The sequence below is a fragment of the Chlorocebus sabaeus genome, chromosome 5 (genome assembly GCF_047675955.1).
Source record: "Chlorocebus sabaeus isolate Y175 chromosome 5, mChlSab1.0.hap1, whole genome shotgun sequence".
Taxonomy (NCBI): Eukaryota; Metazoa; Chordata; class Mammalia; order Primates; family Cercopithecidae; genus Chlorocebus; species Chlorocebus sabaeus.
Genome location: NC_132908.1, coordinates 64,435,579 through 65,565,100, shown reverse-complemented (window position 1 = coordinate 65,565,100; position 1,129,522 = coordinate 64,435,579). Strand labels below are relative to the sequence as shown.

At 48.7% G+C, this 1,129,522-nt stretch overlaps 35 protein-coding genes, 1 long non-coding RNA gene, 6 other non-coding genes and 2 pseudogenes across 153 annotated transcripts; 23 read left to right on the top strand and 21 right to left on the bottom strand.

Annotated features, from left to right (window-relative positions):
• Window positions 1-29,563: 29,563 nt before the first annotated feature.
• LOC119627612 (uncharacterized) lies at window positions 29,564-40,084 on the bottom strand. The gene is made up of 3 exons (XR_005243817.2): window positions 31,965-40,084; window positions 30,837-31,091; window positions 29,564-29,800 (listed from the first exon to the last, which is right to left on the bottom strand). It is a non-coding gene; the product is annotated as an uncharacterized lncRNA (long non-coding RNA).
• A 2,646-nt stretch (window positions 40,085-42,730) lies between these two features.
• On the bottom strand, window positions 42,731-77,780 carry ZFP90 (ZFP90 zinc finger protein). Of its 11 annotated transcripts, none has more exons than XM_038007968.2 (5): window positions 77,624-77,780; window positions 71,525-71,593; window positions 52,787-52,913; window positions 52,343-52,438; window positions 42,731-46,840 (listed from the first exon to the last, which is right to left on the bottom strand). In XM_038007968.2, exons 2-5 carry the CDS (start codon window positions 71,555-71,557, stop codon window positions 45,186-45,188), a joined length of 1,911 nt encoding a protein of 636 aa, XP_037863896.2. In that variant the 5' UTR covers window positions 71,558-71,593; window positions 77,624-77,780; the 3' UTR covers window positions 42,731-45,185. The 11 variants fall into 11 exon arrangements, with proteins under 11 accessions (XP_037863896.2, XP_037863902.1, XP_037863901.1 ...); XM_038007974.2 differs by lacking the exon at window positions 77,624-77,780 and adding an exon at window positions 71,866-72,064 and having other exon boundaries at window positions 42,731-46,892; XM_038007973.2 differs by lacking the exon at window positions 77,624-77,780 and adding an exon at window positions 71,876-72,064 and having other exon boundaries at window positions 42,731-46,895.
• LOC119627798 (U4 spliceosomal RNA) lies at window positions 75,775-75,919 on the bottom strand. Its single transcript, XR_005244025.1, has one exon. It is a non-coding gene; the product is annotated as a U4 spliceosomal RNA (small nuclear RNA).
• A 58,182-nt stretch (window positions 77,781-135,962) lies between the features above and the next one.
• On the top strand, window positions 135,963-136,845 carry LOC119627615 (large ribosomal subunit protein eL33 pseudogene; annotated as a pseudogene).
• Window positions 136,846-166,556: 29,711 nt separating this feature from the next.
• SMPD3 (sphingomyelin phosphodiesterase 3) lies at window positions 166,557-258,362 on the top strand. Of its 4 annotated transcripts, none has more exons than XM_007993849.3 (9): window positions 166,557-166,727; window positions 229,727-229,788; window positions 244,373-245,904; window positions 251,692-251,767; window positions 251,877-252,032; window positions 252,911-253,000; window positions 253,206-253,269; window positions 254,998-255,154; window positions 255,381-258,362. In XM_007993849.3, exons 3-9 carry the CDS (start codon window positions 244,582-244,584, stop codon window positions 255,480-255,482), a joined length of 1,968 nt encoding a protein of 655 aa, XP_007992040.1. In that variant the 5' UTR covers window positions 166,557-166,727; window positions 229,727-229,788; window positions 244,373-244,581; the 3' UTR covers window positions 255,483-258,362. The 4 variants fall into 4 exon arrangements, with proteins under 4 accessions (XP_007992040.1, XP_007992042.1, XP_007992041.1 ...); XM_007993850.3 differs by lacking the exon at window positions 166,557-166,727 and adding an exon at window positions 226,967-227,362; XM_007993851.3 differs by lacking the exon at window positions 229,727-229,788.
• Window positions 258,346-305,059, bottom strand: PRMT7 (protein arginine methyltransferase 7). Of its 4 annotated transcripts, XM_038007976.2 has the most exons (19): window positions 304,957-305,059; window positions 300,415-300,592; window positions 295,146-295,182; window positions 291,822-291,971; window positions 287,546-287,654; window positions 279,214-279,326; window positions 277,269-277,510; window positions 276,864-277,044; window positions 271,019-271,146; window positions 270,541-270,676; window positions 269,539-269,622; window positions 269,157-269,204; window positions 268,416-268,505; window positions 264,176-264,337; window positions 263,018-263,092; window positions 260,743-260,903; window positions 259,819-259,915; window positions 259,425-259,573; window positions 258,346-258,868 (listed from the first exon to the last, which is right to left on the bottom strand). In XM_038007976.2, exons 2-19 carry the CDS (start codon window positions 300,507-300,509, stop codon window positions 258,784-258,786), a joined length of 2,142 nt encoding a protein of 713 aa, XP_037863904.1. In that variant the 5' UTR covers window positions 300,510-300,592; window positions 304,957-305,059; the 3' UTR covers window positions 258,346-258,783. The 4 variants fall into 4 exon arrangements, with proteins under 4 accessions (XP_037863904.1, XP_007992043.2, XP_007992044.2 ...); XM_007993852.3 differs by lacking the exon at window positions 258,346-258,868 and having other exon boundaries at window positions 259,369-259,573; XM_007993853.3 differs by lacking the exons at window positions 258,346-258,868; window positions 291,822-291,971 and having other exon boundaries at window positions 259,369-259,573.
• LOC119627799 (U4 spliceosomal RNA) lies at window positions 287,190-287,332 on the top strand. Its single transcript, XR_005244026.1, has one exon. It is a non-coding gene; the product is annotated as a U4 spliceosomal RNA (small nuclear RNA).
• Window positions 302,723-302,825, top strand: LOC119627783 (small nucleolar RNA U13). Its single transcript, XR_005244015.1, has one exon. It is a non-coding gene; the product is annotated as a small nucleolar RNA U13 (small nucleolar RNA).
• A 72-nt stretch (window positions 305,060-305,131) lies between the features above and the next one.
• Window positions 305,132-315,002, top strand: SLC7A6OS (solute carrier family 7 member 6 opposite strand). Its single transcript, XM_007993860.3, has 5 exons — window positions 305,132-305,343; window positions 305,464-305,742; window positions 311,867-312,073; window positions 313,605-313,725; window positions 314,664-315,002. Exons 1-5 carry the CDS (start codon window positions 305,152-305,154, stop codon window positions 314,792-314,794), a joined length of 930 nt encoding a protein of 309 aa, XP_007992051.1. The 5' UTR covers window positions 305,132-305,151; the 3' UTR covers window positions 314,795-315,002.
• On the bottom strand, window positions 314,266-355,739 carry SLC7A6 (solute carrier family 7 member 6). 24 transcript variants are annotated; one of them, XM_038007984.2, is made up of 16 exons: window positions 355,385-355,738; window positions 353,221-353,348; window positions 351,893-352,037; window positions 351,378-351,434; window positions 350,460-350,510; window positions 344,363-344,438; window positions 343,511-343,628; window positions 342,161-342,719; window positions 328,959-329,084; window positions 326,283-326,427; window positions 325,436-325,559; window positions 325,106-325,209; window positions 321,269-321,365; window positions 319,559-319,708; window positions 319,262-319,445; window positions 314,266-318,840 (listed from the first exon to the last, which is right to left on the bottom strand). In XM_038007984.2, exons 8-16 carry the CDS (start codon window positions 342,681-342,683, stop codon window positions 318,746-318,748), a joined length of 1,548 nt encoding a protein of 515 aa, XP_037863912.1. In that variant the 5' UTR covers window positions 342,684-342,719; window positions 343,511-343,628; window positions 344,363-344,438; window positions 350,460-350,510; window positions 351,378-351,434; window positions 351,893-352,037; window positions 353,221-353,348; window positions 355,385-355,738; the 3' UTR covers window positions 314,266-318,745. The 24 variants fall into 24 exon arrangements, 23 of the variants coding, with proteins under 23 accessions (XP_037863912.1, XP_037863911.1, XP_037863921.1 ...); XM_038007983.2 differs by lacking the exon at window positions 351,378-351,434 and having other exon boundaries at window positions 351,855-352,037; XR_005243820.2 differs by lacking the exons at window positions 344,363-344,438; window positions 351,378-351,434; window positions 351,893-352,037 and having other exon boundaries at window positions 314,266-317,581; window positions 318,597-318,840; window positions 343,511-343,605.
• On the top strand, window positions 332,542-332,645 carry LOC119627829 (U6 spliceosomal RNA). The gene has a single exon (XR_005244050.1). It is a non-coding gene; the product is annotated as a U6 spliceosomal RNA (small nuclear RNA).
• Window positions 355,740-359,095: 3,356 nt separating the features above from the next.
• On the bottom strand, window positions 359,096-384,212 carry PLA2G15 (phospholipase A2 group XV). 6 transcript variants are annotated; one of them, XM_073015517.1, is made up of 9 exons: window positions 383,787-384,212; window positions 381,258-383,649; window positions 376,467-376,518; window positions 375,990-376,172; window positions 371,791-371,947; window positions 366,329-366,447; window positions 365,986-366,084; window positions 365,377-365,601; window positions 359,096-360,958 (listed from the first exon to the last, which is right to left on the bottom strand). In XM_073015517.1, exons 4-9 carry the CDS (start codon window positions 376,114-376,116, stop codon window positions 360,447-360,449), a joined length of 1,239 nt encoding a protein of 412 aa, XP_072871618.1. In that variant the 5' UTR covers window positions 376,117-376,172; window positions 376,467-376,518; window positions 381,258-383,649; window positions 383,787-384,212; the 3' UTR covers window positions 359,096-360,446. The 6 variants fall into 6 exon arrangements, with proteins under 6 accessions (XP_072871618.1, XP_037863931.2, XP_072871619.1 ...); XM_038008003.2 differs by having other exon boundaries at window positions 383,391-383,649; XM_073015518.1 differs by lacking the exons at window positions 376,467-376,518; window positions 381,258-383,649; window positions 383,787-384,212 and having other exon boundaries at window positions 375,990-376,419.
• Window positions 384,213-384,883: 671 nt separating this feature from the next.
• Window positions 384,884-394,422, top strand: ESRP2 (epithelial splicing regulatory protein 2). Of its 9 annotated transcripts, none has more exons than XM_007993868.3 (15): window positions 384,885-385,601; window positions 385,687-385,815; window positions 387,341-387,454; window positions 387,567-387,681; window positions 388,018-388,116; window positions 388,628-388,682; window positions 388,760-388,867; window positions 388,941-389,073; window positions 389,156-389,198; window positions 389,351-389,652; window positions 389,760-389,972; window positions 390,078-390,276; window positions 390,430-390,616; window positions 390,889-391,054; window positions 391,128-394,422. In XM_007993868.3, the coding sequence occupies exons 1-15, from the start codon at window positions 385,410-385,412 to the stop codon at window positions 391,215-391,217; spliced, it is 2,145 nt and encodes a 714-aa protein (XP_007992059.1). In that variant the 5' UTR covers window positions 384,885-385,409; the 3' UTR covers window positions 391,218-394,422. The 9 variants fall into 9 exon arrangements, with proteins under 9 accessions (XP_037863890.1, XP_007992059.1, XP_007992058.1 ...); XM_007993867.3 differs by having other exon boundaries at window positions 388,757-388,867; XM_038007963.2 differs by having other exon boundaries at window positions 388,727-388,867.
• Window positions 392,167-544,859, bottom strand: NFATC3 (nuclear factor of activated T cells 3). 4 transcript variants are annotated; one of them, XM_007993863.3, is made up of 11 exons: window positions 544,455-544,858; window positions 499,505-500,639; window positions 496,294-496,456; window positions 461,043-461,242; window positions 455,292-455,464; window positions 447,461-447,601; window positions 440,798-440,853; window positions 438,283-438,409; window positions 430,514-431,521; window positions 409,067-409,170; window positions 394,955-395,063 (listed from the first exon to the last, which is right to left on the bottom strand). In XM_007993863.3, exons 1-10 carry the CDS (start codon window positions 544,555-544,557, stop codon window positions 409,070-409,072), a joined length of 3,207 nt encoding a protein of 1,068 aa, XP_007992054.1. In that variant the 5' UTR covers window positions 544,558-544,858; the 3' UTR covers window positions 394,955-395,063; window positions 409,067-409,069. The 4 variants fall into 4 exon arrangements, with proteins under 4 accessions (XP_007992053.1, XP_037863886.1, XP_007992054.1 ...); XM_007993862.3 differs by lacking the exon at window positions 409,067-409,170 and having other exon boundaries at window positions 392,167-395,063; XM_038007958.2 differs by lacking the exon at window positions 409,067-409,170 and having other exon boundaries at window positions 392,167-395,063; window positions 461,043-461,152.
• LOC119627769 (small nucleolar RNA SNORA48) lies at window positions 432,866-433,000 on the bottom strand. Its single transcript, XR_005244002.1, has one exon. It is a non-coding gene; the product is annotated as a small nucleolar RNA SNORA48 (small nucleolar RNA).
• Window positions 489,488-490,698, top strand: LOC103233237 (ubiquitin-conjugating enzyme E2 N-like). The gene has a single exon (XM_007993861.3). It carries the CDS (start codon window positions 489,895-489,897, stop codon window positions 490,330-490,332), a length of 438 nt encoding a protein of 145 aa, XP_007992052.2. The 5' UTR covers window positions 489,488-489,894; the 3' UTR covers window positions 490,333-490,698.
• Window positions 544,860-550,968: 6,109 nt separating the features above from the next.
• DUS2 (dihydrouridine synthase 2) lies at window positions 550,969-608,844 on the bottom strand. 10 transcript variants are annotated; one of them, XM_073015501.1, is made up of 18 exons: window positions 608,496-608,758; window positions 608,109-608,264; window positions 607,101-607,236; window positions 595,443-595,584; window positions 582,006-582,051; window positions 577,970-578,061; window positions 577,097-577,140; window positions 575,368-575,428; window positions 569,831-569,878; window positions 564,437-564,502; window positions 564,183-564,253; window positions 560,695-560,781; window positions 559,806-559,974; window positions 556,176-556,297; window positions 554,827-554,976; window positions 553,617-553,704; window positions 551,763-551,836; window positions 550,969-551,526 (listed from the first exon to the last, which is right to left on the bottom strand). In XM_073015501.1, the coding sequence occupies exons 4-18, from the start codon at window positions 595,566-595,568 to the stop codon at window positions 551,289-551,291; spliced, it is 1,482 nt and encodes a 493-aa protein (XP_072871602.1). In that variant the 5' UTR covers window positions 595,569-595,584; window positions 607,101-607,236; window positions 608,109-608,264; window positions 608,496-608,758; the 3' UTR covers window positions 550,969-551,288. The 10 variants fall into 10 exon arrangements, with proteins under 10 accessions (XP_072871602.1, XP_037863923.1, XP_072871603.1 ...); XM_038007995.2 differs by lacking the exon at window positions 607,101-607,236 and adding an exon at window positions 606,306-606,385; XM_073015502.1 differs by lacking the exons at window positions 607,101-607,236; window positions 608,496-608,758 and adding an exon at window positions 608,765-608,842.
• Window positions 573,715-574,521, bottom strand: LOC119627614 (large ribosomal subunit protein eL31-like). Its single transcript, XM_038008008.2, has one exon. The coding sequence runs from the start codon at window positions 574,283-574,285 to the stop codon at window positions 573,908-573,910; it is 378 nt and encodes a 125-aa protein (XP_037863936.1). The 5' UTR covers window positions 574,286-574,521; the 3' UTR covers window positions 573,715-573,907.
• Window positions 608,845-608,882: 38 nt separating the features above from the next.
• DDX28 (DEAD-box helicase 28) lies at window positions 608,883-610,806 on the top strand. Its single transcript, XM_007993883.3, has one exon. It carries the CDS (start codon window positions 608,914-608,916, stop codon window positions 610,552-610,554), a length of 1,641 nt encoding a protein of 546 aa, XP_007992074.1. The 5' UTR covers window positions 608,883-608,913; the 3' UTR covers window positions 610,555-610,806.
• A 3,933-nt stretch (window positions 610,807-614,739) lies between these two features.
• On the top strand, window positions 614,740-614,845 carry LOC119627819 (U6 spliceosomal RNA). The gene has a single exon (XR_005244041.1). It is a non-coding gene; the product is annotated as a U6 spliceosomal RNA (small nuclear RNA).
• A 2,045-nt stretch (window positions 614,846-616,890) lies between these two features.
• DPEP2NB (DPEP2 neighbor) lies at window positions 616,891-619,763 on the top strand. The gene is made up of 2 exons (XM_007993894.3): window positions 616,891-617,155; window positions 618,725-619,763. The coding sequence occupies exons 1-2, from the start codon at window positions 617,089-617,091 to the stop codon at window positions 619,027-619,029; spliced, it is 372 nt and encodes a 123-aa protein (XP_007992085.1). The 5' UTR covers window positions 616,891-617,088; the 3' UTR covers window positions 619,030-619,763.
• Window positions 619,764-627,012: 7,249 nt separating this feature from the next.
• On the top strand, window positions 627,013-629,950 carry LOC103233541 (lysine--tRNA ligase-like; annotated as a pseudogene).
• Window positions 629,951-635,487: 5,537 nt separating this feature from the next.
• DPEP2 (dipeptidase 2) lies at window positions 635,488-643,882 on the top strand. 6 transcript variants are annotated; one of them, XM_007993896.3, is made up of 11 exons: window positions 635,488-636,455; window positions 637,412-637,737; window positions 638,048-638,174; window positions 638,455-638,584; window positions 638,669-638,810; window positions 639,458-639,527; window positions 639,646-639,822; window positions 640,518-640,602; window positions 641,559-641,634; window positions 643,289-643,424; window positions 643,516-643,882. In XM_007993896.3, the coding sequence occupies exons 2-11, from the start codon at window positions 637,457-637,459 to the stop codon at window positions 643,768-643,770; spliced, it is 1,479 nt and encodes a 492-aa protein (XP_007992087.1). In that variant the 5' UTR covers window positions 635,488-636,455; window positions 637,412-637,456; the 3' UTR covers window positions 643,771-643,882. The 6 variants fall into 6 exon arrangements, with proteins under 6 accessions (XP_007992087.1, XP_037863927.1, XP_037863928.1 ...); XM_073015499.1 differs by having other exon boundaries at window positions 636,364-636,503; XM_038007999.2 differs by lacking the exon at window positions 637,412-637,737 and having other exon boundaries at window positions 636,324-636,455.
• Window positions 643,883-648,784: 4,902 nt separating this feature from the next.
• DPEP3 (dipeptidase 3) lies at window positions 648,785-653,661 on the top strand. Its single transcript, XM_037996216.2, has 10 exons — window positions 648,785-649,232; window positions 649,552-649,678; window positions 650,689-650,818; window positions 650,906-651,047; window positions 651,307-651,376; window positions 651,485-651,661; window positions 651,969-652,053; window positions 652,551-652,626; window positions 653,096-653,231; window positions 653,323-653,661. The coding sequence occupies exons 1-10, from the start codon at window positions 648,871-648,873 to the stop codon at window positions 653,557-653,559; spliced, it is 1,542 nt and encodes a 513-aa protein (XP_037852144.2). The 5' UTR covers window positions 648,785-648,870; the 3' UTR covers window positions 653,560-653,661.
• Window positions 653,662-657,505: 3,844 nt separating this feature from the next.
• On the top strand, window positions 657,506-680,566 carry SLC12A4 (solute carrier family 12 member 4). 3 transcript variants are annotated; one of them, XM_073015495.1, is made up of 23 exons: window positions 657,506-657,724; window positions 664,740-664,871; window positions 668,727-668,873; window positions 668,975-669,029; window positions 670,636-670,766; window positions 673,003-673,244; window positions 673,391-673,605; window positions 674,125-674,289; window positions 674,369-674,467; window positions 674,709-674,766; window positions 674,927-675,101; window positions 675,499-675,617; window positions 676,698-676,796; window positions 677,087-677,206; window positions 677,453-677,557; window positions 677,782-677,950; window positions 678,252-678,447; window positions 678,556-678,725; window positions 678,814-678,945; window positions 679,025-679,132; window positions 679,343-679,527; window positions 679,676-679,811; window positions 679,965-680,566. In XM_073015495.1, the coding sequence occupies exons 1-23, from the start codon at window positions 657,521-657,523 to the stop codon at window positions 680,052-680,054; spliced, it is 3,252 nt and encodes a 1,083-aa protein (XP_072871596.1). In that variant the 5' UTR covers window positions 657,506-657,520; the 3' UTR covers window positions 680,055-680,566. The 3 variants fall into 3 exon arrangements, with proteins under 3 accessions (XP_072871596.1, XP_072871594.1, XP_072871595.1); XM_073015493.1 differs by adding an exon at window positions 662,573-662,667 and having other exon boundaries at window positions 657,540-657,724; window positions 679,676-680,058; XM_073015494.1 differs by lacking the exon at window positions 657,506-657,724 and adding exons at window positions 659,330-659,366; window positions 662,573-662,667 and having other exon boundaries at window positions 679,676-680,058.
• Window positions 680,567-680,673: 107 nt separating this feature from the next.
• LCAT (lecithin-cholesterol acyltransferase) lies at window positions 680,674-684,918 on the top strand. The gene is made up of 6 exons (XM_007993901.3): window positions 680,674-680,946; window positions 681,694-681,850; window positions 681,930-682,045; window positions 682,139-682,234; window positions 682,318-682,542; window positions 684,322-684,918. The coding sequence occupies exons 1-6, from the start codon at window positions 680,793-680,795 to the stop codon at window positions 684,894-684,896; spliced, it is 1,323 nt and encodes a 440-aa protein (XP_007992092.3). The 5' UTR covers window positions 680,674-680,792; the 3' UTR covers window positions 684,897-684,918.
• A 2,140-nt stretch (window positions 684,919-687,058) lies between these two features.
• Window positions 687,059-689,968, top strand: PSMB10 (proteasome 20S subunit beta 10). Its single transcript, XM_073015498.1, has 9 exons — window positions 687,059-687,371; window positions 687,455-687,765; window positions 687,977-688,064; window positions 688,151-688,248; window positions 688,360-688,500; window positions 688,766-688,881; window positions 688,993-689,051; window positions 689,521-689,672; window positions 689,798-689,968. The coding sequence occupies exons 2-9, from the start codon at window positions 687,710-687,712 to the stop codon at window positions 689,907-689,909; spliced, it is 822 nt and encodes a 273-aa protein (XP_072871599.1). The 5' UTR covers window positions 687,059-687,371; window positions 687,455-687,709; the 3' UTR covers window positions 689,910-689,968.
• A 2,485-nt stretch (window positions 689,969-692,453) lies between these two features.
• On the top strand, window positions 692,454-694,779 carry CTRL (chymotrypsin like). Of its 3 annotated transcripts, XM_007993910.3 has the most exons (7): window positions 692,454-692,822; window positions 693,426-693,529; window positions 693,628-693,707; window positions 693,820-693,901; window positions 694,067-694,247; window positions 694,337-694,470; window positions 694,560-694,779. In XM_007993910.3, exons 1-7 carry the CDS (start codon window positions 692,771-692,773, stop codon window positions 694,719-694,721), a joined length of 795 nt encoding a protein of 264 aa, XP_007992101.3. In that variant the 5' UTR covers window positions 692,454-692,770; the 3' UTR covers window positions 694,722-694,779. The 3 variants fall into 3 exon arrangements, with proteins under 3 accessions (XP_007992101.3, XP_072871597.1, XP_072871598.1); XM_073015496.1 differs by lacking the exon at window positions 692,454-692,822 and having other exon boundaries at window positions 693,017-693,529; window positions 693,628-694,247; XM_073015497.1 differs by lacking the exon at window positions 692,454-692,822 and having other exon boundaries at window positions 693,017-694,247.
• A 198-nt stretch (window positions 694,780-694,977) lies between these two features.
• Window positions 694,978-728,443, bottom strand: PSKH1 (protein serine kinase H1). Its single transcript, XM_007993908.3, has 3 exons — window positions 728,307-728,443; window positions 715,986-717,012; window positions 694,978-697,325 (listed from the first exon to the last, which is right to left on the bottom strand). The coding sequence occupies exons 2-3, from the start codon at window positions 716,940-716,942 to the stop codon at window positions 697,008-697,010; spliced, it is 1,275 nt and encodes a 424-aa protein (XP_007992099.1). The 5' UTR covers window positions 716,943-717,012; window positions 728,307-728,443; the 3' UTR covers window positions 694,978-697,007.
• A 4,494-nt stretch (window positions 728,444-732,937) lies between these two features.
• NRN1L (neuritin 1 like) lies at window positions 732,938-737,179 on the bottom strand. Of its 4 annotated transcripts, XR_005243823.2 has the most exons (4): window positions 736,789-737,179; window positions 735,925-736,057; window positions 735,426-735,805; window positions 734,858-735,232 (listed from the first exon to the last, which is right to left on the bottom strand). XR_005243823.2 is itself a non-coding variant. In XM_038008010.2 (3 exons), exons 1-3 carry the CDS (start codon window positions 736,874-736,876, stop codon window positions 733,030-733,032), a joined length of 279 nt encoding a protein of 92 aa, XP_037863938.1. In that variant the 5' UTR covers window positions 736,877-737,179; the 3' UTR covers window positions 732,938-733,029. The 4 variants fall into 4 exon arrangements, 3 of the variants coding, with proteins under 3 accessions (XP_037863938.1, XP_007992102.1, XP_007992103.1); XM_038008010.2 differs by lacking the exons at window positions 734,858-735,232; window positions 735,426-735,805 and adding an exon at window positions 732,938-733,087; XM_007993911.3 differs by lacking the exon at window positions 734,858-735,232 and having other exon boundaries at window positions 735,411-735,805.
• A 102-nt stretch (window positions 737,180-737,281) lies between these two features.
• Window positions 737,282-749,678, bottom strand: EDC4 (enhancer of mRNA decapping 4). Of its 3 annotated transcripts, none has more exons than XM_007993913.3 (29): window positions 749,367-749,678; window positions 746,032-746,188; window positions 745,533-745,644; window positions 745,161-745,260; window positions 744,726-744,915; window positions 744,476-744,623; window positions 744,287-744,391; window positions 743,859-743,968; window positions 743,691-743,774; window positions 743,503-743,598; window positions 743,295-743,397; window positions 742,997-743,177; window positions 742,826-742,898; window positions 742,632-742,723; window positions 742,361-742,548; window positions 742,155-742,285; window positions 741,910-742,063; window positions 741,126-741,559; window positions 740,936-741,040; window positions 740,699-740,851; window positions 740,583-740,619; window positions 740,271-740,448; window positions 740,007-740,162; window positions 739,788-739,903; window positions 739,186-739,351; window positions 738,915-739,101; window positions 738,603-738,822; window positions 738,053-738,216; window positions 737,282-737,830 (listed from the first exon to the last, which is right to left on the bottom strand). In XM_007993913.3, exons 1-29 carry the CDS (start codon window positions 749,446-749,448, stop codon window positions 737,638-737,640), a joined length of 4,215 nt encoding a protein of 1,404 aa, XP_007992104.2. In that variant the 5' UTR covers window positions 749,449-749,678; the 3' UTR covers window positions 737,282-737,637. The 3 variants fall into 3 exon arrangements, with proteins under 3 accessions (XP_007992104.2, XP_072871593.1, XP_072871592.1); XM_073015492.1 differs by lacking the exon at window positions 749,367-749,678 and adding an exon at window positions 746,296-747,133; XM_073015491.1 differs by having other exon boundaries at window positions 740,007-740,448.
• A 1,745-nt stretch (window positions 749,679-751,423) lies between these two features.
• On the bottom strand, window positions 751,424-778,026 carry NUTF2 (nuclear transport factor 2). 3 transcript variants are annotated; one of them, XM_073015490.1, is made up of 6 exons: window positions 777,923-777,962; window positions 762,574-762,661; window positions 758,651-758,778; window positions 754,820-754,891; window positions 754,632-754,730; window positions 751,424-751,939 (listed from the first exon to the last, which is right to left on the bottom strand). In XM_073015490.1, the coding sequence occupies exons 3-6, from the start codon at window positions 758,747-758,749 to the stop codon at window positions 751,826-751,828; spliced, it is 384 nt and encodes a 127-aa protein (XP_072871591.1). In that variant the 5' UTR covers window positions 758,750-758,778; window positions 762,574-762,661; window positions 777,923-777,962; the 3' UTR covers window positions 751,424-751,825. The 3 variants fall into 3 exon arrangements, with proteins under 3 accessions (XP_072871591.1, XP_007992107.1, XP_007992108.1); XM_007993916.3 differs by lacking the exon at window positions 762,574-762,661 and having other exon boundaries at window positions 777,923-778,026; XM_007993917.3 differs by lacking the exons at window positions 762,574-762,661; window positions 777,923-777,962 and adding an exon at window positions 777,451-777,768.
• Window positions 778,027-781,051: 3,025 nt separating this feature from the next.
• On the bottom strand, window positions 781,052-782,973 carry THAP11 (THAP domain containing 11). The gene has a single exon (XM_073015489.1). The coding sequence runs from the start codon at window positions 782,692-782,694 to the stop codon at window positions 781,747-781,749; it is 948 nt and encodes a 315-aa protein (XP_072871590.1). The 5' UTR covers window positions 782,695-782,973; the 3' UTR covers window positions 781,052-781,746.
• An 8,040-nt stretch (window positions 782,974-791,013) lies between these two features.
• CENPT (centromere protein T) lies at window positions 791,014-797,793 on the top strand. 2 transcript variants are annotated; one of them, XM_007993922.3, is made up of 13 exons: window positions 791,014-791,904; window positions 793,423-793,513; window positions 793,655-793,742; window positions 793,862-793,958; window positions 794,080-794,216; window positions 794,358-794,394; window positions 794,602-794,744; window positions 795,413-795,571; window positions 795,873-796,196; window positions 796,446-796,539; window positions 797,230-797,283; window positions 797,372-797,476; window positions 797,560-797,793. In XM_007993922.3, exons 1-13 carry the CDS (start codon window positions 791,795-791,797, stop codon window positions 797,678-797,680), a joined length of 1,560 nt encoding a protein of 519 aa, XP_007992113.2. In that variant the 5' UTR covers window positions 791,014-791,794; the 3' UTR covers window positions 797,681-797,793. The 2 variants fall into 2 exon arrangements, with proteins under 2 accessions (XP_007992113.2, XP_007992112.2); XM_007993921.3 differs by having other exon boundaries at window positions 791,020-791,904; window positions 797,107-797,283.
• TSNAXIP1 (translin associated factor X interacting protein 1) lies at window positions 797,794-818,906 on the bottom strand. Of its 6 annotated transcripts, XM_007993927.3 has the most exons (16): window positions 818,535-818,904; window positions 811,106-811,205; window positions 804,693-804,805; window positions 804,420-804,546; window positions 802,217-802,310; window positions 801,156-801,352; window positions 800,671-800,806; window positions 800,116-800,285; window positions 799,874-800,033; window positions 799,668-799,798; window positions 799,389-799,514; window positions 799,105-799,257; window positions 798,877-798,986; window positions 798,574-798,700; window positions 798,371-798,477; window positions 797,794-798,195 (listed from the first exon to the last, which is right to left on the bottom strand). In XM_007993927.3, exons 1-16 carry the CDS (start codon window positions 818,579-818,581, stop codon window positions 797,955-797,957), a joined length of 2,139 nt encoding a protein of 712 aa, XP_007992118.1. In that variant the 5' UTR covers window positions 818,582-818,904; the 3' UTR covers window positions 797,794-797,954. The 6 variants fall into 6 exon arrangements, with proteins under 6 accessions (XP_007992118.1, XP_007992117.1, XP_007992122.1 ...); XM_007993926.3 differs by having other exon boundaries at window positions 799,668-800,033; window positions 818,535-818,905; XM_007993931.3 differs by lacking the exons at window positions 802,217-802,310; window positions 804,693-804,805 and having other exon boundaries at window positions 818,535-818,905.
• Window positions 818,907-819,119: 213 nt separating this feature from the next.
• RANBP10 (RAN binding protein 10) lies at window positions 819,120-900,039 on the top strand. 4 transcript variants are annotated; one of them, XM_007993923.3, is made up of 14 exons: window positions 819,151-819,428; window positions 820,218-820,329; window positions 850,792-850,844; window positions 878,964-879,131; window positions 885,767-885,789; window positions 888,379-888,563; window positions 891,516-891,628; window positions 893,106-893,214; window positions 893,326-893,474; window positions 893,667-893,871; window positions 894,642-894,763; window positions 895,218-895,363; window positions 895,669-895,780; window positions 896,542-900,039. In XM_007993923.3, exons 1-14 carry the CDS (start codon window positions 819,194-819,196, stop codon window positions 896,670-896,672), a joined length of 1,863 nt encoding a protein of 620 aa, XP_007992114.2. In that variant the 5' UTR covers window positions 819,151-819,193; the 3' UTR covers window positions 896,673-900,039. The 4 variants fall into 4 exon arrangements, with proteins under 4 accessions (XP_072871588.1, XP_007992114.2, XP_072871589.1 ...); XM_073015487.1 differs by lacking the exon at window positions 878,964-879,131 and having other exon boundaries at window positions 819,120-819,428; XM_073015488.1 differs by lacking the exons at window positions 819,151-819,428; window positions 850,792-850,844 and having other exon boundaries at window positions 820,222-820,329.
• A 4,167-nt stretch (window positions 900,040-904,206) lies between these two features.
• Window positions 904,207-957,410, top strand: GFOD2 (Gfo/Idh/MocA-like oxidoreductase domain containing 2). Of its 13 annotated transcripts, none has more exons than XM_073015484.1 (5): window positions 904,207-904,403; window positions 939,344-939,431; window positions 940,015-940,094; window positions 946,471-946,816; window positions 955,914-957,410. In XM_073015484.1, exons 4-5 carry the CDS (start codon window positions 946,558-946,560, stop codon window positions 956,810-956,812), a joined length of 1,158 nt encoding a protein of 385 aa, XP_072871585.1. In that variant the 5' UTR covers window positions 904,207-904,403; window positions 939,344-939,431; window positions 940,015-940,094; window positions 946,471-946,557; the 3' UTR covers window positions 956,813-957,410. The 13 variants fall into 13 exon arrangements, with proteins under 13 accessions (XP_072871585.1, XP_072871586.1, XP_072871581.1 ...); XM_073015485.1 differs by having other exon boundaries at window positions 904,207-904,406; XM_073015480.1 differs by having other exon boundaries at window positions 904,207-904,430.
• A 2,557-nt stretch (window positions 957,411-959,967) lies between these two features.
• On the bottom strand, window positions 959,968-965,229 carry C5H16orf86 (chromosome 5 C16orf86 homolog). Of its 2 annotated transcripts, XM_007993941.3 has the most exons (4): window positions 964,971-965,229; window positions 964,516-964,745; window positions 963,964-964,184; window positions 959,968-963,869 (listed from the first exon to the last, which is right to left on the bottom strand). In XM_007993941.3, exons 1-4 carry the CDS (start codon window positions 965,070-965,072, stop codon window positions 963,466-963,468), a joined length of 957 nt encoding a protein of 318 aa, XP_007992132.1. In that variant the 5' UTR covers window positions 965,073-965,229; the 3' UTR covers window positions 959,968-963,465. The 2 variants fall into 2 exon arrangements, with proteins under 2 accessions (XP_007992132.1, XP_037863954.1); XM_038008026.2 differs by having other exon boundaries at window positions 963,964-964,814; window positions 964,971-965,073.
• A 63-nt stretch (window positions 965,230-965,292) lies between these two features.
• On the top strand, window positions 965,293-969,313 carry ENKD1 (enkurin domain containing 1). Its single transcript, XM_007993940.3, has 7 exons — window positions 965,293-965,699; window positions 965,793-965,987; window positions 967,079-967,251; window positions 968,194-968,319; window positions 968,436-968,599; window positions 968,702-968,838; window positions 968,937-969,313. Exons 1-7 carry the CDS (start codon window positions 965,615-965,617, stop codon window positions 969,095-969,097), a joined length of 1,041 nt encoding a protein of 346 aa, XP_007992131.1. The 5' UTR covers window positions 965,293-965,614; the 3' UTR covers window positions 969,098-969,313.
• Window positions 969,314-969,487: 174 nt separating this feature from the next.
• On the bottom strand, window positions 969,488-971,579 carry PARD6A (par-6 family cell polarity regulator alpha). Of its 3 annotated transcripts, none has more exons than XM_007993944.3 (3): window positions 971,154-971,579; window positions 970,578-970,800; window positions 969,488-970,363 (listed from the first exon to the last, which is right to left on the bottom strand). In XM_007993944.3, the coding sequence occupies exons 1-3, from the start codon at window positions 971,577-971,579 to the stop codon at window positions 969,612-969,614; spliced, it is 1,401 nt and encodes a 466-aa protein (XP_007992135.1). In that variant the 3' UTR covers window positions 969,488-969,611. The 3 variants fall into 3 exon arrangements, with proteins under 3 accessions (XP_007992135.1, XP_007992136.1, XP_072871580.1); XM_007993945.3 differs by having other exon boundaries at window positions 969,488-970,360; XM_073015479.1 differs by having other exon boundaries at window positions 971,166-971,579.
• Window positions 971,580-971,854: 275 nt separating this feature from the next.
• ACD (ACD shelterin complex subunit and telomerase recruitment factor) lies at window positions 971,855-974,707 on the top strand. 2 transcript variants are annotated; one of them, XM_007993943.3, is made up of 12 exons: window positions 971,855-972,120; window positions 972,197-972,339; window positions 972,447-972,540; window positions 972,630-972,706; window positions 972,824-972,868; window positions 972,980-973,014; window positions 973,164-973,315; window positions 973,427-973,523; window positions 973,602-973,685; window positions 973,874-974,250; window positions 974,383-974,474; window positions 974,552-974,707. In XM_007993943.3, the coding sequence occupies exons 1-12, from the start codon at window positions 972,022-972,024 to the stop codon at window positions 974,628-974,630; spliced, it is 1,374 nt and encodes a 457-aa protein (XP_007992134.2). In that variant the 5' UTR covers window positions 971,855-972,021; the 3' UTR covers window positions 974,631-974,707. The 2 variants fall into 2 exon arrangements, with proteins under 2 accessions (XP_007992134.2, XP_037863953.1); XM_038008025.2 differs by lacking the exon at window positions 973,602-973,685 and having other exon boundaries at window positions 971,941-972,120.
• CARMIL2 (capping protein regulator and myosin 1 linker 2) lies at window positions 974,667-987,749 on the bottom strand. The gene is given in 39 exon segments (XM_007993942.3): window positions 974,667-974,830; window positions 974,920-974,997; window positions 975,352-975,432; window positions 975,588-975,809; window positions 975,934-976,005; window positions 976,166-976,202; window positions 977,640-977,762; window positions 977,846-978,206; window positions 978,289-978,389; window positions 979,283-979,518; window positions 979,991-980,057; window positions 980,190-980,330; window positions 980,517-980,604; window positions 980,680-980,840; window positions 981,007-981,120; window positions 981,206-981,334; window positions 982,371-982,472; window positions 982,553-982,715; window positions 982,902-983,074; window positions 983,211-983,268; window positions 983,350-983,446; window positions 983,548-983,629; window positions 983,757-983,826; window positions 984,008-984,112; window positions 984,196-984,281; window positions 984,283-984,459; window positions 984,552-984,664; window positions 984,744-984,830; window positions 984,907-985,001; window positions 985,121-985,209; window positions 985,317-985,392; window positions 985,535-985,608; window positions 985,724-985,794; window positions 985,991-986,082; window positions 986,201-986,325; window positions 986,431-986,493; window positions 986,730-986,783; window positions 986,876-986,967; window positions 987,221-987,749. Coding segments are annotated over 39 exon segments (4,308 nt in total). The 5' UTR covers window positions 987,261-987,749; the 3' UTR covers window positions 974,667-974,717.
• Window positions 987,750-992,894: 5,145 nt separating this feature from the next.
• Window positions 992,895-1,073,427, bottom strand: CTCF (CCCTC-binding factor). Of its 2 annotated transcripts, none has more exons than XM_007993954.3 (12): window positions 1,073,218-1,073,427; window positions 1,064,523-1,064,639; window positions 1,022,949-1,023,738; window positions 1,022,447-1,022,617; window positions 1,017,358-1,017,491; window positions 1,012,254-1,012,374; window positions 1,011,470-1,011,619; window positions 1,004,138-1,004,298; window positions 1,002,627-1,002,809; window positions 1,001,640-1,001,775; window positions 995,220-995,381; window positions 992,895-994,373 (listed from the first exon to the last, which is right to left on the bottom strand). In XM_007993954.3, exons 3-12 carry the CDS (start codon window positions 1,023,727-1,023,729, stop codon window positions 994,195-994,197), a joined length of 2,178 nt encoding a protein of 725 aa, XP_007992145.1. In that variant the 5' UTR covers window positions 1,023,730-1,023,738; window positions 1,064,523-1,064,639; window positions 1,073,218-1,073,427; the 3' UTR covers window positions 992,895-994,194. The 2 variants fall into 2 exon arrangements, with proteins under 2 accessions (XP_007992145.1, XP_007992144.1); XM_007993953.3 differs by having other exon boundaries at window positions 992,895-994,379; window positions 1,073,218-1,073,426.
• A 16,286-nt stretch (window positions 1,073,428-1,089,713) lies between these two features.
• Window positions 1,089,714-1,107,859, bottom strand: RIPOR1 (RHO family interacting cell polarization regulator 1). 6 transcript variants are annotated; one of them, XM_007993951.3, is made up of 22 exons: window positions 1,107,753-1,107,859; window positions 1,097,935-1,098,061; window positions 1,097,643-1,097,807; window positions 1,097,400-1,097,478; window positions 1,096,723-1,096,746; window positions 1,096,575-1,096,628; window positions 1,096,270-1,096,422; window positions 1,096,112-1,096,175; window positions 1,095,972-1,096,015; window positions 1,095,769-1,095,894; window positions 1,094,856-1,095,004; window positions 1,094,652-1,094,781; window positions 1,093,215-1,094,567; window positions 1,093,011-1,093,132; window positions 1,092,053-1,092,185; window positions 1,091,657-1,091,792; window positions 1,091,369-1,091,530; window positions 1,090,958-1,091,116; window positions 1,090,639-1,090,835; window positions 1,090,467-1,090,550; window positions 1,090,268-1,090,358; window positions 1,089,714-1,090,133 (listed from the first exon to the last, which is right to left on the bottom strand). In XM_007993951.3, the coding sequence occupies exons 2-22, from the start codon at window positions 1,098,036-1,098,038 to the stop codon at window positions 1,090,036-1,090,038; spliced, it is 3,627 nt and encodes a 1,208-aa protein (XP_007992142.2). In that variant the 5' UTR covers window positions 1,098,039-1,098,061; window positions 1,107,753-1,107,859; the 3' UTR covers window positions 1,089,714-1,090,035. The 6 variants fall into 6 exon arrangements, with proteins under 6 accessions (XP_007992142.2, XP_007992143.2, XP_007992140.2 ...); XM_007993952.3 differs by lacking the exon at window positions 1,107,753-1,107,859 and adding an exon at window positions 1,106,587-1,107,390; XM_007993949.3 differs by lacking the exon at window positions 1,107,753-1,107,859 and adding an exon at window positions 1,098,893-1,099,281 and having other exon boundaries at window positions 1,093,011-1,093,129.
• Window positions 1,107,860-1,129,522: the final 21,663 nt, after the last annotated feature.

Here is a 1,129,522-nt window from a genome sequence, read left to right as displayed (position 1 = left end):
ACCAAGTAAACACAAAGGAAAAAAAGTTTAAAGAACCAAAACACCAATCTTATCTGAATTCTAGTTTTCCAGGGTGTGATCCAGAACCTATGGATCAAAACCAGAATCCAGCAGCAATTCAGCGTGAGGCACTAACAGTTCTCCTGCTTCCCAATACCCTGTACCCCACCTCTGCTCCCGCCCACAAATCTTTGTTTTGCAGGTCCCTGTAGCAGCCTTGGCTTTCACACCCTCATACACAATAGTTGACACTAAAGCCCATTTGCCTGCCCTCTTTGATAAAACAGTGACAGCAAGACAAAACATCACCAGCAAAAGTCTTTAAAAATTTAAAGACCCTGATAAAGTCCTCCATTCTGCATCTGCCAGCGAAGGAAATGGCCTCTGGCAAGTGCCTCTGTTGCTGTCCCCACCCCCACCCCCACCCCCACCCCCACCCCACAACACCTTTTCTACAAACATCCCCTTCTCAACTTGTCCTTAGCTGCCTGCTGGAGGGCACCAGATCCACTTGCCTGAGGAGTTGGAGGAAGGGGAAGCCCCCACGACCCCACTGTATAGTCACGGGGGTGAAACTAATGAGCTGACGTTCTTCAAGCATTTGGAGGATCAAAGCCTGAGATCTGAGGACTTGGCGAGAACACAGCGCTTGCAGGCATGGGTGGGCACAAGCCAAGAGGTCCCTCCCCTCCCCGAGGCCTCCCCACCCCGCCTCCCCGAGGCCTCCCCACCCCGCCTCCCCGTGATCACACAGGGCCAGGTGCTGTGCATACTCGGGTTGAGCCCACCTGCCAACAGACAGGTGTGAGGGCTGCCCCAAGAAAGTCAGGTCCCTAAACTGATAGTGCAGAAAAGGAAGAATTCTGAAACATTGTAATTAAATTAATACAGGAATTTGGGAAGGGGAGGGGAAGTAAAGGACAAGGAAGAAGAAAACAAGAAAACAACAATCACTCATTATCTCTCCAGATCAAATTAACCTGTGCTAGGAGTTTAGTTTATTTGCTCCTAGTCTTTTTATTTTTTCTTTTCCTTGGTTTTTTTTTTTTTTTTTTTTTTTTTTTTTTTTTTTTTTGAGACAAGAGTCTTGCTCTCTCACCCAGGCTGGAGTGCAGTGGCACAATCTTGGCTCACTGCAACCTCTGCCTTCCAGGTTTCAAGCGATTCTCCTGCCTCAGCCTCCCGATTAGCTGGGATTACAGGCGTGTGCCACCACGCCCAGCTAATTTTTTGTTTTTTGTTTTTTTTTGAGATGGAGTCTCGCTGTGTCGCCCAGACTGGAGGGCAGTGGCGTGATCTCGGCTCACTGCAAGCTCCGCCTCCTGGGTTCACGTCATTCTCCTGCCTCAGCCTCCCCAGCAGCTGGGACTACAGGCACCTGCCACCACGCCCAGCTAATTTTTTGTATTTTTAGTAGAGACGGGGTTTCACCATGTTAACCAGGATGGTCTCAATCTCCTGACCTCGTGATCCACCCGCCTTGGCCTCCCAAAGTGCTGGGATTACAGGCGTGAGCCACTGTGCCCAGCCTAATTTTTTGTATGGGTTTTCACTGTGTTAGCCAGGATGGTCTCGATCTCCTACCTTCGTGATCCGCCCGCCTGAGCTGGATTACAGGCGTGAACCACCACGCCCTGCTGCTCCTATTAATTTTTATTTTTTGAAACAGAGTCTTATTATGTCACCCAGGCAGGAGCACAGTGGTGCAATCATGACTCACTGTAGCCTCAACTTCCTGGACTCAAGCCATCCTTCCACCCCAGCCTCTGGAGTAGCTGTAACTACAGGAGCACACCACCACACACTCAGCTAAATTTTTATTTTTTGTGGAAATGGGATTCCACCGTGTCGGCCAGGCTGGTCTTGAGCTCCTGGGCTCAAGCCATCTGCCCACCTCGGCCTCCCAAAGTTCTGGGATTACTGGCATAAACCACCGCACCCACCCCAAGCTACTACTTTTTCCTGCAGATATTGACAAGATAATATTTTTCTCCTTTAACCAGGTAATGTGGTGGATTACATGAATAGGGTTTCCGTAGTTGAAATGCCCTTGCCTTCCTGGGATAATCAATTGCAATTATTTTCTACTGTGAGTTCCTTTTCTAGCCCCCTGTCTCAGTTCATGCCTTGGAGGGGCCATGTTATTTCCCATCTTGGCTCCTTGTCAAAAGCTCTAGTTGCTTAGCTGGAATGTTCTAGAAGCTTCCAGAAACTTGGTTTGCTTATTAGTGATGTGGTAGGAGTGGTCTCACTCATTGCTGGGGTGGGGACAATGAAGTGGGAACAAAAGGAAATGAGGGAGGTCTTGCTCTCACCAGCCTGCATAGTTCTCAGGAATGAATTAGTTCCCTCGATAATGGGTTGCTATGAAGCCAGGATGCCCATCAGGTTCTCCCCTCCCCACAGGTGTCCATTTCCCCTTTGACCTTCACCACATTGTAACAGCACAAAAGCTCCTGCCAGAGCCAGGGCCATGTCCTTGAATTCTCAGCTGGCAGAACTGTGTGGTTAATAAATCTTTCTTTGTTAAGTTACCCAGCCTCAGGGATTCTTTTATAGCAACATAAAGTGAACTAAAACAGTCAACACTGAAAAGAAATGAAGTACTGGCCGGGCACGGTGACTCATGCCCATAATCCCAGCACTTTGGGAGGCCGAGGTGGATGGATCACCTGAGGTCGGGAGTTCGAGACCAGCCTGGCCAACATGATGAAATCCCATCTCTACTAAAAATATAAAAAATTAGCCGGGTGTGGTGGTAGGTGCCTATAATCTCAGCTACTGGGGAGGCTGAGGCAGGAGAATTGCTTGAACCCGGGAGGCGGAGGTTGCAGTGAACTGAGATCGTGCCACTGCACTCCAGCCTGGGCAACAAAGCAAAACCCCATCTCAAAAAAGAAAAAGAAAAGAAATGAAGTACTGATACAATCCACCTGTGGCTGAACCTTGAAAATATTATTTAAAGTGAAAGAAGCCAGTCACAAAAAATACAACTAATTGTTGTATTAGTCAACTAATACATCTAATAGTTTGCCTATTCTGGACATTTCATATAAATTAATACAATTAATTGTATTATTATTATTATTATTATTTGAGACTTAGTTTCGCTCTTGTTCCCCAGGCTGGAGTACAATGGCACTCTCGGTTCACTGCAGCCTCCACCTCCCAGGTTCAAGTGATTCTCCTGCCTCAGCCTCCCAAGTAGCTGGGATTACAGGCACCGGCCACCATGCCTGGTTAACTTTTTGTATTTTTAGTAGAGACGGGGTTTCACCATGTTGGCCAGGCTGGTCTTGAACTCCTGACCTCAAGTGATCCACCCACCTCGGCCTCCCAAAGTGCTGGGATTACAGGCATGAGCCACCACGCCCAGCCAATTGTATTAATTGAAAATTGTGTTAATTTATATGAAATGTCCAGAATAGGCAAATCTATAGAGACAGAAAGCAGATTGGTGTTTGGCTGATGCTGGGGAGTTTGGGAAGAAATGAGGCATGATTACAATGGGAATGAGGCTTCTTTTTAGGGTGATGAAAATATCCTAAAATTGATTATGGCGATGGCTGTGTAAGTCCGTGAATATACAAAAACCACTGAATTGTACACTTTAAATGGGGGAATTGTGTGGCAGATGAATTACATCTCAAATAATGCTGTTATTTTTTTAAAAGCTTAAGAAACGTGTACTACAATTTCCCTAAGGGAGCTATTACTGCAGACACCCCATGTGAACGTGTGTCACAGCTGGCACTGAGACCAATCAGACCACAAATGGCTCCAGCCAATCGCATTTGGCAATGCTTGGTCATGCACCGGTCACACGGAGCTGCCAGTTCTTAATAACACTGATCACGGGAGTTTACAGGCCATTTCCTAGATGCCATGCTTGGGCTGACAAAGCGATGTAGCGATGGTTCATAGCAAAGACTCTGCAATGAGACAAATTCAACTTGGAACCTGGGCCCTGTCTTGTGAGCACTGGCAAGTTAGCCTCTCAGTCACAGTTTTCTCATGCGTAGAATGGAGCTAATGCCTACCCTATAGGGGATTAAATAAAATGCTATTTGCAGAACAATGAACACAGTGCCTAGAACTGGGGAAAGGATCAGTACATGGTAACTGGCATCATTAATAGTAAGGCATATAAAAAACTGAGCACAGCGTCTGGCCCTTAGGGAGTGGTCAAAACACAAAATAAAGTTACACTTTTCACAAGAAAAATATCTATGAGACAGAATAAACTTTCCAGACAAGGGCAGAGAATTTGAATTCTGTTGCTAAAAACAAAAGTAGGTAACTTTGGATGTTGCTACTTGCCCACAACCTGGCTTTCACCTGATTCTACAGCCTAAAGCACCAGGTTCTCTCCTGAAGCCTCTTGACCAATCCTGTCACATCACTAATGAGCAAACTATGTTTCCAGAAGCTTTTAGAACATTCCAAGTAAGAAACTGGAGTTTTCAACAAGGAGCCAAGACAGGAAATGACATTGTTCTTCCAAGGCATGGACTGAGACAGGGACCTAGAAAAGAAACTCACGATAGAAAATAAATGCAATTGGCCGGGCACGGTAGCTCACGTCTATAATCCCAGCATCTTGGGAGACTGAGGTGAGCGGATCACGAGGTCAGCAGTTTGAGACCAGCCTGGCCAACATGGTGAAATCCCGTCTCTACTAAAAATACAAAATTTAGCCAGGAGTGGTGGAGAGCACCTGTAATCCCAGCTACTCAGGAGGCTGAGGCAGGAGAATCACTTAAACCCGAGAGGCGGAGGTTGCAGTGAGCCAAGGCTGCACCATTGCACTCCTGCCTGGGTGACGAGCAAGACTCTGTCTCAAAAAACAAGACAAGACAAGACAGAAAGGAAGGAAGGAAGGAAGGAAGGAAGGAAGGAAGGAAGGAAAAAAATAAATGCAATTGATTATCTAGGAAGGCAAAGGCATTTCAACAGCACAAAATCTTTTCATGTAATGCACCATATTCCCTGGTTAACAGAGAGAAATATGGTCATCTCAATATCTGCAGGAATAGTTTCGGCTGGGCAAGATGGCTCATGCCAGTAATCCCAGAACGTTGAGAGACCAAGGTGGGCGGATTGCTTGAGCCCAGGAGTTGAGACTAGTCTGGGCAACATGGTGAAATATTGCTTCTACAACAAATGTATGAAAATTAGCTGAGTGTAGTGGCACGTGCCTATTGTCTCAGCCACTCAGGAGGCTGAAGCCACAGGATGGCTTGAACCCAGGAGGTCGAGGTTGCAGTGAGCCATGATAGTAACACTATGGTCTAGCCTGGGCAACAGAGCAAGAAAAAAACTCTCCAAAAAAAATTAAAAGAAATGCAGTGGCTCATGCCTGTAATCCCAGCACTTTGGGAGACCAAGGCAGGTGGATCCCCTGAGGTCAGGAGTTTGAGACCAGCCTGGCCAAAATGATGAAACCCCTTCTCTACTAAAAATACAAAAAATTAGCCAGGTGTGGTGGTGGGCACCTATAATCCCACCTACTTGGGAATTGGGAGGCTGAAGCAGGAGAATTGCTTGCACCTGGGAGGCAGAGGTTGCAGTGAGCCCAGATTGCACCATTGCACTCCAGCCTAGGTGGCAGAGGGAGATTCCTTTAAAAAGCAAGTCTTTAGAAAAATAAATAAATAAAATAAAAGGTGCATTTATATGTATATGCTCTGTATCAGTTAAGTATTACTGTGTAACAAAGTACTCCAAAATTTAGTTCTTAAAACAACCAACATTCTCTTTACTTATAATTCTGTAGGTCAGCAATTTAGGCTGTGATCAGCTGGATGGTTCTTCTGCTAGTTTCACCTTGAATCCCTCAAGCAGCTGCAGTCATCTTGTGGCTGGACTAGGATTGGATGGCTTAGGATAGCCTCATTCATGTCTGGTGTTGGGTGTTGGTTCTTAGCTAGGTCTCCCTACTTGGGCTTTTGTGTGTGTGCGTGTGTGTGTGTGTGTGATGCGGTTTCTTATTTTTGAGACAGAGTCTCACTGTGTTACCCATGCTGCAGTGCAGTGGCCCAATTAGGGCTCACTGCAACCTCCATCTCCCAGGCTCAAGCCACCCTTCCGTCTCAGCCTCCTGAGTAGCTGGGACTACAGGTGCATGCCACCATGCCTGGCTTTTTTTTTTTTTTTTTGTAAAGACAGGGGCTTGCTATGTTCCCCAAGACGGTCTTGAACTCCTGGGCTCAAGCGATCCTCCTGACCTAGCCTCCCAAAGTGCTGGGATTATAGGTGTGAGCCCCTGTGCCCAGCCTTGGGCTTCTTTTTTATTTATTTTTTTGAGATGGAGTCTCGTGCTGTCGCCCAGGCTGGAGTGCAGTGGTGCAATCTCAGCTCACTGCAAGTTCCACCTCCCAGGTTCAAGTGATTCTTCTGCCTCAGCCTCTTGAGTAGCAGTAGCTGGGACTACAGGCATGTACCACCACACCTGGCTAATTTTTGTATTTTTAGTAGAGACGGGGTTTCACCAAATTGGCCAGGCTGGTCTTGAACTCCTGATCTCGTGATTCACCTGCCTCAGCCTCCCAAAGTGCTGGGATTACAGGCATGAGCCACCACCCCCGGCTGCCTTGGGCTTCTTTATACAGCAGTGGTAGAACTTCCAAAGACCAAGCTGCAGGGTCTTTTAAGGTCTAGGTGTGTCATGGTTAATTTTATGTGTCAACTTCACTGGGCTAAGGAATGACCAGATAGCTGGTAAAACACTCTGGGTGTGTCTGTGAGGGTGTTTCTGGGGGAGATTAGCATTTGAATCAGTAGACTGAGGACAGAATTTGACTCTCTGCAACGTGGATGGGCATCATCCCATCTATTTGGGGCCCAAATAGAACAAAAAAGTCAAGGAAGGTAAGAGCTTCTCTCCGTCTTTCTCTTCTTGAGCGGGGACACCTATCTTCCGCTGCTCCTGAGCTCAAGAGATCCTCCTGCCTCAGCCTCCCAAAGTGAGGGGATTAGAGGCGTGAGCCTCTGAACTTGGCCTAAATGTCTTAAAACTTAGCAAATTTTCAAAAATGTATACAACCATGTGAACAGATTGCCAGGGCTGCCTTCTGGGTCTTAATGAGAGGCTTGTGCCAGTGGGCCCTTGAAGCTTAAGCTTTGTTAGTTTCTGGGAAAATATCTGGGGTAGTCAGGCTAATGGCCCCCCACATATGTCTACATTCAAATCCCTGGAACATGTGAATATGTTGCTTTGCATGGCAAAAGGGATTTTGCAGGTGTGATTAAGTTAAGGATTTTAGGCCCAGCTTGGTGGCTCATGCCTGTAATCCCAGCATTTTGGGAGGCCAAGGCGGGTGGTTAGGAGTTCGAGATCAGCCTGACCAACAAGGCAAAACCCCGTCTCTACTAAAAATACAAAAATGAGCTGTGTGTGGTGGTTCGTGCCTGTAGTCCTAGCTACTCCAGAGGCTGAGGCAGGAGAATCACTTGAACCCCGGGGGGCAGAGGATACAGTGAGCTGAGATTGCACCACTGCACTCCAGCCTGGGAAACAGAGTGAGATTTTGTCTAAAAAAAAGAAAAAGAAAAGAAACTCTCCAAGCCCAGGCACCCATGCTTTGGTAGTAGTTTGATATCAAAACTGGCCACCCTTACCCCTCACTGTATTTTCATCCTTTATGATAAGACTTTGCAGCCTCTCCTCTCTAAATGGTGGCATCTATTTCTCCAACCCTAGAATCTGGGCTGGCCTTGCTTTGGCCAACATAATGCAGCAGAAATGATGGTGTCCACACCTGGGCCTTGCACATGTCAGCTCTTCTCTTGGGAGATTGCCTGTGCTGTGAAAACAAGCCCAGGTTAGATTGCCGGAGCATCGTGGACTAGTCACCCCTGATGCTGAGATAATAGGCAGCCAAAAGCCACCACTGCACTCCAGCTTGGGCAATAGGAGTGAAACCCTATCTAAAAAAAAAAAAAAAAATCCATGAAATTGCATGAGATAACTGAGGGAGGGAATGTAGATAAAGCAAATGTTTAAGGACTGAGCCCTGAGGCATATCCAAATTTAAGAGGCTGGGCAGATAAGAAACCAACAGAAGAGACTGAGTCAGGTAGTAGAAATGGATAACAGAGTGCCATACTGAATTAAGGAAAGAAAGAGTTTTGTAAGGGCTGGGCGCAGTGGCTCAGGCCTGTAATCCCAGCACTTTGGGAGACCAAGGCAGGTGGATCACTTGAGGTCACGAGTTCAAGACCAGCCTGGCCAACATGGTGAAACCTCATCTCTACTAAAAATACAAAAATAAGCTGAGCATGGTGGCCCATACCTGTAATCCCAGCTACTCCAGGAGGCTGAGGCAGGAGAATCGCTTGAACCCAGGAGGCAGAGGTTGCAGTGAGCTGAGATCGCTCCATTGCACTCCAGCTTGGGCAACAGAGCGAGAATCCATCTCAAAAAAAGATAGAGAAAGTTTTGTAAGGAGCAGGGAGTGATCAACTAAGTCAAATTCTGCAGCTGATAGGTTAAGCAAGAGTAGGACTGATCAATGGCCATTGGATCTCCTAAAGTGGAAATCATTGGTGAGCTTTGAGACATTTTGGTGGACTGCTGGGGTGAAAGCTGAATTGTAATTGTGGTGAGAAGAAACAGGAGGAGGAGAGGAATTGGAGGTATGAGCTCAGACAAGCTTTTCAGGAGATTTTCTGGAAAGGGAGGGAGCAGAGTAATTAGGTAAGAGCAGGAGGAAGATGTGAAGTCAAGCTAGGAACCTTTTCCCAACATTTTATTGTGAAAGTTTTCCAACATACCAAAAAGTTGAAAGAATTTTACAGTGAACATATGCAGACCCACTCTCTAGATTCTGCGACCAACATTTTACTATACTTGCTTTATCACATGTATACCCATCTATCCTTCCCTCAGACAGCTGGAGCGCAGTGGTGTGATCATGGTTTACTGCAGCTTTGACCTCCTGGGCTAAAATGGTTCTCCCACCTCAGCCTCCCAAGTAGGTGAGACCACACTTTTAACAAATGTTTTGGCTGGGCACGGTGGCTCGCACCTGTAATCCCAGGACTTTGAGAGACCGAGGAGGCCAGATCACCTGAGGTCCGGAGTTTGAGATCAGCCTGGCCAACATGGTGAAACCCCATCTCTACTAAAAATACAAAATTAGCCGGGTGTGGTGGTGCATGCCTGTAATCCCAGCTATTCAGGAGGCTGAGGCAGAGAATCTCTTGAACCCGGGAGGTGGAGGTTGCAGTGAGCAGAGATTGCACCATTGCACTCCAGGCTGGGTGACAAGAGCGAGACTCCATCTAAAAAAAAAAAAAAATTTGTAGAGATGAGGTCTCACTATGTTGCCGGGGCTGGTCTTGAACTCCTGGACTCAAGTGATCCTCCTGCCTTGGCCTCCCAAAGTGCTGGGATTACAGGCATAAACTACTTCGCCCAGCAGGTATTAGTTTTGTTTTTTTGTGGTTTTTTTTTTTTTTTTTTTGAGATGGAGTCTCACTCTATTGCCAGGCTGGAGTGCAGTGGCATGATCTCGGCTCACTGCAACCTCCGCCTCCCAAGTTCAAGCGATTCTCCTGCCTCAGCCTCCTGAGTAGGTGGGATTACAGACGCCTGCCACCACGCCCAGCTAATTTTTGTATTTTTAGTAGAGATGGGATTTCACTATCTTGGCCAGGCTGGTCTTGAACTCCTGAGCTTGTGATCTGCCCGCTTCGGCCTCCCAAAGTGCTGGGATTACAGGTGTGAGCCACCGCGCCCGACCTTTTCTTTTCTTTTAACATTGATAAATTACAGGCTGATTAAAGTTTGATGGGAAAAATGTAATGGGTGGAGGAGACTGAGGATACAGGAGAAAGTGGGAGGGATTATTGAAGCAATGGGCCATGTGGAAAAAAAGGGCTAAATCTACTGCTAAGTGATGGATTGATCTTTTTTTAAAATTTTGTTTATTATTTTTTTATTTTTATTTATTTATTTTTTTGAGACGGAGTTTCGCTCTTGTTGCTCAGGCTGGAGTGCAATGGCACAATCTCAGCTCACCGCAACCTCTGCCTCCCGGGTTCAATCGATTCTCTTGCCTCAGCCTCCCGAGTAGCTGGAATTACAGGCATGCGCCACCATGCCCAGGTAATTTTTTGTATTTTTAGTAGAGACGGGGTTTCTCCATGTTGGTCAGGCTGATCTCGAACTCCCGACCTCAGGTGATCTGCCCACCTCGGCCTCCCAAAGTGCTGGGATTACAGGCGTGAGCCACCACGCCTGGCCTGGATTGATCTTTAAAAAGGGGTGCAGGGGATCTGGTTCAGCGGCTGGCACCTGTATTCCCAGCACTTTGGAAGTCTGAGGCAGGAGGATCATTTCAGCCTGGGAGGTCAAAGTTACAGTGAACCATGATTGTGCGCTGCACCCTAGCCTCGGTGACAGAGTGAGACCTTGTCAAACGACAAACAACAACAACAAACAAACAAACAAAAATATCGCATGCAGAGCTGTGGAAAGAGGCTGGGCGCCGTGACTCACGCCTATAATCCCAGCACTTTGGGAGACCGAGGCGGACAGATCACCTGAGGCCAGGAGTTCGAGACCAGCCTGAGCAACATGGTGAAACCCCCATCTCTACCAAAAATACAAAAATTATCTGGGCATGGTGATGCAAGCCTGTAATCCCAGCTACCTGGGAGGCTGAGGCAGGTGAATCGCTTGAACCTGGGAGGCGGAGGTTGCAGTGAGCTGAGCTGGCACCACTGCACTCCAGCCTAGGTGACAGAGCAAGATTCCACCTCAAAAAAAAAAAAAAAAAAAAAAAAAAAAAAAGAGCTGTGGAAGGAAGAAAGGTGGGGCACGCATGTTCACGGATGCAGGGAGGCGGGCGTGGGAGCTTGTGGAAGTTCTCTTGTAATGAAATAATTGGCTGAGGGTGAGCACACAGGAGACGGGCTGTGCATGAGAAGAGAGAGAAGGTATGAAATAATATCTAGGATAGTGGGAGAGTGAATGGCCTGAGAAAAGTGGTAAGATTGCCAAGCAACCCCAGGGGTCCACTTGAAGTTAATGGTCAGGCATTTGAAACAAGTCCCTGTGGTTGTGAGTTTTCCCCAGTCTGTTCAGCTGCACGGGTGTAGCTACAGAGTAGAAGAGTTGGAATTAATGGTGTTTTCCTGGGTGAGTACAGAAAAGGGGCAAGGAAGTTGAGGATGTATATAAAGAAGTGACTGTAATGATGGACCATGGAATGTCAGACGTGAAGATGGAAGTGAGGCAATGTCAAGTGTAAGAGATGATGGAAAGGTGGTAGAATCAATGGATTGCGGGTCCAAAAGGAGTCAAAGAATTACTGGAGTTGGAATACTTGAAAAGTGGGCTGGAGGGAGAGGTAGTGATTATCGAGCAGGATGCTTGAAATCAGGATTATGGGGTTACAGCTATTGGAACGATAGTTATAAATTCTCACTAGCATAATGTTCTCAAGGGTCCTCCTCCTCGTTGGTATTGAAGTTATGATTCTTAGTGTTGGAGAGAAGGTGAAATCACCAAGGAACGGGGAGTAGTGACTCAGGTTCCGTAGCTGTCCGCCTTAAGGAGGGAGGAGGCTGATGACCTGGGACCTAGAGCCAGCTCACATGAAGAGGGATTTACTCCAGGGCATCCAGTGATAGAAGAGGAATGATAAGGCTAGCTATCAGGAACCGGATCCAGAAAGTCAAGAACCAAGGTTGTGCTCTCTGGGCCACCAGGCTTTCTCATTTCTGCCTCTCCCTGCCCTTCCCTTTCTCTCGCAGCCATCCTCCTCCTCCTCATCTGACCTGACATGGCCTCCACAGCCCCTCCACAGCCCCAGCACAATACAACCTTGCCTTTCAACTTTCTTCTAACTGCTTTCATCTCTGTCCCACATTTCCAGGACAAAGAGCCTGACTGCCCCAGCCCAGCCGAAGAATCGGTGTCCCACTGGGTCTATACTGTCCACTCTTAGGTCAGTCAGCCATGGCCCAGGGTGTGGGGGCCTGTGGCATAACACGGCAGCCCAGGCAGTAGGCTGAGACCTCTCAGAACCGGATGTGGCTGGAGAGACCAGGAGCAGCCTCACTGGCGTCTCCCCCAGGAGGCACAAACACCAGCTAAGTAAGAAGAAGGCAGGAAGATGTCCCCAGGTGATGCTGAGGTGGAGCTCGGCTCTCCACCCTCCCTGGCCATCCTGCCCTGGGGAACAGTTTCTGACTCTCAGCACCTCCCTGTCTGAAAAACCCTCAGGGTTGCTCAGAGTCATCTGGACAGATAAGATTCTGCCTTCTGGCCTGAGAAAGCCTGACTGGTACACACTATCCATCCCTATGATAGGTATTTGGGCTTTTTGTTGGTTTGTTTTCAATTTTAAGACGGAGTCTTGTTCTGTCACCCAGGCTGTAGTGCAGTGGTGCCATCTCAGCTCACTGCAACCTCGACCTCCCGGGTTCAAGCGATTCTCTTGCCTCAGCCTCCCAAGTAGCTGGGACTACAGGTGCCTGCCACCACACCCAGCTAATTTTTTGTATTTTTAGTAGAGACAAGGTTTCACCATGTTAGCCAGGATGGCCTCGAACTCCTGACCTCAGGTGATCCGCCCACCTCAGCCTCCCAAAGTGCTGGGATTACAGACGTGAGCCACTGCGCCCGGCTGGGGGTATTTGTTTTTTTTTAACATTGATAAATTAAGGATGACTGAAGGCTGACGGGAAAATCCAACGAGTGGAGAAGATTAATGATGCAGGAGAAAGCGGCAGGGATTATTGAAGCAAGAGCTGAATAGAAAACAGAGGCCAGGATTGGGGGCTCTCTCACTGACCAGTGCCAGGGGATTTGCTGGGACCTCTTCCTATCATGTCACAGAGGCTTTAGGAGACAGAAATTTTGTCACAAGTGATCAGCTTGAGCCACGACCCTGCTTAAGTCCCTTAGTTGATTCTCATGGGGGAGACAATAAGAGAGAGAGGAAAAGGAAAGGAAAGGACTCTCGGAGATTCTCTAAATTGTGGGGAAATGCGGGTTATTTTATTTTATTTTATTTTTTATTATTTATTTATTTTTGAGACGGAGTCTCGCTTTGTCGTCCAGGCTGGAGTACAATGGCACGATCTCAGCTCACTGCAAGCTCCGCCTCCCAGGTTTATGCCATTCTCCTGCCTCAGCCTCCCGAGTAGCTGGGACTACAGGTGCCTGCCACCTCGCCCGGCTAGGTTTTTGTATTTTTTAGTAGAGACAGGGTTTCACCGTGTTAGCCAGGATGGTCTCGATCTCCTGACCTCTTGATCCGCCCGTCTCAGCCTCCCAAAGTGCTGGGATTTTATTTTATCTTAATAAAATTTTATTGGCTGGTGCGGTGGCTCACACCTGTAATTCCATCACTTAGGGAGGCTGAGTCAGGCAGACGGCTTGAGCCCAGGAGTTCAAGACCAGTCTGGGCAACATAGAAAAACCCTGTCTCTATAAAAAATACAAAAATTAGCTGGTGTGGTGGCATGTGATTGTGGTCCCAAGTGGTTGAGGTGGGAAAATTGCTTGAGCCCTCGAGGTTGAGGCTGCAGTGAACCGTGATGGTGCCATTGCACTCCAGCTCTAAAACAAACAAACAAACAAACAAACAAACAACAAAAAAAAAAACAAGAGAACCTATTGATTTTTTTTTTTTTTTCTGAGACGGAGTCTCACTCTGTTGCCAGGCTGGAGTGCAATGGCATGATCTTGGCTCACTGCAACCTCCACCTCAGAGGTTCAAGCAATTCTCCTGCCTCAGCCTCCCGAGTAGCTGGGATTACAGGTGCGTGCCACCATACCCAGGTAATTTTTTGTGTTTTTAGTAAAGACGGTGTTTCACCATGTTGGCCAGGCTGGTCCCGAACTCCTGACCTCAGGTGATCCACCCGCCTTGGCCTCCCAAAGTGCTGGGATTACAGGCATGAACCACCATGCCCAGCCATTCTTTCCATTTTTTGACAGTGTTCTGGACCTTACTTCTTTCACTTTATATAATTTACAGTTTGTTCTCTATGAGTATATAGAAAGCTGTTTGATTACTTTTCTTCCTTTTTTCTTTTTAAACTGCTGCATAGTATTCCACTGAAATGTGTCTCCCTAATTTATTTAGCTGATCTTCTACTGATGAACATTTGGCTTGTTTCTGATCTTTTACTACTATAAGCAATGGCGCAGTGAACATCTTTGTGCATAAATTATTTCACACATGTAAAAACATATCTGTTAGCTACAGTCCTAGGAGTAGAAGTACTAGCTAAGAGGCATATTTTATTTGCATTTTCTTTTCATTTGTTTGTTTGTTTTTTGAGACTGAGTCTCACTCTGTCACCCAGGCTGGAGTGCAGTGGCGTGTCCACGGCTCACTGCAGCCTTGCCCTCCTGGGCTCAAGCAATTCTCTTGCCTCAAGCACCTGAGTAGCTGGGACTCCAGGCCTGCATCACCATGCCCAGCTAATTTTTTTGATATTTTGTAGGATGGGGTCTCACTATGTTACTCAGGTTGGTCTTGAATTCCTGGGCCCCAGGGATCCTCCCTCCTCAGCCTCTCAAAGTACTGGGATTACAGGGTGAGCCACCATGCCTGGCCTCATATTTGCATTTGCAACTTTTATAGATTTATTTAAATCATGCTCTATATCAACCACAGTTTTGTGCAAGAACCAGAAACCACTTTAGGTAGTTCAAGCCAAAGGAGATTTAATAGAGGAAATCAGGTGTTCACAAAATTACTGAAATGACTGTAGGAGGGGCTTTAGCCTGGGCTTCCAAGAGGTCCCCAGGTCAATACACAGCTAACTTTCTGGGGAAGCCACTCTTCTGAGATCACTACTGGAACTGCAGCCAGAAGTTAGGATCAAAATGTCACTACTGACACCTAGGACACCAGATAATGGACTCTGAATATGCTGCAGAAAAATCTCAGGTCTCCACAACCTTACTTGACAGCAGAGACAGCCAAAAGTACAGGGAAAATGGCCTTTGTCTTTCCATCACCTACCCCATGTCTCATTAATTCTTCTAACTAGTAGGTCCTAATTTCTATCCAAAACTCTAGCTGCAAGGGAGTCGGGGACATGTAGGTTTAGTTTTCCAATGTCTCCACCTAGAAGAGAGTGGAATGAGTCAGACCGAGAGAGCCAGTCCACAGTACTCTCCACACCCTCCATAAAAGGGGTGTAAAATTACACTCCCACCAACATAGGATCCTGTCAACTCTTTGATTTGCTAATCCAAAACACGGAAAACAGTACCTTATTGTTTTAATTAACATTTCTCTTATTATAACATTTCTCTTATTATTATATAATATAATCTCTTATATTATCTTATCTCACAAATCATCAAAATATATATCCCTGTGAATAGAATCCAATGTGAGTGCTGCCCCCTGGAATTGTGCAGCATGGTGACCCTGTAATATGAATAAATGTTATTTAAATTTCTTCTTTATGTATGAATTCTGTATGTCTTTTGGCCACAGACCCACAGATGGCCTTTTTTTTCCCACCATGATATATTTAACATACATAGAGTCTGTATAATGGCACAGTTTTCTAAACCTAGAGTTTAGCTAGTGATCCAACAATTTTTTTCCCTTTGGGTCATTTCTCCCCAGGGTATAGTCCCAGTGAGGGGTAAGAAGGGACAGCCTGTACTTGAAATGTCACAAGCCTGTCAAATTCTGGAGTTCTAGAACTTCGAAATTAAACTACACTCAAAGTGTCTCTCCAATGCCAGTTTACACAAAATTATAGTTTGCCTCCTGCCTGAAGATTTAATTATGAATCATGCTGGATGGAGGAGTGAGGACACTGTGTGCCTAGTGAGCTGGGCAGCCATTCCTGCCTGCTGGGCTTACGTTTCTGTGGTTTATAATGTCTTCTCCAGTGAATAATAACCTCGGGTTCATGCCAGGCCTTTTGGTCTTTGTTGATGACCTATAGGGACTAGAAGCCTGAGATTTTAAATTCAAGAACAGGCCTTTTAAGCCTGGTCAATCAATCAGGCTGCATAGTCAGAGCCACAGATAGTACAAGTTGCCAAGCTGCTGATGTAGAAAGAAACCCAGGTACTCAGAGGAACACACCATTTGCCAGAAAGTATGGGGTTGATTCTTTTTCTTCTCTCTTGAAATTGTTCAGTTGCTATCAGGCTTCAGGTGCTCAGTGGCAAGGCCAGTCAACAAGGAGAGCACTTACGGACGTTACTACAAACCCCAATCTGATGCACCAAATTTTGCCATTAGGTATTCACTCCTTTGGCTTAAACATTCCCCCATCAACCCAGCACTCCCTCCTGACCTGCTGATTATTTTCCACTTGGTCAGGCTCGAAGTGTTCTTGTCATTTTTGATCCTTTCCTCTCCTCCTCCTCCTCCTGTCCCAATCCAATTAATCATGATGCCCACTGAATTATTCCTTCAGGGTGCCTGGGGAAGGCACCTGGAGTTGTAAAGTACTGGCTATGACCTTGAGCAAGTGCTTCCAATCCTCTCTGAGCCTCAGTTTCTTCACCTGTAAAGGAGAGCTAACAATACCCTGCCTCACGAGGTTTTTGTGAGGATTAAAAATAACACATGGAGGCCAAGTGAAATGGCTCACGCCTGTAATCCCAGCACTTTGGGAGGCTGAGGCAGGCAGATCACAAGGTCAGGATTTCAAAACCAGCCTGACCGACATGGTGAAACCCTGTCTCTACTAAAAATACAAAAATTAGCTGGGCATGGTGGTGTGCGCCTGTAATCCCAGCTACTCAGGAAGCTGAGGCAGGAGAATCACTTGACTTCGGGAGGCAGAAGTTGCAGTGAGCCGAGATAGCGACACTGCACTCCAGCTTGGGCAATAGAGTAAGACTCTGTCTCAAAAATAAATTAAAAAACAAAAAACAAAACAAAACAAAAACCATGGTTTTATAAAAACAAACATGCACACATATACCCCAACACGTCCCCACAAGCCTCTTCAGCTGATTAGTGTCAAGCCTCATGACTTACAAGACCACACAGATTATATTTTAAAACACACACAATACTAATAATACATGGTTTTATAAAAGTGAGGTCACAGCCCATGTATAAAAAATAGATATTTGAGAAAAGAAAAAGAAAACAGCAACAATAAAATAAATATGTGGCCCCAAGTTGGTACTTTCCTTTCTAGTCCTTTCTTTCATGATCTAACCTAGGTTCTTGCTTCATTTCTGCCACAGCTCCTTTTTTTTTTTTTTTTTTTTTTTTTTGAGACAGAGTTTTGCTCTTGTTGCCTAGGCTGGAGTGCAATGGCATGATCTTGGCTCACTGCAACCTCTGCCTACCAAGTTCAAGTGATTCTCCGGCCTCAGCCTCCTAAGTAGCTGGGATTACAGGCATGAGCCACCTCTCCCAGCCATTTTTTTTTTTTCTTTTTTTTTGAGACAGAGTCTTGCTCTATCGCTCTGGAGTACAGTGGTGCAATTTTGGCTCACTGCAACCTCCATCTCCTGGGTTCAAGCGATTCTCCTGCCTCAGCCTCCTGAGTAGCTGGGATTACAGGCGGGCACCACCACACCCAGCTAATTTTTGTATTTTTTGTAAAGACGGGTTTTTACCATGTTGGTGGGGTCTCAAGTGATCTGCCTACCTTGACCTCAAACTCCTGACCTCAAGTGATCTGCCTACTTTGACCTCCAACTCCTGACCTCAAGTGATCTGCCTGCCTTGGCCTCCCAAAGTGCTGGGATTACAGGCATGAGCCACAGCGCCTGGCCAGAATGTGGCTATTTTTGACCACGTTGGCCCAAGCCACTGTCATTTCTCATCTGGATTATTGCAACAGTTTCTGCTCCACTTCCCTCTGCACCTGCAGAGGGAAGGATAGAGCCTATCCTTCTCACAGATGCCAGAACAATCTCTTAAAAATTGAAAATCAGATCCTGTTACTCCCCAGCATAAAATCATTCAACTGCTTTCTATTTCTCATAGAAATAATCCATTCCCTCTATTTTTTTTTTTTTTTTTTTTGAGACGGAGTCTCACTCTGTCACTCAAGCTAGAGTGCAGTGTCACGATCTCGGCTCACTGCAAGCTCCGCCTCCCGGGTTCACGCCATTCTCCCTCCTCAGCCTCCCGAGTAGCTGGGACTATAGGCCCCTGCCACCACACCCGGCTAATTTTTGTATATTTTTTTTTTATATAGAGATGGGGTTTCACTGTGTTAGCAAGGATGGTCTCAATCTCCTGACCTCGTGATCCGCTGCCCACCTCGGTCTCCCAAAGTGCTGGGATTACAGATGTGAGCCACCGCACCCGGCTCATTCCCTCTATTTTGTTCCTCAATTGGTCTCAATTCTTTCACCTTCAGGGCCTCTGCGCTTGCTGTTCTCTCTGCCTGGTCCATTCTTACTCTGCAGCTCAGGAGTTTGCAAACTATAGCTTGTGCACCAAATCTTACCTGCTGTCTATTTTCATACTGCCCATGACCTACAAGTGGTTTTTACATTTTTTGTTTGTTTTTCTGGTTTTTTTGAGATACGGTCTTGCTCTGTTGCCCAGGATGGAGTACAATGGAGTACTCCATTCTCTAGCCTTAGCCTCCTGAGTAGGGACTACAGCCATATGCCACCACACCTGGCTATTTCTTTTTGTAGGTGGGGGTCTTGCTATGTTGCCCAGGCAGGTCTCAATCTCCTGGCCTCATTCTATCCTCCCAACTTTGGCCTCCCAGAGTCTTGGAATTACAGTTGTAAGCCACCATGCCCAACCAGTTTTTACATTTTTAAGTAATTAGAAAAAATTAAAATTAAAAAGACCAATATGTCAGATACATGAAAATCATATAAAATTCAAATTTTAGTACTGTATCCATAAAGTTTTATTGGAACACAGCCTCACTCATTCATTCATGTATCATCTAAAGCTGCTTTCTAAAAGTAACAGCAAAAGTAAGCTAAAGAGGCAAAGATCGTATGGCCCACAAAGCCTAAAATATTTACTAACTAGCCCATTAGAGAAAACATTTGTCCTGCTCTGGTTCTCCTGGCCAGCTCTTCACGCTTCAGGTATCAATTAAAAAAAAATCTCCTGCCCATTCAATCTCATCCCACCCTCCATTACTCTTGATCTTAACTCTATTTTCTTCCCAGCAAATACCACAATCTGTACTTACTTCTTTTTTTTTTTTTTTTTTTTTTTGAGACGGAGTCTTGCTCTGTCGCCCAGGCTAGAGTGCAGTGGCCGGATCTCAGCTCACTGCAAGCTCCGCCTCCTGGGTTCACACCATTCTCCTGCCTCAGCCTCCCGAGTAGCTGGGACTACAGGCGCCCGCCACCTCGCCCGGCTAGTTTTTTGTGTTTTTTAGTAGAGACGGGGTTTCACTGTGTTAGCCAGGATGGTCTCGATCTCCTGACCTCGTGATCCGCCCGTCTCGGCCTCCCAAAGTGCTGGGATTACAGGCTTGAGCCACCGCACCCGGCCTGTACTTACTTCTTTATTTATTTTCCTGTTATTTTATTTTATTTTATTTTGAGACAGGGTCTTGTTCTTTCACCCAGGCTGGAGTGCAATGGTGTGATCACAGCTAATGGCAGCCTCAACCTCCTGGGCTCAAGTGATCCTCCCACCTCAGCCTCCTGAGTAGCTGGGATGACAGGTGTGCACTACCACATGTGGCTAATTTTTGTATGTTTTTGTAGAGATGGGTTTTGCCATTTTGCCCAAGCCGATCTCAAACTCCTGGCTCAAGCCATCTACCGGCCTCAGCCTCCTGAGTAGCTGGGACTACAGGTGCGTACCACTGTGCCCAGCCTTAATTTTTTGTAGAGACAGGCTAGTACTGTGTTACCTAGGCTGGTCTCAAACTCCCAGCTTTAAACAATCCTTTTACCATGGACTCCCAAGGCACTGGCATTAGATGCATAAGCCACTGCACCCAGCTTCCTGTTTGTTATTTATATCCCCCACTAGACTGAACACTCTATGAACACAGAGACTGTGTCTCTGTAGATCACTGTATCTCCAGTGTCTGGCAGAATGTCTAGGCATGGTAGGCCTCTAATACATATTTAACAAATATTTATTTAAATATTTATTTAATATTTAACCGATATTAATTAAATAAATATAAATAATATGAAATTTGCAAGAGTCATAGATTGAATTATTATTGTTATAATTCTGTCCCTTTAAAGAACCCATATTCTCAGCCAGGTGCAGTGGCTCACACCTATAATCCCAGCACTTTGGAAGGCCAAGGCGGGAGGATTGCTTGGGCCCAGCAGTTTGAGACCAGCCTGGCAACATAGACCTGGCAACATGGCAAGACTATTTCTAAAAAAAAAAAAAGAACCCATATTCCCAAAGTGCCACCCTCCGCTTTGACGGGCTGTCCAGTTGGGAGGTGCCTCCATCACTTGGTGTCTCTCTCTTTTTTTTTTTTTTTTTTGAGATGGAGTCCTGCTCTGTTGCCCAGGCTGGAGTGCAGCGGCATGATCTCAGCTCACCACAACTTCCGCCTCCCAGGTTCAAGTGATTTTCCTACCTCAGCCTCCCAAGTAGCTGGGATTACAGGCACCCGCCACCACGCCTGGCTAATTTTTTGTATTTTTAGTAGAGACAGAGTTTCATCATGTTAGCCAGGCTGGTCTCAATCTCCTGCCCTCAGGTGATCCACTTGCCTGGGCCTCCCAAAGTGCTGGTATTACAGGCATGAGTCACCGCGCCCGGCCTTATCATTCAGTTTCTGAATGCCTCTATTTTGCCCCCAGTAGGTTCACAAGGCATCTTTCTGGACTCTGCTTCCCGCATTTTAACTTCTTAAGCAGCTGCCATTTACTAACTAGCTGTGAGATCCTAAGCAAATTATCACTCTACCTCAGTGTCCTCATCTGTAGGATGGGGACAATAGAAGTCCCTACCTCATACGGTTGTGAGGATTAAATTAAAATGTTTAGTTCATGGTAAGCATTAAACAGATGTTTGCTAAGTTGGTTCTTTCCTTCCCACCAGAGATCTTTCCAACAGTCTTTTACATAGTCTCTATAAGGGGCTGGATTTGTTAGCTATTGCTCTATAATAAACTGCCCCCAAAACCCAGTGGCTTAAAACCATTGCTCAAGAGTCTGTGGGTCAGCTGGGCTGTTCTACTGATTTCAGCAGGCTTGGCCCACCTCCATGGGGCTCACACATGAATCAAGAGTCAGCTGCCAGGTCCCAGGTCAGTTGGTGGCTGGCAGGTCTGGGGTGGCCTCACTCATATATCTGGCTGTTGGCTGCCTGTTACCTGGGCAACAGGGGTGACTGGGCCACGATGCTCCTGCCATCTAGTCTGCGCTTGTTTTCACAGCGGGGGCAGTCTCCCAAGAGAAGAGCAGACATGTGCAAAGCCCAAGTGTGGACACCATCATTTTTGCTGCATTATATTGGCCAAAGCAAGGCCAGTCCAGATTCTAGGGCTGGAGAAATAGATGCCACTATTTAGATAGGACAGGCTGCAAAGTCTTATTATAAAGGATGAAGATACAGTGAGGGGTAAGGGTGGCCAGTTTTGATATCAAACTACTACCAGAGCATGGGTGCCTGGGCTTGGGGAGTTTAGAATAGACTTGTCAGTTGCAGAAGCAGGAGTATCAGCTCTTGAGGCCAGATCTAACTGGATTCAAATTCCAGCTCCACTAGCTACCTGTGAGGCCTGTGGGTGAGTTACTCCATCTCTCGAGCTTCAGTTTCCACCCAGGGTTGTGATCAGAGGAGGTAAAATGTGGAAGGGGCTGAGCACACTGCCTGGCTCACACAGAGCGAATACACAGCAAATAGCGATCACAGCATTCTTTTTTTTTTTTTTTTTTTGGAGGCGGAGTCTTGCTCTGTCGGCCAGGCTGGAGTGCAGTGGCACTATCTCGGCTCACTGCAAGCTCTGCCTCCTGGGTTCACGCCATTCTCCTGGCTCAGCCTCCCGAGTAGCTGGGACTACAGGCGCCTGCCACCACGCCCGGCTAATTTTTTTGTATTTTTAGTAGAGATGGGGTTTCACCGTGTTAGCCACGATGGTCTCGATCTCCTGACCTTGTGATCCACCCATCTCGGCCTCCCAAAGTGCTGGGATTACAGGCTTGAGCCACTGCGCCCGGCGGATCACAGCATTCTTACGTACAAGGTGCATCCTGGGCTCTGCTGATTCCCGCCTCTGCTTCCCCAGGTGGAGAAGAAGGAAAACAGGCCAGGCAGGAGCATGATTTCAGATGGAGAACCATGAATTGGCAATTACAGAGTAAGAGCTTAATTACAGTTCTTTGGGAAAAGAAGTGAGGAATGCAATCTGGTGGGCAGAGGGGAGGGGTCTGGGGTGGAGGAGGAGAGGGGGAAGTAAGAGGTGGAGGAGGAAGGGGCGGAGAGAGGGAAGAGACTGGGAGGCCCAAGAGGGAAAAACTGAGCAACTGGAAAGGAGTCTTCCCTCCCCTAAAATAATGTCGATGACATTTTGTTGTTGCTCTGATTACAGAAGTACTGTGTGCTCACTCCATGGTGTTTGGAAAATGCATAGACTGTTTCTCCCATGATCCCACCAAGCAGATATTTACATGCCCCTAGGGTATGTCAACATTGTCACAAATCTTTTACACTTTAATGTCTCCTGTGAAGACCCCCATGAGTAGACATTGCTATCCCCATTACACAGGGGACGTGAGGAAATGGGGAACAGAAGATGTAAGTAACTTGTCCAGTGTGACACATCTAGTAAATAGCATGTCCACATTCAAATCCAAGCTACCTAGTGCCAGGTCTCGAATGTCAAGGGGTATATGTCCCTCCATACATTTTTTCTTTCAGGAAAGGGTACCAGGCCGGGCATGGTGGCTCACATCTGTAATCCCAGCACTTTGGGAGGCTGAGGCAGGTAGATCAACTGAGGAAAGGAGTTCAAGACCATCCTGGCCAACATGGTGAAACCCCGCCTCTACTAAAAATACAAAAATTAGCCAGGCATGGTGGCACGTGCCTATAATCCCAGCTACTCGGGAGGCTGAGGCAGGAGAATCACTTGAACCCAGGACGGGGAGATTGCAGTGACCCAAAATCACTCCACTACACTCCAGCCTGGGCGACAGAGCACGACTCCATCTCAAAAAAAAAAAAAAGAAAAGAAAAGAAAGGAAAGGCTTACCAACCCCTGAACTATGTTTTGGTGTTGTCGGGTTTTGTTTGCCACTTGCTCGGGGCAGCTTGGGTATGCACTGCCTCCAGTTGAGTAGTAACAGGACCCAGGTCACCAGCCCTGTTCTGCAGGTGCTGGTCTGATAGTATAAAGAAATGAGGCCGGGCGCGGTGGCTCATGCTTGTAATCCCAGCACTTTGGGAGGCCGAGGAGGGCGGATCACTTGAGGTCAGGAGTTTGAGACCAGCCTGGCCAATATGGTGAAACCCCATCTGTACTAAAAATACAAAAATTAGCCCTGCATGGTGGTGCGCACCTGTAGTCCCAGCTACTCAGGAAGCTGAGGGAGAAGAATCACTTGAACCCGGGAGGTGGAGGTTGCAGTGAGCTGAGATTGCGCCTGGGTGACAGAGTGAGACTCCATCTCAAAAAAAAAAGAATGATAGCTGGCCGGGCATGGTGACTCATGCCTGTAATCCCAGCACTTTGGGAGGCCAAAGCGGGTGGATTACTTCAGCTCAGGAGTTCGAAACCAGCCTGGGTAACATAGCAAAACCCCATCTCTACAAAAATTAAAAAACAAAAAAATTAGCCGGGCATGGTAGTGTGCACCTGTAGTCCCAGCTCACACCTCACACTGGGGAGGCTGAGGCAGGAGGACAGATTGAGCCTGGGAGGCAGAGGTTGCAGTGAGCTAAGACTATGCCACTACACTCCAGCCTAGGCGTTAGAGCAAGACCCTATCTCAAAAAAAAATTCAAAAAACAAACAAAAAAAAACGAAGAAATGAGAGCTCACATTTGGCCCCATTTTCTGAACTGAGAAACTGAGTCCTGTGGGGGCTGCTCAGGCTCATGCGAACTTGAGGGGAAGTGAGAGCTTAGCTTTCTTCTACTCCTAGGCAGTCTCCTCTCTCCCAGTTAAGAAGACCTGGCCATGAATAATTCACTCTCCTTCTTGTCAGAGCACTTTGATTATCATTAATTAGTCAGAACCTGGCTCCACTGTTGCCCAATAAAACAAAAACAGAAGTGGCTTTGATGCCCTGGGAGCTTCCATCGCCACATGAAGACTTTGACCTGCAGATTCCTCCTCTCTGCCCATTGTCCCATCACCTCTCAAAGCCTGAAAGCCTATTGTTTTGGCCCCAAAGTCAGGCCTCCCACAGGAAATGAGGCCATCTCAGGCTTGAAGCCCCAACCCTTATAGCTGGTGTCATCACCTCTCTGCCCTCATTGTCCTCATCTGAAAGATTACAGCAGTGATGGCTATCTCTGGGGTTGTTAAGAAGATTATTGTTGTGAGTTTATGTTTATAAAAGTGTCCTAAGCTAAGTGTGGTGGCTCACACCTGTAATCCTAACACTTTGGGAGGCCAAGGTGGGAGTAGCCCTTGAGCCCAGGAGTTCAAGACCAGCCTGGGTAACACAGTAAGACCTCATCTTTACAAAAAAATCAAACAATTAGTTGGGTGTGGTGGCTCCTACCTGTGGTCCCAGCTACTGGGGAGGCTGAGGTGGGAGGATCACTTGAGCCCAGGAGACTGAGGCTACAGTGAGCTATGATTGAGCCACTGCACACCAGCCTGGGTACACGGCGAGACTCTGTCTCAAAAACCAAAAAAAAAAAGGTGTTCTGAAGAGAACTGTCATACACTGCTTATGGGACTACAAAATGGTGTAGATGCTTTGGAAATCACTCTAGCAATTCTCCATACGGTTAAAGATACCGTACGACCCAGCAATTCCACACCTAGGTATCTACCCAAAAGAAATGAAACGTGTCCACACAGAAACTTGTACACAAGTGTTCACAGCAACATTATTCATAATAGCTAAAAAGTCGAAACAATCCATATGCCCCTCAACTAATGAATGGATAATTTTTTTTTTTGAGACGGAGTCTTGCTTTGTCACCCAGGCTGGAGTGCAACAGCGCGATCTCAGCTCACTGCAACCTCCGCCTCCTGGGTTCACGCCATTCTCCTGCCTCAGCCTCCCGAGTAGCTAGGACTACAGGCGCCCACCACCACGCCTGACTAAGTTTTTGTATTTTTAGTAGAGACAGGGTTTCACTGTGTTAGCCAGGATGGTCTTGATCTCCTGACCTTGTGATCCGCCTGCCTCGGCCTCTCAAAGTGCTGGGATTATAGGCTTAAGCCACTGCGCCTGACTGAATGGACAAATATTAATAAAACATGTAGATCTATACAATGAAATATTATTTGGCCATAAAAAGTAATGAAGCACTGATCCATGCTACGACGTGGATGAACCTGGGAAACATTAAGAAAAAGAAGCCGGTGTGTGGTGGGTCATGGCTGTAATCCCAGCACTTTAGGAGGCTGAGGTGGGAGGACTGCTTGAACCCAGGAGTTTGAGACCAACCTGGGCAACATAGCAAGACCTCATCTCAAAAAAAAAAAAAAAAAAGAAGAAAGGAAAAAAAAGAGAAGCCAAACACAAAAGGCCATATATTATATGATTCTTCTTTATATGAAATGTCCAGAATAAGCAAATCCATAGAAACAGAATATAAATTAGTGGTTCCCTTGGGCTGAGGAGGCGATGGAAAGTGACTGTAAATGGACACAAAGCTATTTTGGGGGATAATGGAAATTTTTTAAAATTAGCTTTTATGTTTTAATTAAAAATGTAATTAATAGATGTGGGTCTGATGCAGGAATAAATACACAAATTACTGGGGAAAAATAGAAATACTTAAACATTCCCTATTACATATGACCTCAGTAGTGTATATGGGTAACATCACAAAGCAATGGAAAACATGGGCATTCGGTAAATTGACTGGAGAAAAAAAAAAAAAATATATATATATATATATATATTTTCTCATTTCTTCCCTCAACAATAAAATAATATAAAAGTATTAAAGAGTAAAATGTACTTGGAAACAAAAGGGGAGGAATATGTGTAATATTTTATTTGTTAAATTGGTGGGTACCTTCTTTGTCCTTTATATATTTTTATTATCATAGCTTTTTATAATAAATGTGTTTTTTTACCTTATTTTGTTTGTATTTGGTAGAGACAGGGTCTTGCTGTGTTGTTCAGGCTGGTCTTTAACTCCTGGGCTCCTCCCACCTTGGCCTACCAAAGTGCTGGGATTACAGGCATGAGCCACCACACCTGGCCTGATCCTCATTTTAAAAAATATGTGTATATACATTTGCATAGGAAAAAAGAATGGAAGGAACCCAGCACTTTGGGAGGCCGAGGCAGGCGGATCACAAGGTTAGGAGATTCAGACCATCCTGGCTAACACCGCGAAATCCTGTCTCTACTAAAAATACAAAAAATATTAGCCGGGCGTGGTGGCGCACGCCTATAGTCCCAGCTACTTGGGAGGCTGAGGCAGGAAAATTGCTTAAATTCGGCCGGGCGCGGTGGCTCAAGCCTGTAATCCCAGCACTTTGGGAGGCCGAGAGGGGCGGATCATGAGGTCAGGAGATCAAGACCATCCTGGCTAACACGGTGAAACCCCGTCTCTACTAAAAAATACAAAAATCTAGCCAGGCAAGGTGGCGGGCGCCTGTAGTCCCAGCTACTGGGGAGGCTGAGGCAGGAGCATGGCGTGAACCCGGGAGGCGGAGCTTGCAGTGAGCTGAGATCCGGCCACTGCACTCCAGCCTGGGCGACAGAGCGAGACTCCGCCTAAAAAAAAAAAAAAAAAAAAAAAATTGCTTAAATTCAAACAGCAGGGGTTGCAGTGAGCCAAGGTTGCACCACTGCACTCCAGCCTGTGCGACAGAGTGAGACTCTGCCTCAAAAAAAAAAAAAAGAAAAAGAAAAAGAAAAGAAATGGCCAGGTGCGTTGGCTCATACCTGTAATCCCAGCACTTTGGGAGGCCAAGTAGGGCAGATTGCCTGAGGTCAGGAGTTTAAGACCAGATATAAAGATATTTTCTTTATCTGTATTTTTCTGTTTTTTCTGCACTTAATTTTAAGAGATCTACCCCCGCCACCTTCGCAGTAGCGGCTTTGGATATATGAAAGTTGGGTGAAGCTGTGGAGGGGGACACTGTGAGAAAAGAATCAGGAATGGGATGGGGTTTTGCTCACCTCAAGCCCTCCTCCAGCCCCAAACCCCTCTCCTTTCATTCTCAAAGATACTAAGGAAATCAAGGTCAAATTGCCAGCTGTGTGGCCTTGGACTGATTCCTCACCCTGTCTGAGCCCTTTCCCATATATGTCGTGTGGACTAAATTTCTGGAAAAGGCTCCCAGTCCTTTTCTTCCTTTCCTTCCTAGCACTGCTAAGCAAGACACAGGGAGTAACAGCTTTGCTTAGCAGTGCTGGGAAGGAAGGAAGGGAGAGAAAAGGAAGGTGGGGAACATGGGGTGAGGAGGAGAAAGCTGGCATCGGAATGGCTGGTGGGTGTGGCAGAGGCAGCAGGGTGGGACAGGTAGAGGGATTGGTCCCCTCCTGTCATCTTCTCTGCCCTGGAGCTTTGAGGGCATGATTACCCAATCTCTGGATGTAACTCTTAGAAAGTCTCTGCTGGGCTGAGGACCGGACATGGAGTCCAAAGACCTGCATTCCGCTCACACCTCACATTGGCCACCTGTGACCTTGGGCAAATTAGTTCCTCCTTTGAGCCTTGTCTTGCTCAGCTATGTAAGGAGTTAATGCTTGGCTGGTTGCAACAGCTCTAGGAAAGGTGCTTTATAAAAGGCTAAGCAACTACGGTGCTGTCAGTGATGAACAAACTGTGGCACACCTTCCCTTGTGTTTTCAAATGTCTTTATCAAGGTGTAATTCACACACCACACGATTCGCCCATTTTAAATGTGTGCTTCAGCAAGTTTTAGTCTATTCACAGAGTTGCACACCCATGATCACAATCTGTTTGAGAACATTTTCATCATCCCAAGAAGAAATCTGTACTCTTGCCAGGAGCAATGGCTCCTGCCTGCAGTCTCAGCGATGAGGGAGGATTGCTTAAGTCTGGGAGGTCAAGACCAGTGTAGGCAACGTTAAAAACAAGAAAATCCCCCAAAAAACCTTAGCTGGGTGTGGTGACACAAACCTGTAGTCCTAGCTACTCATGAGGCTGAGGCAGGAGGATCACTTGAATCCAGGAGTTTGAGGCTGCAGTGAGCCATGATCCTACCCCTGTACTCTAACTTGGGCGACAGAGCAAGACGACTCAAACAAATAAACAAACAAACTAAAACTAAAAACAAAACCATACTCTTATTTTATTTTTTAGAGATGGAGTCTAATTTTGTTGCCTAAATTGGTCTTGAACTCCTGAATTCAAGGGATCCTCCGCCTCAGCCTCCCAAAATGCTGCAATTTCAGGTGTGAGCTGCGCCCGGCCAAAACCCTACTCAGGAGCTCTCACCCTCCAGTCTTCTCAGATCCCTGAGCCCCAGGCAAGTACTCATCTACTTTCTATCTCTATAGATGTGCTTATCCTGGACATTTCATAGAAATGAAATCATATAATGTGTTGTCTTTTGACTGACTTCTTTCATTTAGGATAATGCTTGCAAGTCTTGTTCATTTTGTAACATATATAAACATTTAATACCTTTTTATAGTTGAATAATATTCCATTGTATGGGTATGCCACATTTTAGGTATCCATTCATCAGTTGATAGACATTTGTGTTTTTTTCTCTATTTTGGGGCTATTATGAATAGTGCTGCTATGAAGTTTTTGTGTAGACACATGTTTTCATTTCTTTCTTTCTTTTCTTTTTTTTGAGATAGAGTTTTGCTCTGTCGCTAGGCTGGAGTGCAATGGTACCATCTCAGCTCACTGCAACCTCCGCCTCCTGGGTTCAAGCGATTCTCCTGCCTCAGCCTCCCGAGTAGCTGGCACTACAGGCATGCGCCACCATGCCCGGCTAATTTTTTGTATTTTAGTAGAGATGGGGTTTCACCATGTTGGCCAAGATGGTCTCAATCTCCTGACCTCGTGATCCATCCGCCTCGGCCTCCCAAAGTGCTGGGATTACAGGCGCGAGCCATCGTGCCTGGCTTTTTTTTTTTTTTTTTTTTTTTTTTGAGACAGAGTCTCACTCTGTCACCCAAGCTGGAGTGCAGTGGTGTGATCTTGGCTCACTGCAACCTCCACCTCCCAGGTTCAAGTGATTATCCTGCTTCAACCTCCCAAGTAGCTGGGATTACAGGTGCATGCCCCCACATCCAGCTAATTTTTGTATTTTTAGTATAGACGGGGTTTCACCAAGTTGGCCTAGCTGGTCTTGAACTCAAGCGATTTGCCTGCCTCGGCCTCCCAAAGTGTTGGGATTACAGGTATGAGCCACCGCACCCTGTCTATTTTATTTATTTATTTTATTAGAGGCAGGCTTTTGTCATATTGCCCAGGCTGTTCTCAAACTCCTGGGTTCAAGTGATCTGCCTGCCTTGGCTTCCCAAAGTGTTGGAATTACAGGCATGAGCCACTATGCGTAGCCATTGAGTTTTATTTTTAACTGGCAAATAATAATTGTTTATATCTATGGGGCAGGACATGATGTTTCAGTACATATATACATTATGGAATGATCAAATCAGGCTAATTCACATACTTATCACTTCATATACTTACTGTTTCTTTGTGATAAGAACATTTAAGATCTGTTCTTTTAGCTTTTCTGAAATATATGTTATTAACCACCACCACGCTGTATACTAGATCACTAGAACCTGGTTGGAGAAAAATCAAAAGGATACCTTGTGACCACGAAAATTACATGAATTCAAATTTTAGCCTGAAATATCTACTATCTAGTGCTTTACAGTAAAACTTTGATGACTTTTGAACTAAACAAACACAGAGAAACTTGGATAGATCTATAGGCTGAATGAAAAAAGCAAATGTAACAGTGATCTGTTGCTGCATAACAAACGATCCCAAAAGGTAATGGCTTAAAAATAGACATTTATGGCCGGGCGCGGTGGCTCAAGCCTGTAATCCCAGCACTTTGGGAGGCTGAGATGGGCGGATCACGAGGTCAGGAGATCAACACCATCCTGGCTAACACAGTGAAACCCCGTCTCTACTAAAAAAAATACAAAACACTAGCCAGGCAACGTGGCGGGCGCCTGTAGTCCCAGCTACTCAGGAGGCTGAGGCAGGAGAATGGCGTAAGCCCGCGAGGCGGAGCTTGCAGTGAGCTGAGATCTGGCCACTGCACTCCAGCCTGGGAGACAGAGCCAGACTCCGTCTCAAAAAAAAAAAAAAAAAAAAAAAAAAGGCATTTATTATCTCACATAGTTTCTATGGATCAAAAATTTGCAAGTGGCGGCCGGGCGCGGTGGCTCACGCCTGTAATCCCAGCACTTTGGGAGGCCGAGGCGGGCGGATCACAAGGTTAGGAGATCGAGACCATGGTGAAACCCCGTCTCTACTAAAAATAGAAAAAATTAGCCGGGTGCAGTGGCGGGCGCCTGTAGTCCCAGCTCCTCGGGAGGCTGAGGCAGGAGAATGGCGTGAACCCGGGAGGCGGAGCTTGCAGTGAGCCGAGATTGCGCCACTACACTCCAGCCTGGGCGACAGAGCGAGACTCCGTCTCAAAAAAAAAAAAAAAAAAAAAAAAAAAAAAAAAAATGTGCAAGTGGCTTGGCTGAATGGTTGTGGCTTGGGGTCTCTGACAAGGTTGTGGTTAAGATGTTGCTGGGGCTGCAGTCATCTGAAGGCTTTCCTGGGGCTGGAGAATCACTTTCAAGATGGTTCACTTACGTGGCTGGCAAGTTGGTGCTAGCTGTTTGCAGAAGGCCTCGTTCCTCTTAGACCTCTTCATAGGGCTGCTTGAGTGTCCTCATAACGTGACAGCTGAAGGCCGGGTGCCTCAACTCATTGTTGTTTTAATTTACAGTTCCCTCTGAGCATGGTGTCTCACGCCTGTAATCCCAGCACTTTGGCGGTCCAAAGCAGGCGGGTCACTTGAGGTCAGGAGTTCAAGACCAGCCTGGCCAACATGGCAAAACCCCATCTCTATAAAAATACAAAAAAAAAATTAGCCGGGCATAGTGGCATACGCCTGCAATCCCAGCTACTTGGATGGCTGAGGCAGGAGAATTTCTTGAACCCAGGAGATAGAGGTTGCAGTGGGCCAAGCTCATGCCACTGCTCTCCAGCCTAGGCGACAAAGCGAGACCTCATCTCAAAAAAAAAAAAAAAAAAAAAAGGGAAGAAAGAAAAAGAAAACGCTCAATTTTTTTTATTTATTTCTTTTTTGAGACGGAGTCTTGCTCTTTTGCCCAGGTTGGAGTACAGTGGCGTGATCTTGGCTCACTGCAAGCTCCGCCTCCCGGGTTCATGCCATTCTCCTGCCTCAGCCTCCCAAGTAGCTGGGACTACAGGCGCCCACTACCACACTCAGCTGATTTTTTGTGTTTTTAGTAGAGATAGGGTTTCACTGTGTTAGCCAGGATGGTCTCGATCTCCTGACCTCGTGATCCGCCCGTCTCGGCCTCCCAAAGTGTTGGGATTACAGGCGTGAGTCACCGTGCCCAGCAAAAAATGCTCAATTATTATTACCCAAATGATGGTGCTGGTGGATTGCTCACTCCTCCTGCCAGCCTTCTGCCCTCTGTGGAGACAAGGGGCTCTTATATACCAGAGCCCTGTGAATGCCCCGAGATCTAGCCTGTTGGTGGGAGAATCAAAACTCTCTTTAAAAATATTAATATATCCTATGACTGTAGGCCTTGTCATTTCTTTCACTTAGCTCTTTTAACCCTCATCAGCTCTGCCAGGTAGGAACTAAACTGTTATATCAAGATGCCCAGAGAAGTGAGTTGAATGGCATGTTTTTAACGGTTATACCTCCCTGTGAAGTCATTCATTCATTTGGCAAATACTTACTGAGGATGTACTATGTGCCAGTATTGGGGATACAGCAGTGAACAAAGCAGGCAAAGCCCCTGTCTTCATGAGGGGTGGGAACAGTGAGATAAGACACTAGACAGCCCAGGCTTGGTGTGTCATGCCTGTAGACCCGGCTACTTGGGAGGCTGAGGTGGGAGGATAATTTGAGCCTGGGAAGTGGAGGCTGCAGTTAGCCATGATTACATTACTGCATTCCAGCCTGGGTGACAGAGACCCTGTCTCAAAACAAACAAAAAAATACATTAGACAGTAAACAAATAGCAAATAAGATAGATACATTAAAATAGGGTGAACAGATAGAAAGTTACTGTGTTATAAGGGGTAGTCAGGGAAGACTTACATTTGAACTGACACTGGGAGCCAGCCCAGTGAAAAGCAATTCTGTAAGTGAATACAGCAGTGAATAGAACAGAGAAAAATCCCTATGCTGACAGAGTTTACACACCACCAGAGGGAGATAGACAGCAAATATAAGTCGATTATACGACATGTCAGGAGGTAATAATTGCTGTGGGGAAAAAGTACAGCAGGGTAAGGGGGTATATTAGTCTGTTTTCATGCTGCTGATAAAGATATACCTGAGACTGGGTAATTTATAAAGAAAAAGAGATTTAATGGACTCACAGTTCCATGTGGCTGGGGAGGCCTCACAATCATGGTGGAAGGTGAAAGGCATGTCTTACATGGCGGCAGGCAAGAGAGAATGAGAACAAACAGAAATGGAAACCCCTTATAAAACCATCAGATCTCATGAGACTTACTGCCACGAGAACAGTATGGGGGAAACTGCACCCATGATTCAATTATCTCCTACTGGGTCCCTCCCATAATACATGGAAATTATGGGAGCTACAATTCAAGATGAGATTTGGGTGGAGACACAGTCAAACCATATTGGGGGCTAGGCTAGTTAATTAAGGTCTTGCTAAAAAGCTGATATTTGAACAAAGACTTGAGGGTGAGGGAGGAAACCATGCTCTTCATGGGGAACATTACGTGTGTCAGGAACAGCAAGTGCAAAGTTCCTGTGGCAGGAACGTGCCCAGGTTTTTTGAAAGGCATCAGGGAGGCCTGGGTGACCCTGGGTTTATTGGGCTATTTGTCCCACATGTTGGATGTAGCTGGTTGCTTCTTGAGATGTCAGATTTAGTTATTTTTTTTGTGTGGTGGGGGTGTTAAAGGAAGGACAGGAAACTGTTACAGATAGCCCAGTGATCAAACTTAGTGTCACAAAATAGCACAAACCTACACAATGGGCTTCCTGATATGATATAATGGCAAATAGATAACAAGGCCTATGCAATAGTGTTACCAAAAGCGACTTGCCTGAATATAACAACGAAGAATAAACAGGATGAATTCCAATTGCGGAAACTTTTACAAGACAACTGCCTGGACTCTTTAAAAATGTCATGAGAGAAAAAATGATGTGAACATTGATTGGATCTTGGATCACAAATACAACCACAGCTACACAGGATATAAATGAGACCACGGGATATTCGAGTATGTATAGGTGAGATAATAGCATTATATCAAGGTTGAGCTTTCAAAGTGTGATAATGGCATTGCGGCTGCCTACGGAGATACAGGCTAAAGTATTCAGGGGTGAAGTGTCAGGATGTCTGCAAGTAACTCTCAAATGGTGCAGTCAAGAAAATAAAAATACAAATGAAACGTGTGTGCAAAATGTGTTGACAATTGATGAATCCAAATGGGAGAAATAAGGGTGTTTGTTGATTGTGCGATTTTAAAGCGTTTCTGTGGGTATGAAGTTTTTCAAAATAATTAGTTGTGAGGAAAAACTAACGCTTTGCTCGTGGAGATGCTGGCTGCTCCTGCATCACCACGGGCCCCTCGGATGTGTGGATTTGCGGGTCTCGTTGTTTTATTTATTTAATTAATTTATTTAGAGATGGAGTTTCACTCTTTCGGCCAGCCTGGAGTGAAGTGGCGATTCTCCTGCCTCAGCCTCCTAACTAGCTGGGATTATACCCGCCTGCCACCATGCCCAGCTAATTTTTGTATTTTTGGTAAAGACAGGGTTTCGCCATGTTGGCCAGGCTGGTCTCGAACTCCAGACCTCAGGTGATCCACCCACCTTGGCCTCCCAAAGTATTAGGATTAAAGGCGTGAGCCAGCGCGCCCAGCCAGGTCTCATTTCTGATGCTCAACCTCATCCCTGCTGTCGCCGGGTGCCCCAAATCTCTTCCTCTCACGTACAGGACCTGTGACCTGTGGATGGACATCGCCGAGACGGAGAAGGAGAAATTCCAGCATCGTTTAAAGGAGGGAAGGGAGAAAAGGAGGAAGAAAAGGAGAGGAAGCCAGACAAGCTCCGTGCGGCGGGGCGGCTCCGTGCGGCCGGGCGGCTCCGTGCGGCCGAGCTCTGCAGTCCTGGAAGCCCTTTGCGGTGCGTCACTGCCCCCCGGTGGCCACCAGGCAAGCACGCGGCGCCCGGCAGGGAGGTGGAAGGGGTCCTGCAACCCTCGCTCCTGGAGGCTCCGGGGAGAGCTCCTGGCAGGCCAGCGCCGCCACAATCCTAGCCTGTTCGCCTTGAGTTAGCTCATAGTAAAAAGCTACTATGAGCTGAGCACGGTGCAGGTGCAGGTGCAGGTGCAGGTGCTCTGTAGCTATTAACTCACTTAATCCTCACATCAGCTTTAATAGGTGAGATTATGGTAGCTCCCATTTTACAGAAAAACTCAGGCTCAGAAAGGGAATGCAGATTGCCCAGGCTGGTCTTGAAATCCTGGCCTCAAGGGATCCTCCTGCCTTGGCCTCCCAAAGTCCTGGGATCCCAGGTGTGAGCCACCTCACCTGGCCTGGGGCCTGGGTTTTAACCAGCAAAGACTGCACAGCTAGAGTTGCACCTTCTAACTCCAGGTCCAATGCATGGCCCACCACAGTACACCTGTGTGTGTGTGTGTGTGTTTTTTTTTTTTTTTTACTTTCCACATGTGATGACGATAGCAAAATAATAGCAAGACACATCTATAGTGCTGACCATGGGCTACACATAATGCAACATATTAACCCATTTAATCTGCAACAGCCCTACAGGGTAGGTTCTATTAATATGGCCATTTTACAGTTGAGGAAACTTAAGTACAGAGAGCTTAAGAAATTTGCTGGATGTGGTGGCTCACATCTATAGTCCTAGCTACTCAGGGGCTGAGGCAGAAGGATGGCTTGAGCCCAGGGGTTCGAGACAAACCTGGGGCAATATAGTGAGACCCTCATCTCTATAAAAGATAAATTAGCTAGGAGTGGTGGCAATACCTGTAGTCCCAGCTGTTTGGGAGGCTGAGCTAGGAGAATCACTTGAGCCTGGGGAGGTCGAGGCTGCAGTGAACCGTGATTACGCCACTGCACCCCAGCCTGGGTGACAAGAGTGAGACCCTGTCTCTAAAAAAAGAAAGAAAGAAATTTGTCCCAGATCACTCAGAGAGCAAGGGGTATTGACTGGAAAAGTATTGAGCAATGTTGGGATTGTCTGTTTATTTATTCCATTTACAAATGTTTATTGAATACCTACTAAGTGCAAGATCCTGAACTAAGACCTCAGTGTGCAGGGATAGAGAGAGACAACAAACAATGCTACTGAATTGAAAAATGAAAACTGCAACGAGCAAACCTAATGTAATTACAAAGGTGTTACTGGAAATAAGATCCTTAACGTGGAGAATGGAATGGTTTAAGATAATTTAGAAATAAAAGTAAATGTGAACAGCTGACTACTTCTGGGGGCGTGGCTGAGTGACAGCTTAAGTGAATAAACACCCTTTCACTGCAATCCACCAGCAGAAGTAACACACTGGTAAGTCCTAATTTTTTTTTTTTTTTTTTTTGAGACGGAGTCTCGCTCTGTCGCCCAGGCTGGAGTGCAGTGGCCTGATCTCAGCTCACTGCAAGCTCCGACTCCCGGGTTCACGCCATTCTCCTCCCTCAGCCTCCCAAGTAGCTGGGACTACAGGCGCCCGCCACCACGCCCGGCTAATATTTTGTATTTTTTAGTAGAAACGGGGTTTCACTGTGTTAGCCAGGATGGTCTTGATCTCCTGACCTCGTGATCTACCCATCTCGGCCTCCCAAAGTGCTGAGATTACAGGCTTGAGCCACCGCGCCCGGGCGGTAAGTCCTAATTTAAGGCGTGGCTGAATATTTGTTTTGACGACAAAAGAAGGAACTGCCATTTTCCTGAGAAATTAAGAAAAAGGGTAGCTTTTAAAAATTGTATTGAAAGTCCTACTCTTAATAAACAGAATCTAGTGATTCAATCTGACTTTCAGAGAATGATAGCTATCACTTGCAATCACCTCCTCCCACTTCAAGCCTGTGGTCTCATGCAGAGCGCCTTGCGGCAGTGCCAGGTACTCAGTCCCCTGCTGGGTCAGAGGAAGTCCATCCGCTTAGCTCTTGCCAGGCCACCCCATCTCTTCCGTACCTCTCAGGCCCACTGCTGCACCATGTTTCTTTGGAAGGCCCCAGACTAGGGCCTGCTAACCGTCACCAGAGACTCACTCCTTCCTTACCTGGGTGGGCGAAACCCCAGGGAGAAGCAACCTTCCCAGGGGGCTCTGTCTACAGCCTTACTGTGACTGCGCTCAGCACCAGTGGGGCACTGCCTCCGCCTCCCCGCGGACACACACTTTTTTTTTTTCTTTTAGCTGAATTACCTTATGTATTCACACAAGATACATACAGAAAAATGTGTAGGAAAATGAAAAGCACAAGGTTTTATCATTTTCATCTTAATATCCTTGTTAATATTTTGATCTATATCCTCCATGAAATATTGTCTGGATATATTTGAGGAAAAGATATGGCTGGAGAAACTGGCTAAGAGTTTGAATAAACTGGAGGGCGTGTTAGATCCAAAACACAACAGCAAAACACAGCATCCCGCAAAAGTAGTTGTATGTTTTGTTTTTATTGAGACAGAGTCTCACTCTGTTGCCCAGGCTGGAGTGCAGTGGTATGATCATGGTGCACTGCAGCCTCAACCTTTAGGGTGATCCTCCCACCTCAGCCTCCTGAGCAGCTGGGACTACAGGGAGGTGCCACCATGCCCAACTAATTTTTGTATTTTTTTGTAGAGACAGGGTTTCGCCAATTGCCCAGGATGGTCTTGAACTCCTGGCCTCAGTCCCACCTCGGCCTCCCATAGTGCTGGGATTACAGGTGTGAGTCAGTGTGCCCGGTCAGTAGTTGCATTTTTTTATTATCTGTATCAGTGGTTCTCAAAATGTGGTTCCTAGGCCAGCAGTATCAACATCATGTGGGAACTTTTCAGAACTGCATGCTCAGTAGCCAGCCCAGATATGCTGGATCAGAAAATAGGCTGCAGCCTGTGTTTTTTATTGTACTTATTTATTTTTTCGTTGAGACCGGGGTTTGCTTTGTTGTTCAGGCTGGTCTCAAACTCCTGGTTTCAAGCGATTTTCACGCGCTGGGCTCCCAAAGTGCTGGGATCTCAGGCACGAGCCATCACACCCAGCCTGGTGTCTGTGCTTTAACCAGCTGTCCAACTGATTGTGATAAATGCTCAATTTTGAGAACCACTGTACTGCACAATGACCACATCTCTTAGGAATTCGGTGTTTAAAAAATGAATTTATACTTCTCTAACCATAACAACATCGACTTATAATTTCAGAAATAACAGCAAGAGGGCTTATGCCCTGAGGGGTACCAAGCAGGTGGCTGTGTGGGAGGAGGGATCAGATATGAAAAAGGAGGTCAACTTTAACTGTAAATGAGTTTAAACATTCAGAGAGGCACATACAACAAATACCTATGCACCACTGTGGGGACAAGAGGTTTAAGTTTTATTATTTACTATTATTATTTTTTTGCCTTTCAAATGAGTTTAATAAATACCAGTTTGGGAAAGAGTGATTTTAAATTTTAATCCACCATATGACTTCTGACTAACCCTCAGTCTGGAAATGCCTTTAAAATGTCTAGTTGATGTATAACTTTTTATGTAGAAACACCTATTTCCTTTCCCTCAAAACAACCCTTGATGCTGTTGCAGAAATCATAGGCTGTGATACCCAGAGCATTCCCTCAGCACATTCCTTCAACAGCATGTATACCTTCCCCCAAGATACAAGCCCTGGTTCTGATGGGGTGTGGTGTGAAGATCTACCTTCTGGCCACCCAAGACCACACTTCTGTCTCTAAGTTCCCCCTAAAAATCACCCAAACCGACAAACTGGATTTGTCTGCCTCATTCTTTGGTTTCCCAGTTCCTTCAGCATTTGAGGGTTGCTTTGTATAGATGGCCCTTTCACAGAACTGAGCCCTGGGGAAATTCCTATGCCTAGAGCAAGGAAAGATAACTTGGGAGAAGTAGCTGTCAATAAAGGATAAGAAAATCTAGTAAGTGTAACCTGGAAGCCAAGTGAAAAAAAATGGGTCACTGTGAGGAAGTGATCAACTAATGTATCAAATAATGTTGAAAAAACAAGTAAAAGTGAGGCAGGAGACCAGCAGGACTTCTTTTTCAGTTCCAACAGGATAAAGTGAAGAAATGGTAGGAACCAGCAGACAGTGCTGAAAGCAATCTCTAGCTTCCTTCATTGCTCATTAGTGTAAGACACTCCCACCAGCACCATGACATTTACAAATACCAAGGCAATGGCCAAGAAGTTACCACCTTTCTGTCACAATAATCCGAAAATTACCACCCCTTTCCAGAGATTTCTGCATAACCCTCCCCTTTATTTGCATGTAATTAAAAATGGGTATAAATACAGCTAGCCAACCGTCCACAAGTGCTCATTTGGAGTGCACTGCTTAGGAGTTGGATGTGCTTCACAGGAGCAATTCCAGTTCAGTAAAACTTGCTAACACCACTGGCTTGCCTTTTAATTCTTTCCTGGGAGAAGCCAAACACCCGTATGGGCTCATCTGCCCTGCCTCAATAGGACTGAAAAAGACCACTGGATTTAGCCACATGGAATCCCATCAGGGATCTCTGACGAGAGCAGACACAAAGACCTGATTGGAGTGGGTGGAAGAGTGAATGGAAGAAGAGGAATTAGAGACGAGTATTCCACACCTCTACTGAGGAATCTTGCTATTAAGTGATGCAAGAAATGGAGTGTTAGGTAGGTAGAGGGGGATATAGAACACACACATATATAACATATATGTACACATACATATATATATATTTGAGATGAGAAAAATACATGTTATTATGCTAATGGGAAAGATCCAGCAGACCAAAAAAAAAAAAAAAAAAAAAAAATGCAGGAAAGAAAACAACTGTAGGAATTATGCCCTAGTTTAAGGATGGGATCTAATATACTAGAGGAGGACTTGATCTTAGATAAGAGAACAAACTGTCAACCATAGCAACAGAAAGAATGCAAGAATAAGGTGCACAGAGAAGAGGAATTATCTTCTGATTCCTTTTTTTTTTAATTTATTTTTTTGAGACCAGGTTATGAGACTAATTTTTTTTTGCATTTTTGATAGAAACAGAGTTTTGCCATGTTGCCCAGACTGGTCTCGAACTCCTGGGCTCAAGCAATTCGCCCACCGTGACCTCCCAAAGTGTTGAGATTAAAGGTGTGAGCCTCTGTACCTGGCCTCTTCTGATTCCTTTTATTGTTCTCAGTTAACTAGGAAATAAGGTCACCAGCTGAGTGAGGAGTGGGTGAAGTGCTGCAGAGTTTAAAGAGAGAAGCCATAAAATAGCAACTTAAATGAGTGGGACAATGACTGGATAGGAAAACAAATGCTGGAGGTTAGTATACAAGAAATTAAAGTGGGACTAATAGGCTGGTTGCAGCAGTTCACACCTGTAATCCCAGCACTTTGGGAGGCTGACATGGGCAGATCATGAGGTCAGGAGTTTGAGACCAGCCTGATCAACATGGTGAAACCCCATCTCCACTAAAAATACAAAAAATAGCTGGGCATGGTGGTGCATACATGTAGTCCCAGCTACTCAGGAGGCTGAGGCAGGAGAATTGCTTGAACTTGGCAGGCGGAGGTTTCAGTGAGTTGAGATCATGCCACTGCACTCCAGCCTGGGCAACAAAGCGAGACCCCATCTCAAAAAAAAGGTGGGACTAATTGTCATAGTTCTGTTTTTCTTTTTTTTTTTTTTTTTTTTTTTTTTTTTTTTTTTTTTTTGAGACGGAGTCTCGCTCTGTCGCCCAGGCTGGAGTGCAGTGGCCGGATCTCAGCTCACTGCAAGCTCCGCCTCCCGGGTTCATGCCATTCTCCTGCCTCAGCCTCCCGAGTAGCTGGGACTACAGGCGCCCGCCACCTCGCCCGGCTAGTTTTTTTGTAGTTTTAGTAGAGACGGGGTTTCACCGTGTTAGCCAGGATGGTCTTGATCTTCTGACCTCGTGATCCGCCCGTCTCGGCCTCCCAAAGTGCTGGGATTACAGGCTTGAGCCACCGCGCCCGGCCATAGTTCTGTTTTTCTTCAGCCACATTTAGCTGCATGGATATAGGAGTGGAACAGACAGCTCTAGGCTTTTCTTGTTTATTGTTTTGCCAGATGCTCTGGTTCCTTCATTTAAAAACTGTATGTTAAATTATAAGAATATGCCATGATTGACTGGGCATGGTGGCTCACACCTGTAACCCAGCACTTTGGGAGGCCAAGGCAGTGGATCACTTGAGGCCAGGAGTTTGAGACCAGCCTGGCCAACATGGTGAAAACTCATCTCTACTAAAAATGCAAAAATTAGTCAGGTTTGATGGTGCACACCTGTGGTCCCAGCTACTCAGGAGGCTGAAACATGAGAATCACTTGAACCTGGGAGGTGGAGGCTGCAGTGAGCGGAGATCATACCATCACACTCCAGCCTGGGTGACAAGGTGAGACCCTGTCTCAAAAAGAATATGTTGGCCAGGCACGGTGGCTCAAGCCTGTAATCCCAGCACTTTGGGTGGCTGAGATGGGCGGATCACGAGGTCAGGAGATCGAGATCATCCTGGCTAACCCGGTGAAACCCCGTCTCTACTAAAAAATACAAAAAACTAGCCGGGCGAGGTGGCGGGCACCTGTAGTCCCAGCTACTTGGGAGGCTGAGACAGGAGAATGGTGTAAACCCGGGAGGCGGAGCTTGCAGCGAGCTGAGATCTGGCCACTGCACTCCAGCCTGGGCGACAGAGCGAGACTCCGTCTCAAAAAAAAAAAAAAAAAAAAAGAATATGCCATGACTTATTGTTAACCTATTCACTTCCCAATATTTCTGTTGCGTTCATATTTTTACTGTTTAAAACACTGCCTCAATAAACATCTTTGTGTGTGTCTCTTTTGCTCACATGGGAGAATTTCTAGTCTAGGGTATATACTTCCAAGTGGTATTGCTGAGACATAAGATATGCTTAGCTTTGATTTTACTTGATATTGCCAAATTACTCCCCAAAATAATTATACCAAGTTATCCTCTTGCCAGCAGTGTATAAAAGTTCTAATACCCCTCTGCCAGATTTCTCAATTTTTGCCAGCCTAATTGGTATGAAACAGTACTACATTGTTTTATTTTGTAATATTCTGACTTTGAGATTGAGCATCTTTTCATTTACCTGCCAGTCTTCTTTTGTCTAGCAATCAATCTCCACTCAATTGCTCACTTAAAACACTATATTAAGTACCTACCATATGCCTGGCATCAATTAGCAGGGTAATAAAAAGAGCTACCGAAACAGACATGGACTCTTGCCTTCCTGGAACTCACCATCTAGTGTAGGAAAAAGAAAACCAAATAATCACAAATACAAACTGTGGTAACATGGAGGACATTAACAGTAATCTATGAAAATTTTTAAAAGGGAGACCAATGTAATTGAAATAGGAGAGTCAGCAAAACCTTTCCTGAAGCACCATTTGCATTTTTAACAGATGAGTAGGAACTAACCACATTAGTATTTTTAAAAAGTGCTCAATCTTGAAGCCAGAATACTGAAAAATGAAAAGCCTATTGCAGCTATAGAAAAATCAAGCATCACTACCATCAATATGGCTAAAAGTGCAGAAGTCTTTTCTCATCTTCCATGGAGGTGTGCTAGATGCTCAGGCAGATACAAGTATATCATACATATTTCAGGTTTCTTTAATGCAAGCAACAGAAACATAAAAAATTAGCTTGAGCAAAAAGGAGAAATTGTTGGGACTGATGGGGAGATCCCTGAATCCCAAGACCTTCAGAAATTGAGCCAGGTGTAAGGACATCAGGAAATAGAAACAAGAACACCATCATGTCAACCTTGTCCTCTCCTACTTCCCATCTCCGGTAAGAAATCAGGTTCCAGGAAGCTCTAGGCCTTTATCTTTTGGCCTAGCAACACAAAAGACCAAAATAGAGCTCCTTCCAGCTCTATTTTGAAAAAATTCTGGCAAAGGACTCTGATTAGCTGAACTAGGTCTCATGCCTGCCCCTAGAACTATCAGTGAGCCCCAGGGACATCCTGACTTGGGTTCCTACAGTCAATACAATAGATTGTTACAAGAGGAAAAGGGGGAAAATGCTGGGCAAAGACAAGAGCTACCACCACACCGCTAACCAGAAGTTATAAGGATTGAATGAAATGACAGATGTGAAACACTTAGCACAGTGTCTTTAAAGTAGTAAGCATTCAATAAATGGTAGCTATTATTAACTCACCTGGCTGTGATGAGTTTAGCAGTTAGTTCCTCCTTCTTGGTGCACCACTCTTAAATCTTAGCCAAGTTCTGAAAATTGAAAAAGACAAACTGACTCCCATTCAACTCAGAACGTTATTTATTGAAAGAATACAATGATGTTACAAAGATGCATTTCACATAGCCCTAAAAAGCTGGGTATCCATAAGTGCATGATGCATGGCTGCTGGGACTAAGAAAGTCTTCTGGTCAATGAGCCACACATATGTCCTGGGCTCCCTCCCTGTCAATGAAGATGTGCTGAGGTTCAGAGAGTGGTGGTTGGATCTAGGCCAAGCTGCAAACACAAACCAGTGGTCTCCTTTGGGTCTTCCGGAACTAAGTTTTTATAAACTTCCCTAACAGTGGGGGCAGCACTCAGTTTGTTACAATTCATGCCATTCCTGAAAGTAGTCCACTATGGGGATCCCCAAACAACCAGTAGCAAAATGAGTTCCTGACAGGCATCCTAGCCAATCAGTAGGGAGGGTCTGGGTAGAATTACCCATTGTCAAACTATGTATCAGACAATACAAGCATGGCCTTGGCATTGTGTGTGAGCTAATCATGGAGCACCATAAACAAGGTTTTTTGGATGGTCAACATCTCAGAAGGGCAGATCTGCCATGGAATATTCCATTTTGCATCACAGAGGATAGACTAATTGAGCTACACATACCACATTTCAGCCCCCATGCACATTTTTTTCCCTGCAAAGAATGAAGAATACTTGGGTGCTGCCACATGCTGTCCATGATGAGAGAAAGGCAATGGATCCTGCTATCTGGCATGCAAAGAATCCAGTAGGAAAGGTTCACCATCAATACCACCAATATCATCCTGCCCCACAATTCATAATCAGGGTTGGGAAAATTTATCTATCATTGGGAGGCAGCTCTTGTGTAAAAGGAATCAATGTCCGGTTGCACCCAAATCGGTCTGCATGGTCAATGTCAACACACCAACAAAGGTTCTGGAAATTCCTTTAGGATAGCCATGGGAGTTATTAGGGGATGGGGCAGACCACTGAAGCTTAGCTGATGCTTTACTAATGGAAAAGCATTATAGAACTAAAATAAGTTGCGTGTGTGTGTGTGTGTGTCTTGCTCTGTTGCTCAGGCTGTAGTCGTGTGATCTCATCTCACTGCAGTCTCCACTCCTGGGTTCCAGTGATCCTCCCACCTCAGCCTCCTGAGTAGCTGGGCCTACAGCTGCATGCCACCAAGCCCAGTTAATTTTTGGATTTTTTTTTTTTTAAGAGATGGGGTTTCACCATGTTGTCCAGGCTGGTCTTGAACACCTGGGCTCAAGCAGTCTATCTGCCTTAGCCACCCAAAGTGCTTGGATTACAGGTGTGAGCCACCATATCTAGCCAAGTAATTTTTTTAATGGTGAAATATTTTCTTTGCACATAGAATGAGCCAGTGCATGTTGTTTCTCTAAACCGAGTAAAAGACAAAATTTACGGCAATGGGCAATTAGACTTATACTTTTCTGCAATAAAATTAACGGGAAAATTCTCCTCTTAGTTTTATGTTGTTTTCCCATTGATCTGATACTGTAGGCTTAAGGCAGTGCTTTTTCATGGGCATGCCATAAAAAGTACAATAAAAGGACTTAATAGTTCTGTAAAACTGGTATACGTTAGCTGAAAGCATAATTGTAACTGGAAAAAGGGAAAAAAGTCACTAGTAGTTCAACTATCTAGTTTCTGTTAAATTGTGGTTTATAAGCCTCCAAGAAGTTGTTTTAAATAGTTTGTGATAAATTTGCATACATTTTGCTGCCACTTATGCTTTTAAGAATTCCGAAAGTGTCCAACCCATAGGTGCTCATTAAATGTTTGTGTATCTGATGTATCTTAAAATTTATTTTAAAGCCCTGGAGTTCAAAAATACCTTTTCACTGGCAAGGCCATGGGGCCCCAAATCCAGGAAACCTGCATTTTTAACCCAGCTTTACCTTTATGGGCTGTATCATACTGTGGAAACCACTTCACATCTTTGGCTTTCAGTCTCTTCATCTTTACAATGAAGTGGTTGGGCTAGTTGATCTAATTCTTTGAATGGTGCCTTCCTGGAGTTGGAACTGTTTTCCACGGTGAAGTTAACGTAAGAGCTGCAGTTGAGTGCAGTTGTCAAGCAATTTTTAAAATGAGTTTTGGTCACTGCTGCAGGAATTTATTTTTTAAAAAAGCTGTTGACATTGGGGGTTACAAGCCAAGATGTTGAAACTTGACGATCTCCTGCATACATATATTCAAAAGCTTTATAAAGTCCAACACATGGGCATTTCATCCCCAATCAGCTACATATGATATATGTAGTTGTTTTTACACTAGTCTGTAATCAGATCTGAGAATGTGTCTTTTATTTATATTAAAAAAATCTGTTTACTGGCAGTTTTCTCCACACACATCATATAAACACACACATAATTCATTACATTCCCAAGCTCTCTCTCTAAGAATCCTCTGATCCTGAATCAGAACAACATTTTAGCTAAAGCATTCTGCAAATTCCTTAATTTCACAGTTCCTAGAGTTTATTTCGAGTATGAATTCTCTGGTGTTTAGTAAGAGCTGAACTTCGGCTGAAGTTTTTCCCACATTCCTTACAAGAATAGGGTTTTTCTCCAGTATGGATTCTCTGATGATCATGCAGGTTGGTTTTCTTTCGAAAGGCTCTCCCACATTCATTACATTCATAGGGCTTCTCTCCAGTATGAGTTCTCTCATGCTGAATGAGGGATGAACTTTGACTAAAGGCTTTCCCACAGTCAATACATTCGTAGGGTTTCTCTCCAGTGTGGGTTCTCTCATGTTGAGTAAGCGATGAGCGTCGACTAAAGGCTTCTCCACACTCATTACATTCATAAGGTTTTTCTCCAGTATGAATTCTGTGATGCTCTATGAAACTTGTACTTCTTTTGAAAGCTTTACCACATACATTACATTGATAGGGTTTCTCTCCAGGATGAGAAATAGCTTGCTGACTAAAAGCCTGCTCACAATCATAGGGGTTCTCTCCAGTATGGATCCTCTGATGGTCAGTAAAGTCTGTAATGTGACTAAAGTCTTCCCCACAGTCATTACAATGATAGGATTTCACTTCGGTAAGAGTGCTTTCATCTTGAGTGAGAGATGAACTGTGCTTGAAATCTATGCTGTAGTTATTGCTTTGGTAAGGTTTGCCTCTCTTATGAATTCTCATATGTTTATAAAGGGATGGGCTCTGACCAAAAGCCCTCCCACATATGCTACATTCAAAAGGTTTCTCTCCAGTATGAGTCCTCTCATGTTGGACAAGGGAAGAACATCGACTAAAGGCTTTCCCACATTCCTTACACTGGAAGGGCTTCTCTCCACTATGTGTGACCTCATGTTGAGTGAGGGATGTGCCATGCCTAAAGGACCTCCCACATAGATTACATCGATAAGGTTTCTCTCCAGTGTGAATTCGCTGGTGTTGAACAAGGGAGGAGCTGCGCTGGAAGGCTTTCCCACAGAGACTACACTGATAGGGTTTCTCTCCGGTATGAGCATTCTCATGCTGACCAAGAGATGAGCTATGCCTGAAGGCCTTTCCACACACATTGCATTCAAAGGGTTTCTCCCCAGTGTGAATTCTCTGATGCTCAGTAAGCTGTGTCTTCCAGAGAAAGGTTTTCCCACAGTCAGTACATTCATGGTGTTTCTTTCCGGGATAAATTCCCTGATCTGTTCCATTAGGGAAAGCTCCCTCTCCTTTATGAGTTTTCTCATGTTTAGTAAGTGATGATCTATGAATAAAGGCTTTTCTACATTTATCACACTTATAGGGTTTCTTTTTTGCAAGAATATTATTCTGATTAAGTAAATCTGCATTATGTTCCAAATTGCTTCCAGGGGTCTCACATTCACTAGGCCTTATTCTTGCAGGAATGTTCAGTTGTGCAACCAAATTGGTGTTCAATCTAGAGTTTTCACCAAATTTACTTTGCTCAAAACTTCCTTGTGGTGTAGTTATTTTCTTCTGGGTGGATGCCTCTGATCCCAGATGTCTTTTCCAGTTTTCCTGTTGCCTGTTTAACTGGCTGCTAACATCCCAGGAGTCTTCTAATGTAGCATGTGAGAGATCATGTGTGCAGTGGGATACTTCTGATACATCCTGCTGCAGATGTGATGATTTAACCTCAGGCCTGGTCTTCCAGTCTGAAAGAAATCCAGAGTACAAAAGTCCCCTATTCCTTCCTGTTGAAACAAACTGCTAGAGTAGGAATGAAGAAAGAGACATAAGTTACACATGACTCTGTTTTGAAATTAGTCCTGTATCCTGGGAAGAAGACACAAAATGGAGAAAAGGAAGAGTGAAGAAATGATAGTGAAGACTGAAGATCCAGAGTATGTGGTAAGTCCAGAGAATGAGGAAAGCCCATCTAGGAGGGCTGGTTAGAAAATAAGGAAATAAGTGAGCAGGACTGTGTTAGGCACAGATAACAAATGGAACACGATCATAGTCCATCTTAGGATCCTATATGCTCTCCATGACTCCTATCCTTTTATAAACTACTACAAAATCTGTCTTTCTAATATATCCATTTCATAATTTCCTTACTGTCAACTCGGAGGTTCCAGGTCTCCAAATGCTGCAGAGAAAATCTGTACCCAGTGACATAACTGAAAAGATTATTTGAAATACTGTATTTTCTCAGTTTGTAAAGTATAACCCTTGGAGATCAAGGAGGTCCTTGATCAGGAGGCACATCATCTTTATCTTTACAACCAGTACTGTGGTTTTCATCTTTTTCAGCTCTGGTTCTACACTTATTTATTTATTCATTTATTTTTGAGACGGAGTCTCGCTCCGTCCAGGCTGGAGCGCAGTGGCCGGATCTCAGCTCACTGCAAGCTCCGCCTCCCGGGTTTACGCCATTCTCCTGCCTCAGCCTCCCGAGTAACTGGGACTACAGGCGCCCGCCACCTCGCCTGGCTAGTTTTTTGTATTTTTTAGTAGAGACGGGGTTTCACCGTGTTAGCCAGGATGGTCTCGATCTCCTGACCTCGTGATCCGCCCATCTCAGCCTCCCAAAGTGCTGGGATTACAGGCTTGAGCCACCGCGCCCGGCCTGGTTCTACACTTATTATCTCCCTTGACCAAAAAGGATTTATTTCAATCTGCCTAATAAATTAATGTTTAAGTCCCTGTTTTTACTTCAGAACACTGATACGAGCAAACGTTAATTTTTAGGGTTTAAGAATAAAAACCTTTAAAAACTAAGGGCAGAGAGCTTTTTGGAGTAATGGAAATGTTCCATATCAATAGGAATTTGGGTTAGGCAAGTGAATGCATTTGTCAAAATCAACTGGATGGTACATATAAGACTTGTACATTTCACTGTATATAAAATTTTCTTTTAAAACTAAAAAAAATTGAATTCTAGTTAATGACATACATATTAAAAGTATAGGGGTGAAATGCAATTATGCCTGCAACTTACTTGGCAATGCATCAAAAAGATGGATTGATAGATGGCTAAAGAAATACATGATAAAGCAAATAAAACAACATGTTAACAAAGCAAATAATATAATATGTTAACAACAACAAATGTGATAATCTTGGTGGTAGGTATGTGGTATTGACTGTAAAATTTTTTTCAACTTTCCTATTCGAAAATTTTCATGGCCGGGCGCGGTGGCTCAAGCCTATAATCCCAGCACTTTGGGAGGCCGAGACAGGCGGATCACGAGGTCAGGAGATCGAGACCATCCTGGCTAACCCGGTGAAACCCCGTCTCTACTAAAAAAAAAAAAATACAAAAAACTAGCTGGGCGAGGTGGCGGGCGCCTGTAGTCCCAGCTACTCGGGAGGCTGAGGCAGGAGAATGGCGTAAACCCGGGAGGCGGAGCTTGCAGTGAGCTGAGATCCGGCCACTGCACTCCAGCCTGGGCTACAGAGCGAGACTCCATCTCACAAAAAAAAAAAAAAAAAAAAAAAAAAAGAAAATTTTCATAATAAAACGTTGAGAGAGGAAATCAGAATAAGGCCCTAAACCCCAAATTCCTTACCCTGCAATAAGAATCAACTCATAGCAACTAGCAAGATCATCTGAATAAATAGCTGGTTGATGAGGGAAAAAAAAAAAAAAAAAACTACTTTAAATGTAGTTCTGAGCAAAAGCCTGAACAAGTGTTTAATTTTCTTTATAAAACACCATAAAACATTATCAATTTCATCATTAAGAGCATATTAAAAACAACCATTTTTCTTTGATATAATAGTAATATTATTTCTCATGAAATAAGCTTATATTTAATAACATATATTTTATTTTCCTCAAATTATTTCCCATGACCATTAAATTATCTGTATTTAAAAAAAAAAAAAAAGAATCAACTCAACTCCTGAGGGCAGAGAATGCCTTGTAATTTTTTTAAGAATCGTTCTCAGCGGGACATGCCAAAAATGTTGAAATGAATAAATGAGAAAAGTTCTCTTGCTAACCAGATTTCTTACTGATCAATCAAGTATGTTCTGATTGCTTTCTATATGCTCTGCCACACAGATAAAATATATAGAAATACCATAATAAACAGAGCTTGAATAGAAACAAGACAATCTTTTGGCAACTAAGAAAGGGTAAAACCATCAGATGGCATATTATTAAATCTGAGTTTTTATAGTGTAGATGATATAAATGATATTTGCTGTCAGGAAAGGAATAAATAAATAAAAATAAATAAATAAATATATCTGGTCTCAAGGATTAGATAGATCTTGAACTCAAAGAACAAATGGCTTTGGATAGGCAGAATATATTGCCTAACGAGGGAAAAGATATGCTACTTAGAGAAAATATTAAGAGAAGTTCAACCTAAGGGGATCTGTTTTAGCAGGAATAGAAAGATAATACTGGAAGTATGAGAGGGAACTTCTGAATCAGGGAGTTTCTATTTCCTATGGTAAAGTAGAGAGAGTAATAGCAAGGGTTTGTCAGAAGTTTTAAGAAGATAAAGCATTAGGCTGGGCACAGTGGCTTATGCCTGTAATCCCAGCACTTTGGGAGGCCTAGGAGGGCAGACTGCTTGAGCTCAGGAGTTTGCAACCAGCCTGGGCAACATGGTGAAACCCTGTCTCTATTAAAATACAAAAAATTAGCCGGGTGTGGTGGCGTGTGCCTGTAGTGCCAACTACTCAGGAGGCTGTGGCTGAAGCACTGCTTGAACCCGGGAGGTGGAGGTTGCAGTGGGCCGAGATCATGCCACTGCATCATGCCACTGTACTCCAGCCTGGGTGACACAGTGAGACTCTGTCTCAGAAAAAAAAAAAAAAAAAAAAAAAGAAGATAAAGAATTAAAATCCAGTGGCTGGGCATGGTGGCTCAGGCCTATAATCCCAGCACTTTGGGAGGCTGAGGTGGGTGGATCATATTAGGCCAGGAGTTTGAGACCAGCCTGGCCAACAGGGGTTTTAGTAGAAACCCCATCTCTACTAAAAATACAAAAATTAGCCAGGCGTGTTGGTGCGTGCCTGTAGTCCCAGCTACTTGGGAGGCTGAGACTTGCTTGAGCCCAAGAGGTGGATGTTACATTGAGCTGAGATCACACCACTGGATTCCAACCTGGGCGACAGAGTGAGATTCTGTCTCTAAATAAATAAATAAATAAAATCCAGTGTAGTTCAGCAACTGACAGAGTGAGATTCTGTCTCCAATAAATAAACAAATAAATAAAGTCCAGTGTGGTCCAGCAACTGATGAATAATTAAACAAAATATGATATATCCATACAATGGAATATTACTCAATGGTAAAAAGAATGATTACTGATACATGCTAGAGCATGATTGAACCTTGAAAACATGATGATAAGTGAAAGAAGCCAGTGCCATATTACATGATTCCATTTACACAAATTATGCAGGATATACAAATCCATAGAAATAGAAATTAGATTAATGGTTACCACTTACTGAGAGGAGTGGGGAATGGGGAGTAACTGTTAATGGGTATGAGGTTGCTTGCTGGGTGAAGAAAATGTTCTGAAATTAGACAGTGTTGCTGTTTATACAACTTTCTGAATATGTGAAAAAACCATGACCTCTACGCTTTAAAGGGGTGAATCTCATGGTATGTAAATTATACCTCAATAAAGCTATAATTTTAAAAAGATTTATAAAAAGAAAAAACAGAGTGAGCTATTCCAACTGAGAATTACAGCAATCTAAATTTGGGACCTCAGCAGTGGCTCACACCTCTAATCCCAACACTTTGGGAAGCAAAGGGAGGAGGATCACTTGAGCCTAGGAGGTCAGGGCTGCAGTGAGCTGTGATAGAGACACTGCACTCAATCCTAGGTGACAGAGCAAGATCCTGTCTCAAAATAAAAAATTAGGCTGGTGTGGTGGCTCACACTTGTAATCCCAGAACTTTGGGAGGCCAAGGTGGGTAGATCGCTTGAGCTCAGGAGTTCGAGACCTGCCTGGACAACATGGTGAAACCTCATCTCCACCAAAAATACAAAAAATTAGCTGGGTGTGGTAGTACATGCCTATAGTCCTAGCGACTTGGGAGGCTGAGGTGGGAGGATTGCTTGAGCTCGGCAGGCAGACTGCAATAAGCCGAGATCACACCACTGCACTCCAGCCTGGGTGACAGAGTGAGATCCTGTCTCAATAAAATAAATAAATAAATAAATAATTTAAAGATTTGGGCCCTGGTTTACAGTGCCACCAGTAGAAGTTAAAAGGCAAGAAAATCTAAGCTACTTCTCATAGGAAGAAAATAACCTGGGTTGAAATAAAAGACTAAACTAATTAGGGTGTCCAGCTTGAGCAATTAAAAATTCATTGGGTTCTAATAGGCAAGGGTAGAAATGGGAAATAGGCAAAGTAGCAAAATATACTGGCAGGGGATGAAAGGTGATGAATTTAGATTTTATGTATTTAATATGAACTACGTGACTTCTCAGAAGGATAAAAGTAACTCAGGTACAAATAAGGAAGACTTCTGAGTCTACAGCATAGAATAAAGAGCTGCAGCTACCAAGAGGCAGGTACTCTGTTAAGGAGGTAATGAAGAAAGGGGGCTAGAAGGCAGGTTCCTTAAGGCAGAGTCACTTAGGGGGAAAAGCAAGAAAAGCTAAAGACCTAAAGCTAAGAAGCACTAACAAGCAAGGAACTGGGAGAGGAGGATACTACAGGAACTGTGGAGGGCAGTAATGAGTCAAATCAGCATGAACATGAGATGGAAGGAAGATGGTGGCAAGGCACGGAGTCTGAAGGCAGGTTATGAAGGGAGAGAGAATCAAGGAAGGCTGTGGGTGTTTCCTATAAGTCTGGGGCATCTGACAGTGAAAGCAGCAAGACTAAACAAGGAAGACATGGGGGAGTGTAATACAAGAAAGAGATACGGGAGTTCAATGCAGGGAAGAAATACAGGAGTTCAATTCTGAATGAGTAAGAGAAGGGATCTCTAATGAAGGGAATCAGAGGCCACCAAAAGAAAAATAATCCAGTAAAAGCAGGGGCACCCTTTTGAAGAGGAGAGTCCTACAAGGCGTCGGCCAGGCGATGGCTTCGGCCTCCTATGCAGATCTAGGAAATCCCAAGCCAGCTGCTGGAGGGTACCTTCCCCTCCCTAAGCTGTACCTCCCCCTCCCTAAGCTGTACCATTATCTGCATTCATTCCTAATGCCTGATTCTCACTCATTTACCTGAACAGAAAGGTCTTTGGATTTCTCCCTCTGATATCCATGGCTCTTCTCCTTGCTCCAATTTGAAGATCACCTCTGGCTTGGAAACTTGATATCCTGCTCATGGGTAAATACACAAGATTTGGTTGTTTGTGCAAGTGGACAAAGAACCCTCCTAAGGACAAGTCAGTACTAGTCCTTGATCCTCAGGAACTCTGAAGGAAAAAAAAGGTGCAACTTAAGGAGTCATGCAATCAAATTGCCTATTTCCAGTTTTGCAAAATAAAGACCTTTTACCTAAAGAGCAGGCTCAAAACCCCATAAAGCTGGGTCCCAATGAGATTAACAAACTCTGACCCCTGAGCACCCTGGTCACAGTTACCTAAGCTCTGGGCACCACCACTATAGCAACCAAGGAAGAAAAGACTCATCAGCAGGAAAGACACTCAGAGAAGTGGTCCTTACCAAGAGAAACCAGGTGGCTATAGTTCTCCAGCATCACATCCCTGTACAAGCTCCTCTGAGCAGGGTCGACGTGGTACCATTCTTCCTGGGTGAAGTCCACAGACACATCTTTGAATGTCACTGATTCCTGTAAGATCACATTCCTGCTCAACTGGGGATCAACCCCACAAATGTTCTGTGGCAATGCTGGGAACATAACGTAGGATCTATCAGAAGTGGTGATCAGACATTTGTTAGACTGAGGAGGCAATGTTGGGTTACATAAACTCACTGTTTACATAATTCTGTAAAGGATCTAGTATGTCAGGCAGGAAAGTTATGAGGGGCAATTTGTCCTGCAAACCTGTATCCCTACCTAGCTATCTTCTTGGTTTCCTTCAAAGCCAAGCCTTTTTATACAATCACCAATTCATTGCTGCCTATTCATTTTCTTTGTTACAAAATCCAAATACAGCGGGTAGTAAAAAGTGACGACTTTCCTTTACCCCCATAACTAATCCCACTTTACTTTCCAGAAATAACCACTCTTAATAGTTTGGTGTATACACAACGTCCCTTGTCCATGTTTTTCAACACCCCACCTACCCGCTCAACCATACTCACACCACAACACAGAATCTTGTTTTATGAAATACCATATATATTGTTCTACAACTTGCTTTTTGCATTTAGCTGTGTATCCTGGAGATCTTTGCATAGTGCAATAATTGCACCTTATTGAACTGCTTCATAGTACCCCACAGTACAGCTGTACCACAGGTACCTACTGATTAAAACCAACAACACTTCGCTGTATTAAGAATAAAATGCGGCAGGGCACAGGTGGTTCACACCTGTAATCCCAACATTCTGAGATGTCAAGGCTGGCAGATCGCTTGAGCCCATTCACTTCCATTGTTACAGGAGCCCAAGAGTTTGAGACCATCCTGGGCAACAGAGCAAAACTCCATCTCTATAAGAGATCAAAAAATTAGCCCGACATGGTGGTGTGTGTCTACAGTCCCAGCTACTCAGGAGGCTGAGCTGGGAGGATCACTTGAGCCCAGGAGGCGGAAGTTGCAGTGAGCCATGATCATGCCATTGTACTCCAGCCTGGATGACGGAGTGAGACCCTGTCTCAAAAAAAGAGAATAAAATGCAATTCCCTCATGGCTCACCAGGCTGTCGCATGCTGATCTTGATATTCCTTGACTACATCAAACTTGTTCCCACCCCAGCCCTCTTGTTTGTTATTCCCTAGCCTCCTGCATCTCCACAATACTTAACCAGTTATTCAGGCATCATCTCAAGCATGGCATCCTCAGAAAGGCTGCCTTAGCACCTCCACTATCCATTGCATTACGTGTTTAATTTTCCTGCTAGTCCAGTTATCTCTCACTGCCCAATTCTTTCCACCTCTCAAGAACATAACAGATTCCGACAGAAAGGACACTTGTCCTTCTAGCAATGATCGGAGGCATTAGCTTGTTACCTTATTGTCTGTCTCTCCACTGTAAGCTCCATGGGAATGGGGACTTTATCTATCTTGATCACAGTTACATGCCTGGCACCCAGACCAATGCCTGGAACACAGTGGGTGCTTAAAAAAATACTTGCTGAATGAATCAATGAACTAGTCCCTGTCAGCAGGTATTGAGATTATTTCCAGTATTCTGCTATTATAAACATTACTGTAATAAATATTCTTTGTGCAAACATGCTACAATTTCTCCCAGCTCGCTAGCTAAAATTACAATGGCTAGGTCGAGTCTTTCACTGCTTCTTACCCTATTCCAATCACTTCTTCCTCCACCATCCCATGGACACATGGCTGGCTGAGGTGTCCCATGCCTCCCAATTGTCAGTTCTGATGCTTGTGAGCTGATTGTCTAGAATCACTTGGCCTTGTTAAACCATGAGTCACCTGTGACCATGGCCTCCTTGAGCTATGTAACCTCCCCTTTTTTTTTTTTTTTTTTTTTGAGACAGGGTCTCACTCTCTCACCCAGTTTGGAGTCCAGTGGCTCAGTCACAACTCACTGCAGCCTCAACTGCCTGAGCTCAAGTAATCCTTCCACGTTAGCCTCCAGAGTAGCTGGGACTACAGGCAGGTGCCACCATATCTGGCTAATTCCTGGTTAGGCTTCTGTCTCAGAAAGCATATAATAAAGTATGGAACAGACAATTAGTGCAAAAAGACATTGAAAGCAGAACTGAGTTAGCTGGAGCAGTGAGGGAAGGTTTCACAGAGGCTTCAGCTTTATTCTGTACCCTTCTCGTTTGCTTAGGTATAGCTGAACTGGATTCACTCAGATTCTTCAAGGGTATCGTTCTCTCCTCCCATTTCCCTTAGCTAAATCCATTTCATATTTCAGGTGCTGGTTAGCACATCTCCAGTGAAGTCTTCTGATCCCCAACTGGAGTCAACCTCCCTATCATGTGCTTTAAACCACTCTGCACACCTACCATTATTCAAACAAACCTCCTCATCTATTTAACGCTTGTTTTCCTAGTTAAATGGTACATATTATAAGGGCAGGGATAATACTTTTGGTTGTTTTTTAAATTCTACACACCATTGTCCAGCAAGTGCCTGACTCACACTATACCTGTTTCCTGAACGAGTTGAGCCTTAAGGAGATGGATGAGATTTGAATATTAAAGAAGGCAGACGTAGCCCCTTAGTTGTGTGAGGTGCATGACCACATCCACACACCATACTGGCTCCTCTGCCCCATATTCCTGTTCAACACTTGGCTGTGTCCCTGCAGGAACAGGGGAGGGTTGAAACTGGGGCCATTTTTCTGACCGACTAGATACTTACAAGGTGCCTGGCTTTACTATATACACTGTGGCAGACTAAAAATGCAAAAGAAAAACACTGTAGTCCTTGAATATGGTTCAGTTTATTTTAAAAGCATTATTTATTAGAGGACAATATGAGATAATACACAGTAAGGTGGGGTGCTGCAGGCGCTCAAAGCAGGAAAGACTGGGAGAGGGAGAGAACACTTCAAGGTAGGCTCTGTATCAGGTCCTAAGAGGTAAGCGCCATCTGCATGGAAGAAGAAAATGCGGGAATCCAATCCAGGGACTGGGAAGCTTGAGAAGGGAGGCTGGTCTTGGGAGAGGCATGGCCAGCAAGGATAAAGGCGTTGGACCAGCCATTTTGAGATAAGTGGTGAGAAGTAAAACCTTCTCCCCATTGCCTACTCTACCCTCTAGACATACTGTCTCTTTGGTTTAGTAATAGTCATTGCCCAACCAGGACTCCTTTACTTAACTGGTTCCTCATATTTAACATATGGCCTCATGGTTTCTTTTGTTTTATTTTGTTTAATAGAGATGGGGTCTCACTATGTTGCCCAGGCTGGTCTGAAACTCCTGGACTCAAGTGATTCTGCCACCTCAGCCTCCTAAAGTGCTGAGATTACAAGTGTGAGCCTCTGAGTCTGGCTGGCCTCCTGGTTTCATTCTGCTTTCCCAAAGATTCTGTACTCAAGGTGAAGAATGTGCTAACCAGCAAGCAAACATCTGCTCCAAGCTGCTCATCATTTCTTGCCTTGATAGGGCAACCACTGGTCTCTGTTCTTTAATTATTGATCCCACTCCTCCTTTTTTTCCCCTGGGCACCATCAGAGTTACATCAAAACACAAATTTGATCATGTTCACAAACCCTTCACTGCGGCCGGGCCGAGTGGCTCACACCTGTAATCCCAGCACTTTGGGAGGCTGACGCGGGAGGATCATCTGAGGTCAGGAGTTCAAGATCAGCGTGGCCAACATGGCAAAATCCCGTCTCTACTAAAAATACAAAAATTAGCCAGAAGTGGTGACGGGTGCCTGTAATCCCAGCTACTCGGGAGGATAAGGCAGGAGAATCACTTGAACCTGGGAGATGGAGGCTGCAATGAGCCGAGACCATGCCATTGCACTCCAGCTTTGGTGACAGAGCAAGACTCCGTCTCAAAAAAACAAAAAACAAAAAACAAAAACCACAAACCCTTCACTGCCTCCCATTTTTCCCTATTCCTGTCACCCTCACCCTAGTTCAAGTCACCATCTCTTACCTGGACTACTGACTGCTACAACCTCCTAGTTCATCTCTCCTCTCACTCTTGCTCCACTACCCAAGTCCATTTTCCACATGACAACCAGAGAGATCTTGTTAAAACCTGCCAGACTGCTGGGCATGGTGGCTCACACCTGTGATCCCAGCACTTTGGGAGGCTGAGGTGGGAGGATCACTAGAGGCCAGGAGTTCCAGACCAGCCTGGGCAACATAGTGAGACCCCATCTCTAAAACAAACAAATTATTTTTTTAATTAGCTGGGCATGGTGGTTTACATCTATGGTCCCAGCTACTTGGAGGACTGAGGCAGGAGGATTGCTTGAGCCCGGGAGTTCAAGGCTACAGTGAGCCACAATGATACCACTTCATTCTAGCCTGGGTGACAGTGCAAGACTCTGTCTTTTTTTTTTTTTGAGACGGAGTCTCGCTCTGTCGCCCAGGCTGGAGTGCAGTGGCCGGATCTCAGCTCACTGCAAGCTCCGCCTCCCGGGTTTACGCCATTCTCCTGCCTCAGCCTCCCGAGTAGCTGGGACTACAGGCGCCCGCCACCTCGCCCGGCTAGTTTTTTGTATTTTTAGTAGAGACGGGGTTTTGCCGTTTTAGCCAGGATGGTCTCGATCTCCTGACCTCGTGATCCACCCGTCTCGGCCTCCCAATGTGCTGGGATTACAGGCTTGAGCCACCGCGCCCGGCCAAGACTCTGTCTGAAAGAAAAACAAAACAAAAAAGAATCTGCCAGATCAAGTCACCTCTATTTCAAGGCCTCCAAAGGCACCCTGATTCATTCCAAGTAAAGTCAAAGTCTTTACGGCCGCCTATAGGCCCTTCACAATCTGGGTGCCAACTAGCTCCCTGACTTCACCTCAAGCTTCCTCCCCCACGTGCAGCTCTCCCCTGCACCCACCCCATCCTCCTTCTGATTCCTGGAAGACACTAAACCTACTTCCTCCCTGGTGCCTGTGTTCTGCCTGTTCCCTTGACTTGAGCCTCTTCCCGCATGTACGCCTGTGGCTCCCTACTCACTGGCTTCAGCTTTGTTCAAATGTCACTTTATCAGAGCAACCTTCCCTCACCATCCTCCATAAAATAGCACCCCACTCTATTCTCACCGTCTTTTTTCACAGCCTTTGCCACCTGACATGTCATGTTTGTTGACAGTCTATATCCCATAGCAGAATGTAAACCCCAAGAGAGTAGGAATACTATTTCTTTTCTTTACTGTTGAATCTCCATTGCCTAGAATAGACCTGACATGTAGTAGGTGCTCCACAAATATTTAATACATTTTTCTTTTGAGACAAGGTCTTGCTCTGTTCCCAGGCTGGAGTGCGGTGGTGCAATCATAGCTCACTGCAGCCTTGACCCTGCTGGGCCCAGGCAATCTTCTCATTTCAACCTCCTAAGCAGCTGGGACCACAGGTGTGTGCCACCATACCTGGCTATTTTTTATTTTTATTTTTGTAGAGATAGGGTTTCTCAAGACTTGCCCAGGCTGGTCTTGGACTTATGGGCTCAAGCAATTCTCCTGCATCGGCCTCTCAAAGTGCTGGGATGACAGGTGTTAGCCACTGTGCCTCATCCACAAATATTTAATAAGTATTTGTCTTGAGATGAAAACTTAGATTCCTCAGTGTGAGCTTCAGAGCCCTTCATGGCCTAGTCCCCTGGGGAGCTCCACAGCCCCCACTCTGGCTTCTCCTCCCCTTAGACACTAACATTTGGCCGTGCAGAAGAGTTACAGCTCCTTGTAACCAGAACGCTCTTTCACCTCGGCAAGCATTGCTTCAAGCACTCAGGCTTTTTCCTTGGCCTGGCTAAGGCTTACTCTTCACTCTTCACCAAGACTTGGTCAAGTTCTCTCCTCTGCGGCTCCATACATACCCTAGGTCTGGGCTGTTGTCCCCCTCCCATCCCAGCAGCTCTCCTCCTTGGGCCTCCATCTAGCACAGCTCATAAGACAATACTACATTCAGGCGTTTTGTTACCCAGTGGTCACTCCCACCAAACTGTGCTTCTAGAGGGTCAAAGACCTTGGCTCAGGCACCTTCAAATTTCCAGAGGCCAGAACCAGTTTGGTACATAACGGACAATCAAAAGTTTGCCAGAGTAAATAGATAAAATGCACTCTGAGATCCTCGGTGGAAGTTAGTCACTCTGAGTCAGATTGACTTCAGGGCATTCTCATGCTGCAGGACACACCTTGAACCCTAATAAATGATCCAGTAACACCTTGCAGACAGCTGCTCATCCTTCTTCCAGATATAACAGGACCTCATCATCAACCCCTTTTAAAAATTAACAAAGTGGCCTGGCATGGTGGCTCAAGCCTGTAATCCCAGCACTTTGGGAGGCCGAGACGGGCAGATCACGAGGTCAGGAGATCGAGACCATCCTGGCTAACACGGTGAAACCCCATCTCTACTAAAAATACAAAAAACTAGCCAGGCGAGGTGGCGGGCGCCTGTAGTCCCAGCTACTCCAGAGGCTGAGGCAGGAGAATGGCGTGAACCCAGGAGGCGGAGCTTGCAGTGAGCTGAGATCTGGCCACTGCACTCCAGCCCGGGCTACAGAGCAAGACTCCGTCTCAAAAAAAAAAAAAAAATTAACAAAGTGGCTGTAATCCCAACACGTTGGGAGGCTGAGGTAGGTGGATCACGAGGTCAGAAGATTGAGACCATCCTGGCTAACACGGTGAAACCCCATCTCTAATAAAAATACAATAAAATTAGCTGCACGTGGTGGCAGGCACCTGTAGTCCCAGATACTCAGGAGGCTGAGGCAGGAGAATGTTGTGAACCCAGGAGGCAGAGCTTGCAGTGAGCGGAGATCATGCCACTGCACTCCAGCCTGGGTGACAGCACGAGACTCCATCTCAAAACAAACAAACAAACAAAAAAACAAACAAAAAAAACTAACAAAGTTATTAGGAAGTATCACATATTACAGCCAGGCGCAGTGGCTCACACCTGTAATCCTAGCACTTTGGGAGGCCGAGGCAGGCGGATCACCTGAGGTCAGGAATTTGAGAGCAGCCAGGCCAACATGGCAAAACCCTGTCTCTAGTAAAACTACAATTAGCTGGGCGTGGTGGCAGGCACCTATAATCCCAGCTACTTGGGAGGCTGAGGCAGGGAGAATTGCTTGAACCCAGGAGGCGAAGGTTGAAGTGAGCCGAGACTGTGCCACTGCACCTCAGCCTGGGCAACAGAGTGAGACTCTGTCTCAAAAAAAAAAAAAAAAAAGAAGTATCACATGTTCCCTTTCCTTATGCTGACATACAAGGATCTTGGCCAACTAGTGGAGCCCAAGGCAAGGAACTAGGAACAGCACATACTAAGTTGAGAAGACTAAATTTCATGGGCTTCTAAAAAGCTCCATAAAGCTCCTAAAAAGCTCCATAATGAATAAATGCATAATATCCTTGAGTAGATCTCACACCTCCTGGAGATCCAATTACCTCATCAATAACACAAGTTCCCTGAACTACAGAAACAAAGTTTTAAGAGCAGATGGGGTGAAAGGGCACTTTCAGAAAGGACATGGGCAAATACAGAGTTTGCCCAATTAGAAAACATCACATTTATGGCAATACAGTGTGGTGTCTCCACTTAAGTACTTAGTGGCCTCTGATGCCAGACCGATCATAGTTTAATAAGCTGATAGCTGACAATGTAACTAACAACGGTGTACAGACAGAAGAAACATCACTATCAACCTTTGCACACACACAGATTCCTACTGCATCACCATCTGCAGTATTGAAGACTGGAAACCTGGACCTCATCCTTGACTCTTCAATTTTCCTTTATGCCTTGCAGTCACCAAAAGCCTCAGAAATGTCTCCTGAATTCAATCCCTTGCCTTCATCCTTCAAATCCAGCTGAAATTCTCCCTTGCCAATGACAGACAGTATTAATCCAGGGAAAGGCAATCTAGAGCTACACGATCTAATATGGCAGCCACTGGCCACATGTAGCTATTCATTGTGTTTTTAAATTAAGGATTTAGATGTTCACCCAATTACAAACCGTTTTAAATACTGGGAGGAAAAGAAAAAGAGCAAACAAACTTACAAGCCACACTTGCAATGTAGCTAGTCCAAATGGGCATGTGTGATTAAGTAAAATACACACGAGGCCAGGCACAGTGTCTCACACCTATAATCCCAGCACTTTGGGAGGCTGAGGTGGTTGGATCACCTGAGGTCAGGAGTTTGAGACCAGCCTGGCCAACATGGAGAAACCAAGTCTCTACAAAAATACAAAAATTAGCTAGGTGTGGTGGAGCACACCTGTAATCCCAAATACTCAGGAGGCTGAGGCAGGAGAATGGCTTGAACCCATAAGGCAGAGGTTACAGTGAGCCAAGATCGTGCCACTGCACTCCAGCCTGGGTGACAGAGTGAGATTCTGTCTCAAATAAATAAATAAATTAAATTAAATACACACTGGATTTCAAAGACTTAGTACCAAGGAAAGAATGTAAAATACCTCATTAGTAATTTTAAAATATTTATTACATATAGAGATGATAATATTCTGGATATATTGTTTTAAATAATATATATTACTAAAATTAATTTCACCTGTTTCTTTTTACATTGTAGCCACTAGAAAACTTAAAATTATATATGGAATCTATATTTCTTTGGGACACCACTGTTCTACATTGTTATACATCTCCACCTCAGGGCATCTTCTTTCTCTCAAATGCTGCCTCCTGTCACACACCCAAGCTTCTGCCACATGGACTCTCTGTCCCAGTAACAACATTCTCTTTTGCGTCTCTTTGCCTTTATACATCCTATTCTGACCATAGTGTACTTTCTTCCCTCAGTTCCACAGGGAAAAATTCCTAGTCATCCTTGTAGAACCAGTTCACTGTTCCGTTCCCTCCTGAAGTTTCCCCACATCCTCTGTGCTCCCCATCCCCCTTAAGCATTTGGTCCCCATCTCCATTTCAGAACTGTAGCCATCTAGCTACATTTTTCTCCCTCAAGAATTTCTTAAACTCCTTTTTATTTCAGTTATCTCCGACACTGCAAGCGGAGAGTGTCCAGAATCACCTGGGCAGCTTTTCTAAATTGCCCATGCATGGAGGGTCCTGCCCAGCATCTTTTAAAAGCTCTTCAGGTGGTTCATTATCAAAGAGCAACAGTTCAGATTTCTTGAACGCTTGCTGCTAGGCAAGCACTGAGCTCAGTCATTTACGTGCACTCTCATCACATTTCCTCACTGAAATGGGGAACCCCAGAGGAAGCAGGCACCACTTCCTGACTGGTTCTGAAACATGACCCTGGTTAAGAACCATTGCCTGGTACAGGGCAAGCATTCCAAACACGTCTGCTGAGTGAATGGATACAGAATTTGGGTAATTCTCACTGAAAGAAAATGAGGAGTTGTTTCAAGGATTAAAAAAAAAAAAATGTGGGTTAGTGAATTAAATTCTTAGATTATAAAAAGTAGAGGCAAAAAGAAAACGATGGCATTAACAGCCAAATCTAAGGCTGGTTCCTCTCCAGCACCAGCCAAACAGAAAAACCTCTGATAAATCGAGTAAGAAGAAATCTTTAAAAGATTAACTTGAAGATAGGAGGATAAGGCCAGGCGCGGTGGCTCCTGCCTGTAATCCCAGCACTTTGGGAGGCCGAGGCGGGTGAATCACCTGAGGTTGGGAGTTTGAGACCAGTCTGACTAACATGGAGAAACCCCATCTCTACTAAAAATACAAAATTAGCTGGGTGTGGAGGTGCATGCCTGTAATCCCAGCTACTTGGGAGACTGAGGCAGGAGCATTGTTTGAATCCAGAAGGCGGAGGTTGCAGTGAGTTGAGATTGTGCCATTGCACTCCAGCCTAGGCAATAAGAGCAAAACTTCGTCTCAAAAAAAAAATAAAAATAAAAATAAAAAAGGATAAACAAAACAGTGAAATACACAAATAGTGTGTTAAGAAATGCAAAATATCTTAACAAAGTGGAAAACTTTAAAATTCTAAACTACCAATGTTGACACAAAAAAGCAGAAACCTTCATAATTGAGGAGGAAATAGAGAAAATTGTTGCCAAACCATCCTGTGTATAAAAATTCTGGGTCTAAATGTTTTATAGGTAAATTCTTTCAAAAGACAGAAAAAGGTGAAAAGCAATCTGAATGTTTCTATAAATTAAGGATAAGTATGACACCAAAACCTGTCCAAGAGAGTGCTTTCTCTCTGATGGCTATTTCCCTTAGTAATACAGACATAAAAAAGTGATCAATTGGGCTAGACGCGGTGGCTCACACCTGTAATCCCAGCACTTTGGGAGGCCGAGGCAGGTGGATCACTTGAGGTCAGGAGTTTGAGACCAGCCTGCCCAACATGGTGAAACCCCATCTCCACTAAAAATCAAAACTAGCCGGACGACGTGGACATGCCTGTAATCCCAGCTACTTGGGAGGCTGAGGCAGGAGAATCGTTTCGACTTAGGAGGTGGAGGTTGCAGTGAGCTGAGATTGCACTCCAGCCTGAGCAACAAGAGCAAAACTGTCTCAAAAAAAAAAAAAAAAAAAAGAGAGAGATCAACTGTATTTTGAAAAACTTATGTATTGTAACCAAGTGAAATTTTATCCCAGCATTATGTGTAAGAGTAAAAATTTCAGAAACAACCTAAATGTTCTGTAAGAAATGGCTAAATAAATGTTGGTACATTCATACAAAGCAATATAATACAGTCATTAAAACTGATTTGATTTTAAACAACAAAAAAAGAATCCTCATAAAACTTAAATGAAATTTAAAATATGCTAAAAATGTTTAAGGGGAAAAACATGCATAAGGAGAAAAAGAAATTCATCAGAACAAATACAGAAGTCCTAGGGAAGAGGGATCATAAATGACTTTTTTCTATTAAAAAGTCTAGATTATTAAGCAATTAATACCCAGAATATATACAGAACTCCTAAAAATCCAACAAAAAACCATTCAAAAATGGGCCAGGAACTTGCATAAACATTTCTCCAAAGAAGATATACAAAGATGTTCAAAATCACTAATTATTAGAGAATGCAAATCAAAACTACAATGAGATATCACCTCACACAAGCTAGGACAGCTACTATCAAGACAAAACAGAAAATAACAAGTGTTGGCGGGATGTGGAGAAATTGGAACCCTTTGTGCACTGTCGTTACGAATGTAAAAAGGTACAGCTGCTATGGAAACAGTATGGTGGTTCCAGGAAAAAATTACCATATGACCCTGCAATTTCTCTCTGGGTATACAACCAAAATAATTGAAAGTAGGGACTCAAAGAGATATTTGTACCCCCACGTTCAATAGTTCAATGCCTCATGTTCATGTTCAGTGCTATAGCAGCATTATTCACAACAGTTAAACATGGAAACAATCCAAGTGTCCATCAACAGATGAATGGATAAGCAAAATGGAGTTGTATTTAGCCTTAGAAAGGCTTTTGTTAAAGCATTGTATTCAGCCTTTAAAAGAAAGAAAATTCTGATATATGCTATGACTTAGATGAATCTTGAAGACATTATAATAAATGAAATAAGCCAGCCACAAAAAGATACATACTGTATGATTCTGGCCAGATGTGGTGGCTCACGCCTGTAATCCCAGCATTTTGGGAGGCTGAGGCGGGCAGATCACTTGAGGTCAGGAGTTCAAGACCAGCCTGGCCAACATGATGAATCCCCGGCTCTACTAAAAACACAAAAATTAGCTGGGCGTGGGGGCGCATGACTGTAGTCCCAGCTGTCAGGAGGCTGAGACAGAACTGCTTGAACCTAGGAGGCTGAGGTTGCAGTGAGCCGAGATTGCGCCACCACACTCCAGCCTGGGTGACAGAGCGAGACTCCATCTTAATAAAAAACAAAACAAAACAAAACAAAACAAAACATACTGTTTGATTCCACTTATATGAGATAGAGTGGTCCAAATCATAGAGATAGGAAGCAAAATGGCAGTTGCAGGGACTGGAAGAAAGAATGAAGGGTTATTGTTTAATGGATTATAGAGTTTTCAGTTTTACAAGATGAAGAGTTTTGAAGATGGATAGTGGTGATGACTGCACTACATATGAATGTATTTAACACCACTGAACTGTACACTTAAACTTAGTTAAGATTGTCTTATGTGTATTTTATCAAAATTTTTTAAAATTGAAAAAGATTATATCAAAGCTAAAAAGTCTCTAATATATATGCTCACATATATACTTTATTTATATACTTTATTTATTTATACAGTAAGATATACTTAATTTATTTGTTTTGAGACAGAGTCTTGCTGCGTCTCCCAGGCTGGAGTGCAGTGGCGCAATCTCGGCTCACTGCAACCTCCATCTCCTGGGCTCAAGCGATTCTCATGTCTCAGCCTCCCAAGTAGCTGGGATTACAGGCGTGTGCCGCCCCACCCAGCTAATTTTTGTATTTTTAATAGAGATGGGGTTTCACTATGTGGCCCAGGCTGGTCTTGAACTCCTGGGCTCATGCAATTTGCCCGCCTTAGCATCCCAAAATGCTGGGATTATAGGTGTGAGTCACTGTACCCGGCCATAAGATGTACTTTAATAAAAGTAATACAACACGGAAAAGTAAGGAAAATAATCTTATTTTTGAAACAGGTTTTTTTTTTTTTTTTTTTTGAGACAGAGTCTTGCTCTGTCGCCCAGGCTGGAGTGTGGTGGCACAATCTTGGCTCACTGAAAGCTCCGACTCCCGGGTTCACGCCATTCTTCTGCCTCAGCCTCCCGAGTAGCTGGGACTACAGGCACCTGCCACCACACCCGGCTAATTTTTTCGTATTTTTAGTAGAGACGGAGTTTCACCGTCTTAGCCAGGATGGTCTCGATCTCTGGACCTTGTGATCTGCCCACCTCGGCCTCCCAGAGTGCTGGGATTACAGACGTGAGCCACCACGCCTGGCCTGAAACAGTTCTAAGAGGAACAGGTTTTGACATCCTAACATCCAAAAGACAAATTTTTAAAAAACTGTTCAGTGCAAATCATATTATTTCATGTAATCATTTTATCGGAAAATAAAATGGGGTCATTGTGACTGAAAAATATAATTTGTGCTATATTAGGAGCAGAAAGTATAAAATTGCTGCTTCAACTTAAGCGGTTATGAATGATCATGTTACCTCGTGTTTAGTCTGGGCAAGGGGTTGAAGGGAGGAGTCAAATGGCCTTACTTGAAAGGAGCACAAAGCCTGGTACAGAGAAGGCTGGGTAAATGCATCACTCCATTCCAAGTAAGAACAGTATTATAATAGGTGTGCACGGGCCGGGCGCGGTGGCTCACACCTGTAATCTCAGCACTTTGGGAGGCCAAGGCGGACAGATCAAGAGGTCAGGAGATTGAGACCATCCTGGCTAACACGGTGAAACCCCTTCTCTACTAAAAATACAAAAAATTAGCTGGCCGTGGTGGCATGTGCCTGTAGTTCCAGCTACTCGGGAGGCTGAGGCAGGAGAATCGCTTGAACCTGGGAGGCAGAGATTGCAGTGAGCTGAAATCACACCACTGCACTCCAGCCTGTGTGACAGAGTGAGACTCCGTCTCAAAAAAAAAAAAAAAAAAAGGTGTTCACAGGTGTTATGGGCACACATAGGAGCAGTACCTAACCTTACACAGGGGAAGGTGCAATCTGTACTAAGGCTTAGAGACCACCTCCTGCTAGCTCAGGTCGAAGCTGAGAAGGGGAACCTCTGGACAGAGGGAGCTCAGACATCCTTAACCACAAGCATGCTGACCTGATTCAGCAAGTGGTCTGGTTTCCCCTGGTGGCCCCAGGAGCATCTTATCTGAGTTTGGGTGCCCTAAGCCAGGTTTTGCTGGGTCTGTTCACCCTGATGATCTAACCAGAGCTTTTGGGATCCAGAGTCAACAGAGACCAGGCTATGACCCCTCCTCCCCATTTCCTCTCTATCAAGGAAATCTCTTCTCTAACATGAAGAGATCTGGTCTCCATATGTAGCATTTTTCTTATAAAACTTCCCTCATTTTTCTTTCTGTGTTTTTTTTTTTTTTTTTTTTTTTTTTTGAGATGGGATCTCTCTCTGCTGCCCAGGCTGGAGTGCAGTAGGCAATCATAGCTCACTGTAGCCTCAAACTCCTGAGCTTAAGTGATCCTCCCACCTCAGCCTCCCAAGTGGCTGGCACTATAGCTGTGTGTGCCACTACACTTAGCTTAAAACTTCTCTCATTTCTTATTGTTCTGGTGGCTTCAAATTTAAGAATGGCAAATGCCTTTTTTGTTTCCTAACTAAAAATGTAGTACACGTGTGATGAAAAAAAGGCAAGCCAATGTGGTGGCTCACACCTGTGATCCCAGCATTTTGGGAGGCTGAGGCGGGTGGATCACTTGAGGTCAGGAGTTTGAGACCAGTCTGGCCAACATAGTGAAACCCCATCTCTAGTAAAAATACAAAAGATGAGTTGGGTGTGGTGGCGCACACCTGTAATCCCAGCTACTTGGGAGGCTGAGACAGAATTGCTTGAACCCGGAAGGCAGAGGTTGCAGTGAGACGAGACTGCACTACTGTACTCCAGCCCAGGTGACAGAGCGAGACTCCATCACCCCCCAGAAAAAGGGGCAGGCCAGATGCGGTGGCGCACGCCTAAAATCTCAGCACTTTGGGAGGCTGAGGCAGAGAGACCACGAGCTCAGGAGATCGAGACCATCCTGGTCAACATGGTGAAACCCCATCTCTACTAAAAACACAAAAATTAGCTGGGCATGGTGGCACATGCCTGTAATCCCAGTTGCTCGGGAGGTGGAGACAGGGAAGTCGCTTGAACCAGGGAGTTGGAGGTTGCGGTGAGTCAAGATCACGCCACCGCACTCCAGCCTGGCGACGGAGCAAGACTCCATCTCAAAAAAAAAAAAAAAAGAAAAGAAAGAAAAGCAAATGAGGATGCGTAATGTTTACATAGACATTGCTACTAATGATCCTACAGATACATAGCTATATCTATGTAAACATTCTAAATGGGTATCCCGGCTCCTCCATCTCTGCTCCCAGTCCCATCCTGCTTCAGATGGAGCCAGTTCAGGAATTTGTTAACTATGCTCAGGGGAACGGTCCCACTCATCAAAACACCTCTCCAAAGGAACTATTATCAAATATAATATCAAACTTTTTCTCCTAGGATTCATCATTCATGGCAATCTTTAAAAAAACCTAAGAAGTCGTATTAGTTCCCTGCCCCAAATCATCAGCTCAAGCTACACTGGCCTCTTTGCTACTCCTTGAATACACCAGACACACATCCTGCTGCTAGGCTGTTCCCTCTGCCCAGAGCATTCTTCCTCTAGACATTAACTCCCTCATCTCCTTCAAGTCTGCTCAGATGTCACCATCTCAATAAGGATAAGGCTTACCCTGACCACATCATTTTAAATTGCACCCATACTACAAAACCCCCACCTTCCCACTCAATCGCCCTTACCTTTCTCTACCTTTTTTCCCTTTTGAGATACTACTGCTTTCTAGGATACCATACAATTTACTTATTTACTGAATTCTTGTCTGCCCTCTTTAGAATGTAAGCTCCTTGAGAGCAGAGTCCTTTCTAATTTTGTTCACTGAAGTATCCCAACTGCCTAGAAAAGTGCCTGACACATCACAGGGCTCAATGACTATCTGGTGAATGAGCAGATGAATGAATGATGAATGAATGAATGAGTTACAAGGCCAAAAAGAACAAGTCCAAACTCCTTCTATTCTCCTCTACCCACTGCCAGCAGCCCATAGCTGATGTTACACAGAACAATGCTTTAATGAACATGCACCCCCCCATCTTCTTGCCTCCCAACTCGCCTGATTCACCAAGTCAATCAACTCTACCCTCTCCCTTTTGTTTTTTGGGTTTTGTTTTGTTTTGTTTTTTGAGATGGAGTCTCACTCTGTCACCCAGGCTGGAAGGCAGTGGTGGGATCTCAGTTCATCGCAAACTCTACCTCCCAGGTTCAAGTGATTCTCCTGCCTCAGCCTCCCTAGTAGCTGGGACTACAGGCGCCCATCACCATGCCTGGGTAATTTTTGTATTTTTAATGAAGACAGAGTTTCACCATGTTGGCCAGGCTGGTCTTGAACTCCTGACCTCAAGTGATCTGCCTGCCTCGGCCTCCCAAAGTACTGGCATTACAGACCCCTTTTGTTTTCACCTGCTTAGACTCTGCTCCTATTCAAAGGTGAAAACTGCACTGACTTCTTCCCACTGGCAGAACGTCCTGGCCCCTCTCTTAACTCCAAGCAGCCTCTGGACCTCTGTAACAACATGTGACACCAGCTGTCTTGTGCTCTACTTCTGCAGGAGACTGTCTGCTCCCACTAAATCAACTTCACAGTTAAGCAGTCACAGGACTCATTACTCATGTTTGCATTCCTCTGAGGGCCATGCTCAGAAAAGGGGAACCACTGCTAAAGGGAAATTTCTGCCTGAAAAGCCCCATTTAGGACCAGTATTCTGTCCGTCCTTCATCCCTGGTTATCATCTGCAGCCTGAGTTAGATAACCCACGTGGACATCATCAGGCCATTCAATGAGAATGCAACTGAGCCAGGGTGCTCGGGAAACACAGCTTTAAAAGTAAAGTTTACAGTGGTCCTTAAAATTCACTGCTCAGACCATGAATCCACTTTCACCACTAAAAAGGTATCCTCCCACTATAGAAAAGACTGGAGTCCCTGCTGAGGTGTTAAGTCATCTAATTCTCACAATCCTATGGAGGACACTTTGCATGTAAAAGGGATAATGATCATGATGTGCTCTGGCTCTCCTCAAACCAAGTAACTGTCTTGTTTTAGTACTGTCAGGTGTCTTACTCCTTAAGGCTCATCCCTGTAAAACAGAAACATATAATAAGAAGTAAATATAAATATATTTATTTGAAAAGGCAGGCCGGGCCTGGTGGCTGAAGCCTGTAATCCCAGAACTTTAGGAGGTCAGGAGATCAAGACCATCCGGGCCAGCATGGTGAAACACCATCTCTACTAAAAATACAAAAATTAGCTGGGTATGGTGGCATGTGCCCAGCTGTGGTGGCTCACACCTGTAATCCCAACACTTTGAGAGGCTGAAGTGAGCAGATCACTTGAGCTTAGGAGTTCAAGACCAGCCTGGCAAAACCCCATCTTTACAAAAAATACAAAAATTAGGCCAGGTGTGGTGGTTCACACCTGTAATCCCAGCACCTTGGGAGGCTGACGTGGGCAGATCAATTGAGCTCAGGAGTTTGAGACCAGCCTGGCCAACACGGTAAAACCAACTCTACTAAAATACAAAAAAGTTAGCTGGGTGTGGTGGTGCACACCTGTAATCCCAGCTACTAGGGAGGCTGAGGCAGCAGAATCACTTGAACCCAGGAGGTGGAGTTTGCAGTGAGCCGAGATCAAGCCACTGCACTTCAGCCTGGGCAACAGAATGAGACTCTGTCTCAAAAAATAAAATAAACAAAAAATACAAAAATTAGCCAGGCATGGTGATGTGCACCATGGCAGAGGTTGCAGTGAGCCAAGATCATGCCACTGTACTCCACACTGGGTGACAGAGACCCTGCCTGTCTCACAAAAAAAAAAAAAAAAAAAAAAAAAAAAAAAAAAAAAAAAAAAGCATGATGTATTGTATGCTTAATTTACTATAAACTGCTTTTAAATGACATTACTAAGTTGCTATTTTTATCTTTTTACTTTTCAATTTTTTGTTTTTTTGCAGAGAAAGAGTCTACGTTGCCCAGGCTGGTCTCAAACTCCTGGGCTTAAACTAAGATCCTACTGCCTCAGCTTCCCAAAGTGCTGGAATTACAGGTGTGAGCCACTGTACCTGGCAACTTGGTATTTTTATTTGGATTGATCTTGATGTCTCACACACCTAACAACTACGGTCTATCATTGTTCCTTAATTCTAAAGAGAGTGTAGATTCAAAGATACAGATATTATCTGGATCTTGGTGTATTTTCACCAATATGTAAATCAATGGATAACCTTAGAGTTGTGATGCTTCTAGAAAATGTCCCCTCTGCCACAAGAATAAATGGGTTCACGAATCAGCCTCGCACTAATTAAGGTGAAGGCTGGACTTCTGCCGGAGGGGAGTGGTGTGCTCTATGACATTTTTGTTAAAGCAGAAAAGGACACAAAAAGCTCTGGGAGAATCAGCCCTGGTTTTGTTTTTGGTTGTTTTTTTATTTTGTTTTTGCCTCCTTGCCCAAGAAAGCCCATCTCCAGCCTCTTCCTAGACATGTTCTAACCAGGCTTCTACAGCTCCTTACGGACACTCTATGGGCCCTGGGTCAGAAGCTGGGGCTCCTCTCTCCTCACTTGCCGACAGTCACTTCCTCCTCTACAGTGTTCCATCCTGTCACCTCACTCTCTCCATTCCTTATTGACAAGAATTCAAAAAATTGGCGTGACATTCAGGACTCTCAAAACTGACACTTCCCAACGCATCCAATCTCAACTCCTCCCATAAGATCACACCACACTGGCCCCCTCTACCCCACAGAGCAGCCTCCCCTTTGGGAATCTCGCTCCCCAAAGCCTGGGGAGCAAGGCTAGGAGGCTCCGATCGAGCCAAGCAAGCAAGGGAGTCGCCAGGAGGAGAACAATGACTGCTCCAAACACCCCTGGGAGATGGGATGGATGGATGGGATGCCCAGGAGGTTAGGAACGCGTTGCTCACCTGGGGAGCGGCCGTCGGAGGCCTCGGGGCCATTCCTGCCTCGCCAGGGCCCGGCTCCGGGGGCAGGAGCTGGGGAGAGAGGACAGGGCCCACTCACCCCGCTGCAACACCAACCCCACCCCATCCCGCCCCGCCTCCGCCCCTAAACCACATCTCCAGCGGAGACGGTGGCGAGGACCGCGGAACCAGCCCGGGCCTGCCGCTCCCCATCCCCGAAATGAAAGGCTCGGCGGCCTCCCGGACACCCCCTCCGGCCACGCCCAGTCCCCTTCGCAGGGCGGTGGGCGAGGCCCGGCTGACACCCGCCAAACCCAGGAGGGGTGCCGCCCAGACCCGCGCACTCGGAATCACCGCCTCTGGGGGGCTCCGGATTTCGCGACCTCCGGCCCACCCAGAGCCTCGGGCAGCTCCTCCCGCCCCCGCCGCAGGCTCGGTTATCTCCAATTCCGATCTGCTGAGGGGCTGCCTAAAGGGGCCTCAGCCGCACGGGAGTCGGACAATGGCCGCAGCGGCGGGGCAGAGCCGGAAGTGCGCCTGCGCACGCGGAGCCTCGCTCCCGCAACCCCGGGGCCTCGCCGGGCGCGCGAACTACGCTTCCCAGAGGCCCGCGCGCGCGCGGGCCCCGCCTAGGCGGCCTCAGAAGACGCATTAGGGACCCCTGCGAGGGCCAAGGGAGGCGGTCGGAGTGGCTCGAGTGTGCGTGTGTCCGTGTATTCCACAGTCACTGTGCGCCTCCTCTGTGCAAGGGGCTTGTTACTAGCCGGGGGATCGGCCGGGAAAGACCCTGGTTTCGGGGAGCAAGCGTACGCCCCGTGGGACGAGGCTGACAATAAAAACGCAAACATAATGTCATGTCTTGACTTCAGCTGTAAGAGTGACACACGAAGGGCGTAAGACAGCGTCAGAGGGTGGGGCATTTGCATCTTCATCAAAAGGCAATTTTCCATTTCTCATTTCAGAGAAAAGAGAAACTTCGGACTTCGGATAAATCCGTGGCCTCCTGAACAGTGTGCCAACGCAGACCGACTGCCGTGTTATTTCATTACTCAGCAGTCCCTTGCGCAGGATTTTGTGTTTGGGACAGGCCAATAGTGATGGAAATTTTCTTTCTTTTCTCTTCCTTTCTTTCTCTTTTTTTTTCTCTCTCTCTCTTTCTTTTCAGACGGAGTTTCGCTCTTGTTGCCCAGGCTGGAGTGTAACAGCGCGATTTTGGCTCACCGCAACCTCCGCCTCCCGGGTTCAAGCGATTCTCTCGCCTCAGCCTCCCGAGTAGCTGGGATTACAGGAATGCGATGCGCCACCACGCCCATTTAATTTTGTATTTTTTAGAGACGGGGTTTCTCCATGTTGGTCATGCTGGTCTCATACCCCTAACCTAAGGTGATCTGCCCGCCTCGGCCTCCCAAAGTGCTGGGATTACAGGCGTGGGCAACCGCGCCCGGCCGGATGGAAATTTTTAGCACAAAGATAGGTCAACTTTTAGATACAGCCATTAGGTTTATGTAATTATGTGTTATATATCACAGACATTCAGTCTACATTTCCTAGATTTCAGCTTGATTTCTTAACATTAGAGCATCGCATACCAACATGGTAGAAAATGAAACAAAATGTTCCTGATGTCACACTGCTTTATCAAAAATATGAACATTCAAAAATAAATGCTTTATGCCAGGTGCGGTGGCTCAAGCCTGTAATCCCAGCACTTTGGGAGGCTGAGGCAGGTGGATCACCTGAGGTCAGGAGTTTGAGACCAGCCTGACCAACATGGAGATATCTTGTCTCTACTAAAAATACAAAAGTAGCCAGGCATCGTGGCGTATGCCTGTAATCCCAGCTACTCAGGAGGCTGAGGCAGGAGAATCGCTTGAATCTGGGAGGCAGAGGTTGTGGTGAGTCGGGACTGCACCATTGGACTCTAGCCTGGGCAACAAGAGCAAAACTTCATCTCAACAAAACAAAACAAAACAAAAGGAAGAAAATTTCCATTACTGTTGGCTTGTCCCAAACACAAAATCCTGCGCAAGGGGCTACCAAGTAATGAAATAACATGTCAATTGCACAGGGAGGCTGAGGAGGGAGGAGCCCAGGAATTAAAAGACCAGCTTCAGCAACATGGCAAAACCCGTCTCTACAAAAAATACAAACATTAACTGGTTGCAATAGTGTGCACTTGTCAAGTCCCAGCTACTTGGGAGGTTGAGGTGGGAAGATCGTTTGAACCTGGGAAGCAGAGGTTGTGGTGGGTTGTGATTTCACCACAGCACTCTGGCCTGGGCGACAAAGTGAGACTCTGTCTCAAAATATATATATATATATGTAAATTAATGAGTGCTTTCTATCACTGCTTTGTGAATATAGTGCTCTGGAATTAGCAGAATGCATAATTCAGAAGTATGAATTAGAGTGGACCGGGAGGCCTGAGGCAAGTGACTTAGTAGCTGCAACTAAGGCAACTGCAGGCTGGGCACGGTGGCTCACGCCTGTAATCCTAGCACTTTGGGAGGCTGAGGGGGGCGGATCACCTGAGGTCAGGAGTTTGAGACCAGCCTGGCCAACATGGTGAAACCTCATCTCTACTAAAAATACAAAAATTAGCAGGGTGTGGTGGCATGCACCTGTAGTCCCAGCTACTTGGGAGGCTGTAGTAGGAGAATCACTTGAACCCCAGAGGTGTAGGTTGCAGTGAGCCAAGACTGCACCACTATACTCCAACCTGGGTAAGAGATGGAGACTGTCTCAAAAACAAACAAAAAAACCACCACCACCACCAACAACAAAAAAACCAACTGCAGGTGCACAAGGGGAAAAGAATTCCAGGCTGAAGAAACTGAAGGTGCAAAAGCTCTCCGATGGGAACAAGCTTGGTGTGCTTAGGAACAGATAGATGCCTAATGTAGCTTAGCAGAGTGAGGGATAAGAGAATGAGCAGAGCAGAGGTAGGGCAGGTAGACTGGGGCTTGATGGAGCAAGGCTTTGGAGGTTGTGATGAGGGGTGTGGATTTTACTTTGTGTGATGAGAGTCACTGGCTTAGTAACAGCAGTGGAATCACTATGAGAGAATAAGAGGAATTTTTCCTATTGTCCCAGAATTGGTAACCAGGACTCAGAATTGAGGATTAAGTTCTATATTCTTAGGAAAGATGAAAACATTTCGGGTGAGAACCTCTCAGGTCTTATCAAAGGAAGCTGGCTGCTGAATTCTGAATTTGCTCTGTTACTATTAACCATTGACTCAATGCCACCCTTCTTTCCCAGGCTATATAAGAGTATGATGGGAAAGAAAAGAAAAAGTCCCTACCCAGGCACGGTGGCCTGTAATTCCCACACTTTGGGAGGCTGAGGAGGGAGGATCGCTTGAGCCTAGGAGTTCCAGACCATCCTGGGCAACATAGTGAGACCTTGTTTCTATAATGGTAATAATAATAATAATAATAATAATGCCAGGTGTGGTGGCACACCAGTAGTCCCTGGCTACTGGGGAGCCTGAGGTGGGAGGATCACCTTGAGCTAGAGGAGGGTGAGGATGCAGTGAGCTGAGATTGTGCCACTGTACTCCAGCTTGGGTGACAGAGCAAGACCCTCTCTCAAAAGAAAGAAAAAGAATTCCTCAAACGAGCAAGCCTTCTACCTAGTGCAGAAGGCAGTGTTCACCCCCACTGCCACCTGCAAGATGAATGTGAGAAAGAGCACTGAAACACTGAGCCTACCCAGGAGAGGAGGAGGTTTTAAAAACTGCCCCGCTACCTCCCAGAGAAAAGGGAAAGAGAACAACGCTGTTTGTAAGGAGAGCACCCTAAATTTCTGCTCTTTGTGTAGAAAGTACATGTACTGGAAAATAATTGGGCTTTAGCCCCCAGGGGAGAGGTGTGCAGTTCACAATGGTAAGAGGCTGTGGAATTAACTGGGTGTGAGAAGAAGCTCACACCCAGTTGGAAAATGAAGGAAGCTGAAGCAGAGCTGGGTGTTCCAAGTCAGGTATCTATTGGTTTCCTCTAAGGAACTCACAGATGCACTTCTGCTTCTGAGAGTGTGGCTCAGCAACCTTAATGCTGGATAAAACATTTTAAAAATCTTTTAAAATGTACTGATAAGCTAGAAAATTGGTAAGGAATACAGAGAAGCCCAAACCCAAACAAAATGAATAACTTAGAGTAGTAGGCAGAACATGGAATGCTAGCTTTCACCTGGGAATCATTTGCCAAATGAGGCAAACTTGAGCTTTGTTTTTCTTTTTTTTTTCCCTTCAGTCTCCATAGAGACTGTCAAAAATTAAATTGCCAATGTCTAGTATAGTTCAAGTCATCATGGCAGTGTGTTGGGAAAAGTTTTCAATTAGCAGTAATTGTGCCTCGGATAAACCTCATTTTTACGATACCGCCATTGCACAAAGCTAAGAGCTTTGTTTTTCATAGTCCTGTAGGCACAAGAGCCAAGTGACAAAACCCAGACCCCATCCAAAGTAGGATATCTAATAGAAGACACTCCCCATCACCCAGTGAAAATTAGGACTCCATAGATGAATACTCCCATGGTAGAGACTGCAAGGTAAATTACCTGTTTCAAACTTTCACAATGAGTAGGGGGATTGGTGGAGGTGGTTGGTGGATATCTTTCCTGAGAATCTGTAACAAAAGCTGGCTCCTATGTGGAATTACAACCTGTATTCACAGTCCCTGGGTGGTTCAAAAAACTGCAAGCTGAGAATGTAGTTTAAATTGGTTCTCGGCTAACAGTGCTTCCAGGCATCTGGCAGAATCAAACATAAATCCAGTCTGGGAGAACTTACCTCCAGTCCAGGCTTCAAAGGACTTCCCCAAATGTAATCCCAAGAAATATGAGCTCACAGTCATGAATCACAAACACAAAGCACATGCAGAAAACATGGAACCATGAATGACAGTAGAAAAAACAGTATAATATTCATAACAACCTCAAATATAGGGAGTTGTCAGTGTCAGACACAAAATTTATAATACTATGTCTAATATGTTTCAAAAATTAATTTTATTTCATTTTTATTTGTTTATTTATTTTTTGAGACAGAGTCTCCCTCTGTCACCCAGGCTGGAGTGCAGTGGCGTGATCTCGGCTCACTGCAAGCTCCACTTCCCAATGGGTTCACACCATTCTCCTGCCTCAGCCTCCCGAGTAGCTGGGATACAGGCACCTGCCACCAAGCCAGGCTAATTTTTTGTATTTTTAGTAGAGACAGCGTTTCACTGTGTTAGCCAGGATGGTCTCAATCTCCTGACCTCGTGATCTGCCTGCCTCGGCCTCCCAAAGTGCTGGGATTACAGGCATGAGCCACCGTGCCCTGTCGTCAAAAATTTATTTTAATAGACTAAAGTAAGGGTTGGACATATGAATAAAGAACAAGAGTCCAAAATCTTAAGAACCAAATAGAATTTAAAAAATGGCCAGGCATGGTGACTCACACCTGTAATCCTAGCACTTCGAGAGGCTGAGGTGGGTGGATCACAAGGTCAGGAGCTCGAGACCATCCTGGCTAATACAGTCAAACCCTGTCTCTACTAAAAATACAAAACATTGGCCAGGCGTGGTGGCATGTGCCTGTAGTCCCAGCTACTCGGGAGGCTGAGGCAAGAGAATCACTTGAACCCGGGAGGCAGAGGTTGCAGTGAGCCTAGATCACGCCATTGCATTCCAGCCTGGGCTGCACAGCAAGACACTGTCTCAAAAAGAAAAAAAGAAAGAAAATCTTTAAGTTAAAAATGTAATGCACAGGGTTAACAACAGATTAGACACAGCCAAAGAGAAAATTAGTGAATAGAAGGTCAATCTGAGGAAATTACCCACAAATGGACAAGGAGATGACAAAAAGTTTAAAAAAGGCAGAGAGCTATAACACATCTAATCTGGGTTCCAGAAGAAGAAAAGAAGAGAATCGAGGCAATATTTGAAAAAGATAAAGGGTGAAAATTTCCAGAACTGATGAAATATATAAATTTAAAGATTCTGGAATCCTGACACTCCAAGCCAGATAAACAAAAATAAATTTATACTGAGACACATCATAGTGAAACTGTAGAACATCAAAGAAGATCTTTAAAATCCAAGAGAGAAAAAACATATTACCTTTGAAGGAATGAAAATTAGAAGATGGCTAGCTGGTGTGATGGCTCCCAGCTACTTGGGAGGTTGAGGCAGGAGGATGGCTTGAACCTGGGAGGTGGAGGTTGCAGTAAGCTGAGATTGCACCATTGCACTCCAGCCTGGGCAACAGAGCAAGACTCTGTCTCAAAACAACAACAAAAAAGGAGAATTAGAAGATGGTAACAATGGAAGACAGCTGGAATTATATCTTCATGAATGAGGATTAAATAGAGGGATTTTTTGAAAAACAAAAAACAGAATGTCATCAACAGAGACTTATTAAAGTTGGGTGTCTTTCAAATGGAAGGAAAATGATTCCACATGAAAAGTCATATATAGACAATGAAACAGCAAACAAAGAAAATGGTAAATCTATATGTAAATCTAAATTAAAATTGACTATATAAAACTATTGATTATGTCTTGTGGGTTTAAAAAAAGATGAAACTAAAATCCAGGTCAACAGAAGAAAATCAAGGTGCTCCTGATGAGAGATTAAAGGTTCTAAGGTTATTATATTGTTTTGGAGGATAAAGAGGGACTTCAGTGGGTTGACTATATGTCACAAAAGTCCCTATGGCCTCTTGGTCTCTCATTTTCTCTTAATGTCAGCATTTGTTTCTCTTCCTCCTTTATGAAGACCTCACAGCCAGTCAACTGAACTTTTTTCCTACCAGGGCTCTTGATTCTTTTATGCCCACCTTGTGCTGAAACTGACCTACAAAATCCAGTATCATGCCAGTTGAAAACTGCTGGGAAAATGAGCCTGTTGACAATTTTTTTTACCCATTTTCAAGCCCACTTCTCCACTTCACCTCCAGTCTTAGAGATAGACGTTCCTTTACTGATTTGGAGAACAGTGCTCTCTCTCGGGGTCCTTGGTCCCCAATCCCTTCTAATCTATCATCCATATTTCTTCTACATCTCACATTTTGTTTTTTCTTTCGTCTTTTTCCATCAGACTTATAACCATGCTTAAATCTCTCCCTTCTGAGAGTCAGATACACACACACACACACACACACACACACACACACACACAGATTTCTTGTCCCCAGATGTCTCTCAGCTGCCATTCTTCTTTACCCCTACCCATTTCATCTGAACTTCTAGAAAAAGTATACCATCTTGTGAAGACCAAGTCCTCATTTCCCATTCATGCCTTGTTTGACTGTTGTTTGGCTTCTACCTTCACCTTACTCTGATTTTGCCAACATGACCAGTGATTAGCTAGTTGATGACTTGAATAGACATCAGGCAGATTTTATCTTATGCTATCTGGCACTTATCTCCCTGAAACTCTTTCCTCCACTGGCTGCTAATACTGCCTTTTCTGGAGCTCCTAGAATTTCTCTACATCCCGCCTTTGTCCCCACTCCACCCATTTTTTTTTTTTTTTTTTTGAGACGGAGTTTCATTCTTGTTGCCCAGTCTGGAGTGCAATGTTGCAATCTCAGCTCAATGCAACCTCCACCTCCTGGGTTCCAGCGATTCTCCTGCCTCAGCCTCCTGAGTAGCTGGGATTACAGGCGCCAACCACCACGCCCAGCTAATTTTTGTATTTTTAGTAGAGACGGGGTTTCACCATGTTAGCCAGGCTGGTCTTGAACTCCTAGACTCAGGCAATCCACCCATCTTGGCCTCCCAAAGTGCTGGGATTACAGGCGTGAGCCACCACGCCAGGCCCTTTCTTTTTCTAACAGCTTTATTGAGATATAAATCATGTACTATAGAGCTCACAGTTTAAAGTGTACAATTCAGTAGTTTTTATACAACCATCACTACAATCTAATTCTAGAACATTTTCATCATCCCCAAAAGAAAACTTATGCCCAATAGTAGCCATTCCATAATCCTACCCTGCCACCTTGCAGTCCTAGGCAACCACTGTTCTACTTTTTCTCTATATAGTTTGCCTATTCTGGACATTTCACATTGCAGGCATGCAGTATGTATTTGTTTGTATGTGTATGATTGGCTTCTTTCACTTATCGTGTCAGAGGCATGTGACCCAGAGCAACTCCATTTTAAATAAGAGCTGGGTAAAATGAGGCTGAGACCTACTGGGCTACATTCCCAGAGGGTTAAGCCATTCTAAGTCACAGAATGACATAGGAGGTTGGCACAAGATACAGGTCATAAAGACCTTGCTGATAAAACAAGTTGCAGTAAAGAAGCCGGCTAAAACTCACCAAAACCAAGATGGCGACAAGAGTGACCTCTGGTCGTCCTCACTGCTATACTCCTAAAAGCGCCCTGACAGTTTACAAATGCCATGACAACATCAGGAAGTTACCCTAAATGGTCTAAAAAGGGGAGGCATAAATAATCCACCCCTTGTTTAGTAGATCATCAAGAAATAACCATTAACATGGGCAACCAGCAGCCCTCTGTCTATGGAGTAGCTATTCTTTTATTTCTTTACTTTCTTAATAAACTTGCTTTTGCTTTGCACTGTGGACCTCGCCCTAAATTCTTTCTTGCGAGAGAGCCAAGAGCCCTCTCTTGGGGTCTGGATAGTGACTGCTTTCCTATAACAGTAGTGCTTCTGAGGTTCACCCATGTTGTAGCCCATATCAGCAACGCAATCCTTTGTATTGCTGAATAATATATGATTATATGGATATATCACATTCTGTCTAGTCATTCATCAGTTGGTGGGCATTTGGGTTGTTTACACTTTTGGCCTTATTGAACTCCAACTCGGGCTCAAGTGACCCGCCCGCCTCTCCTCCCAGGTGCTAGGATTACAGGCGTGAACCATCGCACCGGGTCTCAAAGATTATTATTTATAAAACCTGGAGTTGCTACGGCAGAGGGGACCAACTGGATACTTTGGAGGGTGAAGCTCCCCCATTCACAGAGCTCTAGTGGTTGGCTCGGATTTCTGCACAGACGGAGACACATACAGAAAACACACACTCGGGGGAATTCATCAGCTCCTGCGCACAGTTCCAAAACGCCACCCCAACCAGAACCTCCCCTAAGCCCTCAACCCAGCGCACCAAGGTCCCAGGTGCACCAGAAGTGTAGTCTGACTCATGCAGGTCCGCTGACTGCTGCTGGGGAGGGGGCCCCGCCCAAGCTCTACGTCCTGAGCCTTGGAGAAGAGGCCGAGCACCTGAGGAATGGGGGTTGGTCGGCAGTGAGTCCCAGAGCAACGACGCGCGCCCCTAGACTGCGGCCCCGGGTTCGAGGCACTGCCCCCTCCTCTCCGCTCCAGGTCCGCGCTCGGGGCTGGGGGAGGGGGCGCAGGGAGGGAAGCGGCGGGCTAGTTGCAGAGGAAGTGCAGCTTTGCCTCGCCCATCACCTGCCGCAGGGGGTCTGGAAGCCAGACTCCGTCCCAGCCGTTGTCGTCGGGTTGCGAGGCGCAGAAGTCCCCAGGTGCTAAGAGCCCGCAGCCATTTTCTCCCGTGGGTCCTCATCTGAAAGTACCGCGCCGAGCCACCGGCGGGAAGGGGAGGGCGGGGACGGGCCTCCCAGCCAATCAGGAACCACATAGTTCGGCGCGCTGTCTCCATGACAACGGCCTGGGGTTCCGCTAGCTGCTCTGGGTTCTGCTAGCTACTCAAGAGTTCGAAGGCAGAAAAGACCTACTCACACGTTCACCGGAAACCGGGAACGCAGGGGCGGGACCAAAGAGACTGGCAGAGGTCTCCAGGTGCCCGAGTGGTGCCCCAAAACCTCTTCAAACCCCGCGCCCGGTGGGCAAGAGGGCGCTCCTGGGCTTGGAGGGCGGAGGATGAGGCATTCAGCGGGACCTAGTCCCATCCCAGCCTGGGAGAGCATCAGGGACCCGTCGTTAACGTCAAATGCCTTCCTTGTCTGCCTTCTTTGTTGCCTGTTCTATCTTTCATATCCACGAGGACCCCATTCTCCATGATGTGCTTATTTCACGTTGCATGTCTGTATCAAAACCTCTCATAGACCCCATAAATATATACACCTGCTGTGTACCCACAAAAAATAAAAAACAAAAACATCCACGAGGGACCGGGCTTGGTGGCTCACACCTGTAATCCCAACACTTTGAGAGGCCGAGGCGGGGGGATCGCTTGAGCCCAGGAGTTTGAGACCAGTCTGGGGAACATAGTGAGACTCCCCCGCCCCCCCCCGTCTGTACAAAAACAACAACAAAACAAAAACAGAAGCAAACAAAAATTAGCCAGGTGTGGTGGCCCAGCTACTTGTGAGGCTGGGGCAGGAGTATCGCTTGAGTCCAGGAGATCGAGGATGCAGTGAGCTATGGTCAGAGCGAGACCCTGTCTCTAAAAAAAAAAACAACAACAAAAACAAAAACAAAACCCAAAAAACAAAAGAAAACAAAACATTAACATTCACGTGGATTGGACCTCCAGTTCCTCCCGCGGCCCGGAGTGGGTCTCCCCCATAACACAAGAATATCCAACTTTCGGTAACTTAAAACGTTCATTAAAGTGCCCCACCCTCTGGTTTCCATGAAAACCGTGAGACGAGATGGGACCCAGCGAAGGTAGCCAGATCCGCTTCTGTTAAGCCAGAGAACCTGCGATTCCCAGAGCAACAGGGAACCCGGGTGCCCTGACGGGAAAACAGGGCTGAACCGCTAAGTGGGGCCTGGGTAGCTTCTGACCTCCTCTGCGGGGTCTGAGGACGAGATGCGCGCCCACCCGCTTTCGACCTCGAGAAAGCGTGTCCCAGCACCCCGGCTACCTTTCCTCTACTGACACCTGGCGCCTGCTTTGCCTCGCCTTTCTCGAGCGTGCATCTCAAAACTGCTGGGCTCGAGCGCCACCTGCCGTCCTCTACGACGCAATACTGCTCTAAAGCCAACCGCATAGCAGCAATACCGGCAGGGGACCAGGCGAGGCACTTCACCTCCGTTATCTCAACTGAATTTAACAACCTGTGAGGTAGATATTCTCATCCCCGTTTGACACCTGGGGTAACAGGTTCAGAGAATTTAAGAAACTTGCCAAGCCCACTCTGACACCAAGTGTCACCCAGGATCCAAGAAGCCGCTGTCCTCAGAGCTGTATACCTTCCCATGTCACAGTTGAGCCTCTGTCTTCAAGGGCCCTCCAGGGTCCCTTCTGGCCTGCCTCTGACTCTGTAGGCTCAGCATCGTTCTTCTCCAGGGCTTTCTGCCCCTCTGTGGTTGAGAGACTGGATGGCGCTGGTCTGATGACCAACACCGTGTGTGCAAGCCACCACACCGGATCCTGAACTGCATTAGAAAATTGTTTTTGGTTTTTTTGGTTTTTTGGTTTTTTTTGAGACGGAGTCTTGCTCTGTCGCCCAGGCTGGAGTGCAGTGGCGCAATCTCGACTCACTGCAACCTCCGCCTCCTGGGTTCACGCAATTCTCCTGCCTCAGCCTCCCAAGTAGCTGGGACTATAGGCGCTCGCCACTACGCCCGGCTAATTTTTTGTATTCTTTAGTAGAGACGGGGTTTTACCGTGTTAGCCAGGATGGTCTTGATCTCCTGACCTCGTAATCCGCCCGCCTCGGCCTCCTAAAGTGCTGGGATTACAGGCGTGAGCCACCGCGCCCGGCCTGAAAATTGTTTTCTTATAACCAATAGATTTAGGAACTAATTTTCTATTAATCAATATGTACGTTTACCTATTTTATACGTTGTAATGGGATCTCTCTCCTACCCCACCCACCCACCCACCCAGCATCACTTCCCTCATCTCTCAGTAAGAGCACCCTCTTCCTTTAGGGGCAGTTCTTCCTCCTCCTCTATGAAGTTCTGGTGATGAGGACAATCACAGACTCCATGTGACCCAAAGCAGGCCAATCAGATGCTTCCCTCTGGATGTTTTATGTAGATGCTCTATAGAAGGAAGCGTTTCCCCCTAGATTGTAGCAGAGCTATGAGGACTGGAAGCCATTACACAGACAGGAGTCCAAAGTGCAGGCTGAGAGAGACAGAAGGCAGGAAGAGATGAGGGATGGGAGAGGAGATGGGAGAGGGAGATGGGAGGAGGGAAGGGAGAGGAGGCGACAGAGAGAGAGAGAGAGAGGAGTTCTTTTTGTGCCAGTCCCAAGTTAGCTGGCCCTGCGTGCAGCTCTAGCCCTGCTAGTTTGACAGTTTAATTATATGCACCAATAATTTCTTCCTGTTTTGTTTTGTCCTATGCTAGTTTAAAATGGGTTCTCTGGCCGAGCGTGGTGGCTCACATCTGTAATCCCAGCACTTTGGGAGGCCGAGGCGGGTGGATCACCTGAGGTCAGGAGTTAAGAGACCACCAGCCTGGCCAACATGGTGAAACCCCATCTCTACTAAAAATACAAAAAATTAGCCGGACGTGGTGCTGTGCCCCTGTAATCCCAACTACTCAGGAGGCTGAGGCAGGGGAATTGCTTTGAGAGGCAGATGCTGCAGTGAGCTGAGATCGTGCCACTGTACTCCAGTCTGGGTGACAGAGGGAGACTCTGTCTTAAATAAATAAATAAATAAAGTCAATATATAAATAAACAAAGTGGGTTCTTTGCTGCAACCAGAGTCCTAGATAATATTCCATGACACTAGCCACCCCCAAACTCAAAATGTTCAAAACAGAATAAAGCTAGTACAGATTTTGTTACACTTTTGATTTTGAGTTAATGATAGACTCACAAGAAGTGCAAAAGTAGAATGAAGAGGTCCCGTGTACCCATCACCCAGTTTCCCTCCATGGTGGCACCTTACATAGGACATTCTCAAAATCAGGAAATTTATATTGGCACAACATATTTATCTAAAGACCTTACTTGGATTTTTACCTGCTTTGCATATATTTTTTATGTCTTTGTTTATAATTCTTTGGCACCTTATCATATGTATATATTAATAGAACCATTGTAAATTTAAGATACAAAACTCCTATTACCACAGAGAGACTTCCTTTGGTCTACTCTTTTTTTTTTTTTTTTTTTTTCCTTCGAGATGGAGTCTTGCCCTGTCGCCCAGGCTGGAGTGCAATGGTGCAATCTTGGCTCACTGCAACCTCTGCCTCCCAGGTTCAAGCGAGTCCCCTGCCTCAGGCTCCCAAATAGGTTGGACTACAGGTGCATGCCACCACATCTGGCTAATTTTTTGTATTTTAGTAGAGACGGGGTTTCACCATGTTGGCCAAGATAGTCTCGATCTCTTGACCTCGTGATTTGCCCACCTCAGCCTCCCAAAGTGCTGGGATTACAGGCGTGAGCCACCGTGTCCAGCCTGGGCTACTCTCTTATGGTGATACCCTTTCTAGCTCCTTCTCTAATCCATGACAACCACTGATCTATTCTCCATCTCTACACTTTAAAAATCTCTATTCCTTTTAAATGTTATACAAAGGAAATCATGCAGTATATGAGCATTTGAGATTGTATTTACTTTTTACTCAGAATAACGCTCTTGAAATCCATCCAAGTCATCATGCGTATTAATAATTAATTCCCTTTTATTGCTGAAGACTATGCTATTGTATGGAATACAATTGCATTGTATGGAAAACTGTACCACAGTTTGTCATTCGTTCAATCTAATTAAAGTTTCTTATTCAGATATATGTTGGGGAGGGCAGATAACAAAAAAAACCCGGGCACTCAGTCCCCCAGGCCCACACAGTGAGCTGTGAGCATCTGGGGCCTTGTCACAGACACCCTGTGGTGACATCTGATAGGTCTGATCTTAGTCAGGTTACTGACACCTCCACAAGCCCCAGAAAATGACTTTCAGTTCAACAAAAGTTCATCGAGCACCTAGTAGCCCCAGCTGTCTGAGTTCCTCTGGTGTTCTACCACCCTGGACCAATCTGAAGGGCTCTACAAACTCTTTATTTTTTATATATTTTCATTTACATAGAAATGGGGTCTCGTTATGTTGCCCAGGCTTGTCTTGAACTCCTGGGCTCAAGTGATCCTCCGGCCTCTGCCTCCCAAAGTGCTGGGATTACAGGCATGAGTCGCTGTGCCCAACCTTCCACACACTCTTGATTAATCTCAACCGGGGTGACTCAGGCCAGAACCAAGTGGTGTCACCTCAAGGCGATGTAGTCCCTCCAGGTAACAAGGGTCAGCAGTCAGGAGACCTCACACTGGGCTCCAGTTCAGCCACCTGGCTCTCCCAGAGAGGCCCTGCTCAGGCCAATCACTTGTCCCTTTGTCAGTTGATGGATGGGCCCCAGGAGTACCCTAGTGAGTGGTGAAGCCAGCTGGACTTCCTGGGTCCAGTGGGGACTTGGAGAACTTTTCTGTCTTACAAGAGGATTGTAAAACACACCAATCAGCACTCTGTAGCTAGGAAGGGGATTGGAAAATGCACCAATCAGTGCTCTGTAGCTAGCAAGAGGATTGTAAAATGCACCAATCAGTACTCTCTAAAATGCACCAATCAGCGCTCTTTAAAATGCACCAATCAGCAGAATCCTAAAAGTAGCCAATCACAAGGAGGATTGAGAAAACGGCACTCTGACAGGACAAAAACAGAATATGGGAGAAGACAAATAAGGGTCTAAAAGCTGGCCACCCCCTCCAGCCAGCAGCAGTGGTCCCCTTCAACACCATGGAAACTTTGTCCTTTTGCTCTTAACAATAAACCTTGCTACTGCTCACTCTTTGGGTCCATGCCAAAGAGTGGCAAGGGTCCATCCTTAAGAGCTGTAACATTCAGCTGCGAAGGTCCGCGGCTACGTTCTTGAAGTCAGCCAGACCATAAACCCATCAGCGGGAACCAACTCCCGACACCCTAGCATCCCATGTATGCCCTCACCCTGTGGCCTGGTCTCTTTTACCCCAGGCTTTCCTCATGGACTTGAAGTCATGAATGTCCACCCAGGCAAGGCTTTCCCCAGATACCTCTGCATTCCCAGGACAAGGATATTCAATGACCCTGGGATGTGGCTGGTTGTGGGAAGGGGACTGATCCCACATAGCCATTCAAGATGCAGATGGCATCTGAGGGTTTTTGCAGCCAAGCAGAGGACTGTGCTTAGAGACAAGAAAGTGGACAAGGCCGGGCATGGTGGCTTATGTCTGTAATCCCAGCACTTTGAGAAGCTGAGGCGTGCAGATCGCTGAGGCCAGGAATTCGAGACAAGCCTGGCCAACATGGCGAAAACCTATCTCTACTAAAAATACAAAAAAATAGCCTGCGCCTGTAATCCCAGCACTTTGGGAGGCTGAGGCGGGCGGATCACGAGGTCAGGAGATCGAGACCATCCTGGCTAACATGGTGAAACCCTGTCTCTACTAAAAATACAAAAAATTAGCCAGGCGTGGTGGCGGGCGCCTGTAGCCCCATCTACTCTGGAGGCTGAGGCAGGAGAATGGCGTGAACCTGGGAGGCGGAGCTTGCAGTTAGCCAGGATAGTGTCACTGCACTCCAGCCTGGGTGACAGAGCGAGACTCCGTCTCAAAAAAAAAAAAAAAAAAAAAAATAGCCTGGTCCAGTGGCTGTTCGAAATCATGCCACTGCACTCCATCCAGCCTGGGCAACAGAGCAAGACTCCATCTCAAAAAAGAAAGAAAGAAAGTGGACAAAATGAGCCAAGGACAGGATAGAGAAGGAGGGCAGAGAAAGAGTGAGGGACTAGAAATTAAACAAAATTGGGCCAGGTGCAGTGGCTCATGCCTGTAATCCCAGCACTTTGGGAGGCGGAGGCGGGCAGATTGCTTGAGCCCAGGAGTTTGAGATAAACCTGGCCAATCTGGTGAAACCCTATCTCTACTAAAACTACAAAAATTAGCCAGGCCTCATGGTATGCACCTGTAGTCCCAGTTACTTGGGAGGCTGAGGCACAAGAATCACTTGAACCCGGGAGGCAGAGGTTGCAGTGAGCTGAGATCGCACCAGTGCACTCCAGCCTGGGCCACAGAGTGAGACCTTGTCTCCAAAAAATAAAAATAAATAAAAAATTAAACAAGATTATTCTCATGCTATATTTATTGAATTATGTTTGTATCTGAATTTATTTATTTTTTTCAGGTGGAGTCTTGCTCTGTCGCCAGGCTGGAGTGCAGTGGTGTGATCTGAGCTCACCACAACCTCTGCCTCCCGGGTTCAATCGATTCCTCTGTCTCAGCCTCCCGAGTAGCTGGGGTTACAGGTGCCCACCACCACACCTGGCTAATTTTTGTATTTTTAGTAAAGGTGGGGTTTCATCATGTCGGCCAGGTTGGTCTCGAACTCCTGACTTCAAGTAATCCGCCCACCTTGACCTCCCAAAGTGCTGGGATTACAGGCATGAGCCACTGCACCTGTCCTTGTATCTGAATTTTTAAATAAACTTGCAAATTAATTAACTTGCAAATATTATAGCTGAGGTAGTTTTTGTTCATGGCTAATGTCCTCCAACATTACAATCAGATACATGAATCCAAGAACCTGGGTTAGATTGTCCTGAGGCTGGGCCTGCCAGGGGCCCAGTTACAGGGACATTTGACAGTCAAGCAGGTTCTGCCCGTAAGAGGAGCTTACTCACTCGTGTGCCCAGGGAATGTGCTGAATTAACTGAGCTAAGCTTATGACGTAAAAGCTTTACTTTATTTATTTATTTATTTATTTATTTATTTATTTATTTAGAGACGGAGTTTCGCTCTTTCACCCAGGTTGGAGTGAAGTGATTCAATCTCAGCTCACTGCAACCTCTGCCTTCTGCTTTCTAGTGATTTTCCTGCCTCAGCCTCCCGAGTAGCTGGAATTACAGGTGCCCACCACCATGCCCAGCTAATTTTTGTATTTTTAGTAGAGATGGGGTTTCACCATGTTGGCCAGGCTGATCTCAAACTCCTGACCTCATGATCCACCCGCCTCGGCCTCCCAAAGTGTAGGACCACAGAAGGCTTTGCTTTATTTTAGAGACTAATGGGTTTTGAGAAGAACTAAGATATCTCCTTCATTGTGTAGATGAAACTAAAGCCCAGAGAGAGAAAGACACTAGTTGGAGGAGGAAGAATGTGGTGTAGGAAGGAAAAGATGCCTGTCATCTGCTGGAGGGATTCTTAAGTTACACTGTAGCATTATGTCTTTTAAAATTCACCAGGTAAAAACTTATGCTTAAAACTATTTAAATTCAAAAGTGGTAATTTAAAAAATAGAATGTCAAGTAAAGTGGCTTGAACCTTTAATCCCAGCACTTTGGGAAGCTGAGTCCGGAGGATCACATGAAGTCAGGAGTTCAAGACCAGCCTGGGCAACAAAGCGAGATCCTGTCTCTACAAAAATACAAAAATTAGCTGGGCATGGTAGCATGAGCCTGTGGTCTCAGCTACAAGAGGAAGGTTAAGGTGAAAGGACGGCTGGAGCCCAGGAGTTCAAGGTTTGAGGCTGCAGTGAGCTGATTGCACCACAGCACTCTAGCCTTGGCGACAGAGTGAGACCCTGTCTCAAAATACTACTACTACTAATAAAGTGAACACATTGCTTGACTGGGCTTTGCTCATTTGCTTTGCTTTCTTCCATTTTGTTCCACTTTCTCTTCGCTGTTTCCAGGTCTGCTGTTGTGTGATCTCCAAGTGCCTTTCCCTCTCTGGGTTGCTATTTTTTTTTTTTTTTTGAGACTGAGTCTTACTCTGTCGCCCAGGCTGGAGTGCAGTGGCCGGATCTCAGCTCACTGCAAGCTCCACCTCCTGGGTTTACGCCATTCTCCTGCCTCAGCCTCCCAAGTAGCTGGGACTACAGGCGCCCGCCACCTCGCCCGGCTAGTTTTTTGTATTTTTTAGTAGAGACGGGCTTTCACCGTGTTAGCCAGGATGGTCTTGATCTCCTGACCTCGCCTGTCTCGGCCTCCCAAAGTGCTGGGATTACAGGCTTGAGCCACCGCGCCCGGCCTTGGGTTGCTACTTCATCTGTACAATGCAGGAGCTGTTTTGGCTGATCCCAAACAGCATTTTAATTTTTTCTCCCACAACTGCTAAGTCCGGTGTGTGAAGGTGTGACCTGAGCAGAGGTGAGAAAATACGAAGGTTAAAGTCAGCTGAGTCCTTCATCTCTGCCTGGACCTGGGTCTGGGCTCACGGCCTGCCTGGGGCTGATGGCCACAGGCCGCTGCCCCCCACTGCCCCAGCGTCTGATAAGCTGCGCCTGGGGCGTTCTCGGTACCTCCCCGCCACCGCCTGGGGACAACACAGCCGCAGCTCCGCGGTTACCATGGCGACCCAGCTGATGTAGTCTCGGTAGCCCCCTAGTGGACACTTATGGAACCTGAAGTTCTTTCCTTTCCCTCGGACGGCGTATTTCACCTGCAGCCCTTTCCAGAGAGGGGGCGGCTCTCTTACCCGGCCTCTGTATTGCTTCTCACTATCCTGAGCCTGGCCATCCGCCCCACCTCTCCAGACATTTCGGTTACTCCGCCAGGGACGAGGTTTCTCTGGCTTTGTCACCCAGGCACAACAGCTCTAATTACCCATCCCTTCCAGCTAGGGTCCTGGGGACTTCAGAAGGGCTGTCACCCACGGCACTTCCAAAGTCCCTCTCGAGAGTGTAAAAGTCTGGCTGGGCGCGGTGGCTCACGCCTTTAATCCCAGCACTTTGGGAGGCCAAGGTGGGCCAACATGGTGAAAACCTGTCTCTCCTAAAAATACAAAATTTAACCGGGCGTAGTGGCGTGTGCTGTAATACCAGTTACTTCGGAGGCTGAGGCAGGAGAATTGCTTGAACCTGGAAGGCAGAGGCTGCAGTGAGCCGAGACCATGCCACTGCACTCCAGCCTGGGCGACAGAGAGACTCTGTCTCAAAACAAAAACAAAACGAAAAAAGAAGACAGAGCGGAATTTATTATTATTTTTTTCTGAGACAGAGTCTCACTCTGTCGCCCAGGCTGGAGTGCAGTGGCACTATCTTGGCTCACTGCAACCTCTGCCTCCCAGGTTCAAGCGATTCTCCTGCCTCAGCCTCCACAGTAGCTGGGCTACAGGGGTGCGCCACCAGATCTGGCCAATTTTTGTATTTTCAGTAGAGATGGAGTTTCACCATATTGGCCAGGCCGATCTCGAACTCCTGACCTCAAGTGATCCACCCACCTCGGCCTCCCAAAGTGCTGGGATTATAGGCATGAGCCACTGTGCCTGGCAATGAGTGTAAAAATCTTATGTGATGTGGAATAAAATACACTTCCCTTGGCCAACTCCCCCTGCCCACTCCACCCCCAGCGACCCTCGACTCAGACTCTAGCTTTGGGATCCACTTTTCTTTATAGGCCTCATGCATCTGCATGATGGAATCCCATAGGCAGCACAGCCCGGCCAGAATCCAGGGAGCCATTAGTGCATGGGGTGGGGCAGCATCACCAGAACTGTGCATACAGCCTCAGATGGGAGACTGGCAAGCACACAGACAAGCCAACCCAATACAGGCCTGGAGGTGGGCAGTCACAAGGTTGGTGGCACAGTTTGCTGGGAGCACCACATGGAAGGAGGAGGACTGCAGCCTGAGCTGGGCAGAAAGGCTTCCCGAAGGAAGTGATGCATGAGCCTTGAAGGATGAGTAGGCGCTGGGCTGGGGTAGAGATCTCAGTGATGGCTTGAGGGGTAGGGGAGGACTTCTCTTCAGAGTCTGCCTTCCCGAATGTCACTCCTCATCAGGGCCCCTCCTTGCCCTTTCCCTCTTCTTACCCTGGCCCCATTCCCTGGGCAACCTTCCCCAGCCCAACAAATGTAACCAGCATCCCCTTGTTACATGTGATCCTTTTCCCCTTGTTACAGGCAGTCCCTGGATGTGCCTCGGACTTACTTGCCTTCCTGGTGAGTTTATTCATCCTTCAAGACCCAGCTAGAAGGCTGGGCGCAGTGGCTTATGTCTGTAATTCCAGCAGTTTGGGAGGCTGAGGCAGGCAGATCACTTGAGGTCAGGAGTTTGAGACCAGCCTGGCCAACATGGTAAAACCCCATCTCTACCAAAAATACAAAAATTAGCCAGGTGTGGTGGCGAGTGCCTGTAATCCCAGCTACTTGGGAGGCAGAGGCAGGAGAATCACTTGAACCCAGGAGCTGAGGTTGCAGTGAGCAAGATTGTGCCATAGCACTCCAGCCTGAGCGACACAGCGAGGCTCCGTCTCAAAAAGAAAAAGACCCAACTAGATGTTCACCCTTTCTGGCACCTTCCCAAAACCACCCTTTCAATCCTGTATTTATTCCACAAACTTCTACTGAACACCAGATATTAGGCCCAGGATGTGGCCTTACATTGCAACTTTTTTTTTTTTTTTTTTTTTTTTTGAGACAGGGCCTTACTCTGTCACTCAGGCTGTGGTGCAGTGGTGAAATCATAACTCACTGCAGCCTTGAATTCCTGGGCTCAACCAATCCTCCTGCCTCAGCCTCCCACGTAGCTAGGACAACAAGTGTGTCCCACTATGCCTGGTTAATTTTTGTATTTTTTGTAGAGATGGGATCTTGCTTGTTGCCCAGGCTGGTCTTGAACTGGCCTCATGTTACCCTCTCACACTGGCCTCCCAAAGTGTTGGGATTACAGATATAAACCACCACACCTGACCCCTACATTGCACCTTTCTGTTCATTTGTCAGTCTTCTTAGCTGGCCAGTATCTCCTATGAGCCAGGGGAAGCTGAGTTGTGTCTTTTATTAATCCTCAGCCTTTAACATTCACGCCCTGAATGAATGGGTTAATGAATGAGTGAATGTAAGTACAGCTTCTCCTTGCAAAAAACAAGTAAGAAACACCTCAGTTCACAGGGCTGGCACTCTCTGATTTCCAGTTCTGTCCCCTGCCACTGTCTCAAAGGTATTTGGTCATATGTTATTAAATTAAAGTGAATTAAAATTTGCTTGAAATAACTACAGACTCCCCCGCTCTCCTGGGCCTGCAATGACCAGATTACATCTCTTCCAGGCACAGAAGTTTGACATTTCATTGCAAAGTCATTTTCTTCTCATTTCCTTATGTTGCTAAAATATTCTATTTCTCTTCACTTCCCCTTTGTGTCCCCATTACTCACGTTTAGTTAAATTTATCTGCTGCCATTTAATCATCTGAGATAAGCTTGCTAGTGTGGCTGTTCCTAGGGCACTGCTTCGCCTTCCCAGACCATCTGTCTCCTCCTGGGCCACTTGGAGAATGGGATCCAGACCCCTCCCCCAGGGCACAGGGTGTCTGGGTTACCTTCAGACCCTGGGCTTCTCCCCAAGGCAACTGACTTCAGGGTCCTCCCTGCCCTGAACCCACCCACTGCCTTCCTCCCCAGCCACCTCCTCTTCTGTTTTCTGGGGTATGGTTTTCATTCTGCCTCCTGACCTGGCACTTCTGTAGCCCCTTTGGTCACACTGAGCAAGTGGCCTCATAACTCTTCTCTCAGTGGGATCAATGAGTAAATCCTTAAAGGGACAAAATACCTAGCAGGGTAGCCAATGTGGGAATCGTTCAGTGCCCACTTGGGATGCTGCCAGACCTGCCACATTCCCAGAGCTGGCTGGGGCACCTTTCTCCTCTCTGGTCCACCCATTCTCACAGTGTAGCCAGGGGAACATCATTCTCCCTGGAGGTAGTTGGTGGAGATCAGAAAGGCACATTTTGGCTGGGCATGGTGGCTCACGCCTGTCATCCCAGCACTTTGGGAGGCTGAGGTGGGCGGATCACTTGAGGTCAGGAGTTCAAGACCAGTCTGGCCAACATGGTGAAATCCTGTCTTTACTAAAAATACAAAAATTAGCCAGGCATTGTGGTGGGCGCCTGTAACCCCAGCTACCTAGGAGGCCAAGGCAGGAAAATTGCTTGAACCCAGAGGCACAGGCTTCAGTGAGCCAAGATCGCACCACTACACTCCAGCCTGGGCAATAGAGAAAGACCCTGCCTCAAGAAAAAAAAAAAAAAAAAAAAAAAAAAAAAAAAGCCTCCTGGGAGGAACACAAAGACATTGGCAGAAAGAAGTTGAAGGTTACTTCTGGGCCAAGGGGCGAAGAAGAGGTTGTCAGGGGACTTAGCCTAAATTTCACTGCGGGGCAAAGGGAAAAGAAACTCCATAGGGTCAGTTTAAAGGACAAAGGGAGACAAATAAAAATTATTTTATAGCTACATTTTATGAGTCATGTTTGTAGGACTATACATATATTATCTCATTTAATTTCTTTCTTTAAATAAATGTGCTTTATTTAATTAATTTTATTTTTTGAGACAGGGCCTCACTCTGTTGCCCAAGCTGAGTGAAGTGGCACGATCACAGCTCACTGCAACTTCAACCTCCTAGGCTCAAGGGACCTTCCCACCTCAGCCTCCTGAGAAGCTGGGACTACAGGTAGGTGCCACCACGCCCAGCTAATCTATCTTTCTTTCTCTCTCTTTCTTTCTCTTTCTTTCTCTCTCTTTCTTTTCTTTCTTTCTTTCTTTCTTTCTTTCTTTCTTTCTTTCTTTCTTTCTTTCTTTCTTTCTTTTTCTTTCTTTCTTTCTTTTTCTTTTTCTTTTGTTCGTTCATTCTTTTTTCTTTTTTCTTTTTTTTAATGTAGAGGAGTGTCCCTCTGTCACCCAGGCTGGAGTGCTGTGGCGCAATCATAGCTCACTGTAGCCTCAAACTCCTGGGCTCAAGTGATCCTCCTGCCTCAGCCTCTTGAGTATGTGAGACTACTAGTGTGCAACACCACACCTAGCTAATTTTTTAAAAGGTTTTTTGTAGAGATGTGATCTCACCATGTTGCCCAGGCTGGTCTTGAACAACTGGTCTCATGTGATCCTCCCACCTCCGCCTCTCAAAGTGTAGGAATTACAGGTGTGAGCCACTGTGCCTGGCCTGAAATGTACTTTATTCTCATGTCAATTCCAAATGTATGCATCTTTCTAGAATAAGATCCTATCTCCAGTCTACATTCATCTATATTTTCTATGATCTCCAATTGCATCTAGGTCAAACAATCTATTATCTTTATCATTTTCCAGTTTATGCTCTTAAACTCTTATTTAATTTTCACAACAACCCTGAGAGAGAAGAGCTCTTGTTCTTTGTGTTCTATGTCTGAGGACCAGAAATTAAGAAAGGGATCCAAGGAGTATGTGACAGAGTCAAGGTTGATTGGAAAAGTCAGGCCTGGCATTTGGGTGGGGGTGCAGGCAGTGGCGGTGCCAATAGGTGGTGTCAAGGGGCTTTAGGAGCGGGCGTCAGCAGCTGCCATGGACTGAATGTCTATGTCCCTCCACAGTGCACCAATGTGATTGTATTAGGAGTGGGTGTCTTTGGGAGGTGATTCGGTCATAGGGTTGGAGCGCGCTCATGGTGGGGATTAGCGTGCTTATAAAAAAGGTTCCAGAGAGCTAGCTCACCGCTTCCACCACATGAGGACACAAGGAGAAGGCACCCTCTAGGAACTGGAAAGCAGACCTCACTAGACACTGACTCTGCTGATACCATGATTGTGGACTTCCCAGCTTCAGAACTGTGAGAAATCAGTTTTTGTTGCATATAAGCTGCCCAGTTTATGGTATTTTGTTAATAGCAACCAAAACAGACTAAGACAGCAGCCCTCCCTCAGATCTCAGTCACACCTCTATTCTTAAGTACAGACAGTTGCTTAGATGCCCTCTGAGGAGGTTCTGGGTGGGGCCTTTTGATAGATGCCTCTAGGACAGTGGCACTGTGGCAACCAGGACTTCGACAATGGTGCATGAAGCTCTCTGTCTTTCTCTGTGTGTGTGTTTTGTTTGTTTGTTTTGTTTTGCTTTTGTTTGTTTGTTTGTTTTTGAGAGGGGGTCTCGTTCTGTTACCCAGAGGCTGGAGTTGCAATGGTGCGATCTTGGCTCACTGCAACCTTTGCGTCCCGGGTTTAAGCAATTTTCCTGCCTCAGCCTCCTGAGTAGCTGGGACTACAGTCACACACCACCATGCCAGGCTAATTTTTGTATTTTTAGTAGAGACAGGGTTTCACCATGTTGGCCAGGCTGGTCTCAAACTCCTGGCCTCAGGTGATCTACTCACCTTGGTCTCCCAAAGTGCTGGGATTACAGGTGTGTGTGTACCACCATGCCCAGCCTTCTCTCTCTTTTTGAGAAGATTTCTCACTGTGTTGCCCAGGCTGGCCTTGAACTCTTGGGTTCAAGTTATTCTCCTGCCTTGGCCTCCTAGGTTAGCTGGGAGTACGGGCATGCACCACACCCAGCTACTCTGTTTCTTGAAGATCCCCACGAACACTGGGTCAAGTGTCATGACCAGAACTGATAAACCCAGAGCCTTGCTTGAGCGAGCTCAAGTTTTGCAGGGAGCAAGAACCAAGAGTCTGTCCGCAGGGAAGAGGGTGCCCAGGCCCAGGAGACAGGTGAGCACTTCCAGGCTCAGTGCCAGGGGGTTGCTACCTGCAACTGGACAGTTCCCAGGAGGCCTGGCAAGGCTCTTACCTCTGATTCCCTCCCAGAGAGTCCCCTCCGTCTCTGCAGGGACAGCCTTCCCTTTGTAAACTTGGCTGTGGATGGTTCTGGTTTCACATCAACATATCCCTGACCAAGACAGAAATTCTAAAAACCTAGATTTCTTGAAAAATTTAAAATTTCTTGTATGAACTGGATTCTTACTCTCTTAATGCCACTTACTTATGGGTACTGTACCTTCAAGAATGCAACAGGCCCCCAAGAAGCCTGGCTTGTGTCCCCAGCCTCCTTTCTACCATTTCGTTCCCTTGGAATAGATGGATGAAAATGGGCAGGCCGGCCTACGAGCACCCGCCTAGTGCAGACACATGGCTGTCGTTTGCAGTAGGGATGGACTGAAGTCCCACAGGGTTTTCTGAGCCCAGCCACAGGTGCCTGGAGGTCAGAAGAGACATCTGCCAGGGGCTTAGATGCAGCTGACATTGGACTATTCCTTTTTTCTTTTTCTTTTTCTTTTTTTTTTTTTTTGGAGACAGAGTCTTGCTTTGTCACTCAAACTGGAGTGCAGTGGCACAATCTCGGCTCATTGCAACCCTGCCTCCCGGGTTCAATGTATTCTCCTGCCTCAGCCTCCCAAGTAGCTGGGATTATGGGCATGCACCATCATGCCTGGCTAATTTTTGTAGTTTTAGTAGGATGGGGTTTTGCCATGTTGGCTAGGCTGGTCTCGAACTCCTGACCTCAAGTGATTCGCTTGCCTCAGCCTCCCAAAGTGCTAGGATTATAGGCATGAGCCACCATGCCCAGCTGACATTGGACTATTTCTGAAGGAAAAGTCTTGCATTTTGCCCTTTAACAAGACTTCACAGGTGATTTAATGTGACTCCAATAGAGGCCACATCTGAGGTGTCCAATGGGTGTTATTTTTTGAAGCTCCTCTTTCATTTTTTCCAGTGAACGAGTTTCAGCAGGTGTTGAGAAGTCTGAGGCGGCATTGGGTGAGCTGCCATGAGACAGTGTATGTCTGGTGTCTAATTTGATTTGACTTGTTTTCATGTCCATGAGAACTTGGAGCCAGGAATAAAAAGCACAAGCGGCAGAGATGACAGCTCCTTGCCACATGTCCTGCCTCTCTCCACTCCAAGGGTTCACTCAATAGTCACAAAGAGATGGGAAAGGAGTGTGTCAAAGAATTCATGTCAGATACACATAGCATGGGTGATTGTTTTTGATTACTTTTTTTTTTTTTTGTGAGACAGAGTCTTGCTCTGTCGCCCAGGTTGAAGTGCAGTGGTGCAATCTCAGCTCACTGCAAGCTCTGCCTCCTGGGTTGAAGCGATTTTCCACCCTCAGCCTCCCTCGTAGCTGAGATTACAGGTGCGCACTACCACGCCCGGCTAACTATTGTGCTTTTAGTAGAGACATGGTTCCACCTTGAGGGCCAGACTTGTCTCGAACTCCTGATCTCAGGTGATCCACCCGCCTCAGCCTCCCAAAGTGCTGGGATTACAGATGCCCAGCCTATTTTTGATTACTTCTGAAAAGCCTCAGAAAAACCTCTTCCCCAAACTAGCCACCATAAGGCAAGAGGGTGATTTATTAAGCATGAGTTGGACTGGCTTAGCTCTCCTGGTTGGCTAAAATTGGCCAGAAAAATAAAGTAATTTGTGGTTGTCAGATTCTAAATTAAATGATTCAAATACTACTGTGGCTGATTAAAAGGCTTTATTCAATTTCCTCCTGACCACATGCTCTCCTGTGAGAGGAGGATATACTGTTTCTAGAAGAAATGCACTATTTGGAGCCTGTTGATCTAATCTAATGGATGGTGGTTATTAAATACCATCTCCCTACTTTTTTTCTAAATGAAAGGTGAGACTGAAGAAGAAGAAAGAAATGACGTCCTGTTTGTTTAACTATGAATGATTCTCTCTTGCCAGGTTTCTGGTTAGCACCCTCTACAGTGAACCAGGGTGGGTACCTAAGACATTTTTAAGTACGCTTAAAAGACCTCTAGGCAACCATAACAAAGGTCAACAAATGAAACTCAAGCATGAATAAACAGGAAGAAGAGTCTGGGATTGCAGTTGACCATCTAATGGTGCCGTGCATCACCCACAGTACCCGCTGAAGGGACAGTCTCGTGCCAGCCACCTTAGTGCCCTCCCTTCTCGGCCTTGCTGATTAGACCCCGAGGGAACCAGGACCCAAGGCGGCCAATCCAGAGATGTGTCATGTGCCCTGGCAGAAAACAGATGAGCTAGCTTAGGAACATGAATGAGGAACTCCAGCAATGAGGAGGTTAGCAGCAGCTGATGCAGGCACTGAAAGGGGGAGAGAGAGGTCAGAGAGAGACCACAGGACTCTGGGAGAGCGCTGGAGTAACCAGCTGGCCAGAGTGGGCCTTACTCTGGTCCAGGCTCTGTTCCAGTTTGTTGCACTCATCTTGAAAGCAAGCTCAGCCCTTCTTCTTCTTTTTTTTTTTTTTTGAGACAGAGTCTCACTCTGTCGCCCAGGCTGGAGCGCAGTGGCCGGATCTCAGCTCACTGCAAGCTCCGCCTCCCGGGTTTACGCCATTCTCCTGCCTCAGCCTCCCAAGTAGCTGGGACTACAGGTGCCCGCCACCTCGCCTGGCTAGCTTTTTGTATTTTTTAGTAGAGACGGGGTTTCACCGTGTTAGCCAGGATGGTCTCGATCTCCTGACCTCGTGATCCGCCCGTCTCGGCCTCTCAAAGTGCTGGGATTACAGGCTTGAGTCACCGCGCCCGGCCTTTCTTCTTTTTAAAAAAATTTTTATTTACTTATTTTTTTTTTTTGAGACGGAGTCTCGCTCTGTTGCCCAGGCTGGAGTGCGGTGGCCGGATCTCAGCTCACTGCAAGCTCTGACTCCCGGGTTTACACCATTCTCCTGCCTCAGCCTCCCGGGTAGCTGGGACTACAGGCGCCTGCCACCTCGCCGGGCTAGTTTTTTGTATTTTTTAGTAGAGATGGGGTTTCACCATATTAGCCAGGATGGTCTCGATCTCCTGACCTTGTGATCCACCCGTCTCGGCCTCCCAAAGTGCTGGGATTACAGGCTTGAGCCACCGCGCCCGGCCTATTTACTTATTTTTTTGAGACAGGGTCTTGCTCTGACGCTCAGGCTGGAGTGCAGTGGCGCCATCTCCACTCACTGCAACTTCTGCCTCCCAGGCTCAAGTGATTCTCCTGCCTCCCAAGTGAGTAGCTGGAACTTCAGCCACACATGACCACACCTGGCTAATGTCTGTATTTGTAGTAGAGATGAGGTTTTGCCAAGTTGGCCAGGCTGATCTCAAACTCCTGGTCTCAAGTGATCTTCCCACTTTGGCCTCCCAAAGTGCTAGGATTACAGGTGTGAGCCACCACTCCCAGCCTGCAACCCTTCTTAAGGTAGCCTAAGCAGAACTCAAAGGAGCCCAGCTGAACCCAGGAATCAACAGAAGATTTTCAGCAGGAACCACAGAGCAGTTCACCACCATATGAAACAAAGCGGCTTTTGGAGAGTGAGTTGTGTAATCTACAAGGGATATGATGAGGCCAGACCATGGGGGCAGGAAATGGCCCTTTGGCCAAAGCAAGGAGGAGGGTAGCAGGCACTGGGGAAGAATGGGGCTCACCTGCCTGCGGCCACCTCCCACTAACCGCACCTCTAGGCTTCCGTCTCTGGAGGAAAGGATGCCACAGCCTGGCCCTCCTACCCCAGGCCAACAGACAAGGGGGCTCACAGAAGGGAAGCTTGCTTCGAACTCCAAGTACCTCCTAGGTCTGGTAAGACAGCATGACCTTAGACCTTGGAAGGGAGCACAAGTGGAAACACACCCAGGCTCTGGCTTGGCCCATCCATAGGTGCAGAATCCCCCATCTGGGATTCCCTCGGTTTACTGAATGAATTTGTTTCCATTTACACTTTGGTTTTTAGCCAATGTATAATTTTCATTATGTTAAGAATTGGTCTCATGTAGTGAATAAGGCCATAGGCCTTGGTGCCAGGCTGTTGGGTGAGCTTCTGGCCCTGCTACTTAATGTGTCGCCTTGACCTAGTCACTTAGCCTCTCTGTGCCTCAGTTTACTCATCTGTAGAATGGGAACAATCTGCCCCTCCCTAGGAGCATTGTCTATGAGATTAAAGGAGCTGTCTGTTCTGTGCCAGGGCTTGTAACAGATCCTGCCCATGTCAATATCAGCTTGACTTTTTTTTTTTTTTGAGACAAAGTCTGGCTCTGTTGCCCAGGCTGGAGTGCAGTGGCACGATCTCGGCTCACTGCAACCTCCGCCTCCTGGGTTCACACCATTCTCCTGCCTCAGCCTCCTGTACTCAGGACTACAGGCACCCACCTCACGCCCGGTTAATTTTTTGTATTTTTGGTAGAAACGGGGTTTCACTGTGTTTGCCAGGATGGTCTCGATCTCCTGACCTTGTGATCCACCCGTCTCGGCCTCCCAAAGTGCTGGGATTACAGGCATGAGCCACTGCGCCCGGCCAGCTTGACATTTTATTGGACATTTGTGTTTCTTTTCTTTCTTTCTTTTTTTTTTTTTTAAGACAGAGTTTTACTATTGTCGCCCAGGTGTGATCTTAGCTCACTGCAACCTCAACCTCCGCCTCCTGGGTTCAAGTGATTCTCCTGCCTCAGTCTCCCGAGTAGCTGGGATTATAGGCTCCCACCACCACATCCAGCTAATTTTTGTATTTTTAGTAGAGATGGGGTTTCACCATGTTGGCCAGCCTGCTCTCAAACTCCTGACCTCGTGATTTGCCCACCTCAGCTTCTCATAGTACTGGGATTACAGGCATGAGCCACCGCGCCCGGCCCTTGTGTTTCATTTCAAATGCTTCTGTCCTGGCCCTTTGACCGTTTTTTATGGGGGGGTGTTTTTCCAGTTGACCAGCAGGAGGTTTTTTTTGTTTTGTTTTGTTTTGTTTTGTTTTTTGAGGCGCCCGCACCACGACCAGCTAATTTTTTGTATTTTTAGTAGAGACGGGTTTTCACCGTGTTATCCAGGGTGGTCTCGATTTCCTGACCTCGTGATCCACCCGCTTCGGCTTCCCAAAGTACTGGGATTACAGGTGGGAGCCACCGCGCCCGGCCCAGCAGTTCTTAATAACGCCAGCGCCCTCCTCCGTCTGCGCTGCGCGGCTGAGGCCCATACAACCTCCAGGGGGCGCCCGGGGCTCGCGCTGCCTCGACGCGGTGGCCCGTGGGTGTCCGGGCGGGAGAACTGCAGATCCGAGTGCGTCCTTCCTCTTGGTCCCCGAGCCTCCTCCCTCTCCCTTACCCAAAGACAGTGAGCTGGAGCGCGGGCGGCTGGATGCATAGCGCAGCCTTCGCAACGGGTCTTTTTTCGTCCCACTTTTTATGGGACCTTGGGCTTCCAAACCGACGTTGGATGGTTTGTCAGCGGATACTTTCACCGCCCACCGCAAACTTGCAGAGCCAAGCGGGGCTGCTCTCCGGAGGATCTCGGAGGACGCCCCCTGCCAGCTGCCAGCATCTGGGGCAGAAGGACTGCGTTTGGGGTGGGAAATGAAGTTCTGGTTTTTCACATTTACTGGCCTACACTGGCGTCTCACTGTGACCTAGGAACTGGAGATGGAGGCTAGGGGTGGGAGTTGGGGAGCCACAGGCTGTGGGACGGGGGTTTCCACCGAGATCGGTGGTCACCAGGCAACAGCTCCTCACCAGGCAGAGGCCTTAGACAGCAGCATCATGGGCGACGGATGGAGACCATGGGATTCAGGGGCCTGAGAGGGAGGCAATGGGATGGCCACAGAATCCAGCCAGAAATGAAGGGACAAAAAAATCCTTGGGGCTGCAGACCAGAGGCCTCTGTGGTGGCCAAGGATGAGGGAGACACAGGGTGCTAGGTATGGCAGAGGTGTTACCCTAAAGGCCAAGACTGTACAGGGCTGGACCTGGCAGCTTGGGTGTGGCAGGGAATGGAGAGAGACCAAGGAAGTTTGTGACCTGGACAGTGACATAGGTCGTTGTTACCCATCACAGTTGCCCAAGATGAAGGGAGGTCCTTGAGTTGAGAAAGGGGCTGGGTGCCTGCCTGTAATCCCAGTGCTTTGGGGGGCTGAGGTGGGAGGCCAGGAGTTCAAGGCTGCAGTGAGCCATGATCATGCCGCTGTACTCCAGCCTGAGTCACAGAGTGAGACTCTGTCTCTTAAAAAAAAAAAAAGAAAAGGAAAAAGACTGGGCGTGGTGGCTCCAGCCTGTAATCCCAACCCTTTGGGAGGCTAAGGCTGGCAGATGGCTTGAGCCCAGGAGTTCAAGACCAGCCTGGGCAACACAGTGAGACTCTGTCTCTACAAAAAATGCAAAAATGAGCCAGGCATAGTGGTGCTCACCTGTGGTCCCAGCTACTTGAGAAGGTGAGGCAGGAGGATGGTTCGAGCCTGTGAGGCAGAGGTTGCAGTGAGCCAAGATCGTGCCATTGCACTCCAGCCTGGGAAAAACGTGGGGAGAGAAAAAGTGAGCCAAGCCCCAAAGCAAGGGCTGGGAAGGGAGAACAGCAAGCAGGAGCCTCAAAAACTGGGGCAGTGGGGACAGGCGGTGTGAAGGGGGTGGGATTGTTCAAAGGCACAGGAGCAATGGTTTCCAGGGATACTGGGGGTTCTGGAGAAGGGACAGCAACTCCCAGGAGATGTGGGGAAGCTGTGGACAGCAGGGGTCACCTGCAAAGCTGGAGATGGAAGGAGAGGCTGAGGTCGTGTCTGTAACAGATGGCCCCGGCTTTCCAGAGTGTGGAGGACAGCACATGGGGAGTGGGTGAGAAGATATGAGACTTCAGTGGGTGGGAGGACAAGATGGGGTGACCAACAGCATGAGGGTGGGAGTCTGGACAGGACCCTGGGCTCATCACATGGGCCTCTGGGCAGAACCAGGGTAGCAGAGCCTCCACTCACAGCCCGGACACCAGCCTCTCCTTGGGAGGACCCATCTCCTATTCAGAACCCCGAGGCACAGTGGCTCATGCCTGTAATCCCAGCACTTTGGGAGGCTGAGGTGGGCAGATCACCTGAGGTCAGGAGTTCGAGACCAGCCTGGCTAACATGGCAAAACCCCATCTCTACTAAAAATACAAAAATTAGCTGGGTGCGCTGACTCACGCCTGTAATCCCAGCACTTTGGGAGGCTGAGGCGGGCAGATCATGAGGTCAGGAGATCAAGACCATCCTGGCTAACATGGTGAAACCCCGTCTCTGCTAAAAAATACAAAAAAATTAGCCGGGCGTGGTGGTGGGTGCCTATAGTCCCAGCTACTCCGGAGGCTGAGGCAGGAGAATGGTACGAACCCGTGAGGTGGAGCTTGAAGTGAGCCGGAGCTTGCAGTGAGCTGGAGCTTGCAGTGAGCCGAGATTGTGCCACTGCACTCCAGCCTGGGCAACAGAGCGAGACTCTGTCTCAAAAAAAAAAAAAAAAATTAGCCGGGCATTGCAGGCGCCTGTAATCCCACCTACACGGGAGGCTGAGGCAGGAGAATCACTTGAACCTGGAACCCGGGAGGTGGAGGTTGCAGTGAGCTAAGATCATTCCATTGCACTCCAGCCTGGTCGACAAGAGCAAAACTCCGTCTCAAAAAAAAACCCAAAAAACCAAAACAAAACAAAAAACCACGCTGCACCATGACAGGTCCTTAGTGAGTGGGTCATGGGCTCTCACTGCACACCAAGGAGCCCCACATGTAAAAATGCTTCCAGAAACATTGAGTGCTTGTAAAGACCTACTGCTGGGCAATATTGGCCCTATTAGAGGGAACATTTTATCACATTGGAGACAGAAGTAGGTTGTTTCGTGGTAATTGCTTTCCTAAACCATAGAGAAAAATGCATCACAAACCCAGCACAATTAACTAAAGTGGTCACATTCCTCTTCTTTGATTGAAAGCTGTTTAGAAATATTAGCAACTGACTTTGCTTCCAGGTTGTTGGTGCTTTTTTTTTCTCAACTGTAACTTTTTCTTTTGAATCCCATAAAATATCCTGAGGACACCAGGAGGGAGGAATGAAAAGATGCTTGTGTTTCCAGCTCTGCAGCCAACTGCTACTCAGACAATACCCTCAATGTGTAACCTGGGAGTTTAATATTCTCAAATATTTATAATTATGCAGAAATAGCCCTAAGAAATGTTCAGCTTCTTCACAGCTGGATAATTATCTACATTCAACGTTCACAACCTCAGAGCTGCTTGGGGTGCCTCTCTGCCACTTGGGCATGCAGAGTACATGGGTTCTGTGGGCAGATTCCTAAGGGGGCATAGAGGTGGCACAGGGAGATCCCAGCGTGCTCTCTCTCTCAAGAGTCCTGCTCTGTCGCGCAGGCTGGAGTGCAGTGGCATGATCATTGCTCACAGTACCTTCGAACTCCTGGGCTCAAGCAGTCCTCCCACCTCAGCCTCCCGAGTAGCTGGGACCACAGACGCATGCCACCACACCTGGTTATTATTATTTTTAAAAACTTCAATAGGTTTTTGGGGAACAGGTAGTGTTTGGTTACAAGGATATATTCTTTAGTGGTGATTTCTGAGATTTTGATGCAGCCATCACCGAAGCAGTCTACACTGTACCCAATGTATATGTAGTCTTTTAACCCTCACCCCTCTCCTACTGATTTTTTTTTTTTTCTGACTAATTAAAAAATTTTTTTTTTTTTTTTTTTTTTTTTTTTTTTTTTTTTGTAGAGACGGGAATCTCACTTAGTTGCCTAGGCTGGTCTTGAACTCCTGGCCTCAAGCAGTCCTCCCACCTCAGCCTCCCAAAGTGCTGGCATTACAGGGTCAAGACAGGCTCAATCATTCCCAGCAAATCCTGTAGTGGACCCATGAATAAAGTCCTACATTGAAGAGTCCCTGCGGAAGTGTCTCATGGAGTCCCAGGTGCGCCCCATAAAAGGGTGCTGTGGTCAAAGCAGCGCTGCCTCTGTCTGCCTTTGGAGAGGCACCATGCATTCCGCTATTCATACATTTTCTCCTTGCCTGTCATCTCTCCTGCTGCTCCCTCTGTTCCACGCATATTTGCAGAAGAATATCAAGAAAACTATTTTTCCTGCATAATTACCCGCCTCCTCTCCACCCACCTCCACACATCTTTTCAGCTTTGACGTGGCAGCTGCTCTGATTTCTTTAAGTGGACTGCATTCTGCATTTACCAGGCAGGTGGAATTCTATGAAGGGAGCCTCCAGCTGAGCCTGGGAGTGAGGGCCCTGGACATGATCATCCCTCTCTGCACCAGACCTGCGGCTCCCCTGTCTGCGTTGAGGTCCTCCTTCCCACAGCCCCTGGGGCACAAAGCTATTGGTTCCTGAATGAGTGTCACCAACCAACTGCCTGGTCCTCTTTCTCCCAAGCCCAGGCTGCCTCAGGCCTGACCCTGTGACCTGAAAGGAAATTCCTCTATAGTGAGATCAGCTGGCATCTTCTCAGTTGCAGCTTTCTGAACACTCCACCCAAACTAGCACAAGCTAAAGAGAATGGGCTGTCCCATGGAACCAAACAGTCTTGAAGCCCCAGCTGAGTTTCACTGTCGCTGCTGCTCTGGAATTCTTTCCACTTGCCCGCCTTGGGCTATGGGCTTCATCCCCAGGCTGGCCATGCCCCACACAGCAAAGGGGTCAAAGGTGTGCCAAACCCTGGTTCACACTGACTGCCTGGAAGAGCCAGCAGTTCCTTCTCCAGGTGGCTTCTACAAATTATCAGGAAAGCATCTTCCCTTGCTGGGTGCGGTGGCTCACACCTGTAATCCCAGCATTTTGGGAGGCAGAGGCTGGTGCATCACTTAAGGTCAGGAGTTTGAGACCAGCCTGACTAACATGGCAAAACCCCGACTCTACTAAACATACACAAATTAGCTGGACTTGGTGGCAGGCACCTATAATCCCAGCTACTTGGGAGGCTGAGGCAGGAGAATTGCTTGAACCTGGGAGGCGGAGGTTGCAGTGAGCTGAGATCGCACCACTGCACTCCAGCCTGGGCAACAGAGCGAGACTTTCTCTCTAAATAAATAAATAAATAAGAAAACATCTTCCCAGGGGCCCATCAAAAGTCCTGTGGGTCCGATTGGTCCCAGTGGGGTCTGGTGCCCGTCCCTTAGCCAACCACTGTGGCCAGGTGGCTGGGACATGCTCATGAGTGTCAGTCTATCAAGGCCTGTCCCTGAAGCTGGGAGAGTGTGAGAAGTCCCTGAGCTGCATAGGGGAAGGACGTACACCCAAGTCAAATGTGGAATACTGGACCAACGAAAGTGGGAATGGATGGCAGAAGATCCCGGAAGTGAATGTTCACTTCTTTGTGTAACTTGCAATTGAGTCTCATCACCTTCTGTCTCTGAGAAGCAAAGACCAACCTCTTTCTTTGTGCACCTCAAGAGATGGTTTTCCAAGCAGGGTCCTTGCCTGTCTCATGGACTTGCTGTGTCCCCAGCACCGAGGACGCTGACTGGCCAATGAGGTGCTCCACCAGGATGAGCAGATGGAAGGAACCCAAGGGAGGAAGAAAGAGGCATGTTTGCGTACAGGTGGCTTTGGGGCTCTGGATAGATAGAGACAGCCCTGGGATCCATGGAACCGTCTGGATGAGGGGCCCAGGGCCCAGAGTGACACATCTCTTCTTCCACAGGCCTCACTCTAAGGTGGCCAGGAAGAGAGCTGTTACCAACAGAAGTGTGGATGCCTGTCACTCAAGTGTTTCACTGCACGAGGCTGCGGGAATCATTCAGTAAGATTCCAGAAGCATTCATAGGACGTCTATTCATGCCAGGCCCGGGCATAGGCACTGCAGTGCCCACAACAAGTGGACAAGGCACAGCTAGTCTTTGCCCTGCAGGGGCACACTTGGCAAAATCAGGTCCCCACAAAGCCAGGACAAAAACAAAGGGAACCCTGTCATCAGAGGTGGGAAGAGCCACCCCACTGCCCCCTCGGCACCTCTGCCAGCCTTTCTCTCAGCAGCCAGAATGAGCCCCCAGGTGCCCTCACATAGCTGTGAGGTGTGCCAGACACTTTTCTTTTATATACATATGATTTGTGACAAGTCAACCCCAACTTGCATCATAAGACACTAAAAGGCTTAGAGGGAATTTTTCCCACATTGAAGACTCAGAGATGCCCAGATAGTCTCTCCTTGGTTGCCGCTAAGTCTGACATCAGTCATGGTGTTCCATTTGTTTGGTATGTCTATGATAATACGTAAATCATGAGCTTCCCATTACACCAAGGCTTAGAGGGAAGAGCCTCTCCCGAATTTTCCTTTTGAGGAAGTTGGTGCCTTGGAGACAATGTTCTTCTCCCTTGAGGACTCTTCTTAGTAAGCAGAGTACATTTTTTCTTCACTAAAAAAATCTATTTCTCCAAAATTTTGAAAATTGGTTTAATATCCTGCTTTAACTTCTGTGGCCAATTCCAGAGGCACCAGCCCTCACCAGGACCAGGCTGTGTTTAGCACCCCATGCAGGCGAGCCCCCCAGCAGTGTATGGGACATTCTGGGGGCCTCACCTGAGTGTCAGACACATCTGCAATTTCTCCAGCCACAACGCAGCCTCCACTGCCTGTGACCCTGAGGTGGTTGCTCGGGTCAGCGTGGTCAGTCTCTCTAGCCACCACCCCTGAGGCCCCTTTCTGGCTTCCAGAAGGGATTCTCTCTGCTTGGGGCCGAGACATCAGTCCTGAGAGGCCTTGTTGGCAGATGACAGGGATTTTCAAAGTCAGAGCCCCAGAAATGGCTTGACTTTGGCCACTGTTGTGATCGCCCCTGAGTTGTCACCACCAACCCCTCCCAGCCAACAGCAGCTAACTCTGTTATCTAGTCCCTTGCTCCTTCTGCCTCAGTGTGGACAGCTGGGTCCCACACTGGAAGCAACTGGGCAACCCCTCATAGGGTCGTCCAATGGTCTTGCTTTGCCTGGGTCTGAGCGGTTTCCTGGAATGCAAGACTTTCAATGCTAAAACTTTCAATGGGGTAGAATCCAGAGGTCTCTCAGGCATCTGCAGAGAGAAAAGAGGTCTCTTCCGTTACCAGTATCCTCCTTCTGTCCCCAAGAGTAATCACTTCTAAGACAGTTATCTAAGGAAATTATTTGTTTCTGGGGCAACTGCCCCTCAATCATCAAATAATCTGAGAGGAGTCCACATCCTGGCATCTGGGGAACCCCGCTCTGGGCATCACCCTCATTAGAGCTAACGTGAAACCATCCCTGTTAATAGAGCCTACTGCTGGCAACTCAAGAGGCCGTGAAGTGCCTGGGAGAGCCAGGGCGAGGCAGAGCTATTACTGAGCATCTTCTGTGTGTCCAGTGCTGTTCTAGAGCCCACAGGCAAGAGGAGGCTGGTGACCTATGACTCATGCCCTCAGGACTTACAAACCCCAATTCTTGGGAGAGAGTCCCAGTTATTTCCTACTGGGATACCCGGCTTGACTTGAAATCTGAATGTTGGGGTGGGTCTTACAAAGGAAGTTAAAACCTAAATTCCACCTGCCCCTTAAGAAGAAGCAACCTTTGTTGCTTCTTCAAGGGAAAGGCTTTCCTGTGAACAACCTCCATTTCTGCATAGAACACGCATTTCCAGAGCCAACTCCTAACCTTATGAAAACACGAGGACATCAGTGAGTGTCAGTTTATCAAGGCCTGTCCCTGCAGCTGGGGAAGAGTGTCTTTGCTTTGCCCCTTAGACCTCGGTTAAAGTTGCCTACAAGCCAAATACATTCCAGCTCTAGGTCATCAAGATGGACCCATCGAGGTACAAATGAAGTTTCCAATTCAAGCTTCTCCCTGGGCAGGCTGTGTTGCTCGCATATGAGTAGGCTCTGCTCGTCGACACATCCAGCAGGAAAATGCATGCATGGTGCCACCTACATTCTCACCCTGTGTCCCAGGCTGGAGTGCCGTGGTGCGATCTCGGCTCACTGCAACCTCTGCCTCCAGGGTTCAAGCAATTCTCCTGCCTCAACCTCCTGAGTAGCTGGGACTACAGGCGTGCGTCATCACACCCGCCAATTTTTAGTATTTTTAGTAGAGGAGGGGTTTTGCCATGTTGGCCAGGCTGGTCTCGGACACACAGCCTCAAGTGATCCGCCTGCCTTGGCCTCCCAAAGTGCTGGGATTACAGGCGTGAGCCACCGTGCTTGGCCAGAATACCAAGGTTTAGAGATGTTTGTGACTTGTTGATGGTCTTGTAGCCAGAAAATAGAAGCAGCTTTGGGGACCCAGGAAATTCAACTCCAGAGGCCACCAGCATAACCACCAACTTATAACAGGGACCCTTCTTAAAAGATAAGGAATCTTGCAACATTTGATGTGTGAACAATGTATTTGGGAAACCTTTTTTTTCTGGGAAGAGAGTCTAAAGCACTCATTGGATTTTGAGAAGGCACCAGGACCCCATACAAGTTGAAGAGAAAGTCTGGGGGTGGTGGACCACGCTGGGCTCACCTCCCTTTTACTCTGAAGATAGAAAAGGGCTGAACTGTGACATCAGGACTTGGGTGCAACCCCAGGAACACACGTGGAGCGTGGAACTGTGTGGACTAGAATGGACCCTGAGGAGTTGTGACATCATCTTCCCTGGAAGTGTTTGTGAAGGGAAGGGTCCCCTACTCGGCTGCGAGGAATCAAGTTTGACCTACGCGAAGCTCTGTGAATGTGACCCCTTGAGGACCCCGACTTAGGGAGGGAGGAAACAGCTTGAGCTTTAGCAGCCCGGCGAGGCCACCTGCTCCCATGCCTGCCTGCCTGATACAGGCCATATACCCGATATCCACTGGGTGCCTACAGTTTGAAGCACTGTGCTGCATATGAAAGAGCGTCTTCATGTCTCACAATAGCCCCAGGGGATAAATACTATTATCATTCCCATTTTACAGGATGAACTGAACCTTCAAGACGCTAATGGGCTTGCTGAGGTCACCCAGCTGGTAAGAGCTGGCCCTGGGATTTGAACTCTGGCAATCGGCCAACAGATCCCCTCTATCCAGCACTTGGCTGCTTGCTCCTTCAACCAGGCCAACCTCCGTGGCCTGGATGACTACTCTTGCTCCTTCTTTCGGGCACCAAGGGTGTTTGTCTGTGGGGTCCCTCTGGGGACGCTACAGCGATCAGCATGGTGACAGAGATGCTCATTCCTACAGTAAGAATGGAAAGTGAGAGGAGAGAGAAAGAAGGAGGCCTCCTCACTCCATACCCTTGTGCCCATCTCCAGGATGAACCTGGCAAGACAAGGCTAAAGAGACCACAGCCACCCAGCCCCCTGAGTAGCTGGGATTACAGGTGCGTGCCACCACACCTGCCTCGTTTTTGTAATTTTTTTTAGTAGAGACAGGGTTTCGCTATGTTGGCCAGGCTGGTCTCAAACTCCAGACCTCAGGTGATCCGCCCACCTTGGCTTCCCAAAGTGCTGGGTTTACAGGCATGAGCCACCACACCTGGCTCAGAAGTTGCACATCTGCCGTGGAGGCGGCCAGGGTGTCAGATCCCAGCTCCAGTGTCAAGAAAGCCCTTTTCAGGCCCTTGCTTCTCTTTCTCCCTCTCCCCAACTCTAGTCCATCCCTGAAGAGATGGACAGCACTTCAGCTGTCACATGGAGGATGAGTTGCAGCAGGGAAGAAGAGACCCGCCACAACCTCCTGTCCCCACTGCAGGACGTGATTCTAAATAGGATAGATTTTTGATGATGTGATGATGGCTGGAAAAACTGTGGAGCCTGCCCAGGAGTTTTTCCAATATGTGGGGATGAGAGTTGGAGGAAGGGCAGGTTTGCAGATGCCAAGCCCAACTTATTCCGTACACTGGGTACAGGAAAGTTGGAGATAGAAGGGTGCAAGGCCTGTCCAAGGAACAAGCCTCTGTGCAGCTCTTAGGTGGAATATGCTGGGGGAGGTTAGAGGGTGATGATGAGTAACTGGCAAGAATGGATCACATTGGCCTTATGGGCCAGGTCAAAGAACCTGGAACTTACCCTGAGGGCAATGGAGAGCCATAGAGGGTTGTAGGCAGGGAGTGTCATGATCCAATTCATGTGCTCTAAAAGTTTGTTCCAGCTGTAACTATGGAGAGTGGGGCGGAGAGGCCAGAACAGACTGGAGAGGCCTGAACTAGGACAGAGGTGACAGAGTTGGCAAAGAGGGGATGAGCTGGTGCAAAATTAAGGAAATGAAACTGGCAAGCAATGCTATATACTAGTCTCAAGGCCCCTTGCTGCCCCAGTGAGTCACTGAGGCCTAGGGGAGGAGCTGAGCACCTACTGCACACCAGGCCCCATGCTGGGTCTCCCCACTTGTTCTCCCAAATAACCCTCAAATAATCCTCGAGACAGGAATTATCGTCCCCACACAGTCAGTGAGGAGATGGCCTCAGAGAAGCCTAGTTACTTGTCAGAGGCCCCATCCCTCTGGGCAGTGATGCTGCCAGGACTGGAATCCTAGTCTGCCCTGGGGCGGAGGCACAGTCCTGAGTCTACAGACCGACACATCTGCCAATAGCTGGGGCAGCATCTCTTGTGGAGGGCACCGTGTGTGGCTTCATGGTACCCCCTCCAGGTACACCCTCACCAGGGACGTTCAGAGAAACAGCCAAAGTGCCAGAGGATTGCTGGGGGTCCCAAACAACACAGCAGGGCACCAGACATGGTGCACACCGACAAGGACCCTGAGGGCAAAGTCGTGGGGGAAGCTGAGAACTTGGCCAGAGCTCCTTCCTGAGCAGAGTAAAGTGGGCAGAGACGTCAGCAGAAGGTGAGGGGGGCTCGAATCCTACACGTGCCCAACACCCTAACCAGGCAGAGCCATAGCAGCTGGCAGCCTGCACTGCCTCACTGCCAGTCTCCGGTGCTGGGACTCTTCCTTCTCTGCCCTTTGTGGTGGAGTTGCAGGTGACTACCTGTCCTTCATCTACTTGCTGAGGAACAGAGCAGGGCCAGCCAGGGCTGGACTACAAGGGGCTGCAAAGTGCCAGGCACGGTTCTGGGCTCATACCTGTAATCCCGGGACTTTGGGAGGCTGAGACATGTGGATTGCTTGAGCCCAGGAGTTTGAGGCCAGCCTGGGCAACATGGTGAACTTTCATACTTAACTCACCCCTCTTAATGATCCTTGGTACAAGTGACTGTTACTATACCCATTTTACAGATGAGCAAATGGAGAAACAGAGAGGTTAAGCAGCCTGCCCAGGGTTATACCACACCTAGCCACTGACCAGGCTGGGGCTTAAACCCAGGCAGTCAGGCTCCAGTATAACCACCGTACACCTGCACCCACCCATTCCTCCCACTTACCCCTCCTCAGCCTTCCCCTCTCTGTACCCCCTCCCCACCTTTCCCATCTCCAGAGATGCTTCCGCACCCATGGCACGAGGACCTGGGCCACAGGCACACTGGCCCACAGGAGGTCAGATGAGGGCTGAGAGCTAGGCCCATGAGTCCCACCCACCACAGCCTCACCATGTGCACAGACCACAAAGACACGGAGCCCTTCCCTTTGTCCCAGTTTAAAATGTCAGGCCACCCTCCTGAAATGTGCAAGAAGATCTAGGCGTGCAACTTGGTAACCCACTGTGACCACATTAAACCACTTCAGCTGTCCCTCCCTACCTCTCCCGCTACTGGCTTCAGGGTGGCCTCTATGGGAGGCTTCAGGGTAGCCCCCATTTCAGACACCATTGCTTTTCTCATCTTGGCCTGGTCAGTCCAGGCTCTCCTGCCTCCCAGACCAGTGGTCACTGTTGAACAGAAATGGAAGGAGGGCAGCTGTTCCCTGGACACAAAGAGGCATGAGGATGGGGTCTTGGGCCCAAAGGACAGGCCAGACTGGGTCTCAGCCTCTCCCACTCCTGCTGCTCAACTGTTCTTTGTCATTGCCATGGGGACTCTGCATCCCAGCCCACCAGAGGCTGAGGCAACCCATTCTTCTCGTTTTATTTTATTCTTTATTCATTTTGAGATGAGTCTTGCTCTGTCATTCGTGCTGCAGTGCAGTGGCGTGACCATAGCTCACTGCAGCCTCCAACTTCTAAGTTCAAGCAATCCTCCCACCTCAACCTCCTGAGACGTTGGGACTGCAGGTGTGCACCACTACAACTGGCTAATTTTTTGTTATGTCTTTTTTCTTTTTTTTTGAGACAGAGTCTTGCTCTGTCGCCCAGGATAGAGTGCAGTTGCGTGATATCAGCTCACTGCAACCTCCGTCTCCCGGGTTCAAGCAATTCTCCTGCCTCAGCCTCCTGAGTAGCTGGGATTACAGGCGCACACCATCATGCCCAGCTAATTTTTTTATTTCTAGTAGAGACCGTGTTTGACCATGTTGTTCAGGCTGGCCTCGAACTCCTGACCTCGTGATCCACCCGCCTCAGCCTCCCAAAGTGCTGGGATTACAGGCATGAGCCACCCCATCCAGCCTCATTATTCTCACTTTAAAGACAAGGCAGGTGAAGTCTGGAGAGGTAGGACCAGCTCAAGGGCACTCAGAGAGCTAGTGGCAAAGCCAGAATTCAGGCTTCAGTCTATTTCTATAGCAGTGGGTGCCCTGCCCCATGAGACCCTCCTAACACGTGCAGGAAAAGCCATTTCAGGTTCTGATGCCCTACGACACCCTGGACATGCCATCGAAGCAGAGAACACAAAGCCCGCTATTCCCCTCGGTAGATTTTCCGAACCACAACACCCATGATTTTCCCTTTCATTTGTTTTCCCACTGATCAACATGAAGACAACATAAAGAAAACATAATGAGAGGCTTCCCGAATTACAGACGGACCATAATGGCAGAGAAGTTGAACTATAGATAGAAGAATGCTGGCCTTCTCTCCAAGCTGCCCCCAGGATGGTCTGCTCGGGCAGGGCTGGCACCCTCTCATTAAGCAGCCTCATAGCCTTCCCTTGGGTCCTGGGAGGCAGTTGGGTGGGGTCTGGGGCATGGGTGAGGTTGTTAGCAGGGCTGGGTGGGGGGCACTTGCCAGGTACATCACATAAAGTTTTGAGGAGAGAGTTTTAGCATCCTTCTATCGTGGACAACATTTCCTCTGTTGGGGCAGTGGGCAGGGAGCTGGGGGCAGGACTGGGGTCAGGTTGTGGACAGGGGTCACCTGGGCTTTGGCAAAATGCCTGGCTGCCCTCTTAGGACAGATTCTTAGACATGGATGATGGATGTTCTGGGAGATCCAGAGGCAGGCAGTTCAGCACGATCGTTAGCTGACCTTAGCTGACCTTCCTTGGCTACTTACTGTACACCAGCCTGACGCTAAGCATTTTCCATCATGGTCCCATTTAATCCTCTTAATAACAATATACAGTAGTATTAGGATTGTCCTTATTGTACAGAGAGGTTAAGCAACTTGCCCAGGGTCACACAGCAGGTAAGAAGAAGAGAGAGACTGAACCTAGAACCTGTCTCTTATGCCTGTTGGTGTAACCACAACACTACACTGCTTACCCCAGAGGGCTAGGGAAGAGACCTATGGAGGGAAGTCTCCAGCAGGGAGCCAGCAGGCTCTGGGCTCAGCCCCATCTGGTTTGACAGGCCCTGGATATGGGAAGAGATAGATAATTGCTGGCTATGTTTGAGGAAGACAGGAAGCCAGTAGGGGAAGAGGGAGGGAGGGACAGCTGACATGGAGGACAGTGTTCACGATCTTCAGAGCCTCCTGGCAGAAGTGACGAGTTACATTCACTAAGATGCCGCATACCTAGGGGAAACGGGGACAGCTGGGACTAGTCCCCAGAAACAGGATCCAACATGGGGGAGGCTGCACCGTGTCTTAGCAGTAGTGCACATAACTGGTACCCATCAAAGGGGGTTGGTTAGAAAAGACAACATACCAGAAGTTGGCCGGGGGGCACAGGCTCCAGGGTCAGTGGGGGGTGGGGACTATGGGTCCCCTGAGTTGAGGACACCCAGAGCCACACATCCTTTGGGCTGCAGATCCTCAAGTTCATGGGCCTCCAGGGTTCCTAAATTGAAGGATCCCCAGGGTTATCGGCCCCAGAGCTGAGGGCACCCAGGGCCACAAATGCTGGCTCCTGGCCCATATCTCCTTCTAGCTTCTACTCCCCTGGCCAGAGAACCACCCCAGTGGTTACAAATGGGTTTGTGGCTAGTATCTGAGGGCAGTGAGGCTCTGGTTAGAGTGGGAGGGGTTCCACATGGAATCCAGACACTCTTGCCATCAACAGGGACCCCTGAAGATGGCATGAAATGCTCCTGGGTGGGTGGCTTACAGGATGATGTGGTCTTGTCAGAGGCGTTTGAACCAGACCAACTCCATTTTGAGTAGGGGCTGGGTAAAATAAGGCTGAGGCCTACTGGGCTGCATTCCCAGATGGTTAAGGCATTCTAAGTCACAGGATGCAGCACAAGATACAGGTCATAAAGACCTTGCTAAAACACGTTGCAGTAAAGAAGTCGGCCAAAACCCACCAAAACCAAGATGGCGACGAGAGTGACCCCTGGCTGTCTTTGCTGCTACACTCCCACCAGTGCTATGACAATTTACAAATGCCATGGCAATGTCAGGAAGTTACCCTATTTGGTCTAAAAAGAGGAGACATGAACAATCTACCCCTTGTTTAGCATATCATTAAGAAATAACCATATAAATGGGCAACCAGTCGGAGTCGTCATTCTTTTATTACTTGACTTTCTTTCCTTTTTTTTTTTTTGATGAAGTGCAGTGGTGCCATCTTGGCTCACTGCAACCTCTGCCTCCCCGGTTCAAGTGATCCTGGTGTCTCAGCCACTGAGGAGCTGGGATTACAGGCATGTGCCACGATGCCTGGCTAATTTTTGTGTTTTTAGTAGAGACAAGGTTTCGCCATATTGGCCAAGCTGGTCTCTAACTCCTGACCTCAGGTGATCCACCCGCCTCAGCTTCCCAAAGTGTTGGGATTATAGGCATGAGCCACCATACTTGGCCGTTACTTGCTTTCTTAAAAACTTGCTTTCACTTTACGGACTCGCCCTGAATTCTTTCTTGTGTGAGATCCAAGAACCGTCTCTTGGGGTCTGGATCGGGACCCCTTTCCAGAGTCTGAGATGGGGTCTTGGAGGGGTGTCAGAACAAAGGAGAGGGGCTGTGCCCTGTGGCCTGAGGGGAGCAGGATACTTCTGTAGGGGGTGTGGGAGAGGGGTGGTTCTTGACCAGAGCAGAAAGGAGGCAGCAGGCAGGAAAGACTGGAGCTAAGGCAAGATGGAATGGCTCCCTGCCCCAGATTGCCCTAGGCTAAGGGGCAGTGTCAGTCCTCCCTGCAGGGTTCCAGAGAGCCTGGTGGTGCTTAGTCTAAGGAGGCACGTCTAACACAGGAAGGACCGGCCATCTGGGAAGGTGACAGGTACCCTCACTGGGAGTCCTTCTTTAGGCCTGGAGGGACAATCACCAAGACTGCTGCAGGGGGTCTGCCCTGTCGTCTCTCCAGATACCCAAAGTGGAGGTCTTCTACTCACTGTCCACTAAGAGTCTGGCCACGCCTGCTACTCAGGGTGGCTGCCCTGGAGCTCCCGACCCTAGGAGTGGCCTGGAAAGCACGAGAAGGGACACAACCGCCAGTGGCAGCCTGGCCTGGACTCCCTGGGACCAGCCCCTCCAGGGAGCTACGTGAGTGACCGGAAGGCTAGCTTCTTTCTCCTGCATAATGCACTGCTGTTAATAAGGCCAGCGTTGTACACATTTACAGAACCTTTGATTTCACAATCACCAAGGGCCTTGCAAGTATTAATTAAGCCTCAAAGCCCCTGGAGCCTGGAGCAGATTCTCATTAACCTCGTTCGGCAGAGGCTATGTCTCTGCTTCCCTGCCAGAGCCTCATGGATGTAGCATGGCTCCAGCCCTGGGAGCCTGGCTGGCAGAGTTCCCTCCCCACGTTATGGGATGGCGGAGGTCAGGAAGGCTTCGGGGCTTCTAATAACTCCGTGACGCTCATGACAGAGCCCAGTTCAGACCAGACAGATCACAGTCTTCTATTAGAGTAGCCGACACAGAAAGGATTCCCGCTCCCTTTAGGCTTTATTGAGATCTAAGTTACACACCGCACGCTGCACCTATTGAGCGCGTTCCATCCAGTGGCTTTTAGTGTATTCACAGAGCTGTGCATCCGTCCCCACGATCAATTTTAGAACATTTCATTAACCCAGAAAGAAACCCTACATCCCTTGGCCATTTTCCTGGCATCCTCCCCAGCCCTAGGCAGCCACGGATCTACTTTCTGTCTCTAGAGATTTGCCTATTTTGATTTGTTTTTATTTATTTTTGTTGTGGTAAAATATCCTTAACATACAACTTTCCACTTTAACCATTTGCAAGTGTCCAATTCAGAGGCATTAAGTACATTCACCTTATGGTTCGACCGTCATGGACATTCATCTCCAGAGCTTTTTCATCTCCCCCAGCTGAAACTCTGTGGCATTAAACATCAACTCCCCGTGCCCCCTGCCCCTGGCAACCATCATGCTACTTTCTGTCTTTATGAATTTGACTACTGTAGGACCTCATATTAGTGGAATCATATAGTATTTGTTCTTTTGTGTCTGGCTTATTTCACTTGGCATAATGTGTGTGTGTGTGTGTGTGTGTGTGTGTGTGTGTGTGTTTTGAGACAGAGTTTTGCTCTTGTTGTCCAGGCTGGAGTGCAATGGCATGAGCTCAGCTCACTGCAATCTCTGCCTCCCGGGTTCAAGCAATTCTCCTGCCTCAGCCTCCTGAGTAGCTGGGACTACAGGCATGCACCACCATGCCCAGCTAATTTTTCTTTTTTTTTTTTTTGAGACAGAGTCTTGCTCTGTCACCCAGGCTGGAGTGCAGTGGCGCAATCTCAGCTCACTGCAAGCTCTGCCTTCCAGATTCACACCATTCTCCTGCCTCAGCTTCCCTAGTAGCTGGGACTACAGGCACCCACCACCATGCCTGGCTAATTTTTTTTTTTTTTTTGTATTTTTTAGTGGAGACAGGGTTTCACCGTGTTAGCCAGGATGGTCTTGATCTCCTGACCTCATGATCCACCCACCTTGGCCTCCCAAAGTGCTAAGATTAACAGGCATGAGCCACCGCACCCAGCCTAATTTTTGTATTTTTAGTAGAGATGGGGTTTCATCATGTTGGCCAGGCTGGTCTTGAACTCCTGGCCACAGGTGATCCACCCACCTCGGCCTCCCAAAGTGCTGGGATTACAGGCGCGAGCCACTGTGCCCAGCCTTGTTTTGTTTTGTTTTCTTTTGTGAGACAGAGTTTGGCTCTTGCTGCCCAGGCTGGAGTGCAATGGCATGATCTTGGCTCACTGCAACCTCTGCCTGCTGGGTTCAATTGATTCTCCTGCCTCAGCCTTCCAAGTAGCTGGGATTACACACTTGGCATAATGTTCTTAAGGTTCATTTTGGCCTGTTTTTAAGATATGAAATACTTCAAGCAAAATTACAGAAAACAATATACAACACATCCCCGTAATTTAACTCAGACATCTCGGACTTAACAAGTGTTAACATTTTGCCATAATATTTGCTTTTTGTTTCTTTTTGTTTGTTTGTTTTGCTAATGCCCTCCCCAGAGCTAACCAAGTTCTAAAGTTAACGTTTATCTTTCTGTTTTCTTTTTTTTAAAAATTTTTTCTTAGCTACCCTATTAACTGAGAAGTTAGTTATGTATGTTTCTTGTTCCTGTTTTTTTTTGTTTTATAACCTAAGTTTATATCCATAATCCCATACAGTACTATTTTGTGTTTTTAAAACATATACAAATGGTGTCATATATGTTCATCTTATCACTTGTTCTCTTAACATTATATTCTGAGATGTGCCCATCTCGACACACATAGCTCTGGTCTATTTGTTTTTCCTGCAGTACGTGATCTGACTATGTATGATCAATAATTATATGTCCTATGTAACATGGAATTACACATCCTACGTAACGTGGAATTTATCCTGGGATTTCTCACTTCTGAATTCTCACCAGAAAACCATGGTGATATGGTTTGGCTGTGTCCCCACCCAAATCTCATCTTGAATTATAGTTCTCATAATCCCCATGTGTCATGGGAGAGACCCAGTGGGAGGTAATTGAATCACAGGGGCAGGTTTTTCCTGTGCTATTCTCATGATAGTAAATAAGTCTCATGAGATCTGGTGGTTTTATAAAGGGCAGTTCCCCTGCACACGGTCTCTTACATGCTGCCATGTAAAATGTGCCTTTGCTCCTCCTTTGTCTTTCACCACAATTGTGAGGCCTCACCAGCCATGTGGAACTGTGAGTCCATTAAACCTCTTTTCCTTTATAAATTACCCAGTCTCAGGTATTTCTTCATAGCAGTATGTCTTTCTTAACAGCATGAGAACGGACTAATACACAAGGCGACTCCTGTCTCACCTAGGCAGACACAGACACCTCCTGAGCAGAGGAAGAGCAACCTAGCAAGAAGTTGAACACATAAGTGGGCCCAGGACTTCAACTCCTCCACCACTACCCAGCTCTGTGATCAGAGCTGTGAGCGGCACATCTGGTGTAGGGACAGCACCTCATGGTTTTCATTTCAATTTCCCCAATGACTAATGATGTTGAATGGCTGTGTTTTATTACCAGTTAACCCTGTGGCAAATGGCCCAGATACAGATGCCCGTTTCCTGGGATGCTGGGAGCTCCCGACCACCATGAGACCTCTGTGAGGGAGGGCTGCAGGCCCAGGGCTGTCGCAGGACCCCCACTGTGCTCAGCATGAGTGGTGCTCACCACCCCTCCATGCTCAGTCCCTCACCTGTGACAGGCCAGCTGCTGGGTGACACCTGGTTCAAGCAGTACCAGGTGCTGAGAATTCCTCTGACCATCCGTAGTGGCCTCTCTTGGGACACAGATCCACTTGTAGTATCAGGAGTTGGGCCTTCCTCTATAGTAAGCCATTGGGTGGAGCTGCCAGTGCTAAAAGCCCATGCCAAAGGTGCTGTGCTGCCTCCCACGAGCTCCACTCCAAACTTGTCAGGAGAGGGGTGCTGCCCCATTGAATGGCTGGGGCCTCACAAAGAGGGGGAGTGTCTGCCTCTGCACCTGAAGTGGGCTCCCCAGTGACTCACTATCAGGTCCTGTCACCCTGTCCCACCTCCCAGCTCCTGCTGGCAAGAGCCCCAAGGGAGGCTGCAGGCAGTTGGGCCCCAGCCTTCACCCTACCATCCAGAGAGAGCCACACTCAGGTTTCTCACCCCTCCCCCATTGTCCTGTGTCTGACATTGACCACAACCCCAAGTGGTACCCCAATGAGGCCCCAGCTTCACCCAGGTTTGACGCTGGAAGTGCTTGGTGGCCATCGAGAAGGCCAGGGGCAGTGGCTCATTTGATCTGCTGGGGTTCCCTGACACACTGGAACCCCAGGACACCTTCCCTCCCCTGTGGGCCAGCAGAAGCCCTGGGGGCTGAGGGCCCATCTGTCTGGCCACCTTCCTCTGTAGGGGCATGCAGCCAGGGGTATTGCCACTCCTCCATGCAGGGCCCAGGTAGCACCTGAAAGACACGGAGGAAAGCCCAGAGGATCTTTGAGGGAGTGATTGAGCCTCAGGGCAAGGCCACACCACCCCCAGGCCGTGCATCTCACAACTGCAACTCCCAGGTGGTGCCAGGGGGCCTGGGGGAGTGTTTGCTGCACAAATACACACAAAGATCACAGCCTCCCTCCTCAGGGCACACCCCACCTGGTTTCCCCACATTCCTCTGCTCCTGAGGCAAGTGGCAGCCACCCCAGGGGACCTCCCAGCAGGGCTGCAGGAGGCATGAGGGGCACCCTGCAGGCTCCACCTGAGTTGCTGGCAGGACTTTGTGCTCCAGGTGCAGGGATCCCCAGCCTGACCATCTGGCCTGTGGCCAAACACCTCCTCACTGAGCCTCCACCCCAGATTCCTCAGGCTGCCCATCCATTCAGTGCCTGGCTCCAGTGTTCACTGTCTAAGCCCCAGGGGAGTGCCCTGGACTGAGAATAGCAGCTACACCCACAGCTCCCCACCCTGTGCCAGGCACAGCCCAGCTCCTCACAAACCTTATTTCCTGGTATTGGGGCAGAGGCAAGGCCTCTGTCTCCACTCTGGCTTTGGACTCCCCGCCTTTGTTATCTGAGCCTGGACCCCTGCACCAGGACAGTTCCCCCCACTCCAACCCTGTGACTGCTACTGCTGCATTAGCCTGGCTAACATGAAGGCCTTGTCCACCCACCAGGCCTGACTGGGCAGGCTCTCTTCTCTCAGGGATTTGATGTGCAAGGGGAAGAGAGCCCCACTGGTGGTGCCACAGGGCAAGGAACAGGACAAGGCGGTGGCAGTGACCAGGGCAGTGACCACTGGGTGTACCCTGCAGTGCAGCCTAGAAGGCTGAAGCGTTGAGGTCCCTGGGAGCCCTCAGAGCCCATGCGGACAAGGTTGACCATTTCTAGCCAGGGCCTTGCTGGCTGTTCCTCCCCTCGGGATCTCCATTTCATATTATATCAAATAAAGGGTTTGGTGGATGTGTCTAAATGCCCTTCCAGCTTTTGGAAACACTGAGACTGAAACCCCGGATGGTCCAAAAGACTCGTGAGTGGCTCACAGGCCAGGAGCCATGGCCAAATAATCACATTCCTCACAATCAAATGAAATTCTCCCAGCTGGCCTGTTGTAGATCTCGGGTCGAGATTCATGCACTGTAAACACTTGGTATCAACTGGCTGACAAGTTGCAGCCTGCACCAGAGAAGCAAGAGGGAATGGCTTCCATCTATCTTCCCAAAGCCAACTCAGAGGGTCTGTGCCATGTCTCAACCCTGGCAGGCCCAGACTGAAGGCACGAGAAGGGATTTACAGTCCCTTGTGATCAGGGGCCAGAATCAGCTCAGCAAGGTGGAGTGAGTCTCGTGGGCCTCTAGCAAGTGGCACAGGGGCTTGGGATCCAGGCCTCCAGGCTTCCCCGCACATCCCCGGTGCTGTCCCCTCCACACCACAGAGACCCACAACCCCTGCCCCACTGCTCCTTCGGCCTCTTCTTCTCTGCCCCGTGGCCTCACATAGTGTTTTGAAGGTGAACTCTGCTTACAGTGATACAGTGAATGCCATTTTGAGGTCACCTGTGGACGGAGCTTTCTGTAGATCAGTGTAAATGACAGAAACATGCCTGGCCAGTGCTATACTCGCCATGCATAACCAGAAAAAGGTTGTAGGATGCAAAGGCTCAGTGATCACAGCTGAGACCCAACTCCTCCTCGGCAGGGATCAAGTTCAGACTTTCAACCTCCTCACTGGGCGGTTTCCTCTCCCCTGCCCTCCTGTCCCTGAGGATGGGGGTCTCCAAAAAAACCTGAGTCCCTTCCTTCCTAGAAGTTCAAAGTTGTGGTCCCAGGGAGTCCACAGCCCGAGGAATTCAGGGCAAGAAGGGATCATGTGCCCTTGTTTCACAGGTGACTAACAGCCTCCCGGAGCCTGTCCAGGGTGAGAGCTGTCAGACATGAGTCAGTGGTTTCCTGCTGGACAGGGGAGGACAAAGCAGTCCCCACCCGCACCTGGCGGTTGCACACTGGCTGTTCCACAATGGCGGTGGATGGGTGGGCGGGGAGATGCATGCCCTGGCCCCACCGCCACCTCACAGTGCTTGTTCCAAGCTTCGCCCCTGAGCCCAAACACCTATCCCCCATCCCTCCCACCATCCCTCCATCTATTTACGCACACAGTGTGTGGTGGGAACTGGTGAGAGCAGCATTGCTGAAGCCATGAGAGGAAAGGGTTGGGGGCACAGGATGTGCTGACTGTCCTCTGCCCTCACCCCACATCTGTCCTTCCCTGTCCTCCTGACACGCTGCGCTGGTAGACCCTCCCTCACCTCCTCCTAATAAGCTTCCTGGGCTCTAAACCACTCTCCATGTTGCCTGCCAGGGATCTTTCTAAAACACAAACCTTGGCGGGTATAGGTGGTGGCTCACACCTGTAATCCCAGCCCTGTGGGAGGGCGAGGCAGGAGGATTGCTTGAGGCCAGGAGTTCGAGACCAGCCTGGGCAACATAAGACCCTGTCTCTTAAAAAAAAAAAAAAAAGAAAAAATCCTGGATAGGATTTAACAAGTGTCCCTCTTGTTAAATACTGTCTAAATCCCTTGGCAGGGAATGGGAGGCTTCACAACTGGATCCAACCTGCCTGAGTCATCTCTGGCTCCTAGGAGACATTGATAATGTTGATGAATGAATGGATGGATAAATGCATAGCACACCCCAAACTCTGGAGGGGCTCACACCCTACAGATTGTACCACCTCCTAACATCAGGGATCCTGAGTCACAAGCAGGGCCAGCTGGAAAGGCCAGGCCCCAGCAGTAATGGGTAGGTATATGGGCGTTGACATTGTCCTCTAGCCCTGGCACTGGCCCATAGCTCCTTCCAGTGGGGAATGGGCCTAGATCAGTATCCTTCCACCCAGGAGGGTCCTCAGGGCTCTAGGGCCCTCAGTTCTGCGGGTCCTTCCTGGGAAGTCTGCTGGGGGACACCTCCCTGGAACAGGTCTCTGAGCCAGTGACTATGACTGCTTCTGGGGGCCCTGACACCAGCTCAGATACTTAGTTATGCAAAAGCGAGTTTCATGAGAGTTGGGCTGTAATATGGGACGGTGGCCTCTTCAGGTGCAGCGGGATTTTTTTCCAATGCTGCGCTAGAGGTTCCCTCGGGCCCTGCTCAATATTTCCCACCCCTGGGGCATTCCTGGGGCCAAGAAGCTTCCTTAGAGAATGCAGATTCCTGACACTGTCTTCAGGAAGTATTTCTAGGACACCCCTCCCTCTTTGTCCTGGGCCCAGGGAGTGCAGGCCTCAGGGCTTTGGTTGTAGTCACCAGCCCGGTAAACCCAATGGGAGACTCAGTTCTGAAGCTTCCGATGCAGTTTGTAGCCAGCGAAGAAATGCTATGTGGAAGCCTCATACATGCTGATGGGAATGGCAAATGGAATGATGGCTTTAGAAGATACTTCAGCAGTTTCTTTAAAAGTTAAACATTTCCCCTGACATGGTGGTGCACACCTGTAATCCCAGCTACTCAGGAGGCTGAGGCAGGAGAATCACTTGAATCTGGGAAGAGGAGGTTGCGGTGAGCCAAGATAGTGCCATTGCACTCCAACCTGGGCGACAGAACGAGACTCCATCTCAAAAAAAAAAAAAGTTAAATATTTCTATTCTGCTGTATTGGCCTAAAGAACAACAACAACAAAACATTAAAAATATATCTATTACATGACCCAGCCTTTCCACTCCTAGGTACTGATTGATTGATTAATTGACTGACTGAGACAGGGTCTTGCTCTGCCACCCAGGCTACAATGCAGTGGTGTAATCATAACTTACTACAGCCTCGAACTCCCAGACTCAAGCAATCCTCCTGCCTCAGCCTCCTGAGGAACTAGGACTACAGGCTCATGCCACCTTGCACAGCTAATTTTTAAATATTTTGTAGAGAAGTGGTCTCACTGTGTTGCCCAGGCTGGTCTGGAACTGCTAGCCTCAAGAGATCCTCCCACTTCTGCCTCCCAAAGTGCTGGGATTATAGGCATGAGCCACCGCTCCCAGCCTTCACTTCTAGGTATTTACCCAAGGGAAATAAAAGCATATATTCACACAGACCCTTGCATATGAACATTCATAGCAACTTTATTTGTAATAACCCCAAACTGGAATCAACCCAAATATCCATCAACAAGTGAAGAGTTAATAAATTGTGGTATAATCTATGCAATGGAATACTACTTAGCAATGAGAAGAAATTAACTATTAACATACACAACAAGGATGAATCTCAAAATAATTACACTGAATGAAAGAACAAATAAAAATAGTACATAGTAGATAATTCCATTTATTTAAAATTCAGAAAATGCTAACTCATCTACAGTAACAGAGAGCAGCAGATGGGTGGTTGCCTGGAGACGGTGGAGATGGGAGGCAGAGATCACAAAGGGACAGGAGGAAACTTCTAGAGCTGATGGATGTGTTCATTATCTTGACGGTGGTAGTGGTTTCACAGGTGTATGCATACATATGTTAAAATTCATCAGATTGTACATTTTAAGTATGTGCAGTTTACATATTTCAACTATACCTTAATAAAGTTGTTTTTGTTTTTGTTTTTAGAGACAGGATCTTGTTCTGTTGCCCAGGCTACAGTGCAGTGGTGTGATCATAGCTCGCTGCAGCCTCAAACTCCTGAGCTCAAGCAATCCTCTCACCTCAGCATCCTGAGTGGCTGGGACTACAGGTGTGTGCCACCATGCCTACTTTTGTGAAGTTTTGTAGAGAAGGAGTCTCATTTTGTTGCCCAGGCTGGTCTGGAACTCCTGGCCTGATCCTCGCCGCTCAGCCTCCCAAAGTGCTGATATTTCACACATATGACACTGTTCAGGGGTTCTGAGCAGGTCTCTGGCCTGATGACTGTGCAAGGGAGACTCTTTCCCTACCCAGCCCCATGGCCTTGTCCTTCCCATTCAGCTCCAGCCTTACATGAGCTGGTCTTTCTTGGGGGAGCTGGTTCATACAGGCAGGTGAGAACTCCTCCCCTGCCTAGATCAATCAGGGAACAGTGCAGAGGACAAATATAGGAAGCCCTGGGGGAATCAGTCTTTGGGGATCAAATCTAGGAGAATAATGCCCCAAAATGATGCCCACCAAGCTGCTATGTTGGTAGCTAGAGACACATGTGTACCAAGGGCCAAAAGTCTTTGCACATAGCAGCATATTTGTGGGGAGGAGCAGCCAAGAGCCAGAGGCACTGTCCCAGGGGAATAGGCCTGAGCTGGAGGTAGAAGCACTGTCCAGTGATGATCAAATGATTTCCTGATGCCACAGGCAGGCAATCATTTATGCAACACCTCTTTCAAAACCCAAGTGACACCCACGGGGGCTGTTTGCCTTGTTCATCCTTGAGCAGAGGCAGCTGTGAGCTGGTTGTTCTCAGATCTCTTCCCAGCTGGGTTAGTAACTTGTTTTCCACCAAAGGGCTCCTCAAAGTTCAGCCTCTTCTAGAAGGTACCTCTTTGCACCTTTTTGGGGGATAGACCCCCTAATGTCACATTGCCTTAAAATTTCTCAAGGTGGCACCCCAAAGTGAAGTCCTAGAAACTCACTTCGAAGCCCACAGATTTTAGCTTAGGAAAGTTGCTAAGGCTCTTGGCATCCTCCATCGCAAAGGATCTAAAATAAAGTCCATTTTCTTTTTGCATTTCACAGTGTGTTTAAGGTAGCTGCTGCATGCGGAGCCCTGTACTAGACGCCTTGGGGAAGGCAGATGAATACCCTACTAGAGGGAGGCTTGCGCACTTGCTCACTGACTGCCACAGCCTTCAGAGCCAAGCCCAGCAAGGGTCCCTGGGGACATGGAGAGTGGGTGGAGTGGGTGTAAGGAGTGGAAGTCTCGGGACTTCTCTCAAAGAACTCACAATCCCATAGAGGCATGAAGAGGCAAACACAATGCAGGGTGCTTTATGCACTGCTGGAAGAATGTTCCAGAACAGGTGTACAGGAAGAAGGTGGGAATAGCACCTGTTTTATTTCATTCTCATTCATAACTGACTCTTCAGCAGAATTCAATGTGCTGGTCTTTCTGTTGGGAGTGCCAAGTGTCAGGGCAGGCTTTGTTGGGAGGTGCCATTTGAACAGTTTCTTGAATAATAAACAAAGCTTTGCCTGGCCGATAAAGGGAGGAGGGGCAGTCCAGGCCAAAGAAACAACATGAGCGAATCTCAGAAAACATCTTATGATGTAAGATAAGAAGTGCCTTAAAAGAAATACTAACTTTGCTATGGGAATTCAAAGAATTCCAGAGAAATTCCCAGATTACAAAAGATGCAGTGATGTTTGCCTCTTGATACCTGAATGTGTGCCTCTGAGTCTGGCACTGGCCTAATTCTCCTCCCTCCACCTCTGTAGGGAGGAGACAGCTCATGCTAAAAGCCCTTAGAAATGTTTTCCTCCAAAGACACACCGATTTCCCACTGGGTAATTAGGATGTAGTTGAAGCTTCCTAGAATGTTTGCGGTCTCTGAAGGATACAACTGCGGCAGGCCAGGGATTGGGACTTCTTAATTGATATATTTAATCCACATTTGAATCTCATTTTTCATTTGGCAAGGGCACATGCCTTTTTTTGCCATCTGGATGAGCTTGTTTAAAAATTCATCTATGCGGCCGAGGAGGGTGGATCACCTGAGGTCAGGAGTTCAAGACCAGCCTGGCCAACATGGTAAAACCCCGTCTCTACTAAAAAAAAAAAAAAAAATTAGCTGGGTGTGTGGTAGACACCTGTAATCCCAGCTACTTGGAGACTGGGGCAGGAGAATAACTTGAACCCAGGAGGCAGAGGTTGCAGTGAGCCGAGATCGTGCCATTGCACTCCAGCCTGGGCAACAAGAGTGAAACTCTGTCTCAAAAAAAATAAAATAAATAAATAAATCATCTGTGCATGTATACAGGTAAAATGGCCAAAGTGCTGCATTTGATTGGAAAATGGCTTCATTCTATAATATACTCTCTAATGATTTAGGATCAGAGGACTTTTCATTCTTCCAGACCTCGACTGCTCTATGGCCAATACAGTGTTTTCCAACCTGCTCCTGTCCCAACCTGATTCTGAAATCTAGAAGGGCTTCTCTGGGCTGGGACTTTCCAATGCACACTGTTAGGGTGGACATGACCAGCCTGCCTGGCCAGACCTCACCTTCCAGGGATTTTGTGTAAGGGCCATGGTGACAGAAATGACTGCAGTAAGCTCAGGGAAGGACAGGAGGCTCCCTAACCAATACCAAATGGGGCTGAGGGGACAGGAGGCTGCAGTGCCAGCTGACCCTGAGTGTTGGGAACCTTCGCTGGGGAGAGAATGGCATCCACATTCTCTCATTAAAACCCTCTGGTGGGCCAGGCGTGGTGGCTCATGCCTGTAATACCAACACTTTGGGAGGCCGAGGCGGGTGGATCACTTGAGGTTAGGAGTTCGAGACCAGCCTGGCCAACATGGTGAAACCCCATCTCTACTAAAATACAAAAATTAGCCGGGCATGGTGGCCTGCACCTGTAATCCCAGCTACTCAGGAGGCTGAGGCAGGAGGAGAATCACTTTAACCGGAGAGGCAGAGGTTGCAGTAAGCCGAGATCACGCCATTGCACCCCAGCCTAGGTGACAGAGTGAGACTCCATCTCAAAAACAAACAAAAAAACAAAACCCTCTGGTGTCAGGGAGGGCTATGGTGACCCTGGCCAGGTGGTGGGTGGCCAGGTGGGGGACTGTAATGGAGGGGATGGAGAGGTTAGAACTGACTCCGTGAAAAGTCTGCACTGCCCCCAGGAGACACTTATTCTAGCTCCCCACAGTGCAGAGGAGCACCCTAGCTTTCTGGTCTGGGAAGCTGGTCCCTCCAGGATAGGCATGTACCACTGGCTTCTAGATCCAAGTGGGAGGGTTTTCCCTAGAGGCCTGGCTCACAAGCCAGAGGCTACCCCAAGCCACTTGCAGTTAAGCCACCCTCACAAGCCAAATGGCAGCACTCCCAGGGATGCTGCGGTGCAGAGGCCATGAGTCCAGGCTCCCCCAGGGGCCTTTCATGCTCCCCGGCACTGGTACTGGGTCATGTGCCTCCCCTGCCATTGGCATCTGGCCCAGCTTGGTTAAGCTACAGGACTCCCATCTCTAGGAGCAAACATTTAGCTGGTAGCTCAGGGGTTGAAAAAGGATGAAGAACTCTGGGCATAGGCACACAAAACTCAGCTGCTGCCGTAACCTAGACCTTAGGCCAGATTGGATGACTAGGCTTCTGTTTTATCCCAAGGACCCAGCCCCACCAGGCAGTAAGAGGGAAGAGAATTCATGTGTATTGAGTACCCTACGTGCCGAGCACTGTGCTAGCCCCTTTACCTTCATGTTCTCATTTAATCCTCCCAATCATGCCATGGGGTAGGCGAGGTTACACAGCAAGATCTGCCAACTTCTGTTTTACAGGATATAATTGCTGAAAACAAGCAAAAATGCTGGATGAAACATGAAAAACACTTCGTTAGAAGCAACGAAGAACTGGCAAGAGAAAAAGGAATAAGGTCAGAATCTAAGGAGAGGTAAGAACCTAGACAAGTAGGAAGCACTGAAGTCATTTTGGCTCTGTGGGTGTTTGCTGATATATAAGTTTGCTGATATATATACATATATCAAGTTTTGGTTTTTTTGTTTGTTTTGTTTGTTTGTTGTGTGTGTGTGTGTGTGTGTTTGATATGGAGTCTTGCTCTGTTGCCCAGGCTGGAGTACAGTGGTGTGATCTCGGCTCACTGCAACCTCTGCCTCCCAGGTTCCAAGAATTCTCACGCCTCAGTCTCCTGAGTAGCCGGGATTACAGGCACCTGCCACCATGCCCAGCTAAGTTTTGTATTTTTAATAGAGATAGGGTTTCACCATGTTGCCCAGGCTGGTCTCAAACTCCTGACCTCAAGTGATCTGCCCCCTTGGCCTCCCAAAGTGCTGGGATTACAGGCGTGAGCCACCACACCTAGCCAAGAACCTCAGTTTTAATGAGCTTGTGGGCCAGTGTGACAAATGTCAAATCTCAAGGCCTGTCCCCAGTGGGGAATCTATCAGGAGGCTCTCCTAGATTAAGCTGGCACCCTAACAGGTCTCCCTGCCTTGAGAATGCAAGAGAAGAGGGGAGGAGATGTCACTGAGATGTTGTAACCACAAGCTGGCCATCATTTAGATTGGCGGCCCAAGTTCACATCATTTGGGTGATTCATAAAACCTCTACTCATGAATTTAAAGTACCCCTGGGGCCAGGTGCGGTGGTTCATGCCTGTAATCCCAGCACTTTGGGAGGCCAAGGCAGGCGGATCATTTGAGGCCAGGAGTTCAAGACCAGCCTGGCCAACATGGTAAAATTCCGTCTTTACCAAAAATATAAAAATTAGTCAGGCGTGATGGCACGTGGCTGTAATCCCAGCTACTCAGGAGGCTGAGGTAGAAGAATTGCTTGAACCCAAGAGGCGGAGGCTGCAGTGAGCTGAGATTGTGCCACTGCACTGCGGCCTGGGTGACAGAGAGAGACTCTGACTCAAAAAATAAAATAAAATAAAATAAAATAAAATAAAATACAATAAAATAAAATAATAAGGTACCCCTGGACTGCTAATGCCCCCAGCACCTGGTAGAGGGACCCATCATCCTTTCTGGGGAGAGGCATATTCATCCTAGGCCTCAGTTAAGTACCCACCAATAAGTTTTCAATTATACTCGGTGGTATATAAGCCCCAAATAAGTCAGCTACAAAAGGAAACCTGAGAACCAGGAGAAACAACAGACAGCAGACATAGACCTACAACAACTTGAGATCATGGAATTATCTAGCATCGATTAGAAAACATACTTACCATGTGTAACAAAATAAAAGACAAGCTTGAAAATACCTTTTGGGTGTAGAAAACTATAAAGAGTGACCTAACAGATTTGAGAAGGAAGCAAATTTTCAGCAGTCTTGAGAAAGGGGTATATTTTTCAGAGGTGAAAAAGATATCATAACTGAAATTTTAAAATGCAGTGGAAAGGACAGTTTGTGAGCTGGCAGATGGTTTAGAAAAAAGCAATGGGGGCCAGGCACGGTAGCTCTTGCCTGTAATCCCAACACTTTGGGAGTCTGAGCTAGGCGGATCACTTGAGGTCAGGAGTTCGAGACCAGCCTGGCCAACGTGGTGAAACTCCGTCTCTACTAAAAATACAAAAATTAGCTGGGTGTAGTGTCAGGCACCTGTAATCCCAGCTTCTCGGAAGGCTGAGGCAGGAGAATGACTTGAACCTGGGAGGTGGAGGTTGCAATGAGCTGAGATCGCACCACTGCACTCCAGCCTGGGTGACAGAGACAGACTTTGTCTCAAAAAAAAAAAAAAAAAAAAAAAAAAAAAAAATTGGCCAGGCATGGTGATGTGGGCTTGTAATTCCAGCTACTAGGGAGGCTAAGGCACGAGAATCACCTAAACCTGGGAGGCAGAGGTTGCAGTGAATCGAGATCACGCCACTGCACTCCAGCCTGGGCAACAGAGCAAGACTCTGTCTCAAAAAGAAAAAAGCAATGGAAAACAGCACAGAGAGACCAAAAGACAAAATATATGGAAGAAAAATTAAGAGACGTGGAAGAGATCAGCCTATGATTAGTAGGAGTTTTAGGAGGAAAGAAGAGGGAGAATGGATGGAGAGAGGCAATATGTGAAGAGATATTGGCTGAGAATTTTTCCAGAATTGATAAGACACACCACTCATAGATGTTAAGAATCCTAAGGAATTCCTACCAGGATTTTTAAAAAAGAAGAAAAGAAAGAAATACATATTTAAACGTGTATCATAAATTGCAGAATACACAGACATCACTCACATATGAGAGAGAGAGAGAGAGAGAGAGAGAGAGAGAGAGAGAGAGAGAGAGAGAAAACCAGAGGGAAAATGTCAGTATACCTTAGACTAACAGCTGATTTGTCAACTTCCACATAGAAAGGTAGGGAGGGATGACCTGACACCCTAGAATTCTTTATCCAGTGAAAATATCTTCCAGAATGAGCACCAAACAAACATATTGTCAGAAAAATGATAACTGAGAATATATAATTAGTGAACTCTTATTAAATGATATTCTAAAGGATGCACATTAGGTGGAAGGAAAGTGATCCCAGATGGAAGATCTAGGATGCAAGAAGGTATGAGGAGCTATGAAAATGGTAAATATGTGGGTAGAGCTAGGCAAACATGGACTATATAATATAATAATCACTCTAAGGTTTTCTGAAGTTACAACAAAACAAGAGATAATGAAAATATGCAGAGTCAAGATGGTGGGAAACAGTTAAAATGCTTTAAGGTCTTGCAATACCGAAGAGGAAGGTAAAGTGATTGACTAACTTTAGACCTTGATAAGTATGCATGTGGTAATTTCCAGGGCAGCCACTAAAAAGAAAAAGAAAAAGAAACACCATGTATAACTTTCAATTTGTAGAGGAGAAAAAAGACAATAACAAAAAAATTAATGCAAAAGAAAAACAAGAAAAAGAGAGAAAAATGGCACAAAATAGAACAGTGGATTCAGGATCACGTAGTATGTGTGTGACAGAGCTGGGCCTTGTTCCCTGTTCCATGGAGCTTTGGAAAGTTGTCCCCTACCCCTAGAGTACTCCAACTGTCTCCTACCCCTAGAATACCCCAACTGTCTCCTGACACAGCCCCCAGCACTACTTGTCTACTGTACCTGTCTGAGCACCACCAGGCTTCACACCCACCACTTCCTCTGCTCCCCGCTCAATGCTGGGATCCCTGAGGCCAGAGACTCAGACTATGGCAGGGGCTTATCCTGGGCGATGAGCTAATGACTATGTGTGGCCCTCTTAAGTGTCTGTACTTCTGTCACAGTCACCTGGGTTTTGCCTAACCCTGTCTTGAAGTTTGATACCTGCTAGTACTGTTGACCCACCTCCCCTTTCCTCTTTACCCCAGTTCTACTGGTGCCTGGATTCTGAACTTGTAAGCTCTCACCTGAGCCTTTGCAACAGCCTCACAACTGGTCTTCCTGATGCCACCTGACTCTTCTGATCCACTCTTTAAGAATGCTGAGGCATTGCTGCTCTTTGGCTCAGAAATGATCCATCCTATGAGAAGGCCCAGAGTCTGAACAGACAACATTAACAATGATCATCTGTTGGGCACTTACTGTATGCAGGCACCTACTGTGCACATCACAAGCAATATCTTCACTTACTCCTTACAGCTACCCTTTGAGTTGGTTTTACTGATGAGGAAACTGAGGCTTTGAGAGAGGAACCAACTTGCCCAAGGTTGCCCATCTATGAAGCAGTAAAGCTAGATCTACATGTCTGACTCAGAGAGGTCATGCCCATAAAGCATTAAGTTGGCTTTCAAGGATGTTGATAAATTGATCCCAAGCCAATATCTTAGCCTCATCATCCCTATATTCACCTATATTAGGCAACACAGGCCATTTGTTATCCCCTGAGCATGCCCTTGTTGATCTCCACTCCCTACCTTTGCTCACACACGTTCCTCCTCCTGAAATTTCCTTCTCTCGTTTCTATCCTTCCAGAAGTCTTGTCCTAAATGTCTCCTCCCCAGGGAAGATCTCATTCCTTTAATGATTGTCAGAGCCTTGCATTACACTCAAGCATGTTCATGTGTCACCTTCTCTAGTGGGCAGCAAGTTAATTGGGAGCCGAGACCAAGCCTGATTCATTCTCGGCTCCTCAGAAGTGCCCCGTACTGTGCACGGCACGCATGTTTTCTGAATTCTTTCAATCCAGTTCACGCAGACAGGTAGAAGCTGCACACAAGCAGATCCTTTCCCGAGCAGCACAGCTTAGAGGATGTGGCACGTTTTGCGGAGCTTGGCACGTGGGGCATTTGTGCATGTGCTGTGTAATCATCCCAGCCACATACCCTTTCTGTGTATGGTGCAAAGGAGACATTCTTGTGGGCAGAGGCGCTCCCGGGAGGTGTAAGCTCTGAGCTCAGGACCTCTTTTCGGTGGACACTCTTATTTCTCTTACCTTCAGAAATGAATGCCAGCTTTATTAACCCCAAGCCTCCATCCCTGACAGGGGCATGCATCTCACAGTGTCCTTCCCAGAACTTATAGGAAAACTGTAAACTGCAGCTTGCAAACCTCCCAGCTTCTCCTGCCAAAACTTGGACATGGGCAAATCACACTGAGAAAATCCATACTGGCCGGACGCAGTGGCTCACACCTGTAATCCCAGCACTTTGAGAGGTCAAGGTGGGTGGATTGCCTGAGCTCAGGAGTTCGAGATCAGCCTGGGAAACATGGCGAAATCCCATCTGTACTAAAAATACAAAAAAATTAGCCAGGCGTGGTGGTGCTCACCGGTAGTCCCAGCTACTTAGGAGGCTGAGGCATGAGAATCACTTGAACCCGGGAGGCGGAGGTTGCAGTGAGCCAAGATCACATCACTGCACTCCAGCCTGGGCAACAGAGCAAGACTCTGTCTCAAAAACAACAACAATAACAATCCATATAGATTTGGGCGGTGTGGAGGATGCCAGATGAAGAGGAGATATGATGGAATGAGGAAGAGTCAGACCTGTCTGTGCCCAGGAGTTTACAATTTAAGTGGGAAGATAAGACACATGGGAAAGCTATGCAGAGGGAAATGAGATGATGCTTAATTACCAGTTTCAGGTCACAGGTGAAGAGGTTTTGCAAGACTGAGCCTTGCAGACAGGCTTAGCACATGGAAGGGTGGCCAAGCCTGAGGGGTGACAGGGCAGGAAACAGGCCTGCCCACCTCACAGAAACTGGGATCCAAGCTGGGTCTTGGTCCCCTGAGAGGAAGGGCATTCGTGCATGCAGAGCCGAGGGTTAGGAGAAGAGTATTCACCTAGTAAAGGGTGTGGGTGTCCACCCTGGCTGGGTGGACAGAGACTCAAATGAAAAGGCTGGGAAAAAGGTTGGAAATTGGCCAGGTTGAGAGACTTAGGTCCTGAAGGGGTCAGCAAGGCATTGTGGAGGGCCTGCTGCAAGCAGAACTGAAGGAAGGTACATCCAGGCAGCCTTTACTTCCTCTCCTCCACAGCCTTGGTGCTGTGAACTGACACCCAAACCCTCCAGGAGCACTCCCTTTCTAGACCCAACAAAGGGCAGAAGAAAAAAATAAAGCCTGGATCCATTTGAAAAGGGGCCAACCAGCCCCTCCCAAACCTAGTTCTTTGACTTGCACCCAAGACTTAAATACACCCTTTGAAACTCCTCATCCATTGAAGTTCCTTTCCTTTGAAACCATAAAAGAATGTAGGGCTGCATTTTGCCTTGGTGGTAGGAAAATTCCACATGCAACTTGCAGCATTTACAGGGTGGAGACTTCTGTCCTGGGAGCAGGAGGTCTGAGCCCAGGCCTTTCCACAACAGTGACAGCCAGGGGCCTGGCAGTGCAGCCCAGAGGTCGAGGCATGTTCTGGAGTCAGGTCCTGTGTGATAAGCCAGTTGAGTGACCTTAAGCAGGCCACTGGATCTTGTGAAATCCCAGTTTTCTCACTCCTAAAATGAAGACAACATCTGCCCTCACTCTGGAAGGCTGCATACCTTTCATGCACAGGGGTGGTATGCACGTGCCAACAAGGGTATCAGGCCAGCTGACATCTGGTTGGTTTTCTCTCCCTGTGGGAACTTCCATATCCTTTGGCAGTCACTGCTGCAGATGAATATATGGGATGGCAAATTGTCACCAGAAATAAACAGCCATCAAGAGTAGAATGGCCTCAAAGGTATGCCATCTAGTCTTTGCCTCTGTGACCAACACCAAATGAGGCTCCATGACATCCAGAGCAGGGTGAGAGGGATCTCTGTCCCCACCAAGTGCTTAAGTGTACAGCAGGAGGTCAGCGGCTGAAGAATGTATTATAGGAGACATCAGAGACTGGAATAGATGGCAGCTTCATGAAGAGGTGGAGACAGAGGTGTAGTGGGGAGAGGGCAGAATACTGACTCAGAGCACCAGGAATCTTAAAAAGAAAATGGCTGAACCAAGACCCTTACCTCATACCATAGACAACAATTAACTCAAAATGAATCATGGACCTAAATGTAAGAACTAAAACTATAAAACAACCAGAAGAGAACATAGGAGAAATTCTTTGTGGCTTTGGATTTACAAAGATTTCCTAAAAGTACACAAAAAGCACAAGCTGTAAAGATAAACATCAATACCTTGATCTAAAAATCATCATCATGATTTAAAACTTTTGTGGGCTGGGTACAGTGGCTCATGCCTGTAATCCCAGCATTTTGGGTGGCCGAGTGGGCGGATCACTTGAGGTCAGGAGTTCAAGACCAACCTGGCCAACATGGTGAAACCCTGTCTCTACTAAAAATACAAAAATTAGCTGGGTGTGGTGGCATGCACCTGTAATCCCAGCTACTCGGGAAGCTGAAGTACAAGAATTACGTGAACTCTGGAGCTGAGATCATGCCACTGCACTCCAGCCTAGGCAACAGAGTAAGAGTCCATCTCAAAAAAATAAAAATAAAAATAGCTTCCTGCCATCTTGGATCATGTGGAAGCCTACTGGGAACAGGACTTCTAAAAGAAAATATGTGTGGAAGGCTGTGGTTCAAGGCCATTTTTGCTGGGTGTAAGCGCGGTCTCCAGAACCAAAGGGAGCACACAGCTCTTCTTAAAATTAAAGATGATTATGCCTGAGATGAAACCGAATTCTATTTGGACAAGAGACGCACTTATGTATACAAAGCAAAGAACAACACAGTGACTCCTGGCGGCAAACAAAACAAAACCAGAGTAACCTGGGGAAAGGTAACTCAAGCCCATGGAAACAGTGGCATGTTTCGTACCAAGTTCCGAAGGAATCATCCTGCTAAGGCAGGAAGCCTGTCATGGGGACACAGAATCCGAGTGATGCTGTACCCCTCAAGGATTTAAACTAATGAAAAGTCAATAAATAAACATGGACTTGTGCTCTTGTACAAAATAAATAAAATAAAATAAAAATAAAAAAGATTTAAAACTTTTGTGCTTCAAAATGCACTGCTACAAAAATGAAGAAGTATGGGCCAAGTGCAGTGGCTCACACCTGTAGTCCCAGCACTTTGGGAGGCCGAGGTGGGAGGATCACTTGAGGTCAGGAGTTCAAGGCCAGCCTGGCCAATATGGTGAAACCTCGTCTCTACTAAAAATACAAAAATTAGCCAGGTGTGGTCATGGGCACCTGTAATCCCAGCTACTTGGGAGGCTGAGGCATGAGAATCTCTTGAACCCGGAGGCAGAGGTTTCAGTGAGCTGAGATGGTGCCACTGCACTCCAGCCTGGGAGACAGAGCGAAACTGTCTCAAAATACAAAAAAAAACCAATAAAAAGGGTAAAGAATTTGAAGAGACACTTCACCAAACAAGATGTTTGGATGGCAAGTAAGCATATGAAAAGATGTTCAACATCATTAGTCATTAGAGAAGTACAAATTAAAATTACAATGAGATACTACTACACACCCACTAGAATGGCTAAAATTAAAAAGACTGACCATACCTTGTGTTGACAAGGATATAGAGCAGCTGCAACTCTCATAAACAGCTGGTGTGGATAGAAAATGGTTCAACCACTTTGGAAAACAGTTAGCAGTTTCTTTAAAAGTTGAACATACGGCTAGGCGCAGTGGCTCACGCCTGTAATCCTAGCACTTTGGGAGGCCAAGGTGGGTGGATCACGAGGTCAGGAGATCGAGACCATCCTGGCTAACACGGTGAAACCCCGTCTCTACTAAAAATACAAAAGATTAGCCAGGTGTGGTGGCAGGTGCCTATAGTCCCAGCTACTTGGAAGGCTGAGGCAGGAGAATGGCATGAACCCAGGTGGTGGAGCTTCTAGTGAGCTGAGATCGTGCCACTGCACTCCAGCCTGGGCGACAGAGCAAGACTTGGTTTAAAAAAAAAAAAAAAAGTTGAACATACGCCAGTTATTCGATTTCTAGGTACTCTGCCAAGAGAAATAAAAGCATATATTCACATAAATACTTGTGAGTGAACAGTCATAGCAACTTTATTCGTAATAGCCCCCAAACTAGAAAGAACTCAAAAAGTCCACTGACTAATGAATGGATAAACAAATTGTGGTATATTCATATAATGGAATACTACTCAGCAATAGAAAGGAACAAACTGTTTATACAATGATATGGATGAGCCTTAAAACAATGACATTGAGTGAAAGAAGACAGACCCAAAAAAGTGCACATACTGCATGATTCTACATACATACAATTCTAGAAAATGTGAACTAATCCGTAGTGACTGACAGCAGATCAGTGGTTGACTGGGGGCAGGAGGGCAGCAAGCAAGGATTTCCATGGGTACAAGGAAATGAGTGATGGAGATAGTCATTGTCCACTGTGGTGCTGGTTTCACAGGGCAGACGTATGTCAAAAATCCATCAAAGTGTGCAGTTTACTGTATATCAATTATGCTCAATAAAGCTGTGCAAAAGACGGAGGAGGGGAGGGAGGTAGCAGCTCTTGGCCCCAGGGGGACAACCAGTCACTCCTTAGGGTTTATCTACAGAATCTATGAATTCACTCTCCTCTACCACCCAGGGGTTCTTTACCAACTCAGTTACACCTCCCCAACTTGTCCCATGTTCTTTGAGGGCAGGGACTCTGCCTTCTGTATCAAGTCTCTCCTGTTGAGAAAGTGGATAATGGCAATGATGAGGCAGCTTCCGTGGGTGGTAGGAGAGGGGCCGGTCTATCATTAGGACAAGGGCTGATCACATCTGGATCTTGGGGGAGTCTACCCAACTGTGGGGCAATAACACCACTGCCATTTCTACCTTGTTTGTAGAATTCATGGTGACTCACTCCAGGAAGACTCCCAGCACTGCTGAGGAACAGGATAAGGCAGAGGTGAGATGGTGAGCTACACTTGACTGTGAAGGAACTGAACCCCCAGGGCTCACCCTTCAAGTTGGGGCTGTTGGACAAGATGATCCTTATGTAATCCACAGAGAACCATTTACTTCTGAAGCGAGGAAGCCAATGCTGTGTGCAAGGTGCTCCTCCAAACCTGCTGAACCTAGATTCCACTGTTTACCACACTGACCTGATTGAAGTCTCTGTGGTCTGTGGTCACCATCATTCTGGTTGAGGCACCCCGAGGCTGACAACCTTGCTAAGCCAGAGCTGGAGCTCTCCCTTCTAGAAGCCAGGCCAGAATCCTGCGTGGCCACCAAGTCTTGACTTTCGGAGGCCAAACACTTGATTCAACATGATGAAGCTCATTTCTGTTGCATTCAAGCACCACGAGGGCCTTCGGTAGTGATAGTTCCCATAGATTTGTGTAAACCAAAGTATGGACTAGCTTACACATGCAATCCTTCACTTCGATGCTGGTCCTGCCAACCTCTATGATCTGCCCTCACCCCTGTGGATTTTCCTTGATAGCGTTACTCTTACTAAAGTAAAGCTTGATTCAAAAATCCAACCACATGGGCTGGTTCGAAGGTAGTGTGTTATCTCAGTTGATTGCTCACTGTCAGTTACAGGTTGAACTCCTTGTTCTACTCTTTCCCCCTTCTTGCCACTGCACTTGACTAGTTTAAAAAAATATCCAACTACAAAATGGACATATGTGTTGGGTTATATGACACTTATGTGACAAAGGAATAAGTCATTTGATGAATAAGTGTCCTGGGTGTCCCTTTAAATCAGACACTTGAGCCAGGCACGGTGGCTTAGGTCTGTAATCCCAGCACTTTGGGAGGCCGAGGCAGCTGTATCACCTGAGGTCAAGAGTTTGAGACCAGCCCAGCCAATATGGTGAAACCGCGTCTCTACTAAAAATACAAAAATTAGCTGGGTGTGGTAGCAGCGCCTGTAATCCCAGCTACTTGGGAGGCTGAGGCAGGAGAAGCGCTTGAACCTGGGAGGCAGAGAGTGCAGTGAGCCAAGATGGTGCCACTGCACTCCAGCCTGGGCGAAAGAGTGAGACTCCATCTCAAAAAATAATTAATTAATTAATTAATCACACAGTCTCTCATGGGCATTCACGAAATAATCTGGTCTGTGGAAACTCCCTGCAGGGGGATTTTCAAATGTGCCTGGGAAGTAAGGTGATACGTCTAGTGAGAGTCACCCTTTCCTCTGGGCCCTGCTAGGGCTCCATTTCCTCAGGAAGTTCCCCTGACTTTGAAAGGGGCCAAGCTGCAGAGGGGGGAGAAGGGCATGTGTGGTGGAGATCTGCACTTCCTCTCTAGGCCATTCTCGGTGCCCCGCTGACCTCCATTGACTCCACAGAACTTGCCCTGCTCTCTAGCCTGGCACAGTGGCTCCATAGACTTTGAGCTCACCTCCCATGCTCCCAGGCACTCCTAACCGAGCTCAGCTCCTCAAATGGTGGGAAAGGTCTGTTGTTTAGATCTCTCATCCATTAGACATCAGGTGACACCACTTGGCCAAGTAACCTAGCAATCCTGCTGATGCATTTTAATTGAAACCATATGCCCAGAATGGCCACCCCAGTAAGCAGGGCAAAATGAAGTGGCCTCTCCCCAGGATGAGCACCTACACAAGGCACAGCACATTGCCACAGCACACGTCTCCCCAGTACAAATGCACTTGTATCTTAACAGAAGAGCTCTCCTGGCCACTGCAACTGGGGACACAAGGGTGTGAAAATGAGCAGGGCACTAAGGCTAACTGCAGAGTCAGATGGAGGAGGACATAGGCACCTGAGATCTAAGACCGATCCTTGGAGCCCTGAGGCAAGCTGTGAATCCCACACTGGTGTGTGCATCTAAGTGGCACCAGGTGGAGGGGAATCACGGTTCTGACCCTGAGACCACCCACCTCCTTGATGGGAGCTCAGGCCCCTATCCAAATAGTTACGGTGTGCCCACTAAGTGCTGACACTGTGGACTCAGTGGTAAACAAGGACAAGCCCTTGCCCTCAAGTTTTCACAGCTTCATCTCTGTGGCATCAGCCCTGAGATATCATGAAGCAAGAGCAGGGCTGGCCAGATTGGGTGCCAAAAGTGGCCCAGGTAGAACTGCAGAACTCCATCTCTTAGTGAAGGGAGAGAGAACTCAGGATAGGACAGGGCAGGGCCAGACATTCTCAACTGAAGCCACTGAGACCTTGGCCAAAACCAAATAGGGACATGTGTGTGAATTCTGGCCAGGATCAGAAAGCAGCCAAGGCTGGCCAAGCTTCAAGAGGGCCTGAACCAAGTCGCAGGTCACATCACAGCTTCTTCTAAAAGGGCAGCTCCTATAGCAGCCTGGGGCCAGAGGTGCAGCAGCCTGGGCTGGGAGCAAAGGCTGGGCTTGCAGGGAAGAGCAAGAGTGTACAAGTGAGTGGAAAGATTCAGAAGGTGGCCTGATAGGTGGCAGAGGAGGAGCAACCCTAGTGGGCATAGAGGTGACAGCAAAGGATGGGGCCATGCTGTGCATCACAGCCCAGGGGGCAGACCCTAGTCAGAACTATGGCTCCACGCTACCTTCCCAAAAGTCCCCATCTGAGATGCTCAGAAGCCAGAGCCCCTCAGCTGCTCCAGCTGGCTTCTGGTTTCTGCTTTTCACTCACTACCTCCCTCCTAGCCACCCTTCATAGGCTTCAGCTTTCTTGACTGTGTTACCTGTGTCCCTGCTGTGGACCCCACATCAGGGTTAGGCTTCCTTGGTTTGGCTCTGGGGTAGCCCCATGTCCCGCTGTCTCTCCTATCTTCTGTCTATTGGGGTCCCACCTGACCCAAGTCTGGCCTCACCCCACAGCTACCTGACAAAGTATGAGGTTCGCTGGTGGTTCCTGACAAGGCTTTCCATGATCCCACTTTTTAAATTATTATTTTTATTATTATTTTTGAGACAGAGTCTCGCTCTGTGCCCCAGGCTGGAGTGCAGTGGCACGATTTCAACCCCTGGTTTCAAGCGATTCTCCCACCTCAGTCTCTCAAGTAGCTGGAACTACAGGCGTGCACCACGCCCGGCTAATTTTTGTATTTTTAGCAGAGACAGGGTTTTGCTATGTTGCCCAGACTGGTCTCGAACTCCTGAGCTCAAGCGATCCATCTGCCTCAGCCGAGTGATCCATCACTCAGCTCAAGTGATCCATAGCTCACTACAGCCTCCACCTCCTGGGCTCAAGCAATCCTCCCACCTCAGCTTCCCTAAGTGCTGGGATTACAGGTGAGAGCCATTGCTCTCGGGCCTTGACCCCACTTGACGTGGGATGGTCCAGACAGGAACAAGGAGTATGTGGCTCTAGAGAAGAGGGCCAAATGCAGGAAATCAGAAGGTTGACACTTCGGTAAGAAACCAGGGACCACTCAGGAGCTGGGTCTGGAGGCGCCCCAGGTCTGCTGGGCAGGCATGAACTAGAAGCAGGTTTGGCTCCAGATTCAAGAGACAGAGTTCTGAGGGCAATCAAGGCTGGAGACTCCAGGAGCTGAATGAGAGGTGTCGAGAGTGTCTAAGCTGAGGTTGGGGCCAGGAATCTGAAAGACTGCAGGGAACTAGGTAAGTGGCTGGGGACAACTGTCAAATTCGGCATCTTTCTCACCTGGGCTTTCCTGTCCCTCGGCATCTCAGAAATGCTGCTGATCCTTGAAGGGTCGGGGCCACGCAAGCCAGAGAGGTGGAAGAGGCTGGCAGGGTGAAGAGCCACAGTGACCGTGGGAGCTCGCCTTGTAGCCCTGGCTGGACAGGATCATCCCCAGGGCATCTCAGCCCTGGGGTCTTCAGAAAGTCCCTTAGCTCCTACAGGCCAGAGAGACATAGTTAGTAAGTCTTGTTCTAAGGAATTTCAGGTGAACTGCTCCCACCTATTCACCCCAAATCTAGAACAAAGTTGGGGTGAGACATGAGACAAATACTCAAGATCCCAAGATCTCAAATATCAGTGAGTGAATTTAGTTCGGGGAAACATATAATCAATTCCCAAGGAAAATGTGGCTCCAAGGCTCCTAATAAATGAGAATTGAAAATAGATTCAGAGACTTAGAAACTTATAGACTTAGAAACTTAGAAGCTTAGAAACTTATAGACTTAGAAGCTCAGAGACTTAGAGACTTAGAAACTTAGAAGCTTAGAAAAGCCACACCAGGTGGCTATCTAAAAGCACCCACCCAACGACCAGGTGGCCATCTAAAGCACCCGCCTGATGTCCGTGTGGCTATCTAAAACACCCACCCATATTCCTGGAACTCAAACAGAAGAACAAGTCCGGGAAATACCCCGCGCGGGTTCAAACCAGGTTCAAACCAACCAATTAAAGTAAGACATCTTGCTCAGGCCATAACCTGCTCCAATCATCTTGCGCCTCAAGCTTTGTGAATTTTTGTGGTTTTTTGCCTTTATAAACTGTCTGTAACAAGCATTCGGGGTCCTGTGGCCAACTTCGGACATAGGACCCTAGCGCGCTAGCAATAAATCTCTCCGCTGTGACTTCCGTGTCGAGTGGTCTCTCGCGGCGACCCCAGCCCAGGAAGGAATCTGAAAACTGGGTTCCTACAAATGACGCCAAGATACCAACACCCAGCAGTCCTACAAGTGGCATCTACAACCATTTGCAGCTGCATGGTCCATGCTGACTGGAGCAAAGGCTGCCAGAAGCCCAGTGCGGGAGCCACACTCTGCCACACAGTCTGTGTGGGGTCCTGGGCAGATCACTTCTCCCTGGCCTCGGGTTCCTGATCAGCAGGACACTTGCAGCTCTTGTCAGGCTGCATGGGGGAGCCTCACCCACTGAACACCGCTCACTCCCCGAGGGCTGACCTCTGGGGACAGGCTGTCAGGGCCATTCACCTTCTTCCATCAGATAAACTGAACTTCCCCTAAAGCTCTGCAGCTGGGGGAACCTCAGCCCTCACAGAGCACTCAGGAACAAAAACTGCCAATTCTCTCCACGTGATCAAGTGGAGTGACCAAGGACAACTGAAAGGAGAACAAAGAAAGGAGAACCAGACTAGAGGCATACATGCCCTCAGAGAACACGCAGCTTCCTCCCCCAGACTACAGGGCTCAGTAGCACCCAATTCCCTGCTGTTCTCGAGAGGGACAGAGTGGTGTCAGCTGGACGGGCCCTGCAGCTTCTCCACTTGTGGCATTGGCCAAGTGACTACCCTGCCCTGCACCTCAGCTTCCCCACGTGCCAAGTGGCATGGTTGTGAGGATAAAATAAGAATGTGTATTAAACAAAGGTCACATAACACACACCCTGTGAGTGTAACTTCCAGGCTTCCCTTCTGACCACACCATCACTCCACCTCCAAGCAGGGCCAACAACTGCTCTGTCGCTCTCAGTTTATCAAAACACAAATTAGAAGTCTGTCTCCCCAGGCTGTCAGAGGAAATGGTTAAGAACTGTAAACACGTGTAGCTGCATTTTGAATAACAAAAACGTGGGTGTTCCATGTTGCTTCCTTTACAATCTATTATTTTTTCTGCAAACGCTACCACTAACAGCACAGAACGTAGCATTTTGGAAAGTTTTAGTGGCTAGGAATAGAAAAAAAAAAAAAAACCCTATGTCAGCCCCAATTACTTTAAAAGATGAAGAAAAGAAAAAGAAAACAAAACAAACCAAATTTATTTTTAGAAATGCCGTTCTTTGGGCAAATATTGATTTTAAAACAGCAAGAATATTTATACACACACTAAACAGGATTTCTCTTACAAAATCTTTAGCTGCTGAATCTCAGGAAATCCTGGAGTTATTTTCAAATTTTTCATTCTGACACAAAGCCAATTTCAGTTCACGTTAAGAAGAGATTGCCTTCTACTCATATGAAACAATGTGAAATTGATTTTTCTATTCTCGATAATATTTGTTGAGAAAATAGTCTTATAGTTTTAAAAACAAATCTGGAAATATTTTGAAAGTAACTTTACACTATTTCTTAATATGACATTATTATTTTGATAGGAATATAGTTTCATTAGTCAAAAATCACCTTTACTTTTACTAGTGGTTATCATGCTCACTTCATGTTTCACTGCATTAGACAAGGAGCCACACAATGGATCAGCGAAACAGAGCTTTAGCCAGCTTAGTCTGTAGTGGGATTTCTGTACTTTTCCATCAAATCGTTTTAAACATTATTTTGGTACCCAAAGCCTTAGTGACATGACTGTAACCATCACGAACAAAACTATTATTACACTACAGAAACAAAGAGAAGAATTAGGTTAAGTGGCTGAGGCCACTGAGAAGAAAGGGGCAAATACAAACTCCAAATAGACACAAACAATTATTTGGGGATCTTTTTGCAGAAACCATGACATCTGTGCCAGTGAAACTCAATATACACGCACCAGGGCCTCCAGTGAATCCAGGCTATGACAGGCGAGGGGGTCTTGGGCACTGGGTCTGAGGAGTGAATCAGGCAGCTGCACAGGACCCTGAGCTTGAAGTTTAATGCTCTTCAGTCACCATCTCGAAATCCTTAATAATTCTATCATTGAGTTTGTGTTTTGTAAGTGATACCTGATGGGACAACACCTAGCAAAGAAAAGGAAGTAGGTATCTGAATTGAGGCAGGTGTGACTTGCGCCTTTTCCTTTGGTTAGAAATATGTTGCATGCTGGTACGAATGTACAGCCTTTAGCAGCAACTTGGTATTAACTAGTAAAATTCACGTGCCAGGAGCTGGGAGCCTCCATTCACTTGAGGTCCTACCTCCCTCCACCTCCCCACCTCCCTGGGACAAGTTCTGGGCCACCTGCCCCTCCACCCAGGGACTGCACCCATCCTGGCATGGGTCTGGGTGCAGATACGGGAAGGATCAGGGTTGGGCGTCTGTGTGAAGTGATGCTGCTCAGCCTTCCTGCCCATCAGCTTCCCTCTGTGAGCTTTTTAGTGAGAGGAGGTGTGAATGTGACCAGTGGCTGCTCAGCAGAGGGCAGAGCCTCAGGCACTGAGAGGATCTGCACTTGAGCTGTAAGGATCTCTTGTGCCCGAGGAAGAGCAGCATTAAATAGCAAATTAAAAAACAAAAAACAAAAAACCACCATACAAGTAGAGAGAGACTGGGGGAAAAGGAAAAAGCTTTTTCTTGCTTCGTGAACAAGGGGCGTTACATTTTCATTGGCACTGGGTTCCACATATTATGTAGCTGGCCGTGGAAGCAGGCACTTAGAGAGAAAGTGCCAATCCTGGAAAAAGTAGAAATAGCCTCACTGTAGGGTATGGGGACTTCTCCCAGTAGGGCTCAAGCAAGAAGGCTGATAAACAGCACTGAGGGCCCAAGTGAGGGTGGAACCAGGCATAGGGAGTCTGGTATCTTTTCCACATAGTCATGTGGAAGGTTCAACCATCACCTAGCAACCTGGTAGCAAAGAAAAGGAAGTAGGTATCTGAATTGAGGCAGGCAGGGCTTGTGCCTTTTCCTTTGGCTAGAATGTTGGGGACGATGTTGCATGTCAGCAGGAATGTACAGCCTTTGGGAGCAACATGGCATTAACCAGTAAAATTCAAGATGCACATAGACCCTGGAGAAATCCCTGCATGTGTGCGAGAGGAGACCAGCATGAGAGTGTTATGGCAGCAGTATGGGAAATACCTCAAAACTGGAAATAATCTTAATGTTCATCAAGAGAATGGAGATGGGAGCATATCCATGCAGCAGGAAACCATAGAGCTATGAAGACAAATCAATCAGAGCTCCATGTGTCAGCATGGAAGACTCTGGAATGTAATATGGAGCAGACCTGTGGGCACCCAGCCTTTATAGGCCGCAGTTCTATGTCCCCCAAGTTGGCTGAGTCTTGGAGCAGGGAAAGGCCTGGCCTCCTGTGGGGTAATATGGGGGTCATCTATAAGACCTACCTACATCCAGTCCACCAAGGGCCCAATGCCTGAGTTTCCACCATTAGAAATCTGTTCCTTTGGGTCGAGGCTACGTGCTCTGTAGGCAATCAGAGAGACCAGTGGTTTCATTCTGCAGAGCTCTGCTGAGCAGCTATGGGTCACACTCATACCTCCTCTCACTAAAAAGCTAACGGAAGGAAGCTGATGGTCAGGAAGGCTGAGCAGCAGGGTCAGGCCTAAATTCAAAGCACAATGGTATTTAGGATGGGTCTGATGACAAGAGGTCAGAGGAGGCAGCTAGAAAGCATCAGGAAACAGAAATGCCAATGAAATTACAAGAATTTTAAGAAGGAGTTGCAGAAACTGGTCAAATATCAGGAGGTAGGTCAATTCAGGAGAAGATCAAAAATATGTCATTTAATAATCCAACAAGAAGTCACTGGTAACCTTAGTGGGGACAGTTTCAGTAGACTGATGGAGATGGAATCCAGACTTAGTGGGTAGTAAAAGAAGCTGAGGAAATAGAGGCACAAAATTCGGGCTCCTTTCAAGAAGTTTGCGAAGGGCAGGGTGGGAACTCTGAGGAGAGAGAAGGTAAAGGTTTTCCAGAATGAGAAAGAATTATGCTTGTGGGCTGAAGGAAAGGAACCACACAAGGGAAGGATTAGAGAATCAGAGAAAGAGGGATAATTTATTGAACTGGATCCTCCTGGGGGAGGCCAGAGAGTGTGGGAGGGAGAGCTTGGGGGAAGACTGGTCTTGGAAATACCATGTGGATCCTGTTAGAAGCAAAGAAAAGAGCAGTGAACCTGATGTGCTTCACTCTCCCAGGGAAGGAGACGTTAAGGTCACTGGAGACAGAGGTAGGAGTGGGGTGAACAATTTGAGGAGAGTTGGACACACAGGAAACAGCCATCATGGGGGAATGGAATTAGAGTCTAGCCTAAGGTGTATTCGGTGTAAGTAAAAGGACCAGCAAAGAGCTGGCTGAGTTGGAAACCATGTCTCTGTACTGGTGCTAATTTTCTTCTGTCCCAGTAGAACTTCACAGCCCCGAAGCCCCACAGAGAAGCTGGAAGACTGGATTATTCCTGACTGGGGTAGGCAGGGAAAGTACAGCTGGACATGGGGCTTATGGCCACTGAGAGCTCTGGTTAGACAACAGCAGCTCAGGGACAGCTGGGGTTGACAAACAAAAGAGACTTTGCCAGTTCTCTTTTCTAACAGAGATCACTATCTGTTACAACTTTAAAAACGTTAAATAGAAAAGCATTTAGAATGGCTGGAGTTGATGTTTTCAACATTGAAGTAGCAACCTGCACCCCACCTTGCTCTGAGTCACCGACCAGGGTCAAGTGCCTTCTGTTGGCACGCGGCCTTGCCAATCTTCAGCTCTTGGCATAGCATCAGGTCTGCCCTACAAACCCAGAGGTCAGTCATAGCGGGATGAGATTCTTATCTACTTCCACCCCAGCCCCTGCAGGCAACTGCTGCTGCAGGTGCTTAAGAAGAAAAGTTTATAAGTTCCTCAAATGTGGCATTTGGGTTAACCTATTGACCTACTGAAAAATTGACTGGATTGAAAACTATTATGTCCAGCGACTGCTTTTTTTTTTTTTTTTTTTGAGGCGGAGTCTGGCTCTGTCACCCAGACTGGAGTGCAGTGGCGCGATCTCGGCTCACTGCAGCCTCAGCCTCCCGGGTTCAAGCAATTCTCCTGTCTCAGCCTTCCAAGTAGCTGGGACTACAGGCACCTGCCACCATACCCAGCTAATTTTGTATTTTTGGTAGAGATGGGGTTTCACCATACTGGCCAGACTGCTCTCGAACTCCTGACCTCAGATGATCCACTCACTTCGGCCTCCCAAAGTTCTGGGATTACAAGCATGAGACACCGCGCCCAGCCTTGCCACCGCTTTTTGAATAGGGAACATACTGCTGAACACCAGCAGTTTTCTAACCCTGGTAAACACCTTTAAGGAATTTTCAGTTTTCAGAATTTTGTTTATGGGTCTATTTTTAGTTTGTGTGTTTTATAACTTTTAAGTCATTTGTAGCCGATTATTTCTACTTGGCACTGTTTATACTTATAAAAAGAATTATTTAAATATCCAATGATAGGATCTGTTTACAGTTTCCTTTATTTATTTTATTTTATTTATTTATTTTTTGAGACGGAGTCTCGCTCTGTTGCCCAGGCTGGAGTGCAGTGGCCGGATCTCAGCTCACTGCAAGCTCCGCCTCCCAGGTTCATGCCATTCTCCTGCCTCAGCCTCCCAAGTAGCTGGGACTACAGGCGCCCGCCACCTCGCCCGGCTAGTTTTTTGTATTTTTTAGTAGAGACGGGGTTTCACCGTGTTAGCCAGGATGGTCTCGATCTCCTGACCTCGTGATCCACCCGTCTCGGCCTCCCAAAGTGCTGGGATTACAGGCTTGAGCCACCGCACCCGGCCTCCTTCATTTTTTTCTTACTAGAAAAGCAGAATTTTGGCCAGGTGCGGTGGCTCATACCTACAATCCCAGCACTTTGGGAGCTGAAAGCAGGAGGATCTCTTGAAGCCAGGAGTTTGAGACCAGCCTGGGCAACATAGTGAGATCCTGTCTCAACAAAATATTTTGAAGTTAGCCAGGCATGGTGGTGTGTGCCTGTAGTCCCAGCTACTCAGGAGGCTGAGGTGAGAGGATCGCTTGAGCCCAGGAGGTTGAAGCTACACTGAGCCATGTTCATGCCACTGCACTCCAGCCTGGGTGACAGTGAGATCCTGTCTCTAAAAAAAAAGAAAAGGAAAGGAATGCGTATTCATGACAAAAAAAATTAAAAAGCAGAGAAGCGGCCGGGCGCAGTGGCTCATGTCTGTAGTCCCAGCACTTTGAGAGGTTGAGACAGGTGGATCACTTGAAGTCAGGAGTTCAAGATCAGCCTGGCCAACATGGTGAAACCCAGTCTCTACTAAAAATACAAAAATTAGCTGGGTGTGGTGGCAGGTGTCTATAATCCCAGCTACTTGGGAGGCTGAGGCAGGAGAATCGCTTGAACCCAGGAGGCAAAGGTTGCAGTGAGCCGAGATCATGCACTGCATGCCAGCCTCGGTGACAGAGCAAGATTCCATCTCAAAAGAAAAAAAAAGGAAAGAAGCAAAAGAAGAAATGAAGGATGCGTGTATTACTTCTCAGAGATGACCACTGTTAGTTAACACTGAGAAACACATCTTCTAGCTCCTTTGGTAAGCCTGTATATAATGAATTCACACCATATTTACTTTTTGCAACCATTTATAATTGCTTTAAGGAATCCAGCTCTCCAGAGCTGAAGTTCCCCCCACCCACCCACCTGCTCTGTGCCCTAAGTAAGGGGTGTTGGAAGCAAGAGTTGAGGATGCTGTGAGGATAGCATAAGACAGAGACAGACATCATGGGCTCCCTTTGGAAGGTGAAGTGGCCACATCTGCTTCAGGGACTGCAATGCTGTCACTGAATTACCAAGCTAACAACCACTCCTAGACATCTGTGAATAATCTGGAACCTTATAATTTTGTGTTTTTGGAGAGTTTGACAAAGCCATGGTGACTCCCTCAACCAGGGTCACTCAACTTATGGCTGAGTGGAGCTAGTGAAACTTGAACTTGAACCATAAACAGACTAAGAGCAAAGTTTGAAAGATAAAACAAGCGAAAATATCAACAACCATACTAAATGGTTGTTATCCTGTAGTAATATGGTAAGGCCATCCCTTTCCTCACACAGCATGCCAAGGTGCCCCCAGCGGTAACAGTATGGGTGTCCAGTTTCCCCTGAAGTTTCTGGGACAAGAATTGGACAAAGGTCAGTGAAGAACATCTAAACCAGCAGCTTCTCAGCCCACAGGGCTGCACTATGAGTGGGCAGCAGTGAGGAAGAACAGAACCAAGGTGGGCATAGTTGTGGCACTGCAGATTGGGGTCAAATCAGCAGACGTGTCTCAAGACCAGTGTACCTTAGGGTCCTGCAGCCCGGAAAACACTGTTTGGGGACAAAAAGTCACGTACCCCTTATACAATGAAAAGTCACGGTCTACTTGGGCTTGGGAGGGACAACATTACACTTTATGCCTACATGCCTAGCTGCAAGGCCTGCTGGGGGAGAAGGGTTGGAAAGTTCTCCAGAAGCAAACTGGAGTTTGGGCCAGAAAAGTGCCAAGACAGAGGCCATGGGAAAGCCAGGCCAGAGGGGGCATGTAAACTGCAGACAGGACCTCAGATTTGGCCTCACAAGGTCCTGGGAACTGGACAGCTTGAAAATTTGAGAATAGGGATCTTAAGAGGTTTCAGTGAGCTGTGAGTCCTCCAGGAGAATCTGGTCCACAAATGGGCAAGAAAGATGAGATTTGAGACTTTCAGGAATGAGGATGATGCAGCCCCCACCTCTATCCACTCCTTACTCAACAGATGAAGAAACTCATTGCCCAAGAGATTCAAGGAAAAGGGGGCTGAGGGAGCTCCAGGAAGAGGCATGGGTGGCAGTAGAAGGGGGAGAGCTTCAGCTCCACCAGACCATGATGGGGGTACGCACTTTAATGGTAAGGTATGGAGTAATGAAGGCACCTTTCAAAGCTCTGGTTTTCAGGGTAGGAGCTGAGCTCATCACCCCTGATTTGCTGGGCCAACTGGGTGGAGGTCTGCATGTGCCTAGGAGTTTAAGATGCACAGCTGGTGTATATCTAGGCTGACTCCATCATCCAGGCAGTGCTGGAGGCCAAGGCTCAAAGAGGACAGGCTGATTTCCTGACTTGCAAGGCAGAGGACAATCAGGGCAATCTCAGCCCCAATTCTAGCTTCACTTGAGGTTCCAGTCCACTGGCTTAATCTCCAGCCTCTATGCAGAAAACTTCCTGCCTGAGATGGGGACAGGGCTGTCTTAGTCCCATTTTCTATTGCTATAACTGAATACCTGAAAGTAATCAGTTATACTGAATATTCGGTATAACTGAATACCTGAGAGAATACCTGAATACCTGGGTAACTTATAAAGAAAAGAATGTATTTCTTACAGTTCTGGAGGCTGGGAAGTCCAAGAACAGGAAGCCACATCTGGTCACCTTCTGGTGAGGGCCTTGTGCTGTGTCATAACATGGCAGAAGGCATCACAGGGCAAGAGGGGTGCACTGAGAGCCAAACTGGCTTTTATAATATTAATCCATTAATCTGTTAACCCATTAATCCAGAGCCCTCATGACCCAATCATCCTTAAAGCCTCCACCTCTTAATATTGCTACATTGGAGATTAAGTTTCAACATGAGTTTTGGAGGGACAACCTACTCTTGCTCACCAGAGTTCATTCCTCTTCCTCTGCCTGCTTGGCCCACTTGGGGAATGAGGAGCTGCTCCAGACCCTCCAAGATACTGCCTTCCTGTGCCCACCATCGAGTCCTACGAACCTTGCCCTTTCAGCCTTCAATAAGGAAGACAGACATAAGGAGTTTCTTTCATGTCCGCAGGACACAGAAGTGGGTCATATTCCCCACGCAGTCTCTAAGAAAATTGTGAGTGAACTGGCCTCAGGGGGCTATATGGTATATAAGGAGAGCAGAGCCTCAGACAGATCAGGAAGGATTCCTATCTTGGTTCTATCCTATTCCAGACCTTAAGAAAGTTCCCTAATTTATATGATTCTCCCATTTCTTGCTTATAAAATAAGCACCCTTATAGGGTATAAAGATTAAACTGAGGCTATGTAGGTAACACCTGGCACCTTACCTGGTATATAGGTGGGGTCCACTGAATATTAATGTATTTACCTCTCAGCCTAGTGGGCTCACTATGCCTTTTCAGACCTGCCAGGACCTCAGCAAGGGCATCCTGGAGATGGGGGTGAACAACATTCATTCAACCAACATTTTCATAAAGTCCCTGTGCACTGATCACCCTGGACATCAACTTCACTTAAAGATTTTTCTTGAAAATAATTATTTTGATATTAAGATGAATATTCTGGGCCAGACGTGGTGGCTCACACGTGTAATCCCAGCACTTTGGGAGGCCAAGGTAGGTGGATCATCTGTGGTCAGGACTTTGAGACCAGCCTGGCGAACATGATGAAACCCCATTTCTACTAAAAATACAAAAATTAGCCGGGCGTGGTGGCACAGGCCTGTAATCCCAGCTACTCGGGAGGCTGAGGCAGGAGAATCACTTGAACTTGGGAGGCAGAGTTTGCAGTGAACTGAGATCACATCACTGCACTCCAACCTGAGTGACAAAATGAGATTCTGTCTCAAAAAAAAAAAAAAAAAAAAAAAGAAAAAGAAAAAAAAAAGAAAGAAAAGAAAAGAAAAAAAAAAGTATAAAGACTAAGTTCCTCTTGCCTAGCTGTTTCCTAATGATTTTACATTCTGCATTCAAATTAGAAATTCAAAGCAGAAAGTCAGAATGTCTTTCCATAGGATACAAGGCTAGAAAGCCAATACCTCATGCATATTGCTCTTTATCAGGCTGAATCAAATTCAGATTTATACTTAGTGTTACACAATCAGATGAAATTACTTTAGAGAGCCTGGGCGCAGTGGCTCACACCTGTAGTCCCAGCAATTTGGGAGGCCAAGGCAGGTGGATCACCTGAGGTTAGGAGATCGAGACCAGTCTGACCAATATGATGAAACCCCGTCTCTACTAAAAATACAAAAACTAGCCAGGCGTTGTGGTGCACACCTGTAATCCCAGCTTGTCAGGAGGCTGAGACAACAGAATCACTTGAACCGGGGAGGCAGAGGTTGCAGTGAGATGAGATTGCACCATTGCACTCCAGCCTGGGCAGCAAGAGGAAAACTCTGTCTCAAAAAAAAAAAAAAAAAGATTGCTTTAGAGGCAGAGTTATTTATTCACTGTACTTTACATATTGTTAAGGCTATCTTCTTATGAGTCAAAATCACACAAAAATTAGAAAAATTGCTAGTAAGATAAGGGAAAACAAAATTCAAAGCATTGGACTTGGGAGATCACATGATTCCCCCCAAACAATTTAATAACACAAGAAAGTAGCACCAGATGTGGAATTGTACTGTTAATGCATTCAACAAATAGTTCAATATTTACTATTCTCCAGGCACCATTCTAGGCACTGGGAACTCAGCAGTAAACAAAATTAGCAAAACCTTCTGCTGTCAGGAAGCTTTCATTCTAGTCTGAGGAGCAGACAGAATATTCCTGTTCAGTAATACAATTCTTAGTGTAGTAGTAGTGCTGTTTCTGCTGTTTTGTTTTCTTGCCATTTTTCTTGGGGAAAGAGAACGTTCTACCAATCCCCTTCTAAAGTTTGTGGTCATGTTTATGATTTCTTGCCATGCCCCTGCCAGGAGTAAGACAAACTGAATACCAGAACCTTTGGAGTCAAAGTAAACAAAGAACTGGAGAGCTACCTGCAGTGATTCTTCTAAGAACTTAGCTGATACAAAATGGTTCAGAGGTTCCTAGAGGAAGAACTTGAAGTGCCCCCGGGAACAAATGGGGTAGAGAACTGAGCCAGAAGAATGGGAGACCAGGAGCCGCCACGATGGGCTACTAGCATAAGCAGAAACAGGAGTGGGACTGACAGGGAGAAGCAAAGTTCAGTTCCATGTGAGGAAAAGCATTTCAAAAACTAGAGCCTCCCCTCAGTGGAATGGGCTGATGGAAGGGCAGTTCTCAGTCTCTGGGGGTGGGTAAACAGACATTTCATGGCTATGTGACCTTGGGCTAGTCCTGTAACCCTCTAGGCATCCGTTTCCTTGGCTGTAAAACGGGGAATTCTTATATAATAGTACCTAGTTCATAGTGTTGTGGCTAAGATTAAATAATAGAAAGCATGTAAAATGTTGGAGCACTGCCTGACACAAAGTAACTTAGGCATTGAAAGCTGTCTAGATCAGATGATGCTTAAGAACGTACACTCTGTGTTGATTTTGTAATGGATTTTATTTTAATTGGTATCAAAACAATATTATAGTCATATTTGGCAAGAAAATTAAAATCTGTAGTTGTGATCTTAACAAAAACCAATTAGTCACAAAAACCAAACAGAACCTACAGTTCTGTATATGAGGATCCCTCTGAACGATGCTATCATATTTCTGATACGACTGTAGTCCAACCCCAATACGTGACCCCTGGCTGCTTTGGACACATGTGATCTCAGGCCTCCTTGAAGGTGTGCCAGGCTGCTAGGCAAAGACAGGCATCCGGCCATACCAGTGTCCAGTGTATACTGGGATCAGGGAACACCCTAAGGGAGGAATACCCCCCAGCCCAAACACACACTCCCCAGCAGGACTGACTTGGGGACAATCTTCATGATAGGAAGACCCCAGCATCGTGACAATGCTACCGAGAGCCCATTACTCTCCTGACCAGAGCAACAGTGCCAGCCTCAGCCCCAGGGCTGATGGACCCAGGTGTCAGTCTGAGGGCAGCAAAGGATGGAATCCCAACTCACTCATGACAGCTTCTGGGTTCCAAGGGCAGAGGGCAAATCCAAGCAGGTGTCCTCTTCCACCCCCTGTGAGAATGCCCCACAGGCAGCTACAAATCCCCAGGTGACCTGCTTATATCCTAGCCCCACTTCCCAGCCCTGACAGTTGGTAATTGTCCAAGGGTCAGAGAGGCAGGCAGTCAATCTGCTTATGTGTGCCCAGCAAGCCCTCTGGTCTCTGCCATCCCTATGTCAAGCTGGTGTGGCTCTGTTCACACCTGCTTTAGGATCAATGACCAGCCTTTAACTGTCAAGCCAATGTCCAGTCCCCAAGTTCTTTCTATCCCACCCTCCCACCGACCAGCTCTCTGGGCATGCTAGACTTGTCTGAACTCTCAGCAGATACGGAGCTCAGGCCTATCCCTTCCCAAAGCCCTCACCCCCACAACTTAAGAATGAAAATCTCAAACAACAATATCTTTTACACGTGCGGTGCTTAGCACTTTTCAATGCACTTTTCATATCCTGTATATATTGATGAGGATTTTTAGTTGCAAGCAAAAGTAACTACCTTTGGCTGTCATGTACAGCAAAGGAATTTATTTAAAAGATAATGAGTAGGAAAAAAAAAAAAGAAAAAAGAGAAAAAAAAAAGATAGCGAGTAGCTCATAAAATCTCTAGGAGGCTAGGAGAACCAGGCTTGGAAGCACACAGTCAGGAACAACGCCCCAAATCCCAACTCAGCACTAGTCTAAGAAGACATTATTGTGACCACCGAGGCTGGAATACTGTCCCCGACCCCCACCACAGACGGTAACCCCATGCTGGATGCTGCCCATAAAACTCTTGTCACTGGTAACTGAGATCATGCCCATCGAATCACTAAAAGCGCTGCTAAGCAAGCCCTGCCCCTTTGCTGTCTTTTGCTTCCAATTAAAAATTGATGAAGGAAGCCAATAGTGGGTATGGTTTGTCTGGCCAGAGAAGCCTGAGTCTCAGGCCAGTGCCCATGCCCTAGGTGCAAAGGAATATGGCTCTACCTCATGACACATGGAATTCCTCAAGCACAGAAAGGAGGCTCAGATGTCAGGCAACCAAAATGAGAGACACACATCTAACCCTGCATCTCACAGTCAATCATCACACCTACATGTGAAGTTGTCAGGATGATTCTTATTTCCTTTTCAGATAGGAGGAGTGGGACCAGGGCAGCTTCTCTACAAGCAGGTTGAAATAAAACAGGGAGAAAATCAAACTCTTGCTTTCAGGTTTCAAACATATACACACACACACACACACACACACACACACACATATATATATACACACACACACACACTGCGGGAGTGTAGGATAAGAGGAACTAGGTTTGGCTGCAGGTCATATAAAGATCTCAGCATCTCAGCTTACCATAAGCTTCACATGAACCCAGCTGGAAAGGCTGCTGATTTGGCCACTGTGAAGACTTATGGCCAGGACAGGGTCCTGGCCTCTGGCCCTGCCAGACTTCAGCTGGGGTTGAACATTCTGGTCTGGTCACATATTTGCTGAGATAGGCAGTTATGGTGGAGGAGGTTCTATAACACTTGGTGCATGGGCCCTGCTGCTTCTGAGGGCAGAACTGGGTCACATGAAAGCCACAGGGGTAGGCTGGGTGCAGTGGCTCACACCTGTAATGCCAGCACTTTGGAAGGCTGAGGCAGGTGGGTGACCTGAGGTCAGAAGTTTGAGACCAGCCTGGCCAACATGGTGAAACCCTGTCTCTACTAAAAATACAAAAATTAGCCAGGCATGGTGGTGCACGCCTGTAATCCCAGCTACTTGGGAGGCTGAGGCGGGAGAATCACTTGAACCTAGGAGGCAGAGATTGCAGTGAGCAGAGATGGCGCCACTGCACTCCAGCCTGGGCGACAGAGTGAGACTCCGTCTCAAAAAAAAAAAAAAAAAGAATGAAAGTCACGGGGGGAAAATGCCAGCTCAACACCTGAAGCACAGGTCAAAAACTGGACAGGCTGTCCCATGAGGTGGCAAGGTCCTCATTACCAGGGATATGTAAGCAGAGGACAGAAAGCCATCTGTCCGAAATTTTAGTTGAACTAGATGATGAACGCAGTCCCTTCCAACTCTAAGATGCTATGATAAGCTTCCGCTGTGTGCTAAATATTGGGCACGATCTACAAGGCAGGACATTGGCCCTCCAAGAGCCTCCTGGGGACCTACTGAACTAACCAATCACCAAAAAAAAAAAAAAAAAAAGAAAGAAAGAAAAAGAAAAGCAAAAAGGTGCATCCTTACTAGACATTAATTACACGTAAAAATAAAAGGAAGGATCATTTTATACTCTACATTAGGAAAACCTGAAAGTAATGCCTAATGTTGGTAAGGCTGCAATAAAGCTGAAACATTCATTCATATTGGTGTTAAGGTAAAATGGGTACTACCGTTTTTAAAAGCAATGTAGTGTGCGGTGGCTTACACCTGTAATCCCAGCACTTTGGGAGGCTGAGGTGGGCAGATCACCTGAGGTCAGGAGTTTCAGACCAGCCTAGCTAACATGGTGAAACCCCATCTCTACTAAAAATACAAAAATTAGCCAGGTGTGGTGGCACGCGCCTGTAATCCCAGTTGCTCAGGAGGCTGAGGAAGGAGAATCATTTAAACCCAGGAGGCAGAGCCTGCCGCGAGCTGAGATCATGCCACTGCACTCCAGCCTGGGCAACAGAGCGAGACTCCATCTCAAAAAAATAAAAAAATAAAAGCAATGTGGCAGATGGTATAAAAAAAACCAAAACCATATTTAATCCTACAACCCAAAAACTGCTTGGGAACTCACCTTAAGAATGATTTGTGGCCGGGCGCGGTGGCTCACGCCTGTAATCCCAGCACTTTGGGAGGCCGAGATGGGCAGATCACGAGGTCAGGAGATCGAGACCATCCTGACTAACACGGTGAAACCCCGTCTCTACTAAAAATATAAAAATTAGCCGGGCGCGGTGGCGGGCGCCTGTAGTCCCAGCCACACGGGAGGCTGAGGCAGGAGAATGGCGTGAACCCGGGAGGCGGAGCTTGCAGTGAGTGGAGATTGGGCCACCACACTCCAGCCTGGCGACAGAGCGAGACTCCGTCTCAAAAAAATAAAAAAATAAAAGCAATGTGGCAGATGGTATAAAAAAAACCAAAACCATATTTAATCCTACAACCCAAAAACTGCTTGGGAACTCACCTTAAGAATGATTTGTGGCCGGGCGCGGTGGCTCACGCCTGTAATCCCAGCACTTTGGGAGGCCGAGATGGGCGGATCACGAGGTCAGGAGATCGAGACCATCCTGACTAACACGGTGAAACCCCGTCTCTACTAAAAATACAAAAATTAGCCGGGCGCGGTGGCGGGCGCCTGTAGTCCCAGCCACACGGGAGGCTGAGGCAGGAGAATGGCGTGAACCCGGGAGGCGGAGCTTGCAGTGAGTGGAGATTGGGCCACCACACTCCAGCCTGGCGACAGAGCGAGACTCCGTCTAAAAAAAAAAAGAATGATTTGTAAAAGGTAATTGCTATAAACTTGAAGATATTCATTACATTATTATTAATAGACAAAAAGTCATAACTAGGGGAGAAGTTAAGTGTGGTATGGTAGATGATAGAATACTGGGCCATCATTACAAATGGTGTTTATAAAGAACCACTGTTTCTAAAAGGCAAATCCTGCATCTTGTTCACCACTATAGTCCCAGCACTGTCTAGAACATAGAAACGTTTCATTAAACATTTATTGAATGAATGAGTGAATGGACAACTGAACAAATGAATCTAAGCAAAGGAAAATGCTTATTATATGTTATATATTTTCTAAAAGAACCAAAAATTATTCCTAAGCTATGATTTCCAGAATATGAAAGATTATATACACATATGTCCTAGATGTGGACTATAATATGGAAAACTTAAAAAATTAAAAATAGGTCAGGCGTGGTGGCTCACGCCTGTAATCTCAGCATTTTGGGAGGTCAAGGTGGGTGGATCACTTGAGATCAGGAGTTCGAGAGCAGTCTGGCCCAAATGGTGAAACCCGTTTCTACTGAAAATACAAAAGTTAGCTGGGTGCGGTGGTGGGCACCCATAGTCCCAGCTCCTCGGGAGCTATGATTGCACAAGAACCGCTTGAACCCAGGAGGTGGAGGTTGCCGTGAGCCAAGATAGACTGCTGCACTCCAGCCTGGGCAACAGAGGGAGACTCTGTCTCAAAAAAAAAAAAAAAAGAAAAAGAAAAGTTAGGTTTATGTATTAGGGAGGAGGTGCTGTTATTCTTATTCATTCAAAGCATTTTGCTGAGTACTTATTACATACCAGATACTGTTCTACATGCTGAGTATAGCAGTGAACAAAATAGACAAAGTCTCTACCCTGATGGAGAGCTTATTCTACCGGGTCACTGGAGAGTTGGGAGTGGGTATACACAGACAATAAAGAAAAAAAGAAAAAGAGAGAGAGAGAGAATGTATGTGTCACATGGTGATAAGTGCTATTGACAAAAAAAAAAAAAAAAAAAAAAAATAGCAGGCAAGGGTGATAGTAAGTGTCAAGAGAGAAAAGGGTGCCATTTTATAGGACGACCATGAGCATATTTAGGGAAAGAGCTTCCAAGCGAAGAAAACAAACAGCAAGTACAAAGGCTACAAAGGTGCTGAGGCCACAGTGTTTGGTACAACCAAAGAAGATTAAGGTACTGGAGCAGAGAGTCTACGGGAGGGGTCAATGAGGCTACAGGAGTCAAAGTTCATGCTCTATAGGCTACCATAAGGACTTTAGGGTTTGCTCTCAATGACACAGAAAAGCCTCTAAGAGCAGAGGTGTGACATGATCTGACTTGGGTTTTAAAACAGTCACTCCTCTTGTAAAAATATTTTATGAAAGTTTAGGATAAAAAAGAAGAATTTTAAACACTGGCCAGATTATCATAACATTCATGAACTGATTCACAAAATATATTCTGAGCTGCCCCCAACCCCACTTCGAGGGGCTGGAATGCAGGCCTATTTCAAGATTACAAAGACATATCAACCATATGAAAATGTTTTAATATAACATTCTTTTTTTCAAAGATAGGGATTGCTCAAAGCAATTAACTGATTTTGTCCTTTTTTCTTTAGACATTACAGAGATTGTTTTTCTTAATTAACATTTAGATGCACGTTTCATATTCTATACCAAGTCCTGTAATTGCAAACTGAGCTCCTGCTTGGGAAATCCTAAAGTTGGCTGCTTATTTGACTTGTCTTAAATATCCCACGCACAGCACTTTGGCAGCATCACTCACAATCCGGCATTATTGATAGGAGACCCTTGTGGGAAGTCTAAATGTGCTGGCAAGATTATTTGAAAAACTAATAAAATCCTTGTAATCCCTTTCAAGGATGCAGAGAGGAATATGGCTGCATTTCAAATTCGTGGCATTTCAAAGGCATGAATTAAGCTCTAAGCTCTACATTTGGAAAAAAATAAATCAACACAAGTTCTCTAATTTATGTTCTAAACTGAGAAAACAAATCGTTGCTAAGAAATAAAATTTGCAAAAAATATTCAAATTTGTTTCCGAAACACATTTTCTAGTTAATATGCACATACTTAAGTCTACAAACTATACCAAAACATAAATTACAGGAATCACTACTGTTGAACTTGGTTGATACAACTTCACCATGAAATCTGGAGTCACTTCTTGGTTTGGTTAATTTTATTCTGATAGTCTGCCTTTTAGGGATGTATAAAACTGATCATGTGTATTGATTTTGACACAAGACTTCTGTGAAAATGTATGAGAGGCCAGATGTGGTGGCTCATGCCTGTAATCTCAGCACTTTGGGAAGGCGAGGCGGGTGGATCACCTGAGGTCAGGAGTTCGAGACCAGCCTGGCCAACATGGTGATTCCCTGTCTCTACTAAAAATACAAAAATTAGCCAGGCATGGTGGCACATGCCTGTAATCCCAGCTGCTCGGGAGGCTGAGGTGGGAGGATTGCTTGAACCCAGGAGGCAGAGGCTGCAATGAGCTGAGATCGTATCACTGCACTCCAGCCTGGGTGACAGAGCGAGACCCCATCTCAAAAAAAAAAAAAAAAAAAAAAAAAGAAAAGAAAAAGAAAGAAAGAAAGAAAACAAAATGTATGAGAAAGTTCATTGCCTCGCTTCCTCCTCACCCCACCTATCCTAGGCAAGAGGGCTTCTTCTTAGCACCCAATATCTTGGTTTGTGTGACTGTCACATCAGAGGGCTCTGTACTCCATCTCTCCACCTTGCCATCATCAAACACGCCACTCACTGTACATTGGAATGGAGCTACCAGGGTTCCTGTGTCCTTCAAACTGGTCATCTTTCCAGGAGACTTGCCAATAACCCATATAACAAACTTGCCTTTCTCTCTGTCCACCCCAGCCACCCTGCCCCCTCATTCCTGCCCAGAGCTCCTCCATCTCTGACCAGCATTGTTTGCCCTCCCTGCTCTTCCCTGCCACCCACAGCATCTGTCCTCTCACTCCACCAAGAACCTCACTACCTGCATCTGCCCTATCCATCCAGGCTTCACCTTCCTCTTAGTGGACCACCATTTCCACCTCTCTTGTCAGTATCTCCAAGTCCCTTGCCTTCTTGTTTCCCTTGTCCAGCAAAGCCCAGTCTGGACCAGCCTCACCAAAGCTATCTCAGGGCCGACAAGATGCTGGAGAAAGCCCATAACCGCATGGATTAGTGCTTCCACACCCATGGTCTCCAACTTCAGCAGGCCCCCACCACTATCCTGCAGCCTCTGTGGATTGCCATTAGCTTTCCCTCCTGTTTTCCACAGCAGCCATCTTGAATCTTTTCTTCTTTCTCCAAGTTTCCCACCCCACTCCACCTCCTCACACTGAGCACATATCCTTGCTTCCAGCATCGGAGAAGAAGTAACGGCCATGGAATATGAACTCCCTCAATTTCCAGAGCCCACTTCTCAACTACCTACCTACATGTTTATTATTGTTAGATGTTCTAATTTCTCCCAACTCAAAACAAAATTGTTCCTCAACCTATATTCCTTCTGGTTTTCTCTCTCCTCCCCTTCCAAAGCAATCCATTCCCCCCAGTTGTCTACATGTACTCCCATTCACAGAGACTTCTGTCCCTGCTACTCCCCTGCACCCACTCTCTCCCAGGTCACCAGTGACCTTTTTGTTGCTAATTTGGTATTTGTTTTTTCAGATCTTGGCTTATCTGAAGGTACCACGCCACCCCACTTCCTCCCTGTGGCTTCTGTGGCACCCCACCCTATGATTTTCTTCCAGTCTCTCTGACTGGTCTCACCTTTTCCTCTGGGCTCCTCTTTCTCTACTTGTTCCCTAAATGTTGGCATTTCCCAAGGAATTTTGTTCTTTTCTTTGACCCTTTCTACTGAAGGATTTCATTCATTCCCATGGGTTCAATTATGATCTATATGGTGATAGTTCGATAATTTATGACTATCCCTTAACCAGATCCCTCTCATAAGCTCCGAACCACCTCCTAGACACCTTGTTTGGATATACTATACCCAATTTAAACTTACCTACTCCTCTTCCTGCCTAAACTTGCTCCTTTACTGTATCACATCTCAGGGGATAGCACTCCCATCCATCCCCCTAGTTACCCGGGGCAGACACCTGAGCATCATCTTTGACTTTTACCACTTTCCTCCATGCCCTCAGCTCTCATTCACAAAGTCCTCGAATATTTACCTTCTTAATATCTCTTTGATGAGCTACTTTAAAAAGATGGGAAATTTGATGAACTATTAATACTTAAAAATAAACAAACAAACAAATAAAAAAAAATCTCTCAGATTTACCCCCTCTTTTCCACTCACCATGCTGGATCACCGCAGCACCTTCCCGATCCACATCCCAGCCTCATCTCCTGGCCGTTCTCCAAACAGCCCCTCGACTTTTTCAAAATGCACATCTCCTTAAAAACCTTCATTAGCTTTAGAATAAAATTATATTCTCAGCCTAGAATACCAAGCTCTTCAGGATCCAGCCCTGGTCAATCACTCTAACCTCTCAGTGTCTGAGCTTCAGCATTCTAGTTAATCTCCTCTGCTTACTGAGAAGACCCATGGAACTTCACTGAGATCTTTTCTTCCCCAAGAAGAAGGGAGAAGGCCAGCACAGTGTTCCCCTGGAATCTTTCACAACTCTAGCTTCAAAGCACTTAGAATTCCATTCATTCCTTTAGGTTCTGTGCCCTAAAACCACCCCTTAAAAATGACAAAACAAATATATTGAGCATTTTATCATATGAGTCAGGCCTTTCATCTCATTTAACCCTCACAACTCTGAAGAACACATCATTTTAATTTCACAAATGAGAAAACTGAGACCCAGAACAATTAAATATTAAATAACCTAATCAAAGTCATATAATTAGTAAGAGAGAGAAGGGGGATTCAAACTCAGATTACCCAAGAAATTATCCCCTGTTTATTCATAGTCAAACCAATTTCTGGTAATCCAAGAATAATGTGAAAACAGACTAACATTTGGTAAGTGCTTAATATTTATAAAGTACTTTACATAAGGAATCTCATTTATCCCTTATGACATTTTCAAATAAACAGACTGCAAATCCAAGAAGGTAGTTTAGGCAAGGTCACACAGCTAGTAAGTAGCTTTGAATTTCCCTACCTCCACGCTTAAAAAAAAATTTCTTTTTTTTTTTAAAAAGACCAGCCCAAGCTGGTCTCAAATCCCTGGCCTCAAGCAATCCTCCTGCCTTGGCCTGTCAAACTGCTGAGATTACAGGTGTGAGCCACTGCACCCAGTCCCACCTCCATCCTTATTAGCTGCTACCTAACACTAATAAATAGCATTTTACAACTGAAGAAACAGCTCCAGCCCAGGGTCACACATCTAATCAGAGGCAAAGTCAGGATTAGGATCCAGGTTTCCTAACTCTACTTGGCTGGGCAGATGCTGTTATAGTCTCTGAGTGCTGACAGAATTGTGGAACCCTGACTTTTTCCTATTTATAACAATTTGCCAAAACTGAAATTGGATTCCAGTGGTAGATGGATGGTGGTGCACTACTTCTGAAGGGGTAAACTGACCTCCAAAGGATTTCAGCTCTGGCTCCAGGTGGGCTTCTTTGGTATCCCTCTGCAATACTCGGGTGATACTCTGCTGATGCCCACCTGGTGGCATGGTCCTCCCTTGATCCACTTTTCCAACAGCCTCTGCTCTCACTGCATCCACTGAGCGAGGCACTCTGCTTTAGCACACGTCCCATTTCCCCCTGCCTCCTTACTGTTTTCTCTTCAGTAATAAGGCCCCATCTGTTCAGCCAGCTCCAGTTGCCTTCCCTGATGGTTTGGCCAGGATCAAAGCCCCTCTGCCATGCCTCTTAAAGTCCTGTTGGTTCTTCCCTAAATGCCATCTGTTTTACTCACTCCCCCACCTTAGCCTTCCCTTCCTGGATGTTACTAACTCAAGGATGACAGAGCTGCTTTCTCTCAGGCTCTCTCTCTTTGGTTTGAATTAGGTTCAGAGTAACAGTCCCCTTGGTTATTTCCTTGTTGGCCACAAGTTAATTATTCTCATATATTAAGGCATTCTCCCCAGAATATATCGGCTGACATACACAAAAAAAATCTGGAGAAGGTGATAAAATGAAATGTGTAGATTAACTAGGCCATCTAGCCAACAACAGAATGTTTAGTGGAGAAATATTCAGGAAAGATGCCACCTAGCAATGAGGCCTAAGATGCTGAGCAGACGGTAGAAAGAAGAGCAGGAGGCCAGGCACGGTAGCTCACACCTGTAATGTCAGCACTTTGGGAGACTGAGGTGGGCATGGGAGGCAGAGGTTGCAGTGAGCTGAGATCACACCATTGCACTCCAGCCTGGGCAACAAGAGCAAAACTCCATCAAAAGAAAAGAAATAAAATAAAATAAAATAAAATAAACAGCAGGAATCTTAGGACGTCTTTGCTTCACAACTGACAGGGCAGATCTTTCTCAGAAAAGGAGTGGGAGGTAGGGCATTTAGGCACAGAAAGGAGTAGGGCCAACAGCTAGAAATAGCGGAACATGAAGAACTGATGACATTTCAGGGAGAACTGACAGCAATAATAGGCATGGGTCTATCAGTCTCTAGCATCAAAGGATTAAAAGGGTACTCAAAGCATTCAGGTAAAATCCCAACCCACTGTACAAATGAAATAAACATTTCTTCAAGGGGGTGGCATCCCTCTAATTGAACACTTCCAGCAATGAGAAATGCCCAACTTTAGGAAATCAGAATTTTGGAGGTGTATGTGAATGAGGTTCCTTTATTTTCTTTTTTAAAATTTCCTTCCTTCCTTCCTTCCTTCCTTCCTTCCTTCCTTCCTTCCTTCCTTCCTTCCTTCCTTCCCTCCCTCCCTCCCTCCCTCCCTCCCTCCCTTCTTCCTTCCTTCCTTCCTTTTTTTGAGACAGGGTCTCACTTTGTTGCCCAGGCTGGAGTGCAGTGGTGCAATCTCAGCTCACTCCAACCTCTGCCTCCAGGGGTTCAAGCGATTCTCCTGCCTCAGCCTCCTGAATAGCTGGGATTACAGGAATGCACCACCATGCCTGACTAATTTTTGTATTTTTAGTAGAGTCAGGGTTTCACCATGTTGGCCAGACTGGTCTTGAACTCCTGGCCTTAGGTGATCCGCCCACCTCAGCCTTCCAAAGTGCTGGGATTGCAGGTGTGAGCCACCACGCCCGGCCCAATTAATTTTCAATTCAACAAATATCTATATTTATATCTAAATAGCTAGTGAGTGCCTACTACGTGCCAGATACTAGACACTGGACTGTAAGTATGAATAGTATAGACATGGCCCCTCCCCTGTGGATCTTATAATGAGGAAGATGAGTACATAAACATGAAAGTAGAACAGGGGAAGTAGAGGGTGCTGCTCAAACACAGGGTGGGGCACTCAACAGAGAGCCCAGCATCTAGATGTCTTCACAAAACAGGCGGTGTCTAGGTTGGGGCTTGCCGAGGAGTTAGCTGAGGGCAGGGTGGAGGGGCCCAAGGGAGTAGGAGACTTCCAAGCTTCCAAAGAAGTTAAGAGTGTTGCAAAAAGGTGGAGTCCAGATCTCGAAGGGGAGAGTGGGCTTAAGTCCCGGGGCATGGGAAGCGCCCTCCATCTGCTGCGTTAGGGGAGATGCTGCGGTATCCGGTAGTGGTGTGAAGGAGGCCAGGACCTGCGATGGGAAGACGGAGACGGGAAGGCCCTGGTAGCCCAAGGGATGACCAAAAGTGAAGCGCTCCTCTATAACAAGATTGAGACAAAAATAAAGGAATAAAGTTCTGAATGCGGTGGGAGAGTCTCCTCCGTCCTCCCTCACCTTTGCTGGGCAGGAACCAAAGCGGCTTGCCCTCGGTTTGCCCCATCACCGACGGGTGTGGTCGGGGGCACAGCTCTTCGCCCTTCTTCTCAGGAAAACTGAGGCCCCGAGTCCTGAAGCAGAAATCAAGGTTTTCTCCTCGAAATGACCTCCCAAGAGGCTGCCCGGGGTCTCACACGATCCTTCGAGGGTCCTGCGGCCTGCCCCACTTCTCTGCCAGCCATCCTCGGCTGGTCGTCTTTGCTATGGAAACGGTCCTCCCGCCCTGCTCCGCGCCTCCGTGTCTTCAGTGCACCCTGGGAAATGCAGTCCCTCTCTGTTTGTCTGCCCGCGGCGTGAGCCCACTCCGCGTCCTTAAAGAACTATAAGTCCCAGAAGGCTGTGTGAAACTCCACCGGTCTCTGGGGGATGTGGTCTTGAAGGAGAGACCCAGGAACCAGCGGGCGGGGCCGGAGGGAGAGGGGACGACGCCCCCAATGGGCAGACTCCTGGGCGGGGTCCGGGTCACCATTGGCTACGGCGGCGCGAAGGAGGCGGGGTCAGAGGAATGAAGCGCGGAGCTGTTCGCCGCTCCAGGTGCTGAGTCTGAGGGAGGCTCCGGACCCGAGAGCCGCGAGAGCAGCCGCCGCTGCAGCCGCCGCCAGATCTGCGGCCGGGAGCCCGGGCTGAGGAGCCGGGAGGAGCAGGGTGCGCTGCCGGACGCTGACCGCCCTCCCGCCCGCCGTCAGAGGTCGGTGCTGCTGAATTCGCTTTTGTTTTCTTGGGGAGGGGGCGAACCGAGCCGTGAGGGGCTCGGGGAGTTGACGGGACGTGTTCTCGCTGCTCTCAGGACCGTGGGTCCCGGACAGCCATAGACTGACTAGGGGCCTCCTGTGGCCCGGCGCCGGAGGTCGGAGCAGCTTGGGTTAGTTTTTGTTTTATCGTGGAGAAGGCTTTTGGGTATGAGGGTCGAGGGCTGGGGGACACCACCCCCAATCTCTCCTGGGAGAGCGAGGAGGCTTGGACCCTCCTTCCCACTGTGCCTGGCGACCGGACTGCTCGGATTACTGAGGACGGGAGGAGGGGGTGTTGTGGGTTGAGGGGACTGGAGGCAGGGGGACCCCTCCCCGCAACACTTCGACTGCTCGAGGTTACAAAGGAGTCTGGTGGTGATGGATGAGATCGCGGACCGCTATCCCCAGCCCAGACCCTCCCAGGGTTATTAAAGAAAGGCGTCTTGGGATGCCGGGAAGACCCTTCCCCAGGCCCCTTCCTCCACACTCGCCCCCTCCCTATCCCCCCTCCTCCCCAGGCCCTGGGGTTTTGTAAAGAGGAGGATCGAGGATGTGGATGAGACAGAGGACTCTTACCCCTTCCACTTGGACCCTCCTAGGTTATTGGTGAGGGGTGGAATTGGGATGTGGCAGGGAAAGGCTGGGAGACCCCTCCCCATCCTGCTCGGAGTCGTGGGTGGAGGAAAGCACTGACACTCGGAATCCCCCGCGCTCGGGCCCGCGCCTAGGGTTGGGTGGCCTGGGTGTGGGAGGTGGTGTAGGGGGATGTAAGAGGAGACAAGGGACCCCTCCCCATCTCTCCCCACCCGGGCCTTATCTCCCAGGCCCTCCCTACCTGGATCCAGGCCTGGGGCTCTAAGTCGAGACGACCCTTACTAGCCCACCACGCCCCGGGGACTGAGCCTCTGACACCTCAGCTGGGGCCCAACCCCAGATGGGCATGTGCAGAGCGGGACGGGGCGGATCTCCTCTCAAGCACTCAAGAGCTCCAGGTAGACGCTACCCCCAACCTCGTGCCCGCGAATCTTTGGGGGCTGCTCCGCTCCGATGCAGGGCGCACCCCAAACCGAGGCTCGGGGACCTGCTTCTAGGACGCATGGTGGCTGTTCCCAGGCACGGGGCTTTCGCGCTCGGCCCAGGCATCCTCGAGAGGACAAAGCGGCGGTCGCTGCACTGGCAGGCCTGCGCCGCGGGCTGGGCGGGGGGCGCGGCCTCGGAGGGGGGGCTTCGGGCGCGGCGCGGGCAGCTTCCACAGAAACGTGCTGGGAGCGGGGCGGGAGACAAAGCGCACGGGCTTCTAGCGGGCCAGCGCGAGCCGGGATGGAAAATCCCGAGGGAGGAGGCGGCTGAGCCGGGGCAGGGCACTATGCCCCACATCTTTCTCTTTTCCCATACCCCCTACCCTAAGGCCAGCCAGGCACCCAGGATTCTGTGCACACGATGGTAAACAGGGCCCCTTCGGGGGCCGGTATGGGGGGCGTTCAGGACCTGTGACCTGTGACCACTAGGACAGGGACAGGTGAGGTCTCCACCTTGAGCAAGGGGCCTGGAGTTCATGGGGCATGAGTGGACCAGGGTCCAGAGGGACATCCAGACTGGACCCTCCCACACCCCATCAGCCATGTTAGGTCAAATTTGGTTCTGGGGCGGGGATGTGTTTAAATGTGTGAGGGTTTCCATGGATGATGGTGTGGGTCAGAGTGTGGGTGTGAATGTGTGACCGGTTGAATGTACCCATGTGTGTTTCAGTCTTCATGTGTGTGACACGGCCAGAGCTTGTGCTTCTGGCTGTGTGTGTGTGTGTGCGTGTGTGTGTAGGTGAACCACTTACTCATTTACTGTTGGACTTGGATGTTGTGGGGGTGGGGAGCAGGGTAGTCACATCTTCAACTCTCAAGCCACAGCAATGGCCTAGGGTCTGAGCGGATGCCCTCAGGGTGAAGGCAGCTTCAGGTTGCTTTGTGCCTAGCCTGCCTGGCCGGTGTAAGGCCCAGTAAGTGGGGAGTTCACAAGTATGTGGAGACTTCTTCAGCCCTTCTGAGGTCTCAGGTCTGACCCTAACATACTCACCAGTGCCCTGCCCTTCCCATTTTATCAGAAGCTTTATCCTACTGTAATAGGCTGCTCCAAAGACCAGAATTCTGCCTCCTCGCCACCACCATGTGCTTCCAAGTGAGGCTTAGCAGGGGACTCATCAACAGAGTCACTTATGATGTGGGTGCAAGACTACGTGGCAAGACAACTTTTGTTGCTTTGGCCTCCATGCCTGGAAGGGCATGACACTGATGTTGCTGGTCAGTCACAGGTGGTGTCTCAGAAATACTAGGTACACTCAGGCAAGAAACAAGGGTAACACAGACGTACACTACAAGGTGATACCCCTAGAGGATGAGCATGGCCCTCCCAAACCTGCCCTCCCCAATAAGTTACCCTGATCTCACAGCACTTGTATAGCAAAGGTACTGTGCAGCTTTGAGATAATCTTCACAGAGATCTACTTCCCATAGGATGAGAGACCAGATGATGGCCAGCAGAACAGCAGAAAGAGCAGGTACCACACAATGTAGCCACCATCTATCTAACCCAGGCTGCCTGGTCCAGTTCCCACAAGTATCCACTCCCAGTGTCCACAGCGACCTCTGCTGGAAAGAGGTTAAACCAGACACAATTTGGCAACTAACACTCCCCCACGGTGTAGAGGCTCAGAGTGGGTGTGAGCATTGTTAGGTAAAATCACAAACCTTTCTACTGGGGGGCTCCCTCCTACCTTCAGAGTGTCAAGTTGATGTTCTTGTCTGAAGTTCTTTCAAGTTAGTTTAAGCCATGGAATTGCTGCTGTCTTCAGCAATGGAAATGTTTAAAGAGGGCTTGAAGGCCTTTGTTCAAGTTTCTGACCAGTGGAAGGTGGGCATCAAACCCATTTATAAGGATAATGCATGGAAAACATTTACCAAGGTCAAAGAGGTTTAGGCATCTCCTGTCTCTCCCTCTACCTCTACTACTCTCTTCTCCTCTTTTCCTGTTCCACATTTATCCTCTTCTTTCCCTCATTATTAAATTAGTCAATAACATTTTTCAAAGGCAAACCCTCTTTTCCTCAAAAACAATGTAGCCCAGAAAATGAAGGCATCTGGAGGCGATTATCAAATGCAAAAAGCTGCAAATACGGCTCTTCCAGGCCTAATGACAGAAGTGGGGGGGAGAGATGAGACATGCTCAATCCTAAATGCCCATCTGGTGACATGTGTCTCTTCTCCTGGAGTTACTCTGAAGGAATTTCGCACAGTCACAAAATCTTAAGAGCTCCGCAAAGGAAAGAAGGTATTCTAATACCTGGTATTGTTCTTACTTTGGCATCCATGTGATTTGCATTGAACTATGTGACTCAGTATCATAAAGTAAAAATAGGACTTAATCTCTTCCTTGCCTGTTTGGAAGGTGACTGCATATGGTGTGTTGTGTTCTGCATTGGAGAGTGAAAAGCTAAATTGCCTCATAAATTGAACCACCTGCTTATCCTGATTAGAATGGTGCTTAACATCACCTACAGGCAATAATGTTATTTTATGTTTCTTTTAATTTATACCTGAATCTTTGTCTTGTAAAACATTTCCTCATGCTCATACATTATTACTTTCACTTGAAATTAATCAAAAATGTTTAATCCTTGTACTGAAGCCAAACAAATTAAATATCAGCAGATTCAGGAAGATGTGGGTGGTGTTTCTGTTCTTTTTGGGCTCAAAAAAATTTTTGGAGTTCATAGAAAAGAAGGAAAAGGCCCTAAGATTTGGTAAATCTTGTGAGCATTTCTGAAAGGCTCCTTAGAAATTTCCAGAAGGGCTGGTCATGTTGAAGAATCTGAACATGCATGCAAGTGGCAGCATGCATGCTGGAAATGAGACTGCAGCCCTGGCATTCCTCAATCACTGCACTAATGCAGCCTTTGGAAAATTTCCCAAGACCCTCCTGTTCCCTGGGGCAGCCGGCTCGATCGCTATGGAGTAGAGCTGTCCAAGGTTCTGGAGTGCTGGCCTCACCCACCTGGTGGGAAGGGAGGACTTCAGGGTGTGGACTAGAAGCAAGAGCTGAGGGCCATGGCCTCCGAGAGGATTTCCCCAAAGCTGATTACAGAATGGAATAGGAGGAAACAGAGCTGTGGAGGGTATTACTGAATTACTTCGAATGAACTCATCAGCAATCCCTGTTTAAAGAATTATGAGCTAATAAGAGGAGACATTTTCTGACTCAGGCTCTTCACATGTAAGAATGTATTTAATCCTCACAGTCCTATGAGGTAGGTGGTGGCATAATTCCCACTTTCGAGGTGAGGAAACAAAGCTTTGAGGGCTTTCCCAGGGTTACACAGAAAGGGAAGAGTTTAGGTTCCATCCTGGATCTCAAACTCTGGAAGTTCCTCCTTACCACTGTTTTTCCCTATTGCTATTATAGAAATAAAATTGAACTATTGGATTGTCCTATGTAAGATTATAACCAAATGCCAGAGGAATAGGATTGGGGGCCAACTAGGATTTAGACACAAATCAGTCTTTTCAAGTTCAGCAAGGATAGTGCCACCTAGTTTATATCTTATCCAGGTTTGTTAACTGAACTTGTTTACCAAAGAATGGGGAGAGGGCAGTATAATGACCCTCATGACCAATAGCCCAGGGGTTTCTTTCCAGCGTGGAAAATTTTCAAAGGAAGCCAAGCGTAGACGGCAACAAAGTGTTGTCATTGTTTTTCCTTTTAAGTAAGGAAGGAAAATAAAAAAAAAAATCATGAGGAAGCTGTTATTATTTGACAAAGAGTACACATAGAGCCAAAGAAATAGAGCTTATCTTTATTTCCTAGCATCCTGTTACAAAGCTGAAGATACTCTTATTGTTAAGAGATTCCTTCCACCTATTCCCACTCTCAGATTTTCATAGCAAAGCCTCTAACACCTAAATAAAATTTTCACTGTGTGGGCCTCAGCCAATCTCAGGGAAGCATTACATTCCTGTCCTTATGCCACCCAACCAAAGCTCTACCTCCATATGTGGCTGCAAGACTCTAGAAGGTGGGCAGGTTTGGGGTTTGGTGAATTTCAGACCACAAGTCTGGTCCTCCTAAAAGTGGCAGTTCCAACTGCTCCAATCTTGCAACATACACAGGGACCGGTTTCTGAGAACTCCCCTTTCAGTTTGGGTGTCTAAAGAGGGTAGAAAGGAATTTTTACATTTTTTCTCCTCTCCCAGGGCCTCAGTCTATACAACACTCAGATAGGGGGTTAGCCTTTTAAGAAAAATGCTTCATATCCAGCTGAGTCTCCATTCCATTTTGAGTGATTCCTTCCCCTTCCAAGTTGGGGCTTCGCAGAGCTCTGATGAAAGGAGCAAAGGCTGCTACTGCTTCTCCCGAGGGCACTTGGAAGCCAAGGACCCGGCACCCTGTCTGGGTCTGCTCTGACTCATATGACTGCAGACAGATTTGATTGTTTTCTTATTTAGAGTCATTAATTAACTCTCCTCAGCATCAGAACAGCATGTAATAAGAAGGAGACCATTTACGGGGGTCTCTAGGCAGCCATGCCTAGGGCTGAATACTATCTCCTTTGCACACAGGATCAGGAAATGGTTTCTAATCCTGGCTATAACCCTTCAGAAATCTTAGATTGTTAAGATTTTAGGCCAATATGAGAAAGTGCAATTAATTGCTAAGGCGGTTATGATCATTCTGGCAAAAACTGGGAGGCCTAGGAGTCCCTCAAAGGAGGACTGCATTTCCATTCATTCAACAGACGTTTCTTGTGCCTACAAAAATGTGTCAGGCACAGAGCTGGGCACAGGGAACACAACCACAATGTGGGGTAAGTCCTTTCTTACAGAAATCTTGAATGGAACAAGGAAACAGGCACAGAAACCCTGAAAGAATGTGTACTGTAAGCAGAAAGAACTTTAAAAATGGAAAGAATCTTAATAATCATAAACCATCATGTATTTTTTAACATGAGGAAAGAGTGAGGGAAGTTGAGGGTTGCTCTGGCCACAGCCCTGGTTAGTGGTTCTAAGACGGGGCTTAGAACCCAGATTTTTTAATGCCTAAAGCATGTTCTTTCCACTGTCCTAAACTGTTGCTCTGTTCATTTAATAATCCAAAGGGCACATTTCCATTAATATAGGCTTCTTTGATCCAATACCAATGCAAAACCCAATTTTAAAGTTGAAATAGCCCAGGCACAGTTTCTCATGCCTATAATCCCAACACTTTGGGAGGCTGAGGCAGGAGGCTTGCTTGGGGCCAAGAGTTCAAGACTAGCCTGGGTAACATAGTGAGACCCTGTCTCTATAAAAAATGAAAACATTAGCTAGGCATGGTGGTGAATGCTTGTAGTCCCAACTACTTGGGAGGCTGAGATGGGAGGGTTGCTTGAGCCCGAGAGTTCAAGGCTGCAATGAGCTATGATTATACCACCACACCCTAGCCTGGGCAACAGAGCAAGATTCTAAATTTTTTTTTAATTTAAAAATGTTAAAAATAAAGTTGAAATAGAAACAAATAATAAAAAAATAGGAAAAGTAGAATGTCCTTCTATATATCTGTTGTCCAATATGGGGCCACAAGCACTTGAAATATATCTAGCAGCAATTAAGATGTGCTGTAAGTATAAAACATACACCAGCTTTCAAAATATTAGTATAAAAAATAATGTAAAATGTTGCATTAGTAATGGTAATATTGATTATAGGTTAAAATAATATTTTAGATATATAAAGTAAAATATATTTAAATTAATTTCACCTGTTTCTTTTTACTTTTGTAATGTAGCCACTAGAAAATTTATATTATATATGTGGCTTGCATTTATAACTCATATTATATTTCTACTGGGCAGTGTTGTTCTAGGCTGCTTCCATTTGGGAGGATATTTTCTTTATAAACTGAGGCATTTAGCAAAGTAAGTCTGCAATCAATTAGCCTGGGATTTGAATCCTGGCTCTGCTATTTGGGCTGTGTAACCTTGAGCAAGTTGTGCCTTTGTTTCCTCACCTGTAGAATGAGGTGATAATAAAGCCTGCTTCCTAGGTTTCAAGCTAAATCACTTAGAACGGTGACTGACAGGTCCAGAGTGAGTGTTCACTTAATATTAACTATTGTTATTACTATTGGAGGAAGCTTATGAAGTGTTACAAGATAAGGGCTGGGAGGCCGAGACAGGTGGATCACGAGGTCAGGAGATCGAGACCATTCTGGCTAACACGGTGAAACCCCGTCTCTACTAAAAAATACAAAAAACTAGCCGGGTGAGGTGGCGGGCACCTGTAGTCCCAGCTACTCGGGAGGCTGAGGCAGGAGAATGGCGTAAACCCAGGAGGCGGAGCTTGCAGTGAGCCAAGATCTGGCCACTGCACTCCAGTCTGGGCGACACAGCAAGACTCCGTCTCAAAAAAAAAAAAAAAAAAAAAGATAAGGGCAACAGGAAGGAGAACAAGCAGACAATTTTCAGATAAATCAAGCTAAAGATTTATTACTAGTTAAAATGTGATTGAAAACACTTGCTAAGTATGTGGCCCCTATTTTCTGACAGATAATGATGTTGAGGAAAGATTTCAAGCCATTTACATAAGCATACAATGAATAAACAAATTAGCTAACTGCATTATGCACAGGTCTTGACTTCAGCTAATGAGTTGAGGAAGAGGATGATTGTACCAGATAACTCAAGAGCTCTAAGTCTCTTGGACTCCCAGATTCCTCAGGGAATGACAACCTTGTGCTCTGGGAGAAAAATTCTGGACAGGAATCAGACATACCCAAGGTCAAAGCTACTCTGTCACTTATTGGGCTTGGTCAAGACACTGAGTCTCAGTTTTCTCTTCTGTAAAACGGAAGTAGTATCAACTCTCTCGCAGGTTGTAGTGAGGATTAAATTACATAATACAAATAAAACATCAGGTACATAGTAGGCACTCAACAAATGATAGCTGTGACTAAATGGGATTTCAGGTATTCTTTAATAGAGAACTTTTTGTTCTTTAATATAGAATTTGCAGCTCAGGCCAAGCACAGTGGCTCATGCCTATAATCCCAGCACTTTGAGAGGTCGAAGCGAATGGATTTCTTTAGTCCAGGAGTTCAAGACCAGCCTGGGCAACATGGTGAAACCCTGTCTCTACTAAAAATACAAAAAATTTGCCAGGCACGGTGTATGCACCTGTAGTCCCAGCTACTAAGGAGGAGGCTGAGGTGGGAGGATCACCTGAGCATGAGAGGTAGAGGCTGCAGTGAGCCAACATTGCACCACTGTACTCCAACCTGGGCAACTGGAATGAGACCATTTCAAAAAAACAATGAAAAACAAGAGAGAGAATTTGCTGTTCAGAATCTTCAGAGCCTTTCCTACAACTCTACCGTGTCATTCCCCATCCTTATTCAGTCCCTGAGGAGATTGAAAGGACAGTTTCACCTGATTAAGTGTGTCTACACCAAAACGTAGGATCTCAGGAACTTTGGGCACACTCTACACAATCTTTCATGTTCTTCTCTGTCTGATTAATGCACATGAGGCTCTTTCCTGGGATAATGAGGCAAGTAGCAAAATGGGCATTGTTCTCTATCATGTTTACTCTGAAGTTCTGACCTCAGTGTTTAGAGCACTTTACATGTAGCTTTGCTTTAAAACAGAGATAACAAAAATATGGAAACCAAAGCCCAGAGCCATTTCTCCCGACTCCTAGGGCAGACCATGGGTCCATTCACTGCGTAGCTCTGAGGGAACACATATTGTTGCTGTTCTCAACCATCACCTCTTCTTCCAAAAGCTTGCCTTCTGGAGGAAGACGGCCGAAGACATGTATTAAGCTCAGTGAAGGCTTATGTTAACAGAGCATGTTGAACTGTAAAGAAAATGCTCAGATTAGTCCTATAGGAAAAGTGAGGATCCCTTCAAATGTTTTAGCAGGAGAGCAACACAGTTTCTTGACTCAAAGAGTGGTGGGTGAATTGAGGTGGAGGGAGGCTCACCTCTGGTTCTGTTGAGAGGCCCCTGACTTCCAGGTACCAAGTACCAGTGATAAGTTATCTGGGGGATAGTCTGGAGTTAATATGCACATTTTCCTACTCATTCTTTCTTTTGTTCATTCAACAAATGCCAAATGATGGATAGCTATAGTGGGGTGTTTTGAGAACCCTTCCCCAGGAGGAGACCAAGGTCTGGCTGGGGAGAGGAGAGACGCTCATATGCAGATTGAACCAAGGAACAGGGGCTGGAGTAACCATAGGAGGCCTGATTAAGGCAGGTTGGCTATGGCAGTGGAAAAGCTATGGATGCCAACCAAACTTGAGTCTGAATCACACTTTTACCACCAAATGTGTGGCCTTGGGCAAGTGCTTTAACCTTTCCAAACTTCCTCTTTCTCCTCTGGAGCAATAAAACTAACTTTTCCTGGGCTGCCATGGAAATTACATGGCAATATATATGAAAATGGTTAGAGACAATACTAACCCTCGTTCAAGTGTTTACAGTGGGTCAGGCATTGTGCTCAGCAACACATATGTGTAAAAGAATACCATTATTATCCCTACTTCATAGCTGAGGAAAGCAATGCTCAGGGACTTTAAGTAACTTGCTCAAGGTCATGCAGATAGTAAGAGGACCAGGACCCCAACCCAGGCAATCTGACTGCAGAGCCTGTTCTTAACCCCTGAGATCACTGCTTCTCTGGTTCAAGATCAGCAAGAACCCAATAACTATTATTTTGAAGGAGAGAGAGGTGATTTGTGGGTCAGCTTGTGGAGAAGTCTTATGCTTGGTCTTCAAGCATGGGTACAATATGGAGAATCTCTGAGGGGTGAGTGGGATGGAGAAGGAAGGCAAGGGAAAGTTGTGATCAAATGAACAGGGGTAGGAATGAGAATGCTATGTTCTGGGAGCACTGAAATGGAGAAGTTTCCACATGAAATAGATGTTTGGAAGGAAGAGTTGAGGAAGCCTTGAATGTCAGACTAACAAGTGTTAGAGCATCAAAAAAGTTCATAGGCAAAGAAAGGGATATGAAATCTGAAGCCTTCAGTTTGAGGCATCTCACTGAATCTGGGTAATTTGTGGCAGTGTTGAGCATGCTCACCAAGTATCTCAAAGCCAGAGCTTCTGGAGGGTATTGCCAGGTAGCACCACAGTCGAGCATTCCTACCAGTACTATTTAGTTTTCAAAGAATTTACATGGTCTTTTCTCTCATTTGGTCTTCACAAAAGCCCTGGGCAGGTGAAGGGTAGCAGGTCTGCCACAAGGATTCCTGCCTGTGTCAAGTTGCAGGCAGGAAAGTCTGCCACGAAGCACAGATGCCAAGAACAGCTGCAGTGCCCAAACCTAAGCACAAAGCTTAGAAGAGGCTTTCTCTGTGAGGGAAGAGAGAAGATTTGCTCCCTGTGCTCTGGGAGGCAGGAAATAGTATCCTTTGGTTCGTGATTCCCAGTGACACCCCTGAGCAGCTGCCTCCCAAGGTGGCTGTTGGGAGGGCCTGAGTTGGGGTCACTGCAAATTCCACAGCCCTTTTTGGTTGCAGCACCATCAGTCACCTGTTCCCATGCAAACAGCTTGTTTCACAAAAGATTTTTTTGGACCTGCCATCTTGAATTCATTCTGCTTATTTCTCTGTAGGCTGCAGGGGCTGAAAACCAAACCCCATCCTTCTTAGGCTGGTTAGAAGGAAAATCTGTCTTTTCTAATGGCTGCAGTCGCACTCTGCGCCAGATTTCTCTCCATGGCTACGCTTCTAATGACAATGGAAAACAAAGGCAGGAAGGGAGAGGGACACAGATGCAGCATTTCTTCCAAGAGGCACCAGCAGTTCTGTGGAGGATGTAAGGCAGTGAGGAGGTAACTTTCACAGCTACGAGAGAGTCTCTTGATGAGTAAAGAGTTTTAATGTGCCCGATGATAGAGGATGAAAGAGATCACTGTGTTTTGTTTGAAAAGTCATGCTAGAATTCCAGATGCTCTCCACAGTTCTGGAAGGGTGAGTACAAGGGTGGGCAAGGCCACAACAATTTTGACAAGTTGTCCAGGGATAAGACCTTAGTGATTATAAACATATAACTAATGAGAAATGACAAACACCTGGAAATGAAATGTTAAGGCTCATCTGGCCATTGACCCCAGTAACAATGTGTGTCAGCACATGCTGAACTCGACAGGGTTGAATGGTGACTTCTGGAAAATAAAATCAAGTTGGGAAATCAGAATGATAATAATGCAGGCACAGATGTTTGGAATGGTTGTGCATCCGAAAGTAGGGCTGTTTGGTTACGTCAGAGCAACTTCATCAGCCAGGACCAAGTGTTCACACCTTGCTCACACACCTGGTTCCTACTCTGGGTTGAACCCTGTGCCAGACATTGGAGAGATGGAAGTGAATGAGACACAGTCCCTGTCCTCAGGGAGGTAGTCAATTCTAAAACAGAACAAGAGATGCAGTGTAGAAAATGTACAAACGAACATGGCCACTTCATGAAGTTCCCTTCTAGGTGCTTCCTCATGCCTCTGAAATTAATGTAGCCCAACAGGTGAGGCAAGTTGGGATCTTATAAATACTGCCAACCTTATCTCACATCAGGTCTATGCAGACCTAGTATGTGGAATCTGAGGTAGCAGAGTAAAGGCAAAGGAGGCAAAGGCTGGTGTATTTCAGAAGCTTGTATACAGTCAGTGAGGATGATTTGCCTTTGTATTCTTTATTTGAAAGACAAGCTCTTGAGACCCTTTGCCTGCAATTAGAGCATGCTGTCACAAGGGGCACCATGAATTACTGTGGTCCAAGCAGCCATGTGTCCCACAGGCATGGTATGCTAAGCAAAGTACAGTTTTTCCATTGTTAACCTTCAGAAGAATATAATTTTAAATTAATTGACTATAATGGGATTGCACATTTAATAAGATCAAGCCATAGTAACCTATATGTAGTGAGTGGAGGGTTGTGAATTCATCAACATTCATTTAACAAAATCCATTGTGTGCCTACTACTATGTACAGAGAAAAGCACAAAGTCCCTGCTTGGTACTCAAGTCCTAGAAGGAAGACAGAGATAGATAATTACAGTGCAGTGAGATAAGTGGTAATATGGAAGGAGGAGCAGAGAACACTGGGAACATAGAGGAGCGAATAATTCTACCGGGGAAACACACACCACACACACACATGCACCCTGTTGTGTGTTGGGTCCAGACAGTAGCACCTGAGTCAGAGGGTTTATATCAACACACACAGAAGGGGAAAAGCCAATGTATTGGAATACTTTTAGATGCTATAAGGGATTCAGATTGTTTATTGCATGAACTTGGACATATCACCTATGTCTCTTGACCTCAGTTTCCTAACCTGGTGCTCTGAGGGTTTGGCAGTGGCTATCTTGAGTATGTGGGTGGAGCAGCATGGAGGTTAGAGTAATGACTTTGATCTCCAGTGACCAAGCCTGGGATTGTCCTTGCCCTGAGACCTCCTCAGCACTTGTTTGTTGGGACCCTAGTGATGCCACCACTTGATTCCAGCTGAAATGTTCCAAGGAATCAGAGGATTAGCTAAGATTCTGGTTCCAGAGGAACTTGGTGTTTGTGGGGTACAGACTTTGGTGTAGAGTGAAAATGGTCTAGATCTCCTGAGGTGCCATTGGCTTCACCACCCTCCCAAGTAGCCAGGCTGGCCCTGCCATAGCACTGACCACTGCACACACTGCCTGCCCCCTTCTCAACAGTGGTCTTCTGACCTGTGGCCTGTCCCTGAGGCCACTGTTGGGAAAGCCTTGTCCTAGTCAGGCAGAGGATCGCCGATAGCAGGACAGTCCCACTCCTGCCCCTCCGGCCCCCGAGAAGATGAGGCCCTTCTTGGCCTGGGACTCCCTCTGGAGAACTTGGGCCCTGGCAGGATGTCCCTCCCACCCCAGCCAGCCCCCACCCTGTCTTTCCCAGGCCCCAGCCCTCCCTGTCTGTGGCCCTCAGCAGAACAGGCACCTCTGTGTTAGGGGATACAGAGGAGCAACCAACTTGAGTAAATGAAAAAAAAAAAAAAATGCCAGAGTGTTTAATTTTAAACAAACCATTTAAAGCTGCTAATTGCCCTATAGAGAGTTTTAATATGCAATATATTAGAGCAACACCTGGTTAAGAGAGCAGACAAATGGAGGCACTGAAAAAGCCCTCACTGAAATTCCATTTACAAGTCTTTAAAAGGACTTTTTAAAACAATTTGTATGCCCAGGAAATTTCACAGGTGAGACCAATAGGCCTTTACCCACCTGTCTAGGTCAGGGCCAGCTCAAGTCCCCTTCCCCCAACCTACCCTCACTCTGGTCCCTCAGCCCTAGAACCCTCTCTCTGCAGAGTTCATCCCTGCCAGCAGGGACCAGATCTGCTCAGGCTGCCTTTCTCAAACAAGGGCCAGTGGAGCCAGAAAGAAGGGCTTCCAAACACAGGTGGTAGTGATGACACTTTCTGCCACGCCTCCTACCCACCATTGCCAAACACACACACCCTGTGGCCTGGACAATCCCTTCATCTTGCAGGAAGCACTGGGGCACCTCCCAGGAGTGGCCTGCCACTCTCCTGCTCCAGGCCTGCAGGACTCCCTTCCTGGAGCTAGCAAACAAAGAAAAACCAACATAGGGCCTTTAAAACCACTCTGCAGAGGATGTCGCCTCCACCAAAGATGAGAAGGGCAGGCTGAGATAAGCAGAGCTGCTTAGAAACCGAACACAGAGTCAAATTAAAACATTCATTGGAGGCAATAGAACGCGGATCAGTGGAGTGAGAAACAAGATGTCTCCCTTCCAAATCACTGCAAAAGAGAAAAGAAATCATCAGCTATGGCTCAAAAGTCAGAAAAGAAAGGAAATGCAGAAAACATAAAACAGATGACAGGGGGCCACCTGGAATGGTTATGACGATAAATCTAAGCATTCAACATTCCCTTGTAAGAAGACAAAGGTTCTAGATTAAATTAATACAGGAGACTCACCTAAAATTAAATGGCTCCAGGGTAGGCAAAGCTATCCCAGGTAAATGCAAACAAAAGAAAAAGCGTGAGTGGCTATATCAGACAAAGCACAATTTAAGGCAATAAGCAGTGTCAAGCAGGATAAAAAGGGTAATTTTATATTCATAGGAGCAATTGTGAAAGCATAACTGTTCTGAACATTCGTACACTGAGTACTTCAGCATCGAAATACATGAGGCAAAATTTGTTACCGTTAGAAATACAAGAAGCTGGCCAAATGACAGTTGTGGGCATAAATTTACATTCTTCTCTCAGTACCTGACCTCAAATAACCAAAACATATATGACAACAGAAAGGAGTAATATAATGAAAATTTAATTAAAAGGTGGGTACTGAACTTTGTACCAGTCTGAATGATGCTTGCCATGTTTTAAAAGCCATAAATTGATGCCTGCGACATGTGTTAAATTTAGTACACATTTATGTATACAACATAATTATAATAGCAGTTTTCAAAATCCTAAACCACTGAAAAGCCACTGAAAGAAAATAGACTAAAATGTTAACATATGGTATGTTTAGAAAGGTTGAAATTTAGGCATTTTTAATTTTTCTTTTTTTCACCTTTTCTTCCCATGTTCTTTAATGATCAAATAAGATTCCATGACCTAAAAAAAAAAACAAAAAAAAAAACACAAAAAAAAAACGAGAAAAAAAAGAGTAAGACTCATTCTCATAGCACAGGGTTTAGAATTTCCAAGATTTGAGACCATGGGGTTTGGGTAAAATCTAACAAGCAAGGGCAGCAGACAGGAATCCCAGCAGGCCCCACATAGCCTGGGCTTCTTTGCTCCTCTAGGTCCTCCTAGGTCATTGCCTACTTGAAATCCTTTGTTTGCCCCAGGGCACAGCATTCTCCTAACTCAGTTCCCACTCCTCCTATCTCGTAGCTAAAACGTGGTTGCCCCAAGACATAGCCCGGTCTCCTTGCATACCCCATCTGCCATGCCCTGGTGACCTCACCCACTCTTGTACAGGGATATAGCTCCCCATTATGTGCTATGGACTCCTGAATTCATCTCTAGCCCAAAACTCAACACAGAACATCAAGGGTATACATCAGCCTGCTGACTGGACATCACTCCCTACATGTGGGGAAGGAATGGTAGATGCAGGTAGATGTGCCTGCAGTTAGTCCCTGTGAGCACATGAGGGTGGGGCAAAAGGATTGAGTGTGAGGCAGGGATGCCACAGAGGCTGGTGATGAGAGCATTTAAACATCCACAGTCAGATGTAGTAGAAGGTTCTTACGAAAGAATCAGAATAAATCATCACCTTGGGTACGGCCTACTCTATGCCATCCCAAAATAAAACCAATGGCTCTCTCTGACTTACATGATTATGAACTGTGCTTATTGCAGTAATCAAGAAAAGCAACAGCTGGGCACGGAAGCTCATGCCCGTAATCCCAGCACTTTAGGAGGCCAAGGCAGGAGAGTCATTTGAGCCCGAGAGTTCAAGACCAACCTGGGCAACATAGTGAGACTTCATCTCTACCAGAACCAAAAACATCAGCTGGGCATGGTGGCACACACCTGTAGTCCCAGCTGCTCTGGAGGCTGAAATGAGAGGATCACTTGAGCCTGGGAGATTGAAACTATAGTGAGCCATGATCGCACCACTGCCCTTCAGCCTGGGCGACCCTGTCTCGGAAAAAGAGAAAAAAGAAAAGAAAACCAAAGGGAAATTTTTAAAACCAGACCCAGGCTGCCCTAGCACTTGGAATACTCACTTTGGACCCCTCAGATTTTCTTCTGCCCACCTCATACATCTAGCTGCCAGACAGACTCTGCTCCCCCACTGAGATTTGTTGGTCAGTGGTTTCTGGTCTGGTCTCCTTACTTCCCAGGGCAGAGCAGAAAGTCTGTAAGTTTCCTGAAGTTTTTAATCTACCAGTAAAACAAGTAAGGATGAGATGAGGTTCTTAGCCCACTGATGTGGTATGTTAATTTAAAGGCTTTTATAACTACAAGGTACTGTCTCTTTTGAAAAAGACAAAAATAAACTTAAGTGCTTTTTATAAACATATATTCTTATCAATTTCAGCTCTAAGTGCATACTCTCATTGGAAAGTAAATTACTTTAAGAGAGCTTTCTAAAATTATTACATATAATTTCTCTTATATAAGAATCCTAGGTTTGGATTGCTATCCAGTTACCATTTTATTTTAAAAGGCAAACATGCATGAGACCACTCTGGAAAGATGGTTCCATGAAATGCTGCAGCTCTCTGGCTTTGGAGAAGGAAGTGAGTCCTCTAACAAGTCACATAACTTTTATAATTTGCAATCTCCTCTTTTCAAAAGTGAAGAAAATAATACCTACCATAAAGGATTATTGTAAAGAAAATCCTGTTTCTTTTTTTTTTCTTTTTTTTCTTTTTTTTTTTTCTTGTGAGACAGAGTCTCGCTGTGCCACCCAGGCCGGAGTGCAGTGGCACAATCTCAGCTCAGTGTATCTCTGCCTTCTGGGTTTAAGTCATTCTCATGCCTCAGCCTCCCGAGTAGTTGGGATTACAGGCCCGCACCACCACACCCAGCTAATTTTTGGTTTTTGGGTTTTTTTTTCTTTTTTCTTTTTTTTTGGAGACAACGTCTTGCTCTGTTGCCCAGGCTGGAGTACAGTGGTACAATCTCAGCTCACTGCAACCTCCACCTGCCGGGTTCAAGTCATTCTCCTGCCCCAGCCTCCAAAGTAGCTGGGATTACAGGTGCCCACAACTATGCCTGGCTAATTTTTGTATTTTTAGTAGAGACAAGTTTTCATCTTGTTGACCAGGCTGGTCTCGAACTCCTGACCTCAAGTGATCCGCCTGCCTTGGCCTCCCAAAGTGTTGGGATTACAGGTGTGAGCCACCACACCCGGCCAAAATCCTGTTTCTTAAGTAAAGTGTCTAGTACAGTCTTGCAGTACAAGCTCAGTAAACATAGCAGTTATTATTATTCTCATGTCAAACAGTGGTTTTCAGGCTCCCCACTCCTGCCCCATGTGCATTATAAATGGGAGTCCATGTGGGAAAAAATCCTAGGTCTGATACAATTGCCAGCAGGACAGCTTTAACTCCACATCCCTTCTCCTCTCACTCAAGAAACATCAGAAGGCACTGATTCTGACTGCAACTGAAGCTAATACAGAAAAAGTCCCTAGACTCTTTACTTTTATTTTTAAGTAAATTAGTCCTGGACCTTATTGTCTTATCATTAGTAACAAATTAAAGGGCATGCACTAATGTCTACAAGACAAGTTCCAATTATCTGAGAGCCTGTTTTCTCAGAACCAGGCATGTCATCACTTCCCTGGGAGTCAGCAGCCCCCTTTATTATGTGAGACTTGGTGGCCTAGCTCCTTGCCTCAGTTATAATCTCAAGTAACTGAAAATCTAAGGCCACATTTTCTTACTCCCTCAGTCCCTGTCTTCCCACTGGTATGGTGCCTTGCCTTTAGCTAACAGTTCCTAAATGTTTCATAAAGAAATATATCTGAATTCTGCCCCCACTCCCTGCACAGGGACTGGCGAATATGCATTATGGGCCAAAATCAGGTCAGATGACCTGGTTTCCAGCAACAATGTGCACAGAAGGCAAATGATTCAATAGTGCATGTCTATCCACTTGACACGACATTCTGCAGCCACTGGAAATGATGCTCTTGAAGACTCAAAGGCCACGTGGAGATGGATCTAACATTAATTGAATAAATAGACCATAAAGAGAGTGTCCCGGTTCAGCCATCACATGCATGAATCCAGGCAGAAGAGGAAGGCCAAACAGGATTTGTTGCTATGAGAGGGGCGTGATTCTACATGATGTGTTTTTAAATTCTCTTCCATGTTTTTTGGCTTTTATAATGAACAGTGGGGTGATAGGGCAGTGGGAGGGAGAAGGCCCCAAGACTTGAAATTAGCTCAGGGCTTCTTCATAGGCACGTAGCCAAACTCAGCGGGCTGAACTCAGAATGAAGGGTAAGGAGCCAGACCAGGGGAAAGGATGGGTAAGCTAGAGTCCATTTAGGGATGAAATGTGGACTTGACCCAAAATAGCCGTCATGCTCAGCCTCGGAGTCTAAATTAATCCTCCTCTTAGTTTATTGACATCTATGAAATTGATTCTCACAACAGAATCACAACCCATGGCCCTAGCATTGCAGTCGATAAAGCATGACTGGGGAGGAGGTAGGAAGCATCTGCACCCAATATTCACAGAGGGGCACCATGGTGGGCTTTTCTAAGGCCTGTGTGTTATCCTATGCATTACTAAGGAGAAAGAGAAACTTTGGTGGAGGGAGGGGGCGTAGAGGGGAGATGGGAGTATGTTAGTGGCTGGGGGAGGCAGGGCAGCTTTTGCTGCTGTCAGGTCAAAGCTGACCTTGGGTACCACCTCCTCTACACTCATGCTGGAAGCCTGGACCCACTTTAATTGAATGTGCTCCTAACCCCACTCCAACCCCACCCTGCAGATTTGGGGGGTAACAGGTGCAGCAGCAGAAGGGCCTGGATGTCTTGCTCCAGAGGGGACTCTTCAACCTAAACTTTCTAAGAGGGGAGTGGGTTTATCCCTTTGTCCTCATACTGTCTTGAGTCTGGACTTCAAAGGGCAAGAGGTAAATAGCAGAACTGGTCTCAGGGAGAAAAGGGCTTTCCAGGAAGTCATGCTGGGAATTGAAACATCTAACCCCTTCCTTTCCTTGCTGCTGACCCAGACTTCACTACCCTCTCCTAAGAAAGGACACAATGCTTGGTCCCAGGAACAGGTCCCTCCCTTCGTCCTCAAGTCCTTCATTTTGAAAAGCACAGAGAAGGGCACAACCCAAAGGGCTCATACTCATTGCTGACAAGAGTAACTAGGACAGGCCAGTATCAGCCCTGGGCTACACAGCCCCACCTCTCCCCAGCTGGGCTGCAACTCATCACGCTACCCTGCAGGAGTAAGGACCTGTGGTGCCCATTGCACGCACCCCAAGCTCCTTTTTTCTGCCCCCAAGCTCTTGCTGAGAGCAGAAACAATTATCCTCCTGGAATCAATACAGGAGCCTTGAAGCCCTGTGCCCCCAAACCTACCCAGATCCTTCTCAGGAAATCCAGCCCAGCCCCAACGTTTCCAGAGTAGTCAGAGTGCCCTGATCACTGGGCACAGAGACTAACTGAGATTTTCAGAACAACCCTTCTCAAGCACAGAGCACTAACCAGCCCTCATGCAGCACTGACTGGTGCCTGGCTCTGGCAGCCCCTATTACACCAAGCTTTGCAGGATCTGGCAGACAGCTAGACTGGAATGGAGCCCACTGTATCCAGCAAGAAAGCAGGCAGGCCTTGGCTTTGCCCACAATGGAGCCTAGACCACTAGCAATCCATCCCTGGGGCTTCCATGCACCCCACCTCAGGGTACCTGGTAGGCTGGGGCCAACTCTGAGTCTATAACCCTGCAATGGCCTAGCCCATAGCCCATGTCTGCCCTGTCTATGGCACCCAATGTATAGCCAGCAGAGAGGGGTTATCTCCTACAGGGCAGCCAGATATAATTACATCACTGAGATTGACTTTCCCCTGGCTTGACTAGGCTGACCTGCTCTGACCACAGTCACCATTGTCTGCTGGGATTTTTTTATGTGACCATATTTCCTAGACAGCAGAACCCAACTGGGCCTGGTCTCCTCTGGGCTCTCCACACACACTGCTGTGCATGACCATCTGTGTCCAGGTCTGCCTCCCTTCTCTAGGGCAGGGACCAAGTGTGACCTCCTCCAGTCCCTAGTTCAAGTATCAATGGAAGGTTCTGTGATGTGGGGACCTTAGGGACTGTCTCTTGCAAATCTCCCAAGCACACTTTTTCTCTTTCTTTGTCAGACATGGAAAAGAAGGGGTTAGATATTCCAGTTCCCAGCATGACTTCCTGGGAAGCCCTTTTCTCTCTGTGACCAGTTCTGCTATTTACCTCCTATGTTTTGAAGTCCGGACTCAAGACAGTATGAGAACAAAGGGATAAACCCACCCTCCCCTTTGAAAATCCAGGATGGGGAGTCCCTTCTGGAGCAAGCTGCCCAGGCCCTTCTGCTGCTGCTCCTGCTCCCCGCAAATCTGCAGAATGGGGTGGGGGCAGGGTGAAGGATGTATTCAATTTGTAAACCAGGGTGGAGTGGCTGTTTGAGGCAGCCTGTGTTTCTCCTCTGTTCAAAGCATTGCCTCTGGCACACTAGTTAAGGATTTGTCCTACTCTTTCTGATCATACACCGTTTATTGCCCTCTGCTTCCTAATGTCTTTTTTACCATGGCCAGATCTTCTTGGGAGATGCTCACAGGGCCTTTGAGCTGGAAAATCTTGGGCCATTAGCCACTGTAAGTGAAGTCAAGTGAGTTTGTCTCCATGACGTTTATTTCCCTGATCCAAGGATGAGGCCTTGGCCTGCTCAGATACTCCAAAGCAACATAGAAATGGGGTGTGGATGAAGGTGGACATAGCTCATGGGAAGTCTAGGACTCCAACAGAGGCACAGGAAGATGCTTCCCTGTGGGTAGATCCACTAAGTGGCATGGGACCCTCCCCTCTCTGAAGTCTTCATCTTTCCTTTGCATTTCTGGGTCTCAAGCACAGGGAACAAGGGACTGGATCCTCAGGTGAACCTGTCTTGTACCTGCCCCCGCTTGCAAAGCTCCTCCCGTCCCCTCTGTCCTGCCCACTCCCTTCTTCCTTCCTTTCTCTGATTCGATGTCTTAGCTCCCACATTTGGAGGTGACTGCTCACAATGCATCAGCACCCCCCAGTCATTTTTAACTCCCCATCCCACTCCTGTGACCCAAATGTTAGATGTTACACAGATCTCAACCCAGAATCATCCTGTTGACTTCTGCCCATAGCACTAGGGTTGTGCTGTCCAGTATGGGAGCCTCTAGCAACGTGTAACTATTTAAATATAAATAAATAAGATTAAATTAAAAATTCAGTTTCTCAGTCACCCAAGCCACATTTCAAGTACCTGATAACCATGTGTGGCTACAGGCTACCATATTTGACAATGTCGAAACAAAACATTTCCATCATTGCAGAAAGTTCTATTGGACAGTTGCTACCAGGGCCTCCAGATACCTTAGGGTCCCAATTCTTTCACTAAATGCATTCACTATTCCTCCCAGTTCTTCTTGCAGTCTGGCAAGTCTGACGATACAGAAAAGTGGAAAGATCATCTTTGAAATCAGATAGACCTTAGTTTAAGGCTAGGCATGGTGGCTCACTCCTTAATCCCAGCACTTTGGGAGGCCGAGGCAGGTGGATCACTTGAGGTCAGGAGTTTGAGACAAGCCTGGCCAAAGTGGTGAAACCTTGTCTCTACTGAAAATACAAAAATTAGCCAGGCATGGTGGCACACTCCTGTAATCCCAGCTACTTGGGAGGCTGAGGCAGGAGAATTGCCTGAGCCCCAGGGGTGGAGGTTGCAGTGAGCCGAGATCTCACCACTGCACTCCAGCCTGGGTAACAGAGCAAAACTCTGTCTCAAAAAAAAAAAAAAAAAAAAAAAAAAACACCTCTGATTTTATTTATTTATATTTTAAATCTCTAATTTAAAATAGGCTGTTGAGTGGACCTAGGAAGCCTCAGCCTCCTCACCTGTGAAATGGGAATAACCATATTGACCTACGTGGATTGATGGGAGGGTTAAATGAGTAAATTTACAGTAGCTGGCAGAAAGAAGCACTCCACAAATGAGGTTATTATTATTCTTGTTATTAATAAAAAGTTGAAGAGCCCAGTGTGAGGCTGAGTCCGTATGAAATATTTACAAGTGTACACACAGTCAGGGTTGGAAAATGAGTACAGTGACAGAAACAGCAATGACGAATGTACATCTATCCCTTGGCCTCTTGGGGATATTTCTATTTTGGGTGCTATTTCCACACCATATTGATTTTAAATCAATTGTTAAGAGCTTTTCATTGCTTCACAGTTTTCAGAAGCATGTCTCTCCCTCAGATATTCAGTAGCTCCCCCTGGCAACTTTCATCAATGAGTCACTTGTATGGAGGCCAAGCAGTAGGGACAAGCTAGTAGGTCAGCCAGGAGTCAGCTCCAGGCTGCTGTGGGGAGACCCACAGAAGCTTCTTGACATGGTCATGAACTGGTTGTCAGTGTGACCAGGGTCAGCCAGCTCACCACTCTTTGTTTCCTCTTCTTCCAGTCTCCAGTCCCCAAAATGACATAATAAATGGGGTTGTCAAAGATCAAATAAGGTTATTGAATCAACATTCATTTCCTTGTGGGTACACCTGTGTCTGACATCCGTGGGGCTTGGTTCTGCATTAAGCCTTAGTAGATTCTCTGTTCTAATGTTGACTAGATACCTGATCATATAAATGTTCTATTTAGAACTATGCTATGCATCTTGCAAAAGTGGAACAGGATTATTGATACTGGAGTAGATAAGATGGTCTAAAATAGAGCCTCTATTTTATTTTCACCTTTGTTGTGTCTTAAGTCTGAGGTTTATTTTCCTTGAGGAAAATCTAGCCCATCATCAGCACTAGTGATCCCTGCTTCTTTTTAAGCAAATCCACTGTCAGTGCTCCCTTAGCATCCTCCACATGGAAGCCTCTGTGCTGGGGGTACCTTGTTACTTCAGAGACACACATGTGATTGACTTCCCCGCAGCAGAGTACAAGGGAGGAGGGCTGGCAAACCCAGGTGTCCTTCCTTCTGGGTGGCACACCTCTCCCTCTCTTTCAGCAGAGAGGGCTTGTTCTCCAGATCCTCACCACCCAGCCCCAGCCTGGGCTGGGCCAAGGCCAGATATCTTGCTGAGTATCCCACCAGCCTTCCAGCCTGTAGGTTCATGCATCCTCATTGCCTCGCAGTGCTAACAACAATCTGAAGAGCTTAGGGTCAGCATTGATGCATCCCATGGGGCTGCCACCTTCCTGCCCCTGTCATCACAGCCTCCTTGGTTTCTGCCCATCCTTATTCTGACTCTGGCTCCTTAGGGCCTCCCCCTTGTCCTCATGACATCCAATAGAGTTTGCCTCCCGTGGCTGTCACTCTGCAGAAGCCAAAGACCCTCTCCAAGAGATGAGGAAGCTAGGCTCCTTCGCTCCCTCCCACTGATTATTCATGTGGAACTTTGGAACCATCCAGCTGGAGGAGACCCTCTTGGCATGCAAGGCTCTTGGCCCCCCCTTCACCCATCCCAAGCAGTCTATTTCTTTTGAATAGGAAAGATTCTCCCTCACCAGTTCCAGCCTTGACTTCAGAGCACCTCCAGAGACATCCATGCAATTCCCTTTTGCTTTCCCATATGCACAGAATTGACAATAAAAGGTCTAAAGCCATAGATTATAATTCTGGCCCTTGTAAGCCCTACTATCTGATAAGTGGGAGTGGGTGCTATGACTACCAACCCACAGGCACCATCCCATCAGCTGAGACCCAGGCCTCTCTTCCACATCTTCCTGGGAGGAGGTTTCTGCATCTTTTATTAGGGACTGTTTTCTTAAGAACGTTCTTCTGGTTTATAATACAGCCAGGCACAGTGGCTCATACCTGCAATCCCAGCATTTTGGGAGGCCAAGGCGGGCAGATCACTTGAGACCAGGGGTTCAAGACCAGCCTGAGCAACTTGGTGAAACCCTGTCTGTACTAAAAATACAAAAAATTAGCCAGGCATGGTGATATGCACCTGTAATCCCAGCTACTCAGGAGGCTGAGGTGGGAGGATCACTTAAGCCCAGGAGGCAGAGGTTGCAGTGAACCGAGATTGTGCCACTGCACTCCAGTCTAGGTCGCAGAGTAAGACCCCATCTCAAAAAAAAGAGAGAACATTCTTCTGGTTTATAATAGAGTCATCAAGACAATAGCTTTGCAGGAGAATGCCACAACATCTATTGAGCATGCTGATGCCTGGCATGGGGCTGAACCATTCTGTGTGGATTCTCCCATTGCATCCCCTCAGCTGTCGTATGACGCAGCTACTCTGATTACCTCCATTTTACAGATGTGAGAATTGGGGTTCAGAAGTAAAATTACTTTTCCCAGGTCACTGTGGAGTCAGGCCTAACATGACTTGAGGGCCTGACTGTTTGACCATGATCCACAGGCCCTTGCACACAGGACCAAAGCTCTGCAGGCAGTGCCCAGGAGTCACAAGGGTCTCTGCTGATGCTCATTCCCCCTGCGGCACCTGCAGCCCCATTGTGGAGGGACAGGTGAAGAAGGCAGAAAGGCAGACTTAATGCTGGGGCTGGGAGTTCAGGATTCAAAGCTTCAAGATGGTATCTTTAGGATAATTATATCCTGCCATGTATACACAGGAGTAAGGACACGGCAGTACTCCTGGCCAAAGAGAGGATCCAGGAGAGACTGCTGTCCCCACAGCCAATGACCAGGGCAGGCTTAGCCAGGGGGCTTAGGACCCTCTGGCCCCCTGGCTAAGCCTGCCCTGGCCATTGGCTAACTCCTTGGACTTTGTGCAGGGAGGGCCTAGACTGGGCAGGTGACCTCCCCAGGCCAAGCCTTTGGTCACCTTGGGCCATGTCCACCCTCAGTGTGGACTGCTTACTCCCACTGAGGCCTCCAGACCTTCCATCTCCCCTGCACTGCTCTGCTGGGTGACATCACTCCCTCCTCAGCCGCTGCTGGGGTCCAGAACCACCCACATCAGCCTCCATAACTTGCTTCACTTGTGCCAGTCTGTTCTTTCATGCTCAGAGTGCCCCATGGGGTCTGGAATAATGCTAGGCTTAGGAAGTACCTGCTGGTGGGTAAAAAATGAGGTGGTCCTAGGCTCCCTGGCTAAGCCTGAAGCAGAGATCTGGGGTGCAGGAACAAGACCACTAGGAAGAAAAAGACTCAACCCAGTCTTAGTTCATTTTCTGTTGCTGTAACAGAACACCTGAGACTGGGTAATTTAGAAAGACAAGAAATGTATTTTTCTTACAGTTCTGGAGGCTGGGAAGTCCAAGGTCAAGGGGTCGCATCTGGTGAGGGTCTTCTTGCTGTGTCATAATATGGTGGAAGATGGAGAGAGATGGAGAGTATGCCAGCTCAGATCTCTCTTCCTCTTATAAAGCCGCCAGTCCCATCATGGAGCCCCACCCTGACTACCTTAACTAATCCTAATTACTACCCAAAGGCCTCACCTCCAAATGCCATCAATATATGAATTTGGAGATTAGGTTTCTAACACATGAAATTTGGGGGACACATTAAAACCATAGCAGCTAGTAACTCTGAGGAATCCCAGGAAGCATCTTCAGCTACTCAGAGCAAGGTCACAAGAAGGGAATGATCTCTGAGATCCCTTTTGTGCCATAAAGGAGGTGACAAAGAGTCCAGAAAACCTGGATCAAAATCCTGACTCTGATGCTAACTTGAACCAATTACTTCACCTCTTTGAGCCTTAGTTTCCTCAACTGTAAAATAAGGTGATACAAGTGCATGTCTCTTAGGTTGTTGTGAAGATCAATGAGCTAATAACTTTGAAAATGACTGTAAAGCCCCCACTGAGGACTGTGTGAAGGTTTACCATTACAACTAAAATCCTCTAAATCAGGCTGGGGCTGTATATATGTACAATGGTTAAGGAAACTGGTGCTTTTCAAGGAGACTCCAACATTTTAGCTGAAAAGGACCTGAGAGATCCTCACATTAACCTCCTCACTTTAACGAAGGAACCAGTGCAGCCCAGCCCAGAATCTCCCAGCAGCCTACACGCCACCTCTTTCTCTGCAGCAGGTACACCCAGGGGAGGCAGAGACTCGCCCACTGTTCCCTGGAGGTTAAAATAAGGAGACTGCATGGGAAGCAATTTGCAGTCATCTCAGATCTGTGGCTAAGGAGAAAATTCCCTCCCCTTTTCTCCAAACCTTCAGCATCATCAAACTAAACAACCCCTCAAGTGGGAGGTGGAATTCTTCACCACCAGTTCTCACCTGACTGGAGGCCTCCAAGCAGCTGGGCCTGTACTCTTTTTTATTTCAGCAACAGCAAAATGTTCTTTTCCTCCCTCTTTTCTTCTTTACTATACTCTGTTTCCTGCACATTCTTCCAGCTCCTTGCTCGGGAGCTTTATACATCTATCTCGTCCAAGCACCTGCCCAGATCACAGGTCAAATGAGAACCAGGCACAACATCCATGACTTTCCCAGTTCTGGGCAAGGGAAGAAGTTAATTCAAATTCTGCGAGGGCCTCTGCCGAATCATAATATTTCCTCACTTAGGATAAATTCCACTTCTTTCTGAGGATTTCTGCTGTAGTTTGGTGATGCTGAGGAATATGTTTTCTTACAGTTTTGGAGGTCAGAAACCCAAAATCAATTTCACTGAGCTAAAATCAAAGCGTCAGCAGGCTGGCGTTCCTTCGGGAAGCTCCAGGGGAGAATCTGTTTCCTTCTAACTTCTAGAGCCTGCCTATATTCCTTGGCTCCTGGCTCCTTCCTCCATCTTCAAAGCTTCAGCCTCTGCTTCCTTGCCAAACTCTTCTTCCGCCTTCAGTGATCTTGCTTCCCTCTCATAGGGATCCTTGTTGTTACACTGGGCCCATCTGGATAATCCAGGCTTCTCTCCCCATCTCAAGATGCTTGACTTTATCACACCTGCAAAGTTCCTTTTGCCACACAGAGTAGCATATTCACCAGTTCTGGAGATTAGGGTATGGACATCTTTCAGGGTCTAATATCAATCCTATCATAGGCAGGTCACTGGACCCCTAAGCCTTGGTTTCATCAAACACGTAGGGAAGAAAACAATTGCCCACCCCTAGACTCTTTAATGGGTCTAACTCAATGGTGCCCTGGAATGTCAATGGCTAGGAATGGAGGCCGAGCTATGAGTATCAGGCCTCATTCCCTAGTCAAGCCAGAGAGATGTGTCTGGGAGGTGGTAGGGTGAAGGAGTGGGGCTTGGACGTAATTGTTTTACCAGACATGGCTTCTTCAGGTATACTGGGGGTGTGGTTTGCACAAACACTACCAGGTTGGTCATAAGTCTGTCCCCCTAGCTCACTGCCATGCTGGCTTTGGCCCCATTGCCTCTGGCCTCTTCATCCCCCACCCCACATACCTATCTTCCTGTGCTGTCATTCCAAAGCACACATATAACCACCACGTCTCTCCCTTTTGTGGCTCCCCTCATCCTTGGGTGGAGGTCCAAGCTCTTTACCTTGAATTACACAGTCTCTGCCATTTCCCACAAGCACCAGACAGAGCCACAGCAAGCAGGTGGCAGATGTGGGAAGGCAGAGCTGGGAATGGGGGTGAAGCAGATGAGGGAGGATGAGGATACTGTGCAGATGGTGTTGCAGGGACGGGCCTGACTCCAGAGGCCCCTGTGTACAGAGGCATTTGGTGCCAACATGCTGGTGGTCTCTGGCTGTGAACCCAGGTGGGCCAGTGAATGAGTATCAGGTAAAGCCCAGCCCATCAGAGCTGTTGGTCTGGTCCTGACTCAAATGGGAGTGGCTTCTGAGTGCTGGTTGTTGTTCTGAAGTCTGGAAGGATGAGAGGGGAAGTCTTTTCTCTGCAAATGATTTTGGCCAAACCCCAGGGATGGAGAATGCCCACTAGGATCTGGCTGAGCTGAAGGCCATAGCTTGCTGAGGGAGTGATTTGGTCTCTCTCTGCATTAGCTGAAGACATGTTGAAGTGGGTTCAGGGCCCCCACCTACCTGAGTCACCACCATGAAGCTTAATTAATGCTTACAAAGTGCTCTGAGGCCTTGAGTGAGAGGCCTCATGTGAACACAGAATGTCCTTATTAATCACTGTGACAGCACCAAGTGAGGTGGCCTATGGGGCAGCTGCCTCCACACACAGAACAATGGATGCAGCCGAACAGTTAAATTGCGATTTTGAAGAGTAGTCCTGATCAGCTGGTTCAAAAGCAGCTTAGCTGGAGGAGGCAGGCCTGCCTAGGAACCACTTAACTCACCTGGCCCTTATCTCCCATGCATTCAGTTGAGGCAATAAAACGCCCCTCCCTGCTGGGCAGGGATAATAGGAGGACTGGCAGGTAATGGTGAAGCATCCTTTTGAAACCTAGGTAACCAGGCTGTTAGCCTTGCCAGAGGGAGCCAACTGGAAGATCATATAGGCTCTGTACCAGGCTGAGTGTCTTTGGACAAGTCCCTCAACTTCTCTGAACCTCAATTTTGTCATCTGCAAAGTGGGACAATAACAATCACACCTTTTTCCTTATAGGATTGCGAGGTTCAAATGAAATGGATATGAAAGGTGCCTATAGTAATGACATCAGTAATAAGAATAATGGCCGGGCATGGTGGCTCACACCTATAATCCCAGCACTTTGGGAGGCTGAGGCGGGTGGATCACCTGAGGTCAGGAATTCGGTACCAGCCTGGCCAACATGGCAAAACCCCATCTCTACTAAAAATACAAAAATTACCCAGAAGCAGTGGCACGTGCCTGTAATCTCAGCTACTCAGGAGACTGAGGCAGGAGAATCACTTGAACTTGGAAGGCGGAGGTTGCAGTGAGCTGCGATCGAGGCACTGCACTCCAGCCTGGGCAACAGAGCTAGACTCTGTCTCAAAAATAAATAATAAATAAATAAAACAGGAAAAGAGAAAAGTAATAATAATAATGGTATCGGTAATAAGAAAAATAATATTAGTAGCAATAGGCTGGGTACAGTGGTGTATGCCTGTGGTCTCAGCTACTTGGGAGACAGGTTGGAGGACTGCTTGAGCCCAAGAGGTTGACGCTGCAGTAAGCCAAGATCACACCACTGCACTCCCGGCTGTATGAAAAGCAAGATCCTGTCTCTTAAAAAAAAAAAAAAAAAAAAAAAGGAATAGCTATTCAGGATACTACATGTTCCAATAATCAGTTACTCTGATCCCCATTTTACAGATGAGGAAGCCCAGGAACAAAGTGACCTCCAAGTTCCCACAATTAGCAAGAGGTGGAGCTGGAACTCAGGCAGTCTGGCTTCAAAGTCTGTTCTCTCCCCTACTCTATGATGCTGCCTTTATCATTAGTGTCATTATACTCATTTTAGGAGTAAGGCTTCATTATGGTTGTCATCTTCATCATCATCATTTCATGGGGTTCATGGAAGCTGGGTCCTGGGGCATCTGTGCTATGTTGGAGGTGGGGAGGGTTCTCTCTATTCTCCATAGGAAGGGAAGAAAGTTATTGTTGTCAAGATAAAGGTTAAGTACATGGATTTTCTCACTCACCAAAACTCTGGAAATGCAAGGAAATGTGTAGGTAACAGGATTTGAGGAAAAACAGTCAACAGATCCTGGATGCTCCATCCCCATCCTGCCCCACCCCTCAGGCTAGGCATTGAGGGGGACATTGTCCCCACATGTGATAGACAATAGGCTGCCTGTGGGTGACAGGGCAGTAGATTCCTGGTCACCCAGCCATCACCTGTTTCTCTTGCACTGGCTGATCCCCCAAAGGAAGGTTCCAGAGACCTGACCCAAAATCCTCAGTCTTGTTAATGTGCTCAATCCTTGTTCCAGAACGTCAGCCAGTCCCTGCAGTGGGACCCTGGCTCAGGGGCCATCAACCTTGACTTCTTCCTGTCTCATTGGTGGCCATAGCTGCTCTGGGGCAACTTCCTCCAAGACACACCTGACCCTCCTAAACCAGCCTCAGAAGTTATGGTCCAGCATCCCTCACCCCTCCAGGACTAGACAGCCCAGCCAGATACTAGCTGGGGCGGCTAGCCACTACTTCTTCATCCCTCTCACCCCTCCTGAGGCCTATTTCTACAAACAGATAATACTGGGGCCTGCCCTGTACCCAGCTTTGCCCTCATGCCACACTCTCTCCATCCAGCCCTTGTTCCCCTTCCTCAGCATCTGCATTCACACCATCCCTCTCTCCCCTTTAAGAGGATACACCTAGCAGACCCATTCTAGACCCAGCATACAGAAGGTTCCCTGCTCTGGCCTTCTCATCCCCGAAAAGGACAAGGAAGTCCAGACCCATCTTTAGACAAGCTCAAGACTATGGTTCAGACCCACCTGACATTTACAAGGAGACAGAGCCAGGGGCAGGCTTACTTTAGAAATGAACAAAAGACTTTCCCAAGCTACCTCCCCTTTGAAATGGGCTTCTCTGTTCTCATATGAGATCCAAACTGGTTTGCAAGGTACGTGTGGTATATGGGGTGCTCGTGTAGACTATAAAATGCACTGAATCCTCCTCTGCTGCCTGCAGGGGGATGTGATGTCAACATGGATGTTGTTCTTTGCCTTCCCCATTTGCCTTTTGGGGAACATGTCCCTATCAGGAAAGTGAGTCTCTCACCCTAGGAAAGCTCTCTACTTTAAAAAATTTAGTGCAATTCTTTTTATATCAGATGGTTATATTTAAAGTATTCAAAGGCCTAGATTTGCATCGTCTTAGTTAAATTACTCATCACCCATCTCTCATCTACAACCTTTTTTTTTTTTTTCATTTTATGAAGGCTTCATTTACATAAAGAGTCTAGTTTTCCTCCAGCCAAGTAGGTGCTCATTTCTCTTGTGGGTATTTGAGTCATGTATCTACCTGCGTGGAGGAACTTGGTGGGCATCTACACGGGGCCTTCTGCTGCTGCACACTGTCTGCTGTGAGCTGCAGGTGCCTGGGTAGGCATCTTTCTCCCATGAGAAAGTGAAACCCAACAAGCCAGAAACGCATCTTGGCTGACAGCCTGCACACAACAGGAAGGGGGTGGGGGCAGATCCAGCAACATGATAGGGCACTTTCTTGAGAGCATGTGATTTTATAAAAAGTTGTTATGAATGTGCACCATTTATTGAGCATTTGATATGTACCAGGCATGTGCTTGTTGTATTTTTCTTCAGAATAATTATGTGATGCAGGCATCAGGCCCACTCCTTGGCTGAATAAACTAGGGCTTAGAGAAGTTGTGACTTGGCAAATGTCCCAGAGCTGGTAACCGGCAGACAGGTCTGTCTGACACCACACCCCCATGGCTGTATGCATGTGTTTACTCATTTATACCCTACTTCATTCCACGCAGCGTTTGAGGCAGCTCAGAGGGAGCTGTGTGATATAGCAAAACAACACAAAGAACAATAGCAAGGAAGGCATGTTAAGGGAACTCTGAAAGTACCAGCACCTTTGTCTAGTAGCACACTGGTCTAGGACTGGCCTCCAAGCTTCCTCGCAGCCAAAGCAAAGAAAGCCCAATCTCTTCCCCAGTTGTTGGTGTTTGTACCATAAACACAATCCAAACAGACCAAAGGCCTAAAGAAGCACAATGTTTCCTAAATCCAAGTTCAAAAATAAACAAATGTCTCTCAAGTGACTCCTTAGGGAGGCTTGAATGCAATAAAAGAGTAACAGTAGAACAATCGAGGGGGCTTTGTCAGCAGCCCCAGCACAGCAGGGCAAGAGTGGCTCTGGAATGGGGTAAGAGGCTATCAATCAACCCAGCCTCTCTTAGCTGAACCGGGACAGCTGTCATTGCCTGGGTTCCCTGAGTGTATGAAGATTTGTTGATGAGTTCAGGGAAGTGAAGAAGGCAGTATCAGGCAGATGGAGAAACAGACCCAGACTGTGGGTGCAACTGAGACTTCGGCAGTTCTACAGGGAACTCAGGAGCTGAGATAGCCCCTCAGAGTTGTCCCAGATGGGGGCCAAGGGGCCTGGCCTTGGTACCCCCTTCCCATCTGCCAGTCGTTTGGAAACGGCTTAATTTTGAGTGAGGTAGTTTCCCTCGGCTGAGGGCAATGCCCAGGGAGGGACACAGATGTGAGATGTGCCCAGTATCCAGGGGATGGGTGCACCAGCCCTGAAGACAGGGTGTAAGTGGAAACCACAGCAGCCACCCCAAAGAGCCTTTGGGTACAGCTTTTGTGACTGAGTGCCCTGGCAATCAGGAAGTATCTTTCCAGCCACAGAGCTTTCCTGGGGACTGAGGCATCCTCCAGCGACACAGGCCTCCTGGACTTGACAGGCCTCAGGACCAGCCAAGTTGCCCCTGGAATATAGCACGGCCTATGCTCTGACACACCTGTGCTCTGACCCACCAGATAGATAGGGCTTGAAGCCCCAGGGGCTGCATGGGTGACAATAACTTCAGCCTGGAAACTATTAAACACTCACCTAAGGCACACCTACCTATATTCACACAACTTCAGAAATAAAAGCGCCACAAAGCACCTGGCTTTTGCAGTATTGTTACTTCCTGGTGAACCTGCCAAGGTAAACTGTTTGCTGAGCATACAAGGACAAGCTAGAATAAGGGGACGAGTTTGATGTTGCTGTTAAGAGGGAAACTGCCAAGGTTAGAAGACAACAACGGCCTTCGATTGTGTAAGGTTTGCCAGTAACATTCTGGACAGGAGGGTCAGGAGGGATTAGGGACAAACCCAGCTGGGCGGTGGAAATGATTTGTGGAGGGAAGAGTGGGATGGGGAGTAGAAGCCTGGGACAACACAGGGTCTGAGGCCCCAGAGAGAGGGATATGGGAAGGGGCTGACAGGGAACAATGGGGAGACTAGGGAAGAGGGCGAGGCCTAGAGTAAGACAAAGGGTCGGGCTCTGAGCCATGACCCATGTCAGTTTTCATTCACAGGAGTTCTCCCTGACCTGGGCCCAGCAGGAAGCGCTGGCACACACCTGATTATGGGCACAGTGGCAGCAGCAACCTGTTACTGTCCTTCATAGAGGTCTGGTCTCAGAGTCTTGCAGAATGCAGAATCCACAGTTCCATCCAGGTTCCATTTGGTTCTGCCCGGCTCTCCTAGCAGCCCTTGCAGCACAGATGTTGTCGGTTTGAATCTGATGTGATGAACTCTTTAAATAGCTACCCTAATGGATAATCAATCATTTCAGAGCTTTAATACTAAATCAGGCCGTTGGACACATTTGGGGGCAAAGCTGTTTGTAACGGAGCCAAAAACTGCCCTTTCTCTTTTACTTTGTGAAGCAGAGTATGTCACATTAAATACCTAAGGGTCTAGGGCAAGTCTCTTGTGACCTAAAAAAAAAAAGCTGAAGAGGTAGACTCTTGAAGAGTCTGCAAATTACATATTTGTAGATCTTTTTAAATTAGATTCTTCATCTGAAGAGTATAATGAATAGTAAAATAGAACCTCATGTTAACATTTAAAATAAGCATCTGCTATATATATTTTTGCTATATTTTTAAAAGTCAATATTAAAATAATACAAACACAGTAGTCATGGTTACACTTTTCAGGTTACCTAAATTAAAAAGGTACTGGAAGAAAGAAATTTTAAGCCGTAGGTTAACGTTTCCGTAGACAGATCTCGTGAAAATGCCTGGGAAGCCTGCTTTGAACCTTCTGTCCAGGAAAACAAACCATCTGCAAAGCTGCAGAGTTGGCTCAAACTGCAGCTAGACCCTCAGCATTGCTGACCGGGCAGAATTCCCCACAGCTTGACCCAGTGATGAGCCCGGCCTCTCAGACATCCCCCTACTACCTGACCCCTGTGGACTCTTGCCTCAGGGACCCACTCCATGCTCTCTAGCCACCCCTCTGCCGAATCCTTGGGTTTCTCCGCAAACCCAAATGTCAGTGACTCCAGGAGCTTCTTCCTGGCCCTCTTTAGGTCTCACTCTGAACTCTCCCCATGGGATTTTATCCACTCTCTGGGCGTTAATTACCAGCTACCTGTGGGGTGCCCTTGCCTACTTTTCAGTCTCTGGTTTGAGCTTCTTCCTAATGGCACAGTTTATGGCCCATGTTCTCATGGATCCACCTGGATGTCCGCCAGCCACCTTAGTTGTCCCCTGCCCATCTATGACTCATCATAGATGCCCAAACCCACACCACCCATTCCATCTCAAATGAGGCCTCAGCATCCACCCAATGCATAGGCCAGAGGCCTGAAAGACCCCTTGCTAGGCCCACTCCCTCTCACTGTCACTGTCACACAGGTCATTGGTCCATCAGTCTTCCAGATTCATCTCCTGCTTTCTGTCATCATGTCCCTGGGTGACCAAGGCCGCCTCCTACCTGGCCCTGCTGCCTCTGAGCCTTCCCCTCCCGGCAGCCCACGTGGCCTGTGTAGAACACAAATCAGAGCATGTCACTCAATCTGATGTCTGCAGGATCTGGCTGCTGCCAGCCTTCCTCATCTCATGCCATACCCTGTTGGCCAGAGCCAAGAGCCAGCACTTTCCCTTACAAGTCTTTGTGCATGCCATTCTTCTGTTCCTGCTTGGACACAAACCAGGACATGAAGACTGGCTCCTACCTGTGGGGCTTAGAGGCCTCTCAGGCCCAGAGTCTCCCACCAGGAAATCTGACTGCCAGACCTAGCATTAGGACTGACTCCATCTCCCAAACCCCCTCCTCTATCCACCAGTGGGTGGCCCAATGTGGGAGAGACCAGGCTGAGCCTACCCTACAGGTGGGACTGCACATAATTGAGCCTGGGTCAAGTCTTGCTAAAGAAGAGTCACAGACATTTCTTATATTCCCAAAGTTACTTTCACAGATTTCCTCCAAGTTCTGAATTAATAAAGAGGAAAGTGAGGCTTTTACTGACCAGGCTGTTTTCAAAATATTCTATTGTCCTCCCTTTTCTTGTTCACTTCACAAAAGCAGTGAAATTCCAAGTGCCCTTTTAAAATGTCGTCGAAATAGCCATCTTGAAGTTATTTATCTTCCAGCTGGAAGGACTTCACAGGTCACCCAAGCCCATACTCAGCCTAGCCCTGTTAGACTATGGGAACAGAGTTGAGTGGCTGAGGTGGGGACAGAGACCAGAGCAGGGAATCTGCCTCTACCATAGCCTGGCAGCGCCGTCCTCAGATTCTGTATAGCCAGCGGGCCAACCCTTATCTGTCCACACCTCAGGTGGAAAGTCACAGCTAGGATGGTGAGAAGGTTCTGAGTGTCCACCCACCCAGACCTTGATAGGAAGTGCCCCAGGCCCTGCAGGAGAGCACCAGAACAGCACCAGAGCATGCCAGGCTTTATACTTGGTGTGTAGCAGCTGGTCAGGGATTCTGATCCAGGACTCCTGCTCTGCACAGCCCATGCTCTACCCACTAAAAATCACTGACTTTGTGTCCTTGAACCTACAAGCAGGAATTTAACACACGGAGGGGAGAGTGGAGAGGGGATTATTATGAGCTGTTTCCAGAGGATTAAACCATTTTTTGGATCTATTTCAATGCACTGCCACGTTTTCATGACTAGCCTGGAGTTCTGAGTCCATGTATCTTTTTATAGTTTGACCTTTACACAGGAAAAAACCTCAATGATTTTCCACTATTTTGAATAAACTGAATGATTTTCTGTGTTTTCTGAATGATTAAGGAATGAAAAAACAGAGCCTTTCATCATCAAAGGCCTTCAGGGATAATTTTCTCTGGAGGACAGAGTTCACAAAACTCCCTTCCAGGTAAGCCAATCCCTTCCTCATGATGGAGCCCTCCTGTTGGATAGAGCAGCTATCGGACTATCTTCTAGCTGCAAAGGCTTCACAGCTCATGCTTTCCCATGTGGAGAGCGGAGCTTTATCCTGGAGCAGAGGCAGAAGCAGGGCTGGTCTTTCACCTCTCAGAGTGGCCAAAGCTATGGAGGCCAGGGCAGGAACATCGGTCCCCACAGTGAACTGATGGGACAGTGACAGCCATCACCACCACCCTGGAAAGCATCACCCAGACTCAGGCCCTGTGCATCCAGCAAAGCCTCATTCACTTGGTGTCAAAGAGCAGGCATTCCAGATAGGCCCCAGGCCAAGGACTTGAGCCACGCCAAGGGTGAAAAGAAAAAAGCATTAGCAGCATGAGCTGGGATGCATCACTTCAGCTCTCTAAGTCTGTTTTCTTTTCCATAAAATGGCATAGATAATAGTTACTTGTAGGATTGTTAGGAGATTAACGTGTTTAAGAAGGTGTGTATGTAGTAGGTACTCAAAAAATGTGCTTTCATCCCCTCTTCAAATGCCTAACTTTTAAAAGCACAGCATATTCCTCTAACGTCTACCATACACTACCCTGCCTTCTTAAGCAATGAAGATGGAATATTATTTTACAATGTCTTGATAACTTGGGGAGCCTCATTATGAAAATATGGGAATCATAGAATCTCCAACTTGAGTGGGAATTGGGAGCCTGTCCAGGCTGATTCCTCACTGTGATGATCTCGCACGTTCAAGATTTGCAGAGCCTCATAGTTTTTCTTTTGGGCTTGATTTTCTTTGTAATTGAAACCAGGTACCAATGTCTGTCAGAACTATGTGTTAAATGAAGCAGGTAGGCTCTGAGTGAGGGCCTCTGCCTACAAGTGAGTGTGCAGGGACTGGGGGTGCTACGGCCACCATTTTGACTCTTCAGAGCTGCTTTCTACTTACTCCTGGATTTATCAGTTATGTTTGGGAAGATAGGTATGGCTGGAAATCTGTTGGATTTCCTGATCTGAACCCTTTATATGTTTGATGTTAGGTGGTTTGGTCATTTGTGGGTCTTGGGGGCTATCATCCTGGCTGTGGGTTTCCTCCCTGCCCACTCCCAAGGGTTGTATCTGGCAACCAGGAATGGCAGTGTGTGTTGGCACAGGGCTTGGGCCGCTGTGGGCATACCATGGCAGGCAGTGAGATTTTCTTCTGAGTCCCCACCAACCCCTCATTCCTCGTCATCTTCATGCCGTCCCCTCCTTAGGCTTTTCCTAGGAAGTTGCCCCAGGCCTCCCTCAGCCTCCTCTGGCCTGCTGGGCACAGCTCTGCCTAGCAACTGCCTCTGCCTCCCTGGCCCATGCACTGCACTTTCCCAGAGCACATCCTGCCTCCTTCTTCCTTCCCCCATGCCCTCATTTCTGTTCCAGGCATGCTGGCCTCCCAGACACCATGTCTCAAAAGCTCCCCAACCCCAGCCTCTCCCCTCTGGCCCAGGGGGTGGCCAGGTGCTGATCCAGACTCCTGGATTTCTCATGTCTATCATTTTCATTCCTGCCCCCAGTTCTGAGCTGCCTCCCAGTCTTTGGCACTTTTTGATGCTGTCCCACTGCCCTAGCATCCCCAAGATGTCACAGTCACTTCCTCTGGCTGCTACCAGGGCAAGGCAGAGAAGGTATTAGAGCTCCACTTTACAGAATAAAACATCAAGGTTAATGCATGGGGCTTGCTTGAGTGACCCAGCTTGTTCTACAAGGATGCTCTACATGGCTGCTGTTCCTCCACTGCTGGGTGTGGGCCTCATCTTTGATTGTTATCCATTATCACTTCCACCTGCGCAGTCTCAAGTCCTGTGGCAGCCCTGCTGGCCATCAGCTCATGCTCAGTCTCTCCTTCCTCCATCACCCTCCCATCCCTCACTCCCCAGCCTCCACCCACGCCTGCAGTGGGAGGGTGGGAGAGGCCCTAAGCAGGAATCAAGATGGGTAGGTGTTCATTTGGGCCCTGCAAGACCAGGTCTGTAGCCTGAACTATCGTGGTGACCTTGTAGGTGATGGTGGTTGTCCTCAGACACCAGAGAGTTGTCGTCAGACACCAGCTCTGGGCCCCTATCTAACCAGGCAGTGTGGCCGCCACACCTGGAGCTCCCCACTCCAACACTGCAACAGCACCCAGGTGCCAAGAGCCCAAGGAGTTTGTGCCCCTCTGTGGTCACTGGACTGAGGTGGTCCTGGCAGGAGAACAGGCCTGGGCCTGAGGCTGGGGGAGGGCACTGTGCTGACACTCCCCGAAGATCTCTCCTGACCCAGGCCTGCTTTGCCTGGAGGCTGCCCTCCCTCACGCCCACAGGGACATTCTGGTCGTAGAGGAGTGCAGCCACATGGCCTCTTCCTGCTGGCTCCTTAACTCTGGCCTTCTCTCTCACCAAGTTGTGGCCACCCCCACACTCCAACACTGGCAGCTGATGATGCCCGCCCCTCCCTGCTTAGGCAGAACCCACTGGCATCTGCTGCGAAGTCTGAGCGATTCCTGACCTCACTGTGCAGATGCCACAGCCCATCATTAGGAGTCTTCACTCTGCCCGAATTCACAGATGCAGGGTGCCTCAATACTGCAGGCATTCCTATTACTCTTTATTTTACCTAAATGACTTGTAACAGGAACGTTGGGCCCTTCAGTTGGCCTACGATTTAAGTCCTTCTCTGTGTCTGGGAAGCTTTTGAATTAAAAACAAACAAACCAAAAAACTCGGGATGCTGGAGTATTTCCATCCGTGATGGTTGAGAAACAGATAAAATGACTCTCAGTCCAATTCTGCAAGAAAGTGAGGATTTATAGTCAGGAAGGCTCTGCGCTTACAGCTTTTTAATGAGCCTTAGGTGTCCAAAGTAGGGCTGATTTAAATCCAGTAGTATCTACTATGATTTTTAACCCCTTGGGTGGCCAGATTTAGCACATAGAAATAGAGGACACTCCTAGCCCCACTGCCCAAATAGCCTGAGGCTGGGGGTGACAGTGCTGATGCCTGGCGGAATGGGGAGGAGATTCATGTGTGTTTGTGCCTGGACCTCAGAGTGGCATCCAAGATGACAACACCAACAATGTTCATGTTAGTGGGGCCACCCCTGGTCTGTGGATGGCATGGCCCCTCGCCTCTGTCCTCACCTCCTCCCTCCCCCGGGAACATCTGGGGCCTGAGCCCTGTGCTTCCTGACACCTGCAGAGTAACCACAGTTTGTGACACCAGCTCCAGCACCCACGGTGCACTCGTGTGTGCCGGGTGCTGGCTGCAGGTCCTCTGAGTACTGTCATCAGTCCTCTTGTGGTGGAGTTGGGGACAAGGAACTGCCCCACCAGGGCCTGCACTTGATTCTTACAGCCCTCAGGATACAGGCAGGACTCGTCTCTGCCTCATTAGGGTCGGAGAGGCCATGGAGCTTGCCCACATGGGTGACTAACCTCAGCCTCCTCTCCCATGAGGTATAAAACCTCTGTCAGGTAGGTGACGGTCTGAGGGAGGGAGCTGGTGGCTCTTCCTACCTCCGGGACAGGATAATAACCAATCATCATGACCACGTACCAAGCACATCTGAGTTGGACACTGGGACAGGATTTTGTGTGCAGTTTATCCTCATGACACCTTCATCTCGTGTTACTTAGGTACTGTTAAAAATTCCCACTTCACAGATGAAAAAACGGAATCCCAGAGAGGAAACCTGACTTACCTAAATCCCCCCAACTCCAGCAGGCATTAGAGCTGCTGCCCACAACACAGACCCAACCTGAGTCAGGCATGTAAGACTCACACTACTCTGCCATGACCACAGGTGTGTCCTGCTTACGGATATGCCCCTCCCCTGGGGGCTCCATGTCCAAGTTATGGCCCTCTCCCCTCACTGCACCCCCTCCCCGCATCCCCAACCTCTCAGGAAAGGCACTCTCTGCTGGGGCCAAAGTGAGCCCTCCAGGCAAGGTTTCGAGCAAGATGATGAAACACAAAAGAGCTTTAGAGCCCCAAAGGAATGAGCACTGAGTAACTGAGTACAAAAGGTGACCGAAAAGCAGCTGGGAAAATGCAGTGCCTGCCGGAATTCCACCCTTAAAGCCTGCTGGGAGAACAGATAGAGACAGTTCAGCATTGTCAGCGAGGGCTCTCCCCCGGCCACACACACACCCCAGTCACCTGCAGTGCAGGACCCTTGTGAGACCTAGGTGACCTAGGCAGAGCCTCTTGGTGTGCACTCCATAGCAGCAGGAGTAGGGGTGCAAAACAGATCCTTCTAAAGCAAAGCCCACTTCGGGATTGTGCCCACTCATCCAACACTTCATAACTGCCCAGCTGCCACTGGGCAGGCCCACTGAGGTGTTCTCCATGGCGAAAAACTGGCAAGTTTGATTGTTGTCATCAAGAGCTCCAAAAAGTGCCCACTATTGCAAATGACATTTGCCGTTTTATGGACACTTTTCCCTTTTTTTTTTTTTTTTTGAGGCGGAGTTTTGCTCTTCTCGCCCAGGCTGGAGTGCAGTGGCACAATCTCGGCCCACGGCAACCTCTGCCTCCCGGGTTCAAGCAATTCTCCTGCCTCAGTCTCCTGAGTAGCTGAGATTACAGGCACCCCAGATAATTTTTTGTATTACATCACACCCAGATAATTACACCACACCCAGATAATTTTTTGTATTTTTAGTAGAGACGGGGTTTCACCATGTTGGCCAGACAGACCTCGGGTGATCTGCCCACCTCAGCCTTCCAAAGTGCTGGGATTACAGGTGTGAGCCACTGCACCGGGCCCACCTTTCCTGTTTTTAGTTTGTGAGCTATTATCTTCCAACACTAGCAGTACTGGTGTCAGCTACCAGTACCAGGCAGAAACCTCAGGGATGCTGGAAATGTGTCTTTGCCCTCCTGGAGTTCTCAACCCAGGAGAGACAGAACCATGGTTGAGTTATTTATGTGCAAAATGTACCAGGCACTGTCTGGGCAGACCAGAGAAATAGAACACAGCCTCTACCTAAGGATAGGAGACAGACTGCCAAATGCCTAGGTCCAGGTCCACGGCCTTGACCTTGGGAAATGATTCATTCAGCAATACGCTGATTGAATGGGAGCCATCCCAGAGTCACCCAGATCTTCACAGGCATGCCTGTCAGCATTGCCCAGGCTTTGCTTCTCACCAAAAAAATTTCTAAATCAATCTTTTCTTTTCTAAATATTCTTAAAATATTTCCCCCATTTTCCCAGAAGTTGCCCCTTACTCTCTTACTTGTATAAATTCACGAATAATTAAATACCCGTGTGGGCAGAATATTCCTCACAGCTCGAAGGTAACAGTGGTCACATTAATTCCATAGGCAGCTTTATGTGTGGCTACAACAAATTTTACTAGCTTTTTCATTGTCTTTCCACGAAATGAAGTTGAGAAAATAATTTTCCCTTTGCAGATTGAAGTTTTGTTTATGCAATTATCTTTTATTTAATAATAAAAATGTTTTAAAAATCCATGAATTGGCATACTTTGTTCATTTTAGTAGCTGGGGCTATGTAATGAATTATGTTTCCCTTTTTCCTTGGATTCTAGGAAGCGCAAAGATAAATTTGGAGCTTAGTCACAGAAGCAAGACAAGCCACTGGTGGTTAGAAAATTTGTATTCTTTTCTGCCTGGGTTCCATTTTCCTATTTCTATCTTAATAAACTCTCTGTTATATCTTTTGTTGTAAGCTTCACCAATTCTTTTTTGGTAAGAGGGAAATAAATGAAGTTGATTTTTAAAAGAAAGTACTTTTTTAAACACTTCTTTTTCCTCTGCCAGTAGAAACTATTATTTTCACTGTTTTTTATAAGTAGGCAAACACATATTACAATATTATCAATACCAGAACTTCACATTCAGCAAGTTAGAGTTCGCACACCAGCCCAAACAATAAGGCATAAGAAGCATTTAAGATCACAGGTTAAAAATACAACAATATGCTACACATTCTAAGAGGTGATAATAAAGATTTTAGAATAAAAATTTAAAACAATTTTTAAAAATACAACAAAAGGCTCCTGTAGTAGTTCACATCTGTAATCCCAGCACTTTGGAAGGCTGAAGCGGGAGGATCCTTTGAGGGCTGGAGTTTGAGACCAACTTGGCCAACATAGCAAAGACCCCGTCTCTTAAAAAAAAATAAAAATTAAAAATACAACAATAGACTCGAAAGTCAAACATTAAAGTTGAATGTAATTTTGAATACCTACCAATCAGGAATTTTAAATTACATAAAACAAAAAAATACTCTTAAAATAGTATTTCAAAAGAGGTTACTGGTCATTTAATTTATTCTTTTCCAGGAAAGATAGCTTTAATTTGTGCCTAAGAGCAGGGTTGTCTGCCCTTCCATGATGCTGTCTCAGACATGAATGTTATAAATTGACGGAGACAGTTCTCCTCGCCTACGTTTGGTTTTCCCTAAATGCCCTTAGCAACCTATGTATAAATCCATGCATCTTGCCAAGCTACACTTACGGTTAAGCAGTAATTATAGTGTGCCTGGACAGAGCCCTCAAATGTTCACCTCAAGCAAGATGAATCTCCCTTCAATATTCTCCTGATCAAGTTTCTGCCCTATTTCTGGCCCCCACGTCCCAATCTTACTGGGCAGGAATCTAAAGACCACATTAATGAGCAAACAGCCCAGAACAGCCATCCAATTTTACAAGACTCCCCCAGGCAAGCATTAAATCCTCTGTCTCTACTGCCCTACCCCCATGCCCTGATGTGCTGCTGAGAGCAGATTTTTCATTCCTGCCAGCTGATTGTGTTCAGCAAATGTTTGTAAATGTCTGTGGCTGTGTCTCCTCCACGCTACGGTGAGCTTCCGCCCCCTGAAACTGTGTTTTCTGAGTCTTTTGTGTCTCCTAATGGTGCCTGGAACATTTTGCACATGATAAAGAACTCAAATAAAATGAACAATAAGCGTCCCCAACCAGCTAGAGCTTTTACGAGCTCTCAGTGAAAACTCTGAACCACATCGGCGTCTGACAAAGGCAAACATCTGGAGATGCCAGTGGCAGATGCCCAATTATGCTGAGTCTGATGAATGGGCACGGAGTTATTTGGGGCTCAGCAGCAATCCTCAGCTGGACCTGCTGGTACTGAGGGCGACAGGCTTCCCTCTTTCCAGGCACCATCCTGGCCTTCAAAGGGCTGGGAACTTCTGCTCATCCACCACCAGCCCCAGCCATCCCAACCAACCACTGCCACAAGATCTGCTGCCCCATCCCCAAGGAAGAGGACGGCCAGGTTAAATTGATTTTTTCGTTCACTTTTTTATTTCACAGAAATATATTTTCTACAAGAAAGTGTTAATTATACCACAGACACCATCAAATGGTACTAAGTGATAACTAAATGTTCAGAAGGCTGACATGTATATTATTTCAAGTAGCTTCATGATTTATTATCTAATTTAGATAAATGGCAAATAGTGATATCATAATAGCCCCCTTTTATTCTGGTTTATGCCTCATTGTCTCTGGGTACAGAATAAAACGAATCATCAAACAGCCCCACGGGAAAGACTGGCAGACTGGTTAGGAGCATAGGCTCTAGCATCAGACCCTTGGGGGTTCAACTTCCCGCCCTGCTGTTGACCAAGGGCAAAAGTAGGCAGTACTAAGGGTGTCTCAGAGGGGACAAGGTTGATGATCAAGTGAGATAAACCACTTGACACTGTTCAGCATCAAGAATGTGCTCCACGTGTGTTAGCTGGAACTAAGTCTGGAGTTGAAGGCAGATGACAGCTCTGGATTTCCACTCCAGGGCTCAGGCCCAGCTGAGAGGTACATGCACCCATATCTGTCTCTGAATTGTACCCAGTGAGGATGGGGCTTCACTGTGAAGAGGCAGTAACTGTGGCATGCCATCCTGTGGCCAGGCGGGCATTTCTTCAGGGCCCAAGCTATGTTAACTTACATTTCTGAAAGAGGAAAAGGACTTTCAGGCTGAGACTTTTACACCAAGAAGTCACCATTTTCATCTGAGTATAGTTAGGCCCATGATGGGGGCAGAACACAAGGCCTCCCAGCCAAAATTATTCTTTCTTTGTCTTTTCTTTGTCTTTTTTTTTTTTTTTTTGGAGACAGGGTCTTGCTCTGTCACCCAGGCTGGAGTGCAGGGGCACTATCATGGCTTCCTGCAGCCTCAACCCTTAGGGCTCAAGCAATCCTCCTGCCTCAGCCTCCTGAGTAGCTGGGACCACAGGTGTGTGCCACCACATGGCCTAATTTTTGAATATTTTGTAGAGATGGGGTTTTGCCATGTTGCCCAGGCTGGTCTCGAACTCCTGAGCTCAAGAGATCTGACTACTTCAGCCTCCCAAACTGCTGGGATTATAGGTGTGAGCCACCATGTCCAGCCTATGCATATCTCTTAATGAAACCTGCCAAGGAAGCTGGCAAAGTAACGGAACCGTGTGGTCCAGGCCAGCAGGATGGAAGATACAGAGCAGTCATGAGTCCTGAGGCTGTGACCCCAAGTCCTCATCAAAACATCTGCCTTGGGGGAAGAAAGTCTGCTGGTAGAATAGGTGTCTACAAGCAGTCCCCAAAGCTATAGGTCCTAGAGGGCAGATGCCACAAATGACAAGTCCCCAAAGTTAAAAACAAAAGCAGCAGAAGAGGAAAAGTTCATTTTCCTCGAGTTACCAAATTCCCAGATAAGAGCCAGGTCCTACATCTGCTAGGCCCACAGGGCCTGGCAAGTCTGTACACATGTGCCTGGGGTTACAGAGAGAAAGTTCAGAACCGCCCCATTTCTGCTGCTGCCAAGGACAAGTCTCCCACACAGTGTTCCAAGTCACTGGAGTAGATCTGTCAAGTACCAGGGGCTTTTCATTTCCAATTTGGATGGAAAGACTTCTTTTCTATGCTGTGTTCCTGTGTTTCAGCCTGTGTTTCAGGTTGTCCTGATGCCCCCAGCATCTATACAAAGATGACAGCCTCTCAGGTCTAGCACCTCAATAGCAGGTGGGCTGGGGGCACAGGTAACCCCTATTTCCTACCTGGTGAACCCCTGACAAGTCCCTTCAGACCTGCTTCTAAAGGTTGCTTGCCAGTCCGTCCTCAAGCCCCACCCCCTGCACACCCGCTCTCAAAATTGCTAAGCTGAGGCCCATGGAGATTCCAGGAGAAAACAGAGAAAACAGCTGGGTGTGGTGGCTCATGCCTGGGAGGCCAAGGCAAACGGGAATCCCTTGAGTCCAGGAGTTCAAGACCAGCCCGGGCAACGCGATGAAACCCTGTCCCTACAAAAAATACAAAGGTTAGCCGGGCCGGGCGTGGAGGCTCACGCCTATAATCCCAGCACTTTGGGAGGCTAAGGTGGGCAGATCACTTGAGGTCGGGAGTTCAAGACCAACCTGACCAACATAGAGAAACCCCATCTCTACTAAAATACAAAATTAGCTGGGCATGGTGGCACATGCCTGTAATCTCAGCTACTCAGGAGTCTGAGACAGGAGAATCGCTTGAACCCGGGAGGTGGAGGTTGTGGTGAGCTGACATCGTGCCATTGCACTCCAGCCTGGGCAACAAGAGTGAAACTCCATCTCAAAAAAAAAAAAAAAAAAAAAAAAAAAAGGTTAGCCGGGCATGATGGTGTGCACAGAGTAGTCCCAGCTACTCAGGAGGCTGAGGTGGGAGGATCGCTTGAGCCCAAGAGGCAGAGGCTGCAGTGAGCCATGATGGTATCACTGCAGAGAATGAGACCCTGTCAAAAAAAAGAAAAAAGAAAAAAAGAAAACAAAAAAGAAAACAGAGAAACAATGGCAGGGTTGTCATCCTGCCCAGAATCCCAGCTGCACCTCAGCCTCCCTGGGACCTGGTGTTCCTGCAAAAGAAAGTGCATGGGACTTCTGACAGCTGGCCCCTCTGACTCCTGTGTGTGTGGTCACCCCTCTAGTCACAGGCACTCAGTAAGTGCTGTCACACAAGAGTGGGGAGCTGTTCCCCTTCATTATGGAATATTTGTCAGGGTATCCTTCAAGGCATGAGGCCCAGCCCTGGTTTTTAAATGAGCTGGGGTAAAATTATTGTGCAAACAATCAAACCTCAGCAAATCCATTCTAATTCATTTCATTTAAAACTTTTGTTTTCCATAAAGGATTAGGCTAGGAAAGAATTTAATCACATCAAATCCACTTCTAAAATGGTTACAGATCCCAGGATCAAGAGTAATGATTACAAAAAAAGAATAAAAATCCCTGGATATAGAGAACTCATGTTTGGTACTGAATTGGTCAAACCAGCCTTCCTGACGTCAAGAAGTAGCCTTTTTCCAGGACTAGGAAAACTGTATTTGTTGTTTTCAGGCATGAATGAAGGCAGAAATAGAGGTGAGGCCAGGTCAGGCCACTTCTCTTTACGCAAAGGTCAGTTCTGACCTGTAACAAATTTGTATTGGCATCTACTCTGAGCCTGGCACTGTTCTGGGTGTCACAGATCCAACAGTGAACACAACAGACAGAATCCCTGTCCTCAGGGAGCTCGTGTTTCAGTGGAAGAAGAAAGAAAACATAGAAATGCATAATGAGTTAAGTGGTGATGTTTTGGAAGGAAAAATGAAGCAGGGAAGGGAATAGAGGGGAGGGTGACAGGAGGCATTATTTGTCCGGGATGGTCAGAGAAAGCTATCCCAAGGGGGTGATGTTTGAAACAGGGACCTGAACAAAGTGGAGGAGGGAGCCACATCACATCTAAAATCAGAGCTGTAGGAACAAAGGCCCTGGGGCCAGAGGGAGCATGACACTCTGTGCTACACCCTGACACAGTGTCTACAAATCCATTCTACATACTCCAGAGGCAAGACTAGCTCATCATCATCATAGAAACAAAGCCTCCCTTCCAGCAAGTCAGCAGAGCACATCTCAGGCCCAACAAGCCCTTCTCAGCATCTTCCTGGAAGTCTCCTAACTCAGCATACACTGGTTTTCCAGGGGAATGGCATTCCAGTTGGAGGCTGCATTCCTAAGAATTCCTAACTATTGAATGCATTCCAGCATCCAATCAGGAAAGGCACTGACCTGCCATCACCTTGAACACTCAGGCATAGCACTCCCCATGCTATATAACCAATCACTACCGAACAGACCGCTGGAAGGAGTCACCACGCCCTCCACCACCAGCATAAATGTACCCACTGACCTCATGTGGGCCCTGCTCTGTGGGACTCCTACAGCTTGTGCAAGATGAAAAGCCACACTGAGTTGAGTCATGACTCTGGCTTATTGCTTGTCCTCAGATTATGACAAATGTGCACACAGAATCAATCCCTGCCTCCTGGCCCTCAGCACCCAGCTGCAGCCCCCTTCCTAGGGTGGTATGTCACATGTCACATACCATCTCCATTTTATAGAGGAGAGAAATGGAGGCCTGCAGAGGTGAGGTGCTGTATCACTCAGGGTTCAATCAGGGAGGCAGAATACTACAAGTATAATGGAATCAGAGATTTATTCTAAGAATTAGACCTTATTAATTGTAGGAAGAGTCAGGGAAATGACGGTCTAAAAGGGAGAGAGATGTGACTCAGAGGAAGGTCACTAGCCAGCCATGGCGTGGGTGAAGGAGAGTCAGCGCTTGCAGGGAGGTCCTGCTAAGGCTGGGTAGGATTCTGTAGCACCTTGTTGCCTCTTTGTGGCTACCACTTCTTTGAGTTTTCAGAGACTTGTCTGGTGTGGGCCTGGGGTCGCTGTTGGTCATCTAGGCTGGCAGACAGGAAGGAGAGCTGAACACAAAGCCATCACAAGTGAGGATAAACTGGAAGCTGCTGTCCTCTTAGCCATTTGGCATGTTTGCCTTGCTGGGATTCTAAAGATCTGCAAGGAAGGCATTTATAAGGTCCTAGGTGCTTTAAGAAGGCTTCCGGGCCGGGCGCGGTGGCTTACGCCTGTAATCCCAGCACTTTGGGAGGCCGAGGCGGGTGGATCACGAGGTCGGGAGATCGAGACCATCCTGGCTAACACAGTGAAACCCCGTCTCTACTAAAAAATACAAAAAAAATTAGCCGGGCGTGGTGGCGGGTGGCTGTAGTCCCAGGTACTCGGGAGGCTGAGGCAGGAGAATGGTGTGAACCCAGGAGGCGGAGCTTGCAGTGAGCCGAGATCCCGCCACTGCACTCCAGCCTGGGCGACAGAGCAAGACTCTGTCTCAAAAAAAAAAAAAGAAGGCTTCCAGAAAACCTGGTATGACAGCCTGCCTTGTACCTATGAAATTCTCCTGTCCTGGCCAGCACACTGCCCTGAAACTTCCACTTGCAATAAGAAGACTGAAGTTCCTGGCACCAGGCTACTGGTGTGGGGATCTCAGACAATTACCATTTAGGCGAGGCCAGGATCAGGGAGATTCTTGGACAGATGCCCTGTCCCACCTCCACCCTGACTCTAAAGCATGCTCCAAAGACAGGGCCCTGTCTTCAAACTCACCCCCCGTAACATCCCACTTACCCCCCAGCCCCTGCTGCCTCCTATACACCATCACCCCCAATTCCACTTCCAGCCCCAACTGCCCAAACTCAAGTATTGCATTTTCTACTCCCTCCTGGATATCACCACTGAGCCGGGCAGCAAAAACCTAAAAAATTGGCTCAGAAAACCACCACTGCCAGTGACATCAGGTCCAAATGTGTCAGCTACATGTTGAAGTGCTCCCTGCAACAGGATATGGCATGCTGCTCCCCTCAGCCCCTGTTTTTCCCTCAGGTGGACTGGGACAGAAAAAGGGTGAGACCCAGGGATGCTGTGAAAAATGCCCAGACTTTGGAGCATGACAAATCGGAGCTCAAGTCCCAGTTCTGACACTCACTGATGCTGGCCTGGGTAGTTCATTCAAGACTCTGTACTTCTGTTTCACTGTCTGAGTTCTGAGGCCAGCACCTCACAGAGGGTGGCACTGGCAGTACTCTGAAGGCGATGGGAGGGGGTCGGGAGAAAAAAGTTCAATCCAGTGCAAAACTAACAGATCCAATCACAAGCATCCAATAATCTGATTATTATTTGGCCTCTGTGATCCCACAAACCACCACTTAGAAGAGAAATCCTCTCTCTCTCAGAGCTGGCCAGAAGTTGCCATGTACCTGAACCCAGTTACACTCCTCAGCCACAGACGGGGCTGGTATGGCCAGCCCTGCACACTGGGTGATTGCCCAGGTTTGGTTTTGAACAGAGCCGTGTTCCAGGTGTCTAGGCACCTTTGTTGGTGCTTGAGAGGCACAACCATGGCAGATCAAGACTGCAGGGACACATGGCCAGTCTGAAAGATGCCCCCATCTGTGTGTGGGACATACAAGTCTGTGTACTTATAGCATATAGTACTTAAAAAGTTCATCTCTTCCACTTAATTTTTAGGAAACTGTCAGAAAGTGCAAGTTGAGGATTCTTGTCTGAATCTAATCCAACCACTACTGTAGTCTAACCCATGGGCCAGCTTCTGTCCCTTGATAAATGTGACTTAGAACAACCATATTGAATTAGGAGCTGATTATATCTGATTTGCCTTGTAACAGGGTTAGGTCCATTTCCTGGGATGTAGCAGAAGGGCCTGATGGTCACCAGGCTAATCCATAATTATCATTTAAAATTACAGACCAAATGGGTCATGCTGGCAAGGTCAGGGGGACACCCTAGCAGAGCTGGGCTGGGCTTTCCAGCACCTCCACAAAGCCCTTGACCCTTACCCAGGACCACATCACCCCTGACACGTATTTGAGGTCGTTCCTTCTAGAGGCCACTTGGCAGAGGCAGGAAGTGGGACTAGGAGGTTCTGCGGCAGGGTGGATTGAGAAGAGCACTGGTTTTAGAGTCAGACAGACCTGGGTTCAAATCCCAGCTCCTCCACTGTGATCTTGGTAGCATGCTTTACCCCTCTGGGCCTCAGTTTCCTCATCTGTAAAATGGTGACTACAATAGTAGCTACCCTACTATGTCATAGAGTGGAGAGGTGTGGTGACATCCACACTCGTGCCTGGGGAGGCATGAAGCTATGGAGAGAAGTTGGGCCCAGGCCAACTTGGCCTTAGCCCTGAGACAAGGCAGGGCTTTGGGTTTATCGTGGATGTCACTGATGTACTGTGTTTATAACAAGGGGCTCCTCTCTGGACATGGTCACTACAAAGCAAAGTCCATACCTGGCCACTGGTGCAGTCTTCCAAATGAAGAGGACAAGGCAACCTGGCAGTCTAGGCAAGCAGCAGCTGATTGGGTTCTAAGTCATCCAGGAAGAATGGCCAGTGGGGGGTCTGACCACCATTCTTTCCTCCCCACCCACCCGCCCCTACATTGTATCAGCTGCCTCTAGGGAGCCTGGGCCTCAAGGCTCATTCTTTGTGAGTGTCTACAAGATGGGATGGATGGCACTTGGCTCTTAAAGGGGACCCCACAGGCCTAGAAGGGGTCCCTACTTCCCTCCATTCCAGGCAGCAGATGCACTGGGGGCGTGGGGACAGCAGAGTTTTTCTCTTTACATCCAAGGCCTGTGGGACCAGGGACTGACATTCATAAATGAAGGATAGTGGTGAGTGGACATGCTATGGGGCACCAGACCATGGGGCAGTGGGGTAAGATGGTGGCTCCTCCTTCTCACCTCCTGACCTTCACCTTGAACCCAGAACAGGAGCCAGGTAATAGGAGAAGCCAGAAGTCCCCATGTGGGGAAAATGGGGCCTCACTGCACAGCCTAGCCTGTCCTGATTTTGAATCCTGAAGTGACCTCCCCTCAAGCCCACCCAGAGGGACATTTTCTGGCTTCAGCATTTGCATGAGAGTCTGAGAACCCAGAGGTGTAGGCAGAGGCTGGGCGGGCCTGAGGAGGCCGGGAGCATTTGCTCTCTTTGCTCAGAGCCAACAACTACAGGCTCAGTGTTTTTAAATGTTTGAATCAACAGAGGGACTGTTTATCACTATTTTAAATAAGAAATGTAATTAGAGGTTAGTGAGCCCCCAGAGTTCCTGGCCACGATGTCAAAGGCTTCCTTAACCCGGAATGGGGAACAGAATGAAAAGTGACCACAGACACACTCCGCTTCGGTGTGCTCTGCCACAAATCCCGCCTGATGGGTGCTCCCACCAAGGCCCATAAGAGATTCTGTGGCTAATAGAATGGCATTTCACGTAGGTCCACGTTTTTCTCATTCCTAGGTGGCTTTTCTTTCTAAACTTGGGAACATGGAGATTCTATTTTAAGAACATGAATTACTGTCCAATTTTAATGTAACTAATGCCAACCAAAAACCAACTTTGAACTGAGGAAAGGAAACAAAAGCAATTTATGGGATAATGTTGTGTTCACATCCCTCAAGATTACTTGAGAATACTTGTCTGATGCATTTATTTCTGGTCAAGAAAAGTGAATAGCCAGCTCTTTGGTGGTTTCTGGAGAACAAGGTGAAGGTTGGCCACATCAGCCTGGAAGACTCCAGCTCGGCCACCTCAGGCCAGGATCCTCCTCGGGGCTCAAAGAGGTAGTGTCAGGAAGGTAAAAATAGCGCGAGGGATTCGGCACCAGCTTTCTGACACATGGTTTTCTCATCCCAGGGACTGCCACATAGGGCCCTCCTTTTCCAGCTATTCTAAGTGAAAAAGAAAAAAGTAAGATTATTTGAGAACTAAATAAAAACAGTGCTATATTTTAACCACCTTTTCCGTGATCTTCCTCTTTTCCCAAGTGCTCTTTTTGGCTCTTCTTTCCTCACCAAGCCAAAAATGGGATGAGCCCCAAGCTTCTGTCCTTGACCCCCTTTTTCCCTCCGCCTGTTCTCCCTGAGAACAACATCCACAGCTGCAGCTCCAGCAGGGGCCCAGGTGGTCACAGCCCTAGCACGTTCCGGACGCCCACCCACCTCTTGGACTCCCTTCCTCCCTGACGAAGCCCCAACATCCCAGAAGCAGATTCTGCATCTCCCTCTGGAAGGCTGCCTTGGGGGCATATTTCTCCCTGTGGTTGTCATCCCCTGGCCTTGCCTGTCTGCAGGAGGCCAGGACTGTTTGACATGTGACCCAGGTCCCAGACCCTCTAGAGGCCACCTCTGGGAGGGTGCCAGGAGCAATGGGGGCTCACTGTAGGAGGCCCTAAGACGAAGCACTGCCACCAGGGGAGGCGGGAAGGCTTCCTGAAGAGACCCCCCTGCAAAAGGCAAGAAGATGAGGAGGAGCTAACCAGACGAGGCGTGGAATTCCAGTTTGGGGAAAGGCCCTGCTGGAGAGAGACTGGGACCAAGGAGGAAAGAGAAGGGCTCTGAGGACAGGCTTGGCAAGAAGTGTGACAGGAGAGGAGGCAGGCGTGGGGCATGGATTTTATCCTGGGGGCCATGAAAGAGTTATCAGCTGGGAGGGTGCTCAGATATGTACCTAGAAAGATCACTCTGGCTTCTGTATGGAGAACAAATGGAGGGCACGAGGCTGAAGGACACTAGGGAGAGACAATGGGCTTGACCGGGTGTTCCCCATCATCCCTCAGCCCCACAGCAGAACACTACCTGGTTCCTGCTGGGTTTATACCTCCCAATCCCCGCCAATTTTCTGACCATTCAGATGTCCAGGACAACAGTTGATGGATGAATTCACACTCAAGTGTTAAGAACAAATCATGGCAGCATCCACCTTGAATCCCTCTGGGACAGAGGAGGAGGCAGGTGAGAGGGGAAGGCGGCGGCTAGCAAGACTTCCCAACCCCTGGGGTGTTCCTCCCTTACCTATGGGTGCTCCTGTGTATTAGAGAGCCCCATCAGTCCAAATGCTAACCAGGATGGGGCCATAGATAAGTCTTGCTCACAGAATCTGTGCCACCCTCTAGCTGTGTGACTGAGCAAGTCACTTATGCCCCTCCGAGCCTGTTTTCATCTCTGAGTACGGGATCGATAATACCTACCCTCCCCAGGCTGCTTAGGGGATGAAACAAGACATTGTGCATGGAATGCTCTGAACACAGTGCCTGGCACACAGTGGGTGCCCCAAAACATTTTTGATATAATCATATTGATGAAGATGATGATTCCAGTAAGCTATAGGCACTCATGACATACACGTGAGTTCACACAGTTTTTAGATTTCAAGTCTCCATGTTGCATTTTCGTTTTGTTTTCTTTTGTTTTACGAGAAAGTAGCCTCATTGAGGCACTAATTCAAACAGTTGGGAGTAGTTCTCACAGCTCCTGCTGTGCCCCCTGGTGTGTACAAAGGGAATCGAAGCTTCTGGTGATGGACATGCCCGCCTGGCTAGAAATCACTTTATTGATTCCAGCAAGGTTCCCGGAAGGCCTCTATCAGGGACTGGGCCCTGTGCTTGGAGCTGAGGGGGCTCTAGGCTGCCTGGAGTACAAAGCCCTGGGGTGTGAGACTGAGGGGAGGGGGTTGGAAGCTTTAAAGCCGAGCCTTGGAGGAGCTGGACCACCAGGGTGTTCCAGACACAGGGTACAGCATGTGCAAAGGCATGGAGGCGTGAAAGAGCATGGTATGTTCCAGGAACAGTGAACGCTAGAGGTCGGGGCCGTCAGATCAAATCAGTGGGAGAAAGGGAGGGGCACAAATGAGGCTGGGGAGGGCGGGGCCTGGTCACTGGGTGCCCTCAAGCCAGGACAGGTAGAAGGATTGATCCTGGGGGTAGAGGGAGATCTGGAGATGCTCGACAAGGGCAGAATGAGCTCAGAGCTGCTGGTGGTAGGGATCACGGACTTCGGCCCGACTGGGAGGGAAGGGGCTCAATGCAGGCAAGACAGGAGAAGGCCCTGGTGGAGATGACAGCCAGGGAAAGGTTGGGAGTAGGGACTAGAAATGGACTCAGGAACTAGGAGCAATTGGCCTTGACTCTGGACAGGACACTTGGGGCTGAGGGAGGGGCCAAGGACAGAGTAGACAACTAGGGGCTGCACCTGCTGAGGCTGGAAGGGCAGGGCTGGGCTGCCCAGGCTACGCACACTGAGCTGAGGCACCCATGAGACAGGACTCTGCTCCCTGCCTTCCCTCAACCACTTTCAGTCGTTTGTCTCTTTTCTTTAACTGCCACAATAGGAAACCAAAATCTTTTTCATTGTTTGATATATTCCTCATTTTTAATTTAAAAAAAAGAATAAGTGAAATGTTTTCTATTTCCTTCTCAACAGAAAAGCAACATTACCTATATACATAGTCTCTCATATACAGGAATGTCTAGATTTTACTTTTCCCTTGATGTATTTTTTTAAGACAGTTTAGACACTGGGATGAAATTTAGAGCTGTCTGTCACCTTGGTGCTCAGCTAGCTGCCACTCAGGGTCACCCCCTAAGTGGGCCCAGACTAGGGCAGCCACAGGCCTGAACTCACCTGCCCCATCTCAGGCTCATTGCTCAATGACTTGAGGTAAACTGGGACACGATGGCTATGGGACTCACCTATGGGACTGAGATCTTCCCTCAAAGCCAGAGGGCACGCTTTAAACCCTGGAGATGATGACATTTTGATAAAGTTTAAAAAACTATTTAACTTTGCAAGACAAACAGCTAATAAAATAGAATCTTTTTTGGTAACCACCCATACACCAATCAATCTGTCACTCGAAAAACTAGTTCCCAAGAAGTGTGAAATGAGGCCACTCTCGAGTTCTGTGGGAACAGAGAGCCCCTGAAAAGCCTTCCTCTCGACCAGATTACAGTTGCCACCCAACACAGGGAAAATCTCTGATTCTGAGCACAGGAAATACACGGCTAATGAGTAGCTCAATCAATACTGAGTTTTGGAAGGTGAACCATGAGGTTGGGGGTCACTGTTACACTATTTATGTGCCCCCAGCCCACATATGACCTATAATCCTGCCTCTTTTTTTTTTTTTTCCTTTTCTTTTCAATTCCGTCCCCCTTGGGAAAGATATATATAAGCATTTCCCACCCAGGGGGGCTAGCCAAGGGAGTGATGCCATGGGGGCCTCTTCTGCACTGCAGCCATTCAAGCAAGAATTTAAAACAAAGGGTCATTCAACACCACCAACAAAAATCAATAGGACAAGCCTCAGTCATAAAACACATCTCTGTGCCCACCTGAGGCCACCATTGGAATGAGATTTCACCTCACTCACTCTCTCTGTATCTCTAGCTCTGCCTGATTGCCTCTTGTTTTTTCTGTTTTCCCTTAGCTCTAATTCCCTATTTAAACAAACAAACAAACAAAGTCTCATACTGTGCATAGGATACAGTTTAAGTTATCTTAAATCTTTTGGGGAACAAGAGAAAATAAATGAATTAATTAATCAGAACCTGCCCAAAGCAGCTGTGACTGAAGAATTCTGAATCCTGCTGTACTAAGAAGGAAAGCAGACAGTTACAAGTGCTAAATGATGAGCAGCAGTGTCTGCATGCAGTAGGCACCCAATAAATGTCAATTAATTTGTTTTTTAAATGATGGAATCTGAAGGAACAAAGGAGATGAACTGGATTATAACTACTTTGAAAGAAATAAATGACAACAACAACAAAATACTAACAGAAACAGATCAGAAAAAACAATAGCCTTAATTCCATGGTGAAAATGATAAAAGAATTGGAAAACACCTGGAAGTAGTAATTGGCATTAACAGAAACAAATAGAACAAAGAAATTAGTTATGTTGAGGATAAGGTAAGACAAGAAACCTAAAATGTAGACAAAGAAAACAGAGGAGCAAATAACTGATTTGGAAAATGGAAAAATTGTATCACAGCCCTAAAGTAGTCCTAGAAGAGAGAGATGAATGGACGAGGAACACATAAAGAAGACATCAGGAAAGAAATAGCCGGGCGCGGTGGCTCAAGCCTGTAATCCCAGCACTTTGGGAGGCCGAGACGGGCGGATCACAAGGTCAGGAGATCGAGACCAGCCTGACTAACACGGTGAAACCCCGTCTCTACTAAAAAAATACAAAAAACTAGCCGGGCGAGGTGGTGGGCGCCTGTAGTCCCAGCTACTCGGGAGGCTGAGGCAGGAGAATGGCGTAGACCCGGGAAGCGGAGCTTGCAGTGAGCTGAGATCCGGCCACTGCACTCCAGCCTGGGTGACAGAGCAAGACTCCGTCTCAAAAAAAAAAAAAAAAAAAAAGAAATAATATAAGTTTCCAGAAATGAAAAAATAGCTCAGCCTAGAACTAAAGAAAACACACTGTGCCTTTCAAATTCAACTCTGAGGGAAAGAAATAAGCATTTGCTGGTTTAAATTTTGCATTATAAATTATCCAATAAGCTGAAGTGAAAGCTGAAGTGAAAGGAGATATGTTCTTCTGATATTGTGTAAGAATGACAGGAGAACTGACATCACAAATATTGAAGACAAAATGAGCCTCAAAAAAATGTGCAATTCTAACTGCACAAGTAGATTCTAACCACATCAGTTATGCTCCTAAACAAGACTTGTTCTCTACAAGTAGGGGAAAACAAAGTCATGTAAAAATTGGGGAAAGTTGTGCACAACTGTACTTTTTTAAAGCAAAGGAGAATATCTGATTTTTACAAAAATATAAAAGACAAAAGCTATCTTACATAACAAGAAATTAGAATTAGAATGGACCAATTGAAGAAGAAAGAAAGAGTAAGTGATCTGACAAAATGTAGTCACTCCCAAGAGTCCACCTACACACGAATAATTCTCAAACCTGCTCCAATCTGGACCTCAACTCTGAGTTCTGGGTCTGAATATCCCACTTCTGTCTGGATATGTCTATGCAAATGTCATTCAACACCACAAACCCTGCCTTCACTCATTCACCCACCCTCACTGCCAGCAAACAACTTCACTAGCCATACAGTTACCTGAATCAGGAGACCTCTGAATAAATTCCTGGTTCATTTTCCTTTTTGTTTTTTTTGTTTTTGTTTTTGTTTTGTTTATTTGAGACACAGTCTCATGCTCCATCGCCCAGGCTGGAGTGCAGTGGTGCCATCTCAGCTCACTGCAACCTTGACCTCCTGGGTTCAAGCAATTCCCCTGGCTTTGCCTCCCGAGTAGCTGGGACTACAGGGTCATACCAACACACCCAGCTAATTTCTATATTTTTACTAGAGATGGGGTTTTACCATGTTGGCCATGCTGGTCTTGAACTCCTGACCTCAAGTGATCTACCTGCCTCGGCCTCCCAAAGTTCTGGGATTATAAGTATGAGCCACCATGCCCAGCCTCCTGGTCCATTTTCATGTTACCCAGGTACCCCTTGGTCCCCATCCATTTGAATAAGTCTGCTTGGGCTACCATAACAAAATATCACAGACTGGGTGGGTTAAACAACTGAAATTTAGTTTCTTATAGGTTAGAGGCTAGAAATCTGAGTTCAATGTTCTGGTTGATTCAGTTTCTGGTAAGGGCTCTCTTCTGGGCTTGTAGATAGCTGTCTTCTCACTAAGTCCACATATGACTTTTCCTTGGTTCATGTGAGCACTTTAGCGTCTCTCTCTTTTTTTTTTGTTTTTTTTCCAGACAGCGTCGCATTCTGTCACACAATCTGAGCTCACTGCAACCTCCGCCTTCCGTGTTCAAGTGTGCCTCAGCCTCCCAAGTAACTGGGACTACAGGCGCACGCCACCATACCCAGCTAATTTTTGTCTTTTTAGTAGAGACAGGGTTTCGTATGTTGGCCAGGCTGGTCTCGAACTCTTGGCCTCCAGTGATCCTCCTACCTTGGCCTCCCAAAGTGCTAGGATTACAGGTGTGAGCCACCGCACCTGGCCTGGCATCTCTTCTTATAAGAACACTAATCTTATCAGATCAGGGGCCCATCCTTATGACCACTTTTAAACTTAATTACAAATACTCCTCAACTTATCATGGGGTTACATCCCTATACACCCATCTTTTGTTGAAAATACAGTTCCTTGAAAATGCATTTAATACACCTAAACTAGAAAACATTATAGCTTAACCTAGCCTATATTAAACATGTTCAAAACACTCACATTAGCTTACGGTTGGGCAAAATCATCCAACAAAGTCTATTTTATAATAATAACTAACATTTTATGATAAAAAAATTAAAATAATAAAAAGAAAAGGTCAAAATTCAAAGTACAATTTCTATGGAATGTCTCTTACTTTGGCACCATTGAAAAGTTGAAATATCTTGGCCAGGCACAGTGGCTTATGCTTGTAATCCCAGCACTCTGGAAGGCCAAGGTGGGCAGATCACCTGAGGTCAGAAGTTTGAGTCCAGCCTGGACCACATGGTGAAACCCTGTCTCTACTAAAAATACAAAAACTAGCTGGATGTGGTGGTGGGCACCTGTAATCCCAGCTACTTGGGAGGCTAAGGCATGAGAATCGCTTGAATCCGGGAGGTGGAGCTTGCAGTGAGCCAAGATGGCACCACTGCACTCCAGTATGGGTAACAGAGTGAGACTCTGTCTCAAAAAAGAAAAAAGGAAAAGTAGAAAATTCTTAAGTCACACCATCGTAAGTCAGAGACCATCTATACTTCCTTAAAGCCTGCAATGCAGCCATGCAGTGGGTTTAGGGCTTCAACATATAAATTTGTTGGGGACACAAACATTCAGTCCATAACACCATTCTATCCTCTTAGATGTCCCCCATATATGTGACCCTTCTCTCTTCCCACTGCCTTGGCCCTTCCATCTCCCTGCTTTGCCTACTGCACTGGCCTTCCTGCTTGTCTCCCCTCCTGCCTACCCCATGCTCCCTGCAGAATTATCTTTCCAAATGGATAACTGATCACTGAATGCTTACAAAGAGTTGTCACCAATATCATCTCATCTAATTCTCCCAACAGCCTTGCAAAGTAGTAGAAACCCAAGGCTCACAGAGACTAAGCGAAGGCCCAGTGTTGCCCAGGGCCAGGTTTGAACCTAGATGGGTCTCTGAAGTGCACAGTCTTTCCAAGTGTGTCTCTCACCTTTGTAATCCAAACTTCTGAAAGGGTGTCAGGTCCACAATATACATAACAATTAATGACTGACAGATGAATGGGCTTCATATGTAATCATAACTTCAACTTCATCTTCTTCAGTATTTATAGGCAAGTTGATCTCCCTACTGAGTCCAACTAACAGAGATCCAGGCCCTCTGTTTTGCTGCTTCTTTGAGGGAAATGAGGAGTTAACATTTTGTTAATCAAAATGAAAATGTGTACTTTTCCTGTTAAAGACAGCTCCCTCATGTGACTTCAATTATTTACTAGCAGATTTATTTGCACTGTTAAGGGCAGAACTTTTTCAAGCATAAAATGACAAACTACTGCTTTGTCTTAATTCCCCATTAGCTTATGTCCTAATCTTTGTTCACTGAGGTGGGGGCACTGTCCCACTCACTGGAAGATCAAGCTGAACAAACCAGGTGAGACACTCCCCACCCTAGAGTGTTACTCGGAGACCTAGGAGGTTTGAAGGGCAGCTCCTCTCGCCAACCATCCCTAGCAGCTACTCTGGGATACTTCTGCACCTCTCCCCCAGGGTCTCACCCAAATGCAGACAGGATGCCTGACCATGCCTGTTCAACCATGCCACCCCCCTTGCCTTGGTGTTGGCGTCAGAGGTGTTTGAACCAGGGCAACTCCATCTTGAATAGGTGCTGGGTAAAATGAGGCTGAGACGTACTGGGCTGCATTCCCAGAAGGTTAGGAATTCTTATTCTTTGTTTATTTTGAGACAGGGTCTCACTTTGTCACCCAGGCTGGAGTGCACTGGCGCCATCACAGCTCACTGCAGCCTCGAACTCCTGGGCTCCAGCGATCTTCCCACTTCAACAGTGCAAGTAGCTGGGACTACCGGCACACACCACCACACTCAGTTAGTTTTTGTATATTTTTTAGAAACAGAGTTGCACCGTGTTGCCCGGGCTGGTCTCACTCCTGCCTGAGCTCAAGAGATCTGCCTGCCTAAGCCTCCAAAGTGCTGTGATTACAGGCGTCAGCCACCACATCCAGCCTAGGTTAGGCATTCTTAGTCACAGGATGAGATAGGTCAGCACAAGATACAGGTCACAAAGACTCTGCTGATAAAACAGGATGCAGTAAAGAAGCTAGCCAAAACCTGCCAAAAGCAAGATTGTGACCAAAACCACCTCTGGTTGTCCTCACTGCTCATTATATGCTAAGTATAATGCAGTAGTATGGCAAAAGAGACTCCCACCAGCGCCATGACAGTTTACAAATGCCAGGGCAATGTTCCAGAAGTCATACTTGGCTTTATATGGTCTAAAAAGGAGAGGAACCCTCAGTTTCAGGAGCTGCCCACCCCTTTCCTGGAAGAGTCATAAATAATCCACCCCTCGTTTAACACACTATCAATAAATAACCATAAAAATAGCCAACCAGCACCCTCAGGGCTGCTCTATGAAGTAGTCATTCTTTTGTTTCTTCTCTAATGAACTTGCTTTCACTTTACTGTGTGGACTCACCCTGAACTCTTTCCTGTGCCAGGTCCCAGAGCCCTTTCTTGAGGTCTGGATCAGGACCCTCTTCCCGTAACACTGGGGGCTTAAAGGTAACCCCTTCACTAGGGTTCAATCAAGATTTTTCCCCAAGGTGAGCAACTGCTCTTCACCCTCACTCACCCCAAACTTCAACTGTAGCATGAGGCTGGGAGGCCCCAGGTCTGCATGAGGTCTGACACTGACAGTCAGATGGAAGGCTGTGTGACTTTGGGTACATTACTAAACCTCTAGGCTCCAGCCTCATCGAAGGTAGCTGGCCCCAGTATCACCATGTGGGTAAATAAATCAACCTCCTAGGTGCCAGGCGCTTTGCAAACATTATTTCTGGACCTGTAAAGTCAGTGTTATCCTCATTTTAAGGCAGAAACTGAGGCTTGGAGAGAGGCCCTGGGGAACACGTCCATCCATCTCCACAGCTGGTTCTGCTACAGAGGAGAGGTGGAAGTATCCAGGAACCTGACCAAGCTCAGTGCATCTAGGGACGTCTCCCTTGGAGCTGCACATCCATCAGGGGTCACCCCAGGTGCTGGTCTGCGGTCTTGGGGCCTGTGGGCTTGAGGCCTCCTGGTGGACAGGCAGGCAGGCAGGCGCGTGTTTGGGACCACTGCTGGCTCCAGACACTGCCTTGCTGTGCTAGGTAAATGGCCCACTTTCCACACCCACCCCCTAGGCCCTCCCTGCTCTGCTCCCACTGCCTATTTAAACCAGAGGCCTGACTCGGCCCAGGCACAAGCCAGCTGCCGGAGCCAGGAGAGCAGCACTGCAGGCCCTGCTCAGCCGGGATGAAAGGTTCTTCTGTTTCACCATTTCCTACCGGTGCGTTTTGAATGATGATGCTGAGCAGGTTTGGAGCAGGAGCTGATTCTGCTTACCTGGGAGTATATTGAGATGGGTAGCTGGCTGAGGGAGGCTCTGATTGAATTTTTCCCATTTCTAATCCCTACCTTGATGTGATCTTATTTTCAAAGAGGGAAAAAGTCTGTGGTTCGTGAAAGGATAGGGGGAGAGCATATTTTAAAACAAGGCCTGGCTCAGAATATCAAATGATCTGACGTGTTTCTCTTTTCTTTGAGAAAAGAGAAGGGCCTATAATTTCAAGGTTGTCGAGATTCCATTTCCCCTCAGGAACCCCTCCCTAAATAGTCAGTTCTTGTTATTTAATTCTATTTTGAAAAAAACATGCAGGGAGTTTTCAGAAGAGTTGGTAGGGCATGGGAGGTGGGGTGGAGAGTGGGGAGGGGCTGTGCAGCTGTGCAGCTGGTGGGGGACAGTTTGGGAAATGTCGGAGGCCAAAGATCCTGCTTGACAAACTTCTCACTCAGGGATGAGAGGTGAGCTCCTCCCCACTTAGAGAGAGGGCAGTGGGGGCTGGGAGTCACACAGGCCCAAATGGCTAGGAGTGGCCTGCCTCCTTTATGTCTAATGCCAGATGCTTGCAAGCCTGTGACCTGGGTCAGGTCAGTCCAGCAAGAGGGTGAAGGACAGAGGTGCATGCAGGTTGTCAGCCAACTGTGGGTGAAGAGGCAGGAGTCCCAGGGACAGAGGACAGACTGGGACAGCAGGTCAGCCTCCGCTTCCCGGCAGGCTGGACTCCCCAGGCTATGGGTGGGGAGGGATCCTGCCAGGTACTTGGCTCTGAAGGCAAAAGCCAGGGTGTCCACATGAACATAAGATCTCCTGGGGAAGCCAGGTCACCACATGCAGAGCATAGACCTGGGGGGCTCTGGCTTCCTTCTTCCCACTCTGATCTGGCACCAAATGCCGGTGCTCATTTGGTCCTGGCCATGGCCATCCAAGATCTTATAGTGGCCCCTAATGTTACAGAGGAGGGAGCCTCTGGGGCTCAGAGGTTAAACGACTTGCCCAAGACCAATGGCCTAGACCAGAACCGGGTCTCATTGGAGCCAAAGGCTTTTCTGCGCAAATTCCTAGTCAGAAGGGAGCCAACTGTTTGCCGTGGAGGAGACGCTCCTGCCAGCACTGCTGCAACATCTTCGGCTAGGGGACAGAGAATGGACGGGGCCTCGGCTTTCAGATTCTTCTGAAACACTGTTTGGGTGATTTGCAAAATAAGTGTACATAAGGGATGGGGTATGAAGAGTAATGGGTCACCCTACTCTGGATGGAGGAGTGGTAAGAGGGCTTTGGGCCGCGCCATGGGACTGGCTTAAGAAGGTGGAGCACACAAGGACAGCCCTGGCTGCACTAGGCGTTGGGCCGGGGGTGCTGAACTTGAAAGTAGAGACTGGGCCTGAGAAGCGGCAGGCCCTGGAGCCAAGGATTCGGCAGGTTAGTAGGAATGAGGCCTAGAACTGGGCCAGCGGGCTCAGGGAGCTGCCTGGGGCCAGGGATCAGGGGCGGGACTAGCCGGCAAGGGCGGGGACTACGAACTGGGACTGGGGCCCAAGTGTGGAGGGCAGCGTCCCCAGAGCATAGTGCCAGGATCCCTCACCTCAGTCAGCAAGGGGTGCGGGGAGCCAGTGACATCATGTCCAAAGCCCTAGGGTCACATGAGTTCCCTCCTAGCTGTCCCCTTCAAAGACCCCTCTGGGTTCACCAAGTGTCCCGCTGAGCCTCCCTTCCACTGATCTGCTCCCCCTTACCTGCCACCACATCCCTCTGGTTCCTCTCAGTGTTGTTCTTCCTCCCCTAATCCACCCCATCCCAGTGGCCACTGTCCCTCTTCCCTGGCCTGGGTTCAGCTGTCCCCTACCCTCAGTATCTTAGGGAAGCAGAGATTGCACAAAGCTCTCAAAGCTCTGATTGTTCTGGTTCTCCTATCAGATTAAACCTGGGCCCTGCGGCTGGAGCTTTTGAATTCACCTCTTCCCCACCCTCCACCTTCACCCCTGCAACCCCTGGGCCCGGCCTGGGTCCCGGGGTCCACGTGGAGGGCTCATCCATCCCACCCTCAGAGTCCTCTCCTCTTGGCAACCGTCCTCCCTGAAAATCCGTCACACAAACCTCAGGCCCCACCCACTGGGGCTGCACTTCGTCCACTGGAACTGCCGGGCACACACCCGCGCCCTGGCGACGTGGAGGGTGTGGCAGTGCCTCTGGGCGCAGGTGGGGCCCCTTGGTCTTTGTACCTGGCTCACCTGTTCTGGGCTGCTTGGTGGCTGTTAGGGGAGCTCTGGAGATTGTTCCGGGCACCCCTGTGAACTGCTCATCTCCTTTCAGGTCTGTGGTGACAGCTCTTCTTCAGAGAGAAGGACAACGAGGTCCCAGTGGCCCCTCCTCAGGTAAAACCAAGGCTTCTGGAACCAGAGGGGTGGGGTGGGGGTGGGCAAGGGAGGGTTCCAAGCCTTTCCTCACGGGCTTCTTGTTAGTGTTTTTATAAAGAGATGCTGTGTGAGATTAAGAAAAGGCTCTCCGTGGCTCAAGCCTGTAATCCCAGCACTTTGGGAGGCCGAGATGGGCGGATCACGAAGTCAGGAGATCGAGACCATCCTGGCTAACCCGGTGAAACCCCATCTCTACTAAAAAAAATACAAAGAAAACCTAGCCAGGCGAGGTGGCGGGCGCCTGTAGTCCCAGCTACTGGGGAGGCTGAGGCAGGAGAATGGTGTAAACCCGGGAGGCGGAGCTTGCAGTGAGCTGAGATCCGGCCACTGCACTCCAGCCTGGGTGACAGAGCGAGACTCCGTCTCAAAAAAAAAAGAAAAAAGAAAAGGCTCTCCTGCTTTTTAAAATGTTTGAAAACCACCACTCTGGGGTAAGCGATTTGGAGCTGACCGTCTGGGTCCCATCCCGAACCTGACTCAAGTGGAGTGCACCCAATCTATGGAGAAAATACTAACTCCTTCAATATATGGGAAAAGGATTTGAAGCAGCACTTCATAAAAGGAATACAAATTAAGCATTCTGAAAATGTAACCGGATACCACTGCCCACTAAACTATCAACAACTTTTTTTTTTTTTTTTTTTTTTGAGACCTGTCTCACTGTCTCTGGGGCTGGAGTGCAGTGGTGCGATCTCAGCTCACTGCAACCTCTACTTCCTAGGCTCAAGTGTTCCTCTCACCTTAGCCTCCTGATTAGCTGGAACAACAAGTACATGCCACCACACCTGGCTAATTTTTGCGTTTTTTGCAGAGACTGGGTTTCGCCATGTTGCCTTAGCTGGTCTCCAACTCCTGGGCTCAAGCAATCTGCCCACCTTGGCCTCCCAATGTGCTAGGATTACAGGCATGAGCCACTGTGCCCGGCCAAAATAACATTTTTTTAATGTTAAAACCCAGAGTTGGTAAGGATGTTGTGAAACACATATTCTCAAACAATCAGTAAATTGACAGAACCTTGGTAGAAAGCAATTTGGCAATATGTATCAGAAGCTTTAAAATTTACTGAGTAATTCTACTCCTGAATCCATCCCAAAGAAGTAATTCAGACTACTGGACCATTCTCAGGAATAAAAGCAGAAACTAGTGACCCCTGACAGTCAGGAACCTCAGACTGGGAGTCAAAACAAAACCACTGTAAGAACCCACGCTTTCCCAAATATTGACAAATTAAGTGTTTTCAGGGTTGCCAGGGTGGTCACCAGGCTGGGGGCAGGGAGATTTGGGGATCCAAGGTGGTGGTGACTGGATGGAAGAAAAAAAGCAGAAACAGATGAGACCAGCAGCTCGCAGGGAGGGAGGAAGATCATTGGAGTTTTCACCAATGGCTCAGTGGGGGTGGGTGACAAATGTAACCTTCAGGGGACTGAAAAAAGAGGCAAAGGTCTTGTTTTGTGGGAATTGAGGGGGAAGGACAAAGACAGTGTAGGGAATGTTACTCTTCCCCCAGAACTTGTCCTGGAAGTAAGGGTGGTGCTTGATGCTGCTCATTTACATATTTCTGGGTATGTTTGCATATCTCTTATATTCAGCCTTGGCAAGAAAAGTAGGGAGAAAAAGGAAATTGGAGTCAGGTGACTTGGCTGCACCTCTCAGGGACTGCCATTTACCTCTCTGAGTCTCCATTTCATCTGTAAGTGGGGCCAGCTGTACCCATTTGGAGTAGTTGTGCGGGGTAGTTGTGCAGTGCAGCTGAACCCCCCGTGTGAAAAACATATTCTCTGAGGTATGTGCTGGGCAGCACCTTCTCCGATGTCCCCAAGAGGCGGCTCTGTTACTCCTGCCTTTCTGATGCTCATGTCTAATCTCCCTCTTGTCTTTTTGCCATGGACTGGTTCATAGCTGTGTCCCCGCTACAGCAGGGAAAGAGAAAGGGAGGGAGGGAATGAGTTTGAGGTCCCAAGCAGGCCGCAGGTGGCCTCAGATGAGCCCACACTGGCTGCAGCTCCAGGTCAGCAGGGGGCAGGGCTGCCACTTGTTCTGAGTTGGCAGGGGTTCCTATTATCTGCCTACTCTACACACAGCTAGGGTCAGGTGGTGGAATAAAATACTGAGTGCTTGCGGGGGGAGTGGGGGGCACAAGCTTTGTTCTCCTCATGTGGCCTCAGAGTTAGAAAACAGAACCCTCATTTGCTGGGACTGGAAGTTGGGATGGGTGGGCAAGCACCTTACCCCCCAACCCCAGGGCTCCACATGGGGAGGGTCCCTGGTCCTGTAGAGACAACCCACAGAGCCACACACACAAGGCCGTCCCTCCTTCTGCTTTGAAGGATGGAATTTGCTGACATAGCTTGAGCCTCCTGTCTCTCAGTTCTGTTTCTAGCTTGATAGATCTGAAGGTGTCAGATCCATCAGGGGCTGGTTACCTACCTTTCTAGTATGCAGACTGCAAGCTTGAGCAATACATTCTCAGAAACACTCAGGTATCAAGACAGAAAGGGCCTGTTTGACCTCAGCCTAAGGTCCTCTAGTCATCCCAGGGGCCACGGGATGGCTGGCTGAGTTTTGACAAAGGGATCATCTCTGTGAATCTTGAACCCTGAGCTCCTCTGCTGATTCCACATTCCTTCACACAGATGACAGCTATCAGGGAACAGCCCCGACAGAAGTGTGGAGGCCTGGAAGGGCAGAGTTGGGGACTGCTCGTGTCAGGGCCCCTGGAGCTCCAGGAGCAAGAGGAAACAGAGCAATCAGGCCGCCTGCCCTTCCCTGCCTAGGTGCCTGGGCAACCTCCTGGAGTCAGCAGGCACTACTGAAGGGCCACAGGGGAGCAGTGTGGTATGATGTGTAGTTTAGAAAGACCCCACCAGCTGCCAGGTGGGCCAGACGAGGGAGATCAGGTGGAATCTGTTGCGGTGTCTAGGTTGAAGAGGGCGAGGCCTGAACTGGGATATGGCTGTGGGAATGGATCCAGGGGACTAGAGGGCAGAGTTGTAAGCTGGGAAGAGGAGACAGGGTATGGAGGAGATCCAGGGCCCAGAACTACTTGGGAGACAGAACTGTATGTGGGGAAGTGGGGGGAGGAGGAGTAATAAACTTCTAGAGGAAGATGTAGAGTTGTCAATCAAATACATGTGGTCAGAGATCAGGAGATACCTGGGCTGGCTGTCCCCTGGAAAGAGGTGACCCACAAGGGATCAGCCAAGAAGGGAGGGAAGAGGCAAGAGAAAGTCCAGCCCCTAAGGAGTGGGCAGGGGAGGGGCTCTGAGGGATCCCCCAAGGGCCCTGAGAAGGAGCAGTCCCATAGTGCGGGGACATATCCAGCCCTTCTGGAGTGCAGGATACAGATGCAGCCGGCATGCTCTGAGCAGAAGGGATGACTTGAGCCAGCTTGCTCTACACGGTGTAGGTGGGATACTATCCGGACAGGCTAAGCATTTAAGTTAAACAAACCTGGCTGGGCGCAGTGGCTCAAGCCTGTAATCCCAGCACTTTGGGAGGCTGAGGCAGGTAGATCACCTGAGGTCAGGAATTCGAGACCAGCCTGGCCAACATGGTGAAACCTCATCTCTACTAAAAATACAAAAAAAAAATTAGCTGACACATGCCTGTAATCGCAGCTACTCGGGAGGCTGAGGCAGGAGAATCACCTGAGCCCGGGAGGCAGAGGTTGCAGTGAGCAGAGATTGCACCACTGCACTCCAGCCTGGGCGACAGAGCAAGACTCCCTCTCCAAAACAAAAAACATAACAAAAAAACAAAAACAAACAAACAAACAAAAACCTAACTCGGGGCAAACTAGGTGAATGCGGGGCATCTTCCCCTCAGGCCCATGTTCCCCAGCTGCCCCTCCTGGAGGACGCCTCCTTGTCTGCAGTCAGTGATCCGGTAGTCATTACAGTCCTCAAAGGCATGGCCCTGGCAAGGCAGGATTCCCTAAGTGGCTCCACCTCCCTGAATCCACCCTCAGTTCCCTTTCTGTCCCACCACCACACCTGTTTCTCCCTTGCGCATGGCTTGCTCCACCCAATACCCACCACCTTCCTATCTCCACACCCTCCCTAGGGGACACCCCACCCTCAATTATACACATCTAATAGGCAAAGTCTCTGCTGCCAGAAACCCTAGGCCCTTTCCGTGCAATATCCTGAGCAGCCACGGTGCTGCATCTGACTCGCCCAGTGCCCCCAGCCTCCCTGCTTACCAGCTGCTGCCCAGCACTGCCCCTGCCAGCCCTGGGTACACTGTCAGCCAGTCAGACCTTGCAGTGTCTCGCCAAGCTGGGCCTCTGGGCTCTGACACTGAGTCCACCTCAAAGGACCCTCAGTGCCGCCTCCTGCCCCTTCCCTGCAGGGCTCACTTGGCCCCTGTGACCAACCCATACCCTGACCCCTGGCAGAGGTTTCTGGTGGATTTACTTCTCCACGTCTATGGATTTACTGTGCTACCTGTGTCACCAAAGCAACTGCTTCTCTGAGCAGAAAGTTTCCACTACAAATTAAAAGATTAAGACTCAGCTCACCTGATGCTTCGTGGTGCTAGAGGAACTTAGGTAGGTAGGAATGGACTTTTTTAGGCTACATTGAGGGGGTGTGGAGTGAGTCTTCCACCTGGCCTGGATTCAGGACAAAGGAACATCATTATTGCTTCATTATCCTTGAGAGCAGGAAGAGTTGGATTGGTTTGGAGGGTAGATCTGGCTGCATTCTTGGGAAACTGCGAGCTGTCCATAATGAGGCTTGTTTTCAGCATCAAGTAAATTGACTAATTACACAGCCAATCAGAAGCTGTCCTCTGTTGGTCAGGATGGGATGGGTCACGTGGTGATTATAATCTAAGGTTTTCTTCTTGCCCACATTACATGTGGGTTAGCTAGGGCCCTGCTCCGTGTCTCTTCACTCTGGACTGAGGCTGACGGAGCAGCCACCATCTCCAACACTGCAGGTCAATGTGGCAGAGGGAGAGAGCGCTGGAAGTTTCCACATCTAATGTTTAAGTACTTAAGCGCAGCAATACCCGATATCACGTTCCCTCACAGCTCATTGGTCAGAACTCATCACATGATCCCACCCAACCACCAGGGGACCAGGAAGTGCAGTCCTACCTCTTGGCTGGACATCAGGTTCCAGGTGCTCCAGGGGCCAGAGGAAGTGAGGCAAGAGTCCCGTCCCCAGCTTGGAAGTACAGGTAAACTAAAGGGAAAAGAGCTCTGGCCTCCCCTTTCAGATGTACAGCAGCCCTTGGTTGGGCCTGAGCTGGGGCATCCTCTCTCAAAGGGGAGGGTGTTCTGGCTGGTTCTCTTAGAGCCAAGGGCTTTCATGGTACCGTGTGCAGAGGGAGGGTCTTCCATGGTGCCGTGTGTAGAGCAGTGGCCTGGGGTCAGAGGTCTCCAAAAGGGCTCAGGATGGGGCCTCAACCCTCAGCAGTGAGGCCTTGCTTCAGTTCGGAAAGCCCAGCCGCCTGGGAGGGTGAGTGAAATGCTGACACCTGATTTTATTTACTCATTCTCACTCACTTGCTTTTTAAGCTCTGCATAAATTTTCCTCTAGGACTCAGTTTGTTAAATGTTCTTTGCATAGAAAACTTTAGGCTGAATGTGAAATGATTCTGTTCTGAAGAATGTTAGCCCGTCTGTTCTGTTTTAGGAAGGTTTGTCGTCTTAATCTGTGTTCTCTGGTGCCTTGAAATGCCTACACATCATGCAGTCGGCCAATCCGTTCCAGAAGGAAATGCTGTACTTGAAATGCAGCCGACACAGGGTCTACCTAAATCCTAGCATTTGTGTGGACTTGTGTTTAAAATTCTACTCCCACAGAAAGTATGCTGTCATCCCCTCTTAAGTAAAGTATATTCCAAGCCTTGTTTGGCTCATGAACCATTAACATCAGCCTTTGTGTCAGGGAAGTAGGGACTTGACTGGGACAGAAACCTCAACAGCAGAACCTGAGAGAAGCAAGGCCCTCCTGGTCTCCTTCCTGTGAAAGGCAGAGGTGGCGCTGAGGGCAGAGGGCCTCCTGAGGATGGAGGTGGTGCTGGTCAGCCAGGAACAGGTGACGTGACCTGCTTTGGTAGGATCCCTTGCTTTGGCGACTTGCAAGGCCCAGCCCAGGCACAGGCCTCAGCACTCAGGCCCAGAGCACTTGAGGTTGGAGGCCTTGCCTGGCTAGATGCTCAGCTGTGGCCTGCAGCCTCCTGACTCAGGACTGCTCTAGCTCAGCCCTGGAGCTGCCCCAGTTGGAGGAGGTTCCCCATCTTCATCCTGAAGCAAGCCTTTGCCCCTGGCCGCCTCTCTATCTTGGGCTCAGCCTCCATGAGGGCATAGGACTGGTGGGAGCCCCGCGGGCTTCTGCCCTTGCAAACACTGGCAGGTAAGTCTGGTCGCCAGGCGGGTTCGTGAGCAGAACACAGGAATGAGAGGAGGTGCTGCCTGGTGTGGCTCAGATGTGGGTCTAGGTGTCAGCCTCCATCCAGTCATCTCCTTGCTGGCACCCTTTGTGGTCACCAATAGATGACTTTGGAGTGGCAGGTGGTAGAGAGTGGGCAGTCAGGTCTTCAAACTCAGCTGTCCCCCTAGGATGGGGTCCATGCCTTCAGTGCAACTGCCCATGTCACCGTGGCACAAGGTCCTGGACCCAGGGGTACTGCTGTTTGAATCATCACGTTGGCTGTTGCGCCTCTAGGGAATGCACCACTCACCTGGCTTGAGATTTGCTTTCCAATCACGCCCGAGTTGGCTTCATCTGGGCTTTCTGACTTCACCAGGGAAATGCCGAGGCTGGCTGATTGAAGGAAGGCCCCAGAGCTGCTCACAGCCTGTTCCTATTCTCAGAAATCACACAGTGCAGTAATACCTCCTGTGGGAAGTTTCTTTTTGAAAATTGTATGGCCCCTTTGCCTGCACCTGGCTTCTGCAGAAGCCTGTGCCTCGGGCTTGCACAAGCAGCCCACAACAGATGGCTCTGATCACCTCCTGCGAGGAGATGGAGGCCCTGACGTCGTCCCCTGTACTGTCCTCGCCATGCACCTGGGAAAGCAGAGAACCCTCTTTGTAAGGCAAACCAGCCTCACGAGGAGGAGACTTTGAAGGCTCTGGCTGTATCTTCAGGCCTTTGCAGCAAGGGAATTAATAGTGATAGCAAAATGATAAAAGTAAGCATCCTAGAGATGAGGCAGGCACCACACTCGGTGCTGCATGTGCACCATCTGCAACTACCCTGAGACGGTTATTACCAAGGCTTAACATGTGAGGAAACTAAGGCACAGTCAGTTGAGCAGCCTGTCCAATATCCAGGAGGACGACCTGGCCCCGCATGTCCAACACCAGAGTTTGTGCTCCCAGTGTCTGAGCCACTGTGGTCTCCCAAGGGATGCTGATAAGGCACAGGCCAGAGGCACCAGGTTCTGCAGGGCCTCCCAGGACTCAGGGCAGCCTCCACTTTGCCCAGTGGGACGTCAAGGGGGAGCCACAGGAGGTTTGCACAGGAGAGGAGCTGATAGAATTGCATTTTAGAAAGATCACAGAGCTGGCATATCTGAGACAGGATCCCTTCGGTGGGAAATGCCAGAAACCAACTCAAAGGGACTAGAGCAAAGAAAAGAGGAACTGCTGAATCATTCACTGGAAAGTCTGAGGGTTGTGCTGGCTTCGGCTGCAGGGAGATCAGAGCTCAATGATGTCTCTAGGACTTGGTCTCTTTCCTTCCAGCCCTAAGGTCTGTTTTCCTCTGAACTAGATTCATTCTCAAAGAAGGTTCCAGAAGCTTCAGGTTCCTAGCCTTCCATCTCAGATACAATGCAGGCCTCTTTCCTCAAGGGCCCAATAAGAGTTTCAGGGAGAGCTTAGGGTAGTCTAGCTGGGTTTTGTGACCTTCCAGATCAGGAGGGCTGGTACTGAGTGGCCTGGCTGGCTCACTGCCCTCGCTGTGGAGTGCAGCAGGGTGGGCTTTGGACTTGTGGTGGTGCCAAGACTTGGAGCTCCATCCAGGACGTGCAAACAGACACGTGCCTGATTAGAGTGACAGACGCTGGGGGTGGGGGCATGGCTGTGTGCACGTGCGTGGGGTGTGCAGGTCACGGAGGACTGCAGGGAGAAGTAGGCAGGTGCTTTGGATCTAGATGGATGAACAGGCATTTACCTGGCACACCTGTGTCTGTAGGAGCCGCTGCCACAGCACACGTGTTCTTGCCGGACCCCAGACCCCAATTCTGCCTGGGATGTGGCTTTTGGGAGTTAGCGTGGATGTGTCCGACCTGCATCACTCAGAAAGGCATCCGCTTCTGTCTTTCTGTCCTCCCAGCCATGAGTTGACTTAAGTTTCAGCAGCTCAGAGCTCATGTTGCCATGCCAACTCCTGTGCAGCAGGCATCCAGGCAGAAATGGCCCGGCCTGAGCTCAGTGCCGCAGGCGGATGCAAGCACCTTGGGTAATTGGATTGGAGCAATCCACGTGGCTTTTCCTGCGGAAACCAGGGGCTTGGCGCAGCTCCTGTTTAGACATGAGCTTGTGGACACAACAGGGACTCAGAGGAGGCCTGTCTGCTCTGGGACTCCCAGCCCTGCTGCCGGGAAGAGCGGTGTCAGCAAGCATACAAGCCAGAGGAAAGGGCAGTGGAGGGGAGATAGGCCTCACCTTAGTGCGAAGGTGGGGAAACTCCCAAACCTCCTCAATTTTTCAGAAGCCCCCCAGACTCAGAGATCCCTAGAAAATGATGTAGGCTTCCTCATAGAGGCCAGGGCTTGCCTTACCAGCAGAACTGGTCTGGTTTGTTCACTTTCCCACCACCAGAGAAATTCAAATTCAAAGCCAGGATCCACCTAGGACCCTTTGCACCACTGTGCAGGCAGAGCCTGTGTGCCATTACACCTGCAAGTCTGTTGCCAGGGAGCTGGCGAATGGGATGGCTGTCTTGGTGCTGGTGGTATTTGACGTCCAGTAGCAGAGCTCCTGGCCACCATGGCTTGTCCAGACGGGACCAGCCTGGCCAGGCCTTATTCCTGGGATCACCCTTCACTGGTGATGGCAGATCAGCTGCCCTCTGAGCCCTCAGGCCAGCATCTAGGGAGAGGGGCTCTGCCTCAGTGCAGGCCTCTGAGCAGCCATAGTCTCCCACTGTTCGTGCCGTGATGCCTCAGCTCACATGTCAGCAACAGGGGTCTCAGGGCTGCAGACTGACTGCAGATCATCAGTTGCTCACAGGAGCAGCCACAGTGTGTGGCTGCCGGCTGTCAATGCCACACACCCACCAGGAGTGGCTGGGGCTGTGGCCTCTTGGGTCCTGCCCAGGACTTGTTCACTTCTTCCCCTCACATATGGACTTGGGGTTGTCTGGGCTCCCAAACTCCCAGGGCAAGTTCCCCTCCTACTTGGGTCAACCTGCAAACCATGGAGTTCTCTGCTCCCTGAAGCCCAATCCCCTTGTCACAGTCAGGCCCAGTCCAGTCCCCACTGCAGGGAACAGCAACAAGCTAGTGAAGTCCAGCAGCTCCAGCATAAGCAGTGTGACTGACGTCTCTGAGGCTCCTGAAGGCACTCTGGGACAGTTAGGGTCCTGAGAGTTCTGTGGGTGGGCTCCAGTGACCCCCAGAACCGTGCCCAGGACCACAGGCTGGGGAGAGCAAACAGGGCACACAGGGGCCAACCTCAGGGGAGGAGTGGTTGGGAGGTCCTACCAGGAGGGGCACAGCAGGCAGGGAAGGAAGCAGGGCCTGGCCAGGTCACCAGCCTGGTCCCTTTCTGTCCTCATGATCGTCCTGGGAGGTGGGAAGTCCTGACTAGTGCAGGGTTGCACTCAGGTCACCCTGAGTCCCAAGCCCAAGCTAAGCAGTGGCCAGTGAGGCTGAGGGAGGTCTAAAGTCTCCTTTTCTAGGTCAGGGTTGACTCCCAGGAGCCCGGCCTTGGGGTGCCGTGTGGCCTCCCACACTGACCCCAGGGCTCAGGAGTGACCATGGGGCCTGCCAGGACCCATGACGACCTGGAGGCATCAGGACTCCAACTCAGGCCTGGAGAGCATGGTGTCGGGGATGTCATTCTGGGCAACCTCGGAAGCCACACACACCAGGATTCACAAAGGGGACAAACCCACAGATGACTGTGGACTTCAAAATAAGGAGCCCTGGGGGAACAATGCAGTCTGAGGTTGAGCTGCAAAAACTCAGCCCACAAGGCCTTTGGGGGTCCTGCCAGTCCCCTCAGAGGGGTCCACAGTGGACTCTGCTTGGCAAAGTTGCCAGTCCAGGGACATGGAAGCAGAGAGCGGGGGCACGGAGTCCCCCACCTGGAGATAGAACCTGCACCGGGCCCACTCTGTGGCCCAACTAGGCCAAAGGAGTGCAGGCAACAGGGAGGGGCAGGCACCGGTGCGGCTGAGCACCACCACACAGCGGGCCCGGGCCAGGGAGCGCGTCCTGCCTTGGCCACCTCTCTGAGGACTCGGGGTTTCTCTGAAAAGTTGCCAGCCTCTAACGTTTAACTCTAGTTCTCCTCTTTCGTGGGAAAGTGTAGATCAGACTAATTAATGTGTTGTTGCTTATTTACCCTCCTTTCATTTCCCTGAGACAAGATAATTAACCACAAAGCCTTAGAAACCAGCTCCAGGGTGGCGATCCCTTTTGTGTCTCCTGCACCAGCAGCTTCTGTGCAGAGTCAGGGGCCGCACACAGGAGCAGGGCAGGGGGCAGCAGCTGGGAGGCTGCGAGGGGCTGTGGATGGGGGACCTGGAGTCACTAGAAGGGGCCTGGAAGGGCAGCAGGAAGGGCTGACGTGCTTGGGTCTGCCACCTCCTAGAGGAATGCTCTTGGGCCACTCCTGCCCACCAGCTGCCAGTCACCTCAAATCCCATCAATTCCTGAATAAGGACCAAAGACATTCCTCTGGCCAGCCCAGGAGAAGCATAAAGATCAGGACTGGCCACTCACTACCATTGCTGGCAGGGCCATGGGGAGCTTGCCCAGAGGGTTTCTGGGGTCACAGCAGGAGAAAGGGGGGCCCAGGGCAGCTGAGGAGAGAGTCTGTCTCTTCTACACACTCCGTAGCCCCATCTCAGCCACTAGCAGATCCCAACCCTGATGGACCAGTGTCAGGGATGCGCCACACGGGAGAGCAGGTTTGTGGAATTCCCTTAGGAACCCTTTGATGAAGTGAGTCTGCACCCTCGTCTGACCCATAAGGGAGCTCTGGCCACACTGTGGAATACCAGCCAGTTCTGCCAGGAGGGCAGCATGGTGCAGACAGGATAGACCTTCTCCTCCCAAATCCTTCTGCAAAAGTGTCCTCGGCCGGGCGCGGTAGCTCAAGCCTGTAATCCCAGCACTTTGGGAGGCGAGATGGGCGGATCACAAGGTCAAGAGATCAAGACCATCCTGGCTAACACGGTGAAACCCCATCTCTACTAAAAAAAAAAATACAAAAAACTAGCCAGGCGAGGTGGCAGGCGCCTGTAGTCCCAGCTACTCGGGAGGCTGAGGCAGGAGAATGGCGTAAACCCGGGAGGCGGAGCTTGCAGTGAGCCGAGATCCGGCCACTGCACTCTAACCTGGGCGACAGAGCGAGACTCCATCTCAAAAAAAAAAAAAAACAAAAAGTGTCCTCGTGCCAGAGCTCAGCCTGCACAGCCCTTCCTGCTGGTGGAGCCCAGGGTGGGGGTGGATGAGGGAAGAGCTGGTAGGGGCAGAAGCATAAAGGGCCTCTAGACAGAGACTGGGAGACTGGACTTTGTCCCCCAAGACAATGAGACCACCAAGGGGAGAGAGAAGATCAGCTGTGTCTAGGAAGACCTTCTGCACACTGATGGTGGGCTTGGGGCTGTGGCTGAGGTGGAGGGCAGCAGGACAGTGCCAGGGTGGGACAGGAGCTCAGGTGAGGATGGTGCTGGCCAGGCTGGGCTGGTGACCTCAGGTCACAGAGATGAGGGAGACTCGGGAATGGCCTTGCTTCATGACACTGGGGCGACTTCCAGGTGGCCCCAAGAATCTGGGCTGGACCCCTAACCTGAGGCCTTAGTGCCAACTACAGGGACTACTGGTGGCTGGAGAGCCTTGGGAGACCCCATCCTACCCCCATTGTCCCCAGAGACAGGAACTGCAAGCTCTCCCTCTGGCCCCAGCTGGTCCAACAGAGACAGGTGCCTGTGGGTGGCTCCGTGTCCCCTCCTGTGGCTGTCAGTCCAGCCAGTGTGAAGGCAGCCAGCTCCACACAATGAGGGCTGCAGGTTTGCAGGGGGGAACCCTCCAGCTTGATGAGGGACAGCGAGTGGGCTGTCGCTCCCTCTGCAGGTTTGATTCATCTTGCAGCAATTGCTGGGATTTTAAAGAAAGAATGAGGGAGTACGTCCTGGAGTCTCCCAAGCCAGATGGCAGGCGGGGGCGGACCTGGACACCCACCAGTCCCGCTGAGCACTGAGCCACAAGCACTGGCCGCAGAGTGAGATGCCCATGTCCCAGATTTCACTGAGGCCCAACGCAGAGCTGGTTTCCCAAGGCTCCGGGTTGCCCGGCTGTGGTCTGCATAGACACATGTGCTATTCCGAACTGCACCCTTCCAGTGTTGGCTTCAAAGGCATTTCCCCTGAGGAGAGTGACAGCCTTGTGAAGCTGCTTATCAGAACCAGATACAGACCCAGCTCAAGTTCACCTTTAGACACTAAGCCCTAGAGATAGTGGCTGCAGGCTTGTCCTGGACTGACATGCCCCACAGAAACCCCCTCTGCTGGCGGGAAAACAGCTGCCCCCGCTCTGGCTGGAGGCATCCAGGTGAACCTCCCCTCATCCCCCATCTCCTGCATACCTGCCAGGGCAAGCCTGGGACTCGAGGGCACCCCTGTGCAGCCTGTTCTTTTCTGAAGCTTGCGGTCTGCTGGGCAGGTGGCCACATCCCATGGCATTTGTGATATAGAACTGCAGAGACCGGGCCACACGTGGTGGGGATGGGAGCCACCAGTGGAGACACCTGAGCCACCGGGGCAAGAGGCCCAAAGGTCTTCTAGGGAGGGAATTTCTAAGTTGAGTCTTAAAAGAGAAAGGGTGAGTGAGGCGAGGGGCGGAGGGATGGGGAATGGCAGGCAGGGACGGGACACGAGTGAGAGGCAGGCGTCCAGGGGAGGGGGCTGCAGAGACCCGCAGGCCTGACGGAGGGGCTGGGCTCCCCACTAAGGGCGGAGGGAGCTCCAGTAGGTGTGAGGCAGCTGTGACACAGCGGACTACACAGAGAACGTCCCTGCAGCCCTTGTGGAGGCTGATAAAGTTGGGGAACCGTGATGCAGTCCCGGGCCGGCACAGGGGGTTCAGCAGGAGTGGCAGGGACTGATGGGGACTGAAGGAGGGCAGAGTCTGGTGACACCTAGGTCCCTGGCTTGGGTGACCATGGATTCAGGAGGAGGTGAAGGTGTGGGGCCAGGACAGATGGCACCGTGGGCTCAGACCCCCCAAAGTGCCAGGGCAGGAGCTGGGCTGAGTCAGCAAGAGAGTGGGTGGAGAAAGAGTGGCCCAACTGCTCCAGTTATGAAAAGTCTGGGTTACACTTCTACAGGCTCCCTGACGGGGTGATGACACGTGGGTCCCTGGAGGCTGGGCAAACACTCCAGATGCTTGTCTTTATTGATTTTACATTCAGCACAATAGATGCACCTGGCAGCCTTGCCCAGGCAGAGCTCTGAGTCTGCTCCGAGACCCACTGTGGCTCCCACAGGGGACCCAGGGTGGGCTTATTCAGATGGCTGTGGGTCTCGACTGGGCTGCATCTTGGAGCACATGAGGGACAGCGGTTAAAGCTTAGACCAGACCCATACAGCCCCAGGGAGCTTCTCCAAAAGTCACAGGGACTGTCGGGAACTCTGATGGTTCTGGAAGTTGGTAAGACCCAGGCTGTGCTGGGATCCTCATTGCTGGGGGGTTTCTCCCACGGTCAGTGGAGTGGAAGCACCAGGCTTGGTGTGATCCTGCAGGCTGGGGCCACAGTGAGAGTCCAGTTGTGCATGGAGGGGGACCGCCCTTCCCTGTGGCTCTGCCAGCCATACTGCCCTCTGCTCCAAGCGTCTCTGGCCCCTTTGCTCTGCCGTTTGTTCCTGCTCTGTCCTTACCTGGCAGGCACTCCGTGACAAGTGGCCATGTTTGTGGCTCCTCTGACCCAGGGTTACTGCTCTCCCATTCTAAACACCGCCCTGGCTCCTGAAGGGCTTCCAGCGGCCCCCGGCCAGGGTGGGCCCAGGCGTCCTCTAGGATGCCCTGCCTGCTCCCTTTGCACCCACAGATCTGTACCTCTCTGGAAACCAGGGCTATTTTCAAGCAATTGGGTTACAAGGTCAAGAAGATTAGTTGGGGGCAGTCATGTCACCAAGCTATTCGCTCCAAGAGAAAAGCACGCATGGAGGAAGTGGTGTGCGGGGGCTGTCTCGCAGCCACCCGCTGAGCCTCCCGGCTCCAGCCTCGTTCTCAGAACTGTCCTGCTCACACCAGGGGAAGCAGGAGTGGGATGAGCTGGGGTGACGGCCCCATATCTGACCCGCTGCCTTAAGATCACTAAAAACAGTCCCCCTACTTTCTGTTTCTGCAGGGTCTACAGTAGGCCTCGGCATGGCCCGCTGAGGTGAACCATGACCGACTGGCCAATACTCACCATTGACCAGCCAGAGTTGCATCTCACCAGGAGGTGACCCCTCCTCCAGCTGCCCCCAACTCCTCGCCCACCCTCGCCCAGGAAAGTGCCCGCGGCTGCCACGGACACCATGTAGTAGGGCCGGCTGCGGCGCCCAGTGAGCTGCGATGGTTTTGTACACGACCCCCTTTCCTAACAGCTGTCTGTCCGCCCTGCACTGTGTGTCCTGGGCCCTCATCTTCCCATGCTACTGGCTGGTGGACCGGCTTGCTGCTTCCTTCATACCCACCACCTACGAGAAGCGCCAGCGGGCGGACGACCCGTGCTGCCTGCAGCTGCTCTGCACCGCCCTCTTCACACCCATCTACCTGGCCCTCCTGGTGGCCTCGCTGCCCTTTGCGTTTCTCGGCTTCCTCTTCTGGTCCCCGCTGCAGTCGGCCCGCCGGCCCTACGTCTATTCACGGCTGGAAGACAAGGGCCTGGCCGGTGGGGCAGCCCTGCTCAGTGAATGGAAGGGCACGGGGCCTGGCAAAAGCTTCTGCTTCGCCACTGCCAACGTCTGCCTCCTGCCCGACTCACTCGCCAGGATCAACAACCTTTTTAACACCCAAGCGCGAGCCAAGGAGATCGGGCAGAGAATCCGCAATGGGGCTGCCCGGCCCCAGATCAAAATCTACATCGACTCCCCCACCAATACCTCCATCAGCGCCGCTAGCTTCAGCAGCCTGGTGTCACCACAGGGTGGCGATGGGGTGGCCCGGGCCGTCCCCGGGAGCATTAAGAGGACAGCCTCTGTGGAGTACAAGGGTGACGGCGGGCGGCACCCCAGTGACGAGGCTGCCAACGGCCCAGCGTCTGGGGACCCTGTCGACAGCAGCAGCCCGGAGGATGCCTGCATCGTGCGCATCGGTGGCGAGGAGGGCAGCCGGCCACCCGAAGCTGACGACCCTGCGCCCGGGGGCCAGGCCAGGAACGGAGCTGGCGGGAGCCCGAGGGGCCAGACGCCCAATCACAATCAGCAGGACGGGGATTCGGGGAGCCTGGGCAGCCCCTCGGCCTCCAGGGAGTCCCTGGTGAAGGGGCGAGCTGGGTCAGACACCAGTGCCAGTGGGGAACCAGGTGCCAACAGCAAGCTCCTGTACAAGGCCTCGGTGGTGAAGAAGGCGGCCGCGCGTAGGAGGCGGCACCCCGACGAGGCCTTCGACCATGAGGTCTCTGCCTTCTTCCCCGCCAACCTGGACTTCCTGTGCCTGCAGGAGGTGTTTGACAAGCGGGCAGCCACCAAATTGAAAGAGCAGCTGCACGGCTACTTTGAGTACATCCTGTACGACGTTGGGGTCTACGGCTGCCAGGGCTGCTGCAGCTTCAAGTGTCTCAACAGCGGCCTCCTCTTTGCCAGCCGCTACCCCATCATGGACGTGGCCTATCACTGTTACCCCAACAAGTGTAATGACGACGCCCTGGCCTCTAAGGGAGCTCTGTTTCTCAAGGTAGGAGGCCTCGGCCCAGCCCGAGGACCACGTGCCCGCCGGTCCTAGAGCCACGCGGGCATGGGTGCTGCAGTGGGGAGTCATCATGGTGGGGGCTAGAGTGGGAGGTTGGAGTGGGATGCAGACGCGGTCTTTCCTGGAGCTGAACAACAGGGCCCTGGCTCGGGGACACAGTCAACAAGAATGCAGGGATGAGCACCGAGGCTCTGGGCTCAGAAAGACCCATCTGGGTGATCCTGGGCCTGTTCCTCAGATCTCTGAGCCACCATTTCCCCAACTGTAAAGTGAGGGAGACGGTGGGAGTGGACCAGAGCAGTAAGACATGGGAAGGGTTCCAAGTTGGCGCAAGAGTGGCGATGGTGGTCATGGAGATGGTGGCAGTGATAAAGCGAGGAAGAGCAGAAGGCAGGGCCCCTGTCTGTTCATACGAGGCAGAGAGACCAGCCCAGACCAAGCGCACCAGGCAGGCAGATGGGACCCTCATGTCTCCAAGCCCTGACACCGCCTGGCTCACTGAGGTCACTAGCTTCCCTGGCCTGGACACCCCTCCCTCCTGGCTGTCGTGCAGCTGCCCTGCCAGGCTGTCTGCCCACCAGCCATGGTTTCGCTTCCATAGTCACTAATTAAAGTGAATCATAATTATTTCTGCTAATTTGGATTCGATTGGAGGAGTTTTTAGGCCGTGGTAATTTGGTCATTATACATTATCTTCCAATGCGCCTGAGACGCTCAGAGTGTCGACTTTTGTTCTCTATCCAAAAGCCGCTCATGGTGCTTCCAGAGTTTTCTGAAGCATCATTTGGCCAGTGGATGCAGCACAGGGCTTTCTGCCTCGAGAGGCAGCAGCCGCTTCAGATGTGGGATCTGTCCCTTTAGGGTGAGACATGAAAAAGAGGCAGCTCTGCAGGGAGGGCTGTGGCTCAGAGGCCTGCCCAGGGCGGGTTTCCTCACTTCACAGTTCCCCTCCAGAAGCAACCACGCTCTGCCTGCCCAGGGAAACACTGGTGCACGACCCGGTGCCTGCCAGGAGTGGCGGTGCTTGTCTCCAAGCCCTGCGGGAGCCAAGGCAGACAGCAAGGGCCCTGGCCCCCACTTCTGGTTCCTCAATGGCTTTAGTGTGGCTGTGCCAGGTCCAGAGTTTGGGTCCTCTGCTCTTCATTAACTGCAAGGGATGCTGAAATTGAAGCAGCTCCTGACAGATAGATCCAGCGTTCCCATTTTGGCATATGGTTCGTTGGTGTTCTGTTCTCTGGATATATTTTTGTCTCAGCAGCTAGAGTGACTTTCTGGGGAAGAAGGGGATGTGTTGTCAGGCCCAGGGTGGGAGGGTGTGCCCCTCACTCCCACCCTACTACAGGTGGCTCAGAGGCCGGGGCCTCCCCTGCCCCCTACCCCAGCCCACTTCTGCACAGATCAATCCACACATCCTCTCCCCACCTCCCACTTCCCTCCTCCATGGGGCACCCTCACAGTTCCCACCGAGGTCAACAGTGTCTCCCTGGGACAGCCTCTCCTCCCAGGTTCTGTCCTGAAAGTTCTTTTCATCTTCCTGTACCTCCTGGGTCTCAAACTGTAACCTGATCTATGACATTCAAAAAATTTTTTGTATTGACCTTTTTTTTTTTTTTTTTTTTTTTGAGACAGAGTTTCACTCTCATTGTCCAGGCTGGAGTGCAATGGCACAATCTCGGCTCACCACAGCCTCCGCCTCCCAGGTTCAAGCAATTCTCCTGCCTCAGCCTCCCAAGTAGCTGGGATTACAGGCATGCACCACCACGCCCGGCTAATTTTGTATTTTTAGTAGAGACGGGGTTTCACCATGCTGGTCAGGCTGGTCTCAAACTCCCGACCTCAGGTGATCCGCCCGCCTCGGCCTCCCAAAGTGCTGGGATTACAGGCGTTTTCCACCACACCCAACCTTGACCAATATTTTAAAATCAAGATATTTCACAGACTTTGCAGGTTCTCTCAGCAGCCCCAGGCCCGCCACATTCCACACCCCACGTGGCTGCAGTAAGCTGGAGCCGTGGTTGGCTGCCCTGCAGTGGGGTTTCCCAGAGACCACCATGGTACCTGCCTGGGAGTGGGACTCTGCAGCTTCCATTTCTGTCCTTTCTGAGGCCCCTCTGCTTTGAACTAGCCCAGACCTCTCCCCCAAGCCCCCAGCCCTGCATTTGGCTGCCTCCAGGACACATCCCCATTCACTCGCAAACCAGACTCAGCCTCTGCCCCAGGCTGCCCCTTTTCCGGGTTCTGCCATCCTGAAGCCAGAAGGACCACCTTGGCTGCTCCGTCCTGTGCCCGATCCATACATCCCCGGCCCCTAGCTCACTTTCCAGATGGCCCTGGGTGCACCCCACATCTCCAGCTCCCTTGGCCCAGGCCCCCTCCTCTGCATCAAACCTGCTGTGGTTTTGGTCACCCTCCCCCTCCAGCTGTCCCTCCTCCTCCTTGTCCAAGGCCAGGTGTGACTCCTCTTATGCCCTCTACTGCCTCGGGAAAAGTCTGACCTTCACTTTGTACCACCTCCCCACCACCCACCCCCCCGCCACCCTTAGCTCCAGCCCTGCCCCAGCCACAAACCCCACGAGGGGTCCCTGCACCCCTTGCCCCTGCCTGTCTTGGTCCCATACTGGATGTGGCCACACCACCTCATGGAGCTCCCTCAGCGGCCGCCCGCACAATCCACTCTTCCCTTCGTGGGCTCCTCTGCCCTCATGCCCAGGGTCTTGTCTGTCCATCAGACAGAGCAGCAGGACAGCAGAGCTGTGGTGTGCCCGCCACACGCGGACCCCAGGGCGGCGAAGTGAAGTACATGGGGCTGCCTCAGGGAGGGGCCCAGCCGGAGAGGGGCCGGGATGCCGGAGGGACTCGCTTCAGAAGCCAGCGGTCCCCTCCTCCCCGGAAGGCCCTCGTGGTTTCCCGTGTGGGACTTCAGAGCCTTCAGGGAAATGTGGCTCTGTGAAGGAAGGGACTGGAATCCCTTTTTCCTCACCTACAATAGAGCCTCATTCTGGATGCCTCTCCTGTTGACAGTCTTTGCCCACCAGGACTCAGAGGCACAGCCTCTTGTGTGATTGTTTGTTTTTGCAAGAGAAACACAAGGCTCTGTGGCTCCCAAGGTCATGAGCCAGGAATCAATAAGGCCCAGCAAATAATCAAGTGGGTCTTGGCAAGATCACACAGCCGATGAGGAGGGAGAAGCGGGGTGGGAGGCAGCAGGGCCTCGCCACTCCTCCCTCCAGTGGGTTCTCGTCGTGCAGGCCAAGTCTGAGGCCTCCCTGCGGGTGTCCGACCCTGCCCGGGACGCAGCATGGGGCAGGTGACACGAAGTGCTGGGTGAGTGAGAGGCTTATGCCTTAAGACCAACAAATGGGCTGCTGAGGAGACACCTGGCAAAGACACCAGTCCCTCAGAAAGCAGCGCAGAGCAGCTCCGACCAACAGATCCGACTGGAAGCTGCCTAGACCACGTGAGCCTGTGACCCCGGCCCACGAGCAACTTCTGGCCTCAGTGTGTTCAACGGTAAAAGTGGCATCGCTTTACCACGTGCCTGAGCCGTTATAAGGACCCAGCAAAGTAATGTCCATGCGCCGCCCCACCCCAGCACAAGCACGCCCGGCCTGAGATGATCCTCACGGAGGAGGAGCAGTAGTTGCCTGGAGATGGCGCCCCCGTGTGGCCATTTATTTATTTATTTATTTAGAGACTCGTTCTGTCGGAGTCTGGTTCTGTCGCCCAGGCCAGAGTGGTCCAATGGGGGATCTTGGCTCACTGCAACCTCCGCCCCGCAGGTCCAAGGGATTCTTCTGCCTCAGCCTCCTGGATAGCTGGGATTACAGGCATGCACGCCCAGCTAATTTTTTTTTTTTTTTTTGGAGACAGAGTCTCACTCTGTCGCCCAGGCTGGAGTGCAGTAGTATGATCTTGGCTGTGACCTTCGCCTCCCAGGTTCCAGTGATTCTCCTGCCTCACCCTCCTGAGTAGCTGGGATTACAGGCACGTACCACCACGCCTGGCTAATTTTTGTATTTTTAGTAGAGAGAGGGTTTCACCATGTTGGTCAGGCTGGTCTCGAACTCCTGACCTTGTGATCTGCCCGCCTCGGCCTCCCAAAGTGCTGGGATTACAGGCGTGAGCCACTGTGCCTGGCACGCCTGCTAATTTTTGTATTCTTAGTAAAGATGGGGTTTCACCATGTTGGCCAGGCTGGTCTCGAACTCCTGAACTCAGGTGATCCACCTACCTCCGTCTCCCAAATTACTGGGATTACAGGCATGAGCCACCATGCCCAGCCTCATGTGGGCTTTTGAGCATGGCAGCTTCATAAATATTTTGTTTTTGCAGCAGAACCATCAATGCTGCGTGATCTCACAGCCATTCCAGGGGCAGGGATGCTGTTAGGCTAAGGTTTGGGTCTGTCTGTGAGCAAGAAGTGAATGGTGAACCTATGGGGCCGAACAGCCAGACGTTCCATACCCCTGGGTGCCGGGGAAGGAAGGCTGTGCATGTTAGGGCTGGGAAGGGGATGGAGAGCTGTAGAAGGCCAGGAGCACCTGCTGCTGAGGACTTCCAGAGGGAGGAGATAATACCAGCCCGACTGACTGCAGCAGCAAAGGAAGGACAGAGCCGACTGAAGCTGTCGGAGCAGATAGGCTGTGATGTTCGCGCTGCTGTGAGCTCCACAGATGCGGGGCACCCACCCTGCAGCCCTCAGCCCTCAGCCAACAACTGGGACAGGCTGCATGTCCTGCCCAGCCACCTCCCTGGAGTGCTTTTTGGGTCTGGGGTCTCCTCATCTTGGGAAACCCAGTCTGGAATGGATTTGCATAGCTCGGGGAGGGCACAGAGGCACAAGAGGGAGGGAATCCCAGGGGTAGGGGATGAGGAGCCAGCGAGCAACCTCTCTGTGCCGGGTGTCTCCATGGCCATCCCTCACCTCTCCTGGGCCGGGCACTGACGAGGGTCCCATCTCGCCCCCACCTGGGGTAGGGCAGTTACGAGTTGCCTGTGGGGTACAGTGGAGATGCTCATTTGTATTAAGCCCGTCTTTGGGGGCCTGCCAGGGTCACCAGCCACCTGGCGGGTGGAAGGCTCTGTCTTGGGTAAAGGAGGTAAGCAGGAGGTTGGGGCAGAGGGGAGGCCTGAAGAGGCTGCCACCACAGTGGGCTCAGGATGGAGCCAGGGGTGTGCAGGGGCCAGCCTAGGACACGGACCAGGGAGCTCTCATCCAAGACTGGGGACGACAGGACCACGGCCTATAAAGCAGATGGCTCACCATGTAGCCAGAAGGCGACGAGGCCAGGAGGGGCAGGGTCTGGCCCTCTTACCATGTGGGGTGGGCTCTGAGGCCACATCATGGCACAGGGGCAACCCCCTGAGATTTCAGAGGGAGAGAGCACCAGGGTATGACTGAGGGAGGGAGGAAAGAGCCACAGGCAGGAGTGGACAAGGAACTGAGAGCCGTGGCCATGCTGGTCACTGGGAGATGGCAAGACCTGGGCCTCGGGGGAGCCTTGGTGTGGTTCGGCACTTCCCCCACGCTTTGCACAGATGGCCACCGGCTCTCCCCACGCCACAGGCCCAGAGTTTCTTTCAGCATCCGCCTCCAGCCCAGATCCGTAAGCTCTTAGAAGCAGGATGCGTCCTGTCCTTACTCGGGCCCCGGAATCTAGCCAGGAGCCTGGCTTGTGAGGGTCTGACCTCGTGGGTGGGCACTGCCAGCGTCCTGTGCTCTCAGGGCCATGGCAACTGGCAGGTGGCAGCACTGACCCCCTCCTCCCCCAGGTGCAGGTGGGAAGCACACCTCAGGACCAAAGAATCGTCGGGTACATCGCCTGCACACACCTGCACGCCCCGCAAGGTAGGGCTGCCGCCCGCCTGGGATTTTCTAGGGATGGGATCAGCGCCTGGCGCCTAGCTGGGGTCTGGGGCCAGCTTCATCATCCAGTCTCTGTACTTCTGCCCTGCAGAGGACAGCGCCATCCGGTGTGGGCAGCTGGACCTGCTTCAGGACTGGCTGGCTGATTTCCGAAAATCTACCTCCTCGTCCAGCACAGCCAACCCCGAGGAGCTGGTGGCATTTGATGTCGTCTGCGGAGATTTCAACTTTGACAACTGCTCCTCTGGTGAGGCCGGGCTCCTCCCCACTCGGGTCTCCAGCTCTGGGGAGGCTGTGGGCTCAGTCACAGTGAGACAGACTTCGTTACCAGCTCAGAGAATTCCTGCTCCTCGAGAGCGTGTGGGTGGGGTATTTAGCAAGACTGATTTCTCTGCCCCCTGGAAATCCTAGAACAGGAAGAGCCCACGCTCTGCCTAGAAAGCTGGAAACAGAGATGCCCTAAAAATGAACCTCTGACAAGAAAGGCTGGGGGCCTCTGAAGCAGACGCAGGACGAGTCCACTAGTAACACTCATCAACGGGGTGCCGCGCTCTCACTTTGAGCCAGCTGCCATTCTAATTGCTGTTTCACTTAAGTTTCTTAACAACCCTGAGAGGGAAGCATTGCATGTCTCCACGTGGTGTGGTGGAGGAAGCTGAGACTCAGAGAGGCTGCAGAACCAGCCCAAGGTCACACAGCCAGGCAGTGATTGCACAGGGATCTGAACCCTGGGAATTGTACCTTAAACCATTAGGGTAAAAGACTCATCATCAGTGAAACAGCAAACACTTGCTGTAAATAACTGATCTGTGGATCCGATGACCATACGGACCTTGTGGGGACCTTCTTTCCTCTGCCCAAGGACAGTGGTCACTGTAACTGTCCTCAGAGGGAAGGCCGAAGACCAGGGCGTGTGCTCGGGGAGGTGTTCTCAAGGACACAGAAAAGCAGTGACAAATGAAGCATGGGGGCACCTGACTGGGACCGAGATCCCACTCAGGGGCAGTGGCCTAAAGGACGGGGACCTGGCAGCATGTGGGGAGTAACTGATGGGAAGCAGGGGCGCAGGTCGTGTGGGACAGCAAAGCCCCCTGATGCCTCAGTGTTTCCTCCCTCCCCGCACAGATGACAAACTGGAGCAGCAGCACTCCCTGTTCACCCACTACAGGGATCCCTGCCGCCTGGGGCCTGGGGAGGAGAAGCCGTGGGCCATCGGTGAGCTGGGACTGGGGGAGGAAGATGGGGACTGGGCTCACCACAGGCTTCCCTCAAAGACCACTAGGACCTGCCCCCAAGACCCCACTGCTGGGAAGGGCCCCACTCTGCTGCCCCTGGCTAGCCCGTGCCCACAGAGACCACCCCCTAGAGGCTGCCTGGGCCCCACCTGCAGCAACTACTGTCGTCCCCTTTTCCCCCGCAGGTACTCTGCTGGACACGAATGGCCTGTATGATGAGGACGTGTGCACCCCCGACAACCTGCAGAAGTAAGCACTGTACTCCCAGGCTGGGGACAAGGCACTGACGCCCTGACTCAGGTGGAGACAGGGACTGGGCTGGACCCACACGGGAGAGCTCAGCTTGGGCTCATGAGGGCTTTTGTTTGGCGGAAACCTGTCCCTCATCCCACCTTTGATAGCTTTTGAGAGCTGGGAGCTGGGCCAGGCAGGTGGACGTCAGGCCCTTACGCCCAGGGGGACTGGCCTTGCTAAATCTCTAGGGGTGTTTCCTAAACCTGTTTTCAGGAGCTGGGCCCCGGCCTGCTGGGTACAGGAGAGGGCCTGGAATTTCCCAGGCCCAGGCCACAGGTCGACCCCTGTGAAAGAGTTGCTGGGTATGGCGCCTCCTGCAGGCAGCCTGGTAGCTTGCAGTGCCAATCAGGCAAATAGACACTAGCAGCAATAACACAGCCGACCATTTTCAAAGTAGACACAGTTCCATCCCAGCCAACATTCATTCTTGAGCCCAGTGAGATGTCCATAAAGAACACATCTGAGAGGCCAACAGCAGAACCAATTTATAATTCACAGCCTGAGACTGCAGTCATGGCGATGGTTCCTTGCAGCTAATTTAAGCCAATTAATTAGATTATAGACTAAATTTGAAACATCATCCTATGCTGAGAAAATTCTTTTTATGAGATGATGATTAAAAAATGACTACCAGTAACTCTCAGATCATTGATGCTGGAATTAATTATCAAAGGCAAAGGACAGTGATAGATTCCATTTCTGAGCTGTAACAATGTTCTGAATGTCATTAGTGTATTTATCTTAAGGCTGATGAAAACCTTGTGGAAGCCCATGTTTGCAGGCCCTGCCTCACCGGGTGCCCCTTTTCCATCCGTCCAGGCACTCACTGACCTGGCGGCCTGTGCAGGGTCTCTCACCACTGCACTTCCCATTCCAGGCTCTGGCCCAAGCCTGCCCTCTGTGGTGGGGGCTCCCAGGAGGGGGTCCTAGGTCTCTGGCCCAGTGGTGTTGAGGCCCCAGGGGACAGGCTGACAGGAAGGAGACAGGCACACTGCTTGTCTCAGGGCAACAGTGCCAGAAAGGGATTCCAGATGTCACATCCCCCCGCTCCACCGTCCTGCCCTCCCTGTGGATCCCCTAGCACCATCACGGGTTTCCTCACTCAGAAGCGTGATGACAGCCTGTTGCCTGAAGTGTCTTGGGGCCCACAGCAACCACTCTCGTTTCAGAGGAGGAAACGGAGGCTTGGAGGCTCGGTGACATAAGCAGAGTCACACAGCCATGTAGGGACAGCCCCACATGAGACTCCTCGGAGGTGCTCTCCTGGTTCCCTCAGCCCAGTCAACCTGGGAACAACAGTCACAGGGGTCCCTGAGATTCACGGCAAAGACCAAGCTCCCCAAAACAGCCCCCCTATTGGCTCAGGGCAGAAGCCCATTCTGGGGAACGGGTGGGATCAGTTTTGTCCGAGTTCAGAAAGGGAAAGGGAGTGCTGGCCAGGCTGGGGTGGACGGGACACCTCGACAGGCTCCGGAGCCCCGATTCAGCCAGGAACCCGCAGGCGACTGGGCCTGCCCCCAGCTGAGGCCCTTTTTGGGCCTGCAGGAGAGACAGATCTTAAACCCAGAGCTTTGGTGCCACCACCCGCTCCCACACTGGGGGGAGACCATGGCTCCACAAACAGCCCCTGCCAGGCCCAGGGGCGGGCATGGGGGCTCACCTGCCTCCTGCATGTGTGGACAGGGTCCTGGAGAGCGAGGAGGGCCGCAGGGAGTACCTGGCGTTTCCCACCAGCAAGAGCTCGGGCCAGAAGGGGCGGAAGGAGCTGCTGAAGGGCAACGGCCGGCGCATCGACTACATGCTGCACGCAGAGGAGGGGCTGTGCCCGGACTGGAAGGCCGTGAGTCGGGCGGGCCCATGCAAAGACAGAGCGGGGCCTGGGCCCTGCAGCTCTCGACAGCTGACTCCCTGAGACCCCACGCCCCGTCACTCCCTCAAACCCTTAGGGCCCCAGGTCCCAGCCCACCCCAGCCAGGGGCCTCACTTCGGGGATCCCCAGTCCGCTCCCTGCAGGATGCTCTTGGAATCTGACCAAGGCTGTTTCTCCCCTCTCCCACTCGCCCCAGGAGGTGGAAGAATTCAGTTTTATCACCCAGCTGTCCGGCCTGACGGACCACCTGCCAGTAGCCATGCGACTGACTGTGTCTTCAGGGGAGGAGGAGGCATAGACCGTCTGGAGCAGCGGGGCCTCTGCCAGCCCTTGGAGCCGCAGCCCATCCCTGGGCCGTGTCCCCTCCATCGAGCTCCCGGTGCTTGGGGGAGGAGGACAGGGACAGGGAGGGAGCCACAGTCAGTGCCCGGGAACCTGGAAGCTGCGCTGCTCTGCACCTCTGGGCCTCACTGCAGACAGACACAGGAGTCAGGCCCGCCCCAGGAGCCTCCGGCTGCCTAACCAGTGCCATTCTTTCACAACATGATTTTCTACAAATCTACAGCACAACCGAGTTTGTAACCCGTGGGTTAGTATGAGGACCGGGTTCATGTACTCTCTGTATCTCTTCTTAAGCTTCGTCCAGGGTTCTTTATTTTTGTCTGCTGCCAATGTCGTCTCGCATGCCTGCACCCTCGCATGCACGCTGCCCGCATGCCACGTGCCACGCTGTAGCCACAGACCCCTTGCTCGGGCCTCACCCAAGGCCAAACTCCAAACACAATCAGAACCAGCCAAAGAAGCACTTCCTGGGCACGGCCGCCAGCTCTCCCGCCTCCAGTGTGAGCTGGCTCCCGCAGGGTCCCAGGGCTGCATCTCTACCAGCCAGCCAGGGCTCTTCCCAGGGTCTCCCATTCAAGGGCGATTACATTTTAAAAAGAAAAATAGAAAAAGGTTAATCACAAAACCAACCCTCACTTCACAGGGTCTGTAAGTCACTCATAGAACTTTGCTCTTCCCGAGACAGGGTCCCTTCGCCAGCCCAGGCACAACAGGGTCCGGCAGGCTCTGGCGCCCCGGGCTTCCTCCGGGAGCCTCCCATCTGGGCAGTGGAGCCATAAACGGGGAATCCGAGAAGACAGCATCCACTTTTTTTTTTTTTTTTTTAAACAGGAAGAAGGGACTCACAGCATAAAGGGGGGTGGGGGGATCCTGATTTTGAAAATAACCTATTTGTAGCTTCTCTTCTATCAAAACCAACACATCCTCCTCTTTCTGCCAATCCTCTCTCCCCTCCGGACACCTCTCTGGTTCGGGACCAATCCCTCCCTGGGGACGTGCCCCACCCGCGTGCCGGCTGAGCTCAGGAACCCCTGCCTGCCCCCTGGGTCTGCGGTTCTGGTCTCCCAGGCCCATCCTCAACAGCTACCCCAGCCAACACCAAGGCCACAAGGGGACCCCGGCCTAGGAGGCAGGAAGCCAAGGTGCAGACAGCAGCCTGGCCCTCACCAGTGCACGGGCTGGGGCAGCAAGGCTGACAGTTGCCGCATGCCCAGGGCAGGGTGTGGTACTGGCACCCAGGTTCAGCATGGCACAGCTGGCCAACAGCCTGTGGTCCCCGATCTGCCTCCAGCCCCCAGGCCCCTTCGGCAGCACTGCCTCTGCCCACCTGCCTTTAACAGACGCCAGGGCTGCTCCTGTCATGCCGCAAAGGTTTTGTCTGTTTCAAAGTTTGAGACTCAACTTGAGGGACTTTTTGACAATCCCCGCTGACCTCCGCTCCTCGTGGTGCCCTGGCCCTGCACCTAGCCTGGCCCAGGGCCGGCTTTGCCTGGCGAGGCTGGAGGGAGCACCAGGACCTGCTGTCTGCTGTCAGCCCCTCCTGGTGCTGGTGCCCTGATGCTGTGCCTTGTCACCCATTGAGCTGCAAGAGGGACCAAGAGGAGGCCACGCAGCCAGCCAGACGCCCAGCCCTCTGCTGGGGCAGACAACGTCGCGGAGCCCGGGGAGCCTGGCGCTAGGACGTGCGTCCTTGTGACACTGGCCTGTCTGAACTCCCCTGGCCTGGGAAGCACCGTCTGTGCCCGGATCCAAGCCCTGCCACCTAGAGTCCAGAGCCAGGAAGGGGCTGCCGAGGGAGAGCATCCTGCTGGGCTCTCTGCTTGGCCCGCCCCTCCAAGGGTCTGGCCTGTGAGCCTTGACTGGGCTTCACGCTGTGGAGGCCCCCACTACTCCCTGAAGCAGCTGGGACTCTGCTCACACAAGCGACTGGGCTGGCCCTGGACCCTTAGACCCCAAGCCCATGCTGGCTTCCTGCACACAGAGAGCAGCTGAGGCCCAGGCAGGGCCCCCACACCAGACCCCAGCATAGCTTCCCCACCTAGGCACCCCCTTCCCAGGGCAGCAGGTGTGGGAGTCAGGGCCGCACGCTCCTCCCCTCCCACCTCACAGGCAGCCTTAGGCAAGTCATTTTCTGTCATCACAAGGTTGCCTCTGCCTAGTCAGGTCCTGGCGTCCAGAGTAAGGACGTGCGGCCCCTAGGCCCCTGCGCACACCTCCCTCTGCGCCAAGGCCGGGATCCCCTACCCACGTGTCTCATAGTGGCTACCTGTGGATTCCCGGGCCTTGTGTACAGGCCAGGCCCTTCCACTGATGTTTAAGTGAAACACTGCTGAATCTCAGATTCTGTGGCATCTAAGGCCTAGCAGGGGTGGGCACACGGGTCACCCGAGGCCCACACCAAGGCACTTGCCTGCCCTAGGCCCAGTCTCAAAGGAAGCCACGAGGCGCGGGGGCCGCTGAGGAAGGAAATGTTCATTTTCATTCGTCCATAACCACCTTAAGTTTTAAGTGTATCAATCTTGATGCTTTTTAACTATTTGCTTTTTAACTATTGCTTTTTAACTTGCTGAGATTTAGAAATACTGTTATAAAAAAACTTTTTTAATTTCTGTATTTTTTCTGTATTGTATCTTCACGGGACATTAGGGGTTTTCTATGGTAAGCACACCTACGGTTTTGGTAACATTATCAAATATATATCCAGACGGTTCTTCCCTAGAAGAAAAACAAATCTTTACACCTGATAAGATATTTTGAAAAGAGAGGTGTTCTTTTTCCTTATTGGTGCTGAAAGGAAGGATGGAAAACGAGGAGAAAATAAAACTGTGAGGCTCAAGGCTGGTGTTCTCCACTTATTTCAGAGACAAGCTGGGGCCAGGCCTCAGGGGCATGCCTGGGGGCAGGGGATGGAGTTCCTGCCTCCAACTGAGGACAGGAGCTGCCCAAGTCTGCCTAAATCCGAGGACACCGGAACTCTGCTCATACAGGCGGCTCACCTCCTGAGCTGTGAGCCAGAGGCCACTGGGTTCTCTCACTTGGTGTCTGCTGTTACCTGAGAGCTGGGACATAACCAAGGGGGGTCAGTGTGTGAGAGAAGCGAGGCCACGGCGCCTCTGGCCTCTCGGGTGAAGCGGGGCTGGGCAGGGGCTGCTCCCCGCTGTACCCCACCTGCAGGAGGGGCTTTCCAATCCGAGGGCGGTGCAGGGAACAGGGCTGCCTCCCGGCTCCTCTGAGAGCCACTTTCCTGGGTCTGCATCTCAGTAACTGCTCTGGGACAGCTGCCTTGTGTCCAGTCTCAGGTCCTGGCAGGCTACCAGCTGGTGCAACACTGAGGCCAGACACCTATGGATGTGGCTTGAAGTTACCTGGCAGGTGAAAGGGCCAGAACCCAGGCCCAGCCAGGGTCTTCAAGCCCCAGAGACCCAGCCACATTCAGTGTCTCCACCCTCCTAGCAGAAGCCAGAAGAGCAGGGACCCGGAGATCCCCGAGTGGGACGGGCAGGACAGGCTCCTGCCATGGGGACTGCTCGCCAAGGGTGGCGTGGACAACCCCACCCGCCAGCCCCACAAGCCCCCTGTGGTTCCACTTCCTCCCCAGCTGGGGAGAGATGTCTCCACACTGGAGCTTTCTCAGCACCTCAGAAGCACAAGCAGGGGGGTCTCCCCCGCCCCTCCAGGGCTCCAAATTCAGTCACCCTCTCATGCTCCCTGCCACAGCTGGAGCCAGAGGCCAGCAGTGCAAAGATATAACATGGCGCAGTCTTTTCCATCCCCGAGGCCGAGCAGCTCCCGGAGAGGAGAGGAGAGCCTTCAGCCTTCCCCACTAGAAAGCCATGAGCCACTCAGAACCCATAGCCCTCAGGCCACTTTATTGCTCAGGAGTGGTGAGTCTGCAAGCCTGAACTCCATGGTGATGTTGCCTGTGTCGGGGTGAAACTCCACCACATAGCTGACTGTCTGCGGGCTGCCCAGTGGTGCTCTGGGATCCGGGACAGGGCTGAAGAAGTAGACAGCCTGCTTGCAGTGGGGGTTCCAGCAGCAGCCTCCCTGTAGGATGAAGAGCAGGAAGACGGTGAGAGCTCCCTGGCACCCGAGCCTCCTTCCTGGCCAGCCTCCAGCCCAAGCAGCTCGCAGCAGAGAGAAGCTGCACAGGGGCCAGATGTCCCAGGGGGTCATCATCTGGCCCGAAGAACTTGTGAGACACACCCAGAGCACAGGGGCAGGGAGGCCTCCCCAGGCGGCGCCTGCTCTCAGGGTCTGCATGCACACTGGGCTCGGCGCGCAGGCACTACCTCGGGGTCTGCAGGCTCCAGGAGGCCAGTGCTGAGCGTGCACTCCGGTGTCAGGTGGTACTCCATCCACAGCACTGCTGCGTGGCTCCTCCCAGGCCTGCCAAGGAGAGGGGGTACCCAGCAGAAGCAGTCACACAAGAGGCAGGGGGGCACGGCTGCAGCTCCTGCTGCTTTCCAGAAACCTGTGGTCTTCCCCATTTCCTTCCTGCCCCTCCGGGAGCTCCTAGTGCCACATCCAACTGAATGTTCCTCAGAAAAACCCCAGCCAGAACAGCCGCAGCCGAGCCCCGACCTGAGCCAACCCGAGCCCTGCGGCCAGGCCACACATGGGGCAGGGGCAGGGCCAGTGTGGCTGCAGCGTCTGGGGGGCTTGAGGCACAGCCTGGCACTGAAGGCTGGAAAGCCCCTCTGATAGCCCAGACAGCAACCCTGGGAGCTCAGGTGGCGGCGCCCACCCTGCCTGGCTGCCTGTCCCAAGTTGGGAGGCGCTTCCGGGGAAGAAGTCACTCCTCGGGCGAGGTGGGGTGAGGGCCAGAGTGGGACAGGGCTGCCCGTGCCTGGACGCCAGCAGCACTCCCTGACCCTGACCTGCTTCAGCTCCCAGGAGGGTTCAGGAAAATGGTGCATCGGTGACCACAGGAACTAAGCTCCCATCTTCCTGAGGTGTGATCCAACAAGGGAGCCTCAGCTGTGGGGAGTGAGCAGAGCCCTCCCTGGCTCCCCCCGCCGACTGGCACACACAGGACCGTGGGAACCACCACACACGTAGGGCCGCTCTGACAGGGAAGGGCAAGGTCATGGGAAGGACGAATACCCCATCCACGTGTCAGCATCTCCCAGGCCAGCTGTGCTCACCATGGGGGTGAGAACTCCAAGGGCAAGCAGCAGCTCCTCCCTGCCCCCCGGGGCCCTCCCTATACCCACCTCCTGAGCTCCATGGTGCCCTCGGCACACAGGGGCCGTGGGGGCACCAGCTGCCGGAAGTCAAAGGCCAGGATCTGCCGGGGCTCGGAGAGGCTGCGGCACGGGTACTCCCACAGTGGGTGGGGCTCAGCCTCCCTGCTCTCCCTGAAGTCCAGGGCACGCTGCGAACAGAAAGGGGCCTGGGGGCTGCAGAGACAGGCTGGCAGCCAGACAGAGGGACCCCTCCCCGGCTTGGCTCTCACTGACTGCAGTCACAAGGGGTGTGTGTTCTCCCATAAAGATGCCGAGCGCCCAGCAGACCAGCGGCTCCCCAGGCACCGCTGGCTCTGAGCCCTCGCTCTCCGGATTTTTAAGATGGGGTGGTGTCGCCTGTCTCAAGCTGTTCTGAGGACCACATGTCTACGTCACTGGTGAGAACACCCAGCACCTAGAAACCTGGTGACCACCAAAGCTGTGTGGCCCTGACAGGTGGGCCCCAGGCCATGGGGAGGGATAAATGCGTGACAGTACAGCCCCGGTGCCTGGTGGCAGGTTGGGGGCACCTGCATCCAGGAGGGATGCAGAAAGCTGCATGGAGGAGGGGAGCTGACAGTCAAATGGGAGCTGGCAGAAGGGCCAGAGGGGGCCTTGAGGATAGGGCTAAGCCAGGAGAGCAGGCCAGGGCATCCAGGCCAGCTGGGCCACTCTGCAGGGGTGGCGTGCGGGAGCTATCCAGGGCATTCCTGCAGTGGGGATGCGGCCAGACTCAGATCTACAAGTTCATGTGGGTTCCTTGTGGAGGAAGGCCAGAGCAGGAGGGGCCCAAACCAGGACGGCAGCAGTCCGGGGACAGCCTGGGTTGGAGGCTCACTGGGAACACGAAGACCAATGGCAGGGGATGGGAGGACTCGTGAGGGAGGATGCCCAGGGCCCTGGGCCTGGCTGGTCGTGTGAAGTGGTGCCAGGTCTAAGACAGGGCACTGGAAGGGCCAGGCTGAGGGTGGGGAAGGGCAGGTGGATTTGGAAAGCGTAAAAAAATGCCTGGCGCCCCACTGTGGGATACCCACCACTCTCGGCCATCTGCCTGAGCACACAAGAGACAGACACTGGCCCAGGACCAGAGTGGCAGAACCGTATCAGCAAGAGGGGACAAGGACAGCCAGGGTGGGCAGGCCGAAAGCAGGGGCCCAAGGGAGCACATGGATCCAGAGCATGTAGGGCTCAGCACGAAGGAGATTTCTAGAAGCATGGAACAGTCAGTGATCTGCTGTGAGGGGCAGGCAAGATGCAAACTGAAAATATCCACTAGGTTTAATTTACTTAAAAGTGTTCACACACAGGCAATCCATGTTCACTGTGGGAAAATGTGAACAGAAAGGTGGGCAGAAGCAGAAAAGCCCCACCTCCCGATGCACAGCCGCTGCTGCGGGGCCGCCACTGCTTCCCGCCCCTCTGGTGTCCATGAGATTTCTTTTTCTTGAGACAGGGTCTTCCTCTCTCACCCAGCCTGGAGGCAGTGGCGCAAACGCAGCTCACTGCAGCCTCGACCTCCCAGGCTAAAGCCATCCTCCCACCTTAGCCTCCTGAGTAGCTGGGAATAGAGGTGTGCACTACCATGCCTGGCTTTTTTGTCGACACAGGGTCTTGCTATATTGCCCAGGCTGGTCTCGAACTTCTGGGCTCAAGCAATCCACCTGCCTCAGCTTCCCAGAGTGCTGGGATGACAAGCAGGAGCCACGTGCATCTCCTTAATACACAGCACGGCCCATGCTCCTCACCCTGCCCCTCTCACATGGATGGAACAGGACTCTCAGCTTCAGTCCCCATGAATCCAAGAACCACTGGCACTGTCAGGACGGCCCATGGTTCTGGGGAATGTGGGCCCAGTTACTACTGTTCAGGGCGCTGCCAACCCCTACACCATGTAAATAACCTGTGGGACACTCCTCAGGTACCCCTCCCCGGGAATGGAGCCCCCACCGTGGAAATGACTGCCTAAGAAAGTTCCCAGACTGTTTTTGGAAAGGCTGCCCCAATAGGAAACAAGCTGCGGGCACTGGCGGGGGCAGTTCCAATGACGGGACATGTGGGCCCAGTGGAGATTCTGACTCAGGGTGACAGCACGGAGCCAAGAACAGGGCTGGTTCCAAGCAATGCTCATGGTGAACCATACAAAATGGCAGCACCTGACCTCACTGCCCCAACAGAAGAGCCTGTGCTGCCCAAGCCAGGACCCTGTCAGAGGCCTGTGCCACAGGAGCAGGTGGGCGGGACTGCGCAGTGTGGCCCTGCCTACCTTAATCATGTCGTCCATGATGTGCACATCGAAGCCTTCGCAGTCACCACAGGGGCTCCGGATCCGCCACAGGTCCTGTGAGGAAGGAGCAGCCCCGTCCATACCCGCCCGCCAGGGCGCAGGGAAGTGTGGCAGCAAGAACAAGAGGCACATCTTGCTGTTCCCTGCACACCTGAAAGAGACCCCCAAGCATGAAGGGGCTCAGAGAGAACAAAGATCCACAGCGGTTTCTGTAACAGACTGGGTTGGGCGGGAACCTGCAAGCTCTGACATGACACGTGAGTCCTCTCCTATAAGGGACAGTCAGCCAAAGCTACCAGGCTGGGGGCTGCACACTCCTGTCTGGGCCATCCTCAACACCATTTCTTCAGGAAGAAATCTGTAAGCCAGTTCTCTCCCCAGCATCATCTCCAGTTCATGAGGATGCCGGGGAAAGAAAAAGGCCCTGCCAAGAGGAATCCAGAGGACACTCAGGCCACACGGCCTTCCCTCCCTTCCTCCTGGTCACACGCATGGATCATGACATCCCCTCTTTGGCCACGAAAACCAGTATTCATGTGGAAATCTGATTAGGTAAACAAGTAACACAGGAGAAACGCCCAGAATTTGTGATGGAGCCACTCAGCTGAGAGAGAAAACCACTCTCACCAAATGAGATACGCTCTCCATCCAGGGTAAAGCTTTTCGAAATCCTTTTAACAAAACTGCCCTTCCCAAAATGACTTTGTGACTATGGTTCTGCTTTGATGAGAAAATTAAAAGGAAGCTTTTCCATTTTTTCTTGCATAAAGCAGCTGACTCTCCCATCTCAAAATGCTTTTAACAACTAAAGCCTCAGCTCTTAACGAGAGCAGAGCAGGCCACACAGCATGGCTTCTGAAACACTTAATTTGTATTTTTTAATTATTCTGATAAGCCACAATTGTAAAATGACAACACTCAGCCATTTCCATTTCGTATGTCAAATTATCGCATTTTTAAAAAGGCAAGCATCTTGAATAGAAATTCAACCCCACAGTGTGCTGACACAGAAAGAAAACACAAGCTCCAATCATCAAGGCCCAAGTTGCTCTACAGGCGCCCAAGGTTCCTGCAAGAAAACAAGGTTCCCCACTCGCCTCCTCTGCTTTTTTCTGCAACACCCCCTGCGTGGCTTACCCTGAACTCCACAACCACAGCGTGCAGCGAGGCTGCCTGGGGCATCACCACGGCGCCTGGCCCCAGGTGCTGGTCCACAGCGGTCCGCACGTACCAGAAGTAGAGGTTGTGCCACGGCAGCAGGCTGGTAGTGAAGAACGGCTCGCCCAGGAGGAGAGAGACCTGGTGAGCAGGGCGAGAAGCAGGGCCCAGGTGTCAGGAGCGTTCACAGGAACAGGGAGCAATAGGCCACTCAGTCACTCAAGTTACTCCCTCGCTCCCTCCCTCCCTCCGTCACTCACTCATTCAGTCACTCATTCCCTCCCTCCCTCCTCAGTCCCTCTCTCCCTCAGTCAAAAAGCAAGGCAGCAAGGTGCTCTGTACCTGCCCTGGAGGCTTTAAAGAATACAACCAGATATGAGTCCCCTGCTCAGGAGAGCAGAGTGGAAGAGGGAAGCAGACAAAGTGCAGCTGACCCCATGTGACAGAAAAAAGCAAGGAAGGGGGTCATGGCGGGACCCCAGAAATAAATGTGCCAGAGGGGGCTTCCAGAGTGGCATCCTGCCAACCCTCACTGGACACTTTATCTCAGGACTTACTCCATCTCCCTCCCCAGGCTCTGAACACCACAAGAGCAGGGACTGGTGGCCCAGCAGCCCCAGCAGTGGGCCAGTGCCATAACCAGATGTTCCGTGAACATTTGTGAGTAAATGAACAAATGCATGGCAAGGAGCCTGAATGGCCAAGGGAGGAGCAGCAGAGGCAAGAGTGAGGCCAGGAGACAGCAAGGTCCCCCAAGGTGAGGGTGTGGAGCTGGACAGGAGCCAGGACGGGATAAGGGGCTGGACTCATGCCGGACGCGGCAGCGGCAGGGGTGGTGGGTGTCACCAAAAGCTTTCAAGAGGGGTTCAAAATCAGAAGGAATGTGATTTAGAAGATCCTGCTGAGGACCATGAAGTGTGGAAGGGAATCTGCAGGTGCTCGGGACGCAGGCGACCTGGGAGAGTGCAGAAACAGTCCAGGCAAGAAATGGAGACTGCAGGGTGGGAGGGGTGGGAGGGGAGGAAGGGGTGGCAGAGGGTGAGGCAGCCGACCCCGGGCAGGCCCAAGCAAACAGGCACCAAAGCGGGGCCAGTCAGAGATGAGGGAGATGCAGCGGGAAATGCTGGGAGACAGAAAGGGCTGCCCTGAGTGCTTCCTGGCCTCTCCCCGACAGCATCAGGAACAAGGCAAGAACGCCCACTCCCACCACTCCAATTCAACATGACCCGGTCTACCGGTACACCACACAATGGCTTTCACAATCATCTCCTATGCCCTCATCTATGACGGAGAAAAAGGGTGACTTGTGGATGAATATTTATAGCAGCATTACTCACAACAGCCTCAAAGTAGGAGCCACCCAAATGTCCATCAGCTGATGAACAGATAAATAACATGGTCTATCCACACAATGGAATCTTATTGAGCAAGAAAGAGAAATGAGGTATTGATTCAGGCTACGACATGGATGAGCCCTGAAAACATGAAGCCATATGAGAGGCCAGCCACGAAAGACCACACACTGTCTGATTCCATTCACACGAGACGCCCAGAATGGGCAAGCTGAAGACAGAAAGGAGGAGAGTGGGTGCCCTGGGCTGGGGGACTGCAGACAAATGGTGTGTGACTGCCAATGGGTAACGAAAGCGTTCTTAAACTGATGTGGTGATGGTTACACAACCTTATGAATACACAAAAATCACTGAATCATAAGGTATGTGAATTATATCTCAATAAAACTGTTATTTTTAAAATGGGCAAAAGGCTTGAATAGACATTTCACCAAGCAAGACATAAACACACGAAACGATGCTCACCATCATCAGTCATTAGGCAAATACAAATTAAAACTATGCGGAGACATCACCGCACTCCCACTAAAATGGTTATGCTAAAACAAGCCAATGCCAAGTGCTGGTGAGGATCCAAGAACCTGGACCCTCAGACGTTATCGATGGGGATGTCAAATGGACAGCCACTTCGAACAACAGTTCAGCAGCTTCTTAAAAAGTTGACCGTAACTACCACACGACCCAGCAATCCACATCAAGGCATCTGCGTAAGAGAACTGAGGACCCATATCCTCATTAAGACCAGTGAACCCATGTTCACAGAAGCCTTATTCAAAGTGGCCAGAAACTGGACACAATCCAACCGTCGACAAGCAGGTGAATGGACAGCCACACCACGGAATGCCATGCAGCCTTAAAAAGAATGAAATGGGTGAACCTCAAAGACACGATGCTCAGTGAAAGGAGCCAGACTCGCAAGACCACACACTGTGTACCTCACTTTTCAGAAAAGCCAGAAGAGGCACACATTGGAGACACAAACCAGACCAGTGGCTGCCAGGCCTGGGGCATGAGCATGGTGACTATCAACAGGCTCCCGGGAATTTGGGAGGTAACAGAAATGTTCTCTTATCATTCCAATTTTTTTTTAGAGACAAGGTATCACTCTGTTAGCCACGCTGCAGTGCTCTGCCATAAGAATGGCTCACTGCGGCCTCCAACTCCTGGGCTCAGGCGATCCTCCCACCTCACCTTCCTGGGACTACAGGCACATGCCATCACGCTGGGTTAATTTTTCTTTCTTTCTTTCTTTTTTTTTTTTAATAGAGACAGGGTCTCCCTATGTTGTCCAGATTGGTCTTGAACTCCTGGGTCCAAGCGACCCTCCCACCTTGGCCTCCCAAAGTTCTGGGATTACAGGCATGTGCCACCATGCCTGGCCTGGAAATGTTCTAAATGAGACTGGGTGATGGTTGTTGAACTCCATACATTTACTTAAAAAATCACTGAACTGTATACTTGAAATGCATTAATTTTGTGGTATGTCAACTACATCTCAATAAAGCGGTTTTTTGTTTTGTTTTGTTTTGTTTTCAGACGGAGTCTCGCTCTGACTCCCAGGCTGGAGTGTAATGGCCGGATCTCAGCTCACTGCAAGCTCGGCCTCCTGGGTTTACGCCATTCTCCTGCCTCAGCCTCCTGAGTAGCTGGGATTACAGGCGCCCGCCACCTCGCCCGGCTAGTTTTTTTGTATTTTTTAGTAGAGACGGGGTTTCACCGGGTTAGCCAGGATGGTCTCGATCTCCTGACCTTGTGATCTACCCGTCTCAGCCTCCCAAAGTGCTGGGATTACAGGATTGAGCTACTGCGCCCGGCCTAAAGCTGTTATTTAAAAAAAAGACTGGCAGGAAAGATGAAAGATGACAGCTCTGCTTTGGATAAGTCTGGTTTGTGGGATATCCAAGGAAAGGTGACAGGATAGCAGCTGGACATTTGAATCCAAAATTGCAATGAGGGAAGGCCGGCTCTTATGGTCACTGACTCACACATGAGAAGGAACAGGATTACCAGAAAGGATGCAGTAGGGAGAAGTGGGGGACCGGGAGAGACTGCCACGGAGCAGCGCGAGGGAAGGACAGCCACGAAGGTGAGCGGAAAGAGACTTCCCCAGCACAGGAAGAAGTCCCAGGTCACAAGGACAAGCAGGTAGAGTAGATGAAGCCTGCAGGGAGACCATGGGAGTAACGACGAGGTTGCTGGCAGAAGCAGTTTCAGGGCCTGGAAGCCTGACTGCAGCAGGAAGCCATGGACAGGGAGTGAAGACAGGAGTGCGGTGGAGAGGAAAGGACACGCTCTGCTCCTAGGAAAGCTAAGAGAGAGGCTCTGTCCTGACCGGAAGGAGCAGAGATGAGGCCGAGCTAAGAGCAGTACAGCCAGGTGTGGTGGCTCATGCCTGTAATCCCAGCACTTTGGGATGCTGAGGCTGGCAGATCGCATGAGCACAGGAGTTTAAGATCAGCCTGGGCCACATGATGAAACCCTGACTCTACAAAAAATACAAAGATTAGCCGGGCATAATGGCATATGCCTATAGTCCCAGATTCTCGGGAGAGATGGGAGGATCGCTTGAGGCTGGAAGGTCAAGGCTGCAGTGAGCCAAGATCGTGACACTGCACTCCAGCCTGGGCGATAGTGCCAGACGCCGTTTTCAAAAAAAAAAAAAAAAAAAAGAGCAGTGCAACCATCTGCTCACCAGGCAGCTCCATGAAAACCTCACTACATCCTTGACAGTGGGAGCTCCTAGGAGGTAAGGTTACATGGAGGACCCACTGTGAGACCCCAAGGATGGGGTGGGGCCTGGGCTACTTCAGTGCCGTGCTGCCTACCCTAACACAGCCCAGCGCGGCCAGAAGGCTCCCGCTACTCACCTTTCTGCCCTTCAGGTCCTCACTTGTTAATAATTCCGGCCGTTTCTCTATGATGTTAATTTTATCTTCCAAGTGGTTAGCCTTGAAGATCTTAGAAAGAAAATCATAAAATTACTGTATTCATACTATTGTTTTTGTCAGGAAAAAAAATCTCTCCAAGTTGCATTCTCCGCTTTGAATTTTCTGGCAAATAGTTCTGGAGCACCACTTTTATCTGCTTTGTGGAAATTCTCTCCTTGGGGGGCATCCTATAGACCACAGATGAGATCAGGAGCAGAATGTGATGAAAGCAGAAGAAATTTCTCCCGCAGGCGCACACCAGGACTCAGTGCAGGCCTGGAGTTCTGGTGAAGGGGGTTCCCCTTTGGAGATGAAATGAAACCAGTTACTGGCCAGGGAGAGAAATGGCATCTCCCATCATGCTGTGAGCACTGGCTCCCTCAGCACGGATGTCCCAGAAACATGCCCTACACTCGGTTCTACCACAACAGTAGCTTTATGCGAAGTGAGGAGAAAAGCCTCAACTTCAGACACAAAACAACAAAGCAGAGTGCAAATGCCTGCCTCTACTTCAGTGACAGCTCCCAAGGCCTTTGGCTGCTCTCCAGGCAGCAGCCAAGACAACACAGGGGTGCAAGTGAGCTGCCACTCCTTCGTTCTCCCGGGCCAATGCCACTTCAAAGCCATCAACCCAGACCCCACAGGTCCTCTCCTATTTCAGCAACAACAATTCTCACTTACTTTTCTCAACAGTTTGTGAGAAGCTGCTGAGCTCTCGACTGTGAATACCTAAAGGGAACACCATGCTATTAGTTGTAAGATATTCACTTAACAGAGAAGAAATTAAAGATTAAAATGCGACAAGACCATCCCCAGGCAGAGGACACACCTGAATAATCCTCCCTGCACTCATTCCCTCCCTGGGGCAGCTTGAGCACCAGCTCAGCAGCCTAACGCCTGCCTGCACGCACAGGCAATAAACCCCAGCCCCTAACCCGAGCATGCTGCACCCACGACAGTGGCCCTAGCAAAGAGCCTTGATCACAGAATTGTGCACCCAGACCACACAACGCCCTAACTCACGAGCCCACCTCAGGAGGCTGACAAGGGTGCACGTCTGTACCTGCTCCACCCCCAGGTGATGGGCCAGCACGGAGAGCAGGCTGCCATCGCTGACACACAGGCACACGCTGTCTGGCTTCAGCACCTGCGGGGAATGGGCACCCTCAGCACAGGGCTTCCTCCAGTTTGCCAGAAGATTCCTGCTGGCAAGCTGTCAGAAATGCGTCCCTTCTCACCCCACTTGCCCAGACCTCAGACCATGCCCCTGTGTCCTCATGCAGTAACCACCCCCAGCCTCAAACACGCCCGCCTCGCTCACGTCTCCCCACTTGTCCCCACTGTCAGAAAAGACGCTCCTCAACCCAGCCTAGAGGCCCCGCTGAAGGCTGCCCCACGTGCAGGCCACCTCCCAGGCCATGACAACAGGCTTCTTCCCTGTCTGGTGACAGCACAGACAGCTAAGGGCCTCCAAGGCTCGAGGGTTCACAACTGACTTCCCAAAGGCAGGGATGCCTTTCTGGGTGACAGATCCCTCTGAGAGAAACTCAGGATGGCTTGGATCCTCCCCCATCCTCCAAAATGCACACATGCACACTTATTTCTGTACACACCCCCAAGGGCCTCAAGAGACCCTCCCTCTAAGCCCCATCTATAATCCCCAGGCCGAGTCCCCTGCTACAGGTAGCAAGGAGCAAAGGTTTTCAGGCAGGAGAGTCCCATGATCAGATCTACATTTTAGAAAATTGGAGAAATGTGGCAACTCATGAAAAGAGGAGAGGGGTGGCCGAATCCACTGCGACCACCCACAGTAACGACTGTGCCTGACAAGGCGAAGGCATCCAGCAGGAGCCCAGCCAGAGGCTCTCCCAGTACAGCAGAGAGTAGCCCCAGGTCTCCAGCTTTCTGCTGCAGTGCCCGCCCCAGAAGGTGCTCGCTGAAGCCATTCAGAGACAAGAGGACACAGGAAAGAAACTTAGCAAATCATAAGCAGAGTGCTGGGGCTCGTGGGACAAACTTCTTTTTCCCTTATCCCCTACAACCAGCCAAGGGGCTGGACACTTACGGTGCTCAGAGCCTGGATGTATCGATCAGTTCTGTCCTGATCATTGATCTCTCCAAACCGAGGCCGGTTCCAGAGCAGGTGAGCCTGGCAGTCGCACACGGGGCGCATCTGGTGGACTCTCTCATTCTTTTCAGGGCTAGGCCAGGAGACGAACAAACAGACGTGGGCTGTGAGCGCCTCCACAGGTCTCTAGAAGGCATGAATCTGGACACTGGTTTCCAGCTGGCATGAGAAGTTACAGCACCCGCTAATTCCAGACTTTTCCTACGCATCTGCTCTAAACAGATTCCAGCAACCCATGACAGCCTCTCCTGGGTACACACGAATGGACACTGACACATCGGTCACAAATCTTTGTTCTTATATTATTCTGTCCAGACACAAATCAACCCACTGGCGCCTCCAGAGGGTCTGTAAATGGGGAATTTACATACAAGTTTCAGAGGCTCATCCTCCACCCCAACGACGCTTGGCGTACCTGGTCCTCTGCAGGCTGTACCACACGCAGTAGTCATCGTGGTGGGCTACCAGGCAGAGCGCTGAGCCCTGCACCACAGGCTCCTCTTGTGGCAGGAAGTACACACACTGCATCCAGTGGTCCCGCCACTGAAACGGGGAACAGAGTCAGCTGTCAACATGCCGCAGCATGAGCAATGCTTCTAATCCAGGAGCCAAATGCCAGAGAACTGCCAGTTTTCAGGCGTCCACAGTGTAGACTGCAGCTGGCTATTGTGGCCAAAGAAACAAACTCTAAACTCAGAGGCCAGTGGCCCAAAAGTTTGTGGGAACCCTGCTGGCTTTAGGAAGATACAATGTGGCCAAGGGCAGCGATCTGCCAGAGTGGCTCATGGGAGGGGACAAGTGCAGGCTCCAGTCCCCACCCCATCAGAGGAGCACCAAAGCGCTCTCTTCAACACGCAGGGCTGTGCCAAATGTTTCATTTGAAGGAAAAACAACGGTTTAAACCTCGTGGTTTGAGGGGAACCTTTTCGGAATAGTCCCATGGCGCACACTCCAAAGGCTTTAACACACTCGGAATTTACAGAACAGTCAAATGCAATGCACTACACCTAACTGGATTGTAGACTGAGGAAACAAAAGCTATCAAGGACTTTTGGAGACAGAGAAATTTTATTTTGAACCATATGTTAGATGATACTATGGAACCACTGTTTTTCTTAGGTGTGATCATGTGTTTCGTTTATGTTGCAGACTGTTTTCATTCTTGGGAGATATGTGTTGAGGTATTTAAAAGTAAAGTGTCAGATGTCTGCAACTTATTTTCAAATGATTTTGCAAAAAACTCCGCGAGCGTGTGCGTGTGCATGTGTGTGTGTCTGTGTGTACTGAGAGATGCAGGGAGAGAGGCAGAAGACAAAGACAAAGCAGGTGTGGCAAACGTTAACAACTGGTAAATTTAAATTAATAAAGCGACTATGAGTGTTCATTTTCACTTATTCTGTGGATTGATAATTTTTCAAAATAAAAAGTTGGGAAAATACAAAAAGGTTTTGGCTTATTCTTTGAATTAAATTGAAGTATTTAAATAACCGAAGATTCTAAATTGTGAAACATGGTTGACAATGATCCAGAGTCAATTTTTAATAGGCTGTGCTAGTCCTTACTACAAAGCCCACATACAGGATTTTATCCTAAGAAAACCCAAACAAACAAACAAAAAAAAAAAAACAAAGAAAAGAGTTATATTCCCATAAAAATGCAAATCACAGAATTATTTATACCAGCAAAAACTGGAACCCACCCAAATGGCCAGGGCTCAGAAAGGGATATAAGCCGTCGTGCAGAACACAGACAGACATCTTAAACGCTGCTGCTGAAGGCCCGGAACAGAGATGAGCACCGACGACACCCACGCATTTGGAGAGGGACCAAAGAAAGGGAGCTATTTTGAGTGAAAGGGAGGACCATGAGTGATATTTTTATTTTATATAATGAGGTTTATTTCTCTCATAATTGTTAAGCTTCTTTTTGAAAAAGGAAGAACTGTCCTAAAAAGTAGATGCCAGCTGGATGCGGTGGCTCATGCCTGTAAATCCAACACTCTGGGAGGCCAAGACTGGCGAATCGCTTGAGGCCAGGCGTATGGGACCAGCCTGGGTAACATACCGGTGACCCCCATTTCTACAAAAAACACAAAATTAGCCAGGCATGGTGGCACATGCCTGTAGTCCCAGTTACTCAGGAGGCTGAGGTGGGAGGATCGCTTGTGCCCAGGAGTTCACAGCTGCAGTGAGCTAAGAGGTGCCACTACAATCCAACCTGAGCAATAGAGCAAGACCCTGTCTCTAACGAACAAAAACAGGAGATGCCTGGCTCAACTCTGATGAGACAACTGCCTGCTCATTCTGTTACCTTCAGGAACTAAGAAAAACTTTGCCCTGTGGGACTCCAAGAGCACAGGTAAGGAACGTACCCACCCGCCTGGTCTTGAATTTAACAAAAAGGCAGGGAATGACATTCCCACACACTTAAGATGCCTACTTGAACATAAAAACTAGAAAATGAAAATCTGACCAGATATGTTCTGGAAAAATAAACAGTAACAGGAATAATACAGGTTCTTTTACACCTTTTATTCATTCCCACACTATGCAAATGTATGTGAAGAAGACAGGAGAACCCTTTCCCAACCCCTCCTAGGCTCCCATGGCACTGCCCTGTCATCATGTCCTTCCCATGTTCCCACCACAGGGACCTCCTGGGTCCTAACGCCGAGCGCCTGGTGACAGAACCCACTGTGCCAAGGTGGGACAGGCTAAGTATACTTAGGATCAAAGCAGTTTGATGAATTCATGAGGAAGATTCATTAGCAGCTTTCAAATTTCCAATCCCAAAGTCAACGCTGGTAGAGAAACGACACAAGACCCACAGTCAAGAGACCAGGGGCAGGACCCGCTCTACTGCTCCCGGACACAAGGTCCTGCTCTAATCCCTGGAGCCTGCTGAGTCCCGGGCTGGCTACGGTTGTGGTTACCTGGTTTGTCTACTAAGAGGATTCAAGGAGAAAAAATACATAGTAGTGTTCTGAAGATATGCAAATTAAAAGTACTAACTTTTTTTTTTTTTGAGACGGAGTTTCGCTCTTGTTGCCCAGGCTGGAGTGCAATGGTGCAGTTTCGGCTTACTGCAACCTCCACCTCCCGGGTTCAAGCAATTCTCCTGCCTCAGCCTCCCAAGTAGCTGGGATTATAGGTGCCTGTCACCATGCCCAACTAATTTTTTTGTATTTTTAGTACAGACGGGGTTTCACCATGTTGGCCAGGCTGGTCTTGAACTCCTGACCTCAGATGATCCACCCACCTTGGCCTCCCAAAGTGCTGGGATTACAGGAGCAAGCCACCGGCCAAAAGTCCTAACATTTTAACACTATTCTTACGCTAATTCTGCAACACAGTCTTAGGAAGAATGTGGTGCAGTGCCAATCTCAACTCTGTGGGTGAATTCAGAGTGACACACACATACAGCCTGCAGAGGGAAGCTGGCACGCCCTAGCTGGACACACACCCACCCGGGGCCAGGCACCTGGAAGGTGGAGGGGAGACAAAGAAGCTCACATACTTCTAAAGCTCACATACTTCTTAGTCTCACATGCTGCTGTCGGTAAGGGTACGCTGATTGACAGCAATCCCCCAGCAGTCATGACCCTTCGGCCTACACAGTAATTCTGGGAATGGGGTAGGGGAAGCTGCTAAAGCCTTCCAGGAAGTCAATGTTGTGGCCACCTAGAACCAGCAGGTGGGCATTTAAAACAAAGACAGTGGTTAAGGCCAGGCAGGCTGGACCATGAACAAAGGATGGTGCCTAAGGCGCTCCTGGGTAGAGACAGGTTCTATTTCTTGGCCCTGAAACCAAAACTGCCTTTGCAAAAAACAGTGAGAGAATTATGACAGTGAAAGAGATCTCAACTAACCAACCCCATCTCGCTTTAACGTCCAAACTGCCCTTAATCATTCCTGGGTCTGGGCCAAGCGAACTTTGGGAGACATTTGGTTAATAGTTTATTTTTTATTCGTCTCACTCTGCCACCCAGGTATGAGTGCAGTGGCATGATCTCAGCTCACTTCAACCTCCCATTTCATGGGTTCAAGCAATTCTCCTCCCTCAGCCTCCTGAGTAGCTGGGATTATAGCCACGCACAACCACATCTGGCTAATTTTTGTATTTTTAGTAGAAGTGGGGTTTCTCCATGTTGGTCAGGATGGTCTCGAACTCCTGACATCAAATGATCCACCCACCTGGGCCTCCCAAAGTGTTGGGATTACAGGCGTCAGCCACCGAGCCCAGTCGATTAATACTTTAAATGATAACCGCCCTTCCCCAAAATTAAACTAAAACTTAATGAAAGATCATCAGGTTACGAGGAGGAGAGGAGGTTGAATTCTGCTAGGGTGAAGCCATTATTAGGTCACAAGATCTGCAACCTTCCCTGACTCCTCCTGCAGATACCACCACCCTTGTAGACCCTAAGATTGACCCTTTGAAATGTCTTTTTGGGTTTTTACATTTCTGTCTGATGACTCCACCCAGAAGTGGACTCCCTGGCCTTCCAAACTGTCCTTGAAAAACCCTAGCCTGGGCCGGGTGCGGTGGCTTACACCTGTAATCCCAGGACCTTGGGAGGCTAGGGGGGCGGATCACCTGAGGTCAGGAGTTTGAGACCAGCCTGGCCAACATGGAGAAACCCCATCTCTACTAAAAATACAAAATTAGGCAGGCGTGGTGGCGCATGCCTGTAATCCCAGCTACTTGGAAGGCTGAGGCAGGAGAATTGCTTGAACCCAGGAGGTGGAGGTTGCAGTGAGCTGAGATCGCGCCACTGCACTCCAGCCTGGGCAACAAGAACGAAACTCCGTCTCAAAACAAACAAAAAACTCAGCCTGTGAATTTTCAGGGAGACTGATTTGAGTAATAACTGTCTTCCATGTGGTGTGGCTGGCTTCATGTCAGTTAAACTCTTTATTGCAAAGCCATGGTGTCAGTGAATTGGTTTTGTCTAACGGTGGGTGGGAAGAACCCATCAGGCAATGACGACAAATCTTTCCCACTTTCTTCTCCTTTGAGTGTGAGAGGGAGGGAGGGAGGGTGGATGGGGGTGTAAATAACACAAGCACATAACAGAAAATTCAAAAGATATACAAGGACGCATAGTGAAAAATATGTTTCCTTTCTACCCCTAACCTCCAGTCCCCATTCCCAGATGCAGTCAGTTTTACCAATTTCTGGGAATTCTTCCAAAGATATCCTTATATGTACACCAGACAACTATCCACTCATAAACACACATATTCCTAATTTTACCAACACCAGTGCTACCACACGACACACCATTCTGCACCTTTATTTTTGTGTCAGGTAATAATCGACCCTGAAGCTTGTCCCACATCAGTGCACAGAGAGCTACCTCACCCACTGAAAGGATAACGGACTTGATCCCTGCTAGTGGCCTTTAGGTTGGCCTTTTTCTACTAAACCAGGGCTGGACACAACTATTCTGTGCAGATGCAAATCCAGCCACAGCCCCACGTGTGGAAGCAGCATTGCTTTCTACCTGAGACATTCTGACGACTGGCTTTCCTGCTTTTTCCCTGAGCTTCACCAACAGTGTGCTTGCAAACTGTTTCAACTTTATTCACTAATAGGTGAAAATGATATATCATTGCAGTTGAAAGTTGCATTTCTCTTTTTTTTTTTTTTAGAGACAGGGTCTCATCTTATTGCCCAGGCTGGAGTGCAGTAATGCAATCACGACTCACTGCAGCCTTGACTTTCTGGGTTCAAGCAATCCTCCTGTCTCAGTCTCCTGAGAGGCTGGGAGCACAGGTGCTGTGAACAGCTAATACTGCATTTCTCTTATTATGAGAGAGAGTGGGCAACTATCGCTGTCATCTCTATTTCCTTTTCTGTCTTTCATGTCCTCTGCCTACTTTCTATCGGGGTGGAGAAAGTAGATTTCGAGGCCACAGAAGGTGAGGCCGTAGTTCTCTATTCCAAGCTGATGGGAGACCCCTGGGATTACTCGGGGGCTGAGCGGTGGTATCTAAGGAGAGCTGCATCATAATGAGGGGGAGAGGACAGCCAACTTCTCTGTTGCCCACTGTGTCCATGGGTGCTGACCATGAGCTCACCCTGGAAAGGCTACCTCACTACAGCTAGCCTTTGCTTGCGTTTTAAAAACTTTTGTCTTTGATTCTGACACAGTCCTCCTGTCTCTAAATTCTCATGGGTCTAAGGTCCAACTGCTACTTTCCCATGAACAGCAGTGGACAAGTTTCCTGACAGGGCACATGCTCGGCTGCTCTTACCTGCATCTCCTCTGGGTCTGAGTGTGCCCAGAAGGGGGCCGTGGTGCACCTGATCTTCCCCTCAGGGTCCATTTCAATGTCCCACCACGAGAGAACCACCTGAGCTCGGCCAGATGTCAGAGGTTCAAATTGTCTGCTATGGCAGGCTGCTGAGCTACTGACTTGCTTGCTGAAGTCTATGCTGAGGAATAATATTCAAGAATGTAAGCAGAGTTTAACCTCACACACTCCCATTTTTTAAGCTTTTACAGTGACCTCAGCGGCAATGACATTTGGCTGCAAAGACTCTTGCCTTCGAGGCAGGTGACAGCAGCTAGGTTTCCTTCCCACGCAAAAAGAACTTCCTAAGACCCAACTTCCATCAAATGTCTTAAAGTGCCATCACCTATGGTGGCTCCTTGGTACCTGAACATGGGCAGCACATCGCTGAGGACTGTAAAGTCGGCTGGTGACACCTGGTTCAGCTGAATGTCACAGACAGAGGGTGCGCCAGGGCAGTTCTCCAGGTCCACAGGAGGGACGATGACCTGCTCTCCGAGGCTGGTCTGCACGTGGATGGGAAACAGCTTGTTCCACGACCACATCCTCCTGGACTCCACCAGCTGTGCATAGACGGTAGCTCTGTGGGGCACTGCCTCACAATTTTCCTAAGTTTGTATTAAAAACAAAACCAAACAAAAATCAGGTGCTCAGACCCACAGTAATTCCCATTGATCAAAAGAGGTTTATTCCTTAACATGAGGTTGGTTCAGTAATGCCCAAAACCTTATACTATTAGAATAGTGAACTGTTTTCAGCCCCATGCCCTTGGAAAAGGGAAAAAAAAAAAGGTACTAGATTTCAAAAAGAATACACACTGTGCCTAAAATGACTTATGTCAGCTAAGTTCCTGGCTACCTGGCATTCTTAAATGCTTTAAGTCCTGCTGCTGGCCAGTGATCCTGGCTCTGGGCTCAGCATCCCTTCAGTGCCGCTCTTGCCCAGCACCAAAACAAGAGCCTCCTTGTGGCAAAGCCCTACGGACCATGGTGCCCACTCAGCTGCCCAGCCTTCTGGCGCCACTGGGCATTGCTGCGCACTCAGCCCCCACGGCTGCGGCTCCGGCTCCTTGTCCAGCTTTCCTCCTAGCTCATGCATCCACTCCACATCCTCCATGCACCAGGCAACAGGGATCCGACAAGAGCACACTCACAGCTGCTACCCACGTGGCTTTCACCGCATGATACCACTAGCCTCTTGGACCAAATGATTCTCTGCTGTGGGGGATGCTCCGGACATGGTAAAAGGTTAGCAGCACAAATGGCCTCCCCGCAAGGCGTCTCCCAACCTTGGTCTGGTAGAGAAATGCCACTCTAACTGGACTCGCTCCCGCCTCCTTCCCCAGGCTGTGCTTCCTTTGCCCCACCTCACAAGGGGACTCCCTGGTCCGGACCTTCTCCCTCCACACTCTCCAGTGACCTCAACCACCCCCTCTTCACTGACTAAATCCATGCATCTCGGCCTCTTGGGCCTCTCTACTTGGCTGACCTTTAGAGAGCTCAAACTGTCTAAACCAGAAGAATCGCCCTCACCACTTTCCAACCTTCCCAAGGCTACCCCTCTTCCTGTGCTCTGAGGTGCCCAAACCCTGGCATCAATACCTCTACATCTAAGGGACCACCAACTCCTGGGACCACCCATCAGGCCCTTGGCTGAGGCCCACTGCACCACAGCGTCTGGAAGGCTCCACAGCCTTTTAACCCACCCGCAACCTCCAGCCCTATACCCCAACTGCCCTGCACATGTCTGCCTGCATAAATCTGCTATCAATCCTCTGCTTCAAATCCTCCTACGACGCCACCCCACCTTCTAGATGACAGCTACCCTCTGGGCATGGCCCCCAAGCCCCGCTCCATCTAGCCCCTGCCCAGCTCTCTAACCTCAGTTGCTAAGCCCATCTCTCCTGCCTCCCACACAGCACAAAATCCAAAGCAGGCTCTGGAGCCACACCAATTCAGTCTCACGTCTAGCGCATGCTACTCTCCTCTACCAGAAATATTCCATCTGCCAGGCCAACACCTGATCACTTCTCAGGATTGACAGCTCAAGCATCGCCTTCCTGAGAATATTTGCTGAACTGAACTGAATTTGAAAATAGTTTCTGGCTTTTCAACTCTAACCTATTAAGCTTTGGCATTCAAGGGACATGAAAGTCACAAGTGAGGAGAACCACAGCTCCCCAGGAATAGAGGGGTGTCCCAGGTGCATGAGAGGTGCTGAGGGCTTGGACTGTGTGGAGCACGGTGCATGAGTGAGTGCTGTGTGAGCTGGCTGGGACCAGACACGTCTGAGGGAGCCCTCTGTCCACTACCTCCGCGAGATGCCTGTGTGCGTGCTCATAGGAGGGCAGCGCCCCCTCCCCGATCAGCTCTGTGTCAAACAACTCTGTGACCAGGATGTTGGCACGGCACGGCATGTCACCCTCTGAAAAACATAAGAAAACAGAGTCAGACGTAAGCAACAGACTAGGAAAAATATTTACAGCAAATATGGGAAAAATAAGTGGTTAAGGGGTCATCACACTAAAAGCACATACACATGCTGAGGTATTCAGAAGCGTCAGGATGTCTGCGACTGATTTGCCAATGGTTCAGCAAAGAAAAAAAAAATCCATATGTAAAATGTATGACAAAATGCTAACTGCTGAATCTAGGGTAAGGGATCATGGGTATTTACTGTACCGCTCTTTCAACTATTCTGTATGTTTAATATTGGGAGGGAGACCTGGAAAAAATGATAAGAAAACTATAAATACCCAATGGATTGCTTGAGCTCACGAGTTTGCAATCAGCCTGGGCAACATGACGAAACCCCATTTCCACAAAAGATACAAAAATTGGCCAGGTGCGGTGGCTCACACCTGTAATCCTAGCACTTTGGGAGGCCAAGGCACGAGGATCACTTGAGGCCAGGAGTTCAAGACCAGCTTGGCCATCATGGCGAAACTCCATCTCTACCCAAAATACAAAAATTAGCCAGGTGTGGTGGCACATGCCACCCCAGCTACCCAGGAGGCTAAGGCATAAGAATCACTTGAACCTGGGAGGCAGAGGTTGCAGTGAGCCAAGATCGTGCCACTGTACTTCAGCCTGGGTGACAGAGTGAGACTCTGTCTCAAAGAAAAAAAGAAAAAAATACACAAAAAGAAACCAGGTAAAAATATAAACATACAATTCAAAACAGAAATCAAACATATGGAAATTTTTTCATCCCTATTAGCAATTAGAGAGATACAAATTAACAAACTATTAACCACTAAATTAGAAAAATTATTTGAAAAGCAAAAACCAAATGCTGGTACTTCAAATACTTTTAGGTTGCAGGGAGATGGAGGGAAAGCCAAAGCAAGACAGCAAGGTTCTTTGATGATCTTCCAGCTACTGTGTGTACAGCTCTGGCAGCCAAAATTGAGATCCATGACTTAGAATCCCCAGATCACTATGGTAAATCCCCTTAATGAACTTAGCACCTTGTCACCAAACAATCTCTTAAATAACAGTTGTTTTAGGACAGTAGGATTTTAGAGGAGGGTAGGATTTGGGAGGGTTCTTCTGTTAACTGTTTTCTAAATCTCAGTAACGTACTGCTACTTCTACAATTATAATTTTTAATGAGCCAAGAGCCAAAACAGACTTTGGAAGGGGCTATTCATCAGGGAGAATTAACTGTAAACACTTTTAATGCCTCATGAATTATAATCTGACAAAGCCCACTCATCTCCCCTGAACAGAGCACAAGTCTCACAGATGACACAAGAAAAAGAGAAACATGAAAGCAGCTGACGGGGGCCAGGCACGGTGGCTCCCGCCTGTAATCCCAGCACTTTGGGAGGTCGAGATGGGCAGATCACCTGAGGTCAGAAGTTTGAAACCAGCCTGGCCAACATGTTGAAACGCTGTCTCTACTAAAAATACAAAAATTAACCAGGCATAGTGATGGGTGCCTATAATCCTAGCTACTTGAGAGGCTGAGGCAGGAGAATCACTTCAACCCGGGAGGCAGAGGTTGCGGTAAGCAGAGATCGCACCATTGCACTCTAATCTCGGCCAAAGTGAGACTCCATTTCAAAAAAAAAAAGAAATGAGCTGATAGAAAAGCACAACAGAGACAGTGTGAACCTCGAGCTCGAGCTCGAGGCTGGAGCCTGGCCTGGATCTCACTTCCTATCCCTGAGCCCTAGTTCTGACCATCAGTTGCCTCATCAGTAAAGTGGGTGAATGGGCTGTCTCATGTGGTGGTGGTTGGGATGATGAAGATTAAAAAAAACACGCACACTTCCTATGAAGCTCACCTGTGCTCCATGACAGTATCAGTGGACGAGCTTAAGAAAAAACTTCTGTCTTCTGCCACAGAGACCACCCTCCCGAGTAGCCCTGCCCATCCTCTCTGATGTCAAGCCAAACTCCAACTGGAATACACCGTCCAAAACTCATCCAACCCACCCCACCTAACACACCTGCTCCTCCCTCCAGGGGTTCTGCCTCAATGAGTCACACAGTCCAGGAACCTAGGCATCATTTACTAGCTCCAGGACAGCAGGACCGCTGACTGCCTGTCCACTACTGTACCCCAGTGCCCACAACAAGGTCTAGTGCCCCGTAAGTGAACACACACTAGATAAATTCTTGATTTCTGTCACCCTACAACCCACTGATCACCTACTCTGCCAATTTTATCTCCTAAATGTTTAAACCAATTATATAACTTAAAATGCTTTACAGTCCAAATTGCTTCATTAAAATAAAAATCAAGACCAAGGCACAGTGACTCACACCCATAATTCCAGCAGTTTGAGAGGCCAAGGTGGGCGGATCACTTGAGGCCAGGAGTTCGATACCAGCCTGGCCAATGTGGTGAAACCTTGTCTCTACTAAAAATACAAAAATTAGCCAGGTGTGGCAGCACGTGCCTGTAGTCCCAGTTACTCAGGAGGCTGAGGCATGAGAATTGCCTGAACCCAGGAGGCAGAAGCTGTACTGAGCTGAGACTGCCCCACCACACTCCATCTTGGGCAATACAGTGAGACTGTCTCAAGAAGCAGGCAGCCACCCCAGGAGCTTCCTAAGCCCTTACCAAATGAACGAAACAGACGGATGAACACACGCTGCTTCCTGGGTTGGCTCTCCGCAAGCCTCAGCACGTAATCCAGCTCTGGGGAACAGGACACTTCAGATGCCACTTTTAAAAAGGGCTGAGAGCAGAACCTTGGAAAGCACACATTTGGAGCAGAAAGAAAGCAACACAGGAGAACCAAGATGAAGAGATGTCACTAAGGTCCAGGGAGAGTTTCAAGAAGGAAGGAATGGCAGAAGTACCAAAGCCACAGTGATTAGAGAGGAAAAGCAGAGGAAAGGCCACCCAACCTGGCAATGAGGAAGTCACTTATCACGCTACAGGATCGGAAACAAAGTCGCATTTACAAGGGATTATGGATGAAGCACGACTGACGATCTACTCACTTAACAAAAATAACTGAACTCCTTTACATGACAGGCCCTCAGCAAATAACAGAATGGAATAGTTAATACAACCCACGCAGTGCATGACCTCAGGATGCCTCAGCTGGGTGGGGTACAGACATTAAATACATAACTACATAATGATTTAATGACTGCAGTGGTAAGTGTTATGAAGAAAAAGTATTAAGAAATTGGCCAGGCGTGGTGGTCCACGCCTGTAATCCCAGCATTTTGGGAGGCTGAAGCAGGCGGATTGCTTGAGGTCAGGAGTTCAAGACCAGCCTGGCCAACACAGTGAAACCCCATCTCTACTAAAAATACAAAACTTAGCCGGGTGGTGGTGCATGCCTGTAATATCAGCTACCTAGGAGGCTGAGGTGGAAGGATCACTTGAATCCAGGAGGTGGAGGTTGCAGTGAGCCAAGGTCATGCCACTGTACTCCAGCCTGGGCAACAGAGCCACTCCCTCTAAAAAAAAAAAAAAATTTTTTTTTTTTAAAATAAGAAATCATATGTGGGGTCTGGCCTAAGCTGAGGTGCGTGTGAACAATGCTGCCTGGAGGCAGAGTCAGCACACTGCACGGCCAACCTTGCCATCAAAATGGATGGATTTTCAAGAATAAACGATCTCGGCAGATGCAGTGGCTCCCATCTGTAATCCCAGCACTTTGGGAGGCCGAGGCAGGAGGACTGCTCAAAGCCTGGCGCTCAAGACCAACCTGGGCAACAAAGCGAGACCTAGTTTTTCTTTTCTTTTTTTTGAGACAGAGTTTTGCTCTTGTTGCCCAGGCTGGAGTGCCATAGCGCAATCTCGGCTTACTGCAACCTTTGCCTCCCAGATTCAAGCAATTCTCCGGCCTCAGCCTCCCAAGTAGCTGGGATTACAGGCAAGCGCCACCACGCCTGGCTAATTTTGTATTTTTAGTAGAGACAGGGTTTCTCCATGTTGGTCAGGCTGGTTGCGAACTCCCAACCTCAGGTGATCTGCCTGCCTTGGCCTCCCAAAGTGCTGGGATTACAGGCATGAGCCACCACACCCAGCTACAGACTTAGTTTCTAATAAAAATTTTAAAAAAACAAAAAAAACTAGTTGGGTGTAGTGGCGTCTGCCTGCGGTCCCAGCTACTCAGGAGGCTGAGGCAGGAGGATCACTTGAGCCCAGGAAGTCGAGGCTGCAGTGAACTGTGTTCACAGCACCACACTCCAGCCTAGGCAACAAAGTGAGATTGTCTCAAAAAAATATAAATCAATCTCCACTCTTGCCATAGTGGAGTAAGGGGGATCAAGGTTACCCTCCTGCTGTTATCAACTAGAAAACTGGACAAAATGTAAGAAACAAGTGTTTTCAGATGTTGAGCAAGAGGCAACACAGTTTGCTCCCTAAGAAGGGAAACAAACCAAGTAACCCTTACCCTGCTCTGGCTATCAGCCAGGAGACCCTTTCCAGACCACAGTACAGGGTAAGAGGTCACGCAGAGCACAGCAGTCTTGCTGAGTTAAACAGACAGGAAATAAGTTCAGGGAATGGAAGCAGCTGGAACTTGCCAGGCAGAGAATCAGAGAGGAAGTTACACAGAAAAAAAGCCTTCAGAATGCTGCACAGGGGTCCTCTAGGGTCTGTGTTAATACATTCACACACACAGAGGGTAACACTCTGTAAAGCCGAGCAAAGGGTGCATGAGCGATAACAATCTCCAGAACTCTCAGAGGCCTGGGAAACATTCAAGTTCTGATCAGTCAGACAATGGAATCCCTGCTGAACACCTAGGAGCTCTCAGGAGACACCCCAGAAAGGTTGCAGTAACTGTCTGGCTAAATAGCCTTAGAGCAGTGGTTCTCAACAGGTGATAATTTTACACACTCGAGACCAAGGAAGACATGTGGCAATCTGGAGACATCTTTGGTTGGCAAGAATGGTGGGAGGAGGGAGTGCTACTGACATCCACTGGAAAGAGGCCAGGGATGCCGCAAACAACCTACAATGCGAAGGACAGGGTCCACAACAAAGAATTATCAAAATGTCACTTAGTTGGAGAATGCCAAAATGTCACAACGCTATTGTTGAAAAGGCCTAACTTAAAGCTACTCTAACCCTGCCCCAAAGAAAGCTTAAACAAGCCCTGAAAGGATCAATCTGAACTGCAAGTAACCCAACTGCATGCCAAAGTTTAAAAAGCAAAAATAAAGTCTAGCACTCAACAATGGGGAAATCCCAATAGCCACAGCATCCAAACAAAAATGATTAGACATGTGAAGAAGGAAAATGTGACCCAGAACAGGGATAAAAATGAGTCAAGAGAACAAACCCAGAAAAAACAAAGATGGTGGGAACAGAAGATAAGATGTTCGAAAAGCTAAAATAAATGTGCTTACAGGAAACTATGAACATGAGAAAAAATGGAAGTTATGAAAAATAATCAAGTGGTTAACTTTCAGAGATAAAAAATACAGTATCAAAAATGAGACCAGGCACAGCAGCTCACACCTGTAATCCTAGGACTTTGGAAGGTGGGAGAATTGCTTGAGCCCAGGAGTTTGAGACCAGCTTAGACAACAAACTGAGATCCCATCTCTACCAAAAAAAATTTTTTTAGGCTAGCCAGGCATGGTGGCATGAGCCTGTGGTCCCAGCTACACAGGAGGCTGAAGCAGGAGGACTGCTTGAGCCCAGGAGGTCAAGGCTGCAATGAGCTGTGCTCACACCTCTGCACTCCAGCCTGGGGGACAGGTCAAGACCCTGTCTCCAAAAAAAAAAAAAAAAAGAAAAAAAGAAAAAGAGAAATGAAGAGTTTACTAGATATACTTAACATTAACAGCATATTAGACACTGCAAAAAAAAGATCAGTGAATCTAAAGACCCATCCAAGAAATCCCTGTCCATCAACAGGTGGAGGGATAAACAAGCTATGGTTCATCTAATAGAGTGCTGCTCGGTAATACAAAAGAACGAAACCCCAAGACACGAACGGTGTGGAAGAGCCTTATCAGCATCACGCTATATAAAAGAGAACACACACACAAGAGTCCACACTTCTATGATTCCACTTCCTTGAAATCCTAGAGAAGCAAATCTAATCTACAATGAAGAAGTCTATGAGTGGATGCCTAGGACCAGGATATGGGGGGACTGACTAGAAAGGGTCATGAAGAATCTCTTTGAGCACGATGAAGATATTCTATTACCTTAATCATGGTGGTGGTGGTTACAAGTGTGTTTATATTTGTCGAAACTCATCAAACTAATGAAAATGGATATTCATTTAATGTAAATCATACTTCAATAATGTTGATTGTAAATGGAATGACTTGTAAACTTGTTTGTATGTTTTAAAGATAAAAAAGGCCGGGCGAGGTGGTTCACATCTGTAATCCCAGCACTTTCAGAGGCCAAGGCAGGCAGGTCACCTGAGGTCGGGAGTTCGAGACTAGCCTGGCCAACATGGTGAAACCTCGTCTCCACTAAAAATACAAAAATTAGCTGGGCATGGTGGTATATCCCAGCTACTCGGGAGGCTGAGGCAGGAGAATCGCCTGAACATGGGAGGCAGAGGTTGTAGTGAGCTGAGATCCTGCCATTGTACTCCAGCCTGGACAACAAGAGTGAGACTCTGTCTCAAATAAATACATAAGATAGTATCTACTTCTTTTGTACATGTTTCAGATTCTCCATTTAAAAAAAAAAAATTGTTAAATGGGAGAATAATGTTGACCTTAGGTAGAAGCTTCAATTCAGAATGATACTGCATTCTTCAAAACCGTGGAGAAAAAGTCAGGCGCAGTGGTGCACACCTGTAGTCCCAGATACTTGCGTGGCTGAGATGGGAGGATCACTTTAGCATAAGAGTTAGAGTTCAGCCTGAGCAACATAGTAAGACCCTATCGCCACAAAAAATTAGAAAAAACCCATGGTGTTCTCTATAACTTCACCACGGAAGTTTTTCCTTTGCAAATCTTTCAACTATGTTTTCTAAGTGTCAGTGGCATGTGAAATTTTCAATGACTGAAACAAAGTTCTAGACTATAAAAAAATATTCTGGGCTGGGCGCGGTGGCTCAAGCCTGTAATTCCAGCACTTTGGGAGGCTGAGGCAGATGGATAACTTAAGGTCAGTAGTTAGGCCGGGCGCGGTGGCTCAAGCCTGTAATCCCAGCACTTTGGGAGGCCGAGACGGGCGGATCACGAGGTCAGGAGATCGAGACCATCCTGGCTAACACGGTGAAACCCCGTCTCTACTAAAAATACAAAAAACTAGCCGGGCGAGGTGGCGGGCGCCTGTAGTCCCAGCTACTCCGGAGGCTGAGGCAGGAGAATGGCGTAAACCCGGGAGGCGGAGCTTGCAATGAGCTGAGATCCGGCCACTGCAGTCCAGCCCGGGCTACAGAGCAAGACTCCGTCTCAAAAAAAAAAAAAAAAAAAAAAGGTCAGTAGTTAAAGACCAGCCTGGCCAACATGGTGAAACCCTGTCTCTACTAAAAATACAAAAATTAGCCAGGCATGGTGGCAGGCACCTGTAATCCCAGCTACCTGGGAGGCTGAGGCAGGAGAATCACTTGAACCTGGGAGGTGGAGGATGCAGTGAGCCAAGACTGCACCATTGCAACACAGCCTGGGTGACACAGTGAGATTCTGTCTCAAAAAAAAAAAAAAAAAAATATATATATATATATATATATAAAAAATATATAATATATATATATGTGTGCGTATGTGTACATACACATATTCTGGAAACCTTAAGAGACAATGTAATACAGGAAAATCGTTCATGTCGTATGCAGAGGCAGGATGTCAGAACTAAGTACTCTCTACCTGATGAAACTCAGAGTTGAGCTTTGCACAGTGGCAGTATCATAGCCAATGAGGTTTATCCAAGGCATGATTATTGGTAGTTGAAACTCTAGAGTTGAGCCCCATAAGAATTCCAACTTGCTTAAAGCAAATGCAGGCTTTGTTTGCGTCTCCACTGCTGGACCTGACTAGCTCTAGTCTACTCCTTGCCGGCTAGTTTTAACTAGCAGGAAAATAAACATCAAGAGAAACCAAGTCCTTATTGAAGGGAGCTCCACACAGAGAGGCCCCATTTCTATGCTCTGACCTGCATTTGTTCCAGGTAACTGGAATAACCCTTTTCCTCTCTTACACAAGGGCAAGCAAAGCTTTCAACACAGGATGTGTAGATCTCACCTGGACCTACAGTCACCTCGGTGGAATGCTTGTTGATAACCATAATCTTATCACTAAAGCCATTTTTCTCCACAATCTTCCCAGCGGCATCAGCCATAGGCTTGAAAACCTAGAAAACAGAGCCAAAACCCAAGGAAAAGTGAGCAATAAATTAAACAGTAGTCTGACCTTTAAGGTGAGCAATCTATTGCTTGATTCTGGTCCTAAGATACGTAACTCAAATACTTTACTCCCCAAATATGCATCATGAAAAAGGGCTGAGAGTCAGCTGGCTTTAACTTGTGGTTAGGGCCTCCCATTCCGTGCCAGGCACAGCGGGGTTGCCGGGGATCCCAAGGAGGCTGCACTACTTATCAAGAGCAGTAGGTGTCAGTGCCACACCAAGGGGACGCCAAAAAGCCAGGAAAGGGATTTGCCTTGTAAACCTGGGAGATGTGCTGTGCCCTCCAGAGGAGAGCAAGACTGCAGGTGTGAGTAAGCAGGTCATCGTCTAGGCTCAAAATTGTCCCAAATCCCCACTGTTGGCAGAACACAGCCTACATTTTCTTACAGTGCAGCAGTGCCTCTTGTCCATGGGGGATATATTTTAAGACCCTTGGTGGATGCTTGAAACCTCAGATAGTACTGACCCCTATATATACCTTAATTTTTTTTTTTGCTACGCATACACACATACTGTTCCGTGGTGGGCAGCTCTATGTAAACCTACCCCAAGAGGTCATGGGAGCTGAGAGGTTGAGGAAAGAGACTGGCAAATCCAGCTTCTCAGAAAGACACATTTTATAGGAATGTACAAACATAAGCCTTGTCTCGGGCAGTGAGACACTGGGCCCCCACACTGTTATGGCTCAGACGCAGGACTTACATACCACAGCAAATTTGACTAAGGGCAGGATTTATGGCAAGTATGTATTTATGATAACATCAAAGTTATTCTGACCTGAGGGCAGGATTTACATCAAAGTGCATGAGAGTGGAAATTTTAGAGGCATTCCTGAAGCTGGGGTTGGTCAGAAGTCAGCGTGGAGGATTAGCATTCATGGTGGAACTGCTCCAGCCTCCAAGCTTACCTATGACCAGGTTTAATTTAAAAATTAGGCACAATAAGAGATTAATAACTAAAAATAGAACAATTACATAATAATACTCAGAATGGCACACAATTTACAACTTACAAATAATTTCTGGAATTTTCCATTTAATTTTCTTTTTTTGAGAAGGGTCTCGCTCTGTTGTCCAGGCTGGAGTGCAGTGGCATGATCACAGTTCACCGCAGCTTCCACCTCCCAGGCTCAGGCAAACTCCCACCTCAACCTCCCGAGTAGCTGGGATTACAGGCATAGACCACCATGCCCAGCAACTTTTTGTAGAGGCGAGGTTTCACCATGTTGCCCAGGCTGGTCTCCAACTCTGGGACTCAAGGGTTCCACCTGTTTCAGCTACCCAAAGTACTGGGATTGCAGGCTGAGCCACCGCATCTGGCTCCATTTAATATTTTTGGACCTCAGTTGACCACAGATAACTGAAATCACGAAAAGTGAAACCATAGATAAGGAGGAACTACTGCTTTGGAGGCCCTCCCTTACCTTCCCAGCCTTCCTTCCCCTTTCCCCCAACAACCAACGCTCCAGCCACACTGATCTCATGATCACTAGGCAAGCCTGAGCCTTCCCTGTCCCAGCCCCACCTGCCAAATCAAACCCCACTTCCCAGGGCAGCATGAATCCCCAGTACAGAAATCTTTCCTGAACTCTTCGTCTCCCTGAACATAAATAAGCACCTCCAACTCTTTGTTTTCAATTTATCCAGTTTAGATTCCACAGCCCCAAGAGCTCTAGCACGTAAAACAAACAGACTCACATGTGGCCCCTCACACGGAGTGGAAACAACAAAATGATAACGAGACTGATCCTGATAAGATTTTCATGTTTTCAAAATCCTTTTCTGTATTTCCCACATTTTCTACCATGAATACCTATGTTTTTGACTACAATCGAGGGACAGATGCTGTATCCTTTCGTAAAGAGTACAAGTACATACGTGAGCAGCTCCAGTTTCACAATTGATTAGCGTGCGGTACTTACGTGGAATACACACATATGTTCTGCTAGAAAAATCTTCATCATCTATTTCAAATAATTTCTAGGATTTGCCTTGATGTTTTTAGATGTGGTTTGAGGGCCTTAAACCCTGGTTCTCACCAATCACTTTGCCTCTACCCTGACAATATCCAAAGCCAGTGTCGTCCCTCATCCCTGCTGCCTTCTGACTCATCAGTCACCTCTCCCTGAACCTGCAGGCTGGTACCTTCACACCTCCTTCTCCTCAGCCGCTCAGGATCTCACCCAAAACACTACCAGGAGTGGACACTGAAGATGACTTCCCGACATCCACTCTGTCCTCCCTCTCCCCTGAAATCAGGTGAGGGTACAGCGTGGGGAACTGACCTTTGCAGTGGTGCACTTGTCTGAGCTAAGAGTAACTGAATCCCTGAATGAGATTTAACCTCATTCTAGCCAATGGTACCCAAGCAGAGGTTTGCTATAACAGAAATTCCTGTGAAAGTTATTCTTCCTTTTAAAAAAGAAACAAGGCAGGGCATGGTGGTTCACACCTGTAATCCCAGCACTTTGGGAGGCCAAGGTGGGAGGATCACCTAAGGTCAGGGGTTCAAGATCAGCCTGGCCAACATGGTAAAACCCTATCTCTACTAAAAATACAAAAATTAGCCAGGTGCAGTGGTACACACCTGTAATCCCAGCTATTTGGGAGGCTGAGACAAAAGAACTGCTTGAACCCAGGAGGCGGAGGTTGCAGTGAGTAGAGATCACGCCACTAAAAAGAAAGCAAAAAACTATAATTATTTATATAATTTATATAATATATTTAAAAAACTGTAATTTTGAGGCTTTATTTCCAACTCAATCACTACAGGAACCCAGTTTTGTAGGGAAAGTATTTATATCATGCTCCCTGCCTGCCCCAAAAACTCAGAAGAATATACATAAAAATGTTAACGGTACTTAACTTTGAGTCAACATACTATTTTTATTTGGTATTTGCCAACTTTCCTACAATAATATAATTTGTTGGAGAAAAATAACGTTTAATTTTTAATTTTGGTTTTTAATTTTTCTCGCTCTGTGGGCTCAAGCTGCTCCATGTTTTATTAAAGAGATGACAAATTGGTAAACATAAGAGAGCTGGCTCTGCAGGGACACTGAAGGTAGTGGTCCTCAACCTTGCCGCACATTCCAAAGTCCCAAGGCTCAGGCCTCACCAAGGAAAAGTTAAATCAAAATCTGTTAGGGGTGGGGACTAGGCATAAGATTGCTTTGCTCTGTTTTGAGATGGAGTCTCACTCTGTCACCCAGGCTGGAGTGCAGTGGCACGATCTTGGCTCACTGTAACCTCTGCCTCCTGGGTTCAAGCGATTCTCCTGCCTCAGCCTCTTAAGTAGCTGGGATTACAGGTGTGCACGACCACGCCCAGCTAATTTTTATATTTTTAGTAGAGATGGGGTTTCACCATGTTGGTCAGGCTGGTCTTGAATTCCTGACCTCATGATCCACTCGCCTTGGCCTCCCAAAGTGCTGGGATTACAGGGGTGAGACGCTGTGCCTAGACTTTGTTTTGTTTTGATTTTTTTGAGATAAAGTCTCACTCTGTCACCCAGGCTGGAGTGCGGTGGTGTGGGGGCATGTATTTAAATACTTTCCCCTACAAAACTGAGTTCATATACTGATTCATTGGAAACAACAAAGTCCCACAATAACTGGCTTAAACACGGTAGAAGTAATTTTTTGCTTTCTCACATAAAGTCCAAATCGTGGCTCACTGCAGCCTTGACTTTCTGGGCTCAGCCTCAAAAATAGCTGGAACACAGGCACGTGCCACTATGCCCAGCTAATATTTAAAAGTTTTTCTGTGGAGACGGGATCTCACAAGTTGCCCAGGCTGGTCTCAAACTCCTGGGCTCAAGGAATTCTCTTGCCTCAGCCATCCAAAGTGCTAGGATTATAGATGTGAGCCACTGTGCCCAGCCTGTAAGTATTTTCCAAGGCTCCTAGTGATTCTGATGTGCAGCCTAGGCTGCCAGAGGAGAAAACTAGCCACTGGAGGAAGGAATTGTGTCTGACTCATCTCTATACACTCTGTGCTTGGCACAGAGCGAGCACTCCACAAATGTTTGTGAAGGAACAGATAGGTAAAGTCCAAGAGCATAGGAGATTTCCCATGCAAGACGCAGAACACACACCTGAAGGGGGTGGCTTACCTCAATGGCATAGCAGAAGTCGGCACCTGCTGTGACCGCCATCATTGACAAGAGTCCCGTGCCAGTGCCAATGTCGAGAACCAAGGCCTTCTGTCCTCTGTCCTTCACCCTGCTCACGGCAGCCCGGATACCTTGGTAGTATTTTACATTCTAAGGAAGACATGGCCGTCACTTACTGCCAGTTATTGTCAGTGGAAAGGTGCTTTGCAAAGTTCTAGAGTCACAGCTGGCAGCGGCCGTGCAAGTCAGGGCCCTGTGGCCTTTCTGGCCCCTGGCGGAACAGCGCTGGCTGAGTTGGGCAGGCCTTGTGAGTCAGCCCCTTGCCCTTTATTAAGCGACTATCTCTGCTCCTCACTCACTCTTCTATCCTCTACTAAGTGATGCCAGAGCCCTGTAAACCATGTTCTCCTTTTTCCAACTGTTAGGTACAGCCAAGAGGAGGACCAAGAGGGCGACTGGAAGGCAGGAGGACAGAGTAGGCTTGCTCCTTTCTGCATGCTGCTGCTCTCATCAGGGTCCTCTCGGTAGGGGCAGTTAATTGCAGACTCCAGCTTCTCCCAGTGATCCCATAACCAGCTCCTTGGGTCCCTCAGAGCTGCAGCCGTACTTGGACAGTGGTCCACAGGATCTCTCCTCAATGCTTGTGGCTTCTGGAAACCCTAATCTTCTCACTTAGTTTCTCAGTCCTAGGCAAGGTAACTGTTCCCTGCAGTCTCTACTGCTAGGTTACTCAGCGTTCCCATTTGCTTTCTAGCCCTCCCACAGCTGGGTAACCAGCTCCTTGCGTTAAAGTCCCTCTGTTGCATATGTAACGTGGCTTCTATTTTCCTTTACCGACTCTTAACTCAGAAAGCTTGACTAAAAAGTATTTTCCCCATCAGAAAATAACCTCTCTGCATCATGAAGATTTTTAGTTCTGGTCTTTAGTAATGTAAACAGATACATCTTTCATCTATAACAGTCTGACTCAATAGGAACAGTGACCCTTCTGTTGAAAATAGCTAAAGATGATGGAAAAAATATGTGCAAATCTTTTAAATAGACTGAAGACCTGCCAAATTAGTAAGAAATATTAAGAGGCTATTAAAATTTAAGGTAATTTGTTAAATAACAGTAGACAGCTAATACAGAACTGGCATCAGAAGGGCGATATTCTCTGACCACAATGCAAAACAAGTTAGAAATCTTAGTATCAGAAACACAACTAAAGAAAAAAAAATTTTCGAACATTAAGAAACACACTTCTAAGATAGGCAAAAGACTAAATCAGACAGGAATTAGAAAATATCTAGAACTGAATATTCTTTAGAATTACCAGGCATGGTGCGGTGACTCACAACTGTAATCCCAGCACTTTGGGAGGCTGAGGCAGGTGGATCCCCTGAGGTCAGGAGTTGGAGACCAGCCTGGTCAACATGGTGAAACCCCGTCTCTACTAAAGATACAAAAAATTAGCCGGGAGTGGTGGCACACGCCTGTAAGCCCAGCTACTCGGCAGGCTGAGGCAAGAGAATCACTTGAACTCGGGAGGTGGAGGTTGCAGTGAGCTGAGATCGCACCACTGCACTCCAGCCTGGCAACAGAGGGAGACTCATTCTCATTTTAAAAAAAAAAAAAAAAAAAAAAAAAAAGAAGAAGAAATGACGTTGCCTCTGAGGTAAAGCACAAAAATGTTTAGTCTGGGTGAAATATTTTTCACAGAAATATCTTATAGAACTATTTCACTGTTAAAGTACATGCATTTATGTCTTGGATACCATCAGTATGGTACGTTTATGTTACGTGTTTTTACCACAATTTTTTTTTTTTTTTTTTTTGAGACGGAGTCTCCCTCTGTCACCCAGGCTGGAGTGCAGTGGCAGGATCTCTGCTCCCTGCAAGCTCCGCCTCCCGGGTTCACACCGTTCTGCCTCAGCCTCCCAAGTAGCTGGGACTACAGGCCCTGCTCACCACCATGCCTGGCTAATTTTTTTTTGTACTTTTAGTCAAGATGGGGTTTCACCGTGTTAGCCAGGATGGTCTCGATCTCCTGACCTCATGATCCGCCCACCTCGGCCTCCCAAAGTGCTGGGATTACAGGTATGACTCACCATGCCAGGCCTTGTTTTATTTATTTTTAAGTTAAAAAAAATTGATGAACCGTGTCCTCAATTGTAAACCAGGGATGGCACAGCCTTCACTTTAACGATGCCATTAAATTAGCTGTCACTTTTTAATGACCCAGTTTTGAAGATTCTACAGTGAAACTGGAACCCTTTTTGAAGGCAATGTGGCAGTGTCTATCAAGAATCACACCTATGTTCACAACCCTAGACTATGCCAAAGATATACGCATGGTAAATAAGCACGTGAAAAGGTATTTGATGGCCGGACGCGGTGGCTCATGCCCATAATCCCAGCACTTTGGGAGGCCGAGGCGGGTGGATCACTTGACCTCAGGAGTTCAAGACCAGCCTGGGCAATACGGCGAAACTCCATCTCTACAAAACATATAAAAATTAGCCGGGCGTGGTGGCGTGCCTGTAGTCCCAGCTACTGGGGAGGCTGAGGTTGGGGGCTTACTTAAGCCCGGGAAGTCAAGGCTGCAGTGAAGCCAAGATCACACCACTGCACTGGGCAACAGAGGCCCTGTCTCAAAAAAATAAAATTAAAATTAAAAACGGCAATTAAAACTACAGTGAGGGCCAGGTGTCGTGGCACGCACCTGTAATCCCAGCTATTAGGCAGGTTGAGACAGGAGAATCGTTTGAACCCAGAAGACTGAGGTTGCAGTGAGCTGAGATCTCGCCACTGCACTCTAGCCTGGGTGACAGTAAGACTCTGTCTCCAAAAAAAAAAAAAAAAAGTTGAACTCATAGAAAGCCAGAGAATGGTACCTGCTGAGGGAAAGGATCTGATGTTTCAGTTAGACAGGATGAATAAGTTCTGGATATCTGCTGCATGGCATGGTGAACTATAGTTAATAATGTACACTGAAAAATTACTAAGCGAGTAGATCTTAAATGTTCTCACCACACACAAAAAAGTATGAGGTGGTAGATATGTTAATTAGCTTGATTTAATCACTTCACACCATACACATATATTCATCACATTGTACACCATAAACAATTTTCATCTCGATAAAGCTGGGAGATTAAACAACAACAACAAAAAAAACAGAGCCAGAAGCAGGACCCAGCCTCTCAACAGATCTCCTGACCACTACACCATACTGCCTCTCAGTGTCATTTAACATCATGACCCCCAGGGATTTTTAACCTTCTTGTAATCCAAGACTTCAAAACACCCCACATCAAGATAATAGTTTTCTTTTACACTTACTCTGTCTTTGTCATGTAGCATATCTGCATAGGAGGACCTAAAAGACAAAAAAGACAGGTCAGCAACCTTTGCATAATACACATCAACACACAAGAGTATTCACATATATAAACACATTCCTAAACAGATAGAACAAACGTGTCATCTATTTTAAACTATTTTTTGTTGTCTTTTATTTTTATTTTTTTTGGGGGGGGAAAGGGTCTCACCCTATTACCCAGGCTGGAGTGCAGTGGCACGATCTCGGCTCACTGCAACATCTGCCTCCCAAGTTCAAGCGATTCTCATGCCTCAGCCTCCCAGGTAGCTGGGATTACAGGCACTCACCACCATGCCTGGCTAATTTTTGTATTTTCATTAGAGATGGGGTTTCACCATGTTGGCCAGGCTGGTCTTGAACTCCTGACCTCGAATGATCTGCCAGCCTCGGCCTCCTAAAGTGCTGGGATTACAGGTGTGAGCCACCGCTCCTGGCCTATTTTTTTATTTTTAAAAACAGGGTCTCGCTATGTCACCCATGCTGGAGTGTAATGGCTATGAACAGTCTCAATCATTGGGCACTGCAGTCTTGAACTCCTTAGCTCAAGAGATCCTCTTGCCTCAGCAGAACTACAAGCATCCGTCCCTGTACCTGGCCACTTTAATAGAGTTTTAAGTTGTTGTTCTCTAGTGCTGCAGAAAGAAGTCTCAGAGAAAGATGTTCTCAGACCTAAAAATGCTTCAGTAGTTAGCTGTTGGGAACAGGCCCCAAAACTGGCCATTAACAAAATCTCTGCAGCACTGTGACATGCTCTTGATGGCTGTGATACCCACACTGAAGGTTGTGGGTTTACCGGAATGAGGACAAGGAACACCTGGCCCACCCAGGGCGGTTTTCGCTTAAGGTGTTCCTCAACTACAAACAATAGCATGAGCGGTCTGTGCCTCAAGGACATGTGCCTGCTGCAGATAACTAGCCAGAACCACCCCTTTGTTTCCCTGTTTTAATCTATAATCTATAGGAACAATGTTTATCACTGGCTTGCTGTCAATAAACGAGTAGGTAAAACTGTTTGTGGCTCTCAGCTCTGAAGGCTGTCAGCCCCGATTCCCACTCCACACCCTATATTTGTGTGTGTGTCTTTAACTCCTCTAGCACCGCTGGGTTAGGGTCTCCATTACTGAGCTGGTCTCAGCAGTTAGCCCTGTCACAGTAATTCCACAGCCACTAGCATCCTGATCTTGTTATATGCTACACATTTTCCTCCTCAGGAAAAACTCTGAATCAGTCTTCCTAATACTTGACCTAACCTCGTGCCTGGGGATAACCATTGATGTAATATTAGGGAGAGCAGCTGGGGAAAGAGAAGCACTCACATACACCCACTGTATATGTGACAGGTACCCCACTGGGTATGTTCACTTAACATCATCAGGGAAAACTAAGAGTTCACCAATACCGTTCTAAGGGGAGGAGAGTCACGTCTCCATATTTCCTATTGCAGTAATTCACACATTGAAACTCAGGCGGGGTCGGGATGAGCACCCAAAACTAGGCAGGCCCTCCCATGCTTTCTGGGAATTCTAGGGGACAGCTAAGGAGCTCACACTAAAACAAAGGCCCTCCAGCCTTGGGTCAACACCAGAATCACCAGAAAGCTTACTTTAAATGCAGAGCCCCCCGCCCCCCGCCCCCCACACACACTCTCTCTCATTGAGAAGGCTGGGCTAACGTGCTCCAGGCAATTGTGTCACAGGCGGTCCACATTCCACACTTTGAGGAGCGGTGCACTGAAAGAAGGGGGATTTTTTTTTTTTTAATGGCACGTAAAGGTTTTATATCTGAAGCCAGCTATGGATGCTTAACTGAAATGTAGTCATTTCTACCTCTGCTCACTATTTAAAAAGCATCTCACTCACCACCTTCCTGGTCTCTTCACACACTTGCTGCCCACCATTCCACTGACATCACTCTCGGTAACCGCCACCAGCTCACTCCTGCAGCTGATGTCAGTCATCAGGATCTGGGACTTCCCAGTGCCTCTGACCCTGCTAGACACTCCTTCTTTCTTCCTTTCCACGCTGGTCATCTCCCTTGCCCTTCTCCTTTTGCCTCCTCAGCAATTCCGAGATTCCTTCTTCAACCCTCTACCTTTCGCATTTCAAACCCCCTTGAGAGACAGCAACCTCTCCCAGTTTCAATTCTAACAACTAGAAATTCTGTCTCCAGACCCAAAATTCTACCTGCCACTGGCATCTCTACGTGGATGTCCAAACTTAAACGCCTGATCTCCATCGTGTTCCTCTCCCCCACGCCACCCATTCCTCCTGGGTTCTCCCTTGCAGTCCCATCCACTTTGTCATTCTAACCAGAAGTCGTGGTACTTCTTGAATCTTCTCTCTCCCTCCATCATATGCAGTGAGTTACCAAACTCAAGCTCCCCCGAGCTGTCTCCTCTGGGACTATGCAGCTCGGGGACTGCAATATCCCCAAATGCTCTCCTCTCCATACTGCTCTCAGTGAGTGCTCCAAAATGCAATCCAATCCTCTTTCTCTCCTGTTTAATATATCACTTAGAAAATCATGTCCAGGTCAGCTGCAGTGGCTCACACCTGTAATCCCAACACTGTGGGAGGCAGAAGCAGGTGGATCACCTGAGGTCAGGAGGTCAAGACTAGGCTGGCCAACAGGTGAAACTCCCATCTCTACTAAAAATGCAAAAATTAGCCAAGTGTGGTGGCAGGTGCCTGTAATCCCAGCTACCTAGGAGGCTGAGGCAAGAGAATCGCTTGAACCTGGGAGGCAGAGATTGCAAGAAGCCGAGATTGCGCCACTGCACTCCAGCCCGGGCAACAGAGCAAGACTCCGTCTCAACAACAAAACAAGAAAATGTCCAAAATGTTTAGAAATATTTTAAGCCCTGGCCAGGTGCAGTGGCTCACACCTGTAATCCCAGGACTTTCGGAGGCCGAGGTAGGCGGATCATGAGGTCAGGAGACGGAGACCATCCTGGTTAACACAGTGAAACCCCGTCTCTATTAAAAATACAAAATAATTAGCCGGGCATGGAGGCAGGCGCCTGTAGTCCCAGCTACTCGGGAGGCTGAGGCAGGAGAATGGCATGCACCTGGGAGGCGGAGCTTGCAGTGAGCCGCAATCACACCACTGCACTCCAGCCTGGGTGACAGAGCAAGATTCCGTCTCAAAAAAAAAAAAAAAAAAAAAAAAAAATTTAAGCCCTAATTCTGCACCAGACACTGTATTACACTTAATCATCAAACAATTCTAAGATAATTGTATTACACTGTGAGATAATGTATTATCATATTGAAGTATATATTGTTAGATTAAGGCTCAGAGAAATAACTTGGCCGAGAGAGTAGAGAAGTGGCAGAGCTCGTGTTCCTCTTCCTGCATTTTGCTACCATCCTTTACAAAATGACCCCGCCTATGCTTTTGGCAGCCTCTCTTACCATAGTACTTTTGCACCACACTCCAGACACGCTGAACTGCTAGGTGCTCCCCAAACTAGCCCATCTGTGTTTTTTTGTGGGTTTTTTTTTTTTTTTTTTTTTGAGACAGAGTTTCGCTCTTGTTGCCCAGGCTGGAGTGCAATGGTGTGATCTCAGCTCACGGCAACCTCTGCCTCCCCGAGGCAGAGTGATTCTCCTGCCTCAGCCTCCCGAGCAGCTGGGATTATAGGCGTGTGCCACCACGCCCAGCTAATTTTGTATTTTTAGTAGAGACTGGGTTTCTCCATGTTGGTCAGGCTGTTCTCGAACTCCCGACCTCAGGTGATCCGCTCACCTTGGCCTCCCAAAGTGCCGGGATTACAGGCGTGAGCCACAGTGCCCGGCCTGTTTTTGGTCTTTTCTGTTTGTGAGACAGGGTTTTACTATGTTGCCCAGGCTGGACTTGAACTCGTGGGCACAAGCAATCCTCCTGCCTTGGCCTCCCAAGTAGCTGGGACTACAGGTGTGGGCCACTGCACCCAGTCACAAACTGGCTCATCTGAAAGCTTACATGTAATCCCTACAGCTCAGACTTCAGCTTCTCTTCCTTTAGAACTGAGAAATTATTCAAACATTACCTCCCACCCCAAGTCCAGCTGGTTTTTATTGCTTCCATGACCTTTTGTGCCTTTATCTCACTGTGCTGTAATTTTTTTTTTTTTTTTGAGACAGAATCTCACTCTGTTACCCAGGCTGGAGTGCAGTGGCACAACCTCGGCTCATTGCAACCTGCACCTCTCGAGTTCAAGTGATTTTCCTGCCTCAGCCTCCCAAGTAGCTAGGAGTTACAGGCACCCACCACCACTCCCAGCTAACTTTTTTGTGTAGAGACGGGGTTTCACTATGTTGGCCAGGCTGGTCTCGAACTGCTTACCCTCAAGTGATCCCAAAGTGCTAGCATTACAGGCGTGAGCCACCGTGCCGGCCTTTGTGCTTTTTTTTATGTGCCCGTCTCTTCCACAAAACTGCATGGTCCTTGAAGATGAGAACGGGATCTTCCTCATCTGGTATCCACAGCCTTAGCACAATGCTGCCACACCGAATGCACTTAACGATTGCTACATAACAACTCACATACTTTTTTTTTGAGACAGAGTTTTGCTCTTGTTGCCCAGGCTGGAGTGCAATGGAGCGATCTTGTCTCAACACAACCTCTGCCTCCCAGGTTCAAGCAATTCTCCTGCCTCGGCCTCCCAAGTAAGCTGGGATCACAGGCATGAGCCATAATGCTCGGCTAATTTTGTATTTTTAGTAGAGACTAGGTTTCTCCATGTTGGTCAGGCTGGTCTCAAACTCCTGATCTCAGGTGATCTGCCCACCTCAGCCTCCAAAGTGCTAGAATTACAGGCATGAGCCACTGTGCCTGGCCAACAACTCACATACTTTTAAATATTTCTTCTAAGGGAAAAAAAAAAAATCTCACTTTTTTTCATTCAAAAGAATTTAACCATATGATGAACATTGTCATCATTTCAGTAAGGCAAGTAAATGATTCAACTTCATCAACACTACAGAGGCTTGGGTTTTCTTTGCTCCACTAAACAGATGCTGAGGCTCTGCTAAGGCTGCTACATAATGTCTGACACTCCAAACAAGCATAACTTTGCCTAACTGCCACATATACCTACCTGGCTGAGCAGACCTGCTCAGCACCAACACCAGCACTCATCATAAGCACTGGGTGACAGTCTAGCCCACGCTCAGACTGGATCCCAAGGCATCTGCTTTGAGATCAGTGCCCCACCCAGCTGCAGCCTGCTATAAACCAAGCCAGTACCTTGCAATCTCCTGGTGGTAATCATAGTGTTCATCCTCCTCCAGCCACTCCACAGACCCCGTAGTCGGATTGGCCCGACTGCAGAAGATCTTCATGGTGCCCACCAGCTCCCCAGTTTTAGCACAGAAAAGCAGCCTTGCCAGTTGAGTTCTTGTGGACAAGTCTGACTGTCAGAAACCTATTAACATCAGAAGGAAACAGGAGGTGTATAAACAAACGAACAGAAAAAAATCTATTAACAGCATAATGCCCCAAAATGTGGAGGGGGGGAGGGGAGACAATCAAGAAACTGACAAAAATGTCAAAGCCACTGACAGTATTTGTTAATCAATATTGTAAATGTTTCCAGCAGGAGTTACTTGGTTTTATATCCAGCATATAACATTTTAAAAACTACAACAGATTTATACAGATGTCCAGAAACTTCAGCAGGCTTCAGTGCTTCCAAAAGGGTCAAATGAGCCTCACAGGTTCATCTAGGTGCAGCCCTCAAGGCTAGGAGGAGAAGAGATGGGGTGCTGGTAAAGAAGTACCACCAATACTGCCTTTGTATCCTGAACCCTTAGCTTAAGGAAAAATATGAAGATAGAGCAAGTCAAACCGGGAAAACTTTCACCTAAACAATAAACCACAGCAACACATAAACCTAAAAATGGATAACGCCAGGAATATAATGATGAGCAAAAACAGCAAATCACACAACACATGCAATACGACTCCATTGCTATGAAATTTATAGCTATGCAAAATGGAATGATACATTCTTCAGGAATCACACTAAAAAGCATAGCAGGGAATCAGGACAGTTCACTTCTAAAAGAGAAGGGAGAGATGGGATCAAGGAGGGGTACACAGCAGACTTCAAAAGTATTGTTCTTTTTCTTAAATTGGGTGGTGGGAACATAAATGTTCATGATATTACCATTCTTCTTATTTTTAAGATGGGGTCTCGTTATGTTGCCCAGGCTGTACTCAAACTCCTGGGCTCAAGCATTCCTCCTGCCTCAGCCTCTCCAGTAGCTCGAACTACAAGTGAGTGCCCTACTCCCAGCTAATACTAGCAAGTAAAAAAGTTTACTAGTAAGTAAACATGGAATTCTTACACAAATAGATGAGAAACAGGTCGGGCTCGGTGGCTCACACCTATAATCCCAGCACTTTGGGAGGCCAAAGCAGGTGGATCACCTGAGGTCAGGAGTTCCAGACCAGCCTGGCCAACATGGTAAAACCCCCGTCTCTACTAAAACTACAAAAATTAGCCAGGCATGGTGGTGCACATCTGTAATCCCAGCTACTCAGGAGGCTGAGGCAGGAGAATCGCTTGAACCCGGGAGGCAGAGGTTGCAGCGAGCCGAGACCATGCCACCGTACTCCAGCCTGGGCGAGAGAGTAAGACTCCGTCCCCAAAACAAACAAACAAACAAAAAGCAAATAGATTAGAAACAACCTTCCCTGAACAAACTCAGTCAGACAGTCAGGTTCAAAGTAGACAATCTGTCCAGGTAAAACTCTGCTTTTAAAATCCCAGCATACCTATCCCCAGTCTAATGGCTTTCAAACTTTCTGATAACCCCAGTAAGAAATATACTTTACAATGAGCCTCAATACACACACCTGCATATACGCATGTAACTAAAAGTTCCACGAAACAATACTGACTTCCTACGAACAAGGCCCTCTGATACGCTCTATTTCATTTCTGCTGTTTTTAAGAGATGGGATCTCCCCGATGTCCAGGCTGTAGTGCAGTGGCTATTCACAGGCATGATCATTATACTCTACAGCCTTGAACTCCCGGACTCAAGGTCCTCCTACATCAGCCTCCCAAGTAGCTAGACTACCAGCATGCACCACAGCACGCAGCTGCACTTTTACTTGCTGGTCAGGACCCATCAATGGGTTGCAACCAGCAGTTTAACAGCATTGCTATAATCCACTTTATCTCGTACTAACACTTATTTTACAGATAGAATATCTAGAACTATCAGAATCTGTAATGTGCATTGGAAAACTGTGTCCAACAAATGCTAGAGTAGAGAAAGAAATGGCCATATCTGGCTGAATGTTCAGGGAAGGCTTAAAAGGTGGACTCAGCTGAGGCACGAGGAGAAGGTGGGGTATGTGGAGGGAGAAGGCATTTCATCCAATTAGAAAGGCTTGGACAATCACGCACATTAAATCAATCAGTTTGGTGAAGTAAAACTGGACCAGGTGTCAAACATTGTCAATAGGCTCCACATGGTAGAGTCCTGAAATACTAATCCTGTGGTCCACGTGGAATCAATTCTGAAGTTAAAGGTTAAGAGTGATCCTTTTGTAATTCACAAGCGTGATGACTGGATGTTCATGCGCCTGTGTCAGACGTGCCTCCCCTCAAACCTTTACTACACTGGCACGTTACCTATCTGAAGTGGAGGGGAAAAAAAAAAACCATATAGTAAAGAACTTTAATCCATAGGATTGCTTTCCTGTCTGTGATGTTGCTGAGTCGAACACCAGGACCACAGTGTTTTCAAAACCTGGAAGAGCCCAGGCGCGGTGACTCACGCCTATAATCCCAGCACTTTGGGAGACCAAGGCAGGTGGATCACCTGAGGTCAGGAGTTTGAGATCAGTCTGGCCAACACGGCAAAATCCCATCTCTACTAAAAATTTAAAAAATTAGTGGGCGTGGTGGCAGGTGCCCACAATCCCTGCTACTTGGGAGGCTGAGGCAGGAGAATTGCTTAAACCTGGGAGGTGGAGGTTGCAGTGAGACAAGATCACGCCACTGCACTCCAGCCTGGGCAACAGAGCAAGACTGTATCTCAAAAAAAACAAACAAACCTGGAACCATGTCTTGTGTTAACAATTTTATGAAGGCACGAACCTCTTCTGCTGGGCCACTACACACCTTCTCTGGCTAAATGCCCTCATCCATTATTATTTGTCCTCTCCCAGAAGAAGTCTACACTACAGATTCAGGAGATATTCTCTGACCCCCTCCTCATTCTCCAAGAGTTGTAAACTCGCATGGCCATTTACAAGGAGGAAATAGAAACCACCATGCCAAGCCCTAATTGTATTACCCGTCAAACTGCAAAGCAGATGGTCCTTAACATTCATTCAAAATGTGTTTGCTAGGGTGTGGTGGCTCACACCTGTGATCCCAGCACTTTGGGAAGCCGAGGCGCAAGGATATCGGATCTGGGAGTTCCAGACCAGCCTGCGCAACATAGTGAGACCCTGTTCTCTACAAAAAAATTTTTTTTAAAAATTAGCCGGGCGCGGTGACCTGTGCCTGTAGTCCCAGTTACTCGGGAGGCTGAGGTAGGAGAATCACTTGAGCCCCGGAGGTGGAGGTTGCAGTGAGCCGAGATGGCGCCACTTAACTCCAGCCTGGGTGACAGAGTGAGACCCTGTCTTGAAAATATATATGTATACATTAAATATACATACACTAAAATTAAAAATTAGCCGAGTATAGTGGCGCATGCCTGTAGTCCCAGCTACTCTGGAGGCTGAGGTGAGACGATCGCTTGAGCCCAGGAGGTCAAGGCTGCAGTGCGCCTTGATCACACCACTGCACTCAGCCTAGGCAGCAGAGTGAGGCTCTGTCTCGAAAAAATAAAATAACAAAATTGATTGAATACCTTCTACGTGCCAGGCACTATATTAGGGACTGGAGCCACGACCACAAGCTAGAGAAAACCCTTGCCCTCCAAGAGCTTAGACTAATGAGAGTAATACAAATTACAGACTACATGAATGCAAGAAATACACAGAGCGTTGTAGAAAGAGAAAACCAAGGTTACAGAAGGACTCTTTGAGGAAGGCAGCATTTGAGATCTACAAGACAGACCAGGATAAAAGTTGGGGAACAGTTTTTACAGGTCAGGAATCCTTACCCCAAATTTCCCAAGAAAAGGCCCTAAGGTAGAAAGAACTAGGTGCACAAGCAAAATGTGCCAAAAGCCTGAGCGACCGAAGCACTTTTGCAGAAGTCCCCACTCCTCATCTCCTATCACATCTTCTGCTCAATCAAGCTGGGCCTTGTCGACTTTGGAAAGGCGTTTGGATCTTGTTCCAAAAGCAGTGGGAGCCACTCAAGAGCTTTAAGCAGAAGCATATCTACACTGGACGTACGCTTTTACAGGACCACTCTGGCTGGCATGTAGTGAATACATGACTCTCCAATTACTCAGAACACAGTGAGCGGGGAAGACATCAGCAGGTCAATCAGAGAACTCGTGGCCCAGTTAGGGATGCGATGGTTGGAGCTACTGCGGTCTCTAAGGGGAGGCGCCAGGCACCAGTACTGCGACCCAGCCCCGCGAGCGGCAGGCACCCGGCTGGACTGCAGAGCCGGGGCCAGCCTGGAACCCCGCTCTCCTGCAGGCCAGGGTGCTCCGAGCTGCCCCACGCGGACTCTAGAAAGGTCCCCGGAGTCCAAGTACGCCCATGCCAGGCTCCTCTGCCGAAGCCCTGGTGCTAAGGACATGATGCTGGCTGCACCCTGAACCCCAAAGCGACCCCACCTTCCCCGCATACCCAGCGCCTCACCTGCCGCGGAAAACCCTTCGCTCGCCTCCTCTGCTACCACCATTTTGCCGCGTCCAGCACGCGGGGCGGGATCTATCTGCGCCGAGGAGCGTGCGGGGGGCGGGGGGCGGGGGGCGGGGGGCGGGTCTCAAGGCAGAACTAGAAGGCTATCCCATCACACCCCGCGCGTTCCCACAGTGCTCAGCGGCAGCCACTATGGAGGCCGGCAGGACAGCTGTGCTGCGGGTGAAGCGGAAGCGCAGTGCGGAGCCGGCCGAGGCTCTTGTGCTCGCTTGTAAACGCCTCCGGAGCGACGAGGTCGAGTCGGCTGCACAGAAGACGTCGGAGGGTTTGGAGAGAGCAGCGGAGAATAATGTCTTCCACTTGGTGGCCACTGTGTGCTCCCAGGTATTGGGCGTGGTGCAGTGATGTGGAGGGCATCTTAGGGTGCAGCCCTTAGGAAACCCGATCCCTGACCCGCTCGCGAACTCCTGCTTACGCTGGCCTCCCTCCCCTGTTGCCCCCTAGGAGGAACCAGTCCAGCCTCTCCTGCGGGCAGTTCTGCGCCCGTCACGGGACAGCCAGCAGCGTGTCCGCTGCAATCTCCGCGCCTCGGCTCGGGAGATCCGGCAGGAGGGCCGCTACCGGGTGGTTTCCAGCCGCCGATCCTTGGGGACCACCTCGAGCGGCCAGGAGTCCGAGTACACGCCGGGGAACCCAGAAGCCGCCGGAGACTCGGGCTTTCAGTTGTTAGACCTTGTCCACGAGGAGGGAGAACCTGAAGCCGCCGCTGCAGGCTCCTGCAAAGTGAGTACGCCTCGGAAGGTGGTCGCTGGGCTTCTCAGGACGGTAATGTCAGAAGACTGGGCCCAGTAGCAGCACAGTTTCATCTTAAGGGATGCATGATCCATCCGGCGTGACGGCCTCATTTTACAGTTTTGGTTATTCATCCAACATGTGTTTACTACGTGCCTACTAAATGCCAGGTATTTTTTTTAGATTCTGTGGATACAGCAGTGTGAACCTAACATGCAGGTAAACAAACAGTAAACAAGTCAATTCAGTGTCAGATGATGATAAGGGATGTAAGGAGGCGGGGAGACAAAGCAGAAAGAGTTATGCCACTTCAGTGAGAGTGTCACTGAGAAAATGACATTTGAGTGAAGACTTGCAGAAGGTGAATGGCAGGGCATTCCACATATGGAGAGGACTTCTAGGCAGAGAACCTGAAAGTAAAGAGGCTCTGAAGCCGAGTTTCCCTGCTCCTTGCAAGGTGCCTGGAGCCCGGTGAGCTAGAGGAGAGCAGTAAGGAATTTGAGGGGAGGAGTGCCTGCTAGACACTCTAGGTACTTGTAAGGAAATGTCTTTACAAGTCCTTTCAGCCTGAGTGAGATGGGGTCACTGGAGCAAAGCAGAGAGAGAGCAGGTAGGAAAATTGATCAAAGAGAGCTTAAAGGAATAGTTCTGGGTAGCATACCAAGTTTGAGGTAGATTGAGGTCTAGAATGCAAGTCTTCTAACATTTAATCCAGTGCTTTTCTTTATATTACATTTGCCAAATTCATTTGCACTCACTTCCAGAAGAAGTCTATTACATGCAGCAAAACTACAGAAATGGAAAATTTTCCTCGAGGCTGGGCACAGTAGCTGACGCCAGTAGTCCTAGCACGTAGGGAGGCCCAGGCGGGAGCATCACCTGAGCCTAGAGAGGTCAAGGCTACAGTGAGCCATGATTGTGCGGCAGTGGCATTTCAGCCTAGGTCACAGAGTGAGGCCCTGTCTCAAAAAAAATAAAATAAAATTCTTCTTGTAATCCCAGCGCTTTGGGAGGCTGAGGCAGGAGGGTTGCTTGAGACCAGCCTGGGCAATAAAGCAAGACCTTGTCACTACAAAAAGAAAAAGGAAATTAGCTGGGCATGGTGGCATGCGCTTGTAGTGCTAGCTACTGGGGAGGCTGGGGTAGGAGGATCATTTAAACTCAGGAATTAGAGATTGCAGTGAGCTATGATCAAGTCACTGCCCTCTGGTTTGGGCAACAGAGCAAGATACTGTCTCTAAAAAAAAACAAAATTCTCAACATAAGGTGTGCCTTCTTTTTTGAGCTGGACTCTCACTCTGTGGCCCAGGCTGGAGTGCACTGGCATGATCCTGGCTCACTGCAACCTCCAACTCCCGGGTTCAAGCAGTGCTCCTGCCTCAGCCTCCCAAATAGCTGGGATTACAAGTGTGAGCCACCACATCCAGCTAACTTTTGTATTTTTAGTAGAGACGGGGTTTCGCTATGTTGGCCGGGCTGGTTTCAAACTCCTGGCCTCAAGTGATCCGCCCACCTCAACCTCCCAAAGTGCTGGGATTACAGGCATGAGCCACTGCGCCCAGCCAATGTGCCCTCTCTTGATAAACATTTTTATAGAACTCAATCATTTTTGAAACTTAAAAAAATTACAATTCAAAATGAATCCACAAGCAACAAGCAAATGGTACTACTGTAATTGTTTATTGTTGTTGTTTTTGTTTTGTTTTGTTTGAGATGGAGTCTCGCCCTTGTCGCCCAGGCTGTAGTGCAGTGGCGCGATCTTGGCTCACTGCAGCCTCCACCTCCTGGGGGTTCAAGTTGTTCTCATGCCTCAGCCTCCCGAGTAGCTGGGATTACAGGCGTGAGCCACTACATCCAGCTAATTTTGTGTTTTTAGTAGAGACAGGGTTTCACCATGTTGGCCAGGCTGGTCTTGAACTCCTGACCTCAGGTGATCCACCCACCTCGGCCTCCCAAAATGCTAGGATTACAGGCATGCGCCACCGTGCCCGGCTGGTGCTAGTGTAACTGGATAGCAATTTGTGTATGATGTCCATAGTGACATCTTTCACCAAAACATTCCAGACTAATGCATGACTTATAAAATGTGTAAAGTAAACTAATGCTCAGTGGAATTGAATCAAGTAAATAGTTCATTAGGCCGGGCACAGTGGCTCATGCCTGTAATCCCAGCACTTTGGGAGGCCGAGGCAGGTAGATCACTTGAGGTCAGGAGTTCAAGACCAGCCTGGCCGATATGGCGAAACCCTGTTTCTACTAAAAATACAAAAATTAGCCGGGCGTGGTGGTGAGTGCCTGTAATCCCAGCTACTTGGGAGGCTGAGGCAGGAGAATCACCTGAATGCAGGAGGCGGAGGTTGCAGTGAGCCAAGATTGCACCACTGCACTCCAGCTTGGGCGAGAAGAACAAAACTCCATCTCAAAAAAAAAGAGTAAATGGCTAATTTAGTTTTAATAAAGAAAATTAGGAGATAAACTGATGATGGATATGAACAGAGATTTTTCCAGTAAAGCAATACTGACTCTAAACATACCAAAAATGTTTGCATAAAGTAATTATAGAGGGAAAAATGAATTTAAGCTTAAAGCATGCTTGAGGTTTTATACATACTAGACTAGCAGGAAAAAAGTAGTTGATAGCACTGCTGGCAAGGCAGTGATTAAAAGTGTATACAATTGTAGGAATAAAATTGATGCAAGCCTTTTGGAAAACAGCATGGCTTTATAGGGGTGGGAGCCATATTTTTACATATGTAAACTTATTATTGTTTGGATCTAAAGTCATACATAATCTAGGAAAATTTTAAAATTAAAAATTTCTAAGGAAATTTTAAAATGACAGCATTTCTGTTATGTTACAATGAATTTCTCCTTAAATTGACATAATTTACATTTTAAGCAAATAAATTCCTATTAGATAAATTTAATAGGAAATTTAAAAATTAAAGGACTTCAGTTCCTTTTAACTAGTAGTCTCACCTCCAAGATTTATCCTAGGTTAATTGAGCAGAAGCAAATAGCTAAGCTATGATATTAACGAAAGCTACCATTGATTGACTAAGTGATTATGTCAAATAGTGTGTTAGGTACTTGTTATATTTTCTTTTAATTAAGTCATTTAATCCTCACAAAACCCTTATGAGTTAGATACTTTCATCTCCATTTTCAAATGCAGGAAATGGCACATTCATTGCAACACTATACGTGGAGGTTAAAAATTGTATCCAAGAGATTGACACATGTAACTGTCTGGACCCTTAGAACTGATAACCGTGAAGACTGGTTGTAGGGGAAAATATACATGTTTAACAGTACAAATGCTGTGTGTAGTGTAACTGAAAATATGGGCTGGGCTCAGTGGTTCACACCTGTAGTCCCAACACTTTGGGAGGCCAAGAAAGGAACACTTGAGCCCAGGAATTCAAGGCTGCAGTGAGCCATGATCATACTGCTGCCTTCCAGCCTGGGCGACAGAGCAAGACCCTGATTCTGAGTGAATGAATGAATGAATGAATGAATGAATACACATAGACATAGACTTTAAAATAATTTTCAGCAAGGGCATGGTGGGTTACTCCTATAATCCTAGCACTTTGGGAGGCTAAGGCAGGAGGATTGAGGCCTGAAGTTTGAGACCATCCTGAGCAACACAGCAAGACTCCATCTCTGCAGAAATAATAATAATTATTTTTCTTCTAGCTAAGAGCAGTGGTGCACACCTTTAGTCCCAGCTATTCAGGAGGTTGAAACAGAAAGATCACCTAAGGCTCAGAGTTAAAAGCCAGTGTGGGCAACATAGTGAAAACCGCCTCTTTAAGCAATAATAGGCCGGGCACGGTGGCTTATGCCTGTGATACCAACACTTTGGGAGGCCAAGGTGGGTGGATCATGAGGTCAGGAGTTTGAGACCAGCCTGACCAACATGGTGAAACCCCATCTCTACTAAAAATACAAAAATTGGCCAGGCATGGTGGTGCGCACCTATAATCGCAGCTACTCAGGAGGCTGAGGCAGGAGAATTGCTTGAACCCGGGAGGCAGAGGTTGCAGTGAGCCGAGATTGCGCCGTTGCACTCAAGCCTGGGCGACAAGAGCGAAACTCCATCTCAAAAAAAAAAAAAAGAAAATAATTTATACTCATTATAGGAAATTTGAAAAAATACAACAAAGGAGAAAATCTCCCATTTTACTACCAACCCAAAAGTAGGTAGAATAGAACTGGTTTCTTGTACAAAATTCTGTATTTGTCATTTTCCTGTATTGCTACTGTTGTACTTCTTTTTGAGACAGCATCTCACTCTGTTGCCCAGGCTGGAGTACAGTGGCATGATCACAGCTCGGTGCAGCCTCCACCTCCTGGGCTCATGTGATCCTCCTGCCTCAGCCTCTTGAGTAGCTGGAACCACAGGCCTATGCCACCACACCCAGCTAATTTTTGTATTTTTTGTAGAGACTGGATTTTGCCATGTTGCCCAGGCTAGTCTCAAACTCCTGGGCTCCAACATTCCTCCCACCTTGGCTTCCCAAAGTGCTGTGATTACAGGCATGAGCCACTGTGCCCAGCAATCTTGTATTTTAATGGCTGCATAATTTGACTGAGTGGAGGGACTTGTGGATTGGAGCCAGAACTTTTGTAATAGGTAGCTTTAAGTTTGCTCAAGAGCCTGCAGAAAAACTGGCATCTCTAGTTTTTGACTTAGGAGCAAGGAAGAATTCCTTAGTCTGTAAATTATAGCATTGGTCTCCCCTTATATGCCTCAGTCGTGGGATCCTCCCCATTTTCCTGCATGGTGTCTGCTTGGAGCTATGCAGTGTCCTCTGATGAACCTATCAAGAGGAGCCATCTGCAGCATGTCCCTGTGGTTAACAAACTGACCCATGCCACCAGGCCCCTGGATGACACAGCCTGTCAGCACTGGAGCACATCTTACCTGGGCCATTTCTGTTCAAGGGCATTGCATTTCAAACTGTTCTTTCCAGTAGAAAGACTATAGGTGAGCCCACTCCCAATTTGTAGTTAAAAGCGGGATGTAAATATATGGCAAGCCAAATGATGGGCAATGGTAGAGGTCACCAGGAAACACCTGTTGGCTTCTACAGGAGGCCACACAGAGACTCATTTCAGGTTCAGCCATAGGGGTGCTACTGTGGGCCTACTGATCCCCAAAGAGAGAACATTGTGTATTACCAAAGGATCTCAGAAGACCTATAGAAGCAGGTCTGACTCAGAGCTTGGGGTCAAGACTGGCCAGGTCTTCTGTCTTTCCCCTCTCCTTAGGCCAGTCTTCCCATATTTTTTTTTTCTTTCATTGTTTTGAGACAGATCTCACTCTGTCACCCAGGATGGAGTACAGTGGCATGATCACAGCTCTCTGCAGCCTCATCCTCCCGAGTACCTGGAACTACAGGTGCACACCACTACACCCAGCTAATTTTTGTATTTCTTTGTAGAGGCGGGAGTTTTGCCATGTTGCCCAGGCTGTTCCTGAGCTTCTGGCCTCAAGCAGTTTGTCCACCTTGGCTTCCCGAAGTGTTGGGATTATAGGTGTGAGAGCCAAGCACAAAAGAGCAGGAGGCTGTCTTGTAGGTTTCTATCTTAAAATAAGAACTACACAGTAATTTTATAGTGATTCTTGATTTTTTAATGTAATAACTAGTTAAAAGACTAGGAATTCATGGGGATAAGAATCTTGACCACAACATTATGGAACTGTAGCTGGGCAAGGTGGCTCATGCCTATAATCCCAGCACTTTGAGAGGCCGGGGTGCGCAGATTTCTTGAGGTCAGGAGATCGAAACCATCCTGGCTAATATGGTGAAACCCCATCTCTACTAAAAACACAAAAAAATAGCTGGGTGTGGTGGCACATGCCTATAGTCCCAGCTACTTGGGAAGCTGAGGCAGGAGAAACACTTGAACCCGGGAGGCAGAGGTTGCAGTGAGCCAAGATCATGCCACTGCACTCCAGCCTGGGCAACAGAGTGAGACTCCGTCTCAAACACACACACAAACTGTAGGGAGCCTTCCTTCACCCAACTCATCAGTTCCTCCTCATGGAACATCATGTTTTGGGGCATGCATGTGTGTGTGTGTGTAATCTGTGGTTTCTTTACAGACATCTGACCCAGATGTGATCCTCTGCAATTCTGTAGAGTTGATCCGTGAGCGATTGACTGTGTCTGAGGATGGACCTGGAGTCAGGCACCAGGAAGAACAAAAACACGATGACTATGTGTATGACATTTACTACTTGGAGACAGCCACTCCAGGCTGGATTGAGAACATCCTCTCCGTGCAGCCCTACAGCCAAGAGTGGGAGCTGGTAAGGGGCCCCATGAGGAGAGGGGGCATGAGGCATCCTAAGCTCTTTCTCTAATCAGAATGCTTTGCTTCCCTGGCCTCCACTCCTGATCAACATTGTCCTTAGTTCTTTTCCTCCTTAAAAAGAAAAATTTATTCTAAGTGCCTTTTAGGAACCTGACTTTATAGTACAGGGAATTTTGGGAAAGATCATCTTAGATTGATAATTTTTACATTAATGAACATTTTAGAAGGTTTGCAACATCATCTTTATTGTTTATAGCTATCCATTCTTGGGGGGAAATATGTATATGGGACTTATGATAAGATAAAGACAAGATAAAACCAGAAATTCTTAATGTGAATGACAACAAAACCTATTTTTTAATTCGTACCTTAGAAGTAGAGAAAACCTTGCATGAAGGAAGCTAACAACCTGACATTATTATTTTTTTTTTCTTTTTTGAGACAAGGTCTCACACTGTTACCCAAGCTGGAGTGCAGTGGTGCTGTCTGAGCTCACTGCAGCCTCTGTTCCCAGGCTCAAGCCATCCTCCCATCTCAGCCTCCCAAGCAGCCAGCCAGGAGTATAGGCATGCACCATGATGCCCAATTTTTGTTGATTTTTTTTTGTAGAGGCAGGGTCTCACTGTGTTGTCCAGGCTGGTCTTGTGGTCTTGAACTCCTGAGTTCAAGTGATCCTCCCACCTTGGCCTCCCAAAGTGCTGAGATTACAGCTGTAAGCCACCACACCTAGCTGACACCATTATCTTTTTTTTTTTTTTTTTTTTTTTTTGAGATGGAGTTTTGCTCTGTCACCCAGGCCGGAGTGCAGTGGCACCATCTTGGCTCATTGCAACCTCCACCTCCTGGGTTCAAGCGATTCTCCTGCCTCAGCCTCCCGAGTAGCTGGGATTACAGGTGCATGCCACCACACCCAGCTAATTCTTGTATTTTTAGTAGAGACAGGGTTTTACCACGTTGCCTAGGCTGGTCTCAAACTTCTGACCTCAAGTGATCTGCCCACCTCGGCCTCCCAAAGTCCTGGGATTACAGGCGTGAGCCACTGCACCTGGCCTGTTCTTAAATTCTAAAATGATTAACAAGAAAACTTAAGGTGGCACCTAACTGTCATGCTTAGACTGTAATCGAGAAGCACTGTATCCTGCACCTGCATTAGGACACAGAGTTGCAGTCAGGTACCCACCTTGGACCACTGCATGGCCCTTCCTCCTGCCTTTCTGTACCTCTTATGCTTGGGTTTTGGTTTTGACCTTTGGAATTTAAAGGAATCGCTCAGAGCCATCACTTCTCTTTTCCCTGTATTCCCTTCTCATGGAGTTCAGCGTGTCCTATCATTCTGGAGCTGGACTCTGGGTGGAAGGAGGCTATTATCTCCCTCTTGTGCAACGAAGTCAAACTAACTCCTAGTCTGCAGTTTTTTCACATGGCACTTTTACATGACATCCCTCCAACTGGTATGCTAACAACTTCCCCCATAGCATAACCTTAGAGGTTTTGATTTGGACTCATGTTTGTGTTGAGATGTGTAGGTGAATGATGATCAAGAACCAGAGGACATTTACGACGATGAAGATGATGAGAACAGTGAGAATAACTGGCGCAATGAGTACCCAGAGGAGGAGAGCAGTGATGGAGATGAGGATTCCAGAGGTGGGTGGCAGCCCCAGTCGGGGAGGGACTGGTAGGATCTGAGACTGAGGTGCAGGCATAGTTGACAGGTTCATCTTAACTGCCTTTCCTTCTCTGCCATTGAGCAATTCGTGCTGTAGGAGACCCAAAGACCAGTGTTTCCCAGGGGCCTCCTGGGGGTGTAATAATCCATCAGGCCTGGGTTCAAATCTGTAGTTGTCATTACTTTGCTGTGGCTCTTGGGCAGTTACTTCACCTCACTGAGCCTCATTTTCTCTGCAGATGAGATGGTTCTATATGAATTTTGGTGGTTGACATTGTGTAAAATATGTAGCTCATTGTCTCTTTCCCTGCCCCAGTCAAGAAACCAAGGAAGAGAGAGGTTTGCTAGTAGGAATAAGCCCAGAGTTTTCACAAATCAGTTATCTAACTTCTCAAAAAACTGCTGCATGTACAACTGTTTTGAGAAAGATGCAACACAGACATAATACCTGGGGGAAGAAGAAAGATGACCTGACAACATAATTCCTGTGGTAACTATGTTAAAGAAAGTAGAAGAAGGCCCAAAAAAAAGAATTTATTGGTGTCTGACAACAGAGAAATGAAACAAACAATTGAATATTCTATTGGGGAGGTTTGTCAATAACACATTAAAAGGAGAAAGGTACAAAAATATTTACAATATGACTACAACTGTTAACAACAACAAAAAATACTATACGGAGGGGAGAAGTGACAAAATACTCCAGTGTGAAGGAACTTGTTTTAGATGATAGGAAAGTGATTGCTTCTTAAAAAAAAAAAAAAAAAAAAAAATTCTATATGCTTTATTTTCTTTATTGAGCAAGCATTTTGCATTACAATCGGCAACAAAAATAGACCTTTCTGAGAAGAGAAGGGGTTCCTGCAGTAACCTAGGAAAATCACATTTAGAATCCATTCCCGGGATCTCATTCTAGGCTCTGCTGACTATAACAGCCTGAGTGAGGAGGAAAGAGGCAGCAGCAGACAACGAATGTGGAGCAAGTACCCTCTGGATGTGCAGAAGGAGTTTGGCTATGACAGCCCCCACGACCTGGATTCAGACTGATCGTCTTGTGATGCCCAGCCATGAGGTTCTGCCACAAGCCCTTGAGGGCTCTGAGTCCAGGGTTAACTGCCCTGCTGACATCCTCTTAGGTTTCCTAGCTTAACACGTGGAAGGAAAAGCATATCAAGCATGTCAGGCAGCACCATCCTACCACAGTGAAAACTTATGTTAAAGGAGTGAGTCTTTTCCATTTACAGTAGGGCCCCTTTGCCTCAATCAAAAGTGACCCTACAGTTTGAAAGAAAAAAAAAAATGTGTAAAAAGGAAGGTTTCTTTAGCTTTAGCGTCTTGGCCCAGGAATTTTTCCTGGCATTCAGGTGCTGTGCTGAAACCACAAGGGAAGGAGAGGTTCCCGTTTCATTAGCAGTAAGTTTCTGCTCTGCCATACCACCAGGCTGCCTGCCTCTGGGAAAACCCTGTTCCTTTTGATAGAATCTAAAAGGGGGACCGTGGGTCCCTTGTAGCAACACAGACTGGATAGTAATGGCCATTAGGGCAGAAAGCAGTCTGTGAGCTGTGGGAGATTTCAGTTAACAGCTAGTTCGGCTTCCAAACTCTGGTAATAGTTGTGAAATGACTGACTGACTTCCTTTGGCAATGGGGCCAAGAAACAATGTATATGAATGTGATACATGTATTTAGTAAAGTCTAACTTTGAACATGGAAGAAAGTAATTCTTTTAAAAAGCCTTTTAAATCTGAATATCTAAAACGGAGTGGTAGTGAGACGGAAGTTTCAGCATTAATTATAAATACCAAGGACTTAAAGCAAAGGAGGAAAAACAAAGCACATTCTGAACTTAGCTTTCCACTGAGTAACATTTACTCTTCACAGCACTCACCACAAAAACAAACTACTATCAGCAGGATCAGTTTTATTACCACAACTTGGATCTCTTGTAAGCACACTCTGTTCCTATGCCTTTCCAAACCATAGCTGCCTTAACTGACTGCCTTGGTGTTTATTCTAGTGTAACATTGTCCAGTAGAACTATCTGCAGTGACGCTGTGTTCTGTGTCTGCGCTGTGTAGTAGTAGACACAGGTGGCTGCTGAGCACTTGAAATGTGATTAGCGCAACTGAAGCGAAACTGAGCTTTAGTTTTATTTCATTTTAATGTAATTAGCTACATGTGGCTAGTAGCTATTTCGGACAACGCAGAACATTCAGCTAGGGCTGTGCCCTCATAGCCTGTGAGTGTCTCTGACTCACTGTCATGGGGGAAGGGAATTTACACAGGGAGATGCCTTCTTGCCGCCTCTTTTAGGATTTCCTAAGTATCTCTCCTTCATCCTACCTGCCATCACTTTGACTTTATGTCCATTTTCTAAATGTTTACCTACACTAGCTCTTATCTACATGGAGTTGTTCAACCTGCCGAAGTGATTAAATTCTGTGTACACAGGCCCTATATATTGCAGCTAATTAAAACAACAAACATCCTAGGTATGCACAAAGGTATAACTCAACATTATAACAGGCAGCAACTTGTATGTCTAATATTAGACATCTCATTTTCTGTCTGTAGACATAGAAACAAAGGATTGAAAGCCATTCTTGGACTCACAGCAACCAGGTGAAAAAACAAAACACTGCTGTTACAGTGTGCTCCCTGCCATTTATACTCATTAAGTTTCCCCAATATTAAAGGGCTGATAACTTAATAAACCGTACTCACTGCAAAAGGGATAAGCACACCAGGAGAAGGATTTAAGGAGACAGACAACAAAGAGCTGGCAGAAATTAATTCCACCCTGAAGCTTGAGTGCTGTAGGGATTGTCTGGCTTCGCTCCCAAAAAAGGGATCCTGGGAGAAGTCTGTATCCAGCACAAAGGGGAAGAATGCTGTCACCATCCAAAAATGAAAGGAGGATGACACGGCTCACTGAGCAAGTACTAGGGCACCTGGCATGTGAGGTCCTTGCTTTCCCTAGAAGCCACTGGGGGCAGGGGCGGGGGGCAGTAAATTCCTGGGATTAGCTGGTTATCTGGTGGAGAAAGCTAAAGCTGGGGTCAGGGATCTTTCAAAGATCTTTAAAAGGCAAGCACATTTTGCTTAAAGGATTAGCTCCAGAGGAGCCCTGGGATGGGTGCCAGCTTGGCTCAGACAAAAGTCATGTTCTTAGAGTTCAGGCAAGTCAGCCTTTGCACAAGACACCCTGTCTTCGGGCAGGAATTTGCCGTACAAATCCCAAACCCATGACAGTAAGAATGTCACCCCATGCTTCACATATGCATTATGCTCTGAACCCAAGGCAACTGTGACCATGCTTTCTTCAATCTTTATTGAGCAAATATATGGCCAAGGTTATTCCCTTATCTGTGAGTGGGTGAAGAATGGTCAGAAAGGGAGACTGCCTCACTGTTTACCAATTCCAAAACCTAAGAGTAAGAAGCCCATGGGGTATGTCAAGCTAGCAGGTTTTTCTGGGCCCAGAATGACAGTGTCCGGGAGCATCACAAAACAGTTGTACAATCCAGTGCAGCCATCCTGCTCATACAGTAAGATCTGTTAGGCCAGAGCAGGCCTAACTTGGGTGGAGAACCCAGCCTGAGCACCAGAATTAGTTGCTTCCACTTGTGCAGCCTGCTGAAGAGCCCAACTCAGGTTGAAGCAGCTTTCCTCCCAGTCTTCACTGATCTCCACAGGGAGAAAACAGAAGTCCCCACAAGTACCAAGCTCTTCCTGAGACTGCAGCCACCACACCTCGGGGAAGGGGAGGCTGGCAGGAGAGGAGTACACTGTCCTGGTTACCCACACCAAGGCGGCTCCAAGTGTAAACAAAGCCTGGTGCCAGGGACAGAAGGGGATGCAGTCTGATGTGAGGTTTTCAGAAAAAGTGAAATGACCTCTTCTAGCACCAGGGTGGGTTTGCTTGGGTCTGCGCAGCAGTCCCTCACACTTCCCTTACGGAGAGGTTATTTGATGACTTGGGCCCTTGAGATGTTCTCCAAGCCACTGACAGCTGAGAGAATTCAGGTGATCCACCTGAATTTCAGAAGTTTCAGCCCTCTTAAGAGTTCATAACAGAAACCCAGAGATTTACTGTCAGCTAGAACAAAGATGCAAGGTCTCAAGTAAAATAAAGGATTATCCTTCAAAACAGCCATATTAACAGACTTCTGACTTATGAATTTGTTCATCTGTCCTTGCTGGACCTGAGCCAAGTGCTTGTAACATGATCTATCTATATGCTAAAGTGTAACAGGTACGTGAGTAAAAAAATCTGTAAGGTTCATTGTTGCAGGTAAGACTCAATAGAAGATTGTGCTAAACAGCATAAAATCTGTGGTCAGAGTCTGACCCAATACCACAGACATTTCTGAGCCCAGAGGGACTCAGTTTTGGGTACTTTGAATTTTAAATACAATCAGCCTATTGCATCCTGTAGATGAAGAGACACTCATGCTTCGTTAGAACTGGTGTTCTGGACTAAATATCAATAAATAAGGAACTATAACTCTCTCCCCAGGGAAGAATTTTGAGCTAGAGGAAGAAACGGTAGCATTTCAGGCCTTTAAAGTCAGGTGTTGGACCTGGTCAGAGGAAAACTTCCCATAGAGCAGCCCCTCTATAGGGACTCCTAGTTCAAATCTCAAATACCAAATTCAGAAGCCACCAGCCCTATCAACCTAGCATTCTCTCTTCCCCACTGCACCTTACCAAGTAAGTATCTGTAAGAGCTGCCTCTGCCTATCAGGAATAAAACTAAATGACCATTCCCCTGTTCCCCAATCTTCCCCCCACCCTCTGAAGCCCCCACCTTGAGGTTGGCCCAGATCCTGAGTCTCCTATAGCTTACCAAGAAGAGTGAGCACTGGCCCTGAGCCCCGTTATATGATGTGGGTCAAAAGGCTCCTTTAATTCAGGAGAGTTGGGCCCATAGAGTCTTGTTATCAGGATTTCGCTGTGTGGCCAGCCTTCCAGGCCTAGGAAAGCCACCTCTGACCTCTAGTCAGTTTTCATCTCATCCTTTTTCTCTTCGGTTACATCAAGCTCAGTCAGGACACAAAAACAAAGGTGCTGGATGCCTCTGGTGATAGCAGCTGAATGAAAATAGAGCAAGCACAGGATTTAGTAAGTAGCTACAGCCCTAACCTGAACACAAGGCTGACTGGTAGCATCTATGGCTCCCTCCCCACCTGCCCCTTGAGTACTCTATATCAGGCTTTGCCCCTGTCTCCCAACAAGCCTCATCATCCTCTGCCCCATTCCCAGCCAGTCTGATGCGTGACTCTTCTTCCCAGGTGATTTGTGTTGTCAGAAGGTAATGTTTTAGCCCCAAAATAGGACATAAAAATTAGAACTAAAGTGATCATGTCAAAATCAAAAGGGAAGTCGTCGACAGCTGGGTCTCATGGCCTCCAGCAAATTCTGAGTATGGGGAAGCTATTAGCCACCCCCCCCACCTCTGCATGCGCATGCACACACAGCCGCCAGTGAGTAATGGGGCGCAGAGAAGCTCACCCAGGACATTCCGAATAAACAGTGGCCTCTGCGACTCCGGCAGGTAAACACCCATGAAGTAGAAAGGGACTCCAGAAAGGGCAATCGCGATGCCAATGAGGGAATTAATGGTGTCAGTGAAGAGGGGCACTATCACCAGAAACACGGAGCATATGCAGAACACGATGGGGAAAAACACGCTCAGCTGAAATAGAAGGGGTGAGATACTAAGTAACGTGGGGAGAGGAAACAGCTCATGGGCAAAAAGCCACCTGAGGGAGATGGCCCACTCCTCCTAGTCTGCCCAGAGCTGCTGACCTTGAGAGGCCGGGGCCTTTCAGGCTCCTTCCAGCGGAGGTAGAGCTGTCCAACCACAGACAGGCCCACAAAGAACCAGTAGCTGAAGCTGAAGTAGTTGATGAGCTGGAAAACATCCTCCACGATGAGGTAGATGAGCGTCATGGTGCACTGTGGGAAAGGGGTGGGGAGACAGGTGAGCATCGTCACCACCTGCACCCCCAGGAGACTCCCCCACCCAGCAGTCAGTACTAGATCTGATGCCACTTCACCAGATTACCTCCAGGTCTTTTCATTGACCCCTTGGCATCAGATAGGTCCATCCTTGATGTACCCTGAGGTACATTAACCCTCAGGGTAGCAGCTTTCCCTCTTCTGTTGCAGCCATTCCTCCATGCAGTGCCTCCCCCTTGTTGCAAGCACTTTAGAAAAAGGCAGACGCTGAGGCCTTCCTCACTTCAGTGCACCAACCTTAACATGGATTACACAGTGTCCTAGAGAAGGCTTAGACCTGGGTCCCAACTACCTGGCATACAAATGGGGGAAACGCCTTCAGAACCATCTCACTGTTCTGGGGCCTGAGAAATGCTAACTAGCAAAATGGATCCCTACCTATCTGGACTAAATAATGTCAGTAAATAATGGAATATAACTCTCTCCCCATGGACAAATTTTGAGCCACAGGAAGAACTAGTAGCATTTCAGGCCTCTGAAGTCAGGTGTTGGACCTGGAAACTAGCAAAATGGATCCATCCAGACATATAACAGCATTAGCATCTGAAACAAAAGAATCCTAGAAGACAAGGATCAGGGCCTAGAGTCCTGGGACAAGGTCAAATGTGTTTAAATTTCAATAATCTTTTCATTACAAATTATCAACAAAGGATTTAAAACAAAATAGCTCATTCTATGGAGATAAGGGAGAACCCTGTATTAAGAAGAGAAGGCTGGGCATGGTGGCTCGTGCCTATAATCCCAGCACTTTGGGAGACCGAAGTGGCAGCTCACTGGAGCCCAGGAGCTCAAGACCAGCCTGGGCAACATAGTGAGACCTCATCTGTACAAAAAATAAATTAGCCAGGCTTAGTGGTATGTGCCTGTAGTCAGATAACTTCCTAAATTTATAAATTCAATGCTGACCCTGTCAAAATATCAAGAGGATTTTTCTATTATTTTGATGAAATGATAGAAAAGTTCATCAAGACAAATAAACGAATGTGAGAATTGCTAGGAAAATTCTAAGGGTGGGGGACTAAAGAAGTACGCTTGGTCCCTCTTTAGTTTTCAGATAGTATGAAGCTAAACTAAGGAGGCTTGGCACTGATGGGGAGGATTAGTTGAGATGGCACATTTAAGGGGCACACAGTAATAACTGGCACATATTAAGGACCCTAAAAAATTAGCTATTATTACTTCTCTATGATAAAAGTTTGAAAACTGTGGAAAAATGGATTGTTCAGTAAACAATATTGGTGTAGCTGGCTGCCATTTGAGAAAAAATTAAGTGAATCCCCACCTTTCTCAACACTATGCTATAATATAAATTCCAGATTAATCCAAAATTTAAACTTAGTAAAACTATAAAAGAACTAAATGACAACAAAAAATGACCTGTTTTTCAAATCTTAGAGCAAGACCTTTCTCAGTGTCCCTCTTATTTAACAACTTAGCACAAATCAGAAGGAGCAATGCACAGATCCGCCCAAGCCCCATGGTCCTGGCAAAACTTACATTGAACAGTAAAGCAGGGATAGGTGTAAAACGCTCAATGTGGATCATGGACAGAAGGTCTGGGAGGTGGCCCTCCCGGGAGCCCACGAAGAACAACCTAGAAGGATGAGAAATGTGTCAGCGGGATCCTTTTACTCCTTTTACTCAGCGATACAACCACACTCCTCACTCAGACAAACTCAGCTCAGAGCCCCCCAGGAAAGCAGGACGCAGCCTCCCAGGAGCATCCTGGGTCCTTGGTGCATCACCAGTCCAACCTCCCCGCTCCCTGCTTCCTTACAGACTTTGCCTCCCTCTTCATCCCCGGGCACCTCACCACTACCCAGATGCCCCATCCACCATTGTCCACTGACCAACTGCCCAAGGCCCTCAGCTATGAAACCCACCATCACCCAGACACCCCCTCTTCTCTCAGCCACAGATACCTCACCAACATCCAAAAGATGCCTCACCCTGCTGTCACCCACTAACAGACTCACCCAATCCATGCCACAGATTCATAGCTAACATAATGGCTTTTGAAGGGCAGCCAGATTTCTGTTCATGCCTTCTATATATTTTCCCTGAGCTGATGTATGATACACCAAGGCAAGACTGAGGGTCAAAGAGAAAACCCAGGCTTCCTTTCTACACCTAAAGAGCTCCACCAACTGAGAAAAAGACTGGCACAGTGGCCGGGCACGGGGGCTTACACCTGTAATCCCAGGACTCTGAGAGGCTGAGGCAGGCAGATCACCTGAGGTCGGGAGTTTGAGACCAGCCTGACCAACATGGAGAAACCCCATCTCTACTAAAAATACAAAATTAGCCAGGAGAGGCCAGGTGCGGTGGCTCATGCCTATAATCCCAGCACTCTGAGAGGCCGAGGTGGGCAGATCACCTGAGGTCAGAAGTTCAAGACCAGTCTGGCCATGGTGAAACCCCGTCTCTACTAAAAATATAAAAAATTAGCCGGGCATGGTGGTACACGCCTGTAATCCCAGCTACTCAGGAGGCTGAGGCAGGAGAATTGCTTGAACTCAGGAGGCAGAGGTTGCAGTGAGCCGAAATCGCACCGTTGTGCTCCAGCCTGGGCAACAAGAGTGAAACTCTCTCAAAAAAAAAAAAAAAAAAAAAAAAAAAAAAATTAGCCAGGTGTGGTAGCACATGCCTGTAATCCCAGCTACTCAGGAGGCTGAGGCGAGAATCACTTTAATCCGGGAGGCGGAGGTTGCAGTGAGCCGAGATTACACCATTGGACTCCAGCCTGGGCAACAAGAGCTAAACTCTGTCTCAAAAACAAACAAAAAAAGACTGGCGCAGAAATGAACTGCCCCTCAGCATGGTCAGCATCACCTTGGAGTACACGACACTCACTCGCTAGGCTAGAGGCTTGTGCCAAAACGCTTTGCAAGAGAAGAGATGCATCAAGCCTGTAATCCCAGCACTTTGGGAGGCCGAGACGGGCAGATCACAAGGTCAGGAGATCGAGACCATCCTGGCTAACACGGTGAAACCCTGTCTCTACTAAAATAAAATACAAAAAACTAGCCGGGCGAGGTGGCGGGCGCCTGTAGTCCCAGCTACTCGGGAGGCTGAGGCAGGAGAATGGCGTAAACCCGGGAGGCGGAGCTTGCAGTGAGCCGAGATCGCGCCACTGCACTCCAGCCTGGGCGACAGAGCGAGACTCCATCTCAAAAAAAAAAAAAAAAAAAAAAAAAAGAGAAGAGATGCAAAGAAGAGTTTCCAGAAGCAAGTCGGTAGGTGGAGAAAACGAGCATGTGCAAAGGCAAAATGTGTGGAGGCATGAAAGAGCGTGGTCTTTTTGGAGGTTGATGTAGAATGCCTAGAGGCCCAGGACAAGCTGTGTGAGAAGAGGGTGCTGGGAAGAACCTGCATGCAAGGCCACACTGTGGAGTCTGAACAAACACAGAGTCAGCTGTGGCTTTGAGGTAAGGGCCTGACAGGATTTGACACCAGTCTGGAGGGCAAACTAGAGGAGGGGAGGCTAGGGTGTCAGGGAAAGGCTAGACAAGAAGTCCATCTATCAAAACGAGGCTGAGGAAAGGGAAGATGACACTACTTTTTTTTTTTTTTTTTTTTTTGAGTCAGAGTCTCGCTCTGTCGCCCAGGCTGGGGTGCAATGGCACAATCTCAGCTCACTGCAACCTCTGCCTCCTGGGTTCAAGCAATTCTCCTGCCTCAGCTTCCCGAGTGGCTGGGACTACAAGCACATGCCACCATGCCCAGCTAATTTTTTTTTGTATTTTTAGTAGAGACAGGGTTTCCCCATATTGGTCAGGCTGGTCTCGAACTCCTGACCTCAGGTGATCTTCCCGCCTCAGCCTCCCAAAGTGCTGGGATTACAGGCGTGAGCCCTGCGCCCAGCTGGACACTATGTTCTTTTACAAGGCCTTGACTTCTCTAATTCTTCGGTTGCCCCAGGGAGGCACAATACATGGACTGGTGTGTGAAAACCAGTAAAAAGAATGAACAGGACAAAACTCTTTTATTTTTCATCCTTCTCTGTGTTCATGTGGCAAATATTTATTGGATGACTATTATACCCCCGGCCCTGGGGACAACACCAGTTATAGGGTGAGTGGAAGAGAAATCAGGATACTTTCTTCTCAGGTATCTTATGTCATAGAAGCCATGGAGATCGTTTCAAAATTGGCAAGTGGTCAGCATCACTTGCTTCAGAGGTCCAATAGGATGAGGACTACAGACAGGCTAAGAAAGAGATAGCCTTAATAAGAATATTTTTCAGGTAGTAGAAGCCAAACTGTAACAGGTAGGAAAATGAATGAAAGTTGAAGCACAGACTGCTGTCTCACAAGTGCATCCAGGGCGAGGCATGGTGGCGCATGCCTTTAATCCCAGCTACTCGGGAGGCTAAGGTGGGAAGATCACTTGAGACCAGGAGTTTGAGACCAGCCTGGGCAACATAGTGAGACCCCAATCTCTAAAAAAAAAATTAATTTAAAAATAAAAAGAAGTACATCCAGTAAGTGGGAAGAGGGCAGATGTGAAATGCTATTTTGTGACTCGCCTAAGTGGAGAGGAGAGAAGCTCATGGAGAGCTGGTCTCCAAGTGAGCACCCACCAAAGAGAAGGGCCAACTGATGAAGCAAACTGCTGAAGAGGGGAAGCGCTGGAACCCTGAGCCCAGGTAGGGTCTGCCAGGAAAGGCACACCTGCTCCTTCCTCTGCAACAACAGGAAGGACCAGCGCGCTTACTGATGTCTGCACAGAGAGGAGATCAGGAGACCTGATGGCCTCGGCATTTTCTGGGAAGTGAGGGGAAAAGTCTTTCTGTACACAGCACCAATACCTGGTACACAGCAAGTGGTATTATGATTTACTGAAGAAATGAATCCCGGGGCTACAGCATAACCCACAAGGAGCCTAGAATCTGGTCCCTGCCTGAGTCACCACTCCAAGCTGTTGCCTTTCTCCCCTATACCTTTCATCAATCTGTCCTCATCTCAGATGGAAACATGAGCTACCAGTACATAAACATGAGCTACCAGCACATAAAACATGAGCTACCAGCACACAAAATATGAGCTACCAGCACACAAAATATGAGCTACCAGCACATAAACATGAGCTATCAGCACATAACATGAGCTATCAGCACACAATCTGTCCTCATCTCAGATAGAAACATGAGCTACCAGCACACAGATGTGCTACTTGCACAAAGGCAAGTACATGCCCACATATCAAACACACACACGCACACACACACACACCCCATATGCCCATGAGAAGAAGGGAAAAAAGAACTCTTACCCCGAAGCCCCAGGGAATGAAATATTGTGGTCTACTATCAGTGACACAGAGACACAGTACCTTGATGAAGCAAAGATGGATGCATTGAGGCCCCCAAAGCAGGACAGGGCAACAGCAATGGGGATGGTCCAGCTGAACATGCCAAACGTCTGGTCAGCAAATGTCTGGGGGCAGGGCAGAGAAGAGGCACTTAAACAGGACAGGGTTTCATAATCCTCCTGCATCTACGATCTCGGAACAAATGCAATCACTGCTCAGCAGCCCACCCTCTGGCCTAGACTCATGACCTCATCCTGCAGAGCTGAGGAGAGTGCAGTAAGAGAGACTGAGCTGTGCAGGGTGGCTCAGCATCATGAGATGATGAACAAATGGGGATCCCAAGAGACTCACCACAGCCACGGCATCACTGCTAAGGACATCTGAAATGTTCAGCACTGTGTAATAGGCCACATTTGTCAGGATGTAGATGAGCGTCACAATTGGCATAGAAATCCCAATGGCCAAGGGCAAATTTCTGTCAGGACAAGTGAGAAAGGACTACCTAGAACCAACTTCTCCTTGGGAATAAAGTTTATCAAGTCTCCACTAGGATTTTCCTAACATTTCACAGTTCACTGGCCTCTGAGTCTTTGAGGCAGGCTCACCTTCCCCTTGACCCTGGGCTCTTTCTACTGAAAAAGAGAACTTTCTCTGTGAAGATAGCTCATGATCAATATTTGATCTTTGTCACAGTAGGGCCAGTGGGTCCCATTGGGTTTCATAATCCTCCTGCATGTATGATCTCAGAGGAACAATGCAAGGAACAGTGTCCTGGGGACTAGATGCCAGGCTGGGGACCCAGCTGGCCAGAATAAGTTTTGGTTCTGTGGGCTGTAGTGTCAGCACCACAGTGCAAGGTCTAATTCCTTTGCCCCAGCTGGGCCTGCTGCTCCCCACTGAAGGTTCAAGGTCCTAATTCCTTAGCCCCAGCTCGGCCTGCTGCTCCCCATTGAAGGGCCTCTCCTCTAGGAAGGACCCTATGTATCCTCCAGTGTGAACATAAGGACAGGGAGCCAAAGGCTTTCCCACCTTCACTCACTCCCATTCTAGCCCTCAGCCCCTCCTAGCTGGAGAAGGGGGAGTAGGGAGAAGAGGGGAGGAGAGTCGGAGGGAGGAGGAGAAGGATGGGGGCAGCCACGCCCACTATCAGCAGGAGTTCCAGCCAAGCTGGGGAGTGAGAGAGTGATCCCGCCTTTACCTTTCTGGGTTTTTGATTTCTTCTGTTACAAAATTAAGGGTGTCCCAACCTGAGTAAGAGAAGAGGGCAGAGTAGAGGGCAAGAGAAAGGTTTCCCATGTCCCAGGAGGAACCCTCAAAGGCGTCCTGAAAGTGCTCAGAGTGTCCTGTGGGGGCAAAGGCAGGTGAGGGGTTCAGAGAGAAGGAACAGGCCAAAGAAGAAAGGAGGAGATGGGAGGTGTAAGAGAAAGATATGAAAGGAGAATAGGGAAGAGGAAGGGAAGATGAAAAAAAGGAGGAATGGGGAGGAACAAGAAAGAAAAAACAAGAAGGTAGGGGAAAGAAAAAAAAAAAAAAACATAATTTAACACCAAAAGATCAGCAACCACTAGCTCCCTACACTTTACCACACCACCCACTTCCTCAGGAAAGCTCCATTCATCTAATAAAACTAGACAATAAAAAACCAAAGACATTCCTGGCTGCCCTCTGATGTGACAATACTTCTTCCAAAACCCTAAGGAATTTCCATTTCCCGCAAGTGATCTCACAGCAAGCCCCAGCTCTTCTACCTATTTATGTCAAGAACCCGTTTCACAGGAAGGAGTCATTTTTCATCGAAAATTAGACCTTCCTGTGAAATACCTCTCCTGGGCCAGACTACTACAGAATTTGGTCAAATGGGTTTATCAGCCTCATGGGAAGGACTCTCTGCTGCTCTACTTGCGGTGGCTATGGTTGCATGGGGGAGATCACATGCTATAGAGGAACTGAGACCTTATCTTTCACTAGGCCTGGGCCACCCCTACCCTTTGGGGAGCCAGCTCAGGTCCAGACGCCTGTCATTCTCCTCAGAGGTCTCAGAGACTGCAGACCCAAAAGCCCAGGGGACAGCACCCAGCTACCCAGGACAGAGACCCTCTGGACACACTGGGGTTTTTAACAAGACCCAGACTTCTAAGGAACCCCATTGTCATACCCTGAAGAAAGCCTAGACCCAGCTCTCATGTGGTAAAATGAGCTGGTTATGCAGCAAGAGAAGAGAAAATAGAGACCCCTGTCCTCAGGGGTGTCCATCCTCATACACAGCAGTGGTTCCCTAAGGAACAGATCTTCAGGGGAGGATTACTCAAAATGCAATTTGACCCCAGGATGCTCCCGAGCCTCCAGGAACATCCATGTGGCTAGCTCTACTAACTTGATATAAGTACACGGGCTAGACCAGCAGCCCGAGAATCAACAATGGCAATTCTATTTTTCTTTTTCTTTTTTTTTTGAGATGGAGTTTTGCTCTTGTTGCCCAGGCTGGAGTGCAATGGCAAGATCTCGGCTCACTGCAACCTCCGCCTCCCGGGGTTCAAATGATTCTCCTGCCTCAGCTTCCCAATTTCCTGGGATTACAGGCATCTGCCACCACGCCCAGCTAATTTTTTGTATTTTTAGTAGAGACAGGGTTTCTCCATGTTGGCGAGGCTGGTCTCGAACTCCTGACCTCAGGTGATCCACCTGCCTCAGCCTCCTGGCCTCCCAGAGTGCTGAGATTACAGGCGTGAGCCACCACACCCAGCCCAACAAGGGCAATTCTTTTTTTTTTTTTTTTTTTGAGACTGAGTCTTGCTCTGTCACCCAGGCTGGAGGACAGTGGCACAATCTTGGCTTACTGCAACTTCCACCTCCTGGTTTCAAGCCATTCTCCTCCCTCAGCCTCCCTAACTAGCTGGGATTACAGGCGCACACCACCACGCCCGGCTAATGTTTTTATTTTTAGTAGGGATGGGGTTTCTCCATGTTGGCCAGGCCGGTCTCAAACTCCTCACCCGCTGATTCACCCGCCTTAGCCTCCCAAAGTGCTGGGATTACAGGCGTGAGCCACCGCGCCCGGCCAAGGGCAATTCTTAAAAGCACAGCTTCTTAGACTCCAAACCAACCAGAATGTGATCCAATAGATTTGAGATTAGGGTCTCAGCTCCCCCAGCCGGGGAGCTGTGTACAATCACTAGGACTGATGACCCAGAGAACTAGGCTGTGAGATGATTGAGATATCTGTGGCTAAATACACCTCAAGACCTCTCCAGGGCTCATGAGATCTTGGTAGGCCTATTACCCTCACTGCCAGTCCTCTCTGATCCAGGAACGAAAAGTTTTCTAAAGCCAACATGCAGGAAAGACACTGCCAATTTCACAACATTTTAATATTTTTCTGAGAGCTGACTTGGGGAGGGATTGTTGAATACAAGTTCAGATGAAAAGTAAAGGCTGCAAAATAACCACCCATTTCCATACCCCACTTTCCACTCCATATCCCCTGCCACCTGTCTCAAGGAGGGCCCAGTCTTCCTACTTGTAGCTTGGCAGTCACAGACCACAAATAGGAGCCACTGTATCCCCACAGATCACTTTTATGACCCAATCATGACCCAAGCTTCAGGAGCTCCTAGGCCTTTGGCTGGCTTCCTGCAGTGCTCCCAGCCTCCACCAAAGGAAACCAGCCCTGAGGGAGAGGCTGACTCATGTCCACTTGGCCAAGCCAGCCTGGCCCAGAAAGCCCAGAAAGAAATCTACTCCCATCTCTTGCACTCACTGACACATGCTAGCATGTACATAGAAACAGCTGAGCAGTGAAGCTAACAGAGTCCCCATGTCCTCCTCAGGGAATCCAGAGGAACTCCTGGTGGTACCGCCCCTTCCCACCACTTACCCTGGCACAGTTTAACAAGGCCCATGACAATGATGGCAATGAGCGCTACGACCTTGGCGTAAGTGAACGTGTCCTGCACACGTGTGCCCCACTTGACATAGGCACAGTTCACAAATGTCAGCAGGCCTAGGAGGAAAACCACAAAGTCACTGGTAGGCTTGAGTTGAGGGCACAGGGGCCCAACCCCTCTTTACAGAGAGCACCACTTTCTGCCCTTCCTGCCTAAGGCAGAGGGACCAATAGACCAGTCAGAACAAGGTGAACTGGCAAGTGAGGGGACACCCTGCACCCGCCTCAGCTGACAGCACACAGGCACGTCCATCACTACTGGCAATCGAGGATACGAAGGCATGCGTGAATACATACTTATGCATCCTGATGGCCAGCACCATTTCTGGGAATCCCCCCCAGGCCCAGGGATGGGTGATTTCACCCACTCTTTCCCACCCAGACTCCCAAGGTTCCAAACCACAGGAGACATAAGACCTCTTCATGGCCAAAAGAAACACATCAGTAAGTGAGGTGAATTTGAATGCAGATGGCAGGTTACCTAAGAAATTAGAGAGACAGTGTTTTGCATGTAAGTGTAAAAATGAGGCCAGGTGCAGTGGCTCACACCTATAATCCCAGCACTTTGGGAAACTGAGGCAGATGGATCCTGTGAGCCCAGGAGTTAGAGACCAGCCTGGGCAACATGGAGAAACCCTGTCACTACAAAAAATACAAAAATTAGCTGGGTGTAGTGGTGCACACCTGTAGTCCCAGCTACTCAGGAGGCTGAGGTGGGAGGGTCGCTTGAGCCTAGGAGGTTGAGGCTGCAGTGAGCTGTGCACTCCAGCCTGGATGACAGAGTAAGACCCTGTTTCAAAAAAAAAAATTAAAAAAAAGAAAGAAAGAAAGAAAAAAAGTCTGTTATATGCCTGAAAATTTCACATATACCTCTGCATCAATTCTCACGACTCCAAAATACAGATATTCCTATTCCCATTTTATGGATGAGGAAACTGAGGCTGAGAGAAGCTAACTACCATTTCTAAGTTCACATTCCCAAGCCCACTGATCACTTCCACCCTCATTCCTACCCATACCTCCCAATTCTCAATGAAGTCCATGGAGAAGCGCACCCACTAGGGTACTCCCTAGGCTCACGTGGCCTTAAGTTCTAGCTCCTCACACACCTCAGTGACATCTGGGCCCTGTGCTGAGGGCCCTGGCACTTTGCTCCTGCTAAACAATGACTGCTCTGATCCATAGGGAGGACATAAGAGCAATATCCAGCAGGAAGGAACGCAGTGACATCTGTAAGTACTGCCTCTAGCATCCAAAAATAGAACTTTTATGTGCACCTCAAATCTTATTACAAAATCTTTTGGGCCCATCTCTAGGCCAACTCCACTTACTCCTACCCACTTTGCACTCTCTCCTTCAGCCAGACTCTCTCTCTTATTCGTACCAGACATACACGTAAAAAGAAATGTCCTCCCCTCCTCTTCCTGCCACAGCTAACAGCAACTCCCACTTTCAAGGTCTAGTTCAGCCCCCGCTTCCTCTTCCTCTGTAAACCTTCTCTAAATACACCAGCCAGCCCCTCTCTGAGCTCTTTGTCTCCTGAACCACATGGCATTCCTGCTTCTTAGCACAGCTTAGTGTCTATGCTATCGTCACGTAGACACCTGTCTCAAATCTCTCCCTCAGGTGACTGGGTCATGCTTCTCCCAAGATCACAAATTCTCAGAAGGCAACAGCAGTATATCATTTTATTTTCTTTCTTCCTCGTTTTTTTTTTGTTTTTTTTTTTTTTTGAGACAGGGTCTTGCTTTGTCACCCAGGCTGGAATGGGCACAATCACAGCTCACCACAGCCTCGATCTCCAGGGCTCAAGTGACCCTCAGCCTCCTATTAGCTAGGACCACAGGTGCACACAACCACACCCAGCTAATTAAAAAAAAAAAATTAGAGACAGGGGTCTCGCTATGTTCCCCAGGCTGGTCTGGAACTCCTGGGCTCAAGCAGTCTTCCTGCCTCAGCCTCCCAAAGTATTAGGATTACAGGCATGAGCCACTGAACCTGGCCATGTTGTTTTCTTAAGCTCATCACCAAGCAAAGAGGGGTACTGATAAACTCTGGTTAGAACCAAGGTGGTAAGATTTTCACTTTAACTTCCAATTCCCTGGGGCAAGGCAAATTGTCAGAAAGTTGGATATTCTTCCATTCAAATGGAGAGAAGTGCCTACGGCCAGCCTGTGAAAATGAACACAGGTGGCAGGTGGCAGGCTCAATGGCTTCAAAGAGCTTTCACTCAGTACACTGGCAAGTAACACAGGTGCTTACTAGTCAATCATGATGTGGAAGTAGGGGGACAGGGGTCAAATGGGAGGGGAGAAGAAGCCCAAAGAAATGCATGCTGCTGGCAGGTCTTCCCAGGACCCTACCCTGATGATCAAAGCTACCGGTATGGGGTTAAGCCTCAATCAGCTAACATACGGATTACCTAGTTAATAGACATCAGTAATCCATAGGCCCCTGTACAGTACAGTAGCCATGTTTTGAAGTACCTGCCCAGCTCCTTCTTGGGAATTGCTCCCCCTTCCCTATCATGACTGATGGAGCCAGACACTGGACCCAAGTTGACTCTGTTATATTGCCTCTCCCAGAAACACAGAATTGGAATACCAAGAAACTGAATCTAATAGTAATGGACAGAAGGGTCAGGAGCTATAGCAAGTCAAAGTCACATACAAGCCCTTAGTAACAAAGGGACAGAAACCATAAGTAAGTAGAGGAAGGAAGCAGGACCACAAAAAGAAGCAGAAGTGGGAGGGCATGCAGCTTAGACAAAAAGACTGACGGGGTCGGGGCAGCGTTGCACACCTGGAGTCCCAACTGTGTGGGAGGCTGAGGTGGGAGAACTGCTGAACCCAGGAGTCCAGGCCTATAGTGTACTGTAATAGCGTCTGTGAATAGTCACTGCACTCCAGCCAGGGCAACAGAGTGAGAACTTGTCTCTAAAAAAAAAAAACAAAAACAAAAAAAGAAAGACGAGAAAATACACAGAAGACAGAGACGGGGTGAGAGATAAGAGACAAGGAGGCAGAGACAGAGAGAAGAGGACAAAAGGAGAAAGACACAAAAAGGTAGAAATACAGATGGAGAAAGAGACTGACAGTATCCTGGCAGTGCTAACTGTGCTTCTTGTTTGCAGCTCCAAGGGGAAGAGAAGCTGATGCACTCCTCAGACCCACTAACAGGCAGTGGGTCTCACTTCTGATCCTTCTCCTTCCCTCTATCTTGCTGTAAGTGTCCTACAGGTTTGGTCTCTCTGCACACAGGTAAATATTACACACAGTGGAAATTCAACAACTGTGTGCTAAACTAATGAATGAAGGCAACTGTTTGTGGAAATGCCTACAGAGTCCATTCCAGTAGACCAGCTGGAAGGATACAAAAGCACCTGGTGAGAGTGGCTCCTCTGGGGAGAAAGACTAAAGCTGTAGAGAAGGAGGGAGACTTTTTCCACTGTGTGCCCTTATGACTGGTTTACCATGAACATACGCCTCTTTCTAGATAAAAATAAAAATAGTTCGTGCTCACTTCAGCAGCACATATACTAAAATTGGAACAATGCAAAGATTAGCATGGCCCCTGAAACATTTTAAAAGAATTTGTTTAAAAATAAAAATTGTTCATTAGCAACAATGTAGCACCAGAAGGCAGAGCCAGGGCAGTGTGAAGTTAGGAGGCACCTAGAGCACAAAATTTAAGGAGGCACTCATTCTCAGGGGACCACATACAGGAACCTGAGAGTGAGTACGCCCTTCAACGCTGGCCCCAGGCATCTCGCTTGCCTCACCCTATTCTCAGCCCTGCCAGAGAACAGAGAGCTCCTAGAACAGTCTGTCAAGCAGAAGCCAAGTCTCTTGACTGTTCTCCTGTTTCTAATTAAGAAACAAAATTTCACCATCTGATCCTTGCTCCTTTATTGCTTCCTAGAACTCCCAGCCCCTCTAGCCTTACCATAAACTATCAGAGTTCAAACAAAGTCAACAGCTGGGCCTTAAAGCCAGATGCTAAGATTCAGCTACCACAGTTAAAACCTTCCCTCTTCTCCTGATCTCATTTCCTTGCTGGACAAGCCTGCACCAATGAGCGTGGGACCTACATGAGGGTCTTCAAGGCTCTCTAGGAGCTTATTGCTGAGAAAGGAGAACTCAAATGGCAGATCCAGACTGAAAGCCAAAGCAGAAACAAATCTCCAAAGTCTCTGTGGCACAGATGGCTAGTTATCTTCCTCTATCTGTTCTTCCCTTTTTCCTTCGTAATAGAAATTTTAGCTGAAGTCATGTCTGTCCAAAATAAAGCTGACGTGTCCTAGCCTCTCCTGCAGGTAGGTATAGCTGTGCAACCAGGTTTTCTCCTGGGATGTACGCAAACATTTCATATAAGACCTCAGAAAGTGTCTTTAAATGAGGGAGGCAGTGTCTTTGTCCTTCCTGTCAGTTACAATGCAGACATGACAGCTAGAGCTTCAGTAACCATCCTGGACCATCCTGGACCACCGGCTAGAAGTCACAGGCTGAGGATGGCAGAGCAGGAAGACAGAAGGAATGAACCTGACTCCCTGAAGAACTGAAGTCATCCAACCCACACTGCCTCCTTTTAACATGTGAGAGAAACAAACATCAACATGTTTGAGCCATGCTGCTAAAGGTTTTCTGTTGTCTGAAACCCAAGTTAATAGTGAATAACATATGCACCCTCTGGCAGAACTGTGCCTTTCATACTCTCTTTCTGATGAGGAGATGGCCTGGCAATCTGAAGCTGTACTCCCAGCTAAGCTGACAGTAGTCACAACTCTCTTTTCCCACAGGCAACAGAAAGCGGAGGGAAACCTTCCAATTCCTCCCAGACAGGCTGAGTGTTATAAAGGGGCATTCAAGGACAAAGGAGTGCAACCCTAAACAAAAAATAATTTTAAAAATGTGGAAGAAAGGCCAGGCGCGGTGGCTCATGTCTGTAATCCCAGCACTTTGGGAGGCCAAGGCGGGTACATCACAAGGTCAAGAGTTCGAGACTAGCCTGGCCAGTATGGTGAAACCCCGTCTCTACTAAAAATACACAATAATTAGCTGGACATAGTGGCGTGTGCTAATTAGTCCCAGCTAATCAGCAGACTAAGGTAGAAGAATCGCTTGAACCCAGGTGGCAGAGGTTGCAGTGAGCCAAGATCACGCCACTGGACTCCAGCCTGGGCAACAGAGTAAGACTCCGTCTAAAAAAAGAAAAAATGTGGAAGGAAGAAAGGCAGGGTAGGGAGGGGACAACTACAAGACATTCAGGAGTGAAATGTTCTCCAACACTCTAGGGAAGGTAAACCCTTCCAAATGGGGATCCCAGAATCAGTAGCTACCTCCTGGGATGTATATAAATATGTAATGTATGTATCTTTTTTAAAAGTATTCTTGCCTGGCGCAGTGGCTCATGCCTGTAATCCCAGCACTTTGGGAGGCTGAGGCGGGCAGATCACCAGGTCAGGAGATCGAGACCATCCTGGCTAACACGGTGAAACCCCATCTCTATTAAAAATACAAAAAATTAGCCGGGTGTGGTGGTTGGCACCTGTAGTCCCAGCTACTTGGGAGGCTGAGGCAGGAGAATGGCATGAACCCGGGAGGCGGAGATGGCAGTGAGCAGAGATCATGCCACATAACTCCAGCCTGGTCAACAGTGCCAGACTCCGTCTCAAAAAAAGTAAAATAATACAAATAAATAAATAAAACTATCCTTGTTTTTCTGTGTGGTTTTTTGTTTTATTTTGTTTTTTAAGAGACGAGTTCTTGCTATGTTGCCCAGGCTGGTCAGGAACTCCTGGGCTCAAGTGATCCTTCTGCCTTGGCCTCCCAAACTGCTGAGATTACAGGCATGAGCCACTGAGCCTGGCCAGTGTCTTCGTTTTTAATTACACAAATACATTTAGTCCCATTATGAAGACATTCAAACTATATATATAGGGTTGGAGTCTTGAAGCAACTATGATCAAGACCTAGTCCTCCCTAGGTCCATATCACTCTCAGAACATGAAAGCTGTCTGTCCATAGCAACTAGCCAAAATGAGGAGTGTATCCTTTCTACTGAGAACTCTGACCAGGCCTGGGTCCAAGACAGCAAGAAACCATGGAAACAATGGATACTCAGGGATCATACAGTGTTTCTTCTTCCCTCCAGTCTCATCCTTCTCAGTCTCCCTCCTTCTCTTCCTCCTGCTCACTGTCACCCTTGCCAAACAAACCCCCGCTGAGCTTTGATGCTGCTGTGTCAGCAATGAACTACTTCCATGTTGAAATCTTCAAAGCAAATACTTTCCATTGATGTGTATGAGCCTACACAAGAGGGAGGATCCTGAGGTCAAAGCCCACAAAGATAAATGGGCTGAGAATACCTAAGCCAGAAACATCACCCTTCTGCAGCCAAATCAAGTACTCATAATACTTGGCACCTGGGTTACTGTGAATCCTGCTGGTCACCTAGGCAAAGAGGAGACCCTGTGTACCTACCTCAAGAACGAATATTTCTCCCCATTCGTCCCACAAGTGAGTATGAGCCCCTAAACTTCCTGAGTTCAGTCAGCAGCCTGCGGCCCTGCCTCACCACATTCCAAAACCCCAGAACACATATGAACAGAGTGCACCCTTAAGACAGAGTTTCTCAACCTCAGCACTATTGACATTTTAGGCCAGGTAAGTCTTTATTGTGAGAAGCTGTTCTATGCATGGCGGTATGTTCAGCAGCCCCCGTGACCTCTGTCATTAGAAGCAAAAAGCAGGCCGGGCGCGGTGGCTCAAGCCTGTAATCCCAGCACTTTGGGAGGCCGAGACGGGCGGATCACGAGGTCAGGAGATCGAGACCATCCTGGCTAACCCGGTGAAACCCCATCTCTACTAAAAAAAATACAAAAAAAAAAACTAGCCGGGCGAGGTGGCGGGCGCCTGTAGTCCCAGCTACTCGGGAGGCTGAGGCAGGAGAATGGCATGAACCCGGGAGGCGGAGCTTGCAGTGAGCCGAGATTGCGCCACTGCACTCCAGCCTGGGCGACCGAGCGAGACTCCGTCTCAAAAAAAAAAAAAAAAGAAGCAAAAAGTACCTTCTCCCAGGAACTGTGACAACCAAGTGTCTCCAGATATTGCTAAATGTCTCCTGGAAGACAAACTTCCCTCTGGCTGAGAACCACTGTTCTAGGATAATTAGTAGGTAAAATAAAATAGCCTGAAATCCGCAAAAAGTTGCTTGGATCTCCTTGCCAGTATAACCTGGGAATGGCATGGGGTACAGCCAGAAAGCCAGGATCTGAAAGTGCAGTGCCTTCAGGGGCCAGGAAACTAACATGAGTGAGCAAAGGCAAGAAAGTCTGGGTATAATACAAGAAGTGGAGGACTACAGTGGATTGGGGAGTCCATACTCCTTTAAAAGGAGCCATAGCCGGCCGGGCGCAGTGGCTCACGCCTGTAATCCCAGCACTTTGGGAGGCTGAGGCAGGCGGATCATGAGGTCAGGCGATAGAGACCATCCTGGCTAACATGGTGAAACCCCGTCTCTACTAAAAATACAAAAAATTAGCCAGACGTGGTGGCGGGCACCTGTTGTCCCAGCTACTCGGGAGGCTGAGGCAGGAGAATGGCATGAACCTGGGAGGTGGAGCTTGCAGTGAGCCGAGATGGTGCCACTGCACTCCAGCCTGGGTGGCAGAGCAAGACTCCATCTCAAAAAAAAAAAAAAGAAAAAGGAGCCACGGCCCTCCACAGCGGCTCACACCTGTAATCCCAACACTTGTAGAGGCTGAGGCGGGAGCATCACTTGAGCCAGGAGTTTGAGACCAGCCTGGGCAACATAGGGATACTCCTTTTAAATAAACAAAAACAAAAACAAAAACAAAAAAATTTTTAAAGGAGCTACAACTACTCAAATCCAGCTCATTGTATCAGGCAGGAATTTGGGTCCAACAATGCCAGAACTTTTGATTTTTCAAGAGAAAAGGCAAGTCCTGATTTTAAATTGTTGGCAAATAATTCAAAATTATTTACAACACCACAAACCAAACAGATCTATCTCTGGGGCCCAAGTCTGGCTCACAGGCCACCAGCTTACAGCCTCTGCCCTAGAGTTGGTTATATACAGACTTCCTGGGCCCTCCCTTCTAGGATGGAACTTTTAAGTGTCTAGAATGGCATGGCTATAATTTGTTTAGGCAGGCTCCCAACCAACAAGCCGGACCCCTCTCATGCCTCAATTTCAAGACTAACTTAATTCTCCTATCCTATCGAAGTCTTACCCTAGATTCAGTGCAGACCTTTGGTTTTTTCCCCCCTAAATAACCTAATTGGTTTTGTGCAATTTATGTCTCCTGAAACCATGTTGTTCCCACTGCTGCCTTTACTCAAGGAAACTCTCTCAGCATATCCTAGCTCTGTAGAAAGTCTGATACTGCAACCTAAGTTCCAAGAAGGTAAGTAAGCTGAACCCTAAAGCCTACCCTTGTCGGAAGAGGATATGGTTTTATGACTTGGCCATTACTATGGCAAGCAAGTTCTTGCCCTCAGGCCTGGATTCTGGAAAAGCCAGTGCTTCTAGGAGAGAAAGCTTGCAGGAATTCAGATCCCCAGGAATCTGGATGAAAGTACATGTTGAATGAAACAGGCTGGCCTGCCCGACTTACAGGCTCACACCTATGATCCCAGCACTCTGGGAGGCCAAGGTGGGCAGATCACTTGAGCTCAGGAATTCGAGACCAGTGTGGCCAATATGGTGAAACCCCCTCTCTACTAAAAATATAAAAATTAGCCAGGAGCTCGCACCTGTAATCCCAGCTACTTGGGAGGCTGAGGCGGAAGAATCACTTGAACCTGGGAGGCGGAGGTGGCAGTGAGCCAAGATTGAGCCACTGCCCTCCAGCCTGGGCAACAAAGCAAGACTCTGTCTCAAAAAATAAAAATGAAAGAGAAAATTGAGGTAGCAATTAGTTAACTCCCCAAGATCAACAGTTGGTCAATGATAAAGCTGAAAATTAAATCCAGTCTGGTATGGGGGCCTGCAATCCTAACCACTATACTATACTGCCTGGAAATTGCTTATGTGTCTTCAAACCATGTTTTCTAAGAGTATTTGATGAAAGAGATTAAATATTAATTTTTTTGAGACAAAGTCTCATTCTGTCACCTAGGCTGGAGTGCAGTGGCATGATCATAGCTCACTGCAACCTTGAATTTCTGGGCTCAAGGGATCCTCCCTCCTCAGGCTCCCGAGTAGCTAGGATTACAGATGCACACCAGGGCCACTGCCACCACGCCTGATTTTTTTTTTTTTTTAGAGGTGGGGTCTTGCTTTGTTGCCCAGGCTGGTCTCAAACTCCTGTGCTCAAGTCATCCTCCCTCCTCAGCCTCCCAAAGTGCTGGAATTACAAGGCATGAGCTACCATGCCCAGCCAATATTAGTTTTTAAAAATTTTTATAAAGCAGTGTACAACCTACAAGAAAAGATGACTTCAAAAGGTACTTATGACTGGGCATGGTGGCTCACGCCTGTAATCCTAGCATTTTGGGAGGCCAAAGCAGGGGGATCACGAGGTCAAGAGATCAAGACTATCCTGACCAATATGATGAAACCCCGTCTCTACCAAAAATACAAAAATTAGCTGGGCGTGGTGGCATGCTCCTGTAGTCCCAGCTACTCAGGAGGCTGCGGCAGGAGAATCTCTTGAACCCGGGAGGCGGAGGTTGCAGTGAGCAGAGATCGTGTGCCACTGCACTCCAGCCTGGGCGACAGAGCAAGACTCCGTCTCAAAAAAGAAAAAAATGATAATAATAATAGATAAGCTGGGCGTGGAGGCTCACACCTATAATCCCATCACTTTGGGAGGCTGGGGTGGGCAGATCACCTGAGGTCAGGAGTTCAAGACCAGCCTGACCAACATGGAGAAACCCTGTCTCTACTAAAAATACAAAATTAGCCAGATGTGGTGGTGAATGCCTGAAATCCCAGTTATTTGGGAGGCTGAGTCAGGAGAATCGCTTGAACCCAGGAGGTAGAGGTTGTGATGAGCCGAGATCATGCCATTATACTCTAGCCTGGGCAGCAAAAGCAAAACTCCATCTCAAAAAAAAAATTTTTTAATTTAAAAATAATACATATGCACACAAAAAATACTAGAAAGTATTTCACCCAAATAGTAACACGAGTACTGTAGGAGGTAAAATCATGGGTGATTCTTAATTTTCTTTTTTCTATTTTTCTGTATTTTTAAAATTATGTATAAAATCTATGTTTTACCTTTTAATTAAAAAATACTACGCTGGGTGCGGTGGCTCACACCTGTAATCCCAGCACTTTGGGAGGCCGAGGCAGGTGGATCATCTGAGGTCAGGAGTTCGAGACCAGCCTGGCTAACATGGTGAAACCCTGTTTCTACTAAAAATACAAAAAATTAGCCAGGTGTGGTAGAGCATGCCTGTAATCCCAGCTACTTGGGAGGCTGAGGCAGGAGAATTGCTTGACTCTAGGAGGCAGAAGTTGCAGTGAGCCAAAATCATGCCATTATACTCTGGCTTGGGCAACAAGAGCGAAACTCCATCTCAAGAAAAAAAAAAAAAAAAACACTAAAAAGTGTTGCTTTTGAAGAGCATTTTATGAAATGGGGAAAAGCTTGTGATACACTAAGTTTAAAAAGCAGAATATAAAATTATAAGCAAAGTATGGTGCCAAGTCTACAAACAAAAGAAAGACACTATCAAACTATTAAAAGTACTCTTCTTGGCTGGGCGCGGTGGCTCACGCCTGTAATCCCAGCACTTTGGGAGGCCAAGGAGGGCGGATCATGAGGTCATGAGATCGAGACCATCCTAGCTAACATAGTGAAACCCCATCTCTACTAAAAATGTACAAAAAAATTAGCTGGGCATGCTGGCAGGTGCCTGTAGTAGTCCTAGCTACTTGGGAGGCTGAGGCAGGAGAATGGCATGAACCCGGGAGGTGGAGCTTGCAGTGAGCTGAGATCACCCCACTGCATTCCAGCCTGGGCGACAGAGCTAGTCTCCATTTCAAAAAAATTAAAAATAAATAAATAAAAGTACTCTTCTCGACCAGCCTGACCAACATGGTGAAACCCCCCCTCTACTAAAAATACAAAAATTAGCTGGGCGTGGTGGCGGGCGCCTGTAATCCCAGCTACTCGGGAGGCTGAGGCAGGAAAATCATTTGAACCCAGGAAGTGGAGGTTGCAGTGAGTCGAGATTGTGCCATTGTACTCCAGCCTGGGCAACAGAGCAAGATTCCATCTCAAAAAAAAAAAGTACTCTTCTTTTGGTGGTAGATTTTGGATGACTTAAGAGTAATTTAATTTTCTAAATAAACATGCTTTGTGAGGCTTTTCTGTTTTGTTTTGTTTTGTTGGAGACAGGGTCTTGCTCTGTCTTGTTGGAGACAGGGTTAGGCTGGAGTGCAGTGGCGTGAACACAGCTCACTGCAGCCTCAACCTCCCAGGCTCAAGAGATCTTCCCATCTCAGCCTCCTGAATTGCTGGGGCCACAGGCACACACCAACATGCCCAGCTAATTTGATTTTTTGTAGAGACAGGGTCTTACCATCTTGCCCAGGATGGTCTCAAATTCCTGAGCTCAAGCAATCCTCCTACCTCAGCCTCCCAAAGTGCTGGGATTACAGGTGTGACCCACCATGCCTGCCTTAATAAATGTATTTTATTATCAGAAAATTACTCCCTTTTTGAGAAAGCTCAGTCAGACCAGAGTCTCCCTAGCCAAAGCCTATCAGACATATAGCTGAGCAGCTGCCTTCTCTGATCCTAAGGGTATCTGTTTCCCTCTCACTATCCTAAGGAATATGGAGCGTTTTCCCTTTAATTTGTCTTTAGCAAATTTTATAAAGTCAAGAGGCATGGGTATTCTACAGTCCTTTATTGCTAACTCCAAGGTACTCTCAGGCTATTTTTAACACTGGATAAACTGCATATACTGCCAATGCTTTTGCAAGCGGAGATGTGGAAAGAACAGAATATTATTAAGTACTTCTGGCAGTACAGTGCTAAGGAACATAGAATTCTGGGCCTTTCTCATTTAAAACACTAGTTCTGCAAGGCTAGGTAAATTCACAGCAATCTTTTCTCCTTACTACCCCGTAAGAGAAAAAGGAAAATCAAGAGGGATCAACTGGGATCTCTCAGGTTCTATCTGCAGAAACTCAAATGTGACTGCAGGCAGAGCTTGTTTACGAAGTCAGTGTAAAGAAGTCTGGTACAGTAGGAAGAAAAGGTGTTTCGTTGTCGACAGTACCTGCTGCTCAGAGCAAGCCACAAAGAGCAGCAGTGGCAGACAGGAAAGGGTCCTGTGGGCCTCAGGTTTAACACCGTAGGACTCCCAGAGTCTAGTGAAGCCTATTTTCTCACTGATGCCTTTAACTGGTTTAAGATGAAAATCTGGGAAATAAAATAATTCTTTTTTTTTTTTTTTTTTTTTTCCCTTCAGCAACAGAATAAAGGCCTCAACACTGGTGGGGTTTTTTCTGGGCTTACAGCTAGCGATGTTGACTTCAACCAAAACAGCTGTCAAGACAAAAGACATGCCCCAACCTGTCACACAGACCACAAAACAGAACAAGGGCAGCCAAGAGAGGAGGAATATGAGGCACCAAAAACCATGAACAGATTCAAACTTCTCCCGTCTCCATCCTTTATGCTTGCTTATCTTTCAGGACCAAATGACTGGTAAAATTACTTCCTCAAAAGGTAAGAAGCCTCCCTCCCCTCCAAAATGCAAAATATGCTATTCAAATATAAAGTATCTTTTTATTTTTTTTGGAGACAGAGTTTTGCTCTTGTTGCCCAGGCTGGAGTACAATGGCGTGATAACTGCTCACCGCAACCTCCGCCTCCTGGGTTCAAGCAATTCTCCTGCCTCAGCCTCCCGAGTAGCTGGGATTACAGGCGTGCACCACCACGCCTGGCTAATTTTGTATTTTAAGTAGAGACAGGGTTTCTCCATGTTGGTCAGGCTGGTCTTGAACTCCCAACCTCAGGTGATTCGCCCACCTCAGCCTCCCAAAGTGCTGGGATTACAGGCATGAGCCACCACACCCAGCCTAAAGTACCATTATTATAGTACCCACCACCCCCCAACATCCTCCCAATCTCAGCCCCCACTTACATACGCAAGCAGCAGCGAGGAGACGGCAGGCCAGGTATGGGGGATCACAGCTGGGGAAGGACGGCTGGATGATGTAGTTGGCGAAGGTGATGGCGATGATGGCCTGACTGGTGGGCTCAACAACTAGCAGTGAGACCCACAGGCGGATGAAGGCAATGAAGCCCCCAAAGGCCTCTAGAATATAAGCGTAACTGGCTCCCGACTTGGTGATGGTGGTCCCCAGCTCTGCATAACAAAGGGCACCCACAACAGAGAAGAGCCCACCAATGGCCCACACAATCAGCGACATCCCATAGGAGGCAGTGTGTACCAGCACACCCTTGGGTGAGACGAAGATCCCTGAGCCGATCATGTTGCCCACCACCAGGCTGACCCCATTCAGCAGGGAGATCTCCTTTTTCAGCTGCATACTTTTGGAGGACCTTTGAGGTGGCGAGCTGACATCTTCTTCCACCTGGGACGGGCTGGTGTTAGGGACAAGATGGTAGGTGGGTGTGGGCCTCCCAGGCTCCCTGGCTTCCATGACAAACAGTTCCTGCACACCTGTGTTTACTGTGGCCTGGCAAAGAATACAAGTATGTCAGTCTAGGGCAGGAGCTGGTGAGGCTCTATTTAGACCAGATTTCCCTGCCCACTTCCTATTTAGGGATAGCATGCCATGCACACAGCCCTAACTACAATAGGCCTGTCTCAGTTCCCACCACAGGACACAGGGAAACAGAAGTGGGCAGACCTTCACTGCTCCCAAGAAAGACACCAGGAGAGCTCGCGCATGATGTGATGACGACTTCCAATGACAAATACCTGTCTTGCAGCCCAGAGTAGGCTGGCATTAAATTTGTCCAATGATTGGATTCTCCCTGAGTTACAGATTTTTGCTCTGTTCTCACCAGCTTAAAACCCACAAACCTGCCCTGCAGAGAAGACCAGAGTCCCTGCACCTGGTACACAGTCGTCACCAGCCTGAAAGGCTTCTCACTGTCCATACCCAGGTAATCCTGCCCACTCACCTCCACCCAAACATAAACTGGGACTTCTGCAATGTCCAGCGAGACATGGAGACGTCTGCAGCTACTCTCAGGCCAGTACAGAACGTGAGGAGGTGGTGGGAAGGGTGAGGAAGACGCTAAGACAGGCTCATATCATCACTGTAGTGACTAGACCAAGGGGAAGTCCCTCATGAAAATACACGCCTGGCCGGGCACAGTGGCTCCCACCTGTAATCTCAGAATGTTGGGAGGCCGAGGCAGGCGGATCACAAGGTCAGGAGATCGAGACCATCCTAGCCAAAATGGTGAAACCCCGTCTCTAGTGAAAATACAAAAATTAGCTGGGCATGGTGACACATACCTGTAATCCCCACTTGAGAGGCTGAGGCAGGAGAATCACTTGAACCAGGGAGTTGGAGGTTGCAGTGAACCAAGGTCCTACCACTGCACTATAGCCTGGTGACAGAGCGAGACTCGGTCTCAAAAAAAAAAAAAAAAATACATGCCTATGTATCACTGTGTCTGCAACACCTACCTTACTCTCTCACATTGCTGCTTGCCCATTCAACATCTTTCTTTTTCCAAAGTATTCAAAAGAGAGGGGTTAGTAATAAGACAGGGTGGAGAAAGGACATCCAGGGGCATCCCAACCCAGGGCTAATTTGCCATTGGCGTATTTGCTTTCTTCCGCAGCATGCCCCTCGTGTTGGATTCCACATTAACCTACCTAGGAAGGACCCAGAATCTATCAAAGGAAAATCAGCACCTTCTTGACCCTGCACCCAGCGTGACCTTCTCCCTCCCTCAACTCCTATGCCAGTCACACTTCCGATCCCTTGATCCCATCTCATCTTCAGAAGAAATCTGGTGGGCCATTTGATTCCCACCCACGAATTAGTCCTTTAAGGTCACGGAGATAACCTCCAAGAATCAGCAATAGGAACAGGATTAGCAAGCACATCATCTTTCCAGAAGCCTCTTATCTATTCAACAAATGTGTATGTGATGTGCCAAACCTGGCCTCATGGAGCTCAGAGCAAGGAAACCACAGTCAAGGGTGAGTAGTTCTTAGGGAAAATGCTGATCTCCACAGCTGCCACCCAAAACTCCTGCCTTCCCTATCCCAAACCCCTTCAAGTCTGGACCTGAGCCCAAGTGAAAAGGCCCCTCCCAGGCCCCAGTCAAGCCTTCCCCCAGTCCCAGGAGTGCCTACCTCTGCTTCAGTGAGTCTGAGCTTTAAGGCAGCACCACTTTTGCTCTCTCTCTGGCACCAAGTCATGCAGGTTTCCCTACAGAGGCACGTGGAAACATACTTGTTTTCATGTGCCTGTCAGGTGAGCTCCGGCATCCATTAGAACAAAACCAGTAAACAACTGGGGAGCCTATAGTCTCACATAAGAGTCAGGTGCAGAGAGACCTAGGATGCCTTTTCTACCCAAGTCAACATGGAGACCAGCAGAGAAATCTGACCCCAGTGACCAATACAGCTCCCCCTATTCCATCAGACTCTAGCTAGGAGGAGGGATTGGGGTTACTAGGTATTCCCTTTGTATTCATAAAACCTGGCACTGGTGATGCCGATATGGCTTTATCAGGTTTGTCAGATACACTGGTGAAACTACCCAGTGGCCTTATTTGGAGAGATGGGGCACAGTCACAGCCCCACAAGACCTCATGCCTAGGATTTCAGTCGCAGCACCTGAATGAAAGACAAGGTTCCTGCTGGAAGGTTAAGGACTCCTTCTGCCAAGGAGAGTATCAGAATCATACATAACTGAAGGCAGATAAGACTTCTTTCTCTTTCAATCTCTCTCTCTCTTTTTTATTCAAGAGACAGGGTCTCACTTTGTCGCCCAGGCTGGAGTGCAATCATGCAATCGTAGCTCACTGCAGCCTCCAACTCCTAGGCTCAAGCAGTCCTCTATCTCGGCTCCTGAGTAGCTAGGACTACAGTTGCTCGCCACCATGCCCAGCTATTTTTTTTTTTTAATTTGTTTGTAGAGACAGTGTTTCACTATGTTGCCCAGGCTGGTCTTGAACTCCTGGCCTCAACTGATCCTCCTACCTTGGCCTCCTGAAGTGCTCACATTACAGGTGTGAGCCACCATGCCAGGCTTCGTTCTCTTCATTCAGTAACAAAATGCATGCTGGGTGCAGTGGCTCACACCTGTAATCCCAGCACTTTGGGAGGCTGAGGCAGGTGGATCACAAGTCTAAGAGATTGAGACCATCCTGGTCAACATGGTGAAACCCCGTCTCTACTAAAAATACAAAAAAAATTTAGCTGGGCATGATGGCATGCACTTGTAGTCCCAGCTACTCAGGAGGCTGAGGCAGGAGAATCACCTGAACCTGGGAGGCAGAGGTTGCAGTGAGCCGAGATAGCACCACTGCACTCCAGTCTGGTGACAGAGCAAGACTCTGTCTCAAAAAGAAAGAAAGAAAGAGAGAGAGAGAGGAAGGAAGAGAAAGAAAAGAAAAATGCAATTGTTCTCAAGAGCCTGTCCTTGGCAAAAGTAATTAAAGTTCCTACCTGTTTGCTAAACACCCAAGAGCAAACTTGTGATGTAACCCTAGCAGGTCCCAAGAGCACGTGACTAAGTCCTAGGCTGGCTTGGCCACACATACAACCTCAAGGCCATCCCTTACCTCCTCCCCATATCTAAACTTCACCTTGGCAGGGCACAGTGGTGCACACCAATAATCCCAGCACTTTGGGAGGCCAAAGCAGGTGGATCACTTGAGCCCAGGAGACCAGCCTGGGCAATGGCAAAACCCTGTCTACACCACAAAACTACAAAAGTTAGCTGGGCATGGTGGCACACACCTGTAGTCTTAGTTACTCAGGAGGCTGAAGTGGGAGGATCACCTGAGCCCAAGAAGGTTGAGGCTGCAGTGAGCCATGATCACACCACTGCATTCCCACCTGGGTGACAGAGAGAGACCCTGTCTCAAAAAACAAACAACAAAAATTACAAATAAAATGGGGCCAGACATGATGGCTCACGCCTGTAATCCTAGTACTTTGGGAGACCAAGGCCGGAGGATTGCCTGAAGCCAGGAGTTCAAGAGTAGCCTGGGCAACATAGGAAGGCTCCATCTCTACAAAAAAATGAAATAAGAAAAAACTAGGCCAGGGACAGTGGTCCACACCTGTAATCCAGCACTTTGGGAGGCTGAGGCAAGAGGATTGCTTGAGCCTGGGAGTCCGAGACCAGCCCAGACAACATGGCAAGACTCCATCTCTACAAAAATACAAAAATTAGCTGGGCACAGTGGCACACGCCAGCTACTTGGGAGGCTAAGGTGGGAGTATCTCTTGAGCCAAAGTAGTCAGGGCTGCGGTGAGCCATTATCACGCCACTGCATTCCAGCCTGGGCAACAGAGCAAGACTCTGTTTCAAAAAACAAAAAAATCTAGTATAAAATGGAAAGTCCTCAACTTCCACCTTCCACTCAGGATGCATAGCACCATTCCCACTCCAGTGACAAACCATACTTTTTCTTGGAGCCATCAGAAAGCTGAAGTTACAGGGCAACCAACTAGATTGAAATTCATGGGGCCGGGCACGGTGGCTCACACCTGTAATCCCAGCACTTTGGGAGGCTGAGGCGGGTGGATCATGAGGTCAGGAGATCAAGACCATCCTAACTAACACGGTGAAACCCCGTCTCTACTAAAAATACAAAAAATTAGCTGAGCGTGGTGGTGGGCGCCTGTAGTCCCAGCTACTCGGGAGGCTGAGGCAGGAGAATGGTGTGAACTTGGGAGGCGGAGCTTGCAGTGAGCAGAGATCGTGCCACTGCACTCCAGCCTGGGGGACAGAGCCAGACTCCATCTCAAAAAAAAAAAAAAAAAAAAAAAGAAAGAAACTGATGGAAAGATGGCCACCTCCAAGGAGATAGAGAGATACAAGGTCTGGCTCACCTGTGGCAGTGGGAGAAAGATGAGACAACCATTTAGGTGAGTCAGAAGAATTCAGGTAAATTTTTTTAAAAATTACCAAATGTCAAATGTGGGTCAGGAAGAGCCACAGACACTCAGGTTTTTTCCATAGACCTCAGTGGGTACTCATAAGAAATACTGGGCAGGTAACCTGAGAAAACCTCTCTTGGTAGTGCTGGCTTATGGGAGGGAAAATACAAAGGCCAACCTATACCCTTCTTCTCTAAAGAATAAATACCGCTGGGCGCGGTGGCTCAAGCCTATAATCCCAGCACTTTGGGAGGCCGAGACGGGCGGATCACGAGGTCAGGAGATCGAGACCATCCTGGTTAATACGGTGAAACCCTGTCTCTACTAAAAAGTACAAAAAACTAGCCGGGCGAGGTGGCGGGCGCCTGTAGTCCCAGCTACTTGGGAGGCTGAGGGAGGAGAATGGCGTGAACCCGGGAGGCGGAGCTTGCAGTGAGCTGAGATCTGGCCACTGCACTCAAGCCTGGGCGATAGAGCAAGACTCCGTCTCAAAAAAAAAAAAAAAAAGAATAAATACCATAAACCCCTGGGAAAGGGCAGCAAACTCTGTCACTCCTGAGGCAGCTGGGGCAGGATAAAAACAAAAACAAAAACAAAATAAAACAAAACAAGACTCTATGCCTGGAGGAGGGGTAGGAAATTCTGGGCAAGACCACTGGAGGTGCTTTCTCCTGGGAAAAGGGCAGGAGCACCCAGAAAGATCCACTCCCAAGACCCAGGGAAACAAACAGGGCCTGCCTAAGACTGAGGCTGAACCAGGACAACAGAGAAATCCCCACTCCCTACCACCAGGTTAGCAAGCACCCAGGAACAAGCAACAGTAGTCTACCACTGAGACTGTGTACTGAGGCATAGGTGCACAGAGAAATCCTAAAGCTGAGGGTGGCTGGACGCAGTGGCTTACACCTGTAATCTCCGGGGGCTAAGGCTGGAGGAACTTGAGGTCAAGAGTTCGAGACCAGCCTGGGCAACATAGCAAGACCCCATCTCTAAAAAAAAAAAAATTAAAAAGTAGCCAGGCATGATGGCACACGCCTGTAGCCCCAGCTATTTACTCAGAAGGCTAAGAGGTAAGTTTGAGCTCAGGAGTTGGAGGCTGCAGTGAACCATGATGGCACTACTGGCACTCCAGTCTGGGTGACAGAGTGAGATGACTGAGTAAGACCTTTTTTTTTCTTTTTTTTTCTTTCTTTTTTTTTTGAGACAGAGTCTTGCTTTGTCACGCAGGCTGGAGTACAGTGGTACGATCTCGGCTCACTGTAACCTCTGCCTCCTGGGTTCAAGGGATTCTCCTGCCTCAGCCTCCAGAGTAGCTGGGACTACAGGTGTGCACTACCATGCCTGGCTAATAAGCTGAGGGTATGGATGGAGGATAACCACTGAGAAAAAGCCTCCCTCCAGCAAACCAACCATAAGCTGGCAAGGAAACACGAGAAGAATTTGAAGCCACGGGTGCACCTAACGTAACCATAGCAACAATAACACCCAAACACAACTGTCTCCTGACTAGGAGTTCAAACTCCCATAAAAACAGTCTAGCAAAGAAAAGCTGTACCCAGTTCCCAAAATAAATGCTATATACCTCAGTCTCTACTGCTCCACGTACCATATCTGGCAATCAATAACAAGTTACAAGCAACATTAAAAAAGCAAGAAAAACAACCCACTATCAAGAGCTAAAGTAATCAATAGGACCAGACTTAGAGATGACCCAGATAATGAAAACATCAAACAATGAATTTAAAATGATTGTGTTTGATACATTAAAGACTCTACTGAAAATGTTGAACAGCATGAGGAAACAAATGTGGAACTTTAGCAGTGAGATGAAAACCAAAAGGGTTAAAATGGAAAAAGTGAAAAAATAGAACAGAACATCAAGCTGTGGGGCAATACCAAATAGCCTAGGTAAATATTTTTTAAATATATATTTTTGTGTTTTTGTTTTTTGTTTTTTTTTTTTTGAGACAGAGTCTCGCTTTGTCGCCCAGGTTGGAGTGCTGTGGCGCAATCTCGGCTCACTGCAATCTCTGTCTCCCAGGTTCAAGCAATTCTCCTGCCGCAGCCTCCTAAGTAGCTGGGATTACAGGCGTGAGCCACCGCGCCCAGCCCTTTTTTTTTTTTTTTTTTTTTTAGACGGAGATTCGCTCGTTGCCCAGGCTGGAGTGTGGTGGCTCGATCTCAGCTCACCGCAACCTCCGCCTCCCAAGTTCAAACAATTCTCCTGCCTCAGCCTCCTGAGTAGCTGGGATTACAGGCACATGTCCCCACACCCAGCTAATTTTTATATTTTTAATAGAGACGGGGTTTCACCACGTTGGCCAGAATGGTCTTGATCTCTTGACCTCGTGATCCGCTCGCCTCGGCCTCCCAAAGTGCTGGGATTACAGGTGAAAGCGATGATGTCCGGCCCCGGCTAATTTTGTATTTTTAGTGGAGACAAGGTTTCTCCATGTTGGTGAGGCTGGTCTCGAACTCCTGACCTCAGGTAATCTGCCCACCTCGACTTCCCAAAGTGCTGGGATTACAGGCGTGCGCCACCGTGCCCAACCACATTTTTGCTCATTTTTAATAACTTTAGAATATAACTGACCACCCAAGACAAAAATAGTAGTAATGTATTATGGGATTATAGCATATTTAAATGTAAAAATGTCAAGCCGGGCACGGTGGCCCACACCTATAATCTTTGCACTTTGGGAGGCTGAGGCAGGGGGAATCATTTGAGCCCAGGAGTTTGAGACCAGCCTGGGCAACACAGCAAGACCCTGTCTCTACAAAAAATACAAAAATTAGCCAGGCATGGTGACGCACGCCTGTAGTCCCAGCTACTCAGGAGGCTAAGACAGGATGATCCCTTGAACCCAGGAGTCAGAGGTTGCACTGAGCTGAGAGATCGCATCACTGCACTCCAGCCTGGGCACTTGAGTGAGACTTGGTCTCTAAAAAAACAAGTGAAATGTCTGGCCAGTCAGTGGGAGGCCAAAAAAGGGAGGGAGGATCACTTGAGGCTGAGTTCCAGACCAGCCTGGGCCACATAGGAAGACCTCTGTCTCTACAAAAGGAAGGAAAGAAAGAAGGAGGGAAGGAGGGAAGGAAAGAAGGAGGGAAGAGGAGGGAAGAGGGAAGGAGGCAAGAAGGGAAGAAGGGAGGAAGGAAGGTGAACTGGCTGTATTAACATCAGACATTTTCTGTCACAGTACTTATTCTTCAGGTAACAATTGATAAAGAAGAATAAATAATGGCAAAAGCTACTAAGACTTGGTTTTGAAGGAATTTGCATTTAATTAATCACAACAGTAGCTACATACATTCCAAAAACAGCAGTGCCTACCTGTGTGAGACGCGTTGTCTATCCTGTCCCCAGAGTAGATCTGCAGACCCTCTGCAACAATGGAATGAAAACCGCTGATTCAAAAGGCCAATAATTAAGACATTACCTCCAGCTAGGCATTATGACAGAGTCATCAAAATTCTACCAGATCACCCTCCTGAATTGGCTATCCTTTCCCTCAACTTTTATCCAATTCATAAGAGAAATTGCTACTTCCAATTAGTTACAGGTGCAATGAAAAAAAAGAGAGAAATTGGTATGTGAGGATCACACACAATATCAATCTCTCTCAGCCTGGGTAACATGGCAAAATCCCATCTCTACCAAAAAAAAACCCACAAAATATTAGGCTGGGTGCAGTAGCTCAAGTCTGTAATCCCAGCACTTTGAGAGGCCAAGGTAAGAGGATGGCTTGAGGCCAGAAGTTTGAGACCAACCTGGGCAACACAGCAAAAACAAAAAAAAATTTTTTTTTTTGAGACAGAATTCTGCTCTTGTTGCCCAGGCTGGAGTGCAATGACGCGATTTTGGCTCACTGCAACCTCCGCCTCCTGGGTTCAAGCGATTCTCCTGCCTCAGCCTTCTGAGTAGCTGGGATTACAGGCCTGCGCCACCATGCCTGGCTAATTTTTTGTATTTAGTAGAGACGGGGTTTCACCATGTTGGTCAGGTTGGTCTTGGACTCCTGGGACCTCAGGAGATCCGCCTGCCTCGGCTTCCCAAAGTGCTAGGATTACAGGCATGAGCCACCGCGCCCAGCCAACAAAAAAATTAAAAAAATTTTTTTTAATTCCTGCAGTCTCCTGCAGCAGGTAATAAAGGAATTTAACAGACTACTAAAATTTCCCCATGAAAATTTAACCACGAAACTGCCACAAGCAATTTTTGGAATAAATGAATTTATCACAATTCAATTACCTCAGAAAATGATAGGATGCAATGGGAGAAGCTCAATTACAAAGGAAGTTTTACAAACTGGATTTGAAACCAAAATTTTTATAATGAATAAAGGAAAAAATGCTATTGAGAATGTTTGGAAAAACTCAAAACCATTTTTACTGTGTACTCTCACACCACAACAATCAACACAGAAGAGTTCTGTGACCAAATGCGGGGGGGAGGGTTCCCCACTAACAAGCAATCATATCTCCCCAGGGACACCAGCTGAGTGTCCTCCAGTTCAATCCCAACACTATCTACCTGCAAACAGCATCAGATCCCACAGCGGAAGGGCTCAGTCGCACAGACTGCCCCTCCCCCACAAGATACCTGGCACAAATCCAGGCCTCCTGAACTTCTGACCGAACTGTTTGAAGTTGGGGCTCCCAAGACCCCTCTTTCAGTTCAATTATTTTGCTAGAACGGCTCACAGAACTCAGAGAAACACTTACTTACATTTACTGGTATATTATAAAGGATGTTACAAAGGATACAGATGAAGAGGTTTGCAGAGCCAGGAAGGGGGAAGGGTCACAGACTTTCCTTGTCCTCCTAGGGAGAAGTACCATCCAGGAACCTCCACGTGTCCAGCTATCCGGAAGCTTCCCAAACCCCCGGCCTCTTGGGTTTTTATGCAGGCTTCATTACATAGGCATGAGTGATTAAGCCACTGGCCATTGGTGATCAACTTAACCTCACCCTCCTCCTTCTCCCCTCCCCCGAGGTTGGGGGTAGGGCTCAAAGTCCCAACCCTCTAATCCTGACTTGGTCTTTCCAGTGACCAGTCCCCATCCTGAAGCTCTCCAGGGGCTGCCAGCCACCAGTCATCAGCATACAAAAATACATTACTTTGGTCTTTCTAAGTATTTTAGGAGTTGTATGCTAGGAAATAGGCTGAAGACCAAAAAATATTTTGCTGTATCACAGAGAAATACATCAAAATATTTTTATTTCCCCCTCTGGTTGAATCAAAATCTTAACTATGATGAAAACACAGAAGACTTTTTCTTATAAAACTCTATGAGTTATGGCCGGGCGCAGTGTCTCACGCCTGTAATCCCAGCATTTTGGGAGGCTGAGGCGGGTGGATCGCCTGAGGTCAGGAGTTCAGGACCAGCCTGGCCAACACAGTGAAAACCCGTCTGTGCTAGAAATATAAAAAATTGTCCAGGCATGATGGTGGGCGCCTATAATCCCAGCTACTCGGGAGGCTGAGGCAGGAGAATCACTTGAGCCTGGGAGGTGGAGGTTGCAGTGATCCGAGATTGCACCATTGCACTCCAGCCTGGGCAACAAGAGCAAAACTCCGTCTCAAAAAAAAAAAAAAAAAAAAATCCACCACAATTGGGAGGCCGAGGCGGGCAGATTACCTGAGCTCAGGAGTTCGTGACCAGCCTGGCCAACATGGTGAAGCCCCGTCTCTACTAAAAATACAATAATTAGCTGGGCATGGTGGCAGGCGCCTGTAATCCCAGCTGCTTGGGAGGCTGAGGCAGAAGAATCGCTTGAACCCGGGAGGCGGAGGTTGCAGTGAGCAGAGATCACGCCACTGCACCCCAGCCTGGGTGACAGAATGATACTCTGTCTCCAAAAAGAAAAAAAAGAAAAAACCCACCCAATTACGCTTTAGAAAGAGTTGTAATATAAATAAATATATAATTTATTTTTATAATAAAGTGTTATTTAACATGTAATACTAAAGAATTGTTAATTATGTGTAAGCCATTCTCTTTACTAGTATTGTGTTCATACTGTATACAAATAAGTAAAAACTCTTTGTAAATCACACAAACAAAAGAAAAGACAGCGCAACAATATTCACCTGTCAAGAAATACGTGAACATCACACTTTCATAAGCCACCTCCTCATAAATGGGTCCAATACTGAGAAGGAAATGAAGTCCCCGCAGCAAGGCCTAATTTCACTTGTCTGCCTTGGCCACATAAACTCTGCAACAAAGAGTGGGAGGGAACTGATCAAAAAATGAACCCTTTTAACCTGAGAAAGCTGATTTAAAAATATATGTATATGTATATTTATGTAATTTTTAAAAATTAACCAAGAAAGCAGCAGAATGATATTTCCTTGTAAAATCTAAATTTTACATGCCCGGCAGGGGCAGTCCTAATTACTGGCAGGTTCCATGACACCCACAGGGTGGGTATAACTGAAGCAGTCAGTCCAAACCTGTCAGAGAACTGGCCTTGTCACATTAAATCATGCATGTCTAGGCAGCTCTGGGGCCCCAGGTCCCGTGGGCACCATTTGCATAACTTTTTTCTTTTTTTTTTTGGAGACAGAGTCTCACTCTGTCGCCCAGGCTACAGTGCAATGGCGCACTCTTGGCTCACTGCAACCTCTGCCTCCTGGGTTCAAGCCATTCTCCTGCCTCAGCCTCCCGAGTAGCTGGGACTACAGGCACCCCCCACCACGCCCGGCTCATCTTTTATATTTTTAGTAGAGACGGGATTTCACTGTGTTAGCCAGAATGGTCTCGATCTCCTGAACTCATGATCCGCCCACCTCGGCCTCCCAAAGTGCTGGGATTACAGGCCTGAGCCACTGTGCCCGCCTGGCCTGCATAACTTTTTTAGAAACTAATCTACATCCAAGAGATTACAGCAGGAAACACAAAGGTCAGCAAATTTCTACTACTAAGAAGTTCCAGGGAGATGGGGATCATAAAACTGGTATATGCCATAAAAATACATCCATGGCCAAATAGGGAAGGAGGATAAGGAGAGGAAGAGAGGAGAAAATCAGGCTGGTGGTTTTCCACACACTTGCCAGGAAAATAAACTCCAGTGTAACGACTTAAATGACGATCTGAGATCAAAGCTGGGAAGCAAAAGCCATCTGCACAGCACACACGGGACCTGAGTAATGCAGGTGGCCTGGGCAGGTCCCCAAAGGGCCTCACCGCCACCAAAAAGAGGTGGAACTGATATCAGGAAGCAGTTACAGCCTTTCAAGTCTGCTCCTCCCAGATCTGAAATCTGGGAACAGCTTTGAGAGATAAGCTCCCGATGGCTGGGCACTGAACTGCCGCCCTGCGAACTGAGCTGGCCCTGGTTTTTTCCCCCATCAAGGGCAGAGACTGAATTCTTTTTAACTGTGTCACCAAGCCCAGGGCATACAAGAGGTACTCAAAAACGTGTTCGCCGACACCCTGATTCCTATTTATACTGACCATTACACAACATGTTTGCTTAGAGCCCAGCAAAGAATTTTCAGAATGTTTCACGTCTATCTCCCCACATTCAGGACGAGAGATAGTCACACAAGATGACAGGCTATGGGGACGCTCAAAAGAGCCATAATCACCGGGGCCACGTGGGTTCCCCAGCGCCAGCAGCCCAACGCTCCAGGCCCCAACACGCCGCAAAACCTTGCGGCATTCTCTAAAGTAAATGGACTGATTTTAAAATGATAATCGTCATTCTTGCGACAGCCCCAGGAAGCCTGGCTCCTGCAGTCCTGAGCCCGCATCTTTCTCCGCCCCACCGCGGCCGCCACACAGCACAGGTTCTCTGTCCTGCAGTCGGAAGCGCAGTCACAGTCCCACTCAGGGTCACCGTCGCACAGTCTCACGCTCGCAGCGCGGCCCGCACACACAGAGTCCCTGTCACCCTGGTACTTGGGGTTTCCCTCTCCGCACACACCCCCGGTCTCCCTCACAACTCGCCGGGTCGCCAGCACACTCCAAGACTGGTTCTCTCGCGGTCACCATCAGCCTCCGGGGCTCGCACCCATACAGCATTTCTCCCACACTCGGCCCTCACGCTCGAGGTCCCTCGCTCCTCGTGTAGCCACCCCTCAGCCGCAGCGCCTCTCGCGCGGCCCCGACCGGCCAGCCCCGCGCCGTTTCTGGGCCGCATCCCGCTCCCGACGGCGGTGGCCAAGACCTAGAGGGTTCGGCTTCCACAGAATGCGGCCCGGCCCCGGCCCCGCTCCCCGCGCGCCCGCCCATGGCCCGGCCCGTTACCTCCCAGTGGCCCGGCGCCGCCAGGATGCTCGGTCGCGCCGCCGTCGCCGCGGCCGCTCAGGCCCCGCCCCGCCACGTCACCCGCCACCGGATCGCGACAGCGCGCGCCGCGTCGGGACACAGTTCCGTGCGGGGCCAGCTGGCGGCGGCGCTTCCAGGCCCCCGTGGCCGCCACGTCCTGGCCGGTACGGGGTCCTCTGGCCCAGACCGTGAGCGTGGACGCCCGACAGCCCCCAGTGGCCTCGCCAGGGCCGGCGCAGCCCGTGACCTGGGCCCGGCCACCCTCGCCGCCCTGGAGTTAGATGGGGCCTCCGGGGGCTTCCACACCGGGACATTCCCGCGGGGAGCTCTCATCGGCCCCCGCACCCTGTTCCTATCTCGCCCTTGACCTGGGCCCGGCGCCCAGGGCGCCCCCTACAGCTCACACAGGGATCCAAACGGCCTCCGCCGCCGCCGGGCCACTGCCACCCTGCGTCTAGGAACCCCGAGAAGACACACACTCTGGGGACTTGTCCAAACACATGCACAGCTCAGACTCGCATCCCTTGAGGCCCCCACACCCACAAAGAAACTGCAGCCTCCCTTGGCCAACCCCAGACCTCCCTGGGGCTCTGTCCTCATCTTCCCAAGAGAGCTGCCACCCCTCTTGGGGGAGCTGCACCTCCTGCCCACTTCTCCTCCGTTTGCTCCTCCATCTTCCTCTCGGGTTCCTTTTCCTCTAGTGTTTCTGGGGCTCTCTTGTCTAGAGCCTCCTGACCTCATGGGCCCCTGAGCCCTCCACCGAAATTTCCTGTCAACACCTCAAGCACTGACTTGGTCCAGGGCCCTGGAGTCTTTTCCCCCAACCTTATGACCACAAGTGCACGTCCTCTGGTTCCAGACCATACCCAAGACCCTGCTCCCTGCCACCCAGTGACAGGGACCCAGCCAGAGATGGGTAGCACCTCAGACCCTTCCTCCCCACTCCTCCCACAGCCTACACCCTGCTTTCTTCTCCCCAGCCACAGTGTCTTCCCAATCCCTTTCCTCCTCCCCTTAACCCATCTCCACAGAGTAGGGGATGCTCCTAAATTACAGATTGCGATGACTTTGTATCTCCCCTGCCTTAAAACCCTTCCATTCTCCTCTCTGCAGGCCTGGATGACAATGCTTGAGGAGCCCTCGCTGGTGCTGCCCTCCTGCCCTCTGCTTGGAACACCTCCCGTGTCAGTGAGTGGACATATATATTTGGATCAATCGAGCTGCACCCTTTGCCTCCCAGATCAGTTCCTCCAGCCTCCCTGGCTGGGCAGAAGTACGACTCTGGACACTTGTGTCAGCACCCAGGCACTTGTCCCTGCCACAGCTTCATATAAGGTATGCCGGCTCAGCTGGGCCTGGTGGCTCACACCTGTAATCCCAGAACTTTGGGAGGCTGAGTCAGGCGGATCACCTGAGGTTGGGAGTTCGAGACCAGCCTGACCAACATGGAGAAACCCCGTCTCTACTAAAAATACAAAATTAGCCTATTGTGGTGGCACATGCCTGTAATTGCAGCTACTTGGGAGACTGAGGCAGGAGAATCGCTTTAACCTGGGAGGCAGAGGTTGCAGTAAGCCGAGATCGCGCCATCGCACTCCAGCCTGGGCGATAAAGAGTGAAACTCCATCTCAAAAAAAAAAAGGAAACAAAAAAAACATATGCCGGCTCCCTCTGGCTTTGCAGTCTCACACCCAGTTACCTAGCCCATCAGCTAAAAGCCCCATGTACACCACACCCTGAATCAGATGTTCTCTAACACCATCAGTGTTCCTCAGGACCACCCTGCAAGATACATTTATTTGTAACCATTCTTTTCTTTTGCATTCAGAGATCTGTTGCCCAGGCTGGAGTGCAATGGCTATTCACAATAGCTCACTGCAGCCTCGAACTCCTGGTTTCAAGCGATCTTCCTGCCTCAGCTTCCTACTTGGGACTACAGATTTATTTTTATTTCATCTTTTTTTTTTTTTTTTTTGAGACGGAGTCTCGCTCTGTCGCCCAGGCTGGAGCACAGTGGCACGATCTCGGCTCACTGCAAGCTCCGCCTCCCGGGTTCACGCCATTCTCCTGCCTCAGCCTCCCGAATAGCTGGGACTACAGATGCCCGCCACCATGCCTGGCTAATTTTTTGTATTTTTAGTAGAGACGGTGTTTCACCGCGTTAGCCAGGATGGTCTCGATCTCCTGACCTCGTGATCCGCCCGCCTCGGCCTCCCAAAGTGTTGGGATTACAGGCGTGAGCCACCGCGCCCGGCCTTTTTGTTGTTGTTGTTTTTTTTTTTAAGATCTAGCTCACTCTATCTTACCCAGGCTGGAGTACGGTGGCACCATCTTGGCTCACTGCAGCCTCCACCTCCCAGGTTCCAGCGATTCTCCTGTCTCAGTCTCCAGAGTAGCTAGGACTACAACGCAAGTGCCACCACACCTGGCTAATTTTGTATTTTTAGTAGACATGGGGTTTCACCATGTTGGCCAGGCTGGTCTTGAACTCCTGACCTGAGGTGATCCACCCCCCTTGGCCTCCCAAAGTGCTGGGATTACAGGCGCAAACCACGGTGCCTGGCCTATTTCACCTTTAAAGTCTTGCCCAGGCTGGTCTCAAACTCCTGGGCTCAAGCAATCCTCCTGCCTTAGCCTCCTGAGTAGGTGGAACTACAAGCGTGAGCCAATGCACCCAGATGTCCCCATTCTTTGGATGAGGAAACTGAGGGTCAGAAGGCTCCCCAAACAACTTGGCTGTAGCTAGTAGAGCTTTGAACCCTAGTGTGCTAGTCCTAAAGCTGTCTCTGATTCCATGCCCTCTCTCTCTGCAGCTATGAAACTGAGGGTGACAGTGAAGCTAAAATGGGTCAGGGGTGAGTGGGGTGCCATGAGTAGGGGGGTGTCAGGGCCAAGCAGGGAGTGAGGTTGGGCAGGGCCTGGGGTGAAGCTCCCTTTCATGTTGTCATCCTTTTACTGAGGCCAGAGCTGCAGCTGGACCCGAGTATTTTTACCCCAGGCATTTTTACCCCCCGCTGGGTCACCCTGTCCTTCCAGGTTTAGCTAACAGGTGGTTCGGTGAGAGGGTTCAGAGCGCCCCCTTGTGGCCTCTGGTGTATCAAAGCCTGGCACCCCAGCTGGTGGGGCTGAGCGAACACAGAACTGGGTACTGGCTGGGCTCTGGACTACAAAATTCAAGCCAGGACCCTATCCCCTATCCATGTTTCCCTGTCTCTGTCTCTGTTTCTGTCTTTGTCCATACTAGTCTCAGCCCAGTAAAGAAGGGTGCAAAGAAGGGTGGCATCCTAAAAAGAACTCTAGCTTCAAAGGATGCTGACACTTGCAAGCTGAGGGAAGACAGAGGCTGGGAAGGAGGGTCTAGCCAGGTGACCTGCAGGACTGTCCTTGCTCCCAGCTCCTGGGTGGCATGTGGGGCCTGCTGACCAGGCAGAAGCAGGGGGAGGACAGGACCCCATTTCCACAGGAATGTTTCAGGTTCTGGTTCTTAGTCCCAGGAGGGGAACTGGATTCCAGGAGAGAGGGCAGGAGGATGAAGTCCACAGAAGGGCACAAAAACCATGCTTTGATGCTGACAGAACCTGTCAAGGCTCCTGTAAAGGCCCAGCCCCTAATTTCCTGCCTCTCCAGACACCTTGTACCTCCATCACCTCCCTCCCCTCATGCTCAGAGCATTGCGTAGGCCAGGGCACCTTACAGCATCCAGAGTACTTTTATTGCCAGAATCCAGATTCAGCCTGCTCAGAGCCCCATGCGGGGCCCACCACTCAGGAACAAAGGGAGACAGATGCCAGGCATGTATGCAACAGAGAAAATCCAGCTGCACAGAAATCCTGTGGGAGAGCAGCTCAGTCCAGCCTGAAGGTAGCTTTGGCAACCCCACCTAGAGGCTGTACCCTTTTCTCAGCCTGTGGCCAGTCACCCACTTAAAGCCTACTGCCATGAAGGCAGCTCTGACTTTCCATGCCTGCTACCATAGGGAGACCCATGGAGCACCCTGGGGCAGACAGAAAGCCCCTAGGGGGGCCTCAGGGGACCCCTGGCTCTCTCAGGGTCCCACTCAGCCCCGTCCTCAGCCCCATGCTGACCCACTTGGGTACTAGTGAGACCCTAGGGCAGGGTGGCAGTGTGGTGGTGGGGTTAGCAAGAGGTACAGCTCAGGGAAGCTGCGAGCAGCCTTGGCTGCTTCCTTGGATTCCCTTTCTCCACAGGTCCCTAGAAGGCCGTGGCTCCAACCCCTGCTCTCATCCTTGGAACCACAGTCCCAGAGTGAAGGGAGGCAGCTTCAGTCCTGGGGCCAACAGCACATCCGAGGAAATCAGAGCTCCTGGGACACAGCCTTCAGGACTGGGGGCACATCTGCTGCCCAATCCAGAGCTTGACTGCTCCTGGCGGTAAGGGAGGTAGGAGTAGAGTGAAATGTCCCAGGGCCTGGGAACCATGAAGAATGCAACAAACTGCCCCTGCCTGCAGGAGCTACTGGGCTCATCCAGGAAGCCAGTGAGGCTGGCCACCAGCTAAGCCACAGGGAAGCCAGCAGCTCTAGCTACCCATGACCAGTGGCAGGCCTACCTGTGGCTGGTGTGTGGGAAGGATCACCCGAGGGGCCAGGAGCCCATCCCTGGGACCTCTGGGTACAGGACCACAGCACAGTAACATCCCTCATAGGAAGGCAGTGGGGCCAGGGCCCAGTAGGCAAGTATGAAAAGCCCATAGGAGTAGGGGGACACATGGCCCCAGGTAGGGATTGGGACCAGGGCCCAGCCAGCCCACCCTGTGGAGCCAGTCCTGAGGTCACAGCAATTCCACCATCAGCAGCATTCTTGCCATCCAGTGTCCCTGAGTCCAGACTCTCATTTCTTCCTTCTTCACTGCCACAGAGAAAGGATAACAAACAGCACTTCCCCATGGCAGATGCTTCACAGTCCAAGACTCGGGGCCTTGAATGGTCAGTCACAAACTCTGTGAAACTCATGGCCATGACAGCACCAGAGGCCAAGAGCAGGTCCACAGCTGAGCCATCCAGCCCTGCCTGGCACAGGAGTCAGGGCCCAAGGAGCACACGTTTCAGATAGGCCAGGGTGGTGGCGTTGGCCAGCATCTCGATGTGCTCGCTGCCTGGCAGCTCCTGTAGCGACACTTGGTGCTCCTGGAGGCTCTGCCAGGCCTGGCACTGCAGTGCACTCTTCAAGTTCACAGTACCATCGCCGTCACCAAAGCAGATTTTAGGGTCACGGTCAGGGAAGCTCTCATAGTAGAAGGAGTCTGGTGTGGGGACACCAGTGCCATAGAGGCAGTGCAGTTGCACGCCAGGTGGCATCGTGGCTTCCACCAGCCCTTCTGTGTCCTGCCGCATGAGCCAGCCGTCTTCAAAGCCGATGTCCTGGAAGAACCTGCGGTAGTCCCGCAGTGTGTAGTTGGTCGTGGGCGTCTGCACGAACACCTTCTCAGGTGACCACGTGTAGCTGTAGGGCAGCAGCCAGCTGGTGGAGACAGCTGACCGCTGCTGCTCCCGGATCTTCAGGGGCCCGATGACTGGGATCCGGTTGTTGTCTCCTGCAGGGAGAAGGCTCTGGTCAGTCTGTGCTTAGGAATGCCAGCTGGTTGGGCAGCATGTTCACCACCAGGCCCCTGCCAGGGGCCCAGTCCACAGTCCCGCATCTCTACCCTCTTATCATCATTGTAATCACTGTGACTCCCTTCCCTGCCTTGGCTTTTTTTTTTTTTTTTTCTTTTTGAGACAGGGTCTCACTCTGTTGCCCAGGCTGGAGTATAGTGGCATGATAATGGCTCACGGCAGCCTCAACCTCTCAGGCTCAACCAATCCTCCCGCCACAGCCTTCCGAGTAGCTGGGACTACAGATATGCGCCACCATGCCTCATGCCTGGCAAATTTTTCCTTTTTTTTTTTTTTTTTGAGGTAGGATATCATTCTGTCACCCAGGCTGGAGTGCAGTGGTGCAATCTTGGCTCACTGCAACCTCCACCTCCTGGGTTCAAGCGATCCTCCTGTGTCAGCCTCCTGAGTAGCTGGAACTACACTCACGTCCCACCATGCCCAGCTAAAAATGTTTCCACTTTTTATACAGATGGGGTCTTGCTATGTTGCCCACGCTGCTTGCCTTGGCTCTGTTTCTCTTTATTTTTGCTACATCTGGGAACCACACATCCAAGATATGTTTTGTTTCTTTTGCTTTCCTCACCAGGGAGTGAGGCGGCACATACCCACAGTGTGATTTATGATGCTTCCTTGTCTGTAAACTCTGCCATCCTCCGAGTGCTGATCAGTCTGTGGGCACTGACCTAGTCTAGTGAGTCAGCAGGTTGGCAGCCCAGAGATGACATGTTCTGCTTTCCCTTTTATGACACTGAACTGTGTACCAGCTTTTCTTTTCCTAAGCTCAGACCAGTGTTCAGCCAGCAGTGGCCTCATTCCGCCCACTTGCCTGTGCGCTGACCTGGGCAGCCAGGCATGCTGGAGACAGGGCAGGAGGGGAGGCTGCAGATGGAGGTGGAGTCCCTGTACACAGGAATGGGAACAACACAAACACCCGGCAGCCAGGGAGGCCTCCGGGAAGTAAAAGCTGCAACTTGGGAACAGGGGCCTCTGGACTGTTCAGGATCCATGGTCGCCCATCACTCCACCCTGTATCTGAAAGCAGGGAGGCCTCTCGGACTGACTGTAGGGCCTCAGCTCTGCCTGCTGTGGCCTGGCTGGGGGACCCCTAAGGCAAGGAAAGCCCCGAGGGGTGCACGGACACCTCCCTGCACCCCCCCCCCCAGTCCTGGACTGCCAAGGCAGGACAGAACAGCTTCCCAGCCTTTGAAGCAAAGCTCTAAGGGGACTCACAGAGAAACTCTGAAAGGGGCCAGGGTTATCTGTCTAAACTCAGGGTATGCCCACATCCGTCCCTCCAGGCCCAGGCTAGACAAAAGGAGTGGCTCTAATGAGTCCTCACTAAAGCTGAGTGTCTTCCAGCCAATTCAGAGTCACTGGGCCTGACCCAATCACAATGCCAGTAGACCAAGCAGGTCAAGCAGTGGCAGGGACTTGAGCTCATGAGATGCTTGGCACAGCCCTGGCTCATAGCTCCCAAAGCGAGGGTCCATAAGCCTCCCTCAAGTCCTAGCAGAGGGAGGAAACTCCATAGCTGCAGCTGGTGAGCTGCAACAGTCATGAAAAGATGGGGGAGGAACCAGAAAAGGGGTGGCTTTCCCAACTGCCAGGCAAGCATGTGCAGCCAGATCTGCACCTGCTTCCTCCCTGTGTTGCCTACAGAGGCTCCTTGCTGCCCACAGATGGAGGTGCAACTCATAAATTAAAAACTGTAGTCTAGAGGCCAGGTGCAGGGGCTCATCCTTGTAATCCCAGAACTTTGGGAGGCCAAGGTGGGCAGATCATTTGAGGTCAGGAGTTCAAGACCAGCCTGACCAAAATGGTGAAACCACATCTCTACTAAAAACACAAAAAAATCTGGCTGGCCGTGGTGGTTCATGCTTGTAATCCCAGCACTTTGGGAGGCTGAGGCAGGCAGATCCTCCTGACTTGAGGTCAGGAGTTGGAGACCAGCCTGGCCAACATAGCAAAACCCAGTCTCTACTAAAAATACAAAAATTAGCCAGGTGTGGTGGTACACGCCTGTAGTCCCAGCTCCCCGGGAGGCTGAGGCAGGAGAATCACTTGAACCTGGAAAATGGAGGCTGCATGAACCAAGATCACGCTACTGTACTCTAGCCTGAGTGGCAGAGTGAGAAAGACCCTGCCTCAAAAAAATAAAATAAAATAAAATGCTCTAGCCTTCCTCCTCTGCGGTGAAGGTGGGAATGAAGCAGCAAGGATGGGGGTAAGAGGGAGGGACAGCCAGGCACAGAGGCTCACGCCTGTAATCCCAGCACTTTGGGAGGCCAAGGCGAGTGGATCACCTGAGGTCAGGAGTTTGAGACTAGCCTGGCCAACATGGCGAAACCCCATATCTACTTAAAATACAAAAATTAGCTGGGTGTGGTGGTGAGCACCTGTGATCCCAGCTACTCGGGAGGCTGAGGCAGGAGAACTGCTTGAACCCAAAAGACAGAGGTTGCAGTGAACCGAGATCATGCCACTGTACTCCAGCCTGGGCAACAAAGCAGGACCTTGTCTCAAAAAAAAAAAAAAAAAAAAAGCCAGGTGCGGTGGCTCAAGCCTGTAATCCCAGCACTTTGGGAGGCCGAGACAGGCGGATCACAAGGTCAGGAGATCAAGACCATCCTGGCTAACACGGTGAAACCCCATCTCTACTAAAAAATACAAAAAACTAGCAGGGTGAGGTGGCGGGCGCCTGTAGTCCCAGCTACTCGGGAGGCTGAGGCAGGAGAATGGCGTGAACCCGGGAGGCGGAGCTTGCAGTCAGCCGAGATCCGGCCACTGCACTCCAGCCTGGGCGACAGAGCGAGACTCCATCTCAAAAAAAATAAAAATAAAAATAAAAAAAATAATAAAATAAAATAAAATAAAATAAAAAGAGGGAGGGACAAGGTTTAACTACACCTGAGCACTCTGGCCAACCACGCCTGAGCACTATGTGTATATATGTGTGTTTTATGTGTGTGTTGTGTGTATGTACAAATGAGTACTTGTGTGACCAACAGTTATGCTACTCTGTATACATGCTTTAAGAAACCTATACAGATTACAAGGACTATCAGCTAGATAGGTGAAATTAGGAGTAGTATTAGATTTTCTCTCTCTCTCTCTCTCTCTCTTTTTTCATACCTAGTCCCCCAGAAGATTCTCTTCTGGAAAAAAAAAAAAGATATTTGAAAAAGAATGGGGCTGGGCACGGTGGTTCATGCCTGTAATCCCAGCACTTTGGGAGGCTGAGGTGGGCAGATTCCTCGAGCTCAGGAATTCAAGACCAGCCTGGGCAACATGGTAAAACCCTGTCTTTATAAAAAAGTACAAAAATTATCCAGATGTGGTGCATGCCTGTGGTCCCAGCTATTCAGAAGGCTGAGGCCAGAGGACTGCTTGAACCCAGGAGGTGGAGGTTGCAGTGAGCTGAGATAGCTGTACTATCAGCCTGTACTTCAGCCTGGGTGAGACCCTGTACCAAAAAAAAAAAAAAAAAAAAAAGAAAAAAAGAAGAAAAAAAAGAACGCCACTCTGAAGGAAAAAGAGTGCTGGCCGGGCACGGCGGCTCACACTTTTAATCCCAGCACTTCGGGAGGCCGAGGCGGGCGGATCACCTGAGGTCAGGAGTTCAAGCCCAGCCTGGTCAACATGATGAAACCCCGTCTCTACTAAAATACAAAATTTAGCCAGGTGTGGTGGTGGGCACCTGTAATCCCAGCTACTCGGGAGGCTGAGGCAGGAGAATAGCTTGAATCCAGGAGGCAGAGGTTGCAGTGAGCCAAGATTACGCCACTGCACTCCAGCCTGGGTGACAGAGCCAGACTCTGTCTCAAAAAAAAAAAAAAAGGGGGGGGCTGACCCAAGAGAAGAGTCACTGTGGAGACCAAAGCAACTCCATCTTGGATACTAATCCACCATGTTGGCTTCTGATTAACCCCAAATCCAGGAAGGCCACTGAGATTTCCACTCTATCTACTGTTCCTTGTGCATATATTTACCATAAATCTCACACAGCCTCTGTGTTATCATCCTTCAATGTTCAACACATCGCATCAGAGTCGCCCTTTCCCTATAGAATATAAGCTCTGGGTCTGGGGGCTAATAGTGTGGGGATCCACCATCTTGTCTAGCCACCACCTGAGACACAGATGTGGCTTCTACTCGTATGTCCCTATTAAATGTTTTTCTCTGAGAAACTAGATTTGTCAGCCTCTTTCTTCCTTGGACTTTTAAGGGTAGATTTGCATAGACCCCACACACCGTGGGACAGACATGAGGCATGCTGGCCTAGGACACTTTGGAAGGGAAGAGAGGGCAGAATTCCTGGCAACAGCCCCCCACACTGGGCCAGGCAGCGTCTTACCTGAAGCCAGGACGCGCAGGGTCTTGGCCACGCCCCCCCAGGGCGCACCCAGTGACACGAAGGCCCGGATATACTTGTCCTTCCAGGCCTGCGGCTGCCGCTGCAGAAAGTAGAGCGTGTACATGTTGCCCATACTGTGGGCAACCAGCACCACGGGGCCCCCATACAGCTGGTACATCTCCTCGATCATCTCGCGGAGGGCCAGGAAGTAAGGCCCGTTTTCATCTGCAGGCCAGAGCCAGGCAGGGGTCAGGCGGGAAGGGTCCTGGAGCCCGAACCACTGAGCTTTTCTCAGGCCAGACACAAGATGAGAGGGGAGGGGAGGGTGCTCACATTCAAATGGAGTGGTCTGGGTCCCCCTGCCTTCCATGAAGGGAGGAAGCCTTATATTTCTCCCCAGGGCTCAGAGGCCCAGAGGTCCCAGGGTGGGAAATGGAGGACAGGATAAGACTGACCAAGGGTGGTGGCTGTGACCACTAGACTGGATGCCAGAGGCCCAGGGACAGGGGACAGCCAAGGACAAGGGGAGAGCCCAAGACCTGTGGTGCCCATGATCACCTCGCCCCTACCTCCCGAGACTTCAGGGAGGGAACGAGAGTGCCTGCTTACTTGGGGCTCGGCGCCAGTCATAGGGAGCCCCTCGGACATCCTCACCCCGTGTGTAGCCCCAGCCCACAAGGCTCTCCACCATGGTGTGGAAATAGGAACCTGTAGACAGAAATACAGAGGATAAGAAAAGATATAGCTAGTGCCGGCCACCTACACTATGCCCAGCATGGAGACTGTGACAGTCGGCAGGTCCCTGGAAGAATGCTACAGGGCTCTGTGCCCACGCTGATCAGAGACAGCTCACAGGCTGTCTGTACAAACCAGCAGAGTTCCTCCAGCTCCAGCTCGAGTCCAGCAGAACCCCCATCCCAGCTCCCGGAGGCCTTGAGTGAGGGCTACATACCCACGCTGCTTTTGCTGGGGTCCAGGAACTCCAGTGAGAAGGTCTTCCCAAAGCCAGGGACACGTACATCCACACCATCAGGAAACTGGGTGGCCCTGGATGTTTTGTTGTAAACCAGCCTGTTGTGAGAGGATATCGAGCCAGTGACCCAGAGGGGACACGGAGCTTGGTGTGTCCCAACAGTGCATCATGTCCTGAGTCATACTCCCTTCCCATGCCCAGGTTTAGTCAGATGGATAGGAGAGACCAAAAACTAACAAAGCAGGTTGATAAAGCACAGATGTCCTATAATCCCAGCACTTTGGGAGGCTGAGGCGGGCAGATCACCTGAGGTCAGGAGTTTGAAACCAGCCTGACCAATGTGGTGAAACCCCGTCTCTACTAAAAATACAAAAATTGTCCGGATGCAGTGGCTCAGGTCTGTTAATCCCAGCACTTTGGGAGGCTGAGGCTGGCAGGTCACCTGAGGTCAGGAGTTTGAGACCAGCCTGACCAACATGGCGAAACCCCGTCTCTACTAAAGATACAAAATTAGCCAGATGTGGTGGCAGGCTACTGTAATCCCAGCTGCTCAGGAGGCTGAGGCAGGAGAATCGCTTGAACCCAGGAGGCAGAGGTTGCAGTGAGCCAAGATCACGCCATGGCACTCGAGCCTGGGCGACAGAGCAAGACTCCGTCTCAAAAAAAAAAAAGCACAGATCAGAGTAATTACATTCAAACAAGAACCTCACCAACACATACTTACTCCAAACACTGACCCCAGGACCCCTGTCGAAGCAACGTTCCCCTCTCCCCCATGACCCTACCCTAGAATGAGGGTCTTGGACCTGGTTGGGAGAAGGAGGCAGCAGTCCTGGTTCTGCTGTGAACTTCACACTGGACCCCAAGAGGCAGTCCACCCTCTTTCAGCTTCCCATCGCTCCATCTCCTTGCATCCAGCTCCTGCCACCCAGCATATCCCAGGCAAAGGAGATGGTGAGTGCAGTACACAACAGAATCAGATAAGGGCCGGGTGCAGTGGCTGACACCTGCAGTTCCAACACTTTGCAAGGCCAAGGTGGGAGGAATGCTTGAGGCCAGGAGTTCAAGGCCAGCCTGGGCAATATAGTGAGGCCTTGTTGCTACTAAAAATAAAAAATTAGCCAGGCATGGTGGTGCAGGCCTGTGGTCCCAGCTACTTGGAAGGCTGAGGCAGGAGGATGACTTGCACCTGGGATATTGAGGCTGTAGTGAGCCATGATCATGCCACTACACACCAGTCTGGGCAGCAAAGTAAGACCCTGTCTCATAAAAACAAAAACAAAAACAAAAAAACCACTAGGCCAGGTGCAGTGGCTCACGCCTATAATCTCAGCATTTTGGGAGGCCGAGGCAGGTAGATCACTTGAGGTCAGGAGTTCGAGACTAGGCCTGGCCAACATGGTGAAACCCCATCTCTACTAAAAACACAAAAATTAACCAGGCATGGTGACGTGAACCTGTCATCCCAGTTACTTGGGAGGCTGAGGCAGGGGAATTGCTTGAGCCTGGGAGGCAGAGGTGCAGTGAGCCGAGATTGTGCCACTGCACTCCAGCCTGGGCAATAAGAGCAAAACTCCGTCTCAAAAAAAAAACAAGGCCGGGCGCGGTGGCTCAAGCCTGTAATCCCAGCACTTTGGGAGGCCGAGACGGGCGGATCACGAGGTCAGGAGATCGAGACCATCCTGGCTAACACGGTGAAACCCCGTCTCTACTAAAAATACAAAAAACTAGCCGGGCGAGGTGGCGGGCGCCTGTAGTCCCAGCTACTCCGGAGGCTGAGGCAGGAGAATGGCATAAACCCGGAAGGCGGAGCTTGCAGTGAGCTGAGATCCGGCCACTGCAGTCCAGCCCGGGCTACAGAGCAAGACTCCGTCTCAAAAAAAAAAAAAAAAAAAAAAAAAACAAAAACAAAAAAAAACCCTAGAAAGGCACCATGCCTCAGGGCTGCTATGTGGGTGGGTAGGCAGACAGAAGGGGCAAGGCCCAGAGAAATGACAGGAGCTGGTGGGGAGAGACAGGAGGAAGGCCTTGTGTGGCCCCAGGTAGGTATAATTGGGTCCCACTTCCTCTGGGCATTGGACACAGCAGCCAGTCAACCTCCAAACACATCCTACATGGAGGAAGGGAATGAACCACGCTCCTATGACCCCCTGGTACCCCAGGGCTGTATCACCTGTCGGACTGCAACCACAAGGCCCAGGGCTTGCCCAGCAAATTCCTAAGCGCCATGACATAGGACATGGACCACCAGCTACTGACTTGAGACCCCTAACAGCCCTTTCTTTTCTTTTTCTTTTTTGAGACAGGGTCTCACTCCGTCCAGGTTGCAGTGCAGTGAGGGCATCATAGCTCACTGTAGCCATAACCTCCTGGGCTCAAGTGATCCTCTTACCTCATCCTCCTGAATAGCTAGGCAGGCACCACCGTGCCTGGCTTATTTATTTATTTGTTTATTTGTTTATTTATTTTGTAGGGACAGGGCCACACTATGCTGCTCATGCTGGTTTCAAACTCCTGGGCTCAAGTGATCCTCCTGCCTCAGCCTCCCAAAGCACTAGGATTACAGGCATGAGCCACTGCACCTGGCCTATTAGTTTTCTGGAACTGTGTAATAAATTACCACAGACTCAGCAACTTCTAACACCACACACATTATCTCATAGTTTCTGTAGCTGCAGTGCCAAACAGAACCAGACAGGACAGACCCCGCCTCAGGGCTAAGTACACGGCTATGGCACCATATCCTGTGGGAAGAGGGTTGTCAAGGCCTGAATAAATGATGGGAACAGGGCGAGGGGCAGACGGACACCTTATACCAGAAGAAAAGCCTTGTGCCTTCGTGCTAGGCCGGGAACCTTGCTCTGGCCTCACCTCACACTGAAGAGGTAAATGTGCCCCCCAAAACACAGGAACCTGGAATTTCTGGTGGTTCTGAGTCCCACTTGTCCCCTTAGATATCAGCCACAGAAAGCTGACAGGATCCCCACAACTGACCCAGATAACAGGTCCTAGAGGCCCATGCTCTCCAGAGGAATTTGTAGATTATCCCAATGGCCACACAGCAAAGTAGCTTGTTGCTACTAAAAATAAAAAATTATCAAACAGCAAAATGCAGAAAACTGTTCTGGAAAGCCAAAGCAGTTCTGTCTGGGTGAAAATCTAAACAGGTCAGAGAAGCAGTGAAGACAGACAGGCCCCTGTTGGTATCAGCTGGCACTCTAACTGGCAACACCTGAGGCCGTTGCCCCAGTATAAAAATAGAAATGCACATCAACAGCCCAGAAATAACCCCGGTCACACAACACACAGAGGAGGAAGGAGTCAACAAAACGGGCATCACAAACAGCCGGCAGGCCAGGGCGCCTGGAGGAGCAGCTAGAAAGTCTCTGGGAAAAACTTTTTTTTTTTTTTTTTTTGAGACAATCACATTCTGTCACCCAGGCTAGAGTGCAGTGGCCCGATCTCTGCTCACTGCAACCTCTGCCTCCCAAGTTCAAGTGATTCTCCTGTCTCAGCCTCCCGAGTAGCTGGGATTACAGGTGTGTACCACCATGCCCAGCTAATTTTTGTATTTTTGTATTTTCTTTTTTTTTTTTTTGAGACAGAGTCTTGTACTGTCCCCTGGGCTGGAGTGTAATGGCACAATCTCAGTTCACTGCAGCCTTCACCTCCCAGGTTCAAGCGATTCTCCTGCCTCAGCCTCTTGAGTAGCTGGGATTACAGGCGTGAACCACTACACCCAGTCTTAATTTTTGTATTTTTAGTAGAGACAGGGTTTCACTGTGTTGGCCAGGTTGGTCTCGAACTCCTGACCTCATGATCTGCCCACCTCAGCCTCCCAAAGTGCTGGGATTACAGGCATGAGCCACCGCACCCGACCGGGAAAACTTTTAATTTGGGAGACTCCATTCAGCTCAAACATGTATCGGGCACCAACTGTGTTTCTGGTTCTACTGCTATAAAGATAAAACAGAGACACACTCCCTCCCTTCACGGAGCTCAGCCTGGGAGGGAACCTCAGCTCAGAGCCACATATTCTGGGTTTGAATTCTGATTCTACCACTTATTAGCTGAGTGAGCACAGGCAATCACTGTAACCTCGTTGAGCTTCCAGATTTTCCAGCTGTAAAGCAGGTTTAAAAACCACCTGTTGGCAAGTAACACTGGTGAAAAAAAACAAAAAACAAGAAAACCATCACCTATTTCAAAATGGGGTTGCTATAAGAGTAAACGAAAGTAAGTATATAAAATGTGTAGTGCCTGTGCAATTTGGGGAAACATGCCTGGAGACAAATTTGGGCACGTGATGACATTTACAGGAAACAAGCATGGGGCCTGGGAGGAGGAGAGGCGAACCTCTCTGGGGAGTCAAAAGGGAGCTGTCACAAAGGGACCAGAGTCAGGTTGATTTGTTGTTGTTGTTTTGAGACAGGGTCTTGCTCTGCCGCCCAGGCTGGAGTACAGTGGTGTGATCTCTGCTCACTGCAACCTCTGCCTCTCTGGCTCAAGCAATTCTCCTGCCTCAGCCCCCTAAGTAGCTGGGACTACAGGTGCATGCCCAGCTAATCTTTTTGTAATTTTGGAAGAGATGGGGTTTTACCATGTTGCCCAGGCTGGTCTTCAACTCGTAAGCTCAGGTGATCTGCTTGCCTCAGCCTCCCAAAGCGATGGGATTATAGGAGAGCCACAGTGCCTGGCCTAGGGTCATGTTTTAAAGGGTGAATGGAAGCACATTTATCAGGCAAAGGGTGTAGAAATAGATTCCAGGCCAAAAGAACAGGAGGTGCAAAGACATGGCGTGTCCCAAGAAGAACAAGCAGCTAGAGACGTAAGGGAGGCCAAGTCACAGACAAAGAAAAGGGTGGGGGCCATGCCAAGGCTCTGAATAGCGGCTGGGGCACAGAAATTTTGTGTAGGCAGGCACAGTGGCTCATGCCTGTAATCCCAGCACTTTGGGAGGCCAAGGTGGGCAGACCACTTGAGCTCAGGAGTTCGAGACCAGCATGGCCAACATGGTGAAACACCATCTCCACTAAAAATACAAAAAAATTAGCCAGGCATGGTAGTGGGCGCCTATAGTCCCAGCTACTTGGGAGGCTGAGGCACAAGAGTTGCTTGAACCTGGGAGGTGGAGGTTGCAGTGAGCCAAGAAGGCACCAGCCTGAGTGACACAGCGAGACTCCGTCCCAAAATAAAAGAAAAAAAAAATTTGTGCGTAGGCATGAGAGGCCAGGGCTGGAGAGTAGAAGAACAAGGGTAGCTGGAAGGAAAGTTAGTTCTGCCTGGGAGTGCAGAGGTGGTGCCGACCAGACCAGACCAGACCGAGGACCTGGGGAAGGAGAGAGGTCAGTGACCTTGAGATGAGGATAGAAGAAACAGGCTCTGGAGGCCTCTCAGGCCTGTTGGTGAGCAGCACCCCCGCTGTGTGCCCCAGCCCCCACCTGATATTGTCAATCCAGCAGTCAATGATGACAGGCAGCAGCAGTTCCAGGTTCAGCCAGATTGTGAAGTAGCTTTCAGTCTTCTTGGAGCAGAGGTAGTGCACCACTGTCGGTTTATCCAGCTTGGCTTCCAGCTGGTTCCCCAAATCACCAGGGACTGCAGGGGGCACAGGACATGTGTGAGCCCTCACCCTGGCAGGTTCAAGACTCCCAAGAACTTTGATGTCTGCAGCAGACCCCCTAAAGAGCCACAGATACTATGGCAGACCTGTGCAGTTCCACACCTCAAATTAAAGCACAGTGCTGGTGGCAGAAAATTCAGAGAGCAGGGACCTTGACTCAAAGGCCAGGGAACCATTTTTGTGCAGAAAAGCTGCTACTGCTGTGTAGTGCAGAGATGCCTGTGGGGGGCTTGGGAGAGGCCTGACATGTTTGGGGAAGGGCCCTAACACTGTCTCCAACTCCAGATAAAGTAAGTCTCCTAGATATTCACTGGAACATCCTCCTGGGCCATTCAGATTATTGGAGAGGGGTTTAGGGTGAAGTCACTCCCCATGCTAGGCCTCTGTTTCCATATCTGTTAAATGAGATTTTGGTCTGAATCACCCCCAGCAAACACAGACACACCTTTACACATAGTTTCTATGGTTAATGGACCCAGATGGGAGCTGTGCCTGGGAGGAGGGGCTTGGAGACCCCTTTGCATTCCAGAACCTCCAAAGTTTGGCCAAGGCCCTATCGTTAGATATATACCCTTGAGGCGGGGTATGGTGGCTCATGCCTGTAATCCCAGCACTTTGGGAGGTGAGGAGGCGAGTGGATCACTTGTGGTCAGGAGTTCAAGACCAGCCTGGCAGGCCGGGCACAGTAGCTCACGCCTGTAATCCCAGCACTTTGGGAGGCCGAGGTGGGTGGATCACGAGGTCAGGAGATAGAGACCATTCTGGCCAACACGGTGAAACTCCGTCTCTACTAAAAATACAAAAATTAGCCGGGTGTGGTGGCACGCAACTGTAATCCCAGCTACTCAGGAGGCTGAGGCAGGAGAATCGCTTGAACCTGGGAGTCGGAGGTTACAGTGAGCCAAGATCACCACTGTACTCCAGCCTGGCAACAGAATGAGACCCTGTCTCAAAAAAAAAAAAAAAAAAAAAAAGTCCAGACTGGCCAACATGGTGAAAGCCCATCTCTACTAAAAATACAAAAAATCACCTTGGCGTGGTAGCACATGCCTGTAATCACAGCTCCTCGGGAGGCTGAGACAGGAGAATTGCTTGAACCCAAGAGGAAAGGTTGCAGTGAGCTCATGCCATTGCACTCTAGCCTGGGCGACAGAGCAAGACCCGGTCTCAAAAACAAACAAACAAACAAAAAAGATATATACACTGGGGGCTTGAACCCAAAGTCTTCCACCCATAGCTATCCCAGGCTACAGAGAAGACAGGGTCCTGTTCACCGTGAGAGAGGAAGAAGGAAACAGAACAGAGCTCTTGGCCACTTGGCTAAAATTCAACCAAAGTATCCAGGATAGGCTTGTGGGAGGGAAATGAACAGAAACATAGCTGAGAGAAGCTTACATTGGCACCCGCCAGCCTACCAAGGGCCCAGGCCTTACTAAAGAAAGGCCAGAGTCCAGTAAGGTGCCAGAGAACAGATCATCTGGAGGGCCCTGGCATGGCTGGGAGCCCATGTTGGAAACAGCCACCCTGAACCAGCACCATTATCACCACAGTCCAGGCCCTCGGGTGACTTCTCTCCATCCCAGCCAGCCCGTTCAGTCTACTCAGAACTCTGGGGCCCTGGTGACACCCAAATCCCTCCCCACTGCTTCAAAGCCCTTCACAGTTTCGTTACTCTCAGTGACCTTTCAGGCCTCACCTGCCCCTACATGCCATGCTCTCACCACCTCCCAGACACATCCCCGTTTAGGGTCCACGATCATCTAATGAAAAACCAGCACTGGGCTCTCCTGGACATTCACTGGGCACTGACTGTAAATCCAGCCCTGCACAGGGCACGCCCTCCCTGGGCACCATCCCAGTGTCTTCAGGGTGCCATGAGAGGCAGGGGTGGCACCTGCCTTCACCTCCCCTCATGGTATGGGTGCAGAGGTGGGGAGTCCCCATCACAATAGCCTCTGGATGACATGCCTGTGGACTGGACAGGGCAGGGCGAAGACCCTGGTCACTGTCTCTACCAAACGGGAAATGGCTAAAAGAGGAAGTCACCAGATCTGCTTTGCTCAGATGCTCCTTGCCCTGGTCAGGCTGTGTGGCCTCTAAAAATAGCAGTGGCCACTTCCTGAGCCCCTCTGTGCCTGGAACTAGGACAAGAGGCATCTGCATGCCTTTCACCTCAAGTAACACTGGGAGGGGACAGCCTTACTATTCCACTTAACAGATGAGGAGACTGAGGCTGCGAGAGGTGGAAATGGCCTTGCCATTTCCTTCCCCTTGCCCAGGGTCTTCTGTATCACATCTCTCCGGCCTCTCTTTCCTCCACCACCATTTCAAGACCCACCCCTAGAGGATTCTGGTCCTCTGACAGTCAAGGTCAGATCCCTGCTCTGTGCCCAGGAGCTGCTTGTCCAACTGCCCACTACGATGTCTCCCAGGGCTAAGGCCAGCAGCCTCCCTCCCTGAGAAGCTGGGCAGGTTAGGACTCCTGCTTCCCTGTGATTCTGGGTGGGGTCTGAGGCTCTTCTGCTGTGACCTAGGATAAACAGACTGACTGAATTGATGAGTGTGGTTAGCATTAATCCAGGCAAAATGGCTGTGTGCCAGCCACAGACCACGTGTTTCCCAATGCCATGCCCCCTCAGACTCAGAAATCTGCAGGCCCATCCAAGACTCCCTGAGGCCCTCAAGATAAAGTCCAGATGACCCAAACAGTCACAAGGCCTGTGCAGTCCACTCCTCCCCTGACTTGATCCCAGGCAGCCTGAGATGCTCACCTCTCTCCCCCTGCCCAGTACTTTCTCCTGGCTTTAGCTCCAGCTATATACTCCAGGAAGCCTTACTTGACACCCACCCATCTGCTGGGTTGGTGGATTCTCTGTGCTTGCCCCACACAGGCTTCCTCTCTGGGGATCATTGTTATTACTATCCTGCAAGCTTTGGGGAGGCAGGGCCAAGTCTGCCCAAATCCCATGGTGAACCTGGGCCTAGAATCCCCCTGGAGCACTTCCTGGCTGGGAACTCCTGGTGGGGCCTGCCTGGCACCACCCTGCCTGCCAACTCTACCCTTCTGTGATTTGCATCGTACTCATTTAAAGTACCTCAGCAGAAAGAGCACGGAGATCACGCTGCACTAGACTCCGCTTGTAACTCATGCCTCGGATGCCTCTGCTTTGAGGAATCCTGGCTGGCCACCGACACGCCAGCTGTGGATGGGAGTGACAGCCTGAATGAGGCACCCAAGACCCCTAGACAGAGGTCTCATCCCTGCCCATCCCCACAAGGAAATACTGTGGCCGCTGTAAAACTGCCAGGGTTGTGATCAAGGAGCGGCGTGGGCAGGGGAGGTCACCCAGCCTCGACATAGTCTAGTCCAAGCATGTGTGGCAGGGCAAGAATACAAGCATGTTGCCTGACACAGGTTCATGGCCATTGCCCCAACCCTTTCCCCCGACTTCAGCGTCTTCAGTTTCCCTTAGGCCTTTTCCCTCAGGAAATGCCACACATCTGATAAGTTGTGGGAGTTGGTGGCCAGCTAGGAGAGCAATCCTTTCCCTAAGGAGGTTCCCTTCAGTAATGCCTTCTGGTATACGTGGCATTGGAAGGGTCGAGGGTGATAGCCTCCTAGCCAGGCCCACGTCGATGCAGAGGTCAACTCAGGAGCCACTCTACACACCCCCACCATCCCTCAGGAGTGGGGCTGAAGCACCTGTCTTTCCAGCTAAAAAATGGGGTAAGGGGAGGCAAGGCTTGGGAATGATGCAGACAAGTGGAACTATGAATAACCAGATGGTAACTCGCCCACTCACCCCCATTTTCTACCAGGGCAGGAGGTGGGGAGCTGACCACACCCGGCCCAGCATGGCGGGAGGTGGGCCGGCAGATCTAGATCACCTAAGTGACAAGACAGACACCAATACGCTCCCCTATTTCGTGACTGGAACAGATGCAGCCCGGGAAGGTAGCCCCGCCCGCGGCCCGTCCCGCCCGACCGACTGACCCACCACAAGACCCGTGCCTCACCCAGCACCACTGGGGGGTGACGTCCGGCCGGGAGCGCTGGGTCTGCGAGCAGCATTAGCAGCAGCAAGAGGAACAGGAGGCCATTCGGGAGCAGCCCCACACGGTAGGGGCGGAGGTGGAGGCCCATGGTGTACGACGGTCGCTGCAGGTCCAGGGTGCAGGTTCAGCTCTCGGGGCTCTCGCCTAGGCGGGGGCGGTGACGACGCACTTAACCCCGCCGCCCGCATCCCCCGCATCCTCCCGGCCAATCAGAGCCCTCCTCCCGCAAACGGTCTGCCAATAGGGACTCGCCGCCATATACGTCCCTCCCAGTCGGAGCTCTCCGCCCTGCGCTTGCCCAACCCCCTGCTCCCGGGACCACGCTGCGCGCCGAGCGCATCGATAGATCGAGGTACCTACCGCCTGGCTCCGGGCTCTCAGTCGCCCACCCGGGGACCTACCTCGCCGCTGCTGTGTACCCCGCCCAGCCCTGAGTACCCGAAATCCGCGCTGCGCAGCCTTCACCTGGCGACGCCCTGACCTGGAGGATCTGGAACGGACAAGACCGGGAGAGGATAAGGGGTGCAGCGCTCGCTGCTGCTGAGCGACCCCGGTTAAAGCAAGAAGAGGGGAAGTGAGTCCCTGACAGTTCTTGGGCCTCAGGTGACCAGGAGCTGACCAGGACCTTTGTGCAACCCGCACACCAATTCTTAGCACACCCTGCCCCGAGGGCACCTGGGTTCGGCCAGTCAGCCTCTGTAACTCTGCCCCGGGGTTACAGATGCGGGGGGAACCGGGAGAGGCCAGGTCAGCATGTTCAGTTCCCAAGAGAGGGGTTAATCTGTTCGTTTTAGGGGCGCAGAGTGCAGCGTCACCCCGCTAGTCCGGTAGTTCGGGCGCGGGGTTGGGAATGGGCTTCAGCCTCGATCCTGCGCCATGGGCCATCTGCAAGTTCGCCTGTAGAGCAGGAGAGGCATCGGGAGCTCGTGATCCCTCTCCACTCACGCAAACCTGGGGAACCGGAGAGGACACAGACTCCCTGCGCCAGGAAGCAGGGGCAAACAGAGTGGACAAAGACCTGACAGCCGGGCACCATAGGTCACTGTGGAATAGAGAGACGAGAGTATTTGGGAAATAGAGGTCTTGATCCTCCACACACACATCCCTTCGAAGGGGCGGCTGCACCCTGGTTATCCCATCTGGTCCCAATAAATTTGTCCTGCCACTTCCTTCTTCTTGGTAAGCAGCTGACCTGGCTATGAAGCCACGATCTTGCCCTGCCCTTCTCGAGTTCTTATAATGAAACATGTTGGTGACTGGGCTACCACTACCCTCCCTCTTTATTTTATTTTATTTTATTAATTTTATTTTATTATTTTACATTTTATTTTATTTTATTTTATTGAGACAGGGTCTGTCTGTCACCCAAGCTGAAGTACGGTGGCACAATCACGGCTCATTGCATCCTTGACTTCTCAGGCTCAAGCGATCCTTCCCACCTCAGCCTCCTGAGTAGCTGAGACTACGGGTGTACACCCCCACTCAGCTAGTTTTTTTATTTTTTGTAGAGTTGGGGGTCCCACTATGTTGCCCAGGCCAGTCTTGAACTCCTGGCCTTAAGTAATCCACCTGCTTCAGCCTCCCAAAGTGCTGAGATTACAGGTGTGTGCCACTGTGCCCAGCCCCACCCTCTCTTAAGGTCCAGCCATCTCCCCCTAAGGCCCTGGCTCAGGACTCCCAAAGCCCCCTCCTCCCCCACCTTCACCCGACAGAAGATCAGTGAAGGCCCATCTGGTGAAATCCCAGCGTGGGAGACCATAGAGACTCTTCTGCAGGCCTAGGGACAGGCAGGAGTCCAGTCAAAGGTTAAGTGGAGGAAGGGAAAGATCAAGAGGTGCTGGGCCACCTTGGACTCTGGCCACAGTCTAAATGTCTTGCCAGCCCAGCAGCATCCAGGGGCCCTGTCCTCAAGAGGGGTTCCCTCGTGCTTCACCCCCACAGGCCCTGCATGTGTTAGGAACCACAGCCATTAGGGGCAGGATGGCAAGGCCCAGTCAGCAATGACCCATGCTGGCACTGTGGAGAAGAGTCAGAAGGTGAGGTCCTCCCTTTTCACAATGACTCTGCCATCCACCTGATCCCCCAAGCTGCAGACTTGGCATCATCCTAAGCTCTAGATGCCTCCATGCTTCTCAGAACCACAACTCAGGTGGTCATAAGGGCTAGCCAGCTCTACCCTTCCCAAACCACACTACCCTATTCCCACAACAGCCTCATCACTGATGTCCCAATGCATGCCCTCGTTCCTGTGGGTCATTCTCCACATGCCAGGCTGACACTGTTTTTTTTTTTTTTTTTAGAGACAGAGTCTTGCTCTGTCACCCGGGCTGGAGTGCAGTGGCGCGATCCCAGCTCACTGCAACCTCTGCCTCCCGGATTCAAGCGATTCTCCTGCCTCAGCCTCCAGAGTAGCTGGGATTACAGGCACCCGCCACCACGCCCAGCTAATTTTTGTATTTTTTAGTAGAGACAGGGTTTCACCATGTTGGCCAGGCTGGTCTTGAACTCCTGAACTCAGGTGATCTGCCCACCTAGGTCTCCCAAAGTGCTGGGATTACAGATGTGAGCCACCAGGCCCGGCCCTGATTTTTTTTTAAATCTTGCTCAAATTACTATCTCAAATTGTATGGTTTGCCCTACAAACCATAAATTCTCATTGGATGGGTTTTATTTAATCCTATATATTGGGACTTACTTTGCAATCTGACTCTGGCATAACATTAGGTGACAAGAAAGTCAAAATATTCCAAAACAATGTTTCTTTGCCATACTTTGAAATGGCCCTGCACAACTGTCCTTTGTGGAGGAAAATTTGCATCTATAAAGAATCTCTATTGGCCTGGCACAGTGACTCACGCCTGTAATCCCAGCACTTTGGGAGGCGGGCGGATCACGAGGTCAGGAGATTGAAACCATCCTGGCTAACACGGTGAAACCCCATTTCTAATAAAAATACAAAAAATTAGCTGGGTGTGGTGGCGGGCACCTGTAGTTCCAGCTACTTGGGAGGCTGAAGCACAATGGTGTGAACCTGGGGGACGGAGCTTGCAGTGAGGCGAGATGGTGCCACTGTAAGGGAGGAGACTACCCCTCATATCATCTTATGCCCAATTTCTGCCTCCAAAGAAAGAAGAAGTAAAAACTAAAAGGCAGAAATGAAATCCACAGGCAGACAGCTCGGCGCCGTACCCTGGGCCTGGTGGTTAAAGATCGACCCCTGACCTAATTGGTTCTGTTATCCATAGATTACAGACATTGTATAGGAATGCACTGTGAAAATCCCTATCTTGTTTTGTTCCGATCTAATTACTGGTGCATGCAGCCCCCAGTCACGTACCCCCTGCTTGCTCAATCAATCACAACCCTCTCACGTGCACCCCCTTAGAGTTGTGAGCCCTTAAAAGGGACAGGAATTGCTCACTCGGGGAACTCAGCTCTTGAGACAGAAGTCTTGCTGATGCCCCCGGCCAAATAAACCCCATCCTTCTTTAACACGGTGTCTGAGGAGTTTTGTCTGCCGCTGGTCCTGCTACAACTGCACTCCAGCCTAGGCGACAGAGTGCGACTCCGTCTCAAAAAAAAAAAAAGAAATTATATTAACATAGCTAGTTCTTTTTCTTCCAGGCCCTCCCAATCCTGAAAAGATTAAGAGTCTCGCAACTTCTAAAGGTCTGATCATCTGAGGTCAGGAGTTTGAAACTAGCCTGGCGGCCAACATGGCGAAACCCATCTCTACAAAAATAGAAAAATTAGCTGGCCATGGTGGTGGGCACCTGTAGTCCCAGCTACTTAGGAGGCTCAGGCAGGAGAATCACTTGAACCTGGGAGGCGGAGGTTGCAATGAGCCAAGATCACGTCACTGCTCTCCAGCCTGGGAGACAGAGCAAGACTCCATCTAAAAAAAAAAAGTGTCCAAATATTTTACAGAGTTTGACTCTTTTCAACAGAATAAATCCAGAGACTGAGGAGCCAGTCCAGTTGTGGTATCTTCCTTGGGTGAGCACACAGCCAACACCCTTCACCCCTCCTGCTACTGGGCCCTTTGCACTCCCTCTCGCTGTCCTAAGCTCCAAGCTCCTGTACCAGAACTAGGTGGATCCTGGGCTTGAGGCAACCAAACTAAGACCAGGGCTTCCAGGCTCATTTGGTGGCCAAAGCTGAGTCCATTTAGAGGCTGGTGGAATCTCCCTAAAGCTCATGGCTCAGCAGGTCCCCATTCCTCTGCAGCCAGTCTCCCTGCAGCCAGGAGAGGCCTAACACTGATCCAGCCACAACAGAACCCTGGAGGCAAAGAGCCCAGAACAGAGATCATGCCACTGCACTCCAGCCTGGGCGACAGAGGGAAACTCCGTTTCAATAAAATAATACAAAATAAAAGGCTGGGCACGGTGGCTCACACCTGTAATCCTAGCACTTTGGGAGGCCAAGGCGGGCAGATTGCCTGAGTTCAGAAGTTCAAGACCAGCCTGCGCAACGTAGCAAAACCCTGTCTCTACTAAAAATACAAAAAATTAGCCAGGCATGGTGGTGCACACCTGGAATCTCAGCTATTCAGGAGGCTGAGGCAGGAGAATCGCTTGAACCCGGGAGGCGGAGGTTGCAGTGAGCCAAGATCCTGCCACTGCAATCAGCCTGGGTGACACAGCAAGACTCTGTCTCAAAAAAATAAAATAAAATAAAACAAAATAAAATAGGCCAGGCGCAGTGGCTCACGCCTATAATCCCAGCACTTTGGGAGGTGGAGGCGGGCAGATCACCTGAGGTCAGGAGTTTGAAATCAGCCTGGCTAACATGGTGAAACCCCGTCTCTACTAAAAATACAAAAATTAGCCGGGCGTGGTGGCGGGCGCTTGTAATCCCAGCTACTCAGGAGACTGAGGTAGGAGAATGGCCTGAACCCAGGAGGCGGAAGTTGCAGTGAGCCGAGATCGCGCCATTGCACTCCAGCCTGGGAGACAAGAGCAAAACTCCGTCTCAAAATAAAAATAAAAATAAAGCCAGAGGGTATTGGCCTGATGGGGGCATCAAGGGGACCCCTTTGTCACCACTGTCCTGGTGCTTTGCTGGACCTCGAGCGCACGCCCCTCCCCCTCCGCTTCTAGCAACGGAGTCAGCGCGCCCTCTGGCGTGTGCTCTGCAGCCACTCTGCACAGGTGCGGGGATCCCAACTCAGCAGGTGGGGCCCAACGCGCTGCCTAGTGGGGTGGCCCCCACATGCCATGCTCTCACCCTCTCAAGGAGGGTCGCTGAGAGAGGGGACGGGTCTGGGCAGGCAAGTGTGGATCTCTGCGGTGTTCCCCAGCGTCGAATCCTCTTGCACTGCGAGATCTTTCCTGGCGGGGAAGGGAAGGAGGGAGGGTGTTTTCACACCGCTCCTAGACGCCCTGGAGGTTCCCGAGACCCGCCGCACTTCCCGCCTTACACCCTGTATCTGCCCGGGCTTTCATGTCCCCGCAGCCACAGCGCCGGCTGCCTTTAGGGGTCCAACCCAGGCAAGTCTGAGAGCTAAGGTGAGGGTAAAATTTTGCGAGTATGAGGCCCACGGAAGTCCTTTCTTCCAAATATCTGGCACGCGGTTTTGAGAAAGGCGTCTGACCTCGGGCGGCCTGGGCCTTGCCTACCTCTCTGCGGTACCAATCTCCTATTCATTAATTCATGAACCCCAGGGGAGCGAGGAGTGGGGTGGAGGTGGGAGACAATTTTCAGAGAAGTACAGAAATCTCAAACTACAGAGGGGACCCCTGCTGCGGAAGGTAGAAAATCTAGAGGCAGGCCGGGAGCAGTGGCTCACGCCTGTAATCCCAACACTTTGGGAGGCCGAGGCGGACGGATCACGAGGTCAGGAGTTCGAGACGAGCCTGGTCAATATGGGGAAATCCCATCTTTATTAAAAATATAAAAATTAACCGAGCATGGTGGCGTGCGCCTGTAGTCCCAGCTACTCGGAAGGCTGAGGCAGAAGAATCGCATCAACCCGGGAGGCGGATGTTGCAGTGAGCCGAATCGTGCCATTGCACTCTAACCTGGGGCACGGAGCAGACTCTTAAAAAAAAAAAAATTCTGGAGGAAGAACTGGGGTTAACTAGACAAGGGGCAGGACTGGAGGGGAGGAAAGGACACAGATGAGACCCTACTGCGAAGGCCTGTGTCTTACCATTGCTGAAATACCCTATGGCAGAAGCAGCTAGCCTTAGACAACAGTTCATTCATTCAGTGACAGGCAATGGGGGTAAGTCTCTATCTTCGAGGATGGGATGATGGAGCAGGGAGACAATAAACGATTAATAAACATGTTATAAGTTGGTTAAGTTGGGGGGGTCGGGGGGGGCAGAAAGAAGCAATGAGGGACGGTTGGGGTTAGCAGTGTGGGTTGTTTAGTAATAATGGGGTGATCTGGGAGGACTCATCTGAAGATAAGTAAGGGATCTCAGCAAAGCAGGACCGCACCCTCCGGCCCGGTATTTAAACGAATTTGGTTTTTAAAGAAGAATCCAAGGGTTGGAGCTGGGCCCGCGGTGGCTCACGCCTGTAATTCTAGCCCTTCGGGAAGCCGAGGTGGGCGTAGTTCGAGACCAGCCTGGTCAACATGGCGAGACCCCGTCTCTGCAAAAAATACAAAAATTAGCCGGGCGTCGTGGCGGCGCACGCCTGTGGTCCCAGCTACTTGGAAGGCTGAGGTGGGCGGATCGCTTGGGCGCCGGGGATGTTGAGGCTGCTGTGATCAGAGATTGCACTGTTGCACTCCAGCCTGGGTGACAGAGTGAGACCCTGTCTCAAAAATAAATAAATAAATAAATAAATAAATAAATAGAATATGCCGGGCTCACGCCTGTAATCCCAGTACTTTGGGAGGCCAAGGTGTGTGTATCACTTGAGGTCAGGAGTTTGAGACCATCCAGCCTGATCAACATGGTGAAACCCAGTCTCTACTAAAAAAACACAGGCGTGGTGGTGCACGCCTGTAATCCCAGCTACTTGGGAGGCTGAGGCAGGAGAATCACTTGAACCTGGGAAGTGGAGGTTGCAGTAAGCCAAGATCGCGCCATTGCACTCCTGTCTGGGCAACAAGAGCGAAACTCCGTCTTAAAGAAAAGAATAATAAAAATTAAAAAAAATAAAAAATAAAAAGAATCCAAGCGACAGGAGTTGTCTTGCTATGGGGCCGGCCGGATGGGCTCTCGGGGTAGTTTAGGGGAGTCGCGCTGCGCTACCAGCCCGCGCCTCAGGTTCACGACCCAGCGGCAACATGGGCACGCATAAGCGCGTCATCTATGGGAAAGCGCTCAGGACGGCCAGAGACGCCACAACGGAGCGGTCACCTCGTGAAGGAGGCTTCCGTGAAGAGTGGGTGTCGAGACTCACGCTGAAGAGGAAAAAGGGCCTAGAGGCTGCACAGATGAAGTCGCCAGGAGGGACGAAACGGAGATCGAGTAGCGGCCGGACCCCCGGGCAGGGACGCTGTGACTCTGTGCTGTAGGAGTGGAACCCAGACAGGAGCCGAGGAGGAAACGACGTGCTTCAGTGGACCTTTAGGACTGCGGGGGTTAGGGACACAGGTTCACGGGAATTGTCTGGAAGGGCGTGGCCGCAGGAAGGGCCTCCTCAGCCAGGCGCAGGCGCGCTACAGGGCGGGAGGGGGAGGAGCCTTACTCGCGGATGCGCCCCGCCCCGCGAACAAATATTTGACATTCCGGGCTTATCGGGAGGCGGGGCCCGAGGAGCAACGTTCTCCCTTCCCCCCGCGCCTGATTTGCTTACCGTTTCGGGGGGAGGAGACACATGGGCCAGTGCCTGGGTGGGCGGTCCGGAGATGGGCAGCCGCGCACCGAGGCCCGCCTCCACCTGTAAGGAAAGTAAAGTGCTAGTGGCTCGAACCTGCCAGGCGAAGGATGCACTTTCCTTTCTCTCCCTGTCGCCGTGTCCGGGCGGGAGTCATTTCCGTCCCAGGCGCCTGTTTCTTTAGCTGCCAAGTGGAGCTACGCTGAGCTCTCTAGCCCCGGGCCTCGCCCCTTCCCCGGGCATGAGCTCTGGGGATGCGCCCGGGTGCTCCGCTCTCTCCATTGTCCGGGGGCGGAGACGCAGCACCCTCCTTGTCCAAAAGCGCGTGGCGCGGCTCCCGTCTCAGTCTCGAGTCGGGCTAGGCAACCGCGTGACTCTGTTCCCGCCAGGCTGGAGCCCCCTCCTTCCTGCTGGATTATTCAGTTTCTCAGTCACTTATTCAGTTTCTCAGTCACCTCCCTGGGAGAGTTTGGGAAAGTAAGGAACGGCCGGGAAACGCACTATAAAGGAGCCTCACCAAGCTCCACTGGGCGAAGGGGGCACTGGGAGCCCCCAACGCCGGACTGTCAATTGGGCTGTAGGTGCGGGATGGAAAAGGGAGGATCCGCAGCCCGCACGCGCGCGCACACGCTCAACGCTAGCTCCCCCATCAGCCAGAGCGCTCGCAATCTCCAGGCAGCTTCTCCATAGTCGAGAAAGGGACGAAAGCAGGCAGGCCCCCACACGTGGGGGTTCCGAGGCTCCAGGCCCCTTCTACCCCTCTCGGCCTTGTCTAGGGTGCAGCTTTCTGGGGTTGGGGGGGTTCCTTTCCCCAGCATTGAGGCCTGCTCACTTCCAGCCCACAACGACCGCGCTCTGGCACTTCTCAGTGCCAGGCTACCGCTCGGCCCTAGCGTCTGCATGGACAAACCCTTACCTGTGATCCCTGGTGACCACCCCACAGCTCTAACAACCCTTATGTTCCCGCCGCCCTCCCCTTTCCCAGCTGACTTCTGGTGATCCCCCCACAGGGTGATACCCGGCAACTCTCACCGCCCCCTTGACCCTTTGACTTCCATCAACCCCAGACCTGCCGTGGTGACCCCCACAGCCCCTAGACTGCCTCCTGGCGCCTTCCATAGGTCCTGTGTGACTCTCTCGGAGTAGAGAAGGCCTCTTGCATGGTCCTTTGCAGAGGCCTGACGGCCCCCGGGGAAGAGTGGGGGGAGAGCGAAGAACGGGTTAGCCCCAAGAATCAGGCAGGACCAGCCCTAGAAGTAGGAATCCGAATCCTGAGCGTGCACCCAGACGGGGATTATGAGTTCTTGCGTCCTGGGCCGGGTTGTGGCGGCCCTCCCACAAGGTTCCCGGGGCCGCCCCGGTCACGTGGCAGGCGGGGCAGGCAGGTAACTAGCCTGGAGACGGCTTGGGCCGGTAGCCGCCCCGCCCCGCGGGGCGCCACGGGCGGGTCTCGGCAGCGCCCACTGAGCCAGCCGGGCCGCAGGTGCCGCCCCCGACACACGGTGTCCCGCCCAAGCTGATCCGCGTCTGCCGTCGGTCGGTGCCTGCGTGCGCCTCGTCGGTCCGCGTGTGTCTGGCCGAGCGCCGCCTTCCTCTGCGGCCATGACTCCGCCGCCGCCCCCGCCCCCAGGCCCTGACCCTGGGGCCGACCCCGCCGCAGACCCCTGCCCCTGTCCCGGATCACTGGTCGTCCTGTTCGGGGCTACGGCGGGTGCGCTGGGACGGGACCTGGGCTCGGATGAGACCGACTTAATCCTCCTAGTCTGGCAAGTGGTTGAGCCGCGGAGCCGCCAGGTAGGGTGGAAAGGAGGCGGTGAGGTCCCCAGGGAGCTTCCGGGGTCGAGGGGCGCGGCTGATCGGTTTTCCCCGCCGCTCACAGGTGGGGACGCTGCACAAATCTCTGGTTCGCGCCGAGGCGGCCGCACTGAGTACGCAATGCCGCGAGGCTAGCGGCCTGAGCGCCGACAGCCTGGCGCGGGCAGAGCCGCTGGACAAGGTGCTGCAGCAGGTGAGCGCCGGGGTGGGTGGCGGCACGGCCTGGCCGTGAGGAGATTTCTGGACAGGAGAGGCTGCCGGAGGCTAGGCCTGGCGTGCCGCAACCAACCGGCCCGGGCGGCAGGACGGGGTCTTGTTTGAAACTTTGAGCGACTCTCGCGTGTGCGTGTCCCTTTCATCTGCCCGTGCCGGCCATTCCCCTGGGCGCCTTACTTTTCAACCATTGCAGGAACCTACTCCTACCGAAGGGATCGGGACGCAGGCTTTGGGATCCATCCCCAGTTCCCGCCCGGGGAGCAAGGCCGAGACGCCTTTGGGAGACCTGCTGGGTCAGGTCTCCCTGAGCCGCAGATCGGAAGCGAAAAGGGTCGAGGGGCCCATATAGGTCACCAGTCCTTGCCGCCCGCGTCTTCGGCCCGCTTGGGAGCCGCTGGAGTGGAGGCGTAGGGCGGTGTCGGCCCTAGAGGTAGACGCCGCCAGGTGTAAACTGCTCGTCTAGGCCTGTCCCGGCCGGCTGGCCAGGCGTGGGCGCTGTCCCGGCCTGGCCTGGGGGACTATCTGCCTGCTGAGTGCAAAGGCCTGGGGTGCTTCCTGCCCTAGCTGAAGTGGGAGGTGGTTTCCATTGCTGTTTTCTTTTCCTTATCTTCACTACGTCGCTCACTCTGTGTCTGACTCTTGAGTGTAATAGTCTAAGTCCTTTATACGCACACATTCTTTCATCTTCCAACAACTCTTGTGGTTCCTGATGAGGAGGCACCACGATGATGATTCTTGTCTGTTCCAGAAGGGCTCTGGGCCCTTCACTTGGGGAGTTTGCTGGAGGAGAGCTGGGTTGCCTTGCTCTGTCAGCCTAAGGTTGTAAAGTTTCACAGAATTGGCAGGGAGGGTCCGTGGGTCAGTGATTAGTGCTTATACTTCTCCAGCCAGGATGGAGGCTGGGGGAGGGCTGGGCAGCCTCAGGAGTGCCACCCCCTCTATGAGCAAACAGCTCAGTGCCAGCCGGTCGATAGGGTGTGGGTCAAAGCTCATGCTGCCCCTGATGTCCAAGTGTAGAGCTCTGTCCTTGGAGTTTCTCTGCCCCTCGGTTGGTCAGACCTGGAGGCGGGGCTGCCATTGACCATGAGCCTTCTGGGCCTCAGGCAGGACTGGGCCTCCCCCACCTGTCTGAGGGTGGTGCCTGGTCAGAGACAGGTTTAACCTGCTTTGCTCCGCCTCTTCCCACCTGTTTGTCCCACTCCAGGTGTTTGCTCTGGCCCCACTCCAAACTCCTGGAGTGTGTGTGTTGAGGGCTTGGGTTATGTGTGATTGCCCTCATTTGGCCTGGAGGAGGTGACAGTGGACTGGAACAAGGTTGGGGGGTGAGGGGAAGGGACATAGGGCTAGGCTCAACAGGTGTGGCCTCTTCTTCCCAGGCAGGATAGGGTTGAACATCTGACTGAACCAGCTTTGCAGCCTGCCTCCTTCCTCCTCCTACCCTCACTTCCTGCCTGCCCAGCTGTGAATCTGTGTGTTTCTCTCTCCCCACTCCCTATCCCCAGTTCTCACAGCTGGTGAATGGGGATGTGGCTCTGCTGGGCGGAGGCCCGTACATGCTCTGCACTGATGGGCAGCAGCTATTGCGACAGGTCCTGCACCCTGAGGCCTCCAGGAAGGTATGCCCCTGAAGGAAAACCGGGCAGGGGGGGCAGGGTCAGTAAGGGTCCCAGGACCCCTGTTGTCCTGAGGGTGGGCAGGGCACTCATCCCCAATCCTATGTGCCCCTAGAACCTGGTGCTCCCTGACACATTCTTCTCCTTCTACGACCTCCGAAGAGAGTTCCATATGCAACATCCAAGTACCTGCCCTGCCAGGGACCTCACTGTGGCCACCATGGCACAGGGTATCTGTGATCCAGAAGGGTTAGGGTGGACAAGCCACTGTGGGTGCATGTATCTGAGTATGCGCATGCTGGTGGGTGGGTAATATGGACACATGCAAGTCTGCATCATCTGCTAAATCCCTGAGTGTACCTGTGTCTGTGTGTCTGTGCTAGGATGAGTTTGGAATGTGGGTATGTGTCTTATGTCTGGACTGGGGATCTGTAAGTGCACACGTGAACTGGGCCAAAACAGATGTATATGCTGGTCTCCAGCATGTGTCTATGGAGGGGAGTTGGGCCCAGGGGTAAACAGGATTCGTGCTTACGCTGTCTTCACTGTCACTTCTCTGCCCATAGATTTAGGACTGGAGACAGATGCCACAGAGGATGACTTTGGGGTCTGGGAAGTGAAGACAATGGTAGCTGTTATCCTCGATCTACTCAAAGAGTCCAGCAGTAAGTTTTCCCTCACTGCCTGTCACCTGTTCTCAGGGATAACGAATGCCGGCCTATTACTCCTCCCCCCTGTGACCTTCTCTAAGAGACCACAGGGGAAGCCTCTTTGTCATTTCTTCTTTTTCTTTGTGACAGAGCCTTGCTCTGTAGCCTAGGCTAGAGTGCAGTGGTGCAAACTCAGCTCACTGCAACCTCCACTTTCCGAGTTCAAGCTATTCTCCTGCCTCAGCCTCCAGAGTAGCTGGGATTACAGGTGCTCGCCACCACGCCTGGCTAATTTTTGTATTTTTAGTCGAGACTGGGTTTCACCGTGTTGGCCAGGCTGGTCTCGAACTCCTGACCGCAAATGATCCACCCACCTTGACCTCCCAAAGTGCTGGGATTATAGGCCTGAGCCACTGCGCTCAGCCTGTCATTTCTTCATCTCCCTCAACTGTCCTCTTTTTGCAGAACTTGGTGGGGAGACCCCTCTCCAGCAGACCCTGCTGACCCCCACACCATCTTTTCTCAGGTCAATTGTTTTCGAAGCCTGAGGTGATAAAGCAGAAATATGAGACGGGCCCTTGGTGAGTGTGGGAGCAGGGACTGGGGGGTGACAACAGCTGGATAACTCTGACAGCAATGTGCCCTGCCCCTACAGCAGCAAGGCAGATGTGGTGGACAGTGAGACTGTGGTACGGGCTCGTGGGTTGCCCTGGCAGTCATCAGACCAGGACGTGGCTCGATTCTTCAAAGGGCTCAACGTGGCCAGGTGGGTGTGGTGGGGTGGGTGGGCCCAACTGGACAGGCCTACCCAGGAGGCACTAACAGCACTGGCTCCACAGGGGTGGTGTAGCACTCTGCCTCAACGCCCAGGGCCGCAGAAATGGTGAGGCCCTCATCCGCTTTGTGGACAGCGAGCAGCGGGACCTAGCGCTGCAGAGACACAAGCATCACATGGGCGTCCGCTATATTGAGGTGGGGCTTTGGGCTGGGAGTGGAGCAGGGCCAATCTGAGCCAGGCCTGAGACCCACGGGCTGCTGCTCTCTGTACCCACAGGTGTATAAGGCGACAGGGGAGGAGTTTGTAAAGATCGCAGGGGGTGAGTATACCCCAAACAGGGCCTGGCTCCCCTGGTCCTTGATCCATATCTCACTTCCCCACCACCCCCTTGCCTGCCTGCTCCCCTGCATGGGTGAGTGTCTGAAGGGGCACGAGTGAAGTCAGCAGGTGACTCCCATGTCCCCCACACAGGCACATCACTAGAGGTGGCTCGTTTCTTGTCACGGGAAGACCAAGTGATCCTGCGGCTGCGGGGACTGCCCTTCTCGGCTGGGCCAATGGATGTGCTAGGCTTCCTGGGGCCAGAGTGCCCAGTGACTGGGGGTGCTGAGGGGCTGCTCTTTGTGCGCCACCCTGACGGCCGGCCGACTGGTGATGCCTTCGCCCTCTTTGCTTGTGAGGAGCTGGCACAGGCTGCACTGCGCAGGCACAAGGGCATGCTGGGTAAGCGATACATTGAACTCTTCCGGAGCACTGCAGCCGAGGTGCAGCAGGTGAGCACCCAGGGCTTTCCACCCCTAGAAGTACTGTTACTCCAGGGTGGCCCTCTGTGCCCCCACCCTACTTGGCATGACCAGCCTGTTGCTGCCTTCCTTACTAGGTCTTGAACCGCTATGCATCTGGCCCACTCCTTCCCACACTGACTGCCCCACTGCTGCCCATCCCCTTCCCACTGGCACCTGGGACTGGGAGGGACTGTGTACGCCTCCGAGGCCTGCCCTACACAGCCACCATTGAAGACATCCTGAGCTTTCTGGGGGAGGCAGCAGCTGACATCCGGCCCCATGGTGTGCACATGGTGCTCAACCAGCAGGTGAGGCCACTGCTTGGTAGGGGGAACACATCAATAGGAAGGGGTGTGTGTTAGGGGTAAGGTACTCTTACACATGACAAACTGCTCACAAGATGGTGTGCACAGGGCCGGCCATCGGGCGATGCCTTCATCCAGATGACATCAGCAGAGCGAGCCCTAGCTACTGCTCAGCGTTGCCATAAGAAGGTGATGAAGGAACGCTACGTGGAGGTGGTCCCCTGTTCCACAGAGGAGATGAGCCGTGTGCTGATGGGGGGCACCTTGGGCCGCAGTGGCATGTCCCCTCCGCCCTGCAAGCTGCCCTGTGAGTGCCCTAGGGGCTAGGGAAGAAGGAGGCCTGTGGGAGTCAGGCTGTTGTAAGCCCCTACTACTTTGTATAGCGGGAACTCCTTTCTGGCTGCCCCACCCAGGGCAGTGCTAGGCTCCGTGCACATGCACTTCCTCCTTCTGTCTCTAGGCCTCTCACCACCTACCTACGCCACCTTCCAAGCCACCCCAACACTCATTCCCACGGAGACGGCAGCTCTATACCCCTCTTCAGCACTGCTCCCAGCTGCCAGGGTACCTGCTGCCCCCACCCCTGTTGCCTACTATCCAGGGCCAGCCACTCAACTCTACCTGAACTACACAGCCTACTACCCAAGGTACCCTGCAGCTAAGAGAACACCACAGTCCCGCTCCCTGTGCCAATCTGGGGAAGGGTCACGATCCCCTTTTTGGACTAGATGACAAGGGAGTAAGGTGGGAGCTGGCTAACGCCATCTACAAAACAGATCGGAGATGACTCTGTAGAAGCTGGGGCTTCAGGGAGGAGGAATTGAACTAATCACAAGGCAGAAGCAAGGGAGGAGGGAAACAGGACTCGGTCTAGGCCACATGTGGCATGCATGACTAAACCTTGTCTCTCCCAACCTAGCCCCCCAGTCTCCCCCACCACTGTGGGCTACCTCACCACACCCACTGCTGCCCTGGCCTCTGCTCCCACCTCAGTGTTGTCCCAGCCAGGAGCTTTGGTCCGCATGCAGGGTATCCCATACACAGCTGGTATGAAGGATCTGCTTAGCGTCTTCCAGGCCTACCAGGTGAGATTGTGTGGCTGGAGGGCCTGGCGGGTCTGGCTGAGCTCTTTGCCCTAAATCTACATCCCTTCTGTAGCTACCTGCTGATGACTACACCAGTCTGATGCCTGTTGGTGACCCACCTCGCACTGTGTTACAAGCCCCCAAGGAATGGGTGTGTTTGTAGGAGAGAAAGCCAGGAGGTAAGAGCCAGCTGATATCCTCAGTGAACATGTCTCTCCTGCATCCAGAAGACCAGCACCCTCAACCTGGTAGCTTCTTTCTGGCTTGTCAAAGCTCTCAGAAGGTACCTAGAGGAGCCCAAGCCCCACCCTCCACTTATTCTTCTGCCTGTTTCCCCCAAAGACAATGGCTGAACCCTGCATGCAGGGCTAGGGGTGGAATGGGGCTAACCGGCTCCTGATGGCCTGAGCCAGGCATCTTGACTGGCACCTGGAGAGCCCTTTAGTGTGTCCTGGCTGTGGCCCATGCCAACAGATATGGTGGGGCTGATAGGTCCACGGCAGACTTGCTTTCTTTTTTAAAATGGAAGCTCTGGTACCTTCAATGTATGATTCCTGGGAGAATCAAGGGTCCATCTGAGCCTCTGAGTAAAGATCCCAATGTTCCACCTCCCCCTGTCCCTCTGGTGGGGGATAAGGAGGCAGAGAGAGCCAGCCCTACCCTCAGAATATCTGGACCTCAGAGACCATGTTGTGCCAGGGATGGTCCCACCTAAAGATGCTAGCCCCTCTCCAGGTGGGCATAAGGAGTAACAGATGGCAAAACCACGATCTATTTTGATGGACTGTGCTGCAGTATCACCAGAAGACATTAGGGGGCAGGAGGCCCCCACACTAAAACTCAGGCTTGACTTTTAAAGGGGACTTTGCCAACTTTTCTTGTATGCCTTCGGAAAGCCCGTTGCCCTGAACCCAGCAGACACTGTGGAATGTCCTTTGCACGCATTAAATGGTACAGAACTGAAGCCTCGGAAGCAATTTGGAACTCGATTTTCTCTTCCTTAAATGAAAAGTTATTAACCAAATGGACTTTTTAAAAGCCACAGGACCCTTAACTTTGCCCCAAAGTGAGGAGTTCCACACCAACCCCAGGCAGAGGAACACTCAGACAGATTAAGGAGACTGTTGACCTGTCATTGTTTATTATTTCAGCACTAAAACTGAGGAGCCTCAACTGCTGGCTCTTCTTCCCTTTGTATTTGTGTAAGGAGCACCGCACTCCCATAAAAGGTTTTAAAATACAAAATGTACAAGAACACACAATTCCAAGTGCTGTAAACATAACTGAGAACCAGTTCCTTTACTAAACATCCATTTTATAAATCACAAGGTTTCAATTTGAGCCCATCTGAGCCTTAAAGATCCATTCTGAATACCAAAGACAAGGCTTCACAGCCAGGCCCAGAAGAGGTCTGGTGATAATGGCTGGCCCTGGGTGGGGATAGTTTACACCTGGGCAGCAGCACCACACATGAACCCGAAGACATGTTCCTTTTAAAGCTGTTTTCAGCCATGTTTCTCTGTGCATCTCCAGTAAGCAGAAGGCTACTCATTCCATTCCTCAACCCAAGAGCTAGCACAGTTAGAGTAGGAGGGGGTGCATACTAGCACGTGCCCAGTTGCTCAGTGCTGCTACTATAAATTGATTTGCATAGTCCAATGGATGTGTGCTTTAACACCACTAAGTTGCACAAAAATTTAAGTCTTTATCTACAAAGCCAAAAAATATTGACTCTTAACACCAAAGCTTTTACAAAGCTGATATAAAAATGCTTACATAATATACAAAGCTCTATTTTAAAATTTAATGTTTATTTTAAATAGGAAAGCATTTCTAGTGCTACAGGCATCAAGGTATTTAGAAGGCATCAAAATTTGGTGCATAGCAACTCTGGATCATAGAGGCTTTTAATTCTTGAGGGCAGCAAAGCAGCCCCCAAAGGGTATTGCAAGGGGAACTCTTGCAATAATCCCATGTGAGGCAGCTACACCAGGGGCAAAAGGGTAGAGGCAAGTCTGGCCATTTCTCTGGAATGTCAATCGAGAGGCCAACTTCTTGCCCCTCCAAAGGAAGCTGTGGGCTTCCAACCACAGGCCCAGAAGCAAATCTCACTATCCACATTCTGTGACACAACTCACTTTTCAAGAAAATTTGAAACCACCCAGCTCCAGGAGGGGCCACAGTGATCTGCTGAAGGACAGACCTTTTTCTCTAACTTTAGGGGAGAAATCTGAAATATATTTTTGTTTTTTTTTTAAAGACCATACTTCCTCATCCTGAGTCAACAGCTCCAACCCTACTGACAACAGGTGGTGGGCAATAGGCCAGCTCCCTTTCCCAGGCCTGAATTGGCCTCAGTAGAGAGAGTCCTGGCATCAAGGGCCTGCAGTCTCCTGGAATAACAGCATCAGGCCTTCAACCAGCACACTGTCTCACATATAGGCACTCAAAAAATCTGCTTCCTGAATCAGTGGAAGTATATTATTTCATTTGAAAGCATACTGCAAACTTCAGAGGCTCTGTAATAGGCCCAGGAACAGGTAAAAGATCCCATTAGGGAGAGGGGTAAGGGCAGGTTTTTTTTTTTAAAGTACCCAACTTGGGTACCTCCTTTGGTAGACAGCAGGCTGCAGTTTCTGCTGGGCCCTGCCTTGGACACCAGTCTCACCAGCAGCAGCACCAGGGTGTCTTTGGTGTGGAGGGTCAGGTTATCACTTCTGGATGTGCTCAGAGCCTTCTGGGGAAAAGGCTGGTTTTTAGATCATACAGACAGGACAGGGTAGGTCAGAATCATTTTGGGCTATAAACAGAATGGCAGATAAGCCTTCCATGCTAGTGTGACTCTTAAAACCTTCACATCTGGAGTCCTCTATTTTCTCTGCCCATGCTGATGTACAGCTCACCTGTGCTTTAGCTCTGCACACAGCCTGGCCTCTAGAGAAGAGTTAGAACTGCGAAGCTGCCTAAACCACCGTGAGACTGACTTCAAAGGTCACAGAACAGCCAAAGGCAGATGCTCCTGTTTGGAAAAGGTTCTAGGACCAGATGACACAAATAGAAAGAGCACTGAACAGCTTACTAGTTTTTATCATGGCAAGAAATGAAAGTGACCAAGCTAAAACCCCACCATTCAGAGTCACCTTAAATGTAGCCATGTAACCCAGGGTCCTGAGGGAAAAAGCAATTTCAACATGGAGCCAGTATGGAGAGATTGCAAGATTACCTAGAAAGTTACCAAAAGGCTATGCTCTGGAATGTCTTTTTATATTCCAACACTTCAATGATGGAATGGTCTCTTCTCATTTTATCTAACAACAGTTTAGTTTTATAAAGAGGTATGAGCTACATTTGGCTTTATTTCCTCTAAATCTATGAAAATCTTTAGGACACATGCTGACTTTCTGAGGCATAGGTGTGGGCTTGGGATTTTTTTCTTTTTCTTCTTTTTTTTTTTTTTTTTTGCTTCTGGAAGGTCTTATCAAAAGTTCCTATTTTAAAAATTTATCATAAAAACTAAAGGGCCCTTCAAATGACCATAAAGCAGTACAAATCACCAATCCTCTCTTAAGTAGCCAGGTGACCTGCAAAAGCAGCACCTCGGAAACAAGAGCCTGCTGCATTCACACTCAAAGCACCCATCACGTAAAAGTATCCTAGTTAAATATAAAAAGCAAAGCTCGTTTCTCCAAAGCTCAAACAGCCTATGCTGCTCCTGTTCTTTTACAAAATCTACCCAAGGCCTGAGGTGGAGGAACGCTGCTTTCCCCACAAATGGTGAGTCCCACTCCTGGTGCCAGACCTGAAGGCTGCAGAGTTGGAAACCCAAGGTCCAAGGAGAGAAACATGCTGAGAAGTTGGTGGTGGACACAAGGCTGCAGTGAGCACTGTTAGAGTCCATCAGATCTTCCTAAATCCAGGGACTCAGGACTCGGGAGGGGAGCCTGCCTGCTCACCCCTGCTCCTTGGGAAACAGAAATCTGGGACATGTCTCTCCCAATTATCTCGTTCACTGAAAAACAAGAAAAGGGAGAGTGATTAGTGACCTCTGAGTGACTAGCCTTATGATGTGAAGTGCTGAGCTCTACCTCAGACATTTTCCTTCCCATGGCTTTCTGTAACGATAAAGGCAGTATCTGAAGCCTGCTCCTGAGCTAAGTGGCATTACAGATGGAAACATCACTCCACAAACTGCTCTGGACCTCTTTTTCTCTCCCTCTCATTCAGTTCATTTTGGGTTGGGAAGGGGGCTTACCCTCACTCTAAAGGTACTTTTAAACAAGTATTCACCTTACTCTAACTTTTCTTTAATTCATATCTCTTCGAGAAAGTTTTTATTTTCTACAATGCCACCTCCTATATAAATGGAATGAAAATAAATGCTTTGGTCAGAATAAACCACTGTGATGTGGGGGTGATTTTGCTACTCTATCCTAATACAAGCACTCTTTATTATGTGGGGGCATTTCTGTTGTTTGTGATCTTTTCTGATTGGAGGCTCTAGCTTTTCTGTTAATTTCTCTGATGTTCCAAGCACCTCAGGGAGGTACAGTGCTCTGTGAGGTCCAGAGCAAAGAATTTCCATCTTATGGAACTAACATAGAAGGGAACATCCCAAATCCCCCCAATAAGAAACTTTAGTTCTCATATCATTTCATTCCTTGCCTTATCAACTAAAGTCTATGCTAATTCCACTCCTAGGCATATATACAAGAGAAGTGAAAACATATGTCCACAATAAAAACTTTCAAATGTTCACAGCAGCATTATTAATAATAGCCAAAAAGTGGAAACAATCCAAATGTCTACCAAGTGATGAATGGATAAACGGTAAGTTGTCTCTATCCATAAAATGGAATATCGGCCTTGAAATGTAATGAAGTTCTGATATATGCTTCAGCCTTGAAAACAGTCTGCTAAGTCAAAGAGGCCAGATACGAAAGGTCATATATGATTCCATTTATATGAAATGTCCAGAACAGGCCAATCCATAGAGACAGAAAACAGATTACAGGTTGTGGAGAGGGAGAAACGGGGAGTGATTACTAATGGGTATGGAGTTTCTTTTCAGAGTAATGAAAATGGAGTTATAAAATTAGATACAAGTAGCCAGGTGCAGTGGCTCATGCCTGTAATCCCAGCACTTTGGGAGGCTGAGGCGGGCGGGTCACCTGAGGTCGGGAGTTTGAGACCAGCCTGACCAAAATGGAGAAACCCCGTCTCTACTAAAAATACAAAATTAGCCGGGTGTAGTGATGCATGCCTGTAATCCCAGCTACTTGGGAGGGTGAGGCAGGAGAATCGCTTGAACCCGGGAGGTGGAGGTTGCAGTGAGCCGAGACTGCACCATGCACTGCAGTCTGGGAAACAAGAGCGAGACTCCATCTCAAAAAATAAATAAATAAAAATAAATAAAAATAGATACTAGTAATAGTTGCAAAACTCTGACTATACTAAAAACCACTCAGTTGTATACTTTTAAGGATAAATTTTTTTTTCGTTTTTGAGACGGAGTCTCGAACTGTCGCCTGGACTGGAGTGCAGTAACGTGATCTCAGCTCACTGCAACCTCCGCCTCCTGGGTTCAAGTGATTCTCCTGTCTCAGCCTCCTAAGTAGCTGGGATTACAGGTGCCCACCACCACGCTCAGCTAACATTTTTGTATTTTTAGTAGAGAACGGGTTTCACTATGTTGGCCAGGCTGGTCTCAAACTCCTGACCTCGTGATCCACCCACCTCAGGCTCCCAAAGTGCTGGGATTACAGGTGTGAGCCACTGCACCCAGCCTTTAAGGACAAATTTTATGGTATGTGAATTATATCTCGTTACAGCTGTTATAAACAAAAATAGACCAAAACAAAAAGTTTTCTATACTTAGAATTTGATGTGATCATAGAGCAAAGAAACACTAACAAACATTTAAAAAATCTTGCAAGTATTAACATCTAATCTTTTCTAGTTTACCACAGTTAAGAACAAAAATTTCTCAAACTCATATGGTTATAAGGAGAAGGGAATTAATATTTACTAATTCAGTTGCTTGAACCCAGGATGTGGAGGTTGCAGTGAGCCAAGATTGTGCCACTGCAGTCCAGCCTGGGTGACAGAGCAAGACTCCATCTCAAAAAAAAAAAAAAAAAAAGGCCGGCGCAGTGGCTCATGCCTGTAATCCCAGCACTCTGAGAGGCCGAGGAGGGCAGATCACCTGAGGTCAGAAGTTCAAGACCAGCCTGGCCATGGTGAAACCCCGTCTCTACTTAAAATACAAAAAATTAGCTGGGTGTGGTGGTACGCGCCTGTAATCCCAGTTACTCAGGAGGCTGAAGCAGGAGAATTGTTTGAACCTGGGAGGCAGAGGTTGCAGTGAGCCGAGATCATGCCATTGCACTCCAGACTGGGGGACAAGAGCGAAACTTTGCCTCAAAACAAAAACAAAAACAAAAACACTACTAATTCAGGACGGGCGTGGTAGCTCACACCTGTAATCCCAGCACTTTGGGAGGCCGAGGCGGGTGGATCACCTGAGGTCAGGAGTTCGAGACTAGCCTGGCCAACACGGTGAAATCCCATCTCTATTAAAAATACCAAAAAGTTAGCCGGGTGTAGTGATGCACACCTGTAGTCCCAGCTACTTGGGAGGCTGAGGCAGAAGAATTGCTTGAACCCAGGAGGTGGAGGTTGCAGTGAGCCAAGATGGCGCCATTGTACTCCAGCTTGGGAAACAAGAGAGAAACTCTGTCTAAAAAAAAAAAAATATATATATATATGTGTGTGTGTGTGTGTACTGAATGTAGTTAGTACTGAATGTAGAACAGTAAAGTAGGGACTAGAAGCCAAATACATATATATATTTACTAATTCCACAAATATTTACTGAGCATTTATAGTTTAGGTTTTACAACTGAAATTAAATCTTATTTCAGTTAATCTTCACAATACTTTAAATATTATCTCACTTTACAGATGAATTAACTGAGGCTTTGACAGGTCACATAATTTGCCTTAAAGTTACATGCTCGTGGAATCAGCCTCAAAATACCAGTTGCGTTCTTAGAAGTCAAAATGTAGAGATGGAAGGAAATGACTGAGATAAAGAAAATGCAAAGGAGCTGGGTAAAATGTGGTGATCCTAGTGGGAGAGAGAGCAAGTGTGATGGTAAGGAGATAAAAGAAGTGGTGATTTACCACCACTAAAGTTTTGAGACTAAAAGAGAAAACAATGGTGCAGTCACAACAGGGAAGGGGGAGTTCAGAGGAGGAAGGTGGTAGGTTAGGTCTGGAATTGGAAATTAGAAACCCCAAATGGAAAAATCAGTGGGCATGGGGCTACAATCAATGGTCAGAGCAAGAAGAGATTTAGGTATATTCATACTCACTAGAGACCTAGAAGCATGGGGGAAATTTTGCACAGAAGTTATATCACTGAAAAGCAGAGGCTGATAATAATAAGTGGGAGTAGTATCATTGTGCTCTGATGAGAAGATAGGACCTGGGAAGGCAAATATGTGAGTAGAGGAGTGGCCTAGAAATTAGGTTTGGTTTGAATTCAGGCTCTGCCACTAACTTCATGTTGTGTCCTTGGACAAATTATTTCATATATCTAAAACACCCTTTATTTGTACTATGACAGTGTTGGATTAGTACGATGTCTTTTAGCTGCAGTAGTCAACAGTTTTATGTCAGTAGACAATTTTCAAGTGGCAGTACTCAAAGGTATGCAGAGAAATAAAGGATGAAGGCTGGGTGCAGTGGCTCACTCCTGTAAACCCAGCACTCTGGGAGGCCGAGGCGGGTTGATCACAAGGTCAGGAGTTCAAGACCAGCCTGGCCAAGATGGTGAAACCCCCGCCTCTACTAAAAATACAAAAATTAGCTGGGCATGGTGGCAGGCGAGTGTAATCCCAGCTACTCGGGAGGCTGAGGCAGGAGAATCGCTTGAACCTGGGGGACGGAGGTTGCAGTGAGCCAAGATTGCACCACTGCACTCCAGCCTGGACAACAGAGTAAGACTCTCAAAAAAAAAAAAAAAAAAAAAAAAAGCTTTGGCTTGGCTGTGGTTAGTACTGAATGTAGAATAGTAAAGAAGTAGGGACTTGAAGCCAAAGGACTCTACAAAACAGTGAAGATTAATCAATACTGGTGAGCTAATAATCACTAAGTGATAAGCCTTTCTTTTTTTTTTTTTTACAGGCTCCTGTCACCACGCCTGGCTAATTTTTTGTATTTTTAGTAGAGACTGGGTTTCACCGTGTTAGCCAGGATGGTCTCGATCTCCTGACCTCGTGATCCACCTGCCTCAGCCTCCCAAAGTGCTGGGATTACAGGTGTGAGCCTCTGCGCCCGGCCAGCGATAAGCAATTTTTTTTTTTTTTTTTTTTTTGAGACGGAGTCTGGCTCTGTCACCCAGGCTGGAGTGCAGTGGCCGGATCTCAGCTCACTGCAAGCTCCTCCTCCTGGGTTTACGCCATTCTCCTGCCTCAGCCTCCCGAATAGCTGGGACTACAGGCGCTCGCCACCTCGCCCGGCTAGTTTTTTGTATTTTTTTTTTAGTAGAGACTGGGTTTCACCGTGTTAGCCAGGATGGTCTCGATCTCCTGACCTCGTGATCCGCCCGTCTCGGCCTCCCAAAGTGCTAGGATTACAGGCTTGAGTCACCGCGCCTGGCCGATAAGCAATTTTTTAAGATACAGATTGATAAAGTACTTTGTCAGTTTTTTTTTTTTTTTTTTTTGAGATAGAGTCTTCCTCTGTCGCCCAGGCTAGAATGCAGTAGCACAATCTTGGCTCACTGCAACCTCTGTCTCCCGGGTTCATCTCCTGCCTCAGCCTCCAGAGTAGCTGGGATTACAGGTGCCCACCATCACACCTGGCTAATTTTTCTATTTTTAGTAGAGACAGGGTGTCACCATCTTGGCCAGGCTGGTCTCTAACTCCTGACCTCATGATCCACCTGCCTCAGCCTCCCGAAGTGCTGGGATTACAGGTGTGAGCCACCGCGCCCGGTGTTTTATTTTTTGTTTTTTAAGAGACAGGGTCTCGCTCTGTTACCCAGACTGGAGCGCAGTGGTGCAATCATAGCTCAAACTCGAACTCCTGGGCTCAAGCCATCCTCCCACCTCAGCCTCCCAAGTATTCGGTTGGTACAAAAGTAACTGTGGTTTTTGGCATTACTTCTAATGGCAAGAACCGTGATTACTTCTGCACCAACCTAATAGCTGGGACTGTAGGCACACACCACCACACCTGGCTGATTTTTAAATTTTTTTTGTAGAGATAGGGTCTTGCTATTTTGCCAAAGCTGATCTGTAACTCCTGGCCTCAAGCAATCCTCCCACAGTGCTGGGAATACAGGTGTGAGCCATTGTGCCTGACCTGTCGGATAATATTTAAGTAAATTTGCCAGGCTAGGATTTATTAACCATTCATAATGGATGCTGCAAAGAATAATGGAATATAAACTAAACTTACTCCTGACTTTCTAAAAATAACTCACTAGAATAGCTTCTTTGTAAATGAAAAGTTGTGAGGATGCTTTGCATAGTAATATATTTTTCTCTTCAGTTTCCTCATCAGTACAATGGAGAGGAAAAATACCTCTTATATAGTACACAGAGAAGGAATATAAAGGGAGCATAAGAAGGCAAGGCAGCCCTTGGTACCTGTTATTTCAAGCCACAAAAAATACAAGGAACAGTGTTTTCCACGTAGATTCTGGGGGTTCTACAGGCTAGTCTTGTGCTAAGACGGAGCACAAGGATGGCCCACAAATCTCTGTGCATGACTTCTAACATTCCTCCTCATCATTATGTCTCCCAAATAGGCTATGAGCTCCCAAAAGGCAAGAACCTTGCCACTGAGGAAACATCCATTCCTGATGACTGAATAAATGGACCCTAATTCAATACAATCACTTGGAAGCTATTTAGAACAAGCACAGTGAAAGTTCATTAGGTGGTAGGTAGGAAGGGGACCACAGAATGTTAAAACTAATGCATGTCATTTGATTTTCACAGTGTCTATTTCAGGCAGGGGTTATAGCAGTGGCAAAAAGCCAAATATATAAGCAAGCACCTGGCTCACAATCAAATCATCTTTTCTTATCACTTATCACTTCCAAAGGCGGTAACTTTAAAGATGTTCCAGGCTGCTATGAAAAATACTTTTTACAATTTGTATTTCACTGCTCAAGTTTTAAAACTACAAACTGATTTAAAATGGTGCTTTATCATCAAAAACCACATGATGTGTTTTCTCTCTCTCTTTTTGTTTTTGGCAATAGAGTACTCACTCTGTGGCCCAGGCTGGAGTGCAGGGGGCACAATCACGGCTCACTGCAGCCTTGAATTCCTGGGCTCAGGTGATCTTACCACCTCAGCCTCCTGAGTAGCTGGGCCTATAGGCATGTGCTACCACGCCCATGACTGGCTAATTTTTGGACTTTTTTTTTTTTTCTGCAGAGACGAGGTCTCGCCATGTTGCCCAAGCTAGTCTCAAACTCCTGGGCTCAAGTGATCCTCCCGCCTCAGCCTCCTAAAGTACTAGGATTACAGGCGTGAGCCACTGCACCCAGCTGAGGTGCTGTTCTATGTCTTATAAGAAGTCAATGCTTACATTTTCCTGACGATGAGGGTCCATATCGAGCACTGTCCATCCACTTACCAAGTATACTTACGTAAGGATGAAACCATCATTTTCTAAAATAGGCATGTGGTATTGTTTATAACAGAAGCTTGTTCAATGCTGTGTTATTTCTGCTCCCCCTTATCAAAGCTCTGCTGTTCCCTTGCCTGGTGTGCCTCACCTTACTTAGCTGAAGGAACCTGGAAAGTTCCTGACAGTTTAGGATTTCAAGACTATGTTAAAGTCAGAAGATTTTCCACAAAGTAGCACTCAAGCCGACTATACGCAACCATACATTATACTACAGGATTCACTTATTTATAAATTCACCAGCAGTCAGGAGATTTAAGTTCCAATGGGGCAGACTTTCTCTATCTTGTTTTCCCCTGAATCCCTAGAGCTTACATATATTGAGTACTAAATAAAATTACTTGCCAACTGAATCTTTAATACAATTTGGGGACTTGGAACAATGACAACAAAAATCATGTTCACGTAATTGCTACAGGTGAGCACTGAATATGAATTTTAGGCTAGGGAGTCAGAACTGCAACAAAGTGCTTTCACAGACCTTTAGCAATAACTTGAACCAAGTGTTAATCATGCAAGTCCTCTGCTTTCCTTCTCCCTCACTTCTCCCTCGAGCCGAGGGCTCTGGGTTCAGGCTCTCACCTCTAGATTCTTCAGATATCTTCCTGCTGGGACTGGCCAAAACATAGGTCTCAAATGAAGCAAGTCAAAATTATTAATGGTAAACAAATCTATGATGTAATGTAAATTTAAGTCATTAACAATCTTGATAAGCACAATTTTTAAGTTGTTAAAAATACTGCTTACAATTTAATTTTTCAAGTCATTTTGAATGGATATATGCATGAATTTGCTGATTTATTTAAACCATAATCCAGGCCAGGTGCCATGGCTCATGCCTGTTATCCCAACACTATGGAAAGCCAAGGCAGGAAGACTGTTTGAGGCCAGGAGTTCAAGAATAGCCTGGCCAACAAACAAAGGGACAATTTTTTTCTTTCTTTTTTTCTTTTTTTGAAACAGTCTTGCTCTGTCTCCCAGGCTGGAGTGCAGTGGCATGATCTCGGCTCACTGCAAACTCCACCTCCCGGGTTCACAACATTCTCCTGCCTCAGCCTCCCGAGTAGCTGGAACTATAGGTGCCCACCACAATGCCCGGCTTTTTTTTTTTTTTTTTTTTTTTAGTAGAGACGGGGTTTCACCACGTTAGCCAGGATGGTCTTGATCTCCTGACCTCGTGATCTACCCACCTTAGCCTCCCAAAGTGTTGGGATTGCAGGCGTGAGCCACCCCGCCCGGCCATGACAATTTGCCTTTTTCTTAAAAAAAAAAAAAAAAAGTAAAAATAAACCCTAGTCCACTAGGTATGTTATGTGGCTTCCTATTTTTTCACCAAATTAAGATAAGAGTATAAGGAATTGTTTATGCCCCTAATGTACAATTTTATCATTTTTCTTCCCAATTTTTTTTTGAGATGGAGTCTCACTCTGTCGCCCAGGCTAGAGTGCAGTGGTGTGATCTTGGTTCACTGTAACCTCTGCCTCCCACCCAGCTAATTTTTGTATTTTTGGTAGAAATGGGGTTTCTGCCATGTTGGCCAGACTGGTCTCAAACTCCTGACCTCACGTAATCCGCCCACCTCGGCCTCCCAAAGTGCTGGGATTACAGGCATGAGTCACTGCACCCGGCCCTCATTTTCCTCCCTTTAACGAGCAAAGTGAATTAAAAGCCTAGAACAAGAGTGAACAGTCCTCAATAAGGGTGCTAACAGGTTATGTAGGTCACAGGATCTGGCACACTTTTGGCAGCCACCATCTGTGACTTCCATTACCTCAACATCTAAATTTGCCTGTGCCACCACAACAAAAGTAGTCAGAACTATCAATAATGTTTGCTGTAAGAAAAAAAATGTTCCTATTCAAGAAATGTTCAAATTGGCAGTCCACTGGAATGCTATTTCTACACACAAGAATGAGGTGCTTGAGTACCAACAGGCCTCTTATTTAGAGCTATTTCCCATGCTTAAGAATTCAAAGTTAGAACTGACAAGTATATAGTATGGAACCTCACAACCAGGTAGAGAGGGGTAGGGTAACCCAGGGCACTCCCTCTTTGAAGGAAGTAGATACACATTGCCACATACACAAAATCCCAACGGACCTTTCTAATTTGCAACTTTGTAAAGGATTTTTGGGTATTATTAGACTCCACTTATATGTTATTTCCTCTTGAAGCTACAATGAACATTCACCAGTTGGTCACATTAATCTTTTCTTTCTTTTCCTGAGCCTGAAGATTAAAGGTATTAATTCCCTGGGTAAACAATTTTGTGAAGGTGTTATTTTATTATTATTATTACTATTATTATTTTAGGAGAGAGTGTCTTAGCCTGCCACCCAGGCTAGAGTGAAGTGGTGTGATCATAGCTCACTACAGCCATGATCTCCTAGGCTCAAGTGATCCTCCTGCTTCATACCCCTGCCCCAAGTAGCTGAGACTGCAGGCATGTGCCACCATGCCCAGCTAATTTATTTTATTTTTTTTGAGATGGAGTCTTGCTCTGTCACCCAGGCTGGAGTGCAGTGGCATGATCTCAGCTCACTGCAACCTCCACCTCCCGGGTTCAAGCAATTCTCCCGCCTCAGCCTCCTGAGTAGCTGGAATCATAGGTACCTGCCACCATGCCCAGCTAATCTTTTTTGTATTTTAGTAGAGGCAGGGTTTCACCATGTTCAGGCTGGTCTCAAACTCCTGATCTTGTGATTCGCCCATCTCAGCCTCCCAAAGTGCTGGGATTACAGGCGTGAGCCACCGTTCCCGGCCCAGCTAATTTATTTTTGGGGAGGATAGAGACAGGGTCTTATTACGTTGCCCAGGCTGGTCTTGGACTTCTGGCCTCAACTGATCCTCCCACCTCGCCTCAACCTCCTAAAGTGCTGGCATTACAGGCATGAATCACCGTGCCCAGCCGAGATGTTATTTTTATAAAATAAAGATTAAATGTTTTTTTAAAATGAAGCCTACATGTATGCAATTGTTATAAAAGCACCATCTAAACTAAATACAGGAAATACTGAATTCACTTTTTTTTTTTTTTTTTTTTGAGGGTCTCATTCTGTCACACAGGCTTGAGTGCAGTGGCACGATCTTGGCTCACTGCAACCTGCAACCTAAGCAGCACCACAACTGGCTAATTTTTTCTTAAATTTTTTGTAGAGACAGGGTTTTGCCATGTTGCCCACGCTGGTCTCAAACTCCTGAACTCAAGTCATCTGTCTGCCTCAGCCTTTCAAATGCTGAGATAATAGGTGAGTCACCATGTCTGAACTGAATTCACCTATTTATGGCATGAGTTGAGGAATTAATTTGGATTTTTCAAAATCTGATTAATTTGGCTAGGTGTGGTGGCTCATGCTTGTAATCCCAGCACTTTGGGAGGTTGAAGCAGGAGGATCACTTGAACCCAGTGAGTTCCAGGCTGCAGCAAGCTATGATCGCACACCACTGCACTCAAGCCTAGGCAATAGTGCGAGATCCTGTCTCCAAATAAAACAAAAAAAAGGGAAAAACCAAAAAAACATTAATTTGACTTTTCAAGCTACAGACAGAAATAAGTTCCTGAAAATTTAGAAGGTATCTATGATAGGCTGCTAATTATCTTAATTCATTCTTCCACAGTAATTGAGGTTTAGTTAGTCACACTGGCACCCAGCTACAGAGTATATTTCTTGGCTTCCCCATTGTAGCTAGGTATGGCCCATGTAATTCGTTTTCTTCAATGAAATGTGAACAAAAGTGACGTATGTATCTTCCTCATCACTTCCTTGGCTTCTTTGTTCCTCCCCTTTTCCCATCCCTTCCTGGGGCTAAGACTCAGTCATGACTAAGTGGTTGCTCTGCTTTGACAAAACCTAAGGAGAAAGAGGAACAACAAATTGAAAGGAATCTTGATCTCTGAATTATCATGAGGTGTGAGAGAAATTTCCTATGTGGAAATTTCTTTGAGATCTCCATTATACTAACTTAGCTAATACTACTAACAAAAATAAAACTTACCACCATAATTATAACACAGGAAGAATAAGCATTATAAGCAAGAAAACCAGCTTGAGCTCTTTTATGCCAGATTTTTTTTTTTTTTTTTTTTTTTGAGACAGAGACTAGAGTCTTGCTCTGTTGCCCAGGCTGGAGTGCAGTGGCGCGATCTCGAAGGCTGGAGTGAACTGGCATGATCCTGCCTCACTGCAACCTCACCTCCCATGCTCAAGGGATCCTCCTGCCTCAGCCTCCCGAGTAGCTGGGACTATAGGCGTAAGCCACCATGCCCAGCTAATTTTTGTATTTTTTTTGTAAAGACGGGGTTTCGCCATGTTGCCCAGGCTGGTCTCAAACTCCTGGGCTCAAGTAATTGCCTGCCTTGGCCTCCCAAAGTGTCGGGATTACAGGCATGAGCTACTGCATCCAAGCCTAATTATTTTTTTTCTTCTTTTTACCTCATACAATGGGGTGGACTGATAGATTTTTAACTAAGTTATCTTAAATTTCACCTTGAATTCTAGACAGCTTCCTACCATTGGACAGATTAAAAACACATGCACAATGATTTGAAGATATCCTTTACTTTTTTTAATATAAAAAATTTCACCAGCAATAGGTCAGAGATTCACTTTTAACATTAGCTCTAATACTAGTAAAGGAAAATTATTATACCTTCCCCCCACCCCACCCAATGGATTGAGGGGGAAAATTAGTCCTTTTAAGACTTCTTCCTTTTTAAGAAACCTCTTCTTGGCCGGGTGTGGTGGCTCACGCCTGTAATCCTAGCACTTTGGGAGGCCACGGTTGGCGGATCACTTGAGGTCAGGAGTTTAAAACCAGCCTGGCCAACATGATGAAACCCCATCTCTATTAAAAATACAAAAAAAAATTAGCCAGGTGTGGTGGCAGGTGCCTGTAATTTTAGCTACTTGGGAGGCAGGAGAATTGCTTGAACCTGGGAGGCGGAGGTTGCAGTGAGCCAGTATGGATGGTGCCAATGCACTCCAGCCTGGGTGACAGAGCGAGACTCTCTCTCAAAAAAAAAAAAGGAAACCTCTTCTATGTGTGATGCTATAATCAGTGTCATAACAATCTTTCCTCTAGGAATGTTTTTAACGGAAAACATTCTACAAAGACAAACATTAAATCTCCAGCTGAGTAAACAGTACACAGGTACTTGAAAGTATATTCAAGTATCAGCATGTACTCTTTTCTATCAGCAAAAGCTGAAATGTGAAAAAATAAACAACTTCTCTCAATTTGGCTTAAGATGTGGGGACTCAGAAGCATTTCAAAATTATCAGAAGAATCCTCATCCCTATTTTGTTTTCTCATTTTGTACATTTTCCTCTGAATAATCTTGTCCACTGTTGACTCCCAAATCTACTACCTCTAAGGGCCAAACCTGAGCTCCAGACCCAAAAATCCACAGGATCCATTCCACTACCTGTGCTCTGGATCCCCTTGAACACCTTGCTGCATCAATTTTCTTCACTTCTTTGTCCCTATCAACTCATCTCCCCAGATCCTTCTCATCAGCACTTAATATGTGTAAATCACAGCCGGGTGCGGTGGCTCACGCCCGTAATCCCAGCACTTTGGGAGGCTGAGGCGGGCGGATCACGAGGTCAGGAGATCAAGACCATCCTGGCTAACACGGTAAAACCCCATCTCCACTAAAAATATAAAAAATTAGCCGGGCATGGAGGCGGTCGCCTGTAGTCCCAGCTACTCGGGAGCCTGAGGCAGGAGAAAGGCGTAAACCCGGGAGGTGGAGCTTGCAGTGAGCCAAGATCATGCCACTGTACTCCAGCCTGGGTGACAGAGCGAGACTCCATCTCAAAAGAAAAAAAAAAAAGTGTAAATCTCTATCTCAAAAAAGCAAGCAAGCAAGCAAGCAAGCAAATAAAAACACTGGACCCCACATTCCCCTCTGTATCTAATTCTTTCTTTCATGGCTTAACATCTTAAAGGAGTTGTCTACCACACTGCTGTTTCTTCTATGTTCTCACACTTATTCACTCGGTCATCCATTGATCCCATCACTTCACAGAAATATTTCCTTCATACCAAGATTATCAGTGACCAACTTGTTGTTTCACACATGGGAAGCACACTGGGCTAAACACTGGAAGAAATAAGTTTTAGTCTTGGTTTAGCTGTGATGTGACTCGGGTGACTTAACTAATCTTTCTGCAACTTATTTTCTCACCCCTAATATGAGGAAATTATTTTAAATCCTCTGGTTATAACTCTCCTGAGAGTGTTATATACATTCAATGCAGGAATTCAGTTACCACTCCTCTCATGGCTGGACAAGAATGATGTGAGACCAGGGTAGGCCCAGCTCTGGGAGAAGCCAGGGTTTTGGTATCTTGCCTGATAAGTCATCAGGAGGCTGCAGAAACCTAAATATAAAGGTTTGGGTAGTGAACATGATTTCCAAGGCCCCTTCCAAATCCAAATTCATTTTAAAATAAAATTCAAATGGCATTTAGGAAGTTATAATCTGTATATTTATAATTTCTTTTTTTTTTTTTGCATTTTTTTTTTTTTTTAGTAGAGACGGGGTTTCACCATGTTAGCCAGGATGGTCTCGATCTCCTGACCTCATGATTCGCCCGTCTCGGCCTCCCAAAGTGCTGGGATTACAGGCTTGAGCCACTGCGCCCGGCCCTTATATTTATAATTTCTATCACATATTTTCTTAAGTGGCTTTGACAGTATTTGAAGAAAGGAGCCAACATGACAGCAAGGAATAGCTTCGTTCCTCCTTGGCTGCTGAGTCTAGAAGCCTAAGCCTAGACACAGACTAACTGGCTCTAGTGCTACAGCTTCCTTCCAAGTAGAGCCCCAGAGAACTACCAGAAGTGCAAACATGGGCCCACAGGGCAGGCTAGGGATAAATATTCTGGGTTGCCTCTGAAAAATGGACAAAATTTCCTGATTTCATTCACATCAAAACCTAAGAGTACTTGACCCAGGAATGAGTAGGCTTACAAACCTGATCAGCAACCAAATTTACTCAGCACCCAAACCATAGAATTCACAGATATGGAACCTCTTTCTGCTTTGGTCTAATAAATCTAAGTCAACACTTGCCTTTCATTCAATAATAAAATCATAAGAACAAGTGTAAGAGCCTGAGCGTGATTAAGTTTAAAAAGCAGAGTCTTTTAGTCAAAGTGTAGTTCCAAAGATAATGAGTGGGCCTACTAGAAAGTGCCCGTGCATACCCCCTCCTCTGTAGCACATGCAAATCCAGCCACTGCATGCAAATACCAGACTTGGGCACAAAAACAATGACACATTTCAATCAACACTCACCCTCTAGATTCTCCAGAAAGGAGCTGGACATGAGAGCACACTGTGGTTAGGCCATTTCTCTGCTGAACCTGATGGCTGGTGTTCCAAGTCAGATATAAATTGGTCTGTGTCAAAGAAGACAACATCACTACTGAATGGAACAAACCAGAGGGTAAACTTAATCTACTACAGTGTCCAGCCTGTTTTTTTTCTATAAGCAAAAGAAATTTAACTGTCTTTTACTCGTCAATCACTGCATAAAATGGCTCTCCACATTTTACTAGATAATATAAATATTGGAGTTCAGACAGCTTAGGTACTAAGATGATTTTTTAAAAATTTGAAGGACAATAACTTTGAGTTACAATTATGGTTTTCAGTGGTTTTAAGGGATAAATTTAGCTTTAAATAAACTAGTTTTTATTACATTATATCTATTAGTAGTTCCCAAACACTTGGCTAAGGCTACATCAGAATTATCTGGGCAATTGATAAAAATATAAACTCCTCAATGCTTTATAAAAATATAAACTCAAACCACAAAATCAAAATCTCTACAGGTAGCAGCCCAGAAAACTGTATGTACAGACAAATCTGAGTCATGAAGGAGTACTTTTTTTTTTTTTTTGAGATGGAATCTTCACTCTGTCACCCAGGCTGGAGTGCAGTGGCACAATTTCTGCTCACTGCAACCTCTGCCTCCCGGGTTCAAGTGATTCTCCTGCCTCAGCCTCCCTAGTAGCTGGGACTACAGGCACCTGCCACCGCGCCTGGCTAGTTTTTGTATTTTTAGTAGAGATGGAGTTTCAACCATGTTGGACAGGTTGGTCTCAAACTCTTGGCCCCAGGTGATCTGCCCACCTAAGCCTCCCAAAGTGCTAGGATTACAGGTGTGAGCCACTACACCAGGCTGGAGGAGTATTTTTTAAACTAAAGTTCACATCCATCAGAAATTTATGAAATCAATTCAAGTTGAAACTAGTATTTTAAAAAAGAGAAAGAAATAGGCCAGGCGCGGTAGCTCACGCCTGTAATCCCAGCACTTTGGGAGGCCGAGACGAGCGGATCACGAGGTCAGGACATTGAGACTATCCTGGCTAACAAGGTGAAACCCTGTCTCTACTAAAAATACAAACAAAATTAGCTGGGTGTGGCGGCAGGGCCTGTAGTCCTAGCTACTCAGGAGGCTGAGGCAGGAGAATGGCATGAACCTGGGGGGTGGAGCTTGCAGTGAGCCGAGACTGCACCACTGCACTCCAGCCTGCGTGACAGAGCGAGACTCCGTCTCAAAAAAAGAAAAAAAAAAAGAGAAAAAAATAGAACAAAAGAGAAGATAGCAGGCTGCGTTTCCTCTAATAAAGGTTAAGAATTGGTTTGTGAGACTTTAACATTAGTTGCATATGTATATATTTTTTGTGTACTGGGTCACAACATAAACCTGGTTTTTTATTGTACGCAGTTGTCAAAAATGTTTGAAAGTCACTACACAAAAGAAGAGTCACCACTGGTCAGTTTTGCAGTACTGGCTAAAGCATTCAGATGCCCCAAGAGTCTAAAACACAATAACAAAATAGGCAAACTCTCATCTTTTTGCCTATAAGGAATTATTCTTGGCCTCTGTTGTACAACTTCAAGCAAAAGGACCTAACCTTCTTAGAAGGGAAAAATCTGCATGTAGTCTCTATGAACACTAACTAATACCCTCATTTTAAGCAGATAAAAGAAGAAAAACAAAGGAAGAGCCAATCTGTACAAAATGCACCCTAAGGGTCAAAACAAAACAAAATCCAGAAATCCTTTGCTTAAGCAAAATTTTTCTGACTTAAGCTTGTTTATTATTTAATCTGAGATCACTCACCTAGTTCTCAGAGGTGATTTAAAGATTACGGTGTGCGCGAAGTATTTTAAAGACTGAAAATATCAAAATATTCTTTTTTGGGGGTTCCTAATCTCCACAATTGAATCCTCCAAAACAGACTTGAAGGTATAGAACGTGTGATTACAGGTAGAGCAGCATAAAAATCATAAGAAAGCAGCCCAGGAACAAAGCAAGAGGCCAACACACACTATGGGAGCTTTTGTGAGTGGATGAATTAAGTGGTACTTTCAGATTGTGCTTTACAGAAACTCGTAGTGCTTCAAAAATCCTTCTAGTTCCTTGAAGCACTTTTGTGAGCTCCAAAATATACCTCATTCATCTCTCCTGATCACAAAAACTTTGACCAAACATTTACAAAAGTGGGCCGGGCACACTGTCTCACGTCTGTAATCTCAGCACTTTGGGAGGCCGAGGCGGGTGGATCACCTGAGGTCAGGAGTTCAAGACCAGCCTGGCCAGCATGGTGAAACCTTGTCTCTACTAAAAACACAAAAATTAGCTGGGCGTGTGGTAGGTGCCTGTAATCCCAGCTACTCAGGAAGCTGAGGCAGGAGAATTGCTTGAACCCAGGAGGCGGAGGCTGCAGTGAGCCGAGATCATGCCATTGCACTCCAGACTGGGCAACAGGGCGAGACTCCGACTCAAACAACAACAACAACAACAACAACAACAACAAACATTTAGAGAAGAAGAGTTTCAGCTGGGCACAGTGGCTCACGCCTGTAATCCCAGCACTTTGGGAGGCTGAGGCAGGAGGATCACAAGGTCAGGAGATCGAGACCATCCTGGCCAACATGGTGAAACCCCGTCTCTACTAAAAATACAGAAACTAGCTGGGCGTGGTGGCGAGTGCCTATAATCCCAGCTACTTGGGAGGCTGAGGCAGGAGAATGGCGTGAACCCAGGAGGCGGAGGTTGCAGTGAACTGAGATCGCGCCACTGCACTCCAGCCTGGCGACAAAGCGAGACTCCATCTCAAAACAAAACAAAGAAAAAAGAGTTTCAATTCTTTTGAAACTCTTACAAAAAATTAAGGAGGAGGAAACACTTCCTAACTCATCTATGAGGCCAGAATTTACTCTGACACCAAAGCCGGAAAAACATACTATAAGAAAAGGCTGCGTGCAGTGGCTCACACCTGTAATCCTAACACTTTGGAAGGCCAAGGTGGGTGGATCACGAGGTCAGGAGTTCGAGACCAGCCCAGCCAATATGGTGAAACCCCATCTCTACTAAAAATACAAAAAAATTAGCTGGGCATGGTGGTGCGTGCTTGTAGTCCCAGCTACTCGGGAGGCTAAAGCAGAAGATTTGCTTGAACTGGGGAGGCAGAGGTTGCAGTGAGCCGAGATTGTACCGCTGCATTCCAGCCTGGGCAACAGAGCAAGACTCCATCTCAAAAAAAAAAAAAAAAAGAAAGAAACAAAACTACAGAATATTCTTTATTCACATAGATGAAAAAATCAACAAAACACTAACACAATTCAGCAGCATATTAAAAGGATGATACATTAAGACCAAGGGAGTTTTATTCCCAGAATGCAAGGATGATTCAACAAATGAAAATCAATTAAAGTAATATGTCAAATTAATTGAACAACAACAACAAAAAAAACCCCATATTCCTGATCAGCATGGGCAACATGGCAAGACCCTGCCACTACAAAAATTAATTTATAAACCACATGATCATCTCAACAGATGCAGAAAAGCATTTGTAAAAATTCTTTTTTTTTTTTTGAGACAAGGTCTCACTCTGTCACCAAGGCTGGTGTGCAGTGGCACAATAATGGCTCACTGCAGCCTCTACCTCCCAGGCTCAAGCAATCCTCCCACTTCAGCTTCCCAAGTATCTGGGACCACAGCACCTGGCTAATTTTTTGTATTCTTAGTAGAGATGGGATTTCATCATGTTGCCCAGGCTGGACTTGAACTCTAGGGCTCAAGCAGTCTGCCCACCTCGGCCTCCCAAAGTGCTAGGGCTACAGGATTGAACCATCGTGCCCAGATTGAGTGTGACTGTGTGTGAGTGTGTGTGTGTGTGTGTGTGTGTGTGTGTGTTGGGGAAGAGGGGGGTAAGCCAGAGTTCTATTTGTTCATTTCTTGCATTTGAAGTACTCTTCAACTACTACGCAACTGCAACCAACCACTTTATGGGGTTTTCCCTTTCTGTCAATTTTACAGAGACCTAACTATTCCCGCTAGTTTCTTGCCATCAACCTTAATTAGGTTGATTTGGTGTTCAGCACAAAGAACCTTTATGAACTTGACATAGGCTCATCACAGTAGGATGCAAACACAAAAAAGATGGGCCTATTGCTTCAACAGCTTCGCGAATTCCACGTGCCAGGCCACCATGGGTGAGAACAGTCTTCAACACCTTTTGTAAAGCAGTATTAACATCCACTACACCTCCCAACAACACCTTCCTTGGCCATGGTGGTGGTCTACGGGTGAAGTCGAATCGTGAACACATCCAAGCCTCTGCCTCCACTTGACTTGGCAGTGGCAGGGAAAGTACTCTTTTTCGAGACAGGGTCTCACTCTGTTGCCCAGGCTGGAGTACAGTGGCATCCCAATCACGGCTCACTGCAGCCTCCCCCTCCTGGGTTCTAGCTATCTGCCTGCCTCACCCTCCCAAAGTGCTGGTATCACAGGTGTGAGCCACCGCGCCCAACCCATTTATCAAAATTCAATGCTCTTTCAAGATGAAAACATTCAATAAACGAAGAATAGAAGGAATTTCCTCAATATGAAAAAGGCCATATATGAAAAACCCTTAGTTCCTGTCATTATCAACAAAGAACAAAAGTTTTTCCCCTAAGATCACAAAGCAAAGATGCTCACTCTTTCACCACTTCTACCAGCCTACCACTAGAAGTTCTAGCCAGAGCAATTAGGTTAGAAAAATAAACAAACAAATAAATAAAGGCCATCCAAATTAAAAAGGAAGAGATAAAATCATCTCTGTTCACGAATGGCATGATAGTATAAATATAAAACTCTACAAACAAAACTACACAAACAAAAAAATGTTAGCACTAACAAAGTCATCAAAGTTGCAAAATATAGAATCAACACACAATATTCAGTTGTACTTCTATATACTTGGAATAAAAGGTCCAAGAAAACAAGTCTTGTTTTTGGGTTTTTTTTTTTTCGTTTGTCTGTTTTTGAGATGGAGTCTCAGGCTGGAGTACAGTGCCATGATCTCGGTTCACTGCAATCTCCGCCTCCGGGTTCAAGCGATTCTCCTGCCTCAGCCCCCCGAATAGGTTGGGATTACAAGCATATGCCACCACGCCCAGCTAATTTTTGTATTTGTAGTAGAGACAGGGTTTCCCCATGTTGGTCAGGCGGGCCCATGTTAGCCAGGCTGGTCTTGAACTCCTGACCTCAGGTGATCCGCCTGCCTCGGCCTCCCAAAGTACTGGGATTACAAGTGTGAGCCCCCACGCCTTACCGACTAAAAAATACAAAAAACTAGCCGGGCAAGGTGGCGGGCACCTGTAGTCCCAGCTACTCAGGAGGCTGAGGCAGGAGAATGGCGTAGACCCGGGAGGCGGAGCTTGTAGTGAGCTGAGATCCGGCCACTGCACTCCAGCCTGGGCGACATAGCGAGACTCCGTCTCCAAAAAAAAAAAAAAAAGAAAAACAATTATATTTACAGTAGCATCAAAAATAATAAAATACTTAGGAATTAATCAAAAAGGTATAAGATTTCTACATTGAAAACTAAGCCGGGCGTGGTGACTCATGCCTGTAAATCCCTGCACTTTGGGAGGCTGAGGCGGGTGGCTCACCTGAGGTCAGGAGTTCGAGACCAGCCTGGACAACATGGCGAAACCCCATCGCTAATAAAGATACAAAAAATTAGCCAGGCATGGTGGTGTGCTCCTATAATCCCAGCTACTTGGGAGGCTGAGACAGGAGAATCGCTTGAACTCGGGAGGTGGAGGCTGCAGTGAGCCGAGATCACACCACTATACTCCAGCCTGGGTGACAGAACCAGACTCTGTCTCAAAAAAAAAAAAAGAATAAAGGATTTGGATAGACAAGCAAATATACAAATGGACAACAGGCACATGAAAAGATGCTCAACATCACTAGTCGGTAGAGAAATGCAAATCAAAATTATAATGAGATATCACTTAATACCCAGTAGAATGGCTATTATTTTAAAAATGGAAAATAACGTGTTGACAGGGGTATAAAGAAACTGAAAGCCTTATACATTGTAAATGTAAAATGGTGTGGCTGCTGTAGGATAAAAAAAAATTCAGTGGTTCCTCAAAAAGTTGAACATGGAGGCTGGGCTCGGTGGCTCACGCCTGTAATCCCAGCGCTTTGGGAGGCTGAGGAGGGCGGGTGACCTGAGGTCAGAAGATTGAGACCAGCCTGGCCAACATGGTGAAACCCCGTTTTTACTAAAAATACAAAATTAGCTGGGCTTGATGGCATACGCCTGTAATCCCAGCTACTCAGGAGGCTGAGGCATGAGAATCGCTTGAACCCAGGAGGCAGAGACTTCAGTGAGCCCAGATCGTACCACCGCACTCCAGCCTGGGTGACACAGCGAGACTCCATCTCAAAAAGAAAGCCGAACACAGAATTACCATAGGACTCAGCAATTCCACTCTTATGTAAACACCCAAAAGTACTGGAAAGAGGGACTCAAACAGTATGTATGCCAGTGTTCACGGCAGCATTATTCACAACAGCCAAGGGAGAGAAACACCACAAATTATCTTTTTTATTGAGACAGAGTCTTGCTCTTGTTGCCCAGGCTGGAATGCAATGGCGTGCTCTCAGCTCACTGCAACCTTTGCCTCCTGGGCTCAAGCAATTCTCCTGCCTCAGTCTACCGAGTAGCTGAGATTACAGGCGCCTATCACCATGCCCAACTAATTTTTATATTTTTAGTAGAGATGGGGTTTCACCATGTTGGTCAGGCTGGTCTCAAACTCCTGACCTCAGGTGATCCACCTGCCTCAGCCTCCCAAGCGCTGGGATTACAGACATAAGCCACCAAGCCCCGTCCATCTTTTTTTTTTTTTTTTTTTTAAATATGTGTGTGTTCATCAACTGTTTTTTTGAGACAGGGTCTCTGTTGCCCAGGTTGGAGTGCATGGTGCAATCTCAGCTCACTGCAACCTCCGTCTCCTAAGCTCATGGTGATCCTCTCATCTCAGCCTCCTGAGTAGCTGGAACTACAGGTGCACAGGACCACATTTAGCTAATTTTTAAATTTTTTATAGACATGGGGTCTCGGCCGGGCGCGGTGGCTCAAGCCTGTAATCCCAGCACTTTGGGAGGCCGAGACGGGTGGATCACAAGGTCAGGAGATCGAGACTATCCTGGCTAACACGGTGAAACCCCATCTCTACTAAAAAATACAAAAAAAAAAACTAGCTGGGCGAGGTGGCGGCGCCTGTAGTCCCAGCTACTCGGGAGGCTGAGGCAGGAGAATGGCGTGAACCCGGGAGGCGGAGCTTGCAGTGAGCTGAGATCCGGCCACTGCACTCCATGCTGGGCGACAGAGCGAGACTCCGTCTCAAAAAAAAAAAAAAAAAAAAAGACATGGGGTCTCACCATGTTGCCCAGGCTGGTCCTGAACTCCTGGGCTCAGGCAATCCACCCACCTCAGCTTCCCAACATGCTGGGATTAGAGACGTGAGCTACTGTGCCTAGCCCCAAATTATTTTTCGCCAGATGAGTGGATAAGTAAAATGTGGTGTACACACACAATTGAATATTATTCCTCCATACGGAATATTATATGTAGATAATATGCTATATAAAAATATTCTAATAGATTATTCCTCCATATGCTTACAATATGGATGAGCCTTGAAAACATTATGCTAAGTGAAATAAGCCACAGAAGAAAGGAAAAATATTGTGTAATCCCACTTATATGAAGTATCTAGAGTAGGGAAATCATAGAGACAGAAAGCAGAGTAGTGGTTACCAGGGGCTGGGAGTCAGGAAGGAAATGAGTAGTTATTACCTAATGGTTATAGAGTTGTAATGTTTGGGTGATGAAAAAGTTCTGGAAACAGATAGTGGTGGTGGTTATACAATATTGTGAATGTACTTAATGCCACTTAACTATATACTTAAAATGATTAAAATGGTAAATTTTAAACAAACTTTGGCTTTTCTCATGAGAGAACATTGTGTGAAATGACTTAATTAGGTTTTCACAGCTCTAACCATTAACTCAAAGCAAGACTTGGAGGACTTTTGTAAATTCCTCTTTTAAAATTTATAAATCTGGGTATATTTAACTCATACCTCAATGAGCTAATGAACCTAACAAAGGGTTTCTATAAATCAGTAAGAGGATGGATCAACAATCTAATAGAAAAGTAAGCAAATATGAACAGAGATCATAGATTTGGGAGGTGGGGGTTGCAGTGAGCAGATATGGTGCCACTGTACTCCAGCCTGGGCAGCAGAGCGAGAATTCATCTCTAAATAAATAAATAAATAAATAAATAAATAAATAAATAACAGTGGTACAAATATTCACAGCAGTATTTTATGGAATATTTAATGGAATATTCTATTTTAAGAATATCTTTCAAGGAAGCTCTTTTATGTTACAGTATAGAAAAATCTCCCAAGATTCTATATTACATGGGAAATGCAAAGTATAAACTAGTATACATAATATGCTAGTAAAAATAAGGAAAAAAATATGCAACTGTTTATAAATGCACAGAATGACAACCAAGAAACTAGTAAACTCCAATTCTCCCTACAGAGGACAACGGAGTATCTACCTAGAAGACAGATTTCTTTTTTTACTATGTATAATTTGTAATTTTAGCATTTTGAACCATATGAATGTATTACTTGTTCAAAAAAATTATTATATTAAGAAACACAGGCCAGGCATGGTGGCTCACGCCTGTAATCCTAGCACTTTGGGAGGCCGAGACCAACCTGAGCAACATAGTGAGAGCCCGCCTCTACAAAAAAATCTAAAAATTAGCTGGACGTGGTGGTAGGCACCTGTAGTCCCAGCTACTAGGGAGGCTGAGGTGGAAGAATTGCTGGAGCCTGGGAGATCGAGGCTGCAGTGAGCCATGATTGTCACATTGCACTCCAGCCTGATCAACACAGCAAACTCCTGTCTCTGCTACCTCACCAAAGAAATAAACACAAATAAAATGTTAAAATTTCCATTTTACATAAAATCATCTATAGATGTTTTTAAATATACAACATGATTATCAAGAACTTAATCTGTACCACATTCTTGTAGATGTAAAGTTAAAATGCTTGTAACCATCACTCTCAACTCTACCCTATTTTCCAGCATAAATTAGACTTTCACACTTTTTCTCTTGCCCAGATAGAGAGGCTAACCATAGGCTTTAGAAATGTCTTAAAAAAAACAACAAAAAAAACAGAGCCAGGCATCTTCAAGCACAGAAAAGCTGTTTGCGCACATTTATCTAAGTCTATCAAATGCTATGATTGTTGGCAAGAGGAAACCTTGTAATGCCAAGGCAGAAAACTGCCACCAAACCACAAAAAGCTTGTTTAACTGCTGAACCTAAAATTAAACAATTTATCTCTCATTAAAAAAATTTTTTGTGCCTGTGAATAATCTATCTTCGAAGGAACTCGAAAAAAGGATATCAATTTTAAAATAGAATACATCTTTAAGACAGGTTTTGCTATCTTACACATGGCAGCACATTAGAAAGTTACAATGCTATTATCTTTACAGAAGCAAGATTATATAAGTAATCAATTATAGCTATTTTAGAAGCCACTAAAAACACGTGAGAAAATCTACATTTCAGACAGATCTGGATTCAAATGCCTGCTCCAATTATTTGTGGCCATATAACACTGGGATGTGCGTAAGGTCTCTGAGCCACATCTATGCAAAATTAAGATTAATAATTCACATTTCACACATTGTTGGAAAAAATGAGCTACTAGCAAAGTGTTCAAAAAATATGAGTTTATCAAGAAACTGTAACCATAATTTATTACCTTTTCTTGTATTTTTGAGACAGAGTATCACTGTGTTGCCCAGGCTGGAGTGCAGTGGCATCACTGCAACCACCGCCACCCAGGTTCAAGTGATTCTCCTGCCTCAGCCTCATGAGTAGCTGAAATTACAGGCGTTCACCACCATGCCTAGCTAATTTTTACTATTTTCTTTTTTTCTGAGACGGAGTCTTGCTCTGTTGCCTAGGCTGGAGTGCAGTGACACCATCTCACCTCACTGCAACCTCTGCCTCACAGGTTCAAGTGATTCTCCTGCCTCAGTCTCCCAAGTAGCTTAGATTACAGGTGTATGCCACCACACCCGGCTTATTATTATTTTTTTTTTTTAGACGGAGTCTCGCTCTGTCGCCCAGGCTGGAGTGCAGTGGCGCAATCTCGGCTCACTGCAAGCTCCGCCTCCCGGGTTCACGCCATTCTCCTGCCTCAGCCTCCCAAGTAGCTGGGACTACAGGCACCCGCCACTGCGCCCGGCTAATTTTTTTTCTATTTTTTAGTAGAGACGGGGTTTCACCATGGTCTCGATCTCCTGACCTTGTGATCCGCCCGCCTCGGCCTCCCAAAGTGCTGGGATTACAGGCGTGAGCCACCGCGCCCAGCCTTATTTTTGTATTTTTAGTAGAGACGGGGTTTCACCATGTTGGCTAGGCTGGTCTCGAACTCCTGGCCTCCAGTGATCCGCCCGCCTCAGCCTCCCAAAGCGCTGGGATTACAGCCATGAGCCATTGCGCCTGGCCCAAGTTTTACTATTTTAGTAGAGATGAGGTTTCACCACATTGGACAGGCTGGTCTTGAACTCCTGATGTGAAATGATCCTCCCATCTCGGCCTGTCAAAGTGCTGGGATTACAGGCATAAGCCACCGCACCCAGCCATCAACTATTTTTAAATGTACATTTTGAGGGGAACTTAGTTTGAAGACTTCTGATATGCTGCTTTAGTGGTAGCCTCTCTTGGACTTTTCCTAGCTTATGCATAAATTTATATTTTTAAACTGCATTTTATTTATTTATTTTGAGACAGGGTCTCATCTGTCGCTCAGGCTGAAGTGCAGTGGCATGATCTTTGCTAATTTCAACCTCTGCCTTCCAGGCTTCAGTGATCCTCCCACCTCAGCCTCTCGAGTAGCTGGAACTATAGGTACACGCCACCACACCTGGCCTAATTTTTGTATTTTTTATAGAGACAGGGTTTCACCATGTTGCCCAGGCTGGTCTCAAACTCCTGAGCTCAAGCAATCTGCCCGCTTTGGCCTCCCAAAGTGCTAGGATTACAGGCATGAGCCACAGTACCTGGCCATGTATAAATCTTAATGTAGGTCGATTAAAATAAATTTTTTGTTCAGAAATAATACATTCATTAAAAAAAAAAAAAGGTCAACTTATTTATGTTCATGGAAGTACACAGACACATTTGATATAAAATGTAAAAAATCTTCTCAAATGTTTGTTGTTCTTTCTTCATTAGGCCTAAAACTCAATTTTTCTTATTGTATGTCCCAGGGTGATTGTGTCTAAGGTCTTAAATTCCCATTGTGATCCATCTCGCATAAGCCACGATTTAAAGTCTACATGGGCATTATTTACAAGACCTTTCAGCTTCTGGAATCAATCATTCTAAATATGTTTGAGGCTGTATAGTACATGCATGCTTCCCGAAGGAGAATTCGTGAGTTATCTAGTGTCCAAGTTAATAGAGAAATTTCAGCATTATCTACCTCGCTCCACTCCTGTGCCCATAGTGATTACACCTCCTAGATGACACACTCTCACCACTGGCTGTGCATGGCTTTTAATTTAATTAATTAATTTATTTAAGTTTTATTATTTATTTCGAGACAGAGTTTTGCTCCTGTTGCCCAGGCTGGAGTGCAATGGCATGATCTCGGCTCACTGCAACCTCCACCTCCCGGGTTCAAGCGATTCTCCTGCCTCAGGCTCCAGAGTAGCTGGGATTACAGGGGCCTACCACCACGCCCAGCTAATTTTTTGTATTTTTAGTAGAGACGGGGTTTCACTATGTTGGCCAGGCTGGTCTCCAACTCCTGACCTCAGGCGATCTACCCACCTCGGCCTCCCAAAGTGCTGGGATTACAGGCTTGAGCCACCACGCCTGGCCTTGTTTTATTTATTTTAATAAAATAGGCACCAGTGAAACCACTAACCAACAGGTGCAAGAGAACACTGACAATATTAACCTCTCTGTTCCTCCTCCATACCAGTCTCCTGCTTCCCACATCCAAGTAACCACCTGAATGTTGTGTTTATCATTCCCTTGATTTTAAAAAGCACCTGCTTTTTGAAAGCAGGCTCTTCTGCTTGTCTTTTACATACAGAACTGAAGCAGCTGAGGTCATGACTAGAGTCCCTGTTTACTGCTCAATTACCAAATGCCCTACATTCAGGATCAGCATGTTACTGAACAGAGCCTGCAAGTGGCAGTGTCAGTTTTCACCACAGCAGCAGGTCAGGCTATATTTAACATGCATCCTCTTCTCTGCTGAAGAGCTGCAGCTGTGGCTCTGTTAGTCTGTGAACAAGGAGGACAAGTGGGAACTGAGGGACTTTAATGGAAAGTTGTAACAGGATTCGGTTAACTCAATCATAAATTAAATGGGCCTGTATTTAAACGTCTAAGACAGTCTAGTTTCACAATACTATAATTTTTTTTTTTTTTTGAGATGGAGTCTCGTTCTGTTGCCCAGGCTGGAGTGCAGTGGTGCCATCTCAGCTCACTGCAACCTCCACCTCCCAGGTTCAAGTGATTCTCCTATCCCAGTCTCCCAAGTAGCTGGGACTACAGGCATACACCATTACGCTCAGTTTTTATTTTTTATTTTATTTTTTTGTATTTTTGGTAGAGATGGGGTTTTGCCATGTTGGCCAGGCTGGACTCGAACTCCTGACCTCATGTGATCCACCCACCTCTGCCTCCCAAAGTGCTGGGATTACAGGCATGAGCCACTGTGTGTGGTCGCTATAATCTTTCTTTAAAAAAAAAAAAACCAAAAACCAGTATCACCTACCACACTGAATCAAATCTTAATTAAAATGTTTAAAACAGCTTGACAAACGGGCACAGTAGCTCACGCCTATAATCCCAGCACTTTGGAAGGCCAAGGAGGGCAGATCACTTGAGCCCAGGAGTTTGAGACCAGCCTCGGCAACATGGCGAAACCCTATCTCTACCAAAAAAAACAAAAACAAACAAAAAAAAAAACAAAAATGAGCCACGCATGGTGGTGTGTGCCTGTAGTCCCTGCTACTTGGGGAGCTAAAGTGGGAGGATCACCTGAGTCCCGGGAGGTCAAGGCTGCAGTAAGCCATGATTGCGCCACTGCACTCCAGCCTGTGCAACAGAGTGAGACCCTGTCTCAAAACAAATTTTAAAAAGGCCAGGTGCATTGGCTCATGCCTGTAATCCCAGCACTTTAGGAGGTTAAGGTAGGCAGATCGCTTGAGGTCAGGAGTTCGAGACCAGCCTGGCCAACATGACTGAACTCTGTCTCTACTAAAAACACAAAAATTAGCTGGGCATGGCAGCGGGCACCTGTAACCCCAGCTACTCGGGAGGCTGAGGCATGAGAATTGCTTGAACCTGGGAGGCAGAGGTTGCAATGAGCTGATATCACGCCACTGCACTCCAGCCCAGGTGACAAGGGAAACTCCATCTCAAAAAATAAATAAATGAAAAACAGCTTGACAGTTTCCATATCTATTATAAAATCAAGTGTTTTAATGTTTATTGTCTGGTCCAAAAACTGCAGCATAAAAACCATAATGAACATAAATGTTTACAGAAAATTACATTTCCAGGCATACAAATTGTAAATATGAGTAAAATTCAGTGATAATTGGATAGCCATAGAACATGCTTTTCAAGGAGGTACCATGATATATGGAGGTAGTGAAGAAAATATAAAGGCAAGAAGCAAAATAGTCATGAACTATGCCTTAATTGTTTGATTAAGTTTATATTACAGCCTTCCAGGGGGACTACTTGAAAGAGACCACCACTTGGTGAAACGTCAGTACTGTGCTGCTGTTGTAACCGCCAAAGGATTATCTGCCTTGCCCCAGGAAGCCTGAGACTGAGAAATGCTTCTGGGATTCTTCTGAGCTTGGAAAGTTGATATGAGGCACCAAAATCATCTCAATGAAACTGAACAAGGATAATTATAAACTTTAGCCTTTGGTTCATCTAACACTTCATCTACTACTGAAAATCCATAATACTTTTTTTTTTTTCTTTTTTTAACAGGGTCTTGCTCTGTTGCCCAGGCTGGAGTGCAGTGGCGCCATCTCGGCTCACTGTAACCTCCGCCTCCTGGGTTCAAGCAATCCTCCCACTTCAGTCTCCTGAATAGCTGGGACTATAGGCACACATCACCATGATCAGCTAATTGTTTTTTTCCTTTTGAGACGGAGTCTCGCTCTGTCTTCAGGCTGGAGTGCAATGGCGTGATCTTGGCTCACTGCAATCTCCACCTCCTGGGTTCAAGCGATTCCCCTGCCTCAGCCTCCTGAGTAGCTGGGACTACAGGCACGCACCACCATGCCTGGCTAGTTTTTTTGTATTTTAGTAGAGACGGGGTGTCATCATGTTGGCCAGGATAGTCTCGATCTCCTGACCTCAGGTGATCTGCCTGCCTTGGCCTCCCATAGTGCTGGGATTACAGGTGTGAGCCACCATGCCCGACTATGCTCAGCTAATTTTTAAATTTTTATTGGAGACAGGGTATATTGCCCAGGCTGGTCTAGAACTCCTGGGCTCAAGCGATCCTCCCACCTTGGCCACACGAAGTGCTGGGATTACAAGGCATGAGCCACTGCACCCAGCCAGAATCTATAATCTTAAGATTACCCTGGTCCCTCTCACAATCAAGGCTCTATGGAGAAAATGGCATTCTCTTTCATGTATTCCTTGTTTGACACCCATTCTAAAACCTCAACACACTGACTAGAAACTTGATTACACATAATGGAAAAACTCCTAGAGTCAGGAAACAGGTTTTAGTCTTTATTCTGCCATAATTCAAGTGTGTTACCCTGGATGAATACCTTAGGCTCTGTGTAAAATTCAGATGCTTTATCCATAAAATGAGAGCTATATTAGAATATTTTCCAGCTCTATAACTATTTTTGAGACAGGGTCTCATTCTGTCACCTGGGCTGGAGTGTAGTAGCATGATCACCGCTCACTGCAGCCTTGACCTCCTGAGCTCAAGCAATCTTCCCAGTTCAGCCTCCCAAGTAGCTGGGACTACAGGCACATGTTACCATGCCGAGGTAATTTTTGTAATTTTTCCAGACAGGGTTTTGCCATGTTGTCCAGGCTGTTCTCAAACTCCTGGGCTCAAGTGATCTGCCTGCCTGGGCCTCCCAAAGTGGTGGGAATCCAAGCAAGAGCCACCATGCACAGATTATAACTCTTGAAATTCTGAGCTGAGTTACACTACTCTCTTCTCTAGTAAATGTCACTGAATTTATAATAAAAAATTGATGTTAACGTCCACATTTCTAAAAGTAACAGTCAACTAATACATGAATGATTCCTAAGAGATTCCACCTTACTTAAAAACTTGAAAAATTAAAGAAAGTGTGTTTTAATCTTTGATTTGGTTAAAGGAGGATATATAAATTTGAATATAAAACAGAATTAACAAAAGTTATTAGGATAAGTATCTTTAAGTAGTATAGCAAAAAAGTTTTTAAATTACTGTGCCCTCTGGTTGTAGAGTGGAAATTACTTTGGACTTAACATAATATGAAAAAGTTTTAAAAAACTGAGCTTGGGCTAACTACAAAGTTCACTTTAGTCCCTTTCAATCTTTTCTGGTATGTTCTATGACTCACTTACAATATTTAGAGACAGGGTCTTGCTATGTTCTCCAGGCTAGCCTCAAACTAGGCGCAAGTGATCTTCCTGCCTTAGCCTTCCTTAGTAGCTGGGATGACAGGCACACACCACCATGCCTGGCTCTATGACTTTTCAAGTTAAGTATTAGCAGGGCATGGTGGCATGTGCCTGTGGTCCCAGTTGCTCAGGAGGCTGAAGCAGGAGGATTGCTCAGCCCAGGAGGTTGAGGATGCAGTGAGCTGTGTTCACAGCACTGCATTCCAGCCTGGGTGACAGAGTGAGATGCCATCTTCAAGAATAATAAAATGAAATAAAGTAAAATAAAATAAACCTAACCAGAAAGGGGACATTTGGCCAGATATGATGGCTCCCAGAACTTTGAGAGGCCAAGGTGGGAGAATTACTTGAGGCCATAAGTTCTAGACCAGCCTGGGCAGTATAGCAAGACTTCATCCCTACAAAAAAAAAAAAAAAAAAAAAATTTAAAAAGGAGATATTCCAGTGCTATAGAGTTCAAGGCCTATGATAATTTTTTTCTTTTTTTTTTTTTTCTTTGAGATGGAGTTTCACTCTTGTTGCCTAGGCTGGAGTGCAATGGCACAATCTCGGCTCACTGCAACCTCTGCCTCCCAGGTTCAAGCGATTCTCCCGCCTCAGCCTCCCAAGTAGCTGGGATTACAGGCATGTGCCACCACACCAGGCTAATTTTGTGTTTTTGGTAGAGACAGGGTTTCTCCATGTTGGTCAGGCTGGTCGAGAACTCCTGACCTCAGGTGATCTGCCCGCCTCAGCCTCCCAAAGTGCTGGGATACAGGTGTGAGCCACTGTGCCCAGCCATTTCAATTTTTATTTTATGGATTTATGTTAAAAGGTTGTTTTTTCCTTTTTTGAGATGGAGTCTCTCACTCTGTCACCCAGGCTGGAGTGTAGTGGTGCGATATCCGCTCACTGCAACCTTCACCTCTTGGGTTCAAGCAATTCTCCCTGCCTCAGCCTCCCAAATAGCTGGGATTACAAGCGCCTACCACCACACCCAGCTAATTTGAATTTACATTAAAAGACTGCAGAACTTTAGGATTTTCTAAGCATCTAGAAATTCTTTTTTTTTTTTTTTTTTTTTTTTTGAGACGGAGTCTGGCTCTGTCGCCCGGGCTGGAGTGCAGTGGCCGGATCTCAGCTCACTGCAAGCTCCGCCTCCCGGATTTACGCCTTTCTCCTGCCTCAGCCTCCCGAGTAGCTGGGACTACAGGCGCCCGCCACCTCGCCTGGCTAGTTTTTTGTATTTTTTAGTAGAGACGGGGTTTCGCCGTGTTAGCCAGGATGGTCTCGATCTCCTGACCTCGTGATCCGCCCGTCTCGGCCTCCCAAAGTGCTGGGATTACAGGCTTGAGCCACCGCGCCCGGCCTAGAAATTCTATCTTCAAAGGCAAATCCAAATATCATAATAAATGAGTCAAATTAAAAATATTAAAAATTCATTTTAGGCTGGGCATGGTGGCTCTTGCCTGTAATCTCAGCACTTTGGGAGGCTGAGACAGGCAGATCACCTGAGGTCAGGAGTTTGAGACCAGCCTGGCCAACATGGCGAAACCCCATCTCTACTAAAATATACAAAAATTAGCCAGGTGTAGTAGCGCATGCCTGTAGTCCCAGCTACTCGGGGGGCTGAAGGAGAATCTCTTGAACCTGGGAGGTGGAGGTTGCAGTGAGCGGTGATTACACCGCTGCAATTCAGCCTGGGTGATAGAGACTCCGTCTCAAAAAATAAAAATAAAAATAAAGATAAATTCATTCTGGAGCTTAAATTAAGCATCAAAAATTCAATTTGCAAAAATTATACAGCCAATAATCTAAGGTGTTCAGAGTGCATTTAAACAAAAATTGGTCAGGTGTGGTGGCACATGCCTGTAGTCCCAGCTACTCAGGAGGCTGAAGTGGGAGGATTGATCCGTTTAGCCAAGGAAATCGAGGCTGCAGTGAGCCAAGACTGCACTACTACGCTTCAGCCCAGGTGACAGGGTGAGACTACCATCACAAAAAAATAAAAAGAGCGTATTTCAGTTTTTTCTGTCCTTATTTTTTTTTAATTTTAGAGACAGGGTCTCATGGTATTGGCAAGATTGGACTCAAACTCCTGAGCCCAAGTGATCCTTCCATCTCACATTCCCAAGTGGCCGGGACTATAGGTGCACACCATTGTGTCCAGCTCTTCCCCCTCTGTAATTACTGCTTGGCAGCACTGAGCTTCTATCAAGTCCCCTGAGGGGTGGCAATGAGCGAATGTGATAGCTAGTCCCTGGGGGTCTACAATCTAGGAACATTTCTGGCTTTTTTTTTGAGACAGAGTTTTGTTCTTGTCGCCCAGGCTGGAGTACAATGGCGTGATCTCAGCTCACTGCAACCTCCACCTCCCAGGTTCAAGCAATTCTCTTGTCTCAGCCTTCCGAGTAGCTGGGACTACAGGCGCCCACCACCACGCCAGCTAATTTTTTATTTTTTTGTATTTTTAGTAGAGACAGGGTTTCACCATATTGACCGGGCTGGAACTCCTGACCTTGGGTGATCCACTCACCTCGGCCTCCCAAAGTGCTGGGATTACAGGTGTGAGCCACGGCACCTGGCCCCTTTCTTGCTTGTATGCTCTACCATAATAAAGGGGGCAAAAATAAAATTGCTTTTACAGCTGCCCTCACAGACCCCACCTTTCCAGAGCTTCTGCTTTTGTAACAAATCTTACTATATTCAAATAATGAAATACATTTTCCCAAAACCTTTCTAGAAATCTGATTTGTTGCCTATCCTACCTTCCACCCCCAAATCTCTCAACTTGTGGTAAATTAGAAAGAGCAGGTTCTAGCTTTGGGCTCTTTTTAGAAGGAAAAAATATCTTCATTGGTAAAGAAAATAAGCTGAAATGCCCTTAAAGACCCACTCAATATATCTCCTATCTTCAGTTATATCACAAATGAGTGACTCAAGGTCTCACTCCTTGTTTCAGGGTGAAAAGCAATGTGAAGAGTTAGTCTAAAACTGCTAAAAGAAGAAACAGGTAACAATTTTAAAGCCAATATTTGCATAAGCCTTTATTTCAAATCTGTTTTGCATAAAAGTAGCAGCCTGCTCTCCATGTTTTGGTTTCATCATTTCGTAGGGAGTGACACTTATGCCAGCTATGCACAAAGAACAGCAAAAAGCTTAAATAGCAGAGCCCTCAAGTACGCCAAACACAGTGTGGCAGATTAGATGCAGTTGTGAACGTGGGTTAATGCAGTGAAATTGTGCACATGCGTTTCTGGAGAATATTCTCCAGGAATTAGAAAAACCTTGAAGGATTCCGTTTAGTACAGAGTTCTATTCTAACCACCATGGCCTGCTATTTCTGGGAGGCAGCTGTAGTGCCACAAGAAAAAGACTGGATTGATCCAGTCTCAGTTCTGCTGCTTACTAGTTGTGTGATCTTTCAAAAGTCCAACTCTGTAAATGTCACTATCTACCTCAGAGTTTGAGGAATGATAAGATTAGATAATAAATAGAAGAATGCTATGCAAATTTTAGGTGTTGCTCTAGTTTACACATATACCTTCTGTTTACACACAAATGACCTGACATGTCCCCTCATGGCTTTAAAACCATCCTGCACTGTACCAATCACCCCATCCCCCAACTCCATCCCCATACTTCACCCCACCACAGACATATCCTTCCCTGACAAACACATCCTCCTTCTCTATTTCTGCTATATTATCTGACTTGCCTCTGATCTTCATTTACTGAAAACATACTCAGGTGACCCTTGAACAACAAAGCTTTGAGCTGCCTGGGTCCACTTATACACAGCTTTTTTCAACCAAACATGGATCTAAAAAAGAATATTCTCAAATGTGAAATCTGCATATGTGGAAGGCTTTTTAATTTTTTTAGAGACAGGGTCTCACTTTGCTACCCAGGCTGGAGTGCAATAGTATGCGATCAGTTCACTGCAGCCTCAAACTCCTGGGCTCAAGCAATCCTCCCACTTCAGTCTTCCTAGTAGCTAGGACTACAGGCACACACCACCATACCCAGCTAATTTTTGTGTTTTTTTTTCTGGTAGAGATGAGGTCTCATTATGTTGCCCAGGCTGGTCTCAAACTCCTAGTCTCAAGTAATCCTCCTATCTTGGCCTCCCAAAGCACTGAGACCACAGCTGCTTTTCTTGCATGTGGGTTCCACAGGGTGACCGTGGAACTTGAGCATGCATGATTTGGTTGTACACAGGCAGTCCTAAAACCAATTCCCTGAGTACACTGAGAAATGACTATGTCCATGGAGACTGGTTTTACAACCCCCCCGTACCAAAATCCATGAATGCGCAAGTCCCTTATATAAAACAGCGTACCATTTGCATGTAATCTACTCACATCCCCCCTTTAAATCATATCTACATTATTTATAATACCAAGTACAATGTAAACGCTATGGGAACAGTTGTAATATTATATTATTTAGGGAATAATGACAAGAAAAAAAAAAGTCTGTATGTACATGTTCAATATAGATGCAACCATCCATTTTCTTCCCCCAGATATTTTCAATCCACAGATGGTTGAATCCAAGGTGCGGAACCCATGCATACAGAAAGTCAACTGTACTCATCCTCCAAAACTTGGCTCAAATGTCCCCTACTCACAGAAGACTTGCTGAATCCTTCCTGTGAAATCTGTTACATATCTCTGCTGATATTTTTTTTCATTTGAGGCAGGGTCTCACTCTGTCACCCAAGCTGGAGTGCAGTGGCATGATCACAGCTCACTGCAGCCTCAACCTCTTCAGCTCAGGTGATCCTCCCACCTTAGCCTCCTGGTTAGCTAGGACTACAGGCCCACACCACTATGCCTGGTTAATTTTTTGTATTTTGTTTTGTAGACATGGGGTTCTGCCATGTTGCCCAGGCTGGTCTTGCAGTTCTGGGCTCAAGTGATTCACCCGCCTCAGCCTTCCAAAGTGCTGGGATTACAGGTGTGAATCACTGCACCCGGCCGAGATCTCTATCTTAATACATCCTTCATATTCCCAGCATCTAGCTTCATCTTGCAAAAGGACAGGATTCAGTAATATTTATGGAACTAATGACCTTGAATTCCATTCTCTAGACACTGTGATCTCACTATATATTCTGGAAGAAAAGATGCTATATTCAGCAACAGGTATTAGTGGCAAAGCAGATGCTAAGGCATGGATTTTCATATCTATCCTCAAAGTTATAAATATATAATTTTTTTTCCCCCTCGAGATGGAGTCTTGCTGTGTTGCCCAGGCTGGAGTGCAATAGTGTGATCTTGGCTCCCTACAACCTCCACCTCCCGGGTTTAAGCGATTCTCCTGCCTCAGCCTGCCGAGTAGCTGGGATTATAGGCCACACCACCATGCCCAGCTAATTTTTTGTATTTTTAGTAGAGACAGGGTTTCACCACGTTGGCCAGGCTGGTCTCAAACTCCTGACCTTGTGATCCACCCGCCTCAGCCTTCCAAAGTGCTGGGATACAGGCGTGAGCCGCCGTGCCAGGCAAAATTATATATTAACATATATTTCTAATAACAACTTATTTAAAAGTCCAACCATATGCCAATAAGCAATCCATAGAAACTTTTTCATGACACTTGGGAGAATAAAGTTCCTGAATCTACACTATTTCAAGAACATATCATAGATGAACTTACCATCATCTAAAGTGATATCCTGCAGACCAATGGTTGCAAAGTTAGGCTCCCGATCTTCTGGTTCAGGTTTAATGCTCACGGTTGCCCCATCAGGTGGAAATGAAGCTGGATCACACAAACTGTGACATATTAAGGATGAAGGTGCAGAAAGACCCCCCTGGCCTGTACTTTGTGCTTGAGTTGAGTGCTGTCCAGAATGCATTCTGGTGGCTGGAGACGGTGATGAGGCAGTTCCTGAGCTAGGAGATTGGTAAGGCATAGACTGAAGCTGAGGAGACGGTGGCCCAGAAAGTGGTGAACTAGCCAAGGGATGAGAAGCTGCTGGGGAAGCTGTTGTAGCAGACCCTGAATGTGAAGGACCATATGTAATAGGTTGTAACTGAGAAGAAGGCTGACTGGTAATCTGGTCAGCCACTGGAGAAGAAAGAGATCTTTGTCCTGTATTTGAACAATGATATCCCATTGATTGTAGATGAGGCAGGGTATGCACAGAATTAGGTGTATGGGCTAAGAGATGTCCTGTTGAGCCTGAATTTGAAGAATGAAATGGTATGGATGACAGTGGTTGACAGCCAAGATTCACTAAACCAGGAAGAGTTGCATCCTGCTGAAACAAAACTGAATCAAATTCTTGACTAGAGGCAGCATTAATAGGAAGACAAGTTGGTCCATTGTACACAACGTTAGTTTGCATAGGCTGATAGGAAGACCCCACAGGAGGTGTTGGTGTGACTTGAAAAGGCTGGTGTACAACTGGAGAAGGAATCATATGCTGTTCTTTACTAGCACTCTCATCTCTACACTGCAACTGTGGCAGATGGGATGAGGTCAACATGGATGCATATGTTTGTGGGATGGAACAAACCAAACTTCTCTGTGCTGACAGTACACTGTCATGTGAATGCCCTGAATCAGAGGAAGACCTCTGGGTCTGAGCAGGATGAGGCACAGGCAAAGATGGAACTGAAGACAAATCAATCTCTTCTCTGTGTTCTTGCTTCATCAAAACTGAAAATAAAATGATTAAAGCAAATATTATTATACAATACATAAAATAATTCGGACAGGCCTTCATGCTAGGTTACACAACTACAGCATAAGCTGAGGGGCAAACTCAAATGCCTTTAAGGAACTTCATGTAAAATATCGGGTATTTCTGTGTATGTGTAGATGTACATACACATGTATACACATACACGTTTTGCTTGTGTATAATATGAATATCTTTGGGAAGAGGCACAAGAAACTATGCTAGAGTCACTGCTAGGAAGGAAAACTAGGTGACTAAAGGACAGAATTCAGAGGTTTACCTTTTACTATATACTTTTTTAGTCTTTTGAATGTTTTTCACTGTGTATTTATTACCTATTCAAAATTAAGTAACTAAAACAAAAAACAAAGCCCTAGGGCCTAATAAAGTATTGAATTTGGGATCCCTAATTGGAAGCCTACCAATCATCTGGTTTTACATGTTGTATCATACACCAGAAACCATGACTCTGACATTCATAGAACTTCTGCTTTACAATGGTTCTCACATACATCTCACTTGATCCTCTGCCACCATGTCGGGATCAAAAAAAGTACTAAAATCCACAAAAAAACTAACAAATACATTCTGCAAAGTTGCAGGATACAAAATCAACATACAAAAATAATGTTATATTTCTATAAACTAGCAATAAACATCTGAATAAAAACTCAGAAAACAATTTCTTTTTTTGCTTTTGGGAGACAGGGTCTCACTCTGCCAGCCAGGCTGGAGTGCTGTGGTGCAATCTTGGGTTACTGCAGCAAGTGATCCTCCCACCTCCGCCTCCTGAGTAGCTGGAATACAGGCATGCGCCACCATGCTCATGCTTACTTTTTGTAGAGACGAAGTCTTACTGTGTTGCCCAGGCTGGTCTCGGACTCCCATACTCAAGCAATCTTCCCACCTCAACCTCCCAAAGTGCTGGGACTATAGACATAAGCCACTGTGCATAGCCAACAATTCCATTTATAATAACATCAAAAAACAATAAAATACTCAGAAATGATTTAACCTTGGAAGGCAGGACTCATAACTGAAATCTCTAAAACACTGCTGAAAGAAATTAAAGCAGCCCTAAATAAATGGAAAGACATTCCAGGTTCATGGATTGAAGACTTAATATTGCTAAGATGACAACACTCTCCAAAGTGATCTTTGTCAAAAAAAAATTGATGTCCTTGAATCATATAAAGTGATCTTCAGATTCAATGTAATCCCTATCAAAGTCTCAGTGACAGTTTTTGCAGAAATAGAAAAACTCACTCTAAAATACACCTGGAATCTCAAGACATCCCAAATAGCCAACATGATCTTTTTTCCCATGTGTCCAAGGCATAAACCAAGTATGTGCACAGACCAAAAGCCAAGCTGGGATAAATAAGGCATTGATTCATCCCTGGCTTATATGAGATAGGCAGCACCAACCAGACATCACTCTACCCAAGTCAAGGACAACCAACATCATCTTGAAAAAGAAGAGTTGGAGGAAATCAGGACTTCCTGATTTAAAAACTTACTGCACAAAGCTATAATAATTAAAACAGTGTAATATTAACATAAGGATATACATAATCAATGTAATAGAATAGAGTCCAGAAATAAATCCTCACATATTTGGTCAACTAATCTTCAAAAACAAGGGTGCCAAAACCATTCGATGGTTTTCAACAATGGCGCGAAGAAAACTAGACATCGACATGTAAAATAATGAAGGTGGGGCTGGGTGCGGTGCCTCAAACCTGTAATCTCAGCACTTTGAGAGGCCAAGGTGGGAGGATCACTTGAGGTAAGGAATTCGAGTCCAGTCTGGCCAACATGATGAAACTCTGTCTCTACTAAAAACACAAAATTAGCCAGGCGTGGTGATGCACCCGTGTAATCCCAGCTACTCAGGAGGCTGAGGCAGGAGAATCACTTGAACCCGGGAGGCAGAGGTTGCAGTGAAATGAGACAACGCCACTGCACTCTAGCCTGGGCCAACAAGAGTGAAATTCTGTCTCAAACAAAAATAAAAATAAAAAATAAAACTTAAAAACCCTAAAAGAATCAGCCATTTGCAATTAATGATCATCCCTCCACTGGATATTGATATTGGTTGGATCCCTATTGCAAAGGGATTGCCAAAAAGGTAATAAATTCAGAAATACTTTAATAATAAAAAAAAGCAACTACTGATGGCAGTGGTTGCCCATCTGGAGTGGTCACTGCCATGACACTGGCTGCAGTGGGCGAGGTGCGGCCAGCACTGCATGCTCCACAGAGCTGGTGAGAGCTGGGAACAGGTGGAAGCCCCGCCATCTTCTGAGTTGGCAGGGCGGGAGCCTTGTACTTCCTGGGTGCAGTTGTGGCCACCCAGCTGTGGCTGCTGACCTGGGCATCCCTGTGCTCTTGGCGGGGGGAGGGGGGTGATAGCAGGCAGAAGCCCCACCATCCTGGGTACAGCTACAGCCATTCAAACCATGGCTGCTGACCTAGGCATCTCTGCACTCTCAGGGACCCAGAAAGTCCACCTCCCCCAACAGACTCAGAGGTGCCTGCTCCTGGTGCCTGGCCTGTCCCTGCTCCTGGTGCCCATTTCAACCTTGGAGGGAAGTTGAGGCCGAGCCCAGGCGATGTTGCAACTCAGCAGGGTGTGTGTATGCTTGGGGCAGTGCTGACACGCCAGCCCCCCGCTGCCTCAGCCCCCTTCCGTCTTCGGGCACTGACGAGCACAGGAGGGATGTCGAGGTAGGGGTGAGAGCAGCTCAACCCTGGTTTGCAGGCACCCCTTGACACAAACAACCTGGGCACCAAGAAAAGCAACAGGAGGCAGACAGGTTCCTGGGCGGAAAGGGGTGGGTCACCAGTGAAGCCCCACCTTCAAGCTGGAGAAGGCCTGAAGCCTGGGGACTGGGCTGCCAGTCCTGCGGACCAGAATGCAAACTTATGGTGCTTTTTCCAGGCCCACCCACGGCCACCCCATGGAACAGTTAGCATGCACTTTCTCTCCTCTGAAGCCCATATAAAACCTGGACTCAGCCATACTCAAAAAGAGAAAACAGGACAACCAGCTGTGGAAAGGAGCTACCCACCTCAGGGTCTCCTCTCTGCTGAGAGCTGCTGAGAGCTGAGAAGACAACAGGACAACCTGCCTGTGGAGAGGAGCTACCCATTCTAGAGTTTCCTCTCTGTTGAGGGCTGAACACTTGGGACACCCTGGCTGCAGAGAGGAGCTACCCTCTGTGGGTCTTCTCTGAGCTGTTCTATTGCTCAAAAAAAGCTCCTCTTCGTCCCACTCACCCTCGATTTGTCCGCGTACCTCATTCTTCCTGGGCATAGGACAAGAACTCAGTGGGGCTGAAAGAGTTGTAACACAAACAGGGTTGAAAGAGGCCCCTTGCTCGCCATGTTGGCAGCACCAAGAAGAAGAGAAGAGCTGCGGTCTTTAGGGAGCCCAGACCTAGAAGCTCCCTGAGCCAGGGCTGCGACAGTCTCTTTGGGGCTCTGAGGTTCCTGGCATCTCCAAGTTTCTGGGGGCCACCATGTTCCCCAGTGCCAGCCATGGAAGCTGCCTGTGGTATCCCTGGTCTAGCTGCAGCCTCACAGGGAGCCACCACCCATGCTGGTGCCTAGAGCTGCCAGCCCCTCCATAGCCAGCGTGCCAACTCCACGCTCGCTCACTCACACACCCCTTCCCACTCTGCTCAACCTTGGCAGGCATGGGATCCAGGCCGGTAGCGTGAGCCACATGTAGCTTGCCAGGCCGAGTGGGCCCAGAGGGGCTGTGGGCAAAGGTGCCACTAGACACAGGGGTTTCCGGCTGGCAAAGTGACACCTCAAGGGTCCCGTTACAATATGACTATCTAAAAACTGTATAAGTAAAATTTTAAAAGGAATAATTTCCCATAAACAAAGAAAAGGTTAGAATCTCTAAATAAAGAATTCATACAAATTAATGAGATAAAATAACACTAACATAACAGAGATCAGGTCATACAACAGAATACTAAGAAGTTATTACAATTCTGTAAAACTCTGTAGATGAAGAAAAATTAAAATGTTCAGTTACAAAACAATATACAGGCTGGTCCCATTTCCATTTTTAAAAAATTTTGTTTATATGTGGGTCAAGGGAATCTGGAAGGACAGAATGACAGTCTCAGAAGAGAAGAGAATTTGATTTTTTTTTTTTTTTGAGACAGTCTTGCCCTGTTACCCAGCCTGGAGTGCAGTGGCATGATCTCAGCTCACTACAAGCTCCGCCTCCCAGGTTCACACCATTCTCCTGCCTCAGCCTCCCCAGCAGCTGGGACTATAGGCGCACGACACCATTCCCGGCTAAATTTTTTGTATTTTTAGTAGAGACGGGGTTTCACTGTGTTAGCCAGGATGGTCTCCATCTCCTGACTTCATGATCCGCCCACCTCGGCCTCCCAAAGTGTTGGGATTACAGGCGTGAGCCACCGCACCCAGCCGAGAATTTGAATGTTTTTTTAAAAAACCTATCTTTAAAAAAAAAATTACAGTAATGTACTGGCTTTTGTAAAAATTTTATTAAAAATTTCATTTTAGAAAAATTTTATTCAAAATTTCATTTTAGAAAAAAATGAAAAAAGTTAAATGCTACAGAGAAAGACAGTAACCAACCAGAATGAGTACTATACAAACATTCCTGTGTGCCTATTCTTCTGTTAGTTTATGCCACCTGATTTGTCATCTATCAACCATAAGGGCAGTGATGAGTTATAGTGCAATCGAATGTTTTCTTTCCATTCCAGAGCTCTACTGATTTCCATTCCCAAATTAATATCCTCTAGGATTCTGCCTTTTTATTGTCTTCCCAATTCACGGGCTGAAAGGCAGCAAACTCTCCTGGTTTGCCTTTCAATTACTACCATTATGAGGTAGTAATCAAACCCCCTAATCTGCTTGACTGATTTTGCTTTTCTTATTGCAATCTGGAAAGCCCTCTTCTTTCTCATTCAGGTTAGAGTCTACAATCCCTCATCTCAACAGTATTTAATAACCTCTTTGGACAGGACGTTTGCTATACCCCATTCTGGAGGAGATGCATACCTTGCCACCTGCCCTGAAGAATTTGAGTGCTACTTAAGAAAGTTAAACGGCAGGTCAATTTGTTACCAACTGGTATGAAAAACAAAAAGGGAGGAAAAAGAAAATTAAACCCCTGGGCCAGGCACGGAGGCTCACACCTGTAATCCCAGCACTTTGGAAGGCCAAGGCAAGCGGACTGCCTGAGGTCAGGAGTTCAAGACCAGTCTGGCCAACATGGTGAAACCCCATCTCTACTAAAAATACAAAAATCAGCCAGGGTGCCTGTAATCCCAGCTACTTGGGAGGCTGAGGCAGGAAAATCATTTGAACTTGAACCTGGGAGGCAGAGGATGCAGTGAGCCAAGACTGCACCACTGCACTCAAGCCAGAGCAACAGGGTAAGACTCCATCTCAAAAAAAAAAAAAAATTAACCCCCTAATTATAGGATTAATTACAATAGTATCTGTAAACTGATGATCAACATCAACCTTCAATCAAGTCTAGAGTGCTACCAGGTTTCTGTAGAGAACTTTCTCTCTCTTTACAAAAACAATTTCAAACATTCTCCATGATTGTCCAACTGTGAAATCACCCAACCTTCCCTCTGCTCACAATAGGATACTTCCTGTCATTTTTTGTGGAAAAAAAACCTAAAGCTATCATATGGAAGCTCCTTAAACTCTCCATTACTAAATCTACAAACTTTCTTCATCTACATCCATCTCAATCCGTCTTTTTTATTTTCCCTTCTGTTCCTTCTCCCCTCTAAGGCCCATTTTAAATCCTATCCCCTCTCATCTTTCCCCAAAACCTGATATTCTTTATCATCACTGATGTTCTGTCTGTATATTCAAAACACTCTTGGTGTTTGAATCACCTCCTTTGACTTACCTCATGTAAATCTCACTCCTCAGTCACTAATTTCAGAAAAGATTAAACTGGTTCTTGACACTTTATAAAGAAAAGAAATATGGGGAAAATGGTTTTTGAAACACAAGTCTGATCATGTTACCTTTCTGTTAAAGCTCATTTTGTGTGTGTGTGTGTGTGTGTGTGTGTGTGAGAGACAGAGTTTCGCTCTTGTTTCCCAGGCTGGAGTGCAATGACGCAGTCTCACTCTCTGCAACCTCCACTCCCGGGTTCAAGCAATTCTCCTGCCTCAGTCTCCTGAGTAGCTGGGATTACAGGCTTGCACCACCACGCCTGGCTAATTTTGTATTTTTAGTAAAGGGGCAGTCTCTCCATGTTGGTCAGGCTGGTCTTGAACTCCCGACCTCAGGTGATCCTCCCGCCTCGGCCTCCCAAAGTGCTGGGATTACAGGCATGAGCCACTGCGTCTGGCCACACTGCCTTTTTATGGTGCTAAGGGTACAAGGGGAGTTCATAACCCAGGAACATACACATACTCACAAACACCTGCCCCTCTGTAATGCTGGGAATTTTTGATAAAAATTCTTCTGAAAAAAAGACATTAAAACTACCATTCATCTTCTAATTTCCTTATAATACATCATCACAAAATAACAACTGAGACCACATATAATATTTAAAGTCAACAAAACTTTCGAATGAGCATCTGTTGGTGTTTTCATTGTTTATAAGCACTCTACCTTAAACATTCTAATATAGGATTCATTAAATAACTTTTTATTCATTAGGAAAGAAAGCTCTATAGTAAACCATCATGACTCCTCCTCGTACCTGGTGTATAAGTAAAACGTTGAGACTGGCTTTTTTTCCTCTTGCCATTGCAAAGATAAAAGTGCACCTGCACTGCAGCTGTAACTGCTGGGTTATGATATGGAGGAACTTCAAGGACAATGTGAGCCTAAGGATGGAAAGCAAGATTGTGTTACACTCAGAACTAAAAATGAAATGCACCTGTTAAACACATCACAACTCATGAGTCTTAACTACAAGGCTCCAGCATAGATAATTCTGCACATCAGTTAGTCATATACATCATCTGGAAATTTACTATAGGGATACTTCAGTCTCCTTTAATCAATAAAAGAGAAACTGCTTTTTACTCACCCAATTGGGTTTCTGGTTGTAGCAGAAGTAAAAAGACTTACATACTACGTAGTAAGATGTTTTGCTCTACTGAATATTACATGTTACTATGTTTTGTTTTGTTTTTTTTTTTTTTGAGATGGAGTCTCGCTCTGTTGCCCAGGCTGGAGTGCAGTGGCATGATCTCGGCTCACTGCAAGCTCTGCCTCCCGGGTTCATGCCATTCTCCTGCCTCAGTCTCCCGAGCAGCTGGGACTATAGGCGCCCGCTACCTTGCCTGACTAATTTTTTGTATTTTCAGTAGAGACAGGTTTTCACCATGTTAGCCAGGATGGTCTCCATCTGCTGACCTCATGATCCGCCCGCCTCAGCCTCCCAAAGTGCTAGGATTACAGGCGTGAGCCACCGCACCCGGCCCTAGTTTAGATTTCTTTTCTTAAATTTTACATTCAAAATGTTCTAAACTGGAGCCAGGTACAATAGCTCACACCTGTAATCCCAGCACTTTGGGAGGCTAAGGCGGGCAGATCAGTTGAGGTCAGTAGTCTGAGACCAGCCTAGCCAACATGTTGAAACCCCATCTCTACTAAAATTACAAAAATTAGCTGGGCATGATGTTGCATGCCTGTAGTCCCAGCTACTCAGGAGTCTGAGGCAGGAGAATCGCTTGAACTTGGGAGGCAGAGGTTGCAGTGAGCCGAGACTGCACCACTGCACTCCAGCCTGCATGACAGAGCTAGACTCCATCTAAAATAAATAAATAAATAAATAATTTAAAAAATTAAATAATCCAAAGTGTTCTAAACTAGCATTAAACAAAACGTCTATCTACATCAAAAATAATTTTACAAAACCAAGGTGAAAATCTTTAGCCCCAAACCAAATGCAATCCTCAACCTAAATTGCTCCAGATCTTTGGAAAGCACTGTAGGAAGTGGTATTCCCTAGCCCAGAAAATACTCTGTCTCCATTCCAACCACGATAACAAGACCAAAACTTTCAATGTAGAATCCTAGAAGGCTTAACTAAATAGCTGAAGGGTTAGAAATAGTGTGTTAAGTACACAATTCCCTAAGGACTTGTCTTGCTCCTATCTTTTACCTACTACATATGTTCTTTCTCTTTTTTATTTCTCCATGAAGGCCTATACCTATGTTCTTTATTGAATTTGTTTTTATTCCTAAATGAGTTCAGAGAAATTAATGATAATTTCAATAAGAACCTTCTGATGGTCTTTCATTTCTAGTTTCTCTTCCCTGTATGCAATAGGGAGAAAACAAGACACTAACTGGCTATCTTTTCTAAACTTTAATTTAATTTGCTTTAATATTAGGTAAGTATTTTACTTCCAAACCTCTAGAAATTTTTTTTGCAGCTGGAAACCATCATTCTTAGCAAACTATCACAAGAACAGAAAACCAAACACCGCATGTTCTCACTCAGAGGTGGGAACTAAACAATGAGATCATTTGGACTCGGGAAGGGGAACATCACCTCTAGAAATTTTACTTTTTTAGACAGGGTCTCACTCTGTCACCCAGGCTGGAGTGCAGTGGCATGATCATGGCTCATTGCAGCCTTGACCTCCTAGGCTCATGTGATCCTCCCACGTCAGCCTCCCAAGTGGCCGGGACTACAGGTGCATGTCACCACACATGGCTTATTTTTTGTAGACACAGGGTTGCTCAGGCTTGTCTCGAACTCCTGGGCTCAAACAATCCTCCTGCCTCAGCCTCCTGAAGTGCTGGGATTATAGGCATGAGCCTCATGCCCGGCCTAATTTTACTTTTTTATTAATCAATATACAAAAGAGTCATCCATACCATAAAGCAGCACTATTCAATTTTCTATTCAGTGTCTTAAATATTTCTTAAGAATTAAGGTGGGCCGGGCGCGGTGGCTCAAGCCTGTAATCCCAGCACTTTGGGAGGCCGAGACGGGCGGATCACGAGGTCAGGAAATCGAGACCATCCTCACTAATCCAGTGAAACCCCGTCTCTACTAAAAAATACAAAAAACTAGCCAGGAGAGGTAATGGCGCCTGTAGTCCCAGCTACTCGGGAGGCTGAGGCAGGAGAATGGCGTGAACCCGGCAGGCGGAGCTCGCAGTGAGCTGAGATCGCGCCATTGCACTCCAGCCTGGGCGATAAAGCGAGACTCCGTCTCAAAAAAAAAAAAAAAAGAACTAAGGTGAATTTCTTACCCCTTGACATTTTTCCCTGATTATCTTCCCTTCTACCTCCCACTGAGGTCGTCCATCTATTGAAAGAAAGAGTTTATAGTTAAAAGAAATTCATATCAGAAAGCATACAGACAAAATCTAATGCATGTAGTATCACAAATTTATTAGCAAAGGGGATCTTTTTTCCACTGACTTCCATTATGAAAATAAAATGTAAATGCATACAAATGGGGAAAAAATAAGGAGAAAGATCATGGGCTGCCCAGGTTAGCAGATCCCACAGAGTTCATTCTAACCATCCACCCAAGTGATGTTTAAAAGCCCTCTGAGAACACCCCCATCAAGTGGTGGCCAACTTTTGCTTGTGTAACTAAAATGATAGGAAACTCACTTCCTCACCAGGTAACTCTTTCCATCTTGGATAATAATTGCTGCTAGGAAGTTCCTCATGATAAATGAAATGTCTCTTTATGGTATCCAACAACTAGTCTAAATATTATTCCTTGCTGTCACAAAATAAAATCTTGATTGCTTCTCTGTGAGATTATATTTCAGATGTTGAAAAGCTGTTACATCTGCTTGTGTCTCCTCTCCTACTGGCTAGCATCCCCAGTTCTGTGCCTACTCCTTACATAATATTTTAGACTTCATGGTCTCTGGTTAAATATGCTCCTCCAAATTCACAAGGCCCAGGACTGAATAGCCTACGTGAGAAATGACCAAGTGTGGTACAGAATGACTTGAGGCTCCAACCACTATACATGGAAATGCTGTGTCTTTGTCAATGAAAGCTTTCTTGAGGTGCGGGGGGGAAGTTTTCTTGGGAGCACCATATGCTGACTCTCACACTAAGTATATGACAAAGTGTCTATACATTTCCTACTGCCATGTTCCCACACTGTGCACTTATGCAGCTGAGTTGGTTTTTTTCTCCCAACCCTTTGGAACATTACTTACTCCCAGCAGGGAGACTTCATTTTGTTGGATCCCTTGACTTGTCAAAATATTTTTTAGATACTGATGGTCCTAAAAAAAGTTTCCTAGGCTTTCCAGATTTCTGTCACCTGAAGATTTGGCCAACACATTTTCTGTCTCTTCATCCCAAGTGAACTACTCATTTGGAGACAGCCTTATCTGCTATTAAAGCTCTCCAACTGATGTACAATTATTCCAAAGCATTTTGTGTGTGTGTGTCACGGGCATTCACTCAGTGACTAAGCCACACACAGCTTGCAGCACTTCTTCATCTGGTCTGCGAAGTTATTGTGAGAGATTTCATCAAATGCTTTCCAGGTTGTAACCATCATTTTCCAGTCCAGTAACTAGACAATGGCTACTTCTGCTGCACAAGAGATACTACAGGCAAGTGCTACACCTACTTAGAATTATAGCTCAGTTCAGCAATCATTTGCTGGATCCTTATGTGCCACTTTGTGTTACTCACATAACTGAGACAGGATGCCCTGCCTTCAGCCTGTGGATGAAAGGCAAATGCAAACAGTTCATTATAATAAAATGTGTTGGGTACAATAATTAATAAAGGTACACTCTGGATAAACCAAGAACACAGGGATCAGGGTCTTTAACCTAATCTTGGGGAGGGGTAGTGAGACAAGGAAGGCTTCCTGGAAGAGCTCTTGAACTGAGACTTAACATGAGACAGAACTCATATGAGGAAAGGGTAAATTATAGACAGAAGAGACAGCATGAGCAAAGACAGGATGACAAGAACCCCTAAGATACAGAGACAAGTAGCTGTGATGTTGTATAAAGTATGAGGCAAGGAGCAGTAAGAAAGAGGGTTGGAGGCCGGGCGCGGTGGCTCAAGCCTGTAATCCCAGCACTTTGGGAGGTCAAGATGGGCGGATCACGAGATCAGGAGATCGAGACCATCCTGGCTAACACGGTGAAACCCCATCTCTACTAAATAATACAAAAAACTAGCCGGGCAAGGTGGCGGGCGCCTGTAGTCCCAGTTACTCGGGAGGCTGAGGCAGAAGAATGGCGTGAACCCGGGAAGTGGAGCTTGCAGTGAGCTGAGATCCGGCCACTGCGCTCCAGCCTGGACGACAGAGCGAGACTCCGTCTCAAAAAAAAAAAAAAAAAAAAGAAAGAAAGAGGGTTGGAAAGACTGGCATTAGATTACGGCCTGAATGCCATAATAAGGAGCCTAGAAAATGAAGGGGATTGCTGAAGGTGCTTTTAAAATGGGAGTTACATGTTTACAACTGCAATCTCCTCTAAAGGCAGTAACTGTCACCATTTAACATGATTCAATTTCAATCAAAAGTTCTTAAATGTGAAGCTCTGGGTCAAATAAATGAATTCAATAATACCTATTAATTGTATTCAGGCACAGATGAATTTTTAGAGTGGAAAGGAAGGGACGGCTCTGAGACACCGTCTCTTTCTCATGCTCCTTATTCACGTAAAACGTGACACCTACAGAAAGACATTCCTTGATGACTTGATATAAACAGTTCACAATCAGCCTCTATCACTCTACCCTCTTACTTCATACAGTTTTACCTGGAATAATCTTGTTCATTTATTTGTTTATAAGTGCTTCCCCACTAGAATGTAAGCTCTATCAGAGCATGCAACCTGAAGGTTGTATTCAACATTATATCCCCAATGCCTAGACTAGTGTCTATATCACATAGCAATGCTTCATAAATAATTGATGAATTAATAAATGATGAAACAGAACTGATGTTTTTTGAAGACAGGCAGGGTATGGGTCAGGGTTGAAGGGAAGTGAATTTTAAAGGAAAAGAAGACAGCCACATACTTTCCAGCTCAAAGAGAAGATGCTATTATTAATCAAGTTAAGAACCCAGAGAGATAAACTAGTTTGTGAAGCCAGGTATGTTTTCATATTTTAAGTCTCAGTGAGACATTTATAAAGTAATATCTAGTGGGTACTTTAAATTTCAGGTTAAAGTTTAAGAGAAACATGTTGCTACAGAGAGAGATTTGGGAGCTAATAAAATTTCTCAAAAAGAAGAAAGATAATGAGAAGAAAAATGAATATAAAACCTTAGAAAATATCTATATTTAAGAGCCAGAAAAATTCATATAAAAAGACGAACAAGAATAAAGATGTGTGAGAACCGGACAACAACAAAGTCAAGGGGGAAAAGTGTTAAGAAGGAGAGGAAGTAGCTGGCTATCAAATTTTTAGGCGATTATGATTTCAATGAAGTGAAAGACAAAAGATTAAAGAGTAGCAGGTAAGTAAATGAAAGCAAATGACACTACTTTTTTGAGAGGGTGGATGCTAAGCGATAGAGAAATGAAACAAAAGCTTAAGAGGATGACAGATTTAAGAGAAAGGGAATGTTTAGGATGAGAAGACAGAAACATAATTAAACTCCAAAAAGAAGGATCCAGTAGAAAAAGATAGAGAAATTATAAAAGAGAGGTGATGGGGGCACAGTATAGCCTTTAATACTTAAGTTTTAAAAAGATAAATGAAAACTGATATTAAAATTTTAATTAAGAAAAAACATAATAAACAAAAAAAAAGTGAAAAGAAGTTAAATACAGAAATCAGTGAAACAGAAAGGCACACTGAAAGGTTTGATAAAGCCAAGAACTATGGAAAGACTGGTTAAAAATCCAGAAATGGCATAAATAAATAGCAGGAATAAAAGAATGGGGGATATAACTCCAGATGCAAAAAGAGAATACTGTGAGCGAATTAATGTCAATAGATTTGAAAATGTAGGGGAAAGGAATAAAGTCCTAGAAAAATATATATGACCAGGCGGGCACATAGGCTCACACCTGTAATCTGAGCACTTTGGGAGGCCAAGATGGGCGCATCACCTGAGATCAGGAGTTCGAGACCAACCAGGCCAACATGGTGAAACCCCATCTCTGCTAAAAAAAATACAAAAGTTAGACGGGCATGGTGGCAGGCACCTGTAATCCCAGCTACGTGGCAGACAGAGGCAGGAGAATCACTTGAACCCGGGAGGCAGAGGTTGCAGTGAGCCAAGACTGCACCATGGCACTGCGGCCTGGGAAACATGAGTGAAACTCTGTCTCAAAATTAAGAAAGAAAAGAAAGAAAGATATACATGACCAGAACAAACTCAAGAAGAAACAAATCTGACTAGTCCTGCAACCACGAATAGAAATATATCACAAGTTAATGGCTCCCCACAAAGACAGTTCCCTGTCCAGACGGTTTTGGAGGTGAGCTCTGTCACATGTGCAAGAGAATATGAGTACCCAACACAAATGCTGTTAAGGAATGGGAAAAGATGAGGCACTTCCCCCAATTCACTCTGATATCCAGAATATATAAAGAATTCCTTAAGTCACTAAGAAAATGAAAAATGATCCAATGGAGAAAATAGGCAAGGACACAGTTATTGCACAGCAAATGAATATGAATGGTCCATAACAACCTCAATAGCTATCAGGGAAATTCAAACCCAAACTTCAAGATACCATTTCACCCCTACTGGATTAACAAAATTTAAGAATTTTAATATTTTTGCCTATGTTTACCAGGTACAGCAGTGTCAAAAACTGGACAATATCCAAATATCCAGTAAGAGAAACGATAATAAACTGTGGTACATTCATACAATGAAAAACTTTATAGTAGTGAAAGGTCTTCAGTTACATGGATCAGTCTTAAAACATTAAGACCTCTGAAAATACAATTTTTCAAGAATACAGGCAATATTGTACAAAGCCCAAAAACAGGGAAAAAAGAAAAAAGATGTGAGCATTTACGTTGTTTCCACTTTTTGGGCACCTGTAATCCCAGCTACTCGGGAGGCTGAGGCAGGAGAATCGCTTGAACGTGGGAGATGGAGGCTGCAGTGAGCTGAGAAAGTCCCACTGCACTCCAGCCTGGGTGACAGAGTGAGGCTCCATTTCAAAAAAAAGAAAAGCAAGGGTCAATTCAGGTGGCGGTTCCATTTGAGAAGGGGGACCCAGAGGCCTTCAAAGGTAAATGTATTTCTTAAACTTGGCAGTAGGTTTAAGTATTTGTTATATTACTCTTATAAAAATAGTGTTTCATGACTGGCACATAGATCTTAGCATTTTGGGAGGGTGAGGTGGGCAGATCACTCGAGGTCAAGAGTTCAAGAACCAGGCTGGTCAACATGGCAAAACCCCATGTCTACCAAAAATACAAAAATTAGCCAGGTGTGGTGGCACATGCCTGTAATCCCAGCTACTCGGGAGGCTGAGGCAGGAGAATCGCTTTAACCTAGGAGGCGGAGGTTGCAGTAAGCCAAGATTGTGCCATTGCACTCCAGCCTAGGTGACAGAACAAGTCACTGTCTCAAAAAAAAAAAAGTCTTTCATAAGCTCTAAATGTTTTTAAACCTGAGAGGAAATAACTGACGTAAAAGTGTTTTAAATATGCACAAGAAAGAATAAAATCAAGGCCGGGCACGGTGGCTCATGCCTGTAATCCCAGCACTTTGGGAGGCCAAGACGGCCGGATCACGAGGTCAGGACATTGAAACCAGCCTGGCTAACACGGTGAAACCCCGTCTCTACTAAAAATACAAAAAATTGGCCGGGCGTGGTGGTGGGCACCTGTAGTCCCAGCTACTTGGGAGGCTGAGGCAGAATGGCATGATCCCAGGAGGCGGAGCTTGCGATGAGCCGAGATCGTGCCACTGCACTGCAGCCTGGGAAACAGAGCAAGACTCCCTCTCAAAAAAAAAAAGAAAAGAAAAAAGAAAAAATCAAACACCCTGATAAATATTGAATTCTTCTACTTTAAAAATAATTGAGGTATAATTCAAATACTATAAAATCCATCCTTTTAAAGTATACAACTCAGAGGGTTGGGGGATATTCACAGAGCAGTACAATCATCACCACTAATTCCAGAACATTTCCATCACTCCAAAAGGAAACCCAGTTCCCATCAGCAGTCACTCACCACTGACAACTTCCTCCAACCACTGGTAACCAGTAATCTACTTTTGGTTTCTGGATTGCCTATACTGGACATTTGATATAAATGGGGTCATATATTATGTGTCCTTTTGTGCTGGCTTTCTTCTCTGAGCCTATTTTCAGGGTTTATCCATGCTGTAGCATGTATGAGTACTTCATTAATTTTTATGACTAAATAATATTCCACTGTGTGGATATATCACATTTTGTTTACCCATTTATCAGTTGGTGAGCATTTAGGTTGTTTACATTTTTTTTGGCAATTATAAATAAAGTTGCTATAAATACTTGTCTGTAAGTTCATGTATGGACATGTATTTCTAACCCTTTCAAGTATATACCTAGGAGTAGAGTTGCTGGGGGAATTCTACCTTTCAGACATCTTAAATTACTATTATTATATTATTATTTAGAAACAAGGTTTCACTTTGTTGCCCAGGCTGAGGAGTGAAGTGGCACAATCAGAGCTCACTGTAACCTAGAACTTCTGGGCTCAAGTGATCCTCCTGCCTCAGCCTGAGTAGCTGGAACTATAGGCATGTGCCACCATGCCCAGCTCCTTAAAGATAATTTAACATTTATATGAAAATTTAATAAATATTTGGTTTAAAATAGACTTTAGTGCAAAATGACACCCATAGCTTTATGAAAACTACTTTGTAATTTTTGTTACTGAAACATCTAAATAATTTATTTTACCCTTTGCCCCTTAGTTTGAAGTCAATCAACTCATATATTACTTACCTTGTCCTTTTTCAAGAAAAATGATTTTGGATTCTGGAAGAAAATTAGATCCAGTCACAATCATTTCATGACCTCCATTTACAGAACAACTGTTGATACTGTACTTCTCAATATGAGGAAGTTCTTGAGCAGACCGCTGGGCTGTTTTGAATTTTTTTAAAGAGTTGAGAAAAAACAAAATATTAGTTAAAAATCTTTCATACACAAATAACAAACTCAAGCTACAAAAAGAAAATAAAGAGAAGCAAATTTTGGGATTAATTCATTCAGGCTTTTAAAATTCAAGACAATGGTAACACAACACACTAGAAGAACTAAGTTGTTTATAAAACAAAATAGATATATTAATGTGATTTCTAAGTATATTTATTTATTTAAGACAGGGTCTCACTCTGTTGCCCAAACTGGAGCACAGTGACGTGATCATAGCTCCCTGCAGCCTCCAATTCCTGGGCTCAAGTGATGCTCCCATCTCAGCCTCCCAAGTAGCTAGGATTACAGATGCACGCCACTGTGCCCAGCCAATTTTTTTTTTTTTTAAACAGCAACATGGTCTCACTTTGTTGCCCAGCCTGGTCTCAAACTCCTAGCTTCAAACAGTCCTCCTGCTTTGGCCTCCCACAGTGCTGGCATTATAGGCTTGAGCCACCACACCCAGCCAATTATTTTCTTAGACTACAACTATAAAGAAACTAATAAAACTTCATAATATCTTCAACTTCATACTGACTCCAACACATTTACCTCATCTGCTTTTCTCTTTTTTGCTTAAATGTTTAATATGTTTCTTCCATGCAACAACTATCCATTAAAATCTATAAATCTAATTATAAAAAGTATGTTAAGTTCAAAGATGTAAAATTATATTGCATGCAATGAAGAGAAGACAAGTTCTAGGGAACTACTAGCGGACAAACACCAAGTAAGCCTTTCTTTTTAAATTCATTTTTAAAATTTTATTTATTTATTTTTTGAGACGGAGTCTCGCTCTCTCGCCCAGACTGGAGTGCAGTGGCGCAATCTCAGCTCATGGCAACCTCCGCCTCCGGAGTTCAAGCGAATCTCCTGCCTCAGTCTCCTGAGTAGCTGGCATAACAGGCACGTGCCACCATGCCCAGCTAATTTTTGTATTTTTAGTAGAGACGGGGTATCACCATGTTGGTCAGGCTGGTCTCAAACTCCTGGCCTCAGGTGATCTGCCCACCTCAGCCTCCCAAAGTGCTGGGATTACAGGCGTGAGCCACTGCGCCCAGCCGATATTTTTATTTTTTCAGAGACAGAGTCTTGCTCTGCTGCCCAGGTTATTTATTGCCCAGTGTAGCATGATCACAGTTTACCGAAGCATCAAACTCCTGGGCTCAAGTAATCCTCTCACCTCAGCCTCCCAAGTAGCCGGGACTACAAGCATGTGCCATCGTGCCTGGCCGATTTTTAAATTTTTATTTTTGTAGAGACAGGGTCTCACTTTGTTGCCCAAGCTGTTCTCGAATTCCTGGGCTCAAGTGATCCTCCCATGTTGGCCTCCCAAAGTGCCGGGATTACAGGTGTGAGCCACTGTGTCTAGCTATTTACATTATCAACTTTTATAAACAGCATTTATGGTGCCACCTTTCTCTGATAATGACTGGTTCCAAGTTGCTACATTTTCTGGAGATCCTATTTCTGGCATTTCTTTCTTTCCTTTTTTTTTTCTTTTTGAGACAGAGTCTCGCTCTGTCGCCCAGGCTGGAGTGCAATGGCCGGATCCCAGTTCACTGCAAGCTCCGCCTCCCGGATTTACGCCATTCTCCTGCCTCAGCCTCCCCAGTAGCTGGGACTACCGGTGCCTGCCACCTCGCCCTGCTAGTTTTTCTGTATTTTTTAGTACAGACGGGGTTTCACCGTGTTAGCCAGGATGGTCTCGATCTCCTGACCTCGTGATCCGCCCGTCTCGGCCTCCCAAAGTGCTGGAATTACAGGCTTGAGCCACCGCGCCCAGCCCATTTCTTTCTTTTAATTGCTTGAGTTTCAAATTGTAGATTATACTTATTTTCATTGTGTAGGTTCTCTAACGGTTGTTTTTGTTAGATTTCAGAAAGGGTCATGCACTGTCACCCAGGATGAAGTGCAGTGGCATGATCACAGCTCTGCCACCTCAATCTTTTGTGCTCAAGTGATCCTCAGATTTCACCCTCCCTAGGAATTGGGACTACAGGAATGCATTACCATACACAACTAAAAAAAATTTTTTTTTGTAGAGACAGGGTCTTATTATGTTACTCAGGCTGGCTCAACTCCTGGGCTCAAGCTGTCCTTCTGGACATAAGCAGTACTCCTGCCTATGCCTCCCAAAGAGTTGGGATTACAGGTGTGAGTTGGCACACCTGGCCTCTAATGGTTTCTCCTTGCCAACTACCTAGATACCTAGGTTTCTCTCTGAATTAAAACAAAATTTAAAAGTGTTGATTATATCTCTTCACATTTGGAAAACAGGTCCACTTTTATTCCTAGTATGTGGGTGGGAAAACTGGTGGGTTTGAAGATCAGCTGTGTTTTGTTTGGCTAGCAGAGTATTTTAAGGACATTTAAAAATCAATGCCGTTAGGAAATCATCCATTCCCAGGTCACAACAGCTCTCAACTACTTAATACCTAGTCATAAAAGTACATACATTTGGACCCCAGCCCCATTCAAAGAGAGTATTGTAATCAATTATTTCATAGACGATGCCTATGCAGACCAGGTGTGGTGGCTCACGCCTGTAATCCCAGCACTTTGGGAGGCCGAGGCGGGCAGATCACCAGGTCAGGAGTTCGTGACCAGTCTGACCAACACGGTGAAAACCCGTCTCTACTAAAAATACAAAAATTAGCCGGGCGTGGTGGTGCGTGCCTGTAATCCCAGCTACTCTGGAGGCTGAAGCAGAAGAATCGCTTGAACCCCGGAGGCGGAGGTTGCAGTGAGCCAAGAGATCACGCCACTGCACTCTACCCCTGGGCAAAAGAGTGAGACTCCATCTCAAAAAAAAAAAAAAAAGAAAAGAAAAGAAAAGAAAAGAAAAAGATGTGTATGCAGCCAGGCACAGTGGCTCACGCCTGTAATCCCAGCACTTTGGAAGGCAGAGGCAAGTGCATCACCTGAGGTCAGGAGTTTGAGACCAGTCTGGCCAATATGGTGAAACCCCATCTTTACTTAAAAATAAAACAATTAGTCGGGCGCGGTGGTGCATGCCTGTAATCCCAGCTATTTGGGAGGCTGAGGCAGGAGAATCTCTTGAACCTGGAAGGCAGAGATTGTAGCAAGCCAAGATCATGCCATTGCACTCCAGCCTGGGCAATAAAGTGAGACTCTGTCTCTAGAAAAAAAAAAAAGAAAAGAAAAAAAAGATAGGTATGGGATTTAGGATTAACTATTACTTGGGATGTACCAAGCACCAACCTAGATCTCAGAAAATACTCATGTCTGTACTGTTCTAAATAGGTCATGGAGAAGGGGCCTGAAAACAAACACTGATTACAGGTACGTTCTCAGTAACAGCAAAAGTGTGTTCAGGCTGGGTGTGTTGGCTCACACCTGTAATCCCAGCACTTTAGGAGGCCAAGGCCGGCAGATCATCTGAGGTCAGGAGTTCAAGACCAACCTGGCCAACATGGTGAAACCCCATCTCTACTGAAAAATACAAAAATTAGCCAGGCGTAGTGGCAGGCACCAGCAATCACAGCTACTCAGAAGGTTGAGGCAGGGTGAATTGTTTGAACCCACGAGGCAGAGGCTGCAGTGAGCTGAGATTGTGCCACGGTACTCTAGCCCGGGTGACAGAGCAAATCTCCATCTCAAAAGAAAATAAAAATGTGTTCAACAGATGGCATAAACATGCCAAAAAACTACTCGTGTGGTGAAGATATTTTTGAAGAATATTTATTATTTAATAACATTTAAATAATACTTAATATTTAATAACAGAAGAAAATGTCTATGATAGTATAAGTGAAAACTGCAAAATAAGATATAAAACTGTATCAGATAAGGCCAATTAAAAACATTGTGTGTATGTGTATTTATAAAAAGACATACAAATACAATAAAAGAAAATCCAGGCTGGGCCTGGTGGGATTACGCCTGCAATCCCAACCCTTTGGAAGGCTGAGGTGGGCAGATTACTTGAAGTCAGGAGTTCAAGACCAGCGTGACCAACATGGTAAAACCCCATCTCTACTAAAAATATAAAAATCAGCTGTGTGTGGTGGCCGGTAATCCCAGCTACTTGGGAGGCTGAGGCACAAGAATTACTTAAACCTGGGAGGCAGAGGTTGCAGTCAGCTGAGATTGCGCCACTGCACTCCAGCCTGGATCACACAGGGAGACTCCATCTCAAAAAAAAAAAAAAAAAAAAAAAAAAGCCAGAAAAGGTTAATACTGACTATATATAAATAGTAATATTACAAAATAATTTAATATTATACTATTCTTTGTACCATTTTGAGTTTTCTTTTTTTTTTTTTTTTTTGAGACAGAATCTCATTCTCTTGCCAGGGTGGAGTACAATGGCATGATCTCAGCTCATAGCAACCTCTGCCTCCCAGATTCAAGCGATTCCTCTGCCTCAGCCTCCCGAGTAGCTGGGACTACAGGCACACGTCACCACGCCCATTTAATTTTTGCATTTTTAGTAGAGATGGGGTTTCACCATGTTGGCCAGGATGGTCTTGATCTCTTGACCTCGTGATCTGCCCAACTTGGCCTCCCAAAGTGCTGGGATTACAGGCGTCACACCATGCCCAGCCCCATTTTGCATTTTCTATATTCTCAATAATCACATGCTAATTTTATTTTTATTTTTTATTATTTATTTTTGAGATGGAGTCTCACTCTGTCACCCAGGCTGGAGTGCAGTGGTGCTCCTAGAATTTCTCTACATCCCATTTTTCTCCCCACTCCATCCATTTCCTTTCTTGTTTTTTGAGATGGAGTTTCGCTCTTGTTGCCCAATCTGTAGTGCAATGGCGTGATCTCGGCTCACTGCAACCTCCGCTTCCCGGGTTCAAGTGATTCTCCTCTCTCAGCCTCTGGAGTAGCTGGGATTACAGGCATGTGTCACCACGCCCAGCTAATTTTTGTATTTTTAGTAGAGATGAGGTTTCACCATGTTGGCCAGGCTGGTCTCGAACTCCTGACCTCAGGTGATCCACCCACCTTGGCCTCCCAAAGTACTGGGACTACAGTCATGAGCCACAGTGACTGGCCAATTTTATTTTTAAAAAAAGGAAAAAAAAAAAAAAAAAAGAATCGTTTTAGCGTAACTTCATCTTAAACACTCAAACTACTCTATGAACTTAATTTATATTACTTTGCCAGCCCAGCATGGTGGCTCATACTTGTAATCCCAGCACTTTGAGAGGCCAAGGTGGGCAGATTACTTAAGTCCAGGAGTTCAAGATCAACCTGGGCAACATGGGGAAAAGTACAAAACTTAGTCAGTTGTGGTGGCTTGTGCCTGTAGTCCCAGCTACTTGGGAGGCTGAGGTGGGAGGACTGCTTGAGCCTGGGAGGCAGAGGCTGCAGTGAACTGAGATCATGCCATTGCACTCCAGCCTGGGCAAAAGAGTGAGACCCTGTCTCAAATAAATGAATGAATAACTTTGCTTTAAAAATAGAGTGATCTATGCTTACATGGGCATAGAACACTCTGGCAGGATAATTAAGAAGCTGGCAATGGTAGCTGTTTCTAAGAAAGAGAACTGGTTGACTTGGAAATTTATCTTGTACTCTATATTTTTGAATTTTGTAGCATATACCTATATTAGCCATTAAAAAGTTAATATAGGCTGAAAGTGGTAGTTCATGCCTATAATCCCAGAAATTTGGGAGGCTGAGATGGGAGGATGACTTGTGCTCAGGACTTCAAGACCAGTTTGAGAAACGCAGTGAGACCCTATCTATACAAAGAATACTTTTTTTTAATTTTAAAAATACAAAAATTAGTTCTACAGCTAATTCACCACAGATTTACTCAGTGATTCCCACAGTCAACTGGCAAATGATAAAGTATCACTCCAATTCAGCAAACAGCAAAAGAAGGCATGAAAGATTTTATAGCAGATGTGGCCCCAAATGAAGAATACAGGGCTAGGTCCGGTGGCTCACGCCTGTAATCTCAGCACTTTGGGAGGGCAAGGTGGGCAAATCACGAAGTCAGGAGTTCAAGACCAGCCTGGCCAATACGGTGAAACCCCATCTCTACTAAAAATACAAAAATTAGCTGAGCGTGGTGGCACACGCCTGTAATCTCAACTACTCAGGAGACTGAGGCAGGAGAATCGCTTGAACACGGGAGGTGGAAGTTGCAGTGAGCCGAGATCGTGCCATTGCACTCAAGCCTGGTTGAAAGAGTGAGGCTCTGTCTAAAAAAAATAATAATAATAATAATAAAAGAATACAAGCTGGGTGCAGTGGCTCATACCTGTAATCCCAGAACTTTGGGAGGCTAAGGTGGGCAGATTACTTCAGGTCACAAGCTCAAGACCAGCCTGGCCAACATGGTGAAACCCCATCTCTACTAAAAACACAAAAATTTGCTGGGTATGGTGGCATGCCCCTGTAGTCTCAGCTACTCAGAAGGCTGAGGTGGGAGAAACGCTTGAACCCTGGAGATGGAGGATGCAGTGAGCTGAGACTGCACCACCACATTCCAGGCTAGGCAAGAGAGTGAGACTCCATCTCGAAAAACACCCAACCCCCTCACCCCCAAAAAAGAATACATGTGTTTGGCCAAGCGCAGTGGCTCACGCCTGTAATCCCTGCACATTGGGAGGCCGAGGCAGGTGGATCACCTGAGGTCAGGATTTCCAGACCAGCCTGGCCAACATGACGAAACTCTGTCTCTACTAAAAATACAAAAACTTAGCCAGATGTGGTGGTGGGTGCTTGTAATCCCAGCTACTTGGGAGGCTGAGGCAGGAGAATTGCTTGAACCTAGGAGGTGGAGGTTGCAGTGAGCCAAGATCACACCACTGCACTCCAATCAGGGTGAGAAGAGCAAAACTCCGTCTCAAAAAAAAAAAATAAAATAAAATACATATGGTTAACAGAAATAAAGCATTATTATATAACCAAAAGAGTATAAGAAAACCTGTTTTCTAGGCAGGACAGCTCTATCACCAAAAAGCAAATAACCTAGAGATACTTGTGCCTGTTTCCTCCTATGCAAATAAAACATGGAATCAGAATAATCTGAATTATGTCCTAAAGCTCTAAGTACTAGTCTCAATATTTCAAGTCATACCAGCTAACCTGCCCAAGGTCCACAGTTCCCCAGGATTGAGTACATGTCAAGTTCCAGGGTCTTTTCTTATATCTGGCTTTTGTATATGTCAGGAAAAATCATTCACTATCTCAATCGGATGTTGTAAATAATTTGAACAAAAGCTCTGTTAAGTCTTATACAGCTAAAGTGTCAGCTTACAGAGGTTAAGCACCTCCTAGCATGAAGGCTGACATTTTAATGAAATGAAGATGATCAAGTGATACTTAAAGCATCTGAATCATAGCTTCATGATTTGGTCCTTAGATGGCATCAAGCCCCCATTCTCATTTACAGATTAAGAAAACTGTGGCCAATAGAGTTTGTCTATAGTTCACAGAGCTACCTAGTCAAACTATCATGAGAAATCATTTTCTAATTCCAAGATCAGTACTCTTCCACCCAAACATGTTAGCTCATTTCCACACAAGAAAATCAAACCAGCAACCCAGACTGTATGCCTCAGCTTACACTTCAGACATACATTATAAGTAAAACAGAAAATAAGCTATTATAAATAAGATCTTAAAACATGATCAAAAGCTCACTTACAGCACTCAACGGGTATAGAGGCTATCTGCAGAGAAAGGACTTTTCCATTGGGCTGTGGGATGTGTACACGAAACACAAGTCGTACTCTAGTATTCTTTCTGCCAATATCAGTTTCTCCTTTTCGAAGTTCTATATCTGAATTGCGGAGTTTCAAAATACCTGCACAATCAATACTAAAGAGAAAAATATAAAAATTTAATTTGTTTATTGATAATTGTGGTTATAAACAACTCAACTACACAGAAATTGTTAATTTGTCAGAAAAAAACTACCCAAAATTAGGTCAAAACAGAAAGATATGTATGATTGCTATTCTCTGCTAAACTGAAGTTTAGGCATTAAAAATATTTTTGTATGATAAAAGTGCAAAACTAAGTACAGTAGATTGTCTGCAAAGTTAGTAATTTCTCTTCATTCCTGTACTTGCATGCCTATCCTCCTGCCATTAAGATGTACAGTATCTATGCCTGCTCTCCTTGAGAATTGGCCTATGACTTGCTTTGACAAATGGAGTGTGGCCAAGTGACAGTATGCAAGTTATGAGCCTAGCACTGAAGAACGCTGGTAACTTCCACTTTTGCTATCTTGGAGTCCTGAGTAAGAAGTCCAACTAGCATGGTGCAGAGAAAGGCCCAGACAATCCCTAACCACTCCAGCCACCCTAGCCATTTTGGATGTTCAACCCCAGCTGAGCTCCCACTGAATCCAGGTACTTAAGTGACCCCAGCTGACACCATGTGAATGGACCAGCTGAGCTCAGTCAACCCAAAGAATCATGCAAAATAACAGAGTGATTACTATAAGCCATTAAATTTTTGGAGTGTTAGAACTAAACAGTTGAAATAAAGACTCTTTAATTCTATACATGTAACTAGGTCAGAACAACAAACAATTCATTAACAGCATATTTAGACTTTTATAGTGATGTATTTATTAATAAAAACAATCCATCAGGCTAAAATTCTTGAATTTTTAAGGAATGCACATATAAGATGAAGGTTCTGCATTTAAGGTATAACATTTCATCATCTGCTAACTTTATTATTAAGTATGACTGTTTAACACACTATTGTGGCAGGAAACAACAGAAGCTACAAAATACCTTTGTTACTCACATATTGGAAGAATAAAGTAAACGGATAACTAATTATGATCAAATATACTAGTTAACCTTGCTAACAAGGCATTCCTTGTTATCTGTCCTCTTATTGGATCTATCAACAGTTCCAACCCCAATGCACAGAGGTTGCAGAAGTCACTTTGAAGGACAATATATTACAGAACTAGGATACCAAGACAAGAACTGGCCAGGTGCACTGGCTCATACCTGTAATCCCAGAACTTTGGGAGGCTGAGGTGGGCAGATTACTTCAGGTCATAAGTTCAAGACCAGCCTGACCAACATGGTGAAACCCTGTCTCTACTAAAATACAAAAATTAGCCAGGCATGGTGGCGTGTGCCTGTAGTCCCAGCTACTTGGGAGGCTGAGGCAGGAAAATTGCTTGAGCCCAGGAGGCAGAGGTGCAGTGAGCCGAGATCATGCCACTGCTCTCCAGCCTGGGCGACAGAGCAAGACTCCATCTCCACAAAAAAAAAAAAAAAAAAAAAAAAAAAAAAAGACAACCAGTAAAGCAGAAGAATAATCCCAAAAGGAATTAAACCACTCCAAATTTTTCATCTTCAGAAAGACACAGAAGACATTTTTTAAATGCAACAATTTTGAAAACTAAAAAAGCATTTGCCATTTATAGATAACAAATTATATAACTGATATTGAACAATTGCACTGTAGCTCAAAGCAGTATTCATCAAGTTACATCAAATTAGTGATTATTCATGCTAACATGTCAACATGGGTCTTCAGGGGAAATAGCAGAGATCATCTGTGTTATTAAGTATTGAGCAAAGGCATTCTAGCAGTAAGCTAAGTTTCTAATAGATGTGAAATAACAGTACTAGAAAGTACATCTGAAAACTCTTAAATACAAAAAACAAAAAAGCAAGCAAAACAAAACAAGAAAAAAACTCTTATGTAGCAATGAAAATAAGTATTAAATTATCTTTAAAACTACATTTATTTATTTATTTAAAGTATGTATTTATGTTTTGAGACAAAGTCTTGCTCTGTTGCCAGGCTGGAGTGCAGTGGTGCCATCTCGGCTCACTGCAACCTCCGCCTCCCAGGTTCAAGGGATTCTCCTGCCTCAGCCTCCCAAGTAGCTGGGATTACAGCCACGCACCACCATGTCCAGCTAATTTTTTTGTATTTTCAGTAGAGACGGGTTTCACCATGTTGTCCAGGATGGTCTCGATCTTCTGACCTTGTCATCCGCCCACCTCAGCCTCCCAAAGTGCTGGGATTACAGGCGTGAGCCATCAAGCCATTTTAAATCAAGGTGTAGCACTGCTACATTGATATTAATCCAATGTTAAAAAACAGAGGAGCTGCAAATAGCTAAGGCAATAAATACTGGCATCCTATATTTAAAGCATCTTGTAGGGTAGGCTTATGGGTTAGTGTAATGGTCTTAAAAAAGAGATTAGGCTTGAAATAACCAAGCCTGTGGCTTAGTAGGCAAAACCAAGGGAATATCTACCAATTTTTCCACACCTTATTGCCTTAAGAGAACAGTAAAGACACTTAATACATACTTAAGGCTCACTTATGCATAAATTATTTTGAACCATGGTCTTATCTGTCACCTGGGAATTTTAAACCCACCGTTACCTGAAACTATTATTACATTTAACCACTGTACTGAATAATATAGTTACATTCAACAAGCTACTAGGATACTAGAGTCTATCCTAACAATTAGCTACTGAGTAAATAGGCTCATTCATCATTAGCTACCCTGTTACCTACAGTACCTAAAAAAGGTTTCTTAGGTTTAGTAACATCCTAGTTGCCCCTTATTTAATCCTCTCTCCAATATACATAATGCTTGGGTCCTACAGAACTCCTGTTCCACAATCTACCAGTACAGACAGAATGGTCAAGAAGTTTCAGGTATGTGTGCGGTAGGGTTGCAGGGGGAGGACTAGCTGTATGTTACTAGTCATAGTGGTACTTCTGCAGCCTGGTCCTTTCTGGTCTAATACACACAGACAGTATATGCCAGATCTGGCTGAGGAAGGGCCATAAATTATGACTATTACCCTTGTTCCACGCGCTAGTAAATGGAAGATGATGGAGGAGACAGGTAAATTTAGATCCTACTGCTCCAATTCTTTCACATTATTTGGGATATGAGCCTTTCCCAATTTCTTGATAATTTTTCATAGAAATTAATGTACTCTTTTCTATTTATTGGTTTATATACTATTTTCAGAAAGGATATGAGGCATTTTACAATATAGATACAAATAAAGCCAAGAAAAAATAAATAGAAAAAATTTTAAAACACAATAGGAAGTAAATCCAAGTCTAGAGTTGAAGAAATTACTATAATTACTGTAAATGAGCTTGACTATGAAGTTCCTGGAAGCCAAGGCAAAAAGTAAATGTGATAAAGTTGTTATAGGCCGCTTGTTGTATGGTAAAGCAAAATCTACCACGCCATCAGGAAACACTAACATTTTTCCTTTAAGTTGAAAGGACTCTGTGTGTGTGTGTGTGTGTATGTACACATGCATGCAATAGTGACCAACCTAAGAGAAACTGTCTTTAATAGTGGTTTTTCAGATTATGAAGTATGTTTATGGCTATTTCTCATACTGTCCCTCAAGTCAAGAAACAGAATAAACTTGTAATTCTTCTATTTAACTTGATTCGAATATCGTGCTTTGAATATCCAGAGGAATGAATGCAAACATGGCCTGCAAACTATCGTCTAGGGATCAATTTCTTGAGTTTTTGGAAAAAGATAGTTCAAAGGTGATTTTTAAATGTCCCTCTACAACTGACTAATCACGTATCACATGCTTCTGATGCTATATAAAAAAGTAAGATGCCAGAAGAAAAGGGAAGAAGGCTACCTGCATTCTCATTCAGAGGTTGGGCACCTTATTTGAAAATGTGTCCAATAGGATGCCTGGTGTCAATATTTTTCTCAAGAAAAAGTTTTGCTCAAGTATCTGAATAAATACAGGCTGAGATTCCAAAGTTCTTTCTACATTATAGAACACAAATGTTTAAGGCCGGTGCAGTGGCTCACATCTGCAATCCCAGCACTTTGGGAGGCTAAAGCAGGTGGACTGTTTGAGGCCAGGAGTTCGAGACCAGCCTGGTCAACATGGCAAAACCCTGTCTCTACTAAAAATACAAAAATTAGCCAGGAGTGGTGGCGCACAGTGTGTAACCTCAGCTACTTGGGTGGCTGAAGCACGAGAATCACCTGAGCCTGGGAGGCAGAGGTTGTAGTGGGCCGAGATGGTGCCACTGCACTCCAGCATGGGCAAAGACTCCGTCTCAAAAAAAAAAAGTCTGTAGTGTAGTTTGAAAACAATTCCTTTAATAAAAATCTAAGTTTCCCATGCCTGGTTGTGCCTACTACATTGATAGGTGCCTACTCAATATCCTTCCTTTACTTCTTCCTTAGTAACAGGCCCCTACATTGTTTTGTTTGTTTTTTGTTTTTAAAGACAGGATCTCACTCTTGCCTAGGCTGCAGTGTAGTGGCACTATCTCGGCTAATGGCAACCTCTGCCTCCCGGGCAAGCGATTCTCCCACCTCAGACTCCCAAGTAGCTAGGACTACAGACAGGCACCACTACACCCGGTTAATTTTTGTAATTTTAGTAGAGACAGGGTTTCACCATGTTGCTCAGGCTAGTCTCAAACTCCTGAGCTCAGGTGATTCGCCTACCTCGGCCTCCTGAAGTACTGGGATTACAGGCATGAGCCATGGTGCTTGGCCTCCCTAAATTATTTGAGGTGACAATGTGTTCTGGTAAACATAACCATGTGTTCCTTACATATAAGCATCATCAATGAGATGCAGAGTTGTTAAGTAGGTTTTAGGGAAAGGCTATTAAAAGGGGATTCAACTCCAATGGAAGTTCCCTTTTACCTTTCCTCCACACCTTTCTCTTTATTATCCCTTCTGGTAATAAGGATGTCATGGCTAGAGCTCCAGCAGCCATTTTAGATCATAAGACAATCTTTAGGATGGAAACCACATGCTAAAGATGTCAGAGAAGAAAAAACTTGCTTGGGGCCCTAATGACTTACACAGCTACTGTGCTAGCCCTAAAATGTCTACCTGTATATTTCTTTTATGTGATAAAACACTAAACCTCTAACTGTTCAAGCCACTGCATATCAGGTTTCTATTAGAGGCAACTATATATAATCCTAACTGATCCTTCGGTACAAAACTCTATTGCATTCTCTTTCAGAAGTTGGCCACCTTATCTTATTTGGAAATGGGTCAAGTGGGATGCCTGGAGGTAAAGTCAAAAGTTTTCCTTAAGGAAATAAAAAAATTATAATTGTATCATAATTGTTTATTTATTGTCTACCCTATTAGATAGACTGTGAGCCATTTGATGAAAATCCAGATACATTATTTATATCTCTCTTACCTAGGATAATGGCTTGCCTGGTAGTATATAGTATAGAAACACTTACTGAATTGAATTTTCCTTCTGGAAATATGCTACCACTCTTAGAAAATGTACTAAATGTACATTATTTATGTAATGCCATTAGAACAATATTTTATATTTATATTCAAAAATATATTTACTTTTTTTCTGAAAGTATAGAGAAAAAAAGAACTGCACATTTTAGGTATATTTCAAAATACCTGGCTGACATATTGTTTTCAGGAAGAAGTGGAATTTCCAGAACTTTTGTACTGGCAATTATTATCTCTTGGCTTGCAGTAGCGACTGTCTTCCCAGTGATTCGATGCACCTGGTAAAATGCATGAGGTCGTAAATATCGATCATCTGCTGTCCCAATAAACATTTGTAGATTTATCGGCTTTTCGTTATAGCCCAGGAGCTAATCAGGAAGAAGAAACATAGAAAAGCACAATTCATTATCCATTTGCATTTTACAATAAGCCAACAATAGTAAGTCTATTATATCTCTATCATATACTATTGATACACAAAATATTATTTCAAAAAATACAACCAAAAGTAACCAGTGAGCAGCCCTCCAAATTTCCAAATTTGTTTAAGAAATAAAACATTGGATATGTTACATAAAGGGATGTGGGTTTTTTGTTTTTTTTTTTTAAGATAAATATCTAGATAGACCAAAATTGTACAAAGCTTTCTGACTCTGCTATAGAAAACACAAAAGAAATACTGATTCTGCACTCTGGGCAACATTAACCATTCAGACTGGACCTAAAGATTTGGGTATATGGGAAGGTCCTCTAACAGACTGTTAAATCAGAGGCACTTTGTTTTAGTAGAAAGAGTCTGAAAACCCCTATTGCATATATTATAAACTTACAATTTCAACGGACTTAACAGGCCTGGGCTGACTTTCCTTGGTATCCTTCACTACTGCTAAGGTTAACTATGTTAGACTGACATGGGAGAGCTGCTGGAGGCAAAAACAGTGATCACAAGAAAGCAGGCAATTAAAAGAAATAGAACCTGAAGATGTATACAAATAGCACTTAGGGAGACATGGATGGCTGAGTAGCACCGACTTGACCCATCTTCCTGCAGATAACAACTATAAACTGGAAAAAACATAAAGAATGACCTGATGGAGAGCAACCAAAAACAAGCAGATACTGGAGGTGAGTTGAAACATACACGTTATAACATATGTGTTATTACAAAGGGCATGTTTCCTGTTTTTATGGCTTTTAACCTGAGAAAAAGCCATAGTCTATGCCTTACAGACCAGCTAAAATTCCCATAAAAAACCTATAGCCCGCGGCCAGGCGCGGTGGCTCACACCTGTAATCTCAGCACCTTGGGAGGCCGAGGCGGGTGGATCATGACGTCAGGAGATCAAGACCATCCTAACACAGTGAAACCCTGTCTCTACTAAAAATACAAAAAATTAGCCAGGCATGGTGGCATGCACCTGTAGTCCCAGCTACTCGGGAGGCTGAGGCAGGAGAATTGCGAACCCGGAAGGTGGAGGTTGCAGTGAGCCGAGATTGAACCACTGCACTATAGCCTGGGTGACAGAGCAAGACTTCGTCTCAAAAAAAAAAGACACACACACACACAAAACAAAACAAAACAAAACAAAACAGAAAAAAACAAACCTACAGCCCAAAGCCTCTGGAAAGTGATAAGGAAACCCCAGAAAGGAGTCAGAGGCAGGGAGCTCCAAGCTACACATAGAAATTCTGCCCAAACCTTTCTTTGGCTGACTTCTGAAACATGATCAAGCAGGACAGACCCCAAGCAGCCTAGCTAAGGCTAAAACTGAAATGAGATTTTGAGCTGCCACCAACCTCAGGGAGACAAGTTTTCCAGGCTGACTTCAACCAAGTTAAATGCCTACTTAAGCAAACAATTTCAACAATCTTCAGGGGAGAGACAGACAGAGAGACAGAGAGGGAGAGAAGGAGAGAGACAGAGGGAGAGAGAGAGAGGCGGAGAGGGGGGAAAGGGAGGAGAGAGAGAGAAAGAGACAGAGGCAGACAGAGACAGACAGAGAGAGAGAGAGAATGTGTCTGTGCCTTTGTTTTCTATGTCTTTTTTTTTTTCTTTTTTATTGTCTAATTGCTCTGGCTAGGACTTACAGCATAAAGCTGAATCGCAGTAGTAAAAGCAAGCATCCTTGTCTTGTCCCTGACGTTAGAGGGAAACCTTTCAGTCTTTAATCATTAAGTATGATGTTAGCTGTGGGTTTTTTCAAGATTCCCCTCTATTCCCAGTTTGCTGTTTTGTTTTGCCCCTTTTTTTTTTTTTTTTTTTTTTTTTGAGACGGAGTCTCGCTGTGTCACCCAGGCTGGAGTACAGTGGTGCGATCTCGGCTCACTGCAACCTCCACCTCCTGGGTTCAAGCGATTTTCCTGCCTCAGCCTCCTGAGTAGCTGGGATTACAGGCACCCGCCATCATGCCCAGATGATTTTTATATTTTTAGTAGAGACGGAGTTTCACCATGTTGGCCAGGCCAATCTTGAACACCTGACCTCAGGTGATCCGCCCACCTTGGCCTCCCAAAGTGCTTGGGATTACAGGCACTCATGAGCCACTGCGCCTGGCTGTTTTGCTTTTTTTTAAATCATGAAAGGCTGCTGAATTTTGTCAAAGGTTTTTTTCTCTATCAACTGAGATGACCACATGGTTTTCCCCTTCATTCTACTATGTGGTATATTACATAGATTAATTTTCATATGTTGAACCCACTCTTGCTTTCCTGGGACAGATCCCACTTGATCATGGTGTATAATCTTTTGTAGTGTGCTGTTGGATTTGGTTGCTGAGCCTTTTGTTGAAGACTGTTGCATGTATATTCATGAAGGATATTGGTTTGCAGTTTTCTTCTCTTGTATCTTTGTCCCCATCATTATCCATTTGTTTGTTGTTGTTTTTGAGACGAAGTCTCGCTCTTGTCCCACAGGCTGGAGTGCAGTGACATGATCTTGGCTCACTGCAACCTCCACCTCCTGGGTTCAAGCAATTATCCTGCCTCAGCCTCCCAAGAAGCTGGGATTACAGGTGCCTGCCACCACACCCAGCTAATTCTTATATTTTTAGTAGAGACGCAGTTTCACCACGTTGGCCAGGCTGGTCTCAAACTCCTGACCTCAGGCGATCCACCTGCCTCAGCCTCCCAAAGTGCTGGGATTACAGGCGTGAGCCACCATGCCCAGCCAATCCATTTGACTTAAAAAAAAAAAAAAAAAAAAAAAAACTGTCCCTGCCCTACTGAAATTCTTCCATCTCTTCATGTATACAGAGCCCACCTTTCCCTCAAGGCAATTTAGGAGTTCTATTATAGTAATTCCAAAGTCTCTTTCCAATATCTAATCTAAGCCGCCTCTCAGTCTGCTACCATTGAGTGTTTTCTCTCTTTAATGTCGGCCACATTTTCGTGTGTGTGTGTGTGTGTGTGTGTGTGTGTGTGTGTGGTTGTTTATTGTTTTAATGGACCTTTAGTATAAAAAAGTCTAGAGACTCAGGCCGGGCGCGGTGGCTCAAGCCTGTAATCCCAGCACTTTGGGAGGCCGAGACGGGCGGATCACGAGGTCAGGAGATCAAGACCATCCTGGCTAACACGGTGAAACCCCGTCTCTACTAAAAAATACAAAAAAATAGCCGGGCGAAGTGGCGGGCGCCTGTAGTCCCAGCTACACGGGAGGCTGAGGCAGGAGAATGGCGTGAATCCGGGAGGCGGAGCTTGCAGTGAGCCGAGATCTGGCCACTGCACTCCCGCCCGGGCGACAGAGCGAGACTCCATCTCAAAAAAAAAAAAAAAAAAAAAAAAAAAAAAGTCTAGAGACTCAAGCAGAAAATATTTACCTCAAGAAAGGGGCATGCTATTTCTTTTGTAAGGTCACAGTTCTTAAACTGTGTCTGGACTTTAACTGAAGGAATAGTCTGATTCAGTATAGCACCGGCTTCAAAGGTCTGGCGGGTGGAATGTCTCTCTCTTTTGCCTGGCACGGAATCTGAGAGCTGGCAAGATTCCAGAGATCTACCTATGCTTCACAACCAAGTCCCCGATCCTTGAAACTGTTGGAAGACCTTCCTCTGATTTACCACCTGGCTGCTGATTTTTTAATCTATGAGGATTTCTCCATGCTCTTCAGTCTTGCTTTTTGTTTCTGAGCCTCAGGGTATCTCTTCAGCTTTGTTACTAGATCTTGGGTCTTTTGAGATTGGCTTGGAGAGACTTCTTTCAGCTCTCCTGATAATACTCCAGTCTTTGTAAATGAGAGCCTAAGTGCCTAAGGGTTTCTGCCTTCAGCAGGTAAAACTATGAAGAGAGGGGGTCTCAGTTCTCCCGCCATGCCTCCTCCTCCTTGGGATGGTAGCCGCCCAGTCTTGGCTTTACAGTGGAATTTGTAGCCAGGCAACTTCATAATTTATTGGTTATCCTCCCTGTACCCAGAAGAAGACATTAAGACTTTTGCCTATTATTGGGTAATATAATTTTACCCAGGATATTTTTCAGTGCGGTAACATTTATAAAGAAGCAATTAAAGCCTGGACTATTGCAATAGCCTTATAATTGCTCTGTCTTCCCTCTTGTTGCCCTACAGCCCATTCTCTATCCAAGAGTCAGAATAAACTTGTTAACATGAATTGGATAACTTTGACTCCCCTGCTCAGAACTCTCTAATGGCTTCCCTTCACATTTAGAACTAATTCAAATTCCCTATGATGGTTTACACAGCATAAGGTGATTCGGGCCCTGGCTAAATTGTTGGCCTTACCTTTGCCTACTCCCTCCCTTCCACAGTCTGCTCTAGCCTTACTGGCCTTATTGCATGAACCACTCAAGCTCATTCCTACTGTCAGGGCTTTCACACTAAATATTTTATCCCTCTGAAATATCATTGCCTCTGATCTTCATGCTACTTGACTTGATTCAAATACATAAAGGTCAGTTCCCTCAGAGGAGACTACAATATTTAAAATATTGTATCTGTCTCCTTATCTTATGCTTGCCTACATCCTATATTAAGAATAAATTCCTGCCCTTTCAGGAGCTTCAGGTAAGCATATGATAAGAATCAATTAAGGCTCTTTGAAAGAGAAAGGATGAAATCATGGAAACAAGTTGAGAGAGCTGAAGCACTAAAATCATGTGTGCTGAAAGTTTAAACTAGGGTGGAGGCAGGATCATAAATAGAAAACAGAAATGGAAAGGGATGAATGCAATAAATCTTTCCTAGAAGGCCCTAAAGAGATTTTCATAACTAACTATACATAGAATAAAAGAGGGATCAAATAAGTCAGAAGTTCTGAGCTTCAGTACCCAGGAGAATGATGGTATCACTAGCAAACAAAGTATAGGCCTGGCCATCATGGCTCACACCAGTAATCTCAACACTTTGGGAGGCTGAGGCAGGAGGAACTGCTTGAGGCCAGGAGTTCAAGACCAGCAACACAATGAGACCCCCATCTCCACACACACACACAGACACACACACACACACACACACACACACACACACACACACACTAGCTGAGCATGGTGGTGTGCTCCTGTAGTCCTAGCTACTTTGGAAAGCTAAGGTGGGAGGGTTGCCTGATCCCAGGAGTTCAAGGTTACAGTGAGCTATGATTATGCCACTAAACTCCAGGTTGGGTGACAGAGTGTGGGACGTTGTCTCTTAAAAAAATACTAATGTGAAGAAGTCACTGATTTTGGAAAAAAATGATGTCAATGCTGGTCACACTGTAGTCAAGGTAACAGTGAGACATCTATATGGAAATATGAAGTTACATAACATGTACATGCTTTTAGACCAGCTATAATGCTATGGCACAATAAATACACTGCTTTGCTATCTAACTTTTTTTTGGGGGGGGGGAGGGGATGGAGTCTCACTCTGTCACCCAGGCTGAAGTGCAATGGTGCCACCCAGGCTCACTGCAACCCCTCCTGGGTTCAAGCAATTCTCCTGACTCAGCCTCCCAAGTAGCTGTGAGTACAGGTGTGTGCCACCATGCCCAGCTAAATTTTTGTATTTTTAATAGAGACGGGGTTTCACCATGTTGGTCATGCTGGTCTTGAACTCCTGGCCTCAGGTGATCCACCTGCCTCAGTCTCCCAAAGTGCTGAGATTACAGGCGTGAGCCACTGCACCCAGCCTGCTATCTAATTTGATAACAAGGTAACACACAGTCCACTGTGCCTCAAAATAATGACATTCGATATCTGCTTTCTTTTTCTTGACATGATGAGTATGTACTGATTATTATTATTATTATTTTTTTTTTTTTTTTTGAGACGGAGTCTTGCTCAGTCGCCCAGGCTGGAGTGCAGTGGCGTGATCTCGGCTCACTGCAAGCTCCACCTCCAGGTTCACGCCATTCTCCTGCCTCAGCCTCCCAAGTAGCTGGGATTACAGGTGCCCGCTGCCACGCCTGGCTAATTTTTTGCATTTTTAGTAGAGATGGGGTTTCACTGTGTTAGCCAGGATGGTCTTGATCTCCTGACCTCGTGATCCACCCGTCTCGGCCTCCCAAAGTGCTGGGATTACAGGCGTGAGCCACCATGCCCGGCTGATTATTATTTTTTTAAAGTCCCAATGTAGCAATATATGTGGCACTTGAAACACTACTGAGTTTTAACTGCATCACTGTGATTTGTACTGCCCTGAGCAGTAGTGTGAAGTGATGAGAGTGCCACTTATGTTCTCTGCCTTACTCTGTCATTGTAACACAAAAGTAACCAGTCAATACATAAATGAAAAACAATCGTTATGGATGCTTAGTGTGGAATTCCACATAATTTTCAAATAACAAAATAGTATTCTTTTGATTTTTTTTTCTCCAACCATGTAAAAATGTATAAAAACCACTCCTAGATCACAAGCTGTACAAAAACAGGTAGAGCCAGATGTGAAGGCATGTACCTGTAGTCCCAGCTACCTGAAAGACTGAGGCAAGAGGATCATTCCTGCCTCTGAGGCCAGTTCAAGGCTGCAGTGAGCTATGATTGCACCACTACACTCCAGCTTGGGGGAGAGCAAGGTTCTTTCTCTTTAAAAACAAAACACCAGGTGTAGGGCCCATTTTGGCCTATAAAAGCCATATTTTGACAACCCCTGGTTTAGAATGGTATTTCTTTTTCTTCCTAGCAAATGCTTTAACATCCAGTAGAATGGTACTTCTTTTTTTTTTTTTTGAGACAGTCTCACTCCGTTGCCCAGGCTGGAGTGCGGTGGCATGATCTCGACTCACTGCAATATTCGCTTCCCCGGTTAAAGCGATTCTCCTGCCTCAGCCTTCCTAATAGCTGGGACTGCAGGCACACACCACCATGCCCAGCTAACTTTTTTTTTTTTTTTTTTTTTTTTGGGTATTTTTAGTAGAGATGGTGTTTCACCATGTTGGCCAGGCTGGTCTTGAACTCCTGACCTCAAGTGATCCGTCCACCTCAGCCTCTCAAAGTGCTGGGATTATAGGCATGAGTCACTGCGCCCTAACTTTTTTTTTTTTTTTTTGAAACGGAGCCTCACTCACTTTGTCAGGCTACAGTGCAGCGGCGCAATCTAGGCTCACTGGAACCTCTGCCTCCCAGGTTCAAGTGATTCCCCTGCCTCAGCCTTCCAAGTAGCTGGGATTACAGGTACCTGCCATCACACCCAGCTAATTTTTGTATTTTTAGTAGAGACGGGGTTTCACCGTGTTGGCTAGGCTGGTCTCAAACTCCTGGCCTCTGGTGATCCACCCGCCTCGGCCTCCCAAAGTGCTGGGATTATAGGCGTGAGCCACTGTGCCCAGCCTAGAATGGTATTTCTTAACTTGGACAGTATCACCCTCTGCAGGGGAAGGTGGTGGTAGAGCAGAGGCATTTTTTAAATGTTGTGAAGATGTGTTTAGTTGCCTACGTAAGTGGGGTGCACTATAGGTACTTAAGGAGAAAGGGCCAGAGATTCAAATTTCTCTTAATACATGGGATAACTACAGTTCTTCAAAGTGAATAGTCTACATCTCACAGAACTTGAGAATATCCCATCAGACATTCATGTATAAGTAAAATGTTTATAAACTTAGAACTCCTTACTATATATTAATACCCCCAAATGACGCAGTTTTAACATACATGAATTTTTCATGAGTACAACTTACCAGGAAAAGAGCTCATCATTTCAGAAAATCATGTCATTTTCAGTAATGCCACTCAGGGAATTTAGGGTGATGATCAAACGCCTGCCTTTGTACCTGGCAACATTCACACTGATAGTGCTCTAGTCATTATCAAGCAGGTGTAAGTGTCCCAACTACTTCACTGTGTCTTCTATAGTCATTATCAAGCCTTTTCACTTTGAAACTTTTTTTTTTTTTTTAAGATGGGGGCCCACTACTTGGCTTAAGCTGGTCTCGAACTCCTGGACTCAAACGTCCTCCTGCCGCAGCCACCCAAGTAGCTGTGATTACAGGTGTGAGCCACAATGCACAGTCATGCTTTTAAACTACTCTATTAGTCCATTCTCATACTGCTAAAAGAAACTGCCCAAGACTGGGTAATTTATAAAGGAAAGAGGTTAAATTGACTCAAAGTCCCCCATGGCTAGGGGGACCTCAGGAAACTTACAGTCATGGTGGAAGGTAAAGGGGAACCAAGGCACCTTCTTCACAAGGTGGCAGGAGGGAGAATGAATACAGGAAAAACTACCAAACACTTATAAAGCCATCAGATCTCATGAGAACTTACTATCAAGAGAACAGTAAGGGGAAACCACCGCCATGATTCAATTACCCCCATCTGGACTCTCCCTTGACACGTGGGAATTATGGGGATTACAATTCAAGATGAGATTTTGGGTGGAGACATAGCCAAACCATATCAACTATAATGTAGTTTATATATTTTTTCCTCTTAATAGTATTGCATTATAACTGACATTCTTAAAATTATACATGTAGTCAATTATATCACTTTTTTTTTTTTTTGGATTCAGGGTCTTGCTATGTCACCTAAGCTAGAGTGCAATGGCACAATCATAGCTCAACACAAACCTGAGCTTCTGGGCTCAAAGGATCCTTCCACTTCAGTCTCTAGAGTAGCTAGGACTTCAGGAGTGTGCCTCCAAACCTTGCTTATTTTTTGTTGTTGTTGTAGATATAGAAGTCTTGCTAGGTTGCCCTGGCTGGTCTTAAACTCTTGGTTTCAAGCAATCTTCCTACCTTGGCCTTCCAAAATGCTATTACAGGCATGAGCCACTGTGCCTGACCTAACTGTATTATCTCTAAATTTCATGTTAATAAAGTAGCATTACAAAATGGATGTGGGGCTTTTTTTGAGTAAGGCTGGGTCTGATAAGAGTTGAGAACCACTGGTCTAGAAGACTTGTAACCCAAGAGGCACGAAGACCTCAGGATATAACCACCAAAGGTTTATAACAATGTTTTGCAAGAGGCAAGATTCTTTATTATAATTCATACTGCAGAAACAATTCCACATTCAAGGAAGATGACAAATCATAATTCCAACTACCCTTCTCAAAGGATAAAAGTAGAGCATATAAAGCAGGAAAAAATAGCTAATAAATAAATGGAAAAATGCTCAATCTTATTAGATATCAAATAAATAAGGAAACCATTTTTAACCTATCAAAAAAGCAAAGAACAGAGAAGTGGTAATAGTCTACACAGACTTTTCCCCTTTGTGACTGTTTATATGATTTGCTCATTTTCTGTTTTGATTTTAGTATTATTAATTTTATAAGCCCTTTATATATACTAAGCATATTAACCCTTTGTCTGCCTTACAAGTTATAAATAAGGGTTTTGTTTTCCATTTAACACCGATTCTGGATCAATTTCTGCTCCTCAAAAGGTAACCATTTGTAAGCCTTTTCACCGTTTCTTTTGGAACTTACTTCCATATTTCTAAGGAACATGTTAATACTGCTATTTCCTAATGTTTTTCAAGGTTAAATATATTATCTTTTGAACTTTCAATGTTTGCATTATAACTGTATATATGTTACTTGCAGCTCAGCCATGCAGTGTAATTATATTTCCTTTTTCATATAACTTATTTGGTTACAATTAATAATTGCCTTCTATATTAGGATTAAGTTTGGCTGCATAAACAAAAATCCAAAGTAACAGTAACTTAAACATGTTAAAAGTAAAGTTTATTTCTTACAATCTACAGGTCTTTTCTACTGGACCAGTGAGTTTGCCTAAAACACATCCTGCAGTCTTCTGCCTAGAGAGCATAATAAACCTATTGCAAGCATTGTAGGAACTAAGAAAATGGTCAGACGTCTCGCAATTCAGTATGCAGACTTCCATTATACCATTATGCCTTCCCTTCCACCCACCCCTCCCCCATTTTAAGAACAGATCATTAAGCCTTGCCTTTAGCTCTTCTAGAATCTAGAACCTCCACTTCATTCTATAGAATCACCAGATTCTCTCAGGGTAAGACAGGCATTATCACTAGGCTGTAACACACAAGTAAGAAACATCTGGGAAATTTAACTCCTTTTTAAATTCAACTTAATTTTTTTTTCTTTCTTTTTTTTTTTGAGACGGAGTCTCGCTCTGCTGCCCAGGCTGGAGTGCAGTGGCGCTCCAACCTCCACCTCCCAGGTTCAAGCAATTCTCCTACCTCAGCCTCCTGAGTAGCTGGAACTACAAGCATGAGCCACCACACCCAGCTAACTTTTTGTATTTTCAGTAGAGACAGGGTTTCACCATGTTGGCCAGGTGGTCCCAAACTCCTACCCTGACGTGATCCACCCACCTCAGCCTCCTAAGGTGCTAGGATTACAGGTGTGTGAACCACCATGCCCAGGCTTAGCTCCTTCTTTTATAAACCTTTTTTTTTTTTTTTTTTTTTGAGACAGAGTCTTGCTCTGTCGCCCAGGCTGGAGTGCAGTGGCACAATCTCGGTTCACTGCAAGCTCCGCCTCCCGGGTTCATGTCATTCTCCTGCCTCAGCCTCCTGAGTAGCTGGGACTACAGGCGCCCGCCACCATGCCTGGCTAATTTTTTGTATTTTTAGTAGAGATGGGGTTTCACAGTGTTAGCCAGGATGGTCTCGATCTCTTAACCTCGTGATCCGCCCGCCTCGGCCTCCCAAAGTGCTGGGATTATAGGCGTGAGCCACGGCGCCCGGCTTTTATAGACTTTTTATCCAATCTTCTTGTTTTCAGTCTCACCTCACATCCCACTTTCAGAGATACCCAGTATCTCAAATTCCTGAACCCTTCCAGAGCTCTTAGATGCAAAATGACTTGTGCTGCTTATTGGTTTTTTCTCACCTGCCAGCAGGCTTAAGCTACAGTTGTCTTATGTTTAGTGAAAGTAAACATGTGTTCAATTTATTACATTTATGTTTCCATTTTCTGTAAATATTTTAATTTTTATGTAGTCAAGAAATCTATCAGTATTCTAATTTGTGATTTTTTTTACAAATTTTAGTGTAAAATTAATAAATTTCAAAGCTTTAATTAATGGAAACTATTCCATAAAACTATAAAATGCCAATAGGATCACAATAACAAAAATAAAGCCTAGGCCAGGTGTGATGGCTGATGCCTGTAATCCCAGCACTTTGGGAGGCCAAGACCGGCGGATCACCTGAGGTCAGGAGTTCGAGACCAGCCTGACCAACATGGAGAAACCCCGTTTCTACTAAAAATACAAAATTAGCCAGGCATGGTGGCAAATGCCTGTAATCCCAGCTACTCCGGAAGGCTGAGGCAGGAGAACTGCTTGAACCCAGGAGGCGGAGGTTGTGGTGAGCCAAGATCGCGCCATTGCACTCCAGCCTGGGCAACAAGAGCCAAACTCCGTCTCTAAATAAATAAATAAATCCTAAATAATCAATAACTAAAAAGAAATTGGAAAAGTTTGAGCATATATTTTATGTGTATCTGTGCAAAAACAAATTTCAGCCATTACTCTTTGGGTTTATGTGGAGGCAGATGGGGTAAGTAATAATGCCACATGAGATTCATCCAGATTTATACCCAGAGATAAAAAAATGAAGGTAGAGAATGGTTATAGTTCATTGCATCCTAAAACTCCTCTGGACTATATGTCTTTTTTTTTTTTTCAGTTCACAGTTAAAGAACCTGAAGCTAACAATGATTAGGCAACTTCCTCAAATTCATGGCTATTAAGTGATTAGTCATTCCTTTTTGGAATACCTGTTGCTCTTTCATATTTAATCATAAATTTAACACATTATTCTACATGACCAACTGTTCATCTAGTGGAGAAATAAACAGTAACAACTTTACCACTTGCCTGTGAGTACTGTGAAGAGGACAGTATCTATCTTGTTATCTCCAGAGCCTAGCAGAGCACCTAGCACACTACACACATTCAATCATTGTTGAAAGAATAAATTTTAGAATAACAGAGTACAATTTGGTGAAACAAAATAACTCATGAAGTTAGCCAATACGTTATTTTTCAAAGAGTTACAGGAAATTTGCTTTTATACAGAAAAAGAAAAAAACAAAACAAAAGATTACAGGCATTCAAGTAGCTGGTCAAAATAAGGTAGTTAAATCTAAAATAGAGAACACAAATAAAAAATTTTGCTATTACCTATTAAGTCATCCAAATATCAAATAACATACTGGCAAGTACTCTATACCAAAGAATCCTAGTCATATTAAATGGCTGACATGTATAACAGCTTGGCAAAGTCATAAGCCACTTGCTTTTTATACTTTGATAAAATAAACTGATGTTGGAGGAAGGTATTCACACATATAAGATTTCAAAGGGAATATATTTCATAACACATATTTTGACCAACATCTGCTCCAGATGTATATATAATACCGTAACATAGGAAAAATAGGGCTATGCCGGCTAGGCATGGTGGCTCGCACCTGTAATCCCAGCACTTTGGGAGGCCGAGGCGGGTGGATCACAAGGTCAGGAGATCGAAACCATCCTGGCTAACACGGTGAAACCTCGTCTCTACTAAAAACACAAAAAATTAGCCAGGCGTGGTGGCGGGTGCCTGTAGTCCCAGCTACTTGGGAGGCTGAGGCAGGAGAATGGCCTGAACCCGGAAGGTAGAGCTGGCAGTGAGCCGAGATCGTGCCACTGTGCTCTAGCCTGGGCAACACAGCGAGACTCTATCTCAAAAAAAAGAAAAATAGGGCTATGCCTTTCTCTCTGAGAGATTTTTAAAGGAAGATCAAATAAACTAATTAGACTATTATCCCATCTGATTTCCAGAGAAGCATTTATGCTGCAGGCAATAAATAAATTACTATTACTATTAACACTAGTCACTAAAAACTTTCACCAGTATCAATATTCTCTTCAGTCCACCCACTGCTTCGCAGAAGAAAGTAAGCCAAGTTGTTTGTTATGCTTCTGTATCGTTTCCATAGCAAAGGTCTGTGCCTGCTTAATTTAACTAAAGCTGGAGGGTTAAAGCCTGAAGGTCACTACAGGACAGACTACAGCAACTTCAATAACAGCAGTTCTATTATCAATTCTGCTAATTAGTTGGGGGGATGGGCTCTAAATATATTAGACCCATGACAACACATTGTAGAAATACAAAGAATACAAAATTAAATTTCTATAATATAAATTGCTTAAAACAAAAGTATGCATAAAAATGAAAAAATAATACAAACTTCATTTTTCAAATTTCAGTAACTTTTGGGATAAGATTAAAAATATGTATACCTTAATAAAATTTATCACTGTATAATATATAAGCTTTTTAACCCCCCCACTTTTTTTTCTTTTGGGAGACAAGGTCTTGCTATGTTGCCCAGGGTGGTCTTGAATTCCTGGGCTCAAGTATTGATCCTCTTGCCTCAGTCTCCCAAGTAACTGGGATTACAGAATCACACCACTACACCTGGCTAAAACTTTTATTCTTAAATAATTAGACTCATAGGAAGTTGCAAAAATAGTATATATATGTACTACAGGTGCAAAATGCTCCAAAATTTGAAACTTTCTGAGCACTGATATGACATTAAAAGTAAATGCTCACTGGAACATATTGGAATTCAAATTTTTGAATCAGGGATGCTCAACCAGTATGTATTCTGGAAATATTCCAAAATTTGAAAAAATCCAAAATCTAAGACACTTCTGACTTCTGGCCCCAAGCAGACAAGCGATACTACAGCCCCATGTATCCTGCACCTAGCCTCCCCCAACTATAATACAGTACATAGACCCAGACCCACAATATTGAACTGTAGTTAGTACAATATGAAAACCAGGACATTGACACTGGTATAATACTGCTAACTAGATTACAGATCTTATTCAGTTGCCATTGTTCTACATGCATTCATTTGTATGTGTGCATAGTTTTACGCAATTTTATCCCATGTATAGATTCAAGTAATACTACCACAGTCAATATATGAAGAAATTCTCTTGGGCCACCCCTTCATATTTGCACCCCTCAACCTGACCCTGTTTCCTGGCACCAATCTATTCTCCATCTCTACAGTTCTGTCATTTTGAAAATATTATATAAATAGAATCATATAGTATATTTACTTTTTTCCACTCAGCATAATTACCTGGAGAACTGTACAAGTTGCTGCATGTATCAATAGTTTATTCTTTTATATTGCGGAGTGGTAGTACGTTGTATGGATACGCCAGAGTTTATTCATGTATTTAGTTTGTTTCTAACCTTGGGCTATTAAAAATAAAGTGTGGCAGGGCGTGGAGACTCATGCCTGTAATCCCAGCACTTTGGGAGGCTGAAGTGGATGAATCGCTTGAGCTCAGGAGTTCAAAACCAGCCTGCCTGGACAAGATGGTGAAACCCCATCTGTACAAAAAGAAAAAAAATAGCTGGGCATGGTGGCACACACCTGTAGTCCCAACTACTAGGAAGACTGAGATGTGAGAACGGCTTGGGCCCGGGAGTCTGAAGTTGCAGTGAGCTGAGATCGCATCACTGCACTCCAGCCTGAGTGATCTGCAATCTGCAGAGCTAGGCCCTATCACAAAAAAAAAAAAAAAAAAAGAAGAGACAGAGAGAAAGAAAAGTTGTTAGGCCAGGCACAGTGGGTCAAGCTTGTGATCCCAGGGCAGGGAGGTCAAGGTGGGAGGATCACTTGAGGCTAGGAGTTGTAGACCAGCCTGGGCAACAAAATGAGACTGCCATCTCTACAAAAAATTTTTTAAAAATCAAGTTGAGGCAGTCAGGTGTGGTGGCTCATGCCTGTAATCCCAGCACTTTGGGAGGCCGAGGCGGATGGATCACCTGAGATCAAGAGTTCCAGACCAGCCTGGTCAACGAGGTGAAACCCCGTTTCTATTAAAAATGCAAAAATTAGCTGGGCATGGTGGTGGGCACCTGTAATCCCAGCTACTCGTGAGACTGAGGCAGGAGAATCTCTTGAACCCGGGAGGCGGAGGTTGCAGTGAGCTGAGATGGAGTCACTATACTCCAGGCTAGGTGACAGAGCGAGATTCCATCTAAAAAATTTAAAAAAAAAAAAAAAAAAAAAAAAAGTTGAGGCTAGGCGCAGTGGCTCACGCCTGTAATTCCAGCACTTTAGGAGGGCAAGATGGGCAGATCACTTGAGCTCAGGGGCATATGGGAAGCTTAGTTTTTAAAGAACCTAACAAACTGTATTTCAGAGTAGCTGTATCATTTTAACTCTCACTAGCAGTTTATGAAGCATCCAGTTTCTGTGAATCCTTGACAACATTTAGTATTCTATTTTTTATTTTAGCTGTTCTAATAGGTATGTAATGATAACTCATTGTGGTTTTAATTTGCATTTCCCTAATGGCTGGTGATATGAGACATCTTTTCACATGCCTATTTGCCATCTTATCTCCTTTTTGGTGAAATGTCTGTTCATGTCTTTGGCATATTTTCTAACTGAATTGTTTTTTATTGTTGAGTTTTGAGAGTTCTTTATACATTCTAGATACAATATCTTTGACAGATATATGCTTTGCACGTTTTCTCCCTGTCTGTAGCTTATCTTTTTATCCTTTTAATAGTGTCTTTCACAGAGTTAAAGTTTTTAATTTTGATGAAATCCAATTTATCAATTTTTTTCTTTTAGGTATGGTGCTTTTGGTATTATGTCCTAGAGATCTTTGCTTAGCCTGAGATCTTAAAGATCTCCTGTTTCTTCTAAAAGTTTTATACTTTTATGCTTTATTTTTTATGTTATTCTATTTTTTGAGACGGAATCTCACTCTGTTGCCCAGGATGGAGTGCAGGGGCATGATAGCAACTTACTGCAGCCTCCACCTCCCGGATTCAAGCAATTCTCCCGTCTCAGCCTCCAGACTAGCTGGGTCTAGAGGTGAGCACCACCATGCCCAGCTAATTTTTGTATTTTTTAGTAGAGATGGGGCTTCATTATGTTGGCCAGGTTGGCCTTGTATTCCTGACCTCAGGTCATCTGTCCGCCTCAGTCTCCCAGAATGCTAGGGTCACAGGTGTGAGCCACCACGCCTGACCTATGTTTTATAACCAAATTCACAACCCATTTTGAATTAATTTTTGTGAAAGATGTGAAGTTTGGGTTAAGGTTTATTCTTTTGCCTTATGAGTGTCCAACTGCTCCAGCACTATTACTAAAAAGACAATGTAAAACCTCTTAAAGAATACTCATCTTTGTCTATAAACAGTATGTTACATAGAGTTACTATTACCTATTTTAAATTAAAAATTGACAATTCCAACTGATTTTCACATTTTGAAAAACAGTAACATATCTCAAGTAATTCCTACAATGCTAACATTTTTTAGATAAATAAAATCAAATTTTATAACTATATAGCTTTTTTCCCCGCCTAAAGCAAGGTCTTTCTCTGTTTCCCAGGCTACAGTGCATAACTCACTGCAGCCTCAACCTCCTGGGCTCTAACAATCCTCCCAAATAGCTGAGACTCCAGGTGGGTACCACCATGCCTGGTTAAATTGTTTATTTTTATTTTTTGGTAGAGACAAGTTCTCACACTATTGCTCAGGCTGGTCTCCAACTCCTGACCTCAAGTGATCCTCCCTCCTCGGCACCCCCAAGGTGCTGGGATTACAGGTGCAAGACACTTCATGTAGCTACTATATATTTCTTGTGATTTATTAATACAGGAAATCCTAGCCAGAACAATCAGGCAAGAGAAAGAAATAAGGGGCATTTAAGTTGGAAAACAAGAAGTCAAACTATCTCTATATGCCAAAGATACGATCATATACCTAGGAAACCCTAAGGACTTACCCAAAAGACTCCTAGATTTTTTTTTTTCTTTCCTGGAGACAAAGTCTCATTCTGTCACCCAGGATGAAGTGCAGTGGCATGATGTCAGCTCACTGCAACCTCTGCCTTCCAAGTTCAAGTGATTCTCATGCCTCAGCCTCCCAAGTAGCTGGGATTACAGGCACCCACCACCACGCCCAGCTAATTTTTGTATTTTTAGTAGAGACAGGGTTTCACCATGTTGGCCAGGCTGGTCTCTTAACTCCTCCTGACCTCATGTGATCCGCCCGCCTTGCCTCTCAGTGTTGGGATTACAGACATGAGCCATCATGCCAGGCCGACTCCTAGATTTGATAAATGAATCAGTAGCCTCAGGTTACAAAAGCAATGTACACAAATCGGTAGCACTGCTACACACCCCCACCAACAACAGCCAAGCTAATAATCAAATCAAGAACTCAATCCCTTTTACAACAGCTACAACAAAAATAGTAAGATACCTAGGAGTGTACTTACACAAGTAGGTGAAAGATCTTTACAAGGAGAACTACCAAACACTGCTGAAAAAAATCACAGATGACACAAACAAATGGAAACATCCTATGCTCACAGACTGGAAGACTCAGTATTGTGAAAATGACCACACTACGCAAGGCAATCTACAGATTCAATGTAATTCCTATCAAAATACCAACATCATCTTTCACAGAGTTAGAAAAAAAAAGTCCTAAAATTCATATGGAACCAAAAAAGAGTCTGCATAGCCAAAGCAATCCTAAGCAAAAAAAAAAAAAACAAATCTGGAAGCCTCACATTACCTGACTTCAAATTATACAAGGCTATAGTAACCAAAACAGCATGGTACTGGTATAAAAGTAGATATGCAGATTAATAGAACAGAATAGAAAACCTAGGAATAAAGCCAACTACTTACAACCAACTGATCTTTGACAAAGCATACAAAAACATAAATTGAAAAAATGATACCCTGTTCAATAAATGCTGCTGGGAAAACAGGACAGCCACATGTAGAAGAATGAAACTGGATCCCTATCTCTCACCACATATAAAAATCAACTCAAGATGGATTAAACACTTAAAAGACATGAAACCATAAAAATTCTAGAGGAAAACCTAGGAAAAACTTCTGGACATTACCCTACGCAAAGAATTTATGATTAAGATCCCAAAAACAAATGTAACAAAACCAAAAATAAATAAATGGGGCCTAATTAAACTAAAAAGCTTCTGCACTGCAAAAGAAATAATCATTGCAACAGACAAGTCACAGAATGGGATAAAATATCAGCAAACTATACATCCAACAAAGGACTAATACAGGGAACTCTATCTTGTAGAACAGAATCTACAAGGAACTCAAAGCAGCAGGAAAAAAAAATAATCCCATCAAAAAGTAGGCAAATGACATGAACAGACACTTCTCAAAAGAAGAAACACAAATGGCCCATAAACGTATAAAAAAATGCTCAACATCACTAATAATCAGGTAAATGCAAATTAAAACCACAACGAGATACCACCTTACTCCAGCCAGAATGGCCATTATTAAAAAGTCAAGAAAACAATAGAAGTTGGCAACACTTGTACACTGCTGGTGGGAATGTAAATTATAAATTAATACAACCATTATGGAAAACGGCATGGAGATTTCTCAAAAAACTAGAAAGCAGATCTACCATTCAATCTGACAATCCCAGTACTGGGTATCTATACAAAGGAAAAGAAGTCATTATATCAAAAAGACACCTGCACACATACATTCACAGCACAATTAACAACTGCAAAGATATGGAACCAACCTAAACGCCCATCAGCCACTGAGTAGATGAAGAAAATGTGGTATGTCTACACCATGGAATACTACTCAGCCACAAAAAGAATGAGATAATGTCTTCTGCAGCAACTTGGATGGTGCTGAAGGCCATTATTCAAAGTGAAGTAACTCAGGAATGGAAAACCAAATAGTATTGGAAATTCAGTATGTTTTCACTTATAAGTAGGAGCAAAGCTATGGGTACACAAAAGCATAGAGTGGTATAATGGATATTGTAGACTCAGAAAAGGGTAGGAGGGGGTGAGGGACAGAAAACTACATATTGGGTACAATGTACACTAGTTAGGTAAGAGGTGCACTGAAATCTCAGACTTCACCACTACACAATTCATCCACTTAACAAAAAACCACTTGTACCCCAAAAGCTACTAAAAAAATACACAAATAACTCATTAATATACTATAGTCTCTCTGTCTTACAGGCTTCTAAACCAGCACTGTCCAAGATAACTTTCTGCAGTCACTAAAATACTCCTTTTTTTAAATTTCAATAGGCTTTTGGGTAAAATACTCTATATCCAATTTTTTTTTTTACATCCATGACCATTTTGTATTAATTTTATAAGATATAAGGCTTAGGTCAAGGCTTATTTTCTTACCTATAGATATCCAGTTGCTCTGGTATCATCTGTTGAAAAGAAAATGTAGTCAGTATCCACATGTGGCTACTAAGCCTTGGAATGTTGTCAATGCAACTGAATAACTGAATTTTTAATTTCACTTAATTTAAATTGAAATGGCCACGTGTAGCTAGTGGCTTCTGGATTCCACTTTTGGACAGTGCAGCTCTAAACCCTTCCCTCTACTTAATACTTTTGCCTCCTTAGTATCTCCCTTTTCCCTAGATGTCTGCTTATTAATTAGCTAGACACTATCTTCAAATAAGAAGTCCCCTTTCTGGCCAGGCGCAGTGGCTCACGCCAGTAATCCCAATGTGGGCGGATCACCTGAGGCCAGGAGTTCTGAGACCAGCCGGACCAACATGGTGAAACCCTGTCTCTACTAAAAATACAAAAAAACTAGCTGGGCATGGTGGCATGCGCCTTGTAGTCCCAACTACTTGGGAGGCTGAGGCATGACAATCGCTTAAATCTGGGAGGCAGAGGTTGCAGTGAGCCAAGATTGTACCATGTACTCCAGCCTGGTTGACACAGCGAGACTCTGTCTCAAATAATAATAATAATAATAATTTAAAAATTAAAATCTCTTTTCTTTCTTGTGGAAAGAAAAAATAAGCACCTGATTCAATTCTGTCAAATTTCAGGTCTCTATTTGCTCTCACAAAGATCTGAATTTCCTCCACTAAATGTTTATCATACTTTATTATTACTATCTTATTTGCAAGTCTCAATGGACAATAAAATTCATGGGAGTAGGCAACATGTCTGATTTCCCTCAGTGAATCCCCAGCTACATTAGCAAACTGCTTTGAATGTATTATTTGGTGACCATACTAAGGAATCAGATAACTTATTTGGAAGAAAAGAAAAAGTTAATTTGTCAGTTGGCTACAAGGTAGGTGGTATTTTCCAACAGCACCACAGCTTGCATTCCTTCATAATTTCAAAAAATATGTATTTCAGAAATTTCTTAGCTCTCTTGAAATTGTCCTTTGCAGAATAACAGGAAGATCATCATAACTGATGTTTAAATACCCTTCTACTATCCATTTTCACATATCACTAGCCCATTAACTCACAACTCCTTAAAATGTCAGTAACAAACCTAGCTTAATTCTAGGATGCCAATGTAGATAGCTTATTCTGCTACATACTCTTCATCAGTGTTGAAGTGTTGGTCAAACTGTTCCAAGAAACTTAAGTAATAATACTAGCCAACTTTTACTGAGCATTTACAACGTGCAAGGTACCACGCCATGTTCCTTACAATGTTTCATTTACTCCTCACAACAGCTCTTAGGTAGATTATATTATTATATATTATCCTCATTTTATAAAGAAAAAAATCCCAAGGTAAACTCTTCACAATTAACCTCTACCACACCACATACTGATTTCCAATATAGCACTTACTATATTCTAATGTTTTGTTTGTTTATTTACTTACTCATTGTCTCTCTCGGTATATAAAGTGAGAAAGGCCCTTGAGGACAGGAGTTTTGTCTGTCTTGTTCATCTCTGCATCCCTAGCACCTACAATATTGTCTATAATGTAGTGAGCAATCAAAAAATACACATTGAATGAGTAAATGGATAGATAAGTGAATAAATTAAGCAATGAACGACTAAACAAAAGGTCTAGAAAGAAAAGTTAAGTTACTTGGCCAAGGATATAGTAAAATCCAGGATTCAACCGAAACAATCTGGCTCTAGAGCCCATATTAGTGACTTAGCCATGATTTATTCCTGTGTGGAGCATGTGGCATAGAAGGCAAGCTAACCACCAAAGATTTAAGTATAGAGTTCTATATTATACTACAGAATACAGAGTTTTGCTGAGGAAAGGCTGCCCAGCCAGGGACTACTTTTCCCAGTACTTCTGCATGTAAGTAGGGCCATGTGACTACTTCTAGCCAAAAAATTGTAAGTGGTGATAATTGACAGTAATTTCCAGGTTAGTGTAGTTAAATATTTTGAATGCTTTCCGTACACCTTCTTCTTTCCCAGGGACAGTAGAAGCTTTGCATTAAAGATGGCATCAAAAGATGAACATATCTTGGATTCTTGAGTAACAATTTGAAAGAAAATGCAAAATAAACTTTTTTTTTTTTTTTTTTGGGTCTTAAACCACTGAGAATTGGGGATTATTAGTTACAGTAGTTAGGCTACCATGATTAATCCAAGGAAGGAGAGTTTGAACTATAATAATAGTAAAAGAGCATTAAGATTTTTATCAGGGCCCGGGCACGGTGGCTTACACCTGTAACCCCAGCACTTGGGGAGGCTGAGGCGGTGCATCACTTGAGGTCAGGAGTTCGAGACTAGCCTGGCCAACATGATGGAATCCCGTCTCTACTAAAAATACAAAAATTAACTGGGTGGGTGTGTTGGTGGGTGCCTGTAATCCCAGCTACTTGGGAGGTTGAGGCAGAAGAATCACTTAAACCCAGGAGGCAGGGGTTGCAGTGAACTGACATATGGGCCATTGCACTCTAGCCTGGGCAACAGCACAAGACTCCGTCTCAAGGAAAAAAAAATTTTTTTTTAAAGTAAGAGAAAGAGTATCTGACTTTAAGTCAAAGACCAGGCTTTCTAAAATAGTTTATTTGGAGAATTAAATGAGATAATGTGAAAGTGCTTTAGAAAATGAAACATACTAAGAAATTATGAGATAACTAGAGTATAAGAAGTAATATGGTAAAACAGAAAGAGAAACGACAGTCAAAAGACCTGGGCTTAAGATCTCTCTGCCAATTACAACATACATAACCTCAGATCACCTGTAAAATGTACAGTCATGAGCTACACAACAGTGGTTCAGTAAATGACAGACCGTATACAATGGTGGTCCCACAGGTAATAACGGAGTTGAAAAAGTCCTGTTGCCTAGTGACATCTTGATGTTCCTGACCCTGTGAAGGCCTAGGCTAATGTGTGCGTTGGTGTCAGCAATTTAAACAAAAAAGTTTTAAAAGTAAAAAAAAAAATAAAAATAAAAAATTTGAAGATAGAAAAAAGTTCATGGAATAAGGATATAAAGAAATAAAATATCTTTGTAAAGCTGTACAACGTGTCTGTGTTTTAATCTAAGTATTACTACAAAAGACTTCTTTTTAATTCACAACTTATAAAGCTAAAAAGTTAGATTATTAAAGAAAAAAATTTTTATAAATATAGTATAGTCTGGGCCGGGCGCGGTGGCTCAAGCCTGTAATCCCAGCACTTTGGGAGGCCGAGACGGGCAGATCACAAGGTCAGGAGATCGAGACCATCCTGGCTAACACGGTGAAACCCCGTCTCTACTAAAAAATACAAAAAACTAGCCGGGCGAGGTGGCAGGCGCCTGTAGTCCCAGCTACTCGGGAGGCTGAGGCAGGAGAATGGCGTAAACCCGGGAGGCGGAGCTTGCAGTGAGCTGAGATCCGGCCACTGCACTCCAACCTGGGGGACAGAGCGAGACTCCGTCTCAAAAAATAAATAAATAAATAAATAAATAAAATAAAATAAATATAGTATAGTCTAAGGGTACTGTGCTTAGAAAGTCTACAGTAGTGTACAGTAATGTCCCAGGCCTTCACATTCATTCACTATTCACTCACTGATTCACCCAGAGCAACTTCCAGTCCTATAAGCTCCATTAATGGTAAGTGCTCTATTCAGGTATGCCATTTTTAATATTTTATACCATATTTTCTTTTTTTTTTTTTTTTTTTTTTTTGAGATGGAGTCTCACTCTGTCGCCCAGGCTGGAGTGCAGTAGCTCGATCTCGGCTCACTGCAAGCTCCGCCTCCCGGGTTCACGCCATTCTCCTGCCTCAGCCTCCTGAGTAGCTGGGACTACAGGCGCCCGCCACCGCGCCCGGCTAATTTTTTGTATTTTTTAATAGAGACGGAGTTTCACCATGGTCTCGATCTCCTGACCTTGTGATCCGCCCGCCTCGGCCTCCCAAAGTGCTGAGATTACAGGCGTGAGCCACCGCGCCCGGCCTTTATACCATATTTTCTTAAGTAAATCTTTGTTGTTGTTGTTTTTTAAGAGAGAAGCTCTCAACATGTTGCCCAGGCTAGACTCTAACTCCTGGGCTCAAGCAATCCTCCTGACTCACCCTCCCAAGTAGCTGGGACTGCAAGCCTGGTGCCAACGTGACTGGTTATACCATATGTTAGGGTATACCATCTAGGTTTGTATAAGTACACTCTCCCGTGTTCATAAAACGAAGAAATCGCCCAATGATGCATTTCTCAGAACATATCCCGGGTGTTAAGTGGCATATGACTGTAACCGATTTGCCCTTTTCAAAGAACTTTTGTAAAGATTAAATATGTAAACTCTGAGGCCAGGCGTGGTGGCTCAAGCCTATAATCCTAGCACTTTGAGAAGCCAAGGCAGGTGGATCACTTGAGTCTAGGAGTTCGAGACCAGCCTGCCCAACATGGCAAAATCTTACCTTCACAAAAAATACAAAAATTAGCCAGGCGTGGTGGTATGCCCCTGTAGTCCCAGCCATGGGAGAAGTTGAGACAGACAGGATTGTTTGAGCCCAGGAAGCGTAGGCTGCAGTGAGCTGACACTGCACTACTGCACTCCAGCCTGGGCAACAGAGTGAGACACTGTCTCATAAAAGAAAAAAGAAAAAGAAAAGGTAAACTCTGGGAAAACATTTTGTAAACTACAAAACACTACAAAAAGTAAACTATTGCAATTAATAGCAGCACGAACCTACAAAATGCCATTGAAATTAGTAATTTCAGTAGCATTTTGTCTTCAAGCGCTTTTTAGACAAATGTTCACAGTAAAGCAAATTCTTTCAAACTATTTTTATTTTTTATTTTTTGAGATGGAGTGTTTCACTCTTGTTGCCCAGGCTGGAGTGCAATGGCGCGATCTCGGCTCACTGCAACCTCTGCCTCCCGAGTTCAAGTGATACTCTCACCTCAGCCTCCTGAGTAGCTGGGATTACAGGAATGCACCACCACGCCCGGCTAATTTTTGTATTTTTAGTAGAGTGGGGTTTCATGGTGTTGCCCAGGCTGGTCTCGAACTCCTGACCTCGGGTGATCCATCTGCCTCAGCCTCCCAAAGTGCTGGGATTATAGGCGTGAGCCACTGCCCCTAGCCTAAACTAATTTTCGTTTAACCAAACATTATTTTAAAACATAGAGATAATCTATGTTAAATCATCTAAAACAAAACTCAGAAAATTAAGACCTACAAAAGTCTCTTCCAATTTTAATAACTGAAAATGTGCATTTTCCCCAGGTAATTCCAATAAAAATTATTGGCTTTAATTAAACAGACAATTCTCCCATATTTAGAATAAGAGCTAAAAAGTAAAATAATCTGATTAAATATTCATTAAAGACTATTTTAAAATTTATTAAAGATTAGTTTCCCAGCAACAAGTACACAATTCAGTTTCATTTGAGATTCAATTGCATCTGTTTCTCACTTGTGTACTCTGAAGGCACTGTGAAGTCCCCCACCACCAACACAAAGATATTGTGGATATATAAAACCCAAAAAAAGGGGAACTTGGAGGGAGATTTTTAACAGTGATACATAATTCTACAGTTCCTAACCATAAACTATAAAAAGAAATGAGACTGTATCAGTCCAATTTAATAATATAAGAACATTATCTCTATTTTACTTTAATATTAAGTTTCACATTACAGAAAACAAGCAAGTGGCAGACACTGGCTGCATGGTTCGCTTCTTGTGTCCTTAAAATAGAAAACAAGTCTGCAAGAAAAGCACTTGACAACACTCAACACCTATTCATAAATTCAAAAAACAAAAATAGAAACCTCCCAACAAATTAGAAAAGAATATCCTTAGTCTGATAAAAGGTATTCCCACCCCACCCCCAAAAAAAACCCAAAACAACCAACCAAACAAAACCCTAGCAAATTACTTAATGGCACAATTATGAATCCTTTTTTGTCCTGAGTTTGGTAAAAAGACAAGGATGTCCTCCACCACCACCTCTAATCAACAATGTATCAGAGGTCCTAGTCAATACAATAAAGCAAGAAAAAGGGGGAAAAAGTACAAAAATTAAGAAGGGGCCGGGCGCAGTGGCTCACGTCTATAATCCCAGCACTTTGGGAGGCCAAGACGGGCAGATCACGAGGTCAGGAGATCGAGACCACGCTCGCTAACACAGTGAAACCCCGTCTCTACTAAAAAAAATACAAAAACAAAATTAGCCAGGCGCAGTGGCTGGTGCCTGTAGTCCCAGCTACTCGGGAGGCTGAGGCAGGAGAATGGCGTGAACCCGGGAGACGGAGCTTGCAGCGAGTGGAGAACACGCCACTGCACTCCAGCCTGGGCAACAGAGCGAGACTCCGTCTCAAAAAAATAAAATAAAATAAAAATTAAGAGGAAGAAGTAAAACCGGTATTATTCGAAGATGAGCTGGCTGGACACAGTGGCTCATGTCTGTAATTCCAGCACTTTGGGAGGCTGAGGTGGGAGGATCAATCACTTGAGGCCAAGAGTTTCAGACAAGAAAACAAGCAAGTGGCAGACACTGGGCCTGGGCAACACAGTGAGGCCCTGTCTACAAAAAAGATTTTAAAAATTAGTCAAACGTGGTGGTACATGCCTGTAGCCCCAGCTACTTGGGAGGCCAAGGTGGGCTTGAGCCCATGAGTTTGAGGTTGCAATGGGTCATGATTGTGCCACTATCACAAAAAGGTCAAAAGATGTAAACAAACACTTCATGAAAGATATCCAAATGTCCAACAAATATATAAGATGTTCAAAATCATTGGTCATCAAGAAACCACAAATTAAAACCACAGCCAGATACCATTATATCTTTACAATAATGGTTAAAATTAAAAGACTAACAAGTGTTACTATTGGTGAGGATGTGGATGAACAAGAACTTTATATATGGCTGACTGGGAGTATAAATTGGTACAGCCACTTTGGAATATCAGTAACTACACCCCCGGACATATTCCCAAGTAAGTAAATGCTTTGTCCATCGAAAGTCATGGGTTTTTTTTGTTTTTTGTTTTTTTAAAAAAGGCACAAAGCAACTTTATTCATAATTGTCCAACACTCCACACAAATCAAATGTCTATGAAAAGAAAACAAAGAAACACTTGCAAATTCATACATGAGACTAACATGAAGCAACGAAAAAAACAAACAACAAAAATTTGATGAATCCCACAATCATAATGTTGAATACATGATGTTAGATACAAAACAGGACCTCCATTTATATAAAATACAGAAATAAGAAAACTAATATATGCTGATGAGAGTTGAGAAGTATGATTATCTTTGGTTGGGGGTATAAACTGGGAAGGGACACAAGGAAGACTCATGAAGTGCTTAAAATGTTCTATATGTTAACTTGTGTGGTTTTTTGAGTATTTATACTTGTGTGTTAAATATTCGTTGTGTTGTACAACTTAAGATTTGTATACTTATTTGTTCCTCTTTTTAGTTGACATGTAGTAATTATACATATTTGTACAGTATATAGTGATATTTTGATATATGTATATAATGTGTAATAATCAAATCAGGTTGACTAAGATATCTATCACTTCAAACACTTATCATGTGTGTTAAAAACATTCAAAATCCTTTCTAGCTTTGTGAACATACACAATAAATTTTGTTTTAGACAGAGTCTTACTGTGTTGCCCAGGCTGGAGTGCAGTGGTGCAATCTCAGGTAACTACAACCTCCGCCTCCCGGGTTCATGCGATTCTGCTGCCTCAGCCTACTGAGTAGCTGAGATTGCAGGCATGTGCCACCACATCCAGCTAATTTTTGTATTTTTAAGAGAGACAGGGTTTCACCATGTTGGCCAGGCTGGTCTCGAACTCCTGACCTCAAGGGATCTACCCGACTCAGCCTCCCAAAGTGCTGGGATTACAGGTGTGTAATCCCACAATAAATTTTTGTTAACTATATTCACCCCACAATGCTACATAACACAAGACTTATTCTTCCCCTTTAGCTGTAATTTTGTATCCATTGACCAACTTCTCCCCATCCTTACCTCTTGCAATCCTTTCTCAGCCTCTAATAACCAAAATTCTATTTCTGTGAGTTGAAATTTTTTAGCCCTTTCATATAAGTGAGAACATGCCGTATTTATCTTTCTGTGCCTGACTTATTTCATTTAATATAATTTCCTCCAGGTTCATCCATGTTGCCACAAATGACAGGATTTCATTCTTTTTTTATGCCTGAATAGTATTGTATTGTGCATATCTGTCACATTTTCTTTATGCATTCATCAGTTGATGGACAGTTAGGTTGATTCCATATCTTGGCTACTGTGATCTCTTTAATATACTGATTTCCTCTTCTGTAGACGAATTCCCAACAGTGGAATTGCTGGATCATACGGTAGTTCCATTTTTAAATTTTTTGAGCAACCTTTAGACTGTTTTCCATCATGGCTATAGTAGTTTACATTCCCACCAGCAGTGTAAAGGATCTTTTATTCTTTTATTTTTGAGGGTTTTTCCTTGACTTACTACTCTTCCTGATGGATGAAAGTATGTGTGGGTTAGCAGCTCTGCTATATACTACACCAGAATCTCTTCTATTACACATTCCTCACCTTACCCCACCCTCCATCCTCTATCACCACTCTTTGAAGTTTATAGATCAAAGTTTGTGTTCTTCTTTGCTTGTTTGGGTGTTACCAATAGATTTTTGGCTGTTTCCTCACATCCTACACACACATACATTTTGTTTATTTTGTTAGTTATTGGGGGAAGATTGCGATACTACTTCATTTTACTATCTAAAAGTTATTTTTCTAATATCGAGGGAAAAATAAGCAGTACACATGACAGCAGGTCATTTAAAAAGGAAAGTGGAACTGATACCTGATTCTATATACTCCAACATATTTGCAGAGATGTGCAATGTATGGAACACTATACCAGTATATGCTCACCTTGTGAGACCACATTTTTTCCCATTAACAGAGGTGGTTCTTCTCCAGCAACTGAGAAGAGTTGGTAGATTTCTCCACTATTCTGAGGATTTTAAATTCTCAGAAAGAGAGAGAGAAAGGCATCAGTTACTCCAGACTGGTCTGAGCCTCACACATAAAAGTGGTATGTTTAGGTCAGGTGCAGTGGCTCACACCTGCAATCCCAGCACTTTGGAAGACTGAGGCAAGAGGAATGCTTGACCCTAGGAGTTCAAGACCAAACCAGGCAGTATAGTGAGACCCTGTCTCTACTTAAAAAAACAACAACAAAAAAAAGTGTCTTGATTGTGCTCGGTATCTGCTGGCTTGTTTCTTTTTGCCTTTTAAAAGTTTTGTGGGGTGAGGTGAGCAGACCTGGAGATGAGACCAGAGGCCGAACTCGGGTTCTGACAAGATGGCCGGGCTGCTCCGCAGAATCATCAAGGAAACCCAGCGTTTGCTGGCAGAACCAGTTTCTGGCATCAAAGTAGAACCAGATGAGAGCAACCCCCGTTATTTTCATGTGGTCACTGCTGGCCCTCAAGATTCCCCCTTTGAGGGAGGGACTTTTAAACTTGAGCTATTCCTTCCTGAAGAATACCCAATGGCAGCCCCTAAAGTATGTTTTATGACCAAAATTTATTATCCTATTGTAGACAAGTTGGGAAGAATATATTTAGATATTTTGAAAGATAAGTGGACAGTTCTGCTACCGATCCAGGCCTTGTTAAGTGCTCCCAATCCAGATGATCCATTAGCAAATGATGTAGTGGAGCAGTGGAAGACCAACGAAGCCCAAGCCATAGAAATAGCTAGAGCATGGACTAGGCTATATGCCATGAATAATATTTAAATTGATCCGATCATCAAGTGTGCATCACTTCTCCTGTTCTGCCAAGACTTCCTCCTTTTTGTCTGCATTTAATGGACACAGTCTTAGAAATATTACAGAATAAAAAAGCCTAGACATCTTCAGTCCTTTGGTGATTAAATGCACATTAGCAAATCTATGTCTTGTCCTGATTCACTGTCATAAAGCATGAGCAGAGGCTAGAAGTATCATCTGGATTGCTGTGAAACATTTAAAAGCAGTGGCCCCTCCCTGCTTTTATTCATTTCCCCCATCCTGGTTTAAGTATAAAGCACTGTGAATGAAGGTAGTTGTCAGGTTAGCTGCAGTGGTGTGGGTGTTTTTCTTTATCTTATTTTTTTGAGGGGGGAGGTAGTTTTATTTTAATTTTATGGGCTCCTTTCCCCCTTTTTTGGTGATCTAATTGCATTGGTTAAAAGCAGCTAACCAGGTCTTTAGAATATGCTCTCTAGCCAAATCTAACTTTATTTAGACGCTGTACATGGACAAGCTTGACTGTTTGAACCAAAATGGGAACATTAAACAAACATCACGGCCCTCACTAATAACATTGCAGTCAAGTGTGGATCCCCCCTTCAAAACAGGCTTGTGACCATTTTGTATGGTTTGTTTGCAAACTTCTGTAAATCTTATGTTTTAGTAAAATATTTTTTGTTATTCTAAAAAAAAAGAAAAAAAAAAGTTTTGTTGGCCAGGCACAGTGGCTCACGCCTCTAATCCCAGCACTCTGGGAGGCTGAGGTGGGTGGATCACTTGAGGTCAGGAGTTCGAGACCAGCCTGGACAACATGGTAAAAACCCGTCTCTACCAAAATACAAAAAATTAGCCAGGCATGGTGGTGTGTGCCTGTAATCCTAGCTACTCGGGAAGCTAAGGCAGGAGAATCACCTGAACCAGGGAGGCAGAGGTTGCAGTGAGCCAGTATCACATCACTGCACTCCAGGTGGTGTAACAGAGTGAGACTCTGTCTCAAAAAACAAAAACAAACAAAGTTGTTGTGTATAAGAATGTATCAATAAATACTACCAAAAACAATCTACGGATTCAATGCAATCTCTGTCAAAATACCAATGACATTGTTCACAGAAATAGAAAAAATAATCTTAAAATTTAAATTGAACCACCAAAGACCCCAAAGAGCCAAAAGCTTAACTGAACAAAAAGAACAAAATTAAAGGCATTATACTACTTGACTTCAAAATATATTACAAAATGACAGTAACAAGAAAAGCACAATATTGATATAAAAACAGACACACAGACCCATGTGACAGAATAGAGAGCACAGAAATAAATTCCTGTATTTATAGCTAACTCCTTTTCAACAAAGTTGCTAAGAAGAACATACACTGGGGAAAGGATACCCTCTTCAATAAATATGCTGGGAACACTGGATATCCACATGCAGAAGTATGAAATTAGACACCCATCTTTCATAACATACAAAAAAATCAACTCAAAATGGATTAAAGACTTAAATTTAAGATCCAAAACTATAAAACTACTAGAAGAAAATATAGGGGGAAAGCTCCATTACATTGATCTAAGCAAAGATTTTATGAGTAATGTTATAAAATCACAGCCAACAAAAACAGAGAAAACAATTTCTGTCAACTAAAAAGCTTCTGTACAGCAAAGGAAATAATCAACAGAATGAGGAGATAACCTGTACAATGGGAGAAAATATCTTCAAACTATTCATCCAACATAGGACTAATACTAGGAATGCACAAGGTACTCAAACAACTCAACAGCCAAGGAACCCCGAACAATCTAACTAAAAAGTGGGCAAAGGATCTAAAACGACATTTCTCAAAAGGAGATATACAAATGGCAAACAAGTATATGAAAAAATGCTCAACATCACTAATCATCAGGGAAATGCAAATCAAAACCACAATGAGACATAATATCACTCCAGTTAGCACAGCTATTTATCAAAATGCAAAAAAAGGAAAATTCTGGTGGGGATAAGGAGAAAAGGGAATACTGGCACACTGTTATGGGAATGTAAGTGAGTACAGCCATTACAGAAAACAGTATGGAGGTTACACAAAAAACTAAAAACAGAACTACCATATGATCCAGCAATTCCACTACAGGGTATATTATATATTCAAAGGAAATGAAATCAGTAGGTTAAAAAGATATTTATGCTGTTTCTTGCAGCATTATTCATAACGGCCAAGATATGGAACCAAATTAAGTGTTTGTCAATGGATGAATGGATTTCTAAAATGTGGTATGTATACACAATTGAATACTATTCCACCACAAGAAAAGAGAGAAATCAGCCAGGCCTGGCAGCTCACACCTATAATATCTGTACTTTGGGAGGCCAAGGCAGGAGGATCACTTGAAGCCAGGAGTTTTGAGACCAGCCTGGGCAACAAATCAAGACTCTACCTCCACAAAAAAATTAAAAAGTTAGCCAGATGCAGTGGCATGCACCTGTAGTCCCAGCGACTCAGGAGGCTGAGGCAGGAGAATGCCCTGAGCCTAGGAGTCTGAGGCTGCAGTTAAGTATGATCATGACACTGAACTCCAGCCTAGGTAACAGAGCAAGAGCCTATCTCTTAAAAAAAAAAAAAAAAAAAAAAAGGTTGGGGGGCAAGGTGGGTGGATCGTTTGAGGCCAAGGGTTCAAGAACAGCCTGGGCAACATAGCAAGACCTAAGATAAGCCAACATTTGAATAATAATTAGAGTCACTTAAGTAAACAACAAAATAAAAGGAAAAGGAAATATATACATCTTTTTCTGGCATGAAGCAAGAAAGAATCTCAGATTGAAAGGGAGCATCAACAGTACTGGAAAAGACTGATAAAGAACTATTAACATTCAGACATACTCTGGTTAAGTCAACCATTTCAAGTATAAAGAAATAATTCTTCAATCAATAAGTTAGAAAACAAAAAGTCACTTACAAGAAGAAAATAAAAACTGCTAATACCAGGAGTTGTAGTCTCCCCTTAAGGAGAGACTCAGCTGTTTTTCTTCGTTTTTGAGAAGTGCCTTGCTCTGTCACCCAATCTGGAGTGCAGCGTTAAGATCATAGATCACTGCAGCCTCAAATTGCTGGGCTCAAAAGATCCTTCCACCTCAGCTTCTGAAAGAGCAGGGACTACAGGCACATGCTACTTATTGCACTTGGCTATTTTTCAAATTTTTTGTAGAAATAGGGTCGCTCTGTTGCCCAGGCTGAGGTGCAGTGGCACAATCATAGCTCACAGCAGCCTCAAATTCCCGGCTCCAGCAATCCTGCTGCCTCAGCCTCTGGAGTAGCTGGGACTACAAGTGTGTGCCACAATGCCCAGCTAATTTTACTCATTTATTTGTTGTCCAGTCTGGTCTCAAACTCCTAGCCTCAAGCAATCCTCTCACCTCAGCATCCCAGTCCACCATGTCACCTGGATTACAGGCATGAGCCACGGCACCAGTTCTGCTTTTGTTTTTTAGAGACATGTTGCCCAGACTGGAGTGCAGTGGCTATTTCCAGCCACAGTCATCATACACCACAGCCCTGAACTCTTGGCTTCCAGCGATACTTAAGCCTCAGTCTCCCCAGTAGCTGGGACTACAAGCACACACCATTGTTCCTGGCTCAGTTCTTGTTTTTGTTTTTTTTAATCTTTTAAAATGCCTTTTTCTTTTTTTTTTTTTTTTTTTGAGACAGAGTCTCGCTCTGTTGCCCAGGCTGGAGCGCAGTGGCCGGATCTCAGCTCACTGCAAGCTCTGCCTCCCGGGTTTACGTCATTCTCCTGCCTCAGCCTCCGAGTAGCTGGGACTACAGGCGCCCGCCACCTTGCCCAGCTAGCTTTTTGTATTTTTTTTAGTAGAGATGGGGTTTCACCGTTTTAGCCAGGACGATCTCGATCTCCTGACCTCGTGATCCGCTCGTCTTGGCCTCCCAAAGTGCTGGGATTACAGGCTTGAGCCACCGTGCCCGGCCTTAAAATGCTTTTTTTAACGTTGTTTTTGGCTTTTGATCACAGCACATGCATCAGTTTTTTCACTAAAGGAAAACTGTGGGAACAAATCATGTACCCTCCCAAAGGACTTGTTCATTTATACACTTGTAAATAATTTGTTTATTGCTGTGAAAATTAAAGATATAGAAAACTAAGCAACAAATCTGCTTCTTTTACCAAAATGAAATAAGCTCATTTAACAACGAAATATGACTCATGAACAAAATGACAAAATTCTTATGTTTTGTTTTCCTGGCATTTCTTAATACAAATCATTTAAAAACCCATCTAAAATGTAAATCTTTATATGTAAAGAACTATAAAACATGATCAGATAATAATCATAAAGCATAGCTCATAAAAGAGATGATAGTTCGTAGATTTTATTTGTTGAAAATCACTTCAGTGTAATTAGTTTTTCCACTACAGTATTCAATACCATTAAGACAAGAGGGAAAAATGTCTACACAGTTCTAAGAGATTATTATCTACAGTCATTTCTATATTTGAGTATATAAAGGCAAAAAACACATTTTCAAACATGAAAGAACCTATGGAACATAGACTCCAAAGCCCTCCTCACATAAAAACAAAAAAACTTAACAATGAAATAAACAAAAAAGAAGTAGTAGTGAGCATTGAATCTAACCAGAAATAGAACTAAGGCTAAATAATTACTGGAGAAGTTAGGGAGGATGTAAATTTGAAAGGAAAAATACCATAAGCAAGAAAATTCAGGAGGTAAAGAGTAGAAAAGGTGAAGGAAGTTTAAGAAAGACAATTACCTTACTTTTCAGAGTAGAAGTCAATCCATGCCATCTAAATCTGAAACAACAACTTCAATCTCTCAATAATGTATTTAATCTCTTGTTGTGACCTTAGAAAGATATTTTAGGAATTCTTTTTTTTGAGACAGGGTCTCGTTCTATTGCCCAGGCTGGAGTGCAGTGGCGTGATCATGGCTCACTACAGCCTCAACCTCCCAGGCTCAATTGATCTTCCCATCTTAGCCTCCGGAATGGCTGGGACTATAGGCATACAACCACCATGCCCAGTTAATTTTTGTATTTTTTTTGTAGATACTGGGTCTCACTGTATTATCCAGGCTGGCTTCAAATTCCTGGGCTCAAGTGATCCATTTGCCTCAGCCTCACAAAGTACTGGGATTACAGGTGTAATCTCTTTCCTTAAAAAAATCCAATCATTTTTCTAGCTATCCATTCAGTCTTCCACTAAATATATACATAGAGAGTTATCTGGAATGTTAATCAAATGTTAACACTGCTTATTTCTGAGAGGGTTAGATTTTGGGTAATTTGTTGCTTTATTCTTTCTATTTTTCTGTATTAGATTTTATTTATTTATCTATTTAGAGACGGAGTCTAGTTCTGTTGCCCAGGCTGGAGTACAGCGACACGATCTGGGCTTACTGCAACCTCCGCCTCCCGAGTTCAAGCAATTCTCCTGCCTCAGCCTGCCGCGTAGCTGGGATTACAGGCACCTGCCAACACGCCCTGCTAGTTTTTGTATTTTTAGTAGAGACAGGGTTTCACCATGTTGGCCAGGCTGGTCTTGAACTGCTGAGCTCAAGATCCACCTGCCTCGGACTCCCAAAGTGCTGGGATACAGGCGTGAGCCACCACACCCGGCCTGTATTAAATTTTAAATGAGCATATATTTTATTCATAAATATAATACGGCCGTATTTTTTTGTCAGTAAAACAGCTATTTGGCCACTGTAATCTTTCCCCAGAGTCTCCCCAGAAGGAAAGTCAGTCCACGAAAGAACATCTTTTAGCCTAGCAAATATAACTCAATGCAGAAGTGTAGTCACATCAACAAGCCCCCAAAACAACAGAGGCTCTCTAGTTTTGAGTTTTTGCTCTTTGTACTCTCTAGTACCTAACTGAATAGATTTGTCTAATCATCACTAGTTGTATGGTATCTGCAAAACAAGCCCCAAAAGTCTCATACCTTCACAACAGGATGTCCCCCAGTAGATGCTTTTACTGCCCCTCGGCTACCTTCAGTTTCATAATGGGCTCGATGATGAGTTTTAGGTTGCACTTCTATTTTCAGTTCACATTGTCCAAAATGAGCTGGTAAAGGCCAGTCTAGTGGAGGTAATGAAGATGTGCTACAAACAAAACACACAAAGATGCATGTCACCATGCTATTATTGCCAAGCAACGATTCAAATGGCTTCTTTGCCAGCACCAACATTTCTTTCTTTGATCTCTGAAACAATGTATTACAAAATAAAACTTCACTCAGTAAGTTATAATTCTGGTTATGGTGAGTGCTTAATAAATAATTATTTCATCTTTAGAATAAAATCTATTTTATTTCCCAAAGGTGGTACGTGCTTAAAGATAAATAAATTTTAGAAAATAAAAATAAAGGCCAGGTGTGGTGGCTCATGCCTGTAATCCCAGCACTTTGGGAGCTGAGGCAGGCAGATTACCTGAGATCAGGAGTTCGAGACCAGCCTTGCCAGCATGGTGAAACCCCATCTCTACTAAAACTACAAAAATTAGCTGGGCATGGTGGCACTCGCCTGTAATCCTAGCTACTAGGGAGGCTAAGGCAGGAGAATTGTTTGAGCCCAGGAGACGGAGGCTGCAATGAGCCAAGATTGCACCACTGCACTCCAGCCTGGCCAATAGAGACTCTGTCTCAAAAAATAATAATAATTTAAAAATTAAATTAAATTTAAAAATCTGTCTTATCTTCATTTTGGTTTCCCACTTTTTTTGAAAAAGACAAATTCTAATAATTTATAAAACTGTAAATTTTTCTCAATTATGTGTATGTACTTAACAAAAATAACCAAAAAATAATAATTCAATTTTTTTAAACAAAGAGGCACATTTCTGTTTATGTGTATCAGTATCTCTCCACATATCCAAACATCTCTCTCTCCGTGTCAGGATGTCTCTCTCCCTCCCTGGTACATATCTGTGGATGTCAACCTATTGAAGTTATCACTTCCCGCACTTCCTCCCTATTGCTCCTTTCCCCACTTCCTCCCTACTGTGCCTTTCCCTGTCTCTCTGAAAAATTGCTTCTGTTCAGCAATATACTGCAATTTGAAGTAAAAATTTAATTTTGGTGCATGTTTGGTTGGAAAACAGCCCGTCACTCCAGCATCTCTAAATGTTACTTTTTTTTACCTTATCAATAAGAACATTTAAGTTGCTTAAAGGCCCAAAGGTTCATTTTGATATATTAACATTAAAATATGGATTATAAAAGAAAAACTTCATATGTCTACAGGTCAAGTACAATTTCTAAATTATTTCATTGTTTCCTTCCATGTTCTCAGCCTAGCTTTAAGTCCTACTCCTATGAAATTCAAGGATATTAATTTTTATTAGTCTGAAAAAATCCAACTTCAACTCTCAGTTACTTCTGTATTTGTTTTGCAGTCTTAAGCAAACCACTAGAAAAATTAAGATAAATTTCAGTAGCAAAGGGATAGGTTCAAAGTTGTCTTCATTACCATAATTCTATTTTTCTAAAGATCAGGATTGAGAAATAAAGATTCTCAATGAGAAGAAAAGCATTGGCCGGGCACGGTGGCTCACGCCTGTAATCCCAGCACTTTGGGAGGCCAAGGCGGGAAGATCACCTGACGTCAGGAGTTCGAGACCAGCCTGGCCAACAAAGGGGAACCCCGTCTCTACTAAAAATACAAAAAAATTAGCCAGGGGTGGTGGCAGGTGCCTGGAATCCCAGCAACTCGGGAGGCTGAGGCAGGAGAATTGCTTGAACCTGGAAGGCAGAGGTTGCAGTGAGCTGAGACCATGCCACTGCACTCCAGCCTTGGCGACAGTGACATTCCGTCTCAAAAAAAAAAAAAAGGAAAAAAAGAAAAGAAAAGAAAAACCCCTGGCCGGGCACAGCGGCTCCTGCCTATAATCCTGGCACTTTGCGAACTGAGGCAGGAGGATCACTTGAGGCCAGGAGTGAGATCAGCCTGAGCAACAAAGCAAGACTCCATCTCTACCAAAAAAAAAAAAAAAAAAAAAAATTTTTTTCCCAAATAATTGAGTGTGGTGGTATATGCTTATAGTCCCAGCTACTCAGGAGCCTGAGGTATGAGGATTGCTTGAGTCTGGGAGGTCGAACCTGCAGTGAGCTATGATTGCACCACTGTACTCCAGCCTGGGCAACAAAATGCTGTCTCAAAAAAACAAAACAAAAATCCTAACAGGTACAACTCCATGTGGGAATTTAATACATAAAAGTTGTTTTTTCTAATCAATTATAGATTAAATTGATTCTGTAAATGTAATTAATAGGTTCTTTTTTTTCTTTTTTTCTTTTATGTGGGGGGTGGTCCAGACAGGGTCTTACTTTCACCCAGGTTGCAGTGCAGTGGCACGATCTCAGCTCACTGCAGCCTCCATCTCCCATCTCAGGCGATGCTCCCGCCTCAGGCTCCCTAGTACCTGGGACTATAGGTGTGTGCCACCACACCTGGCTAATTTTTATTTTTGTAGAGACATGGTTTTGCCACGTCAGCCAGGCTGGTGACTCCTGGACTCAAGTGATTTGCCTGGCAGGGCCTCCCAAAGTTGGGATTACAGGCATGAGACACCATGCCTGGCCCCAAATAGTTTTCTTAGTAATTAAATTCATATTATTATCCAAGTTTTACAATAAACTTTTTTTTTTTTTTGTAGAAATAGGATGGAGTACAATGGCATGATCATGGTTCACTGCAGCCTTGAAGTTCTGGGCTCAAACAATGCTTCTACCTCAGCCTCCCAAGCAGCTAGGACTACAGGCACATATCACTATGCCTGGTTAATTCTTTTGTAGAGACAGGATCTTGCTATGTTGCCCAGGCTGGTCTCAAACTCCTGGGCTCAAGCAATCCTCCTGCCTCAGCTTCCCAAGTGCTGGGAATACAAAGCAGAAGCCTCCAAACCCAGCCAGGATTTTTAAATGTAATTTATTATTATCAACAATTCATTAGCTATATACTTTTAAAATTATATTTAACCTATCTAAAAATATTTTTAAGATTCAAACGAAAATAAACATTAAGTTTTTTGGTAGAATTTTTTTTAAAAATAGGAAGAGGAGAAATGGTCAAATCATTATATATTGATAATGTAGTTATATGCCACGACCCATAAACATGAAAAATGACCAGCAGCCATTTCCATCAACTCACCGAAATATAGGGGTGTGGCCAGGCTTTGGTTTGCTCCAGGTAAAGGGTGAAGGAACTGAAAGAAACTGATCACCAGATGAATCTTTCTTTAAAGGATACTGAGATCCAAGGCCATCATCTATTGAAGTCTCCCGGGATGGTGATAAACTTCCTTGGTCATCTGAACAGAGCTCTAATTTTCCTGGTACTATGGCAGCTTGATCTTCAGAAGTTTTCCTTGTTTTCAGAGGGATGTCAGTCTCTACACAGTACTGAAATGGAAAAACTGCAGGGCCAAAGCCTGACCCACCATGGACAGAAGCATTCAGCCAGGTATCTTCTGTCACACTTCCCCTGGGGGAGTGACCAGGAGAAGGAACAGGTGAGTGATGGGGTGAAAGGGACCCAGCATAACAAACTTCAGCACTGGAGTGCCTCCGTTTCCCACAGGGAGACGTGGGCCTTGATGAGGGTCCTGAGGCTGGCCTGGGGCTCAGCCAATTCTCATCAGTGACACTGGATCTAGGAGAGTGGCAAGGAGATTGCCTGGGTGATAATGAGTGTCCAAGTCCATACTGTTGATGCCAAGTTTCTTCTCCAGGGCAGCCCCCTGGAGAGCCACCAGGAGAAGTCAGAGGGGATCCAAGGGTAAATCGGGCTGCAGCTTCATTCAACTCTGAGTCCACATCATCATAAATATGTGAAAGTGATTCACAAGAAGATGCATCAGAGAACCAGCTCCTAGAAGAGATGCTGCTGGCAGGACTAGGACTAAGAGAAGACTCCCGGTAGGATGGCTCAAGAGGAAGATAGAGATGATCTCTAGAAGGCCTTTCCAAAAATTCCCGTTCTGGGTCATTTATCTGTAGGTCATCTTCATGTGCATCTATTTCTTGATGACAGTTAGGAGAGATAGATGTAATTTGAATACTTGGACACTCAAAGGGTTTGGGACCACCTAATGGGCTATATTTAGATTCAGGACTCTCACAAGTTCCTTCATAGTTTTTGTGACTTTGGAGCTGAAACGATGGTGACAAAACAGAAGAGTGAGACGGAAATCCATGATGTGGTAAGCAAAGTGGTGTGTTTAAAGTAGATGGAGGTGGATCTACATTAAAGATGTAAATGGATGCACAATCATCTGGCTCAAGATCTATGGGAAGGAAGGCAAAAAAAAAGAAAACCAACAAAACAAGAAATTAGAAAACTCAGATGTATAAATTACTCGATGAGAAAGTAAATAACAATCTTGAGAGAAAAAAGTGAGATATAAAATGTATGTCATTAGCTCCACTAAAGAGGTGGCATGTGTGTGTTTTTTCAATGCATCTGGTTATTTCTGCAGATAAGTGTGATTACTACATGTACAATTACATATGTAATTTTTCCTGTTTATTTCCACATTTTCTAAAAAGATAATCAGGAAAAATTATGCTCTGAAAAAGATTTTATTCTTTTTTTTTTGAGACAGGGTCTCACTCTGTCACCTAGACTGGAGTGCAATGGTGTGATTATAGCTCACTGAAGCCTCACCCTCCCATCCCAGGCTCAAGTGATCCTTTCCTCAGCCTCTGGAGTAGCTGGGACACAGGTACATGCCACACTCCTGGTTACTTTATATTGTCATTTTTGGTAGATACATGGCCTTGCTTTGTTGCCCAGGCTGGGCTCAAGCTACCCTCTCACCTTAGCCTCCCAAAGTGCTGGGATTACAGGTGTGAGGGAGCCTCTGTGCCCAGCCCAATAAATGTGTTTATTTTAAAAAAAAAAAAAAAAAAAAAAAAAAAATCACATCCATAATTCTAAAAAATACTCATAGAATTACAGGCTGCAGTGAGCTGAGACCACGCCACCGTACTCCAGCCTGGGTGACACAGCAAGACTCCGTCTCAAAAAAAAAAAAAAAAAGAAAAGAAAAGAAATGAGATATTCCTAGGCTACAATGAACAGAAAATCCAACTCAACGTAGCTGAAAAAGGGGGAGGGGACACAAGCTGAATATCCCTTATCCAAAATGCTTGGGGCCAAAAGTGTTTAGGATTTTGGATTTTTTTTTGGCCCATTTACATATATACAATGAGATATCTTGATATGGGACCCAAGTCTAAACATGAAATTCATTTATGTTTCATATATACCTTATATATATAGCCTGAAAGGTAATTTTGGATAATATTTTCTAATAATTTGGTGAATGAAAAAAAGTCTGTTAAGAATTCTCCACTTGTGGCATCATGTCAGAGCTAAGAAGTGTAGGATATTGGAACATTCCAGATTTTGAATATGACCTGTATATATTATCCAACTTAACAACCTGCATTATCAACCTGTATATATTTATCCAACACAACAAGAAGTCAAAGGTAGGAGAGCTCCAAAAGTGGGTTTTTCTTTGTTTTTGTTTTTGGTTTTCTTCCTTTGAGATGGAGTCTTGCTCTGTCACCCAGGCTGGAGTGCAGTGAGTGGTGCAATCTTGCCTCCTGGGTTCAAGTAATTCTCCTGTCTCCTGCCTCAGCCTCCTGAGTAGCCGGGACTACACGCACTCGCCACCACGCCTAATTTTTTTTTGTTGTTTTTTCCTGAGACAGAGTCTCACTCTGGCTGGAATGCAATGGTGTGATCTTGGCTCACTGCAACCTCCGCCTCACAAGTTCAGGCGATTCTCAAACCTCAGCCTCCCAAATAGCTGGAATTACAGGCGCCTGTCACAACACTTGGCTAATTTTTGTATTTTTAGTAGAGACAGGGTTTTCCATGTTGTCCAGGCTGGTCTCAAACTCCTGACCCCAAGTGATCTACCCACCTTGGCCTCCCAAAGTGCTGTGATTACAACCATGAGCCACCATGCCCGGACTTTTTTTTTTTTTTTTGAGACCAGGTCTCGCTCTGTCACCCAGGCTGGAGTGCAGTGGTACACTCACAGCTCACTGCTGCCTAAAACTTCCGGGTCAAGCGATCCTCCCACCTCAACCTTTTGGGTAGCTGAGACCACAGGTGCATGCCACCATTCCCAGCACATTTTTTTTTTCTTTTTTTTGTAGAGACAGGGTCTCGTTTTGTTGCCCAAGCTAATCTTGAACTCCTGGGCTCAGGCAATCCAACTGCCCCAGCCTCCCAAAGTGCTGGGATTACAGTTCAACAATGTCCTTCAGAAATGTTTCTTTATTCCACTTTGCCATTTTTGGGGTGCTAACTTTGTGCTGTTCATTTTTCAATCACATATACCTATTCTATCTACACTGGAAACAACATGATTCAGTTTATTCATTTAACAAAATTTTTTTTAGCAACTACTATGTAAGCAGGCATATTCTGAATATTAAAAACACCATGGTAAACAAAACAAAGTCCTCTCCTCATGGAGCTTACATTTCAGTAAAATATGTCAGATAGTGATATTTGCTATAAGAGAAAATAAAATGAGAAAAAATACAGAGGACGTGAAGATGTTAATTTAATAGGAAAGTTTGGAAAGCCTTCTCTAATATTTGAGGAAACAGCAGAAAAATATTAATGCAACTGAGCTATACAGAAAGTTAGCAGCATAATACAGGCAGAGGATAATAGTAAGTGCAAAGACCTGAGGTAGAGCATTGTTGAAGTGCACTGTGAGAAAAAGCGAGGCCAGTGGGACTTTTGCGCAAGGAGGTAGAATAATGAGTAAGGCAGAATAACTGAGTAAGGAGGTAGAATAATGAGTAAGGCAGAATAACTGAGTAAGGAGGCAGAATAATGAGGGCCAGGGGTGGTCAGGGAGAGAGCAGTCAGGTAAGGCCTTGCGAAATGGGAAACCACTGGAGCATTCCAAACAGAAAAGTATCATCATTTGATATATATGATCTGATATAAACTTAGGAGGCTACTGTAATCACCCAGGTGAGAAATGATGGAATACAGGACCTAAGTGGTAGTGAGTGGTAAAAGTAGAAGCAGCATTAAGAAGTCAGATTTTGGATTAAGGCAGTGCTGACGGAACTTCGTTGACTGGATGTGAAAGAACAGTCAAGGGTGACACCAAGGTTTAAAGCCTTGAACTATTATTAAAAACACAGTATTGGCCGGGCGCGGTGGCTCACGCCTGTAATCCCAGCACTCTGGGAGGCTGAGGCGGGCAGATCACGAGGTCAGGAGATCGAGACCATCCTGGCTAACACGGTGAAACCCCATCTCTACTAAAAGTACAAAAAATTAGCCAGGCGTGGTGGCGGGCGCCTGTGGTCCCAGCTGCTCGGGAGGCTGAGGCAGGAGAACGGTGTGAACCTGGGAGGCGGAGCTTGCAGTGAGCCGAGATCGCGCCACTGCACTCTAGCCTCGGGAACAGAGCAAGACTCCATCTCAAAAAAAACAAAAACAAAAAATAAAAAAAACACAGTATTGGCTGGGTGCAGTGGCTCACACCTGTAATCCCAGGGCTTTGAGAGGCCGAGGCAGGCAGATCATGAGGGGTCAGGAGATCGACACCATCCTGGCTAACACGGTGAAACCCTGTCTCTACTGAAAACACAAAAAATTAGCCGGGCGTGGTGATGGGCGCCTGTGGTCCCAGCTGCTCGGGAAGTTGAGGCGAGAGAATGGCGTGAACCCGGGAGGCGGAGATGCAGTGAGCCGAGATTGTGCCACTGCACTCCAGCCCGGGCAACAGAGAGAGACTCTGTCTCAAAAAAAAAAACAAAAACAAAACAAAAAAAACCCACACACACACAAAAAAAGAAAATTTATTTCTGAAATTTTCTGAATTTCTGAAAGAAGAGTAATTACTGAAATAAAGTGAGACAGACTTGAAATAAGAAACCAAAACTTCTACTCTGTACATATTAAATATGAGATTTCAGTAAGCTTTCCAAGAGGAAATGTCAAGTAGACATTTGTACATAAGAACACAAGCTAGCTATGTAAAATTGGGAGTCATTAATGTATACTTGAAATTTATGCCATAAGACCAAAAGATCACTAAGAAATTAGTACAAATAGAGAAGAAAGCAGGCAACTGAGGCACAAGGAACTCCAAAGTTTAGGATTAGGGAGAAAAAGAAGAATGAGTTGGCCGGGCGCAGTGGCTCAAGCCTGTAATCCCAGCACTTTGGGAGGCTGAGACGGGCGGATCACGAGGTCAGGAGATCCAGACCATCCTGGCTAACACGGTGAAACCCCATCTCTACTAAAAAGTACAAAAAACTAGCCGGGCGAGGTGGTGGGCGCCTGTAGTCCCAGCTACTCCGGAGGCTGAGGCAGGAGAATGGTTTAAACCCGGGAGGTGGAGCTTGCAGTGAGCTGAGATCCAGCCACTGCACTCTAGCCTGGGCGACAGAGCCAGACTCCGTCTCAAAAAAAAAAAAAAAAAAAGAAGAAGAATGAGTTAAGAGGTTAGAAGAGACATCAGTGAAACGGAAGAATAACCAAAAGAATGCAGCATCCCACAAGCCAAGTGAAGAAGGTGCTCATTCATTCACCAACTATTAATAATGTCATTAATATTTTATAGAAACTGTTCTAGATGGTAGGTACATAAAAAGTAAATAAGACACATATGGTCCCTGCTTTCATTAAGCAGTCTCAGTCTCAGGAGAGACTGACAAAAACACAAATTAAAAATGGTAAGTGTTACTAAGCGGTAGAAGAGAGAATTAGAGAAGGAACACATTTTACAGAGAGTACAAAGATGGCCTTTTTGAGAAGGCAGCATGTAAGCTAAAACCTGAAAGATAAATAGGAACCAGCAAGCAAAGAAAGGGAGTCAGTGGGGCTGGGGAGAGAAGGTGATGGTTCCAACACAGGAGAATAGGCATAAACAGTCTGAGACAAATAACACCTTAGTTTCTTTAAGAAACGCCCAAGATGGCTAGAGTTAACAACTGAAAGCGTAGAGCTAGAAGAAGCCAAGATCTAGAAGAACAGTAGTAAAGAGTTTGGATTTTATTCAAAGAATAATGGAAACCATGTAAGAATTTTAAAAAGGGGAATGACATGATTTCTATTATATTTGAGAACAACTTCAACTGCTGTTATCTCCAGTACCTACCAAGTAAGTCCCTGACATTTATTAGGTCTATAATAAACCATTTGTTCAAGTTTTTGGGGCCAGGCATGGTGGCTCACACCTGTAATCCCAGAACTTTGGGAGGCCAAGGCAGGCAAATGGCTTGAGTTCAGGAGTTCAAGACCAGCCTGGACGATGTGGCAAAAACCCATTCCTAAAAAAAAAAAAAATACAAAAATTAGCCAGGCATGTCTAAATACAAAAATTAGACTACACGCTGGTACTGTAGTCCCAGCTACCTGAGAGGCTGAGGCAGGAGGGTCATTTGAGCCTGAGATTCAGAGGTTGCTGTAAGCCAAGATAGCGCCACTGCACTCCAGCCTCGGTGACAGAGCAAGACCCCGTCTAAATAAATAAATAAATAAATAAATAAATAAATAAATAAAGTTGTTGAAATTGCTTCCCTTAGAGAATCTATGTTACTCCTAAGTTATGTCAGCAAAATCCTCAATTAGGAATTTTTGAGCCATGTTTCTTGGCAATGCTATCAGACTGTTGAATTACGATGACAGCTAAAACTTTCTAAAACTTAGCTCACAATGTCACCTATCTAAATGGTGCTCAAGCGGACAGAAGTAAAACAAGCCACTGAACACTCAAAATATACAGCATAAAAGCTCATGTGTTTAACTCACAGAAATTTTCCTTGGCCCCTTGTTCAGATCCTCTCTACTCAATTTTAGATCCCATAATATTATATGCTCATCTAGTCCACAGATTAGAAGCAGGAAATCTAAAATGAGAGAAGATGGTTGCAAAGAAAAGGAAAGAGACAGGAAAAACAAGCAAACAGTTTTTCAAAGGGCATAGCACCTTGAAGTCATGCAGAACAACTGTTCTTTACTAATTTCATCTAATCGTATTGCTTATTTTCAAACTGCCTTTTTCCTTAAGAATGTACTTGATTAAATAGGAAAAATTAATTAAATCCCAACCCTTTGAGAAAAAAAGAGGACAGAAAGTCACCCATGGAATTACAGTTTATTCAAATGTAATTATTGTATCAGCCCATTTCAGTTGTTGACTAATGCTGAAATCCACACCCTTCTCCCAAATAAACTGTAGATGAAGCAAGCATATTCTACGTCAGAATGATGTCTTAAAGTACTGCAGAGATCTGAACACAAAATTTGTGGGAATGCTGCTTTATCTTTTTCCCAAGTGTCCAACCTCTGGAAATGATACAAGCAGCTACTACAATCTATGACAAACAGTCCTAGATCCAGATTTCCAAGTCTAGAGTTCTCAAATTCAAGGTACTTCAGAAATTTCACCATCTCAAGAATTACTTGTTCCATGTTCCTTCAACCACCAGAGGGCCCCATGCAAGCATACAGTAATCTGGACAACCCAAGTTGTCTTATGAATGTTTTTATGTATAGTATGAAGCAGAGGCTGGCAAAATACAGTCCATGTGCCAAATCTGGCCTTGGTGGTAGGTCACATTTAAAACCATTAGTTTGTAGGCTATAGAAAGCCTACAAACAATAGTTTGTCTTTCTATAGCCTACAAGCTAATGGTTTTAAATGGTTTCAAAAAATTGTTTTTAACTGTGTGTCATGACAAAAAAAAGTTATGATTCAAATTCTGGCATTCATAAATAAAGTTTTATTGAAACACAGCCATGCTCATTCATTTATATACTATCTATGGTTATTTTCACACAAGGGTAGAGCTGAGTAGCTGTCAAAGGGACCACATGTACTACCCCCTATTCCTTCACATTGCTGCTTGATGGACACAAATTGCAGTAACAAAGTTCTAATGAGAGCAATGCATACGTATATACTGTGACTTTAAAAAAATGTTACTAGTACATAACACAAAAAGAAAAGTAGACTTTGAATGTTGCTCTCTTAAAGCATAGTGGAGTGTGGTTATACCGTTACTAAATTAGATGTGCAATAACATTATGGCCATATATATATATACACACACATGCATTACCACAGTAAATCATTCATCATAATACTCCCAACTCACAGGAAAAGAAAAAAAAAATTTTTTTAAACCAAATCAGGTGTGGTGGCTCACGCCTGTAATCCCAGCACTTTGGGAGGCCAAGCAGGGCAGATAACTTGAGGTCAGGAGTCCGAGACCAATCTGGCCAACATGGTGAAACCCTGTCTCTACTAAAAATACAAAAATTAGCTGGGCATGGTGCCACACACCTCTAATCCCAGCTACTTGGGAGGCTGAGGCAGCGGAATCAGTTGAACCCAGAAGGCGGAGGTCGCAGTAAGCCGAGATTGCACTACTACTGCACTCCAGCCTGGGTGACAAGAGCAAGAGTCCGTCTCCCAAAAAAAAAAAAAAAAAAAAAAAAAAACCACAGAGAGAGAAAATAAAATGGCTCATTTGTTAGCAAAGTAAAGAAAGTCATTTACTGGGGCCAGGCCCAGTGGCTCACGCCTGTAATCCCAGCATTTTGAGAGGCTGAGGCTGGCGGATCACGAGGTCAGGAGTTCGAGACCGGCCTAGCCAGCATGGCAAAACCTCGTCTTTACTAAAATACAAAAATTAGCCAGGCGTAGTGGCGGGCGTCTGTAATCCCAGCTACTCGGGAGGCTGAGGCAAGGAGAACCACTTGAACCCGGGAGGCGGAGGTTGCAGTGAGCTGAGATCGCAGCACTGCACTCCAGCCTGGGTGACAGAGTAAGACTTGGTCTCAAAAAAAAAAAAAAGAAAGTCATTTACTGATGGTGAGTTATTTAAATTGTATTTGACTGGAGAAATCAAAGAAATATGTTCAGAGAAAAACTTACAAGACTATTAGCCTTTCAGCAAGAACCACTGGTAGAAAAACTGAGGACACTGGTAGCAACATTAATAGGTTAATTACAAAATAAGACAAACGATTTCCTTAAAAAGTGGTTTTCTGGCTGGGCGCAGTGGCTCACGACTGTAATCCCAGCACTTTGGGAGGCCAAGGCAGGTGGATCACAAGGTCAGGAGTTCGAGATCATCCTAGCCAACATGGTGAAACCCCACCCCTACTAAAAATACAAAAATTATCTGGGCGTGGTGGCACATGCCTGTAATCCCAGCAACATGGGAGGCTGAGGCAGAGGCAGAAGAATGGTTTGAACCAGGGAGTTGGAGGTTGTAGTGAGCCAAGATCACGCCACAGCACTCCAGTTTGGCAACAGAACAAGATTCCGTCTCAAAAAAAAAAAAAAAAAAAAAAAAAAGGTGGTTTTCCTTGGCCCTTGATGTGCTGCCAGATGTCACCAACATCTGCTTAGTTGTTACTTATTAAAGAGTCAATGCTGAGTTTAAAGTAATTAAACAATTAGCCTCCATGAATAGTGTGAAAGAAACAACTTAAAGTAAAAGCATTTTCAAAGAAGTTAAGAAAACACTAATTTAGGCAGGAGGAGCCAAGAAGGCCGATTAGAAGCCACTCCAGTCTGCAGTTCCCACTGAGAACAAAAATGACCAGTGAATCCTGCTCCATCAACTGAGGTATCCAAGTTATTTCACTGGGACTGACTAGGTGGTTGGTGTGACCCACACAGAGCTCGGAAAAGCAAGGTGGAGCAACAACCTGATCCGGTAGCCACAAAGGCAAACTCCCACACCCAACCAAGGGAGATGGTGAGTGACTGTGCTACCCCATGCGGGAAACCAGACTTTTTCCACAGATCCGTACATCCCATGGATCAAGAGATCCCCTCATGAGCCTATGCCACCAGGGCCTTGGGACCCAAGCACAGAGCTGTGTAACCTGCTCAGGTTGTGGCCAGCAGCAGCAGGCTGGACACTGCCTAAGACTACCAAGTCCCCGTGGAAAGGGGCAGTTGCCATCACTGTGGTTCCTGTCTGCCATTTTGCCCTGCTGGTGTTGGGGAGACCTGGCAGTTTGGACCAAGAGGAATTCCCCACAGCGCAACACAGTGGTGGTGGCAGATCGTGGCCAGGTTGTTTCCTTAGGTGGGACCCAGACCCTTCCCTCCTCACCAGGCGAAACTTCCTTGCAGGAACTGCAGGAACTCTAGCCAGGAGTTTATGGACAGAACTCTGATATCCTGGGAAGAAGCCTCTGCGGGTAGGGGTGGCCACGGTCTCACGGTTCAGCTGACCTAGTCTTTCCTGCCTGTTGGCAGTCCAGACGAGGGGAATTTTCCCCATCACAGCTGAACCTGCTCACCCAAGGGGCAGCCAGACTGCTTCTTTAAGCAGGTCCCTGATCCCATCCCTCCTGACTGGGTGAGACCTCCCAACAGGGGTCGCCAGGCACCTCATACAGGAGCGTTCCAGCCAGCATCAGCTCCGTGCCCTCTGGGATGAAGCTCCCAGAGGAAGGAGTAGTCAGCCATCTTTGCTGTTCTGCAGCCTCCACTGCTTATACCTCCAGGTGCGGGAGGGGGCAGATGAATTAGGTCTGGAGTGGTCCCCTAGTAAACTGCAGCAGCCCTATCCTATGGAAGAGGGGCCTTACTATTAAAAGAAAAACAGAAAGCAACAACATCAACAAAAAAGAGCCCATAAAAATCCCATCCAAAGGTCAGCAGCCTCAAAGATCAAAGGCAGATAAATCCACAAAGATGAGAAAGAATCAACGCAAGAATGCTAAAATCTCAAAGAGCCAGAGTGTCTCTTCTCTAAATGATCGCAACACTTCTCCATCAGGGGCAGAGAACTGGGTTGAGAGGCTGAGAAGAATGAACTGACAGGCTTCAAAAGGTAGGTAATAACAAACTTCACTGAGCTAAAGGAGTATGTTCTAACCCAATGCAAAGAAGCGCAAAACTACGATAAACATTACAGGAGCTGTTAACCAGAATGGCTAGTTTAGAGAGGAACATAAATGACCTGACTGAGCTGAAAAACACAAGAGAGCTTCACAATTACAACCACAAGTATCAATAGCTGAACAGACCAGGCAGAGGAAAGGATTATCAGAGCCTGAAGACTATCTTGCTGAAATAAGACAGGCAAACAATGCTAGAGGAAAAGAAAAAAAAATGAAAAGAAATGAATAAAATCTCCAAGAACTATAGAATTACGTAAAAAGACTGAACCTGGTCAGGTGAGGTGGCTCACGCCTGTAATCCCAGCACTGTGGGAGGCCAAGGCAGGTGGATCACAAGACCAGGAGTTCAAGACCAGCCTGACCAAGATGGTGAAACCCCATTTCTACTAAAAATATAAAAATTAGCCAGGCGTGGTGGTGCATGCCTGTAGTCCCAGCTACTCAGGAGGCTGAGGCAGAAGAATTGCTTGAACCCAGGAGGCAGAGGTTGCAGTGGGCCAAGACCGCGTCACTGCACTCTAGCCTGGGCAACAGAGTGAGACTCCACCTCAAAAAAAAAAAAAAAAGACCAAACCTATGACTGGGGTAACTGAAAGAGACGGGGAAAACGGAACCAAGTCGGAAGACATACTTCATGGTATCATCCATGAGAACTTCCCCAACCTAGAAAGATAGGCCAACATTCAAATTCAGAAAATCCACAGAAACCCAGTAAGATACTCCATGAGAAGATCAATCCCAAAACACATTATTATCAGATTCTCTCAAGGCTGAAATGAAGGAAAAAATGTCAAGGGCAGGAAGAGAGAGGACAGGTCACTACAAAGGGAAGCCCATCAAACTAACAGTGGACCTCTGAGCAGAAACCCTACAAGGCAGAAAAGATTGGAGGCCAATATTCAACATTCTTAGAAAAGAATTTCTAACCCAAATGTCATATCTGGACAAATTAAGCTTCATAAGCAAAAGAGAAATAAAGTCCTTTTCAGACAAGCAAATGCTGAGGGAATTCAGCACCACCAGGTCTGCTTTACAAGAGTTCCTGAAGGAAGCACTAAATATGGAAAGGAAAAACCATTTCCAGCCACTACAAAAACACACTCAAGTACAAAGACCAATGACACTATGAAGCAACTACATTAACAGGTCTGCAAAATAACCAGCCAGCATCATGATGACAGGACCAAATTCACACATAACAATATTAACCTTAAATTTAAATGGACTAAATACCCCAATTAAAAGACACAAAATGGCAAGCTCGCTAAAAAGAAAAGAATCATCGGTGTGCTGTATTCAACAGACCCATCTAACATGCAAAGACATGCACAGGCTCAAAATAAAGAGATGGAGGAAAATTTACAAAGCAAATGGAAAACAGGAAAAAAGCAGGGGTTTCAATCCTAGTTTCTGACAAAACAGATTTTAAACCAACAAGATCAAAAAAAGACAAAGAAGGGCATACAGCATGGTAAAGGGTTCAATTCAACAAGAAGAGCTAACTATCCTAAATATATATGCACCCAAATATATATGCACTCAGTTTCATAAAACAAGTTTTTAGAGACCTACAAAGAGACTTAGACTCCCACACAACAAAAGTGGGAGACTTAACACCCCACTGTCAATATCAGACAGATAATCGAGACAAAAAATTAACAAAGATATTCAGGACTTGAATTCAGCTCTAGATCAAGTAGACTTACCCAAAAACAGAATATACATTCTTCTCAGTGCCACATGGCACTTTAGATTCAATCATATACTTGGAAGTAAAACACTCCTCAGCAAATGCAAAAGAACTGAAATCATAACAGTCTCTCAGACCACAGCACAATAAAATTAGAACTTAACATTAAGAAACTCACTCAAACCCACACAACTACATGGAAATCGAACAACCTGCCCCTGAATGACTCCTGGGTAAATAATGAAATTAAGACAGAAATCAAGAAGTTATTTGAAACCAATGAGAACAAAGAGACAATGTACCAGAATCTCTGGGATGTAGTTAAAGCAGTGTTAAGAGGGAAATTTATAGCACTAAGTGCCCACATCAAAAAGCCAGAAAAAACTCAAATCGATGTCCTAACATCACAACTAAAAGACTAGCGAACCAAGAGTAAACAAACCCCAAATCTAGCAGACAAGACATAACCAAGATCAGAGCAGAACTGAAGGAAATAGAGACACAAAAAAAAAACCCTTAAAAAAAAAAAAAATCAGGCCAGGCGTGGTGGCTCACACCTGTAATCCTAGCACTTTGAGAGGCCGAGGCAGGCACATCACTTGAGGTCAGGAGTTGAAGACCAGCCTGGCCAACATGGTTAAACCCTGTCTCTACTAAAAATACAAAAATTAGCCCAATGTGGTGGTGGGTGCCTATAATCCCAGCTACTTGGGAGGATAAGGCAGAAGAATTGCCTGAACCTGGGAGGTGGAGGTTGCAGTGAGCTGAGATCACACTACTGCACTCCAGCCTGAATGACAGAGCGAGACTCCATCTCAAAAACAAAACAAAACAAAACAAAAACAAACAAAAAAAAACATAATTCGTCCAGGAGCCTGGCTAGACTAATGAAGAAGAGAGACAAGAATCAAATCAACACAATAAAAAATGATAAAGGGCATATCACCACTGACCCCACAGAAATACAAACAACCACAGAGAATACTATAAATACCTTTATGCAAATAAGCTAGAAAATCTAGAAGAAACTGATAAATTCCTGGACACATACACCCTCCCAAGACTGAACCAGAAAGAAGCTGAATACCTGAATAGACCAATAATGAACTACAAAATTGAGGCTGTAATAAATAGCCTACTAACCAAAATAAGCCCAGGACCAGACGGATTTACGGCTGAATTCTACCAGAGGTACAAAGAGAAGCTGGTACCATTTCTTCTGAAACTATTCCAAACAACTGAAAAGGAAGGACTACTCCCTAACTCATTTTATGAGGCCAGCATAAATCTGATACCAAAATCTGAAAGAGATATAACAAAAAAAGAAAACTACAGGCCAATATCCCTGATGAACATTAATCAAAAAATCCTCAAATAAATAGGTAAACTGAATCCAGCAGCACATCAAAAAGCTTACCTACCAGGATCAAGTCAATTTCATTCCCAGAATGCAAAGCTGATTCAACATATTCAAATCAATAGACATAATTCATCACATAAAGAGAACTAAAGACAAAAATCACAAGATTATCTCAATAGATGCAGAAAAGGCCTTTGATAAAATCCAACATCACTTCATGTTAAAAACTCTCAATAAACCAGGCATCGGAGGAACAAACCTCAAAATAATAAGAGCCATTTATGACAAACCCACATCCAATGTCATACAGGATACGCAAAAGCTACAAGCGTTCCCCTTGAAAACTGACACAAGACAAGGATGCCCCTCTCTCACCACTCCTATTCAACATAATAACGGAAATTCTGGCCAGGGCAATGAGGCAAGAGAAGGAAATAAAGGGTATTCACATAGGAAGAGACGGGGTCAAACTGTCTTTGTTTGCAGATGGCATGATCCTCTATCTAGAAAACCCCCTAGTCTGGGCCCAAAAGCTTAAGCTGAGAAGCAACTTTAGCAAAGTCTCAGGATACAAAATGAATGTGCAAAAGTCACAAGCATTCCTTTATGCCAACAACAGACAAGCAGACAGCCAAATCGTGAATGAACTCCCATTCGCAATTGCTACAAAGAGAATAAAATACCTAGGAACACAGCCTAACAAGGGAAGTGAAGGACCTCTTCAAGGAGAACTACAAACCACTGCTGAAGGAAATCAGAGAGGACACAAACAAACATGGAAAAACACTCCATGCTCATGGATAGGAAGAATCAATATTGTGAAAACACCCATACTGCCCAAAGCAATTTATAGATTCAATGCTATTCCCATTGAATAGCACTACTATTGACATTCTTCCCAGAATTAGGAAAAACTATTTTAAAATTCATACAGAACCAAGAGAGCCCATATAGCCAAAACAATCCTAAGCAAAAAGAACACAGCTAGAGGCATCACGTTACCCGACTTCAAACTATACTACAAGGCTCCAGTCACCAAAACGGCATGGTACTGGTACAAAAACAGACACACAGACCAATGAAACAGAATAGAGAACTCAGAAATAAGACCACACATGTACAATCATCTGATCTTTGACAAACCTGACAAAAACAAGCAATGAGGAAAGGATTCTCTATTTAATAAGTAGTGTTGGGAGAACTGGCTAGCCATATGCAGAAAACTGACGCATTCCTTCCTTACACCTTATACAAAAATTAACTCAAGATGGATTAAAGACTTAAATGTAAAACCCCAAACTATAAAAACCCTAGAAGAAAACCTAGGCAATACTATTCAGGACATAGGCATGGGCAAAGATTTCTTGATGAAAACGGCAATAGCAATTGCAACAAAAGCAAAAACTGACAAATGGGATCTAATTAAACTAACGAGCTTCCGCACAGCAAAAGAAACTATCATCACAGTGAACAGGCAGCCTGTTCCATTTCAGCCTGAATGGGAGAAAACTTTTGCAATTTATCCATCTAACTAAGGTCTAATATCCAGAGTCTACAAGAAAGTTAAATAAATTTAAAAAAAAAAAAACACACCCCATTAAAAAGTGGGCAAAGGACATGAACAGACATTTCTCAAAAGAAGACATTTATGCAGGCCAACAAGCATGAAAAAAAGCTCAACATCACTACCAGTCAGAAAGGCAATTATTATTATTATTATTATCATCATCATCATCATCATCATCATATATTTTTGAGACAGAGTCTCACTCTGTTGCCTAGGCTGGAGTGCAATGGTATGATCTCGGCTCCCTGCGACCTCTATTTCCTGGGTTCGAGTGATTCTCCTGTCTCAGCCTCCCGGGTAGCTGGGACTACAGGCATGCACCACAACGCCCAGCAAATTTTTGTATTTTTAGTAGAGAGGAGGTTTCATCATGTTGGCCAGGCTGGTCTCAAACTCCTGACCTCAAATGATTCGTCCACCCCGTTCCCTCAAAGTGCTGGGATTACAGGCATAAGCCACCACGCCCGGACAAGAATGGCAGTTATTGAAAAGTCAAGAAACAACAGATGTTGGCGAGGCTGAGATAGAAACGCTTTTACACTGTTGGTAGGAATGTAAATCAGTTCAACCATTGTGGAAGATAGTGTAGCAATTATTCTCCCAAAGACCTAGAACCAAAAATACCATTTTACCTAGCAATCCCATTACTGAGTATATACCCAAAGGAATATAAATCTTTCTAATATAAAGATACATGCATGTCTATGTTTATTGCAGCACCATTCACAATAGCAAAGACGTAGAATCAACCCAAATGCCCATCAATGACAGACAACATAAAGAAAATGTAGTACACACACACCATGGAATACTGTGCAGCCATAAAAAGAACGAGATCATGAATGGGGCTGGAAGCCATTATCCTTAGCAAACTAATTCAGGAACAGAAAACCAAACACCACATGTTCTCACTTATAAATGGGAGTAAACAATGAGAACACATGGACACAGGGAGGGGAACAACACACACTGGGGCCTGTCTGGGGGTGGGGGTCACGAGAGAGGGACAGCATCAGGAAAAATAGCTAATGCATGCTGGGCTTAACACTTATGTAATGGCTTGATAGGTGTGGCAAACTACCATGGCACACATTTTCCTATGTAACAAACCTCCATATCCTGCACATGTATTCAAGAACTTAAAATTAAATTAAATTGAAAAAAAAAAAAAAAAAGAAGGCCGGGCGCAGTGGCTCACATCTGTAATCCCAGCTCTTTGGGAGGCTGAGGCGGGCAGATCACCTGAGGTCAGGAGTTCAAGACCAGCCCAGCCAACATGGTGAAACCCTATCTCTACTAAAAATACAAAAAAAAAGGTTAGGTGCAGCGGCTCACACCTGTAATCCCAGCACTTTGGGAGGCCGAGGCAGTAAGATCACAAGGTCAGGAGTTTGAGACCAGCCTGGCCAACAGAGAGAAACCCTGTCTCCACTAAACATACAAAAATTAGCCTGGCGTGATGGTGCATGCCTGTATTCTCAGCTAGTCGGGAGGCTGAGGCAGGCGAATCACTTGAGCCTGGGAGGTGGAGGCTACAGTGAGCCAAGATCACGCCATTGCACTCCAACCTGGGCAACTAGAGCGAAACTCCGTCTCAAAAAAAAAAAAAAAAAAAGGAAAAGAAAAAAGAGGCCGGGCGCAGTGGCTCATGCTTGTAATCCCGGCACTTTGGGAGGCCAAGGTGGGCGGATCACGAGGTCAGGAGTTCAAGACCATCCTGGCTAACACAGTGAAACCCCATCTCTACTAAAAATACAAAAAATTAGCCGGGCGTGGTGGCGGGCGCCTGTAGTCCCAGCTACTCGGGAGGCTGAGGCAGGAGAATGGCGTGAACCCAGGAGGCGGAGCTTGCAGTGAGCTGAGATCACGCCACAGCACTCCAGCCTGGGCGACAGAGCGAGACTCCGCCTCAAAAAAAAAAAAAGAAAAAAGAAAACACTACCTTAGAACAACGTAAGTGGATTTTGTTAGAATGTATTACAACTGGTGTTTGCAAAAATACATACGAGAATACTATGATAATAAGAATACCATGAACAGGATCGGGCACGGTGGCTCACACCTATAATCATCACTTTGAGAGACCAAGGCAGGCAGATCACTTGAGGTCAAGAGTTCAAGACCAGCATGGTTAACATGGTGAAACCCCATTTCTACTAAAATATACAAAAATTAGCCTGGCGTAGTGGTGCCTGGTGTGGTGGTAGTACCAGTTACTAGGGAGGCTGAGGCAGGAAAATCGCCTGAACCCAGGAGGTGGAGGCTGCAGTGAGCCTAGATTGCGCCACCACACTCTAGCCTGAGCAACAGAGTGAGACTCTGTCTCAAAAAAAAAAAAAATGAAGAATACTACGAACAATCGTATATCAACAAATCAGATAATCTAGAAGGAACGAGCAAACTCCTTATAAATACAGAGATTACTGACTCAGAAGAAAAAGAAAATCTCAACAGACCTCTAATAAGTAAAGAGATTGAATCATAGTCAAAATTCTCCCAAGAACAGATGGCTTCACTGGTCAGTTCTAACAAACACTTAGACAAAAATTAACAGCATTCTTTCTCACACTCTTCCAAAAAATAGAGGGAATGCTTCCTAATACATTCTATGAGGTCAGTATTTTCCTGATACCAAAGCAAGACACTACAGACCAATATCCCATATGAATGTAAACACAAAAATCCTCAACAAAATACACAGTAGCAAACTGAATCCAAGAACACATTAAAAAAGACCAAATGTGATTTATCCAAGGAATGCAAGGGTGGCTCAACATGTGAAAATCAACTGACATAACATACCACATTAACAGAGTGAAGAAACAAAATCTACACAATCAGGGGCTGGGCGCAGTGGTTCATGCCTATAATCCCAGCACTCTGGGAGGCTGAAGTGGGTGGATCACTTGAGGTCGGGAGTTCGAGACCAGCCTGGCCAACATGGTGAAACCCGGTCTCTACCAAAAACACAAAAACTTAGCCAGGCATGGTGGCAGGCGCCTGTAATCCCAGCTACTTGGGAGGCTGAGGCAGGAGAATCACATGACCCTGGGAGGTGAAGATTGCAGTGAGCCAAGATCACACCAGTGCACTCCAGCCTGGGTGACAAAGTGAGACTCCGTCTCAAAAAAAAAACAAACAAACAAACAAACAAAACAAACCCACACAGTCACCTCAACTGACAGAAAAAGCATTTGACAGAATTCAACATCTTTTTAAGACTGAAACAAACAAAAACCTCAGCAAACTAGGAATAGAAGGAAACTTCCTTAACACGATTAAGAGCATTTGTGAGGCCAGGTGCAGTGGCTCACGCCTGTAATCCCAACACTTTGGGAGGCTGAGGTGGGTGGATCACGAGGTCAAGAGATCAAGACCATCCTGGGTAACATGGTGAAATCCCGTCTCTACTAAAAATACAAAAAATCAACCGGGCGTGGTGGCAGGCGCCTGTAGTCCCAGCTACTTGGGAGGCTGAGGCAGGAGAATGGCGTGAACCCAGGAGGCGGAGCTTGCAGTGAGCAGGGATTGTGCCACTGCACTCCAGCCTGGGTGACAGAGCAAGACTCCGTATCAAAAAAAAAAACAGCATTTGTGAAAAACCCACAGCTAACATCATAGTGGTGTAAAACAAAGCCTTCCCCCAAGATGAGGAGCAAGATAAGGATGCATGCTTTCAACACTGCTATTCAACATTGCACTGGGAGTCAACGGAATTAAAAGACATCCAAATTGGAAAGGAAGAAGTAAAACTATTTCTACTTGCAGAAGACATGATTCTATATAAAGTAAAACCCACAAGACCTACAAAAAACTACAGCTAATAAATGAATTCATTAAAGGTGCAGGGTAAAACATAAAATTCTGTTGTTTTTATACACAAGCAATAAACAATCTGAAAAGGAAATTAAGAAAATTCTATTTACAATAACCTCCAAAAGAAATAATACTCAGGAATAATTTTAACCAAGGAAGTGAAAAACTTATACACTAAAAACTACAAAACATTGCTGAAATAAATTAAAGACCTAAATAAGTGGTAAGATTTCTTGTGCTCATGGATTGAAAAACAATGTTAACACGCAATACTCTCCAAAGTGATGTACAATGCAATCCCTACCAAAATTTCAACGGCCTTTTCTGGAGAAGTGGAAAAGCCAATCCTCAAATTTATACGGAAATGCAAGGGCCTCAGAATATTCTCTGAACAGCCAAAATAACATTGAAAAAGAAAGTAGGATTAACACTCCAAAACTTACTATAAAGGAACAGTAATCAAAACAGTGTAGTGCTGGCATAAGAAGAAATGTATTAACCAATGAAACAGAACTGAGAGTTCAGAAATAAACCCAAATATCTACGGCCAATTGATTTTTTTACAAGGGTGCTAAGACTTTAAACGGAAAAAGAACAGTTCCTTCAACAAATAGTTCCAGTACTAGGAAAACTGGATTATCACATGCAAAGAACAAAGTTGAATCCCTTTCTCATACCACATACAAAAATTAACTCAAAAAGGATCAAAAAACCTAAATATAAGAGCTAAAAGCATAGAACTCTTAGAAGCAAAAATAGGAGTACACTGTCCTGACTTCAGATTTGGCGATGGATTCTTAACAGTAAAAGCACAAGCAACAAAAGAACTCAATCAATACAACTTGGTAAAATTAAAAACTTTTGTGCACCAAAGGGCACCATAAAGAAAGTGAGGCCAAGCCCAGTGGCTCATGCCTGTAATCCCAACTCTTTGGGAGGCTGAGGCAGGCAGATCACTTGAGCCCAGGAGTTTGAGACCAACCTGGGCAACATGGTGAAATCTCATCTCCACAAAATAATACAAAACTTAGCTGGGCACGGTGGCGTGCGCCTGTAGTCCCAGCTACTCGGAAGGCTGAGGTGGGAAGCTAACTTGAGCCAAGGAGGTCAAGGCTGCCATGAGCTGACATCCCACTATGGCAACAGAGTGAGACCTTGTCTCAAAAATAAATAAGTAAATAAATAAAAGAAGAAGAAGAAAAAAGAAAAGTGAAAAGACAACCTACAGAATGGGAAAAAAAAATCTGTAAATCTTAGATCTGATAAGACTTTAGAATCCAGAATATAAAGAGTTTTTATAACTGAACAGCAAAAGGTCAAACAGCTCAATTAAAAAACGGGCAAGGCACATGAATAGGCATTTCTCCAAAGAAGATATACAAATGACCAACATGCACATGAAAAGATGTTCAACATCACTGGTCATTAGGAAATGCAAATAAAAACCACAGAGAGGGCGGGCGCGGTGGCTCAAGTCTGTAATCCCAGCACTTTGGGAGGCCAAGACAGGCGGATCATGAGGTCAGGAGATCCAGACCATCCTGGCTAACATGGTGAAACCCCGTCTCTACTAAAAAATACAAAAAAACTAGCCGGGCGAGGTGGCGGGCGCCTGTAGTCCCAGCTACTCGGGAGGCTGAGACAGGAGAATGGCTTAAACCCGGGAGGCAGAGCTTGCAGTGAGCTGAGATCCAGCCACTGCACTCCAGCCTGGGCGACAGAGCGAGACTCTGTCTCAAAAACAAAACAAAACAAAAAAAAAAACACACAGAGAGATACCATTTCACACCCCCTAGGATGGCTTTAATTTCAGAAAATAGGCCAGGCGCAGTGGTTCACGCCTGTAATCCCAGCACTTTGGGAGGCCAAGGCGGGCAGATCACGAGGTCAGGAGCTCGAGACCACACTAAACCCCGTCTCTACTAAAAATACAAAAAATTAGCCGGGCACAGTGGCAGGCGCCTGCAGTCCCAGCTACTCGGGAGGCTGAGGCAGAAGAATGGCGTGAACCCAGGAGGTGGAGCTTGCAGTGAGCTGAGATCGCGCCACTGCACTCCAGCCTGGGTGACAGAGCAAAACTCTGTCTCAGAAAAAAAAAAGAAAATAAACAAAAAGAGAAAATAACAATAACAAGTGTTACTGTGAATACAGATAAATAAGAACCCTCATATATTACTCATGGCAACATAAAGTGATACAGCTGAGTTGCTGTAGAAGAGAGTTTGACAGTGCCTCAAAAATTTAAATACAGAATTACCACATGACAAGCAATTCCATTTGTAGGTAGTCAGGTACCATTTGATAATGTTTTGGTCAACAACAGACCACATATGTGAAAATGGTCCCCTGAGCCGGGCCCGGTGGCTCACGCCTGTAATCCCAGCACTTTGGGAGGCCGAGGCGGGCGGATCACAAGGTCAGAAGATCGAGACCATCCTGGCTAACAAGGTGAAACCCCGTCTCTACTAAAAATACAAAAAATTAGTCCGGCGTGGTGGAGGGCGCCTGTAGTCCCAGCTACTCGGAGGCTGAGACAGGAGAATGGCATGAAGCCGGGAGGCGTAGCTTGCAGTGAGCTGAGATTGCACCACTGCACTCCTGCCTGGGCAACAGAGCGAGACTCTGTCTCAAAAAAAAAAGAAAAGAAAAGAAAATGGTCCCCTGAGATTATAATGGAACTGAAAAAATCAGAACACAAAGGACAAAGAGAAGAACCTAAAAGACTCAGAGGAGAGTAACAGGTTACACATGAAGAATCAAGAATCAGAATGGCATCGGACTTTTCAACAACCATGTAATAAAATGGAGAAAATGGAGAGCAATGCCTTCAAATTTATAAGAGAAAATGATATCTAACTTAGAATTCTACAACCAGCCAAAATTAAGTGTGAGGGGAGAATGAAGACTTTTTTTTTTTTGAGATGGAGTCTCGCACTGCCACCCAGGCTGGAGTGCAGTGGTGCAATCTCGGCTCACTGCAACCTCCACCTCCTGGGTTCAAGCGATTCTCCTGCCTCAATCTCCCAAGTAGCTGGGATTACAGCCATGAGCCACCACACCTAGCTATTTTTTTATATTTTTAGTAGAGACAGGGTTTCACCATGTTGGCCAGGCTAGTCTCTAACTCCTGAGCTTGTGATTCGCCTGCCTCAGCCTCCCAAAGTGCTGGGATTACAGGCGTGAGCCACCGTGCCCGGTGAAGACCTTTAAATATTTAAGGTCACAAAAATTTACCTCCTATTACCATTGGTAAGCTACTGATGGAAGTACTCCACCAAAATGAGTTGCAAAGAAACAAAGACTCAACACAATAAAAGAAAGGCAAAGGAACTCAAGATGACAGAGAAGTGAGGTCTCACAATGACAGATGTACAACACACTAGGTATCCACTAATCCAGATTAGTTTAGAAGGCTCTGAGAGAAAGCAAAGGCTCCAAGAAAACAAAATTGACAGATGAATTGATGTGTCAAAAATCCTGAGATTCAGGCACCTAAAAGATACTTTGGGACCAGGCGTGGTCGCTCACACCTGTAATTCCAGCACTTTGGGAGGCTAAGGCAGGCGGATCACGAGGTAAGGAAGATCAAGACCATCCTGGCTAATATGGCACAACTCCATCTCTACCAAAAATACAAAACATTAGCCAGGCGGGGTGGCGGGTGCCTGTAGTCCCAGCTACTTCGGACGCTGAGGCAGGAGAATGGCTTGAACCTGGGAGGCGGAGCTTGCAGTGAGCTGAGCTAGCGCCACTGCACTCCAGCCTGGGCGACAGAGCAAGACTCCGTCAAAAAAAAAAAAAAAAGACACTTTGGAATGAATTTTCATAAATACGTAGAACAACAACAATCATTCATTCTTAAAACAATATTAAATTGTACAACGAAGGAAAAATAGTAGTACAGTATACTACATGGCTTAACTATGAATAGCACAATATGCAATCATAATAATATAAACAAATTGACATTAAATCTATTATGATATAACCATATTGGGGAACAAGAAGGATGCCTGTGTAGAGTTGAGAGTTTAGAATCTGCTAAATGTCATTTTTCATAATGAGAAGTCAATAAATAACAGCTACAGCAGTAAAAGCATGTTACCTAGAGATGAAGGCAAATACCAAAAGAAACTGCTAAAAGAATTTGAAAGCAGCTGCCTCTAGGCAGCAGAGAAAGGAAGGTAAGACAGAGTTGGAGTCACAGGACTACTTTTTTCAGAATAAGCTTTATTGATCTATTTGATACTTTAAACAAAGTTCATGTGCAACTTTGATACTACTTACAATAACTAAAAAAACAGTACTTTTGTAAGAAAATGAGTTAACAAGCTATCAATTGACTAAACCCAAAATTCTTCAGGAAATTAGAAAGGAAAATGAGAATACAAGAAAAAAAACTATGTTGAAAATGAGATTATTAGCATAGCTAGCACGTAAAAACATAATGCAACAAAGAAACAAAAAGAGGCCGAGAGGCCAGGCTCAGTGGCTCATGCCTGTAATCCCAGCACTTTGGGGAGGCCAAGGTAGGCGGATCACTTGAGTTCAAGGGAGACCAGCCAGGACAATATGGCGAGACCCCAACTCTACCAAAAATACAAAAAAATAGCCAGGCATTGTGGTGCACGCCTGTGGTTCCAGAAGTGGGAGAATCACTTGATCCTGGGGGGCAAAGGTTGCAGTGAGCCCAGATAGCGCCCACTGCACTCCCTGGGTGACAGTGAGACCCTGTTTCAAAAAAAGGGAGAAAGTGAACTAATGTATACCTTAAATTCATTAAGCAACAGAAATTCACTCCACTCAATAACATACTGAAAAGCACTGTGGTAGAATGAATGTGGAATTTCAGATAGGTACTCAATTATATACTCAATCAACTACTATATATCCACAAAGCAGAAAGAAAATATTTCCTGAGACAAGCTTTTAAAAAAGCAAATAATTCCACTGACTTTAGGCTCTATCACTACTGAAAAACAGTCATAATAAACAGTTGTTCAAAGAAATTATCACTACAAACAGAAAAAAAAAAGTCGGGAAAACCACTCAGCAACCACAAATATGCTTAATTACAGGTGCAAAATTAACAGTATAGAAATGATGTAGAAATCACAGTTTAACATCCACATGTAAAAAAAAATACATAAGTTCAATTGAGAGAACACAGGATATGTACTTGTATACTTCTATAAAAGTATAAAAAGCCAAAATAATTTATTTTTTTCCTAAGATAACCATTATGGTGGCCTATAACAGGAAATAATTAGGAAAAAACCACATTCAGCTACATTTATATAAGCCTTTGAGTTCATGCCATGCAATATTCTCACCAACTGGCGAGGAAAATGACGTAGCAATTAAGAAGGTAAACTGCAGTTTTGAAAACAATGACCCATAGATAACATTCAGATCTTGTCCTTTTCAAGTTATTTATGAATAAACAATGTAAATTTTTCCAATATACATCCACATTTCCAATTATTATAGTATTTGTATTAATTTTACATAATGGCTGTTACTACGGAGGACAAGATTCAAAATGACCATAAAAAGCTGGATGTGGGGGGAATCCTCCTGACCTTAAGTGATTACAAAGTGCTGGGATTACAAGTATGAGCCACATTGCTGGCCTAATTGTACAATTTATACGGAAAAGCAAAGCATTTAGAGTAGCCAGAACAACATGAACAAAAAGAAAAATGCAGTTGGAAGAATCATACTATCTGGTTTCGATAGTAACTGTAAAGGTACGGTAATCATGATAGTGTGGCATCAGTAAAGGACAGACACATAGCTCAAGGGAACAGAACAGAGTCCAAAAATACACTCACATATATATGGTCTACTGATTTTTTACAAAGGTATAAAAGCAATGCAGTGGAAAAAGGATAGCCTTTCAACAAAGGAGCTGGAAAAATTATATGTAAAAACAATGAACTTGGGGATCCATACCTCACACTATACACAAAAATTAACTCAAAATAGATCAACTTAAATGTAAAACCTAAAACTAGGCCAGGTGCGGTGGCTCACACCTATAATCCCAGCACTCTGGGAGGCCAAGGCAGGTGGATCACCTGAGGTCAGGAGTTCGAGACCAGCCTGGCCAACGTGGCGAAACCCTGTCTCTACTAAAAATACAAAAATTAGCCAGGCGTGGTGGTGCAAGTCTGTAATCCCAGCTACTGAGGAGGCTGAGGCAGGAGAATCACTTGAACCCAATGGGGCAGAGACTGCAGTGACCCAAGACTGCACCACTGCACTCCAGCCTGGGCGACAGAGCAAGACTCCATCTCACAAAAAAAGAAAAAAAAAACTAACACTTCCAAAAGAAAACCTAGCAGCCAGGCACAGTGGCTCACTCCTGTAATCCCAACACTTTGAAGGCCAAGGAGGAAGGATCGCTTGAGCCCTGGAGTTCAAGACAAGCCTGGCCAATACATGAAGCCATATCTCTACAAAAAAATTAAAAATTGGCGGGACATGGTGGCGCACACCTGTGGTTCCAGCTATTACAGAGGCTCAGGTAGGAGAAATAGCTTGAGCCCAGGAGGCTGACGCTGCAGCGAGTCATAATCACACCACTGCACTCCATTCTGGGCAATACGAGCAAGACCCTGTCTCAAAAAAATAAAAGAAAAGAAAACCCAGGAGAAAATCTTAGTAAGCATGGGTTAGGCAAAGATTTCTCAGCTGTAACACAAAAAGTGCAATCCATAAAAGAACAAATTGGTAAGGCAAACTTCATCAAAATGTAAAACTTCTACAAAAGATTCTATTAATAGAATTAAAAAATAAGCCACAGATTGAGAGAAACTCTTTGCAAAGCATATATTTGATAAAAGACTTGTTTCATATATATAAACACACACATACACACACACACACAGAGAACTCTCAAAATTCAACAAGAAAACAGCCCAATCTAAAAAGGGGCAAAGACTTAGATACTAGACCAAAAATAATATACAAATGGCAAAAATCACATAAAACAATGGTCAACATTACTAGTCATGAGAAGAATATAATTAAAACCACAATGAGATATCACTACACACCCATCAGAATGATTAAAAAAAAAAAAAAAGTGATAATACCAAATGCTGCCCAAGATGCAGAGAAACTGGGTAACTCATACACCTGCCGGTGGGAATGAAAACATTTGGCAGTTGTTTTTTTTTTTTTTGAAACAGAGCCTTGCTCTGTTGCCCAGGCTGGAGTGCAGAGGCACAATCTCGGCGCATTGCAACCTCCGCCTCCTGGGTTCAAGTGATTTTTCATGCCTCAGCCTTCCAAGTAGCTGGGACTAACGCCATGCATCATCATGCCTGGCTAATTTTTGTATTTTTAGTAGAGATGGGGTTTTGTCGTGTTGCCCAGGCTGGTCTCGAACTCCTGGCCTCAAGTGATCTGCCCACCTCAGCCTCCCAAAGTGCTGGGATTACAGGTGTGAGCCACCACACGCGGCCAAAGTTTGGCAGTTTCTTATAAAACTAAATTCATAGATTGGAGGTCAGGAGGCATTTGTACTTCTGGGTATTTGTACCAGGAAAAAAATAACACATATTCACACACAAATCTGTACACAAATGTTCATAGCAATTTTCATAATAGCCAAAAACTGGAAACAACCCAAATGTCCTTCAAAGGGTAAACAATTAAACTGTAGTACATCTATATCATGGAATACTACTCAGCAATAAAACGGAACAAACTATTAATATACTCGACAACTTGGAAGGATTTCCAGGCAATGAGTGAAGAAAAAGCCAACCTCAAATGGTCACATAAGGCCTGGCACAGTGGCCCATAACTGTAATCCCAGCACTTCAGGAGGCTGAGTCGGGAGGAGAGCTTGAGCCCAGGAGTTCAAGGCTGCAGTGAGCCATAATCATGCCACTGTACTCCAGCCTTGGCAACCTAGTAAGACCCTGTCCCCCTAAATTCCCCCAAAAAAGTTGCATAGTATATGACTCAATTTATGTAGCTAACATTTTCTTGAAATAATACTTTGGAGATGTAGGATAGATTAGTGGTTGCCAGGAATTTGAGACTGGGTTGGGGAGGAGGGAGGGAAATGGATGTGCTTATAAACAAGTTAGTGAGATGAAACAGTTCTCTATTTTTTTAAATTATTTTTTATTTTGAGACAGAGTCTCACTTTGTCACCCGGGCTGGAGTGAAATGGCCCAATCTTGACTCGCTGCAACCCTCGTCTCCCAGGTTCAAGTGATTCTCCTGTCTCAGTCTTGCCAGTAGCTGAGATTACAGGCGCCCACCACCACACCCAGCTAATTTTTGTATTTTTAGTAGAGACAGGGTTTCACCATGTTGGCCAGGCTGGTCGCAAACACCTGACCTCAGGTGATCCACCCGCCTCAGCCTCCCAAAGTGCTGGGATTACAGGCATGAGCCACCACACCCAGTCCAGTTCTGTATCTTGATCATGGTAGTAGTTACACTAATCTACATGTGATAAAACCGCAGAGAACTACACACATAAATACACACAAATCAGTGCATGTAAAACTGGTCACATCTGAGTTAGTTCAGTGGACTGTATCAATGTCATTTTCCTGGTCTCAATATTGTACTATAGTGATGCAAGATGTTATTGTTGGGAGAAATTGAGTAAAGGGTACACAGAACCTCTTTATATTTTATTTACAACTTCTTGTGGATCTATTATTTCAAAATAAAAAGTTTTTTTAAAATGGGTAAAAAGCTTAAACAGACACTTAACTAAAAAAGATAAACAGACAGCAAATAAGCACATAAAAAGATGTTCAAGAGCATTAGTTATTTGGGAAATATAAACTAAACCTACAAAAGATACCACTACACACCTGTTAGAATGGCCAAAATTAAAAAGACTATCTAAACCTAATGTTGGTTAGGATGTCAAAATATGTATTTCCACCGCTAGTGGGAATTTAAAATGATATAACCACTTTGGAAAGCAGTTTGGCAGTTTCTTAAAAAATTAAATGTGGGCCAGGCGCTGTGGCTCACGCCTGCAATCCCAGCACTTTGGGAGCCTGAGGCGGGCGGATCATGAGGTCAGGAGATCAAGACCATCCTGGCTAACATGGTGAAACCCCATCTTTACTAAAAACACAAAAAATTAGCTGGACATGGTGGCGGGTGCCTGTAGTCCCAGCTACTCGGGAGGGTGAGGCAGGAGCATGGCGTGAACCTAGGGGGTGGAGCTTGCAGTGAGCCAAGATCACGCCACTGCACTCCGGCCTGGGCAACAGAGCCAGACTCCATCTCAAAAAAAAAAAAAAGAACAGTTAAATGTGCTGGGCACGGTGGCTCACACCTGTAATCCCAGCACTTTGGGAGGCCGAGGCAGGCGGATCACAAGGTCAGGAGATCAAGACCATCCTGGCCAACATGGTGAAACCCTGTCTCTACTAAAAATACAAAAATTAGCTGGGCATGGTGGCGTGTGCTGTAATACCAGCTACTCAGGAGGCTGAGGCAGGAGAACAGCTTCAATGAGGGAGCTGGGAAGTTGCAGTGAGCCGAGATTGCACCACTGCACTCCAGCCTGGTGACAGAGTGAGACTCCAGCCTGGTGACAAGAGTGAGACCCCATCTCAAAAAAAAAAAAAAGTTAAATGTACACCTACCAAATGACCCAACCATCATATTCTTACGTATTTACCCAAGGGAAAGGGAAAGATGTGTCCATACAAAGACAATACATGACTATTCATCGCTACTTGATTCGTAACAGCCAACACCTGGAAACAATCCAAAAGCCCATCAATAGGTAAATGGATAAAACAAATTGTATTATACATACATAATGGCAACTACTCCCCAATAAAAATTAATGACCTACTGATAAACTCAATAACATGGACATATCTCAAAATAACGACAAGAAGCCAGCCCCCCCCCCAAAAAAAAAAAAAAGAGTACGTGCTTTACAATTCCACTTACAAAGCCATTCTAGTGTCTTCAGCGGTTGTCTGGGAAAGGAAGAAAGGTGTATGGGAGGGGAGGGAGTGATAACAAAGGCACACAAACAAACTTCTTTTTGGAGTGGTGGATATGTCCACCATATTGAATCTGGTAAAAGTTTCATGGGTCTCCACATGTGTCAAAACTTAAACTGCACACTTTAAATATGTTGTTTATTAAATGTCAATTTTATCTCAATAAAGCTGTTTAAATAGATAAAACCCTTTTCTACCTTGGCTTTCCCTATACCATTCTCTGGATTGTCTAATTTAACTCTCTGACAGCATCTTCTCAGACTTCTCCTCTCTTTGCCATCCTTGCAATGCTGTTGTTTCTTCTGTTCTTAGCCTCCTTTTCACATTCTAATCCATACTCTCTTGCAGTGACTTCATCCATGCCCATTACTTCAACTATCATCAATATCTATAGATCAATAACTTTCAAATCTCTTTTGTGCAAGTTTCTCTTTTGAGCTCTACACTTATACTTCCACTTGCCTAATAAATCTACAGATGCTTCAAACTAGACATACACAAAACTGAACTCCTTTTTACTATATACTCTCACAGCACTTTATACTTTCACTTTCATGACACTAATTACATTAATAATTAGACCATGCACTTCATGAGGGCAAGGGCCATGTCTTGTTCACCACTATTTCCACAGATCTTTCGTAATAGCACATTTTATTAAAATGAATCACCTTTCTCCCTCCCCACCTCCAAAGCGGATTCTTCTACCACAATTGACCCAAACTAGAAAAACAGAAATAATCCTGTCTCCTTCCCTTTCCTTACTCAACGCATACCAGGTCCTATTGATTTCTTTCCTGTAAATCTATCTCAGCACTATTCCCACTTTGTCATCTTCACTGCTCTACCCTTATCATTTCTCAAATACATGTGTCCACCACCTCCAGTCCTGTCTTCCTCAATCTATTACCCACAATATAGCAGAGTGATGGAGCTACAAATCTGACATTTCTGCCCAATTTGAAATCCTTCAGCGGCTCCCTGCTATCTTCAAACTAAAATCCAAACTCCTCAATACAGTATAATAGTCTCTCCCTCTCCAGCCACATCTGGACACGACAGAACCCCGATCTTCCACTTTCCAAATTAAAGAACCATGCTCTTTAACCTGTCTTTGGGTGTGATAATCAACTGGCCTGAAATGTTATGTCCTCCCTTAGCCACCTGGTGAACTCACCCCACTGGATCCCGCTCAACCGTACTCTTTTCTCTGACCTCTACTCAGAGTTACTCTGTGTCATTATACGCTCAGAGGGCCTTCTCTGTACCTCTATTATATTAATATTGTTATAGTCATTTATATGTCCACTCCAATAGACTGAATTATATTTAATTTGCATTACGAGTATTTGGCACATAATAATATTGACACTTAACAAAACTTAATTAAAAGATTAAATGATTGGCCGGGCGCGGTGGCTCAAGCCTGTAATCCCAGCACTTTGGGAGGCCGAGACGGGCGGATCACGAAGTCAGGAGATCGAGACCATCCTGGCTAACCCGGTGAAACTCCGTCTCTACTAAAAAAATACAAAAAACTAGCCGGGCGAGGTGGCGGGCGCCTATAGTCCCAGCTACTCGGGAGGCTGAGGCAGGAGAATGGTGTAAACCCAGGAGGCGGAGCTTGCAGTGAGCTGGAGATCTGGCCACTGCACTCCAGCCCGGGAGACACAGCGAGACTCCGTCTCAAAAAAAAAAAAAAAAAGATTAAATGATTTAGTATATTTACCCACCTAATGGAAGGGGACTTTCTTGAGGTCCCTTCCAGCTCAATTACTCTAAGATCTCATACAATGTTCCTCTCTGGTTACTACTTTCTCTTCTACATATTCTTCTATTTTATCCTTTAACAACAGCTAGTTTCTTTCAGATTAGCCTTCAAAAGAGTGAAACAAAGCACTTTAAAAAGAATTTTGAGGGTGGCCATGGTGGCTCACACCTGTAATCCCAGTACATTGGGAGGCTGAGGTGGGAGGATTGCTCCAGCCCGGGAGTTTGAGACTGGCCTGGGCAACACAGAAAGACTTCGTCTCTATCAAAAATAATTTTTAAGAAGTAGCTGGGCGTGGTGCAAGCACCTGTGGTTCGAGCTACTTGGGAGGCTGAGTTGAGGCTGCAGTGAGTTGTGATTGAGCCACTGAACTCCAGCCTGGGCAACAGAGTGAGACCCTGCCTCAAAATAAATTTTAAAAAATGAAATAAGCATTTTAAAAACACTTTACTATCTCAATTTTGACAAATCAGGATTTGACACGGTCTTTCTGCTTCTGTATGTCTGTGTAATCATCAGATTCCACCTGAATCACACACAAAAAAAATGAATTTTGTGTCCCAGATCTCTCACCCATCAGACACCAACCCCACTGTTATTAATCCGGGATCAATAGGCATACTTCTCTCTCTTTCTTGGCACCTCTATCAACTCCCATGCCAATCCCCAAGGACTCTGACAAAGCAAGAGAAAAAGCAAGTGCCAGAAAAAGTAATTGCATAGCAAAAGTCAGGTTTACATTATAAAGTCCCACAACTGGCTGGGAACAGTGGCTCATGCCTATAATCCCAGCACTTTGGGAGGCCGAGGCGGGCAGATCACCTGAGGTAGGGAGTTCAAGACCAGCCTATCCAACATGGTGAAACCTGTCTCTGCTAAAAATACAAAAATTAGATGGGCACAGTGGCACACATCTGTAATCCCAGCTACTCGGGAGGCTGAGGCAGAAGAATCACTTGAACCTGGGAGGCAGAAGTTGCAGTGAGCAGAGATGTGCCACTGTGCTCCAGTCTGGGTGACAGAGCGAGACTCTGTCTCAAAAAAAAAATTAGCTGGGCATGTGGTGCATACCTGTAATTCCAGCTACTTCAGCTACTTGGGAGGCTGAGGCATGAGAATCACCTGAACCCAGGAGGCAGAGGTTACACTCCAGCCTGGGCAATAGAGTGAGATTCTCTCTCAAAAAAAAAAAAAAAAAAAAAGTCCCTCATCAATTCTAGAATACTGTGGATAGTAAGCACAGACGATTCTTTTGGTTGACCCCCTCCCAACATCCATTTTCTCTTTCTTCCTCCCTAACAGATTTTCTACCTTGTATCCACTCATCTCCCACGCAGCCTTGTGTTTTGGGAAAGCCAACCACATCCTCAGGCCAAGGCACAGGTCTGGTTGGCTAAGAATAATTCCACTCATCTCCCACGCAGCCTTGTGTTTTGGGGAAGCCAACCACATCCTCAGGCCAAGGCACAGGTCTGGTTGGCTAAGAATAATTCCACTCATCTTTACCAGTAACTAATTTAGGAAAGGGAATGTAACCCAGTTTTGGTCAATGAAATGCAAGGTTAAGTTTGCTGCAGGCTTCTGGAAAAGTCCTTTGTCACTCTTAAAAAGAAAAAGAGCTGTGTGAAGCCAGCATCTGTGTCTCCTTCCTTCCCCTCAGCAAATATCAATACAAATATAACTATTTTGCATATATTTAAACTACAAAGAGTATTTTACTATTTCTTTCAAATAGTAATCAGATGATTAAAAAGTCAACAGAAGTTCTAAAACCATGATCACCTAACATTTACTAGGTAACATGTATGACAAAATAGCTTTCTTGCCTTTGCTCTCAAAGGGAGAGTTCTGGTAAAACTCAGAGACAACTGGGTATGTATAAAAGAGAGAAAAATTCCAAAAGAGTACTGATCTTGAGAGATAAGAATAAATGGCAGATGGCAAACTGGTCAAAACATGTGGCTACAGAAGGTAGAATAGTTTTGCTTGCATCCTAAATTCAATCAAATAAATAGTACTCATTTTTTTTTGAACATGTGAAAGCAAAATGTTAACCGTGATAAATGAAACTACCCTAACAATTGAGCATTTTTGAAATTCTGAATTTTTCCTCATTCAGGTTTAGGGCAATTTTGATGACAGATTTAAATGCTTTAAACTTTAAAAGCAAAGCAGCCTGCAAGATGACAAATCAGACCCTAATCATGACAACATGGGGGGGATGGTGCCAAAGACAAAGGCCAATTCCTCCTTAGAGTAAACTGCCTCAAAAACTAAAACGGTATCACCTCTTGACCTCCAGATCCACAAAGCAGCAAAGAGAAAAGGCCCCAAAGAGCTAAATTTGGGCCTAGCACAGTTAGCGATATAGCGATACAGTACCCTCTATTGGTCTAACTGTATCACTGCTACCCTTTAAAATTTTCTAGAGCAGGCAGGAATAAGAAGCATCCCTCAAGTAGCTCTTTTGAGCCCGAAGCAGAAAATCTAGTCACAGGAACACATGTAATTTGTAAGACATGACTCAGATATGTTTGATTACATATGCCCAACATGACCCTTGCTTCACCATAGGAAAAACTTGAGTATTTCTGTACTTAAACTCTTTCTGAGAATAGCAAGGCAAGAGGCAGGCATGGCAGAAAGGGCCCAAAATTTGAAGTCAGAAAACCAAGGTTCAAATCCCAGCTAATTCCAACTTTCTAGATGGTCAAATCCATCTGCATTTCTGTTTCTCATGTATTAAATGGAAATAATACCTCTCTCTAGGTTATCATGAGATAATGCACATAAAAATACCTCGCACATAATAGGTACTCAATAACACCGGATTAAGTATTTATCTAATGTATCACAAAAAGTTATAAAATGATCAAAATTTTTTTTTTTTTTTTTTTTTTTTTTTTTTTTTTGAGGTGGAGTCTTGCTCTGTCGCCCAGGCTGGAGTGCAGTGGCACTATCTCGGCTCACTGCAAGCTCCGCCTCCTGGGTTCACACCATTCTCCTGCCTCAGCCTCCCGAGTAGCTGGGACTACAGGCGCCTGCCACCACGCCCGGCTAATTTTTTTTTGTATTTTTAGTAGAAATGGGGTTTCACCGTGTTAACCAGGATGGTCTCGATCTCCTGACCTCGTGATCCACCCATCTCGGCCTCCCAAAGTGCTGGGATTACAGGCTTGAGCCACCGCGCCCGGCCAAAATGATCAAAATTATAGGTTGTGCAAAAAGAACTGTAGGATTCTCTTTGTTGTTGTTCTTGTTTTTAATCCACAAGAAGGAACTGTAGGCTTTTCAAGCAAAAATTAAGCAACTTACTGGAGAAGACCAAAGGACTAGGAGTCAGAAGTCCTGGGTCTCTGTTTTGATACTAACCAGTTAAATGACCTTGGGCAGGTCAATTTGAATCTCAATTTCCTCTCCTGTAAAATAGAAGGACTGAATTAACTTGAAACTCTATGCTTTTTAACAATATCACACAATTAGCAACAGAAATGAATCTAGAATCCAGATCTAGTTCAGTACTACATCAAAATATCTGTAAGTTGTCTCACTAAAGAGAAAGTCTTTGGTGAACACGTTGACGGCAGATCAGGAAAATGGGTGGAAGGAAAGGTTTCACACTGGGACTGAAAAGAGATGAATAAAGGTGATGAGCTTGACGTACAAAGTAACAGATACAAAATGGCAGAGCACAAAAACTGTAAGGAGAGGCAAGTTACAGACAAAAAGGAGTGAGAATTGAAGATAACCTCAGCTATGACTTTCACAACTGAATTAGGAGAAAATATAAAGAGAAAACTATTAATAAACAAATCCAAATAGAAGGAGACCAAGACTTTCGCCACAGGGCAGACAGAAAGGGGGAAATAAAAGTCATTTTCAGGAAGTGGCAAAATTTACCAGCCAATTAACCCAATAAATGGACAGCAATAAGCTAAGTCAATTTTTAAAGTTTAACGTATTAAAGAACTACAGACATGGGAAATACGGTTTGAATAATAAGGACAACTCGATGCACTAACAGTTTGTTTTTGTTTTTTAAGAAACAGGTCTCCTTATGTTGTCCAGACTGGTCTAGAATCCCCAGGTTCAAGAGATACTTCCAAGTAGCTGGGACTAAAGGCACAGGCCACTGCACCCAGCTTCGATGTACTAACAGTTTTAATCAGAACCATGAAACCATCTCCAAGAGGTCTGTTTTTCAAACTGAAGGTACTAAGTGATCTGTCAGTGAGCTGTGACAAATTTTTTAATGTAATGAAAATGTCAGAGTAATGCCACGCAGTAAAACTAAACACTGTTCTACATGAAACATCTGTCTCAGTTTGTGTGTATAAACACCTATGTGTGTGTTGGGTTGAAACAAAATGTATTTCTTGCTCTGGCTCATGGTTAAGAGGTCTCAAAGGCCGGGTGAGGTAGCGCGTGCCTATTAATTCCATCACTTCGGGAGGCCAAGGCTGGAGGATCGCTTGAATCCAGGAGTTTGAGACCACCTTGGGCAACACAGCAAGACCTCATCTCTACAAAAAATTTTAAAAATTAGCCAGGCATGGTGGCACACCTGTGGTCCCAGCTACTCAAGAAGCTGAGGTGGGTGGATCAATTTAGCCCAGGAGGTTGAGGCTGCAGTAAGCTGTGATCACAACACTGCACTCCAGCGTGGGCAACTGAAAAAGACCCTATCGCAAAAACAAAAGTCCCCAAAACTTTGTATAATGGAAGTTTTCAAATATATCTGAAGTACAGAGTCCCCATATACCTATCATCTTGCCTCAACAACTTCTGATCATCTTTTTTCTTGAGTGTTATTTGAACTACCTTTATAGACAGAAAGTGAAAACTATAAAGAAGTGTTGATAGCAGAGGAGCTATCAAATTTCCTTAAACCTTTCATGTGCAATAAAAAATAAGTAAAATTTAGATTAAACTTTCTATATTTTCCCCAAAGATATTTTTTATGTAAAGGACAAGATTAAAACTTTAGTATTCAGCCAGGTGCGGTGGTTCACGCCTGTAATCCCAGCATTTTAGGAGGCCAAGCCAGGCAGATCACCTGAGGTTAGGAGTTTGAAACCAGTCTGACCAACATGGAGAAACCCCACCTCTACTAAAAATACAAAATTAGACGGGTGTGGTGGCATATGCCTGTAATCCCAGCTACTTGGGAGGCTGAGGCAGGAGAATCGCTTGAACCTGGGAGGCAGAGGTTGCGGTGAGTCGAGATCCCACCATTGCACCCCAGCCTGGGCAACAAGAGCAAAACTCCGTCTCAAAAAAAAAAAACTTTAGTACTCAATATGATCTCACAAATGACAAGATGTGAAATACAAATTTCAGACCTTGTTTGTTCTAAAATGTTCACAAATAAAAAGAAATTATGTCTCTTATTTTTGTTTCTACCAATTATTTAAAATGCAGATTAAAAATTTTAAATGATTGAAAATGTAGTCTTAAAATCATGAACAAGTTATCTAGCTTCCTTTCATCATGAATAAACTGAAAAGTTCATAGAAATGACAACATCAGACTGACAGATACAAGCAACATGATCAAACAAATTAAAACTTTATAAACAATTTCAAGCTCTTAAATTACTAGATAATAAATGGATTTTTCTAGCATCATATAGTTAATTAGAAAATATTTTTACAATGGAAAAGCATCTACTCAAAAGCATAAGATCAGTTTACTTCCTATTTATTTGTGCCACTAACTCACCCACCATCTCACTGTTAACACTACACAATCAAAGGGAGAAATAAGTTTTGTAAATCAGACATATCACGCTAATTTTTATTTTCTGTTAATTTGTTAAGCCAGCTTTTTTTAACTACAAACAATGAATCCTATTAACTTCACAATGCTGTTTTAAAAAGTGAATATTTTTCCTATCCTAATCTAGTGCCTTAAAGAATTTGAAGAGCTTTCGAATGTCATTTTTTAAACTTTTTATTTTATGGAAATTTAAGAACATAAAGAACAGAGAATATTATTGTGAACCCCCACATACCCATCATCTAACTTCAACAATTTCTGAATGTCATTTTTTTCTAAAAGCCATTTTTATTTAACAATTTTTACTGAAAGATTTTTTAAAGCAATACTGAAAAATATTTACATTTAAGTACAACTCACAGTCTATTAAAGTGTTCTAGTCAATGATTACCTTGATGAGAAAAAAACGCTTTTATAAATATTTTTACATTTAATACAAATCAACTTACTGAAAAAGTTTTAAGAGAAAAGAATTAACCTGAATGTAATCCAATTTCAGAGCTCAAATAATCCTATTTTCTAATTAAATCAAACAGCAAAGTTGATGAAAATTAATAAATACAAAATTAACACAAAATTTTAAGACAATGAAAAACATATTTTAAAATGTAAAACTCTCACCTGCTGCTGTAACATCAAGACATTATGAAACTGTACATTACGTAGGAAAATGAAGCCTTCAGGTTACTTCTCTGGTATACCTGGGATATTCAGGCTTTCATAGACTTGTGGTTCCTTTTCACACGATTTTTTTTTTTTTTTTTTTTTGAGATGGAGTTTCACTCGTTGCCCAGACTGAAGTGCAATGGCACGATCTCGGCTCACTGCAACCTCCGCCTCCCAGGGTTCAAGTGATTCTCCTGCCTCAGCCTCCCGAGTAACTGGGATTACAACAGGTATGCGCCACCACACTCAGCTAATTTTGTATTTTTAGTAGAGGCGGGGTTTCTCCATGTTGGTCAGGCTGGTCTCGAACTCCTGCCTCATGATCCGCCTGCCTCAGCCACTCAAAGTGCAGGGATTATAGGCGTAAGTCACCGTGCCCAGGCTTTTTTGTTGTTGTTTTTTCTTTTTTGTTTTTGAGTTTTACTCTGTCCCCCAGGCTGGAGTGCAATGGTACCATCTTGGCTCATTGCAACCTCCACCTCCCGGGTTCAAGGAATTCTTCTGTCTCAGCCTCCCAAGTAGCTGGGATTACAAGCACCTGCCACCACACCGGGCTAATTTTTTATATTTTCAATAGAGACAGGGTTTCACCATGTTGGCCAGGCTGGTCTCGAACTCCTGACCTCAGGTGATCCACCCACCTCAGCCTCCCAAAGTGCTGGGATTACAGGTGTGAGCCATCGTACCCAGGCTCACACATGAATATTAACTAATATTAACTAGAACTGTCCCAAAAGATTAAATTTCAGCTGTTGGTAAACTACCAATTCATAGCCTATGTTACTTAAATCTTAGAGCTCCAATTGCCAACAGGTGAAAGTCATACAATACAATTACGTAAACATTACTAGAAATGCAAAAATATATGCAGACCCACATTATGTTTCAGTTTAAATGATGGCTCTTTAAAAAGCTTACTCCTGCTTGTGACTCTCCTAAGCCTACCTGAACAAACTCACTCCTCTTAAATTCCACTGTTACTTGAACCTCATATGGCATGCCTGGGCAAATTTGATGACTTGGATTTTGTTTTAGAAGCCAGGCCTACTGCCAAGTCTGCTGTGTCTACTCCCTGACCCAGCAGGACAGCTTTAGACAACACCTTCCTTATTTATGTTACTGCTGTGAGCAAACTACTGCTTACTATCAAATGAGGCTCAACCTACTCAGGTTTCCTATCTTTTAAGAGTAATGTGGGCTGGGCGCGGTGGCTCAAGCCTGTAATCCCAGCACTTTGGGAGGCCGAGACGGGCGGATCACGAGGTCAGGAGATCGAGACCATTCTGGCTAACACGGTGAAACCTTGTCTCTACTAAAAAATACAAAAAACTAGCCGGGCGAGGTGGCGGGCACCTGTAGTCCCAGCTACTCGGGAGGCTGAGGCAGGAGAATGGCATAAACCCGGGAGGCGGAGCTTGCAGTGAGCTGAGATCCGGCCACTGCACTCCAGCCTGGGCGACAGAGTGAGAGTCCGTCTCAAAAAAAAAAAAAAACACACACACACACACGAGTAATGTGACTGCCTTCTTCACTATATTATGGCTTCTTAAACCTCACCTCTTATTTAAAAGAAAACATTACCACACTGAACCATCTACTACTCAGCTAGCAATACGGAGAGGGAAATCAGTGACACAACTCATTAACTTCTCTTAAAAGGTCCCCATTTTATATATCACTATTTATGACTTTCTCTGAAGAAAAAGTAATACTACATTTTCTCACCAAAAATGTCCTTATGATTCCATTTCATTTAAAAAATAAACATAGAGTAAACCTCAAAAGCAGAATTTGGACTATGCCTTCGATAAAAACAAATACAATTTTAGGCAAAGTTTACTGGTTGCCAAAGAAAGGCAAGTCATTATTATAAGTTGATTCTATAGCTTACTCTAAATTATTGTCTTGAACGCTTAAAATACAGGCCTTACTTAACCCCCACAACTTCTTGGCTATGTATATAATACCCAAGTTTTAACTTTTATATCACCTAATAAAACTACTACAGTATTACTTCTAATAGTTAAGAATATATGCCAAAATATCCTTTCTGGATTGGCAAATAGGAACACCTAAGAAAGTACAGGAACAGCTCTTGCAATGATGAACGTTTTTAACAAAAACATGACAATGAAATTTTTTCCTCGATTTTTCCCCATACTTGCTCAAACACATTTTTTCACTAATCTAGACCACAAAATTCTGCCAGTTACCTCCAGAAGCATCTTTGACACATCAGGAAATGTGTCAAAGAAACAGAGTATTATTCTTCCAAATGAAATGTTAAAATATTTACCATCGACTCAGTCGTCTAATACATATTCTCACTACAGAAAATGCTGACCTAAGGTATGAAAATAAAGCTACTAAGCAGCATCCAAAACCTCCTTCACAGTACCTAATGGGCTGTACAAACACACCATTAAATTTCTACAAGAAACCAAGCAACTTCCTCCTTTTCATACTGATTTAAATATCCAATTCTATACTTAAATGTTCAGCAAATCAACCAACTTTCACACTGTACTAAGAACTTAATTCAAGAAAGTGGAAAAATATAATTAAAAGTGTATTACTTTCAGTATTTGATAAAATATAAGAGGTAAGTAACATTTAAAAGACTGGAATTAAACAGATAAAAATGTCTTAAGACCAAATATTCTAACTCATGTAAGGTTTAAATTGCTGAATCTCTCATCTGCTCTAATCTCTTTTTTTCTTCTTTTTAAACTGCTACGGTTTGTAAATGCCCTACTGTCTCTCAATGTTTTAATTTAGCATGTGGAGAAAGGTCTAGGAAAGAGAAGGAAGTAAAAACTAGCCTATTTGTGTATGTGTGTGCGTGCGCGCGCGCGCGTGTGTGTGTGTGTGTTTAAAGAAATGTTGGCCGGGCGCGGTGGCTCACGCCTGTAATCCCAACACTTTGAGAGGCGGAGGCAAGCGGATCACGAGGTCAGGAGATCGAGACTATCCTGGCTAACACGGTGAAACCCCGTCTCTACTAAAAATACAAAAAAAAAAAGGTAGCCAGGTGTGGTGGCATTCGCCTGTTGTCCCAGCTGCTGGGGAGGCTGAGGCAGGAGAATGGCGTGAACCCTGGAGGCGGAGCTTGCAGTGAGCCAAGATTGCACCACTGCACTCCAGCCTGGGTGACAGAGCAAGACTCCATCTCAAAAAAAAGAGAAATGTTAGCGGGGAGTGTGTGTGCGTGTGTTTAAAAAAATTTTAGTTACCACCACTTAAATAGGCAGGACTGTGCTAAGTGCTTTAAATACATTATCTCATTTACACAAGATAAAACAATAACCTTGACTACAAATGATCAATAAACACTGAAAAGTGAGAAAATAAAATTATCTAAGAGACAGTAAACTGGATCAGATCTCCAAGCACTAAGCAAAGTAAAAACATTGTTGATTAAATTCTAGGGCAATTTCTAGGAAAAGTTCCTCAACTTGCCATATGAAAAAGTTGTATATTAAAGGAATATCTGAAAAAATTACACATATCTTATCATCGAGTAAACCTCTCACAAAAATACATATTGTAGCTAAGATATTTCTCCCCTTTGAAAAAACAGCAGTAGATAAGATACTACACATAGTATATAGCACATTCCTTCCAGTAACTCTCATTCAGGACTAGAAAGTCAATATTTAGTAAAGAACCCTGAGAATGAAACTCTGAATTTGCAAAGTACAGATTATTATAACATCAAACTTAGAGATAAACAATCACTACACTAAAACAGAGTACCAGAGGCTGCCCTTTATAATGGCAAATAATGTTAATGGAATACATTAAACATGTGCCTATTTTAAATTTCCTATTTACTGCTGAGGTATATCATCTATTTAGAGTTAGATATTAAGTAAAAGAATGTTTAAAAAAATAGTTTAGTTCATTTTTAACTGGAGAAATCAGAGACAGCACTGTCATCTTATATTTTAAAAAAAACAAGGTAGGCTGGTCTGATGGTAGTGAGTAATTAGAATGTATTAACATTAGTGTCACTAAAGTTGGTATACAACTCCCCACTGCTAAATGTGACTGTCTGAAAAAAAAAAAAGAAAGCAAGCTAAAGACTCTAGGGTCTTAAATTTTCTTTAATGGAAAAAAAATCTCAAAATACCTCTGCAAACAACAGTCTTAAAAAGTCAGTCTTCAGTCACAAATGTATACAACATACAACATTATCAAGCATTATTAAGTCCATCTCACATCATCTAATTTGCACTTTACCAAGCTTACTTAGGACATTCACTAAAATCATCCCTTGCCCTGTCCTCACTCTCTATCCAGTCACCTCACTATTTTTCAAAAATCTTTTCACTGTATGGAAATTTAGTTGTGATACAAGTACTTCCAAACCTTTAGAGATGTAAAACCACTGCAGCCCCAAATTACCAAGATGTAATTTATGGAACTCATCAATAAAAGCCAAAGAACTGAAACAACTCTCATCAATTTCCTTTACCACGAAAAAGCAGTGAGCAATGATTCAGAACTTAGGTGTTATTTATTCACTTATTTAACAAAATATTGGGACTGTGTGCAGTGGCTCACACCTGTAATCCCAGCATTTTGGGAGGCTGGAGTTCCAGACTAGCCTGGGCAAGATAGTGAGACCTCTGTCTCTATTTAAAAATATATATATTGGGCCGGGTGTCAGGGCTCATGCCTGTAATTCCACCACTTTGGGAGGCTGAGGCAAGAGGATCACTTGAGGTCAGGAGTTTGAGACCAGCCTAGCCAACATGGTGAAACTCTATCTCTACTAAAAACACAAAAGGTAGCCAGGTGTGGTGGCACACGACTGCAGTACCAACTACTCGGAAGACAGAGGCGGGAGAATCACTTGAATCCCGGAAGTCTAGGCTGCAGTAAGCTGAAATCACGCCACTGCACTCCAGCCTGGGTGACAGGGCGAGACCCTGCCTCAAAAAAGAAAAAAAAAAATACATATATATATATATATATATATATATATATATATAATATATGTAAAAGAACTGTGTAGGCACTGATAATATAACTGAAAAAGATACAGACACTATATCTGACCTCAAGGAACTTCCATTCCAGTTAGGAAGAGAATCCAAAAATGAGTTCAGCAAACACACTGATACAACCCAGCAAGGATCTGAATTCTACCAACAATTTTATTCTTCTTTTCCACATTACTGCATATATTATCCTAAAATCATTTCAGTGAATCCACTTTGTTCCTTCAAACTACATACTCATAATTATGCTTAGTAAAATGAAAACTTATTCTGTGAACAAATAATTCTGAAAACTTAGCTGTGAATATATAACACATCCTCAACAGAATTTCAAAATTAATTGCTATGTGTTCATAGCAGCACTATTCACAATAGCCAAAAGGTAGAAAAAGCCCAAATGTCCATCAATTGGTGAACAAATTGTGTTCCTTTATACACACACACACACACACACACGATAGAATATTATTCAGCCACAGAAAGGAATGAGGTAGTCAGACACAAAAGGTCACATATTATATTACCCTATTTACATAAAATATCCAGAAGAGGTACCATAGAGACAGATCCCAGACTGGTGGCTGCTAGGGACTGGGAGGAGGGAAGGGAAAATATGGGGCAACTGTTTAATGGATACTGAGTTTTCTTTTGGATGAATAAAATGTTTTAGAAGTAGACAGAAGCAGTAGCTGCACAACACTGAATGCAGTAAATTGTTCACTTTAAGAAGGTTTGTTTTTTCATACGTATTTTGCCTTAATATTAAAAAAAAAACTTTAAAAAAATTACCGCTAAAAATATTTTAAAGTGGACTTTTTGTCACAAATAAAACTGCGGATGTTTACCTTTGGAAATTTCAGTTATAAATCAAGTTACAGATAACTCCTTTTAGACCTATTTTAATAGCAAAATGGCTTTTGTGTATGACAAAGATCATTAAAATTTTTTTCATAGCTTTGAAATGTTATTCAATATTTTGGTTGTATATACAATTCTTATGTAGTCACTCAATTACTTTATTATTCATATGTTTGGTTAACACCCTTATTGATCATATATTTGTATATAATGTGCTCTAATCAAGTTTGTGCCCAATAGAAGTTTGCTGACATCATCAACTGTTTCTCTCTTTTACAATAAAAATACTCAAGCTGTTTTTCTTTCAAGTCCCGATAATCTAGGTACAATTCAATGCTACACTCTTCACAAACGCCACTTTTCTTGTTTCTTCCTCTACTACAAAATGCATCACCATTCACAGATTTCCTAGTAGCACAGTTATTACTTGGACTATGTGTCTCCTCCAACTACTTCCCAAACTCCTTAAGGAGCCTCAGTCCTCTGCATCATCATCATAACAAAACAAGGTCCGTAAGAGTGGTTCAACGTAATAGGTGCTCAAATTATGTGAACGGAATTGAAAATAAACGCAGCCAACACATAACTATTATAAATTATGTACTACAGTGAAAAAGACATCTAGCATATTAAGACTAAAAGGAACAATAAAATAAGTACCGCCTAGAGAATCCTCATGCCTCACGTTCAGGTATGTTTTTCAATGCAACTCTACAGAAGTCTATTGAACATCAATATGAACATTAAGAAATTCACCTCACACCAGACAAGAAAAAATATCTTACCCATTTCCTTTGTGAAGTTCGTATGCATATGTAACAGGGAAACTGAACTTAATGAACCACAGTATTCCAAACCAGGTCACAAAAGACCTCTAAGTCCCCAGTCATCCTGTTTCTATTTCCTGATTGGTCTGACCTGCAAGCATTATGGTGCCCAGCTTGCCCAATTCAAGATTTCCTTTAAAATATCTTCCAAGGAGAGGTTTTTCTTTAAATAAAAATCGACTTCTAGAACTTTCCAGGAAAATTATGAAAAAAGCAACTCGCGATTAAAAAAAAAAAAAATCTTCCGGAACATTTTATTCAAGTAAGGAAATCGAGTCTCCAGAAAAGTCCCGTTACAGTTACACTTCGAATTAACTGTGGGTCATAAACTTGCACGAGTGGACGTTAACTCAAAAGCATTACTCTCCTAGCAAAGTAGATTTAAAGAAACATGTGCGTGATTTTCAGAGGGGTCCTACCGTTGAAAAATAAGCATCTTTCAAACGCACATTTCAAGAAACGATCTAGAATAGATGAAAAACCCAGTGCGCTAACAATTCACAGGGACAACATTTTCCTTGCAACACATTGGCAAAGCAGCAACAACCAGACGCCACTTGGGCAGCAGCCCGGACCCTGGGCCTCCAAACCCCGATCGTCCCGGAGTCGAGTTCCCCACTAGTTTGCTTCCAGCCAAGCCCGCCACCACTTCCACGTCGCAGCGACCCACACGCCTCCTCAGCGATTTAAATCCGTTTTTAACTCACCACACACACACGCGCGCGCGCGCACACACAAGGGGTTATCGGTCTCCGGTCATCCAAGGGAACAGGGAGGGAGCGAGAAGCGGGGTCGCTCCACGGTCCCGCCTGGCCCGGCACCCACCTGCAGGCCGCGAGCCCGGGGGCGGCGGCGCCAGCGCCCCGTCCTCGCCAAAGACGAGTTTGAAGTCAAGCTCGTCGTGGGCGCCACAGTTTGCAGTAGTCATCGGCGTGGCCCAGAGTGCTGCGGCTCTTCCTCAGGCAGCGGTGGCGGCGGCGGCGGCGGCGGCAAGCGGCGGCAGCAGCTCCTTAACGCCGCTTCATGCCGGGCCGCGCGGGCCAAAAGGTCGCGACTCCACGGCAAACTTTCCGGGCGGGGCCCGGGACGCCGAGCGTTCCGTTCCAAGCTAGAAAGCTGGCCACGCGCCGAGCAGCACCAGGAGCCGCAGCCGCCCGCCACCGGTGCCTAAGCCTCCACTGTCGCCTTAGCCAATATTCCCCGCCCCCCCACAGTCTCCGCCACCGCCGCCGCGGGCGCGCTCTCGCGCCCTGCCGCGCGCCCGGCCCCGCCCCCTACGCGTGCCCGTCCGACCTGGCTGCCCATTGGCTACTAGCGCGGCGAACTGGCGCCGGGTCCCGCCCCCTCACAGGCCTATCGCGTAACTCGGTCTCCGCGAGAAGGAAGTCACGTGAACACCCAGCGCCGAAGAGCCCAGTTATTTCTCGGGAGTTGTAGTTTGGTCTGCATTCCCTCGGCGATTCCTTCTAAATTAGACGAGAGAAGGCCGATAGCCTCTCTAATTGGATAGGGGACCACCACCGGCCAATGGAGAAGACCTTTTTCCTCATTGGGCGGAGCTCATGTTCAAGAAGGGGTGCCGAAGCACTGAGGTTCTGGGTTCGGTGATGTGGGTGCGCATCGTGTTACTCCTGATGGCTGGCTTTAGGGAAGGCATTAGGGCCCCGCAGGGTTACCTGGACGCCGCCCACATCCTCATCCCCCCCACACCTCAACTTTAATGGCTGAGTCTCCAGAGGGCGAGGACCGGACCTAGTGTCCAGCTAGGTTGGGGCGAAACCGAAGGAGGCAGGTTGCACGACAAGTCCGGACTCTGAGCTCGCGGTCGCCGCAGGCCCACCCTCTGCGGGGCGGAGCCTGCGCTCCGGTGGCTGCGCCTTTGTCCCTGCTAGCGGGCCCCCGCAGCTGCTCCCTAGACAGCGTGCGCGTTTTGAGGCCTCGGCGAAGCCCAATGGGCAGGGCCTGTCCCTTGCTGGAAGTTGAGTAGATTGAGCGGGGGAGCCAGTTGTGAGCTCGTACCAATCACAGCTCTGTGATCTCTGTGTCCTGGTGCATATCCATGAAAGCGGGAGGGATGAAGCCGCCCAAATTGGGTGTCTGGCAGTGGAGAGGAAGTGACACTGCCTAAAGAACCGTTTTCGTGATCTGCCCCTCTCGAGCAAGCTAGCCTTCCCGAGATGGCCCAAGACGCCTCCTCCTGGGGTCTGGGATGAAGGCCGTCCTTGGGGACTGGGAGCCTGACTTGTTTACCTAGGGCTCCGCTGAGGCACAAGGTGGACGGGGAGGTGAGAGAAGTGGGGTGACCGCTTCCCCTAGCTCCGTGCCCCGGGCACAGGGCCCACAGGGTATAGCATCCCTAGATGTGCGTTGCTGGAGAAACCCAGGGCTGTGTCTGAGGCTTGGGGACAGGTGCGTCCAAGAAATGCTGCCCTCTCAGAGGATACAATAGGTTGTAAAAAAAAAAAAAAAAAAAAAGAGAGAGAGAAAAGAAAAAAAAGAAATGCCGCTCTCACAAGGCCTACGGCACATTCCACACCGCCCACAAAAGCCAGTGGGAAGAGAGAGTAAAGGGAAGCTCCTTGCAGAGATCTCAATGTCTGGACAGACACTTGAGCTACCAGGGAGCCCTAGAGGGAGCCAAACTAGACGTTGGGTCAGGAAGACAGGGAATGTCCAGAGCATCCAAGACGTTCATCTTGTATTGGTTCATTTCTGCCCAGTGTTCTGTACCGGTACCTGTGCTGTTCCTGGGGATTCAGAGATAAATTAAGTCTCCCTTCAGGGGTAGGGGAGAAGGGACCAGCAAATCTATAACTACTGTGCAAAGAAATGAGGGTTGTGCCAGGAGCTCAGAGACAGTTCATAAGCCCGCTGGCTGCAGGGCCTTGACAGGGGTTAGTAGGAACTGGAGTGACAGGCAAGAAGTGAGCAAGTTTCATTCCAGGCAGAGAACAGATTTCCAAAGATTTGATGACCAGAAAGTACCTGCAGTGGGCGGAAGCCAAAGGTGGGGCTGGATGAGTGGGCAGAATGCTGCAGGCCACTGCCAAGTGTCTGGACTTTATCCTGACGGCAGTAGGGAGCAGTGGAAGGACTTAGAGCAGGGGATTTACATGGTCAGAATTCTGGATGGATCACTGGATTCAACTGGGACAGGGGTGAATGAAGTTAGAGGAAGAAGATAACAGTGGTCAAGGAGAGGGAACAACTGGCATCAGATGGGTGGAATATCCTTCCTGGTAACCTGTCCTGCAAATCTCCAACCTTGAGGGCCTCAGTGTGGAACTTGGGGCCCAAATGCAACATCAGCTCTGGAGCCGTCTGCCTCAGGCAGGCTGCTGGTCCACCTATTTGTACCACATATACCAGGATCCTGATACAGTATAAGGTCCCAGAGGCTTGGCCAGCTCATCTGAAGTCCTTTCAGACATGACTTCACCTAAACCATGGGATCAGCCATAGTCAGACCAGATGGCAGGCAGGAGGGAGACCTTGGGCTGGTCAGCCCCTCCACTGGGAAGGGACCACAGAGAAGCTGTAGATGGCTTGAAAAATTCAACCACGCATCAAATGCTCAGCTATGCATCTATGTTCCCAGTCACTGAGCACCTGGAGAACACTTAGAACAGGTTACATTGCAGGGAGGGTTTCTGATCTGGGGTAAACTGAGAAGCTACCAAGGAATGGTGAGGGCTGGGACATGGATGGGCACCAACTGCAGGAAGGGAGTCACCATGTGTGTAAGAAAGTCAGCAATGGCTGGGAACTCTGCAGCCTGTGAAGGGGCCTGACCACACACACCGATATGTACATACTCTTTCAGCCTTTGCCCCAGCTAGGGCCAGGACGTCCCCCCATGAGCTCTTCCTCAGGCAGTTCCAAAGCTCCTGCAGGTCATCTGGGCCCAGCTCCAGCCCTCTGGGAGCCCTGTGAGACCAGGAGGCCCACAGGACCAGCGCAGCAGGTGGAACCCCAGGGTGGACAAGGGCTATGTGGGTCACTGTGCAACCACTCTCTCCTGTATGAATGCCACCCAAGACTGGGAATTAGGGAAAGCCATCTTTATTATCAGCTGTCACAGGACTGGCCCTAAGCACCCATTGTTGAAGTTCTTCAGTGCCCTCTAAGCCATGGGATGACACAGTTTAGCCTACCCCAGTCCCTTGTTCCCCATTAGGCAAAACAGGAGCCTCTGAGGAAATTCAGAGTTTAGAAAAGTCCTTCCTCTCCATGCCAAACATCCCCCTTGTCCCAAGCTCTTGTTTGATTCTTCTGTGCCTGCTCCCCAGACCCATGCCAAGGTAGCCACAGGGGACACAAGGACTGCCCTTGAGCAGCTCCCAATCTGGGAGGAGAGGATAAGACCAGCCAACTACAACCTCAGAAAGTTAGTTGCTGAAGTCAGCACAGGGTGCTGAGAAGACAGGGTCAGCACTTTGTCCTCAAATGCTAGGCTGAGGAGTTTGGACTTGGTCCAGAGAGCAGACTTAAGAGACCCATGGAAGAGTTCTGAGCAGAGTAACACCTGGAAGGACCCAAGTGTCTGGAACTGCAGGTAGAAGAGATTCTTTGCACACAGCCCAGTCTTCCTGCTGTGGCCTTTGAGAGACCGGCCACTCTCTCCAGCCTTACTCATCCCTTCCTCTCATGCTCATACCAAAACCATTTGTCCCCCAAATGTGATGAGCTAAGGGGAAATCCTCAATCAGGCTGGCTGGAATGGATGGATGTTGTGCTGTGGCTACTAGCCCAGGGAGAGGTTTGGGAATCTAAGTGGCCTAGTTTAAGGTGGACATGGTGAGAACAATGGGCAGAGCTTTCAGGCCTAACTGCGCCCGTCAGTCCCATCCTTGGGCAGGTCACTTTGAGACCAGGAAAGGCAACACTGAGGTGTGCTAAAGTGAGATCATTTGAGGACCAACGTATTCAACCAGGATCTCTGCCACATCCTCAGTCACAGAATATATACTAGACCCGCCCCACCTTCCTCCCCTGTGAAGGATCCTCTCCCCAGTGCTTCCCAGGTCCCTCAAAGGCCCCACATTCCAGCCTCTATCTTAATAGCAGACCTACATAGAGCCCAGAAATGAACCTGACCCTGCCAGCGGAGGGGCTTCCCCAGGCTTCCATACTGGTGGCAGAAGTGGCCTGAGATCAAAGCCCAGTCCCACTGGAAGGTAGATCTTAGGACTCAGTGACTTAGTGGGGTAGGGGACCACTGCAGCCTCTGTCTAACCAGTTCCAGTTGGAGTATAAGAAAAGGCAAAGGGGACATTTTTGTTTTTTGTTGTTGTTTTTTGAGACAGGGTCTTGCTCTGTCGCCTAGGCTGAAACACAGTGGTGCCATCACAGCTCACTGCAGCTTCAACCTCCTGGGCTCAAGTGATCCACCCACCTCAGCCTCCTGATAGCTAGGACTGTAGGCACATGCCACCACACCTGACTTTTTTTTTTTTGAGACGGAGTCTCGCTTTGTCACCCAGACTGGAGTGCAGTGAGGTGATCTTGGCTTACTGCAAGGTCCACCTCCCAGGTTCATGCCATTCTCCTGCCTCAGTCTCCCAAGTACCTGGGACTACAGGTGCCCGCCACCATGCCCGGCTAATTTTTTGTATTTTTAGTAGAGACGGGGTTTCACCGTGTTAGCCAGGATGGTCTCGATCTCCTGACCTCGTGATCCCCCCCATCTCGGCCACCCACAGTGCTAGGATTACAGGCGTGAGCCACCGCACCCGGCCACACCCAGCTAATTTTTATATTTTTTGTAGACAGGGTTTTGGCACATTGCCCAGCAGGCTAGTCTTGAACTCCTGAGCTCAAGTGATCTGCCCACCTCGGACTCCCAAAGTGCTAGGATTACAGTGTGAGCCACCATGCCCAGCCAAAAGAGGCATTTTGATTGAGATTGTTTTTAGTACGAAAAATCAGAAGTAGGCCAGGTGCAGTAGCTCATGCCTGTAATCCCAGCACTTTGGGAGGGCGAAGTGGGAGGATTGCTCGAGGCCAAGGGTTCAAGATCAACCTGGCCAACATAGCAAGACCCTATCTCAATTTAAAAAAAAAACAAAAAGAAGAAAAATCAGAAATTGTGCCTAAAGCTTGGTGGCTGAGACTGGACCAAGCCTCAGTCTTTCTCCTGAGTAGAGCCCTTTCTCTGGGAGCACTGGTCTGGGAAGTCAGTTAGGGCAGCCTGGCATGGAGTGACCCCATTAGCCACAGAGTCCTATCAAAGGGCCAGCCTATTGTCCTCCAGCCAGCCTCACACAGGCAGAGGACAGTTGATCCCCTCTAAGAGGAGGGCCCTCAGGACAGAGAGGACTAGCAGTGAGTTGCCCAAGGTCAAAGAGCAATGGGCTCTGGGAGGCAGTGGGTAGTGCGGTATCCTTATCTGCATACAGAAAAGCAAATGTGGGTGGCAGGGGGGAGGAGGGCAGTGCTGGAACTGAGACAGAGGCCTCACCCACCAAACCCTAGACTCAGAGGCCAGCAGGGCCAGGGGCTGCTGGCTGGCACAGGTGCCTGACCCTGTGTTAAAGTTGCCACAAAACAGTGAGGCTCTGACACAGGGGAGATGTGGGAAATACAGCTTTGACCCAGAAGGGAATCCTCCCCGCCCCACCACCCCAAAAGAGCCTGGAAAAACGTAGGAGAAGCAGCATGTTTACAGCTGAGGAAGCGGGGGCAGGACAGGGCAGGGACCTTTGGTCAGAACGCCCCTCCCAGTAAGCGGGGGAGGCCCCATGAGATGCGGTAGCCGTTTGTTTGCTTCTCACTGCCAGGAGGAAATTAAAGAGAATCTGCCACTTCCTTCCGCCCCAAGTGGGATGAGGAAGGCGGGGGACGGGAGGGACTGTGTGGTGTGATCTGCCAAACATAAGGGCCCCAAATTGCTGTCATCAGCCGCCTCCAGTGCCCCACTGCCCAGAGCAGGAACTTCATCAGGTCTGAGGCTCCAGGCAGCTGTCAGGCTTGAAGGAGACTCCGGGGATCAGACCAACAGTCCCCACCCCACTGGACTAGTCCCTTACTGGGGTACCAGTTACCCTAGTCCTTCTTCCAGATTTCATATCACCTCTCATCAGAACAGACAATTGATGTCCAGTGCGGCAGGTATACCATCAGTAAAATGGGCTTCTTGGGCCTTTCTAACTTGGCCCAAGTCCAGTGATACCCCATTCCCCACCTCTACCAGAACCACAGAGATGGGCAGGAGATTCACTTTGGGAATCTCTAGCTCTACTCATGAGAAAGACTGAGGCTTGGTCCAGTCTCAGCCACCAAGCTTTAGATTGGTGCACAGAGGGTGGGAGTAGAATAATCATGCCAGGACACAAGCCCATTTATGAAGATGCCCAAGGCTGAAGCAGCCAGCCATGGGTGAGGGTAGGGGGTGTCTTTATTGCACAGTACCAATGTCAGGTTGGGGAGGTACCACCTGAAAAGCTCCTGTTTGCAAAGAGAATTTGACCCTGTCACTCAGATCCACCAAAGGGGCCAGGATCCACCCTTGGGTGGCCCCTGGTCCATGCTCTAGGCTGATGGCCCCTGCCAGGACATCTAACTCCTGCCAGGCAAGACCAGCATCTGGTTCATGCTGTGGCATCCACAGCCACCTTAGCACCAGGCCCATGGAGGGGGTGACTAGGGCAGGAAGAGTAGTCACCAGCCTTCCAGAGGGCTCTCTTCACCACTTCCTAAGGCCACAAAGGGCTTCTTGCACAGCTCCCCAGGTTGTGCTAGCTCCTGAGCTCTGGGGCCCCCAGGGTCTTGGTCAGGAGCCTCCCTCTTTCGCTTGTGCAAGGAAGGGCTCTCCTCACCCAGCCGACCCTCAGGGAGGCCCTGGCTCCGCAGACAGACGATGGCTGCAGCCTGCTCCGCCAGTTTCTTGGACTTGTCCCTGGGCAGACAGAGGACAATAAGGTGGGTGGGCAGGGTGCAGGGCTGTGAGGCCTGACTCTACACACCCTTGGCAGATTCTGACAAAACTGAGTAAGGGGTCACTATCCAGGGATGCCACTGCCCACACACACCATCTACCCAACCTTCCTAGGACATGATAATGCTGGATGCATGGGCAGAATGCCCACTCTCCTCCTCACCCCAAGCCTCCTCTCCTATGATGAGGAAACTTACCACAAGGTAGATTGATACTTTTGTTCAGCAACGGTGACAATAGAGGAGAACAGGCGATCTAGAGGGCGTTGAACCTGGTACAAAGAGAAAAGGAAACACATGGCCAGATAAATGAGCCCTGTAGGCCAACCTGCTGGGGTCAAATCAAAGGCAGATAAAAGGGAGTATTTCCAGCCTAAGTCAAATGAAGGCTGCCTGTATCACATGCTCCTCCCAAGCAGAAGTGCCCAATAGAGAAAGGCAGATGCACAAATACACGATGACCTCAAGTGTCTGGAGCTGTCATGGACCTAAGCAAAGCCCAGCAGAGCCCTTAGCTGCACATGGCTATGGAGCCTCCTGCTGACATCTGGATAGGCCAGGTCCCCAAAATGAGGAGTCACCAGATGCCAAAAGGGTGAGAAGGGATAAGCTAGGAGCAGAGAAGGCACACCTGGAAGAGGGACCAGGTGACTGGCTGGAGCAAAGAGCTGCAGGGATGAAACTGCAAGGAGCGAGGCACGTGGAAGGGTCTCACGCTCTATGCTGAGGTGCTGGCTTGATCCTTCAGACACTGGGGAGCCTCTGACTTGAGGAGACAGAAGTTAGATTTGTTTTGGAAAAGTCACTGTGCTGGGGGTGGGCGGCAGGGTGGGGACACAGACACAACCCCCAGAAGGTATAAGCCTCGAGGCCAGAAGACCAGTCCAGATGAGGCAGAACAGCGTAAGGAAGGCATGGCCACAAGGACCAAAGGAAGTGAAGCAAGCCTATCTCATGGTTTCCACCCCAGGGGCACCACATCTGGAGCCCAATTCTGTGCCCCATTGGCTGAGGCCTCATCCAAAAACATGTCTGGGCCAGGCGTTGTGGCTCACGCCTGTAATCCTAGCACTTTGGGAGGCTGAGGTGGGTGGATCATCTGAGGTCAGGAGTTCGAGACCAGCCTGGTCAACATGGCGAAACCCCATCTCTACTAAAAATACAAAAAAGTTAGCCAGGCGTGCTGGTGTGCACCTGTAATCCCAGCTACTCAGGGGGCTGAGGCAGGAGAATCACTTGAACCTGGAGGTGGAGGTTGCAGTGAGCCAAGATCATGCCACTGCACTCCAGCCTAGGCAACAGAGTGAGACTCTCCAGAAAAAAAAACAGAGTGAGACTCCATCTCAAAAAAAATAAATAAAGAAGAATAATAATAATTAAATAAAAATTTTTTTTAAAGGCTCATGACATAATCCCAGCACTTTGGGAGGCTGAGGAGGGAGGACCACTTGAACACAGGAGTTTGAGACCAGCCTGCCTGGGCAACAAAGCAAGACCCCGTTTCTTTTTTTCGAGACAGACTCGCTCTGCCGCCCAGGCTGGAGTGCAGTAGCATGATCTCAGCTAACGGCAACCTCCGCCTCCCAGGTTTAAGCAGTTCTCTGCCTCAGCCTCCCAAGTAGCTGGGATTATAGGCACCCACCAGCACGCCCAGCTCAGCTATTTTTTTGTATTTTTAGGAGAGACAGGGTTTCACCATCTTGGCCAGGCTGGTCTTGAACTCCTGACCTCATGATCCACCTGCCTCAGCCTCCCAAAGTGCTGGGATTACAGGCGTGAGCCACGGCACCCAGCCAAGACCCCTAAAAAAAAAAAAAAGAAAAAAAAAAAAAAAAAATTAGACTCTGTTTCCAAAAAAAGAGATGTCTGGCTGAATTGGACAACAGGCCACTGTAAGAGGGGAGGGGCTATCAGCAACTGACCGGGCCACCAGCAGCTTCTCCATGCCTACAGAGAGCAAGGCCAGGCTCCAGCCTGGCAGTCTAGAGTTGAGGGTGTAAACCATGGGAGTGCCATGGCTGGCTGCAGGGCAGGCCACAGCCAGGAACTCACCGTTTCATACACAGGCTGTGCCAACTTCTCCCTCCGGCACCACTCTAGTAGGCACATCTTGGGGGTGATCTGGGCTGGGTATGCTCTCCTGGGGAAAGGAAGGGAAGCAGTTGGGCCTCGCCCACCATCACCACTCCCTCCCTCAGCCAGGGCATTACTCAGCTCCTGATAGGAGCTGCAGAAATGAGAGGAACTGAGACACCGAGCTGCTGCCTTAAGGCTTCTGTGCGTGCTTCCCTAGGCTCCCATTCCTGTCCCACCAGCAGCTTGGACCTGGGTTCTCCCTAAAGGGAAGATGAATTTTGGCATGCTCAGGAAATTGTAGGGGAAAGGGGAATGAACTCCCAGTACTCTGGGGTCCAGCCTGGAAAAACAATCTTCAACATCCAAGAAGGAAGCTTGCCACTCAAGACAAGATCAGTAGGGAGTGGGTGGAGGTGGGCAATGGAGGTGGCCAGACAATGGTCTCGGGGATCTAGCTCAGCACCCACCCTGATTACGCCTGCCAAGTGTCAAGATCATCTGCTGCAGCCATGGACACATGGAATCTGGTTTCAGAGTCAGCCTGTGACAGGGTGACACGGTGACAGGGTGGGAGGGGTCATATTCCAACTTCCCAACTGGAACTCTCCCTGGCATCTGACTGCCCAACATCTATCCCCCCACCACTCCCCCTTCCACCCCTCTGCCAGACAACACTGGCTCCTGTCTGGTCGTGGGGGAATGGAGAAAGGCTCAGATCCCAGAGGAGGGCACCATTCAAAGCTGAGTCACAATTTGAGGCGTAAGCAGCTTGAGAGGGCACCACAGGGGTGGTGAGGGGCACTGGGTGTGGGCAGGGCTGCAGAGCCAAATGAGGGCTAGGGTCCTACTGTTGTTTGAGGAGCTCCATGCAAGCAGCCAGCTTCTCAGGGCCTTGGAAAAGCACAGACTTTCAGGAACAGGAGACAAGTCCCCCCTGCCCTGAGTTGTGGGAGGCGGTGGTAAGTCAGGGAAAAAGTAGAGTTCAGTCACCCTTGGGACAGCCTTTCAGGAACTATCTTCCCTGAAAGCACCTTCTATGGGATGCTGAAAATTTAGAACGAGTTTCCAAACCAAGAAGACCTGTGGCCCCTATGTTTGACATTACATACAGCAGCCAATTTGCTGGCCCATTGGGACCCCAAGGGTGGTGGCCCCAGCCCAAGCTGAGGCCAAGCTGGAGACCTACCGGTCAAACTTGACAGCCATCTTAATGACACCAGAGGTATCTTCAGCTGGCTCCCCTGTCCCCTCTGAAGTCCTGGCTGACAGCTTGGCCCGCTGGGCATCCAGCTCCTGTGTGGTCTCCTCATAGAAGGCACCAAGGCCAAAGGCCTCACTAAAGAGGAAGAAGAAGACCAGGGCAAACACTTTAGCGGAGCCAGCATCCAGGGTACTGCAGGACCCCAGGGCCCCACCACTGAGAAACTCCTCTACCACAAACAACAAAACACCACTGGGGCCTGGCCATCAGAATGTACCTCCTGCCCAGCCCTGGGATTACCCTGGACTGGAAGATGGACAGTGAATGCGAACCCAAGTATGGACACTGGAGGGAGGCTGGACTGGTTGGCAAAGGTTGTAAAGGTCAGCCCCACCACCTGCAGCCTCTCTCCTGAGGGGGAGCACACAGATAGTGTCCCCAGTCAGCCGTGACTGAGTTGACCAATGCTGATCAAGCACATGGGCCCATGGGAGGAAGAGACAGAGGCCTGACCACTAAGTGGTTCCCCACTTCCCGCCCAGCCACAGGCAGTTATTCATGGGTCTCAGCTGACACTGAGGCACCACCCAGAGCTACAGAGTTATGTGGGGTAGGGACTGAACCAATGCCACAAGCCAAGGGTGGGAGGAGGGCTCTGGCAAGAGTTTTTCCCTTCTAGGAAACATCTTGAGGGCCGGAAGACTCAAATGAAGATAAATCCCCAATGGCAAAAGTGGTTCAGAAAGGCATCTATAAAAGACGGAGGCTATAGATAGCTCATGTGAGAAGAAGAGAGCCTTCCAGGCAGAGGACCCATTACAAGCACAGGTGTGGAGGTCTGGAAGCAGACAGGTAGACAGGGAGCTGTGGGGGCAGTGGCTAGGCCAGCTTGTGAAGGGCCTCAACTGTCAACCATCTGAGCTAGAGCTGCGCCTGATCTAGAGAATCAACAGGTGGTCTCTCAAACTGCAGGGTGATGGGGGTGAGTGCAGGCTCAAGGGAGAGGCTCCATGCTACAGCCCAATTCTCCTGAACACTGGTTCCTGGTAGCCTCGCGTGTGACCATCCCATTTATGGGAAACCCCCTTCCTTTGCATTCCTCTATCCTCCTAGTACCCTAGTTCCCAGAGCTCTGCTAATCCGTCCAGGGATGGGACGTTTCAAAGCTTTCAAAGAATCCCCTCTTGGGAGGCAAAGCTATACCATCACTCCACTCCTCTACATCTACATCCAGAAGCTGTGTCCCTGGTCCCCTAGTGGAGTCAGCTTAGGGCTCAAAGTCAAACTTGGGCAATGTGTACAAGGACAGATGGACATCTTATTGTGCCTCTTACCAAATTTCCCGGGAAGACTGGGCAGCATGGAGCAACCTTCCCTGGGGCGACTCCAGCTGTTCTCGTAGCATCTGGCACAAGCAGTACTTGGTGTTGGTGTAGTGGTTGTCATACTGCACCGCCTGAGAGAAGAAATGACTCGCCTGATGCCCAGGCAGGCTCTAAGGCCTGGGCTATGTTCTAATGGCAGGGAAAGGGGCTCCAAGAAGGCACTAGAGATGTATGTGCAGCAAGGCAATGTGACCCCCATAAGAAGAACCACCACTGGCCAGGAGCAGTGGCTCACATCTGTAGGAAGATTGCTTGAGGCTGGGAGTTCAAGAGCAGCCTGGGCAACATAAGACTCAACTCTACAAAAATTTAAAAAAGAAAATTGGCCAGGCGCGGTGGCTCAAGCCTGTAATCCCAGCACTTTGGGAGGCCGAGATGGGCAGATCACGAGGTCGGGAGATCGAAACCATCCTGGCCAACACGGTGAAACCCCGTCTCTACTAATAAAAATACAAAAAAAAAAAAAAAAAACTAGCCAGGCGAGGTGGCGGGTGCCTGTAGTCCCAGCTACTCAGGAGGCTGAGGGAGGAGAATGGTGTAAACCCGGGAGGCAGAGCTTGCAGTGGGCTGAGATCCAGCCACTGCACTCCAGCCTGGGCGACAGAGCGAGACTCTGTCTCAAAAAAAAAAAAAAAGAAAATTATCGGCTGGGCACAGTGGCCTGTAATCACAGCATATTGGGAGGCCAAGGCAGGCAGATCACCTGAGGTTGGGAGTTTGAGACCAGCCAGACCAACATGGAGAAACCCCATCTCTACTAAAAATACAAAATTAGCCAGGCGTGGTGGCGGGTGCCTGTAATCCCAGCTACTCAGGAGGCTGAGGCAGGAGAATGGCTTGAACCCTGGAGGCAGAGGTTGCGGTGAGCCAATATAGTGCCACTGCACTCCAGCCTGGGCGACAACAGCAAAACTCCGTCTCAAAAAATAAAAATAAAAAATAAAAGAAAATTAGCCAGGCATGTTGGCACACACCTGTAGCCATAGCTACTAGGGAGGCTAAGGCAAGACAATTGCTTGCACCCAGGAGTTGTGGCTATAGTGAGCTATGATCATGCCACTGCACTCCAGTCTGGGCAAGAGTGAGACCCTATCTAAAATAAAAATAAAAAATAAATTAAAAAGCCACTTTGACCTTGGTCATCTACTCCTCCAGCTAGTGATACAAAGCTTGAGGGTCACAGCCAAGGCCCACGGTCAGAAACACACTCTCCTGGACAGCCTGACTGAGGTCTTGAAGTGCGGAAACCCCTTCCTGCTTCAGCCACCACAGAGGACCTACTGCCAAGTATCTTCCAGGGCAGGGAGGGGAAACACACCAAATTCTGGCATGGCAGGTCCAGTGCTGGGAAAGGGGTTGAGGTTCTTCTATTCCTTCTAACCAGAATGGGCACCTTCCCTTCCCACATCTTGAATAGCCTCTAACTTCCCCCTACATGGGTAAAACACAGCATCATTTAGTTCACATGTGTTACTCATCACTACATTTATCTATACAAGTGTGAGGCGCAACTGTTACCATCACTCCACAGACTATGAAATGAAGGCTCAGGGAGGCAAGATGACTGCCAGGGATACCCAGTAGAAGCCGGCTGGCTGGGGGCAAAGCAGGAGAGCAGTAGTGGGTGAAGGTGGCCTTCCCCAGCCCTCCAGGACACCCTCCCATCCCCCACCTCCTATGCTACTCTAGTAACTCCACCTGGGCCTATGACTTCAGTGCCTGGGAAAGTGCCATGGCACGCCCGGGACAAAGTGGGAAGTTGGGGAGCCCCGGCTAGCGGCAAGTCCTCGATTCAGCTTGTCTGGAAAGAAGGCACCTGGCTGTACCAGAAGCAGCCCTGCCTATGCTTGAAAGCTGCTCCCTTTCTCTGTGATAGCACACCCTCTTGAGGAGCTGCCAAGGGATGGCTCAGCAGGAATGATAACATCACCTTTCACCCAGTGAGCAGGCTCAGCACTGTTCAGCACGTCTTCTTGGCCACAGACTTGCCAGCTGGCCAAAAAGCTAGACAGCTGACCTGGGCTGGGGCAAGCCCTCCCTTGCCATGGAGCTATCCCAGACCATTGGAGAGGTGGTAGTCACCAACTTGCCCAGCAGGACACCAGAACCAGGGGGTGAGGGCCGCATCATTGAACAGGAAATAGGACAAAGGCTGCCCCACTCTGGACACAGACCTCAGGGCATCTTACCATCCCAGTTTGCACAGCCATGGAAACACTCACATACCATGGCAGCCACAGGTACTCCTAGGCAGGTATGAACCCTAGAACTGAAGAGGAGGATGGAACTCTGCTCTGGGCAAGGACTGAACCCTCTGCTCAGACCCAATTCACTGAAGAATTTGAGGACCACTCACTGTCTCTCCCTGTAGACACGTGCAGCTGATCGGAGTCCCGCAGAGTTTCAAGGTTGTGCCAAAGAGATAAGGCAAGTGAACTCTTCATTTTCTTTTATAGGGATATGCCCTTGGCACTACCATCAACCTCTCAATGAGAAGAAACTGGTTTAGAAAAGGCCATTCCCAGCCTGGGCAACATAGGGAGACTTCACCTCTATTTAAAAAATAAAAAATTAGCTGAGTGTGGTGGCACATGCTTGTAGTCCCAGCTACTTGGGAGGCTGAGGCAGGAGGATCACTTGAGCCCAGGAGGTCAAGACTGCAGTGAGTCATGATTATGCCACTATGCTCACACCTGCGCAACAGAGCGAGACCCCCATCTCAAAAAAAAAAAAAGGCTATTCCCTAAGTCGAGGGTTATGGTTAAAGCATTCTGGAATCAGCAATAGAAAAGTTTTTTTTTTTTTTTTTTTTTTTTTTTGAGACGGAGTCTCGCTCTGTCGCCCAGGCTGGAGTGCAGTGGCCGGATCTCAGCTCACTGCAAGCTCCGCCTCCCGGGTTCACGCCATTCTCCCGCCTCAGCCTCCCGAGTAGCTGGGACTACAGGCGTCCGCCACATCGCCCGGCTAGTTTTTTGTATTTTTTAGTAGAGACGGGGTTTCATCGTGTTAGCCAGGATGGTCTCGATCTCCTGACCTCGTGATCCACCCGTCTCGGCCTCCCAAAGTGCTGGGATTACAGGCTTGAGCCACCGCGCCCGGCCAATAGAAAAGTTTTAGAAGTGATTTTGACTGATGAGTCAAATCAGGTGAGAAATTTCTCAATTGCTCCTCTTGGCTGTGGCTGCTCCTGAGCCAACCTAGAGGCACATATGCCTTTGATGATGTAGAACCCACAGTCCATGTGCATATGCCTCTGTATGTGCAGCATGTGAGAAAAAGAAAGATATATATCATGTGTTTGGGGTTCCAACAGCATCCTGGATCTAGAAGGTCCTTGCTATGACCTGCAAACCTCTGGAAGCTTTAGGAGATGGTAGGGGCATGCCCCCCAGCATCCTCTCTTAGCACTGCAGCTGGGAGACCCAATACAGCAGTGAGCTAGTGCAGCTACACTACATGAGCTAAAAAGAAAAGGAGAGAAACAGCAAGCACTGCTGGCAGCTGGGGGCTCACACAAAGTGCTCTCTGCAGGAGTGTGGTAGACAGAAATGCTTGTTTCGAAAAAGTACAGAGACGTACATATCTGATGTATTTCTGCATGACCTCCTCCAGGGGCCGCAGACCCTCCTTGAGGAATATAGATGGGTTCCACATGGCTGCTCGGGCCACCATCACAGAAGAGGCTGCCGTGGCTTGTCGAAAGTCCTCTATGTCCGAATAGCATTGGATGTGGTCATGAGATCCTCCGCTAAAAAGCAATCGGAGGGTTAGGGGTGTCCCCATCATGGAACCTATCAGCATTTTCAGAAAAAGTCAGCTTTCAGATCTGCCACTGATTAACAATGTGAATTTGCCCAAGTCCCTTCAGCTATCATAGCTTCAGTAAAGTGGATATTAGAATCCATATCCCCTTATGAAGTTAGGAGCACTAACCAAGATAATACATGTAAAGTGCCTGGCACTTAATAGGTAATACAGGAAATTTACTTTCCTTGCCCCTAATCTAAAACAGTGGCTACAGCCAGCCCACATCTGGAGACATGGGTCCATAACTGGGCTATTGGGACTACAGGAAAACCCCCAAGCTGAATGGGCCACTTACATGTTCACTGAGGGCTAAGTCAAAACCCTGGCAAGAGGAATAGACACTGTGGTGATCACGAGAGGAGGGAAGGAGGCCCACTTAGGTCATACTTTCCCCTCCCTGCAGCCTGCTGCTCCAAGGACCCCCTGCTCTGTCTCCATACATTTCATCAGGAGTCAGGCGGCAGCCTCAGTCCAGAAACAGGCATGCAGAGGGGAGGGTCTCAGGTGGCAGCAGAAGGAACAGGGTCTGGGGTCTTGTGGAAAGCCCTGCCCTTTCCAAGCCACCCCTAAAACTTTTCACTCTAGGGAAGGCTGGGCCTGGCTACCACCCAGCCCTTAGCTCTGTGGGACACAGAGTACATGATGAAGAAAGAAGGCTTACTTGGCTATGACAGGAATGGAGAGGGTATCAGCAATGGCTTTGATGACTTCACAGCTGACAGGATGCTGAGGTCGCTCCTCCCGCTTCCTTGGAGATAGAAAGATGGGGCTGAGGGCTGAGCACCAAAAGCCACATCACCACTCACAGGATTACCTCAGCCAAACCTTACTGTCCTCCCCACTGACCCTCAGGAAGGTCAGGTGGCCATGTGGCCATCAAGGACAGGTGGCAGGGGATGGCTCTCCCTGCCCTCTGGAGAAGAACTGTGAGGGGCAGGGGCAGCACAGATCCATGCTGAGTCCAGCTCTTGGAGGCCTGCAGGTAAAGCCTGGCTGCAGGGGGGCGAGGTGGGTGATCCAGCTCCCAAGGTCATGTTGCTTTTCCCTACCTTCCCTTTGCCTCTGCCAGAGATGAGGGACAGGGCCATAAGAGTGCTGCCCCTACTGTCCCAGTCCTGCCCTCTCCAAGGGACTGGGAACAGCTGCTGCTGCTCAGACTGGCCACTCCCACACAGCTGCCAATGCCAAAGCCAAGTTGCAGAGCTGATCCTAGGGAGAGGCACCTGACACAGGGTAGGCCCCGCACCCAGGGCAGGCCACGGACCATGGTTGTCACACCACAGCACAAGCGAGGCAGGACCACAACCTGGGGCCCCTCCTTCCAAGGTCAACTGCAAGTTCTTGTGCATGAGTTTTAGGGCTGCTGATGTGAGGCCTGACCTGAGCTGTGCTCAGAGACAAAGCAGAGAAGACAGTCGACCAGATAGCCCTTGTCCAGCTCTTGTCTGAGTATGTCCCCTCTGTTATACTCTTGTTCTTCTTTTTTTTTTTTTTTTTTTTTTTTTGAGACAGTGTTTTGCTCTTGTTGCCCAGGTTGGAGTGCAATGGTGCAACCTCAGCTCAATGCAATCTCCACCTCCTGAGTTCAGGCAATTCTCCTGCCTCAGCCTCCCAAGTAGCTGGGATTACAGGCATGAGCTACCATACCTGGCTAATTTTGTGTATTTTTTAGTAGAAACGGGGTTTCACCATGTTGGTCAGGCTGGTCTTGAACTCCTGACCTCATGTGATCCACCTGCCTTGGCCTCCTAAAGTGCTGGGATTCTAGGCATTAGCCACCACACCTGGGCCCCTCTGCTATACTCTTCTTCAACAAAAGGGTCAAGGGCCACAGGCCTCAGAGGGCCTTGTCAACCTAGCCTCTACCTCTGTCTCCCGACATCTCCAGTAGTCACTTTTAGCCCATCTTAACAACTTTGATGGTCAGAAAGGGCTTCTTCAAACTCACCCAAATCTGTCTTCTGAGTGTTCCCAACTACTGGTAAAAAATAATAGCTTCCTTTATTAAGAGAATACTGGCTGGGCACAGTGGCTCACGCCTGTAATCCCTGCACTTTGGGAGGCCAAGGTGGATGGATCACTTGAGGTCAGGAGTTTGAGACTAGCCTGGCCAACATGGTGAAACCCCATCTCTACTAAAAATTAAAAAAAAAAAAAAAATACCCAGGCATGATGGCAGGCACCTATAATCCCAGCTACTCAAGAGGCTGAGGCAGGAGAATTGCTTGAATCCTGGAGGCGAAGGTTGCAGTGAACTGAGATCGCGCCACTGTACGCCAGCCTGGGCAACAGAGCAAGATTCCATCTCAAAAGAAAAAGAGAAAGAATACTACATGCCACGCACTGTGCCAAGGATTTATATTCACAATCTCATAAAAGCCTTGGGACAACCCTATAAAGTAGAAATTATCTTAATTTCTAAACAAGGAATGTTGTGCTCAGAAAGGTTAAGTGATTTCCCAAGGATATACAGTTATCAAGCAGCAGAGCCGAGATCTCAAACCAGGGAGTCTGAATCCAAAGCCTGCTGCCTTGGGAAGGAGCATATGTGTACAAGTGTGTACTCCTCCCTCCTGGCTTCAACCCAAGCAACTCTGCTTTGCTCTGCTTTGTATGACAGGAGTTCTGGGTTCTCTTCTCTGAAAATGTTGTAAGAGCACAACCAACAACTTGAGCTCTTCCTATAAGACCCCAAGCCCAAAGGAACATCACGCAGAGAAGAGAGGTCCCCCTAGCCCAGGTCTACTGACCTGAGATGCTGTACAAAAGCAGCACATCCTGGACACAGAAAACAAGTGTGACTGTAAGCCAAGGGTGGCCTTCAGAACCTCAGCTCTCAGCAATTACATTAGCTACAGCTAGAAGGATTGTTTAGTCATTGTGACAGCTGGCAGTCCAACAAATGCAGACAAGAGAGGCAGAGACTTTAAAAGAATAAGCTGGTTGTGGTGGCTCATGCCTGTAATCCCCGCACTTTGAGGGGCTGAGGCAGGAGGATCACTTAAGCCCAGGAGTTTGAGACCAGCCTGGGCAACATAAGGAGATCCTGTCACAACAAAAAAATAAAAAATTAGCCAGGTGTGGTGGCATGTGCCTATAGTTTCAGCCACTCAGGAGGCTGAGACGGGAGGATCACTTGAGCCCAGGAGTTTGAGGCTGCAGTGAGCTATGATTGTGCCACTTCACTCCAGCCTGGGTAACAGAACAAGACTGTCTCAAAAAACAACAACAACAATGAAAAACAAATAAACAAAGCAATTTGTCTGGGATTATTCACGGGAGAAGTCATTGCTCAATATAATAGAAAGAAAATAAGGCTGGGTCTAGAGGCTCATGCCTGTAATCACAGCACTTTGGGAGGCCAAGGCGGGTGGATCACCTGAGATCAGGAGTTCGAAACCAGCCCGGCCAATGTGGTGAAACCCCGTCTCTACTAAAAAATATAAAAATTAGCTGGGCATGGTGGAGCATGCCTGTAATCTTAGCTACTCAGGAGGCTGAGGCAGGAGAATCACTTGAACCCGGGAGATGGAGATTGCAGTGAGCCAAGACTGCACTATTGCACTCCAGCCTGGGTGACAGAATGGCAAAGAGATAGAAGGAGAGGAGAAGAGGGGAGAGGAGAGGGGAGGGGAGAGGGGAGGAGATGGGAGGGGAGGAAGGAGAGGAAGGAAAGAGAGAAGGAGGGAAGGAGGGAGGGAGGGAGGGAAGGAAGGAAGGAAGGAAGGAAGGAAGGAAGGAAGGAAGGAAGGAAGGAAGGAAGGAAGGAAATAAATGAGATTTTCTCATGAGGGTCAGAATTCCACCACGAACTGGCTGCATGGTACGATTTTGAGCAAGTCACTCAATCTCTAGCATTTACACATCCTGATGGTAGAGGTGTTTCTCCTTTCTTAGTCTCTCTGCATCTCTAAACCTCAGTACCTACCCTCAATAGGTGCTCCATAAATGAAACAAAGGCAAATGCAAGCTCATTCAGGGTCTGCCTGCCCTCAAGACTCATAGGATATCAAAGAGCTAGGCAGATATAGGCTGAATATGTAGGAGAGAAATTGTCTGTCACTTGGGATGACAGATCAATTAAGGAAGAATCACTAATATGGGTTAGGACCTCCCTGCCAGTCAGTCACTAGAAATGTGACCACTCACCTCCCATGAACTGCGATGGCAGCAATGCCAGTCCTCTCTATCCGCTTCACAAGGCTCAGAGTATCTTCTAGCTGAGGAAGAGGACCACATAGGATGGTTACTGAAGCCCCAGAAGGAGCAGCTGCTGGCTCCTAAAGTAGGCTTAGCTCCACTCTCTCCTCCAAGCCTAATTTAGCACCTCAAGAATCATTCACAAACCTAAATCCAACATCACCAGAGAGAATGGACCTTCAAATGTAACACACCATCCTTACCGACGGCAGGATGCGAATCTTGCAGGTCACAGGTCTGCGTATCCCTTTAACAAGAGTGCTGAGGATCTGCAGAGAGGAAAACACAAGAGCACCTATGTCTTCTAGAACAAACCACCACACTGCCTGAACTAATTAACTCCGCTACAGGCTGTGCATTCTGGTGGCATGAACAGTTTGTGTATGTGTGAATGCATGCGTGTGTCTGTTACACACATACACAAATAAGCTCCACGAGGCAAGGGACCTGCCTTTGTTCTACACTGGAGCCCCAGCGCCTGCCTAGCACCTAGTGGTATATACATATTTGTCAAATACACTGAATGAATGAGTGAGTGAACGGGTATGCATGCACACCTGTGTGCAACTCACTGAGCCTTTGCCAGGACAAATACCAGAATTATCTGGAGAACTGAAGAAATACAAACTCTTGAATTCCACACTGTTATTTCCTGAATCAGTCTCTAAGGGCAGGGCTTAGGAATGTGTGTTTTCAAAAGGCTCTGCCCAACACACTCCACCCCATCCTCAGTATCATTCTGAGCCTAGCCTTGGTTAAGAACACATGGCTAAAAATAATAATAATAATAATAATAAGTAAGAAAAAAAGAACACATAGCTAACTGGGTGTGGTGGTTCATGCCTGTAATCCCAACACTTTGAGAGGCTGAAGTGGGAAGACTGCTTGAAGCCAGGAGTTCGAGACCACCCTGGGCAACAGAGCAAGACCCTGTTCCCTTTTTGTTTGTTTGTTTGTTTGTTTGTTTTGTTTTGAGACAGGGTCTGGCTCTGTTTCCCAAGCTAGTGTGCAGTGGTGCAATCTTGGCTCACTGCAACCTCTGCCTCCCTAGCTCAAGCAATCCTCCCACCTCAGCCTCCATAGTAGCTGGGACCACCATGTTGGCCAGGCTGGTCTCAAACTCCTGAGCTCAAGCAATCTACCTGCTTCAGCCTCCCAAAGTCCTGGGATTACAGGCTTGAGTCACTGCACCTAGCCCATCCCTGTTGCTATTTTAAAAAAAGGGGGGAGGGGCGTGGGGAGGGGGGAACAGCTTCTTTCCTGGGTGAAGAGAATGTTCCCTGAGTGTTGTTCCAGGACTTGCAGGGTGAGGGAACAGGAAGGCTCTTACGGGCCTGCATTCCTCTTTAGGGGAGTCAGATATACTCCCCTAAACTGGCAAAGAAAAGACAATGTACTCAACATATTTAGAAGTGCTTATCACATGGCAATTGCAAAAGATTTCAAAGAAAGATCAAGACGTCATGCAGGAAAGTGACAGGGAGGTAGCAAGACCAGACCACACAAGAATCAGAGATAGAGAGGTGTAGATGACACTGCATGTCTGTGTCATTGCTATCTTCTTCCCTTATCAGAAATTTCAGGCCAGGCAAGCTGGAGGAAAGATGAACCCAAGAACCCTCTTCCAAGAACTGGATGTCTGTCTAGCAGAGCAGGGGGACATCTAGGTGGCTGCTGCCAGTCTTGATTCTAGACAGCCGGGGGCAGCAGAGAGCCAGGTTGCAAAAATCAGTAGTGGAGGCCTTTCAGGGGACAGGCTGAATGAAGCAGGCCATGCCAGAAGACATCTAACCAAGAGGCTGGATGGACTGACAAACAGGTGGACAGTTCATGAGCAAGACAGGACCTGCTGGCCCAACTGCCAGGGACTGGCAGGAATGAACAGTCCCTAGGTGCTGTCCCAGGAGGCAGACTAGGCCTGAGGTCTTAGGGTCACCCTGGCAGGCCTTAAACAGGCACTGACCTTTTAAGTCGGGGTCTGACAGGTTCATCAAGAAATACAATAAAAATTCTCATTCTAGTCCCATCCTTCATGCTCAAAGCAACATCTCCGAAAGTTTCCATTACAAGTGCTCACTTAGAATCCTCTGACATTTGGTGATTTAAGCAACACCACCTGGTCTGATCCAATTCTCTGTCTTGTAGAGCTTCCTTTTGCTGTATTCTATCCAAGTAGCTCTCAGTACTTTTTTCAGTATTTCTGTGCATTTCATGTGTGTGTTAAGGATTAGGAAGGAAATTAGGTAACCAAAAACCCTAGCCACTTGCAAGGGTCACACTGAGGGGAAATGGCAACTAGAAATTGTCTTCTGGCCAGGGTCTAGCATGAAACTCTCCTGGACACCAACTCTCCAGATCCAAGTCTTTGGGGAGAAAGAACGAGAGACAAGTCCATATTTGAGCAGAGGAACAACACATTTACCTACAAGAAGGCTTGCCTCAATAGACTCACTGGCCAACTGAAGAAAAGTAGGCTCCTTCGCTCCCCTGGTTTCTGGGAGGCAGCAAATGAGCATAGGAAAGCATAGGCCTGGAAAGCAGTGAGACCTGAGTTCAAGTCCTGGCCCTGCCAGTTGTCAGCCATGGCCCAAGTGCAGTGTATACAAGGGGGATGCTCTGTGCATGCTTGTAATCCCAGAACTTTGGGAGGCCAGATCACCTGTGGTTAGGAGTTCCAGGCTAGCCTAAACAACAAGGTGAAACCCTGTACCTACTAATAATACAAAAATTAGCCAGGCATTGTGGTGCACGCCTGTAATCTCAGCTACTCAGAGGCTGAGGCAGGAGAATCTCTTGAACCCAGGAGGTGGAAGTTGCAGTGAGCTGAGATTGCACCACTGCACTCCAGCCTGGGCAACAGAGTGAGACTCCCTCTCAAAATAAATAAATATTTTTAAAAATAAAATAAAACTGAGGTTCTCAATCCAGGGAGCATATCCAGAGTTACCTGGTAGAAGCTTTCTCAAAGAGATTGATATCCCACTCTCCACCCCTACTCACTCCAAGGGTCTGCAGAATTCTCAACGGATAGCATCCTTTATTTATAACTGGGGTAAAATATATATATATAACATGAAATTTGCCATCTTAAACATTTTTTTTTTTTTTTGGAGGCAGAGTTTTGCTCTATTTGCCCAGGTGGAGTGCAATGGCATGATCTTGGCTCACCGCAACCTCTGCCTCCCGGGTTCAAGCGATTCTCCTGCCTTGGCCTCCCGAGTTCAAGCCATTCTCCTGCCTCGGCCTCCCGAGTAGCTGGGATTACAGGCATGCGCCGCCACCCTGGCTAATTTTTTGTATTTTTAGTAGAGATGGGGTTTCTCCATGTTGGTCAGGCTGGTCTTGAACTCCCGACCTCAGGTGATCCACCTGCCTCGGCCTCCCAAAGTGCTGGGATTATAGGCGTGAGCCACTGCGCCCAGCAACATTTTTAAGTGTATAATTCAGTGGCATTAATTACATTCACAATGTTGTACAACCACCAACGTTATGTGTTTCCAAGGTTTTCATAACCCCAAACAAGAATCTTTGAGAAAATTTCTAGAGGTGGTCTTAAGACACTCCCACAGATGGAACCATGGGCCTAAAACACCAAGCCTGGAAAGACCCGCAAAGCTCTCACCCAGGCCACCCAGCTTGCCAGCATGGTCTGGACCCAAACTGAATCCAGCCCCTACACCTAAGCCACATCTGGCTTTGTTGTGGAAGCCTGCAACCTCCCCACCATGGGGCAAACCCCATCTATCAGTCCAACCTGGCCCATCTAAGTACCCAATCAGAGAAGTAGTGGAATGAACTAGCCTTCTGAAGTTGAATGTATCTCTGCTGCCTCATGGATGAAATCTGCCTCATTCAAAGAGGGGCAGTAGAGAGGATAGAGCCAACAGCCTGGGTCTGAGAAAACAGGAGGCTGGAGGATAACAAAAATGCCTGTGTGCTCATGCTGTGAACCACATCCTCCCTGCTGGGGCCCCCTCTCCTAGGTGTGGAAACCAATTTGACATCCAAGATGTCTACTTCCACTCCACCCTGCACCAAAGTGTCTAACCGGAGATTTCCAAGTTGAGGTGCCTATTGACCTGACACTTACAAACTATACCCAGGCACCTGGAACCTGAGATGCTACTGGAGAGGGTGCTGACACTAGGAGTCAGAAGAGACTATGGCTCACAAGCTGGCTCTGCCTGCCACTTATTTACTATGTGATCTTAAGCAAATTATTTTCTTTCTTTGTGCTTTAGTTTATTGTCCTTGATCAAATGGAGATAAATGCCAATCCTGTCTACTTCAAGGGGTTTCAGAATCAAATGAAAGGCACATTATGGCTGCGCACAGTGGCTCACATCTGTAATCCCACCACTTTGGGAGGCTGAGGTGGGCGGATCACCTGAGGTCAGGAGCTCAAGACCAGCATGACCAACATGATGAAACTCCATCTCTATTAAAAAATATAAAAATTAGCCAGGCGTCATGATGGGCACCTGTAATCCCAGCTACTGAGGAGGGTGAGGCAGAAGAATCGCTTGAACCCTGGAGGCAGAGGTTGCAGTGAGCCGAGAGTGTGCCACTGCTCTCCAGCCTGGGTGACAGAGCAAGACTCTGTCTCAAAAAAAAGAAAGGCACATTATACGGGTACACTACAGATAGAGTATCTCTGGCTGCACATGGGGAAAATGAGAAGGCACGTATCCAGCAAGCACAGTGGTCTTCCTATGTCCCAGAGACAGCGGCGCTGGAGGAACATGCAGGGTTGAGCTGCTGATACAGCAACCATGCAGCTCTCATTGGCAATGATGGCAGCTCTCATTGGTGGTGCCTGAGTCCCAAGTTGCTCTAGCCTCCGGGAAGCAGGATGAGGCTTAAAGCCCGGACAGGGAAATAGTGATAGAGAATGAAAAGGAAAACAAAGGAGCTAAAAGGAAAGGGCTGGCAGACTGGGAGAGGAACACAAAGGATACAGATGGTGTGGCAGAGAATGTCATTGCCACATACGCTGGCAGCTCACAATGCCAGGTAGTAAATGCCAACCTGTCCCCAGGGCCTCATTAAGCTAGCCTACAGAATCACCAAAGAAAGGGGAACAGAGAGAGACTAACTTCAGCTTGCCTCCCCTAACCCTGGCCTGGGCTGCTCTCCAAGGGCTGGGGTAGACTCTTTCAGGACACAGGGGACCCACTGCTGCTCTCCTCAAGTGCCCTGGGAGAGGCCAATCCACCCACACACATACAAACACATATGGCCATTGAGCTTGTCCTCACCACAGGTGGCCTGGCCTCTGCTCTCAAGACCTTCCCAGAAGGGAGACAGGCAATACAGAAGAGGTTCTCTATGAGTCCTCAGGACCCCTGGCCCTTTGTTGACATGTCTCTAGCTCTGGGCTTTTTAGGAACTTCAAGGCTGCTGTAGGCTGGCTCAAGGGTTCCCAAACTTGGCTGCATGTCAAAATCACTGGGAAGAATTTTTGGAAATCGCTAGGCCTCAGGGAGAGAAACTGGGTGGACATCAGTAAATCTGGTATTAGTGGAAGGAGGTATTCTAGACAACTCTAGTTTGGAGCTGTGTTTGAGGACCCCTGCTTTCACCTGTGGAGGACTTACCTTCTCAATCTTGTCAGGGTCTGACAGCAGAGCAGCTCCCATTCCCCCCTAAGGAGAAACACACAAAAGGTCTTCTTACAGCTGGGAGACAGCATGGCCCTCTCCATGGGATGGGGTCTGGCAACTGGGCATCACTTCGGCACTCACCTCCAGGGGACCAAGGCCCACTGGCAACTGTCACTTCTTTTAAACAAGTAGGAGGGCAGCAGTATCTGTGCCCACAACATCTGGGACTGAAGTGTGATAATTTTTTTTTTTTTTTTTTAGACAAGAGTCTCGCTTTGTCACCCAGGCTGGAGTGCAGTAGTGCAATCTCAGCTCACTGCAACCTCCACCTCCCTGGTTCAAGTGATTCTTCTGCCTCAGCCTCCTAAGTAGCCAGGACTGCAGGCATGCACCACCATACCTGGCTAATTTTTTTATATATTTTTAGTAGAGACAGGGTTTCACCATGTTGACCAGGCTGGCCGGACCAGAGTGATGACTTTTAAAATTTATAGGCTGGGCGTGGTGGCTCACACCTATAATCTGAGCACTTTGGGAAGCTGAGTCAGGTGGATCACCTGAGGTCAGGAGTTCGAAACCAGCCTGGCCAACATGGTGAGACCCTGTCTCTACCAAAAATACAAAAATTAGCCGAGCATGGTGGTGTGCGCCTGTAGTCTCAGCTATTCAGGAGGCTGAGGCAGAAGAATTGCTTGAACCCAGGAGGCAGAGGTTGCAGTGAGCCGAGATTGCGCCACTGTACCCCAGCCTGGGTGACAGAGCAAGACCCCATCTCAAACAAAAAAAAGTCATCGTTCTGATCCCCTTGGTAAAACCCACAAATCTATCTAGAAGTGGGCTATATAAAACTTATTTTTCAAGACTGCCCACTCCCTAACCCACGTCTCAGTGTCTTAATAAACTAAATCCCACCATCTTCCAAGCCCTTAAAAAACAATGAATCATCCTTCCTTTGAAATAAGATCAAATGCGCCTTCTTCCTATCATACCCAATGCTTGCATAGGCATCAACACCACCAGCAAAGCTACTAAGGTGCACACAACTTACGAACCTTGTCTAGGCCCTTCTCTTCTGCCAGCAACAATGTCCCAGCCCAGACCCATACCCAACTCTAACAAAAGCCTCAGGAAATGGAAGCCACCAACCCACACAACCGCTTGAATCTTGATAATAGTAATGGTGGTTGCTCTTTATGGTGAGTTACTGGTGATTTTCCCACTCTTTTCTGTACTTGTATATATTTTCCAACTTCTAGACAATGGTATTAATTACTTTAATAATGGAGGACGGGGATCTTTAAAAATCTGAATCCATTAAGAGCGAGATGAAGGCAAAAACAAAAAACAAAAACAATTCCAATAAATATATGCTGCCAGTGTAAAGATTACATACTAATGAATGCTCACAGAAAATGCTCAGAAGGTGTAAGTTCGGTTATTACACTTCAATTTCATGCTTAAGGATGACAAACTGGAATCAGAGAGAACATTAAAACACCACAGACTCGGCCAGGCTGAGCCTGGATTTTAGAGAAAAAGGGGTAGGCTGGAAAATCTACCAAGCCTGGACTACACTAGTCATAAAAGAAACCTTGAAGGCCTAGAGGAAGCCCCAGCACTCCCCCTGGCTCCATCTGTCTTTTTACTCACATATATCCAGCCCTTCCTTATAGAATCACAGGATCTAGAATTCAGTTTCACTGCCCCTTCCACAATAATAGCCTTCTCAACAACGGAATTTCCTTCCTTCCTTCCTTTTTTTTTTTTTTTTTTTTTTTTTTTGAGGCGGAGTCTTGCTCTGTCGCCCAGGCTGGAGTGCAGTGGCACTATCTCGGCTCACTGCGAGCTCCGCCTCCTGGGTTCACGCCATTCTCCTGCCTCAGCCTCCCGAGTAGCTGGGACTACAGGCGCCCGCCACCACGCCCGGCTAATTTTTTTGTATTTTTAGTAGAGATGGGGTTTCACCGTGTTAGCTAGGATGGTCTCGATCTTCTGACCTCGTGATCCACCCATCTCGGCCTCCCAAAGTGCTGGGATTACAGGCTTGAGCCACCGCGCCCGGCCTCCTTCCTTCCTTTCTATTTAACTTACTTGCTTTTTTGAATAGGTAAAACATTCAAAATTTGAGAGATTCAAATGGGTAACAGGTAAGAAGTCTCCCTTCCTAAAGAATGAGAAACGTTTCAATCTATACTCTTTTTTTTGGATACAGGGTCTCACTCTGTGGCCCAGAGTGGAGTGCAGTGGCATGATCTTGGCTCACTGCGACCTCCGCCTCTGGGGTTCATGTGATTCTCCTGCCTCAGCCTCTCAAGTAGCTGGGACTACAGGTGTGTGCCACCACGCCTGGCTAATTTTTATATTTTTTGGTAGACATGGGGTTTCACCCTTTTGGCCAGGCTGGTCTTGAACTCCTGACCTCAGGTGATCTGCCCACCTCAGCCTCCCAAAGTGCTGGGATTACAGACATGAGCCATCGCACCCAACCTCAATCTATACTTTTTATCTGGCTTCAATTTTTGAACCATGAGAACAAAGCAGATATTCAGCTAGTATGTACATGTGTGGCATACTGATTGGTATCTCTTCTGATTGATCAGTGCCAGTGTTGTGCCAGTTAATTATTTTCAGTAGCACCCCTGTAATGGGAATTTACTACCTATGCACAACCAAATAAAAACTTAAGTTTCCTTCCCCAGAGGAAACCAATGTTACTAGTTTCTTCTGTGTGTCTCCAAAAATCTTCCCTGAATAAACGAATAAATATATATAATCATTCCCTATCCTCCTTATATAAATGGTATATACCACCATACCCTGCCTCCAAATCATTTTAACGCTGCTCCTCACATACTTTAGGAACACAAAGAAGTAATCAGAAAAGAGCAAAACCGCCAGGCGCATTGGCTCACACCTGTAATCCTTACACTGTGGGAGGCCAAGGCAGGTGGATCACGAGGTCAGGTGTTCGAGACCAGCCTGGCCAACATGGCAAAACCCCGTCTCTACTAAAAATACAAAAAAAATTAGTCGGGCATGGTGGCGGGCACCTATAGTCCCAGCTACTCAGGAAGCTGAAGCAGGAGAATGGCGTGAACCCAGGAGACGGAGGTTGCAGTGAGCCGAGATCACACCACTGCACTCCAGCCTGCACGACAAGAGTGAGACTCCATCTCAAAAAAAAAAAAAAAAAGGCCAAAGATACCTAAAGTCCAAGTCCAGCTGATCTTTCACCAACCAAGGTTTTCAATCCTGCACTCCGCTTCTTCTTCATCATCTTCCACTTGACAAACCTTTGGTCAAATCGAGCTACTCACGCCTCCCTGTGTCTACTTCATATTCATCCCCAGGCCCTGCTTATACCACACCCTCTGCTTACAGGGTCCCAAATCTCAGCCCAAGGACCACATTACCCTATAAAACTCCAAGTTTAAAGGCTGCCTTTCCACTCCCTTCTCTGGGCTACCATAGTCTGATTTCTTCTGATATGACAATGGAAACATTTGCACTGTATCTGCCTTTTTTTGTTGTTTTTTTTTTTAAGACAGAATTTTGCTCTTGTCACCCAGGCTGCAGTGCAGTGGCATGATCTCGGCTCACTGCAACCTCTGTCTCCCAGGTTCAAGCGATTCTCATGCCTCAGCCTCCCAAGTAGCTGGGATTACAGGCACACACCACCACGCCCAGCTGATGGCTTGTAATTTTAGTACACATGGGGTTTCACCATGTTGGTCAGGCTGGTCTCAAACTCCTGACCTCAGGTGATCTGCCCGCCTGAGCCTCCCAAAGTGCTGGGATTACAGGCATGAGCCACCAGGCCTGGCCTTTTTTTTTTTTTTTAACTTTTAAGAATTTTTATAAAGACAATGTCTTACTCTGTTGCCCAGGCTCATCTCAATCTCCTGAGATCAAGTAATCCTCCTGCATCAGCCTCCCAAAGTGCTAGGATTACATGTGTGAGCCACCACTCCCAGCCTCCTCTCTTTTTTTTAAATGTATGTCTCAGTTGTTTTCCCTTTTTTTTTTTTTTTCAATTTTATAACTTTATTTGATGTATTTGACGATCAGCGATTAGTTCTCATCCACAATGACTGTCTGCAGATTTTTGAAAGTGGTAACAGGTACATAGGTAACCAAAGTATAGAGCTTATTTGGTGAATCTTCATCCTTATTACGTTTTCTGGACAGCCGCACACGGATTCGGTATGGGACATTCCTTATTCCTTTGGCCCAGACAGCTTTGTTGAGTCTGGTATCAATGCGCACATCTGGAGTTCCCATCTCCTTCATGGCAAATTTCCGAATCTCTTTGAGGGCCTGAGGGGCACGCTTCTTGAAGCCCACTCCATGGATGCGCTTGTGAATGTTGATGGTGTATTCTCGGGTCACCACCTCGTTGATGGCAGAACGGCCCTTTTTCTTCTCGCCACCCTTCTTTGCAGGAGCCATTCTGCAGGGTCCAAGTTGGAAAGCCCTTTTTTTCTTTATAATCCTTCTCTGGGCTTTCTGGGATATGTGTCTCAGTTTTATTCATGAAAAGACACAGCCTAGGCCGGGCGCGGTGGCTCAAGCCTGTAATCTCAGCACTTTGGGAGGCCGAGACGGGCGGATCACGAGGTCAGGAGATCGAGACCATCCTGGCTAACACGGTGAAACCCCGTCTCTACTAAAAAATTCAAAAAAAAAAACTAGCCGGGCGAGGTGGCGGACGCCTGTAGTCCCAGCTACTCGGGAGGCTGAGGCAGGAGAATGGCGGGAACCCAGGAGGCGGAGCTTGCAGTGAGCTGAGATCCGGCCACTGCACTCCAGCCTGGGTGACAGAGCGAGATTCCGTTTCAAAAAAAAAAAAAAAAAGAAAAGACACAGCCTTGTCCACTTTATTTTTCTCTGTACATTTGCATTGTTTTATTACTTGGGCATGAGTTCTCTCTCTCTATATGTATACACACACACACATAATTATATATATTTATATATGTATTACTATATGTGGAATACATATATATCATATGTAATATAATATACCTATATATTATGTAATATATAAATAATATATAACATATACTATATATTATTTATATATAATATATAATAAAATATATATAATTATGAATCTATATATGTGTGTGGGTGATATATGAGTGTGTGTGTATATGTATAAACCATTTGAGGGTAAGTTACATATATCATAGCCCCTTACTCCTAAATATTTCAGTATGTATTCTCTAAGAATAGGGATAGTCTGTTACATAACCACAGAAGAGTCATCTTCATAAGTTTACATTGATACAGCATATTTAGCTAATATACTATGGTCCCTATTCTAATTTTGTCAGTTCATCTAACAATATCTTTTTGAGCATTTCCCCATCTAGTACAGAATCCAATCCAGAGTTAGGTACTATACTTAATTATGTCTTGTTAGCCTCTTAATCTGCATCCTACATTTACATGTACATGTACATCCTATATTGTACATTTACATCCTACAATATACATCCCACATTAGGAGTATAAAGAAACCAGTTTACCTTGGTGGAATATTCTTTTGGACAGCCCATGTTGACGTCAATGCCAGCCACATCATTTTCTCTGGAAAAGGATGAAGGAGTAAAGGTAATAAATATTGAATTAGAGCAAAGAAGGTAAAATTAAAGGCATGGATGAGCCTGTGCTCATGAACCTCTTACCCTGTCCCTGACCCTATGAAACACACCAACCCCCAATGACAGAAGCTGAAAAATGGGAAAGAAATCCATCCCTAAAATGTGCACCTGCCTCATCTGAGCAGAAATCCAGAGGAAAGATATAACGTGTGCACACATTTACAAAGGGCTAGACGCAGAGGACTTTGCTACTTTGGAGTTGTATCAGATAACTCAGATGGGCACACTGAACTTGGCTGAAATAGTAAAAGTGATTTGTCAATGCAGAAAAGTGACATGAGCCTAAGAGCCCTTTCCCAGACGACAGCTTCTGGTGGAAGTTCTAGCACTGTCTGGTATGTATTAGGTTGGTGCAAAAGTAATTGTGATTTTTCCACTGAAAGTAATGGCAAAAACCGCAATTACTTTTGCATCAACCTAAATATTAATACATGTTAATAGTCCGTGATCAGCAGCAATAACTGCCTGAGTTCCCTCTCACTCTCTTTGTAATGATAACAATAGCTAACACTTACTAAGATCTCATTATGTACCACATGCTGCAAAGACATTTACATACATTACTTCATTTACCTTTCCCTATGTCAGAGGTTGGTAGCACTATTTTATAGGTGAGAAAACTAGGTTCTCATTAAGGTTAAGTAACTTATCTCAGGTCACACAGTTAACAAGTAGCAAAATCAGAATTCCAAACCAGATCTGTCTTAACTTCAAAACCTATCACAAACTATAGCGCACTCTCCTGCCTTTGTTTTTGTTTTTGAGACAGGGTCTCACTCTGTTCCCCAGGCTGGAGTCCAGTGGCGCAATGGAGGCTCACTGCAGCCTGGGCCCAAGTGATCCTTGCACGTCAGCCTTCCAAGTAGCTGGGACCACTGGCATGCACCACCTTTTCTGTAGAGATGAGGTCTGCCTGTGTTCCCCAGGCTTCCTGTCTTTGTTAATTCAGGAAGCAATATGTCTTACCTATACTTTGATACTTAAAGCTTTAGGACTTATAGTCATTGGGGTCCCTGGAAAGGGAGTTTCATGAATAACTACAAAAAAACAGCTCCCCACAATACGCATAGAGGATCTCTGAGATCTAGGCCACTGAGGGTACACATGAGTCCCAGGCCAGCCCTTGGATGCCACAAACAGAAGGAAACCAGACACTCTTTTTTTTTTTTTAAGACGGAGTCTTGCTCTGTCACCAGGCTGGAGTGCAGTGGTGCAATCTCAGCTCGCTGCAACCTCTGCCTCCCGGGTTCAAGAGATTCTCCTGCCTCAGCCTCGTGAGCAGCTGGGACTACAGGTGTGTACCACCACACCCGGCTAATTTTTGTAATTTTAGTAGAGACAGGGTTTCACCATGTTGGCCAGGATGGTCTCGATCTCTTGACCTCATGATCCACCTGCCTCGGCCTCCCAAAGTGCTGGGATTACAGGCGTGAGTCACCGTGCCTGGCTGGAAACCAGACACTATTAACCTGGAAACAGAAGGTAATGGGCTAGGAGGCAGAAGGGTGGGTCAACTCCAAAGTCACCAGGACATTAAACCCTCACAGCTCAAAGGAGAGGCAAAGGCAGTGCTAAAGACGGAGGAAGAACTTACACAAGCCTGGCCACAGCAAGGGCTCGCTCTGCGTCTGAAGTCCCCTGGGAACACAAGAGGCTGCATCAACCACTGCCCTGATACAGATACACATGCACTGACAAACACACCCATGCAGCACACACATACACACACACACCCCACACACCAATAACAGAGTGAGGCTGGCTTTCTCTTAAACAGCCAGCCCACTAGACTAGCTTGCTGCCAGCAGAAAAAGGTGGACTTGGAAGGTTGAGAAAATGTTATCAATACTATGATGACACCCAAACATATAAAAAACTTGAAAACATTTTATAGTGACCATTCAAACACTCACCATTTAGATTCTACAATTAACATTTTGCTAGATTTGCTTTATCACATGGTTACCCATTGTTATCAATTTTTTAGAAACCTAAACATCATTCAGGATGCTTCTGAAAAAGTACCAAGAAATTCCCAAAGTGACAGAAGAGCACCATAGAGTCATCACAACTCAAATACAAATCTTAACTACTCTTGAAAAACCCTAATTTCTTTCTATGAGAAATATATATACACTACATAAAAACAAAGACTATGATCTGAGTAATCAATGCTAGGGATTAAAACAATAGAGAAATCATGCCAAACAGACAATTCCTACAAGTAAGTAAATTAAATTTGAGACTAGAGGCATACAAGACTGTGATAGTTTGATTTCCATAAACCGTCTCCAATAGTGTAATTACTCATGACTGGCTCTTTGGAAAACATTAAAGCGGATCTTCAGGAAGCCATCGTTGTGCAATGTACCCCAGGTATTCAACACTGGCCTGGCACAGGGCATAAGTTGGGAAATCCCAGGGGATGGTGAGACTCAGGAGGGTATGCAGTAATGGCGTCTCTCACCATCTGGAAGACCACCCTGTTCTGCTCTCTTTCACAGGTGCGGAAGACAACTCGATCATCAGGGGCGACAAAGTCCACTGTGCTGAGCACCTCTGCAAAAAAACACAAACACATAGCGTCACTCAATGAAGATGCAAATTCAACCCTAGCCTAAGTCCTGGAAGAAAACACGGCCAGAGTATAAGTTTGGAGGGGAAAGAGATCCTAAATGTATACCATTCTTACCAAAAATAACTATGCACATGGGAGGCTTCTGTGATGATGAGAATGGTCTATTTCCTGACCTGGGTGATGGTTGTTCGTTTTGCAATTACTTGTTCAACTGCATGTTTGTGTTTAATGCACTTTTTCTGAATGGTGGTTAACATTTTGCTGTGTTTAAAATGTTAAAACAGCGCCGGGTATGATGGCTCACACCTGTAATCCCAGCACTTTGGGAGCCCGAGGCAGGCGGATCATGAGGTCAAGAGTTCGAGACCAGCCTGGCCAACATGGTGAAACCCCGTCTCTACTAAGAATACAAAAATAAGCCGGACATGGTAGGGCGTGCCTGTAATCCCAGCTACTCGGAAGGCTAAGGCAGGAGAATCTTGAACCCGGGAGGCAGAGGCTGCAGTGAGCCAAGATTGCGCCATTGCACTCCAGCCTGGGGGACAGAGCAAGACTCCGTCTTGGGGGAAAAAAAAAGTTGAAACAAAATGTACATACGTAGCAGTAGCTCACGCCTGTAATCCCAGCACTTTGGGAGGCCAAGGCAGGTGAATCACGTGAGGTTAGGAGTTCAAGACCAGCCTAGCCAACATGGCAAAACCCCATCTCTACTAAAAATACAAAAAATTGCTGGGTATGGTGGAGGGTGCCTGTAATACCAGCTACTCAAGAGGCTGAGGCAGGAGAATCGCTTGAACCTGGGAGGCAGAGGTTGCAGTGAGCTGAGATTGTGCCACTGCACTCCAGCCTGAGCAACAGAGGGAAGCTCTGTCTCAAAAAAAAAAAGTTTGTCTGTTTCAGTTTTGGCCCAAATTTTCCCAGAAAACATCACTCTGAAGTTCAGCAAATTTACTATTTACTTACAGTGAGACAGGTGCTGCGAGTGGAAGGTTACTATATAACAATCAGTCTCCTATACTATTCATAGTTGCATATTTGCAAATGTGCCTATTTGCTAACATTTATTCGTGACCCCAAAATCAATACTTGTGATGTTTTCATGGTCATCCAACGACAGAAACAGAGTGGTGAAAGTTTTGAGTTGCCCGTTGTGCATGTTCCCAGCTGAGGTCAAACAAGGTGATGCTCTGTCTTCTCCCTTCAGCTCTCATACTGTCAACAAGTATCCCTTTTGTGGTATATTTCATGCCACATTTCTGCATGTTTATGCTTTTTGTTGGTGATCTCACTGTTTAAAATGGTCCCAAGTGGCCAGGTGCGGTGGCTCACACCTGTAATCCCAGCACTTTGGGAGGCCAAGGCAGGTGGGTTACCTGAGGTCAGGGAGTTCGAAACCACCCTGGGCAACATGGTGAAACTCAGTCTCTACTGAAACACACACAAAAAAAATTAGCTGGGTGTGGTGGTGCATACCTGTAGTCCCAATTACTTGGAAGGCTGAGGCACAAGTATCTCTTGAGCTGGGAAGGCGGAGCTGCAGTGAGCCAAGATCGCACCACTGCACTCTAGTTTGGACTAGAGAGTGAGACTGCATCTCAAAAAAAATAAAATAAAATGGTCCCAACCATACTGTTGAAATGCTGTCTAATGTTCCTAAGCACAAGAAGACTGTCATGGGCCTTACGGAGAAAATATACATCTTGAATAAGCTTTGTTTAGGCCTGAAATTATAGCACAATTACCCATGTTAGGGAGTTCAATGTTAGCGAATCAATGGTATATACTAAATAATATGCCTTTAAACAGAAACACGTGGCTGGTGTGATGACTCAGTCCTGTAATCCCAGTATTTTGGGAGGCTGAGGCAGGGGGATCACTTGAGGCCAGGAGTTTGAGACCAGCTGGGGAACACAGCAAGAACCCCATCTCTACAAAAAATTTAAAAATTGGCTGGGCATGAAGGTGTGCACCTTAAGTCCTAGCTACTTGGAAGGCTGAGGCAGGATGATCATTTGAGCCCAGGAGTTTGAGGCTGCGGTGATCTATGCTCACACCACTACACTCCAGCCAGGGCAATAGAGTGAGACCTGGTCACAAAAAAGAAACCAAACAAAAACAAAGAAACATATATAAAAGTTATGGACTGACGAGTTGATGAAAGTATGACCAGAGGTTTGCACAAACCTAAACCTTTGTTTCCCCCAGGGTCAGTGGTTCAGCATCTGCTCATCTGATGTTTAAAGCAACTTTACAGAAACAACAACTGTGCATAATGAGAAGCAACTGTATTTTATCTGTCAGCTTCCTAAAGAAGCTCCACAAATAGTTGCGACCATTATTACCTTTCAAAGATCACTAGACATGAAAAAGACTGAACATGGCAGATGGGAGAATATGCCTACCTCAAAGGCTGTCTTTAGAAATAAATGAGATCTTTGACGCACTTAAAGCATTTCCATACATGGACGGTGTTATTATCATCCCAGCACTAAACAGATGAGAAGGTTTTTAGGGTGGGGTAAAGGCGTGACATGTTGAGAGAGGTAATCAAAGTGATCACTGACAGAGACAGCTCATGACTGGCAGTAAGATGTGTGAGAGAAGAACCACAAAATCTTTGTGTGTTTATAATGCAACTCTGTTTATAACAGCAAAACACTGGGAACCCCTGTTAAGGCTCTGGTAAAATCAATTCTGACATAGTTGCCCCTAGGTACTGACATGGGCAAATGCCCTAGTAGATAAGCAAATGGCAAAACAACATGTGTTATATGATCTCATGGGGTGGAGAGATAGATGATATAGATATAGATACAGATACATTTTTTCTTTGACCTAGAAGAGGGATAAACATGTCATATTTTGTACACACACATTATTTACTATATGTATAGAAAAACATACATTATTTCTCTTTCTGATTACCTCTTTAGGTAGAGGATTATGGAGGATTTTCATTTTCTAGGTTATACAGATCTGTAATATTGAATTTTTTATCACATAGAAAAAAATATATACATTTAAAACAATTCAGCCAGGTGTGGCAGCTCACACCTGTAATCCCAGCACTTTGGGAGGCCAAGGCAGGCGGATCATGAGGTCAGGAGTTCAAGACCAGCCTGGCCACCATGGTGAAACCCCTTCTCTGATAAAAATACAAAAATTAGCTGGGTGTGGTGGCATGCCCCTGTAATCCCAGCAACTTGGGAGGCTGAGGCAGGAGAATTGCTTGAACCTGGGAGGCAGAGGTTGCAGTGAACCAAGACTGTGCCATTGCACTCCAGCCTAGGCAATAGAGGGAGATCCCATCTCAAAAAAAAAAAAAAAAAAGGATTTCACGAGCATATACATATGTATCAAAAACCTCAAGGAATATACCACAACTCTAATCAAAACAGAATCAGCCTCATCAATAAAGTATCAGCAAAACTACAATTCATCACAATCATATTTGCACAGAGCACAGGGTGTCCACAGCACTTACATGTTCCTTATCTTATTTGGTCCTCACTCCAACCCTATGATTTCGGTAAAGCGAAGACTATGATTTCATTTTACAGATAAAGTAACTGAGGCAGACAGAGGTCATATGGCCTGCCCAAGGTCACACACCTAGCAAGTGGCCAAGCCAGGGCCAATGCTAAAGCCATCCTGACTCCAAAGTTCCTAGAGTTCCTCCTATGCTATGATACATGGTGATTTCTATGCCAGCAAGCCTGTGAGTGAAAGGCACTCTTAGCCCATTTCACATCAGGCTTTTTGTCATGGCTTTTGGAGATCAGTGACTGCTCTCAAGGGAGCATCTGATCTACAAAATTACTCAATGAAGCCAGGCAAGACACTTTCACCCCAGGCAAGGGCAGTGGCAGTGCTGCTTGAGCCCAGCAGGGCACATGCATAAGTCTGAAGCCAGATCTGTACTCACCATTGACAACTCTCTTGCACTGAATCATCTTGAGGTCGATCAGCTCCTGCAGAGGAATCAGAGGACACTTGTCAGTCCTGAACATGTAGGCTCTGGGCATGAAGGATTTTCATCACACACCCAATGAGGATCGCTTGGCCAGTCGCCCTACTACCAACAATAAACCACAGCTTTTGGGACATGTAGTGCTATCCTCCCCACCCAAGTATGGCAAGCAGGAGCCAGAGTGAGCTACCCTAAATTAGCTGCTCTTCCCAGGAAACTTGGAGATGTTTGGAGCCTAGAATGAATGAACCACTTAGCCAGAAAGACGATAATCATCCAGGATGTAGTCACCTGGAAATTTTTCTCACCTACTGGTCTCAGCAGAAGTTCACCCCATCAAAGAATATCCCACCTATCCCTAAGCAAAGGGCAGGCATTGAAGGGCTCCTAAGAAACATCCAAGAACAAAACTGGAACCAGTGAATAGAAGCAAAGGGAGGAAGATCTGAGATGAACACAGGAAAGAAAAGTCTAAAACCTCTATCCAACATGGGTCACACTATGTGGAAATGAAAAAGGTGAGGGGCCGGGCGCGGTGGCTCAAGCCTGTAATCCCAGCACTTTGGGAGGCCGAGACGGGCGGATCACGAGGTCAGGAGATCGAGACCATCCTGGCTAACACGGTGAAACCCCGTCTCTACTAAAAAATACAAAAAAACTAGCTGGGCGTGGTGGCGGGCGCCTGTAGTCCCAGCTACTCGGGAGGCTGAGGCAGGAGAATGGCCTGAATCCAGGAGGCGGAGCTTGCAGTGAGCTGAGATCTGGCCACTGCACTCCAGCCTGGGCGACAGAGCAAGACTCCGTCTCAAAAAAAAAAAAAAAGAAAAGAAAAAGGTGAGGTGCTCAACTCTGGAGATACTCAAACAGATTCACGAAAGAAAGAAAAAGGGGGGTTTCTTCAAAATCACATCACAAAAATGGAGGAAAATCTCCTATCTGCTGGAGGACTGAGATTCTCTAATTCTTAATTGGAGACAAGACTGTTCTGCTTTGCTCCATCATAATCTCAGCACACACCTGTCACACTGCCCAGAAGTTCATGGCCATGGATTCTGGGGGTCCAGAAAAGAAAAGAAGAGGCACTCACTCCTAGTACTAACCCCCACGCTGACTCCCTGTGAGCCCCAGCAGGTCACAACCCCAGCCAGGTGGGCACAATGACCTCCTACTCACTCATGGGAGTACCTAGGGACAATGGCGAAAGAATCCCCATAGTATCCATGGGACTTACCCCAGCATACCCACTATCAGGTTAAGAAATGCTCTAGGTGTTTCTGTGGCCATTCTCTCCATGCAGTATTCAGGTCATCGAATATCTGATGCCCACTAGGCCTGAACAAACAAATCACCACAACCAAGCAGTTCGGACATGGTTGACATCCAACCCCCAAAAATCAGTGTGGCATCCCAAGGGATGGGCAGAGCCCAACTCAGAGCCCTGGTAGCCAGTGATCCTAGTTGCAGGGACAGGCAACAAGGCAAGTGGACAAGTAGGAAGAACTGAATGGCCTGTGCTTATAAAAATAAATTCAGTAGCCAAACTGAGCTTTGGTAGGGAGTGGAACAGGAAAAAGTAAGACATGTATCACATCAAAGATTGGGAAGTTTATTGGTTCCAAGTATTTACAGAAATCTCTGTCCAAACATTAGCTAACAAATAAGCTAACCCAGGAGAACTTTATAGGCCACACATGGCAAAGAACACAGGCCTTACAAAATTAGTTCAGAATAGTCACTAAGCAAACAAACAACAACAAACTCTGGCCAGACATGATGGCTCACGTCTGTAATCCCTACGCTTTAGAAAACTGAAGCAGGAGGATTGCTTGAGCTCAGGAGTTCAAGACCAGCCTGGGCAACAAAGTGAGACCTTGTCTCTACAAAAAATTTTTAAAACAGCTGGGCGTGGTGGCATGTGCCTGTGGTCCCAGCAACATGGGATGCTGAGGCAGGAGAATCGCTTAAGCCCAGATGGTCAAGGTTGCAGTGAGCTGTCATTGTGCCACTGCATACTACCCTGGCCAACAGAGAGACACCTGTCTTTTTTTTTTTTTTTTTTTGAGACAGAGTCTCGCTCTGTCGCCCGGGCTAGAGTGCAGTGGCCGGATCTCAGCTCACTGCAAGCTCCGCCTCCCGGGTTTACGCCATTCTCCTGCCTCAGCCTCCTGAGTAGCTGGGACTACAGGTGCCCGCCACCTCGCCTGGCTAGTTTTTTGTTATTTTTTTTAGTAGAGACCGTGTTAGCCAGGATGGTCTCGATCTTCTGACCTCGTGATCCTCCCGTCTCGGCCTCCCAAAGTACTGGGATTACAGGCTTAAGCCACCACGCCTGGCCGACAACACCTGTCTTCAAAAAAAAACACACTGGGCACGGTGGCTCATGTCTAATCCCAGCACTCTGGGAGGCCGAGGCAGGCAGCTCACTTGAGGTCAGGAGTTCAAGACCACCCTGGCCAACATGGTGAAAACCCATCTCTACTAAAATATGAAAATTAGCTGGCCATGGTAGTAATCCCAGCTACTCAGGAGGCTGAGGCAGGAGAATTGCTTGAACCTGGGAGGCAGAGGTTGCAGTGAGCTGAGATCGCGCCACTGCACTCCAGCCTGGGCGACAGAGCAAGACTCCATCTCGCGAAAAAACAACAACAACAACAACAACAAAAATACTTTGTTATTTGAGAATATCTACAAAACTGACAAACTCTTAGCTAGACTACCAGTGGAAAAAAAGAGAGGAGACTCAAATTATTAAAATCAGAATGAGAGAGGCCAGGCTCGGTGGCTCACGCCTGTAATCCCATCACTTTGGGAGGCTGAGGTGGGCGGATCATGAGGTCAGGAGTTCAAGGCCAGCCTGGCCAACATGGTGAAACCCCATCTCTACTAAAAATACAAAAATTAGCTGGGTGTGGTGGCATGTGCCTGTAATCCCAGCTACTTGGGAGGCTAAGGCAGGAGAATCGCTTGAACCCAGGAGGCGGAGGTTGTAGTGAGCCGAGATGGCGCCACTGCACTCCAGCCTGGCAACAGAGCAAGACCCCATCTCAAAAAAAATGAATAAATAAAATCAGAATGAGAGAGAAAACATTACTTCTGATCTTAAAGACATAAAAAGGATTATAAGGAAATAATATAAACCATTGTATGCCAAAAAATTAGATAACCTACATGAAATGGACACACACTACTGAATCTGACTGAAGAAATAAAAAATGGGAACAGACCTAAAACAAGAAATTAAGGCTGGGCACAGTTGGCTTATGCCAACAAAAATTAGCCGAGCGTGGTGGCACGGGCCTGTAATCCCAGCTACTAGGGAGGCTGAGACAGCAGAATTGCTTGAACCCGGGAGGCGGAGGCTACAGTGAGCTGAAATTATGCCACTGCACTCCAGCCTGGGCAACAGAGGGAGACTCCGTTTCAAAAAAAAAAAAAAAATGAATGAAATCATGTACTTTACAGCAATATAGATGCAGCTGGCGACCATTATCCTAAGCAAATTAATACAGAAACAAACCCAAATAACATATGTTCTCACTTATAAGCGGGAGCTAAGCATTGGGTACACACGAACATAAAGATGGGAACAACAGATACTGGAGACTTCGGAAGGCAGGAAGCAGAGAGGGGGCAAGCGATGAAAAACATCCTATTGGGTATTATGTTCACTATCTGGGTGACAGGATCAATAGAAGCCCAAAGCTCCAGCATCACACAAGGTGCCCTTGTAACAAGTCCTCATATACACCCCTGAATCTAAAATTTTGAAAATAAGAGTAAATTTTAAAATTAAAAAGTTTCCCAGGCCAGGGACTGTGGCTCACACCTGTAATCCTAGCACTTCAGGAGGCCAAGGAGGGCGGATCACCTGAGGTCAGGAGTTCAAGACCAGCCTGGCCAACATGATGAAACCCCGTCTCTACTAAAAATACAAAAATCAGCCAGGTGTGGTGGTGGGCACCTGTAATCCCAGCTACTCAGGAGGCTGAGGCAGGAAAATCACGTGAACTTGGGAGGCGGAGGTTGCAGTAAGACAAGATCACACCACTGAACTCCCGCCTGCTGGGCAACAAAGTGAGACTCCATTTCAAAAAAATTTTTTAAAATAAAGTTTCCCACAAAGAAAAGCTCAGGACCAAATGCCTTACTGGTAAATTCTACCAAATGATTAAAGGACCAATCCTTCACAAACTCTTCTAAATAACAGAAAAAGAGGTAACACTTTCTTTTTTTTGAAACAGAGTCTCACTCTGTCACCCAGGCTGGGGTGCAGTGGCTCAATCTCAGCTCACTGCAATCTCTGCCTCCCAGAATCAAAAAATTCTCCTGCCTCAGCCTCCGAAGTATCTGGGATTACAGGTGTGCACTACCACGCCCAGCTAATCTTTTCTTGTATTTTTAGTACAGTCAGGGTTTCACCACGTTGGCCAGGCTGTTCTCGAATTCCTGACCTCGTGATCCACCCACCTTCGCCTCCCAAAGTGCTGGAATTACGGGTGTGAGCCACTGCACCCAGCTGACACTTTCAAACTCATTAATTGAGGCCAACATTTCCCTGGTACCAAAACCAAAGGCATCACAAGAAAAGAAATATAATAATCAATATTTCTCATAAAGACCAAAAACAAAAAATCCATAACAAAATACTAGCAAGCCAAGTCCAGCAACACATAAAAAGATTCTATACCATGACCAAGTAGGATTTACCCCTGGTTGGTGTAAAACCCAAAAATCAACTGATATAATGCACCATATCAATGGAATAAAAAGCAAAAACCACATGATCTTCTCAATAAACACAAAAATTTTCTGACAAAATCCAACACCCTTTCATGATAAAAACACTCAACAAACTAGGAATAGAAAAAAACTTTCTTTACTTGCTAAAGGCATCTATGAAAAACCCACAACTAACAACATATTAAATGATGAAAAACAAAGCTTTCCCCCTAAGAACAGGAACTAAACAAGTATATCTACTCTTGTCACTTATAATCTACATTATATTGAAAGTTCCAGGCCGGGCACAGTGGTTCATGCCTGTAATCCCAGCACTTTGAGAGGCCAAGGCAGTGGATCACCTGAGCTCAGGAGTTCAAGACCAGCCTGACTAACATGGTGAAACTCCGTATCTACTAAAAAAACAAAAATTAGCTGAGCATAGTGGTGCATGCCTGTAATCCCAGCTACTCGGGAATCTGAGGCAAGAGAATCACTTGAACCCAGGAGGCGGAGGCTGCAGTGAGCCGAGATCATGCCATTGCACTCCAGTCCACGGCCCGGGCAGCAAGAGCAAAATTCCGTCTCAAAAAAAAAAAAGAAAAGAAAGTTCCAGCCAGGAAAATTAAGCAGAAAAATAAAATAAAATAAAAGGCATTCATATTAGAAAGGAAAAAGTAAAACTATATTTGCAGATGATGTGATCTTTTTCTTGCTTTTTTTTAAAGACGGAGTTTCGTGCTTGTTGCCTAGGCTGGAGTGCAGTGGCACGATCTCGGCTCACTGCAACCTCTGCCTCCTGGATTCAAGCGATTCTCCTGCCTCAGTCTCCCTAGTAGCTGGGATTACAGGCGTCCACCACCATGCCTGGCTAATTTTTTGTATTTTTTTTTAGTAGAGACGGGGTTTCATCATGTTGGCCAGGCTGGTCTCAAACTCCCAACCACAGGTGATCCACCCACCTCAGCTTCCCAAAGTGCTGGGATTACAGGTGTGAGCCACCACGCCGGGCCAATGTGATTTTGTATATAGAAAGCCTATGGAAGTTTCCCCCACCCATACACACACTAGAGACACAGAGAGACAGAAAAAGAAAATACATGCTAATAAACAAGTTCAGCAAGGTCAAGGACACAAGATCAATACACAAAAATCAATTATATTTTATATAATGAACAATCCAAAACTGAAATTAAGAAATTCCATTTGTAATAACAGCTAAAAGAATAAAACGGCTGGGCACAGTGGCTCACACCTATATTCCCAGCACTTTGGGAGGCCGAGGTAGGCAGACTGCCTGAGGTCAGGAGTTTAAGATCAGCCTGGCCAACATGGTGAAGCCCTGTTTCTATTAAAAACATAAATATTACCCGGGCATGGTGGCGGGCACCTGTAATCCCAGCTACTCGGGAGGCTGAGGCAGGAGAATGGCCTGAGCCCAGGAGGCGGAGGTTGCGGTGAGCCAAGATTGCGCCACTGCACTCCAACCTGAGCAACTGAGTGGGACTCTGTCTCAAAAAATAAAAAATAAATAAAAATAAAACACATAAGAAATAATTCAAAAAAAGAAGTATAAGACTCACATACTGAAAACTATGAAACACTGTTGAAAGAAATTGAAGAAGACGTGACCCAGCCCAGTGGCTCATGCTTTTAATCCCAGCACTTTGGGAGGCCTAGGCAGGCAGATCACTTTGAGATTAGGAGTTCGAGACCAGCATGGGCCACATGGTGAAAACCCCAGTTCTACAAAAATATACAAAAATTAGCCATGTGGGGTGGTGCATGGCTATAGTCCCATCTACTCAGGAGGCTGAGGCAGGAGGATGGCTTGAGCCCAGGAGGCAGAGGTTGCAGTGAGCTGAGATCATGCCACCGAACTTCAGTCTGAGTAACAGTGAGACCTCATCTCAAAAAAAAAAATTAATTAATTAATTAAAGAATACCTAAATAAAGACATCTCATGTTCATGGATTGGAATACTAAATATTGTTATGACAGCAATAATCCCTAAACTAATCTACAGATTCAATGCAAACTCTATCAAAATCCCAGCTGCCTTTCTGGCAGAAATTGACCAGCTGATCCTAAAATTCATATAGCAATGCAAAAAACCCAGATTAGACAAAACAATCTTGAAAGAGAAGAACAAAGTTGGAGAATGTATACTTCCTGATCTTAAAATCTACCAAGCTACAATAATCAAGACTGTGTTGTGTCCTCAATTCACCAGTAAGAAGAAAGAAAAAAAAAAGGCTGTGGTACTGGCATACAGGTAGACATACAGACCAGCAAAACAGAAATGAGAGCCCAGACATAAATCAAAACATCCATGCTTAATTGATTTTTTACAAGACCTCAGACCCGGTGCAGTGGCTCAAGCCTGTAATCCCAGCACTTTGTGAGGCCAAGGCAGGAGGATCACTTGAGGCCAGGAGCGCAATACAAGTCCGGCCAACATGCCAAAACCCTGTCTCTACCAAAAATACCTAAATTAAGCAGGCGTGGGGTCCCAGCTCCTTGGGAGGCCGAGGCAGGAGAATTGCTTGAACCCGGGAGATGGAGGTTGCAGTGAGCTGAGATGATGCCACTGCACTCCTGCCCGGGCAATAGAGAAAGACTCCGTTTCAAAAAAAAAAAAAGAAAGAAAGAAATTATTTCTTTGTAAATAAATAATTTTTAATTTTTTTTGTTTTTTAAAAATTCCCTATTCTGGGTGAATATGACATACAAATGGCCAAAAAAGCATATAAAAATATATTCACCATCACTAACCATCACTAATCAGAGAAATAAACCACAATGAAGTATCACCTCATACCCATTAGGATGGCTACCATCGGAAAAACAGTAAGTGGGCCAGGCACGGTGGCTCACACTTGTAATCCCAGCACCTTTTTTTTTTTTTTTTCCTGAGACACAGTCTTGCTCTGACACCCAGAGCTGGAGTGCAATGCTGTGATCTCGGCTCACTGCAACCTGTGCCTCACGGGTTCAAGCAATTCTCAGCCTCCCGAGTAGCTGGGATTACAGACGTGCACCACCACGCCCAGCTAATTTTTGTATTTTTGTAGAGATGGGGTTTCACCATGTTGCCCAGGCTGGTCTCAAACTCCTGACCTCGAGATCCACCCACCTCAGCCTCCCAAAGTTCTGGGATTACAGGCATGAGCCACTGCACCCAGCCAATCCCAGCACTTTGAGAGGCCCAGGCGAGAGGATCACTTGAGGCCACCATTTGGGACCAGCCTGGGCAACACAGCAAAATCCTATCTCTACAAAAGATTTTAAAATTAGCCAGATGTGGTTGGGCATGGTGGCTCAACATGGCAAAACACCATCTCTACCAAAAATACAAAAATTAGCCAGATATGGTGGTATACGCCTGTAATCCCAGCTACTCAGGAGGCTGAGGCACGAGAATTGTTTGAACCGAGGAAGCAGAGGTTGCAATGAGCTGAGATCATGCCATGGCACTCCAGTCTGGGCGACAGGGCAAGACTCTGTATTAAATAAATAAATAAATAAAATAAAATTAGCCAGGTGTGGTGGCAAAAGCCTGTAGACCCAGCTACTCAGGAGGCTGAAGCAGGAGGATCCCTTGAGCCCAGGAGCTCCAGGCTGGAATGAACTATGATCATGTCACTGCACTCCAGCCTGGGCAACAGGATAAGACTGTCTCAAAAACAACAAACAAACAAGCATTTCTTAGGATGTAGAGAAACCAGAAGCTTTGTGTGCTGTTAGTGGGACTGTAAAATGATGCAGCCATTATGGTTATAAGAAACAGTATGGGCCGGGCGCGGTGGCTCAAGCCTGTAATCCCAGCACTTTGGGAGGCCGAGACGGGCGGATCACGAGGTCAGGAGATCGAGGCCATCCTGGCTAACACGGTGAAACCCCGTCTCTACTAAAAATACAAAAAACTAGCCGGGCGAGGCGGCGGGCGCCTGTAGTCCCAGCTACTCGGGAGGCTGAGACAGGAGAATGGCGGGAACCCGGGAGGCGGAGCTTGCAGTGAGCTGAGATCCGGCCACTGTACTCCAGCCTGGGCGGCAGACCGAGACTCCGTCTCAAAAAAAAAAAAGTATGGAGGGTCCTCAAAAAATTAAAAATAGAACTACCATATGATCTAGCAATCCCAATTCCGGATATATAATCAAAAGAATTAAAAGCCGGGTCTCAAAGAGATTATTTGTACACCCATGTTCACAGCAGCATTATTCACAATCGCAAGAGATAGAAGCAACCTAATGGCCATTAATGGATGAATGGATAAACCACATGTGATATACACATACAATAGAGTACTATTCAGCCTTAAAAAGGAAGGAAATCAGCCGGGAGCGGTGGCTCATGCCTGTAATCCCAACACTTTGGGAGGCCAAGGTGGGCGGATCACGAGGTCAGGAGATGAGACCATTCTGGCTAACATGACCCCGTCTCTACTAAAAATACAAAAAAAAAAATTAGCCGGGCGTCTGTAGTCCCAGCTACTCGGGAGGCTGAGGCAGAAGAATGGTGTGAACCCGGGAGGTGGAGCTTGCAGTGAGCCGAGATCGTGCCACTGCACTCCAGCCTGGGCAACAATGCAAGACTCCATCTCAAAAAAAAAAAAAAAGGAAGGAAATCATATTGTCACATGCTATAACATAACATAGGTCAGCCTTGATAACATTATGCTAAGGGAAATAAGCCAGTCACAAACAATAAATACTACATGATTCCACTTATATAAGGTATCTAAAGTCGTCAAATTCATAGAAACAGAAAGTAGAATGACAGTTACCAGTGGATGGAAAAGGGGGAAAGGGGGAATTGCTGTTTAATGGCTACAGGGTTTCTGTTTCACAAGATGAAAAAGTTCCAGAGATCTGTTTCACAACAATGTGAATCTACATAACACTACTGAACAGTACACTTACAAATGGTTAAGAGAGTAAATTTTAAATGTGTTTTTTTTGTTTTGTTTTTTGAGACGGAGTCTCGCTCTGTTGCCCAGGCTGGAGTGCAGTGGCTGGATCTCAGCTCACTGCAAGCTCCGCCTCTCGGGTTCACACCATTCTCCTGCCTCAGCCTCCCGCGTAGCTGGGACTACAGGCGCCCGCCACCTCACCCGGCTAATTTTTTGTATTTTTTAGTAGAGACGGGGTTTCACCGTGTTAGCCTGCATGGTCTCGGTCTCCTGACCTCGTGATCCGCCCATCTCGGCCTCCCAAAGTGCTGGGATTACAGGCTTGAGCCACCGCGTCCAGCCCATCTTAAATGTTTTTTGTCACAATAAGAAAAAAAAAAACTTTTAACAAAATCACTCATTTCTCTTTTTTTTTTTTGACACAGAGTTTCGCTCTCGTCGCCCAGGCTGGAGTGCAATGGTGCACTGGGCACACTGCAACCTCTGCCTTGCGGGTTCAAGCGATTCTCCTGCTTTAACCTCCCAAGTAGCTGGGATTACAGGCATGCACCGTCATGCTCGGCTAAATTTGTATTTTCAGTAGAGACAGGGTTTCACCATGTTGGCCAGGCTAGTCTCAAACTCCTGACCTCAGGTGATCCGCCCGCCTCGGTCTCCCAAAGTGCTGGGATTACAGGCATGAGCTACTGTGCATAGCCTAAATCAATCATTTGTGGGCCTCTGGACTGTGGGACTCTGGGCCTCTTAAGAACACTGCCTTTTCCCTTGATCCTACTTATTAAGAAGTTTAAGTCTAACAGGTCAGTGTCTCTTCACAGACTGGAACACCAAATCCCACCACTCTTATAAAAAGAAACAGGAACGCGGTCTCTGCAGCACCTCCCAAAAAACTATCATCACTCCTCAAAAATTCCTGGCAGACCCTGATGCAGAAAGACTACTGCTCCCTTGACTTTTACAGATTAGCTCATCCTCCAGATGCTGAGGACTTTGTGGGTTGTTTGTTTTGTTTTGTTTTGAGAAGGAGTCTTACTCTGTCGCCCAGGCTGGAGTGCAGTGGCGCGATCTCAGCTCACTGCAACCTCCGCCTCCCAGGTTCAAGTGATTCTCCTACCTCAGCCTCCCAAGCAGCTGGGACTACAGGCGTGGACCATCATGTCCAGCTAATTTTTTGTATTTTTGTAGAGACGGGGTTTCACCATGCTGTTCAGGCTTGTCTCAAACTCCTGACCTCAGGTGATCCACCCATCTTGGCCTCCCAAAGTGCTGGGATTACAGGTGTGAGCCACCACACCCGGTGACTTTGTGGGGTTTTTAAGGAGGTGCCTACATGCCTGATATGCCCGAGGTCCTGTGAGCTGGGTGGGGTCATTTGATTATCTAATCCCACAGATAGGCCACCTCACATGAACTCCCCGGCTCCAGTAAGAACATCCAGGCAACTGGTACTCCAAAGCTCACCAGCAGAACAACCATGGAGCCACCAGGGGGCACCAGACACCACAGTCAGCCATGCCCTGGGGCCCAGTCCCAGCCACCTACACAACCCGGGCTGACCCGCCTGCCTGTCTGCTCTCCACAGGGGACAGGTCTGGGTGGAAGGCTTAGGTCTCTGAATAGGTAGAGACCCCTTTGTTTATTCGTAACCTATACTGACTCTATCAGGGAAGAGCACATCAAACAATGCTAACACATTTTAATTCATATTTCCTCTGCTCCATACAGGAGCAGGACCCTGGAAGAAAGGAATGGGCACATTTACTAGGAAAACCAAGTCTTGCCCAATTAGGAGGGTCACATACTGAAGTAATCACATAAATCGTGGGCCTTAAACTTCCAAAGGGCTTGAAAACAACCCTAAGGCTGGGTGCAGTAGCTCACGCCTATAATCCCAGCACTTTGGGAGACCGAGGCAGGTAGATTACCTGAGGTCAGGGATTCAAGACCAGCCTGGCCAACATGGCAAAACCCCATCTCTACTAAAAATACAAAAATTAGCTAGGCGTGGAGGTGGGCATCTGTGATCCCAGCTACCCGGGAGGCTAAGGCAGGAGAATCGCTTGAACCTGGGAAGCAGACGTTGCAGTGAGCCGCAGACGTTGCAGTGAGCCAAGATTGCACCACTGCACTCCAGCCTGGGAAGGCAGAGTGAGATACTGTCTTAAAAAACAAACAAAAAAAAAAGATTCCTGTCCTCACCAAGCCCTGACCTTCAGGCTTCCTTCTAACGCCTTCCTTCCTCTTATACTACAAACATGCAAGTCATCTAGAAACAACTCACTTCACCCTACTTCCTCCACCTCAAGCTACCTGCCTGTACCTCCCTTAACCGAAGGGGTAGTCAGCAGCCCTACTTCTATTCCCTCACCTGCTATTCACTCCTCAAGCCATTAACTCCATGAGTGTTCACGTCTATGTGCTAGAGCTGTCCTCCAGTGGTCTAATATTCTTTTCCCTCCCTCCCTCCCTCCCTCCTTCCTTCCTTCCTTCCTTGCTTTTTTTTTCAGGAAACAAGGTCTCACTATGTTGCTAGGGCTGGTTTTGAACTCCTGGGCTCAAGCAATCCTCCTGCCTAGCCTCCCATAGGCATGAGCCTAATTTTCAAATCAAATACCTGCTTGGTCTTTTTGCATCTGGATTTCTCTGCATTATCTGACATGGTTAACAAACCTGACTTTTACCTTCCCTGACACTATACTCTTTTTAATTTGCCTATTTTTCTCACTCTTTTACATCTTCTGTTATTGATTCCTATGCGCCAACACACATACCCAGCACGTAAGAGTATGTTTTCCCCCAATCTCCTCTTAAGTCCTCCATTCTCTCTACATAGTGGTTTTCTTTTTGTATTGTACCTTTTTTATTTTTTTATTTTTTGGTAGAGACAGGGTTTCACTATGTTGCCCAGGCTGGTCTCGAACTCCTGGACTCAAGTAATCCTCCTGTCTCAGCCTCCCAAAGTGCTGGGATTACAGGTATGAGCCACCACACCAGGCTTATTTTTTTTAATATATAAAAACTTTTTTAAAAAGAGATGGAGTCTTACTATATTGCCTAGGCTGGTCTCAAACTCCTAGGCTCAAGTGATCCTCCTGCCTTGGCCTCCCGAAGTGCTAGTATTACGGCATGAGCTACCATGCCCAGTCTCTTTTTATCTTTTATTTTTATTATTATTATTATTGAGATGGAGTCTTGCTCTGTTGCCAAGGCTGGAGTTCAGGGGCATGATCTTGGCTCCCTGCAACCTCCACTTCCCAGGTTCAAGCAATTCTCCTGCCTCACCCTCCCGAGTAGCTGGGACTACAGGCATGTACCACTACGCCTAGCTAATTTTTGTATTTTTAGTAGAGACAAGGTTTCACCACGTTATCCAGACTGGTCTCGAACTCCTGACCTCAGGTGATCTGCCTGCCTTGGCCTCCCAAAGTGCTGGGACTGCAGCCATAAGCCACTGTGCCAGGCCTCTTTAATTTTTTAAAATAGAGTTGAGGTCCCACTGTGTTGCCCAGACACGTCATGCGACTTACCTATTCACCCGGCCCAAGGTATCCCAGAACGCTTCTGTGCTACCAGGCTCCTGGGCCTTGGCAGGGTGCACAAGACTCATCAGAGTCACACATGTTCATCTCCAGCCTTTGGTGAGCACCTATAAAGTCAATTCCCATTCTGTCCCCCCTAACTCCTGACCACTCCCACACACAAACGAAGAGGAGTCTGCACTTGTAGAGAAACCTACCCAGAAAATCAGAGGCCCTTACCTCACAGTAAACAATGTCCGCTCCATAATCCAAGGCCAGCAGTCTCATTGGAAGAGTCCCTACCCGAACCATTGGGGCCAGGATTAGCTTATTATGATAACACAGAGAGAGGCTATTCAAAATCATTTCCTTCTGTTACAGCCTGAAAAAAAAGGAAACAAGAGTCAGAAATTCAAATAGAGAAAATCTCTTCTGTTATCAAGAGCAGGCTTCCCTTCTTCAAGCTTCTAGCACACAGTAGTTTGTTTTCCTTTTCTTTTGGTTGGTTGTTTATGTTTGTTTGTTTTTGTTTTTGAGACAGTCTTGCTTTGTCACCCAGGCTAGAGTGCCATGTAGTGCAGGGCTCACCGCAACCTCTGACTCCCGGATTCAAGCAATTCTCACACCTCAGTCTCCCAAGTAACTGGGATTATGGGCATCTGCCACCACGACCAGCTAATTTTTGTATTTTGAGTAAAGATAGAGTTTTACAGCTGGGCACGATGGTTCACACCTGTAATCCCAGCACTTTGGGAGGCCGATGCAGGCAGATTACCTGAGGTCAGGTATTGAGATCAGCCTGGCCAATATGGTGAAAGCCCATCTCTACTAAAAAATACAAAAATTAGCTGGGCATGGTGGCAGGCACCTATAATCCCAGATACCCAGGAGGCTAAGGCAGGAGAATCATTTGAACCCAGAAGGCAGAGGTTGCAGTAAGGCAAGATGGCACTATTGTACCCCAGCCTGGGCAACAAGAGCAAGACTCCATCTCAAAAAAAAATATATATATATATGGGAGTTTCACTACATTGGCCAGGCTGGTCTTGAACTCCAGATCTCAAGTGATCCACCCACCTTGGCCTCTCAGAGTGTTGGGATTACAGGCGTGAGCCACTGCGCCTGGCCTGTTTTCCTTTTCCCTGAACATAAAAATTAGTATACATGCACATTCATTCATCTAACAAACATTTATTAAATGACTAGTCTGTGCCAGTCACTGTCCCAGTCTCCTGGGACACATTAGAGAAAAAAGAAAAAAAAACATAGAAAAATTCCTGCTCTGGAAGTTTTCATTCTTTTTTTTTTTATTTACTCAGATACATGCAGTGGAGTATCTGAAGCAGAGTTTTCATTCTAGCCAGAGAGTATAGGCAAAAAAAACCAAAAAGCATAACAAATAAGTAAACTATATAGTATGTTGGAAAACTGGTAATGCTAGAGCAGGGAGAAGGGAGATTGAAAGTGCTGGGGATGGGTTGCAATTTCAAATAGAGAAGTCAACATGGGCTTTAATGAGAAGATAAGATTTGATCAGTGAAGACCCCCTTTTTATTATAAAAATAATAAAAAGCCAGGCAACGGCTCACGCCAGTTATCTCAGCACTAAGGAGGTCATGGTGGGGAGATCTCTTGAGTTGGAGATAGTGATCAGCTTGGAGTTGGAGATCAGCCTGGGTAACATGGCAAGACCTCATCTCTACAGAAACATAAAAATTAGCCAGGAGTGGTAGTGCACGCCTGTAGTATCAGCTCCACAGGAAGCTGAGGTGAGATCACTTGAGCCTGGGTGGCAGAGGTTGCTGAGCTGAGCTGAGATCATACCCCTGCACGCCAGCCTGGGTGACAGTGAGACCCTGTCTGAAAATAAAAATAAAACTAGCCCAGGCAAGGTGCCTCACGCCTATAATCCCAGAACTTTGGGAGGCCAAGGTAGACAGATTGCTTGAACTCTGGATTTCAAGACCAGCCTGGGCAACATGGTGAAACCCCATCTCTACAAAAAGTACAAAAATTGGGCTGGGCATGGTGGCATACGTCTGTAATCCTAACGCTTTGGGAGGCCAAGGCGGGTGGATCACTTGAGGTCAGGAATTCAAGACCAGCCTAGCCAATATGGTGAAACCCCATGTCTACTAAAATACAAAAATTAGCCAGGCGTGGTGGCAAGCGCCTGTAATCCCAGCTACTCAGGAGGCTGAGGCAAGAAAATCACTTGAACCCAGGAGACGGAAGTTGTGGCGAGCTGAGATCGCGCCACTGCACTCCAGCCTAGGCAACAAAGCAAGACTCTACCTGAAAAAAAAAAAATAGCACCTGTAGTCTCAGCTACTTGGGAGGATAAAGTCAGAGTATCACTTGGGCCTAGGAGGTTGAGGCTACAGTGAGCCATGATCACACCACTGCACTCCAGCCTGGTGACAGAGCAAGACCCTGTCTCAAAAAAATTTTTCTTTTATTTTTAAATAAAAATAATTTTAAAAAGAAATAATCTCTGATCCAAGGACTAAAGGAAGAGAATGTGTTAACCAGTCCAATAAGTGGAAAGAAAATCTTTCCCCTTTCATTAATAGCATCTCAAGTCTCCCAATTACTCATCCTTAACCCACATTCCCCACATTCAATCCATCACTAACTCCTATTCAAATAACCTTCAAAATATAACTCTAACCCACACGCTTTACTACACCCCAATGGCCACCACTGCACGCCAAAAACCCTCTGCTCATCCAGGACTTCAGCACAGACCCCAAATAGATCTCCAAAAATCTACACTTGCCCCTTCCTATCCAATCTATTTACAATAGCCAGCATGGGATCCTAAAAAGGCAACTCTGATAATATCACTCCCCCCATTTATACCTTTCAGTGGCTTCCCACTGACTTTAGGAAAAATCCTAAACCTTTATAATGCCCCTCAAGGCCCTGCATGATCAGTCCCTACCCACCTCTCCAGTCTCACCCTCACCTGTGTCTCTCTCACCCTCCCTCTCTGCCCTGGCCACCCTGGCATTCCCTTTTTTTTTTTTTTTTTTTTTTTTGAAATGGAGTCTCACTCTGTTGCCCAGGCTGGAGTGCAGTCGTGCAATCTCAGCTCACTGGAACCTCCACCTTTCAGGTTCAGCCTCCTGCCTTAGCCTCCCGAGTAGCTGCGATTACAGGTACCCACCACCACACCCACCTAACTGCTGACCTCAGGTGATCCGCCCATTTTGGCCTCCCAAAGAGCTGGGATTACAAGTGTGAGCCACTGTGCCCGGCCACCCTGGCCTTCCTTTAAAGTCTCCCACACCAAACTGTCTGCTGCCCTGGGGCCTGCCCACTTGCAGTTCTGTCTGGAATACTCTCCCCATCTCCCCAACTTGGACATGCATGCCCATACTAAGGTCCCCTTGTCCTTGAATGCCCCCTTTGTGGAGATGTGTCCCTGTAGAAAATCAAATTCAGGTCCCTGGTCCCATGCTTTCCCGACACCCTACATTTCTCTGCAGCTCAGTTACACTCCATGTGTCCACACTGAGTGCTGTCGTTTCTTGTTCAATGCCCAGCTCCTCCTGAGACCACCAGGACAATAAGCTCTACAAGAACAGGAGTGTGGCTGCTTAGTTCACTGCCAGGTTTCTAGCACTAAGCCAGGTACCTGGCCTTTAGAGGCTGCTTTGTAAGGTATGACTGAATACCCCACTGTGGTAGCCGAGAGGACAGCCTCTTGTAGGGTGGCTGGTCTGGGAACTTCCTCTGGCACTCTGTCAGAGGTGCCTGACTCACCCTGCCTCTAAGGAGGCTCCTCTGAGAAAAACTAGGCAGCCCCCATGCCTTTCCCAGTTACTGCCACAACCACTCACCCCACCGAGATCACTCCCACATCACACTTTAGTCACTTATTTCCAATCTCTTCTACCATTCCTTTTAAGGGCTGTTCTCCTCTATTACTTCCAATTTCTTAAGACAGTAACCTTGGCCAGGCACAGTGGCTCACGCCTGTAATCCCAGCACTTTGGGAGGCCAAGGCGGGAGGATCACCTGAGATCAGGAGTTCGAGACCAGCCTGGCCAACATGGTGAAACCCTGTCTCTACTAAAAATAAAAAAATTGGCCGGGCGCGGTGGCTCAAGCCTGTAATCCCAACACTTTGGGAGGCCGAGACGGGTGGATCACGAGGTCAGGAGATCGAGACCATCCTGGCTAACACGGTGAAACCCCGTCTCTACTAAAAAATACAAAAAACTAGCCGGGCGAGGTGGCAGGCGCCTGTAGTCCCAGCTACTCGGGAGGCTCAGGCAGGAGAATGGCGTGAACTCGGGAGGCAGAGCTTGCAGTGAGCCGAGATCCAGCCAACTGCACTCCAGCCTGGGAGACAGGGCGAGACTCCGTCTCAAAAAAATAAATAAATAAATAAATAAATAAAAATAAAAAAATTAGCCAGGCATGGTGGCACACCTGTAATCCCAGCAACTCGGGAGGCTGAAGCAGAAGAATCACTCGAACTAGGGAGGCGGAGGTTGCAGTTAGCTGAGATCACACCACTGCCCTCTAGCCTGGGCAACAGAGTGAGACTCCATCTCAAAAAGTAAAAAATAGTAACCTTAACTTCAGTTACATGGACATCATATCCTGTTAACTTTAAAAAAAAAAAAGACATTAAAGAAAAATTATCTCCAAACATGTTGAGTTTATTTGAGAATGGGAGAAAAGGATTATAATCCAGGATGCAGCAAGCCACAAGTACATATGGTGATAGAAGGGGAAAAGGAAGCTTTTATTAGCAGAAAGGGAGAGATTTATATAAGTTGCTTAGAAACAGAGTTCACGGCCAGACACAGTGGCTCACACCTGTAATCCCTAGCACTTTAGGAGGCCAAGGCAGGCGGATCACGAGGTCAAGAAATCGAGACCATCCTGGCCAACATGGTGAAACTCCATCTCTACTACAAATATAAAAATTAGCTGGGTGTGGCAGCATACGCCTGTAGTCCCAGCTACTCGGGAAGCTGAGGCAGGAGAATCACTTGAACCTGGGAGGCAGAGGTTGCAGTGAGCCAAGATCATGCCAGTGCACTCCAGCCTGGTGACAGAACAAGACTCTGTCTCAAAAATAAAATAAAATAAAATAAACAAGTTCATGAGTTCCCCAGAGGATCAAAGCCAGCGTTGTCTTCAGTTCATTGGTAGAGATGCCATTACTGGGAAAGTATTCTTTCCAGAGCATTTTATCTGAATTACGATAGTCCTAAAAAATGTCTATGCCAGGCAAGGTGGCTCACACCTGTTATCCCATCACTTTGGGAGGCCAAGGCAGGAGGATCACTGGAGGCCAGGAGTTTGAGACCAGTCTGCGCAACATAGCAAGACCCCATCTCTACCAAAAAAAAAAAGTATTTTTTAACTAGCCAGGAGTGATGGAAGGTGCCTGCAGTCCCAGCTACTACAGGAGTCTTAAGCAGGAAAATCATTTGGAGTCCAGGAGTTCGATGCAGCAGTGAGCCATGATTGTGCAACTGTACTCCAGCCTGGGTGACAGAGCAAGGCCCTGTCTCCAAAAAAAAAAAAAAAAAGAAAAAAAAAATAATGTCTACTGATAAACCTTGTCATAGAAATATATATACACATGCAAAACATGCAAGCCATGCAAAGCAAGTGATTCATGAAAGACATGAAGGGATTTCTAGTGGGTTTTTATTCATTTATTTATTTATATATATATTTTTTGAGATGGAGTCTCACTCTGTTGCCCAGGCTGGAGTGCAGTGGCGTGATCTTGGCTCACTGTAACCTCCACCTCCCAGGTTTGAGCAATTCTCCTGCCTCAGCCTCCCGACTAGCTGGGACAAAAATTAACCACCATGCCCAGCTAATGTTTGTGTTTTCAGTAGAGATGGGGTTTCACCATGTTGGCCAGGATGGTCTCGAACTCCTGACCTCAAGTGATCCACCTGCCTCAGCCTCCCAAAGTGCTGGGATTGCAGGTGTGAGTCACCACTCCTGTCCTCTAGTGGAGTTTTTAGAAAAGCCTTGGAAATAGTTCTTATCTCGGACATGTAAGCATGAGCTTCCTCTACTTCACACCTTCCTTGTCCTATTTTGACAAAAGCGGTTTCATCCTGGTATCTGCAACTTTCATAATCCCATTAATTATAATGCTTTCAGATTGAACATAGCACTATTCAGGGAAAACAATGGGTATAAACAAACTTTACCATTCCCTTCTCTGTCAATTTTCTCCAAAGACAATGCATGTTTAAAAAGCAATTTCTGGCCAGGCATGCTGGTTCACACCTGTAATCCCAGCACTTTGGGAGGCTGAGGTGGGAGGATCATTTGAGGCCAAGAGTTCAAGACCAGCCCAGGCAAGATGATAAGACCCCACCTCTACAAAAAATTAGCTGGGCATGGTGGTGCACACCTGTGGTCCTAGCTACTCCACCCGCCTCAGTCTCCCAAAGTGTTGGGATTACCAGCGTAAGCCACTGCATCTAGCTCTAAAATATAAATTTATAAAGTCAACTAGAATTAAATATTTAGAGAATTATCCTATTTCCTACTCTAAATGTGTGGTTGGGTGCAGTGGCTCATGCCTATAATCCCAACACTCTGGGAGGCCAAGGTGGGCAGATTACCTGAGCTCACTAGTTCGAGACCAGCCTGGGCAACATGGCAAACCTCATATCTACCAAAAAATACAAAAATTAGCCGGGTATGGTGGCGCGGACCTGTGATCCCACCTACTTGGGGGGCTAAGGCAGGAGAATCATTTGAATTTGTGAGACGGAGGCTGCAGTGAGCCAAGATCGTATCACTGCACTACAGCCTGGAAATCAGAGCAAGACTCTGCCTCAAAAAAAAATTTTTTAAGTGTAAATACACCAGGTGTGGTAGCTCACACCTGTAATCCTAACACTTTGGGAGGCTGAGGCAAGAGGATCATTTGAACCCAAGAGTTCAAGACCAGTCAGGGCAACATAGTAAGACCCCCATCTCTAATAAAAATAAAAATTAAAAAAAAAAAAAACTAAAAAAAATTTAAAAAAAAAAAAAAAAACAAAGTAAAAATGATTTGTTAGATTTGAGGAGAAAGAGATGACATAGCTTTTTTTTTTTTTTTTTTTAAGCAATGAGACCTTGCTGGGTTACCCAGGCTGGAGTGCAGTGGCATAATCATGGCTCACTGCAGTCCTAAACTCCTGGGCTCTAGTGATCCTCCCATCTCAGCGTCTGCAGTAACTGGGACTACAGGCATGTTCCACCACATCTAGCTAAGTTTGTGTTTAAATTTTTCTGTCACGATAGGGTCTTGCTATGTTGCCCAGGCTAGTCTCCAACTCCTGGCCTCTAGCGATTCTTCTGCCTAATTTTCCAAAGTGCTGGAATCAGGCTTGACCCACTGTGCCCAGCCCTGATATAGCATTTCATAGTTAAGATTCTGAGCTCTGGAATTGGACAGACCTTCATTTGAATCCCAGTTGTTCCACGGCCACAGTAATTAACCCAGCTGAGCCTCAGCTTCTCCTTGTGGAATATGAGGCTCCACTATAAGAGTCAAAGGAAATGCTGTGAAGAGTGAATTCCATGGTGTACAACAGTTCTCAGCATATACTAAAGGCTTAATAAATGTTAGCCATAACATCTTATCATCATGCTTTCACGGTTTCAACACTCTAATGCCTTTTTTTTTTTTGAGATGGAGTCTCGTACCATCTCCCAGGCTGGAGTGCAGTGGCGCGATCTCGGCTCACTGCAACCTCTGCCTCCTGGGTTCAAGCAATTCTCCTGCCTCAGCCTCCCGAGTAGCTGGGATTGCAGGTGCCCGCCACCATGCCCAGCTAATTTTTTATATTTTTTTTTTTTAGCAGAGACAGGGTTTTACCATGTTGGCCAGGCTGGTCTCGAACTCCTGACTTCGTGATTCACCTGCCTCGGCCTCCTAAAGTGCTGGGATTACAGGCGTGACCCACCGCGCCCAGCCTCTAATGTCTATTATTATGTTGTCATATCGACAAACATATGCTAGCTCTTTTAAGATCAAGGCGTGAGGTGTAAAGACATGAAAAGCACTAAGCTCTTGACCTCAAAGAGCTTCTCGGCTCTACCACTGCCATCATCTATCAACTGAACCACAACAATAGTCTCCAAACCAGTCTCTGTGCTTCCAGGCTTATCACTTCCAATCCATGCTCCTTCCAGCCAAAGGGCTCTTTCCAAAAGCAAATCAGGACATGATATTTCCATTTCTGGACATCTTCCCTACTGCCCGTAAAATTAAGTCTGCACTCTTTAACACAGTAAATATAAGGTCTGGTCTCTTCTGCCACAGAAGCCTCTTTCATCATTTGCCTCCTGCCCTCAGAACTCCCCCATGCTAAGCTTCAGCTATTCTGAAATATTTCTAGTTCCTCAACCTGGCCTGCTCTCTCTCAGTATGGGGTCTCTGGACAAGCTGCCCCTGCCCAGGGGCCACATCCCTATTCTTCCACCTGACTGACGCCCTGTAGACTTTTAGAACCTCATTACAGATGTCACCTCCTCCTGGAAGCTTTCTCTGACCAACATCTCCCAAAACAGGGTAAAGGCACCTCTGAGCTCACTCCTGTCCTGGCATGGAGCTATCCTGGCACCTATTAATAGAAGAGCAAGTATCTGTCAATATGCCTTCTTCACTGTAAGGTGAAAGTAGGCACTGCGGCTTGTTCATCACCAGACCCTCATCAGAGAGCATACAATCTGGCATATGGTGGACGCTTAGTGTTTGCTGTAAAAAGAAGTTAATGGCAGCCGGGTGAGGTGGCTCACGCCTATAATTCCAGCACTTTGGGAGGCCAAGGCAGGCCGATTACCTGAGGTCGGGAGTTTGAGACCAGATCAGCCCGACCAACATGGAGAAACCCCGTCTCTACTAAAAATACAAAATTAGCCAGGCGTGATGGTGCATGCCTGTAATCCCAGCTACTCAGGAGGCTGAGGCAGGAGAATTGCTTGAACCCAGGAGGCGGAGGTCGCAGTGAGCTGAGATCACGCCACTGCACTCTAGCCTGGGCAACAAAAGCGAAACTCCATCTCCAAAAAAAAAAAAAAAAAAGTTAATGGACCAAGTGCAACAAGAGCTATGATTCAGTGCATGCTTTGGTCACAGAAGAACTCTATCCCAGTCAAAGTGCATTTAAAGTGCTTTGTTATCACTCAAGTTTGGTTTTAGAGGAGACGAATGACTACTCCAATCTCTGGCTTACCCAGTAAAAGACTACAAGCCCTTTGGCCAACTTACATGGGAGCCATCATTTGAGTGAACAAGATTCAGATAAGGAAGCAATAGAAGAGGTTGAGCCCAATTCTGGATACTGATTAGGAGATAATCTGCAGGCAATAGGGATTCATGAATGGCTTTTGAGTCAAAGGGTAACATGGCCATAGCTGTTGTTTTTTTTTTTTTTTAGACAGACTCTTGTTCTATCACCCAGGCTGGAGTGCGATGGCATGATCTCAGCTCACTGCAACCTCCGCCTCCCTGGTTCAAGTGATTCTTCCGCCTCAGCGTCCCTAGTAGCTGGGATTACAGGCGTGTGCCACCACGCCCAGCTAATTTTTGTATTTTTGTAGAGACGGGGTTTCACCACGTTGGCCAGGCTGGTCTTGAACTCCTGACCTCATGATCTGCCTGCCTTGGCCTCTCAAAGTGCTGGGATTACAGGCGTGAGCCACCACACCCAGCCTAGCTGTGCTTTAATAACATCACTTGGGAAACAGAAGGTGGACTAGAGGGTAAAAGACAAAGAGCAGGTAGGGAGCTGGATAAGAAGGAAGGTCAAAGGGTCCAGGCATACTATAGTGACAATGACTGAAATATGATTACCTGTGCAACAGTCCTGCTACAGGTGGGAAAACGGAGGAACAATAAAGGAATATTAACAGCACTTTTTATTGTTGTAATGCTTACAATTTCCAAAGTGCTTCATTTATAACTGTGATTCTCAAGCCTAGTTACATCTGAAGAGGTTTTTAAAAATACCAATTTCTAGGCCGGGCACAGTGGCTCACATCTGTAATCCCAGCACTTTGGGAGGCCGAGGCAGGCGGATCAACTGAGGTCAGGAGTTCAAGATCAGCCTGGTCAACATAGCAAAACCTCGTCTCTACTAAAAATACAGAATTAGCCGGGTGTGGTAGCACGCACCTGTAATCCCAGCTACTGGGGTGGCTGAGGCAGAAGAATCACTTGAACCTGGGAGGCAGAGGTTGCAGTGAGTCGAGATTGTGCCACTGAAGTCTAGCCTGGGTGACAGAGTAAGGCTCTGTCTAGGCCTTACCCCAATTCAATTAAATCAGAATGTAAATTCCACAGTAATTTTGTGGGCAGGAATTTTGGCTGTTTTGCTCACAGTCAGTGCCTGGCACATGCATGGTGCTCAGGAAGTATTTGTTGAATGAATGAATATACCATTATTAACTGAGATCCAAGGAACACACCAAGCTCCTGATCCCAGGAGCTTAGATTTTTTTCACAATAAGGACACCTTTCCTATTTCTAAAGCACTACTTATAAAAATATCTCAAGAAAACAATTAGAAGTTACTCAATGTGTACCGTGAGTGAGGGGGAAAAAAGGTAGGCAGTGTCGCCAGGTGCGGTGGCTCACGCCTGTAATCCCAGCACTTTGGGAGGCCGAGATGGGCGGATCACGAGGTCAGAAGATCGAGACCATTCTGGCTAAAGTGGTGAAACCCCGTCTCTACTAAAAATACAAAAAATTAGCCGGACGTGGTGGCGGGCGCCTGTAGTCCCAGCTACTCGGGAGGCTGAGGCAGGAGAATGGCGTGAACCAGGGAGGTGGAGCTTGCAGTGAGCCAAGATGGTGCCACTGCACTACAGCCTGGGCGATAGAGCGTGACTCTGTCTCAAAAAAAAAAAAAGGTAGGCAGTGTCTAGTGATGTGACAAGAAGAAATTAGTGGCCATGGGCACAGACAGGCTTAGGCAAGCTCTAACTCCTGTGAAATTTTGAGGTAATCATATTGTAAGGACTCAAGCACAATGAGAAAACAACTATATATTAACCAGCTACCCTACCCTGGATGTTTGAACAAAACCCAAAAACCCAAATGCACATACATACGTATTATTTTGTTCTGATACTTCAGGATTACTTTGATATATTTGTTCTGGCTTTGTACACAGTAATTCTTTGTTTGATATCTGAAAAACAGTGGCACATGGAAATGGATGAAACCCGTTGGGACAAACATCCAAAGAACTTTTTTTTTTTTTTTTTTTTTGAGACGGAGTCTCGCTCTGTGGCCCAGGCTGGAGTGCAGTGGCCCGAACTCAGCTCACTGCAAGCTCCGCCTCCCGGGTTCACGCCATTCTCCTGCCTCAGCCTCCCGAGTAGCTGGGACTACAGGCGCCCGCCGCCTCGCCCGGCTAGTTTTTTTGTATTTTTTAGTAGAGACGGGGTTTCACCACTTTAGCCAGGATGGTCTCGATCTCCTGACCTCGTGATTCGCCCGTCTCGGCCTCCCAAAATGCTGGGATTACAGGCTTGAGCCACCGCGCCCGGCCTTTTTTTTTTTTTTTTTTTTTTGAGACAGAGTGTCGCCCTGTCGCCCAGGCTGGAGTGCAGTGGTGTGATCTCGGCTCTCCGCAACAACCTCCACCTCCCGGGTTCAAATGATTGTCCTGCCTCAGCCTCCGGAGCAGCTGGGATTACAGGCTCACGCCTGGCCCCAAGGAACTATTTGGATAAGGAGGAGCCCTGAGTTTGTAGAATCATAAAAGTAGCATAGAATCCGGCCGGGCACAGCGGCTCACACCTGTGATCTCAGCAAAGGCGGGCAAATCACCAGGTCAGGAGTTTGAGATCAGCCTGCCCAACATAGTGAAACTCTGTCTCTATTAAAAACACAAAAGTTACCTGGGCGTGGTAGTGCATGCCTGTAATCCCAGCTACTCAGATGGCTGAGGCACGAGAATCCCTTGAACCCAGAAGGCAGAGGCTGCAGTAAGCCAAGACTGCAACACTGCACTTCAGCCTGGGCAACAGAGTGAGACTGTCTCAAAAAAAAAAAAAAAAAAAAAAAAAAAAAGTCTCCAGTCATTGTCAAATATGGTGGGAGAGAAAGGGGGGAAAGGGCAAAATCACTCTTGTTTTAGAACCACTACCTTATCCAATGACTGTTCATTCACCCATCACTACTCAAAACTTTCTCTTCGTACTTCCAGATGTTTTCTTGTGGAGAAAAAAAAGCCTCTACTCCTCTGGTTTATCTGGCAACTCTCCAGAAAGTCTAATTGTGTAGCACAAGGGTAGAGTGTACTTAAAATTGTAAAAGTTTTTCCTCATACTATTCCAAAAAAAGCAGTTTTTATCTTTTCAGTGGTATTTGATGAAACTAAAACGCTTTCTCCAGATGTTACGAACCTCCCAGAGAGTTAACCCATAAACATTTACCTTATCTCCCACCCCAGGCACTGCGGATTACAGAAAATATCTGACACCCATTTTCCAGATCTGTTCAAGAAGTGTCTGTTGGGCATGGTGGCTCACTATTGTAATCCCATCACTTTGGGAGGTCGAGGTGGGAAGATCACTTGAGGCCAGGAGTTCCAGACCAGCGATGCCAACATGGTGAAACCCTGCCTCTACTAAAAATAGAAAAAATTAGCCGGGAGTGGGTGGTGCATGCCTGTAGACTCTGCTACTCGGGAGGCAGAGGCAGGAGAATCGCTTGAACCCAGGAGGCGGAGGTTGCAGTGAGCCGAGATCGCGCCACTGCACTCCAGCCTGGGTGACAGAACGAGACTGTGTCTCAGGACAAAAAAAAAAAAAAGGTGACTCATATAGTTCTTGTTTTTACAACCCGAATATCTGAATTCAGGTAAAATATTCTGCCTGACCAGTGCTACATGATAAGCCACGTACCTGCTCACTTCGCAGGGTCGCAGCACCCTTCTTACTACTATTTAGGCAATTTAGGTTTCTGACCGGGAAACCAGCGGAGCTGAGCGGGCGGCAAGAGGGGTGGGTTCAGGATGAGAAGTTGGGATGGGTGACGAAGGAGTAGAGAGTGAATCTTGGCTGAAAAGTAAGGAAAATAACTGTGAAGAAGAGATGACCCAGCTTGAAATAAAGCCTGAAGACCTCACCTCCCACTTGAGAGAGAGAAGCAGCTGAAAGCCATCAGCTTGCAGTCTGGGCTCTCAGACAGGGAACGTGAGGGGTTGAGACCAGATCTACGATTTCACACCCCTGTCTCGGCCCCTAGGCTCAGTGACCATTCATTCAAATTCTCAATAAAAAAAGGATTACCAGACCCTGCGCAGGGAACACATCTGGGAAAACAGCTGCAACCTCGGAGACCAGCACGGGACAAGCTATCTCTGGGCAATAAGGAACAATTAAAGAGAATCCCAGGAACCAGGTAACCAATCGCCAGAAGCCCTCCGCCCTCATGATCCATTGGGTCAAGGCCCCACTGCCGCCTCGTATCGCCAGCCTCCAGTCCTGCCTCCACGACGCACCCTTCCCCAAGGCTGGCCGGGTCTGGATGTCGCCATCCCCTATTCCGAGCTACAGACCTCGCAGCTGAACTCTTAAAGAGAACCTCCCTTCTTCCTCACGGTGCTGCAGCTCCGTACAATGTACTGAGCCTCGCCAGCCACCGTAGGCGAGGTCGCGGCGCGTCCGTGACGTCACTTGTGTGCGCTTCTGCCGCACTAAGGGAAACATGGCTCTATCGCGGCCAGTGAGGCTCTTTTCCCTCGTGGCTCGGTTGATCCTGGCGCCCCGACGAGGTCTCACGGTCCGCAGTCCCGACGAACCCCTGCCGGTGGTACGCATTCCAGTGGCTCTACAGCGGCAGTTGGAACAACGGCAGAGCAGGCAGCGGAACCTCCCGAGGCCGGTGCTGGTTCGACCTGGACGGCTGCTGGTCTCGGCGCGGCGGCCGGAGTTCAACCAGCCGGCGCGCCTCACACTGGGTCGTTGGGAGAGCGCGCCGCTAGCCTCTCAAGGCTGGAAGAGTCGACGCGCGCGTCGGGACCACTTCTCCATCGAGCGAGCGCAACAGGAGGCGCCAGCTGTGCAAAAGCTCTCGTCCGAGGGTAACTTTGCTGACCTGGGCCTGGAGCCCCCTGTGCTGCACGCACTACAAGAGGTTGCGCCTGAAGTCGTTCAGCCCACAACCGTGCAGTCTAACACTATCCCCCAACTACTTCGCGGCCGCCACGTCCTTTGCGCCGCAGAAACCGGCAGTGGCAAGACTCTTAGCTACCTCCTGCCGCTGTTTCAACGGCTCATGGGCCAGCCAAGCCTGGACTCCCTTCGTATCCCGGCTCCCCGAGGCCTAGTCCTTGTTCCTTCCCGAGAACTGGCCCAACAGGTGCGGGCTGTGGCCAAACCCTTGGGCCGCTCCTTGGGCCTGCTGGTGCGGGACCTGGAGGGAGGCCACGGCATGCGTAGGATCAGGATGCAATTGTCCAGACAACCTTCAGCAGATGTGCTAGTGGCCACTCCAGGGGCTCTGTGGAAGGCTCTGAAAAGTCGACTGATTAGTCTGGAGCAACTCTCGTTCTTGGTGTTGGATGAGGCAGACACACTGCTGGATGAAAGCTTCCTGGAACTGGTGGACTACATCTTAGAGAAGAGCCACATAGCAGACGGCCCAGCTGACTTGGAAGACCGCTTCAATCCCAAAGCTCAGTTAGTGCTGGTAGGAGCCACATTTCCTGAAGGTGTAGGCCAATTGCTGAATAAAGTCGCCAGCCCAGATGCTGTCACCACCATCACCAGCTCCAAGCTCCACTGTATCATGCCTCATGTGAAACAGACATTTCTGAGACTGAAGGGAGCAGATAAGGTAGCCGAGCTGGTGCACATTCTCAAGCATCATAACAGAGCAGAAAGGACTGGCCCCTCAGGAACTGTTCTGGTGTTCTGTAATAGCTCCAGCACTGTGAACTGGCTGGGATATATTCTGGATGACCACAAAATCCAACACCTAAGGTTGCAGGGGCAAATGCCAGCCTTAATGAGGGCAGGAATCTTCCAGTCCTTCCAGAAGAGCTCCCGAGACATACTTCTCTGCACAGACATAGCCTCTCGGGGCCTGGACAGCACTGGTGTGGAACTGGTTGTCAATTATGATTTCCCCCCAACGCTGCAAGATTACATCCACAGAGCAGGGAGAGTGGGCCGTGTGGGGAGCGAGGTTCCAGGCACCGTCATCAGTTTTGTGACCCATCCCTGGGATGTGAGCCTGGTTCAGAAGATTGAGCTGGCGGCTCGCCGAAGGAGAAGTCTTCCAGGACTAGTATCCTCGGTGAAAGAGCCTTTGCCGCAGCAACCTGATTTTGACAAATCTGATTAAAATGTGATGCTAGAACAGGGATATTTCCCAGTATCTTGGGTGGGTGATCACACTTGTGAGTGGGAGGCTCTGGGCTGCCGTCAGCGCCTTGAGGGTAGGATGAACTGCCATGTGACTTGGAAAGGTAAGATGCTAGCCAGCATTGGAGAAGAAGCTGCTGAGCATGGCTTTCTGTAGTCTTTCACAAGACACAAGTGGATTTTGACTTTGTATCATATCATGATTTCTAACAATAAATGATGTTTTTATGTGCCTCCCCTAAGAATATTTAGCACTGGGGCGGAATTCAGTAGTTTCTGAGGATTCATACCCCAGACTGCCACATCTAGGACAAAGGCTCTTTCAGTTGATGTTTTAATTTATAAACATTGAGTTTTTATTTCCTGCCCCCAAAAAGGGGAACCCATTAAGCCCCCAGGGAAAGGAAAGGAACTGTGACCAGCAGTAGACAGAGTTCTTCACTAACAGCGCCCAAGACAAACGGGCATCTTGGCGAAATCTCTCTGGAAGGTACCGGCAGGAAAGTAAAGGGTAGACTAACACAGAAGTTTTGGTTGTACTTCTATCCCAACTCGGTGGCCAAGAAAGTGGAGAGATGATTAAACTGTTTTAAAATGTATACATATATATATATATATATATATACACACACAAAAAAATTACAAAAATTAACCCGGCGTGGTGGCACATGCCTGTAGTCCCAGCTACTCGGGAGGCTGAGGCAGGAGAGTCACTTGAACCTGGGAGGCGGAGGGTGCAGTGAACGAAGATCATACCACTACACTCCAGCCTGGGGGACAGAGCAAGACTCTTATCTCAAAAGAAAAAAGCCGGGTGTGGTGGCTCACACCTGTAATCCCAGCACTTTGGGAGGCTGAGGCGGAAGGATCACCTAAGATCAGGAGTTTAAGACCAGCCTGGCAAACATGGCAAAACCCCATCTCTACTAAAAATACAAAAAATATTAGCTGAATGTGGTGGTGCACGCCTGAAATCCCAACTACTTGGGGGGCTGAGGCGCAAGAATGGCTTGAACCCGGGAGGCGGAGGTTTCGGTGAGCCAAGATTGCACCTCTGCACTCCAGCCTGGGTGACAGAGCCAATACCCTGTCTCAAAAAAAAAAAAAAAAACAGAATCCTGAGCCCCACTCCAGATGGGATTAAGCTCTCTAAAGTTTGACCTGAGAATACTGTCTTTGTAAACTCCCCTGGGTGATACTCTGGCCCTCCTAAATCGATGAACCATTTGTCTATGCTGTACTGCCTTTCCCAGAGTCCCAGCAAATTCCTATAAGGCTGTGTACCCCCACAAGACCAGAGAGATGCTTCCGGACAAGTACTCTCTCCAGAGCGTTGGAGAATCTGAGTGATGTCTTGCTAGCCCTCACGCCAGAACAAACTTCCCAGGAACCGTACCCTTGATATTTTACCTCCTACCACTCCCTGCAGGCTGTCTGCTGTAATTAGCACCACACTAAAGCAACATATGAGAGAAGGTGCTGTGATTCTCAACCAGGGTGACCCAGTCTGCAAAGATCAGGCCGTCTCTACCTCCTGGGCATATCCCCTCTGCAATAAGCAATAACCCCACTAAATAAATGTCCCATGTTTGTTTTTTCAAGGCCAGTAACAGGGAGACCTCTCGTAAAGGTCATCTCTCTTTAGTAGGAAGTTCTTGGCCACACTGAACCAAAGGCTGCTCCTAGTATGGTCCTAATCAGGCTAAGGGCAGAGTTGCCTGTTTCTTTGAGTAGGACCAAATCACCTTTTTTATATGTAAAAAAAATGGACACAAGGTCTAGCTATGTTACCCAGGCTGGTCTCAAACTCCTGGGCTCAAGAGATACTCCTGCCTCCACCTTCCAAAGTGCTAGGATTACAGGCGTGAGTCACCATGCCTAGCCCAAATGACCTTTTGGTACCTCTTTACAGTGCTGACCTGGGCTGCTGCTGGGGGCTAAACCTCATCCTTTCATAGTGATGAGACTGTCATTGTTTGCCTATTTAAAGAGAGGGCAGTGTAATGATAAGGTTATGATTTTGTATTGTTACTTTTTTTTTTTTTTTTTGAGACAGAGTCTTACTCTGTCACCCAGGCTGGAGTACGGTGGCACAATCTCGGCTCATTGCAACCTCTGCCTCCCAGGTTCAAGCAATTCTTGGGCCTCAGCCTCCTGAGTAGCTGGGATTACAAGTGCACATCAACATGCGCAGCTAGTTTTTATATTTTTAGTAGAGACAGGGTTTTGCCATGTTAGCCAGGCTGGCTGTGAACTCCTGGCCTCAAGTGACCCACCTGCCTCAGCCTCCCAAAGTGCTGGGATTACAGGCGTGAGCCAAGGCGCCTCGCCAGTCATTTGGGATTCTTATCTTGTCATGAATTTGTTTGAATTTCATGTTAAAATAGGTTCACCTGTAGACGTGGCATCTCACATCTATAATCCCAGCACTCTGGGATGCCAAGGCAGGAGGATCACTTGAGGCCAGGAGTTCCAGGTTACAGTGAGCTATGATGGTGCCACTGTACTCTAGCCTGGATGACAAAGTGAGACCCTGTTTCTGAAAAAAGAATAAATTTTAAAAATAGAACCATCATGCACACTTCAGACAGTCATTTGGGAGCCTCATTTTGCCTTAGAGCACATTTAACATACCTCCCAGTGTACATCACCTTTTTTTTTGCGGGGGGGGATGGAGTCTTGCTCTGTCGCCCAGGCTGGAGTGCAGTGGCACGATCTCGGCTCACTGCAAGCTCTGACTCCCAAGTTCACGCCATTCTCCTGCCTCAGCCTCCTGAGTAGCTGGGACTACAGGCGCCCGCCACCACTCTCGGCTAATTTTTTGTATTTTTAGTAGAGACGGGGTTTCACCATGTTAGCCAGGATGATCTCGATTGCCTGACCTCGTGATCCGCCCGCCTTGGCCTCCCAAAGTGCTGGGATTACTACCACCACACCACCTTTAAATGTAATGAGCTTGTCCTCACATTCTTTTTTTTTTTTTTTTTTTTTTTTGAGACGGAGTCTCGCTCTGTTGCCCAGGCTGGAGTGCAGTGGCCGGATCTCGGCTCACTGCAAGCTCCGCCACCCGGGTTCACGCCATTCTCCTGCCTCAGCCTCCCGAGTAGCTGGGACTACAGGCGCCGCCACCACGCCCGGCTAATTTTTTATATTTTTTAGTAGAGACGGGGTTTCACTGTGTTAGCCAGGATGGTCTTGATCTCCTGACCTCATGATCCGCCCGTCTTGGCCTCCCAAAGTGCTGGGATTACAGGCTTGAGCCACCGCGCCCGGCCATCCTCACATTCTTAATAGCTACAAATCTGGAGCTCCAAACGAAGCCCTGCTGACAGAATGCCTCTCTGCTACCTGTATGACATTGGATAGACCCCTAACCTCTTGGCTTTCTTGAGTCTTAGGTGGTAAAAATGTGAGGGTGCTATGAATTTACATTTGGGGCAGAACAAAGTCAAGAAGAGCCTGTATGTTTTCAGTCTTCTTAATTAGAATGTATTCCCTCTCCTATTGAAACCGCCATTGCAAAATTACAACCGAGACAGTGAAAGAGAGTTGATCTAACCAACTCCATCTTGCTTGTAACCTCCAAGCTGTCCTTGTTCATTCCTGACCATAGGCTGAACTAACTTTGGGAGGAACTTAGTTTATAGTTTAAAACAAAGAAGATAACAGCCCTTTCCCAAAAGAAACCCCCTTTTTGCCTGGGGACTAGAGTGCCTTTGTAACAAAATCAGCCAAAAGATTAGAAATTATGGTTTAGGAGTCATGCAGCTAGAGGCTACAGGGTCCTTTTTTCTTTTTCTTTTTTTTTTTTTTTGAGATGGAGTCACTCTTGTTGCCCATGCTGGAGTGCAAAGGCGCTATTTCGACTCACTGCAACCTCCGCCTCCCGGGTTCAAACAATTCTCCTGCCTCAGCCTCCTGACTAACTGGGATTACAGGCATCCGCCACCACACCCGGCTAATTTTTTGTATTTTTAGTAGAGATGGGTTTCACCATGTTGGCCAGGCTGCTCTTGAACTCTTGACCTCAGGTGATCCACCCACCTCAGCCTCCCAAAGTGCTGGGATTACAGGCGTCAGCCACTGCGCCCAGCCAAGGCTACAAGATTCTGACCATTCCCCAAATTGTTCTTGGGGATAACATCACTATATAAAACCTAAGATCATGCTCACTTCAGCAATACATATAATAAAATTGGAACTATAGAGAAGATTAGCACAGCCCCTTGTGCAAGGATGACATGCAAATCCATGAAGCGTTCCATATTTGTTAATGTTTTAATTTTTTAAAATCATATACATAGGCCAGGTGTGGTGGCTCACGCTTGTAATCTCAGAAATTTGGGAGGCCAAGGCAGGTGGATCACTTGAGGTCAGGAGTTGAAGATCAGCCTGACCAACATGGTGAAACCTCATCTCTACTAAAAATACAAACATTAGCCAGCGTGGTAGAGGGTGCCTGTAATCCCAGCTACTCAGGAGGCTGAGGCAGGAGAATCACTTGAACCTGGGAGGTGGAGGTTGCAGTGAGCCGAGGTCGTGCCATTGCACTCCAGCCTGGGCAACAAAGTTGGACTGCGTCTCAAAAAAAAAAAAAAGAAAAAAAAAATATATATGTATGTGTGTGTGTGTATACATATATATACACATACGTGTCATATATACGTTATATATTATATATGCAACATAATATCAGTGCTTGAGATATTCTGCAGAGCCTACGCTTGATTGGCTAGGCACAGTGGCTCACACCTGTAATCCCAGCACTTTGGAAGGCCAAGGCAGGTGGATCCCTTGAGGACGAGGGAGTTTGAGAGCAGCCTGGCCAAGATGACAAAACCCCGTCTCTACTAAAATTACAAAAATTAGCTGGGTGTGGTGGCAGGTGCCTGTAGTCCCAGCTTCTCAGGATGCTGAAACATGAGAATCCCTTGGGGAGCTTGCAGTGAGTCAAGATCATTGCGCGACTGCACTCCAGCCTGGGCAACAGAGTGAGACTCTGTCTCAAAAAATATAAATAAATAAAATAAAAAAGACCTTGCACTTGATGGATCAGCTGACCATCAAGTGGTCAATCTTGTGGCTCTGGTCAATCTTGTGGCTCCCCAAGAGCCACAATGGTCAATCTTGTGGCTCCCCAACCCAGGAACTGACTCGGGGCAAGAGGATACCTTCGACTACCTATGAGTTTTTTTTTTTTTCTTTGAGACGGAGTCTCACTCTGTCGCGTAGGCTGAAGTTCAGTGGCACGATTTTGGCTCACTGCAGTCTCTGCCTCCTGGGCTTCAGTGATTTTAGTTCTTCAGCCTCCCAAGTAGCTAGCTGGGATTACAGATGTGCACCACCATGCCCAGCTAACTTTTGTTTTTGTTGTTGTTTTTGTTTTTGAGACAGAGTCTCGTCTCACTGTCACAAGGCTAGAATGCAATGGCTGGATCTCAGCTCACTGCAACCTCCACCTCCTGGGTTCAGGATTCTTCTGCCTCAGCCTCCCAAGTAGCTGGGACTACAGGCGCATGCCACCACACCCAGCTAATTTTTTTAGTAGAGACGGGGTTTCACCATATTGGCCAGGATGGCCTCAATCTCTTGACCTCGTGATCCGCCCACCTTGGCCTCCAAAAGTGCTGGGATTACAGGCATGAGCCACCACATCCAGTCTAATTTTTGTTTTCTCAGTAGAGACAGGATTTCACCATGTTGGCCAGGCTTGTCAGCCTCCCAGAGTGCTGGGATTACAAGCATGAGCTGCTACGCCCAAGTCAACTCCCTATGATTTCATCTCTGACCCAGCCAATCAGCTTTCCCAACTCACTGCCCACCACCCACCAAGTTATCTTTAAAAACTCTGATCCCTGAATGTTTAGGGAGACTTATTTGAGTAATAATAAAACTCCAGTCTCCTGCACAGCTAGCTCTGCGTGAATTACTCTTTCTCTATTGCAATTTCCCTGTCTTGATAAATCAGCTTTGTCTAGGCAGTGGCAAAGGGAACCCGTAGGGCAGTTACACTTTGCGTGTGTCCAGATCTCACTTGTCCTTCAAGTCCAGTTGGAAGGAGCCTTCCATGATCCCTTTGTCCATCCCAATCTCTGCCTCTCCTGCTGTTGATTGTTTAGCACCAGTGCGTGGCTACCTATCTATCTCTTAGATTAATCTTGCCTCTCCAGTTCATCTCAGAATTTAGATTTCTCTTGCCCTCCTGTGGTCACTGGAACTTGCACCAGCCAACAGATGTGCCCCACAGAGTGGCTACTAGGCATTTGTAGGGAGGGCTGGATGGGAGGGCCCAGGCAGGATTCCTCTCTATCTCTGCCCTGCTCTCCTCCACAAAACCCTGAAGGCTCAAAGCCTGCCCCTTAGGTCACAGATTCCTTATGTGACTTCACTGGGTAGTGATGACCTCACAAGCTTTCACAGTTTCCATGGCAGCGTGACTACACACCTGTGTCCTAGGGAAACCTCCCTACCATTTCTCTGTGAGATACCAATCTGTTTGGTTGGCTGAGAGACAATGTCTGACCGGATCCTCTATATTCTCTCTAACATGTCCTCTGTCCCCTGGGAGGGCAGCGCAGCAGGTAGGCATACAGGGGGCATCTATACAGGAGGCGTTGCTGTACCCATAGCTTCACCTGGCTGACACATTCCTTTTGGGCTGGCCCACCACACCTCACAGCTTTCCTAGCCATAAGTAATATCGAGGGCGTGGCCACTCAGGGACCCACAGTCTTCCTGCTCGCTGCTAAGGGCAAGTGAAATGTCATCTGAGCAGGTGTTCAGACAGGTTCTCATCTTTTTTTTTTTTTTTTTAATTGAGACGGGGTCTTGCTATGTTGCCGGGGCTGGTCTGAATTTTTTTGTTTTGTTTTGGTTTGGTTTGGTTTGAGACAGGGTCTCTGTCGCCCAGGTCGGAGTGCACTGGCATAATCACAGCTCACTGAAACCTCAACTTCCTGGGCTCAGGGGATTCTCCCAACTCAGTCTCGCTAGTACCTGGGACTACAGGCATGCGCCACCACACCCAGCTAATTTTTTCTATTTTTAGTGGTGACAGGGTTTCGCCATGTTGCCTAGGCTGGTCTTGAACTCCTGAGCTCAAGCGATCTGCCCACCTCAGCCTCCCAAAATGCTAGGATTACGGGAGTGAGGCACTGTGCCTGGCCCACCAATTGGTATTAGATGTTTTTATTTTACTCTCGCTCTGTTACCCAGGCTGGAGTGCAGTGGCATGATATTAGATCCTTTTTTTTTCTTTCTTTCTTTTTTGAGATGGAGTCTCGCTCTGTCTCCCAGACTGGAGTCCAGTGGCCAGATCTCAGCTCACTGCAAGCTCCGCCTCCCGGGTTCACGCCATTCTCCTGCCTCAGCCTCCTGAGTAGCTGGGACTACAGGCGCCCGCCACCTCGCCCGGCTAGTTTTTTGTATTTTTTAGTAGAGACGGGGTTTCACTGTGTTAGCCAGGATGGTCTCGATCTCCTGACCTCGTGATCCACCCGTCTCGGCCTCCCAAAGTGCTGGGATTACAGGCTTGAGCCACCGCGCCCAGCCTTTTTTTTTTTTTTGAGACAGTGTCTCGCTCTGTCACCCAGACTGGGGAGTGCAGTGGTACGATCTTGGCTCACTGCAACCTCCACCTCCCAGGTTCAAGCGATTCTCCTGCCTCAGCCTCCCAAGCAGCTGGAACTACAGGTGCCCGCCCACCATGCCTGCCTAATTTTTTGTATTTTTAGTAGAGATGGGGTTTCATCACGTTGGCCAGGCTGGTGCTCCTGGACTCAAGTGATATTCCCTCCTCAGCTTCTCAAAGTGCTGAGATTACAAGCGTGAACCACCACACCCGGCCAATAGTAGATGATTTTTTACAAAACTTGAAAATAATTTCCGTTAAAGCCTGAGATGTGACAGACCTTAAGAAATGTATTTTTTGGAAGGGATGAGGAGTATCTCCTGGTCTCCTGCTGCTGCCACAGGCTCCACATAACTGCTTTCACAGCCAGCATGCTGTCTTAGGGGACACACAGAGGTGATAGGCCAAGGCTGTGTCTGGAATGCGAAGAAGATGAAAGGACTTCTTAGGAAGAGACGTGAGAGACGGGAGGCAACACAGTGTATAAGGTAAAAGTTACTAATTCTGGTTTTCTTTCCAGCTGCAGTGCCTGCCACTTCTCCTCCCACACCTGGGCACTACCATGTTCTCTACCGAGGGTGTGGAGAAACTCAGGTAGGCTGGCATGGGGAGACGTACTGCCTGGTTGGTGGCTACCGGGCCTATGGGGATACCCCTTTGGCCACCTCAACAAAGGCTGAAGCAGAGAAGCCAGCCCCCAGCCGTGCTCCCAAGAGACGTCAAGCTACAGCAGAGTCAGATAAAGACCTTGGTTGCTCTAGCCCCAAAATTCGGCGCTTGGAGTATAGTGGCAGGAGACTGACCCCACAGAAGCTTGCTGGATGAGCCATTTGGGAGAAAGGACAAATGTTTAGCTGTCTGAGACAGCTAATGCCTCTTCTGCAGTGACCTCCCCTGCCCACCACTGCAGATAGCGCCTGAGTCATTCTACCTAAGCCTTCCTCATCCAGAAGCCCCCTTCCATGCTAACTACCCATGGGCAAGGAGCCTCAGAAACTGTGGTTTAAAATGAGAGGTTGCTTTGAACATTCCAACGCTGAAGCTGGCCTGGAAGAAAACCTGATGTTCCTCTATTCATCTCTCCAGAGTCCCTTTTTGGGCAGAAGAAAGAAAAATCTGTACTCTTGCTAGCCAAGGAGTCAACGGCAGAGAGAGGGTGCAGCATAGCCTAGCAGGGGCCTGGTCTACCAGATGGGCTTTTGCTTTGAGTTACTGCCAGCAACTACCAGCACAAACCAGGAGGGCCAGGACTTGCTGAAACTGGAAGAAGCAGCCCATGGCTAGTCACAGCAGGAGAAAGGCTCCTGCTGGGCATCTCAGGAGGTAGAAGAAAGAGACCTAGGGAGACCTGACACCTACATCAAGAGCAACATGGAGGAGGTTGAGTAACATCCCCCCTGAAGCTCACGTGTTCCTTTATTTCCTGCCCATTATGGCCCCAGTGAGGTCCCTACTGCTCAATTTTTTAAAAAATGATTTAAAAAATTATTTTTCCATAACAGTGTTTGACTTGATCTTCTTTCTTTCTTTCTTTTTTTTTTTTCTTTTTGATGGAGTCTCGTTCTGTCGCCCAGGCTGGAGTGCAGTGGCGCTATCTTGGCTCACTGCAAGCTCCGCCTCCCGGGTTCACACCATTCTCCTGCCTCAGCCTCCCGAGTAGCCGGGACTACAAGCGCCCACCACCATGCCCAGCTAATTTTTGTATTTTTAGTAGAGACAGGGTTTCACCGTGTTGACCAGGATGGTCTCGATCTCTAGACCTCATAATCTGCCTGCCTTGGCCTCCCAAAGTGCTGGGATTACAGGCATGAGCCACTGCGCCTGGCCTCTTTCTTTTATTTTTCTTCTTCATCTCCTTCTCCTTCTTCTTCTTCTTTCTCTGTCTGTCTTTCTCTCTTTCTGTCTTTCTTAGATGGGGTCTCGGCCCAGCACGGTGGCTCACTCCTGTAATCCCTACAATTTGGGAGGCTGAGGCGGTGGATCACCTGAGGTCAGGAGTTCAAGACCAACCTGGCCAACACAATGAAACCCCGTCTCTTACTAAAAATACAAAAAATTGGCCGGGCGCAGTGGCTCACGCCTGTAATCCCAGCACTTTGGGAGGCCGAGGCGGGCGGATCATGAGGTCAGGAGATTGAGACCATCCTGACTAACACAGTGAAACCCTGTCTCTACTAAAAATACAAAAAATTAGCCCGGCATGTTGGCGGGCGCCTGTAGTCCCAGCTACTCAGGAGGCTGAGGCAGGAGAACGGCGTGAACCTGGGAGGCGGAGCTTGTAGTGAGCCGAGATAGCACCACTGCACTTCAGCCTGGGCGACAGAGCGAGACTCCGTCTCAAAAAAAAAAAAAAAAAATTACCGAGCATGGTGGTGGGCCCTTGTAATCCCAGCTACTCAGGAACCTGAGGCAGGAGAATCACTTGAACCTGGGAGGCGAAGGATCGCGCCACTGCACTTCAGCTTGGGCGACAGAGTGAGACTCCATCTTATTAAAAAAAAAAAAAAAAAAAAAAAAAGATGGGGTCTTGCCATGTTGTCCAGGCTGATGTTAAACTTCTGGGCTCAAATGACACATCTGCCTTGGCCTCCCAAATAAATAAAAATTAAAAAAAGAAACGCAGGCCGGGTGCGGTGGCTCAAGCCTGTAATCCCAACACTTTGGGAGGCTGAGACGGGTGGATCACGAGGTCAGGAGATCGAGACCATCCTGGCTAACACGGTGAAACCCCATCTCTACTAAAAAATACAAAAAACTAGCCAGGCGAGGTGGCGGGCGCCTATAGTCCCAGCTACTCGGGAGGCTGAGGCAGAAGAATGGTGTAAACCCGGGAGGTGGAGCTTGCAGTGAGCTGAGATCCGGCCACTGCACCCCAGCCTGGGTGACAGAGCAAGACTCCGTCTCAAAAAAAAAAAAAAAAAAAAAAAGAAACGCAGAACCTGGCCGTCCACAGTGGCTCACACCTGTAATCCCAATACTTTGGGAGGCCGAGGGGGGAGAATTGCTTGAAGCCAGGAGTTCGAGATGAGCTTGGGCAACTAGTGAGATCCTGTCTCTACAAAAGTAAAAATAGGTATGGTGGTGTGCACCTGTAGTCCTAACCACTTCCGGGGGATGAGGCATGAGGATCGCTTAAAGCCAGGAGTTGAAGGCTGCAGTAAGCTATGATCACACCACTGCATTTCAGCAGTCTGGGTGACTGGGTGACACAACGAGACCTTGTCTCAAAAAAGAAAAGAAAAAAAAAAAAGAAAAGCCAAAAAAATGTAGAGCCCAGTGAGTCTTTCCGTGTCTCTGTGTGTGTGTGTGTGTGTGTGTGTGTGTGTGTGTTTGAATGTTAGGAGAGAGAGGAAATGATTAAGAAGATGTTGTTCAATCTATCAATCCACCCGTCCATCCATTTGTTTATTCAACAAGTATTTATTGGGCACTTTTTTTTTTTTTTTTTGTAGAGACAGAGTTTTCTCTCCTGTTGCCCAGGCTGGAGTGCAGTGGTGCGATCTCGGCTCACCGCAACCTCCGCCTTCTGAGTTCAAGCAATTCTCCTGCCTCAGCCTCCTGAGTAGCTGGGACTACAGAGGCATGCCACTAAGCCCAGCTAATTTTTGTATTTTTAGTAGAGGTGGGGTTTCACCACATCGGTCAAGCTGGTCTCAAACTCCTAACCTCAGGCGATCCATCCTCCTTGGCCTCAGCCTCCCAAAGTGCTGGGATTACAGACATGACCACCACACCCAGCCTATCGAGCACCTCTTACATACCAGCCACTGTGCTGGTTGCTTGAGATATATTGGTGAATGAGAAACCCCTCCCCTCAAGGCACCCACAAACAATGTAATTTGTTTATAGAGACAAACAAACAATATAATGCTTTGTTGTTGTTGTTTGAGATGGAGTCTCACTCTATCGCCCAGGGTGCAGTGGCCCGATCTCAGCTCACTGCAAGCTCCGCCTCCCGGGTTCACACCATTCTCCTGCCTCAGCCTCCCCAAACCATATGATTTTAGATAACTGTAACTGCTATAAAGAAAAATGAAACTGGATAAGCGAATACAGTGATGAGGTGTGCTGTGTTATACAAGGTGGTCAGGGAAGGCTTCTCTGAGATGATGACACTGTGGCTAAGATGTGAGGGAGTCATGTGAGGAGTCAAAGGGAGAGCATTACTGGAGGAAATTTCAAGTATAATGGTAAGAATGAGACTGATCGACCGGGCGCAATGGCTCAAGCCTGTAATCCCAGCACTTTGGGAGGCCGAGGCGGGCGGATCACGAGGTCAGGAGACCCAGACCATCCTGGCTAACACAGTGAAACCCCCGTCTCTACTAAAAAATACAAAAAATTAGCCGGGTATGGTGGCGGGCACCTGTAGTCCCAGCTACTAGGGAGGCTGAGGCAGGAGAATGGCGTGAACCCGGGAGGTGGAGCTTGCAGTGAGCCAAGATCGCGCCACTGCACTCCAGCCTGGGCGACAGAGCAAGACTCTGTCTCAAAAAAAAAAAAAAAAAGAATGAGACTAATCAGTTTTTGTTGTTGTTGTTGTTTTGTTTTTGTTTTTGTTTTGAGGTGGGGTCTCACTCTGTCTCCCAGGATGGAGTACAATGGTGCAATCTTGGCTCGCTGCAACCTCTGCCTCTATGGTTCAAGTGATTCACCTGCTTCAGCCTCCCGGGTAGCTGGGACTAGAGGCACATGCCACCACACTCGGCTAATTTTTGTGTTTTTAGTAAAGATGGGGTTTCACTATGTTGGTCAGGCTGGTCTTAAACTCCAGACCTCAGCTGATCTGCCCACCTTGGCCTCCCAGGGTGCTAGGATTACAGGTGCAAGCCAACACACCCAGCCTACAAGACTGACCAATTTGAGGGCCAGCAGAAAGGCCAGTGTGGCCAGGGAGGAAAGACAGAGGAGACTTAAAGATGTGGTTGCTGGGAGGCCAAGAGGGAGGGTTGCTTGAGCCCAGGAGTTTGAGACCAGCCTGGCAACATAGGGAGGTACCCTTTCTACAAAAAATCAAAAAATCAGCTGGGTGTGGTGGTGCATGCCTGTGGTCCCTAGCTACTCAGGAGGCTGAGGTAGGAGGATTGCTTGAACCTAGGAGGTATAGTCTGCAGTGAGCCATGATCCTGCCCCTGCACTTCAGCCTGGGCAACAGAGTGAGACTTTGGGAGGCCAAGGAGGGCGGATCACCTGAGGTCAGGAGTTTGAGACCATCCTGGCCAACATGGTGAAACCCCATCTCTATTAAAAAATACAGAAATTGCGGGGTGGGGGAGGGATTGCATTGGGAGTTATACCTGATGTAAATGACGAGTTGATGGGTGCTGACGAGTTGATGGGTGCAGCACACCAACATGGCACAAGTATACATATGTAACAAACCTGCACGTTATGCACATGTACCCTAGAACTTAAAGTATAATAATAATAATAAATAAATAAAAAGAAAAAAAAGAAAAAAAAAACAAAAACAACAACAACAACAACAAAATACAGAAATTAGTCAGGTGTGGTGGCAGCCGCCTTAATCCCAGCTACTTGGGAGGCAGAGGCAGGAGAATCATTTGAACCCGGGAGGCGAAGTTTGCAGTGAGCTGAGATCGAGCCATTGCACTCAAGCCTGAGGGACAAGAGTGAGACTTCTCTCAAAAAAAAAAAAAGGTGGTTGGAGAAGTAAGGAAGTAAGCAAGTAAGCATGGGCCAGACCATAGTGGGCCTTGCCAGACATGGTAAGGAGAGTGGATCTTGTTTTAAATATAATGGGAAGTCATGGAGGAATCTGAATAAGGTAGGGAAGTAATCTGATGTAGATGCTAAAAAGATCCCTTTGACTGCTGCGAGCCATGGTAGTGAGGTGCTGGCTGTTACCAGGGAGACTGTCTCTCTCCGCAGTTGGGACAGCTGGTGCTGGGGATTGGGGGTGGAGGAGCAGTCAGCAGAGAAGAAACACCATGACGTTTGTCCCAAGTCCACGTGTATCAGCGGCCCAGAAAAAGGTGGCACTGTCAGCAACTTACTTGTCCTTAGGGGTCCCAGCAGCAAGACTGTTGCTCCTCCCCTCAACATGCATACCGTGGAGGCCAGGAAAGGTCCTGATAGGTTTCCCTAACTTGGGTTAGAGGAAGGAGACACAGGCCCTGGGCTCCCAGAAAGTCCCCCGTGACAGTCTCCATTAACCCCCAGAGTCTCTCATCTGTGGTATGACTGAAGCAGATTTGTGGTTCCTGGATGGACTGGATAGGTTGGCAGTTCCTGAACCTGAAACAAATAGGCTCATCTGGGGCTCTTAAAAAAGAGTGATCCCGGCCAGGTGCAGTGGCTCACACCTGTAATCTCAAAAAAAAAAAAAAAAAAGGTGGCTGGGTGTGGTGGCTCATGCCTGTAATCCCAGCACTTTGGGAGGCCAAAGTGGGAGGATTGCTTGAGCCTAGGAGTTTGAGACCAGCCTGGGGAACAAAACAAGACGCTGTCTCTACAAATTTTAAAAGTACTGTTAACTTTTATAAGGGCCATAATGGTATGGTAATTGCCATTTATTTATTTATTTTATTTTTCAGAAACAGGGTTTTATTATGTTGCCCAGGCTGGCCTCAAACTCCTGGGCTCAAGCAATCCTCCTGTTTCAGCCTCCCAAGTAGCTAGGACTACAGGAATGGCCCAGTGCATCTGGCTTGTAGTTGTCTTTAAAAAGGAGCCATTGGCCGGGCGTGGTGGCTCAAGCCTGTAATCTCAGCACTTTGGGAGGCCGAGATGGGCAGATCACGAGGTCAAGAGATCGAGACCATCCTGGCTAACACGGTGAAACCCCGTCTCTACTAAAAAAAATACAAAAAAAAAAAACTAGCTGGGCGTGGTGGTGGGCACCTGTAGTCCCAGCTACTTGGGAGGCTGAGGCAGGAGAATGGCCTAAACCCGGGAGGCAGAGCTTGCAGTGAGCTGAGATCCGGCCACTGCACTCCAGCCTGGGCGACAGAGCAAGACTCCGTCTCAAAAAAAAAAAAAAAAAAAAACAGAGCCATTACCATTTATTTATTTATTTATTTACAGAGTCTTTCTCTGTCCCCCAGGCTAGGTGCAGTGGCACAATCTCAGCTCACTGCAATCTCCGCCTCCTGGGTTCAAGCAGTTCTCCTATCTCAGACTGCCGAGTATAGGCACCCTCCACAACACCCAGCCAATTTTTATATTTTTAGCAGAGATGGGGTTCGCCATGTTAGTCAGGCTGGTCTTCAACTCCTGACCTCAGGTCATCCACTTCAGCCTTCCAAAGTGCTGTGATTTCAGGCATGAGCCATGCGCCCAGCCTAAAAAGAGCCCTTACCTTTTAGAGAGGCATACTTAAAAATGGATGAAATAGATGTCTATGATTTGCTTTAAAATAATCTGTAGAAAGGGGTGAGTGAGAGCATCAATGAAATAAGATGGACCATCATTTGATAATCGTTGAAACTGGGTGATGGCTACATGGGAGTTAATATACTTTTCTCCCTCCTTTCTCATGTATTTGCGATTTTCCCTATAAAAAGTGTTTTGGTCTGGTCACAGTGGCTCATGCTTATAATCCCAACACTGTGGGAGGCTAAGGTGGGAGGATCGCTTGAGACCCAGAGTTTGAGACCAGCCTGGGCACCATGGTGAAATCTCGTCTTTATCAAAAAAAAAAAAAAAAAAAAAAAAAAAAAAAATTAGCTGGGTGTGGTGGCCCCACTTTGTAGTCCCTGCTACTCAGGAAGCTGAGGTGGGAGGATCACCGAAGTTTGAGGCTGCAGAGAGCCACAACAGCACCACTGCACTCCAGCCTGGGCCACAGAGCGAGATACAGTTTCAAAAAAAAAAAAAAAGTTTTGCGTTGTTGTTTTTAACTAAGCTTCTCAGATTCACCCCCATTCGGAGTCAGTGAGATCTCACGTGGTCAGTTTCACAGGAGGGCAGGCTTTCTGCATAAAAACAGGAAGCTCAGAGCGCTCAGGGGCAGGGTGTGCTGTGACTTCACTGTGTTTTTGCAGAAACAGATCTGATAGCCCTCGGGGATGAGCAGACTAGGTTAAGCAAAAGAGACAGCAAGTCTGAATTTGAGGTTAAATGTGAAATCACACATGCTGCCTAGTAGATGTTTGGTCAGCACTGGCTCCTGGATCCTGGGGCCCCTACAGAGCCCACCCTCCACCCCCATGTGCTTACGCCAGCACATGCGATAGCTGGAGACTTATCCAGCCAACTCACTGCACACCCCAGCAAATGGCCAGCACCAGTGGGTGATCAGGAAAGGATGCCCAGACAAACTGATAGGTATAAGGAATTTGAGGCCGGGCGCAGTGGCTCACGCCTGTAATCCCAGCACTTTGGGAGACTGAGGTGGGCAGATCACTTGAGGTCATGAGTTTGAGACCAGCCTGGCCAACATGGAGAAACCCCCGTCTCTACTAAAAATACAAAAATTAGCCAGGCATGGTGGCGTGCGCCTATAATCCCAGGAGGCTGAGGCAGGGGAATCACTTGAACTCAGGAGGTGGGGGTTGCAGTGAGCTGAGATTGCACCACTGCACTCCATCCTGGGTGACAGAGCCAGACTCTGTCTCAAAAAAAAAAAAAAAAAAAGATGTAAGGAATTTGAGGCCTTTCCTAGAGGCAGCAGCTGGAAGTGTAGGGATTGAAGGAACCCCTCATCTGACCAGCTGCTCAATTTTCTCACCTACACAATAAGACTGGTTCCTTAAGTACACAGCCACATGAAAAAAAGCAAAAACCAGGGCCAGGCGCAACGGCTCACTCCTATATTCCAGCACTTTGGGAGGCTGATGCGGGAGGATCACTTGAGGCCGGGAGTTCAAGACCAGCCTGGCCAACATGACAAAAACCCGTCTCTACTAAAAATGCGAATATTTAGCCAGGAGTGGTGGTGGGTGCCTGTAGCCTTGGTTACTCTGGAGGATGAGGTACGAGAATCTCTTGAACCCTGGAGGCAGAAGTTGCAGTGAGCCGAGATTGCGCCACTGCACTTCAGCCTGAGCAACAGAGCGAGACTTCATCTCAAAAAAAAAAAAAAAGAAAAGAAAAAGAAAAAAAAAAACAGACTTTTGGGTCAGGCCCTCCGGGAAGATGACTGCAGTACAAGGGGCCAAGGTTAAAGTGGATGGTGGTGAGTCAAAACTGAGCAAGAACAAGCTGAAGAGATACCTGAAAGCCAAGAAGAAAGTGGCAGAGAAGGCGGCCATGCAGTAAGAGCTCAGTGAGAAACAGCTAAGCCCAGGTCACTGCTGCTGCCACCAACCATACCACTGACAATGGTGTGGGTCCTGAGGAGGAGAGCCTGGACCCAAATCAGTGCTACAAAATCCACAGCCAAGGCCAGGCCCGGTGGTTCACACCTGTAATCCTAGCACTTTGGGAGGCTGAGGCGGGCAGACCACTTGAAGTCAGGGGTTCGAGACCAGGCTGGCCAACATGCTGAAACCTCATCTCTACTAAAAATACAAAAATTAGCTGGGAATGGTGGCGCATGCCTGTAATTTCAGCTACTTGGGAGGCTGAGGCAGGAGAATCGCTTGAATCTGGGAGGTGGAGGTTGCAGTGAGCTGAGACTGCGCCACTGCACTCCAGCCTGGGCGACAGAGTGAGACTCTGTCTCAAAAAAAAAAAAAAAAAAAAAAAAAGATTTGCAGTCAGGTAGGTCAATGGGAAAGATCCATACCCCAACAAGATCCATGTAGACATCTCCCTCACTGACTTCTTCCAAGAATACTGTCACCTACAAACTGGGGATCTCCAGACTGATATCACCTTAAAGGTAGCAGGTAGGATCCATGCCAAAAAAGCTTCTGGAGGAAAGCCGAACTTCTATGATTTTTTTTTTTTTTGAGATGGAGTTTCACTCTTGTCGACCAGGCTGGGATGCAGTGGTACAATCTCAGCTCACTACAACCTCCTCCTCCCTGGGTTTAAGCAATTCTCCTGCCTCAGCCTCCCTAATAGCTGGGATTACAGGCATGTGACACCATGCCTGGCTCAGTTTGTATTCAGGAGAAACGAAGTTTCCCTATGTTGGTCAGGCTGATCTCAAACTCCCAACCTCAGGTGATCTTTCTGCCCTGGCCTCCCAAAGTGCTGGGATTACAGGCGTGAGCCACAGTTCCCGGCCATGAACTTCTATGATCTTTGAGCAGAGGGGGTCAAGTTGTAAGTCATGGCCAAATTCAGGAATTATAAATCAGAAGAATAACTCATATTAATAACAAACTGTGTTGGGGAAACATAATTGGAAATCAGGGGAATCCTGGGAAAAACAAAGAATAGTGAGCAGAGCTTCATTCTCTATGAGATCACACTGCTGTGGCCTTGCTTGCATATGTTACCTCATCTTCACTTTGGTCTCAAAGACAAGGAAACAAGGTATGGTCAGAGATACTTGGACTTGATCCTGAATGACTTTGTGAGGCAGAAATTTATCATCTGCTGTAAGATCATCACATGTATAATAAGTTTCTTAGGCCAGGCGCAGTGGCTCACGCCTGTAATCCCAGTACTTTGAGAGGCCAAGGCAGGCAGATCACCTGAGGTCAGAAGTTCAAGACCAGTCTGGACAACATGGTGAAACCCCACCTCTACTAAAAATACAAAAATTAGATAGGCGTGGTGACAGGCACCCATAATCCTAGCTACTCAGGAGGCTGAAGCAGGAGAATTGCTTGAACCCAGGAGGTGGAGGTTGCAGTAAGCCAAGATTGTACCACTATACTCCAGCCGGAGCAGTAAAAGCAAAACTCCATCTCCAAAACAAAAAAAGTTTATTGGATGAGCTGGGATTCCTAGAGATTGAAACTCCCATGAATGAACATCATCCCAGGGGGAGCTATAACCAAGCCTTTCATCACTATCACAACAAGCTGGACATGAACTGCTCCAGAACTCTACCATAAGATGCTAGCGGGTGGTGGCATTGACCAGGTTTATGAAATTGCATTCCAGTTCTGGAATGGAGGAATTGATTTGACGTAAAATCCTGAGTTCAGCACCCCTGGGTTCTGCATGGCCTATGCAGACTATCGTAATCTCATGTAAATCACAGGGAAGATGGTTCCAGGGATGGTGAAGCATAATACAGGTAGTTACAAGGTCACCTACTATCCAGATGTCCCAGAGGGATAAGCCTGCAATATTGACTTCACCCTACTCTTCCAGAGGATCAGCATGATAGAAGAGCTTGAGAAAGCCCTGGGGGTGAAGCTGTAAAAAGTAACCTGTTTGAAACTGAAGCAACTGGCAAAATTCTTGATGATATCTGTGTGCAAATGCTATTGCATGCCCTCCACCTAGGACCACAGCCAGGCTCCTTGACGAGCTTGTGGGTGAGTTCCTGGAAGTGATTTGCATCAATTCTACATTCATCTGTGATCACCCCCAGATAATGAGCCCTTTAGCTAAATGGCACCACTCTAAAGAAGGACTGGCCCAGCGCTTTAAGAGATTTGTCGTAAAGAAAGCAATAAGCAATGCCTAAACTGATCTAAATGATCCTACGCAGCAGCGGCAGCTTTTTGAAGAACAGGCCACAGGTGATGATGAGGCCATGTTCATAGATGAAAACTTCTGTGCCGCCATGGAATACGGGCTGTCCCCCACAGCTGCCTGGGGCATGGGTATTGACCGGGTCACCATGTTTCTCACAGACTCCACCAGCAACTCGGAAGGCTGAGGCAGGAGGACCGCCTGAGCCCAGGAGTTTGAAGTTTCAGGGAACAACACAGTGAGACCCTGCCTCTAAAAGGAATTTTTTTTTTTTTTTAAGACAGAGTTTCGCTCTCGTTGCCCAGGATGGACTGCAGTAGCACGATCTCAGCTCACTGCAACCTCCGCTTCCTGGGTTCAAGCGATTCTCCTGCTGCAGCCTCCCAAGTAGCTGGGATTATAGGTGTGCACCACCACACCTGGCTAACTTTTGTATTTTTTGTAAAGATGGGGCTTCATCATATTGCCTAGGCTGCTCTCTAACTCCTGAGCTCAAGCAATTGGCCTCCTAAAGTGCTGGGATTACAGGCATGAGCCACCATACCCAACCGTTTAAAAATTTTCTTTTCTCTTTTCTTTTCTTTCTTCCTTCCTTCTTTCCTTCCTTCTTTCCTCCTTTCCTTCTTTTCTTTTTCTTTTTCTCTTTTTTTATCTTACGAAAAATGTTTCAGAAAAGGTATTTTATTTATTTATTTATTTTTATTTATTTATTTATTTTGAGATGGAGTCTCACTCTGTCGCCCAGGCTGGAGTGCAGTGGCACAATCTCGGCTCACTGCAAGCTTCGCCTCCTGGGTTCACGCCATTCTCCTGCCTCAGCCTCCCGAGTAGCTGGGACTACAGGCGCCTGCCACCACGCCCGGCTAATTTTTTGTATTTTTAGTAGAGACAGGGTTTCACAGTGTTAGCCAGGATGGTCTCGATCTCCTGACCTCGTGATCTACCCGCCTTGGCCTCCCAAAGTGCTGGGATTACAGGCGTGAGCCACCGCGCCCGGCCAGGTATTTTATTTTTAAGACAGGATCTTCCTCTGCCCCAGAGGCTGGAATGCAATGGAGCGACCATAGCTCACTGTAGCCTCTAACTCCTGGGCTCAAGCAATTCTCCCACCTCAGCCTCCCAAGTAGCTGGGACTACAGGCATGTGCCACCATGCCCAGCTACTTTTTAAACAATTTTTAGAGAAGGGGTCTCACTATGTTTCCCAGGCTGGTCTTGAACTCCTGGCCTCAAGCAATCCTCATGCCTTGGCCTCCCAAAGTGCTAGGATTACAGGCATGAGCCACCACCTCCTGTCCCCTGAGGGTTTGTTTTTTTTTGAGATGGAGTCTTGCTCTGTCACCCAGGCTGGAGTCTAGTGGCACAATCTCGGCTCACTGCAAGCTCTGCCTCCCAGGTTCACACCATTCTCCTGCCTCAGCCTCCCAAGTAGCTGGGACTACAGGCGCCTGACACCGTGCCCAGCTAATTTCTCTGAGATACTTTTGAAGGCCTTGCTGGATCCAGCTCTTGCACCCCAAGGCCCTCCAGTCCCCTCCCCACCCTCGGCTGATGGCACTACCTCAAGGACATGGGATAGCATGCAACCTTGTGTCCCAGATCCTCGGTACTGCCTGAAATCAGGCAGAGCCCAGCTGCAAGAGGAACTCAATGGCGCACATGGGACCGAAGTCATCAATCATCTCCATCAAAAAGCAACCTAGGACCAGGCGCGGTGGCTCAGTCCTGTAATCCCAGCACTTTGGGAGTCCAAGGCGGGTGGATCATCTGAGGCCAGGAGTTCACGGCCAATGTGGTGAAATTCCGTCTCTACTAAATATACAAAAATTAGCTGGGTATGGTGGTGCATGCCTGTAGCTCCAGCTACTAGGGAGGTTGGGGTGGGAGGATTGCTTGAACCTGGGAGGCAGAGGTTGTAGTGAGCCAAGATGGCACCACTGCACTCCAGCCTGGGCAACAGAGCAAGACCCTGTCTCAAAAAAAAAAGAAAAAAAAAAAAAGGCTGGGTGCAGTGTCTCATGCCTGTAATCCCAGCACTTTTGGAGGCCGAGGCTGGTGGGTCACTTGAGGTCAGGAGTTCCAGACCATCCAGCCTGATCAACATGGCAAAATCTCGTCTCTACTAAAAATATATATATATAAAAATTAGCCAGGCATGGTGGTGCATGCCTGTAATCCCAGCTACTTGCTAGGCTGAGGCAGGAGAATCGCCTGAACCTGGGAGGTGGAGGTTGCAGTGAGCCGAGATCGTGCCACTGCACTCCAGCCTGGGCAACAAGAACAACAAGAACAAAACTCTGTCTCCAAAAAAAAAAAAAAAGCACCCCAGGAATGTTGGACAGAGAGGCTGGCAGGGTAGGGGTTGGTAGGGGTTGAGGAGAAGGTTCGAGATGCATTCAGGAGATTCAGGAGATAAAAGATGCATTTGGGGTTATTGCACTTCTCCTAGAAAGATAAACATTGACTGCCTTTTGAGGAAGAAAAATGTTATGTTAGCTATTTGCCATTTCGGGAAGGGTGGCTTCAGCTTGGTGATTGGAGGATGTTTGTCTACAGTGGCCAGGCTGTTTTTTGGCTTGGAAGACTTTTGTTTCTTGGGAATTGTCTGTATCAGGCATCATGGGAGCAGATCCAGGGCAACATCAAAGGGAAGCATGAGTCTCCAGGACCAGGGGGCTTGGATGCAGATGATCATCATCTGGGCACTGCTGGATACTGAGTAAGCCCCACCTGCACCCCACCCCTGCACTCTGAGCATGGGAGGCAGCCTGTGCACCTCTAACTCAGCCTGACCTTTTCCTTCTCTGCATACTCTTGAAATACACTGGAGATGAGTAGGGGCGGGTGAGCTGCACACCAGAATAAGTTTGGTCCTTGGAGCAAACTGTTCCTACCGCTGCCTCCTCTGCAGGTCTTGATCTATTGAAACACTGCATAGAAGAGGAAGTAGAGGGAAAAGCTGCTCACCCACCTACTCCTTCCTTGTAGTAAGATTTCCTATCCTGGCCTTGCCTCAACAGCCCTACCAGTTGGAGGCTGAGGTTGCACCAAGGCCCTGTGGTGGGACGTAGCATCACTGATGTGGCCAGATTTTGGAGGACAGGAAGATTAGTTCTATTTGCTGAGACTGGAGAGGCTGGTGGGAGCAGACTCTCCAGTAGTTGAAAGCCAAAGAAAGAAATTTGGTAGATTTCTGCAATTAGAAGCCACAGAAGAGCTTTAGGCAGGAGGATGCATTGGCTTTTGTTTTTGTTTTGTTAGAGATGAGGTCTCACTCTGTTGCCCAGGCTAGGGAGCAGTGGTGCAATCATAACTCACTGCAACCCTAAACTCCTGGGCTCAGGCGAACCTCCCACCTCAGCCTCCTAAGTACCTGGGACCACAGGCATGCACTACCTTTTTTTTTTCTTAGAGAGAGTTCTCACTATGTCGCCTAGACTGGTCTCAAACCTCTGGCTTCAAGAGATCCTCTTACCTCGACTCCCAAATTACTGGGATTAAAGGCATGAGCCACCATGTCCTACCAGATTTTGTTAAAAGAGGAATAGGCCAGCCATGGTGGCTCACATGAACACTCATGCCCCAGAGGTAAACAAGTGTTAGCCAACAAGGTGGTCTATCCTCCCCATAACCTCACCCAAAGCCATCTCTGTGCTCTCCCCCTTGCAGGGGAAATAGCACACACTAGTGAAGTCTTGTCTTAGGATCTGCCAATATCAGTGACACAGACCTGAGAATAGGAATAATTTGGGGTCAGAGGCTATAATCTAAGTTAGCTAGATACTGGCAGTGGGCAGAATGGAAACGAGGCAGAGGCAGGCAAACTCAGGGCCTGACTCCAGAGCCAACCCTAAGTGTCACCGCTGATACCTCCTTACTGTCTCCCACCAACCCTGCTTCAAAGCATCTCCAAATCCTGTGGGTTCAACCTCCAAACATCTCCCAGGTATGTGTCTTTCCTGTTCCCACTGCTTCTCCCCCGCACAGGCCCCTTCATTCCTTGTCCCCTCTCCTGATCTCCTGACCTCCAGCCCATTCCCTATAGAGAAACCTATCTATTTCTTTCATTTAAAAAAATTTGGGCTGGGCACGGTGGTTCAAGCCTGTAATTCCAGCACTTTGGGAGGCCGAGACGGGCGGATCACGAGGTCAGGAGATCGAGACCATCCTGGCTAACACAGTGAAACCCCGTCTCTACTAAAAAAATACAAAAAAAAAAAAAAAAAACTAGCTGGGCGAGGTGGTGGGTGCCTGTAGTCTCAGCTACTCGGGAGGCTGAGGCAGGAGAATGGCATAAACCTGGGAGGCGGAGCTTGCAGTGAGCCGAGATCCGGCCACTGCACTCCAGCCTGGGCAACAGAGTGAGACTCCATCTCAAAAAAAAAAAAAAAATTCGGTGCAGCGCAGTGGCTCATGCTTGTAATCCTAGCACTTTGGGAGGCCGAAGCGGGTGGATCACGAGGTCAGGAGATCGAGACCATCCTGGCTAACACGGTGAAACCCCATCTCTACTAAAAAATACAAAAAACTAGCCGGGCGAGGTGGCGGGCGCCTGTAGTCCCAGCTACTCGGGAGGCTGAGGCAGGAGAATGGTATGAACCTGGGAGGCGGAGCTTGCAGTGAGCCAAGATCGCACCACTGCACTCCAGCCTGGGAAATAGAGTAAGACTTGTCTCAATAAATAAATAAATAAATAAATTAATTAATTAAAATTAAAATTAAAAATTTGGCCAAGGGTGGGGAGTGGCTCATGTCTGTAATCCCAGCACTTTGGGAGGTCGAGGCAGGCAGATCACCTGAGGTCTGGAGTTTGAGACCAGCCTGGCCAACAACGCGAAACCCCATCTCTACTAAAAATACAATAATTAGCTGGGCATGGTGGCACTCGCCTGTAGTCTCAGCTACTCAGGAGGCTGAGGCAGGAGAATCACTTGAACCTGGGAGGCAGAGATTGCAGTAAGCCAAGATCGCACCATTGCACTCCAGCCTGGGCAACAAGAATGAAACTCTCCTGTCTTAGAAAAAAAAAAAAAATCATCTATTTTTTTATAGACAGAGTCTTGCCCTGCCACCCAGGCTGTAATGCTATGATATCATCACAGTGCTCACTGCAACTACAGTGACCTGGAGACCAGCAAATCCAAGAGCTTCTCCCCCCTCTCACTATTCCAGTGGGTGTGGAGGGCTGCTGACCAGCAGTAGATGATGGAGAGAAGGAAGGAAGCCTGAGTTGGGGTCCCCAAACCACCCAGGTCTGTGACACACCCTACTATTCTCTGAAGCAGAGCCCAAGAGGACTCACCACCTGCAGTGGGCCTCCCTATACTCCCAGTGGCTCACACCTATACTCCCAGAACTTTGGGAGGCCAAGGTGAGATGATCACTTGAAGCCAGAAGTTTGAGACCAGCCTGGGCAAGAAAGCAAGACACTGTCCTTTAAAAAAAAAAAAAAGGCCAGGCGCGGTGGCTCAAGCCTGTAATCTCAGCACTTTGGGAGGCCAAGACGGGCAGATCACAAGGTCAGGAGATCGAGACCATCCTGGCTAACACGGTGAAACCCCATCTCTACTAAAAAATACAAAAAACTAGCCGGGCGAGGTGGCGGGTGCCTGTAGTCCCAGCTACTTGGGAGGCTGAGGCAGGAGAATGGCATAAACCTGGGAGGTGGAGCTTGCAGTGAGCCGAGATCCGGCCATTGCACTCCAGCCTGGGCGACAGAGCGAGACTCCGTCTTAAAAAAAAAAAAAAAAAAGCCCGGGTATGATAGTTCACCCCAGTAATCCCAGCATTTTGGGAGGCTGAGGCAGACAGATTGCTTGAGACCAGGAGTTTGAGACCAGCCTGGGCAACATGGCAAAACCCCATCTCTACGAAACATACAAAATTTAGCCAGGCTTGGTGGCACATGTCTGTAGTCCCAGCTACCAGGAGGTTAAAGCACAAGAACCACTTGAACCCAGGAGGCAGAGATTGCAGTGAGCCAAGATTGTGCCACTACACTCTAGCCTGGGCAACAAAGTGAGACTCTGTCTCAAAACAAACAAACAATAAAAGGTCCCCTCTGGCAGCAGTAGACGTGAGAATTAACCCACCTCGAGCACTTGGTCATCAATCTGCCTTCCTCCTGGACAGCAGACACTGGGCAACATCAAATGTGCAGTCCCTAAAATACATCAAAGCTAGGATCACTTCCCCTCCTGGGTAGCTTGGAACCTCCAGTCCCTTTGGAAGAGCTGGCTTATTTTCTTTTTAGGAGGCCTTCTTGCATCTCTAGCCGTCAGGTTTAGGTCACACTACCCATGCACTGATCAGCCCTGCCACGTAGGGGAGACTCCAAAGATGGAGCAGCTCCAGTGGGTGCCAAGGTTCAGAGCAGAGTCTCGAGAACCTGAGGGGCAGGAGGAGGCAAAGGTCTCTGAGGACCAAGGGGTTTGGCCACAGTCCCTGAAGCTCTCAGGTGGTGGGGCTTCTGTGAGCAGGCACATCCCTTATGCATGTGTGATTGTATGCTTGTGTGCTTGTGTGGTTGGGGGTCCTTCCTGGAGGAGGCACCTAGGTTGAGGGCCCCAGGCTGGAATGGGGTGGGGCCTGTTGCCAAGGAAGAGAACTCAGCCCTGGAGGTTTCCGTGAGAGCTCCAGTCACAGGAGCCACAAGATAAGAAGAGTGTGGCTGCAGAACCCAGGTGGCAGGCCTTTCCTCAGGCCCCTTACTCCTGACCTGGACGAGGCTGGGGCTTCCTCACAGAGGTAGGAGGTATCCTGGCCAGCAGCACAGCCAGAAGCTCTAGGAGGAAGGTGCTGTGGTCGGGGACTCTGCTGCCCTAGATATGATTTCATTTCCTTCCATGCAGATGGCTGGGTGGGTTCCTGCTCTGTTGAGTGAATGTTCCCCAGCAGTGGCCAGATTCTTGCTCTGCCCTCATCCCTCCACTGGGGTCCTGGGGACGTGTGGCAGATCCTTAGGAAGGACCTCTTTCCTAAGGCTGATTGGAGAACGTGGGGTGGGGGGGACAGAGGGGTGCTCCTGACAGGTCCTAGTAGCTGGGCGAGTCCCCAGGGTATAGACTTGAGGCCCTAGGTATAGACTTGAGGGCCTAAATTACGGGAGACAGAAGGCCAGGGCCAGGGGGCCCCTTCCTGAATCCAGTCCACAGGGTTAACCCCTCATTTCCAGAGCCTATCTCCTCCCCCACACCCACCCACACAACCCAGCACCAGGAAATCCAGAGCCCAGAGCACTGTGGTCACAGGGACACATGTGGCCCTGGGTGTGGCCGGGACACGTTGCAGGTGGCTGGGGACATGATGTGGTCCGCAGATCTCCCAGGGCAGGGCAGAGGGCCACTGTTTGGGAAAAGCACCCCAGGCCCTCTCTCTTAGAGAGGGGGCCTAGGGGTAGCAGAGGAGCCACCTGGGTCGGACCCCTGGGGACAGTGGGAGGGGTAACAGGGAGAGTGGAGGGGCCTGAGACAGGCCGCGAGTGGGTGCCCAGGACAGGAATCCGCCCAGCCAGCCCTAGGGGATGACGGCGGGAGGGCTGGGCGCCCCCTGGTGGCCACATTGTGTGGTGCCGCCGCTCCCCGCACATCCTTCACGGGGCCCTGTGACTTCGTTACCCTCCTCGTGAGGCCACTCCGCCGAGTGGCCTGAATCGAGGGTCAGGACTCCATCATCGCGCTCTGCCCCTCGCCCGCCCCTCTCAGGCTCTCTGACCGCCACCCCTGCCTGCCTGCCCGGCCCTGCACAACATGCAGCCCGCGGGCCTTGAGGGTCCCGGCACGTTTGGTCGGTGGCCTCTGCTGAGTCCGCTGCTCCTTCTCCTGCTCCTGCTCCTGCTCCTGCTGCTCCAGCCTGTAACCTGCGTCTACACCACGCCGGGCGCCCCCAGAGCCCTCACCACGCTGGGCGCCCCCAGAGCCCACACCATGCCAGGCACCCACGCTCCCTCGACCACACTCGGTAGTCCCAGCACCCAGGGCCTGCGAGAGCAGGCACGGGCCCTGATGCGGGACTTCCCGCTAGTGGACGGGTGCGTAATTGCTGCAAGGGGGCTATGGGACTGAGCGCACTCCTGGGCAAGGGAGGGTCCCAGAGTATGCAGGGCTGTGGAGGTGTCTCCCTCACATCTCACCTGGATGCCCTCTCCCGTCATGCATGGATACTCTTTCCCCTCTGTCACCCCCTCTTGGGTGGGCACTCCTAGCCCGGGCCTCAGGGGGTCTCAGTATAGTCGTGTGACAATGTGGGATGGGGATCCCCAGATGTGTCCTTCCTGAACTGGAGGGCTAAGAGGCCCATCTGTCTGTTCTTCACCTGACCCTGCCTTGACCTCCCTCCAGCCACAACGACCTGCCCCTGGTCCTGAGGCAGGTTTACCAGAAAGGGCTACCGGATGTTAATCTGCGCAATTTCAGCTACGGCCAGACCAGCCTGGACAGGCTTAGAGATGGCCTCGTGGGCGCCCAGGTACCACAGGGATACATGAGGTGCCACAGCATGGCTGCTGGGGGATGTTGGAGAGAGTGGGGACCCCAGAGATCACAAGTTAGTCACATGAGAACTCAGTTACCATAGTGACCCAAAAAGTGTCATGATATGGATGCTGGGGGCTGCAGAGGCTACAATGAACCAGCTTGGTGGCCAGGAAGACCCCGTGGAAGAAGCAGTGCATTACATGTGACCTCCTGGCCCACTGGGTGCTGTGTCAGCTGTGGAGGCTGTGAGCAACCCCTGGCTTTCCCCCCAGTTCTGGTCAGCCTACGTTCCATGCCAGACCCAGGACCGGGATGCCCTGCGCCTCACCCTAGAGCAGATTGACCTCATTCGCCGCATGTGTGCCTCCTATTCTGAGCTGAAGCTTGTGACCTCGGCTAAAGGTAGGTGAGTTGATGGGAAGTGTTAGGAACTTGATTGAGCTACTCCAGACCTTGAGAGTAATCACCTGACCTACCTGCCCCCAGCTCTGAATGACACCCAGAAATTGGCCTGCCTCATCGGTGTGGAGGGTGGCCACTCGCTGGACAATAGCCTCTCCATCTTACGTACTTTCTACATGCTGGGAGTGCGCTACCTGACGCTCACCCACACCTGCAACACGCCCTGGTGAGCCTAGCACAGATGGTGTGGGACCGCCGCGGCAGGGGCAGAGATGTGCCTGAGGTCACTGTGGTCCCAGAACAAGCTTTACCCATGGGGTCTGGCACTGACTCGAGTGGGGAGGGAAGCTGGGATTCTGGTTTTCAGAATATGACTGGACCCCTGGCCAGATGCGATGGCTCACACCTGTAATCGCAACACTTTGGGAGGCTGAGGCGGACAGATGACTAAAGGCCAGGAGTTCGAGACTAGCCTGGCCAAGATGGTGAAACCCTATCTTGACGGAAAATACAAAAATTAGCCATGCGTGGTGGTGCATGCCTGTAATCCCAGATACTCGGGAGGCTGAGGCACGAGAATCTCTTGAACCCAGGAGGTACAAGTTGCAGTGAGCCAAGATCACACCACTGCACTCCTGCCCGGGAGACAGAGCGAGACTCTATCTCAAAAAAGAAAAAAAGAAAAGAGGAAAAAAAAAAAAAATACTGGACCCAGCAGGGCACTCCTGCTGCCAGGCATGGCCCATCTGCATGGCCCATTTTGGATCCCTGTTTTTGTTTCAGGGGGTTGCAGGGATGGAGGGTGGGTAGGGCCTCTAGGCTCTTGAGGCCACGGAACAGCTACCAGTTAGACTGATTCCTGGCCACCTGCAGGGCAGAGAGCTCAGCTAAGGGCGTCCACTCCTTCTACAACAACATCAGCGGGCTGACTGGCTTTGGTGAGGTGAGGACCCTGGTTCACAACTCCACCCCACACAGATGTGCACACCCCAGCTGTTTCTTACAGATAAATGTACACACATGGGCATCCCTGATACCCTTCTCCCAACATGTCCCTGCAGAAGGTGGTGGCAGAAATGAACCGCCTGGGCATGATGGTAGACTTGTCCCACGTCTCAGATGCTGTGGCACGGCGGGCCCTGGAAGTATCACAGGCACCTGTGATCTTCTCCCACTCGGCTGCCCGGGGTGTATGCAACAGTGCTCGGAATGTTCCTGATGACATCCTGCAGCTTCTGGTGAGAAACTGCCCAGCACAGGAACCTCAAGCAAGAGGTTCAAACCAGGAGCCCTTTGGCCAGGCACAGTGGCTCACACCTGTAATCCCAGCACTTTGGGAGGCAGAGGTGGGTGGATCACTTCAGATCAGGAGTTCAAGACCAGCCTGGCCAACATGGGGAAACGCCATCTCTACTAAAAATACAAAAATTAGACAGGTGTGGTGGCATATTCCTGTAATCCCGGCTACTTGGGAGGCTGAGGCAGGAGAATCTCTGGAACCTGGGAGGCGGAGGTTGTAGTGAGCCAAGATCACACCACAGCACTCCAGCCTGGGTGACAGAGTGGGACCCTGCCACGGAAAACAAAGACAAAAACAAAAAACAGGAGCCCTCAAACCTGAGGCCCTGCTCCCTCCACTTCCTCTAACTTCAGGCTGAACACCTTTTGCTCCACAACCCCACAGTCCACATCCAGGAGTGGGGGGTTCTAGATGATAAGTATGTATATTCCTCTACTCCTCAAAGTAAGTGCCAAGACACCTGTGCCAGACCAGGGCCTAGACTCCTCCATTCACACAAAACCAGAGAGGTAAAATTTCCTCTGACTCCTGAAGCCAGGACTGAACACCCCCTCCAGGGATCCAGAGGGTGGCAGGGTGGGAATGCAGTTTGCTGAGGGGCCAGGCTGAGTGTCCACTTGCCCGCCCCTGCAGAAGAAGAACGGTGGCATCGTGATGGTGTCTCTGTCCATGGGAGTAATACAGTGCAACCCGTCAGCCAATGTGTCCACTGTGGCAGGTAACCCCTACTCCTGGGCTCTCTGAACAGTTCTGATTTGCACCTGAAGACTTGGGAGGGCCTCATTACTGTCCCAGTGGTTTCACTGAAAAAAATGCAATGATAGACAGTACACAGCACCTTGGTCATGTGGAGCTGCAGCCACAGAGTCAATGCTGCAGTCCTAATGGGTATAAGGGAGGAAGCTACACATAGAACCTGAGTGCTAAGTGTCTGCGCCTCTGCAGGGGGTCACAAAAGCACCCTGCCTCAGCCTCTGGCCAAGAGACTGGAAGGCCCCTTAGGTCTCTGGGGTCTTTGTCGATTGTACTCTTTGTCTCTCTGTCATCTCCCACAACCATAGAAAAGAGTTCCTACCGGCCAGGCGTGGTGGCTCACGCCTGTAATCCCAGCACTTTGGGAGGCCGAGACGGGCGGATCATGAGGTCAGGAGATCGAGATCATCCTGGCTAACATGGTGAAACCCTGTCTCTACTAAAAATACAAAAAATTAGCCAGGCGTGGTGGCAGGTGCCTGTAGTCCCAGCTACTCAGGAGGCTGAGGCAGGAGAATGGCGTGAACCCAGGAGGCGGAGCTTGCAGTGAGCCGAGATTGTGCCACCGCACTCCAACCTGGGCCACAGAGCAAGACACTGTCTCAGAAAAAATAAAAAAGGAAAAGAAAAGAGTTCCTACCAGATTCTAAAGAGACTAGAGGCAGGTTTAATCCTAGGTGGGAAATGGCCCAGACAGGTGGCTCTGTGGATCCACTCCAAACCTGAAGTCTAGGCCAGAACCAGCTGAATCCATTCAGGTCAAACCTCAGGGTTCTCAGGTTGCCAAGCTATGTGGCAGGCCATGAAGGAATTAGCCTGCCTGGCCTACAGGCTGCAAAAAGACTCACTGCCATCCAGCCCCAGTGGCACCCCTGCCCTGGAAGCCCTACACAGCTGACTCTCCACCTGCCCCCTCCCCAGATCACTTCGACCACATCAAGGCAGTCATCGGATCCAAGTTCATTGGGATTGGCGGAGATTATGATGGGGCCGGCAAGTGAGTGCTTCCCTGTGGCTTGTCTGGAGCTAGCTGTACAGCAGTGGGGCCTTCACGGTCACCATAGCCATCATGTCCTTTAGGCCTTGACCACCTGGCATCTCCCTACTCCCAGGATCAGTTCTTTGGGTTCTCCTGTTTGTCTTCATCCCAGTGACCCCACTTTGGACGTTATACTTGGCTAAACTACCAGACAGAGCTCATCCCCCAGCCCCAGTAGACCCACTCTCTCTGAACAGACCGTCAGCAAGGTCTGGTGTGTGCTGACCATCTTCTCTGCCCTGTGCCTGTTGGCTGTGTTTGCAACCACTGTTTTCTGAGGAAGATCTTCCTCTCCTCCTTTTCCTTCTCCTTCTCCTTCTCTTCCTCCTCCTCCTCCTTTTTCTTCTTCATCTCCTCCTCCTCCTTCTTTCTTCTTCTCTTTCTTCTTTCTTCCTTTTCTTCTTCTCTTTATTCTTCTTCTTTTCTTCTCAGGGTATTGCTCCGTTGGCCAGGCTGGGGTGCAGTGGCGCAATCTTGGCTCACTGCAGCCTTGACTTTCTGGGCTCAAGTGATCCTGCCATCTCAGCCTGCAAGTAGCCGTGGCTACAGGCATGTGCCATCATGCCCAGATAATTTTATTTTTTGCAGAGATGGGTTCTCACTATGTTGCCCAGGCTGGTCTTGAACTCCTGGACTCAAATGGTCCTCCTGCCTTGGCCTCCTAAAATGCTGGGATTACAGGCCTGAGACATCTCACTGGGCCTTTTCTTCTTCTTCTTCTTCTTTTTTTTTTTTTTTTTTTTTTTTTTTGAGATGTAGTCTTACTCTGTTGTCCAGCCTGGAGTGCAGTGGCGTAGTCTCAGCTCACTGCAACCACTGCTTCCTGGGTTCAAGTGAATCTCCTGCCTCAGCTTCCCAAGTAGTTGGGATTATAGGCATGCACCACAATGCCCAGCTAATTTTCTTTCTTTCTTTCTTTGGAGACAGAGTCTCACTCTGTTGCCCAGGCTGGAGTGCAGTAGCATGATCTGGGCTCACTGTAAGCTCCGCCTCCCGGGTTCAGCCATTCTCCTGCCTTGGCCTCCCGAGTAGCTGGGACTACAGGCGCCCGCCACCACGCCCAGCTAATTTTTGTGTATTTTTAGTACAGACGGGGTTTCACCATGTTAGCCAGGATGGTCTCGATCTCCTGACCTCGTGATCCTCCTGCCTCGGCCTCCCAAAGTGCTGCGATAACAGGCGTGAGTCACCACGCCTGGCCTCTTTTTTGTATTTTTAGTAGAGACTGGGTTTCACCATGTTGGCCAGGCTGGTCTCGAACTCCTGACCTCAAATGATCCACCCACTTTGTCCTCCCAAAGTGCTGGGATTACAGGTGTGAGTCATCACACCTGGCCGTTTTCTTCTTTTTAACTCTGGTTGGTAGGGGGGATCATTTGCATTCAGTAAAAGGCATAGATCTTAATAGTATGATTCAATGAGTTTTGATAAATATTCAAGGAGGTTTTGAGGCCTCCTTCTGAAGGATGAAGAGCAGAGAAGGATTACCTACTCTCTCCAAGTCTCCACTTCCCATACCTGACTAGGGCTGGGGTTTCATGGACCCTGGACTGTGGTTCTCAGTCAGGATCAGGGAATCAGGTCTGAAACCCACTGGCTGGTGGCCACATAGATTCCCTCAGGGGCTGGAGGACGTGTCCACGTACCCGGTCCTGATAGAGGAGTTGCTGAGTCGTGGCTGGAGTGAGGAAGAGCTTCAGGGTGTCCTTCGCGGAAACCTGCTGCGGGTCTTCAGTCGAGTGGAAAAGGTACTCTGGGCTGGGCAAGAGAGTAGCCGAGGGGTCTGAGCAGGTGTGTCGAGGAGAGCTGTGGAAGCTGAGCACCAACTGCCACCTCTAGGTACAGGAAGAAAACGAATGGCGAAGCCCGTTGGAAGACAAGTTCCCGGATGAGCAGCTGAGCAGTTCCTGCCGCTCTGACCTCTCACGTCTGCGTCAGCGACAGAGTCTGACTTCAGACCAGAAACTCACTGAGATTCCTACACACTGGACACCCAAGTTATCAGCCAAGTTGTCACTCTCAGAGTCCTCCCCCAACATGGCCCCAGTCTTCACAGTTGTGGTCACCTTCCCGGTCCTTATTCTGTGGCTCTGATGACCCAGTTAGTCCTGCCAGATGTCACTGTAGCAAGCCACAGACACCCCACAAATTTCCCCTGTTGTGCAGGCACAAATATTTCCTGAAAATAAATGTTTTGGACATAGAACCAGACATGAGTGTCCTTCTCTGCAGTGGGGTCTGGTGGCATAGTCTCCCAATGCTGGTGGTTGGTGGGGGGATCCTTCATTTCAGCCACCAGTTGTTCAAGGAAAGACTGTTGGCAGGAGCCCGAGGTGACCCAGGTGGTTGGGCTCAGCACTGGACGAAAACAGTGGTGAATCCGGTGGCAGGAGGTAGACCCTATTCCGTATTCCTTCTGAGTAGCTCATCTCTTACTTTTTATTTTTACTTATTTATCTATTTATTTTTGAGGCAGAGTCTCACTTTGTCCCCCAGGCTGGAGTACAGTGCCACAATCATAGTTCATTGCAGCTTTGAACTCTTGGGCTCAAGTGATCCTCCTGCCTCAGCCTCTCAAGTAGCTGGGATTATAGGCATGCACCACCACACTCAGCTAATTTATTTTATTTTATTTTTATTTTTACTTTCTGGATTTTTTTTTTTTTTTTTTTTGAGACGGAGTCTTGCTCTGTTGCCCAGGCTGGAGTGCAGTGGCACAATCTTGGCTCACTGCAAGTTCCACCTCCCGGCTTCAAGTAATTCTCCTGTCTCAGCCTCCTGAGCAGCTGGGACTAGAGGTGCCACCACCATGCCCGGTTAATTTTTGTATTTTTAGTAGAGATGGGGTTTCACCTTGTTGATCAGGCTGGTCTCGAACTCCTGACCTCCGGTGATTCACCTGCCTCGGCCTCCAGAAGTGCTGGGGGATTACAGATGTGAGCCACCGTGCCTGGCCTTTTATTATTTTATTTTTTATTATTATTGTTTTGAGATGGAGTCTCGCTCTGTCGTCCAGGCTGGAATGCAGTAACGTGATCTCAGCTCACTGCAACCTCAGCCTCCCGGTTTTAAGCGATTCTCCAGCCTCAGATCCTGAGCAGCTAGGACCACTAGCACGCACCACCACGCCCAGCTGATTTTTCTTTTTTCGGTAGAGATGGAGTTTCACTATATTAGCCAGGCTGGTCTCAAACTCCTGACCTTGTGATCCACCCGCTTTGGCCTCCCAAAGTGTTGGGATTATAGGCGTGAGCCACTGCATCCGGCCAGCTTTCTTTTTTTCATCACTTCACTTAGAAGGAAGATTTAAAAAATTTTTTTTATAGAGACAGGGATCTCCCTATGTTGCCCAGGCTGGTCTCCAACTCCTAGACTCAAGCAATCCTCCCACCTTGGCCTCCCAAAGTGCCAGGATTACAGGAGTGAGCCACCATGCCCAGATGGAGTAGAGTAACTTTGATTTACCTAGTCAACCATAAGCAAACATTTTAAACTGTGCTTATGTATTATTTTGATAATATTTAAAAAAATAATTGTAACTTCATGCCCTCTCCTTTAATGTGTCTAATGTAGGAAATAGGGAATCCTCTGAACCTCTTCCAGTTCTGGGGGCTGCCCATTAAAATAATTTTTTTTTTTTTTTTTTTTTTTTTTCCTGAGACAGGGTCTCACTCTGCCACCGCTGGAGTGCAGTAGCACGATCATGCCTCACTGCAGTCTCAACCTCCTGTGCTCAAGTGATCCTCCCACCTCTGTTTCCTGAGTAGCTGGGGCTATAGGCGCGCACCACCATGCCCAGATAATTTTTGTATTTTTTGGAGAGACGAGGTTTCACCATGTTGCCCAGGCTGGTCTCAAACTGCCAGACTCAAGTGATCCACCCACCTTGCCCTCCCAAAGTGCTGGGATTACAGGCATGAGCCTCTGCGCCCGACCTAAACAATTTAAAATAATAGGCTGGGAGTGGTGGCTCACACCTGTAATCCCAGCACTTTGGGAGGCCAAGGCGGGCAGATCACGAGGTTGAAGATTGAGACCATCTTGGCTAGCATGGTGACCCCCCAGCTCTACTAAAGACACAAAAAATTAGCTGGCTGTAGTGGCACGCGCCTGTGGTCCCAACTACTCAGGAGGCTGAGGCAGGAGAATTGCTTGAACCCAGGAAACAAAGGTTGCAGTGAGCCGAGATCACACCACTAAACTCCAGCCTGGGTAACAGAGTCAGACTCCATCTCAAAAAAAAAACCCAAAACAACAACAAAACTAAACTAAAATAATAATAATAATATAGGAAACAGCTGTACATGCAATCATTCTTCATGTTGTTACAAGTCACTTAAATAAAGACCTTCACGGCAGGTCGGGAGACCAAAATAAACATGACCTTTCTCTGCCCTTCCTGAGAGAACCAAAGCTAGAAACAGCTGGGTCACACTTGGCCATTAAACCCCAGGCATGAGGAGGAGCAGACAGCAACGAACAAGGGGAAGTAGTCACCAGAGGCCAAGGCCCTTCTCGATGTGCCCTCTCAGAAAGGGATGCACATTTATCAGGAAGCCCAGGTGGAAAAACAAGAGACAGAAACAGATGTAGAGGGAGGATAATTTAGATTCGGTTTGTATCATTGACCTTTCTAAGTAGGACCTGGTTCAGGCCGAGGGGTTCAGATGCTACCCAGATTCAGGGTTTGTTTTTTTTTTTTTTTGAGACGGAATTTTGCTCTTGTTGCCCAGGCTGGAGTGCAGTGGCGCGATCTTGGTTCACTGCAACCTCTGCCTCCCAGGTTCAAGCGATTCTCCTGCCTCAGTCTAAGTAGATGGGATTACAGGCACCCGCCACCATGCCCGGCTAATTTTTTTTTTTGTATTTTTAGTAGAGACAGGGTTTCACTATGTTGGCCAGGCTGGTTTCCAACTCCTGACCTCAGGTGATCCACCCACCTTGGCCTCCCAAAGTGCTGGGAATATAGGTGTGAGCCACAATGCCCAGCCTTTTTTTTTTTTTTTTTGATACAGGGTCTCACTCCCATTGCCCAGGATGGAGTGCAGTGGCAGGATCTCAGCTCACTGCAGCCTCAACTTCCTGGCCTCAAGTGATTCTCCTACCTCAGCCTCTGGAGTAGCTGGGACCTCAAGTGCGCACCACCATGTCTGGCTAGTATTTTGTATTTTTAGTAAAGACAGCATTTCACCATGTTGCCTAGGCTGGTCTCAAACTCCAGGACTCAAGCAATCTACCTGCCTTGGCTTCCCAAAGTGCTAGGATTGCAGACTTGAGCCACTGCACTGGCCCAGATGCAGTTGTTTTGTTTGTTTGTTTTGAGACGGAGTCTCGCTCTGTTGCCCAGGCTGGAGTGCAGTGGTGCAATCTCGGCTCACTGCAACCTCCGCCCCCCAGATCCAAGTGATTCTCCTGCCTCAGCCTCTTGAGTAGCTAGGATTACAGGCAGGTGCCACCATGCCTGGCTAATTTTTGTATTTTTAGTAGAGATGGGGTTTCACTGTGTTGGCCAGGCTGGTCTCAAATTCCTAGACTCAAGCAATCTGCCCACCTCAGCTTCACAAAGTGCTGGGATTACAGGCATGAGCCACCGCGCCCGGCCCGAGATGCAGTTTTGAAATCATTTCCCCTGCACCAGGGTTTTCTCAACAGGAAATGCTGAGGGGCTGCTGGAAGCTGCCTTGTGTTGTCTTGAAGGAGGATTTCTGCCCCAGGTGAAATAATGTGTCAGAGCAAGCCCCCTCATGCTCTCAGGACCAAGAGCCCTAGTCTGATCTTGTCCCACAACTCCATGCCTTAGAGGATCCACCTGTGCCTCCTCCACAACAGTTGTTGTAATGCCCAAACTAGATCTCTGCTGGGCTGTTAGCCAACACAGGATCCCCTCTCCACTCCTCCTGCCTGATCCAGACACCATCCTTTCAAGCAAGGTTCAGCTACTGCTGTGGTGCTTCCACCAACCCCCTATGACCCTGATTAACCCTCACCAGCACTACCCATGAATTCCCTTAGCCAGTATCACCATAATACAGAAAGAAATGAGATGCAAACTGATCAGGGTGTGGGTAGATCTCTTGCTGAGAGGGCCACTATTAACTAACATTTGATGTGTAGACTCTTCTGGGTCTTTTTGTGTGTGTATATTAACATATATAGAGAAAAAAGATTCAACACTAAATGCTAAAACAGGTCCAGATGCAGTGGCCCATGCCTGCAACTGGAACACTTTGGGAGGCCAAGGTGGGAGGATCACTTGAGGCCAGGAGTTTGAGACCAGCCTGGACGACACAGAAAGACCCTATCTCTAAAAAAGAACTAAGGCTGGATGTGGTGGCTCATGCCTATAATCCCAGCACTTTGGGAGACCTAGGTGGGCAGATCTCTTGAGCTCAGGAGTTCAAGGCTGCAGCGAGCTATGATCACCCCACTGCAACTCCAAGGAAAAAAGCTAAAATAATGATCCCCCATAAAAATTGTTCTTAAATTTCATTTTCGGGGCTGGGCACAGTGGCTCATGCCTGTAATCCCAGCACTTTGGGAGATCGAGGCAGGCAAATCACTTGAGGTCAGCAGCTCAAGACAGCCTGGCCAACATGGTGAAACCCCATCTCTACTGAAAATACAAAAATTAGCCAGGCATGGTGGCGGGCGCCTGTAATCCCGCCTACTTGGGAGGCTAAGGAAGGAGAATGGCTTGAACCCATGAGGTGGAGGTTGCAGTGAGCCGAGACTGCACCATTGCACTCCAGGCTGGGCAACAAGAGCCAAAACTCTGCATCAAAACATGAAATGAAATGAAATATCTATAGTGAATCTTTTTCTGTCAGTCAAAACACACAGATCGAATTAACTCTTCTGAGCCTCAGCTTAAGAGTATTTTACCTGCCTAGGAGCTGGGCACAAGCCGGCAGCTAACCCCCACGTGGGCCTGGGTAGGAGGTGAGATCAGGAAGATCCCTGGGCCCCTACTAGTTTCCCGCCTGGCCAGCTCCCCTACTTGTCTTGGGGGTCTACGGAGCCAGCATTGGGGGTGGAAGGACGAGGGGTCCTCGACGCTGCAGCGGCGGTTCCGGCCCATGGGGGCGCTCTCCTACCTGTTGACGGAAAAGCCGTGGCGCCCCCTTGCGTGGCTCTTCGGTCGCAGAGTCGCGTGACTTCAATCCCCGGTTCGCAAGGCCACGAGGCTGGGTCGTCATGGTCCGGACCCCATTGTCGGCCTCTGCCCGTCGCCTGCTCCTCCCAGGCTCCTGCGGCCGACCCCAGTGCCATATGCAGCCCACAGGCCACGAGGGTTCCCGCGCGCTCAGCCGGCGGCATCTGCGGCGTCTGCTGCTCCTGCTATTGCTGTTGCTGCTGCGGCAGCCCGTAACCCGCGGGGAGACCACACCCGGCGCCCCCAGAGCCCTCTCCACGCTGGGCTCCCCCGGCCCCTTCACCACGCCGGGCGTCCCCAGCGCCCTCACTATGCCAGGCCTCACTACTCCAGGCACCACCAAAACCCTGGACCTTTGGAGTCGCGCGCAGGCCCTGATGAGGGATTTCCCCCTCGTGGACGGGTATGTAGGTGCAGCGTTTGGGCAATGCAGGGTGAACACACCTTGGGCAGGAGAGGAGGTTCTGACATGCAAGGCTATCAAGGAGGCTCCCTCACACCACCCCTGGATGCCCTTTCTCCTCCATCACCCATGGGTGCCCTTCCCCCCATTGCCGCATTCCTGGTGGAACCTAACCCCCTCCCTCCAACCCGACTTCAGGAGGTCTCTATATGGTCTGTGTGAGGAGCTGCCTGGTGGGGTGGGGGAGGGTAGACCCAAGCACCTGGTGTATCCTGACTGATCTGAAGGCCTTGTTTCCATCTGACCTTCACGCCCCCAGCCACAATGACCTGCCCCAGGTCCTGAGACAGCGTTACAAGAATGTGCTTCAGGATGTTAACCTGCGAAATTTCAGTCACGGTCAGACCAGCCTGGACAGGCTTCGAGACGGCCTCGTGGGTGCCCAGGTACCACAGGGACACACAGGGTGCCACAGCATGGCTGCTGGGGAATGTTGGGGTCACAGAAACCTGGATCGGCTAGCCTCTGGGTGACTAAATACAATGGGGCATGCAGTGTGTCATCATGTGGCTTCTGAGGAAAGTGGGGCCTTGGAGGCCAAGACAGGCTAGCTGCATGGATGCCCAGGTTCTGTGGAAACATGCAGAAAATGACCAGAAAATCCCTGGTGAGTGTGGGGCGGGTCTGCTGTAACCACAAAGGACATAATGGATTGCCTTGGGGCATTCACATAGCACATGGACTAACAGCAGTTTTTTGCTTGTTTGTTGGTTTGTGTTTTTGAGACAGTATCTTATGTCACCCAGGCTGGAGTGCAGTGGCACGATCTCGGTTCGCTGCAACCTCTGCCTCCCAGGTTCAAGCAATTCTCCCTGCCTCAGCCTCCTGAGTAGCTGGGATTACAGGCACTCGCCACCATGTCTGGCTAATTTTTGTAGTTTTAGTAGAGACAAGGTTTTACCATGTTGGCCAGGCTGGTCTCCAACTCCTGACCTCAGGTGATGCACCCACCTCGGCCTCCCACAGTGTGGGAATTACAGGCGTGAGCCCGTGGGCCTGGCCGTAACAGTAATTTATGATGTGTTGTGAGTCCATCATTTGACTGCTGGCAGCCGTCATCAAGGAACCAGGGCTCGGTGGTTCACAGCTGTAATGCCAACACTTTGGGAGGCTGAGGCAGGAGGATTGTTTGAGCCTGAGGGTCAAGGCTGCAATGAGCCATGATCACACCACTGCACTCCAGCCTGGGTGACAGAGCAAGACCCTGTCTCAAATTTTAAAATAAAAAATAGAAAAAATAAATTTAAAAAAAGTCATCGAGGTACCATGGAGTCATGTAGTGCCTCACGTGGGGCCACTGACCCAAATGGGTATTATGGGGTCTGAGGCAGGAGTGGCAGGCCTAGGGGATGAAGACCACCCTGGCCTCACTCTGGACCCCTTGACCTACCCTCAGTTCTGGTCAGCATCCGTCTCATGCCAGACCCAGGACCAGACTGCCGTGCGCCTCGCCCTGGAGCAGATTGACCTCATTCGCCGCATGTGTGCCTCCTACTCTGAACTCGAGCTTGTGACCTCAGCTGAAGGTGGGCCAGCAGATGAGAGGATAGTCAGGATGTCACTCTGGAGATTCTGTTCCTGGGATCTAAGCACTTGACTCTACCTCCTTCTAGGTCTGAACAGCTCTCAAAAGCTGGCCTGCCTCATTGGCGTGGAGGGTGGTCACTCACTGGACAGCAGCCTGTCTGTGCTGCGCAGTTTCTATGTACTGGGAGTGCGCTACCTGACACTCACCTTCACCTGCAATACACCATGGTGAGCACAGCACCTGGCCAGGATGCTAGATGGCATGGTGTGGAAACTGTCCCATCCGTGGCATGGGTGTGACCAGGCTGTTGAGGATAAAGGGGTCTGCAGAGGGAGGCTGGACACCCAGCGGGTCTCTCACAGTCCCAGAAAGCAGCTGGTCCTGCACCTGTTCTGGAAGTGGGATGGATGGATAGACCCAGGGCTCCTGGGACCTGATGGCCCAAGGTGTGATCAGCTAAATTGCCCTTCCATGGCTGTCCTGCAGGGCAGAGAGTTCCACCAAGTTCACACACCACATGTACACCAATGTCAGCGGGTTGACAAGCTTTGGTGAGGTGAGGACTCCTGTTTTGTACCCCACCCCACCTGCTCCCTATGAATATGTGTATACACCTTTGCATCCCAACACCCTCCCCCACAAAAAAACCTAATTGTTTCTGCAGAAAGTGGTAGAGGAATTGAACCGCCTGGGCATGATGATAGATTTGTCCTATGCATCGGACACCTTGATGAGAAGGGTCCTGGAAGTGTCTCGGGCTCCTGTGATCTTCTCCCACTCAGCTGCCAGAGCTGTGTGTGACAATTCGTTGAATGTTCCCGATGACATCCTGCAGCTTCTGGTGGGTGGCCATCCCAGCTCTCAAACCTAGGGCTAGGCGTGTGTTATCCAAAGGTTCTTGACCCTGAGCAGAGAAAGCCACCAGGCCGGGTTTCACACACCCTTGGACCACGGGCTGGTGAATCCTCCTCCACCCCTGAAACTCAAGGCCAAGTCATTTCCACCCAGGGACCCACAAGCCCAGAGAGGTGAAGCCTCTTCCAACCCCTGAAGCCAGGACAGAGCACAGTCCTACCAGGGCCCCCACAGCACAGGAGGCATGCTTTCAGGCCAGAAGGGCTGAGATGAGTGTCCCTTTATCCCTCTAGAAGAAGAACGGTGGCATCGTGATGGTGACACTGTCCATGGGGGTGCTACAGTGCAACCTGCTGGCTAACGTGTCCACGGTGGCAGGTGAGTCCCACCTCAGCTTTGTGCAGCGCCGGCTTGGGCCGTGGCTGCCAGGGCTCTCAGGACGACTCTAGCAGTCTAGTGCACCTGTTGGGCAACGGGCAGACCTCCCAATGACCCAGAGGCAGCAGACACGGCTCTTCAGTGCCACCCAGATCTGCAGCCACAGAGTAGGCGCTGATGAGTTTGATGCCTCTTGGTTTTGCTCCCAATCCTTGAACTTCTCTCATTCCCCACATGTCTGGGCAGGACAGGCTGAGCCCCACCAGGCTCTCAAGGAACCCAGAGGCAGGGTGGCTCCTGGGCAGGAAAAGGCCCAAAGGGGTAGCTCTGAGGTCCCCACTCTAGGTCCCTGGACCAGCATGTAGCCGCTTCAGGACTCATGACTGGCCATGAGCTAGCTCTGTGGAGCCAACTGCCACAGCCTGGAGTGCTGGGGACAGGGCTGGTGCCAGGGTCTAACTCCAGCCTAGTGCTGCCCACACTCACCTCCACCTTAGATCACTTTGACCACATCAGGGCAGTCATTGGATCTGAGTTCATCGGGATTGGTGGAAATTACGACGGGGCTGGCCGGTGAGTGCTTCCCTGAGGTTTCTCTTAGGCTGGGGTGCCGCAGGGAGTCCTTTAGTCTTTGTTCCCATCCTGACATCCTCCTATCCAGGCCTCAGCCACAGGCTCTGGTCTTGTAGCCCACCTGACACTCCCCACTCTCAGGGCCTGTTTCCTAGGTTCTCCCTGTCCCTTCAGTGGCCCAGTGGCCCTACTCCAAGTTGTCATACTTGCTAAATACCCCTCCCCAGGCAGGGCTCATCTGTCCAAGATAAGCTCCACTCCCAGCCCTGCAGACCAGCTGTGGGCTGACCATCTGCTCAGCAGGTGGAGGCTACAGAAGCCCAGTCCTCCAGGAGCCTCCACGGTTGCATTCACTAGCCTGAAGAACTTGGCCTTCAGTTTCCCCTGTGTGACTAGGGCTGGTGGGTAGCAGGCCCTAACCCAGGATCAGGGCTGAGGTCCCACAGCTGGCTGGTGGGTGGCCACACAGGTTCCCTCAGGGGCTGGAGGACGTGTCCACATACCCAGTCCTGATAGAGGAGTTGCTGAGTCGTAGCTGGAGTGAGAAAGAGCTTCAAGGTGTCCTTCGTGGAAACCTGCTGCGGGTCTTCAGACAAGTGGAAAAGGTAAGCTGGGCTGGTGGACAGGATGGTTCAGTGGTTTGAGCGAGGGAGGGGATTGCTGTGGGAGCCTCTGACTGTGGACTTCCTCCCCCAGGTGAGAGAGGAGAGCAGGGCGCAGAGCCCCGTGGAGGCCGAGTTTCCATATGGGCAACTGAGCACATCCTGCCACTCCCACCTCGTGCCTCAGAATGGACACCAGGCTACGCATCTGGAGGTGACCAAGTGGCCAACCAGTCGGGTCCCCTGGAGGTCCTCAGATGCCTCCCTATACCTTCTTCCAGGCCTGGTGGCTGCTGCCACCTTCCCAACTGTCATCCAGTGGCTTTGCTGACACGGCCGGTCCCCCTAGAGGTCACTGTGGCAAAGTCTCACAAAGCCCCCCGTCCTAGTTCATTCATAAGCACATGCTGAGAATAAACATTTTACACATGGAGCCAGGTGCACATGTCCTTCCTTCTCCCTAGCGGGAGTGGGGGCAGGTGGGCTCTTGATCAGTGAGGGATCTTGTGGTCTAGCCACAGCTGGTCAAGGTGGGTGCTTCCCACTGACCTCCAGCTTTGGCTCTCTCAGGAAGGCCAGAGGCATCTTATGAAATTCTTAAGCTAAAAGCTTGAGCCCACAGAAGAACACAAAGGAAGTGAGTTCAGTTTCAGTCCCTTCGTGGAGTGTGACAGTGGGGTGCTTCCCAGTTTCTCTCCAGGATGTTAAGTGTGTTTGTTTTTTTTAGAAGCTGATACTATTTATAGAATAAAGAACTTGGCCGGGTGGGGTGGCTTACACCTGTAATCCCAGAATTTGAGAGGTGGAGGCGGGCAGATCATGAGTTCAGGAGATCAAGACTATTCTGGCTAACACAGTGAAACCCCGTCTCTACTAAAAATACAATAAATTAGTCGGACGTGGTGGCACATGCCTGTGGTCCCAGCTACTCAGGAGGCTGAGGCAGGAGAATCACTTGAACCCAGAAGACAGAGGTTGCAGTGAGCCGAGATTGCACCACTACACTCCAACCTGGGCAAAAGAGTGAGACTCCGTTCCCGCCGACCCCCCTAAAAAAGAATAACTTGTTTGGAATTATCTGGAGAGTACCTTTGTAAACGATTTCTCAGATTAGGTCCTCTGATTTTTTAAAAAACTTATTTTTAAATGTGGGGGTGCAGAATCACCAAATCTTAAAAAAAAAAAAAGAAATGAAACTCATGGGATGTGCATGACTCACTCGAATGGCCTCTTCCTTTGGCCGCTTTCCTCTCCAGTTGGGCCAGAGCCAAATCTAAGTTCCTTCCATGGGAACCTTGAATTGGGAGAAAGAATGACTCCAGTGCCACCTATGTTATAAACCAAGGGTCTATATATGTCTGGGTCTGTTCCATTTATTTGGACTATGTGTTTATCATATTAATACCACACTGTCTTCATTACGGCAACTTTAAAATAAGTTTTGAGGCTGGGCACAATGGTTCATGCCTGTAATCCTAGCGCTTTCGGAGGCCAAGGGAGGCGGATCACTTCAGGTCAGGAGTTTGAGATCAGCGTGGCCAACATGGTGAAACCCTGTCTCCACTAATAATACAAAAAGTAGCTGGGTGTGGTGGAACATGCCTGTAATCCCAGCTACTCAGGAGGTTGGGACATGAGAATTGCTTGAACCTAAGAGGAGGAGGTTGCAGTGAACTGAGATCACACCAGTGCACTCCAGCCTGGGCAACAGAGTGAAACTGTGCCTCATAAAATATAAAATAAATAGCCGGGCATGGTGGTTCACGCCTGTAATCCCAGCACTTTGGGAGGCCAAGGCAGGCGGATCACAAGGTCAGGAGATCGAGACCATCCTGGCTAACATGGTGAAACCCCATCTCTACTAAAAATACAAAAAATTAGCCCAGTGTGGTGGCGAGCACCTGTAGTCGCAGCTGCTTGGGAGGCTGAGGCAGGAGAATGGCATGAACCTGGTAGGCGGAGCTTGCAGTGTGCCAAGATCACACCACTGCACTCCAGCCTGGGAGATACAGCAAGACTCCATCTCAAAAAAAAAAAGAACAAGCAGAAATGTAAGACCCAGGCACAGTGGTGTGTGCCTTTCGTCCCAGGCACCCACCCTATACCCATTAAGCACTTAACCACCATATGCTTTTTTCTTTTTTCAACCCAGGCTGGAGTGCAGTGGTGGGATCTTGACTTACTGCAACCTCTGCCTCACAGGTTCAAGCGATTCTCCTGCCTCAGCCTCCCAGATAGCTGGGATTACAGGTGCCCACCACCACGCCTGACTAATTTTTGTATTTTTAGTAGAAACGGGGTTTTACCATATTGATCTTGCTGGTCTTGAACTCCTGACCTCAGGTGATCCAACCGCCTCGACCTCCCAGGTGGCTGGCCTGCTTTTATTTTTATTTTTTTGGAGAGAGAGTCCTGCTCTGTCACCCAGGCTGGAGTGCAGTGGCACAATCTTGGCTCACTGCCAGCTCCACCTCCCGGGTTCATGCCATTCTCCTGCCTCAGCCTCCCAAGTAGCTGGAACTACAGGCACGGCCACCACGCCTGGCTAATTTTTTGTATTTTTAGTAGAGACAGGGTTTCACCGTGTTAACCAGGATGGTCTCGATCTCCCGACCTTGTGATCTGCCTGTCTTGGCCTCCCAAAGTGCTGGGATTACAGGCGTGAGCCACCGGGCCGGCCTTGAAGGTTTTTTTGTTTGTTTGTTTGAGACAGTGTTTTGCTCTTGCTGGAGTGCAATGGTGCCATCTCGCTTCACTGAAACCTCCGCCTCCCGGGTTCAAGTGATTCTCCTGCTTCAGCCTCCCAACTAGCTGGGATTACAGGCACCCGCCACCACGCCCAGCTAATTTTTTTGTATTTTTAGTAGAGATGGGGTTTCACCATTTGACCAGGCTGGTCTCAAACTCCTCACCTCAGGTGATCCTACCGCCTCAGCCTCCCCAAGTGTTGGGATTACCGGCGTGAGCCACCGCGTCCGGCCTGGATCAGGAGTTTGATAAGTGAGGGTAGGGACAGAGGCTAGGTAGATGTCCCCCAGAGTGAACAGTCGGTGATGCCCAGAAACTCCACAGGTCTCAGGTGAGAGAGAGAGATTTGAAGGGCTGAGGCTGTGAGTTAGGTGGCGAGGTATGCCCCTGCAGAGGTCGGGGTCGGGCCGCATTGGGCAGGGCCTTATGGGCCGGGAGCTAGTAGGATTTTCCTTCGGAAGAGGCGGCTCTACGCGAGCAGGGGCGAGAGCAGGGAGTCCAGTAGGAAGGACGCTACTGTGGGCGGCCGAAGGTGGCGTGAGGGGCGGGTGGGTCAGGTTGGAGGGGCCCGCCGCGGGGGCCGTGGGGGAGGGGTCAGAGGGTGGTAAGCTCGGGGGTCGTCTCGCGGGGCCCAGCGGCTCTGATTCCGCACCCCCCCACCCCCGAGCTGGAGGCTAGTAGGAGGCGTATTCAGAGGACGCCACCCGAGCCACGTGAGGGAGAAGAGTGGAGATAGACAAGTAAGATGGGCTCTGGGGTTTTCTGATAGACAAAAAAACAGTAAAGCCAACTAGATAAGTATTCTGAAGCAGTGGAGAAGAAAGTGAAAGAAACGTTAGGAGCAAATAAGTAAACGGCTTGCGTAGAGGAACACCCAGGAGGTGAGATAGTCAGAGTAAGTTAAAATGAAGGGACTTGGCTAAAGCACCCAGTGTACAGGCCCAAAAAGGCAAGCGGGGCAGGGGCGGCGCGGGAGGGTGGGTGTGGGTGTTCTTCCTGCCGAGGACGTAGCAGCCCCTGGGGAAGGACCGAGAATCCCCAGCTGCCTCCAATAGGAGAGGCTGCGGCTAGAGGGCCCAGGGCTGGGACGGGACCTTCGCGGGGGTCCGGTTTCCAGGGTCGCGGAGAAGTTGGATGCAGACGCTGGAAATGGGAAGGAGGTATCCGGGGATGGCAGGAGGCCCTGGGCAAGTGGCTTCCGCAGTCCTGGGCCGGTCCGGCCTGCCCTGCCCTGTCCAGGGCGCAGAGCAAGGACACCCCGCGACCCATCTCACAGAACCCTAAAATAACCCCTAGGTGGAAGTGTGTTTGCCCCATTTTACAAATATTGCATCTGGGGCTCAGAGAGGGCGGCCTCTCACCCGACGTCACACAGGAATCGGGCCCGCCCCCAGGCCGTGGAGCCAGTAGGAGTGCCCCCGCCTAGGGGTCTTCCCGCCACCAGGGCCCCCGCTCTGGGAGGAGCCGGCCAGAGCCCCTCCCGCTCTCCGCCCCCGAGGGGCGGCCCGGGGGGCGGGCGGAGGAAGTGAGCGCAGCAGGGAGGAATGCGAGCGGGCGGGGCGTGTCGGCCCGGGGCGGCGGGGACAGCGGCGGGCGGCCAGGACGGCGGGTGCGGCGGGGCTGAGTGTGCGCGATGCCTCACTTCACAGTGGTGCCGGTGGACGGGCCGCGGCGCGGCGACTATGACAACCTCGAGGGGCTCAGTTGGGTGGACTACGGGGAGCGCGCGGAGCGGGAGGACTCGGACGGTGAGGGCGCGTTCTGAGGGGCCGTGGCGGGGCAGCGGGGCCTGCCACCTGGGGCCGCCATCCCGGGCCCGCGCCCGCACTTATCCCGGGACCTTGCGTGCACACGTCGGTGTGGACTCAACTTTCTTTGGTCCGCGCCGCAGCCACTGGCTCGTCGCCCCGCGCGCGCAGACACGATTTTCCTCGGCCCCCGGCGCCCGCGCCCGGCCACTTTCTCCACCCCAGCTCCTCCCCTGTGGGCCGCGGGCGGGGGCTGCAGACGTGGCCGCCCAGGGAGGCCAGCCGGCCGGGGCGCCCGGCTTGGGGACAGGGCCGAGACCCCATCTCAGGCCCTTCCCGGCCTTTCACCTTCGGTGAATCCCACATCCTCTTCTCGCCTCGGTTCCCCACTTGAGATTCAGCGTCTTTGCCTGTGAGACGACCCTCTCCCCAACTACTCAAACCCCTCCGTGTGCCTCTCTGCACCAACCTGCACTCTGGCCAGAGTGTACCCACTGGGGGTCTGTGGGTAACTGCCTGTGAGTGCGCCAGTGTAGATCTGTAGGGACAGTGGGCCTCTGTGAAGCACTCAACACGGAGCCAAACGTTTAATCCTCCAGCATCACCCGTGGGATAAGTACGGTTACTCCCAATTAGGAAGCAGTGAAGGGAGGGGTGGCAGTTATGTAACTTGCCCAGGGGCAGTCAAGCCTGGGTGTGAGATTCCAGCACCTTAACTCTTTAACCTAGGTGCCAGGGCCCAGAGGTAAGCCCCATCTCCCTCCTCCTTCCTTCCAGGTGCCTGCCTCTCTCCACAGCCCTTTCTCCATCTCCTACCCCAAGAGGCCCCCTTGTTAAGGCCCATCCTTGGAGTGCAAACACGGCTGAGGATGTGTGTCTGTGTATGTAGTGGCCTGTGCATGTGTAATTGTGCTTGTATAAGTGTGTGGCTGTGGGTATCACAGTGTGAAGTCTGGTTCAGGTCAGGGCATTCTCACAGCCCCTGTTTCCTGCAGGGTTGACAGTGATGAGGATGGTGATTTGACTGATGACAAATGCCTGTGATATGTGTGACCAATCATGATGGAGATATATAGGAAGTGTGTGGTTGATACTTGCCAGGTGACGTGATCTGGACCTCTGATCTGTCTGTGATGATGACTGAGGTGATCTATGCCTGATGTAAATGATGGCTATGTGTGTTTATCACTTGACTGCCATGCGCAGAGGTAGCACAGGACAGTGGCATGGGCTGCTGGACATTGCAGAGGTTTTATAGGCTTGACAGCTGTGTGAGTGCCCCAGCCTCCATGCCCTTATCTGCCCCTAGCTTGATTCAAGTGGTCAAAGCAAAAGCCAGCATCCCTGCTTTCCTAACTCTGGGAGGACCTCTCTTCCCAGAGGGTGGACTGGGCTGCATCCCCAGGATCAGCCTGGACCAGTGGGCAGGCAGAGAGCTGAGCCTAGCTGCTGGCCCCGCCTTGGCCACACCTTGGCCCCTACAGGGTGACTGGAAGGACCTGGAGCTACATTGGCTGAGTCCTGCTAGATCCCGACAAGCTAGGCCAGCTCCTCCCACTACCTCCCTTCCTCTTTCTCCTCCTCTTACTCCTTTTCAGCCAGACCTTGGCTGTCTGCAGGATGGGGGACACCCTGAGCCCCGGTGAGTGATTTTGATCCTTGATGGGGACTGCAAAGGGTCAGAGGGCACAAAGCACAGTGAGCCTCAGATCCATCTCCTGCCCCTTCCCCAGCTCAGTGCCCACACCTCTGCTCTGGGAGGCCTAGATGGGCTTGCTCAGCCCACCCACCTTGGCCTGTGGGCAGGGGGTAGGGAGGTCCTGGAGGGGGCACCTCAGGCAGATATCCATGTGCACAGGAATCAGGAGGGTCACCTGGATCCCCACCTGCCACTGGTGCAGACACAGTTGCTGGTGGAAACACAATTGTGTAGCTCACAGGCAGTCCCTAGGCCTAGGCCATACTCAGATTTACTGGGGATCTCAAGTGGTGTCTGAGCAGCTTCGGCCTGGCAGGCATGTCCAGACCTGCCCTGGAATTTTTGAAATGGCTGAGGCCAGAACGGAAGGTCTGAAGCTGAGGGCAGTACAGACATCCAGGCACTGCTTAGACCCTTACATTCCCACAAGCCCTTGGGAGCTTTGGAGGAACCCCGAGGAGTGCCCGCTGGGTGTCTGGTACTAACTGTCCCTTTTCTAGTGCATCTGGGCAGTTGGAAAAACAAGTGTTACCATCTCCACTTCATAGAAGAGGAAACCAAGGCCACACAGGGAGTAAGCAGGTTTCCCTGGGTCACACGGGGGAAGGGCCGGGAATCCAAGCCAGTCTGCCGCAATCTGAACGTGCAGAGGCCTGGCTGTACATACCCTGGCCAAATTGCAGCACTCTTCTCTATGTTTAAAGATTGTGCTGCATAGATGGACTGGAGTCTGTAGTAGTAACGGAACCTGCAGCCCAGCCCCCACCTGGCTCTGATGGACCCTGGGACCCAGATGTGGCCTTCTGCCTGGGTAGCCTTGCCTCTGAACATCTCTGAACTTCACTCTTGTTGTCCCTAAAAGGGAGTAAATGCTGTCTACTGGAATGTTGCTGTGAGAACTAGAGACAACTTTTGAAAGGGCCTCGAGCCATCCTAGAGTGACCCTAGAGTGAAGGGACAAGGGATAGGCTAGGTCTTAGAGGACCATTTACAGACATTTGTGGGGGAGCTGCTGTGTGCCCAGCTATATGTTTTCTGGATAGCAATACAGTCTCCCCAGAAAGACTAGGCAACAGTGATGAGGCAGGCTGCAGTACGTGAGTTTAGAATAAATTATAATTGATTTCCAGCCAACTTCCACAAAAGAATCAAAAGCAATAGCCAACAAAAGAGTTTCCCCAAGTGATTGTTACTCAGGAAGATCGAAAACCATGCTGAGGAAGGGGGCAAGGACTCTGAGATGAGACAGATGGTGACTTTATCTAAAGAGTAAATTTAGCTTGGAGATTCCTGGCAGCCAAAGCAGAAAGAGAAGTAAGACGAGCTGTATAGCTGCCATTTTCTGACAAAATGAAGCATCTGATTTATCAAAGGGAGACACTTTTTTTGTCACAAAAATCCAAGAGTAATTTTCAAAGGCTTTTCACTAAAGGGCCATTAATGTCATTAATGTAAGGGGCAGAGTGTTACTGGGTTTTCAGATTTTTCTTGGGACTCCTGATCCTGAACAAGCATGGAGGGCACAGCAGATATCATAGAGTGTCCGAAGAGCTACATGACTTCACCTGGCTTTAATATGACATGGCGGACTATCTTGACCTCTGGCTGCCTTTGTCCACTGTACCATTGGCATTGACCTATGTGAATGTGGGACTGAGCTGCTTGGCTCACGTAGCTAGCCCAGGTTGCTGGGTGCAGCAGGTGTGCCACTTTTACATGCTGTGGGAAGGAAGAACTGACTTTGCCCCAGAAACTGTCATGGGCACACTTGATCTGTTAGTTTCCTTGGGGGATAAAGAATCTACAGCATAGCACCTGCTGAGTGGTTGTTGGCTCAAAGAAAGCTGGTGAAGCCTCATGCTGATAGCAAGAGATGTATCAGATGTAGGAGGATGCCTCAATCAGCATTCTCAGCTGCAGACAAGAGAAATGAATTGTGGCCTATGTAAACAGAAAAGGTTGGCGGGCATGGCCAGTGCAGAGCCCAGTCACACCACTAGCCTGGGCTGGTGGTGACAGTTCTGTTGCCACCTCCATCACTGAACACCATGCCAGTCCTTCTAATGTCAAAACTGCATACTACTGCCATCCAACACCAAGATGTGTGCTTTCCATTTGCTCTGAGGCCTTGAGCCAGGGCCGGGGCTGCGAGGGTAACTGGGGTGGAGGGAACACTCAGCACCTAGAAAACAAGTGCTTGGCGTCCTGCTTGGTGGGAAGCTGGGAATGGCACCCACCGAGACTCATAAGGGACAAGAGTTGGAAAACAGGGAAGAGTGAATGATGGGAGGCCAGAAAAAACAGTTGAGCTTTAGGAGTTGACACAGGCTTATAAAAAAAGGAGAATTTCACTCCTTTTGGCAAGATTTCTCGGAGTTGGGGAACTGGCTCACCAGCCTAGGGTTGTAGGTAGAGGTTAGTCTGGGGCAAGTGGCAGGATCTGGGGCAAGGGGGACATTGTGCTGCCCCTGCCAGTAGTCCTGGCTCCCATTTTTCTCCCTGCTCAGTCCGACACCCACCGACCCGACTTTCTTAGGCGACCCTAGAAGGTTCCTGGCATCCACTTCTGCTCTCCACGGCCTGGGGCTTGCCCCGCCTCCCGGCATGCCCTGGGCTGCCCTGCAGGATGCCGCCGTGCAGTGCATAGTGGGGTAGCCAGCCAGCCACCTTCGGGCCATGGCAGCCGAAGGTGCTCTGTGGGGCTTCGTGTATCTGGAGGGCACTGCCTGGGCGGTCCCTGAGGACACGGAGCCCTTGGTATCCTGCACATTGGGTACTCCGGAAAGGCTGGGAAAGGGACTGGGGCGGGGAGGTGATCTGGGGGCGGGTCAAAGGCTAGCCCCGCCCACCCGCAGGCCCCGCCCCTCAGTGTCCACACGTGCTTGTGCTAGGGTGCCTGCTCCCTCACCTGGATTCCCTTCACTGGAGGGAATAATGTCCCAGGTTTTGGTCACTGGCCACTCTCTGGCTATCTCTGGCCCTTCAAGGGCATTGGCATGGTGCGATGTGGAAACTTGAGTTCCAGCCTGGTGACACTGCAGCTCCAAAGTGCTCCACAGAAACGATGTTTTGGGGACTGGCTTTCTGGGAAGGGGCACAGGCTGGGGGGGCTCAGGAAGCAGGCCCTGATTGTCCCTCTCTCTTCACAGGACATGGCAACCACAGAGAGAGCAGCCCTTTTCTTTCCCCCTTGGAGGCTTCCAGAGGAAGTGACTACTATGACAGGAACCTGGCACTGTTTGAGGTAGCTGAGGAGCCATTTTGGGTCACAGGTTTGGCAGACAGAGGCTTTAGCTAAGCAGTCAGGCTGGACACGTGGGCCTCCTCTGTCTGGCTCTTCCTCTCATTTCCTCTTGTCTTCCTGGCTCTCATGGCAGCCGGGCTGCAGTTCCCTTGGCCCTTTCAACTGAAACTGCCTTCCCAGAGGCCACTCACAACCCCACCCCCATTGCTACCTCCAGGACTGTTCACCTCTGACTTCCTTACAACCCCTCAGCAAGGAAACGCCCGCTTAGGATTTCCCAACTCAGGATTTCTCCTCTTCCCTCCACTCCTGGTTCTTCTCCAAGTCCATAGTTCTTTGCCCTCCCAAGGATTCTTCCTTGTCCTTCTTGGTTGGCTCTTCCAGCTCTGTCTCCCTCTAGTTTCCCGAGGCCTGGTCAATTTGCAGCTTTAGGGGATACCTCTGTGGAAAGATTCCCAAATATCTGCCTCTGTACTTGAGTTTTATCTTCTTCAGACTCAAGCTGAGCAGTGAGATCTGGATTTAAAATGTAGTTTAAGCTCCTAAACTCTGACCCACGCATTCAGCCATTGTATGGCTGAATAATGGAGACTCCTTAATCTCTCTTTTTTTTTTTTCTTTTTTCGTTGAGATGGAATCTCACTCTGTTGCCCCAGGCTGGAGTGCAGTGACGGGATCTTGGCTCATTGCAAACTCTGCCTCTCAAGCTCAGTGATTCTTCTGCCTCAGCCTCCCAAGTAGCCGGGATTACAGGCGCCTGCCACCACGCCTGGGGAATTTTTTTTTTTTTTTTTTTTTTTTTTTTTTGAGACAGAGTCTCGCTCTGCTGCCCAGGCTGGAGTGCAGTGGCCGGATCTCAGCTCACTGCAAGCTCCGCCTCCCGGGTTCACGCCATTCTCCTGCCTCAGCCTCCCGAGTAGCTGGGACTACAGGCGCCCGCCACCTCGCCCGGCTAATTTTTGTATTTTTAGTAGAGACGGGGTTTCACCGTGTTAGCCAGGATGGTCTCGATCTCCTGACCTCGTGATCTGCCCGTCTCGGCCTCCCAAAGTGCTGGGATTACAGGCTTGAGGCACCGCGCCCGGCCTGATTTTTGTATTTTTAAGACGGGGTTTCACCCTGTTGGCCAGGCTTGTCTTGAACTCCTGACCTCTAGTGATCCTCCTGTTCAGCCTCCCAAAGTGCTGGAATTACCACTGTCAGCCACCACATCCGGCTGAGTCTCCTCAATCTCCACATGCCCCCAAGGGCCCTCATCTTCCCCTCTCACAGCAAAGCAACTTCTCCCTGTGTGTAGGTCAGAAGGGAGCTGACAGAGAGGGAAAAGCTAAATGTGGGCAGGAGGCAGGTGGAGGCACAGCATTGAGAAGGCTGCAGGAGCAGGGATCATCGCCTAGACCCCGGTGGGACTGGGGAGCCTGAGCTCTGGGAGGCCTCCTGACCTGGGAAAGCAGCAAGGTTCTGCAGTGAAGGCCTTGGCCCAGCCCCGCCTGAGGATGGGCTGGAGGGTCAGGATCCCATCTCTGTGATTGATGTGGGTACTCTCAGGACTGGGGTCAGGGGAAGACCATCCAGGGAGATCAGGGTTTGAGCAGACAAGAGAGACTTCACTTGTCCCTGACATCACTCTTTTGCCCTCTTTTGTTCCCTGAGGTGACTAGGGTGACTTTTTTGTGGGGAGGGTAGGCGTGAGTCCTAGAGGTGCAGCCATAGCTGGGAGATGGCTGTGCAGAGCAGGCAGGATGAAGTGTACCATTGCCCGCCTGCCAGGCGTGTTCTTCCCTGCCCTCTCTCCCCTGAGGCAGGTGGTTTTCACAAATGGGCTGGCAGTGATTGTAGCCAAGGTGGGGTAGAGAAAAGCAGCCGCGGGGCTGGGCCTTTTGAGTGCCACGTCCTGGGGTGTGGTGTCCACACCTGTCCAGTTGGATGGCTTGGGCTTCCCCAGGCAGGAACTGGGATCAGGCCCAGGCCTGTCTCAGGGCTTGGAACAGGGCCAGGGATCAGGCAGCTGGCTTCACACAGCTGGTACCCGCCTGGCCCAATGCCATCTTGCCCTGTGGCTCTGTTTACAGGAAGAGCTGGACATCCGCCCAAAGGTATCGTCTCTTCTGGGCAAGCTCGTCAGCTACACCAACCTCACCCAGGGCGCCAAGGAGCATGAGGAGGCTGAGAGTGGGGAGGGCACCCGCCGGAGGGCAGCCGAGGTGAGCTGAGTGGGGCAGCAGAGGGGCCACACCTGGGAAGACAGACACAGCACCATGGAATTGGCTGTTTCCCCATATGGTAGTGAGCACACCAGGGGAAGTGGGTGCCAACCATGGTGAGCAGGGAGGATGGGCACTGAGTGCCTTGGCTCAGGAGGCTTTAAGAAGTGAGCTAATGAGAATCTCCCCAGGGACAGAGGGCCAGGGAGGCCCTCAGGAATGACGGCGGGAGACACAGCTGCCTGTACTCAGCCTTTACTGTGTGCGAGGTACCACACCAGGCAGTGGGCCTGGGTTCTCACATGTCATCTGTTCAACAAAACCAAGAGGCAGGTGCTACTATAATCCCCATGTTTCAGATGAGGAAATAGTGTCAGGGACATTAAGGAACTTGTGTAAAGTGACTGAGCTAGACAAGATCAATGTGTAATGCTGGGAGATGGATTCATGGATTTTATGGGAGACAGATTTGTGGGATATGTAACTACACAAAATGCCAGATCAGTGACATTGTGTAAGGGTGGCTAAGGGTGTTGCCCTTGGAGCCAGGAACCAGGTTGTCTCTCGGAGGTCATGCAATCCAGAGCAAGTCACAAACCCTCCTGCTACTCACAGTGTTGGCCCAAGGCTCCATTGGCAGAACCCTCCAACAACCCCCTGGGTTCCTTGAGTGCCAGGGTCGGGGGACATGTGTATGTGATCGGAGCCTGATACTGCCTTATGGGGCTTCCCTGTCCCACTTTTTGGTCACTAATCCAGTTTTCTGGCCCTTCAGCCCTCCTCTCTTTGGGGTGACTGTTACCTCTTTGCCTAGCTCCTCTGTGTTATTGGGGCTCAGTGTAGCTGAGGGCTGGGGATTTTTCTACATTTTTCATTTGGAGGCTAGGGACCCTCCCTCTACATACTGACTCCCTGAGGTTTGGGAAGCAGCAGTGTTTTGGGAGGAGCTGAGGTCTGGCACTGGCTGTAGTATTCTCAGAGGTTGGCACAAACAGAAGGAGCTCCTGGCTGGGATAAGCCAGGCCTGCAGCCTCACACCTGGTTGTGAGATTTGGGCTTCTCTGGGGTGGGGCCAGCAGAGAAGGTGGACCTCACTGAAGCACATCTCTCACCTTGCCCTTCAGAGAGGCAAACCAGCACACAGACTTGACCCTGACTCTGTCCAGCCAGGTGTGATTTTGCTGGCATGTTCTGGACTAGATAGTGGAGAACCCTAACTGCATCTGGCCATGTCTGTCCAGCACTGCAGGAGTGTCTCAACCTCTGAGAGTGCTCTGCCCACAGTGGGTGACAGGATCCTTAGGTCAGAGCCTCATCCCTGTCCCTTCAGGCCAAGCCAGGGAGCTGGTGGCGGGGAGTGAAGAGGCCCCTGAGAACAGCTAGTGCACATCTCAGCAGGAATGTGGGAGGGATGCATGGGCCAGAGAAGACCCATCTTCCCTTGGCCCAGTGGGGAACCCATGAGGATGCTTAGCTTAGCTATCCAGCTTACCTGGCCCCATGGTAAGGATGGGAGAGGGTGGCTGGGTGTCCTAGCTCCAATAGTTTTTCCATGGAAGAAAGAGGAGCCTTGGCCGGGCGCAGTGGCTCACACCTGTAATCCCAGCACTTCGGGAGGCCAAGGCGGGTGGAGCACAAGGTCAGGAGATCGAGACCATCCTGGCTAATGTGGTGAAACCCCGTCTCTACTAAAGATACAAAAAATTAGCCGGGCGTGGTGGCGGGCACCTGTAGTCCCAGCTGCTCGGTAGGCTGAGGCAGGAGAATGGCATGAACCCGGGAGACGGAGCTTGCAGTGAGCCGACATTGCGCCACTGCACTCCAGCCTGGGCGACAGAGCAAGGCTCTGTCTCAAAAAAAAAAAAAAAGAAAGAGGAGCCGGGCCAAGTCTTTAAGTAGAGTCAGTAGGAAGCTAGGGATCTGGGACTGCTGAGCCGTGGTCCTCACCCAGGGTAGGCCCAAGCAGGGGCCTTGGAAAAGGAAGGCTTGAAGCAGGAAGGGTGGGCCTCCAACCAGACCATGCCAAGACCCAAAGCAGCCTCTCCCCAGCAGCTTGTCCAGCTCCAGCTCCAGCTCCAGCTCCAGCTGTGGCCTGATGACCTTATGAGGCTGCCAGAGGTTATTTGGGGATGCAGAAAGCATTTCCGGCCCGCCCTGCCCTTTCCCACACTGCCCTTTTCTTAGAGTGACTCAGCTTGGGATGGGGGTGGGACTGGGAGCTCTTGCCGTTGCTATTCCGTGGGTGGCATCCTCTGAGAAGGGCTCAGACAATGCCCAGATGAGGGGGATCCGTCCCCTGCACTGCTCTACGCAGGACAGGTTGAGGAGCCATTTGTTTTTGCTGAGACTTTTCTGAAGTCCTTTAGTTTGCTCACAGGTCCTGCCCCAGGCCAGGACCCTTCAGGAGGGGCATTAAGGAACTTGTCTAAGGTGACTCAGCTAGACAAGATCGTGGCCATGGAGTTCTCTTCTCCCTAGCTTCTGGGCAGCACAGGCACTCTCTCGTAGGGCTTCCCTATCTCTTCTCCCTGAATGATTTTCACTAATCCAGTCCTTTGGATCAGTGAGGAGGCTTTGTTGGAGCTCCAGTGGAAGCTGTCAGGGCCACGTTGTGGAGGCTGCACTCTTGGGGGCCCAGTGCCTCAAAAAGATATCAGCCAGCCTCTGTGCTCTCAGCCTCTGCCCTGGCCTCCTGGCTGGCCCCTACTCTGCCCTAAATTGAGAAAGCCTGCCTGGATTTGCATATTAGATCTTCCTCACCTGCCCTAAAGCCTGAGCACTTTCTCTGTAGGATTTTCCCAACAGGATGTCCCAGGGGCTTCCAAAACACCACTCACTGGGTTCAGAAGCACCTTTTGGGTACCTGCAGGGCCTGCCGGTGATAGAACCATAAACAAGCCAAGCCTGCCCTAATATGGTCACAAAACATACAAGTACATTCTGTTACCATGACCTGTAGTGACTACTGTGATAGGGAGTATCAGATGCCGAAGGACTGCGAGAGGGAGGACCAGCTCCACCTAAGGCAACCTGGAGACATCTTCCTGGGGGAGGTAACAGTTTCACTGAAGAGGAGTTTGCCAGGCCGTGAGGCAGGGCCGACTCTCCCAGGCAGAGTCCAGCACATTCTCAGGTTCGGAGAATCTGGGGGACCCATGTGGTCAGGGGCTGGGGCTAACAAGAGAGGTGATGGGACATGTCTGGTGGCCCAAGCCAAGGCGTTGGACTGCACACTGGATTACAAGACAGCACAGAGGGTTTTCAGCGTGGGTGATGAGATTAGACTTGCTTTCAGAGACCTACTCTAGCAGCAGAGTGGGCTGGAATGTGGAGAGGCTGACAGGCTCAGGAGGGTACCACCCGGGTGCCTGAGGTTCAAGGGACTAAGGCTGGGACAAGGCAGGCGGATCTCAGGGCAGCAGGGAGACAGACTGGGTAGGAGTTAGTGTCTACCAGGACTGGAGTTGGGGGTTGAGGAGAGGTAGGGCCAGGGTTGACTTCTGGCACTTTGCCTTAGGTGACTTAGGGCCTGCTGGGTGAGAAGGTGGAGATCTGAGACAAACCCCTCTTTCTAGAAGTTTAGCAGGAGAGAGGAAGGGAAGGAGGCAGTACCTTGAGAGAGAGTTAAGGTTCTAAAGCTCAATGTGAGATTTTAAAAAGAATCAGGTTTTACACCTTCCCAGACTCAACTGTCTTCCTATATGAAAGTCAATAGAGACATCCTAGCTGTCACCCCTACCCGCTGTGTTCCCTGGGGCCCCGTCAGGGGAGGGGGCCTGCTGAGTGACTAGGGCTGACCCTCCATGGTGCATCCCTCTGATGCTCTACTCGCCCCCTCCCTTCGTGTTCGTACAGGCGCCCAGCATGGGTACCCTCATGGGGGTGTACCTGCCCTGCCTGCAGAATATCTTCGGGGTTATCCTATTCCTGCGGCTGACCTGGATGGTGGGCACGGCTGGTGTGCTACAGGCTCTCCTCATCGTGCTCATCTGCTGCTGCTGTGTGAGTGTCCTGGCGTGGCAGGGGTGGGCTGGGCGTGGGCCATGGCTGCCGCCACAGAGCCCACTCAGCTGAGCCGCTCACCCAGGCCCTCCTTCCCACAGACCCTGCTGACGGCCATCTCCATGAGCGCCATTGCCACCAACGGTGTTGTTCCAGGTCGGTGAGCGCCACCCAAGGCCTGGTGGAAAAGGGCCCAGAATCACCATTGTATACATTGTTGTCGTGAACATCCTTGAACATGAATCTTTGTTCATGCCCCAGCAGTTCCCTTAGGAGAGGGTCCTGGAGGTGGATTACAGCATGAAAAAGATTGACTTTTCATTTATTTATTTTAGTATTTTTTTTTGAGATGCAGTCTCTGTTGCCCAGGCTGGAGTGCAGTGGCACGATCTCAGCTCACTGCAACCTCCGCCTCCTAGGTTCAAGTGATTCTCCTACCTCAGCCTCCCAAGTAGCTGGGAGTACAGGCATGTGCCACCATGCTCTGCTAATTTTTGTATTTTTAGTAGAGACGGGGTTTCACCATGTTGGCCAGGCGGGTCTCGAACTCCTGACCTCAAGTCATCTGCCTACCTCGGCCTCCCAAAGTGCTAGGATAACAGACGTGAGCCACTGTGCCCAGCTGACTTTTTTTTTTTTTTTTTGAGACAGAGTCTCACTCTGTCGCCTAGGCTGGAGTGAAGTGGCTCACTTCACTCTAATCTCGGCTCACTGCACTCTAATCTCGGCTCACTGCAACCTCTGCCTCCCAGGTTCAGACGATTCTCCTGCCTCAGCCTCCTCAGTAGCTGGGACTGTAGGCACTCACCACCACACCTGGCTAATTTTTTGTATTTTAGTAGAGACGGAGTTTCATCGTGTTGCCCAGGCTGGTCACAAACTTCTGAGCTCAGGCAATCTGCCAATCTCGGCCTCCCAAAGTGCTAGGATTACAGGCATGGGCCACTGCACCCAGCCTTTATTTTAAATGTATATTTTTTATAATTTCCTTTTTTTAGTAGAGGCAGGGTCTCGCCATGTTGCCCAGACTGGTCTGGAACCCCTGATCTCAAGCAATCCACTCACCTCAGCCTCCCAGAATGCTGGGATTATAGGCATGAGCCACCACGCCCAGCCAGATTGACTCTGAAAGAATTTCTTGATCCCTGTTTCCAGATTTTCACAAGAGACATTGTCTCAGCAGCAGATACAACCAGCAACATGAGATGACTTGTCACCCTGGGGCCTAGTCATGACTCTGAGTCTTGCAAGGGTGTTAGACTTTGGTAGAAGCACAGATTCAGGGCAGGAGCTGTGGACACTCACCTGGTGGCAGGCCCTGTGCTGGGCCTTAGGGCCAAAAGACTGGATAAGACACAGTCCCTGCCCTGGTCTGGAGGGGTCAGACTAACAAAGGCACAGGCCTCAGGAGGGTGAGGCGGGCTGAGATGGGACACACCCAGCCAGAAGAGGCTGGGGGCTGTGCACAGGGCACTGGAGGACAGTGGCCACTCAGCCACTGCTGCAGACTAGAGCTGCTCCCACAAAGCAGTCATTTCCATATTTCATGCTGGACATTCAAATCAGATGGGGATAGGATCGAATGCCAGCCTGGATGCTTACCCACCATGCAGCCTTGGGCAGGTTTCCCAGGCCCTCTACTCATCCATAAATGGGAAAAGCAGTCCCTGTCCTTCCGGGCGGTTGTGCAGACTTGTCACAGGGAGACCCCTTGAAGAAGAACCAGCCTTGACCTGTGCACGTTTTCATTTCTCTGCTGTAGCTGGGGGCTCCTATTTCATGATCTCTCGTTCACTGGGGCCAGAATTTGGAGGTGCTGTGGGCCTGTGCTTCTACCTGGGAACGACATTCGCAGCAGCCATGTACATCCTGGGGGCCATCGAGATCTTGCTGGTGAGTCAGGCTAAGCCCTGGCCAACTCTGGCCATGTCCAGACAGTCCCTTTGGACTTCAAACAGAAGTTCCAGGCTGTTCATCCCCACACCTCTGGCCACCATCTGGGCATTGTAAAGTAGAAAACCTCTTCGAGAGATAAAGACCTTTGCTCAGGCTGGTTTTTCTTTCACTTCCATGCCAGTTTGGGTCAGGCAAGAAAGAGGCCTGGCCACCTTCACCTCGGCCCTGGATGTTCCGTCCACCTGGGCACCATGGCAGCCATGGCAAGGGTTCCAGGAACTGTTGTATTTAGCTCAGTGACAGATCTTGGTGGTGATGCAGGCTTCCTTCTGGGCTTGTGTGGGCTCTGGCTAGCTCTGTGTCCCCTGGGGCTCTGTGCCAGGGCACTTCAGATACACCTTCTCCTTGTCCTTCAATCAGGATAAGCAGCCACAGGACCCTGCTGGAGGTTGGTGCCCGCTCCATGAGCCCCATGGGAGCTCTGTCAGCCTCAGCTTCTCATTCCCCGATTAACTGCTGCAGCAGTGGGAGAAGAGGCAAGGAGCTGCGGGAGGCATGGGGTGACAGGTGCCCGCCCCTGGGGATCCAGAGGGTAGGAGGTACCTAGAGGGACTGCCTGGCTGCTTTTGCCTCCAGGTCCTCTACCTGCAGCATGGACCCTGCACCTTCTGATTTTGGCGGGCTTTGGTTTGTTTTCATTTGTAATATCCTTTCTACATTCGTTATGTGGGATTTGTCCCTTCTCCTGTTTATGTATTCAGCCATGTCATTATATCTGAATGGACTTCTGGATATTTACTTTATTCTTTGGGTTGTAATCCAATACTATCATTATTTATTTTCTTGCTCAAACTGTTCCACTTTGGCTATTTAGTGATTCAGGTTGGCATCTATGTTTGGATCCTTTTTGTTTGCTTGTTTTTACATAATAGCTTTATTAACATATAATTTACATACCATGCAATTCCCATGCCAATTTACATACCATTGGAAGTGTACAATTCAATGTTTTATAGTATATTCACAGAGTTGCGCAGTCAATTCTAGAACATTTTCATCATCCCCAGAACCCCCTTAGCAGTTACTCTCCATTCCCTGCCAGCACTGGCAACCAGGAATCTACTTTCTGCCTCGGGATTTGCTTATTCTGGACATTTCATATAAACAGAATCATACAATATGTGGCCTTTTGTGACTGGCTTCTTTTAGGTACTCTTATTTTTTATTTTTTAAATTAGTTAATTTATTTATTTTGAGACGGAGTCTCACTCTGTCGCTTAAGCTGGAGTGCAGTGACGTGATCACAGCTCACTGCAATTTCCACCGCCTGGGTTCAAGTGATTCTCCTGCCTCAGCCTCCCGAGTAGCTGGGATTACAGGCTCACCCCACCATGCTCAGCTAATTTTTTGTGTTTTAGTAGAGATGAGGTTTCAACAAGTTGCCTGGGATTGTCTCGAACTCTTGAGTTCAGGCAATCCTCCCGCCTCGGCCTCTCAGAGTGCTGAGATTACAGGCGTGAGCAATTGCGCCCGGCCTATTCATTTATTTTTTTGAGACAAGGTCTCACTTTGTCGCCCAGACTGGAGTGCAGTGGCGTGATCTCTACTCACTGCAACCATCGCCTCTGAGACTGAAGTGATTCTCCTGCCTCAGCCTCCAGAGTAGCTGGGATTATAGGCGTGCACCACTACCACCAGTTTTTGCACCACTAATTTTTGTATTTTTAGTAGAGATGGGGTTTCACCATATTGGCCAGGCTGGTCTCGAACTCCTGACCTCAAGTGATCCACTGCCTCAGCCTCCCAAAGTGCTGGGATTATAGACGTGAATCACAGTGCTGGCCTATTTTTTATTTTTTTGAGACGGAGTCTCCCTCTGTCACCCAGGCTGGAGTGCAACGGTGCGATCTCTGCTCACTGCAACCTCTGCTTCCTGGATTCAAGTGATTCTCCTGCCTCAGCCTCCAGTAGCTGGGATTACAGGCATGTGCCACCACGCCTGACTAATTTTTGTATTTTTAGTAGAGATGGGGTTTCCCCATGTTAGCCAGGCTAGTCATGAACTCCTGACCTCAAGTGATCTCCCTACCTCGGCCTCCCAAAGTGCTGGGATTACAGGCCTGAGCCACTGCGCCCAGCCTCTTTTAGGTACTCTTAAAAAGAAAACCAAAATGACAAGTTTCACTTTCCAAATAAGAAGATAAAACCCTCCTTATCCATCTTCTTGTTTCAGACCTACATTGCCCCACCAGCTGCCATTTTTTACCCATTGGGCGCTCATGACACATCGAATGCCACTTTGAACAATATGCGTGTGTATGGGACCATTTTCCTGACCTTTATGACCCTGGTGGTGTTTGTGGGGGTCAAGTATGTGAACAAATTTGCCTCGCTCTTCCTGGCCTGTGTGATCATCTCCATCCTTTCCATCTATGCTGGGGGCATCAAGTCTATATTTGACCCTCCCGTGTTTCCGTAAGTAACCCAGGAATTTATCTGGGCATTGCATGGACATCCCTCTCATGTAGCCAGCCTTTGATGCCCTAGATCCCAGAGACTGCAGGGTGAGCACAAGCAGGGGCCTCGAGCTGAGCAGGTGCCAATGCTTCTGTCCCTCACAGGGTATGCATGCTAGGCAACAGGACCCTGTCCCGGGACCAGTTTGACATCTGTGCCAAGACAGCTGTAGTGGACAATGAGACAGTGGCCACCCGGCTATGGAGTTTCTTCTGCCACAGCCCCAACCTTACCACCGACTCCTGCGACCCCTACTTCCTGCTCAACAATGTGACCGAGATCCCTGGCATCCCCGGGGCAGCTGCTGGTGTGCTCCAGGGTGGGTCCTCCCTCCCATCCTCCTGCTCTCGAACCCACAGGCTGAGCAGCAGTGCAGAGCACAGAGCTGTCCTTGTGCGGCCAGCTTGGGAATGGGGGCAGGACTGGCCGCCTTCCCAGCCCAGCAGTGTCCTCCCAGCCTGGCTCCTGGCAGCCGAGTTTGGAGTGAGTGAAGCCTGTCTGGCCAGCATCCAAGGCCTGCAGCAGCCTGTCTTCCCTAGCCACCAGCCCCTGACACTGCCTGGGGATGTTCCCACAGGATCCATAAAGGCCTTTGTGTGAGGCGGGCAGTAGGGGGCTCTGGGTGATGGTGGTTCAGCCACCTTTGTCTGTTGACTTGTAGCTGGGCAGCTCCTTCCCTGTGGTCAGGGTAGCCCTGTGGCTGACACTGCAGTCATTGAGCTGAAGCTGTCTCCTGAGTCCCCAAAATTGCCCTGCATCTGCAGCCTCTGGCTAGGCTGCCCCAAACTGCCCGGGGTAGTCGGGGGCGGCTGTGGTGGTGACACAGCTACCCCTGCAGAAAACCTGTGGAGCGCCTACCTGGAGAAGGGTGACATCGTGGAGAAGCATGGGCTGCCCTCTGCAGATGCCCCGAGCCTGAAAGAGAGCCTGTCTCTGTACGTGGTGGCCGACATCGCCACATCATTCACCGTGCTGGTTGGCATCTTCTTCCCTTCTGTGACAGGTGAGCCCCGCCTGCCTACCCACCCATCCCTGTCCCCAATCCCGGGGAGCCCCTGAGGGAGTCTCATCTGTTTTTGGAGGCATCATGGCTGGCTCAAACCGCTCTGGGGACCTCCGTGATGCCCAGAAGTCCATCCCTGTGGGGACCATTCTGGCCATCATTACAACTTCCCTCGTGTGTATCCTTTCCCAGGCCTGGGGCAGGTTGGGCAGAGGACGGGAGGCGCTTGGCCTGTGCACATCGCCAGCTCACATGCACATACACCCCACACACTCATATATAGCTCCCCTTCTCATGCACGCACACACATACACACCATGATACTCCCAGGCCTTGCAGTCTGGCTGCGGTGGGGGCACGTGGTCCTGTTCAGGGACAGTGGGGTGGCGGAGGCCGAGTTTTCCTTGACGCCACCACAGACTTCAGCAGTGTGGTTCTCTTTGGCGCCTGCATCGAGGGTGTGGTTCTCCGGGACAAGTGAGTGAGCTGGGCCCCTCTCTGTAGCAGCGGCTGGGCTTTGGCCTGCCTTCACACCAGGCCCCAACCCTGTGGGTGGTCCTCAGGCTGCTGGCTACCTTTGGTGGTCTGTGTTGTCCTTCCGGACCCCTGACATCCCTCACTCTGGTGGCCACTGCAGGTATGGCGATGGCGTCAGCAGGAACTTGGTGGTGGGCACACTGGCCTGGCCTTCACCCTGGGTCATTGTTATTGGCTCCTTCTTTTCAACATGTGGTGCTGGCCTCCAGAGCCTCACGGGGGCACCGCGCCTATTGCAGGCCATTGCCAAGGACAACATCATCCCCTTCCTCCGGGTGAGCCCTTCTGCACTCCCCCATGGCTTGGCTGCTCCCAGGCCCTCGCCCAGCTGGGGAGAGAGATAGGGAACACAGATGCAGTGTGTCCTGTCCTCAGTAGCCCCGGGGCCAGGCAGCCATCCATGAGGAGCTACTGAGAAGTGCCCTGGGCTGACACTGCCCTGGGCCTGGAGCTGCCTGGACCCAGAATCTTCATGGCCTGTTTAGGGCTCATCCAAAGGAGAGAGGCCTGGGGAGGTGGAGTCAGGGAGACTGGTGACACCCACAGGGATAGGCACAGAGGCGGCCTAAGCCCCCAAGGAGGGCCCTGGGGGTGAGGGAGGCCAGGCTGGGGTCTGGGGCCCAAGGTGTGGAATGGAGGTGACAGGACCAGCTTCCTTCCTGGTGCACACAGGTATTTGGCCACGGGAAGGTAAATGGTGAACCCACATGGGCACTCCTCCTGACGGCACTCATCGCCGAGCTGGGCATCCTCATCGCCTCCCTCGACATGGTGGCCCCCATCCTATCCATGTGAGCTGGGGCTGGGCAGGGCAGGGGGATGTTCTGGGAAAGGGTCCCTGAACCCCAGCACCTCCCCGTGGCTGTGTCTGGTGTTGGGGGAACAGCTGGGAGATGTGGCAGGCTGCATGGGGAGATGTGGCCTGGCAGGGCTCAGCCCACCCCTGCATTTAGAAGCAAGCCTGGCACCTATGCCAAAGCTATAAAGTGACCAACAGGTCCACATCTCCCTGAGAGAGCTCCCAAAGCAGGTGGCTGGCAGACCTCTACCCTGGACAGGGCAACCACCACGTCCCTCATGCCTCCCTGAAGCCACTGCTGCCCCTTCCATCTGTTGTTGTTTTGTTTTGTTTTGTTTTGTTTTGAGACGGAGTCTCACTCTGTCACCCAGGCTGGAGTGCAATGGCGTGATCTTGGCTCACTGCAACCTCCGCCTCCTGGGTTCAAGCAATTCTCCTGCCTCAGCCTCCTGAGTAGCTGGGACTACAGACATGCACCACCACGCCCAGCTAATTTTTTGTATTTTTAGTAGAGATGAGGTTTTACCATCTTGACCAGGCTGGTGTCGAACTCCTGACATCAGATGATCCACCTGCCTCCTTCCTTCCTGTGCTCCCATCCTCAGCTGCCTTCCCGGAGGGCTGATGCAGCCAGCCCTGCCCATGCCTGGGACTCCCACACCCACCACAGTGACTCTTAAGTGTCTCTAACTGGGTGCATTCAAATGGTCCGGCTCATCTTGCATCCTCCCCTTCATGCATGGCAGCCCCTCATCCAGCTGGTCACCTAGGCCAGAGGCCTGAGTGTGGCCTAGAGTCTCCAGGCACTGAGCTCTTCCTACCACCCCTGTACCGCCCTCCAGCTCTGCCCCTTACTCCCTTTCCTACCTCCTCCGCTGGTGAATCCTTGCCCATCCTCTGCAATCTCCAAGGACTCCTCCACAGTAGTCTCATCACCTCAGGCCATGAAAGTGGCAGCAATGAGGTTGAGAAGACCTGGCCAAACCATGCAGGGCAGGGCCAGTCCCAGCCTGATGTCAGGCCCCTGGCTGCCAAGGTGGCCGCTCTTCACCAACCGTCCCCTGTGCCACAGGTTCTTTCTGATGTGCTACCTGTTCGTAAACCTGGCCTGTGCAGTGCAGACACTCCTGAGGACCCCCAACTGGCGGCCCCGGTTCAAGTACTATCACTGGTGAGCCACGCCTCTGACACGGGAGGCCCTGGGGAGGCCAGGAGCTTCATTCTGGATGAGGCCTGGGCTTCCCGGGTAGGTAGATCTTGATGAAACACTGTGGGGAGGGAGATTATGGGGCTGGGGAGGAACTGGACCTGGGTCTCCCACCCAGTGACCTGACCACCCACCTGGGACCTCTCACCTGGGACCTCCCACCTGGGACCTGACAGGGCCGCCAGGACATGGGCCAGGCTGTGGCCGGGGGCCCTCCTGGTCCTGCCCTGACTCTGCCCTCCCCTCTGGCCCAGGGCACTGTCCTTCCTGGGCATGAGCCTCTGCCTGGCCCTTATGTTTGTCTCCTCCTGGTACTATGCCCTGGTGGCCATGCTCATCGCCGGCATGATCTACAAATACATCGAGTACCAAGGGTGAGTGAGCGCTGCCACCTGGCCTCTGCCGGCAGCCTGCACCGCCCTGAGGGGGCCCAGCCGAACAGGCAGGGTGGTCTGACGTTGGGGTGGGCGGGGAGCTGGGCCACCATGGGTGCCAAGACTGGGGACTGTAACTCAGGACCCGGGGTGGTCTTGAGGGGCAGAACCCCTCCATCTCGCATCCACATAGACAGAACCCCCTGGGCAGCACCAGGGGCTCACCAGCTGTGGTGGAATCTGCAGGGCTGAGAAGGAGTGGGGTGATGGGATCCGAGGCCTGTCCCTGAGTGCTGCCCGCTACGCGCTGTTGCGGCTGGAGGAGGGGCCTCCTCATACCAAGAACTGGCGGTGAGTTCCCACCAGACCCTGGCCAGGGCGCAGAGGTTCTCAGGGGTCGCTGTCGGGGTCAGAGGGTCGAGAGGTGTCAGCTCCCTGTCCTCGGGCTGCCAGGGGCACCCTCCTGGGCCATGCTACCCAAACCCGCAGGGACCATCACCCAAGAAGAGAAGAAGAGGAGGGGCTCCCTGGAACGGCCGGCCCTGGTCTCAGGCTCCCCCACCTGGCCACTGCAGGCCACAGCTGCTGGTGCTGCTGAAGCTGGACGAGGACCTGCACGTGAAGTACCCACGGCTCCTCACCTTCGCCTCCCAGCTCAAGGCTGGCAAGGGCTTGACCATTGTTGGTTCTGTCATCCAGGGGAGCTTCTTGGAGAGCTATGGCGAGGCCCAGGCCGCCGAGCAGGTACCTGCTTCAGGGGTGAGAGCTGAGCCAGACTACAGGAGTCTGGGCTGCAGCTGATGGAGGGGAAGGGCCCAATCTTGGCGAGCGTGACCAGCTAGGCAGCCAGCACTGCTGCCACCTGAGAGCTGGCACAAGGGGGGGCCAGCAGTCCCATCTTGAAAACTTGGCCTCCGGGTAGGCAGCTTGTTGCCCCCAGGCCCTCCTCCACCCCAAAGTCGTTTTGTTCCCAAGGGGCCTTGGGAGGGAGCCCAGAGGCGGGAAGCTGATGGCTTCCCGTTGGCCCTGGGTGTGTTCCCCACAGACCATCAAGAACATGATGGAGATTGAGAAGGTGAAGGGTTTCTGCCAGGTGGTGGTGGCCAGCAAGGTGCGGGAGGGGCTGGCCCACCTCATCCAGTCCTGTGGCCTGGGCGGCATGCGGCATAACTCCGTGGTGCTGGGCTGGCCCTACGGCTGGCGACAGAGCGAGGACCCCCGTGCCTGGAAGACCTTCATTGGTGTGTGAGGGCCTGGGGCCTGGGCTGAGCCTGGTGGGCAGGGGTGAAGTGAGGTGGCAGCAGCCGGAGGGCCACAGGCTGGTGGTCAGCCGTGCCCCTTCTCCCCAGACACCGTGCGCTGCACCACGGCTGCCCACCTGGCCCTGCTCGTGCCCAAGAACATCGCCTTCTACCCCAGCAACCACGAGCGCTACCTGGAGGGCCACATAGACGTGTGGTGGATCGTGCACGACGGCGGCATGCTTATGCTTCTGCCCTTCCTGCTGCGCCAGCATAAGGTGGGCCGGGGGGTGGGTGCAGGTGAGAGGGGCTGGGCCCTCGGAGGAGCGGCTGTGACCAAATGGCCCACCCGGTCCCTTGCCTCAGGTCTGGAGGAAGTGCCGGATGCGCATCTTCACAGTGGCCCAGATGGATGATAATAGCATCCAGATGAAGAAGGACCTGGCCGTCTTCCTGTACCATCTGCGCCTTGAGGCCGAGGTGGAGGTGGTGGAGATGGTGAGCCCCCTGTCCTGCCCTGGCCCCGTGGATACCATGTCCCATGCAGCTGGGTCCTCACGGCCTACCCTCTCCCCAGCATAACAGTGACATCTCTGCATACACCTACGAGCGGACGCTGATGATGGAGCAGCGGTCGCAGATGCTGCGGCAGATGAGACTGACCAAGACTGAGCGGGAGCGAGAAGTCAGTGCCCTTTGTGGTTCAGGCCAGGGCGGGTGGCAGGGTCAGGCCTTTGGAGACCGCGTCGGTGGGTGTGGAGGAATCAGAACGACTCACCGCAGCCCTACCCAAGCCAGTGCTCATTTCCCGGAGGCAGGGTGGTCACATTGGGCCAGACAGGCCCCGTCCCCCTTTTCCTATGGGACCAAGGCTACCTCCTGCGATTGTCCCCAGGCCCAGCTGGTCAAGGATCGGCACTCGGCCCTGCGGCTGGAGAGCCTGTACTCAGACGAGGAAGATGAGTCTGCAGTGGGGGCTGACAAGATCCAGATGACATGGACCAGGGACAAGTACATGACTGAGACCTGGGACCCCAGCCATGCCCCTGACAATTTCCGGGAGCTGGTGCATATTAAGCCGTGAGTGCAGCAAAAACAGACCCAGTGGCGCTGGAATCTAGGGGTGGAGGTGGGGTGGGGCAGACAAGTGGTGTTAGGTGGACCAGGGGTGGGGACCCTCCTTGCAGGATGGCTTATGGTGACCTGTGATTGGCTACACTACGTGTAGGGACCAGTCCAATGTGCGACGCATGCACACCGCTGTGAAGCTCAATGAAGTCATTGTCACGCGCTCCCACGATGCCCGCCTGGTTCTCCTAAACATGCCTGGCCCACCCAAGAACAGCGAGGGCGACGAGAACTGGATCCCTTTGTGGAGGGGCAGCAACTGGGAGGTGGGCAGCGTGGGAGGTCAGGCCAGCAGCTCCTCTCCCGGGCCCCCTGAGTGGGTGTGGCCCAGGTGGCCCTGGTTACCCATTGATTCTGTTGCTGCCTCCTTGACTTGAGGCCCTGCAGACATGGAGTTCCTCGAGGTACTGACCGAGGGCCTTGAGCGGGTGCTGTTGGTGCGCGGTGGTGGCCGTGAAGTCATCACCATCTACTCCTGAGCCCAGTGTCATCTTGTGGCCTGGAGTCGAGGTCTTGGCCAGGATATCACAAGCTGTGGTCTGGGGTAACAGCCTCTTCCCAGCACCCACTTGCCAGCCCTGCTTGCCTGGCCCTGTCCTGGACCCAGCTTTGCTAGGTCTCCTTGGAAACCAGGCCTGGGCCTCAAAATGGAGATGGATCCCAGGTCTTGTGGGACCATGGGAGGTTTGGGGACTTTACTGTCTAGCACCCCAGTAGGCCTGTCCTGGCCAGAGAAGACTGGTTGGGGCCAAGTGGGGTTTGAAGGCAGCTGGCGCAGTCCAGTCCAGGAGCGCTATTTATTACATATTTATTATTTGGATGTCACCATCAGAGATGAAGGGAAGGGTAGCCAGGGAGGGAGTCCAGCCCAGCTGCCTGCAGGAAGATCTGGCTCAGTCAACTATGGGCAGGGCTCCCCACTAAGCTGAGCCGAATAGAGACAGCCGAGCTGAGGCCTGACTTTTTCAATAAAACATTGTGTACTTCTGGGCCTCCTGCTGCCCCGGCTCTGTTTCCCCTGGCGCCAAGAGAAGAAGGCGGAACTGAACCCAGGCCCAGAGCCGGCTCCCTGAGGCTGTGCCCCTTTCCGGCAATCTCTGGCCACAACCCCCACTGGCCAGGCCGTCCCTCCCACTGGCCCTAGGGCCCCTCCCACTCCCACACCAGATAAGGCCAGCCCAGTGCCGCTTCCTCTGGCAGTAGGCACCAGGGCTGGAATGGGGCCGCCCGGCTCCCCATGGCAGTGGGTGCCGCTGCTGCTGGGGCTGCTGCTCCCTCCTGCCGCCCCCTTCTGGCTCCTCAATGTGCTCTTCCCCCCGCACACCACGCCCAAGGCTGAGCTCAGTAACCACACACGGCCCGTCATCCTCGGTAAGCCCCCACCAGGCCCCTGATGCAAAACGCCAGACCCTGGGGAGCCTGGGTCCCAGCCCCTGGCAGCTGACCCGGCCAAAACCCTTCTGCCCTGCATAAGCCCCGGTGTAAGTACCTGCCTTGGTGTGGGGAGGGGCCAAAAGCTTGTCCCATAGAGGAATGACCTCTCTTCTCCCCGCCGCCCTGCCCCCCGACACTGTGTCTCTCAGTTGCCTACCCCAGGGGGGCGGAGTGGGGGACAGGATGTGCCTGAGGTCTTGGCTGGGGCATCACAAGCTGTGGTCAGCCACAGCCACACCAGACTCTGGGCCAAACCCCACCACTCCTTCCTTGGCCCCCACCCACCAAGGACAAGATGCCCAGCCCAGGACCGGTGAGCAGGAGAGGCCCATCCATGCCCGGCCCCTATTAAGCCCAGCCCCCCTGCCCCTAGACCTATCTGTTCCCACCCTGGACTTTGGCAATAAAGGAGCGCCAGGCTGGGTGTTTGCTCTGCAGAGGCAGGGGTCAGCGGCCTTGGCCTCAGCACCTCAGCACCTTCCCTTCCTCAGGGAGGCCTGGGCTTTGGCTACTGGGGGGACAGCGGGGAGAGGGGGTGTGAGCAGGGGAGGGTAAGTGTGCTTTGTACCTAGGGTTGAGGGTGTGGGAGGTTGGGGGTGGGTCTGGTCACTGCAGCATCTGGGGTGACTGGGGTAAGGGTCACCGGGGGAATCCAGAGTCCAGAGTGAGGGCCGCTGCTCACAGTGCCCGGCTGCCTGGGGAATCAGCTAGAAGCCAAGCTGGACAAACCAGATGTGGTGAACTGGATGTGCTACCGCAAGACAGAGGACTTCTTCACCATCTGGCTGGATCTCAACATGTTCCTACCCCTCGGGGTAGACTGCTGGATCGATAACACCAGGTACAGCCATGTGCTCTGCCCCAGCCCCGACACACTGCCCCTTGGCTATTGGCTGCTGAGTGGCACCCCTGCCCTGCAGGGTTGTCTACAACCGGAGCTCTGGGCTTGTGTCCAACGCCCCTGGTGTCCAGATCCGCGTCCCCGGCTTTGGCAAGACCTACTCTGTGGAGTACCTGGACAGCAGCAAGCTGGCAGGTTTGTGTCAGAGGGCAGGGCTGGGGCTCCAGGCTGGGGTGCTGGCCCACAGCAGGCATGGCCCAGCCCCTGGTGCTGCTGCTCCCCCCACAGGGTACCTGCACACACTGGTGCAGAACCTGGTCAACAATGGCTACGTGCGGGATGAGACTGTGCGCGCCGCCCCCTATGACTGGCGGCTGGAGCCCGGTGAGTGTCTCTACGGATGACCAGCTTGGGGTGGGGCAGGTGCCCCGGACCCCAACTGCCCTGACCCCTTCCACCCACTGCAGGCCAGCAGGAGGAGTACTACCGCAAGCTCGCAGGGCTGGTGGAGGAGATGCACGCTGCCTATGGGAAGCCCGTCTTCCTCATTGGCCACAGCCTTGGCTGTCTACACTTGCTCTATTTCTTGCTGCGCCAGCCCCAGGCCTGGAAGGACCGCTTCATCGATGGCTTCATCTCTCTTGGGGCTCCCTGGGGTGGCTCCATCAAGCCCATGCTGGTCTTGGCCTCAGGTGAGAAGGCCTCGACCACTTAGGCCCAGCGATGGGTGAGACGAAGCTGATCCTGGGCCTGCCTTCATTGTGGCTCCTGCTCACGGTGGCCTCTGGGGGTGCCATCTACCACCCCTGGGCAGGCATGCTCGCTGTCACTGGCCTCCAGAGCAGTGACCCTGGCCTGAGCAATTAGGGTGGCTCCTTCCAGAGTCTGTGTCAGTGATGGCAAAAGGGCGGTGAAAACAGAAAGTGAACCCCAGCTATCTGCCCCCAGGTTTGTTCGTTGTAGCCCCAGAGCCTGCCTACCCAACCCTTGCCTGCCTTCCGCTTGCTCGCAGGAGCGCCTTTGCTGAGGGATGTGCTTTACTGAGGATGGGTCTGCCAGAGCTAGGGCCAGACCCCCCGGAGCCCCGCCTGCCCTTCCCTAGGGAGTGGCACCAGGGCCCAGCACTGACACAGCTACCACCTACTCCCCACCCCCTGTACCGTGGGAGCTGGTCTGGAGAGAGAAACACAGTCTGGACAGAGAAACACTCATCAGACACCACCAAATGCCAAACAGACACCATCTTGTTTCCCCCTTTCTGGAGCACAACTCTGTGACCCCCAATGCAGCACAAGCCACACAAGGAGCAGAGTGACACATGCCCAATGGAAGACAGCCAGCACCGCCCTGACCATCCCCACACATCCCAGGCTTCACCCACCATCCCCACACACCCTGTCCTCAGGAAGCCCCGCCTACATTTTTTTTTTTTTTTTTTTGAGACAGGGTCTCACTCTGTTGCCCAGGCTGGAGTGCAGTGGCACGATCATAGCCACAGCCTCAATCTCCCTGGCCCAAGCAACCCTCCTGCCTTAGCCTCCTGGGTAGCTGAGACTATAGGCACGCACCACCACACCTAATTTATTTTTATTTTTTAGTAGAAACAAAGTCTTGCTATGTTGCCCAGGCTGGTCTCAAACTCCTGAGCTTAAGTGATTTCCTGCCTCAGCCTCCCAAAGTGCTAGGATTACAGGCATGAGCCACTGCGCTGGGCCTTTTACAAAATACTTGTTTATTTATTTTGAGATGGAGTCTCGCTCAGTTTCCCAGGCTGGAATGCAGTAGTGTAATCTCCGCTCACTGCAACCTCCGCCTCCCAGGTTCAAGTGATTCTCTTGCCTCAGCCTCCCTAGTAGCTAGGATCACAGGCATGTGCCACCATGCCTGCCTCGGCCTCCCAAAGTGCTGGGATTACAGGCGTGAGCCAACATACCCAGCCCTATTTATTTTTAGGCTGGGATCTCGTCCTGTCACCCAGGCTACAGTGCAGTGGCATGATCATAGTTACTGTAACCTTAAATTCCTAGGGTCAAGCAATCTTCCTGCCTTTGCCTTTTGAGTAGCTAAGGACTACAGGTGCAATCCAGTATGCCCAGCTGAATTTTTTTTTTTTTTTTTTTTTTTTTTTGTAGAGACAGGGTCTCACTGCATTGCCTAGGCTGGTCTTGGACTCCTGGCCTCAAGTGATCCTCCTGCCTCAGCCTCCCAAAGTGTTGGGATTACAGGAGTGAGCCATGGTGCCTGCCCCTGCCCTTCTTTTGAAGCCCTACAGCTCCACCCAACAGCTTCTCACTGAGTAAGCCGACACTGAGCATCATTGAATATCAGGCCTTCTCAAGCCTGTGGCTTAGAGTCTGTGTCTAGATTGGGCAGGGGCAAGAGTGAGCATTGGGCTGAGCCTACATTCAGCAGGTTGGGGGCCAGGGGTAGCCAGGCCTGGCTCCCTGTCCCACCTTGCTCCCTATCCACAGGCGACAACCAGGGCATCCCCATCATGTCCAGCATCAAGCTGAAAGAGGAGCAGCGCATAACGACCACCTCCCCCTGGATGTTTCCCTCTCGCATGGCTTGGCCTGAGGACCACGTGTTCATTTCCACCCCCAGCTTCAACTACACAGGCCGTGACTTCCAGCGCTTCTTTGCAGACCTGCACTTTGAGGAAGGCTGGTACATGTGGCTGCAGTCACGTGACCTCCTGGCAGGACTCCCAGCGCCTGGCGTGGAAGTATACTGTCTTTATGGCGTGGGCCTGCCCACACCCCGCACCTACATCTACGACCACGGCTTCCCCTACACGGACCCTGTGGATGTGCTCTATGAGGACGGTGACGACACAGTGGCCACGCGCAGTACTGAACTCTGTGGCCTCTGGCAGGGCCGCCAGCCACAGCCCGTGCACCTGCTGCCCCTGCGTGGGATACAGCATCTCAACATGGTCTTCAGCAACCAGACCCTGGAGCACATCAATGCTATCCTGCTGGGTGCCTACCGCCAGGGTCCCCCTGCATCCCCGACTGCCAGCCCAGAGCCCCCGCCTCCTGAATAAAGACCTTCCTTTGCTGCCGTAAGCCCTGACGTGTATGTTGCAGGTTGAAGGGAGGCACTAGAGTCCCACACCAGGTTTCACTCATCACCAGCCACAGGCTCAGTGCTGTGCGGAGTGGGGCAAGATGGGCTCTGCTGAGGCCTGGGACTGAGGTGGGCACCCTAGATGTGCAGCTGTCCACTCTCCTGGTTGAGCTGTTGAGGCAGCGTGCACCAGGCCTGCCTCAGTGCTGGGCGTGGGGACTGGAGCTGGCTGCATCCACCAACCCTGTCAGAGGAGTACAGGGAGGGGATGATTTGAGCTGTCCCTCCCAGCTCCCAAAAGGGCAAGTGGGACAGCCTTTTGAGTGCTGGGTGAATGACAGGGCCACAAGAGTTTAGAAGCCAGGCACAGTGGCTCACGCCGGTAATCTCAGCACTTTGGGAGACCGAGGCAGGCGGATCACCTGATCTCAGGAGTTTGAGACCAGCCTGGCCAACATGGTAGAAACCCCATGTCTACTAAAATACAAAACATTTGCCAGGTGTGGTGGCGCACGCCTGTTGTCCCAGCTACTCTGGAAGCTGAGGCACGAGAATCATTTGAACCTGGGAGGTGGAGGTCACTGTGAGCTGAGATCATGTCATTGCACTCCAGACTGGGCGACAGAGTGTGACTCTCAAAAAAAAAAAGAGACTGGATCTCAAAAAAAAAAAAATTTTAGAATTTGAATCTGGGAATGACAACCATTAATCAGATCATTTCACTAATGAAAGTGTAATTACTAATGAAGCTAAATGCTCTGAGGAAAGCTTAGGGAGCACAAGAGGCTGAGTCTTTTGGGTCAGCAAAGGCCTCCCAGAGGAGGCAGTGCCTATACTGAAGTCAGAGGGACAAGAAGAGTAATGGACCACTGTAAAGACTTGGGTTTGACTTGATTGAGCCCAGGAGTTCGAGACCAGCCTGGGCAATATAGTGAGACCTCATCTCTACAAAAATTTAAAAAATTAGGCCGGGCGTGGTGGCTCACGCCTGTAATCCCAGCACTTTGGGAGGCCAAGGCGGGCAGATCACTTGACGTCAGAAGTTTGAGACCAGCCTGACCAACATGGAGAAACCCCGTCTCTACTAAAAATACAAAATTAGCCAGGCATGGTGGCGCATGCCTGTAATCCCAGCTACTCAGGAGGCTGAGTACTCAGGAGGAGAATCGTTTGAACCTGAGAGGTGGACGTTGCGGTGAGCCGAGATCACGCTATTGCACTCCAGCCTGGGCAACAAGAGCAAAACTCCATCTCAAAAAAAAAAAAAAAATTTAAATTAGTCAGGCGTGGCCACACCTGTAGTCAAATCTTCTAGGGAGGCTGAGGTGGGAGGATTGCTTGAACCTGGGAGGCAGAGGTTGCAGTAAGCCAAGATGGTGCCATGGCACTCCAGCCTGCGCAACAGCAAGACCTTGTGTCAAAAAAAAAAAAAGTAAAATAGGCCAGGCACAACCAACCATGGTGGTTCATGGTTGTAAGCCAAGCACTTTGGGAGGCTGAGGAGGGTGGATCAGCTGAGCTCAGGAGTTCAAGACCAGCCTGGGCAACATGGTGAAACCCCATCTCCATCAAAAAAAAAAAATACAAAAAATTAGCCAGGCATGGTGGTGTGTGCCTGTGATCCCAGCTATTCAGGAGGCTGAGGTGGAAGAGTGCTTGTGCCTGGGAGGCAGAGGTTCCAGTGAAATGAGATCGCACCACTATACTCCAGCTGGGGTAACAGAGTAAGACCCCGTCTCAAAAAAAAAAAAAAAAAAGTAAACCCTTTGGCAGCTGCGTGCTGCTCTTAGGCTCAAACCTAAGTCTTTTTTTTTTCCCCCTTTTGAGATGGGGTCTGTTGCGCAGGCTGGAGTGCAATGGCATGATCCATACTCACTGCAGCCTCGAACTCCTGGGCTTCCAAAGTGCTGGGATTACAGGTGTGAGCCACCAGGCCCAGATTGCTGAAGGGTTTAAACCAGAGAAAGAGTTGACCAGATTTCCAATTCAGAAAGACCCGCTCTCTGCAGGGTAAGGTGTAGCCTGAGGTAGGGGGCAAGCATTGCAAGGTAATCAGGGAGGCCAGTGCAATGTCCAGGTGGGAAAGGTTGCTAGCTGAGATGAGAAGTGCTAGGAGAAAGATGTGTGCAGACAAGAGGTCACTGGGGAGGTGAAATAACAAGGCTTGGCCATGAGTGGAACCCAGCACCCATGGTGCCCCTCTTGAGAGGGGGAAGATGTCACCTGAGATGGAAGATGGAAAGACCAGGGTCCCTGTGGCTGAGGACTGAGCCTGTGTTTGAGGTTTCGCAGAGGAGTGAAGGCAACAAAAGAGGCAAGAGTTGGAAGAAAGGTGACAAGGAACAAAAGTCAGCCATGCCTGATGCTACTGGGTGGCCAGCAACAATGCAGACTTGGCCAAGGCTCTGAGAGCTTTATTATGCTGGGACTGGAGGTCAGAGTTGAGGCTAGGGTAAGAGCAGGGGGCTCAGATGGAGGGGGAGGAGGACCTGAACAATGTCCAGAAGGGAAGAGATTTGAACCTCTATCCAACAGAGGACCCTGTGAGCAGCACAGAGGGCACAGCAAGGGACATCCCCCGGTTCCCCAAATGCTCAGAGCCACAAGTGAAGCCGAAAGTGAAAGACAAGATGCAGAAAACCGCCACGGGCCTTTGAAGGGTAAAGGCGAAAGTGAAAGCAGGAAGGACAGACGTGGAGCCTAGCAGAGGACTTTTTAGTTCCTCACGGGCCCCACTTGTCTGACCGACTCATCCACCCACGACCCCTAATCCGCTCTGCCTGCCCCAAGATGCTGAAGCCAGCCTTGGAGCCCCGAGGGGGCTTCTCCTTCGAGAACTGCCAAAGGTGAAGCGGGGGCTGGGGAGGGGACGATCACTCCTGAGTCACCTCTGCTTGGTCGTGGCCTTTTTTCCTGGCTGGGGGTGGGGGAGGGTGTGTTGGGCGACTTGAGTTCCAGGCTTACCCCGGAAGATGAGGGAGACGGGGACCAGGTTAGGGGAAGCAACAGGGGTACTGGAAGCAGGGCCGAAACCTGGGCGCTCTCCTCCGTTTCCAGAAATGCATCCTTGGAACGCGTCCTCCCGGGGCTCAAGGTCCCTCATGCACGCAAGACCGGGACAACCATCGCGGGCCTTGTGTTCCAAGTGAGCAGCGGGGAAGGACAGGGGAGCTGGAGGAGAGCCGGGAGTATCGAGCAAGCACTGAGGCTGCGGTCCCTCCCTCTCCTCAGGACGGAGTCATTCTGGGCGCCGACACGCGAGCCACTAACGATTCGGTCGTGGCGGACAAGAGCTGTGAGAAGATCCACTTCATCGCCCCCAAAATCTAGTGAGACTCCCCAGCCCAGTTCCCTCACGCAAAAGAGAACGGCCCCCTCGTTCCCACTCCGGTCCCGGCACGTGCCAGCCCTGCCCACACCGATCCTCCCTTTTCCCTCAGCTGCTGTGGGGCTGGAGTAGCCGCTGACGCCGAGATGACCACAAGGATGGTGGCGTCCAAGATGGAGCTACACGCGCTATCCACGGGCCGAGAGCCCCGCGTGGCCACGGTCACTCGCGTCCTGTGCCAGACGCTCTTCCGGTGCGGGGGCGGGGCTAACAGGATCCCGGGAGGGGTCGTTGCCGGCACGGGCCGATGGAAGGCGGGACGGAAAGGGGGGCGGGGCCGCGACGGGCCAGGTGACCGGAAGAGGACAGCCCAAGAGAAGCTGGGCTATCGGAAAAGGCTATGTCAGTCATCGGGCGCCAGATCACAGGAAGGGGCGGGGATAGTACCTAAGGGCGGAGGCATAGAGGGTCGGGGCCTAGGCCCCCGCTTGTGACCGACCCCGCCCATCCTCGAGCAGGTACCGGGGCCACGTGGGTGCATCGCTGATCGTGGGCGGCGTAGACCTGACTGGACCGCAGCTCTACAGCGTGCATCCCCATGGCTCCTACAGCCGTCTGCCCTTCACAGCCCTGGGTGAGCACTTCTGTCCCTTCTCCTCGAACCCTGCCCCTGTGACCTTGGCCTCACCGTTGTACTCCAAACGGGGTGGCAGCGGTTGACTTCAGATGGTTCTCCTGCCTTCAGGCTCTGGCCAGGGCGAGGCCCTGGCGGTACTAGAAGACCGGTTCCAGCCGAACATGACGGTGAGCGGCCTCTGTCCCCGACTATGTGGTCGCTGGTGGGATGTGCACCCGGGAGCTGGGGGAGCACAGGACCCTGGCCCGGTGTGGAGGTGGGGGAAGGCTTGGAGGAGGTGACCACTGAAGGGTGAGTGGAGTAAGGGCAGAGAAGTGTGGTCCTGGCACAACACCGTCCAATACCAAAGCCTGGACGGTTGGGAGAAGTCGAAGCTCACAGAGGATCTTTTGGAGCCGAGGGCGGAGGGAAGGACCAGTAGGGTCACATTTATATCAACGTCTGGAGCCTACATTTTGTTTGGGATGGGATGGAAGCAGGTGATATTGCCTCAGAGGTGGCTAAGGCTCAGAGGGAGAAACACAGTGGGGGTTTGGGGTGCAAGACCACATTGGGTGAGTGGACAGGCACGTCCCCAGGCTGTAGCCTAAGTTAACAGCAGGGGGCCCGTCAGGCCTCACACACTCATCACCGCAGCTAGAGGCCGCTCAGGGGCTGCTGGTGGAAGCCATCACTGCCGGAATCTTGGGTGACCTGGGCTCCGGGGGCAATGTGGACGCATGTGTGATCACGAAGACTGGCGCCAAGCTGCTGCGGACACTGAGCTCACCCACAGAGCCCGTGAAGAGGTGAGTGCTGGAGATGGGGTACCACAGGGATGTGTGGGGCTGCAGCAGGGGAGATGGAGGGCTGCAAGAAGGGGATGGGTCACATGACAGGCCCATGTTCAGAGGCCGTCCCTCCTCTCTCCCAGGTCTGGCCGCTACCACTTTGTGCCTGGAACCACAGCTGTCCTGACCCAAACCGTGAAGCCACTAACCCTGGAGCTAGTGGAGGAAACTGTGCAGGCTATGGAGGTGGAGTAAAATAGGTTGAGGCTTAGAGCTTGGAACAAGGGGGAATAAACCCAGAAAATACAGTTAAACAGATGGCTGTGTCATTCTTGAGTGGAGTAGGGTGGGCAGGCAGCCAGCAGGGCTCTGTAGCTAAGGCGTCCCTGCAGGGACCATTACTTCCCATAGCTCTAGTGTCTGGCCTAAGAGATGCTCTTCACCCATCACCTCAGGCACCTACAACTCCAGAACCCCAGCCCTGGCCAGCATTGCAGGCTTGATCTCCATCCAAACCTTCCTTCTGACTCCACACCTTGGAGGCTCCCCCATCACTCCACTGCCTTGCTCTTGCCCTCTAGTCCACTGGAGACTTGTAAAACACAAAAGACCCCATGACCCCTCCTAGGGACTTTCCATGGCTCCTCAGTGGCCCAGGACAAAGCTCATACCTTTCAGTAAGGCCTCACTGAGGGCTAAAGTGCTGACAAGAGGAGCCACTCCCTGACTCCAAGGCAAGTTCTCACCAAGCACTTCTCAACCTCACAACATCTTTACCGGTGACACCCCTCAGATGGCGAGGCATGCCTGCACTGCTCACCTGAAGCTTGGCTTCTGTCTGCACATGCTGGGCTTGTGACTCCAAGTTTTCCGGGTTAAGAAGGCTCACAGGACTCACATGGGGAGAGAGGACACATTTCTCCAACAAACCTTTGCTGGGCTCCTGCTGAGTCTCAGGCCTGGCTGCTGGGTGCCAGCAAGAGCATCCTGCCTTTAGTGAGAACAGATGAACTCCACTGCAGCTTCAGAACTGTCAGGGAGAGTCGGCCCAGGCTCCAGGGAGGGTCTATGCCAGGCTGGACATCCCTGGGCCGCTGACTGCTCCCTGAGCCCCAACATTTTATTATGAATATTTGTAAATGTAACAGAAAAGTAGAGTTGTATATTGAATACCCATACACTGTCAGGTCAGCACAGACCTGATAGTATTTTGTTATATTTGCTTTATCATCTATCCATCTCTCTATCCATTAATTCATCTTTTTTTTTCTTAGACAGAGTTTTGCTCTGTCACCGAGGCTGGAGTGCAGTGGCGTGATCTCGGCTCACTGCAAGCTCTGCCTCCCGGGTTCACGCCATTCTCCTGCCTCAGCCTCCTGAGTAGCTGGGACTATAGGCGCCCGCCACCACACCCAGCTATTTTTTGTATTTTTAGTAAAGACAGGGTTTCACTGTGTTAGCCAGGATGGTCTCAATCTCCTGACCTCATGATCCGCCCATCTCGGCCTCCCAAAGTGCTGGGATTACAGGCGTGAGCCACTGCGCCTGGCCAATTCATCTCATTTTTTGACTGATGCGGTTTCTTTTTTTGAGACAGGGTCTAGCTCCATCGCCCAGGCTGGAATGTAGTGGTGCACTCATGGCTCACTGCAGCCTTGAAAAGGGCTCAAGTGATTCCTCCTGCCTCAGCCTTCTCAGTCGCTGGGACTACAGGTGTGTACCACCATGCCCAGATCATTTTTTAATTAAAAAATTTTTTTTTTGTAGAGACAGGGTTTCATCACGTTGCCCAGGCTGGCCTCGAACTCCTGCAATCAAGCCTCCTACCTCTGCCTCCCAAAGTTTTGGCATTACAGGCGTAAGCCACCACACCCAGCCCTGATCTGTTCTTCAATCTGTTAAAGCCCTCACACTCCCGGAAGGAGGCCAGCCAATGCACGTGTTGGAATTCTACACACAGGGTGTCTTCTCCCTTCAAGCTTGGCCTGCAGCTCAGTAACAAATGGGCTGCAGACCCCAGGGGCTTGCCCATGGGAGCCCCAAGGCCTAGAGAGGGTGGCAGAGTTTTGTGGCTGTCACTCTCCACCTGCAGCCTCAGTTCAGGGTCTGCCAGGCACCAAGAGCTCACACTTTGCCCTCCTAAATGCCAGGCACTTCACAAGCATCATCTCATTGTTAAGAGTGGGGGCTTCTTGGCCGAGCTCGGTGGCTCACGCCTGTAATCCCAGCACTCTGGGAGGCCAAGGTGGGCGGATCACAAAGTCAGGAGATCCAGACCATCCTGGCTAACACAGGGAAATCCCATCTCCACTAAAAATACAAAAGATTAGCTGGGCATGGTAGCGGGCGCCTGTAGTCCCAGCTACATGGGAGGCTGAGGCAGGAGAATGGTGTGAACCCGGGAGGCGGAGCTTGCAGTGAGCCAAGATCGAGCCACTGCACTCCAGCCTGGGCGAAGAGTGAGACTCTTGTCTCCAAAAAAAAAAAAAAAAAAAAAAAAAAAGACTGGGGGCTTCAGTGCCAGACAAATGCAGGTTTGTGTCCAACTCAACCACGTGCTGGTGGGAGAGTCACCATCTCTGAGCAGACCTGTGACTCCTGTTCCAAATGGATGAGGAACCACTGAGATGATGTGTTAGGACTCCCAACCTGCCAGAACCTCACGGCCCCGACTCTTCCCAGCAAAGTCGACCACAGTGAGCATTGCCTCCACCAATCAGAGCACCCTGGATGCTGAGTGGCCTCTTCTCTGAGAGCCTGGTGCCTTTGATAGCCCTGGGAGACTCCCCTGATCCCAGCCACCAGGTTGTCACTATAGACCTAATTTAACCATCTGCCCTCGGTACCCAGGGCTCAACATTTGGAATGGGAGGTGGTTCTGGGAGCCAATTAGAGGCCAGGCTTTGGGAGGTGGCAGAGGTGAGAGCCTCACACCTGGGCTCTGTCCGATAAGTATAGGCCTGGGTCAGGGGACCTTGCCTAAAGGGCCTCTCTTGACTGGAGCGTGGGAGGTGGCTAAGTCTACACAGCTGGCCTGGCCTCAGGCCTGGAGCTTTAGCTCAAGGACGAGAAGACCCATAAAGCCAGGCCCAGCTCCCAACCTCACATCTGCCACGATGCTGCTGCTCAGCCTGACCCTAAGCCTGGTTCTCCTCGGTTCCTCCTGGGGTGAATGGGCCAGGACCAGCCCTGATTCAGACCTGGGAACAACTCAGCTCCCAGCACCAGCCCAGGGAAGGGGCCAGGCTGGCTGGAAGGGACAAAGGTGGACAGGTTGGGCAAAGGAAACAGGATATGCCAGGGCAGGGGAGCAGGAACAGGCCTGCAGGGCTGGGAGGGGGCAAGAGGTGGGGTGGGGGAGTCTCACGAATAGGACCAGAGCTTGAGCAAGGCCCTGGAGCCCAGGAGTGTTTAGGAAGCTGAGACAGGAAGAGATGCCCATGACTTTTAGAAAGAACCTTCTGGCTGCATGAAGGGTATGTACTGTTCAGGCCTGGAGCGGGCAGAGAGACCAGGGGTAGAGATGGGGAACAGCAGGGACTCGGCTGGAGAAAGATGTGAGAGAACAGCAGCACTGGGGGACTGGTTGGATGGGGATAACCAAGATAGCTGTGGGGCCCGAAGGTGCCTGCATGTACCCTGTTGGGAAAGGGGTAGTGTTGTACCCTCTTGACTGACCTATCTGGGGTGCACAGCCTCGGGCACCCAGAAGGAGGTGGGGAAAGGTGGGCTGAGGCATAGGAAGCAGGTCCTCATTAGCCCAATGGCCAGGCTGCGGTGTTCCTGCCATCAAACCAGCCCTGAGCTTCAGCCAGAGGATTGTCAACGGGGAGAATGCAGTGCCAGGCTCCTGGCCCTGGCAGGTGTCCCTGCAGGTATACCACCGGAGGGGTGGGCAGGGTCCTGGGTACGTCATGCCTAGGGGCAGCCTAAGCAGCCCAACCCCACTCTGACCTCTGAGCCCTGACCCCAGGACAGCAGCGGCTTCCACTTCTGCGGTGGTTCTCTCATCAGCCAGTCCTGGGTGGTCACTGCTGCCCACTGCAATGTCAGGTGAGCACCTGCACTCCACCTGCCCCGCCCCTTGCCTCTTCCTGCCTCCTCCCCTGGCTGTCCCCCTCTCGCTCTGGCCTCCCTGCAGCTGCCTAACCCCACCCCTCTGCAGCCCTGGACGCCACTTTGTTGTCCTGGGCGAGCATGACCTATCGTCGAACGCTGAGCCCTTGCAGGTTCTGTCCATCTCTCAGGTGAGTGCCTGGGTTGCAGACACGGAGGAAAAGTGGGCAGTGCAAGTGGGTGGGTGCTGGGAACGGGGAATTCAGGACACGCCCTGGCCTACCCTGCTCAGCACCCATCAGCCCCAGGTGCCGGGGCCCACCTCAGCCCAACATGGACTGTTTCTGACCCCACAGGCCATTACACACCCTAGCTGGAACCCTACCACCATGAACAATGACGTGACACTGCTGAAGCTCGCCTCACCAGCCCAGTACACAACACGCATCTCGCCAGTTTGCCTGGCATCCTCAAACGAGGCTCTGACTGAAGGCCTCACATGTGTCACCACTGGCTGGGGTCGCCTCAGTGGCGTAGGTAGGAACTCAGGCCAAAGCTCAGGGTGGGAGGACTGGGGTGGGGACCAGTGTTCTGGGCCCCACCTGACTACCCCTCCTGGCCCACAGGCAATGTGACACCAGCACATCTGCGGCAGGTGGCTTTGCCCCTGGTCACTGTGAATCAGTGCCGGCAGTACTGGGGCTCAGATATCACTGACTCCATGATCTGTGCAGGCGGTGCAGGTGCTTCCTCATGCCAAGTGAGCCCCAGCACCCAGTCCTCTGTGCTGTCCTGTGGCACACCTCCCCAACCCCCCACACTCACTTCTCCCTCCCTCTTCCCTCTCAGGGTGACTCCGGAGGCCCTCTTGTCTGCCAGAAGGGAAACACGTGGGTGCTTATTGGTATTGTCTCCTGGGGTACCAAAGACTGCAATGTGCGCGCACCTGCCGTGTATACTCTAGTTAGCAAGTTCAGCGCCTGGATCAACCAGGTCATTGCCTACAACTGAGCCCACCACAGGCCCCTCCCCAGCTCAACCCATTAAAGACCCAGGCCCTGTCCCATCATGCATTCGTGTCTGTCTTCCTGGCTCAGGAGAAAGCAGAGGCTGTTGAGGGTTCGACTCCCTACTTGGACTTCTGGCATGGACGGGGCTGAGTGGCTCCTTGAGTAGCAGTGGCTCTTCCTAGAGTAGTCATGCCCAGGCCGGGGACCCCACCCCTCCTCTAGGGCAACCCCTTGGTCCTACAGCAAGAAGCCAGAGCTGTTGGAATGAATGGCAGCCCTCCCTGGAGAGGCAGCCTGTTTACTGAATACAGAGGATACATTTACAAACTGAATACGCATAATAAATAACTGCACATTCTCCATCCACGGTCCATGGCATGAAGGCCCAAGTGGGTCTATCAAAGGCCCACATCTCCAAACCCCCTGTCCTGCCCTCAGGACCAGGCCCACCCTGGGCGAGAGAGAACATAATCCCCAGAGCTTCAGGTCCTCAGAGACAGTTAGGGAACTGGGAGGAAATCCTGAGGCCATGGGGCTTGGTTCTCCACTGCCTCCTGCCCAGGGGGCAGTGAGGACAGCAGGAGGGTGTGTCTAAGGCACAGTTGACTTGGCACAGAGTGGTCTCTTTAGTTTTGTTTCCCACTGTAGGTGGCACATGCAGGAAGAGGAGGGCCTGGCCCAGGCTGCCGACTGGCAGAAGCTGAGTGGGAGCCAAACCCTCCCCCAATGGCAGGGGCCCTGCAGTTGACCCAAGGCCAAAGCTGGGCCCTGGCCCCATTCTACCCACTGAAGGCAGCTGTGGAGGGAGGGGCTTGGGTTCCAGCCTGGTTTGTGGTGGGGGGGATACCACAACAGAAATGGGGACGGTTCTGGCTCAGGCCTCTGGGAAAGCAGCCACCCAACCCCACCCACCTCCCACAGGGGCTCCTTCCAGCTTTCGACTCAGCGGGACCCAGACTGGAAGGTTAATGCTGTGAAGGGAAGCAGCACAGGGTGGATGGGGCAAGGCCAGGTGTCAGAAGGCAGTGCCCCAGGTACCCAGGGTTCAGAGGCAGGTCACACAGTATGGCTAAGTTCCAGGGAGGGGTGCGCAGAAGCTCAGCAGAAGGGGAGAGGTGAGCAGCCTGGGACCCTCCCCCAGGGCGGCAACTCCTACCTTCCCATGTCTTCGTAGAGGACTACAGGTGTGCACGATGAGTGGGTGTGCACGATGGGTGTGCAGTGATCACTCCCAGGTTGCCAACACCCATGCAGACACCAGATGGCGTCTTTGTGCAGCTGCAGAGGAGGGAGCGACAGACCCTGAAGGGAAAGGGCAATGGGCTGCACCAAAGGATAGAACCTAGGCTGACACTGGACCCTAATGGAGAGGGGCCCCCTGCCCTCTGCCTTGGCCCCCAGGTGCCCTATCCCCCAGGTAGCAGCAGTGGGGCTCCCTTTAACCCCTCCCAGTTGGGAAGGAGGCACCTGGGGAATGGAATGAACATCCAATGGGGAGAGGGAGGTAGCAGTAGACTCTACAAAGAAGGCACCAAGGGCAGTGGGCTGGTGGGCAGAGACCCCTCAGAGTCTGAAGAGGTTGAAGCCTGGGCAAGCCGATGACCAGCATGGCCACAGAGTCCAGAAGGGCGAAAGTCCACGCCATGGCCCTAACACCAGAGGTCCTGGGACCAGGAAGGCTCCCTCGGGGCACCATGAAGGAAGACAGATCTTGGTTGGGCGGTGGAGGGTTGTTTGGATCTAGCTAGGGGCTACGGTTTCAGTCAAGGCACAAGCTTTGTGCCTACCAGGGTCTCCCACTGGAGCACAATCTGAAGGATCAGGATGCATGGGAACGTGTGGAGCCAGGGAGAGGGGCTCTGTGGAGGAAAGGGGGTCCCAGAAGTAACTGTCCCAAAGGGTCCTGAGGCCACAGGACACTTCACCCAGCACTGCAGTCCCCTCTGATTTGGGAAGAGTCAAAGGGCAAAGGAGACAGTGAAGGCCAGGTCCTATCCCTTCCCAGCTCCACCAGAGCAGCTGCCCACCAAGAGGGGTATCAGTGCCAAGCCAGGCTCTCAGTTCAGGGGGAGTCACAGCCCCCTGGGCTACCTCCACTCTGTCACACCTGGCCCAGGTCCATAGTGAGGACAGGGGCTGCTGAGGGCACAGAGAAAGGGCCGGAGCCAGACATTCTTCACCTACTGCGGGCTACATGAGCCTATCTCCAGAGAGGGCATCAGGCACAGATGGCACCGCAGTGTGTGGCCAGGCTGGGCCATACTGCATGTGTGCAGAGCCAGGCGGCTCAGCCATTGTACTGCTGTTGGTAGCGCAGGTTGAGCTCCCGCAGCTCCCGCTCCCGCACACGGCGTGACTTGTTGGAGCGTGTGGAGCGGCTGGAACGCGTGGACTGGGCAGATTTGGTGCTCTGGCAGCGCGAGGAGGCACGTTTGAGGAGGTTCTGGGATATGGAGCGGTGCAGGTTCTTCATGGATGAAGAGGCAGCCATGCTCACCACCCACGGGTGCCTCAGGGCCTGCAGTGCAGTCATACGGGCTCCAGGGTCCACTGTCAGCAGGCGGTCAATGAAGTCCTTGGCCAGGTTGGACACACTAGGCCAGGGCTAGAGACCAAGGACAAGCATTAGAGTGAGAGTATCCAACACCGCCCACCCCATCTGGATGAGGCCACTACCCAGCATCCCTCCACTTTCCCGAGAGAGGTGCTGCCCCTCCTCTCATGTAGTGCTTGGGGCCTCCCTGCCCAACACTGGCCCAGGCTGAACAGGGGCTGCTCTCCAGGTGATGGAGTCTGGCAAGGAAGGAAAGGACCCGTCCACTCTCCCAGGGAGCAAACTTCTATGGTGCACTGGACCCAACGCCTGGCTCAGGGAGATGGCCTCTGCCAAGACCCCCCAACCTGCCCCAGGAGTATCATAACTCAGGGGAATGTAAGAGAATGACTCAAACTTTTCCACCATATCCTAAGTCAGATTGAAGCTCCAATCTCTGGACGACCAGGATCAGGCCACTTAGAGGGGAACTTCCCAGTCCTTACAGAGAAGGTCCAACCTCTCTCCAACTGCCAAAGTAGTGGTAGGAGACCACTACTCCCTGCCTCCGCCTCCCAGCGTGGGGAGGAAAGGAAACAACTCAAGGCAACTAGATTTCCCTGTTGGCTGAGGGCAGGTACTCCCGGGACCAGGCAGGAACCAGGACCCTTCTCAGTGGCACCCTCCAGCCCTCATTACTTCTCTAAGCCACAAAGGGCTCCTGGCAGTGCTGTGCGCCAGCCTCATTTTTTTTTTTTTTTTTTTTTTTGAGACAGAGTCTCGCTCTGTCGCCCAGGCTGGAGTGCAGTGGCCGGATCTCAGCTCACTGCAAGCTCCGCCTCCTGGGTTTACGCCATTCTCCTGCCTCAGCCTCCCGAGTAGCTGGGACTAACAGGCGCCCACCACCTCGCCCGGCTAGTTTTTTGTATTTTTTTAGTAGAGATGGGGTTTCACTGTGTTAGCCAGGATGGTCTTGATCTCCTGACCTTGTGATCCGCCCGTCTCGGCCTCCCAAAGTGCTGGGATTACAGGCTTGAGGCACCGCGCCCGGCCCAGCCTCATTTTAGTATATTCTGTCCCCTGGGAGGAACTCCACAAAGCCCACTCTACCACATGCACCCAGGACTGCCTCATCTCAGCCGCGAACCCAGCAGCTGTCTGTCTCAGGGCCTCAGGCTGCATGCTGTCTTCACCTGGGTGGATCCTCAGGTTCTCAGGGTAAAAGACACTTGCCCAGACTCCCTCTTAGCCCCCAGTGCTTCCAACAATTATTCCAGCTGTAACTTGAGACTGCAATTTCATGTTGGTTTATTATTCCCATGAGATCATGCTGAGCTGGATGAGCGCCAGTGCCTGGTGCTGCACATACAGGAAGCACTCAGCAGGCACGGGCTCAGCGAGTAAACAACCCACGGTGCTGCCGGATGGGTGCCCTTTCCCGAAGCTGCTTCCAGGTCTGGGAGCTTAGCCAGGTGAGTCCTTGCGTCCCTGCATCTCCTAGGAGCACTTTTGGCACACGCTAAGGATGCCATCACTTTCCTTCCTGCCAGCTGAGGTCTGCCTGTTCCACCCATGGTACCCTTCACCTTGAGGAACCCCTGAACATGCCAGGGATCTAAGAGCCCACCTTCAGGGCAGGTGCACAGCCATGTAGCAGACACACACACACACTGACTACTGCTACCCCCAGTCTGGCTCCCTTGACTTCTAACTCTTCCCCTACCCCCTTCCCCACTGCCACAGAGGGGTGAGGCAGGGAGAACATGCTTCCACCTTCCTGAGGAAGGTCTGGGGCTACCTGCAGCTTCTGTCCTCACCCACTCTTTGGAAGGTTATTCCAAGTTTTACTGAACTGAAGTGGGAGCAACAAGGGAACCACATTCCCAAACACACCTAATAGGGTCATCCTCATCAGTGGGCCAGCAGCAGCCAGTGACTCTTGGGGAGACGCTGGGCCTGAGGAGGAGGAAAGTCAGGGTCCAGGAGCATGCAGTCAACGGAGGCCCATAGATGCCTTACTATCCAAGGACTGTGGGTGGGCGCAGAGAGCAACAGCCCTCCCATATAGGCAGGTAAGTCTCCTGGGGGCTTGTGTACTTCAACATTCATATTGAAGGCCAGGCGCGGTGGCTCACACCTGTAATCCCAGCACTTTGGGAGGCTGAGGCAGGTGGATCACAAGGTCAGGAGATCAAGACCATCCTGGCCAACATGGTGAAACCCCATCTCTACTAAAAATACAAAAATTAGCCGGGCATGGTATGTGCCTGTAGTCCCAGCTACTCAGGAAGCTAAGGCAGAAGAATTGCTTGAACCCAAGAGGCGGAGGTTGCAGTGAGCCAAGATCGCACCACTGCACTCCAGCAACAGAGTGAGATTCCATCTCAAAAAAAAAAAAAAAAACAAAAAGATTCATATTGAGGTATTGAGACCGATATGCAGGGCAACTGGACTAGACAGCTGCCACAATAGCTTTTGGATAACAGCTCAATAAAGCCCCAAAAGCCAGGAGCAGTGGCTTCTGCCTGTAATCCCAACACTTTGGGAGTCTGAGGCAGGAGGATTGCTTGATTCCAGGAGTTCAAGATCACCCTGGACAAGATGGTTAAGACTCCGTCTCAAAGAAAAACAAAAATTAAAAAAAATATTTTAAGAAAGAAAGCTCCATGGTTGCCCCCTGAATACAAGGAACCACTACTGGGGGCAGCCAGTCCAGACCACAGACATTCACTGTAGCCCCCATTACCCACTGGAGAGACAGAAACAAGCTTGACGGAGACAGCACACACACAGCTGAACAGACTGGGTCAGGGGACACCTCTGCTGCCTGCTGGCTTTCTACAGTCTCCAGGAAGAGGAGGACTCACTAGGAAGCACGCTGCAGCTCAGCCTGGCCTGTTGCTGGAACAGCCCCAAGACAGGGTTGACAGCCCAGGGTGTCCCAATAGGGCTGGGACATGGATTCTGCCCCTGTCCCTTGGTCCAGCCAAGACAAAAGAGGGGCAACTCCCCTACAGAGGCCAGGAGCCTGAATACGGATGGACTGGAGGTCTCACCACTTCACATCCACATCCAGCCAAACCGTGGACTTGAAACTCCAAACAAGTCACCAGTGCAGTCTTGGAGGGGCCTCTCCCCAGACCAGCCCTATAGGCTTAAGTGTCTCTATCTTCAGAGTGGCACAGGCTCACACTAGCAGGCATCGACCCCTGCTGATCGCGGAGCGGCAGCCAGATCGATCCCTCTCCCTCTGCTCCCCAAGATTCTCGCCTCACCAATTACTGTGGACGTGTGGCTGTGTGCAGAATGCAGATGGACTCATTTGTCTGAGGGCTGGCCTGGCCTCTCTGGCAGGTCCCAGCTCTCCCCATCTCTGAAGAGCTGTGAGCAGCTGGGCCAGGTGGATCCCCCAAGCCAAAGTGACTCAAGTCGTCCTGACCTGGCCCCCAGCCTAACCCTTGTACACAGAGGAACCTACAGAAGAAAGTCAGGCTGAACACAGGAAGCTGGTCCTCATCCAGCTCACTGACAGTGAGGCAGGGGCTTAAGATGACCTCCAGAATAGCAGGCTCTGGAAGCCCTGCTGAGGCCTCCCACCAGGCTCAGAAAAGTAAGGCTTTCCACACTCGCCCACAGTCAGGCTTCAGGCCCCACATCAACTCAGCATCTCCTAAGAAAGCACTCAACATTAGCAGCCCAACCCACCTGCTTCCCCTGGAGCCACGTAAGTATGTGTGTCAGCCAAGGACTGACTGGCTGGGAAGCATTCTAAGCAGGAGAAAAGGGAAAATGATGAATAGTCATGTCCTTCGGTCTCCACAACTCTGTTTGTTCTGGGTGAAGAACAGAGCTCGTGCCTCAGTATACTTATTTGAGGCCACACAAGGGACACATATGGCCTCAGTTGGCTGACAGATGGCACAGTTGCCAAGACCCACCTGGGCAGTCTCTGAGGCTTCCACCTGCTTCTGGGCCAACGTGGAGCACAAGGCACAGAGGGAAACACTAAGATGTCAGCTGGCTCTAGGCCCAGACTCTCAGGTCTTCCCTTGCTCTGGGATCAGAGAACAGCTTCCATACCCAGGGTGACAGCCTCCACTCTCTCCTTTCCACAGTCTCTGGACAAGTCAGTGGCTCATGCCTCTAATCCCAGCACTCCAGGAGGCTACTGTGTGAGTGAGGGCTGGGCCCTGCTTCAAGAGGAGGACAAGCAGGGTCTGTGGGAGGAGGGCATCACCTCCACTCTGATTCCGACCATCAAGCTGGCTGCCTTTCTGAGTCCATGGCCCTCAAAAAGTCCTTTTCCCCTTGCACTTAGGGTACCTGCTCCTGATGTTGGAACAGCAATGATGCCAATAGTGGGTATGGGGAGGGACCTCTTCCGTGAGTACCTCCTTACCAACTGGAGTTCCTCATCCCCCTACCCATGATGTGCTAAAGCGACTCCTAGGCAGTGGAGTCCTACTCCCCCTGGAGAGGGAGAGGCGGCAGAGCAGGAAGGGCTTTCCGCTCCTGCCTGAGGACCCCCTGCACCAACCCTTTTCGTTTGCTCTAGCTCTAATATCTGGCACAAGCGCCTGGAATGAACACTACCCAAGCCACTGCCAGCAGTCTCACCTTGAGCCGAAGGGCTAAGGAAACAAAGAACAGTGCCACCTGTCTAGCACAGGCTGCAGAGAGAGGAGGAAGCTGCTTCTTTCTGGCAGCAAACACAGCTTACAGGGTGGCCTTAGACTTCCTCTGGCAGGCAGGGCTGCCTACTGGCAAGTGAGGCTGGGAGAGAAAGGCCCCTTGGTGTCTCTTCTGGGTGGCATCTGGGATAGGTTAAAGGGTTAGATTGCAAGCCCAGCAACCTGAGTTCTAGTTCTACCTTCTCTATCGGCCTTACAGAAATCACACTGCCTTCACTTTTAACACGAGAAAGGGGCTGAATGTCATGAACTCTAAGTCACTTCCAGTTTCTAAAGTCCTGGATTCCTTTTTCTCCACCTTTTCCTTCATATGGCCACATACGAAGCACAGAGTCTAGCATTTAAGCTGACCTCTTGAGCCCTGAGCTCCTTATCTAACACATGACGATTCTGGGGCAGGCTGGCTGGCAGAGAAGGTGGCCCCACCACAGCGCTGCTAGAGAAGGGATGGGAAGGGAGGAAGAAGCCTGGGCTTTGCTACCATGACTCAGTTCTTCCCTCAGCTCTATTTCAAGATGTATTTTCAGACCCACTATTCCCACCTTCAAAGGCCTCCTTTCTGTACTTACGTGGGCCTGAATGAGAGCAGAGAAAAGGGCACAGAGGAAATTCTGGCAACAGGGCTTTGAGTTTACTCAGGAAAGCAGCATGACAACAAGAACTGTGATGCTGCCCACGACGAAGAGCATCAGCAGAATTAGACACTGTGTGGCAGCAGAGCCAGCATCCCCTCCTCTGGTCAAAAACCCATCATCCTGGTGTCTGGGCTTCCAGACCAGACAGAATCTACCACCCTGGAATCCGGCAGAGGGCAGGTGAGGGGCCAGCAACAGAAAAGGGAAGGGTGTGAGGGGAGAGAGTCTGAGGAGAGAAATAGAGGGAAGAGAATGCAGTTTTAAAAACAAGTAGAGAATTAAAAAAAAAAAAAAAGCAGAGAATAAAGATTAAAATGAGAAAAGGTGGGACAACTTAAAGGTTAGTAAAGCTGTGTTCTGAAACTTGAAATGTGTAACAAAATGAAATCGTGTGCCCCCACCTGCCCCTGCCCAGAGCCAAAGTGGAGGGGAAAGAGAGGAGGGAGACGGGGCACAACTCAAGATCGAGAAGGATGCTATTTGCTAGCTTTGCAATCGGCCTGTGCCACCAATATAGTGATGTCTGCTTTTAACAATGTCCTGGAGTAGCCCTGGAAGGTTCCAGATTTAGAAGCCTGCTGCAGCATAATCTCTTTTATCTATACTCATCATAGGTTCCGCTGAGGCCAAGTGGTTCCCAGGGCCCAGCCTGGATTTTTGTGTTTTTTTTTTTTTTTTTTTTTTTTTTTTTGAGAGAGAGACGGAGTCTCGTTCTGTCACCCAGGTTGGAGTGCAGGGGCGCGATGTGGCGCAATCTCGGCTAACTGTAACCTCTGCCTCCCAGGTTCAACGGATTCTCCTGCCTCAGCCTCCTGAGTAGCTGGGACTACAGGGGTGTGCCACCATGTCTGGTTAATTTTTTGTAATTTTTTGTATTTTTAGTAGAGACGGGGTTTCACCATGTCAGCCAGGATAGTCTCCATCTCCTGACTTCATGATCTGCCTGCCTCGGCCTCCCAAAGTGCTGGGATACAGGCATGAGCCACGGCACCTGGCATTTTTTTTTTCTTTTTTTGAGACAGAGTTCCATTCTTGTTGCCCAGGCTAGAGTGCAATGGCACGATCTCACTGCAAACTCCACCTCCTGGGTTCAAGCAATTCTCCTGCCTCCACCTCCCAAGTAGCTGGGATTACAAGCATGCACCACAATGCCCAGCTAATTTTGTATTTTTAGTAGAGATGAGGTTTCACCATGTTGATCAGGTTGGTCTCGAACTCCCGACCTCAGGGGCCAGCCACCTTGGCCTCCCAAAGGGCTGGGATTACAGGTGTGAGCCACTGTGCACGGTCTTTTTTTTTTTTTTCTTAAACTTCCTCTCATCCTAATTTCTGAAGCAGTTTGGAGGCTCAGCGGCTATAACCATCTCATCCACAGGTCTCTGTCCCTGGAACCCCAGGCATATAAGACTTGGCTCAGGGCCAGCAGACGGTCAACATGGGATGGCAGGAAGAACGAAGACATGAATGTGACTGAGCCTTCTGTTCCAAACTGGATGGGCCACAGGCAACAGAGCTCTCTGGGCACCACACATCTACCGAGGGACATCAGGCACGACGGAGAAGGGTAACCTTGTGTGATGGGAGGACTGACCTGGAAAGGTGAGCCTGGAGGGGCACAGCCAGTGAGGTTGGCTGGACCAGGTCACCATCAGCTATGCTATGCAATTGAGAGCAAGCCTCCACCTCAGTAGGGGTAGGAGGAGGATGAGCATGGGAGGCTATGAGTGGATCTAAAGAGGTCAGGGCTGGGCACAATGGCTCACACCTCTAATCCCAGCACTTTGGGAGGCCAAGACAGGAGGATCACTTGAGGCCAGGAGTTCAAGACCAGGCTAGGCAACATAGTAAGACCCTATCTCTACAAAAAAAAACCTAAAAAATGAGCCAGGTATGGTGGCCCACACCTGTAGAACCAGCTGTTCGGGAGGCTGAGACAGGAAGATGGCTTGGGCCCAGGAGTTTAAGGTAACAATGAACTATAATCACACTACTGCACTCCAGCCTGGGCTCTACAAGACCTTGTCTCTATTAAAAAATAAAATAAGCCGGGCGCGGTGGCTCAAGTCTATAATCCCAGCACTTTGGGAGGCCGAGACGGGCGGATCACGAGGTCAGGAGATCGAGACCATCCTGGCTAACTTGGTGAAACCCCGTCTCTACCACAAAAAAAAAAATACAAAAAACTAGCCAGGCGAGGTGGCAGGCGCCTGTAGTCCCAGCTACTCGGGAGGCTGAGGCAGGAGAATGGCGTAAACCCGGGAGGCGGAGCTTGCAGTGAGCTGAGATCCGGCCACTGCACTCCACCCTGGGCGACAAAGCAAGACTCTGTCTCAAAAAAAATAAAAAATAAAAAATAAAATAAAATAAATAAAAATAAAGAGGTCAGAATGTGGGAGAGATGACAGCCCAGCAGCTCCCAGAGGAACTCGAGGGCCCAGAAGCGACAGAGCCTGTGAGGGGCAGTGCTGTCCAGGTGGAGACAGACAATGAAAAGACAGGAGAGGGAGGGGATGGCTGACGCACCAGGGATGGCTCTGAGCACAAGCCACCACACCCTGCTCTTTGTTGGCAAAGCCTCAAGGGCTGGAGGTGGAAAAAGTGATTTGAAAGGCAGCTGTGACCCAGGCTGACGTGATGCTATGGGTGGTCAGCAGGAACGGCTGAATGCAGCAGTGTGGGGGGGTGGGTCTGCTCCTGCCACTACAGGGAAGCTGCTGCTCTCTGGGGTGTATGCAACCAGGGCAGCAGTGACAAAGGGAAACCTAGAGGACAGGGCTCTGGGGAGCCCAGTGGTGGCACAGAGGTGACACAAGATGGGGCTGCTGCTCTTCTCAACTCAGAGCTGCCTCCGGCCTCACATGGAGAGAGCTTCCCTCTGCCTTCCTGCCAGAGGTCTCCAAGGGCAGGTCCCCAACCACAGTGACCAACTGAGGGTCCACTGCCTCCATCCAGTGGCCTAAACTATGCCACCTCCCAGTGACCAGGCAGGAATCCAGCCTGAGGACATCTGCTCCTGCAGTGAAGGAGGGAGACTTAATCTGTTGAACGCTTCATGTTTTGGTGAAGTAGGGATGGCTTTTCCTGAGGGAACCTTCCTGGCCAGGTATGGGGGCATGTGATCATCCTGATGGGATCCTCACACACAGACAGCACCAGCATCCGGCACTTGACCTGCAGCAGCCCCAGCAGGCTGGCAGGGCAGGAGGGCTTAGGGACAGATGCCTCACAGAGAAGGATTCTAAATTGATTTGTGTTTGCTCGTGCTGTCAGCTATTGAGAGAGTCGTGGAAAAGCCATCCTCTGACTCTGGGAGCAGGGGCCAGTGAGAAGAGAGGTGAGCTGATGGGTCCATCACAGTCCGCACCCACACTGAAGGTGAGAAAAGTCAAGCAACTGAAGCATCCAGGAGAATCCAAGCATAAGCCAGGAAACACAATCCCTGCCTCCCTGCCTCCACTCTGCCACCAGCATATACATTTGGTCTCCTGCTCTCCAGACACCCAGACGGCGCTCTCCATGACTCTGGGATGAGGTCCTATCCCTGCTCACATGGCTGCTCCTTGTGACATATGGGGGCAGGTTAGGGGCAGGGAGGGAGACATCAAGTCAGAGCATAGGACCAGGCTGCATAACCAAGTCCCGTCACCTAGACAGCCCTGAGACATGCCACATTCTCTGCATCTCATTTTATCTTCTACATCCCAAGGCATGTTAGAGTCACTTTAAGAAGTGGGGAGGCCGGGTGTGGTGGCTCACACCTGTAATCCCAGTACTTTGGGAGGCTGAGGCAGGCAGATCACCTGAGGTCAGGAATTCGAGACTAGCCTGGCCAACGAGGTGAAACCCCATCCCTACTAAAAATACAAAAATTAACCAGGTGCGGCAGCTGGTGCTTGTAATCCCAGCTACTTGGGAGACTGAGGCAGGAGAATCGCTTGAACCCAAAAGGTGGAGGCTTTGGTGAGCCAAGATCACACCACTGCACTCCAGCCTGGGCAACAGAGTAAGACTCCATCTCAAAAAAAAAGAACTACACGTAGTCAAGCTCACTGCCTCTTCAGGTATATTTAGCCCTAGATCAATGTATGGTCAACCTGCAGACCAGACACCCACCCCTGGGAAGCCACCTCCCACCAGCCCTTGTCACCCACGTAGCAGCAGAGTGGCCATGAAGGTGTGCATCCTCTCTCAACAGTACTCTGTCCCCTAACCAGCAGCACTCATAAGGCTCTGTGAGAATTTCTACCCAAGCCCACCTGTTCCTGGTATAGTCACCTGGGCTCACCCACAGCTCAGAGACTGCCCAAACAGAGGAGGGTGATAATTCAGGATGCTGAATGCAGCACACAGCAAAGCTCCTAATGGCATCACTCTAATATCAATCCTACAAGAGCCCCTTCATCTGTCCTGCCTCTAGGAATAGAACTCTTGACAAAAGCACTGACATCAAGGATGTCACATTTCATGTCAAGTAAATCACAGACTCTCCGCATTGGAGGATCCTGACAGTCCTCTACCATGAGTCTGCAGCTGATGACTCACCTTCTGTGCCGTCCTTTAGAAACAGCTCCTCCAGGCCTCCTAGGCCTCCTGTGATAGGAAGCCTCCTCTCAAGGTGACTGTGTCCTCAGACTGCTCTCATATTCACACAGGTCTTCCCTACCTCTCCCAACCTGTGTCTCTACCCAACTTCCAGCATGCCCTCTCCACTCCAGTGCCTCTGGGTGCTGGGTAAACATTCAGACTTCTCCTTTCCAGTAATCCTCTCCTCAGCATTTACTCCTCTTCCAAGAGTCTTGTATTTGCCCTAAAAGTTGACAAGCACACACCAGCCCTGGGCCTTTAAGTCTTCCTACTGCCTGTGCCCCCAGGCAGCTGTGGCCAGCAGCCTCCTAACTGAATCGCTAGCAGGCTCTCTGCTTCTTCCTGGAGTTTGGCCCCTTGAGGGGAGCACTCCACAGGCTGCACAGTCTGTCTGCCTGCCAGCAGTGACATTTGGGACCCTTCCCAGGGTGTCACCAATAGCCACTGGTGCTTCCCTCAGGAGAAGCCAAGAGAAAGTTCCCCCACCAGTTATCACTTATAAATACTCCAGTTCAACCCAGCACACAGGTACCACTGTGCACTAAGCCTGGACACGACAGTGGAGAGCATATGTACTGATGTACATGCTGTCCTCAAGGACCCTACAGGCTAGACAGGAGAGATGTGTCCACTGATCAGCGGCCAGAAAGTACTGAAACAAGAAACCAGCAATGTGCTGAGGCACACATACCAGGGAGAGCAGACTGCAGCACTAGACAGGCCAAGAACTCTGAAGCCAAGATAGCCTGGAAACAAATCCCAGACCTGCCACTCTCCAGCTGGTAGACCATGGCCAAGTTATGTAACCTCACCATCCTCAGTTTCCTCATCTGTAAGGTGGGAGATTACATACCGCCTGGCAGAGTTGTTGTAGATTGGAGGTGGGGGGTGCAGAACGTCCAGCTCTGGGTCTGCTACTCAGTAGGCACCACACAATGGCAGTAGGCAGCATTATTTCTAAACAACTAAGACCAATACTGGGAACAGTGTGAACAGTTGAGGCAGAAGCTTGGTGTGGAGAGTGAACAGAGGCAATGGCTCAGACCTGTGGTATGCAGGGAGTGGGGTGGGGTCTAGGGCACGGGCTTTGGGCTGGAGGATCTGGAGTGCTAGGATGGCAGGCAGGACCCCACATGCCCTCCAGGTCAGAGGGTAGCCTGGAATGCTCTCCAAGTCTGCCCATACAAGCTGATGTCCCTCCTGCAGAGCTAGGGCTCTGCCCCATACTCCAGTTAGCCTTCCTCCTGCCAGGCTTCCTTCCCACTTTCTGCTGCCTTCCTCCTCCACTACCCAGAACCCAGAGGGCTCCTCCCACGGTGCAGAGGGCTCCCAACAACAAACACCAGGCCTGCCCCAGCCTCTTCAACCTCTGCTCCGTCATTCCCAATCTGTTTATTCTGGAGCACTCAGCAATGCTCCCTTCTCTGGGCCTCCTCCTCCTCAAAACCCATCTTCTGCAGGAAGCTTTCTATTCAAGTCCATGGAAGCCACTGAGCTTTACAGAGAACTGGGGCTGCATGGACAGAGCCCACAGGAAACAGGCACACCAGACCAGGCCTGGTATACAAAGGACAGCACTCTACCGGATCAGTGAACAGGAAAGGTGCCCCTAGAAAGGCATCAAGTGCCATGAGACACTCGCTGGTGAGGAACGCATACCTCCAAACGCTGCTGTGTCGGAGGTCCTTCATTCACACAGCAACATCCCCCTCACCATGGCACACTCTCTCTCTCAGAGGTTATCCCAGCAGAGCCTTGCTCTCTTACACGGCCTTCCTAAGGGCAAATGCCTATCACACATACAGGACAGATGGCTGGAGTGGGTGGGGTCAAGGCCCAACCACCTGACCTGAGCACCACAGTCCATGTTCCAGACTGTCCAGGCCCAGTGGCTCTATGCAAAGGCCTGTGTTCACGTGTGCCTGCCAATGCAGGTTCATCCTATGACCATTCCCTATTCTAGTTCCTTACCCCCAGGCAATCTCAACCTCCATGGATAGGAAGAACAGGCCTTCACGTCTCTTGCATTTTCCCCAGGTGTGTGCAGGTTTGTTTGTGGGTGGGCAGTGGCCAGGAGAACAACAAAAAAGCCTGTCCTAGTGTCCTGGGATACAGCTATAAAAGCATGCCCGGTTGCTGGCAGGAACTTGAAGGAGGTGCTGCCTCTGCTTACCAGGAGACCGTCTAGCTGTGAAGTGAATGGCTAGAAGGAGTGATTGCTGGGTCCCATTCTAGCGATGTCTGTCCTCACCTCCATGCAGAAAAGTAAAGAGAAACCAGGTCCCTGCCAGGGAGTGGCAGAGGCTGGTACTTCTCAGACACCTGATGTCCATGCACATCCCCTGGAATCTCATTAAAATGTAGATTCTGATTTATTAGGTCTTGTGGGGCCTGAGGGTCTGCTGGACTGGTCTCCAGCTGAGAGAGCCTGATCTCATGATAAGGACCTCTCCCCCAGGAAATGTCCCAGACTGATCCCTCCCAACCCAGAGCTCTCCACAGGGGGTGGTAGAATCTGATTTTCGGGGTCAGGCAAGCTCCCGGTCACAGATTAGGGCCACCAGAGTCTGCCAGGATTTGCCTCTGGAGCTGGGAACTGATGCTTTTCAGCTCCGGGTAAAGTGTAGTAGGAGCAAAGGCAGGGCAGTGCCTCCCCAAAACACACACACACACTCTCTCTCTCTCTCTCTCTCTCTCTCTCTCTCTCTCTCTCACTGACTGTGAGCCGCAGAGTCCTGCCCTGTGATTCCAGCAGAGCAGCAAGCAGAATCTAAGGACCCAGTCTTTCAGCTACAGTAGGACTGGGCAGGAATCCACTCCCCACCCCATTTGTCATTTTCCAACCCTCAGGTAATCAATAGCCAGTTAGCAAGACTGTGCAAGCTCCAATTAGATAAACTGCCAGGTCAACAACTGCCAGAATCAGGAACTCAGGCAAACCTACAGGCTTGTAGCAGAGTCTTTCCTCTGTCAGCACATCTTGGGAAATCTCTCTCCCTCCCTCCTAGGCTAAGCTCAATGCTCCCCTCTGCCAGCTGGACCCTCAACAGCCTGGCACCATGCAGAGCTCCCAGAACACAATCAGCTTCTCGAACTTCAGACATTCCCAGATCTATCTTAAAATTTCAGTTTCACCAGGCGTGGTGGCTCACACTTGTAATCCTAGCACTTTGGGAGTGTGAGGCAGGCAGATCACCTGAGGTCAGGAGTTTGAGACCAGTCTAGCCAATACGCCAAACCCCTGTCTCTACTAAAAATACAAAAATTAGCCGGGCATGGTGGCACACTCCTGTAATCCCAGCTACTCTGGAGGCTGAGGCAGGAGAATCGCTGGAACCTGGGAGGTGGAGGCTACAATGGGCTGAGATCATGCCACCACTCTCCAGCCTGGGTGACAGAGTGAGACTACATCTCAAAGGAAAAAAAAAAAAAAAAATTCAGGCCGGGAGCAGTGGCTCACGTCTGTAATCCCAGAACTTTGGGAGGCTGACGCAGGCAGATCACCTGAGGTTGGGAGTTTGAGACCAGCCTGACCAACATGAGAAACCCCGTCTCTACTAAAAATACAAAATTAGCTGGGCATGGTGGCACATGCCTGTAATCCCAGCTACTTGGGAGGCTGAGGCAGGAGAATCTCTTGAACCCAGGAGGCACAGGTTGCAGTGAGCCAAGATCACGCCACTGTACTCCAGCCAGGGCAATAAGAGCGAAACTCCATACCAAAAAAAAAAAAAAAAAAAAAAAAAAATTCAGTTTCAGCTACAACCTCACGTGGTTCTCCAGAGCCTGCTATCAGGACAACTGAACTTCCCGCGTGCCCTGCAGGGTCCTCTGATGGACCTCAGCTATATATGAATCTGTCCCTCGGACCACTGCCCCCAGACCTGCCTCCTGCTTTCTCCCTCCTATACTTCTGTGGCTGTCATTCCCTTTTTCTTCGTCTAACTCCTCACAGCCATGCTCCAAATTCCAGGTTCCCTCTTCTCTAAGACTGTCCCTGACCACCCCAGCCCATTTTTAAGGCACTTGCCTAAAAACCCGCTCCTAAAGCATGTTCTTATAGGTCAGTGTTATCAACACCACCTGGTGTTTGTTAGAAATGCAGACCCTCAGGCCCCACCTAGACCTATTAAATCAGAATCTACATTTTAACGAGATTCCAGGGGATGTGCATGAACATCAGGTGTCTGAGAAGTACCAGCCTCTGCCACTCCTTGGCAGGGCCCTGGTTTCTCTTTATGTTTCTGCATGGAGGTGAGGACAGACATCGCTAGAATGGGACCCAGCAATCACTCCTTCTAGCCATTCACTTCACAGCTAGACGGTCTCCTGGTAAGCAGAGGCAGCACCTCCTTCAAGTTCCTGCCAGCAACCGGGCATGCTTTTATAGCTGTATCAGAGAACACCAGGACAGGCTTTAAAAAAAAAAACAATTTTTTTTTAAGACAGGGTCTTGGCCAGGTGTGGTGGCTCACACCTGTAATCTAGCACTTTAGGAGGCTGAGGCAGGCGGATCACCTGAGGTCAGGAGTTCAAGACCAGCCTGGCCAACATGTTGAAACCCCATCTCTACTAAAAATATAAAAAATTAGCCGTGCGTGGTGGCATGTGCCTGTAGTCCCAGCTACTCGGGAGGTTGAGGCAGGAGAATCACTTGAATCTGGGAGATGGAAGCTGCAGTGAGCCAAGATGGCACCCCTGCACTCCAGCCTGGGTAACACAGCAAGACACCATCTTCACACAGGCTGGAGTGCAGTGGCACATTCACAGCTCCCTGCAACCTTGAACTCCTGGGCTTAAGTGATCCTCCTACCTCAGCCTCCTAAGTAGCTGGGACTACAGGCATGTGCCCACACCTGGCTACATTTTGTTTTATTTTGTTTTGTTTTAGGATGGAGTCTCACTATATTGCCCAGGCAGTCTCAAATTCCTGGCTTCAGGTGATCCTCCTGCCTCAGCTGAGATTACAAATGTGAGCCACCATGCCCAGCCTGGGAGAGGATTTTTGTTTGTTTGTTTTCCTTTTTTTGAGACAAGAGTTTCACTCTTGTTGCCCAGGCTGAAGTGCAATGGCACAATCTCAGCTCACTGCAACCTCTGCCTTGTGGGTTCAAGCGATTCTCCTGCCTTAGCCTCCCAAGTAGCTGGGATTACAGGCATGTGCCACCATGCCCGACTAATTTTGCATTTTTAGTAGAGATGGATTTCACCATGTTGGTCAGGCTGGTCTCGAACTCCCGACCTCAAGTGATCCTCCCGCCTTGGCCTCCCAAAGTGCTGGGATTACAGGTGTGAGCCACCACGCCCAGTTAGGAGAGGATTTCTTTTTGTTTGTTTGTTTTTGAGACGGAGTCTCACTCTCGCCCAGGCTGGAGTGCACTGGCACCATCGCGGCTCACTGCAAGCCCCACCTCCCGGGTTCACGCCATTATCCTGCCTCAGCCTCCTGAGTAGCTGAGACTACAGGTGCCCGCCACCACACCCAGCTAATTTTTGTATTTTTAGTATAGACGAGGTTTCACTGTGTTAGCCAGAATGGTCTCCATCTCCTGACCTCATGATCTGCCCACCTCAGCCTCCCAACATGCTGGGATTACAGGCATGAGCCACCGTGCCCAGCCTTGGAAGAGGATTTCTTATCTCCAGTTTATAGCTACAGATTGTGCCAACCTGATGGCCAATCCATATCTGACAACCAAGTAAACATCAGGGCATTGCCCCAACGTTACTGAGGGGATCATCATCAGGATCAAGGGGCTCGTCTTTTTTTTTTTTTTTTTTTTCTTCTTTTTTTTTTGAGACGGAGTCTCGCTTTGTCGCCCAGGCTGGAGTGCAGTGGCTGGATCTCGGCTCACTGCAAGCTCCGCCTCCTGGGTTTACGCCATTCTCCTACCTCAGCCTCCTGAGTAGCTGGGATTACAGGCGCCCGCCACCTCGCCCGGCTAGTTTTTTGTATTTTTTAGTAGAGACAGGGTTTCACCATATTAGCCAGGATGGTCTCGATCTCCTGACCTCGTGATCCGCCCGTCTCAGCCTCCCAAAGTGCTGGGATTACAGGTTTGAGCCACCGCGCCCGGCCAAGGGGCTCGTCTTTAAATTGTTCCCTCTGTCACCACCTGTGCCTGCTCCTCTCACATTTCCCAGTGCCTTCCATAGACACCAAAAGCTCACACTTGCCATGATGATGCTGGGAACCAAATTATCTGAACCTTGAATCAAATCTAATTAGACTGGAATGGTCCCGAGTGTGACAGTTAATTCACACTGTTGGGCACTTCTGACTTTTAACTGAGTATTGGGGACTGTTCTCTGGCTTCGCAGGCTCTCATTCAGTACCAGTATGGTCCCATTTACCGCCCAGTGCTATAAGCATGTGACAGATTTTCTGCAGAACCCACCTGTCCACTTAAAACCTGAGAATGACAGTGGGCCAGGACTGAGTTCTCCACAAGGCTGACCACTCTGCAGTAAGCACCTGGTGGTCTACAGTGGCCCCTTCAACCTTAGGCCCACAGATCCCAGTTACTGGTATAAATCTTCACCACCTGCCTGACTCCTACTCAACCATCTCCTAAGAGTGGTACAAACACACACCATCCCCTATGCCTGCAACAGAGCCAGCCTGAGGAGGAAAGCTTCCCTCCCTTCCTTGTGCCACCTTTGAGAGGCATAACATGGGGATGCCCCTAGGGAATGCCAACCCCCTCCCCAGCAGGAGGAAGTCCTCAATGGATCCCATAGCCACATCTGGAAGCTGTCAGGGAAGGTGATACAGCACAGGACCTCAAGTGCTAAAGGCAAAGTAAGTGGCGTGAGGCTGTTAGGTGACCTTTTTTTTTTTTTTTTTTTTTTTTGAGACGGAGTTTCACTCTTTTTGCCCAGGCTCGAGTGCAATGGCACAACCTCGGTTTACTGCAACCTCTGCCTCCCGGGTTCAAGTGATTCTCTTACCTCAGCCTCCCGAGTAGCTGGGATTATAGGTGCCCACTGCCACACCTGGCTAATTTTGTGTTTTCAGTAGAGATAAGGTTTCACCATGTTGGCCAGGCTGGTCTTGAATTCCTGACTTCCAGTAATCCACCTGTCTTGGCCTCCCAAAGTTCTGGGATTACAGGTGTGAGCCACTGCACCTGGCCAGCTGTTGGGTGACTCTTGAAGGAAATGCTGGCTGGGGCCAGAGAGGGCCCAGCCCATACCCCTGGGAGGAAAGCTGGGCCACAGAAGAGAGCTCTTCCAGAGCTCCTTCCCGTCCACAGAAGATGTACAAGAGGCACAGATAGCACCTCAGCAGGTCCATGTCTGAGAGAAACACTCTATGGGGAGCCCCCTAGAAGAGGGAGCTCTCACTGCCTGGGCAAAATCTTGTCATCCTGCCAAGCTCACCTCCCTCCCACATAAAGCTGACACATACTCTCTTCTTCACAGCCTTCCCAGCACACCACTAGGCTCCAGCTGCCATGCTTGCTGCTTCCTACGGTCAGCCTTGTCTTCTACCCAGTCAGCATCCTTCCTAAGGACCAATCAGCCCTCACTTTTTCTGTACCTTCCTTCGGCTCCCAACGGTGCTGAAACCTCACACATTTTGGGAGGTATCAGGACTATCAATGGATTCAAAGACACAAACTGACAGCCTGGCGGTTGAATCTGACCTGTAGGTTACTGTTTGTTGGCGCACAAGAAGCTGCTTAAATACGTGAATCAGAATATTCTAACGTTTTAAGATTAGAGTTTCTGGCCGGGTGCAGTGGCTCACACCTGTAATCCCAAAACTTTGGGAGGCCAAGGCGGGCAGATCACCTGAGGTCTGGAGTTCGAGACCAGCCTGGCCAACATGGCGAAACCTCATCTCTACTAAAAATGCAAAAATTAGCTGGGTGAGGTGGTGCGGGCCTGTAATCCCAGGTCTGTAATCCCAGCCACTTAGGAGGCTGAGGCAGGAGAATCGCTCGGACCCAGGAGGTGGAGATTACAATGAGCCAGGATTGTGCCACTGCACTCCAGCCTGGGCAACAGAGCAAGACTCCATCTCAAAAAATAAAAGATCAGATTTTCTGGCTTCTCTTCTAAAAAAAAATCAGATCTGGACACATGAGGTCCTCACTGTGTGGCAAAACTGGACAGAGATGAGAAGCTGCTTTCTGAGATGGGCATGTTCAGTCTAGCTTGGCTGGGGCCCCACAGAGCAGATGCAGATACCCACATACTTTCAGCCCACCTCTGAGCTCATCTGCAGCTGTGGCACACTGCTTGGTGCCTGGCAACAGCTTCCCACCGCCAGTGCCTGCATCTCTCTGCTTCTCTGCCTAAAGACTTTCTCTAGCACTAGTTGGTATCAGGACAGCCCAGAAGCACCAGGGATTTAGTGCCCTCAAAGAAATTCTCAACCCATGAAGTACAGGAGTCAGTGGATAAAAAAAAAAGAAAGAAAGAAAGAAAGAAACTCACGTTCCTGCTCTTTGGTGGTACAACTGTGAGGCACGTTCCACATGGTTATTACCATGGTCTCCAGTGGCCCACAGTGGCAGTCACTTCTCAATCTACTCTACTGACTTTCTCCCTTTCCTGCCTCGCTTTCCCCACTCCTTCACTTGCAGTTACTCAAATCACATCCTAAATAAACTATCTGCTCCCAAGTCTTTGTCTCAGGGCTCACCTTGAGGGAACCCAAACTACATTGTGATAGTCTCACTTTGTCCCTTTTACATGACCTGCCTGGCCCTCATGAGCACGGCCCCGAGGACGTACCTCTGACAGAGCTGCAGGAAATACCTGCCCCCGCAGGTGCCTCCCCAACATGCCGGGACAGGGCAGCACAGACTCACCTCCCCAGAGTAACTGTACTTGCCCCTGAGGATCTGCCGGTATAGCCGAGTACGGTTGTCGTCCTCAAACGGCATGGTGCCACTGAGTAGGATGTAGGCAATGACGCCCAGCGCCCACATGTCCACTGAGTTGGTGTAGGGCTTGCGGACCAGGACTTCCGGGGCAATGTACTCAGGCGTGCCACAGGTGGTCTTCATCAAGCAGTCGTCACCCTTCTTGCGAGCACTGGCCAGGCCAAAGTCGGTGATGATGATCTTAGAGTCAGTGCCTGGATGGTAGTAGAGCAGATTCTCAGGTTTGAGGTCTCGATGTGTGATGCCCAGTGCGTGCAGATACCGGACGCCATCCAGCACCATCTGTAGCACCCGTGTGGCATCACGCTCAGTGAAGGAGCCCTTGGCAATGATGCGGTCGAAGAGCTCTCCACCAGTGGCCAGCTCCATCACCATGTACACCCGCTCCTGCGTCTCGAACACCTCCACCAGCTGGATGATATTGGCATGACGCACCCGACGCAGCACACGCAGCTCCGACTCACACACCTCCCGTCCCTCCCGGTACTTGGTCTCAATCATCTTGATGGCATATGGCTGCCGGGTTGCCCGGTGCTCTACACGTACCACTCGGCTGAAGCTGCCTCGGCCAATTAGGGCCTTGATGTCATACTTAGCTGTCACACGTGGGTCAAACTTGGCCCTGTACTTAGCTACCCTGACCCTGCGTGGTGGTTCTGAGGGAGGTTCCGTGTGGCCAGCAGTCGGGGGACTGGGACAGGGGTGTGCATATTGACTTGCTGCTGGGAACCCAGCTTTGACAGGGCCAACACTGTCCACCTCTGTGATGAAGTGCTTGTACACATCACTCTTAGTGCCACTGAAGGGCTCCACCTTCTTGACCAGATCCAGCTGGACATCCTTGGGTGGCTCGGGAAGGACCTTGCTTGTCCCACAGCCCATCACGGACACGAGGGCATCCTCTCCAGCGAGGCTGGCAGGACCTGCTCTGAAGGCAGTGCCCCGTCTACACCTACACACAAAGAGAGAACAAGTCAGCACAGCCAGGACAACTCTAAGGAAACCAGCCATCCTCCTCAGCTCTCCCTCTCCAGAAACCCAGTCTCCCCAAAACCAAACTCCTAGCCAGGCGTGATGGCTCACACTTGTAATCCCAACACCTCGGGAAGCTGAGGCAAGTGGATTACCTAAGGTCAGGAGTTCAAGACCAGCCTGGCCAACATGGTGAAACCCCGTCTCTACTAAAAATACAAAAATTAGCCGGTCACGGTGGCATATACCTGTAATCCCAGCTACTTGAGAGGCTGAGGCACAAGAATTGATTGAACCCAGGAGGTGGAGGTTGCAGTGAGCTGAGATTGCACCACTGTACTCCAGCCTGGGCGACAGAGCGAGACTCTGTCTCAAACAAACAAACAAAAAACCGAAGTCCTGGCTCTCATTTATTTCCCTGGTCAGGAGTATAGCTTTGCTGTTCAAGAGCCCAGACTCAACATAGGGTCTAGCTGAAAAGATGGCCCGAGCATCACGGCTTCTGTTTTTTTTTTTTTTTTTTGATACGGAGTCTCGCTCTGTCACCCAGGCTTGAGTGCAGTGGCGCGCGGTCTCTGCTCATTGCAAGCTCCGCCACCCGGGTTCACGCCATTCTCCTGCCTCAGCCTCCCAAGTAGCTGGGACTACAGGCGCCCGCCACCACGCCCAGCTAATTTTTTGTATTTTTTTTTAATAGAGACGGGGTTTCACCATGTTAACCAGGATGGTCTCAATCTCCTGACCTCGTGATCCGCCCGCCTCAGCCTCCCGAAGTGCTGGGATTACAGGCGTGAGCCATCACACCCAGCCACATCACGGCTTTGACTCATATCTCCCTGGGTCTCAGTCTTATGCTGCTCTTCAACCCTGAGATGGGGCAGGAACACACACAGCCTCAGCCGTCAGGGCGCCCACCCTCCTCACTCCTCTGCCTGGGCCCCTTATCCTAGTTGAAGTCCCATGGTTCTAAAATGTTAAAATCATTCCTCTTATTATTCTGACTCATCTTTTCTGAAATGGGGGTGTGAAGTGTTGGAGGCCTGCTCTCTAACACCATCACCCACCAGGGCTCGGAAAGCTGCTTCTCCAAGGCCTCCTTCATGGGTATCTTTCCCAGCCCTTTGGGCTTCCTACAGGGGTTGGTCCCTCTGCAACAAACAACAAACCACTTCCCTGGGGCTCTCCCTCATTCTCCTGAAAGGCTTCCACTCCTTCGCTAATGCACCGTCCCCACCCTAGCAGTTTAACTCCCTATTCCAGGGTCTCTCACTTCCCCAGCACACTACATGGATGGCTGAAATCCCACACAAGGCCCAGAGCTGCTGTAATCAACTCCAGTGAACCTGGGACCACAAGCCTCAGCACACGCCACCCGGTGACTGCAAAACTTGCCTAGTCTTCATTCAAGAGTCAGAGGCGGGGCCGGGCATGGTGGCTCATGCCTGTGATCCCATCACTTTGGAAGGCCGAGGCAGGCAGATCACCTGAGGTCAGGAGTTTGAGATCAGCCTGGCCAACATGGTAAAACCCCATTTCTACTAAAAGTACAAAAATTAGCTGGGCGTGGTGATGGGCACCTGTAATCCCAGCTACTTAGGCAAGAATCGCTTGAACCCGAGAGGCAGAGGTTGCTGTGAGCTGACATTGTGCCACCCCACTCCAGCCTGGGCAAAAGGGTGAGACTCCATCTCAAAAAAAAAAAAAAAAAAAAAAAAAGAGTCAGAGGGGCTTGGGCTCAGAGACGACACTGGCAGTTTCACTCAGATTTAACTCAGGATGAAGATCAGGGTTATTTTGCTTCCTTACGATGGGGATTCAGGAGCCCTTCCAGTTTGATTCCCAGAGATGTTCCAACCATGAACAATACCCTGGGGCTGGTGGGGCCCCGGACAAGGTGCAGTGCTGAAGTTACTGCTTTCCAGAGGTACCACCTTTCTAACGAGAGGGCTCTTCTCTATGTCTACCTGAGTGCTCCAAGGGTTGAAGAGAGCTAAGGATTTCCTATTAATTATGACACACAGGCTGAGCCCAGTGGCTCATGCCTGTAATCCCAGCACTTTGGGAGGCCGAGGTGGGCGGATCACTTGAAGTCCACAGTTCAAGACCAGCCTAGGCAACATGGTAAAACCTCATCTCTACTAAAAATACAAAAACATTAGCTGGGTATGGTGATGCACACCTGTTTGTAACCCCAGCTACTAGGAAGGCTGAGGCAGAAGAATCACTTGAACCCGATGAAGGTTGCACTGAGCCAAGACTGCGCCACTGCACTCCAGCCCGGGCAACAGAGCGAGATCTGTCTTAAAAGAAGAAAAAAAAGGCTGGGCACAGTGGCTCACGTCTGTAATCCCAGCACTTTGGGAGGCCGGGGAGGGTGGATCACGAGGTCAGGAGATCGAGACCATCCTGGTTAACACGGTGAAACCCCGTCTCTACTAAAAATACAAAAGTCCGGGCTCGGTGGTTCACGCCTGTAATCCCAGCACTTTCAGAGGCTGAGGCGGGCAGATCATGAGGTCAGGAGATTGAGACTATCCTGGCTAACATGGTGAAACCCCGTCTTTACTAAAAATACAAAAAATTAGTCGGGCATGGTGGTGGGCGCCTGTAGTCCCAGCTACTCAGGAGGCTGAGAAAGGAGAATGGCGTGAACCCAGGAGGAGCTTGCAGTGAGCCGAGACTGCACGCGCCACTGTACTCCAGCCTGGGACAAAGATCGAGACACTGTCTCAAAAAAAAAAAAAAAAGGCCAGGCGCGGTGGCTCAAGCCTGTAATCCCGGCACTTTGGGAGGCCGAGACGGGCGGATCACGAAGTCAGGAGATCGAGACCATCCTGGCTAACACGGTGAAACCCCGTCTCTACTAAAAATACAAAAAACTAGCCGGGCGTGGTGGCGGGCGCCTGTAGTCCCAGCTACTCGGGAGGCTGAGGCAGGAGAATGGCGTAAACCCGGGAGGCGGAGCTTGCGGTGAGCTGAGATCCGGCCACTGCACTCCAGCCTGGGCGACAGAGCAAGACTCCGTCTCAAAACTAACTAACTAACTAACTAACTAAATAAATAAATAAATAAAATAAAGTCAGTTGGCAATAAGAGAGTCAAGGATTTTCCCTCTGACCTTCCTTTTCTCTTCCTGGGACACAGTTTCTCTCCCATTGATTCCAATCAGAAACTCTGTAAAGACAGGCTGATGCGGGTACTCCACCATCCCAACTACAGATTGAAACTGGAGGATGATATTAGACTAAATTGGCCAAGAGAGGGGGAAAAAAAAAAAAAAGAAAGTGGACAAGAGAGGGTGCTGGCTGAGAGGTGGAGATCATGGGCAACAGCCCCCAGGTGATCACAGCTGCTCCACAGTCCCATCACATCTGTTTTTTTTTTTTGAGACGGAGTCTCACTCTGTCGCCCAGGCTGGAGTGCAGTGGCCGGATCTCAGCTCACTGCAAGCTCTGCCTCCCAGGTTTACGCCATTCTCCTGCCTCAGCCTCCCGAGTAGCTGGGACTACAGGCACCTGCCACCACGCCTGGCTAGTTTTTTGTTATTTTTTTAGTAGAGACAGGGTTTCACCATGTTAGCCAGGATGGTCTCGATCTCCTGACCTCGTGATCCGCCCATCTCGGCCTCCCAAAGTGCTGGGATTACAGGCTTGAGCCACCGCGCCCAGCCATCACATCTGTTAAACTCCCTCTCCACACTGTGGTCAGGTGAAAATGCAGACTCTATGACATGGGAGGTGGCTGGTAAAGCTCCTAGGAAGAAAAGCAGAGCCTTTTCCTAGGAGTTCCCAGCATCTCATGTGTGCCTCTAGCCCAGTGACCATGGTGGGTGTAGGGATGGGCAAGGATGAGTAAGGAAGCTTTAGAAAGAGAGACTTCCCAGGAGGGTCACACTATGTCATCTTGCAGAAAGTACCCAACTCTCTAGAGTCCGCCTCCAAACCTTCAACTCCCAGCCTGGTCCAAAGCACTCTTCAAGGAAGGCATGCACATTGGACAGTGTGGCAATGAGTGTGAGCATTCAGCATTATCATCCTCACTGACACTCTACAGAAATGACAGTCCAGGAGAGGTAAAGAGACTCGTCCAAAGCCACTCAGACAGTGGTGACCAAGCATCTTGGACCCAAATCTCCTAGTTCCCCATCTGGGGCTCCTTCTAGCACTCAGGAAAGACTCCAGCAGTGCTAGGCCTCATCCAGTCCAGGCCTCGAACCTTCCCCATGCCACTGAGTTGATGAACCCACAAAGCTTTCCTGAGGATCTTTCCTGAAGGGTCTGCTTTAGAAACCTCCATTCTAACTATAATCTGAGTCACGCTGCTCACTGCTCTACTCCGGACTGCCTTTGATCACTACAGCTGTCAGACCCTTGAGGGAAGGGGCCATTCTCAGGTTTCCAGAACTCCCTTGGTATTTATCAAAGTGCTGAACTCAGAGCAAATGAAATGTGGTCTGGCCGGGTGCAGTGGCTCACGCCTGTAATCCCAGCACTTTGGGAGGCCAAGGCAGGCAGATCACCTGAGGTCAGGAGTACAAGATCAGCCTGGCCAACATGGTGAAACCCGTCTCTACTAAAAATACAAAAAAATTTTCAGGCATCGTGGTGGGTGCCTGTAATCCCAGCTACTCGGAAGCTGAGGCAGGAGAATCGTTTGACCCTGGGAAGCGGAGGTTGCAGTGAGCTGAGATCATGCCACTGCACTCCAGCCTGAGCGACAGGGCAACACTCCGAAGAAGAAAAAAAAAGAAAAAGAAAGAAAAAGAAAAACAGGTCAGGCACAGTGGCTCATGCCTGTAACCCTAGCACTCTGGGAGGCTGAGGCAAGTGGATCACTTGAGATCAGGAGTTTGAAACCACCTGTCCAACATGGTGAAACCCCATCTCTACTAAAAATACAAAAAAATTAGCCGAGTGTGGTGGTGAACACCTGGAATCCCAGATACTCGGGAGGCTGAGGCTGGAAAATCGCTTGAACCTGGAAGGTAGAGGTTGCAGTGAGTTGAGATCACGCCACTGCACTCCAGCCTGGGCGACAGAGCAAGACTCCATCTCAAAAAGAAAAGAAAAGAAAAGAAATGTGGTCTGGCTCTTGGATTTCTCTTTGCTGCAAGGCAACAATTCTAGAACCTCAGAAATTTTGAAGAGGCCAGATCGGTGGTTAAACCATAGCCATACTCTTTGGACACCCTGTAAGTATCCTCAACAATGAAGGAAGTAAGTTTGAGTTTTACAGATTCTTTTCTGAATGCCAAAGCAAGTTTGTTCACAAGCTGCCAAAGCTAGCCCCATTTGTGGGGAAAGCCAGGGTCCCGGAGCAGGGAGCAAGGATGAATCCTGAAGCAATTTCCTGGCCATAGAGGCAGGGTCTGTGAATGTCTTCCAGACAAGGAAACATAGGAACCTTGCCCTCTCCAAGCAAAGCTTTATAACCTGTCACCTGCAAAGATCTCCACATTCTACTGCCATGTTTTGAAAACCGTCTACCGGCTGGGTGGTGCTGCTCACACCTGTAATCCTAGCACTTTGGGAAGTCGAGGCAGGCGGATCACAAGGTCAGGAGTTCAAGCCCAGCCTGGCCAAGATGGTGAAACCCCGTCTCTACTCAAAACACAAAAATTAGCCAGGTGTGGTGGCACGTGCCTGTAATCCCAGCTACTCGGGAGGCTGAGGCAGAGAACTGCTCAAACCCGGGAGGCAGAGGTGGCAGTGAGCCAAGATCGTGACACTGCACTCCAGCCTGGGCAACAGAGCGAGACTCCATCTCCAAAAAAAAAAAGAAAAAGAAAAACTGTTTACCAAAATGAAGTAGTTAGTAATTTCTCAATAATTCCAGAAATAAGGCTGGATGCAGTGGCACACGCCTATAATCCCAACACTCTGGGGGCCAGGACAGGAGGATTGCTTGAGGCCAAGAGTTTGAAACCAGGCTGGGCAACATAACAAGACCTTGTCTCTACAGAAAAAAAAGTTTTTTCTTTTTTTCGGGATAGGGTCTCACTCTGTCACCCAGGTTGGAGTGCAGTGGCACAATCTCGGCTCGCTGCAGCCTCCGCCTCCCGGGTTCAAGCAGTACTTGTGCCTCAGCCTCCCGAGAACTAGGATGCCCAGCTAATCTTTGTATTTTCAGTAGAGACAGGGTTTCACCATGTTGCCCAGGCTGTTCTCGAACTCTTGAGCCCAAGTGATCTGTCTGTCTTGGCCTCTCTACAAAAAAATGTTAAAAAAATTAGCTGGGTGTGGCCAGGCGCAGTGGCTCACACCTGTAATCCCAGCACTTTGGAAGGCTGATGAAGGTGGATCATGGGGTCAAGAGTTCAAGACCACCCTGGCCAACAGAATGAAACCCCATCTCTACTAAAAATAGACAAAAAATTAGCCGGGCGTGGTGGTGTGCGCCTGTAGTGCCAGCTACTTGGGAGGCTGAGGCAGGAGAATGGTGTGAACCCGGGAGGCAGAGCTTCCAGTGAGCCGAGATGGCGCCACTGCACTCTAGCCTAGGCAACAGAGCAAGACTCCATCTCAAAAAAACAAAAAAAAAACTAGCTGGGTGTGGTGCTGTGTGCCTGTAGTCCCACTCAGGAGGCTGAGGTGAGAGTCACTTGAACATGGGAAGGCAAGGTTGCAGTAAGCTATGATTATGCCACTGCACTCCAGCCTGGCAACAGAGTGAGACCATGCCATCATCAGAAATATAGACCCTGGCAATGTACCAGGGGTTCTCCTTCCAAAATTCCATGTTCAACCCAGAAATATTTACTGAATTCCTGCTGTGGGTCAGGAACTCTGCCAGAGGTTGTGACAAACAAAAAGCAGGTAGCCATAGTCTCTACTCTCAAGAAACTTACAGCCTGGATGGCTCCACACCAACAGTCCCTTTATCCATGACTCTTAGGATGCCCCAAGAGGCCATTTCAATGCTGGCAGCTTGGAAAGAAAACTTTCTCCCAGCAAATGAAAACATCACATTTTTCCACCTTAGCATCACATCAGACACCATGGCAACAGAGGGCTGTACCAAGAATTAGTTCAGTGATGACCTAGCCAACACAAACTAGCTTAATGCTCATTGAGTAAGATTCCTGGAAGGAAAGGGAGTTCAAATAAATAAGTCTCTCTCTAGTTCTCAACAAGCAAACTGCTTCCCTTCTTCCAGTGCTGTACTTCTTTCTCTCAAAAATTTTTCTCCATGCCAAGATATACACAGAGAATGATAGAATGATACTATTGCATAACACCCGGGAGTCAATGGAGACACCTGTTCTCAGCTATCGTGAAGCTTAAGGGTTGATACTTTGGCACACCTATAGCCCATTCACATCATACAGCTGGGAAGCTGTGAAGAGGACCTAAGTTGCCCATATTACACACCCACACTTCCAAAGTAAAACAGAAGGCCAAAGCAACGTCTCACTCATTTAACTATGAACTTGTGATTGATAGAGAACTCCAGCACCTACTTCAGATTCTCCGTCTCAAAAAAAAAAAAAAGCAAGCACACTATTATCAGTTTTCCCCAATGACCAGAAATGACCTTGAGGAAATCATATAATACAAAGCACTTCCTACACACAACTAAGCCTGAAGAACAAACAGGCTTATTAAGACAAGACCTTCTAGCCAGTTGTGGTGGCTCAGGCTTGTAATCCCAGCAGTTTGGGAGGCCGAGGTTAGTGGATCACCTGAGGTCAGGAATTTGAGACCAGCCTGAGCAATATGGTGAAACCTCATCTCTACTAAAAATACAAAAATTAGCTGGGTGTGTAAGCTGGGCAACATGGCTCACGCCTGTAATCCCAGCACTTTGGGAGGCCGAGGTGGGTGGATCACCTGAGGTCAGGAATTTGAGACCAGCCTGACCCACATGGAGAAACCCCATCTCTACTAAAAATACAATGGGCTTGGTAGCGCATGTCTATAATCCCAGCTATTTGGGAAGGCTGAGGTAGGAGAATTGCTTGAACCTGGGAGGTGGAGGTTGCGGTGAGCTGAGATCGCGCCATTGCACTCTAGCCTGGGCAACAAGAGCAAAACTCCGTCTCAAAAAAAAAGAAAAAAAATTAGACAGGTATGGTGGCAGGCATCTGTAGTCCCAGCTACTCGGGAGGCTGAGACAGGAGAACGGCTTGAACCTGGGAGGCGGAGGTTGTAGCTAGCCGAGCTCACGCCATCGCACTCCAGCCTGGCGACAGGGCGAGACATCGTCTCAAAAAAAAAAAAAAAAGAAAAGAAAAAAGAAGACAAGTCCTTCTTTTGACAAGGGAAACTCTGTGAAGAGGAGCATTAGCGATAAAAGTGGCTTCCATTAACTGAGTGCCAACTATGCTAAGGATCTTATATGTACCACCTTACTCCTCTCTACAAGCACATGTAGTAGGCACGATTATTCCTATTTTGGAATAAGGAAATTAGGACTTAGAGAACCTCAAGATTTCAGAAAAGCCAGAAACTGAATCCAGGTCTTTCTGACACCAAAGCCCATGCTTCTAGGCATGAGACGACAACAGGAGTTCACAAGGCAAGCCCTTCTCACTGGACAAAGGAGACAACAGTTTTCTTAGGCAATGACAAAGATCTTCAACAAGAAAGCACAGTAAAGTTACCTGGGAAGTTTTTTCAATATACAGATACCTTGCCGGACGAGGTGGCTTACGCCTGTAATCCCAACACTTTGGGAGGCTGAGACGGGTGGATCACGAGGTCAAGAGTTCAAGACCAGCCTGGCTAACAGGATGAAACCCCATCTCTACTAAGAATACAAAAATTAGCCAGGTGTGATGGTGCGTGCCTATAATCCCAGCTACTCGGGAGGCTGAGGCAGGAGAATCGCTTGAACCTGGGAGGCAAAGGTTGCAGTGAGCTGAGATCGCACCACTGCACTACCAGCCTGGGTGACAGAGCAAGACTCCATCTCAAAAAAAAAAAAAAAAATACAGATTCCGGCCGCGCGCGATGGCTCACGCCTGTAATCCCAACACTTTGGGAGGCCGAGGTGGGTGGATCACGAGGTCAGGAGATTGAGACCATCCTGGCTAACACGGTGAAACCACGTCTCTACTAAAAATATAAAAAATTAGCTAGGCATGGTGGTGGGCGCCTGTAGTCCCAGCTGGTAGGGAGGCTGAGGCAGGAGAATGGTGTGAACCCAGGAGGCGGAGCTTGCAGTGAGCCGAGATGGCACCACTGCACTCCAGCCTGGGCAACAGAGCGAGACTCCATCTCAAAAAAGAAAAAATAAATAAATACAGATTTCTACCCCAGATCTTCTTCATCAAAATCTCAAAGAGTGGGCCAGGTGCAGTGGCTCTTGCCTGTAACCCCAAAACTTTGGGAGGCCAAGGTGGGAGGACTGCTTGAGCCCAGGAGTTCGACACCAGCTGGGGCAACATGGCAAGACATCATCCCTGTTTAAAAAAAAAAAAAAGAAAAAGAATCTCAGCCGGGCATAGTGGCTCATTCCTGTAATCCCAGCACTTTGGGAGGCTGAGGCAGGTGGACCACCTGAGGTCTCAGGAGTTCAAGACCAGTCTGGCCAACATGGTAAAACCCCATCTCTACTAAAAATACAAAAATTAGTTGGGTGTAGTGGCGCTTGCCTGTAATCCCAGCTACTCTGGAGGCTGAGGCAGGAGAATCACTTGAACCTGGGGGGCAGAGGTTGCAGTGAACCAAGATTGTGCCATTGCACTCCAGCCTGGGCGAAAAGAGCGAAACTCCGTCTCAAAAAGAAAAAAAACCTCAGACAGTGAGGCTTTTGAATTTGTATCACAAAATTATCCGAGGAGATTTTGGACTATCCAGGATTAAGAGGCTGTACCACCTACCACACACATACGCTTGCATTTGCTGTGCTCATCTCAGATCCTAGCCCTGATAGGTGCTCAAAAATACAGCTGAATTTATCCATTCATAAGTCAGCATTCAGCAAATGCTACTGGAGGCTAGACCCTATTTTATGCCAGGCACAGAGCCAGACATATGCACACAGAAGACCACCATGTGACACAACAGGATGTACTCAATAGTAGCAGCATGGATATGAGGAGTTAATGGTTATATGTCAAGCAAGGGAGATTTTTTTTCCTAGGAAGTGACATCTCAGGTGGATTTTATAGGACAGATGTAAGTTTCCAACACTGGTAGGTGGTCGGTGGGGTGGAAGGCAGCGTATTGCGAACTGAGAAAACTGCGTATCTAAAGCACAAGGGGACCAAGCACAGTGGCTCACGCTTGTATTAATCTCAATACGTTGGGAGCCTAGGCAGGAGGGTCTCTTGAAGCCAGCCCTGGCAACAAAGCCAGACTCCCAGGCTCTACAAAAAATGTTAAAACTTAGCCAGGCGTGGAGGTGAGCGCCTGTTGTCTCAGCTACTCGGGAGGTTGAGGTGGGAGGATCATTTGAATTCAGGAGTTCAAGGCTGCAGTGAGCTATGAATGAGCCATTGCACTCCAGCTTGGGCAAGGGACCTTGTCTCAAAATTAGTAATACTAAAGCACAAAGATATGAAACCAGAGCTAACAGGGGCACCACACGCTTTAACAACAATAAACTACGTAAAGGGAGCACAAAAGCGCTCTGGTGTTGACTGGCTGGTTAAGCCTTCACCAGATTATGAAGAGCCCTGAATGCCTTGCTAAGAAGTGTGGCCTTTGTCTTGAAGGCACTAAGGAACCACTTTCAGGCAGTGAAGGACTTATTCAGATTTTCAGGTGGGAATTATCATTTCAACCGCTTTATGGAGGGGGACTAAGTGTGAGGGGCTAGGCTTCCCCTTGCAGGTAGAGGAATGACAAGCTTGCCAAGCAGGCAACCCAGCTGGACTCAAACCTATTTCCCAGCCTGCACAAGGAAGCGATCAGCTGCCCCGCTGGCCCCTGGCAGATGCAAAGAAGGAGTGTGGAGTAGGCGCCGGGCGCGAGAAGGCAGTAAAGACAAGGACAACCAGGTTGGATCAACCTGACCCGCTCTGGACGCGGGGCGGCTGAACAGCAAGCAGGCAGGGCAACCGACCACGTCTACCAGGCCCACGCAGGCCTAGAGACGGGATACCCAGCAAGACAGCACGTTCCGAGGCCAGTCCGAACTCGGACGCCGGGGACCCAAGCAGCTATCGCCCGACCTGCTCTCCAACCCTGTAGGCCCTGGCGCATGGGACACGGGCCGACGCTGCGGGCTGACCAGGCGCAGGCCCCGGTGCGCCAGAAAGCGACCACGACCACAGTTCGGCCGTCCCTCCCGCCCGTCGGGCCGTCGTCCTGGGCCGGGCCGCCTCACCTCGCGCGGGCGGCGGGCTCTTCGGCGTCTCGGTGGCTCTGTGGGCCATCTCCAGGCTGTAGCCGCGGCCACCGCCTTCGCCGCCGCCGCCGCCGCTGCCGCCATTCTCGGGCGTTAGCGTCGTGGCGTCATCACAGCGCGCAGCTAAAGCCAAAACAAACCTACAGGGCGGGACGGGGCGGACTCTCACGAAGCTGGGCTACGCGGCTGGCGGATCTCCGAGCGTGGCCTGCCAATCAACCTGTTCGGGGCGGGGACAGGCACTCTCCTGAGCGGGTGGATCTATTTGTCGTTCAAAGAAACTTGACCGCTGTCTGCCGGACAGATCCGTGATAGAAAAACGAGGGATCGCGGGAAATAAGGAGAAAGTTTCAAGTTTCTGGTTGGGGGAAAGGGGACTCTGTAGTGCTAGCTTGGGTAAACAATGCTTTCCAACAGAGGTTTCTGGAAGTGCCTCTGGAACTCCGCAAAGGATTGACTTAAATTTCATTAACAAAATATATTTTTTAAAACTGCAATTAGAATAATTTCAGAACTCCATGTGTTGAATTTGGCCTCCATCAAAGAAGAGGTGCAAATGGTTAACTTGTAGATTGGTGAAGTCAATCTTTGGCCAACTTCTGGACTCATGGTTATTTGTTGTTAATTTAATTTATATCTCGAGTCTGAAAAGCAAGCGGATTTAAAAAAAATTGTTACCATTCAAAATGACTTCTCTATAGGATCAGAACTGGTTCACTTTACAGTCAACCCAACTTGGAGGGGGAAAAATAGGTGCTGCAGATGGTAAGTGCATTGTAACCTCCATCCATCTTCCCCATTTCAGTGGCTCATGTACAAATCTTTATTGAGTATGAACTTTGCACATGGAACTTTGATTGACTGTATAAGCTAATGTTATACTTTAAACCTAAAAATAAATTAACACCAATAAAACATTGTCGTCGGCTGGGTGCAGTTGCTCACGCTTGTAATCCCTGCACTTTGGGAGGCTAAGGCAGGTGGATCACCTCAGCTCAGGAGTTTGAGACCAGTCTGACCAACAAGGTGAAACCCCGTCTCTACTAAAAATACAAAAATTATCCAGGCATGCCCGGTTAATTTTATTTTTATTTTTAATTTTAATTTTTTTTTTTTTTTGAGATGGAGTCTCGCTCTGTCACCCAGGCTGGAGTGCAGTGGCGCAATCTTGGCTCACTGCAAGCTCTGCCTCCTGGGTTCATGCCATTCTCCTGCCTCAGCCTCCGAGTAGCTGGGACTACAGGGGCCCACCACCACGCCCCGGTAATTTTTTATATTTTTAGTAGAGACAGGGTTTCACCGTGTTAGCGGAGATGGTCTCGATCTCCTGATCTCCTGATCCACCCACCTCAGCCTCCCAAAGTGCTGGGATTACAGGCTTGAGCCACTACGCTCAGCCCTTTTGTATTTTTAGTAGAGACAGGTTTTCACCATGTTGGCCAAGCTGGTCTCGAACTCCTAACCTCAGGTGATCTGCCCTCCTCGGCCTCCCAAAGTGCTGGGATTACCGGTGTGAGACACCACGCCCAGCCGTAGTAAGGTTTCATACAAGATTTCATTTAAAAAGAACAATGGGCCGGGCGCGGTGGCTCAAGCCTGTAATCCCAGCAATTTGGGAGGCCGAGACGGGCGGATCACGAGGTCAGGAGATCCAGACCATCCTGGCTAACACGGTGAAACCCCGTCTCTACTAAAAAAATACAAAAAACTAGCCGGGCGAGGTGGCGGGCGCCTGTAGTTCCAGCTACTCCGGAGGCTGAGGCAGGAGAATGGCGTAAACCCGGGAGGCAGAGCTTGCAGTGAGCTGAGATCTGGCCACTGCACTCCAGCCTGGGCGACAGAGCGAGACTCTGTCTCAAAAAAAAACAAAAAAAAACAACAAAAAAAAGAACAATGGTGGCCAGCGCAGTGCCTCACGCCTGTAATCCCAGCACTTTTGGAGGCCCAGGTGGGCAGATCACCTGAGGTCAGGAGTTCGAGACTAGCCTGGCTAACATGGTGAAACCCCATTGCTACCAAAAATACAAAAATTAGCTAGGTGTGGTGGCGGGCGCCTGTAATCCCAGCTACTTGGGAGGCTGAGGCAGGAGAATTGCTTGAACCTGGGAGGCAGAGGTTGCAGTGAACCGATATTGTGCCATTGCATGCCAGCCTGGGCGACAAGAGTGAAACTCCGTCTCAAAAAAAAAAAAAAAAAAGTTAAAAAAATTGTTTCCAAAAGTCTAGTGCAATAATTAAGGGTATAGACTTTGGGGCCAAACATACCTGAGATCAAATCCCAGCTCTGACACTTCCAGAGCTGTTTGACTTTAAGCAAGACATCTGCCTCATTAGCCTCATTTTATTTTTTAAATTTTGGCCAGGTTGGTCTTGAACTCCTGACCTCAGGTGATCCACTGGCCTCGGCCTCCCAAAGTGCTGGGATTATAGGCGTGAGCCACTGCGCCCAGCCTTTTTTATTTTTTAAATAGAGACAGGGTCTTGCTCTGTCATCCAGGCTGGAGTGCGTGGCATCAATCAAAGCTCACTGTAACCTCGAACTCCTAGGCTCAAGGGATCCTTTGCCTCTGGAACAGAAATTAAAAGAAATTGAAGAATGTGTAAGCAGAAACTCAGTTGTATATAAGAAAGTCTAATTCCCCCTGAGAAAGAGAAAGAGCTGGAGTCCTTTAAAAATTAACTGCCTGTTTTTCTGCGGCTAGTGAGCCTTATCTCTCCTCCTTTCCCAGGCATTGTGAAGGCCCCGTTTCCCTAGCTGTGCAGTTGCAAGGTCACTAGACAGATAAACTCAAGTCGTAAAACATGCTTCTCCTTGAAAAGTAAGAAATGATGTAATGCATGTCTCAATTAATTTAATAACGGGCTTTGTTTCTTGCTTCTGTAATATGCTTCCCCCTGCAAAGATCTCCCCCTGCCCCACAAAATGCTTAAAAGGTAACTTAACTCTTTGTTCAGGGCTCAGTCCTTCAGATTTTAATCCGACTGGGCCGGTGCACCTAAATAATTAATAAATATCCTCCTGAATCCCATTGGTCTCTCTGATTCCTTAAAATCCCCCTATACCTCAGCCTCCCAAATAGCTAAGTCTACAGGCACGCACCACCATGCCTGACTTGCTTATTTATTTATGTATTTTGAGACTGAGTTTTGCTCTTGTTTTCCAGGCTGGAGTGCAATTGCATGATCTCAGCTCACTGCAACCTCTGCCTCCCAGGTTCAAGCGATTCTCCTGCCTCAGCTTCCCAAAGTGCTGGGATTACAGGTGTGAGCTATCGCGCCTGGCCTAATTTTGTACTTTTAGTAGAGAGAGGGTTTCTTCATGTTGGTTAGGCTGGTCTCGAACTCTCCTCAACCTCAGGTGATCTGCCAGCCTCAGCCTCCCAAAGTGCTGGGATTACAGGCCTGAGCCACCACGCCTGGCCTATTTGTTGAGACAGGGCCTTAAGTGATCCTCCCACCTCAGCCTTCCAAGGTGCTGGGATTACAGGCATGGACCACTGCGCTGGGCCATAAGCCTCATTTTTCTTTTTCTTTCTTTTTTTTTGAGATGGAGTTTCACTCTTGTTCAGGCTAGAGTGCAATGGCACGATCTTGCCTCACCGTAACCTCTGCCTTCCAGGTTCAAGCAATTCTCCTGCCTCAGCCTCCTGAGTAGCTGAGATTACAGGCATGCACCACCACACCCAGCTAATTTTTTGTATTTTTAGTAGAGACAGGGTTTCTCCATGTTGGTCAGGCTGGTCTCAAACTCCCAACCTCAGGTGATCCACCTGCCTCGGCCTCCCAAAATGCAGGGCTTACAGGCATGAGCCACCACGCCTGGCCCATGAGCCTAATTTTTCTTAGCTATATAATAAGGTTAGCTCCGTGCTTGTAATCTCAACACTTTGGGTGGCTGAGGGAGGAGGATCATTTAAGGCCAAGAGTTTGAGACCAGCCTGGGTGACATAATGAGACCCTGTCTCTGCCAAAATATAAAATTAGCTGGGTGTGATAGCACAGACCTATAGTCCTAGCTACACAAGAGGCTGAGGCTGGAGAATCGCTTGAGCCCAGGAGGTCAAGGCTGCAGTGAGCCAGGATTGGGTTGCTGCACTCCAGCCTGAGTGACAGAATGAGACTTTGTCTCAAAAAATAAAATAAAGGCTGGGTGCGGTGGCTCAAGCCTGTAATCCCAGCACTTTGGGAGGCCAAGGTGGGCGGATCACGAGGTGAGGAGATCGAGACCATCCTGACTAACACGGTGAAGCCCCATCTCTACTAAGAACGCAAAAAATTAGCTGGGTGAGGTGGTGGGCGCCTGTAGTCCCAGCTACTTGGGAGGCTGAGGCAGGAGAATGGCGTGAACCCAGGAGGCGGAGCTTGCAGTGAACCGAGATTGCGCCACTGCACTAACAGAGCGAGACTCCGTCTCAAAAAATAAATAAATAAATAAATAAAATAAAAATAAAATAAATAAAATAAAATATAAGCGGGGGGGTCATAATCCTGACCTTACAGAGTTGTTGTGAGGGTTAAAAGTAATATGAATTCCAGGTTGATGGCACTCAGAAATCTACACAACACTCCTGTTTTACAGACATTCAGTGCATTAATTAACAAATATTTATTGAACTCTTACTGTGTGCTGGTTTGGGCTCTGGAGAAGAGCAGGAGGGAGGTCCTTAGGTGAAGAGATACATTAATGCAGAGGGGACTGGATTCAGGACATCCATCCCTCAGGCTCTCTCAGAACAATAAGGTACTCCTTGTCCACAGTGCTTCAAATGTGCGAAACACCATCACCATGATGCTCTGGCCTGGGCAGCTGTGCCCAGGGCCCAGCCAGCTTGGCTATCAGCCCACCCCTCTCCTCCAGCTCTAGGATAAAACACACAAAGCCCTTAAGCCCCTGGCCAGAGAGCAGATTCTTTCCCCCCTCCCCAGGCCCCACTCTATTCCATGGAAGGGTAGGGACTTAGAGAGCAAAAACCAGGGGAAAAGTAGGTCACAGCAGGAGGATGGTAGTAATCTCCCTGATGGCTGGCCAGAACAGCCAGGCCCCTGCTCCTGGTCATCCAAGACCAGCTCTGGAAGACTTCTGGGATATACAGCCCCAGCACCATCCTTCCTAGCAGTATGCCCAGGGTAAAGGTGCCACCCTAAAATGACACACCTCCACAGTGGGGTCATTCTCAGTCCAAGCCCTTGCTGACTGTAGCACTACCCATGCTGGACTTAAGAGCTCTATCTTTCGGCCGGGCGCAGTGGCTCACGCCTGTAATCCCAGCACTTTGGGAGGCCGAGATGGGCGGATCACGAGGTCAGGAGATCGAGACCATCCTGACTAACACGGTGAAACCCCGTCTCTACTAAAAATACAAAAATTAGCCGGGCGCGGTGGCGGGCGTCTGTAGTCCCAGCCACACGGGAGGCTGAGGCAGGAGAATGGCGTGAACCCGGGAGGCGGAGCTTGCACTGAGTGGAGATTGCGCCACCGCACTCCAGCCTGGCGACAGAGCGAGACTCCGTCTCAAAAAAAAAAAAAAAAAAAAACAAGAGCTCTATCTTTCATTCCACACCCTCCCACAAGTGCACCCTTTATATCCAGCCCTAGGATGGATGCTAGAGACACAATGAGGATTCTGACAAAAAGGACTTCCTGCCCTTGGGGAATCCACAGTGGGGAATTCTGACCTGTACCTAGACAATAACAAGCTAGTGCTATCAGTACTGAGGCAGAAGGGAATCCAGGAGCTGTGTGGACCTAGAGGAGCCTTCTGATTCAGCTTGTAGTCAGGGTTAGGGAATAATTCCTAGAGGAGGTGATACTACAAGAGTGAGCCACTGCACCTGGCTGAGTTTTTCAATTTAGAAAGTAAAGAATAAGGCCGAACATGGTGGCTCATGCCTGCAATCCCAGCACTTTGGGAGGCCAAGGGGGTCAGATCACCTGAGGTCAGGAGTTCGAGACCAGCCTGGCCAACATGGTGAAACCCATCTCTACTAAAAATACAAAATTAGTTGGGCATGGTGGCAGGCACCTGTAATCCCAGCTACTAGGGAGGCTAAGGCAGGAGAATTGCTTGAACCCAGGAGGTGGAGGTTGCAGTGAGCCAAGATTGCGCCACTGCATTCCAGCCTGGGTGACAAGAGCAAGACTCCATCTCAAAAAAAATAAATAAAAAAAAAATAAAGTGGAGGGAGAGACAATATAAGTCAATGAGGAGACTATGGCAGTGCCTCTATAAACCGTGGGGTGATGGCTTGGAATAGGATCCTGACAGTGGTGGGAGAAGGCTGATCAGAAGAAGGTCCCACCCCCAGAAGGCTTCCTCCTTCCTCAGATTCTGCCTAGCTGATTTTGCTCTTCCTTTCCACCGGTATGAAGAGGGGCTCCTCGCACACCACATGCTGTCATTCCATGGCTTCCAGAAAGCCTTCTGCAATTGTTTTGACACCACACCGCCTACTTCTTCTCAAAGAACAAGGTTGTGGAGAGCAGAGGCCAGAGGAACCCTTACAGTAACCCCAGTTTTTGCCACTTCAGGTCGTATCAGGGGCTTGAATGTGGACTTCAACAGAGGCTCCCCACCTTCTAGAACAGGCCTCCTTCAGACAGACGCGAAAGCCAGAGGAAGGGACTGAGCACACAGTCTGTGCTGTGCCTTGAAGGCTGAGGTGACAGGCAGAGAGAGGAGGAGGTGAAATGGTCAGGAGCCCAGAGGCTGGGGAGGGAGTGGAGCTGAGATCAAGGGCACCTCACCAGCTCACCTGGCCCCCAGGGGCAGGGATAGAAGGGGTAGGCAGTGCTAGGAGTGCAGGGCTGAGACCCCGCCCTCCCGACCCCAAGCCAGCACAGGAAAGTAGAGGAAGACTGTGCATTCCGGCAGATCTCTGGTCTCCACTGGAGGAGCTCTTGGGACCTGCACGAAATGGAAAGTTTTGCGCTGCCACTGGGAAACCAGTGTTTGTAAGGAGGAAGATTGATTCCCCTGTGGTGGCCCTCAGCCCCGCCCATTCCATCTAAGCAAAGGATCAGTTTCTGGGAGTCCCTGGCCCCAGCCAAGCAAGGCCGCAGCCAGGAGAAAGGAAGGAGCTTAGTACAAATATAAATACCTTTAATGAAAAGCCCTGCTGCGCTCTGCAGAGCCTGGACAACCACCGCCAGGGCAGGGCTGGAGGCATAGGCACTGCCACCTGACCTGATAGGCTAGGCCAGAGGCCCCAGGAGGTAGGTCAGAGCCAGAGCAGCCGCCAGCAGTGGGGGCGCAGGGGCCATGGGGAGTGCAGGTGCTGCAGCTGGCAGTGTCTCCTGGTTGGTTTCGGAGCCTGTACCGCGCTCCCGAACATGCACTGGGGCGCTGCACAGAGTGTGCAAGTTATTCGGATGGGGGGCCCGGCGAGCTTCTTGCTGTAGTGATTCCCACACTGCAGCTGCCTCCTCCGGACAGCCCAACAGGACCCGAGAGGCACAGGCATGGAAGTCATTCCAAGATCTGTTAAGGGAGTGGGATTAGGGGGATTAGGTGAGGCAAGGAGATTTTGGTTTGGGAAATAAAAGGTTCAGTCCCCAATGGTGGCACAGGTTGGGCCACTGCCTCGCACCCGCTGGTACCTGCAGATGGTCTCCAGCTCGCCTCCGCGGCCCATGCCGTCCCCCAAGCGGATGAGACACTCGGCGAAGCCCTGGTATATGGTGTCACAGCGGTTTGGGCCCACTGCAGCTGCTGCCAGGGGAGGTACAAGGACTAGAAGTGGGGTGGGGGTGGGGGAATGGTAGATAGGATGAGCCAGGCCCGTCCCCCAGCCCCCAGGGGCTTGTTTACCTGGGAGCACTCTGGGGATGTGACTCAGCGGAAAAAGGGTGCCCTAGGGAACTAAAGGGCAAATCTGGGGATTACCTACCCAGGCCCCCTTCAAGGTAAGACCCAGACTGGGATTTGCACAGGGGGAGGGGATGTTGTGTCCCCCAAGTCAGCTCTTCCTCTGAGCTTCTGGGGCCCCAGGTGGGATAAGGAGGGTTCACATGAAGGAATCAGGATAGGGTGGAGGGGAGGGTGGTCCAGAGGCCCGGGACTAGAAACAAGTGCATCTCTCTGCGGTTTAGACAAGCTTTGCTTGGCCCTCCAAACTCTCTCTAAAGATAGGTATTTTTGGAGAGACAGGGCAGGATGCAAAGGTATTGGGATCCAGGCCAGACCTTCAGAGAGGACTTAGGGATCCTATGACCGATCTATAAGTCCTGCCATTGCCATGTCTCCCTTTATCATAAGAGGGGATGCAAATTTTGGAGTCCTTCCCCCATAACTAGGGCTGTTTGTGCCTCTCACTTTCTGTCCTGAAGTCACCAGCACACCTTCCTGGAGCCCTTGCAACTCTTCTCCACCCTGGTGCCCAGTGTTCCCACAAACCCTATGCCCAGTCTGGCCTTGCTGGGCGAGAAGGGGGTGTGGCCCGGGCCCCAGACGCCCGCACTCACCGAGGGGCAGCAACAGCAACGGCCTCAGGGCACGGGGTGGTTGCCAGCAGCAGCGGCGGCGGCAGCAGCGGCAGTGGCAGCGGCGCATCGTCCCTGGCTGAGAGCCTAGTGCGGGAGCTAGCTGCTTGGAGTGCAGCCCGTCCGCCCAGCCCCCGGAGGGAGGGACGGTGATTGGATGGAAGCCGGGGGTGGGGCTCCGAACCCAGCTGGCGGCTCCGCCTCCAACACCCAAATGGGTAAAGGAGCGAGAAGGGACCTCAGAAAGCAGAAATTCCCAGGAGCACAGGCTGGTGCTGAGCAGGCCCCTGGACCCTCACCCCATAAAAGGAGGGAGAAGGGAGATCTGGGAAGGCAGTTGGAACAGATGAGTGGGTAACCCCGCCCCTTGGCTGGGTTGGTCTAGACAGAGCTCCACAGGGAAGAGAGGGGCAGGGAAGGAACAGAGGGCAGTTATGAGAGTCACACCAAAGACAAACCAAAAGCACACACATACTCCGTTTTATTCCAAAAGCATTTAATTGAATTTCTCAATATTTTTCAAAAACAAAAAGATCCAAATTAGAGGTAAAAAGGAACATGGAAAATTCCACTCAAGTGGTGTCACGATCTCAGGGTCATGCTCCAGGCATGGCAGAACCCAAGCAGGCACAATACCTGCCCTGGGCCCAGCCTAAACCTTCTGACTACCACACCCTGTAGACCACGGCCAGTGCTCCCTGCTCCCTGACCCCCAAACACCCCAGAAATGGGGGCCTGAGCAGGTAAAGGCCAGCCGTGACCCTGCCTCGGCCTAGGCCTGTCTGATGGCCTTCAGTGCCATCCCACCCCTGGGCAAGGCAGGCTTAGCAGCTAAGGGAGGCTGGGGGTCACGAGACCATGCAGCATGAGGCTGAGACGCCGGGCCGCTTTGCCAAGTGAGTTGTGTGGCTCAGCCTGCAGGAACTGAAAAAGCTTTTGGCGCACCTGGGCCATAACGGAGCCCATGTGGTCCCGAGTGATGGGGTCACTGTGGTCCAGATGCATCACGGCCTCTTCCAGGTAGCTGGGGATGGGGGAAAGGACAGGGTACAGGTGGGCACCAGCAGATGGGAGCGCCCCCTGGTGGAACTGAAGCCCAGAGGGAACCCTCTGGGTGAGGGCAGAGAGGATTGGTGGAGAAAATTAGGAAGAGGATTCAGGCAGAAGTGGGTGTCAGCTTCAAACTGCTCGCTCCCACTCCCCCACTCCCCAGCTCATCTCCCCATTCCTGGCTGCCCCCACTTACCTGAGCTTGAGGTCAGTTCGAGTGCCAAGGTCAGATGCCAGCTGCTGGATGAGGGAAAGGAGCACAGGCTGAGAGAGTGGGCAGGGTGGCTGCCCAAAAACCTGGGCTGGGTCTACAGTTTCACACACATACAGCACCAGGTTCAGGTCAGCAGCTGTCAGTGCCTGGAGGAGAAAAAAAGAGCAGTGTTTATAGCAAATTATCAGGATGGAATGTCTGTTTATCTGAACTGTGTGGCCTGAGGGAGGAAGACCACAGGGTGCGCTAGTGAGGGCTCCAGAGGGACTCAGAGAGAGCCCCGCAGGGTTGTATAGTTACCCTAGGGGATTGGGAAATGGTTCCTGAGAAGGGTAGTTGTAAAGCAAGGTGGGGTAGGTGGGAAGAAGGGGGTCCAGGAAGAGGAAGCAGCAGGGACAATGGCCTGGAGGCCAAAGGGAACCAAGAACAGTCTGCTGGGGCCAGAAGGTGCAAAGCTGGTGGGTGGAATGTATGGTGTGTGGGCCTTGTCAAGAGACACGTGACCCTTACCAGGGCCTAACGCCTATCGTACCTGCTGGAAGGCCTGATTGAGGTGGCCCTGCTGCAGCAGCTGCAGGATATGGGCTTGCTGGGCCTGGCAGTCAAGGTGGGCAGAGGGGACGGGTGTGCCAGCAGCTGAGCGCATGGCCTGCATGATGCTGGAGGTGACAGCGGCCTGCTGCTCCTTGAGCGCCACACTCACCTCACCCTTAACGATGCGCTGTACCTGTGCTAAAATGGACTCCTGAAGGCTGCAAAGGGAAGTGAATGAGGTGAAGTGGACAGGGAGCCCAGTCTGGCCTTTCTCAAGCCCACCACCTTGCCCAGTACTCTGTCCACACACCTGCCCACAGCCACATGCAGCTGGTGCTGCACCTCAGCCCGAACACTGCTGGCCACGGTGGCTGCCATCTGCTCAGTGGCACTCTGCAGTGTGCTGACCAGGCCCCGCAGCTGGGCCAGCACAGGCTCCCTGGCCTCCTGTTCCCGTGCCTTCCGGCTCTTCATGTGGCTTTCTAGCTGCTGCAAGTCTGAGGGGTGACCACGGGGACTATAAGAGGAACAGAAGGAAAGAGGATAACCCCTCCCACCTTGGGCCATATGACCCCACTCACATTCCTGTGTCCCCAGTCGGAAGCTATCATTGATTTGCTGGAACATGGCCTGGCAGCTCTTCTCAAAGGCCGGCAGCACCACACTCTGGAAGGCTTCCCGGTAGGCTGCCTGCATCGGCCCCTGTAATGTGTCTGCAGCTGCTCGGGCAATGGCATCAGTCAAGTTCTGGGGTTAGAAGAGGGGGTCAAGTTGAAAACCTGAGTCTGCTGGGTGCAGTGGCTCACACCTGTAATCCTAGCACTTTGGGAGGCCGAGGCGGGCGGATCATGAGATCAGGAGATCGAGACCACCCTGGCCAACATGGTGAAACCCTGTCTCCACTAAAAATACAAAAATTAGCTGGGTGTGGTGGCGCGCGCCTGTAGCCCCAGCTACTTGTCAGGCTGAGGCAGGAGAATCACTTGAACCCGGAAGGCAGAGGTTGCAGTGAGCTGAGATTGCACCATTGAACTCCAGCCTGGGAGGCAGAGTGAGACTCCATCTCAAAAAAAAAAAAACAAAAACAAACAAACAAAAAAGAAAACCTGAAAACCTGAGCCCAACCTGGCCTGACTAGGCCCAGGAACCACCACCTCCACCCACATCTTGGGCCCTATAGCACCTTGGACTTGAGCAGCTTGGAGATGTTCTCTTTCATGCTGCCCTCCACAGCTGTGAGCTTGGTAGCCACTGAGTTGCTCAGTTGGCCTGCCATAGGCTCCAGACTCCTTGAGACACCTGGCAGAGGGGAAGAGGGGAAGGTGGAGCCATGAGAAGCAGCTTGACAGGTACCCCCACTTTCACCTGAACCACCCAAAAGGAATCTGCATGCAAAACTCACATGGAGGGACTGTCTTCTTGATCTCATCCCGTATGCTGCGCTCTAGTCGCCCAGCTACAGCTGAAGACAGTGCTTGGGACAACTGTTGTGTCAGCTGCTCCTGCAGCTGCCCTCCCCGCTGCTGCCCCTCAGCCAGTGCTCGCTCCAGCCGCCGCTCTGCGCCGTAGCTAAGGAACAGGCCTGGAGCAGGTCGTGTACTCCTTCCCAGGCCAAGAATGCTGCCCCCATCCCTATGCCATGTTGTGCTACCAGTCTCAAGGATACGCTCCTGCTCGTGCCGGGTCTCAAGGGCACGTTCTACGTGGCCTGTAACTGTGCTCTGCAGGCCTTCGAGTTGGGTACACAGACGCTGCAGCAGCTCTTCTTGGCTGTGCCGCAGCTCTGCCAGCTCTCTCTGCTGTTGCCAAATTAGCGCTGGCCAGTCCTCAGGGGGCTCTGGCACCTGTCAATAGCACTGACAGTCACACGATGCCTGCCCCACCCATCCCCACACACCAGACCAGGGAATGGCCCAGAGCCCTTCTCCACCCCCACAGGGTGAAGTTCCACAAGTACAAAGTGGGCTCGTTCACTTACCTGGTGCTCTGTGAGCCGGGATCCCATGGCTGCATCCCTGCCATAGGTGAGAAGCACCTCAGGCTACGTCAGGCAGCCTGGAGACCACCCTCTCCCTCCCTAGGATTCCTCCCTACCCATCATCCTTCTTGCTTTTCCTTTTGAGCTTGGGTGAGGTTCGAGGGGATCCCTTGGTCTTCCAGTCCTTGGCAGGCAGCCGTGGAGCAGGAACTTTGGTGCCAAAGCCTCCTGAAGCAGAGGCAAGGCTGGCTACCTCATCATCATGGTCACTGTGGGAAGGGGAAGGAGGAGTAAGCCTCTGCCCACTTGCTGCCCATCCCCACATGAGGACAATGGTGTAGAGTGGCACCCACCTTTGCTCAGCACTGGCATCCTGACTGTCACGTTGCTGCAGCAGGTGATATGGTGGTCGGTGGAAGGCCAGGCTCTTGTGCTTTTCCTGAAGGCCATTCCTGGGGCTGGAAGGACAGGCCAACTCAGCAGAGGATGAATCTATCTGAAGTCCCTCCTGCTAACACACTTTTCCCCTCCCAAGCTCCTCACCTTTCTGCCAGGGTGCTGCAGGTCTCACGAGTAATGTCAGGTGCTGTGGGCCAAACCTGACTGTCAGGAGTCGAGGCCTCCTGGGTCAAGGCTGCCTCCAGGAGGGAGGGGGTACTATGCCGATCTCCGTCCCCAGGGCCTCCATCAAGGCCAAGCTGGGGGCCGAGCTCGGGCCCTGGCCGGGGCCGTGGGGACAGTAGGTGCAGTGCTGAGGCGGCTGAAGCCATACTGTCTGGCTCAAGGCCCTCTGGTGCAGAGGAGCCAAAACCACGGGACAGGGCCTCAGATGCAATCTCAGGGATGTCCTGGGACAGGGCAGTGGAAGCTGAGGAGATGACATCAGGGGAACGGGTGCGGCTAGGGGAGGCTTGGGGTAGCCCCAGGGGCTCCACTTCCTGCAGCTCCAGGGACAGTGCAGAGGCAGCAGTAGGCACCTGAGGAGGGCCAAAGATGGGGGCTTAAGTGACAGGAGGTGAGGCAGGGATGGGGGCACAGACACGAAGCATTAGTATTAGCAGTAATGAGAGACGGGGCAGCAGAGTCAAAAGGTCAAGTGGGGATACAGGTCAAAAACGAGGCCACAGCCCAGAAGAGGAGGTGGGGACAGGGAGGCTGAGAAGACACCCACCAAGAAACACAGGAGGGTGAAATGACCTCAGGGAAACATGGACCATGTTGGGTAGAGCAGGATCAGCAGCAGGGGGGTCGGGAGGAACCCACCACCTACCTTCCCTGCTGCCGCCCACCTGCTCCCCACACTTCACACACACACCCATTCACACACCTGGCCCGGCCCCTTGGGAGTCAGTTTGTCGGCTGGGGCTGGGAGCAGGCTGGGCAGGAGGCCGCGTGGGCTTGCCTGCAGGCTGCCACTGCTGTTCATTGTCAGGCTGCCATCCAGCTGCAGCTTGGGGCTCAAAGTCAGCTCCTCAGGTGGCCTGGTGGGGGAAGCTTGAGGTGTCAGTAGCCAGAGCTTGGCATCATCTGGTACCAGCCCCTGCCATCCTCCATCTCTGACCCTTGCCTCACCTGGTCAAGGAGGGGTCCACAGCTGAGGTGCTGCTCATGGCAGACACAGCTGTAAGGGAGCTGCTGCTGCTGCTGCTGCTGCTGCTGCTGCTGCTGCTACCACTGCTGCTGCTGCTGGGAGAGGCAGTGATCTGGGGAGATGCAGGGAATAAGACCTGTGGCCTATGGCTGAGGCATTCCCAGGTCCCCCTACCTTGGGAGAGTACCTGCTGCAAGGAGGCGCTAGGTGTCATGAAGGCGTCAGGTGTCATCAACTTGGGCTTGGTCTCACTGCTCAGACTGAGGAAGTTGGCAGGTGCAGGCAGCTCCACGATTCGTCGGAGGTCAGGCTGGGAGCCGTGAGTGGCTGACCCCAGGCCCTCGGAGCCCAGTTCGGGCCGAGACTCTCCAAATGCTGCAGGGCAAGTTGCCACTTGAGTCAGATCTCAGACCCTGGTCAGTCCAACTTACCCAACCTCCCTCTCATGCCCTACTCACTAAAGTCCTCATGGGCAGTGTGGGTGGGGAGTGGGGCCACCACATCAGGGTTCAACTGTGGCTGGAAGCGGATCTGCACATCTTGCAGTGCCCTGCAGGAAAAGAAGGGGGAGAATAAAGTGCTCCAAGGGCAAGGATCAGTAGAGTGGAGACAGACACAGACAGGGCACTGATGGGCCTCCCCAAACACTCACTTAGTATGCACACAAAAGAGTTTGATGAGCACACCAGCTGCAGACTCCATGGCACCAGCTCCATGGGTACCATCTGAAAGGATAGTGTGGACGATGAAGCCCCCGGCCCTCTCTGTGCCTCCACACCCCCTAGATACATGGACACATAGCTCTGACCCTGGGGCAGCTCACCAGCACCCAGGCTGTCATTTTCCTCTTCGGCAGGCAGCACCTCAGTGTGCCGCAGCCGGCAGCGACTCACAACCTGGATACCGAAGCTCAGCACAGGGTGGGTGAGCAGGAACTCCGAGATGGAGCTGAAGCAGGCATGACCCTCCTCCTGGTTCTGCAGCAGCTCCATCACATAGAGGACCTGCACAGGCAGAACGTTCCTAGCTGAGCTCAGAGGCTAAGGGCTGCAATGCGCCACCTGCCCCTTGGCCTTCCTCTATAATCCCAGCTCTGCCCAGGTTACCCCATGGCAGCCTACCTTCCGTTGCACATCGCTGAGAATCAGGTATTCTGCTGAGAGGTCCAAGCAAACCTTGAGGCTAGGGGGCACACTCACTGAGCTGAAGATATCTGGGGAGAAGCTAGAGAGCCACAAAGCAGAGTAAATGAGGCTGAGAACTGAAGAAAGCCACATTCCCAACCCTGCTGCCCCTGCCCGGTCCCCCAGCCTTCCAACTACTCCTTACCGAACAGTCTGCAGGCAGGTCCAGGACACCGTACACCACATCTTTAGCTCTCGGTTCTGGTCAGCACCAGTAATAAGGAACCTCCAGAAAGGGACACTGCAAGGCAACAAGGCACTGACTGGCTGGCTGGGCCCCCTGCTGGGAGCCATGGTCCAGCCCACCACCCACTAGGCTGCCCACTCACTCACTCAGGGTCTTGTTTCTTATGGTTGTCACAGAACAGGAGGCAGGAGAGGGGCCGCCCATCATGAGGCTTCCACTCGTGCAGACACCTGCAGGTAGGCAGATGAGGGGCCTGAGTGAGCAGTCCAGTCGGCTACCTCGGGAGGATCCTGGTCCCTGAGGCCCTGCCTTACCTTGGCTCATCTTGCCCCTCAATGTAGATCTGCCAGAACTTGACATAGCCATCATGGCTCGCAGTAGCCAGCACAGTCCCATCAGGGGAGAGAGCTCCTTCACTGAGGCACTAGAAAGAACCCAAAAAGCTTTGCTGACTAGAGGTGAGCACAAGTCCCTCCCAAGTGAGAATGGTAATGAGCTGGACTGACTCATGGTGGGACTGGCATGCTTGTGTGACTGACTGAATGAACAGGGTCCCTAGAGAAGGCCAGATCTGCAGGGTGCTGCGAGGTAAGGAGAAAACTGCACAGGCAAGGGCCACTTTGAGCTCAGAGTCCCCATGGGCAGAATGCTAGTAAAGCTGCCCGGACAGCTGTGGATATAGGGAACAGAGGACAGATATGAGGAAGGGGAGGGCAGGGGAGGCAGGCAGTCACAGGCTTACCGTGCTATGACCTTTTACCACAATGAAGCCCTGCTTGATCTGGCTGACATCCACAGGCCAAGTGCTGTGGCTGGAGCGGAGCATGTCCAGGTCCCACACCTCAGCCTGGAAGGCACAGAGAGGTGAGTGTGCAGCCCATCCTCACACTATGGCTTCCCTGGCGCCTCCTCGCCATGCCAGCCCCCTCACCCGGTCTTCATGCAGCAGGGCCACCGTCGGGCTGCTCTCCTCACAGCAGTCCTCGCTCTCCTCCGGGATGAAGGGGCACCAGATGATCCTGCGAAAGTGGTTCAGTGGCGTGCCCTCTGGCTGCCGGATATGGACCAAGATCTCTTCTCTGAGCAGGGTGTTAAGGGCTAGATAGGTGAATGAAGAGGCGTGACACCCCAGCTCCGCCCACCCTTCTTCAGTCCCACCACCCACGGGAAGGAATGGATACTGAATTTTGCCATTAACCAGAGCCAAGCGCCACACGAACAGGTTGCCTGCCTCATCCAGGCAGGCCAGCTGTGGAGAGTTGAGGTGTGCAAAAGCCAGATCAGCCACACTGCCTGTGAAGCCCTTGAGCAAGGTCCGCTCCGAAGTGCTGACACTGATCACCCGCACCATGGCGGAGCCATTGTTGGCAGCTGGAATCAGGAGAGCAGTGCACCATGAGTACATATCCAGGCTCAGGCAGCAGCAGAGAAGCGCTGCCCCTGTCTGTCTCCCTGCCACCACCATAGTCGCAAGCTTGGTTTTCCCACCCAGCTCCCCAGGAGGCAGCATGGACAAACCTCCCATTGTACCCCTAAGGCCTGAGTGGCTTGATGTTGGAACTGGCTCTGTTGGACGTCCAGCATAACATTCCTTCCTCCCCACTGTCTTTACTCACCCCGAATGGCATAGGCCAAGAAGGAGTTAGACACAGCAATCAGGTTGCCATAGTAGTACTTCTGCTCCCAGTCATACTTGGCGACAGGCTGAATTTTCACCTGAGAACCCAGGGTGAGAAAAGTCATGGAACTTCCCTAGAGCCTAGGTGGCCCCCAACATCCCTGGGGATGGGAAAGGACACAGATGCAAGTCCAGCTACCCACTGTTACCTCCTGGAGCCAGACTCCCACAGAGGCTTGGCACCCAGCCCTGGCTTCTTGAAACTGGGAAAGTGTCAAGGTGGCCCCACAGGAACTGGCAGCATGAGGGAGACCGGAAAGGCTGGGTGTGCCCCTATACATTATATATGCCACAGCATCCTAGTACCTACCTTGTTGCTTCCCCGGGCCTTGCTTGAAATGCTAGAGTCACTGCTGGCCACAATCTCCACCTCCTTGGCCAAAATCCCAATGCAGGTGGAGCTATCATCTCCTGAGAGACAGCTGTGGGGAAGAGTGCAAAAACTTTGTCTCTTGTTCACCCAAAGGCTCAATGGGCAGGGATGGGAGGAAGCGAGGACATAGCCAGCCTGGTAAAGGTATCTAGTCCAATGTCAGCTTTGCCTGGTACACCGGCCCCAGACCCACAGCTCCGCTTGCTCACCTCCTTCCTTGAGAATGAGTCTACTTTAATTTTAAACCAGGTATCCAGGCCAAACCCTTGAGCTTGTCCTTGCCTCTCATCCTAGTGCAAGCTCAAACTCCACCCCAGGTCATCGAGAGAGGAAGCAGCAGAGGCTGCTGGCCCTGCTCACTCCCCATCTCATGGCTTCAGCTAGGAAGACACCCCAAACACACCATCACCACCATTGTCGTCTCCTAGGTACTCACATGACCTGCTTCTCTTGCAGGTTAATGGGTGGCATGGTCCGAAGACCAGTCTTGTTTGTTGAGGTACCATCACCTGAGCAGAGCGGGTCTGGGACCAGAAGCCCATTGAGGTCCCCATTGTAGGCACTGGATGGCCGTGGGCTCTCTGCACTGGGGCCTGGGGACAGAGAGGGTCACTCTGATAAGGTTGCTCGACCTGCCCACAAGCTTCTCCCCTTGCAGAATTTCCTTCAAGAACTATGAGGTGTTCTAAGAACACTCAACTGAGCAAAGCATGTCCATGAGGAGGAGGGCCCTGTGTTCATCTCTCGTTCCATAAACGCTGATGTATGCAGGACCAAGGATGAGCATGAGGCTCTTCTGCCTGGGGGAGGGGTACAAGCCATCAAGGACCCTTTCAGGCCAGTTAATACTCAGGCCTGGGTTATCACAGAACTCTGTGGACTCTGAGTAAGGGCATAGGAACGGTCAGGAAAGACTTTATACAGCAGTTAGTGTGGCCAGAACACACAAACACAGGAAGGATGGAGGGAAAACAAAGCTGCAGAGGCATCAGGTATGATGCTGTGGCACTTAGACTCTTCCCTGTGGGCCATGAGAACCATAGTTTCAAAGGGGAAGGTGACGCGGTCAGTTCTGGCCAGTGGGATGACTAAGATAGCAGGCAGAATGGTTGAGAATCTGGGTGAGAGAGATCAAGGCCTAGACCAACGTAGTGTCAAGATCTGGAGAGAAGATGGGCTCCTAAGGCATGGAAGGGCACTGGTAAGATGTGGAAGGGGCTGCCCCACACAGAAATGGCTCAGAAGAAGCTATCTTGGGCAAGTAAACACAGAATGCAGGGACATAAAGGAGCTGGACCAAAAGGAGAGAAACTATGGGACAGAGTGTGGAGTAAGGAAAGACAGCATTTCAGTTCTTTGCAACTGGCTGGGTTTCAAACACTCTCATAGGCTCAGACACCATTTCCAAAATTCCCAAATGACAAGGAGCCTAGGGCTCCACATACAGGAACATAGCAAGTTTCCACTCACAATAGTCTTTCAGTTCTTTTGGCGCGATCCTGGCTCACTGCAACCTCCACCCTCTGGGTTGAAGCAGTTCTCCTGCACCAGCCTCCCAAGTAGCTGGGATTACAGCTCAGCTAAGTTTTTTTTTTTTTTTTTAGATGGAGTTGCCCAGGCTAGAGTGCAGTGGCATGATCTCAGCTCACAGCAACCTCCGCCTCCCAGGTTCAAGGGATTCTCCTGCCTCAGCCTCCCAAGTAGCTGGGACTACAGGCACGTGCCACCGTGCCCGGCTACTTTCTTTTTATTTTTAGTAGAGACGGGGTTTCACCATCTTGGCCAGGCTGGTCTCGAACTCCTGACCTTGTGATCCACACACCTCGGCCTTCCAAAGTGCTGGGATTACAGGCGTGAGCCACCATACCCAGCTTTTTTTTTTATCTTTGGAGTCTTGCTCTGTCGCCCAGGCTGGAATGCAGTGGCGTAATCTTGGCTCACTGCAAGCTCCGCCTCCCAGGTTCACACCATTCTCCTGCCTCAGCCTCCCGAGCAGCCGGGACTACAGGTGCCCGCCACCATGCCCGGCTAATTTTTTGTATGTTTAGTAGAGATGGGGTTTCACCAAGTTAGCCAGGATGGTCTCAATCTCATGACCTTGTGATCCGCCTGCCTCGGCCTCCCAAAGTGCTGAGATTACAGGCGTGAGCCACTGTGCCCGGCCAATTTTTATATTTTTAGTAGAGACGAGGTTTCACCATGTTGGGAAACCATGTTGGCCAGGCTGGTCTCGAACTTCTGGCCTCAAGCAATCTACCCACCTCGGCCTCCCAAAGTGCTGGGATTATAGGCGGGAGACACCGCACCCAGCCCTCAACAGTCTGAGTTCTGACCTGGTCCTCCAGTGAGAGGAGACAAGAAAGAGCTGCTTGGCAAACAAGGGAATCAAGTGCCAATCAATAAACAAAGAAGTTATAAGGAAAGCCTCCAGGCCACTTCATTCGGATCAGAGCCACTTTAGCTGTTCAGTGACAAGCTGACCACTCTTCCTTCCATGAAGGGTACCATGAGGACAACCAAAAAGCAGGCCCAGGCTGTACATGGTTGGCCATGCCAGGCTCTACCAAATCTCTGCAGAGTCTAGTCTGCAAAGCAGCTGAGCAGCAGAAGAGGTCCACGCCCAACTCATGAGTGAAGAGGGCACACACTCCAGGCCTGGCACAAAGGACCCAGTGGTCTCAGGCAGCAAATGGATTTTCTGAAAGTAGGGCTTAGCTGAATCCACCCCTAGTGAGCACCAGTGCCTGCTTCCAGAAGCAGCCAGTCTGGGCCTCCCAGCAGGTGTAAGAACAAGATCTGAGGAAACATCAGTCCTCCACTGTACACCCACACCATCATCACCGGCCACTTCAGAGATCCCTAAACCTGTCAGTAAACTAGTACCTCCACACGTGCTATTTCCTTTTCCTAATAGGTGCCTTCTACATACATGCCTTGGGTGCCTTTTCTGACACCCAAGACCCTGTTCACATTACCAGACCTAGCCCACTCTCCCCTCTCAGACCTGCACTCTGCACTCACCAGCCTCCACCCTTCCCATGCCCATCACAGTATCGAGACACTCCTCTCTTTCAATGACAACAGTATATTACAACCCTGTTAGCTGTGTCTTGGGGAATCTATGGGGACAAGATTAGTTCTGAGGTATCATTAAAAGCGAAATATGAATGAATGGGAACAAATTAGGGCTTGGAAATATTTGTAGCCTAATTCAGTCAGGGTGGTGCGGTCTGTGGTTTGCCTTCATCCCAGAAAGAACACAGAATTGAGGCTGGACACCTCCTCCATTTCCTCCTGGAAATCAGTTTCAGAACGGGAGGCCTGGAGTCTTTATTCCAGAGAGAAGGGCCAAGTTATGGGGGGGACCGGCGACTCTTCAGCGTCTCGCTTAAGCCTAGGCCCAGAATTCCATATACGGAGCCCAGACCAGGCCTCTGAATCATGGCGAAAGGGAAGAGAAGCTAGGCCAGTCCCAGGAACACTACAGACCTCGGGGCCAGGAAACCAGAGGGCCCCAGCGGATTCAGAGAAGGGACTTCACCTTCAACCCAGACGTTGAAGGACGAGGCAGAACAGCCTGAGGACAAGATAGGGAGGGGTCACACCCAGGGGTCTGCGCCCTTCGAGGGGCACAGTCAATCCCCGTCCACCCTTACCCGCCAGGAAGATCTAGAGCTGGTCCTAAGGGAGCTGCGGGCCCCAAGGGCGGTTCAGACGCGCGCCGCCCTTTTGTCAGCTCGCCTGGGGCCCACCCCCGCAACCCCCGCTCACCGCCCGCGGGTCGGTCCAGCTTGAGGATGTCCCGCAGGTGCTGCGTGGCGTCCTCGATATCGATGCTCGCGCAGGAGGCCATGAGCCCAGCGGCGGGCGCCCAGCCCGCACCGCGTTCGTTCCGCCGCCGCCGCGCACCACCCACCCTCGCCCACCCGCGACGGGGCGAGACAGCAGGACGCCGGTCACTACACTCAGTCCACCCGCAGTTCGCAAACCAACGCCCGCGTACCGTCCCCCAGCCCCGCCAACCCCACCAACCCCACCAACCCCACCAACCGCCTCCACTTCCGGCCCCCACTAGCCGAGGCTTCCGGAACCTGCCAGGGACGGAGAAGAAAGGTTCCGGGCTGGGGGCGGAAGCCTAAACCCCTCCCGCAGCCCGTCCCCCTCGGCGGCCCCGCCCCTGTGCCCGCGAGGTCAGGGAAGTTCCACAGGGATGATGAGGTAAACGTCCACGCACTGGGCCACCCAGAACCCTACTCGACTCAGAAGCCGCCAGGTCCCTGCCCACTCCCAGAGCATGGACTCCGATGGTCCCAGGACGGGGTCAACTCAGCCGCCCATGCTAAGGTCCTTCAGACCCCCAGAATATGCTGAATTGGCAGGTGCCTCAGGTTTCCTTTGGAGAATGGGTGGGAATAACTCAAGGCCTGAGGCGACCCTCGAGGTCATAAAACTCAGGAATTGCAAGAGCAGAGATGGTCCCACCACAATGATCAGTCATTGTTCCCTACTGTCCCCCAGCATCCCCTTGTCCCACCTGGCACCCTCAGGTTAGAAGAAAGAAACCACAGTTTACAAATTCTTCTTTATTGCAGACAGTTCAGGCACAGGTACATGGAAGAAGCTGTATTGCAGATTTTACACAAGGTGGTTTGAGGCAGCAGGCACCTACCTCTTCCCCACCCCCACTTCCCCAAATACACATCAGTCTAGAGATCATTCCCACTGAAATCTCCTGAGCATGTTGTCCTCTCAAATAGCACACCATCCAGCCCTGTGCCCAATGTCACCCGGCAATCTATGGGATCTGAAGAGGTCCTTAGCCTCCACCCGCAGTGGGATGGGGGAAGGGTATCCTTTTACACGTCAGATTTAGCTATGGTGTCCTTACCAATCCTAAAACCCTTAAGAGGGCACTGACCCAAATATTGGGTTTGGTTCTGGCCTATCGTTGCTACGTTGCCACTAGGTTTATACCATCCAGAAGTCTGTGGGATGGGGGGCTAGATTTGTACTGGGCAAGGCCTTTGTCCCCAAAATGGAGAAGCAGAAACTGCCCTAACAGCTAAGACTCCCTGGGATTTGAAGACAGCATGAAGTCTGTATTCTGAGGAAGGGAATAGAGAGAGGCCTGGCAATGTCCTGCAGCAGTCTGAGGGGTGAGGACTCCTAAATTATGAGTCCCTCACAGACTGCCTCCTTCCACAGCTCTTGACCTATACTCCAACCCAACTGGGCCTAGCTCTGTGGGCAGTGGAGGCTGGCTCTTCGGATTACCTGCCTTTGGGTAATGATATCCAAAGCAGATGGGACAGGAGCTGAGCTGCCCTCTGCCTGGCTTGGTGTATGTGGGGCACCCTGGATATGATCCTGATCCGATATGATCCTGATCCTTCTGGGGATACAGCGGACCCCTCCCTTGATACTGCTGAGACCTCAGGGCCTGAATGTGATGGGACATTTTGCCAAGGCCTCTCCAGCTTCAACAGGATTCAGGATCATCTCTCCTGCTACTAGAGCCCTGAACCTCGCCAGAGCAGAAGTCACAGGAGGTATCAGAACTGACTGCACAGGCTTCAGTGCGAGAAGCTTCAAGTCAGACCTAAGCTCTTCCTGCCTGCTTTCCCAAGACCAGTCGCCCTGCGGAGTGGGAGAGAACTGCCCTACAGGGCTTCTGAGAGGCTAGCTGGGAGTGCTGCTTCAGCAGTTTCTCCCTGAAACAGGTATTCAGAGTTGGGGCAGAAGTGGGAGGGTGAGACATGAGACAGACAATGGGTCCGGGTGGCTTTCGATGCCCAGCCAACTAGTAAACTAATTAAAACAATTTAAACTGTTAAGAAAATTTTTGTGGTTTTATTGTATCATGAGGCATTGAAACATCTGAACAAATCAATGTCTGGGCGGTGAGGCAGCTGCTTTCTCCTTCACTTCTTTGGGTTACTAGAGCAACTTGTCAGTAGATTAAAAAAAAAAAAAAAAAAAAAGGACAACCTTTTGCATTACTTAAGTCTTTCCAAGGCATGCGCTGGTACAACACAAATTTCTCCCATCAGATGCAACTAGTCTAGTGTCCAAACATCATGCACAACACCTCGGTGGCAGCAGCGCACTGCGCCCACTCCCGCCGCGGCCCTGCTCATTTGTGCATGATATTTGGAGCATCTGGAGGAGTGGGAATAGTATTGGGAAGAGGAGGGAGGAGGAAACAGCGTGAGTGCCTAGTTGAGAGGAGGTCAGCCGAAGTTGTGCAGGGCGAGCCTGAACATGTCATTGGTGCAAACCCAAGCATCGTTGATGTTCTTTAATAGGAACATCTGGTGGAACCCCATGATGGGGTCTTCATCCGCCTGTGAGGAGAAAGAGAGGATTCAGTAAGGGGATCAAGAAACAGGAAGAGAATTCAGTGGTAGGAGAATAGGGCAAAAAAATGTGGACTTTAGGATCAGGCCCTACTGTCCTGAACTCAAATCCCAGTATAGCCAAGGGGTACTTGTGAATGTGAATTGATATAATGTATGAAACAATGCCCTGGGCACATGGAGGTCAACAATCAGCCACGCCTACTGCTATGTGTGCTTAAACTGCACAATAATTCACCCTTAGCTATAGCAAAGACAGAAGATGTACCTGCCTCCAAGCACATACCTCCAGGCACAAGTGATCATAATTTTGAAATTAATCCCATAGTATTTACCAAGTACTTAGCGTATCAAAAAAACTGCAAACAATATTGAAAACATAGGTTCACCATCTGATGATGTTTCCTGTCATGTAATAAACAGTATTTGAGATGAAAAAAAAGGTAAGAAACCTGCAGCCAAACTGCAGAAAACTAGGATGAGGCCTAGTTGAAACAGGAGCCTAGCTAACCAGCACTGTCTCTAACATCACCTGCTTTCTGGGAATTATCGTCATCAAGGAGGCAAATCAGTTGCTTGGGAGCTCCAAATTGGACAGAATCACCAGGAAGGACGTGAAACCAGGTGGGAAGGAGCAGTGTTTACTACCCTTGCCTGAGAAAGTGAGCAATGAACTCCCTACAGAGACCTCCTGAATTCTGTCCCTCGTCAGGCGCAGGCACTGAGCAAGACATCTTGGACAGGCAGGATAAACTGACACAGGAAAGTCCAGGCCAGAAAGCAGGTGCCTCTGCGTCCACTGCAGAGGCCCACAGGACCACCTACACACCCACTCTGGACTCAGGAAGCCCTGTCCCAGCTAGGCTAGAGAGAGCGAGCATGTGACCATGTTATTGTGAGACACAAGCCCAGGCCAAGGGGCAGCCAATTTGTCCTGCTATTTTTGGGAAGAAGGGTGTTTTTGGAAACAGAATCGGGCTTGCTTTATTTATTTATTTATTTATTTATTTATTTATTTATTTAGAGCCAGAGTTTTGCTCTCGTTGCCCAGGCTAGAGTGCAATGGTGCAATCTCGGCTCACCACAACCACCGCCTCTTGAGTTCAAGCAATTCTCCTGCCACAGCCTCCCGAGTAGCTGGGATTACAGGCATGTGCCACCACACCTGGCTAATTTTGTATTTTTAGTAGAGACAGGGTTTCTCCATGTTGGTCAGGCTGGTCCCGAACTCTTGACCTCAGGTGATCTACCTGCCTCGGCCTCCCAAAGTGCTGGGATTACAGGCATGAACCACTGCGCCTGGCCCAGAATCTGGCTTTAATAGGCTGAAGCACAGCAGGTCCTTGGAGAGTTCCTGGCAGGTCTGCGGGACCACAGGAAGTCTCTGAGAATAACGAGTCTTGAGAAGGAGAAAGGAAAATGCAAAGAGAAATAGGAGTTCCAGGCTGGGCGGTGGCTCATGTCTATAATCCCAGCAGTTTGGGAGGCCAAGGCGGGTGGATCACCTGAGGTCAAGGAGTTGAAGACTAGCCTGGCCAACATGGTGAAACAGTGTCTCTACTAAAAATACAAAAAATTAGCTGGGCATGGTGGCAGGCAGCTGTAATCCCAGCTACTCAGGAAGCTGAGGCTGGAGAATCGCTTGAACCCGGGAGGTAGAGGTGCAGTGAGCTGAGATTGTGCCACTGCACTCCAGCCTGAGCAACAAGGGCGAGACTCTGTCTCCAAAAAAAAAAAAAAAAGAAAAAGAAAAAGAAAGAGAAGAAAGAAAGAAAGAGAGAGAAGAAAGAAAGAAAGAAATAGAAAGAGAAGAGAAGAAAGAAAAGAAAGAAAGGGCCGGGCGCGGTGGCTCAAGCCTGTAATCCCAGCACTTTGGGAGGCTCAAGCCTGTAATCCCAGCACTTTGGGAGACGGGCGGATCACGAGGTTAGGAGATCGAGACCATCCTGGCGAACACGGTGAAACCCCGTCTCTACTAAAAAAAAAATACAAAAAAACTAGCCGGGCGAGGTGGCGGGAGCCTGTAGTCCCAGCTACTCGGGAGGCTGAGGCAGGAGAATGGTGTAAAACCCGGGAGGCAGAGCTTGCAGTGACCTGAGATCCGGCCACTGCACTCCAGCCTGGGAGACAGAGCCAGACTCCATCTCAAAAGAAAAAAAAAAAAAAAAAAAGAGAGAGAGCGAGAGAGAGAGAGTGAGAGAAAGAGAGAGTTCCAGGAATCTGCTTTGCTCAGCAGGTGAGGAGCCAGCAGCCAGCCTGAGGAGTGGTAGCAAGGGCTACAGTAGTGGACTGCCTCTCAACACTCAGCTGGCCTGTCCACCTTGACCTTGGGGCAGGTGGGAGCCTAGTGGCTTGGCACCCCAGTCCCATCCTGCTCCAATACTTCTCCCTTTTCCAGATAAAGGCTCTAGACCAGTGTCTGCCAATAGGACTTTCTGCAGTCACAAAAATGTTCTATATGGCTAGTATAGCCGAAGAAGTATGTTTTAATCTTAATTAATGCAACTTAAAAATTGCCACCTATATGTGGATAATGGCTAGCATACTGAACTACGCAGCTCTAGACAGTCACTTTGTCTGGGTGTCCCTAGATAAGCTGACCACATCCACAGGGAAAGCAGGGACACAAGACTCTCCTCTGCCTGCCCACTCCTCCCTACCACTGCGACAGCACCATTACCTTAAGCTGGCCCACAACCATGCTGATGATGCAGCTATCTGGAGTGGGCTGATGGTCCTGCGCGGTGATGCTGTGCTGGATTTTCTGGAACGGAAGGCTCTGCAAGAGAGAGAGTGGGAGGTGGGAGAACCAAGGCCCGAAGAGGTGGGAAAGGAGCCACCTGCACCCTGGCTTTCATCCCTACTTACAGACAACTTCTCCACAATGGCAGCTTTCCCCTGGAACTGTTGTCCTTCCCACGTAAGGCATGACGCATCAATCTGAAAAATGCAGAGGAAACCCCAGGGTTGGGACCTCAGAGTACAGGTATCTCTAAGGCCCTGGAAAGACTCTGAAAAGGGTCTTGCTTGGAGAAGTGTGCCCACACTTCAGTTTCCCTGTCTAAAGAGGGAGACTGAGCATAACCCCCAAACATTACACTGTCAACATCTTCAAGTATACCCCATTGTCCCATGGACCCAGGCTCTGAAAGACTATTTAATTAAATATACTTCCCATTTGTATTTAAGAAGTCATACGGCCACTGATATGCATAGGCCCAGGAGGCCTATATGTGGCCTGAGCTCAGCCATCCTGCTGTGTGGTGTCAGTCCCCAAAAGGTGTCGGAAATATGGCCAGGCACGGTGGCTCATGACTGTAATCCCAGAACTTTGGGAGGCCAAGGCAGGCAGATCACAAGGTCAGGAGATCAAGACCAGCCTGACCAATATGGTGAAACCCCAGTTCTTTTTTTTTTTTTTTTTTTTTTTTGAGACGGAGTCTCGCTCTGTCGCCCAAGCTGGAGTGCAATGGCCGGATCTCAGCTCACTGCAAGCTCCGCCTCCCGGGTTTACGCCATTCTCCTGCCTCAGCCTCCCGAGTAGCTGGGATTACAGGCGCCCGCCACCTCGCCCGGCTAGTTTTTTTTTTTTGTATATATTTAGTAGAGACGGGGTTTCACCGGGTTAGCCAGGATGGTCTCGATCTCCTGACCTCGTGATCCGCCCGTCTCGGCCTCCCAAAGTGCTGGGATTACAGGCTTGAGCCACCGCGCCCGGCCGAAACCCCAGTTCTACTAAAAAATACAAAAATTATCTGGGCATGGTGGCGCACGCCTGTAATTCCAGCTACTCAGGAGGCTGAGGCAGGAGAATCGCTTGAACCTGGGAAGGGGAGTTGTAGTGAGCCGAAATCGCGCCACTGCCCTCCAACCTGGGTGACAGAGTGAGACTCCATCTCAAAAAAAAAAAAAAAAAAAGTCATCAGAAATAACTTGGAAAAATTCCACATTCATCACCTTCCAAAGCCCAGGCTGAGTTCTACTGTGGACCTTCTAGCTAGCCTTCTGGATACCCCTGGGGTCAGGGAGAGATAGAGGCTGACAAGGCCTCCCAAGGCCTAGTCTGGGACCCTCCCTACCACCAAGAAGCAATATCTCACATGTAACCCACTTAGCTTAGTTCCACCTCAAATCTTCCCTTCCACAGCCTTCAAGGGCAGAACTCAAAAGGACCTCTGCTACTTACTAGCTGTGACATTAGTAAGTTACTTCTCTGAGTCTTAGTTTCCTAACCTTCAAAGGGGTAATGTGCTGAATATTATGAAATAATAAATATAAATTGTTCTTTTAGGACCTTCCTAACTCTCTGGCTCAGGCCTGCTCTAAGAGATAATGAGGCCAGGCTGGGCACAGTGGCTCACGCTTGTAATCCCAGCACTTCAGAAGGCCGAGGTGGGTGGATCACGAGGTCAGGAGATCGAGACCATCCTGGCTAACATGGTGAAACCGCATCTCTACTAAAAATACAAAAAATTAGTCGGGCATGGTGGCGGGCGCCTGTAGTCCCAGCTACTTGGGAGGTTGAGGCAGGAGAATGGCATGAACCCAGGGGGCAGAGCTTCCAGTGGGCCAAGATGGCGCCACTGCACTCCAGCCTGGGCGACAGAGCAAGACTCTGTCTCAAAAAAAAAAAAAAAAAAAAAAGAGATAATGAGGCCAGTGGTTCACACCTGTAATCCCAGCACTTTGGGAGGCCAAAGTGGGCTGATCACTTGAGGTCAGGCATTCCAGACCAGCCTGGCCAACATGGTGAAACCCCATCTCTTCTAAAAATATAAAAATTAGCTGGGCATGGTGGTGCGCACCTGTAACCCCAGCTATTTGGGAGGCTGAGGCATGAGAATTGCTTGAAACTGGGAGGCGGAGGATGCAGTGAGCCAAAATTGCACAAATGGAGTCCAGCCTGGGTGACGGAGTGAGACTTCACCTCCCCCTGCCCCCACCAAAAAAAAAAAAAAAGAGATAATGAGGCAGAATTGCCAGGATCTCAGGTCAGATCACTATGCTGGGCATGGTAACTCACACCTGTAAATCCTAGCACTTTGGGAGGCCAAGGCAGGCAGATCACCTGAGGTCAGGAGTTGGAGACCAGCCTAGCCAACATGGTGAAATGTCACCTCTACTAAAAATACAAAAATTAGGCATAGCCGGACGCGGTGGCTCATGCCTGTAATCCCAGCACTTTGGGAAGCTGAGGCGAGCGAATCACCTGAGGTCAGGAGTTCAAGACCAACCTGGCTAACACGGTGAAACCCCATCCCTTACTAAAAAATACACAAATTAGCCAGGCGTGGTGACATGTGCCTGTAGTCCCAAATACTTGGGAGGTTGAGACAGGAGAATAGCTTGAACCCAGGAGGCAGACGTTGCAGTGAGCCGAGATTGTGCCACTGCACTCCAGCCTGGGCGACAGAGTGAGACTACATCTCAAAAAAAAAAAAAAAAAAAAATTAGGCTTGGTGGTACATGCCTGTAGTCTCAGCTACTCCTGAGGTTGAGGCACAAGAATCGCTTGAATCCAGGAGGCAGAGGCTGCAGTGAGCCGAGATCACCCCACTGCACTCCAGCCTTGGTGACAGAGTGAGACTCTGTCTCAAAAAACAACAACAACAACAAAAAACCTCTACTATGACAATGACAATCAAATAATATCTGTGCTGGAATTGGTCTTCCACTAATAAGATTTCCTGATTTTTTCCAAAATTTCTGAATGGACCCTGACTTTCTGGAGACAGACACAGAAGACTATGGACACTCAGCCCAGTCAGGCTCTGAGACTGTGCCTGGATTACTCCTATCACCCCCATCAGGCTCACCTGCCTGATCAATCACACTTTTGTGACTGAATCTCAGGCAGAGTCAATTACAATTAGTTCTTGGTGTATATGAACACCACTATAAGAGCAGCAAACGCCGGGAGTGGTGGCTCACGCCTGTAATCCCAGCATTTTGGGAGGCCAAGGTGGGTGGATCATGAGGTCAGGAGTTCGAGACCAGCCTGGCCTGGTGAAACCCCGTCTCTACTAAAAATACAAAAAATTAACTGGCCATGGTGGCAGGCACCCGTAATCCCAGCTACTCAGGAGACTGAGGCAGGAGAATCACTTGAACCCAGGAGGCAGAGAATGCAGTGAGCTGAGATCGAGCCATTACACTGCAGCCCAGTGAAAGAGCAAGACTCCATCTCAAAAAAGGAGCAGTCAACAATGCCTGCATAGAAGGGTTTGTCAAATGACATATCAGCCTCCCTTGGGCTAACCCCATTTGTTTCCCATGAGCATTCAGGAGCTTTGGATCCAAAAGGAAGCTGGACTCCAGGCCTCCAGGAGAGCTTAGCTTTGCACTGAGGATGCTCATGGCTGCTGCCTCCAGAGGGCACCATGAGCCCTAACCTCTGCCTATTGCTGCCCAACCCAAAACCATGTGCCACGACAAGTGCTGGCCACATGGAATGGCAAGTCCAGAATACCCTGCCCAGAATAGCAAGATTCCCACTCTTGTGGGAAGTTGACAGAAGGAAAAGTATAGACCAGGTAGTTAGTTGGGCCAGGCCTCAGACCCGTCCCATGGACAAAAGCTCAGATACAGAGGTGTAGCCAGTCCAGGTAGGGCTGCCAAAACTTGTGAACTGGACATACTCGCCCAACATCCAGATTGATTCCCTTAGGTCCTATTCTGGCCCTAGAGCTGGAAACTTACGTAAATTGCGCCTAGTTGGGTTCTATCATTATCAAATAACTGGTAGTAATGTTGAATGAAGCTGGATCCAATCTGCTCCCAAATTGGCTTGTCTCCCATTCTGGAGCGTCACCCGGCCTCACGGAGACCTGCAAGACCAATGAGACCAGGAGGGAAGCATTGGTACCACAAAAGTAGGTGACCAGCCACTGACCCCCACCCCTCACTGGCCTTCCTGGAGTCCTTTGCTGAGATCTGTTCTCTCAGAGTACACGGAGAGGCCCTGGGGAACTGGCAGGAGACCCCTCCCAAGTCAGACCAGTGCTGGGAGCCCAGAGGTGGACCAGACCCAGCTTTTCCTTTGAGTTCTTGGTTGATGAGACACATAGATGACAGGGTCGTGGAGCACACAGGAGGGATGCTGAGGGTGGATCTACAACAAAGTAAGGTCAGAGCAGGCCCTTGAAAGCCCAGTAAGGGGAGGGTCCTTATGGGAGGAGTTAAGCACTCTTCCAATATCTTTCCATGTAATCCTCTCAACAAACTGCAAGGTCAGAGTTATTGCTGTTCTTCCCACTTTACAGCCCAGAACAACTGATATCTGTGTGTGTGTACTATTTTGTATTACAGCGCTCAGGCCCCTAACACTGTCCCAGGGCTATGCTGACAGATGGAAGAAGACCCAGTGAGGATGGGGGCAGATTCTCAAGGCCCCTCTTCTTCCTTTTATTTTTTTTTTTTGAGATGGAGTTTCACTCTTGTTGCCCAGGCTGGAGTGCAATGGCACGATCTTGGCTCACGGCAACCTCCGCTCCCCGGGTTCAAGGGATTCTCCTGCCTCAGCCTCGGGAGTAGCTGGGATTACAGGCGCCCTCCAACACACCCAGCTAATTTGTATTTTTAGTAGAAATTGGATTTCACCGTGTTGGCCAGGCTGGTCTCAAACTCTAGACCTCAGATGATTCACCCACCTTGGCCTCCCAAAGTGCTGGGATTACAGGCATGAGCCACTGCACCCAGTCAAGGCCCCTCTTCTGACAAAAACAGCAAGTGACCCCTTAGTCTCATGGGGGCAGTTTACTTCCCCGAGGCCAGGTGATACCTGACCTGGCCCTTTCTAGGATATTTCTTCATTGACTGGAGTAACTCCTACCCACTTCAGAGCTGGGGACGTGAGTTCAAGGATCAGAGGGAAAGCTGAGGGTTGTGGAAAGCAGGACTGAAGGCTGTGAGGGGAAATGTGTCATCACTTCATATCCCCTCATCCCAGCATTGCCTTCACCCTAAGGAGCTGTCTCTCTTGGGTCTCTGAGAAAGAGGGGAGGCCCCTTCCCAACTAGAGACCATGGCTGCAAGGATACTGGATGGAAAACCCAAGCCCCAGATGGGAGAGTCGCTTGGGCTTTGCTAGGCTTCTTCCAAGTAGGGAAGCCCACATCTCGCTGCAGATCCCCTGACTGCAGACCCATGTGTTGTTCTGTGGTTGGCCCCGACTGTAGAGGAGCCCACCCCCTCTGTCCTGATAATAGGACTCTGAACCAAAGCAGTAAGGACGTGGGTTTTATCCCAGCAGACAAGCATTCGCAGTGGTGGGATCTGATGCAAGTCACTGCCCTTCTTAGGGCCTCAGCCTCCTCCACTGTAAGATGGGGATGGCAACCTGACAGTGCCAGTGGTTGTGAAGCTTCTCTAAGGGAACATGATAAAGCCCTCAGCTCAATATGGTAAGTGCTAGCTCACTCCAGTCCTTGTGACCTCACCCAAAGCCAGAGGAGCCAGTGGGGAGGAATCATGTAGAGGAAGAGTGACAACACAGCCAATCCTCCACTCTGTGACCAACACTCAAGCCAATGAGGGACCAGGAAGCTAAGCCAGCTTTATTTTAGGTCCCCTAGGAGGTAGTGGCACTAAAAATAGAAGCTCAGTGCTGGGATGACTAAGAAATGTCCAGGAAAATCTAAAGCAAGCAGGGGAGAAAGCTTGGATCCAGTCATGCCTGCCACACATGAACACAAGGTGTATCCTAGTTCACTCTGCCAAGAAACAAATCAACAAGTGGGGAAAGCACAGGACCATCATCTAGTCTTCACTGTGGTCTTGGTCACATTTCCAAGGGGTCAGACTCTGGCTGTACCCACACACAAACTTAGAGGACCTACGGCAGAGCACAGCTCCTGCCCCTGGCATTTCTACCCCTTCCACCCTAGCATTTGCTATGCTTAGTCACTCAACATGCCCTGACCTTGCTGCAGCTTCCAAGGTGCCATACCCCGTGCCTAAGAGCTCTGAGGGTAGGGGAAAAGCTGGAGGAATGGATAAGGGCCATGTCTCCTTCTACCCTTGGCTCACAGCAAAGTTGGGCAGTCCTCAGAAAGGATATGCCAACCAGAAGAAACAGCACCAGCAAATGTCTTGGGGCATGAAAAGGGTGTCTCGCTCTGTCCCCCAGGTCAGGGTACAGTGGTGCCATCTCAGCCCCCTGTAGCCTCAACCTCAGGACTCAAGCAATCCTCCCACTTCAGCCTCCCAGGGAGATGAGACTCCAGGCAAGCACCACCACGCCTGGCTCCTTTTTGTGTTTTCTACAGAGACCGGGCTTCGCCAGATTGCTCAAACTGGTCTCCAACTCCTGAGCTCAAGTGATCTGCCCAGCTTGGCCTCACAAAGTGCTGGGATTATAGGCGTGCGCCACCACACCCAGCCTGTGATAACTTTCTGATACAGAAACTCCTTGACTGAAGTAGTGGTAGAAGGAAATGGGGTGGAGGAATAAAGGAAGAAAAGGATCCTTTGGCCTGGTAGGGCAGGGCAGAGTGGGGAAGAGTAAGCTCTCTGAGGAATAGGACAGATCAGGGGCTCCCAGAAAATGAGAAGGAACCTTCAAAACTATGTGGATTGAGGCCTGCTTCACCATCTTGTGTTTATTTCCACGTAGTGATCACAACAGCCACATTGTCAGAATCCACCGTCATCCAGTGATGTCGCTGGGTCCTCTGGTCAAGGCCCGTCTCTTTCTCTGCTAACTCTGCATCCCTGAGCTCTAAACCACAAAGCTGACCATGCTCCTCCCCTACAACACCCTTGCTTTTGGCTTAAAGGCCAAACCCCCTAAGTTCCACCCTCATCCCCATCTCTCTAGCCATTCCCTCCTACATCAATCCAGCTACATACACAGACACAACAGAACCTATTGAAAGCCTATTCACTGTGTTTTGTACACAGGCAAGTCCCCTCCTGCGATCCCTACCCTTCTCACATCCTCCAGGCCAGGCTGGAGGATGTTCCCCAAAATAGCCAGCAAGCTCTGATCTTGTTTCTAACACATTTACTGTACAAGTAATAGGCTGGAAAGAAACAAAAAAAGCCTGGGCTCAGAGGCAGCCTCACATTAGACTGGGAAGTGACCATCATGACAGCTTCTCCTACAGCTTTTGTGAGAGGGCCGCTGACCACACCATCTCCTGCTTCACCCCAACAGTCTGCAGGCTGAGGCCCGGCTCCTTGAGGAGCAGAAAAGACTCTGATGACCTCTGAACACCAGCCTTCGCTGACCCTTAGGTCTCTGTGAGCACAAAGACCCTCTAAGAATGTCTCGGCAACTGTGGCCCTCTCCCAACACATTTGCTTAGAGGCAGAGATATCCCAGCCTTGTGAATAATTTTCAACTGTTTAGTCATAGATCCCAGGTTAAAACCTCTGACCTAGGAGATCCCGTTAGACAACAGAAAAACCCCATTTTTATCCTCCAATTTTAAGTGTTTCCAAGAACAAAACTCAAAATAACAGTGTCTGGTTGTGAACACTTCATCTTCACCAATGCATATTAGGCATAGAAATGTGCAAAGAGCTTATGTGCACTTGTTTGTAACCACACCCTGTGAGTCAACTCCCACGTTACAGATGACCAAAAGGAGATTCAGCGAGGTTAGCCAACTCCAACTCACTCTAGGTCAGCAGCTGATAGGTGGTGGAATTGGACTGACCAGATTTGGAGGCCCCTCCAGAGTCAGGACTCCTAGTGACAACTTAGGCCTGGAGACAAAAACAAACAGACCACATCAGTGAGAGCACTCCTTGAGCCTGGCTCTCTCAGGAAGGGGCAAGGCAGTCCTGAACCAGGGCTTCCACCTCCAAACAAAGGCCTCAGACAGAAGAGTTCCACATCAAACCCAAAGTCCAAACACAGGAGTTTTTATGGAGGATGATGTCAGTTTTCTCAAACCTTCAAAGTCACAACCCTGTTCTACCATCTCAGCAAAGCAGAGCAGACAAAGATCCTAGCCCGAGGCAGTAGAGTGATTGGGAAGACCGTGTCACTCCTTCCAGACTGCACACAGAAAGATTCTCATGTGTCTGAAGCCACAGGGAATGCCAGTAGATCTGCATGGCCTGCAGTGAGGGCCCTGAAATCAGTACCAGTTGTGGCTATCCCCCACACATGCTATCATGGAGGCCAAAAACACAGCCCTGAAGCACAGCCCAGAAAGGACTCTTCCAACAGGGAGACTGATAGCTAACCTGGCTTAAAACCCTCAGGCCCAAGGCAGAGCATGGTAGCTCACATTTGTAATCCCAGTACTTTGGGAGGCCCAAGCAGGAGGATCACTTGAGTCTAGGAGTTCTAGAAGCACCTCAGCAACAAAGCCTCATATCTACAAAAAATTCTAAAAATTAGCCAGGCATGGTGGTTCACTCCTGTAGTGCCAGCTACTCAGGAGGCTGAGGTGGGAGGATCACCTGAGTCCAGGAGGTAAAAGCTACAGTGAGCTGTGAACTTACCACTGCAATCCACCCTGAGTGACAGGGCAAGACTCTGCCTCAGAAGAAACAAACAGGTTAGGCATGGTGGCTCATGCCTGTAATTCCAGCACTTTGGAAGGCCGAGGTGGGCGGATCACGAGGTCAGGAGATTGAGACCATCCTGGCTAACATGGTAAAACGACTAAAAATTCAAAAAATTAGCTGGGCGTGGTGGCAGGCGACTATAGTCCCAGCTACTCGGGAGGCTGAGGCAGGAGAATGGTGTGAACCCAGGAGGCGGAGCTTGCAGTGAGTGGAGATTGTGCCACTGCACTCCAGCCTGGGCAACAGAGTGAGACTCCATCTCAAAATAAGATAAAATAAAATATGATAAAGTAAAATAAAATAAAATAAAATAAAATTAAATTAAATTAAAACTAAATTAGCTGACCACGGTGGGTACACCTATAATCCCAGCTACCCGGGAGGCTGAGGCTGCAGTGAGCTGAGAACGCCCCACTGCACTCCAGCCTGGGTGACAGAGCGAGGCTCCAACTCAAAAAAAAAAAAAAGGCCTAACGCAGTGGCTCATGCCCGTAATCCCAACACTTTGGTAGGCCAAGGCTGGTGGATTACCTGAGGTCAGGAGTTCCAGACCAGCCTGGGAAACATAGAGAAACCCCATCTCTACTAAAAATATAAAAAATTAGCTGGGCATGGTGGCACAGGCCTGTAATCCCAGCTACTTGGGAGGCTGAGGCAGGAGCATTGCTTGAACCCGGGAGGCAGAGGATGCGGTGAACCGAGATTGTGCCATTGCACTTCAGCCTGGGAAACAAGAACAAAATTCCATCTCAAAAAAAAAAAAAAAGAAAAAACAAAATCAGCTGGGTGTGGTGGCACGCGCCTGTAATCCCAGCTACTTGGAAGGCTAGGGCAGGAGAACTGCTTGAATCCGAGAGGTGGAGGTGGCAGTGTGCCAAGAACGCTCCACTGCACTCCAGCCTGGGCAACAGAGTGAGACTTTGTCTCAAAAAAACAAACAAATGGCCGGGCGTGGTGGCTCACGCCTGTAATCCCAGCACTTTGGGAGGCTGAGGCGGGCGGATCACGAGGTCAGGAGAGGGAGACCATCCCAGCGAACACGGTGAAACCCCGTCTCTACTAAAAATACAAAAAATTAGCCGGGCATGGTGGTGGGTGCCTGTAGTCCCAGCTACTGGGGAGGCTGAGGCAGGAGAATGGCGTGAACCCGGAGGCGGAGCTTGCAGTAAGCTGAGATCCGGCCACTGCACTCCAGCCTGGGGGACAGAGCGAGACTCCGTCTCAAACAAACAAACAAACAAAAACAAAAACAAACCCTTGGAGCCAGAGTGCAAAAAGTATCTTGAGGGTACGGTGGCTCACACCCGTAATCATAAATGTAATCCCTCAGACACTTTGGGAGTCCAAGGCAGGAGTACTACTTAAGCCCAGCAGTTCGAGATCAGCCTGGACAACACAGTGAGACCTCATGTCTACAGGAAAAAAAAAAGAAAAAGCTGGACGTAGTGGAATATGCCTGTAGCCCCAGTTACTCAGGAGGCTGAGGTGGGAGGATGGCTTGAGCCAGGGAGGTCCAGACTGGGCAACACAGTGAGACCTTGTCTCAAAAAAAAAAAATCGGCCGGGTGCGGTGGCTCACGCCTGTAATCCCAGCACTTTGGGAGGCCAAGACGGGCGGATCACGAGGTCAGGAGATCGAGACCATCCTGGCTAACACGGTGAAACCCCGTCTCTACTAAAAAAAATTTTAAAAAAACTAGCCAGGCGAGGTGGCGGGCGCCTGTAGTCCCAGCTACTCGGGAGGCTGAGGCAGGAGAATGGCGTAAACCCGGGAGGCGGAGCTTGCAGTGAGCTGAGATCTGGCCACTGGACTCCAGCCTGGGCGACAGAGTAAGACTCTGTCTCAAAAAAAAAAAAAAATCCTGAAGGCAGAGCAGCAGCAACTAGACAGGAAGACACTGCTAGGTGTTAGTCTTTCAGGAAAAACTGTACCCCACTGATTTTATGGTCTGACAAGGGCTGCTACTATGCATTCTGTCCCATGGCACCTGGAACAGTCTCAACCACTTATCCTGTCTTCAAGTATCAACCACTTATCCTGTCCTAGGTGACCTGGCCCTCCTGGCTGTCCAACCTCATCTCTTGCCACTCCCTCCCCTCCTCTACAGTCGCACCAGGCACTTTCCTCCACCTGGAACATGCTGAGTCTGTTCTCACTACGGGGCGTTGTAACTGTTGCTCCTTCTATCTGGACCATTCTACTTCCTAGACCTTCCTGTGTCACATATGTGCCAGCTCAAATGTCACCTCCTCATTCACACCTTCCCTGACCACTCAGTCTAAATAGCTGTCTAGTGGCTCGGTCTAAAGTAGCTGTCTAGTGGCCAGGTACAGTGGCTCATGCCTGTAATCCCAGCACTTTGGGAGGCTGAGCAGGCAGATCACTTTGGGTCAGGAGTTTGAGACCAGCCTGGCCAACATGGCGAAACCCTGTCTCTACTAAAAATACAAAAATTAGCCAGAAATCGTGACATGTGCCTATAGTCCCAGCTACTCGGGAGGCTGAGGTGGTAGAATGACTTGAACCCGGGAGGCAGAGGTTGTAGTGAGCCAAGATCATGCCGCCCCACATGTCAGCCTGAGCGACAGAGAAAGTCAGTCTGTATTATTTGATTATAAATAAATAATGAAGTAGCTGTCTAGTTACCCATTTTGCCTCCTGTATTGTTTTCTTAGCACTTATCGCTGCATGACATTGTCACATTTTGGTATTTGTTTACGGTCTATCTCCTTGACAAAGCACCCCTAGTCATCCCTGTTCCCATGGTACCTGGCCCAGCCCTCAATAACTATTTGTCGACTAAGTGCATGAGTGTGTCAGAGCCTGGGCTGAGAGGCCAGTCCTTCTTCTCTGGAGGAGGAGTGAGTTCTGTGCAAACTTCACTCAAGTGGCCTACTGACCCACTTACCCTCCACCCACATCTTCTGTCCAAGCTGTGAGGAAACAATTATTTCTTGTCCACCCAGCTATCTGTCTGTAGCATGTGGCAAGTGGGGCTTAGCCCCAATACTCTCTCATTCCCAAGGTCCAAGTGACGTGACAGACAGCTGTGGTTGAACAGCAGGCACAGCTACACCCTCAAAAACCTAGCCTCTAGCCTGCTCCACGTCTCCCTTGTTATGTGACCCTTTGACTGTCCTATCATTAGTAATTGTAGGATGTTAGGAGGAAATGATGGGGTATGGAGCAGGACCCAGCTGTTAGGAGTTAGTACGGGTTCCTAGGTGAATACTAGGTCAACAGCTAGGAAGAAGGTAGGTATCTCACCCACACCATGGAGTAGGCCTAGAACCAGGAATGGAACCTGTGTGGCCCGCCACTCCCCTGCCTGAAGGATGGAGTGAAATCAGCCCAGATGACTGACCAGGACAGAATCCTTTCCTGGGGCTGTCACCTGAGGTCTAGGTGCCCACAGCACCCTAAGGGCTCCTTCCTCCTCTTTTACCTGCAGGGAGGGTTCTATAGCCATTGGGCTTCCCTGACTGGCCCAGCTGAATCCCAAGACCTGCATTCTGGTCTCTGCTCTGCACTTACTCCATATGCAACCTCCCTTTCCCCAGTGACTCAGAAGACCTCTGGGGCCCCATTCCTTCTACCCAGCTCCCATCCCTGAACTGAGCCTCAGGCTATGAACTTGATGGTCAGGTAAATATGGACTTGGCTCCCCTAATGGGGCTTGAGACCCCTAAGGGACCACTCCTGTGGCCTGTTGTGACACGCTGAGATTGAGAAAAGCAGGAAATAAAGGGATGACCATGGCGTCCACAGGGTGGTGGAGGGAACACCTCCTGTGAGTCAAACACTTCTGTGTTCTCTCACTTGAGTCTCACAACAAGCCCTGTGAAGCTGGTATGATTATCTTCACTTTATAGACAAGGAAACAAAGACTCCAAGAGGTTAAGAAAGAATTTAAGACCACAAAAAGCCACCGGTATAGTTAGCATTAGAATGTTCACAAAACTGGCCGAGATGGGGCCGGCACAGTGGCTCACACTTGTAAACCCAGCACTTTGGGAGGCCAAGGCGAGTGGATCACCTAAGGTCAGGAGTTCAAGACCAGCCTGGCCAACATGATGAAACTCTGTCCCTACTAAAAATACAAAAAATTGGCCATGCGTGGTGGCAGGTGCCTGTAATCCCAGCTACTCCGGATGCTGAGACAGGAGAATTGCTTGAACCCGGGAAGTAGAGTTTGCAGTGAGCCAGGATCGTGCCACTGCACTCCAGCCTGGGCAATGAGAGCGAAACTCCAACTCAAAAAGAAAAAAACAAAACAAAACTGGGCTGGGTGTGGTGGCCCACACCTGTAATCCCAGCACTTTGGGAAACCAAGGCAGATGGATCACGAGGTCAGGAGTTCAAGACCAGCCTGGCCAAGATGGCGAAACCCTGTCTCTATTAAAAATACAAAAATTTCATTTTGGGAGGCTGAAGCGGGCGGATCATGAGGTCAGGAGATCGAGACCATCCTGGCTAACATGGTGAAACCCCGTCTCTACTGAAAATATAAAAAATTAGCCGGGCGCAGTGGCAGGCACCTGTATTCCCAGCTACTCAGGAGGCTGAGGCAGGAGAATGGCGTGAACCCGGGAGGCGGAGTTTGCAGTGAGCCGAGATTGCACCACTGCACTCCAGCCTGGGCGACAGGGTGAGACTCCATCTCAAAAAAAAAACACACAAAAAAAACAAAAACCACACAAAAATTTGCTGGGCGTGGTGGTGGGTGCCTGTAATCCCAGCTACTCAGGAGGCTGAGGCAAATAATTGCTTGAACCTGGGAGGTGGAGGTTGCAGTGAGCCGAAATCACACCACAGCACTTCAGCCTGGGCGACAGAGCAAAACTCTCTCCCAAAAAAAAAAAAAAAAAAAAAAAAAAAAAACTGGCCAAGATGCGAACAGCTGAGAGCCAATGTGGAGTAGCAGAAAGCACCTAAGTGACAAAATCAGGTAGCACAAGAACATGTCCATATACTTCTCCACCTGCTTCGGGGACATCCACATTGGCCACATCGTAACAGTGGGTGAGTGCCAGCCCCTGAGCAAGACAATGCGCTTCATCGTGTTCAAGGTCACCAAGGCCGTTGGCACCAAGAAGCAGTTCCAGAAGTTCTAAGGCTGGACGTCTGCCCACTCCCCGCAATGAAATAAAGTTATTCTCATTTCCCCCACCCCCCGAAAAAAAAAAATCGGGTGGCAAGGAATGCAGCCCAGGCCTTGTCTTCCCCTACGAAATCAGCAAGCTCCATGAGCCTTAGAATGGAAGAACCTGAGCACCTACTCAGCAGGTCAAAGCACCTTTATACCTTAGAGACATCAGAATTTGCATTCTTCTAGTCCTGAAACCACCTGCAAGTGGAACCCGTATCTCCACATAGAGTTCCTTCCTGGGGCAGCAAGCTTTCCAGTTTCTGCCCTGGGGAGACCCACTGGCTCTGAGGGAATCATTCGAGGTTTTAAGAAACAAACATTCCAAAATTCCCCCAGTTTACTGAGGACACTGGGGCAAACAGCCCTCAGTTCCCAGGTACCCCAGAAACCCCTCTCTCATGAGGAAAGTTCCCCATCCCCATAGCTGCCCTGTCTCCAGCCTGTGGGCTTACGGAGCTGGCACACAGCAGGTACAGCAACAAGTAACTCCCAAGGCAGTAAAAAGAAGTTCTTGGCCACTGGTCACCCTGCAGTAGGAGCCCTGGGGTCCCTAGGCAGGCCACCCTGGGCCTCGTGTCCCTCTCCCTTGGCCACCAAGACACGTTCCCAGCCAAACCGAGACCCAAGCAAAGCATTCTGCCCAGGAGGGCACACTCCAGCTGATAGGGTGAGGAAAAAGAGGGTGAATATTATTACATGGCCTAAATCACTCCAAGGATAATCCAAACACTGCTGGCTCCCCGAGGGAGGGACTTAAGAATTCCTGCCATACATGAACAAAGGAAGAGAGAATCACAGAATCTCAAAGCCAGAAAAGGGGTAGCCAACTCAAACTGAACTGCAAACACAAAAACATCATTCTCAAATGCCCTACCAAAACATTAATTAAACATTAAAAAAAAAAAAAAAAAAAACCCAGCACCCAGCACAAGGTTCGGCTCAAACTTTTTTTTTTTTTTTTTTTTTAAGACAGATCTCCTTTTGTCACCCACGCTGGAGTGCAGTGGCACGACCTTGGCTCACCGCAACCTCAGTCTCCTAGGTTCAAGCGATTCTCTTGCCTCCCAAGTAGCTGGGATTACAGGTACCTGCCACCATGCCTGGGTGAGTTTTTGGAATCTTAGTAGAGATGGGGTTTTTCCATATTGGCCAGGTTGGTCTCAAACTCCTGACCTCAGATGATCCACCCACCTTGGCCTCCCAAAGTGCTGGGATTACAGGTGTGAAGCCTCGTGCCCAGCCAAGAAATCATGCCCAACTTTCAATGTCCATTCTGTGGAAAACTTTTTGGATTCACTCCCCTTACCCCAAAAGGACTATTCCTCTGTCCCAGAGGCCTCAAGGAAAATGGTCTGAATTGCATTCTAAAACAAGCACTATTGGTATTTCCAAAGTCCCTGCTGTCTCCGGCTTCCCTCTGTAAGCCCCCAGGCAATGGCCATCTATTGAAGGAACATCCAAGGAGCCTCCCTGACCAGGTCTGCTGAACCTCCCACCTCTGTGGAGAATTCCTGTCTGGCGCCAGGGAAGATGCCCTGATGGGTACTACCACAGGAACAATTATTGGGCACTTAAAGTGACCATAAGAGGGTCTCAGTGAAAGGAGCAGAAGCCACAAACCCACGCTCCAGGAAGGGAATTAGAAGGTCTCTCACAGGCCAGGCACGCGGTGGTTCATGCCTGTAATCCCAGCATTGTGGGAGGCCGAGGTGGGCAGACCAAGAGTTGAAGAGATCGAGATCATCATAGCCAACATGGTGAAACCCCATCTCTACTAAAAATACAAAAATTAACTGGGCATGGTGGTGCATGCCTGTAGTCCCAGCTACTCGAGAGGCTAAGGCAGGAGAATCGCTTGAACCCGGGAGGCAGAGGTTACAGTGAGCTGAGATCGTGCCACTGCACTCTAGCCTGGGTGACAGAGTGAGACTCCATCTCAAAAAGAAGGTCACGCACAACAGACAAGGCGTGGTGGCTGTTCCCTATAATCCCAGTACTTGGGAGGTTGAGAAAGGAGGATCACCTGAGCTCAAGAGTTCTGAGACCAGCCTGGGCAACACAGTGAGATCCCATCTCTACAAAAAGTTGTATAACTTGGCCGGGCACCGTGGCTCACATCTGTAATCCCAGGACTTTGGGAGGATTACTTGAGCCCAGAGTTCAAGACCAGCCTGGGCAAGATAGTGAGACTTCTGTCTCCACAAAAACTAAAAAATAAAATATAAAGATTAGCAGGTGTGGCCAGGCGCAATGGCTCATGCCTGTAATCCCAGAACTTTGGGAGGCTGAGCAGGCGGACCACAAGGTCAGGAGTTCGAGACCAGCCTGGCCAATATGGTGAACCCCTGTCGATACTAAAAATACAAAAATTAGCCGAGCATGGTGGCGGGAGCCTGTAGTCCCAACCACTCAGGAAGCTGAGACAGGAGAATCACTTGAACCTGGAAGGCAGAGGTTGCTGTGAGCTGCGATTGTGCCACTGCACTCCGGCCTGGGCAAGAGTGAGACTCCGTCTCAAAAATAATAATAATAATTAGCTGGGCATGATGGTGAGCACCTGTAATCCCAGCTACTCAGGAGGCTGAGGTGGGAGGACTGCTTGAGCCCAGGAGGTCAAGGCTGCAGTGGGCTGAGATGGCACCACTGCACTTTAGCAGTGACACAATCGCAGCTCAATGCAGACTTGAACTTCCCGGCTGAAGTGATCCTTTTGCCTCACCTCCCAAGTAGCTGGGACTATAGGCACCCACCACCGTATCTGGCTAGTTTTTTTTTATTCAATTATTTTAAAGACAGCATCTAGTGCCGGGTGCGGTGGCTCATGCCTGTAATCCCAGCACTTTGGGAGGCTGAGGCGGGCGGATCACGAGGTCAGAAGATTGAGACCATCCTGGCTAACATGGTGAAACCCCGTCTCTACTAAAAATACAAAAAATTAGTCGGGCGTGGTGGCGGGCACCTGGAGTCCCAGCTACTTGGGAGGCTGAGGCAGGAGAATGGCATGAACCCAGGAGGCGGAGCTTGTAGTGAGCTGAGATCACACCACTGCACTCCAGCCTGGGCGACAGAGGGAGACTCCATCTCAAAAAAAAATAAAAATAAATAAATAAATAAATAAAGACAGGGTCTTACTGTTGGTGAAAGAGTGAGACCCTATCTCATTAAAATAAAATAAAAAGGCTGCTGATGTACACTAAGAAAAATTTTAAAAAGAGAGAAAAAAGGGCCAGGCGCGGTGGCTCATGCCTGTAATCCCAGCACTTTGGGAGGCCAAGGTGGGTGGATTACCTGATGTCAGGAGTTCGAGACCAGCCTCACCAACATGGACAAACCCCGTTTCTACTAAAAATATAAAATCAGCCAGGCGTGGTGGCACATGCCTGTAATCCCAGCTACTAGGGAGGCTGAGGGAGGAGAATCGCTTGAAACCAGGAGGCGGAGGTTGCAGTGAGCCAAGATCACGCCATTGCACTCCAGCCTGGGCAACAACAGCAAAACTCCGTCTCAAATAAATAAATAAATAAATAGAAAGAAAGAAAAAATGGCCAGGCACGGTGGCTCACACTTATAAACCCAGCACTTTGGGAAGCCAAGGTGGGCAGATCACCTGAGGTCAGGAGTTTGAGACCAGCCTGGCCAACATGGCAATACCCCATCTCTACTAGAAATATAAAAATTAGCCAGGTGTGATGGCAGGTGGGTATAATCCCAGCCACTCGGGAGGCTGACACAGGAGAAACGCTTGAACCTGGGGGGTGGGGGTTGCAGTGAGCCGAGATTGTGCCACTACACTCCAGCCTGGGTGAAAAAAAAAAAAAAAAAGAAAAGAAAAAAGATACCAGGGTTTCATTAAGGGAATCCTAGCTTTTTTTTTTTTTTTTTTTTGGGACAGGGTCTTGCTAGAGTGTCCCCAGTCTACAGTGCAGTGGCATGATCATAGCTCACGGAACCTTGACCTCCTGCAGCCTCTTGAGCAGCTGAAACTACAGGTATATAACACCATAGCCACACTAGCTATTTTTTAATTTTTCTTTTGTAGAAATGGGTATTGCAATGTTGACAAGGCTGGTTTTGAACTCCTGGCCTCAAGCGATACTCCAGCTTCGGAGCTGGTGCTGAATCCTAGAATTTTTGATATAAGGTGGCTTCTAGTTATGAATTTTTTTTTTTCCGAGACAGAGTTTCACTGTTGTTGCCCAGACTGGAGTACAATGGCACCATCTCAGCTCACTGCAAACTCCACCTCCCAGGTTCAAGTGATTCTCCTGCCTCAGTCTCCAGAGTAGCTGGGATTATAGGCATCTACCACCACGCCCAGCTAATTTTTGTATTTTTAGTAGAGACAGGGTTTCTCCATGTTGGTCAGGCTGATTTCGAACTCCTGACCTCAAGTGGTCCACCCTCCTCAGCCTCCCAAAGTGTTGGGATCACAGGCATTTTGAGCCACTGCGCCCTGCCTAGTTCTGAAATTTGAAAATTCTGTGTCTCCATTGTGGGGAACATCAAACACCGGGCCTGCCGTGGGGTGGGGGGAGCGGGGAGGGATAGCATTAGGAGATACATCTAATGTAAATGAGGAGTTAATGGGTGCAGCACACCAACATGGCACATGTATACATATGTAACAAACCTGCACATTGTGAACATGTACCCTAGTACTTAAAGTATTAAAAAAAAAAAATCTGTGTCTCCTTTTATTTTTTGAGACAGAGTCTCACTCGGTCGCCAGACTGGAGAACAGTGGCACAATCTTGGCTCACTGCAGCCTCCTCCCGGGTTCAAGCAATTCTCCTGCCTCAGCCTCCTAAGTAGCTGGGATTACAGGCAACCGCCACCATGCTCGGCTAATTTTTGTATTTTTAATAGAAACAGAGTTTCACTATATTGGCCAGGCTAGTCTCAAACTCCTGACCTCCTGATCCGCCCGCCTTGGCCTCCCAAAGTGCTGGGATTACAGGTGTGAGTCACCATTAAGTAATTCTTCCCCTCCCAAACTACCAACTCCAAAGGCAGCAGAATAAAATAAGACATGGCTCAGAGAGAAGAGATGGGCTCAGCCAGGTGCGGTGGCTCACACCTGTAATCCTAGCACTTTGGGCAGCCGAGGCGAGTGGGTCACTTGGGGTCAGGAGTTCAAGACCAGCCTGGCCAATATGGTGAAACCCCATCTCTACTAAGAATACAAAAATTAGCCGGGTGTGGTGGTGGGTACCTGTAACCCCAGCTACTCGGGAGGCTGAGGCAGGAGAATCGCTTGAACCCAGGAGGCGGAGACTGCAGTGAGCCAAGATGGCGCCACTGCACTCCAGCCTGGGCAACAGAGCAAGACTCTGGCTCAAAAAAAACTGATAGGCAGATAGGCCTCTACACATGAAAGGACATAATTTTTTTTTTTTTTTTTTTTTTGAGACGGAGTCTCGCTCTGTCGCCCAGGCTGGAGTGCAGTGGCCGGATCTCAGCTCACCGCAAGCTCCGCCTCCCGGGTTTACGCCATTCTCCTGCCTCAGCCTCCCGAGTAGCTGGGACTACAGGCGCCCACCACCTCGCCCGGCTATTTTTTTGTATTTTTTAGTAGAGACGGGGTTTCACCGTGTTAGCCAGGATGGACTCGATCTCCTGACCTCGTGATCCGCCCGTCTCGGCCTCCCAAAGTGCTGGGATAACAGGCTTGAGCCACCGCGCCCGGCCCGAAAGGACATAATTTTGACCTAATTGAGAACTGAAGCATCTTGATATCCCGCCTCATCCTTGTGCAGCCAAATCCCAACCACCGCATGCCAGGTCCCACTTCCAAGTCAGCCTTACATGAACAGAGGATGCAGATAGATCCCCGAGAACCTCAGGGTACTCCTCTTATATCTGAGACCTAGATGGCCTGCCAAGTTCCAGAAACGTTAACAAATTATCAGAATCAGGATGCCTAGCGATGGCTAGCTGACCTCAGACAAAGAAGTCACAGGGAACTTCTAGAGGTTGGAATGAGAGGGAGGCACCTGAATTCCTCCTACTCTTGAGTAACCTTGGAGAAGGGAAAGTATCTTTTTCACCCTGAAGAAAACCCTTGTGATCACTGGGCAATTGTTCATGTCTGTAATCCCAGCACTTTGGGAGGCTGAGGTGGGAGTATCACTTGAACTCAGGAGTTTGAGACCAGCCTGGGCATTATATGGAGATCACATCACTACAAAAAATAAAACTAAAAATAAAATTAGGCTGGGATCAATGGCTCACGTCTGTAATCCCAGCACTTTGGGGAGGCCAAGGCAGGTGGATCACCTGAGGTCAGGAGTTCAAGACCAGCCTGACAGATATGGTGAAACCCCATCTCTATTAAAATTACAAAAATAGCCAGGCATGGTGGCATGCCCCTGTAGTCCCAGCTACTCAAGAGGCTGAGGCAGGAGAGTCCTTGAACCCCGGAGGCGGAGGTTGCAGTGAGCTGAGATCGTGCCATTGCACTCCAGCCTGGGCAAAAGACCAAGACCCCATCTAATAAATAAATAAATAAATAAATAAAATAAAAAATAAAAAATTTGCCAGAGTAGTAATACAAGCCTGTAGTCCCAGCTACTTGGGAGACTGAAAGGGAGGATTACTTGAGCCCGGGAGGTCGAGGCTACAGTCGGCCACGACTGAGCCACTGCACTCCAACCTGGAGGGCGAAGCAGTATCTTGTCTCAAAAAAACAAAAACAGGCCAGGCGTGGTGGCTCATGCCTGTAATCTCAACACTTTAGGAGGCCAACGCAGGTGGATCACCTGAGGCCAGGAGTTTGACCAGCCTGACAAATATGGTGAAACCCCATCTCTAATAAAAATACAGAAATTAGCCAGGTGTGGTGGTATGCACCTGTAGTTCCAGCTACTCGGGAGGCTGAGGCAGGAGAATTGTTTGAACCCAGGAGGCAGAGGTTGCAGTGGGCCAAGATCACACCACAGCACTCCAGTCTGGGTGACGGAGCGAGACTCTGTCTCCAAAGAAACAAACAAAAACAAAAAAACAAAAAAAACCTCTCCTGGTCAAGCCACCCAGGGCCACGAAATACGCAAACTAAGCCAGAGCCATAAGCCAGCTCACCTGAAATCTGTGTCCTAGAAAGTACCAATCCAGACAATCTACGGAGAGTCTTGAAATAACTGCTTCTAGTTCTAGATTTCACCTCATTGTCCTGTGGGTAGTCCCTTTTGGATGAACCTGATTTCCATGTCCTCATGGGCCAGAATATGGACTAGGAAAGTTAAATCCAGAAAGAAGGCAGGGTTTGATAAGATCTGAGCAGCATCCTTGCCTGTTCTTCCTGACCAGGGAAAATAACTAGGCAGAGCAATTCATATGCAAGAAAACTTCTAAGTCAAGAGTACTTGGAAGAAGTGACCAGAAATGACCAGAAAAACATTACATGGGAAAATACTCAAGGGGGAAGAAAAAAAAATGTAGGGGCAGTTGCTTTCTTCACCTTGGGTCTCAATCAGCCCTTCTAAGAGCCCTGATATTCTGCTTGCTGCTGAGGCCAGGGCTGCAGAGACTGAGCTGCTGCTTTTTTTTTTTTTTGAGACAGAGTCTTGCTCTGTCGCCCAGGCTGGAGTGCAGTGGCATGCTCTCTGCTCACTGCAACTTCTGCCTCCCGGATTCAAGCGATTCTTCTGCCTCAACCTCCTGAGTAGCTAGCTGGGTTTACAGGTGCGCGCCACTATACCCAGCTTTTTTTTTTTTTTTAGACAGAGTCTTGCCCTGTCACCCAGGCTGGAGTGCAGTGGCGTGATCTCAGCTCACTGCGATCTCCACCTCCCGGGTTCAAGCAATTCTCCTGCCTCAGTCTCCTGAGTAGCTATCATTACAGACGTGCACCACCACGTCCAGCTAATTTTTGTATTTTTAGTAGAGATGCGCTTTCGCCATGTTGGCCATGCTGGTCTGGAACTCTTGACCTCAGTTGATCCGCTGGCCTTGGCCTCCCAAAGTTCTGGGATTGCAGGCGTGAGCCACCGCGCCAGGCCTGAGCTGCTTCTTTAGTCTCTGGAAAGACTGCAGCTCAGAGAAATCAAGGCTTTACATGCCAACTCTCCCCTAGTCCCAAGGTCTTCTCTGGACTGGTTCCTAAATTTACCATCTCTCAATCAGAAGCGCCTTGACAAAGACTATCAGGATAGTATTCTCTGGTCAATGATAACCCTTCTCCCAGAACTCAGTAGGGTCTCTGATGGCAGCAGTAAGGGCAATTTCATAAAGCAACCAAGTTCCTGCCTGTTTATAGGCGGCTCCAGTTGTTGGGAAGTGAGCAAGCAAGTGAGGGGAAGCCAGACTTTCTGCAGCTTCCAGCCCTAGTTCTGCCGCCCAGGCTTCGGAAGGGCCCTACAAAGTCTGAAATCTACATGCTCCACACCAAGGCCCCTTCCAGCCCAGGTTTTGGTTTAGCACTAGGCTCAAGAACCTCAGGCCTGAATTCTACTTTCCCGTGCATTAAGTCCCACCTTAACATCCCATTCTTATGAAGTCATCCTCTCCTGCGGGGCAATTCTATAGTTGCCGCTGGGGCCTGGTCACTGATAGAGAAGGGCGTGGGCTGGGCCTAGCCGCCAGGAGCCGCCTCACCCCATCAGGCCCAGCCAGGGGTGAAGTCTCCCGTGGAATCCCCTCCCGCCTCATATTCCATGACCCTGCCCTCCCTGCGAGAACTCTAGTACGGGCTCCACAGAGGGAGCGGTAAGAAACGTACACTCCCGAGGGGCAGACAAGCAGGGGGCGTTCACCTACACCCCGGCCGGGCTATGGTCGGGAACAGGGTGAGGGGCCCAAGCCCCGGCTGCGGCAGGCGGGCGCCCTTACCCATGCTGACTCTGGAGCGGGCCGGGTGGCGCTGCCCATCCCCGGATCCTTCGTAGGTGGGTAGCAGGACGTGGGACTGGGGTCTGCCCGCTAGCCAGCCTGCAGAGCTTGCGGGGCTCGCGCAGGCCGGGCCAGGCTAGACGGGGCGGGGCCCTAAGGCCCCATCCGGATGGTCCCGACTAGAGAAAAAGGCCCGGCCATGGCGCAGGCCAGTGCATCAGCCACCAGCACGGTACGGCCCAGATAGGCGCCTGGCTGGCTCTCTCTGCGTTCCCCCCGGCCGCCGCCTCACAGGACCGGCGGGAGGCGGAGCCGCGCTCGACACATGGCCCGGGCCCCGCGCGGCTTCGGGCCGCCGGGGGGGGGGGGAGGGGAGGGGCCGCCCGGGGACTCTCAGCGGAGCCTCCCGGCAGCCCGGAGAGCGGCTCCTGCGGCCCAGCCCCCGCCCCGGCGTGCTGGCCCCGACACTCACCCGAGGGGCTGGCACGATGGCGGCAGCGGCGGCGGCAACCCAGCGCGGTCTGCGACCGACTGTCCCTTCCCCCCTGCCTTCCTTCGCCCGCCCCGCTGCACTCTGGGAGACGCAGTCCCACCGCCCCCCCTTTCCGGCATGAGCACGCCAAGAGAAAACTACAATTCCCGGTGTGCTATGCGCGGAGGCCCATACACGGCCCGCAGCGCGGGAGGTGAGGCTAAGCCAGGGAGGGAGGCTGCCGGGGCAAGCCCCTGAGAATTGTGGTCTAGTGGAAGCCTCTGGAACACTGGAGGTTGGCGCCAGGCTAGGGTCAGGGCTCAATTGTTGCCTGGTCTTAGCTGGCTCGGCCCCGCCCGGTCTGTGCACTGGGGTGGGGGTTGGCCCCGCCTCCGTGGGAGCCCAGCCCGGCCCCAAGCTGGCCCAGCTGCCCCTCCCTGGGCCCCTGGGCCGTTTCCGCTCACGAAACCCCTTCCCCTTGGGGCTATGGCTGCCGCTGCTGCTCTTCGGAGCTGTGTGGCCTTAACCATCCCGGGCGGAACGCAAAGCTCTTGCAATTCCAACATTCGTTCGCCTGCCCCTGGGCGAGCTGGGCCCAAAGCTGGTTTCGAGCAGGCTAGGCTGTTCTTGGGCCGGAGACTCAGATGTCCCTCAGGTGGGGCTTGGCTGGAGAGGTTACCCTCCAACTTCTACAGTCAGGGGTCCCCAAAACATTCTGTAAGGTTTTTTTGCAGCAGACAGAGCAGCTGTTTCATTTTTATTAATGAGGAAAGAAATAACTGACTTACCCAAAATTTCCCTGTGATTTAAGTGACCAGATTGTAAATAGTTCTCTTCCTACCCATTGCCCTTTCCTTTCAACGCCCATTTCATTGTTTCCTTGGTAACACAAACATTTGTGGTAAGGCCAGTCTCTAGGTCAGACCTGTGCTTGGCAAAGAGATCTGCAGCCAACCTGGGGTACCACAGGTAAGGGAAATGGCTGCAAGGCCTCTCCAGGCAACTCCTAGCCTTCCCTCCTGGCCGGAGATCTCTCAGTACTCATGTTCTTCCAGAAGAGTTTTGCACCTTTACCCACCCGTAGGCTACCCCTCCAAGAGATGACTGGTAAGACCAGACCACGCTTGTTTTTTAAATCTCAGGTCTGTCAGCATTACACTTTGCCAGACTAGATGCTTACTACTCAGCTAGTGAGAACTCTGCATTGCCCCACTTGTACATCTGCATCTGGGATCTCCATTGCTCTGTGAACTGTCGTCTTCTCCCTAAGCAGCCAAAACACTGCCCATAACCTCCAAACACCAGAGAGGGTCCAGGGAGTACTGCTGAGAGCCTCAAGGGAGCCAAGGCAGAAACAGCAGAAGTCCCTTCAATAAACAGGAGCTCAAGGGTGCACTGAAGAGCATGGCTACAGCCTGGAAAAGGCCTCGCTCCAAGGAAGGAAACCGGGAAGATGAGAGACTGGCCCAATAGGAGCAACAAAGGGCACTGCTGTGCTTCCACCACCTGATTACCAGCCAGATCTAACCCTAGGAAGGCAGAGTTCCAGTCCATCCCCCAACCAGGGACCCACACAACCTATGTCTCACCCCTTCTTCCCCACCAGACTTCTTTCCCAACTCAGTGCTAAGGGACTAGAAGGGAAACAGAGACTTGAGTTTTAGGACCATTCCAGCATGTTGCCACAGGCAAGTCCCCAGGCAGATGGCTTTGTCCATAACAGAAGGGAGTCATATTTTATGGGGTCTCAAAGTCTCTATTTGTACCCCACCACCCACAGTAAACCCATAGCTTTAAAGGCATTCACTTTGAGACACTGGCTTGAGCTAAATTACTTGGAGTTACAGACAAAAACAATGTCATCCTTGCCCCTTCGATATCCAATCTAAGAAAAGATAGAAGCTGGGTGGGTGGCTCACACCTGTAATCTCAGCACTTTGGGAGGCAGAGGCAGGCGGATCACCTGAGGTCAGGAGTTCGAGACCAGCCTGGCCAACATGGTGAAATCCTATCTCTACTGAAAATACAAAAATCAGCCAGATGTGGTGGCTGGCGCCTGTAATCCCAGCTACTCGGGAGGGTGAGGCAGGAAAATCGCGTGAACCCAGGAGGCAGAGGTTGCAGTGAGCTGAGATCATACCATTGCACTCCAGCCTGGGCAACATGAGCAAAGCTCCATCTCAAAAAAAAAAAAAAGGAAAAAAAAATAGAGGCAGCCAAGAAAATGAGTCAAGGGTTCACACCTCCCAACTTCTTTTTTTTTTTTTTTTTTTTTTTTTTTTTTTTTTTGAGACGGAGTCTCGCTCTGTCGCCCGTCTGGAGTGCAGTGGCCGGATCTCAGCTCACTGCAAGCTCCGCCTCCCGGGTTTACGCCATTCTCCTGCCTCAGCCTCCCGAGTAGCTGGGACTACAGGCGACCACCACCACGCCCGGCTAGTTTTTTTTTTTTGTGTTTTTAGTAGAGACGGGGTTTCACCGTGTTAGCCAGGATGGTCTCGATCTCCTGACCTCGTGATCCGCCCGTCTCGGCCTCCCAAAGTGCTGGGATTACAGGCTTGAGCCACCGCGCCCGGCCCACACCTCCCAACTTCTTAATGCCCTCTGTGGATACAGATCTGTCACACCAAAGGTGTACCAAGGCCAAGGTATCTATACAAGAGTCCTTGTGCCTGAAGCAGCTCTGGCTAGCTCCAGCTGTGGTCTTACTGGTTCGTAGAGTAACTGCATGCACATGCATACCAGAGGCTGTGCTAAGCCTAAGGGATGTCATGGTGAGCAAAATTCAATCCCAGCTGAGAATTCAAAACCCTCAGAGGCGAACTATCACAATATAGTTTAGTTACCAGTTGGTCCTTCTTGTTGAAAGGATACAGGGAGATAACCCACGGACAAACTGGGCCCATTTGGTGCAGTTTCCAAACTCTTTACGGTGAGCTGGGCCAGGAACTCTGTGAGGACCTTGTAAGGCCAGGATCCATGTGCTTAGGGTCCATTTTTGGAAAAACCTGGTCACTGAAGCATCTCTACTTAGAGGGTCAGCCTGGTCTTTCAAATAGGCTGAGGCCTATTTCCCCATGTTTCAAGGACATTTAACTATGTTTTTGTAAAAATAAAATGGCAAGACCCAAATAAAAACCTTACTTTTTGTTTAATTTGTTTTGCCAAACAAACACAGTGAAAACTTTAGTCTGACTAATTGTACAGAAAATAGAATTTGTAACCAGTAGCAAACAAAACAGGATAAACCTAAGTCCCTGGCAAGCTGGATCTCCATCAGCAGGTCATCCAGATCCCCTTGTAAATGGTCTCCTGGGAAAATAAATCCTAGGAGGCAGAGGCACAGATTTACCAGTCCCCATCAGAATCACAGGCTGCACCTGGGAAGGAAAAGCATGAAAAGGAGAACTGATGTTACTTGCATCTCTTATCACTACACACATTAGAGTTGTCTGACTGCTGACCAACCTTAAGGTATGGTTTATCCCAAACCCATAGTCCCTGGACATATCACCTGCATCCCTAGAGGGTAAGTTTCAAGTTCAGTGGTTCTGAAGCCTCTGCTTAATCAGAATCTGCAACAATAACTGGGGAAGAAGGGTAGACAAAGTCATCATTGCTGGTGTTACCAGGGCAGAGTCTAAGGCCCCAGCTTCCACTTCAGGAGGAAACAGTTGAGGATGCCAGGTCACCAGCAAGAGAGTCCAGCTGCCTTAAGCCTCAGTACTGTCAACCAGTGCCCCAGGGGTATAGAGGAGTTCAACAATGGCCTGCAGTCCCCTGGCTGGATGGGGTCTGGGAGTCCAGCAGGCCGCCGGGGCACCAGTTCACATTCCGTGCTTCTTGCGGATGACAGCCATGGCAAGCAGCCGATCCTTCTCGCGCAGTTCTTCGCGCAGCTTGGCCTCGGTGAGACGCAGGTGGCGAATGCTGCCTTTCATCTCTTTCATCTTCACTTCCATCAGCGCCAGGATGTCCCGCTGCTCATTCAGCTTGCGCAGGAGCTCCTCCTCCGTGGTGCCTGACGACAAGGAGTACGAATGGTCGGAGCCAGTATCAGGGAAACCCTCTTCTCCTACCACCACCAACTGGGGGCCCATAGGGCACTCGGCAGCCTCCAGCCCTGCGGTAGCAGCCTGTAACTCCGACGCGGCGGCCGCAGCGGCTGCGCCCTCTGTGGCTGCAAACTCAACTTGCACTGTAAGATCGATGGGCTTCACGTCTTCTCCAGTGGGAGTGATGGGCGCCGGCGGCACGGATCCCGGAGCCTGACTGCTGTCTACAGCGGCCTGAAGGGTAAGAAGCACGGCCGCGGAAGCAGACACCAGGTTCGGCTGCAGCTGGGCAGTCTGGGCAGTGGAGGCAGAGGGTGACGGCTGCTGCTGTTGCTGCTGCTGCTGCTGTTGCTGCTGCTGCTGCTGCTGTTGTTGTTGTTGCTGCTGCTGCTGCTGCTGCTGCTGCTGCTGCCTGCGGCGGGCGGCCGCGGCCCCAGCGGGTCTGCGCGCTACTTTGCGCTCATTGACGCCGCGCAGCGGGAAGATGGTGGGGACGCGTACCGTGTAGGTCTTGCGGCCGCCCTGGAAGTGAACGCTGCAGAGACGGTGGCCTGTGGTGGGCTGGAAGGTGGAGAAGCACCCACTGACGCCGGCACGCGACACGTTCTTGAGCCAGAGGCGCCGCAACTCAGCGTCCTTTGGAAACGTGTAGAAGTGCAGCGCCTTGTCCCGGTGCGAATTGTTGTAGCAGCCTGGCACGCAGCACGTAAAGCCAGGCATGGCTGCGCCGCGCGGCCCGGCCCGGCCCACCGGCCTCCTGCGCCCTTCGACGGCCCAGTGGCTCCGCCGCCGCCCGCCCCTCGACGGGCGGCGCCGCGCGAGGCCTTGGGTGGTATCCCACCACTGCCGCTCGGCGCAGCCGGCCCGCCCGGCGCCCCGTGCCCAGAATACGCTTCCTGCCGGCCCGCGCCGCGCCGCCCGCCTGGCTGCCCGCCTGCGTTCGGGAGTCGGCCCCGGGGACGCCGCGAAGGACCGCCTGAGAAAGAGACTACGCCCCCCACAATGCCCCGCGCCAGGAGCCGCTCACTTCCGGGGCGGGTGTGTGCGGATTCCGGCCGCCTTCCAAGGCACGGCGCCAGCCTCTGAAGAGCGGATTCTTTCTCCAGCCCGGCTTATCCCCGGCGGGCGAGAGAGGCGTATTAGGTTGGAACGCTGTCGCCTGGACTGCTCCTTACGAGGACCCGAATCCTGATAAGGGCGTGGAGAGGGGCGGTGCGCGCCTCACCGGTGCGCAAGCGCGGTGGGTATATGCCCACGGAGACTACAAATCCCGTGATGCCTTGCGCTGAACTGGGCGCCTGCGACCCGAAGCGCCGCCTAAGGGAAAGATCGAGTTACTGCGGACCAGTATTCGGGCGAGGTTGTGCTGTTTGCCAGAACCAGTCCCCCAGCCCTGAGCGCCTTTGAGTCGACGGCATTGCGGCAGCAGAGGGAGACGAAACCTGGGCCTCGGCGCCCCGAAGGGTCTCAGGAGCCCCTTTGTCTGCGTTGGGGACTCTCTCCTGATTCAGCTGCTGCCTGCGTTGACTCCCTGACCTAAACAAAGTCTCCAGTAGACGCCTACTATGTGACTGACCCAGTGCACGGAGTTTCCGGGAGTCAGACCGACTGGGCTCCTCTCTTGGAGCCTGACTGCCTAGACGGATGAGCCTCTGTCTTTTGGATAATAGATCTGAATGCACGCGAATGGATGTCTACTCACAGAAAGTAATCGCTCTAAAGGAATGAACAGGAGAGCAGAGAAATGGGAGCGGGGGAGGGGGTGGCCAGGAATAAAAAACGAACGAAAGCTTGGGTAGGGAGAAGTACCCAGTTCGTGTCCCGGGAACCAGTCTGTAAGGCCACATGGCAGAAAAGAGCTAGGCTCCGCCCTTAAAGAACCTGGAAGGGGGTGGCCCGGGTAGACCAAGCGTAGGAAAATACCAAACTGGGACATGTTAAGGATTTGGGGTTTTATTCTGCAGGCCACACTGAGAGATATTAAAGGATTTAATGCGAAAGGATTTGCATTGTAACAATACACCTCCCCCTACCTCAACTTATTTGAGGGAAATTTGTGTGTGTGTGTAAAGGAGTCTCACTCTGTCGCCAGGTTGGAGTGCAGTGGTGAGATCTCGGCTCACAGCAACGTCCGCCTCCTGGGTTCAAGCAATTCTCCTGCCTCAGCCTCACGAGTAGCTGGGACGACAGGTGCATGCCGCCATGCCCGGCTAATTTTTTTTTTTTTTTTCAGTAGAGAAGTGGTTTCACCATGTTTCCCAGGCTGGTCTCGACCTCCTGAGCTCAGGCAATCCGCCCGCTTCGGCCTCCCAAAGTGCTAGGATTACAGGCGTGAGCTAGTATCACAGCGCCTGGCCGGGGGAAAATGTTTTAAAGAACTACTAAAAATACAAAAGAACTACTTTTAAAGAACTACTAAAAATACAAAAAAATTAGCCAGACGTTGTCTCGGGCACCTGTAATCCCAGCTACTCGAGAGGCTGAGGCAGGAGAATTGCTTGAACCTAGGTCGAGGTTGCAGTGAGCCGAGATCACACCACTGCACTCCAGCCCAGGTGACAGTACGAGACTCTGTCTCAAAAAAAAAAAAAAAAAAAAAAAAAAAAAAGCTGTGCTTGGTGGCTCAGGACTGTAATCCCAGCACTTTGGGAGGCCAAAGCAGGCAGATTACTTGAGGTCAGGAGTTCGAGACCAGTCTGGCCGACATTATGAAACTCTGTCTCTACTAAAAATATAAATCCAGAAATCCAGAAAAAATCCAGAAATGCATTCTCTACTATGTGTAGCCCCTTGTTAAAGATATGCATTCACTTGGGTGAATCATTTATATAACAGTATAAACATGAACACACATATTACATGTTTATTCATGTATTTATTTGAGACAGAGTTTCGTTCTTGTTGCTCAGGCTGGAGTGCAGTGGTGTGATCTCTGCTCACTGCAACCTCCACCTCCTGGGTTCAAGAGAGTCTCCTGCCTCAGCCTCCCAAGTAGCTGGGCTTACAGGCGCCAGGCACCACGCACAGCTAATTTTGTGTATTTTTAGTAAAGACAGGGTTTCACCATGTTGGACTGGCTGGTCTCGAACTCCTGACCTCAGGTGATCCACCCACCTTGGCCTCCCAAAGTGCTGGGATTACAGGCATGAGCCACCGCGCCCAGCCTATTTATTTATTTATTTATTTTTAATTTTTATTTTTCTTAGAGAATGTCTCACTCTGTTGCCCAGGCTGGAGTGCAGTGGTGCAATCTTGGCTCACTGCAACCTCCACCTCCTGGGTTCAAGCAATTCTCCTGCCTTAGTCTCCCAGGTAGCTGGAATTATAGGTGCACGCCACCACGCCCAGCTAATTTTTGTTTTGTGGTTTTTTGTTTTTTTTTTTTTTAGGTGGAGTTTTGTTCTTGGTCAGGCTGGAGTGAAGTGGCAGGATATAGGCTCACTGCAACCTCTGCTTCCCGGATTCAAGCAATTCTCCTGCCTCAGCCTCCCAAGAGCTGGTAGTATTATAGGTGCCCACCACCATGCCCGACTAATTTTTGTATTTTTGTAGAGCGGTGATTTCCTTATGTTGGCCAGGTTTGGTCTCAAACTCCTGACCTCATGCGATCCACCCATCTCAGCCTCCCAAAGTGCTGGGATTACAGGTGTGAGCCACTGCACTAGACCTAATTTTTGTATTTTTAGAAGAAACGGAGTTTCCACATGTTGGGCAGGCTAGTCTGAAACTTCTGACCTCAGGTGATCTGGCCACCTTGGCCTCCTAAAGTGCTGGGATTATAAGCGTGAGCCACTGCACCCGGCCTATATTACATGTTTAAATTTTTTTTTTTTTTCCTTTTTTGAGACAGTCTTGTACTCGCACTGTCACCCAGGCTGGAGTGCAGTGGCACAGTCTCGGCTCAGTGTAATCTCTGCCTCCCGGGTTCACTCGATTTTCCTGCCTCAGCCTCCTGAGTAGGTGGAATTACAGGCGCACACCACCACACCCGACTAATTTTTTGTATTTTTCGTAGAGGCAGGGTTTCACTATGTTGGCCAGACTCGCCTCGACCTCCTGACTTCATGATCCACCCAACCTCAGCCTCCCAAAATGCTGGAATTACAGGTATGAGCCACCACACTTGGCCTTTTTTTTTTTTTTTTTTTTGAGACAGACACTTGCTCTGTCACCCAGGCTGGAGTGCAATGGCACGCTCGGCTCACAGCAACCTTCATCTTCCGGGTTCAAGCCATTCTCCTGCCTCAGTCTCCCAAGTAGCTGGGACTACAGGCATGTGCACCATGCCTGGCTAATTTTTGTGATTTTAGTAAAGATGGGGTTTCATGTTGTCCAGGCTGGTCTCGAACTCCTGACCTCAGGTGATCAGCCTGCCTTGGCCTTCCAAAGTGCTGGGATTACAGGCATGAGTCACCGTGCCTGGCCATGTTTAAATTTTTATAAAACGTGTGTAATAGAGATAAAATTCAGCAAAAGATCATTGTAACTGTTATGGTTCAAACTCTACCTGTCTCAGGACTCACCTTGCTCAAAAAGTGGTGAGAGGCCACATTGATGTAATTTCTTTATGCACAGAATATTGAAAATTATGCCCAATGAAACTCTAATTTCTAGTACATAAAATCACCTGTCATCTACACTTAATCTTCTAACTCAAAGCATATCTGGAATGCATGGCTTTCTCCTCACCTCCACTGCCCAGCTTATTCTCTGTCTTTTTTTTTTTTTTTTTTTTTTTTTTTGAGACGGAGTCTCGCTCTGTCGCCCAGGCTGGAGTGCAGTGGCCGGATCTCAGCTCACTGCAAGCTCCGCCTCCTGGGTTTACGCCATTCTCCTGCCTCAGCCTCCCGAGTAGCTGGGACTACAGGCGCCCGCCACCTCGCCCGGCTAGTTTTTGTGTAGTTTTAGTAGAGACGGGGTTTCACCGTGTTAGCCAGGATGGTCTCGATCTTCTGACCTCGTGATCCGCCCGTCTCGGCCTCCCAAAGTGCTGGGATTACAGGCATGAGCCACCGCGCCCGGCCTATTCTCTGTCTTAATCACCCCTGGAGAAAGGCAAGAACCTCGTTGCATGTCTCCCTGCCTCCAATCTTGCCTCTCCTGCAATCTCTTCTTCACATGGCTGCCAAATAAAATCTGATATGTCATACCTCTGCTGAAATTCCTCCAGTGGCTTCCTATTCCATTTAGAATAATGTCCAGATTCAATGGGCATGGTGGCTCACGCCTGTAATCCCAGCACTTTGGGAGATTGAGGTGGGCAGATCACCTGAGGTCAGGAGTTCAAGACCAACACAGAGAAACCCTGTCTCTACTAAAATTTAAAAATTAGCTGGGCGTGGTGGCACATGCCTGTAATCCCAGCTACTCGGGAGGCTGAGGCAGGAGAATTGCTTGAACCCAGGAGGCAGAGGTTGCCTTGAGCCAAGATGGTGCCATTGCACTCCAGCCTGGACAACAAGAGCAAAACTCCGTCTCAAAAAAAAAAAAAAGAATAATGTCCAGACTCTTTCCCAGAGCCTGCAAGACCCCACATTAGTTTAGCCCTGCCATTCTCTTTTACTCCTCCCTGCCTCACTTCATCCCAGTAATTTTTTTAAAACAAGTAATTATAATATTTAATTATGTGAACAAACAGAATACTGCTATGCAAAGAATGAAGCTCATGGTTGGTTGGTTGGTTGGTTTTTGAGATGGAGTCTCACTCTGTCGCCCAGGCTGGAGTGCGATCTTGGCTCACCGCAACCTCCACCCTCTGAGTTCAAGTGATTCTCCTGCGTGAGCCACTGTGCCCAGCCAAAGCTCATGTTTTAATCTTTTTTGAAACATGTTTGACCAGCCTGGGCAACATGGTGAAACTCCGTCTGTACATAAAATACAATAATTAGCTGGGCATGTTGGCTTACTCTGGTAATTCCAACTACTCAGAAGGCCGAGGTGGGAGGGTGGCTTGAGTTCAGAAGGTTGAGATCTGCAGTGAGCTGTGATCCCACCATTGCACTCCAGCATGGGTGACAGAGCGAGACCCTGTCTCAAGAAAAAAAAAGGCCGGGCGCGGTGGCGCAAGCCTGTAATCCCAGCACTTTGGGAGGCCGAGACGGGCGGATCACGAGGTCAGGAGATCGAGACCATCCTGGCTAACTAACACGGTGAAACCCCGTCTCTACTAAAAAAATACAAAAAACTAGCCGGACGAGGTGGCGGCGCCTGTAGTCCCAGCTACTCGGGAGGCTGAGGCAGGAGAATGGCGTGAACCCGGGGGGCGGAGCTTGCAGTGAGCCGAGATCGCGCCACTGCACTCCAGCCTGGGCGACAGAGCGAGATTCCGTCTCCAAAAAAAAAAAAAAAAAAGAAAAAAAAAAAAATTCCTGGCACGGTGGCTCATGCCTGTAATCCCAGCACTTTGGGAGGCCAAGGAGGGTGGATCACCTGAGGTTAGGAGTTGGAGACCAGCCTGGCCAACATAGCGAAATCCCGTCTCTACTAAAAATACAAAAAATTTCGCAATGGTTCACGCCTGTAATCCCAACACTTTGGGAGGCCGAGGCGGGTGGATCACGAGGTCAGGAGATTGAGATCATGCTGGCTAACACGGTGAAACCCCGTCTGTACTAAAAATACAAAAGATTAGCCGGGCATGGTAATGGGTGCCTGTAGTCCCAGCTACTCGGGAGGGTGAGGCAGGAGAATGGTGTGAACCTGGGAGGCGGAGCTTGCAGTGAGCCGAGATTGCGCTACTGCACTCCAGCCTGGGCGACAGAGGGAGACTCTGTCTCAAAAAAAAAAAAAGTTTGGCTGGGCACGGTGGCTCACGCTTGTAATCCCAGCACTTTGGGAGCCTGAGGCAGGTGGATCACCTGAGGTCGGGCGCTCAAGACCAGCCTGACCAACATGGAGAAATCCCATCACTACTAAAAATACAAAATTAGCCAGGTGTGGTGGCACATGCCTGTAATCCCAGCTACTTGGGAGTCTGAGGCAGGAGAATCACTTGAACCCAGGAGGCAGAGGTTGCGGTGACCCGAGATCACGGCATTGCACTCCAGCCTGGGCAACAAGAGCAAAACTCCGTCTCAAAAAAAGGAAAAAAAGAAATTAGCCAGGCGTGGTAGTGGGCACCTGTAATCCCAGCTACTTGGGAGGCTGAGGCAGGGAGAATTGCTTGAACCCAGGAGGCAGAGGTTGCAGCAAGCTGAGATCGCACCACTACACTCCAGCCTGGGCAACAAAGCGAGACCCCATCTCAAAAAAAAAAAAAGTTTGTTTTTTCCCATATTATTCAGTAGTTCATGGTTTTACTAGTAAATGAATAAATAATTTAAAACTGCAGGCTGGGGCCAGGTGTGGTGGCTCACGCCTGTAATCCTAGCACTTTGGGAGGCTGAGGCAGGCGGCTCATGAGGTCAGGAGGTTGAGACCATCCTGGCCAACATGGTGAAACCCTGTCTCTACTAAAAATACAAAAAATTAGCCTGGTGTGGTGGCAGGCACCTGTAATCCCAGCTACTTGGGAGGCTGAGGCAGGGAGAATTGCTTGAAACTGGGAGGCAGAGGTTGCAGTGAGCTGAGATTATGCCACTGCACTCCATCCCGGGCAACAGAGTGAGACTCTGTCTTAGAAAACAAAAACGAAAACAAAACTGCAGACCAGGCACCATGGCTCATGCCTGTAATCCCAGCACTTTGGAGGCTGAGGTGGGCGGATCATGAGGAGTTCAAGACCAGTCTGACCAAAATGGTGAAACCCCGTCTCTACTAAAAATACAAAAATTAGCCGAGCATGGTGGTATCTGCCTGTAATCCCAGCTGCTCAGGAGACTGAGGCAGGAGAACATTTCAAAACAAAAAACAAACAACTGCATTTAGGTAGTAACCATGGAAATATGTCTGCAAAAGGATAGCAAATTGAGTCAGATAACACAGATATTGGATCTAAATGACAAGGAATATTGATAGCTTTTTCTCTACAGTTCTCTTATTTTGAGAAGCAATAATCTAATTTTTTGCTTATTTTTGTTTTTTTTTTCGAGATGCAGTCTTGCTTAGTTGCCCAGGCTGGAGTATTATGGCCAGATCTCAGCAACCTCTGCCTCCCAGGGTTCAAGCGATTCTCCTGTCTCAGCTTCCAGAGTAGCTGGAATTATAGGTGTATGCCACTACACCCGGCTAATTTTTGTGTTTTTAGTAGAGACGGGGTTTTACCATGTTGGCCAGACTGGTCTTGAACTCCTGACCTCAAGTGATCCGCCCGCCTCACCCTTCCAAAGTGCTGGGATTACAGGCATGAGCCACCATGCCTGGACTTCTTGGCTCAGTTGTTTTTTTAACACAAGCACAAATATGCCCATGCCTGTGTCAGGTATCTGATAATTTACACTTGATCTTGGTGGAGATTCTGCGAAAGCGAACTCCACAGAATACTCAGAAAACAAGTTCTAATTCAGTTGCCATGAAAACTTAAGGTGAGGGGATTGTCAGTGAAAAATACGGAGGAAAACACTAACAGAATATGGTAAGCATCTCTAGCATTAATAATTTTTATTGGCTGGGTGCAGTGGCTCACGCCTGTAATCCCAGCACTTTGGGAGGCCGAGGCAGGCAGATCACCTGAGGTCAGGAGTTTGAGACCAGCCTGACCAACATAGAGAAAAACCCATCTCTACTAAAAATACAAAATTAACCGGGCGTGGTGGTGCATGCTTGTAATCCCAGTTACTCAGGAGGCTGAGGCAGGAGAATCGCTTGAACCTGGGAGGTGAAGGTTGCGGCGAGCCGAGATTGGGCCATTGCACTCCAGCCTGGGCAACGAGCAAAAATCTGTCTCAAAAGAAAACCTAATTTTTATTTATTTATTTATTTTCCTAGATGTGGTAATGGGGAAAACATTAATAGAACTTTTGAGAGCCAGAATTCATCTCAAAATTGCTCGTGTTTGGAGATCATAACAACAGTTCTGGATCACAAACAGCCTATTAGCCTTGGAGCTTCCTGGTCTCTTCTGATAGAGATAGGCCCTATAGACAGATTTGCAAATGCGGATCTTTTCAAAATACTTTTATTATTTTTTGAGACGGGGTCTCTCTCTGTTGCCCAGACTGGAGTGCGATCACGAGTCACTGAAGTCTTGAACTCCTGGGCTCAAGCAATGCTCCTGCCTCATCCTCCCAATTAGCTGGGACTACAGGCGCGCACCACCATGCCTGACTAATTTATTTTTATTTTTTGTAGAGACCAGGGGGTAGGGGTCTCACTATGTTGCCCAGGCTGCTCTCGAACTCCTGAGCTCAAGCTATCCTCCTGCCTCGGTGTCCTAAAGTATTGGAATTACAGGCGTGAGCCACCGCCTAGCCTGCAAATGCAAATCTAACTAGGTCGTATGTAGGATAAAATCCTTTTTCCTGGCCCAAGCGTCTCTCCTCCTCTTCGGAGAGAGAGATGGGAATGAGAGAGCCTTCTAATAATAGCAATTGCTAGTTACCAATGCCCTGGCTTACCGTGTTTTAGACTCTATGAGTTAAACATTAACTCCTTGAATCATTATAAGCTCCTTGTTAGGTGGGTATTAACCTCAATTTACAGATGAAGAAGCTAAGACTTGGGCTGCTTGCATTACATTAACCGAGGTTTACCCGCAGCGAGGCTGCCTCCAAAGCAGACCGAGTTTGCAACCATCACCGTCCACCCCGCGAGCTGTGGTAGGGCGAGAACTACAATTCCCGTGGGGCTGTGCGGGAGCATCGCGAGAGTTAGCTTAACTGTGGCGGCGGGAAGGCGGACCCTGCTGCTGGCTGGGCGGTTAGGAGGGCCCGGGGCCGAGACGATGGCTGACCACAACCCTGACGGTGACCCTACACCGCGCACTCTGCTGCGACGCGTGCTGGATACAGCGGACCCGCGCACCCCGCGGCGACCCCGGAGTGCTCGGGCTGGGTATGTGAGGGGGCTCCCCGAGTACTTGAGCAACTAGAGGGACTGGGGAGTGGGGTCTGGGTGGGACCCAGGGCCGACTCTGTTCGAGAGGAAAACTAAGTCTCAGAGAGGAGCAGGGCCTGGGACTCTGAGAACTGGCTCTATTGCTCTAGCCGGGCCCGGGCCAGCGGTTTGTGCCCCTGCCCCCAGGGCTCCAGCAGCCAGGCCTCGGGACCACAGAGCCTGACTGATCCCAAGTCTTTGAGGGCTCGGCCACTGGAGATGGAGGATAGGCGCTCAGAATCTCACCTTCTGCTCTATTCTCTAGGCTGCTTTCCTCAAACCAGCCAGGGTTCGCCTAAGCATTTGCCCTGAACTTTTTTTTTTTTGCCTGAGGGTTCCCACTGTTCCTGCGCATCGTCTTACTGTCCCCAGCTTGGAAATGGGAAAGGAGCTAGAGGACAGCCTGGGCAGAAGCTGGGAGGCAGCAACTGGAAGATGCTTTGCTAAGGAGCAGGGAATTTGGCCTGACTTGGTGGGAGTGGCGGTGGGTGAGGGCTGTGGTGAGCCATGGTGCATCGAATGCATACGTTGACATCTGCCAGACTGGGACAATGGAGTTCCTTTATAGGGAATGAGAAGCCATTCATTATAGGTTTTACACCCATGAGGTGGGAGCTGCGCCCTGGGAACACCCAGAGACTAAGGTGTCTGGGGTACCAGGTTCTTTTTTTTTTTTTTTTTTTTTTTTTTTTTTTTGAGACGGAGTCTCGCTCTGTCGCCCGGGCTGGAGTGCAGTGGCCGGATCTCAGCTCACTGCAAGCTCCGCCTCCCGAGTTTACGCCATTCTCCTGCCTCAGCCTCCCGAGTAGCTGGGACTACAGGCGCCCACCACCTCGCCCGGCTATTTTTTTGTATTTTTTAGTAGAGACGGGGTTTCACCGTGTTAGCCAGGATGGACTCGATCTCCTGACCTCGTGATCCGCCCGTCTCGGCCTCCCAAAGTGCTGGGATTACAGGCTTGAGCCACCACGCCCGGCCGGTACCAGGTTCTTAAAAGATTTTGAAATACTTTAATATCCTTCATGGATTGTTACTTTCATGTCTGGGATGGATGCTCTTCCAATTACTCCTCTTGTCTGTGTGGCTATTCCCTACTTACCCTTTGTGATTATGCTGAAGTCATCTCTGAGAAGCCTTTCCCAGTCTGGGATGGATGCTCTTCCAATTACTCCTCTTGTCTGTGTGGCTATCCCCTACTTACCCTTTGTGATTATGCTGAAGTCATCTCTGAGAAGCTTTTCCCAGCCCCTCCTGGTTGGTTCACTCATATGCCGTCTCTATTCCCATACCCCAGGGGTCTTCTTCGTCCACACTGCTGACATAGGGCTGGGAACAGGGGCGACAGTAGGGGCAAGTGGTTTCTGGGTCCCTTGCCCTGAGGGAAAAAGCCTTCATACCAAGACCCAGATGAAGGCATGTCTCTATGTTCTCTATCCCTCCTCACTGTAATTCTCAGCACTGCTGGTCTTTACGCAGAGCCCAGAGAGCCCTGCTTGAAACGGCTTCCTCCAGGAGGTTGAGTGGCCAAACAAAGATGATAGCCAAAGGGCGTTCCCGTGGAGCCAGGGTAAGTACCCCCGCCCACTGACCCCAAAGGGCCCTGGCTGCCTCGGGGAGGGGGGTTAAGGTCTAGCTCTGCTCTGGAGCCCACCTTGAGGAAATCTCAAGGCAAACGGACAGACTGGTTGCTTGGTGCTTTTGCCGATAGTCTATTGGCAGATCGGCCCATGTTCAGGCCAGGGGGCACTTGGAGGAACAGACACCTCGGACGCTGCTGAAGAACATCCTACTAACTGGTGAGTGAGTGCTGGCCTGCCGGTCAGAGTTAGGTACCAGTCCAACACCAGTCTTGTGGTATCTTTCATTCAGGGTGACCTGTTCTGTCAGCCCCACCCTCTCCCTGGTGTTTCTGCAGCCCCAGAATCTTCCATCCTGATGCCCGAGTCGGTAGTGAAGCCAGTGCCAGCACCACAGGTGGTCCAACCCTCCAGAAGAGAGAGCAGTCGCGGCAGGTACACAGAACTCCACCCCCTTGGACTGTGCTATGGGCAGCTTAGTCAGGGAGTTTCTTGAGGGTCGCAAAAGCCAGAATTGGACTTCCTGGCCTGTCTGAGATAAGCTCCATTCTTATAGCCTGGAGCTGCAACTTCCTGAGCTCGAGCCCTCCACAACCCTGGCTCCAGGTCTGCTGGCCCCTGGAAGGAGGAAACAGAGGCTGAGACTGTCGATGTTTCAGCAGGGAGTGGACCAGGGGCTGCCTCTCTCCCAAGGTGAGGCCCTGGACACCACTTTTGCTACCCTCTCCGTCCTGTCCTCTGGAGAGGCTGAGGAGTCCTGAGAGAGGGCCCTCACAGGCCTGGATCACTTACCATGGTTTTCTTCTTTTACATTATCTTGCCGGTTGCTGACAGAGCCTCAAGGGAATGCTGATGCCTCTTCCCTCACCAGGTGCTGTTCTTGGGGTGGGTGGAGGAGAGGCTTGGGGAGGGAGGTGCTGCCTAGGATGGAATCTGGCCACACTACTCCCTGCCAGTTTTAGCCTCACAGCATGTTGGCTCTGTTCTAAGAGATGAGAGCCCCAGGGCAGATGGAGGGATCTCTGGGCAAACTGGGTCTCAGGTACCTGACTCCTCTGTGCCTCCCTCCTCTCACCAGCTCCCTCAACCTGACCTTTGCCACACCTCTTCAGCCACAGTCAGTTCAGAGGCCTGGCTTGGCCCGCAGACCTCCCGCCCGCCGAGCTGTAGATGTGGGTGCCTTTTTGCGGGATCTGCGAGATACTTCCTTGGCTCCTCCAAGTAAGGTTGAGGTTTTCCCCTGCTGGCCTTTGGGGAAAACTCTCCCTGCCATGACAGATAGGAGGTGATGCTGAGTCAGGGTTGCACCCCTCTCGGTGGGGTCAAGGACAGCGAGCAACTCTGGTCAGTGGGTCTACAAGGAATTTCTGCTTTCTTTCCACAGGGGGCCCCTTACCTTGGTCCCTTGGTGTCTCCCAGGGCCCCATATCCTTAAACTATAGGGCTGGAGGTTGGAAAGGGGCGTGGTGTGGTGGCTGAAACTTTTTGAAAGGGGCCAGGTTTCAGGATCAGCTGGCCAATTCGAGCTGACCTGGGAGCCTGATTGCAGAAAACAAGTTCACCAGGGTAAGAAGAGAGTTTGAGAAGAAGGAGCAGAACAAGCAGCGAAGAGGTTTTTTAAGTGGGCAGCTGGTGGGTGGGCAGCTGTGGGGGCTTGGGACTGCCAGGCAGAGGAACAGGAAGGTAAGCAAGGAGGGCTGTAGGAGATAAGGCCTCACGTGCTAGATCGTCTTCTTTCTCTGAAGGCCACTCAGGGCGAACTCATGCAGCCCACTGTCCAGGCTCTGGCAATGCTGAGTAGCAGCCAGTGGGCCTGGAATAAGCTGAGAGCCAGCTGGCCCCTGATCTCCATGTGACAGCCTCAAAACCTGTTACTACTCTGCCCACAGACATTGTGTTGGAGGACACCCAGCCCTTCTCTCAGCCCACCGTTGGCTCCCCCAACGTGTATCACTCCCTGCCCTGCACGCCTCACACTGGGGCTGAAGACGCTGAGCAGGCTGCAGGTCGCAGGACACAGAGCAGTGGGCCTGGGCTGCAGAACAATAGTGAGTGTGTGGCGCCGATGGCCTGGAGCCAAACTTAGCTTGGGTGAGAGTTGACGATGGTGGTTTTCCTTCTACAAGCCCCTCTGTGCCCCTAGAGCCCCCTGGCTATGGCTGCCTCCTTCGTCTAAGAGCAGAGTCCATGTTGGGCCAGGAGACTTCAGATCCATGTCCCGGTGCTGCCTTTGGCTTTGTCTTTCCTCAGTGGGCAGGGTTGGCTCTGCTAGTCCATCTTTACCCTTCTCTGCGCTATGCAGCCTTGGCCTGCTGCATCTCCAGCCTGTATTCTCTTCCCTTCACTCAGGCCCTGGGAAACCAGCCCAGTTTCTGGCAGGAGAGGCAGAGGAGGTCGATGCCTTTGCTCTGGGCTTCCTGAGCACCAGCAGTGGTGTCTCCGGAGAAGATGAAGTAGAGCCCTTACACAATGGAGTTGAAGAGGCAGAGAAAAAGATGGAAGAAGAAGGTGTGAGTGTGAGTGAAATGGAGGCAACAGGAGCACAAGGACCCAGCAGGGCAGAAGAGCCCGAAGGACACACACAGGTGACAGAAGCAGAGGGATCCCAGGGGACTGCTGAGGCCGAGGGGCCAGGAGCATCTTCAGGGGATGAGGATGCCTCTAGCAGGGCAGGTAAGAGGCCCAGTGCAGGGGGTGACTGGTGACAGCTGTGTTCAGGCCCCAGCACACAGAAAGGCCTTGCCTGGGTTGTGTTTCCGGGCACTGGTGGTGGTAGGGGTTCAGGGAGACTCTGAGGGGCACCCGCTTGGCTGGAGCTAGATGGGTTCCACCAGAAACAGGACAGAAATACTGTGGCTGTGCTGGCCTGGGTGAGATGGTCAGGCCCGGAATTCCTGTGACCCCATCCTTCTTCCTTTGTAGCAAGTCCAGAGTTGGCCTCGAGCACCCCTGAGTCTCTCCAGGCCGGGCGACATCATCAGTTTCCTGAGCCAGCCCCACCGCCTGGTGCTGCAGTGTAAGATCCCACAACCCCATTCCTCATGGGCCTCTTGGGAAGGGAGCATTGGGTACGCTGTGTACATAGGGTCCTCCCCCTTCCTATGGGTATGCAGATGATTACCTAGCAGGGCAGCCTGAGCTGGGCTGGGGAGAGCTCACCAAGAACACCCCTGCCTCCAGAGCTTAGAGGAGCCTTGGTGAGGGGAAAGGGGAAAGTATGTGGTCGGTTTGTAGTCAGAAAAGTCTTCCTGGAGGACGATTAGCAGAATTGGGAAAGGCAGCAGTAGAGTAAGGGAAGAGACTGTCCATTCTAAGGCCTGGGGTCATGGACCCAAGCAGGTATCAATATAGATAAGCCTGAACTAGGATGTCAAGTCGACTGTGGAGGAACAGAGCCCCAGGGAAAGACTGGCCTCTTTGTGGCCCCCTGACCCAGCTGCCCCTCAGCAGGTGGTCAGGGCTGCTGGTCCTGGCTGGCCAAGGGCCACATGGTCCCCAGCCTCAGCAGGAGCCAGCAAGACTTGCCCTTGAATAAGGGCCTCCTGAGGCAAGTTCAGCTCCCTCTGTCCACTGTTGCCCTCAGCTTATCTTCAGAGCCTACAGAGCCACTGTTGGTCAGGCGTCCCCCTAGGCCCCGGACCACCGGCCCCAGGCCCCGGCAAGATCCCCACAAGGCTGGACTGAGCCACTATGTGAAACTTTTTAGCTTCTTTGCCAAGATGCCCATGGAGAGGAAGGCTCTTGAGATGGTGGAGAAGTGGTGAGTCCTGGGCACGTGGAGTAGGGAGAGGAACCCCTTAGGTCATGATCAGACTGTTCAGCCTGTTCTATCCCCACCTTCTTGGCAGCCTAGATAAATATTTCCAGCATCTTTGTGATGACCTGGAGGTATTTGCTGCTCATGCTGGCCGCAAGACTGTGAAGCCAGAGGACCTGGAGCTGCTGATGCGGCGGTGAGAGGGCGGAAGGTGTGGGGGTGCTGGCTGGGGGAGCTCTGGCGCTGATTCTGCCTGTCCTTTCTCTTCCTCCACTGCAGGCAGGGCCTGGTCACCGACCAAGTCTCACTGCACGTGCTAGTGGAGCGGCACCTGCCCCTGGAGTACCGGCAGCTGCTCATCCCCTGTGCGTACAGTGGCAACTCTGTCTTCCCTGCCTAGTAGTGGCCAGGCCTCGACACTTTCCCTGTCCCCACCTGGGGCCTCTTGCCCCCACATATTTCTCCAGGTCTCCTCCCCACCCCCCCAGCATCAATAAAGTGTCATAAACAGAATATTCTGCATTTTGGTGCATGTCCTGGGGTCAGCCAGGCAAGGACTGATTCCCCCCCACAACTCCCCAGCACAGTCTGGAGGATGGCATGGGTTTAGACAAACGCTTTTATACTAAAAGCTAGGGGTTAGCAGGATGAGCACGCAGGCTGCCCACAGGCTCCTAGTTTGCAGGCTCTGGCTCTCGAGGTCCCGCACGCCTGATGTCAATCACCTGAAGCCGCTCCAGGGCAGTCTGGAGGATCTCCACCACGCCGCCTTCCTTCTCGTCACCGTCCTCTGGCAGTTCCGACTCAGGGAGCTGGAAGGCCTGGCTCATGTAGGTGTTCACAGTCTGCTTGTCCAGGCTGGGGTCGATGGTCATCAGGGCCCCTCGCAGCTTGGGCAGAGTCACCTCCTCATGGCTGCCCCACAGGAAAAGAGAGTGACAGGCCCTGACTCCTCCACTCCATGCCCGAGACTCCCAGGTGCCCTCCTCTGTGCTGAGCTTGAGCAGTGGATGGTGCATGGTACACAGGGAGACCCAGGGGCTTCAGGGGCCCAGCCTGTGGGACTTGCCTATGGGTCAGGGTCACTCACAGTTCTATGCCCAGCTCCTGCTTTAGCTGCAGTAAGTACTCATCCTTCTCATCCATGTATTGTTCCCAGAGCTTTTGCACAAAGGGCTCACTCTGGCCCTCCTCATCCTGGGATGGGCCACAAGTCAGGGGGAGGGCATATTGGCCTGGGTCCAACCAAGGCTGGGGCAGGGGCCAGGCCAGTTCCCAGACCCACATACCCACCTCCATAAACAGTGAGCGGTAGTTGAGCAAGTCTGCATTGCTGCTGCTGGGATGCCAGCCCCCTGCCTCCATCAGCTCCTGGATTTGCTCTTCTGTCTTGAGAGGGAAGGTACTCTTGAGGACGGTGCTGTAGGGGAGACATGAGGGCCAACAGGGACCTGCTGAGGCCTGCTTGTGCCTCTCCCTAGTGCTTAAAAGGGAGTGAGTTCCAAGGCTGTGGCCCTTCCCACCAGGTGCCCCTTTTCCCTGCAGATGCAGGAACAGTTGGGTAGGAGTTGGGGGTGGCCTGGACCAGCCTCTCACTTGAACTGCTCCATGGTTAGTAGCCCCTCGTTCTGACTGTCAGCATTTGTCATCTCCTTCAGCAGCTGGGCTACTGTCTCCTTCTGGGTGACATACACATTCTCACTCCGCTATAAGGAGAGAAGCATTATTCACTTGCTCTTCCTGGGAGTGTTGGGGGCAAAGCTGGTCTATGCTAGGGACAAAGACCCCTCTCAGTCTCCCCAAGGGGAATAGGCCCCAGCTCACCTTTCCCATCAAGACTGCATAGAACTGACTCATAAGCTCGTTGGAGTGGAAGATCTTGATATTTTCAAAAATAGTGTAAGCCCAGGCCATGGCATCACTGGGCCCAAAGCGACGCTCCAGGAAATTGAAGAAGAAGTCTGGGAATGTCTCTTTCTGCGGGATTGAGGAAATGCTCAGTCAGCCTGCCTTACGGTTGGTTGGCCCTCATCACTGGCACCTCTGGACCTCCAGAGGACCCTGGATCTGAAGACCACGCTGGACCAGAGTGGCTGGTGAGATCTGACCTGCTCCTCAGCAAGACGTTCCTTCCAGGCATCCTTGAGGAGGTCAACCACATCCTTCTTGCTTGGCTTCTTGTTCTCCACGAGGCCATCAAACCGAAGAAAAGCAGGGATGGCTTCCCCATAACCCTAGTAGGGAGGATATCAGCTCATCTCTGGACCCATCTGTGGCCCCACCCGCAAGCAGGGAAGAGCCCCAGTTGGTTCCCCGAAAGCTCGTCTGAGCAGCAGGGCATGGCTGTTCTGACTCTGGCCCAAGCCCCACTCCTGGGGCCTCCCTACCAGACCAGGGAAGAATTCTTTCTCCCGCAGCAGCCCTGAGCCAATCTCTTCCAGGAGCACGTCCACCAGCTGGTCGCTGTTCTTGCCCTCAGCCAGCATCTGCCAGCGCTCTGGGCCCCCAGCCACCACATCTGCATGTGGGGAGAGGGAGCTGGAGTCTGGGCCCACATGTAAGCAGGACCTGGGGCCCCGCTGGCTGCCCTCACCTTCGCATTTGGTCCAGTCAGGCCTCGGCGTGGAAGTGCGCTGGATCTCCTGCAGCTCAGAGAAGAACTGGTCCCGCTCCTTCAGCATGCTCATGTGCAGCTGCATCAGGATCTCATGCTCCTTGCGAACCTCCTCGTAGCTGGCTCTCAGGGTGTCCAGCTGTGGGCAAGGACATTGGCCCTGGCCCCCCACCTGTGAGACCCCGTCCTACCCTCCTGGCCCTGCCTGCCTGCCTCAGCACCTGCTCCTGAAGATCCTTGTTGGTCTTCTCCTGCATTTCAAAGTCCCTCCTAGGGACTACATCTCCGAAGTTGGCCTTCATGGTGTTGAGTTCCATCTGCGTGCGGGTCAGGTCTTGCCGGGTCATCTTAAGAGCCAGGGTTAACTTCACAGGGTCCTCCCCCCAGATGCCTGCCAGGGGAGGGGGCCCGCCAGCCCTTGTCACCCTGGCTTTCTCGGGTTGCCTGAAGCCCTCTGCCCTTCCCGTTTGGGGTTCCCTGGGTCTTGCCCACAGTGCTACCAGCCTAGGGTTTCAGGCTAAAGTCTAGAAGCCCAGGAAACTGAGTAACAGGCCTGTCCAGCCCACCAGGAGCCTAGGCTGCCTCAGCTACCAACTGTGTTCCTACAATTCTCAGTTCAACTTAGAAGATACATAGCCCTGGGAGAGGCAGGGACATCTCTCCCCTGAATGGTTATGGAATGAGCAGGTCTTAGGAATGTTGAATGAATGGGGCTTAGGAGTGAGACCAGACTCCTCCAGCATCTCAGAGAAGAGAGAAACCTGATTCAGGCTTACCTGGGGACTGGGCTAATGACATGTCCTCCCGCTGGTACCGCAGCTCGTTCAGGTCTGCGATGAGTATCTTACGGGCATCTCGCTCACTGAGGTAGTGCAGGTACTCCTCAGCCAAGTTCTTCCTCAGTTTGGCCACCTGTGGAGAAGGTGGCTGTGTGGTCAGGGGCTGCCCTTGAACCCCTGTATGCAGTCGGTCACCCCAGGGAGTGGGCTGGGTGCTGGGTGGCCCCATTAGGGCCTGCGAACAGGAAAGGTGAAAGAAGAAGAAGATTGGCCACTTCTGAGAATTCAGCAAGGTACCACTGCTTCCCCCTTTGGGGAAAGTGCTGAGCCTAGCAGCAGGGCAGAGGGTGGAGTTAGCAAGGCTCTGGGGGTAAGGTGGTGGCTCAGTGTGTCACTCCTTGTAGAAAGGCAGAGCGGGGTAGGGGGTCACCCTTGTGGTGGGATTGGCAGGAATTCGGGGTCATCACACCACTTCCATTCACCTCGCTCTGCAGCGAAATCTTCTCCTCATTCTTTTTGTCGATGAGTTTTAGTAAATTCATCTTCTCTTTCTTGAGCAGGGAGATTTCATGTTTCTCCTCAGCTCTCATGGCCAGGATCCTCTCATTGCAGTCCTCATTCACAGTGACAAGCTTGGCCTTCAGGGGCTCCAGAGCCCGGATCTTCTCCCTTTGGTGGGCTAAGCAGAGACAGGTGGGAGAGCTGCTTTGGGGCCATGGACAGAAGACACAGACCCTAAGGTCATGGGTGAGTGGCTATGTCACTTGCAAACCCCAATAATCTCTGCATGCCTTGTTCAAAGTCATGGTCCCTGTTTCAGGCCTTCCTGCACTTGATTTTAAACCAAGGGCAGAGTTCAGATGAAGACCGGGGTGTCTCCCATGTCCTTTCCCCTACAGCCTTAAGTCCTGCAGCTGCACCATGCCCTGTACCTCCTGAGCCTGGCAGGGGAGCCTGCTGACTCCCAGAGGTGCTCACTCTCTCCTGGGGTTCACTCTATTTTCAACAGGGACTGCTCCACTGTGCTTCTCAACGACAGGGGTGGTCAGGTGCTCTGGGGTGCCCTATAACGGAACAGTCTGTGCAGAATGGCTGAGGGGCTTTGGTGACCTCAAGGCCCAGTTGGGTAGCTGCCCCAGCCCTGCTGTGGAGCGCCAGAAGGTCGAATAGGATCTTCTCCACCCCTTCCAGGCTGGGACAAGGAGGGAAGCTGCATTTCTGCATTCTTTTTTTTTTTTTTTTTTGCGATGGAGTCTTGCTCTTTTGCCCAGGCTAGAGTGCAGTGGTGTGATCTCAACTCACTGCAACCTCCACCTCCTAAGTTCAAGCAATTCTCCTGCCTCAGTCTCCCAAGTAGCTGAGATTATAGGTGTGTGCCACCATGCACAGCTAATTTTTTTGTGTTTTTAGTAGAGACAGGGTTTCACCATATTGGCCAGGCTGGTCTCAAACTCCTGACCTCAAGTGATCCACCACCTTGGCCTCCCAAAGTGCTGGGATTACACGTGCGAGCTACTGTGCCTGACAGGAGGTGCATTCTTACCCAGCATCCCCTCATATGCATTCTTGATGGAGGATAGTAATGGCTTGTACGTTTTGAAGTCCTCTATGAAGAACTCAAAGATCTCTCTGTAAGGCTGGCAAGAAAAGGGAACCCATCATCTCCTGGCCCACAGCTGCCACCCTTAGTGGGGAACTATTTTTCTTTTTCTTTTTTCCTGAAATGGAGTCTTGCTCTGTCACCCAGGCTGGAGTGCAGTGGTGCGATCTTGGCTCACTGCAACCTCCGCCTCCCAGGTTCAAGTGATTCTCCTGCCTCAGCCTTCTGAGTAGCTGGGATTACAGGTGCCCGCCACCATGCTAGGCTAATTTTTGTATTTTTAGTAGAGACGGGGTTTCACCATGTTGGCCAGGATGGTCTCAATCTCCTGACCTCGTGATCCACCCACCTCGGCCTCCCAAAGTGGAGGGATTACAGGCGTGAGCCACTGTGCCTGGTCCTGTGTTTTTCTTTACTGGGCTTAGTAGTATTCCTGCGTAAGGCTGCCAGGTCACTTATATTCAAATAAATGCCCTAGACACTACCCGGGTACCTCACAGTGCCATGGAGCCTGGGGGGCAGCTCTCTGGAGGCCTGTCCTGATGCTGTCTTTGAGGCCTAGTGGACCGCCATGACCATAGACAGATCTCCACTCTGTGCCTGAGCCCCTCTCTGGCTCTCCAGGCAGCCAGCCTCTTGCCTTCTAGACACAGTATCATTGGCCTCTCACTTGTAACCTCTTCCCATCTTAGAGCCTGGTAGATTCAGGAGATTGAAGGTTGTACCCTTGCGTCCTGACATGCAAGTAGGGGTGTGGTCCCCTGTCCCATTTGGACGCATGGGAGGTTTCTGGAGGCAGCATTGCTCACTGAAATGAGCACAGTCTCCAGAGTCCGCCCTGAGTTTGAAGCCCAGTCCCACTACACCATAGTGGTATGCCTTCTTCCTTATCTGCTCAGGAGATCGATGTAAGGCCCCAGCCCAGGGCCTTGCACTTGCACACAGCCAGTGCTCAGTAAATGCTTTAGTCAATGACTAAGTAAAAGGCAGGAATTATCTGTCATCATTCTTGTTTGAGCAGATTTGGTGATTCTCTCCCTAATATACACTGGAATTTGGGTTGGATCTTATATATATATATCTCTCCCTCCCTCCCTCCTTATGTATCTGGGCTGGTTCCTTAAGCTTGGGGTTGTTGCCACTGGGCTGGCAAACACGGCGTGACCCCAGCTTGCCCAACTGCCAGAATCAGGCTCCATTCACTGATGTCGTGACCTAACCTGGGCACTGGGGATCCCAGAGCTGTAGGGACTGGGCACAGCATCCGGGCCACCTGACTCAGGTGAGGAAACTCTAGCCTCAGGAGACTTTCACATCCACATTGCAGCCTTGCCTGCTCACTGGCGTTTTCTTTCTTTCTTTCTTTCTTTTTTTTTTGAGACAGCGTCTCACTCTGTCGCCCAGGCTAGAGTGCAGTGGCACGAACTTGGCTTACTGCAAGCTCTGCCTCCCGGGTTCAAGCTTGCAGCTGGGACTACAGGCGCCCGCCAACATGCCGGGCTAATTTTGTTGTATTTTTAGTAGAGACGGGGTTTCACCGTGGTCTCGATATCCTGACCTCGTGATCCATGTTGGCCAGGCTGGTCTTGAACTCCTGACCTCAAGCGATCCTCCTGCCTCAGCCTCCCAAAGTGCTGGGATTACAGGCGTGAGCCTGAGCCACTGTGCCCGGCCTCACTGGCATTTTCATAGGATGTTTCTTGCTTCTGTTCAGGGAAGGAGACCCAGGAGAGCTGGGAGAGGTGGGTATCCCCTCAAGGTCTGAGGTGGTCACCTTGTAGGTGAGGCTTTTTTTGTTTTTGAGATGGAGACTCACTCTTGTCGCCCAGGTTGGAGTGTAGTGGTGTGATCTCGTCTCACTGCAACCGCTCCCTCCCGGGCTCAAGTGATTCTCCTGCCTCAGCCTCCTGAGTAGCTGGGACTACCAGTGCCCACCACCATGCCCGGCTAAATTTTGTACTTTTAGTAGAGACGGGGTTTTGCCATGTTGGCCAGGCTGATCTCAAACTCCTGACCTCAGGTGATCCACCCGCCTCGGCCTCCCAAAGTGCTGGGATTACAGGCGTGAGCCACTGTACCTGGCCGGTAGGTGAAGCTTCTTCCCACCCTTTCCCCGCCCTCCCCAAGTTTCTTCTGTGGCTCTGACCTGCAGCCTTAGTTCCTGGGTGGAATCTGTGCCCAGGTCCAGCAGGAGGAGCTCCTTGCGTAGGTAGTTTTCCAGCTCCTCCAAGTACCGGGGCTTGGCAGTGCGAAAGGGATGCTGCTGGCAGCTCCTGCAGGGGATGGTGGCTGATAATGTGGCCAGCACCCCCACGGGGCTCTTGTGCCCTCAGTCTGGGGCAACACACGCCCCTGCCGTCTCCTGGCCCAAAGCCTGGCCCATGCCAGCCCACTCACCATGGGACTGACCCTGGCTTACCCTACTCGCTTCCGGTAGTCATCTGAACAGGGTTTTCGATTTTGCAAAATGGTCTGGCCACTGGTGTATGTGGGCCATGGGGACAGGTGCCCACCCATGGAGAACTGACCAGTCTGCAGGGAGGGACAGGTAGGGTTACCATGGCAACATTGCTCCCCTTACTAATGTTTCTCTCCATCCCTCCTCCCCCAGTCCTGACTTTTTTTTTCTTTTAGAGACAGTCTTGCTCTGTTCCCCAGGCTGGAGTGCAGTGGTACGATCTCAGCTCACTGCAACCTCCACCTCCTGGGTTCAAGCTATTCTCTGCCTCAGCCTCCCAAGTAGCTGGGATTACGGGCACCCACCACCACACCCGGCTAATTTTTGTATTTTTAGTAGATAAAGGGTTTTACCATCTTGGCCAGGCTAGTCTTGAACTCCTGACCTTGTGATCCACCCACCTCGGCCTCCCAAAGTGCTGGGATTACAGGCGTGAACCACCACACCCAGCCAGCCCTGATGTTTTTTACAGACATCTCTCAACATGGTTCATAATTAAGACTGTGGGTTCTTGAGTTAGAGAGGGCTGGGGTTAAGTCTCAGATGTCTTATTAGCTATGTCATCTTCTCTGAGCCTTAGTCCTCACGTCTGTAAAATAGGGATGATGGTAGTCTTTGTCACAGTGTATTGATGTGAGGATGCAATGAGAAAGCATAGTCGGGCATAGTGGCTCACGCCTGTAATTCCCAGCACTTTCCGAGGCTAAGGTGGGCAGACACGAGGTCAGGAGATAGAGACCATCCTGGCTAACACGGTGAAACCCCGTCTCTACTAAAAATACAAAAAAAATTAGGCTGGGCACGGTGGCTCACACGTGTAATCCCAGCACTTTGGGAGGCCAATGCGGGATCATGAGGTCAGGAGATCGAGACCATCCTGGCTAACGTGGTGAAACCCTGTCTCTACTAAAAGTACAAAAACAAAATTATCTGGGCGTGGGGTGGGTGCCCTTAGTCCCAGCTACTCGGGAGGCTGAGGCAGGAGAATGGCGTGAACCTGGGACGCGGAGTTTGCAGTGAGCAGAGATCATGCCACTGCACTCCACCCTGGTGACAGAGCGAGACTCAGTTTCACAAAAAAAAAAAAAAAAAAAAAAAAAAAAGCTGGGTGTCGTGGCATGTGCTTATAGTCCCAGCTACTTGGGAGGCTGAGGCAGGAGAATCGCTTGAACCCGGGAGGCAGAGGTTGCAGTGAACCGAGATTGCACCATTGCGCTCCAGCCTGGGCAACAAGAGCAAAACTGTCTCGAAGAAAAAAAAAAAGAGAAATAGAGAAAGCATAATGTGTGCTGTACATGGACCCTGGAACCTGCTAGGAACTCAGTAAAGATCAGCCATTCTGGCCTGGCCAGTGGCTCATGCCTGTAATCCCAGCAGTTTGGGAGGCCAAGGTGGGCAACTTTTAGCACTTTGAGGCCAAGGTGGGCAGATCACTTGAGGTCAGGAGTTTGAGACCAACCTGGCCAACATGGTGAAACTCCATCTCTACTAAAAGTACAAAAATTAGCTGGGCATGGTGGCGCATGCCTGTAATCCCAGCTACTTGGGAGGATGAGGCAGGAGAATCGCTTGAACTCGAGAGGCAGAGGTTGCAGTGAGCTGAGATTGAGCCATTGCATTCCAGCAGGGGGGACAAGAGTGAAACTCCGTCTCAAAAAAAAAAAAAAGACTATCAAAATGGATGTAATTTATGTATGTATGTTTATATGTATGTATGTATTTATTTGAGATGGAGTCACACTCTCTTGCCCAGGCTGGAGTGCAGTAGTGCAAACTCTGCTCACTGCAGCCTCTGCCTCTTGAGTTCAAGCGATTCTCCTGCCTCAGCTTCCTGAGTAGCTGAGATTACCAGTGCCTGCCACCACGTCCAGTTCTTTTGTATTTTTAGTAGAGATTACAGGTGTGAGCCACCGCACCCAGCTCACACCTGATTCTCAGCACTTCGGGAGGCCCAGGCAGGCGGATAATCTGAGGCCAGGAATTTGAGACCAGTCTGGCCAACATGTTGAAACCCCATCTCTTCCAAAAATACAAAAATTAGCCGGGACTGGTGGTGCACGCCTGTAATCCCAGCTACTCCGGAGGCCAACGCAGAAGAATTACTTGAACCCTGGAGGCAGAGGCTACAGTGAGCAGAGATTGCACAACTGCACTCTAGTCTGGGCGACAGAGAGAGACTCTCTCTCACAAAAAAAAAAAAAAAAGATGGGGTCTCATTATGTTGCCCGGGCTGGTCTCGAACTCCTGAGATCAAGAGATCCTCCTGCCTTGTCCTCCCAAAGTGCTGGGATTATAGGCTTAAGTCATGGCGCCCAGCCTAATTTTTATAAAAGCACAAAATAATCCTGGAAGACACCTGGGAGTTTATTTTTTATTTTTTTCTTAGAGACAGGGTCTTACTCTGTCACCTAGGCTGGAGTGCAGTGACCCGATAACACCTCACAGTAACTTCAAACTCCCGGGCTCAAGAGATCCTCCCACCTCAGTCTCCCTAGTAGCTAGGACTACAGGGGCACACCACCACTCCTGGTTAGTTTAAAAAATCTTTTTTGTAGAGATGAAATCTCCCTATGTTGCCAGGCTGGTCTCAAACTCCTGGTCTCAAGCAATCTTCCTTCTTTGGCCTCCCAAAGTGTTAGGATTACAAGTGTGAGCTGGCCTTGTTTTTCAGACTTTATTTATTTTTTGAGACTGAGTCTCACTCTGTTGCCCAGGCTGGAGTGCAGTGGCACAATCTCTGTTCACTGCAGCCTCCGCCTCCTGGGTTCAAGCGATTCTCCTGCCTCAGCCTCCCTAATAGCTGGAATTATAGGCGCATGCCACCACGCCCAGCTAATTTTTGTATTTTTAGTAGAGATGGGGTTTCACCATGTTGGCCATGCTGGTCTTGAACTGACCTCAGGTGATCCACCCACTTCGGCCTTCCAAAGTGCTGGGATTACAGGCGTGAGCCACCGTGCCCCGCGGTTTTTCAGACTTGTGAAAGACCAGTCCTTGGCCTGACGCGGTGGCTCATGCCTGTAATCCCGGCACTTTGGGAGGCCAAGTCGAGCAAATCACGAGGTCAGGAGAACCAGACCATCCTGGCTAACACGGTGAAACCTCGTCTCTACTAAAAATGCAAAAAATTAGACAGGTGTGGTTACACGTGCCTGTAGTCCCAGCTACTCGGGAGGCTGAGGCAGAAGAATCGCTTGAACCTGGGAAGCGGAGGTTGCAGTGAGGGAAGATTGTGCCGCTGCGCTCCAGCCTGGGCGACAGAGCGAGGCTCCGTCTCAAAACAACACCACCACCACCACCACCACCACACACACACACACACACACACCCACACACCCACCCCCGACCTCGTGTTCTGACACACACACACACACACACACACACACACACACACCCACACCCGACCTCGTGTTCTGTCTACTGTTTCTACCGGGAGAAAATGGGGCTACCCTCCTTTGCTTGCAGAGGCGAGTGGAAGCTGGAGAACCAGCTGCCACGGCCGATTCTTGGTGAGGTTATTAACAGCTGAGGGATCTCCGCCCGGTAGGCTGGAACGCAATGCTCCCCGGGCGCTCCGCGCTCTCTGCTTCCCCCGGTAGGTAAAAACGGGAAGGCGGCCCTGGAGGGACGGCGGGAGGGAACACTGCCCCCTGGTGGTTGATGTCGCTCTAAAGAAAGTTGAAATGAAAAAGCCTGGCTCATGGAAGGTGGTAGCTGAGAAGGCTGCCTGGGAGCCTCAGGGCTCTCCCCTAGTCATCACGTCTTTGGGTTGCGCTTGGTCTCTGCGAATAATCCATATTGACCCCAGCTTTTTACTCCCTGAAGTCACTCCCACAGGAGTGTTGGGCCAGCCCCACAAAGTATGTGGCCCATGTGTTTCCTAATTCCCCACGAGGGTCATGGTCACACAAGGAAAACCCATGCTGTTCCACTGTGAGCCAGAGTTGTAAGTTTACTCAAATGTGTTTTTTCCCTTATGAGATTTGGACAATGGCTATTTGCTGATTAATAACAATCCTATGATCATATCAACAAGAGCCCAAAAGTACTTAATAAGACAGCATTGGGGCTGGGCACAGTGGCTCACGCCTGTAATCCCAGGACTTTGGGAGACCGAGGTGGGCGGATCACGAGGTCAGGAGTTCAAAACCAGCCTGACCAACATGATGAAACCCTGTCTCTACTAAAAATACAAAAATTCACCAGGCATGGCTGGGCGTGGTGGTTCACGCTTGTAATCCCAGCACTTTGGGAGGCTGAGGCAGGCAGATCACGAGGTTAGGAGATTGAGACCATCCTGGCTAACACGGTGAAACCCCGTCTCTACTAAAAATACAAAAAAATTAGCCAGGCGTGGTGGCGGGCACCTGTAGTCCCAGCTACTTGGGAGGCTGAGGCAGGAGAATGGCATGAACCTGGGAGGCAGAGCTTGCAGTGAGCCAAGATGGCACCACTGCACTACAGCCTGGGCGACAGAGCGAGATTCCATCTCAAAAAAAAAAAAATTATCCAGGCGTGGTGGTGCACGCCTGTAATCCCAGCTACTCAGGAGGCTGAGGTAGGATAATCACTTGAACCCGGGAGGCGGAGGTTGCAGTGAGCTGAGATGGCGCCACTGTACTCCTTCCTGGCAACAGAGCACGACTCTCAAAAAAAAAAAAAAAAAAAAAAACAGCATTGGGCTCGGTGTGGTGGCTCACACCTGTAATCCCAGTGCTTTGGGAGGCCAAGGAAGAAGGATAGCTTGAGCCCAGGAGTTTAAGACCAGCCTGGGCAACGTAGTTAGATCCACTACAAAAAATACAAAAAATAGCCAGGTGTGGTGGTGCACTCCTGTAGTCTCAGCTACTCAGGAGGCTGAGTGGGAGGATTGGTTGAGCATGGGAGGTGGAGTCTGCAGTGAGCTGTGTTTGTGCCACTGCACTCCAGCCTGTGTCAGAGCAAAACTCTGTCTCAAAAAAAAAAAATTAGCTGGGTGTGGTGGCATGTGTCTATAGTTCCAGCTACTTGGGAGGGTAAGGTGGAAGGATCACTTGAGCCCAGGCATTTGAGACTGCAGCAAGCCATAACTGTACCACTGCACCCTGACAGGCAAAAGCCTGTCTCAAAAAAACAACAGCATTCATTTCTTTTTTTTTTTTTTTTTTTTTTTTGAGATGGAGTCTTGCTCTGTTGCCCAGGCTAGAGTGCAGTGTTGTGATCTCGGCTCACTGCAACCTCCACCTCCCAGGTTAAAGCGATTCTTGTGCCTCAGCCTCCTGAGTAGCTGGGACTACAGACGCACCACCATGCATGACTAATTTTTATAATTTTAGTAGATATGGTGTTTCACCATGTTGGCCAAGCTGGTCAAACTCCTGACCTCGTGATCTGTCTGCCTTGGCCTCCCAAAGTACTGGGATTATAGGCATGGGTCACTGCACCCAGTTCTTTTTTTTTTTTCAATTTAAATTTCATTTCTCGGCCGGGCGAGTGGCTCAAGCCTGTAATCCCAGCACTTTGAGAGGCTGAGATGGGCGGATCACGAGGTCAGAAGATCGAGACCATCCTGGCTAACACGGTGAAACCCCGTCTCTACTAAAAAATACAAAAAACTAGCCAGGCGAGGTGGCTGGCGCCTGTAGTCCCAGCTACTCGGGAGGCTGAGGCAGGAGAATGGTGTAAACCCAGGAGGCGGAGCTTGCAGTGAGCTGAGATCCGGCCACTGCACTCCAGCCTGGGCCACAGAGCGAGACTCCGTCTCAAAAAAAAAATAAAAAAAACCCATTTCGCTTCTGATACCTTTGGTACAGCATTCATTTTTATATAAAAACTTTAAAACAAAGGAATGGCGGAGAGATCTGGAGTGAACATGGTAGAGACGTATCTCTTTCCTACTGCCTTCACACACCTACTCAGCAATGATGGAGCTATCAACATTTGGCAGCCATTCAGGTAGCCTGTTAGATACTAGGGCCATAAAGACAGAAAGATATAGTCACAGCCTTGAAGGACCTTGGCAGATCTGGTGTGACCATCCCAGCAGGTAGCACAGTGCCTGGCGTGTTGGCGGGAGGGATGTGAAGTGAGGTCCACTGCAGAATGCTGAGCTGCAGGCGAGGGGTGTCTGTGGGCAGAGGTGAGTTCTCTCTCTGCCTGGGGAGATCTGGGAAGGCTTTTCAGATGAGGAGCAGGCAGCCAGTATACACCTTTCTTCCCAAAGCATGGTGGGCCTGGCCTCTCTGAGCCATACTCTCTGACTGAGAAGAAGCCACTTGGTGGGCATGTTTCAGGTGGGTATGTTTCAGGTAGGTGGTACTCTTGGTTTGCAGGAAGGGAGACGGATAGGATCTGGGGACTGATATTTGGGGTTCCAAAACAACATTGTCACTAACCAGCGTCCTTCGTTTCTGAAGAAGCTTGCGTTTCTGGGTACTCTTGTTTTCTGTGATAAAGGATTCATCTATGGTCACTCCTGAAGGTTGTGGCTGTAATCTGCACAGAGAAGGGAAAGCTGATGGTGGGTGACAGAGTCCAGAGTTGGGAAAGAACCCCCATCCTTCCTAGATCCACAAGGCATAGCCATCTCCCCGAGCTAGGCTCTGAGTCTTCCCAGTGCTGCTCCAGATTCCTAGAGAAACTGCCAAGCAAGTCCCTGGCCTTGGGTCCAAACCATTTGCCCTACATTCCCAGAAACATTCTTTTCATCACCAAAATTTCACCAACTACTGCAGCAGCAAGATATCCCCCCATGAACCCAGAGAACCCCATGGGCCTATACTTCTGTTCAGTGTTCAACTGTAGCTGTAATGTTGGTTTCACGTACACAACTCTGGCACACTCTGGGGCTGTGACACAAAGGGCAGGTGCTGTAGGACAAGAAGCACAGGGTCTGGGGTCCAGGATCTGGGGTGTAAGTCTGAATCCTGCACTTACTGGCTGATAGGGTCTAAGGGCTGACATCTGGGGTTCCAATAGGACTACCCTTGAGCAAGTCATTTAATATCTCTCAGCCTGGTTTCTTCACAAAGAAGTGGAGACAACTGTTTTTTTTTTGTTTGTTTGTTTGTTTTTTTTTGAGACGGAGTCTCCCTCTGTCACCCAGGCTGGAGTGCGGTGGTGCGATCTCGGCCCACTGCAACCTTCATCTTGCGGGTTCAAGCAGTTCTCTGCCTTAGCCTCCTGAGTAGCTAGGATTACAGGCACCTGCCACCATGCCTGGATAATTTTTGTATTTTTAGTAGAGATGGGGTTTCACCATGTTGGCAGGCTGGTCTTGAACTCCTGACCTCGTGATAAACCTGCCTTGGCCTCCCAAAGTGCTGGGATTACCGGTGTGAACCACTGTGCCCGGCCAGAGACAACTCTTGCTTTGCATATCTTACACAGTTGTGAAGTTTATTTTATTTATTTATTTATTTTAAGACGGAGTCTCGCTCTATCACCCAGGGTAGAGTGCAGTGGCGCCATCTCAGCTCACTGCAGTCTCCACCTCCCGGGTTCAAGCGATTCTCCTTCCTCAGCCTCCTGAGTAGCTGGGACTACAGTCCCCTGCCACCATGCCCAGCTAATTTTTGTATTTGTAGTAGAGATGGGGGTTTCACCATGTTGGCTAGGCTGTCTTGAATACCTGACCTCAAATGATCCACCCACCTCCGCCTCCCAAAGTACTGGGATTACAGGCGTGAGCCACCACCGCAACTGGTCTGAAGTTTAAATACGAATTAGCTGGGTGTGGTGGTGGGTGCCTCTAATTCCAGCTACTTGGGAGGCTGAGGCAGAAGAATCACTTGAATCTGGGAGGTGGAGGTTGCAGTGAGCTGAGATCGCACCACTGCACTCCCGCCTCAGTGACAGAGTAAAACTCTGTCTGAAAACAAAACAAAAAAAATTAGATGTGTATCTGGGCATGGTAGCTCATGCCTGTAATCCCAGCACTTTGGGAACCCAAGACAGACAGGTTGCTTGAGCCCAAGAGTTCGAGATGAGCCTGAGCAACATAGTGAGACTTTGCCTCTATTTATTTATTTATTTGTTTATTTATTTATTTCTGGTTTCAAACTCCTGACCTCAGGTGATCCGCCTGCCTCGGCCTCCCAAAGTGCTGGGATTACAGGCGTGAGCCACTGCACCCAGTCAATTTTTGTTTTCTTTTTTTTTTTTTTTTGGGACAGAGTCTTACTCTGTCACCCAGGCTGGAGTGCAATGGCATGATCTTGGCTCACTGCAGTCTATAACTCCCAGGTTCAAGCGATTCTCCTGCCTCAGCCTCCTGAGTAGCTGGGACTAAAGGTGCATACCACCACGCCTGGCTAATTTTTGTATTTTTATTAGAGACAGGGCTTCACCATGTTGCCCAGGATGGTCTTGATCTGACCTTGTGATCTGCCCGCCTCGGTCTTCCAAAGTGCTGGGATTACGGGTGTGAGCTACCATGCCCGGTCTATTTTTTTTAATAAATAAAAAAAAATGAGATATGCAAAATACCATGTAAACTGCAATGAACTGCTAGATGTTCATTATGACTGTAGAACGGGACAAGCCTCTTAGGACAGCCATCCTAGGAGGGTATTTGGGGACCAACAGGGAGGGCTACTGTGGGCAGGCAGACTCAGGTGGAACAAAAGGAAGAAGTAATTCCAACAATCCATGGGGTGGGGGTGTGTGATTTATGTTGCCGGATAGATCTTGTGTTCACTCCTCTTGCTTGCTGGTGACTTTGGGCATGCCGCTTAACATCTCTGAACCTCAATGTCTTTGCCCATAAAAGTAGGATTAGGACTACCCAAACTCCAGGGAAGTTGAGAGCCCTAATGTGAACTCAGTTGAGAAACTCTGTCCTGTAATGCTCCTCAGCTATAGTCCATGGAGCAGTAATATTCCAAACCCTAGTCCTCTATTGCCTCTCAACATTGGACAAGTGTGAGCAAAACACATGGAGTAAGCAGTTGGTGAGGAGAAGGAAGAGTGTCTGCCCAGATGAGTGTGGGTGTAAGACAGTCTTGGAGACCAACAAGATATAACAGATCAACCCCAAGTGCTCACTGGGTTAAATCAATACCTTCTTATCAAAACTAATCTATTATCCGCCGGTGTGGTGGCTCAAGCCTGTAATCCCAGCACTTTGGGAGGCAGAGGTGGGCAAATCACGAGGTCAGGAGTTCAAGACCAGCCTGGCCAACATAGTGAAACCCTGTCTTTACTAAGAAAATATAAAAATTAGCCGGGTGTGGTGGCAGGTACCTGTAGTCCCAGCTACTCGGGAGGCTGAGGCAGGAGAATCTCTTGAACCTGGGAGTCGAAGGTTGCAGTGAGCCGAGATGGAGCCACTGCACTACAGCCTGGGCGACACAGTGAGACTCTGTCTCAAAAAAAAAAAAAAAGAAAAAAAAAAAAAGAAAAAAAAAAAAAGACTAATCAATTCTCCAAACTCTGTTCTTGCTCATGCTGGAACCACCAGGAAAGGCAAGGTAAGCAAGAAAATTGGGGAATTCTATAAATTCTGAGAAGCTGTTGAATGTAAAAGTTTAGTAGGTAACAGATGTTGTTAGTTTTGAATATCAAAGGAGACAACATTATAAAACAGACCTAAAACAAGGCAAACCAAACACCTTCTAAGGCCTGTACACTCATCCAAAAAGCTTAGGATGCTTGGGCTGGGCGTGGTGGCTCACGTCTGTAATCCCAGCACGTTGGGAGGCTGAGGTGGGCAGATCACAAGGTCAGGAGACCGAGACCATCCTGGCTAACACAGTGAAATCCTGTCTCTACTAAAAATACAAAAAATTAGCCAGACGTGTTGGCACGCGCCTATAGTCCCAACTACTTAGGAGGCTGAGGCAGGAGAATCACTTGAGCCTGGGAGGCAGAGGTTGCAGTGAGCTGAGATCGCGCCACTGCACTCCAGCCTGGGCAACAGAGCGAGACACTCCATTTAAAAAAAAAAAAAAAAAAAAAAGCTTAGGATGTATTATGTTAAATATTTTACGGTAACCCTCAGAGGGGAATGGGAAACATTTATATTTCTACCTCAAAGCTAGACCAAACTCATTTTTTTTTCTTTTTTTTTTGAGACAGAGTCTCACTCTGTCGCCCAGCCTGGAGTACAGTGGCGCGATCTCGGCTCACTGCAAGCTCCAACCCCTGGGTTCCACGCCATTCTCCTGCCTCAGCCTCCTGTGTAGCTGGGACTACAGGCGCCCACCACCATGCCCGGCTAATTTATTTTTTTGTATTTTTAGTAGAGACGGGGTTTCACCATGTTAGCCAGGATGGTCTCGATCTCCTGAGCTCGTGATCCACCCGTCTCGGCCTCCCATAGTGCTGGGATTACAGACGTGAGCCACCGTGCCCGGCCTTAAGCTCAGTTATTTAAGAGGTAGTAGGCAGTGGGTTTGTCAGGAATGTATCTTGGTATTCAGTGAACGCAAGCTGCTGAGTTCTATCCACCAAGTGCCAGGGTTATGAGTGTGAAGGGAGAAAAGCCAATAGGGAGGAGAAGCCTGCCCCAGGAAAATGCACAATTTGAAGGTCCCTTGCAGAGGGTCCTGATGACATATTCCACAGTGCTAAGGTCTAGCCTATCCATCATCCTGCCCCTCTTTAAAGGGAAAGGATGAGGACACCCACAGTGTCTCTAAGAGAAACAGTGACTCTGGCCCAACATATGTCACTAAATCCTGGTGAATAAGGAATATGGTAGATTAATGATGTTTGTATTTGCTTTTAATTTTATTTATTTACTATTTTTGAGACAGGGTCTCACTCTCTTGCCCAGACTGGAGTCCGATCTCGGCTCACTGCAACCTCCGCCTTCCATGTTCAAGCGATTCTCCTGCCTCAGCCTCCTGAGTAGCTGGGATTACAGGTGCATGCCACTACTGCCTGGCTAGTTTTTGTATTTTTAGTAGAGACGGAGTTTCACTATGTTGGCCAGGCTGGTCTTGAACTCCTGACCTCAAATGATGCACCCACCTCAGACTCCTAAAGTGCTGGGATTACAAGCATGAGCCACTGCTCCCAGCCTGTATTTTTTTTTTTTTTTTTTTTTTTTTTTTGAGACAGAGTCTTGCTCTGTCTCCCAGGCAGCTGGGATACGGTGGTGAGATCTCAGCTCACTGCAACCTCCTCCTCCTTGGTTCAAGCAATTCTCGTGCCTCAGCCTCCAGAATAGCTGGGATACAGGCACACGTCACCATGCCTGGCTGATTTTCTTTCTTTTTTTTTTTTTTTTTTTTTGAGACGGAGTCTTGCTCTGCCACCCAGGCTGGAGTGCAGTGGCCGGATCTCAGCTCACTGCAAGCTCCGCCTCCCGGGTTCACGCCATTCTCCTGCCTCAGCCTCCCGAGTAGCTGGGACTACAGGCGCCCGCCACCACGCCCGGCTAGTTTTTTCGTATTTTTTTTTTTAGTAGAGACGGGGTTTCACCGTGTTAGCCAGGATGGTCTCGATCTCCTGACCTCGTGATGCGCCCGTCTCAGCCTCCCAAAGTGCTGGGATTACAGGCTTGAGCCACCGCGCCCGGCCTTCTTTTTCTTTTTCTTTTTTTTTTTTTTTGAGACGGAGTCTCGCTCTGCTGCCAGGCTGGAGTACGGTGTCATGATCTCGGCTCACTGCAACCTCTACCTCCTAGGTTCAAGCAATTCTCCTGTCTCAGCCTTCTGAGTAGCTGGGATTACAGGTGCCCGCCACCATGCCTGGCTAATTTTTGTATTTTTAGTAGAGACGGGGTTTCACCATGTTGGCCAGGATGGTCTCAATCTCTTGACTCCATGATCTGCCCACCTCGGCCTCCCAAAGTGCTGGGATTACAGGTGTGAGCCACTGCGCCTGGCCAATATTTTGTATTGCTATCAGAAACAGGGTTTTTGCCATATTGCCCAGCCTGGTCTCAAACTCCTGAGCTCAGGCAATCCACTCACCTTGGCCTCCCAAAGTAATAGGATTATAGGGGTGAGCCACTGTGCTTGGCTGTGCTTTTTTTTTTTTTTTTTTTTTAATAGACAGGGTCTTGGCCGGGCGCCTGCCACCGTGCCTGGCTAATTTTTTTTTGTATTTTTAGTAGAAACATTTAGTGTCACTGTGTTAGCCAGGATGGTCTTGATCTTCTGACCTCGTGATCCGCTTGCTTCGGCCTCCCAAAGTGTTGGGATTATAGGCATGAGCCACCGCCTAGCTAATTTTTGTAGTTTTAGTAGAGACGGGGTTTCGCCATGTTGGCCAGGCTTGTCTCAAACTCCTGATCTCAGGTGATACACCCGCCTCGGCTTCCCAAAGTGCTGGGATTTTAGGCGTGAGCCACCATGCCTGGCCCCAACAATTATCTTTCTCAAGCCTGCTGCCTGGTTCTTGTAGACTAATTTTAACTCTGGATAAAAATCATCAAATTGGCATTTCCTGTTCTTAGGGACCTTTTTTTTTTTGAGATGGAGTCTCACTCTGTTGCCCAGGCTGGAGTGCAGTGTCACAATCTCGGCTCACTGCAAGCTCTGCCTCCCGGGTTCACACCATTCTCCTGCCTCAGCCTCCTGAGTAGCTGGGACTACAGGCGCCCGCCACCACGCCCGGCTAATTTTTTGTATTTTTAGTAGAGACGGGGTTTCACCGTGTTAGCCAGGATGGTCTCAATCTCCTGACCTCATGATCTGCCTGCCTCGGCTTCCCAAAGTGCTGGGATTATAGGCGTGAGCCACCGCGCCCGGCCTCTTACGGACTTTTGTAGGCTTTTCATTGTCAAGGCAGCAGACCCTGAAGGCTGAGAGTTTAGTTGGGGTTGGGTGGTGGTTTTTTTTTTTTTTTTTTTCCCACTGGGAATGAGTAGAGGGGGGGACACGACATTCATTCAACACTTACTGGGTGCCTATTTACATACAAGAGCTGTGGTAAGAGCTTCACATATTCTGTCTAAATGTTCCCAACAATGTTTGTGGGGTGGACTGTATCATTCCCATGTTTGAGATATATAAGCTGAGGCCCGGAACTTGAAGGACCTTCTCTGAAGTCCCAAAACTAGAAAATGATTTAGCCAAAATTTTTGTTTTAATCCATATATATGGCTTTCCAGGCTGATGGAGCTGGTCATATTTTGCAGTATCCAGAGGCTATACACCTAAGTACAGGTAGAAGCTACCCAAAGGATGATCTCACCAGGTTTCTAAAGTATTTCTTTACTTGTACATGGTAATATTACTACTTTATACAGTTGTTATGAGGATTAAATATGGTACATAGGCCGCGTGCAGGGGGTTCACGCTTGTAATCCCAGTTTGAGAGGTCAAAGTGGGAGGGTCGCTTGAGTCTAGGAGTTCAAAACAAGCCTGGGCAACTTGGTGAAACCTCGTCTCTATAAAAAACAAACTAACAAAGAAACACCCACAAATTATTCGAGCGTGGTGGCGCATGCCTGTAGTCCCAGCTACTCGGGAGGCTGAGGCAGGAGGATCGCTTGAGCCTGGGAGGTCGAGGCTGCAGTGAGCCGTAGTAGTGCCACTGCACTCCAGCCTGGGCGACTGAGTGAGATCTTGTCTCAAAAATAAAATGTTTAAAAATGTGGTATATAAAGCATGTGGCATATAGTACATTCAATACAAGCTGGTTGTTACTAGCAATGATAAAGTAGGCCTGCCCTTTTGCTAGCACGTACCGTCTTCACTGGGCTAAATCAGCCCGATTTTAACCGTTCCTGCAACCATTGACTCTGTGGTGCTGGAGCCCTAGATCAATGGTCAGAGGCCAGCAGGAGGTGCAGAGGTCCTATCAAGTGCCATTTCCCTCTCTAGAAATACTCCAGCCCTCCTCTCTGCCCTCATCCCGGCCAGCGCCTACCTCGACGCGGACGAGAAGCTGTGGTATCGCGACTGCTGGCAGGCCATGACCCACGGGCAGGCGGGCAACCAGCACCCGCGGCCTGGGAAACTGTGGTAGTGTACAGCCCGTCGCTATGGCGACCAGGCCCCAGAGGCCCCCGCGGTGAGGGCGGAGTCAGGGATGCGCCGCGCCCCTGAGCCTAGCGCCCGCAGGCTGGGAGCAGGACAAAGTAGCAAAGGTGGACTGGGACCCGGCATCGGGTGCCCTGAGAGTCAATCACTACAGCCGATTTGACCCCAGGTACCAGAACTGGGGCAGGGGCATGAACAGAGGCCATGGGGAGAGAAGTCTGCTGAGAGGCCGGAGCCGCTTTGCCGGCGGGAATTGTAGTTTTCGGTGTCCCGACGTCTCGATGGGATAGGCTTATGGCTGAGAAGGGTTGTACTACATCTCCCAGAATTCTCTACCAGCCCGAGTTGCTCCGCCTCTCGAGAGCTCTGCATTGTGGGGTATGGAGTTCGAAATGTGGCAAAGGCGTGTCAGTGTCCAAAGAGAGGTGCCGGACTCGGACTCGGTTTCCCTGCGGCCCAGGGAGGCTCACGGGCCATTGGCTGAGCGTGGCGGATCTGGTCCCGCTCCTCCCCGCCCCCAGTGACACAATAGCGGCTCCCTCCAAGATGGCGGCAGCGACGGCAGACCCGGGAGCTGGGAACCCGCAGGCTGGGGACTCCTCCGGCGGGGGCGCTGGGGGCGGTCTGCCGTCTCCCGGGGAGCAGGAGCTGAGCCGGCGCTTGCAGCGCCTGTATCCCGCGGTCAACCAGCAAGAGACTCCGCTGCCGCGCTCCTGGAGCCCCAAGGACAAATACAACTACATTGGTCTCTCCCAGGGCAACCTCCGCGTCCACTACAAAGGTATCGGCCCGTCAGGCTGCGGGGAATCAAGGCTAGAGCGTCCGTGGGGTGGCTCTGCGGCCAGGCCCCCGCCCCATCACCTCCCTTTGCCTGCCTAGGTGCTCCAAGTTAGGCCTTGGCCCTTTCAGGATGTCCAGGGTGGTGCGGCTGACCAGGCCGAGGGTTGACTGTTCTCAGTCCCGAGACACCTGCAGTCAAGAGAACCGCAACAGGTGTCCAAACCCAGTGCTGGGCCGGACTTTCCACTCCAGGACCTCCCTGCTTGTCCTAGGCAGGCTCCAACTCCAGCGGGACCCTTCGCCACTGCTTAGAAGAAAGGGGTGGTCACATCCCTGCCATTACATTAGCCTGAGACTCATGGGTTTGCCCACCTGCTAGGCACCTAGACTGGGCCTGGGGTTCCGTGCTAGAGTTTGGGGGGTGTCTTACAGGTCGGCCTCCTCCTTCCCCTGGCCTCCTAGGTGGGCTGCCTGGATTCTAGAGAGGCTGCCAGCAGCACTTGGGTATCTCTCACATTGCCTGTACCCTTGTGGGTGTCTCTCACATTGCCTGTACCCTTGTTTTGTTTGTATGGGCAGTGTCTTAGGCAGGACTGCTGTTGTCAGGAGGAGGTGAGGCACAGGTGGAAGGTTTAAGTGTTTACTCAGTTGCCTAATGATTCCTTGGACTGTGTAAGCGCTTCCTTTGGCCACAGAGGAGTGGAGTTGCCATGGAGGAGTTGCAGAGAAAAATGAGGCTTCCATTTGCATTTCCTTCTGCTGAAATTTTTTCCTTGCCCTCCCCTGTTAGGTCATGGCAAAAATCACAAAGATGCGGCCTCGGTGCGTGCCACCCACCCCATACCTGCTGCCTGCGGCATTTATTACTTTGAAGTGAAGATTGTCAGCAAAGGAAGAGATGGGTAAGCTGTTTATGACCACCCTCTTTCCCTGAACACGAGCTGATCCCTGTGGTCAGAGTTCAGGTCCCTTGGCTGGCACTTGCTGATGTGAGCTGGTGAGCCGCATGGGTCTAGGCTGCCACTGTTTCCTGACTGTGAGCACAGTCTGGTCGAAGCAGCAGATCTTGATGGCCAGTGGGTGTGTTGGGGGTAAAGCAGGGGATTCTTTTTAGTGATGATGTAATTTGATACCTAGAAGGTTAGGCAAACAAGTAACAAGTTTACTTTAAAAATTTAGTGTCCAAAATGGGGTTTCCCTCATAAGCATGTGGTGTTTTTGTGACTTCCTTCCTTTCACATTCTTACTGTATTCATGAGGTTCTTTTTTATGGCATTTAGTCATGTAAAGGCCCTGGTAGCCTTCAAAGAGATAGTAGAGTCTTTGCAGCATTCATGAAAGCTGCTGTGGCCACTGACCTGTCATCTCAGTGTAAACAGCCTACACATGGTCTGAATCAGGTGACCTTGCTGCTCATAAACTTGTTTTTCAGTCCAAGGACTTGAACACTACTAGTTGGATCAGCTTTAGGAAGGTCCTCATTAAAGTCAGCATTAGGAGCCCGGCACGGTGGCTCATGCCTGTAATCGCAGCACTTTGGGAGGCTAAGATGGGCAGATCACCTGAGGTCAGGAGTTGGAGACCAGCCTGGAAAACATGGTGAAACCCTGTCTCTACTAAAAATGCAAAAAAAATTAGCTGGCATACCTGTAATCCCAGCACTTTAGAAGGCCGAGGCGGTCAGATCACTTCAGATCAGGAGTTCAAGACCAGCCTGGCCAACATGGTAAAATCCCATCTCTACAAAAAAAATTCAAAAATTAGCTGAGTGTGGTGGCGTGCACCTGTAATCCCATCTACTTCGGAGGCTGAGGCATGAGAATCACTTGAACACGGGAGGCGGGGGTTGTAGTGAGCTGAGATTATGCCACTGCACTCCAGCCTGGGCAACAGAGGGAGACTCCGTCCCAAAACCAAACAAAAAAAAGTCAGCATTAGGGAGACTCCCTATTTTAGGATGATCCAAGCAGATACAGGAAATCATAAAGGAGATACTTAATTTTTCTTTTTCTTTTTCTTCTTTCTCTCAGTCTCCCTTTTTTCCCTAGTAATTGTGATGAAGCAGGTGTTTAAGTTATGAAATAACATGACTGCAGCTATCTTGGAAAGGCTTTCCTCATCAGACTTTAGGTTTGGTGTCTGAAGTTTGCCAACCCCTCTGGTGACCATGCCAACGCTAAGAGTGTGTTCTCAGACACTGAGAACTTCTTTCCCCTAGGGACTATCTGCTTTGTGGTGCATGCAAAATGCTTGACCAAGGGACTAGGCTGGGGGCAACACTGCCAGAGTCAGAGCCTCGTCTACTTCCTCAGTGATGTAACTTCTCTGCCTGTGAGGTCTCTGTGGTCTTGGGTCGATGTTGGAGCTTCAGTCTCCTGATCTACACTGTGGGGATCCAGGCCAGCATCTAAGCTGCCTGAACTCCAGAATTCTGTGCCTCCGAAATTCTGATCATGGGAAGCTACTGCATCTTTCTCTCTCTCTCTTTTTTTTTTTTTAAACGAGATGGGGTGTTGCTCTGTCTCCCAGGCTGGAGTGCAGTGGCAAGATCACAGCTCACTGCAGCTTCGACCTTCTGGGCTCAAGTTATCCTCCCACCTCAGCCTCCTGAGTAGCTGGGAATACAGGTGCATGCCACCACGCCTAGCTAATTTTTTTTTTTTTTTTTGAGATGGAGTTTCACTCCTGTTGCCCAGGCTGGAGTGCAATGGCGCGATCTCAGCTCACCACAGCCTTTGCCTCCTGGGTTCAAGTGATTCTCCTGCCTCAGCCTCCTGAGTAGCTGGGCTTACAGGCATGTGCCACCATGCCTGGCTAATTTTGTATTTTTAGTAGAGACGGGGTTTCTCCCTGTTGGTCAGGCTGGTCTCAAACTCCTGACCTCAGATTATCTACCTGCCTCGGCCTCCCAAAGTGCTGGGATTACAGGTGTGGGCCAGTGCACCCAGCCTAATTTTAAAAATTGTTTGTAGAGATGCGGTCTTCCTGTGTTGCCCAGGCTGGTCTCAAACTCCTGGGCTCGAGTGATCCTCCCACCTTGGTGTCTCAAACTGCTGGGACTATAGGCATGAGCTACTGTACCCGGCTGGCTTTCATTTTTATCCCCATCTAGTGCATTTACAGATAGGAAAGTTAAATTTATAGGAAGTCTTCAAAGCTCCTATTTTCCCCTTCCACCATCTGATAGAAGCACATGTATTTAGTGTGCTTGAACTAGTGTGAATGAGAATAGCCCCTTTAAACAAGCACCTCAAAAATAATATTGACTGAAATGGTGGTGCTAGAGTCTCATACTGCCAGAGAAACTGAGGTGCACTTCTTAAACTTGCAGGGAAGAAAATGGATCGTTTTCTTCTAGTCTTTATCATAGATAACAGCTGAATTAGTTATCTAGCTAGAGAGCAGAGACCAACTTCAGAAGGAAAGTGTTTATACTTAGAGACCTGGATTCTTTTTTTCTTTTTGTATTTTTTGAGAGATGAGGTCTGGTTATGTTGGAGATCTGGATTCTTTCAACTGGCTTTTAACATTTCAGTTTTAGTCAATCTTGCTGGAAAAGGCCCTGTGTCATGTTAGATTGGTGAACTATAGGTGTTGACTGGAAGTCTAAAGAAAGGTGGGCATCTATTCCCAGCATTTTACGTGTGGTAAGCATAGCTGTTGAGCTGATCTAGAAACATCAGATGGTAATTAATTAATTAATTTATTTGCCAGGCAGTCTCCCTTATCACCCAGGCTGGAGTGCGGTGACTCAATCTCAGCTCACTGCAACCTCTACTTTCTGGGTTCATGCCTCAGCCTCCCGAGTAACTGGGATTACAGGCATACGCTACCATGCCTGGCTAAGTTTTGTGTTTTTAGTAGAGATGGGGTTTTGCCATGTTGGCCAGTCTGGTTTCGAACTCCTGACCTCAAGTGATTTGCCTGCATCAGTCTCCCAAAGTGCTAGGATTACAGGCATGAGCCATGATGCCCAGCAAGGAAACATCAGTTTTAGAAAGGTCTCAGGTCATGTATGCCTGTGGTAGCCTGCTTCAGTTGACCACTGTCAGATGGCAAGAGTATGAATAGCTCCTCATGGTCTCTTTACAGAATCCCCGAAAGCCTTCTCATGGCTGGGATGCAGTCACATGTTAGTATGGGCCAGGTGTGGTTTTGAGGAGGCCAAAGGCAGTTACACAGGGCAGGCAGACATTAATTGGCTCATCTCCCTTTTTCTGTAGATTTTTTTTTTTTTTTTTTTTTTTTGAGACAGGGTCTCACTCTGTTGCTTAGGCTGGAGTGCAATAGCATCACAGCTCACTGCCGCCTCAACTTCCTGGACTCAGTCAATCCTCCCACCTCAGCTTCCTGAGTAGCTGGGACTATAGGCGTGTACCATCATGCTTGACTCTTTTTCTTATTTTTTGTAGAGATGGGGTCTCACAATGTTTCCTAGGCTGGTCTTGAATTCCTGGGCTCAAGTGTTTCTTCCACCTCAGCCTCCCAAAGTGCTGGGATTACAGGCATGAGCCACCGTGCCTGGCTGATATATAAATTTTTTTAAAACTGTTTTATAGAGATGGGATCTTGCTGTGTTGTCCAGGCTGGTCTCCAACTCCTAGCCTCAGGTGATCCTCCTGCCTCAAAGTGATCCAGAGCACTGGGATTGCAGGCATGAGCCACCATGGCCAGCGTCCCATGGATTTTGGAGGTGTGTTTTTGATCCTGGTTTAGTCCATGACCCAAGCATTAACTGGTTGTCTAGCTTGCCTGTGTTATCTAGTTTGATCCTCACAGCATCTCTGGCAAGTGGCTAGAGCAGATGATCGTGTACATTCCTGTTTTGTGAGTGAACCCTGAGTCCCTGGGATGTTTGGTGTCCTACCCTGGCTGCAGGGCTTAGGGTGTGCAGTGGAGTAGCCTGAATCAGATGTCCTCGCCTGATCCTAGGCACACATGTTCATGCTGCTGCTGCCTTTCTCCATTGTAGCTATTGCCTTCCTTCCCTGGGTAGAGTGAAGGAATGTTCTGTTGGATTCCTACCAGATTGCAGTGTTAGGGGACAGAGCTGAAAGGTACATGGTGCTTTGTGGGGCCAGAGAATTGTGACATGCTGTGGGCCAGGCTTGATCAACTTACTGTTCCATTTAATCTGTAAACTTGCTTTTCTGTAGTTTTGAGTACCCTTCCTTTGTAAAAGGTATTTATAAACCCAGTTGTTAGTGTCATTGTTCTCCAGAACGTCCTTTGTTTTGACAATATCTTTTGGAGAAGAACACACTAAGCTAGCCTAATAAGGAAAGTTTCATGTCAAGGTTTCACAGAATATTTATATATACCTACTATGTGCTAGGTCCTATACTAGGTGTAGGGAGAACAGAGGTAAAGCCAGCACAGATCAGCTTTGTCCTCAGGAAGCCTGTGGCCCATTCAGTAGAGAGTGGACTGAAAGTCTGCAAGAGGAGGCAGAGCTTGAGAACAGTTGCGAGGGATGAGTAGGAGTTCCCCAGCAGGCGAGACCTGTTAGACCTATGAGTCTAATGGGTAACTAGCTTGACATCTGGGTGCTAGGCTTTCTGGGCACTCCTCAAGTATAACAGAGCACTGTGGAGAAGGAGGGACTGTGTTTGAGCTAAGAGCTTGGCACAGACTGATAGGCTTCAGCTGCATTTTGCCGAGTCACCAGAGCTGTGAATTCGGGGAGCGGGTCTGGTGGGGTGAGGAGACATCAGAGCACTGCCAGTGGTGCCAGGAGATAAGGGGCATCTAGGTCTTTCTAGGAATCGAAGGAGGGCCTGAAGCTGAGAGTCCCTGGGGAGGAGCAACGTCCACAGACAGAGTTCATGGACCTGTGGGTGTCCCTGGCTCTTAGTGATGACACATGGAGGGTGTGGCTGGCTAGGCCGACAGATGCTCCAGTGTGACCCTCAAAATAGACTGTAACATCATCCCAGTGGCGGAGACCTCCTGACATGTGATGGTTGCTTTACCCAAGAGTAGTAGGCCTGGGCTAGAGCACGGGATGGCATGGAGAGGGGTAGGGGCATTCTCCTCTGTAGCTAGTGTCCGGGCCCAGGCCCGGAGCAGGGGCCTCTGACCACAGCCAGCCAGCCTTCCCTTGCTCCTGCAGCTGACTTCCTTTGGCCAGGCAGCAGTGCACTTACTCATTCATTCCAGACACCAGGGCACAGCACCCATTGTTTTTGTTGTTGTTGCTGTTTTGAGACGGAGTCTCGCTCTGTTGCCAGGTTGGAGTGCAGTGGCACAATCTTGGCTCACTGCAAACCTCTGCCTCCTGGGTTCAAGCAATTCTCCTGCCTCAGCCTCCCGAATAGCTGGGACTACAGGTGTGCACCACCACACCCAGCTAATTTTCGTATTTTTAGTAGAGATGGTGTTTCACCATGTTGGCCAGGATGGTCTCGATCTCTCGACCTCATGATCCGCCCTCCTCGGCCTCCCAAAGTGCTGGGATTACAGGCGTGAGCCACCACGCCTGGCTGTACCCATTTTTTTTTTTTTTTGAGACAGAGTCTCGCTCTGTCGCCCGGGTTGGAGTGCAGTGTCGTGATCTCAGCTCACTGCAAGCTCCGCCTCCCGGGTTCACGCTGTTCTCCTGCCTCAGCCTCCTGAGTAGCTGGGACTACAGGCGCCTGCCAACACGCCCGGCTAATTTTTTTGTATTTTTAGTAGAGACGGGGTTTTACCGTGGTCTCGATCTCCTGACCTCGTGATCCGCCCGTCTCGGCCTCCCAAAGTGCTGGGATCACAGGCGTGAGCCACCACGCCTGTCCGTACCCATTGTTTTGTCCCAGCCTGGGCCCCAGGAGCACAGGCATGAGGCCCCACAGGTGGTGTCGAAGGGTCAGTCCACAGTGTGTGCCATATCCAAGGGTGGCCTGGATGATGGACTGTACTTCAGAGTTTGAGGAAAACATCATAGAATCATAGAAGAGGTGATGATGTGGACTCTCGAAAGAGGAGTTAGAGTGTTCTAGGTGAACAAAGCGAGAAGCAGATGATTCAGGCAGAAGAAAAAGTGCATAAAATGACATGGAGTGCAGAGCATGAGGTCAGCAGGGCCAGACTGAAAATACCTTGTGTGTGTCCTGGCTCATGCCTGTAATCCCGGCACTTTAGGAGATTGAGGTGGGTGGATCACTTGAGTTCAGGAGTTCGAGAACAGCCTGGCCAACATCTCTACTAAAACCCCATCTCTACTAAAAATACAAAAATTAGCCAGGTGCTAATAATAATGGTGGTGTGTGCCTGTAATCCCAGCTACTTGGGAGGCTGAGGCAGGAGAATCACTCGAACCTGGGAGGTGGAGGTTGCAGTGAGCTGAGATCACACCACTGCTCTCCAGCCTGGGTGACAGAGTGAGACTCTGTCTCAAAAAGATAAAGAAGAAAATACCTTGTGTGCTGTGACCGGGGAGCGTGGGCTTTATCCTGAGGGCAGTGGCAGTGTGGGGGGCTGTGGATCTACCCATGCTTTTGAGAGTGAAGAAGAGAAGAAGAGATCTGCCAGTCTGGTTCAGCCAGGCTTCTCTGGCCAAGAACTCTGTCCAGGATGGGCCAGTGACTTTAGGTCTTTGGCTCTAGCATGGTTTTCTCATAGCGGTTGTCTTTTTTTTCTCTTGGCTGGCCCTTCTATATGGAGAGATGCAGGGATGGGGTGTGAAAGACTGGTAGCCAGGAGGCTTCTCGGAGGTGAGAAGACTCTGCTTGTGCCAGAGTTCTGGTATTTTGGTTTTGCCACCTCCCATCTGAAAGACAGTAATGTCGCATGTTTTATACCCAAGCATCTCCTCTTGTGAGCCAGAATCAGCCAAAGTGATTTTCTATGGAGACCTAGAGAGCCACTGTTAATTAAGTTACCTTGATTAAGATCTCACCTGCCACATTCCTGGTCTGGAGGGCCATCTAAGCTTAGGCCCTTCCAGCTGAGAGACAGCTGTGGCTGGCTTCTCACTCTGGGTCTCCTCACCAAGTTCCAGTCTACATGCATTGTACAGTGTTGTTGGGAACTTTGGTGCTCATATGTCATCTGGGGAAGGCCTTGTCCTGCCCGCCCTGAGAAGAAGGTGCTGTCCTTGCCCAAGGCAGGTACAGGCCGTGGTTGTTCCCTGTTTTCCCGGACTGCCTCTCTGGAGTTGATGGCCTTACAGGCAGATGCTGAGCTTTGGGCTGCTCTTCTACTCAGGTAACACGTTGTGCTATTTGTGGAGACATGGAATGTTTGGGTTCTGGAACACAGGGTAAGATGTTTGGGTTCTGGAACACGGGGTAAGAAAACTGGAGTCTCGATAGTGGCCACTGTTCTTTGCTCTTTTTTTTTTTTTTTTTTTTTTTTTTTGAGATAGGGAGGGTCTCGCTGTGTCACTCAGGCTGGAGTGCAGTGGCACAATCATGGCTCACTGCAGCCTCGACCTCCTGGGTTCAAGCAGTCTTCCTACCTCAGCCTCCTGAATAGCTGGGACTGCAGGTGCATGCCACCATGCCTGGCTAATTTTTATTTTATTTGTTTAATTTATTTTTTGAGACAGAGTATCACTGTGTCACCCAGGCTGGAGTTCAGTGGAGTAATCTCGGCTCACTGCAACCTCCGTCTCCCAGGGTTCAAGTGATTCTCATGCCTCAGCCTCCTGAGTAGCTGGAATTACAGGCATGTGCCATGACACCTGGCTAATTTTGGTATTTTTAGTAGAGACGAGGTTTTGCCATGTTGGCCAGGCTGGTTTTGAACTCCTAACCTCAAGTGATCTGCCCACGTCAGCCTCCCAAAGTGCTGGGATTACAGGTGTGAGCCACCATCCCCAGCCCGGGCTAATTTTTAAATTTTTTGTAGAGATAGGGTCTCGCTGTATTTCCTAGGCTGGTCTGGAACTCCTGGGCTCAATCAATCCTCCTGCCTCAGCCTCCCAAAGTACTGAGATTACAGGCATGAGTCACCACCACGCCTGGCCTGTGGCCACTTTTCTGGTAGGGCCTCCCTCCTCACTGTGTGTTGCTACCCAGGCTCCAACTGCGAGCTGGGGAGCATTGTTGCCTTCTTTATAGCTGGGGCCTTCCTTGGTCAAGGATTAGCTTTTAGAGAAATTCCTAGAATTCACTTCACCTCCTTCCTTTCTGTCTCTGATGTTTTTGTTCTCTGGAACTTTTGGTCTTTTCCCTGTATGGGTCACCATGTAAGGGAGATTCCTTGTTAGAAGAGAAGCAGGAGCTCATCAGGCCAGAGCACAGGAGGATGAACCTAGCAGCCCCATGTGGCAGGCACCGTGTGCCATTCCTATTATGGGACCATTGGGAAGGAATAAAGGGCCCCAGAGTGGGTCTGTGTGGTCGGGTCAAGTTGGAAAGAAGGGACTCATCAGTGGAAGAGGGATGGGTAATTATGTCTAAATGCAAAGATGTTCCTCTGCCTCTCCAGAAATTCTGTTCAAAATCTGTATAAAATGTCTTTGTAATTCTGGGATCGTTGGTGTTGTGACTTGGTAGTGGAACAGAGCCCAGCCCTTCTGTCATGAAGGGGCCAGAACAAGATGCTCTGTACTATGTAGGAAAGTTGGGGAGGGACTGGGGAAGCCCTTGGCACCCCTCTTATGCCATTTCTTCTCTCTTAACTTTTGGACTTAGAGATGCTTGGGGTTTCAGGGGGGTTTAGTTTAGGTCAGGGATGGCAAGTGTGAAGGCTCCAATACCCCACAATACCCTCAGCTTCTATGACCAACATTGCTGATTGACAGTAGCGCTTGTTCTTGTCCAGACAGAGCCCAGAATTTTTCTCAATGCACAGCACACCTGGCAGCTGTAATTTACTGGTCAGAGTTTCATCATGAGATGAAATCTACCAGCCCTCAGCATGGAGGCGGTTGGAAGATAAGAAGTGGATAGAGGCCCAGATGGTCTGAGGGCTCAGCTTATTTCTTCTAAAGGAGAGTCCCAAGGCAGAGCTGAACCAAGAGGAAAGAAACAGAGGGAGGGGTTGGATTGCTGAGTAGAACTGATTCTAACCCAGTTTATAAAGCCATGTATCTGAAATTGGCATGGACTTTTAAAAAAAATGGAATTCTCTGTTTTAATAACAACTTGCACCAGGAGTTTGTCAGTAGTTATATTTACTTCTATAAAAATCAAAATAGGCCGGGTGCGGTGGCTCACGCCTGTAATCCCAGTGCTTTGGGAGGCTGAGGTGGGCAGATCACAAGGTCAGGAGTTTGAAACCAGCCTGGCCAACATGGCGAAACCCTATCTCTACTAGAAGTAAAAAAATATTAGCTGGGTGTGGTGGCAGGCGCCTGTAATCCCAGCTACTTGGGAGGCTGAGGCAGGAGAATCACCTGAACCCAGGAGGTGGAGTTTGCAGTGAGCTGAGACTGTACCACTGCACCCCAGCCTGGGCAACAGAGTGAGACTCCATCTCAAAAAAAAAATCAAAATATTTTTATTTTACCTATAAAAAACTTTTTTTTTGGAGACGGAGTCTTGCTCTGTCACCCAGGCTGGAGTGCAGTGGCGCGATCTTGGCTCACTGCAAGCTCCACCTCCCAGGTTCACATCATTCTCCTCCCTCAGCCTCCTGAGCAGCTGGGACTACAGGCGCCCGCCACCACGCCCGGCTAGTTTTTTGTATTTTTTAGTCGAGACGGGGTTTCACTGTGTTAGCCAGGATGGTTTCGATCTCCTGACCTCGTGATCCACCCGTCTTGGCCTCCCAAAGTGCTGGGATTACAGGCGTGAGCCACCGCGCCCGGCCTTTCCTTTTTTTTTTTTTTTTTTTTTTGAGACGGAGTCTCGCTCTGTCGCCCGGGCTGGAGTGCAGTGGCCGGATCTCAGCTCACTGCAAGCTCCGCCTCCCGGGTTTACGCCATTCTCCTGCCTCAGCCTCCCGAGTAGCTGGGACTACAGGCGCCCGCCACCTCGCCCAGCTAGTTTTTTGTATTTTTTAGTAGAGACGGGGTTTCACTGTGTTAGCCAGGATGGTCTCGATCTCCTGACCTTGTGATCCGCTCGTCTCGGCCTCCCAAAGTGCTGGGATTACAGGCTTGAGCCACCGCGCCCGGCCCCGGCCTTTCTTTAAAATTATGTAATTTGTTTATTTATTTTGTGATGGAGTTTCACTCTTGTTGCCCAGGCTGGAGTGCCATGGCACGATCTCCAGTTCACCATAACCTCCACTTCCCAGGTTCAAGCGATTCTCCTGCCTCAGTCTCCTGAATAGCTGGGATTACAGGCATACACCACCATGCCTGGCTAATTTTGTATTTTTAGTAAAGACGGGGTTTCTCCATGTTGGTCAGGCTGGTCTTGAACTCCTGACCTTAGGTCATCCTCCCACCTCAGCCTTCCAAAGTGCTGGGATTATAGGCGTGGGCCACTGTGCCCAGCCTATTTATTCATTTTTTTGAGGCAGGATCTCACTCTGTTGCCCAGGTTGGACTGCAGTGTTATGATCACGGCTCTGTAACCTCCCCTTGTGCTCAAGAGATTCTCTCACCTTAGCCTCCTGAGTAGCTGGGACTATAGACACATGCCATCATGCTGAGCTAATTTTTTTTTTTTTTTTTTTGAGATGGAGTCTGGCTCTGTCACCCAGGCTGGAGTGCAGTGGCATGATCTTGGCTCACTGCAAGCTCTGCCTCCTGGGTTCATGCCCAGCCTCCCAAGTAGCTGGGACTATAGGTGCCCGCCACCATGCCTGGCTAATTTTTTTGTATTTTAGTAGAGACAGGGTTTCACCATGTTAGCCAGGATGCTCTTGATCTCCTGACCTTGTGATCCGCCCACCTCTGCCTCCCAAAGTGCTGGGATTACAGGCGTGAGCCACTGCGCCCGGCCTTTTTTTTTTTTTTTTTTAAGTAGAAATGGAATTTCACCACTTGTCCAGGGTGGTCTCCTGGGGCTCAAGTGATCTGCCTGTCTTGGCCTCCCAAAGTACTGGGATTACAGGTGTGAGCCACTGCACCTAGCCTTTTTTTTTTTTTTTTTTTTTTTTTTTTTAAATTTGAGGCAGGGTCTCACTCTTGTCACCTAGGCTGGAGTGCAGTGGCAAGATCGTGGCCTGAATTTTTTTTTTTTTTTTTTTTGAGACGGAGTCTTGCTCTGTCGCCCAGGCTGGAGTGTAGTGGCCGGATCTCAGCTCACTGCAAGCTCTGCCTCCCGGGTTTACGCCATTTTCCTGCCTCAGCCTCCCGAGTAGCTGGGACTACAGGCACCCGCCACCTTGCCCGGCTAGTTTTTTTGTATTTTTTAGTAGAGACGGAGTTTCACCGTGTTGGCCAGGATGGTCCCGATCTCCTGACCTCATGATCCGCCCGTCTCAGCCTCCCAAAGTGCTGGGATTACAGGCTTGAGCCACCGTGCCCAGCCAAATTTTTTTTTCTGACTGTTAAAGAATATGTAAGATTTTTTTTAGGCCAGATGCGGTGGCTCATGCCTGTAATCCCAGCACTTTGGGAGGCAGAGGTGGGTGGATCCCCCAAGGTCAGGAGTTTGAGACCAGCCTGACCAACATGGCGAAACCTCATTTCTACTAAAAATACAAACATTAGCCAGACATGGTGGCGCATGTCTGTAATCCTAGCTACTCAGGAGGCTGAGGCAGGAGCATTGCTTGAACCTGGGAGGTGGAGGTTGCAATGAGCTATGGTTGCGCCATTGCACTTCAGCCAGGGAAACAAGCAAAACTCCATCTAAAAAAAAAAAAAAATTACAAGCCAGCCAAATCAAGGCCAGTGTGTGGATGAACACCTGTAACTAAAGTTAAGGGTAGTGTCTGAGTACCTAAGGACATTTGTGGTGTTCACACACTGCTATGCTTGTGTACTTCAGCTCTGTAATTACACAGGGCCATAGAGGTGGAGGTTAGGGCCCAGAGCCCTGGGGCATTAGTGGCTACACCCTCTGGTTAAGGGCAGTGCATTTGGGTTTTTGAATGTGGCAGGCTCTAGAAAGTCAAGGTTTGGTACTTGAGACTCTGTTAGTACGTTAGAGAAGGAACTCAGAACCAAGGGTGTGTAACCTGCCTAGGGCCACCGATACGGGCTGTTCTGCCCCTTTTGTCTCTGGGTGCTTTGATAGTGCTGGTGACATTGGGCACACGAGGGTCTCCTGACCCATACACAGAACCACTTTTCTCCATATGAGCACCCGAACTTGAGGCCTCTTTGCTTTCTGGCCTATTCTTTTTTTTTTTTTTTTTTGAGACGGAGTCTCCCTCCGTTGCCAGGCTGGAGTGCAGTGGTGTGATCTCAGCTCACTGCAACCTCTGACTCCCAGTTTTAAGCGATTCTCCTGCCTCAGCCTCCTGAGTAGCTGGGACTATAGGCACGCACCACCATGCCAGGTAATTTTTGTATTTTTGTATTTTATGGGGCTTCACCATATTGGCCAGGATTGTTTTGATTTCTTTTTTTTTTTTTTTTTTGAGACGGAGTCTCACTTTGTCACCCAGGCTGGAGTGCAGTGGCGGGATCTTGGCTCACTGCAAGCTCTGCCTCCTGGGTTCATGCCATTCTCCTGCCTCAGCCTCCCGAGTAGCTAGGACTACAGGTGCCCACCACTGCGCCTGGCTAATTTTTTTTTTTTTTTGTAGTTTTTTAGTGGAGACAGGTTTCACTGTGTTAGCCAGGGTGGTCTCGATCTCCTGACCTCGTGATCCTCCTGCCTCAGCCTCTCAAAGTGCTGGAATTACAGGCGTGAGCCTCCGCGCCTGGCCCACTTTCGATTTCTTGACCTTGTGGTCCTCCTGCCTCAGCCTCCCAAAGTGCTGGGATTACAGGCGTGAGCCGCTGTGCCTGGTCTGGCCTATATTTTTTATGAATAGTGCTGGGGCCCAGGCCACTCATCACTGTAATGCCCTTCCTCTTAGTGGGAAGCATACACAGAATTGGGCTCAGTGGGTGACTGCATGGCTTCCTGGGGAAGAGGTGCATATGGATGCTTGCTGGAGGAGCAGCTTATACGTAGCAGCCAGTGTCATGATGGACTGTAGCTTGCTTTATTTATTTACTTTTTTTTTTTTTTTTGAGGCGGTGTCTTACTCTGTCGCCTAGCCTGGAGTGCAATGGCGTGATCTTGGCTTACTGCAACCTCCACCTCCTGGGTTCAAGTGATTCTCCTGCCTCATCCTCCCTAGTAGCTCGGACTACAGGCATGCGCCATCATGCCCAGCTAATTTTTGTATTTTTAGTAGAGACGGGGTTTCACCATTTTGGCCAGGAAGGTTTCGATCTCTTGACCTCATGATCTGCCCACCTTGGCTTCACAAAGAGCTGGGATTACAGGTGTGAGCCACCGCACCTGGCTTCTTTTTTTTTTTTTTTTTGAGACGGAGTCTCAATCTGTCGCCTAGGCTGGAGTACAGTGGTGCGATCTTGGTTCACTGCAACCTCTGCCTCCCGGGTTCAAGCAATTCTCTTGCCTGAGTAGCTGGAATTACAGGTGCGCACCACCATGCCTGGCTAATTTTTGTATTTTTAGTAGAGGTGGGGTTTCACCATGTTGGTCAGGCTGGTCTCAAACTCCTGACCTCGTGATCTGCCTGTCTCGGCCTCCCAAAGTGCTGGAATTACAGGCGTGAGCCACCATGCCCGTCTATTTATTTACTTTTGGAGGCAAGGTCTTGCTTGCTCTGTCACCTAGGCTGGAGTGCAGTGGTGTGATCATAACTCACTGCAGCCTCAAACTCTTGGGCACTAGCAATCCTCCTGCCTTGGCCTATCAAAGGCTGGTATTACAGGTGTGAGCCAGCACACGTGGCATTGACTATGGCCTTAAGTGGGCCCATTAGACTATGAAATAAAATTCCTAACACTGAATATTAGCCCTCATTTCAGACCTAAATATCAGTTGGTGTTTTTCCTGAACCATCTTCCAAGGATCATTTTGTAACTGAGGTCCCAGAGTTCCCCTTTGTTGTAGAGGCTGTTGATTTCTTTTCTGGGGCAGGTTCTGATAGCAACAAGATTGCCAGCCTGCTGAGCTGTGGCTAAGGTATTAGATGTCAAGATGAAACTGTCAGGTGAGATTCCAGGAGCCCCTGGGAGGTCTAGGGTTGGGGGTAGTGGTTACTAGCCCTTTCACCTGAGGGTGGGTGGCAGAGCTGGTACCTTCCTGCAGTCTCCAACAGCCATCTCAGCCCTGAGGCTGAAGACCTTGTCTCTTCTCTCCTCTTCATCACTTCCTACCAGAGCCCTGTGGGTGTGGGGACATCCTGCTGATGGAGCTTAAATTAAGAATGTTCAAGCCCCATTGGCTCCCATATCTTATGCAGCAGTTCTTAAAAGTGCCCATAGGCTTCCCAGCCTGTGAAATATACCTTCTCTCTAAAAATAAATGGGTAAAACTGGGCCGGGCGTAGTGGCTCACGCCTGTAATCCCAGCACTCTGGGAGGCCAAAGTGGGCAGATCACGAGGTCAGGAGATTAAGATCAGCCTGGCTAACACAGTGAAACCCTGTCTCTAATAAAAATACAAAAAAAGTAGCCAGGCGTGGTGACACGTGCCTACAGTCCCAGCTACTTGGGAGGCTGAGGCAGGAGAATCGCTTGAATCCAGGAGGCAGAGAGGTTGCAGTGAGCCAAGATCGTGCCACTGCACTCCAGCCTGGGTGACAGAGTGAGACTCCGTCTCAAAAAAAAAAGAAAGAAATTGGTAAAACTGGCCAGGCTCTGTGGCTCATGCCCGTAATCACAGCACTTTGGGAGGCTGAGGTGGGTGGATCATGAGGTCGAGAGTTCGAGACCAGCCTGATCAACACACTGAGACCCCGTCTCTATTAAAAATACAAAAATTAGCCAGGCGTGGTGGCGAGTGCCTGTAATCCCAGCAACTCGGGAGGCTGAGGCAGGAGAATTGCTTGAATCTGGGAGGCAGAGGTTGCAGTGAGCCGAGACTATGCCACTGCACTCCAGCCTGGGCAACAGAGTGAGACTCCATCTCAAAAAATAAAAAAAATAAAAAATTGGTAAAAGTAAAAAGAGTTGGGTCTTTCTTCACTCTTGTCATTTGATGTGGGCTAAGTGTGGGACTTCTTGCCCCATTGTGAGGCCAGAATACTCTTATGCTGTCCATTGTGCTCTGTGCCAGGGCCTCCCTTGTCATATCGGGAAAAGCCAGATGTGGTCCATGCTGGTTTGCAGGGCCATAGGGGTATTCTTGGTGTCTGTGTGTGTGTGTGTGTGTGTGTGTGTATTTGTGTGTGTATGTGTGTGGTAAAATATATGTAACTTAAAATATGCCATTTTATCAATTTTCAGTGTATAATTCAGTGGTATTAATTGCATCCACAATGTTGTGCAACCATCACCACATCACTGTCTATTTCTAGAACTTTTCCATCACCCCAAACAGAAACTCTGTACCCATTAAGCAGTAACTCTCCATTTCTCCCTCCTCCTAGTCCCTGTTAACTTCTGATCTACTTTCTGTTTCTATGAATTTGCTTATTCTTGATAGTTCACGTAAGGGGAGTCCTACAATATTGGTCCTTTTGTGTCTGATCCATTTCACATAGCATTATGTTTTCAAGGTTTATCTGTGTTGTGGCATGTTTCATAACTTCATTTCTTCTTTTTTTTTTTGAGACGGAGTCTCATTCTGACACCCAGGCTGGAGTGCAGTGGTGCGATCTCGGCTCACTGCAACCTCCACCTCCTGGGTTCAGTGATTCTGCTGCCTCAGCCTCCGGAGTAGCTGGGATTACAGCCACTGCACCTGGCCCATTTCTTCTTATTTATTTATTTAGTTAGTTAGTTATTTTTATTTTATTTTTATGTTTGAGAGGGATTCTTGCTCTGTTGCCCAGGCTGGAGTGCAGTGGCCGGATCTCAGCTCACTGCAAGCTCTGCCTCCTGGGTTTACGCCATTCTCCTGCCTCAGCCTCCCGAGTAGCTGGGACTACAGGTGCCTGCCAACTCGCCTGGCTAGTTTTTTGTATTTTTTAGTTGAGACGGGGTTTCGCCATGTTAGCCAGGATGGTCTCCATCTCCTGACCTCGTGATCCGCCCGTCTCGTCCTCCCAAAGTGCTGGGATTACAGGCTTGAGCCACCATGTCTGGCCTAGTTGGTTTTTTTTTTTTTTTTTTTTTTTTTTTTTTGAGACGGAGTCTTGCTCTGTCGCCCAGGCTGGAGTGCAGTGGCCGGATCTCAGCTCACTGCAAGCTCCGCCTCCTGGGTTTACGCCATTCTCCTGCCTCAGCCTCCTGAGTAGCTGGGACTACAGGCGCCCGCCACCTCGTCCGGCTAGTTTTTTGTATTTTTTAGTAGAGACGGGGTTTCACCAGGTTAGCCAGGATGGTCTCGATCTCCTGACCTCGTGATCCGCCCGTCTCGGCCTCCCAAAGTGCTGGGATTACAGGCTTGAGCCACCGCGCCCGGCCCCTAGTTGGTTATTTTTAAGAGAGATGGTTGGCCAGGCATGGTGGCTCACTCCTGTAATCCCAGCACTTTGGGAGACCGAGGCAGGTGGATCACCTGAGGTCATGAGTTTGAGACCATCCTGACCAATATGGTGAAACCCCATCTCTACTAAAAATACAAAAAATTAGCCAGGTGTGGTAGCATGTGCCTGTAATCCCAGCCTCCCAAAGCACTGGTATTACAGGTATGAGCTACCATGCCTGGCCTCTTGATGATGTCTTTTTTTTTTTTTTTTTTGAGATGGAGTCTCACTCTGTTTCCGAGGCAGGAGTGCAGTGGCATGATCTCAGTTCAGTGCAACCTCCGCCTCCTGGGTTCAAGCGATTCTCTTGCCTCAGCCCCCTGAGTAGTTGGGATTACAGGCATGGACCACCACACCCGGCTAATTTTTGTATTTTTAGTTGAGACAAGGTTTTGCCACGTCGATCAGGCTGGTCTCGAATACCTGACCTCAAGTGATCTGCCTGCGTCAGCCTCTCAAAGTGCTGGGATTATAGGCATGAGCCCCGTTGAAATCTGAGGTCATGAAGATTTACCCTTACGCTTTCTTCTAAGAATTTTATGGTTTTAGCTCTTTCCTTATTCATTTACTTACTTATTTATTTATTTATTTATTTATTTACTTTTGAGACTGAGTCTCACTCTGTCACCCAGGATGGAATGCAGTGGCACGATCTCGGCTCACTGCAACTTCCGCCTCCTAGGTTCCAGTGATTCTCCTGCCTCAGCCTCCCGAGTATCTGGAATTACAGGCACTTGCCACCACGCCTGGCTACTTTTTTTGTATTTTTAGTAGAGATAGGGTTTCACCATGTTGGCTAGGTTGGTCTCAGACTTCTGACCTCAGGTTGTCTGCCCGCCTCGGCCTCTGGAAGTGCTGGGATTACAGGCGTGAGCCACTGTGCCCAGCCTTTATTTATTTATTTATTTATGAGACGAGTCTTGCTCTGTTGCCCAGGCTGGAGTGCAGTGGCGCGATCTCTGCTGACTGCAAGCTCCGCCTGCCAGGTTCACGCCATTCTCCTGCCTCAGCCTCCTGAGTAGCTGGGACTACAGGTGCCCGCCAACACGCTGGCTGATTTTTTGTATTTTTAGTCAAGATGGGGTTTCACTGTGTTAACCTGGATGGTCTCAATCTCCTGACCTCGTGATCCGCCTGCCTCTGCCTCCCAAAGTGCTGGGATTACAGGCGTGAGCCAATGCGCCTGGGCTATTTTTTTTTTTTTTTTTTTAGTGCCACTGGGTCAGTGTCAGATTTTTGGCCCAGGGCCTTACCTCTTATATTTAGATCATTTTCTTTTCTTTTCTTTTGTTTTTTTTTGAGACGGAGTTTCACTCTTGTCATCCAGGCTGGAGTGCAATGGCGCAATCGTGGCTCACTGCAACCTCTGCCTCCTGGGTTCAAGTGATTCTCCTGCCTCAGCCTCCCAAGTAGCTGGGATTACAGGCATATACTACCATGCCCGGCTAATTTTTTTTTTTTTTTTTTTTGAGATGGAGTTTCACTCTTGTGGCCCAGGCTGGAGTGCAATGGCTCGATCTCAGCTCACTGCAACCTCTACCTCCCAGGTTCAAGCAATTCTCCTGCCTCAGCCTCCCAAGTAGCTGGGATTACAGGCGTGGGCCACCACACTCGGCTAATTTTGTATTTTTAGCAGAGACGGGGTTTCTCCATGTTGGTCAGGCTGGTCTCAAACTCCCGACCTCAGGTGATCCTCTTGCCTTGGCCTCCCAAAGTGCTGGGATTGCAGGCGTGAGCCACTGTGCCTGGCCTAATTTGTAGTTTTAGTAGAGATGGGATTTCACCATGTTGGTCAGGCTGGTTTCAAACTTCTGACCTCAAGTGATCCACCCACCTTGGGCTCCCAAAATACTGGGATTACAAGTATGAGCCACCTCACCTGGCCTCAGCCTGATTTTCTTATGTTGAATCACCCTTGCCTGTGTGGGATAAATCCCATTTGGTTGTGGTGTATAATCCTTTTAATATACTGTTGGATTTGGTCTGCTACTATTCTGTTCAGGATTTTTGGATCTATATTCATCTATATTGCTATTGCTCTGTAACTTTCTTTTCCTTTGATATCTTTTTTTTTTTTTTTTTTTGAGACAGAGTCTTTCTTTGTCACCCAGGCTGGAGTGCAGTGGCGCAATCTCAGCTCACTGCAACCTCCACCTCCTGGGTTCACACAGTTCTCTGCCTCAGTCTCCCGAGTAGCTGGGATTAAAGGCGCCTGCCAGCACGCCTGGCTAATTTTTTTGTATTTTTAGTAGAGATGGGGTTTTACCATCTTGGCTAGGCTGGTCTTGAACTCCTGACCTTGTGATCCACCCACCTCGCCCTCCCAAAGTGCTGGAATTACAGGTGTGAGCCACCGCACCCAGCCTGATGTCTTCTTAGTGACTTTTTGATTGCTGTTCCAGGGTCTTCCTCATCTTGGATTTGCATCTGGGCACTGCACATTTACAATGTGCACAGACATTTTTCTGTGAAGAACTGAAGTCTCTAGGTCAGAGCTGGAAGGAACTTAAGAGCCTTTGGTTTAACCTTTTCTCTTCTAATAAGGAACCTGATATGTGGGTTGAAATCTAAGACCCATAGTCGTGAATTAGGCTGGAGTGTCTGAGATCAGTCTTTCAGAGTCAAGGGTGTTGTGTTTGGAGCCTTGCTGCGAAGTGTTCCTGTCACCTCAGAACTCTTCAGGAGGCAGGAAGGGAAGTCAGACTTGTTGCCAAAAGGGTTCTGTGTGCAGGGGTCTCAAACTTGCTGTCAGGAAAGGGTGGTAGAGTACAGTAAAGGGGTCGTCTCCTTCCTGTGGCCTTGTACGTATCTGGAAGGTGTGAGAGTCAGGTGGCCCTGGTTTCTAAGGTTCTGTCCTCTGTCCACCACCAGGCCTGCCTGGGTTGCAGAAGAAACTCTAGTCAGTTGGAGCTGTGCTAAGTCCATCTCACTGCAGCAGGGTCTCCTGCGTGTGTGCTCTGTGCCCAGCTTGGGACATACTAGGTGCCATATGAACCGGAGCCCCAGTGCCTCTGCTCAGCAAGGATTTTGACTGTTTCTTCTGTTTCTGAAGCTGTACTGTTGTGATGCAGCCTCTGCCCTTCTGTCAAGACTTGGGGTGCTAGGTGGACCAAGGAGCTGACCATGGAAACCACGTTCCCTAATGTGTCCCCCATCACTGAAATATTGTCCTGGGTTGATCCAGAGAGAGTCTGATGAGTGAGAGCCAACAAACTCTGCAGTTTGTAGCCATTGCTCTTTTTTTTTTTTTTTGAGACGGAGTCTTGCTCTGTAGCCTGGGCTGGACTGCAGTGGCCGGATCTCAGCTCACTGCAAGCTCCGCCTCCCGGGTTTACGCCATTCTCCTGCCTCAAGACTCCCGAGTAGCTGGGACTACAGGCGCCCGCCACCTCGCCCGGCTAGTTTTTTGTATTTTTAGTAGAGACGGGGTTTCACCGTGTTAGCCAGGATGGTCTCGATCTCCTGACCTCGTGATCCGCCCGTCTCGGCCTCCCAAAGTGCTGGGATTACAGGCTTGAGCCACCGCGCCCGGCCAGCCATTGCTCTTAAAAGTGGTTTTTAAGAGATGGCTCTTAAAGTGATTTTTGGCCCAGCATGGTGGCTTATGCCTGTAATCCCAGCACTTTGGGAAGCCGAGCTGGGCAGATTACATGAGGTCACCAGTTTGAGACCAGCCTGGCCAACATATAGTAAAACCCCATCTCTACTGAAAAAAATACAAAAATTAACTGGGCATGGTAGTGCATACCTTGTAGTCCCAGCTACTTGGGAAGCTGAGGCAAGGGAATTGCCTGAACCTGGGAGGCAGAGGTTGCAGTGAGCCAAGATCGCGGCACTGCACTCCAGCCTGGGTGACAGAACAAGACTTCATCTCTAAAAAAATAATAAATAAAATAAAATATAAAATAAAATATTTGGCTGGGTGCGGTAGCTCACGCTTATTATCCAAGCATTTTGGGAGGCCGAGGCAGGCTGATTGCTTGAGCTCAGGGGTTCAAGACTAGCCTAGGCAACAGGGCAGATCCCCGTCTCTAAACTACCCAGGTGTGGTGGCACTCACCTGTGGTCCCAGCTATTCAGGGGGCTGAGGTGGGAGGATGGCTTGAGCCTGGGAGGCAGAGGTTGCAGGGAGCAAGATCTCACCACTGCACTCCAGCTTGGGAGACAGAGTGAGACCCTGTCTCAAATAAAAAAAATTAGAAATTAAAATTTAAAAATTGTGAAAAGTAATTTGTGTTAGTTGTAGAAAATCTGGAAAACGAGAAAAAGGAATCCAAGAGGACTGGACTGTACTTGCAGCTCTCCATATGACTGCAGGGTTTCAGCAGACTTGCTCAGGTGGCAGGGCTGGGTGGACCACCTTGCTTGGGTGGCAGCATGGACCCCCTGCCACCAGTAGTGGATGGTGGGAGCTTCTGGGTGGACTCGTGAGTGTGGACAGCTGTGGGCCTTTGCTGCCTGCTTCTAGGTGCGGTTGCTTCTCTATCTCATGTTCTGGTGGATCTCAACTCCATTTGGCCCAAGCAGCGCCTATTTGCTGCCCTCTTGTCTCTTGTGCTAGATGGGGCAGAGTAGCTGTTCTTGTATCTCCAACTAGCATTGTGGTTTTGGCAGGCAAGGGTAGGAACTGAGAAGTTATAGGCCCACTCGTGGCCTCATTGCCGCGAAGAGCTTGTCTGTTGTCTCTCTGTGCTTACTTCCTGTCTCACCTCTCTGGCATGATGTCTCTTCTCCACTTTGCTGCCATATAGAAGAAAGGAGTAAGTCAGATGGCTTTACCTTACTTTCTCTTGTGTCATAGCGTAAATAATTCCCTCTCTCCAGCTCCTTAAATGTATCCTGCAGTTAGAAAAGGAGGCCCTAGTAGAGAAGTATTGGGAGCTAAGTTGCTCTATCTATTCCAGTCACCTGCTCCGGGAGTAAGAGCCCTTGTTGCCGCCCTCCCTCCCAGGCTGACCCAGGCAGGCTGTATCCGTGAGTGTTCCTAGCATAGCCTGGCCTGTTACCAACTAGGAAGCAAATACTCACCTCCTTTCTCCTTGGTAATCTCAAGTAAACAGGCATTTGTTTTAGATGTCCTGAGATCCAGGCCTTCCAGAATGGCCTCCTTTCCTTACCAGATCCTGATGCTGGAAGATCCTCCAGTGTATGAATGAATGGACAAAGTGGGTTTATCCCTTCATCCACCTTCAGCCCCCGGCACTGCACCCAGGTGCTCCTTTGTCTGATCCTGTTGAATGGCTGCACTGGGGGCTCTCCAGCCTCATGGTAATAGCTGATAAAGCAGGCTCTGAGAGCACATGAGACATGCCAGTGGGCGTGTGGTGAACTCAGTGGTGGAGGTGAGATTGGAGTCTGGGATTGTCAACTGTATTTGCTCCATGGAGCAAATACATAGCATCAGTGCCAGGGCTAGAGAGCACAGCTGGAGAATGGCTGCTGCTAACTCTGGCTGAGCACTTTGGCTCTAGTATTTCCAAGTGGGTCTCAGAGAATTGACCTTTCCTTGGTGCCTGGTTGTGCTGGGCAGTGTCTTGGGCTTTTCTAGCCCCTCCCCCACCCAATAAATTCACTGTGTTCTAGAGCGCACTTGCCTGTCTCCACATCATTCCACTGCTCCTGTCCTGCCCTTGTCATCTTCCATGGGAATGACTCTGGAAGTGTCCAGTTTTGGTTCTTCGATCCATTTTTCAAATATCAGCTGTTTGATTAGCTGTGCCCTTTCTTTTTTTTAGAGACATAGGTGGTCTTGTTATGTTGCCTAGGCTGGTCTTGCACTCCTGGCATCCAGTGATCTTCCCACCTTGGCCTCCCAAGTAGCTAGGATTATAGGCTGAAGCCACCATCCCCAGCTTAGCCCCTTCTGTGACTTGCCATTTACCTCTCATGAAGTTCAGATTTCTTAAGCTAGCATGCAGGCTGTGCATGCACAGCCCATTTCCTGATCCAGCTAGGTCTGCCCAGACTGTAACCCTGTCACACTGAACTTCTCTTAGTTCCCTGACCATGTGGCTGCTTTCTTGCCTCTATGCCTTTTCACATTCTGCTGTGTTTTTTTGTTTATTTGTTTGTTTTTTGAGACGGAGTCTCGCTTTGCCTCCAGGCTGGAGTGCAATGGTGCAATCTCGGCTCACTGCAACCTCCGCCTCCCGGGTTCAAGTGATTCTCCTGCCTCAGCCTCCTGAGTAGCTGGGACTACAGGCACCCACCACCACGCGCGAGCAAATTTTGTATTTTTAGTAGAGATGGGGGTTTCACTATGTTGGCCAGGATGGTCTTGATTTCTTGACCTCGTGATCCGCCTGCCTCGGCCTCCCAAAGTGCTGGGATTACCGGCGTGAGCCAGTGTGCCTGGCCCACATTCTGCTGTTTCTGCGTGGACCATGATCCTCTTTCTCCTCTCATCTCCTTTACCAGGCCTTGGCTCAGCCTTCACTTCCTGAGGGAATTCCTGACTTTGAGTCAGCACACCTTGAGTCTCTGGCTTGCCCCGACTTGACATTAGAACTGTTGAAGGGCAAGGATTGAGCCCAGGCTCCCATCCATGTGTCCCCAGCACCATACTGGGTACAGGGGATTTTTGTTGATGACATGAATGACTGGAAGAACCTCTATGAAAAGAAATTTATCACACCTGTTTTTACTAAATTATTCAACGTTAGCAAGGACCCAAGAGCTCCTAATAACTCAGCCATATTCAAGTGCCTCCAGAGATAAATAGAGGAAAGGTAGTGTCAGTGGCCTCCTATGGGGATTCTTCCTGTTCCACAGATGCAAAGATATTGTAGTATGTGTACAGGAGAACGAGTTTGAGGTTTTTGTTACGCCCTTTCCTTATTTTTTTGTCTCATTCTTGGCAGCTCAAAGGGTACAAAGTGGTATCTCGCTGTTTTTTGTTTTTGTTTTTTCCTTTGAGAGGACGTCTGGCTCTGTCTCCCGTGCTGGAGTGCAGTGGTGCCATCTTGGCTTGCTGCCACCTCCACCCACCCCAGGCTCAAGCCATCCTCCCACCTCAGCCTCCTGAGTAGCTGGGACTACAGGTGCGCACCACCATGTCTGGCTAATTTTTGTATTTTTGGTGGAGACAGGGTTTCACCATTTTGCCCAGGCTGGTCTCGAACTCCTGGTCTCAAACCATCAGCCCTCCTTGGCCTCCGAAAGTGCTGGGATTACAGTCATGAGCCACTGCGCCCAGACTATTTTTATTTATTTTTCTTTTGACACAGTGTCTCACTTTGTCACCCAAGCTAGAGTGCAATGGCATGAGGCATTGCAGCCTTGACTTCCTGGGCCTCAAGCTGTGCTCCCACCTCAGCCTCTCAAGTAGCTGGGACTACAGACAAGTACCACCATGCCCAGCTGATTTTTATTTTTATTTTTGTAGAGATGGGGTTTTGCCATGTTGCCCAGGCTGGTCTTGAACTCCTGAGCTCAAGCAGTCCACCTGCCTTTGTCTCCCAAAGTGCTAGGATTATAGGCAGGAGCCACTGTGCCCGGCCTCATTGTAGTTTTGATTTGCATTTCTGTAATGATAGTGATGGTGAGCATCTTTTCAGGTGCTTATTGGCCACGTGTACACCTTCTTTAGGGAAACATCTACTCAAGGACTTTGCCCCTCTCATTTTTTAGAGACTGGGTTTTGCTGTGTTGCCTGGACTAGTCCCAAATTCCTGGGCTCAAGCAATCCTCCTGCCTCAGCCTCCCACATTGCTGAAACTACAGGTGTACACCACCGTTCCTAGCTAAAAGTTTTAAAGTTTGATGAAGTTTATCTATATTTTCTCTTATTGCCTATGCTTTTGTCCAAGAAATTATTGCCAAATCCAGTGTCATGAAGCTTTCTTTCTATGTCTTTTCCTGAGAGTTGAAGTTTTAGCTCTTATGATTAGGTCTTTGATCCATTTTGAGTTGATTTTTGTATATGGTATAATGTAAGCAAAAAACTTTCTTCTTCTTTTTTTGTTTTAGACAGAGTTTCATTCTTGGTGCCCGGGCTGGAGTGCAGTGGAACGATCTCGGCTTACTGCAACCTCCACCTCCTGGGTTCAAGTGATTCTCCTGCCTCAGCCTGCCAAGTAGCTGTGGTTTCAGGCATACGCCACCATACCCAGCTAATTTTGTATTTTTAGTAGAGATGGGGTTTTTCCATGTAGGTCAGGCTTGTCTTGAACTCCGACTTCAGGTGATCTGCCCACCTTGGCCTCCCAAAGTGCTGGGATTATAGGCATCAGCCAACACACCTGGCCAAACTTTATTCTTTTGTTTGTGATTATCCAGATGTCCCAGCATTATTTGTTGAAAAAACTGTCATTTTCCCATCTAATGGTCTTGGCATCCTTGTTGAAATCAGCTGACTGTACCTATGAGGGTTTCTTTCTGGGATCTCTATTCTATTCCTTGGACTGTATGTCTGTCTTTATGTGAGTCTTACACCGATTTGATTATTGTAGCTTTGTAGTAAGTTTTGAAATCAGAAAGTGTAAGCCCTCCAACTTTGTTCGTTCTGAAGGTTGTTTTGACTGTTTCTGTCCCTTGAGATTCCATATGGATTTTTCTATTTTTGTGAAAAACATCATTGGGATTTTGATAGGGATGGCCTTGAATCTGTGTATCACTTTGGGTAGTATTGACATCTCTTTTTTTTTTTGGAGACGGAGTCTCGCTCTGTCGCCCAGGCTGGAGTGCAGTGGCCGGATCTCAGCTCACTGCAAGCTCCACCCCCTGGGTTTACGCCATTCTCCTGCCTCAGCCTCCTGAGTAGCTGGGACTACAGGAGCCTGCCACCACGCCTGGCTAATTTTTTGTATTTTTTTAGTAGAGATGGGGTTTCACCGAGTTAGCCAGGATGGTCTCGATCTCCTGACCACGTGATCCACCCGTCTCGGCCTCCCAAAGTGCTGGGATTACAGGCTTGAGCCACCGCGCCCGGCCAGTATTGACATCTTAACAATAGTGAGTCTTCTAATCAGTGAACAGAGGATGTCTTTCCATTTATTTGTGTCTGTAATTTCCTTCATCAACATTTTATAGTTTTTAGTGTCTTTTGCCTCCTTGGTTAAGTTTATTTACTTTTAATTATTTTATTCTTTTTTTTTGGTGGGGGATGGAGTTTCGCTCTTGTCCCCCAGGCTAGAGTGCAGTGCTGCGATCTTGGCTCACTGCAACTTCCACCTCCCGGGTTCCAGCAATTCTGCCTCAGCCTCCCAAGTACCTGGGATTATAGGCATGCGCCACCACACCTGGCTAATTTTTGTATTTTTAGTAAAGATGGGGTTTCACCATGTTGGTCAGGCTGGTCTTGAACTCCTGACCTCGTGATCCAGCCACCTTGGCCTCCCAAAGTGCTAGGATTATAGGTGTGAGCCACCGTACCCAGCTTAAGTATTTTATTCTTTTGATGCTATTGGAAATGGACTTGTTTCTCAATTTTTTTTGATTGTTCATCGTTAGTGTGTAGCAACACAACTGAAAAGTGAGAAATAGGGTAACTTATTAGTTCTTTTTTTTTCTTTTTCTTTTTCTTTTCTTTCTTTCTTTTTTTTTTTTTTTTTTTTGAGATAGGGTCTTGCTCTGTCACCCAGGCAGAGTACAGTGGCTCGATCTCTGCTCATTGCCACTTCTGCCCCCAGGTTCGTGTGATTCTCCTGCCTTGGCCTCCTGAGTAGCTGGGATTACAGGCATGCGCCACCACGCCTGGCTAATTTTTGTATTTTTAATAGAGACAGGGTTTCGCCATGTTGGGCAGGCTGATCTTGAACTCCTGACCTCAGGTGATCTGCCTGTCTTAGCCTCCCAAAGTGCTGGGATTACAGGCATGAGCCACCACACCTAGCCCTGCACCTGGCCAATGCTAATTTTTTTTTTTTTTTTTTTGAGATGGAGTCTCACTCTGTCACCCAGGCTGGAGTGCAGTGGCGCCATCTCGGCTCACTGCAAGCTCCGCCTCCCGGGTTCATGCCATTCTCCTGCCTCAGCCTCACAAGTAGCTGGGACTACGGGAGCCTGCCACCACGCCTGGCAAATTTTTTGTATTTTTAGTAGAGACAGGGTTTCACCATGTTAGCCAGGATGGTCTCGATCTCCTGACCTCGTGATCTGCCCACCTCGGCCTCCCAAAGTGCTGGGATTACAGGCGTGAGCCACTGTGCCTGGCAAGTTTTTTGTTTTGTGCAATCTTTAGGGTTTCCCTTTCTTTTCTTTCCTGGTTTTTTTTTTTTGGAGACAGGGTCTCACTCTGTCACCCAGGCTGGAGTGCAGTAGCACAGTCTTGCTTACTGCAGTCTTGATCTCCTGTGCTCAGGTGATCTTCCCACCTCAGTCTTCTAAGCAACTGGGATTACAGGTGCACTTCACCATGTGCACCGAATTTTTTGTATAGACAGGATATCGCCATGTTGCCCAGGATGGTCTCGAACTCCTGGGCTCAAGCGATCCTCCTGCTTCGACATCCCAAAGTTCTAGGACTACAGGCATGAGCCACTGCACCCTGCAAGGTTTTCTACGTCTGGGAACATGTCATCTGTGAACAGAGATAGTTTTACTTTCCAATTTGGATGTTTTTCATTCCTTTTTCTTGTCTAATTGCTTCACTAGAACTCCCAATACTGTCTTGAATAGAAGTAGTGAAAACAGGCATCTTAGATGAAAGGCTTTCAGTCTTCCACCATTGAGTATGATGTTAGCTGTGGGTTTTTTTAAATCTATTTTTTGAGGCAGAGTCTCGCTTTCTCACCCTGGCTGAAGTGCAGTGACCTGATCTTGGCTCACTGCAACCTCTGCCTTCTGGGTTCAAGTGATTCTTCTGCCTCAGCCTCCCTGGTAGCTGGGGGATTACAGGCGTGTAGCAGGGATTACCCTGCTAATTTTTGTATTTTTAGTAGAGACGGTGTTTCACCATTTTGACCAGTTTGGTCTCGAACTCCTGACCTCAAGTGATCCACCTGCCTCGGCTTCCCACAGTGCTGGGATTACAGGTGTGAGCCACTACACCTGGCCAGGTTTTTCATAAATGACCTTTGTTGTGTTAAGGTAGTTTCCTTTTATTCCCACTTTTTTGAGTGTTGTTGACATGTAATTTAACATGCTATACAAGTCACCATTTAAAGTGTACAATTCAGTGTATTTTAATATATTCACAGAGTCTGCTTTGTTTCTCTCAGATTGGTTGGATGATAGTCTTCAAGTTTATGAAAAGTTTCTGGAAGATAGAAGAGTGCATTTTTTGGTAGCTTTAAAACACCATGCTTTTGGAAAAGACTTAATGTTACCCAGTATTTGAAGAGTGGGGGCTTATTCTCCTTGAACCCTGACTCAGCTGTGACCTCATTGGAGTACGCAACCTGGGCTCCTGTGGGGCTGCTCCCTGTGTCATTGACACGTGGAGGTGGAATGGCGCCCAAATGTGGGTGTCAGCTTCCTCTGGCTGCTATCCCCTTAGACAGTCCACTCAGATTCTCAAGTTGAGGCAGGGGTTTGTACAGAGACTTCCAGACCATCCACTAATAAACACCGTCTTACCTGTGGAACAGAGTCTATAGGATGGTGTTTAGGGCTAGCTGCTGGAGAAAAGAGAGACTTCTCCTATGGGGAAGCCTAAGCAATTTGTGTTTTGAGCACAGGTGCTTCAGTGATTCCTCATTCCCATAGAATGTTGTGGAACCAGTTGCAGCGACCGAGCATAACTCTTCTTGAGTGACCTTTGACCTCCCCCTTTGCACATGTGCTCCAAACATAAACCTTACCTAGTGTCAGGAAACCTGTGTGCCAGGGATGGGATGACGTGGTGTTGGGCGTAGCCCCAGGCCCCTCTGAACAGGGCATGGTGAGTGGCTGTTGTCTAAGTCAAGGAAAGCCCTGGCTGTGTTGCACTTGTGCCTGTTGGACTGCTGACTGCAGGGCAGCTGGGGTCGTTTGCTGCTTGTTCAGCTGAGGTACTGAAGGAACGGAGACTGACTTTTAGCAGCCTCTGCCATGTAAAGTCAGGAAGCTGATTATTTGGGCTACAGTTTTTCTGGAAAAATGTTCAAGTTTTAATCTAATGGGAATTCTGTCAGCAGGCTAAGACACCTTCTGTTCCTGATGGTCCTTGAAGCTAGCCCCTCTGGCAGGAGGTGGCAGGCAGTTTGTGTGTTTCTGGGAATGACTGAGCAGTCCTGTCCAACTACAGGATATATTGGTTCATGTCTTTGACCTTTAAGGATCCAACTCTGTCTCAAATGCTGCTTAAAACAAAGCAGAAGACAAATTCCCTTTGAACCATGAAACTCCCTCTTTGAAGTGCTGTTCCTTTTGCTTTGCTCCTTTCCCTTCTCTACCTTTTTCCCTAAGCCATGTGGGCCAAGTTATCAGGGCCATATATTGGGTTGTATCCTTTCCTGGTTCCTGCCCAGCATGATTGGGATAGCTGGTTTCAGAGGAAAGTGAGTAGGTCAGAGCCTTCCCTCCCTGCCTGATCCTTTATTTGGGTAGTAGAGGCTGCTCCCCCAAATATAGTGGTGCAGCAACCCAGAGAAAGGCAAAAGGGCATTTACTGCCAATAAAGGACTGGCAGGGGCAGTATATTAAGCCTTTTTAATGTTACTATAAAGAAATACCTGAGACACAGTAATTTATAAAGAAAAGAGGTTTCATTGGCTCACAATTCTACAGGCTTTACAGGAAGCATGGTGCCGGCAAAGGCCTCAGGAACCTTACAATCACAGTGGATGGTGACTAGGAGCCAGCATGTCACATGGCAGAAACGGGAACAAGTTGCAGAGAGGTGCCATACTCTTTTAAACAACCAGAACTTGCAGGAACGTAGAGAGAGAACTTGTTCATTACTGTGAGGACTGCCCCAAGACATTCATGAGGGATCTATCCCCATGATCTTAACACCTACCACCAGGCCCCACCTCCAGCACTGGGGATTACATGTCTACGTGAAATTTGGAGAGGACAAACATCGAAACCATATCATTCTACCCTGGCCCCCCAAATTTCATGTTTTTCTTATGTTGCAGAATATAATCATGCCTTCCCAGTAGTCCCCCAGAGTATTAACTCGTTCCAGTGTTAGCTTAAAAGTCCCAAGTCCAAAGGTAAGACGGTGTTTATTAGTAGATGGTCTGGGAGCCCCTGTACAAACCCCTGCCTCAACTTGAGAATCTGAGTGGACTGTCTAAGGGGAGAGCAGCCAGAGGAAGCTGACACCCACATTTGGGCACCATTCCACCTCCACGTGTCAATGACACAGGGAGCAGCCCCACAGGAGCCCAGGTTGCATACTCCAATGAGGTCACAGCTGAGTCAGGGTTCAAGGAGAATAAGCCCGCACTCTTCAAAGAGTGGGAGGAGTTAGGGGATCTCTCGGGGCCTCACATATCACTACTCCCAGCTTTGTGTGGTTTGGGAGGCCACCGTGAATGTATGCCGGGAAGGTAATTAATTTTGAGACCCAGAGAACAAGCTCTGTGTGAGCAGTCTTGATTGATGATCCTAGGTAGATCCAACATGGCTTTACTTTTTCCATGTCCTGGTCTTTGGTGCAAACTGGGTTGTCCCTGTGGAACAACCGTGCATTGCTCTGTCAAGCACTACCTTGGATTGAGATACTTCAGGCACATCTTAGGAATAGATTCTGTGCCTTAACTACATCCAGAACACCAAAGAACTGGAAACCGTGAATTCATACACTGTCCTCTGAAACTGAAGCCAGTGGTTCACAGTGACACGTACACACAACCTTCTGTTTCTCTAGCCGGGTGAGGCAGTAAGATGCTTTCCATTAGCAAATCAAAATGTCAGGTTTTTCCAAGAACCATTAGTATAAGAGCCTCTACATTCATTGCTTTTCTCATTTTTTTGTCTTTTACCAAGAAATATTTGAGAAGGGAGAAACATGAGCGTTTGCTAACCAAAAATTTTGTGTTTTTTTTTTTTTTTTTTTTTTTTTGAAGTTACATGGGAATAGGACTCTCGGCTCAAGGCGTCAACATGAACAGACTTCCTGGTGAGTCACTGTTGAAGGGAACATTTGTTCTGCTCTCCTGATCCAATTGGTGTTGAGAGTCATGGTGGTAGCAGAGAGGCTGGGGGGGACTTTGTTTGCTAGCTGCCTGCCTCAAGCCATGCCACTGGTTGGAGGATCCTGAAAGGTAGCCTTTGGGCCAGGATGGTGTGCATTTCCATTCCAAAAATTAATTGACAAGTGATTGTCATTAATGGAATTTGAACTGTTTGCCATCAAAGTCAACTGACCTAAGTTTGCTCCAGGTGGGGATACGCCTCAGTAGCCCTTGCTCCCATTGGCCTAGCTGAGCAGACTCAGGCATGTACTGGGAGGAAGACTGCTGCCAACCTTGGCTCCTTTGTGACTTCATCATGTTAAAGATCAAAGTTTTTGTCTGGGCGCAGTGGCTCACACCTGTAATCCCACTTTGGGAGGCTGAGGCAGGCGGATCATCTAAGGTCAGGAGTTTGAGACCAGCCTGGCCAACATGGTGAAACCCTGCCTCTGCTAAAAATAAGAAATTAGCTGGGGGTCGTGGCACACACCTGTAATCCCAGCTACTTGGGAGGTGGAGGCAGGAGAATTGCTTGAACCCGGGAGGTGGAGGTTGCAGTGAGCTGAGATTGTGCCACTGCACTCCAGCCTGAGCGACAGAGTGAGACTCCATCTCGGAAAAAAAAAAAAAAAAAAAAAAAAAAAAATCAAAGTTTTTAAGTGACCTCCCACGTAGAACATGATTAAAACAGTTTCTTACTTTTATTTTTTATTTTTTAATATATATATATTTTTGAGACAGGGTCTCACTCTGTAACTGAGGCTGGAGAGCAGTGGCTCAATCACAGTTTACTGCAGCTTCAACCTCCCAGACTGAGGTGATCCTCCCACCTCAGCCTTCCTAGTAGCTGGGATCACAGGAGCTCATCACCACGCCCAGCTAATTTTTTGTAATTTTTGTACAGACAGAGTTCTGCCATTGCCTAGGCTGGTCTTGAACTCCTGGGCTCAAGCCATCAGCCTGCCTCGGCCTCCCAAAGTTCTGGGATAACAGGAGTGAGCCACTGCACCCAGCCTTATTTTTATCATCTATTATTTTTCTTTTGAGACAGAGTCTCACTTTTCACCCAGGCTGGAGTGTAGTGGCGCAATGTTGGCACCACCTTCTTAACCTTCTGGTTGGCTCAACCTTCTGGGCTCAAGTGCTCCTCCCACCTCAGCCCCTCAAGTGGCTGGGATTATAGGCATGTGCTACCACACCTGGCTAATTTATAGGCCTGTGCTATCACATCTGGCTAATTTCAGCTATTTTCTGCCCAGTAGCTCATACCTAGACCTGGACTGGCTGCAACTGGGGAGACAAAGCTTCTGCCATGAACTGATGGGTTCCAGAAAATGGTCTTAAGTCCATTGGTCCCTTGAGTGGCAGAAGTGACATGATCCAGCCTTCCCTGACACCGTCATGGGGTCAGGAAAAGTCCTTGTGTTTTTTTTCCTGGCCTCATACTCTTTGTGCCTATGACACGGAGAAGGCAGCTGGCTTTTCCCAAACAGGGAGTAACACTCAGACCTTACATCTTTTCTGATCAATGTTTAATGTGAATCACTGATTTTTTTCTAGTAGACTGATTTCAAATACTTTCAATCTAGGATGCTTAGCATTCAACTAATTGTCAGGAATCTTACTTTTTCCCCCCCTTTGATTGGTCTGAGTGAAAACTGGTTTTTCATTATTAATCAGAATGTGTGTGGCTCTGTTCTTTGTTATACAAGTGTCTGACCTTGGCTAAGTAGATGTAGCTGTAGTATCTGTAGCTCTGCCTCTTAATGAACAGGAAAAATAATTTCCTGTCAAGTGCAAACTGATTCTTAATTTTGTTTGTTTGCTCTAAGTGTGCTCTTTCAACTTTTGCACTGAATTGGTAGTGGAGAAAAGAGACTTTTATGAGCTTTTTTTTGTTTTGTTTTTGGAGACAAGGTCTCATTCTGCTGCCCAGGCTGGAATGCAGTAGCATAATCATGGCTCACTGCAGTCTTGACCTCCCATGCTCAAGTGATTCTCCCACCTCATTCTCCCCTTTAGGTGGGGCTACAGGTACAAGCCACCATACCCAGCTAATTTTTCTTTTTTTATAGAGACAGGGTCTCACTGTGTTGCCCCAACTGGTCTCAAACTCCTGCGTTCAAGCAGTCCTTCTGCCTCAGTCTCCCAAAATATTAGGAGTACAGGCATGAGCCAGCCTGCCTGGTAGGGGACTTTTTTTTTTTTTTTTCTTTTTTTTGAGGCAGGGTTTTGCTTCATTTCCCAGGCTGGAGTGCAGTGGCGCAAACACTGCTCACTGCAGTCTCAACCTGCTGGGTTCAAGCGATCCTCGCACCTCAGCCTCCTGAGGAGCTGGAACTCTAGGTACATGCCACCACGCCCAGCTAGTTTTTTTCGTATTTTTAATAAAGACAAGGTTTCGCCAGGTTGCCCAGGCTCGTCTGGAACTCCTGAGCTCGAGCGGTTCACCCATCTTGGCCTCCCAGAGTGCTGAGATTACAGGCATGAGCCACTGCTCCTGGCCGGAGACTCTTTAGGTGCCAATTTGGAATCATCTGTAGGATATATTGGGAAATTAAAAATATAAAGCATGGAAATACATAATATGCTACCAACTGTGCAGAAAAAAGAGAAAACAAACATATCTGTATTTACTTGTACATGTATAGATCATCTTTGGAAAGCTACAGAAAAACTTGTAATATGGCTGTTCCTTGGGAAGGGATGGGTGGCGGGAACCAGGACTGAGAAAGAAAAATTTTGACTTTCGATCCTTTGGAATTTTCTTTCTTGTTAAATATGTTATCTGTTTTAAAAATGTAAATGAAATTAAAACAAAATAAACCGAAGCAAATGACTGTATTAGGAAACCCTCATGTTTGTCTTTTAGGTAGTCTTAGGATGTGGCTTGTTACGCCATGTGTTGGACTTAGTATTCTTTTCTTCATATGTTCTTTTTTTTTTTTTTTTTTTTTTTAAGACAGGGTCTCACTTTGTCGCCCAGGCTGCAGTGCAGTGGTGCAAACATGACTCACTGCAGCCTCAACCTTGCAGGCTCAAGCGATTCTCCCCACTCAACCCCGCAAGTAGCTGGGACTACCAGCACGTGCCACCATGCTCAGCTAGTTTTTGTATTTTTTATTTTTTTTAAGACAGAGTCGTGCCCTGTCACCCAGGCTTTAGTGAAGTGGTACGATCTCGGCTCACTGCAACCTCCACCTCCTGGGTTCAAGCGATTCTTGTGCCTCAGTCTCCCCAGTAGTTGGGATTACAGGCGCACACCACCATGCCCGGCTAATTTTTTGTGGTTTTAGTAGAGACGAGGTTTTGCCATCTTGCCCAGGCTGGTCTCGAACTCCTGAGCTCAGGCAATTTGCCTGCTCAGCCTCCCAAAGTGGTAAGATTACAGTGTGAGCCACTGCGCCCGGTTGTTTTTGTATTTTTTGTAGAGACAGGGTTTTGCCATGTTGCCCAGGCTGGTCTTTTTTTTTTGAGACGGAGTCTTGCTCTATCCCCCAGGCTGGAGTGAAGTGACGCATCTCGGCTCACTGCGAGCTCTGCCTCCCATGTTCTCGCCATTCTCCTGCCTCAGCCTCCCAAGTGTCTGGGACTGTAGGCGACCGCCTCCACGCCTGGCTAATTTTTTGTAGAGACAGGGTTTCACTGTGTTAGCCAGGATGGTCTCAATCTCCTGACCTCGTGATCCGCCCGCCTCAGCCTCCCAAAGTGCTGGGATTACAGGCATGAGCCACCGCGCCCAGCCTTCCCAGGCTGGTCTTGAACTGAGCTCAAGCAATCCACTCATCTCAGCCTCCCGAAGTGCTGGGATTACAAGCCTGGCCGTATGTTCTTTTTTCTTTAGTAAAAACCCTTTTTTTTTTTTTTTTTTTTGAGACAAGTCTTGCCCTGTTGCCCAGGCTGGAGTTCAGTGACATGATATGGTTCACTGCAACTTTGACCTCCCAGGCTTAAGTGATCCTCCCACCTTAGTCTCCTGAATAGCTGGGACTACAGGTACACACCACCATGCCTTTTCAATTTTTTAAAATGTTTTGTAGAGACAAGGTCTCCCTGTGTTGCCCAGGCAGGTCTCTAACTTATGGACTCAAGCGATTCTCTCATCTAGGCCTCTCAAAGTACTGGGATTACAGGCATGAGTTACCGTGCCTGGCTTTTTTGTTTTGTTTTGTTTTTTGGAAACAGGGTCTCACTATCGCCCAGCTTGGAGTATAATGGAGTGGTCATGGCTCACTGCAGCCCTGAGTTCCTAGGCTCAAATGATCTTCCTGCCTCAGCCTCCCAAGTAGATGGGAACTACAGGTGTATACCACCATGCCTGCCTAGTAAAAACTATTTTTGTGTCACCCATTGAGTTTCAGATCCATGGAGTGGAGTAGATGAGGTGAGAGGTGTTCAGAGTCTGCTGGGCTGATCTGAGTCTCTTTGAGATGGGGCCATATGGAGCCAGCCTCGTCTGTTTCCCTTTTTCACAATATGAGACTTTTAGCCTCTCTGGGCTGGTCTGAGGCCAGCTACTGGTCATGTCCTTTGATATTGCTAATATAAAGCTGTAGGGAAATCTATTTTCCTCATGGGTACACCTCTCTTTGGCAAGAGGAAGGGGCCTAAGTGTTCAGTAGATATTGCACTTGTCTTTGCTTCACTCTGCCTGCCAGCTCCTCAGGGTTTTCCTTCCTGCCATATTTGATAATCTCCCTGATTATCTTTAAGGTGGAAAGGAGGAATCAGATTGCATCTAGATAGCCCTTCTTCCTGGGAAGGATGGATGCCCCTGGCTTTTCCAGAATACAGGGCTAGCTGAATGTCCGGACAGATCTAGCACGGGGAAGATGTGAGGTTGGAGTAGAGGACACCCCTCTCAGGGGTGATAGTGGGCCTTTTTGTTAGTTTGTGTTCCTGTCAAGGAATACCTGAGGCTGGATCATTTATAAATAAAAAAATTTTATTTGGCTCATGATTCAGGGCTATACATGCCTAGCTCCAGCATCTGCTTCTGGTGAGGGCCTATGGAAGCTTAAAATCGTGGTGGAATGGAAGGGGAGCTGGTATATCACATGGCTAGAGGGAGCAATGTGGAGGCAGGAAGTACCAGCCTCGTTTTCAAACAACCAGATCTCACGTGAAATCATTACCGCTGGGAGGGCACCAAGCAATTCATGAGGGATGCCACCATAACCCAAACACCTCCCACCCACCAGGCTCCATTCCGTCATTGAGAATCACATTTCAACAGGAGATTTGGAGGGGACAAACATCCCAACTGTATCAGCTTGCCGTTATTCATTGCAATACTGGGTTTTGAAGATCAGAATCCCTTTTGGTGCTTTCCATTTTCGGGGATCACTTTTTTATTTCTGGTGATGAGCATACATTCTGCAGAACTGAAAGCATCATCATTCATAAACAGAGATGAAGGTCCTGGTATTTTCGTGGGGAGATGGGATGGAAGACGATAGCAGCTAAAGCCTTTCTGCCAGCTGCTGCTGATTTTCAAGAGGCCCTTGGTTGAGACGCAGGTCAATTGAATGGTTCAGATGTGTGGTTGGTAGGAGGGCAATAGTGGTGGTGGCCTAGGCTGGGTCCAGACTTTGAGACTTTGGTGTTTGTTTGTTTGTTTGTTTGTTTGTTTATCTGAGACAGGGTCTTACTCTGTCCCCCAGACTAGTGCAGTGGCACAGTCACAGCTCACTGCAGCCTCAACTTCCTGGACCAAGTGCTCCTTCCACCTCAGCCTCCCAAGTAGCTGGTACTACAGGCATGTGCCACCAGGCCCAACTTATTTATTTATTTATTTATTTAGACGGAATATCACTCTGCTCCCCAGGCTGGAATGCAGTAGCATGATCTCGGCTCACTACAAGCACCGCCTCCCGGGTTCACGCCATTCTCCTGCCTCAGCCTCCTGAGTAGCTGAGACTACAGGCCCCCGCCACCACACCCGGCTACTTTTTGTATTTTTAGGAGAGACGGGGTTTCACTGTGTTAGCCAGGATGGGCTCGATCTCCTGACATCATGATCTGACCGCCTCGGCCTCCCAAAGTGCTGGGACTACAGGCGTGAGCCACTGCACCTGGCCCAGACTAATTTATTTATTTATTTTTTTTGAGACAGAGTTTCACTCTTGCTGCCCAAGCTGGAGTGCAATGGCACAATCTCGGCTCACTGCAACCTCCACCTCCCAGGTTCAAGCGGTTCTCTGCCTCCTCAGCCTCCCGAGTAGCTGGGATTACAGGCATGCGCCACCACACCCAGCTAATTTTGTATTTTTTGTAGAGACAGGGTTTCTCCATGTTGGTCAGGCTGGTCTGGAACTCCCAACCTCAGGTGATTCACCCGCCTTGGCCTCCCAAAGTGCTGGGATTACAGGTGTGAGCCACTGTGCCCGGCTTATTTTTAAATTTTTAATTGATACGAGGTCTCGGCCGGGCGCGGTGGCTCAAGCCTGTAATCCCAGCACTTTGGGAGGCTGAGACGGGCGGATCACGAGGTCAGGAGATCGAGACCATCCTGGCTAACCCGGTGAAACCCCGTCTCTACTGAAAAATACAAAAAAAAAAAAAAAAAAAAAAACTAGCCGGGCGAGGTGGCGGGCGCCTGTAGTCCCAGCTACCCGGGAGGCTGAGGCAGGAGAATGGCGTAAACCCGAGAGGCAGAGCTTGCAGTGAGCTGAGATCCGGCCACTGCACTCCAGCCTGGGCCACAGAGCGAGACTCCGTCTCAAAAAAAAAAATAAAAAATAGATATGAGGTCTCACTGCGTTGCCCAGGCTGGTCTCAAACTCCTGAACTCAAGCAATCTGCCCACCTTGGCTTTCCAAAGTGCCGGGATTATAGGTGTGAGCTACCGTGCTCGGCCTGGTGTTAACTTTAAATGAGATATTTGAGGGTTGATGTATCCTCAGGCTTGCTTGCTGTCACTTGGGACTTCAGTTGCCTGCAGGTCAGTGTTACATTTATCCCCATTTGCCCCAAGGGTCTTTGTGCGCATTCATGAAGTGTGTGCACACTGAGATAAGTGTGGGCGTGTGTAGTTGGCATAAACTCTTGCTGCCTATGTAAGTAGTCCATGCATGTGGAGCCATTTTGTATATGTGCACCATGTTTGAACAAACCTCCCCCCTAATTGGATATTTTTATTTGTCCGGAAGAGTTTACTTTTTTTTTTGATAAAGGGTCTTACTGTGTCACTAAGGCTGTAGTGGAGTGGCACGATCACAGCTCACTGCAGCCTGGACTTCCTGGGCTCCCGCAATTCCCTTTCCTCAGCTTCCCAAGTAATTGGGACTATAAGTGTGTACCACTACACCTGGCTAGTGAAAAAAAATTTTTTTTTGTAAAAGTGGGGTTTCACTGTGTTGCCCAGGCTGGTCTTGAACTCCTGGGCTCAAGTGATTCTCCTGCCTCAGCCTCCCAAAGTGCTGGGTTTACAGGCATGAGCCACTACACCCACCTAAGTTTGCTGTTTTGACCGGTACTTACACATCTTTGTGCAAAGTCCTTGTTTTTGCTTCTTGTACTATTTTTGAGGGGTGTTAATGTTTTAATACAGTTAAAATGTTCAAGTTTATAGCCCTTACATTTTATTGGGCTAGACTGTTTTGGGGTTTCATTAGCAACATGCCTGTTTCTTTGATGGGCCTATCAATCAGATTTTTATTAAATGTTCCAAAATGTTCTACTGGCATTTCAATTGATAATGTGTTGCATAAAATCAATGGATTAGTATGGAAAACCTTGGCCAGGCGCGGTGGCTCACGCCTGTAATCCCAGCACTTTGGGAGGCCAAGGCGGGCGGATCACAAGGTCAGGAGATCAAGACCACGGTGAAACCCCGTCTCTACTAAAAATACAAAAAATTAGCCGGGCGCGGTGGCGGGCGCCTGTAGTCCCAGCTACTCAGGAGGCTGAGGCAGGAGAATGGCGTGAACCCGGGAGGCGGAGCTTGCAGTGAGCCGAGATCGCGCCACTGCACTCCAGCCTGGGCAACAGAGCGAGACTCTGTCTCAAAAAAAAAAAAAAAAGTATGGAAAACCTCAATCTTACTGAAAATTTAGTCTTCCGAACCAGAAATGACATGTGTCTGTTTATTTTTACATTGCTTTATTTAATTTATAGATAGGATCTCACTTTGTCCCCCAGGCTTGGGTACAGTGGCATGATCATAGCTCACTGTGACAGGCTTGACAAGCCCTATGGGAGGTGATTCAGCTGGACTTGGTGTCTTCACAGTAGATTATTAGACTGTAAGCTACGAAGTGTGCCTCTAGAGTGTTCCTGATAATTTGTTTTAAGAATGCTTTTATTGGCTGGGCGCGGTGGCTCAAGCCTGTAATCTCAGCACTTTGGGAGGCCGAGTCGGGTGGATCACGAGGTCAGGAGATCAAGACCATCCTGGCTAACACGGTGAAACCCCGTCTCTACTAAAAAAAAATACAAAAAAAAACCTAGCCGGGCGAGGTGGCGGGTGCCTGTAGTCCCAGCTGCTAGGGAGGCTGAGGCAGGAGAATGGCATAAACCCGGGAGGCGGAGCTTGCAGTGAGCTGAGATCCAGCCACTGCACTCCAGCCTGGGCAACAGAGCGAGACTCTGTCTCAAAAAAAAAAAAAAAAAAAGAATGCTTTTATTAATAAAATGGCCTGGCAATGGCCATTTTATTATTATTTTTTTCTCTGTTCTGGCTTCTCAGTACAATGGCCATTTTAGATGCTGAGTCGCAGTGTGGTTAGGAGCAAGTGGGCAGAATGTGAGTTAAGCGGCCCTTATCTGAGTCAACCCAAGATAAGAGGTTAACTTAGAAATTCTATCGTTGGCCTGCCCAGCCGCTGCTGTCTGGAAGTACTTGGTCTTTGGCCTTCTATGAGCCCTTGGAAGAAAGGCTTGGGGTGAAGGAGAAGCCCAAGTGTGGAACTAAGCCCCTTTTCTTCTGGGGCCTGATCTGGTTGAGTGTTTGAAACCAACAAGAAATTAATGAGACTGTCCTGAGAGAGCCTCTGCCTCTTTCTCTCTAAAGTAAGTGTTTCTTGAATATAGAGGATAATCTCCATCTCCGTGATTTCCTCCTGTATATCCGACTGCTCTTTTCTCTGGTCCTTTTGGGTCTAGTTCCTGATTAAAATTTCCAGTACCTGGTTAGGCGCGGTGGCTCATGCCTGTAATCCCAGCACTTTGCGAGGCCTAGGCGGGAGGATCATTTGAGGTCAGGAGTTTGAGACTAGCCTGGGCAACATGGTAAAACCCGTCTCTACTAATAAAGTACAAAATAATTAACCAGGCATGGTGGTGGGCGCCTATAGTCTTAGCTACTTGGGAGGCTGAGGCTGGGGAATCACTTGAACCCAGGAGGCAGAGGTTGCAGTGAGCCAAGATGGAGCCACTGCACTCTAGCCTGGGTGGACAGAGTGAGACTCTGTCTCAAATAAATAAATATTAATTAATCAATCAGGTACCTGAGTAAAGTGGGTGTGGGGGTGGTTGGGACAGGACTCATCTTCCTTGAGGGATCCAGAAGACTCATGAGGCCTATGAATGGTGACTGTGCTTTGCCAGACCCTAAGAAAGCAGGGAAGGGGCAGCTGGTGCCCCCGGCAGGAGTATTCAAGCCACTCCACTCATTGTGCCCTGCCCTTGAGCAAATCCCACTTCCAGAAACCTGAGTTCTTTGCTCCAGGTCCAGCAGAGGTGAACCCACTTGCCCCAGACTGGGGTTATTTTCCTGCAAAAACCAGATCCTCGTGTTTTCCCCATCTCTGCTGACAGCCACTGTCCACCCTGGCCCCCAGGTGATACTCCTCAGTGTAATCTCATGTCCTCCTTCTCCCTCAGCTGTGGTTCTGCTGCTCCACAGATATCTCTTTAATCTGGCTCCTGTCTCTGCCCCTATTTCCATTGCCTCTCCATTGGCTGTTTCTATGATCTGTGCCACACGCCTCTGCTCTCTGTGTGCACTGTGCCCCTTGCCTGCTTCGGGCCTCTGGCTCTTCTGCCCAGTGGACAGTCTCCTGCTCAGCCTCATCTTCCTACACCTCTGCCCTCTGCACATGCCACACACCAGCATGGCTATGTGAGGTGCCAAACATGCTGCTGACAGTCCCTGCTCTGCCCCTTGGCAGATGTCCTTCTTGCCCTGGGACTGCCCTTCCTCCTTGACCCCCACTCAATTTTGTCTGACCCCTTTAGCCCTGACCATGTCTCGGATGACACTTGCCACCCTGCCTGGTGTGTGTCTTTCACATTTACCCAGAGTGTCCTCACTGGGTTGTGAGCTCCTTGGGACTTCCCCAGAGTGAGCACAGCACCTGGCATCATGCACTTGGGCTGTGGGATGAGTTGTTTCTGCATTTTGCTGTGCTTTGTCTAAGTGTGTTGGACTTCAGTAAATTGCATCAGGCTCTATCAGTCTGCGGCCTGTCTACAGCTTGAAGCCGTCATTTGGAGCTCAGCCTCACCCCACTGCCCTAATCATTATGGCACTGATTGTGTGTAGGGGCTGTGCTACCACCTTCTACCTGGAGAGATAGAAAAGTGACTGCTCCCTTTTCTGTATGTTAGGACTAAGTGTCATTGAATCTACTCCTGACTCACATTTAGTCATGTGGGGAAACAGACATCAAGGGCTGTGGTCAGCTGGTGGAGCAGAGCATGGTTTCTGGAGCCATACTGCCTGTATTTGCATCCTGGTGGCTGTGTTACCTGGAGTGAGTTAGTGTACTGCTCTGCCTCAGTTTCCCCCTCTGCAAATGAGAGTGATACTAGTATCTAACTCGTATATAGGATGGTTATGAGGATTAAGTTAATTCCTGCAACTTGCTTAGACTAGTGCCTGACACAAAAAGGGGTACATAAATATTAGCTATTTTTACTTTTTAGAGATTGGGATCTTACTCTGTTGCCCAGGCTAGAGTGCAGTAGCATGATCATAGCTCCCTTGTAACTTCAAACTCCTGGGCTCAAGTGATTTTCTTGCCTCAGCTTCCCGAGTAGCTGGAACTACAGGCACACAACCACCACATCTGGCTAATTTTTTTTTTTTTTTTTTAAGATATGAGGGTCTTGCTATGTTGCCCAGGCTGATCTTGAACTCCTGGCCTCAAGCAGTCCTCCTCTGGCCTCCCAAAGTGTTGGGGTTACAGGTGTGAGCCACTATGCCCAGCTATATTAGCTATTCTTGAGAAAAGGTGTGTTTTTTTCTACCTGAAGAAGGAAGTACCTATATATTTAAAGTTCTTTTATAAACATTTATGTATGGCCGGGCATGGTGGCTTACGCCTATAATTCTAGCACTGGGAGGCCGAGGCGGGTGGATTACTTGAGGTCAGGAGGTCGATACCAGCCGGGCCAATGTGGTAAAACCCCATCTCTATCAGAGATATAAAAAATTAGCTGGGTGTGGTGGTGCACGCCTGTAGTCCCAGCTACTTAGGAGGCTGAGACAGGAGAATTGCTTGAACCCAAGACGCGGAGGTTGCAGTGAGCCAAGATCGTGCCACTGCATTCCAGCCTGGGTGACAGAGTGAGACTCTGCCTTTCTCAAAAAAAAAAAAGGCCGGGCGCGGTGGCTCACGCCTGTAATCCCAGCACTTTGGGAGGCTGAGGTGGGCGGATCACAAGGTTGGGAGATCGAGACCATCCTGGCTAACATGGTGAAACCCTGTCTCTGCTAAAAATGCAAAAAATTAGCCGGGTGTGGTGGCGGGCGCCTGTAGTCCCAGCTACTCAGGAGGCTGAGGCAGGAGAATGGTGTGAACCCAGGAGGTGGAGCTTGCAGTGAGCCAAGATTGCGCCACTGCACTCCAGCCTGGACGACTGAGTGAGACTCCGTCTCAAAAATAAAATAAAATAAAATAAAAATAAAAAATACATAAATGTTGATGTATTAGAGTGGAGTTAGGTGTCATTGAAACTACCTTTTCTCTCAAGTGCTTGGCCTTCTGTGTTTGCATAGGCATGTTTATTATGGTAGCTGTAGTTGAATTATAGAAAAAGATGGCACAGCAATCAAAGTCAAGATGTTGATGTTTTGAGTGTTTTCTTGAGAGGTTGCACTGGCTCAGCAAGGACATCTTTGCCGGTAGGGCTGTCAGAGGCAGAGGGCAGACACCCTGGGGTCTTGCTTGGAACCTGGGACAGATGATAACAATAAGTGCCTCTCCAGTGAGGCTGTGGTGCTCACACTTTCCTGGGAGCCTATGGGCATGTCTGAGCTTGCATGGTCAGAGGTTTCTGCTGGAAGATGTGGAAGTTTTTATGTTCATCTTTCACAAGGTGTTTTTTGGCCTTCTTAAGTGTGAAACCAAGGAACAGGTGTCACCCCAAAATAAAAATGTCAGAATCCTTGGCTAAATGACTCAGAAGCAGGGCAGGTGAACCTACCTGCAGCCCCACCCTGGCGTCGGTGAGCTGGCAGGGAAGGGCAGAGGCTAGGATACTGAATTGGGGAAGCAAGAAGACAAAGCCTGTAAGAAGACCAAAGTACTTTAAGGGAGTGGGAGAAGACAAATCTTGCTTCTGTGTCTTGTGCCTCAGCCAGAGCCAGGGAGACTCAGGCTGTATTGATAGGAGGCCCAGCTGCATCAGAACTGGGTAGTTGATAATTTCCTCTTTGCCATCTCTGTAGCGCAGGCAGCTGTTCCCTTGGTGTGGCATATATTACCTTAGTTACTACAACGCTTCAGAGCAGCATCAGGTCCTTTGAAGCATACTTTCCTTGACTATAACTGTTGGAAAAGGAATAGCTGGAAGAACTACAGCAGGGATTGGGGATAGGAGACATACCTCCTGAAACAGGTGGTGCCCGGCAACCAGGCCCTGGCCTTTGCGGGAGGAGGGATAGGGGCTGTCTGCTTTACTACCACAGGATGGTCCTGATCAAGTGAGCGTCTTTCCTTCCCCTAGAACTTACCTTACCAGGCTTGCTCTGAGTGAGCTGTTAGAGTCATAGGCCCAGCAGGAAGCTGCTTCTGCTGGGTAGGACACATTCTGCAAACAGCTGATATTTCACATCTGCGTGTGCCATGGAAGCAGAACCACTGATAGCAGAGATCAGGGCAGAACACCAGGGATCCGTGCCAGGTTCACAAGGACAGAGGCTAGTCCCTGCCTGAGTGGCAAGCAATAAAAAGAAATAACAAGGTGTTTGATATCGTTCCTCCCTGCCCTCCTAAGAGTACAGCACATCTGGTGAAAGACGTCTCTGCTTTGAGCAAATACCAGTAGCAGGTGACTTTATGCAGTGGCTGTCTTAGAGATTATTGGCATGTAGATGGGTTTCTTTTTTGTGTGTGTGTGTGTGTGTGTGAGAGATGGAGTTTTGCTCTTTGCCCAGGCTGGAGTGCAGTGGTATGATCTCCACTCATGGCAAGCTCCACCTCCTGGGTTCACGCCATTCTCCTGCCTCAGCCTCCCGAGTAAGTGGGATTACAGGCGCCCGCCACCACGCCTGGCTGAATTTTTGTATTTTTAGTAGAGATGGGGTTTCACTGTGTTAGCCAGGATGGTCTCGATCTCCTGACCTCGTGATCCGCCCACCTCAGCCTCCTGAAGTGCTGGGATTACAGGCGTGAATCTCCGCACCCGGCCCCAATGTAGGTGGGTTTCTAGTAGTCTGGAAATGCTATTTGTCTATACCTGCCAAATAGGCACTGCTTCTTTGCTGCTCCATATAGCCTGGGACCTATGTAGTCCCTGCAGTGTCCACCATTAACACCACCTCTCTTTGGAGCATCTTTCACCTTGGGATCTGCAGTACTTCACAGGGGCCTGCCATGGGGCAGTCAGGTCCCTCTGTGAGGGAAGCCATGCTTCTCCCGAGCTGGGTAAGTTGAGCCATCAGGGCCCACTATGCTTCTGGGTGTCCCTCCTTCTGGGAACAAGCCTCTGCTTCCCTGGCATGATTGGGCACTCTGTCAGCCGGTACCTAACTGAGGCTGGTAGGGGGAAGAAACCAACTGATTGTCACCTTGTAGTTCAAGCCTATAGGGTGCCTCCAGGCAGCCCTGTCTGGAAAAGGGCTCATGGCACAGGAGGGTCTCTGAATTAGCTGGAGCAGGTGTTCAGGACCAGGGCCGTGGGAAGATAGGTTGGGTTTGTGTACCTGTTGCTGCCTTGCCCCTCTCTGCCTTTCTTATTCTGTGATTTCTCATTCTGAGAGGCCCTTGGCACATGGCCTAGATGGGAGTGAAGGAGTCGATGTCCAAGGCCTTGTAGCTCTGAGCAGCAACAGGTTCTCCAGGGCAGTCCAGAACAGAGGGTGGTTTGGCATTTGGGCCCCCGAGGTACTTAGCTGGTGATTCAAGCTGTGACTAATGGTGTAAGTGCTGCAGGACACTGTGCTCCATGCTGAGAAGCTTGTTTCATGTAAGTTGCTCTCTGCTTCCCTGCCACTCCTCCCCGGGCTGGCAGCACCCTTGGCCCTATGGCCAGCAAGCACGTGTGTTCCTTTTCTGTGGGCCTCCTCCCTGACCCACAGGAGACCTGTATCACCCCGGCACACCGGGGCTGCTCAGAAGCCTTTTCAAGTGAGGCAGCTCAGCCAGACCTAAAAACTCTTATTCCTGGGCATGGGATTCCTCCTCTATACTGTCCGGTTTTCATCTTCCAAATACCAGCCCCTAGCCTTTCTCATAGAAGTAAACATTCTAAGACTGGATTTTTCAGGGCAAGTTAAGTCCTTTGAAAGAAAAGGTTTCATCGACAGCAGAGGACCAGTTCTGAAACCTGAGTTTGTCAGTGTCTCAAAACAGAGATTCTCAAGTGTCTTGGGTGAGGCTGAGGCCATATTAGGGTGAAGCAGAGTGGAGACCAATTCCCATTCAGTCCCCTGCCTTCCTAGTGCCGGCAGAGGATCTGTATCCTGAGACCCTGGGAATGTGGGGATGCCACTCCAGGGGCTCCTTTCGGGAAGGGGTTGGCCTTTGCTTAGGACCCAGTGATGTACACAGAGCCACAGGCATATGTTACCATAGGTCACCCGTCCAGTGACTTTCCCAGGAGGCTCAAAAGGAGCTCGGGGAAACAAGCAAAAGTCAAACCCAGCCCTAGAAGAGAGACACCTAGCCTGGCGAGCTGATGTTGCACCTCAGTTTTGCAGGATACCACAACACCTTTCCTTAGCCTGGTTCAGTATGGGTTACCGAGCCAGCTTGTCCTGTCGGGACAAGGTGTTGGCAGGTAGCGCTGCCAGATGGGCCAGATGCCATCTGAGCCATGTCCTATCCAGACTCAGCTAGACCCAGCCTGGCCCCCCTGGGCCTCTCCTGGCCATCAGGAATCTACTTCTTCTGGGTGGGGAGGGTGTGATCTGTGCAAGCCCCCCCCCCCTTTTTTTTTTTGAGACAGAGTCTCACTCTGTCCCCCTGGCTGGAGTGTAGTGGCACAATCTCGGCTCACTGCAAGCTCTGCCTCCCGGGATCATGTCATTCTCCTGCCTCAGCCTCCTGAGTAACTGGAACTACAGGCGCCCGCCACCGCACCAGCCTAATTTTTTTTTTTTTGTATTTTTAGTAGAGATGGGGTTTCACCGTGGTCTCGATCTCCTGACCTTACGATCCGCCCACCTTGGCCTCCCAAAGTGCTGGAATTACAGGCATGAGCCACCGCGCCCGGCTGCAAGGCCCCTTTTTCTGCAGGTGCTAGCTGTACTGTTCCTTGCCCTGCCCCTGACTTCAAGCTGACACCTGGGTCCTATCTCAGTGGAGGGCCTAGGTGCCCATGGGAGGGCATGCCCCACTTGGTGTCAGCCCCTGGTATCATCAGCTACCTGTAGAGGTAGCCTTTTTCTCCTGCCCCCTTTACCATGGCTTCCATGCTGAGCTACCATGAAGAGAAGACGCTGCACCCAGGGCACTGCCAGATCTCCTGCCTGCAGTGCTAGAGGCATCGCCTTATGCTTACGTTGGTCCTGTTTCTTGTTTCGAAAAGGAACAGCCATGGGAGTGCCGTGACAGGGGTGTTCTCTGATGCCACCCCACAGCATTTGCTGAATGAAAAAAATCTCTTTTGCTTTCCCATTATCCGTTGTTGAGCTGTTCCAGGCCATGGGTCCTGCCAGATTTTTTAAGATAGTTGAGGTTATGGGGACAGCATCTGTCTGCTGGATTTCTGGGGAGTGATGGCTCTGTGTGAGTGACCACCCTTGTGGAGCAGCCCTGCCATGATGTCCTGCAATGTACCTGGGCCCGGCCCCGTGCTCAGGAAGCACTCTGGCCAAGCCAGAGCAGCGCTCATCCCTCCACAGCCAGCCTCAAGAGGGACGTTCTGAGAGCCACTGGGCATGGCTGTTGAACCCTGCCTGGTGCTGCAAGGGTTAGATGGCCTCCCCAGGAGGCCAGAAACAAGCAAGAGTGGAGCAGGTTTGGGGCTGCTGTCGGTGGCCACTCATTAGGAGAGGGGCTAGCGACCAGCTCCACTCCTACCCACTCCCTCGGGGCAGAAGGGAGCAGAACATGTGAAGTGCTCAGACTCGGCTGCAGAGCCAGGGTTTAAGATGGTGAGGAAAGGGAATCTCCCTGGTGAGTGTCTCTCCTGCGGACTTGTGTCCTATGCACATTCCCTTTTTTTTTTTTTTTTGAGATGGAGTTTCACTCTTGGGCCCAGGCTGGAGTACAATGGTGCAATCTCAGCTCGCCGCAACCTCCACCTCCTAGGTTCAAGCGATTCTCCTGCCTCAGCCTCCTGAATAGCTGGGATTACAGGCATGCGCCACCACGCCCGGCTAATTTTTTAAATGTTTTTAGTTAAGACAGGGTTTCTCCATGTTGGTCAGGGTGGTCTCGAACTCCCGACTTCAGGTGATCCGCCCGCCTTGGCCTCCCAAAGTGCTGGGATAACAGGCGTGAGCCGCTGCGCATGGCAAACAGGCGTGAGCCGCTGCGCATGGCACACGTTCTGTTTTAATCTTCTTGCCATCCCCGAGAGAAGTTTAGCCAAGGGAACTTGGGGGCTAAGAAGTGACAGAATTGGGATCCAAGCTCAAGTCTTCTGACCCACAGTGAGTGATGGCTGGGACCCATGTGTTGGGAAGAGATGACTGGCTTGGTGATCAGTGCTCAGGCTAGCTTTTTAGGGGTTGCTTTGTTTTGTTTTGTTTTGTTTTCTGAGACAGAGTCTAACTCTTTTACCCAGCCTGGAGTGCAGTGGTGCAATTTTGGCTCACTGCAACCTCTGCCTCCCGGGTTCAAGCGATTCTCCTGCCTCAGCCTCCCAAGTAGCTGGGATTACAGGCACCCGCCACTACACTTGGCTAGTTGTTACATTTTTAGTAGAGGCGGGGTTTCACCATTTTGGCCAGGCTGGTCTTGAACGCCCGCTTTGGCCTCCCAAAGTGCTGGGATTACAGGCGTGAGTCACCGCGCCCGGCCTCAGGTTAGCTTTGTGAGGGAGACGTGTCTGACCCCTGTGTGCTGGTCAGCTGGGCCAGGACCAGAACCTGGTGGGCAAGCACAGCTCTAGCCACTTCCAGGGTTCCAGACTAACATGCTGCTTCTGAGGAAATCTTTCCATTCAGCAGTAGGAGTGTTCTCCATTCCTCGCTGCCCTGGGACTGAGGCCTTGGATGTGCCCTGGTGGATGGGAGTGGTATGGGTGGGCTGTTGAAACGGTCATGCTGGAGTCCCTGGCACCCTACAGGAGTCTCCCATCTCTAGGGCACTGTCCAGGGATGGTACCTGGGAGTGCCAAGGTGATAAACCATTTCTGCAGCCACCCTGGCATTTCTGTGACTGTCTAAGTGATGATGCAGAGGGAAGTGGGTGGTGCCAGAACATCTGCACTGGCCTCCTGGGGTCTCCTGCCTGCTGGTTCAAATGTGGCTTAGTTTCTTCTTGCGTCACTGGCATCTCCTAGGTACTTGACATGGCCGGGCATAGACTTTTGTGTATGGGTGCCAGGCTGACTGCCCATCCCTTCTCTCTGGGAGTGACAAAGCTTATTCTCTTTGGAGATAAAAGAATGGTTAGTTGGGTGGTCCTCTCTGCCAGAGTGTTGTCCCCATCATGTGGCCCCAGCCATCCTTCTGACCCAGAGCCAGCCAGATATGACTCCCTGAGGGCCTGACCCAGGTAGCCATGTCCACTTGTTTTTTTTTTTTTTGAGGCAGAGTCTTGCTCTGTCGCCTGGGCTGGAGTGTGCAGTGGCGCCATCTTAGCTGACTGCAACCTCCGCCTCCCAAGTTCAAGGAGTTCTCCTGCCTCAGCCTCCTGAGCAGCTGGGATTACAGGCATGTACCACAATGCCCGGCTACTTTTTGTATTTTTAGTAGAGAAGGGGTTTTGCCATGTTGGCCAGGCTGGTCTTGAACTCCTGACCTCTGGTGATCCACCCACCTTGGCCTCCCAAAGTGCTGGGATTACAGGTGTGAGCCACCACGCCCAGCCCACTTGTTCTTTTCTGGCCCTCGCATCCCAGTGCTCTCTGAGACAGCCATCTCTGACCTCATGGTGTGGGTGACAGCTCTCACTTCTAGGCATATCTCCAGCCTCTCACTAGACCCACCCAGGGAGGGGTGGCGTGTTTAGAAAGTTGCTGACTTTGGCTTCAGGACAGGAGTGGGAAAAGGGTTGTCCTGAAGCACAAGGTGGTGGGGCTGGAGGGGCTGCTCACCCAGGCATAATTGCTGGACTCCCCTTAATGGGAAGGGCAGCGCCCTAGGCATGGTGCTGGGTGGTTGGCTCAGGAAGGAGGAGGTAGCTTCACCATCACAAATACCTGCTTGGTGCTCCCCTGAGTGTCCCTCAGAGGAGGGGAGAAGTGTTATCTACATGACCACAGGCCTCCACTCAGCCTCTTAGTGCCTCAGTTTCCTCTGTCCTCTGATGGGATTTATCATACCTGCCAGTGGGTTGGAGTCTTAGAATGTTTCCTACAAGTAGACATCCAGGGCCCTTTGACAACCATGCCTAGTCCCTCTCCTCTCATTTTGTAGAGAAGGGAACCAAAGTCTGAGGTCTGAGGATGAGTGACTGGCCAGGGCCTGTCACAGGAAGGACAGTGCTATGGCTAGAACCAGACAGCAGAAGCGCTTCAGCCCCACTGGCTGTCCTGGCACCCAGGGCCATAGTCTGTTTCTAACAGAGACCAGTTTGCTTGTGTGAGGATCCTAGCCTGAGGCTGACAGCAGACTCACTGCAAAATGTGGGGCCGGGGCTAAGCCCTGGCCTTGTGGTTTCCAGTTTCTCAAGATGGCAGTGTAGTGCCAGTTCCTCTCCACTGTACAACTTCCCAAGGCCTGGGGAGCGGGTTCACAGCGGGGCGGATGACCGAATCCATCATCTCAGCTCCTTTGCCTTTGTTACATGTTTGTCCTGTCCTTTCTAGCCCTTAGCTAGCCTGAATCTTTCTCACAAAGGAAAAACAGAAAACCATTGTATGTATCAGGACAACACAAGAAGAAAATCCTCCAGTGACTTCACTCAAAGTTTTCTGTCCACACCACTGTTTGTTTAATGAGCGTTTGCCCATCACAGTCTTTCTGCATCTGGGAAGGAACCACAAAGTCCCTGGACCTGCCACCATCTTACCTGCCTTGTACAGCTGCTGGCTACGTGGATGTCTAATAAGACATCTCAAGCTTAGCATTTCCGAAGGGCCTGTTCCTTCCGCCCATCTTCCTTGTCTCTTGATAAATGGTGCCACCATGTACACGTTTGCTTAGGCCAGAAACCTGGGTGCCATCCTTTTTTCCTCACATTAGCTGCACCCACACCTGGCGAGTCCTGCCCACTCTGCTCTGAGTTTTCCTAAGTCTCGCTCAGCTTCAGCCCCACTGGATGCTTTTCTGTTTCTCAGACATGCTGAGTTCATACCCTTTACCCCGAAGGTTTTTCCTTCTGTTCCTCTTGTCCAGCAGACCTCTGCTCAGGAGTCACCCTCTCAGCAGGAACTCAATTGACTACCCCATTCCAATCAGTCCTCATCTCCACCCCCCCCACACTGCTAGCCCATCATCTGACTTTGCATTTTCTTTTTTTTTATAGATAGAGTCTTTGTTGCCCAGGCTGGAGTACAATAGCATGATTATAGCTCACTGCCACTTCAAACTCCTGGGTTCAAGAGATCCTCCCTCCTCAGCAGTACTACAGGTGTGCACCACAGCGCCTGGCTAATTTTTTTATTTTTTGTAGAGATGGGGTGTCACCATGTTGTCCAGGATAGTCTCGAACTCCTGGGCTCAAGCGATCCACTTGCCTTGGCCTCCCAAAGTGCTGGGATTGCAGGCATGAGCTGCTGCACACAGCCTTTTTTTTCCTTTTAGGATGAGATATCTCTCTGTTGCCCAGGCTAGAGTGCAGTGGCATGATCCAATCTTCCCAACTTAGCCTCCTGTGTAGCTGGGACCACAAGTACGCACCGCCACACCCAGCTAGTTTTTGTAATTTTTTTGTCGATATGGGGGGGTCTCACCGTGTTTCCCAGGCTGGTCTCGAACACCTGGACTGAAGCAATCCTCCTGCCTTGGCCTCCCAAAATGCTGGGATTATAGGCATGAGCCACTGCACCCAGCCCAGCCTTGTTTTCTTTAGAGCATACTTGATCTACCAGGTGTTTCTTGTTTTCCTGTTTATTTACTTACATTTTCCCTGTCTTTATTCCTTTCACACTTCCTACTCCCACTTTGCAAAATCCCTGGGGCAAGTCTTTATTAGTTATTTGGTGGCGAGCAGATAGTGCTTGTCCTTTCCAGAGGATGTGAAGGCAACCCGGTGGCCATAAACCATGCTGCTGCAGCAGCCAGTGATACTAAATGAGGTATGCCACATTCTGTTTTTAACTTCAGACTGCCTTTTGCACATGTACTTTGTATGTGTGTGTATATACATACATGTATATATGGTATATACCTTATATACACACACAGACACTGTGTCTGGAAAAAAATATTGGTAGCTTCAGTTGAAGATACATTACAGCTCTGTAATAGCAGACCCCTGACCAGAATAGGTTCAGATTTCCTGTTGCTACTGTAACAACAATGGTGGCTTGAAATAATCATTTTACAGTTCTGGAGAACAAAAATTCTAAAGTCCAGGTGTTGGCAGGGCTGAGTTCTCTCTGGAGGCCCTAGGGGAGAATTCATTCCTTGCCTTTTCTAGCTTCTGGCGGCCTCCTGTGTTCCTTGACTCGTGGCCCCTTCTTCCATCTTCAAAGCCAGCAGTGAGGCATCTTCCATTTCATAAAGACCCCTGTGATTGCATTGGCCCACCTGATAATCCACTGTCATCCCTACTTCAAGGGCTTTAACTTAATCATTCTGCAACATCCTTTTTACTATGAAAGGTGACATAGTCACAGGTTCTGGGGATTAGACTGTGGACATCTTTGGGGTGGGGGTCTTATCTGGCCTATAACAGGTACTGTGTATTTTTGCCCTCTGGGAAAATCTATAAAAATTGATAAATCATTTGGGAATTGGAAAAGCAGAAAACTTATCTCTTTTTAGGTCAAACTGAGGTGATGGTGAATCCTGAATTGACTCTAATTTTTTTTTTAAATTGAGCTCTTTGTTTTTTTTTAAATTTAAAATCCATATGTATAGCCAGAGTTAAAAATTTTTTAATTTTCTTTTTTTTTTTTTCTTTTTGAGATGGAGTGAAGTGGCATGATTTCATCTCACTGCAACCTCCACCTCCCAGGTTCAAGCGATTCTCCTGCCTCAGCCTCCTGAGTAGCTGGGATTACAGGAGCGGTGCTAGCATGCCCAGCTAATTTTTGTATTTTCAGTAGAGATGGGGTTTCTCCATGCTGGCCAGGCTGGTCTCAAACACCTGACCTCAGGTGATCTGCCCACCTCAGCCTCCCAAAGTACTGGGATTATAGGTGTGAGCCACTGAGCCTGGCCCTTTTTTTTTTTTTTTTTTTGAGACAACGTCTTGCTCTGTTGCCCAGGCTGGAGTGCGTTGGCACAATCTCAGGTCACTCCAACCTCTGCCTCCCTAGTTCAAGTGATTCTCATGCTTCAGCCTCCCAAGTAGCTGGGACTATAGGCATGTGCTACCACACCCAGCTAACTTTTGTATTTTTAAGTAGAGACGGGATTTCACCATGTTGGCCAGGCTGGTTTCAAACTCCTGGCCACAAGTGATCCGCCCACCTCGTCCTCTCAAAGTGCTGGGATTACAGGCAAAATCTAAAAATTCTGTGCTCGTTTTGTCAAAATAGTTATATAGTTTATTTTTAAAGAAAATTATTTAAAATACTTATTTTAATTTTAGGTCTGTGAAAATTTAAGCATCTGTTGTTTTCATAGTGGTTATTGAACTCCCATACACTGAAACAAAAATATCTCCCAAATATCCTTGAGTCGCTCACTAAGTAGGTTCTACCTGATGATTTCATGAGCTTCCATAAATCAAATGACCAAATTATTGTTAGGTTTTCTAGGGTATCTACTGTTCTAACCTGAGAAAGTGAAAAAAGAAAAGCTTCTAGCTTATGTCTTGGACCTCCTGGACAGTAAAATTTGCATAAAAATCTGTCATACAGGGCCATCCTTGTGTGAGAAAGAGGCAGGCCGACAGCTGGGGCTGGTCACTGGTGGTACATGAACACACATATGTGCATGTGCACACACCTGTACCACCTGTCAGACTCCTGACATGCTGGGCACTGGAGGAATTGTCCTGAGATCATTTGGCCCCGTACCAAGGAGCTCATGATCTTGGGGGAAGGGGCATGACAGTCGCGGGAACAGTGACTGGTGATTGAAGAGGTTCAGTAGGCACCAGGCAATGGACCAGGGATATGGGCTGTGTGCAAGGGGAGGACCAAAGGATGTTATGGAAGACTCCAGGAAGCAGAAATTTGAACTGGATCATGATGCCCTGGCAAGAGGGGAGGACAGAGTGGATACCACTAGTTCTTGGGCATAGTTCTAAGAGGACCCAGAGGAGCAGCAGGCAGCCTTCCTGAAAGACTATTTGGGGAGGGTGGAATGGGCAGTGGCTTTGCTGGATGGTGTGCTCGCATGGCCACATAAGCAGTGGACTTGACTTTAGGGGGCTGTGCAGGTCAGGGAGCATTGAGGAGAGCCCCGTCCTACCTTCTGGCATCCCAGACCCCTGGCAACATCTGTTGTGCTCTGCCAAACACACAGGATTATGGTTGCTCTCCTAACAGTTGCCACATTGTTGTCAGTTACTGCCTTGCAGTGGGAAATCCCTGTGCTCTATCTGAGGGATGAGGGGCAGCGGGAGGAGGAGGGCTTCTGTGGCTGCTGTAGCCCATGGTTGTGGATCCTGTCAGGGCAAGCTGGTGGGCATGCCTGGGGCCACCACAGTCTGAGCCAGACCTGGAGGCATGATTGTCACTTTGCTCCACACTGCTGTCCAGCTGGCCGCCCTCATCTATAGCCTGCTATAGACCAGGGGAACAGCTGCCGCCATCATGGTGCCTCCCTAGTTGATGCCTGAGAAAAGGCCTTGACTGTGATGGCCTCATGAGCCTGCCTCTTGGTGGGGAATGGGCATTGTTCGCCAGAAGAGCTATTTCTCTGAGGTCAAATGATTTGCATACCCACTAGCAACAGAAAGACCTCTCCCACTGCTGGGCCTGGTGAGCTTAGGAGCTGAGTTGATGCTCAGAGCAGCAATGTGTGCCCTGAGCCAGGCAGTTCGAATGTCTTTGGGGAATTCAGAAAGTGAGAATAGAGTCTGGATCCAGGTAGAGGCTTTGGCCCTTCTAAAGCCAGTCTCAAGCAGCTCTCACACTGGTTTTCTGGTGATGCAGTGGGGAGATGCAGGAGGGACCAGCAGGGCTGAGGTCCTCCACCAGTCTGCGAGAGCCCTTCAGTCTTGGCCTGTTTCCCACTGTGGGTGCTGGAGAATCTTTGTTTAAATAGAGGCTTCCTGGGTGAAAAGACATGAAAGCTCAGGGTACACTAGGCTTGGGACGGGTGCTGTGACCAAGGGGACAACTTCCCTTGTGCTTGCTGATTCAAATGCTGAGTTTAGGCTCTAGGGTTTGGGCTGTGTCACCTCTGCAGTCACACTCTCTGCCTCCCTTGTCAGCCCTTGGCCCTGTTATCCTTTTTTTCTCACCCCCACACCTTTGCTTGCTGCCTGCCCACACCCTGTGCCTTGCCCGTCCACATACACACATGTACTGTGAATGTTTGAGCTTTGCCCTGCTTTCTAGCTACTCAGATCCTCTACTTAGAGGAGAGCCTCTACCCACGCCGCTTGGGAGGGGAGGGATGTGCTTAAGCGTGTTCATATGGTGTGCTGTTCAGGCCCCAAGGAGAAAGCAGGCAGACAGTGGGGAAGCTACCTGGAGGAGTGCCTGGGGAGTAGACCTGCCTGTCAGCCCATCAGCTCCCTAGCCTGTGCAGGTCCTGGGCTTGTCATGGCTCTATGGGTTCCATTTCTCCTCCTTAGCCAGGCAGTAGAGCTCCTCTGCAGCTCCACCGCTCCTGCCCCACCTGTTCTCATGCCTTTGCCTGCACATCCTCCTCCCTTTTTCACTTCCCTTTCCCCTTGCATAAAACCGTGGTGCAGAGGTGGGAGGATCGCTTGAGGCCAGGAGTTTGAGACCAGCCTGGGCAACATAGAAAGACCCTATCTGTACAAATAATAGTAATATATATATATTTTTTCCTTCCTGAGTACCATGCACGTTTTTTTTTAGACATAATTTCGCTCTTGTTGCCCAGGCTGGAGTGCAGTGGCATGATGTCGGCTCACTGCAACCTCCGCCTTCCCAGATTCAAGCTATTCTCCTGCCTTAGCCTCCCAAGCAGTTGGGATTGCAGGCACCCGCCACCATACCCGGCTATTTTTTTTTGTATTTTTTTACAGACAGAGTTTCACCATATTGGCTAGGTTGGCCTCAAACTCCTGGGCCCAAGCAATCCTCCTGCCTCAGCCTCCCAAAGTGCTGGGATTATAAGCAGGAGCCACTGCGCCTGGCCAGAATAATTAATATTGTTAAGCCATCTATTCTCTCCAAATTGATCTAGAGAGTCAACACAGTCCCAATCACGATCACAGCCCACCTTTGAAAGGCATTTTTTTTTTTTTTTTTTTTTTTGAGATGGAGTCTAGCTCTGTGCCCCAGGCTGGAGTGCATTCACGCCATTCTCCTGCCTCAGCCTCCCGAGTAGCTGGGACCACAGGCGCCCGCCACCACGCCCAGCTAATTTTCTTGTATTTTTAGTAGAGACGGGGTTTCACTGTGTTAGCCAGGATGGTCTCGATCTCCTGACCTCGTGATCCGCCTGCCTCGGCCTCCCAAAGTGCTGGGATTACAGGCTTGAGCCACCGCGCCCAGCCTGAAAGGCATTATTAAGAAAATGAGGGCTGGGCACAGTGGCTCACGCCTGTAATCCCAGCCCTTTGGGAGATCGAGACCATCCTGGCTAACACAGTGAAACCCCGTCTCTACTAAAAAATACAAAAACAAAATTAGCCAGGCATGGTGGCGGGCGCCTGTAGTCCCAGCTACTTGGGAGACTGAGGTGGGAGAAGGTGTGAACCCAGGAGGCAGAGCTTGCAGTGAGTCGAGATCACGCCACTGCATTCCAGACTGGGCAATAGAGCGAGACTCCGTCTTAAAAAAAAAAAAGTAAAGAAAAATAAAAGAAAATGAGGCTGGATGGCCATGGCTCATGCCTGTAATCCCAACACTTTGGGAGGCCAAGGCGCGTGGATCATTTGCGGTCAGGAGTTCGAAACCAGCCTGGCCAACACGGCGAAACCCTGTCTCTACTAAAAATACAAAAATTAGCCTGGTGGTAGTGGCGTGTGCCTGTAATCCCAGCTACTCAGGAGTCTGAGGCAGGAGAATCCCTTGAGCCTGGGAGGCGGAGGTTGTGGTGAGCTGAGATTGGGCCACTGCATTCCAGTCTAGAAGAGAGAGAGAGACCCTTTCTTACCCCTCCCCCCCCAAAAAAATGATGATAAGCCACAGACTGGAAGAAATACTCACAGAACATAAAAGGACTTGTATCTAAAATATATCAACCTTTACAGTGCAATGCAATAAACAAGTGCAATACAATAAACAATTCAATAAAAAAATGAGTTAAAAATTTGAATAGACAGTTGAATAGTTTTCCAACAAATAGATGAGAAATGAGTACATTAAAAGATACTCAATATATTTTGTCATAGGGAAAATGTATATTAAAACCACAGTGATATTAAAACCACTATATATACACTAAAAGGCCAAAATTAAAAAAAACTGAGAATAGTAAATACTGAAGAAGATATGGAACTCATACATTGCTGGTTGGAAAGCAAAATAGCGCAGCCACTTTGGAAAACAGTTTGACAGTTTCTTATCAAATTAAACATACAGTTATCTTATAACCCAGCAATACCACTTGTAAGTATTTACCCAAGAGAAATGAAAACATATGTCTGTGCAAATACCTTAAAGCAAATATTTGTTGGCTTTATTCATAATAGCTAAAAATTATAACAACTCAAGTGTCATCAACTGGTGTATAAACAGACAGAAAAACTGGGGTGTATCCATAACATGGAGTACTACTCAGCAATAAAAAGGAATGGAACACTGCTTCTCCTAACAACATGGATGGATTGCAGATGCATTGTGCTAAGTGTAAGAAGCCAGGCAAGACACCTCATGTTCTATGATTCCATTTATGTGAAATTCTGGAAAAGGCAAAACCATAGGAACACATCAGATCAGTGTTGCCAGGGACTGGGGATAGATGGAATAAATTGACTCCCAAGAGGCCTGAGGGAACTTTTCTTGGGGAGATAGGGTCTCACTTTGTTGCCCAGGCTGGAGTATACTGGCATGATCATAGCTCACTGCAGCCTTGAACTCCTGGGCTTAAATAATCCTCCCACCTCAGCCTCCTGAGTACCTGGGACTACAGGCAGGCACCACCACACCTGGCTAATTTATTATTATTATTATTTTTGAGACAGAGTCTTGCTCTGTCGCCCAGGCTGGAGTGCAGTGGCACGATCTCAGCTCACCACAACCTCTGCCTCCTGGGTTCAAGCGATTCTCCTGCCTCAGCCTCCCAAGTAGCTGGGATTATAGGCGTGCCCCACCACGCCCAACTAATTTTGTATTTTTAGTAGAGACGGGGTTTCTCCATGTTGGTCAGGCTGGTCTTGGACTCCCGACCTCAGGTGATCCACCCGCCACGGCCTCCCAAAGTGTAGGGATTACAGGTGTGAGCCACTGCCCCTGGACTATTTTTTAAATTTTTTATAGAGATGAGGTCCCACTATGTTGTCCCAGGGTGATCTTGACCTCCTGACCTCAAGTGATCCTCCCGCCTTAGCCTCCCAAAGTGTTAGGATTACAAGCATGAGCCACCATGCTCAGCTTTAGTGATGGAAATGTTCCGTGTCTTGATTGTGGTGGTGGTAATTCAACTGTATACATTTGTTAAAACTCATTTGAATTGTACAGTTTAAAAGAGAGAATTGGCCGGGCACGGTGGCTCAAGCCTGTAATCCCAGCACTTTGGGAGGCCGAGACGGGTGGATCACGAGGTCAGGAGATCGAGACCATCCTGGCTAATATGGTGAAACCCCATCTCTACTAAAAATAAAAAATATTAGCCAGATGTTGTGGTGGGTCCCTGTAGTCCCAGCTACTCCAGAGGCTGAGGCAGGAGAATGGCATGAACCTGGGAGGCAGAGCTTGCAGTGAGCCGAGGTTGCGCCACGGCACTCCAGCCTGGGCGACAGAGTGAGACTCCATCTCAAAACAAACAAACAAACAAAAAAACATTTTCAACAACCTGCCAGATACACTTCCAAGGTCACTTCCAGCTCTCGCTCCTTCACAAGGCTTCCCCTGACCACCTCCTTGTTGTGCCACCCTCTCATGTGTTCCTTCCGGGTCACTGATCCTGTTAACCACAGCATGGGATCATTCCTCTGTGGGGCTGCATCAGCTACTTGGGCGGTCACCTACTGGACTCACAGCCAGACTCTGTCTACTGGTGGCTCTGTTAGAAGCCAAGAGTGCTGACAGAGGTGGGGCAGGCTGAGGAGAGGCTGAGAGACCTGGGTGGGCTTCTGTGACTGTCTTGTTCCTCCCTCAAGTACCTACTCAGTTATTGCTGCTCTCTTCCCCCACAGGTTGGGACAAACATTCCTATGGTTACCATGGTGATGATGGGCATTCCTTCTGCTCCTCGGGGACTGGCCAGCCCTATGGTCCCACATTCACCACAGGAGACGTGATCGGCTGCTGCGTCAACCTCATCAATGGCACCTGCTTCTACACCAAGAATGGCCACAGCCTTGGTGTGTGCATGAGGGACCTTGGAGGCTCTGCTCTGTGGAGCCAGTTTGGTTGGTGAGAGGCTCAGGGGCAAGTGCTCAAGGCAGTGTCGCCTCTGCTGAGCTCTGGGGTACCGCACCATTTCCAGGCATTGGAGCCCTTTCAGGTGAATAGAGGGTAGCAGGGGCACGCCTTTGTTCATCCAGCCGGTCAGCTGCATTTATCCAGCCCACGGAGGATGCTGAGAGTGCAGTAGTATCCTGGTCGTGATCTTGGCTTTGGTGGCACTTGATGGAGCAAGGTTTGGCATCTGATGAGAAGTTTGGGGAACCCTCACATAGGTTGTGTGGTGGTGGTTTGCGTGCCTGTGACTTGGCCCAGACTTTGGTGCTGGTTGCTGTGGAGCAGCAGTGAGGGTGGCACTAGTCCAGGAGGTAAACAGGCTGGAGTGAGATAGGGCCAGACCTCTGGTCTGTTCTTGGTGAATGGGCAGCAGCCGGGGCAGTTACATTGAAAAAGGCTTCTGGTGAAACCATGAAGGATGGACCAGAGTAAAGACCAGGGGAAGAGGCAGATAGCCTGAGGTAAGGCAGTAGGGATGAATACAGGACAAAGGCCCAGGTGTGGCCCTGCAGGGCTTGGTGACAGATGGGGTACACTTGCAAGAAGGCAAGGTGGGAAAATGGCTGGATTGGTATTGCTGTTAACCAGGAGAAGAAACCGAGGAGAAATTGCAATCAGTGGAAGAGGATGGGGCCTGTGGGATCCCTGGAAGGAGCATTCCTGTACGTGCATAGACATTTAGGATTAGGGCTTGAGAGGAAGAGACTTTGGCTATTCTGATGCCTTGCCTACTGGGTGCTAACTGGTATTTGACCACATTGGCCCTGAGGTGGTGACTAACTGCCTGGTCTGCCTGCCTGGGTTTGCAGAGGTCTCCAGTCTACACACCCTAGTTCTCCAGAATGGAATGGTATAGTGAGGAGAGGACTGGCAGAACTCTACCAGCCCAGCTGCCAGCAGCTCTGCCAGGAAAGGGAGTTGGGCATTTTACTTGGAACCCAACTCCTATAAGTCCCATTTCCCTTGGCTTGAGGCTCAGTAAAAAGGTGGCTGCAACTCTCCACATCCCCTCTGTGACTTCTCCAGGGGATGAGCGCAGCTAGAATCAGGGCACCTGAGTGGGAATTGGATTGCTGATGGCTGGGGCTGCATGCCTAGGAGCCAGCATTCCTCAATAGGGCAACTGGATGCCCCAGCTAAGAGTTGGCAGGAAAGCCTTGGTAGCTAGGCAGCCGAGAACATAGCACAGACACTACTGAGCTGACCTAGGTGCACATCAGAGAAACCCTCCTCTGAAATTGATGACCACCTGGCTGCAGTTGCTAGTGACCAGCTGGTGAGGAGCTAGCGGGTAGAGGGTGGGCCAGGGCCTCAAAACAGCTCTTCACTCTCCACTCTGCACTCTGACTCCAGCTATTTCTTGGTTCTGGGTTCTGCTATCAAAGTCCCAGGGGCCACTATTGTGGGCTCTCACCCTATATGCAAGCCCCCCTTCATCCGCCCCCTTGTATAGCTGCCTTCCTCACATCCCTCCAGCTTGCCCACATTTTGCTCGTGGATGGGGGCAGACTCTGCTGTTCCCTCTGTACCTGCATCTGTGTCCTCCAGGCCCTTCATGTGCACCAGGACCACCAAAGGGCCATGAGCTCTTTGTCAGTCAAGTCCCAAGGTCCCATAGAGAGCAGATGGCCACTTTAATATCACCTCAAACCCTTCGGCTGTTTTTAGAAACCCATCTCCTTAGTGGATGCTTTTTATAGACCCCCATCCAAGACCTCACACATCTTGTAATTAAACTTCATCTAGTAGTATTTTGACTTTTTTTCCAGCCTGTCAGCACCTTCTGTGTTCTTACTTGTTCTATCTCAAATATTTGATATCCTTTTCAGTGTTGTATTAATCTAAAATTTGTTGTTTGTGTTTATGTTTTCATGAAGATGTTGTTAAAAAATATAGAAAGAAGAGAAGGTTAAGATTTGAGCCCTTCAGTGTACAGTTGAGCTTGTCCTGGGAGACATCAGCCATTTAAGAATAATTAAGTTGGCCGGGCACGGTGGCTCACGCCTGTAATCCCAGCACTTTGGGAGGCCAGGGCGGGTGGATCACAAGGTCAGGAGATCGAGACCATCCTGACTAACATGGTGAAACCCGTCTCTACTAAAAATACAAAAAATTAGTCGGTCGCGGTGGCAGGCACCTGTGGTCCCAGCTACTCAGGAGGCTGAGGCAGGAGAATGGCGTGGGCCCGGGAGGCGGAGCTTGCAGTGAGCCGAGATCGCGCCACTGCACTCCAGCCTGGGCGACAGAGCGAGACTCTGTCTCAAAAAAAAAAAAAGGAATAACTAAGTTGGTCAAACGCAGCGGCTTACGCCTGTATTCCCAGCACTTTGAGAGGCCGAGGTGGGCAGATGGCTTGAGCCCAGGAATTCGAGATGAGTCTGGGCAAGTGGTGAGGTCCGGTCCCTATTAAAAAAAAAAAAAATCAGTTCCTGAAGCTCATATTTTTCCATTTTTTCCACATGGATATTATTGAAACCTTACTGAAAATGGGATATGGCCTGTCCCCTGCATTTTTAGATCACAAAATGTAATGGGAAAGCAGTGAAGTTGGAGTGACAGAATGCGTGGTGAATCTTCTACTGTCCCTGTTTCCTTTTCCCAAGCCATCCTATCAATAATGTGCTTCAGAATCGAACCCTTCCCCATTTTACAGCAGCGGAATGATGTCTCCTGCCTCTGGCCTCCCTGCTCCTTTCCTCTGTCAACAGCCCTTGCCCTATGTACTATTGGTCAGTTGTCTGCGTAATTGTTAGTCATATGCCATCTCTCTTGCTGGAATCTGAGGGCCAGGCTCTACAGCTGTTTCTCTAGTCTTGTGACAGCAAATACTTGGTAGAAGGATGAAGGAATGAGTGAACGGAGATACGGACTGATGTCTCATTTGCAAGGGGTCCATGTGCTCACAGAGTCATTTCCACACAGCTCTGTGCTTTCCCACAAGGTCTTTATGTTCTCAGCCTCAGTGGTCCCTGACCTATGTCTGTTTGACTCAGGGTACTCCTTATCAGCAAGTTTGGCTTTCCTATTTGCATTCTGGATCTTTGCCTGAACTTTCTTCCCGTGGGCCAACTCAGATCTTGCCATCAAAGTGACGTTGCAGGCTGGAGGAGCAGTGTTGCCCTTGTCTAGTGCAGTAGTGGGTGGAGTAGTGTCTTTCCTCGTTCTCCTGAAAGCACCTCAAGGCCTTATCCTTCCTGGGTGCCATTGAGAGGCAGAGTTGGGCAAGCCTGGGTAAGTCATCCCCTGACCAAAAGTGTTGCAGTTGCCTCACCCTGTGGCATTACTGCAGCTGACTTATATCTAGACCTCAGAGTACATGAAGTAGCTTTCACAGAATGTCTCATTTTCTCCCTTTTTCCTTGAAGTCGAGATATCGATATTATCTCTTTTTTTCAGTTGAGCTCAGAGAGGTTGGGATACTCGCCAAAGGTCACACTGCATATAACTTATGGAGCTTGGATTCCCTTTTTCCAGGCTTCTTGGGGACTCCTCCGTGAGCCCTGGAGTAAGCAATATCCTGGCCATGCTGAGATCCATGAGGGCAGCTCCTGGGCAGACCTGGAAGGTGGACATTGGGGTCTCCTCCTGGGTAGAGAGATTTCCAGATTCAATCCTGCCAGCATGCCAGAGTCATGCCGACTGTGCATGTGGGGCCCAGAAGTGGCCTCAGACAGACAGACCATGTGGCTTATGAGCATCCCTCAGTGAGAAGCAAACAAAATAGCCAAACAAAGAATATAAACCATCTCTCTGCACCTTGGTTTTTTCATATGTGACCTAGTGTCAGAGGCAGTATACATCTTCCAAGGTTGTCTAAGGATTGAATGGTGCCTTATAAGACGCTCAGTCCAGTGCCCAGCAGAAAGGAAGCATGTGGTATGCACTGGCTGACATGATTCCAGCCAGGTTTCTGGGAGACCTGTTGTCAGATCCTCACCTGTTTTATTTTGCAGGGCTTCAATTTCTTTTCTGGGTAGGGGTTGGAGTAGCAGACTGGAGATCTCTAAGGAATCAGCAGTTTGAAAACCTCTGAGGCCAAAAGCTCAGGAGCTTCTGGGAGATGTAAGACTTTATCTAGGGCTGGGCGCGGTGGCTCACGCCTGTAATCCCAGCACTTTGGGAGGCCGAGATGGGTGGATAATGAGGTCAGGAGATTGAGACCATCCTGGCTAACACAGTGAAACCCCATCTCTACTAAAAATACAAAAAAATTGCCGGACGTGGTGGCAGGATCCTGTAGTCCCAGCTACTCGGGAGGCTGAGACAGGAGAATGGCGTGAACTTGGCCGGGCGCGGTGGCTCACGCCTGTAATCCCAACACTTTGGAAAGCTGAATCAGGCGGATCACGAGGTCAGGAGATCGAGACCATCCTGGCTAACACGGTGAAACCCTGTCTCCACTAAAAATACAAAAAAAAACGTAGCCGGGCATGGTGGCAGACACCTGTAGTCCCAGCTACTTGGGAGGCTAAGGCAGGAGAATGGCATGAACCTGGGAGGCGGAGCTTGCAGTGAGCCGAGATCACGCCACTGCACTCCAGCCTGGGAGACAGAACTAGACTCCATCTTAAAAAAAAAAAAAAAAAAAAAAAAAAGACTTTATTTAAAAAATGAGAGGATTTTGAGTCCTTGGGAGAATCTCCACTGGTCTTGAGTCATTTCCTAATGTGAATAACATGGGTGCTCTGGTGGCCTGCTTATATAGTTGGGGTCCCACTGCCCTCTACTCTCACTTCCAATTCAGAGCTGAGGTCCCTAGAAATGCAGCCACTTCTCTTGGCAGGAGGGTTTTTGACAAGCTATTTTTTGTTTTTGTTTTTTTGGGACGAGGTCTTGCTCTGTCACCCAAGCTAGAACCCAGTGGCACAATCGTACTAGCTCACTGCAGCCTCAACCTGCAGGGCTCAAGTGGTCCTCCTGTCTCAGCCTCCCAAGTCGCTGGGACCACAGCTAATTTTATATATTTTGTAGAGACGGAGCCTCGCTGTGTTGCTCATGCTGGTCTTGAACTCCTGTTCTCAAGAGATCCTCACACACAGGTCATTGTTAACCTGTGCTTTGCCCGCTTGGAACCTGTGAGGACTCTGACTGCGTATGGTCTGGAGATAGGCAGCTGCTCCCTGTTTCCGCTTCTCTGTCAGCTTAGAGATGACATTGGAGCATCGGAACGAATCCAGCCCCACCACTTTTGCTAGCTAGCTTTATGACTACTGGCAAATTGTCGAACCTCTGAGGCTTTTCTCCTTTGTAAAATGGGATAAGCCTGCTTCCCAAAGTTGGTATGAGGATCAGACGAAGTAATGGATGGAAAAGGGGTGAGGCGTGGTGGCTCACGCCTGTAATCCCAGCACTTTGGGAGGCCAAGGCGGGCAGATCACTTGAGGTCAGGAATTCAAGACCAGCCTGGCCAACATGGTGAAACCCCATCTCTACCAAAAATACAAAAATATGTATTAGCCGGGCATGGTGGTATGTGCCTGTAGTCCCAGCTACTCAGGAGGCTGAGGCAGGAGAATTGCTTGAACTCGGGAAGCAGAGGTTGAAGTGAGCCAAGTTTGTGCTACTGCACTGTAGCCTGGGCGACAGAATGAGACCCTGTTTCCAAAAAAGGATCTGGCATGCACAATAGGTTTCCATAAATATGTGTCGAATCAAGAGAAGAATCAGGCCTTCTAAAGGGCCGCAGGGGATAGATCTTTTGAATTTAGTTCCCCTTAGCAGGCTTGAGGGTGGAAGAACTGTGCACCTACCTAAGCATCTGTTTTCACTTCTGGCCAGGCCACCAGTGAAGAGAAGGTCATGGTCTAATTAAAACTACTTAACCCGGGCCGGGCTCAGTGGCTCACGCCTGTAATCCCAGTACTTTGGGAGGCCAAGGTGGGCGGATCATGAGGTCAGGAGATCAAGACCATCCTGGCTAACATGGTGAAACCCCGTCTCTACTAAAAATACACAAAAATTAGCCCAGTGTAGTGGCAGGTGCTTGTATTCCCAGCTACTCAGAGGCTGAGGCAGGAGAATGGCGTGAACCTGAGAGGCAGAGCTTGCAGTGAGCCGAGATCGCGCCACTGCATTCCAGCCTGGGCGACAAAGCGAGACTCCATCTCAAAAAAAAAAAAAAAAAAACTGCCCAGCCGGACACGATAGCTCATGCCTGTAATCCCAGCACTTTGGGAGGCTGAGGCGGGCAGATCACTTGAGGTCAGGGGTTCAAGACCAGCCTGACCAACATGGTGAAACGCTGTCTCCACTAAAAATACAATATGGGTGTGGTGGTGGGCACCTGTAATCTCAGCTACTCTTGAGGCTGAGGCAGGAGAATCGCTTGAACCGGGAGGCAGAGGTTGCAGTGAGCCAAGATCGTACTACTGCACTCCAGCCTGGGCTACAGAGGGAGACTCTGTCTCAAAACAACACCACCACCACCAAGAAACCAAAAAAATAATACCTGGCCCTAGCACTGGCTCCACCATGGGGTGCAGAGGCAGAGTAGCCCCAGGGGCTGGCCCTGATAACTGTTCCTTTCCCCCTACAGGTATAGCCTTCACAGACCTCCCGGTGAGTACTACTATTGGGTCTTCCCCTCCTGGGCTTCTGGGGGCTGACTGGGGTGGGCATGGTGGTACCTGCAAGTGCAGGGTGTGGAGTCTGGTTCTTTCCCCAACCAGGGATGTGTGCCATGCTGTCAGCTTGAGGGTACCAGGAGGGGCACTTGCTGGCCTTCCTCTCTCTCCAGCAGCAAGGTCTGGTCTGCCTACGACTCTTAGCAGGTGACAGTAATTTGTGGCATTTCCAGAGGCAGCTGTGGGCCTGGGGGGGTTAGGGTGGTGGAATGAAGATAGCTCCATGGCTCAGCTGGTCTAAGCCAGCTCTGTGTCACCTGGGGTGCAGAGTGTAGGGAATTATTCCTGAACTGTGAGACTGTGAGGGAACCCAGTCCCTGTACATACCCATCAGAGATCCCTGAGGAAAGCCAGTGCCCTAGGGGAACTCATCTGCTACTACCTAGGGCACCCCCAAGCCAGAGAGGTGAGCTTTGTGGGGTCTTCTCTTCTTATAAAAGGATGGGGTTTTCTGCTTGCTTAGTTCAGGGTGTATCCTCACCTCCAGCCATCCCACACCTGTACCCCAGTACCTCTTTATTATGAGTCATCACAGGCCTAATCACATGCAGTGCCTCCACCCAGGATGCTGGGAGCCTGGCCTGGCTCTGTGTGTTCTGGCAGGGTTCTGGAAGGAAGGAAGGTTTGCTGACTTTGGTGGCTGCTTTGGGATCCCAGACACCCCAGTAATGCCCCAGGAAATGGCTTTGTGATCTTATGGGCCTCTGAAACCCAGACCATAGCACCCAGGGTCCTGTTAGAACCTCCAGTCTATGGCTCAGAATCCTTCCCTCCTACCTGGAAGCCCCAGAGAGGGGCTGTGGTCCTAGGCAAAGAGCAGATTCAGGTGGAGAATGCTAACCCTGGCTAGGGAAGAGTCTAGTTATGGGGACGTTTCATGAAATGACCAGGCATGAGCACTGCCAGTATGCATCCACATGCAAGAAGGTATGGGGGATGACATTGTGGGCAGTGACGGTCAGGGAAGGCTTGCTGGAGGAGGTGGGCCTTGCCTTTGGTGTGGAGGATGGTAGGGGGAAAAAAGGAAGCGAGAGGTCCTCTGTGTGCAGAGCCCATGGTGGGCTGAAGCCAGCATACAGGAAAAAGTCCCACACCTTGTGCAGATACAAAAATGCATGGTTAGCCGGGTGCGCTGGCTCATGCCTGTGATCCCAGCACTTTTAGGAGGCCAAGGTGGGCAGATCACCTGAGGTCGGGAGTTCAAGACCAGCCTAACCAACATGGAGAAACCCTGTCTCTACTAAAAATACAAAATTAGCAGGGCATGGTGGCGCATGCCTGTAATCTCAGCTGCTCAGGAGACTGAGGCAGGAGAATCGCTTGAACCCAGGAGGTGGAGGTTGCGGTGAGCTGAAACTGTGCCATTGCACTCCAGCCTGGGCAACAAGAGCGAAACTCCATCTCAAAGAAAAAAACTGCATGGTACTCAGGAAGGAACATGGCCTGAGCACGGGATGAAGAGTGGACTGAGGGCCCTAAGAAGACCATCTGCAGTGACAGTGGGGAGGAGGCTAGCGAGGCTCTGGATAGTAGCAGCGGGGAGCCCCAGGAACCATCAAGTGAGGGAGGGACTGGACAAAAGCCAGTCATGGCAGAAGCTAGGTGGAAAGCAGGGAGCCCTACACCCTACTGGCCAGAAGATCCTCCTCTTAGCGAGCGTCTGACAGGAAGGGTAGCTTCTCTTCACCCTTTGCCAGCACCAGGGGTCTAGACCACTGGTTCCCTTTTGCCATGCTCCCCTCCTCCCTCCTTTCCTGCGTCATCCCATCTCTGCCTACCCCATTGTGTATCTATTTTTTTTTTTTTTTTTTGAGGCAGGGACTCACTCTTGACACCAAGACTGGGTTGCAGTGGCAGAATCGCAGCTCACTGCAGCCTCAATTTCCTGGACTCAAGCCATCCACCTTAGCCTCCCGAGTAGCTGGGATCACAGGTGCACACCACCACACCTGGCTAATTTTTATTTTTTTATTTTTTGTAGAGACAGGGTCTCACTTTGTTGCCCAAGCTGGTCTCGAAAACCTGGGCTCAAGCGATCCTCCTAAATTGGCCTCCCAAAGTGCTGGGATTACAGGCATGAGCCACCGTGCCCAGCCTCATGTGTCTATTTTTTTGTGGCAGAGAGATCCTTGGCCCTGGAACTTTCCAAGAGGAGCCATGATCCACCATTGCAGCAGACCTTCACAGGCATGTCTGCAGGGTTGTGGAGCCCAGCCCATCTCTGTATGCCTTGACTGAGTTCCAGAAAGGGTTCTTGGGCCTTCAGGACACAATGGCCTCTGATGCAGGGCAGGACACTCTCCATGATGTGCCTTGCTTGCTTTTCTTTTGCTTTCTCCCCTCAAGCTTTGGGGCATAATGTCTCTGCTAGGGAGGTGGACAGAGGTGGCTCTGCCCTGCCTCCTCCAGCCTTGCTGCAACTCTCCCAGCCCGAGTATAGGGCGGCAGCAGCCATGGAGGTGAGGTGAGGCCTTACCACCCCACTGCCCTTAGGGCCTGACTGACATTTCATTCTCCTCCTCAGGCCAACCTCTACCCCACCGTAGGCCTGCAGACACCTGGGGAGATTGTGGACGCCAACTTTGGTCAGCAGCCCTTCCTGTTTGACATTGAGGACTACATGCGGGAGTGGCGTGCCAAGGTCCAGGGCACGGTCCACTGCTTCCCCATCAGTGCTCGGCTTGGCGAGTGGCAGGCAGTGCTGCAGAAGTGAGTGCCCTGCTCCAGCCCTTACCCACCCCCACCCCACCCCAGCCCACTTCACTCTAGGCGCCTGTAGGGCTACAAGCTGTTCTTACAAATTCCAGCGGGTGGATCCTTTCTGGGAAACATTCCCAGGGTGATTCAGCCTGCAGCTCTCCTGCTTCTCTCTCGTCAGATGCACAGTTCCCGCCAAGTTCTCTGGGCTACTCCTAATTAAACCTTTGCCTCTCAGCCAGATTGGAGGTTCCTGTATATAAGATCACCAGCAGGGCTGTTTTCCTTCACCAGGTCATTTTGCAGAGGGTTTTGCAGAGGATGCCCTGTGGTCTCTTCCTGTGTGGACCCTTTTTCTACCATAGGGAGTATCCATGATGCCGTGACTCTGGCCTGAGGCCACCTCACAGGGCCCAGCATCCAGCTGAGTCTCATTCGTCTGTAGCAGTGGTGGAAGGAAGGGAGTCCTCCCTAGGACCAGCTAAGCTAGCTCCTTGGCTGATTAATTCCCAGACTGTCCTGGAAGCCAGTGTCACTGAACTCCCAAGGGAGGCCAGCTTTGGGTTTCTCTTGCACTTGCCATCTGCCAGCCTGAGTGAGGCAGTGACCAGTACCCACTCTGCCAGGAGGTGGGTGTTAGCTTGGCTCCCAAGGATGGGCAGATGGGCACGGGAACAGCTAGGCTTCCACTACCTCTGGTCATTGCCCTGCAAAGGCACCAGGGTGCTAGGGTCCTTGGGGTGGGGTTGGGGTGCACACTGGTTTCTTTGTACAGCCTTTGTCCCTTGAGGTAGACCCCAAGGATGGGCTGAGGCAGGGGCTAGGTGGCCAGACCTTCCCCAGGAAAAACAGCATTGTTGCCTCTTGTTCCCAGTCCCCCAGAGCAGATGACAAGGACTTCCTTGGATGGCCAGGACAGTGCCACTCCCATAGCAGGCTTGGTGGGATGGGCAAGGAGAGGGGTGAAGATGCCAAGTCTGTGTAGAGGAGGAACTGATCCTCTCAGTTTCCAGGGCCTAGGCTCAGCACATGGATGTGTTTTTGTTTCGGGGTTTTTATAAAAATATTGAGATGGAGTCGCACTATGTTGCCTAGGTTGGACTCCTGGGCTCAAGTGATCCTCCCACCTCAGCCTCCTGAGTAGCTGGCATCACAGGCATGTGCTACCATGTCCGGCATAGCACATAGGTGTTTCTGTTTCCATGTGTGTATCCATGTGCTTGTGTGTGTTCATATGTAGCATTTGCCAAGACCTGCATATAATTTGTGTACTATGGTTTTATATAACTTCATTTAATGAATATTGATAATGGCTATGTTATCACAGAGACAAATTTGTCACACGCCTTTTGGCTGGCTTCCTCTAGTGGAAGGTCTGGTAATTTCCTCTCTTTTACTTGTGTAGGTAACCCTCTTGTAGGTAAAGAATTTTTCATATTTCCCCTTGTGTTTATAATAATAATATGGTATAATAATAATAATTATACTTACTTTACTTTTTTCTGAGTCAGGATTTTACTGTATTGCCCAGGCAGAGTGCAGTGACACAGTCATGGCTTACTGCAGCATCGACCTCCTGGGCTCAAGCAATTCCCCTACCTCAGTCTCCTGAGTAGCTGGGACTGTAGGCATACACCACCATGCATGGCTAATTTTTTGTATTTTTTATGGGGAAGGGTTTCACCATGTTGCCCAGATTGATCTCAAACTCCTGGGCTCAAGTGATTTGCCTGCCTCGGCCTCCCAAAGTGTTGGGATTACAGGCGAGAGCCACTACACCCAGCCAATAATTATTTTTAAAGTAGAGATGAGATCTTGCAATGATGGCCAGGTTGGTCTTGAACTCCTGGCCTCAAGTGATCCTCTCGCCTTGTCCTCCCAAAGTGCTGGGATGACAGTCAGGAGCCATCATGCCCAGCTGATAATTGTTATTTATACTATAATAGTATGTAATATATCATTTCATAATAACAAGAAGTCTTATTTATGGACTTCTTCCTGCCAGGTACTTTATGTGTATTATCTCATTTACCCCTTAAAGCCTGAGGGAACACACACCCAAACTTCTGTGCCTTCCACCTGACAACCCTTCAGACATTTGTGTTACAGTAATGACATCAGATACATGCACGCACCAAGGTGTTCACTCCTGTACACATCAGATTTGAGGGTTCAGCCTCTGCTCTATATGTGTACACACATGTGCCACTGTTCAGCCAGCTTCTGCTGGGGTAAAATGGCTACTGGGAGTCAGACTCCTCCAGACCATTTCCCAGTGACTGTGTTCCCATTGGCCCTGCTGCTGCCTATCTCTGCCTGGCAAAATCAGCCTGATCGCTTGGCTTCTTGGACCCCTGATTTGTGGCATATCATGGTGTAACTCTGGGTTGTGAGTTAGCTTCCCATCACTCACTCACTAGAGCTGGAACTGCTGAGGGCAGGTTCACCTGGGGGACTGAAATGCTTCTGTCAGGTACATGGCACAGCCTGCAGAGGGGTTCCTGTGTCTGTAGAAGGTGTGCATGTGGCATGCATCTTGTCTGGGAAGCTGCCAGATTACCTGACTGGCTGCAGTTTCGGCACGCTATCAGTGAGACCATTGGCCTTGTAGGCTTGCTGCAGTTCCCAAAGAGGCAGCCACCTGTGAGGAGTGTGCCTGTGTGTGTACTTCTGTTATCGTACTCGCTTACTTGTGGGCAGCATGTCTCAGAGAAGCTGCAGCCACTCCTCTGAACTGTGGGCACACAGGTGAACAGCCCCTCCGCAGCCTGACTTCGTGACCACGGGGCACCATGGGGGAAGTTTTCGTTTTGTTTCAGCCCCTTTATTCTCATTCTGTGGAGGTTACACCTCCAGGATGTGTTTAGGGAGACCTCTGGGGGAGGTAATCTGCCCTGAGTCCATCGGGTGGTCAGTGAGAAGTGCAGTTCTTGAGTGTCACCTGAAGCTCTTCCTTTCTTCTAGCATGGTCTCATCTTACCTCGTGCATCATGGGTATTGTGCCACAGCCACAGCTTTTGCTCGAATGACTGAAACCCCGATTCAGGAAGAACAGGCATCCATAAAGAACAGACAAAGTAAGGTTTATTCTGCTTTCCCCTTTTCCTCCCTCACCTGTCCCTAACTCTGCTCTCTGGCTCATGCCAACTCTGGTTCACCTGTCAGGAGTCCATTCAGCTCTGGTCCTCATGACCAGCCTGCAGTCCAAGGCCATGTTCCTGTCCCACCTTCAAGATGGCACTGCCCCGATGGACAGTTGGCAAGACGGAGACGTCTCAGGGCAGCCTCCCTAATGCACATTCTGAAGGCTGGGCGCAGGCCAGGCCCTGGCATGGCTGGTTCCATTCCTCCATTTCCTCCCTGCTTGTTTCCTTCCCCTCTGAATCCTGGATTCCTCTCAGCCTCCTGTTCATGGTCTTCCAGGGAGACTGTTTGCCTGTTGCCAAACTCTCTGCCTTTCTCACCATTTACTCAGCCTTAGTAGTTCTGCTTATTCTTAGCCAGAGAGGGGACTGAAATGGTCAGACAGGGCAAAGCCAGTGCTCAATGACTGCTATGGGGGCACTGCTCTCCGCTCCCCACCTCTGGTCCTGCCCTTTGCTGACCACCTAGAGTCCTTGCTTCGCCAGAGCTCTCCCAGTGTTGATGCTGGCCTGGATGCTGTGCATCTGGAGGCTCTTTCATGGAAGGAGCGGTGTTGGAAAAGTGGAAAAAGAGCCCAGCGAGGAGCTAGAAGGAGAAAAGGAGAGTGAGGGCGAGTGGGTGTGGATATGCGTGTCTGTGAGTGCCTGCCTGCCCCTTTCCGAGCCTGCTGTCTCTTCTGTATATGCATGTTTCTGTCTCCCAGAGAAGCTGTGTTCAGCCAGACAGACAGAAAGGGATCCCAGACTTGGGATCTATGAATGAGAGCCTCAGACCCTGAAGTTGCTCCCAGCGAGATGCACCAGGCCCCATGGCAAGAGCAAAAAGGCAGCAGCAAGATGCTGATGGCCTGAGAGGTGTGAACGTCAGAGGTGCCAGTATGAGGAGGATGGCCTCCTCTCCCAGCAGGGGGCATGCTGCAGCCCCTGAAGACCACCAGGCACAATCCTGATCAGAAACCAGTGTGATTTCCTTGCCATTACCCTGTGAGGCCTGAAAAGAGAGGAGTCTATCTGAAGAGGAGCCCCTCAGGCCACCATGCTGCCTGGGTGCCCATCCCCAGATCATGCTGCACCAGCTGGGGCCCTACCCTGCCCCCAGGTTCCTGGCACCATGTGCCTTGCAGGAACAGGCCTCCACATTTACCCTCCTGCCTTTGGACTGAGTTTCCCTTCCATCTTCCCCGTATTCTTGAGGACTCTGACGCTTGGCAGAAACCAGGATCTGTTGGGCTGGGCAGTCAGGTTCTTTCTCCAGCCTCCTCTCCTGTGAGCATTTCAAGCTGGCGAGGCACTCTGAGCCAGCCCATCTGATCATGGCCGGCCCCTGCCCTGAGGCTGGCAGCATCCCAGGCGTGTGGCTGTGGGAGAGGTCTGTAGCCCTTGCTCACTGCTGTGTTCTTGCACCCTGCAGAGATCCAGAAGCTGGTGCTGGAGGGCCGTGTGGGCGAGGCCATCGAGACCACCCAGCGCTTCTACCCAGGGCTGCTGGAGCACAACCCCAACCTCCTCTTCATGCTCAAGTAAGTCTTGGGCATGACCCCAGCTCCCCCAGAGTCCAGCCCCTCTCAGCTGATGGTGGGAACATCAGCCTGGACCACAACCAGAGCATTATTGCTCCGCTCCCTCCGCAGGTGCCGGCAGTTTGTGGAGATGGTGAATGGGACGGACAGTGAGGTCCGCAGCTTGAGCTCCCGAAGCCCCAAGTCCCAGGACAGCTACCCTGGCTCCCCCAGCCTCAGCCCCCGACATGGCCCCAGTAGTTCCCACATGCACAACACAGGTCAGCCAATCTCCAGAGGGCTCTGGGAAGAACTGGTGTGGAGAGAGGCCACCCCACATACCCTTTCCTGGGCTGGGCTCCGGGCTCGCTGCTGGATTTGGGAGAAGGGAAATGGGACCACTGTGGTTATTCTTGGGGCTCCACTTGAAGGCAAGCTGCCCCTCCTCTTCTTACTGTCCCCCTGGCTTCTAGGAGCAGACAGTCCCAGCTGTAGCAATGGCGTCGTGTCCACCAAGAGCAAACAGAACCACAGTAAATACCCTGCACCCAGCTCCTCATCCTCGTCGTCCTCCTCCTCGTCCTCCTCTTCCCCATCTTCCGTCAATTACTCTGAGTCCAACTCAACAGACTCCACCAAGTCCCAGCCCCACAGCAGTACCAGTAACCAGGAGACCAGGTGCCTGCCTTGCTCTGCTTCCTCCTCTGCCTTCTGCCCCATGCCAGCTGGGCCCATTACAGTCTATCCTTTGAGTGCCCTACCCTTCACCCCCAGCCTCCATCTCAGGTCTGTGCCTGGAGTCCTAGCTTTTGGCCCACCGGGCCAGATGTCAGCTCTGGCTTCTGGTCCTCCCCACGATTTAGCTGCACTTTCCTTGACCTTGGCTTTCTCCAGAGGCTCCAGTGATACCAGGCTGAGGATGTGGTCTCCTCCAAAGAGGCCGGGCCTGTGAGAACCCTCAGGGTCCATCATGAGGGAGCTTTCCCTGGCTCTGGCATTATAGACAGCTAGGTTGGGCAGGCAGGGGAAGCTAAGCTGCAGGCTAGAGCTCTAGGTGGCTCTCAGCATCCCCAGATACACCTCAAGGCTGACCTGGGTTTGGCTCCCAACCAAGGCCACAGAGATGCCCATGGGGGCCATGGGGCCCAGTCAGTAGGTTGGGGAATATGTAGAAGAGGTGTGTGAACTCAGAGGAGGGCCAGGGAGGGGAAAATCACAGAGGCAGCACTGGGACAAGGGTGGGAATCAGGTGACAGGCCTCTGAGGATACCTGGTGTCACAGTAGGGGCCAAGTGCTGAAGACTTGGAAGCCTGAGCTGTCCTTTCATGTTCCTGGGGGGTCCTCGGTTTACCCACAGCAACCCATGGCTATAGCCTGAAAGGAGGCCCAACCAGGCTGCTCCAACCACACCCCCTGGGCCAACTCCCACCTCAACCCTTCCCCACAGCGACAGTGAGATGGAGATGGAGGCAGAGCACTACCCCAACGGTGTGCTAGGAAGCATGTCCACGCGCATTGTTAACGGTGCCTACAAGCATGAGGACCTGCAGACGGATGAGTCCAGCATGGGTGAGAGCCACGGTCTGGTGTGCTATTCTTTGAGGGCAGTGTGCAGTCTGGGTGCCCTCTTCCCCTGGGAGGAGCTGGGCTAGGCAGGCTTTGGCATCTTGAGAAGCTCCAGCCAGACCTCGTCCACTGCCTCCTTAGCCAATTGTGGATGGGTCCTTGAGGTGGCTCCAAATGTACGAAGGCCCTGGCCTGTGACAGGACCACCTGTGTTTGAGGCTAGAGTGTGTTCGAGAGTGTGGCCACCCTAATGAGCACCCTGCGTCTGTGCGGACTGGGAAGAGGGACAGCTTCCAAGTCCTCCCTGAACCCTAGACTGTGTGCCAGGTGGATGAAGAGAAGAATGCCTCAACTGTAGCTGCCTTACCTGTTCCTCCCAGTCCTTCCTGCCCCACCCTAGTCCTGCCCTTCCCTCCTCACCTCTCCTAATGTATTCTCCACTGCGTTCTGGATGCAGATGACGGGCATCCTCGGCGGCAGCTCTGTGGGGGCAACCAGGCTGCCACAGAAAGGATCATTCTGTTTGGCCGTGAGTTGCAGGCATTGAGTGAGCAGTTGGGCCGGGAGTATGGCAAGAATTTGGCCCACACAGAGATGTTGCAGGTACAGGATGAGCCAGACCTCATGCAGAGCAGGCCCCATTTGGTGTTGGGGGCAGGGTAGCTCTGGGAGAGTCCAGGGGGCAGCAGGAAAGAGTGGGCTCCAGCCAGGTCTGCAGAGGGAAATGGGGCATCTGGGCCCACTGGACATACGTGTCCAGGCTCTGGGGAGAGTATAGCCCTGCTCGACCCTACACCCCACATTCCAGGCTGGGCATCATGCAGGGCCCTGTCTCCCTCTGGAGCCATGGGTAGCAGGGCGGGCTATGGTGTGTGCCACAGTCCTCTCAAGAATGCCCTGTTCTATAGGATGCCTTCAGCCTGCTGGCATACTCAGACCCCTGGAGCTGCCCAGTAGGCCAGCAGCTTGACCCCATCCAGAGGGAACCTGTGTGTGCTGCCCTCAACAGCGCCATTTTAGGTGAGTGAATCTATTTTTTATTATTATTAGAGACAGAATCTGCTCTGTAGCCCAAGCTGGAGTGCAGTGGCACAATCTTGGCTCACCGCAATCTCCACCTCCGCCTCCCGGGTTTAAGCGATTTTCGTGCCTCAGCCTCCGGAGTCGCTGGGACTAAGGTGCATGCCACCATGCCTGGCTAGTTGTATTTTTTGTAGAGATGGGGTTTTGCCATGTTGGCCAGGTTGGTCTTGAACTCCTGGCCTCAGGTGATCTGCCTGCTTCAGCCCACCAAAGTGCTGGGATTACAGGTGTGAGCCACCATGCATGGCCTAGGTGAGTGGATCTAACAAAAACAGAAGCTGGCCCATGGCTACCTGGGTGGTTCCCACCCCCCACCCCAATTGGCCCCAGTAAGAGCTGTTTGTCCACACTGGGGCAGCAGGCTCTGCATAGGCCCTCTCTGGTGACTCAGGACTCCTGGGCTCCCATGGTTGAACCTAAACCCTGACCTCCATCTGCCCAGCTGAGTTCATGATGGGTCCTAGGCCATGGCGGTGGGCCCAGGCCAGCCCAGTGCTCTACACAGGGCTAAGGACCTCAGGTTGCTGGCATGACCTCAGGGCCATGGCCTGGTGGCTGGGACACACTTACACAGAGGTACTGAACACTCTGTTCCAAGAGAATCTGTCCACTGCCCCCTCTTTCCACTCCCAAGGGAACTTTGACCTGGGCCCAAATCCTGGGCAGGGCAGTGACCAGGCCTTTTCTTTCCTCCACAGAGTCCCAGAACCTGCCAAAGCAGCCCCCTCTGATGCTCGCCCTGGGCCAGGCATCTGAGTGTCTCCGGCTCATGGCCCGAGCAGGCCTGGGTTCTTGCTCCTTTGCCAGAGTCGACGACTACTTGCACTAGCTGACCGTGCTGGCTGGCTCCGGCTGGCCCTCTGCTGGCCCCAGGGCTGGAGCTGCCCTGCCCTCCATAGGCACCTGGTGCAGGGACTGGGAAGCCATGGACAGAGTCCACTCCTCCTGCCTGGCCTTTTCCCCTCTCCCTTTCCTTCCTTCCTTCCTTTCTCTGCCCACCACCCCCTCAGTCTCTCTCTCTCCCCTTCACGTGCAGTGGCCTGTGACACAGTATTGGCTGGTTACTCTCATGTAGCGCCTTCTATTTTGAAAGGGGGGGGTTTGTTTTGAGGAGGGGTTGGGGTTTTAAAATTTTTTTTCTCCTGACTGAGCCACCAGTATTTATCTCTGGAGAGTTTGTGCTGAGCTGGTTTCTGCTAATTTAGTGATGAAGCCTATCCAAGTTGGTGATAGCTTATTATTTTCATAAATAAAAAACAAATGAGATTTTATATATATATATATATATATAAATATATATATATTTAAAAAAAGACAGTATTTATCGTAGCATTAGTGGTCCAGCACCTCTTGGGTGAGGCTGTCCAGGCACCATGTTTTCTTTGAGTCCAACTCATTAAAAAAGAATCATCTCTGTCACCTCAGCCAAGTGATTTATTTTTTGCTCCCCCTTTTTTGAGTCACAGGCCGAGCTGCAGCCTAGGAAACCCAAATAGGGTTTGGTGGGCCACTTAGTGGGCATGGTTATGTTGGTTTATAGCACCCCAAGAACTGTGGGTCCCTAGGCCCCTGAGAGCTGGACAGAGCAGAGAACTACAGGGCCAAGGGTCCAGAGAAGTGATAACTTGACCCAGGGCCACACAGCAGAGGGAGAGGGTCCTTGGCCAGCACACTATCTACCACTCTACCCCACCTCCCACTGCCTGCCTTGCTCCCCTTTCCTCCCTTTTCAATACCCTACCTTCCCTTGTTGTTAAGATGGCCAAATAATACATTTACTCTAAATTGATTGCCTGGAAACTACCTGCCTTCGTCCTGAGAGCTTCTGTGTGTCAGGCTGCCAGAAAGAAGACTCCATTCCCAGGACAGAGGCCCTTGAGTATAGGGGCTGCTTTCTTCCTGCCTGGATCTTCACCATCTCTGCACAGCTCTGAGAGTAATGGATGCTTTCTCTTGAGAAACCAGTACCTTGTGGAGGCAGGTTCTTGGGCTGCTACTCCAGGGAGTGTTTGGAATCCTTGATCCCCTAGGCCAGACTTCACTGCCACTGTACCAGACAGCTCCCTGCAGCTGGACCCTAGCCAGTCTTAGGAAAGACTGTTGGGAGTATTTGCTGGCCAGAGGATGGGACTCCATCAGCTTTACAGATGTCCCACCAGCTGTTTCAGATAGATCCTCACAGCTGGCGGAGTAAAAATGGTCCCGCTACCATTGGGGAATCAGAAAAGGAAAGGCTGAGATGGTTGCCAGGACTTGGGGTGGCCCATCTGTGGAGAGGACTGGCTGCCCTGGAGGAGGAAAGGGAGGAAGCCTACACAGAGGAGCACCAGGACGGGCTGGAATTATCATACGTGCTTCACAGTGTGAGGGGAGTGCAGAAGCCGCCCATGCAAAGAGTAGGGTCAGCCATGGCAAGGCCAGAAGTTGAACTTTCAGTCCCTGCCTGAATCTGGGCTGTGCAAGCTCCTGCTCCATATTGGTGGACATGGGAATGGTTGGTGTGGCCTGAGATACTCATTGCTCACCAGGTCTCACTGGGCCCACAGCTGGGCAACAAGAAAAATGATTGAATTGGACCAACTGCTGGTGATGGGGCCAGGGCCCTGGGCCCTGTGCTCTCAGAATTCTGCCTTGGGAAATGATCCTATAGCTGCTGCTTTTTCTTGGTCCTTGGGGCTGGCAGGCCCATAGACCATGGCCTGTTAGGAGGTGTCCTGTCCATAAAGGAAATTCATCTCTTGTGACAGCCTGGGGCTACCTAGCTCCCAAACCCAGAGGCTGGAAATATCAGGCTGTTAAAATGATCACAGCCTAGCAGGACTGGGAATTGAAACCACAGGCTTTTGCAGTTGGAATGGGGTTCAGTGAACACCCATTCCTCTCCTGCTACAGATAAGGAAACAGACCCAGGAGATTAAGTGACTTGGCTAAAGTCACACAGCAAATTAGTAGCCGAGCCGAGACTATCCCTTATCCCTGTGGGTTGGGCAACACTGTTTATTTAGTCCTGAAACTGAATGGCAGATAAGCCCCATGAGGGGTTAGGCTGATGTGCCCTCCAGCAGTATGTGAGAAGCTGCTACCTTCAGGGCTGTGTCAGGGATGAGGATGGGTGCCTGAGCTTAGGTTGTGGAGTGGCTGAGAGGGCCCAGGAGGGCTCGGGACAGCTGTGTGCTGCATGGGGTTGGGTGTCTGCCTGGCTTGCACTCGGTACCCATGGCCACCTCCCCATTTTCTGTGCCTTATTTCACTGTTTCAGCTGAGTCCAAGTTGTTTACTCTGTTCCTCTCCAGAGGGGCTCTCTGTCCCAGTTGGGCAGCTCACCTTTGGGACATAAGCCTTTGCCCCACAAGCTGTGGAGAGAGCCAAAACCAAGCTGCTTGAGCCCACTCTCTTGCTGAGAGTCCAGGCCTGCCTGCCAGCCGGAGGTGCCCCTTATGCACATCCAGTCCTACCAGCCTGCTTCCAGGAGCCTAGAGTGGGAAAGGCACCTGGGGGAGCCCTGGTGAAGGGCTGGACCTGACTCGTGGCGGCAGGAGGAAGACCTGGCTTTCTTGGTTTGTCCGGCTCTGGGGAGCAGCCTTCCCTACTCACTTTCCCCTTGTGGCACCAAATGGTCACTCCTTCCAGAGCAAAAACTGGCACTCATAGCAAGCCAGAACCCCCATTCCCATCCACATGGGTCTGTGGCTGGGTGCAGGCCATGAAAACGGACACCACGAGACAGAAGTGGGGACTGCCTGGCCACCCAGCGCCTTCCCACTCCTTAAGCAAGCACAAAGAAGATAAGGCAGAGAACTGTCAGAGCTGAAAGTTCCTTTGGTTGCTCACAACTCAGGTATGCACCCGTGTGGCAGCCAGGCAGCGGAGCCCTACTAGACTGCCAGTGTCATGCACCCAGACCTGTGGCCAGATTGTGGCCTCTGGCTGCCTCAGGCATTTGCCTCTTTGCATCGGGTTTTCCTCCATTAGTAACTACAGCTGAAACAGACATCCTCCACATTGTGCACACTGGTTTTGCCTTTGTCCTCGAGAGTTGATACTTGGCATTAGCATGAAACTTGTGGGTGTGGGAGGATGGAGAGAGAACTCTAACACAAAACATCTTATTAAAATTGTACTTGAGAGATTAAAAAAAAAACTCCTGTTGTATTTTGACAGAATTATTTTTATTAAAATACACATCCATGAGCAGTCATGTGTGTCTGGTCTCTGTTTTGAGTCTTATTGAGGTTGGCACCCCTTCTGTGACACATCCTGTCCTAAAGGATTTGGGCCCTTCCCAGCCTCTCAAGTGCCCAGGCCCTCAGGTGCCTTCCTCAAGGACCCTTGAAACTGTATTTGTAAGACCCCAAAGAGGACAGGTACTTAAACCTCAGTTCTCTCTTGAAACGGCTTTCATCTTAGACAAGGAAAAAGTAGCAAATTCACCTAAAGAGCCCAGGAGCAGTGGCTCACGCCAATAATCTTAGCACGTTGGGAGGCTGAGGCAGGTGGATCCCTTGAGCTCAGGAGTTCAAGAACAGCCTGGGCAACATGGCGAAACCCTGTCTCTACAAAAAATACAAAAATTGGCCAGGTGCAGTGGCTCACGCCTGTAATCCCAGCACTTTGGGAGGCCGAGGCGGGTGGATCACCAGGTCAGGAGATCGAGACCATCCTGGCTAACATGGTGAAACCCCGTCTCTACTAAAAATACAAAAAATTAGCTGGGCATGGTGGCAGGTGCCTGTAGTCCCAGTTACTCGGGAGGCTGAGGCAGGAGAATGGTGTGAACCTGGGACGTGGAGCTTGCAGTGAGCCGAAGTCACACCACTGCACTCCAGCCTGGGTCAAGGCTGCAGTCAGCTGAGATCGTACCACTGCACTCCAGCCTGGGTGACAGAGTGAGACCCTGTCTCAAAAAAAAAATTCAACTAAATAAAGGTGGGCCACAGGAACTTCTCCCAACAAAAATAAGATATTAAGAATACATTCCAGAGCCAGGTGTAGTGGCTCACACCTGTAATCTCAGCACTTTGGGAGGTCGAGGCGAGCAGATCACCTGAGGTCAGGAGTTTGAGACCAGCCTAAGCCAACATGGTGAAATCCCGTCTCTACTAAAAGTACAAAAATTAGCCGGGCGTGGTGGCGGGCTCCTGTAATCCCGGCTACTAGGGAGGCTGAGGCAGGAGAATTGCTTGAACCTGAGAGGCAAAGGTTTCAGTAAGCCAAGATCGCACCACTGCACTCCACCCTGGGTGACAAGAGCAAAACTCCATCTCAAACAACAACAACAAAACATTCCAGGGCCAGGTGCAGTGGCTCATGCCTGTAATCCCGGCACTTTGGGAGACCAAGGCAGGAGGATCGCTTGACCCCAGGAATTCAAGGCCAATCTGGGCAACATAGTGAGACCCTGTCTCTACAAAAAATTGAAAAAATTAGACATGTTGGTGTGTGCCTGTGGTCCCAGCTTCTCAGGAGGCTGAGGCTGGAGGATTGCTTGAGCCTGGGTGGTTGAGGTTGCAGTGAGCCATGATTGAGCCACTGTACTCCAGCCTGGATGACAGAGCAAGGCCCTGTCTGAAAAAAAAAATTCTAAATATATTCTCCTCAAATATTGCACAGTCAGAAAGTTTTCTGAGCATACCTCTTGAGAGTTGTTGTTTTTGGGGTGGTTTTCTTTGAGACAAAATCTTGCTCTGTCTCCCAGGCTGGAGTGCAGTGGCATGATTATGGCTCACTGCTACCTCAACCTCCCAGGCTCATGCGATCCTCCCACCTCAGCCTCCCAAGTTGCTAAAACTACAGGTATGTGTCCCCATGCCTGGCTAAGTTTTGTATATTTTATAGAGAAGTTTCACCATGTTGGCCAGGCTGGTCTCAAACTCCTGGTCTCAAGCAATCCTCCTGCCTTGGCCTCCCAAAGTACTAGGATAACGGGCGTGAGCCACGGCACCCAGCCTGACGGGTATTGAAATTAGCTTCCTGTCTCTTGTCTGAGGAGCAAGAGCTTGTGTTCAAAATCCTTGCATCGACAGCCCTGTTTACTGTGTTAACATGGAAAGTTAACCTCTTCCTCCCAGACTGTTTCCCCATCCTTAAAACATGGTAAATCCTTCTGCCCCGTGGAGGTAGGGGATTATGGCAGATATACAGCAGCGCTTGGCACACAGGGACACACACAGTACACGAGCATCCTTCCTCCATGAGGATGCCCACTGGTGTGACTGGCCCACTCCTGCCTCCCCTGTCCCCAAGGCACCAGGGTTTTATGCAGAGGAGGGATATGGTAGATCATGCTGGTGTCCACCTGGAGGTGGTACTGGAGACAAATGGGAGCAAAAGAACCCGGGCAGGAGGCTGCAAAGAGGGCAGGTTTGAGAAATATTTAGGAGAGAAATGGAGGTACAACAAGATGAATAACAATGTGAGGGAAATAGGAGAAGCAAGAGACAAGGCAAGTGCAGACTTTGGTTGGGGGTGACAGGATGGATAATAGTACCACAAAATAACACAGATAACAGAAGGGGGCAGGCAGTGGTTAAAAGTCACTGGAATTGGGAGGTTTGCCAAAGGAAAAGGGTTTTTCTGTGGTCTGGTAAATTAGGAAAACTGTCTTACAGATGTTCACAGTGATTGCCACCAGCTAATTAAAAGCTCACAATCCTGTGTTGAAATGTGTTGTTTAACCCTGCACTTTCCAAACTTACATTACTAGACTGTGTCACTCAGTAGAATCTTATAGGACTATTACTCTATAGAATGCTCTTAGGGGCTGGGTGCGGTGGCTCACGCCTGTAATCCCAGCACTTTGGGAGGCCGAGGTGGGTGGATCACGAGGTCAGGAGATCCAGACCACGGTGAAACCCCATCTCTACTAAAAATACAAAAAAAAAAAAAAAAAAAAAAAATTAGCCAGGTGTGGTGGCAGGCACCTGTAGTCCCAGCTACTCGGGAGGCTGAGGCAGGAGAATGGAGTGAACTCGGGAGGCGGAGCTTGCAGTGAGCCGAGATGATGCCACTGCACTCCAGCCTTGGTGAGGCAGTGGGACTCCATCTCAAAAAAAAAAAAAAAAAGAAAAAAGGGTCCTCTTAGGAAAGAGGTAGCATAGAGGGGAAAATGTGGGTTTTAGATTAAGCATAAAGTGCTGGTTCTATATAAATAGAGCCAGAGTAGGCTCATTTTCCTCCAGACTAGTGGTTCTCAATTGGGAATGATTTTGCTCCCAGGGAGACACTTGGCAATGTCTGGAGATTTTTTGGTAGTCACAACTGGGCTTGGGGTGCTACTGGCATCTACTGGGTAGAGCCAGGGATGCTGCCAAACATCCTACAATGCAGACAGCTCCCCCCATCCCTGCCCAACAAAGAATTATCAGGTCCAAAATGTCAGTAGTGCCATTGTTGAGAAATCTTACTCAAGAAGAGTGGAACTCTGAACAATGACTAAGAAACAGATCAAACAGGCACATTTTGACTCTGCCTCCCTTCCGCCTGGCTCTTGAGGATCCAGGAGAGAAAGGATAAAACACCATTAGAAGAGGGGGGGTTTAGGGGTTACAACTTCTTATCACTCTGGGAGCCTTCCATGCTCACAGGTGGTAGGAGTCCTGTCTCCTCCGCTCAAAGCAGGGATAGCTCTACTGCTAGTTAGCATATCTCAGTAGGAACTGCCTCACGCTTAGGTCAGCTGACACATTGTCATCACAGGCTGCTCTGGAATGATGGCTGGGAGACCATCCTAATGCCAGCTGAGCGGGGATCTTGATACTCAGCAGGAGGGTCAGACAAGCAGGGATGGGGGCTCCCCATGCAGATACAAACCCCAATCACATTTCCTACACAGCCAGTTTTATTCTAAGATCTACCGGCTTCCTTACTCTAGCGGACAGTCTTCTATTTACTTTGGTGGGGCACAGGCTTCAGTAAAGAGGCCAAGGGGACTGAGGTCACAGTCTTGAAGAGCACTGATATTTAAAGAACAATCAAAAAACATCCAGAGGAAGAGGAGCCCAGATAGGCACCTGAGAAAACGGAAAAACGAGTCACTGGGAGTCAGGAAGCCAGGAAGTCCGACGAGTTCGAGAGAACTGGCCTTCTGCAGTTATGTCGTTGTCCAACAAGAAATCGTCTTTCATTCCAGGACCACCAAGGCTAACCACAGCTCCCAAAACCTGGTTCTTGACGCCAGTCAGCGGACCGGAGAGAAGCCAAGCTTAAGAAACCGCAGGCTCCGCCGCCTCTGCCGCCGGAAATGAACGACCTGAGCCTCCTAGCCAGGCTGCTTAAGCTCCGCCCCCAACCTGCGAGCATGCGCAGTTCCCCGCTACGGCCCCTCCCAGTGTAGGCCCACCCCCGTTATAGAGCATGCGCAGTCCATATGCCGTCCCGCCCCTCCCTTTCCAGAGCCCCCCGTTCCTTAGAAACCAGGCGGCGCGTTCCGGGTGGCGGCGCCCTGGGCTCCGGGGCCCGCGCATCCCCGCCAGCCTTCCTTAAAGCGGATGGGTGGCCGCCGAGACCCCCCGGGACCCATGGTCTCCAGTGCAGCGCGGAGTGGGCGATGCCAGCGTGCCAGGTGGTGAGAGGCGGCCAACGGCGGCGGGTGAGGGCGAAAGAGGGCATGGCGCGGCTGGGAGCTGGCGGCGACAGGGCCTCCTCCGCGGCCCGGCGCCGGAGGTTGGAGGCGTGGACTCGCAGAGCCGGGGCTGGAGGGGGCTCATTCCAACTGCCTGCAGGCGGGCGGAGTGAAGGGTCGCCTTGGGGTTCGCCCTTTCCACCGCAGAAATAGGACCCGCAGGCTTGGTGGTAGAATTATAGAATTTGGGATCCTGGAAGAACCTGAGACATAATCCATCCTTTACCAGATGCAAAAACCTAGTCTCCCCTGCCCTGTGCCTAGCCGACCTCCTGCCTGTGTTAGGATGGACGCTTTGTGGATGAGGATGTGTGTGAGGTGTAGAAGCTTGGGACAAAGGGCTCGTGGGGTAGGTAGTTCATCCCCTTTCAGAATGAGATGGGACTTTTGGGGATAAATATTTAAGAAACGGGTGTTCAGTTGACAGGTGGAAGAAGGGACACCCCAGAAGGTGCGAGTGACTCTGCCAGCCCCCATATACCCTATGGCCACGTCTCAGTGGCCCTGGCCTACCTTTGTAGCTCTGGAAGGAAGCAGATGGACTTGAGACAAAAGGTGAAGTGAGGTATTCCCATCAAGGCCCTATCACACTTAAAAGGTGAGGGAGGAAGAGTGGACAGGAACATGAGGGCTTGGGAGTGATTGTGTGAAGAGTTTATCCTCCAGACTACAGCACGATCTAAAGAACAAGGCAGGGTAGAAGAGTTGAAAGCTGCATTGGATAGGCATCAAGGAAGCTTATTTAACTGTCTTATTTATGTTCATTGTTCCCATAATGTCATCCTGAGGGCAAGAAAGTGGATGCCCTTTTAAATGTCCAAAAAGAACTGGGGCAGGGCACCACCTTTGTGATCTGTGAGGCCCAAAAGCCTCTAAAGGAATAGCCCTTAGTGTGTGGCCCTTAAGTTGAAGGGAACAGCATTTAATTTAGAAAAGGAAGACACTTAAATTTATTGTGATATGGAGCAATATAGAGAAGATGGTTTTCTTTGAGTCGGGGAAGCTAGATTCATTCTTGATAAGGAAACTTACTTCCTTCTGAAAAGCTACACTAGAGAACAAAAGAATTTTAAGGCCATCCATTTTACAGAAATCGTGAAAAAATTAACTGCTTTTGGGATTGGGAGTTTAGAGAACCTGCCTGGACCAAGAGAGGAAAATTTTTAACAGACCCTTCTGTTGGTCGATTCCTTATTTCACAGATAAAGATCCTATTGTGAGAGGTTTTCTCTTACCACCTGGTTTTCCCACTTTTGCTATGGAATAATCATTGGTTTGGGTTTGTTTATTTATTTATTTATTTAGACGGAGTCTCTGTCACCCACGCTGGAGTGCAGTGGTGCAATCTCAGCTCACTGCAACCTCCGTCTCCCAGGTTCAAGCGATTCTCCGGCCTCAGCCTCCCAAGTAGCTGGGACTACAGGCATGTACCACCATGCCCAGCTAATTTTTGTATGTTTAGTAGAGAAGGGGTTTCACATGTTGGCCAGACTGGTCTCGAACTCCTGACCTCAGATAGTCTGCCTGCCTCGGCCTCCCAAAGTGCTGAGATTACAGGTGTGAGCCACCACGCCCAGCCCTCATTATTGTTTTTATTTGCTAGGACAATTGATATCTGATTTCTATAGTAATACTAGAACACATTAGTAGTAGAACTAGCAATTTTTTAAAAAGCCTCTCCTGACCCAAAACTTAAAAATTAGAAGTATGTGATTTTTAAAAGATGGTCCCTGATTCTAATCATCAAAGCTAGTTTGTCCCTCGCTTGATAAAAACAAATTTTCTATTTACATTTGACTTTGCAGCAGGTTTTTCCCCTTGCCCTTATAAGAAGATAGATTGGAAGTATAATAATGCTAACAGGTGAAATCAGTTTAAAGAAGAAAGCTTTGGGCCGGGCGCAGTGGCTCATGCCTGTAATCCTAGCACTTTGAGAGGCCGAGGTGGGTGGATCACCTGAGGTCAGGAGTTTGAGACCAGCCTCACCAACATAATGAAACCCCATCTCTACTGAAAATACAAAATTAGCTGGGCATGGTGGTACACGTCTGTAATCCCAGCTACTTGGGAGGCTGAGACAGGAGAATCGCTTGAACCTGGGAGGCAGAATTCGCAGTGAGCCGATACCACGCCATTGCACTCCAGCCTGGATGACAAGAGCTAAACTCTGGTTCAAAAAAAAAAAGAAGAAAACTTTGTTTTGGCTTCATAATTTCAGCATCATACCATAACTATGGGTATTGTGACTGTGCTTTTTGCTGACTTTTCTTGCACTTGTGGGGTTATTTTGTATAAATACCTCAGGAGATATAATGGAGCATTATCAGAAGCAGATGTAACCTGTGCGGAAAATCAGTACTGTTAACCAAATTCTGTCAGAAAGACTTCATGAAAATCATTGTGTTCTGTGCAGAAACCTTCATTACTTTCAGGTTGACCCAGAGGAAGGTAAGACAAGGAGGCCAAAATCAAGTCAAGGTAAAATGGAAGGGAGCAGTTGCCATCTGTGGAACTGGATGGAGTGTGGGAGAGTGTTTTGAATGTGGGCCCAAATACTTTGAATGAGCTTTGGAGAGGGTACTGCTTAAATATGGCTGTGGTGTGCCCTGTGGATTTGTGTGCGTTTTCTGAACTCCAATCAGAAAAACACTTGTTTTCAGAGAAGGGTAGACTTACAGAGGACTCTCAAAAGTCCTGGTTGCTATGACAGTGAAACCTTTGACAAATAATTACTTAACTTCTATGCCATTTTCTGGAGCAACTGAGGGCAGTTATCATATCTGGCCTGTAATAAAGTAATCAACAGTGTTTGACAGGCCAACCGTGAGGAAACTACCAGATAAACCAGCAATGCTAACAGAAGCTACTTTCACTGAACTGATTTTCTAGTTTTCCCATAAGAGGAGAAATGGAATGGGGATGCAATGTCATCTGATGTTAGAAGTTGAAATGCAGAGGTTGGTGTTCAGAAAACACAGGAATCCGAGAGACCGCTAACTTAGAAATAGGAAAAGTGCCTTTCTGATGCCTGAAAAGTCACTCATGCATATTTTTTTTTTAAATGTTTATTCATTTTTGAGACAGGGTCTTGCTCTGTCACCAAGGCTGGAATACAGTGGCGTGATCACAGCTCACTGCAGTCTCTGACTCCTGGGCTCAAGTGATCCCTCCACCTCAGCCTCCTGAGTAGCTGGGACCACAGGTGCATGTCACCATAGCCAGCTAATAAAAAAAAGTTTGTCTTTTTTTTTTTTTTTTTAGAGATGGGGGTCTCTATGACAGGGGGTCCAATTCTAGAACAAATCCACAATTGGAATTAGAGTACATCTAGGAAAGAATGGAATTGGAGATTTTGCTGTTTTTGAGAACTTATATGCAGTTTAGTAATGGAACATTATCTTTCTTACATTCAAAAGTAGTAGGTTTATATTAGCAAACTTAAAAGTAAACTGAAATTTGGAGTCTAAAAGTCCTTATTGAAAATTTAAATGGCAGGTGTTTTAAAAATTGAGAATGAAAGATACTTGAAAAACTTGGGTTCATGAAAGTTAGAATGATAAGAGATACTGAGAAAAACATGAAAGCAGGAAGACTTCCCTATACTCTAACACCCCCTTATAAGTTAGACATTGGGTCGGAAATGAGCTCACTAAAGTACTTTGTCTTCAAAGACATAAGAAATGAAAATTTTCTCTCATGGTGATGTGAATAAACACTTAGAAAATATGGATTAGACTTTGGGAGGCTGAGGTGGGCGGATCACGAGATCAGGAGATTGAGACCATCCTGGCTAACACGGTGAAACCCTGTCTCTACTAAAAGTACAAAAAATTAGCTGGGCGTGGTGGTGGACACCTGTAGTCCCAGCTACTCTGGAGGCTGAGGCAGGAGAATGGTGTGAACCTGGAAGGCGGAGCTTGCAGTGAGCTGAGATTGAGCCACTGCACTCCAGCCTGGGTGACAGAGCGAGACTCCGTCTCAAAAAAAAAAAAGAAAATATGGATTACAGCCAGGCGCAATGGCTCACGCCTGTAATCCCAGCACTTTGGGAGGCCAAGGCGGGTGGATCGCCTGAGGTCAGGAGTTGGAGACCAGCCTGGCCAACATAGTGAAACCCTGTCTCTACTAAAAATACAAAAAATTAGCTGGGTATCCTGGCGGGTCCTTGTGATCCCGGCTACTAGGGAGGCTGAGGCAGGAGAATTGCTTGAACCCAGGAGGCAGAGGTTGCAGTGAGCCAAGATCATGCCGTTGCACTCCAGCCTGGGCAACAAGAGCAAAAGTATGTCTCAAAAAAAAAAAAAAAAAAAGCAAATATGGATTAAACATTAAGAAGGAAGAGTTGAGTATTTCCACGTTACTTAGTACACTTAAACCCTATCCTTAAGCACTTGTTTGCTAGTTCCTGCTCTTAGAAAGGGAGTTGCAAGTGGTGTTTTTGTCCAAAGTACTGTCATTTCTCAAGGTAGCCAGTGATAAAATGTATATACTCTTTGGGACCCTGGATAGTCTTGAAATTCATGGGAACATAGCTCACTCTCTCTGCCACCTCTCTAAGTCGTTCCCAAGAGCTTCTGTAAAGATTTCTATCAATCCTCTATTTGATCCAAATCCAAGGATTTGGAATGAAGGCTGTGAGAAATGGGAACTGGGTACTTAGTGTGGTCTTCCTTTCTGACCTGGGATAACTGCTTCTCTCAAATTGTCAGCTCTCAATTTCTCATGAGAATAGATAACCCCAAAATAGAACCCAGAATACTTCTACCTGGCTTTGAGATTCTACTGTATCACTTTATAACCTCAAAATCTTCATCATTTACTTTCACAATTGTATTTTACTTAGGATGATAACCTCAGGCAAATCGTGTAATTTCTGGATCATAATTTTTTTTGAGACAGTGTTTCTATCTCCCAGGCTGGAGTGTATTAGCACAATCGCGGCTCACTGTAGTGTCCACCTCCTGGGTTCAAGCGATTCTTGTGCCTCAGCCTCCCGAGTAGCTGGGATTACAGGTGTGCGCCTTCATGCCTGGCTAATTTTTGTATTTTTAGTAGAGATGGGGGTTTTGTCATGTTGGCCAGGCTGGTCTTGAACTCCTGGCCTCAGTGATCTGCTCACCTCAACCTCCCAAAGTGCTGGGATTACAGGTGGGAGCGACCCTGACTGGCCACTAGACCATAATTTCTTAACCTGTATAACAGGAAGCAAAATGAAAATGTCGTAAATGTGTAATAGTAGAGAATGAAAAGCTCGTTCACATGGTCTATGGCTGTGATATTGTGAAATGTATATTTGGTCTTCTGTCTCTGTTTCCTGGCATGGAATTTCAGTAGGTTGGTGCAAAAGCAGTTGCGGATTTTGCTGCAAAGTAATGGCAAAAACCACGATTGCTTTTGCACCAACCAAATCCCTGGAATCTCCTAAGTGATGGATTTTTGTATGCTAGTGAGTTGGCTGGTGGCTGGCAGCTCCTGGGTAGTTTCAGGCTGAGGACTGGTCACAGGAAACATCAAAGCATTATTAGAAGGTTGTGACTTTCAGCCCCACTCCCCAACCTCTGGGGAGGAGAGCAGGACTGAAGGTTAAGTTGATCGTCAATGGCTAGTGGTTTAATCAATCGTGCCTAGTTAATGAAGCCTCCATAAACACAGGGAGGGCACGAAAGCTCCAAGCCCCTTCCCCCATACTTTGCCCTATGTACCTTCTTCATCTCTATCCTTTATAATGTTCTTTATAATAAACCAGTAAATAAAAGTACGTTTTCCACAGAGTTCTGTGAGCTGCCCTAGCAAATTAATTGATCTGAAGGAGGGAGTCATAGGATCTCCATTCTGTAGCCCATCAGGCAGAGGCACAGTTGAAATAACCTGGGGCTTTTGATGGCATTGGAAGTTGGGGAGGGGAAGTCTGTGGGACTGAGCCCTCTACCCGGGGGATCTGATGCGATTCTCCAGGTAGATAACGTCACAATTAAATTGAGGGACACCCAACAGGTGTTGACTGCAGAATTGCTTGCTAGCCTGGTGTATGGGGAGAAACCCCCACACATTGGTCTTCTGTGTTGATCATTGTGGTGTAAAAGCAGAGGAAAAACAATTTAAGTTTGTCTTTCCACTTTCACAATGACATATCTATTATGTAACCCATAAAACTTATTTATGATACCATGAAAAATCCTTATGTCTGGCTGGGTGTGGTGGCTCACGCATGTAATCCCAACACTTTTAGAGGCTGAGGTGGGCGGATCACTTGAGGCCAGTAGTTCAAGACCAGCCTGACCCAGATGGCAAAACCCTGTCTCCACGAAAAAATACAGAAAATTAGCTGGGTGTGGTGGTGCATGGTTGTAGTCCCAGCTACTCAGGAGGCTGAGGCAGGAGAATCACTTGAACCTGGGAGGCAGAGGTTGCAGTGAGCCGAGATTGCATCACTGCACTCTAACCTGGGCGACAGTAAGACTCCATCTCAAAAAGAAAAAAGAAAAATGCTTGTGTCAAAAGAGTAAGTAAAATAACTCAGGATACAAAACTGTGAATACAATATGATCACCAAACAAATGTAAAAAAGTAGCCAAAATAGAACATAAGAAAACACCATAGTTTTCTTAGTATATATTTTATTATTATTATTATTATTTATTATTATTTTTTTTGGTTGAATTTCTTTGTAAAAACATTGACCACCATTTAACATGTAGTGGCAGCCAGGCATGGTGGCTCACACCTGTAATCCCAGCACTTTGGGAGGCCAAGACAGGCCAGTCACCTGAGGTCAGGAGTTCAAGACCAGCCTGGCCAACATGGTGAAACCCCATCTCTACTGAAAATACAAAAATTAGCTGGGCGTAGTAGCACCTGCCTGAAGTCCCGGCTACTCAGGAGGCTGAGGCAGGAGAATTGCTTTAACCCAGGAGGCAGAGGCTGCAGTGAGCCGAGATCATGCCACTGCTCTCCAGCCTGGGCAACAGAGCAAGACTCTGTCTCAAAAAATAAATAATAAATAAATAAATATTAGCCAGGGGTGGTGGTGCACACCTGTAATCTCAGCTACTCGGGAGGCTGAAGCAGGAGAATGGCTTGAACCCAGGAAGCAGAGGTTGCAGTGAACTGAGATTGTGCCACTGCACTCCAGCCTGGGCGACACAGTGAGACTCCTTAAAATACAAACATGCAGTGGCAACAAAATGCATCCAATTTACATGCATCAACAAGTTAAATCACTATACATGAACAACACAGATTTCAAACAAACAGTACTGAAATAGCTCGTGTTACATTTACTACAGTACTTGTACTCCTAATAGAGATGGGTCTATATTTTAAAAAGTAAACCCTCTTAAAAGTTTTTTGCTGGTATAAATGAGGATACATCTTCTGAGAGACTTCACCCCCTCTCACTCTATGAAAATTGGTTTGCGAGTGGGGAGAATGATGGCAGGGACTACTAGGTGGCACTGATGTTTCCTTTCCCAGGTGTCAGTGAACCAAACAGTAATGAGGTTACCTGGATAACGAGTGTGTGTGTGTGTGTAATTGAAAGGTGACTATACACGACTGGGAACAGTGGCTCACACCTGTAATCCCAGCACTTTGGGAGGCCGAGGCAGGTGGATCACTTGAGGTCAGGAGTTCGAGATGACCCCGGGCAACATAGTGAAACCCCATCTCTACTAAAACTACAAAAATTAGCTGGGTGTGGTGGTGCATGCCTGTAATCACAGCTTCTTGGGAGGCTGAGGCAGGAAAATCACTTAAACCTAGGAGGCGGAGGTTGCGGTGAGCCGAGATCATGCCACCAGACTCCAACCTGGGTGACAGAGCAAGACTCTGTCTCCAAAAAAAAAAAAAGTGACTATATAGATCTTAAATGTTGCTTTCTAAGACTGCTGTTTCTTGTTGACTGGTGGTTTTGACCATTTGGGTTTCTTTAGTGGTGCTCGATGGACAGCAAGTATATTATAGGATGTTCCATGTGGCTAGTGGTTTTTATGGCAGGGTAGCTCCTCCTAGGAAATGATTCTCTCTGAGAGGCCCTTCTAGGGGTGACTCTGGGAGCACGTGAGATTGTGTAATTGTCCTGCGAAGCATCCTCTGATTGTCAGGGAGAAGGGGGATGGAAGAGAGGTCAGTTATACATCCGGTTGCTTTTCAACCTTTTGTATTCATATTCCTGAACTCACATTCAGAAGCTCAGGGGACACAGCTTGTATTTTGGAGGAATGGGGAAGATGATTTAACATAGTATTTCTTATCTGATGTTATTTTCAAAATAAATCACTGTAATTCAATGACTGTTTTAGTTCTCTTAGCCCTGGGCTTGCTCCTGTTCATGGTGGGTTTTTTTGTTTTTGTTTTTTTGCTTTTTTTTTTTCCTTTGAGATGGAGTTTCGCTCTTGTTGCCCAGGCTAGAGTGCAGTGGTGCAATCTTGGCTCACTGCAACCTCCGCCTCCCAGGTTCAACTGATTCTCCTGTCTCACCCTCCCAAGTAGCTGGAATTACAGGAGCATGCCACCATGCCTGGGTAATTTCTGTATTTTTAGTAGAGACGGGGTTTCATCATATTGGTTAGGCTGGTCTTGAACTCCTGACCTCAGGTGATCCACCCGTCTCAGCCTCCCAAAGTCCTGGGATTACAGGCATCAGCCACCGCACCTGGCCTTGTGGTGTTTTTTTTTTTTTTTTTTTTTTTTGAGACAATCTTGCTCTGTTGCCCAGGCTGGAGTGCAGTGCTGGGATCTTAGCTCACTGCTGCCTCCACCTCCTGGGTTCAAGTGATTCTCATGCCTCAGCCACTGAGATTCGATATTTTACATCTCTCATTTAGCAGCTAGCTGGAAGATTGTTAACTCACTACTCTACATGGTCGTGGCCCAGCTGGTAAGCTGTTTTCTGTGTATAAGTAGGTGGTGCTTGTGAAGGGCACTGGACCTTTCCTGTCGCGGGGGAACTACTTAACCTTCCCAGTGACCAGAGACTATGTAACACAGAGTTAGAGAACACCCATCAGGGTCCCTGCACTCTTGAGTACCCTGAAATCCAGAAGGAAGACAGATGGGTGACCCAAAGTGTCTTTTGCTACCATTGAAATAGCAAGCACTTTTCTCAGAAACAGAGCACTCCTATCTATATAGAAGGTAGAAAACACAAGAAAACTTCAGTCAATTAGGTTTGCACATTGAAAAATGTTTAGCATAATTAAATACCCTCTTCTTGGGACCACAGGTAACACCTCTCTAGAGTTGGCTACTTCATGTGCATCGCAGACAAGTGTGCTTTACCTCAGTGATTCAAAGGCAAAGGCAGAGTCTTGGTTTACATGCCGGCCACAGGGAAAGGTCTTTGAACACTCACTGTGTTCTTCAGTCACATCAGTCCTTGGTATTTGGCTAAGGGTAGCAAGAAATGGAAACTGTAAGTTCCAGGGACCTGGCCTGTTTGTTTGGATCATGCTTGTATGTCCCAACTCCTGGCATAATGCTTGATTCAGGTGGCATTTAAAAATATTAGGGAATGACTGGGCACAGAGGCTCATGCCTGTTATCCCAGCACTTTGGGAGGCCAGATCACTTGAGGTCAGACGTTCGAGACCATCCTGGCCAACATGGTGAAACCCCGTCTCTACTAAAACTACAACAGTTAGCCAGGTGTGGTGGTGTGTACCTGTAATCCCAGCTACTCGAGAGGCAGACGCTTGAGAATTGCTTGAACACTGGAGGTAGAGGTTGCAGTAAGCTGAGATGGTGCCACTGCACTCCAGCCTGGGTGACAGAGGGAGACTCCATTTCAAAAAATAAATAGGCCGGGTGCAGTGGCTCACACCTATAATCCCAGCACTTTGGGAGGCCGAGGCGGGTGGATTACTGGAGGTCAGGAGTTCAAGACCAGCCTGGCCAACATGGTGAAACCCTGTCTCTACTAAAAATACAAAATTGTCTGGGCGTAGTGGTGTGCACCTGTAATCCCAGCTACTTGGGAGGCTGAGGCAGAAGTATCGCTTGAACCTGAGAGGCGGAGGTTGCAGTGAGCTGAGATTGCGCCATTGCACTCCAGCCTGGGCAAAAAAGAGGGAAACTCCATCTCAAAAAAATATATATAAAGGCCGGGCGCAGTGGCTCACACCTATAATCCCAGCACTTTGGGAGGCCGAGACAGGTGGATCACAAGGTCAGGAGATCGAGACCATCCTGGCTAACACAGTGAAACCCCGTCTCTACTAAAAACACAAAAAATTAGCTGGGCGCGGTGGCGGGCGCCTGTAGTCCCAGCTACTCGGGAGGCTGAGGCAGGAGAATGGTGTGAACCCGGGAGGCGGAGCTTGTAGTGAGCTGAGATCCGGCCACTGCACTCCAGCCTGGGTGACAGAGCAAGTCTCTGTCTCAAAAAAAAAAAAAAAAAAAAAATATATATATATATATAAAACCAATAAATACCTAATGTAGCCAGTAGATAAGTACTTTGCCTATGTTAGTAAGTAGCTGAGGCGGGGTGCGATGACTCATTCCTGTAATTCCAGCACTTTGGGAGGCCAAGGCAGACGGATCACGAGGTCAGGAGTTTGAGACTACCCTGGCCCACATGGTGAAACCCTGTCTCTACCAAAAATACAACAGTTAGCCCGGTGTGGTGGCACATGCCTATAATCCCAGCTCCTCAGGAGGCTGAGGCAGGAGAATCGCTTGAACCTGGGAGGTGGAGGTTGCAGTGAGCCAAGATGGTGCCACTGCACTCCCGCCTGGGCGACAGAGTAAGACTCCATTTCAAAAAAATAAAACCTCACAGTGATCCAGATACTCCTGTGGGTGTTAAATTTACTTCTCCTTTATGATCCAATTTTTCTGATCCTTTTTGTACATTGGGTAGTTATGCTTCATAGGATAGATCATTAGCCTGTCATTAGTGTCCTTCCTGGGACACTGTGTGGAGCAAGGTAGAATTAGGAGCTGGCATCTCTGGCTAGGGCTTGGTCTGTTCTCTGATGACATGGTAGTTGCCTAGCAGTTTACTGCCATGTCAACTATAGAGCTGGAGGGGTAGCATTTCTTTCCTTTGCTTTTCCTTTATTTATTTATTTATTTATTTATTTATTTATTTATTTTGAGACAGAGTCTCACTCTGTCCCCCAGGTTGGAGTGCAGTGGCGTGATCTTGGCTCACTGCAATGTCCACATCCCAGGTTCAAGCGATTCTCCTGCCTTGGCCTCCTGAGTAGCTGGGATTACAGGCATGCACCACCATGGTCAGCTAATTATTATTATTATTTTGTATTTTTAGTAAAGACAGGGTTTCTCCGTGTTGGCCAGGCTGGTCTCGAACTCCTAGCATCAGGTGATCCACCTGCCTTGGCCTCCCAAAGTTCTGGGATTACAGGTGTGAGCCACCACGTCCCACCTGTATGCTTGTTTTTCAATCGTTACTCAGCACCTACTCCATGTCAGGCACTGTGCTCTGTCCTGGTGACATAGCAGCATGTGAGACAAGCAAGGTCCTGCCATCATGACAGACACGAAACAGGTGAGCCAGTGAAGCATGCTGAGCCTTTGAAAGCCAAAGCTCAGGCTGCTGTGGGGACTGTGAATAGAATCACTTAACCAGCTGAGGCACAGCTTCTCTGAAGAAATGTTGTTTAACTGGAGACCTAACAGATCTCCTGAGAAGGAGTTAATCTGGGATAGTCGGAAAAGGTTGTCCCAGGCAAAGCAAACAGCATGGACCACAATCTCTGAGCAGAACTGAAAGGGTCAGGCATGGTAGCTTCTAGCCTGACAAATGCAGTCATAGGAGAAAGATGAAGAACGGTCCCACCCACACTGGGGAGATGCTTTGTGAGCCCCATCAAGGAATTTGGGCTTTATCCTATGGGCACTTAAGGGTTGGGGAAGAAAATGGTCAGAACCAGGAGAGAGACATCAGGATGTCCAGATGATGGAATGGAAGGATGGACTGGCCATGGGGGCAAGGAGGTTTCACTGCAGCCATAGTGGTTCCTGAACTGGTCAGGTTTGAGTCACTATCATTTATTTGGGTCTGTTATCACTTGCCTTCCCTTCACATTTGTTTGTTGACATTTGACTCAGTATGACCCTTAGGTGCTAGGTCACTGTGGTCCTGCAAGGCTCGCTCAACACAATATAACTTCTCTGGTAAGAGGGAGGAAACTTGACTGCAAGGGGACTGAGGTGATGGATAGGCCTGAGTCATGCCCTGTGGAGGAGGCATGATGGTTGGAGAGACAGTTCTATGTGAGAGCAGCATCTTGGCGTATCATAATGTAGTAGAAGACAGAGCAGCAGCTCATATTCCTTACCCCAAGCATCAAGCAAAGCTATTATGATGCTTGTTTTCTTTCCTGAACCTTCAAACTAGATTCCGCTCCAAAGTACTTAGGCTAGTGACATAAGAAATCTCTTTATTACTTTTTTGTTGTTGTTGTTGAGATGGAGTCTTGCTCTGTCGCCCAGGCTGGAGTGCAGTGGCGCCATCTCTGCTCACTGCAAGCTCCACCTCCCGGATTCACGCCATTCTCCTGCCTAAGCCTCCTGAGTAGCTGGGACTATAGGTGTCCACCAGCATGCCCGGCTAATTTTTTGTATTTTTAGTAGAGACGGGGTTTCACTGTGTTAGCCAGGGTGGTCTCAATCTCCTGACCTCATGATCCGCCTGCCTCGGCCTCCCAAAGTGCTGGGATTACAGGCGTGAGCCACCGTGCCTGGCCTCTTTATTACATTTTTAAGCATATCCCAAGAGCCTACTGAATTATGTATGGTTTTGATGAGCTCAGTATATATCTTAGTTTATTGACTGACTATGCAGGAACTAGGCCTGAAATCTTTCATTCTTTTAGCAAATATTTAGCACCAACTACATGTCAGACCTTGTTTTAGGCACTGGGGATATAGCAGTGAACAAAACAGACAAAAAATTCGCTGTCTTCAGGGAGCATACATTCTAGCAGGGATGGTGGGGAGAGACAAACAATGGAAAAATATACCTGTTTCTGTAAAGACAACATAGAAGTAGAGACCTAAAGGAAACATGAGAGAGAGAGAAAGCCAAATGGATGTCTGCACAGTAGAGGACAGTGTAAGTGCAAAGGTCCTGAGGCAGGATGTACCTGACATGTTTGGGGTGCAGACACCAGAAAGCTACCATAACTGGAGCAGAGTGAGTGAAGGAAGAGTGAGTAGGATATAAGATCGGAAAGGTAGGCCAGGTGCAGTGGCTCACACATGTAATCCCAGCACTTTGGGAGGCCAAGGCGAGCGGATTACAAGGTCAGAAGATTGAGACCATCCTGGCTAACATGGTGAAACCCCATCTCTACTAAAAATACAAAAAATTAGCTGGGAGTGGTGTCAGGCGCCTGTAGTCCCAGCTACTTGGGAGGCTGAGGCAGGATAATCACTTGAACCCAGGAGACAGAGGTTACAGTGAGCCGAGATTGCGCCACTGCACTCTAGCCTGGGCAACAGAGCGAGACTCCGTCTCAAAAAAAAAAAAAAAAAAAAAAATCAGAAAGGTAAAAGGAGTGTGGGATTGCAGACATGTATCGTGTGGGGCCTTGTAGGTCAGTGAAAGAACTTTGGCTTTTACTCCAAGAGAGATGGGAAACGTTTGGAGGGTTTGGACAGAGGAGTGGCTTGATCTGACTACATTTTAATCGAGTTCCTCTCGGTGGTATGTTGAGAGTAGATAGATGGGAGGCAGGGGGCCAGGTAGGGTAGAAGCTGGGAGACCAGTTAGGCTATTGCAGTAATGTAGGAGAGAGGTAAGGGTGGACTGAACAAAGGTGGTAGTAATAGCAGTTGTGGGAGGTGGTTGAATGCAGGGTATATTTTGAAGGTAGAGAGTTAGCAAAACTTGTTAATGGATCAGATGTGAAGTGTGAAAGAAAAAGAAGAATCAAGGATAACTCCAAGATTTTAATTTGAACAGTTGAAAAATTTGTGTTACCAGTTTCTGAGATGAAGGCATTGTGGGAAGAGTATGTTTGTTGCGGAGAAACATCAGGAGTTTAGTTCTGGACATTTTAAGTCTGAGATACCTGTTAAACATCCAAGTAGAGATTTTTTTTTTGTTTTTTTTTGGTTTTTTTTGAGACAGAGTCTCACTTTGTCACCCAGGCTGGAGTGCAGTGGCCGGATCTCAGCTCACCGCAAGCTCCGCCTCCCAAGTTTACACCATTCTCCTGCCTCAGCCTCCCGAGTAGCTGGGACTACAGGCACCCGCCACCTCGCCCGACTAGGTTTTTTTTTTTTTTTGTATTTTTTTGTAGAGACGGGGTTTCACCGTGTTAGCCAGGATGGTCTCGATCTCCTGACCTTGTGATCCGCCCGTCTTGGCCTCCCAAAGTGCTGGGATTACAGGCTTGAGCCACCGCGCCCGGCCCAAGTAGAGATGTTAATAGGCAGTTGTTTGCACCCGTCTGGAGCTCAAAGAGGACCTGGCTGATAACTTTGGGAGTCAGCAGGGAATAGATAACATTTAAAAGCCGTAACACTGAATGGAACCACCAAGGGAGTGAGTATAGTTGGAAAAGAGAAATAGACTGGGGACTGAGCCATGGTTACTACAGTCACCATCAGGAGAAACGAGCAGAAGGAACCGAGAAGTGGTCAGAGAGGTAAAAGGAAAATCAGGAGAAATTTGTGTTGTGGAAGTCAGGTGAAGAGTGTTTCAGAGAGGTTGGAATCTGCCATGTCAGATGCTGCTGATAGGTCAAAGTGGGATGAAGGTGGGAATTGACCACCGGATTTAATTGTATTTGATAAAGATCAGATAGCTGAAGCTTGGTTATTTGTAGTGTGATTTACAACCAATAATCTAGGGTTTTCAGCCACGATGCCTGAACACAGAGCATCATGAGAGAGTTGCATAATTGCAGTTTGAAGTTCTGAACATTTTACTTTTCTTTCCTACCTCTTTTGGACTCTTCATTCTGAAGAAATGCTTTTGGGTCTGGTTACTGCTCTGGGGAAGGGGAGTGTCTGTTAATCACAAATTGGATTTTTAATGACGTTGGGCTGCTGTGCCTTTTACTGCACTACCAGTGTCAACGTTTGGGTTTTTTTCATGGTGATGAAGACTTTATTCAGGACCATGGTGATAGGTATAGGTACCTCTGCAATGAGTCTTGCAGTCGGGGAGAGAGACTGAGCTCAACTCTGAATACAGCACAGCCAGTGGGGATTGATAGTCAAGGAGCAGGGTAAGGGTCAGTGGATAGAAAATGACTCACAATGTCAGTGTTTTATCGTAATTCAACCTCAGAGTGTGAAACCTTTCTCACGTGGAACTCGAAGTGCATTATAAATCTGTCATTGAACACTTTTAAATTAAGGCTAACTTTGGGAGGCCAAGGCGGGCAGATCACTTGAGGTGAGGAGTTTGAGACCAGCCCGGCCAACATGGTGAAACCCAGTTTCTACTAAAAATACAGGACTGGCATGGTGGCTCATGCCTGTAATCCCAGCACTTTGGGAGGCCAAGGCAGGAGGATCATTTGAGCCCAGGAGTTCGAAGTTACAGTAAGCTGTGATTGCCCCATTGCCCTCCAGCTAGAGCAACAGAGCGAGACCCTGTCTCTAAAAAAAATAATAAATAAAAATACAAAAAAAAAAAATCCGCTGGGCGTCATAGTGCACGCCTGTAATCCCAGGTACTCGGGAGGCTGAGGCAGGAGAATCACTTGCACCCAGGAAGCAGAGATTGTGGTGAGGCAAGATTGTACCTCTGCATTCCAGCCTGGGCAACAGAGTGACACTCTGATCCCCCCCTAAAAAATAAAAAATAATAATAAACATAAGGCTAATTTGGCTGGGCACAGTGGCTCACGCCCATAATCCCAACACTTTGGGAGACTGAGACAGGCAGATCACTTGAGGACAAGAGTTGAATACCAGCCTCAAGACCAGCCTGGGCAACATAGGAAACCCCATCTCTACCAAAAAATACAAAAAAATAGCTGAGTGTGGTGGCATGTGCCTGTGGTCCTAGCTACTCAGGGGGCTGAGGTGGGAGGAATGCTTGAACCCAGGAGGCAGAGGTTGCAGTGAGCTGAGATCATGCCACTGCACTCCAGTCTGGTGACAGAGTGAGACCCAATAATAATAATAATAAGGCTAATTTATATCCTGTTGAGTCTCTCATAGCACCATTCTTTTCCTTTTTAGCATTTAATCTCAAATCGTAATTACATATTTATGTGATTATTTGATTATCTTATCTCTCCTCCTAGGCTGTACACTCTATGCAAGTAGAAACTATATCTGTTTGGCTTACCAAAGTATCCTGTGCTTTGCTGAGGCCTGGCTCATAGTCCGTGCTTAATAAGTATTTATTAATCAACTTGCATAAATTACAGGTGTCATTTTATACACAAGCACCTGAACACCTAATCAGCTTAGCTAATGTCACAATCTTTTTTTTTTTTTTTTTTTTTTTTTTTTTTTTGAGATAGGCTCTGTTGCCCAGGCTGGAGTACAGTGGTGCAGTCACAGCCCACTGCAGCCTTGACCTACTGGGCTCAAGAGATCCTCCCACCTCAGTCTCCTTTCCTGAATAGCTGGGACTACAGGTGTATGCCACCATACCTAGCTAATTTTGTATTTTTTGTGGAGGAGGAGTTTTGCCATGTTGCCCAGGCTGGTCTCAAACTCCTAGGCTCAAGGGATCCACTTGCCTGGACCTCCCAAAGTCCTGGGATTACAGGTGTGAGCCACAGCTCTCAACTCTACAGTTTGTTTTTAAGTTAGGTTGAGGATCTGTCTCACTTCATAACTAGGGCCCTGACTCACCTCTGGCCCCAGTGCTTTACTTTAGCTTGTGTTATATTAGGATAAAATTACTGAAAAGAATTCACCCACAGAAAAATCAAATTCTCAAACAAGTCTTACTTGCATTTCAAATAAATGGAATTCTACAGTATGGGTCTTGACACTGACCCTTTGGAATGTGCCTGAGGAGACAGAGGTGTGCAGCAAGTCTGTAGAGGTGCCTCTCAAGATTCAGTGCTCTGGAAGGTGGGGGCTGGCTCTGGGGCTAGTTCATGGTGAGTGGCCCTTGAGGCACAGTAGAGGCTGACACTAAGTGAGGGCTTGCCACTCTTTCAGTGCCAAGTCTTAATGCCCAACCTGTATAGCTACAACTACAAACTGATACATACCAATGCTCTATGAATAGTCATCGTTAAGTTTGCTTGCCAGAAGTGATACCAGAGAACCCCTCTTGAACCCTCCCTTCCTCAGTATGAGTTGTTGGTGAGTGGTGAGGACTTCCTAATATCTGGAGCTCAGCCACTCACCCAGTGTGACACTGCCCAGGGAAAAGTGCCATCTTCAGATACGTTCAGCAAGTTCTGGGACTCACCAGCCTACTGGGCCTTAGCTTGAAGTTACTTTCTCAGAAAACTTATTTTCTTGGCCCCAGCCTGTATTGATGATGTTTCCAAAAGTAAGCTTACAGGTTTTTTTTTTTGTTTTTTTTTGTTTTTTTTTTTTTAAAGGAAGAAGACTTCTAATTTGCACATACCCCTTTAGTTTGATTACAGAACTGAATCTGCAAGCTGTGAACGGGTTGTTCTATGGCCTTGGGCACAACTACTTAAGGCGATTAAAAATTAAGGTATACTTTTCATACGATTAAAAACACAGATCTTAAATATTCAATTTGATGAGTTTTGACAATTGTACCACCATGTAACCCAAGCACCACACAAGATATAGAACATTTCCATCACTCTAGAATGTGGCCTTGTGCCCCTTTTTGGTTGATTCCCTCCACCAAAGCCACCACCGCCACTGCCGCCTTCTGACCAGTGTCACTGTAAATAAGGCTGCCTGAATTTCAAAAAAGTGGAATTCTACAGTATGGGTCTTTTGTGTGTGGACCTGCCATCTTTCACTCTACATAAGTTTTTAAGATTCATACAGGCTAGGCGAGGTGGCTCATTGTAATCCCAGCACTTTGGAAGACTGAGGCAGGAGGATCACTTAAGACCAGCAGGTTGAGACCAGCCTGGGCAACACAGTGAGACTCCCATCTCTACAAAAAATTAATGAAATTTTTAAAAAGAAAAAAATTCATTAATAATTAATTCCTTTTTACTGTTTTACTGTATTCCATTGTGTGATATCATAATTTATGATGTTCTGTGAACATTTGTTTCCAGTGTGGGGCCATTATGAATAAGGCTGCTGTGAACATTTGTATAATTTTTTTTTGTGGACTTACGTTTTTATTTTCTTACATAAATATCTGTAAGTGGAGTTGCTGTGATTGGGTTGATATATGTTTAATTATAAGAAACTGTCAATTTTCCAAAGTGGTTGTACTGTTTCACACTCCCACCAAGAACGTATGAGAGTTCCATTTGCCACATATCCTCTCCAAACTTCAGGATTGTAAGTCTTTTTTTTTTTTTTTTTTTAAGATGGAGTTTCACTCTTGTGGCCCAGACTGGAGAGCAGTGGCACAATCTCGGCTCACTGCAACCTCTGCTTCCCGGGTTCACACCATTCTCCTGCCTCACCCTCCTGAGTAGCTGGGACTACAGGCACCCGGCCACCATGCCCGGATAATTTTTTTGTAATTTTAGTAGGGACGGGGTTTCACCATGTTAGCCAGGATTGTCTCAATCTCCTGACCTTGTGATCCACCCGCCTCAGCCTCCCAAAGTGCTGGGATTACAGGCGTGAGCCACTGCACCTGGCCCTTTTTTTTTTTTTTTTTTTTTTTTTTTTTTTTTGATGGTGTCTTGCTCTGTCACCCAGGCTGGAGTGCAGTGGCACAATCTCGGCTCACTGCAAGCTCCACCTCCCGGGATTACACCATTCTCCTGCCTCAGCCTCCCGAATAACTGGGACTACAGGCACCCGCCACCATACCTGGCTAATTTTTTTGTATTTTTAGTAGAGACGGGGTTTCACCGTGTGTTAGCCAAGGTGGTCTTGATCTCCTCGTGATCCGCCCACCTCAGCCCTCCAAAGTGCTGGGATTACAGGCATGAGCTACTGTGCCCGGCGACAATTTTTTTAATTGGGTGGTTCATCTTTTTATTGTTAATTTGTAGGAGTTCTGCAGACAAGTCCTTTGTTACATATATGTTCAGCTCATGTTTTTTCCCAGCCTGTGGCTTGCCTTTTCATTTTTTTAATGATGTCTTTTAATGAGCAGAAATTGTTTTAAATTTTGAAATCCAGTTTTCAATTAGTTAGTGCTTTTGGTGTCCTGTCCGAGAAATCCTTACCCTATGATTTCAAAAAGTACTCTCTGATGTATTTTTCTAGAAGCTTTATGGTTCTGGCTTCTACATTTAGGTCTTTGATCTGTCTTGAATTAATTTTTGCATATAAGAGGGGTTAAGGTTAATTGTTTGCCATGTGGATATCCAATTGTTCCAACACCATTTCTTAAGAAGAATTTTTTTTCCCCATTGAATTGATTTAATGCTTTGGCTGAAAATCAATTTACTGCATTTGTGTGACTTGCAGGGTAAAGATAGTATTACAAGGCTGTAACTTTGTCTATAGAAGTCTCTAATGATTCTTTTTAAAAACCCGGCACTGAGACATAAAAAGCATATTTTGTAATTTTAAAAAGTATGGTCAGGCCAGGCGCAGTGGCTCATGCCTGTAATCCTAACACTTTGGGAGGCCAAGGCAGGCAGATCTCACAAGGTTAGGAGTTCAAGACCAGCCTGGCCAACGTGGTGAAACCCCATCTCTACAAAAAATACAAAAATTAGCTGGGTGTGGTGGCACGCGTCTGTAATCCCAGCTACTTGGGAGGCAGGAGAATTGCTTGAACTCCAGAGGTGGAGGTTGCAGTGAGCCATGATTGCCCCACTGTACTCCAGCCTGGGCGACAGAGCAAGACTCCATCTCAAAAAAAAAAAAAAAAAAAAATCACAGAGAAAACACTGTAACAGGCACTTTTTTAAAAAGACAGAGTTTCTTGGGAGTCCAAGGCGGGCGGATCACAAGGTCAGGAGATCATAGACCATCCTGGCTAACTCGGTGAAACCCCGTCTCTACTAAAAATACAAAAAATTAGCCGAGCGTGGTGGCGGGCGCCTGTAGTCCCAGCTACTCGGGAGGCTGAGGCAGAAGAATGGTGTGAACCCAGGAGGCGGAGCTTGCAGTGAGCCGAGATCGCACCACTGCACTCCAGCCTGGGTGACAGAGCGAGACTCTGTCTCAAAAAAAAAAAAAAAAAAAGACAGAGTTTCACTCTGTTGCCCAGCCTGGAGTGCAGTGGCACGATCTCGGCTTACTGCAACCTCCGCCTCCCGGGTTCAAGTGATTCTCGTTCCTCAGCCTCCTGAGTAGCTGGGACTACAGGCATCTGCCACCATGCCCAGCTAATTTTTTGTATTTTTAGTAGAGTCAGAGTATCACCATGTTGGCCAGGCTGGTCTTGAGCTCCTGACCTCAAGTGATCTGCCTGCCTCGGCTTCCCAAAGTGCTGGGATTACAGGCATGAGCCACCACACCCAACCTATTATGGTACATTTTTAAAAAGCTTAGATGGAGCCACCCAGGTTCCATTCATCTATAAGTTTCTGAAGAGCTCGCTGCTGCTGATAGGATCAGGGAGACACAATCCCAGAATAAGTAATGACACTTGAAAAAACCTGTAGATAGGCCAGGCACCTTACACCTGTGTTCTCAGCACTTTGCGGGGCTGAGGCAGGTGGATCACTTGAGGCCAGGAGTTCAAGACCAGCCTGGCCAACTTGGCAAAACCCCGTCTCTACTGAAAATACAAAATTTAGCTGGGCGTGGTGGCACATGCCTGTAATCTCAGCTACTTGGGAGGCTGAGGCAGGGGAATTGCTTGAACCTGGGAGGCGAAGGTTGCAGTGAGCTGAGATCATGCCACTGCATTCCAGCCTGTGCAACAAAGTGGGATTCTGTTTAAAAAAAGAAAAAACTGGCAGGCGATCAAAAGTATTCTTGAAGATGTACTGAGAGGTATTTAGGATGAATAATGGATACCATGGCAGGGAAAACAACTATTTAACTCCTATATTTCTCTTTCATCAGAGACCCAGCTGGAAGGACCAGGTGCAGGGAAGGTAGACTACCCAGTGCGCAGTGGGTTTGTTTCCTCTGATCAATTTGAATTACATCCCATGGGTCTTAGAAAAGTAGCAGCTGACCATGATACACTCCATAAACTACTGTCAGTAAGCATTGAGGCATTGTGGAGCAGAGGCAGGTGCCCGATGATGGGAGATACGCAACATCTGTGATGTTTGAGCCTGATGCTGGTGATTCCTCAGAACAGTGTGAGAACATCTCATCAAAGAAATGATCCCTGAACACCTGGAAAGAGAACTGGCAAACACTGCAAGATGTGTGGATTTATAAAGGACATCATCATCTAACATTTATTAAGGCCTAACTCTATGTCAGGTGCCTATACACGTCTGGTTGTTGGCCTTGTGGATATCATGGTCAGTTCTGACTGTGCTCTTGGTAACAATTTGTTTTTTTTAGTATGCTTGCTGGATTATTGGTAACCTTGAGGGGAGTGCCAAATATAAATATCATTTATTTAGATGTGAGCTGTGGGGGTTTTTTGTAGCCCCTCATCCCATTGGGCAAAAAGAGAAATGAGAGCTAGTATAGTTCTGTGAAATTGTAATTACTGTACTTGAAATCACCGATCCAGAAAATGATGGCAGCCTCAGTTTCCTCATACGTAAAATGAAGATGATAATAATAATGGCACCTGCCTCTGGAAGTTATAATTGTTAAATCAGATGATGCCTGTAAAGCACGGGGCACGTAATGTTTACTCAAAAAGAGGTGTTATTATGCTGATCTGATTTTCAGCTGACACAAAACTGGTAGGGACAGTGAGTAAATATCCAAAATTATCTTAGCCAGTAAACAGTCACCCAAATTAAACTAAATGAAATTTATTAGAGTGAAAATTTAAAGTACTGAACTTGGGGTCAAAAAACTATAATTTGTACACCCAAGTTCATAGCAGCATTATGGACATAGTAAAATGTGGAAGCAACCCGAGCATTCACTGACGTAAATGGATAAGCAAAATGTGATATCTACACATGATGGAATATTATTATTCAGCCCTTATAAAAGGAAGGAAAATCTGACACATCCTACAACATGGATGAACCTTGAGGACATTACGCTGAGTGAAATCAGCCAGACATAGAAGCACAGATACTGTATGATTCCAATTACGTGAGGTACCTAGAGTAGTCAGATTCAGAGACAGAAAGTAGAATGGTGATTGCCAGAGGCTGGGCAGAGGGGTAATGGGGAGTTATGTCATCTCCTCCAGGAAGTCTTTCCTGCCTGTACACTGCCTCTAGCCCCTGTAGTTAATGGTGCTCTTCTCTGCACCAGAGGCAAGTTTCTGTTGCTCTGCCTGTCATATCATATGATAGATTTGCTCAAGTGCCTGTCTGATCTATGGAGTTCTTTGAGGGTACAGGTAACATCTGATTCATCTTTTCAGTGTCAAAATCGGCAAGAAATTGTGTTTTATCCTCAAGTCACCTCCTGGTGGTCATTCCAGACAGAAAGGGGCAGGGGTGACAGTTCCTGCCAGTTGAGATTGCCTCCTTTAAAGAACATTTCCAGACATTCTACCAAACAAAACCTTCTATATTTATCTCATTTGACACACCTCTTTACAAGTAATGCTAGGAAATACAGGGTTTGTTTTTTGTTTTTGAGACAGAATTTCACTCTTGTTGCCCAGGCCGGAGTGCAGTGGCGTGATCTCGGCTCACCACAACCTCCACCTCCCGGGTTCAAGTGATTTGCCTTCCTCAGCCTCCCAAGTAGCTGGGATTATAGGCATGCACCACCACACCTGGCTGATTTTGTATTTTTAGTAGAGATGGGGTTTCACCATGTTGGTCAGGCTGATCTGGAACTCCCAACCTCAGGTGATCCACCCGCCTTGGCCTCCCAGAGTGCTGGGATTTGGGCATAAGCCACCATGCCTGGCCAGGAAATATAGGTTTTAACTCTGCACTTTAAAACTCCAACATTAGACCGGACTGGTGGCTCACGCCTGTAATCCCAGCACTTTGGAAGGCCGAGGTGGGCAGATCGCGAGGTCACGAAATCGAGACCATCCTGGCTAACACGGTGAAACCCCATCTCTACTAAAAAAATACAAAAAAGTAGCTTGGTGTGGTGGTGGGCGCCTTTAGTCCCAGCTACTCGGGAGGCTGAGGCAGGAGCCTGGCATGAACCCGGGAGGTGGAGTTTGCAGTGAGCCGAGATGGCACCACTGCACTTCAACCTGGGCAACAGAGGGAGACTCCGTCTCAAAAAAAAAAACAAACCAACATTATAAAGACTGTTGGCAGGAAAGAAGGATTCTTAGGCACCTTCTGCTGAGGGTCTGACCACTATACAAGCTGCCTAATGAGCAAGTGACCTCTAGTTATCCACTGACTCCAAAATTCTCAGAATCTGATTTCTCACACACAGTGAGGTGGGGTGATCCTTCTTTTACTATGATCCTGGCTACTGGCCGGGCTCAGTGGCTCACTCCTGTAATCCCAGCACTTTGGGAGGCCAAGGCAGGCAGATCATCTGAGGTCAGGAGTTCAATACTAGCCTGGCCAACATGGTGAAACCCCATCTCTACTAAAAATACAAAAATTAGCCAGGCATGGTGTCATACGCCTATGATCCCAGCTACTTGGGAGGCTGAGGCAGGAGAATCACTTGAACCCGGGAGGCAGAGGTTGTAGTGAGCTCAGATTGTGCCACTGTGCTCCGGACTGGGCGACAGAGTGAGACTCCGTCTCAAAAAAAAAAAAAAAAAAAAAAAAAGTCCTGGCTACCTTCATGACGATACTGTGTCACTTGGAGTTCCTGAGCCTTATAACAGAGTGTAAGGCAGGGGTCAGCAAATCTTTTCTGTAAAGGGCCAAATTGTAAAATTTTTTTTTTTTTTTTTTTTTTTGAGACAGAGTCACTCTGTTGCCCAGGCTGGAGTGCACTGACGTGATCTCTGTTCACTGCAACCTCCGCCTCCCAGGTTCAAGTGATTCTTCTGCCTCCGCCTCCTGAGTAACTAGGATTACAGGTACACACCCCGAAGCCTGGCTAATTTGTGCATTTTTAGTAGAGACAGTGTTTCATGTGTTGGTCTTGAACTCCTAGCCTCAAGCAATCCGCCTGCCTCAGTCTCTCAAAGTACTGGGATTACAGGTGTGAGCTACTGCACCAGCCTCCAAATTTTAAATATTTTAAGCTGTGTGGGCCGTATGGCTTCTGTTGTACCTGCTCTGCTGTTGGTGGTACAAAAGCAACCAAAAAAAAGGAGTATTACCTACTGTATTCCGTCATACCTGTAAAATTATTTACAAAAACAGTTATCAGATTGGATTTCTCCCACCCCTGTGATAGCCAGTGGGTCGTGGCCTCTAGTTTGGCAGAAGCAGGGGCTCTACAGACTAGATACACAGAAGGTAAGATGATCGAGCAGTCTGGGAAAAAACAATTCACAGATCTCAGCTTCCACACCAAAGTCTCAACAGTCGGGCCTTTTGGGTTCCATGTTTTTCTTAAGGACACTGCAGTTTCTGTCACTTAGGCTTAGAACTTCAGGGTCTTTTTTTTTTTTTTTTTTTTGTGGGGGCAGTCATATTTATTGAAGTATAGTTTACAAAACAGTGAAGTTTATCCTTTTTCTGTATATTCTGTGCTATCAGTTTTGACAAATGCTCTCATGTAATCGCCACTCTAGACAAGATATAGAACAGTTTCATCACCCTGCAAAACTTCCCATGCCCCTTTGTTATCTACACTTGGCCCCAGTTCCAACCCTTGACAACCACTGATCTATTCTCTGTCCCTATAGTTTTGCTTTTCCATTATGGCATTTAAATGGGATCACACAGTATGGTGCCTTTGAGTAGGGCATCTTTCAGTTAGCAGAATGCATTTGAGATTTGTTCATTGTGGCATACATCCGTAGTATGTTCTTTTTATCACTGAGTAGTATCCATTGGCATTGATATACTACTGTTCATCTGCTCACCAATTGAAGGATATTTGTGTTGATACTGTGTTGATTACAGGATGTGGCAGTTATGAATAAAACTGCTATAGACATTCATGTATAGGTTTTTGTGTGAATATAAGTTTTCATTTCTCTTGCTAAGTACTAAACCTAGAAGTAGGATTGTTAGGTTGTATGATAGGTATCTATTTAGCTTTGTAAGATGGGAAACTTTTCCAAAGTGGCTATATTATTTTACATTTTCATCAATAATGAATAGTTGCTTCTTACCCTTGCCAGTATTTGATATCAGGTTTTCTGAATTTCAGACTTGTAATGTGTATTTAATACGTTTTAATTTGTCTTCCTCTCCTCTCCTCTCCCCTCCCCTCCCCTCCTCTCCTCTCCCCTCCCCTCCCCTCCCCTCCCCTCCCCTCCTCTCCTCTCCCCTCCCCTCCCCTCCCCTCCCCTCCCCTCCCCTCCCCTTCCCTCCCCTCCCCTCTCCTCTCCTCTCCTCTCCTCTCCTCTTTCTTTTCTTTTCTCTCACTCTCACGCCCAGGCTGGAGTGCAGTGGTGCAATCTCAGCTCAGTATAACCTCTGCCTCTTGGGTTCAAGCGATTCTCCTGCCTCTGCCTCCTGAGTAGCTGGGATTACAGGCATGCACCACCACACCTGGCTAATTTTTTTTTTTTTTTTTCTAGTAGGAACGGGATTTCACCATGTTGTCCAGGCTGGTCTCGAACTCCTGACCTCAGATGATCTGCCCGCCTTGGCCTCCCAAAGTGCTGGGATTACAGGCATGAGCCACTGAACCCAGCCTTAGTTTTTTGTTTGTTTGTTTGTTTGTTTGTTTTTGAGACAGTCTTGCTCTGTCACCCAGGCTGGAATGTAGTGGCACCATCTCGGTTCAGTGCAACCTCTGCCTCCCGACTTCACACAATTCTCCAGTCTCACCCTTCCAAGCAGCTGGGATTACCAGGCACCCGCCACTATGCCTTGCTGATTTTTGTATTTTTAGTAGAGACAGGGTTTCACCATATTGGCCAGGCTGGTCTCGAACTCCTGACCTCAGATGATCTGCCCTCCTCAGCCTCCCAAAGTGCTGGGATTACAGGCTTGAGCCACTGTGCCTGGGCTTAATTTGTATTTCTAATTAATGCTGTCTAATGACTATTAATATGGTGAGTTATAGTAATTGATTTTATTACTTTTTTACATTTTTTTTTTTTTTCGAGACGGAGTCTCACTCTGTTGCCCAGGCTGGAGTGCAGTGGGATGAGCTCGGCTCACTGCAACCTCCACCTCCCAGGTTCAAGCAATTCTCCTGCCTCAGTCTCCCAAGTAGCTGGGATTACAGGCACGTGCTGCCATGCCCGGCTAATTTTTTTGTGTTTTAGTAGAGACGGGGTTTTACCTTGTTGCCCAGGCTGATTGTGAACTCCTGAGCTCAGGCAATCTGCCCACCTCAGCCTCCCAAAGTGCTGAGATTACAGGTATGAGCCTCCGCATCTGGCCTATTTTTTGTTTTTTTGAGGCAGGATCATGCTCTTGTTGCCCAGGCTGAAGTGTAATAGTGCAAACATGGCTCACTGCAACCTCCACCTCCGGGGCTCAAGTGTTCCTCCCATCTTAGCCTCCTGAGTAGCCACAGGTGTGTGCCACTGCACCTGGCTTTTTTTTTGTTTTTTTGTAAAGACAGGGTTTCACCATGTTCACCAGGCTGGTCTTGAATTCCTGGCCTCAAGCAATCCATCTGCCTTGGCCTCCAAAAATACTGGGATTACAGGTGAACCACTGCACCTGGCCTTTTTTTTTTTTTCAGTTAAACATTTTGCTATCCAGGCTGGGAGCGGTGGCTTGCTCCTGTTATCCCAGCACTTTGGGAGGCTGAGGCTGGTGGATTGCTTGAGGCCTGGAGTTCGAGACCAGGCTGGCCAACATGGCAAAACCCCTTCTCTACAAAATGTACAAAAATTAGCCAGGTGTGGTGGTACACATCTGTGGTCCCAGCTACTCAGGTGGCTGAGGCAGGAGAATCACCTGAACCCAGGAGGCGGAGGTTGCAGTAAACTGAGATCGTGCTACTGCATTCCAGTCTGGGTGACAGAGTGAGACTGTCTCAAAACAAACAAAAAAACCCCATATTCTCCTATCCAATAGTAGTTGATTTTAGAATGTTGAGTCAGCCTTGCATTCCTGGGATTAAACCCCTCTTGGTCATGGTGTATTTTATTTTATTTTATTTTTTATTATTGATTTTTTGTTTTGTTTTGTTTGTTTCTGAGATGGAGTCTTGCTCTGTCGTCCAGGCTGGAGTGCAGTGGCGTGATCTCGGCTCACTGCAAGCTCCACCCTCCCGGGTTCACGCCATTCTCCTTGCCTCAGCCTCCTAAGTAGCTGGGACTACAGGCGCCCGCTACCATGCCTGGCCAATTTTTTATATTTTTTAGTAGAGACGGAGTTTCACTGTGTTAACCAGGATGGTCTCGATCTCCTGACCTCATGATCTGCCTGCCTCGGCCTCCGAAAGTGCTGGGATTACAGGCGTGAGCCACTGTGCCCGGCCTTGTTTTGTTTTTTAAGAGACGAAGTCTTGCTCTGTCACCCAGGCTGGAGTGCTAGTGGTGCAATCTCAGCTCACTGCAGCCTCTGCCTCCCTGGTTCCAGCGATTCTCCTGCCTCAATCTCCTGGGTAGTTTGGATTACAGGCACACGCCACCATGCCTGGCTAATATTTGTATTTTCAGTAGAGATAGGATTTCACCATGTTGGCCAGGCTTGTCTCAAACTCCTGATCTCAGGTAATCTGCCCACCTTGGCCTCCCAAAGTGCTAGGATTACAGATGTGAGCCACCACACCTGGTCAGTGTGTTGCCTTTTAACTCATTGCTAGATTTAATTTGCTAATATTTTATTGAGGATTTTTGTGCCTAAGTTTATGAGAGGTGTTGGTCTATAGTTCAGTTTTTTTTTTTTTGGCTCTCCCACTCCCCTGATAATCCCAAATCCTAGTGATAACTGTCTGCTCCATTTCATTCTAATTTCTAAAATGGAGGGAACTCCATTAGACCTTCCTTATGTCTTACCTGATATCCTAACTGGTTCTCTGTGTCTAGTGTCTCCTAAACTCTATCCTACCTACATCTTTCTGCCAAATTAAAGAAAAAAAATTCAGGCCGGGCGCAGTGGCTCACGCCTGTAATCCCAACACTTTGGGAGGCCGAGGCGGGCAGATCACCAGAGGTCAGGAGTTCGAGACCAGCCTGGCCAATATGGGAAAACCCCGTCTCTACTAAAAATACAAAAATTAGCTGGGCATGGTGGCGAGCACCTGTAATCCCAGCTACTCGGGAGGCTGAGGCAGGAGAATTGCTTGAACCTGGGAAGTGGAGGTTGCAGTGAGCCGAGATCACGCCACTGCACTCCAGCCTGGGTGACAGAGCAAGACTCCATCTCAAAAACAAAAAAGAAAAAAGAAAAAAAAAACAGTTCAGTGGTTCTTATTGCTTACCTACATTTGTCAAGGTCTAGGCAGGAAACAGTGTACTCAAAGGGTTAATTAAAAACTCTTTAATGAAGGGATTATTCACAATAGTGTGAGTAGTAAAGGAAACATACAAGGGATGGTGGAGCACCCAGGGACTGGCAAGATAGTGTCACCACGCCAGGTGCAATGATGGAGTGGGGATGTGTCACTGGAACCTAGCAAAAGCTATGGTCATGGGAGAGAGGGGTCCTCCAAAGGAGCTGTGACCTTGGTTAAGGAACACAGCTCCTGCCAGAACCACATCCTGGCAGGGAGAGAAGGCAGAGAATAAACACCTTGGCCTTTCTTCCTTCTCGCTGATCTCTTCCTGGTTCTTTCTCTTGGCTGGACTCAGATGGAAGCCAGAGGACCTGGAGCCCAGGCCTTTAGAGACTGACCTGACTCCAGAGACAAAAAGTGGGGCAGAGAGGATCAGGTAGGGAAGGAGGAGCAGACCAAGAATACCGAGCACACCCACCTGTCAAAATCCAAACTCCTGAGATTAACACTTTATGCCACCAGCTCTGGCTCCTACTCACCTTGCTAACTTGTCACCCCTGAAATTAGGACTTTTAATCTTTTTATGTCCCACAGCTCCCTTGTTAGCTCCTCAGGAAAGGTGAGACGTATGAACAGGTTAGTATTGGTTTTGAACAGTGGATCAGAGGCGAACAGTCACCCCCCAGGGCAGACAGCGGAAGGAACTTCCCTGGCTCACACTCATCACGAAGGATGGAAGAAGATTTGCTCCACACGTGCACGTGTTACAAAATGACTGTTTTTCTTTCTTGTTTTTATAGAGGCTCAGAGAAGCAAAGTAACCTGCTCAAGGTTTCATGCCGGTTGCAGTAGGTCATGCACACAGCCAGGCATGGAATCCTGGGAGAGTTACCTCGCCTCTTTGAGCATATTTTCTCATCTGTACAACAGGGTTGCATGGACCCAAGGACGGACTAAACACTGGCTGGCCTATTAAACTCACTTCATATTAGCTCAGAATTATGACCTTCGTATTTCTACCCAACTTTTGAAGAAGAGACATCTAAGTCACAGATAGTTAATAGATATCTTTTTTTAAGAAAAAGATTCCCTATGTGCTGACACATATCTAATTGGCCAGGCCCAATTATAGGTATTTTACAAATATTAACTCAATCCTTAAATCCCCTGTGAGGTAGATAAAATTTCCCCATTTTACAGATGAGGAAATGGAGATACAGAGTGACTAAGGGACTTACTGAGGTCACTCAGCTGGTAAATGACAGAGCCAGGATTTGAACCCAGGCAAGGCCTTGTGAAATTGTATATAGCCTGTCTTGCCAAGGCACCCTTCATTGCTGACCAGCATGTGGTGATGGGAAATGCATGTGGCCTTGGCAGGACTGGGTTTGTGGAGATCTTTGGAGGCATGTGAAGGATATGTGCAAGGATGTTAAAGACAAAGAGTGGGGAAATTTTAGGGGTGAGAAAGCGTAGCCACTGAAATAAACAAGGAAAACCAGCTCTGCCTGCTTGGGCAGGAAATAGCTAGTCAGCAAGCCTGCCTGCCTTCATGCCATCTGGCTTCCTCGGGGACCAGCCAGTACCCCTTTATGGGTGTTTGGGTGTTAATGAAGCTTCCTCTTGAGTCAGTGGCAATAAAAGAGGTTATTAAAATTTTTTCAGCCGGGCGCGGTGGCTCAAGCCTGTAATCCCAGCACTTTGGGAGGCCGAGACGGGTGGATCACGAGGTCAGGAGATCAAGACCATCCTGGCTAACACGGTGAAACCCCGTCTCTACTAAAAAATACAAAAAACTAGCCGGGCGAGGTGGCGGGCGCCTGTAGTCCCAGCTACACAGGAGGCTGAGGCAGGAGAATGGCGTGAATCCGGGAGGCAGAGCTTGCAGTGAGCTGAGATCCGGCCACTGCACTCCAGCCCGGGCAACAGAGCGAGACTCCGTCTCAAAAAAAAAAAAAAAAAAAAAAAAATTTCTAGTCCATTCTGTTGTTTTAAGCTGCCGATACTTACATATATTTTTTTTTCACTTCACATTGGCTCAAAATTATTATCCTCATATTCCTACACAGCTTTTGAAGAGGAGACATCTAAGTCGGTCATAGATACGTAACAGCTTAAAAAAAAAAAAATTCCCTATGTAGTGGGTATATATAGTCCCTATATATACCCAAATACAGCTAGAGTGAGAAGGAACCGTGTGAGAGTGGAAGAAGTGTGCCCTGGTCATGAATTTACAGAAGACATGGACTGTGTCTCACTCCCTTAGCCCTGTAACAGTTGGTAATTAATGACCAACAAAATTTGGGTTGGCACGGTGGCTCATGCCTGTAATCTTAGCACTTTGGGAGGCCGAGGCGGACAGATCACCTGAGGTCAGGAATTCGAGACCAGCCTGGCCAACATAGCGAAACCCTGTCTCTACTAAAAATACAAAAATTAGCCAGGTATGGTGGCGCATGCCTGTAATCCCAGCTACTCGGAAGGCCGAGACAGGATAATCACTTGAATTCGGGAGGCTGAGGTTGCAGTGAGCCAAGATCATGCCACAGCACTCCAGCCTGGGTGACAGGAGACTGTATCAAAAAACAAAACAAAACAAAAAACCTTAAGTAGAATCTCACTGTTTATCTAATGCTGCATACTTGACACTGTCAAGCTCCTATAATAGCCATAACTTATAAATAACCAAAACACCTGTAAAAGCAAACAGTGACCAAAATAGCTGAAGGGAGTCTAGGACATGAAAATTGTAGAAGATAACTGTGTGCTTGACCTGTTTTCTAAGAAAACTAGAAGAGAAGGCTGTAAGGGCAGAATTAGCAGAGAAAAGAGAGAGAGGGTGGCCAGGCTCGGTGGCTCATAGCTGTAATCCCAGCACTTTGGGAGGTCAAGGTGGGTGGATCACCTGAGGTCAAGAGTTCAAGACCAGCCTGGCCAACATGGTGAAACCCTGTCTCTACTAAAAATACAAAAATTAACTGGGTATGGTGGTGCATGCCTGTAATCCAATTTACTTGGGAAGCTGAGGCCAGGAGAATCGCTTGAACTGAGGCGGCGAAGGTTGCAGTAAGCTGAGATTGCACGATTACACTCCAGCTAGGTGACAGAGTGAGACTCCATCTCAAAAAAAAAAAAAAAAAAAGAGAGAGAGATGGAGAAAGTAGAAAAGGAAAGCGAGGTGACTGAGTGGCCACAGACACTGTTTACCATCAGAAAGAAAGAAAGATGGTTAAGATAAAACAGAACCTCAGTGAGAGTACAGGAGGCAAGCCAAGCTTCACAGTCACAGAGAGTGAAGATAAGAGGCACGAATTGGCAGGGGTCTGGACTTAGAGGCAGCCCAAGTCATGCGTAATTTAGTGGTTCACAAAGGAGCAGGTGTACTTCAGGTAGAATTGAGCAGTACAGGATGCTATACCGGGCTATGCTGACAAACCATCCCCTAACGTAGACATTTTCTTAGCCCAGTATACTTATGTCTACAGTAGGAGGAAAAGAGATGCTGGGCTTGAAAATGAAATTAAGAAAACATTTTTGGCCGGGCGCGGTGGCTCAAGCCTGTAATCCCAGCACTTTGGGAGGCCGAGACGGGCGGATCACGAGGTCAGGAGATTGAGACCATCCTGGCTAACACGGTGAAACCCCGTCTCTACTAAAAATACAAAAAACTAGCCGGGCGAGGTGGCGGGCGCCTGTAGTCCCAGCTACTCCGGAGGCTGAGGCAGGAGAATGGCGTAAACCCGGGAGGCGGAGCTTGCAGTGAGCTGAGATCCGGCCACTGCACTCCAGTCCGGGCTACAGAGCAAGACTCCGTCTCAAAAAAAAAAAAAAAAAGAAAACATTTTTGCCAGCCATGGTGTCTCACACCTATACTCCCAGTGTTTTGGGTGGCCGAGGTGGGAGGATCACTTGAAGCCAGGAATTCAAGACCAGCCTGGGCAACATAGTAAGATGCTGTCTCTATATTAAAATTAAAACAAACAAAAAAACCTTTTTTATTTTTTTTATAATTTTTTAAATTATTTTTTTATAAAAATTTTTATAATTTATTTTTATTTGTTTTATATTTTTTAAAATTAATTTAAATAATTTTTTAAAATATTTTTATTTTTTATAATCCCACCACCTTGGGAGGCTGAGCCGAGAGTATCGCTTGAGGCCAGGAGTTTGAGACCAGCCTAGGTAACACAGCGAGACCCCATCTCTACAAAAAAATAAAAAATTAAGATGGGCTCGGTGACTCATGCCTATAATCCCAGCACTTCAGGAGGCCCAGGTGGGCGGATAAGCTGAGGTCAGGAGTTTGAGACCAGCCTGGGGAACATGGTGAAACCCCGTCTCTGATAAAAATACAAAAAAATTAGCCAGGTGTGATGGCGCATGACTGTAATCCCAGCTAGTCAGGAGGTTGAGGCAGGAGAATCGCCTCAGCCTCAGAGCTTGGGAGGTGGAAGTTGCAGTGAGCCAAGATCGAACCCACTGCATTCCAGCCTGGGTGATAGATCAAGACTCTGTCTTAAAAAACAAACAAAAGTGCATGTCCTAAATGCCACTGGATTGTGGGGGTTTGTTTTTTGGAGGTTTTGGTTTTCTTTTTTTTTTTTTTTTTTTTGAGACAGGGTCTTGCTCTGTCACCCAGGCTGGAGTGCAGTGGCATGATCATAACCCACTATAGCCTCTGAAATTCCTGGGCACAAGTAATCCACCTCAGCCTCCCAAAGTGCTGGGATTATAGGCATGAGGCTTTGCACCCAGCCAACACTGAATTGTTCACTTTAAAATAGTTAATTTCAGTTGGATACAGAGTTTCAGTATGGAATGAAGAAGAAGTCCTGGAGGTGGGTGTTGGTGATGGTTGCTCAATATGAATGTATTAGTGCACTGAACTGTACACCTAAAAATGGTTTAAAATGATAAATTCTATAATGTACACTTTTCCACTTCCCAAAAAAGATTCTAGCCAGGCACCATGGCTCATTCCTGTAATATCAGCAATTTGGGAGGCCAAGGCAGGAGGATTGCTTGGGCCCAGGAGTTTGAGACCAGCCTGGGCAACATGATGGAACCCTGTCTCTACAAAAAATACAAAAAATTAGCCAGGTATGATTAGCGGGGCGTGATGGCATGCACCTGTAGTCCCAGCCACTTGCTTGAACCCAGGAGGCGGAGGTTGCGGTGAGTTGAGATCGCACTACTCGACTCCAGCCTGGGTGACGGAGTGAGACTCTGTGTCAAAAAAAAAAAAAATTCCAGGTGTGGTGGCTAATTTGAAATACGGTTCTCTAAGTTATAAGTGGTCCTGGGCCGAATATGCAGATGAAGTGCTCTCCCTGGATTTGGCTAGATCAGATAGCTTTTGCTGGTGTCCCATTAGTAGGACCAGAGGTACATATATCTGTCACTTTGTGTTTGAAATGCAAGCTTTTTATTTAAAAAGTGAGGAGGGATTCCTTTTAGAACCACATTTTCCTTTTTTGTTGTTTTTGTTTTTGTTTTTGAGACAGAGTCTCACTGTGTCACCCAGGCTGGAGTACAGTGGTGGGATCTCGGCTCACTGCAAGCTCTGCCTCCCGTGTTCACACCATTCTCCTGCCTAAGCCTCCCGAGTGGCTGGGACTACAGGTGCCCACCACCACACCTGGCTAATTTTGTTTTTGTATTTTTAGTAGAGACGGGGTTTCACTGTGTTAGCCAGGATGGTCTTGAACTCCTGACCTCATGATCCGCCCGCCTCGGCCTCCCAAAGTGCTGGGATTACAGGCACGAGCCACTGTGCCTGGCCTTTTTTTTTTTTTTTTTTTTTAATTATTCTCCTTTATCCCCTTTCTCTACTCTGGTTTCCCTATCCCCTGTAAATGTATTTAGTATGTATCCTTTTGTTTGTAAAAGTTCCTGTGAAGCATTTTTGTTTCTGTGTATGTGTGTGGGGTTTTGTTTTGTTTTGTTTTGTTTGAGACAGAGTCTTGCTCTGTTGCCCAAGCTGGTGTGCAGTGGCATTATCTCGGCTCACTGCAACCTCTGCCTCCCGGGTTCAAACAATTCTCCTGCCTCAGCCTCCTGAGTAGCTGGGACTACAGGCGTGCACAATCACACCCAGCTAATTTTTTTTATTTTTTAGTAGAGATGGGGTTTTGTCATGTTGGCCAGGCTGGTCGTGAACTCCTGACCTCAGGTGATTCACCCGCCTCTGGCTCCCAAAGTGCTGGAATTACAGGTGTGAGCCACTGCACTCAGCCTGTGTGTGTATTTTTAGCTTATATAAATAATGTATTAGAGCTTACTGTGTTTTCTTTTTTTTACCAAGTTCATTCATGTGACTGTATTCATCTAGTATTGTTTCTAACTTGCAGAGAACCCCAGTGGGTACATCCCCCACACTTTACCTGCCCGCTTCTGACCCCCAGATTGTCTCCAACTCTGCACCTCAGACATGATGTGGTAAATATCTTTATATCCCTTATCAGTGGATCCCTATGAGAATTTCTTTGGGAACACACACACACACGAGTAGAATTTGTGAGTCATAAAATGCAGTTTTAATTATAAATAAGGCCAGATTACTTCTTACTCGGAACAGCTGTACGATTCTATATCACTATCAGCAGCACGTGAGGATAGAACCTCCAGTATGTTTTCAAAGGGTAACTTTGGTGTTTCATGGACAAACGTGGCCATCAGAAGCTGGTGACACCAGTGAGTGGGCGCATCCAGAAAACACTTTACTGAGCGCAGTGAATTCATTAATTTATTCATTCACTAATCAGTGGAGGGCCTGCTGTGTTTGTGGCCCTGAGGACACAAAAGAGGAATAAGTTTAGTTGCTATTGCAAGTGTATAGAAGGTCCAGAGGGAGGAGCTCCTGGTGGGGTGCAGTCAGAAAAGATTTACAGAGAAGGGAAGATGCAGTGTAGAGAGGAGTTCTAGGAGTTGGTCATCTCAAAGAAAGCAGAAGCTGTGCTATGCAGAGGGACCTACCGCAGTCTTAATTTTTTTTTTTTTTTTTTTTTTTTTTTTGATCTAGGCACAATGTGGCTTGCTCCTGTAATCCTAGCACTTTGGGAGGCCAGATCACTTGAGGCCAGGAGTTCGAGACCAGCCTGGGTGACATAGTGAAACCCTATCTCTACAGAAAATGCAAAAATTAGCCTGGCACAGTGGTGTGCACCTGTAATCCCAGCTACTCGGGAGGCGGAGATGGGAGGATCCCTTGAGCCTGTGAGGTTGAGGCTGCAGTGAGCCATGATCAAACCACTGCACTCCAGCCTGGGCAACAGAACAAGAATCTGTCTCAAAATAAAAATTGTGATAGTGACCAAGATCAGGAGTACTTAGCTTTTTAAAGGTAATCGGTAGGCCAGGCACGGTGGCTCACACCTGTGATCCCAGCACTTTGGGAGGCCAAGGCAGGTGGATCGCCTGAGGTCAGGAGTTCAAGACCAGCCTGGCCAACGTGGGGAAACCCCATCTGTACTAAAAATTAAAAAATTAGCCAGGCATGATGGCACACGCCTGTAGTCCCAGTTACTCAGGAGGCTGAGGCACAAGAATTGTTTGAACCCAAGAGGCGGAGGTTGCAGTGAGCTGAGATTATGCCACTGCACTCCAGCCTGGACGACAGAGTGAGACTCCATCTCAAAAAAGAATCAATAAATGTAATTGGTAAACAAAGGGACTGTATGGTATTTATAAAATTATTGGTAAAATGATGTTACTGAAGGAAATACATAGAAGTTAAAATAGTTGTGTTAGAGATTTTTCCCTCTTAATGACAGATTTGTCCTTTTAATCATAGTACAGAGGGTGAGAAGGTTCAGGAAAGTGTACATATGACAAACAGGACATTTTGTTATGGCTCCAAATGTAGATAATTTTTCACATGTGTTAAATATAGCTCAGAGGTTCTCATCTGGTGGCTACACACTAGGATCACCTGAGGAGCTTTAAAAGTGAATGGTGAGGCCAGGCACAGTGGCTCATGCCTGTAATCCCAGCACTTTGGGCAGCCGAGACGGGCGGATCCCTTGAAGTTGGGAGTTCAAGACCAGTGCCACTCCACTCCAGCCAGGGTGACAGAGTGAGACTCTGTCTCAAAAAAAAAAAAAAAAAAAAAAGAATAATGGTCACCTCACTTCCATCAGAATGGCTAACCAACAGAAAGCACCAGAAAGTAACAAGGGTTGGTGAGAACGTGGAGAAATCAGAAGGCTTGCACACTGTTGGAGGGAATGTAAAATGGTACAGCCACTGTGGAAAACAGTATGTGGTTCCTCAGAAAATTAAAAATCTAATTACCATGGCCTGGCAATTCCACTTCTGGATATATGCTCCAAGCAAATGAAAGCAGAGTCTAGAAGATATTCTTGTTCACCATGTTCATATCAGTATTATTCACAGTAGCTAAAACGTGGAAGCAATCCAGGTGTCCATTGATAGAGGAATGGATCAGCCATACAATGGCGTATTACTCAGCCTTGAAAAGGAAGGAAGTCCTGACATATGCTACAAGTTTCGTAAGGGTGAACCTTGAAGGCATTATGCTAACCGAAATAAGCCCGTGACAGAAGCACAAATAATGTATGATTTCACTTATATGAGGTATCTAAAGTAGTCAAATTCATAGAGACAAAGTAGAATAATGGTTGCCAGGGGCTGGGGCGGGGGTAGAGGGAATGGGAAGTTATTATTTAATGGGAATAATGGGTATTATTTAATGCGTTTTTAGTTTTGCAAGGTGAAAAGAGTTCCAAGATGGGTGGTGGTGATGGTTACACAACAATGTAAATGTATTTATTTATTTACTTATTTATTTTATTTTATTTTATTTTGAGACAGATTCTTGCTCTGTTACCCAGGCTGGAGTGCAGTGGCTTGATCTCGGCTCACTGCATCCTCCACCTCCCAGGTTCCAGCAATTCTCCTGTCTCTGCCTCCCGAGTAGCTGGAATTACAGGCACGTGCGACCAGGCCGGCTAATTTTTGTATTTTTAGTAGAGATGGGGTTTCACCATGTTGGTCAGGCTGGTCTCGAACTCCTGACCTCAGGTGATCCACCCTCCTCTGCTTACCAAAGTGCTAGGATTACAGGCGTGAGCCACCGCGCCCAGCTGTAAATGTATTTAATACCACTGATGTATATACTTAAAAATAGTTAAGATGGGCCGGGCGCCGTGGCTCACGCCTGTAATCCCAGCACTTTGGGAGGCCGAGGCGGGCGAATCACAAGATCAGGAGATCAAGACCATCCTGGCTAACTCGGTGAAACGCCGTCTCTACTAAAAATACAAAAAATTAGCCGGGCGTGGTGGCGGGCACCTGTAGTCCCAGCTACACAGGAGGCTGAGGCAGGAGAATGGCGTGAACCCGGGAGGCGGAGCTTGCAGTGAGCCGAGATTACGCCACTGTACTCCAGCCTGGGCGACAGAGCGAGACTCTGTCTCAAAAAAAAAAAAAAAAAAAAAAATAGTTAAGATGGGCTGGGTGTGGTGGCTCACACCTGTAATCCCAGCACTTTGGGAGGCCAAGGTGGGTAGATCGCTTGAGCTCAGGAGTTCGAGACCAGCCTGGCCAACATGGCGAAACCTTGTCACTACCAAAAATACAAAAATTAGCCGGGGGTGATGGCACACACCTGTAATCCCAGCTACACGTGTGGCTGAGGCAGGAGAATTGCTTGAAACCAGGGAGGGGGAGGTTCCAGTGAGCCGAGATTGCGCCACTGCACTCCAACCTGGGCGACAGAGTGAGACTCTGTCTTTAAAAAAGCAAAAAATAGGCCGGGCACTGTGGCTTATGCCTGTAATCCCAGCACTTTGGGAGGCCGAAGTGGGCGGATCATGAGGTCAGGAGATCGAGACCATCCTGGCTAACATGGTGAAACCCCATCTCTACTAAAAATACAAAAAAAATTAACCGGGCGTGGCGGCGGGCCCCTGTAGTCCCAGCTACTTGCGAGGCTGAGGCAGGAGAATGGCGTGAACCCAGGAGGCGGAGCCTGCAGTGAGCCGAGATCACGCCACTGCACTCCAACCTGGGCAACACAGCAAGACTCCATCTCAAAAAAAAAAAAAAAAAAGTGAATTTTATGTCTATTGTACCACAATTTTAAAAATTACATTAAAGTTTAAAAAGAGAAAAAATGATGATGATGTGGCCCACATCGCTCTCGTCTGATTCAGTGGGTCTAGGGTCACCAGTGACGGTAATACAGAGTGGGGAGCTGCTGGTTTAGCTGAGGGAAATGTTGGATGGGGAACCTGGATATTCTGAGCACACCTACATCTCGTCTTGGTTTTCTCACATGACATTGATCCCAAGCAAAGGACTTTTGTTTGGTTTTATTATTTATTGTATAACCCTTGTGATCAGAAGAAAAACTCTACAATGAATAAGGCATAATCATGTCTCAGAAAATTTGGCAAAGTTCAAAAAAAATTGAAAAGAAACAAAAATCATTCATAATCCCATCCACCTCAGCAGCAAATTCAGTAGTGTTCTGGTCCTTCTACAGCATTGAATAGAGATATTTTTATAGATATATTACAGATATCCTTATATATTCTCATACCTATTATACTTTTGTGTGCTTTTAAAAAAAAAACCCATACTTCTAATAGTGTGTGTTTTCCCCTTTCAGTGACTATGTGGTGAATGTCTTTCAGGTTATTGAGGGCCTTCTACTTCATGGTTTTCGGTAGCTCCACAGCATTCTTTGTCTAACCCATTACTTGTATTGGACATCTAGATTGTCTCCCAGTTTTTCATTATGATAGCCAATGCTATAGTAAATATCTGTATACAAAAAAACCTTTTTTGAGACAGTCTCACTCTGTTGCTCAGGCTGGAGTGCAGTAGCACTGTCATAGCTCACGGCAGTCTGGACTCCTGGGCTCAAGCGATCCTCCTACCTCAGCCTCCCAAATAGCTGGGACTATAGGCACATGCCACTATGCCGGGCTAATTTTTTTTTTTTTTTTAAAGTAGAGCTGGGGGTCTCACTACGATGCTTATGTTGGTCTTGAATTGTTGATCTCAAGCAGTCCTCCTGCTTTGGCCCCGCGAAGTGCTGAGATTGCAGACACATGAGCCACCACACCCAGCCCAATAAAATCTTTTTAAGCATACGTTTTATTTTAGCCAGTTTGATGGAAAAAGTTTTTTGGTATTTTTTTTTTCTAGTGAGCATTTTCCTATGTTTGCTACCATAAAAATTTTAATTATACTTAATCTATGTAGCAATTAGTTCTTTCACTTTCCTCTTGAACTGGTTTTTGTTTTCCATTCTTTTTTTTTTTTTTTTTTTGAGATGGAGTCTTGTTCTGTCACACATGCTGGAGTGCAGTGGCACAATCTCGGATCACTGCAATTTTCACCTCCCAGCTTCAAGTGATTCTCCTGGCTCAGCCCCTCGAGTAGCTGGGACTACAGGCGTGTACCACCATACCCGGCTAATTTTTTATATTTTTGGTAGAGACGGGGTTTCACCATGTTGGCCAGGCTGGTCTCGAACTCTTGACTTCAAGTGATCCGTCCGCCTCAGCCTCCCAAAGTGCTGGGATTACAGGCATCAGCCACCGCACGGGACTTCCTTCCTTCCTTCCTTCCTTCCTTCCTTCCTTCCTTCCTTCCTTCCTTCCTTCCTTCCTTCCTTTCTTCCTTCCTACCTTCCTTCCTTCCTTCCTTCCTTCCTTTCCTTCCTTTCCTTCCTTCCTCCCTTCCTCCCTCCCTCCCTCCCTCTCTCCCTCCCTTCCTCCTTCCCTCCCTCCCTTCCTCCTTCCCTCCCTCCCTTCCTCCTTCCCTCCCTCCCTTCCTTCCTTCTTTCCTTATTTTTTTTTTTAGACAGAGTCTCCCTCTTGTTGCCTAGGTTGGAGTGCAGTGGCGCGATCTCGGCTCACTGCAACCTCTGCCTCCTGAGTTCAAGCAATTCTCCTGCCTCAGCCTCCCAAGTAACTAGGACTACAGGCATGCACCACCACGCCTGGCTAATTTTGTATTTTTAATACAGACGGGGTTGGCCGTGTTGGCCAGGCCGGTCTCGAACTCCTGACCTCAGATGATCTGCCCGCCTCAGCCCCCCAAAGTGCTGAGATTACAGGCGTGAGCCACCGCGCCTGGCTGCTGCTGCTTCTTTTTTTTTTTTTTTTTTGAGACAGTGGAGTCTCACTCTGTCACCCAGGTAGGAGTGCAATAGTGTGATCTCGGCACACTGCAACCTCTGCCTCCTGGGTCAAGTGATTCTCCTTCCTCAGCTTCCTGAGTAGCTGGGATTACAAGCATCTGCCACCATGCCTGGCTAAATTTTTTTGTATTTTTAGTAGAGATGGGGTTTCACCATGTTGACCCAGCTGGTTTTGAACTCTTTACCTCAGGCGATCCACCCACCTTGGCCTCCCAAAGTGCTGGGATTACCGGTGTGAGCCACTGTACCTGGCCTCCACTCTTCTTTTTCTTTGTCATATATAGAATCATGAACTTTTACAGCAAGAAGGAACTTTAAAGATCAGTCACTCCCCTTATTATACATTTAAGGCCTTGAAGGTTGAATGGTTTGACCAGGGTTACACAGAAAATTAAGTAGCAGAACAGAGACTTAAATCCAGCTTTATTCATTTTCCGTTTTTCCTCCTATCATTCAGTCTCCATGGAAGAAGAAGATTCTACAGTTTTTAATCTTGGAACAGTATTTGTTTTTTCTTTCGAGACAAGGTCTTGCACTGTTGCCCAAGCTGGAATGCAGTAGTGCAATTATAGCTCACTACAGTTGTGAAATCCTGGGCTCATGTGATCCTTTCACCTCAGCCTCCCAGGTAGCTAGGACTACAATGAGCGCATGCCACCACATCCAGCTATTTTTAAATTTTTTTTTTTATAGAGATGACATCTCGGCCGGGCGCGGTGGCTCAAGCCTGTAATCCCAGCACTTTGGGAGGCCGAGGTGGGTGGATCACGAGGTCAGGAGATCGAGACCATGCTGGCTAACACGGTGATACCCCGTCTCTACTAAAAATACAAAAAACTAGCTGGGCGTGGTGGCGGGCGCCTGTAGTCCCAGCTACTCGGGAGGCTGAGGCGGGAGAATGGCGTGAACCCGGGAGGTGGAGCTTGCAGTGAGCCGAGATTGCGCCACTGCACTCCAGCCTGGGCAACACAACGAGACTCCGTCTCAAAAAAAAAAAAAAAAAAGACATCTCGCCATGTTGCCCAGGCTACTCTCAAACTCCTGGCCTCAAGTGATCTTCCCACCTTGGCCTCCCAAAATGCTGAGGTTACAGGCGTGCGTGAGCCACCATGCCTGGCCTTGAGCCGTATTTCATTTGTGCTTTTCTGGCAGAGAACTTGTTGCTTCCTTATTTGAAAGTAGCCTTCGCACCACTGCACTCCAGCCTGGGCGACAGAGTGAGACCTGAAAAAAAAGAAGAAGAAAGTAGCCTCAGCTGAGTGTCTTCTCCAGTAATGACCAGTGTAATGCTTGCTATTCTAGGAGCCATGTCTGACCAGGACGTTTGGAAGATCATATCCATGCCAGAGGCTCTTGTGAGGAGATGAGTTGGTAAAGAGAGAGGCCGGGATGAAGATGCTGCCAGGAGTGGGCGTGTTTGGGACTGGCAGCTCCGCCCGAGTTCTGGTCCCACTGCTGAGGGCAGAAGGGTTCACTGTTGAGGCCCTGTGGGGGAAGACTGAGGAGGAGGCAAAGCAGCTTGCTGAGGAGATGAACATCGCCTTCTATACCAGCCGGACTGATGACATCTTGCTGCATCAAGACGTGGATCTGGTGTGCATCAGCATCCCCCCTCCACTCACCCGGCAGATATCCGTGAAGGCTCTAGGTACGCCCGGCAGGCCACGGCAGGGGCAGATCGTGTCTCCCTCTGGGCAGACTTCTGAGGGTCACTCCCCTCCTCTGAGCTCTCCTTCCTAGGCTTGCATCTGCAGGGAGGAGAACTCTGGGACATCACTTGTCCCTGAAGCAGTGCTTGGGGAGGGCATATTGGGAGTTCTTATAACTATAGGAGAAAAAAGACATAGCCTAACCTACCTCCCATCTATAAATCCCTGAACAGAAATTAAGGAAATACTCTAAGAGACAGCTATCAAGGGGCTGGAGATGGTTCATAAACTTTGAGGTTTATGTGAAGTTAAGAGGTCCGAGCCCTGGGCGCCGGGGAATTGCTTGTGACTGGTGTGTTTGTTCTCCCATTTCTGGGGCACACAGCACCACAGGAAGGAGAGGCTGTGTAGCAAGGCTACCATTTCCCATGTTTTGTCAGCGTTTGACTATAGTGAGCACACACCCTTCCTGCCGAATTGCAGTCTTGTATTGCCGGAGGACAGGAAGGCTCTGACAGCATTGGCTTCCCTGACAAGATCCGTTGACAGCCTGCTCACATGACATCTCCACTCCCTTGGGAAATTTTGGCTTGGTAACCTCCTGCCCCTAGCTGGGCGTGGCCTGCTGAGCTGTTCTCCTGCAGTTCCCATTGGTCTTCTCTTTCTAGTCAACTGGAGTCAACTTCTTCTCTTTATCTAATATAAATCAGAACCTAGTTTAGTAAGTAAACCAGTAAACATTCAGCCAGCAATTTTTATTTTAGTTTAGTTTAGTTTAGTTTAATTTAGTTTAGTTTGAGACGGAGTTTCACCGTTGTTGCCCAGGCTGGAGTGCACTGGCGCGATCCCAGTTCACTGCAACCTTCGCCTCCTGGGTTCAAGTGATTCTCCTGCCTCAGCCTCCTGAGTAGCTGGGATTACAGGCACCCGCCACCATACTCAGCTAATTTTTGTATTTTTAGTAGAGACAGGGTTTCACTGTGTGAGCTGGGATGGTCTCGAACTCCTGACCTCAGGTGATCCATCCGCCTTGGCCTCTCAAAGTGCTGGGATTACAGGTGTGAGCCACCATGCGCAGCATTTTTTTTTTTTTCCTTTTTTTTTTTTTTTTAATTTTTTTTTTTTTTTTGAGACGGAGTCTCGCTCTGTCGCCCAGGCTGGAGTGCAGTGGCGCAATCTCGGCTCACTGCAAGCTCCGCCTCCCGGGTTCACGCCATTCTCCTACCTCAGCCTCCCGAGTAGCTGGGACTACAGGCGCCCGCCACTGCGCCCGGCTAATTTTTTTCTATTTTTTAGTAGAGACGGGGTTTCACCATGGTCTCGATCTCCTGACCTTGTGATCCGCCCGCCTCGGCCTCCCAAAGTGCTGGGATTACAGGCGTGAGCCACCGCGCCCGGCCTTTTTTTTTTTCTTTTGAGACGGAGTCTCGCTCTGTCACCCAGGCTGGAGTGCAGTGGTGCAATCTCCCCTCACTGCAAGCTCCGCCTCCCGGGTTCACACCATTCTCCTGCCTCAGCCTCCCAAGTAGCTGGGACTACAGGTGCCTGCCACCATGCCCGGCTAAATTTTCTGTATTTTTAGTAGAGATGGGGTTTCACTGTGTGAGCTGGAATGGTCTTGATCTCCTGACCTCATGATCCGTCCGCCTCAGCCTCCCAAAGTGCTGGGATTACAGGCGTGAGCCACCACGCCCGGCCTACATTTTATTATTATTATTATTATTATTATTATTATTATTTTAATTTTTTTAGATGGAGTCTCACTCTGTTGCCCAGGCTGGAGTATGCATTGGCACAATCTCGGCTCACTGCAACTTCCACCTCCCAGTTCAAGCGATACTCCTGCCTCGGCCTCACAAGTAGCTGGGACTACAAGCATGTGCCACCATGCCTGGCTAATTTTTGTATTTTTGGTAGAGATGGGGTTTTGTCATGTTGGCCAGGCTGGTCTTGAACTCCTGACCTCAGGTGATCCACCCGCCTTGGCCTCCCAAGGTGCTGGGATTACAGGCATGAGCCACCACACCCAGCCTCAATTATTTTTTTTAGTGCCTCCTGTGTGCCAGTCACTGTCCTGATGTCATTTTGGACATTCAAAGCTGTGTTAGATTGGACCCCTCCCTGCCTTCAGATTTTATAGTCCAATTGAGGCAACTAGAAATAACACACATTACAAGGTAGATGACAGAAGACATAGTCACAATTCAAGTAGCATATACTTACTTGACTGAGTCACTGTTTTATATGAGGTGACAGGAGCCAAGTGTCTCTTTGATGCAGCTGAAGATCTCTAGGTCCAGGAACTGGTGCCATGAGGCTGTCCTCCACTCTTCCTGACCACTGCCATGGTGGAAAACCTCGGGGTCTGCTACTTATCTCTCCCTCGTTCTGAGGAGTGTCATACGAAGGTGTCTGTCATCTCTGGTCCTGTGAGTGGGGAAGGATAAATGTTCATTGAAGTGAGAAAGAACTTTAGTCTGTCTGGTTGTCAATTTGGAGCAAGTAAGTTTTGGCCTTATTGTTTGTTTCTTCCAGAGAGCTCTCTCTGAGGATGTGTGACATTGGAGTTATTCATTCATTGGTCACCAAATACTTGGGAGGTCAGACGGTGGCTCCCAGATTGAATTCAGAAATAGACCTAAGTCAACACTTTAGCAGCAAGTTGGTTCAAGGGGAAGCAAGCCGCTATGGTCACTTGACTCCTTGCCATCCCTTGTGGCTTGAATGCAGGCTGGAAAGGTGAGGTGTGTCCAGAGCCAGAGCCCTGGAGGCTCTCTGTCTTCTTCCTGAATTTTAGGGTTTGCCACGGAGACCATTTCCAAGCTGTACAGGAGGAAGGAGAAAACTCCAGGGTTCTTTGGCAGCAAGCTTGCTTTTTTTCTGGTTCTTGGTATGCTCCACCAGCAGCATCATCACCTGGGGTTTGTTAGAAATCTGAATTCTCAGCCGGGTGCGGCGGCTCACACCTTTAATCCCAGCACTTTGGGAGGCCGAGGCGGGCGGATCGTGAGGTCAAGAGATCGAGACCATCATGGCCAACATGGTGAAACCCCGTCTCTATTAAAAATATAAGAATTAGCTGGGCATGGTGGAGGGCGCCTGTAGTCCCAGCTACTCAGGAGGCTGGGGCAGGAGAATCGCTTGAACCCGGGAGGCGGAGGTTGCAGTGAGCCGAGATCATGCCATTGCACTCCAGGCTGGGCGACAGAGCGAGATGCCATCTCAAAAAAAAAAAAAAAAAGAAAAGAAAGAAATCTGAATTCTCAGCTAGGCAACATAGTGGGATCCCGTCTCCACAAAAAAAGTTTAAAAGTTAGACAGGCATGGTGGCAGATGACTGGTGCCAGCTACTCGGAAGGCTGAGGCAGAAGGATCGCTTGAGCCCAGGAGATAGAGGCTGCAGTCAGCAGTGATCATGCACTCCAGCTTGAGTGACAGAGTAAGACTGTCTCAAAGGCAAACAAACAAAAAGAAATCTAAATTCTTAGGCCCCACTCCAAACCTACTGAATGTCTGGGATCCAGCTATCTTTGCCTGAACAAGCCTTGCAGGTGACTCTGGTGGACATTAAGGATTGAGAGCCACTGATCCAATCATTTTGAATTAAACTGAGGCCCAGGAACATTAAGGAATGACACCTTGGTTACATTTCACCAAGTCTTCGTGCTGTGATTTTTCTCTCCTTGCTAGAGCTTTGTATTTTTACCTTACTTCTAAGGCCATGAGATCATTTCTTGCCCTTGTTGTTATTAGTTTTTCCTAAAATTAATGATTGAACTTACCTTCCAGAGATAGACTTTTCATATGACAGCTCTTTTTATGGCATCTTGTTTTCTGCTTTGGTCTTCATCTTCTACCTCCGATTTTATCCTTAAAGCTTTCCTGTCAATTTCTTAAAGGGGAGAGGGGAAGAGCCCTAATATATTTCATTCTTCAGTTCAGAAGTGGTTCAGGAAATTGTATTTTAAGTGCAAGATGCCCCAGCATTTTTGCCACAGTTGAATGTTTTCTTAAGTCTGTCACCTTTAAAAGGTGGGCTTCTGTGCCCAATTCTTGGCACTTCTGTGGTTCATTAGAAAAACACTTTGCAGGCCAGGCGCAGTGGCTTATACCTGTAATCCTAGCACTTTGGGAGGCCGAGGCGGGCAGATCACGAGGTCAGGAGTTCGAGACCAGCCTGACCGACGTAGTGAAACCTCGTCTATACTAAAAATACAAAAATTAGCTGGGTGTGTTGGCACGCGCCTGTAATCCCAGCTACTCAGGAGGCTGAGGCAGGATAATCGCTTGAACCCAGGAGGCGGAGGTTGCAGTGAGCCGAGATCACACCACTGCACTCCAGTCTGGGCGACAGAGTGAGACCCCGTCTCAAAAAAAAAAGAAGAAAGCATTTTTGTAGAGATAGGATCTCACTATGTTGTTCAAACTGGCCTCAAACTCCTAACCTCAGGCAATCATCCTACTTTGGCCCCTGCAAAGTGCTGAAATTATAGGTAGGAGCCACTGTGCCCAGCAGATTTCAGCTTCTCTAATCTCTCCCTTGACTTCCTGGCAGGAAAGCTAGATAAACTCAGGTAGACATGTCTTTCATGGCTACCCAAAGACCCTGTACAACTAGCCCGCAGGAGCCTGTTTAACTCAAGATGTCCTTTCAGTCCCACACTGATACTATTGGGTCCTAAGTTTAAGCATGCTGTTGTTCAGGGTTGGGCACGGTGCCTCACACCTCTAATCCAGCACTTTGGGAGGCCAAGGCGGGCAGATTGCTTGAACTCAAGAATTAAAGACCAGCCTGGGCAACATGATAAAACCCCATCTTTACCAAAAATACAAAAAATTAGCTGGGCACAGTGGTGTGCACCTGTGGTCCCAGGTACTTGGGAGGCTGAAGTGGGAGGTTAGCTTGAGCCCAGGAGGCAGAGGTTGCAGTGAGCCAAGATTATACCACTGCAGTCCAGCCTGGGTAACAAACAGGACCCCATCTAAAAAAACAAAAGCATACTGTTTTTCAGGTTCAAGAAGAGAGGTCTTTCTCCCTTTCCTCACCTCTTGAGGCATGAAACAGGGATTCCTTATCCTAGTTTTATTACCACCAAACTCCAAGCAGTCATAAAAGTCCTTTTTCCTCTCAACCCACCTCCTCGCTGCCTCACACTGCAGTATCCACTCTGTCGCCAGCAGTGAGGCATTATAGCAGGAGGCTTCTGCAAGACCCTGTCTCCTAAAAAGAGGAAGAAGAAACTAAATCAGATTTTCAAAATACAGAACATAGAAATTATTTACCTGGGGCTGACGCGATGGCTCACGCCTGTAATCCCAGCACTTTGGGAGGCCAAGGTGAGTGAATCACCTGAGGTCAGGAGTTCAAGACCAGCCTGGCCAACATGGTGAAACCCCGTCTCTACTAAAAATACAAAAAAATTATCTGAGCATGGCAGCAGGCGCCTGTAATCCCAGCTGCCTCGGGAGGCTGAGGCAGGAAAATGGCTTGAACCCGGGAGGCAGAGGTTGCAGTGAGCTGAGATCGCGCCATTGCACTCCAGCCTGGGTAACAAGAGCAAAACTCTGTCTCAAAAAAAAAAAAAAAAAAAAAAAGGAAAATAAAAGAAATTATTTACCTGGAAAATGTAGTTTCTATGTGAGTCTTATTTATTTTATTTATTTATTTATTTGGGACAAAGTCTCATTCTGTCGCCCACGCTGGAGCGCAGTGGCTTGATCATAGCTAACTGCAGCCCCAGTCTCCTGGGCTCAAGGGATCCTCCTACCTCAGCCTCCCAAGTAGCTGGGACTACAGGTACATGCCACCATGCCTGGCTTATTTTTTATTTTTTTAAAATAGATACTAGGTCTTGCTATGTTGCCCAGGCTGATTTTGAACTCCTGAACTCAAGTAATCCTCCCATCTTGGCCTCCCAAAGTGCTGGGATTATAAGCGTGAACCACCATGCCCAGCCAAGTCTTAATATCCAAGTTGCAATGGGCTTTTTTCTTCTGTATTTGTGACATTGGCTGAATCCCTCCCTTGGTGATGGTAGTAAAATGTACTGTTGACAGAGCTGTACTGAGCCAGGTACTTTACATATGCTGCTTTGGTTAACTTAGTCCTCCTTTCTTCCCTGTAACTGTAAAATCCTGCTTTACGTTAACAGTAGTAAACAAAAACCCAGAGAAGTTTAGAAATTTCCCAGGTCATCTAGCAATGAAGTGAGAGAGCCAAGATTTGAGCATAGGAATTTCTGGCTCCAAAGCTTGAGTCCAGCACCAATAATTGACTCTTCCTGGGCAGTCAGTTGTCTTGGGGCCCATCCATCACGTGGGACATCGGCCACTTCTTTTTTTTTTTTTTGAGACAGAGTTTCGCTCTTGTTGCCCAGGCTGGTGTGCAATGGCACAATCTCAACTCATTGCAACCTTCACCTTCTGGGTTCAAGTGATTTTCCTGCCTCAGCCTCCCGAGTAGCTGGGATTACAGGCATGTGCCACCACACTCGGCTAATTTTGTATTTTTAGTAGAGACAGGGTTTCTTCCTGTTGGTTAGGCTAGTCTCAAACTCCTGACCTCAGTTTGTCTGCCCACCTGAGCCTCCCAAAGTGCTGGGATTATAGGCGTGAGCCACCATGCCCAGCCGAGACATCGGCCATTTCTATAAAGTTTTCTTAGTTTTTTGTTGCAAGATTTATTGTCTGTAGTTACTATTGTTTCTGCTGCAAGCTGGCCCCACCTGAACCTGTGTGGAAAGAATCCATCTTGGTCCATCAGGGTAAGCTGCACCCTGCAGTGAACCATCAGAAATAATCTGTGTCTTTACCATTGCCCCATCTGAAAACATTCAGAAAATGTTCAGGGGCCTGAGGGAAGATGGAACACCATGGTTATTGAAGATGCACATACCTGGAGAAGGCACACTCTTGACTCGGTTACCCCAGGTCACAGGCATCCAGGCCTAAGGCTGCCCCTCCAACCAGGAAGTACCTGTGGAGTGCCAGAGTGGAGCCTGGATGGCCATGGGGGAGAAGCCCAGGTGCACACATTGCCCAAATGGGCTTCAACTAGAAGGGTAAGCACACGAATTAATCCAGACCAAGACTTGGTATTCCGTTTTCCACATTGCATATAGGCTCTGTGTAATGCTTTCAGTCTCGTTTCCTAACCCAGCCCTGCCTTCTCAGTCCTTCAGCATTTTGTGATCATTGCCTCTCCCCAGTCACCAAGTCCTTCTGCATAGCAGCTCCCGTCTCTCATTCAGTGGCTAGAGCAGGATGAGCAGCTGAAAGACCACAGGAGGCAAAGAGATCAAAAAGAAAATTTTGGAGTGGCTAGGCATGGCAGCTCATGCCTTAATCCCAGCACTTTGGGAAGCCAAGGCAGGTGGATCACCTGAGGTCAGGAGTTGGAGACCAGCCTGGCCAACGTGGTGAAACCCTTTCTCCACTAAAAATACAAAAATTAGGCCGGGCGCGGTGGCTCACGCCTGTAATCCCAGCACTTTGGGAGGCCGAGGCGGGCGGATCACAAGGTCAGGAGATCGAGACCACGGTGAAACCCCGTCTCTACTAAAAATACAAAAAAATAGCCGGGCGAGGTGGCGGGCGCCTGTAGTCCAGCTACTCAGGAGGCTGAGGCAGGAGAATGGCGTGAACCCGGGAGGCGGAGCTTGCAGTGAGCCGAGATCCGGCCACTGCACTCCAGCCTGGGCGACAGAGCGAGACTCCGTCTCAAAAAAAAAAAAAAAAAAAAAATTAGCCGGGCATGGTGGTGGGTGCCTGTAATCCCAGCTACTCAGGAGGCTGAAGCAGGAGAACTGCTTGAACCCGGGAGGCGGAAGTTGTAGTGATCCGAGATCAAGCCACTGCACTCCAGCTTGGGCAACAGAGTGAGACTCTATCTCAATTAAAAAAAAAAAAAAAAAAAGGAAAATTTTGGAGGATTGCACAGATCATGTATCAAGACCTTATGGGTGGGGCCTTTGTAAGGACTTCGGCTTTTATTCCAAGAAGCAATTGGACATTGGAGAGCTTTTTCGTGGGTTTTTGCCAGGGTGTTTACCCTTCCTGGCTTACTATGACTTGTAAACTTCTGTATGTGTCTAGTCCATACTGCTTTTTGGGCTTTCTAAGTTTTCTATTTAAGGTATTAGCACAGGATTTCCTTTGACTTGAACCACATGAAGCTTGCAGGAACACTGCAGGTGTTAGTGTCTCATGGCTGCTCATATCCTCACGAGCTTTCGTCTTGAAACATGGAGCAGCATTCATCCCTTCAGTTTCCAGCTGCTCATCCTCTAGCACTCTCTTCAGGGCTTTGTCCAGCTTTATTTAGCTCCGGGTGCGTGTTGACTGCAGCGTACCCAGAATGGGTGTGAGGGCAAAAAGGGTATTCTCACTTCCTTCCCGTCCTACGAGAGCCGAGCATTTTCTAGCCTTGGGCCACTCTAACTTGTTGGACCAGTGTTTTCAGAAAACAATCTGCAGGGACTCTTAGGGCCCTCTCTGGAGTTATGACTAAGAGTGGGAGTTATGACTAGCCCATCCCCTAGAAAATAGGTTAGATTCCCTTGCCCCAAGCTGATGACCTAATAAATGCATGACAGCATAGAGACACATCCATGAAGTGTGCCAACCTCTCTAGCCCACCTGTATTATTCAGGGTTCTCCAGAGAAACAGAACCAATAGGGTGTTTAAGAGAGAGATTTATTTGAAGAAATTTGGGGCCAGGCATGGCAGCTAACACCTGTAATCTCAGCACTTTGGGAGGCCAAGGCAGGAGGATCACTTGGGCCCAGGAGTTCTAGACCAGCCTATGCAACAGAGGGAGACTCCATCTCTACAAAAAAAAATTTAACATTAGCCAGATGTGGTGGTACACACCTGTGGTCCCAGTTACTCAGGAGGCCAAGGTGGAGGATCGCTTGAGGCCAGGAGTTTGAGACTATCCTGGGCAAGATAGCAAGACCCCACCTCTACAAAAAAGAAAACAAAAAAATTAGTTCATGCAGTTGTGAGGCAGACAAGTCCAGAATCCTCAGGGCAGGTGGACGTGCTGGAGATTCCTCCTTGGAACTTTGAGATTTCCTGTTGTGTCCTATTGTTAGGTATTGGGAAGAATGTCGTTTGCGAGAAGGCAGCAACATCGGTGGATGCCTTCCGGATGGTGACAGCCTCGCGCTACTACCCACAGCTCATGAGTCTGGTAGGGAACGTGCTGCGCTTCCTGCCTGCCTTCGTGCGCATGAAGCAGCTGATCTCAGAGCACTACGTGGGAGCGGTGATGATCTGTGATGCCCGCATCTACTCAGGCAGCCTGCTGAGCCCCAGCTATGGCTGGATCTGTGATGAACTCATGGGTGGCGGGGGCCTGCACACCATGGGGACCTACATTGTGGACCTGCTGACCCACCTGACCGGCCGGAGAGCCGAGAAGGTGCACGGGCTGCTCAAGACATTTGTGAGGCAGAACGCTGCCATCCGTGGCATCCGGCACGTCACCAGCGATGACTTCTGTTTCTTCCAAATGCTCATGGGTGGGGGTGTGTGTAGCACAGTGACACTCAACTTCAACATGCCAGGCGCCTTTGTGCATGAAGTCATGGTGGTTGGCTCTGCAGGACGCCTTGTCGCCCGGGGAGCTGACCTCTATGGGCAGAAGAACTCTGCCACGCAAGAGGAGCTGCTGTTGAGGGACTCGCTGGCCGTGGGTGCGGGGCTGCCTGAACAGGGGCCCCAGGACGTCCCGCTGCTGTACCTGAAGGGCATGGTCTACATGGTGCAGGCCTTGCGCCAGTCCTTCCAGGGGCAGGGCGACCGCCGAACCTGGGACCGCACCCCTGTCTCCATGGCCGCCTCCTTCGAAGATGGGCTGTACATGCAGAGCGTGGTAGACGCCATCAAGAGGTCAAGCCGATCCGGGGAGTGGGAGGCTGTGGAGGTGCTGACGGAGGAGCCCGACACCAACCAGAACTTGTGTGAGGCACTTCAGCGGAACAACCTATGAACCTGCACCTGGGCTCCTTGCCACAGGGCAGAGGGACCAGGGAGGGGAACAGGAGCCAGATGTGACAGGGGCTTGGCCCTAGCAGAGATGGTATCTTTCATTTAATGAGTCTGGGTGAAGCCAGACTCCAGCGACTCACCTGCTCCTCAGACTTGCAGGGTGGCAAATGTTCTTGTTGGCCAGGTTACCACGGCGTGCAGAGGGCAGAGCTGCCGCCGGGCCTCCTCATGGCGATGCCAGTGAGTGGGACTCGGAAAGGCTCACCCTGGTGAGCCCCTCAGCCTGATTCGCAGTCCTAATGGTGAGAAAGCACAATAGGGCCAGCTCGGCTGAGGCCCGAGGAGAAATGATGAGAAGTTTCATTTCCTTCTTGGGCTGGGACATCTCAGGAACAGTGAGGGCAACAAGCTGTCCCTCAGGGACCCTCACCTGCCCTCCTATGTGACCAGGCCCTTCCCAGGTGGGGACTGGGGCTTGCTTTATTAAGTGAGCTCTCAGGCTTTTGAAGTAGGACAGAGGGCCCTGATTTGGCAGAGAGGAGGCAAGGGAGGGCTTTAGAACATCTGAGAAATGTTAATAAATAATTGAGAAAATAGGACATGGCATGTGGTTTTTGTTTGGTAGGTTGGGTTTCTTTAATACTGAAAGGCTTGTTTCTTGCTGGAGGGGGTTTTTCTCTTTACTCATTGCTCCACAGCAGCTTGGAGCCAGCCGTGGGTCATCACCGTCAACTGTCCCACACGGGCTGCTGCCCCTCCAGCCCTCGTCTCCTACCTGTTCCCTCATAGCCAAATCCCAGGAGCCTCCGAAGAAAAGATGTCCTCAGAGAACAGGAGTCAGGACTTCCTAATGGGCTGCTGCTGCGCCTGCCATCTCAGCAGGTATCGGGAGAGTTTGGGGCCTCACTGGGCTGGAGATCAGGAGGGGTTCTGTTCTTAATGTCATGGTGTTGGCTGCCAGAGTGCCCTTGAGGTGGCGGGGAGGAGTGGTTTCAGGGAGGTGGCACAGGGTGAGAAGTAGGAGGAAGAGCTCCAGGCATGCCCTGTGGAGCAGCTGTGACTGGACCTGAGGGCCAATCACCCACTGTGCTCTTGACTGTGCTCTGCACAGGGCCAGCCTTCTACCCACCTCCAGAAGCTGGAGTGGGGAGTGGTGTTGAGAAAGGACACTCCCTCCCCATTTCGTCTTTGACCAGCCTGCCAGGCTCGTTCAGCCTGGACCGAGTTCTGTTCCCTTCTCTAACCTTCCGCCCACTTCCCTGCCCTGGGCTCCTTGCCAGAAAAGCCCAGGGAGGGCTTCCTTTTCCTCTTGGCACCTCTTCTAGAAGTCACCAGGCTTGTTTTCCTGTCATGTACTGGATTCAGATATCCTTGTGAGAGGGAATAACAAGGGATAGGGTTGGAGTGTGCCTACTGCATGCTGACCCTCAGGGCAAACATGTATGTTGTTATTTCACTTAATCTCCAAACCACTCTGACGGTAAATATTCCCATCATTCAGATCATAAAATGGAGGCACAGAGGGCAAAGCTACTTGCCTCCTGTAGGTTGTCCGTGATGGAGCTGGGAGCCTGGTCAGAACCATGTAACCACAGAGCCTGACCTTGAACCACACTTCCTCCCAGCACTTGGGAGTCTTCACACCCGAGGGCCCGGCATTGCCTCTGCCTGCTGCAGGAGCCTCGGCCTGGCCTGAACTAGGAAGTGAAGTGCAGACAGCACCCACCACCAGGCAGGACACTGAAGGTTAAAGGGGAGGCTGCCCCCTTGTCCCTGGGACAGTTAGCTCAGCTCAGTCCTCCCATGTTGTTGCTAGGATGTTAAGGTCGCTCTGAAATGTGGGAATTGACCAGGAAAGCACAAGCCCGACTTACATGCTCCCACATAAGAAAGGGCCATGTGGCCAACCAGAATGGCACTTGGGTTCCCAGAATGTGCTGGGGCTTAGTGCAGAGCTACTTCAATGAGGATCCCGTTTCCTCTAAAGGAATCCCCAGAGCCTAGATTCATGGCCAGAGGGGTACATGGCCTCTTCCCTCAGATGTCTTTACCATCAAGTATCTCCTGGGTATCAGAGCTGGTCAGTCCCACACGGGATGGGGAAGACAGATATGCTCAGATGCCTGTGGCCAAGGGAGCCCACAGGGTTCTGGTCTCCACGCGTGACTAAACCCACACTGGTTCCAGACTTGTCCAGCAGCGCCCCCTCCTGGAAAAAGACAGCATCTCCCAGGACCTGTTTCCAAATCTCAGGATGTTACTAGCTAGCTCTTTCTCAGGTCAAAATAAAGTTTTTCCAGGACAGTAAAAATGCAGTTAGCTTTGCTCATCACATACAGCAACCAAAAGAAAACTTCCAGAATACCTGTTGCTTATTCTTCAACCTCCAGCCAAATCCAGGACTGTTTTCACCAAATCCAGAACTGTTTTCACCCAGACGGTGGCAGCCGCTTCCTTTCCTGTTCTGCCCATCACCCTGCTGGCCAAGCAGCCTCTCCTGAACGTCACGCCAAGATCCCTCCCTCTCCACACCCCTCTTCCTCACCCCCGGACTTGTCCAACCTGGTTTCCATATGGCCATGCCCTCCACTCCAGCCACACTAAGCAGCCCTCCTGCAGAGGTGGCAGCTTCCATACTAGGAGGGCTTTGTCCCTGGCACGTCCTCTGCCTGGAAGGCACCACCTCTCTCTCTCAGGAGTCAGCTGGAGGACTGCCTGGTCACCACTTCTGCCCTCGGCAAAGTAGCCACTCCCCAACCTGTGGTCCCACAGCCTTGGTCCTCAGTTGCACTGAGGTTGCATCTCCCTCCCTCCCTCCCTCTCTCTTTTTTCTTTCTTTCTTTCTCTCTCTCTTTCTTTTTCTTTTCTTTCTTTTTCTCTTTCTTTTTCTTTTCTTTCTCTCTCTCTCCCCCTTCCTTCCTTCCTTCCTTTATTCCCTCCCTCCCTCCCTCCCTTCCTTCTCCCCTTCCTTCCTTTATTCCCTCCCTCCCTCCATTCCTCTTTCCCTCTCTCCCTCCCCTCCCCTCCCCTCCCCTTCCCTATCCTCCCCTCCCCTTCCCTATCCTCCCCCTTTCCTTCCCTTCCCTCCCCTCCTTTCTTTTCTTGACAGAGTCTCACTCTGTCACCCAGGCCAAAGTGCAGTGGCATCACCTTGGCTTACAGCCACCTCCACCTCCCGGGTTCAAGCGATTCTCCTGCCTCAGCCTCCCAAGTTGCTGGGACTGCAGGTGCCCGCCACCACACCTGGCTAATTTTGGGGGGGTTTTTTGTTTGCTTTTGAGACGGAGTTTCGCTCTTGTTGCCTAGGCTGGAGTGGAGTGGTGCGATCTCGGCTCACTGCAACCTCCACCCCCCTGGTTCAAGCAATTCTCCTGCCTCAGCCTCCCGAGTAAGTAGCTGGAATTACAGGCGCACACCACCACGTCCGACTAATTTTTTTGTATTTTTAGTAGAGACGGGGTTTCACCATGTTGGCCAGGCTGGCTGGTTTCGAACTCCTGACCTCGTGATCCACCCACCTTGGCCTCCCAAAGTACTGGGATTACAGGCATGAGCCACCGCCCCCAGCCTAATTTTTGTATTTTTAGTAGAGACGGGGTTTCACCACGTTGTCCAGGCTGGTCTTGAACTTCTGGCCTAAGTGATCTGCTCCCCTCAGCCTCCCAAGGTGCTAGGATTACAGGCATGAACCACTGCACCTGGCCACTTGTTTTGAATATATAATTTCAACTTTTATTTTACATTCAGGGGGTACATGTGTAAGTTTGTTACATGTGTATACTGTGTGATGCTGAGGTTTGGGGGACGATTGGTCTCATCACCCAGGTAGTGAACATAGTACTCAATAGGTTTTTCAACCCTCACCCCACCCCCTCTCTGCCCCCTCTCGTAGTCTTGTGTTTGTGTTTCCCATCTTTGTGTCCATGTGTACCCAATGTGTAGCTCCCACTTGTGAGAACATGTTCTATTTGGTTTCCTGTTCCTGTGTTAATTTGCTTAGGATAGTGGTCTCAGCCGTTTCCATGTTGCTGCAACGGACACGATTTCATTCTTTTTTATGGCTGCATCATTTTTACTTCTTGAGACAGGGAAAAATGTTGCCCAGGCTGGTCTTGAACTCCCAGGCTCAAACGATCCTCCTGCCTCAGCCTCCCAAATATCTGGGACTACAGACACAGACCACCACGCCCAGCTACACGTCTCCCTAAATCATGTAGCATTGCCCCTTTACAGCGAGCTTCTAGGAGTAGTAGGGACTTGATCCTTTCTGCAGTTCCTGCCACCCACCCTGCTTAGACAAGTCCATTGGGTAATAGGCCTCAGGAATTGCAGACTAGTTCTCCCACGATTTCTAATTCCTGCCTCACCTGTGAGAAGACAGGACCAGCTCTTCCTTATCAGTGCTGGCCTTGCTTACACTTCTAGCCCTGGAGGCTGCACAAAGATAGGGAGGCCTTCTGGGGTCAGGCCTTAGCCAGAGAGTCCCCAGGTCGGCAGATCCTGCACAACTGAGGACAGGGATTCCTAGATCCCAGGGTATAGTCTCCTGCAAGGCCACTTCTCTCCAGGCCTCTGCCTTCCCAACCATAAAGCGAGGAGGTTAAGCTCCATTACCTTGGCTGGGTGTGTTGGCTCATGCCTGTAATCCCAGCACTTTGGGAGGCCAAGGAGGGAGGATTGCTTGGGGTCCAGAGTTTGAGACCAACCTAAGGAACACAGACCCTATCTCCACAAAAATATTTTTTGGCCAGGCACGGTGGCTCACATTTGTAATCCTTGAGTCCGGGAGGTGGAGGTTGCAGTGAGCCAAGATTGTGCCACTGCACTCCAGCCTGGGTGACAGAAGGAGACCCTGTCATAAAGAAAAAAAAACATCCTGACCCCATGGCTTGCCATGGGACCAGTGAGCCCCCAAGTGACCCTGTCAAAGGAGGGAGCAGCCCGGGATGATGCCAGAAAGGGGACCCTCCTTTTCCCACCTGAACCTGCCCATCCCACTTCCTCCAGTGACCTTGCCAGGCCATATTCCAGGGAACCTACACATGACTGTGTCCTCGGGATGACCTCAGCCTTTCAGATTCCGGCATGTCCCTCTCTGCAACTTCCTCCACCCTCACTTCCGTCTCATCACCTTGATGCCTTTTAGGGGGCCCTCTGGCTTGGTGGATGTGATGCAATGAGATGTGCCCTTAGGGAGCTCACAATCTAGCCCTGAAGACAGTTACGACCCACATGATAGTAGTATCTAGGTGCTACAATGCAGGGCAACACGGCATGCTGTCTGCCTCCCCAAGAAGCAGGGTTTTCAAAGGTGTATGTGCACTAGCCAGGGGGAGTGGTGGGATTAAAGGCATTTTAGGCAGAGGAAACCCCACATGCACAGAGTAAAGGGAGGAAAAGGTGTAACTGCTCAGGGAATTACAGGAACCAACTGAGTTCTAAGGTAGCTGGGGCGAGAGGAGGGGAATCCCAAGGGGGAGTGACACCATCAGGGGCTCAGGTGTGTGTGTTGCAGGGCCACTGGATGGATCTGTGGGCCAAGGGACGACAGGCAGGGAGACCAGTGAGGCTGTCACCTGGAGATGACAGTGGTCCAGGCAACGGTGCTGACTGTGGAGTCCGAGAGGTTCTCAGCCTGAAAGGGTATGTTCACTGGCCTCAATGTCTGCTTAGCTTGTAGGAATCAGGGGGCAAAGAACAGGATGGGGTCTGGGGTGACATCCAAGATTCTAGCTTAAACAATTGCGCAGATGAGATACAGGAGGAAAAGCCAGTTGGAGGGAGGGGAAATTATCCATGAACTTGAAATTCCCTGTGTCTGTTTGCGGTGTCCAAGGAACACACAGGAGGCCCAGGATGTGCAGTTTCCAAAATGGCCAACACTGGCTGGCTCTGGCAGCAGAGATCCCTGCCGGTTGGACACAGTTGTCATCCAGTGGCTTGGCCTCAGGGCCCCAGATGCACTTACTGCCCCTGCCCACCCCTGCCTGTCAGGAAAACATCACTGATGCCCTGTCACCTGTGACCAGGGGCTACTCCATGGACAAGGTCCAGTCCAGCTATGGTCTGGCAATGAGTGGAAAACATCCCAAAGCTGTCACTCCGGCGACAGGCAAAAGAACTCTGAGCTACCTCCTAGGAGGATCCCAAGTTTTGATCCCCTCAAGGTGAAACCAAATGCAGGCCCTTCCCCAGGAGACAAACAGTAGGGCCAAACACCTGCTTCCCATGACCCTACAGACCCTTTCTTTCCTCTGCTCCAAGTTCCTCCTTCTCACTTCCCTCTTCATCACCCAGTTAGCCGCCTGACCCTCAGATTCACCTAAACACACAGTACCAGGTCCAGCCCAATTCAGTGAGGCATGGGGTGGCACAAAGGCATCTGTCATTGTCAAAGTCTCAGGAGATGCAGATGACCATTCAGGCCTCAAACCCTGCACTGTTGAGTCCTCCATCCTCTTTCCCAGTTCAGGAAACCTATCCGGGGAATCACAAAGTCTTTGAAAAAGAAAAATATTTATTTTCAGCAAGCCCAAAGTCCCAAGTGGGGGCAGGTGCCAAATTTGCCCCCTCCACCAGAGGGCCTAGGCCCACAGGAAGCCTGAAGCCAAATTCAGGCATGGAAGGAGGGGAGCCACCAGTGGGGCGGGACAGTCACTTGTACTGAGGAGAGAGCGGGGGGACAAGCGGAGCAGTGCAGACACTCAGCATCTTGTCGATGTCCACCTGGGTTGACTTATCCACCTCAGCCTTGTGGTGGTCACTCACCCCCAAGCTGGGCAAGCCCCCAGCCTCCTCTCCAGCCTCCTCTCCGAGGGGAGCCAGAGCATGGATGGGGGTCACTAATGCACTGGGACAGGGCAAAGCGAGGCCTGGGCCCAGCTCACCTGCCAAGGGCAGCAAGGCCTGCAGTTGCTCCACACCTGCCTCCTCGGGAACCAGGGCCAGCTCTGCCTCTGCCTCCACCTCGGCCTCCCCGTCCCCCTCCCCTGCCTGGTTCAGCTCGGGGTTGCAATAGTTGATGTACTGGTACAGGGGCCGCAGGCGCTGGGCCTTTCCTGCAAAGACCAGGGCAGGGCAGAGGCTAGAGCGCCAGGTTGTGCCATGTCGGGCCCCACAGGGAGAAGGAACAGCCCAGGGACTGCCACTCACGCTCCAGCCCCAATGTCTCTAAGGGTGCAGACACCGTGCTGGCCACAGCGTGGAGCACGGGAGCCCCCAGGCTCTTGCGCTTCTTGGCTTTTTTGTGCTGTTTGGCAGATGGTGAGGGCTCACTCTGGCTGCCCTCTGGCTCCTCCTCCTGCAGCGGCAGCCTGGGTGGCAGCTCAGCTTCAGCCTTGGGATGGGCACGAAGGCCCGGGAGGCTGAGGGACCTGAGCCAGGGACAAGAGACCTGACACAGGGAATACCCCAGCCTGCCCACCGCCCCAGGACTCGACGCCTGCCCCTTTCCTGGTCGATGAGGCCCCAGGCCCAAGAGGCTTAGAGGCCAGTGAGCCCAGTGCCCTACAAACCCTGAAGCTCCCACTCTCCTGCTGCTCCCTACACGGGGGCTCTTGAAGAACGGGAGAGGAGAGTGATGGTAGTGACAGAGGACAAGAATCCTTCCTGCAGGAGTGCAGGAATCAGGAATGCTACTGGGGTGTGTGCCCCAACCCCGGGCCTGCAGCTCCTTCCCCTCCTCTTTCCCCAGAGCCCCCTCACTTGACAGGCTTTCTCTTTGGACCATGACGGGGCCTCACAATGGAGACCACGGGCCTGGGGCCTCTCTCCTCTAGCGCTCCAGCTTCCGGCTTGGGCCTCTCCTCCCCCAGCTTGGGTCCTTCCTCCTGGAGCTCCAGCTCCGAAGCTGCGCCTGCTGGGCGCTGGTCTTCACCCTGGGTTCCGCGGGCCTCATGGGCTGGCACCAGGAAATGTTCTCCCGCCACTGGACACTAGAGGTGACACACAGGCCATCGGTCACCATGGTCGGGCAAAGGACATAGGGATCCGTCACTGAACACCTAACATTAGACACCGAAACGGGAATAAGGACACCAGCCTGTGCCCCTCCCCGCCTGGAGGGCCCAGCCTGGCAGTTAGCGGGTCGGGGCGCTCAGAGTTCCGCCTCTCAGAGCGCTGCGGCCCCGTGTTTGAAGGTTAAACAGCCTGACGGTCACCTCGGAGGTCTGAGCGCTGCCGGGGTCCTCCGCGAGCTGTCCCTGCCCCATGACCGTAGCCTCCTGGACCCCCGGCCGCCTCTCCGCCCCTGCCGAGGCCATGGCTGCGCAGGCTCAGTGCATCCTCCACAGCTGCTTGGGGAGGGCCCCGAGCGGCTGGATGGTGGCCCCGCGCTGACCCTGGAGACCGGCCAGCAAGCGAGGGCAGAGCTGGGAAGCGAAACCGGCGACCGCGGAGCCCACACTCGGCGGAAACTACAAGCCCCAGGACGCTTTGCGCCAGGGTCAGTAGGCCCTGACCCCGGGGACGGAAGCCACGGTTGCCCGGCAACAACAACTCCCGTCGGGTGCCAGCGGCTGGCGGCAAAACCTCTCGAGTGAGCCCCTGCCCGAGTGCCGCGGGGGAGAGGCCGCGGGGGAGAGGCCGCGAGCGGGACCGAGAAGTGGGCTGGGGGGAGAGGTCGCGGAGGCGGCGAACGAGGCCGGGGCCCAGGCAGGGACCGGCAGGGGCCCGGGAGTGACGGGCACGCCAGGGTCAGGGTCCCAGGCGAGGGAGGAGGCCCGGGGTTGGGGAAGGGGGCCCGGGGAGGGAGGTGCACAGCCCTGCAGGCCTCGGGGCACCGTTGCTGGGCGGTGCCGGCAGCATGTGCGAGGGCCCGTCCCGCATCTCGGGGCCCATCCCCCCAGACCCGACGCTCTGCCCTGACTACTACCGGCGGCCGGCCTCGGGTGAGTCCAGGGGCTCGGCGGTGGTGCTAGGCTCAGGGGTCGGCCCCGGCTCCACCTCTGAGCCCTGGACTCCACCCGGCTCCGCCCCCACAGCTCAAGGGCGCCTCGAGGGAAACGCGTTGAAGCTGGACTTGCTGACCTCGGACCGGGCCCTGGACGCCACCGCTCCCTGTGGCCCCCGCATCGGTCCCGGTGCCCGAGAGATCCTGGAGCGCGGCCGGCGCGGCGTCGGGGACGTGCTGTTGCAACTCGAGGGGATCTCCCTAGGTCCTGGGGCCTCTCTCAAGAGTAAGTCCCAGGAATGGAAGAAGGGGCAGAGAGGCAATGCGGGGTGGAAAGAGATCAAAAGCAGCTGCTCTTTCCGCCCTGACCTGGGCCCAGGCTTTGCATCTCTTGAGTCTCAGTTTCCTCAACTATAAAAGGGGGAGAAATGTGCTGCCTTCTCGAAGGAAGTGAACTGAATAAGGTAGTTCCCACGAAGCCCTAGCTCTGCTTCGTGCGTGCATTTATTTATTTATTTATTTATTTATTTATTTATTTCACGCCATTCTCCTGCCTCAGCCTCTGGTGTAGCTGGGACTACAGGCGCCCGCCACCGTGCCCGGCTAATTTTTTTTGTATTTTTAGTAGAGATGGGGTTTCACCGTGTTAGCCAGGATGGTCTCGATCTCCTGACCTCGTGATCCACCCGTCTCGGCCTCCCAAAGTGCTGGGATTACAGGCTTGAGCCACCGCGCCCGGCTCCGCTTCGTGCATTTATTACCCGTCAAATTTGTTTGTTGAGTGCCCACTGTGTGCCAGGCCATATAGGTGCTAGAACACAGGGTTGAAGATAAGCATGAGCCATCATTGAGTCAAGGTGGGAGACAAAGAACAAGAGATGAATGTCATATATGAGATGATCTATGGTAGACTTCACTATAATAATGGAGAAAATCACCCGGACGCAGTGGCTCACTCCTGGAATCCCAGCACTTTGGGAGGCCCAGGCAGGCGGATCACTTGAGCCCAGGAGATGGAAACCAGCCTGGCCAACATGGTGAAACCCCATCTCTACAAAAAATACAAAAATTAGCCTGGCATGGTGGCGTGTGTCTGTAATCCCAGCTACTCAGCAGGCTGAAGTGGGAGGATCACTTCAGCTGGGGAGGTCAAGGCTGCAGTGAGCTGTGATCATGCCACTGTACTCCAGCCTGGGTGACAGAGCGAGACACTGTCTCAAATAATAATAATAATAATGGAGACAGTCATCCTGAAATACTACATGAGGAAGAGAACTCCTTCTGTAGGAGGCAGGAGGCAGGCCTGTGTGTGAACTAGTGGAAGTTGAATTGTGTGGGCCCTATGTAGGGCAGAGCCTGGTGGCATCTTTTCTCCAGGGAAGGACCCTAAAGACCATGAGAAGGAGAACCTGAGGCGGATCAGGGAGATTCAGAAGCGCTTCAGAGAACAGGAGCGCAGCCGGGAGCATGGACAGCCCAGGCCCCTGAAAGCTCTGTGGCGCTCGCCCAAGTACGATAAGGTGGAGTCCCGGGTCAAGGCCCAGCTCCAGGTACCTGCTCCAGGGAGCCAGAAGTATTATCCTTTTTGTTGGCCAACAGGCAGCTATACCCTGATCTGAGTTCTGGGGAGGGAGGGAACTAAGAGACCCTGGCTCTGCTGCAGGGCGAGGCTGGGGGGCTTCTCAGAAGTGGTGATGGCGGGACTGATCCTGAGGGGCAAGCAGCAGTTAGTCAAGGGGACAGCAGAGGAGAACATTCCCAAAAGATGGAACCTCACAGACCACAGGGCACGCAGCAGTGGAGATGCTAGGTGTACAGTTCACTGTGAGGAAAGAAGGGCGTGAAGTTAGGCCAAGAAGTCAGCTGGGCCCACATCAGGGGCCACAAAAGCCACTTTTCAGTCCTTATTTCTGAGGACAGTGGGAAGGGCAGGGGTATGGTGGGGGGCTCTGTCTCGGGTAGAGAGTAGCACCATCCTTCCATCCAGGGACTCAGCAGGAGGAGCAGGAGTGAGACGAAAGGCAAGGTCACACAAATGTGTCTGGGCTGAAGCATCTGTGGGGCTCCCAGGGGGTGGGAGTGTGTCCAGGAAGCAGATGGAAATTCAGGCCTGGATCTCAGGAGTGAGACCCAGGAGTTATTGACGATCAGGTTGAGGACAATGAGACCAAGGAAGTGACCGCCTGGATTTGAGGACTTGGAGGCCAGCCGTCAGGAACCTTGTGGGGCTAGAGCCAGGAAGCTTGGCTAGGAAGGATGAAAGAGAGTGGTAGGTGGGCCAGTACTGAGGTGGAAGGGGAGATGGTTTGTTTTCTTAAAAATGTGATGTGCTCACACATTTGTGTGCTGATGAGGACAAGTGTCTCTTGAAGAGGGAAGAGGGCCCGAGGGACACGGATGCAAAGGTCAGAAGGGCCAAGAGGGCCAGGGTTTTGCAGCTTGAGCCCCAGACCTTAGCCTGCCTGGTCTCTCTGCTGTGCTGTGCCCTCCAGGAGCCTGGCCCTGCCTTTGGGACAGAGTCTGCGCACTTCCTGCGGGCGCACTCCCGCTGCGGCCCTGGCCTCCCACCACCCCGTGTACCTAGTCCCCAGCCACCACCACCAGGTCCCAAAGCTAAGGTGAGAGGATGTGTGGGGGCTGGATGGTGGTTGGGCAGGGTTCCCGGTGTGTGGTGGGGGTTCAGGGACACAACATAATGCTGTCTGCCCCCACCCACGCTTGCTGTGTCCTGCAGGAGCCAGGCCTGGGGGTGGACTTCATTCGTCACAATGCACGAGCTGCGAAGAGGGCCCCCCGGAGGCATTCCCGCTCACTGCAGGTCCTGGCACAAGTGTTAGAGCAGCAGCGGCAGGCCCAGGAGCACTACAATGCCACACAGAAGGGCCATGTGCCGCATTAGTAGGTCTCACTGCCTGACACTCAGGGTGAGGGAGATACCTGTGGAGGGCGGGAACCAACCTCTGCCCTGGGGTCATCAACTCTGAACCTGTGTACCCACAGCTTGTTGGAGCGCAGGGACCTGTGGCAGCGGGAGGCTGAGGCTCGCAAGCAGAGCCAGCCAGACCCTGCCATGCCCCCAGGCCACATGCGCATGCCTGAAAACCAGCGGCTGGAAACACTGACCAAGCTGCTCCAGAGTGAGTACCTGGACAGGGAGGCTGGAGGGGGACCCCACTGGGGACCGGGCACCCCTGCCCAACACTCACTGTTCTCACTGTTCCCGGGCCCCCTGTAGGCCAGAGCCAGCTGCTGCGTGAGCTGGTACTGCTGCCTGCCGGGGCAGACTCACTGAGAGCCCAGAGCCACCGTGCTGAGCTGGATCGGAAACTGGTGCAGGTAGAGGAGGCCATCAAGATCTTTTCTCGGCCCAAGGTCTTCGTGAAGATGGATACCTGAGCCCCTCTGAGGGACAGTGGCAGGGAGCTCCATGCTGAGGATCGCCACATGGCTGCAAAGGACAGGGTCGGACCCAATCCCAGAGCAGAGGTCTGAAGTCAGGAGCAGGGGGGTGGCCAGTGTCCCTAGAGCACTCCTCCCAGCCACCAGTGGCTGCAGAAGGGCCACCCCAGCCTTTTAACTGCTTTGTCAAAATTAAACCTTTTGTATACAGGATTTGTTTCCATAAGAGCTTTTCTTACCCTAAAAATGCCAAGCCTGGTGGCCCTCCTGCTGCTTGATTGCAGGAAGTTCTCCCCATTGTCACTCCGGACTTAGTCCAGAGCAGAAGACAAGCTGGTGGGACCAGGGAGGAGGCTGGGACTGGGACACAGAAGGACCAAGACTGTATTCATAGAAAAACCTTTAATGTTCCCCAGGCTGAGGGAGCCCTGGGAGCCAGCTAAAAACCCCCACTGTGAAGTCCCTGCCATGTCCCAGCAGTTTGGAGTGGCATGGGGCTGCATCCTGCCTGTCAGAGGCTGAAGCCACTACCATCTTGCATGCGACTCCCCCAGCCAGAACTGGCCTGCTCCTGGTCATCCAGGGAGGGCAGAGAGCTGCGGGTACCAGGATGTCGGCAGCCAGGGTGCAGGTCCCAGCATGGGGGCCCCTGAGACAGCCCATTGGAACTGGGAGGCTGGCGGTTCTCAATGACCAGGTCACTGCTGTCATCATCACTATCAGGCTCAGCAGGCCCAGGCCCTGCAGAGGGAGGACCTGTCAAACGCCCAGATGCCCCTCGCACCACGTTATTGCGCTGGTTGGCCGGCTTGACAGTGACAATGAGGTTATGGCTGTTGGCGACCATCATGTCCGTCACTTGGTCCAAGGTCTTCCCGGCTACTTCAATGCCATTGACCTCAAGGATCTCATCACTGACCGCCAGCAGCCCTGTACTCTCAGCCAGGCCTCCACGTACCAGGCGGGAGATGAAGATTCCTGGAACCCGCTCCAGGCCCTGGGGAGCCACACGCACACTCATGCCATCTCGGATGTAGAAGCCCAGGGGGCGGTCTGAACCATGCTTGTGCAGCCGCACCCGTCGGTGGGTCTCAGGCAGTAGGTCCACATCTATGACTGACGAAACCTGGCGGAAATCTTGGGGCAGGCTGATTAGCAGGGGTGGACGGGTGCGAAGGGGTGCCACTGGCCGCAGCAGGAGCCCTTTCTTGCGCCGCTGCAGAGAGTTGGAGGCAAAAGCCAGGCCGCTGGAGTCAGCTTCTGCTGCAGAAGAGGGGGGTGTTGAGATCAGAGACCTGCTCCCCGACTTGGGCTCTTTACAGGGGCCACTGTAGCTATTTCCTACCACTTGGAGGTCAGGTCAAGGGCAGGGACTGCAGAGGGTGACACGTGGGTACCCTGGGCATGGACTAACCCTTGTAGACCTGCCCCACAGGCATCTTACCCCACAGAGGCTGCCCACTGTACCCCTCCTCACCCCGCTTCTGCACCAATAGGCGCAGTGGTGGGGGCCCGCTGGCCAGGGCCCGGTGCAGACTGTCGTCGTTGGTGAGGGGCAGCAGGTCGCCATGAGCATCCGTATAGCCAAGTAGCACGTCCAGGCCCGGGATCTGGTGCACCACCCGCAGCAACCGCGAGAACTCCTGGAAGCCGCTCACCGAAGCGCGGGGCAGCGCGAAGCGTCGGAACTCGGCGTCAAACTGGAAGTCGGGGTTGGGGGAGAGGAGTCAGGACAGCCTGCGCCCCTTTCTCACCGCAGGCTGGCAGGGGTAGGAAAGATACCGGCTGCCGCAAAAGCGGCAGCCTTAAGCCCAGACCTCAGCTCCAGTACCAGGGACGCTGTCCAAGGTCTTCTCACCGCCCTACAGGTACTCAGGCCACAGAGAGATCTGGAGACCAGCAGTGGAGAAAGGAAGATGGATGGGGGAAGGCGAGCAGAAATGCAGAATGGGACTTGGAAGATAGAGGGAAGAGGTGGCGGGGACCAAGGAGCTGGGAAGGGGAGAAAGAGGGAATTGGGAGCGCCTAGGGCCGAGGCCGGAGGAGCCCTTACTTTGCTCTTCACCTCGACGATGCTATCGGGACTGCGCGCCGGAGTCCTCTGCGGCCGGGCCATGGCGGGGCCGGGCGGGCCGGGGACGGTGCCCCAGGCGGCCCGCCGAGGCGCAGGTGCACAGCCCGGCCGGCCCGCCCGCGCCGCCCCGCCCCTGGCGGTAGCACACGCCCCGCCTTCCCATCCGGAGCCTGACGTCAAGGGGGCAGCGACGCAGAGTGGAACGCGGAGTCCACGTTTCCTAGGAAACGGAGCCGGGGGTGGAGAGGAACCTTCCTCCGCTCTTGCGTCATCACGCTGAGGTCCACGCGCCCCCGGAGTCTGGCGAGGAGAGCTCGGCCAATCCGAGGGGAGGGCCAAGGAAGTACCATTTATTGGACGTTGTGTGTATGCTCTTATTTCCACTGGCCTTACAAGACCGTGCATTGTGTAGATGAGGAAACTGAGTCATAATAAATATGTGCTGAACCCCTCGGGGGTCACACGGCGCTGAAATGGTTTCGAGTCAACTTAACGGACGGCACTCGGCCGCAGGCCCCTGCCCTGGATCCCTCTCCAGAGACCGGACCAGCTCTTGTTCTGTTCCCTCTAGGTACCACAGGCATCTTGACGAACGGCCGAAATGCCGGGCCGCTGTCGGAGTGACGCCGCGATGAGAGTAAACGGGCCAGCATCCCGAGGACCAGCGGGAGTCTCCACATAACCTCCCGAGCAGGACGCTCTCCTGCGCAGGCGCGGGGTGTACGTGGGTGGGGCCTCCTCCTCAGGCCCCGCCCAGCCAAAGGGGCTTCCTCTTCCGAGGAGAGGCGGGGCCTCGGCGCCCGCGGGAAACCCGGGCGGTTTGCCTCCGCTAGGTGCTGCCGCCGGGATGGCAGGTTCGGGGAGGCTGGTCCTACGGCCCTGGATTCGAGAGCTGATTCTGGGGTCGGAGACACTCTCCAGTCCACGAGCCGGGCAGCTGCTCGAGGTGAGCCCCCACTCAGGGCCCGGAGACCGAGGCGGAGGCCCGGGGTGGTGGGATTGACGCCGCTCGCCGCCGTCAGGTACTACAGGAGGCCGAGGCCGCGGCCGCGGGCCCATCCCACGCCCCTGATGCGTCCGACGTCGGGGCCACGCTGCTTGTGTCTGACGGGACCTACAGTGTCCGATGCCTGGTGACGCGGGAGGCCCTGGACACCTCGGACTGGTGAGAGGCCCCGCGCGGCTCCGGAGGTCGGAGTCCCGCAGGAGAGCGCGAGGTGGGCGGGCCTTGTGTTCCGGTGGGCCCGGCAGTGAGGGTCCTGCTCGCCGCAGGGAGGAGAAGGAGTTCGGCTTCCGCGGGACAGAGGGCCGGCTGCTGCTGCTGCAGGACTGCGGGGTTCATATCCAGGTCGCTGAGGGCGGCGCGGTGAGTGGTGAGACTGCCTTGGGCGGGTTACCGGGCATGACTCTTCGTGACGATTCCTGAGACCTCCCCTTCCCCCCGAACTCCTCCAGCCCGCAGAGTTCTATCTCCAGGTGGACCGCTTCAGCCTCCTGCCCACGGAGCAGCCCCGGCTGCGGGTGCCTGGTTGGTAAGTGATGCCTTCGCCCTCCAGCAGCTCTCCCCACCCCAGCCTGGCCGGCGCTGGTAGAAGCCTTTGGGGTAGGAGGGCTTGGGCCCCCATTAACTACCCTTATCTTTTTCTTAGCAATCAAGACTTAGATGTTCAGAAAAAGCTCTATGACTGCCTTGAGTGAGTCTGGGGTTGGGCTCGGGGGCCACGTGTGGTTTGGTGAGGGGTTGGTGTATCTGGGTAGACAGGCTTCAGTATGGTTCCTGAGTCCTGGCCACTCTCTTCCTGTAGGGAGCACCTTTCAGAGTCCACCTCGTCCAATGCAGGTACTGTAGGGCTTGGCCAGCCGTCCTAACACCCTGTGCAGTGACCTCTCCAGCCTTAAACTCCCACTTCCTCAATAAGCTGTCCTCCCACTTCCCCTCCTAGTCCTCTCCTTTAAGCCTTGATTCATCCCATGGTCCCCTGTCCCCAGGCCTATCACTGTCCCAGCTTCTGGATGAAATGCGGGAGGATCAGGAGCATCAGGGGGCGCTCGTGTGCCTGGCTGAAAGCTGCCTGACGCTGGAGGGCCCTTGCACAGCACCCCCGCTCACCCACTGGGCTGCCTCACGATGCAAGGCCACGGTCAGTCTGGGGCTTTTCTTGGGAGATGTCAGGGTGAGGAGTTGAGCAAGGGTCATGTCCCACAGGACATGAGAGTAAACGGGCCTGTCCTACAGAGTTTATGTCCCACAGGGAGAAGCTGTGTACACTGTCCCCAGCTCAATGCTATGCATCTCTGAGAATGACCAGCTAATTCTGAGCTCTCTAGGCCCCTGTCAGAGGACACAGGGTAAGGGGGACTGGAGAGGTTGGGGGGATACCTGGGGCCCAGGTCCACAGTGCTGATAAGCCTTCCTGAACCCCCCAGGCCCTGAGCTGCCCCCACCAGACCTGGCTCTGCAGGACCTTTCTCTGACCCTCATAGCCTCTCCTTCCTCACCCAGTTCCTCAGGTGAGGTGATGCACAGGTCACAGGCACTCACTGCCATCTGTCAGGTTCCCGGGCTGTGCAGGATGCTGTTAAAGTTGCACGGCGGGTGGGGGATGAACATGGTCCCTGCAGTCCTTTCTGAGCTTGCAGGCCACTCAGCTGCTCTAAGCGGAGAGGGCTCTGCCTACAATGAGTCCCCTCCTCCTCAGGAACCCCAGCCTTACCTGGCCACATGTCATCCGAGGAAAGTGGTACCAGCATCAGCCTTCTGCCTGCCCTGTCCTTGGCTGCTTCAGACCCAGGGCAGAGGAGCAGCTCCCAGCCCCCACCAACCATCTGCTCAGCCCCTGCCCCCCTGATCCCCAGGTCCCCACACCCCAGCCAAACCCCCAGCTCCCCACTCCAGAGCTGCACTCCCAATCTCTCACCCCGTGGCCATGTCCCCAGTCCACACCAGGCTCTTGTGACCAGGCCCCAGAAACCTAGCCTGGAGTTCAAGGAGTTTGTAGGGTTGCCCTGCAAGAATCAGCGGCCTTCTCCCAGGACCGGAGCTACCAAAGGAGCCCAGGAGCCCTGCCGTGTCTGGGTGAGTGTAGCCCGTCTGCAGCTGGAGGGTGGAATGAGGAAGGCCCGAGGTGGAGCTGAGAGGGAGCATGGGTAGCCTTGGATGGGGTTGGGGTCCTTGTTAGCTCTTCCCCAGACACCATACCCCTTTCAGGAACCCCCAAAGAGGCATCGTGATGGTTCTGCCTTCCAATATGAGTATGAGCCACCCTGCACGTCCCTCTGTGCTCGGGTCCAAGCTGCCAGGTGAGTTCCTGGGTCTGCCCCCACTCTTGGTCACTAGTTCCAGGCTCCATTGACTTGCAGCCATGGTTTCTTTCCAGGCTTCCTCCCCAGCTCATGGCCTGGGCCTTGCACTTTCTGCTGGATCCACAGCCAGAGTCTGAGCCAACTCCAATGTGAGAGGTCACGCAGGACAGATACCGCTCCACACTCTGCTTCCTTTGAGTTTTTTAATAAAATAATCTCATGCGGCAGGAGAGGAGAGGATCAGGGACTGGGGCCGCCGCCTCTTTGGTCTGTGGCTGGGGAGGGTGGGCTCCGCTCAGGGCTGGAGGGCTCTGTGGGCTGTGGGGGCAGATGCTCCGTTCCAAGGCCAGATCCTGTGAGGAGAGGGAGGGGGAGAGAGGAAGGTTCAGGGCTGGGCTAAGCAGTCCTGCCACCCTCCCAGCTGGCCTGGACCCCCTCTTACCTAGGCTTGGGGATGGAGGTGCCTCAAGTTTTGGCCTGCGTTTGAGGACCGGGGAGCGCTGCAGCCGCAGGGGCCGTTCTAAGGGACACAGAAAGGCTTGGGGTGGGTGCTAAGGCTCGGGGTCTGTCCATCCTCTGCCCCTCTCTTCCACCTCCAGTGCATGTAAGTATACGCTCACACACACTGCTGCCTTCAGAGCATCCCCCATCCCTGCGTCCTTACCCCTGACAGAGGCTGCTCTTCGGGACATGGAGCCAGTGCTAGTTGAAAGGGCTTGTCAAACCCTTGCACCTGGCCTTCTGGCTCCCTGATTTCTTGAGCCCTCACACACTGGTGGCTCCCTCCAAGGACCAAAGCCATGAAGGGAGCCCCAGAAGCCCACCCTCCCGCATCTCCTGCATTCAAGCACACGTGGAAGGTGTCTCCCCTCACCAGCAGGGGCCTGGAGCTGGTCCTCATGCACAGACACTGCTTGCCGCCCTGCCAAGAGAGGCCTCGGCCTCAGCTGGCCATCTGAGGGAGGCCAGGGAATCAGGGGTGTTCCAACAGCTGTCCCCACTCCAGCCCTTGCCTCCTACCCTCAGGGTCCTTAGAGGAGCCGAGTTCCCAGCAGGAACTCTTCCAGCACCCAACCCAGGATTGGGATGGGGAATCGGGTGCCTGCCTACCTTCATTCCTAGGGCCCAAGCAAGGGTCCTCTGGGAGGCCCAGGCTGTCTCGGGAGGGGCTGGTTCTGCAGGGACTTGGGCTTTGACCAGGAGAGGGAGGGCCTGGACCATCCTGTTGGCCCCAACCACGGCTCCTGAGCTCTGCATTCAACTGCTGCCCCAGTGTCTTCCAGGTGGCAGACTCAGGCCCCTGGCTTCCTGGGCAAGGTCTGCAGGAGGGGTCTGTGAGGAGAAGGGTGTCAGCCAAGACCTGGTCAGGTCTTGGAGATAGGTCTGAACAACGGTCTGACCCTGCTCCTGCCTGTCCCTGCTCCCCCTACCAACACACACAGTGGCCGTCACTCACCAGCAGACACAGAGTGGGTGCGGGACTTGATCGAGATGGGAGGGGCCTCCGTGGAACTGTCCATAATGTCACCTGCAAGGCGGAGCTGGGGACTCAGGTACCAGACCTTGGAGGCGAGGGGAAGAAACACCTGGCCTCTCCCCTTCCTCCCCCAGGAGAGCAAGTGCCTTGGGGGCTGTCTGTAAAGACACCTCCCAGCAAATATGCTGCCACACCCCAGGCTCCCACTTACCATCTGAGCCAGCTTTCTTGATTTCGCCATCTTTGCTCTGTAGGAAACAGGGCAATCAGATTCCAGCCCTGCCCTGGCCCCAAACCCTAGCCTTTTGTTCATTATTGTTCTTATAATCCAGCCACTGAATGCCCACCATGGACTGGACAAGAACATGGCAAACCCAGTCCAGCCCTCTTAGAACTCTTCGCACACTTCAATGGTTCTAAATTCAGGCCAACTTCATGCTTTGTTTTGTTTTGTTTTAAGATACTGAATGGGGCCGGGCGCGGTGGCTCAAGCCTGTAATCCCAGCACTTTGGGAGGCCGAGAAGGGCGGATCACGAGGTCAGGAGATGGAGACCATCCTGGCTAACACTGTGAAACCCCGTCTCTACTAAGAAATACAAAAAACTAGCCGGGCGAGGTGGCGGGCGCCTGTAGTCCCAGCTACTCTGGAGGCTGAGGCAGGAGAATGGCGTAAACCCGGGAGGCAGAGCTTGCAGTGAGCTGAGATCCGGCCACTGCACTCCAGCCTGGGCAACAGAGCAAGACTCCGCCTCAAAAAAAAAAAAAAAAAAAAAAGATACTGAATGGTATGGAGGACTGGGGTTCTTTGGGATTGTGATGAGAGTGACATTAGCAGGGTGGCCACAGAGGAGAGTCAGGGAAGAACCATGGGCAATGCAGGGATGGCTGAGGAGGGACCTGGTGTGACCCACAATTAGAGACTGGAAGCGAGGCAAGGAGGACATCCAGACCACCTAGGGACGTGTGTGGAGGTTCTGATTTGCACCTAGGGGAGGAAAGCAGTGAGCTTTTAAGGTGGCCAGGGCCAAGACCCCACAGGGTCCCCAAGCAGGGTGTGAAGTCTGAACAGTGTCTTGAGAAGAAGCCCCTGGAGGACTTGCTATTTCAAGTACAGGTGACAAGGTCAGATTTTTTTCTTTTTCTTTCTTTTTATTTTTTTATTGAGATGGAGTCTCACTCTTGTTGTCCAGGCTAGAGTGCAGTGGCACGATCTAGGCTCACTGCCCTGTCTCCCAGGTTAAAGCAATTCTCGTGCCTCAGCCTCCCAAGTAGCTGGGACTACAGGTGTCCACCACCACACCCGGCTAATTTTTGTATTTTTAGTAGAGACAGGGTTTTACCATGTTGGCCAGGTTGGTCTCTTAACTCCTGACCTCAGGTAATCCACCTGCCTCAGCCTCCCAAAGTGCTGGGAATACAGGCGTGAGCCCCGGCACCCGGCCCAGGCCTTAGATTTCTGTTAGACCTGCAGAGAAAAGACTTTCTCAGGTCCGAAGAGGAGATACTGTGCCTGGGTCGAGAAGCCAAGAGGGAAGAAAGGTTGATTCTGTAACCACTTTGAGGAGGACGGAGTAGAACTGACAATTAGACCTATCTGTCATGAGTCTCCTCCATCTTGGTCACATATGTCACCCACAGCATGCCACCTGCCCTCTCACTTCACGGTCATGTGCCCCCAACTCACTTGCTTCCTCTTGCCTTCGGCACCCCCGCTGCCTCGGCTGACGCCTATTCTCTGCAGCATTACTTGTACCCGCTGTTCAAAGGATGGAGCCAGCTCTGTTTCTCCCCGCTCCAGGGGCCGCCTCTAGGGACAGAGATGCTCGGGTTGGAGAGAGTCCATGCCCTGGGTCCCAGAAGTGCCTTCACCCTGCCATCAGCAAGCCTCACCTTGTCGGGTCTGGCACCCAGCGTTGCCTCCTCCTCAGCAGACAGCAGTATCATCGAGTAGGCCTTGCTATCTCTTGTGTAGCGAGGTCGGCTCCTGCGGGCAGGGTCAGGGCTGCTGGTGTCCCCCTCAGCCCCACCAGGCTCCTCACCACGGCTGGGACGGGTTGGCGGCCGCAGTAGGTCGCCAAACGTAGTTTTTCGGGTTCGGGGAGCTGCCCCAGGGCTGGTCTCTACATCAGGTCGTGGACCCCGCGTTGAACGAGGCTTCTTGAAGGCAAAGAGGGTGCCCAGCTTCTTTCGCAGTGTACGGGGGACAGGAGTGGCACCCCCCTCAGTGGCCGGGTCCTCCTCGGGGGCCCAGCTGTGGGGACACCCAGCAGTGAGTGAGAAAGCCCATCAGGCATCCCACCCTCTCCCACCCCCAGCAGATGCCCCTCACTCACAGGCGATCCTGCTGGATCAGCCTTTTAGAGAAGAATTCCTCCACGCCCTCGTCCACGCGGGCACTGAGCCCATTCCCTTCCTGCGGCAAGGCTGGGGGCACCTGGGGGGCATCATGGGGTCAGGGGTCAGGGCTGAGTGCAACTCTGGCTTCTCCCCCGCCCCTGGCCGACAGCCTGGACTGAGTAACTCCAGGATTCCAGACTGGGATGACCCTAGGGGCTGCTGATACCAGCCTCCTACTGTCCTGCTGCTGGACACAGACGCCAGATTTCACACACTCCTCACCCGCTGCTGGCTCCCGCACACCCAGTCCACACCCGTCCTTGTCCCACAGAGTATCCTACATGCCCGAGCCACCCGGTCACCAGCAAACCTAGCCCCCACGTGTCCCCGGGGTCACCCATTCCCACTTGCCACCAGCTCTGCTCCGAACAGTTCCCTGCAGTGTCCCCCACCCCACCCCCACTCCACCCGGCCTGCTGCCGGCTCAGTGGCGCCGGCTGCTGCGTCAGACCCTCTGGGGGGCCTCAAGCCAGCTCCTCCCCGCCCTCCGCCAGTGCCCGCTGCCCCCGCAGGCTTGCAGCCCACACACGCATCTCCCCACACGCGCCGCCGCCGGACGCTCAGCAGACGCAGGCTTGGCCCCGCGGCCCGGCTACCCGGTGTCCGGCATCTCTCAGCAGCCCCGGGGGAGGGAGGGAGGACGGACACCCTCTCTCGCGCAGCCACGGAGGCCGCGGGCCGCCCCGAGGCGGAGTCCCACACCCAGGCACACCCCGAACGGAACCCGCACACCCATGGTCCCGCACAGGCATGGCCTGGGGTGGGGTGCGGGGTGACCAGGAAGAAGCCAGGATGTGACCGCGGCCGCACGACCAGGTGGCCTTGGGCCCCTACCAACCCCTCTCCTTGACCGCCACAACCCATGAGGAGCGGCCGGGCCACCTGCGATCCCCAATTACACGCGCTCCGGAGTGGGGGAAGGGTGCTCACCTGGGGGCCCCCCGGCGGCGGGCGGTGGTGGTGCTGGCGGCGCGGCCGCGGCCGGGCCCGGGTCGGATGGCGCAGGGGCTGCCCCGCCGGTGGCAGGTCCATGCGGGGCAGTGGGGCGGCCGGGGGCCCGGGGGCGGCAGGGCTCGGAGAGCCGCGCGCAGACGGCCCAGCCTGCGGCTCTGCATCTTCTCCCGGAGCCGCCAGCTCGGGCTCCGGCTCCGCTTCCTCAGCAGCACCTGAGGGGACAGCACCAGAAGAGCACCGAGCGCCGAGCCCGGGGAGGTGGCGGCGGAGGCGCTAGGGCGGCGGGGGACCCGCCCAGGGCGCGGGGAGGGGCCCGGCTACGCCGCCCGTCCCCCCGCCCCTCCGCCCCTCCCCCGCCACCGCCGCTGTCCGTGGTGCTGAGCGCGGCCCCGAGCGCGCGCGGCTCCGCGCCGCCGCCAAGCATGCGCGTCCCGGGGGTAGGCAAAGGGGCATGGGGGAGGCGAGTCGAGCCGGTGTCCTGTCCCTAGTCTGCCCAGGTCCCGCCCGGGGCTGACTACAGCAGACCCCAGCTTTGCAAGTTGCACGGGGGTCCTGGCCTGGCCCAGTCAAGGGCTGGGGGGTACCCAGACAAGGCTGAATGAATTCATCCAGGTACCCGGGTCCCCAATCTAATGGAGCTTCAGCCCACCCATGTAAACTCCCTTCCCCAAGGTCCTGACTTACTTTGAATGAAGGGAACCAGGTGAAGACCGTGGCTGAGCTCAGGCCATTTCTGTGGAGGACTGTCATCCTGGTGGAGAGGGCACAAACTCAGCCTGAGGTAGGAGAGCACCACCCCAAAAGAACTGCCTTTCACCTTCCACACTCCACAGCAAGATGGGAAGATTGGGAGTGCTATGCCCCGTGTTCTAAAACTACTTACCTTCTCCTCCTCTTCCTTCTCCTCCTCGGGGAAGAAAATACCTCCCAATTCCCCAGGCTCAAGGAGGCCGGGCTCACCTCCATCTGGTGCCGGTAGGGCAGAGGGCATTGTCACTGTTGCCTGATGAGCCAGACTCTCCACCTGCAATACCAAGCAGCCAAAGATGGCAGGTAGGGCCTCAGCCATGATCCCATTGGTGCTAAGGGGACCCTGAAATAGCCCTACGCTACATGACCCCAGAAGACATTACAGAGCCCCTGCAAGGGAGATGGCCAAGTCACTGCACGTGTGTGTGTGCACAAAAGTGTGTGCACATCTCCCCCTCACCAGCTGATCCCGCGCTGCACTCAGGCCTGCCAAAGCCTGAGCCACAATGCTCTCTGCCAAGGTCCCTGTGATTGATAGCCGCATATCCCTAAGGGCAGGAGAGGACAGGGGTTAATGGGCTGGCTTTGCTTAGCCTTGCCCAGCCCAGCCCCATCCAGCCTACCTGAGCCTAGTGAAGGCATCTTGCAGCAGCTGCTCTGGGAGCAGCTCTGGGAGGCCCCTCGAGCCTGCCAGGACCCCCTCTAGCTGCTCCCTCCAGTTGGATCCCTGCAGCATCTGTGGGCAGAGGCTCCTTGCTGTGTCCAGTGTGGCCTGAGTGAAGTCCTGGACAAAGGTCAGAGCATGGTGAGGATATGTCCAGACACCAGGTTGCTGGCTTGAGGCTCCAACTCCAACAGAATATTGAGTCAGGGGATATCATAGTTAAAACTAAAGGATGGGGGTCAAACCTGCGAATGGAGGTGGGGCTGGGGCAGGAGTACCCTCTCACCTGGATGTCCTGGCGGCAGACCTCGCCCACCTGTCCCAGAAGGCCCTCCAGCTTCTGCCCAAGCTGCCAGTGATGGCTTGGGGAGCTTCCAGCTTCATATAGAATGGGGAGAATCTGAGGGCCAAAGAGGAAAAGCAGTTGCAAGCTGACAGCTGACTAAGAGGGGAAGGGTCCTTGTAGCAGGAGGCGGAGTGCTCACACTGAGAGAGAAGTTGGCATTTTGGATGGCATCCTCAGCCTGGCGCACAGCGGCTTCACCCTGGGGCCCAGACCCACAGCCCAGCAGCTCCACATGCTCCTGCACCGACTGACACAATTCATTCACTTCCTGGGGGGGAATGGGGATCAGTCTCAGCCTAGCTCCCTCCCAGTTTCCCAGATCCTGCCTGCCTTCCTCCCAGGCTCTTTAACAGAGGGAAGTCCTGAAGCTGGCACTCTTAGACCAGCCAATTTGGAACCCTATCTGTTCAAGGAGGGAAGGAACTATCTGTTGCTTTGGTTCATTTTAAGGACTTTATATATACTTCCTAAGTGCCCAGAATAGGAAGGAAAGCAGTTGTAAATCATGTCTGTGTTTTAGAAGCTCAGTCTGTCCACACAGAGGACAGACTGGGAGAGGGGTGGAAAAGGGAGTGAGTAGCCCTGGAGGAGGGACCAGGAGGAGCAAGGGAATAATTGGTGTGGGGGTAAAGAGTGGCACGTTTGAAGGTTGGTCTAGAGGCAGGACGAAGGAGGGCTATGAGGGCTCCAGTGTGACCAGGAGAGACCTGGAAGGATGCCCCAACCTCTGTCCACAGCACTGGGTGGCTGTGGGCACCAGTGTTATTGGGCTCCAGGGTAGAGAACAGGGTTTGTAGAAGACGATGACATCACTTGGAGAAGTGCAGAGCATGAAGCTCTGCAGGATGTCTGGATTAAGACCTTTGGGCTCTGCAGCTTAGGAAAGAAGAGGTATTTGGGAATGGAGAGGTGGAAACACCTCCAATAGATAAGGTAGTGGAGGGAGATGAAGACAGTGAAGCAGCAGCTGGGTTTGGACACACCATGGAGAGGAGAGGGGAGCTCTGAATATGTGAGGTCAGAGATGGGGTTACAATTGGGGGAAAACTGAGGGAGGACATAAAAATTCCTCTTTAACAGGACACCCTGTTTACATGCTTAACGTTACGCAACCAAGGGTGTCATTGGAGAGCTATTTAAGGGGTGTTTAGCAGTCTCCAGATCAAGGAGAGGGACTTTGTCTGGGACAGCAGGGTTCAGGCACTCTGGCTCCAGGAAAGTCAGACCCTCTGACTCATGGAGGCTCCCGGATGCCACAGGTCTCCTCATGCCCTACCTCTCGTGGTTGGGGAGGGGACACTGACCTGCTCTGAGGGGTCTGAGACCAGACCGAGTGGCTGAAGGCAGGTCGTGTGGTCAGAAGAGGCAGGGTCTGCGCGGTTGTTCCTCAAGAGACAGGCTTGGATCTAGGGGTAAGGGGTATTGAGAAATGCCGAGGGACAGAGCCAGGGTGCAGAGAAGGACAAGGGAAGAGGGGGACGCCCACCTGATGGACTGCACGTGCTGTCAGTTCAGGGCGGCTGCGCTGCGCCTGGGCCACGTCGTTCAGTGGCAGAGGCATGGCCTTCAGGCTGTGGTTCTGCTCCAGCGCCTGTGCCACGTCCAGCAGACCCAGAGCAGATGTGTGGTTCCGGTCCCAGACCACAGACCTGGGCCGGGCCTGGCTTCAGTCGGGGACAGAGCTCCACAACGCCCTACCCAACCCTCGGCCTCGTCCGTTCGCCTAGTCTACCTGCACCATTTGCTCCGCCTCATTCAGTCCCGCCCCTTAGCCCGGTACCCTCCTCTCCACCGCGCCCCCTGCCCGCTGGTCCCACCCCTCTGACCCCGCCCACCGGAGCCTGGAGTTGACCCGGAGCGCCTTGGCCAGCAACTTGGCGCCCGCGTCCCCCATGGCGTTGCCGCTGATATCCAGCGCGGTCAGGTTAGGATTGGTGGCTAGGGCCCGGAGTAGGACGCTGGCGCCCAGCTTCAGCCGAGACTCAGCCACTGACAGAGACTGAAGAGGCTGGGGTTAAGAGAAAGCCATTGATGGCTGGAGTCAGGGGTCAGTGAGGGCAGGTCACAGGGTCTGAGGGAACAAGAGAAGGGAGGACCAAAGGGGTCTAATTGCCCGAGGACCCTGCAAGGTCCCGTGAACTCACACAGTCGTCGTCCTGCATGAGCTGGACAATCCGGTGCAGGACGTCGTCCAGGGTCTCCCTGTGGGCAGGGGCCGCAGTTGTGGGGGACAGGGGTGGTAGGGTGTTGTCTGGGAGGCCCAGGAGTGGGGTGGGGGCTCACTTGCACCGGACGTTGAAGTTCCTTCCAAGCGCCACATGTCTCAGGGACCGGCTTCTCCCGATGGCCAGCACCAGAGTCACCATGTCCGAGCCGAAGCCTGGGGGTGACTCGGGTCACGCACGAGGCGAAGTTGCAAGGATAGGGTGGGGACTGGGAATCGAGTGGATGATGCGAGGATGGGCTCCCGTGCAGCCTCACCGTTATCCGCCAGATCCAGGGAGCTCACAGCGCCTGCGTCACACACTAAGTCTTGTATCACCTGGGCGCCGGCCGAGCGCAGCTGGATGTGGGAGGTTGGAGATGGGACCCACTCAGGCCGCGAGTGGGGAGGGGTAGGCGGCCCACGGCCCTGCCCTCCCGCCTCCAGCGCCACTCCCAATGTGTGTTCTCTGGGGGCCGGCGCTAACCTCGCAAGCGCTGAGGTCCAGGTGCAGGTCGCGGAGGTGCGTGTTGAGCGCGAGGCCATCCAAAAGAGCCCTGGGAGGGGACGTTACAGGGGATGGCGGGAGCTGGGACAGGGGGCTCCAGGGTGCGAATGAAGGAGGCAGGGCCAGGATCTGGGGGAGGTTGTGGGAGCGACCGGAGCAGGAGCGGGGAGGGGCGAAGGCCAGGGCGGGGTTGGAGCGCCCGCGGGGCGTGGCCGGGGTCAGACACTGACCTGAGCGCGTCCGGCGGCAGCTTGCAGCCCGCCAGGCCCAGGTGCCGCAGCGTCCGCGCGCGGCTGAGGAAGAGCTGCAGCGCGGCCGGCGCAGCGCGGGACTTCCTGAGGGAAGTGGGAAGGTGGGCCTGGGGGCGCAAGGAGGCGGCTTCCAGCTGCCTCCCCCGGCCCGGACAGGTCCCCCTTACGTGCGGGAGAAGACGTTCCTCGAAGCGTCGAGGTGGGTAAGGCTGGTGCAGCAGCCTCGGGACAGCGCTGCGAAGAGCTGCGGGGGGGAGGCTGTTGGCTGCACCCGCTGGGGGACCGAGCCCTCCCTGTCCTGCCCTCCAGTCCGCCCTGTCGGTCATCCATCCCCCCACGGAGCACCCCCTCACAGTGTCCAGGGCGGTGTCGGTGCCTGCGAGATTCAGGAACGACAGCACGTTAGGACGGCTCAGGAAGCTATAGAGGCCCTGGCGGGAGGACAGGGGTGGGATGGAGTCGGGGATGGCCTCCCAGGGCTTCTGAGCAACCCCAGGCTCCCACCCTGAAGACAGTCACTTACCCCACTGTCCTCGGAGGACCCCAGTGCCCCGGGATTCCCGGAAAGGTCCAGGTGGGTCAGGGCGGAGTCGAAGGCAGCATTGGTGGCCAGTGCCCGGCCCAGAGCCCTCATTCCTGGTGGTGGGGTGGGGTGGCTCAGCAGTTGGGCAGACCCCCACCCCCCTCCCCTCACCCCCTCCCTCATCCAGCCTACCTCGCGGCGTCAACCCTGTCTGGGCGAGGCTGAGTCTCCTCAGGGCTCCTGGACAACGCTCGAGGTGTCTGCTGAGTGCAGCCATGCCTAGGGGGTGGGACCAGCCACGTGGGTCTCACCTCCTCCTGCTGCCCGCCCCTGTGGTCCCCAGGCTCATCCATACCTCGGTCATCCAGCAGGTTCCCTGCCAGGCTGAGCTCCCGCAGCCCAGAGCTCGAGTGTCCCGCCAGAGCCTGGGCCAGTCGTCGGACAAAGTCTCTGGGGACCAGACCCCAGTCATGAGATTCTGCCCCTGGCTTGCCAACCCCTTCCAGTCCACTAACCCCCAATCCCAAGCCCCCAGACTCTACTCTCCAAGCCCTGCCCTGTCCCCTCACCCCCTCAGGCCGCAGGTCTCCAGCACCAGCTCCTCCAGGTGTGATGACTGACTCATCATGTGTAGAATCTGTTCTGAGACCTCAAGGCTCTGAGAAGCAGAGGGTGGCGGCTCACAGGCTGCACCCTGGCCCTCAGCGGGTTGCACCCTGGCTCACACCCTTGGCCCCTCCCTGCCCTTACCCCCCACCCCCTCACCAGTTTCATGTCAACACAGGAGAGGCACCGGAACCACAGGTTGTAGGATAGGGCAGCCACACTCAAGGCCAGGTCCCTGGTGGGAGGGTGGAAAGAGAGGCAGAGCTCAGGGCCCTCCAGCCAGGTCCCAGGCCCAGCAGCCCCTCCATGCAGAAGATGAGGCCTAGGGATATGGGCCCTGGGATCTTCCTCCTCTCCCATCCTGGCAGGCTGCACACCGACTGCCGAGGTGGCTGAAGTCTCCCAGGCTGAAATGGCGGCAGCCCTGGCGATAGTAGATGGTGTCCACGTCCTGGGCAAGAAGGAGATGCTTACAATTTGCTTGGGACCACAAGGGGCAGGGAGGGGCTCAGCACACATGGGGGACCAGATGTCTCCAGAGCCCTCCAAAAGGGCCCTACCCTCACCCACTGAATCTCCTCTCGGAAAGGGAAGCCATTGTAGTCACACAGAGCCTCATATGTCTCCAAGAAGCCACCTGGGGAGGGGACAGGGGTGCAATGGGGAGAAGGAGAGAGACAAAAGGTCAGCAATGGAGGAAGACCAGACCCACAGGCTAGGTGGTGGCTGTGACCTGAATGGCTCTGTTCAGTGTGGGGCCCCCGCATCTTGCGGGTCTGGGGAGGCAGAGTTGGGGCAGGCTGGAAGGCCTGTGGTCCTGCCTTTGCCCTTACCACAGGGGCTGCAGGGGCCAGTGGACTCCAAGGGGCTGCTTCTCTCCAGCCGAGCCAGCATGGAGGCAGGTGTGGGCCTCCGGAATAGCTTCCTGGTAGGGGGTTAAGCAGAAGGAGGCGAGGGACTTCCAGCCTCTGGGATGGGAAGCAGCCCTTCTCATGCACTCCCTCCTCCTTCCCTGTCAGCCCCTCAAATTTGCCAGGCCTCACCCAAGGGTCGAGCGAGGGAAGACCTTCTTGATGGCTGCAGCCACATGCTGAGCCAGCTGTTCCAGGGCAGCCACACCAGGAAACTCCAGGACCAACTCCCGCAGGGACTCCAGCTCAAAGGTGACCTAGGGAAGGGGGACTACTGGGCCTCGGCTCCACGCATGGGCACAGGTGATGGTGGTAGCATGAAGACCAGGCTGCAGGCCCAGGTGGGGTACTAGATGTCTCACCTGAGGGGGTGTCTCCTGCAGCGCCATGGCCTGGACCTCCAGGTAGCTGAATGTGCAGTCCACCTAGGAAGCGCCTAGATCAGCTGGGACCAAGCCCCAAACCCCGCCTTCATGGAAGCCCAGTCCTTTGGGCAGCCTGGAGCACAGCCAGACCTGCCTGGACTCCACTCCTGTTGGCTGCCCGGAGCCGACTGCTGGTGCAAAGTCAGGGCCCACAAGGCCAAGAAGGACCGCAGATGCAGCCCCTTGCCGAGGTAGCTGCTGGAGGGTGGGAGGTGTGGCCAGGCCCTGGGACTCACCCTCAGCGGGAGGCAGGTGGTGTGTAGCAGGTAGGCTCTCCATCGTAGCAGCGCCTGGGGAAAGACAGTCTGATACCCTGGGCAGAACAAGAGGCTCTTTCTGTGGGGCCACAGCTGCCTCCCCGGCTCTGTCCCCTGCCCCATACCAGGACATGGTTTTGCACAGCACCCTCCCCGGGTAGCCAGGTTTTCAGCAGCAGCTCCACCTCTTTGGGCCACAGGAATCTGGTGATCTCGCCTGTGGAAGGGCAGCCTGCTGGATGACTTCGGTCCTTGCACATAAGCCACTGGTGCCCGCAGTCTGTGCCAGGCTGGGGCCCTGGGGCTAATCTGCGGCCAGCGAGGAAGGAAGGGAGAGGATCTGGGGCGCCCGCCCTCCTGGGGAGCAGAGAGAACCTCTGACCGGGCCCTCCGGGGCGCTGGGTGGGCCTCTGATTTTGGGGCTGCACTACTTCCTCCCGGCCAAGAAGGCGGGAAGAGCCAGTGCTTACCTCGCAGCTCACAGGAGATGCCGTCGGGGGTCTGGGCCATGGGCAGGGTGGGCCCGGGAGGCCCAACGAGCTCCGGCGGGAAACAGCAGCGGACGAGCGCGCACACAGGAAGCCAGGGGCCCCGACCCGCACGGCAGCCACCTGCTCCCCCGGCGGCGGAAAGTGCGCGCAGCTTCCTGCCAGGCCGCCCCCGGCCCGGCCCCTCCCCGCCCCGGCCTCGCGGCCCTAGAGTTCGCCAGGGAGCGGGGTTGTGGGAGGGGGGCCGAGTCCCACCTGCCCTCCCACCCTGTCGCCCAGGAGCTTCTCCGCCAGGGTAGACGTCGCGGTGGGGAATGGTGTGGCCAGGAGGGTGGCGCGTGTGGCGGGCCTCCAGCTGTTCCTGGCCCCCTGCTTCCACCCCGCCCCGCAGTCCCTGCCGCGAACACCAGGGGACGCTGCCTGCCCGGGGATCCCCGCGGCCCACCCAGGCTGGTCCCCTCCAAAGCCCAGGCTGCGGAGGTGGACAGGTGGACGAGGCGCCTGGCAGAAGGGGGACTGTTCAGCAAGGAGCGCCCGATATCTGCCAACACCGGGGGTCCTGCCCGTTGCTCCGAACCTGGAGTCCGTGACCGTGTTACAGATCCAAGAGATTTTGAATAGGTGGGAAAAAATGCCAGATGGGGCCGGGCGCGATGGCTCACGCCTGTAATCCTAGCACCTTGGAAGGCCGAGGCGGGAGGAACGTTTGAGCCAAGGAGTTTGAGACCAAGCTGGCCAACACAGGGAGACCCTGTTTCTACAAAAAATAAAAATAAAAAAAAAATTAAAAAAAATAAATTAAAACTTAGCCGGTGTGATGGCGTGTGTCTGTAATCCTAGCTACTTGGGAGGCTGAGGTGGGAGGATCGCTTGAGCTTGGGAGGCAGAGGTGGTAGTGAGCGGAGATTGCACAACTATACTCCAGTCTGGGTGACAAAGCCAGGTCCTGTCTGAAAAAAAAAAAAAAGCCTGATGGGTCCAGCGCCCTTCCTTGCCGCAGTGGTGAGGTCAGGGCTGAAGGTGAGGGTGTACCTGGGGCCTTCAGTGGGGCAGCCTGGGGCTGAGTCCTGAACCCCAAGCACTTCATAGAGGGCCGGAGTGAGTCCTCCAGGTATATGGGGGGTCTTCCTGTGTCTGCCTTCTCCCCAAGCTGGACAGAGTTTGGGAGGGGCAGCCAGAGAGAGAGAGAAGCTAGTGTCTCCAGGGCTGAGAGGGGTCAGACAGTCATGGGGTAGGGCCTGCTGGCCTGTTGCCCTCTAAAAGACCAGGACCTAGATTCTGGAAGGTTCACAGGAAGAGGCTGCATTTTTTTTTCTTCTATTACAATCTAAACTCCACTTAAGCGGTAAGGATCAGCAGTCTACCCTGCCCGTAGCTCAGCAAGGTGGAGGTGAAAAGACAGCTAAGGGTGAAAGGGAGGAGTCAGCTGGAGAAGATGCTGCACAGAGAGTTCCTGCTGCCTCCCCGATTGAAGAGACATACTTGGTTGGTTGGTTTGTTTGTTTTGAGACAAGAGTCTTGCTCTGTGGTCCAGGCTGGAGTGCAGTGGCACAATCTTGGCTCACTGCAGCCTCTGCCTCCCAGGTTCCAGCGATTCTCCTCCCTCAGTCTCCTGAGTAGCTGGGATTACAGGCACCCACCATCATGCCCAGGCTAATTATTATTATTATTAGGGACAGAGTTTCGGTCTTGTTGCCCTGGCTGGAGTGCAGTGGAGAGATCTTGGTTCACTGCAACCTCTGCCTCCCGGGTTCAATCAATTCTTCTGCCTCAGCCTCCCAAGTAGCTGGAATTAGGCACGTGCCACCACACCCAGCGAATTTTTGTATTTTTAGTAGAGATGGGGTTTCACCATGTTTGTCAGGCTGGTCTCCAACTCCTGAACTCAGGCAATCCGCCCACCTCAGCCTCCCAAAGTGCTGGGATTACAGGTGTGAGCCACTATGCCTGGCCACGAAGAGACATAATTTGGATTAAAATCTAAGGCTCGAAGACCACACAGAACCCTCAAACTGCTTGTAGGGTGACAATTCAGTAGGTCTCACACAGTACTGCCAAGGAACCAAGAATGCAGGTTCTAGCCAGGTGTAGTGGCTCATGCCTATAATCCCAGCACTTTGGGAGGCCAAGGTGGATCGCCTGAGCTCAGGAGTTCGAGACCAACCTGGCCAACATGGTGAAACCTTGTCTCTACTAAAATACAAAAAGCTGAGCGTGGTCATGAGCACCTGTAGTCCCAGCTACTGGGGAGGCTGAGGCACGAGAATTGCTTGAGTCCAGGAAGTAGAGGTTGCAGTGAGCCAAGATCTCACCACTGCACTCCAGCCTGGGTGACAGAGCAAGACTCCATCTCAAAAAAAAAAAAAAAAGCAGATTCTGCAGGCACACTGCCTAGATGACACCTAACATGTTACTTAGCCTTTCTGGTCTTCCAGTTTTGTTTGTAAGCCGGAGCTATTAACTAACCTCAAGCCTTGCTCTAAGGATTCAATGTTTATTAAGGGAAGTGCCCACAACAGTGCCTGGCACTCAGATAACACTCACATTTGCCAAGTCTACCATGACAACCCAGGGATTCCAAAACAGAATGACAGAAAATCCACCTCACTGGGATTTTTCTGTTTAGAATGACAAGGAGGAAAGATGAGAGTGACTGCCAAAAGGGTTGGAGTCATGCCCAGGTGGAAGGCCTCTGGAGGCTGCAGCAACGCCAGTGGGGCCAGTCCCTGTGTGTGTGAGCACATGGGGGCAGGCAGGGACAACTGAGAAATCAGGCCAGGCTTTCAGGACTAGCCACGTGGCTGGTGGCAGTCAGGGCGGTAGTAACACAGCAAACCTGATCTCAGAGACCAAGTGAACACATGGGACTCAGTTCTTACAAGTGACAGTGACTCAATGAGAAGTTGTCAGCTTGTTCAAGCCCTTCTGTGTTCTGGATGGCATGTTACTCCATGGGCGTTCAGGAAATGCCAAAGCTCCTGAGAGTATTAGCCTTGCCTGTTCTGGGTAGCACAGGCTGAGGATGAGACTTGCCTCCCAGGTGGGCCGGGCTACGCCCCCTTGGTGCTGCCACAAGGCTTACCTCAGATGATTTTCGAAGACCAGGTCCTGACAAGCCAGAGAAGAGCTCAGGTACTTGCTGAGCTGGGCAGCAATAGGGTGGTGATGCCAGCCCATGGGTGAAAAGGGCATAGATTCTTTACTTCTGTGGCTTAACAGTGAGGGAGCTGCACGCGGGTTCAGGAACTTCCCCGTCAACAGTTCTCTGGGTTGCAGTAACAAAACTGGCTTCTGCTGCTAAAGGTTTTATAATTAAGGGTCAGACAGGATGCATCCTGGGCTATGCAGCAGGAGGATCCCTTTTCAGCCTTAACTCCCCCACAATGTCAATTCTTTTGCCCCCTCCCAAGCTAAAACAAATCCACTTACAGAGGGCCGGGAGTGGTGGTGCACGCCTGTAATCCCAGCAGTTTGGGAGGCCGAGGTGGGCGGATCATGAGGTCAGGAGATGGAGACCATCCTGGCCAACACGGTGAAACTCCGTCTCTACTAAAATTCAATTAGTCAGGCGTGGTTGCATGCGCCTGTATTCCCAGCTACTGCAGAGGTTGAGGCAGGAGAATCGCTTGAATTTGGGAGGCAGAGGTTGCAGTGAACCCAGCTCGTGCCACTGCACTCCAGCCTGGCAACAGACAGAGACTCTTATCTCAAAACAAACAAACACCTTTCAAACAGAATATGTACAATCAGGAATGACAGGCGGTGTTGAAAAACTGAGCCTCGTTGTTCTGCAAAAAGGTTATATATGCTTAGGTGGCTGGGCATGGTGGTTCATGCCTATAATCCAGCACTTTGGGAGGCTGAGGCAGGAAGATCACTTCAGTCCAGGAGTTTTGAGACTAGCCTGGGTAACATAGCAAGACCCTATCTCTACAAAAAAACTAAAAAACAAAACAAAACAAAACAAAAATGAGCCAGGTGTGATGGCATGGCCTGTAGTCCCAGCTATCCAGGAGGCTGAGGTAGGAGGATTGCTTGAGCCTAGTTCGAGGTCAGTGAGTTGTTTGTGCCACCACATCCCAGCCTAGGTGAGAGTGAGACCCTGTCTCAAAAAAAACTTGGAATTAAAAAAAAGTTGGGGCCAGGTGTGGTGGCTCATGCCTGTAATTCCAGAACTTTGGGAGGCTGAGGTGGGCGGATCACCTGAGGTCAGGAATTCGAAACTAGCCTGACCAAGATGGTGAAACCCCATCTCTACTAAAAATACAAAAATTAGCTGGGTGTGGTGGTGGGTGCCTGTAATCCCAGCTTCTCAGGAGGCTGAGGCAGGAGAATCCCTTGAACCCAGGAGGTGGAGGTTGAAGTGATCCGAGATTGTGCCACTGCACTCCAGCTTGGGTGACAAAGTGAGACTCCATCTCAAAAAAAAAAAAAAAAAGAAAAAAAAAGTTTTGGCTGACTGGTGGTGGGTACCCTGGTGGGTAAACCATGGATGGGAGACAGAACTCAAGCTCCAACAGACCAAGACCACTAACTTTCAGAGCAAGGAGTTCACTGCCTGGCTGAATCCCGAGGCCCCAGGAGGCCCTGGGTTGTTTTCCTGGGAGACCCATCTGTGTGGACAGCACTAAGCAGCCAAAAGCTTCACATATTTTGCTGTTACTTCTCATTGAAAACTTGCAAGTTGGAATTTTGGTTAAAAAACTCGAGTAAGTGGTTTAAACTTTCACCTAAAGTGGGTTTGCCAAAGCAATCTGCCTAGAAATGGCAGCAGCAGCAAAATGATTTTCCAGTCACGCCTAAGATTCCAAACACGACACAACTCCATCCACCTTCCTGGGGTGCTAATAGGCAGTTCTATTATCTAAGACAGTCTCCTCACTACCCAGTGGTTGTGCATCTGTCTCTCCTTTCAAATGAACTTCTCTAGGGCAGGCTGGGTCCAGCTTCTCTGTTCCCTCACACCTGCCAGAGCTCCAGGTACATCTGATCCCAGGTCTCCTTGAGCTGAGATGCTGAGAGCCTCCCATTAGCCCCTTTCACTCTAAGCAGCTCTATGGCCCATCTACTCTGTGCACAGGGCACCTACTCAAGTGGATCACAGAAGCTGGCTGCCGTCCATCTACTCACCTGTACTCAAACACACTTTTTGAGGAGTTAGAGAGTTACAGCAGGGGCTGGGTGCGGTGGTTCACGCCTGTAATCCCAGCACTTTGGAGGCTGAGGCGGGCGGATCACGAGGTCAGGAGATTGAGACCATCTGGCTAACACAGTGAAACCCCGTCTCAAATACAAAAAATTGGCCAGGCGTGGTGGCAGGCGCCTGTAGTCCCAGCTACTCGGGAGGTTGACACAGGAGAATGGCGTGAATCCAGGAGACGGAGGTTGCAGTGAGCCGAGATTGCGCCACTGCGCTCCAGCCTGGGCAACGGAGCGAGACTCCATCTCAAAAAAAAAAAAAAAAAAAGTTATAGCAGGATGTGCTCAATATCCAGTCACCCACCAAGATCATATCCTCCCATCTGCTGGAGAAAGTACCATCCCAGGAACAGAGGTTGCCTGTGAAAGGCAGCAGCCTGCACAGCTTGGAACCACGTATGCAGTCCCCCAACCTCCCTCAAGCAGGCAGGAATCACGCAAGATGGAGTCTTTGAAGCACTTGTTAATCCGTTATGATTTATTAGCTGTACAGCAGTAGATCCTCCTCCCCAGCTTTCAACCCCATTACATATTTTATTACAGGTCTCATGTTGGCGTCCTAAAATAATGAAAAATATCACACAGTACAGCTAAGTACAAAATGCATCAACCTAGAGTCTGATAGCTAACTGATGGCTCTCTTAAAAGCAATACACAGAAGAAAAGTGTTTGAAATCAGTAAGACTGAGGCTCTCTAAAAAACACATTTTTAAACATGTGACAGTTCATGTGCAAGAATCACTTTTTAGTTGGTTTTGTTTCACATTATTATTTTTTGAAGATCCAAAGTTTAAATTACTGACCTAGTGAAATTTTCTGGCCCAGCTTGTAAGGGCTGCTGTGACCCACTCATAATCACCCTTCTGCTTTAACAGAAGATTTATAAAACACAACAATCAGCTACAAACAGGGCAAAGAAAATGTTGATGGGAAATCATAACTGAAAGTTAATTGTACAAGGTTCAAATGCTGGCTCCGTGGGCTGGAAATCATGATCTGCCACGTGGGTGTCCGTCACTGGTGGGCAGTGGTCTGGGTGCCATTCTGCTACATGATTGTGATCCAATTCCTTGTCAACATTTACACACTACAGAGTCTGTGGTAACTTAATTTGCAAGTAATTAAAATGCTGGGTTTTCTTACACTGCACTTCTTTTCAACCTCTTAATTAATGGAAAAGATTAAAATGTAAAAAAAGTTATTTACAAGCTTGACCATACCAGAAACTTTGCCAAGAAAGAGGCAAAGCTTTCAGGACAGAACCTGATCGTAGCATGCCATACTACTGGTGTGCAGCTGACTCCAAGCAAAGGGAGTCAGGGAAAAGCAAAAGCAAAAAACAGTTTAAAAGTCTAAGTCCTTCCCAAGTATGCATTTACAATTAAAAACTCTCTTGGGAAGAAGACCATAGAACTCTGGGAAGCCTGGTGGCCATTCTGGAGTGGTTTACCACATGGAGGGAGGGGTCAATGTCTCCGTTTCCATCTAGGAAAACGAGTTAGTCGTCAACACTGTCCTCAGCACTTCACAGTAAACCCTCGGGGACTCAGAATATTCCATGATTTGCTAACATCAGACAGCAAGTTCTAGTTAAATCACATTTTTTTCTAACATCATCCTTGAAGTTTTCGTTCTTGGTATGTTTGGTAAAATGATGCTTTTCCCAAAGCCAAAAAAAGAAAGAAGGGAGAAAAATTAAGATGCGGGCCGTTTAAACACAGCCCAGAGCAGTCCTGGCGACACACAAGGCTCCGCCATCACCGGTCCATCATGCTGAGGATCATCTCGGGCGTGAGGTCTCCGTTGGGGGCGTCTGTGGCAGCTGGCTGGGGCTCCTCTTCCTCTCCCTCTGCGGGCTCAGCATCTGGCTCTTTTTTTACTTCAACTATAATGTTTTCAATTGCACCTGTATTCTGGTCTTCAACCTGAATGATAGCTGTTGCTGGCAAAGAAGAGCACAGACAGAACAAATGGTGCATTAAAGCCCCAAGAATCACAAGGGTCCTTCAGACTGACATCAAACAGGATGTCAGCAATGCAGGAAAGCCTTATTAGATAGTGGTCCACAGAGAGTCAATTTATTTTTTATTTTATTTTTTGAGACGGAGTCTTGCTCTATCACCAGGCTGGAGTGCACTGGCACGATCTCGGCTCACTGCAACCTCTGCCTCCCGGGTTAAAGTGATTCTCCTACCTCAGCTTCCTGAGTAGCTGTGACTACAGGGGCCTGCCCCTACGCCTGGCTAATTTTTGTATTTTTAGCAGAGATGGGGTTTTACCATGTTGGCCAGGCTGGTATGGAACTCCTGACCTCAGGTGATCCTCTCGCCTTGACCCCCCAAAGTGCTGGGATCAAAGGTGTGAGCCACCGTGCCTGACCCTGAGTTTCTTAGAAGGGGCAATCTCAGGACAGAAACTGCTTTCCCTCTCTACCCTTTACGATTTGGCTCTTTTATATTCATTACCGCATTCATTCTGCCAGCTGACTGTGACTTGGTTGTTTTTCAAAACCCGCCCACATTAACAGTACCCATCTTGTAGAACACAAGTACCCTTCTACTCTGGACTTCTTCTCCTTGAAATGTAACAGGCCTCCAAAGATTTCCTCAGATGTTCCTCAGTAAAAACTCCTAAAAAACCATTTCCTGAGAGTTTGTTCTCGACATGCCCTTAACTTGTTCTCATGGCTTAGTTCCCACCTCCCCAAAGAACAAGGACCCATCTGGCTCCCCCACATGCTCGGAGAAGACTCCAGCCTCCAGAGCAGAGATGAACAACTTACGCTGGTTCTGTTTGGGCTGGTTGGTTCTGCCAGGGGGTCGTCCTCTCCGCTTCTTGGCGGGTGGTGGGGCTGGGGTCACAGGCTGAGGCTCTGGCTCGGGTTCAATTTCTACGGCAGGGTCCTCCTCATCCTCATTGTCGTCCAGATCTGGTTCAGCATTTTCTTTTCATGAAATCAGGAAGCACAGGTGGTGGGACAAGGAGAAGGGTGGTGGAAGAAGAAAACAATTGCATATTCTTTGAAGTCTTGTTTTTTATATATATATATATTTCTTTTCTTTTTTTTTTTGAGACAGGGTCTTACTCTGTTGCCCAGGCTGGAGTGCAGTGGCACGATCTCGGCTCACTGCCACCTCCACCTCCCAGATTCAAGTAATTCTCATGGCTCAGCCTCCTGAGTGGCCGGGACTACGAGCATGCACTGCTATGCCCAAGTAATTTTTCTTTTTCTTTTTTGAGACAGAGTCTCACTGGAATGTAGTGGCACGATCTCGGCTCACTGCAACCTCCGCAACCTGGGTTCAAGCAATTCTCCTGTCTCAGCCTCCTAAGTAGTTGTGACTACAGGCATACGCCACCACGCCCAGGTAATGTTTGTATTTTTTTTTTTTTTTGAGACGGAGTCTCGCTCTGTGGCCCGGGCTGGAGTGCAGTGGCCGGATCTCAGCTCACTGCAAGCTCCGCCTCCCGGGTTTACGCCATTATCCTGCCTCAGCCTCCTGTGTAGCTGGGACTACAGGCGCCCGCCACCTCGCTCGGCTAGTTTTTTGTATTTTTTAGTAGAGACGGGGTTTCACCATGTTAGCCAAGATGGTCTTGATCTCCTGACCTCGTGATCCGCCCGTCTCGGCCTCCCAAAGTGCTGGGATTACAGCCTTGAGCCACCGCGCCCGGCCAATGTTTGTATTTTTAGTAGAGACGGGGTTTCACCATATTGGTCAGGCTGGTCTTGAACTCCTGACCTCAGGTGATCCACCTGCCTTGGCCTCCCAAAGTGCTGGGATTACAGGCATGAGCCAACTTGCCCAGCCAATCCAGGTAATCTTTGTATTTTTTGTAGAGACGGGCTTTCGCCATGTTGGCCAAGCTGGTCTTAAACTCCGGATCTCAGGTGATCTGCCCACTTCGACCTCCCAAAGTGCTGGGATTACAGGCGTGAGCCACTGTGCTCAGTCAATTATTTTATTAAGAAAAACCAATTTAAGGCTGGGCACAGTAGTTCACACCTATAACCCCAGCACTCTGGGAGGCTGAGATTGGAGGATCACTCATGTTCAGGAGTTCAAGACCAGCTTGGGTAACATAGTGAGACATTATCTCTACAAGAAATAAGAAACTGGCAGCTGGGCGTGGTGGCTCACACCTGTAATCCCAGCACTTTGGGAGGCTGAGGCGGGTGGATCACCTGAGGTTGGAAGTTCAAGACCAGCCTGACCAACATGGAGAAACCCTGACTCTACTAAAAATACAAAATTAGCTGGGCATGGTGGCGCATACCTGTAATCCCAGCTACTCAGGAGGCTGAGGCAGAAGAATCACTTGAACCCGGGAGGCAGAGATTGCGTGGAGCTGAGATCCGCCATTGCACTCCAGCCTGGACAACAAGAGTGAAACTCTGTCTCCAGAGAGAGAGAGAGAAAAGAAAAAAACAAAAAACAAAAACAAAACAAATGAAATTGGCTCGGTGTGGTGGCTCATGCCTGTAATCCCAGCACTTTGGGAGGGCGAGGTGGGCGGCTTACTTGAGTTCAAGAGTTTGAGATGAGACCAGCCTGGCAAATATGGTGAAACCCCATTTCTACTCCAAAAAAAAAAAAAAATTGTGGCCAGGCATGGTGGCTCAGACCTGTAATTCCAGCACTTTGGGAGGCCAAGGCGGGTGGACTGCAAGGTCAGGAGATTGAGACCATCCTGGCCAACATGGTAAAACCCCCTCTCTACTAAAAATACAAAAATTAGCCAGGTGTGGTGGCGGGCACCTGTAATCCTAGCTACTCAGGAGGCTGAGGCATGAGAATCACTTGAACCTGAGAGGCAGAGGTTGCAGTGAGCTGAGATCATGCCACTGCACTCTAGTCTGGGTGACAGAGTAAGACTTTGGGAAAAACAAACAACAAAAAAAGATAAATTAAAAATTAAAAACAAAACAAAAGTCCATTTAAAAATGCTTTTAGGGGAGCAGGGTGTGAGGTTCCAAAGTAATAAATAAAAATGCTTTTGCTGGAATTTTTGCTATCAGGATTAATATAATAAACAGGTATTGCAGCAAAATGAAGCAAATTGACTTGAATACTATTATTCGCACTTTATGTGGGATTGGCTATTAGTTTTTCCTTTTAGCTTTAGACCCTACTTTTTTGATTCAACACAATACTGAATTTCAAATTTTAATGATCCCCCCTACCTACTATACCAGGATAAAGCAGGACACTAAGCCTGAAATGGACCCTTGGAGATGTGGTTCTGCTCATCTCTAAGTGGGCAGGAGGGCTAAGAGTGTGTGTGTGTGTGTGTCGGGGGACAAGACGGAAATTCTTTTTCTTTTTTTTTTTGAGACGGGGTCTTGCTCTGTCACCCAGGCTAGAGTGCAGTGGTGCGATCATAGCTCACTGCAGCTTCTAACTCCTGACCTCGCAGAGTGTTAGGATTACAGGCTTCATCCATCATGCCTGGCCAGAAATTCTGATGCATTGTGAGGTCCTATTTACTAAGGTAAGTAGCAAGAGTTTTTTTTGAAACTATTATTGATTCTCTTTTAAAGTCAAGTTTTTGGACTTAATTCCCAGCTGTACCAGACCTAATGTATCATTCCCAACCCTTTTGCTCTCCTCCCTAATGCCACAGTTGTCCATCCATGGTAAAATAAGTGGTATATAAAAGTGAGGAAATTATTGTATAAAGAATACTGACAAGGAGTCAGGTAATGAGGCTCTGAGTCTCAGATCTCTTACTAGATATGTGACCTGGGACATCTGACCAGCTGAGACTCAGTTTCCCTGAGCAATTTCTGTAGCACTCTCACTCCACTTAATAGTGACCTGCAGATCAACAGGACTGAGGCAACTCATGTAATCCTGCTCCATAACCTACAGTCTACCACAAACACAGCTTTTACTTATAGCAAACATCACAATTTTAAAATTCACCATTTTCCACTTAGGCTTCGGTACTTCATTGAATGATGGTGTTACCCTCATTTTATAGAAAAAGTGAGAAACTAAGTGATTGCAATGCACAGCCAAGTCACAGCAGGTAGAATTCAAACCTCTGCCCTCAGTCTGGGCTGTTCTGGCGCCCACATCTGCAGGCAGCCAAAGAGCTTTTGTTATCCCTCCCCCATGGCTGGGGCACAAAATGTACAATGCCTGCCTTCCTCTAGAAAGCACAGGTTATTGACGTGCACTCTCTTTCTCTGGAACAAAATGTTTAAATTTAGAGATCTGTGGGTAAACTCCTGATCTTCCAGATAAAATGCCTTATTTCTCAAGTGACTGAAATCCTAAGTGAAAATGTGGGGAATGTAGAGATAAGTGGCAGTGTGTCAAGAACAAGAGATGCTTCCCTGCTGAACTTCTTCAAGCCCCCTATTGCCTAAGTTGGCCCAATGCCTAGAAAACTAAACAAATTCAGTCAGAATTGGGGGGAAAAGCACACAAAAGCAGGCTAACAGGATCAAAGGCTTATTGGCTTGGTGGTATTTCAGCAAAAAGCCTTGAAAACAGCAGTAGACCATCTGCTGGTTGATTTCTGTAGATAGCTGACAAGCAGAACTTCTGGGTCAGGAAAAGTAACACTGCACGGCCATCAGTGGCATGGAGCCCAGGCTGACGTCCATTTTCTGGGGGAGATAAAGAGTCACTAGGTATAAGGCCTTGAACCAAATTTCGTGCTCTACTTAACAGCAGCAGACTGAAGGAAGAACTGTAGAAATCTATCAGAAGCTATCAATAATCTCTTTAGACTTAAGATGCTTCTGGTTACATATGATGAGGGAAAGAAGCTGGTCTTCCTGGAGATGAATCACAAAAGTGAACAAGGAAGTATCAGGAGAAAGCAGGACACAGGACAGAGTCTGGCAGCAGGGGGCTTTGCAACTAAGAGCAACTATAGGGACCCTGAAGGTTAAGATTATCTGATCACTGGTAATATCTGGGAGTCTCCCAACATTTCTGAAAACCCCCGACAGTTCACTGCAATATATTTTTTTTTTTTTTTTTTTTTTGAGACAGGGTCTCACTCTGTCGCCCAGGCTGGAGTGCAGTGACACTATCTCAGTTCACTGTAGCCTCAACCTACTGGGCTCAAGCCATCCTCCCACCTCAGCCTCCCAGATAGCTGGGACCAAAGGTGCAGGCCATAACCCCCTGCTGATTTTTGTATTTTTTTGTAGATACAGGGTTTTGCCATGTTCCCCAGGCTGGTCTTGAACTCCTGAGCTAAGGTGATCTGTCTGCCTTGGCCTACCGAAGTGCTGGGATTACAGGCGTGAGCCACCATGACCAGTGGCAAATTGACATCTTAAAGGAAGCATACACTTAACACCCAGTGACTGAAGAAGATGCTACTTAAAACAGATACTCCAGGCCGGGCGCGGTGGCTCATGCCTGTAATCCCAGCTACTTGGGAGACTGAGGCAGGAGAATTGCTTGAACCTGGGAGGCAGAGGTTGCAGTGAGCCGAGCTCGTACCACTGCACTCCAGCCTGGGCAACAGAGTGAGACTCCGTCTCGGAAAAGAAAAAAAAAAAATGTAAAAAAGTAATAAAATCAATTACTATAACTCACCATATTAATAGTCATTAGACAGCATTAATTAGAAATACAAATTAAGGCCGGGCACAGCGGCTCAAGCCTGTAATCCCAGCACTTTGGGAGGCTGAGGAGGGCAGATCATCTGAGGTCAGGGGTTCAGGACCAGCCTGGCCAACATGGTGAAACCCTATCTCTACTAAAAATACAAAAATTAATAGGGCGTGGTGGGGCATGCCTGTAATCCCAGCTACCTGGGAGGCTGAGGCAGGAGAATTGCTTGAACCCAGGAGGTGGAGGTGCAGTGAGCAGAGATCATGCCACTGCTCTCCAGCCTGGGCAACAAGAGGGAGATACCGTCTCAAAAAACAAAAAAGAACACAAAACAAACAAACAAAAAACTCAAAAACAAAAAAGCCCAATAAGTGACTAAAGTTCTCCAATATGTTACTTCTTCAAAAAATCTCATCCCCTCCCCACTATTTCTACTGACAACCAGTGCAAAACACAAAATGAAGAATCCCAACACTATCAGGCATCATCTATAATCTCTCCAGTTTAATGGTGCTTCTGGGAAGTCCATTTCCTAAAACCAAACTCTCTACCACCTTTTCCATCCATACCTTAAGTCTTTAGTTAGAGAGGTGTCTTCCCACCCGGATGCCAGCAACCCACATATCCACACTATAGAATCTAACACTCTGAACATGTTTGTGTAATTAAACGTGGCCTCCAAATTACCAAGACTCTTGTTCTTCCACCCTCTTTGTGAGGCTTAGCACTTCTTTTTTTGGAGACAAAAAAAAGACGCCTAGGATGGAGGGCAGTGGCGTGATCACAGCTCACTGCAGCCTCTATTTCCCGGGCTCAGGTGATTCTCCCACCTCAGCCTCTCGAGTAGCTGGGACTATGGGCATGTACCACCACACCGGGCTAATTTTTAAATTTTTTGTAGAGACAAGGTTTTGCCATCTTCCCCAGGCTGGTCTCGAACTCCTGACCTCAAGTGATCTGCCCATCTTCGTCTCCCAAAGTGCTAGGATTACAGGCATGAGCCACTGTGCCCGACCAAGGCTTGGCACTTCTAAGCATAACCTCCTGCCTGGGTTTCATGACTAGAGAGGCAAAACACACTCCAAAGAGTACCTGTGGTAGGAAAATAGGCAAGATTTTAAACTTTAAATGGAGAGATTAAGGTAGGAAGAGAAAGGCTGACCTTCACTGACTTGATCAGCACCTCTCAAGGCTAGGCTGACACAGGCAGTCAAACCATAAGTGAAGAGGCTTAAACAACTTTCTTCATGTCCATTAGATTCACTGCTCAAATCTAGACCAGCTACCTAAATGTAAAAGTTAAGAACATAGCACAAGAAACTCGGCTGGCCTTAGAATATCACAAATTTGAATAAACTAAATAAAAATATTAATTTTGCTTTGACTTTAACTGAAGATTACTTATAAGGCATTAATAAGTGGAATGCCACGAGGAGAAAAGAAAATGTGCCCCAGAAAAACACTAACTGCTGTTGTAAATAGACATTAGGAGATGAGAAGTTTAAAGAAAGGAAGAGCGTGTGCCCGCCTCTATATCTCAGCATATCCATACATAAATACACTGCAAACTGGGCTCCAAAGCCTGCCATAGTAAGCAAACCAAGAAACAAGTCACCTACCACTGTCAGAGGAATCTTCTTTCTTAGAGCGCATCTTTCTTTTTCTTCCACGTTTACTCTTCTTCGTTTCTCCTCCATTCTCCCCCTCTACACCATCTGGGCCAGCACAATTATCAGCATGTCTTGCCATGGTATTCTAACAAAAAGAACAAAATCCTCTCTCACACCACTAAAAAAGCTAAGATCAGATTGGAAGTTATTTACTTTAATAAAATCCATATTAAGCCTAAAAATTCTAGTATCTGCTAAGTGTGTCCTGAACACGCTGTCTCTGCTCAGGGGAAATGGATAAGGCTGCGTTCTTTGAGGGGAGGCTCAGCAGCCTACAGACAGAGACAGGGGAGGATTCAGACCAGCTCCTAGTTCTGTCAAGATCTAACACAGCCCTCAAGAGAAGACCCCGCACAGGCTACAGCTAGCTAGGGGTGGGGTGGGGTGCAGGTTTCAATCCACCTAAGGAAATTTCCTTTTTTTTTTTTTTTTTTGAGACGGAGTCTCGCTTTTTCGCCCAGGCTGGAGTGCAGTGGCGTGATCTCGGCTCACTCAAGCTCCGCCTCCCTGGTTCGTCCCATTCTCCTGGCTCAGCCTTCCGAGTAGCTGGGATTACAGGGGCCTGCTACTGCACCCGGCTAATTTTTTGTATTTTTAGTAGACAGGGTTTCACCGTGTTAGCCAGGATGGTCTCGATCTCCTGACCTCATGATCCACCCACCACGGCCTCCCAAAGTGCTGAGATTACAGGTGTAAGCCACCGTGCCCAGCAGGAAATTTCTTTATACAATCAATCTATTCAAAGATACTGTGTTCCCCATCAGTGGAAGGGCTCACACATGGATAGAAACATCAAGATGGGGTGACTAACCCTTTCCAAACAATGGAGCATCTCTGTTTATAACCTCAGTGAAAAAAACTACCTTGCTCTGCAGAGGAAGACCAAAAATCCAATATTCAGTATCATAATAGGAAAAGTAAAGTTCTGACCCTTACCCGACGTGTAAATGTTTTCCCACACTTAGAACAGACAAATGCCGCAGGGACAAAGTTGGGGTCGTGATAACGCTTGAAGTGCATGTCGAGAAGCTGCTTCTGGCGGAAGGTCTTATCGCAGTGGCTGCAGGCATAAGGCTTCTCCCCGGTATGGGTGCGCTTGTGCATGATCATGTGCCTCTCCTGAAATGGCATAGGGGGAAAGGCCTCAGAGCCTGCTCATGGGGCTACTATCCCAGCTGCCACCTGCATGCATGTGGCCAACAGGTCTTTCTCACCCAAGCTAGGTCTAGACTCAGCACGGCTTGAGATGATAAAGCTATATATTTAGAGACAGGGTCTTGCTCTGTTGCAAAGGCTGGAGAGCAGTGGTGTAATCATGGTTTACTGTAGCTTCAAAATGGGACCATAGACATGAGCCACCATGCCCAACTAATTTGTTTTTTTCTTTTGAGACGGAGTCTTGCTCTGTCGCCCAGGATGGAGTGCAGTGCCGCCATCTCGGCTCGCTGCAACCTCCACCTCCCAGGTTTAAGCAGTTCTCCTGCCTTAGCCTCTGGAGTAGCTGCGATTACAGGTGCCTGCCACCACGCCCAGGTGATTTTTGTAGTTTTTAGTAGAGATGGGGTTTCATCAGGTTGGCCAGGCTGGTCTTGAACTCCCAACCTCAAATGATCTGCCTGCCTTGGCTTCTCAAAGTGCTGGGATTACAGGTGTGAGTCACCTGGCCCCAGCTAAATTTTTTTTTTTTTTTTGGAGACAGTCTCACTCTGTCGCCCAGGCTGGAGCGCAGTGGCACAATCTTGGCTCAATGCAACCTCCGCTGCAGGTTCAAGCAATTCTCCTGCCTCAGCTTCCGGAGCAGCTGGGATTACAGATGTCTATCACCACGCCTGGCTAATTTTTGTATTTTTAGTAAGAGGCAGGGTTTCATCGTCTTGGCCAAGCTGGTCTCGAGCTCTTGACCTCAAATGATCCACCCACCTCGGCCTCCCAAAGTGCTGGGATTACAGGCACTCGAGCCACCGTGCCCAGCCCTAATTTTTCTTTCTGTAGAGACAGGGTCTCTCTCCATTGCCTATCTCGGCCTCCCAAAGTGCTAGGATTACAGGTGTGAGCCACTGGGCCTGGCTTGATAAAGGTATTTTTAGTGTGGTGCAGAACTGCTTCCATAATTCTAGCACAGACAGAGCTGCTTATTCCTGCTGAGCTCCTTCTCTGGCTCTCCCCCAAGAGTCATGTCCCCGCATGAGATTCTTCCCCTGTCTCAAGTCCTGGACTTACTTTCCACAGTTTTCAGAGAGATGTCTGCTTAAGGAAGAAGTAAGCTGTGACTGAATAAAACATCAGCGGGACATGGGATAATACAATTGACAAGGAGCATGACCTTTGCTTTTGGTGACATTCCTCATAATCCACAGTTTGAAAATACTATCCTTAAAATACGTAAATGCCTTCTGGTAACACCAGACACTGAGGAAGCACCAACAACTTTCAGTGAAGGTTCCTACCTGTCTACAAGCGTAATCACACTGGTCGCACTTAAAGCGCTTCTCATTCTTGTGTGACTTCTGATGCTGGATGAGGGCATAGCGCTCATGAAACACAGCATCACAGTAACGGCATTTCTTGCCTTGCTCAATATAGGAATGCTGCTTTCGCAAGTGGACACCTGAAAGCACAGTAAAAAGCCCAGTGTAATGTTAAAACACAAACAAGCACTTTAATAAGTTACTAATACATTTCTCCTGATTCTTTTTTCTTTTTTTTTTTTTGAGACGGAGTCTTGTTCTGTCGCCCAGGCAGGAGTGCAGTGGCACAATCTCAGCTTACTGCAAGCTCCACCTCCCAGGTTCATGCCATCCTCCTGCCTCAGCCTCCTGAGTAGCTGGGGACTATAGGCGCCTGCCACCACGCCCGGCTGTTTGTTTTTTTTTTTGTATTTTTAATAAAGACGAGGTTTCGTCATGTTAGCCAGGATGGCCTCAATCTCCTGACCTTGGATCTGCCAGCCTCGGCCTCCCAAAGTGCTGGAATTATAGGTGTGAACCACTGCACCCGGCCCATTTCTCCTGATTTTTAAGTTTACTCTGGGTGTTACACAAAAAATGAATGAAAAGGCAGAGTAACAGGTGCAGGGAGAACAATTAAGATTGTTCAAATAGGGTAGGTGGGAGAAGATGGTGGCTGGGACAAGGGTGATGACAATGGGTGTGGACGGAAGGAGAAGAACTGATGAGAGATGGAAGCAGTTGCATCAATAGGATTTAGTGACTGTAGAGTGAAGAAGAAAGTAGGTATCAGGCCTGGAAAACCAGGTAGGTGTTGGGGTCATTTACTGAGACAAGAACAGTAGAAGAGGGCTTAAGACCAACGTGTATGTGTTATTTTTGGGGTCGGGGGGTATAAGGGATAGAGAAGTTTTAGACCTTCAGTTTTAGACATGCTGAATTTGAAATGCCAGAGACATCAATGCAGGGGTGGGATGGCAAGGGATATACAGTTATATAAGGTTAACTCAAGAGAAAGATCTGGAGTAGGAATATAAATGTACAAGTTGTTCAGATTTGAAAGCAGCTATGCTTATCACTGTACCACCAATGCCACAAAGAGTTGTTAGAATTTGAGACCATGGGAGCTGATAAGATCACTAAGGCAAAAAGTAGAATTAAAATAAAAAGTATGGGTCATGCTTTAAGAAGTCTAAGAGTTGGCAGGCACAGTGGCTCATGCCTGTAATCCCAGAACTTTGGGAGGCTCCTCACCTGAGGTGAGGAGTTCAAGACCAGCCTGGCCAACATGGCAAAACTCTGTCTCTTCCTAAAAAAAAAAAATTAGCTGGGCATGGTGGTATATGCCTGTAAACCTGTAATCCCAGTCACTTGGGAGGCTGAGGCAAGAGAACGGCTTGAACCTGGGAGGCGGAGGTTGCAGTGAGCCAAGATTACGCCACTGCACTGCACTCTAGCCTGGGCGACAAAGACTCCATCTCAAAAAGAATCCTAGCACTTTGGAAGGCAAAGGCATGTGGATCACCTGAGGTCAGAAGTTTGAGACCTGGCCTGGTCAACATATAGTGAAACCCCCTCTCTACTACAAAATACAAAAATTAGCTGGGCATGGTGGTGTACACCTGTAGTCCCAGCTACATCAGGAAAATGAGGAAGGAGAATCATTTAAACCAGGGCAGCAGTGGCTGCAGTGAGCCGAGATTGTGCCACTCTACTCCAGCCTGGGTGACAGAGTGAAACTCTGTCTCTTAAACAAAGTATACACGCACACACACACACACACAAAGAAGTCTAAGAGTTGGGCCAGGCATGGTGGCTCACACCTGTAATTCCAGCACATTGGGAGGCTGAGGTGGGTGGATTGCTTGAGTCCAGTACAAGACCAGTCTGGGCAACATAGTGAAACCCTGTCTCTACCAAACAAAAAAAAAAAAAAAAAAAAAAATTAGCTGGTCATTGTGGCATGTGCCTGAGGTCCCAGCTACCAGGGAGGTTGAGGTGGGAGGATTGCTTGAGCCTGGGAAGTCGAGGCTGCAGTGAGCCAAGATTGCGTCACCGAAATCCAGCCTGGGCAACAGAGAAAGACGCAGTCTTCAATAATTAAAAAAAACAAAACAACAACAAAAAAAACTTTAGAGTTAAGGATAGTGAGAGAAAAAAAGGTTAAAACAAGAGAAAGCTGAGAGGAATAAGAGAAAGAAGAAAACCAACAGGATGTAGTGTCACAGACGCCAAGGGAAGAAAGTGTTTCAAAGGAAGAGGGTGCTGTCAACTATGAAGAACACTGCTAAGAGATCAAGTCATCATTTAGGAAGAAGAGTGGAAAGGAGTCTTCACTACATTCAGAGTGTGGGGTCATTCATGACCTTAAGCAAGAGTCATTATACCAGAGTGATGGGAAATAAGCTAGACAAGAAAGATGAGGGAGAGAAGACTGTGAGGGATGCAACTCTTCATAAAGGCTGGCTGGGAAGGAGAGAAGAGGAGAAGAGTTAAACCTAGAGAGTGAAGACACACACACACACACACACACACACATATATATATATATATTTTTTTTTTCTTTTCTTCTTGAGATAGTCTCATTCTCTTGCCCAGGCTGGAGTGCCGTGGCACGATCTCAGCTCAGTCTCCCAAGTAACTGGGACCACAGGTGCCCGCCACTACGACTGGCTAATTTTTTGTATTTTTAGTGGAGATGGGGTTTCACCATGTTAGCCAGGATGGTCTTCATCTCCTGACCTTGTGATCTACCCACTTCAGCCTCCCAAAGTGCTGGGATTAGAGGCGTGAGCCACTGCGCCCAGGCATATTTTTGTTTAAGAGATTGGGTCTTGCTGTATCACACAGGTTGGTCTAGAACTCCTGGCCCATCCTCCTGAATAGCTGAAACTACAGGTGTGAGCCACTGTGCCTGGCTAAGATTCTTTTTTTTAGAGATGGGGTCTGTCACCCAAGCTGGAGTGCAGTGGCATGATCTCGGCTTATTGCAACCTCTACACCTCCTAAGCTCAAGTGATCTCCCACCTCAGCCTCCTGAGTAGCTGGAACCACAGATGCACCTCACCACAACCGGCTGTTTTGTATTTTTGGTAGAGATGGGAGTTTTACCATGTTGTTCTGGCTGGTCTGGAACTCCTAAGCTCAAACGATCCACCCACCTCAGCCTCCCAAAGTGCTGGGATTACAGGCGTGAGCCACCACGCCTGGCCCTTTGTCTTTATTTTTTAAGTAGGAAGAGAAGTCATTTACTGAGACCAAGAAGGGAGAGAAAAAAGACAGAAAATTAGAGGTTATAAGAAAGTAGGAGTAGGGGGTCTGGTGTGGTAGCTCATGCCTGTAATCCCAACATTTTGGGAGGCCAATGAGGGCAGATCATCTGAGGTCAGGAGTTCGAGAGCAGCCTGGCCAACATGGTGAAACCCTATCTCTACTAAAAATACAAAAATCAGCTGTGGTGGCGGGCACTTGTAGTCCCAGCTACTCAGGAGGCTGAGGTGGGAAAACAGCTTGAACCCAGGAGGTGGAGGTTGCAGTGAACAGAGATCGGACCACTGCGCTCCAGCATGGGTGACAAGTGCAAAACTTTGTCACAAAAAAAATAAGTGAGGGCTGGGTGCGGTGGCTCATGTCTGTAATCCCAGCACTTTGGGAGGCCGAGGCAGGCAGATCACCTGAGGTCAGGAGTTCAAGACCAGCCTGACCAACATAGTGAAACCCCATCTCTACTAAAAAATACAAAAAAAAAAACTTAGCTGGGCATGGTGGTATGTGCCTATAATCCCAGCTACTCAGGAGGCTGAGGCAGGAGAATCACTTGAACCTGGGAGGCAGAGGTTGCAGTGAGCTGAGTTCGCACCATTGCACTCCAGCCTGGGTGACAAGAAGGTAATTCCATCTCAACAACAACAACAACAAAAAGTAAGAGTAGGGTGCCCAACTCTATATAACAAGCACCAAATATTGTGGAATGAATTTGCTGACTCATAAAGAACTGGAGCACACCTGACAAGAACAAACAGCTGGAATAGCTAGGAGCAGTGAGGGCCTAGCTACATTTGGGATCATTAATTTATGTATTTACAGTGCTACAAGTTGTATCAACTGAGGTGACATCCCACCAAACTTAAAGAGAGCTAATTATTGGGAGTAGAATGAGGTAAGGGAGAGGATGGCTCTCACTTTTCACTCACTACCTGTTTATGAGAGTAAAATCTAACCTGTTTTCAAAGAGGAAATACAAACTTTTTTAGAATTGGCTTTTTTTTTTCTTTTTTTTGAGACAGAGTCTCACGCTCTGTCACTCAGGCTGGAGTGCAGTGGCAAGATCTCAGCTCACTGCAACCTCTGCTTCCCAGATTCAAGCGATTCTCCTGCCTCAGCCTCCCAAATAGCTGGGACTATAGGTGTGCACCACCACATCTGGCTAATTTTTTTTTGGAGACAGTCTCACTCTATTGCCTAGGCTGGGGTGCAGTGGCACGATCTTACTCACTGCAACCTCCACCTCCCGGGTTCACGCGATTCTTCTGCCTTGGTCTCCTGAGTGGCTGGGATTATAGGAACTTGCCACCATGCCCAACTAATTTTGGTATTTATTTAGTAAAAGACAAGAGTTTCACCATGTTAGCCAGGCTGATCTCAAACTACTCTCGTGATCTGCCCACCTCAGCCTCCCAAAGTAATGGGATTACAGGAGTGAGTCACCACACCTGGCCTGAAAGATTTAATTTCTAACACAAAACTCTTAACAGTCGACCATGTATGACTCATGGGTCTTACGTGGAGCCCAAAGTCGTTTACTTCAAGCTCATGGTTTCATCTTCAAAATGTATGTGACGTTGGCCAGGTGTGATGGCTCATGCTATAATGCCAGCACTTTGGGAGACTGAGGTGGGTGGATCACTTGAGGTCAGGAGTTCATGACCAGCCTGGCCAACATGGTGAAACCCTATCTCCACTAAAAATACAAAATTAGCTGGGCATGGTGGTGCGAGCCTACAATCCCAGTTACTTGGGAGGCTGAGGCAGGAGAATCGCTTGAACCCAGGAGGTGGAGGTTGCAGTGAGCCAAGATTGTGCCACTGCACTCCTGCCTGGGCGACAGAACGAGACTCATCTCAAACAAAGAAAATAAATAAAATAAAATAAAATAACATTTGCATTTTGCTTAATATATTAATATTTTTAAAAAGTTTGTTTTTCTGAGATGGAGTCTTGCTGTGTTGCCCAGGCTGGAGTGCAGGGGTGCGATTTCAGCTCACTGCAACCTCTGCCTCCTGGGTTCAAGCAATTCTCCTGCCTGAGCCTCCCAACTAGCTGGGACTACAGGCACGTGCGACCAGCCACCACGCCTGGCTAATTTTTTGTATTTTTAGTTGAGACGGGGTTTTACCGTGTTACCAGGATGGTCTCAATCTCCTGACCTCATGATCCGCCCGCCTTGGCTTCCCAAAGTCCTGGGATTACAGGCGTAAGCCACCGCGCCTGGCTATATAAAAAAGTTTTAATAGAACTATTACATAGCAATACAAAAATACAAATAATTTTTTTTTTTTTTGGAGACAGAGTCTCTGTTGCCCAGGCTGGTGTGCAATGGCATAATCTCGGCTCACCGCAACCTCCGCCTCCCAGGTTCAAGAGATTCTCCCACCTCAGCCTCCTGAGTAGCTGGGATTACAGGCACCCACTATCATGCCAGGCTAAGTTTTGTATTTTTGTAGAGATGAGGTTTCACCATGTTGGCCAGGCTGGTCTTGAACTCCTCATCTCAGGTGATCTGCCCACCTCGGACTCCCAAAGTGCTGGGATTACAGGCATGAGCCACCGTGCCCAGCCCCAATAAAAATAAATTTTAAAAAGTATTAAGATGGCAGAGCGCAGTGGCTCATGCCTATAATCCCAGCACTTTGGGAGGCTGAGGCAGGCAGATCATGAGGTCAGGAATTTGAGACCAGCCTGGCCAATATGGTAAAACCTCATCTCTACCAAAAATACAAAAATTAGTCGGGCATGGAAGTACATGCCTGTAGTCCTAGCTACTCAGGAGACTGAGGCAGAAGAATCGCTTGAACCAGGGAGGTGGAGGTTTCAGTGAGCCGAGATCGTGCCAGTGCACTCCAGACTGTGTGACAGAGTGAGATTCCGTATCAAAAAAAAAGAAAAAAAAAGTGTTAAGACACCAGCTAAATTGCATAAAGTTTCTTCAAAACTCTTCTGAGTAAAACCACTGCTGCAGAAAGACAGGCCATGTTTATGCTGGGGATGGACAAGTTGCTGCTATGGCCTGGGTACTAATATACACCCCAGTGTGAGAAGGAGCTGGGGCAGACTCAAGAGAACTTAGTTTGGTTTTGCCACCCAGAAGCTGTGTTGCAAAGCTTTGGTAAAGACAGCTCTCTGAGTCTTAGGCTTATCACCTATCAAATCAGAGTAAGATGAGCCTTCATTACTTCATATGGTTGTTGTGAAATTCAATGAGCAAAAAAGTAAAACAACAGGCAATACTTATTTCTGCTTTGAATAAAAAAAACACAGCAGGCAATCCAAGTGACTATCTTTCTGTATGAATTACACTAAATTTTTTTTTTTTTTTGAGACAGTATCTCGCCCTGTTGCCCAGGCTAAAGTGCAGTGGTGCGATCTCGGCTTACTGCAAGCTCCGTCCCCTGAGTTCACACCATTCTCCTGCCTCAGACTCCCGAGTAGCTGGGATTACAGATGCCCACCACCATGCCCGCTAATTTTTTTATTTTTAGTAGAGACGGGGTTTCACCTTGTTAGCCAGGATGGTCTTGATCTCCTGACCTTGTGATCCACCTGCCTTGGCCTCCCAAAGTGCTGGGATTACAGGCGTGAGCCACCGTGCCAGCCTAAATGTTATTAATAAACTCCGTATCTATGTAAACTCTAGTTTATGCACAGAAAAGCAGTTGCCACTAAACCAATAAAATAGTCCCATTACTTAGAGAAAGTACAGATGTTCTCAAAAAAATAGAATAGAATGACCTGAGTTTGAATTATACTGTTACTTTCCTATTTGGGGAAGGAGGGCTACTAATTAAAGGTGTACTCTGTTTCCTCCCATCACAGCTCCCATTAATTTGCAGATGAGTTTTATTCAGGACAGAATCTTGTGGCCTGACTACAGTAACAAAAAGAAGAAACAGAAAGAAAAAAAAAAAAGCAGCTAAGCAATGGCTTTTACTAAGTGACAGGCCATTCCTATACATAAAATGTATGAGAGTTTGAAGGTGAAGTTATTTATGATCCCCATATTTCAAAATATAAATCCTTCAAAATATGTTTTTCACTTGTCACTGATCTACTTACCCAAATCACTTTTTCGGGCTATGACTGTGTCACAGTGGGGACAGTGAAATTTGGCCACATTTTCTGTGTGCTTCTGTAAAATGTGCATCTTCATGGTACCACTTTGGGTAAACCGAGCATGACAAATATAACATTCATAAGGCTTTTCTCCTTTAAAGAAAATACAGAATTGAACACATTAAATGAAATGAATAAATACTGTAATTTAATTGGCGGGTAACTCAGGTGGCAGATATGCTACATCACAGAGAATCTACAGGTCTCAGGAAGGCTGAGGCTCAGTCCCAGTGCCCAGATCATGTCTATCTTCAGACATGGCCAAGTCCTAAACTGCTACTGGCCACCTCTGCTCTGTCCAGCTCTGCTCTGGAATCCTCCACATTACAGCAATGCTTACCTTTGGGGGAAACTGAATGGAGAACCCACAAGTTTTTCTTTTTAAGAAAAGGCAGTATCCAGGAAAACTGAATAAGGTGGGTTAGGAAATCCACCCAGACTTTCAAAATTAAAATCTGTCCATTTTAACTTAATTTCTCCCTTAAAAAGTATTATTTTCTTGTTATAGGCAGATTCAAGTTGAACAAAACAAAAGGTACTATTTTCTAATGTATTTTCCAAACAATGAATTCAGAGGATATGCCAGAGAAGCATTAATCAATTCCATACTATTTTCATGCCAGTCTTCCATTTGCATAAACAATGGGGGCACACAGTGGTCCACAGGGTCCCATGGGATTCACTGAAAAGCAGCTCATTAATACAGCAAGGAGTGGAGAAGTCCTACCTGAATGGGTTCTCATGTGCCTTTTCAGCTTGTATGTGTCCCTGCTGGCATAACTGCACAAACTGCACTGAAATGGACGCTCTCCAGTATGAGAGCGAATGTGACGTTTTAATTTGCTGACCTGAAATATGAAAACAAAACTTTAACTTCTGTTAACACAGACTGTAACATGAGCACTGTAGGTTAGGCACAAAAGCTTAGCTTTGGGGCACTGAAATTCAGAATACAGAAGAAGTCTAAAAGATAACCTTCTTCTCTCTTCATTATTTGTAAACTTTGCTTCTCGAATCCTTATCATTATCTAAGAGAAGTGGGTAAACGAATACGGGTGTAGATGAGTCAAGATTGGTCATTACATGGGAAGCCAAGGTGGGCGGATCATCTGAGGTCAGGAGTTCAAGACCAGCCTGGCCAACATGCTGAGACCCCCGTATCTACTAAAAATACAAAAATTAGCCAGGCATGGTGGCACACACCTACTTGGAAGGCTGAGGCTGGAGAATCTCTTGAACCCAGAAGGTGGAGGTCGCAGTGACCCAAGATCATGCCATTGCACTCCAACCTGGGCAACAAGAACGAAACTCTGACTCAAAAAAAAAGATTGCACGTGACTAGTAACTGTTTAAGCTGGGTGGTAGGCACATGAGGATGTATTACAATCTTTACTTCTACATGTTTGAAATTTTCCGTAATAGTTTAAAACTAATCCATGCCTATTTACAGATCAATTTGTTCCAAATCCTGAGTTACTGAATACATATTTTAATTCCACTCATCCTCTTTTCCTATCATTAGCGTTTCCTAGACAGGCCAGGCTCAAAGGGCCTCTCATCTATCATCCTCACCATTATCCATCCTTTAGTCCCCTGCAGGATACCTTATACTAAAACAGTGACTTTCAAACTTGATTCTAGGAAGTGCTTTGAGGGCAGGGCGTGGTGGCTCACACCTGTAATCCCAGCACTATGGCAGGCCAAGGCGTGTGCAGATCACTTGAGGTCAGGAGTTCGAGACCAGCCTGGGCAACATGGCAAAACCCTGTCTCTACAAAAAATACAAAAATTAGATGGGCGTGGTGGTACATGCCTGTAGTCCCAGCTACATGAGGAGCAGCTAAAGTGGGAGGATCACCTGAGCCCAGTAGTTTAAGGCTACAGTGAGCCATGATCACACCACTGCACTCCAGCCTGGGCGACAGAGTGAGAGACCCTGTCCCCCACACACCCCCTGCCCCAAAAAGCGCTTTGAACATTCACTAATGTTTCAATGTTTGTTTTGAAAAATTTAAAGTTTCCCAATTTTAAGGAAAAAACAAACAAAAACAAGCACTGCACTCTTAAGTGTTGTTGGTTTCTCTTTTGAGATGAAATCTCGCTCTGTTGCCCAGGCTGGAGTGCAGTGTCACAATTGTGGGTCACTGCAACCTCCACCTCCCAGAGTCAAGCAGTTCTCCTGCCCTGGCCTCCCAAATAGCTGAGACTACAGGCGCACACCACCACGCCTGGCTAACTTTTGTATTTTTAATAGAGATGGGGTTTCACCATGTTGGTCTGGCTGGTCTCGAACTCCTGATCTCAGGTGACCAACCCGCCTTGGTTTCCCAAAGTGCTGGGATTATAGGGGTGAGCTACCATGCCCGGCCCCAGTTATAAGTGTTACACACCAAGTTTTCAACACATAAGTCGATAACTATCCTAATAGCATTACTCTCTTCCTTCAAGATTTCCCTATTTAACCTGTTAACTCGTATGTACCAGAACCCACTCTGTTCCAATGAGCTATCTATTCCTGCTGCAATATCACACTGGTTTCATTTACTATAGTTTTACAAAATCCAATTACATAAGCCCCTCATTCTATTTTCAAATTTTTCTTAGCCATTCACATTTATTCTTCCAGCTGAAAGTTAGAATCAACTTGTAATGTTTCTTCATTTATTCATGTCCTTTGGAAAAGCTTGAGGTTTTCTTCATGTAGATTTCACAGATATTGTTGTTGTTGTTTTTGAGACAGAGTCTTGCTCTGTCGCCCAGGCTGGAGGTCAGTGGCATGACCTCGGCTCACTGCAAGCTCCGCCTCCTGGGTTCACCCCATTCTCCTGCCTCAGCCTCCTGAGTAGCTGGGACTACAGGTGCCCGCCACCACGCCCGGCTAATTTTTTGTATTTTGTTTGTGTTAGCCAGGATGGTCTTGATCTCCTGACCTAGTGATCTGCCTGCCTCGGCCTCCCAAAGTGCTGGGATTACAGGCGTGAGCCATCATGCCCAGCCAGATATTGTTTTTTGTTGTTCAGTTTATCCCTAAGTTATTTTATTGCTATTAGAACCCATTTTACACCTTCCTATCACTATATGAAGTTACTGATTTCTGTATGCTTATCTTATATCTGGTCAGTGAACTGAACTCTTCCCGCTCTAAGTTTTTGTTTTGATACTCTTAGATTTTCTCTGTAAGCAAATCTCTCTGCAAGAAATAACAGTTTTATCTTTCCATTAATAATTCATTTCTTACTTTATTCTATTAGCTAGGATTTCCAGTACAATGCTGAAACAGTAACATTAAGAATGAATATCTTGTCACATTTCAGAATTTAGTGGAAATACTTTCAATGTTTCAGAATTAATTAGGATGAGTTTATTATACATTTCTGGTATATATATGCTTTTTTTCTTTTTTTGAGGTAGTCTCACTTGTCACCCAGGCTGGAGTTCAGTGGAGTGATCTTGCCTCAATGCAACTTACACCTCCCAGGTTCAAATGATTCTCCTGCCTCAGCCTCCCGAGTAGCTGAGACTACAGGCGCGTGCCACCATGCCCAGCTAATTTCTGTATTTTTAGTAGAGATGGGGTTTCACCATGTTGGCCAGGCTGGTCAACTCCTGACCTCAGGTGATCTGCCTACCTCAACCTCCCAAAGTACTGGAATTACAGGCATTGAGCCACCGTGCCCAGCCTAAACACATTAAAGAAACTTTCTCCTATACTTAACTTGCTAGGACATTAAACAGTAATTAACAATTACTGAATTTTAGCGCCCCCTCCCCCTCCCATTGAAGAAATAATATGGTTTTTCTTCAATCCTTCAATGTAATATACATCAGTAATTTCCCAATGATAAACTATCATTGTGTTTCATATATATTCAGTATCACTTATTTTTTAGAACGTATTACTAAATTAGGTTGGCTCACTGGCTAATAATTTCATTTAAAATTTTTGTTTCTTTCTGAGGATTAGTTTTCTTTTCGGTAGTTTTCTGACCCAGTTTTGGTAACAGTGTAGCTTCAAATAATAAAACTGATAAACCTAGCTTTTTTTTTTTTGAGATGGAGTCTTGCTGTGTTGCCCAGGCTGGACTACAGTGACGTGATTTTGGCTCACTGCAAGCTCCACCTCCCGGGTTCACACCATTCTCCTGCCTCAGCCTCCCAAGTAGCTGGGACTACAGGCGACCGCCACCATGCCCGGCAAATTTTTTGTATTTTTAGTCGAGACGGGGTTTCACCGTGTTAGCCAGGATGGTCTCGATCTCCTGACCTCGTGATCTGCCCACCTCAGCCTCCCAAAGTGCTGAGATTACAGGCGTGAGCCACTGCACCCTGCCTAAACCTACCATTTTAAAATGCTCTGGGTACAGTTTTTTCTTCAAAGTTTGGCAGAACTTGCCTGTACTAACATGTGAAACTGGTACTCTTTTTAAGACAGAGTTCCGCTCTTGTTGCCCAGGCTGGAGCGCAATGGCGCGATCTCGGCTCACTGCAACCTCCTCCTTCCAGGTTCAAGCGATTCTCCTGCCTCAGCCTCCTGAGTAGCTGGGATTACAGGCATGTGCCACCACACCCAGCTAATATTTATTTATTTAGAGATGGAGTCTCGCTGTCGCCCAGGCTGGAGTGCAGAGGCGCGATCTCGGCTCACTGCAAGCTCCGCCTCCCAGATTCACGCCATTCTCCTGCCTCAGCCTCCCGAGTAGCTGGGACTACAGGCACCCGTCACCACGCCCGGCTAATTTTTTGTGTTTTTAGTAGAGATGGGGTTTTACCATTTTAGCCAGGAGGGTCTCGATCTCCTGACGTCATGATCTGCCTGCCTCGGCCTCCCAAAGTGCTGGGATTACAGGCGTGAGCCATCGTGCCCAGCCTGAATTTTTTATTTTTTAGTAGAGATGGGGTTTCTCCATGTTAGTCAGGCTGGTCTCGAACTCCCGACTACAGGTGATCCGCCCGCCTTGGCCTCCCAAAGTGCTGGGATTATAGGTGTGAGCCACCACACACGGCCAGATACTGGTACTCTTTTTAACAGGTAAATCTTTCACACTCATAAGTTTTTTTCGGGGAGAGGTGTCGTGTGGGAGTATTCATAACTTACTAACATTTTTCTTCTTATTATTTTTTTTTGAGATGGAGTCTCGCTCTGTCGCCCAGGCTGGAGTGTGGTGGTCAGATCTCGGCTCACTGCAAGCTCCGCCTCCTGGGTTTATGCCATTCTCCTGCCTCAGCCTCCCGAGTAGCTGGGACTACAGGCGCCTGCCACCTCGCCCGGGTAGTATTTTTGTATTTTTTTTTTTTAGTAGAGACGGGGTTTCACCGTGTTAGCCAGGATGGTCTCGATCTCCTGACCTCGTGATCCGCCCACCTCGGCCTCCCAAAGTGCTGGGATTACAGGCTTGAGCCACCGCGCCCGGCCTCTTTTTTTTTTTTTTTTTGAGACGGAGTCTTGCTCTGTTGCCCAGGCTGGAATGCAGTGCTGCAATCTCGGCTCACTGCAAGCTCTGCCTGCCAGGTTCACGCCATTCTCCTGCTTCAGCCTCCCGAGTAGCTGGGACTACAGGCGCCCGCCACCATGCCTGGCTAATTTTTTTTGTATTTTTAATAGAGACGGGGTTTCACTGTGTTAGCCAGGATGGTCTCATCTCCTGACCTCGTGATCCACCTGCCTCAGCCTCCCAAAGTGCTGAGATTACAGGCTTGAGTCACCGCACCCAGTCAATAATTTACTAACATTTTTCTACCTCATCTTAAGTCAGTTTGGGTAGTTATAGCTTTGTAAAGAAATACATCATGGCCTGCCTAAGACAGATACCAACAAAAAGCTGAACACTCACTTCTACACTGGCGTAATCGCACATGGAACACTTGAATGGCTTCTCGTGGGTGTGTTTGTAACGACGATGCCGAACCAATTCTCCACTGGTCACAAAGGCCATGTCGCAGTCTGGGCACTTGTGAGGACGAGTACCTAGAGAAAGGATGGAATAACAGGAAGAGCAAGATCAAGGGCACAGTTAATGACAGATATCAATGTGTGGCATAGAACTGCTGTGAGACTGAACCCTAGTCATCCCATCAATTGCAGTAGCTTGTAAGCAGATCCAAAAGTGAGCTCCACAAACTATGGGAGGGCCTGGATGGATTTATAATACTAACACCGGGATATTGTAACACATGCCAAACATTTAGTTTCTCTTAATTACCGATCTGAATCTGCTGCCTTTTAACATCATAAAAACCTTCTTATTCCTATTTTGTGAATATCCTGGTCATTATGGATTAAAAGTTAATAGAGACCGGACTTGGTGGCTCAGGCCTCTAATCCCAGAACTCTGGGAGGCTAAGAGTTTGAGACCAGCCTGGGCAACATGGCAAGATCCCGTCTCTCAAATCTCGCTGTATTATGACTATAAATATAGGGCCATTGGGCTGTCCATATTCTGAAACTTTCTTTTAAAAACACAAGCATGGCCGGTCGTGGTGGCTCACGCCTGTAATCCCAGCACTTTGGGAGGCCGAGGCGGGCGGATCATGCAGTCAGGAGACTGAGACCATCCTGGCTAACCCGGTGAAACCCATCTCTACTAAAAATACAAAAAATTAACCGGGCGTGGTGGCAGGCGCCTGTAGTCCCAGCTACTGGGGAGGCTGAGGCAGGAGAATGGCGTAAACCCAGGAGGCGGAGCTTGCAGTGAGCCGAGATCGCGCCACTGCACTCCAGCCTGGGCGACAGAGCAAGACTCTGTCTCAAAAAAAAAACAAAAACAAAAACAAAAAACCACAAGCATATAGCTTGTTTTCTATATTTGTCTCTCTTGATAAGGAATTTCACAGGCTTATCACAGGCTTTACATAGTATTCCCTTTTATGTGATTTAAACAAATGATTTTCAAGCACCCCTGTCTAATATGCTGTGATCATTCCAAATGTCAATTCATCCAATATAAAACATTTATGAATAATATACTCTCTATATTTCTTGTCTTTCACTGAAGGAATCCTAGACACAAAACTGATAGCACAATGCAATGCCAGTTTCACAGACAAGTGACCATCTGTAATTGTGGGCAGCAGCTAAGGGGTGACAGCAAGGTAATACCAAACACTAAAACCAAAAGAAGGCTGCCTTTGAGAATACAATTAGGAAGAGCCACAATGTAATGAATAGAACCAGCCATCTGCAGAAATGATTCTCTTAGAGAATGAAGAGAATGGTGGAGAGGAAGAGTGACTGGAGTATAATAAAAAGTAAGCAATTCCAAGGAATGTTCATTTGTTCATTCAATTTGATTCTTTAGAACCACCATCGATCTAACGGTAAAGCACAGAGTTCTTCCTGTGAAAAGTGTAGAGTATGGTGTATGGATGAGAAGTAAAACAATTAACAAGAGAAGAAAAGTGGCATCCAATTTTCTTTTCCTTGTTTTTGAGCCAGGGTCTTCCTCTGTTGCCCAGCAGGAGTGCAGTGATAGGATCAAGGCTCACTGCAGCCTTGACTTCCCAGGCTCAAGTGATCCTCCTACTTCAGCCTCTCCAGTAGCTGAGACTACAGGCTTGCACCACCATGCCTGGCTAATTTTTTCTATTTTGTAGAGATGGAATCTTGCCACGTTGCCCAGGCTTGTCTCAAACTCCTGGGCTCAAGCAATCCTCCAGCCTCGGTCTCACAAATTGCTGAGATTACAGGTGTGAGCCACCATGCCTGGTCTTCTTTTAGAAAAAAGTAAGCTAAAAAATAAATGCTGGTGTTTACCTAATACTATCCTGGGGAGAAAGAGGCCTGCCTCTGGCAGACATAAGCATGGCAATTAGCAAAGAAGTGGACACTGCTGTAGAGCAGGGATTTCCATTAGGCTGCGCCACATGACCACCTACATTCCTTCACTCAAGGCCCATCCTCTTTTTTTCTTTTTGTGAGACGGAGTCTCTTGCTCTGTCGCCTCGGTTGTAGTGCAGTAGCATTATTTTGGCTCACTGCAACCTCTACCTTCCAGGTTGAAGCAATTCTCTTGCCTCAGCCTCCTCAGTAGCTGGGACTACAGATACGTGCCACCACACCTGGCTTTTTTTTTTTTTTTTTTGTATTTTTAGTAGAGACGGGGTTTCACCATGCTGGCCAGGACAGTCTCGATCTCCTGACCTTGTGATCTGCCTGTCTCAGCCTCCCAAAGTGCTGGGATTACAGGCGTAAGCCACCACGCCCGGCTTTTTTTTCTGAGACCGAGTTTTGCTCTTGTTGCCCAGGATGGAGTGCAATGGCATGATCTCAGCTCACTGCAACCTCCACCTCCCAGGTTCAAGCGATTCTCCTGCCTCAGCCTCCCGAGTAGCTAGAATTACAGGTATGTGCCACCATGCCCAGCTAATTTTGTATTTTTAGTAGAGACGGGGTTTCCCCATGTTGGTCAGGCTGGTCTTGAACTCCCGACCTCAGGTGATCCGCCTGCCTCGGCCTCCCAAAGTGCTGGGATTACAGGCATAAGCCACCACACCCAGCCACCTAGCTAATTTTTGTATTTTTAGTCGAGACAGGGTTTACTCCTGACCTCAAGTGATCCACCAGCCTCAGCCTCCCCAGGTGCGGGGATTACAGGTGTGAGCCACCATGCCCAGCCATCAAGGCTCATCCTCACCAAGTTAGCTTTCAACTGCTACAGCATCTTTTTTTTTTTTTTTTTTTTTTTTGAGACAGAGTCTCGCTCTGTCACCCGGGCTGGAGTGCAATGGTGTGATCTCCACTCACTGCAATTTCTGCTTCCTGGATTTAAGCAATTCTCCTGCCTCAGTCTTCCAAGTAGCTGGGACTACAGGCATGCGCCACCACGCCCAGCTAAATTTTTAATATTTTTAGTAGAGACAGGGTTTCGTCATGTTGGCCAGACTGGCCTTGAACTCCTGACCTCAGGTGATCCACCCACCTCGGCCTCCCAAAGTGCTGGGATTACAGGCAACAGCTACGGTGCCTGGCCGCTACAGCATCATAACAAAGGCAATGGCACCCCCTAGAATACAATGCAACTGCATCTGGAACATGAAAAGGTATACTCTTCACCATAAACTGATACTCTTGTGTAGGCACCTGTCTGCTCTTGCGGGTTTTGTTGATATGAATCAGTCCTGCCAAATCTGCTGAGTAACCAGACAGACTGCACCTCTTACTTTCAAAGCTGAAGACTAGATAGAGAATGTCCACATCAAGGCACACCCATCCTGGGAAGTCCTGTCACGGGGCCATTTATTTATTGATTTTGGTGAGACAGAGTCTTGCTCTGTCACCTAGATTGGGGTGCAGTGGCACAATCTCGGCTTACTGCAACCTCTATGTCCCGCATTCAAGTGATTCTCCTGCCTCAACCACCCAAGTAGCTAGGTTTACTGGCGTGTGCCACCACACCCAGCTGATTTTTTGTATTTTTAGTACAGAGGCAGTTTTGCCATGTTGGCCAGGCTGGTCTAGACCTCCTGGCCTCAAGTGATCTACCTCCCATCGGATTTCCAAAGTGCTGGGATTACCCAGTTACTTTTACGTAGTCATATGCCCCATCCTAGTGTCTTCAAAGTATCAAATAAAACATATTATCAAGTGTCTGAGTAGAAATTATAGAGATGTTTAAAAGTCAGTCACATTAGTGAAGAATGTGCCAATGTACAGTATACTGTTTATGATTAACACCCACTTGATCATGGTCATCTGACAACCAGCACAAACAAATCTAAAACAAGAGTTGTCATTAGAAATTTTTAGAAGCCTGAAAAACAAAAACAAGAGTTGTCATATGAAATGAAGTACAGAATATGGACAGAAGAAAGTTATTCTGCATGAAAAACCATGTGAGAAGACTTGCAACTAAGTTCCTACACTGGAATAACAAACAGCCCAGGAGAGCTTAAAGAGAGGTTTAGCGCATACAGTCCCTCTACTTTAGACCTCATGGAACCTGGCCATAGCCAACATGAAGCTAATATCAGAATATCTGAACACTAAAGTAAGTAGGGTGCTCAAATAAATGTTCGAATTATCAAGAACGGTGCCTTAACTTTTCCATTCTGAAATTATGAATTACTTATCCTGAAACAACCAGAAACAAAAAATGGTATGGTGTGTTTTTGAGACAGAGTCTCACTGTCACCCAGGCTGGAGTGCAGTAGCGCTATCTCAGCTCACTGCAACATCTGCCTCCCAGGTTTCAAGCGATTCTCCTGCCTGAGCCTCCTGGGTAGCTGGGACTACAGGCACCTGCCACCACACGTAGCTAATTTATGTATTGCTAGTAGAGATGGATGGGGTTTCGTCATGTTGGCCAGGCTGGTCTCCAACTTCTAATCTCAAGTGATCTGCCCACCTCAGCCTCCCAAAGTCCTAGGATTACAGGCATGAGCCACTCTGCCCGGCCTTTTTTTGTTTTGTCTTTTTTTGTAAATAAAGGTAGGATTTCACTTCCATTTGTTGTTTTTTTTTTTTTTTTAGATGGAGATTCACAGTCGCCCAGGCTGGAGTGCAGTGGCAGGATATCTTGGCTCACTGCAAGCTCCGCCTCCCGGGTTCACGCCATTCTCCTGCCTCAGCCTCCTGAGTAGCTGGGACTACAGGCACCCGCCACCACACCCAGCTAATTTTTTGTATTTTTAGTAGAGACGGGGTTTCACTGGGATTTCACTTCTATTTCTAATGTTCTTCCTCAGAGTACCAGGCATCTATTGCCAGAGACACTTTTTTTTTAAGAGACAGGGTGTTGTTATTTTTCATTAAATTTTCTTTACATTTGTCTATAATAACTAAGTCCAAGTGCTTACAATAAAATCATGATTACAAAAAGGGCATCAAAAGTTCCTTTAAATTCCCACTGGAGTGAGCTTGAATGAATACTAAAAAGCCAAGTCTGAGCATTTGCTGTTGTAGTCCCCAACATTCTTATCCAGCACCTGTGTGTGTGTTAAGGTGATTCCTCAGGAGGGTGACTGTTCTGAATGCCCTGCCACAGAGATGGCACTTGTGTGGTCTCTCATCAGTGTGGCTTTTCATGTGACGATCCAAATTTGAACGCCGTGGACACGTGTAACTGCAAAGCTCACACTGGAATGTCTTCTTTACACCTATGTGCAAAATAAAACACTTGCTGCAGAGTTTCAAAGTGTTAAGATTAATCCTAATCTTAAATTTCTATAAATATATTTTATTAGCTTTTAATAACAAAACCCAATATAAGTCATAATTATCTCATATCATTGATACATTTACTTCTTTGGGATTAAAAACAGAGCATTTGATCTGTAAAAAAACTTACTTTAGACTGGTTTTAAAGAACTGTACCCACATAACGACCTTTTACAAATACGGTTAATATAAAACAACTTGCATAGGCACTGTGTTGTGTGCTTATCCCAAAATGGTTTTATGAATCCACTATGGATAAACTCGTTTTACCTTTCTTTTTAATTTTTGTTGGCTTTGGAGGCTTCATATTACCAACCACTTTCTCTGCATTAACCTCTGATAGCAGACCCTCCTGCTGTTCTTCCTCAAAATCGTAGACAGACACATCTACATCTTTGCCCTCCTCTGTATAACGCAGTTTGCTCTTTTTGGTTTTCTTTGTTTTTTTGGCTGGTGGCTGATAGTCTGGGTCTTTTTGCCAACTAGGATCTTCCTGGGGTGGAAGTTCCCCTTGTTCTAGTGTCTCCACCTCTCCATTGGCCCCCACTTTAACCACCTGAAACCCTTCAGGCAAGGGTAGGGTGTGGCATATCATGGGTTCACTTTCTGCAAGGCCCTCTTTAGACACTTCATTTTCATAAGCCCCCTGAAGTTCTTCTACGGAAGTGGTAGCAACAGGTACAGTCACAGGAACAGGTACTTGAACAAGTTGAAGCTCTCCTATGTTTATGGGCTGTTCCTCCATATTTACAACCTGTAAAGTTATAATCTGGGTATCGTCCACAGCAGCCTCTGCTTCTGGAGCCACTGTGCCCTCCATTACTTCAGTCTTCATCTGAAGAAGGGTGGGGTCCAGCTGTTCCATCATTACCATCTGTACACTGCTGTTGACATCCTGGACCACCTCACCCCCATCCGTCTGGTTCTGGGGTAAGTGGCAGGTATCTTCTTCCTGGCCCCCTTCCCGGCGTCTCTGGTAAGTCTTTCTCTCCTTTCCTTTAATAAAAGTTTCGGACTCCTCCACAATGGCTTCGACCGCCTCACCTTCCATTTCCCCTGCCTTTATTAAGGGAGAACACAGATTGTTATTTAAAGCAAAGCAGCCTAAATAAAAACACACATTTTAAAACAAAAAGACCCTGTGGTGAATGAATTAGGCATCAATGGTTAATATTAAAAAAAGACACAACAGACATTATGTGCCTCTGGATGAAAGAAAAAACCACACCTATAATGCAATCTTGTCAAACCCAAAAACTCCGAAACCAATCAAGTCTCTAGATCAAACCCAATTAACAGGAAATTGGTGACTGAAGATGTTAAATTACACTACAGGGATTAAATCAGTGAAATCCATACTGAGGGAAACACTGCAAGATTATACTCAGGTTCTTCTGCAAATAGATAACCAGAAGAATAAAGAGAAGACTGGAGGGAGAACCAGTAGATCAGTGGTGCTCAGCCTGGGGTGACTCTGCCTCTAGGAACATTTGGCTAAGACATTTTTGGTTGTCACTACTGGGCTGGGATGTGCTACTGGTATCTAGTGGGTGGAAGCTAGAGATGCTATTAAACATCCTCCAAGGCACAGGTCAGTCCTCCACCACAAAGAATTATCAGGCCCAAGATGTCAAGAGCACTGAGGTTGAGAAACTCTGATATAAAGAGTCTTAAGAGACCAGTAATCAATCACAATGCATGAATCTTCTTTGGATCCTGATTCAAACCAACAAATGATGAAAAAGATGTGACACAGGCCGGGCGCGGTGGCTCACGCCTATAATCCTAGCACTCTGGGAGGCTGAGGCGGGTGGATCATGAGGTCAGGAGATCAAGACCATCCTGGCTAACACAGTGAAATCCCGCCTCTATTAAAAATACAAAAACAATTAGCCAAGCATGATTGGCAGGCGCCTGTAGTCCCAGCTACTCGGGAGGCTGAGGCAGGAGAATGGCGTGAACCCAGGGGCGGAGCTTGCAGTGAGCAGAGATCCCACCACTGCACTCCAGCCTGGGCAACAGAGCGAGACTCCGTCTCAAAAACAAAAAAGAAAAAGATGTGACACAAGACAATTAGAAATTTCAACTCTGGATATCTGATGATATTAAAGAATTACTAACAAAACTAATTTAAATCTTACACATGTAGTGGGGAAGACATTGGTCAAAGGACATAAAATTTCAGTTAGTGGGAATAAGTTCAAGAGATCTATTGTACAACATGACTATTATACTTAATAATGTACACCTGAAAATAACTGAGAGCAGATTTTTAAGTGTTCTCATCACAAACAATGACAAGGATATGAGATGATGCATGTATGAATTAGCTTAATTTTCTGCAATGATGGGGTCTTGCCATGTTTCCAGACTGGCCTTGAACTGGGCTCAAGCAATCCTCCCACCTAAGCCTCCCAAAATGCTGGGATTATACGTGTGAGCGAGTCACTCTGCCCGGGCCTGCCAATGTTTTGTAAAAAGCTTTATTCAGGTAGCTATATTAAGGGCATCATGGCTCACGCCTATAATCCCAAGACTTTGGGAGGCCAAGGTGAGCAGATCATCTGAGGTCAGGAGTTCGAGACCAGCCTGACCAACATGAAGAAACCCCGTCCTTACTAAAAATACAAAATTAGCCGGGTTTGATGGCACATACCTGTAATCCTGTAGCCAGGATTACAGGCTGAGGCAGGAGAATCGCTTGAACCCAGGAGGTGGAGGTTGCAGTGAGCTGAGATTGCGTCACTGTACTGCAGCCTGGGTAACAAGAGCGAAACTCCGTCTCAAAAAACAAAAAAACAAAAAAACAAAAAAACCCCAAAAAAACAGCACTAAACATACCTCCAAAATTTCCTTGTATTTTTGTTTTTGGTGATAACATTTATCATGAGATCCATCCTCAACATAATTCAAAGTGCATAATACCATATGATTAATACAGGAACTATGTTGTGCAGCAGATCTCTAGAACTTATTCATCTTGCATAACTGAAATTTTATACCCACTGAACAGCAATTCCCCATTTTCCCCACCCTGTCAAAGTTTTTTGACCTTGTTTTTTGAAGCTAAACTCAGAACTTAGATCCAGACTGCAATGGCCCTGTTTGTAGACACCACACAAAACTGCCCATGTCATACCATCAACTTGACATTCACTTCTCTCCCAACAATGAATCATGAATTCCCTGAGGATAAGATCCACATCTAACAAGTGGGGCTTTTTTTTTTTTTTTTTTTTTGAGATGGGAGTCTTACTGTGTTGCCCAGGCTGGAGTGCAGTGGTGAGATCTCTGCTCACTGCAAGCTCCGCCTCCCGGGTTCACGCCATTCTCCTGCCTCAGCCTTCTGAGTAGCTGGGACTACAGGTGCCTGCCACCACGCCTGGCTAATTTTTTGTATTTTTAGTACAGATGGGGTTTCACTGTTAGCCAAGATGCTCTCGATCTCCTGACCTCGTGATCTGCCTGCATAGGCCTCCCAAAGTGCTGGGATTACAGGCGTGAGCCACAGTGCCTGGCCAACAAGTGGTTTTCACTTATTTTTATTTTTGAGACGGAGTCTTGCTCTGTCGCCCAGGCTGGAGCGCAGTGGCGCGATCTCAGTTTACTGCAAGCTCCACCTCCCGGGTTCACGCCATTCTCCTGCCTCAGCCTCCCAAGTAGCTGGGACTACAGGCACCCGCCACCACGCCCGGCTAATTTTTTTTGTATTTTTAGTAGAGATGGAGTTTCACCATGTTAGCCAGGGTGGTCTCGATCTCCTGACCTCGTGATCCACCTGCCTCAGCCTCCCAAAGTGCTGGGATTACAGGCGTGAGCCACTGCGCCCAGCCGATTTTTACTATTTTGTTTTTTTTTTTTTTTTGAGTCAGAGTCTCGTACTGTTGCCTGGGCTGGACAATGGCATGATCTCGGATCACTGCAACCTCCGCCTCCCAGGTTTAAGTGATTCTCCTGCCTCAGCCTCCCAAGTAGCTGGGATTACAGGTGCCCACCACCACACCTGGCTAATTTTTTGTATTTTTAGCAGAGATGGGGTTTCACTATGTTGGCCAGGCTGGTCTTGAACTTCTGACCTTGTGATCTGCCTGCCTCAGCCTCCAAAAGTGCTGGGATTAGAGGTGTGAGCCACCATGCCCGGTCATGATTGTTACTCTTTAGCACTGTGCCCAGGCTGGTAACTACTCAATAAATGCTAACCAAATTGAATATATAATAGAAAACAGAAAACAAATCGGCCAATTCATAGTTTTTGGCTCTTAAATCTTGTGAATGGACCGGGCACGGTGGCTCACACCTGTAATCTCAGCACTTTGGGAGGCCAAGGCTGGTGGATCAGTTGAGGCCAGGAGTTCAGAACCAGTCTGGCTAACATGGCAAAACCCCATCTCTACTAAAAATACAAAAATTAGCCAGGCGGCGCAGTGCGCACCTGTAATCCCAGCTACTTCAGAGGCTGAGGCACGAGAAGAGCTTCAACCCTGGAGGTGGTGGTTGCAGTGAGCTGAGAACGTGCCCCTGCACTCCAGCCTGGGTGACAGAGCGAGACTTGGTCTCAAAAACAAAAAACAAAAACCTTGTGAATGACATTACCTAAACAAGAGTAAAATAGGGGCCAGGCGTGGTGGCTCACGCCTGTAATCCCAGCATTTTGGGAGGCCAAGGCGGGCAGATCACTTGAAGTCAGGAGATCGAGACAAGCCTGGCCAACACGGTAAAACCCCATTTCCATTAAAAATACAAAAATTAGCCAGGTGTGGTTGCACACACCTGTAATCCCAGCTACTCGGGAGACTGAGGCAGGAGAATTGCTTGAACTTGGGAGCTGGAGGTTGCAGTGAGCTGTACTCCCTTCACCCAGGGCAACAGTGAGCCTCTGTCTCAAAAAAAAAAAAAAAAAAAAAATTAAAATAATAATAATAATAAATAAAATAAAACAAAATGTGTAGCTGGGTGTGGTGGGGTGTGCCTCTAATCCCAGCTACTTGGAAGGCTGAGTGAGGCAGGAAAATTGCTTGAACCCTGGAGGCAGAGATTGCAATAAGCTGAGTGCCACTGTACTCCAGCCTGGAGCCTGGGCAATAAGAGTGAAAATTGTGTCTCAAAACAACAACAACAAAAACAACAACAACAAAACATTAAAGTATTTTGTATTTTTGGCCAAGAATACAGTTCAAACGAAGCTTTTGCTACTTCTATTAGAGACACTTTGACACTTTTCTCTAATTCTCTGTCTAGGCACCTTAACATTGTATTATATCCACATTAGCAGTCAGAGAAGACTCCTTAAGCCAGGACCACCTGCGAGGCAGTACAAGAACTACAGAGAGACGGGCAAGGCCTGGTCCTACATTCTAGGAGTTACTGTCTAATATAAAGGACGAAATAGGTAGTACAATGGCTCAAGGTAAAATTAGGCAGCTCTGGAGAAAGATAACATAACCAAGTGTGATAGAAAAATGCTTCATAAACGTGGAATTTGAATGGAACCCTGAAACACGAGCAGGACATTTAAAGGCAGAGTTTGACAGTGGGGGGCAGAGGGTGTATTTTATAGGGGAAGGGTTTGGATTTTTGGGTAAAATAAATACATGTAGGAATTATGAGTAAGAAAAAGAACTGGTTTAAAGCACAGGACAGGCTGGGGGCGGTGGCTCAAGCCTGTAATCCCAGCACTTTGGGAGGCCGAGATGGGAGGATCACGAGGTCAGGAGATCGAGACCATCCTGGCTAACACAGTGAAACCCCGTCTCTACTAAAAAATACAAAAAACTAGCTGGGCAAGGTGGCGGGCGCCTGTAGTCCCAGCTACTCGGGAGGCTGAGGCAGGAGAATGGCGTAAACCCGGGAGGCGGAGCTTGCAGTGAGCCGAGATCCGGCCACTGCACTCCAGCCTGGGCGACAGAGCGAGACTCCGTCTCAAAAAAAAAAAAAAAAAAAAAAAAAAAGCACAGGACAGAGGAGAGGGCCGTAAGACAGGTGAAAGATGTACTGGTTGCCTCCATAGTTTGGACAGTCTTGAATAACAAAATACCTCAGATGGCTGGCAAAGGAAAACCACTTACGCTTTCTAGGCAGAGAAGTAAAGATTCACTCATTTCACAAAGAACAGGACTTAATTTCCTCAAAAACTGTGTCTCTATTTTTGCAAAAACTGCTTGATGCACTTACCACCCTTCTGGCTCACAAAGCCCTTCAGGCTCACCTGACCCCATGATAACCTATTCAGATTTATGTCTTGCCCTCTAGCACTTTCCCCTTCAGTCAAGCTGTCTTTTCATCCAGACACAGTTCCCACTGTCATCTCTGTTTTCACTCTGTACTTTACATCTGATCCGCTCCTCTCAACACCAGCTCATCTTTGGCACAACAAAGTTTTCTGAGGTTCTTGTGGCCATTACTTTGTTCCAAATGTGTTTCTGATAAAATAAAGACACAGTTTAGCACTTAAAATTTTCTCAAAACGATCTATTTTTCCAGCTGGGTGTGAAAGTTCTTTAAGGGCAAAAGTCAGGCTTGAAGCAACATACATTTTTGGACAGATTCAGCAAACCCCACCAAATGCCTAGAGAAAAACAAGGCTCATGGTTTATAAACTCCCGAGGTTGTTGAGTTGCCAGGCTGGTTTATTCTGCCACTACCTTCTTTCTTTCATTAGTCCCTTGTTCTCAACAACCAATAGAAAAATACAACATCCAATGCAAAGGCCTCTTACTATGCTGTTCATGACAGTGGGGACAAACACAAAAAAATGTTACTGCAGAAGGTGGGGATCAAAGAACATTTGTAGAATGCTTTATAATTTGCCTATAAATTAAAAATGAGCAAAGTGCTAGCATTTTTATTATAAGATCTCATTTATACCTCTGATTGTAAAAGACTAAGCATGATCTTAACTATAATTAATTTTATATACTCAGTACTGTTCAGACAGATTACGTTTAGCATAGAAATTCTCTATGCTGGCACTATTCAATAGAAATATAATGCAAGCCACAAACATAAGCCACATTACCTGCAATTTTAAGTAAAAAAAATTCATATTAAAAAGTAAAAAAAAAAAAAAAAAATCCAGGTGAAATTGATTTTAGTAATCTATTTTGCTTAACCTGGTAGGTCCAAAATATCATTTCAAGATTTAATCAATTTTAAAAATTGTTGGCTGGGCGCGGTGGCTCACGCCTGTAAATCCAGCACTTTGGGAAGCCGAGGCAGGTGGATCATGAGGTCAGGAGACCGAGACCATCCTGGCTAACATGGCGAAACCCTGTCTCCATGACAAATACAAAAATTAGCCAGGCATGGTGTTGGGCGCCTGTAGTCCCAGCTACTCAGGAGGCTGAGGCAGGAGAATGGTGTGAACCCAGAAGGCGGAGCTTGCAGTGAGCCGAGATCACACCACTGTATTCCAGCCTGGCGACAGAGTGAGACTCCATCTCAAAAACAAACAACAACAACAAAAAATTGTTATATTTGAGACACAGACTTGCTCTGTTGCCCAGACTGGAGTGCAGTGGCAGGACCACAGCTCACTGCAGCCTCCAATTCCTGGGCTCCAGTGATCCTTCTGCCTCAGTCAGCCGAGGAGCTAGGACTACAGTTCATGCTACCATACTCAACTAATTTCTTTCTTTTTTTTTTTGAGATGGAGTTTCCTCTGTTGCCCAGGCTGGAGTGCAGCAGAATGGTCACGGCTCATTGCAGCCTTGACTTCCTGGGCTCCGGTGATTTTTCCACCTCAGCCTCCAGCGGGTTCATGCCAAGCATCGGGCTAATTTTTTTTGTATTTTTAGTAGAAGTGGGGTTTCACCATGTTGCGCAGACTGGTCTCGAACTCCTGGGCTTGAGTGATCTGCCCGCCTCAGCCTCCCAAAGTGCTAGGATTACAGGAATAAGTCACCATGCCTGGCCTCTAATTTATTTATTTATTTTTATTTTTTTATTATTTATTTTATTTTATTTTATTTTATTTTTTTGAGACGGAGTCTCGCTATGTCGCCCAGGCTGGAGTGCAGTGGCGCAATCTCGGCTCACTGCAAGCTCCGCCTCCCAGGTTCACGCCATTCTCCTACCTCAGCCTCCCGAGTAGCTGGGACTACAGGCGCCCGCCACTGCGCCCGGCTAATTTTTTTCTATTTTTTAGTAGAGACGGGGTTTCACCATGGTCTCGATCTCCTGACCTTGTGATCCGCCCGCCTCGGCCTCCCAAAGTGCTGGGATTACAGGCGTGAGCCACCGCGCCCGGCCTATTTATTTTTTTTTTTGAGACAGAGTCTTGCGTTGTTGCCAATGCTGGAGTGCAGTGGCACAATCTTGGCTCACTGTAAGTTCTGTCTCCCGGGTTCACGCCATTCTCCTGCCTCAGCCTCCCGGGCAGGTGGGACTACAGGCGCCCGACACCACACCTGGCTAATTTTTTGTACTTTCAGTAGAGATGGGGTTTCACTCTGTTAGCCAGGATGGTCTCGATCTCCTGACCTCGTGCTGTGCCCACCTCGGCCTCCCAAAGTGCTGGGATTACGGGCGTAAGCCACCATGCCCGGACTTTTTTTTTTTTTTTTTTTTTAAGAGGGAGTCTTGCTCTGTTGCTCAGGCTGGAGTGCAGGGGCGTGATCTCGGCTCACTGCAAGCTCTGCCTCCCAGGTTCATGCCATTCTCCTGCCTCAGGCTCCTGAGTAGCTGGGACTACAGGAACCCACCACCACGCCCAGCTAATTTTGTTTTTGTATTTTTAGTAGAGATGGGCTTTCACCATGTTAGGCAGGATGGTCTTGATCTCCTGACCTCATGATCCGCTGGCCTCAGCCTCCCAAAGTGCTGGGATTACAGGTGTGAGCCACCACTCCCAGCCTAATTTTTTTTTTTAATTTTGTAAAGGTGAGCTCTCACTATGTTGCCCAGGCTGGTCTTGACCTCCCAGTCTCAAGTGATTGTCCCATCTTAGACTACCAAGGTGCTGGGATTATAGGTATGTGCCATCATGCCCAGCTATATTTTACATTTACAGCATATCTTAATCTGAACCAGTAAAACTCTAAATTCTCAACAGCAACATGAGGCTAGCGGCTTCTGTACTGGACAGCACAGCTTTGTACTTGTGTTACTCAAAATATGGTCTGAGGACCAGCAGCACTGGCATAACCTTGGAGCTTCTTAGAAACACAGACCTTCAGGTCCCACCCTTGACCCACAGAATTAGATTTTGCAATTTAACATTATACTATTACTGTTTCCCCATTAAGATTTTTTTTTTTTCTTTTTGAGACGAAGTTTCACTCTTGTCGCCTAGGCTGGACTGCAATGGCACAATCTCGGCTCAATGCAACCTCCGACTCCTGGGTTCAAGCGATTCTCCTGCCTCAGCTTCCCAAGTAGCTGGGATTACAGGCATGCGTCACTATGCCTGGCTAGTTTTGTATTTTTATTAGAGACGGGGTTTCTCCATGTTGGTCAGGCTGGTCTCGAACTCCTGACCTCAGGTGATCCGCCCGCCTCAGCCTCCCAAAGTGCTGGGATTAAAGGCATGAGCTACCGTGCCCGGCCCTAAGAAAAAAAATTTTTAAGAGAAGTTTTTCAGTCCCTGAAAAGCCCCAAAAGTTAGTATTCCTGCAAAGGGAATGATAATCCAAATGTCTGGAGCTAGGGAACAGACAGACAAAAAAACCAATTTACTTCAGAGTGACATTCTCAGAAAAGGTATCAAAGTACAAAAAATTCAGATGCTGTCAATGTAAATGTGGTGACCCTGCCAGAGTCACTACATAATCCCAGACTATTTAAATATTCTCAATAATAAAATCGGTGGAGGAAAAACAATCTTTGGGGTCTCCAGGATTTTGTAGCATACAATTTGATGCTACAACTTGAAGATGATGGAATAAAATTCCGTCTTGTCTCTGGTGTTAATCTGAAAACTTAAAATGTTACAGGCTTGTAAACAGGCCTGGCAGGGTAGCTCATGCCTGTAATTCCAGCACTTTGGGAGGCCGAGGTGGGCGGATCACCTGAGGTCAGGAGTTCGAGACCAGCCTGACCAACATGGTGAAATCCCATCTCTACTAAAAATACAAAAATTAGCCAGGCGTGGTGGCAGGTGCCGACAGGCCCAGCTATTCAGGAGGCTGAGGCAGGAGAATCGCATGAACCTGGGAGGCGGAGGTTGCACTGAGCCGAGATTAAGCCACTGCATTCCAGCCTGGGCGACAGAGTGAAACTCCACCTCAAAAAAAAAAAAAAAAATGCTTGTAAACAACCAAGTCCAACCTAAAAGAGGTCACAGATTTATAAACCAGGTAGAAACAGAAGTGGTACAAAAAGATACAAATTGAAACCAACTGTGCTTCCAAGGAGCTCAGCTGACAAGAGTTTTGTCTTGCTGAAAAAAAACCACATGGCATAAAGTCCACAAAACAACAGCATCTACTCAGGTCTTAAAGCCACAGCTTCTATTTTTAATAGAGAAAAATCAGACACAAAGTAGCAAGCCATCAGCCTCTCAATACACTGCTTAGAAATCTCAGTGCATCCTCGAGGTCAGAAGATCCAGACCATACTGGCTAACACGATGAAACCCTGTCTCTACTGGAAATACAAAAACAAAATTAGCCAGGCCTGGTGGCAGGTGCCTGTAGTCCTAGCTACTGGGGAGGTTGAGGTGGGAGAATGGCGTGAACCTGAGAGGTGGAGCTTGCAGTGAGCTGAGATTGTGCCACTGCACTCCAGCCTGGGCGACAGAGCAAGACTCTGTCTCAAAAAAAAAAAAAAAAAAAAACCCCCCCCAAAAAAAAACAAAACCCAAAAAACCAGAAAACTCAGTGCATCCCATCAACCAGTGGATCCCTCTTTTTACTTAACTTCTTTACTTTCTTTCTAGAGGATGGGAGTCTCTCCTCTGAATCAGTAAGTAACCAATAGGCTGGACCAGGTCACTCTCCCCACTTCCTGGGGACTGTGCTTCTAGTTGCCTCTCCCGACACTAGCAGCTCCAATCCATCTCCTCCCTTTCTTTACTGCTTTCAAATACTCAGTTCCTGTTAGCACAAAACATACCCAGTCACTCTAATTCCTACATATTTTTCGGCTCTATCCTTGCTTGAGTTGCCCATGCCTTCTAGGTTTTGTCAAATCTTTTTTTGGGGACCAATACCATCACCAAAAGAAGTTTATATCACTCAAAACGGTTTTAATTTACTTACAAGACACAATTTTTTTCCTCCAGATTACGAAAATCACCTAATATTCTTTTTTTTTTTGAGACGGAGTCTCGCTCTGTCACCCAGGCGGGAGTGCAGTGGCCAGATCTCAGTTCACTGCAACCTCCGCCTCCTGGGTTCACGCCATTCTCCTGCCTCAGCCTCCCGAGTAGCTGGGACTACAGGCGCCCGCCACCTCACCCGGCTAGTTTTTTGTATTTTTTAGTAGAGACGGGGTTTCACTGTGTTAGCCAGGATGGTCTCGATCTCCTGACCTCGTGATCCGCCCATCTCGGCCTCCCAAAGTGCTGGGATTACAGGCTTGAGCCACCGCGCCCAGCCAAAAATCACCTAATATTCTGATGCTGTTTTCTCAGCTGTTCAATTAAAAGTACATATTTTATATATATATGAAATCATATCATATATAGAATTTATATACACTTCTATATATGGCTTTGCTCTCCTATCTTAAAAATCTGTCCTTACGACTAGGTGTGATGACTCAAGCCTGTAATCCCAGCTCTTTGGGAGGCTGAGGTAGATGACTTGAGCCCAGGAGTTCAAGCCTAGCACGGGCAACATAGGGAGACCCCAACTCTAAAAATAAATTTAAAAAAAACACACATTAGCCAGGCTGGGCATGGTGGCTCACACCTATAATTCCAGGACTTTGGGAGGCTGAGGTGGGCAGATCCCTTAAGTCCAGGAGTTCGAGACCAGCTTGGGCAACGTGGTGAAACACCATCTCTACAAAATATAGCCAGGCATGGTGGTACATGCCTGTAGCCCCAGCTACTTGGGAAGCTGAAGCAGGAGGATCATTTCAGCCCAGGATGCAGAGGTTGCAGTGAGCTGAGATCACACCATTGAACTCCACAACCTGGGCATGAGACCCTCTATTCCTCAAAAATAAAATAAATCAAAAAATATAATAAATTTAAATATCTGTCCTTATTAAAAAGGACTCAACTCCCTCCTTAGTCCTCTGTGGCCCCTTCGTTTGGCCCACAGGTACCATCCATCAAGAACCACCAAAGCCAACCCAAACGCCTTTCCTTCATCCTCAATCTCAGTTTCTCTGGTATCTGACAAGATGAAACTCATCTTCTTCCTTCATAAGCCTCTTTCCTCCCTTAGATCCCCTTCGTCTCTGAGCACTCTTTTCACCAGCCTCCCTGAGTACACCAAGGCTCTGTAGCCATCCCTTGCACTAACCTTTTAACTTCCACTGTTTCTACACAGAGGTCTTTCCAATCCATATCTGCAATCCAAGTTTCACTGCCTAAAGGATTTCTCTATTAATGTTGGCTGTCACCTTCAACTCAATGGCACTGGAGAGGGAATACACGGAAACTCCAGTATACCCAATCCATCACTAACCAACTAAATGAGCTTGGTAAAGTGGGTGGGTTAGTCATCCAGACTGTCATATCACCATAAAATGGAGCTCCTAAGACCAGATCCTTATTGCGTTTCTCTATCATCTAGGTGAAAAAGTGAAGCTTAGATAAAAAAGTTTTATTATTCGGTCAACTTCTGTGTTGAGGATAAACAGGAGGTTCCTCCAGAATGAGGAAGAAATATCCAGGCAATAGGGGATGAGGGGCTAAAAGGAAGGAAAACTGGCATCTTAATGCTTCTCTGCCCCTACTGACTGGTGAGTGTGAGGATGCAAGGGCCTAGGTGCCAACACAGAGACCCCCAGAGGCCTGTATCCTTCAGGAGCATGGATCAGCCCTTCCTTCTCTTGCTTCAGCCACTTTTTTTTTTTTTTTGAGACAGAGTCTTGCTCTGACGCCCAGGCTGGAATGCAGTGGCACAATATTGGCTCACTGCAACCTCTGCCTCCCAGGTTCAAGCAATTCTCTTGCCTCAGCCTCCTGAGTAGCTAGGACTACAGGTGCGCGCCACCAGGCCCAGCTAGTTTTTGTATTTTTAGTAGAGACGAGGTTTCACCATGTTGGCCAGGATGGTCTCAATCTTGTGACCTCATGATCCACTCACCTTGGCCTCCCAAAGTGCTGGGATTACAGATGTGAGCCACCGCACCCAGCAAATTTTTTGTATTTTTAGTAGAGATGAGGTTTCACCACGTTAGCCAGGCTGGTCTCGCTCTCCTGACCTCGTGATCCGCCCACCTCGGCCTCTCAAAGTGCTGGGATTACAGGCATGAGCCACACATTCGGCCGCTTCAGCTACTTCTTAGCTAGCTCTATGTTACTTAAATCTTGCCCATGTAAAACTCCCCTCAACCCCATTGCACGATTTACTATCTATCATCTCTTTTTTCCTACCACGTTCGACTTTACACTTGCTGTCTCTAATTCTTTACTTACTTTCCACTCACCAGTTTGGTTTCTGCTCCCCAATACTCTATGGAGCCGCTCTGAGGCCAGCAATGGCCTTTAATTGGTAAATCCGCCAAGGCTTTTCTGTCCTTATCTGACTTGACCTGTCTGCGGAATTCAGTATTCTAGTCTAGGCTTTATCCCAGAATTATGCCAGACCATCAGAAAGCTGGGTATACTTGGGCCACATGGCCTTATCCCCTACAGAATTGCTTTTACCGAGTTTCACTTTGGCATCATGCCTTAGCTTACACTAAAGGACATGTGGGAGAAATTGCACTGGGAGTTAAATACTTGGAAAAGCTTTTCTTCAAGGGAATTTTTTTTTTTTCATTGTGAAACCTATGTAACAGGATCATATTGCCATTTTTTTAGCTGGCTACATCTTGATTAATTTTTTGCCTCTCAAACTATGTAATAATAATTTTCTATTATAATTTATATTTTCTGGTTTATTTATATCATTTATTATCTGCATTTCCCATATATTTCTTCAAGTTCTTTCTGGAACAAGATGGGCTATAAACTTGAAAGTGTATATACATATCCATTCAATAAACAGAAACTACTGAAATACAGGAAAACATAGAGAAACATAAAAAGATACAGGAAAAAGAATAACGTGAACTGAAAACATGCAGGGTCTATCTGAAGATGATAAAACGCTTCCATTGGCCAAGTGCAGTGGCTCACGCCTGATTGCTAGGACTCTGAGGCTGAGGAGAGTGGATTGCTTGAGCACAGCCTGGGCAACACAGTAGGACACCATCTCTACAAAAACTTTTAAAAATTAGTCGGGTGTGATGGTGCATGCCTGTAGTCCCAGCTACCTGGAGGCTAAGCTGGGAGGATCACTTGAACTCAGGAGGTTAAGGCTACAGTAAGTAGTGATCATGCCTCTGCACTCTGGCTTGGGCAATAAAATGAGACACGGTCTAAAAAAAACTAAGAAAAACAAAAACAAAAAGAAAACAACCCTTTCCCTCCAGGCCCAAACTCCAGGAGGCATTTAAAAAACCTCACTAAGTAGGGACACTATTATCTATATCCATAAAGCCACATAATTCATATAATGTGGTACTGTTACTACTATAAGCAGACAATTTAAATAGAAGAGAGAATCCAGAAACAAACCCTAGCAAATAAAAAGCTGTCATTTTAAATCAGTAGGGAAAAGAGAAATACTACATAAAACGTATCAGAAAAACAGTTAACTATTTGGAAAAAAACTGAGTTATCTTTAATCCATTTAGAATATATCTGTTGTATGAAATAAAGTAGCATTGGCAGGGCCTGGCATGGTGGCTCACGCCAGTAATCCTAGCACTTTGGGAGGCCAAGGCAGGTGGATAACAAGGTCAGAAGTTCAAGACCAGCCTGGCCAACATGGTGAAACCCTGTCTCTACTAAACATACAGAAAATAACCCGGCATAGTGTTGGGCGCCTGTAATCCCAACTACTCAGGAGGCTGAGGCAGAGAATTGCTTGAACCCAGCAGGTGGAGGTTGCAGTGAGCCGAGATCGTGCCACCGTACTCCAGCCTGTGCCACAGAGCGAGACTCTGTCTCAGAGAAGAAAAAAAGCATTAGTGGCAAGGTACGGAGACTCACGCCTGTAATCGCAACACTGAGAGGCCAAGGCCGGCAGATCGCTTGAGCCTAGGAGTTCGAGACTGGCCTGGGAAACATGGAGATACTCCACCTCTACTAAAAATACAAAAAGTCAGCTGGGCGTGGTGGTGTGTACCTGTGGTCTCAGCTATTCAGGAGGCTGAAGTGGGAGGATCTCCTGAACCTGGGGAGGCTGAGGCTCTCATGATTGTGCCACTGTACTCCAACCTGGGTGGCAGAGTAAGACCCTGTCTCGAAATGAAACAAAACAAACAAAAACACACACAAAACTTAAAAAAGAAAAAGGTGAACAGCTTTCTAAAAATGAGGAAGGCTTTGTGCTTAGAAACATAAGTAATAGGAGAAATCAGAGGAAATGATGGAGATTTTAAGCACCATAAAATAAAAAAAAAATTCCAGGCCGGGCACAGTGGTTCACACCTGTAATCCCAGCACTTTGGGAGGCCAAGGTGGGCAGATTCCCTGAGATCAGGAGTTCAAGACCAGTCTGGCCAACACAGTGAAACCCCATCTCTACTAAAAATACAAAAATATTAGCCAGGTATGGTGGCATGTGCCTGTAATTCCAGCTACTCAGGGAGGCTGAGCCAGGGGAATTGCTTGAACCAGGGAGGTGGAGGTTGCAGTGAGCCGAGACCATGCCACTGCATTCCAGCCTGGGTGACAGAGCAAGACTCTGTCTCTAAATAAAAGAAAATAAAACAAAATAAAAATAAAATTATATATGACAAAAACATATTGAACAAAAACTAAAAAGAAAATGGCCAATCAGGAAAAAAATATCTGCAACATCTATGACAATGGATTAACTACTGTTTATCACATATATAACTGTAAAATTTACAATGAAAAGATGAACACTGAAAGAAAAAGTTGGGCAAAGGACACAAAGAGATGACTGAAAACACACAAATGGCAGATGAATAAAAAACCAAACCTCATTAACAGTAAAACAAATGCTAATTAAAATAATGTGACAGCATTTGCCTCTGTTAAATTGCTATGGCTGTTTTGAAAGATATTTCCCAGACTGGGCATGGTGGCTCATGCCTGTAATCCCAGCACTTTGGGAGGCCAAGGCGGGTGGATCACGAGGTCAGGAGATCGAGACCATCCTGACCAAGATGGTGAAACTCCGTCTCTACTAAAAATACAAACATTAGCTGGGCGTGGTGGCGTGCACCTATAGTCCCAGCTACTCGGGAGGCTGAGGCAGGAGAATCACTTGAACCCAGGAAGCGGAGGTTGCAGTGAGCCGAGTCTGTGTCACTGCACTCCAGCCTGGCGACAGAGAGAGACTTTGTCTAAAACAAACAAACAAACAAACAAACAAACAAACAAAAAGGCCAGGTGCGGTGGCTCACGCCGGTAATCCCAGCACTTTGGGAGGCCGAGACGGGCAGATCACGAGGTCAGGAGATCGAGACCATCCTGGCTAACGCAGTGAAACCCCATCGCTACTAAAAAATACAAAAAAAAAAAACTAGCCGGGCGAGGTGGCAGGTGCTTGTAGTCCCAGCTACTCGGGAGGCTGAGGCAGGAGAATGGCGAGGCGGAGCTTGCAGTGAGCCGAGATCACGCCACTGCACTCCAGCCCGGGCGACAGAGCAAGACTCTGTCTCAAAAAAAAAAAAAAAAAGGAAAAGAAAAAAAGAAAGATACTCCCCAATGTTGGCCTTGGTGCAGTGAAACAAGCACAATTCTACTGAAGGTAATTGGTAGTGTGAATCGTAGACATTAAAAATAGTGCATTATAATACATAATATGGAGAAAATGTTTGTTCTATATTTAAAAAGGGAGGGCGGACAGGAGAGGCAGAATGGAATAACTGTTAAGAGTCAGACGTGCATCCCAATTCTGGTTTTTCTAATTAGCAGTGTGACCTGGAGTGAGATATGCTACCTTCTCGCTGCAGTTTTCTTTTCTATAAAATAAGGAAATGGCACCCATTTCACAGGCTATCATAAAAACCCAATGAAACAACACATGCATGGTGCCAACTGTCATCCTCTGCATACTTATAGGCCAGCCAAGAAGCCATTCAACATGGTTAAGTCAACAATATATGCTTTTTCGGCGGCTTAGATTTCTAATTAGATTCATAGAATCTAATCTTATCTGAACCTTTGATAAATTTTCCCCACAAAAATGACTTCTCTGATAAAGTACTGGATTTCTGTAGGATGAAGGTAGCATTATCAGTCAGTTGACAGAAGCTGGTGACTGACTAAATCCAGGAATGGAGGAGAAAGAGTAAAAAAGAACAAGCCTGGCATGGTGGTTTGTACCTATAGTTCCAGCTACTTGAGAAGCTGAGGCAGGAGGATGGCTTGGGCCCAGGAGTTTGAGGTGAGTCAAAGGAAGGGTGGGGGAGGGTGGTAGGAAGAGACAGAACAGCTTTGCAGGCTGGCCAGTCTTGTTCTGTCCAGAATATTGATGCCACATTAAACTTCCCTGAAATGAGGCTCAAAAATTCAAAAAATTCACGATTGGTGATGCTTACTGAATCAGGTCCAAATTCTCCATCTTAGCTCCCAGAGCTCTGTACAATTTGTTCCCATTCCCTTCCACCCACCCAACCTCACCTTTGACTATTTCCTGCTGGGCATCTTCCGTATCAGTATCTGCTGTCTTGTCCCTTCCCAGCTCAAGTCACTTTCTAAATCAAAGTCATCTCAACTCTGACCACTGCAAACTGACCACAAGTTTTAACTGTAGCATAATGTTCTACGTGTTTTTCCCCCAGTATTAGTTTTTTAAGGGCAGTAACTATGCCTTTTATTTCTGTAGTCTCTATAGCAATGGATACAAAACAGTGTTATAAGACAAACAGGAATTATCAGTGACTTTGTCAGGTGAAACAGGTGTAAATGGTTCCTGCACAGGACAAGAACAGGAAGGGAACATGGAAAAACAAAACACTGTTTATATGCTAAGTGAAAGCCTAAGTATATCAATTTACCTTTGTTGCTCTCTTTGCATCACTATTTTTTTAGTGATGCAAAGTTTAGCAACTTTGAAAGACCAAGTTTCATTATGTTGCCCAGGCTGTTCTCGAACCCCTGGGTTCAAGGGATCCTCCCACCTCAGCCCCCACAAAATGCTGGGAACATAGGCATGAGCCACTGCACCTAGCCTGTGTCAATTCTTACACCTATTTTTTTTTTTGAGACAGGGTCCCACCCTGTCACTCAGGTTGGAGTGCAGTGGCACAACTAAGGCTCACTACAGCATTGATGTCCTGGGTTCAAGTGATCCTCCCACCTCAGCCTCTCAAGTAGCTGGGACTACAGGCATATGCCACCATACTTGGCTCATTTTATTTTACAGAGATGGGATCTCACTGTATTGCCTAGGCTGCTCTCCTAAGCTCAAGTGATCCTTCCACCTTGGCCCCCTAAAGTGCTGGGATTACAGGCATGAACCACCATGCTCAGCCTGTGTCACTTCTTAATAGAGAAAAACAAAACTTCCCAAAAACATAATTACAGGTTAGATTTTTAAAAATCCTGCCTTGTAAAAATGGAGGCTAATTTTGAATACATTAATTTTTGAAGACATTAAGGTTTAGTAATTTATCACCTATGATTATGACTACATAGCAAATATGTCACACAATTTCCAAAAGAAAACAACCAAAATAACTTTTTTTTTTTTTTTGAGACGGAGTCTCGCTCTCACCCAGGGTGGAGTGCAGTGGTGCGATCTCGGCTCATTGCAAGCTCTGCCTCCCGGGTTCACACCGTTCTCCTGCCTCAGCCTCCTGAGTAGCTGGGACCACAGGTGCCCGCCACCACGCCTGGCTAATTTTTTGTATTTTTAGTAGAGACAGGGTTTCACCGTGTTAGCCAGGATGGTCTCGATCTCCTGATCTCGTGATCTGCCTGCCTCGGCCTCCCAAAGTGCTGGGATTACAGGCATGAGCCACCGCGCTTGGCCCAAAATAACCTTTTATACTCACCACTGCAGAGTTTAGTCAGTTAAGTAGACTGGTTATTATACCAGGAATAATCCATGTGTACCGAGAATAAGACAGTAGAGAAGAATGATTTCCAGCAGTCTATTTTATAACTAAACCCACAACTTTTTAATATACTACTTACTATCCATTACAAGGGGCAACTGATTGCTAAAATTCCCAACTTATTTCCTGGAGAGATCAGAAGTCTATCTGCATTCTCTTGGTAAGAAACACATTAGCAGCTCTAAGACCCCATGAACTTTCACAAGCCACAGAAATTCTGAAAGTCAACCTGAAGGGCACCTAACAAATGGCCTAAAAGAGATTGATAGCAACCCTCAGACATCATGAGAAGGCAGAGAACGCACAGCCACAAAAAAGAATGAAATAATGTCCTTTATAGCAACACAGATGCAGCCGGAGGTCATTATCCTAAGCGAATTAAGGCAGAACAGAAAACCAAATACCTCATGTTCTCACATTTAAGTGGGAGCTACACACTGGGTACACATGGACATAAACATAACAATAGACCTTAGGGACTAGGAGGGGGAGGGAGAAAACAGGGTAAGGGCTGAAAAACTAATTACTGGGTACTATGCGCATTACCTGGGTGATGAGAACAACTGTACCCCCAAACTTCAGTATCACACAATATACCCATGTACACAAAAAACTTGGACATGTACCCCGAATCTAAAGTAAAAGCTGAAACTGTAAAAAATTTTAAGAGAACAGAAGATACCTTGCAGCTTTCTCTTTACATGTATAAAATATATATTTAAAATAATATATTAAAATATAAAATATATATCCAAATATATAAATATAATATATATTAAAATATATTAAATATATAGATATAAAATTTATATTTGAAATTTATACATATATATATAATTTTTTTTCCAGACAGAGTTTCACTCTGTCACCCAGGCTGGAATGCAGTGGCGCCATCTCGAATCACTGCAGCCTCCCGGGTTCAACCGATTCTCCTGCCTCAGCCTCCTGAGTAGCTGGGGCTACAGGTGCATGCCACTGCGCCCGGCTAATTTTTGTATTTTTAGTAGAGATGGGGTTTCACCATGTTGCCAGGCTGGTCTCAAACTCCTGAGCTCAAGTGATCCACCCACCTCAGCCTCCCAAAGTGCTGGGATTACTGACGTTGAGCCACCACGCCAGACCTCTGTATGTATCTTTTTTTGATACTGTTGTTTTTGAGACAGAGTCTCACTCTGTTGCCCGGGTTGGAGTGCAGTGGCACCAGCTCAGCGGCTCACTGCAACTTCCGCCTCCAGGGCTCAAATGATTCTAATGTCTCAGCCTCCCAAGTAGCTGGGACTACAAGCGCATGCCACCTTGCCAGCTAATTGTTATACTTTTAGTAGAGACAGGGTTTCACCATATTGGTCAGGATGGTCTCAAACTTCTGGGCTCTGGTGATCCACCCACCTCAGCCTCCTAAATTGCTGGGATTACAGGCATGAGCCAACGCGCCTGGCCTTATTTATTTTTTTAAGACAGATTCTTGCTCCGCCACCCAGGCTGGAGTGCAGTGGCACAATCCCAGCCACTGCAACCTCCGCCTCTAGGTTTCAAGCAATTCTCCTGCCTCAGCCTTCCGAGCAGCTGGGATTACAGGCATGCACCACTACGCCCAGCAAATTTTTGTGCTTTTAGTAGAGAGAGGGTTTCACTAGGTTGGCCAGGCTGGTCTCAAACTCCTGAACTCAGGTGATCTGCATGCCTTGCCCTCCCAAAGTTCTGGGGTTACAGGTGTGAGCCACAGTGGTCAGTCAATACATCTTTAAATTAGAAAAATGCTGACTGAAAAGCTTAGTCTGATATTCTGACTATAGAGAATGTTAAATGACATTAGGACAAGGAGGTAAAAAAAAAGCAATTATAAGTAATCAGGTTGGGCACAGTGGCTCACACCTATAATCCCAGCACTTGGGGAAGCAGAGCCAAGAGAATCATTTGAACCCAGGAGTTCAAGACCAGACTGAGCAACATAGTGAGACCTTGTCTCTACTAAAAACTAAAAAAAAAATTAGCCGGGTATGATGGCATCCATCCGTAGTCCCAGCTATTCAGGGGGCTGAGGTGGGAGGATCGCCTGAGCCCAGACGGCAGTGAACCATCATCACACCATTGCACTCCAGTCTGGGTGACAGAGCAAGACTCTGTCCCCTCCCCCCGCAAAAAAAGTTATCAGTTTTTCCTGAGGATGAAAGGAAAAGCTAAGTAACTTTTACTAGATGCAGGACACCAGCCAAAACAAAAAAAAAGTTATTAACTATTTTAGAATAAAAGCTAGATTTCAAAGTTAAACAAAATAACCATTTTACTCTGCTATTCCTGAAAACACACCATCATCTTATTTGAGAGCTTAAAATTCATCAAAGCAAAGTATCAGTGAACTAGTACCAGGAAAGTTGCAGACTACAATAAAGACTGGGGAAGAGCTAAATTGGGAGAATAACTTGGGCTGAGAAGCAGAAAAATAATAGTGACCATTTCTTTCATAGTGATTGGGAATGGAAGCAGTCTTTATCTGAAGCAGCACTCATTTATTTAATCACAAGTGTACCTCTCACTTCTCTTCTCTGAAGTTAATTTTCATTTATTTTTTTGAGACAGAGTTTCGCTCTGTCACCCAGGCTGCAGTACAGTTGTGCGATGTCCGCTCACTGCAACCTCTACCTCCTGTGTTCAAGCAATTCTCAGTCTCAGCCTCCTGAGTAGCTGGGATTATAGGCGCGCATAGCCACACCCAGCTTATTTTCATACTTTTCGTAGAGATGGGGTTTCACTATGTTGGCTAGGCTGGTCTCAAAATCCTGACCTCAAGTGATCTGCCCGCCTCGGCCTTCCAAAGTGCTGGGATTACGGGGGCTCACGTCTGTAATTCCAGCATTTGTGTGAGCCACCCAGCCCAGCATTTTTTTTTTTTTCCCTTTGAGATGGAGTCTCACTCTGTCTTTCAGGCTGGAGTGCAATGGTGCAATCTCAGTTTTCTGCAACCTCCACCTCCCGGGTTCAAGCGCTTCTACTCCCTCAGCCTCCCAAGTAGCTGGGATTACAGACACCAACCATCATATCCGGCTAATATTTGTATTTTTAGTAGAGACAGCGTTTCGCCATGTTGGCCACGCTAGGCTTGAGCTTCTGACCTTAGGTGATCCACCCGCCTTAGCCTCCCAAATTGCTGGGATTATAGGTGTGAGCCACCATGCCTGGCTGGCCACCGTGCCCAGCCAATTTTTAAAAGAACAGTTAGGGCTTTTTGTGTGTGTGTGTGTGTGTGTAGAAATAATTAAAAGGGAAATAAAAATGCTTCTTGTAAGTTAAAAAAAAAAAAAAAAAAAAAAAAAGGTTGAGCATTCTAGCATTTTGTTAACAATCTCCCCTCCCATTTGTTGATATTAAAGGGTACAGTATTCTAACAGCTACTTGAAGCCCACTGAAGCTTTGAATCTAGGAAATACATACTAGTAAAATATTTGTAATGGCAACAGTGAAACTACTATGGGAGGAGCGGAAGGAGTTCCTTTGCTACAAAGAATAATAAAAGCTAGACAATAATTCTTTCACCAAAAGGTGGCTGATGCTGCTATAGAGAGGAACTCTCTCTTTAAATGGGCCGGGCGCGGTGGCTCAAGCCTGTAATCCCAGCACTTTGGGAGGCCGAGACGGGCAGATCACGAGGTCAGGAGATCGAGACTATCCTGGCTAACATGGTGAAACCCCATCTCTATTAAGAAATACAAAAAAAACTAGCCAGGCGAGGTGGCGGGCGCCTGTAGTCCCAGCTACTCGGGAGGCTGAGGCCGGAGAATGGCGTGAACCCGGGAGGCGGAGCTTGCAGTGAGCTGAGATCCGGCCACTGCACTCCAGCCTGGGCGACAGAGCGAGACTCCGTCTCAAAAAAAAAAAAAAAAAAAATGGTCCGGCCGGGCGCGGTGGCTCACGCCTGTAATTCCAGCACTTTGGGAGGCCGAGGCGGGTGGATCACGAGGTCAGGAGATCGAGGCCATCCTGGCTAACACGGTGAAACCCCGTCTCTACTAAAAAATACAAAACAAAATTAGCCGGGCGTGGTGGCGGGCGCCTGTGGTCCCAGTTGCTCGGAAGACTGAGGCAGGAGAATGCCGTGAACCCGGGAGGCGGAGCTTGCAGTGAGCTGAGATCGCGCCACTGCACTCCAGCCTGGGCGACAGAGCAAGATTCTGTCTCAAAAAAAAAAAAAAAAAAGTCTAACTGTTCTTTTTCTTCTTTTTTTCAGACAGAGTTTTGCTCTTGTTGCCCAGTCTGGAGTGCAATGGCGCCATCTTGGCTCACTGCAATGGCCCCCTCCCGGGTTCAAGTGATTCTCCCGTCTCAGCCTCCTGAGTAGCTGGGACTACAGATGCCCACCATCATCCCAGGCTAATTTTTGGATTTTTAGTAGAGATAGGGTTTCACCATGTTGGCCACGCTGGTCTCAAACTCCTGACTTCAGGTGATCCACCCACCTCAGTCTCCCGAAATGCTGGGATTACAAGTGTGGGCCACCACTTCCCGGCTCCTTTTCAAGTTAATGGAAGAAATGGGGTATTAGGTGTTGAAGTGTCATTTGGGGCTGGAGGCACAGAAGCGAAAGAGAGTAAGAGCATATGTACTGGGGACAGTCTTCAATCAGTACTGTGGTAAAGCTGACTCCCAGATAAGCTTTGTCTTCTGCACAGGGTTCAGTTCTTAGGGAGCTCCTTGTCTGGCAGGCAGAAAGAACAAATAGCAGCTATAGGGTATGATGACTACTGTAACAAGGGTTAACATACTTCCTACCACCCTGGCATAAAGGATGACTTCAGTGGGTGAAGGGCTTTAAGGAGAGGAATTGCTACAGCTGGATATTAAAGGATGAGATGGACCTTGCCTAACTAACTACAGAACAGGTGAAAAGTATATAACAAAAACTTAAATACATATAGAATTGGACCAATTCTGTGCAGAAGAAATTTAATGTAACTGAGTGGAACTGTATTAAGCCATTTCAAATTAATATTATTATAATTATTAATCTTTTTTAAAAGGTGGGGTCTTGCTCTGTCTCCTAGACTGGAATGAGCACAGTGGTGCAATCGTAGCTTGCCACAGCCTTGAACTCCTGGGATCAAGTGCTTCTCTTGCCTCAGCCTCCTGGGTAGCTGGGACACTACAGGCATGCACCACTGCACCCTGCTATTTTATTATTATTTTGTAGAGGTGGGGTCTTGCTTTGTTGCCCTAGCTGGTCTTGAGCTTCTGGCTTCAAACGATCCTCCTGCCTCAGCCTCCCAACATGTTGGGATTATAGACATGAGCCATTACATCTAGGCCTCAAATTTATTATTATGAGGCTGGGCACGGTGGCTCACACCTGTAATCCCAGCATGTTGGGAGGCCAAGGCCGGTGGATCACTTGAGGTTAGGAGTCTGAGACCAGCCTGGCCAACATGGCAAAACCTTGTCTCTATTAAAAAATATACAAAAATTAGCTGGCTGTGGTGGCTTGCACCTGTAATCTTAGCTACCTGGGAGGCTGATACATGAGAATCACTTGAACCCGGGAGGTGGAGGTTGCAGTGAGCTGAGTTCACACTACTGCACTCTAGTCTGGGGTAGAGTGAGAATCTGTCTCCAAAAAAAAAAAATTATTTTGATGTGGTTTCAGAGACCATATTCTAGCCCTCTGTTAAGGGTAGCCTGTTTATTTCACTTATTTAACATTTATACATGAAACCAAAGATAATCTTTATCTGTGAGTCGACGCTGGTGCCATAGTACCAACAGAAGGCTGCCTCTCAAGCACATGCTGTCCTCTCTCTGCTCTCCATAGCCCAAATGACATTTTTGCTGGTGTAGAGTAACCTAAGCTTCACTTCTTGTTCTCCCAATAAGAGACTATGTTAGAGACCACCAGATCCCTCCTTGCCACACTGCAGACCCATATCCCCGGAAGCAGCTCTGAGTTAAGACTCTTTGGAGCAGCCCTACAGTCTTTTCATCACTTGGAATATGAGAAAGACTGAGGATCTTTAGCAAGTCTATCACCTTGAATAAACATGCTACAAAATAGGAACAAATTACATACACATAACGCAGGATTTACACAACACCTAATAGGTACTTCTATGAATTTTGGACAGATGCTGCCTGAGCAATGATTCCCAAACCTACTCTACTATCAGAATATTCTGAATATTCTACTATCAGAATATTCTAGTGAGCTTTAAAAAATATAGATCCTGGCTGGACACGGTGGCTCATCCCTGCAATTCCAGCACTTTGGGAGACCAAGACAGGTGAATCACCGGAGGTCAGGAGTTCAAGACCAGCCTCGCCAACGTGGTAAAACCCCAACTCTACTAAAAGTACAAAATTAGCCTGGTGTGGTGGTGCATACCTGTAATCCCAGCTACTCAGGAGGCTGAGTCAGGAGAATCGCTTGAACCTGGGAGGCGGAGGCTGCAGTGAGCCAAGATTGCGCTACTGCATTCCAGCCTGGGTGACTCTGTCTCAAAACAAAACAAACAACAACAAAAAACTACAAAGCCTATCTCAAAACTAATATAATCCTCATATAAGCAATAATAGAATGTATGACTCAATGACTAAGTATTTTGTCTTTTTACCCTTTTGTGGAGAATGGGGTCTTGTTATGTCGCCCAGGCAGGTCTTGAACTCCTGGGCTCAAGCTATCCTCCTGCCTCTGCCTCCCTAAGTGCTGGTATCACAGGCATGAGCCACTGTGCCTGGCAGAGTAAGCCTTGAACTTTCACTTCTATTGTGGGTACAACCAATATTTAACACAATCTCTAGGTAGTAAGGACAATCTCTAGGCATGGAAGAAGGGAAAAGGAAAAAAAAAAAAAGCCTGCAGAAATGGGCACACATGATAGGGTGAACTGTCGTGGTTTTTATTTTTATAAATAATAATATCTCTGTAACCCAGGACTCACTCATGAAGGCTACTTAGTAAAACCAAGACAACTTTTATTTGGTAAAGGGGTTCACCTGTAAAGTTAGCATTAAATCAGAAGCTAACAGTTTAAATACAACAATGGACACTTGTACCAAATACCAATGTGGTAATAATAAATAGCAATATAATGTCTTCGACAACAATCAAGAAAGTTATTGGCTGGGCAGGGTGGCTCACGTCTACCATCCCAGCATTGCAGGATGCCAAGGCAGGAGGATTGCTTGCGCCCAGAATTTTGACGCTGCAGCAAGCTGTGATCGTGCCAGCCTGGGCAACAGAGCAAGACTCTGTCTCAAAAAAAAAAAAAAAAGAAAAAGAAAAAAAAAAATTTTTAACAGTTACCCCCCTCAAATGACATATTTAGCAAGTAGCAGGCCAGGCACAGTGGCTCACACCTGTAATTCCAAGAGATGGGGACCAGCCTAAGCAACATGGCAAAATCTTGTCTCTACAAAAAGATACAAAAACTAGTCAAGCATGGATGGTGCGGGCCTGCAGTCCCAGCTATCAGGAGGCTGAGGTGGGAGGATTGCAGGTGCCCAGGAGCCAGAGGTTGCAGTGAGCTGAGATTGAGCCACTGCACTCCAGCCTGGATAAGAAAGTGAGACCCTGTCTCAAAAAACAAAACAACAAAAGAGTATAGCAGCATAGAATATGGATAATGAAGTATTATTGAATAGCTACGAAGAATAAAAGAGGCTGAAAAAACAAAAAAGATATACATGTAGAAGTTTAAACAACAAAAGAAATAAAATGTTGCTTCGTTTGTTTTTTTTGAGACTCAGTCTGGAATCTCCACCTCCCAGGGGGTTCAAGCAATTCTTGTACCTCAGCCTCCCTAGTAGCTGGAGCTGGGACTACAGGGGCCATGCCCAGGAAATTTTTTTTTTTTTTTTTTTTTGAGACAGAGTCTCACTCTGTCACCCAGGCTGGAGTACAGTGGCATGATCTCGGCTCACTGCAATCTCCACCTCCCGGGTTCAAGCAATTCTCTGCCTCAGCCTCCTGAGTAGCTAGGATTACAGGCACTCACCACCATGCCCAGCTAATTTTTTTGTATTTTTAGTAGAGACAGGACTTCACCACCTTGGCCAGACTGGTCTCAAACTCCTGACCTTGTGATCCACCTGCCTCGGCCTTCCAAAGTGCTGGGATTACAGGCGTTAGCCACCATGCCCAGCCTAATTTTTTGTACTTTTGGTAGAAATGGGGTTTTGCAATGTTGGCCAGGCTGTTCTCAAACTCCTGGCCTCAAGTGATCCACGTGCCTCAGCCTCCCGAAGTGCTGGAATTATAGGTGTAAGCCACCGCACCCAGCCTCAAAATGTTACTTTGAACCAAGATGATTAAAACAAGTAATTTGTCAACTTGGTTACTTCTTAGAAATACTGAAACAAACATGTATAGGAAACAAAAAAACGGGGACAATACCAAAACCAAGAAATTGCATGGGGATAGGGTGGGGGGCAGGGAGGGTTATATATTTATATATACCCAAAAGACACAATAAAGACAGAGGAAGAAGCAAATACTTTGTTGGACAGGGAAAAAAATTACAAACCAAGAGTCACTATTATTTTATACTCTCAACATAACCTTAAAAATTTTTAAGTAGGAGTAGAAAGGTATAAGAAATAAAACACAGGAAATACTAAAAAGAATTAGGATATTCTCTATTATAGAAAAGTTCTGCATCATGCCTCTGTAAATGTAAAATATCTTCTACCTGCTTTATAATATGTGATAGTGACCATGCTAGTTCAGAGATTTGTTATATTAGAGTTTATTTAAGCAAATAAACAAAAAGTAGTGGTTGGAATAATTAAAAATTTTCAGTGGTCCAAGTGCACTACATTAAAAACAGAAGTGATAACCAATATCGCCTCTAAGGATGTTCTGTTCTTATCACACAAAGATGATTGAAGAATTCTGAAAAGTCCTGGGTTAAGAAGATGAGTAAGCTCAAAATCTTTAATTAGATACTGAACTTTAATATTACCGTCAGTCAGAGCCTAGTAATGCATCACTGCAAATGTTGGCAAACTTTTTAAAAGTTGGTAACATTACTGCTCGTCTGAAAAATACACACTGAAGACATGTATAAACCAGGCACAGTGGCTCACGCCTGTAATCCCAGCACTTTGGGAGGCCAAGATGGGTGGATCACCTGAGGTCAGGAGTTCGAAACAAGCCTGACCAACATGGTGAAACCCCATCTCTACTAAATACAAAAAATTAGCCGGGTGTGGTGGCACATGCCTGTAGTCCCAGCTACTTGGGAGGCTGAGGCAGGAGAATCGTTTGAACCTGGCAGGTGGAGGTTGCAGTGAGCCGGGACTGCGCCACAGTACTCCAGCCTGGGCAATAAGAGCAAAACTCTGTCTAACCAAAAAAAAAAAAAAAAAAAAGGCCTGTATACTATACCCAAGAGCAGTAATGTACAGCCTCGACACTGTTTTTCTAGAGATACACATTGATGAATGTTTTTCTGTCAAAAGAGATTTTAAAAATGAATGTATAAAATAATTAGCTACACGGCCGGGCGCGGTGGCTCAAGCCTGTAATCCCAGCACTTTGGGAGGCTGAGACGGGCGGATCACGAGGTCAGGAGATCGAGACTATCCTGGCTAACACGGTGAAACCCCGTCTCTACTAAAAAATACAAAAAACTAGCCGGGCGCGGTGGCGGGCGCCTGTAGTCCCAACTACTCGGGAGGCTGAGGCAGGAGAATGGCGTGAACCCGGGAGGCGGAGCTTGCAGTGAGCTGAGATCCGGCCACTGCACTCCAGCCTGGGCGACAGAGCGGGACTCCGTCTCAAAAAAAAAAATAATAATAATAATAATAATTAGCTACAGAACCAAAACCAGCAGGAAATTCTGGGAAACACAAAGACTATTCAGAGCCAGTCTAGGGAAGAACAAAAAAGGCATAAGCACTTGTCCTACATCCGTGACCTTAGGTGAATCACTTTGCCTCTTAGTTTTCTTATCTGTAAAATGAAGGGATTGACTTAAATTTTCTTTTGGCTTTAATATCCTACAGTTTTTTTAGGTTATCAATTTGAGTAATACTTACAGGTTAGAAGGGAACCAGTATCACCACTTCACAGTTTTTTTAAAAAAAAGACGACTTTTTTTTTGTTTGTTTGTTTTGAGAAGGAGTTTTGTTCGTCATCCAGACTGGAGTGCAATGGCGCGATCTCAGCCCACTGCAACCTCCACTTCCCGAGTTCAAGCAAGTCTCCTGCCTCAGTCTCCCAAGTAGCTGGGATTACAGGCATCCACCACCATAACCAGCTGATTTTTGTATTTTTAGCAGAGACCGAGTATCATCATGTTGCCCAAGCTAGTCTTGAACTCCTGAACTCAAGCGATCTGTTTACCTCAGCCTCCCAAAGTGCTGGGATTACAGGCGTGAGCCACCATGTCTGGTCAATGCTCATATTTTAGAAATAATTCAATTAATGAGGAATAGGTAGAAACAACGTACTAGAGGCAAAAACTTAGGGCAAACAAGGACTGCTATGCCCAAAAGAACAGTTCTGAAAACTAAAGCATGTACACATGCCACTTAACATCCAACAACAAAGTTCCTACTAATTTGAAATAACAAAAGTTTTTTTTTTTTTTTTTTTTGAGAGGCGTCTTGCTCTGTCGCCCAGGCTGGAGTGCAGTGGCGCAATTCTCAGCTCACTGCAAGCTCCGTTCATGCCATTCTCCTGCCTCAGCCTCCCCAGTAGCTGAGACTACAGGTGCCCGCCACCATGCCCGGCTAATTTTTTGGTCAGGAGTTCAACATCAGCCCAGTCAACGTGACAAAACAAAAATTAGTGCTGGGCGCTATGGCTCACAGCTGTAATCCCAGCACTTTTGGAGGCCGAAGTGGGTGTATCACCTGCAGTCAGGAGTTCTAGACCAGCCTGGCCAACACGGTAAAACTCCATCTCTACTAAAAGTACAAAATTAGCTGGGCGTGGTGGTGCACGCCTGTAATCCCAGCTACTCTGGAGGCTGAGGCAGGAGAATCACTTGAACTCGGGAGGTGGAGGTTGCAGTGAGCCAAGAAGGTGCCACCACACTCCAGACTGGGCAAAAGAGGAAGAGTCTGTCTCAAATAAATAAATAAAATAAAAATAAAATAAGCCGGGCCTGGTGGAGCATGTCTGTAATCCCAGCTGCTCACGAGGCTAAGGCACAAGAATCACTTGAACCCAGGAGGCACAGGTAGCAGTGAGCCTAGATCATGCCACTGTACTCCAGCATGGGTGATGGAGACTGTCTCAAAAAAAAAAAAAAAAAAAAAAGATATCTAACAGGAAAAATGTTCATAACACGCAGCAAGGTTACAAAGGAGGATGCAGAATAGGATTCCAACCTAATTAAAAATAAGTAAGGCCTGGTGAGGTGGCTCATGCCTATAATCCCAGCACTTTGGGAGGCCGAGGTGGGTGGATCACCTGAGGTTAGGAGTTCTAGACCAGCCTGGCCAACATGGTGAATCCCCATCTCTACTTTAAAAAAAAAAAAAAAAATTAGCCTGGCGTGGTGGTAGGCTCCTCTACTAAAAGTACAAAATTAGCCGGGTGTGGTGGTACACGCCTGTAATGCCCAGGCCGAGGCAGAAGAATCACTTGAACCCGGGAGGCAGAGGTTGCAGTGAGCTGAGATCACGCCACTGCACTCCAGCCTGGGAGACAAGAGCGAGACTTCATCTCAAAAATAACAAATAAATAATAAATAAGTAAATAAATAAAATATAAATAAATAAATAATTTAAAAACTAAGCTGGGTGTGGTGGCTGACATCTGTAATCCCAACATCTTGGATGGCCTGGGTTGGGGGGGGATTGCTTGAGGCCAGGAGTTCAAGGCCAGCCTGGGCAACACAAGACTCCAAGACTCCGTCTCAAAAAAACATCTTTTGTTCCTTCAATTAGTAGGAACTTTGTTGCTGGATGTCTTTACAAAAAAAATTAGCTGGGCCTGGTGATATGCACCCTACACTCCTAGCTACCCAGGAGCTTGAGACCACAGGATCGCTTAAGGCCAGGAGTTCAAGGTTATAGTGAGTTATGATCACACCACAGCACTCTAGCCTGGGGAACAGAGTGAGACTCTGTCTCTAACTTAATTAATTTAAAATAATCATCATAATTTAACGAACTAGACAAACAGCAATCCCAATTATCTCACCTTAAGTCAGGACAGCATTACATCTTGCTTGGACCAATGCAATGGCCTTCTAACCAGTTTCCCTGCTTCCCCTCTTGCTCCATTACCCACCATTTTTCACACAGTGGCCATGGATTTCTAAAATGTAAATCCATTATCAGCAAGAAGACTTCCCTTCTGAAACCACCATGCTGAAAACTCTTAAAGTCCAAACTCTTTCACATGGCCTACCACGTGCTTCAGGGCCCTATCAGCAGATCTGCATCCAGTCTGATATACTCTCCTCTAATCACACTGAACTGCTTTCAGTAGCCAGAACATTCTAGGTCTTTCCTTTCCTGCCTCTGGGCCTTTGTACATGACCATTCCCTCTTCTAGGAGTATATAAGCAATTCAATTTCTCTGAACTTACTCTATGTTTACACTAGTACACGAGTCTAAAGATGTGTATGTAAGAAGGTTATCTACTACTAGGGTATTTTTCTCTAATGGCAAAAGATTGAAAACAGGCCGGGCATGGTGGCTCATACCTGTAATCCCAGCACTTCAGGAGGCCTGGGCAGTTGGGACGCCTGGGCAGTTGGGAGGCTGAAGCAGGTGGATCACCTGAGGTCAGGAGTTCGAAGCCAGCCTAGCCAACATGGCAAAAACCTGTCTCTACTAAAAATACAAAAATTAGCTGGGCATGGTGGCGTGTGCCACCATGCCCAGCTACTTGGGAGGCTGAGACAGAACTGCTTAAACCTGGGAGGCGAGGGTTGCAGTGAGCCGAGATCATACCATTGCACGCCAGCCTAGGTGACAGAGCAAGACTTCATCTCCAAAAAAAAAAATTGAAAACAATTCAAACGTCTAGAACGAGTATAGTAAGCTACTATTTGTGTTTTTTTATTTCTTATTTTTATTATTTATTTATTTTTGAGATAGAGTTTCACTCTTGTTGCACAGGCTGGAGTGTAACGGCACAATCTCAGCTCACTGCAACCTCCACCTCCCAGGTTCAAGCGATTCTCCTGCCTCAGCCTCCTGAGTAGCTGAGATTACAGGTGCATGCCACCATGCCCGGCTACTTTTTGTATTTTTAGTAGAGACGGGGTTTCACCATGTTGGGGTCAGGCTGGTCTTGAACTCCTGACTTCAGGTGATCCACTCACCTCGGCCTCCCAAAGTGCTGGGATTATAGGCGTGAGCCACCACGCACGGCCTTTTATTTTTATTTATTTATTTTTGAGACGAAGTCTTGCTCTTGTCCCCCAGGCTGGAGTGCAATTGCGCGATTTCGGCTCACTGCAACCTCCGCTTCCCAGGTTCAAGTGATTCTCCTGCCTCGGCCTCCTGAGTGGCTGGGATACAGGCGCCTGCCACCATGTCCTGCTAATTTGTGTATTTTCAGTAGGGACGGGGTTTCACCATGTTGGCCAGGCTGGTCTCGAACTCCTGACCTCAGGTGATCCACCCACCTCAGCCTCCCAAAGTACTGGGACTATAGGCGTGAGACACCACGCCCAGCCTATTTGTGCTTTTTCAAAAAGATACATAAACTTGGCCAGGCACATTGGCTCATGCTTGTAATCCAGGCAATCTGGGAAGCCGAGGCGGGTGAAACACATGAGGCCAAGAGTTCGAGACCAGCCTGGCCAACATGGTGAAATCATGTCTCTACTAAAACTACAAAAATAAGCTGGGCATGGCCGCACATGTCTGTAATCCCAGCTACCTGGGAGGCTGAGGCACAAGAATCACTTCAATTCAGGAGTTGGAGGTTGCAGTAAGCCAAGATCACGCCTCTCAGTCCAGCCTGGGCAACAGAGTGAAAACTCTGTCTCAGGAAAAAACAAAACAAAACAAAAAACAAGATACATAAACTCATATGTTTGAATATACGCAGAATTTTCTCTGGATGGATACATGAAAAATTGGTATTTATTGCCTCTGAGGAAGAAAACTGAGAGTTCAGAGGTGGGACTGAAGATTACTTTTCATTATTAACATTTTGTACTGTTTGAACTATTTCCCCCTCATGTTCTTACATTAAATGTGGTGGTTATAGAAAATTTGCATAGCACAATTATATTTTGTTTAAAAAGTTGTATTGGCTGGGCGCGGTGGCTCACGCCTGTAATCCCAGCACTTTGGGAGGCCGAGACGGGCGGATCACGAGGTCAGGAGATCGAGACCATCCTGGCTAACACGGTGAAACCCCATCTCTACTAAAATACAAAAAAAAAAAATAGCCAGGTGTGGTGGTGGGCGCCTGTAGTCCCAGCTACTCGGGAGGCCAAGGCAGGAGAATGGCATGAACCCGGGAGGCAGAGCTTGCAGTGAGCCGAGATTGTGCCACTGCACTCCAGCCTGGGTGACAGAGCAAGACTCCGTCTCAAAACAAAACAAAACAAAAAAGTTGTATTATATGTAAATGCCTGCTAATAAAAGCACAAAGTCAACAAACCAGATTATTAACAGTTTTCAGCTCTGGGGAAACAAAGTTAAAGCATTCTTTAGGTCTAATGTAATTCTACAATCATTAGACTCTTCTAAAGAATGAAACTAAACATTACTTTAGTAATATTTTTAAAAAGTTTAAGACCAACTTTAAGTGAGGAACACTGCAAGAACTGCCTCTGCAACCTCAATCCCCTCTAACAGTTGGGCAGATGCAGCAGCTTCCTCCTGCCTTACTCTCCTCCTGGCTGCACTTCTGTAACTGTTCCAGTGGGCCTCTTGATTCCACTCAAGAAGTCTAGACATTACTGCCAAGTAAACTACGCAAAAACACCTTTTATCATTTCATTATCTTTTTTTTTGAGACGGAGCCTCACTCTGTCGTCCAGGCTGAAGTGAGGTGGTGCAAAATTGGCTCACTGCAAACTCCGCCTCACAGGTTCACGCCATTCTCTTGCCTCAGCCTCCTGAGTAGCTGGGACTACAGGCGCCTGCCATCACACCTGCCTAATTTTTGTCTTTTCAGTAGAGACGGGGTTTCACCATGTTAGCCAGGATGGTCTCGATCTCCTAACCTCATAATCTGCCCACCTCAGCCTCCCAAAGTGCTGGGATTACAGGTGTGAGACACTACACCCGGCCCATTTCATTATCTTTATCAGAAAGTTTCAGTGCTACTTCCTACTGTACTGCATTCCCTTTTCCTTTAGAAATTATGCATACAGGCAACAGGAAAAGCTTAAAGAAACCTACCTATAGGTTTTAAATACACATTCTGGCATATATCCAAATCCATAGTCCCCTCCCCAATATATATACATAGTTACTCTCACATGAGATCATATCATACATATTGTTGATAATCTGCTTTCTTCTGTACTTTTTTTCAAATATCTTGCCATTTCAACATTTTTTATACAAAATGACTACACAACATTCTATTATACGGATGTATCATAATTTAACCAATCCCCTATTGTTAAATATTGTTGTAGCCAGATTTTGGTAATTCTGCTTTAATCTAACTTAAGAAAAGAAAAAAACTTATTTGCATTAAAAAATTACACAAACTATACAAAACCAACAAAAAGTGACCCCCAAACCAAACTACCCTCACACTACTAGTTTTGACTGATTATTTCCATGTCTGTTTAGTCTTTTGCCCTGGTCATTATTCATCCAAATAATTACTTATTGAGCTTCTGCTATATGCCAGGTTTTAGTTCGGGATTTTCTTTACTTTTATTCCATAGTAATTAATTTTTTGGTACTATGCTATTAAAAAACCTCTCTCATAAGCATTTTGCTAGTTAACAGTCCTCCTCTTTTTTTTTTTTTTTTTTAAAGGCAGAGTCTCACTCTGTCACTCAGGCTGGAGTGCATGAAGCCTCAACCTCCTGGGCTCAGGTGATCCTCCCATCTCAGCCTCCCAAGTAGCTGAGACTACAGGTGTGCACCACCACACCTGGCTACATTTTTCTTTTTTTTAACAGACAAGGTCTCACTAAGTTGCCCAGGCTGGCATTCATCTTTTTAAATGGGTTAGGGTTTTATATCCCTTGCAACATGCAATGTGACCTTGTTCTCTTACCCACTTCTCCACTGCTCAAGAGATTTTCTGATAAATCTAACTCATTTTCCTCTGGCACAATATTTCTGTTTAGTTTATTAACATCTGTATTATCTGGTGGTCACTGAAGTTCAGTTTAATGCAAAATATATACAATAACCAACTTGGCCTGGCACGGTGGCTCACGCTTGTAATCCCAGCACTTTGGGAGGCCGAGGTGGGCAGATCACCTGAGGTCAGGAGTTTGAGACCAGCCCGGCCAATACAGCGAAACCCTGTATCTACTAAAAATACAAAAATTAGCTGGGCATAGTGGTGCGCGCCTGTAGTCCCAGCTACTCAGGAGGCTGAGGCAGGAGAATCAGTTGAATCCAGGAAGCGGAGGTTGCAGTAAGCCGAGATCGCGCCACTGTACTCCAGCCTGGCGACAGAGCGAGAGACTCCATCTCAAAAATAAAGAGGAAAGGGAAGCCCGAGGAAGTCACCTCTAACAGACTTGCCCGAGGCCATACAGCTATTAAGCTGCATGGCCAGGACTTGGTGTCCTAATAAGATTAAAATCAAATTTATGCTTCTTTTGTATTTCCTGTTACACCCAGATCAGGGCCTCTTCTTCAGAAAGTCTTTCCTAATATCTTTCCCAAACTCCTGTAACTGACAATCTCTCCCTACACCCTGAACACTTTTTTTTCCTGGGAGACTGAGTTCTGCTCTTTCACCCGGGCTGGAGTGCAATGGCACAATATTGGCTCACTGCAACCTCTGCCTCCTGGATTCAAGTGATTCTCCCACCTCAGCCTCCTGAGTAGCTGGGATTACAGGTGCCCGCCACCATGCCCAGCTAATTTTTGTATTTTTAGTAGAGACAGGGTTTCACCATGTTGGCCAGGCTGGTCTCGAACTACCGACCTCAGGTGATCCACCCGCCTTGACCTCCCGAAGTGCTGGGATTACAGGTGTGAGCCATCGTGCCCAGCCCACCCTGAACACACTTTTACCAGAGAACCAATGACACTTATATACAGATCTCCTGCCCAGTCTACCTAAGACCCTCAGGAGAAGGTTCCTTTTCTTATTCATCTTTGAAACCCTAGCACCTAGTGTAGTACCTGGCACAGAATAGAAAGCCATGTGTTCAAGTATAAAATGAGCACATTACAAGAGTTTCATAAATATTGCAGATGCAGGACAGGCACATCTGGGTTGATCCAATTCACATCATTTCAGGGAAAGTCACATTTCAGTATATTCAGAATTAACTAGGTTTAAATACAAAACCCATATCCAAAGAACGGGCACTATCAATATAGAAAATGTGTTTTTTCTTTTTTTCTTCTAAAGACAGAGTTTTGCTCTGCCACCCAGGCTGGAATGAAGTGGTGCAATCTCGGCTCACTGCAACCTTCACCTCCTGGATTCAAGCAATTCTTGTGCCTCCACCTGAGTAGCTGGGATCGCAGCATGAGCTACCACACCAAGCTAATTTTTGTATTTTCAGTAGAGACAAGGTTTTGCCATGTTGTCCAGGCTGGTCTCGAACTCCTGGCCTTAAGTGATTTACCCGCCTCAGCCTCCCAAAGTGCTGGGATTATAGGCATGAGCCACCATGCCCAGCCTCAGAAAACTTAATTCTTTCTTATTTGTTTATCGAGACAGGGTCTTACTCTGTCACCCAGGCTGAAAAGAAGTGGTGGGACCATGGCTCACTGCAACCTTGACCTCCTGAGCTCAGCCGATCCTACTGCCTCAGCCTCCTGAATAGCCAGGATTACAGGCACGCACCAGGATGCGTGACTAAAGAAAATGTAATTCTTTTTTTTACCTCTACCCACAAGGACATATGGAGAAAATGTAATTCTTAAATGCCACTTACATTAAGAGCAGTATGTTAATAACAATACTGGGCCGGGCGTGGTGGCTCACGCCTGTAATACCAGCACTTTGGGAGGCCGGGGCGGGTAGATCACGAGGTCAGGAGATCGAGACCACAGTGAAACCCCATCTCTACTAAAAATACAAAAAATTAGCTGGGTGTGGTGGCGGGCGCCTGTAATCCCAGCTACTCGGGAGGCTGAGGCAGGAGAATGGCGTGAACCTGGGGTGTGGAGCTTGCAGTGAGCCAAGATCACGCCACTGCACTCCAGCCTGGGCAACAGAGTGAGACTCCGTCTCAAAAAAAACAAAAAAACCCCACAATACTTAGTAATTATAAAACACACAGTTAAGAATAGGTGTTTTTTTGGCCGGGTGCGGTGGCTCACACCTGTAATCCCAGCACTTTGGGAGGCTGAGGCAGGCGGATCACGAAGTCAAGAGATTGAGACCACCCTGGCCAACACAGTGAAACCCTGTCTCTACTAAAAACACACACACACACAAAAAGTAGCCGGGCATGGTGGTGGGTGCCTGTAGTCCCAGCTACTCGGGAGGATCAGGCAGGGGAATGGTGTGAACCCAGGAGGCAGAGCTTGCAGTGAGCCGCCAAGATCATGCCACTGCACTCCATCTTGGGCAACAGAGCAAGACTCCATCTCAAAAAAAAAAAAAGAATAGATGCTTTTGGCCAGGCACAGTGGCTCATGCCTGTAATCCCAGCACTTTGGGAGGCCGAGGTGGACAGATCACGAGGTCAGGAGATTGAGACCATCCTGGCTAACAAGGTGAAACCCCATCTCTGCTAAAAATACAAAAATTAGCCAGGCATGGCAGTGGGCGCCTGTAGTCCCAGCTACTCGGGAGGCTGAGGCAGGAGAATGGTGTGAACCTGGGAGGCAGAGCTTGCAGTGAGTCAAGATTTTACCACTGCACTACAGCCTGGGCAACAGAGCAAGACTCCATCTCAAAAAAAGAAAAAGAATAGATGCTTTTGGCTGGGTGCAGTGGTGCATGCCTATAATCCCAGCACTTTGGGAGGCCAAATTGGGTGGATCACCTGAGGTCAGGAGTTTGAGACCAGCCTGGCCAACACGGCAAAACCCTAGCTCTACTAAAAATACCAAAATTAGCTGGGCATGGGAGTGGACACCTGTAATCCCAGCTACTCGGCAGACTGAGGCAGAAGAATCGCTTGAACCTGGGACGGGGAAGTTGCAGTGAGCAGAGATCACGCCACTGCACTCCAGCCTGGGCAATGCAGTGAGACTGTCTCAAAAATAAATAATCTTCTTAAACTGGCAAATCTAAAGAAGTGTTTCCTTGAGGACTGTGAACTGCTCTAGCAAATTAATGGAACACAAGAAAGAGGTCGTGGGAATCTCAACTTGAAGCCAGTTGGTTAGAAGCTCTGAAGGACTGGGCTTGTGACTGGTAGGACGGATGGGTGGGACTAAACCCTAAACGTGTGGGATCTGACACCATCTTGGGTAGATGGTGTTGGAACTGAATTGGAGGACACCTAGCTGGTATCCACCGTTTGGTGTGTGGGGAAAATCCCTCCACCCCATCTTTGGTCACGAAAGTCTTCTCTTTTCTTTGAGATGGAATCTCACCCTGTCACCAGACCAGAGTATGGCGGCATGATCTCGGCTCACTGCAACTTCCGCCTCCCAGGTTCAAGCGATTCTCCTGCCTCAGCCTCCCGAGTAGCTGGGACTACAGGCGTGCGCCACCACGCCCAGCTAATTTTTGTATTTTCAGTAGAGATGGGATTTTACCATGTTGGTCAGGATGGTCTCGATCTCTTGACCTTGCGATCTGCCCACCTCAGCCTCCCAAAGTGCTGGGATTATAGGCTGAGCCACTGGACCCAGCCACGTAAGTCTTCTTTTGTGTTGATGGTGGTTGTTGTGTGAAAGCAAAGGAAAAACCTGGGCTTGAGAGTTTTTCCCTACACAAATACAACAAGGACAAAGTAAGGAGGATTGCAGAGCTGTTCTATAGCTCAAATGTATTGCCTCTCAAATGTATCCACTATAGAACCTATACAAAGAGAACTTCTCACCCTCAGGCACTCATGCCTCATTTTGTTGAAGACCTGTGTTATCTTAATCATACAGTTTTCATTCCGCTCCGAAAATGTCTGTTTTAATATAACAATATTTATATATATATATATATATATATATATTTTTTTTTTTTGAGACAGGGTCTTGCTCTGTCACCCAGGCTGGAGTGCAGTGGTGTGATCTTGGCTCACTGCAACCTCTGCCTGCCTCCTGGTTCAGGTGATTCTCCCGCCTCAGCCTCCCAAGTAGTTGGGATTACAGATACGCACTACCATATCCAGGTAATTGTTTTTTTTTTTTGAGACAGTCTCACTCTGTTGCCTGGGCTGGAGTGCAGTGATCTCGGCTCACTGCAACCTCCACCTCCCGGGTTCGAGCAATTCTCCTGCCTCAGACTCCCAAGAAACTGGGATTACAGGTGCCTGCCACTACACCTAGCTAATTTTTTATATTTTTAGTAGAGACAGGGTTTCACCATGTTGGCCAGGTTGGTTTCAAACTCCTGACTTCGTGATCCACCCACCTCGGCCTCCCAAAGTTCTGGGATTACAGGCATGAGCCATCGCGCCTGGCCTTTTTTTTTGCGGGGGGTGGGGGAGGAGGCGGACAAAGTCACTCTGTCGCCCAGAGTGGAGTGCAGTGGCACAATCCTGGCTCACTGTAACCTCCGCCTCCCAGGTTTAAGCAATTCTCCTGTCTCAGACTCCCAAGTAGCTGAGGTTACAGGTACCCACCACCACACCCGGCTAGTTTTTGTATTTTTAGTCGAGATGGGGTTTCACCATGTTGGCCAGGCTGGTCTGGAACTCCTGACCTTAAGTGATCCGCCTGCCTTGGCCTCCCAAAGTACTAGGCGTGAGCTACGTGCCAGGCCAATATTTAGTATTTAATCACTTACCAGTTAACTTAACTCAGCACCTCCTCAATGAGCATAACTGAAGTTCTAAGAAGACGGGTCATGTCTATCTTGTGACTCCAAGTAATCTGAAATCATACCACCTGATTCCCTAAGAGTATTCACATCCCAATTTGAGAAACAGGGATCTAAGCAATTAAGCTAGTCATAACACTTGAAAATGATTAACATGTTCCTATAAACCCATTCCCTAAACTCTTAAAGGTTAGATTTCTCAATAGTTTTTAAATCAGCATTATTTCTTTCTTCAGCAACTTATTAGTATGCACTCTGTGTCAACACTCCTGAAAGAACGTGCAGGGCATAAGTTATTTCTGGGGCGACAGAATACTACCACAGACCTTGTACTTCCCATCTAGCAGGAAAACAAGTTGCCCATTTGGAAAATAAAGGTTTGAAGAATAACAAACTTTCATTCCTATTCCCTTCTCTTTATTTGCTCCAGGCAGAGCTTGTAAGAAAAATCTCAGTAGTCATTTAGATGATTCATTCATATAAGCTTATCTAATCTCGGCATTTGTAATTTCCACTTCTACATTCCTTTTTGCCATTACCCATGTACAATTATATTATTTTCACATTTTTCTAGGGTCTAAAAAAGATGTGCTTTCTGATACTGTGAGAAGAGATAATTTTTACAACCAGAATCCCACTTTGTTGTTTATGAGATCCCAAAGCATAGCAGATTCCAATATTTATAAGAGGCCTGTTCCGGCCGGGCGCGGTGGCTCAAGCCTGTAATCCCAGCACTTTGGGAGGCCGAGACGGGCAGATCACGAGGTCAGGAGATCGAGACCATCCTGGCTAACATGGTGAAACCCCGTCTCTACTAAAAAATACAAAAAACTAGCCGGGCGTGGTGGCGGGCGCCTGTAGTCCCAGCTACTCGGGAGGCTGAGGCAGGAGAATGACGTAAACCCGGGAGGCGGAGCTTGCAGTGAGCCGAGATCGCGCCACTGTACTCCAGCCTGGGCGACAGAGCGAGACTCCGTCTCAAAAAAAAAAAAAAAAAAAAAAAAAAAAAAGAGGCCTGTTCCAAGTTCCATATAGTATCCATTATATTTTATAGCAGAAATTATAGGCTAAATTAAAATAATAATTATTGTCACACTCTGATGCAAAATGGGCAATAAGCTAGGCTAACTCAAATTATGACAATTTTTATCCAGGATACCAGGTTACCCAATAACAGGATTCCATCTGTTTCTCATCAAAATTACAAGTAGCCACAGATCATGGACTTTCTTTTCAGTTCATCTGCCAATAATCAAAATATACATTTCAAGGGTTTCTACAGAAAAGAAACCACAATTTCCTGAGATCTTTCTATGTACATGTTCAGAATAGTACTTAACGCTTTACAAAACACATTCTCATTAAATCTGAGAATAGTCTCTGAGATTGGTGGTGTTATTCTCTCACAAGTGAGGACTACAGGAGTAGACAGGTTAAAGTAACTTGCCCCATTATTACCCAGCTAATATATCATCGTTAAGAGTTTCACACCCAGGACTCTGATTATGAAGCCTGTATGCTCTCAATCACCTGATTCCTGCATCCTCTATACCCAAGAATTAGCCAACAAATCCTCTAACTCCAGGAGGGTTATATTACTACTACTTTTAAGATAGAAAAAAATGGAAATAGCACTTACCTCTCCGTGGCTGCAAAGTCAGTTTGAGGAGGGAAAACAGAATCCAGCTCTCAAGCCCCTGGTCAGCAATCCATCCACTAGTGCATCTTGTTCTTTGGCTTCAGGTCCGTAATCATTCTAAAAGAAAAGCATAAATCATTTTGTGAAACACTCAATTCATACAAATACACATATATTATAAAAAATAAAATGAGGGAAAACTGAAGACAGAAAAAATTGAGAAAGAAACAAAACACCTGTTAATGTCATGTCACTAACTGAGCCATTCCATAAATGTCCACCATCAAGCCAATAACGAAACATTCACTTATTTTTCCACATGTTTGCTAAATATATAAATGACTAAAGATTTGTAAGTACTAAAATGGTACTCTAGGCTCACACCAGTAATCCTAACACTTTGGGAAGCCAGGGTGGGAGACTCGCCCAGGAGTTTGAGGCTGTAGTGAGCTGAGACTGTGCCACTGCATTCCAGCCTGCTTCACAAAGTGAGAGATCTTGTCCCCTCTAAAACAACAACAACAACAAAAAAACTCCACTGCAATATTGCAACCAAATAACGGCACACACACTCAAAATACCAAAACATTAATTCTTGGCCGGGTGCGGTGGCTCACACCTGTAATCCCAGCACTTTGGGAGGCCAAGGCAGGTGGATCACGAGGTCAGGAGATCAAGACCATCCTGGCTAACATGGTGAAACCCCGTCTCTACTAAAAATACAAAAAAATAAAAAAAATTTAGGCCGGACGCGGTGGCTCACACCTGTAATCCCAGCACTTTGGGAGGCTGAGGCAGGGGGATCACAGGGTCAGGAGATTGAGACCATCCCGGCTAACAAGGTGAAACCCCGTATCTACTAAAAATACAAAAATTAGCTGAGCTTGGCGGTGTGCGCCTATAGTCCCAGCTGCTGGCGAGGCTGAGGCAGGAGAATGGTGTGAACCCAGGAGGCAGAGCTTGCAGTGAGCCGAGATCGCACCACTGTACTGCACTGCACTCCAGCCTGGGCAACAGAGCGAGATTCCATCTCAAAAAAAAAAAAAAACAAACAAAATTAGCCGGGCATGGTGGCAGGCACCTGTAGTTCCAGCTACTTGGGAGGCTGAGGCAAGAAAATGGCATGAACCCGGGAGGCGGAGCTTGCAGTGAGCCGAGATTGTGCCACTGCATTCCAGCCTGGGCAACACAGTGTGACTCCGTCTCAAAAAAAAAAAAAATACGTAACAATAATAATAATTCTTATGGCTGCAGTAGTGGCCCTCTAACAGTCTATTTCCATATCTTCAGCAAGTAACAGTCTTACTGATTAAGTTTGTTCATGCCACAACTAAAGGCTATGCTTTCCAGTTTAGTAAGATAACTGAGGAGGCCGAGTAAAGTGGGTGGATCACCTGAGGTTAGGAGTTTGAGAACAGCCTGAACTACATGGTGAAACCCCATCTCTACTAAAAGTACAAAAATTAGCCAGGCGTGGTGGCATACACCTGTAATCCCAGCTACTCAGGAGGCTGAGGCAGGAGAATCGCTTGAACCCAGGAGATGGAGGTTGGAGTGAGCCAAGATCACGCCACTGTACTCCAGCCTGGGCAACAGAGCAAGAGTCCATCTTTAAAAAACTGGCAGAAGGAGCTTTTATTGAGCTTTGAAAATCCTAGAAGCGAGGCGGGAGGATAGCTTGAGCCCAGAAGTTCGAGATCTGCCTGGGTAATATAGCAAGACCCCGTTCTCCACAAAAAGGAAAAAAAAAAAAGAAAAAGAAAATCCTAGAAGCAGAGCAATGAAACAGTTTTTGTAGTCAAATAATGGAATACTTTGTTAGATGGCATCTTTTCATCCTAAATTACAAAATGAACTGTCAAACTTCGAGCAAAGGTAGAGTGGAACCTATGTCTAGAGAGGAGGAAAAAAAAAAAAAAAAAGCAAATCCCAGGCCAGGCATAATGAATGGCTCACACCTGTAATCTCAGCACTCTGGGAGGCCAAGGTGGGCAGATCACCAGGTAAAGAAATTGAGACCATCCTGGCCAACATAGTGAAACCCTGTCTCTACTAAAAATACAAAAATTAGCTGGGCATGGTGGCGCGAGCCTGTAGCCCTAGCTACTCAAACTCAGGTGCCTGAGGCAGGAGAATCGTTTGAACCCAGGAGGCAGAGTTGCAGTGAGCCAAGATCGTGCCACTGCATTCCAGCCTGGCGACAGAGTGAGACTTTGTCTCAAAGAAAGAAAAAAAGAAAATCCCAAGTTAAATAAACAGCTAAATTTGAATTAAGTGTTTCCAAATAGGCTGGGCAAAGTGGCTCACACCTGTAATCCCAGCACTTTGGGAAGGCAAGGCTGGCGGATCATGAGGTCAAGGGTTCGAGACCAGCCTGACCAACATGGTGAAACCCTGTCTCTACTAAAAAAACCACAAAAATTAGCCAGGCATAGTGGTGCACGCCTGTTACCCCAGCTACTGAGAAGGCTGAGGCAGAAGAATTGCTTGAACCCAGGAAGCGGAGGTTTCAGTGAACAGAGATCGCACCACTGCACTCCAGCCTGGGTGACAGAGCAAGACTCAGTCCCAAAAAAAAAAAAAAAAAAAGAGTTTCCAAACAATATGGCCAGGTGTGATGGCTCACACCAGCAATCCCAGCACTTTGGGAGGCCACGGTAGAGGACTGCTCAAGCCTAGGAGTTTGAAGCTAGTTGGGGCACCGTGGCTCATGCCTGTAATCCCAGCACTTTGGGAGGCCGAGCCAGGTGGATCATGAGGTTAGGAGTTCAAGACCACCCTGGCCAACGTGGTGAAAAAACCCAGTCTCTACTAAAGATACAAAAACTAGCTGGGCATGGTGGCACACGCCTGTAATCCCAGCTTCTCAGGAGGCTGAGGCAGGAGAACTGGTTGAACCTGGAAGACGGAGGTTGCGGTGGGCCATCATCGCGCCACTGCACTCCAGCCTGGGTGACAGAGCAAGACTTCGTTTCAGGGAAGAAGAAGAAAAAAAAGGCCAGGCACGGTGGCTCACGTCTGCAGTCCGAGCACTTTGGGAGGTTGAGGTGGGTGGATAACCTGAGGTCAGGAGTTCCAGACCAGCCTGGCCAACATGGTGAAACCCTGTCTCTACTAAAAATACAAACATTAGCTGGACACGGTGGCAGGCACCTGTAATCCCAGCTACTTGCGAGGCTGAAGCAGAAGAATTACTTGAACCTGGGAGGCCGAGTATGCACTGAGCCCAGAACATGCCACTGTACTCCAGCCTGTGCGACCGAGCAAACTCCATCTTAAAAAATATATATATACACACACATATACACGTATATATACACACATATGTGTGTGTGCGTGCGTGTGGGTGTATATATACATATATATAAACCAGGCATGGTGGTGTGTGCCTGTGGTCCCAGCTACTTGGAAGGCTGAGGTTGGAGGATCACTTGGGGGAGGTGGGGGACAAGGCTGCAGTGAGCCATGATCACACCACTGCACTGCAGTGCAGGCAACAGGGTGACAACCTGTCTCAAAAAAAAAAAAAAAAAAAAAAAGCCCAGTATGGTGGCTCACAGCTGTAATGTCAACACTTTGGGAAGCTGAGGTGGGAGACTTGCTTGAGCCCAGGAGTTCAAGACCAGCCTGAGCAACATAGTAGGATTCTGTCTCTACAAAAAAAATTTTAAAAATCAGCTGGGCATGGTGACACACGCCAATAGTATCAGCTACTTGGGAGGCTGCAGCAGGAAGACTGCTTGAGTCCAGGAGTTCAAGGCTGCAGTGAGCAATGATCATGCCACTGCACTCTAACCTGGGCAACAGAGTAACACCCTGCCTCAATTAAAATGTATTTAAAAAAAGTTTCCAAACAATTTGGCATATGAGGTACATCTTCTAAGAGGAAATCCATCTGACAATTAGCTAAACTCCACAAAACTAACTGATATAATACTCTCTTAGATGAAGCTAGTCTCCTCTGTTGAGAGAGAATTTTTAGTAACAGAAATAGGTGATTAGCGTAGTTAGTCCAAGCAACAGTTCTGTATTGAAGTCCGTTATTATTACTAGCATACCTCAAAGGGAATGAAATTTTCTGCCCCCGAAAATTCCAAGAGTGACCAAAAACAAGGATCACATGTGAAAGAGTATCATCCTAACCCTGATCTTTGGACTGTATTTTGGCAGTCTATATGCAGTGCCACACCTTTGCATTCAAATATTAAATCACTGAGAAAATGCACAAAGATACTAACAGGGAAGATACGAAGACAGACTACACAAAGTTTACAGGTGTTTAAAAAAAAATGGGCTGGGCACAGTGGCTCACACCTAATCCCAGAACTTTGGAAGGCCAAGGCAGACTGATTGCTTGAGCCTACGAGTTTGAGACCAGCCTAGGTAGGCAACATGACAAAAACCTGTCTCTAGAAAAAATTAGTCCCAGCTACCCAGGAAGCTGAGGTGGCAGGATCATTTGAGCCAGGGAGGTGGAGGCTGCAGCGAGCTGTGATCACACCACTGCACTCCAGTCTAGGTAAAAGAGCAAGACCTGTCTTAAAACAAACAAAACAAAACAAAAAAACCCCACAGGCTGGGCGTGGTGGCTCACATCTGTAATCTCAGAACTTTGGGAGGCCAAGGCAGGCAGATCACGAGTCAGGAGATCGAAACCATCCTGGTTAACACAGTGAAACCCAGCCTCTACTAAAAATACAAAACATTAGCCGGGCATGGTGGTGGGCGCCTATAGTCTTCCCAGCTACTCAGGAGGTTGAGGCAAGACAATGGCGTGAACCCAGGAGGCAGAGCTTGCAGTGAGCCAAGATCATGCCACTGCACTCCAGCCTGGGAGACAGAGCGAGACTCCATCTCAAGGAAAAAAAAAAAAAACTCACAACAACAACAAAATAAATGCGGTAAGACAAATTTTTTTTTTTTTTTTTTTTTTTTTTTGAGACACAGTCTCACTCTGTCAACCAGGCTGGAGTGCAATGGCGCGATCTCAACTCACTGCAACCTCTGCCTCCAGGGTTCAAGCGATTCTCCTGCCTCAGCCTCCTGAGTAGCTGGGATTACAGACACATGCCACCACGCCCAGCTACTTTTTGTGTTTTTAGTATAGATGGGGTCTCACCATGTTGGCCAGGCTGGTCTCAAACTCCTGACCTCAGGTGATCCGCCCGCCTCAGCCTCCCAAAATGCTCGGATTACAGGTGTAAGCCACCATGTCCCACCTACAAATCTACACATCAGTTGAGAACCATGGTCTTCAAAGTTATACATTATTTGCCATTACTGCTCTTTTTTAAATCATAATGCATCTGAGTTGTTTGAAGAGGGGTCTAATTGTTGGCAAAACAGTCATCTGGAGCCAAGACAGGTAAATTAGGCAGACAGATGGTCTAGTTTTAAAAAATCAGGTGGATTCTATAACGTAGATGATGTGGCGTGGTTGTGACAGCAGCAGCATCCCTGAAGCAAAAAAAAGAGTCTCTAGAGGTGACTCTTGGCCAGCAAGCACCAGCCTACAAGGCTCTGCCCAAGATTCCACCCCAGGGCCTTAAGTCAGTCACAAGTGGCTTCCACCAAGGAACTCCCCAAGCCACTCACAAGTCCCAGGTGAGTGCCCTCATTTGCATGTGTACTTTAAAATAAAACCCTAAAGCTCTTAGAATTTGAATGCATCTTAAGGATAACTTCACCTCCTAAATTCTTACATAGGTTGAATAGATCCCGCTAAAGTTAACCTTTACAACTACTCTTTTTTTTTTTTTTTTGAGATGGAGTCTCGCTCTGTTGCCCAGGCTGGAGTGCTGTGGTGCGATCTGGGCTCACTGCAACCTCCACCTTCTAGGTTCAAGCGATTCTCCTGCCTCAGCCTCCCTAGTAGCTTGGACTACAGTGCATGCCACCATGCCTGGCTAATTTTTTGTATTTTTAGTAGAGACAGGGTTTCACCGTGTTAGTCAGGATGGTCTCAATCTCCTGACCTCATGATTCATCCGCCTCAGCCTCCCAAAGTGTTGGCATTACAGGCGTGAGCCACCGCACCCAGCCAGAACTACTCTTAAATAGACAGTATTTTCTTATGTAAGCAAACATTCCTGTTTTAATCATCCTCCTATCACTGATTTAAATAATAGGTCCTGGCCTGGCGAGATGGCTCATGCCTGTAATCCCAGCACTTTGGGAGGCGGAGGCTGATGGATCATCTTAGGTCAGAAGTTCGAGACCAGCCTGGCCAACATCGTGAAACCCCGTCTCTACTAAAAATACAAAAATTAGCTGGGTGTGGTGGCGCGGGCCTGTAATTCCTGCTACTTGGGAGGCGGAGACAGGAGAATTGCTTGAATCTGGGAGGCGGGTGTTGCAGTGAGAAAAGATCGCACCACTGCTGCTCCAGCCTAGGCGACAGAATGAGACTCCGTCTCAAAAAAAAAAAAAAAAAAAAAAAAAGTCTTCTGGGTTACCCTGACATATCATTTCATCCTCAATTTATTCTCTCTGTAGATTTAGTTTTCTAATAAAAACAAAGCAAAGTGTGATTCCTGGCATATGGGAATTTCAAAGGATAGCAACTATGTGGAAAAGGTCTATCCCACTAAAACAGCATAAATGATGTATAAACTCAAGAAGCCGATGACTGCATATGAAACAACCAAACCAAGAAGTAAAACATGGTCTATGGAGCACAGTACTAACCCGGGAAAACAAGCTTTACTCCTGGCTCAATTACACACCTGCTGTATTTTAATTTTTAACTCAATATTGAGCTTAAATAAAACATGCCACTTAACCACAATTTCAAAAGGAAAACAAAGTCACAAAATAATGCAATAAATTACACAACTGGATTAATATATTAGATAATTAAAGGTGATTCTATTCCCAAGCCTATCAATCAACGCTACTGCATTTACTCATTCCAATTTTATTCAGGAAGAGGGGCAGCAGGAACATATTGCAGGGTTCCAAAAGGAGACGTAGAAAGCGTGCCTACGAAGAGGACTGCAGTGAGGAGCTACAGATTGAGAGTACATACAGTGGACTGGACAACTTTGGTTAGGATCAGACTGTTTAATTTCTTCATAAACTTAACATAGCTTCCTTCCTAAAAAGATGTTAATCCAGACTTTTTTCTCTCCTAAAAAACCCAAACTGATACAGCCACTGCTGCACTGAACTATACTAAGGCACTAGAATATTTAAGGAAAAGCAAAAGACTCCCGCAATTCAACGGGAAGCTTTTTAGTGAAGAAAACTTAAGGACCGAATAAATTTAAATATATGCCCTGTTTAACTTCCTTTCCCACCTATGTGGACTTGGAGTTTTAACTTTCCTAGTTGATTGAAACTCAAAGTATGAAGACTACATATGCGAGAATGTTTACTTAACGCTGAACGCGGGGCTACAGGAAGTCTCCTACTAAACAGTAGTTACATTAGGCGTAGATATTTATAAACCATCTGCAGCAAGTGACCCAGGATTCAATTACAACATCAACCCTCATATTTCATCGTATGGACAAATTACCAGTCAAGAATAAATTCATTCTGCCCTACTGGCGCTCTAGATCGCGTTGCACAATCCCGGGGCAGAACCGCCTTCGCCTAGCCCTAGAGCATCAGGTACTAAGTTAGTGTGAGGACATTTTAAAGCAGGAGGGAAACTCTAAGGACTTAGCCCATACTCCCAAATTCAGAAATTTGTCACGTCACTTGAGATCAGAGTGAAATTTAAGTTTCAGTCCCTTTGAGATCTCTGAGCGCACAGTCAGGTTGCCATCACTCCAAGAGCTGGGGAGTCCGAACCCGGCTGGATAAAAACTACTTGGTGCGGAACTCGCATCTTTTCCGCCCCCTGAGGGGGGCCCGCACCGGTCGGGTCCGGCTAGGAGCCCGGGCGCGAGTTTGGGGGCGCAGCGGGGGCGGCGAGCGCGCGTCCCCCCGCCCGCTCAGGCGGCGTAGAGGTGCGAGCAGCTCAGCCAGTCTTGCAGAGGGAGCTCTCGGCAGCTCTGGGGTCCCTCTGCTCGCAGCCGCTGCAGCGCCGCCTGCGCCACTCGGCGGAGACGGAGACCAGCGGCGGCGACGCGCGGACTGGGAGCGACCGCCGAGCAGCCAAGCAGCTGGGGAGGCACGCAGGGCGGCAGGGTAGGTTCCGGGGACGGGGCGGGCTGGAGGAGGGGCAGCCCGAGACGCGACGGCCAGGGCCCGACACCCATACGGCACCGGGACCTGGTTGAGCGCGCGGTGGCAGTAGGTCCGAATCCTTGAACTAGGCGGGCGCCGAAGCCGGGACGCGGAGATAGCGTCTCAGCTGGGGCCACCCGCCACAGGAGGGGCGGAGGACACAGGACAGAGGGCGGGCCGCGGCCGGGCGATCGGCCGGCCAAGAACCGGCCTCGAGGGCAGAGACAAAGGAAGGAAAATGGAGTCGCCGGGCGCGCGGGCCTCTGCCTCTGCCGCCGCCCAAGGCCTAGCGCGCTGCCAGGAGGGAGGCCTAGCGGACGGGCGTGGGGGTGGGGGGGCGGCCAAGCCACGGCGGCGCCGGGCAATGGCGGCGGCCGCGCCGCAGCAGGGACGGTAGAGGGAGACAAACACCCCCCGGCGGCGGCGCTGGCGCCGGGCTGCAGCCAGCGCCGACCGGAGCGGCCCCATCGTGACACCTAGAGGCGGCCCGCGAAACCTCCTCCACCCCGGGCCCCCTTACCTCCGCGCCACACCCCCCGCGGCGCCCGCTCCGCCGCCGCTCCACGGCTCCGGCCACCCGGCGTCTCCGGCGAGCTCCGCGCGTCCGCACCGGCTACCGCCGCCGCCGCTGCCGCCAAAGAAGCAGCTCCGCGCACGGTTTAATCGCTCCACAGGCTCGGACACAAAATGGCGGCGGCGCGGTGCAGTGCGCCTGCGTCGGCGCTGCCGGGGCCGCGGGTGCTGATAAGGGAAGGGACGGGTGGGGGGGCCGGCCGGGCGGCGAGTAGAGGGCGGGGGAGGAAAGGTGAGGGGAGGGGTTGGCGCAGGGCAGCATGGGAGGCGGCCCCGGGCGCCAACTTTCAAAAGCGGGCGCGATGGCGTCACGGGACGCGCCGCGAGTCGCGTCGTCACGCTGCACGCGCCCTTCCGCGCCCTCGCCGGGTCGCGCGTGGGCTCTGCCGACGCCGTGGCGTCCCGGCTCCCGCTGGGTGGGGCTTCCTGGGCGGAGGCCGCCGCCCCTGGGCGGTGCCGGATCCAGTCCGCTTGACCTGATTCCCGAGCTGCTGTCTCCGGCCCCTTGAACCCGTACAGGGTTGGGGAAATGGGGGGTGGCTGGAGGAAGCGCGCGCGGGGCCGGCCAGTGGAGCAGAGGAGGCTCCTGGGCCCGGCCCCGCCCAGTCTCCGCCCCAGCCAGGCCCGACCCGCCTTCCGAACGTCTCACAGCTGCCCGCCACCGAGTAAGGCCGGGTCGGTTCCCGCGCGCTCCCAGCTCCGTCCCCGCGAGCGACGGCTGGAAAGGCTGTCCTTGCTCAGCGGCTTTTGATGATCTCTCCGCTCTAGAAGAGGGCCACCTAAAAGCGGGTGCGAGAGAAGAGTAGGAGGGCTTCCTCTGGGTGTCCCCAAGCCACCTCAGCCCGGAGAGGCAGCGGAAGACCAGACTTGATGCTTTAACACGATCATAGCAGTTGCCTTATTTACCGAAAGGTCTTTCTGTGTTTAGCACTGAAACGTACATGTCTGTACGGGAGAGCTGTTCTCTGTGAGCGGAGGCATTCAGTCCCAACCCTCCCCAGGAGGCGCCTACGGACCCTTCCCAACCTGCAGTCAAGTTGACCAAGAGCTGACTGCAAGGTGCTGGTGGCTCTGGGAGGAGAGCCTTTTGGTACTTACAGGGAATATGATTCTTCCATTAGATAGCAAATGGACCTAGCATCTAGGGAGCAGCTTCTGCCCCATCCAGCTGACCGTTCCGTTGTGAGAATGCTGGCCCAATAACAGATACTCTGGTTTTTTTTTTCCCTAAAGGAATTTAAAAATCTGTATTTTTAAGATGTCAAATCTCCAGAGTTTTTAGATATTAGCAACTGAATCAGATGCTTTTAAACTTCATGAGCTGATTAAACCACACAGATGAGCTGTCAGTTTACGACCCCTGGCTTGGCTTGAAGGAAAGAGTGAAGAGAAATTCCATAGCCAAATCCTGGGGCACTCCAATATTGGGAGGGTAATGGCGAAGGAGTCTGAAAGGGAGCATCTAGGAAGTCATGAAATCTAGCGCTGAGTTGTGGAATCCCTGGGCAGAGAAGGTTTCAGGTAGGAGGCATCTGCTGAGCAGTGTGATAAACTTGGGCCAGAGATATGGCTATTGGATTGGGTCACCTTGCAAGTCACTGGAGAATGTCACTGATGGCCTTGGCTTGATTGATGTGGGTATATCAGGGAGGTGGACCTGACCGGATTGGGTTGAAGAGTGACCAGGAAAGTGAGGAAATGGAGACAGCACATGTATGCAATTTGAGAGAGGTTTTTCTGTGAAGGGACCAGATAAGTTTGGGGATAGATAATAGAAAGAAGAGATGTTTTAAAAGATGCTATGGGCCAGGCGCGGTGGCTCACTCCTGTTATCCTGGCACTTTGGGAGGCCAAGGCAGGTGAATCACTTGAGGTCGGGAGTTCGAGACCAGCCTGGCCAATATGGTGAAACCTCGTCTCCACTAGAAATACAAAAATTAGCTGGGCATGGTGGCACGTGCCTGTAATCCCAGCTACTTGGGAGGCTGAGGCGGGAGAATTGCTTGAACCCGGGAGGCAGAGGTTGCAGAGAGCCAAGATTGCACCACAGCACTCCAGCCTGGACAACAAAGCGAGACTCTATCTCAAAAAATAATAAAGATGGTAGGATTCCCAGAGCATGTTTATGTGCCATTGGGAGGGATACAGTGGGGAAGAAAGATGGGTGATCCAGGAGAGAGAAGGCTTGCTTGACCCATATAGGAGTGAAATCCATGAGAAGATGTAAGGAAACAGGGAGGGTTGACCTTGGAGAGGAACAGGGATGTTTCCATTCATGATAAGGGCAACAAAAGTGAAGACAGATGCAAATGCAGGGGAGAGGGAAGGCAAGTCCTTAACAGGATTGCCTTGGTGGCATTGGGTGCTCATCTGAGGTTGTGATCATAACGTTAAAGGTAAACCAGTTGGCCCAGTGTGTTCGTTTTTCTCCAACATTCAGCTGCTTGGGTACAGACATGAAGAAAAGCGATAGTATAGCTTCTCAACACCAGAACCCAAGTTTTCTCCTTTTTTTTTTTTTTTTGAGACGAAGTTTCGCTCTTATTGCCCAGGCTGGAGTGCAGTGGTATGATCTCGGCTCACCACAACATCTGCCTCCTGGGTTCAAGCGATTCTCCTGCCTCATCCTCCTGAGTAGCTGGGATTACAGGCATGCGCCACCACCCTGACTAATTTTGTATTTTTAGTAGAGATGGGGTTTCTCCATGTTGGTCAGGCTGGGCTTGAACTCCCGACCTCAGGTAATCCGCCCGCCTTGGCCTCCCAAAGTGCTGGGGATTACAGGCGTGAGCCACTGCACCCGGCAAGTTTTCTCATTTCTAATCCCAGTTACTTACCTTATACCATTAGATACTATTTTAGGAATGTGTGAAGTATTTGGAAAATTTACACCTGACCCTTCTTTTTGTAGAAACTAAGTTATCCCATTTGCCTCTTATGTACACATTAGAACTCAGACATAAAGAAAAGACAAACTTAGAGGAAAATTACCAGATGCCTTTGGAATACTTGCATTTTGCACTCTCCTCAGCCCAGATAGCTCCTGGTATGCTTAGGAACTTATGTATTAAAAAAAAAGCTGACTTTCACATAGGGAGACCCTGTTTATACAAAAAAAATTTAAAAATTAGCTGAGTGTGGTGGCGTATGACTGTGGTCCCAGCTACTTGGGAGGCTGAGGTGGGAGTATCGCTTGAGCCCAGGAGGTCAAGGCTACAGGGAGCCTTGTGTGTGCCACTGTACTCCAGCCTGGGTGATGAAGCAAGACCCTGTCTCAAAAAAATAAAAAATAGGCCAGGCACAGTGGCTCATGCCTGTAATCCCAGCACTTTGGGAGGCAAAGGTAGGTGGATCACTTGAGCCCAGGAGTTTGAGACCAGCCTGGGTAACATGGCAAAATCCCATCTCTACAAAAAATTAACTGAACGTGGTGGTGTGCACCTGTAGTCCCAGCTACTTGGGAGGCTGAGGCAGGAGGATCACTTGAGCCTAGGAGGTTGAAGCTGCAGTGAGCCCTGATTGCACCACTGTATTCTAGCCTGAGTGACAGAGCAAGACATGGTCTCAAAGATTAAAAAAAAATTAAAAGCTGACTTGCATTTAAACTTTAGATTTTCTTTCTAGTAACATTAATAAGCTAATTAGTTCACTTTCTCTTAAGATTTTACCTCAAATCATCTTCCTTTTTTTTTTTTTTCCCTTTTCTTTTGTGGAGATGAGGTCTCACTGTGTTGCCCAGGCTGGTCTCAGGCTTAAGCAATTCTGTCTTGGCCTTCCAAAGTGCTGGGATTATAGGTGTAAGCCACCACACCTGTCCTCATCTTTAAGAGTAGACTACAAGAACACCTTCTAAAGCTTTCATGTAGGCAAATATGAAGTAGTGGATTGATTATTTTATTTTATTTTATTTTATTTTATTTTATTTTATTTTATTTTATTTTTAGATGTAGTCTTACTCTGTCACCTGGGCTGGAATGCAGTGGCTCGATCTCAGCTCGCTGCAACTTCTACTTCCTGGGTTCAAGCAATTCTGCCTCAGCCTCCTGAGTAGCTGGGACTACAGGTGTGCACTACCACTCCTGGCTAATTTTTTTATATTTTTAGTGGAGACTGGGTTTCACCATATTGGCCAGGCTGGTCTCGAACTCCTGATCTCAGGAGATCTGCCCACCTCAGCCTCCCAAAGTCTTGGGATTACAGAGGTAAGCCACCACACCCAGCCTGAGGCAGTGGATTTAGAGGGGAAAAAAACCTCAGCTATATTTATGATTATATTTACAACTATATATTAATTATATTTACAACTCTTTGATCTCTGAGGCATCAAAAGTCAGGAATGGGGTCCAAGTGGCCTTGGAGCCTGCTTTCTGAAGACAAGGACCGTATGTACTGGTCTCACATAGGGCTGAGAAAATGCCAAGGATCACTAAGGAAGGAAGAAAATAAAATATTTTCTGGCTGGGCACAGTGGCTCACGCCTATAATCCTAGCACTGTGGGAGGCCGAGGCAGGCGGATCACCTGAGATCAGGAGTTTGAGACCAGCCTGGCCAACATGATGAAACCCTATTTCTATTGGAAATATAAAAATTAGCCAGGTGTGGTGGTGCGCCTGTAGTCCCAGCTACTTGGGAGGCTGAGGCAGAATTGCTTGAACCTGGGAGGCGGAGGTTGCAGTGAGCCAAGATTGCGCCACTGTATACCACCCTGAATGACAGAGCAAGACTTCATCTCAAAAATAAATAAATAAAATATTTTCTTCTCTTTATGGTAAATCATGATGTGTCCTACTTTATGGAGTCAGCTCCAAAGACGAACAGAAGGCCAAACAAAAGGGATAGGATGTTTGAGGCTGGAAAGAAGCAAGCTGAGGGAAAATATGATGGGAGGCTGTGAAACAGTTGAGGTAATAAAAATAAAGCTAGGCCGGGTATGGTGGCTCACACCTGTAATCCCAGCACTTTCAGAGGCCAAGGTGGGCGGATCACAAGGTCAAGAGATCAAGACCATCCTGGCCAACATGGTGAAATCCCGCCTCTACTAAAAATACAGAAATTAGCTGGACGTGGTGGCAGGTGCCTGTAGTCCCAGCTACTCAGGAGGCTGCAGCAGGAGAATCACTTGAACCTGGGAGGCGGAGGTTGCAGTGAGCCAAGATCACACCACTGCACTCCAGCCTGGGGACAGAGCAAGACTCTGTCTTAAAAAAAAAAAAAGAAAGATCTGGCCCTGAGCCTCACATACAGAACCAGAAACCCAATGTGGTTTGTACCGTAAGAGCAGATTGCTAGGCCGGGCGCGGTGGCTCAAGCCTGTAATCCCAGCACTTTGGGAGGCCGAGACCATCCTGGCTAACACGGTGAAACCCCGTCTCTACTAAAAATACAAAAAACTAGCCGGGCGAGGTGGCGGGCGCCTGTAGTCCCAGCTACTCAGGAGGCTGAGGCAGGAGAATGGCGTGAACCCGGGAGGCGGAGCTTGCAGTGAGCTGAGATCCGGCCACTGCACTCCAGCCCAGGCGACAGAGCGAGACTCCGTCTCAAAAAAAAAAAAAAAAAAAAAGCAGATTGCTTCCTCGGGGATTTGTCAGGTGCATAGGCACTTGCTAGATAAGCAGAGTGCTGTTAGCAACAGGCAAGTACACCACTGTCCCCGTGCTGGCGAAAGGCATATCGATCCCCTATAGGAGAGCATCCTGGGAAGCCAAATTACTAGAAATATTTGATGAGCAGTTAATTAGATTAAGCAGTGTTAGTCATATAACTTAAATGTTTAATGTCACCCTCTCTGGATGCTGGAATTAGATTGTTTGGGATTCAAGTCTAGTTTTGGTTTCTTATTAGCTGTGTGGTCTCTGTTGAATTAGTAACAACTCAACTATAAGTTTGTCTTCTATAAAATGGGATGATAGGTCAGGTGTAGTGGCTCATGCCTGTAATCCCAGCACTTTGGGAGGCCAAGGCAGGCGGATCACCTATGGTCAGGAGTTCAAGACCAGCCTAGCCAACATGGTGAAACCCTGTCTCTATAAAAATACAAAAATTAGCCAGCTACCGTGGTGGGTGCCTGTAATCCCAGCTACTCAGGAGGCTGAGGCGGGAGAACTGCTTGAGCCTGGAAGGCAGGGGTTGCAGTGAGCCAAGATCACGCCACTGCACTCTAGCCTGGGCAACAGAGGAGACTCGGTCTCAAAAAAATAAATAAATAAAATGGAATGATAATTGTGCTTGATACAGCCGTAAGGATTAGACAAGAAAATGCAAGTAAAGCTTTTTTATTTTTATTTTTTGGATACAGGGTCGCATTGTCCACTGTCACCCAGGCTGGAGTGTGGAGTGCAGTGGCGAACTCTGCTCACTGCAAACTTTGCCTCAGGCTTCCGAGTTGCTGGGACTATAGGCGAGTGCCAACACACCTAGCTAAGTTTTTTTGTTTTTTGTAGAGATAGGGGTCTTACTATGTTGCCCAGGCTGGTCTCGAACTCCTGGTGTGAAGCAATCCTTCTACGTCAACCTCCCAAAGTGCTGGGATTACAGGCATGAGCCACTGCACCCGGCCAGAAATCATTATCCTATGATTCTCAGAACAACTGTATTTCCAAGATCTTCCTTGGCTCCTATTGTTACCCCTGTAAAGCTTGCAATGATTATGATCATTTACATGTTTTTAAAAAAACTCTTTAATCAAGATAATCAACAAATGAAGGGGAGACGTGTTGATTTTCTAAGACACAATGGGCAGGAATCTTCCTGCCCTATCTGGGGTAAGGCCTAAAGTTACATGTGAACACTCCTGTTTTCTCTATACCTATTGAGAACATGTGTGAGACATGATGCAGCTCACCAAGTAATTGTTGAATACCTGCTGTGTGCAGCTTCCTGTTCTAGGCACTGGAGATTCAAAGATGACTCACAATGTGTTTCCTGCCCTTGGACTCAAAATTTAACTAGTAAAACTGGTGAAAACAAACACATAAAAAATTAATGCAATAGTTGTTATAGTGGAAAGAAATGAGCTCACAGCTAAAGGAGTAAATCACTCCGGGAGTATCTCATTTCAGCTGGGTCTAAAGGATTAACAAGGCATTAACAAGTGACACAAGACATGTAAGGTGAAGAGTCATGATCAAAGGCATAAAAGTCTACAAGAGTATTTGGGGGACAGCAAGTCATCTTACACCATTGGATGAGGGTGTAGAGTAGTGATGCTAAACTTTTAAAGACATTTGGAAAGCTTTCATTGTCTACCAACATAAACCACCAAGCGTAACCACTTCTAACATTTTAATTTTTTTTTTTTTTTTTTTTTTTTTTTTTTTTTTTTTTTTACCCAAGGTGGAGTCTTGCTCCGTTGCCCAGCCTGGAGTGCAGTGGTGCAATCTTGTCTCACTGCAACCTCTGCCTCCCAGGTTCAAGTTATTCTCCTGCCTGAACCTCTCAAATTTCTGTGATTACAGGCACGCACCACCATGCCCGGCTAATTTTTGTATTTTTGGTAGAGATGGGGTTTCACCATGTTGGCCAAACTGGTCTCAATCTCCTGACCTCACAATCCACCTGCCTTGGCCTCCCAAAGTGCTGATTACCGGCATGAGCCACCAAGCCCAGCCTCTTGTAACATTTTAAAGACTCATCCTTCTGTATCATCTCCTGCCTAGACTGTAGGAGTTTTTTTCCTTATTAATGTCTGCTTTTTTCAGACCCTTGTGAAAGCCTTATTTATTTATTTATTTATTTATTTATTCATTTATTTTTGAGATGGAGTTTCGCTCTTGTTGCCCAGGCTGGAGTGCAATGGCACGATCTTGGCTTACCACAACCTCCACCTCCTGGGTTCAAGCGATTCTCCTGCCTCAGTCTCCCAAGTAGCTGGGATTGCAGGCATGCACCACGATGGCCGGCTAATTTTGTATTTTTAGTAGAAACGGGGCTTCTCCATGTTAGTCAGGCTGGTCTCGAACTCCCGACCTCAGGTGATCTGCCCACCTCAGCCTCCGGAAGAGCTGGTATTACAGGTGTGAGCTGTGCCGGCCTATTTATTTATTTTGAGATGGAGTCTTGCTCTGTCGCTCAGGCTGCAGTGCAGTGGCGAGATCTTGGCTCACTGCAGCTCCTGCCTCCCAGGTTCAAGCAATTCTTCTGCCTCAGCCTCCCGAGTAGCTGGGACTACAGGTGTGTGCCACCATGTCCAGCTAATGTTTTTGTATTTTTAGTAGAGATGGGGTTTCACTGTGTTAGCCAGAATGGACTCAATCTCCTGACCTTGTGATCTGTCCGCCTCAGCCTCCCAAAGTGCTGGGGTTACCCCAGCCAGCCATATTTCTTTTTTACTTCTCAGCTCAAATGACTGCTCTCTAAAGTATAAAGGACTGTTCCTAGACCTACATCCAATGTTTTAGAAGTTGATTTTATTTTCTGCGCTGTTACTTACTTTTCCAAACATGCATGGATCACCCTTTATAATCCATCTCTATATTTTTCATTTTGCAAAACACCTTCATGTCTGCCTTTTCAAGTGATGCTCACAGCTCTATTTGATGTCCTAAATTCAGAAATGAAGTGACTTGCTCAGGGTTGTCCAGCAACTTGTTGGCAAAATCAGAATGAGTACAGTAGTCCCCCGCCTTGTTCACAGCTTCAGTTTCTGCTATTTTCTGCTATTGGTTACCCATGGTGAACTGCAGTCTGAAAATACTAAATGGAAACTTCCAGAAATAAACAATTCATAAGTTTTGAATTGCACACCATTCTGAGTAGAGTGGTGAAATCTCACAACATCCTGCTGCATACTGCTGGGAATGTGACTCGTTCCATTGTCCAGCATACCCATACTGTATACACTACCCACCTGTTAGCCACTTAGTGGCCATCTCGGTTATCAGATTGATAATGCATACGCATATATAGGGTTCAGGACTATCCTTGATTTCAGACATCCACCAGACAGCTTGGAACATATCCCCCCAAAAAATGGGGGACTGTAGGCTTGGTGTGGTGGCTTATGCCTATAATCCCAGCACTTTGCGAGGCTGAGGTGGGTGCATCACGAGGTCAGGAGTTCGAGACCAGCCTGACCAACATGGTGAAACCCCGTCTCTAGTAAAAATACAAAAAGTAGCTGGGCATGGTGGCGCATGCCTGTCATCCTAGCTACTCAGGAGGCTGAGGCAGGGGAATCACTTGAAACTGGGAGGTGGAAGCTGCAGTGAGCCGAGATTGCATCACTGCACCCCAGCCTGGACAACAGAGCGAGACTCTGTCTCAGAAGAAAAAAAAAAAAAAGATGGGATCTCACTCTGTCACCCAGGCTGAAGTGCAGTGGCGTAATCATAGCTCACTGCAGCCTTTAACTCCTGGGCTCAAGCAATCCTCCTGAGTAATCCTCCTGAGCAATCCTCCTAGGACTATAGGCACATGCACCATGTTCGGCTAATTAAAAAAAAAAAAAAAATTATTTATAGAGACAGGGTTTCGCTGTGTTGCCCAGGCTGGGAAGGGCTTTAATTGTGGAAACTTCAGGCTCTCAGGCAGGCAGCAGAGGTATTTAGGTGATGACTTATTAATCTATAAGTATGTCCTGAATAACTGCTTAGGACCAAGGTCTATGTTCGAGGTTAGGTAATACCAGAGATAGATAGAGGATGTCCGTAGCCTTTAAGTGCCTTCTATTTCGTTTTATGTTAGTGTGAAGATATCAGACTAAACCTCGAGTATTAGTAGGTAAAAGTCAAGGATGAAAAAGGAAGTGTAGGCCGTGCACGGTGGCTCACGCCTGTAATCCCAGCACTTTGGGAGGCTGAGGTGGGCGGATCATGAGGTCAGGAGATCAAGACCATCCTGGCTAGCACGGTGAAATCCCGTCTCTACTGAAAATGCAAAAAAAATTAGCCGAGTGTGGTGGTGGGCGCCTGTGGTCCCAGCTACTCAAGAGGCTGAGGCTGGAGAATGGCGTGAACCCGGGAGGTGGAGCTTGCTGTGAGCTGAGATCGTGCCACTGGACTCCAGCCTGGGCGACAGAGCGAGACTCCATCTCAAAAAAAAAAAGAATGGAGTGATCACTGAACATCACAGTAGTCATATGAAACCGCATGCTAAAGTGAGCATGACTTTCGAACCTCTGCTTCTAGCTTATACCCACTCTGGCCCAGGCTACTGTTGCTGCTTCTTCTTCTTCTTTTTTTTTTTTTGAAATGGGGTCTCACTCTGTTGCCCAGGCTGTCATGCAGCGGTGCAATCACAGCTCACGCAGCCCTGACCTCCTGGGCTCAAGTTCTCCTGCCTCAGCCTCCTCAGTAGATGATGCTATAGGCGCACACCACCATGCCCAGCTAATTTTTATATTTTTTGTAGAGATGGGGTTTTGCCATGTTGCCCAGGCTGGTCTCGAACTTCTGAGCTCAAGTGATCCACCTGCTTCAGCTTCCCAAAGTGCTGGGATTACAAGCGTGAGCTACCAGGCCCAGACTCTTGCTTCTTCTAATGGTAACTGCAGGCTCCTCCCTGCTTCCGGCCTTCTCCCTCTCACAGCTGCCAGAGTGACCTTTCCAAAGCACAAACGTGATCACAAAAGCCCCCTGCATCAAGCCCACGGGTGGCTCCCCAGTACCCTGGGATAAATTCCAAACTCCTTAGCCACACCACAAGGTCCCCCATGACCAAGCCCCTGCTCATCCCCTCAGCCTCATCTGTAACTGCCCCCTCTGGCCTCTGGATTCAGCTTGCTTGCTTCCTCCACCAGTCTGACCTCAGTCCTCCCTCCCTCTGTTGTCCCCTCCTCAGGCTTCTCTTCCATTCCTTAATTGGGATCCTGGTGGTGAAAGTGCATTCTAAAGCACTATGCCCCATGGGGGGACTAGGGAGAGTGTTTTTGAGTTTCCAGGCGGCTTCCACACTGAACATATGGTACTTTCACACTCAAAGTGCTTTTCAGGTTGCTTTTGAGATAAGACAAGGCCATCAGTTGAGGAGGTGTATTTAAGGGAAACCAGAGCTAGAGACAGGTTTTAGAGGTGTTCATCAAAAGATATTTCTGGACCACTTACTGTGTATCTGGCCTTGGGTGCGGGGCATAGCAAAGGCAGATGCAGCCTGAACAAATAGAGAATTTGCTGGCCCCACGCCAGACCTGCTGCATTGGAATCTCTAGGGAAGTTCTCAGGTGAATCTTAGAACTGGGTAAGTTGGAAAGCCCTAACCTGATTTCATTTGTAAGACATATCCAGAATAGGCAAATCTGTAGAGACAGAAAGTAGATTAGTGGTTGCCTGGGGGTAGGGAGAATATGGAAGCGTAGGGATGACAGCTAAGGGGTGCAGGGTTTCTTTTTGGGTTGAGGAAAATGTTCTAAAATGGTGGTGATGGCTGTGCAGCTCTGAATATACTAATAGCCATTGAAATGTACACTTTTTTTTTTTTTTGAGATGGAGTCTCGCTCTGTCATCTAGGTTGGAGGTGCAGTAGCATGATCTGACTCACTGCAACCTCCGCCTCCCAGGTTCAAGAGATTCTTCTGCCTCAGCTTCCCAAGTAGCTGGGATTAGAAGCATCTGCTACCATGCCCAGCTAATTTTTGTATTTTTTAAGTAGAGACAACATGGGGTTTCACCATGTTGGCCAGGCTGGTCTGGAACTCCTGACCTCAGGTGATCCACCTGCCTTGGCCTCCAAAAGTGATGGGATTACAGACATGAGCCACTGCACCTGGCCAAATTGTACACTTTAAATGGTTGAATTGCATGGTTGTGCACTAAATCTCAAAAAGAGCTGTTAAAAAAAAAAAAAGGCTGGGTGTGATGGCGCATACCTGTGATCCCAGCACTTTAGAAGGCCAAGGTGGAAGGATCACTTGAAGCCAGCCTGGGCAACGTAGCGAGACGACCTCTTTAGCAAGGCATAGTGGCGTGTGCCTATAGTCCCAGCTACTTGGTAGGCTGAGGCAGAAGGATCCCTTGAGCCCATGAGTTCAAGGTTACAGTGAGCTATGATCATACCACTGCACTCCAGCAAGGACAACAGAGCAAGACCCTGTCTCAAAAACAAAACAAAACACTTGGACCAAGTTCCAGAGGGAAGGCACCCACCTCAGACCTGGGTGGTTACCCAGTAAAATTGTCAGCGTATATTACGAATGTATGTTCCAGAGGGTACAAACTAAATAAGCAATTGCAGGCCAGGTGCAGTGGCTCACGCCTGTAATCCCAGCACTTTGGGAGGCTGAGGTGGTTGGATCACCTGAGGTAAGGAGTTCGAGACTAGCCTGACCAATATGGAGAAACCCCGTCTCTACTAAAAATACAAAATTAGCCAGGTATGATGGCATATGCCTGTAATCCCAGCTACTCGGGAGGCTGAGGCAGGACAATCACTTAAACTCAGGAGGCGGAGGTTGCGGTGAGCCGAGATCGTGCCATTGCACTCCAGCCTGGGCAACAAGAGTGAAACTCCATCTCAAAAAAATAAAAAATAAAAAAAGTAAGCAATTGCAATGAAGTGTGATTAGTCTTACAGAAGGGAAAATGCAGGCTCCTGTGACAAGAGCAGGTGGGCGTGCAGCTTCCTAAAGAAATACATGGGCCAGGTGCCATGACTCACACCTGTAATCCCAGCACTTTGGGAGGCTGAAGCAGGTGGGTCACTTGGGGTTAGGAGTTAGAGACCAGCCTGGCCAACAAGGTGAAATGTCATCTCTACTAAAAATACAAAAATTAGCTAGGCGTGGTGGCAGGCATCTGTAATCCCAGCAACTTCAGAGGCTGAGGCACAAGAATCGCTTGAACCCGGGAGGCAGAAATTACAGTGAAACGAGATCACACAACGGCACTCAGCCTGGGCAACAGCACAAGACTCGATATAAAAAATATATATATTTAGGGCATTTAATTGGGAGGATTCTGATGGCTGGGATGTGGGTACAGAGGAAAGAGGAAGGGTGAGGCTCTGTTGTATGGCTTGGATACCTGGGTAATTGGTAACCCCTAGAGCTGTTGGAGGAGAAACAAGTTTTGAGAAGATATCGAGTCTGATTTTGAGCATGTTGAGTTTGAAATGCCCCAGATGTTCAAAAGGAAGTGTCCTGTGAGCAGTCAGATGTGGGGGTCTGGAAGCAAGGTAAGAACCACGTGAATGATTGGCATGCAGCCTCAGCATGTGGATGGAAGCCAGTGGAATGGGGAGGTCATCTAGGGGTGTGTTTTGAGAGAGGAGAAAAGGTCCTAGAATGGAACCCTGTGAGGTGATGTTTAAGACATGCCTGAGGAGGAGGAGAAGGTTGTAAGGAGATTAAGAGGAGACAGCTAGAAATCTAGGTGTTGCATATAGCAATTCAGCTGCTCTCAGTCAGCATTCACTGAGTGTCCATATGCCCTGTGTGTATCTGGAGACAAGTGAGACAAGTGAGACTTGACCCTTGACATTAAACTCAGAGTAGTGGCCATCACCCAACTGCCATCAACCTTCTGAAACAAGAGACCCCTTTCTCGTAGGCCAATGTCAGTCTTATTTTCTAAATGATAGATTGTGCTTCATTAGCAGTTTATATGAGGCTTGGGAGTCCTTCCCAAGCTCACCCTCCTGTATCACCCAGGCCCAGAAAAGCCAGGCCTTGCAGCCAAGCCAAGAGCCTTCTGTCCATGGGAGATGGATGGCCTGAAGGGGACACTCCAGGAGTGTTTGGGGTGGGGAGGGGGGTATGGAGGAAAAGGAGGGTCATGTCATATGTCTGGGGTTCAGCAAATTGTACCCACATACCAGGCACAGAAACATGCAAGGAAGGCACCCCCGCTCTGTGGGCGAGACAAAGCAGCAGTCCTCTTCCCACGTGCTAACCCATCTGCTTCTTTGCCTTCACAAATGTGCCGTTTTTCTTTCTTTTTTGGTCCCCTGCAGCTTGGAATACATGAGGAAGAAGAGTGAGAGACAGGAGGAAAGGTAAGGTTGGGAAAGGGCAAGAGGAAAGGGGAGTAGAGGGTACACTCCATCGATTGCCAACACAATAAACTGTATCATGGACTACTTCAGCCTGGCCCCTGTTTTGCAGTGTGCGTGGATCACTTTCCTCTGGGCAGTCTCAGAGATGATGGCCAAGACATGACTGTGGCCTCAATGGACTTAACTGATAGGGCACTTCTCAGTGTGTCACAGGCCTTGGAGGCCCACTTCCATCTGTCCCCTCAGAGGCTGGGCAGAGGCTTTCCCTGCCCTGATACCTTTGACTCGTGATGGTATCATCAACCGCCCATCACCTGGGGCAGGGGGCTCCCAACTGTCCTTAGTCCCAGGCAGCAGGAACATGTGCCTCCCTGACCCACATGACAGCAGGGCAGGGGGCGGGAGAGTGCAATGGGCAGGTTTGCTCTGTGGGAGTCCCCTGTGAGGCAGAGGGCGTCAGGAGAGATACAGAGGTGGGAGGACAAGGGTTCTCCCTGCCCCTCTACCATCTGAGGAATCTGGGCATGGGCCTGGGTATAGGAGGCCATCCAGCCTGCCTTCAAGCCACTGATGGAGAGAGGCCGAGTGGCTGTTTTGGGGTTGATCCATGCTGCTCTGAGTCAGATAGGCATCATGGGCTTCACCTGGCTGTGCTCACAGTGCCCTCATTCCAGCTCCTGTCCCATTCCGATCCTCACACCCACCCCTGGCTAGAGCTGAATATTAGGTTCTGGCCTCAGGACTCTTCAGAGAACAGAGAGTCAGGGGTCTGTCCCTTCCCAGCATTGGAGAGCAGGGATTCTCAGTGACAACTCCAGTGGACCCCTTGGCTGGGATGATGACATTTTTCCATCCTCCATTTCTTGCCCAAGCCCTGCCCTCTCCGGTGTACTGAGCTGTGAGCTTGTGCTGGCTCAGTCACCCCAATCTGCACTTTCCCAGGACCTGGTCAACCACTGTTCACTTCCTCTTTCCCCCCATGACAGGCTATGCTTTTGATGCAGGTGGACAGCCCTGCTCTACCACAAGAGGGCCTCTGTGGGGTTCTCAGGACTGAGGGCTGCTAGGGGCAGTTCTGGGATTGCCAACCTCCTGCATGGACCTCTGGGGCAGGCCCCAGCTGTGGCCAGCCTTGGGTGCTGGCTGGTCTCCATCATTTGTTTGCTTTCTCTGCCCCATGCTGCTCCAGCTGACCACCCCAAATACTGAGCTGCACCATCCCGTGCCATCCTTCGTTACCCAGGGAGCAAAGAGCTGCGCCAGTGTGCAGAGGGCTGCCTGCCTGCCCCTGCCCACCCTCGCCCTAGCATCTGGAATGAGCCACCTGCATCCACACAGGTGTTTCCTGTGCTCCTTCCTGTTGCCGTTTTTTCTGCTCAGCTTGGCTTCCCCAGCAGGTGGTTAAGGCCCCAGCCAAACCTCTTCATATCTAGCTCTAAAACACTTGGGGGCAGGGCTCCCCGGGGATCTGGGTCACCCTCCAGGGGACTGTTGGCACTTCACTGGCTCTTCCTGAGGGGCAGGCTCCCCAACGTGACATGTCCTGCACAGGCCAAGCTGCTGCCACAAGCACTGGGACATCAGAGTGGCCTCAATGAGTTGGGGAGGTGCTGCCTGTGCATGATCTCCTTGCCCCTGGATACTGGAAGTGCTGAGGGAGAGGGGAAGGGTGGAGAGCCTGTTTCTCTAGCCACGGGTGTGGGCCTCCCTCAGCCCCTCCTTAGAACAGTCCTGCCATCCTGAAGTCCCATCCCACCCTCCAGTTCCTCACACAGGACTCAGCCTTCTGGGGTTAACACATTCACTGGCCAGGCAGCTCTGGGGCGAGGTGAGGCAGGGCAAAGGCAAGCCCTCCCCTGGGATCTCTGCTTCCTGAAGCAGCACAGGTTGGCTGGCTGTTGGGGATCACAGAGTTCAGGCAGGTTTGTTATTACAGAGGGGGAGACAGCTGGGGAGGGAAGGGACTTGCTGTCTTGGGTCACAGGGTAGCCATCCAGCTCTTCTGCCTCCCAGGTCCCAGCTCTTCCCCTCTGCAAGGAGCTCCTCTCCCCTGCCACCCAGCCTCAAGGAACTCCTTCAGCCCCCTCTGCAGAAAGCTGCCCAGGCTGCAGAAGACCCAAACCTGGCATCTGCTGATGTAGATCTGCTGCCCCCTGGTGGGCAGAAGCTCCAGCCACGCCGTGCCTCCTTTCCCTTCCTGTTTTTCCTTTCCCTTCCCCTTTGCTCCCAGGCCACAGCCTGGGATTGGCACCTTTTGGTGTTTTCTGGGCCAGCTACAGTTTAGCTCCACCTTGGGCCATAGTTCCCAGGCCCAGGGTAGGCCCCACCTGTAGGCTGAACCACCCTTTTCCCCTGCTGTCTTCTCCAAGCCCAGTTCCAGCCTCTGGGCTTTCTTCCACCTGGATTTCCAGGGCAAGTGCACATGGCACTGTCACAGCTGCAGTGTGGACACACCAGTGTCAGGCAGGGCCACAGCCAGAGGGTGTTGGAGCAGAGGGTCAGGAGTGTACCAGGCCATGTAGGAAAGGCATTTTGCTTTTTTATTTTCTGTAAAACTCTGTAAATAAAATACAAAATCAAGGGATGTGGCTGGGCAGAGGCAGGGTGGCCAAGCCCTGGACACTGATTTGTGGCAAGGGATGTGCTGAGCCTAGGCTGGGAGGCACTTGACTGCAGGCACTGACTCTCCAACCCCAGGGGCAACAGAAGAATATATTAGATTTTCATTGCTAGGAATCTGTGGGGGAGGGGTATCTGGAGCCAGCCCTTACCCTCCCTGCCAGTGCCTGGTGAGCCCTGAAAGTACGGGGAAGGGGCGCCAGGAACCCGTGGGTGAATAGCTTAGAATGCTGTGCTCGCCATGCTGCCAGGCCCAAAGATGCGGGGCAGGGCGTCCAGGGACTCCTCTAGCCGTCGATGGGCAGACTGTCCCTCTTCTCCTGTAATAAGTGAGGATGGCGTCAGGGGTGGCTCTAGCCCCATCCCACTCTCCCACCCCTGGCGCCATCTCTCCTACCCCCATCAGCCAAGATGTTCCAGAACTCCACCCATCTCTCCTACCCCCCAGCCTCACCACACTGCTGTAGGCTCTGCCGGGCAGCTTCCCTCACAGCTTCTGTGTCAGTTTGGCAGAGGTACACCAGGGGCTCAATGCCCTCGGGAGCCTGTCAGGGGAGGGAGCATTGAGTTGGGCCCAGGGGAACAGATGGGAGGGGCTCAGGGGTGGGGGTGCCGGAAGGGGACAGAAGAGTGGGAGGGTTGGCAGGGGTCACCTTGATGCAGCCTAGGGCCAGGCAGCCAGCCACTCGAGTCTGCACGTCCTCATCCTCCAGCTGGTCCAGAAAGCACAGGAGGGCCTGTGGAAGGGTGGGAGGACAGACTTAGCCAGATGCTGGGAGCCCAGGACTCCAGCCCTCGCCCTCAAGGGAGCCCTGTCCAACTTACCCTCTCCCGGAAGGCAGGGCCCAGTGACAGGCTCCGGAGCTGGGTGCTGACAGCAGCCATCACCTTGTTGTTGCCATGGACGAGCAGGGAGCTGAGGGCCCGCAGCCCATCCCTTCGCAGACGCCCCTCGGGCGCCAATCTCAGGGCCTTCAGCACAACAGCCTGGTCATCTGAGTTCAGATTCCGCACAAGTAGCACTGAAAAAAGGGGATATGGTGGGTGGATGGGCAAGGTGGCAGGGTGAGGAGCTCCCGAGGGTGGACTCATGTCCTCAGATCCAAAGAGTCAGGCCACTTTGTGATCAGGGCCACCGCCTCACCCTCCTCGGCAGTCTCGGTCACGTAGGCCTCCATGGTGGGGCTGTCCAAGGTTTCCACAAAACTCCAGAACTGGAAGACCGTGAGCTGCTCTCCAGGCCCTGGCTGGGGCCTTCTGGGCAGCTTCTGCCCCAGGGCATCCTCCAGGAACTTCACACAAACTGCAGGAGGCAGTAGCATGGGCCTCAGAGTTTGGGTGAACACAGGTTTTTAGAGGGGAGAGATGCTCCTATCCCAGGCTCAGGTCTAGGGGCCCTCTGTTCAAACCCCACCCATCTGGGTCCTTCTGCTTTAAGGCCCAAGTCTTTGCTGGTCTTCTCGGTGCCCAGTTCTGTGTGGACTGACCTGGCTTCCCCGAGCTTCCTGTCACTGGGAATCTGAGCAAGGGTAGAAGGAGGAGGCAGCCCACTCACCAGCCTCAGCCAAGCCTGGCTGGCGCAGGGAGAGGCGGGCACCATACTGGTTGCAGAAGGTGAGAAGCACCCGCTCCACTGGGCAGAGGAAGCAGCTGAGTCTCTCTGTGCACTGGTCCCAGAAGGTCAAGAAGCCAGGCCGAGAGGCTGAGAACTGCACCACTGTGAGGGCGTGAGGGAAACTGTCAGCAATAGAGCAGGCGGGTGAGTAGAGAGCATGCAGATGGTGGTAGGCTAAGGTACGAGCTTCAAGGCAGATGGCAGAGCCCCAACCCACTGGGCCTTTACCTTCCTGGGCAGAGCTGGCCGGGATCTCCCACCGCCTGCTGAACTCACATACTGCCTCCAGCACTCGGGCTTCCCGCAGCAGCCGCTCCAGGGCCCATGCCTCCTGACATCGCAGAGGCCCAAATGTGCCCAGTTTCTGGAGAATATGGATGGCCAAGTAGCTCAGGCATCAGGGTAGGGCTTGAGAGGATCGTGCTCAGGGACAAGTCCCTCCCCACTGGGGGAGGTTGGGGCTACAGAGTTGGAAGATACTCCACTCAGCAAGGGCCAGATGCCAAGGGCCCTGAGGCACTGGGTGTGGCACTCAGAGGAGGTATAGAGGACCAGGATTGAAGGACAGGACTCCCTGGGGTTAGAGGTTACAAGGGAAGGGTGGGGGAACACCATCAGCCTCACCAGCAGGAGGCGACTGCAGTGGTACAGGTGCCGGACCAAGGCAGTGTCCAGAGCTGGACACCCCGTGCTGAGGGGGCGGGCACTGGGTGAGTCTATGCTGTCCTCAGCCCCAGCCTCTGGGCTGCTTGGAGGCCTGAGGGAAAAATGGGGTCAACCACCCCAGAGGCACACATCACCACCTGGTCACCAGCGTTTATTTTTATTAAGCTTCCCCCATCCCAGAAAGGAAGATGATGATGCACTGACAGCAGACAGTTGGGTAAGTTCGTGGAGGATTTCTAGAAGGAGGAAGGAGCTGGGATCAGCTGGTGGTAGAAGGGATTTCTGGAGTCAGTCTGTTCCATGCTACCTCCAGCTGGGACCACTGGGGATGGCATGGGTAGGAGTAGGCTGCAGGCGGGATGGTTTATGACAAATGGACTGCAAAGGGTGCAGGGCATGGTGCTGTAGCCTGGGGAACAGCAGAGGGAGGAGGGACCTGGCACAACTCTCAACTGGGAACCAGCAAAGGCCACTCCAGGACTGACAGTTGAGGGGCGAGGGCCTCTGGGAGAGTTGGGGTCAAGAAGGAGTGGAGCAGTGCTGGGGTCCCAGGGAGCAAGGCATTGAGAGAGCTTCTTCAAAGGGCAGGTCCAAGGTGAGGCCAAGGGGAAGAGGAGGGGCTGGAGGCACCCAAGCTGATGGGGCCTGGAAGAGGAGGCAGACATTGCTGAGATGAGGAGGGCGGTCAGAAGCACTGGGGGGATACGTAGGGTTGGAGACATGCGCATGAAGGACATGGGGGGGGTGGACACAGGTGCACCTGCCAGCGACTCAGTCCTCATGTGCTCCACCTAACCCTGCCTCACCTGTCCTCCCCTTTGACTTTCTCCCAATTCACCTGTTCCACCTTCCCCTGGTCCTACCTCACCTTTTCCCTCTCACTGAGCCTCACACCCATCTTGCCTAGCCCCCTCACCTGTCCCCAGGAACATCATTGTCTTCATCTTCGTCTTCATTGAGGAAGCTGAAGCTCTCCAAGGCATGCTCCACGGTGATGCTGAGACTGGAGGCCCGGCTTCGAGTCAGACCTTGTCTCTGCTGAGGTTGTGAAGGGCGTCAGAGCAGCTGCCACCCCCTGGCTGCCCTCTTGGTTGCCCTAGCCCAGCCCAGCCCTCCTCACCATGAGCAGACTCTCTAGTCGGGTCACCTCCTGCTCCAGGCCCTGCAGCTCAGGAAACTGGCCACGGTAGTCATCCAGGGCAGCCATTAGGGCCCCCAGTGCCTCCTCCAGGATCTTGTCCCCAGACCCTCCGGCTGCCCCTGGGACTGGGGTCTGGATAGCCATGGCCAGGCTAAGGTCTGAATGCTGGGGTGCAGGGGTTGGGGGTGAGGGAGTGGGGCTTAGACTCTGAACCATAGACTCTGGGGGATCTGGGGCAGGGCTTATGAGGAGTTTCCTACTGGAATGGGCAGGACTTGGGTGGGAGGTGCTGGGGGCTATAGGGTCTGCCTGAGTGCAGGAATTAGAGGCTGGGGGGCTACAGGGAAGGGAGTCGGTGGCTGGGAGGGTGGGGTCTGAGTGTTTGGAGGGGCTGGAGAGGGTAACAAGTTCTGGAGAAGTAGAAGGACTTATAAGGGTGGGCTTTGTGGCAGTCTGGACTAGGCCCATAGCACTGGGGTTAGGACTTGTAGTGGTGGGAGGTGACATCCTGGTTTTATGGGTGGGACTTGTGGGGGTATGGGTGGGACTTATAGTGGTAGGAGTTGACATCCTGGTTTTATGGGTAGGACTTGTGGGGGTATGGGTGGGGCTTGGCATGGTATGGGTGTGGCTTGTGGTAGTCTGGACTGGGCCTATGATATTGACGGTAGGGCCTGTAGTACTAAGGGTAGAGATTATGGGCTTGTGGGTGGAGCCTGTAGTAGTGTGAGTGAGGGGGCTTTGAATGGCACTACAGGTGGAGCCTGTAGTGGTGTGAGTGGGGCCTGGCAGTTCTGAAGGGCCAGAGTCTGTGGCCTTATAAACTGAGTCTAGGTGTGCAGATGGGGCAGGGTCTGTAGATGTGGGGACAGAGCCTGTTGTACCGAGGGTGGAGCTTGTGGCAGAGTGGCCAGGGTCCAGGGTCGGAGGAACAGGACTGGGGTGCTCTCCATGGGTGGGAGCTGGGTGTGTAGGTGGGCTAGGTCCCCAGGCTAGGCTTTCTGGGCCAGTGGCCTCCACTGAAGCCTCAGCCAAGGCAGCGTCTACACTAGCCTCACTGATGTGGCTAAGAGTCCGACTGTAGGGTGCATGCCCATTTGCCAGGACTGGGGCCACGGCCCCCTCCTCATCCAGGGGACCAGAGCTGGGGGTCTCAGGCCTACGGAAGGCAACTTGGATGGGAAGGAGTTCAGGCTGCTGCACCAGGGGCCTAGGGGCTGATGAGTGGCGGGCAGTGCCTGAGAGCTGTGGGCTGGATGAGTCGTCTGAAGATTCGGATGACAGGGACCATGCTGTCCCATTCTCCAGCTCCTCCTGCCGTCGCAGCATGTTCTGAGAAAGAGGAAAGGGCATGTCAGAACCACCCCCAGGGAGCCTCTGGGGAATGGCAAGGCCTGAACCTGGGCTATGACTCACATAGAAGGCCTGTTCCCGAAGTGAGGGTGTGTCCGGTGGGCTCTGGCTATAGGTGGAGAAGCGCTTGGTGACTGTGGAGGCCTTGTTGACAGAAGCAGCGGCTGAGGGCTGGTCATCCTTGTCGAAGGGGCTGGGAAGGGAAGAGGCTGTTGGCAGGTGCCACAGCCCTCCTGGCCCTCCCCCAAGCCCCTCAGCCCCACCAACCTCCATGTGACTTCCAGGCTGAGCTTGATGGTGCCAAGGTCATTGATATCCACAGCCACAACCTGGGGCAGGGCGGCAAACAGGTCCTTGGTCTCACAGGAGACACTGCCCACAACCACATGGTTGGCCAGGCCCTTCACTTCTGTCACCTGTAGCCAAGAGTGCATGGTGGGGTCACAAGGGTGCAGGGGCTATGAGATCATGGGCAATCTGAGGTCTGAATTTGCATAGAACTTATAAAATGGTCATGGGAGGCTGAGGCGGGAGGATCACTTAAGACCAGGAGTTCAAAACCAGCCTGGGCAACATGGCAAGACTGTCTCAAAAAAAAAAAAAAAAAAAAAAAAAAAAAATTCAGCCAGGCATGGTGGTGCACTTGTAGTCCCAGCTACTTGGGAGATTGAAGTGGGAGGATGGGTTGAGCCCAGGAGTTTGAGGCTGCAGTGAGGTATGATTGCACTGCTGCACTCCAGCCTGGGTGACAGAGTGAGACCTGCCATCTCCTAGATAGACAGATAGATAGATAGATAGATAGATAGATAGATAGATAGATAGATAGATGCTCATGGAGCCATTGATGCTTGAAGCAGCCTGGGAGCATGGGAATCACAGAGGTCTGCATGGTAGGGTCACTGAGGTCATAGAGGTCACAGCCTCATGGGAGCTAGCTTAGGAGGCCAAATATTCACAGGGTCAGAAGATCATGAGGCGGTCACAGGGTCAGGAGGCCATGATGTCCTAAGAGTCACAAAGATTGTTCCTCTCAGGGCCACAGAGATCATGAAGGTCATGGGATATCTTCCCAGGGCTATGGAGCCATGAGGGGATTACAGGAGTAAGGGACTCAGGATAATGGGGGTCACAAGGGGTTTACAGGACCATGGTGGCCTGTTGTCCTGGGCAGAGACATCACCTTGATAGACAGAAATTCCGTGAGCAGTGGGAGAAAGATGGTTTCTTCACTGTCCCACACCTGCTTTCCACTACCCTCAATTCGGCCCCGTAGTTTCCAGCGCTGACGCCCATATTTCATGCAGATCTGGGGGAACAGGCGGGATGAGGCAGCCTAGGTGTTGGGACCCTACCAACCCAGCCTTTCCCTGCACATTCTCATACCTCATATTGATCGCCTACACACAGCCTGGCGAAGCCAGCCAGCCCTGGGAGTTGGTGGAGAAGGGGAGAAGTCGGTGAGCCATATTGGGGGTCTTCAGCATACTCCCTCCGGCCTCCCGCCTGCCCCCACAACTCAGTACCTTTCATTCGGAGATGAAACTCGCCCAGCTGTGCCTCCAGCTCGCTCTCCAGCAGACACATGCTCTGGGAGGGAGGGGCAGGGACAGGAGGGGGTCAAGAGCCAGCCACTAGCCCTGCCACACCCTGTGCCTCTGCCTTGTGGGCACCCATCCCTCACCTCCGTGTACTCGCGATGCCCCCGAGTGGCCTCTGCTAGGCTGTCCCGGGCCTCTCGGCTCCCCGGGGACCCAGTGGTGTAGGCACGGACCATGTTGTAGGCACCATCCCGGAGACGCCGCTGGACACAGTATGCCTCATACAGCTCGTCGATCTGGGAAGGTGAGTGGCATGACAGTAGGGGGACTGAGACTCACCTCTGGGTTTACTCACCTTTGGGGTTGCTCACCCTGGGCCTAGCACTGCCCCTCTTCTCCCTATGATATCCAACCCCCCACCCACCCTGCACACATGCTGCACTTGTACCTTGCTGGCATGGAACTCCAGTCGTCGCAGGAAGCGTTCAATGGACTTGACTTGCTGGAGAAGAGGTGGGTCAGGAGGGGCCTGAGGCCCAGGGCCCTTACCCTCCCTGTGAGCCAACCCCTTCCAGTACCATTCCAAGCATACTCACCTTGTCCAGATCATACAGGAAGCCCTGCAGGGAGTGGGGAGAAGGGGCAAATATTTAGGAGGGATGAGGAGGACTCCAGCAGAGGCACTCAGACTCATCACAGCTCCCCTCTCTCACACCACAGTCCACAAGCACTCCCATCACAGTAGCAACTGATGCCCCTTCATGCTGGCCTAGCCCTTGGTGGATGGATGCCGGTAGCACAGATCTGGTCCCTTCAACCCCCTCCAGGACCTCTCCCCCCACCTCTTCCCTGGGATTCCTTTTCCTGCAGGCCCCTGGAGAGAGCTCTGTGCTTCCTTGGGCAAGGTTCCCTCTGCAGGGAACTCCCATCAAGACCCGATAGAAGTGTTCCCTCCTCCGGGAAGCCGGTCTTCCCAAGAAGCACCATGCAGCAGTACCACTGCTCAATACCAATGGCAGCAGATACAGTCCATGTCTGTAGGGGTCCCACCTACCCCACTGGAAGCTCCTGGAGCAGGTACTGAGCCCCAAGCAGAAAGTATGCACAGCAAAGTTTGGGGATAGAAAAGCCCTCAGCCTTTCCTGATATCCCCTTTTCTACTCACACCTGAACCAGATCACTTCAGAAAATAACCCAGATATCACCCAGGGCTGGCATTGCCCAGCCCTCCACACCAAAGAGGCAAAGGGCATCCCTACCTCCCGCCACTCACCAAGCGGGAATTCCTCTTGGACTCCCTTATCTGCCCCTGGAGTTTCTCCTGCTCCTGCTGGTGCACTTCCAAGTAGGCCCTGAGGAAAGGGGCGACCACAAGAATGAACTCAGTTCTCCAGCCTCATGCTGCCCAGGGTGCACACAGCAGGGAGAGGGCATGGGCTGGAGAAGGTTCCCGCTAGCAGGAGGCGGACTTGGGGAGGGATCCCGGGACAGGGCTGGGAAGAGAGGAGCTGCTCACGTCAGGCCCCGCTTCAGCGCCGCATACACCAGGTCCAGCCGCTCGGGTTGCGGCACCTTGGCGGCTGGATGAGCCACGGAAAACATCCTGGACACTCGGGAGAGCGCGGGGGGCTTCCGTGGGGGCCCCGGCGGGCTGAAGACCGGGAAGCTCCTGAAGGAGAGGCTGTCCTCAGAAAGAGGAGAGCATAAGTCCCCCAGACCCTCACTACGCACCCCCAGATCCTCACTAGCGCCCAGTCCCAGCCCCATCTGACGCCCTTTGACCCCACCAACCCTGCGAGGCCGCGTACCTGGGCCCCCGCTCGTGGCTGCCTAGGACGCCTGCGAAGGACTGGCTCCTACTGACCCGGGCGCTGAGCAGGCGGCGCTGCGGCCGCACCGACAGGGACATCATAGAGTGAGTCCGCGCGGGGCTCCCTGCGGGGGATCGGGGGGGGGTGTCCAGTACCAGTAGGATCCCCGAAGCCCTCTCCCCACAGCTGGAATCCAGGGCTGGCGCAGGTCTTTCCTGTCGCTAGGCACAGCTGCCCCAGCGGGCTCCGGCCGGGTCCTCCTAGTCCCGCCGACCCGGGCGCTAATGACAGGCCAGCCGCAGGCGACTCGGTCTCGGACTCAGCGTGGCCTCGGCTCGGCCCCCACTTCCTGCCGAGGTGCGGGCTCCGCCCGCCGCGGGGCAGGAAGGGGGGTCGCGCGGGGACCCTCCTCTGGCTGGGAAGGGGCAGGAAAGAGGCGGCTCGCGGGAAGAATGTGCGGAAGCGCCTGTTTACCCGGGGGCGGGGCGGCCTCCCCAGCCCTGCCCCCGACGCCCCCCCCCCCAGGGCACCCGGAGCTCGGGCGCCCCCACCCCAGGAGGCAGAGGAGGTCACGGGGCGGGGCAGGGCGCACGCTCGGAGCTCTGCGGAGCTGCCCGACAGGCCCAGCCGGTGCGGGTTTGTTGCCTGCCCCCTGCCCGCCAGCGTGACCTGCTCCCCCCAGCCCCCACCGGCCCCGGCGTCCCGGCGCCCTCCCGGCCGGGGGATTCCCAGAGCTGGGCGCGATGCCGAGAAGGGCCCCGCCCCCTCCTCTTTCATGCGGGTCCCACCTGGAAACTGAGTCACGGACGTGCGCCTCCACCCCGGCCTCGGCGGGGAGAGCTCCTCGGCAGACCCCCACCCCGCTTCGGCGAAACACGCACTCCTGGGCCCCGAACCCGGCCTGCGCCCCCTGGGGCCAGTCCCTGAGCTTTCGAAGCCCCGAGCCGGGTCCTACCTCTCTTCTTGGTGTTCATGGTGGGTCTGGGACGGCCCCCGACCCGCGCTCGCCCACCGCGGACCCTGCAGCCCTGGCCACTTGGAGACGCCCGGCTGGGCTCCCGGCTCGCTCCCAGCGGCTCTGGCTCGGCTTCGGCTCCTCCCGGCGCCGCCCCCCGCCCAGTTCCTGCCGCCTGACTCAGCCCGCCTGGATGGGGCGGAACCGGTGACTGGGGTTCCCCTCGGGGAGGGGACCGACGGGGGAGGGGGGGGTCTTCTCGGCTGGGGTCAGTAATGTGCGTAAAGGGATTTGAGCATGGGGATGAATATGGAGGGATAGAATGAAGGCGCTAAGTGGAGGAAGTATCGGACATTAGAGTAGGGGCCTTAAAGAGTCGCTGTCGAGGCCGGGCGCAGTGGCTCATGCCTGTAATCCCAGCACTTTGGGAGGCTGAGGCGGGCGGATCACGAGGTCAGGAGTTCGAGACCAGCCTGGCCAACATGACAAAACCCCCATCTCTACTAAAAATACAAAAATTAGCCAGGCATGAAGGCGCACACCTGTAATCTCAGCTACGCAGGAGGCTGAGGCAGGAGAATCGCTTGAACCCGGGAGGTGGCGCCACTGCACTCCAGCCTGGGCGACAGAGCAATACTCCATCCCCCCCCCAAAAAAGAGTTGCTGTTGAGCAGTGCTAAGGCTGAACACACAGAGGGTTGAGAGCTGGGGTTCTAAGTGTGCGAAGATGGATAGTAGGGGGCTGAAGGGTGGAAGGATGGGCCAAGGGTGCTGATTGGAGGGGCTGTGCCAATGGAGGGAGGAGAGTTAGGGCACTGATCACCAGGGGACTGGGAGGCTGAGAAGAGAGGCTGAAAGTGTGGAACTAGATCCACCCCATAGTGTGTGCTGCTGCGCCAAGAGGGATGCAGAGAAGGAACTGGATGCAGAGTCCCACAGCCCCATGCACCACCCCACCCCTACTCCCACAGAGTGAGTGCTCAGTCTGAGCACTCCCCTCCTCCCAGGACCCAGGGGAAAGGATCAGGTCCGGCTGCCAGCCAGGGCCTCCTCCCTAGTCAAGCTGCATCCTAGGCTAATGTCCCATCCTTACTGCCCCCAGCTCACATGGGCCTCTCAGGTTCTGCGTTCCCATCCTGATCCCCATCCCCAGTGTCTCTTTGTTTTTTTTGTTTTTTGTTTTTTCTGGAGACAGAGTCTCGTGCTATCACCCAGACTGTAGTGCAGTGGCACGATCTCGGCTCACTGCAACCTCCGCCTCTCAGATTTAAATGATTCTCCTGCCTCAGGCTCCCAAGTAGCTGGTATTATAAGCACCCACCACTATGCCCGGCTAATGTTTGTATTTTTAGTAGAGACTGGGTTTCACCATGTTGGCCAGTCTGGTCCCGAACTCCTGACCTCAAGTGATCAGCCTGCCTCATTCTCCCAAAGTGCTGGGATTACAGGCATGAGCCACCATGCCCAGCCTATCTCTTCTTTGAATATCCCATGTCCACCTCTAGCCTGGATAGATGCCACCATGCCCATCCCTCCCCTGACCTTGGAGGGGCTGGATGCTCCCCCATCCCATAAACACTCTTGCTCCTTGAGGCTCAATTCTCCCATACTGTGCTTACTTTCTCCCCAAGAGTCTGGGTTGGGCCCAGGGGTCTGCATTTCCACAAGTTCCCCCTCCCCCCGACAGATTCAGATGCAAGAGGTCCAGGGACCTCAGTTTGAGACATGTTATTCTCCCCTCCTCGTTGAAGCCGAAGCCTGGGTACCCTGCACCCTACACTGGTGACCTGTGCATTTCCATGGATTGCCTGCTTAAAACTGGCCTCTCTGCTCCCTTCAGCCATCCCCAGCCTTATCACCTGCCTTTGGAATGCCCCTTTCCTAAACCACAACCACACTGATACAACCCTCAGGCTTTCCATCACCCCCACCTCAGCTGCCTTTTACCTGAGACCTCTGGCCCCTCGAGCTCTCGCTCATTTATTCACCTGTTCACTGAATGGCAACCCTGTGCCAAGCATGTGCCAGTCACTGGAGATACAGCCCAGAATTTCACAGACACCACCCTGTGCAGAGCTCACACAGTCCGCCTCTGCTTTCTTTTTTTCTCCCTCCTACCTTCTCTTCCCTACCTTCCCTGCATAGCCTCCTCCCCAGCCTGAATTCACAGCCACCATCCCATCACTCGCCGGCTGCAAGTATCCTCAGCACTGCCTGCCTTTCTCCCAGCTGGTAGAAACCAGCCCTGGGGAACCCAACTCCTGGTCTTCTCTACACCTGCACACAGGTTGGCAGGAGTTGCCAGAGGTCTTGGCACAGCAGCCTGGCTGGAATCACAGAGCAATCCTCAACCTTGGCCAGGCCCTCACCACCCACCTGGCAAATCCTCAAGTGTGACTCTAGTCTGCTTTCTCCTTTTGGGGTGTTTCAGACTTTCTCCACAAGTCTCAGACAAGCTCAAGTCACTCCCACATGAAAAATAAAAATGGGCTGGGTGCAGTGGCTCATGCATGTAATCTCAACACTTTGGGAGGCAGAGGCGGGTGGATCACTTGAGGTCAGGAGTCCGAGACCAGCTTGGCCAACATGGTGAAACCCCATCTCTGCTAAAAATACAAAAATTAGCTGGGCGTGGTTGTGCGCACCTATAGTGCCAGCTACCTGGGAAGCTGAGGCAGGAAAATCGCTTGAACCTGGGATGCAGAAGCTGCATAGAACTGATATTGTGCCACTGCACTCCAGGCTGGGTGACAGAGCGGGAGTCTGTCTCAAAAAAGAAAAAAAGAAAACCCTGGAAACTGTCCAGATACCTGTCAATGAATAATGGAATTACCACACAGCAAAAAGAATGAAAAATACACAGTGACATGCAACAATATGGGTGAATCTGAGAGCAAACCCAAGAGAGGACGAATGTATGATCCCCTTGATAATGAAGTTCAAAAGCAAGCAAAACTAATCTATCGTGATAGAAGTTAGCCTGGGAGTCTCCCTCCAGGTGTTGTGACTGAAGGGGCCACAATGAGTCTTCCAGGATGCTGGTAATGTCCTATTTCCTGCTCTGGGTTAAATTTCCTGATCCTATATGAGTGTGTTCTCTTATGAAAATGTACAGAGTTGTACACTTAGGACATACACACTTTTTGTGTGCCTATTATATTTCAATGTAAAATTGGTTATAAATAATTACAAAATGTTGGGCCAGTGCGGTGGCTCACGCCTGTAATCCCAGCACTTTGGGAGGCTGAGGCAGGTGGATCACTCAAGGCTAGGAGTTTGAGACCAGCCTGGCCAACATGGTGAAACCCTGACTCTATTAAAGATACAAAAATTAGCCAGGCATGGTGGCACGGCCTGTAGTCCCAGCTACTCGGGAGGCTGAGGCATGAGAATTGCTGAACCCAGGAGGCAGAGGTTTTAGTGAGCCAAGATCGCACTGTACTACAACCTGGGTGACAGAGCAAGATTCTTTCTTAAAAAAAAAAAAAAAAAAAAAAAAAAAATTACAAAAAAGAAATGACTCAGCCCAGTGCAGCGACTCATGCCTATAAGCCTAGTACTTTGGGAGGCTGAGGCAGGTGGATCACCTGAAGTAAAGAATTCGAGACCAGCCTGACCAACTTGGTGAAATCCCGTCTATACTAAAAAAAAAAAAAAAATTAACCAGCATGGTGGTGCATGACTATAACCCCAATTACTCAGAAGGCTGAGGCAGGAGAATTGCTTGAACCCGGGAGGTGGAGGTTGCAGTGAGCCAAGATGGCACCATTGCACTCCAGCCTGGGAGACAAGAGCAAAACTCTGTCTCAAAAAAAAAAAAAAAAAAAAAAAAAAAAAAGACTGCCCTGTGGACCTTCTGTCTTTCTCCAGCTACCGAATTCCTTATTCCATCTCTCTCCTCTCCTTTCAAAGCCAAGTGTCTTGAAGAGATGTCTACCTGCATTTTCTCATTACACCCGCCTGCTCCTCTTCCCACCCTGGTCCAGTTTTTGTACCTACCATTCCCCTGACTAGTCTGGACAAGGTCACCAGTGACCTCCCTTTTGCTGAACCCAGTGCCCATGTTTCATCCTTATCCTGCTTGATCTCAGCAAAACTTTGGACTTCGTGGCTCCTCTCCTCTTCTTTAAGCCCTTCCTTCCTCTGAATTTCAATAGGCAATACACTGGTTTTCTATCTACCTCTCTGGCTGCATATCTTACTTTCCCACAGAGGCCCCTTCTCTCCCCACATCCCTGAAAGGGCCTTATCCTCCCTGCCCTTGGGCTGTGCACAGCTCCTGCAGCTCAATGCCATCTAAATGTTGCCAGCTTCGTTATCTCTCCTTCACCCAAGCCACTCTTCTGAGCACCAGGCCTCTGTATCCAACTGCCCGCTTGCTGCCTCCCCAGATGCTGAGTGCACTGTCACAGTGCATGCTGGGTTTGAGGTTCCCAAACCAAATTCACCACTTTCCACCTCACTCTTCTCAGTCTCAACTTCTCCATGACACCTCACCATCTATGTACCCCATTGTTCAAGACAGAAACTAGGAGTCATCCTGGATGTCTCAGTTAGCCTCCATGGCCACTCAGTCATCCCCTCCTGCCAGGTCTGGCTCTTAAATCTCTCTGCAATCTGCCACCTCACCTCTACCCCTATAGCCATAATTCAGGTCCAAGCCATCACCAACTCTCCCCTCGAGCCCCACAGCTGGGCCTCTGATGAGTTAGAACCTTCCGGAGGGGCTCCCTGTCTCCACTCTAACCTGCAATCATCCATTTGTTATTCAGTAACAACACTGACCTTAAAATTCTAGCCACTTGGCAGTGCCAAAAACTGTCCTTTATTGAGAGCATTCTATATGCCAGGCATTGAGCTTAGCAAACATCATCTCATTTAATCCTGGCAACAGCCTTATGGGGGTAAGTCCTATTAGCCCCACTTCACATTTGAGAAACCTGAGGTTAACTGTGTGACCTTGGGCAAGACACTTATTCAGCCTTTTGGGCTTCAGACACCCATCTGTAAAAAGAGAACAATAATAATAACAACAGCTATTTCCCAAGGCTGCTGGGAGGATGAAACGAGATCGCCTCTCATGAGAATGTCCCTCTATAGGAAGTGTTTGGGGAAGGGAGAATTGTATGTGGGGTAGGGATGTTGAGGTAGACTCACTACCTAACTTTTTTTTTTTTTTGAGACGGAGTCTCGCTCTGTCACCCAGGCTGGAGTGCAGTGGCCAGATCTCAGCTTACTGCAAGGCACCCACCACCTCACCTGGCTAGTTTTTTTGTATTTTTTAGTAGAGATGGGGTTTCACCATGTTAGCCAGGATGGTCTCGATCTCCTGACCTCGTGATCCGCCCATCTCGGCCTCCCAAAGTGCTGGGATTACAGGCTTGAGCCACTGCGCCCAGCCTTTTTCTTTTTTTTTTTTTTTTTTTTTTTGAGACGGAGTCTCGCTCTGTCGCCCAGGCTGGAGTGCAATTGCGCAATCTCGGCTCACTGCAAGCTCCGCCTCCCGGGTTCACGCCATTCTCCTGCCTCAGCCTCCCGAGTAGCTGGGACTACAGGCGCCCGCCACTGCGCCCGGCTAATTTTTTTCTATTTTTAGTAGAGACGGGGTTTCACCATGGTCTCGATCTCCTGACCTTGTGATCCACCCGCCTCGGCCTCCCAAAGTGCTGGGATTACAGGCGTGAGCCACCGCGCCCGGCTTTCTTTTTTTTTTTTTTAGACAAGGTCTCACTCTGTCACCCAGGTCTCAGTGCAGTGGTGCATTCATAACTCACTGCAGCCTTAAACTCCTAGGCTCAAGCGATCTTACTGCCTTAGCCTCCCAAGTAGCTGGAACCACAGGCATATACCACCATGCTTAGCTAACATCTCACTGTGAACACACAACAAATACTAACTGCGGTTATTTTTAACAGTCACACAGCTACTAAGTGGCAAGACCGTGATTCAAACCCAGGCTGTCTGACCCCAGGACTCTAAATCTTTAATATCACTCTATTCAGACTGATGTGAAATAGCCACAGCCACTCTTGTCCCAGGGAGAAAGACTGGACTCTCTAACATGACCCACGAGGCCCTTCAGGATATATCCTGTCCCTCACATTCTTTCAACCACTCCTCCCCTCCCAGTCCCCTGCTTTCTCTGTTCCAGCAACTGAGACCCTCTCTCAGTATCTGCAAAGTTCTTCAGACTGTGACCAGCAGCCCCCATCACTCCTATTCCTTCTTCCCACTACTCAGCCCCAAGTCCCTCTCCTTCCTCGAGTCTACCCTATGACTTCTTCCTCCAGTAAGCAGGCCCTGGGTTGGTTCCCCCTTTTTGGCTTCCTCCCTCTGAACCCCAAAACCACATAACCCAGTTGTCAGTTCTCCTTTAGGGCCTGTCTTCCCACCAGACTGAACCTTGTGAGGCCTGGGGCATATCTGTTTGGCTCACTACAGCACTCTGGAGGCCCTGTAGCACCTGGGAGATGAAGGAGGGTGAGCAGTGGGGGAAACTGGGCTGCCTAGACACAGGAACAGCAGGTCCTGAGCTGTTTGTTAGTGGGGAGGATTTCAAGTCTGTGTCCACCCCAACTCCCCTACCCCACATAGTCAGTCTCCCTTCCCACTGACTGATGGTATCATATACCATCAGCAAGTGGGGCTCTGCTCCCTGGGATGGTGCACGGTGGGGGTCCCCTGGGATTCTGGACTTGGAAAAGGCTGACTGTTCCATCAGTTTTCTCTCTCTGGTTGGCCCTCTGCTGCCACCATCCCCCGATTCCCATAGGAACCAGGATGTCTAACTGTTGGTACAAATGACCCTCAGAATGTCCATCTGAGTGATCGCTTCGGGAGATGGGTGGGCAGGACTGCCCTTGCTGGGTAGGGAAAGAGTTGAACCCCTTGAGCTAAGGCAGAAGGGCCAACTCAACTGGTGGGGGACTGGCTGATAAGAGCCAGGGGACTCTCTGGGCTCATGTCAGCCCTATAGTCTGTTCCCAAGATGGGAAATAACCCAGATCCAAGGTTCCAAAGGGGCTTGCAGCACAGCCAGGTCAGGATGGCTGTGAGTGGAGTCCTGACCTGTGCGCATGGCCCCAGATCCTGCAGCCCCACTATACTTCCTACACACCAAGCTTGGCACACCTGGGTGCAGGGGAATATCCCACCACCTGGGCTGCCCAGCTCAGCACTGTGCCAGGCCAGCCGCCTCTCTGGGAGTCCCCAGGTCTAGCCCCGCTCCGCCCCGGGGCCGCCCCGACCGAGGTAAACAGAGGCTAAAAATAACCTGGGCAAGGGGGGCTGCAAGGGAGAAGGGGGTCCCCTCTGAGCCTGCCCCTGTCTCCAAGGCAACTGCCCCCAAACCTGGCGGCTGACGTCATCTCACAGCTGCCCAATCGTATAGGAGGGAGAGGGAGCGGCGCAGCCCCGGACCCCCCACCCCGGAACCGGGCGGAGGCTGTTGGGTGGCCTCACTTCCTGCCGGCCCCCTCCCTGGTCAGCTGGTTACATTCCCTGGCCCTGTGCTGGGAGCCGGGCGGCCTCCCCCGGGCCGGGCCTGGTCAGGGCTGAGTCCGAGCAGCGGTGGCAGAGGGGCCGCCGTGACTCACCCGCGCCCTCCCCGCCTGCTTCTCCCCAGCAGGACCCAGCCCGGAGTCCTGAGTCCTCCCCTCACCCACACCCAAACCCAGATCCCTGGGACTGCTCACCTTGCTCCTCTCTCCCGCCGCAGTCACAGGACCCAAGCCGGGGAGGGGGGTGGAAGAAGGAGCTATGCCAGTCCTCCTCGTCCCCCTGGAGTATTTTGTACCTCAGTCCCCAATTAACATCCCTCCCGTCCTTCTAATACCACGGAGGTGGGTGTCGCAGGGGCAAGGACTCAGATCTAATCCCTGCTTCTCCCAAACCAGCTGTGTGACCTTGAGAATACTACTAACCTCTCTGGGCCTGTTTCTGCATCTGCTAGATGGTCATAACCCTCCTCAGAAGCTGTGCCTTGGCCGAATGCGGCAGGCCCAGGGCGCGGCCCCGCAGATGGCAGCCAGGGCACAAGGATTGTTACATGAGGCTGCGCACAGTAGGTGCTGGGGCGGCCAGCCTGGACACGCGTTAGAACTGGCTGGGGAGGGTCGGTAGGGGAGGTGGGACTCAGGCCTCACCCTGGAGAGGAGGACAAAGGGTGCTGAAGCTGGATTGAATCCGACCTCTAGCCCTGGTGAGCAGCCCCTTGCCCAAACCAGTTCTGCAGAGTGCCCAGGCCCGGCTGTTGCAGGGACCTCGCACCAGCCTCCATTTCCAGGGAAAAGCTCTATTCCCCCACCAGGACAATCCTCTCCGGCTTAGGCTACGCCAGGTTTGGGCGGAGAACCCGGCTCCAGCCCAGGCTCGGTCACCTCGCGGCCGGCCACAAAGCCGCTTAGGCCGGCCCCTAGAGCTAGGAGGATTAGCTCAGCTCGTAGGCCTGCCCGCACCCTTCGTCGCCCCCTCCCCATTTCCAGCCCAGCCTCCCCTGCGGCGAAGGCAGCAAAGGCTCCCGGGGAGCGCGCGTGCCAGGGCCCAGGCCGGAGCCTTGAGCCCGCCCTCCGGCCTGGCCCACCCCAGCGCCCTGGGGCACCGGCTGCCAGGGCCCTGCCGTGGGAGGAAGGCGGCAGCGCCAGGCGCTGCAGGCCCGGAGGCGGCGGCTTTTGTGGGAGAAGTTCTCTGCGCCCGGGGAAGGCAGGAAAGACACGGCGCGGTCGGGGTCGGATGGATGGGGAGAGGTGGGACAGAGCCGCAGATCCTGGACCCACCGGGCGGCGCCAGCAGGGGAGGCACCAGAACCTCCGCGCCTGCCCCCCGCCCGGCTTGCAGCCCCGGAAACGGTGTGGACACTCACATGGCTGCGCTGGGCTGCGCGGACCTCGCGCTGTCCTTGCGCTCGGAGGTGCCCGGCCTGGTCGCACCACAGCTGCCGCTGTCGCCGCCGCCGGCGCCGGCCCCTCCCTCCGCCTGCCGCCCCGCCGCCCCTCCCCTGGCCCGCCGGGCCCCACCCCTGCGCTCCCGCGGCTCCCGCACCCCTGGAGACGCCCAGGGCTCGCTCCGCCCTCTCGGGTAACGGGGCAGGCCGGTGGCCCATGCAGCCCACCAGCTTGCAGGGAGGGCAGACCCTGGGGACGTGAGGGCGGCTTTCTGGGAACCTCACGCAGACCCTAAAACGGGGAGCGCCAGGGAGCCCCGCCTGCTTGTCCCCTCCCCAGATCCCTCGGGCTCTGGAGACCCTGCGGGCCCCCTGTCTGTGGCCACCTGAAACAGGTCCTGGAGCTGCTACTGCTGGCTTAGGTTGGTTGATGGAAAGGATCCAGGACTGTTTCGGTGAAGGCCTTGGGGAGTCCAGAAGCCTCCTGACACCTTCTGGGTCCAGACGCTGCCCTTCAGCCCTGCCATTTCAGCCAGCCTCAGCCTCTCCGCTGTAGAGGCAGGCCGCCCTTTCTGCCACTGTCTGGCTGGTAAGTCCAGGCTCATAGCCGGGTCATGCATTCCCCACTTATTGGGTACTGGTTTCCAGGCAGTCTTGAGGTGGGGACGCTGACAGGGTCCAGGTACAGAGCCATGTGTTGGCCAACCCAGTCCTTTCCAAAGCCGGGGCTGGAATGCTGGCCCTCCACACAGTGGGTAAAGGTGGGGCTGAGAGTCGACCCCATGTTGGGGTCAAAGGGCCAGTTCCACTCCCCCACCCCTCCCATCAATCGGACACCCCTGGCCCTTTCCAACCTGGACACCCCTGAGGCTTCTCCAGGCCTTGCACTCCCACAGCCCCTCATGTATGTCAGACCTACCCAGGAATGGTTTCAGGGACAGTAAGAGGTTCCTAAATATCTGTACCCTGCCACCACCAGTGTCCTGAGGGCTGTTTCTTTGTGTGTTTTGTTTGGTTGGTTTTGTTTGGTGGTTTGTGTTTTTTTTGTTTGTTTTTTTTTCTGAGATGGAGTCTCGCTGTTGCCCAGGCTGTAGTGCAGTGGCTCACTGCAAGCTCCACCTCCCAGGTTCATGCCATTCTCCTGCCTCAACCTCCTGAGTAGCTGGGACTACAGGCATCCGCACCACGCCCAGCTAATTTTTTTGTATTTTTAGTAGAGACGGGGTTTCACCATGTTAGCCAGGATGGTCTCGATCTCCTGACCTAGTGATCCGCCCGCCTCGGCCTCCCAAAGTGCTGGGATTACAGGCATGAGCCACCGCGACCGGCCTGTTTGGTCAGTTTTTTAGAGATGGGGTTTCTTCATGTTGCTCAGACTAGTCTCTAACTGGGCTCAAGTGATCCTCCCACCTCAGCCTCCAAAAGTGCTGGGATTACAGGCTTGAGCCACCTCTGCCTTGCAGTTCTCCATTCTCCAGCCCCTCCTCTTGGGCTTCCTTTGTAGTGCTCTTTTCTTTCTTTCTTTTTTGTTTTTCTTTTTAGGGGGTGGGGACGGAGTCTCCCTCTGTTGCCCAGGCTGGAGTGCAGTGATGCGATTTTAGTCGACTCACTGCAACCTCCACCTTCTAATTTTTATATTTCTGGAAGAGATGGCCCGGCTAATTTTTATATTTTTGGTACAGATGGTGTATTTTACCATGTTGGCCAGGCTGACCAACTCCTGGCCTCAAGTGATCCACCCGCCTCAGCCTCTCAAAGTGCTGGGATTACAGGCATGAACCACTGTGCCGGTCAGTGCCCTTTTCTCTGAAGTCCTTAAACCTGGGCATGACTTCCAGGGGCTGAGTTCTTCTCTTTATTCCCTCTACCCTAAAATATCATCCAGTCTCAGGGCTCCCATCCATTCATTGCTGACCGTCCCAAGCTTCCCTCTGTGCCCAGAGCCCTCTCCTGTTCCAGAGCCCTTGGCTGCTCTCTGGTTGACTCACCAGTCCTCATGATTGTCCCCATACCTGCAAAGTGCCAGTCTACCCAGGCATCCATTTGAGCCAGAGACTGGGGTTCTTTGGAATTCTCAAAGCTGGCACCAATTGGCCCCTGCCCCCCTAAAGTCACCTCTCAGCCAGGCATCCTCTGAGTACCTTCTTTGCAGACACCCTCTGTTCCAGCCTCCTATTGACTCCCTTCATACTGCTCACCATGGCTAGGCAGCAGCGTGCACACCATGTGTGCTCATGGGCCTGAGCCTGCCTGACTGTGTTGTCTCTAAGTAGTGTAGGGGTAGGAACCACAGAAGTCCTTATCATCACGGTCCCTGGCTCACGGTGGGAGTTCAAGAAATATTTGTCAAATGACCAAATAACTGAACGTGTGAATGTGTGAGCCCTTGGCATCCCCCTCTCCTGCCCTCACCTTCCTTCAGCGGCCCAGCCCTCTTGCTTCTTTCTCCTTAACATCTTTTGAATTAATTCCCTCCTAATACCATGCCCACCCACTCCAGTGGATAGTCCATACTTTGTGGTGGGGCCTCTGAGGCCCAGGAGATCTGGCCTCAGATGACCTCAACTCCTTATCTTGCACTTATTCTGCGGCCCCTGTGATCTGGCTTCTACTACACTCCCAGCCTGCAGCTCCCTGGATGCAGCCTCTACCCTCTGGCCTCTGCCTTTTTTCCCAGCTTGCCTTCTGCCTGGGATGCTTCTCCCCCTCATCCACTTGGAAAACAGCTCAGATGTCCCCTCCTCCAGGGAACCTGTGTCCTCTGAGCACCCATCATTGCCTATTGTCCTTGTCCATGGCCAGGCCTGTGACCACCAGGCCAGGCACAGATGGGGCTGCAGTGATTAAATGGAACACCTGGGAGTTCACCTGGCTCTTCCCCCACATCCAAGGGGCCTCAAGGTAAGGGCAGCATCCCTCCAAGGGTCACAGGGTGCTGGTGGCCTTCAAGGCCTCTCCCTAAAAATTTGGTGAGCTAAGCACAGGGGAGGACACAACTTGAAACCCACTTCACAGAGAAGACACCTGAAGCTCAGGGAAGGCAAGAACTTCCCACAGAAACTGTCACATTGTTGGGAAGGGCAGACTCTGAGCTCCAACTTGGCTCCCTGGGTCGCGGTCAGTTCGGCCCTGTTTGAATCAGGCATCATTTCCTGAGCCCCGTCCTCTGCCTGGGATTCAGCTGGGAGCTGTGGTGTGTGTAGAAGGGAATTATCAGCACTTCTAACCACTGGGAGATCACATTCTGAGGGGTGGACTCAGGCCTGAGAAAAATCCCTGGGACAGACAGCAGAGGGTGGTGAGAGCCGCAGTGAACCCCCAGTCCTCACACATGGCGCTGCTAGTTCCATTTTTGGAAGGAATGCAGTTCAAGTCCAAAACCCCAGAAAAACTGCGGCTTCCCCCACCCTCCAGCCCCCATGGATGACAACTCTCTGCTATGCAACGCCCCCCCATCCCAGCTTTCTGTGAACAGATAGAATAGAAGCTTGCCCTGGACTGTGCCTGGGGCCACATCATTCATTCATTTGCCAGATATACAGCAAGCATTTGTGGAATGTCGGTTGTGCCTGGGCCGCCCTGAGGGGACCAGAGGTGAGATCTCCCTAGTCCCTTCCCACAGGGCTCACAGTCAAAAAGAACAGGTATGTCCAAGTCTCTGCACCTCCCGAGTCCCCAGATGCTAAGAGAGTGTGTGTATGTGAGTGTGTGGGACTATGTCTGCGTGCACATGTGTGCTGGTTAGGAAGAGCTTTGTGGCCGGGCGCGGTGGCTCAAGCCTGTAATCCCAGCACTTTGGGAGGTCGAGACGGGCGGATCACGAGGTCAGGAGATCGAGACCATCCTGGCTAACACAGTGAAACCCCGTCTCTACTAAAAAATACAAAAAAAAAAAAAAAAAAACTAGCCGAGCGAGGTGGCAGGCGCCTGTAGTCCCAGCTACTTGGGAGGCTGAGGCAGGAGAATGGCGTAAACCCAGGAGGCGGAGCTTGCAGTGAGCCGAGATCCGACCACTGCACTCCAGCCTGGGCGACAGAGCACGACTCTGTCTCAAAAAAAAAAAAAAAAAAAAAAAAAGGAAGGGCTTTACAGAGAAGGGGCACTTAGTGTGACTAGTTGTTGGGGCTCCCTAGGCAGACAGTGGGTAGGTCCTGGGAGGAGCAGCTGAGGCTGGGGGGAGCAACAGAGTTTAAGCCACAGGAGGAAGGAGCAGCCTCTTTTGCTGGACCAGAGCAAAAGCTGGAGAATTGCGTGCAGGGCCTTGGGGCAGGCTGGGGAACAAGGATTTTACCCTTGGGGTGATAGGGAGCCTGGGCTTTAGGTTGGGGGATTTTGTGGTCATATCTGCGCTTTGCAAACGTCACTCAGGCACTGTGTGTGTATATGAGGGGAGGCAGGAGGCTGGTGCCATTTCCAGCCCAGTGGATGGTAGCCTGGGCCAGAGTGAGGGCAGTGGGGATGGAGAGAAGGAGACATTTAAGAGATGTTCAGGAGGCAGAATACAGAGCTTGGTGATTGAAGGGATGTGGAGTCTGGAGAGAGGGAGACATCCCAGATGAGGCAGCGACTTTGGGCCTGGGTGATGGGTGGATAGTGGGATAGTGGTGTTTTTTAATGAGGTGGGGAGGCCTGGAGGATCTGGTTAAGGGGAAGGTGATATGGTCAGTTTGGGCAGGTGGCATCTGAGGGATCTAGGGACCACCGAGGAGGAAGTGTCCAGAAGGCAGCTGGACAGGCAGGGAGAGGAGAGAGGGGTCTGAGCTGGAGACATCTTCTGAGGGGAACAGTGGTCGACTGGGTCACCAAGAGATCAAGTGAGGAAAGGCCCAAAGCACCATGGCCTGCTGGAGCACTTCAGTGCATGATGGGGCAAAGGCAGGCTTGGAGGAGGTAGGTATGAGGCTTGCGGGTATACTTGACCCACCACCAGCCTCCACACCCCTCCAGCTCCAGCCTGGACTCTACTTTCCTTTGTGTGTGTCAAAAGACAAGAGCCAGAGATGCTGCCCCACATTCAAGTCCTGGCTTTACCGCTCTCATCAGGCTCCTGCTAGAGCCACTTCTTTCTGATGCTTTAAGTGCACTCATCCATTTAATCGTTAACATTGCAATTTGAAGAAGTGCTGCATCTCGTTAATAACACAATGCAAACACAAACAACAGGAAACACTATTTTTTTTTTTCTTTTTTGCCTCTGAGATGGGCAGTGATGAACATGATGTGTGAGTGGACACTCAAGAGAGTAGGAATTGGTTTAAATGTTTAAGGGTAGGCTGGGTGTGGTAGTGGCTCACACCCGTAATCTGAGCACTTCGGGAGGTCAGGTGGGAGGATGGCTTCAGCCAGGAGTTAGAGACCAGCCTGGGCAACATAGTAAACCTCAGTCTCTACTAAAAACACAAAAATGAGCACATCATGGTGGCACATGCGTGTAATCCCAGCTCGAGACTAAGGAGGGAGAATCGCTTCAGTCCGGGAGGTTGAGGCTATAGTGAGCCGTGATTGCGCCACTGCACTCCAGCCTGGGCAACAGAGCCAGACCCTGTCTCACAAAAAAAAAAAAAAAAAAAAAGTTTAAGGGTAGTTTTTTCAGAATGTGTCAGGATGGCAAGTGCAAACCTCCCTTTCACCAAATTTCAGCAAATTTACCCCAAAGAAATAGCTGTTCACGCAGGAAAATATCTGTGCCAAGAGATGTTGACTACTGGGCTGTTTTTTTTTTTTTTTTTTTGACGGAGCCTGGCTTTGTCTCTCTGTTGCCAGGCTGGAGCGCAGTGGTGCCATCTCGGCTCACTGCAACCTCTGCCTCCCGGGTTCAAGCGATTCTCGTGCCTCAGCCTCCCGAGTAGCTGGGATTACAGGCGCATGTCACCATGCCCAGCTAATTTTTGTATTTTTAGTAGAGATGGGGTTTCATCATGTTGGCCAGGCTGGTCTTGAACTCCTGACCTCAGGTGATCTGCCTGCCTCGGCCTCCCAAAGTACTGGCTTGTTTAATCGGGGATAGAGGGATGACATAGTCCCTCAGTGCGAGATGGAGGGCTAAAGGAGGTGCACAGTGGCCTGAGATGCTCCATAGCCACTGCAAATGGATGTCAGGCATGGATTGAGCATGTGCTGTGTGCCTGGCATCATTCTGGATGCTGGGGACACAGTGACAGACCAGTTCGGCAAGGTCCCCGCTCTCAAGGAGTTTGCACTCTGCCAAAGGAGACTGACAACAAATGAGTTAACATATAAACAAGATGATTTCAGAGAGAGGGAGAGAGGAGAGCTGTGAAGAAGCCAAACCAGGTGATGTGGTTTGGCGTGGTGGGTCTGAGGGGCTGCTTTAGTCAGGTTGGTCAGGGAAGGCCTCTTTGAGGCAGTGACATTGGAGCTGAGACCTGAATGACAGGAAAGAAATAGTCACTGAACAACACAGAGGAATAGTGTACGGGGCAGAGGGAACAGCAAAGGTGGGGTGTGGGGGGAGGGTAGGAGGTGAGAATGAGCCAACAGTGGTTGAGTCATGTGGGCTAGAGGAGAGGTCAGGAGGTGAGGTCTGAGAGGAGAGTGGGGTGAGGGCAGGGTAGGGAGTGAGGGTTTTATATCTGAACATGGAAAGGTGTTCAATATAATAAGCATGGTGGACGCTGGGCACAGTGGCTCATGCCTGTAATCCTAGCACTTTGGAGGCTGAGGCGGGCAAATCACGAGGTCAAGAGATTGAGACCATCCTGGCCAACATGGTGAAACCCTGTCTCTACTAAAAATACAAAAATTGGCCAGGCGTGGTGGCTCACGCCTGTGATCCCAGCACTTTGGGAGGCTGAGGCAGACAGATCACCTGAGGTCAGGAGTTCCAGACCAGCCTGGCCAACATGGGGAAACGCTGTCTCTACTAAAAATACAAAATAAGCCAGGCATGGTGATGCGTGCCTGTAATCCCAGCTACCCAGGAGGCTGAGGCAGGAGAATTGCTCGAACCTGGGAGGGAGAGGTTGCAGTGAGCCAAGATCGCGCCACTGCACTCCAGCCTGGGGGACAGAGCAAGACTCTGTCTCAAAAAAAAAAAAAAAAAAAATTATCTGGGTGTGGTGTCACGCGCTTGTAGTCTCAGCTATTTGGGAGACTGAGGCAGGAAAATAGCTTGAATCTGGGAGGCAGAGGTTGCAGTGAGCTGAGATCACACCACTGCATTTCAGCCTGGCGACAGAGCAAGACTCTGTCTCAAACAACAACAACAACAACAGCAAACATGGTGGAGTGGAGAAAGTTCCAGAAGAGCCTGCATAGCAGGAATCTCCTCAGGTGAGAACTACATCCATGGGTCCTGAGGGCCACAATGCCCATCATCTCCAGGCATTGTACTTTCACTTGGTTTATTTGATTCTTTGTATTTATTCATACAAATAATGGATTGCAATGAACATGGCATCGTTTTCAAAAGCAACATGGCCATTACTTATTGGGGCATCTCCAGACTGGCCTCTGCACTGAGGAGGTGTAAATTTCTAGGCTTGGCAATCGCTTCCCTGGGGACACCGTCTGAGGCTGGCTGGTGTCGCTGTCATTGTCCCCACTAGTCCAGCCTGGGACTCCAGGGGGAGTTGTGAGCTGGGCGGTGCTCTGCTGGTTTGAGCAAGGGGTGGGGCGACTGACTGTGTGTCTCGCCGTCTGGGCTGGGCGTCCTTCCTTCCTTCCTGACTCCTTTCTCCTAAGGGACAAGTGGGAGGGACGTCTTCGTCTCTCCCAGCTCAAGGGATGAACTGCTCCCCTGGAACCCTCTCAACCCAGGCCCCCTGACAAAGGCTGCAGTGTGTGGTGCATAGTTTATTTCTGTGAGTTGCTAATGCTAGGTGAACTGCTCTGACAGAGACTTGCAGGGTGTTGCGGTAGGAGAGACCCGGCCACCGGGCATCTGGAAATCCCCTGATCCCATCGGATGACGACCTGGGTCTGAGAATCCCCAAGCGGAGCCCGGCTCTGCTCCCAAGAAGTAGAGTTTTTCTTTGGCGTCACCGTATGGGAAGTGTCTACACTGCAGTGTTGGACTTGGCAAAATACCGCCAGCTCGAGGGGGTGCCCCTGGCGGCCAGTCCTGGGTTCAAGAACCAACAGTCACTGTGCAGTGCACAACCTGTTCGGTTCTGTGTGACAGCTCTGCTGACACTCAGACCTGATCACGGATCCTGGGAACCCCACCGCTACCATTAAATGCCATACGCCAAAGCCTCTTCAAGAGGGAGAAATGCTCCCTGTCCCTCCACTTCTCTGTCCTCTCCTCCTTTAACCTTTCCAGGCGTGTTGGGCACAGCTGGTCCTCCCCATCTTCTGAAGCGTCCTTTGGCTTCTGTGATCCAAGAGAAGGATTTCTAGCTGCTTCTTTGGCTATCTCCCTTCATGCACCTCAGTGGGCTCTTCCAGGAGCTCAGCCCCCTTACCTCATTTTTTTTTTTTTTTTTTTTTTGATACGGAGTCTCACTCTGTCGCCTAGGCTGGAGTGCAGTGGCACGATCTCAGCTCACTGTAACCTCCACCTCTCAGGTTCAAGCAATTCTCGTGCCTCAGCCTCCTGAGTAGCTGAGATTACAGGCGCGCACCACCACACCTGGCTAATTTTTTGTATCTTTAGTAGAGATGGGGTTTCACCATGTTAGCCAGGATGGTCTCGATCTCTTGACCTCATGATCCGCCTGCCTTGGCCTCCCAAAGTGCTGGGATTACAGGCATGAGCCACCGCGCCCGGCCCCCCCTTTTTTTTTTTTTTTTTGAGTCTTGCTCTGTTGCCCAGGTAGAGTGCAGTGGCACAATCTCCACTCACTGCAACCTCCACCTCCCAGGTTCAAGCAATTCTCGTGCCTCAGCCTCCTGAGAAGCTGGGACTACAAGTATGCATCACTACGCGGCTAATTCTTTTTGCATTTTTAGTAGAGGCTGGGTTTCACCATGTTGGCCAGGCTGGTCTCAAACTCCTGACCTCATGTGATCCACCCACCTCGGCCTCCCAAAGTACTGGGATTACAGGCATGAGCCACTGCGCCTGGCCTGGGCCATGCAGTTGAACGCCTTTTCCTCTTTCCTTCACCTGCCTAACTCCTGCTCACCCTTGATGTCTCAGCCAAGACACCACTTCCTTTGAGACAGCTTCCTGAACCACAGGCTGAGTCTGGAACCTCTCCTTCACTCTTTTTTTTTTTTTTTTCTTTCTTTCTTTCTTTTTTTTTTTTTTTAAGACAGAGTCTTGCTCTGTCGCCCAGGCTGGAGTGCAGTGGCCGGATCTCAGCTCGCTGCAAGCTCCGCTTCCCGGGTTTACGCCATTCTCCTGCCTCAGCCTCCTGAGTAGCTGGGACTACAGGCGCCCGCCACTGCGCCCGGCTAGTTTTTTTGTATTTTTTAGTAGAGACGGGGTTTCACCATGTTAGCCAGGATGGTCTCGATCTCCTGACATCGTGATCTGCCCGTCTCGGCCTCCCAAAGTGCCGGGATTACAGGCTTGAGCCACCGCGCCCGGACCCTCTCCTTCACTCTTATAAAGCCCTGTGCAACCCCCTTCTCTGCCCTTGTCTGCCTCCCCTTCCAAGAGGGCCACCTGCTCTGCTCAGGGTTCCATACCCCAAGACCAGGTACAGGTTGAGTCACCTGACTCTGTGCCCAATTCCCAGACTCAGGGGTCCCAGATCTCAAAGGTCACTGAGTTCCAGAGGGAGCAAGGCCATGCTTGAGGGTCGCCACAGTGAGTGAGTTAGTGGCCAGGCTGGTCTGGGACCCAAGACTCTTACCTTCCCCTCCAGGGCTCCCGCGCTCCCCCAGATGCCATCGTGAGCAGAGTTGGGATCCTTGAGGGCCCAAGGGGCCTCAACCAGAAGGGACTTGATGGGATCCTGTCCTGGGTGGATGGCAACCACCAGCCCAGGCTCTTGAGAGCCCAGGATGCTGGTGAGGGCTGTCCCAGAAAGCCAAGAGGGCCAGTGTCAGCACATCTAATGAGTTGCCTCCTTCTCCAACAGGGCTGGGCTGTGGGAGTGCTGGCCAATATGCCAGGCAGGGAGGGCCTGAATTCCTGAAGGTGGTGGTGGCAGCTGTTAGGGTCCGCAGGTTAATGATCTCCAACGTCACACAGAAGAGAATGTGCTGAGGTGTGACCTCCCTCACCCTGCCTTGGCTGCATGGGGCACTGTCTCTCTAGGACTCACCCTGCCCCCCACTAGACTGAAGTCTGAAGATCAGCCCAGTCTTCCTTCAAGCCTCAATGCCCTCTCGCTTCCCCAGCCCTAGCGACTCCTGGGTCTTCCCAGAGGCTGCTCTGCGAGGTCCCTCCCCTGGGCCTTTGCTAATGCTGTGCCCTCTACCTGTCTCAGAGGTGGGCCTGGCCCGTTTCTCAGGGAGCTCCTGAACACCGAGGAATTGCATTGCTTTGTAAATAAACAAAAAGTGCCAAACAAGCCTGCCTGTCACTTGGGAGATGGTCCCTCTCCGCCCCACCAAATTTGCTAATCAAACAAATAACCTAAAATAGAATAGAAAGAACTCATCTAGACTTTTCTTGTACCTCTGCTCCCCAAACAGCTTCTCCTTTTAGGTCTCCAGAGCAGCCCTGTTTTCTCTGGCCCAGGCCTCTGCCGGAAATTCAGCCTGACCTTAATTAATTAATTATTTTTTTTTTCATTAAAAAAATTAAATATATACAGACAGGTGGGTGTGGTGGCTCATGCCTGTAATCCCAGCACTTTGGAAGGCCGAGGCTGGCGGATCACTTGAGATCAGGAGTTTGAGACCAGCTCAGGAGTTTGAGACTAGCCTGGCCAACATGGTAAAACCCCATCATCTCTACTAAAAATACAAAAATTAGTTGGGCATGGTGGTGCATGCCTATAATCCCAGCTACTAGGGAAGCTGAGGCAGAAGAGTCACTTGAACCCAGGAACCCAAGCAATATATATACGTAAATGAGGTTTCACCATGTTGCCTAGGCTGATCTCGAACTCCTGAGCTCAAGCAATCCACCCACCTTGGCCTCCAAAAGTGTTGGGATTACAGCCATGAGCCACTTTGCTCGGCCTTATTATTTGAGTAAGGGTCTCACTCTTTCACCCAGGCTGGAGTGCAGTGTCATGATCATGGCTCACTGCAACTTTGAACTCCTGGGTTTAAGTGATCTTCCTGCCTCAGCTTCCTGAGTAGCTGGGACTATAGGTGTGTGCCAGCATGCTCAGCTAATTTCTTTAAAAAATTTTTTTTGGTAAAGACAAGGTCTCACTATTTTGCCCAGGCTAGTCTTGAACTACTGCACTCAAGCAATGCTCCCACCTCAGCCTCTCAAAGTGTTGGGATTACAGATGTAAGCCACCATGCCCAGCCTCAGCTCGACCTTTATATCTGAACGATCCTCCCCTAGGTGTTGGAGAAGCCTTCTAGGACCCCCATCCCAAACCTTCCTCCTTCTCACTTAACACAAGTGCGATGACTTGCTCAATGGCTGTGAGCTCTGTGGGGCCGGGGATGGTGGTGCCTCATTCATCAATCCATGTGCACTCCTTCCACAGGAACTGGATGGATGCTCAATGACTGTCTGTTGGATTATGAATGGCCGGGGGCCTTGGGCACTGGGATATTGTCTTCCTCTCTGGAGCTGCCTAGTTTGTTTTGTTTTGTTTTGTTTTTTGCATAGTAGGTGCATCTCAGTCTTCTATTAATAAATTGCCCGGAGGCACAGACTCTCTCAGGCAAGCTGTCTGGTTCCTTGCTATTTCGCTAGTCTTTCTCACTGTTTTTTCTCTCCCTGAGTTTCCACTGGAGCAAGCGACTTGACAGTTTCACACTAAAACGAAACACTTTCCCCAAGATTCCTCCTTGCTTAGTTCCTGGAATCTGCTTTTCATCTTTCTTGGCTTATAAAGCCAGTGACTCATTTACTGAGCCAGGATTCACTTCTCCACTGGGATTTCTTGTAGGAAAACTGAGAGTGGCAGGTGACATCATTTTTCATTCTGCCTGCCCCCTCTTGTCTCTGAATTTTCTTATCTAAAACTCCAGATTTGTTGAATCATAAGAGGCAGTGGAATTGTTAGTTTTTCCTTTAATTTAGGCAGCCCTCATTGCACCATGGCCCTATACCCCTAGGGGCTCACCCCAGGGCCTTCGTAGAGCTTCCAAGGCCCCCAACCTCCAAACCTTACAAAGACACAAAATCACCTGTTTTCCTCGCTAAGTTTCCACATAATGACAACAACTGGCTCTTACTGGAAATCTAGAAAGCCACAGGATTATTTCTAATGTACTTTCAAAATGCCAACTCTTCTCACCTTTCTAGTTACCCAGAAATCACACATACACACAAGTACAATTCCTAATTTGTAATAATCTAAAAGCTCAAATGAAAAATATAGAGTCCACAACCTGAACATAGTCAGTGTTTATGTTGTGACTGAAATGACCTAGGGGTTTGGTCTAGGTCCTGCTGCTCGCCACACAGAAAGCCAATCACTGAAACGAGCATTGCCCGGAAAGAAGGCTTTATTCATGTATTGCAGCTGAGATGAGAGATCAGTCTCAAATCTGTCTCTTTGAACGAAATTAGGGGTTTAGGCCAGGTGTGGTGGCTCATGCCTGTAATCCCAGCACTTTGGGAGGCCGAGGGGGGCAGATCACGAGGTCAGGAGTTTGAGACCAGCCTGGCCAACATGGCAAAACCCCATCTCTACTAAAAATACAAAAATCAGCCAGGCGTGATGGTGTGCGCCGATAATCCCAGCTACTCAGGAGGCTGATGCAGGAGAATCACTGAACCCAGGAGGCGGAGGTTGTAGTGAGCCAAGATGGTGCCACTGCACTCCAGGCTACGGAGCCAGACTTTGTATCCAAAAAAAGAGACCAGGCGCGGTGGCTCACGCCTGTAATCCCAGCACTTTGGGAGGCCAAGGCAGGCAGATCATCTGAGATCAGGAGTTCAAGGCCAGCCTGGCCAACACGATGAAACCCCATCTCTACTAAAAATACAAAAAATCAGCCAGGCGTGGTGGCAGGTGCCTGTAATCCCAGCTATTCGGGAGGTTGAGGTGGGAGAATTGCTTGAACCTGGGAAGCAGAGGTTGCAGTGAGCCAAGATCGTGCCACTGCACTCCAGCCTGGGCAACAAGAGCGAAACTCTGTCTCAAAAAAAAGAAAAAAAATTAGGGGGTTATATAGCAGGGAAGAAGTGTGACGTTGTATAGGAAAACAGGAATTAAGGAAGGGCAAGGGAGAGGAGTTGGTTGATAGGAAGCAGGTGGCTGGTTAGGCAGTTATTTATTTATTTATTTAGAGACACAGTCTTACTTTGTCACCCAGGCTAGAGTGCAGTGGCGCGATCTCGGCTTACTGAAACCTCTGTCTCCTGGGTTCAAGTGATTCTTGTGCCTCAGCCTCTCAAGTAGCTGGGATTACAGGCATGCCACCACGCCTGGCTAATTTTTGTATTTTTAGGAGAGATGGGGTTTTACCATGTTGGCCAGGCTGGTCTCAAACTCCTGACTTCAAGTGATCCTCCTGCCTCAGTCTCCCAAAGCGCTGGGATTACAGGTGTGAGTCACTGTGCCCAGCCTGATTAGGCAGTTATGATGGGTATGGTGTCTGATAACATATTGTCCAGATGCAGTGATCTGGTAAGTTTCAGCTCCTTGATACTACCTGGGAGGCCTGATGGTTGGTTTCCTGATATAAGACAGGAAAACTCAGATAAGACAAATGTAACTTTCTCAAGTTTTAAGAATGGGAGGATCAATTCCTATGTTTATTCAAATAAGCCATAAATGTCAATTCTAGGGGACAGTTGGGCCGGTTTCAATATGGCAGATGGGATCATGCAGATATTGCCCACACTCAGCCAGATGACCTGAGGGTGTATGTCTGTGTGAACTTTGAGAGAATCTGTGGCAGCTGGGTGGGGGATGGAGTAGGACTTTATGAACTGTTGATGCAACTGGAGAATGGCAGTAATATCTGGATGAGGATATATGTATTAGTCTGTTTTCATGCTGCTGATAAAGACATACCCAAGACTGGGAAAAAAAAGAGGTTTAATTGGATTTACAGTTCCACATGGCTGGGGAGGCCTCAGAATTATGGTGGGAGGCAAAAGGCGCTTCTTACCTGGTGGCAGCAAGATAAAATGAAGAAGTTTCCACAAAAGCGGAAACCCCTCATAAAACCATCAGATCTCATGAGGCTTATTCACTACCATGAGAACAGTATGGGGAAAGCCAACCCCATGATTCAAATTATCTACCACTGGGTCCCCTCAACAACATGTGGAAATTATGGGAGTACAATTCAAGATGAGATTTGGGTGGGGACACAGAGCTAAACCATATCAGTATATAACATCTCAGCATGTTTTGTTTTGTTTTGTGTTGTTTTGAGACAGAGTCTTGCTGTTACCCAGGCTGGAGTACAGTGACAACATCATAGCTCACTGCAACCCCAAACTTCTGGGCTCAAGAGATTCTCCCTCCTCAGCCTCCTGAATAGCTAGGACTACAGGCATAAGCCACTGCGCCCGGTCTCTGTGGGTGTTTGAAAGACTGGGTGTGTGGGCCAGGCCCGGTGGCTCATGCCTGTAATCCCAGCACTTTGGGAGGCGGAGGTGGGCGGATTACCAGAGGTCAGGAGTTTGAGACCAGCCTGGCCAACATGGCAAAACCCCGTCTCTACTAAAAATATAAAAATTAGTTTGGTGTGGTGGCGGGCGCCTGAGATCCCAGCTACTTGGGAGGCTGAGGCAGGAGAATCACTTGAACCTGGGAGGCAGAGGTTGCAGTTGCAATGAGCCGAGGTCGCGCCATTGCACTCCAGCCTGGGCGATAAGGGTAAAACTTTGTCTCAAAAACAAAACAAAACAACAACAACAACGAAAAAGAATGCCAAAAATTAGCTGGGTGGGGTGGCGGGCGCCTGTAATCCCAGCTACTCAGGAGGCTGAGGCTGGAGAATCACTTGAACCCAGGAGGCAGAGGCTTCAGTGAGCTGAGATCATGCCACTGCACTCTAGCCAGGGCAACAATAGCGAAACTCTGTCTCAAAAAAAAAAAAAAAAAAGAAAAGAAAAGAAAAAAGAAAGGCTGGGTGTACGTGTTGAGTTTCCTGAGGGTTGCCAAAGGGACTGCTTGAATAAAAAATGCTTTGCAAATGCACCAGTGAAACAAAGCAGAATGATGGCATGTGGATCCTGAATTAATCAGGCTGCGATGAAGTTTGAAAAACAGCTTTGGGCCGGGCGCGGTGGCTCACGCCTGTAATCCCAGCACTTTGGGAGGCCGAGGCGGGCGGATCACAAGGTCAGGAGATCGAGACCATGGTGAAACCCCGTCTCTACTAAAAAATAGAAAAAAAATTAGCCGGGCGCAGTGGCGGGCGCCTGTAGTCCCAGCTACTCGGGAGGCTGAGGCAGGAGAATGGCGTGAACCCGGGAGGCGGAGCTTGCAGTGAGCCGACTGCACTCCAGCCTGGGCGACAGAGCGAGACTCCGTCTCAAAAAAAAAAAAAAAAAAAAAAAAAAAGGAAAAACAGCTTTGGAGAAGTTCGCCAACTCTTATCATCATCATCAATGACACACAGTAGTAATAGCCATTGTTTTTGAGGGGTTAATATGTGACCATCCTGGCTAACACGGTGAAACCCTGTCTCTACTAAGAATGCAAAAAAAAAAAAAAAAAAAAAAAAAATTAGCCGGGAGAGGTGGCGGGGGCCTGTAGTCCCAGCTACTCGGGAGGCTGAGGCAGGAGAATGGGGTGAACCTGGGAGCCGGAGCTTGCAATGAGCAGAGATCGCGCCACTGCACTCCAGCCTGGGCGACAGAGCGAGACTCCATCTCAAAAAAAAAAAAAAAAAAACTGTCAGACACAACTGTCACCCCCCTCCTCCAGACAAATTTGAGTATCATGGCTCATGCAAGCCAAGGCTGTTTCATCCCCTGAGGGTCTTCTGCTCTGCCATGGGCTTGGAACATTTTACCCAGGACATACATTGTGGGACTTAGTGCAAAATGAAAATGCAGGGTGCCTTATTCAATCTTATTATGAATTTCAAGATGATGACAGCAGAGCATAAAAGCAGTCATGGGACACTTTTGAGCATGGAGCCCTGCATGACGGCACAAATTTCAGGCCCATGAAGCCAGCCCTACTTTCACCACTGAATTATACCCAGGTGGCTAATGTGACCTTGAGTAGAAAGATTCCACACACTTGTCCCAGGGTACCATCTGCCCTCCTGGAAGTCAGCTGTGCACTCATCCAGGGGCTCTACCCGTACAGTGTGACTGCTATTGATTGACTACCCTCAGTGCATGTGTGTGTGTGTGTGTGTGTGTATGTGTGTGTGTATGGTTAATGTTGTGGGTTCTGTGTCTGGATGTTTCTGACTGATGTCGACCACCTGTGGAGGAATCTCTTTTATTGCAATCAAGTCAGACTCTGGGATGCAGAGCTATGCATCAGCTTGGGGAATTCAGCACAGGGCTGGGGCTTTCCGGGAGTCTAATCAATAGATCGGAGCGAGAACAGAGCTGTAGGGCCATAACCCCCGTGAACAGAGAAGACCAAGTGAGAAGTTCCTGGGAAGTCCCAAAAGGAGAGCAAGTGTAAACATGTACCCACAAGGGGGCGTGCATTTACCGTCCTTCAATTAAAAACAATTTTTTTTTTGAGTTAGCCTCTTGGTCTGGTGTGCAATGGTGCAATCACAGTTCACTATAACCTCCAACTCCTGAACTCAAGTGATCCTCCGGCCTCAGTCTTCTAAGTAGCTAGGACCACAGGTTCGTGCCACCATACCTGGCTAATTTTATTTTTTAATTTTAATGGTTTTTTTTTTTTGAGACAGGGTCTTGCTCTGTCACTCAGACTGGAGTGCAGTGACGTGATCATGGCTCACTGCAGCCTCAACCTCTTGTACTCAAGTGATCCTCCCATCTTAGCCTCCAAAGTAGCTGGGATCACAGGCATGTGCCACCACACCTGGCTAAGTTTTGTATTTTTTTGTAAGACATGGTCTCACTATGTTGTCTAGGCTGGTCTCCCACTCTGAGGCTCAAGAGCTCCACCTGCAGATGGGGCAATCTTGGCTCACTGCAACCTCCAGTCCCCGGGTTCAAGCAATTCTCCCACCTCAGCCTCCCAAGTAGCTGGGACTAAAGGCGTGTGCCATCACGCCCAGCTAATTTTTGTATTTTTAGTAGAGACAGGGTTTCACCGTGTTGGCCAGGATGGTCTTGATCTCTTGACCTCGTGATCCACCCACCTCGGCCTCCCAAAGTGCTGGGATTACAGGCGTGAGCCGCCACACCCAGCCTAGTCTTTTCTTTTTCTTTTTCTTTCTTTATTTATTTGTTTATTTTGAGACAGAGTCTTGCTCTGTCGCCCAGGCTGGAGTGCAGTGACATGATCTCGGCTCACTGCAAGCTCCGCCTTCCGGGTTCACACCATTCTCCTGCCTCAGCCTCTCGAGTAGCTGGGACTACCGGCTCCTGCCACCACGCCCAGTTAATATGTGTGTGTGTGTGTGTGTGTGTATTTTTAGTTGAGATAGGGTTTCACCATATTAGCCAGGATGGTCTTGATCTCCTGACCTTGTGATCCATCTGTCTCGGCCTCCCAAAGTGCTGGGATTACAGGCGTGAGCCACCGCGCCTGGCCAGTCTTTTCTTTTTAAATTATTTTTTAACCTTTTTTTTTGTTTTTTTTTTTGAGACAGCATCTCACTCTGTTGCCCAAGCTGAAGTTTAGTGGCATGATCATAGCTCCCTGCAGCCTTGAACTCCTGGCCTCAAGGGATCCTCCCACCTCAGCCTCCTGAGTAGCTGGGCCAGCAGGTGCATGGCACCACTCCTGGTTAATTTTTAAATATTCTGTAGAGATGGGATCTTCCTATGTTTCCCAGGCTGGGCAACATAATAACATCACATCACATCACATCACAACACAACACAACACAACATAACATAACATAACATAACATAACATAACATAACATAACATAACATAACATAACATATTTTAAAGGTGATAGGCCGGGTGTGGGGACTCACACCCGTAATCCCAGCACTTTCCACTTGAGGTGGTAGGATTGCTTGAGCCTAGGAGTTCGAGACTAACCTGGGCAACATAGCGAGCCTCAGCCTCACCTGATCTCCCTTCCTTCTCCTCCCTGGGGTTCACGGCTGGCCACCAGCCTGTCCTGTCATTCCTGTCATCTGCCTGACTCCCTCCTGCACAAAGGTTCAACAGCAGGCCAGCTTCAAGTTCCTGCACCTCTGGCAAAATATCTTGCCTCTTTTTACTTGTCAAAATGATGACGGAATGACCTCAAAGATACATTCACAAAAGCCACCTTCCTATCCCATCACTGAGGCTTCACCAGAGAGCTTGCTGCCCCAGGGCTGTGTACAGTCACCCTTGCAGCAGGGTTCTAATTTTGCCTCCCCTGTCACCTGAGAGTGAGATGGAGAGCTCTGGGCAGGTGGACCCCCTCCAGATTAGTTCAGAAAGTCGGCATAACTACAATTGTTTAAAAAAAACCCTATGCAGGCCGGGCGCGGTGGCTCAAGTCTGTAATCCCAGCACTTTGGGAGGCCGAGATGGGCGGATCACGAGGTCAGGAGATCGAGACCATCCTGGCTAACACGGTGAAACCCCGTCTCTACTAAAAAAATACAAAAAAACTAGCCGGGCGAGGTAGCGGGCGCCTGTAGTCCCAGCTACTCGGGAGGCTGAGGCAGGAGAATGGCGTGAACCCAGGAGGCGGAGCTTGCAGTGAGCCGAGATCCCGCCACTGCACTCCAGCCTGGGCAACAGAGCAAGACTCCGTCTCAAAAAAAAAAAAAACAAAAAACAAACAAACAAAAAAACCCTATGCAATGTGGATATAATTTTTGCTCCAGACCAGGCACAGTTACTCATGCCTGTAGTCCCAGCACTTTGGGAGGCCAAAGCGGGTGGATCGCTTCAGGCCAGGAGTTCAAGACCAGCCTGGCCAATATGGCTAAAACCTGTCTCTGCTAAAAATACAAAAATCACGGCCGGGTGCGGTGGCTCATGCTTGTAATCCTAGCACTTTGGGAGGCCGAGGCTGGCAAATTGCCTAAGCTCAGGAGTTTGAGACCAGCCTTGGCAACAAGGTGAAACCCTGTCTCTACTAAAAAAATACAAAAAATTAGCCGGGCGTGGTGGCATGCGCCTGTAGTCCCAGCTACTCAGGAGGCTGAGGCAGGACAATTGCTTGAACCTGGGAAGTGGAGGTTGCAGTAAGCTGAGAGCACACCAGCCTGGGCAACAAAGCAAGACTCCCTCTCCAAAAAACAAATAATAATAATAATACAAAAATCAGCCAGGCAGGGTGGCATGTGCCTGTAATCCCAGCTACTTGGGTGGCTGAGGAATGAGAATCACTTGAACCTGGGAGGCGGAGGCTGCAGTGAGCTGAGATTGCACCATTGCACTCCAGTCTGGGTGACAGAGCGAGACCTTCGTCTCCAAAAAAAAAAAAAAAGATCGGTGCAGTGGCTCACACCTGTAATCCCAGCACTTTGGGAGGCCAAGGCAGGCGGATCATTTGAGGTCAGGAGTTCAAGACCAGCCTGGTCAACATGGTGAAACCCCGTCTCTACTAAAAATACAAAAAAAAAAAAAAAAAAAAAAAAAAAAACTAGCCGGGCGTGGTCAGGCACAGTGACTCACACCTGTAATTCCAGCACTTTGGGAGGCCAAGGAGGGCAGATCATGAGGTCAGAAGATCAAGACCATCCTGGCTAACATGCTGAAACCCCGTTTCTACTGGAAAAAAAAAAAAATTAGCCAGGCATAGTGGTGGGCGCTGCAGTCCCAGCTACTCAGGAGGCTGAGGCAGGAGAATGGAGTGAATCCAGGAGGTGGAGCTTGCAGTGAGCCAAGATCGCGCCACTGCACTCCAGCCTGGGTGACAGAGCGAGATTCCATCTTAAAAAAAAAAAAAAAAAAAAAAAAATTAGCTGGGAGTGGTGCTGAGGCGGGAGAATCGCTTGAACCTGAGAGGTGGAGGTTGCAGTGAGCCGAGATCATGCCACTGCACTCTAGCCTGGGAGACAGAGCGAGACTCCATCTCAAAAAAAAAAAAAAATTGTTCCAAATACCACCTTTGTGCAAGAAACATGAATCTGAATCTGAATTCCCTTCTGTCAAGTGATTACAGTCATGCAGCACTTAACAATGGTAACACGTTCTGAGAAATAAGTTCTATTTTATCATTGTGTGAACATCACAGACTGTACTTATACAACCCCAGATGGTATAGCCTACTACACGCCTAGGCTACAAAACTGCACAGCATGTTACTGTGCTGAATACTGTAGGCAGTTGTACCACAACAGCTAATATCTGTTCATGTAAACATCTAAACATAGAGAAGATTCAGTAAAAATACAGTATTATGATCTTATGCGACCACTGTCATATATGCAGTCCACTGTTGATCAAATCGTCATTATGCTGTGCATGACCCTGTTGGGGTCCCCTTCCCTCCCCTGGCTGAGAAACGACCTGGGTCTTGCTTGGAGCAGAGCTTTGGCCTTGTGTCCTTTTTGGCCTACCACTGAGGGTCTGTCACTCTCCACACTCACAAGGCCCTAGAAGGGGCAGCTCAGATACGACTCAAGGACTTTAGTCAAGACTGATGCCTAATTCTTTTTCTTATTTATTTATTTTTTGAAATGGAGTCTCACTCTGTTGCCAGGCTGGAGTGCAAATGGAGTCTCACTCTGTTGCCAGGCTTACTGCAACCTCCGCCTCCTCGGTTCAAGCAATTCTCCTGCCTCAGCCTCCTGAGTAGCGGGGACTACAGGCATGCACCACCACACCCATCTAATTTTTGTATTTTTAATAGAGATGGGGTTTCACCATATTGGCCAGGATGGTCTCCATCTCCTGACCTCACGATCTGCCTGCCTCAGCCTCCCAAAGTGCTGGGATTATAGGCGTGAGCCACTGCCCCCAGTCAACTGGTGCCTAATTCTTAGGGTTCAGCCTTGCTGGGTACACTTCGTACTCGCTCCCCACTGAGGTCTTGCCACTGTTCTGGATGTGGTGAGGGAGTGGACACTGCTTCAGCTGTGTTGAGCCATGCCAACCACTGTCCACTCCCACTCCTTGTTGTGCCAGTGACATCCCACCAAGAGGAGTTCAAGTGTTTCTCCTCAGCTATCATACTTCTTGATCTTTGCCAATAGTCTGGGGTAGAGGGATTGGCTCATAGCCAAATCTAGCCCACTTCTAGTTTTTGTGCAGCTCCTGAGCTAAGAATGTTGGCTTGTTTTGTTTTGTTTTGTTTTCTTTGAGACAGGATCTCACTCTGTCACCCAGGCTAGTGTAGTAGTGTGATCACGGCTCACTGCAGACTCAGTCGCTGGGTTCAGGTAATCCTTCCACCTTAGCCTCCCAAGTAGTTGGTTCTACAGGTGTGAGCCACCACACCAGGCTACTTTTTAAATTTTTCAATAGAGACAAGGGTCTTAGGCTGGTCTCTCAAGCAACCCTCCTGCCTCCCAAAGTGCTGGGATTACAGGTGTGAGCCACTGTGCTCAGCCAAGAACTTTTTTTTTTTTTTTTGATACAGAGTCTCGCTCTGTTGCCCAGGTTGGAGTGCAGTGATGCGATCTCTGCTCACTGCAAGCTCCGCCTCCCAGGTTCACGCCATTCTCTTGCCTTAGCCTCCCGAGTAGCTGGGACTACAGGCGCCTGCCACCATGCCGGGCTATTTTT

What these genes read in the sequence shown, in the direction of transcription:
- NUTF2 (XM_007993916.3), bottom strand. Translation starts at nt 758,749, where the DNA reads ATGGGAGACAAGCCAATTTGGGAGCAGATTGGATCCAGCTTCATTCAA. An exon ending in CCATTGTGGAGAAGTTGTCT is followed by an intron (nt 754,731 to 754,819) that starts GTAAGTAGGGAT and finishes TCTCTCTTGCAG; the next exon opens with AGCCTTCCGTTCCAGAAAAT. An exon ending in TGGTTGTGGGCCAGCTTAAG is followed by an intron (nt 751,940 to 754,631) that starts GTAATGGTGCTG and finishes TTCTCCTCACAG; the next exon opens with GCGGATGAAGACCCCATCAT.
- LOC103233237 (XM_007993861.3), top strand. Translation starts at nt 489,895, where the DNA reads ATGGCCGGGCTGCTCCGCAGAATCATCAAGGAAACCCAGCGTTTGCTG.
- NRN1L (XM_007993911.3), bottom strand. Translation starts at nt 736,876, where the DNA reads ATGCGCCGCTGCCACTGCCGCTGCTGCCGCCGCCGCTGCTGCTGGCAA. An exon ending in GTTGCTGTTGCTGCCCCTCG is followed by an intron (nt 736,058 to 736,788) that starts GTGAGTGCGGGC and finishes CCCCACTTCTAG; the next exon opens with TCCTTGTACCTCCCCTGGCA. An exon ending in GAGCTGGAGACCATCTGCAG is followed by an intron (nt 735,806 to 735,924) that starts GTACCAGCGGGT and finishes CTCCCTTAACAG; the next exon opens with ATCTTGGAATGACTTCCATG.
- CTCF (XM_007993953.3), bottom strand. Translation starts at nt 1,023,729, where the DNA reads ATGGAAGGTGAGGCGGTCGAAGCCATTGTGGAGGAGTCCGAAACTTTT. An exon ending in AACAAAAATTAAAAAGAAAG is followed by an intron (nt 1,022,618 to 1,022,948) that starts GTAAAACGAGTT and finishes TTTTGCACATAG; the next exon opens with GTGTAAAGAAGACATTCCAG. An exon ending in GTGATTACGCTTGTAGACAG is followed by an intron (nt 1,002,810 to 1,004,137) that starts GTAGGAACCTTC and finishes ATGCCATTTCAG; the next exon opens with GAGAGGCACATGATCATGCA.
- TSNAXIP1 (XM_007993926.3), bottom strand. Translation starts at nt 818,581, where the DNA reads ATGGCCTGCCAGCAGTCGCGATACCACAGCTTCTCGTCCGCGTCGAG. An exon ending in AGATTTCGCTGCAGAGCGAG is followed by an intron (nt 800,807 to 801,155) that starts GTGAATGGAAGT and finishes CCTTCTCCACAG; the next exon opens with GTGGCCAAACTGAGGAAGAA. An exon ending in ATGCAGTCTTGATGGGAAAG is followed by an intron (nt 798,987 to 799,104) that starts GTGAGCTGGGGC and finishes CTCTCCTTATAG; the next exon opens with CGGAGTGAGAATGTGTATGT.
- ENKD1 (XM_007993940.3), top strand. Translation starts at nt 965,615, where the DNA reads ATGTGCGAGGGCCCGTCCCGCATCTCGGGGCCCATCCCCCCAGACCCG. An exon ending in TCCTGGGGCCTCTCTCAAGA is followed by an intron (nt 965,988 to 967,078) that starts GTAAGTCCCAGG and finishes TCTTTTCTCCAG; the next exon opens with GGAAGGACCCTAAAGACCAT. An exon ending in GGGTCAAGGCCCAGCTCCAG is followed by an intron (nt 967,252 to 968,193) that starts GTACCTGCTCCA and finishes TGTGCCCTCCAG; the next exon opens with GAGCCTGGCCCTGCCTTTGG.
- SLC7A6 (XM_038007978.2), bottom strand. Translation starts at nt 353,242, where the DNA reads ATGTTCACGTATTTCTTGACAG. An exon ending in CTCTCAAGTGGGGATTACAG is followed by an intron (nt 342,720 to 343,510) that starts GTATGTGTCACC and finishes ATTCTTTGCCAG; the next exon opens with GCCACAGTAAACACAGGTGT. An exon ending in TCCCTGCTTTACTGTTCAAT is followed by an intron (nt 319,709 to 321,268) that starts GTAAGTTTTGCC and finishes CCTTTCCCACAG; the next exon opens with TGCACCATGACGCTCATCTA.
- CENPT (XM_007993921.3), top strand. Translation starts at nt 791,795, where the DNA reads ATGGCTGACCACAACCCTGACGGTGACCCTACACCGCGCACTCTGCTG. An exon ending in GGCGTTCCCGTGGAGCCAGG is followed by an intron (nt 793,514 to 793,654) that starts GTAAGTACCCCC and finishes TTTTGCCGATAG; the next exon opens with TCTATTGGCAGATCGGCCCA. An exon ending in CTGGAGCTGCTGATGCGGCG is followed by an intron (nt 797,477 to 797,559) that starts GTGAGAGGGCGG and finishes CCTCCACTGCAG; the next exon opens with GCAGGGCCTGGTCACCGACC.
- THAP11 (XM_073015489.1), bottom strand. Translation starts at nt 782,694, where the DNA reads ATGCCTGGCTTTACGTGCTGCGTGCCAGGCTGCTACAACAATTCGCAC.
- DPEP3 (XM_037996216.2), top strand. Translation starts at nt 648,871, where the DNA reads ATGGTCCGGACCCCATTGTCGGCCTCTGCCCGTCGCCTGCTCCTCCCA. An exon ending in GCTTGTGACCTCAGCTGAAG is followed by an intron (nt 650,819 to 650,905) that starts GTGGGCCAGCAG and finishes ACCTCCTTCTAG; the next exon opens with GTCTGAACAGCTCTCAAAAG. An exon ending in ATGACATCCTGCAGCTTCTG is followed by an intron (nt 651,662 to 651,968) that starts GTGGGTGGCCAT and finishes TTATCCCTCTAG; the next exon opens with AAGAAGAACGGTGGCATCGT.
- C5H16orf86 (XM_038008026.2), bottom strand. Translation starts at nt 964,540, where the DNA reads ATGGTCCAAAGAGAAAGCCTGTCAAGTGAGGGGGCTCTGGGGAAAGAG. An exon ending in AGAGACATTGGGGCTGGAGC is followed by an intron (nt 963,870 to 963,963) that starts GTGAGTGGCAGT and finishes TGGTCTTTGCAG; the next exon opens with GAAAGGCCCAGCGCCTGCGG.
- DPEP2NB (XM_007993894.3), top strand. Translation starts at nt 617,089, where the DNA reads ATGTCTGACCGGATCCTCTATATTCTCTCTAACATGTCCTCTGTCCCC. An exon ending in CTGGGAGGGCAGCGCAGCAG is followed by an intron (nt 617,156 to 618,724) that starts GTAGGCATACAG and finishes TTTTCTTTCCAG; the next exon opens with CTGCAGTGCCTGCCACTTCT.
- ESRP2 (XM_038007963.2), top strand. Translation starts at nt 385,410, where the DNA reads ATGACTCCGCCGCCGCCCCCGCCCCCAGGCCCTGACCCTGGGGCCGAC. An exon ending in TTGAGCCGCGGAGCCGCCAG is followed by an intron (nt 385,602 to 385,686) that starts GTAGGGTGGAAA and finishes CGCCGCTCACAG; the next exon opens with GTGGGGACGCTGCACAAATC. An exon ending in TCTACTCAAAGAGTCCAGCA is followed by an intron (nt 388,117 to 388,627) that starts GTAAGTTTTCCC and finishes ATCTTTTCTCAG; the next exon opens with GTCAATTGTTTTCGAAGCCT.
- LCAT (XM_007993901.3), top strand. Translation starts at nt 680,793, where the DNA reads ATGGGGCCGCCCGGCTCCCCATGGCAGTGGGTGCCGCTGCTGCTGGGG. An exon ending in CACACGGCCCGTCATCCTCG is followed by an intron (nt 680,947 to 681,693) that starts GTAAGCCCCCAC and finishes CGCTGCTCACAG; the next exon opens with TGCCCGGCTGCCTGGGGAAT. An exon ending in GGACAGCAGCAAGCTGGCAG is followed by an intron (nt 682,046 to 682,138) that starts GTTTGTGTCAGA and finishes CTCCCCCCACAG; the next exon opens with GGTACCTGCACACACTGGTG.
- LOC119627614 (XM_038008008.2), bottom strand. Translation starts at nt 574,285, where the DNA reads ATGGCTCCTGCAAAGAAGGGTGGCGAGAAGAAAAAGGGCCGTTCTGCC.
- SLC7A6OS (XM_007993860.3), top strand. Translation starts at nt 305,152, where the DNA reads ATGGAGGCCGGCAGGACAGCTGTGCTGCGGGTGAAGCGGAAGCGCAGT. An exon ending in TGGCCACTGTGTGCTCCCAG is followed by an intron (nt 305,344 to 305,463) that starts GTATTGGGCGTG and finishes GTTGCCCCCTAG; the next exon opens with GAGGAACCAGTCCAGCCTCT. An exon ending in TGGAGATGAGGATTCCAGAG is followed by an intron (nt 313,726 to 314,663) that starts GTGGGTGGCAGC and finishes ATCTCATTCTAG; the next exon opens with GCTCTGCTGACTATAACAGC.
- DDX28 (XM_007993883.3), top strand. Translation starts at nt 608,914, where the DNA reads ATGGCTCTATCGCGGCCAGTGAGGCTCTTTTCCCTCGTGGCTCGGTTG.
- ACD (XM_007993943.3), top strand. Translation starts at nt 972,022, where the DNA reads ATGGCAGGTTCGGGGAGGCTGGTCCTACGGCCCTGGATTCGAGAGCTG. An exon ending in CCTCACGATGCAAGGCCACG is followed by an intron (nt 973,316 to 973,426) that starts GTCAGTCTGGGG and finishes TATGTCCCACAG; the next exon opens with GGAGAAGCTGTGTACACTGT. An exon ending in CCCCTGTCAGAGGACACAGG is followed by an intron (nt 973,524 to 973,601) that starts GTAAGGGGGACT and finishes TGAACCCCCCAG; the next exon opens with GCCCTGAGCTGCCCCCACCA.
- PSKH1 (XM_007993908.3), bottom strand. Translation starts at nt 716,942, where the DNA reads ATGGGCTGTGGGACAAGCAAGGTCCTTCCCGAGCCACCCAAGGATGTC. An exon ending in AGTACAGTTACTCTGGGGAG is followed by an intron (nt 697,326 to 715,985) that starts GTGAGTCTGTGC and finishes CTTGGTCTCTAG; the next exon opens with CCCTGGCCTAGTGTGTCCAA.
- DUS2 (XM_007993887.3), bottom strand. Translation starts at nt 595,568, where the DNA reads ATGATTTTGAATAGCCTCTCTCTGTGTTATCATAATAAGCTAATCCTG. An exon ending in ACAGGGTGGTCTTCCAGATG is followed by an intron (nt 577,141 to 577,969) that starts GTGAGAGACGCC and finishes TTGTGTTCCCAG; the next exon opens with GGGACTTCAGACGCAGAGCG. An exon ending in CAAAAGAATATTCCACCAAG is followed by an intron (nt 569,879 to 575,367) that starts GTAAACTGGTTT and finishes GTTTCTCCTTAG; the next exon opens with GGGGGAATGGGAGCTGCTCT.
- PRMT7 (XM_038007976.2), bottom strand. Translation starts at nt 300,509, where the DNA reads ATGAAGATCTTCTGCAGTCGGGCCAATCCGACTACGGGGTCTGTGGAG. An exon ending in CTGTGGTTGTGGAGTTCAGG is followed by an intron (nt 263,093 to 264,175) that starts GTAAGCCACGCA and finishes CCTTCCTCACAG; the next exon opens with GACCTGTGGCGGATCCGGAG. An exon ending in TGGAGCCTGCAGACCCCGAG is followed by an intron (nt 259,574 to 259,818) that starts GTAGTGCCTGCG and finishes TTCATCCTACAG; the next exon opens with GGAGGCTGCTGCTGGAACCC.
- SLC12A4 (XM_073015493.1), top strand. Translation starts at nt 657,610, where the DNA reads ATGCCTCACTTCACAGTGGTGCCGGTGGACGGGCCGCGGCGCGGCGAC. An exon ending in CCTCATACCAAGAACTGGCG is followed by an intron (nt 677,558 to 677,781) that starts GTGAGTTCCCAC and finishes TGGCCACTGCAG; the next exon opens with GCCACAGCTGCTGGTGCTGC. An exon ending in AGACTGAGCGGGAGCGAGAA is followed by an intron (nt 679,133 to 679,342) that starts GTCAGTGCCCTT and finishes GATTGTCCCCAG; the next exon opens with GCCCAGCTGGTCAAGGATCG.
- DPEP2 (XM_007993896.3), top strand. Translation starts at nt 637,457, where the DNA reads ATGCAGCCCGCGGGCCTTGAGGGTCCCGGCACGTTTGGTCGGTGGCCT. An exon ending in GCTTGTGACCTCGGCTAAAG is followed by an intron (nt 638,585 to 638,668) that starts GTAGGTGAGTTG and finishes ACCTGCCCCCAG; the next exon opens with CTCTGAATGACACCCAGAAA. An exon ending in GGCTGACTGGCTTTGGTGAG is followed by an intron (nt 639,528 to 639,645) that starts GTGAGGACCCTG and finishes ATGTCCCTGCAG; the next exon opens with AAGGTGGTGGCAGAAATGAA.
- RANBP10 (XM_007993923.3), top strand. Translation starts at nt 819,194, where the DNA reads ATGGCGGCAGCGACGGCAGACCCGGGAGCTGGGAACCCGCAGGCTGGG. An exon ending in CAACATGAACAGACTTCCTG is followed by an intron (nt 850,845 to 878,963) that starts GTGAGTCACTGT and finishes CTTCCCCCACAG; the next exon opens with GTTGGGACAAACATTCCTAT. An exon ending in TGGCAGGCAGTGCTGCAGAA is followed by an intron (nt 888,564 to 891,515) that starts GTGAGTGCCCTG and finishes CCTTTCTTCTAG; the next exon opens with CATGGTCTCATCTTACCTCG.
- PLA2G15 (XM_073015517.1), bottom strand. Translation starts at nt 376,116, where the DNA reads ATGGGCCTCCACCTCCGCCCCTACCGTGTGGGGCTGCTCCCGAATGGC. An exon ending in TGCTGGATTGACAATATCAG is followed by an intron (nt 366,448 to 371,790) that starts GTGGGGGCTGGG and finishes CTCTCACAACAG; the next exon opens with GCTGGTTTACAACAAAACAT. An exon ending in CCCCAGCAAAAGCAGCGTGG is followed by an intron (nt 366,085 to 366,328) that starts GTATGTAGCCCT and finishes TTCTGTCTACAG; the next exon opens with GTTCCTATTTCCACACCATG.
- CTRL (XM_073015496.1), top strand. Translation starts at nt 693,489, where the DNA reads ATGCAGTGCCAGGCTCCTGGCCCTGGCAGGTGTCCCTGCAG. An exon ending in CCTGGCAGGTGTCCCTGCAG is followed by an intron (nt 693,530 to 693,627) that starts GTATACCACCGG and finishes CCCTGACCCCAG; the next exon opens with GACAGCAGCGGCTTCCACTT. An exon ending in CAGGTGCTTCCTCATGCCAA is followed by an intron (nt 694,471 to 694,559) that starts GTGAGCCCCAGC and finishes CTTCCCTCTCAG; the next exon opens with GGTGACTCCGGAGGCCCTCT.
- ZFP90 (XM_038007966.2), bottom strand. Translation starts at nt 52,982, where the DNA reads ATGTTCCCAGCATTGCCACAGAACATTTGTGGGGTTGATCCCCAGTTG. An exon ending in TAGCCACCTGGTTTCTCTTG is followed by an intron (nt 52,439 to 52,786) that starts GTAAGGACCACT and finishes ACCCATGAGCAG; the next exon opens with GATATCAAGTTTCCAAGCCA. An exon ending in CCAAAGACCTTTCTGTTCAG is followed by an intron (nt 46,841 to 52,342) that starts GTAAATGAGTGA and finishes GATTTCTTTCAG; the next exon opens with ACTGGAAGACCAGGCCTGAG.
- EDC4 (XM_073015491.1), bottom strand. Translation starts at nt 749,448, where the DNA reads ATGGCCTCCTGCGCGAGCATCGATATCGAGGACGCCACGCAGCACCTG. An exon ending in CTGCAAGAGAAGCAGGTCAT is followed by an intron (nt 745,645 to 746,031) that starts GTGAGTACCTAG and finishes TCTTCCCCACAG; the next exon opens with CTGTCTCTCAGGAGATGATA. An exon ending in CTAGCGCCTCCTTGCAGCAG is followed by an intron (nt 742,286 to 742,360) that starts GTACTCTCCCAA and finishes GCATCTCCCCAG; the next exon opens with ATCACTGCCTCTCCCAGCAG.
- PSMB10 (XM_073015498.1), top strand. Translation starts at nt 687,710, where the DNA reads ATGCTGAAGCCAGCCTTGGAGCCCCGAGGGGGCTTCTCCTTCGAGAAC. An exon ending in CTGTGCCAGACGCTCTTCCG is followed by an intron (nt 688,501 to 688,765) that starts GTGCGGGGGCGG and finishes ATCCTCGAGCAG; the next exon opens with GTACCGGGGCCACGTGGGTG. An exon ending in TCTGCCCTTCACAGCCCTGG is followed by an intron (nt 688,882 to 688,992) that starts GTGAGCACTTCT and finishes TCCTGCCTTCAG; the next exon opens with GCTCTGGCCAGGGCGAGGCC.
- NFATC3 (XM_007993862.3), bottom strand. Translation starts at nt 544,557, where the DNA reads ATGACTACTGCAAACTGTGGCGCCCACGACGAGCTTGACTTCAAACTC. An exon ending in CTCTATACCCGTTGAGTGCT is followed by an intron (nt 447,602 to 455,291) that starts GTAAGTGAGCTT and finishes AATTCAAAACAG; the next exon opens with CCCAGCGGTCTGCTCAAGAA. An exon ending in TCAGGGAAAAATGTCAAGGG is followed by an intron (nt 438,410 to 440,797) that starts GTAAGAAATTCA and finishes TTCCATCCTTAG; the next exon opens with GCTCACATTGTCCTTGAAGT.
- GFOD2 (XM_007993936.3), top strand. Translation starts at nt 946,558, where the DNA reads ATGAAGATGCTGCCAGGAGTGGGCGTGTTTGGGACTGGCAGCTCCGCC. An exon ending in GATATCCGTGAAGGCTCTAG is followed by an intron (nt 946,817 to 955,913) that starts GTACGCCCGGCA and finishes TCCTATTGTTAG; the next exon opens with GTATTGGGAAGAATGTCGTT.
- RIPOR1 (XM_007993948.3), bottom strand. An exon ending in GACCGAGACTGCCGAGGAGG is followed by an intron (nt 1,090,836 to 1,090,957) that starts GTGAGGCGGTGG and finishes CCCTTTTTTCAG; the next exon opens with TGCTACTTGTGCGGAATCTG. An exon ending in TGGCCCTAGGCTGCATCAAG is followed by an intron (nt 1,090,359 to 1,090,466) that starts GTGACCCCTGCC and finishes CTCCCCTGACAG; the next exon opens with GCTCCCGAGGGCATTGAGCC.
- SMPD3 (XM_007993851.3), top strand. Translation starts at nt 244,582, where the DNA reads ATGGTTTTGTACACGACCCCCTTTCCTAACAGCTGTCTGTCCGCCCTG. An exon ending in ACACCTGCACGCCCCGCAAG is followed by an intron (nt 251,768 to 251,876) that starts GTAGGGCTGCCG and finishes TCTGCCCTGCAG; the next exon opens with AGGACAGCGCCATCCGGTGT. An exon ending in TGTGCCCGGACTGGAAGGCC is followed by an intron (nt 255,155 to 255,380) that starts GTGAGTCGGGCG and finishes CACTCGCCCCAG; the next exon opens with GAGGTGGAAGAATTCAGTTT.
- PARD6A (XM_007993944.3), bottom strand. Translation starts at nt 971,579, where the DNA reads ATGCACGGTCTTGTAAGGCCAGTGGAAATAAGAGCATACACACAACGT. An exon ending in TCGTCGAGGTGAAGAGCAAA is followed by an intron (nt 970,801 to 971,153) that starts GTAAGGGCTCCT and finishes CCCGACTTCCAG; the next exon opens with TTTGACGCCGAGTTCCGACG. An exon ending in CCTATTGGTGCAGAAGCGGG is followed by an intron (nt 970,364 to 970,577) that starts GTGAGGAGGGGT and finishes CCTCTTCTGCAG; the next exon opens with CAGAAGCTGACTCCAGCGGC.